Source organism: Bufo gargarizans, chromosome 7 (assembly GCF_014858855.1).
Source record: "Bufo gargarizans isolate SCDJY-AF-19 chromosome 7, ASM1485885v1, whole genome shotgun sequence".
NCBI classification, from domain to species: Eukaryota; Metazoa; Chordata; class Amphibia; order Anura; family Bufonidae; genus Bufo; species Bufo gargarizans.
Genome location: NC_058086.1, coordinates 180,450,641 through 181,604,073, shown reverse-complemented (window position 1 = coordinate 181,604,073; position 1,153,433 = coordinate 180,450,641). Strand labels below are relative to the sequence as shown.

General features: G+C 43.3%; 2 protein-coding genes across 6 annotated transcripts; both read right to left on the bottom strand.

Moving 5' to 3' along the window:
* Positions 1-172,720: 172,720 nt before the first annotated feature.
* On the bottom strand, positions 172,721-199,394 carry WNT5A (Wnt family member 5A). Of its 2 annotated transcripts, none has more exons than XM_044301665.1 (5): positions 194,404-194,453; positions 194,059-194,192; positions 193,306-193,553; positions 187,956-188,248; positions 172,721-175,472 (listed from the first exon to the last, which is right to left on the bottom strand). In XM_044301665.1, the coding sequence occupies exons 1-5, from the start codon at positions 194,407-194,409 to the stop codon at positions 175,014-175,016; spliced, it is 1,140 nt and encodes a 379-aa protein (XP_044157600.1). In that variant the 5' UTR covers positions 194,410-194,453; the 3' UTR covers positions 172,721-175,013. The 2 variants fall into 2 exon arrangements, with proteins under 2 accessions (XP_044157600.1, XP_044157599.1); XM_044301664.1 differs by lacking the exon at positions 194,404-194,453 and adding an exon at positions 198,729-199,394 and having other exon boundaries at positions 172,722-175,472.
* Positions 199,395-233,651: 34,257 nt separating this feature from the next.
* Positions 233,652-1,115,539, bottom strand: ERC2 (ELKS/RAB6-interacting/CAST family member 2). 4 transcript variants are annotated; one of them, XR_006390837.1, is made up of 22 exons: positions 1,115,398-1,115,539; positions 1,072,880-1,073,682; positions 1,007,877-1,008,293; positions 936,392-936,466; positions 926,766-926,807; positions 919,422-919,577; positions 914,460-914,627; positions 872,049-872,216; positions 834,777-834,914; positions 823,106-823,246; positions 821,317-821,457; positions 817,111-817,146; positions 801,493-801,519; positions 800,089-800,282; positions 796,140-796,145; positions 739,218-739,344; positions 661,713-661,873; positions 504,138-504,285; positions 467,482-467,613; positions 436,440-436,505; positions 366,315-366,505; positions 233,652-238,631 (listed from the first exon to the last, which is right to left on the bottom strand). XR_006390837.1 is itself a non-coding variant. In XM_044300746.1 (22 exons), exons 2-21 carry the CDS (start codon positions 1,073,534-1,073,536, stop codon positions 436,479-436,481), a joined length of 2,985 nt encoding a protein of 994 aa, XP_044156681.1. In that variant the 5' UTR covers positions 1,073,537-1,073,682; positions 1,115,398-1,115,539; the 3' UTR covers positions 417,478-417,888; positions 436,440-436,478. The 4 variants fall into 4 exon arrangements, 1 of the variants encoding a protein (XP_044156681.1); XM_044300746.1 differs by lacking the exons at positions 233,652-238,631; positions 366,315-366,505 and adding exons at positions 417,478-417,888; positions 1,011,429-1,011,452; XR_006390839.1 differs by lacking the exon at positions 796,140-796,145.
* Between the last annotated feature and the right edge of the window lie 37,894 nt (positions 1,115,540-1,153,433).

The window sequence follows — 1,153,433 nt, the reverse complement described above, 5'->3', positions numbered from 1 at the left end:
GATCGCATAGCAATTAATCCTCCTGTCGTTATACCTCTCAATTGAAAGGATGACATTAGCCCTTAGGAGATTTAAAGAGCTTCTATCTGTAGGATCAACTCTATTACACCAGGCATACAGCCTAATAGGGTTGATCCTGTCAATGAAATGATAACTGTCCTGTAAAAATTAGATATGATTTTTGAAAATGTTGGGTTCAATGCACAGGAGCCCATGCATTCATCTTCTACGCAAGACAGGTATCATTGCAAAAGGATCAACCCTATCAGGCAGTATCCTGCAGTTGCTCCTGCTGACAGGTGCTCTTTAAGGTGTATCATTGAGATGAAGGGATGGCACGGTGTTTAAGACTGCATCTGCAAGGAGTTTCTATGTGCTCTCCATGCTGTCTGGGTTTCCTTAGGACACTTTGGCTTCAGTCCACAGCACATAAACATAGCAGTAGGCTAAATGTCTTCCTATCAAATGAGTTTTAATATATCTCAGAGTACCATAGGGAAAATTCCACAGCAAGCCTAACAGGACAGTGTACGTTATATATACATGACCTGTATAGCTCTGTGCAATATCTCAGCAATATCATGCATCAGCTTTCTGCAACCTGTGGTTCTCCAGCTGATACAAAACTACAACTCCCAGCATGCCCTAGCATCACTGATATTTATACAGTATTAGTAGCCCTATAAGACATACTCCCCCCTCCCCCCCCCCCCCCAAAAAAAGTGGGGGGAAAATGTCAGAGCATCTTATAGGGTGAATACTAATGAGCGCTTTCATTATGGAAGGGCTCATAAGTACTGCAGGAATGGGGAGCAGTGAATATAGCGCTCCTTGTGCCGGCTCTGTACTCGCCACTCCCCGGTCTTCTTCTACCATGCCACACGTTGCACCCTGCACACAAAGTGAGGAAGTCAGCGAGCTCTGTGCCCTTGCGCTGTGTGACGTTGGGTCACAGCACGACAAGGAAGAGTGCTGGATCTCAGGAGCGGCAGCAGTGGCGTTTGGAGCAGGAGAGGTAAGTTGATTATATATTTTTTTTTGTCTGATCTGAGGTCTGATTAGTATTGGCAGTCTGATCTGAGGTCTGATTGAGGGTCTGAGCTGAGGTCTAATTAACATTGGGGTCTGATCGGAGGTCTGATTGAGGGTCTGAACTGAGGTCTAACTAACTTTGGGGGTCTGAGATAAGGTCTCATTAACATTGGGGGTCTGATCTGATGTCTGATTGAGGGTCTGAGCTTAGAGCTAAATAACATTGGGAGTTTGATCTGAGGTATGACTGAGGGTCTGAGCTGAGGTCTCATTATCATTGGGGGTTTGATCTGAGGTCTGATTGAGGGTCTGAGCTGAGGTCTAATTAACAATAGAGATCTGATCTGAGGTCCAATTGAGGGTCTGAGCTGAGGTCTAACAATGGGAGTCTGATCTGAGGTCTGATTGAGGGTCTGAGCTGAGGTCTAATTAACAATGGAGGTCTGATCTCAGGTCCAATTGAGGGTCTGAGCTGAGGTCTAATTAACAATGGGAGTCTGATCTGAGGTCTGATTAACATTGGAGGTCTGAGCTGAGGTCTGATAAAAAAACATGTTTTTCTTATTTTCTATTCCAAAAACCTAGGTGTGTCTTATAGGCAGGTGCATCTTATACGGCGAGAAATATGATACATGGCCACAACAGGACTTCACCCAATGAAAGTTGTCTCTCACCGTGCATCCGGTATGAACAATACTATCTAACAAAACGACTCGCCATCAGACACAAAGGAGCAGGATATTAGCTGAACATATGTTTATTGTCCACTACAAAAAAAAAATTGTAGATGTGATCCACATGGAAGCAATGTGATTTCATTCATTTCATGTTCACATGCTGGAGAATAAACACTTTGTTCTCAGTGTCTTCCATTACCCGACCATAAAATGACAGATAAAACAGAACAGAGCAATGAAGCTGGAAGGTGAAACCGATCATTGGCCTGGATGTGCGTCCGTCACAACTCATTTCATATGCACCATTACGGTATATTTATGTACTATAAACACCAGCGTCCTGTTTGTAGCAGTCATACATCTACAGTGCTCCTCAGAACCACCGGATAGTTTACACCAAGCCTATTGTCTTTCTTTTCTTTTTCTGTTCTAATTAATGTTAGCATTTATGTTGCAACCTGAAATTCTCATCAAATGTACATAAAAAAAAAAAAACATAATAAATGACAAAGGATTTACAACCGGTAAATGACAAATGAATTCCAACTGTATTACAGGATGGTGCCTCTCTCGGGGTATCTGCAGATATCTGGATAATGTTTGTCCAATAGATATGGTGTTTTACTTCCAGAACATGTTCCAAGGATTTTTGTGGGAACAGCTCTCGGAAAGGTTTTCCAGTCAAATATATAGTTGTTTGCATACATCTGCGGTCACGTAAATCATGTTATCCTGCAAATAGGGCTGGCAACTGGTGGCTGAAATATAAGTACTGCTGTGCTACAAAAACGCTGACGAATAGTGTTTGGTGGATAATATAGTTTTGTAGATTGTACACTCTACGCTGAAGGGCTATAGATACAGCGTTATGTGCATCTTTTATTCAACTACCCTATCTTAAGTCCATTACCCTTTACAAGGTATATATGTCACAGTGGTAAGTTACAAGCTGGTTAGAGTATGTGCAATCTGATAAACAGTCCGAGGTCAGGGAGGGCAGCTCCGGGTCAGAACAGAGATCAGGCAGAGGTCAGGGATGGCAGTAAAGGGTCAAGTTCGGAAAACAGGCAGAAGTTGGTACCTGAGCAGAGAACCATAAAACAGCACACCTTTTCTGTAAACTTGCAAATTAGAAGCTATTACTCAATCATATTTCTACAGGGGAAGGTGCCTTAAGTACCCCAAGGTGGCCAGCCATTGGCTGGTGAAGATCAGGGTGTGTGCTGGCCCTGTAAAAATTCTAGGGGACATACATGTGGGCAGAATGAGAGAGGCCTACCCCGCAAGTATAAGGCCACAGCCAGACTCATTCAGAAGGAGAAGAGTGCAGAAGGCATGTCACCGGGGACTGGAGCACTGGAGCGGGGCAGGCAGAGTAGCGGTGGCCACAAGCCCCTGATGTAACAGTTAGAAGTTTGGAATCCCAAGTATAAAATGTCATTTAAGTATAGTTGTTGTGAACTTATTGCATCCAAGTCCTTCTTAGGGTTGGTTCACAGGGGGGTCTAAGTCACAGATTCTGTCAAGAAAAGACCCAACAAAAAAGTTTTGCATGCAGAATAGTGAGCTTTGGATGCTACATACAAAGTTGCTTCGCTCAAAAATTCGGATTAATACTGTACGGAGATCCCTCTCCGTACAGTATTAAAATGTATGGGCTCCGATGAGCCAAAGTTAGTTATTCGCAAAGTCACGAGGTACCAGTCGGAACCGAAGCTGAGTTTGGTTTCAAGTTTTAAAATGGTTTTCCACTTTAAAGAAATAAATAACCAAAGTTATTCAACGAAGTCACGACTTCGCGAATATCTAACTTCTGCTAATCAGAGCCCATACATTTTAATACTGTACGTAGACGGATCTCCGTACAGTATCAATCCGACGTTATGAACGAGGCAACTTTGAATGTAACATCTGAAGCTCGCTTAGCTCATCGCTAATGCAGAACTATTTTGTCAGGTAAAAAAAAATTGATCCCAAATGGAAACTGAACGGACTCCATTATAGTCAATGGGATCTGTACAGCTCCATTCATCTTAGTTATTAATCCGCACTTCCATTAGTTTCATTGTTCTGCTCCTCTAACACAGCAGAACATCAAAAATTTATAGCTGGATTGGGAACTCACCCTTATGGACACATTTTTAGCTCTGTATACTGCACCAGGGTCAGAGGATCGTCCAGAGGGGCCCATGTAATGAGCCCCATCAGAAGACAACCAAATTTGAAGTTAATTTGGAGCCCATTCCTTACTGAAGAGGAGACAAAGGGTACTGACAATTGGTGGTCCCCCAGGTAGGGTCCAATTTGTGGATTTAAAGTGAATGTGTCATCAGAATATGACCTATTGTTTAAATTAGGTTTTTATATTAAACATATTATGTCACTATCTATAGTTTTTAAAACAAATTCTGAAATCCTGCAGTTTTCATTCTGGCTTCCGGGCCTAAAATATGTCAAGACTTCCTGTTGTTTGAGAGCAGCCCCATGGGCCATAGACACAGTGGACATGAGCTGACCTCATTGACTTAAATGGGAGATTTTTCTAGGGCCTAGGCATGCTCTGTGACCTGTGCAAAGGTCAGGAGCGAGCTGATAAGCTGTAATATTACCTATTGTGAATGGTTGATCCTCTGATATCTATATACGTAGGTGATATCTGTAGTTGTAATCGTGCCTGTGATGATAATGAACTAACTACTTAAAAAGTACCTGTACAGAAAAGGAAATCATGATCAATTATTAGGCCTAGTGGCCAGTTCAAAAATTGCACGAGTATGTATATTTTTTTTAAATATAAAAAAGAAACAAGGAAAATTACTAAATAAACTCACCAAAAAATAAGAATGTATTTTAAAAAATAGGCAATTTTCTGGTAATATATTTCCCTTCAGGAAAAAATTTAAAGTTCTTTTACATTTTCTATCAAGTTTCCCAGTATAAATAAAAACACTAGAGATTGATATGGTGTGGAACAGGGGGACAATTAAAGGGATAACTGACTGTGTATCCATTATACTAAAATTCATGGACCAGATCAGAGCCTTCACCTTCTGAATCTACAGCATTTAGCGTCAACAGAGCTTGTTCCCTTCCCCATGCTACCAGTAACATGTGATTCACAGATAATCTAGTACAATGTTTTCATGAAGTGACCTGTGTGCACAGTTTAGGATGCGGATATTGGCAGACAGACTCAGACTGGCCCATAGGGGTACAGGTGAATCCCCCGGTGGGCCCCTAGTCTCCCACCCCCTGCACAAGTGGCACATAACACAGTAGACTTACTGCACTACATACATATATTAATTGTACAGCACCTTAAAAAGCCTATGTTCATATAAAAAACTGGATAGATTATTAAAGAATCTCCCCAGTTTATTATTATAGACACGATCAGAGCTGAGATGACTTCTAGGTATAGAGGAAAGTTACCAGTGTCCTTTTCTCCCCAGGACCTACCTTCTCAAAGTTGCTGCAGGGACCCCCATATTCAAACATCTGGTAGCATCTTGCTGCTGTGTGAGCAGGTAATATTTAAATGTATCAGTACGGTGGGCCCCCAAAATAAATTTTACTGGTGGGCCCTAGGTACCCCAGTCCAACACTGTCTGCAGAGGCTCTCTACAGATCGATTATTCACCAAGGAACTGTGGGTATGCGTCTTTAGAGACTAGTGTTGATCATGAATATTCGAATTGCAATTTTTTATCGCGAATATCGGCACTTTGAGAATTCGCGAATATTTAGAATATAGTGATATATATTCGCAATTACGAATATTCAAGATTTTTTTTTTAATCAGTACACATGATCCCTCCCTGCTTCTATCTTGTGGGCCAATGAAAAGGCTGCAATATCTTTGACTTTCATAATGCGAATTTTTATTGCGAATTTTTCAATTGCCGATTTCCACAATCAAGAAAATAATGACTGGAGATAAAGAATTCGCAAATATATGGCGAATATTCGCCCAAATATTCGCAAAATATCACGAATTCGAATATTGCCCCTGCCACTCATCACTATTAGAGACATCTCCTGCAAGTGGGTGACACACAAACTCTTAAATCAAAGCACAGCTCTCCAAATGTGCATGTTTCAATGTTGCTTTGTTCCAGGTGTTAGCAAAACATAAAATTTGTGATATTTCAAATAATTACATTAATTCTCCTTGACCTGTCCTCTGCCTTTGACACTGTTGACCACTCCCTTCTGTTACGAACTCTCTCATCTCTTGGCATCACTGACCTGGCCCTCTCCTGGATCACATCATACCTCACTGACCGGACATTTAGCGTCTCCCACTCTCACACGACCTCCTCGTCTCATTCCCTCTCTGTTGTTGTCCCGCAAGGACCCCTGCTCTTCTCTATCTACACTTTTGGCCTAGGACAGCTCATAGAGTCCCATGGCTTTCAGTATCACTTTTATGTGGACAACACACAAATCTACCTCTCTGGTCCAGACATCACCACCTTACTATCCAGAATCCCACAATGCCTATCTTCCATATCCTCCTTCTTCTCCTCTAGCTTTCTAAAACTTAACATGGATAAAACAGAATTTATCATTTTTCCCCCATCTTGCTCAACCCGCCCAATAGACCTATCTATCACGATCAATGGCGCACACTCTCCCCGGTCAACCAAGTTCACTGCCTTGGAGTGACCTTGGATTCTGCCCTCTCCTTCCGACCGCATATCCAAGCCCTTTCCACCACCTGCCGCCTCCATCTCAAAAACAGCTCCCGCATCCGTGTTTTCATTAACTTTGAGTCTGCAAAAATGCTTGTACATGCCCTCATCATCTCCCACCTAGACTACTGCAACATTCTCCTCTGTAGCCTTCCATCTAGCACTCTCTCACCCCTCCAATCTATCCTCAACTCTGCTGCCAGACTAATCCACCTCTCACCCTGTTACTCCTCTGCCTCTCCCCTCTGCCAATCCCTTCCCTGGTTCCCTATTGCCCAGCAAATTTAGTTCAAAATACTAACAAATACATACAGGGAGTGCAGAATTATTAGGCAAATGAGTATTTTGACCACATCATCCTCTTTATGCATGTTGTCTTACTCCAAGCTGTATAGGCTCGAAAGCCTACTACCAATTAAGCATATTAGGTGATGTGCATCTCTGTAATGAGAAGGGGTGTGGTCTAATGACATCAACACCCTATATCAGAATTATTAGGCAACTTCCTTTCCTTTGGCAAAATGGGTCAAAAGAAGGACTTGACAGGCTCAGAGAAGTCAAAAATAGTGAGATATCTTGAGGGGTGCAGCACTCTTAAAATTGCAAAGCTTCTGAAGCGTGATCATCGAATAATCAAGCGTTTCATTCAAAATAGTCAACAGGGTCGCAAGAAGCGTGTGGAAAAACCAAGGCGCAAAATAACTGCCCATGAACTGAGAAAAGTCAAGCGTGCAGCTGCCAAGATGCCACTTGCCACCAGTTTGGCCATATTTCAGAGCTGCAACATCACTGGAGTGCCCAAAAGCACAAGGTGTGCAATACTCAGAGACATGGCCAAGGTAAGAAAGGCTGAAAGACGACCACCACTGAACAAGACACACAAGCTGAAACGTCAAGACTGGGCCAAGAAATATCTCAAGACTGATTTTTCTAAGGTTTTATGGACTGATGAAATGAGAGTGAGTCTTGATGGGCCAGATGGATGGGCCCGTGGCTGGATTGGTAAAGGGCAGAGAGCTCCAGTCCGACTCAGACGCCAGCAAGGTGGAGGTGGAGTACTGGTTTGGGCTGGTATCATCAAAGATGAGCTTGTGGGGCCTTTTCGGGTTGAGGATGGAGTCAAGCTCAACTCCCAGTCCTACTGCCAGTTTCTGGAAGACACCTTCTTCAAGCAGTGGTACAGGAAGAAGTCTGCATCCTTCAAGAAAAACATGATTTTCATGCAGGACAATGCTCCATCACACGCGTCCAAGTACTCCACAGCGTGGCTGGCAAGAAAGGGTATAAAAGAAGAAAATCTAATGACATGGCCTCCTTGTTCACCTGATCTGAACCCCATTGAGAACCTGTGGTCCATCATCAAATGTGAGATTTACAAGGAGGGAAAACAGTACACCTCTCTGAACAGTGTCTGGGAGGCTGTGGTTGCTGCTGCACGCAATGTTGATGGTGAACAGATCAAAACACTGACAGAATCCATGGATGGCAGGCTTTTGAGTGTCCTTGCAAAGAAAGGTGGCTATATTGGTCACTGATTTGTTTTTGTTTTGTTTTTGAATGTCAGAAATGTATATTTGTGAATGTTGAGATGTTATATTGGTTTCACTAGTAAAAATAAATAATTGAAATGGGTATATATTTGTTTTTTGTTAAGTTGCCTAATAATTATGCACAGTAATAGTCACCTGCACACACAGATATCCCCCTAAAATAGCTAAAACTAAAAACAAACTAAAAACTACTTCCAAAAATATTCAGCTTTGATATTAATGAGTTTTTTGGGTTCATTGAGAACATGGTTGTTGTTCAATAATAAAATTAATCCTCAAAAATACAACTTGCCTAATAATTCTGCACTCCCTGTACAAGGCCATCCACAACCTGTCCTTTCCCTACATCTCTGAGTTACTTTCCAGATACATCCCCACACGCAATGTCCGATCCTCACAAGACCTCCTTCTCTCCTCTTATCACCTCCCACAATCGCCTCCAAGATTTCTCCCGTGCATCCCCCTTACTCTGGAACTCTGTACCCCAACATATCAGACTCTCACCTACAGTGGAATCCTTCAAACAAAACCTGAAAACTCACCTCTTCAGACAAGCCTACAACCAGTGACCCTACTGCCTCTATACCACCACAAGCAACTTCACCCGCACCTACTGTGTCCTTCTACCATACCTTGTAGATTGTAAGCCCTCACGGGCAGGGCCATCTCTCCTTCTGTACAAGTTTGTAACTCATCTTGTTCATATAGATTTTAACATTTTGGGGTCAATACAAGTCTACAAGTATTACACTGATCTGGAGCACCTCACCACCTCTGATACAGTGACTCTACAGTACGCTGTACATATGATAAGCGATGCACATACATAATACAGACAATTGTGCTACTATGGAGGGGTGAAGTCACTGTATCAGAGGTGGTGAGGTGCTTCAGATCAGTGTCATACCAGACTTGTATTGACCAAAAATTGTCAAAATCTATATGGTGCGCTAAAGCTGGCATAAAGTAACACATTAAAGGTGTTGGCATGTCTGGGGAATTGATGGCAAAGTCTGATAGATGCGGGTCCCACCTCTGGGACCTGCTTCTATCTAGAGAAGGGGGGCCTGAAGTGAAGGAGAGCACATTGCGCATGTGTAGCCGGTGTTCTACTTATCGCTATGGGAATTCCAAAAATAGTCGAGCGAGCGCTTAAAGGGAGTCTGTCACCTGATTTTCACTTATTAAGCTTCTGGCAGTGTTCTGCTGTACTCCAAAATAACATTCTAATCATACCTTTATTAGCTTTTGTGTCTGTTGCATGCAGCAAAAAACGATCTTTATTTGATATGCAGATTAGGGCCGGGGGGGGGGGGGGGGCTGGGTTGTTCTCCATCCAGCATTTGCCCAAGCCCTCCTGTTTTAAATGTACATAGCTCCTCCTCTCTCCTCTCAAATGCTATTCTTCTCTCCCTATAATGTTCTTCATCCCTCTCCGTAAAAAACACTGTCCGGTGCCTGCACATTACAAAAAATGCTGGTGTTTCACAGCTATTTATGGTCCCGCAGACCAACCAGAAGAATAGAAGTAACTTTGGAGATCAGCTTCTCAGCTTGAAATGCGCATGCACTGTCAAGTTGAGCATCACAGACCGACCGTAAGAAGAAAAGTAACTGTGGAGATCGGCTTCTAAGCTCCTCTTCATCTTCCAGTAGGCCTATGGTGTGCTGCTTGACAGCAGGAGCAGACTGGGAACTTAAAGTGGCCCTGGAAAAAAAAACTAAAAGTGGCCCCATGTGGTAGGCAGGTCCAAATTGACAGAAGGTGGGGCGATACAAGTAGGCAGGGCCAACAGAAGTAGGCGGTGCCTGCAGTACTGTAGTACAACACAAAATACCACCCCGAATGAAATACCACGAAGCAGCAATAAATACTGCTGCCTTCACAACTGTATTCAACCCAGGAGGGTGATACAGTTGAGTTTAGGAGGTGTGGGGGATTAGCTCTTTTTCGAGGGTCATTTTCACAATTATCTCCACAACAGCCGGATTGCAGGTCCAAATGTGAGGTTTATTCTCATAGCAACAAAACATAAAATAACACCTTGCCCGTCTGGGCTCTAACTAAACAGGAAATATCTCTACCTCACTTGAAGCTCCATTCACACATTGCACACATGCGGCTTTTCCAACCATTGTTACGATTAAGAACAGTTGTTCGAAACGCGTAAACAATGGTCGTATGGTGGATGGATTGTCCTTGTCTGATGTATTGAAGCAACAATAAAAAACGACGCATCTTAAAAGCGAGTGCTGGAACCTCTCTTTTTTTTCTGAAATTATGCAATGAGGTCTTACCTGTTTGTTCTGTGCACACGAGGTGCTGGGATATAAGTGAGCTGGAAACAACACACCACGGATAGGATTGCTCCACTCTGTGCTCACAATATTTATCAACCCTTCTGCCTTTTTTTTATTTTTCCTCCAGGGGGCGCTATTTCGCCGACCACATCCTGCAACGGAAAAGGCATGTCATCATCATCACCTATTTCCCAAGACATCACGTTTTCATTTAGCATTTTATCAGCACCATTGTTTCTAACGGTTACTTCATTTAAAGGGCTAGAAACCGCTGCTGCAGTTTCACCACTAGCTGCAGAAGTGTTTCCCCGCTTCACCTCATGTACGAGCTCCTTAACATCAAGTTCACATCTTTTACAAAAATCCACATTATCATCTTGACACTTTCACTTTGAATCTAATCTGCACCCTGGTTATGTGCCGCTCCTTCACATTATCATTTGAGGGGACAGGTACAGGTTCTGCAGGGGTTTTGTCACTTTCTGCAGAAGTGTCTCCATTACTCAAAACCTCCTAGCACAGGCATGTCCAAACTGCGGCCCTCCAGCTGTTGCAAAACTACAACTCCCAGCATGCCCTAATAGCTGTAAGCTACCCAGGCATGCTGGGAGTTGTAGTTTTGCAACAGCTGGAGGGCCGCAGTTTGGACATGACTGTCCTAGCATAAGGGAAACTTACGGCCCACCATTCCCTCATGTATGAGCGTATTTGTAACATCAGGTTCACATGTCCCAGTTCTCACCGGAGATTCTCCCTCAGTGAGAACCACCTGATAGTTTGTATTATCCACATAACTGTCCTGAACATTTAACATTCTATCAGTCTCTGCTGCGGCTATCATGCTACCTCTTACCCGGGCTAGCATAGTATCTCTGACTTTCACCACCCCAAATCTATGTCCTGTTCAGACACTGCGTTTTTCCCAATGTCATTCATTCGCCTCAGCGATTTTTTTAGTCACTGACCAAGCCGGTTTCCACTGCGGCCGGTTCACGGTCACTGGATCTGCCACAAAACTATTAACAGGAACAGTTTTACCGCCTGACATCATGGATTCAGGAGACAACGATATTCCCAGGACATCTCTACCAAGATCACCAGCCTTCTCTTGGTTCCTGGTATCCCGAACACCGGCAGACTCCTTACTGCAACCGTTGCCACCGGAAACAACATGCCTGGAGTCCCGACTTTTCTTGGACAGTCACTCCAGCCGCACCCTTTTGGACTCTGTTCACAGTTGCAGGTAATATAGGAACTCCGGAAAACCGCACTGTTCTCCATCTTGTCTTCCCGATGACATACATCGGCAGCCGAACTCTTGTGCATAAGCGCTGTTAGTCACAGCGAAGGGGCAGGGAAGAAAGGCATCATCAGAAACACGCTGCTCGCTACACGCAGGCACTGCTGGCGGCTTGGGATGGTTTTGGGAGGTGACAGGTTCCCTTTAAAGCGCTGTTCACACACGGCAACAACATGTGGCTTTTCCAGGCTCTCAGGTAGTAGCAAGTCCAGTACCTTTGGGGTTATGGGTCTAGTAGTCCTGCCAACTCTGACCTTGCGACTGTCCTTTCCCAGACCTCACGGAGTCCCTTTTGGGTCGGAAAAAAAACAAAGTTCAGGCTAACACCCAGCCCCTTGACCCCTCAGCCAGCCCGGCTGAAACCACCCTTCCAGAGCCTCCAGAAGGCCTCTGTTGCACCAAGACTCTCTCTCCTTGACTGACGGTCTGGGCTGGGCTCTTATCCCAGACTGATTGTGTCACCTGGTGCTGCCTCAGAACTGATGACTGATGGGGAAGACACAGAAACTTCTGTCATGAATCTCCCCTAGCAGCTATGAGGCCTGTCACTGCCTCTCATAGGGTACCTGTCGATTTTGGCCATATGCATAAGTACCTGATGCTCCCAGGATTAATTGATGCTGAGAGCATTAGATCACTGTGAGGAGCGATTAGGCTGCATCGGTCCAACAGAAAATTTTTCTATAGGGTCTATGGCCAGCTGGGGCAGATTGGCCATAGACCCCACAGGGAAATTTGCCGGTGGGCCGATGCCCCAGGGGGCCACCCAAGTCCTCCTTTCTGCCGCTGACTGGTTTCATAATGAGCTCTCAACAGTAATCAATGCTCAGGTTATCATGTTCCCGGCTAGCATCCGCACATGCGCTCCTAACTGTTGTGGTCCGCACCTCCTAAGCCCCCTGCTCCATAGACAACTGGAGGAGGAGGACAGAATATGTAAGCTATTGATGGCCACCACAGAGGGCCAGCTTTTGGGGCAGAATATTGTCATATACTGTGTTATTTGGTTATGCTGGGATGGCATTTTGCACTATGGTACACTACTTGTGTTGCCTCGCCTTCTGTTTATTTGGACCTGCCTACAAAATGGAGCCACTTTTATTAATTTTTTTCAAGGGCCACTTTAAGTTCCCAGTCCGCCCCTGCTTGATGCTGCAATTTCTCGCGCATAAAAATAAGCCTTATAACAGCCATGTCAGTGAAAAAAAAAAAGGTTATGGCTGCTTATAACATGGAAAAACTAGAAAAAAATAGCTGGTCATTAAGGTGTAATATGAAAAATGTCACAAATAAAACCAAAAAGTGGTAAATCTCTACTGCAAGACTTTTAGAAGCCAGAATTCTAGAGCACAGGGCTTGATAAATTCCCTCCATTGTTCCAAATAACTTTTTATTCCGTTGATTTATTCTGATATAATTGTTGACTTGAAAATGGGACAGCAATCCAACCATTTGATTGCAATAAAAACGTTCTCCTCATCATCATTCTGCAGAACTCAGGACTGATTGTAGACGCATGCAAATGTTAAATTAGCGATCATAAGTTGGTCTCATACCAAGATTCATTCAAGTGTATCACTCTGTACTTCGGTGATTTACCAGCAATTCCTATCCAAGGGAATGAATCAAGAGTCCACTGACAAAACTATGAGGTGTCTGTGATAGGGAGAACAGATAAGGACTGGCTTAGAAGCGGATTATTTACAGTATACATCCCATAGGTTTTGAAAGAGCGCTGTAAATTTAAGTGTTATTCCTTTACCTTGTCTCCTAAGGTTATGTACCCATATAAGAACACTTCACGTACTTCCGACTTTACTTACTTTTTTCATTTGCTGTCATCTCTTTCTGCTTTTTTCCACCACAGATTTTACCCTTTGCAATGCCTATGGGGAAATCTATATCAATTCCACGACAAAATGAAAAAATAATTTTATAGAGAATTTAAGGAATAATATTTTTCCAATTTTCAACACATATGAGGCTGGATAAAAGAATAACCCCATGTAAAACACTAGCATCCACATATCTATAAGCTTTAATGGAATTCAGCAGATGCACTGCAATGTATAACAAGTTTTAGTGAATTAGCTTCTATTGTAGCCAAAGTAGAGCTGTATAATGGGCCCAGTTATACCAGAGGGCCAAATGACCATATGGAATTTATTTATGAAGGAATTCATTTGCAAGACATGCATAAATCATATATTTACTTAACCTGGGGGTAAAATGCCCATGCCTCAGGGTTATGGAACTGTTCCTATAATTTGTTAGAAAATTTACATTTCAGCCGAGGTGGACAATGTAAATGTGTCTGGTCCGTCATTTACCCAGAACCTTTCGGGCTGCTTTAGGCCGGCCTTATTTCCTTAGTATGTATGCGTCTGGTCTGCTCCGCTAAGAGGTCACTGCATTCTGAGAAGGATTATTAGAAATAGTTTAGCAGTCTACAATCCAGAAGCCATATTTATACTACAGGCAAAAATATATTTAAGGATCTGAAAGATTTTGGAATGATTATAGTTACATAGTTATATAGTTAATACGGTTGAAAAAAGAAAGTCCATTAAGTTCAACCAGGGTGGGGACGCGAATCCCAAAAGGAAGTGAGACTCAGATTTCTACACATTTTCATAAGCATTAATGTCATTTACTTTTAAGAATTCATCTAAACCCTTTTTAAAACTGTCCACTGTTCCTGCTATGACCATGTCTTGAGGAAGTCTATTCCACAAATTCACCGTTCTTACAGTAAAGAAGCTTTTACGCTTATGGAGACTGAACTTGTACTTCTCCAGTCGGAGGCAGTGCGCCCTTGTCTTTTGAGGGCATTTTACATGGAACAGTTTTTCACCATATTTTTTGTATGTTCCATTTATATATTTGTATAGGTCAATCATGTCCACCCTTAGACGTCTCTTCTCAAGACTAAATAAATTCAATTATTTTAATCTTTCTTCATAACTAAGTCTCTCCATGCCCCTTATCAGTTTAGTCGCTCTCCTCTGTACTTTTTCCAGCTGCAGTGCGTCCTTTCTATGGACTGGTGCCCAGAACTGAACTGCATATTCCAGATGAGGCCGCACCAATGCTTTGTAAAGTGGTAATATTACATCCCTGCCCCGCGAGTCCATGCCTCGTTTAATGCATGATAATATCCTGGTGGCCTTAGAAGCAGCTGATGGACATTGTATGCTGTAATTTAATCTACCATCTACAAGGACAGCCAAATCCTTCTCTGTAAGTGACGTGATTGATTATACATCTTATAGCATCTTAAGGGAATACTTAAAGGGGTATTTCTGTTTAGATTTTTATAATGTATTTGTTTATATAATAGAAAATCATTTAATTTTCTAATATATATGTATTTAAAATTCTGTATACATACCTTTCTTATATCAGGCAGCTGACCCTTATATGCAGTAGAATGGTATAGCCCATGTATCAGTCCTTTTTAAGGTATTCATGGCCTTACTGAAACATGGCATCAGTCATGTGACACTCTTCACATCAAATAATGTCACGGATGATGGGGTGTGGGTGGAAAACTCCACACCGAGCACAGGAGGAAAGGGGACAGGAACTAGGCCTGGAAACTAGGGTAAAGGAGAAGGTCACCTCCTAGAACAACCGTAACACAAGTCCTGACTAACTATCAGTATGAACTGACCTCGATGGGAGGACAGTTCATACATAGGAACCTAGAACCCTAACACTCCCTGTAGGGCCCTGGTATAGTGACAGGACTTGAAACAACATATTCCTCCACCAGAAGGATGAACAGGAGTCTCCCTCAGGCCTAGATACAAAAGACAGGGAAATTCAATAAACAAAATACAAATAGGAAAGATGACACTTGATTTCATATGGAGCAAAGGCAGCGCCAGGAGCTCAACCAAGATCCAACAACCAGCTAGCCCAGAGTCCAGAAGTAATAAATAGGGGAGGTTAAATGGCCATACCAACAACACCTGAGGCAAGGGGTGTGGTCATTACCAAAACAACACAGACACAAATGATCCACAAGGAACCAGATTAACCCACATGTTACCAGTCTCTCTGTTCTTCTGGCTCCTGTCATAGGAGCGTTCATGACATATAATCCCTGACATATAATCCCAAATAGAAGTGTTACATGACATACATGTGCTAGGTCAGCACACAGGACACACCCATATGATAAATGAATAGGGCTAGTGGTAGAATCTTGACTTTTATAGTGGTTATTACAGTAACTACATTACTGTGTGTATTTATAGCTTACTGTCAGCATGGGGATTTGTAAAATGGCTGCCTGTGTCCAGGTGGTTTTGTAAGATAACTGCCTGTCTCTAGGTGATGTTATCATGTTGTTAATAAAGTTTAGTGTGAAAAAAATAAATAATACAACACACACATATCTGTTTGTACACATACATTGACAGGTAATAAAGGTGTGTATTCTGGTTCTCATCACTATACTATTCACATGTTAGATACTTGGGCAGTTAACTAAAAGCCAGGGCACATGATACTCATGAAAGTCACGTGGGAGCTCACATGACGGACACCATGCTTAGTGACAACATGGCAACAGAGAGGACTTGACACTAAGCGTCATATTGCCATAGGCATGGTCCTTCTAGGGTCTTTTTCTTGGAGGGGTTATCCAGAATGTAGGGGTGTGCAGACCTATACTCTTGTCCCTGTGCATGGGATCAGGGACAAACATAGGCCCAGATTTACTGATCCTAAAGCACCTGATTTATCACAGTGGATCTTGCTGGATGATAAATCTGGTGCAGGTAAAGACACCTTTCTTTGAGTCTGTATCAACTATTGGTTGGTGTACTTTGAGACAGATTTTGATATCAGAATTTTACCAAAAGTTTGGTGCAAAATGGTGCATCTTAGGCCCCATCTCCTTTCCCGTGAAGCTCTCCCACTTTACAAAAAGTTCTAGCCCCTTGTGGGGCATGTGGGAAAAAGTTTAGAAACCCCAGATGCCCCAAATGGTGCCCACTTTTTTGGCAGACATATTAGTAAATCTGGGCCATAGAGTTTCAGAAAAAAAGGTAAAAACTGTGGCTAGAGAGAAAACCATTACAGTCAGTTTGGGTGAGAGCTCTGTGGCATAGTCTTGTGCAGAGAAACGTCAGAACTAGACATTGGGCTGGGCTTAGTGTAAACACTTTCTAGACAATCTCAGCACTCCAGTTAAAACGGAAGGGGCTGATAGTAGGTTCCAAACCCAGACCAGATTTTTGCATAAACATCCACACACTCCAGGTAGACACAAACAACAAACGTGAGCCAGTTTAAGTGGCTCAGTGGTTCTTGTCTCAAAGGAGACCTTAGGGAAACGCCAAGCCTTCTTCAGCCCCCATCAGTGCTTCCATGGGCAGGATTTGGTGCATATGTGCCCACTAGTTAGGCTGAGAATTGATATCACATTCCGAAGTTACTCCAGAAGATGTTACCACACCGTCTGACGTGATGACGCGCCGCGCAAGATTTCATGCTGGATAATTAATCAAGATGACGGCAAAGTTTTTGCGATCAAATGGATGAGCTAAGTATTATTATTTTTTTTATTATAGACCTTAATATTAATGTCAGATGCCACAACCAGCGAAGCAAACGGCATCTGAGGGTTACAATGACGGGAAGCAGTGCAACCACCGTTCCGTGTCATTGCACCTACTGCTTACAAAGAAAAATGCTTTGTGACGTATTACTTTTTTCAAATTTTGCTCATTTAAAAAAAAATTATTGTAAAATTCTGCGAAGCAGCAGAATAGAATTTTCAAGTACTTCACTCATCTGCAACATAACGCAATATTTTACAGCAGTCTATTATCCATTTCTTATATGATGAACATTTCGCCCCATTAAAATAAAGTAACATTTTCAAATTATCCATCTGTCTCTTTTGTTTCGTTTGCAACATAAAATTATTCTGCCAACCAGAACAATAGTTCACATGGGAAAACCAGTGGAGAATTCTCCCGGGAGCAGGCCGGCTTTAATATTTCTGTTCTTATGGGTCATTCACTAGAAATAATTGAGAAATGTATTTTCTTTGTAAGGATTCAAAAACAAAAAGTGCAGAATCTGATAAATGTTTGCTGTCAGAGGCTCAATGCCAGAATAAATCCAAATTCTGTGACCAACTGGAGGGAGCACCCTCTCCAAGAACAGTTCATTACATAATAACATGGTACTATTGTATGTGCGGTGTAACTAAAGGATGTGTTATATAATGTGGTTTAGAGAACCCATTTTTGAAAAAATCTTATTAGGAATTTTGAGTTTGTAGAGGGAGATCCTTCATAAGAGACCACCAGCAATTAACTGAAGAGGAGGTCAAAGAGCATCTCTTTCTCTGAGAGGGCCCATCACGTCAGGCAATGCATGAGGAATGTCACTGATTTCAATGGGCACTGTATAATGCTTCCTTTTCACTATGGTTGAGCACTTGGTACCAGGTTTCCCTATAGATTAAAAATTAAAGGATTACTGGGGTTACAAGCAACAGAAAAATGGGCAAGAGCTAGGCTAACTTCACACTTGCAGCAAAGCTATCTGGCAGTCTATCTGGATCCGGCATAGCTGGATAGTCCCGCCATACCCCATTGACTATAATGAGATCCGGAGTCTCCCCAGCATTAATGCCGCAATTCGGCAGGTCAAAAAATGCTGCGTGCATTTATGCCGGAGAGCGGCTGGATCCCATTATAGTCAAAGGGGTCTGGCTGGCAGATGGCACTATCCAGCTATGCCAAATCCAGAGAGCAGCCTGCCAGATAGCTTTGCCGCAAGTGTGAAGTTAGCATTTGGATCTGAGCAACTTTGGTAATGGCCAAATTGTGAAGGTTAGACTATCTAAAAAAAAGCAGGCCTTGTGGGATGTTTACATTACACAATTGTTAGTACCTATCAAAAGTGATCGAAGGAAGGACAAGATCATTTGTGGTCAAGGTCCCAGGTTTTAATGTTAGGGCCAATCTGTATAACACCTCTCCTATAAACTATGGATTAAAGGGGTTTTACAAGATTCTGATATTGATGACCTATCCTTGAGACAGGCCATCAAGATCAACCAGGGTCCGACACCTGGGACCTACACGATCAACTGTTTGAGAAGGCTGTGGAGCTCCAGTGAGCACCGTGGCCTCCTTGCAGCTTACTAAGCACAGCACCATCCATTATATAGCACCTATGCTTGTTATGGCAGCCCAGGCTCATTTATTTGAATTGGACTGGGCTGCACCTAGGCCACCTGATTGATGAAGGAATAAGCCATGGCATTCATCAGAGCACTGCAGCCTCTTCAAACAGTTGATCGGCTGGGATGCCGTGTTTTGGAACCCATTGAATGTGATATTGATGACTTGTCCTGAGGATAGGCCATTAATATCAGAATTTTGGACAACCCCTTCAACAAAAAACAACAGGACACAGCCTATTATTTGGTGGGCTAAGTTATAACATTTGCACTGGAGCCCATGAGTTTCAAACTGCATCTCAGATCTACCTCTGACCTACAGGATTTTAGGCAATGCATCCATAATCGACTCTCTTATAGTGTGTGAAAATCTATGCAAAAGTGAAATCAATGAATTGCTGTCTATTCACTTGATGGATTCAAGTACTGTAGCAAGATCACAGAAGGATCTGTAATGAATTTAGGGAGGTTATGGCTCGTGTTCACATCTGTGTATTATCAAATGCCGAAAGGTTCCACCTGATGTATTTCCAGATATAGAAATTTCTTTGTAGAAAATTGAACGACCATCACACAAATAGGAGGTAAACAGACACAATTAAAGTAATGTCACTTGATGCTTTCAAGAGACAGTAAACAAATATTTTCAAATTATTACATAGAATTTTATAAAATAAGATTTCAAAGGAGAAGGACCATGGGCAACATACTGTATTTATCGATGGATTATACTATAATGAATAATGAAAACAGTAAATTTCAAGGAAAACTGCCCATGGCCATTAAGGAAATTATTTTGTCCAGTCTTGACATTAGGAGAATGACATGATTGGGTTTCGAGAGCAACAATTGAGGAAAATCTCCACCAGATGATCTCAACTAAGTACTACAAAGGGAAAATATACTCTGTTTATAGCTATAGTAGTTTACTCTCTGCAGATGGCAGCAAACCTATGGACATAAGCAGGGGTGGACATACTATTGAAGCAGTTGTACAGCTGCAAAATGGCTCTTTAGGCAGGAATGGGGGAGGGGACACCACAATTCAAAAAGGAAGCCTAGGTTTCCTTGGCTCAGAATTACTGATATATATATATCATAGGGCCCCACAGCAAAACTAAGGGTCCCTTTACATGGGACAACAGAACAATGAATTCTCTGAAAGGAGGCATATACAGGCAGCGATCTCCTCCACTGTATGCAGAGGAGCAATTGCTAATGCCATTGCTCTTCCCCATAATGAATCGTTGTTTGCAGGCAGCAGATCGTGTTTGCACAGCATGATATGCTGGCAGTAAACGATAATTTTTGTGTGTGCAGACACGATCAAATTCTTTGTGTAATAGGCGGTACATTTACAGCGCCAGATAATCGCTAACAAGTGTTCCTATGATTATCTTTAGGATTGTTGGTTCATGTAAAGGGTCCTTTAGTATGGGCCCCTCGTCCCACCCAGTTAGTGAGTATATGTGCACCAATTGCAATATCCCAGATACTCCAGAGTATCTGAAATTGTTTATTATATATTGTAATGTCTTGTTATGTATCTTCCATATGCTTCAGGATTCAGAATTCTATTAATTGTTTTCAGCAACACTGTCCCTAGGGCATGAGCACTTTTCACATCTCTCCTTATGCTCAGCTCACAGGACAATGGCGGAGACCGCACTTAATGAGGGTTTTACAGGGCTGTGACATCACAGAGGATGGATATCTGCGGACTGGCTGGCTGTACGGCATTATGGGTGATCTTGCATTCCCGGGTTTGTCTCCTCTACACTTAGTTTTGCTTTGTAACACATGCAGGCTCTATTTTAGGAAATCCTGAATCGTTACCACGAATCACAAGAAAATTCGGATTCATTGGGAATCAAAGTTTTCCTAAAGTTCAGACCAAATTCCACTTCAAATGCTTTACTTCGCTCAACACTACGGTAGGGTTCCAGGCAACCAGAAGTACTTCAAGCTACAGCATGCAAAATCAGCAGAGTGGTCAGCACTACAGCTATACGAACTTTGCTGCAAGGTGAGGGGGTAGCAAGTTAAGACACCCAGCACCACAGGACAGGCACGATCAAAAACCTGCATTACACAAGTGCCAGCTTATTGCTGTTAGTGAAGGTAAATCAGGAGAGAGAACGAAGAGCTACTCTAGAGTACTACCGTCTGCCATCTTGCTTGCAACCATACCTAATCACCTGGGGATAGATACATTGGATCCTGTAGAGACTACAGCTGGATGTTCTGTAACTCATCCTTTGAACCCAGTAAAGAATAATGTTTGTTGTTCTTCTACGTCTGCCTGATCCTTTCACATCACCTTTTCACTGAATCGATCCCCAAAGAGTGACGGCCTGAGGTAGTACACCATGACACATCTTATCAGGGCCAGTACTACTCATCCTCTGCAATGGCTCATCGGGGTTCTCTGTACAATCATTTCCAGGCAATGCAGAATACAAAGCACAACAACCCAGATTTAATAAAAAAAAAAATATTATGCAAAATACATTTTAATTCAAAATAAGTTGTAATAAAAAAAAGTCGCACCTGGCCTCACTCACTTTACCCGACTTCTGTGTCAGTAAAATGGAACAGAAGCATCATAAATATGCCGCTCATTTTGATCACCATATTTCTCAATGTATTCAATGGCGTGAATACATTTATAAATCTCCTGGTTCCCTTTGAATACAAAGCTGGCTGCCTGCAGCCATCACTAGGGGGAGCTCAGTGCATAAGAATTTATACAGTTATTATAAGCATCTGTTTCCACTAAGCTCCCCCTAGTGGTGGTTGCATGAAAATGCAATGTTTTTACCTCCAATTTTCAACCTGATGAAGGGGATCTTAATTCCCCCGAAACACATTGTTTTTATGTAAATAATTTTAAATTGGAATAACAAAATAAGTCTGAAATTGAATATTGCTGTGTCTGGGTTTTTTGGAGAGCTAAAAGCAGACTCTTTTCTCTTCTTCGTGTTTTTACCTCAAGAAGAGAAAGATGGAGTTCAGCGTTGGGCTTCCTTCCTCCTATGGACCCCATAGCAGTTAAGTAGTCTGGCTCCATTAAATATACGCTGCTGTAGATTATGATCTATAAGATAAAGGATTAACTAGACCGGGGATGGCCAACCTGAGGCTCTCCAGATGTTGCAAAACTACAACTCCCAGCATTCCCAGACTGCCTACAGGTATCAGCCTACAACAGGGCATGGTGGGAGTTGTAGTTTTACAACAGGTGGAGAGCCGCAGGTTGGCCATGCCTGGACTAGACAGTCATAGAAAGGAGTAATAAGCTCCATGACGAGCTGTTAAACAGCATGCAGCCCATACAATATTATTTCTTACACTAGGTGGTGGAGGATCCATCATATTTTGCTATGGGGCCCCTATGAATAATAGTTACACCCAGGGGAGGGATTCAAATTTTTAACAGGTTCCCTACTCAACAGCAAACATGCGGCATCATGACACATGTTTACATACACATACAATATATATATGCAGCACAAGTACACATAAATACACCATATATACACCACACACATAACTCCCAACTATTAAAAAGCCTAAGGAGCTAAACTATGGAATGGAAGCGCTAATCTCTAGCTGCCGCTGTAATTTTAATAACCGGATCTAGAGACCCTGAGGGAACTGGCTGAATATCATGGCTGGTTATGCCCCTGTGCTGCAAGTTATTTTTGTTTGGTTGCAATACTACAACTGCGTCCACCTGAAACCATTTAGAGTTTTCCTAGTTGGGAATTCGTGATGGGTAGTGTCGTGAGGACCCACAGAGGGCCAGGGCAATCCTTATACTAAATGACCAGTGCAACCATACGAGCAAGGTTGGCTGTGCCACAGAGTAGCTTCTCAGAGACCTATGAAGGCACAGGGCGACCTGCTGATAGCTTGCAGTGACTATTGCTCAGCTCATCATGGTAGAACCTCTAGGCTCAGACGAAGTCCCTGACCCTGGTCTCTGACAGCTTAGCAAAAAAAAGGGTCAATAAAATAAACGTATTCTCTTCATCTGTGACTGCATTGTCCGTGTCATCTAAAACAAGTGACCCTCAAGCAAGTATACAGTCGTGGCCAAAAGTTTTGAGAATTACATAAATATTGGAAATTGGGAAAGTTGCTGCTTAAGTTTTTATAATAGCAATTTGCATATACTCCAGAATGTTATGAAGAGTGATCAGATGAATTGCATAGTCCTTCTTTGCCATGAAAATTAACTTAATCCCCCAAAAAACTTTTCACTGCATTTCATTGCTGTCATTAAAGGACCTGCTGAGATCATTTCAGTAATCTTCTTGTTAACTCAGGTGAGAATGTTGACGAGCACAAGGCTGGAGATCATTATGTCAGGCTGATTGGGTTAAAATGGCAGACTTGACCTGTTAAAAGGAGGGTAATGCTTGAAATCATTGTTCTTCCATTGTTAACCATGGTTACCTGCAAAGAAACGCATGTAGCCATCACTGCATTGCATAAAAATGGCTTCACAGGCAAGGATATCGAGGCTACTATGATTGCACCTCAATCAACAATTTATAGGATCATCAAGAACTTCAAGGAAAGAGGTTCAATTCTTGTTAAGAATGCTTCATGGCTTCCAAGAAAGTCCAGCAAGCGCCAGGATCGTCTCCTAAAGAGGATTCAGCTGTGGGATCGGAGTGCCACCAGTGCAGAGCTTGCTCAGGAATGGCAGCAGGCAGGTGTGAGCGCATCTGCACGCACAGTGAGGCGAAGACTTTTGGAAGATGGCCTGGTGTCAAGAAGGGCAGCAAAGAAGCCACTTCTCTCCAAAAAAACATCAGGGACAGATTGATCTTCTGCAGAAAATATGGTGAATGGACTGCTGAGGACTGGGGCAAAGTCATATTCTCCGATGAAGCCTCTTTCCGATTGTTTGGGGCATCGGGAAAAAGGCTTGTCCGGAGGAGAAAAGGTGAGCGCTACCATCAGTCCTGTGTCATGCCAACAGTAAAGCATCCTGAGACCATTCATGTGTGGGGTTGCTTCTCATCCAAGGGAGTGGGCTCACTCACAATTTTTCCCCAAAACACAGCCATGAATAAAGAATGGGACCAAAACACCCTCCAACAGCAACTTCTTCCAACAATCCAACAACAGTTTTGTGAAGAATAATGCATTTTCCAGCACGATGGAGCACCGTGCCATAAGGCAAAAGTGATAACTAAGTGGCTCGGGGACCAAAACGTTGATATTTTGGGTCCATGGCCTGGAAACTCCCCAGATCTTAATCCCATTGAGAACTTGTGGTCAATCCTCAAGAGGCGGGTGGACAAACAAAAACCCACTAATTCTGACAAACTCCAAGAATGGGTTGCTATCAGTCAGGAATTGGCCCAGAAGTTGATTGAGAGCATGCCCAGTCTAATTGCAGAGGTCCTGAAAAAGAAAGGCCAACACTGCAAATACTGCATAAATGTCATGTAATTGTCGATAAAAGCCTTTGAAACATATAAAGGTCGTGTAATTATATTTCACTACATCCCAGAAACAACTGAAACAAAGATCTAAAAGCAGTTTAGCAGCAAACTTTGTGAAAAATAATATTTTTGTCATTCTCAAAACTTTTGGCCACGACTGTAGAGATACAAGGTACACATAATAGCCCACATGTACCCTGGGAGCCAGAAACACAAACTCTTCCTTCTAGGATTTCCAGTTTTTCACAGTGATACCACTAAGTCCAGTTCTTGCATGTTTCTTCTTGCTTGCTTAGCTTTTTTTCCATACGTCTTTGACACCTTCAAAACACCACATTTTGACAAATATCGGTTATTTTTTTCCTAAAGTAAAATATTTAAGGTTAATTCACAAAATGTGTCTAAGAAAAAGAAAAACAAAGAAAAACTTCTCAAAGGCCAAACCAAATAGTTTGTCTTTATTTTTCTGTCTCACAATCCAAATTGAAAGTGATTCCTGCATGTGAAATTTATGTTAATCCCCCATTAATTGCACGGTTGTCAATGGATGAATGTTCTCAAAACCGCATAGGATGTAAGTTTACATAAAATTTCTTGAAGTCATTATGTCAGGAGACGAGAGCAAATATGGAAATAAATGGAAAGATGTATAAAATCAGGCTGGGGATACACAGCCCTCACCTTGTCACTTCGAATCTACTGCTAAATAAGTGACAAAAGCTATGTTCTTTATGTATCAAACCCCTAGAGTCCAATACTGATAATTCCTCAGCAGCCAGACAGATGCTGATGGTCAGTAAAGAAAGGAATGTCAAAAGGAATACAAGCCTTATTGATATGCTGGTGTGTATATATATGAAAAAACAAGAAAATTTTAAGTAAATCATTCTCATTTGATCCTATCCTGTTTCGTATTGAATTGAAACTGTGAGAAATGTTTAAATAATTCTTTACACAAACCTTGAGAAAGACCTATATCTAGCTGTAAGACTACTGTTTGCAGCAGGAGCCCTACCCCTCTGCTCTGGCTGCTGTAGACCAGGCATGTTAAGACTCAACTTTTAATAAGACTTTTCACCCTGGGTCACTTCCCAGCTAAAAATGGAAGGGATCAAGGAGAAATGAAATCGTTAATGCAGTTTCTCAAATATAAAATAAAAAGAACAGCAAATGTTATAAAAATAAAAAAAACACAACTCAAGTGTTCTATCTGATCCAGCATTAGTCCTCCAGCTACCCGCAGGTCTTTGTTTACAAGCTGCTGCCACTCAGTGTCCTCCACAATCATAGAATGTACAAATGGCATTACCACTCAGCGATAGGAGCTGTGATGGTAGCAGTATGCCATGTGACCAACAAGGCCACTGATTGGCTGCAGTGGTCACATAACGTGACTTAGCAGTAGAGGGGATGTGGCTTCAGATGTGACAAAATTCAAGAGCAATCAGTGGTATATACAAACCGGATTCCAAAAAAGTTAGGATACTATACAAATCGTGAATAAAAACTGAATGCAATGATGTGGAGGTGCCAACTTTATATATATTATATATATTTTATATATATTTTATTCAGAATAGAACATAAATCACGGAACAAAAGTTTAAACTGAGAAAATGTACCATTTTAAGGGAAAAATATGTTGAATCAAAATTTCATGGTGTCAACAAATCCCCAAAAAGTTGGGACAAGGCCATTTTCACCACTGTGTGGCATCTCCCCTTCTTCTTACAACTACTCAACAGACGTCTGGGGACCGAGGAGACCAGTTTCTCAAGTTTAGAAATAGGAATGCTCTCCCATTCTTGTCTAATACAGGCCTCAAACTGCTCAATCGTCTTGGGCCTTCTTTGTTGCGCCTTCCTCGTTATGATGCGCCAAATATTCTCTATAGGTGAAAGATCTGGACTGCAGACTGGCCATTTCAGTACCCGGATCCTTCTCCTACGCAGCCATGATGTTGTGATTGATGCAGAATGTGGTCTGGCATTATCTTGTTGAAAAATGCAGGGTCTTCCCTGAAAGAGATGACGTCTGGATGGGAGCATATGTTGTTCTAGAACCTGAATATATTTTTCTGCATTGATGGTGCCTTTCCAGACATGCAAGCTGCCCATGCCACACGCACTCATGCAACCCCATACCATCAGAGATGCAGGCTTCTGAACTGAGCGTTGATAACAACTTGGGTTGTCCCTGTCCTCTTTGGTCCGGATGACATGGCGTCCCAGATTTCCAAAAAGAACTTCGAATTGTGACTCGTCTGACCACAGAACAGTCTTCCATTTTGCCACACTCCATTTTAAATGATCCCTGGCCCAGTGAAAACGCCTGAGCTTGTGGATCTTGCTTAGAAATGGCTTCTTCTTTGCACTGTAGAGTTTCAGCTGGCAACGGCGGATGGCACGGTGGATTGTGTGCACTGACAATGGTTTCTGGAAGTATTCCTAAGCCCATTCTGTGATTTCCTTTACAGTAGCATTCCTGTTTGTGGTGCAGTGTCGTTTAAGGGCCCGGAGATCACGGGCATCCAGTATGGTTTTACGGCCTTGACCCTTACGCACAGAGATTGTTCCAGATTCTCTGAATCTTCGGATGATGTTATGCACAGTTGATGATGATAGATGCAAAGTATTTGCAATTTTTCGCTGGGTAACACCTTTCTGATATTGCTCCACTATCTTTCTGCGCAACATTGTGGGAATTGGTGATCCTCTACCCATCTTGGCTTCTGAGAGACACTGCGACTCTGAGAAGCTCTTTTTATACCCAATCATGTTGCCAATTGACCTAATTAGTGTTAATTGGTCTTCCAGCTCTTCGTTATGCTCAAATTTACTTTTTCCTCTTATTGCTACTTGTCCCAACTTTTTGGGGATTTGTTGACACCGTGAAAATTGAATCAACGTATTTTTCCTTTACAATGATACATTTACTCGGATTAAACGTTTGATCTGTCATCTACGTTCTATTACAAATAAAATATGGACATTTGCCATCTCCACATCATTGCATTCAGTTTTTATTCACAATTTGTTTAGTGTCCCAACTTTTTTGGAATCCGGTTTGTACTTAATCTCGATAGTCTAAAGGTGCACCAGATTTATCATCCAGCATCAGCCACTATGATACCTCACAGTATGAGTAAATCTACCCCACCATTTCTTAAAATTACATTACTGGTGATATTACTCCATTAAAGGGGTCTAAATATTGAGGACCCAACCTCACAAAAAGTCAGCAATATCTAATCAGTGGGGGTCAGACTGTTTGAAGCATCTGAATGCTTTTGCCTCTCTACACCATATCAAGCATTTGTATAGTGGTTATGCTTGATATTGCAGCTCAGTCCCAAACTTGAAGGGGGCTGAGCAGTACACCTGCCAAGTGACCTAGGGATGTGATTTAACCTATCTCAGAAGAGGCCTCTTTAAACAGATGATTATAGGGGGTATGATATATGATCTGGCAGACAGTTCAGACCTTCCTCCTCAAGCTCAAAAAGAGATTAATCAACTGTATATTAGAGGCCCTACTTTTTAGGATGACCAACGGGCAGACAATGCCCTCTAAGAAACCAATGTAAAAGGAATTCTGTATTGCCTTGTTTAACCCCTCCCCACCAGAACGTGATTTAAGCCCCAGCACTGTACAGGTATGGCGCGCTGATTGGCTGGGTGCCGGAGCTGCCCCTGCCCGATCAGCAGCAGGGACCTGGAAGTCAGTAATAGCAGAGCCCCTGCTGTATACGCCGGCATTGGTGACAAAACTGATGCCGGCGCTTTAACTCTTTGTATGCCATTGTCAGCGCTGACCGCAGAATGTACAGGGTTAGTGGAGGGAGTGGGCTCCCTGCCCATCTCCATCGGGTCCCAGTGCTGCAGTGACAGGGACCCGATGGCATTAAGTCCGCCTTCCACGTAAGCCTGTGAGACTTAAAGGGTTAACAAGGTTTGCAAAAACAGTTTATAATAACTTGAGGGGAGTAGGTTCTAAGATGGGATCATTTATGGGTGATTTCTACTATGTACTGTATGCCCCACAAAGTGACTTCAGAACTGAATAGTCCTTAAAAAAGTGGTTTTGGAAATTTTCTTTCAACATTTCTTCTAAGTTATCACACGTCCTAACAAATAAAATGACATTTACAAAATTATGCCAACATAAAGTAGACATATGGCGAATGTTAAGTAATAACTCTTTTATTAGCTACTACTATCCTTAAAAGCAGAGAAATTCTAATTTAAAAAATGTAGAATTTTTAAAAAATTTCCAGGAATTTGGGATTTTTTTTATAAATAAAGGTAAATTATATTGACTCATATTTACCACTAACATGAAGTACAACATGTCACGAGAAAACAGTCTCAGAATCGCTTGGATCAGTAGAAGCATTCAAGAGTTATTACCACATAAAGTGAACCAATGTCAGATTTACTCTGTCCCGGAATACTAGGTCAATCCACAACTTCTCCACTTTCAACTGAACTGACTATTCCCCGACTAAACCTCCCCCCACCTCTGGCCTGAACTCGATCCTCTAGTAGTCCCAAACCCGAAGCAGATTGGCCGACACCACTCCTGTCTGTTCAATAATGGCTCAAATCCTACTTATCACAATCAAACTACCTTATGTGCACCCCCAATTCCTCATAGATTGTAAGCTCTTGCGAGCAGGGCCCGACTCCTAGTGTCTCAGTTGCATATAATCCAGTTATTTTTGTTTTGTATATGAACCCTATGAACTTGTAAAGCGCTGCGGAATATTGTGGCGCTATATAAATACATTTTATTATTATTTACAAAATGTGGCTTTGTCCTTATGGTGAAAAATGGCTTGGTTTTAAGGGGTTAATGCATCTCCAATAGGCGCCTATTTGTAAAGTATTCAAGTATCATAGTCACTATATGTTTGAGCTGAGACAGAATATAAGAGCAGTCCTGAAAAAATCTTAAAATATGACAGTAATCTGGAGCCATAGCACAAAACTGCTTAACCCATTGTTTGTTTAGGGTGGGGATCATGGAAGTGATCATAGCCTAATTTCATCAATTATCTCTGTCAATTGTGTCCATAATGGCAGAATGACTATAAAACAATTACCATGAATTATTTCCATATCCCTAGTGGAATTGAGGCAATTACATAGATCTGAAAATTCTGTTCTGTTCTGACATGCTAAACCCCAGCTCTCCACGTGATTGTTATATAAGGTCAATCATATTATACGTATTGCACAGTAAGACGGGCACACACCTACTATAATGAAGCGTCGAAAATTCAACGTGATCCGAAAATGCACAATTCCAGAACATCTCCTTTTTCCCTTCAGCGGGTTGTTTTAACGTTGAATGTCAAAGTATTCATTTCTCCACACGTAACTTCCAAATGCAACAAGTGGATTAAACAGATGTGAGAATGGTTGACATAGTTGGTCCGTTCTTTCGTCTTCTCACCTCCAATAGCAAAGCCTTGAGAAGAACGGGAGCCAGGCCAACTGGCAGGGAGGGAAATACAGAAGTAGGTCGGGAGAAGGGAGTGGGATCTTAGCGAGGCACATACATGGAGCACGTTCAGCATTGCTGGATAATGCAGTAAGCATTGGCCATAAAATACTTGTCTGACATTTTTATTCTCCTGGGTTTGGGACACTTCTTAATATCTCAGCGCGAAGGAGAACATATCTATAAACATCTGTAGATCAGAACATTACTATAAAAACTTCCCAGGAAATGGAGATAACTTATGAATGATTGAGGAAATGTATTTCTAAAAGTTCTTAAGTTATCATAAATTCTATGAAGCAGTCTCTGGAGAAGGTGAAAGGCACAACTCTATGGTAGGCTTGTAGAAGCTGCAATCCTGAGAACCAGGTGTGCTGCAGCAGAAGGAATACCTTTACTGGAGGAGCCCAATCTCTCAAAGGAACAGTGAGGTTTCAGAGGATTATTCTGCTTGGCGCAAAACAAGCTGGCTTCCGGCGGCTGTTGTGAAAATCTTCTTTATTATGGGTTCAATCAGTAAAATAACAATGCGTTTCGGGGATACCTAGGTCCCCCTCATCAGGTTACATTTGGTGGAGGTTATCACTCAAGGACGTTATAAAACCCCTTAATGCCTCAATCACTTTGATGTTCTTGAAGGTCAAAGTGAAGCTTCTGGTGTTAAGTGGTGGACTGGCTGGGGATGTTGCAGTAACCAGACTGTCAAAATAACAATACTTTACTTATGGCTTTGCAACTCTTCAAGGGATCACAGTTGAACAGTCCTGTAACATATTGACCAGCAGTGAAACAACCAATTTGGACAAGTTTCTTCCAACTTACTTCGCTTCACAAATCTTTTCCCTCAGGAAGCAGTACCCTCTAGTACAGGCTACATGAGAATTGTCATTGTGCCCCTAAATCACCTGCTGCTTTACAATAATATGGCCTGTTTCAGTCATCCATGTTTTGGTCAGCGTTTGGTCAATGATTTCCATCAGTGACTGTAAGCAAAAACCAGGAGTGGAACCTACAGAGATAAAAAGTTTAATGGAAAGATTTACATTTGTTCTGTTTTTGACCCCCACCTGGTTTTGGCTCACAATCACTGATGGAATCACTGACCAAACACTGACTATGTGAAAACAGCCTAAAGTTATGCTACTGAACAATCTTATTATTGCTGTTGGATATGTGTAGGTGCATATAACCATTGAATCATGTGAGGTCTTTAAGGCCTAGTGAAATCACATGGCAGAGTTAATAAATAGCAGAGTTCTGCAGACCCCGTGGTCAATAAAACGCAGAGTACGGATTGTGCCTAGAAGCTGCTGTTGGAAACCAAGCCAGCAATACATGTAGCTAACTAGCAAGTGGAGGTGATTGGTACTAAGCAAATGGTATAATACCTCAGGGTATAGAAATGGCAGCAAAGTAGCTAAGTATTGCAGAGGAGCTGAGGCCAGAGCTTAGGAGTATAAATAAGCCACCTAGTCCATGCATCCTGGATGGACCAATGCCTGTATAATAGTCAGACCCGTAAACAAGACCAGCCAGCCTACAGCTTGTAAGTTACTGAGGAAAAGCAAACTGTGCAGCTTGTGCAGTACTGTGCCGATTGTGCAGTACTGCGCCATGTGCAAAGGAATCAATAGTATTAACTGAAGATACAACTATTTTCATTGCTGCCACTCTGAGCAGACCAGAGCCAGCGTAATTAACCCCTTCTACCCCGTCCTAGTTTTCGACCTTCTGCCTAGGCCATTTTTTGCAAATCTGACATGTGTCACTATGTGGTAATAGCTTTGGAACACATTTATTTATCCAAGCCATTCTGAGATTGTTTTCTCGTGACACATTGTACTTCATGATCAATTTGAGTCAATATATTTCACCTTTATTTATGAAAAATCCCAAATTTACCCCCAAATTTTTTTTTAGTGATACCTCATAAAATATTTTTTAATTAACATTCCCCATATGTCTACTTTATGTTGGCATCATTTTGTAAATGTCATTTTATTTTTTGGGGATGTTAGAAGGCTTAGCATTTTAGAAGCAATTCTTACGATTTTTAAGAAAATTTCCAAAACCCACTTTTTAAGGACCAGATTAGGTCTGAAGTCACTTTGTGGGGCATACATAGTGGAAATCCCCCACAAATGACCCCATTGTAGAAACTACACCACTCGGTCTACTCAAAACTGATTTTACAAACTTTGTTAACCCTTTAGGTGTTCCAGAAGAATTAAAGGAAAATGGAGATGCAATTTCTAAATTTCACTTTTTTGGCAGATTTTTCATTTTAATCTAGAGTATTTTTTTAAACACATCAAGGGTCAACAGCCAAACAAAACTCAATATTTATTACCATGATTCTGCGGTTTACAGAAACACCCCACATGTGGTCTTAAACTGATGTAAGGGCACACGGCAGGGTGCAGAAGAAAAGGAACCCCATATAGTTTTTGGAAGGCAGATTTTACTGGAATGGTTTTTAGATGCCATGTCCCATTTGAAGCCCCCCGATGCACCCTTACAGTAGAAACTCCCAAAAAGTGACCGCATTTTGAAGACTAGGGGATAAGGTGGCAATTTTATTGGTACTATTTTGTGGTACGTATGATTTTTAATTGCTCTATGATATGTTTTTTGTAAGGCAAGGTAACCAAAAAAGGCTGTTTTGGCACCGTTTTAATTTTTTATTTTTTACAACATACATCTGATAGGGTATATCATGTGCTATTTTTATAGAGCAGGCTGTTACAGATGCAATTATATCAAATATGTCTACTTTCTTTGTTTGTTTGCTTCAGTTTTACATTATAAAGCACTTTTGAAAAAAATTATTATGTTTTTGTGTCTCCATGCAGCGTCCCACTATGTGTGTGTGGGCACTGCTTAAAGTACTTTTTCATCTTAACAAGTGCATTGTACAGTAATGTATAACTTGGCATTTGTGTATATGCAATATCCCTGTTAACAGGCCTATTAGGTGCAATTTATACATCCCACCACTAGATGTGGATAAAGTTCAGGTCCTATATATACTCAGGTCAGGCCTAGTGAGACAGATCAGATCAGACAGGTCAGTTCAGAGTAGTCACAGGTTCAGTTAAGACCACAGGATCAGTGTGGAGATCAGTGTGGATATTGACACTGAGAGAGTGAAAAGGTGCAGATCCAGCACGTAAGCTCTAAAGAAGAAGTTCTAGTCCAGAAAGGGACAAGAGAAAAGGACAGATTCAAATTCATCCAAAGGATAAAAGCCATAAACCAGGCATAAAGGACCTTTGGGATATTTTTGGTGAAGGATACCCTAGCCTCCGGCAACCTCACCAGAAGTTCCACTGACATTGAAGTAACCCACTGCTCCAAAACCCCAAAAAACCTAAACAGCCTAAAACAGGAACAGGATATTAACCCTTGCGCCATACTTGAGAGACTGTTGCCTGTGAATAAGCCCCTTTATTTGCTTGAGAGACTTTTGCTTATTGTGCGCTGTTTTGGGGTCCTGAACTGTTCAAACTGATTGCAAAGTATATGGAGGTGCTATACTAGTCCCCAACATCAAAACCGCAGTGTCAAAAGTGAGAAAATTCAACATTTGTGTGTCACTATAACTGCTTGCTCTCAGTGAATAGACGGTTACTGTTCAACTAATATGGCCGCCGGAGCTCTGATTTGAAAAATAACACTGCTCCATCACTGTGTGCAAATTGGCAACACCCCCTGCAGAGCGGGAAAACCAGTGTGCCGCCCCTTTATGCAAAGTTGTCCAGGTTAAAGCCCATCCTACCTGTACTGTGTGAGTTCTGGGAGGCCGGCCCTGTATGCAGTGCAGCGCCACCTCCTCTGCTTGTGGCCACATCAAAGGGAGACGCCGCACACGGGAGGACGGTGTGACGTGCGTGCATCCCCAAAGGAATTGCGAGATTTACACCAGCAAGCTGCCTGGATCACATTCACATTGCCTGTCTGCCCCCAAGTAACCACTGCAGACTGTAACTTACTCTCGGCACTTCAGAGTGCAGCACCGCTAGCCAGGATCGCAATCAAAAACTCAAATAAGCGCTGCCTGAGTGTTGTATTTAGCCGGCATCGAACATTTAAAGGGCCATACACCGTAAGGTAGCGGTCGCCCATAGCAACGTTAAATAAAAAGTATTGGAAACCACAATTAACCTATCTAACTGTAATATAGCTATTGTCAGCATGTCTGTACAAGAGGATAACGTGCAGGCTGACCTCCGCAGAACCCCTGCGGCAGCCGCAGCCGTTCCTAGCACAATGCCAACTGCTGCAGCACCAAGTTTAATGCCTTTGACTATGCCTTATTATTTTGGGGACCCCTGGTTCCCACGTTATTCCAGTAAAATTCACACTTTAAGGGACTTTAAAGAAAAAATGCTTGCTGTGTTCAGATTGTACCCTGTATCCCCAGAACAGCAGATGGAGATTCTCCTTGCGCAATTAGAAGGAGCTGCTCTCAGAGAAGTGAAATCCTGGCCAAGCTCAGAGAGGAGGACACTGGAGCAGATATTTGAACGTCTTTACACCACCTTCGAACCCAGGACCGTGTCAGAAGTCAAGATGAGGTTCTTCAGTAAAAAATAGCAAACGGGTGAGTCACTCAGAGACTTTGCATTATCTTTATAAGAATCCCTTAGAGCTGTTGTACAAGTAGACCCCCGTGAGGCAGAGAATCAGGACAAAACCCTGAAAGAACAGTTTATTGAAGGTGTTAATACAGACAATTTAAAGATCCAACTAAGAATGTTAGCCGCCCAGCATCCAAGTGCTGCTTTCCTAGATTTTAAAGAACTAGCTATCAGTATACTGGGAAAAAGTTCACCAACAGAACCAGTTGGATCCGCTGTAGTGCCCGCAACACAGCCAGTCACCCCTGTCAAACCTTCACCTGTCGTCAGTCAGGCAACTCGAGCCCCAATTCCTGACGCAGTTGCTGCCCTCACTGAGCAAGTCCTAACTAAAAGTCTGGAGAAAGTTCACAAAAAATTGGAACAATGGGAAAAGCCACTCTTACTGGAGGACAAGAAACCTGTATCCAGAAGGTTCTTCTCCCCTGATTACAGAGGGACTTATTCCAGAAATTCAGGCGGACGCCCACCTGACCACACTAGTACCCCCAAGTGGCCTATCTGTACATACTGTCACAAGCCAGGCCATACTGAAGCCACCTGCTGGCAGTTAAACGGGCGACCCCCGAGCTCAGGGACCACCCCTCGGGAGGTAGATCAATAGGTCCAGAAGATCCTTATTGGATGCCAAGATATGTAGGATCCCATCCAGAAGTGACACTTCAAATAAATGGAGTTCCTTTTGTTGCCCTAGTTGACACAAGATCCCAAGTCACCACCATACAACAAACAGCATTTGAGAAATACTGGGACCAAAATCAGCTTACCCAGCCACCAGAATCCTGGCTGAGTCTCATAGCCAGCAACGACAAACCTGTACCAATACTGGGTTACTGGGAACCTACTATTCAAATAGGAAGAACCATCCTATCCCAACAAGGCATCATTGTAGTGCAAGTAAAAGAAAACAACAACAACCCTCCTATAGTCCTAGGCATGAATGTCCTTAGGAATTGCTATGTTGAAATGTTGGAAGCTTTACACCAGTCAGTGCCTACTGATTCTTTTGCTTCTGAGAAGGTAATCCAGCAAACCATCCGTGTACTGAGTGCGCAACAGAGATTCGCTAACGAAAAAGGAAAAATTTGCTGTGTCCGCATCCGCAACAATCAACCCGTGATTCTCAAGCCCAACACTGAAACTCTCTTATGGTGCCGAGCTGTAGTCGAAATTCAAGGTCAAGACTACCAAGCCTTGGTGAAACCAGTTGTTTTGGAAGACTATCCTTTAGTCAGAGCTGCAAGAAGCCTAGTAACCGTCACTGAAGGTAAAGTGCCTATTCGTCTCCTCAACTTGAGTGATCACAATGTAACATTAGCGAAGTACCGTCCTATTGCACAGCTGATCCAAATCACCTTCCAAGACGTCATCAGTGTGACTACAGATCTACAGAAACAACCCCCACAGGGCCAAAACTTAAACACCCCCTGGTGGAAAGAACTTCATGTGGGAGAAGCTTCCACACCAGAACACAAAGTAGAAGGAGTATTGCAAGTCGTGAAAGAACATCACCGTGCCTTCAGCAAACATTCTACAGACTATGGAGAAGTAGACATCATAAATCACTCCATTCCTACAGGTTCACACCCACCGATCAAGGAAAGGTACCGGCCTATACCCCCTACTATGTACCAATCCGTCAAGCAAATGATTAAAGAGATGAAAGACTCAAACATCACCAAAGACAGCCATAGCCCATGGGCTGCACCACTAGTCCTAGTCTGGAAAAAAGACGGCAACATTAGATTCTGTGTGGACTACAGAAAAATCAACCAAATTACCCACAAATATGTTTATCCTTTGCCCCGCATAAAGGAATCCTTGACAGCTTTAGGATCTTCAGCCTACTTCTCTACTCTTGATTTAACCAGTGGATACTGGCAAGTAACAATGGCACCGGAAGATCGTGAGAAGACTGCATTCACCACCACTATGGGCCTGTTTGAGTTCAACTGCATGCCCTTTGGACTTTGCAATGCGCCTGGAACTTTTCAGAGACGCATGGAACATTGTCTGGGCCACAAAAATTTTGAAACCGTCCTGCTGTACTTAGATGACGTCATCATCTACTCCAAGTCTTATGAAGACCATTTGAAACATCTGGCCAAAGTTTTTCAAGTTCTTATTAAGCATGGACTCAAAGTTAAACCATCCAAGTGTCATCTACTGAAGTCAGAAGTTAAATACTTAGGGCATATCGTCAGCTCTGAAAGTGTTATACCAGATCCAGAGAAGATAGCCGCAGTCCGTAATTGGCCTACTCCCACTACGGTGAAGAAGGTAAGAAGTTTCCTCAGCTTCGCAGGATATTTTGGGCAGACGTTTCATTCCTCACTTTGCCCAAATTGCAGAGCCAATATTGGAACTTTTGAGAGGGTATCCTGAAAGATGCCAGAAGACTCCCATACCAGTGGAATGGAATACTGAAAGAGAAATTGCCTTCCAATCTTAGGTTATCCGGATTATCAACAGCCATTTCATCTTTACACAGATGCAAGTAAGAAAGGACTGGGAGCTGTTTTGTCACAAGTGCAAGAAGGTAAAGAAAGAGTCATTTCCTACGCTAGTAGATCTCTAAGAAGTAGTGAAAAGAACGACCAAAACTACAGTTCCTTCAAGTTGGAATTCCTCGCACTCGTGTGGGCTGTCACAGAAAAATTTAAAGACTACCTTGCCGCAACACCCTTCGTGGCCTTCACTGATAACAATCTACTAGCACATCTTAACACTGCCAAGTTAGGAGCGTTGGAACAAAGATGGGCCTCACCCCTTGCTAATTATAATTTTACTGTAAAATACAGAACAGGAAAAGCAAACAAAAATGCAGATGCTTTATCCCGTCTACCAACCAAAGAAGACCCCACTTCACAAGAAGATATTTGGGAAGAGGTGGAAATGCCATCCTTCTACCACAACTTTTTCCATCAAGACATCATCTCTGTTAAAGGGAAAAAGGTCTTCAACTCTCAACTGCAAGTGGATCCAAAATCTCATGTAGACCAAGAAAGATGGATCAAGTTACAAAATGAAAGCATAGTGTTAGGAGAATTACAAAATTTCTTCGCCAGTGGAAGAACCCCAGAAAGATTTCGCAGAAAGAACGCAGATTTAGATTTGTCCAAATTATGGAGACATAGAAAACACCTCTTTCTACAAAAAGGCCTACTACTAAGAAGAACTTTAGACCCAATTAAATGGGATCATTTATACCAAATTCTAATACCACGCCGTGATGCAAGAATCATTCTGGAAATGTATTATGACCAATCAGGACACTTTGGCGTGCAGGAAACAGAAGCCACCATCCGTAGAAGATTTTACTGGATCGGAATGAGAGGAGATATTGAAAAATGGTGTCGAGAATGTTCCACCTGTGCTGTTGGAAAAGGTGAGAAGTATGACCAAAGAGCTCACTTACATTCCATTGTGAGCAGAACATCATTAGAAATAGTCGCAATAGAGCATGTGAAATTGGAACCAAGTAGCTCAGGTTATACCTACGCTATGACCATCATTGACCACTACACAAAATTTGTTGTAGCTGTGCCTGTAAAAGACTTGACCGCAAGGACAACTGCATATGCTTTCTGGAAACAATTCTTGTTGCCATATGGATGTCCAGAGAGAATCCTCACAGATCAAGGATCTGCCTTTGAATCCCAACTCTTTAAAGAACTATGTACTTTTCACAATTGTCAAAAAATCAGGACCACAGCGTATCATCCTTAAGGGAATGGACTTTGTGAGAAGAGGAACCAAACTCTTATTGAAATGTTAATAGCAGTCCAACCTGCTACAAGAAATGATTAGCCTACTTTGTTGCCTCAGTTGATGTATACCTACAACAACACTATCCATTGTTCTACTGGGTATACACCCTACTACCTTATGTTTGGCCGACAAGGTACATTACCTGCTGACCACACTTTGGGCGTACAAGTGCCTGATGCAATCAACCCCCTACTAAAGACTGATTGGGTGGCTGAACACCAAAGGCGTTTGATTGATGAGCAGGAGATTGTTCAACAATGTATGTGACATGCCCAAGAAAAACAACAGAAGGACTACAACCAATCTGCCAAGGCAGAACCACTCAAAATTGGTGATTGTGTCTGGTTAAAAATAACCATAGAACCAGCAAACTTGATAGCAAATGGGAGAGAGAACTTTATACCATTTCTGCTATTTTAAATCCAGAAACTGACACATATGAGATTACCCAAGAGGATAAATCCTGTGTAGTACACAGAAACCGCTTAAAATTGTGCCTTAAAAAGGACACCACAGAAGCAACTTCTCAAAAAGAAGCTGTTCCAGAGGAAATTTAACCCATTGAACCAGAACTGGAAAAAACAACTGAGCCAGAGGGAACAATACAGTATTAGGGAAAAACATTGCTAGCTTCTGACCCTTTGCAATGGTTATTAACCCCATGGCTTAATATTCTAGTGCCTGCTAAAACTAATACCCCAACACTTCAACCAGGAACTGAAGTTATTACAACTCAGGAAACCCCAAGTTCCCCGGAACCAATGTCTGAGGAGTCACAGACACTTCGGAGATCTGAAAGGAGTACCAGAGGACAACCACCAGTCCGTTATGGAGATTTCCTGCTCCAGCAGCCGAGAAGTTAATATCCAGCCATGTTAATTCAACATTAAGGACTAATACTTTGTTATCGTGTTCCATTTGCCTTAAATGACTTTTTTTTAAGGGACTATTCACCTGTTTTGCAACATTCAAGTCCGCACCCGGAGATAGACTTTCACGTACCTGAGCCTCCGTGCTATTCCACTTTGATATTTATTGTGCCCATGGAATGGACTCATAGCCTGTGAGCCTCCTGGGATAATTAATTGTGTTTTCCTCATCGTTATGGACTATTTTGGTTGCTGGTATAGTATTCAGAGAAAATAATGTGTTACCCCATTTGATACATTTCATTGTTGCCTGAGATATGCTTGCCTAACCCGTTTTATTCATAAGTACAAGAAGTGCAAGAATGTGAGTTATGGCATTATTTCCCTATGCATGCATGCTTCTCCTTTTTTTTATATCTTTCAGGATGATACAACATCGAGTCAAGAATGTGTCGAGGTCGACTAACATTTTACCATGGGGGTATGCAGCGTCCCACTACGTGTGTGTGGGCACTGCTTAAAGTACTTTTTCATCTTAACAATTGCATTGTACAGTAATGTATAACATGGCATTTGTGTATCTGAAAAATCCCTGTTAACAGGCCTATTAGGTGCAATTTATACATCCCACCACTAGATGGGGATACATTTCAAGTCCTTTATATACTCAGGTCAGGCCTAGTGAGACAGATCAGATCAGACAGGTCAGTTCAGAGTAGTCACAGGTTCAGTTAAGACCACAGGTCAGTGTGGAGATCAGTGTGGATATTGACACTGAGAGAGTGAAAAGGTGCAGATCCAGCACGTCAGCTCTAAAGAAGAAGTTCTAGTCCAGAAAGGGACAAGAGAAAAGGACAGATTCAAATTCATCCAAAGGATAAAAGCCATAAACCAGGCATAAAGGACCTTTGGGATATTTTAGGTGAAGGATACCCTAGCCTCTGGCAACCTCACCAGAAGTTCCACTGACATTGAAGTAACCCACTGCTCCAAAACCCAAGAAACAGCCTAAAACAGTGGATTTGCAGAATTAACTCTTTACCATCTAGAGACTGCATAATTGTACTGCTGCAACCAAGAGACATCCAAAGTAGAAGTTGTGAGTTGCATCTTACCACTGTCTACCTCATTATTACTACCTATGGTTGTACCACCATTAACGGTACTGGCATCACAACTAAAACCATCAAGGGACTCAGCCGCAACAAGCACCCTAAGCACCCCTAACATCAAGGGCACCTCAACCACCATCTTGGCTGATGCTTCCCTACCGCAGAGTGTGCCCCGGAGGATTTTGTGCTGTCCACCTCCACACTGTGCTGCCAGCCCAGGGAGGCTATCTGCTAACCGTGAGTAAACTGATAAACTGTGTGTTATATTATTTGGCTCCTCATCGGTCCACCGTGCACCTCACGTGTTGCCCCTGCGACTGGCTGGCTGCATCCATTTTCTGAAAGCCTTATTTTTTTATTTTTCTTCTTGTGCAGGGGCTCGTATTTTGCAGGAAGAGTTGACGTTTTTATTGGTACAATTTTGGGGTACACATGATTTTTTAATCATTCATTATTTTACTTGAAACCTTATTTTTGTCCCACTCTGGGACTTCAACTTTTGAGGGTCTGATCCCCTCTGCAATGCATTACCATACATCTGTATGGTAATGCATTGCCTGTTAGTGTATTACACTGAGTAATACACTAACAGGTTGCCTAGGAGGCGATCCTAGGGCTGTATCTCCTGGACCCCCGTAGAAGGCAGGTCCCGATGCCATGCAAGGCATTGGGCAGCCTGTGCATGGCATTGGCTGCCTTGTCATCCATTGGGTCCCCGCCACAGCGCTTTCACAGCGATGCCGGTTGATACAGTAGGGGCCCGGATATCATGGTGCACGCCCGATCATGGTGCACGCCCAATTGACATAACTCAATAGTATGTCAAGATACTTGCCGCCATGATGCACTATTACGTCATATGTCGGGAAGGGGTTAATGCCTAGGATGCAGAGGAGGAGAAGTGAGTTGTTGATACTTAGAGACAATGAACCTAATTAACCTGTGTCTCTGAACCAGTGTCTTATTTTAGCCTCTAAGCCTGTTGTCTATCACCATTAAGGTTGGTATCCCACGAGAGACCAGCAAAACGCATTTTTTCCATTGCCATATTGCTGCCTGATTCCTTTTGATATCCAGAAGGACAGCAGATACCAAAAAGGGCGGAAAAATCTGATGGTCACTAATTTCTTCTTGGGTGAACTTCACCCGTGCCACCTCCCGTTCAAGCCCTTCTGTTCTGGGATGAGGGTGTCATTATGGCATGAACAATCTCCTGGAGGGGGCACATTTTAACTACTTCTCAACATTTATTCCTGGATGGTCTAAGGCCCAATGTACTGCGTGGTTTCAATACCTTAGAGGAGGTCATACATGTTGGGTTATTAGATTCATCATTCCTGTCCCTTGGAGACCACTTGATTTAGGCTACTTTCAGACTAGCGTTTTTACTGGATCCGGCAGGGTTTGGCAAAAACGATTCAGTTACTAATAATAAAACATCTGCATCTGTTATGAACGGGTATTATCTGTAACGTAGCCAAGATGGATCCGTCATGAACTCCAATAAAAGTCATGTTATGCATGCAAAAAAATTAAGACTGAATCAGTTAGGGGAGTATACTGAAATGCAATTTCTCATATGTCGTCATTAGGGTTAGCTGAAGTGCTTCAAGAGGAAAAGAAGAAAATTCATAAAGTACAGCAACCATGCAAAGCACATTTTTTAAAACAGAAGTTGCTAAAAAAAAAAAAAGTGAGCATTTCCCCATGTACAGTATGAAGACTTTGGAATGATCTTGTACATTTTCTACTTGTCTGGCACAATGGGTAGGATGCCATTTCATATTTGCCATGCAGCAGAAAGGACAACATTGTCTCTGTCCGTTGCTGTGATACAAAACATCATCTTTTCATTCATTGAATTGTAGTCTGTTCCAGAAGACAGAAAAAGATACCGTACATTACATCCTTTGTATCGCATTGTTGGCTGTGCTGGTTGTGTTTACAGTCTTTTTTCCGCAGTTGTGCAAGAAAATGTCTGATCCAAAAATACAATCCAATTCCACCAGGAAACGCCCATTTATTTATCCATTAATATCCCCCTTAATGCTGCTTCCTCCTAATCCTATTCAGTACCTATTGCTCACCCATCTTATGCACAATAGGATTATGAAAAACTGTCAGAAGACATTGTTATACCTACGGATAAATCGGTCCGGGAATGCTTGTGCTTTTAAAGTGTATTTATCAACATAGTCATGAAATGATGAGAGCTCAATGACCGCAGGGCTTTATTTTGAAGAGTGAATTGTTCTCCAAATTCCACAATAATCCTCAAAGATTAAACTTCTGAAACCTGAAAGTATCAACATTCATTTTCTGAAATATTGAGATCATTGCGAGAGAGGCAAGATGCATTGTAAATCTAGGTATGACAGGTGAGATGAGATAGATAAATAGATAGATGACAGTTGGATAGACAGATGATAGACAGATAATAGATAGATAGATAGATTTATAGATTTAATAATCAATAAATAGATATAAAAAATAGAAAGTTGACAGATGGATAGCTAGACAGACAATACATAGGTAGCTAACCAAAGATTTTTGATATATACAATAGATGAAAGAGACATAGAAAGATGATAGATAGATAGATAGATAGATAGATAGATAGATAGATAGATATACAATTGCAGATAAAGCAGCAGCACAGTCAGATGGTGTGAACTGGGTACAATTCCTCTATGAAGGCAGGCTTCTCCTCCACTGTAAATACGTCCAAAGAACGAGGCAGCACTCCAGAATAGCGTGAAAGGGTGAAGACCCCAAACTTTAATCCCCAAGCATTGTTTCGGCCTACTTAAAGGGAGTCTGTCACCAGATTGTGACCTTATAGACCGCTTACATAGCGCTCTAGCATAGCAGTCTATGATTCTAATGGTACCTTTGATGTTTGCTTGTGAAGTTCCCCAAGGCAAGAACGGACTTTTATTCATATGTAAATTAGGGCTCGCAAGTGCCCAGGGAGGGGTTCACCTCGTTGGGGCCCAGGCTGTTCTGCCTCTTTTCGTCATATCCCCGCCCCAGCCTCTGCCCGCCCCGCTCTTCCTTTGCGTCCTCCTTCTCTGCAGCGAGATCCTGCGCCTGCGCTATCCATTGCTTGGCTGGGGCATGCGCACTGCGATGCCCATTGTGGGTGTCTCTGGTCCGCCTCCTCGCCGCTGTTTCTCGCCGTTGGCCGGCACATGCGTAGTAGCTACTGCGATGCCGTGCCCACAATGGGCATCGCAGTGCGCATGCCCCGGCCAAGCAATGGATAGTGCAGGCGCGGGATCTCGCTGCAGAGAAGGAGGACGCAAAGGAAGAGTGGGGCGGGCAGAGGAAGAGGTTGGGGTGGGGATATGACGAAAAGAGGCAAAACAGCCTGGGCTCCAACGAGGTGAACCCCTCCCTGGGCACTTGCAAGCCCTAATTTACATATGAATAAAAGTCAGTTTTTGCCTTGGGGGAACTTCACAAGCAAACATCAAAGGTACCATTAGAATCATAGACTGCTATGCTAGAGCGCTATGTAAGCGGTCTATAAAGGTCACAATCTGGTGACAGACTCCCTTTAATGAGGCCTTTGTCAAGCTTGACAAAGGCCTCATTGAGTAGGTCAAAACGTTGCTTGGGGATTAAAGTTTGGGGTCTTCACACGCTTTCACACTATTCTGGAGTGCAGTGTTCATTTTAGGACATGGTAGATTGATAGATAGAAAGATAGATTAATAGATAAAACTTGAAAAATGGGGATGCAGCACACTATCTTGTTCGGGTGCAAATCAGGCCGGTGTGGACCAGCACCAAGGTCCAATTCGGTAGAAATTAAAAAAAACTGCAGCACACCAAGGATTTCAATAGGAAAACATGCTCTTTATTCACCCAATGTCAGTAGCAGCGATGTTTCAACCGCTTGTTGTGGTCTTTCTCAAGCTATGTGCACATGTGTTACAATCACACAATATATAGGTGTGTCAATCAATAATGTAATCAAAACAATAAATACATAAAAGTAACAAAACTCATAGTATCAACAGTTGGGGCATGTGAACAAATCTCCTAAGCAGTGTCAAAAAAGTTTGTGGATACAGTACATTTGTAAAGTGCCATAAATAATCACATCATCATACATAATGTACTGGAATTACTTACAATTCAGTGCAGGTGTAACCTATTACATAATATGAATTTAAAAACTCACAATTAGCTGATAAGCTGCACATAAGGAGCATCGCGGTCTCGGCGGCGTCCCCATTCAGTCTCTGCGCATGCGCGGGAACACTAAATCACGCGATCCCTCAGACGCAGAGAGACTGATTAGAACTAGAGTTGAGCGAACACCTGGATGTTCGGGTTCGAGAAGTTCGGCCGAACATCCCGGAAATGTTCGGGTTCGGGATCCGAACCCGATCCGAACTTCGTCCCGAACCCGAACCCCATTGAAGTCAATGGGGACCCGAACTTTTCGGCACTAAAAAGGCTGTAAAACAGCCCAGGAAAGAGCTAGAGGGCTGCAAAAGGCAGCAACATGTAGGTAAATCCCCTGCAAACAAATGTGGATAGGGAAATGAATTAAAATAAAAATTAAATAAATAAAAATTAACCAAAATCAATTGGAGAGAGGTTCCATAGCAGAGAATCTGGCTTCCCGTCACCCACCACTGGAACAGTCCATTCTCAGATATTTAGGCCCCGGCACCCAGGCAGAGGAGAGAGGTCCCGTAACAGAGAATCTGTCTTCATGTCAGCAGAGAATTAGTCTGCATGTCATAGCAGAGAATGAGGCTTCACGTCAGCCACCACTGCAACAGTCCATTGGCATATATTTAGGCCCAGCACACACACAGGCAGAGGAGAGAGGTCCCGTAACAGAGAATCTGGCTTCATGTCAGCAGAGAATCAGTCTGCATGTCATAGCAGAGAATCAGGCTTCACGTCAGCCACCACTGCAACAGTCCATTGTCATAAATTTAGGCCCAGCACCCAGGCAGAGGAGAGAGGTCCCGTAACAGAGAATCTGGCTTCATGTCAGCAGAGAATCAGTCTTCATATCATAGCAGAGAATCAGGCTTCACGTCACCCACCACTGTAAGAGTCAATTTTCATAAATTTAGGCCCAGAACCCAGGCAGAGGAGAAAGGTCCCGTAACAGACAATCTGGCTTCATGTCAGCAGAGAATCAGTCTTCATATCATAGCAGAGAATCAGGCTTCACGTCACCCACCACTGTAAGAGTCAATTTTCATAAATTTAGGCCCAGAACCCAGGCAGAGGAGAAAGGTCCCGTAACAGACAATCTGGCTTCATGTCAGCAGAGAATCAGTCTTCATATCATAGCAGAGAATCAGGCTTCACGTCACCCACCACTGTAAGAGTCAATTTTCATAAATTTAGGCCCAGAACCCAGGCAGAGGAGAAAGGTCCCGTAACAGACAATCTGGCTTCATGTCAGCAGAGAATCAGTCTTCATATCATAGCAGAGAATCAGGCTTCACGTCACCCACCACTGTAAGAGTCAATTTTCATAAATTTAGGCCCAGAACCCAGGTAGAGGAGAAAGGTCCCGTAACAGACAATCTGGCTTCATGACAGCAGAGAATCAGTCTGCATGTCATAGCAGAGAATCAGGCTTCACGTCAGCCACCACTGCAACAGTCCATTGTCATAAATTTAGGCCCAGCACCCAGGCAGAGGAGAGAGGTCCCGTAACAGACAATCTGGCTTCATGTCAGCAGAGAATTAGTCTGCATGTCATAGCAGAGAATCAGGCTTCATGTCAGCCACCACTGCAACAGTCCATTGGCATATATTTAGGCCTAGCACACAGGCAGAGGAGAGGTTCATTCAACTTTGGGTAGCATCGCAATATAATGGTAAAATGAAAATAAAAATAGGATTGAATGAGGAAGTGCCCTGGAGTCCAATAATATATGGTTATGGGGAGGTAGTTAATGTCTAATCTGGACAAGGGACGGACAGGTCCTGTGGGATCCATGCCTGGTTCATTTTTATGAACGTCAGCTTGTCCACATTGGCTGTAGACAGGCGGCTGCGTTTGTCTGTAATGACGCCCCCTGCCGTGCTGAATACACGTTCAGACAAAACGCTGGCTGCCGGGCAGGCCAGCACCTCCAAGGCATAAAAGGCTAGCTCTGGCCACGTGGACAATTTAGAGACCCAGAAGTTGAATGGGGCCGAACCATCAGTCAGTACGTGGAGGGGTGTGCACACGTACTGTTCCACCATGTTAGTGAAATGTTGCCTCCTGCTAACACGTTGCGTATCAGGTGGTGGTGCAGTTAGCTGTGGCGTGTTGACAAAAGTTTTCCACATCTCTGCCATGCTAACCCTGCCCTCAGAGGAGCTGGCCGTGACACAGCTGCCTTGGCGACCTCTTGCTCCTCCTCTGCCTTGGCCTTGGGCTTCCACTTGTTCCCCTGTGACATTTGGGAATGCTCTCAGTAGCGCGTCTACCAACGTGCGCTTGTACTCGCGCATCTTCCTATCACGCTCCAGTGCAGGAAGTAAGGTGGGCACATTGTCTTTGTAGCGTGGATCCAGCAGGGTGGCAACCCAGTAGTCCGCACAGGTTAAAATGTGGGCAACTCTGCTGTCGTTGCGCAGGCACTGCAGCATGTAGTCGCTCATGTGTGCCAGGCTGCCCAGGGGTAAGGACAAGCTGTCCTCTGTGGGAGGCGTATCGTCATCGTCCTGCCTTTCCCCCCAGCCACGCACCAGTGATGGACCCGAGCTGCGTTGGGTGCCACCCCGCTGTGACCATGCTTCATCCTCATCCTCCTCCACCTCCTCCTCATCCTCGTCCTCCTCGTCCTCCAGTAGTGGGCCCTGGCTGGCCACATTTGTACCTGGCCTCTGCTGTTGCAAAAAACCTCCCTCTGAGTCACTTCGAAGAGACTGGCCTGAAAGTGCTAAAAATGACCCCTCTTCCTCATCCTCCTCCTCCTCCTCCTGGGCCACCTCCTGTTCCATCATCGCCCTAAGTGTTTTCTCAAGGAGACATAGAAGTGGTATTGTAACGCTGATAACGGTGTCATCGCCACTGGCCATGTTGGTGGAGTACTCGAAACAGCGCAACAGGGCACACAGGTCTCGCATGGAGGCCCAGTCATTGGTGGTGAAGTGGTGCTGTTCTGTAGTGCGACTGACCCGTGCGTGCTGCAGCTGAAACTCCACTATGGCCTGCTGCTGCTCGCACAGTCTGTCCAGCATGTGCAAGGTGGAGTTCCACCTGGTGGGCACGTCGCATATGAGGCGGTGAGCGGGAAGGCCGAAGTTACGCTGTAGCGCAGACAGGCGAGCAGCGGCAGGATGTGAACGCCGGAAGCGCGAACAGACGGCCCGCACTTTATGCAGCAGCTCTGACATGTCGGGGTAGTTGTGAATGAACTTCTGCACCACCAAATTCAGCACATGCGCCAAGCAAGGGATGTGCGTCAAATTGGCTAGTCCCAGAGCTGCAACGAGATTTCGCCCATTATCACACACCACCAGGCCGGGCTTGAGGCTCACCGGCAGCAACCACTCGTCGGTCTGTTGTTCAATACCCCGCCACAACTCCTGTGCGGTGTGGGGCCTGTCCCCCAAACATATGAGTTTCAGAATGGCCTGCTGACGTTTACCCCGGGCTGTGCTGAAGTTGGTGGTGAAGGTGTGTGGCTGACTGGATGAGCAGGTGGAAGAAGAGGAGGAGGAAGCCGAGAAGGAGGAGGTGGCAACAGGAGGCAAAGAATGTTGCCCTGCGATCCTTGGCGGCGGCAGGACGTGCGCCAAACAGCTCTCCGCCTGGGGCCCAGCTGCCACTACATTTACCCAGTGTGCAGTTAGGGAGATATAGCGTCCCTGGCCGTGCTTACTGGTCCACGTATCTGTGGTTAGGTGGACCTTGCTACAGATGGCGTTGCGCAGTGCACACTTGATTTTATCGGATACTTGGTTGTGCAGGGAAGGCACGGCTCTCTTGGAGAAGTAGTGCCGGCTGGGAACAACATACTGTGGGACAGCAAGCGACATGAGCTGTTTGAAGCTGTCTGTGTCCACCAGCCTAAATGACAGCATTTCATAGGCCAGTAGTTTAGAAATGCTGGCATTCAGGGCCAGGGATCGAGGGTGGCTAGGTGGGAATTTACGCTTTCTATCAAATGTTTGTGAGATGGAGAGCTGAACGCTGGCGTGTGACATGGTTGAGACGCTTGGTGACGGAGGTGGTGGTGGTGGTGTTGGTGGTACATCCCCTGTTTGCTGGGCGGCAGGTGCCAACGTTCCTCCAGAGGCGGAGGAAGAGGCCGAGGCGGCAGCAGCAGAATAGGCCGAGGCGGCAGCAGCAGAAGAGGTAGCAGGGGGAGCCTGAGTGACTTCCTTGGTTTTAAGGTGTTTACTCCACTGCAGTTCATGCTTTGCATGCAGGTGCCTGGTCATGCAGGTTGTGCTCAGGTTCAGAACGTTAATGCCTCGCTTCAGGCTCTGATGGCACAGCGTGCAAACCACTCGGGTCTTGTCGTCAGCACATTGTTTGAAGAAGTGCCATGCCAGGGAACTCCTTGAAGCTGCCTTTGGGGTGCTCGGTCCCAGATGGCGGCGGTCAGTAGCAGGCGGAGTCTCTTGGCGGCGGGTGTTCTGCTTTTGCCCACTGCTCCCTCTTTTGCTACGCTGTTGGCTCGGTCTCACCACTGCCTCTTCCTCCGAACTGTGAAAGTCAGTGGCACGACCTTCATTCCATGTGGGGTCTAGGACCTCATCGTCCCCTGCATCGTCTTCCACCCAGTCTTGATCCCTGACCTCCTGTTCAGTCTGCACACTGCAGAAAGACGCAGCAGTTGGCACCTGTGTTTCGTCATCATCAGAGACATGCTGAGGTGGTATTCCCATGTCCTCATCATCAGGAAACATAAGTGGTTGTGCGTCAGTGCATTCTATGTCTTTCACCGCTGGGGAAGGGCTAGGTGGATGCCCTTGGGAAACCCTGCCAGCGGAGTCTTCAAACAGCATAAGAGACTGCTGCATAACTTGAGGCTGAGACAGTTTCCCTGGTATGCATGGGGGTGATGTGACAGACTGATGGGGTTGGTTTTCAGGCGCCATCTGTGCGCTTTCTGCAGAAGACTGGGTGGGAGATAATGTGAACGTGCTGGATCCACTGTCGGCCACCCAATTGACTAATGCCTGTACCTGCTCAGGCCTTACCATCCTTAGAACGGCATTGGGCCCCACCATATATCGCTGTAAATTCTGGCGGCTACTGGGACCTGAGGTAGTTGGTACACTAGGACGTGTGGATGTGGCAGAACGGCCACGTCCTCTCCCAGCACCAGAGGGTCCACTAACACCACCACGACCATGTCCACGTCCGCGTCCCTTACTAGATGTTTTTCTCATTGTTATGGTTCACCACAACAACAAATATATTATTTGGCCCAATGTATTGTATTCAAATTCAGCGGGATATAAATTTGAGGCCTAGTATTTAGGCGCTGGGTGACCGGTATGGATTTAGTGACAGAATTAGACTTGGAAATGCACAGAAGCGTGTGTGTGAAGTTATTCTGAATGACCCAATGTGCACCTTGAATATTATATACCCTTTTTGGGATAGATTTCAAATAGCTCTGATATAGCAGGAACCACTAAATTATGAAATTGCTAAATTGGGAATTGTACTTCAACCCAGAACAAAAAATGTGCTTTGACGGGCACTAAATAACTTTCCCAGCTACAACAGGACAGCGGTAACGAGAGATTTAGAGGGATTTAAATTTGAGGCCTAGTATTTAGGCGCTGGGTGACAGGTATGGGTTTAGTGACAGAATTAGACTTGGAAATACACAGTAGCGGGTGTGTGTGAAGTTATTCTGAATGACCCAATGTGCACCTTCAATATTATATACCCTTTTTGGGATAGATTTCAAATAGCTCTGATATAGCAGGAACCACTAAATTATGAAATTGCTAAATTGGGAATTGTACTTCAACCCAGAACAAAAAATGTGCTTTGACGGACACTAAATAACTTTCCCAGCTACAACAGGACAGCGGTAACGAGAGATTTAGAGGGATTTAAATTTGAGGCCTAGTATTTAGGCGCTGGGTGACAGGTATGGGTTTAGTGACAGAATTAGACTTGGAAATGCACAGAAGCGTGTGTGTGAAGTTATTCTGAATGACCCTATGTGCACCTTCAATATTATATACCCTTTTAGGGATAGATTTCAAATAGCTCTGATATAGCAGAAACCACTAAATTATGAAATTGCTAAATTGGGAATTGTACTTCAACCCAGAACAAAAAATGTGCTTTGACGGACACTAAATATCTTGCCCAGCAACAACAGTACAGCGGTGGGTAACGAGAGATTTAGAGGGATTTAAATTTGAGGCCTAGTATTTAGGCGCTGGGTCACCGGTATGGATTTAGTGACAGAATTAGACTTGGAAATGCACAGAAGCGTGTGTGTGAAGTTATTCTGAATGACCCTATGTGCACCTTCAATATTATATACCCTTTTAGGGATAGATTTCAAATAGCTCTGATATAGCAGAAACCACTAAATTATGAAATTGCTAAATTGGGAATTGTACTTCAACCCAGAACAAAAAATGTGCTTTGACGGACACTAAATATCTTGCCCAGCAACAACAGTACAGCGGTGGGTAACGAGAGATTTAGAGGGATTTAAATTTGAGGCCTAGTATTTAGGCGCTGGGTCACCGGTATGGATTTAGTGACAGAATTAGACTTGGAAATGCACAGAAGCGTGTGTGTGAAGTTATTCTGAATGACCCTATGTGCACCTTCAATATTATATACCCTTTTAGGGATAGATTTCAAATAGCTCTGATATAGCAGAAACCACTAAATTATGAAATTGCTAAATTGGGAATTGTACTTCAACCCAGAACAAAAAATGTGCTTTGACGGACACTAAATATCTTGCCCAGCAACAACAGTACAGCGGTAACGAGAGATTTAGAGGGATTTAAATTTGAGGCCTAGTATTTAGGCGCTGGGTGACAGGTATGGGTTTAGTGACAGAATTAGACTTGGAAATACACAGTAGCGGGTGTGTGTGAAGTTATTCTGAATGACCCAATGTGCACCTTCAATATTATATACCCTTTTAGGGATAGATTCCAAATAGCTCTGATATAGCAGGAACCACTAAATTATGAAATTGCTAAATTGGGAATTGTACTTCAACCCAGAACAAAAAATGTGCTTTGACGGACACTAAATATCTTGCCCAGCAACAACAGTACAGCGGTAACGAGAGATTTAGAGGGATTTAAATTTGAGGCCTAGTATTTAGGCGCTGGGTGACAGGTATGGGTTTAGTGACAGAATTAGACTTGGAAATACACAGTAGCGGGTGTGTGTGAAGTTATTCTGAATGACCCAATGTGCACCTTCAATATTATATACCCTTTTAGGGATAGATTCCAAATAGCTCTGATATAGCAGGAACCACTAAATTATGAAATTGCTAAATTGGGAATTGTACTTCAACCCAGAACAAAAAATGTGCTTTGACGGACACTAAATATCTTGCCCAGCAACAACAGTACAGCGGTAACGAGAGATTTAGAGGGATTTAAATTTGAGGCCTAGTATTTAGGCGCTGGGTGACAGGTATGGGTTTAGTGACAGAATTAGACTTGGAAATACACAGTAGCGGGTGTGTGTGAAGTTATTCTGAATGACCCAATGTGCACCTTCAATATTATATACCCTTTTTGGGATAGATTTCAAATAGCTCTGATATAGCAGGAACCACTAAATTATGAAATTGCTAAATTGGGAATTGTATTTCAACCCAGAACAAGAAATGTGCTTGAACGGACACTAAATAACTCGCCCAGCTACAGCACTAGGGACAGATTTAGCTGGATATAAATTTGAGGCCTAGTATTTAGGCGCTGGGTGACCGGTATGGATTTAGTGACAGAATTAGACTGGGATATGGCCAAAAAATAAACAGACTATTGCTGGTTAAATGCACTTGGTGTGACAGCTTCACCCTGATGTAGGCTTTAGCCAAAAAACAACCACACCATTGAGGGTTAAATGCACTTGGTGACAGGCGCAGCTTGCCCCTGATTTTGTATATGGCCAAAAAATGAACAGACTATTGCTGGTTAAATGCACTTGGTGTGACAGCTTCACCCTGATGTAGGCTTTAGCCAAAAAACAACCACACCATTGAGGGTTAAATGCACTTGGTGACAGGCGCAGCTTGCCCCTGATTTTGTATATGGCCAAAAAATGAACAGACTATTGCTGGTTAAATGCACTTGGTGTCACAGCTTCACCCTGATGTAGGCTTTAGCCAAAAAACAACCACACCATTGAGGGTTAAATGCACTTGGTGACAGGCGCAGCTTGCCCCTGATTTTGTATATGGCCAAAAAATGAACAGACTATTGCTGGTTAAATGCACTTGGTGTCACAGCTTCACCCTGATGTAGGCTTTAGCCAAAAAACAACCACACCATTGAGGGTTAAATGCACTTGGTGACAGGCGCAGCTTGCCCCTGATTTTGTATATGGCCAAAAAATGAACAGACTATTGCTGGTTAAATGCACTTGGTGTGACAGCTTCACCCTGATGTAGGCTTTAGCCAAAAAACAACCACACCATTGAGGGTTAAATGCACTTGGTCGCAGCTTGTGCTGGCGCACCACAAGACACAAAATGGCCGCCGATCACCCCAGAAAAATGAGACTGACAAACGGTCTGTGCAGCCTAAAAACAGTGAGCAATTGAGGATCAGCAGCTCAATGATCCACAGCTGCAGATCGATCAGTTAATCAAGTCCTTTGGAGGAGTTAATCTGCCTAATCTCGCCCTACTGTCGCAGCCGCAACCTCTCCCTACGCTAATCAGAGCAGAGTGACGGGCGGCGCTATGTGACTCCAGCTTAAATAGAGGCTGGGTCACATGGTGCTCTGGCCAATCACAGCCATGCCAATAGTAGGCATGGCTGTGATGGCCTCTTGGGGCAAGTAGTATGACGCTTGTTGATTGGCTGCTTTGCAGCCTTTCAAAAAGCGCCAAGAAAGCGTCACAAAAGCGCCAAGAAAGCGACGAACACCGAACCCGAACCCGGACTTTTACGAAAATGTCCGGGTTCGGGTCCGTGTCACGGACACCCCAAAATTCGGTACGAACCCGAACTATACAGTTCGAGTTTGCTCATCCCTAATTAGAACCCATAACAAAGATGGCTCGGTTTGTTCATTCACAAGTGTGTGCATGTCAACGCAGAAGTGTCGGATGCAGTCATTGTCACATGATCAAGCAACGGCAGATAAACAAGCAACTTTAGGTAATTCAATAAAAGATTATGGGTCAGGATCGCATAGATACTAGAAATCCCAAAAGCATGCGGGTCACGTACACATAGGGATCTAAGCTCCAGCATCCTGTCAACCCTGTAGTCTGGTCCTACATCCACTCTCAACGTGCACATGACAGGGAAGGCTGGTGTCCCACAGCGGGGACTAACTGTATCAGCGGTCAAGTCACCGCCGCAATAAGGAGACAGCGGCATAGCCGCGGATCATCGCTGCAAACGGTCCCCGTCCCAATTGGGTCACCTCACCATCCACCCAGTACACTGAATGGCTAGTGTCAGACTTGGATATAACCCTGACTACATCAACAACTACTTATTAAAATATTACAGATATACACTGTGCGGGTAGGCTCCCAACCGTCGTAGATCACACACCACATCTGGAGCAGAACTCCAACCGGGCCATCTTAATTGCATACAATACAACAAAAAACACTGTGGGTTGCTGGCAAGACCCAAGATGCTCTTCTCTTTGTGCAGGATGTCAGTCATGACCGTGATAATATAAACAAATCTGAAAAAACTGAAAAAATTTAAATCAGTTCAATTTGAATATTTTGTACACATGTTCACCAAACCCGAAGTAGGGATTAAGGACAACACGGTATCAGGAGAGAGACACCACTATTCCACTCTAAAGTCAACATTTAGGCCATTAGGCCTCAAAGTTTTCAAGGTGAAAATCCAGAATAACTCTCGCTTTTTGAGGAGAGCTTGTCCCCCCCCCCCGCCCCCCCCGCCTTCCCAATTGTATCTGTTCTAGTATGCGGAAGCTCAGATCTTTTTGTGCCCTGCCTCTCTGAAGTGCTTGGACACTGGCAAATCCATTTTCTCTTTTCTAATGGAGTATCGGTGTTGATTTAACCGTGTCTTGACGTCCCACGTGGTCTCACCAACATACCACCTCCCACAGGGACATGACAATTGGTAGACCACGTAGGACGAATCACACGTCAAATACTGGGTGATTTTGATCATTTTATTGGTGGCCGGAATGAGAAATGTATCCCCCTTCAACATAAGGTTACAATTTAAACAATGGTAGCAAGGGTAGCAGCCAGTCCGCGTGGAGCCACATAGTGCTCTCACGCTGGTCCTGCCGCTACCCACCTCAGACCTCACCAGCCTGTCTCCCAAATTACGTCCTCTTCGATAAGAGAATAGAGGAGGTGTATGGAACTCCTCAACCTGAGGGAAACTACTCCCTATAATCTTCCAATGTTTCCTGATGACAGCCACAATTTGCGGACTGTCAGCAGAAAATTGGGAGACGAAGGGAATACGGGGGGCTTTTACAGCGCCATCTTTGGGGCTTACTGTGGTAAAATGGCTATCTACTCGCGAGATACTTCCCCCAATCAATTTCTTGGGGTATCCTCGGGCTGCAAACTTCTGACCGATTTCATTAAACCGTATCTCTCTAGTCTGTTTGTCCCTCACAACCCTCTGTACACGGAGGAACTGACTGAAGGGTAATGATCGAATCATGGAGCGGGGATGATGGCTATCGTAACGCAGCAACGTATTTTTGTCAGTACTCTTCACAAACAGATCAGTCATCAATCCCCGTCCCATGATCCGGACCTCCGTGTCCAGAAACTGCAATTTTTCAGTTGATTAATAGATAGATAGATAGATAGATAGATAGATAGATACATCTTTATCTACAAGTTTGCTAGGTAAATCATTCTAAATACTGCACAATTTGCCAAACCTTGTTCATTGGGACCTTTATAGAAAATCTGTCAGCTTGGGCTGTCGGGCCTCCTGCCAGGTTGTCAGGTTTTGGGCACAGTGCCAGTGTGTCATGGTCTGAGGCTGGTAGCCAAGCAGTAACTTTGATGTGTAAGGGGTTAGCCAACTGTTATGTGAGGGTGGCCTATCAGCTACGAAATAATATACCACACTCAAAGGTCATGAATTTTGTAACTAATCTGCTAGCTATAGTATCTGTAATAAAAACCGAACTAGAAACTTTACATTGTGAAAAACCGAAAATAATTTCTTGTGTATTTAGATTACACTTTTTATTCCATATGTCTTTCATTAAGTTACATTAGATTCATTACATTCATTAGAATTCCTACAGTTTTGGCTCAGAAAGTTTAAAGAGGCAGAAATGTAGGAAAGAATAAGGGATTGAGTCATTGTCTTCTGTTTAACTGCTTAAAGGAAAACTTCAGCAGATAGGGATAACATTGTGGTATGCCTAGGGCAGAGCCTGAAGGGGGTAAAGCATGACACTGGCAGAAAGAGTGATGCATTGCTCTCTTAGACCCTACATAACACAATTTATCAATGCACAGTTTCATTAGATGGGTTATGTGCAACAATCTCTGCTCCAGAAGCCAGGCAAAGAAGTAGGAGAAGACATCACCTGTTCTTGCTTTTGATATGGAGCATGAAGCAGATGGGGCCATAGCTTGAGAGTCAATTAGTGATATCTGTGCTGCTTTACTTAAATCGCTTGTGAGCATTCTTGTTTTTGACCCGGCTTGTTTACCTTATAACTCTTTGCTTCCTCCTTGCTTGCTGCTGCGTTTCACCTTGGACTGATTAGGGACCATTCCCCTCCTCTGCGTCTCTGTTAGTGTTGAGTGAACCCGAACTGTAAAGTTCGGGTACATACCGAACTTTATGATTTTTGGTACCCAGACCCGAACTTTGCCGGAAAAGTTTGGGTTCGAGTTCGGTGTTCGGGCATTTAACTAAGCTTGTTGAAAGGCTGCAGGGCAGCCAATCAACAAGATTTTAAGCTGTGTGCCCTTAGAAGCCATTACAGCCATGACTACTAATGGCATGGCTGTGATTGGCCGGTGCATCATGTGACCCAGCCTCTATATAAGCTGGATCACATGTAGCACCACCCATCAGCCCTCAGTAGTTAAGGGACAGAAAGCAGGAGGCTGAAGTGAAGGACAGTGTTAGTGTGATTTTTTTGTGGGTGCAATACACCAATACACCATTGTTTTTGTGGGTGCAACGCAACATTGTACTTTGTACCACTGACACACAAATATAATAGTTAATCTGTCTGTTAGGTGCACGTCATATACCCATTTATTGCGTGAAGTACACCTGCACTGCATACGTGACAGGGAAAATTATATAGTTAATCTGTCTGTTAGTTCCGTGGGTGACCTCAATGAATGAGGAGAGCATCAAATAAGGGACGTGGCCCTGCCTGGTCGTGGTTCTGCTGGGGTTGGTGGAGCTCCTGTTGCAGGGAGAGGACATGTGCAGTTACACGCCAAAATGAAACACCTTCCTCAGGTGCACGTAGGCGACAGAACGTTCAGAGTTATTTTGTAGGCCTGAATACGGGTGTACGAATGGTGAGGCCAGAATAAGTAGAGGTGGTAGTAGATTGGGTGGCTGACAGTTCCTCCAGTTCCTTCACATTATCTCACACCCGGTCCCCTGTTGAAAACTCAGAGTTGGCACCTGCAGCCCATGGGCATCTGTCTTTCACCTCACTCCCTTGCAAATCAGCCAAGCAGTCTGAGCCCCAAGTCATGCAGCAGTCTCTTAGGTTTTTGATGACTCCGCGGGCCGTCCACATAGCCCTGCTCCAGAAGTGGAAGAGATTGAGTGCACTGATGCCCAACCACTTATGTTTCAGGATGTGGACATGGGAGGACCACCGCAGCACATCTCTGATGATGACGAAACACAGTTGCCAACTGCTGCAGCTTTCTGCAGTGTGCAGACCGGCAAGGAGGGCAGGGGTGAAGAGTGGGTGGAAGATGATGTGAAGGATGATGAGGTCCTAGATCCCACATGGAATCAAGGTCATGCGAGTGACGTGTGCAGTTCAGAGGAAGAGGTGGTGGTCACACAGCACCAGATGCACAGCAAAAGAGGGAGGGAGCAGTGTGCAAAAGCAGAGTAGCCGTCCCCTAGCCAGTACGCCTGCTACTTCTCACCGCACCCAGCGACTGAGCAGACCAAAGCCAGCTTCAAGGAGTTCCGTGGCAGTTCTTCAGACAAAATCACAAAACGCGAGTGGTTTGCACACTGTGTAATCAGAGCCTGAAGCGAGGCATAAATGTTCTAAATCTGAGCACCACCTGCATGACCAGGCATCTAAGTGCAAAGTACGAGCTGCAGTAGAGTAGACACCTCAAAAACCAAGAAAGATCTCTGGCTCCTCCTGGTCCCTCTTCTGCTGTAGTCTCGGCCTCTTCCTCCCCCTCTGGAGTGATAGTGGCACCTGCCACCCCGCAAACAGAGGATGTGGCATCAACGCCACCACGTCCGTCACAGTCACCAAGCGTCTCCACAATGTCCCATTGAAGCGTTCAGCTGTCCATCTCTCAAACACTGGAGAGAAAGAGGAAGTACCCCCCTACCCACCCGCGATCCCTGTCCCTAAATGCCAGCATTTCAAAATTCCTGGCCTTTGAAATGCTGTCATTCTGTCTGGTGGAGACTGAGACTTTTAAAAAACGTATGGCGGTGGCTATCCCACAGTACATGGTTCTCATCAGGCGAGCCATCCCCGCCCTGCACAACCAAGTGGCGGATAAAATTAGGTGTGCACTGTGCAATTCTATCTGTGGCAAGGTGTTATGGCCTTTGGTGTGCGCCGTGACATGGTTGTTACGCATGCTGTTGCCTGCGGAAATATGTTGCTTTTTATGCTTGTGTGTGCACTTCCCCTTTCACCCTCCCTCCGGGAGATGAAACATGAAGACCAGGAGCATAACTCCAGCACACACCATGGCCTCTAGCCACAGGTAAGTTGAAGCACCTAGTGACCACACCCAACAATGTGGTTAACCCCCTCAGCACCGGACAGAGGAGGAAACAACATGCAAGGCAACCATGTCACGGCACCCACCACAAAGGCCGTGACACTGCACCCGCATGCTGAAACAGCAACACGTTGTCACAGGCAACGGCAAGCGTGGCAAATGTGTCACAGTACACACCAAAGGCCATGATACAAGGTCCACATAACCACCGATACGTGGACCAGTAAGGACGGGCAGGGACGTTATATCTCCCTAACTGCACACTGGGTAAATATGCAGTGGCGGCTGGGCCTGAGGCGGATAGCAGCTTGGCACATGTCCTTCCGCCACCGAGGATTGCAGGACGTTTCTCTTTTCCTCCTGTTTCCTCCTTCTCCTACTCTGTTTCCTCCTCTACCGCCTCCTCATCCAGTCAGTGTAACACCTTCACCACCAACTTCAGCACAGCCAGGGGGAAACGACAGCAAGCTGTTTTTAAACTCATCTGTTTGGGGGAAAAACACCACACCGTGCAGGAGCTGTGGACGGGCATGGAACAACAGACCGATGAGTGGTTGGTGCCACTGAGCCTCAAGCCCGGCCTGGTGGTGTGCGATAATGGGCAAAATCTCGTAGCAGCTCTGGGCCTAGCCGATTTGACGCACATTCCTTGCCTGGCGCATGTGCTGAATTTGGTGGTGCAGAGGTTCCTGAAAAATTACCCCGATATGTCAGAGCTGCTGAAGAAAGTGCGGTCCATCTGTGCACACTTTCGGTGTTCTCACCCTGCTGCTGCTCGCCTGTCTGCACTGCAGCGTAACTTCAGCCTTCCCGCTCACCGCCTCATATGCAACATGCCCACAAGGTGGAACTCCACCTTGCACATGCTGGAGGGACTTTGCAAGCACCAGCAGGCGATAGTGGAGTCTCAGCTTTAGCACGCACGGGTGAGTCGCTCTGCGGAACAGCACCACTTCACCACCAACGAGTGGGCCTCCATGGGGGACATGTGTGTGCCGTGTTGCGCTGTTTCTAGTACTCCACCGACATGGCCAGTGCCGATGACGCAGTCCTCAGCATTACTATCCCTCTTCTATGTCTCCTTGAAAAAACGCTTCGGGCGATGATGGAAGAGGATGTGGCACAGGAGGAAGAGGGATCATTTCCACAGTTATCAGGCCAGAGGGTGGGTTCCTACACCAACAGAGGCCAGGTACACAATTGTCCAGCTAGGGCACAGTTCTGGAGGATGATGAGGAAGAGGAACTGTGTTTATAGCAGCAAGGCACCCAAAGCAGCTTTTGGGCATCAATGGAGCGTGGCTGGGGGGATACAGAGGATACAGACGATACGCCTCCCACAGAGGACAGCTTGTCGTTGCCTCTGGGCAACCTGGCACACATGAGCGATAACATGCTGTACATTCTAACTTGTGCTGATTACTGGGTGGCCACGCTGCTGGATCCCTGCTACAAGGACAACATGCCGTCCTTAATTTCGTCACTGGAGCGTGATTGTAAGATGCGCGAGTACAAGCGCATGCTGGTAGACGCGCTGCTGGTGGCATTCCCACCTGACACAGGGGGCTCAGTGGCAGCACAAGGCGAAGGCAGAGGAGGAGGAAGAAGTCGCCAACACAGCTGGGGCACCGCCAGCACCTCAGAAGGAGTGTTAGCATGGCCGAAATGTGGAAAAGCTTTGTCAGCACACCACAACAACCAGCACCACCAGCTGATATGGAACGTCTTAGCAGGAGGCAGCATTTCAGCAACATGGTGAAGCAGAATGTGTGCACACGCCTACACATACTGAATGACAGGTCTGCCCCCTTCAACTTCTGGGTCTCCAAATTGGGCATTTGCCCTTTACGCCTTGGAGGTGCTGGCCTGCCCTGCAGCCAGTGTATTGTCTGAACGTGTGTTTAGCACGGCAGGGGGCGTTATCACAGACAAGCGCAGCCGTCTGTCCACAGCCAATGTGGACAAGCTCACGCTCATTAAAATTAACCAGGCAGGGATCCCACAGGACTTGTGCAAAATAGACAAGTATACCGGCCGCACCCAGTCATTGTTATACTCCAGCACACTTTCTCATTATTATTTTTTTTTCTAATATTTCCCAATATTTCCCAAATTTCAAAAAAAAAAAAAATATATACAAAAATAGTGTTGGCTACCTCCTCCACCGCATCCACCTACACCGCCACGTCCACCACCTTCTCAACCTCCTACTCCACTTTTACCTCCGCCTACTAGTTCAAGATCATTATTTTTTACTTTTTTTTATTCTATGTTATTTTAATTAATTTCCCTATCCACATTTGTTTGCACTGCAATTGTCCTGCTCTTACCCCTATTTTGCTTCCTTTCGCAGCCCTTTCTATGACTTTTTTAGAGCCATTTTAGTGCCCCAAATTTCAGGTCCCAATTGACTTCAATGGGGTTTGGGCTCAAGTTCGAACCCGAACTCTGCTGCGAAGTTTGGACGAACCCGGCGAACCCGAACTTCCAGGTGTTTGCTCAACCCTAGTCTCTGTACCTTTGTCTCTCTTGGTCCTGACTTGGCTTGTTTTTGTCTTTGCTATTGTTTCTGACCCCATAGCCAGTAAGACTACTAGACCTGTCCGCTCCACCTGCCAGCAGCTACCCTGTAAAGGCCAAGTAGGAATTCATACCATTTGCTGAGACTTCCCAGGGTTAACTAGTTAGATTCCTGAGTGGGATTACCCCTATCAGGCAGCAGTGTCGGACTGGGGTACCTAGGGCCCACCAGTAAAATGTATTTTGTGGGCTCACTGTATGGATACATTCAAATATTACCTGCTCACACAGCAGCAAGATGCTACCAGATGATTGAATATGGGGGTCCCTGCAGCAACTTTGAGAAGGTAGGTCCTGGAGAGAAGAGGACACTGGTAACTTTCCTCTATACCTAGAAGTCATCTCAGCTCTGATCGTATCTATAATAATAAACTGGAGAGTCTCTTTAATGAGCTATCAAGTTTTTATATGAACACAGGCTGGTGAAGGTGCTGTACATTTAATATATAGAAAGACAAAAAACATGCAATGCGACAATTGACTGCAATATAAAGTACAAAATAATAACAAGTGCTACACTATAAGTGCGAGATACTTGGCAAATCGTTTTGTACAAAACTATCCGAGCCCGTCTTCCAAGCGTCAAGGCGATCTCTGTTAGACGGGTTCCTACGCTAAATTCTACCTGTTAGGTGCCATAACAGCTACCGTACACTTCAGGGAGTGTAGGTTCCACATTCCTACATTGAATCCTGCCTGTTAGGTGCCAAGATGGCTACCATACACCAGGGAGTGCAGGTTACACAGCAGGCCCACTCCACAACATCACCGGCGCCAAACAGCTACCAAGGACTGCAGTGGGAGTCCACAAACTATCCCACTCCTGGTGCCATGGCTTCAGTGAATGAAGGGGAGCAGGCCAGACTATGTACTAACACTAATTAAAATCAGCCTGTGAGGCAGACAGGGTGGTCAGGAGTGCAAGACTGAGGAGGCAGCCACACCTCCAAGACAAACCGCAAAGAAGAACCTAAAAAAGGGGGTCAGTCAGCACATACCAAACCGCAGGAGCGCATTGCTATAGCAGGGAACAACATAGAAAGACAAAAAACATGCAATGCGACAATTGACTGCAATATAAAGTACAAAATTGCATAATAATAACAAGTGCTACACTATAAGTGCGAGATACTTGGCAAATCGTTTTGTACAAAACTATCCGAGCCCGTCTGCCAAGCGTCAAGGCGATCTCTGTTAGACGGTTGGTCTGTTTGGCGCCGGTGATGTTGTGGAGTGGGCCTGCTGTGTAACCTGCACTCCCTGGTGTATGGTAGCCATCTTGGCACCTAACAGGTAGGATTCAATGTAGGAATGTGGAACCTACACTCCCTGAAGTGTACGGTAGCTGTTATGGCACCTAACAGGTAGAATTTAGCGTAGGAACCCGTCTAACAGAGATCGCCTTGACGCTTGGCAGACGGGCTCGGATAGTTTTGTACAAAACGATTTGCCAAGTATCTCGCACTTATAGTGTAGCACTTGTTATTATTATGCAATTTTGTACTTTATATTGCAGTCAATTGTCGCATTGCATGTTTTTTGTCTTTCTATGTTGTTCCCTGCTATAGCAATGCGCTCCTGCGGTTTGGTATGTGCTGACTGACCCCCTTTTTTAGGTTCTTCATTTAATATATGTATGTAGTGCAGTAAGGACTGTGTTATGTGCCACTTGTGAAGTGTGGGAGACTCGGGGCCCACCTTGCTCAGGGGCCCACCGGGGTATTCACCTGTACCCCTGTGGGCCAGTCCAAGCCTGCAGTGCAGCTATTTTGCTCTCGGCAGGGCCCCTGTAGTTATGGGGTTCTTTAGGGGGAAAGTTCACCATCTTTTGCAGAATCAAGAAGCTAGCAGGAATTCTGGCAGTTTATGCACAGTTTGCTGGACAGGTTACCTGTATCCCGTCAACTCCATCACAATATGTTTCTGAGAAAGATAGGTGACAGTCATTTCAGCTCCTTCAAAGGTTGTCATCCAGGTGGTCCTAGTTATCTATCAATGTCAGCTCATGATTTTTGGGCAACTGGCCACAAACTTCCCCACAAACAGACTTGAAAATAACAAACAGAATGAAAAAACTACTGCATACACCTTATAACAAACAGACTAAAAGCCTAATTTCTTGACGTTGGAGGGTTTCCAGTTTTAGGTAAAGCTTAACAGGATCTGGTAAGCAGGTACTTTATGGCTATTCAACCAATAATATCACCAGGTAGGATCACCATACCTTTATAACCTCTCCTCACCCTCGTTTTGCAGAGAAAAAGAACTTTGATTCATTATGCAAATGAGCAGGGAAGTGCCCCGAGGGCGGTCTTAAATCCAGCAAGTGCTCCAGCTCTCCTGAAAGACTGGGAAACTGGCTGTGTACTGGTTTGCAGCTTCTGAATGTATACAGCTCTTCTCATTCACTGACTGCAAACCTGCTATCTACCTTTCCTCTTGATTATCTACCCTGACAGTCCCTCAAAGTAAAACTACCACTTTTCTTGTAGTTTCTCAAGTGCTGCACATTGCCTGTTCGGATCCGTCTTGGCATCCTAGCACTCTCCATTTGGATCTTCCTTCAGGACATAGGTGTGGCTACAAATGTTATTTAAAGGGAATGTGTAACCAGAAAATAAACTATTGTTTAAAAAAATTTTTAATGTTAAACATACTTAAGACAGGACCTACCATTCACAATAGGTGATATCAGAGCTTATCTCTTCCTTCCTTGTACAATGACCTGTGCACAGGTCACAGAGCCTAGAAAGCTCTCCCATAGAAGTCAATGAGATCCCCTACTGACCATTGTGTGTATGGCCAATGGGGCTGCCGTACAGAAATTTTCATTAAGCTTTCAAAATGCTGTCTGTGAAGGTTCTCATTTATCCAGGTCACGGTACATTCTTCCAACGAGCTTTCTCAATTCTGAGTAACTCTACAAGAATTCTCAGGGAATAAATATGTAACTGAATCAACATCTGGTAATTATACCCAGCATGGGGTCAGAGGTCATTATACCCAGCATGGGGTCAAAGGTGTTGATTCCATTATCCTAATTGGAGTCAGTAGGTGATAATGATCTCCCAGAAAAAGGTGTCAAGACAGCATTGTATGTGGCAGACAATATTTCACCACCAAAATCCAGAACTTGGTATTGGGCACAGAAGAAACAATGGTCTCCTATGATGTTACATCCCTCTTCACCTGCATACCCACTACAGAGGCAATTGAAACAGGAAACAGTTGCTACTAGACAACACCTTAGGCTGAAGAACAGAACTTAGCCCAGATCAAGTGTGTGCCTTACTGGACCATTGTCTGAGTACCACCTACTTCAAGTATAAGGACAAGTTCTACAAGCAAAAACATGGCTGTGCTATGGGATCGCCAGTCTCACCTATTGTAGCGAACCTGTATATGGAGGATGTAGAAAGAAAAGCCCTGACCACTTTCATGAGAATTTCACCTAGTCATTGGTTCAGATATGTGGATGACACTTGGGTTAAAATTCATAAACAAGAGTTACAGGCTTTCACCGACCACATCAACTCAGTGGATCATAACATCAGTTTCACGTGGAAAGATATGCAGAACAAGAAACTGGCGTTTCTGGTCTTATAACAGTGGAAGAGGGAAGGAAGCTGGGAATAGAGGTCTATCAAAAACCAACACACACAGACCAGTACCTGCTATTTGATTCCCACCATCCTCTAGGCCACAAACTGGGAGTCATCCAGACTCTACACCACCGGGCAGAGAAAATCCCCACCAGCACAGAGGCCAAGGCAAAGGAACTCAAACACCTCTGAGGGGCACTTAAAACTTGTGGGTATCCAGATTGGGCCTTTGTCAAAACAGAAGGAAGGAGAAGAAAGAGCACCAAAACTACAAGTCAGGGCGAGAAGCATGACAGACGCAAGAATATGGTTATCCCATATGTAGCTGGGGTGTCTGAGAAACTCAAAAGGATTTTTAATAAACATCACATCACTGTCTGCTTTAAACCCAGCAACACACTGAGGCAACAACTGGTTCACCCCAAAGACCCAACGCCTAAACACAAGATGGACAACATTGTGTACGCAGTCCAGAGCAATGAAGAATGCTCAGAACTGTATATCGAGAACAACTACATCAGCGTATGGCTCAGCATAGAAGAGCCAAAACCTCTGGTCAAGATTCAGCCGTGTACTTACATCTAAAAGGAACAGGTCACACCTTTGAAGACAGACAAGTACGTGTTTTGGATAAGGAGGCCGATTGGTACAAACGAGGTGTGAAAGAGGCCATCTACGTATAAATGGAGAAGCCAAGCTTGAATAGAGGCCGGGGTGTTAGACATCTATTGTCTGCCACATACAATGCTGTCTTGACACCTTTTTCTGGGAGATCATTATCACCTACTGACTCCAATTAGGATAATGGTATCAACACCTTTGCCCCATGCTGGGTATAATGACCTCTGACCCCATGCTGGGTATAATTACCAGATGTTGATTCAGTTATGTATTTATTCCCTGAGAATTCTTGTACAATCACTCAGAATTTAGAAAGCTCGTTGGAAGAACGAGTGAAACGTTTTCAAGAAATCTACAGTCCAGCTGCCTTGATTTTTTCAAAATGCTGTAAGAAAAGCTCAGGCAAGATGGCCCCGTAATAAAAGTCTGCAATCAGAAAATAAAAAGAGATCTGGAAGATAACATTTTTAGTGGCAGAGGAAGCAGGAGCATCAAGGGAGCACAGAGTGCTTTGGCCGTCCCTCAGTGCACTTATCTGTTCCTATGGACGGTTGTATATGGGTAACAAGTACTTTTCTCCAGAAAGAAGCAACAGATCGCTAATGGAAATCTATCATTACACTCAGCTGAGATAGACCTACAAGGCTTTGTGCCTGGTTTACCAGTATTCTTAGTGACTTGATGTTAATCCGAAATCCCCGTCTGACACAATTTTCAGCTGTCCTTGGGCTAACCCATTATTCTGGTCTTGTTTCCTATTCTCCCTTACACAATGTAAGCTCATAGGGTCACAACTCTTACCTAATGGACATCTTAACCCTAGATACATTAACCCAGTAATATGCTTGGCAAACCACTACAGAAACATAGGGCGAGGTATGAATAGATGGTTATAATGGTTCAGAATTACCAGATCTAATGACTCACTCAAAGAATTAAAGGGGTTCTCCGGCCTCTTCTTGTCCATCTTCATAACCTGTGGAGGGAAGGTTATTACACCAATACTCTCCACAGTGCAGCCCTTCCTATGATACTAGTCACGCTCCTGAAGCGTTTTGTAGTCTTCCTGTCCAGCGCCGTCTTCTTCTTTTCCTGCCTGAGGCAGGAGACAGAACGTCATCACTGATGTCACCGCCTCCTGACAGCCTTCTTCAGTCCCGTCGCTTGCACACTACTGCGCATGCGCCGGAACCGCCGGCTATATTCTAAACATACAGGCTTCTATGAGTGACAGCATAGTGATCAGCTACAGAGGCTGACCGCTGTGCTGTGGAGGTCATTGGGGAAGCTGGGCATGGCACACGGGGGACACTTTGGATGGCACATGGGTGCCCTAGTGGGCATTGTGGACTGCACATGGGTGCCCTTGTGGGCTCCATGGACGGCACATTCGTGCCCTTGTGGGCACTGTGGCTGGAACTAGGGGGCACTGTGGCTGGAACTGTGGATAGCACATGGGGGCACTGTAGATAACATCTACAGTGACCCCATAACAGTTATATCAACAGTGCTCCTATTACAGTGACACTGTTATGAGAGCACTGTGGATGTCACTGTTATGGGGGTGCTCTAGATGTCACTGTTATGGGGCACTGTGGATATTACTTTTATGGGGCACTGTGGATATTATTGTTATGGGGCACTGTGGATGTCACTTATGGGGGCACTGTGGATGTCTCTGTTATGGGGGCACTGTGGATGTCACTGTTATGGGGGCGCTGTGGATGTCTCTGTTATGGGGACGCTATAGATGTCACTGTTATGGGGGTGCTGTGGATGTAACTGTTATGGGGCACTGTGGATGTCACTATTATGGGGACGCTGTGGATGTCACTTATGGGGCACTGTGGATATTACTGTTATCAGGGCACTGTGGATGTAACTGTTATGGGGGCACTGTGGATGTCACTGTTATGGGGGCACTGTGAATGTCACTTATGGGTGCACTGTGGATGTCTCTGTTATGGGGGCACTGTGGATGTCACTGTTATGGGGGCGCTGTGGATGTAACTGTTATGGGGGCACTGTGGATGTCACTGTTATGGGGGTGCTGTGGATGTAACGGTATGGGGGCACTGTGGATGTAACTGTTATGGGGGTGCTCCAGATGTCACTGTTATGGGGACACTGTGGATGTCACTGTTATGGTGGCTCAGTATGAGTTATAGGGATCATGCAAATTACTGTGATCAGCCCAGGAATCCATGGCTCAGTCTATGTATCAGCCACAATTTCCAGGCCAACCTCAGCTCCCCTGACCAGATAAGAGACTGGCTGTATCAGACATTACTGTCATATCGTCAGTTCGGTCAGGAGAGTGCGGTCGGCCTGGGAGATGTGGCGACACGTGGACCGTGTTTCCCAGGCTGATCATGGTCTTATCTCACGTGTATCACACATATTGGCCCAAGATAAGGCTCCATTCACACATCCGCAGATCTGCAAAACACAGACAGCGGCAATGTGCGTTCCGCATTTTACGGACCGCACATTGCCGGCACAAATAGAATATGCCTATTATTTTCCGCTATTGCGGACAAGAATAGGACATGTTCCATTTTTTTCAGGATCGGAATTGCGGACCCGGAAGTGCGGATTAGAAATGAATGGGTCCGCAATTCCGTTCCGCAAAATGCGGAGCGAAATTGCAGATGTGTGAATGGAGCCCTAACCCTTCAGCAGTCAGGTCCAAAAAAGATAGGATTAGGCCTCATGCACAGGACGTATCCGTTCTGCTTCCTCCAAGTAGAAGATCTGCTAAATAAGGATACTGCCTGTGTGAAATGTGCATTTTTTTCCAGAGCCATTGAGTTCTATGGGTTTCAGAACTGCATTATTAGGACCTGAATAAGACATGTTCTATCTTTTGCTGTACTTATATGGGGATGTGGAAAGCGCAGTGTCAGTTCTGCAAAAAAAGAACATGTCCTATTTTGGTCCTTCACTTGCCTATAATTTACGTCACCCGGATCAGCACTTTGAGGGGTCAATTTAAAGGGATCTACTGGATTTGCCCTTTAAGAGAACCATACCTCAGTACTGGACTTTTACTTTTGAGCTATTTTATTAACATCTCGTCTGAGTTCTTTCAGAGAGAACAATGACTTTGAGAATGCCCTATTTAACAAAAAATGTAGCGGCACCATCATTGGTATTTGGCCATTGGTTAAATCGCCGCCGTCGGGCGGTGTAAACAGAGAGGTGGTATTTCAGTTCCAGGAAAGCTGGCCACCTGCCCTTGTATATGTTACGTGGGATAAACAGTTCCCCTTCATACAGAACAGACTATAACAGTTTCTAGTCATTTAGAAACATTTATAAAGATGAGTGAAATCAGCTGTAACATTTCTGAGGTTGAGTAATTCAGTGACTGATCGCTGGATGCATATTTCCCTCTCCAAATGCAGTCATTCCACCTGTAGGATTCATTATTTTATTTTATTTTTTTAAAGGGAAAAAATAAGAATTTGATGACATAAGATCCAGTTTTATTTATTTGTATAGCACCAACATATACCATAACACTTCACACAGATGTCTTCAACCTCTATTCCCCATGGGGCTCCCAATCTAAATGGGGTCCATTTTATAGGAACCTGTGGCTGAATATACAATCTTCTTATTATTCCATAAGACTTAGGCCATATCCGTATTTTTTGAGGACTGCACACAGATCCACTCATTTCTATGGGTCCACAAAAAAATAAAAAAATAAATAAAAACAGCACTCAGATGTCATCCGTGCAGCCGGGCCACAAATGATAGAACCTGTCCTATTCTTGTCCATTTTGCGGACAAGAATAGGCTTTTTTTTTTTTTTACAGTGGGTCTCACAGAAATTGCAGAATGCACATGGACAGCATCCATATTTTGCGGATCCGCGATTTGCAGACCCCAAAATGGATATGGTCCTAGGCAGGAGGCCTTAACCTTTATTGTTTCAACAACAACAAAAACTAAGTATCCCTAATGTGCCCAATTTTTTATAAAATTAGACACAATTGGGATATTTATTTTTGTTGTTGAAATAATAAAGGTTAAGCCATATATAATAAATTGGTTTAGAAGAGGGTGTATTAAGCAGCCCTACTCAATCGGCATCTGTAAGTCCTGTCCCAGTGAGAGGCAAAAATTAGGATGGTCTTTTTTCATCCACAATTGCCCAAATTTTGAAAATTCAAGAAAGTGTAAGAGGCAGGAACCAGCTGAGAAAGGTCACTGCATGGTAGCAAGGGGGGGAAAATAAATAAAGAGCACATGGATGAGAGTTGGCCTGACTCTAAAGGGGTTTTCCAAGTGCTTTATACTGATGACCTATCCTAGCCTCCTTACAGTGCCGTACATTGTATAGTGGCTGTACTTGGTATTGCATCTTGGCCCCATTCATTTAGAATGGGACTGAGCTGAGCCCAGGCCATGTGACCGAAAAATGTCACTGGTCTAGGAAGCAAAGTGCCGTAGCCTCTTCAAGCAGGTGGGTGATGGGAGTCAGAGCTCCACCAATCACATACTGATGGGTACACATCCTGAGGATAGGTCATCAGTGTAAAAGACTTGGAAAACCCCTTTAAAGATAGGATGGGGATCACTTCAGCAAATGGCATTGATCATATAGAGAAAGTTAATACAAGGCACTTCCTAATGTATTGTGATTGTCCATATTGCCTCCCTTGCTGGCCGGATTTATTTTTCCATCACATTATACACGGCTCGTATCCAGGGGTTTTGACCACCCAGCAATCCATCAGCAGTGGCCGCGCTGTAACACTATACAGCGTTGTCCACCCTAGTGGCCAGGTTTGTGGGAGCGGACATAGGCACACATAGGTATCTCTCATCCCGGCCGCTTCGGATCTGCGTTGCAGCGGTGGCTGTAACCCTTTGATATGAGCAGTGTATAATGTGATGGAAAATTGAATCCAGCCAACATAGGAAGCAATATGGACAATCACAAGACATTAGTAAGTGCCTTGTATTAACTTTCTCTATATGATCAATGGCATTTGATGAAGTGAAACAACCCTTTTAGGTTCTCTGCAGATTTGCATTCTCCACCCAATGCGTTCCATCTAAATACATAATGATATGTTACATTTAAAGGAGGAACACTGTAAATGTAAAGACTCACCAAGGAAGTACATCATTGATAAATTACAGCTGAAAGGGTTAGTAGGAGCACGTGGCATGGAGCGGACTGCTTGCTCAGGTCTTGTTACTGTCCTGGTACTGCCTTTCTGGTATATTGAGAACACATCTGATCTTACTGCAGATAGTAATGGTAGATGAGGAATAGAGAGGCATAAAATTCTGCTTGCAGCTGATATGTTGAATCTTTAGTATGTAGTATAAATGTCAATTCACGATGAGACTCTATAGCATTGCTTGTGATTTGAGCTAAAATTGCAAAATTACATCAACCTTAAAATGGGTTCTCTGGGCTACAGATATTGATGACCTATACTAAGGATAGGTCATCAATATCAGCTCAGTGGGCTTCCAAATTCAAGCACCCGACCGATCATCTGTTTTGTGCTGCCAAGTTGACAGAATCATGTAAAGTGGAGAAGCAGAAGGCTCTGTACACTGTGTAGTTTCCGCCTCCAGCTTACTGAAACTCAGGTGTCATACACTGAAATGGTAGCTGAGCTGCAGTACCCCGAACGGCCACTACACGGTGTATGGAGCCTTCTACTTCCAGCTCCGTACACTGCATAGATTCTAGCTCCACGGCAGCCCAAAACAGCTGGAGGTGGAGGTGCAGGCTGTTGGATCCCCATGATCTTATATCGAAGACCTATCCTGAGGATAGATCATCAATGTCTGTAGCCCAGGGACCCCTTTAATGTTTTCCTACAAAAATATTTGCTAGCAACCTTGTATCCATCGTAAAAATCTGACCAGAAATTGCTTGCAACTTTTTTCCCATAAGGAAGATACATTTTGGTAATTTTGCAATTTTACAGTGACCCGTGAATGACACAATTGAGCCCTAAGTGTAGTGATAGAGGTTGTCTGATTTAGAAAACCCCATACAGAGCGGTCTTCTGTTCAGGATCCGGTCATGTCTTCACCAGAGTGCAGAGTGGTAACAGAGAGCATCTCTTTCTCAGGAGGACATACACTGTCCCGCGTTATACTGACAACCGGTTTATGTGAATGGACACTGTGTAGTGCTTCATTCCTCCTGTGGTGGCGCTGCAGGAAAATTGCCTAGAGAGATTGCAGCTGACTGCAGGGGGTCCCAACAAGGGGAACCTTTGAGATCAGCCTACTATCAAGGGTGGTTCAGTAGTGCGGAGCCCCCCTTTAAAGCTTCCCATTTTCTAACCATCTAGACATGAACATCTCATGTAAGTTTTGATTGTAACAAAGTCCTAAATGATCAGATGTCTGCACATTGAATGAGGTTGGCAGGCGCTCTCCCAAGATCAGCTTCATGGAAATGTAACCTTAATCATTTTGGATGGATTCGTTGAGACTACAGTATAAACCGTGACTGTGCGTGATGAGAGCTGCTATCAACTTCCCCAAGCGCTGAATGACTCCTCCAGTAGGATCCTGCTGTGTCACTGCTGAAAGTGCGAAGTATGATACCAGGGAAGGTGTAGCGGTCAGGGGAGGAAGAGACCGCAGGGCAGGGTTCAAATACAGTACAGCAGATGAGAAGGCTGACGCAGATACCGGCTTTATCAAATAACAAAATATAATGGCCGAAAAATCGGTTTAACAGTTTTGTGCCGATGCACCAGGGGCGCAATCGACAAATGACAGGAACAATGTTAACAAGTTTACACAAATTTACAGGAAGGGTAACTGATCCGTGATATACTAAATGCGCTCCAACCAGCAAACACATAAAAATACAGGCTACTCTCCTCTGATATTTTCCTGTCTAACCCCTGCTACTCAGGGAACGTTGCTACAACACTCTGACTAAAGATTCCTGCTGTATGCCCTATCGCAGGTTAGCACCGGTGCACACTAACAGTTCTGTAGGTAGCTGGGCAGAGATCAGTCATGTCACATTCCCCCACGAGGTAGCTGCTTGTCTTGGTCTAGTACGTGGAGGCAGGTGTCGTCTGGCTCCTGATACAGTCGCTTGCTTGTCCCAGCACATTGTCTTTTCCTCTCTCTCTCTCTAGATTGCAGGTACAGGAATCCACATCAGTTCAGTTCTGCCAGGAGTCCCCGTCCTCTGACACGGTCCTGCTATCCTATAGCACGTTAGCTGGGCCCCATGTCCTGTCACAAGTCTCTCAATTGGACGATCTCACTCTCCTCAGAATCACTTTTTAGTCTCTGTGGCTCTGTCCAACTGCAGCCAGACTCTCAGCTCACCACCAGCCAGGAAGACACACACTATACCAAGATACCAAGCCCGGGAACTTGAAACTCCTCCTACATCCTCTGGAACAAACAATTTCATTTCTTTCTTACTCAAAGACACAGCGGCCTCTTGTGGCTTAAAGAAGTCATCACAGTCTGTATAAAACATTATCACTAGCAATTCAATGTAACTTGGTCATTCTAGGGGCTGACCCTTATAAAGGCACCATGAAGACACACCGTTCTCTGAAGTTCTCTCAGAGTTCTCTTAGGGGTGCCATCTTGTTTTAATTTTCATTAAAAGGGTATGTTCACACATAGTTTTTTTGTTGTGGATTCCGCTCCACAAAAAATGCCAAAAACACACTCAATACCTATCCTATGTTTAATGGGGTTTTCCAAATCTTCCTCAGTATAGGTCATCGGTATGTGATTGGTGGGACTCTCACTCCTGGCACTCCTGACGATTAGCTGTTTGAAGAGACCATGGCGCTCCTCTTTCTTGGCCGAGTGACGTCACGTTTTTCGGTCACATGGACTAGGTGCAGCTCAGTCCCATTCTCGTAAAAGGAGCTGAGCTGCGATACCCAGCACAGCCAGTATCTAATGGACAGTGCGGCGCTTGTTAAGCTTTTCAGACAGCTGATCGGCAGAGGTCCCGGGTATCAGGATAGCTCATCAAAAGTATAAAGCACTTGGAAAATCCATTTAAATCCTAATCCAGGTCAATTCTCAACCATGTCCTAATTTTTAGCCCTCACTGGGACAGGACTTACAGATGCAGGTTCAGTAACATTGTTGCCTTGTAGCTCCGGGCCCTAAGTTCAATTTCCGACCAAGGACAACATCTGCCCTACTTTACAAGTAGTGATTGTTGATAGCAAGTCTTCCTATAAAATGTACCCCATTTAGATTGGGAGCCCTATGGGGGACAAATGTTCCCTAATCATTTCTATCTGGAATCCGCATGTTGAATCCTATTGTGCTTTTTTCTGCTAGCGCACACAGAAAAAAAGTGACCTGTCCATTATTTACACGGAATCTGCACCCTCAGTTTCCATTGAAATGGACAAAAATGAAAATCCAAGTCAAAGCCACCTCCAAAAATGCGTTTAAAAACACATAGGAAAAAAAAATCACATGCTAAAAAACCTGATGCGGACTCCACATTAGGTGTTTTTCAGCACCAAAAAAACTCGGTGTGAACATACCCTAAAATATTGTTTTGTCACGATCAGTGTGGGGGGGGGGGGGGGAAACTCCACACTGAACACAGGAGGAAAGGGGAACAGTAACTGGGCTGTGAAACAAGAGAAGAAAGAGGTCACCTCCTAACCAACCCTAATCCAGGCCCTAACTATCTATCAATATGAATAGACCCTGAAGGTAGGAATAGTCAGGATGCAGGATACCTAGGTGTTTAAATCCCTATAAGGCCCTGGAAAAAGGTTAGGATCAGAGACAACCCATTCCTCCCCAGATGGACGAATGGAAGTCTCTGTCTCAGGCCCAGATACAAACAACAGGGAATATAACAAACACAAACAAACGCGACACTTAGCTTCTGTAGAGACAGACGAGCAGGAACACCAGAGACAAACTCACACCAGCTCAGCCAAAGCCAAATGAATCTATCTACCACATAGTCGAAAGGGTGGGGTCAGACTATAAAGGGTAGAAGTGATGACCACTGAGCAAGAGCTGATAAAAGGGAAGTGGTCAAAAACCCTATCAACACTGAATCAAGAGAAATCAAGGAGGCTGTTTCCTACAAGCTGGGCCAATCTCCTTGATTTCCTGACATCAGTCACCTGAGGGACCCTGACAGTACACCGCCTTCTACGGGTGATCTCCAGGCACCCAGGACCGACCTTATCAGCATGAGCTCTGTGAAAGGCCTTCACCAGACGATTCGCATTAACATCGGGAGTCCACAATCCTGCTGATTTGAAATTCTAAATTACCGTCTATCATGACTCGAGCGGGAGGCAACAGAGAATCAAGAGAAAACAAGAAGGCTGTTAGATTCCTCCACACTCAGCCAATCTCCTTGATTTCCTGACATCAGACCATGACAGGTTTATAGAGATCCCCGACTCCCCTGCAGAAATGAAGCACAGCATGGTGCCTAGTAAAATCAATGTGCTTCCTGAGTAATGCTCAGACATCAGAGATCCTCCAGTGCTGGATATGATCTAAGTAGCTGCTATATGCTTTGATTAGTACAGGAGGGTCTTTGCCCCCATCCCCCCACCCCAATTAAAGAGGTAAACCAGTTTCAGAAAAGAATAAAGCTTACCGTAGTTATGGTATAATAAAACGTTACACAGTTTTGTAATATATATTAGGCAGAGTTCCCTCCCCTGGCAGGGCTTTCTAGGGACAGTGAGTCTCACCTGGACCCTGCCCCACAAGTAACACTGGCTTCTGGGACTGCGCTACTACACCCAGATGACCGTCACCCACCGGTAAGACAGTTCCCGTTTATTCTTCTCTGTGGAATTTATACCTGTGTTGGGGTATTGTGTTACTTCGTTCACATGGTTGTAACCATACTCACAGTGTCGGTGTAACCATACTACTGTGGTTTCCCATGGTGACTGTTTATGTTTGGTAATTGTGTTGTTTGTGCCACGTTTTGTATTATGTCCGTACTTTTTATCGGAGTATTTATTAAACGTTAAGAGTCTTATAATACGCTAACTCCTCTTCCTGCACAGAGTTCCCTCACAGTTTTCAAGATCTCATTGAAGGGACTCATTGGTGTATAAAAACTTTTTTAGGTAATGCTCCGGTTTAGTTGGTATGAACAATTTTGTATGATAAAATCAATGTGTAATTTCTCAACTCGAAACTGAAATACCCCTATAAAGGGTTAGTGAAACCCAAGAGATAGGGATAGGTCAGGGAGTTGGATGGGTTGGGCTAGGTAATCTATGGGGGGGTAGGATTGGCCAGTTTGAGGGTAGGGGTGTAGAGTTAAGGGTAAAAAGGGGAAAAGTGGGGAAGAAGGTAGCCATTTTAGGAGAGGCTAGATAGCTAGCTGTTACACGATCAGCCTACCTTAATTATGGACCAGCTAGAAGTGACCATCAGGAAATTGAGGGCGGCAGCAGAGATCCGCGGCACTGACTGGGTCCAGGACCAAGTGCAGCTGCTGTTGAGGGGGGCAGCTGGGGCTCCTGGCCCGCCACAGCCATTGGTAACCCGGCGCGCTTCACGCCACCTTCTTCCCCCCCCCCCCGGGCTCAGCGCCGGATTAAGAGCCCTTCTCAGGACCCTTTACGTCGGGGGGCAGCGAAAGTTTCCTCCCGCATGCCCCGACGTGGGAGGAATCCATTGTGTAGGCGGAGCCCCAGGAGGTGGCCGGGCCCGGACACCTCGTGCTACAGGAAGCGGCGGAATGGGTTCCGGACCAGGCACGGTGGGCACCTCCACAAACCCAGGTGAGGAAGGTGCCCCCCAGCATGACCTTGATATCCAGAGGCACGGGGCTGCTGCAAGTCCGGAGGCAGAGTGCAGCAGGCCTCCTTCACTGAGGCAGCAGCAGGGAATAAGCTCCGCCCCCGTGAGCGATCCAGTGGAGAAACCTGTTTCATCGTCCCTGGCATGGGCACTGCCAGAGGACAGTGTGAAGATGCACCTGCTTCAGGGTCCGGAGGGTCGTCGCTGAGGAGCAGTCATCTGGAGTCAGGATATGCAGCTGATGGGGACACAGCACCCAGGCAACCAGGTGAGATTGCGCTGGGACCTTTGGGGATGGGCATGGTTAATGGTGGGGGCCCCAGATAGATCTAGGGAGGGGTTTTGGTCAGCTTCTGGGGGTACTGGTGGCCTTATTAGCAGGATGGGGTATGGGAGGGGTATCCCCATTGCTGGCGTGGGGTGTGGTGGGGGTTACGGGGGGATCTGGGATTGTGGGGGGAGGTAGGCTGGAGGTTACCAGTAATGTGGCATCCGTACAAACGCAGGCGGGCGGTGAGGCTGAGGAGGAAAGAGTGAGGTTAGACGATAAGGCTATGGGTGAGGGTCTGTTGGGGGCTCATTTGAAGCAAGAGGTGAAAGAGTGAATATGGAAAGGGGAGTATGTGGAGATTTTTTTGCTGCTTCCGCTGAAGATTTCGGTTAATACCGCGAGCGTTTGCTAATTGGTTGCTAGGGAGCATCTGGAAGTGGTGGCGAAAAAACTTTATAAAGAAGTCTTGCTGGGGCGGATGGCTGGCCCGTTTGCGGAACCACCATTGAGTAATTTGTGGGTGTCACCGCTGGGAGTAGTCCCAAAGAAGGAGGTGAATAAGTTTCGCCTGATTCATCATCTGTCTTTTCCAAAAGGATCGTCGGTCAATGACGGTATTGACCCTGCCTTGTGTTCGGTGGTCTATACCTCATTTGACACGGCAGTGACGTGGGTTAAAAAGTTGGGACGCGGAGCGTTACTAGCAAAAACGGATATTGAGGCAGCGTTTCGGTTATTGCCAGTGCACCCGGGTTGTCTGCACTTGTGTTTTTGGGATGGGGGGCTTTTCATGGACTGTTGCCTGCCGATGGGTTGTTCCCTGTTGTGCGCATATTTTGAGATGTTTAGCTTGTTTTTGGAATGGGCGGTGGTGGACGCGTCACGCTGTGAATCTATAATTCCCTACTTGGATGATTTTCTGTGTATTAGCCCTCCTGAGTCGCGGGTTTCAGCTTTGTTGTTGCATACAATTGGTACGTTGTTTGAGGCGTTTGGGGTTCCTTTGGCGATGGAGAAGACGGTGGAACCGGCCACGGAATTGAGCTTCTTGGGGATAGAGATTGATACGATCAGGATGGAATGTAGATTGCCTAGCGACAAGTTGGAGGACATGAAGAGGGTATTAGCAAGGGCACAGAAATACAATTGCGTGAACTTCAATCACTGTTAGGTAAACGTAATTTTGCGTGCCGGATTATGCCATGGGGAGGGTTTTTTAGCAGGGGATTGTCAGGAGCGATGGTGGCCGTAGTTGCACCACACCACTACATTCGTTTGGGTAAAGAACTGTGAGTGGACCTACAAGTTTGGAGCTCCTTTTTGGGGAAGTATAATGTTGCTCGTTATTCATGGGCGATGTGGTGGACTCATTTGATTTCGAGCTGTTTACTGACATGGCAGGGAGTTGCGGTTTTGGCTTTTTTTTGCGAGGGCCAATGGTGTTCTGGCAGTTGGCCTGTTAGTTGGGTTGAAAAGGGCTAGGTAAAGAATTTGGCATTGCTGGAACTCTTTCCTATAGTAGTGGCTGTTATGGGGGGAGGTTTTTCGGGATAGGAAGGTTCGCTTTCACTGTGATAATTTGGGGGTGGTTTGGGCAATAAACGGATTGTCGGCCACGTCGCCATTAGTGGTATGGCTGCTACAGCGGCTGGTTTTGGAGTGCTTGTTGCTCAATACCTGGGTGGTGGCAGTGCATGTGCCGGGGGTCGATAATGGTGTTGCTGATGCTCTCTCTCGCTCACAGTGGGAGCGGTTTCGGCAGCTGGCTCCGGAGGCGGAGGAATTCTGGCTGCCTTGCCCGGCGTGTCTGTGGGATCTCCTGGAGGGACCATAGCGGGGCTTATTCAGGCTTCATTGGCGCCCGGTACGTGGGCTACTTTTTTGACAGCTTGGCAGTGTTGGGAGGATTGGTGTAGTAGGCTGGAGGTGGGGAATGAGGATTCAGATTTTTCTTTGTTAATGTTTATAGGTCATTGTAGGGATGAGGGCTGGGTGTTAAGCAAAATAAATAGATATATAGCGGGGCTGGCGTTTGGGTTTAAGTTGAGAAAAATTACAAACTTTACCAAGTCGTTTCTGGTTATTCGGGTGTTGAAGGGTTTGGCGTAGGTTAAAGGGTGGGGGAGGACACTAGGAAGCCGGTGTTTTTTGCATTACTGTTACAGTTGGGTGAGCAGTTAAAGGGTGTGTGTAGTTCGGCGTGGGAGGTGTGTCTCTTTAGATTAGCTTTTTCCTTGGCATTCTTTGGAGCGTTACGCTTAGGGGAGCTTGTTTGTCCGACAGTGAGACGGCAGGGAGGGTTGTTGAGGGATGACATGAATTTATTCCATGATAGGGTAGAATTTGTGATACGCCGTTCAAAGACGGATGTTGAGGGGAAGGGACGGAGGGTGGTTTTGTTTGCTATTCCGGACTGTGTAATGTGTCCAGTCCATTGTATGCGGGAGTATGAGGTGGAATTGAAAGTTGGGGTGTGGACATTGTTAGTGCACGCCGATGGATCCTTTTTATCCCGTTTTCAGTTTTCAGCAGTTTTCGCGCGATGTTTAGATAGCTTGGGTCAGGCAAGGTATTCAAGCCATTCGTTTAGAATCGGCACAGCGACAGAGGCGGCTCAGTGGGGGTTGGGTGCTGAGGTCATAAAGCGTATTGGCGTTGGGAATTGTCTCGTTTTAAGTCCTATATTCGGTTGAATCGTTAGTAGTTAAGGAGGTTGGGGGATGATGATGGTTTTCCTTGCAGATGTTGTTAGCAGTATTGTTCTTTGCATCTATTTCTCGTTACAGGCGCAGTGTGGCTATTAGGACATTCTTACATCTTTTGGGGGGCAACGGTTCGGCTGGATGGTCAGCAACTGGGTCTTGATCGGTTGGTGGCTGTAGTAAGGTGGCTGGGTCATAGGGGTATGGTGTGGAGCGGGGTGCTGCAGGAGGTGGACAGTTTTGTTAAGCAGGATAGGGCACCAGATGTGTTAGTGGTGCATGCGGGTGGGAATGATTTAGCAGCGCAGGTTTTTCGGGAGCTGGTGAGGAACATTAAATTCGACATGTTGAGGTTGTGGGCGTTGTTCCCCAAGTTAGTGATGGTCTGGTCAGACATAGTCCCGAGGATGGTTTGGAGGGGCGCTAGGTCGGTGGATGCTGTCAATTGTGCCAGAGTTAACGTTAATAGGGCGATAGGTCATTTTATGGCCAGGAATGGGGCGGTGGCAGTTAGACACCTGGAGCTGGAGAAGGGGTTTGGGGGGGGGGGGGTTTTGGCAGTCCGACGGAGTGCATCTCAATGCAGTCAGGCTGGATATGTGGAATTTGGCTTTGCAGGAGGGGATCAAGACTGCCTTGAGAATGTGGGGGGGGGGAATTAAGGGATCAAATCTGCACGTTAGTGGCAGTGGGGGGGGGGGTCCTTGAAGTTGGTGATATTCGCAGGTGAGGATATTGGGAGGGCTCCACTGTTGAGGCTGGACTCCCATGGTAGGCGAGCAGTTAGGGCGGAAGTAAAGGGGGCCATTCAGTGGTGCTTCTGAGCTGGCTGGCAACGGCTGGAGGCAAGATCGCTCACACTGGTGGGGCAACTCAGTTTTGGGGCTTCAAGAACCTCCCCCGGAAGTTATGGTTATGTTTATGTTTTTGATAACTAAGTGGTTATGATTATTTATGGTTATTTATATAATTTATGCTAATAAACGGCTGCTGTGGCCAATTTATTCCAGCTTGGTGTCCGAGTTTTATTAACGGATGGATGGGGGGTAGAACGCTGGGTTGGAAATCTATTGGGGGGGGTAAGGGGTTAATAAAAGGGAAAAAGAGGTATAAGGCGACGAACGGGAATAACCAATACCCTCGTCATGACTGGCTATCAGTATGAACAGACCTCAAAGGTAGGTGAGTTCATACGCAGGAGTACCTAGAGTCCTAACTCACCCTATAAGACCCTGGCGATAGTGATTGAACTGAGACTACCTGTTCCTCCAGAAAGGAAGGATGACCAGGAGTCTCCCTCAGGCCTACAACAAATGGCAGGGGAAAAACAGCACACAGATAAACCCAAACAAAATGCAAAAGGGAAAGGAAACACTTGACTTTCCAGTAGCTATGGCAGCAGCAGGAACTCAGCTGAGAACCAAACAATAGCAGACCACAGATACCACTGAAGCTATAAACCGCTCAGCATTGTGAGAGAAGCAACAATAAATAAGGAAAATTAAATGACCACAATAGCCACACCTGGAGGTTAGAGGTGTGGCCAGTATTAGAAACAACACAGACGTCTATTAAACCACAAGGAAACCTGTCAGATCAAATGAAAGCACGTGTTGCCAGTCTCACAGATCTTCTATCACCCACTGTAGCGGGGATCTGTATGTCTCGGGACGTCCGTGACAGCTGCCTTCTCTTCATTGTTTTACCTGCTCGCAGTAACAACCACAGTGGTGAGCAGGTATAATTACAAAAAGCTGTCCCATACACTTCTATTGGTTGGATCCTTCCTATTGAAGTGAATGGGACGGCTGAGATGTAATTACACCTGTGGTTGCGACGGAAAGCAGGTAAATGATGAAGGGAAAGCAGCGCTCGCAAGAAGCACAGACTTTTCTTGCAACAGCTGATCGGCGGGGGTGCGAGGAGTTGGAGCCTGCCAATCTGATATTGGTGATCTATCCTGGGGACAGTTCATCAATAGAAAGAAAGCAGACAACCTCTTTAAATTTGGATTTTCTAAGAGGGTACTTGAAAAAGGGTGTTTATAATCAGCTCTCCTGACATGTATGTTTTAGCAAGCATACTGTATGTATTCCTTATAAATAACCATTTTGGAGAATTTTCTCCTGTAACTTTGTGTTATGCCGGACCTCTGTTTTTCCCTCTTTAAATGTATTTTTATTGATGACTGGTTGTTAACATTATCCTTGTCAGTCTCCACCCATTCGCACGTTATGCAATACCTGCTGACAACATTAGACTGTTTAAATACACATAACAGGAGTAGTAACACCATGTTGTCAATTTATTGATAGATTTCCAGGAGGAATAAGAGAGAAATTGTATAATATTGGGAGGATTAATAAGTGCTGTTTCCTTTAAGAGTGGCAGCTTGGCAGCTTACATAATCTCTCTGTGGAAAAGGGCCAGGGCAGATTCCATGAGCTCCCAGCTTAATGATTGGGCAGAGCGCTCCTGAAACGCTCTGCCAGATCACAGAGAGAAGAGAGCAGCTGTGCCGCTGTATAGTTACTGCTGATCAGTCCTCTTTGTCCCCCCTGAACTCACCTTTAGGATACTGCAGGGAGGAAACAGAAAGTTATAGCCTAGACCAGAGTCTGGAGAGAAGAGTAACCAGCTGGAACTCAGGTATAGCAAATCCTAAAATGAGTCCCTTCACTGCCCAAGACCACCAGGTTTCTGGTAATTATCCCATCGGTGCACTAGAACACCAGGGACAAAAAAAACATTTTTGTACTGGATGCCTCTGTATGGAATACCTCAGCCTACTACAATATTCCATACTTCAAAAAAGGTACATGGACATATAAAACTGTGACACATACCAAGAGGACACTCTTTTGGTCTTCATGGACTCTATGGGGCTCTCTACGGATACATTCAGCGTTTACAATGAAAGCTTTCCCTGCCCATACAATTAGCGTAGTGTTGGGAACACATCATTAGTGTAAAAAGTTCCCGGTCCCATTTATTGACTACAAAGGCTTAAAGGGAACATGACATAACAGGTCCTCTCCAACTAGGTAGATTGTTTACTGAGATCAGAGGTGGTATTCATATTAATTGCAGACAGTGGTGGATTAAAAGGGTTATGCCATGATTGATGTAAAAAAAATGAAAATCAGCCATCGTATAGTGCATGACAATACCCTTCTAACAAAACTAGAACCAGCCCTGGACCTCACATGGGTCCAGAGATCTCACCATTCATTGCTACAATTGCTCTGCTAGTCTATCTTCAGGCTGGCAGCTCAGGGAATGTGTCCTTTCTGCTGTAGTCCTCTCTCTGTAACTGTCACAGCATCTAACAAAATATACGGCTGGTGGCAGAACATGGAAACGAACAAACAGCAGGTGGCGTTATACAGATACATTTTATTGAATAGCTCAATAAGTTATTTGCGCCGCAATCTGTGCCAGAAACATGCCTAATATAGGCGTATTTCTGGATAGTAAATGACCCCCGATGTCTCTACTTATTGACAACATCAAAACATGTGTGACAGTATCAGACTGTACAGTTAGACCTGGGATACACACAGACTTTGTGAAATACAAGTATTTGCTATAACAGACATGTCAGGAAAAGTAAAAGCACTTCTATAAATTCACTGACTCACAGGTGACATCTTCTCTGAATGTAGATATCCTTTTAACTTTTCTTCTCCTTCCAGCCCAGACCACTTTGACAACCTCTCCTGAGTGTGCTGCTGAAGCTCCTCCCTTCTGTAGCCATTACCAGCCTCCATAGAAAGACAGAGCACAACACAGACACTTACATACAGCTACTCATAATGTTTACTCTTTTCTTTCTTTGCTATCCATCTCACATTTCCTTCTGTCTTTGGGATTGGCGCACATATAGTCATGAGCTCTTATCTGTGCAGGTCTTTGTACAGTAACATGCCCACACATTTACTATTGGTAGCAGATCCTTCTACAAAGCAGACATGTGTGCTTTTAGGTCACATACCAAAAAGGGACCACTGTACCTTTAAGTTTTACCGCTCTTTTATATTGCAGTCTAAGCACTTTGGCCATGGGTCGCTCGAGAGCTTTAGGTGCTAGGTGCTATATTGAAATCTGCTATTAACTATATCTTACGAGAGTGCAACCATTGGCTACCAAAGCTAATAGTTTTGTCACCACCTTTTATGTTTCCATGATATTCTGAAAAGCCATTGGGTAAATCAAAAATCCAAGTCTCTTCCAGTATCACCAGTAGAAATTTCCAACACAAATACCTGTCATCACTGCTACTGGTTTTACTGGAGACTCTCGGAGGCATTAGGTGTTAGGCATAGCATTGATGGAGGAACTGTGGACCAGTCCATTCAGGTGTCTCCTATGGTTTTTGAAACATGTTCTGGAGATAGCAAAATTACCCCCTACGGATAAAACAAGCCCCATTAAAGTATCCATACTTCTATATCAAATAGTAAACCACCCGAGAAATGTGGGTAGCTGAAACTTCATGGTGGAGCAATCTGACACCAGTGATACAGTAACTTATGCTTTCCTTTAATAATTGTGGTTAATCTTCTTGCTGTTAAAAATAGTCAGAAAGCAGCGTATAATAACATGTAGGCTCAGCTTGTGTTTCCTCCAGGAGAACCTTTCACAAGCTGCTAGTGAAGGAGCTCGGCTGTGATAATGAGACCGACCCTGATGTGGCTGCTGGCCTGCGGTTACCGAGAGGCCTTAATACTTTTGGGATGCTGTAATTATGAATCAAAATGAACGTTATATTTATAGAATGTTTTTCATCATCTAAATGAAGGTTCTGGATAAATCTAGCCAAAGGTAATTTGCTTGCTGCCTTTTTTAAGGCCCCAGAATAGGTGAGAATTTCCTTTCTGCCATCAGTTATAGAAGAATGTGAAATATAAGGAGGAGGATCTTTTATAAGAAAATGCCCACACATTCTACTCATTGTGTGATTTACCGATGCCTTAAACTCTGTAGAAAGGGTCACTCCATTAAAGGCAAACACCATCGACTTATCCTATGGATGGTGGACTGGACCTCAGGGTTATACCTCCTTTCTTATCTATGCTGGTTGAAGAAGATAAGGTCAAACAAGGTCCTCTTATTCTAATGCCTCACTTTGATAGTTCCAGTCAACTTAAAGCTACTCCAGACTTCCGTCTGCTTTATACCTAGCACCAAATACATTTTTAGAATGAGTCGTCCATGGCCACATTGACCTTAAACTTGCTGTCTGGAGACTATATAAGCAAAACAGCAGCTCACCTCTCCCAGGTTATGGCCACTAATCTCTGTTGAGCGCTCTGGCTATATGCTCAACACCCAAAGAGCCAAAAATCTACTATACAATTAGATATATGATTAGTCTGCCCTCAAGACACAGATAATGCTATAAAATATTTATTACACCAATGGTAATTTGAAAACAACAAAGACTGTTGCGACAGGCGCCCCCCCAGGGCCCTCCTATGTCGCGTCCCAGGTGTAGGAAATGCTGAGTGGTATGTCACGGCCTAAAATGTCTCTTTATGTGTCACGGTGCCCCAACCTGGATACAGCTTGACCCCAGGATTTAGCTCCAAAGCAATAAATAGGGGAAATAATTGAGAGATTTGAAAGAATAACTTGAGTCCAGACCTTGAGATGAAGTTCAACAGCAGCTTTACTTGAATCTGCTCTTCTTCTTACAGTTTTCAGGCTTTGTCTTGGTTACAGCAGGCTTTAGCATTAAACTGGCAGGCAAACTCAACTCTGTTATGTCTCTGTTTCTCTCTGACTCTGCTGTACTGACAGGCTGGCTGTAAACTCAGCTTCTTCTGTATGCTGCACTTCTTCTCTGTAGTCTGACTCTAGGTTATGCTAGGGAACTTTCCTCCTGGCTCCTGAGGCTTTAAGCTTTAGCCTACGTGTCCAACAGAGCTTAAGGTGCTCTGGCTGGCGTGGGCACGTCCAGCAGAGACGTGCCCCTGCACACCGTTCCCCTGTCTATGGAAGACCTAAACTGGAACTAACTGGTTCCCACCCTTCCTGCAGGAAGTAGGACTAGCCCACTTCTCTCCAGAGTGGGATTAGAATGCAATGGAATCCAATAAAGACAGTAGCAGGGTGCAGGAGTGGTAACACCACTCTGGGGTGTTACACTGTCAATATACAAACATTAAAAATACTGTAAATTAAAAATAAAAGATGCAAAATGAGCTCTACTGATAATTTGTATCCTTATTATACGATCTCCATCAAAGTAGCTAAAGATAAAATTTAACACTTCAATGTCCCTTATGATCATATCTTGCAGAGTGTATTCCTTAAAGGGGTTTTCCCATTTTAGACAATGAAGGCATATCGCTAGGATATGCCCCCATTGTCTGATAGGTGCGGGTCCCACCACTGGGACCTGCACCTACAATGAGAACGGAGCAGGGAAATGAACGGAGGGTACACTGCACATGCGCAGCCGCCCTCCATTCATTTCTTATGGGGCTGCCAAAAATAGCCAAGCGCTACATAGAAATGAATGGGAGCAAGGGCCGCGCATGCATGGTGCGCTCCTATTCACTTCTATGGAAGCAGCGCTTGGTGGTGAAATCCGGGGTCCTCCAGCCACAGCGCTTCCCGCTTCGTTCTCGTTGTAGGTGCGGGTCCCAGCGGTGGGACCCGCACCTATCAGACAATAAAGGCATATCCTAGCGATATGCCCCCATTGTCTGAGATAGGAATACTCCTTTACTGGCACTTCAAAATACTAATGGGTATTAATTGAAGACAAATTGTTCATATAGACGCAGTGCTCTTAGTCTCCGTTATTAAGTTAAGTTATTAACTGCTTAGTCACATGCCATGTACTTCATGCGGAGTCAGGCCACTATAATTCCAGATTTACTGTATGTGATGGATATGAATTCAAGACAAGATGCAGTTTTGTTAGTCTCTTATTGGAGATAACTAGTGATGAGTGAAGAAAAATTCTATTTGGCTGCTTTGCTGAATTTTACAAAAAAAGCTTTGGGTGAAAGGAAAGGGAGCAGTGATTGCGTCACCTACTGTCATTGTAACTCTCAAATGCCGCGTTTATAGCCGATCGCTGCATCTGACAGCAATAATACCGTGTAAAAAAAATAAAAAAATTAATAAAATTATACTTACCTCATCCATTTGATCAGTAAGAGCCAGCCGCCACTATCTTTATTGAAGATCTAGTGTGAAATCTTGCGCGGCCCGTGATGACGCACAAGATTTTGTGCAAGATCTTCAATCAAGATGGCGGTGGCCGGCTCTTTACGCTCAAACGGATGAGGTAAGTATGAATGTTTTTATTTTTTCACCGCTTTTATCGTTTTGCTACCATGAAGAAAGTGGACTAGTGATAACAGTATAGCTTAATCAAATGCTGTCAGGCTGCTAAAAGCTGCAATATTGCGTGATATATATTAATTAAATTGCATGTCTGAGGAAGGCTCAGTATAGAGCCGAAACACAACACATGTAACCATAGTGTGACAATAAATCTACAATATACTTCAATCAAGTGACTGCTGGTCTTTCCTTTACAATTTAATACACAGTGCCTCTCCTAGACGAGAGCACCACGGCTAAGGGTATCTTGCATACATCCTTATAGATGCTTCAGAAGCCCTGGGCAGATGGGTGGGGAGTGCTTAATCTGAGCAGAGTATACATATAGCTGGTTCCTACACCGCCCTGAACATTTTAGGCTTAGGTTAGGCCTAGGAGAGGAAGTTCTGTTAGTGTTAGGTTCCCATCTGCAGAAGCCACCTTGACGTCGGTAGATGGGTCCGACACACATTTGATCAAAAAGGTGTGCAAAGAGCTTCCATTTTTCATGTACAGTAGGTAAAGTACCACTGTAATCCAGAATCATCTCTAACCCCTGAATGAAAGGTAAACTGTAATACCAAGCACAGTCACTAGTACAGCGCAGTGCCTGATAAACAGCTGATCAGCGGAGGTGCAGAGATTTGGACCCCCGACTATCTAATATTCAAGGCGTTCTATTTTAAAGTCACAGATAACCAGTTTAATTCATTCATAGAACAATTGTATATCAAAGAACCCCGCAATGTCATTAAATGGTTAATAAAAGAGGTATTCCTAATATATCCGAAGTAGCTCATGGAAAATATACTGTCAGAAAGGAAGCGCGGCACAAGAACGAGACACCCAGCTTTAAGCTCAGCAACATTTCAGAACATCCTCCGTACAGAAATGGTGAATCTCTTCTACCCTGGGCTTTATGAATTATTGGGGGTGGAGGCGCCACTACCTGTGAACGGACAGCGCCCGGGGTAAATATTATAATGAAATGTGGTATTCAGAATCATACAATATGCAGAGAGGTAATTCCTGGGCCCCAAAGCAAAATCTGCAGCAGGGCCCGAATTTATCATACACCAAATGTCGTAATGGTGTACCCATAGGCGAATGATGGGCTACTGGGCCACCCAACCAGTGCCTGTCACTGGGTTCTACTGGAACTGGGGGAAAGGGAGCCCCAGGTAGCAGGACAACCATAGAGATTTATTCTGCCAGGCACAGTTCGTGTGGCCCAGGAAGCAGAGCTTCACTGTAAAGTACTCTCTGCATTGAGCTGCTTCACAGAACCCCCCCCCCCCCCCCCGCCCCTTTACTTAGATGGACAACTGCAGCATCCAACCAGAAGACCACTACAGCTGTCAATCCGGGCAGAGGGGAAGGACTGTGAAGCAGACTGTGAAGATGATAGATAGATAGATATCACATAGATGGTAGGTAGATAGATAGACAATGGATGGAAAGATAGATTGTGATATTAGATAGATAGATAGATAGATAGATAGATAGATAGATAGATAGATAGATAGTGGATGGATAGATAGATAGATAGATAGATAGATAGATAGATAGATAGATAGATAGATAGATTGTGATATATGATAGATAGATAATGGATGGATAGATAAATAGATAGATAGATAGATAGATAGATAATGGATTGATATATAGATAGATAGATATTGTAGGAAAAATGAGCGGCACTCCAGAAGTAAAAGTGGTGAACCCTTTATTCACACCAGTGGTGCAACGTTTCGGCTCAGATCGCGAGCCTTCCTCAAGCAAAGAAACAACTCAAATGACAGTGATTATATAAGGGATACAAAACATGTGATCACAACTGAGTGGGTGTGTCCAACAATTCATGAGATACATAAAAGATGATTGAATACACATCATATTGATCAATATAACAAAAGTGGGAGGGCTGATCATCATTGGAGACAGTGATAAAAGTGAAATATAGAGCTATGCACGGATCAGGTACATAGACATAATCAAGTGATGTGCCAACATAAGATGTGAACATTGTACATAAATTTCTGGGGGAGGAGCAACGGAGTAATAGTGCAGAACATACCGATACAGTAAGGAGGCTCATGATGTGCCGTGGAGTCGGCGTTGTGTATGTCTTCCTGCGCAGGCGTGGCTATACACCAATAGCAGGCGCTCAGCTGACCAGAGATGCTGTGCGTCAGCACGATGCGCCGGCTGCCCCACGTCATTGCGGACGTCATCCTGAAGGCACACGATGTGTGATCCTGTGCGCATGCTCAGTGGAGAATCGAGCTGAATGCGCCATCTTGGTTGTTGGAGAGCTGCCCATAAAGCCACACTTTGCGTATCACACCCAACCAGAGACAAGAACGGGCATAAGGGGTTGAACAAGGGCACTGGGGATCCCAATTATACAGGATACCCATATACCACCTCCTGGCAGTAAATCCATCGCAACTGCGGAAACCGCAGTATCTGCGAGGATAACGCCAGGTGTCTCTACCCCCCATCCTGCCCGAGAGGGATCTCCTCTGTATGGTTCACAGGTGCTGCAAAGGCGCGTGCAGACCAGCTCCCAATACCAAAAAAGGGGGATAATGATGGGGTGTCAAAAATACGGTGTCTGCCATGCCTGCCAGTAACAAAACCAAACAAAGAATAAACATAAAATATAAATATCATGAAGTGAACCCCTTCCGTGGTATGCTGCATATACTCCGACCATATGTTCCAGACCCCATAGTGCAGAGTGAAAGTGATCTAGAAAAAAGAGAAAAAATATTAGAATGGGAGAATCATGAGTTGTATAACTCTCAACGTGTGTACACAATGATGCATGACAATATCAGGCAATGGCAAGAGGGCAAACCAACCTCACATAACATCCCCAAAGTTGTAATCAGCGTTCAGGCCCTTAGGCTTCAAGCTATCCAGCTTGTGGATCCAACTCAATTCTCTGCGTTTCAGTATCCTGGATCTATCCCCCCCTCGCCGAGGCTGGGGTATATGATCCAGGATCCAACACCTCAAGTCTCCTTCTTTGTGTTTAGCCTCAGTAAAGTGTTTCGCTAAAGGCAAATCCAGCCGTTTTTTGCGTATACTGAGGCGGTGATTGTTGAGGCGGGTCTTCAATTCAGTTGTTGTCTCACCCACATACAGTAACTTACATGGGCAAGACAACACATAGATGACATGATTAGAGTCACAGGTTAGATGAAATGAGATGGCATAGGATACACCGGTATTAGGGTGTATAAAATACCTCCCCTTGCGGATATACCTGCAATTGACGCAGTTTAGGCAGGGAAAACAGCCTAAGCCAGACTGGGTCAATTTGGTTTGCTTCAAAGATCCCCTGGGGCCAAGATCAGCCTTGACCAACTGATCACGTAAATTCCGTGATCGGCGGTATGATGACATTGGTGGACATGAGAACTCAGGGATATCTTTGAAGCATGTACCCAACAGTCCCCAATGTTTATTCAATATCCTATTTATTTTAGGACTGAGTTCAGTATATACTGAAACAAACGGAATCCTGGCCTTTTTCTGGACAGTATCTCGTTTGGTCAGTAATTCAGTCCTATCGAGCGTGCGTACTCTGTCCATGTGTTCGTTCAACAGTGGCTTCGGGTAACCCCTATCTTGAAACCTCACTGCCATGGAATTCAGAGTCGCATCAAGCTTGCTCTCATCAGAGACAACCCGTTTGGCGCGGAGAAATTGTGAGAAGGGTAGCGACCGGATCATTCTCCGAGGGTGTGAGCTGTTGTAACACAAGAACGTGTTGGTATCCGTAGGTTTTGTGTACAACTCGGTATGCAACACACCCTCGTTGAACACTACTCGTGTGTCCAAAAACTGGATCTCAGTGCGAGAATGAATGAGGGTGAACTGTAGATCAGGATCATGACTATTCAAAAAGTCATGAAACCCAACCAGGTCAGTCTCAGATCCTGTCCAAATGAGGAAGATGTCGTCGATATATCGCCACCACCTCAGCACATGGCTGAAGTGGTGGGATAGATAGACGACATCTTCCTCAAAGCACCGCATGAAAATATTTGCGTACGTGGGGGCCACGTGGGACCCCATGGCCACACCACGTTCTTGCAAATAAAACACGTCCCTGAAAAGAAAGTAATTATATTTTAGTACAATCTTCAGTAAGTCAATGATGAATTCAGAAGCTTGAGGAGTGTAAGCTGATGTCCTCAACATTTTCTCCACCGCCCTGAGGCCCCTATCATGTACAATTGACGTATATAATGAAGTGACGTCAAACGAAGCGAGTATCACTGAGGACACATGAGTTAACTCAACACTTTGTAATTTAACCAAAAATTCAGAAGTGTCTTGAATATAGGATGACCCCCCTATGGAGAATTCCCGCAAAGCTTTGTCTAGGAATATAGCTATGCCGCTGAAGATAGAATCAGAGCCCGAGACGATAGGTCGTCCCGGGGGATCGATGAGGGTCTTGTGAATCTTGGGCAGCACATAGATCACCGGAGTGACCGGATGTGCTACCTCAAGAAAATCACTAAGACCCCCATCGATGATACCAGCGGTCAGAGCCTCCCTAAGACAGCGGCGGATGATATCCGCTATCATGAACTTGGGGTCAGAATCTAAAATCCTATACACCTGTGGATCATTCAATTGACGCATGATTTCTTGTACATATTTGATGGTGTCCATCACCACGACCGCACCCCCCTTGTCAGCGGGTTTGAGAGTGAGGGTGGGGTCGGATCTGAGAGACTCCAAGGCTTCTATCTCAGTGGTAGTCAGATTGGGATATCTGAAATCAGGCTTCCCTTGAGAGGACAACCTGAGCTCAAAGATTCCCTGTCTCACAGCACTGATATAGGCATCAACAGACGGCTCATTGATAACCGGTACAAAATTACTTTTGGAGAATAAATTGAGAGAACCCAGGGTAAAATCACTCATCTGGGGTCTCATAATAGTATTCTTCTTGTGGAACCAGATCTTCAGTTTAATTCGCCGAAAAAAAGAGAATAGGTTAGATTCTATATCAAACCAATCAACTGGTGCGCTAGGACAGAAAGAAAATCCTTTGGACAGGACACTCACTTGAGTGGGAGTCAATTCCTTAGAGGATAGATTGACAACAGTCACTTCTTCTTTCCTGGAGCGGACTTCATTGCCATCGACCTGGTCTTGCTGCTGCGTGCTCCAACTGGCCCTCCTGTGTCTACGGCCACCTCTCCTAATGCGTCGCCGCGTCTCTCCGGTTGCTGTGGGCCCTTCTCTAAAAAAGACTGCTCCACACCAGAGAAGGATGCTTGTGTTGTCTTTCTCCGCCTCCTGTTGTCACGTTGTTGTAAGTTTGGTTGTCTATCGGTCTGCCAATTATAGATATGCCCTTTCTTATAGTCGTCTGCATCCCTGCACCATTTAACCCTTTTATTTTCCTCCGCATCAGTTTGAAAGGATTTCATATGTGAGGACGTATCCTCCATGTATTTGGTGAGGTCATCAGGAGATAAAAGGGACTGCAGACTGGCCTCAATGTCACCCTTGTCACACTGCAGAGTAGATAACTCATGTTGCAAATATTCGATGTTAAGCAAAATAAAGTCTAGTGAATAACGATTTGATAAATGTTCAAACTTCTTGCAAAACACAGGATTATCAAAAAACAAATTTGGTCGAATATTTGATCGCATCCCTCTGGGAATCTTTTGTGTCCTATGGTATTCACCAAGCGTCATCATGTGAAGACGCAGAGAAATGATACGTTTGGAAAGGTTTTCATACTTGCGCTTCAACTCTTTAACAGATGGGGTGTTGAGGAAGGTGGTATCTCCCCCTATGCCCTGCAAGATACGTTCAGCATCTTCTGTTGTGTACACACAACCACTGGTGGTAGCAGGTTCGGATATAGACATCATGAGGGAAAAAAATGTAAAATAAACGAGAAAATGTAAAAAGTGGGCCGTGCTCAGCCAATAGGCCAGAATATAAATGAAGAAAAATGGCGGCACTGGCTCCCCAGTGAGAAAACGGGTGCACGTCCCTAAGGGAATGGACTGACTTCCCTGATGAATATTGTAGGAAAAATGAGCGGCACTCCAGAAGTAAAAGTGGTGAACCCTTTATTCACACCAGTGGTGCAACGTTTAGGCTCAGATCGCGAGCCTTCCTCAAGCAAAGAAACAACTCAAATGACAGTGATTATATAAGGGATACAAAACATGTGATCACAACTGAGTGGGTGTGTCCAACAATTCATGAGATACATAAAAGATGATTGAATACACATCATATTGATCAATATAACAAAAGTGGGAGGGCTGATCATCATTGGAGACAGTGATAAAAGTGAAATATAGAGCTATGCACGGATCAGGTACATAGACATAATCAAGTGATGTGCCAACATAAGATGTGAACATTGTACATAAATTTCTGGGGGAGGAGCAACGGAGTAATAGTGCAGAACATACCGATACAGTAAGGAGGCTCATGATGTGCCGTGGAGTCGGCGTTGTGTATGTCTTCCTGCGCAGGCGTGGCTATACACCAATAGCAGGCGCTCAGCTGACCAGGTATTGGGAGCTGGTCTGCACGCGCCTTTGCAGCACCTGTGAACCATACAGAGGAGATCCCTCTCGGGCAGGATGGGGGGTAGAGACACCTGGCGTTATCCTCGCAGATACTGCGGTTTCCGCAGTTGCGATGGATTTACTGCCAGGAGGTGGTATATGGGTATCCTGTATAATTGGGATCCCCAGTGCCCTTGTTCAACCCCTTATGCCCGTTCTTGTCTCTGGTTGGGTGTGATACGCAAAGTGTGGCTTTATGGGCAGCTCTCCAACAACCAAGATGGCGCATTCAGCTCGATTCTCCACTGAGCATGCGCACAGGATCACACATCGTGTGCCTTCAGGATGACGTCCGCAATGACGTGGGGCAGCCGGCGCATCGTGCTGACGCACAGCATCTCTGGTCAGCTGAGCGCCTGCTATTGGTGTATAGCCACGCCTGCGCAGGAAGACATACACAACGCCGACTCCACGGCACATCATGAGCCTCCTTACTGTATCGGTATGTTCTGCACTATTACTCCGTTGCTCCTCCCCCAGAAATTTATGTACAATGTTCACATCTTATGTTGGCACATCACTTGATTATGTCTATGTACCTGATCCGTGCATAGCTCTATATTTCACTTTTATCACTGTCTCCAATGATGATCAGCCCTCCCACTTTTGTTATATTGATCAATATGATGTGTATTCAATCATCTTTTATGTATCTCATGAATTGTTGGACACACCCACTCAGTTGTGATCACATGTTTTGTATCCCTTATATAATCACTGTCATTTGAGTTGTTTCTTTGCTTGAGGAAGGCTCGCGATCTGAGCCGAAACGTTGCACCACTGGTGTGAATAAAGGGTTCACCACTTTTACTTCTGGAGTGCCGCTCATTTTTCCTACAATATTCATCAGGGAAGTCAGTCCATTCCCTTAGGGACGTGCACCCGTTTTCTCACTGGGGAGCCAGTGCCGCCATTTTTCTTCATTTAGATAGATAGATAGATAGATAGACAGACAATGGATGGATAGATAGATAGATAGATACAGTGGGATGCGAAAGTTTGGGCAACCTTGTTAATCGTCATGATTTTCCTGTATAAATCGTTGGTTGTTACGATAAAAAATGCCAGTTAAATATATCATATAGGAAACACACACAGTGATATTTGAGAAGTGAAATTAAGTTTATTGGATTTACAGAAGGTGGGCTATAATTGTTTAAACAAAATTAGGCAGGTGCATACATTTGGGCACTATTGTCATTTTATTGATTCCAAAACCTTTAGAACTAATTATTGGAACTCAAATTGGCTTGATAAGCTCAGTGACCCCTGACCTACATACACAGGTGAATACAATTATGAGAAACAGTATTTAAGGGGGTCAATTGTAAGTTTCCCTCCTCTTTTAATTTTCTCTTAAGAGTAGCAACATGGGGGTCTCAAAACAACTCTCAAATGACCTGAAGACAAAGATTGTTCACCATCATGGTTTAGGGGAAGGATACAGAAAGCGGTCTCAGAGATGTCAGCTGTCTGTTTCCGCAGTTAGGAACATATTGAGGAAATGGAAGACCACAGGCTCAGTTCAAGTTAAGTCTCGAAGTGGCAGACCAAGTAAAATCTCGGATAGACAGAAGCGACGAATGGTGAGAACAGTCAGAGTCAACCCACAGACCAGCACCAAAGACCTACAACATCATCTTGCTGCAGATGGAGTCACTGTGCATCGTTCAACCATTCGGCGCACTTTACACAAGAAGATGCTGTATGCGACAGTGATGCAGAGGAAGCCTTTTCTCCACCCACAGCACAAAAAGTGCCTCTTGAGGTGGGCTAAAGCACATTTGGACAAGCCAGCATCATTTTGGAATAAGGTGCTGTGGACTGATGAAACTAAAATTGAGTTATTTGGCCATAACAAGGGGCGTTATGCATGGAGGAAAAAGAACACAGCATTCCAAGAAAAACACCTGCTACCTACAGTAAAATATGGTGGTGGTTCCATCATGCTGTGGGGCTGTGTGGCCAGTGCAGGGACTGGGAATCTTGTCAAAGTGGAGGGACGCATGGATTCCACTCAGTATCTGCAGATTCTGGAGACCAATGTCCAGGAATCAGTGACAAAGCTGAAGCTGCGCCGGGGCTGGATCTTTCAACAAGACAACGACCCTAAACACTGCTCAAAATCCACTAAAGCATTTATGCAGAGGAACAAGTACAACGTTCTGGAATAGCCATCTCAGTTCTCAGACCTGAATATAATGGAAAATCTGTGGTGTGACTTAAAGAGAGCTGTCCATGCTCGGAAGCCATCAAACCTGAATGAACTAAAGATGTTTTGTAAAGAGGAATGGTCCAAAATACCTTCAACCAGAATCCAGACTCTCATTGGAACCTACAGGAAGCGTTTAGAGGCTGTAATTTCTGCAAAAGGAGGATCTACTAAATATTGATTTAATTTATTTTTTGTGGTGCCCAAATTTATGCACCTGCCTAATTTTGTTTAAACAATTATAGCACACTTTCTGTAAATCCAATAAACTTCATTTCACTTCTCAAATATCACTGTGTGTCTCCTATATGATATATTTAACTGACATTTTTTATCGTAACAACCAACGATTTATACAGGAAAATCATGACGATTAACAAGGTTGCCCAAACTTTCGCATCCCACTGTAGATAGATAGATAGATAGATAGATAGATAGATAGATAGATTGTGATATAAGATAGATAGATAATGGATGGATAGATAGATAGACAGATAGATAGATAGATAGATAGATAGATAGATAGATAGATAGATAATGGATGGATAGATAATAGATAGATAGATAGATAGATAGATAGATAGATAGATAGATAGATAGATTGTGATATAAGATAGATAGATAATGGATGGATAGATAGATAGATAGATAGATAGATAGATAGATAGATAGATAGATAGATAATGGATGATTAGATAATAGATAGATAGATAGATAGATAGATAGATAGATAGATAGATAGTGGATGGATAGATAATAGATAGATAGATAGATAGATAGATAGATAGTGGATGGATGGATAGATAGATTGCTGTTTCATAGCACACCACAGGTTGAAGCTTTTTTGAAGGCTCCTGCTTTTTTAAATTTTATAGAAAGGAACATCTAATATCTGTGATCAGTTAATGAGAATGCCATATGGTAGATCTCAGAGCAAAGGCCAGGAATTTCTGATTGAATTGTCTCAAGAATTTTCTCTCCCAACGCCTTGATGGAATGTATCAACATTTTATTCTAAATGAGTTTTAAAGGAGAGAAGTGTTGTGGGTGCCGCAGCGCTGCAGATCTGCTCCATCTCCATCATAAATAACAGTAACCTGGGTGGTTCACCTCAGAACGTGGTCAAGCTTGTTTTTTATTATGGGCTGTAGATTTTGGCAAGAGAAGCAGATTGTGTTATCAGATGACATTATTCACAGCTATCAGCCATTGATCTTTACAAGCTCAGACGGTTGTTTCATCCTGTCCGAAGGATTCCAGAGTAAACTACTTAGAGGGAAAACAAGGCCTTGTGTTTAGGCACTGCCGCTCTTATCCATCTCTTCATTTATTTGCACATGGGCCCCGCAAGACAACATAATGTGAATACTGATGAAGGAAAAATAATTTATCACATCCACGATGCCAGAAATATCAGTAATTACGTAGTATCATTAACCCCTTCCTAACCTATTACACAAGTATATACATTATGGACAGCTGTAAGTTACTGCACCATGACGTACGGCCGTCCATAAAAAGGCTCTCTTTCCAAAATAGAAAAGAAAGCTGTTCCTCTGGTGCCACCAGCTGGAAGGTAGGCAACCTATAAGTCAATGTTTGACCTTTACAAACAAGCTTTGAGATATAATGTAGGATTATAGCTAAGCCAGTACCTCATCTGCAGACAGCTGTTTCGGGGTAATTGACCCTCATCAGTGCAGAGAAAACTTGCTTGGCTTGGTGAGAGGCCTATGTGGGGATCTGGGGGTGGGTATTATTTCCCCTTGTGAAGAGCACATATTAGGCATAAGGAGTCTTATAGGCCATGCAATGCTCCTCTAAGAAAAGGATATACAAATTTGATAGCTTTCCAAAAAAGAAACAACTGTCTACAGAAGAGGTACTGGCTTGGCAAAAACTTTAAAGGGGTATTCCCATCTAAAACAATGGGGGCATATCGCTAGGATATGTCACCCATTGTCTGATAGGTGTGGGTCCCACCTCTGGGACCCGCACTAACACCGAGAACGGAGCGGGGAAGGTGGTGACTGGAGGACCCTGGGTTATCCAGGGTCCGACCACCGCAAGCGCTCTCCCCATAGAAGTGATTGGGAGCACACCGCGAGTGCGCGGCCACCGCTCCCATTCATTTGTATGGGGCCAGCGGAAATAGCCGAGCCAGCGCTCAGCTATTTTCAGCAGCCCCATAGAAACGAATGGAGGGCACCTGCGCATGCACAGTGCGCCCTCTACAACTTTCAGGGTTCGGTTCACGATGTAGGTGCGGGTCCCAGAGGTGGGACCCGCACCTATCAGACAATGGGTGGCATATCCTAGCGATATGCCCCCATTGTTTTAGATGGGAATACCCCTTTAAAGTTTTTGCCAACCAGTACCTCATCTGTAGACAGTTGTTTCTTTTTTGGAAAGCTATCAAATTTGTATATCCTTTTCCTAGAGGAAACCTATTAGACATTGTCGGAGTTGGGAATACCTCTTTCACTTATGCTTCAAGGCCCGTTTATAAGGGTGAAAGTTGACATGGGATAGCTACCTTCCAACAGGTGGCACTAGAGGTGCAGCTTTCTTTTTGCCAGAGGAGCATTGTATGGACTGTAAAACTCCTTAGGCCTACTGTGCGCTCAGCACAAGGAGAAATAGTTCCCTCCTGTACAGTTATCTGTTGATGGGTTCCTTTTTCTTATGCAAATATTTCTGGTTATGGTTTTTATTCCAGGTCTTTGTTGCAACACCTGTCGAATGGTGAGACATTGACTTCTAGGGTAGCGGTCCGATAGCCGGCACTAATGAGACAGCTTTTGTCCCCCTGGATAAGAGTTAAGTACATTTTCTTTATGATAGCCTCGCAAGTACTACCAGTGCACCCACAAGATCAGTGACGAGAGCATGGCCGTATCAGCAGCTTCATCCTTTGCCACCAAGGAGGTTTACTTAACATTATGAATGCTAATTGTAAATGTGCCGTCGATCACCTGGTGAACGAGCAAATGTTTGTTCATTGAGTGATGCGACAGCCAAAATCATTGGTTTCCGTGCAGCAGATCCTTCTGTGTAAATAAGGATCGGTTGTCCGGAAACAATCATTCTCTATGGGGATGAACCATCGCAGTACCAATTGCTCATTCCCATACAGCATTGGTGATTGATACATGGAAATGCAGCTTTCACCTCCACTAACGATCACGCCCGTTTATTCCTGGTAATTGCCGACTCAACCAGCCAGTAGAAAGGGATCTTTATTTTTCTCCCTGCACTATGGATATTCACTCAATGTGCACAAATACGGTGGTGGCATCATGCTGTGGGGACGCTTTTCTTCAACAGGGACAGGGAAGCTGGACAGAGTTGATGGGAAGATGGATGGAGCTAAATACAGGGCAATCCTGGAGGAAAACCTGTTAGAGGCCGTCAGAAGACTTGAGACTGGGGTGGAGGTTCACCTTCCAGCAGGACAATGACCCTAAACATACAGCCAGATATCAAAGCATATCCATGTGTTAGAATGGCCCAGTCACAGTCCAGACCAAAATCCCACTGAGAATCTGTAGCAAGAGTTGAAAATAGCTGTTCACAGACGCTCTCCATCCAATCTGACTGAGCTTGAGCTATTTTGCAAAGAAGAAAGGGCAAAAATCTCAGTCCATAGATGTGGAAAGCTGGTAGCGACATCCCCTAAAGACTTGCAGTTGTAATTGCAGTGAAAGGTGATCCTCCAAAGTATTGACTCAGGGGGCTGAATACAAATGCACGCCACACTTTCCAGATTTTTATTTATTACAAATTTTGAAATCCATGTATCATTTTTATTCACTTCACACATACTTGCTACTTTGTGTTGATCTATCGCATACAGTCCCAATAAAATACATTTAAGTTTGTGAGTGTAATGTGAAAAAATGTGAAAAAGTTCAAGGGCTATGAATACTTTTTCAAGGCACTATAGTGTCCAAATCCTAGCCATTATAGTCGATAGGGTCCGGCGGGCACGCATCACTATCTGGATATGCCGGATCCAGAGAACTCCGGCGGGCTGTTCACTGCCGGATTTCTTTGACGCATGTGTGAAACTAACCTAATTTCAAAGGGTTAACTTATTTTTTCGTGCAACTTTATAGGCAAGAAATAGGCGCAAAAAAAAATTCTCCTATTAAAAAAATGTACTGTGTTTAGTTTAAAAGGGTTTTCCAGGATTTAATAACTGATGACCTATCCTCTGTATCTGATTGGTGGGGGTCCCACACTCGGGACCCCCACCAATCAGCTGTTTGAGAAGGCACTGATAATCCTGTGAGCATCGCGGCCTTCTCTCTGCTCACCAAGCACAGCTCCATACAATGTACACCGGCTGTGCTTGGTATCGTAGCTCAGCCACATTCACTTTAATGGGGCTGAACTGCTCCTAGGCCATGTGATCGATGAATGTGACATCACATGGCCTAGGTAAAGCTGCAAGAAGGTCACAGCGCTTCTAAAACAGCTGATCGTCGGGGGTCCCAGGAGTCGGACTCCCACCGATCATATATTGATCATCAGAATTTAAATCTTGGAAAATCCTTTTAATGAAGCCATGCAACATAATATAAAGTGGTACCCACATATTATCTTATTTATAAAAATATATTTACTTAGTTTAGTTTAGTGATTTCCAGGGTAAAATGAAAGAAAAATAACTGGTAAAACCATGAATTTTTGGTTTATATCTCCAAAAATGAATAACAAAGAAACACTCAAATGTATATGTATCACGTAATGGTAGGTGTAGAAACTACAACCCGGTCTTATTCACAACGCCGGGTGATCAATAACAGTTTAAAGGGGTTATTCAGTTTCACAATATTGAAGACCTATTCTCAGGAAAGCTAATCAATATCAGATGAGTGAGGGTCCGACTCTAGGCACCCCTGCCGATCAAAACTGTTTGAAGGGGGCCTCATGCAAGAACTGTCTCCTCTTCAATGTTTCCCTGCATGCCATGTATAGTATATTGACAGTGCAGTGTAATTACAGCTCTGCTCTATTCACTTGAACAGGAGCGGAAGCTGTAAATATCCTGCACCAACTCTATCCTGCGCAAGCGCCGCGGTTCCTTCATACAGCTGATCGGCGGGGTTTGGACTCTTACCGATCTGACATTGAGGATGGGTTATCCATAGATCATATACCATTAAAATTATTTGGATTATATCAGAAATGTAGGGATACATATAGTCATGGTCAGGTAGTAGTAATGGTCGGGGCCCCTCACACGTCTCCCAGCTTTATGCTGGCAGACAGGCCCAAATAATTTTGTACAAAATGTATTTGCCAAGAATCTCAAATTTACAAAATAAGCGTAGCATTAGCATTAGAATATCTTGTTTTTTTCCAGCTTTATAAGAAAAATAGCTATAATGTGATTGTTATACAGAAATTTGACTGTGATTCACATGTGTGAAAGTGTAGCACTGCTGCCATAGCATTTAATCCTAAAGGCTTTTGTTTAAATTATAATCTGCCCTCTTCTCCGTATATAATCTATCTCCTATTATCCTTCTATTTATCTAATTCTCCATCTATTAAATATCTAGCTATCTAATATCTAACTCATATTTATTTATCTATCTTATATCTGTCCAATATCTATCTATCAAATTCAAAAAAAGGGCAGCACTCCTTGTCCGTAGCAATCCAGGTGCCTGCGTTCAACCCTTGACCATGGGTGTATTAATAGCAGAAGAAATCCACGGCACTCGTCTGTAAATGCTGAAAAAACAAGTGTATTTATTCACACATGTCACAGCGACGTTTCAGTCCCCTCACAGAACCTTTCTCAAGCCAAGTGAATTACAAAGTGCAAGTGCATGCATATATCTAACATGATTAATTAATTAATGACCAATGTCATAGTAAACCAATCCATAATCTATATAAAAGTGTCAACATGATTGTGGCTTCATATAATCCATGCAGGTGCAGCAATGTGCATATATGAGAAAAATATGTGCCTGTACAGTTGTGCGGCGCCCGGAGATCTCACTGTACTTACTATTATCCCTGGGCGCCGCTCCGTTCTCCTGCTATGCCCTCCGGTATCTCCGCTCACTAAGTTATAGTAGGTGGAGTCTGCCCTTGTTCTTCTGTAGCACTGGCCAATCGCATTGCAGAGCTCACAGCCTGGGAGAAAATAACCTCCCAGGCTGTGAGCTCTGCGCTGCGATTGGCCATCGCTAGAGCTGAACAAAGGCAGACTCCGCCTACCATAACTTAGTGACTGAAATCTCCGCCTACTATAACTTAGTGGCCGGAGATACTAGAGGGCATAGCGAAGAACGGAGCAGCGCCCAGGGATAATAGTAAGTACAGTGAGATCCCTGGGCGCCGCTCTACATGTCTGTATTCTCAGTTCACATTGTCATAATAGTTGAAAGGTCCTCTTTAAGGAAGGAAGGCAGCAAATGTTGTGCATGCTGGTTGCAGTGCATTTTTCTCTGAAATTCTGAGGAAAATGGGTTCCAAACATTGTTCATAAGAACAGAGTACCTTGATTAAAAAGTTGATTGGAGAGGGGAATAACATATAAAGTGCAGCCAATGATAGGCTTCTCAGCTAAAATGATCGCAAGTGCTTTAAAATGGCAACCAAAACCTGAAAGACGTGGAAGAAAGCGAAAAACTACCATTCGAATGGATAGAAGAATAGCCAAAATGGCAAGGACTCAGCCAACAATCGGCTCCAGGAAGATCAAAGAAGGTCTAAAGTTACCTGTGAGTACTGTTACAGCGATGTTGTAATGTTTATAATCCACAATGGTAAATAATACTCCTTATCGCTCTCCCCAGAGCAAGGCTTGACACGCTCAAGCGCCAAGCAAGCGCAATACCATTCCACTGGCTGGCGCGTCCTATAAGAGGGCGCGCAGCCTGCCCCACGTGGCGCACCCCTAACTGTGCAAAGGCACCACTCACCTAGCGCATTCTCCTGGATCACTCTTCCAATAGCGGCATTAGGTAATCTCCAACTTCTCTTTAGTACAGTCCTGACATTTAGTACAGTCCTGCTCTAACTTAGGTGATTGTCATGTAGCCAGAAATTACATATGCAAAGATGTCTACATTAATTGAAGGTGTCCATTCCACTGGACCTGGGCTACTACACCCCAGGCTCTATGCTGTTTTTTTTTTTAAAGGTAGTGACTTATATATAGGATTAACACTATCATCACCGTGTTACCCATGTGGTCTCATTACTATCTCATGGATACGTTGGTGCCTTTTCAGCATGGACAATATTCGAGCGCACGCATTCTCCACTAATTGTGAGACCCTCTTTCAGGGGTCACACTCACAGATATCTTCCCAGACAACCAGTTTTCAGGTCCAAACTCGTGGTTTATTTTTGCACTAGCAAAACATAAACGATACTAAATAAAAGCCTGCCCATCTGGGCACTACCTAATACATTACCGGAATCCCTGACTCACCTACAGGATACAGTTCATACCTGACATCAGGTCCAGCTTTATTATCCAAACAGTCCACAAGCCCCCAGGCTGTGTCAATATGAGGGATTGTGGTCCAGCAGTCCTCCCGACTCTGACCTTGTGACCCTTGTTCCACAGGCACCACTGCGTCCCTAAAACTTCAGGCTGTCACCTAGCCTAGTAGCCCCTCAGCCTGCCCGGCTGAGACCACTCAGAACCTCTGCAGGTCTCTGTTCCAAGATAACACTCTCTCTCTCTCTCTGACTGACATACTGAGGGTGGATTTATGCCAGACTAATTACAGCAGGCTTCACCTGCGATATCCTCAGGTTAGGGGAAAACACACCCTGGAATGTGGTGGACTGGGGAGGTCCCACTACCAAACCTACCTTCCCCAGTCCAATAAAATCCAGCCCATGATTTACTAAAGAAAATTAGCTTCAGCAACTATGTTCGCTGAAGCCAGCACCTGTCACGGTGGGGAGTGGGAAAAAAAAACACCGTACAATGTGGAGCAGGCAGGGTAGCAACTAGACCAGGGACCGGGATAAGGGAGCAGGTCACCTCCTATGCATCCCTAAATACAATCCCTGACCTCCTGGCTGTATGAGCCAACCCTGATGGTGGGAGGGCTCATACCCAGAACCTAGGACCCTAATTCACCCTGATGATCCCTGATGGTATTTTCAGGAGAAAGAGACCACCAGTTCCTCCAAGACACTGAAGAATCTGAGTCTCCCACAGGCCTAGCAACAATGAAGGAGCAAAGAGCAAGCATAAACACATAATGGCAGGTAAGAGCCCAGCGCAAACGACATGCCCTGGAACAACCACCACTTATCTGCCACAACAACTGGGTAGAACAACTACAGCTTGCTAACTTGTGGTTCACCCCTCTGGGAAAGCCCACTTCCACATGCACAGACAAAGAGGGGAAATGTCAAACAACCATGCTGGACTACAAACACCAAATAGACCAGACATGGAACACCAAATGACATACAACAAACACCCTGTACAAAAACCCACACTAAACATAATAAACAGGTGAGGAAAGGTAAGGGGACACGGGGAAGCATCAGGATGACATTGCCAAAGACTTTGATGTTCCACAAGGAGGCCCTCACGGACAGGTGACACATCCAGAGAGGCATCGATGCCCCACTAGGTGGCCCTCAAGGACTTGGCAGATAAAACACCCAGAAAAGGAGCAAAGCTCCAGCACCAACAATGGCTGAAGTACAACTGACTCCAGCCTGGAAGCCACAGGTGATAAAACCCAAGTGGCCACACCCAGCCAGGAAGTTAACCCCTCCAGCACCAGACAGGGGAGGAACCAGAAGGGGAACAAAGCCCATACATGCTGCGACAACAACGAGTTGCCCCTGGCAACCAGCATGTACGGCTAATGTGTCGCGGCGCACAACAAAGACCGTGACAGCACCATCCTGGTTCTTACTTATCTCACCCAGTTGAGGAACCTGGATAAGATAAGCACCCCTTCCGGGACTTTTCTCATACATTTTACAGTTCACCTTACCACAGCATGCACTTGCACTTTGCAATTAACTTGGCTTGAGAAAGGTTCTGTGAGGGGACTGGAACTTTGCTGTAACATGTGTGAATAAATACACTAGTTTTTTTCACCATTTATCAGACCCCCACCGATCATAAATAATGCCACATCCTAACAATATACTGTACCATCATTTTCTAAACTCTGTGAAGTCTCCGAGGTGTACATTCACATCACAAGTATTTACATGGCACCATTATTCTCCACCAAGGGGGAAGAAATACAATTATTTCCATTTCCATAAATACTGTTAATTACGATTACCCAAAGCTAAAGTAAAATCTCCAGTAAGGAGCCGAAGCCGTGGGCCACATGGCAGAACAATATAGACCGGTATCACATTTCCTGGAGAATTCAGGCAGCGCACTATGGTAAGTATAAAGTTATGTGGCCACAAGCATAAAAAGCTCATTGCTGATTGCACTCCTCAACCCCAGGAAAAACAAGCAGAGTTTCCCCAGATAAAGCTCCGTAATCACGGCTTGAAATCAAATCACATATTTAACATTGAACTTAAATGTCTCGCTCCTTCCCTCTTTTCTAGAACTGTATACTAAGCAGCCGAAAGTTTCTGTCACTGCCAAAACGTATTTAAGTGAGCAATACCAGGCTGGGGAACAAGGCCAGTAATAATCTCCCCTATCTGAATGTTTTCGCAATATATTATTCAAAAACTGCAAAACGCAGGTTTGCCAAAAATTCTTTGCCGGGGAAAGATTTGGACGCAAAAAATCTATTGGCCTCACCTCTTTTCACTACTGGGCTCCGGTGTTCGGATTTATGTGCTGATACAGGACCCTTCAGAGATAAAATGCACATTACTAAATACTTGCAGCGTTCTATTGCATTGTTATTTTGTTCTTTGGTATTTTTGGGAAGATGGAGCTTTCAACAGCCTGGGGGGGAGGGATGGTGGGGTTGTAGTTATTTGTAAGAAAAGCGGGATTTATAAGCTATTGTTATATCCTGAGCTTGGACTGAAAAGTAAATATAAAATCCATCAAGTGCAGAAGAGGAAACGTCTGCCCATGAATTTATTTCATTTATTGTAGGAAATGTAAGAGTTGGAAGCAAAAGTACGCATTAGGAAATTCGCCGTGGTTTATTTACATGCTGTGGCTGCAAAATAGCAATGGTCGCAGGTTATGTTCTAGCCACAATTGTAAAGTCACCAAATGGCCAAGAATATAAATCGGGCCTCGAGCACATGACGCAAATCGTGGATCCACAAAATACGGATGTTGTCCGTGTGCCATCCGCGTTTTACTTGCAGACCCGTTGTTTTTAATGGGCCCGCACATATATTAAGACTGGCATTTTAGACAGCGATCTTAATAATGGCCCTATAGCTGGCGGTGGATCCGCCAAAGTTAGGAAGAGGCGCCGCCCTCTCCATAATTTCCGTGCATCCAGCGCCAATTCTAAATCTAAGATCGTTTCCGAGCTGTCTTACATTTTAGCCCAAAACGTGCGTAGAGAATGGTGAATGAGACGGGCCTGCCGACCTGTCCTCTTCCCCGCCCACAATTTTAGACCTGGCGTGAGTGGGGAAAAGTTGCAGATAGCGGCGTAAAACTGTTGCGCTGCAATCTGCGCCTGAAATATGCCTCATTTAGGCGGATTTCAGATTAGTAAATTACCCCATTGTATATCTTTTTAAAGAACAGACATACGGATGCGAAAAGCAAACAACAGAACAATGGGTACGCAAAAAAAATGCAGATGCATCACGGACGCTAAACGGATACATGGGACCTAAGGATGAAAGTCGGTGTGACTTCTGTGGATCCTGTGTTATTTCACCTCTCCTGACATGTCTTTTATGGTAACTGCTGCATTCCCCACGTAACTCTGGAGCATCTATTCTTCTATTTGACATGTTGTGCGACTCATTTATTATTCCTTAGAAGATATGAATGAATTACTAGCAGTTTGCCATAAAGGTCCAGGTAGGTGTTATCAATCAGGGGTGTGTCCCTGCAGAATCTGACATTATACAATGAGTGCTGCCAGTGTCAGACTGTGCAGGGACACACCCCCAACTCGTAACACGCAGCCGGACATTCATTGTAAAATGCTTGCAATTCATTTGTAACTTCTAGCAGGAATAATAAAGTAACGGTTCAACATAGAGTCATAAGAATAAATGCTCCAGAATTGTTAATACACAGGGAATGCAAATAGTTACGAAAACAGACATATCAGGGGAGGTGACAGGTCTTCTTCAAATTGATAGCCCTCATTTGTCCGTACACAGAATACCATATAGAAGGTAATATTTTCCAGAGTTCCGGCTAAAGGTGCCACAATCAGTGAACCAAGGTGCAAACCCTCCTTTGTTGATGATTCCATTTTTATAACGTGGCCCTGAAGTGAATGAGAGCGTGCTGGGCATGATCTCCATTCATTACTATGGGAGTTCAAAAATAGCCAAGCGACGATGCTTGTCTATTTTCGGAAGTCCTATAGAGGAGTCCTATAATAATCAATTTTCCTCACAGTTCCTATCTCTAAATCGCGACTCCTGAAGAGAACACGACTGCCCTCCATTCACTGCTATAAGACTGCTGGAAATGGCCGATCCATGGCAGTGAAAGGAGGGCGGTCGTGTTCTCTTCGGGAGTCGCGATTTAGAGATAGGAACTGTGAGGAAAATGGATCATTATTTACTGTCAGCCATGTTCCCACACCAACCATCTGCTGAAAGGTAGCAGAGGTAGTGAGCTTCACAGGGGGGGCCTGCTATTTAATCTTGTGCTGTCTTGTATCTCGATCACGAATCCCCACGTCCATGTTTCGGCCTAGTAATACGCTACTGCAGGTTGGTTTCTTACCCTATATAATCCCGTTAACGGACCGGGCTTATATCAAACATGAAACTGGTGGCAGGATGCCCAGGCTGAGAAAGCGCTGTTTCACTGGGGCAGTGAAAAGTCTCTCTCAGCTTGTTGCCTCTCTGTGCCCATGTGGACAGGAGGAATCTGTGAAAACTGTACCAAGACAGATCTTACCCGCTCCTCCAGGAGGGCTTAACAACACGCCTTGGTAACCAGTGACCATACAGTATCTCGTGAGCTCGACATAGTTGACGTCTGACGTCAGTCGGGGTACGGTATTTGTCACATATTGGTGGCAGCAAAGTGGGATTGAGATACTAGTGTGTGGGACCCATACTCCCAGACACTAAAGACGACCAGCAGTAGCTTTTGCCGCTGGAGTCTTAAGATAAGCTCAACACTAGACAGTCTGAGTGCAAATACCATAAGGTGTGTGCAGGCCCGTCGCTAACAGACAGGCAAAACAAGCAATTGCTTGGGGCCCCGAGCTGGCCCAGGGCCCCAAGCAGAGCCGGCGCTTGTTGCTCTAAAGAATCCTGCCTGCTGTGTTCGCTCTATGCTGTTGTTAATGTAGCGTGGCCGAGCTCTGTTCGGTCCGCGGTACAGGAGCTTTTGTTTCCTGTACCCGGCCGGACTGACAGGAAGTGCTCACTTAGTGTGCACTTCCTGTCAGTCTGGCCGGGTACAGGAAACAAATGCTCCTGTACCGCGGACCGAACAGAGCTCGGCCACGCTACACTAGAGGTGGGGGTAGAATGAGAGTGACCGGGGGGGTGGAATAATGAGAGTGACAAAGGGGGGGGTGGAATAATGAGAGTGACAAGGGAAGGTGGGGATAATGAGAGTGACAAGGGAGGGAGGGTGATAATGAGAGTGACAAGGGAGGGGGGTAGAATAATGAGAGTGACAAGGGAGGGGGGATAATGAGAGTGACAAGGGAGGGGGGAAATAATGAGAGTGACAAGGGAGGGGGGAATAATGAGAGTGACAAGGGAGGGGGGGAATAATGAGAGTGACAAGGGAGGGGGGGAATAATGAGAGTGACAAGGGAGGGGGGAATAATGAGAGTGACAAGGGAGGGGGGAATAATGAGAGTGACAAGGTAGGGGGGAATAATGAGAGTGACAAGGGAGGGGGGATAATGAGAGTGACAAGGGAGGGGGGGGATAATGAGAGTGACAAGGGAGGGGGGGATAATGAGAGTGACAAGGGAGAGGGGAAATAATGAGAGTGACAAGGGAGGGGGGGATAATGAGAGTGACAAGGGAGGGGGGAAATAATGAGAGTGACAATCTCCTCCTCCGGCCGGCCCTGTCAGCATTTTCAAAAATCGCGCGCCTGTGTTCATTCGACGCAGGCGCTCTGAGATGAGTTCTGAGGAGACGAGCCTCCTCATCTCAGAGCGCCTGCGCCGAATGAACACTGGCACACGATTTTTGAAATGCTGACAGGGCCGGCCGGAGGAGGAGATCGCGGCTGGCCCTGTCAATCAACACGACGAGGGGGCGGTTTTTAGACGCCCTACTTGCTGGTAGAGACCTAATTTACATATTATAAAACTTTGTTTTTATAAGAAACGGCTGAAGGAAAGTAAGTAACACCATTATATTTTCATATATCGCAGTATAAGGAATTTAACTAGCCCCCCTAAAAAAATATGACTTTAGTGGGGTGACAGAAACCCTTTAATGCGATTAAATATACAGTACAGACCAAAAGTTTGGACACACCTTCTCATTCAAAGAGTTTTCTTTATTTTCATGACTATGAAAATTGTAGATTCACACTGAAGGCATCAAAACTATGAATTAACACATGTGGAATTATATACATAACAAAAAAGTGTGAAACAACTGAAAATATGTCATATTCTAGGTTCTTCAAAGTAGCCACCTTTTGATTTGATTACTGCTTTGCACACTCTTGGCATTCTCTTGATGAGCTTCAAGAGGTAGTCACCTGAAATGGTCTTCCAACAGTCTTGAAGGAGTTCCCAGAGATGCGTAGCACTTGTTGGCCCTTTTGCCTTCACTCTGCGGTCCAGCTCACCCCAAACCATCTCAATTGGGTTCAGGTCCGGTGACTGTGGAGGCCAGGTCATCTGGCGCAGCACCCCATCACTCTCCTTCATGGTCAAATAGCCCTTACACAGCTTGGAGGTGTGTTTGGGGTCATTGTCCTGTTGAAAAATAAATGATGGTCCAACTAAACGCAAACCGGATGGAATAGCATGCCGCTGCAAGATGCTGTGGTAGCCATGCTGGTTCAGTACGCCTTCAACACCTCCTCCTCCATGCTTCACGGTGGGAACCAGGCATGTAGAGTCCATCCGTTCACCTTTTCTGCGTCGCACAAAGACACGGTGGTTGGAACCAAAGATCTCAAATTGGACTCATCAGACCAAAGCACAGATTTCTACTGGTCTAATGTCCATTCCTTGTGTTCTTTAGCCCAAACAAGTCTCTTCTGCTTGTTGCCTGTCCTTAGCAGTGGTTTCCTAGCAGATATTCTACCATGAAGGCCTGATTCACACAGTCTCCTCTTAACAGTTGTTCTAGAGATGTGCCTGCTGCTAGAACTCTGTGTGGCATTGACCTGGTCTCTAATCTGAGCTGCTGTTAACCTGCGATTTTTGAGGCTGGTGACTCGAATTAACTTATCCTCCGCAGCAGAGGTGACTCTTGGTCTTCCTTTCCTGGGGCAGTCCGCATGTGAGCCAGTTTCTTTGTAGCGCTTGATGGTTTTTGTGACTACACTTGGGGACACTTTCAAAGTTTTCCCAATTCGGACTGACTGACCTTCATTTCTTAAAGTAATGATGGCCACTCGTTTTTCTTTACTTAGCTGATTTTTTCTTGCCATAATACAAATTCTAACAGTCTATTCAGTAGGACTATCAGCTGTGTATCCACCTGACTTCTCCACAACGCAACTGATGGTCCCAACCCCATTTATAAGGCAAGAAATCCCACTTATTAAACCTGACAGGGCACAACTGTGAAGTGAAAACCATTTCAGGTGACTACCTCTTGAAGCTCATCAAGAGAATGCCAAGAGTGTGCAAAGCAGTAATCAAAGCAAAAGATGGCTACTTTGAAGAACCTAGAATATGACATATTTTCAGTTGTTTCACACTTTTTTGTTATGTATATAATTCCAGATGTGTTAATTCATAGTTTTGATGCCTTCAGTGTGAATCTACAATTTTCATTGTCATGAAAATAAAGAAAACTCTTTGAATGAGAAGGTGGGTCCAAACGTTTGGCCTGTACTGTATAATTGAATCTTGTGCTGTCTTGTATCTCGATCACGGCCTAGTAATATGCTACTGCGGGTTGGTTTCTTACCCTATATAATCCCGTTAACGAACCCGGCTTATATCAAACAAGAAACTGGTGGCAGGATACCCGGGCTGAGAAAGCTCTGTTTCACTGGGGCAGTGAAAAGGCTCTCTCAGCTTGTTGCCTCTCTGTGCCCATGTGGACAGGAGGAATCTGTGAAAACTGTACCAAGACTGACCTTACCCACTCCTCCCAGAAGGGCATAACGTTGCGCCTTGGTAACCAGTGACCATACCGTCTCTCGTGAGCTCGACATAGTTGACGTCCGAAGTCAGTCGCGGTAAGGTATTCATCACAGGAACGGGTCCTAGATGTGATACCCACACCTATCTGACATTACTGGCATACCCTAGAGCTGTGATGGCTAACCTTCGGAACTCCAGCTGCGGCAAAACTCGAACTCCCAAGATGTACACTTGCTTGGCTGTTCTCAGAATTCCATAAAAATTAATGGAGCGTGTGCAAAGGGCTCCTCCCCCTAGGGCCCTTTATGTAACACACGTCTGAAGTGTAGGAAATGCCGAGTGGTGTAATGGTGCGGCCGAAATGTCTCTTTATGTGTGTCACGGTGCTCCTACCTGGATACCACTGGACTCCAGGCGTTGGCTCCGAAGCAATAAATAGGGGGAATAATTGAGGGATAAAAGAATAACTTGAGTTCAATGGCAGCTTTACTTTGCATAAACATTCTCCAAAATGGTCTACAGGCTTTGTCTTGGTTCCAGCAGGCTTTAGCATGAAACTGGCAGGCAAACTCTACTCTGCTATAGCTGTTTCTCTCTGACGCTGCTGTACTGACAGGCTTGCTGTATAACTCAGCTTCTTCTGTATGCTGCACATCACTTTGTAGTCAGACTTATGGTTATGCCAGGGAACTTTACTCCTGACTCCTGAGGCTTCAAGCTTTGGCCTCCATGGCCAGCAGAACTTAGGGTTCTCTGGCTGGTGTGGGCACGTCCAGCAGAGACATGCCCCTGCACACCCTTCCCCTAGCTGGGGGTAAACTAGACTGACTAGAACTTCTGCCCCGCCCTTCCTGCAGGAAGTAGGACTCGCCCACCTCTCTCCAGGGGGGGGGGGGGGGGTTAGAATGGAATTGAAGGTTCCATTGTATCTAAATATGAACATAACAGTTGCATAACAAAATAGGAATGCACATTGTGGAGGATCTAGAATAAATACACAAGATGACATGAGGTTAGCCCATTAGAGATAGTAGCAGGGTATAGGAGTGGCAACACCACTCGGGGGTGTTACACATGCTGGGAGTTAGGTCGGGGGTGTTACACATGCTGGGGGGTTAGCCCTCACTGCCCTAGAGATATGCCATCATTGGCCCAGATGGGAAAGAATGGAACCGCAAAAAAATACGGAGGACTTTCATGTGCATTCTGTATTTTGCGGAACGAAACAGCTGGACCCTAATAGAACAGTACTAACCTTGTCCGTAATGTGGACAATAATAGGACATGTTCTATTTTTTTGCAGAACGAACATACGGAAACGGAAGGACTTCCTTTTTTTTTTGCAGACCCATTGAAATGAATGGTTCCGTATATGCAAAAAAACCAGAACGGACAAGGAAAGAAAATACGTTTGTGCGCATGAGCCCTTGGTGTGAAACTCCAGCATGACTGCTCCGGCAGACAAGCGGAGTATCGGTTGGACACAAAGTGCTTTGTGTCCGGCTGCTTCTCCGCTTGGTCTGCCGGAATGCGTACATATCTCCATCGGACCCCATTATACTTATTGGGCCTGGCGGACATTCCATCTGCATCCGGCAGTGCCAGATCCCATGAATTCTCTGCCGATGCAGCCTGACAGAATTCGCACCGGAGGTGTGAAAGTAGCCAGATCCCTGGTCGTAGCATATGTACACCAATGCAGAATATGAGAACATACAGTTTAGTTACAGACTCAAATTTTTTGTATGAAACAATTTCTTCCATCTGTCCTGTATTGAGTTTCATAAATTACTAATGAAGCCGTGGATATTGTATAGAACGCTGCTCAAATTAAATTAAGAATTATAATCATGTAATCTTAATCCCCCCCAGAACAAATTAAGACAAAATACTACATTTTGGCTTCCTTGGTGATTTTTTTAAATAATCTTTTGCCTCGGTTTGGATCAGATAATGCGAGTGAAACATATGGAAACTAATTTGTGAGCGATTAATTTTATTACTTATAATAAGAATTTAATATGGTGACAGAACATTGAGATCATTTCCAATTAGTTTTACTTGTTTAGCTCTGTGACTAGTTCCAAATGAAACTTTTTTCTGTACTGGATTGGAAAAACCTGGCTACTTTCTTCCAAAACACAGCACCACTCCTGTTCTCAGGTTGCGTGTGGTACTGCAGTTTAGCTTCATTCACGTTAAAGCTGTTTTATTGCATTAATCTCTTTACTGGGCTAAATATGTAGATTGAGTATTACTAATAAATATACAGATCATCCAAAAAATTTTATGGTTCTCACTTCTATTTTTTTATATACTGTGTATATTAACACATAAATGGGAAAGTAGAGCATAAAACATTACTGCCTTTGAAATATTAGATGTTAAAGGGAATCTGTCACCAGCAACCTCCCTATCAAGCTGTTCAGGTGTTCAGTGGTTAGCAGCAATGCTGTCTGGCATCCTTAGGGTTGCCACCATTCCCAACAAAAAATGCCAGCCAAGTTAAGCCACACCCCAAAGGGGGTGAGGTTGAGGGGGCGTGGCTTAACACAGGGTGTTAAGTTGCTATATCATAATACCTTCATTAGTGCTCCCAGTAATATTAATGCCCCCATTAATGCTCCCAGCAAAATTAATGCCCCCATTAGTGCCCCAGTAATATTAATACCTCCATTAGTGCCCCCCAGCAATATTAACCAGCTCCCGACCGCCTAACGCAGGGATGCGTCTTGCGGGCAGTCGGTCTGTTCCTCCTTGACGCACTGGCGCGTCATCTCGCGAGAAGCGAGATTTCCTGTGAAATCTCTCTTGGGTCAGGTTTTGTTTAATGCGCGCTCACAGGAGCGCGCGCTCACAGGATCGCAAGGTAAACGAGTTGATCTACAGCCTGCCAGCGGCGATCATTCGCTGGCAGGCATGTAGATGCGATTTTTTTTAACCCCAAAAAGGTATATTAGATGCTGTTTTGTTAACAGCATCTAATATACCTGCTACCTGGTCCTCTGGTGATCCTTTTGCTTGGATCGACCACCAGAGGACACAGGCAGCTCTGTAAGTAGCACCAATCACCACACTACACTACACCCCCCCAGTCACTTATTAACCCCTGATCACCCCATATAGACTACCTGATCACCCCCCTGTCATTGATCCCCCCCCCTGTAAGGCTCCATTCAGACGTCCGTATGTGTTTTGCGGATCCACGAACACCGCGGATCTACAAAACACGGACACCGGCAATGTGCTTTCCGCATTTTGCGGATCTGCACATTGCCAGAACTATATAGAAAATGCCTTTTCTTGTCCGCAATTGCGGACAAGAATAGGACATGTTCTATAGGCTCTACAAAAAACGCAGTGTTCGCCCGATCAAGCCTGATCTTGTGCGCACACTTGCGTTCAGTCCGCCCCACCGCATTGACAGAAATATCTCTGTAAAATGACAACTTTGTATAAAAAATTGGGAAAAGTTGTCTTTTACAGAGATATTTATCTCACCCAGCATGGGTATATGTAAAAATACAACCCAAAACACATTGCCCTACTTCTTCTGAGTATGGCGATACCACATGTGTGACACTTTTTTGCAGCCTAGGTGCGCAAAGGGGCCCAAATTCCAATGAGTACCTTTTAGGAGGGCATTTTTAGACATTTGGATTCCAGACTTCTTCTCACGCTTTAGGGCCCCTAAAATGCCAGGGCAGTATAAATACCCCACACTGTGACCCCATTTTGGAAAGAAGACACCCCAAGGTATTCCGTGAGGGGTATGGTGAGTTCATGTAAAAAAAAAAAAATTGTCACAAGTTAGTGGAATTTGAGACTTTGTAAGAAAAAAATATATATCATTTTCCGCTAACTTGTGACAAAGAAAAAAAACTTCCATGAACTCAATATGCCCATCAGCGAATACCTTAGGGTGTCTACTTTCCGAAATGGGGTCATTTGTGGGGTGTTTCTACTGTCTGGGCATTGTAGAACCTCAGGAAACATGACAGGTGCTCAGAAAGTCAAAGTGTGTAAATTAATTTTTTTGCACCATAGTTTATACATAGTTTGTAAACACTATAACTTTTACCCAAACCAATAAATATACACTTATTGCATTTTTTTTATCAAAGACATGTAGAACAAAAAATTGGGAGAAAATTTTATATAGAAATGTAGTTTTATTTAAAAAAATTTACAACAGAAAGTGAAAAATGTCATTTTTTTGCAAAAATTTTGGTCAATTTCGATTAATATCAAAAAAAGTAAAAATGTCAGCAGCAATGAAATACCACCAAATGAAAGCTCTATTAGTGAGAAGAAAAGGAGGTAAAATTCATTTGGGTGGTAAGTTGTATGACCAAGCAATAAACCGTAAAAGTAGTGTAGTGCAGAATTGTAAAAAGTGGTCTGGTCATTAAGGGGGTTTAAGCTAGGGGAGCTGAGGTGGTTAATTTCCCCATTAATGCCCCCCAGCAAAGTGAATGCCCCCATTAGAGTCCCCTAGCAATATTAATGCCCCAATCAATGCCTCCAGCAATATTAATGCCCCCATTAGTGCCCCCAGTAATATTAATGCCCCCATTAGTGCCCCCAGTAATAATGCCTCCATTAGTGCCCCCCAGTAATATTAATGCCTCCATTAGTGCCCCCCAGTTTTAGTAATGCCTCCATTAGTGCCCCCAGTAATAGTAATGCCCCCATTAGTGCCCCAGTAATAGTAATGCCCCCATTAGTTTCCCCCAGTAATAGTATTGTCCCCATTAGTACCCCAAGTAATAGTAATGCCCCCATTACCGAAGTTCCCCCTCTGCTTGTGCAAAAAAAAAAAAAAGAACTGCCCTCCTCAAATTGATTGCACTTGTTGCTCACTGAAAGCTCTGGACACGACCTGTGAAACGTCATCACGCTGGAGCGCAGGTCCTGTCCAGCACATCCAGTGAGCAGCGAGTGTTCACTGTGGCGCAAGGTGCGTTTTTTTTATTTATTATCGAAGTGTGGGGGGGCAGGAGTTAAAGGCTGTACTAATGAGCCTCCACAATGGAAGCACTCATTAGTAACAGTCCATATAGGAAAATACCGGCAATTAATCTTGCTGGTAGAAAAAAAATTACCGGCAGGTCCACTAAGTTACGGGCTTGGCTGCTGAGTTAGGCATCCTAGATTCAAATCTGATTAAGGGCATCATCTGCATGGAGTTTGGACGTTCTGTGTGGGTTTCCCCCCACTGATCAGCTGTTTAAAGGGGCCACAGGGCTCAGATGAGAGCTGCTGTGTGACTGATGGGTGTGACATCACAAGGCCCCTTCCTACAGCTGATTGGCAGAGATGACGAGAATCAGAGCACCGCCAATCAGATATGAATACACTATCCTGGAGATAGAAGATTAAACATTTACCAAATATTTTTTTTTTAAATAGACATAGCTGTATCAGGCTTTGTTTTTTATAATTATTGTTAATTACCTATTGTAAATGGTGGATCCTTTGCTATCTGCTTTATAAAGGAAATGTTAAATGTTGCCTTTCATTGTAATCCTGCTTGTAATGATACTAAGATGACTCCTGGGAAGTGTTTTCTATAGCTGTCTCATGGATGTCTCATTGTGAAGGTTTGTGGCCAGGATTTTTGTTTAGTTTTTTTGTAATGTAGCTGTAATACAGTGACATGGGAAAAAAACATCACCAAAAAAAAGTAAAATTAAATGTTTAACATAAAAAGAATAGATATTAATAATATTTTCTGCTGATACATTCTCTCTAAGGGGTTATTTTTAGCTTTAGCTTTTTAATTTTTCTACTGCAATTTGTATGCAAATTCAATGGCAAAGAGTTGTCAGAAAATTATCTATTGTTTAAGTCAAGTTTTTATGTAACATATAGTTTAAGATTTTTTTGGTTGATCTTTCTAATCCTCCTTGTTACTAATAACATTTTAAGAGATCTTGCACTTTTCAGTCTGGCCACTGAGCCTCATAGTAGGGTGACACTTCCTCTTCTTTAGAGATTCCCTTCTCAGCAGTCATCTCCTTATCATCACAGAAAAGATTGCAATGACAGATAGCACCTAGATAGATAACTCAAGGTCCACGATTCACAATAAGTAATGGTCACAGCTTAGCTACCTTGCCTACCCTGCACAATGACCCACTGCACAGCTCACAGAACATTCCTAAACCATTCTCCCATAAAAGTCAATGAACGTCTCCAGTCTACAGGTTCCTATGGTCTATGTGGATGTTGTAAAGAATGTCTCTGAATGCTGTTAATTGTTCAGTGCTATCCTGATGCTTAGCATGAGTGTACACTTGAGTCCACTTGCTTAATAAAGTAGGTGGTCACAAAAATAAAATACAGTATAGTATATATACTGTACTGCAATATCCAGTAGTATCCATTTCATCATTTTAAATTGCTTATAGCTTTACACTATTTTAACATAACAGATTTCTCTCAGATATTCAAAGTCATATATTCACTAGGAAAAGGTATCCTAAATCATTCTTCCCTATTTCAAACCTTCTTAAATCTCACTAATCCCAGACTAATCACTTGAATGTCTCCTTTGCTGCAGAAGCAGGGGTGAAATTGTGACCATTTGAAAAAGTTTTATGGTCTCATCCAAACCACAACCACAAAAATTGTGAACACAATGCGAGCTGTTATTTTGTCATGATGGACTACCTGCACATAATAACGAGCCTGGACATCTAAGACAGATTTTATTAATTTGCAGAAAGGTTCCCTGGTCAGTGTTAGATTTCTTTGCAAGTGTATGTATTCGTAACAGTAAAAAGGTAAAATTTTAGGCACGTACAAAGTACCTTTTGTCCACCCCAATACAAATTAGGTAGTTCGACAAAGGAGTCTACAAAAGGGTTCATCTGATGTCGTCCACAAATGATAGCAGATACTGAAAATTAAAATATATAAATTGCTTATAAATAACAAAGTAGAAATGTTATGATTTTTTTTTTTTCAAATGTCCCCAATGGGTACTTTTCACAAAGACTTCGTTAGGATTACTCTATTTGGTGGAAGATCATCTCTTCTCATTGTAGTAGTCCATACTATGCTGACCTTTAAGAAACAATCTGCCATTATATTAAAGGGGTATTCCCATTGATGGCTTATTGTTAGGATATTCCATCAATGTCAGATAAGTGTGGGTCACACCTCAGGGACCCATTCCTATCTCCAGAACAGGCCACCTGAAGTGAAGGAGAGCACAACTCACAAGCTCGGCCTGCTTCTATTCACCACTATGGGTGCTCAGAAACTAGCCATGTACGCACGAAAATCCCATATTAGTGAATGCATGGTCTGCTCTCCTTCACTTTGGGGGCAATGTTCTAGAGATAGCAGCAGGTCCTACAGGTGGGACCCACCCCTACCTGACATTGATGGTATATCCTAGAGATATGCCATCAATAGTGAGATGGATATAACCATTTAGAGACTCAGTTATTGGTATTTCTTCAAAATTAATTAGCAGGGTCTCATGTAGAAGGCCTGTACTGCACTGTAAAAATGTATTAGAATCACCATATTGATAACCATTATTGAGGTGTCCAAACCTATACATGTAAAGTTGATAAAAAGGTTTCAAAAAATATATAATTAGTTTGGTGAAACTTAATAACCAACCATCATTTAAGGTGACCAATAACTCCCCGTCATCCTCTGTAAAACAGTCAACGACGTTTCGATTTTTTTGTTTGAGCTGAGCTAGGAATACGTGTGTATTGGGAGGTTGGTAAGAATAGCTGTTGGCTGAACAAAAAGCAGAGATACAGTTGCAACAAAAAGTATGTGAACCCTTTGGAATGATATGGATTTCTGCATAAATTGGTCATAAAATGTGATCTGATCTTCATCAAAGTCACAACAATAGACAATCACAGTCTGCTTAAACTAATAACACACAAATAATTCAATGTTACCATGTTTTTATTGAACACACCATGTAAACCCTCACAGTGCAGGTGGAAAAAGTATGTGAACCCCTAGACTAATGACATCTCCAAGAGCTAATTGGAGTGAGGTGTCAGCCAACTGGAGTCCAATCAATGAGATGAGATTGGAGGTGTTGGTTACAGCTGCCCTGCCCTATAAAAAACACATGCATCATGGTTTAGGGCTGCTTTGCTGCGTCAGGGCCTGGACGGATTGCTATCATCAAAGGAAAAATGAATTCCCAAGTTTATCAAGACATTTTGCAGGAGAACTAAAGGCCATCTGTCCGCCAGCTGAAGCTCAAAAGAAGATGGGTGTTGCAACAGAACAACGACCCAAAGCATAGAAGTAAATCAACAACAGAATGGCTTAAACAGAAGAAAATATGCCTTCTGGATTGGCCCAGTCAGAGTCCTGACCTCAACCCGATTGAGAAATCGATTCACACCAGACATCACAAGAATATTGCTAAACTGAAAGAGTTCTGTAAGGAGGAATGGTCAAGAATTACTCCTGACCGTTGTGCACGTCTGATCTGCAACTACAGAAAAAGTTTGGTTGAAGTCATTGCTGCCAAAGGAGGTTCAACCAGTTATTAAATCCAAGGGTTCACATATTTTTTCCACCTGCACTGTAAATGTTTACATGGTGTGTTCAATAAAAACATGGTAACATTTAATTCTTTGTGTGTTATTAGTTTAAGCAGACTGTGATTGTCTATTGTTGTGACTTAGATGAAGATCAGATCACATTTTATGACCAATTTGTGCAGAAATCCATATCATTCCAAAGGGTTCACATACTTTTTCTTGCAACTGTATAACTTCAAATTTCGAAGCCCCAATACACAACCTGAGATGGTCCCCAACAATGGTCCATTTATGATAGTAGTATCTTGGGCCACCTCACGCACCAAGAATGGATGCAACTGCTACCACTGCATTACCATAGCTACATCCGTGATCTAGACAAGATATATTAAAAATGTCTAGTACTTTATAGAGCATTATTAAATGATCACCAGTATAATGAAGAAGAAACATCTTGGTTGTCTTTTTTCAGACAGAGGAAAGTTCTTAGGCCTCTTTTACACGTCCCTGTCTGTGTTGACATCCCTGACAAGATGGTTGTTGGTTAATCCATGAAGATGTCCATGAAGAATCCGTGTTTGGTCTGTTAGTCCTTTTTTTGTCCTCTGCCATCAGAGCATCTTCTACCAATGGCCCGTGAAAATCAAGGACCAAACATGGATGTCATCCGTATTGTGTTCATGGTTTTCAAGGACCCCTAGGCTACAATGTGCATGAGCAATCGGGGGAATCATGGTCCGTGTAAAACCACAGATTTGTGAATACACACAACACCAAGTCAATAGATACTTGAGCAGTCTGTGGAGAGCACACATCTGCCATTCACTGGCGTGTGAAAGATTTATTAGTTATATGAAAGTCGAGGCAAGATTAGCAGTCCCATGTTGTGCTGGAAGCAAAAAAAAAAGCATACAAGGAAAAATGGCAGAGAGTGGAGGGGGCGTGGCCAGCGATGGAAGTGTGAGGACGTGCTCATTCTGAGCTCCGCTGCGCCCCTGCTAAGAACTAGCGTTTACCTGCCTTTATGATGGGGAAAACCACCAAGAAGGGTCAAGCTCATCCATCTGCTCCCCTTGCTGCCTCCCAGAGTGATCTGAGTTCCTACTTCTCAAAACAGGCCAGGCCGGACCAGCTTCGTCCAAGATGGCGGCGGCTTCCCCTGGCCCACAGGGATGCGATCCCTGCCTGCAAGAGATCGCTGCTCCTGCTCGGCACCGCCAGCAGTGCGACCTGACAGTGATGTCTCTTCCGGGTCTAACATGGAGCCCGGCAATGCGGTTTCCCATGCGCAAGAAGCGCAAAATGGCGACCCACGCTCGCTTCGGCAGAATCAGCAGGAGACCACAGCACCTACCAGCAATGATGAGGAGGCAAATCGCCGGAAGGACGAGGACTGCATAACCTCTCAGGCAAGCTCTCCAATTCCATCTTCCTCCCTGCTGCCATCTTCCCTTGCCCCATTGCCCTCCTCTACTGCCTCCCACACCGCAGGCTCCACGTTGTGGCCTGGAGCGCAAGCCTTCGAGCCACAATCCCTTGCTAATTTGCCCCCTCACTCTTATACCCCAGCGTTCTACGCTCCCTCTATAAAACGTCCGGATGCCGGACCCCAAGAGCTAGTACGTGAGACAGCCAATCAACAGCAACAAGACCTGTCCCTTGCCTTAAATGAATATGGGTAGCGTCCTAGGGGTCAGTTCCCAGGTTATGGCACCAAGTCGCTCTCCTGATATACAATTGTCAGGCCTCAAAACCCTAGAGACTCCCCACATTAACCTTCATTCTCAAATCCATACAAACCACTTGCCGGCGCAGCAAAGGTCAGCTTGAAGGCTCCAGAACACCGACTATAGCGGATTTACGTGCTCTTCTTTGCTCCTTACCCTCTAAAGAGGACTTTTCTAACTTTGCGGCAAAAATTTTACAGGAATGCAAACAGAAATTCGCTCAGTTCCGCAAAGATCTATCTACTCTCCGCAAACGAGTGGACTCCATGGCTCAAGACCATACAATAGTGTTTGCTGAAGTGAAAACTCTTCAGGGTGTCACCAAGGCCCAAGGGACGCAAATTCACGCTCTTTAACAACACCTAGATGACATGGAGAACCGTGGAAGACGCAACAATCTTTATTAGAGGTCTCCTAGAATCTGTTTCTACAGCTGACCTTTTTCCCACCCTCTTATCGATATTCAATAACCTACTGGAGCACCCCAGGGCCACTCCCATTGAAATTGACAGGGCACAATGGGCACTCCGACCACCAACACCTTAGGGCTCCAGGCCCAGAGATGTTATCTGTAGGATCTATTTTTATGCCGTTAAAGAACAGATCCTCTTCAAAGCCAGACAACGGCAGTCTCTGTTGTTTTAAGGGTCCCCCATCATGATCCTACAAGACCTCTCCCGCTACACGCTTGCCCAACGAGCAGCACTGAAACCTCTTCTTGCTCTACTGCGGGACCGAGGGCTTTCCTTTTGCTTTGATAGCAGGTCATAAAGGTCAATCAGCTTCTCTCCGCTGCAGCGAAGACCTACCTGGATTCCTCCATAGCCTCCACCTACCATTTGTGGCCATTGACCCGTGGCCCACCTTCATTCCGCCTAACTTTACTCCTCAGCAAAGACTCTCAAATTCACAAGCTTCTGCAAGAAGCACCCTGGGTTCTCTGTCTCGATCCTTTAAAAGACACCGACAACGATCCAATGGTCCACTGTGAAATTCCCAGGCGTCTGCCCTGACCTGAGGACACTTTGGAGATGTTATGCACTTTAAGCTGTTTCTTTCCCCATTATCTGATGCCTAGCAGGTTTTTCCATTCAGTCTTATGTCGCAGGTGACGCTGTTCCATAATGATCTACAGTAGTTAGATTTGTCTTTAGGGGTGACAGGTGGACCTCCTTTTCCTGACTGTCACTTTCCCCACATAGCCTGGGACACTCTCTTGGGAGGTTTTCTCTCCTGAGTGACCGTCCCTTAGGACCAAGTGGTCTCTTCATTCCATTTTTTATTTAGCTTTTTTTCACCTCCTCCCCTCCCCCCTCTTTTCTCTCCCCCTCCTCCCACTTTCCCATCCTCTGTTTTTTCATCTTCTCTCGGGATTAATATAGGTCCGTGTGCGACTCCTGAGACTACATCGCTCAATATTGCGTCATTCAATGCGAAGGTCCTTAACTCACCTTAGAAACGACATCAAGTTCTTCATCACTTTCATCAATGAAAGGTACATATTGTTTGCTTTCAGGAAACGCACTTTAAGGAGGGGTCTGCTCCTGGCGTCCGGCATCGTCACTACACAATCTGGCATGTCGCTAATAATAAACACAACAAGTCTAAGGGAGTTGCCATAGCAATTTACAAATCCTTGACTTACCAATTGCTGGACTGTGTGGTTGATCCACACGCCAGGTATCTGATCCTCTCCATAGGTATTGGAGGCCGAGAGTTCACTTTCTTCAATATCTATGCCCCTAATCAAAATCAGGTTACCTTCTTAGTTGACTTGGTTGACAAGGTCCTCCCTAAGCTGAGAGACACAGTTACCTTATGTGGAGACTTGAATCTTACTCTCAACCCTACTCTAGATAACTCCTCGGGATGTGCTACCATTTCTTACCAGGCAATAATGAAAGTTAAGAAAGCCTTCCTGCAATTACAACTTAGTGATCCCTTGTGTATTCAACACCCTGCAGACAGGGACCACACTTTTTACTCCTCAACGCACTCTTCCTATAGTCGTATCGATTATATCCTGATCCAACAACAAGCTCTCACTTGGTTGGAATCTACTCATATAGGCTCCATTCTGTGGTCAGATCACTCCCAATCTTTTGTTTGCTACAACTTTCCCTTCTGTGTAAAACTGAGTGGTCATGGAAGCTTAATGAGTCTATCCTTCTTGATTCAGTCTGTGTCACAGAGGTTTCTCAGACAATCACTGATTTTCTGTCTGACCACATGACATACCCCACCCCTTTGCCTATGCAATTGGAGGCTCTTAAATGCATGATACGGTGCATTCTGGTCAAACATGGGGCCCGCATCAAGGGGGAGAAGGCTCATAATCTTTATATCGCCCTACATAATGTTGCCTCCTTGGAGCTGGCCTACAGGCGTGCACTTACTCAGGCAGTTTTACAAGATCTTCTCTTTTAAATGTAGATCTTAAAATATATGCTAAACTCTTGGCGAATTACCTGAAGGCGTTTTTGCCATCCTTGGTTCACTCAGACTAGGTGGGGTTTGTGCCGGGAAGGGAGGCCAGGGACAACACCCTCAAGACACTGGACATTATTCATTATGGTCTTATCTCTTGATGCAGAGAAGGCTTTTGATTGCATCTCATGGCCCTCCTTACGCTCTACCCTGGCGCATATTGGTTTAGGCCTCTAGTTCATGTCTAAGATACTCAACTTATACCAAGTTCCTTCGGTGAGGATAAAAATTAATGGGACCCTCTCTTCCCCCTTTTCCATCCATAATGGCACCCTCCAAGGTTGCCCATTGTCTCCCTTATTATGTTCTGGTTATGAAACATCTAATGTCTGCAATACGTAATAACCCCGATATCCAGGGCACTCTTATAGGTAATCATCAGGAGTATAAATGTGCGGCCTTTGCGGATGACCTATTATTATATATTACCAACCCCCGTATTTCCCTTCCGTGTCTACAGTCAGAGTTGTCTCGATTTGGGGCGTGGTCTAATTTTAAGATCAACATGTCCAGATCCCATGCCCTTAATGTCTCTTTAGGACAGGACTTGGTTGCTTCACTTAAGGCCTTCTTTCCTTTCTCCTGGCCCACTAAAGGCATTACTTATCTAGGGATTAATATAGGTCCTACTTTATCGCATCTGTTTCAGGATAATTTTGCCCCATTACTGGTTCGATTCCAAAAAGATCTGGAGTCCTGGCACCGGAAAACTTTTTCCTGGTTCGGACGGATTAGCATTTTAAAAATTAATCTTTTGCCCAGACTACTTTATCTCCTGCAGACCATCCTCATCCGAATCCCCTCACCTTATGGACCCAGATTCGTAAATGTTTCTTAAAGTTTGTATGGTTCCCTGGTAGACCACGAATACGCTGGGAAATTTTGACCCGCGTTAATGATGTGGGTGGGGTTGGTCTCCCGGACTGCAGACTATACTACCACTCTACAGCATACTCCAAGATTTTTGACATGTTTCGGCTTTCTTCTCAGAAAGCATCGGTTAATATAGCAAGGGACTTATTGCCCTTTGCGTTGACTTCTCTCCCTTGGCTACGGAGTGTTTGGAAGACTGTGTGGCCTGCTATTTCACTTCCAATCATACATTTGCCATTCTTGGGGGTATCAGCCCGGAACTTTCTCTCATAGACCCGCAGGGACCCTTCACTCCATTACTGATCACCCCCTATTCCCCCCCAAGAGCAACCCCTAACCCTTTTCTCACAGGCACCAAAAGCTCTCCTCTTCGCTTTTGTCAGGTTTTCTCGGGGACATCTCTAAAACCTTTGGCCTCTATATTGGATACTTTACCCCCCACACCAAAGCACACCTTTGAATATCTCCAACTTCAACACTTTTTCACCTCAATATGTGCTTCGCATAATTTTACAAGGAACTTGACAGCTTTCGAACAAGCCTTCTGGGCCCTTCGGCTGTGTTCCGAGACAAATCCATTATATATAAACTACTTCTACAGCAAAGATCCTCCTCGCCCCCACCGTTCTGTGCAGCATGGGAACAGGATTTAGGCATTCAATTGTCCTCTTCCCAATGGCTCAGATGTTATATTTTCTCACACAAAGCACTACTAGCCACAAGAGCACAAGAGACTTGCTATAAGATCCTGGCCTGGTGGTACAGGGTACCAACACTGCTCCATAACTGCTATCCCTTGGTCACAGACAGATGTTGGAGGTGTAGGACATTGGAGGGCACACTACTTCACATTTGGTGGCACTGTTCGGCCATACGTGCGTTCTGGGATTCAGTTCATAAGGCTATTCTAATCTATAATGCTATAATAACAGGATTCCCAATGCCAAACACGCCAGAAGCCTTTCTCCTATATGTTCTTGACCTCACCATCCCAGCATATAAAAATTCACTGCTCAAATTTCTCATCCAAGCGGTGAAGGCAGTGATTCCACAGCACTGGAAATCGGCGGCTCCCCCGACCCTCGAGGAATGGTTTGAGGAAGTAATGCTTAGTCAAAGAATGGAGGAACTGATAGTCCATTCCCCCCAGCAATATGCACGATTCTTGAGGATATGGGCCCCTGGAAAGACTTCTGCACCTCTGGGACATACAGGATACTCTAATCTGATTCTGTGATCGGATCTTTCTTCCTCTCTATAAATCTTTTTCTATATATCTTTGACTTCTCTCTTTCTCTTTCTTCAGTTTTTTTCTGCTACCCCCAACTGTTCCCTCCCCCATATAGTTTTTCTTTTTTTTCTCGTTCTCATTTGTACTTTCTGTACTTTCTTGTTTAAAAATAGATTAGGCCCATATCCATTAGGAGGGCAAACGTATTTTACAGTGTTGATTTTGAAATGGTGTTTCAAACATTTTTTACGTATACTTATGTAAGCACATCAGTATTGCATGATGCTATTCGACTGGCAAATTTACATATATGCTATAATTTCGTAACATAATCCTTTCTCTTTCCAACTTTAATATCATTTTATAACTGTTTCGAGTTGTACTTTCAGTTACATATGTGATTTCAACATATTTTTTGCCCTTTGTGAAATTTTCTGCTCAAAAATTGTAAAAAACCCAATAAACACTTTAATTGAAAAAAAATATATGGCAGAGAGTGAACTGTCCAGACGTTGTAGTGTTATTTGACAGTTCCGACTCATTTAAGCTGCTGATAAATGAGGACACCTAGTAGCATCTAATAAGTTGCATATGTTTTCTTATCTGTGTTAATATATTTTACATGGCAGCTCAATATATATAAATGTGACAGTTCTGGCAAGAAACCAAAGGGAAGAGACTTTTTCTGTACTCGCTGGACAAGAGATTTCATTCTGTGCTTTGAGGAAATCGAAAGTCTGAAGTGTTAGTTGGGATACTGTGTATAATTCAGTCAGTGCTCATATGCAGCCTTTCCTGTGCACTTCATTAGTTCAGCTCCCATTGACATGTGAGATGATAATTAAGAAGGTGAAAATATATTAATGAAATTATATCGTCAATTCGTCTCGGCCCTTGGCTACCTTGTTACCCTGGAAAGTTCCTGCTTTCGCCTACGACAGGAAAGGGGGAAAAAAGGACTTTCCCAGAATGTTAATAAAAGAGAAGGATTTACCTCATTGGAATTTAATATAAAGCTGATGGGTCAGCTGCATAAAACATTATTCCCCGTGCATGCGAAAACATTAGTCTTCATGGACGGCCAGTGGCCAAGAACACAGGAAGTCTGACTTTTGATGTCTATGTAGTCAGTAAACAATAGAAAGAAACTAAGAGGAGTTCAACTAAAGGGGTTCCTGGGAGTAGAATATTGATGACCGATCCGCAAGATATCAATATCTGATCTGACTCCCAGCACCCCCATCTATCAGCTATTTGAAGACTGTGGTGTTCCAGCGAGTGCTCCAACCTCTTCCTAGGCCAGTGATGTCACATTCATCAGTTACCTGGCCTAGGTGCAGCTCAGTCCCATTCAAGTGGATGACCCTGGCTGCAATACCAAGCACAGCCACTATACAATGTATGGCACTGTGTTTGGTAAGTGGTGAGGAGGCTGCAGTGCCCACCTCTACCTCTTCAAGCATCTACCGTAATCAGAGGGGGTGCCAGAGTTGAAACATTCTCCATCTCCATAATCAGATATTGATGACCTATCCTAATAAAAGGTCATCAATATTCTACTCCCAGAAAATCCCTTTAACAATTCCATCCACCGCAGCTCTCATATTTCAAGAAACTACAAATTTTACTGTCTGTACTGAGCTTCCTGTTTCATGGAAGACAGGAAACAAAGAGATGTCAAATTATCATAACACGTTAGGCCAAGTTCACACGTCAAGGATTTGAAATTTCAGCATAAATTGTACGCCTAAATCCTCACCAAATCTTCAGAAAATCCATATCCCATGCATATGAATGGGTTTTCTACAGTGCCAGTCACGATACAGAAAATGTCAGTGGGGAAACAAATCCACAAGAATATAGTAGCATGCTACTTACTCCCACAGGATCCTGAATTTCTAAAGCCATGCATGCAGGGCCACCTCTCCATTCACTGGAAATAGCCAAGTCAGTGCCCACATGCCTGCTGAGATGGGGAGCGCGCAGGTGTAATGCCCCGGAGTGGCATTACCACTCCGCACCCTGCTGCTGTCTCCTATGGGCTAACACAGTGTCATCTTATGCATTTATTGCAGATCCTATACAATGTGCATTGCTATTCTTATGTAACTGTTAATGTTCATGTAATGTACCTGGTTCACCAGAAGGTGGCAGCAAGCATGGCAGAGCTACATTTGCAGAGGATGGAAGCTTCTTTCTATTCTAATTCTCCCTCTAAGGAGGGGAGGGCCTTTGTTAGTTAGAAGTCAGGGGAGAGTACCCCCTGTTAGGGAAAGGAAGCAGGTCCACGTCCCTGCTGGATGTGTCCTGCCTAAGCCAGCTAGAACACCTTCAGCTCTGCTGGATATTGAGGCTGCAGCTTGGGGCCTCTGAAGCCAGGAGAAAAAGATCCTGGTACTGATCTAGAGTCAGACTACAGAGAGAAGTTGCAGCATAAAGTAAGAAGCAAAGTTCTACAGAAAGCTTGCCAGCACAGCAGAGCCAGAGAGAAACAGATGTAAAAGAGTTGAGTTTGTTTGCCTGCCAAAGTTAATGCTAACGCCTGCTTGGAACCAAGATAAAGTCTGTAAACCATTTGGAGAGACGTTTATGCAGAGTAAAGCTGTTTTACAACTTCATCACAAGGTCTGGACTCAATTTACATCTCCATCCCCTTCATCAACAACCCCCCTTTTCATTGCTTCGGAACCAATGCCTAGGGTCCAGAGTATCCAGGTAGGAGCACTGTGACATGTGCACAAGACATTAAGGGACATTTAGGCCACCCTACACCACTCTGGCATTCCTACATCTGGGTACCCACTACCACAGTATTACTAAAAAGGGGCCCTGTGCCTTTGTTGCTTCACTGCAACTGGCGTCACGAAAAACATTTCCTTTAAGGGACCCCTGGCCATTGCACACAGTTCAGCAGGCTCGATGTGTTACTACATCATGCCTGCTTCTGGAAAGCACAGGTTGCTTCATAGTGACAGCTCCCTGCTTTACTATGGCATTCATCTAGGGGCACCTGGATGCCGGCTGAATCGTTCCGGTGACCAGGTACCTGGAAAAGGGGACCATCTGGCCCCCTCTTAAGATGTGCAGAGAAGTGCACAGGTCGCACACCCCAAGGGCAGTCCCTGGATGCCTCCTCTGTAAAAAAGGCTTGTGTTTCCAACACATCCTACAGAACCTCGATTGGATTGTGATGTTTGGAATTTGGAGGCCTAGTCAACAACTAAACCTATTTGTCAATTTCCTCAGACCATTTCTGAACATTTCTTCACAGTGTGGCTGAGCACATTATCCTGCTGAAAGGCACCACTGCCATTAGGGAATACCGCTGCCATGAAGGGATGTAGTTGGGCTATACAATGTAAAGGTAGAAGTTAATGGTCAAAGTACCAAAGGTTTCCCAGCAGAACTTTGCCCAGAACATTGAACTGCCTCTGATGGCTTTCCTTCTTCAGATGGGGCATCCTTGTACCATCTGTTTCTCAGTTTATTGATGCACACATCAGGCTAGTAGAAGGGAATGTAATTCACCAGACTATTTTGCTCTATCATTAAGTTCTGATGTTCACAAACCCACTACAGGTGCCTTAAGAGGTCCGCATGGGCTATGCTGCCCCAAACCCAATGCAGTGTGTGTTCTGACAACTTTCTATACTAATATATTCCACCCCCTGGTACAAGTTAATGTTATGGCTGATCAGTGTATTATGAAATAAACCTAAACATCCCATGGTTCTGTGCTGTAGGACTTTGCTTTCTGCAGACATTAGACTGGGCAACTGTTCAGCACATAACAATGGAGAGGTATTTATGTCCCTGTGGAAACATGCATCAAAGATTAGATGTCTTTCAATGAAAAGCAGCAGCAGAATTTGTATACTTTCCAATCTGTGATGCTTTCAACACTGGGACAAGTATTGGGCATACCACAAGTAAGAACCACTTGGAAGTTCTTGGCCAAGGTACACAAAGTGTCACGTTGTGACCGGACCAAGCACTTCAAAATGTTGCAATAAAGACGGCATAAATGACACAGCGTTATGTCAGGAATGAATTTCCAGCCTCATGCATCTTAAGAACGTTGGACAATACATGGATTAAATGTGAAGCATCCAAAGAGCAAAATACGTTCCTCTGCCAGGGACATGTTCCTGTGAATGGAGCTGGTACAAGACTTAAGGAGAATGGAAATGTTTGATGATGTAGAAATACCAAGTGTTTCATGCACGGCAACAACGGGTGGACAGCCAACAACAAGACAAGCAAGAAACCTAGGTAAATCACCATATACAAGTTCATAGGGCACAAAACCTACTGGTCATTTATACCTATTTGTGGCATTTAGGATAAAATAAATAAGTAAATAAAAAAGAGCAAATATTACTGCAGAAGGAATAATCGCTTTTTATGACTGTAAGGAGAAGATGTATAAAATAATTGAATGACATAGGATGTAAAATCTGGAGTCCGCTAGGTGTCAATACTTAAAGGGGTTGTCGGACATAACCTCTTCTTCACCCATTCAGCACGTATGAGTGGAGCATCAGAGCATTTAATGCTCCGATGCTCCCATTGCCCTGCGCTGCATAGTGCAGAACAAGGGCTGTTTTGCTTCCGTTTTTACACTGCAAGGAGAAGGCTTCCACCTAGCAGTGATCACGTGACGTCACAGGCACTAATGGGCAGTCTATCGTGCTACCCTGGGCCGTTTTACAGGCTAGAGCAGCGCTAAAGACTGCCATTACTGCCGGTGATATCACCAGGCTCACTGCTAGGCAGAAGTCTCCACCTACTGTTCCCATTCAGAGACCCGGTACATCACCGGATCTAAAGAAAAAGCCTTTGCCCTGCGCTATACAGCGTAGGACAAGGGGAGCATCAGAGCATAAAATGCTTCGATGCTCCACTCATTTATGCTGAATGATGGAAGAAGGGGTTATGCCCGGGTTCCGCTGTGAAACCGGACAACCCCTTTAAAAGGGTTTTCCAGGATTCTATAACATGACCTATCCTCTGCATATGTGGGGTCCAACACCCGGGAACCTGCCGACGCTCCTGTGAGCGTTTCTGCCTTCTCCCTGCTTACCAAGCATAGCACCGCACATTGTATAGCGGCTGTGCTTGGTATCGCAGCTCAGCCCCATTCACTTCTATGGAGCTGAGCTGCCCCTTGGTCACTGACCTAGGAAAAGGTGAAAGAAGACCGCGGTGCTGGTGCCTTCTCAAACAGCTGATCGGCAGGGGTCCTATAACTACCATAAGCCACTTACAATAATGATGGCCTCTTATAAGGCCCTTGGACCCCGTCAGACACCATGTGAGGCCCTGGTGCAACAGCTATCTCTACAAACCTTATAGCTTTAGAAGGCAAGTGGGTGTATTATGCTTCTCATTAAAGGGAACCTGTCACCGGGATTTTGGGTATAGAGCTGAGGACATGGGCTGCTAGATGGCCGCTAGCACATCCGCAATACTTAGTCCCCATAGCTCTGTGTGCTTTTATTGTGTATAAAAACCGATTTGATACATATGCAAATTAACCTGAGATGAGTCAGAGCTTGAAAATATGACTCTTCTCTGGTCACACAAGTAAGATATGACTCTTTTATGTTAATTTGCATATGTATCAAATTGGTGTTTTTTTTACACAATAAAGGCACACAGAGCTATGGGGACTGGGTATTGCGGATGTGCTAGCGGCCATCTAACGACCCATGTCCTCAGCTCTATACACAAAATCCCGGTGACAGGTTCCCTTTAAAGTGTTCTGCTGTGTCTACATGTGCTCCATTGCTGATTTGTATTGGAGGACTGGCTGTTGTAACAAGGAGGACTCAAGGAGTCAGTCAGTCGGGTGGAGCTACATGTGCAGCAAGCCCTGAGGAGCTGGTGCAGAGGATTGGAGTGGTAGTGGCCCAGATGAGATGTTTTGTTGTTTCACGGTGTCCTACTTCAGGTTGTCGCCAGTGTTCCCTCTAAGCCTTGGCAGTGGAGCGGGGTCGGCTCAGAGCTGGGCACAGCACCATCAAAAGTGAACGATGGGAAAACCTAAGATAATTGTCACATCAATGAGCATACAGTTTAACTCCTGCACCATCCTGTACAATACAGTATAATCCCTGCACCATGCTGTGTAATATACAGTATAATCCCTACACCCTTCTGTACAGAATACATTATAATCCCTGCACCATGCTGTACAGAATACATTATAATCCCTGCACCATGCCGTACAATATACATTATAATCCATACACCATGCCGTACAATATATATTATAATCCATACACCATGCCATACAATATACATTATAATCCCTGCACCATGCCGTACAATATACATTATAATCCCTACACCATGCCGTACAATATATATTATAAAAGTCCTAGAAAGTCACACACATATATAATTGATAAATCTTTATTAAATAGAAAGATACAATAACAAATATTACATATACAGCGGTTTCAATCAAATGGTAAAAGGATGCAGAGGAATAAAGTGACAAGTGCACAGGAGCCACCAAACCCTAAACTGATATGTCAGATAGGTAAGATGTTACATAGGGTAAAAAGAGACAAAGTGTTAAGTATAAACTGATGTAATAAATGGTTGTATGCCAAAAAATAAATTACACAGAGAGCACTACGTCCACGTCCCTATTACGCAACCACACATCACACAATAAGAACATAAAATCGCAATAAATGTTGCAGAGAGGTCAGCCCAGTGATCAGAAATCAGTGATCCAACGCTGATCCGCCTGCAACCAGTAATACAAAATTCAATAGACGGTGGAAAACCTATACTAACCAGAGAGGATAAGAGTGATGTCTCCTTGTCCGACGCGCGTTTCGCCTTGCTTCTTCAGGGGTTTTCCACCGTCTATTGAATTTTGTATTACTGGTTGCAGGCGGATCAGCGTTGGATCACTGATTTGTGATCGCTGGGCTGACCTCTCTGCAACATTTATTGCGATTTTATGTTCTTATTGTGTGATGGACTATCAGCTGTGTATCCAGCTGACTTCTCCACAAGGCAACTGATGGTCCCAACCCCATTTATAAGGCAAGAAATCTCACTTATTAAACCTGACAGGGCACACCTGTGAAGTGAAAACCATTTTAGGTGACTACCTCTTGAAGCTCATCAAGAGAATGCCAAGAGTGTGCAAAGCAGTAATCAAAGCAAAAGGTGGCTACTTTGAAGAACCTAGAATATGACATATTTTCAGTTGTTTCACACTTTTTTGTTATGTATATAATTCCACATGTGTTAATTCATAGTTTTGATGCCTTCAGTGTGAATCTGCAATTTTCATAGTCATGAAAATAAAGAAAACTCTTTGAATGAGAAGGTGTGTCCAAACTTTTGGTCTGTACTGTATATATATATATATATATAGGGATGTAGCAGGGTTAACACACATGCTTTATGAAACGTGTTATCTAAACTAAATGCAGCTAAATATATTAAGCAATTGCTTTTTTGTTTCAAGATAACGCGATGAATTAAGAAATTTGAGTTAAAGGGGTTATCCCATCATAATGATCACTGTTAAATCTGTTAATGATTTGACAGTGATCATTTTTGTAAATATACTTTATTAACAAATTCCCACCGATTAGGATAAAATTCACCCCCACTTACCTTATTGTTGTGACTCGGTCTCCCCTGGTTACGACCACCGCTCTTCTCCAAAATCCTGATGGTCGCGCTTGCCCAGAAGACTCCTTCTTTTCTCCCGGCCGGTCCGCTCGCTGTCCTGAACGCGCACGCTGCCGCGCATGCGCGACGGTGACTTCTTCCCGGCCAGAATAGTACAGAGCTGCGTACAAGTCACCATTGCGCATGCGTGGCGGCGTGCGCGTTCAGTCCAGTGCGCGGCACGGCCGGGAGTAGACTTCAATCAAGATGAAGCCCGCCCCCAGCCAGAATCCAGGAAGTGAACGCGCGGTGGCAGCAGGTAAGTTTAAAAACGCAAAGTGGGATAACCCCTTTAAGAGTGTGTGTGTTACCCCTGCTACATCTGTATATATATATATACACACACATTATACACACACTTACTCTTGTTATCTTCTGTCATGAAGCCTGGTTAGGTGAAGGGGCCATTACCTTGCTGCCCCATCCCAGGAGGACAGAGCTTCTTTTTTTTCTTTCATGTTTTTTTATACAGGGAGAACATCTGGGGGGAGCAGAAGACAGGTCTCCTGGATTCTTCCTGATTCGCTCTCCAACACTAGTGGCCGTATTTAGTTACACCCAACAGACGCTTAGCTTTACATTGTCGGGGAATAGTCTGTGACAATGACCCCGACATCAGAACGTGACCTGACGTCCAGAGGTGGTCACCTGACCTTCCTCATTCACCGCTCCCTCTCCCTTCAGTATTTTGTTTGTTCCGTAACGCAGCCTGCTTATGAAGACTGCCAATACACTGCAGGCTTTTAAGAGAGTGGGTGTTTTGGATTGACAGCCCGGGGCCCCTTGGAAACGTGGGGCCCGGGGCTGCTGACCCAAAAGCCCTTCTTATAATAATCCACCATTGGTGAGCCGGCCTGCAGAGGTCCTGAGCGGAGGCATAAATGAAGCTGCAAGGCCTCGCAGCTTACAGGGAACACTGGTCGTTGCTCCCTGGGGTTTGATGCAGTGAAAAAAGTGATGATGAAAGGAAACAGGATGAACAATAAATGTCTTCCTTTACTAAGTGCAAAAACGGCATAGCAGCACATTCATCAGCAATTTGTACAAAGTTCGCTTTCTCTCCTCCCACATGATGCTGGCAATGCAGGAAAGATGACAGAAGTTTGGTAGCTGACGCTGTCTCTCTCTCTGGATTCCTTTCCCTATGGCTTTACTCTGGTGCCTGTAATATCACTGTAGATGTCCACTGAATGATGCAGGCTTCTAGCTATGCCTGTCCTGAACTCTCGTTATGGTGTCTGAACATATTACCCCTCTTTTGCAGCAAAGTCTTGATAACTCAGTGACTTGATCACTCTGCTGAGACTAGTACGCCATAGCTTACAAATCTTTTACAGTCTAGGACCCTGCAGTCTCCCTGGGGAAATGATGTCCTTCTAGGTGAGCCTGAAGGAGCCAGAGATGGATTGCCTGCTTCCTTACTCCTCACTCTCCTCTCCATATCCATAGCCTGACTCTCTCTAGCTCAACCCCACCCTTGGCAGATAGTCGGTCTAGCCCACTCCTACCAAGAGGAGAGGAATGGAGTGGTAAGTTGTGTTCCTGTTGTCAAACATTGCTAATTGTACCCCATCTGCTAGTGAAAAAGATGTACATCATGACATTAAATTACACTGCATTCACATTGCAACCCTATGCAGTTACAATAGCAGTTACCCACAGGTCTGAGATACTAAACATGTACTAATACTAAGAAAAAGTACACAAAGAGGGGTACTACTATGTGACACGTGTCATGGTCACATGGCAGCACTAATGCTACACATAGTTATACTAACGGGACATATGTGGGCGCTGATATCAGACACATGGGGTGCTAAGGTAAGGCATGTGGTTATTAATGTGAGACACAAAGAATACTAGTAAGGCACATGAGGGTAATAATGTGACGTCAATGAAATTGGGTACTGATGTGGGGGTTCTAATGGGAGACACATGGCTCACTAATGTAGGGCACGGGGTTACTAACATAAGATACAACATTATAAATGAGACCTGGGGGAATAATGTGAAATAAACTGGGGTATTGATGTGAGGCACAAGGGGGCGCATGTTGTAGTACTAATGTGAGACATATAAGTGTTGGTGGAGGATTCCATCCATCAGCAGACTCCCATCACTTACACTGGAGATAGTCATGCGCAGTGCACTCCAATTCACTTCTATGGGGAGACCGCTCGGTGGTGGTTGGATCGGAATGGGACCCGCACCTGTCAGACAATAAGGGGATATCCTAGCGATATGTCCCATTGTCTGAGATGAAACCCCCCCCCCCCTTTAGGCCTCTTTCACATGAGTAATATGGAATGTGTCAGGGTCTGTCCAGTGAAAAACGGATGGTTTTGCATGCAAGCTGAATCAGTGTTGTCTGCAATTGTGTTCAGAGAAAAGTGGATGGCATCCGGATGCTATGCGTGTGCTGTCAGGTTTTTCAATGACCCATTGACTTGAATGGACCATAAAAGATAGAACATGCCGTGATTTTTCCTCTATGGACAGATGATCAGTGAAAAGCAATGCTCATGTGCACAATGAAATGAATGGCTCCTTGTTCAGTGTAGGTTCTGTCTATTTGCAAAATAATTCATGTTTACATGTAGGCCCGCTGACCTGCGTACCAGTGTGGTGCTGGAAACATGGCCACTGATGGAGGATTCCGGCCACCAGGGGCCTCCATTCACTTACATTGGAGATGGACTGTGCATGCATTTTGCATTTTGGATTTTTTATTTTTTTGGGTGTAGAAATTGACCTGACCTTCTTCTGCACGTTATGTAGAGGGTAGGGTCCTCCAATCAGGACCTCCTTAAGTAAGACCACCTCAATCAGCAAGGGATCCGTATTTTGAGCTGGGGTTCTTCTTATTGGACAAACCCTGTAAAAAAAAACAAGCTTATGAAGTTGCATTTTAAATAAAAAAAACAGAGAATAAAAATGTCCTGGCAAGAAAAGGTATTTTCTAGGTGTGAATGTTCTGTTGTTTAGTCTGTAAAGCCTGCCAGGTCCAATAAATAACAGATTTTTTTTTATTGACCACATTGCAGGGAATTCAGCCCGAAATTCCAATGGACTGTCGTTCGCGTCTTTGTGTCTAAACAAGTAACTTTGTATCTAACCATCTGAAGTTCCTTTTTCTAAAATTGCTAAATATTTTTCACCTGAATTTATGATTATTATCAAGAAGACTCTGTATCTTGGATACTGTGTCCAATACCTAAACTTATCTCTCCATCTAAAATACACAAACTATCTGTTGATCACAGTTGCTCAATCTGTGATGGTGCTCGTGTTTTTTTCAAAATCTCATTCTGACTTTACAGTCTCTAGCTGTCATGGCATGATGAGAGTTGTGATTTTTATTAGATTTTTTTTGGGAGGGGGGCTATCAATAACTTGGTGTCTCAATACGAAAGTCCAATTTAAAGGGAATTTGTCACCAGAATCGTCACCATTAAACTAAAACTATTGTCTTGCGGCACTTACTACCTCCTTTCCAGATGTGCTTTTCTTTCCTTGCTGCTTGGTTTCAATCTCGATAAAATCCACTTTATTCCTTATGCAAATGAGCCAGTAAGGTGCCCAGAGGGGCGTTATTTTTGTTCACAGGCACCCAGGAACAATGGCACTGCTGGGGGCGTAGAGTATGAGCCAAGGAGAGGCGTGCTTGGGCTCTGCTGGAGGGTGGGCCTGGGCACTCAATGGGAGTGTTCCTGGGCGCCTTTGAACAAAAATAACGCCCCTCTGGGCACCTTACTGGCTCATTTGCATAAGGAATAAAGTGGATTTTATCGAGTTTAATGGTGATGATTCTGGTGACAGATTCCCTTTAATAGTTTAGTGGCCCAGTGTCCTCCATATTGGTAAAATAAACTTTATTAATCCCTAAAGCAGGAAAATTGAAATGTTGTAACAGCAGCAACACATGGCAGAAACAATGTAATAATACAATAAACACACAATGAAAGATAAATATTAAAATAAATAAGTGCAGTTACACAACCCTATCCACCACAACCCTGTGTATTACAGAACCACAATAAGGTGTAATAGAGATCGCCAAGAAAGGCTTCCTATATTGTGCTGCACAATACAGGTCCTTCTCCAAAAATTAGCATATTGTGATAAAGTTCATTATTTTCTGTAATGTACTGATAAACATTAGACTTTCATATATTTTAGATTCATTACACACAACTGAAGTAGTTCAAGCCTTTTATTGTTTTAATATTGATGATTTTGGCATACAGCTCATGAAAACCCAAATTTCCTATCTAAAAAAATTAGCATATTTCATCCGACCAATAAAAGAAAAGTGTTTTTAATACAAAAAAAGTCAACCTTCAAATAATTATGTTCAGTTATGCACTCAGTACTTGGTCGGGAATCCTTTTGCAGAAATGACTGCTTCAATGCGGCGTGGCATGGAGGCAATCAGCCTGTGGCACTGCTGAGGTGTTATGGGGGCCCAGGATGCTTCGATAGCGGCCTTAAGCTCATCCAGAGTGTTGGGTCTTGCGTCTCTCAACTTTCTCTTCCCAATATCCCACAAATTCTCTATGGGGTTCAGGTCAGGAGAGTTGGCAGGCCAATTGAGCACAGTAATACCATGGTCAGTAAACCAAAAATCTCCAAAATCTCCTGATAGCTAGCTGCATTGACCCTGCCCTTGATAAAACACAGTGGACCAACACCAGCAGCTGACATGGCACCCCAGACCATCACTGACTGTGGGTACTTGACACTGGACTTCAGGCATTTTGGCATTTCCCTCTCCCCAGTCTTCCTCCAGACTCTGGCACCTTGATTTTCGAATGACATGCAAAATTAGCTTTCATCCGAAAGTACTTTGGACCACTGAGCAACAGTCCAGTGCTGCTTCTCTGTAGCCCAGGTCAGGCGCTTCTGCCGCTGTTTCTGGTTCAAAAGTGGCTTGACCTGGGGAATGCGGCACCTGTCGCCCATTTCCTGCACACGCCTGTACACGGGGGCTCTGGATGTTTCTACTCCAGACTCAGTCCACTGCTTCCGCAGGTCCCCCAAGGTCTGGAATCGGTCCTTCTCCACAATCTTCCTCAGGGTCCGGTCACCTCTTCTCGTTGTGCAGCGTTTTCTGCCACACTTTTTCCTTCCCACAGACTTCCCACTGAGGTGCCTTGATACAGCACTCTGGGAACAGCCTATTCGTTCAGACATTTCTTTCTGTGTCTTACCCTCTTGCTTGAGGGTGTCAATGGTGGCCTTCTGGACAGCAGTCAGGTCGGCAGTCTTACCCATGATTGCGGTTTGGAGTAATGAACCAGGCTGGGAGTTTTTAAAAGCCTCAGGAATCTTTTGCAGGTGTTTAGAGTTAATTAGTTGATTCAGATGATTAGGTTAATAGCTCGTTTAGAGAACCTTTTCATGATATGCTAATTTTTTTAGATAGGAATTTTGGGTTTTCATGAGCTGTATGCCAAAATGATCAATATTAAAACAATAAAAGGCTTGAACTACTTCAGTTGTGTGTAATGAATCTAAAATATATGAAAGTCTAATGTTTATCAGTACATTACAGAAAAAAATGAACTTTATCACAATATGCTAATTTTTTTTGAAGGACCTGTATATCTATCACTAGAAGTGCTTCTCTGTGCACTACTAATTCTGATTGCACATACTTGTCCTACACTTTCCAAGGATACTTCGCTCTTTAAATTTTGATAATAAACATCCTGCAACACTACTAGCTTTCTTAATTAAATTAATTATTCCCATCCTCTACCTAAAAACCCGCTTTCACAGTCAGTGTTTGATCAGTGATTTCCATCAGTGTATGGCCTCATGCACACGACTGTGGCTTGGTTCCGCATCCGCGGCTCAGACCCATTCTCTTCAATGGGGCCGCAAAAGATGTGGACAGCACTCCATGTGCTGTCCGCATCTGTTACTCCATTCTGTGGCCCTGAAAACAAATGTGAACGTCCTATTCTTCTCCGTTTTGCAGACAAGAATAGGCGTTTCTATAATGGGCCGCCCCTTCCGTTTCGCAAATTACAGAATGCACACGGGTGGCAACCGTGTTTTGCAGATCCGCAATTTAGGGACCGCAAAACACGGCGCGGTCATATGCATGTATCATATGGGAGCCAAAACCAGGATTGAAGCCTACAAAGAGATAAGACCGGAAAGATTTGCTCCAGTTCAGTGTTTTTAACCCACAGCTTGTTTTGGCTCACAATCACTGATGAAAATCACTGATCAAACACTGACCAAACACTATGTGAATATGGCCTAACAATACCCTCACCCACACGCCCTCAACTCGCTATTGCACTGGCCATCACAGTCTGATAAGACATTTCTTACATTCTCCACATACACTAAAAGGCCCGAGGTTCCAAAGGATATATAGCTTGCTTATCTACTTTTTGTAAGTCTTTTCAAAGCACACCCACCTATCAAACTTGTCATCTGACTGTTGTCAAGACCAGTGGAAAATTCACATAGACCTCAAAGGAATATTCAGCAATCTCATTTATTGTAGAAAGATAAAATATGCATTTTACTAATATATCGTATTATTTATTATTAATTATTAACCCCTTAAGGACCAGGCTCATTTTCACCTTAAGGACCAGGCCATTTTTTGCAAATCTGACCAGTGTCACTTTAAGTGCTGATAACTTTAAAACGCTTTTACTTATACAGGCCATTCTGAGATTGTTTTTTCGTCACATATTGTACTTCATGACACTGGTAAAATAAAGTCAAAAAAATTAATTTTTTTGCATAATAAAATACCTAATTTACCAAAAATTTGGAAAAATTAGCAAATATCAAAGTTTCAGTTTCTCTACTTCTGTAATACATAGTAATACCCCCAAAAATTGTGATGACTTTACATTCCCCATATGTCTACTTCATGTTTATAGCATTTTGGGAATGATATTTTATTTTTTGGGGATGTTACAAGGGTTAGAAGTTTAGAAGCAAATTTTGAAATTTTTCAGAAATCTTCAAAATCCCACTTTTTATGGACCAGTTCAGGTTTGAAGTCACTATGAGGCTTAGATAATAGAAACCTCCCAAAAATGACCCCATTCTAGAAACTACACCCCTCAAGGTATTCAAAACTGTTTTTACAAACTTTTTTAACCCTTTAGGTCTTCCACAAGACTTCATGGCAAAAAGACATACATTTTAAGAATTTAGATTTTTGGGAAAATTTTCCAATATAATCAATTTTTTCCTGGAAAAAAACAAGGGTTAACTGCCAAACAAAACTCAAAATGGGTTGCCCTGCTTCTGTAGTTTGCAGAAATACCCCATATGTGGTCGTAAACTACTGTTTGGCCGAACGGGAGGACATAGAAGGAGGGGAACACCATATGGGTTTTGCAAGGCAGATTTTGCAGGACTGGTTTTGTTTATACCATGTCCCATTTCAAGCCCCCCCTTGTACCCCTAGAATAGAAATTGCAAAAAAGTGACTCCATCTAAGAAAGTACACCCCTCAAGGTATTCAAAACTGGGTTTACAAACTTTGTTAACCCTGTAGGTGTTCCACAAGAGTTAATGGCAGATGGAGAAACAATTTAGAAATTTCTATTTTTTGGAAAATTTTCAATTTTAACCCATTTTTTACAGCAATAAAGTAAGGGTTAACAGCCAAACAAAACTCAAAATGGGTTGCCCTGCTTCTGTAGTTTGCAGAAATACCCCATATGTGGTCGTAAACTACTGTTTGGCCAAACGGGAGGACATAGAAGGAGGGGAACACCATATGGGTTTTGCAAGGCAGATTTTGCAGGACTGGTTTTGTTTATACCATGTTCCATTTCAAGCCCCCCCTTGTACCCCTAGAATAGAAATTGCAAAAAAGTGACTCCATCTAAGAAAGTACACCCCTCAAGGTATTCAAAACTGGGTTTACAAACTTTGTTAACCCTGTAGGTGTTCCACAAGAGTTAATGGCAGATGGAGAAACAATTTAGAAATTTCTATTTTTTGGAAAATTTTCAATTTTAACCCATTTTTTACAGCAATAAAGTAAGGGTTAACAGCCAAACAAAACTCAAAATGGGTTGCCCTGCTTCTGTAGTTTGCAGAAATACCCCATATGTGGTCGTAAACTACTGTCTGGCCGAACGGGAGGACATAGAAGGAGGGGAATACCATATGGGTTTTGCAAGGCAGATTTTGCAGGACTGGTTTTGTTTATACCATGTTCCATTTCAAGCCCCCCCTTGTACCCCTAGAATAGAAATTGCAAAAAAGTGACTCCATCTAAGAAAGTACACCCCTCAAGGTATTCAAAACTGGTTTTACAAACTTTGTTAACCCTTTAGGTGTTCCACAAGAGTTATTGGCAAATGGAGATGAAATTCGAGAATTTAGATTTTTTGCCAAATTTATTATTTGCTCCATTTTTTCCAGTAACAAAGCAAGGGTTAACAGCCAAACAAAAGTCTATATTTATTGCCCAGATTCTGTAGTTTGCAGAAAAACCCCCCATATGTGGCCGTAAACTACTGTACGGGCACACGGTAGGGCGTAGAGGGAAAGGTGCGGCGTGTGGCTTTTAGAAGGCAGATTTTGCTGGACTGGTTTATTTACACCATGTCCCATTTGAAGCCCCCGTAGAGTAGAAACTCCATAAAAGTGACCCCATCTAAGAAACTACACCCCTCAAGGTATTCAAAACTGGTTTTCCAAACTTTGTTAACCCTTTAGGTGTTCCACAAGAGTTATTGGCAAATGGAGATGAAATTCGAGAATTTAAATTTTTTGCCAAATTTTTTATTTACTCCATTTTTTCCAGTAACAAAGCAAGGGTTAACAGCCAAACAAAAGTCTATATTTATTGCCCAGATTCTGTCGTTTGCAGAAACACCCCATATGTGGCCGTAAACTACTGTACGGGCACACAGTAGGGCGTAGAGGGAAAGGTGCGGCGTGTGGCTTTTAGAAGGCACATTTTGCTTGACTGGTTTATTTACACTATGTCCCATTTGAAGCCCCCCTGATGCACCCCTAGAGTAGAAACTCCAAAAAAGTGACCCCATTTTAGAAACTACGGGATAGGGTGGCAGTTTTGTTGGTACTATTTTAGGGTACATATGATTTTTGGTTGCTCTATATTACACTTTTTGTGAGGCAAAGTAACAAAAAATTGCTGTGTTGGCACCATTTTTATTTTTTGTTATTTACAACATTCATCTGACAGGTTGGATCATGTGGTACTTTTATAGAGCAGGTTGTCACGGACGCGACAATACCAAATATGACAACTTTTTTTGGTTGTTTGTTTCAGTTTTACATAACAAAGCATTTGAAAAAAAGAAATGATTCTTTAGTGTCTCCACATTCTGAAAGCCATAGTTTTATTTATTTTTTGGGCGACTGTCTTGTGTAGGGGCTCATTTTTTTCGGGATGAGATGACTGTTTGATTGGCACTATTTTGGGGTGCATATGATTTTTGATCGCTTGCTATTACACTTTTTGTGATCTAAGGTGACAAAAAAATGGCTTTTTTTACACCGTTTTTATTTTTTATATTTTACGGTATTCACCTGAGGGGTTAGATCATGTGATATTTTTATAGAGCAGGTTATTACGGACGCAGTGATACCTAATATATATACTTTTTTTTTATTTATGTCAGTTTTACACAATGATTTCATTTTTGAAACAAAAAAAATCATGTTTTAGTGTCTCCATAGACTGAGAGCCATTGTTTTTTCAGTTTTTGGGCGATTATCTTAGGTAGGGTCTCATTTTTTGCGGGATAAGATTACGGTTTGATTGGCACTATTTTGGGGTGCGTATGACTTTTTGATCGCTTGCTATTACACTTTTTGTGATCTAAGGTGACAAAAAATGACTTTTTTTACACAGTTTTTATTTTTTATTTTTTACGGTATTCACCTGAGGGGTTAGATCATGTGATATTGTTATAGAGCAGGTTATTACGGACGCAGTGATACCTAATATATATACTTTTTTTTATTTATGTCAGTTTTACACAATGATTTCATTTTTGAAACAAAAAAAATCATGTTTTAGTGTCTCCATAGACTGAGAGCCATTGTTTTTTCAGTTTTTGGGCGATTATCTTAGGTAGGGTCTCATTTTTTGCGGGATAAGATTACGGTTTGATTGGCACTATTTTGGGGTGCGTATGACTTTTTGATCGCTTGCTATTACACTTTTTGTGATCTAAGGTGACAAAAAATGACTTTTTTTACACAGTTTTTATTTTTTATTTTTTACGGTATTCACCTGAGGGGTTAGATCATGTGATATTGTTATAGAGCAGGTTATTACGGACGCAGTGATACCTAATATATATACTTTTTTTTTATTTGTCAGTTTTACACAATGATTTCATTTTTGAAACAAAAAAAATCATGTTTTAGTGTCTCCATAGTCTGAGAGCCATAGTTTTTTCAGTTTTTGGGCGATTATCTTGGGTAGGGTATGATTTTTGCGGGATGAAATGGCGGTTTGATTGGCACTATTTTGGGGTGCGTATGACTTTTTGATCGCTTGCTACTACACTTTTTGTGATGTAAGATGACAAAAAATGGCTTTTTTTAGACGGTTTTTTTATTATTTTTTTTACGGTATTCACCTGAGGGATTAGGTCATGTGATATTTTTATAGAGAAGGTTAATACGGACGCGTCAATACCCAATATATAAATATTTTTTTTATTTATTTAAGTTTTACACAATGATTTCATTTTTGAAAAAAAAAAAAAATGTTTTAGTGTCTTCATAGTCTGAGAGCCATAGTTTTTTCAGTTTTTGGGCGATTGTACTATGTAGGGGCTCATTTTTTGTGGGATGAGGTGACGGTTAGATTGGTACTATTTTGGGGGGCATACGCCGTTTTGATCGCTTGGTGTTGCACTTTTAGTGATGTAAGTTGACAAAAATGGCTTTTTTATACACAGTTTTTATTTTTTATTTTTTATGGTGCCTATCGGATGGGGTGGATCATGTAATATATTTATAGAGCCGTTCGTTACGGACGCAGCGATACCTAATATGTGTGTTTTTTCTTTTTTTTTTCAATTTTTTATTAGAAAATCAGGGGAATGGGGCTTTTTTTTTTTTTTTTTTTACTTGAAACTTTATTTTTTTATTCCAAACACTTTTTTTTTTAACTTTTTTTAAAACTTTATTTCTATCCCACTCTGATCCCCTCTGCAATGCATTACAATACATCTGTATTGTAATGCATTGCCTGTTAGTGTATGACACTGAGTCATACACTAACTGGTTGCCTAGGAGACCCAGCCTGAGGCTGGATCTCATCGGCTCCCGTAGAAGGCAGTTCCCGATGCCGTGCAGGGCATTGGGCAGCCTCTGCACGGCATCGGGCTGCCTTGTCACGCATCGGGTCCCCGCCACAGCAGCGCGGGGACTCGATGCGATCACTCACCTGCCGCAAACAACTTCTATGTCGCGGTCCGCGCGGACCGCGGCATAGAAAGGGTTAATCCGCCGGCATCGCTGTAAACAGCGATGCCGGCGGATACAGCAGGGGCCCGGCTACCAGGGACTGCCGGACCCCTGCAGTGATCGGGTGCGCACCGCTCCGGTGCCCGCCCGATCATCCTGCCGTACATGTAAGGCGGAATGCATTCTGGCAATGCATCCCCCGCCGTACATGTACGGCGTTCTGCGCTAAGGGGTTAATCAAAATGCACCAGAGTTCTGACTTAATTTATGGGGGAAGGGGGGACTTGTGTGCATGCTTTGCACCACATTTATTAAAGCATACCTCAAGTTTTAAACTAGTTTTCTGAAATGAATAATGCAGGTGAATATAAGAAACTTTGTAATATATCTAATTAAAGAAAGATGCTTTCTCCTGGGCTTTTCAGGGTGCTTTCCTCCTCTTTCCCTCCATATAGTCTCTTATCTCTAGTAGCTCCCATCTTGTCTTGGTTTCCAAACTCACACACAAAAGTCTTTGGAAAGAGGATGAGTGATTTATTACCTCACTCTAAGCAGTGGTAAAGCCTTATCCTACTAGATATAGTTCAGTCAAAACTGCTGTGTGCCTCATCCAGTAGCCATCTCTTCCCCTCTCCTATCTCCATAGACATCAATGTTAAAGAGCAATGATCAGCATAATCAACTCGTTTAAACCTATTAGACATGTTAATCAAAGGGGAGGAGTAGGAAGTGCCCAGATCCGAGGGGTGTTACAGGAGCGGTGCTCCAAGGGCTCAGTCTCTTAACCTAGTGCCTGAACCAGCTAAGTTGCATATTAATAAAAAGGCAGATATCTCCAGAACTGTTCTACCAACAGCCATAGCAAAGGCATCAATTTTATCAGCATGATCAACCCTACCAGGAAGCATGCCTGGTTTATTAGGGTTGATCATGTTGACAGATGACCTTTAAAAGCAGGAAAGAACAAAGTAGCCTGATAAAAGCAGATAGAAGCATTTTTTATTTATCAAGATATATTACAAAGTTTCTTATGGTCACCTGAACAATAAATTTATTGAAAGTTGTTTTGTAATTGAAGGTCGCTTTAAGCATTTTAGACACTTTTGTTGACTCGTCTTGCAAGGAATGTGGCCTGCTGGGAAAGGGGTGTGGCTTAAGTTTTGACTACGTGCAACAAAATATTGGTGCAACATTGTGGTGCAAAGTAAGCCAACTAATGTGCAGTCTAAACTTTAGACTTGACAGTCGGTAGGTGTAGCAGATACATCATCCATCATCAGCCAATGGCACATTTCTTAGACTCTCTAAACTATCTAGTAGGCTTACACTGTATAAATTAGATAGGGTTACACCTATGTGTATAAAGTCTTAAATTTTCAAGATCTCTCTTTACACTTATTGAATGAGAACAACATGGTTTAAGTCCAGAAGATTGAAATATGTCCTAACCATGTGGTGATAACATGCGCGTTACAGGTCCAGCATATCACAACATTCTCTATGCATCTGTATGTCCATAAGGCTTCATTCACACCTCCATTTGGTACATCAGGTAGTCTGTCCCAGCAGAGTTATCATATCTGGCAACTGCCAGATTTCTTTTCACTATAATGGAATTCGGCAGGTTTCCAGCAGAAGGTCAGCATTTATGCCAGAAACCCACCGGATACAATTATAGTGAGTGGGTGTGCAACGGGCACCTCCCCCTAGGGTCCTCTATATATAGAACGCGCGTCCCAGATGTAGGAATGCCGAGTGGTATAGTGCGGCCTAAAATGTCTCTTTATGTGTGTCACAGTGCTCCTACCTGGATACGGCTGGACCCCAGACTTTGGCTCTGAAGCAATAAATAAGGGGAATAATTGAGGGATAATAGAATAACTTGAGTCCAGACCTTGTATGTAGTTGAACAGCAGCTTTACTTGAATAAATGTTCATCAGAAACCGTATTCAAGCTTTGTCTTGGTCCCAGCAGACTTTAGCATTAAAACTGGCAGGCAAACACAACTCTGCTACATCTGTTTCTCTCTGGATCTGCTGTACAGACAGGCTTAAATAGAATCTTTGCTTTCTTCTTGATGCTGCACTTTCTCTCTGTATGGCCTGTCTCTAGATTAGGCCAGGGAACATTTCTCCTGGCTCATGAGGCTCTAAGCTTTGGCCTCCATGGCCACAGAGCTGAGGGTGCTCTGGCTGGCTTGGGCACTTCCAGTGGAGATGTGCCCCTGCCCACCTGTCCCCTAGTAGGGGATAAGCTAGACTGACTAGAACATCTGCCGCACCCTTCCTGTAGTAAAGTAGGACTCGCCCACCTCTCTCCAGAGGAAGGGGGGGGGGGGTTTAGAATGGAAGAATGGAAAGGAAGGCTCCGTTCTATCTAACTGTAGCTCTGACATATTTGCTGCCACCTGCTTGTGAACCAGGCACATTACATGAACAGTTACATAACATTATAAATGCACAGTGTTGAGTGACCTGGAAAAAAATGCATAAGATGACATGAGGTTAGCCCAATAAGGACAGTAGAAGGGTGTAGGAGTGACAATACCACTCGGGGGTGTTACAGGTGCTAGGCAGTGCCCAGCAGTGTCCAAGTATGCCGGATACAGTAACTCCAACAGTCTGCTTCTCTGCTGGAACAGACTACCAGATTTACCCGAGGTATGAACCTAGCCTTACATGATCAGGACAGATTTTCATCCTCTGTGAGTAAACAATGATGGTTCTTGTTCAATGGCTGTAGTATCATAGGCACTGGGTTAATGAAAGAACAAAAAAAAAGGCAAAACATAGGGTAATAACGTTTGGGGGGGAAAAAGGGGGAGGGTAGCGGTTCCAAAATGGAGGCTCACCTTTTTGAGTTGTGCTAGGATAAGCACAATCTGTTGTAGACTTGTCAAAGTGGAAGTCCAGTATGCCAAGGAGTGCTGCCACAGGTCCGATGCCTCTGGTGGAGATGCCCAGTCCCCTCCAAAGGATAGGTATAGAGGAGAAGAAAGGTACTGCTTTGGCGCACAATGATCCAAGACGGCTGGAGGATGTTTTCTGAGCTTCTCTTTATTGGAAGTTGAATAAATTAATAAATTAAATAAATTAAAACTTTAATTTAATAAATTACATTTATTTTATTTTGTATTTATTTATTTTCAACTTCCAACAAAGTGAAGCTCTGAAAACATCTTCTAGCCTTCTTGGATCATTGTGCGCCAAAGCAGTAAGTATCTTTGTTCTCCTCTGTTCAACGAGTGTAGGCAGAGATCTTATAAACCATGGAGAACTAATACACAAAGTAAAACACCCCTTTCCACGTGTACATTACAGAGATATTAAACTAAACTACTAGAAGACAGTGAAGCTCAGATGGCTTACCATTTATGACAAGAAATCTTGAAAAATGGGAGCTGCCGGCTCTTATACTCAGCTTCCAAAAAGTTTCATGTACATTAACATCAAGGTGCAAACTTTATACAACCTAGTCCATTAGTTTATGAATGATCTTATAGATGTAATGAAAAAGACCAGATGATGGGAGTTATGCATTACATGTTCTGTAGACCAATAATTCATACACAGAAGCCGATGATTCAGGCGATTGCCCATTTACAAGATGAATTGTTAGGTAATGCTCCTCGGAAACCTAAGCAGTCTTTGAAGTTCGAGGAGAACAAAAGTCGGAGGAGAGAAGGTCCCCCTTCATTATTCTCTTGTTCCATGTTGGCTAAATTCTGTTTTGGGGTAAAATCAGCTTCTCAGCAGAGGCACTCGACGTGTTCTTTTCTATCCGTTGTGGTATGTTCAGTTGGGTATATTGAATCATTCTGTGACCATAAAGGCTTTAGTAGATCTACTTAGTGCCCACCACTATCATTACCAAAAACACCCAAATATGCCCAGATTTATTCATATCCCATTGCTTATAGAGCACCAGCACATGCTGCACAGAAACCGCCACCACTTGCATCACCCTCTGTCCCCAACTGGCTCACAATATACTTTCCCTGTATCAGACATCGCCACTTTCATAGAAAGCCCATCAACCTATCATGATGCGTTTTTGGAGTGTGTGAGGAAACCATGCAAACACAGGAAGAACAGAAAAAGTACATGCAGATGTTGTGCATGAACCACCTCATTAGACTTGGTGGGAAAGTAAGGAACAGCCACGCGGTCAGCTTTACTGATGCATTTTAGGAAGCCAAAATCAGGAATAGATCATAAAAGGAAGGAAAATATAAAAGACAAATACGACTTCTCTTCTTTTTGAATTCATTACTGGTTTTGGCTTCCAAATCTGCAAGCAGAAACCTGACCGAGTGGTTATACCGTAAGTGTACGACCACATAGCAGCGTCGTGTGGCTTTGAAACGCGGCTGCGCTGCATCTGAGTACCAAGCAGCCATATGGGCTATAGCAGCCTCTGATTAAACTAATGAGATCGCACTGTTAGTCGGTCTGTATTGTTAATGGCCACACAGTACCTTCAATACCGCACGACCATTAACAGTACAGACCCACTGAACAGTGTGGTCCCATTAGTTTAATTTGAGCCTGCTGCTTCCCCTATGGCCACGTGGGACTCAAATGCAGTCGCAAGTGCCATGCGACCGCCCTATCTGGTCGTACCCTTAAAGGGGTTATCCAATCCCTCCTGCGGCTAGCAAAGACTGCCCTCTCTTGCCATACAACCCCCACTCACTGAGTAGTTATGCCCACTTAGCTACCCACACACAGTAGTTATGCCTCTATAGAGCTCAAACACAGTAATCATGCCCCCTTACTGCCCACCACTCAGTATAATGCCATTAGTACCCCCATACAGTATTTATTCCCCCATAGTGTCCCCACACACTAGTTATGCCCCTTAGTGTACTCCCTCAGTAAATATGCCCCCAAAGTGCCACACAAAATAGTTATGCCCCCTAAGCCCCCCTTACATTAGTGAAACCTCTGCGGTGTAAGTAAGATAAAAAGCAGTAATAATCATCTAGTCCCGTCCCCCCGATGAACAGAGCACATCCCATTCTCCCCAGCAGATATGATGAGTATGCTCAGCTGATAGAGTGCATAGGCCGGGGAATGATTCATGGCCCGTCCACTGTTTTACTCAGGACCAGCAGGCGCGATGATGTCATTGCTTCATGCCCGACAGACATCCATTACGGCCTGGGTTTTGCCTGCCAGTGCACACAGTAATCATTATTAGACCTTCTGCCAGTAGCCCGTTCCACCCCTGATGCCAGCCTTATTTCTCTGCCCATCTATAGATAAGAGAAGTATATAAGGACTCCAAGTGATTCTCCAGTACATAGGTTATTATTGTAATTTATTATTAAACTGCCATTCATTCCATGACGCTGTACATATGATAAGCGGTGCACATACATAATACAGACAATTGCACTAAGCATGAACAAGACGAGTTACAAACTGGTACAGAAGGAGAGAGGGCCCTGCCCGTGAGGGCTTACAGTCTACGAGGATGGAGGAAGGACACAGTAGCGGAGGGTAAAGCTGGTGATGGTGGTCTAGCAGCAGCAAGGTCACTGGTTGTAGGCTTGTCTGAAGAGGTGGGCTTTCAGGTTTCTTTTGAAGGCTTCCGTGGTAGGTAGAGTCTGATATGTTGGGGTAGATAGTTCCAGAGTGTGGGGGATGGAGGCGATTGTGGGAAGAGGTGAGGAGAGGAGAGAAGGAGATCTTGTGAGGATCGGAGATTGCGTGTAGGGATGTATCGGGAAAGTAGCTCAGAGATGTAGGGAGGGGACAGGTTATGGACGGCCTTGTATGTATTTGTTAGTATTTTGAACTGAATTCGCTGGGCAATGGGGAGCCAGGGAAGGGATTGGCGGAGGGGAGAGGCAGAGGAGTAACAGGGTGAGAGGTGGACGTCAGGCAGCAGAGTTGAGGATAGATTGGAGGAGAGCAAGCGTGCTAGATGGAAGGCCACAGAGGAGGATGTGGCAGTAGTCTAAGTGGGAGATGATGAGGGCATGTGCAAGTTCTCATTGTAGTTGATGAAAGAGGGAGCAATAAATGATAGTTGAGGTAACAGATACGTAGGATACATACTCCAGTCAATGACCGTTCCTATAAAATGCGGTATGTGATCTATTTTTTCAGGCTATGAAACAAATCTGTTCGGAGCTTAGGGGAACAATATGTCTGAGAAGAAATGTATTTTGTCTGTCACGGGTTTTATTAATTATTTTCTTTCCTGTGGTTATTCTTTACAAGCTTGCAGTCCGAGTCTATGAGTGCGGCTCACGCTGTAGACTCCCTTCATTATGTTCCCGTTATTGATTTATTCACAGTCTTTATTTGCTATTTGCGGCTTTTGCCAGTAGTTGTAATTATTTTCACACTAATACAATCATGGTTCAGACTCTTCTTTCTTCTGAGGCCGTCTAGTTTTAAAGCCAACGGGAAATGAAATGTAATTTTTCTGCTGGTTTGTTCTATCCCGAAGATTCAGACCTTTAAAATGTGTCCCAAAAAGATAAACAGTTGTAAAATATGTGTAACTGTATCACTGGTTATTAACTCCTTCTCGCACCTCATATAAAGTGCAGTGATGAGGCAGGTTCAGGAACTGCGTCTATGGCAGCACCCATGGGAGTCGGCTTCTACATGGGTAGATTTCTGTAGGATCTGGGGCCTCAACACTGCCATGGTTTCCTCAGGCACTTATCACCTATCCACAGGAGTAAGGGACTGTGTGACAAGAGTACCGTGCGTGCTGTATGTAGGCGCCACCAACCGCCTGCTTAGTGTGCCCTCATTATTTTAAGGACTGCAACCATTAAGTGTGTGTGTGTACTCATCATTTGAGTGACTGTAGCCAAAAGGATTGTGCGCGTTGTACATGTCTTTAGTACAATTTCAGAGACTGCATTACACACTACTTCATCGTCCACTCGCCCCTTCCAAATCAGGGCTCCTCTCTATCTTTATGTGACCATTCTTTCAATGCAGGGGTGCAGTTTTGATTTCAAAGGGCATCTGTCAGCAGTTTTGCACCTATGACACTGGCTGGCCTGTTACATGTGCACTCGGCAGCTGAAGGCATCTGTGTTGGTCCCCTGTTCACGTGTCCGCATTGCTTCGAAAAATTATGTTTTAATATATGCAAATGAGCCTCTTTGGGGCCTGAACTCAGAAAGGGCCCACCCAGGAGGAGGACTAAAATATTTTATTGTCAGGGTCCCCTCAACAGTATTATAAAAATATATTATATACAGAGACACTATAGGAAACGGACAGAGTGGCTTCCGAGCCTCATCTAAGGGTCCATTCACACGTCCGCAACATGTTTTGCGGATCTGCGGATCCGAAAAATGCAGATAGCGGCAATGTGCGTTCCGCATTTTGTGGACCGCACATTGCCGACACTAATAGAATTGTGCTGCCCAATAGAAATGAATGGGTCCGCAATTCGGTTCCGTAAAATGTGGAACAAAATTGCGGACGTGTGAATGGACCCTAAGAGAGCGATCTCGACTAGCCATAGGAGTTGGGGTTCGCATGGGAGGAGGAGGGGGTTGCAAAGAAGTTGCTGGGGAAGGGGGGGAGTCCGTTCAAAACTTTGCTGTGGGGCCCAGTCATTTCTAGTTATGCCACTGCTTAGGGCCATACTCTAGGGTTGTGGAATTTATAGACGAGTTGCTCATTGCACTCTTTCAGCCTTGGGTGGTTGGGTTTCACTGAAAGGTAGGAGCATAAAGTAGCTGGCTCAAGGATCCACAGCACTGCAGGGCAATTCCTCTACAAACATACTGGTTCAACCCTGCAAGCTGCCTATAGGTGGGGCAGGGAGTGGGAGCTCATAGTGTCAAGTAGGATGGGCTGATAGACAGCAGTCAATTTGGTGAGGTCCAACTTAGTGAGACCTCCAGTGGAGGTGAGGTCCCCATCCCTGGGCTGAGGACTGTTAAGAAAATATATATTTTTTGTGTTTGGCTGCTCTCCAGCTCTGCTATGTCTGCACAACAAGGATTAATGACTCCAATGAAATGACATTGTCTAACGGGACATCCCCTGTCTAATCAGAGGCCCAGATGACTATGGTTATGTCCTTTACCCATGCTTTACAGTGCAGTTCTTTTAATATTGGTGTCTATGTATGAGCACAAGAATATCAGGATGTTACTGTATATAGGGTATATTTATAATAGTGAGGTGGGGATTTAAAACAAAAAAACTACAATAAACTAGGCTACTAGTAAGAAGAAAGTAGATGCCAAACATATTCTGGGGTAAATCTCATTAAAAGGATTTTCTGGGTCTGCAAAATTGATTGCTTATGCTCAGGATAGGTCATCATTATCTAATCGGTGGGGGTCCGACACCTAGCACTCCCACAATCAGTCATTTGAAGCGCATCCAAGCAGCATCACAGCATACAAACCACAGCGCCATACTTTATTTAGTGGCTGTACTTGGTATTGCAGCTCATTTCAGGTTCACTTGAATAGGACTGAGCTGCAACTAGGAAGAGGCCGTGGCACTCAGCAAAGTGATGCTGCTTTGATCGGCGGGGTTGCCAGGAGTTTACCCCCACAAATCAGATACTGATGACCTATACTGAGGATAGATCATCTGTATAGAAGACCCGGAAAGCCCATTTAAAACAGGGGGTATACCGAAGTTCCCCTTAAAGGGGTTGTCCCACAAACAATATTCTACAGTTTTCAAACCAGCACCTGGATCTGAATTCTTTTGGAATTGCATGTAATAAATTTTTTTGCATAACCTCTAAGGCTACTTTCACACTGGCGTTCGGTGCGGATCCGTCTTGTATCTGCACAGACGGATCCTCACCGATAATGCAAACGCTTGTATCTGTTTAGAACGGATCCATTTGCATTATTCTTTAAAAAAAAAGTCTAAGTCAAAACAAGTCCGTCCTGACTTACATTAAAAGTCAATGGGGGACGGATCCGTGTTCAATTGCACCATATTGTGTCAGTGAAAAGGGATCTGTCCCCATTGACTCACATTGTAAATCAGGACGGATCCGTTTGGCTCCGCATCGTCAGGCAGACACCAAAACGCTGTGTCCGCCTCAAAAGCGGAACAGAGACCAAACGCAGCCAAACTGATGCATTCTGAACTGATCATTATCCATTCAGAATGCATTTCGGCTGAACTGATCCGTTTTGGGCCGCTTGTGAGAGCCCTGAAACGGATCTCACAAGCGGACCCAGAAACGCCATTGTGAAAGTAGCCTAAGATATTCAATAAAATGTATCTGTATAGCGCCACCTGCTGTTTGTCTTTTTTCTTATTTCTTTGTTCTGCTCACTGAGATGGCCGCACATGCTCAGTTTCATCCTTCAACTGCCTCCTGAGCTGTGATAGGGAAAGCATGGACACGCCTCCTGATCTGTGATAGGGAGAGCTGAGACACGCCCCCTGAGCTGCAGCAGAAAGGACACTCCCCTTGAGCTTTCAGCTTGATATAAATCTAGCAGAGCAATGATTGAGGAGATCTCTGGATCCATGCGAGGTACAGGGCTGGTTCTTGCTTTGTTAGAAAGAGGTTGTCATGAGCTATATGATGTTTTTTTTTACATAAGTCATGGGATAACCCTTTTAAGCTCCTGGAAACATGCAGACATAATGAGAGAGAGGTGTCCAAACCCTTGTAAAATGCACTTAAAATACAAATTAGATAATTACCTATTTCATTTTTGCTGGGGATCGAAACCCACTATCTCAGCTGTACTGAAATCAGATCCGCTGTTGATGCTTATACAGCAAAGTGGAAAGAAACTGTAGAATCGTGTAAAACAAAACTTGGAAAAAAGATTGTTTGCGTTAAGTATTGCAGCAACCAATATAAAACATTTTAGTAACTGTGGCAAGATGCTATAGGATGTAGGAGCCAAGAACATTCAAGCCTAAAAATGCCTATTACATTGTGATTTGTACTGTATATTATAGAACAGAATGCAGAAAGCCAATGTGTCCGAGACGGACAAGAATGTTTCACATCATCTAAATATCACTTCACTGTGTGAAATAGCAGCATTTTTCTCCTGAATGATAGTACAGGCAAAGAATATTTACTAGGCTATAAGGAAGAAACATGACGCCCAAGGGGGGCGTCTAACCAAAAAGAATCACTTAACATTATAAATGGAATGCAGAAGAGTCTATTCTCAAAATTGTTCACATTCTCCATAAAGTGGAGATTCACCTTTGAACAGCTTATAGTTTTTATCCAGAGATACCAGTATGTTGTGGAAAGCTCTTCTAGTCTTATTTACCTATAGAGCCCCCTTGTTATAGAACTAGGATGTACCAGTATGCAAAGAACGATTCCTTACAAGCTAATTACTTTCCATAATGATGGAAAGGTGTCCAGTCCTGAGGCGATTGGGGACCGCAATTTTCAGTCCCCAATACAGATGGATGCAGACACATTCAACTCATGCTTCCGTGGGGTTCCGTGCCTTCATTGTACAATCATAACTGTGAAGGAGCACGTCTTTTTTGGGCTTCCCTAATGTCTTATTCAGCCTAATTGTTCTCCTATTCAGCTGCACAGCTAGTTGCATTTCTCTCACAAGCAGGGGGCATCTCCCTTCTGTGGAATCTGCCAGCACTGTACTGCTGTAATGTTCTTTCCATTACTTCCCACTATGTTTGTTTTCAGCTCCGGAGCTCACAAAACAGATAAGGAGGGGGAAACCATACTTACAGAAAGGCAGGACGCTCCTGTGATCTTCAGAAGCTGTGTAGAAGCAGTTTTTTTTATCAGGCTCAGGATCTCAGCTTGCTTTGACATGTCCACACTTCCTCCCTGCCGGTTTCTGCGTCTCTGTTACTACGGACCAATCTTTTTTGACACCAGGCAGTGGACTGCAAATTAGGTGGTGGTGGCCGTGGCCGTGCTTCCACACTGTAGGAAAATACGCTGGCCTCTTTCATGCTGGCCTCTTATTCCTATAGTGTGCAAGCATGGCCACTGCTGCTGGATTTCAGGGTTATTATAACCCCTTGTATAATGTCATGGAAAAATGAATCCAGCCAGCAAAGGAAGCAATATGGACAATCACAATACTTTAAGTGCCTTGTAATAACTTTCTCTACATGATAAATGCCATTTGCTGAAGAGCAACAACCCCTTAATTTCATGCCTCTGTGCCCCATAATCTGTAACACCTACAGTATGTGTCATGTATGATAATGGAGTGTCTTGTTATGTGACAGAGGAGATTTTGGACCCCTAGGGCAGGGATGTCAAACTTGTGACTCTCCAGCTGTTGCAAAGCTGCAACTCCCAGCATACCCTGATAGTAGTAGGCTGTCCAGGGCATGAAGCTGGAGGGCCATGAGTTTGACATCCTTGCCCTAAGGCAGTGTTCCTCAACTCCAGTCCTCAGGGCCCACCTACCGGTCATGATTTGAGAATATCCTACAGAATGAACACCTGTGGTAAGTCCTGATTTATTGACTCTAATTATATCACCTGCTCAATACTAAGAAAATCATGAAAACATGACCGGCAGGTGAGGAATAGTGTTGGGCGCGAATATTTGAATCGCGAATTTGAATTGAGAATATTGCCACTTCGAGAATTTGCAATGATTTAGAATATTCTAGATTTTTTTCATCTGAACCCATGATCCCTCCCTGCTTCTTGCTTGTGGGTCAATGAGAAGGCTGCAGTGTCTTTGTCTGAGCTTAGCAACATCCCTAGCAACCAATAGGAACGTTGCCTCCCCCTTACTATATAAGAACCTCCCCAGCAGTTTTGCAGTTCTGAGAGAGACAGCAGTGACATTGCTGTGCTCTGTGCTCTGCTGTGTGATTACATTAGATAGTTAGCTCATATACATAATACAGATAGTGGGAGATAGTCCGTGTAGGTTATATCCTGATATAGTGGAGCTGATAGGTTCCAGTGCAGGGTGTTAGGTAGTGTGATAGGTTCTGCTGTCCATACATACATACATACATACATACTACAGATATATGTAGTGTCCCACTAGGTAAATGTGGGCACTACACAAGGGTCAATTGGGCCACGTTGTTCCTCATCTTTTGTGGAACAGGGTCATTGTATTTTATATGATGTTTTTATGTGTATTTTCCCTGTTTTCCCCTGTACCAGGCCTGTTAGGTGTAGTTCCTCCTCCTAGACAGTAGAGAGAGCTAGGGAATCCCTAGTATATATAGTCAGGTCCTGATCAGAGAGTCTGTGTAGAGTCAGAAGTCAGTGTGGACTTTAGCTAGGCAGCAGCTGAAGTGGAGCTTCTGACATGCAGCTAGATAGCACAGGCTTCTAGCTTACCACCAGGAGAAGGGTTTGCCTCCTGAGAAACCAAGTTCCCTTAAAGGTGCAGTGCAGAGCCAAGGTTTATTTCCCAGCCAAACAGAGAGCTAAAGGGCAGAAGGATATTTCACAGCAAGGAGACATATACTAGAGGAAGGTTTTCCCTACCCAAGGATAAAGCCAGCAATAGGGCATACGGGCCTTGGAGTAAGCCAGACAGGGTCTGAGGAAAAGTGCAGCCTGATCTGTAAGCGTTTTTGCCCTCTGAGTATCTTGCAAATACTTTGCCTGCCATTATTGTAAAGCCTGCTTGTATCCAACCTTTTTACATGTGGAACTAACCAAAGACTGTAAATTGTTGTAACTGTTTCAGTAAAAGGAAGTTTTGGTTCACTGCAACTTGTGTTCCTCAATTATTCCTACAATAAATCGCTGTGCCACCATTACCGGCACTGGCGTCACAAACTTAAAGGGATCTTGCCACCGACACATTAAAAACCTGCAACACCCAGGGCACCTCACCTACCATCCGGCCTGGTCCCTATACACAGAGAGTGCCCCAGAGGACACCTGTGCCAGCCTCTCCATCACTGCTGTACGCCTGCCCAGGGTATATAAAAACTGTGAGTACCAAAAACACCCTCGGTTAGTAACCGTGACCTCACCATTCGCCTCACCCTGCAGGGCTGCGTACTGCACATAGTGCTGTGATGTCACAACAATCCTTGCACCAATCAGTAATATGTAGTCAGACCTGCTAAAATGTGAAGTTGTACATATTGCGCCAAAATATGCGCATCATTAATTGCCAATTTGCGCAATCACTAATTTATTGGTGCACTCTATCTGCATATAAAGCTATTGTAATGTTCTGCCGTGCCAACCATTTCCTCCAGTCTCAGGAAACTTCTAGCAGCTTGAAAAATGTAGCAAAAGTGACCCACACCTGTACTGCGCGCGCATTACGCTCATATTGTATTGACGATTTTCATAATCAGGAAAATAATGGCGAAGTCTCAAATTCGCTAATTTATGACGAATATTCGCCCAAATATTCACAAAATATCGCGAATTGGAATATTGCCCCTGCCGCTCATCACTAGTGAGGAACACTACCCTAATGCGGTTAGCAAAAAACGGATCCGCAAAAAATACGGATGACAGTTATTTTTGTGGACCCATTCAAATGAATGGTTCCGTATACGGTCCGCCCAAAAAAACCCGGAAAGGACACGGAAAGAAAAGAAAATAAGTTTGTGTGCATGAGCCCTAAGGCAGGGATGGCCAACCTGTGGCTCTCTAGCTGTTGCAAAACTACAACTCCCAGCATGCCCAGACTGCCTACAGCTATCAGCCTACAGCTGGGCATGGTGGGAGACGTTGTAGTTTTACAAAAGCTGGAGAGCCGCAGGTTGGCCATCCCTGCCCTAAGACATCAGTGTCCTGGAGAAACTCCAACCTCTGCCCCCCTGAAGCTACGCCCCTGGCAGGATCAATGCGCAGACTAAAGCCTCATGCACCTGAACGTATTTTCTTTCCGTGTCCGTTACATTTTTTTTGCGGACCGTATATGGAACCATTCTGCAAAAAAAAAACTGAATGTATTCCGTGTGCTTTCCGTTTCCGTATGTCCGTTTCGAAAAAAAAAACAGAACATTATGGACAAGGATAGGACTGTTCTATCAGGGGCCAGCTGTTCCGTTTTGCAAAATACGGAATGCACACAGACGTCATCCGTATTTTTTTGCGGATACGCTTTTTTGCGGACCGCAAAATACCTATGTTCGTGTGCCCTAATAAAAATGCAATATTGCTCGTATACCAAGAGTATCTCTGTCACTAGCATCACTTTTAACCCTTCACTGATTTCTTTTTTCATCAATCAATGTAATTATTAAAAAAAAAATTAAAAAAAGAAACGGTGCGAAGGTTTTTCAGCAATAATCTGATCATTACATCCATTATTTCACCTGAACGTAGCTGTGCTCGGATCTCCCAGGTCATCTCCAGGAATCTAGTCTCTGGTGGACTGATCTGTGCTCCAGATGTACATTTTAGAGAGAGCGAGTTGCACAGGAACTGGACATAGAACAGACAGGGGGAACGTAGGAATATCTGCAGAATGGAAGTGCGTATGTTCTCCCCAGCACTTTACATCAGACCGCTGGGATCTGGGAATGTCATTGGAAACAAGGGAGTGTTTTTTACACAGTCAGAAGCTAAGGCTGACAGCCTGCAGATCACCTTTTTGGCAAAGCTGTGAAGAGCAGGGTTTGATGTATTTCTCTGCTTGACAAATGCTCTCTTCTATATATACATATATATTTCGTCCTGCTTATATAGCGCCAGCATATTCCGCAGCGCTGTACAGAGGTTGTCATCCTACACATTGATTTCATATACTTTTATTCAGATTTATAAAGTGTACCTTATATAGTTGTTTCTCATTTCTGATTTCCCTTCCATCTTGCTGCTGATTAGTCCTTTGTATTTGAAATCATGTCCTGGTTGATTGTATCTGTAAGCTACATTCAGACGACGGATCCGCAAAATACGGATATAGGCCGTGTGTGTTCCGCATTTTGCGTAACGCACAGGGCCATCCCTGTATAGAACTGCCTAGTCTTGTCCGTGGTTGCGGACAAGAATAGGACATGTTCTATATTTTTGGCGGGGCCGTGGAATGGAACTACGGATGCAGACAGCACGCAGCATATTTTGCGGCCCCATTGAACTGAATGGGTCCGCACCCATTCTGCAAAATTGCGGAACGGATGTGGACCCAGAAATACGGTCGTCTGAATGCACCCTTAGGCCCCTTTCACACGAGCGAGTATTCCGCACGGGTGCGATGCGTGAGTTGAACGCATTGCACCCGCACTGAATCCTGACCCATTCATTTCTATGGGGCTGTTCACATGAGCGGTGATTTTCACGCATCACTTATGCGTTGCGTGAAAATCGCAGCATGCTCCTCTTTGTGCGTTGCGGTGCGATAATCCACGCAACGCAGGCCCCATAGAAGTGAATGGGGTTGCGTGAAAATCGCAAGCATCCGCAAGCAAGTGCGGATGCGGTGCGATTTTCACGCATGGGTTCTAGGTGACAGTCTATTCACTGTATTATTTTCCCTTATAACATGGTTATAAGGGAAAATAATAGCATTCTGAATACAATCTTCAGAACATCAATCCCAAGCCCGAACTTCTGTGAAGAAGTTCGGGTTTGGTTACCAAACATGCGCGATTTTTCTCACGCGAGTGCAAAACGCATGACAATGTTTTGCACTCGCGCGGAAAAATTGCGCATTTTCCCGCAACGCACCCGGCTCTTATCCGGGCAAAAAACATGACGCCCGTGTGAAAGAGGCCTTAGGCCCCTTTCACACGAGCGTGACGGATTAGGTCCGGATGCGTTCAGGATGCGTTCAGTTAAACTCGCACCATTTTGCAAGCAAGTTCAGTCAGTTTTGGCTGCAATTGCGTTTAGTTGTTCAGTTTTTTCCACGCGGGTGCAATGCGTTTTGATGCGTTTTTCACGCGCGTGATAAAAAACTGAAGGTTTACAAACAACATCTCCTAGCAACCATCAGTGAAAAACGCATCGCACCCGCACTTGCTTGCAGATGCAATGCGTTATTAACGCAGCCCCATTCACTTCTATGGGGCCAGGGCTGCATGAAAAACAACGCTCATGTACACAGACCCATTGAAATGAATGGGTCAGGATTCAGTGCGGGTGCTGTGCGTTCACGTCACACATTGCACCTGCGTGGAAATCACGCTCGTGTGAAAGGGGCCTTAGAAGTGAATGGGGCTTCAGTGAAAAACGCATTGCATCTGGAAGCAAGTGCGGATGCGATGCGTTTTTCACTGATGGTTGCTGAGAGATGTTGTTTGTAAACCTTCAGTTTTTTATCACGCGCGTGAAAAACGCATCAAAACGCACAGCACCTGCGTGGAAAAAAATTAACAACTGAAAGCAATAGCAGACAAAACTGACTGAATTTGCTTACAAAATGATCCGAGTTTCACTGAACGCATCCGGAGCCCATCCGTCACGCTCGTGTGAAAGGGGCCTAACTGCACATTACTAATTACTGAGCCAACCTACATGTATTATTGTATTTGATATTACTTTTCACAGGACACCTTAGAGGGTTAGGGTTTCTTTTGTTCTATTAGATGACAAATGTAATATTTTTAAAATATATTTAAAGGGATTGTCCGCTTTATTTATATTGATGACCTATAGGTCATCATTATCAGATTGCAGAGGGTCGGGCTCCCCCCGGGCAATCAGCTGGTTGAAGAGAAGACCGTGCTCCAGGCGAGCGCTGCCTTCTCTTCATTGGTTACCTGCTCGCTATCACAACCACAGCAGTGAGCAGGTGTAATTACATCTCAGACGTCCCTTTCACTTCTATGGGACAGCACCTTCTATTCAAGTGAATACTACAGAGCCGTCCCATAGAAGTGAATGGGACGGTTTCTTGTAATTACACCTGCAACAGCGAGCAAGTAAGCGGTGAGGTGAAGGCAGTGCTTCTGTGGAGCGCGGTCGTCTCTTCCAACAGCTGATTGGCGGGGTATCAGTCAGATCCCCCGGCAATCTGATATGGACGACCTATCCTGAGGATAGGTCATCTGCAATATAAATAACTTGGACAAGCCCTTTAAAGAAAAACTATGAAAATGTATAATTTTCCTTTCTTCTCATTTTTTTTCTGTTACAAAAGATTTCAAAATAAAATATTTCTAAATTGAATAAATTTTTTAAGAAAGCAAAAATGAAAAAAATGTGTCTACGTGTATTTATACACACAAAGTCTACTATACTATTGCTAAAACTAATAAATAGATTTTTATTTTATTTTTTATAAACAAAAAGGGGATGTGTGTTTGTGTGTATGTAGTCTGCTACACAATTGCTAAAACTAGTAAATAAACCGTATTTTTCATCCCATAAGACGCACTTTTCCCCCCTAAAATGGGGGGAAACGCTAGTGCGTCTTATGGGGTTAATACAGGGCAAAGAAATATAAAATGTGCGTCGCATTGCTTATGCTCGGTACATCACAGGCAGCTATTCCTATGCAGCGCAGCCTGCGATGTCTGAGCATAAGCAACGCGCCGCACATACTGAGATACCGGAAGAGGGAGAGCACGGCGGCCGCAGCGCATGCTTCCCGATGGGGATCAACCACGGCGTGTCAGGTCTGCTGTAGCTGGTGTAGGGTAAGAGACCAGCAAGCCCTGTCTGGTGCTGGTTGACAGGGACCAGCCAGCAGATTTGCAGTGAGAACGGTGATGAGAGCCTAGGGGGCTGATAAGGGGCAGATAAGAGGTTAGGGGGCTGATTAGAGGCTGGGGGTTGATAAGAGGCTAGGGGGCTGATGAAAGGCTGGGGGCTGATGAAAGGCTGGGGGCTGATGAGAGGCTGGGGGCTGATGAGAGGTTGGGGGCTGATGAAAGGCTGGGGGCTGATGAGAGGCTAGGGGGCTGATGAGAGGCTGGGGTTCTGGTCATAAGAGGCATGAGGGTCTCATTTATTTTGGTGCTCTTATCTGAGGTCTGATTGGGGGTCATTCAGTTTGGGGTCTGAGCTGAGATCTGATCGGGGGTCTGATCTGAGGTCTTATTGGGGTCTTATTAACATTGGGGGGTCTGATTGATGGTCTAATAAAAAAGAAAAATTCGTATTGTCCTCCTCTAAAACTTAGATGCGTCTTATAGGCCGGTGCGTCTTATATGGCGAAAAATACGGGTAGCTATACATTTTTATTTATTTCATTTTTTAAAACTTTTTATAAATTTATTTATTAAAAGGATTTAATCCAGAGACTGCAGACTCACAGTTAGGGCCCTTGCACACGACCGTATGCCCTCCAAGACATACGGTCCGTGAGCGGGCCATATGTCCCGGAGCGGCATTGATCGTGTGCAGGGGAGCGCACAGCATCATAGGTTACTGTGATGCTGTGCACTTTGGGTCGCCCGCTGGACTACTGTCCCGCACTCATATGATCTTATGAGTGCAGGATAATAGCACCGCGGGCGGCCCGCCTTACGTGCACAGCATCATTGTAATCTATGATGCTGTGTGTTCCCGTGCACACGATCAATGCCGCTCCAGGACATATGGCCCGCTCACGGACTGTATGTATCGGAGGGCATACGGTCGTGTGCAAGGGCCCTTAATTTTACAGCCAGCAGGGGGCACTCTCATATCAAGAAGTACGCTCACCACTGGCTTTTTTTTTTTACAGTGCTGTGGATTGCTGTAACACAGCGATACCACCCAGGGAGACCAGTTTGCCTGGTCTCCAGGCTCTTTACTGTAATCGCAGCTGTCTAATGACACCGCGGTCACACTGATCTGCAGCGCTACAGGGCGCTGTCAGGTCACAATGTAAACCAACGTTTTTATACTTCAGGTTACGGTTAAGAGCTTACCGCCACAACATAGATAGTCATGCGGCGGTAGTCAAAAGGTTAATTTATAAACATCCTACACATTAAGGGCTCATGCACACGAACGTATTTCCTTTTCATTCCATTTTTTTACAGGTCCGTATGCGGAACCATTTACTTCAATGGGTCTGCAAAAAAAATAAAAATGAAATGACTCTGTGTGTATTCCGTTTCCGTGTGTCCTCATGTTCGTTCCGCAAAATAATAGAACATATCTAGGGATGAGCAAATCAACTTCAAGGTTTTTTACAGTAATAATTAATTTGCAAAGTTATTACACGAACTCTAGCGGACCCAATACATTCTAATACTGTACAGAGCTCCCGCTCCGTACAGTATTACAACAAAGTTTTATGCAAATCGACTTCGGATGAAGTAGCTGAAGTCGATTCGCTCATCCCTAAACATGTCCTCTTCTTATCCGTTTTGCGGACAAGGACAGGCATTGTTACAATGGATCTGCAAAAAAAAAGGATGCAATACGTATGTCACACGGATGTCATCAGTTTTTTTTTTTTTGTCTTTTGCAGCTTCGTGTTTTGTGGACTGCAAAATAAATACTGTCGTGTGCATGAGCCCTAAACCTTATGCAAGTGAGGTTCAAAACCATACAAACTCTATGCAGATGTTGTCCTTGGTCAGATTTGAACCCAGGACCCAAGCCTTACAAAGTAACAGTGGTGACTACTGAGCCACCATGCGGTATATAAATGATATCCATATCGAGTTAGCCTGTATGAAAACCAGGAAGTCCTTAAAGGGAATCTGTCAGCAGTTTTCTGCTTAACAGCTCCAGCACATGCCAACGAGTCCCAATATTCATAAGCTCATAGCTCTCCCCGCCCACCTGCATCTGATTGACAGGTTTTTTCATACAAATCAGCAGCAGGTGGGCGGGGAGAGCCAGGAGCTCATGAATATGGGGACTCTTGGCACAGTTGCTGTTCAATACAAGATTTTGGCAACATCCAGCAAACATCCGGTTTTACATTGCCAATCACTGGCCTAAGCGGTAACCAGCTCCCCTTACGTAATAAAAAAAAGTCACTTGACAGAAGGGGATCAGATCTCCGACACAACCAGTATTGGCTGTGGAGATGTCAGGCTGGATGCTTAGAGAGGGAACCCAGTGGATCATCACAGGCCTGGAGGCTAGAGGAGAAGGAGCGGCAAGCTAGCGCCGGGAAACAGGTAAGTAAGCTTCCCTTTACAGGTCCAACCAAGGGTTAGGGTTTTCCAACCAAGGGCCCAAAGAATCTTGTGCCGCATAAGAAGACACCGGTATTATAGAAAGTGCATGCTGGTCAAGTTACACCTCTGGCTGGAAGGAAGGGGTTAGAAACGATCAAGAATTTGGCATGGGGAGTGCCTTTTAAATTTTTGCCTCCGGCAGCATAAAGGCTATGTGCTTCCCTACTGCTTGCCACAAAGCATTGAGTGAAGAAGGGCCCAAGGTGAACCCTTGAACCAGGGCCCATGAGCATTTAGCTACACCCCTTCCCCTGCCCTTCATTCTAGCATATCCCCTTTAAAAGATAACTGTCGTATTTTATTTTTTGGAGTATTAGTTTGTGGTGATTAATATCTCCTTGGTGGCCCTATTTAAAGTTTTCACTGTGTATTCAATTACCCCTTAATTCCACAGTTTTGTCCCCTGTACTGCCTACTTTTACCTGTGCTTAAAGGTATTCTGTCACCTCCCCTAACCCAAAATCCGATTTTAAAGCAGCCATGCAGCACAGCTTACCTTGATTAGGCTGTGCTATTTTATCTTGTAATCCGTCCAGTAGTTTCTGTAAAAAACGACTTTTATGGTTATGCAAATGAGTCCTGAATGTGCCCAGAGGGGCGTTTTGTTCCTCTTAGAGAGCCCAGTACCGCCCCTCTTACAGTGCCCAGCCCGCCTTCCTTGCACTGTCTAACCGCCCCCAGCCTGCCACAGCCTCTCCTCCCTCTCCTCCCCCTCCCTCACGCCGAACGAACTTTCGCACAGGCGCAGTACCCACTGAGGGCTGCGCCTGTGCGATCAGCAGGAGACTGAGGGCAGGAGCTTCATCCTCGTCACTGGGCATGCGCCGAGCCCAGTGACGTCCGATGCTCGCTCTTCCCTCAGTCAGCAGATTACTGACAGCCAGGGACTGTAAGTAAATGATTAAAGCCAGGTCCTCCGCAGCGGCTGATAACAGTGCCTGGGCTGTGTGCACTTCTCCCTGTCTCTGTGCTTGGCAGACGCTCCCTTACTCAGCAAAGCTGGAGGATGCAGAGTTGAAGCAGCGCAGACCAGGGAAGGGAGATCTGCCATCTGCTTAGTGTATAAATGACAGCAACATGTGGTAAGAGGACCCCTTTGTGCTTCAGAAGATTAACCCTTTAGGGGGGAGGACTCTTGTTACTGACACTTTTGGGGGGCTATTGTTACTAGCTAGTGAGGGCAGGCAGGATTAGCCTCAGGGGGAGGGCAGTGGCGGCCATCTTAACTGAATAGTGAAATCGCAGTTTTATGCAGACTGGTTGCTAAAGGCTGAATCTTATTAAATATGGGGTAAGTCAGTCTAATAGTAACTGATTCTGGAATATCATGTTATTAGTAACTACATATATGAAAATTGAAATTAGGGTCTAAATGTGACAGTTATCCTTTACTTTAACATTCTAAGCATTTTTAATACAATTTACATGGACAGTCCCTTTAATGACCTATCCTGAAGATCTACTATACACCCTTTAATCTGTACACGGAGACGACTAGGAGCAGATTGACATGACCTGATAGAGTGCGAGTTTATTTGCTGTAACAGTCTCTCTTTGTCTCTTACCAATATTTCTACAACTCGAGATGTCTTTATTCGGATCATGTATCCGTGATGTAAAATAAGTATGACAAGCAATCAGTGGGAGAAAGTTCTTCTCACATTTGGCTGCTCACAGTTGGGAAAATGCCCCCACTCTCGTTGACCCAGAGCGAGGAAAAAAAACTTGGCTTCTCATTTTATTTCCCACCAGAACATGGGTAGGTGTGACCTATACCGGGGTGGTGTCTCTGATAAGTAAGATTTGACAGCTGTCGAGTGAATTCTGAAAATATGGAAGCAGTAAAACAAATTGTTTGACCATAGGCTGGTCTGCTGGTAGACTTGCTAATAACTAATACAAGCATTCCACCTTAAATTACCTCTGCGCAGCTCTGTAGTTTCACATTTCATTGGAACATTCATATGCGTTGCATCGGGTCCTTTTAGCATACAGTACACTGGGATGGTATGTGCAGAACACCTTGTTCTTTCCTAGGTGGGTTAGCATAGTAGACTGTGATATTTGATGCAGAGGCATATAATAAAAACAGATAGCATGCAATATGTTTTTTATTTTTTGTTTTTTTTACCAATGGGGTCTTATGAGAAACGTATGCCTTTGTATGCCTATAGGGGCAATCTTTCAGAGCCTTCCATCTGAGGCATGATGACAGGATGTACCAGGGCCAAGATGACGGAAAATGCTACTACTGCCAGCCTCCTGCCACTCACGCTGAATACTTTTAAAGGCTTTACATTTTAGCCTTCACACACAGGTCCGGAACAAGGGGTAGGAAGGAGAGGCATCCACCTAGGTGGACCGTATCCCCTTCAATTCAGTCAGTAGTAGAGACACCCTACACCATACTTCTCCATTGCAGAGAGCAGAGTGTGTTCTCTGAACTTCAGCACCGATCGTAGAGATCAACGCATGATCGGTTACATGTGTGCGCCCTCTAGTGGTTGCACCCGTGAACAGAAGCAGATTGCAGGTCAATATATTCTAGCATTATTTTCATGGGGGTACTGTGGCTAGTACCATTGGGGGCATGTTCGGCATTTCGAATGGCACTAATGTGTTGCTGTGACGGTTATAGAGGATAAAACAAAAGGCAATCTCCCACACAAACCAATGGGTAAGTAGAGGAGGTGAGGCTTAAATAAAAGGTAGTGACTATGCTTGTATGGTCTTCCGTTTCACACAGATCAATTGCTGCCACATCGAGTTCCTCCCGGCCACAGACTGATCATCTTTGAAGTTTGGGACAAATATCAAGCATTTTCTTCTTTTATTCCGATCCTCTTGTGTCTACAGCTCCTATGTAGACCCATGCATCTCCAGAGTTGAGCAAATCAGGATAAATTAGATTTACCACAAAGCCAAATTTCCTCATGCTTTGTGGTAATGAGTCCGATGTAATGATTTAACCTGAAATAGTGTAAATAAATAAATAAATAAATCATACTTACCTCCGCCATTTGCTCGCAACGGGCCGGGCCGCCGTCATCTTTATTGAAGATCTCAGCCGAAATCCCATGTGTGGTGATGTATGACATCATCACGCCAGCCGTGATTTTGTGCCAGATCTTCAGGCAAGATTGTGGCGGCCGGCCCGTTGCGAGCTAATGAGCAAGATTTCGTGCCAGATCTTCAGGCGAGATGGTGGCGGCCGGCCCGTTGCGAGCAAATGGAGGAGGTAAATATGATTACATATTTTTTTGTGTTAATTTTACTCTGTATTATTACTTTTAGATGCTGCGATCATGTATGAACATGGCATCTGAGGGGTACAATGATGGGGAGCAGCGCTATCGCAGCTCCCTGTCATTGTGCCCACTACTTACAAAAAAATGCGCTTTGTGATTAAGTAATTCGACACAAAGCAAATTTTTTTGTAAAATTCTGTGACGCAGTCGAATCGAATTGTCCAAAACATCGCTCATCTCTAGTTAGTATATTATAGGGAGCAGATAGGAAGGCGTATGATTGCAGGATCAGACTACACAGGTTTTGGAGACACAAAAGACCGCATAGAAGCTGTACTGTATGTATAGAATAGTAGCGCATCTTTAATCAAGACTGTCTGCAAAGTTACCATACTTCAAAATAATGCAAAGGCAGACCTAGTCTAAGGGTGCATTCACACAACCATATGTATTGGTCTGCGTTCGATGCATATTTTTTGTGGATCACACACGGACCCATTCATTTCTATGGGGCTGCAAACAAAGCGGACAGCACACATTACAAAACTTGCTTTGCAGAGAAGAATAGGCAATTCTACAATAGGGCCCACAGAAATGGCCGGTATCCGCGTTTTGCAGACTGCATAACTGATGTGGTTGTGTGAATGCTCCCTTAAACAGGAGGTCTCGTGAAAACCAATCCTAATAGGGGACTGTGATGTCACAAAGTGCCCACCTCTTAGGACCCCCCTCTACGGGCCAGAACAGGTAGACACTCCTCAACCTCTAAGGCTAGTTTCAAATCTGCGACAGAGCTCTGTGGGTTCTCTGCCGAACCAGCCTACAAGAGTTCTCCAGTTACGGCATTGCCGGATACTACCGCCTGCCTGCCGGACTCCGCAGTCTATAATGGGGTGACAAGACGGCTGGACAAAAACCGCTGCACCTGGCGTTTTTTGTCTAGTTAATAGGAAACGTGTCACCAAAATTATTATCTGCTAGTTAAAATCAGATAGCAGCACATATTTTTTTCTAATCAGATTTTATTTTCTGATTACAGATTTTTTATTCTATTTCCAGAACATGATTATGGGGGCGTCCATCTTGTCTGAGCTGTTATTAACAGAATTTAGAAAGCGTTAAGAAAATTGCTTTACAGCATCCCCCATGTGCTATAGACACAATGGTCAGGAGAGGACCTCATTGACTTCTATGGGAGAGTTTTCTAGGCATGGTCTGTGATCTGTGCAGAGGTCATTGTACGAGGGAAGAATACATAAGCTTTGATATGACCTATTGTGAATGGTGGATCCTGTCTTATCTGTACACATTGGTTATATATTCTTATTGTGGTCATGGCTACGGCCAAGAGGTATCCAAAGAACCCTAGGGAGAAAACAACGGGAACAACCTAACCCAGCTAGGCGTGTCTTAGCTGACCTGACTAAATGGCTTGTTGTGTGCCCTAAGCCATGATCGTGGGTAGGCCTATAAGTGGGCATACCCTGTGGAAATGAGAAGATAAGGGAGGGAGGGTGGGGCACCTGAAAACACACACCTGTGAGTGAGGGTGTGGCTCGTATATGAAGAGCCTCCGCCCCTCCCACAAATGCAGGCTGACTAATCAGCCTTACCAACTTATTACAGGCAGGTTAGGAATGGTATATAACTTCAGTAAAGTATGGTGGCTTCCAGCTCTTGGGTCCTAGTTTGACCAAGAACATCTGCAAGGAGTTTGTATGTTCTCCCGTGTTTTCATGGGTTTCCTCCGGGCACTCCGGTTTTCCTCCCACACGCCGAAATACTGATAGGGAACTTAGATTGTGAGCTCCACTGGGGACAGTGTGATGATAATGTCTGTAAAGCGCTGCGGAATATGTCAGTGCTATACAAGTATAAAAAAAATAAAGTGATCTGTACAGACCAAGAAGTGGCATCTATTATTAGGCTTGAGTGGCCATTGTGAAAACTGCCGTATTTTATGGTTTTTGTTTAAATATATCGAATACATGGAAAATTAAAAACAAAATAATCAAAAATTCTTAAAAAAATATGTTAAACATTAAAAAGTGATTTCACCAGCAAGTCATTTTCTGATGGCACATTCCCTTTAAGTGTTGCCGTTGTCTTTTCTGAAGTGAAGGGTTCTTACAAGGTTATTATTCTGGTGAGAAGTCAATCGACAGGACAGGACTGCAGTTACAAATACAGTTCTAAATGGATGCTCCCTCAGAATTGCTTTATACTGAAATAACTGTAGACGCCTAAAAAAATATATATAAGAAATTACTGTATAATTGTTTAGCCCATGGTTTCTTTCAGAAGTTACTGGTTCTCCATGAGGGGACAGGGATTCTTTAAAGGGAACCTGTCATTATTTGTATGCTGCCCATACTAAAGGCAGAATAGAGTAGAGACAGGTGAGGTGATTTCAGGGGTCTGCCATTTAAAAGTTAAAAGTAAGTGGTTGCAGAGAACCAACATCACAATCATTGCAGACTGAGCCTGGAAGAGAGTCCCGGCCGCCTGAGAAGAGTCCTGGTTATTCATAAATTCCTGCTGTCCTGCCACCTGCTGATGACTGACAGTCTTCTACCTAGTCTTCTCCCTTTCTCTCTAGGAGAGAACTGCCAATCATCAGCAGATGGGCGAGAGAGCAGGAGATTAGGAATAACCAGGACTCTTCTCAGGTAGATTTGACTCTTTTCAAGGCCCGGGCTGCAATAATTATGATGCTGGTTCTCGGCAACCACTTACTTTTAGCTCATGACTGGACACACCGCTGACATCAGCATGTATGTCACTAGTTTGTGCTGCCCTCAGTGAGATCAGAATAAAGTTGATGACAGGTTCCCTTTAAGGCAATACAATACTCCCTACAACACTAATGAGCGGCATTTCTTTTTTTCACTTCTGCAGGAGAGTTATTTTGCACTCTTTGTTGGTGCAATCTTCAACGTGCCTCCATCTCTTCACTAGAGGAGTCCTGGTCCTGCAGACTCTGTTCATCATGGTTTCAGGTTATAAGGGAAGCTTTTGACATTTTGTTAGACTAGTGCTGTAATATTTTCACCATCAAAATTGAGGATTTTATTGCCAATGTGAACACAGGCTTAGAGAGGACGAGTGGGCTCTTCTGGCACGTTTAGTTTAGTAACCACTTGCATTCCATGTAATAATTCTGAAGCCTCTATTCTTTTGGCTCTATGTTGTGCCATTAATCTATTATTTCTACTAGAAGATATGAACTAGTTACTAGCAGTATGCAGTGAAGGTCCAGATGGGTGTTACCAGTTGGGGGGGTCCCTGCACAGTCTGACAATGGCAGCACTGATGGGATAGTGTCACACTGGGCAGGGACATGTTGACAACAGGTAACACCCATCTGGACCTTTGTTGCAAACTGATAGTAATTAATTCACAACTTCTAGCAGGAATCATACTACAGATAAGAGTGAATGCTCCAGAATTGTTAATACATGGGGAATGCAAGTAGCTAGTAAAACAGACATGTGCATTCTAGTCTAAACCAATACACGTTATGCTTTTTGCAGGGTGAGGACGGTGGGCATGGCTCCTCACATGACGTATTAGTTTTGACAGAACTTTAGAAACAAAGACATTTATTGTTGTTCCTGTTCACTTAAAAGGATATTCCCATTTCAGAAATTTTGGCATAGCCATGGGATATGCCATAAACGTCTGATAGGTGCAAGTCCCAGATATGGGACCTGCATATGTCAACAATGGGGGTCTACCATCCAGGCAGATAACAAATGGAGGGGAGACCATGGGCATGGCTCTCTCAATTCTGCTCTATGGGAGTAATGGAAATAGCTGAGTTACCTCTCGGTTCATTCTCCGACTATACGAGGCAGCTAACTCCTCAAGCGGGAAGAGAAATTATAAAAACCTACACGCAACATAGGTGCAGATGCCAGAAGTCCCTCATGTATCAGACATCTATGGCATATCGCGTGGATCCAATGCGGATGGGAATACCCCTTTAAGTTTGAAGTCTCCACGTCAAACATAGTTCAATTAGAATGCAGGCAGGGTGCAGTAAAATAGTTTATCTGGTCATTCAGTATCCTAGATGATCTCTTGAAACGCACTTGGAATATGATCTCAGACCAACTGACTAATTCTGGAATCCTCTTTAACTCCGCATTCTGAGCTAAAGATACAAATGTTACTCATGAATGAAACTCGTGAAAACCTGTATTTTCTGTCATCTTTCCATAAGAAAATATACATTTGTTATCCTGGTATATGAAATTTTAATTCTGTTAGTTTGATAGTCAAGTAAAATAAATCTAAGTATGTATTATATGGATATACACATATTAACCAAAAGTAGCTTTCTTATGTTTTCAGGGGTTTATTTTATTTTTTTCCCCCCCAACAAATAGACTCATCTACAAAAAAATAAAAAAACAGAGACAGTGAGTGGTGTGTCCTAAAAGAAGCATAAAAGAATTTAGGTGTGATAGAAGTTAAAATGACATTTACCATTCGGCTACCATGCTGTTCATGAAGAAATGAAGTAAACAAAAAAAAAAACACAAATACAGAAAATGTATCGAGGCAGACATCATTAAAAAGCGTAAGCAGTTTCTGAAAAGATTTGGTTTTATAGATTTTACATTATTCCCTAATAATTTAGCTCATGAGTTACGAATGACCCTTGCAAAAAAATAAAAAATCCACATTATTGGACAAAACTACTAGTAAGCATTTCTGTAGAAATGAAAACCATGAAACAAAAATAGTAAAAAAAAAAAAAAAAAAAATCTAACAGAAGTATATGTTCTATTTAACAAAGACATCATTGACCATAATTACAGTCTTCCTCCAAACGGTACCTTAAGCATATTCATTTGTTAGTACTTTCTGGGCACATTCCCAAAAGCAACGTTTTGTAGTTGCAATTGTATTGCAAATAGAGAAGATAAAAAGGAACAGAAACAGCAGCGTACACAATATTCTCTATACCATAGTCAGAGACTTGAGCCCATATTTACACTGTATTAATGTAGAAAATAAATAAGGCAATATTCCTGGGGGGGGGGGGGGGGAATAATAAAAAATAAAATATATATTATAATTTTTTGTTTTATTATTATTCATTTTGCTTTACCAATGTGATGCATTATTCTCCTTTTCAGAGTTCTTTACATTCTTATGTTTTTATTAAACCAGTGAGTGGCTATAATCCTGTTTCAGAGATGAGTATTCCCCCAACAGCAGCAAAAATGTATGCAAACTTCATACACAAACATTTTAATTATGTACATCTGAAATAATATTGGTTCCTTGACCTTTCAAATCAGAATGTTAGCTTTGCTTCAGATGCAGAAAAAATAAAACTTGTGTAGCCTTTTTTTTTCCAAAGGTAAGGACCCATATTATATTGTTAAATCAAAACCACTTTAAAATAAAAAGTATTACATTCTTTTTTATTTTATTTTAAATTTTTGTCTTTCGTGGAGTTGATTGCCATGTTCCTTTTGTTGATTTTTTTTTTTTAAACCAGAGAAATATACAAATCATATAGGGCTGCAAAAATATGTACATTACATGTACAATATACAGGAAAATAGAACATAGAATTTACATTTCTCAAGGAAAAGTACATATTTTACATTAAATAATTCCAAAAATGAATAGTCTGGACTGGTAACGTTTGTTCTTTAAAAACAAAAATTACTCAAGAAACAAAAACTCTTGCAGTCAAAATATATATATAAAAATATGACTTTGCATATAAATCCAAACCACTTCATTAGTGCTTAGTGAATTTTAATGTTATTGTAGTTTCCTACATATACTATGGTAAGAATGGGTAATAAATTAAGACATTTTGAACCGTTGTAAAAAAGAAAATGGAGACAAAAACATAACTTTTACACTAAAATATGGAAGTCTGAACCACTCAATCAAAACAGGCACATACAAGAAAATATGCTGCTGCTTTTGTAAAAATTTTTACATTTTATCAAAATTGATTTTTTATTGGGCTTTATTAATAAACTTTATTTTGGTATGTAATGCCCTTCCAAAAGGGAATAAAAAAAAAAATGGTTTCAAGTGCATTATATCTCGTGGAACCCACCCTTAGTGCTGTTCACTCTTGCTTCTACCCTACAGCCCATAATCCATTTATCAATAGGTGTGGTAAACTACTTTGAAACAACGCCTATAAAACCTGATACCAAAGTGTTAAGATTTTGTAAAACTTATTCATACAAAATGTCAAAATGGGATTTTTTTTTCCCTTTAAAAAAAAAATAAAAAAAATTCCCCAAACTATTGATTTGAAATAAAAAAAAAAGGAAACATTGCCTAGGTAAATGTGTAATAAATACATACATTTAATTACTGGCAGTATTTTGGGTTATATACACATATAGTCACAAAAGCTTTGAAATAGAAAACAGCAGACCACAATTTCCCATAAATGTAACCATATTGCATGTAAAAAGTTTAGTGTATAGAAGTAATAAAAAAAAAGGCATGATTTGTTCTTAAAAACTGCATATAATGACTCTGCAATAGTAAAATGGCTGCGCTCTCGAAGGACTTTAAAATGGTTAAATACAGCATGAGAAATGAAACTTTTTTTTTTTTCTTCCAGTGACTGGGTCAGCATGATTAAAAAAAAATAATTATAATTGGGGGGGGGGGGGGGAAGCAGATTCTAAAGGTGAAATTGTAAAAAAAAATGGTCAAATGTTTCCTATTAACCAGTATATTCTTAGAAATGATGAAAGCATAATGAGTAGGATGAATAAGTCAATACGATTAAAATGCCGGAATTAAATTGGTATGTTGTCCGTTAATGTGTATGAATATTTTAAACTTAAACATATAGGAATTCAGGCATAATACAAAGTGCAATCCCAACATCTCCAGAGGTATCACACAACAAATAGTAGTTCCGAATATGAAAATAAAAATTGTCAGAGACCAACATAATCTCCGTATCTAACTGACAAACTGTGAAACTTTTTGGAGTGAATTCTCCATAAACCATTAGACGCAACCTTTTTTTTTTTTTCATATAAAAAAAAAAAAAAACCACAAACAGCTTGTCTTCATCCGTCTGCTCCCCTCTCATCCATATAAAACCTACTATACATGCTCTAAATTCTGAGCGCTTCAGTCTTAGGTTATCTAATTATATACTTTTTTTGTTTTTAAAAAAAAGTCTTTAATTTTGTAAATAAATATTTTCAGTTCTTTTTTTTCTTTATTACTTGTTCTTTTCCAAGGAGAGGCTGTGTGATATGAAGAAAAATAGATCCAGTTGCTATCTGCTTGCAACTCCTAAGTGACCTCTATAAATTAAAGCGGATATTCAATATCGTTCATAGTCATTTCCTTTCGCGTCTTACTTGCATACAAACTGATCGACGATCTCGGTACATTTCTTGCATTTGACATAACAGCACCAGTGAAACTTGCAGTGACATCTCTCAGTCTGTACTGTTTTGAACTGGTCGTATCCTCTACCACAGCACATAAGCTCACAGCCGTCCATGCCCTCTGATGTTTTATTGCACAGCCTTCCCTGGGTTCCTAAAGACCCAGTGCTTTCGTTGCGTACACAATAATCCGGGCTTGGATCGATGTAAACCAGATCGTTCATAGTTGGAGAGTTGAATTTGTTGTTGACTTGCACCAATTTGCCTCGACTATTAAGCTTCATGGCTGCCGCGCTGTCATACTTCTCCTTCAATAGGTCTCCAACTTTCCGGAAGTCAGCTAGCTGTAGCCAACAAGTCTTAAGACTGCAAGAACCAGACACTCCATGACATTTGCAGGCCACATCCGCCAATGTACTTACTGCCTGTAAAGAGAGACACAAAAGGTTAGTGTGGTGGCTATAGACAACTTCGGGAAAGGATACAGAGAAGACATTAGACAGACTAATTGGTCCAAAAATTTAGCAGTTGAGTTATTTCCGTCATGGAATTCATACTAGGGATAGCTAATAGGTCTATCTAAAGTATTTTTAACAGAACATCTACCCTATATTTGTTTCTATCTATCTTCATCTGCTGTGGGTCTATTACAAGCTAAATGAAAATTTCCTTCCATGATCCTGTCTCCACAATGTCTAGCTTCAAGTTTTAACCACTCCATACTGTAGATATAGCACCATACAAAAAGAAGATACTGATCTTTCTTCATAAGACCCATCTAGAAGGGAGTCCCCATAAAAAAAAAATAGAAAAAAAAAAAAAAAAAAAAAAAGAAGAAGGATTCAAAGTAGGTCTCCTCCAGAACAAAGAAACCAGCGTCTCCAGTGCCATCTATTGATGGCTGCTCTGCAAGTCAACATTTGACTCCTTAAAGAGCCTTGAGACAGGTTATCAGCCAAACCAGAGACTCCTGTAGACAGAACACTTTTTATTCCTCATCAGTACAGACTTAGGTTTTGATTGGCAGCTTAGCAACATAGTAATATAGTACCTATTTTATTCACAAGTCTATAGTACTTAATGGGGTAGTCCACATTTTTCAAACCAGCAACTGGATCTGAATGCTTGTATAATTGAATGTAATTAAAAATTTAGTATTGCCACCGAGTTATTTAATAAAGTGTATTTGTATAGCTCCATCTGCTGTTTGCTCTTTTCCTTTTTTCTCTGTCCTCCTTAGTATCAATGCTAAAGTGGTCGCACATGCTCAGTTCCATCCTTCAACTGTCACCAGAGTATCTACTGATAGAAGCTGCAACAGTTTTAGGGACAACACTGTACCAGAAAGGACGTGGTGCCTGAGCTGTAATAGGGAGATAGCCGCCGCATAAATAACATGTCAACTTAGCTGTGATAGGGAGAGAGCTGCAGAAGAAAGGCGACACCCCTGAGTTGTGACGGAGAACTGCAAAAAGGACACACCCTGAACTGCCAACTTGAAATAAATCTAGCAGAGCAATTGGAGCAATGATTGGAGAAATCTCTGGATCAAATGTGACATACAGGGCTGGTATTAGCATTGTTAGAAATTGTAATGTACTATATGTCGTCTGATTTTAATTTTTTACATTAATCACAGGATAATTCCTTTTAGTACTAATTCTGTTGCTTAGACCAATTGTTCACCTTCAACATCTTATGTTGCTTAGACCAATTGTTCACCTTCAACATCTTATACAGCAATCAGACAAGACTTTCACACTAGCGTTTTTATTTTCCGGCACCGAGTTCCGTCCTAGGGGCTCTGTACTGGAAAAGAACTGATCAGGCATATCCCCATGCATTCTGAATGGAGAGCAATCCGTTCAGGATGCATCAGGATGTCTTCAGTTCAGTCTTTTTGACTGATCAGGACAGAGATAATACTGCAGCATGCTACGGTTTTATCTCCGGCCCCCCAAAAAAACTTGCCTGAATGCCGGATCCAGCATTTTCTTCCATGGGAATGTATTAGTGCCGGATCAGGCATTCAAAATACTGGAATGCCTGATCCGTCCTGCCGGATGACACCAGAAAGACGGATCCAGCATTTCAATGCATTTGTAAGATGGATCAGGATCCTGATAAGTCTTACAAATGCCATCAGTTGGCATACATTTTGACGGATCTCACAGACAGTTTCGGCGACGGAACTGCTTGCCGGATCACTCTGCCGCAAGTGTGAAAGTACCCTTAGGCCAGTATCAAACTAGACTCAGAGAAGGCAACATAGGACACCTGACAAGTCCTTGTTCAGCTAGTTTTACACTAGCGCTTAACATCTCCGGCAGGCTGTTTCAGCAGGGAGCAGCTTGCTGGAGATGTCTGGATCCGGCATTGCCGGGAGCTGTCACGAGGCCCTCCCCCCAGCCCCATTAACCATACAGTGGTTTCTGGTCCTACCGATTCTCAGCATATTGGCCAGGTTGTGACCAGATTTCAGCCAGTCCCCATTATACGTAATGTGGCAGGTGGGCCTTCAGGCAGCTTCCAGCAGTAACAGATCTAGACATCTCCGGAAGCTGCTCCCTGACGAAACAGCCTGCCGGAAATATCAAGCGCTAGTGTGAAACTAGACTTAAGGGTGTATTAGATTGCCAGATTTTCAGGTGATTGCCAACGAGCGTTCCTATGAATGCTTGTTAGCGACCATCTTGCAGTCTAATACTGCCTCCAAAAGCCAGATGAACAGGCAATTGTAATGATCACTCTTCCCCATGCCATGGTGGACATCGCTGCATGCAATAGCGGCTGTGTCATCCGCTAGTTATCTGATGGTTGCCAGGAGGGAACGTTTCCCTCTCGACAATCATCTGCGGCATTGGGGTGTCTAATACACCCTTTAGTGTTAACCTTACAGTTTATTGCTGGCGATTATACTTTTTAAGATAATGCTATGCAGATGGGTTTGCATTTCCACCCTCTACTGGACTCCATTATATTTAATGAAGTACAAAGGTGTGCTATTCAGGTCTGTGATGCAACAGACACGGTGCCTCCATTATTTTCCTTGTCTTGCTATTTTAACAACGGAAATAAAAGCACAAAAGTAAATGAACCCTAAAAAAAAAATCTGCATGGGAACGATCTTCATTTTGTATCCTTCTTAATTCCAATAATAAAGTCGACATAAGTGGTGTGGATATTCCTATATATTCTTGCATGTCTCTCTGCTGCTTTCCCAACCTATGATGATGCTTTACTGCTCCTATAAAGATGAATTATTAAACTTTATGGAGGCCACTGTTTATCATCAAATAGAGGATTAGCCATGTGTTAGAGAATGGGGACAACCTATAATTTAGACCTTCATAAAAGTCTGAATAATTATGCCTAGACTTTGGTCTCCCGGCAAATAGGTTATAAAGAAAATCCCTACGAGCACAATATTAAATTGAAACTAACATACAAATAATAAAGAACCAACAGTGTTGAAATCCACTCCACTTTGGCACTCCCAACTATATTGTCCGGTCATGAAATTAATTAAAAGGTAGAATTCTATCCAGAAACTAAACTTTGGTGGATATTTTTAGGCATCTTAAAAAGAGTTTTCCAGGAGTAAAATTTTGATGACTTATCTTCAGGATAGGTCATCAATATCTGATCGGTGGGGGTTTGACTTCTGCCATCCCTGCTCATCAGCTATTTAAAGAGGTCGCTGCACCCCAATGAGCTCTTCCTAGGCCAGTGATGTCACATTCATTGATCACATGGCTTAGGCACAGCTTAGTCCCGTTGAAGTGAATGGACCTGTTCTTCAATACGAATCACAACCACTATACCATGTAAAGTACGTTGCTTGGTATTCACTGAGAAAGAGGAAGCTCTCAACAGAGCACCGTGGCCTCTTCAAACATCTGATCGACAGGGGTGCCAGAAGTCGGACCCCCACCAATCAGATATTGATGGCCTATCCTAACGATAGGCCGCCAATACTGGACTCCCAGAAAACCCCTTGAAAACCCAAGTTTTATCTCACCTGGGATCATCAGCAAGGATTTCATCTTTTAACTGTAACCAACATAAAAGTTCTCAAGGTCTACCAGAAGTGGCAGGGAACAAAGTTGTCAAACCTCGACAATATGAAATATCTAAGAATTAGCAATGTCTGCATTTTCCTGGACAGTTCTGTAAAGATTTTTAAAGGTGCCCATAAGAGTTAAGTCAGCAAAATCCAGGAATTTCATCAGGAACGGCCATCTATTTTATGTTTGTAGGAGTGCCAACTTTCATGTAGAATTTTAGTGTCCGATACTTTTGTTCTTAAGGGAGATAAGACACTGCCAGAGGAGACTGCCAACAATTTTTCTCCCCATTGTGAGCATGCATGTACATGGGAGGGGGGGGGGGGGTCTGGAAAATTGAAGATGGATTAACCATTTTTCAGCCAATGTCTATTGATAGTTTAGAAGAGGATGTTAGAGACATCTAACGACTGTCTCATCCCATTTCCTGCTTACTTCAAAGTACAAACTGTCAAATACAAGGGTGCAGCAGTAGCAGTCACACCCAGGCTCTGGTGCTTGTGAGATTTTATAGGGGGCCCCAAAAGGTAAAAATTATGTCTCTGACCAGATAGCATTCCAATAGGAGAGGGAGAGACCCTCATGTCAGCTGAAAGCCTGTATGTTGATGGGTTGAAGATTACAGGAAACTTCTCAGCTTTTTCAGTTGGTCCTTAAACACAGTTTCTTCTAAAAGAACTGGTGGGAGCTTCCATTTAAGAAAATTATCTTAAAATGATTTGCGACTTAAGATCCAATTTCTTAAAGGTAGAATGGATATAAGTTGTTTGACATAGTTTTAAACATCTAACACTGTCAACCTTTCTAATGACCCATTATATGAATACAATATTAATTTTATGTTTCTTCGCTCACTAGGAAATATATAGAAATATAGAACAAAATGTAAGAATGAGTGCAACATAAAACATTGATACTAAATGCTCCAATCTAAATACAGTGGTCTCTCAAGTTACAATATTAATTGGTTCCAAGGCGACCATTGTAAGTTGAGTAATCGGTTCCAAAGCCTCAAAATGTCATCCAACATAAGAGAAAATTAAGATTTAAGAAAAATAAGAAGATAACTGATACAGATAAAACAAGTCCTTACATATAACAGTCAGGAATAGCTGCTAACTAGCTACTAATACAGCTATTTTACCATTGAAGGGGCCTTGATTGGTTGGGTCAGAGTCTGAGTCTGACACATTGTATGTGGAGTCTGGTTTCAACTTACGATGGGTCAGAAAAGACCATTGTATGTTGAAAATATTGTATCCTGAGGCCATTGTATCTTGAGGGATCACTGTACAAAATTCATTTTTGCCAAGTACAGTCTGATTGTGCCGGGATCTAGCATTGGCAGATAAGGTGGGGGGACCTTCAGTGGACACTTAAGAAGATAATGACTGACTTAGGACAACATCTGGACCTTTTGTGTCATCTCCACATTTCCTCCTACCATCTAAAAACCATACAACTGGCTTTCAATGAAAATGGATCTAGTGTGTGTTGTAGGGTTGTAGAGGCCTTTCACTTTTCGAGTAATCATAATTAAAGCCAATACAGTGAAACAAAATCATAATTTATTAGGTTCATAGTTTATGAACACTGAGGAACACAAAGACCTTGCATTTCCCATAGCAGACAGATCATGAAAAGCAGAAAAATCTCCTGTTCTCATCAGCACTAACATTTAATATATTGAGGCTTATTGTAGGAGAAACCACACATTAATAGGGGAAAAAATTAATATAATGGAGTTTTCTGGTATTTTACATAGCTTAGGACAGCAATGTGTGATCAAAGATAGCCTATACTCAGCAGTATCAATGATAAGCTGAAAGTAGGGGGGGGTGAGTCCACAGGGGAGAGACATTCAACATAATACATCGATGGCCTAAAAAATGATCACCTTCTAAATGCTCATGAGAGAATGCTTAGAGTGGTAAAGTCAACACTGAATACTATGGGAATGATAAACAAGATACATACAATATACATATTTATATTCTTCCTGGGGGCCCCCACCACTGGGACTCCCGGCTCCCAATGATGACTAGAATATGTCTCCGCTTCTCCTTGCTGCATAATTGTAGTGAGGAAGAGTCTTATGTAGCAGTGGTCATGCATGTGTCCTGCTGCTCCAGTCATTTCTACAAGACCAAAGAAAACACCCGAGCGCTGTAATCAGATGTCTCCGTCAGCCCCCTAGACAGTAAATGGAGGAGCATGGCAGATGCTTGACCATTTTTCTATTTAAGAACCCTCTGTCAGCATGATAAACCCTTCTAAACCAGGCATATTTCCTGGTAAAGTTAATCATGCTGATTAAAACAATACTTTTCTTTTTAGCTTGCACCACTGCAGAGACATGAGGGCTTTTATATTTATGCAAATTTGACAGTTTGAGCACCAAGGAGATGGCAAAGCTCTTGGAGCACCGCTACGTCTCTCTGTGCTCAGAACACTCCCCCCTCCCTTTTGATTGACAGAGGTAGACAGCCTTGTCCAATGGTGCCTGTGCTGTGGCTCACTTAAAGGGGTATTCCAATCTTATACAATGGGGGCATATCACTAGGATATGCCTCCATTGTCTGATCGGTTCAAGTCCCACCTCTGGGACCCGAACCTACAACGAGAACGGAGCTGGGAGAGCTGTGGCTGGAGGACCCCGGATTTCCCGGGTCCGTCCACCACCAAGCGCTGCTGCCATAGAAGTGAATGGGAGCGCACTGCGCACGTGCGGACCCTGCTCCTATTCATTTCTATGGGGCAGACGGAAATAGCCGAGCTAGAGCTCAGCTATTTTCAGCAGCCCCATAGAAATGAATGGAGGGCAGCTGCGCAGTGCGCCCTCTGTTCATTTCCCCGCTCCGTTCTCATTGTAGGTGCAGGTCCCAGAGGTGGGACCCGCACCTATCAGACAATGGAGGCATATCCTAGCGATACACCCCCATGGTCTGAGATGGCAAAACCCCTTTGAGGTCCCTTTAGATGGGAAAATTCAGCAGGCGATTGTCGGGAAAGAAGTGTTCCTTCCCGGCAGTCTCCTGATAGTCAGTGAAGGAGACTGCTGCATTTACATGCAGAGATCTCCTCCACATTATGGGAAAAAGCAATCGCTAATGCCATCACTCATCCCCATATATGCTTTCTAAACACGCAAACAATGATGTAGGTGCGTTTTGCTCATTCATCAAGTAAAACTGCGGCACCTTTACACAGCCAGATAATCGCTAAAAAGCCTTCCTATGAACGCCTGTAGATGATTATCTGGCTGATTCTCGGCCCATGTAAAGGTCACTTTAGTCATTGGTGGTCCAGCGTTATTTATGCCTGAACTAGATAACAACTGAAACAGTTCTCCACAACTTCTCTATACTCACAGAGCAGATTGCAGTGGAAAGAATTGGCAGAACTGCACTTCCAGCAGCTCCAACATGACATGTACTTCTTCGGTTGGAGAGCCGTGCCTGGAACACCCAGCATATAAACCCTGCACTGCAGAAGAATGGAAAGGACAGCAGAGAACCCCAGAGGCAGACACTCAGTCCCTGGTGCTGGAGGAAGGGTGGGGTGTACTGAGCCCTGAGGGACATGGCAGCAGCCCACTGCGGTCATTCAGGAGGTTATAGTGATCAGTGGACTCCTCAACAATCAGACATTTATCACCTAATCCTGTGGAACAAGGGGTTAAGCCATGGCCTACTTTCAAGATAGAAAGTAAGGTCCGGCACGATCCTTGAATAAAACCCATGTACGTGTAATACAGAAACTAATCGATAAAATGAAGTAGACCACATGACGCTTACGTATTTCTAACAATCATAGGCTTAAAAAGCGTTATGTGGAGTACTTGATTTTATTGGTTTATTTATTAATCGGCTTCTCTTTTACATAGATATCTAATAAAGACATGGATTTTCAAGGATTGTGCTGGACCTTTCTTTCAACATTTGTTATCATTGCTGAAGTCAAGTGTGGAACAGAGTACTTCGAGATTACTATATGGCCTAAAGAAATAAGCTGAGCCTCCTTTCAACGGATACCATGTTCTAGGCAGTAACATTGTGCTGCATATATGGCATGTGCCAAATACTATTGATGGCCTATATTCAGGGTAGATCATCAATACCAAATTAGTGGGGGTCAATCAGCTTTTTCAGAGTAGCTCTGGCACCAGAACTACACAACTCTATCCATTGATTCACCTTAAAGGGGTCATCCAACCCCTATAATGAACCCCCCAATGCCCGGGCCCCTCATATAGGTTATAATTGCCCCGCTCCCAGCACCCGCGTCGCGCCTGATCCCCGCACAGCCACTGCCTGCAATGCTAGGGAGTCAGCAGCAGCCCTGGGGGCAACAGGAGCAAAGCAGATGCCCGGGAGCGGGTTAAGTATATCCTATATGAGGGGCCCGAGCATTGGGGGGGGGGGGGTCATTATAGGGGTTGGTTATCGACATAAATATAAAGATTATCACATCGGCATGGGTCAAATCGCATGGCTCCTCTGAGCTCTGGAAAGTGAAGCCGGCTCCTGGCAGCTTTCCATTGTATAGCAGCTGTGCTTGGTGTTGCAGCTCAGCCCCATCGAGGTGAATATGGCCATGTGACTGATGTACGGCACCACCACATGAGCTAGCAAGAGGCTACAGTGCTCACAAATGCCCAGGACCCCCGCCAATCTAATATTGGATAGGTCAGCAATATAATTTACCGGGATAACCCTTTAATGGGAGAAGCGTTGCAGTTACCAGCTCCATCCACTACACAATGGACAGAGCTGTGCAGTTCCAGCGCCAGCTTACAGTTCCGCTGCTACAAGGCAACAGCTGATTGGTGGGGGCATGGACCTCCTCTGATCTGACATTGATGACCCATCCCGAGGACAACCATCAATAGTACAATCCTGAAATTTCCCTGTAACCTGACAAAACTCTTCTCATTGATAAAATTGGCAGAACTAAATTTAGCTGGGTACATCCAATTTCATGTGTCTGCAATTTACATATAATATTGACAAGTGGACAAATGTTATTTAAAAAGAAGAAGGGGGGGGGGGTAGATACAAGCCATGCAAGCTATAGAAAATGTGGCAGTCTAGAATCAATAAACCACAAGGTTGCTGTGAACTGGATGCCTCGGAGAGATATGTGATGCGTACCCCCTCACCATGTATAATAAGTCCTTGGCATGTCCTGTTTGCGCACATTGGAATATTTCAAGTGCCAATCACAGGGTCCAGTATATAGAAAGAATCGACCAGAAGGTGGCGATCTCACTGCAAAACTGCCGAATCACAGCACAATATATCATCGTCTATGTCTTTCTATGAAATGTTGCTTAGGTGAGGGACTGGATCTCCTTAAAGAGACCAGTCCCGTATGGAGACTTATGGGAAGTGTTCCATGATATGGAGACTTATTGGCAATCCTCCATGGGAAAAGAATATATAAAGAGGTATCTCTTCCAAGGAGAGAGAAACATCTCACTAGCACCACCTTGTGGAAGTGACTCCCTACGAGTCAAAATCTAACTTTTTAATTAAGCCTAGGGACCTGACAAGGAGATATTACCAAATCAAATAAGCATCCTTAGACAGCTGTATTGGGGGGTCCTTGAACTCATCAGTACGGAGTAAGGCTGGTTCAGTGTGATGCCTTGGATGCAACTTATGTGGAGTGCTGGATCTCCTTAAAGAGACCAGCCCTGTATGGAAATTTACTGGAAGTGCTCCATTGGAAAAGAGTACGCAAACAGTTCTCTCCGAAGGAAAGAGAATCATCTTGCTAGCGCGACCTTGTGGATGGGGCTCCCTATGAGCCAAAGCCAGATTTTTTTTTTAAATCTAAGCCTAGGCATCCCTAGGCATAGATAAAAAGTCACATTTTGACTCCTACTGAACCACTTCCACAAGGTTCTGCTAGAGAGATAGTTCTCTTTCTTTGGAAGATACCTCTTTGCATCATCTATGAAATGTGTCATTGTAATAGGTTACAGTGGTCATCTTATGTAGACAACCTCTATAACTTGCCCTATTAGAGCATAAAGACATTATAGAGGGGTTCCACCACTCAGGACCCCTCCCTATAAGCCAAAACGGAAAGCCGCGATAGGGGACTCAAGTCACCCTTATATTACATGACGATCATGGGGGGGTCTGCATTTGGAAAGGGTATGTCTAGAATTATACAACCTTTAACCTGTTGAGAAAGCAAACTCTCCAGACCTAGTGCTGCTCGTACAGGTGACAGTCTGTTACAGTGTATCACCGCAGGCAGTCCACTGTGAACTAAACAATGCAAGTCTCTCGGTTACAATATATAAGAGGAGGGGAGGGCTTTAATTGGAATGGAAACATTGTGGCAAACACTTAGCAGTGAGAAGTATAGAGTTTTAGTTTTTTGGATTGAAACAAGAAGGTTTCTATTTATTGACAGCAAGCAAAGATCTTGAGAATGACTAGAAACTGTCTGTTCAGTGGGTAAGCACTGCCTACAAAGACCTACAGCCTGTGAAGAGGGACCAGAATGATGTTTATGTATCATATGGACCACATCTGAGGACCCTGGCATAGGTTACACCCAAGATGGGATCTGAACTAAACCACATTGCCCAGGGGCTAAGGTTGGGAGGGTGTCAGCACAATACTAGCACTGTATGTAATCCTTTATTTATATTTCTAATGTAAACCTTAAAAGGGGTTGTCCGAGAATGAAGAAAATGAAATTACTTAAAGGGGTTCTGCAGTTTTTTTAAACTGATAAACTATCCTCTGGATAGATCATTAGCATCTGATCAGCGGGGTCCGACCCCCAGGACCACTGCCAATCAGCTGTTTGAGAAGACAGCGTCGCTGGCAGTAGCACCGCGGCCTTCTCGCCGTTTACCGCAAACCCAGTGACGTCACGACTAGTATCACTGGCCTGGGTGGGGCCAAGCTCCATTCAAATGAACAGAGCTTAGCCCCGTCTAAGCCATTGATACTAGTTGTGACGTCACTGAGACTGCAGCAAACAGCTAGAAGGCTGCGCCGCTACTGCCAGCGCCGCTGCCTTCCCAAACAGCTGATCAGCAGGGGTTCCCGGGTGTCGGACCCCCGCCGATCAAATGCTGATGATCAATCCAGAGGATTGATCATCAGTTTAAAAAAACTGCAGAATGCCTTTAAATATTACTTTATTATAAATATATTCGAAAATACCTTTCATTAGTTAGACTGGCTCGTTTTGTCTGGGGAGCAATCATTGGGAGAAATAAAATGGCCACCATCCTATCAGTACACACAAAACCTGTCCCAATCACACAGGAGGACAAGTAAGGGTGCATTCACATCACCATTTAGCTTTCTGTTCTTATGATCCGAACAGAAAAAGAGAGAGAAAAAATGAAAAAAAAACTGTAAAAAAACGGATCCTGTTGCATCAGTTGTCATCCGCTTGAGCCATTTCCATCTGAGATAAGTTTTTTCAGATGGGGAAAGTCCTGCATGTTGTACTTTTGTTTCTGTCTAAAAAACGGATCTCAAACGGAAATGGCTCAAACAGATGACAACTGATGCAACAGGATCCATTTTTTTACAGGACCCCGTTTTTTTTTTCTCTCCCTTCTGCTGACGGAAAGCTAAACAGTGATGTGAATGCACCCTTACTTCACAACACTGAGCTAAAGAGATGCCTCATCCTCCTCTCTGCTTTGCTTGTCAGGGATTATTTTGCTTGTCAGGCAGAATTTTAGGAATGGAGTCCATGAGGAGACATGAAGTACAGAGAGGAGGGTGGGGATGTGGAAATGAGCAGCAGCACTTGTATGCATTCTCCATCACCACAGCCCCTAGTCTCCTCATAAGCTCCATTCCTACAGAGATTCAGTTGAAGATGTTATCATCTGCATTCAGGATCATAATCCCCGACAAGCAGAGCAGAGAGGAGGATGAGGCAGCTCTTTAGCTCAGTGTTGTGAAGTAACTTGTCCTCCTGTGTGATTAGGACAGGTTTTGTGAGTACTAATAGGGGGGCCATTTTATTTCTCCTAATGATAAGCCATTAGAACTAATGAAATATGTTTAGGCATGTATTTATAATAAAGTAATATTTAAGTATTTTTTTTCTTAGTTCCCAGATAACCCCTTTAAAGAGGTTGCAACAAGTTTAAAAGCTATCCCCATCCTCAAGATATGAGGTAACTATATGATCAGTGGGGTGCAACTGCTTGGACCCCCATAGATCCTGAGAATGGAGGCCCTATTTCCAAGTTTCAATGGAGTGGCAGCTCAAGCACATGCAAAGCCAACCGGTAGAGCGAACCCCTATTGAATGTCTATGGGCACCTTCAATGCAATGGTCACTAATGCAATGTTACCTTTTCAAAAGAGTTTTACTGGTTGATCTGAAGAGCCAGATTTGCTCTCCAAAAAAATTTGAAAAAAAAAATATAAGAAGGAGCCCAGGATTTGTCTATATCGGTGGAATGAAAATATCCAGGGCCAGAAGAACAAAAGGGTTAGCCGAGCATAGGTACTGAAAACCTATCATCAGGATAGGTCATCAATATCAAAAATGGTGGAGGTTAGACACCCAGCACCCCCCACCGAGTAGCCGTTTCATGCAGTCACCAGCACCAGAACAGCTCCGTACACTGTGTAATAGCCATGCCAGCATGCTGCAGATCAGTTCCCATTCAAGTAAATGGGAGCTGAATTGCAGTATAGTCTCACTGGAAACTACCCTGATAATAGGTCATCAATATCTGCAGCCCTGACAACCACTTCCATTTGGCGTTATAGGAACTATATAACACAATCATGCCTATACGGTAAATATCACGCGGACTGCATTCGTTTAACGTCTTACCCTCCTTCCGGCTTCATTGTTGTGCAAGTTCATCATGATCCTGGCGTTATCGTAGCTTCCTTTCTGGTAGATTTTCTCTCGTTCCCTTGCATCCACAAATTCCTTAGCAAATCTGTAGCCATAGTCTAGATTATCCCCGCAGCCACCCCACAACCAATCCCGGGGTAGATCCTTTGGACGGGCTGCCCTGCTGCAACCACATGTCGAGAGCTCCCCTTCTCTGCACGCCCTGCTCACAGCGTTCACTACTCCCGCGGCGCTGATTGAATAGGTGAATGCCGTCTCTCTGCTCCCTGCAGGATGCAAGAATTATTGGAAGTTAGTATGATTAGTCCTAAAACATCATAGTCTAGCACACACACAAGACACATACGTGTAGAATAACTATACACCATCATTAAAGGGATTGTCCATTGAAGAGAATGGAGGAGCAAAACCACACACAACCTGTGGACAGGTATGGCAGTGTTTTTACTTCTAATCCTGAAAAACCCCTTCTGATAAAAACTTCTGTAAAGAGCTCCTCTATTTCTCCGTTACCGTAATCTAACCAATTTCCAAGAGGTGGCAACCACTAAACCATTGCAGTGATCATAACCGTACCAGGCAAAGCAACATAAGCTGAAGGCGACGCACAGGGAGGTCTTAATGGGACTCTTTTTGTCAAATGCCCAGATTTACCTTAAAGCGGTCGTTCTCCCCTGAAGACCTTTTCTACAGACCCAGAAGTGCGGCCGGACGTGCAGTGGAAAGCATACTTACCTAATCCCAGGTTCCGGCTCCATCGCTACCCCACTGGCTCTGAAGGTCCTGATGTGTCACCCACATGTCAAGTCACTGGGCCACCTGAGGCATCGGTAATAAGTCAGCCAAAGACTGGTCACAGTGGTCATGTGTCAAACCTGATGTTGATGATGGGAGACCTAGGACCTGCAGAGCACTGATAGACCTGAACTTAGAGGCAGGGATAAGGTAAGCATGATTACCACCACGGGTTCGGCCACTCTTTTGGGTTTGTAGAAAAGTTCAGAAAGGGTCTATGAACAACCCTGTAAAGCTGACCTTGCCCATAATGGAGGTCACCCAGCTTTCCATAAAACGTGAATAACATATCTGCATGATTACATAGAATTAAATTTGCATTACCCATAATCCGGGCCAAAATCAGAACCTTTGCAGACGTTAGGACCCACTGGGCAACTTAAGGTCATTTTACGGTTTAAGGTTCCTTCCCGACAATCTGCTGATCGCTAGCAGAGAAGACTGCTGCTGCATTTACCTGCAGTGATCTCCTCCAATGTATGGGGAGGAGCGATCACTAATGCCATCATTCGTCCCCATAAGGACTCGTCGTTTGCCGGCAAGAGATGGTGTTTACACAGCACAAGCTACTGCTGGTAAACGATCATTTTTGCGTGCGCACAAACAATTGGATTACCCGATGAACAAGCGTTTGGCTTGTTCATCGGGTAATCGGCGGTACATTTACACCACCAGATAATCGCTAACAAGTGTTACTTTGAACGCTCGTTAGCGATAACCTGTGCGATTCTCGGCCCGTGTGAAGCACCCTTTAGACAATACATTCTAGGCCTTTCAAGCCAAGGGAGGGTATATATAAAGTTATATATTTTTACTCCTCTCACTTTTTTAAGAGATGATAGCGTCCTTAAAAATAAGCGATATCATTTTATTTAAAATTTAAACAGCGCTATTGTCACAGACATGCGGGCAGTCTCAGATTACGCCCCCTAATAGGCACCTTTTGTAAGTGTGGGTTGAAATAGTTTAGCCAATTTATCTGTTAAGCAGAAGTGGAGAAGGTACATGGGGCGAAAGAGATTTTGGCCTTTTTCAAAACTTTCTTCCCACACTAGTTCCCATTAAATGAAAACAAGATGATTTCAGACGTTCCCTGCGCAGAGGGTTACAATAACGGCACTTAACCGACCTTCCAAAATAAATGTCAGGCAGAAATAAAAACACAAGATCCTTAAATCTGATAGCTTCTTTTTTTTCCTGTTCCTTCTTATCAAACTTTGTGCCATCTCATTCTTACAGTGCACTAAAATCATCTCAGTGTTTATCGCTAAACGGTCTTTAAAAGCATTGAAATGGAGAATTTAACCCGAAAAGCTCGCAGAAGGTTTGTATTAAATTAAGAAACAAGTTCTGTTCACTTTGTGTAATCCGAGTGCTCTGTCTATATGAATGCCATATTGTCCACGCTCCTATAGAAATGCCATAGGCCATCTGAAATCCAAGGAGAAAGTCATGATTCGGCAAAGAATATAAACCGCTCTAACTGATCCGACCCTATAGAATTTATAGACGTGGCGACCACAGCATAATTGGAATTTTTAATTATGGATTTTAAGGATGTATACTGGTTAAACACAAACCATTAGGAGAATTTTTTTTAATCTAAATTATATCTGCAAAAAATATAAAATTTAAATATGGGGGAAAAAATAAATAAATTATAGTTTAACATTTTTTCAGATGGCAATGAAGGTAATTTTTCTCAGGTTTTTTTGTGGGAGGGAGTATATTACTTCTCTTTTTTATTTATGTATTTCATGTTTCATTATTTTTTTCAGCCGTTTTATTTTATTTAATTTTTTTCCTTTCACTTTTCGTATTTTTTATTTTTTTATTTAAGTATACACCTCAGATTAAAACTCATTGAACAACAGACTACACCAGACTTTCCTTGGTTCTCCAGTCCACTGTAAGGTAAGTTTTTTTTTTATTGTTATTGAATTTATTTGTATTATTATTATTTTTTATTAAATCACATTTGCTGCAATGAATGGAACAGATGGAATGGAATTGAAAATGTCTGTTTTCTCATTTTTCACCCCATTACTATCAGCTATATATATATATATATATATATATATATATATATATATATATATTTTTTTTTTTTATATAATATATCAAATTTACACAGTAGGGAAAGCACGAGATGATTTTTCTCTCTGAGACAGAGGCACACAATGAAAAGTTTCATTATGTAACATAGAAACATATTTCAAATAGGGGAAGAAAAAAATAAAAGTTTGAGTGAAATATTATAGCATGAAATGCGCATAGCCGCGTAGGCCCTAGATGTGGCCTTCTGACAAAGAATACACAATATTATTTATCCGCACATGCACGCACTTTGGATAGGAAAATATACAACGTACAATCTTTGATAATTATATGAGACGTGTGGAGGCATATTGATATATGGAGTTACTAAAAAAAAAATATATATATTGCAGCGAAGTGCCTACAAAAGCACATTAATTCTGCAATGCAGATCATCTTCAAAGCCCAGCAATTTTACATTTCAGCTAATTTCCCAGAAATAAAATCATACAACTGCCACCCCCCCACCCCCGACTTTATGAAACTGAAATATAGTCTGAGAGTCCAGTTCCTTGCAGTGGATGAATAGTCTCTTCTCTGTCCCAGCCTGGGACGCCGCCTCCAAATACCTATTAAGCCCTCTTAGCGCAGCAGTTAGTTTAAGTGGCTAATTGCCCTTATAAATTACTTCTTGTTGAAGAAATAGGTTTATGCTGGGATATTAGGGAGATTTGAAATATAGGGAAATAGTCTGGAGTGCTCAACACCAGAAAATCCCCCGGGGATTGAGAGTGTCACAACCAGCAGGGAGGCTCCTTTAAGATCAACCCGAGTGCACAAAGAAAGGACTTTAAAACCCATGTGCAAACAGAGGGGAGAGAAGACATGAGAGATGGGATCATGTAGCAACGCAGCTCACGCTCCCTGCAGAAAGGATAGGTGTGAAACCAGGATAATAGAATAATTCCCACAATAAGGTCATTAAACTGGGGTAGGAACCGGAGATTGTGTGTCAATTTTACAGTCTAAGGGCTCATGCACACGACCACATGTCAGCAAAACACGGATCAGCAAATAATATGGATGACGTCCATGTGCATTCTGTATTTTGCGGAACGGAACAGTCCTAACCTTGTCCGTAATGCGGACAATAATAGGACATGTTCTATTTTGTTGCGGAACGGAAATACGGAAACGGAATGCACACAGACCCATTGAAATGAATGGGTTTGCAAAAAAAAAACGGAACAGACACTGAAAGAAAATACATTAGTGTGCATGAGCCCTTACATTGTTTCATTATCCTTCACCTATAGGGAACAAGAAAGGAACCAGAATGCGTAGAATGAGACAAAAGCCTTGCGGAGCTTTCACACGTAGGTTTTTGGTGGCTTTTTTCTGCATGTTTATATATTTATTTATTTTTGGTAGCATTTTTTGCAACCTATTGTGCAGTAAAAGCGCCAGCTCCAGATGTTAGCGGGCGGCCTACGGGAAATAGGAAACGCAGGATTCACATGCAATTTTTTTTTTCTACTGGCGTTTTTGATCATTAGGTGGCGTAGTTTCTCATTCTGCTTTTTTTTTTTTTTTTTTTTTTAAACTGAGCATGTTGTAGCTCTGGTCAGGCTCTTTTTACATCTCTTTTACTACTAGGAAAAAAGCTAGAAAAATCTGATTGCATATAGCCACCACTAAGAAAAAGCTACAAAATATATATAAAATATAAATAAGAATTTTCTGGCTTTTTTAATAATTTGCTGCCAAGTAAATGGCCAGAGTATAATTTATGTGTGTAAGGAGCCTACTGCTGCTAAACAAAGGAAACAGACGGGCAGACCGATAAGAATTGTAGGCTTTTGGTGAACTACTACACACAATCGAATGTATACACGCAGTGCATATTATGGCATATTTGCTGGTTTATTCTCTTTTGTCTTGCAGGGCATATTAAATATTTTATAAAGTAGATATATGGATGTACCTTCAAAAAGGGTAAGGTATTATACACCTTACAAGATAGATAGTATACAGATGTGTAATATAGATATTATATGGAGGTACTGTAAAATAGCTATTCTATAGATGCACCATAAGACAGGTATTATACAGATGTTTTGATAGATAATGACAATAAGGGCTTATGCACGCGACCATATGTATTTCGTAGTCCGCAAAAAATACGGATTAAGTCCGTGTGCATTCCGTATTTTATGGAACGGAACAGTCCTATCCTTGTCCGTAATGCAGACAATAATAGGACATCTTCTATTTTTTTGCAGACCCATGCGGCCATACGGAAACGGAATGCAAACGGAGTAACTTCCGTTTTTTTTTGCGGACACATTGAAATACAATGGCCATGGAAAGAAAATACGTTCATGTGCATGAGCCCTAACCCACAGTATGTACATATACAATGTTCCACATAGATCAAATTAGTATAAAATCCCAAAAAAAAAAAAAAAATAATCATGAAACATGTTCTTACCTATCTGCATGACTCTGCCAAACACTGAAGTGTTATCCACCGTGCTGCAGTTCCACCTCCTGTGTCTGAACTGGTACTGGCATTCTTTTATGCCAGTTTTTGCCCCCTCCCCGATGTACTGCATGTGGTCCTGGTAGAGCTGGCACAACTTCTTTTGCCCCTGCGAGAGCCCCGATAACTGGCTGCAGAGAGGCTGTGCCCCGATGATGTACACCTCTGGGAGCTGGACGGGGTTCATGGCTAGTGACCTGTACAAACACAGCACAACGTCACTTACAGATACCATCCGATTGTTCATACAATCTGCTGGAAATGTGTAGGCTATAATAATACAACAATGGCCTGAGTGTGTATACCATGTACAACAGACTGTGTAAAATCACCACACACTCAACAGTGATGAATGCCCGACATTGTACAACCACCACATACACAAGGACAAGTGGATGGTTCCTACAATCTAGTATAAACCGTAAAATAGTGCATAGAAAATGTAAAACGATTAATCTGCTGGGCTGCATCGCCCACCGGTGCCAATACAAGGATGATCTGACTGTATGTGTCATTTACAGAAAGTGCAACAAGTTGCAAAAAAATAAATAAATAAACAACTAAAATACAACGTATCTTACATGAAGCACAAAGCACAAATACAAAATGATAAAAAAAAAAAACTCGTACAATATCCCATGCCAGGCAGAGATCATACCATATATCATGAAACACACAGCAGAGAATTAGAAATGTGCTCACCACCATGAACTGGCGTCCACCACCACCTGAGAGATGCAGGACAATGTCAGGAGGAGGACCAGAAGATAACTGGAGATCATGGCTCCTCCGGGTACCCTAAAACCTCCTGCCTTCAATAACTGTCCCAAAGATGGCTGAAAAAGAAATGGAGCAATTAAACCTTGAGGTAAAGTGCGAAACATACTATAGTCACATAGATGGGAGATTCAATGTAAATCATAAAACAAGTCAAAACGGAATCAATAAGAAGTATACCAATATACATAATATATTAAAAATAAAAATATATTATTATTAATAATATTATTATTATATATATATATATATATATGTTCATGTCTACACCTGCATAGTGACTGGAGGGCTATGCTCTGTATCAGTCCCTGCAGGGTCCCTGTGTGTGAGGATCTCCAGTGTCTGTGCCTGCCTTGTGAACTTGTTGGTATCATTTATATGTGCTAATAGATTTACAAAGGATGTCCAAACCCTGAGACAGGGAAGCACTAACGAATAACATTTGGATTAAGCAATCCCCCAGCTGCTAGCACCAGCCGCACATCTGCCCCAGCCCCGGCTGCTCTCACACATACTGTACATATACAACACATACATCTCCAACCCTATAGCACATGCACTGGAAAGAAAAGTAACAGTTCTCGGACTCAGGAATTAAAGGGTTAGATAAAGATAGATAGATAGATAGATAGATAGATAGATAGATAGATAGATAGATAGATAGATAGATAGATAGATAGATAGATAGATAGATAACCTATGGCTTGATCCTAATATCATTAAACTTCCTCACTCACTTTTTAGAGCGCCTACCCCCTCCCCAATAACCCAAAGCAGCCCCATCCTCTCCTATTATCAGCAGAATCACAAAGGGCAGTCTCTGTCCTACCTCATCTGGTTTTACTTCTCCTGGATACTCCAGCAGGAGACCTATGAAGAGGTGCAGCTACTCCCAGCAGTTCCTATCCTGGGCCCATCTTGTCTGCTGACAGTTATTTATTACCCACCAGCTCTGCTGAACAACTCTATTTACCCGGGGTTATAAATTCCCTGTCCACCCTCATCCTCACTCCTGGGCATTGTGTGGCTTAGGACTACTCACATGGTGTCTATTAACAACCCCCTCTAATGAGGAGTGTTAGTAGGAAGCCACAAAGGATAAAATACATGGTATCATGGTAGTGTGTGCACTGCTATACTGGAGTATTACATATACTATAGATCATTATTGTTTCATCCAGCATACAGCGATATACAATAACAGTAGTTTTATATGGCACTAACAGCATCGTATGGCTGTATATTTTATATCATAGCACTACAGCACCAATTTGTCAGTCATATTGTATTGCAAGCTTTTAGATGGATTTATGCCCCATTTTATACCAGTATTTTGTATATGGTTGCAGTGTATTAAAATCTAACATATAAAACCTCTAGAGCATAGTGTGAATTATGTCACGGTGCGTTATCTTTTATAATAGTATATAGCAGTATATTACATATGATATTATAACATTGTATTATCATAGCATTATATTTGTAAATACTATGATTACACTGAATTCTTTTATCAGTATATTACAGTGGTATGGCATAGCACATAGCACATTCTGAATTATGCCCACAGTATATTGTATTGTAAATTATAGTAGTAACACTATCATTCTATATAGTAGTATATTGTATAGAAAAGCATGTATAGGTATCTTGTATATAGTATACTGTACAGAAAGCATATACAAGTATATTGTCTGGAAAATTGTATATAAAAGCATATATATTTTATTAGTTTTCTATATTAGTATATGGTATAGAACAGCATATAAGTATATTAGTTTATTATATTAGTACATTCTATAGAACAGAATTATAGCATATTCTTTAATATACCATAAAAGGATATTACAGTGTATATTGCATATATAACAAGGTTACATTTTGGGGGATTTGTTACTGTATACTATATATTTTATGTATATGCACATTTTTATATTGCTTTTTCATAACAAGAATGATATTTACTTGTCCTAAATCCTGAGTGATCATATAAATGAGGGGGATTATGTGGAGGGAGTATACACAGCCAGACATGGCCAGCACCTAAAAGCACTACAAATACCAGCACTTCACACACTACATGCACAAGCTTTACATTATTTCTCATCACTGGTTTGTACAAACGAAATAAAAACAGCAAAACATAAAAAATTAAAAATAAAGAACACGAAGGAGCAACTCCAGAATATGAGACATGGGGATGAAATAAAGGACCCTGCACCTCCACTCACATCATGAGGCATCCATTGAATGCAGTCTGATGATTAGTTAGAAATGTCGCATTGTAATTTACCTCGGGGATTATTTTCCCCTTCCAGCCACATTCAACTCACAGCTTTGATTACAAAACTTTTTTTTTTGTAGATTTTTACATGGACTTCGATCTGTAATTCATCACCTCCCTGGTCTACAACTACAATTTTGGAACCAGATCTACCAGTCCTGATAAATCGTTGTAAACTGATTTTCCTGCTATTTTGCACATTCATTCCGCGAAGTTCTTCCTCTCAGCCAGCGGTAATTAAAAAAAAAAGTAGCAAATAACAAATGAAACAAATCTCATAGGTTTCTTGTCCAGATCTTATGATAACTGAGTTTCTATTAAGCCAAGGAATCGACACTTCCATTCACTTACTTTTCCGACATGTCTACGGGTGTAAAAAGAAAAAGAAAAAAAAGACCACCAGGGGGCGCTGTCTCTGCGCCAAGAAAGCTTTACAGGAGAGAAAAGGTGCAATTAATTTCTGTATTTCTTCTTCTTTTTTTTTTTTTTGGGGGGGGGGGGGGGGGGAAGAAGGGGGTTGGGGCACTTGTCAAAGTAGCATACAGGAAATTTACGATTACAAGAAACCGGTCTGGACATCCAGCAGCTTCAGGTGGCTGAGCAAATTGGGATTAAAATGTAAAAGGCATCTACTGGGGCTGCTTGTGGCTTGGACCCTGGTGTTAACCAGTTAATCCCAGGTTGTACCAGTGCATATATTAACGATTTTGGTAGCTGCCACTGTGTTAATATATAGTGTGCACCATCCTCTCAGATTTGGGGAGGGGGAGGGTTGCAAGGACCTCCAGTATTTAGATATGGTAAGTACTCCATTGACAGCATCACTGCCTTGTGTCCCTTGTCCACTTAATGAGATAAGTGTGATGTTGACCAGGGCCACAGATGAAGGAATAATCACATTGTAAGTGACACATCTCCTAATTGTTTGTGCTGGGAGCAGATTAGTTATCAATTAAAAATCATTAACAAGTTCAACTAGACCTGAGGGGATCTACAAGTCAAAGACACCTTCCATCAAGACCTTGACTCCTAAAAGTAATGCCCGATTGTTTCATCTTATCTAGAAGGATCTATAACCCATAGCACATAAAGTCTCCTGCTATTTAAAGGGGTTACCCAGTATCCTAAAATTATCCAGGTTTTTTTTTAAGGGAAAAACACTAGACTATGACCAAAAGTGAACAAAGTGGAACAATTTCCAAGAACTGCAACTACAGCTCGTGCCAATAGGGGGCAGCAAAGGTTGCCAAGCTGCTTTACCTCTTTCTAGTTTTGCCTTCCTACTTTACACAGAGGATGCCTGATGGAAGCTTGCCTGTCATCATGGCTAAAGTCCTAGTCTTGACCACCTGCACTGAGTGGACACTTTTCAAGTTCACTGATCCTAGTTTGTTCCACACTCAGGTGTTGTGGGTTCTTCTCAGAAACAACAAGTTTCTATGTGGAATTCCCAAGGCACAAATGTTCTACGTGGAGCCACAAATGGGCAACATCCACCCCCACCCTCATTCAAACATATTGAGCCATGTTGTGAGTTTTAGGAACACGTGCAATAAACCAGCCTGGTGCTATTGTCTGCTCTTATGTAGCCTGTCTAGGAGGGAGGAGATCCTGGCTTTAGAACCTAGGTGTGAAGTGGGACCATCTTGTCTCCAAACTTCCATGTGTTCTGTAGGAACATTTGCACAGGAGACTAAAAAATAAATAAAAATCAACTTTCTCATGGACTCTGCTTGAACTTGTAGTGAGAAAAGTGAAGCATTGTCTAAGTTCCATAAGTGACCCCATATACCTAGGAGAAAACTTCGGTAAGAGGTATTAAAATTGGAAGGGGGGGGGGGGGGGAATTTTAATTAGAACATTGTCTAAGCAACATACTTTTGCCACCATAAGTGACGACCCCATATACTTAGGAGAAGACATCTGTGAGAGCCTATTTCATTTCTTGAAGGTACCAAAATGAGATGGGGGGGTTATAAATTAGAACATTGTCTAAATTTCATACTTTTGGCCACCATAGGGGATCCCGTATACTTAGAAGACATCTGTTAGAGGCTACTCCATCTCTTGAAGGTATCAAAATGGGAATTGGGGGGGGGGGGGTTATTAATTATTACTGGGTTTAGCTGGTGACATGCTGAATCCCTCACGGCTTTGTCTCATTGAATGTGAAGCTGGTGAATGAAGAACCCTTGAAGGACCTTCTTGACTGAGGCAAGGCACAGTGATATCTATCCAAGAAGTCTTCAGACTTCTGGTTCGCACAACTCTGGAAAGGATTACAAAGTAAAGAAAGTCATCTTCTGCTCACCTTCATCATGGTTCCTTCTAGCAGGACAATGTTATAATCCAAGGCAGATTAATTCCCCCCACCCAAAAAAAACTGAATCTGAATAAATGACCCCCTTAAAGCAGAGGGAGAGGATTGGTGTGTAATCCCCGATGAGTGAAGCCTTTCTTCAGTTTCCTCCTGGTTGCAGTTAGAGAAGCCACCCTCTTAGCTGTATCCCCCAACTAGTAGATCCTCTTTGTTAAGGGGGTTCTGGAGCTCCTTGTCAAGGCTGACCACTTTCCTGGAGCCAGGTGGATGGGGTATTCCGCACTGCAAGTCCCAAAAACTTGACCTAAGGGCTTCCAGCAAATCCCCCCCTCTTTCCAGAATGAAGCCCACCTATGCAGCTCTCCACACCGGTGGTATGCTCAATGGGCACAACCTGGACCCACAGTCCATCACAAAAGGGAATTCTCTTGAGAGACAGCCTTGGATCAGAATCTGGAGGTGGGTGAGGGCACCCCTAATCTCATCAGAGGGTGCACACTTGATGTCATGTCAGGCAGGGGTGAGCAAAATCCTCTCCAGAGTTATAGCACCCGGTGCAGGTCCTTATCAGATGTGGGTGTCCTCCTTGGTGCTGCAGCCCGGACAATCCCTGTGTGGCACCCAGCAGCGCCCTCCGTGCGCCCGGCTCTCTCCTGTCTCCAGCCCTCACTGTGGAAAGTTCAGCAGCCGGAGCTGGGAAAACTTCAAGGCCGCGCATGCGCACTGCGTCCGCCCTATTGCAGGCTGCAGAGGCATAGTCTCCGTGCACATTGTGCTGGCAATTACCTCTCCGGCTGCAGGGAGCGGGTCCGTGCTGCTGCAGCCGCCAGGGGGGAGCGTGGACCGCAGCAGACACAACCCTAACCCTGGCAAATCCTTTTCAGTCCTGACGTCATGAAGCGTGACGTCATGGTTTCCTACAAAACACGTTCACTTTTTTTTCTCATTTGTACGGTATCTTTTTTTTCTTTTTCTTTTTTTTTTTTTTTACTGGAATCACACATGCAGGTTTTGGTGAGTTATTTTTTTTTTTAAGCAGGCGCGAAGTGGATAAAAAAATAAAAAAAAACTACCGTATCCTTTTTGCAGTCTGTGGGGTGCATGACGCACTTTTTACATGCATGCACTTATTTTCTGTTTCTCGGAAGGCCTTTCCACCGGCTTCTAGGTCCGTGCCTCTGCTCCGCAAAAGATAGGACATGTCCTATCTTTTGCCCTAAGGGTCCGCACCGCAATATGGAGTTCACATGACCGGTGCCCGTGTTTCGCAGACTCACTATTTGCGGTCCGCAACAGGAGCAGGGCGGCCATATGGTTGTCTGAATTGGCCCTAACACTGGATGAAAAAAATTCACTTTGCATCCTACGCGTCGCACCACAAAAAAGTAGTGCTTCTATCGGCTTCCGACCCGTGCCTCCGTTCCGCACCGCACCTTCCGGATTGCAGATCCATTCTCGGTGCCGAGGTGCACACACTGTTGGTGCCCGTATATTGCAGACCCCTCTGTTTGCGGACCTGCTCCGATCGTGTGTGTGGGGCCTAATAGGTGTGTACAGTTTTGAAAAGTGTCTAGAAAGGGGATCATGGTTAAAACGATTCATATAAGGCCTCATGCACACGACCGTGGTGTGTTTTGCGGTCCGCAAATCGCGGATCTGCAAAACACAGATGGCATCCGTGCACGTTCCGCAATTTGCGGAACGGCACGGACAGCCTTCAATATAAATGCCTATTCTTGTCCGCTTGGTTTGTTTTTTTTGGGGGGAAAAACACTGGTGTAAAGTATGGCCGCCAAGAGGAAAGTGTATAATGTGTCTATCCAGATGCACCACTTGCGCAGTTTCTGCCTGTCCGCTTGGTTATATTGTATCTACATTTGGAACAGAATTAGTAAATCCCCCCCCCCCCATTGTGCCGAATGACAAACTCAGCTCTGCTGCATCCACACACACCCACATCACTAGCCATAACGTAGAGGTAAGCCTGCGATAATGAACTCGTTGCCACCTCCTCACTCTGCCTGTTTCCACGTTCTGATGCCAAGTGTCCTGGCATGGCAGCCTTGCATACAGACAACAGGAAGCGGGGACATGTCTCAGGCGCTACACCTTCCTTTCTTTGAAAGTGGCATTATCAAAGCACAGTGAGAAAGTCAAACACTGCTGAGGAAATCTGTTCCCCTATCAATATGTGGCATGCAGTCTCCCAGGGCAAACAAAGCGCCTTCCACCGGCCCAAGCCCTGCCGTCCTGGAGCCATTCTAGGATCTGCAGCCAGAAAGGGCACTGATAGCACAGAGCCAGTGTTTGCCTATGACACGGCCTTATATTGTACATAAAGCTTAGTAACTACCTGCTCCCTAGTCTTTTATGGTGTTCCTGACATTGGAAGGGGGTTTATCGTCCAGAAACAATCGCTAAAATTCTGCTCTCTGATCAGAATCTCCCCTCACTACGTCACAGCCAGGGTCGGACTGGCCCACCAGAGGTTCCTACATGACGACATTTGTCGCGCGACATTTTGTTGCACCAATGTCGCGCGTCAATTTTTATAATGGCAGTCTATGGTGTCGCACTGCAACATGCGACATGCTGCGCCTGCGACGCAACAGTCGCAGAAAAATCCATCTCGAATGGATTTTCTGCGACTGTTGTGTCGCAGTCGCAACATGTTGCATGTTGCAGTGCGACACCATAGACTGCCATTATAAAAATTGACGCACGACATTGGTGCAACAAAATGTCGCGCGACAAATGTCGTTGTGTAGACCTAGCCTTATCCTACTGCATTCTGAATGCAGAGTAATCCGCTCAGGATGCATCAGTTCAGTCTTTTTTCCTTTTCAGGATGGAGATAATACCCATGCTGCGGTTTTATCTCCGTCCAAAATTCCGGAACACTTGCCAGATCCGGCATTTTTTCCCATTGAAATGCATTAATGTCGGATCCGGCCCCGAGTGTTCCGGCAAAACAGATCCGGCATTGCGGCCTGTGCATGCCCAGACCGCAAAAAAATATGAAAAATAAATAAATGCCGGATCAGTTTTTCCAGATGACACCGGAGAGACAGATCCGCCATTTTAATGCATTCGTCATACGGATCAGGATCCTGATCCGTCTGACAAATTCCATCAGGTTGCACACGTTTTGACAGATCCGGCAGGCAGTTCCGGCGATGGTACTGCCTGACGGAATCCTCTGCCACAAGTGTGAAAGTACCCTAATAAAATAGGGCCCTTAGGGTCCTATATACACAGAAGCATTTCATCTAGTGGGCCCAAGGGACTTCATTCCCACGCTGCCCACAGGCGCTGCTGCCCATAGACTATTTTGCCATTTGGACAGCATAATTTTGTGCATTTTTTTTATTATTCATTTTCCCTAATCATGGCAAAAATTTATGAATTAGAAAAAATGACACTGAAAAAAACAGTTGTAAAAAAAAAAAAATTGTGGTCTTATTTACAGGCCAAAAATATCAAAACCATCGAAGGACTTTATCAAGATTGCCATTTCATACCCAAGTCTCGATCTAGCTTGGACTGGACTGGAGCTGGCCTCTAAATTTGGACTCGTGCACACCGCCGTAGTTTTGGTCCGCATCCAATCCGCATTTTTTATCGATCACATGCGGACCTATTCATCTCAATGGGGCACAAAAAAAAAACATATGCAGAATCTGCTTCAGGATCTCTCCAGTTTTTTTTTTTTTATGTGATTTTTGTTCAAAGGCTACCTTCACATTCGCGTTTTTTGCGGATCTGTCATGGATCTACAAAAACGCTTCTGTTACAATAATACAACCGCATGGATCCGTCATGAACGGATCCGGTTGTATTATGTCTTCTAGGGCCATGAACGGATCCGTCATGAACAGTATTGAAAGTCAATAGGGAATGGATCCGTTTTCTATCGTGTCAGAGAAAACGGATCCGTCCTGACACACAATGTAAGTCAATGGGGACGGAGACGTTATTCTGTCCGCGATGGGAGCACAACCAAACGGAACACAATGCATTTCAGTGCATTCCGTTTCGTTCAGTTCAGTTTTGTCCCCGTTGACAATGAATGGGGACAAAACGCAAGCGTTTTTCTCCGCTATTGAGATCCTACGACGGATTTCAATAGCGGAATTAAAAACGCAGATGTGAAAGTGGCCTAATGCGGTTTTAGATGTCTTACTCTAATCCTGCCCATTTTAATGTGAAGTTTGGATGTCACTTATTTTTTTCCATTGAGATTGAGCCAGATGATTTCCAAGCGTTTTCTGCACAGTTTTTCAGAGACAGAATCCGCTCCAAAATCCACATAGAAAATAAACGGCTCCCAAAAAGTATCCCTTTTTTTGTTTCCCCCCCCCCCCCCCCCCCCAGAAGCAGCGCCACCCTTGTTCATGGCTATATCTGGTATTGCAGCTTCCTTATTAAAGAGATGAGCTGGCGCAGTATATGGACTCAACATGGACTGAATAAATAGTGGAGCTGCGCAGCGGAGAGCTACTGATCGCTCCTTGATATATGTCAGATTTCCATTACCTTCCATAATAGACTTTAACCATTTACCTCCCCGCTGCAGATCTGACCTTCCATCCCCCCTCCTCCTCATTTCCTTGATGCTTTTCCCAATGACGTCTACATAGAGCAAGTATTTATTGCCGTCACGGCTAGCCTGCAGGTGTGTCACTGAATGGCCGGTATAAAGGCGGCATTAGTAGCCCAGCGCAGGTTTTTATGGCCAACATACCTGAATTGGCCCCTTTAGGAAGCTGCTTGCTATTAGGTGTTAAGGGTCATTGTTGAAATGACTAGCATTAGCAGAACATAGCACAGATCTGTCAATGAGTCAACTACAGCCACAATCACCTGAAATAAAGCCTTCTATTGCCCTCATAGCCTGCAATCCCAGGAGCTGGGGACACAGCTGCTCAAAGCAATAATGTCATATAATGTCCTCCAATGTGTCCCAGGCAGGCTTCAAGCCAACAGGCAGGATATTAAAACGGCATACAAGTCACCCCAAAGTACAGATACAGCGTAGATACAGAGGGCTGCTATAGGGGCCAGGCGGTCAAATCCAAACCTTCCCAAACGCTGTCTGTTGTGGAACTACAAGTCTCAGCATGCTAGTCTTAAAATGCAATTTCATCTGCTACAAATGATGGCATTTGCAGTTACACAACAGGCAGAATATGCACAGGCTACTAAAGGATGAGAAGCCTGTAACTGGTCGGTTGCTGTGGAACTACAAGTCCCTGCAAGCCATTGCTGCAGTCAACTGGGCAAACTACAGCAAGCACAATGTAGAGACTGGGAAAGTATCAACATAGTCTGTAGAACTACACGTCCCCGCATGCCCTGCCAAAGCTACTGAGCCCATTTCACTGGAACTTCAGTTCAAGGATAGTAGTCCGCAGGGTTATACCTTTGGCAGTTGTAGAACTACATGTCCCAGACATGCCCCAAAAACTGCTGCAAGTTCAGGGTGGATGGGCGACTCTATGTTTATCATGTAATATAATGTAATATAATGCGGACAGTCAACCAAAGACTTCTGCTATCTCAAAGTACCTATACAATTCACTATAGGACTTGTAGTTCGGCAGCGGGCACGACGCGCAGAGCCTATGGAAAGCTCAGCTCAACACCGTTTCTTCCTATATCTTAATCTTTTACAACCTTGCAAAATCTGTAACTTTTTATCTGCTGTAGAACTACAAGTCCCCACATGTCCTTCCAGGATAACGTGCTAAAAACTGCAGGACTACCACAATGTACTTAGTCAAGACAAGATGTAACATAAGAAAGCAGCGATAGATAGAAGAGTCCTTCCAAGATAGAAATGTCACAATGAAGAAGAAGAATAGTCCTGTGGTTAGAGGGAGCAGAGATGTACTTACAAGGCAGGCGGCAGGCGGCGAATGTCAGCTCTGATGTGAACGCAGCCAGTTATCTATGGGCTCTGTCCTCAAAACAACTGGGCAGAGGCTCCGGGTAATTACAACATGTGGGAATAAGACCAGTGGGTAAAATCCTCCAAGGCCTCTGAGCTGGAATTTTATTTTCTTGTGAGTATTAGGCTGGAATTAAAGAGCCCTGTCATTCTGATTTAGTCAAAATCCAATCTAGCCCCCCTCCGGCCCTGTGTAAGCATTGTCATATTATCTCAACTTAAGTTAAAGTGATTTTCAGAAGAAAACCCGAAATAATGTCCCACTGTTCCCCAATCAGATATAATCACTACAGAGGGAGATACCCCATTGTATGATCAGACGGTGAGGAGAAGACAATGGTTGTCCCGGTGAAGAGGTCGGTACGTGGGCTTTATAGGTTATCTCTGTGTCATAATGGTGTGCAGGAAATGGGTCGCTCTAAAATACTAAACTCTTCATGGATAAGGATGAGATGATATTATATGGCAGGGATAACACTCAGGGTGGAGTGACTAGTACATGTGAACGGCACCAGCCCGAGCCACCCATACAGACAAGGGGCTGCACCTGGATAACCCTTAAAGGGCATCTGTCAGCAGATTTCTACCTATGACACTGGTTGACCTGTTACATTTGCACTTGGCAGCTGAAGGCATCTGTGTTGGTCCCATGTTCATATGTGCCCGCATTGCTGAGAAAAATGAAGTTTTAATATATGCAAATGAGCCTCTAGGAGCAACGGGGGCGTTACCATTACACCTAGAGGCTCTGCTCTCTCTGGAACCGCCGATTCCTCTGCACGTTGATTAACAGGGACAAGCAGTGTAAACATCTAGATGCCTGGTCCTGTCAATTAAAGTGCTGAGGGCGCAGTAGTTGTAGAACAAGTGGACCCTGTAGGTATAATGGTAACGCCCCCGTTGCTCCTAGAGGCTCATTCGCATAGAATAAAACATAATTTTTCTCATCTATGCGGGCACATATGAACATGGGACCAACACAGATGCCTTCAGCTGCCAAGCGCACATGTAACAGGCCAGACAGTGTCATAGGGACAAAACTGCTGACAGATGCCCTTTAAAGGGGGTACAGCGGTAGGGGTTCCAGGGTTAGACTCCCATGAGTATACATTGATGGCCTATCCTAAGGATTGGTCATAAGTGTACACGCCCAGAAATCCCCTAAAACTAAATAATCTATGATCAGTTAACTAAAAAACAACAATTTAAAGGGTTGTCCGGTTTCAGGAGGAAAGCAGGCAAACCCTGGGATATAAACGAAATAAAGAAGAGGTAAGTACTCCCCTCACAGATCCCGTGCTGCCACTTTGGTTCTACCGGCAGGGGCAGGCTCTATTTACCTGGCTGCAGCAGTGACGTCACATAGACAATACATGACTGCAGCTTCCTTACCCCCTTTTAGCGTGACATGAAGGAGTGTGGAAATTGGGGTTCGCTGCAATCCTTCCAGATTTTGCAGATTTGGAGCCTGGGTCCCGATGCACACGAATTGGCACCTGCATTTTTTGGGGTCTGTAAAAACACCAGAATAACTGCATACATATTTTTAGAGAAAGAGGTTATGGCAAAACAATTTAAAACCTGCCAAGAACTTCATCATTTTTTAAAAGAAGCAAGAAAGACAAAAAATGCCAATGAGCAAAAAAAAAACTGTGGCAAAAAATGCATCTGTGTCCCACATTTTATATTTCCTTCAGCTAAACATCTAGAGCTGGAGAGTTTATCGCAACAAATGCCACTAAAAATGCAAATGCGCAGCAAAATCCTATGTGTAAAAGCAGCTTCAAATTGTAATTTTATTCTATGGCTGCAGAAAGCTGTTCTCCCTTCCAAACTCAAGGACCATTGGGGACCTGCCATAGGTTATAGTTAAAGGGGTTGACCCATCTCAGACATTGATGGCATATCGCTAGAATATTCCTTCAATGTGAGATAGGTGTGGGTCTCACCTCTGGGACCCGTTCCTATGTCCACAAAGGGTAGTCTCTCAGAATCCCATACACTGCAAAGGTATTCTACTGCAGTCTATGGAACAAGTGATCGGAAGACTGCAGGCTCAAATCCCCTAAGGGGACTAAAAAGTGGGAAAAAAAAGTTAAAAGGCATAAAATATTACAAATTCAAATCACCCCCTTTTCCAATTGTACATATAAAATAAGCAATAAATAAACATATTAGGTATTGCCATGTCCCAGAATGCATAAACTATTAAAATATAAAAATGTTTTTCCTGTGTGGTTGCTATAACAGGAAAAAAAAATCCATGATTTGCCATTTTTTGGTGACCTTGTCCCCCTCGAAAAATGAATAAAGTTGTACATACCCCAAAATGAAACCAATAAAAACTACAGTTCGCCCCACAAAAAGCAAGACCAGTAGACAAAAACATTAAAGGGTTAAAAGGGTTGTCCCACCCCTATAATGAGCCCCCAATGTCCAGGCCCATCACACTTATACTTACCCTGCTCCCCGACACCCTCGCCGCTCTTGATCCCCACACTGCCGCTGCTTTTCACGATCGATGCTTCCCCTTGCCTTGTGCTGAATCGTGCATTTTTGAGATCTGTTAATCAGTGAGCCTGGTGATGTCACCGGCACTAATGGGCGGTCTTTAGCGCTGCCCTAGCTTGTTTTTACAGGCTATAACAGCGCTAAAGATCGCCCAACAGAGCTGGTGACGTCACCAGGAACACTGCTAGGCGGAAGCCTCTGCCTAGCACTGTTCAAATGTAAACAAACAGCCCCTTTCCCTGTGCAATCAAACACAGGACAAAGGGGAGCATCGGAGCATAAAAAGCTCCGATGCTCCACTTATTGAGGGTGAATGAGTGCAGAAGAAAAAATTAAATAGTGCCATGAAAAAATACAACTTGCTCCCCCAAACAGAATAAGCCCTCCTCTAGCTATGTGAACGGAAATTTAAAAAAAGTTATGACTGTGGGGAAGAAAAATTTAAAATGCAAAAATTTTAAATGTTATGTCCTGTTTCAGCTTAGTTGGAACAAGATGTGATGATGAAGGACTGATCCTCCTATTGATGGCTGCCCGAGATGATAATGGAATCAGTGTGCTGACATCACCCGCTCCATATAAGGACCCGTCTATCCGTCATTCAGTGAATCATAATGTCAGGACATAACAAGACAATGAGGATACTTATCTTCCCTTTGCGGTTATACAGATCATGAATTTCATGCAAGCAAAACCATGACCTGAACTTATTAACCGGGCCTTCAATGGCATGACGGCACAGGTGCTGCAGACTGGCACACTAAGTGCCCCCTGGCCATTGTCTAGAGCTGACACAGTCAGTGCAATCACATCTGTTACACGTTCTCCATACAGTCACCAAGGGAGTCATACGTCCTTCATATCATATCTCGATTTGCTAAGTCAATCAGAAGGGAGGTTTTCATGGTTACACATAGAGCCTATGAGAGAGGTGGAGTTCGATTAGACAGGTAGAGGAGGCCGCGGGCAGGACATCGGGTAGGCTCAGCAGCCTTGGTATGCTAGATTTAGTGGTTTTATTTCTGTTTTCTTATGGTGGAAACTAAAAAGCAAATGAAGAGATCTATAGCGTTTGACTGTAAGTGAAAAGTCCACAGGTCGTCCATCTTCCTGCTTGGCGTTCAAAGGCTTTGTCCCACAAAAAAAATATTCGACATTTTTCAAACCACCAATAGTTTTGGAATGGCATGAAATTAAAACTTTAGTATAGAGGGTTATGCAGTAAAATCTGTATATATAGTGCCACCATCCATCTGTAGTTTTTTTTAGTGTAGTGTCCAGCAGTATTGATCCCCTTAAAACATAACTTTTACTAGTCAGATTATAAAAAAGGTACCACAGTGGTGGTTCACCAGTGCATAAGTGAAAAAGACATACAACAATAATAATAGATGCAGGAATATGTCTGGGAGCTAGTCGTAAAGACTCCACTACGAGAGGGATGAGTGAACACAGGGCAGCAAAATGGGAGCAGTGGGTATGCCTATACTCTCCCTAAGCTCACCCTGGCTATAACCTCAGCCCAGGGACGTCCCCTTGTGGTGGAGACTCCCTGTCCTCGTTCCTGGGCTGACTGCCCTGCGTTTACCCTCCTCTTTACAATAAACAAAAGTTGCTCCACAGACCATAAGTAGGTGTGGTCATGTGTCCCTGGTGAAAAAATTCTTACAGGGCCACTGGGATGGATAGGACCAATAAAGACCGATACAGTAAGGGTGAATTAGATCAATATCACCTATACCCTATAGAGCCGAGCCCGGGTGCAACAATCAATGCATTCCCAGGTTGGTTCTAAATGAAGCCCCAACGCGTTTCCCCTATCACTAGGTTCATCAGGGGGCATATGTGGTCAGAGATACAACCATCACAGAAAGAAATGTATGGTCAAAGATACAACCATCACACAAGATAGGTTAGAGATTCTTAAGTATCTCTAACCTATCTTGTGTGATGGTTGTATCTTTGACCATACATTTCTTTCTGTGATGGTTGTATCTCTGACCACATATGCCCCCTGATGAACCTAGTGATAGGGGAAACGCGTTGGGGCTTCATTTAGAACCAACCTGGGAATGCATTGATTGTTGCACCCGGGCTCGGCTCTATAGGGTATAGGTGATATTGATCTAATTCACCCTTACTGTATCGGTCTTTATTGGTCCTATCCATCCCAGTGGCCCTGTAAGAATTTTTTCACCAGGGACACATGACCACACCTACTTATGGTCTGTGGAGCAACTTTTGTTTATTGTAAAGAGGAGGGTAAACGCAGGGCAGTCAGCCCAGGAACGAGGACAGGGAGTCTCCACCACAAGGGGACGTCCCTGGGCTGAGGTTATAGCCAGGGTGAGCTTAGGGAGAGTATAGGCATACCCACTGCTCCCATTTTGCTGCCCTGTGTTCACTCATCCCTCTCGTAGTGGAGTCTTTACGACTAGCTCCCAGACATATTCCTGCATCTATTATTATTGTTGTATGTCTTTTTCACTTATGCACTGGTGAACCACCACTGTGGTACCTTTTTTATAATCTGACTAGTAAAAGTTATGTTTTAAGGGGATCAATACTGCTGGACACTACACTGTGAATTTCAGATCCTTTTTCATTGATCTATATTGAATAAGCTGGACATTTGTAGTTTTTTTTATTTCTCTGTCCACGGATCTGCAAAAAAACGGAATACGCTTGTGTGCCTTCCGCATCTTGTGGAACGGAACGGGTGGCCCATTGTAGAAATGCCTATTCTTGTCCACAAAACGGACAAGAATAGGACATGCTATATATTTTTTGCGGGGCCTCGGAACAGAGCAACGGATGCGGACAGCACAGTGCTGTCTGCATCTTTTGCGGCCCCATTGAAGTGAATGGGTCCGCACCCGAACTTCAAAAACTGCGGCTCGGATGCGGACCAGAACTATGATCCTGTGCATGAGGCCTTAGGTGGTCGCACATGCTCTGTTTAAATTTCCAACTGCCATCTACTGCTAGAAGCTGTGACAGTTATAGGGAGAGAGCTACAGCATAGAGGACACATCCCCTGAGCTGTGATAGGGAGATAGTTGTAACAGAAAGGACACACTTCCTTAACTGTGATAGGGAAAGAGCTGCAGCAGAGGGCACACACACCCTGAGCTGTGATAGGAAGAGAGCTGTAGCAGAAAGGACACCCCCCTGAACTGTGGTAGAGAGAGAACGGCAGTAGAAAGGCGATCCCCTCCTGAAATGTGGTAGAGAGAGAGCTGAAAGCAAAATAAAGCTACCATAGCAAAAATGGAGGGAGTACTGATCCATGTAAGGTACAGTGCTGGTTCTTGCTTTGTTAGAATTTTTTTACTTTAAAGTGGTTAACTGAGACTAAAAAATGTCCTCCATATGCCGGGCCCCTCACACTGAATATACTTACCTGGCTCCCCACTCCCTGCACCACTCCTGGTCCCCGCACCGCCGCTGCTGCTTTTCCCTGTGCGCAGATGAAAACCTCTCCTCCAGCGCGATCCTCTTCATCCTGCCGCCTGGCTGTGCAGTGAACCGGCGCGCACAGCGTGAGGTCATAGAGCGCTCTCACGCTGTGCGCAGCTCTGCACAGCCGACAGCCAAGGACCAGGAAGCGGTGAATACAGAGCCTTCACTGCTCCTTGGTCCTCCGGTACTAAATGGAAGCACTTCATTAGTATTCACCCCATAAGACGCAGGGGCATTTTTCCCCCACCTATGCTTCTTACGGGGCGAAAAATACGGTAAATCGAATGATGCTTAGAGCTCAGTGGTTCCCAGACAGAAAGGAGTTAATAAAGTCCTAATAAAGTGGAACAAAACAATGGAAGTTCCTGTAGCCTCCAGTCTTTGTTCCAGACCTGATTCCTATTAATAAGGCTCTGGTGCCCAGTACACACATATTGCTCCTTTTAATATATTTACAGTTGGGGCTATGATGATGTATGCATTTCCAAGGCTACATTTTATCCAGGCATTTCATAACTGAGATAAGGAACTGTTCTTGGCAGACACCGAGCATCTTTGAGATTTCTTTTACATACTCTTTGTAGGGTATCTTAATACAATTAGTAAAAGATTACTAGATCTGGATCTTGTAATCTGGAAGGGAAAGTGTTAATACAATAGGCCATTGTCAGGGGATAATCTTTTTAAAGTGTCCCTATTGATTCATCGGATGTCCAAATGTAGATAGTTCATCTATCAGGCGCTTGTCACCACCAAGTCTGATTCTCGTGTGAAGCCTTTACTGCAGGGAAATGACGTTCTAGCCACATTTCCAAACTTCTCGTCATGGTAGCCTGAAGGCAGCTAAAAGCCTGTGCAGCATAAATCATCATTTTCTGTGAGCTTGGAATTAATCTCAGACTAATCCTTGTGGTAGTCATCACCATGTATGGTCCTGTGGTGTTCTTCATACAGATGACATCCTCAGGAAATTGCCCATAACATCTTTGAGTGACGGTATAGGCCATTGATTGGGGCAATTATCGGGAAGGATAGTTCCTAGGAACGCTCATTCCTGATAATTTCCCTGTGTATGGTTGCTGGCGATCCCACGACGAACTAGCCAACAGGGGTCCAACTCCTGCCACCTCTGCCGATCGGCTGTTTGAAGAGGAGGCGGCACTCGTACGAGCACTACTTCTTCTTCAAGATTACACTGCGCGTTATCTCGTAAGTCTCGTCATCGCAAAGTAATTACAAGTGCTTTATCTTGAAGAGGAAGCAGTGCTCGTATGAGTGACATCCTGGTTTCAAACAGCTGATCAGTGGGGTCATATATTAATGACCTATCCTTGGGATCAGTGGTGTACATAGAGAAGTAAGGGCCCCAGGATCAACCCCCACACTGGACAGAAAGGTTTCTGCCTAAACCCTTTTCAATGACCCTGCCTCATTTGCTAAAAGTTGTTCCTTTAGAGGGTAAAGTCCTGACCAAGTTTTCACCTCAAGTAGAAGATGAGATAATCCCAACTAAGACTTGGCCCCCTCTTGCCCTGGACCCCATAGCAGTCGCATGGTCTGCCGCTATGGTAGTTACGCCCCTGCTTGGGATAGGTCATCAATCTTTTACGGCTGCACAACCCCTTTAAGCTGGCCATACACTTCAGTTAGCTCGTGGCAGAATGATCATCTGTCCAACAGCAATTTCTATCGATCCCCAGTCACTTATCTCCCTTAAGAACATAAGGATCAAGCATGTCAAAATCCAACAGCTCAACCCTTCTTCACCCAACATCTGCTGTCAGTTGAAAGTCAAGACTCTCCCACAGACATTAAATGGTCGGCCGATCCTGCCAAGTCCAGCATATATTAATCTATTGTGTACGGCCACCTTGGATTGGAGTTGTATTTATTATGCTTTCCTATTTTATGACATAAGAATTTGGTGATATTTTCTCCTGGGGGCAGAATAATCCTCCCCTAATTGGCCTATGAACTATAGTTGGCTGAGAATGCTCTTGACCTATAAGTATGGACGTTTGCATAGGCAGACATATGTAACAGCAGTAAAAGGCTGAAATCCAATGTTCCGAAATCCTCCATTTGTTTGCTGGCAGAAGTGAGTGGAGCAGCCAGGTGACTTTGTTTCAGCCAATCTCACCAAAATCCAACGTGTTTGGTCATCCTGTGGGTTTTGTATGCCAGGTATCGAACACCGAGAAACCTCACGAGATAGGCCAGTACATATCCCATAATTTTGTGTTGGCAAAATTAATGACTAAGGCCTCATACACACAACCCTATCTGTATCTTAGACAGCAAACAACGGATCTGCAAAGCACGGATACCTTCCATGTGCAATTGGTATTTTTCTCCCTCCCATCAATAGAAAGGACCATTCTGGTCTGCAATATGGACAAGAATAGGACATGTTCTATAATTTGTGGAACAGCCATAGGGTCCCACAAAAATTACAGATGTGTGCATGGTCCTGTAAAAATGAATGGTTCAGTGTGCTATCCAGAAAATATGGATAGCACATGGATTAAAAATACATTGATGAGCACAAAGGGGGTCATTTACTAATCTGAAATATACCTAAATTAGGCGTATTTCAGGTGCAGATGGCAGCGCAACTATCTGCGACTTTTCCCCACTCACGCCAGTTCTAAAAAAGTGGACGTGATTTAGGCTTACACTTACAACTGGTGCTGGAAGTGCTGAAGTTATGGAGAGGTCTGCGCCTCCTTCGGGGGATCCACCGCCAGCTATGGGCCTTATTAAGACCGGCGTCTAAAACGCCGGCCTTAATGAATGTGCCTTTATTGTTCTGGTTTCTAACCATTTTTGATGAAGTACATTGAAGTACGATTTCTGACACTTGACAAAATTACCCGTTTTCACATGGACCCATAGGAGTGTGTTTTATGCTAAAAGTCATGGATGGGTAATCTGGGGACTTTTCTTTACTATATTAAACTACATAAATGCATAAAAACTACAAATAATAGAAGATAATGTGATTTGAAATGAAATTCCGTTAATTTTTACCATGTAGCTACATTCACCTTACATTATAATGTAACATCTACCTATTATAGTGATATAACACAATGACCAAAAGTCATTGGAAGCAATGAATGTGAGTGTATTCTTACATGTGATGATATGGGAGGAGAAGAAATTTCTCATAAAAGTAGAAACTATGAAGACAGGAATTCTGCTGTCATCACGAGGCGCTCAGACGATTATCTCTGAGTATCAAACATCCATGGCTAGTTATGGTTAGCACTTGGGTGGTTGAGTCATGGAGCACTTCACTTTAATTTTTATGGGAATTACAATACATCAATGAAATGGAAGAGGCTTCATTAAACAGCAGCTCTTTCCCTTGATACTGTCAGAGCTGACTCACTGGAGCTTTGTCTTAACCCCTCCGCATCTTCAAGGAAGTTGTAGTAAAACTACTTTGAGATGTCCACCAAAAATTGTAGCAAAAAAATTATCTGGGCTAATAAGTTCCTAAAGGTGGCCACTCCACAGTAGATTAAAGGGATTGGCCACCTTTTGGTGGATTTTTGGCAAACCCACCCTGGACAGACCTGCAAAGGGAAGCATACTTACCTGCTCCCTGTGTCTGGGTCCTGGCTCCTTCGCTCCCTGGTTTCGACTGCCTTGCTTGGGTCCCCTAGTGTCAACATCTGCCTTGACACCTCTTCAGCCAGTGGCTGGCCTCAGCAGTAATCTGCTCCTTTTGCATCATGTCAATTGGTCACATACTTTTGACAAGCCAGATAACTCAATCAAAAATAAGCCACCACTAGAGGTGTCTGGCAGCAGATTACTCTCCTCTTCCTATTAAGAACACATGTATGCTCAGTTGAGCTGAGCATACATGTGTATGGGGGAGTCAGGATGACTATCTGCTAAAGGCGTATGACCACCTTAATCCAAGCATTCTTTACCCAAAATATCAAATGGCTATGATCACAATCTACTGCCTATTGAAAGTATAACATGAGGACTATTTGACTCCCCCTTTCCATGAGTAATATATGAGTCCCTCCCGTGAGGACTGAAAAAATACTACCACAGACATTGCATGGCCTTCTTAAGGTACAGGCTGTGAGCCTAAGATCTAGGCTAGTATACGTGTACCTAGGAATAATTGACAAGTCTGGTGTAGATCTGAGGTGGTCTTCTCAAAAAGTTTATCTCATAGTAGAACTTGAGGGGATTTATCCTGTGTGAGAATCCAGGGTTGTCCAGGGTTTAGCAACTATGGACATAATGCACACACAATGAAGGCCATAGGATTTTTTTATCTCGTAGTCTAGTATCCTCCAAATGTTGCCTTTCCAGCTATCACTAAACTATAACTCCAATCATGCTGAGACAGCTAGGAACATTTTGAGACCTAATGTCACCGATTAGTTCTCTGAGAATAACAAAAAGAAATAGCCTTTTTCCGGATACAGCGCCACTCTAGTCCACAAGGTATTCATCTCACTTTTTTATGTCTAACCCCAGGCTACCCCTTCAGCTGTATGGTCATAACCACATTAGGGGTCATGTATCAAAACCAGTGCAAGTAACAGGAAAAAAAAGTTGTGTTGCAGGGTTCAATTGAGACCAAGGGTAACATCTGCATGAAGTTTTGTATGTTGTCCTCATGTTTGCGTGCTTTTCCTTTGCTTATTACAGTTTCCTCCCATACTCTAATAAACATACTGATAGCTTAATTGTGTGTGAGATAGGAAAAAAGATTGTGAGCTCACTGGCGACAGGGATTGATTTAAGTGACGACAATCTCTGTACAGCGCCGTGGACTATGGTGGTGTTATATAAACAACAGGAAATAAATAAACCATTTAGATCCTTGCTTTTATTTCCAGATCTTATACATGGAATCTCAATGTTATCATCCCAGCAAAAAATAATATTATTTGTACTAATTTCCATATCCCAGAATAAGAGGAGAATAAGCTGCCCTTGTCCTGGGTGTTACATGTATCTCTGCTCTTGTCCTGGATGTTACATGTATCCCTGTCCCTTTCATAGATATTACATGTATCTCTTTGCCTGTCCTAGATGTTACATGTATCTCTTTGCCTGTCCTAGAAGTTACATGTATCTCTGCCCTCGTCCTAGATATTACATGTATCCCTGCCCCTTCCTAGATGTTACATGTATCTGTGCTCCTTTCATAGATGGTACATTTATCTCTTCCCCTGTCCTAGATGATACATGTATCTCTGCCGTGTCCTAAAAGATACATGTATCTGTGCCCCTGTCCTAGATGTTACATGTATCTCTGCCCTGTCCTAGATGATACGTGTATCCTTGCTCCTGTCCTAGATGTTGCATGTATATCTGCCCCTGTTCTAGATGTTACATGTATATCTGCCCCTGTCCTAGATATTACATGTATCCCTGCCCCTTCCTAGATGTTACATCTATCTGTGCTCCTTTCATAGATGGTACATTTATCTCTTCCCCTGTCCTAGATGTTACATGTATATCTGCCCTGTCCTAGATGATACATGTATCCGTGCTCCTTTCATAGATGGTACATTTATCTCTTCCCCTGTCCTAGATGTTACATGTATATCTGCCCCTGTCCTAGATGATACATGTATTCCTGCTCCTGTCCTAGATGTTACATGTATATCTGCCCCTGTCCTAGATAATATGTGTATATCTGGCCTGTTCTAGATGTTACATGCAATTCTGCCCCTGTCCTAGATGTTACATCTATCCCTGCCCCTGTCATAGATACTACATGTATCCCTGCACATCATCATCTATTACATTACGTGAAGCAGCAGAATATGTGCCATGCCTGAATGCTGCAGCAGGAGTCACTACTGTATTTATGCAGCACAAGCCGAGGGGATGAACACATACAGGAAATCAGGCACATTAGAAAGACAAGAACGAGTCTTGTTCTACACTACAGTGACAACAACTTCAAAGTAATGACATAAAACATCACACAGTCCAGCACAACTTGTCTTCTGGAAAATGTTGCTTTACTTTTCTCTAAACTGATAGTTACAATGTAAACTGGACAATAAAAATTCATACAGCAAAAAAATTCAATAAAGTTACAAAACCATATGTATGTATTTTGCATACGAGATCCATCTAAAGATCTGTCTATTTACACTTCTCAAAACTGAAGTTGTAGCATGAAGAAGGACAAGCAGTAAGGTTATAGAAATTGAGGAGGTAGGAGTCGCTAAGATCTGCAGAGGATCAAATTTTTAAGCATCTAGCTCCAATCTGTGGCATGTGGGAGGGGCATAAAATCCAGATTGAAAGCAAAGCTTTTTAGCCACATGAAACCTCAAAAATCAGATGAAGTCTCGAGGGATACTTGTGCAATGCCTCCTTTTCGTCTTGTCTTGTCGCAAACTGAGTGTCACGGAAGGTGTACAGGAAACTAGAAGACACAAAATGAATATCCGACTGACTGGATCCAAAACTAAGGAACAAAAGGGAGAGCCCTGCATAAGACCTGGCACTCTCCCTGACTGCTCAGCCTATGCGAAAATCCCAATGGTAGATGATCGCATATCCTCGTACCTCGACTGTATAACACCTGAACACCCTATAATAGTGAGGGGACACGACCACCGGCTCCCTACGCTTGATACGGAGGGAGTCAGGGTCACCTTGGATCCAGCAAACAGAAAAACACAAATGAATGAACAAAACTTATCTGTAGAAGACTCAGAAGTAGGATCAGCATGCACACACTCCAGGAAGGAATATAAACCGCAAAGTGAAGCAGTCTGGGAAGGGATTTAAAGGGATGCAATCAGTGCAACTACATGACAGCTGAGAGAGGCTAACGAGATGAGAAAATGAAAGCAAAACAAAAGGAAGCTCAAAGAGGAGGTTCTGAAAGGCATCTGTCAGAGCTTCTCAGATGTCTGGTGGTGACACTGAGAGGGACAGAATCCTTGAACTGATAGACCTTGGTTTATCACTCCAGCAGATCGCTACTTGCCTAGGCTGAGATGTCAGCATTGCTCAGCATTAAATGTCCTGGTGGTTGGAAGAGCAACGACAACCTGCAATGACAGCAACAGGTGCACAGAGGAGAATCTCTGCATGGATGGATGATCAGACAAGAAGAATGCCGAGTGATCCATTCTGTACTGCAAGAGAAACTGGACATCACATCCCAAGTCTAGGGCAGTAAACCGTGCCAGCAAGAACCAACAGAAGGCAATTGCACAACACTGGGCTACAAGCCAGCTACAGGAATCCATTGACCTTATGCTACTACTCTCAAAGGCGATCAAGGTGTATAGCAAGATGCAATGGAGGCCTATCTACTTTAGCAATGAGTCCTGCTTTTGTCTCAGACAGAATGATAGCCAGAGGTTGGTCTGGAGAACATGTGGGCAATGCCATGAAGAGGCCTTCACAAGGGAACATCACACCAGTTCTACTCCCTGGAATAGGTTGTGGAGTGGCATAGTGTACAGTAGCCGGACCCCTCTAGTCTTCATTTCAGGTGCACTAACAGCGCTGTGTAACATTGATTTGGTTGTGGAACACGTGGTATGGCCATTTATCCAAAGTGTCCGGGCAGCTGTTTTTCAACAGGACACCACAAGGCCATATGTTGCTCGTGCTACTGTCAGCGGCCTAAACATGTTACCATGGTCTTCAGCGTCTCCGGACTTGCACATCTGGGACCCCATAGTTTGGCAATTGCAAAGGGAGCTGCCAGCAGCAGATCTTGATGATGTTGGTGCTGAAGTGTATTCTGCATGGTATAAAATTCTTCAGACAAGCATTAATAACCTCACTTATAGCATGTCAAGTGCATGTCAGTGCGTGTGCGTTTCTTTGTCTGTGGCTCATACTTGATCCTTAAAATATCATGTTGTATTAAATATTTTGTTTCTTTTTTTATCATTTGAATATAATTAACATGTATATTGATCGTGTGATTTCCATAATTCCACCACTTTTCCTTCTTGGTGCTGCAATTTTAATATTGAGAAGTGTATTTATCCACTATATATTAAGTATGCCCGTCTACTAATGTGAGAGGAAACTCATCGATGAGTCTTTTTTGCAGCAGTTCTTTGATTTAGTGTAGAGCATTTTTGATGATCTTTCCATTATTGGTGCTACATTTACTATGGGATGACACAAATAGCAAGTCCCTATTACCTCTACCCAACATAATGCTATGTTGACTGGTCTGTTAGATTCTATCGAATGATTACGTGGAAAAGGAGAAAGAACATAAAAGAGGCCCTTTACATGGGCCAACAATTGTTGCAATTATCAGGAAGAGCCTTCCTAGGAAAGCTCATTCCCAATAATTGCCCTGTGTAAAGGGGCCATGGATCACCCATTGAATGATATAATGCTCTTTCATTAGGTGGAAGCATCATCGATGAGGTCTAGGGTTGCCACCCGTACGGGAATGACCCGGACAGTCCGGGTTTGTAATCCTGTGCCCGGGTACAAGCCTTTCTCAGACCCGGGCACAGGATTCAAACTGCAGACTTGCACTGTGCACAGTTGGTGGTGAGCCGCGGCGTCGGGTGTCAGTCAGCGGCGGCGGCTGATGAGGTGTCAGCAGCGGGGACGATCAGCTGTCACTGCAGGCGATAATGTTTTATTTTACTATTGTTCCTCCTTGTGTTTCCTTTTACCCTACTGTCCTCTCTGATATCCTGTCTGCTTGGCCCGTTCCTCCACAGCTGGACCCACTTCTGGTCTGTGGAAGGCAACTACCAGTCCCGATGCGTTCCACCCGTGTTCGGGTTTGGCTTGAAGAAAAGGTGGCAAACCTAATGAGGTCACCTAAATCGTCGTTTCTGGACAGCAGAACGTCCTATGTAAATACCAGACACAGCCTGTGAACAAGACTAGCGCAGTTTTTGGAAAGGAAAAGCCGTCTCTATTTTCTCGTGCATGTCTCTTACACATTCAAGAAGGTCAGCTTCTCACTTCTGGTACCAAAGGTAACAAAAATCCCAAATCTGTTTTCACCAGTGGAGGAGTCTAAACACGTCTTCAGGTCTGGGCCGGAGTTTTTACACCTTTTAGCTGCTGAATCAACATGAAGTTGTTTTTGAAGCACATGTATTTCTCTGGCCCATTAAGAAGTCAGAAAAGTTCATTTACTAAGTGCAGAATACAGACACTCGCTGTTCTGTTCATTAAGCAGATCGGCCCATCTGACACATACATATCCTTCTCTAATTATCCTCTGATTGCTGCTCGGTCAAGCCTCATTTGTACCCTAAATAAATCATGAGAATGAAGACACAGCAGGAATCTCTTCAACTAGGGAGTCAAATATTTCTGTAGGAGTGGTTTGCACTGAATTGACATTTGGATCCATAAAATTCCCATATAACATCTATTGTTCGGTGCTGTAGGGAAATTTTGGATAGGAATAGATGGAACAATTACCAAGCATGTGTGCTTATCCATACAATGCAAAATCTGTGACAGATCTACACTTGCCACGTGCCATTTACGATCCTAGAGTCTTCTTATGCTGCAGAGGGGGTCTTTGGGTCCCCTCGGGCACCAGGGCCATGTTACGCTAAAGGCAGGTTTCCACTGAGCTGACGAGTAGACAATAATCAGGAAGAAGTACTCCGTCCCGATAACTGCCTAATCGTCAATGGAGGTAAAGAGCTGCATTTACATCCAGCAATTCCCTCCACTGTAAGGGGACAAGCAATGGCTGCTGCCATCACTTATCCTCATACAGGTTCTTTATTTGATCATGCTGGGTGAACAGCACTCTGCTGCCCAGAAATGATGACTGAGCTCCCCTTTACAATACTTCATAATTATAAAATACACTGTATCAAGGGTGTAGCTATAGGAGGTGCAGAGCTATAGGTCATGATGCCTGAGAGGACCCAAAGGCCCCTCTGCTCAGAAGAAGACATTATGTAACGGGGTTCTGAAGGTGCACTCGGTCTCCCATTAGCCGCAGACCTGCTGCTTAGCTTCGGGAGCGAGGATCTGTGCTTGACCTCGTTCCCAGGGCGGCTTTGCTAGCTGGGAGGTCCCCTGCTCCTAAGTCTGCCTTGAGCGCCGAGCTGATCACTCGGTGCTCGACTGGTTGGTCTGTCGGTCATGTGACGCTGGCCACGTCACATGACCCTCACTCCCCACTATAAATACAGGCAGCCTGCTGGCCACAGGTTGCCTGTTAATTTAGGTTCCTCCTGTGATGTAGTATTTCCTGGCGTACTTACCTCCTGCTGTTTCCTGACGATCCTCTGCCTGCTCCTTGTGTACTTTGCTGCTCTCCTGGTATTCTGACCCCGGCCTCCTCCTGACGATCCTCTGCTTACTCCTTTGGTACTTCACGACTCTCCTGGTATTTATGACCCCGGCTTCTCCTGACTATTCTCTGCTTGCTCCATTTGTACTTTGTAGCTTTCCTGGTATTGACTCGGTCCGTTCACGTTCTGTTGTTTGTCTGTCTGTCTGTCATCCCTGCACTTAGTTCAAGCTAGGGATTGCCGTCCAGTTGTCCCCTGTCATTAGGACTCGCGAGGCAAGTAGGCAGGGCCAGGGGTAAGGGTGGAGCGCAGTGGTCACTTCCCTCCCCCCTGTGTGTGTGTGTACGCGACCGTTACACATTAGTATTATAAATGGCACAAATGGTATCCCTAATACAGTGGTGCACCACCAATGAGGCCAGGTGAGGCGATCACCTCAGGCAGAACCAGGTAGGGGCAAGAAGGGGGCAGCATTCGACTGCATTGCTGTACCCAGGACAGTAATACAGTTGAATGCTGCAACAGCAGTGGTGTCTCCTTGGAACACTGTTTCCTCTAATAGGCTTTAGTCCTAGTTCCCGTAGCCCTTCAGAGGACGCTGTCATCAATATCGCGCTGCCTGAGCCGGGCCTTTCAGTTTTCGCCTCAGGCAGCAGAAAGGCTAGGTGCACCCCTGCCCTAATACAGAATATGCATTGGAGCCCAGGAACTTCCAGCTATGCATCTGTATTCTTCTACACCGACACAGTTCTAATCATGGACATCAAGACTGGATCTAGGCCGTTAATTAAGCCAATTAGTTATTGTGTCCCATTGCACAATCTTTAACAGATTCCTCTTTTAAAAGGTCCTGCATCCCTCATGTAATAACAATTCTGGAGCATCTTTCCTTGTGACTCTATGTTGTGCCATTTCTGTATTATTCCTACTCGAAGTTTATGACAGAATTGCCAGCAATTTACCATAAAGGTCCATCTGGGTGTTACCCTGCACTGTCTGATACTATTCAATCAGTGCTGCCGGTGACAAACTGTGCATGGACATGTCCCCAATGGTAACACCCATGCATAAACTTATAGTAGGAATAATAGATGAATGGCACAACAGAGTCATAAGAATACATGTTCCAGAAATGTTATTACATGCGGAACGCAAGTAGTTGGTAAAACAGACTTGTCAGGACAGGCTACTCGTCCTCTTAATAGGGGTTGTCTAAGATAATTAAAAATCTCGGACAAGCCATAAAATAGCTTTAAAAATACCCATTTCTCCAGTGCCTCTGTGTTGCGCTAGTCTGAGAGGAGAGGTGACAGGTCCTCTTTACTCTAAACCAGGCATGCTCAACCTGCGGCCCTCCAGCTGTTATAAAACTACAACTCCCACAATGCCCTGCTGTAGGCTGATAGCTGTAGGCTGTTCTGGCATCCTGGGAGTTGTAGTTTTGCAACAGCTGGAGGGCCGCAGGTTGAGCATGCCTGATCTAAACCAGATTAACTTATTTAAAGCTGCCATATGAAGTGCTGTTTTTGTATTGTAAAAAGCATCAAAAGATGTTTGTATATACAGGTCCTTCTAAAAAAATTAGCATATTGTGATAAAGTTCATAATTTTCTGTAATGTACTGATAAACATTAGACTTTCATATATTTTAGATTCATTACACACCAACTGAAGTAGTTCAAGCCTTTTATTGTTTTAATATTGATGATTTTGGCATACAGCTCAAAAAATTAGCATATTTCATCCGACCAATAAAAGAAAAGTGTTTTTAATACAAAAAAAAAGTCAACCTTCAAATAATTATGTTCAGTTATGCACTCAATACTTGGTCGGGAATCCTTTTGCAGAAATGACTGCTTCAATGCGGCGTGGCATGGAGGCAATCAGCCTGTGGCACTGCTGAGGTTTTATGGAGGCCCAGGATGCTTCGATAGCGGCCTTAAGCTCATCCAGAGTGTTGGGTCTTGCGTCTCTCAACTTTCTCTTCCCAATATCCCACAGATTCTCTATGGGGTTCAGGTCAGGAGAGTTGGCAGGCCAATTGAGCACAGTAATACCATGGTCAGTAAACCATTTACCAGTGGTTTTGCACTGTGAGCAGGTGCCAGGTCGTGCTGAAAAATGAAATCCTCATCTCCATAAAGCTTTTCAGCAGATGGAAGCATGAAGTGCTCCAAAATCTCCTGATGGCTAGCTGCATTGACCCTGCCCTTGATAAAACACAGTGGACCAACACCAGCAGCTGACATGGCACCCCAGACCATCACTGACTGTGGGTACTTGACACTGGACTTCAGGCATTTTGGCATTTCCCTCTCCCCAGTCTTCCTCCAGACTCTGGCACCTTGATTTCCGAATGACATGCAACAGTCCAGTGCTGCTTCTCTGTAGCCCAGGTCAGGCGCTTCTGCCGCTGTTTCTGGTTCAAAAGTGGCTTGACCTGGGGAATGCGGCACCTGTAGCCCATTTCCTGCACACTCCTGTACACGGTGGCTCTGGATGTTTCTACTCCAGACTCAGTCCACTGCTTCCGCAGGTCCCCCAAGGTCTGGAATCGGTCCTTCTCCACAATCTTCCTCAGGGTCCGGTCACCTCTTCTCGTTGTGCAGCGTTTTCTGCCACACTTTTTCCTTCCCACAGACTTCCCACTGAGGTGCCTTGATACAGCACTCTGGGAACAGCCTATTCGTTCAGAAATTTCTTTCTGTGTCTTACCCTCTTGCTTGAGGGTGTCAATGATGGCCTTCTGGACAGCAGTCAGGTCGGCAGTCTTACCCATGATTGTGGTTTTGAGTAATGAACCAGGCTGGGAGTTTTTAAAAGCCTCAGGAATCTTTTGCAGGTGTTTAGAGTTAATTAGTTGATTCAGATGATTAGGTTAATAGCTTGTTTAGAGAACCTTTTCATGATATGCTAATTTTTTGAGATAGGAATTTTGGGTTTTCATGAGCTGTATGCCAAAATCATCAATATTAAAACAATAAAAGGCTTGAGCTACATCAGTTGGTGTGTAATGAATCTAAAATATATGAAAGTCTAATGTTTATCAGTACATTACAGAAAATAATGAACTTTATCACAATATGCTAATTTTTTTAGAAGGACCTGTATAACGTTTTTTGTGAGTTTGTTACTTTTGCTTCAGTTACTCCAAAATATATGGAGAGAAAAGTATAAACTAGTGGTCTTCCCGTTGGAGCTCAAATTTAAAGGGTTTCTACCACCAGAAATACTGTTATGTAGCTGACTGACGTTAGCGATGCGCCCATGTCAGCACTACATAACAGTATGTTTTTTACCTTTCTCCCTGCAGCCGTTTGGTAAAATACACACTTTTATAATATGCTAATAAGCCTCCAGGTGCTATGTGGGCGTAAAATCAGCACCTAGAGGCTCTGTCCACTCAGCCTTTATCCCGCCCATGTCCCCTGTTCTGCCCGCCCTGCTCCTTTTGATTGATGCCATCGCTTACGAAATCCCACGCCTGCGCCGTTCACTTCTGTATTCGGCGCCTTCACTCACTGCGCCTGCACCGAATACAGAAGTGAACAGCACAGGTGCGGGATTTCGTAAACAATGCTGCGAACCGTGGCATCAATCAAGAGGAGCGGGGCGGACAGAGCAGGGCTGCAGGGAGAAAGGTAAAAAACATACTGTTATGTAGTGCTGACATTAGTGCATCGTTAATGTCAGTCAGCTACACAACGGTATTTCTGGTGGTAGAAACCCTTTAAAGGAGTTGTCCGGGCTTTTACTATTGATGACCTATCCTCAGGATAGGTGGGGGTCCAACACCCAGCAACCACGCCAATCAGCTTTTTGAGGAGACGGCACGCGCTGTAATCATGCGCCATCTCCCTTATGGCAAAGACCATAGACAGCAGCAGTGGACAGGAAAAGAGAAGGGAGACGGCACGTGCGCACCGTGTTCTCATACAGCTGATCGGCGTAAAAGCCTAATCAACCCATTTAATGTGAAAAAGTAAGGACCCCCCTGTAAAAAAATATATATATCTAAACAGGTGGAGATATTAATATTTGAGCTTTACTTAAACTGTATATATAATATAATTAAACAAAAAACAAATAAATTGATGTTATAGTAAACACAAAATTCACAGATATGTCGTTTTCATCTGTATAAATAACAATGTTGGTTCTGTCTACTCATAAGCTGGCCAAACATGTTGAAGGGTCACTATACATTCTGAAAACTTTTGATAAAGAAAAATATCAAAAGGTTAAATTGTTGAGTGATGAGACCACTAGAGATGGCCTCGTGGTTCGCCCGGCGGTCGTTTTGCGGCGAACTTTGCATGTTCGCGATTCACCGAACATTTGAACATATGGAGATATTCGCGCCCGCCATATTCTTTTACATTGTGAAGAACTTTGACCCATGACACATCCATCAGGTGGTACAGGACAGCCAATTGAGACGTTTCAGCACATGGACATACCCCCTACCTTATAAATAAGCCTGATCTGGCCGCCATTTTACATTCAGTGTTTTGCCAGTGTAGGGAAAGGTTGCCGTGTAGAACATGTCCTATTCTTGTCCGCAATTGCAGACAAGATTAGGCATTTTCTATTATAGTGCCGGCGATGTGCGGTCCACAAATTGCGGAATGCACATTGCCGGTGTCCGTGTTTTGCGGATCCACAAAACACTTACGGACGTGTGAATGGACCCTCATAGTAACATTATTAAAGGTTACGTTTTATCTTCATGTATATTCTAATGGATTGCCTTCCTTGTACAATGTTATAATATACTTTCTATGTTAGACAGTATATTATAGTGCATTTGTATTGTGCGGCAGTTGTGTGCGGTTCTGCTGCGATACTGCAGGTATATAGAGGGACAAGCGTTATTGGAACAAATAATTTCTACTGGTGCGATATACCAGTCCCCCCCCAAAGAAAAACTGATTGAAGCGGGGTGTTATATACTAATATACTTTCTTTATAGTGCATTTGGGTACTGTATAGTGCATTTGCACTAAATTATATTCCCAAAATTTCGCATTGTAATTTTTTTTTAATCGAGATCGCAAATTCGAATAATACATCTGGTATGTCACTGTCCATGTTGTGGGACTATTTGTGCACTTCCAGTAATTATTTCTTGGCTGCAAATCTGAGCTGAAGGTTTTTCAGGTTTGCCTGCCATTAAAATGAATGGGACCCGCCGAGAACATTTGATCGCGATCGCGAACCGTCCCGTCAGATGTTCGTCCATCACTAGAGACCACCACGATCTCTGAAATGAGGGGAGAACACTTGCTTAGTGCATTCTCTTTCCTTCCTGCACAAGATGGGAGAAAGATGGTCCCATAAACGTTCTATTCAGTCTGTCTCGCTTCTTGTTCTGATGCAAAGAGAAGGAACGCGCTAAGCGAACGCTTTTCTCCCTCGTCCTAGAGATTGGTGGGGGTCCCTACAACATAGCAAATCTTTTCTGAAAGCACAATGACCATTTATAGTTGTCTGAACAAAGGAACATTCAAACCAAATGTGCATGTGTATAAAGGGCTGAGGGCGGAAGAGATAACTGTTAGTTGAACAAGCTATATAAAATGTATTAAATATAAGAAAAAGAACTGGATCGCACATCCTCAATACTATGCTGTTATCTAACTGCTTTTCAGCATAATTAACATCGCTTCTCAGCGCAATATTTCGTATACCTACCCCTATGCTACATATTGTACATGAGGCATTAGTATAAAATTTGATCAAAAAGCATAGGCCCACTCACCACGACAAGGTACCTCTTTGAATGGGACCCTAACCTAAGTTTGGCGCAGCACTACACGGCGACTACCAACGCAACAGCACCGCACAAGCAGGCAGCAGGACCCACCTTGGCACTGGGCCCCACCAACCCACCAGGACAGAACCAAATCAAAAAATGGCCGCCGTGCAGTACTGCACCATGTGAACAGGTGTGGAACTCACCTTATCACACTCTCAGGAACTCCAACTGAAAGGTAGGAATTTATACCCTTATGCAGACTCCTGCTAATTAAAAGGATGTGCGATCCAGTTATTTTTCTTATATTTTACATTTTATATAAAATGTATGGCCAGATTTAGAGTTAAAGGGGTGATCACGAAAATATCTTTCTAACAAAGCCAAAAGCAACTCTGTACATCACATAGATCCAGAGCTCCCTTATTTCAAGCTGGCAGCTCAAAGGCATGTCCCTGCTGCTGCTGGCAGAAGTTAAAGGATGTAACTGAGCGTGTGCGTCCACCTCACTGAGCTTGACAGAGAAATTAGAAATAAACAAACAGCAGGTGGCGCTATACAGATAGATTTCAGTGAATAACTCAGTAGCTATAATACATTTTAATCACGTGCAATTACAAAAGAATTCAGGTCCAGGCGCTGTTTTGGAAAATGTAGAATATATTTCATGGGACAACACCTTTAAATGAGATAAGAAAATTTTTACTCCACCGATAGTGTGGAAGATGGCTTGGAAAAATTCCACTTGCTATACAGAAAGTTCTAGAACAATCTCTACCGCAAGCCTGTAGTTGTCAAGCACTTGTCAAAGCAATCTAGAGGTAAAAGGGTCTTAAGAATGTAACAAATAGGTTCCAATTTGTAACAATACAAGAGCAATCTAGACTGGAATGTTAACAATAGAGGAACAGACGACGACTACCCTGTGAAATGGACCCACAGAGATGAGCATATTGTCCTTGAAGGCTGATTACTGTAATTCATGAAAAATATGTCCTCAAACACATTCACTAATTATATGAGCTGTAAATGGCATCATGTTTAACCAGTTACTGACATTATTATTAGGGAATCACTAATGAATGAGTAATGCTGACCATACATATCAGAGATGGGTCACACCAATTGATTTCAGCAAGAACAGCCAACCATTTAAAGAGTTTTTTTTCCAGGTACAAACACAAAAGAATACATGACACCAGCATTCAATTACTGCATTATATAAATCAGATGATGACGTTTTGAGTGCATTTTGATTCTTCAGGGTAATTGCGATCTGTGCTTGTGCTTCTCCTTCCAGTTTGAACGTCACAGGTCCAAGCCTGCTTGAAGCCCAGCAGGAAAAACCCTTCTCTAAGACACAGCATCATTGCTGGTATGATGTCTACAGGGTAGGGTCCAGGAGAATGAGCAGAATATCACCCTTAGAGACAAGGTCATTGATGATGTGTCTACAGGACAGAGCCTTACAGGCCTTGCCGTGCCCGAGATGTAGACGTGATGCCAATGGGGCAGGACACCAACACAGTGGAAAATGTCATGTGTGGAGTGCAGGAAAACTGTGCATTACAGATCAAGAAATGGACTAACTGAATAGAGAGCTCTGCAGGCCCATTAACAGTGAATAGAGCACCACATATACTGTAAATGACCACCACTTCACTCACACAGGAGACTTGGGTCCCCAGTAGAGATGAGCAAATGGATTATTAAGAACCAATTTGTCTCTTTAACAAGAGTTCTTCAGGGGCTGTCCCCGCTGGTAAAGAGACTCGCACCTGGTGCTTGATTAACAGGGCCAGACGTCTCGCCCAGTCGTGATAATCTTGCTGCTGTATCAGTCTTCCGAGGAGTGGCGCAAGCATAGAGGCTCTGCTTCTGCTACTGGAGCAGTGACTGTTCATGCGCCGCTACCCAAAAGAGTAGCAGCACATGCACAGTCCCTGCTCCAGTACCAGAAGCAGAGCCTCTGCGCTCACACTGTTACTCAGAGCAGCGGCCAGACGCGAGATTGTCAGGGCGCCTGGCCACTGGAAGGGGGGAGCCCCTTGTAGGTGAAGAACGTTTTAAAAAAAATCAGTTCAAAATAATCAATTTGCTCATCTCTAGCGCACAGTTCCCAGCGATAGTACACTTATCATGTCTCCTGAGGACAGGTGATAAGTTGTTAGGGTGGGACAACATTGCTGCTTTTCCTATTTACAGAGCCACACTGGTCCATGGGCTTTGTCTGGTATTGCAGTTCCGCCCTTTTCACTTGAATGGGATGAGCTACAATACCACACACAGCCATGGGCTGGCGCTGTTTCTGTAAAGTCAAAGAAGAAAGACCGCGCTGCTCAGAAAATCCAGACGATATCCAAATTATAATGGATTCATAAACAGCATCCAGATATAGACGAACATTGAAGCGGCCAGTAGAAACCCCCTTTGCTTCTAATTCAGTCCTTCTATAGGAACCAAATATTGTGCAAATAGTGAAGAACCACCACCAAGAATAAAATGAACTTTTTTTTATTATACTCACAAAAGTGACAAGGTAATAGACATATTATAAGGCTACATCAGCTCTCGTGTCTTTGCCCGACCTAGGTTTCGCTTTGTCAGGGGCACATACTCCCCCCTCATCTGGGCGTCTAATTTATACAGATCCAGGGCGGAAGAAACTCCTCCCGAATGTATTCAGTCAGACAACACAACACATTCCTATTTCAAAATCAAATACTAACATAATTATTTAAAACCAACATACTACTTCCACTTATCACTTAAAATATTCTGCCTATATCATTATTCCACATTTCGCGCACCCAATCATTATCTAATACCTATTTGTCATTGTTTTCCCGATCCTATGATTGGATCTAGTTCAAACCAAAGAGTGCGCTTCTTTCATTCATAAAATCTTCACATGATTAAATCAGCCAATCATAGTCAAATCTTCTCTCATTCATTCTTTTGGTCACATGGTTCTGTTAGGCCAATCAGCGAGTACTAGTATTTACCATCATAACACATAGGAGAACGAGAGTATATCAATGACAAACCTTGATCTCGTCCAGACTCAGATATAGAACTTTCGAAGAATACTTAATAGGACTTCAGATCAAACTCAGTATTTAATCCTTGCGGTTATAATGTCCCCAAACGATAGATCCACTCCACTTCGCAGTGCTAGTGGGTCTCCTCCCCGTCATTTCTGATTAACCCTTTCTATACCAGTAAACATTAACCCACTAGGATTTTTGCCATGTACTTTTTTTAAAATGCAAAGGAACACTATAAGCTTCCAAACCCTTTTTAATGTTCCGAATGTGTTCTTGAACTCTCGTTTTAAGCTTTCTCATAGTTCGTCCAACATACTGGGAGCCACAAGGGCACTCCAGTAGGTAAATGACCCCTGCATAATCACAAGTGACTTCCCCTTTTATTTTAAAGCTAGAACCTTTTTTAGTAGACTGAATAGTTTGTGTACTCCTTTTTCTATTTTCCCTCTTGTGATTTTTGCATGGAAGGCAGAATCCGTACCAAGTGAACTTGCTCTTATTGTTATCTTTCTTCTTTGATTTTGCTGACTTAAGGTGTGAAACCTACCCACTTCACCTGGAGACCTGCAGCGCCACATACAGGCAACGTAACGGGGAACAGTTTTTATATTTTGGCGGTTTCTGGAAAACCCATGTAAGTAGCAGGGGAAGTGTCCCCATTGGACCCAGGAGAAAAATAACAAGGCCAGAGAAAAGAAATGTCCATAAGAAATCAACATTTATTGAATAAATATTGTATAAACAGGCGGACACAAGGTTATCTTTTACACGCAATTGGATGGAATGGTCCCTATCCATATCTGTAACTACACGCACTAAACAGTAAATTACACAGTCATTTTTCGTGCCCGTTGTAGATTTCTTAAGGTTTTCATATCAATTTCCATATTCACATGTCAATATTACGATCCAGAACATGCCACTTTAAAAGATAAAACGAGAAGCACTATCAAATGTAGGGGGAAGGTTTTGGGGACGGGGATAAAGGAAAGGTACGGAAAGGTACTCACGGTGCATCAGGAAAACATCCAAACATCACCCCACATGGAAAAAAGTCAGATCATTGGGAATATCTAACTTTATACAGGCTTAGAGCATTCATCTTTTTTTTATTTTTTATTGATAAACACTGTTTTTTCTTCATTACATAAAGTCTGTTCAGTTCTGCGCCATGGGATCACATTTACAATTGTAAAAGTTCCAGTGTAATCAAAATGCCCAGAAACCAAACCACGTCCATAGCAGCTGGCAAACTGGAGATAAAAAATTAACATACAATGAAAATTCCTAATTCACAGTGTTTATTATAAGCCCCAACTATATTACAGAAGGTCATTCAGCAGATCATAAAATAAATGCAATGCTCTGTGATGGGGACGGCTGAAATGTCAGTTTGTTACAGTCTTGCACCTTTAATTGTCAGGAAAAAAAATGCCCAAAAATTGTACAATAGTGAAAATTGGCACATACATAGACATTAACTCATTGACTGTACATGTTCATCTCTGTGACTTACCTAGAGTAGGTCCAATCTTTGCAAACATCTCCTCTATTTCAAGTATTTCGATTGTAGTGTTAACGTAAAAACCTGATGGTAAGGGGCAAAATCTGCCCCGACCTCAGGGACAACAAATTGTTGAAAATAACTGTTGTCTGAATGAAAGTGCAACGCTTGTCATACGATATAATAAAGTTATATATTTTGATACCTTTGCCGTTGGACACACAATAACAGAAAGGACAAACACATTGTTAGCTTCTCTTATATATCTTATCATTATATTCTTCGGCTAAGATTGATTCTTTATGTATTACTTTGTATTTATATATATGTTATGTAAAAAGGCCATGTAATGGGAGATTCAGGAATGAAATAATACTTTCTCTTTAAATAGATTTTATATTGAGGTGGCACTGATCTTACATTTTTGTAAAAAAAATATAATATATACATGGGTAAAACATGAGTGTTCCAGGATCTCCTCACCTGACCCTGGTAACATCTACCTAAGGGTCCTTTGGGGCATTTTTTGGCTTTAGAAATGAGGACCAGACGTAAGGAACTGTTAACATTTTAGCGTAAAGGGATTGTCTCAGAACAACAACTCATGTCCATATGCCCTTTTTACAGACATCCATGCTTTACACAGTTGGCTATACATTTGATAGCTGGCATGTTACTAGACGTCCCCGGTTATACAGCTGATTTCCGGATGCAAGTGAAACCATGCCAACAGTAATCAGCAGGTTCCTTTAACATCCTAAATGCAAATGCACTCTTACATATACAGTAGGGTTCAAAAAATAGCAGTCCAAAATCATTAACCTGATAAATCACTGCTTTTGGTAAAAATTATATTTATACGTAGCAAATAATTTACTTGTAAGTGTAGAGGAGTAATAGAAAAGAAAGACTGAACAGTTAGGACATGCATGCCGCTAATTCTGAGTAATTGAATCATTAATTGAAAGGGGTGTGCTCAAAATAATAGCAGTGAGGAGTTAAATTTGTGGTCATTCATTTTTTTGGAATAACTGGTGTTAATCTTGGCCTTATTTTAAGGTAGGAAGGTGGCAAATGTTGCACATGTTGGTTATAGTGCATTTCCTTCTGAAATACTGGGCAAAATAGGTCATTCCAGAGAGTGCTCTGATGAAGAACAATACTTTGATTAAAAAGTTGATTGGCGAGAGAAATAAAATCATCTCATATGCCTCGAAGTGGTGACCAAAACTTGAAAGATGCGGAAAAAAATGGGGAACTACTGTTCGAATAAATGGAAAAATAGCCAAAATGGCAAAGGCTTAGCGAATGATCACCTCCAGAAAGATGAAAGAAGACCTGAAGTTACCAGTGAGAACTGCTACAATAAGAAGACGAATAAGTGAAGCCAAGTTACCAAAAAAAACTCCCCGCAAAGTCTGGTTGTTGAAAAAAAGACATGTCCTAAATAGGGTAAAATATGCCAAGGAACATTGACCGGCCTAAAGAGAAATGCTGCAGCATTTTTTAGACAGATGAAAGCAAAATTGTTCTTTTTGGGTCTAGACATTGGCCGCAGACAGTATGTCAGACGACCCCTGAATTCAAGCCACGGAACACTGTGAAGACAGTAGGGCCACATTCACATATGCACTTTGAACCTACCAGCGGAGGAACAGACTCTTAGCTAAAAGCCAGCACATATGCTGGAAAGTGGCCGGACACAGTGAACTCCGTCAGTCTGCTCCTCCGCCGGAACATATTGCTAGAGTTAACAGCGCAGATGTGAACACAGCCTTAGGTATGGTGGTGCAAAAATCATGATGTGGGGATGTTTTTCATCCCATGGTGTTGGGCCTATTTATCACACAATCATGGATCATGGATGAGTTTGAAGATATCAAAATACTTCATGAAATGATGTTGCCCTATGTGTCACGGAAGGTGTACAGAAACTAGAAGACACAAAATGAAGATCCGACTGACTGGATCCAAAACTAAGGAACCAGAGGGTAAGCCCTGTAACAGACCTGGCTCTCTCCGTTACTGCTCAGCCTATGCAAAAATCTCTATGGTAGATGATTGCATAGCCTCGTTCCTCGACTGTATGACACCTGAACACCCTATAATAGTGAGGGGACACGACCACCGGCTCCCTACACTTAATACGGAGGGAGTCAGGGTCACCTAGGATCCAGCAAACAGGAAAACCCAAATGAATGAACAAACTTATCTGTAGAAGACTCAGTAGTAGCATCCAGCATGCACACACTCCAGGAAGTAGTATAAACCGCAAAGTGATGCAGTATGGGAAGGGATTTAAAGGGATGCAATCAGTGCAGCTACATGACAGCTGAGAGAGGCTAACGAGATGAGAAAACGAAAGCAAAACAAAAGGAACCTCAAGCAGGAGGTTCTAAAGAACGTCTGTCAGAGCTTCTCAGATGTCTGGTGGTGACACTATGCCAAAGAAGAAAAGCCCTTGAAATGGGTGTTTCAACACGAGAATGACCCCAAAACACACCAGTAAGAGAACACCTTCTAGGTTACAGACAAACAGGGTTGAGGTAATGGAGCGGCTAGCCTAATCCTTGACCTCAATCCCATAGAGTACCTGTGGGGTCACAAAAAAATGCGGTTTATGAGGCAAAACCCAAAAATGATGAAGAACTGTGGAATGTAGTCCCATCGTCCTGGACTGTAATACCTGTTTAGAGGAGCCAGAAGTTGGTCGACTTCACGCAACACAGATGTCAAGCAGTTCTCAGAAACAATGGTTAGGCCGCTATATATTAGATTAGTCATTCAAAGTAAAGCACAATCTCAAACATTTTTTTAGTATACACATTGCATTTTTCAGTAAAGTAGAATGCTGGCACTGCAGTTTTTTGAACAGTCTAATATTCTTTACTTTCTGTAAACCTGGAAATTTTTTGTTATTGTCTTGATTTGGAATTGAATGTGTAGTATTTACAGTGCATTTGGATTTATGGAAATAAAAGTTATTATAATGATTTTGGAGTTTATTTGCTTTTTTAAACTCACTACTATTTTTTTGAACAGTACTGTATATTGTAGCTAATTTTATGTAAATATTAGATTTTGCATCATGCTCTCTTCCTGGCACCCTTCCTCCCTCTCTATAATATGGTCTATGAAGGAATAGCAATTTTGTTTATATGTAAAATACATGTTGATCTATCAGACCAAGAAATCAACAAGTAAGTGTGTGCACACCTCGACAGAATTAATTCATTGCTGTGATAACTGATTTCAGATACCTGAGTGCTGTAAACTCTGTAGTTATCGGATTTCCTGAAGTCAGGTGTGCATAGAAAGCATTTAGAAAACCCTGTGGACCAGATGAAATTCGGTATATCTAGAATGGTAGGTTACAACATGTATTTTATCCTTGATCAACCTTCATATTAGATATATTCTACTGTATACATTTAATGGCAATGCTTCATGTCCGCCGCCATCTCACTATCAGGGTTGGCACAGATCCTGCATCACTCACCTAGCTTCCACTCACCTGGTTATTAGGACCCTTTCCTGTGTGTAACTGTATTAGTGTCTATTCACTGAATCTCTCCCTGCAGCACTGCAAGGGTTAATTCCCCTTTTTGCTCTGTGTTCAGATGTTTGAATTTTGAGCTCATCTGCCCTCTTATCTATGGTGGGCTGTTTGTTCCATCCCCTGCCAGAGCAATAGATTATTTTACTTAGTGGCCAGGCCCTGCAAAAGAGCTGTAATCCATCTGCATACCAACTTCTGCCTGTTTCCTGGATCACGACTCTCTGCCGCCTGACCTAACCCATGCCAGGTCACTGTACTGACCATGTCCTGCCTACCTGGACTCTTTTATGGATTTATACATGCTCTGCCTGCCCTGACCTCTGCCTGTTTCTGGACTATGTGAATTGCCTGATCTCTCGGTGCTTTGCGAGGGTGCTTCTGACTTCAGTGGGTCAGCAGCCAACTGGGACTATTCCAAGAGGTAGTAGCCTGGTGGCTCTTCTGCAGTAAAGGCCAGATCCCTGCATAGGGATTAAAGGGTTAAAATCAGGGGACCACCAGGATAATGCCCACAGGGCTAGCCCAAAAGTCAAACCGCTTGGTCGGGCCAGCCCCACTGAAATCGGTGAGTTTGGTCAACTTTGCTCTTATGTGTATGGAATCCTCGACTTATGTGACTCTAAGCAGATGTGTTAATGATGGAATGTTATGAAATGAGCCTAACCTCTTGAACCTTGAGTAATACACCTTTCTACTGTGAGATTTGGTGTTTACAGCGATTAATATTATTTAAAAGTTTTGTCTTTGATGAGACAAACCCTTTAATGGTGTCTTAAAATAACATAATATGTACATTTTATTTTTTTGTAACTTTTTTGTTGACCCCATAGATGTGTGGAAGCATCAGCAAGGGAAATGAGGAAGAACTACGAGGCTATTGCCAGTATAATTGTATGTAGAATTAACTATGAAGGTATTTACCGATCCAGGTCGTATTATCTTGCAATGTTATGTCAAAGCCAATTTGGCATCTCAGATCAAGCGAAATAATAATAAGGGTAGGTTCACACCTCTGTTTAACTGATCCGGCAGGCTGTTCCTAAGTCTCTGCTGCATACATAGCCTTTTCTCCGACCAAAACTCGGCATTCATGCTGGAAAGCATAGTCAATGAGATCCAGCGATGAACGGAAGTATATGACTAGACTGTACCCAGTAAACTCCAGCAGGCTGTTCTCTACCAGAACTTCCTGCTGGATCAGTTAATCGGAGGTGCAAATCTACCCTAAAATGTAGTAATAAAGGCAATAGGGACTAGGGAGATGTCCAGTGCACCACAGAAAATATTGAGAGAAATTACTCTACCTATGGAGAATACATGACGTCAGTCAAACTTTCATCAATGACATAATGGATAATCCGGCTTCTGATTTTGAAGATCCAATGAGCAACCTGTTTCACCAATAAATAAGATCTACAAATGATAGGACAATATAAACTACTTATGTCGATAACAGTCATTGCAAACTCCCATTACTGTGTGTATGCCCTGTACAAACAGAATGGCCGGACATAAGGCAACCCTTGCTTATAATTATATATAATATATTTCTTTCTATACAAGGAGCTTCTTCCTATATGAAACCATGCAAACCACTAAACAAGTGGATATGACCATTTATCTCAAACCTAAATGCAAACAACTTTTTCAATGTTTAAGGTTTTCAATCTCTTTGACTCTATTTATTGGAATTGATATACTTCAAGGGTGAAGATGTACTAATTTCCAAAAGTGTTGTTATTTTGGAAATGGTGGTTGTACTTGAAGTAAAAGTCTTCATATAGGCCACATGAAAAGGCTCTATAAATCTAATCAGGGGTCAGTGGGATCCATTCTAATCAGTAAGAATCTTTTACAAAAATCTTGTAAAAACAAAAAGCCATGACAACTGTGCCATGTTGTTGGAAATTAAATACATTTTTATTGCATTTTGATATAAATGTCTGATCAGTGGGGTTCCAACTGGGGAAGGGTAAGTTGGACACCCTCCAATCAAGTTCATTGGAGACATGGAAAAAGCCAAATACGCCAAGAACAATGCACCATACACCCTTGCTCTCCAGATTGGTGGGTATCCCAGTCATCAGATCCCCATCGATCATATACTTATGGCACATTAAATATTTCCAGTTTTCAATGGCCATAGAAAGGCATACCATTAGGATATGTTTTTGGTAAAAAAAAAAATGATAGCAGAAAATAACCCAAAATGATTTGGGTCAACATGGGAGAGTTTTTATCTTGACTTCAATATCAGAATATATTTCTATTTAAATGACATACATATCTTAAAAACACACACGCCTGACACATATACAATAAGGAAATCTGTTTTGCATGTAAACATTTTTGGGTCCCATTTCACAAGTTAAATTTAACATGCAAAACACAGATGAAAACAGAAAAATACTTTGATTTTCTTTGATCCAAAACCTAAATTCAATGCATATTACTTCTTAAAACATCACCATATTAATGTCCTCATGAGTGACTCTTTCTAATGTCACAGTCTTCAAATTCTACCATCTTTACCCAAAAAAGTTCTTGTCTTCTCAGTTATACCCACTGGTGATCACCATCCTCAGTATACGTTCTTGCCTTCTCAGTTATACTCACTGATGACCACTTTCCTTGGTATATGTTCTTGTCTTCTTAGCTATAGCTATTGGTGACCATCAACCTTGGTATATGCTAATCTTCTCAGCGATACCCACTGATGATTATTATCCTTGTTATGTTTTTATGCCTTTTCAGTGATACCTACGGTGACCACCATCCTTGGTATACGTTCTTGCCTTCTCAGCTATGCTCACTGATGACCACTTTCCTTGGTATATGTTCTTGACTTCTCAGCTACACCCACTGCTGACCATCTTCCTTGGTATATGTTCTTCTCTTCTCAGCTATATTCACTGGTAACCACCTTCCTTGGTATATGTCACTGTCTTGCCAGCTATACCTAGTGGTGACCACGATCCTTGGTATGTGTTTTTGCATTCTCACCTATACCTACTGATGACCACCATCCTTGGTATATGTTCTTGTCTTCTCAGCTATACCCTCTGGTGACCACCATCCTTAGTATATATTTTAAGCATTTTTATAGTTTAGATATCCCATGCATTGTCAGAGAAACATGCCACTTTTTAATACGTATTCCTTTTAACCCTTTTGCTGCCTAAAGACACTGCAAAGACCATTTGCTGAGTTGCAGGAAACTGGCAGCAAGGAGTTAATATTGCCTGTATATTGATTTGATTGTCCAACCTGGCCCAGAGCACATTGGGAACTTTGTAATGAACATTGGCAGGGATCGGCCATCTGTTTTAAGGCTTAGGAAAATCAGATCCAACCAACGACTTCGGCAATTATTTTTTTTTTGACTAGCATAAACACCCGCATTTGATCTTGGAAATCGAAAGCCTGTTGTTATCAACTAATCTGAGAGGATAGGGGAGAGTTTTTTTTTTATCTTTGGAAGAAGGATGCACAGTTAATTTTCTCATGACATCATTAAACAGTCCTTATTTTACACCACGTGGTGTAGATGGCAGTTTAGATTACAGGCAGAACTTGTTCAAGTGACAATATTGTAGAGTGAACATCGCCAATATGAATTACTCTCTAATTGCCTGGAACTTCCTGTGGGTTCAGACCATGTGTTACACACACAATACATGCTGCTTTGATGCTCAGCATATCTGTACTTCTGAACACAATACAACAGCCACATATTAGTCACAGATGTCGTATTCTGCAGCGTTCCATCAACAAGATGAGGATCCACATTGATCAATTTGGAACGGTTTCCACTTCTCTGCTGAATCTTGCTGTTTCTTAACTGGAAGGAGAACAGAAGCAGAAACATGCTTTATTATTCATTTCTATACATTATCTTCTGCTACATTTTGTTAATATACAAAGTTATGTGCATGAGGCTTTAGCATTGAATTCCATGTAGCACCATTACACTGCTCCCTGAAATCAGTAGAGTTATCTGTAATGCAGGACAACACAGGTCCTCAAGAGTCAGAGACACTCTTTATAAATATTCTTTATTTTGGCCAACAGATTAGGATCTCCCTCTATTAATTCAGAATTCCCTAATACAGTATATGGAAATAAAACTAGATATCCCCTGTAACTTATGATAAAACAGGTACTAGAGTATTGTATTTTAATCATATGATAGTCAATAGTCCTTCAGAATTTGATGACATATTTAACTTTACCTCTTTTAATAAGATTAGATACACTGTGCAATATCTAGTTAAGGGTGGTATATGACAGAGAGATTCTCTTTGGTGTTCGTTGAATCTTTGCATCATGCCTTGCAATAATTATAACACAGTGTATAAGAATTGCCTAGAATTAAAGGGGCTGTTTAAGAGTGGGAGACATGCAGAGACCTGCAAATAGAAGATGACTTTCCATCTTCACGGTGCTGGTTCTCCGCTCCTTCTCCTGCAGGCCTGCAATGTTCTTCTGGGCTCTACTGATGCCAACATCCGGTTTGACATGGCCGAATTCAGTCACTGGCTGCGGCAGTGTCCAGCTCCCCCTACATTATATGGCCATTTGTAATGACGCAAAGGGGGCCGGACACCGCCGCAGCCAGTAATTGGCTACAACAATGTCAAACCAGATGTTGACATTGGTGGAGCCCAGCAGAGGAGCCCAGGGCAGGAGAAGGAAGAGCCGATGATGGGAAGCAGGTAAGTCATCTTCCTTTTGCAGGTCTGACAGAATGTGGGGTTTGCTAAACCCTTTAAGTCAGAGATATTTATTACATTAGATACAAAATAAATGGTCCAGATTCATATATCTATCACATAAATGGAAGACTATAGTGGATAAAAGAGAAATTTCGACATTAAACATTTTTCCTTAGTTCTTCATAAAGCCAGAGCTGATGTATCAGCTAGTGTACTTGGTATGTTGTATAACACAATAGCATGAGCATGATCAGGATATCGTTAACTGATAATAGAGATGTTGAAGAACTACAGACAAGGAACGTGTTCAATCATTTTTCCAAATAAAAAAATCACTTCTAGCCAGCAGATTACACAAAAAATGACAGGTTTGTTCTGATAAGTGGGGAGAGCCGGCCCCTTACATCTCTAACTGCAGGTATGTGAATGTCTTTGTGATGTGTATGCCTGTGACGGCTCAGTGCCCGGGGCTCTTCCTGACCAATTACAACATATCTGCAGTTGCAACATTATCCTCTTCCTAACAGAGAACAGGGAGATCAGACAAACCACCTAGTCTGCTTGTTCTATAATGATTTCAGATGCTCCTTAAATTCCTTTCCTTTTATAGGTAAAAGTTAAAAGAATAGACATACACAAACCATTTTTGATAATTGACTACAAAGCCATTATACATCACAACCACAGTTGAAAGAGAAGGAAATATACAGATGTGTAGTTCTCAGTCTGTAACAATATAATGGAAGGACCACCGTGGACTCCATTCTAGTTAACTTGGCCATGGCCGTAACAGTGTTCTCTGAAAATAACAAACAGTCTTGACCATGACATGAAAATCCATGACCAGCAGGTTCAATGGAGTTCATGGTGAATTATAATCCATGATCCATTAGATCAAATATATATTACAGTTATATGACTATCATTACTAATCATTAATTTAAAAAAAGGTCTTCAGAATGTTCTTCAAGACTGAACTACCTCTACAACGTAACCACTAGATTTCAAACAATTTCTGGTCAAGTAGACATCCACTGGTCAAGTAGACATCTTCTTTATGAGTGGTCAAAATAGGAATGATTGCCTTCTTTGCATAGAGGTCAAGAACCAATAATAAGTACTTTAGACACCAGGAAGTTCTTTTTACCACCTTCTACATAGATATTTGGTCATTGTTGAGTCAGGCTGAAGCATCTGGCCATAAATGCTCACTGATACGTGGATCATGTAGAATATTCCAGAAATAAAGCCTACATTCTAAAAATGCAATGGTGACCTGAAACTCCACGTAATTTGTGTGAATATGTCTCAGCTGGTGGTCAGACTCAAAAATCTGTTAGATTCAATCCAGATTAATACTTTCATCTGAAAATCTTTCAATTCATATAAACTTATCTACATTGATCAGATTGTCATATTTTCAGTTGACATATGGCTATTTTTCGCCTTATAAGACGCATCTAGGTTTTAGAGGTTGAAAATGGGGGGAAAAAATTAGTTTATTAGCAGTGGGGTCATTAGGGTTACCTTAGAGAATCTTTCTGTCAGGGCATAGCTCTGCACTTAGCCAGAAGCACGTAGTCAGGAGCAGGCAGTGTGGCGACTGATAGACGGAGCAGGAATGTGTGACAGGGAAGTCTGCTCCACCCCTCGTCTGTCTGCTCCTGAGCCCCTCAACTTTCCTCCCCTTCCCTCCTCCATAACAGCGCTTCGGGCCAGCCTTTACCACCCAGCACTTCCTGAGGCCGTCCGGTCCCTTCCACAGACAGCCCATAGTGGCAACCAGCCGCTGCATCACAGCGGCGCCCAGTACCTGCCACTGAATACCCGCAGCATGTTGGGCTCCTTCAGCAAGCACCAGCAGCGCGGCTGGCCCTTTGATCCTCACAGCACAGCAGCGCGGAAGGTACACTACTGTAATGCCGGACATGTTTTTTTCCTATATTCACCGCATAAGAGGCACTAACTCCGCCCCCCCCCCCCATTTTTGGGGTGGGAAAGTGCATCTTATAGGGCAAAAAATACGGTATGTCAGTTTTCTGGCGTATAACTGTCTGCAACTTTTCCCTGCTCATGCCAGGTCTAAAAAAGGGAGCGTGGTGTGGGTGGGAAAGGGGACTGGCCATCAGGCCCATCTCATTTATCATCTTCTATGCCTAGGCATAGAAAATGGTCTAAATTTAAGCCAGCAAGAAAGCTGGAGTGGATTTAGGCCGGCGGTGGATGTGCCGAAGTTATATAGTTATCTAGAGTAACAAGGGCTCCAGAGGGTTGGGGTAGCAGGATTTCCTTGCCAATTGAGATGATGCATTGTTGATCAAAAGCCAATTTCACATGAAGAGCAAATGAGGTCAGAAGAAACCATGCAGAACATGTGTTAAGGAAGATGAATAAGTGCTTTCCCAACCATTCAGTGACTATAGCAGGTAAGGACACAAGAAGATATCCAGGAAGCCATACTATATCTCTAAGAAAGAAGATCTCCAGATGTACTTTGTTATTAAGTACATATGTACCATAGAGGCAGTTCTTTGATATCTGATAACGGGTCCTTTATTATGACTGTTTATTATTCAGGTTATGCGTACAGGGAAGGACCAGGGAAGTGCAATTTGTGCCTTAAATGTGGTATAGTAAGGCGCCATGAGAGTCAGACAATTGGTGGCCTGCCTTGCCAATCTTGCAAATGAGGAACTTAATAAGTATAAATTCTCAAATTGTAGCTTATGATGTTGTCATAGGAAAGACCTATAAAAAACTCATAATTTGGTGTGAACTGACAAAACTAAAACTGGCTTGGAACAAAGTTATTTGATAGGGACAGTGCTGAAAAAGCCATTTACTCAAGTACCAACTTTGGAACCAGAAATATGCACTTGATAAGGTGGGTGTCTAGATCCTCACAACTCCTGTGTCCCATAGTGGTGGCATGGCATGACTAAGGTGTGTGTACCACTGAAGGAGGAGGTAGGCTAAATGTGTCCATACACATTAAACGAACATTGGACAAACACAACAATTTCACTGTGATTGGCTGATCTGATGCATGTGGGGGTGCCCTAACTATCCTGGATGTCAGATCCCTGGCAAAAGAAAGATTGGGTATTTTGGTTGGTCAATTTCAATATGTCCAACTCCTGTTCTTATAAAAGATACCATCAATAATTTCCCTCTTCAAATTGAAAATACATAATCTGAGTGTGCATGTGTATTGGGGGATGGGGTAGGAAAAGCTGATGGCCAACAGCTACCTACAGTATTTGGCCACCATATCACCAGTTAAAATCAAAATGTGTTATATAGGCTGTTTTATTTATAATACATTTCTTCTTGTTAAGTCATTTTTAGTCAAACATCGTTATTGTAATTTTTGAATACAACCATTTTTCCCACATCAAATTCTTAGATTTTTATTTGACCTACAATTTCTAGGCGTGCATAGTACTTGAATGTGTAACGTCTGAATAGTTTCATTCAGAGCCCTATAAACTCATTCAGCTGCTTCCCTACCTTTCTATTCGGCACCAAAATCTTACAACTCAACACTAGAAATAGCATAAGCTGCTGTATTTTCTTTATCGTAATAGGAATGTGGTTGCTGTTAATATTTCTTCTATAAATAGTATTTTTTAAAGTCTCGTGTGCCCAGAATAAAAATAACTGCCTCTGAAAAAGAATTTATGAAAAATTGCTATTTTCAAAATTATTATTACCCACTTATTTATTTTCAATATTATTTTTAACTTTTTTAAATACAATACCAGGTTTACAAGGATACAAAAAATACTTAAATAATAAAATAAAAAATATTAATAATCTAAACTGAGTTTCTTGCGATATGTAGAAAAATGTTTATGGTTTATCATGCCTTGGGCAGCAAAGTAGCTCAGTGGTTAGCACTGGTGCCTTGCAGCCCTAGGGTTGAATCTGACCAAGGACAACATCTGCATGGAGTTTGTATGTTCTCCCTGTGTTTGTGTGGGTTTCCTCCGGGTACTTCGGTTTCCTCCCACACTCCAAAGACATACTGATAGGGAACTTATATTGTGAGCCCCACTGGGGACAGTGTGATACTAGTGTCTGTAAAGTGCTGCGGCATATAGTAGCGCTATATAATGTGTAAAATAAATAAATAGGATTCATCTGTATTGTACAGAGCTGCAGTACAAGATCTATCGGCCCCAATTGTACCTCCACACATCGCCTATGTTATGGGCGCACAGATCTTTTTCTTCTATAAATATCTTTTAAAAAATTGTGTTACCCTCCATGCCATATAGCATAACACACAATATGGCAGCACCCACACAGTGCTTACAGGTCCATAGCACTGACTCGTAGGAACTCTGCGCACCACCAAACAGGCTCTGTATGAATGAACAGTGGCACTTGGTTAAGGATCCTCCAAATGACATCAGCAAGATTGACCTGTCGTTTTTAAAGTAGGAATGCATCATTTCATCCTGCTCAAAGATGTCTGGACCAAAACATGGAGGCAGTGCAAGATGTATAGAATGCTTTACTCTCTCACACTGAGCTTTTTTGAGATAGGTTCTTCTCAGGTGAGAACAGATTAGGTTCTTCTCAGGTGAGACTACAATGGTAGTTTCTCATGGTAATGAGGATGGGTATCACTGCCTTAAGATTCTTATTGCAATTTGTAACATGTTTTGGCATTACCAATAACTGGTTGGTCTAATTTTTTGATAAAGAACACTGAAATATCTTTAAAACTAGTAAAACATTTAAAGGGATTATCCAGGAATTGACTGGGGCTGAGCTGCAACGAGTCTATATGACAGATTTATGGTTATGTCCAGTGGCCTAGGAAGAGGCTACGGTGCTCACAGAGCATTGGCATTTTCTAAGAGCTGACACCCGGGATCCCCACCGATCTCATATTGATGACCTATCCAGAGGATAGGTCATCAATATAAATTTGTGGATAAACCCTTTAACTATGGAAGCAAAGCCATTTTAGAAGTTGTTTTGCAGTCATCTTACAAGTTCAGACCCTTGTTTCGAAGCACATTCTATGTTGGAGATCATACATGTGTATTCTACACAGCCAAAACAGGTCTCTACCATTCCACTAAATAAATACAAACCAGTCAATGCTGGGGAATAGCCTGCAATAATGAACAGAACAGTACTTACTGTACCTAGCAGATCTAGCACCACCACGCTGGTTCTCCCTGTCAGGTTAGCCAGCTGCAGCAATGACATCATGTTGACATGTGACTGCTGCAGCCAATCATTGACCATAGGGGTCAGTGATTGGCTGAAACAGTCATGTGTTGTCAATGTGATGTCATTGCTGCAGCTAAACAGAGACTAAAGGGAGAATTTAGAAGTTGTAATTTATAATTTTAACTAGATAAGGTATGGTGGGACTGATTTGATAAGTTTGCCTAAGTTTCTAATTAAAGGGGTTGTTTCGGATTTAGATATGGATGGCCTATCCACAAGATAGGTCATCAATATCAGATCAGTGAGGGTCTGACTCCTGGCACCCCTGACAATGAGCTGTATAAAGAGGCCAGAGCGCTTCATGAGTGCCTAGGCTTCTTCCTTGGTCATATAACGTAACATTCATCGGTGACGTGGCCTACACGCAGATCCGTCCCATTCAAGTGAATGTGGCTGAGCTGCAATAACAAGCACAGCCGCTATGTAATAGACGATCCTGTGCTTGGTAAGCTGTGAGGAGGCTATGGTGCTCAACAGAGCTTCGGTGAGTGCCACAGTGTCCTCATACAGCTGATTGACAGGGTTACTGGGTGTCAGACCTCCACCAAACTCATATTGATAGCCTATCCTGAAGATAGGGCATCAATATGAAAAACCTGGAGAACCCCTTTAAGTATTGGTTGATGCTATACATTCTTCACAAACTTTATAATGTAACGGGCAGTTGATATGGACCCACTATGCCAACTAATTGGTATGACTTAGGGCTATCCTTAAAATCTTTATCCTGGAGGTCCCCTGATTTTCACCATTTACAAAGATCTAGTCTTCACTGCAGGGGAGCTACCTCCTAAGACACCGGTGTGAAGCACCATGTGGATAGGTAATAGTCAATAGTCAGGAGACATGGTCAGGTCAGGCAGAGTTCAAGCATATCCGAGAAACCAGTTCAGGGCAGACAGCAATGGATCAATACAGAAAACAGACTAAGGTCAGGATGGACAGCGGGGTATCAGGGTCGGTAACAGGCAGTCAGAACATCACATCTTCGCTGTTAAACAAAAAATCTAGGAACCTAAAGCTCAGGCAACCTCCCACCGGGAAAGGTGCCTTATTTACCCTGAGGCTACCATCCAGAGGCTGTGGAAAAATTGGAATATGCTCACTGAAAATCTTTATCCTGGAGGTCCCCTGATTTTCACCATTTACAAAGATCTAGTCTTCGCTGCAGGGGAGCTACCTCCTAAGACACCGATGTGAAGCGCCATGTGGATAGGTAATAATCAATAGTCAGGAGACATGGTAAGGTCATGGCAGGCAGAGTTCAAGCATATCCGAGAAACCAGTTCACGGCAGACAGCAATGGATTAATACAGAAAACAGACTAAGGTCAGGATGGACAGCGGGGTATCAGGGTCGTAAAAGGCAGTCAGAACATCACATCTTCGCTGTTAAACAAAAAATCTAGGAACCTAAAGCTCAGGCACCCTCCCACCGGGAAAGGTGCCTTATTTACCCTGAGTCCGCCATCCAGAGGCTGTGGAAAAATTTAAACATGCTCACTGGCGCTTTAATAGGCCAAGAGTGAGCGAGCACCCTACAGAACAGCCCTGGAGGCCTTTAATTTGAACATGCAGGCTGCAGCCTGCAGAAGTAACTTTAGATGCAGGCAGCTGTGACCGTCGCTGGCTGGAGGAGGGAGGAAAGCGGGACTGGAGGGGCAGTGGCGGGCATGTGACGCCAGTGCCTCATATACTTGGCCATACTTGAAACAAAGTTGTTGTCAATGAGCAAACAATTCACCTAGTAACCAATTTTCCCAACAAAAGCTTCAAACCCACAGTAGTAATTATAAGAGGCTACAAGAAGAAGAAATGGATGATTCCATCACATTTATAACGATGCACACAAGACAACTTTTTTATCACTACAAACCCGATCGACATGACTTATAAAAAGAATGGCAAGAACTTTGTTGATAGTAAATATTGGGTAATGAATTTCTCAGGAATCTCTCACTTGTCTTGATGTGGAATGCCATTTATTCTCAAGCCGGGGACTAATTAGGCTGCGTTTTTGAAGATCAAGGTTTTGCGATCTCTGCTTAATAACATGGTTTGTATGTCTGCCACCTGGGATGCTCTTTCTCTCTCTCACTCCCTGCCTAAGGCCACTGCAAGTGTGGGCAGGAAAGACAGCAGCCTAGATTTTGAGCAATTTAACTGTTTCACTGCCAGTTGTCTCTGCACGTCCTTACATACAATTTCCATTTCCATTAAACACAACAAATTGTCTGCTTTTCTCCATTTATAAACATAAAGAATTAATATATCATTTTGAGAATGAAGAACAGAATAAAATAGAACATAAAAGTGTTAACACCTCAAATAGAGTCCAGATGGAGATATTTAAGGCTACAGGTGAGGCTACTTTCACACTAGCGTTCGTCGGTCCGCTCGTGAGCTCCGTTTGAAGGGGCTCACGAGCGGACCCGAACGCCTCCGTCCAGCCCTGATGCAGTCTGAATGGAGCGGATCCGCTCAGACTGCATCAGTCTGGCGGTGTTCAGCCTCCGCTCCGCTCGCCTCCGCACGGACAGGCGGACAGCTGAACGCTGCTTGCAGCGTTCGGGTGTCCGCCTGGCCGTGCGGAGGCGTGCGGATCCGGATCCGTCCAGACTTACAATGTAAGTCAATGGGAACGGATCCGCTTGAAGATGTCACCATATGGCTCAATCTTCAAGCGGATCCGTCCCCCATTGACTTTACATTGAAAGTCTGAACGGATCCGCGCAGGCTACTTGCGTACTTAGAAATTTTTTAAAGTTATTAATGCAGACGGATCCGTACTGAACTGAGCCTCCGTCTGCATTAATATGATCGGATCCGTTCAGAACGGATCCGATCAAGCGCAAGTGTGAAAGTAGCCTAAGAGACATGTGTTATACCTAATGCATAAGGCAGAGCTGCGTGCAGGAGGATGTTTAGCAGTGAATGGACTCCCTGCAGATCCGTACTACAAAGCCATAGCCGCTCTGTGTGTCACTATATAGTGCTCTGTTAGTATCTGTATTATTTCTATAGTAAAATAGCTCTTAAAGGGCATCTGTCAGCAGATTTGTAGCTATGACACTGGCTGACCTGTTACATGTGCACTTGGCAGCTGAAGGCATCTGTGTTGGTCCCATGTTCATATGTGCCTGCTTTGCTGAAAAAAATTATGTTTTAATATATGCAAATGAGCCTCTAGGAGCAACAGGGGCGTTACCATTACACATAGAGGATCTACTCTCTCTGCCACTGCCGTCCCCTCTCCACTTTGATTGATATGGTCAAGTAGGCGTGATGACGTTTACACTCAGAATTTTTCTATTTTGGCAGAAGGCCCCAACATAACAAAATCTGAAAAAAGTTAAAGGGTCTGAAGACTTTCTGAATGCACTGTATATTGTATACATATTTGAAATGGGTTTTCTAAACATGATGATCCCTATGACGAGTATTCTTAGTGATAATGTTCTTTGGTAACACTTATCACTGTAGCACACAGCCCATCTCTTTGTAAAATTCACTTTGTTAAGATTCATGGTCTAGTTTGGCCAGACTTCTGTAGTGCATGTTCTGAGTAAAGAACTCCTGCTGGGACCCTGGTGACATTACATGAATTAGAGGAAACTGCAGCAATATATGAGCTTTGGTTTCAAAAAACTAAAACAGCAGGGGAACTAAGCTGCAAAGAATTAAACCTGTAACAACAACGACTTAACTCCAGTGACCGAGGCCCTCTGGTTGGTGACCCTTTTCTGGATACAGTCAGAAACACCAGCATGTAGAAGGTTGAGAACCAAGACAAAAAATATAGGACAGCAGGTCATGCAGTGACTTTAGGGGACATAATAAGGAGACCTAGTTCAGAGTAACCACTAGTAATCCACATTTAGTGCTGTACAAAAAATGAATGCTAATATCAAACTGCTTGCTAGAAGTTGTGGGCCAAAGTTCTGACACAATAATGGACTCCAAAAGTTCAGCGGGAGACAATTTCATTTGAACCTAATTTGGAGCACATCAAAAAGCAGTTTTCCATAATTATGTATTTATGGCCATCAATATGGAATTAGGAATGGTGAGGGGCTGACCCCAGGGCCCACACAATCATTAAGACACATCTATTGGTTGTTCAGGCACAGCTCACCGGAGAGCTGAGATCTTTTGTTCTACCATCTTAAACTACATATATGCAGCTGCATCTTGGGAACCACTTCTAGGACCCACACCTATCTTGAGAACAGAGATTCTCCAAACCATGTCCCACCTGATGAGGTGGCCACAGGACGCCAAATAGGGAATGAATAGACACGTGGTTGTGCAGGCTTGCTTAGCTGTTTACATTAACTCCATAGAACTGAATGGATTGAGCAGCACCACAGTGGCCACCTCATAAAGGGGATTTTCAGGACCATATTCTCAATATAACGAGGTCCTAGAGGTGGTATCAGACATTTATGATTTATACTGTGGATATTCCATCATGTCTTAGATGGGAATGTCTTAGATGTCTTGGCTCCTTAGTATAGGTCATTAATATATGTTCTTTAAACTCATATATTTATTTCCAAATTTCCCAAAAGTAATTTTGAGAGAACCCGGTTAAAAGTGGATGAGTAAATGTTCTGTAGAGGTTGAGGATGGACCCCCAGGATCATTTTCTCTGGTGCATAAGCCAGCACTGTCATGTCTTGGGTGATTAACAGACTTGTCCCCAACATTGTCCATGTGAGGAAATAGGGAACCAACGGGTTGGATTTTGACCTATCTAGTAATATTGCTTTCTTAGATCAGTATGACCAAAGTTGTCTGTGGCCACTTATCCCTGCTTCCGTCATACCAATTACAAGCCTGCTCAGACAACCATTATGGTCATATTTATGGTGAAGTCGGGAAAGATTGTTTGTCTGACAGCCATCACATGTTTATGGTCAGTTTAAATATTTCAGTTTCCACATTTTGCTTCCAGACTTACATCAAAGATGATTATTAAGTGAATAAATTCAAACCATCTCTTCCACCTGCAGTAACCAATTGTAATCTCTTTTAAGACAAACCAGATAAACATTTCCATAGACTGAAATTTACAGTTTGTGCTTGAAGCCTCTTTGAATCTAGTAATGAATGATTTCCTTTCTTTTTTTTTTTTTATCTGCTGAGAAACATCTGCAAAGAGTCAATTCTGCACATCATTTACTGCTCAACCTGCTCAAAATATATATACTGCTTATGTCTACAATTACTGTGAGTGCAGCATGGCAAGTGGCATTATACTGGCAATACATTAGTACAATACAAGTATATGACTTTTTTAACCAGTTTGGCAGGTAATGCCATCTATCTTAGACTTTTAATCCCATATTCTATTGATTTTGTGGAATCTACCAATAATTTTACATCTTTGGGAGCTGGAAGACCCTTGCAAACAGCTTATGTCAAATTGGAATTGCCAAGTTGGAGCATTCCTGTTCAATTCTGCGCCAGTGATGTCTGGCAGCTGTTCAACAACCTTGGCTTATATAAAATTAATATGCGTGTTCAAGTTAATCAAAAAGTCAACCCTAGGCTAGGTCACCAAAAGCATCAGGAAACATTGATGTCCCACAAGCCAAGGTAATGCCAAGATTATAGTAGGAATTGCGGGCAACTCTATATCTCCATGGACCCATAGCTTCATTGTCTACAGTGTGAAAATAGCTATAGGGTTCAGAGGACATGTGCCCCAGGTACTGGAAACCAGCAAACCCCTGTGTCTTGGCCAAGGAACTAACTAGGGCAGGAAACTGAATGTTTCTCCAAGGTGACGGAAAGTCTACCAAAATGATGTTTTGTCCAAAAAACATTTCTAGTCTATCCAAATAAAGAAGCAATAACAAATCAACAAATATTATTCAAGATGAGCAGCAGTGGTAAATGAGCAGCAGTGGTAAATCTACTGTATAAAGGTCATTGTGGGATAGTTAGTGGACATTCTCCTTCAGAAGGACATTTTTTTCACTTTGGTTTTGAATTTCCAGGAAGCAGATAAGGAAGCTGAAAATAGTTTAATTACAGCTGATTGCTCTGATATGTAGAAGGTGGAAGTTACTAATAAATTGGAAAAGGATGTACGTCAGACTGTGCTTGATGATAGACCACTACCACGGACATTGCAGGATGGACAATGGTCTTTATACTGTATAGGCCAGCAAAGTTTTAACTCCGTACAATTATTGTCTAGTGCGTAGCCAAAATTAGTCCACTCCTCAGCCCTTACCAATGGTATAAGAGCATCTAGGCCTTGACAACCAAATGCTCCTCTACTTCATAAGAAGATGCCAGTGCTGTAAATATAATTATGTAATATAGTTGTGGTACTTTAGGACCATGAGCCGCAAGTCATAAGAATTTATTTGAGTAGTTTGGGGACACCAAAAGGAAGAAGTAGGCCTATTATTATAGTCATTTCACAGTTTAGGACGAGATGCTCTACCTACTTCTGGCTCCCAAAACTGGGTACTTGCATGTTCATAATTCCTTCTTAAGCTGGGCATCCATCATAGATAGCTCCTCTGTCCTAACCCTTCATAAATATGCATATATGGTTCAGATGAACATGTATATTTATTTATTTTATTTCTATAGAGGAGGGCAATACAGTGCCAGACACCTATTAGCCCCAGACGTAACAAAAGATTGGGGATGTTGATCCAACTCAGGGACTTTTTGGCTGCCCTATACCCATTAGATTGTCGGCTGATCCTGCCTTCTCAGTTATATAAATCTAGTTGGTGAACCATCCTTTAAACAGTTCATTGGGGCTGCATAAATAGCCACTCTCTAATATAAAGTGATTATAAGCCACACGAACCTATGTGTAATAACCAGCTGGGTGATCTGGGGAAATAAGAAATCCCAGTCTTCAGAGGATGTTTCAGTGACTTCACATTCCAAGATTATTAATCGGTTGCTTTTTATGGAATTTTCTAATGTATTGCTTGTAGTGCCACTGTAGTTCTACCTCAAGGGGAGTTTCCGGTATGTAGATATTGACTGCCTATCCTCAGAAAAGGTCATCAATATCAGATCAGTGGGTGTACAACACCCTGCACTCCCACCAATGTGCTGTTCTGGGCCAGCTGTCAACACTGGGATCTATAGAGTAGATGGAACTGGAAACACGAGTTTCCGTCCACTGTGTAGTGGTCATGCCGGGGTACTGCAGCTCAGCTCCCATTCAGGTGAATTACGCCAAGGCCAGAAATTACACAGTGGACAAAGCCTTCTGTCCACTGTATAGCTTCCGTCACCAGCAGCTGCCTGAAACAGTTTTACAGCGGGTGCACCAGTTTTTGGAATTCCACTAGTTAATAAATATTTTTCAGTTTTACTCATTAAAACGTAAAAAAAAAAATCTATTATCTTAAAGGGAATGTGTCATCAGAAAATCCTTACAACAGTTTGCATATGTGCCTCCCACTTGTTAAGGGACCAAAAGTAATGGGACAATTGGCTTTGCAGCTGTTCCGTGGTCAGGTGTGTGTTATTCCCTCATTATCCCAATTACAATGAGCAGATAAAAGGTCCAGAGTTCATTCCAAGTGTGCTATTTGCATTTTGAATCTGTTGCTGTCAACTCTCAAGATGAGATCCAAAGAGCTGTCACTATCAGTGAAGCAAGCCATCATTAGGCTGAAAAAACAAAACAAACCCATCAGAGAGATAGCAAAAACATTAGGTGTGGACAAAACAACTGTTTGGAACATTCTTAAAAAGAAAGAACGCACCGGTGAGCTCAGCAACACCAAAAGATCCGGAAGACCACGGAAAACAACTGTGGTGGAATTCTTTCCCTGGTGAATAAAACACCCTTCACAATAGTTGGCCAGATCAAGAACACTCTCCAGGAGGTAGGTGTATGTGTGTCAAAGTCAACAATCAAGAGAAGACTTCCCCAGAGTGAATACCACAACATGTAAACTATTGGTGAGCCTCAAAAACACAAAAGGCCAGATTAGAGTTTGCCAAACGACATCTAAAAAAGCCTTCACAGTTCTGGAACAAGATGGACAGATGAGACCAAGATCAACTTGTACCAGAGTGATGGGAAGAGAAGAGTATGGAGAAGGAAAGGAACTGCTCATGATTCTAAGCATACCACCTCATCAGTGAAGCATGGTGGTGGTAGTGTCATGGAGTGGGCATGTATGGCTGCCAATGGAACTAATTCTCTTGTATTTATTGATGATGTGACTGCTGACAAAAGCAGCAGGATGAATTCTGAAGTGTTTCGGGTAATATTATCTGCTCATATTCAGCCAAATGCTTCAGAACTCATTGGGCGGCGCTTCACAGTGCAGATGGACAATGACCCAAAGCATACTGCAAAAGAAATCAAAGAGTTTTTTAAGGGAAAGAAGTGGAATGTTATGCAATGGCCAAGTCAATCACCGGACCTGAATCCGATTGAGCATGCATTTCACTTGCTGAAGACAAAACTGAAGGGAAAATGCCCCAAGAACAAGTAGGAACTGAAGACAGTTGCAGTAGAGGCCTGGCAGAGCATCACCAGGGATGAAACCCAGCGTCTGGTGATGTCTATGCGTTCCAGACTTCAGGCTGTAATTGACTGCAAAGGATTTGCAACCAAGTATTTAAAAAGTGAAAGTTTGATTTATGATTATTATTCTGTTCCATTACTTTTGGTCCCTTAACAAGTGGGAGGCACATATGCAAACTGTTGTAATTCCTGCACCGTTCACCTGATTTGGATGTAAATACCCTCAAATTAAAGCTGACCGTCTGCAGTTAAAGCACATCTTGTTTGTTTCATTTAAAATCCATTGTGCTGGTGTATAGAGCCAAAAATGTTAGAATTGTGTCGATGTCCCAATATTTATGGACCTGACTGTAGATAAGACAGGATCCACCTTTCACAATAAGTGATATCACAGCTTATCTACTCCCTCCTGACCTTTGCACAGGTTACAGAGCACGCCTAGAAAACTCAGCTCAGGCAAGATGGCTGCTCCCGTAATCACGTTCAGAAAATAAAAACAGATTACAAAAAGGATGCATGTCACTATTCATTTTTGTTGGTAGAAAAAAAAAATTATAGGTGACACATTCCCTTTAAAGGGGATGGCCACTTTCTGTAAAATGACTGTATGGCACTTACTAACATAGCTTTTGTTGATATTCTGTGTAGTTTGCTATATTTTATTAGCTTAGCCATGCCCCCTTCTTAGGCAAATCTTCTGAACCATCTGCATAGAGGTCCTGTCCATAAGATGGCCGCTGATGGAGGGTCATGTGACCAAAGACATCACTCAGCCTCCTCCATTCAAAAACACTGCACCTGCACTAAACTCCCAACAGAGCAGATGGCAAGTACAGTCTATTTGCATGGCAGAGACATCACACTGAGGTGATTTGCCTGGTCACATGACCCTCCATCCGCAGCCATTTTATGATCAAGACCGCTATGTAAACAAGGGGGCATGTAGTGCCCTGGTGCAGGGAGTACTTTGACATTTGGACATTTGCCTATTTTCCCTATGCAAAGTTATAACTTCTTACTTTATTTCACCTAAAAGGGTTAACTTGCACTGTTTAACCCTTTCTACCCCAGAGGTTTTTTTGTTTTTGCATTTTCGTTTTACGCTCCCTGCCTTCCCAGAGCCATAACTTTTTTATTTGTCTGTTCATATAGCCATATGAGGACTTGTTTTTTTGCAGGACAAGTTGTACTTTCCAACACCACCATTTAATATTGCATATGATGTAGTGGGAAGCGGGAAAAAAATACCAAATGGGGTGAAATTGCAAAAAAAATAAGCAATTCCACCACAGTTTTTTTTATTAACGATGTTCGATGTGCGATAAAACTGACCAGTTACTTTTATTCTACAGGTCAATATAACAAAATAATAGCTACAGGTCAGTAGCTATTAATTCTACAGGTCAGTATGAATCCGGTAATACCTTATATGTATAGTTTTTCATTCGTTTTGATAGTGATAAAATAATACAAAAGTGGGGAACAAAATCTGTTTTATTTTTTCGTTGCTAGATTCTGACCCCTATAACCTTTTTGTAATTATGTGTACAGATCTGTTTGGGGGTTCATTTTTTGAGGGGCGATCTGAACTTTTTATTGATACCATTCTGGGGCGTGTATGACTTTTTAATCACTTTTAATTTAATTTTTCTGTAGAAAATGAAACGACCAAAAACTGTGAATCGGCCATTTTGATGCTTTTTTCCATTTTGCTGTTTACCGTATGGGGAATATATTTTTATACTTTTTTATATATTTATACTATGGGCATTTTCGCACATCGCGACACCTATGATGTGTATTTTTTTAGTTCTCTTATTTTTGGAAAAGGGGGGGTTATTTATTTATTTTTTTACACTTTTTTATAGTTCCCACAATCATTAGATTGCTATTCTCATAGACCCTAATGCATTAACATTGGAGTCTATGAGAAAATTGCTAGTTTCCTATGGAGCCCTATTACAGGCAAGGGCTCCATAGGAAATACTATGCAGCAGCCTACTGTCATTCACAAAGACAGAGGCTGCTGTACGCAAGCTCCGGCTCCTCCGATCGCCGCTCTGGGGAGTCGGAGCATCACCAGAAGCGCGCGCTCAGATGCCGGGCGCCATCTTTAAAGACCCGGCCAGCGCCATACTAGAACGACGCTGGTCGGGAAAGGGTTAATACTGTGTAACAGCATTTTATATATATGTTGTGAAATATATCCTGTTCATTATCACTGTATTTACATGGCTCTGTGGAAAGGGTTAATGAATACTGAGAGACTGTTAGGGCTTTGATTGAGAAGCTGGTAATTTTCCACAGCTGCCATAGGGTTTAAGGGTTTAAAGAAGACCATGTTTTGGAGGGAAAAACCCAGGCTTGTTTACCACCAAAAAGCAGACAGCCTGACCTTTTAAATGTCTGGTTTTAGCTATGATGTTATGTCTGGAAACTTTTCCGTATTTTGCGGAACAGAACAGCTAGCCCCTAATAAAACAGTCCTATCCTTGTCAATAATGCGGACAATAATAGTACTTGTTCAATATTTTGGTGGAACGGACATACGGAAACAGAATGCACAAGGAATCATTTCCGTTTTTTTGCGGCCCCGTTGAAGTGGAAAAAACGGAACGGACACTGAAAAAAATACATTTGTATGCATGAGCCCTTAACCTAATGTGGAAAGATCCTATATCATTCATCATTGTCTACAACGTGCCTAAAGAAATGACTCCCCATTCATCAAGGCTCTGCCCTTTTGCAGATTTCAGAAGGACTTTTCCTGGTGGTTAATCAGATGTAGTTTATTTTCTGTTATTTTGCATATTTGATTAATTACCCAAATTATTTCTGAATTAGCAAAGTGGGAAAATAATTGTTTAATTTATTGTCTCAGGACAGGAACATACTGTATATCGTACATAGCATATGCATACTCGCCAACAGTCCAGATTTCACAGGACATTTCAGCAAGTTGGACAAAAAAGTTTATAGCAATTACTATAAAAGTGGCGTTTCTGAGAAGTTCTGTAGGTATTCCTAGGTTTAATGGGGTGAGGCTTAAAGGGGTTGTCTGGGAATATATAACTCTTCATTGATGCCCACCGTTTGCCACCGCCTATACTTATCTGCTTCCTGATGCTCCAGTCCCTGCTCGCTGGCTCCCACGTGTGCATCTTCTGGTCCGTCACTTGTTTACTTCCTCCTCAGCATGGTCATGGTCACCTTCTCCTCTGCAGCCACTGACTGCCTTCAGCTGTGATGTGTCCTGAAGATGGACATGCAGAAGCCAGCATGCAAGACCGGTCAATGGGGAGGAGGTAAGTACGATTCTTTCCATAGAGGAGGCAGGCTGCAGGCATCACTGAAAAGTCATGTATTCCCGGACAACCCGTTCAAATGTTCATGTGATTTTGAATTAAAATGTTTGCAATTACCCATTTGGAAACGGGGAGAAAAAAATGAAGCTTTAATATATGAAAATAAGTCCCTAGGAGCAATGAGGGCGTTGCTATTACACCTAGAGGCTCTGCTCTCTCTACAACTGCTGCACCCACTGCGCCTTGATTCACAAGGCCAGGTGTGATCACATTTACACTGCCTGCCCCTGTCAATCAAAGTACAGAGGACGCAGCAATTGCAGAGAGAGCAGAGCCTGTAGGTGTAATGGCAACGCCCCTGTTGCTCCTAGAGGCTCATTTGCATTTAATAAAACAATTTTTCTCAGTAATGCGGACACATATGAACATGGGACCAACACAGATGTCTTCAGCTGCCAAGCGCACATGTAACAGGTCAGCCAGTTTCATAGGTACAAATCTGCTGACAGATGCCCTTTAATACTTTAAATCTACAGAAAACATTGAGTGTCTTTACAGATGCTTATCTTCACAGATTTTGTACCAAATCTGTGACATTTCATTGAGATTTCCTCATTTATTTACAGAGCTGCATTCAAAATTCAGTTGGTTGCCCATGGAAACAGACAGCAGTATCTCCACCTCTGCTGTCAGACATGTGACCTTACATCTGAGCTTCCAACATGCACTGCTCACAGGAAATCAGCAAAATTCTGAAGACTTTAAATTAGACATTGATGGCGTATGTCAGACAGATACGGGTCCAACCTCTGGGACCTGCTCCTATCTTAAGAAGTGAAGGAAAGAGCGCCGTGCAAGTGCAGACAGTCTCCGTTCACCAATATGGGAGCACTGGCTTGGCTGTTTCCGGAAGTCCCATAGTAGTAAATTGAGAGGTGGCAGTGCATGCATAGTGCGCTCTCTATTCACCACTATAGGTCTTCCAAAAATAGCCGGGTGCACTCGCAAACTCCCATGGCAGCGAATGGAGAGCATACCGTGCATGCAAGGCGTGTTCTCCTTCATTTTGGGATCAATGTTCTGGAGATAGGAGCGGGTCTCAGAGGTGGGACCAGCTCCTATCTGACATTGATGGCATATCCTAGCGATATGCCATCAATGTCTGAGATGGGCGAACCCCTTTAAAAGCAAACCTATAACAGACCATATAGAATCATGGAAGTAAATCATGGGAGAGAACATCATGTACACCTAGTGTCTCCCAGCAACCATCACTGAAAAACGGCTCACACATTGGATGCCGTCAGTTTTTTCACTGACCCACTGGCTCTAATTGGAGACTCTAGCAAAAAAAACAAAAAACGGAACAGTAGGGCATGCTGAGATTTTCTGTGAATGGATTGTTGGCCTGTGTAAAAATACTGGGGGAGATTTATCAAAACTGATGTAAAGGAAAACTGGCTTAGTTGCCCATAGCAACCAATCAGCTTTCACTTTTCTTATTCCAAAGGAGCTGTGAAAACGGAAAGGTGGAATCTGATTGGTTGCTATGAGCGACTTAGCCAGTTCTACTTTACACCAGTTTTGCTATATCTCCCCCAATGTATCGGAGTTCAGATTATGTGCTGCCCATATCAATTATCAATCTGTACAGTAGCATCTTGCTAGACCTATATGATCCACTATAGCTGCACATATTTAGAAAGAATAATGTTGGATTTATCAAAACTGGTGGAAAGTTAAAACTGTCGTAGTTGCTCATAGCAACCAATCAGAGTGATCCTTTCATTTTCCAAAGGAGCTCTGAAAAATGAAAAGTGGAATCTGATTGGTTGCTAAGGTTTGAGGGCAGATTTATAGAGGTGTCTAGAAGAAAACATGCCTTGGTTACCCATAGCAACCAATCACAGAGCTGCTTTCATTTTACCACAGCCCTGGACCCTGAGCTCTGACTGGTTTCCTTTAGGGCAGTTTTGATAAATGAGGCCTGTTAAGGAGTGCAGCCATTAATGACAGAGCCCAGAAAACCTCCACAATCCATTATATAAACTCCTACATAAAGCCCACAGAATGTCTTTCTCTGACTGAAGGCTGCCATGATAACACTGACTACATCTGGGAGCTATTAAACATGCACAAACTTGATGCGATACACAGACTACAAAGTAGATATTGTGCGAGTCCTTAACCCGGCACCATGTTAATATGTAATAGCCACCAGCCCGGGGTACACAAAAATAAATCCGCAAAAATAGATACGACATACAACAAAACCACCCGGCAGCCGGTCACTAGGGGAAGGGGTTTGCACAAGATATTAATGTGTCCTCCATCCACAGGATAGGGGATAAGTGTCTCATTGGTGGGGATCCGTCTAATGGGTCTCCCATCAATCACGAGAATGGGGGTCCACCAAATGAATGCAGCGGCGGTCAAACACGTGTACTGCTACACCATTTATTCTCTATGGGCCGCCGAAGCTAGCCAAGCAAAGTACTGTTCTGTGGATAGGGGATAAGGCCCCATTCACACGACCGCAGGGCCGCCATGCCCATGTTGTGGACTGCAAACCGCAGGTTCGCAAAACCGGCCATGTGAACTCGGCATCGCAGTGTGGATCCACTGGCTTGAATGGGTCCAAAATCTGCAAGATACAGCAAAAGATAGGACATGTCCTATCATTTGTGAAGTGGAGGCACGGACCCGGAAGTCTTATCTTTTGTCATATCTTGCAGAACGGGAACATATTCAAGTCAATGGGTCCGCACCGTGATGAGGAGTGCACGCGGCCAATGCCCGTGTTTTCCGGACCTACGGTTTGCAGTTTGCAACACAAGCACAACAGCCCTACGGTCGTGTGAATGGGGTCTAGGCCAACTCTCCCAGAAAATGGGAGACCTCCCAGATTCCCAGCAGAGATGGAGGGCATTCATCATACAACTATACAATATCAGTTATGTATGACCGGCTCTAAACCGCTTCAGAATAATGTTGCTTTTATTCAGGAACAATATTTCACATCTTTTCTTAAAGGGGTTTTCAGTTTTAGCAAATAAAGGTTATTCCGATGATAACAAAGTTTAAATAATTTTCCAACAAACTTTAACAATAACAATCCCTTAAGATCTCTGCTTGCAGTCATTCAATAGAAAATAGCATTGTTTCAGGGGATTACAAATTCAGCCCTGGTGTGATGATCATAGAGATTGTTACAATTGCAGTACTGTTAGGGCTCATGCACACGACCATATGTATATTGTGGTCCGCAAAACACGGATTTTCCAAAAATACGGATGACGTCCGTGTGCATTCAGTATTTTGCGGAACAAAACAGCTGGCCCCTTGATAGAACAGTCCTATCCTTGTCTATAATGCGGAACGGACATACGGAAATGCAATGCACACGGGGTAACTTCGTTTTTTTTTGCGGACCCATTGAAATGAATGGTTCCGCATACAGTCTGCAAAAGAAACGGAACGGACATGGAAAGAAAATACGTTCATGTGCATGAGCTCTTATCAGAGCTACGTCTTGGAAAGTGTGATAATGGAAACTTACTATTGCCTTACAGCAAACAGAGATTCTGAAAACCATAAACAAGAAATGCAGCCGAAATTATACCGGAACATTGTAGACCCTTAAATAATAAATTGGAATTCATAAAGAAAAACTGTGCAAAGTACAGTGTGGTAAAATATTTGCTTAAAGGGAATCTGTCAGCATGATTTTGGACTATCTGCAGCAATAAATGAGTCGTTATGCAGATAAGGAGCCCAAATCACCATTTTTTATTTTCTGAAGGCCCCTTTACACTGCTCAATTAAAGGGAACCTGTCATGTGGATATATGATTATAATCTAACTAATTATATACAATCATTAACTACTAAAAAGTGCCTTAGATGTATTCACTTACTGGTGTGACAGATGGTTACCTCATAATATACACACAAAGATGCCACATGCCGCATGCTAATGAGCTGATTGGAGTCCAGCGTGATGTCATTGAGTCCAGCGTATATTTAATTCAGAGCTATAGCCACTCCCCTGCCCACCTGCTACTGATTCATATGGAAAATAACTGTCAATCAGCAGCAGGTAGGCGGGGATAGTCAGGAGCTCATAAATATTCATGACTCATCATTATCAGCTGGAGCTTTTCATTACAAGATGTTGGCAGATTGACTGGGTCAATTAAAGAAAGTGACCCAGCATTTTGCTAAGAGAATCAGTCACTTATTTATGTTGCCCTTAGTTAGGACACCATAAAACTGGTGACAGGTTCCCTTAAGCAGACAATTGTTGGGAAGGAAGCGTTGCTTGGTCGTCAGTGGAGGAGAAAACTGCATTTACATGGAACGATCCCCTCCAAAGTATAGAGAATCACTGTTTGCCGGCAGCAGAGTGTTATTTAGACACCGCAATCTGCTGCCGGCAAGCGATGATTTAGGTATCTGCACAAACGATTCTATTACCCAATAAACGAGTGAAACGCTCCTTTACAATGGCAGATTATCCCTAACGAGCTTTCATACGTACACTCATTAGCGATATTCTGCTCGAACATCAGGCAGTCTAATGGGGCCTTTACACCCGTTCCCCCGCTGTCAGCATTTAAACTGCGCTGAAATACACTGTCAGGACTGCTGTGCATGCGCTCAAGTTCTCTTCATTACGTTAGCACTGTGTATTTCAGAGCAGCTTTGAGTGCTGACATTGGGGGAATGGGGGTCAGTAGGAAAATAAAAATAGTGATCTGGACTCCTTTCGGCAGTAATACTGCATTATTGCAGATAAAAATTCAAGCTCGTGGTGGCAGATTTCCTTTAACTTATTGGCCTCGACAGATAGTGGACATATCCTGTAAGGGCACCATTACACGGGCCGATGAACATTCCCGATAAATGTCTTATTGTCAGCGGAGGTGAAAGCTACATTTCAATGTGGCAATCATCTCCTCTGGATGGGGATGAATGATCATTCATCCCCATACACATGTATTGTTTCAGTACAGTGGATCCCTCTTCACACAGTATGATCTATTGCCCAAAAATGGTCCACGTCAACAATGCTTTCAGTGTCACCTTTACACAGGGCAATTGCTGTTCATAGAAATATTCATTCTTGATAATTGACCAGTGTAAAAAAGCCTTATTCCCATGTCATTAAAAGGACAACGTATGCCAGGTGTGCATGTAATCTCAACAGGAAGGACAAAGGATCGGGCATGTTGAACTCTAACTGCCCAGTTTTTCTTTTCACCCACAGGGAGAGGGCTTAGACAAGCGTCAAAGTGTAATGCCGCCTTTAGATCATTGGCAATGTGGATACTGCAAACATTTCGTAATAAAGCAAAACGTACTTTTCAAACAAATTCTTAACATACAATGCATTTGGAAAGTCTTCTGACCCTCTAACATATTATGTTACAGCCTTGTGCTAAAATAAAATAAAAATCAAGTTTCCCCACCACCAATCTGCAGTCAATAAAGCAGAAGAAAGTGAAAACTGCATTTTAGAAAAGTTTACTAACTTACGGTTCATGCACACAGCCGTTAGTGTTTTGCGGTCCACAAATTGTGGATCTGCAAAACATTGATCCCAACTGTGAGCATGCTGCTTTTCCTCCGCCCTGAGAAAAGTCCTATTCTTGTCCTCGAAATAGACAAGAATAGGACATGTTCTATTTTTATTTGCAGGGCCGTGGGACGGACTTCCAGACGCGGACAACACACAGGTATACTGTCCGCATCTATTGTGGCACCATTGAGATTGATTGGTCCATATCCGATCTGCAAAAAAAGCAGATCAGATGCCGACCGAAACGACGGCTGTTTGCATGAGTTCTTATTGAAAAGAAAAAAACACTAACATTTTGCATTGACATAAGTATTCAGACCCTTTGCTATGACACGAAATTTAGCTCTGTGGGGGCCTTCTATTTCTCTTGATCATCTTTGTGGTAAATTCAGTTGATTAGACATAATTTGGAAAGACACACCTCTGTTTATATCAGGTCTCACGGGTGAAAATACATATCTGAGTAAAAACCAAACCATGAAGAGAAAGAACTGTACACTTCAGAAACAGGATTGCGTGGAGGCACAGATCTGGGGGGTGGGTACAAAAACATTTCTGCTGCACTAAAAGTTCCCAAGATCTATTACCTGGGCCTCCATAATTCTTAAATGAAAGAAATTTGGAACAATCAGGACTCTTTACTAAGAAACACAAAAAAAAAGTGGTAGAGATTTACGTTTCACAGATTAATGGGGATCACAACTAAGAGAAACGTAAGTGAAATAAAGCTTCAATATTTTATTGGATAGGCATTAAAATTAGGGAGGATATGTGAATCCCTACATAAACACACACAAAGATATATCTGGCCACTGACAATCTATAAATGGCTGCCCAACCACCACTCAGTGTAACGTATCTGGTGGGGATTCAATGGCTACCATATATAGTGACCTGCAGCGTACGTATTATCAACGCTATATAAAAAACGGTACACTATAGCTGGTGTATTTCCTGTGAAAACTGCTGTAGCACAGTATATTAGCAGGATAATACCAAGCTACTCAGAGTTCAGATGTGCCAGATATATGTGTAGCCCGACTGTTCAAAGCTGAGAGGAGGGGACCTAACTGCACTCTGTGGGTAACATTCACTAGCACTCCCACTGGTAGTATGCATGTCCCTTCATTCCCCCTAATATCAAACAGCTAGATGGTCTTGGCTAACATTGCGGATGGCTCTCTGCCCTATATCTATTACAAAAACTTGCTGTATGTATCAAAGACCCTATTCTATGCTCAACGTTTCGCCATTGCAGCTCATCAGGAGCTGGGTATCATTAGGTACCAGACAGACAAGAAGCACGTGTAACGCCGCGTGCCTCTTGTGGTGTTGCAGTTCAAATTAGGGAAAACTCCTCCCCGTTGGGGTGGATCAAGTGGCGTCCGGTGAATGGAAGGGCAGTGGCCGTGTCAGAGACATTGTACGGGCCCGTCCTCCACATCCGCCTAATTCCATGACACAATCCAGCGCTGAGTGTCAAAACACTCATGTTTCTATACAGGGAGCAATCGGCGATTAAACAGATTGTAGCCGGCATCAGAGCAGTGAGGGGTGAGAAAATAACCTCCGATGAAGCAAAGGATACTGCAATATGACATGCATTTTGACCATTACATGTCTAAATTATAAACTGTGTGACCTGATCGCAGCCATACAAATACAGGGAAATGTACTCATCTCTATGCAATAATATATATATAGATCTCTGGTGCCCACCCACAGGTGTATAGAATGGACCATATGAGGCAATATGGGATATACATATACGACTGCATAGATGGTCATGGTGTACAGGCACATATGCCCATCACGTTAGTAAAGTGGTGCGCCAGGACCCTGGTGCACGTATACCATCTTCATGGGTGAAAGGGGGTGGGAAGTAGGTGTGTAATGAAAATGTACACAACTGGGTCCAAACACCTAGCACTGACCCTCCTGTCAGTGCAGAGGGGAGAACTGCTGAATACGGACCAAAGAAGGGGCCTGTAGGAGACCAGAATTCGGAATTATATGAAACACGCATATGAGATGTGTTCATTCAGGCCTTCAGGACATATAGTATGCAGCCTGAACGTCCATTCCGCCTCCTTCTGTAACAATTTTTTGTCATAGTCGCCCCCTCTAGGAGATCTTTTAATCACCTCAATGCCTTGAAATTTTATGGCCTCCACATTCCTAGTGTGATTGGTGGAAATGTGGCGTGCGATGGGGGTATCAGCGCCGTTACGGATGTCGTTGAGGTGTTCACCTATCCTCCGCCGAAACTCCCACATTGTTTCGACTACGTTTTGAAGGCCACAGATACATGTGGCCAGATAAATGACACCTCAGGTTCTGCAACTGATGAATGACAAAATTGCACACGTTTTTTGTGTTACTGTGCTGGTGAAGCTGTTACCCCGCTCAATGGCCCCGCACGCAAGGCAGCCACTGCAACGGAACATGGCCCTAAGTTGTCGGTCGAGTCAAGTCTGTGAGCATTGAGCAATTTATTTTATTTTTTTTAAAAAAGGTTGTACATTTATTATTTAATGTTTTGGTTCCAAAAATAAATAAATTATTTAATGTCTGATAAATCAGCTGGATGGGGTACAGATTTGAGAGTGAAGAATTTATATTGGAATAATGATTGAATTTGCACAACACCATGCATACTGGAGAAAAGGGGGGAGGGGGAAGAGAGGTATGGGGAGAAGGAAAGTGGTGGGCCAGTTGTGATAGGTGGGGAATAAGCGCAGAAGGATAGACTGCAGGGTCTCTCAACCGGTTGCAATGCTGCCACAGGTAGCTGATTCTGAACTGCATGGGGGGGGGGGGGGAGTGGACATGGGAGGATTGAAGTGGTGACGGCCGTGCTGCCGTAAGAGGGGGTGACAATGTGGGTGTGGAGGGGGAAATATGAAAACATGGACACTAGGAACGGGGCTAGTGTGGGAAGATAAATCGTGATTAAAACTGTTTGCTTAAGCTGCCCGAGGCACGCAGTGGCGGCTATGCCACCATGGGAGATCGTTGCACTGCGAGTGTAAACGGAAAGAATGGGAGCACAGGCTGTAGCGCCTGTTATCTTTACCTGGTGTGCCGGCGGCTGATGATGGCTGGTGCGTTGTGCTTGGCGCAGTGCCGGGCATGATAACCGGCAGGGTAATGTGTGCTGGTTTTTAAAATGGAAGGGGGGGAGGGGACTTGGGAGAAGTGAAAGTGGAAGGGGAGGGGACGGATACCATGATTGGTGGATACAAGACAAGGGGAGTGCTAACTAATGGGGGGGGGGGGATGGTAGGTTACAGGTGTTTGAATAAACGAGATGACTAGGCTGAGGGATGATGTTAGAAGCGTTTGGCATAGCGAATGTGAAACTGCTGTGGTTGTAGGCTGGAGTGAGGGGAGGTAAATGGAGGAGGAATAGGGGTGGAAAGTGATGGGTGAAAATATTCAAATGGGCAAACAGTAAGCGAGATGATTAGGCTGAGGGAGCAATATGGCAAAGATAATACAAATAAATAAATGGGAATGAATATTATATTAATTGACAGCACGTTGAAATGGAAGGGGAGCAAAAGGAAGGAGATGGGGGGGGGGGGGGAATGGGTGGGTGGATGGGACACTCAAAAGCAGTTGCTTTCTAGGGACTCATTCAGACCCAGTGGTTCCAGGGTCTGCATTTTGTAAATCCAGTACATTTCCTTTTTTACGGAGACATTGGAAATGGAGTGGAACAGTGTCAGGTATGCGGTCAATGGGTGTTATGGTGAACCGGGTAAAGTCTTTGTTGTGATATTGAAGAAAGTGTCTGGAGACACCATCTTTAGTATAGCCATTTAAGATGTTCCAACGGTGTTTGTTGGTTCTTTCTCTCAGGCTGAGGGTGGTGCGGCCTATGTATTGAAGTCCGCATGTGCACTTGAGTAAGTAAATAACATATGAGGATGAACAGTTAAGGAAAATTTTGATGTCAAAGCGTTCGCCGGTAACGTTACTAATGAAGGTGGACTTCCGTGATGTTATATTCAGGCAGCATTTGCACAAACGGTGGCCACATTTATAGCTGCCACAGAGTTTCGGATAGAGAGATATAGATGGAATTAGTTTCTTCTTTCTGTGCAGTTTGCTAGGCACTAAAATATTCTTAAGTGTTCGGGCCCTTTTGAATGTCAATTGGGGCCTAAACTTTATGTGGTCCTTCAGAAACGGATCGGCCAATGTTTGGTCAGAATGTCACGTAAAGCTTTTTGATTTGTGTTTTAAGTGGTGATAAAAGTTGAAGCCGCCGATTTTTGGTGTGGCCTCGTTTTTTTCTTTTTGGTATTAGGCATTCTTGTTGGGGGAGTTTGTTCGCCCTTTAGAATGCTGCATTGACAATGTTGACAGGATAACCCTTGTTCTTGAACCGGCGAGTTAGGATTTGGCTTTTGGTTATGAAGTCTTCGTGGTTGGTGCAGTTCCTGCGGATACGTTTGAATTGGCTAAAGGGAATGTTGCTTCGCCACTTTTTGTGGTGTGAGCTCTTATAGTCAAGATAACTATTCCCATCGACTTTCTTTAAAAACATTTTAGTTTCTACTGAACCATTTCTGGAGGACAGCTTGAAGTCTAGATATTCGGTGCTCGTGTCAGAGTGGTTTGCTGTTAAGGAAAGACCGAAGGAATTGTAATTAGGATGTCCAGTGAACTCAGTTGCTTCTTTGGCGCTTCCGTTCCATATGATTAGCAGATCGTCTATATACCGTCTGTAAAAAATGATATTCAATGACCAGGGATGTTTACCATATATGTATTGTTCTTCAAACCGCCCCATATACAAATTGGTGAAGCTGGGTGCGAAACGCACGCCCATTGCGGTACCCTTTCTCTGTTGATAGATCTTGTTCTCAAAGGTGAAGACATTGTGGTTTAATATGAAGTTAATTGCTTCAAGTATAAATGTACTTTGTGCCGGAGGCATGGTATTATCTGTTACGAGATAATGGCTTATTGCTTTTATTCCAGCTCCGTGCAGTATGTTGGAATACAGCGCCGCAACGTCTAGAGTGACCCAGCTGTATGAGTCGCGCCATTCGAGTTCCTTCAATGAAGAGATGAGACTTGATGAATCCTTCAGATAGTAACATTAGGACATATTTCTGGAGTAGGAAGTCCACATGAAAAAAAAAAAACACAGACACAAATGCACTTAATGCTACTTTTTCTTTTATCCAATTGATTTTATTTAATTTACGTTTAGCCATAGAATGATAGGTATATGTATATTTATTTTTTTATTTATTAATTTCTCCTCTCACGCATCTATACAATTTTATTCACATTAATATCCGTATGCCCTCAGTCCTTTCTTTTATTATTAGCTACAAGCAATGATCAACTATTATGAATTGTTTTACTGTAACTATGACCAAGCATCATGTCACGATTATATATCGTTAACTGCTTTTATTTATTATTTTTATTTTATATTAACCTTGTCAGTTACTTTTAATGCTCTGTATCTACATTTTTTCCAAATGTTTGTTTACACATATGTGTCCTTTTAGACTTGAAAAAGGAGCACTGTCTGCTCCAAAACACGTTGTCTACCTTGAAATAAAGAAAAATGTGTATCAAATACTGACCTGGTCGTACAGTTGCACCGACAGTGTCTCTACCAAGGGTGTGGACCCTCTTATGGCTCACATAGGATGGGAGAGCAAACACAGAAGGCCGTAGAATACTGTCTACGTAAATGCTGATGCCCTGTGTGAGGCTCCCCCCCCCCCCTTCTCCCCTTCAAGGGGGTTACTCCTTTATGGATTTTTGGGAGGCTATAAAAACAAGGGACCACAGGGTGTTTGGGGAGCAGATAAGAGAACTCAGCCTGATTGATAAGTTTATCCCCCAAGGCCATCACTAGGATATTCCTTAGCTCACTTTGAAAAATGTCAGTTGGTTTGGTGTCCAGAACTCTATAGCAACTAGTGTCCTTTAAGATGTTAAGACACATTGCCCTATATTGTTCCTATCCCATGACCGCAATATTGGCTCACTTGTCAGCTGGCTTAATAACAACAGAGGTGTCGCGCTCAAGGGATAGCAGGGCCTCCATCTCAGTTCTGGACAGGTTGGATTTACCAATCCTCCCCCCTCCAATGTCCTGAACTGATCAGTGGTAACTTTTAGGAATATATCCATTGGTGTATTGTCCCCCAGGGGTGTTTTTTTTTGTAGATGGAAGTTTGAGGTCTGTGAAGGGTCCATCATCAGGATTTCTTTCTCCTTCCTCTAACAGGTCCGCTAAAAGACGTACATCCTACAACTCATCCAGGTCAATGCCTAAATCCATACACTGTTGTTTGTCGTGTGTGGCAAAGAATTTTCTCCATTTCAACTTTCTTACAAAGAGGTTCAAATCTTTGAAGAGGTTGAAAGTACTAGTGGGGACAAATGACAGGCCTTTTTTAAGGACGCTTATTTCCAGTGGATTTAGGGCTCTGTCCGATAGATTGACAATCTGTAGGTCAATGGGGGGGTTCGTTTTGCCAGACGTCTCTACCCCACCCCTTACAAGACCCCTCTGTACCCTACCCTCCACTGGCATTACTGGTTCTTTCTGTCCCTGAGTGCATATCTCATTGCGGTGTACCTAAAAAAACAACAACACGTTGACGTGGTCTTCTGCCTCTCCCTCCCCTAAGCCTCGATCTTCCCCCAGATGTAGAAAATATGGGGAATGTTGTAGTACTATGGGAGGGACCTTCTGGTTCTGTCTCCCCTTCTGAAGATGGGGGTTCAGTTTCCCCTTCTATTATCCTAGTGGTTTTTCCTGCAAAGTCCAAAATCCGACCTTCCTTGAAATCGGAAGTGTCGCGCAAATACTGAGAGTGCTTGCGTGCCTTGAGTTGAGATGCAAATCGCTCAATAGTTTGTTGTAGAATCAATTCTTTGTGGGCAAACTCTGGGTTGTCAGAGAATTTTTTGATTACTTCAATTTGCTCCTGTAATGCGCAAGCATTTTTCTCCTGAAACACCTTCTTCTCTTCTGAGAGTAGTGTCATGAGACATAGTGAGCTGTCTATGGATTCTCTTAAAAAAGGCCTGTCATTTGTCCCCACCAGTACTTTCAACCTCTTCAAGTGGGTCAAAGAGTTGAACCTCTTTGTAAGTAAGGGGAGTGGCAATGGGGAGCCCCTGTGGACCTACCTTTGCCAATCTCTACCTGGGCTGGTGGGAACAGGAAGTAGTCTTTGCTGAGGAGACAAACAGATGGAACAGATACATAGGTCTATGGCTACAATATATCGACGACGTGTTGATCCTATGGTCTGGGAGTATGCGTGACTTTGTCAATGATCTCAATGAGAACAACCTGGGGTTGTATTTCACGTCAGAAATCCATAGAAACCAAATCACTTTCTTAGATCCCACTATCTTCAGGGATCTAGAAGGCAATCTATGTACAGGATTGTTCCGCAAGGACAGGGCTACGGAAAGTCTCCTCCAATGGGACAGCTGCCACCCTGTGGCTTAAAAAAAGGTATTCCCAAAGGGCAATACCTGACATTGCGCAGAAATTGCTCAAGGCTCACAGACTATCGGGTGGCAGCCAGAGACCTTCGAAGTCGATTCAAGAACAGGGGATATCCACGCAGATCCTTAACAGCGCATACCAGCATTCGAGAGCAGTAAACCGTGACACACTTTTGGAACCACGGATTAGAGAGAGTGATTAAAATTAAGTCTGCATTGTTGCTATGTTTGATGGGACACATAAAAGCGTACGGGATGTTCTCACCCGCTACTGGGGCATCCTTAAATCAAACCCAAATGTAGGACATTTCGTTGGCGCTACCCTGACTATGACTTTTCGCCGTGACTGCAATTTAAGATATAGGCTGGTTCACAGCTTTTCACAAACTCCACAGCAAGCGACTTGGCTCGACCGACAACCTAGGGCCACGTTCCGTTGCAGTAGCTGCTTTGCGTGCGGGGCAATTGACCTGGGTAACCGCTTCACCAGCTCAGTGACACAAAAAATATTAGCTATTTTGTCATTCATCAATTGCAGAACCAGAGGTGTCATTTATCTAGCCACGTGTATCTGTGGCCTTCAATACGTAGGCAAAACAATGCGGGTGTCACGCTGGACGGGATAACAGACATACAGATAAACCCGCAAACCAGGCTCTAGGCGAGAAGCAGGGGAAAGGGTCACCTCCTAGCAAATCCCTGACTTCTCTCCCTGCTCTGCTCAGCCCACATTCAGACCTAGATGGTAGGAATGAAGTGTCCTCGTGCCTGGGCTAAAACACCCTAGATTCTCTGAAATTGTGAAAAGGGGAATAGGAGCAGCCTGCTCGCACAGAACCTGGATGGGAGAGATGACACCAACACAACAAAGAAAGCAAACAACAAAAAACTGAAACCACACTTATCTCTGCAGAGCTGGAAAAGACAATCTTCCTTCCTTGCTTCCAAGGCCAGAATAATTACTATCACCCGCTCAGAGCACTGGGATGGAGTGCTTTTTAAACTAATGACCCCACCCAGTGCACCTGATGGGAGGCGGATCTAGCACGGCTCCAAAACAAAATACTAAACACACCTCCGCACATAGTCAGAGCAGGGCATGACAGCGGGAATTTCGGCGGAGGATAGGGAAACACCTCAATGACATCCGTAACGGCGCTGATACCTCCATTGCACGCCACATTTCCACTCATCACACTGGGAATGTGGAGGCCATAAAATTTCAAGGCATTGAGGCGATCAAAAGTCCTCCTAGAGGGGGCGACTATGACAAAAAATTGTTACAGAAGGAGGGGGAATGGACGTTCAGGCTGCATACTATACATTGCGACACAGTGAGAGGTTTGGTCTGGGAAAACAGGTATTTTGCTCCCAGCATGTGCTGCTGGGCTGATTTATAGCCAGGTGAGATCAAATACCGGATTTGAAATGCCATTCCAGGTTTTGGCAGCACCTGGCTGTCCTTAAATAGGCAGCTGTGCTCAGAAACCATGTCTCTGTGTTAGGATCTGGGAGCCTTGTGTCTGGATGAAGGCTTGCTACCTGTTTCGCGTGAAAACAGGTTGGTGCTGCTATCAGCAAGGACTCTTTGAGGCAGAATTGCTGCATGATGTGAATTACCACCAACACTGCAAGGTGACTTTTTTGTTTGAATATGACTGCTTGTTTTGTCACTTGCCTAAAGTGTGAATAAAACACTGAACTGTTTGATCCAAAGAACTTGTTGTTGCCTCTATACTGCGTCCGCTAATCCTGTCTACCAGAGCGAGTCCCCACAACATCCTAAAGGCCTGAATGAACACATCTCATATGCGTGTTTCATATAATTCTGAATTCTGGTGTCCTACAGGCCCCTTCTTTGGTCTGTATTCAGCGGTTCTCCCCTCTGCACTGACAGGAGGGTCAGTGCTAGGTTTTTGGACCTAGTTGTGTACATTTTTATTACACACCTACCCCCCACCCCCTTTCACCCATGAAGATGGTATTACGGGGTTTACGTGCACCGGGGTCCTGGCGCACCACTTTACTAACGTGATGGGCATATGTGCCCTGATATGTACACCATGACCATCCATGCAGTCGTATATGTGCCTCATATGGTCCATTCTATACACCTACGGGTGGGCACCAGAGATCTATATATATACATATACACTCACCTAAAGAATTATTAGGAACACCTGTTCTATTTCTCATTAATGCGATTATCTAGTCAACCAATCACATGGCAGTTGCTTCAATGCATGTAGGGTTGTGGTCCTGGTCAAGACATCTCCTGAACTCCAAACTGAATGTCAGAATGGGAAAGAAAGGTGATTTAAGCAATTTTGAGCATGGCATGGCTGTTAGTGCCAGATGGGCCGGTCTGAGTATTACACAATCTGCTCAGTTACTGGGATTTTCACGCACAACCATTTCTAGGGTTTACAAAGAATGGTGTGAAAAGGGAAAAACATCCAGTATGCGGCAGTCCTGTGGGCGAAAATGCCTTGTTGATGCTAGAGGTCAGAGGAGAATGGGCCGACTGATTCAAGCTGATAGAAGAGCAACGTTGACTGAAATAACCACTCGTTACAACCGAGGTATGCAGCAAAGCATTTGTGAAGCCACAACATGCACAACCTTGAGGCGGATGGGCTACAACAGCAGAAGACCCCACCGGGTACCACTCATCTCCACTACAAATCGGAAAAAGAGGCTAAAATTTGCACAAGCTCACCAAAATTGGACTGTTGAAGACTGGAAAAATGTTGCCTGGCCTGATGAGTAGAGTCCGAATTTAGCGTAAACAGAATGAGAACATGTATCCATCATGCCTTGTTACCACTGTGCAGGCTGGTGGTGGTGGTGTAATGGTGTGGGGGATGTTTTCTGGGAACACTTTAGGCCCCTTAGTGCCAATTGGCCATCGTTTAAATGCCACGGGCTACCTGAGCATTGTTTCTGACCATGTCCATCCCTTCATGACCACCATGTACCCATCCTTTGATGGCTACTTCCAGCAGGATAATGCACCATGTCACAAAGCTCGAATCATTTCAAATTGGTTTCTTGAACATGACAATGAGTTCACTGTACTAAAATGGCCCCCACAGTCACCAGATCTCAACCCAATAGAGCATCTTTGGGATGTGGTGGAATGGGAGCTTCACTCCCTGGATGTGCATCCCTCAAATCTCCATCAACTGCAAGATGCTATCCTATCAATATGGGCCAACATTTCTAAAGAATGCTATCAGCACCTTGTTGAATCAATGCCACGTAGAATTAAGGCAGTTCTGAAGGCAAAATGGGGGTCCAACACCGTATTAGTATGGTGTTCCTAATAACTCTTTAGGCGAGTGTATATTATTGCATAGAGATGAGTACATTTCCCTGTATTTGTATGGCTGCGGTCAGGTCACACATTTTATAATTTAGAGATGTAATGGGACTCAAGATGCATGTCATATTGCAGTATCCTTTGCTTCATCTGAGCTTACCGCCCTTACATTTGCCAGATGCCGCTTGATCCACCCCAACGGGGAGTGATTTTCCCTAATTTAAATGCAGAGAGCGTCTTACGGCCACCCTAGCGCCAATGCCGTCGCCTCACCACAAAAAGCGTGCAGCGTTACACATGCTTCTTGTCTGTCTGGTACCTAGTGATACCCAGCTCCTGATGAGCTGCAACGGCAAAACGTTGAGCATAGAATAGGGTCTTTGGTATAGATATAGAGCAAGTTTTTGTAATAGATATAAGGCCGACAGCCATCCACAATGTTAGCCAAGACCATCTAGCTGTTTGATATTAGGGGGAGTGAAAGGACATGCATACTACCAGTGGGAGTGCTAGTGAATGTTACCCACAGAGTGCAGTTAGGTCCCCTCCTCTCAGCTTTAAACAGTCGGGCTACACATATATCTGGCACATCTGAACTCTGAGTAGCTTGGTATTATCCTGCTAATACACTGTGCTACAGCAGTTTTCACAGGAAATACACCAGCTATAGTGTACCGTTTTTTATACAGCGTTGATAATACATAAGCTGCAGGTCACTATAAATGGTAGCTATTGAATTCCCACCAGATACGTTACACTGAGTGGTGGTTGGGCAGCCATTTATAGATTGTCAGTGGCCAGATATATGTCACGACCATGTTTATGGCTGTGACTCCTTGGGAGTCGCATACAGTTGCCAGCGGTTTGGGTTGTAGTGTCAACCGCAGCTGGAGGCATAATGTTGTTGGCCTCAGGTGCGGTTGCCGCGGACAACAGCTATGTGTGCGGTTCCCTTGGAGTTGTGTGCGTGTTTGTATGCACTTTCGTATGTCTGTGTGCACTCTGTGTTGTGTGGTGTGCACTTACATATTCCCCTCACTGTGGTTGCCCGTGGCAACGTTTGGTCGTTGTGTGTACATGTGGTGGCAGTGTCCCGGCCTTCGGGCTGACTCCCAGGGCACGGTTGCCACCCATGTCGTTGCCTGCGGCAACAGCCACAGTGTGTTCGTTGTTTGGACACTTCCCCTTTAAGTTGTGTTTTCCCTTCCCTGGTGTTGGAAGGGTTAACTCCCTTCCCAGTGTGTGTGTGTGTCACTGGGTGTGTCCGACTGTGGGGTGTGGCTTCTTGGCCTATAAAGCCTCACTGTTAGCACAGGTCTGAGGGTTGCTTCAGCCATGCTTAGCTGGAGCAGCCTCCTGTGTTTTCTACCTGCCAGTGAGAGCCACCCCTGTGGTCATAAAGATATTGTCACATTATGTTTATGTCATGTTGTGTGAGATGTCCATGTGATGTTCTGTTGGGACCTTCCTTGTTATTTTGTGCAGCTTATGGTTCTGGATTCCTGTGTGCACAGGGATCCAGTCAGCAAGGCTGTGGCAGGTTGGTGGAACTACTTAGTTCGCCTGCCATATCCGTAAGTCTGTTTGTGTTCCCCTTTTCCCAGCAGCTTGGCCATTGAGACTCCTGCTCCTCCGTGCCTTGGAGGAACAGGTCGTCTTACCCTGACTCCTAGTCCAGGGACCGGACGGAGGTTGAGTTAGGGATCCGAGGTTCCGGAGCATGGGTCCTCCTACCTTAAAGGTCGGCCCATGCAGCTAGGAGTTAGGGTCAGGTTAGGGACGCGTTTAGGAGGTGACCTGCTCCCTAATCCTGTCTTCCTGGCCGAGCAGCCTAACACCATCTGGCATCACACGGCTGAGGGTTTTCCCCATCCTCAGCCGTGACAATATATCTTTGTGTGTGTTTATGTAGGGATTCACATATCCTCCCTAATTTGAATGCCTATCCAATAAAATATTGAAGTTTTATTTCACTTACAACGTTTCTCTTAGCTGTAATCCACAACCAGGACTCTTCTTAAAACTGGCCACAAAACCAAACTATTGTAAGTAATTAGGGTAGAAAATCCTTGGTAAGAGAGGTGACCAAGAGCCCAACGATCATTATGGCTGAGCTCCAAAGAGCCTGTGTGCAGATAGGAGAAATTTCCAGGTCAACCATCAATGCAGCACTCCTCATCATAAGACACAAGAAAATCCATCTGAAGTTTACAACGAAAGCGCCTAAAGGACTCTCAGACCGTGTAAAACAAGACTCTCTGGTCAGATGAAACCAAGATTGAACTTTTTGGCCTCAATTATAAGCACCTTTGTTTGGAGGAAACCAGGCACTGTTCATCACTTGCCCAATAACACCCCTACATTGAAACATGGTGGTGGCAGCATAACGCTGAGGGGTGTCAGTGGCTGGCACAGAGTAAATGGTCAGTGAAAGAGGAAAGTACAGAAACATTCTTAATGAAATCCTGATCCAGAGTGCTTTAGATCTCAGATTGAGCTGATGATTTACTTTCCAACAAGACAGTGGCCCTAAGGACACAGCTAAGGCAAAATAGGAGTGGTTTAGGGACAACTCTGTGATTGTCCTTGAGTGACTTTGCCAGAGCCCTCACATGGACCCAATCGAACATCTCTAGTTAGACCTGAAAATGGCTGTCCACCGACAATCCCCGTCCAACCTAACAGAGTTTGAGATGATTTGCAGAGAGGAATGGCTAGGTGTGCATACCTTGTGGCATCATACCTGAGCAGACTGCAGTCTGCTTAACCTAACTCTTGAGTAAAGAGACTGAATACCTTTGTCAATTCAAGATTTTAGTTTTGTGTTTAGCAAAGATTTTGAACATTCTGTTTTCATTTTGTTATTATGGGATGCAAAACAATGGGCAAAATGTAATTTTTTTTGTATTTTAGCGCGTGGCCACAACATAAAACGTAACAAAGTGAAAGGGTCTGAAGAATTTCTAAAGGCACTGTATTTCTGGACCAAGTCAAACCAAAGTTCTTGTAATTGTGTGAAGTTTCAGGAGTTGAGTATCACACAATAAACACGTTGTAGTCTGTGTATTCACTGGGCTGGGGATATTTAATTGTTGCCAGATGGGGTCTGTATTATCATCGCTCTGCCCATCCATGGTAGATGTGAAGGAGAATTGTTTGGTTCCTCCAGTTGAATGTCTCGAATAAAGTACTTAGAGTCAAAAAATCACAGATTACCTGATGTAGCTCCGGAACCATATTCACTACGGACAAGCCGGCCCAGGATAAAATTTTTATCATTCTATGTACTGTTTAAGAAAATTGTCACTTCTCTAAAAGTATTTTTTTTTGTATTACTACTATTATTATTGTATTATTATATTATGATTACTACTATGATTATTGTAGTATTTAATTATCATGTGAATACTACTACTGTTTTATTATTTTAAGATGTATTATTACTTTAATTTGATTACTGTTATTGTTACTATGATGCTATTATTGTTATGCTATAATTATTTCTTCTTATTAGGATTAATATTAGAATTATATTGTAAGATTTCTTTTATTTATTTTAAATTTATATATGCTCTAAGTGGACTTGTCCTTGAAACCCAAGAAACTCTCCAGCATCAATGCATCATTAAATAGCCCCATTACAAATTATTTCAGGTTTGTTACTAATTGTACGCAATAACTCAACTGCTTTATCTAATTATACCATACAGTCCTAGATGCTCGAATGTGAAACGACAGACAATGGCTACTTTCAAAATCCGTTGAGTACACATTGATGACTTTTGGCAAGCAACATAGACTGACAAATAGTTTCTTTCCTGTCCATTAATAATATCCTTGAAGATTGTCTTCCAAATGCAATTAACTTATTCAGGGATCAGCCACCTATTCTTGTTTCTATGGGTTGTGAGGAATTGAATTGGCTACCAGGGATACTTACTTATCACTGTATGATTTACTGTATATTAATTTTGTTATACTTACCAGACAGAATAACACAGAAGACTTAGGGATCAAAGAAAACCTCCTTAATAACCCAAACCCTGTATGAACAGGCGTTTAAAGGTCCTCATGCACATTAGGATGAACCTGCCATTTTCAGTGGACCGGCAGAACATCTAATGTGTATGGGGATCGTGCACTTTGACATTTCCTAATCCTTTTATTTTTCGCCACCAATGACTTTCTCTCCCCATTAAAAAAACACAGGGTTGGCCAAACTGAGCGTGTGTGTGTTTGTATGAACCCTCCTTAACGTTAAAAAGAAGGAAAAGCCATAAGGTTATACAAGTTGAGAACATAGCAGGTATCACTAAGATCTGCAGATAATCACATTTTCAAGCACCTAGCTACAATCTGTGTCATGTGGGAGGGGCATAAAAGCCAGATTGAAAGCAAAGTTTTTAAATACATAAAAACCTAAAAATCAGATAAAGTCATGTGGGATGATTGTGTGATGCCACCTATTCCTCAACATGCCAGTTATTGTCACTTGTAGCTAACTGGGAGGAACAGAATCCTTAGGAGACCTGAGTCACTGCAGCAGATCATCGCACACCTAGGCCAAGATGTTCAATGGTGCATGTCCTAGTGATTGGGAGAACATTGATGAACTGGAATGACAGCAAGAGATGCACAGAGGCAAACCTCTGCACTGACAGATCGTATGATTAGAGGAATGGCCCATAGTGATCCATTCTTTACTGCAAGTGAAGGTAGATGACACATCCCAAGCCTAGGGTGCAAACAGTGTCTACACAAATCATTAGAGGGTTTTTTCACTACATTGGGCTACAAGTCAAACATCTAGCTACAGCTATGTCACTGACCTCATGCCACCGCTCTCAAAGGCTATCTTGGGGCACAGCAAGACACAGCAATGGAGACTTGAATGGACATCTATCCTCTTCAGCGATTAGTCCTGCTTTTGTCTTAGACGCAGTGATGGCCAGAGATTGGTCTGGACCACACAGGAAATGCCATGTAAAGGCCTTCACAAGGGAACATAACACCGGTCCTACTTCCGAGATTATGGTGTGAGATGGCATAATGTATGGAAGGTGGACCCTTCTAGCCTTCATTTCAGGTACACTAACAGCTTGGAGATACATTCATTTGGTTGTGGAACCAGTGGTATGGTCATTAATTGTCCCAAGAGTAGTTTTTTAACAGAACAATTCCAGGCTGCACATTAATCGTATTACTCTGAGCAGCCTGCATGGTCTAAACTTGCTATAATAGCCTGCAGAATCTCTGGATATGTCTACCATCAAACACATCTGGGAGCTCATTAGTTGGCAATTGGTGCTGCCAGCAGCAGATCTTTATGATTTGCATGTCCAACTGCATTCAGTGTGGCAGAACATTCCTCAGACATTCCTAACCTCATTGATAGCATGTGGTGCTCATACTCAATACTGAAAATATCAAGATGTCATCATTTGCATATCATTAACCTGTCTCTGGATCCTGTGAATTCCCTAATTCCACAACATTTCCTTCTTGTCGTTGCAATTTTAATGTTGAAAAGTGTATAAAAATTTTTGTAGCAGAGGTGAATTTGTCTTTCTTATTCTTTTGGCCATGACACAATACTATGTAAAAAACCACAGACAAATAATGATATTATAGCCTATTGGGCCAAATGGCAAACTCAGCCTTGCAACAACTACATGTATGCTTGTCTGTTCACAAAAGCAGCTCACAGCTTACATACATTTACATACATAACGCTCTAAAGAAATTTCACAGTTTAGTAACCGACAGTCTCAGACTGACACCACGCCATGTGTTGGGTATAAAATATGCGCAGCCGGTAGGAGTGGAAATCCTGCTAGCTTTACCTTAAACAATATGAATGATTGATGGGGAGTTATGACTCAGTGTGGACATCCCTGTCAGTTTACAGAAGTATCTATGGCAATCAGTTTGAAGCCTTAATTACGTGCAGACTGAATGAAGTCTTGAAGTGTGAACAGCTCCAGAATTGCTCTTTCTTCATAAGATTTAAGAATACTTTAATCTTTTTCACCACTCAACATTTCCTTACTGTATAATTTCAACTTGAAAAGTATCTAGTCCTATTAACTTGCTCTAACATTTCTTGTACTCAACATGGGTGGGGGGTCTATTTCTTTACTCTTCTGTGATCAAAGTCCCATCGGTGAAACCCACCGAGAAGAGGATGCCAGAGGATTGTTTGGCTGTCCCATATATAGAGATTGCCAGTGGATCTTGTCAAAAGTAACAGCATCCACTGACAAAAATCTCATGTCTATGGTTAGTCCATGACACACTTCCAAATTTCTGAACATCTGTCCAACATCCCTAGTCATGTAAACAAACGGCCTGTAACCTTCTCTATTTGTTTACTTATCATTAGGCTAAAAACAATAGATAATGATAGAAGAGTGTGATTGTTGGTTTACATGGCCCAATTGTCGGGCAGCTTATCGGGGAGCAACATTACTACTAAGGCTGGGTTCACATCTGCTCTTTTAACTCTGGCAGTCTGTACCGGAATGAGACTGGATCCCTTTACAGTGAATGGTGGTATACAGTGCATGGTGGTACGATGAACTCCAGCAGTCTGTTTCTCTGCTGGAACAGACTACCGGAGTAAAAAGCACAGATGTGAACCCAGCCCAATGCTCATTCCAGATAATCTGTCCCTCTAAAAGTTATACTGATCACCCAATAAACAAGCGGAACGCTTTCTCTCCCATCTCCCCCCAGTCTCCACATACACATATATGTTCAGTTTGGCAAAGCATATATGTGTTTGCTTACTATACCTTTATACTTGTCATATATCCATTTTCCTGATACAGAGCTCCAGATTCCCTGCATAGACAATAGTTAAAGGGGTTTCCCGACTGTTTTATACTGATGATCTATCCTCGGGATGGGTCCTTAGCATCTGATTAATGGGGGTCTGAAACCTGGGACTCCCACGATCAAATGTTTGAGGAGGTCATTAGGACTCCAGTATGTGCCACAGCCATTCTCTCAGCTTACCCTATGCCAGTGACATCATGTTCATCAGTCATGTGGCCTAGGCACAGCTCACTCCCATTCAAGTAAATGGAGCTCAACTGCGATACCAAGCACAGCCGCTGCAGTGCCACAGCCTCCTCAAACAGCTGATAGGCAGGGGTCACTGTGGTGGGACCCCCCACTGATCACATACTGATGACCTTTCCTGAAGATAGCTCATCAGTTTAAACAGTCAGAGAACCCTCCTAAATAATAACATCATTACTGCCTGCAGCCACCACTAGAGGGGGCTTAGGAGCTTCCTACATACTGTTTTATTAGTGTACAATAGGCTCCTAAACTTCCATTAGTGGAGACAACAGGCTGATAGAATTTTATCATTATACTTGTATGCAAATGCAGGGGATCATAGAAACACACATTCTTTTTTAAAAACAATATATTAAGAAATTAATCAGCACATAATTCTGGGCCTAAAAGTGACATGCTGTTAAAATGTGGGCAGAACATTTTAAAGGGTTTTCCAAGACTTTAGAACTGATGACTTTATCTGATCGGTGGGGGTCCGCCAATAAGCTGTTTGAGAAGGCACTGGCGCTCCTGTGAGTGTTGCTGCCTTCTCGCAGCTTACCAAGCAGAGCGCCGTACACTGTACAGCGCCTGTGCTTGGTACCACGCTCACCCCCATTCATGGGGCTGAGCTGCGCCTAGGCCACGGTTCTGATGAACATGTCGTTAATGGCCTAGGAAAGGATGAGAGAAGGGTGCAGTGCTACTGCGAGCACCACTGCCTTCTCAAACAGCTGATTGGCGGCGTCCCGGGTGTTGGACCGCCACCGATTAGATACTGATAACTTATCCTAAGGATAGATAATCAGAAAACCCCTTTAAGTTAATCCCTAATGCCTTATGGGCACTTTTATTTTTGTACTCAAAATAAATATGAGTACCTCTACAGTGTCTCTGTCTGTCACTCTAGCGGTGCCCAGTTTGTGTGTCTCCATTTACAACATACTACACATAGTTGCATCCATATGATCAGGATCATGCTGAAACCCTGGCTCTCCAACCAGACAAACAGAAGCCAACAGCACGGTTTACATATTTCCTTCCAGATTTAATACATTCAAATGAACGGTGATTAGCTCTCATCCAGAAAGGAGGCATGCCATGGGCAGGGACCAGTTGGTGCAGCAGGCCTGCCAATTCATCTTTCTTCACGCCAGTTTTCTGGTGTGAGTAAAGGCTTATATCTACAGCCGCTAGGAGACTGCCGTACATTTATGTGTGTCGTGCTGCACAGCGGGAAGAAAATGCCAAATTTATTAGAGCCGTCAGGGGTGGACTGGGAACTTAAAGTGGCCCTGGAAAAAATAAAATAAAAGTGGCCCAATGTTGTAGTAGGCAGATCTAAATGGACAGAAGATGGGGCAACAGAAGTAGGCAGGGACAATAATGCCTTGGTTCAGCACAAAATGCACCTCTATAGCAGAACTAGATACCACAGTGTAGCACAAAATACTGCTCCAGCAAAATACTACCACACCTGCGCAGTATTTAACTATCCTGGGGATAGTGCTACAATTGAATTCAGGATGGTACCTGTGGCCACTGGCCAAATGCATACGTTCCTTGTTGCTCCTAGCATAAATTGATGCTAAGAGCATCAGATCGTTATATACCAGGCCGGCAGCCATGAGGAGGGCTCGGTTGGCCCCCTGATCATCGGCCCACTGGGAAATTTCCCTGCAGAGTCTATGGCCAGTCCACCCATTTAAGGCGTGTGCCAGTACAGGGGGAATCAAGACCGGCGTACAATACTTTGGTCTTGATAAATATCCCCCATTATCTTTACAGAATTAGGACAATAAAGAAACTCTACTTACATCTTTTTAAAGACATTTTGCATTTCTTTTTCAATTAGTAAAACTTTTTTTTATCAATCTGTTTATCTTCCACATCACCAACAGTACTCCGGTCTACAAAGAGAACAAATGACTGTTTTTGCTTCTAGGCACCTATTAATATTTTCTCCCTTCAGCTGTCTTCCAGCCCCATGTTCTTTGAAGCAGTTTCCTCAGCAAATTAATGTTTAACAATTAAATCAAGCTGAGGGAGATTTCGAGAGCGCGGTACAATTACTGTTTGGATAATAGAAAAGACCTTTAATTTGAATGGGAAACGTCTCTTAAAGGGAAGTACGAGACCCAAAAACTAATTACATAATGTTCTGCAACTGAGAAAACACAAGTCAGGAGTATGAAAACATGCCACCATGATATACCTCACAAGGGAATAATGCAACTTGTAGCAAAGCTCAATTCTGGTCACAAGCTATAGTAAAAAGGAATCTTTTACAAATAACAATTCTTCTCTAATCCCCGTATCTCAATTTTGTAGATACCTTTTTCTGTTCAACATGGAGATATTTTTGTATGTTGGCTTCCCGTGATAACATGAAAAATGTATTTCTAAAGATCACACAGTGGATGAGGATTCTGTCATAGATTTTGTATTGAGGTTTAGGATTTTAAAACGTTGCCTCTACTGTATTTTTGTTCCTTAAAGGGGTTGTCCAGGTTCAGAGCTGAACCTGGACATCCCTCCATTTTCATCAAGGCAGCCCCCCTGACATGAGCATCGGAGCAGTTCATGCTCCGATGCTCTCCTTTGCCCTGCGCTAAATCGCGCAGGGCAAAGGCATTTTTCTGAGTTCCGGTGACGTACCGGGGCTCTCTATGGGGCTGACAGGAACCCCAGTGACGTCACCGGCACTGATGGGCGGGATTTGGCTCTGCCCTAGCCAGTAAAACGGCTAGGGCAGAGCTAAAGCCCGCCCCTCAGAGCCGGTGACGTCACCGAACACACTGCTGGGCGGAAGTTACCGCCCGGCAGTGTGTTATTGTAAACACAAGAGCCTGTGCCCTGCGCGATCTAGCGCAGGGCACGGGAGCGCATCGGAGCATGAGATGCTCCGATGCCAGGCTCAGGAGGGCTGCCGGGGTGAAAATAAGGGTATGTCCGGGTTCAGCTCTGAACCCGGACAACCCCTTTAAGGACCCTTGACACAGGCTGAGAATCACACAGATTATCACTAATGAGCGTTCATAGTAACGTTAGCAATGATTGGGTGGTATAAATGTACCTCCGATAACCTGATGAACAAGCAAAATGCACTACTTTTTTTTAAGTGAATGGGTCCGCACCCGTTATAAGCTACGCACACGGCCGGTGCCCGTATATTGCAGACCCACTGTTTGCATGAGCCCTAAGTTACATTTCTGAAATCTCATGTCTATGACCAGCATGACATGACTTGTCCACATCTCAGCTTTTTCTACACGGGCTCATTGGTTATCACTGGTGTCTTGCAGCACTGGGGTCCTAGGTTTAAATCCAACCAAGGACCACATCTGCATGGAGTTTGTATGTTCTCACCATGTTTGCGTAGGCTTCCTCTGGGTACTCTGGTTTCCTCCCACACCCCAAAGACATGGAGGGGAACTTAGAATGTGAGCTCCACTGAGGACAGTGACTAATGGTATTATCTGTAAATAATAAAAATCCAAGTATAGACTGGTATGGGTAGATTTCCCCTATAAGCATCCCACAGCTTCCTATCAACACTCGCTTCAACTACAAGAAGAAACTATAGTTTCATATAAATGCTGAAGATGAAAACCTAAATGCACATGTTTTGTTGCTATTTCTCACCTGATCTTTCACCTTTAAAACAATGATAGAGGTTAACAGAGTACTTACAGGGTTAATGGCAGCTTTAAGCTATTTCAGGAGTGGTCTATGCCAGCTTGACCCAAAGGTTGCATTAATGTATACACCTATTAGCTCAAAACAATGCCCGTTCTGTCCCTTATATACGACCATTTAAAGGGTCCCATTTGTAGGATTTCATAAGTAGCATTGTTTCCCTACCATTCCACATAATACAACAGACTCCAATAACAATTTGCAGACACAGGATGTAATGAGTCACGGGATGTGTAATTTACGTGGAAAATTTCACTGGCTCTTTCAGTTAAGTTTCTCCTGTACCCAAAATTATGTAATTGCTTAAAAAAAACTAGACTTAATGAACATGGTTCTCATCAATTCCACGGCCCGATCCCGAAACCTCTTGAAACTAACAAAGAAATTATGTAGACAATATGGAGTTCACTAACTCTTTTCAATCAAGAACATTTTCCACCTTATTAAAACTCAGAATCTCGACCTTTAAAGCCTGAGTCAAGAACTACTGTAAAAATTTTAAGAGAAGAATAGCGGTCTCATTTAATGTAAACCAGGCCAAAAAGCCAATCCATTGTCCAAAGTGGTGTAAAAAGTTTATCAAGCCCAGCTGGAACATATTATATCTTTTTATTACAGAATCCTGTATAATTAGTAACAGTGCCTTCCTGAAAAAAAAAATGGAAATATGAAGTGGAACTGGGACAAATTAATTGTTGCAGTGGTCTCTCATCTAAATGTAAAAAAGGGTCCCCTGAAGGAAATAATTAAACCCTTCCAAACTTGCAGTGCAAAGTTAATACAACTCACCAAAAATGAGAATCTGGGGCTCTTTTTAAAATAAAACCTAAAAAAAATAACACAACTGCATTTTAACATCTATATCATGCCCGAAAGACATGAAGTTCTATCAAAACCAAAGGTTAGATACAGTGGCATACTGCCAATATAGGCAGACCACGCCGTTGCTATGGGGCCCGCAGCACAGGGGGGCCCGGAGTACATTGAAGGCTCCGCCCCTCACGTCTTCTCCACACAAGACACAGACCGTTTACATAGATGGGGCATTGAGGCGGCCCGTGGCCCACCCACTTCTGTTCTCCTCCGGCTCCAACCCCGGGCCCTGCCCCTTGGTTTACGCGAGTCCAACCCCTCCCTCTCTGACCTCTCTCCCTCTGCGTCTGCTATGAGTCCTGACTGCTGCATTTCACACTGGCCAAACAGCTTTTAGCAGCGCAAAGATCCTGCTGCTGATCGGCCAGTGTATCGCTGGCAGGCAGCAGGACAGAAGGCTGGAGCAGGCTCAAGCACAGAGGCGTGCACCCACCTGCTGCCCGCCATCTGCCGCCCTCAAGACAGTCTACCAGTGAGTGCAGCCACCGTAGTGTTCCACAGTAGGCTGTCAGAAAACGTAATAAAAAGTTCATATAGAGTTGTTGGATATGGGTAATCTTGATGGGGGGGAGGGCAGCAGCAAGCAGTGGGGTTTCCCCCCCCCCCCCTGTAGTGTGCCACAGTAAGCTGTCAGCAACTTAATAAAAAGTTCATATAGGGTTGTTGGGGGGGGGGGGGGCTGTAGGCTCATAGAGGACTCCTACTCTGGGGGGGATGGGGGTGAAGCACACTGTACTCCTGAGTCCTCTATGAGCCTAAAGAGCCCCTCCAGTACATCAGTCACCTTGCAGGGGTGGTATGATTGCTGGCTATATGCACAATCAGCATCAGTAGCAAGGAGTTAAAGCGGTTATCCAACCCCTATAATGCCCCCCAAAATGGCCAGGCACTTTCGTTACCTCATTACCTGGTATCCGCATTGCTACCAATTAGAGATGAGCGAATTTCTCAAAAATTTGATTTGACAGGTTCACGGAATTTTCGGAAAAGATTTGCTTCGATCCGAATTTATTCGTGGCGAATCGTGTTAAAAAATGACTATTTCCAGGCTGCAGAGAGCCTTTATAGGGTAGAACACTGTGTCTTGCAGTAACACGCATAGGGAGTCTGCTGTGGTAGTGAAATAATACTGTGAGTCAGTATGACATGCAGATGACAGGCGTCTCTCTTAGAATCCCTGCATACTTCAATTATTTGGGCAGTCACAGGGCCAAAACCGACAAAATAACTCAAGTATGAACTCAGCCTTAGAGGTCGATGTTAGCGCCAAGAAGAAGCGCACTCCTTTTACACCGTCACCAGCTGACTCCACATTGATATCTACAGAACCTGTTCTATTAAACACTTATACAAGTAGAGCCCCCCGACAGAGTGGTTAGCTGAGTGATCTTTGTCAGGTTCTCGGGGGAACTCGTTTTCATTATGGAGACCATCTAGTATGTGTGAGGAGTATTATAGTCCAACCAATGCTGCTCTGTGTTTCTGGGAAAAATATATGGAAATTAGCATCTTGCTCTACTGGCATCAGAAAGGCTTAGGGTGGCTACACACGGGGCGGATTTATATGCAGAAAAATCTGCATGAAATCCGCAAGAAAACTGCACAAAAAAGCACGTAAATCTGCACTATTTTAGCTTTTTAGGTGAGTTTTTGTGGGGTTTTTATGAGGCTTTTGGTGTGGAGTAGATGCATTTTATGTCTATATTTTAGACCCACGACATAGACACATTGGTAGCATTTACAAAATGATGAGAATTACAATCACAATAACCTGCAAAAGCTCTCCAAGTTTTCAAAAATAAAAAGTGCATCAACACATTTCTTTTGGGTACATTGGAAAAATGGCTCCCATATGTTTGGACTGTCCAGGAGACTGGTACCACATGTACCGCCATATTATGCACAATAGCTCTGTAATTTTGCACCTGTTGTAGCCTGCCATGGTTAAAGTCATAAACAATTATAGTAATTTGAGAATCAGGTGGAGGTAGTGCGAGAACTAAAGCATTAAAGGGACCCATCACCTCTCCTGACATGCTTTTAAATTTTTTGTAAAAATGTTTGTAAAAATGACCAATTTTTATTTTTTTTATTATTATTATTTTTTATATGGCATGAATTTCTAATGATACAAGCCATGGTCTAAAATAACTGTAATGGATAAAATATCAAGATAAAATAAAACATTAAAAATGGATCTTTTGATTTTCTCTTTCCATTACATGACAATTTATTTCCATTGATTCTTTTCTCTTTGTATTATATGTTTTCCCTGTTTCATCACACATGCGTGTAATATGACAGCTCATCATGTAGCCTGGTGTATGTAAGGGAAACAAGACCTGCAATATTAGTACGGAGGCAGCTCTGCAGTAGGAATGCTGTCAGCAGTCAACAGTTCTGTTCAGTTCCTGGATATTAAAAGCGTAGGGCCTAAGGATTAATTAGGCATAACACTGGTGCCTTTTCAGAGTACACTGGGAAAGGAAACAGTTCATCACTCTGATGAAAGATCAGTGAACCGATGAAGGCAAAAGGAGCTGAATAAATATAGACTGCTTGGTAGTCCTCCAAATTTTAAAAAAACCTGATTGAGATCACAAGGTAAACCAAACGTCTGCATCTTGTAATGCTAATTTGGTACCTTGCAGTGTGAATGTTCATTTGCAAAAAAAAAAAAGTTTTGGCTAGCGCTGTAAACTGTTAGATAAGAAATTGTGGTAGAAATAAAAGACAGATAAGTCCTCACAGCCAGCAGAAAGCTGTGAAACCATTGTGGAGTAAAGCACATTAGCATCTTACATACAGTCACATAGTGCTTGTGTATGAGGAGAGAAGTGGATGTCAATTGATACAGTGCAATAGCTTCAATTTTTCCATTTATAGTATGTATAATACCACCATGATCCCCATTTCTCAGCTCTATTGTTTGTATGTGTAAAGTTGTGCAGCCATTTTTTTTAACAACCATGTTTACTTGATGGATATGCACCTGTGACTATGAATATGAATGTGCTAGTCTCAATTTTCTTGTAGTATATATTGAGGGTAGCGGCCTCTTTTAGACTGAGCAACGCCTATCTGCCTGGGAATTCTGAGCAGAATACAAATGTAGCTTGTTCCTACACTGCCCTGAAAATGTAGGCTTAGGTAAGTCCAAGAGAGGAGGTATATTAGTGTTAGGTACCCATCTGCGGAAGCCACCTTGACGCCGGTAGATGGGCCTGACACACGTTTGATCGAAAATGTGCATAAAGAGCTTCCATTTTTCCATTTACAGTAGGTATAATACCACTTTAATTTAGAATGATCCCCATTTCTCAACTCTATTGTTTGTATGTGTAAAGTTGTGCAGGCATTTTTTTTTATCAACCAATTGATACGGTGCAGACTGGTACAAAGACTGTGCCAGCAACTGTATGATCTAGCTATGAGAGATTAGAAAGTCAGAATATTCTTTATTTATAAATCACCAACATATTTTGCAATGCTGAAAATGATGGAAAATGACAAAAATAATAAATACTGCAAAATGATACAACTAAATGATACACTAGACCAGTAGTGGCGAACCTATGGCACGGGTGCCAGAGGTGATACTCAGAGCCCTCTCTGTGGGCACCCACACCCTGATAAAATTCAATGGTTTACCAATAAGCCTCAGACTTTTTCTGCCATTTATCAGCGCAGGGCGCACTATGAACGGCACAGGCAGCGCACTGAATGTAGGCAGGCTATTATAGCTAAATGATAAAGTACATGGAAGATAGACTACATTGGTATTAAAGAGTGTCCAGCAATATTGACCCCTTTAAAACATTACTTTTACTTATACATATTATTTAAAATAATACCACAGTGGTGGTTCACCAGTGAGACATTGTGAAACAGACAAACAATGAAAAAAAGATGAAAAAAAGATAAACTATGTTCCTGCAAGGAAGCCGACCGCTGATATAGTATTAAGGTAGTGAGTAAACATAGGGCAGCTATGGGGAGCAATGAGGTGTGTCTGACTTAACCCTATGCTCTACCTAGTTAGTCCCTCAGCCCAGGGACGTCCCCTAGTGGTGGAGACTCCCTGTCCTCGTGCCTGGGCTGACTGCCCTACGTTTACCCTCCTCTCACAAAATAATCACGGCTCCCCAGGTACCGACGGGTGTTACTCTGTGTCCCAGGTAATAAATTACCAACAGGGACACCAACCCACAGGATTAGACAAAAATAGGTGAACAAAGGTATGTATCACCCATAGACATGAAGGAACCAAAAGCACTGGGGCATCAGGAATGGTGCGTTCCCAGGCTGGTTCTCATAAACCCCAAGAACCAAAAGCACTGGGGCATCAAGAATGGTGCGTACCCAGGCTGGTTCTCATTACCCCTACGCGTTTCCCCTATTGCTAGGATCATCAGGGGGTACTCACAGTCATGGGTAAAACCGTCATATTTATACAGATAAATCAGATATACTTAAGTGATAGTGGAGGACCTAGGTATAGAGACGCAAATGATACCAAGCATAGGACCAAGGGACCAATTGATAGATCCCGCTTAGTGTCCAAGGCAGTCTGAGGGCTACAAAGCCCAATAAGGTAAGGGCTAACGTCTTACCCAAGAGGGTTTAGGTTGCGTCCCAGTACGTCCTGTTCCTCCCTCCATTGGTATTAAGCTTAAATTTTCATGCTGCCGTTTTGCGATAAATAAGTGGATTTTGGGTTGTAATTTGGGCACTCGGTCTCAAAGGATAGCTCATCAATATCTTATAGGAGGGTGTCCCGCTCCGGGCACCCCTGCCGATCAGCTGCTTGAAGAGGACTAGGCGCTCATGCGAGTGCTACTTCCGCCAAGATTACACTGCACATAGTCTCGGCGGCACAGTGTCATTACAACTGCTTGTTCCATTTACTTGAATGGAAGAAGCACTTGACTTAAACTGTGCCACTGCTGCCAGCAAGAAGACGCTAGGCCATCCATGTGTCCTGGCTGCACTACCACTTTAGGCTAACAAACAAGCAAATGCTTGTTTGCAACGTTGCACCTTTTATGTGCACATACAAATCAGAGGTTTAGGCAATACATGGTCTTAATGTAAACAGGGATGTTCTTCTGACAAGAATGTTACTGGCTGTGTCCGAATGATCACAGTTATCACACGAATGATCACATAGAGTACCGATAATAGCTCATGGAAATGCCGATTGACTCGGTACATCATCATTCGGGCTGATTCCTGCCAGAAAATTTCCCAGCTTAAAGAAACATTTACAATATATCTGGAAAGTGTACAAAAACGAGATGTGAACAGCACCATAGTTAAGTTATGATAGAACATACATAGCCTCATGATATGACTGTGTAAGATGAGAAAGCAAGTGCCACGCCAAGTGGAAAAGTTGGAAACAGGTTCCAAAAACCCTTTTGAAGCTGCTCAGTTGGTGTTTCCAAACCTCACATGAATACTTTGCCCCATGACACACCTTAGGCCCAGCTCCAATTTACGAGCACCTTAGGCCCAGCTTACACAGTTGCACAGCCTGGTACGAAAGAAGACTCTGATGAAAACTGAAACAAGACCAAGATAGATACTCATCATTAATAATGAAGGTGTTTAATGATTTCAAGCAGAGGTCTTAAAAAACACGAGGAATGGATAGACGCAGTATATTAGTCTGGCACCGGTTTATTCCCCTCTCCCTAGTGAACATACATGCTCATCAAATTATGATAACCGTTCATGTCTCTGCAAAACTGCTCTTTGAAATATGCTTATGAGCATACATTATATATGCAAAGTAGCGCAAAATACACACCCTATATTTATACAAAAATTCTAATGTAACTGCCAACTATGAAGAACTAATTAGGACTATCCAGGATTAAATAGAACGGACTGCTATTTTATTGCTGAGAGCTTTTTTCTCTTATTCCGTAGAACCCCTTTAAAAGAAATGTGTCATCAGAAAAGGACGTATTGTTGAAATCACGTTTTTATGTTTAAAATATCTTTAACCCCTTAAGTACCGGTTTTGCCGTTTATTTTTTTTTCCGCCCCACGTTTAAATAGCCATAACTTTTTACATTTTCTGTTCATATAGTAATATGAGGGCTTATATTTTTTTTGCAGGACAAGATGCTTTTTTGTAATGGCACCATTTAAGAAAAAAATAAAAATACTAATTCTGCCAAGGTTTTTGGGTTTTTAACATCACGGTGTTCACTGTGTACTAAAATTGACATGACGTCCTTATTCTGTGGCAGATTGGTGAATACTTCATTTAGGCAATCATAAGCATAAATGTACGTGCAGTCAGAAAGTAAGCTCAGCGCTGAGACAGACCGGGTGAAAAAGGCGACAGGGAGTACTTATGTCCAAAGAGGGGTATTTGGAAGGTATGCACTCCTCGTGTATATGAATAATAGTCCCCTATGCGGTTACAATCCGAAAGAGGTTCTAAGCACAACACAAGTGTCAGTCAAATAGTCGCAGTGAAAACAACACATTTTGTGTGAAGGAACAAAACAGAACTAAGTGCTTGTTAAACAACCTTGTGGAAGAATTAATGGCGAGCAATCTGCTCAATATCCTCATGGGTCACAGTCTTAAGGCTGCAGAAGAACCTGATTAGATGACGTTGATAAGACTAAGGAAGAAGGCACAAATAAGGAGGAATTCCAGCGTTCCTGCTATGATGACGGAGCTCCACTCTCTGAGCGCACAATTAATCCGGGCTGATGAGGGACATGATGAGGGGTGATGAAAAGAGTGGGGGGCAGCATGGGAAAACAGCAGCCCAGAAAAGCAAAAACATTTCATTGTTTACAAGTAAGATCTTGAATGGGACATTGATGCCAACCTAGAAGAGCAAAGTAATCTTACATCTACATGAAATCCTACATCTGACTACCTATTCCTTTATACTGGTGGTCTCATTTCAGGCTGATTGATATAATAATATTGAGAATGATCAATTATCAATTTTTATATTTTTTTAATTTGCAACTTTTTAACTTTAGACGATATTTGAAGCATCCATAGACATCTCTATATGGCAAATGCAGAGTAGCGCAGCAACGTCGGCACAAGGATGGACTGATCCCCGTATAGGAAATATATAAAGTGATTAAAGCGGTTGTGTCATAAACTACTTTTTACTTTAAAGCGTATTTTCATCGATTGCTCTAGCTCCTATTTCTTCTTGGGTATTTATTTTTTTCAAATTTACCTCATTTGCAGTTTTCTCTTATCCCTTATACTTGAATCCTACTTCCGGGTTTGTTATTCGTCTGCTGTCCCATCATGCCTTAGGGCAGTGAGATGCGTCCGGACATCAGCAGGACACGTGACTCTAACCACGTCCCTTGTTCTTACCCATGATGCTTGCTATGTCCTACATTACAAGGCTCCAATGCAGGATGTAACATACAGCAACTGAATATCAAAATATATTTGCCACAGGGTGCGATGGTAGACTAATAACTTTAGAATAAGGCCTCTTTCACACGGGCGTTGCGGGAAAAGGTGCGGGTGCGTTGCGGGAACATGCACAATTTTTCAGCGCGAGTGCAAAACATTGCGTTTTGCACTCGCGTGAGAAAAATCGGCATGTTTGGTACCCAAACCCGAACTTCTTCACAGAAGTTCGGGTTTGGGTTAGGTGCTGGGTAGATTGTATTATTTTCCCTGATAACATGGTTATCAGGGAAAATAATAGCATTCTTAATACAGAATGCATAGTACAATAGCGCTGGAGGGGTTAAAAAATATATAAAAAATAATTAAACTTACCTTAATCCACTTGCTCGCGCAGCCCGGCTTCTCTTCTGTCTTCTTTTTTGCTGTGTGCAGGAAAAGGACCTGTGGTGATGTCACTCCGGTCATCACATGGTCTATCACATGATCCATCACCATGGTAAAAGATCATGTGACGGACTATGTGATGACCAGAGTGACGTCACCACAGGTCCTTTTACTGCACACAGCTAAGATGAAGACAGAAGAGATGCCGGGCTGCGCGAGCAAGTGGATTAAGGTGAGTTTATTTATTTTTTAAAAATTTTAACCCCTCCAGCGCTATTGTACTATGCATTCTGTATTTAGAATGCTACTATTTTCCCTTATAACCATGTTATAAGAGAAAATAATAATAATCGGGTCTCCATCCCGATCGTCTCCTAGCAACCGTGCGTGAAAATCGCACCGCATCTGCACTTGCTTGTGGATGCTTGCGATTTCCACGCAGCCCCATTCACTTCTATGGGGCCTGCGTTGCGTGATAAACGCACAGTATAGAGCTTGCTGCGATTTTCACGCAACGCATAAGTGATGCGTGAAAATTACCGCTCATGTGCAAAGCCCCATAGAAATGAATGGGTCAGGATTCAGTGCGGATGCAATGCGTTCACCTCACGCATTGCACCTGCGCGGAATACTCGCCCGTGTGAAAGGGGCCTAAGGCTTTTGCTAAATGGTGGTATATGGGGAAAGTGATATAAAATCGATATCTGTTTGACGAGGCACATTTATATTAGTGGCACAACCCTTTTAATGTCCAGTAGGTAGCGGTATAAAGATTGCTTGGAATGTGTTATGGCTCTGTTATCCTCTGGTCTGCGGGATTCTGCTGGTAATATAGCCCAAGGGTGAAAGCCTGTGTCTGTCTTTTCACAGACAATGATCCTCTGGAATCCGAAATACATACACTGACCACAAAAGTGCAAAAACGGCCAGCAACATTATCCATTTTTTATTATATCCCTTTACTTCTGCACAATCCTCAACATTCAGAAATGGTCTGAATATTTTTTACAACATTTTTTTATTGGTCCAGTGCATTAAAATAAAACAAGAAGCAACTCTGGAAATAGTGTAATAAAAAATGTGTGTATGTTTTGATGGAAAGTTACTTCTAAGGTTTTGTGAAAACAGCTCCTATGAAGACTTATGTGTCTCCATGGTTACAAGCTTCTTTTTGGTTAGTTCACTTAGACTCCTCTTCTTGCTACCTTACTAACTCAGACAGTAGAAGAACGGTAAGATGAAAGGGAGTAATGCATGACTGTAGGGTCAGAAACGGCACATCTGTAAAGACACATAGGGCGGCATAGAAGCTGAATTTTAGGGTGCAAAATACAAGCACAAAACACAAAACCCTGTAATCCCCAGAAGCCTCTGCCCCTTCCCTCCACACCCCACCATCGGTGGAATTCCACTCAAAAAACTTACAGGGGGATTTATCAAGACAGGCGCTTTCTGCGCTGGTCTTAATATCCCTTAACAGGGGTTGTCCGGGTGTTTAATTTTGATGACCTATCCTCAAGAAGAGGTTGTACTATAAGCCTTTTTACATTAAGGCCTCATGCACATGACCGTATGTATTTTGCGGTCTGCAAAAAACGGATCCGCAAAAAATACGGATGACATCTGTGTGCATTCCGTATTTTGCGGAACAGCTGGCCCCTAATAGAACAATACTATCCTTGTCCGTAATGCGGACAATAATTGGACATGTTCTATTTTTTTGCGGAACGGAAATACAGACATACGGAAACAGAATGCACATGGAGTAACTTCCGTTTTTTCCCATTGAAGTGAATGGTTCCGCATACGGTCCGCAAAAAACGGATCGGACACGGGAAGAAAATAAGTTTGTGTAAATGAGCCCTAACACTACGAGAAACAGGTGTAATCGTAACTAGATACTGTGCAGGCTACTGTCTGGTCAGTCTATAGGTGATGGAAAACTTTAAAGGGATGATCCAGGATTATTTTTTTTAAATCCCTATCATCAGCCCCGAGTGGGACAGGTGATAGATTTATATTTACCTGCTCCCTACTGATCGGTTCCAGTGCTGTGGTTACTGGGCTGTCTTCACTGGACTTCCGGTCCCCATCTGTCAACTTCCGGCACGTCACTGCTTTGTTGCATGCCACTTGGCAACACATCGCCACTTAGGCAAGTAATTGACTCCAGCAGCAAATGTGACCCTGTCAATGCATAAGCTGACAGGCATGGACCAGAAGTCCAGTAAAGACAGTCACAAAGCAGCCGATGAGCAGGCAAGTATAGATCTCTTCACAGGTCCAGGTTGGACCTTTAAAGGCTCCTTGGTTCGTTAGTCAACAGAGATGAATAAATTAAGGTTTACGTTAAATTATCTTTTGCTGAGACATGACCCTAAATGTTTGCTGTTGCAATCCTGGCCTAAGTTGGGCCATGCACGAGAACGTTAGAACTAGGGATGAGCGAATCGACTTCAGATGACTTCAGATGAAACATCTGAAGTCGATTCGCATAAAACTTCATTCTAATACTGTACGGAGCAGGAGCTCAGTACAGTATTAGAATGCATTGGCCCCGATGAGCCGAAGTTATTGCTTCGCAAAGTCTCGCGAGACCTCGGGTAATAACTTCATAAATTAATTTGTACTGTAAAAAAACATTTCCCGAAGTCGGGTTCAGTTCCAAGGTCGCACTGGGAACCAAATCCAAGTTCGGGAAATGGTTTTTTACAGTACAAATTAATTAATGAAGTTATTACCCGAGGTCTCGCGAGACTTCGCGAAGCAATAACTTTGGCTCATCGGGGCCTATACATTCGAATACTGTACGGAGCTCCTGCTCCGTACAGTATTAGAATAATGTTTTAATGCGAATCGACTTTGGCTGTTTCATCCGAAGTTGATTCGCTCATCCCTAGTTAGAACATTCATTCAGCTATTCCTCTCACCCCATGTAACGTAACGTGAGTTCAAAAGATTTGAGAATGAATTTGAGAAGTGCATAAATATATTTACTAAGTGTGATTAAATATACGATAACACAAACAAATCGCTCCACACACACATGCAGGCGGCAGACAACTGCATATGTGTTCTGAGTGGAATGGGGAGTGGAATATGTCACTGCTAGACACCTCTAGGGGGCATCAGCTTATCTCCGTTGAGAACAAAAAGGGATAACCACAATAAAATCCAACTACCCAATCCTTCTTTCCCACAACATCTCCTGTCGAGGGAAAGTGGGAACACCACCATACACATCAGATGGCCGGCCGGCCCCATCAAAATGGCACCATACTGTACCTCCATATGCCACCAATTTCAAGCAAGCACATGCATAGGTTTAAAACTGTGAGGCCAAGGACCAATCTGATAGCTGCTTCTGTTTACCCCGTAAGCTCCAAATTACTTTCCTGACCTATTATGTGGCTGGGGACAATAATAATTCATGACTAGGTGGGGATACAAACGCTAGAACACCACAATCCTGAAAATGGGCTGCTTTTAGTCCCAATTGGGGAAAATCAGGTCTCTTCTCATAGAAATACACAGAAATTACAGAAACCATTGAGTGAAAGCAACCATGAAAATCTAAAACTTCCCACTGGTTTTAATAGGTACTGACCTCACAATTACGATCTGTCTTCCCCCGGCGAATATGACTAAATCTTGCAGGTTCTATAGTGTTTGGACCTCCACTGGTCAATTAAAAAAAAAATGTCCTATGGTGAAAATCCTTTTCATAAATGATTTTTTCCATCTGTGACACATATTCCTAAAGTCAAGATATATTTTATCTATAAAAGATTTACACATATTTTATATACATGTAGCAACAGTACAGGGCTTTGTTCTGTTCCCTCAGGTGGCACAAAGTATTTACAGGGGAGCCCCCATTAGATGGAGGAGAATAAGCCAGAGAGAACTGCAATCTCTGGAAAGCCCCGAGGTGCTTCCTCTTCCTGCTATCTTTTATTGTCCTGAACACTAATTACAAACGGACATTTTATGTTTCTACTTAGCTGCCAGGAGCTAAATTGATAGCATGTGACCGAAATCCCTGCCATTCTCCCCGTATACATCTCACAAGTACAAATGTTTATGGCCAAAACCCCTTTTGGTTATTTTCTCCTGAGAGAATGCACATGTTCTGTATGTTTCATGGAGGCCACATGAGATGCAGTCATGGGATTATCAACATATCTTGCTATAGAAATGATGGCCTTCCTGTCAATAAACTACAACTGCCATCATTCACCATGCTTCCAGATACCTTGTACACTGTGAATTTGCTATACCAGGTCATGTTCTGCAAAATAAGGTGCCACGATAGGAATCCTCCATTCATGAACACGGCCCAGGCAGTACTAAATTAACAAATTAAACTAAAATTCCTTTAAAAAAAAGTCTGTGATAGGCAGAGTGCCTTGTACAGCTGAATGTAATGATACCTTTCGCTTAGGCTTCATTCCCATCTCCGTTCTGAGATCCGGCAGGCTGTTTTGACACACAGAGGCCTGCCGGATCCTCTACTTCACCACCGGATCCCTACTGACTGCAATCAGGTTTTTTTCTCTGGCCGACAGCCAGCATTTGTGCCGGAGCAGAGATGTGAATGCAGCCTTAGGGCTCATTCAGACGGCCGTATGCTGTCCACAAAAATGCGGATCCGTTTTTTGGGTGGATTAGATGCTGTCCTATTCACTTCTATGGGGCCTTTTCTTCCATTGCACGGCTCAGCAAAACAAATGAAACATGTCGTATTGACATAGCCTCATTGAAGTCTATGGGTCAGCAAAAAAACAGAATACAATCCGTTTTTTTACGGACATGCTGAACTGTCCGCAAAAAAAAAGAGATCCACATTTTTGCGGACAGCACACGGCCGTCTGAATGAGCCCTTAGTGATCTGTTGCTTCATACTGCTCAGTTTTCTGGTGTGAATTAGTGGGCATCATATGTGCCTGCGTTGCTCTGAAAAATGAAGTTTTATTATATACAAATGAGCCTCTAGGAACAACAGGGGCGTTGCAGTAACTCCTAGAGGCTCAGCTCTCTCTGCAACTACCGCACCCTCTGCATTTTGATTGACAGGACCAACTGATCACCTGGTCCTGTCAACTAAAGTGTAGAGGGTGCGGCAACCGCAGAGAGAGCTGAGCCTCTCAGTGTAAGGACAACGCCCCCGTTGCTCCTAGAGGCTCATTTGCATATATTAAAATATCACTTTTCTCAGCAATGCGGGCACATAGGAACATGGGACCAACACAGATGCCTTCATCTGCCGAGCGCACATGTAGTAGGTCAGACTGTTAGGTATTTAGGAGGTTAATAATAAAATAAGCAGTGTGTATATAGAGCTACTAGTGATATCCCTGTAAACAAAAAAACAAGGGTATGGATTGGCCCCCTGAGCACCCTTGGATTAAATCCAATGAACACACAAACTGATAGACTGAGGCTTTATACCCGGGCAGCACGGAGTAGTTTTCCTAGTATCACAAATATACATGAATATGTGTGGGATAAATATATATATTTATGATGGGCGTCAGTTGGATATGTAGAGCGTATTGTATAATATAAATTGCGTTCATGGACGTGAGGCCTTATTTATGGTCACTTGCCCAGGTTACTGACCCAATCACTAACACCATACAGTGGTTGGACTGACCAGCGTTGTGGGCACCGCAGGGGATTCTGCTGTCGGCACATATAGCTTTGCCATCTGCACACAACTGTGAATACGCACAGAATACACTCAGTGATATTAGAGTCTATATACAATCCTCAGACCGCATTTAGATGGTCGATTTGTTTCCACACGTCTTAAATGAAGAATCTGAAAAGTTTCCGATCCATCTTCTTCCCACAGGGATGGAAACACAAATATAAAAACCCATGGTTCTGGATGGACTTTATACAAGCACCTGCGGGCCTATGCACTGCTCATGTATGATGGGCTACTCATCACATCACATACTAAGCATTGACCCACATTCAAGCTGAGCGTGGGCTCCATGGTACGACTTGAGGTTTTTTTTAAGACGGGGTAGTGGTTTGATGCTTTGTTGAACAAGAAAATAAATATATGGGGGGTTCATCAGGGGCATAACTAGAAATGACTGGGCCCCTTGGCAAATTTTTAACACAACCCCTCTTCCCCTGCGGCTAGTCAAGATCACCCATGCTACATACAACCTTCCAATTCACTTGGTCATATAACAAATTTAAAACTCTGGGGTCGGCGACCCCATTCATCTGTATTGCTCCACTGAGATCCCTGGTCGTGGACAAGATGGCCGTGTAGCCCCAGCCTAACTCACATGAATAGGGCCCCAGACATCTGTATTGTGCACTGCCATGCATTAGCATTGTAGGCTAGGGATCAGCAACCTTCATCACTCCGCCTGCTGTAAAACTACAACCCCCAGCATGCATACTACTTGGCTATTCTTAAAAATCCCATAAAAGTGAAAGGAAGACTTTGGGAGCTGTAGTTTCAGAACAGCTGGAGTACCGGAGGCAGGGCCGGGACGAGGTATGTCCGCTGCCATTGGCAGAGCAGGCAAATTGCGACGCCAAATCCCCCCTTCCCCCAAAATCAATTTAAAGTGACTATACTTTCTAATGGTATGGCCACATGTCAGAAGTGGATCATAAAAGGACAGAAAGTGTAACAGACGAATATAACTTCTTTTTTTTTATTTTGCTACCAAAACTGCATCAGAAAACTTGATGTGTAGTTGTACCCCAATAAAGAGATTAAAAAACATTTGAAAAGAAGCTGTCACGGGCAGAGCCAGTCTCCACGGACTTGAGTTCTTCACTTTCCTTTCCTTCTCCATTTGGTCCAGACCATCACAGGCAGACGGTTTTGGTCAGGGGTGTGCATCCCCCTCTGTCACATAAGAAGACACCAGTACTACACAGTATGGCACATGGTACATGGGAGACTGTTACAGATTTGACAGCTCAGATCCCAAATTTATACAGGTCACTTTCATCCTACTGGTACTCCCAATACTGTGCCCGCTGTGCTTCCTCATATCCACAAACACCATAGAGATAACAGTGCCATGAGGATTTTCCCTTATAGTAATAGTGCTCCTAGACTGCCCACAATAGTGCCTCATCATTAGCAATAACCACATATTTTACCCAGTAATTAAAATGACCGTACAGTATCCCCAGTAATAATAACATAACCATAGTGCCCCTAGTATTTATAAAGCCCCTGTGCCAGACAGGTATATATAATGCTCCCACATGCCCCCTTTCCTAGTGCCCCCAGTGGTGCCAGCCAGGTATATGTTCCTCCAGACATTCCTCTTCGAATGGTGTGTCCCCTCTAGTGTCTGCCGCTGTCAACACTGATTGAACAGTATCAAAGTTTGCAGAAAAACTGGTAACAACCAGTTATTCAATTCTAGGAGGAATAACAGAGGAACAGCACAATACAGAGGTCTAAGGAAAGGGGTTCCAGGATTATTACTTGTGGAATAAAAATATTTACTAATATAGACATATCAGGAGTGGTGACAGGGTCTCTTCAAATACGTATTTCCATCTTATAATGTCATGGTATATCATTAGAATATGCTATAAAATGATTGACAGGGGTGATACCTCTGGGACCCCTGCAAGTCCCATGGAATGAAGGTGATGGTGGTGGGGTTTAAATGCTTTTGAGAAAAAGGTATCAAGAAGGAGCAGGTCTGATTGGCATTAAAGAGGACCTGTCAACTCTGAATGATCCCATTCCTCTAATATCCCTCCTGGAAATGTATAAATGTATAGGAATTTACTAAAGCAGACATGTCAGGAATGCTGACAGATCCTCATAAACATAGCTAATCAAAAAGTAGTGACACACTAATAATTATATCGGCCCAGTACATGGGAAAGAAAGGGGGAAGTTGCCCAGGAAAGGGAGTGTATATTGCAGTTAATGTAACAATGGGTTATATCATTTTGCTTCCTAAATGCAAAATTAAGCAAATTTTTAAATAGTCTTCATTAAAGGGGTTATCCAGGAAAAAATATTTATGACTTATCCTCAGGATAGGTCATCAGTATGAGATCTGAGGGGGTGCGACTCCTGGGACCTATGCTGATCAGCTGGTAGAAGATGCCTTGAGCGCTGCAGCCTCTTCCTGGGCCAGTGACATCACTATACATCGAACACATGGCCTCGGCACAGCTCAGTCCTATTCAAGTCAATGGGGCTTAGCTGCAATACCAAACACTGCCACTATACAATGTACAGTTCTGTCCTTGGAAATCTGCTGGGAGCCTGCATCCCTCACCAGAGCTTCAGTGTGCGCAGTAGCTCCCTGAAACAGCTGATCAGCGGGGTTGTCAGGACTTGGACCCCCACAGATGTGATAATGATGACCAGGGCCGGCATCAGAACCTGGCATACCCGGGCAAGTGCCGGGGCCCACTGTAAGTTAGGGGGCCCACTCGTTTCCCCGGCGCGGCTCCTTTAAAATTTTGACATACTGACTTGTGCAGCACTGCTGCTTGCTGCCCCCTCGCGGTCTCTCCAGGCTGAGCTTCTGTGCGCGTACGCGCTGTGCGGCGCGTGAGTACAGTTGGGCACGCCGCACTACAGGCAGCGCACAGACTCTCAGCCAGAACTGAGCACAGGGGGCGGAGCTGATCAGCAGGCGCAGCTGCAGCCTGCAGAAGAAGATTCAGGACATCATAGCCGATAGCCGAGCGGAGCCCAAGAGGAAACCTGGAGGCTGAAGCAGCAGCTGGAGTTGTTCTTTTAGAATTCAGGTCAGGTGAACTAGAGTCTACAAAATAATGTGGGGCTATATGTGTAAAACCCAAAAATAAAGGAGCAAGCCAAGCCAATAATTGAATAGATGACCATTACCATGTATTGCAACTTGCTCAGCTCAGCAGCACACATGCCTGTAAAACAATAAACTCCTATAAGAAAATACCAGAACGCATGAAATCAATTATACAGTTTATTGGCAAAAATGTATAAGAGGAAATTTTCCTCTTATGAATTTTTGCGAATAAAGTGTTGTATTATTGAATATTATTTTCTTATAGGAGTTTATGTTTTAGGCCTCATGCATACGGCCGTTGAATGGGTCCGCAATCACAGATATGCGTAACGAAAGCATGGATCGGAACCCCACAGAAGCACTATGGAGTGCTTCCTTGGTGTTTGTGGCCGTGCCTTTGCACCGAAAAAAAAAATTGAATATGTTCTATTTTTTGCAGGTGGGACGGATCATGTACCCATTGAAGTTGAATGGGTCCCAATCCGTCCCGGCCGCCGCACGGATATTGCCCGTGCATTGGGGACCACAAATTGTGGTCTCCAATGCACAGAACGGATGCATAACGGCAGTGTGCATGAGGCCTAAGGCATTGCTTAAACTCCATCCCACAGTCTAACCAGTGCCTAATGGGTTATAGTTTAGACCACCTTCTGGTACATGTTGCTAATTCCCTTTTAAACCCCAGTCCATGTCCCCTCAGTACTGGGAATCAGTGGGAGTCATATTAGACGGTAAAAAAAGGTTGGAGCATAACTAAAGGTGGAATTCCCTTTTAATGTCCCCTAAAGGTGGCCACACATTAGATAGAAGTTGGTTGACGATTGCACAGGTGTCTGTCCATATGCATGTCTGTGTGTGTGTGTCTGTCCTTGTGTGTGTGTCCGTCCCTGTGTGTGTGCGTGTGTCTGTCCCTGTGTGTGTGTGTCCGTCCCTGTGTGTGTGTGTCCGTCCCTGTGTGTGTGTGTGTGTATGTGTATCTGTTCCTGTGTGTATTTGACTGTCCCAGTGTGTGTCCTTGTGTATATGTGTCTTTCCCTCTGTGTAAGTCTCTCTCCCTCTGTGTGTGTGTGTGTGTGTGTGTGTGCGTGTCTCTCCCTGTGTGCGTGTCTCTCCCTGTGTGTCTGTGTCTCTCCCTCTGTGTGCGTGTCTCTCCCTCTGTGTGCGTGTCACCATCACCATGCCCACAGTGTTCCTTTCTCTTGACGCAGCTGCATCAGGACGTTCTGTACGGGGCAAGAAGAAAAGGAGGAGGCAGCGCCGCCAGCATGGAGTCTGTGGCAGAGACATAGGGAGGCACACTAAGGACACAGGTAACACTACCACATAATCTACACTAGTGTTATCTGTGGTTTTACATAGGACTGCAGGTAACACTACCACATTATTAGCACCAGTGTTATCTGTGGTTTTAAATAGGACTGCAGATAACACTACTACCTTTTCTGTACTCAGATAGCCATGACTGTGTTATCTGTGCTGTTACATAGGACTGCAGGTGATATCTACAATATTATCGGTACTCAGAGAGTTATCACTGTGTAAGTGGGCCCACTGAGACTTTATCGCCCAAGGGCCCACATGAACCTGGAGCCGGCCCTGATGATGACCTATCCTGAGGATAAGTTTTTATTACCTTTTCCATTTTTCTTCTGCACAGTATGTGTATTTCAGTTTGCTGCTGTGTCACAGTGCGGCGATGGGGGGGAGGAATACCCCACACCAAACACTGAGGGAAAACGGGAATAGCAACTAGGTCTGGATGCGGGGATAAGGGAGCAGGTCACCTCCTATTGCAACCCTGATCCTAGCCCTGACTCCTAGCCGTATGAGCAGACCCAGATGGTAGGAGGGCTCATACATGGGAACCTCGGACCCTGAGTCACCCTGATGATACCTGAAATTAAGGTCAGGATCTAGGGATGACCTGTTCCTCCACAACACGGATGAACAGGAGTCTCCACAGGCCTAGCAGCAAAGATAGGGGAAGACAGTGAACCGCAACTGGATTGGCAGGTAAGAACCCAGTTATACAATTAACCGGAACAACAAGCACTTACCTGCCGCAGCAACAGGGTGGAACACCAACACCAAAAACTACCTGGACCCCCATGCGGACAGGATGCATGGCAGCACCAGGCAGAGCTGCACACTGACTTGTGGTTCCCCCCTGGGGAACCCAGGAGCCCTCTCACCGAAGGCACAGACGGACAGGGGAAATGTCTAGCAAACATGCTGGACTACAAACACCAACAGACCAGACATGTAACAACAACTAGACATTCAACGAAACCCTAAATAAAACCCACATCATACAAAGAGACATGTAAGGAAGGGTAGAGGACATAAAAACAAGGGGAAGAAATAGGCGAGACATTGATGTCTAACTAGGTGGCCCTCACACTGGACAGATGGAATATCCAGACAGGAGCAAAGCTCCATCACCAACCAGGGCAGGAATACCACAGACCTAGTTCACAGCACCAGAATAAGTAGAGCCATGAGGCCACACCTAGATTCACACCTTAACCCCACCCACACCAGACTGGGAAGGAACAAAGATAAAGGGAGCAGAACATGCAGAAAAACACGTTGCCACAGGCAACTGCATGCACGGCAGACGTGTCATGGCGAACTACAAAAACCAAGATACAGCCGTGACACATGCAGAACAACATGTTGCCCCAGGCAACTGCATGGACGGCAGACGTGTCACGGCGAACTACACCGGAACCGAGACACAGCCGTGACATGCTGCTGCTCCTGTCACTGACTGTTCTCTCTGTTCTTTCCCTTCCTTCTCTTTGTGTTAGATATAGCAGCAGGAGGTTGCACATAACACGTCTGTGAAGAGAGGTGGGGGAAGAATCCAAGGAGGGCAGCTCACACAGGCCATCGACAAGGAGCAAAAGTAGTTTGCTGGGGAAAGACAGCAGCATCCTAGACACACAGATCCACTGGGACAGACTTGACCACATTAGAAACATCTTAAAGGGCATCTGTCAGCAGATTTGTACCTAGTAAACTAGCTGACATGTTGCATGTGCACTTTGGCAGCTGAAGACATCTGTGTTGATACCATGCTCATATGTGCTCACATTGCTGAGTAAAATGAAATTTTAATATATGCAAATGAGCCTCTAGGAGAAACTGAGGCGTTGCCATTACACCTGCTCTCTCTGCAACTGCAGCGCCCTCTGCACTTTGATTTACAGGACCAGACGTGTTGGTGTCTTCACTCCTGGCCTTTTCAAAGTGCAGAGGACGTGGCAGTTGCAGAGAGAACAGAGCCTCTAGGAGTAAGGACAACGCCCCCTTTGCTCCTAGAGGCTCATTTGCATAGATTAAAAGATCATTTTTCTCAGCAATGCGGACACATATGAACATGAGACCATCACAGATGCCTTCAGCTGCCAAGTGCACATGTAGTAGGTCAGCCAGTGTCATAGGTACAAATCTGCTGACAGATGCCCTTTAAACTAGGAGCAGGTTATAAACTGAATATTAGGGGCCTGAAAAAAGAATAAAGCAGCAAGACTATATGTAAATGATCTTACTGTTAAAATCTTACGTTATGATCTTACTGGATTGAAAACATTATGAGACACTGATATCAAATAATACTCCGCCAGCCGAAAACAATACGCGACCAAGCAGTTTAATGGCTTTCGTCAAGAGTTTAAGGCCTCCTTCCATTTACAACATACTCAAGGGGTAGTGCAAAGAAATATGACGTGATACTGGAAAAGACTAGAGCTGCAATCACTCAACAACAAGATCAGCAATACTATGAGCATCAGGTTTCCTGTGAACGCTGCCTTAAAGCAGTCCATGGGTCGGGCTTTGTCTTCCAGCAGGGATTTGGGATGCAGACAGAGCAGAACGCAATCTAGGTCGGATCCGGCTGCTGAGATGTAGGTGACGCAATGGCACAATCAAGTAGTTAGTAATTCCGTCCTCTAACCGTGGTGACGTTAGTGTTACTGACGTGATGACCATAAGATAATGTAATAAAAGACAAGGCTAAGATAATTACCAGAGAAATCTTACATGCATTATAATAGGTTGGTCCGCTGTGGATTTAAGAAGCATTTAACAGTAGATACATTTACCAGCAGAAAGACCTAAAACTACCAGTATCACTCAATGGAAAAAGCCCCAAAACACCATAAATAACACTAATTACAACTCTATATTTCTATATAAACAATAGATACAAACTCTGTCATTCAGACTCTTCATAAGCAGCTCTGTCAGGTTTGACAGCAAGTGCTATTCTTGCTTACTGTAGATTGTAAGCTCTTGCGGGCAGGGTCCTCTCCCCCTCTGTACCAGTCTGTTAATAGTTTCTTGTTTATTGTATTTTTATATTATGTATGTGTAACCCCCATGGAATTAATGGCACTTTCAAATAAATAATAATATGAATTATAGACACTGTGACAGAAGCATGATGGGACATCTGATGATAATTTTGATCAAAATGTATTTGCTAAGTACCTCATATTCTTTTCCGTAGTGAATACAGCATTAGTGCACATATTCTATGTGTGCAGAGCGCTGTTGCATTATATTCACTTTTGCTTTTGTAGTTTCAGCCATGGCGACGCGCCCCGGCGCATTCACTTCAGTTGAGGTGTGGCTGCCTCCATCTTGGTCACATACTCCTAACTTAAAGGGAACCTGTCACCGGGATTTTGTGTATAGAGCTGAGGGCATGGGTTGCTAGATACCCAGTCCCCATAGCTCTGTGTGCTTTTATTGTGTAAAGAAAACGATTTGATACATATGCAAATTAACCTGAGATGAGTCCTGTCCCTGACTCATCTCACGTACAGGACTCATCTCAGGTTAATTTGCATATGTATCATATGTATGGTTTTTTTACACAATAAAAGCACACAGAGCTATGGGGACTGGATATTGCGGATGTGCTAGCTGCCATCTAGCAACCCATGTACTCAGCTCTATACCCAAAATCCCAGTGACAGGTTCCCTTTAAGGCCCCTCTACACTGATAGATTTAGCAAACAATTGTCGAGAAGGAAGCGATTCTTCCCAACAGTCACCTGCTCGTCAGTGAATTTACATGCAGCGATCACCTTCAAAATATGGGGAGGAGCGATCGTTAATGCCATCTCTCATCCCCATATAGTATCATTGCTTGCCGGCAGCAGAGGATGTTTAGATGGCATGATCTGCTGCCGGCCAACGATTAATCTTATTACTGGTCTTAACTCATCCTAATTAGTGCAGTCATGGGTGTAGAGGGAACTTAATGTGGACCTGAGAAAAAAAAAAGTGGCCCCTTGTTGTAGGTGGGTCCAAACTGACAGAAGGTGGGGAAACACAAGTAAGCAGGGACAACAGGAGAAGGCAGGACCTGCGATACTGTAGTGCAGCGCAAAATAACACCTCAGCAGAATCGAACAGCACAGTGCAGCACAAAATACTGCCACCTTCACCAGAGTCTTAAGGACGGTGATGCAGTTGAGTTCAGGAGTGCTCCTGTGGCCGTTCACCAGGTGCATATGTAACACCCCAGAGTTGTGTTATGACACTCTTCTACCCTGCTACAATCTGTTAAGAGCCGTAACCTTGTCATCTGATATGATTTTACATTATGTCATTCACAAATGTGCATAAACTATGTTAAATGTAAATTTCTTTGTCATTTTCCATGTTCACCAGCAGGTGGCAGCAATGGCTTGGTAAGGACTTAAATTCAGTTTAGTATTTCTAAGCTGGAATAGTATATTTCAGCTTAGCTCCCCCTCTGTGAGCAGAGTGGGCTGTGCCAACATCCTGCAGCATGGGTGGAGAAGGAAGTTAGAGGGAGTGTACCAGTCACCCCTGTTGGGGAAGGCTGTGTGTGTTAGGAGCTTCCAATTTAGGGAAGAAAGCCAGGATCTTGTCTCGGCTGAGACATTTATCAAATCCGCAGCCTGAGCCCTGCAGCCTCAGCTGGATGAAACAGCAGACAACCTCCAGTTCCAGGAAGAAAGCATACCCTGAGAAGATAACTGTGAGTAAAGTCCAGAGATCCAGGAGAAGTCATATTTCTCCTCAGCTAGTCAGTACCCATACAGCAGAAGATAGAAAGTGCAGAAGCCAAATTCCTGTCCCATGTTTAGAGCTACAAAGCAGACGTCCTTTCCTGCAAGTCCCAGGTTGATAGAGCAGAAGATAAATTCCTGCCAACCATTGCTGAAAACCTGCTGGGGCCTAAGACTAAAGCTGTACCTTGCTTGGATGAAAGTTACCCTCAGTAAAGACGAGTTTGAACTTTACCAAAGGTCTGGACCTCAATTTCTGCTGCAAAATCCCTCTATTACTCCTACTATCACTACAGGAGTCCAGCCGTACCCAGGTACCCAGGTAGGAGACACCGTTGACACAATTACCACTACCATAAAGAGATATTACACCACTCTGGCATTCCTAAATTGGGGCGTGAGTCATAACACCTTAGAGGGCCCTGTGATAGCACCCTGCGCACGCTGCAATTGGCGCCACGAACAACTACAAAACTATAGACTATTAACCACCAGTATCCTGACCCACTGCATAAGTGGCGTCAGCGTACCCATTCCTGGTCATTGCACATATGTACCAGATTCTCCAAGCACAGCAGGTGTGAAGAGGGCTCTGGCGGCCCACCTGGTCAACGGCCCACTGGGAAAGTTCCCTGTGGGGTCTATGGCCAGTCCACCCATGAGTGTAGTATATAGCTGTTAAATGCTCTCCCTGAATTCACTGGAGGCCTGATAGAACAGAGAGAGGTAACAAATGGAGCAGACACAGCATACATGTGGAGCCTGCTGTCCCTAAATCAGAGGCTGGTTGGCACAGAGAGAGGTATCACATAGAGTAGGTTCCCATCCAGAAATTATTATTTTTTATTTTTTTTTAAACAATTTTTATTTCGGGAAATAGGCAGTACAAAAATGAATAAGTCACAATACAATACATTGTCATGCTCGCAGGCATGGAAACACGTACCATATTACAGTAAAATGTACATAATACTCAATTACCCGACCTTTGAATAGTACGTGCCACTCCCAAATTTTTTCTTTTTCTCCCCTCCTCAGAAAGACCCCCCTCCCATCCCTCCCAACTATTTCCCAACTTATAATGCCATTCCAATGTCTCACAATTCAGCCGCCGGGTACGTCACCTCTCAGTCCCATGTAAGAAAGATGTCTCAATGAAATATCCTCTCACCCTAGCCTACCTCCAATCCTCCCAATGTGCCCTTCAGTTTCCCCTCAAGGTACCACTTAGTATGCATGAAAGGCTTGACAACCTCTAATACTTCTGCTGGTGTCAATGACTGCTCAATAAACTCCTTCCAAGTATGAAAAAATTGCTTTGCAGACTTCTCTTTGCTGCGCTCCACATCCAATCTATCCAGATACATAATATACTTCATAGCCCCTAACGCTTCTTGAAAAGTAGGGACTGTGGGGTGAATCCAGTGTCTGAGTATAGTCTTTACCACTGCCAGAAGGAACAAATGTACCCCTTTGATTCGAGTGGAGTGGGTTATTTCCCCTTTTTCATCTAGTGGTATATAATGAAAGATGCAATGCAAAGGTGACATCTGAGGTTTTATTCCCCATACTTGTTGGATATATTCGACCGATTCCATCCATAAAGACTTCAAGTGAGAACATTGCCACAACCCATGCAATAAGTTAGCCTTCTGCTGTGAGCATTTAGGACACCACCTCAGATAATGCGCGGGCGCGTTCCGAAAAGACAAATCAAAAGCATATGTAGCCTTATGTAGGATCCTAAAATGCATCTCCCTCCATGTCTCACTGGTTGTCGCCTGTCTCACTCTTTCCATCCCTTCCCTCAATTTAGGTGTGACTGCATCCTCTCCTAGTTCTTCCTCCCACCTCCTGTATACACCATCTCCCAAAGGGGCAGAAAGAATACTCTGCATCCTTCTATAGAGATCAGACAAAGAATAATCCTGGGTTCCTGCCAGGGCCCCAAACCAGGCCAGTCTCTCAGGTTCTCCCAGACTCACTGATTGAGCCGCACAGTACGAGTGTATCTGTTTATACGACAGAAAGTGGGAAGCTGGGATCTGGTATTTGCATTGGACCTCGGGCCATGTCAAGAGCCCAGTGCCTCTCTCGCACAGTAGTTGATTCAGTGTAAGAATCCCTTTACCCTTCCATAATCTGAAAAGACCGGATTGCCTGCCTTCCGGGAATGCTGGGAGATTCCACAAAGGCATGTGGGGGGTGATATACATTGGCAATTTATACAATTTACGTATGGATCGCCACGCAGCTAGGGTATCCCTCAACACTACATATTCTTTACACGGTTTAGGGAGGTCCCTTACTCTAGTGTGCAACAAGGCAACTAAATCCCAAGGTGCAACCAATTCACTTTCCAGGGGGGTGTTCGAAAAATACGAGGTGCATTTCAGCCAATCTCTAGCATGTCGAAACAAGGAGGCCAAGTTATACCTTCTAATGGATGGCAACTGAAGTCCTCCTTCCCACTTCGTGAGACAAAGTTTATCGTATGCTATTCTAGGGCGTTTTCCCTGCCAAAGGAATCTAACAAATGCCCTTTGAATCCTATTAACATCAATATGCGTCAACAGAAGAGGTATGGTTTGAAGTGGATAGAGCAGTCTCGCAAAGCTCACCATCTTTAAGAGATAGGCCCTCCCAAAAAGCGAAAGCGGCAATTTAGCCCACCTGTCAAGCTCTATTTCAATTTTCCTAATTAGGGGGTCATAATTTAACTTATACAGCGAGGATGGATAACGCCCTATTTTAATTCCTAAATATGTCAGAAATTGTGGCACCACTTCAACATTGCAAAAGTCACTTCCCTGGGGCTGAGAACTTCCTTTATCCAAAAATAATAATTGGCTCTTGGTAACATTTATTTTATACCCAGTGGTTCCCCCAAAGTACTCAAAGGTTTCTAGAATCTTTTGAAGGTGAAGATGTGGGGAGTCCATGAATATCAAGATATCATCTGCGAAGCAGATTAACTTAATCTCTTTCCTGCCTATCTGAATACCTTTAAATAAATCTGATTGAATCAGATGTTGTACAAGTGGCTCCAGTGCCAAATTGAACAGGAGGGGAGATAAGGGACAGCCCTGCCTCGTGCCCCTGCCGAGCCGGAAAGGAGCCGACAGAAAGCCAGGTATACTGACCTGAGCTTGTGGGCTCTGGTAAATCTTCTCTACTAGTGTTTTAAATGCCCCCTCTACTCCAAAAGCAGTCATGGATCTCCACAACCAGTTCCAATTTACTGTGTCGAATGCTTTCTCCGCGTCGACAGACAACAAGGCAGGGCTCCCTCCCGCACAACCCGGGCCATGATGGATATAATCCTGCGCCACCAAAACCGACCTGATGTTAGTTACCGCCGCTCTATTTTTGATGAATCCTACCTGGTGCGGCCCTATAAGATGTGGCATATGCTGCGCCAGTCTGTTGGTCAGCAGTTTGGTCAGTATTTTAAGGTCTTGATTAATTAGAGAGATCGGGCGGTATGAGGCGGGCTGCGTCACATCCTTGCCTGGCTTGGGAATGAGTTTGATATGCGCCGTATTCCCAGATGGCATAATACCCTGACCTTCCAGGCAACTATTAAACAACAACGTTAGAAAAGGGGTAAGCTCCTCTTTCAGTCCCTTATAAAAATCAGCTCCAAATCCATCCGGTCCCGGGGCCTTTCCGCTGACTAGGGACTGAATGGTGTTTTTTACCTCGCCGTCCGTTATCGGGGCATTAAGATGGGTGCTCATTTCTATTGTAAGTCGCGGTAGCGAGACCTTAGATATAAGGTCTTCTGCTAACTCAGCGTCATAATTTGCTTGGCCATATAATGCTGCATAAAATTGCCCGAAGCTGTCCACTATCCCTTTTGGGTCAGTGATCCTGTGTCCCTGCGCATTCACTATATTTTTGATGCTAGTGTTGGGAGTATAGGGTTTGGCCAGATTAGACAGCATCCTCCCTGCCTTGTTTCCATACTTAAATAACTGTGACACCTTATGATCCCCTGACAGTTTAGCGGCCTGTTCGACATAAAAATCATAGCTGTGTTTGGCTGTGACCCAACGGGTTTTGTTAATCTCTAATGGGTTATTCAAAAAGGTCGTATACGCCAGCCTGACCTCGTCCGTTGCCGCGCTTAATTTCTGGGCTAGCCTCTTCTTTTTAGCCGCGGCGTACGAAATTATTCTCCCCCTAATGACCGCCTTCGCCGTGTCCCAGAAAAGGGTATGATTATTCCGGTGTTCCTTATTAGTGACCTCAAAATCCCACCACCACCCTTTCAATTGTAGAAGAAATTCCTCATCTGTAGCCAGATGGCTAGGCATACGCCATATGAAATCTGTACCTCTGGGTGTAGTTTCCAACAGAGAGAGAGATATTGGGGCATGATCTGATATTAGTATATCTAATAGCTCTGCCTCTTTCACCCTCCCCATAAGTCCCGGCGATACCAACGCATAGTCTATTCTAGACCAGGACCCATGGGCAGGCGAGAAGTGGGTAAATGCACGTTCTGTCGGATTTAGGTGTCGCCAAACATCCGTCAGGGCAGTAGATTTTAAAAAGGAGTCAAGTGTCATTCTCTGTACAGTCGTTCCTCGTATATCAACAGCCTCAGCTCTCCTACAGTCCTCCTGGACATTATGAACTACATTAAGGTCGCCCATCACTATCATACTATCCCGACTCTCCTGTACAACCTTCAGCTCTAACTCTGAGAAAAAGCTTGACTGCATAGCGTTAGGCCCATACACGTTAAACAATGTTATCCTGCCTGCATCAGTATCTAGGTCAAGCTTCAGCAATCTACCCTTGTCATCACTATCGGTGGACAATACTTCACATCTGAGCCTTTTATGAATCAAAACCATCACACCTGCTCTTCGCCCATCCGAGGAAGAACCGTAAATTTGCCCCACCCACAAGCGCCTCATCCGCCAAAAGTCGGCCTCCTCCAGATGCGTCTCCTGAATTAAAGCTATATCAGCTTGCAGTCTTTTCAGGTGGCGTAGAACCATTAGTCGTTTATGCGGGGACCGTAACCCTCTAACATTCCATGAGACTAACTTAATCATTCAAGCTGGGCATATGGTATTGATGGAATAGAGGCAACCCTGGGAGGCCGACTCCCGGCGAACAACCTGTCACATACCCCATTGGACACATTGCAAACATGACATCACATGGCATAACCCGTAAACACCTCCCTCCCAACTTATCCCCGATGAACTGATAGATCCCCTCAACCTTGAGAAACTGGAGGGTATGCAAACAAAACAGCAAATCATCTATAGACTTCTCTTTTTTCGCACCGACCTGGGCTAGATCGCTGCACATACTAAGCCCAGAGTCCATTCCCTAAAACCACTGCTTCCTACATCGATCTCCCCTCCCCGGACAAAATGTAAACATGGTATTAAACTGGTATACTAACTTCCTCCCCCGCTAAACATATTCAGGGCATGATAAACGGATGCTTATCCATTCCTTACTGAGTTCTTTGTGAATAAGAGTCTTCTTCCGCAGCCAATGGCCACGGTCCCCCGCCATTCATCAGATAGACAACGAGGTTAGCCCCACTCTGGGCTGGATGCAGGATCCCTCCCTCGCCGTGGAGAAACTCCCGGTGAGACAGAGGACCGTACTTGTCTAGTATGTCCATGACGACCTCCTCTCGATGAAGTTGCACCTCTAGCAGGTGATCTGGTGTCCTGGTCTCTTGGCAGGTTACCGTCCTCCAAAGCATCCACAGCATCCGACGGCGTAAGGTAAGTGTCCACTCCACCATCCTTCCTGAACACTCTCAATATAGCCGGATATATGAGGGCAAATTTTATTTTCTTGCGAACTAGCTCGGTACATATTCGAGAGAAGGCCCTCCTTTTCTTGGATACTTCCATTGAGTAATCCCCAAAAATCAGGATCTGATGACCGCGCAGCTTAAGTGGCTGTGTAAGTCTTCTATATTTGAACATAATGGCCTCCTTGTCAGTGTACTTTAGGAACTTCACTATGGTCGTTCTAGGCCTCCTTTGTGGGTCGGCCTCCAAGTGATCCTGTGGCGGGCCAATTCTATGTGCTCGCTCGACCGTTGCTGGGGTCTGTATTCCCAGTGCCTGCGGCAACTCATCCGAGCAAATCCTGGAGAGCTGATGCGCTGGAATACTTTCCGGCAGACCGAGAATGCGCAGATTACTCCGGCGAGACCTGTTTTCCAAGTCCTCAACCTTGTCACGGAGCGCCTGGTTGGACTGTATAACGTCCCTGAGCTGGGTATGAATTCTCTCCAGCTCGTCCTCCACCATGCCCGTTCTCTGCTCGAGCTCCTGCACTTGCTCCGTGTGTTGGTTAACCGTGGCTTGGAGCTGCTGTAAGGAAGTCGAAATCGTCACTTCCAGAGTGGCTTTGATATCAGGCGCCAGTAATTTAGCTACCTCTATGGCCATTTCTTTGCAGGAGGACTCCAGATCGCCAGCTTGTTGAGCTCCTTCCAGCTGTGTGAGTATTAACTCCTCCGTCTCTTGCAGCTGAGAGTTCTGTGAGGACGAGCGAGTCAGTCTCTTGCCAGCATCCGCCATCTTGCCCCTCTGAGGTTCAGCCAAGTCGCGTGTCGGGAGAGGCGAGCCGGCCAGCGGGGTGCCACTGCGCACTACAAACTTCTCCATCTACCTCCTTGCTCGCTGGAGAGATATTAAGTCGGGGTAAGGAAGCCCCGGGTCTCGGCTACGCCCGCTGTTAGTGTCCGGGGAGACGGAGCTCTCTCTGCACACCTCCTTACATGTGCGCGCCGGAACCGGAAGTCCCCCAGAAATTATTTTGATCAAAAATATATTTGCTAAGTCCCTCATATTCATGTGTTTAGTAAATAAAGATGAGCGAATTTCATATTTTGAAATTTGTTCACGCTTTGTTTACTGGTAAAAGGTGAATTGCGTTATGGATTCTGTTACCACGGACCATAACGCAATTCTATGATGGAATGCATAACGGAATGCCTTTAGAGTCCTCTCCTGCATAACGTAAACCGGACGAATCCGTTATGCAGTCTTTTTATTATGAAGGAATGAATAACGGAATGCCTCTAAAGGCATTCCAGTTATGCATTCCGTCATAGAATTGCATTACGGTCCATAGTAACGGAATCCATAACGCAATTCACCTTTTACCAGTAAACGAAGCGTGAACAAATTTCATAACCTGAAATTCGCTCATCTCTCATAGTAAATATAGAATTAGTTCATATATTTCTGTTTGCAGAGTGCTGTTGCATTGTGTTGGCTTTTACTTTTGGACACCTGTTGAGGTCTGCTGTTTTCCATTAGATAAAAATATATAGAAAAAGTATGGGAGCCTGCCATGGTGACCAATTTATTTTCAGAAAATTAAATCTGCCCATACACTTCAGATAGCTGTCAGCCGAGTGCCCATTTGGCTGACAGCTATTCCTCCTCACCGCCCCGTAAATATAAATGCTTGGCTCAGCCAATAATTCACATGTTTTGTATGGTAATAGGGGAGCAAGCCAGTGTCATCTCTCTAGCGGTGGCTTATCTCCTGTGAAAACACGGGATCAGGCATGTTGAAATTGGGGAAGAGTTGAGACTCCCACATACACATAAAATAGCTGCTCGATCCTGTGGGTTTCAGCAGGTTCATCCCAACTTTACTCTTTTGTCTATGGGCAGCTTAAAGCATACCTCCCGACCATCCCGGATCCGGCGGGACAGTACCGGATTTCCTGGATGTCCTGTAATGATGAAGCAAAAGCCGTCCGTCGGCTCTCTGCTTCAGCATTCCTCACCCCTGCCAGCGCTCCACACTGCAGGTCTGTGTAGGGGGCGTGGCTGGGGGCGTGCCAGGGGCGGGGAGCTCCGTGTGTCCTGCTGTTGGTGTTGCTGCTGCTGAGGAACGAGGTAAGTATGTGGAGTTTGTTTGTTTTTTTACAGCCTGTGAAGGGGGCACAGCTGAGCATATTAAGTGAAGGGGGTACTTTACTAGGCATATTTCTGCCTGTGAAGGGGTACTTTACTGGGCACGTTACTGTCAGGGGATACATAACTGGGTATCGCTACTGTGAGGGGGCACATATCTGGGTATCACTACTGTGAGGAGGCACATATCTGGACATAACTACTGTGAGGGGGGCACATATCTGGCCATAACTACTGTAAAGGGGGCACATATCGGAGCATAATTACTGTGAAGGGGGAACATATGTGGATATAACTAATGTCAGGGGGCACATATCTGGTCATAACTACTGTGAAGGGGGCACATATCTGGCATAACTACTGTTTGGTGGCATAAAGGAGGAATAGCATAAAGGAGGAATAATTACTATGTAGGAGCATTTAGGGGACTGGGTGGGATTAGGTGTTTAGTTATGTTTTGGGAAGAGCTAGAGGCGTGGCCTAGTGCAAAAGAAAATTGCCACGCTGCACATAATGTCTCTCTTTATTCTTTTCAAAAGCTGGGAGGTATGGCTTAAAGGGGTCGTCTCACTTCAGAAAATAGCATTTATTATGTAAAGGAACTTAATACAAGACTAATGTATTGTTATTATCCATTTTGATTCGTTTGCTGGCTGGATTCAAATTTCCATCATATTATACACTGTTCGTTTCCATGGTTATGACCACCCTACAATCCATTAGTGGTCGTCATGCTTGCATACTACAGGAAAAAGCGCTGGCCTATTTGGTGGCCGGGACTGTGGAAGGACACAACTCAACTCTTGGAAGTGAATAAAAGAGGATCTGCAGTATGCCTGCATCTGAGATGAGATGCACTACATGCATAAACCCACCACCCAGTACAAGCATCTGGAAACAACTGGAACGCTAAGTGCAGCAGTAGCTGTTCAACTATGTAAATCCATTTAATTTCAAATTGTCCAAAATTAGCTTTTAATGTAATTATTCAAGCATCTTTTTAAAACTTTGAATGATGGTATGCATTTTTTAAACCCCATTAAAGTTCATCTGAGATGTAGCCGCACCAGAGCAATTAGGCCCAAACTCGTGCCAACACTTTATCTTCATTGTGTTGCAATACTTTTGAAGCCAAAGATTTACGTCCATCTCTACTGTCGAGCTAATAACTCATCATCAGGATGGCACGGCTCAGACGTTAATCACGGTGGGAGAACTACAATTTGAAGATTATATATTGCACAGTGGGATCTGATAGGTACAGGAATTTCAGATGTTCTCAGCAAGTGGAAGTTATGGATGTTAAGGAAATTATATGGTGTACCAAATGTTATGATAAGTAGACACATGTGTTCCACATATCTTACAGACGGCAGCGGCTATGAAACAAAGTGTTATGCTATGCCATACATTGCCCATCACCTACATTTATATACATTTTCAAGAGCAAACAAAGCACTAAAGATTAATGTCCCTTGAAAATATCTTTGACTCTGCTCAGACTTGCGTTTTGCTTCCATTGAGAACATTCCTTGGCCTATACCTCCAAAAAAACATCTGATGTATAGACCCTGGTAAATTTCAACCACAGATTCCGAGACAGCTTTTGGGTGTCGGATATTGATAACCTATCCTGAGGAATAGGACATCAATATTAAAAGCCTGGAGAGCCCCATTAATATGTTTATTCACATATCTATCATATCCATTCACATATCACTCAACATTGTGTTATAAAAGGTTGTCACTTTTTAAGGATGCAAAAAAACTGATCAGCCACAGAAAAAAAACCAGTAAGACACATCCAAGTATCTGGTTCTGCAAAACGGACTTGGACGTACAAATTCGCCCAAAGGCTTTGTTCACACCGTATACAGAGGGCAGTATACTTTTTTCTCATATATTTGTATTGGGAAGTGTAGCTGGCTATGTTTTCAATACGGTCGATCCAATGTAAAAAAAAGACTTATACTGGCCAAACAGATGGCAAAAAGACACTATTTTGGCATACATTTGGCCAAGAAAACTTAAGCACTTACCGACAATAGGTACTGAATGTAGAGCTCAAAATTACCTTGAATTCAGCTGAATTCTAAACAGCTCCCACCACAAGAATTTTATACACTTTTAGGGACATTCATGAAGACCAGACATAGTCCCTGTCGGCTGGCGCTTGATGCGCCTAAGTTAAGTAGAGGCGCCGGCCTCTGCATCTACATAACTTAGGTGATGGCCATGTGACTTGCTTAAATCTACGCTAGCTCCCTTGCTGGCGTAGATTAAAGTAATTTTCTATGCCAAAAACAGTCGTAGACAATTATAAATGAGACTGGTCGGCCCACCTATGCCCCCTCGGAAAAGTTGCGTGAGAGTAAAAAAGTTGCAGATTCGTCCGCAAATCCCCTTTGCGACCAAAGTCTGCCAAAAAGTGGCGTACATCGCGTCATAAGTGACCCCCTTGTTCCTGAAGTGCTTTGGGCTGACACAGTTAGGTGTCAAGGCAAAAAAGAGGCCAAAAGTCTGTACATTTTAAAGAGCTGGCTGTTCATGTAATGCATGAATGCAATAGGTCTGCCAAAGCGGAGACCCCTCTTACAGAGCGGTTTTCTGTCTTGGCACATAAAGGAGGTCCTAGCTCTATGATGTGGATGGACCCTAAAGCTGGCCATACACATTAGTCTTTAGTCAGCCGAACCTGCTGACAACGGCGGGTTTTGGCTGACACTTTATGTGTGTGGCGAGCTCCCTACTCTCCTCTGACAGATGATGTCTGGGGAGATAAGGGTCAGGCAAAATAAATATTTTTGTCTGATCCTTTTCTTCTCCAGTGAGCTATCTCCGCTCTCCCCATAGAATACCCATACACGTTCTGTTGAGCTGAATGTGTCTGTGTATTGGGAAGCCGGACGACAGTTGGGAGAGATAGCTGACGGCCGAATGATCGTTCGGTAGACAGCTAGTGAATATGTATGGGCAGCTTAACTTGCTCTCATTAATGCATACAGACAACAGGGCACACTTTAAGCCCGTCCTGAGCTGCAACAACTATATTTAGGTCAAAAATCACCAATAAGGATTCCAAACGAGTATCATTGAAAAGAAACATTTTTTGCACCATTTATGGGGTTGCTTCAAGGTGTAAATATTTGTGCGGTCCCCAATTATAGGCAGAAGGCTGGAGATAATATCTTAAGTTTTCATCACAGAGAAAAAAAGAAGAAACTCAGGATATGTTAATGATCCCTTTGAAGTCAAGTTTTAGGTTGTCTTCAAAGGCCAGACATCAAGTTCTTTAGCCACGTGATAATAATTTAATTAGCCACATGGATAACACCAAATGTACATCACTTACGTGAGAGGTATCTAGCTGCTGACAGTAAGAACGGGTCAAAGAAACCACTTCATGATACGAAATCATCCACATGACTGAGTGATGTTATCACCAAGTTACTGAACCTGAAATTCTATAATCTGCCTCTCTGTGTTCTACCTGTAGCCCGAGAGTCATCTAAAGAGACACAGGAAATTTTCTTTATTTCAGTATCTATGAAAACTGGTAATTGGGTGAATTTCAAATATTCTGTACAATTAGATTATTTTATAGAAATGTACTTGCAATTTCCAAAAGAACTCCTAAAATACAAATAAAGCAACAAAAAGAACAGGGAAAATTAAAACTAAAATAAATATATTTTTATAAATAAAGATACATAGGTAGGTAGACAGACAGATAATAGAACGAGAGTAGAGAAGAGCGAAGTTCTCAAAAATTCAATTCAGCCGCTTTGGCAAATTTTACAAAAAAAATTGCTTTGCAACGAATTGCTTTGTGACGAAGCGCATTTCTTTGTAATTAATGGGTGCAATGACAGGGATCAGCGATTGCGCCGCTCCCCATCAGATGCTGTGTTCATCGCTGATCACGGCATCTGAGATCCATATTAAAGCATTTTAGTGTTTGCAATTAAAAAAAAAATAATTATATTGTACTTACCTCATCCATTTGATCGCAAATTCACCACCTTGCTTGAAGATCCAGAGCAAAATCTCGCTCGGAGCATGATGGCGTTATCATGTCAGCCGGCGTGATGACGTCATAAGTCACCTTGCAGGAGAATTCGAGATCTTCAAGCAAGATGGACGCGGTGGCCTCTTTGCGCTCCAATGGATGAGGTAAGTATGAATTGTTTTTATTTTTTACCGCTATTTAAGAGAAAACCGATTTGTTACCATGAAGCACAAGGAAATTCAGCTTTGTAGCGAATCAAATTTTTTCTGAAATTCAGATCAAAGTCCACTTTGAGCTTCGATTTGCTCAAAACTAATAGAGAGATATATGATTAGATAGATAGATAAGGATAGATAGATAGATAGATAGACATACAGATTATATTATTAATATATAGTATGATATAGTGTTAAGTGAAAAAATATATATCAAATATTACACTATTCATAAAATTAACTTCAATCAGGTAATTACATATAGCAGTAGCATCCTACATCCCTGATTTCGAGAATAATACCTTTCCCTAATGTTCACAAGAGATAAAACAATTCCAGTGTTCATCCTTGTCTTTAAAGAGACCCACAAAATGAAACAGAACAATTCAAACTATTCTAAGGTCTAATCTTGATGCACAGAGAAAAGAAGACATCCTAATGCTCAAACAACACAGATTCAGGCCAGACAAAACAACGTCTGTGTGATAAGATGGACTTGGAAGAATTTTTAGGGACTGTGTGTCAGTGAGATGCTGGTAGCAGGTGAGCAACATGAAAGGGCCGCTCTGACGTACCACAGACAATTTTTTTCTAAATGCAGAATTTCCCCAGCATTTATCCTGGCAGTATTTCAGCAAAAATGTGAATTACGCCGGAGGTTTTACATGTCATCCACAAATGTGATATCTTTTATATAAACATGAAAGAGCTAATACGTGAAGGAGATGAGTGCTGGATATTTTCGAAGATGCATTAAAAATATTTAAAAAAAAATACATCTAAAAGCCATGGACAAATTTGTAACAAAACAAATCCCAAGGCTTGCTGGAAAGTGAGATCTTGATTCATAGGGTGCCACTGGCGAGACGGTTCATGGCTAAAAGTAAATAAGAAATATGGTTGCTCTCACTGTCAGTCTGCAGCATTTTCTGCAGGATCTAGAGACACAATGTTGTAGAAACTCAGCAGAGAACAAAGGTATCAACCTCCTGCTGATCTGCTCCATCTTCGGCTGGAGATTGGCTGAAGGGTTCGACCATTATATGGGGCTCCTGCTCCAGCCACTTTGTCTTACCACCAAACATAGTACAGTGAGGAGAAGGAGAAAGAACATTGCTGACCCCCTAGGACGCATATAGACGATTTCTTTATATAGTTAAATAAATTAGGCAAAATAGGACCAATGGAAATATTTTTTGTTTGTTTGTGCATGCTGTGTGTTTAAAGGGGTTCTCCGGGCTCTCCTATAATTGATTCCCTATCCTCAGAATAGGTTATCAATATCAGATCAGTGGGGGATCTAAACCCTCGCCGATCAGCTCTATGAGGGGACGCATACATGGAAGGTGCGAACTGTATAATACAGCAGGCAGTGACCGGGATCTGTGATAATGCCAATTCCCGTAATTTAACCCGTTAGATGTTACTGTCAATAGTGACCACAGCATCTGTGGGATTTGACAGAGGGAAGAGGCTCCCTTTGTTCTACGATAGGAGCCTCAGCGGCAAGATAGCTGAGCTGGTTGCCATGACAGCCTGGGGTCTTGTGAAGACTGCAAGGCCTGTTATGGCAAGTTGCCTGAAAAGCTGAGCCTGAGGCACATGCAGCCTGTTAAAATCTCATAGACTGTAACAATATTCTACTGCAGTCTATAGGACAAGCGATCAGAAGATCGCATGTTCAAGTCCTCTAAGGGGACTACAAATTACAGTGTAAAAAGTAAAAAAAATAAACACAAATAATATAAAAAAAATTATTTACCTTCTTTCCCAATCTATCACTATCAAAATATTTTTCTTGCTCAGTGAATGCTCTAATGGAAAAAATAAATAAATGAACAATTGGCCATTTTTCGGTCACCTTGTCCAATAAAAAAAACTGAATAAAAGTGATCTAAAAGCTGTGCTTATCAACAAATACAGTTCACCCCATAAAAAAACAAACCCTCATACAGCTCTGTAGAGCTGTCGGGAACGAGTGTTTGCAGTCATGCCGGGCAGTGCAAACCCACCTTAATTTATGACAAGGTGTGCGCCTCATCATAAATTGGGCACATGCTCCAGGCTCTTAGACTGGTGTTAATTCTAAAAAGTGTCTACTGTCCACAGGTAGGCTGAAAGATACTTTTTAGGTACAGGCCCAGAGAACCCCTTTAACGTTTTCTTTCAAGTTTCTTAACAAACTTGATTACTGGATATCAATTAGATTAATCAGTGTTATATTATCTGATACTTGAAACATTTTTATATTTTCTTTTATTACGTTTGAGGGAAAAAAAAAACAATCTAATATTTCAAAAGCAAACCTGCTGTAATATTATATGTCATTATCTCGATTTTCCCTGGCACAATTATCGCACAGTAGAAAGGGTGTATCTTGAGTTATCTATATGTCTAGTGAAAGCAATTAGCCAACACCTTGGGCGTGCATCTCAATCCGATAATGTGTATCCGGTCGGGTATTGTAGATCTGAGAGCACATTAAATCATTTTACTTCATTATTAAAGGCAAAACACCTGGAACAGACTCGTGGAGCATTCCCCCACACAATGTAACTCTCCATAGTTGGCTTCATCTCGTTCTCTTATTAGAGCGCTTTGGCCTGGCTCCCTGCGTGGTGCGGGAAGGCGGCCAGGCCTGGGCAGCAATGCATCAGACACACCTGGCACGCTGACACGGTTCATCTTTCTACCTGTTAAATGATCTGCTTGTTTTTTTGTAAGCAGCCAAGGAATGGTGTGCGAAGCAGACAACGAGGCGGGAAACATGAGTGGATGCTGGGTTTGTGCTGCAAGGTGTTTTAGCTTGCTCGGTATAATTATAATACATTCCAGTCGGCCGGCAGAACAAAAGGGCTCGCTGCACAGTAGTCGCGCTTTTATGGAAAGAAAGATGACTGGTCAGAGAACAGAAATTAACAGAAAGATGATCATCCAGAATCCCTGGCATCTACCTGGATTTAGAGATTTCTTTAAAAAAATATATAATTTGGTATTCAGTTTTTTTTAAAATTTACAGTTCATATGGGTTGACTGGTTCAGAAAACCCATTTTCAAATATTCTATTGGAAAATTCTGACTTAGGGCTCATGCACACGACCGTTATTGTTTTGCGGTCTGTTTTTCACGGATCAGTTGTTCCGTATCAGAGTTTTTTTTTTTCTGATTTAAGTCCTCTTCCGTTCCATTATTGCACAAAACATATCAGTTTTTTGCGGGTCAGAAACGGAAACAGTAACTTATTAATCACCAAACACATGAGCAATATGGGCTGGGCATAGCATTTCTAACGTACGTATCTGCAAAATACAGATGAAATACGGATGACATACGGATGTGTTCCGTGTGCGTTCTGTATTTTTTGAGGACCAATTGACTTGAATTGGGACTCGGACAGTGATTTGCAGACAATAATAGGACATGCACTACTTTTTTGCAGAACGGAAATACGGAGACGGATTGCACCTTCTGTTGTTCTTGTGGGCCCATTGACGTGAATGGTTCCGCATACGGGCCGCAAAAAAACCGGAACGGAAGCGGAAAGAACATACGTTCCTGTGCATGAGACCTTAGGCTGAGTTCACATCACCGTTAAGGTTTCCGTTCTCCTCATCCGTCAAAAGAAGAGAGAGAGAAACAAAACAGAAACAAAACAGGAGCCATTTCCGGCTGAGATTCGTTTTATTTAGACGGGGGGAAATTTCCTGCATGCAGTACTTTTTTTTCTATCTAAAAAAAACCTGATCTCAGACGGAAATGGCTCAAACGGATGACAACTGATGGAACAGGATCCGTTTTTTACAGGATTCAGTTTTTTTCCTCTCTCTTCGGGCTCATGCACATGACCGCGGGGGGGAACAGGCCCGCCCATAATTGAAATGTCTATTCTTGTCCGCAAAATGGACAAGAATAGGACATGTTCTATTTTTTTGTAGCCCCAAGGAACCGAGAAATGGATGCGGACAGAACACGGAGTGAATGGGTCCGCATCCGAGCCGCAAAAAATGCGGTTCAGATGTGGAACCAAACCACGCTCGTGTGCATGAGCCCTTCTTCTGACGGATCAGAAGAACGGAAAGCTAAACGGTGATGTGAACTCAGCCTTAGGCCTCATGCACACGACCGTTGTGTGCATCCGTGGCCGTTGTGCTGTTTTCCGTTTTTTTTCGCGGACCGTGAAAAATGGGTCAGTGAAAAAATCGGAAAATGCACCGTTTGGCAGCCGCATCCGTGATCCGTGTTTCCTGGCCGTGAAAAAAATAGGACCTGTCCTATTTTTTTCACTGCCAACGGTTCACGGACCCATTCAAGTCAATGGGTCCGTGAAAAAACACGGATGCACACAAGATTGTCATCCATGTCTGTGATCCGTGTCCGTTTTTTCCTATCATTTCAATGGCAAACTTGACTTTGATTTTTTTTTCATTTTTCATGTCTGTGGATCCTCCAAAAATCAAGGAAGACCCACGGACGAAAAAATGGTCACGGATCACGGACCTACGGACCCCGTTTTTGCAGACTTTAAAAAAAAAACGGTCGTGTGCATGAGGCCTTAAAGGGAATGTGTCATCAGAAAATGACCTATTGTTTAAATTATGTTTTTATGTTTAACATATTTTTTAAGAATTTATGGTGATGTTATTTTTTATTTTTCATATCTGCATAAAAAAAAAATCTTGCCGTTTTTACACTGGCCACAAAGCTTATTAGTAGGCACCACTTCTTGGTCTGTAAAGATCACTTTACTGTAGTCATCCCATCATCACAGGTAAGATTACATTGACAGATATCACCTAAAGCATCGTGAATACTAGATCCTTTAGGTCAGGCATCCTCAAACTGCGGCCCTCCAGCTGTTGTAAAACTACAACTCCCACAATGCCCTGCTGTATGCTGATACCTGTAGGCTGTTTGGGCATGCTGGGAGTTGTAGTTTTGCAACAGCTGGAGGGCCGCAGTTTGAGGATGCCTGACCTAAAGGATCTAGTATTCACGATAGAAGATATCACAGCTTTATCTGCTCCCTCCTGACCTCTGCACAGTTTCACATTAAAAACATCTTCCTATTCAAGTCAATGAGGTCCCCTCCTGGCCATTGTGTCCGTGCTGGCTGCTGTAAAGCATATCGCTAAATGTTGTTAAGAACAGCTCAGGTAAGGGTACTTTCACACTAGCGTTATTCTTTTCCAGCACTGAGTTCCGTCACAGGGGCTCTATACCGGAAAAGAACTGATCAGTTTTATCCCCATGCATTCTGAATGGAGAGTAATCCGTTCAGGATGCATCAGGATGTCTTCAGTTCAGTCTTTTTGACTGATCAGGCAAAAGAGAAAACCACAGCATGCTACGGTTTTATCTCTGGCGAAAAAAACTGAAGACTTGCCTGAATCCGGCATTTTTTCCCATAGGAATGTATTAGTGCCGGATCCATCCTTCCGGTCTGCACATTTCAATGCATTTTTTTGACTGATCAGGCATTTTTAAAACTGATCATGATCCTGATCAGTCTTACTAATGCCATCAGTTGGCATACGTTTTGCCGGATCCGGCAGGCAGTTCCGGCGACGGAACTGCTTGCAGGATCACTCTGCCGCAAGTGTGAAAGTAGCCTAAGATGGCCATCCCCATAATCATGATCAGGAAGTAGAATTTAAAAAGTCTGCAGAAAATAAAACAAATTGTTAAAAAGCATATTATGTGTCTCTTTCTGATTTCTCTGTGATTACAGATCCTTCACCCACAGTCTATGGTTCAGTGAAAACCACGGACACAACACAAATGCCATCCTAGTTTGGTCTGCGTTTTTTCTGGATCTTTGAAAGGAGATGCTCGGAAAACCAATTTTCAGCCCAATAGTGTCGATGGAATACAGATGACACACAGAGAGCAAAAAACAGACACAAAGACCAAACACGCATCCTTCACATGGATGAACCACTGACCATCTTGTCACGGATGTCATTATGGATTCGGACAGGTGAATGAAGCTTTAGATAGAAGGGGGGTGTCCCTGCAAAGCCTGTCACTGTCCAGTAAGTGCTGTCAGTGTTAGGCCTCTGTGTTTTGCAGGCCGTTTTTCCCATGTCCGTTCCGTTTTTTGTTTCCGTTCCGTTTTTCCGTATGGCATATACAGTAATTACATAGAAAACATTGGGCTGGGCATAAAATTTTCAATGAATTGTTCCGCAAAAACGGAACGGATACGGAAGACATACGGAGTACATTCCGTATGTGTTCTGTTTTTTTTGCGGACCCCTTGACTTGAATGGAGCCACGGAACGTGATTTGCGGGCAATAATAGGACATGTTCTATTTTTGAACGGAACGGAAATACGGAAACAGAATGCATACGGAGTACATTCAGTTTTTTTTGCGGAACCATTGAAATGAATGGTTCCGTATACGGACAGTATACAGAACGCATAAAACGGCCCGCAAACGGGGAAAAAAACAGTCGTGTGAAAGAGGCCTTAGACTGTACAGGGACACACCCCAACTGGTAACACCAAGTTAAAGATTCATTAATAAACTTCTAGTAGGAATAACAGAGGAATGGAGCAACATAAGGTTTTATAAAAAGGTGCTCCGGAATTGTTCTCCTGCAGTGCGTGCGACAAATCTGAAATCTTCTTTTATTCAAGAAAACTGTCGTAAAAAGGGATAAATTCGGCTGGGCCCTGGCCTATTCCCTTGCCACGCCCCCTTTTTGGCAAAGTGGTAAGGGTGGTGTGAAAAAGGTTCCCCTCAGCTCTTTGACACTGGTCAGAATGAAGGGTAGAAGGGTTTACCTTGTGTAAAGCCACAATAAACTGGGAGGGATGACAGACTAAGCACTGCTTCACCTGACAATCCAGTCTGTGTTTCCAGCTAATGTACACATCTCCCTTCCCTCCCTGCCACTATACAGGCAGAAAGTCATAGCTTTAATACAGAAATATGTGTAGAAAAGAGAAGACTTGAGTTGTCATTAAAGGCTCCGGCCAAGACATATTTCTAGCTGTTAAAAAATCTAAAAGGTTGGAAAAATATTGATCCAACAATAATAAAACGAAGTGCATTGTTCCGTCAGCGTGTATCATGTTAGGACGTCAGGAGCCAGGGTTATAATTGCCGCAGCGAGCTGGGATATGTGCAGTATCCATCCCTAACTGTCCTGGCCGGAGATGTTATAATGTGCAGAGGTGTCAGGCAGCACACATGGCTCCCCGAGGACTTCTGAGCTGACAATACGTTTTTCAACAGTAAGTAATAAAACACGGCGTCTCTTATTACTGTTTTAAACGCTTTTCGGTCTAGAAGATACAAAGTGCGAGAAGCAATAGAACAGGGATGGCCAACCTGAGGCTCTCCAGCTGTTGCAAAACTACAACTCCCAGCATGCCCAGACTGCCTACAGCTATCACTCTACAGCAGGGCATGGTGGGAGTTGTAGTTTTACAACAGCTGGAGAGCCACAGGTTGGTCATCCCTGCAATAGAACAAATATCTAGAATCGGCACATATAGGAAGTGTATATTAGACTGGACTGTTACTATAAAGAAATACTTATAGCAACTGGACACCTACACATTTTGGCAATAGTCCTGCTTTTTTGGGGGACTGTTTGGCAAACCAGATTGTAAAAGGGGGAAAGGCTTATCTTGATTTCCATTAAAAGGTGTGCCCCCGACAATTTTAAAAGGGTTCCCAGAGAATAATTAGTTTTTAGCAAGTAACTGCAGCCTGCCTCTCTAAACACAAGATCCATACTTACCTGCTCCCCGTTGCTCCGTCCTACACACTGGTTCCGGTGCATCCAGTGTTGACATCCAGCACAGCATGGGCACGGCCAATGACTGGCTTCAGCGGTGACATGCTGCTTGTGTCCACATCACCACTGAAGCTAGTCATTGGCTGCAACAGAGCATGTAACTATGCCGGTATCAACACTCTGGGGACCAGAAAATGGACACACTGAAGACACCATGGAGGACCGGAGCAGTGGGGAGCAAGTAAATATAAATCTAGTGTTTAGAGAGGCAGGCTGCAGGCACATGCTAAAAACGGAATATTCATGGATAACCCCTTTAAGGGAGTTTCCAGGCAAAAGAAGGGGTTTGAGAAGAAGAGGTGAGGTTAAAAGGGGCTTTTTCAGGTTCTAGATATTGATGATTTATTCTCAGGATAGGTCATCAATTTCAGATCGGTGGAGGTCCAACTCCCAGCACCCCTACCGATCAGGTGTTTTCAATAGACGCACATAGGAGCCAGGAGCACCATGCAAATGAATGGGACGGAGCTTGATGGCCTTGCCCTACATCTGAAGACCCTAGCCTAGCCCTGAACTTGGGGCACTTACCCCTCTATCCCCTCTAGCTATGCCCTTGCCAAATTCAGCATGGCTTACTATCTCACGGAGTCTATTTTCTCATATGCAGCAAGTCTCACATTTAGCTCAAGAACGGGAATATGGTCTAAATTTCCTGAGTGGTAACGAAAGCCAAGGCAGAAGATGAAATGAATAATACATTTCTGTAGGAACAGTGAGGTTTCCTGATATTATTTGTCCTACAAAAGTTTTAAAGATGAGAACAATTCATTTGTTTGATTTTCCAATTTGCTCAATGTGCTGTGATTTGAAAGCAATATATTTATGTAAAGGAACATGTGAGAGGTATCACTGCCAGTGTACACAGCCCTGGACCGGCTCACAGGATATCCAGTTGCAGAAATGTATTATACCAGGAGGAAGCACTGGTTCCCCAGGAAAGGAGCTTGGTGTGGGGCCCTGTAAGATGACGGTTTCACAGCTGTTCTAAACTAGCCACCACCATAATGTCATTCCAACACAAGGAGGGAGCGCTGATCAGTTCAACATTTCTTATAAAAATCCCTTTATCCTCGTTATTGGGGAGTAATCAAATTTCCTGCAATGTGACATAAACGCCTATTAACTCAAGGCTAAACCTTAAGGAGTAGATAATTCATAGAAATAAGAAATATGCAGAGGTACAACTCTAGGGGCTTCTGATGTTGCAGTTACACCTGGAGACTGAGGGGACTAAAAAAAAGTCCCTGTGCCCCATATCAGAAGTACTCTACATGATGAGTGATAATTGGGGGGGCTGTATAAGGCTAAGGTTGGTGATACACTTTAGAAAGCTATGAGCCGGACACTGATTCAAACAGTTATCTCATCCGAACCCCCCCCCCCCCCCTCACTCACACTTCTCCTCATCATGTACATGCTGAGCTGAGTATGCATGTGTTCTCAACAGGGAGAGAGGAAGAAGCTGAAACCACATCTCCCTTAAGGAAAAAGGAGGGGGCATTTTGAAATCCAACTGCTTTCGGGGAAAAGTCAGGACACCCTCACAGATGGCAGATGCTAGGCTGGTCCCACCAAAATAGAGCTGGACCAACATTAATGGCTAACTTAAAGGGGTTGTGCTCTAAGCAGCACTGCAAGGTATTAAAGGGGTAATATAGGTGGCTTTATCACCAATAGGTCCATGGTTTCATCCCAAACTCATGACGTAAAAGGGCTGTGTCATCTGAGACATTGGTGACATATTGCTAGGATATGCCACCAATGTCAGATAGGTGCAGGACCCTCCTCTGGGATCCACACGTATCTCTAGAAGGGGTCCTGAAAGTGAACGAGAGCGCACCATGCATGCATGGCATGCTCTCTATTCACATCTAAGGGAGTTTCAAAAATAGCCAAGAGAGTGCGCTTAGCTATTTTCAGAAACCCTATAAAAGTGAATGGAGAGTGCACCGCACACGCACAGCCCTCTATCCATTCAGCTCTAAAGAACTGCTGGAAGTAGCCGAGCCAGTGCTCAGCTATTTTTGGAATTCCCATAGCAGTGAATGAAGGGTGGCTGTGCTTGCGCTTCTCGCTCTTGTTGACTTAGGGAGCCGCGTTCTGGAGATAGGTGTGGACCTCAAAAGTGGGACTCGTACACATCTGACATTGGTGGCATATCCTAGCAACATACCACCAATGTTTCAGATGACACAATCTTTTTAAGTCATGAATTTGGGCTGAAACGTTGGACCTGTTAGTGATAAACCCACCTATATTTTCCATTTAATACCTTAAAGTGCTTGCTGCCTGGTTCTGAACAAGGGTTGGAAGTGGGGAGGGTAAGTATACAGAAGGGCTTTCTATTGAATTAATCCAGTTTGTAATTATTTTTTATAAATGCGGTACCTTTTCCAGGGGCAATTGGGTGAAGCCTGTACATCGCTGGGCGAGGGGAGCTAAAAATATGTTGACTCCCGGTAAAATGGGTAAGTTGACAGATCTGTATGATAAAGTTTCCCTTCATAGGTAAATGATGTAATAGCTATGTAGAGGCTTACACACCCAAAAGCAAAACCATGTATATCAGCATAGATTTCTAATGATTCCATAGTTAGGCAAATTTAGATGGCAGCAATGATCATCGTCATAGTCACACAATGAGAGATACATTATGTAAAAATAAACAAACATATAATACACAAAGTAACTGACCACACAGACACGAAATTAAGTAAGGCTTGGTTCACATCCCCATTCAGCCTTTACGTTCTCTTGCCTCGTTTAGGGGCTGGAAAATGGAAAGGACGGATTTGGCACAAAACTGAGCCGAACGGAGCCCGCGGGCCCCATAGACTATAATGGGGTCCGTTAGGTTTCCGATCAGAAGAATATTTTTGAATGGGAGACAAAAGTCCTGCATGCACAACTTTTCTCTCTGCTCCAAAATCTTCTTCTAAGCGGAAACCTAACGGACCCTATTAGAGTCTATGGGGGCCTGTGGGCTCCGTTCGGCTCAGTTATGTGCGGAATCCGAACTCTCCGTTTTCCTGCCCCCCAACGAAAAGTCTGAACGGTGATGTGAACGAAGCCTAATTGAAGAGCAACAGAGTCATAGTAAAGAAAACCTCCATATTATGTTGTGATAAAAAACAGAGCATAACAGCTACGTTACTGTCCACATTGCCGACAAGACCTTCCAGCAGAATCCCTTCAATCTTTCCCTCTCCTGACGCTTTGTTTATTATCTTGGTGTTTTAAAAGGATATTTTAAAAACTCCTTGGTGGATAGGAGCAGATCCTATATTGAAAAAGGTTAAGGCCTGCCATGGTTTATGCACTGTATATACACATACGCTTGTAACATTTTCCAGTTGCAAGAGAAGTCTCCCATCTCCGCACATTCCTCGCTAAGCTGAAATGGCTAATTTAATATCTGCATGGCACTAGGCTGACTTTTACACAATCGTCTGCTTCTCCAAGGGACAAAATAAAACCGTACAATTCAGGAGGTGATCGACGGACTTGGAAACGAAAATTAAAGGAGAGAGAAAAGCCAAAGAAATGGCAGCAATTGGCAGGAATAATGCGTTTACTATGTAAATGCTGCCTGGGGCTCTTTTCAGAAGGAAGAGGCCGAGCTGCCGCAGAGGTTTCACGGCCCATACGCAGCAAATTATTCCAAGTAAAGCAGAGGACTCGAGGCTTGTGGATACACAAGGTCAACAGCTGTGCTCCACGTCAACTACGGTCCAATAACTCCCCGTTAATGATATAAATGACAATACATCTTAGGCAATGAGAGTGAGAGGGGCTGGAAAAGAAATTGAGCTTTATTTAATTTCCTTTCTAAATCACGGCTTAAAACCCAAAGTGAAATATCTCGGTGAATTCCCCTGCTCGTGGCTGTTGATTCTCTTTGCTGGAACCAAAGACTTTAATTACCTGCAGAAGTAGTGTTTACCAGCGAGGAGCTCAGTGGAACAGTCAATCTGTCGTTTTCGTTTTTCAGAATATAAACCAGCCCCGGCCCCTAGAAGCGGCATTTATTGTGGATTTCAAAGCAGACAGTCCCATCTGATCTGTTCCATGCTGACTGCTGCTTTGCCATTCAACATTCCTCGGTATAAAAGTTTTGCTGTAAAATGAGGAATTCACCTCATTGACAAGCAAGACTGAGGAACTCATTGGAACTAATGGTTAACCTCTTAGAATTTTATTGCTCCTACAAATACATGTATTGCCTCCAAATCACAAACAGCTGTACTTTACCTAATTACAGGAGAAACTGCTGGCTGGGCTAGAGGTTGGAGATTTCTGTTTACCAAGTGTTGGAGACGGGTTCAACCTATTAACGCCATTGTTCTTGGTTTATTTGATACTTGCACTTTTTTATGTTTTTTTGTCCTTTTAATTTTTTTTTATTCTATGTGACCTAAAAGACTCATGAATGTAATATCTTAGGGTACTTTCACACTAGCATTAAAGTTTTCCGGTATAGAGTTCCGTCGTCGGGGCTCAATACCGGAAAAAAACTGATCAGTTTTATCCTAATGCATTCTGAATGGAGAGCAATCTGTTTAGTATGCATCAGGATGTCTTCAGTTCAGTCCCTCTTAGGCCCCTTTCACACGGGCGAGATTTCCGCGTGGGTGCGATGCGTGAGTTGAACGCATTGCACCCGCACTGAATCCTGACCCATTCATTTCTATGGGGCTGTTCACATGAGCGGTGATTTTCACGCATCACTTATGCGTTGCGTGAAAATCGCAGCATGTTCTATATTCAGCGTTTTTCACGTAACGCAGGCCCCATAGAAATGAATGGGGTTGCGTGAAAATCGCAAGCATCCGCAAGCAAGTGCAGATGCGGTGCGATTTCCACGCATGGTTGCTAGGTGACAGTCTATTCACTGTATTATTTTCCCTTATAACATGGTTATAAGGGAAAATAATAGCATTCTGACTACAGAATGCTTAGTATAATAGTGCTGGGAGGGTTAAAAAAAATAAAAAAAGTTAACTCACCTTATCCCCATGATCGCCTAGTTCCCGGTCGGTCTGTTCTTTAGCTGTGGCTAAAGGACCTGTGGTGATGTCAGATCACATGCTCCATCACCATGGTGATGGACCATGTGATTGGAGCATGTGATCTGACATCACCAAAGGTCATTCAGCCCACAGCTAAAGAACAGACCGGGATCTACACGATCATGGGGATAAGGTGAGTTAACTTTTTTATTTTTTTTAACCCTTCCAGCGCTATTATACTAAGCATTCTGTATTCAGAATGCTATTATTTTCCCTTATAACCAAGTTATAAGGGAAAATAATACAATCTTCAGAACATCAATCCCAAGCCCGAACTTCTGTGAAGAAGTTCGGGTTTGGGTACCAAACATGCGCGATTTTTCTCACGCGAGTGCAAAACGCATTACAATGTTTTGCACTCGCGCGGAAAAATCGCGGGTGTTTCCGCAACGCACCCGCACATTTTTCCGCAACGCCCGTGTGAAACCAGCCTTACGATATTTGACCGGAGAAAATACTGCAGCATGCTGCAGTATTTTCTCCATCCAAAATTCCGGAACACTTGCCAGAAGTGTTTTCCACTGAAATGCATTAATGCCGGATACAGCTAAACTGATACGTTTTTCTTGTCTGTGCATGCGCAGACCTTTAAAAATGCAAAAAAAAAAACTGGATCCGTTTTTCTGGATGACACCGGAGAGTTGGATCCAGTGTTTCAATGCATTTGTTAGACCGATCCGCCTACAAATGCTATCCGTTTGCACACGGATTTCGGGATCCGGCAGGCAGTTCCGGCGACGGAACTACCTGCCGGATCTTCACAACGCGCAAGAGTGAAAGTACCCTTAGGGATGAGATAAACATGATGTGACTACGGGGGGGGGGGGGGGGGGGGGGTCAAGAAGTAATATTAAGGGGGTTTGCCCATCTCAGACATTGATGGCATATTGCTAGGATATGCCATCAATGTCAGATAGGTGGGACCCGCTTCTATATCCAGAATAGGCCTCACGAAGTGAAGGAGAACACACCACTCAAGAGTGGCCACCCTCCATTCACTGCTATGGAAGTTTCAAAAATAGCTGATTGCTGATTGGCTATTTCTGGCAGTCCTATAGCAGTGAATTGGAGAGGCGGCCGTGCATGCGTGGTGTGCTCTCCATTCACCGCTATAGGATTTCCAAAAATAGCTGAGCGGTCACACTTGGCTATTTTTGGAACTTCCATAGCAGTAAATAGAGAGCACACAGCGCATGCACAGGGTGCTCTCCTTCACTTTGGGAGCCCCAATCTGGAGATAGCAGCGAGTCCTAGAGGTGGTAACCGGACTTAGCTGACACTGATAACATTATCCTAGAGATATGCCATCAATGTTTGAGATGGGTATAACCCTTTAAATAGAACCTGTCAGGGTGAAAATGCAGTCCGATCTGCCAGAAGCATGTTATAGAGCAGGAGGAGCTGAGCATATTGATATATAGCTTTGTGAAAAAAGATTCATAATAACTTGCAAATTATTGGTTGAAATCCCTGCTCTTTCTATGCTTAGGAGTCTAATGGGTGGCCCTTCTCAGCCATTGATAGACACCTCTGCATGCATGCTTATTCAGGGAAGGCTGCCAATCCTTGAGTGACACCTCCCACCAGATTATACTACAAAATATGGCCACAGGAGGAAAAATGTGCTCATAAGGTGAGTAAGTTCAAAACAAGACTCCAAATACAGGAAGAGTGGTTCTGCTCATCTATTGTTGTTGCACCTATTGTTGTTGCAACTGCAATAAAAGCGAATAGGAGTGATAAAGTTTAACTGGTTGGTGCTGCCGATTTCATCTGCGTTCACCTTGGGCGGGGGCCAGGCCGCCGTCTGAGTCAGTGAATGTGGTATGTTTTCGATCGGTCTCGATAACAATAAAAAACCTATTGGTTTGCAAAACTCTGGTTGCGTCTTTGCGCCTATGGTCCACCCCTCCACTCGACCTCCGAGTCCAGTGGAAACATACCACAACCAGATTATACTAAGCATAGAATGAGCGGGGAATTAACAAGTTACAAGTTCTATGGATTTTTCACTACAAAAGTATATATCTATTTTCTCTGCTCCTCCTTCTTTATAAAATGAAGCCAGTAGATTGGATGGCATTTTATGATGATAGGCTTCCTTTAAAGGGAATTCTGCTTAAGACTATTCCTACTTGTTAGAAGGGTTCCTCGACAATAAGATGATCAGATAGTGTCCGCCTGCTGGGCAATCAGCTTGAACTTTTTAAGAACCTAGTAGTAGTAAGTGTTCAAACTCCCATATTCTCACCACAGAGGAGACTAAGCATTACACAGTGCCTATACAAATAGTTGTCTGCGTAAAGCAGGACAGGATGGGTCCTCCAGAAAGAGAGAGAGAGACACGCACTCATTGTAGTCAGTCTTCACTGTGGCCAAGAGATGAAGATCCAGAACAGAGGACCTCTCCTCTTGTAACTTGAAATTCTCTAATAGGGTATAAAAAATTCATATGTTATAGGGAACATGTTAGGAGACTTTTGCAGGGTTGTCTGTTCTAAAGCATGACAGGTCAAGTTCTCCGTAGAGAGCCACATTCTTTGTAGCCACTCTCCACTGTGGCCAAGAGATGAGGATCCAGAACAGAGGACCTCTCCTCTAGTAACTAAAACTTTTTTAATAGGGTATATGCAATTCATATTTTTAGGTTTCAAAGGAAACCTGTTGGGATATTTTTTTCAGGGTAGTCTGTTTAAAGCATGACAGGACAGATTCTCCAGAGAAAGAGAGCTATTCTTTGTAGCCACTCTCCACTGTGGCCAAGATAGGAGGATCCAGAATAGAGAACCTCTCCTCTATTAACTTTCTGAATTCTCTAATAGGGCATATGAAGGATCATATTTTCAGGTGGCACGTTTTGGAGATAGGAACAGGTCCCAGAGGTGGCACCCACAACTATCTGACATTGATGACATCTCCTAGCAATATGCCATCAATGTCTGAGATGGGAATACCCCTTTAAACACTCTGTGTCACTTTACTGGGTGTGTTCACATGGCTTTGCTTTGTATTTACCAAAAGGAAACTTGCCAAGAGGTAACATTGAATGCCTGGACAGCAAACATCAGGAACCACCCATGACTAAGACTAAAAAAGTATCCAAGTCTTATAAAGCCGCTTGACTGCCAGATCCAATTTCAAAGTTCTTCCTAGGTGTACCTACATTTAACCAGACCACTCTGAAAGCCTGGACCCTTCCAATCACAGGAGGAATTAATTGCAATCACCCACATATATCACCAATCACATGGAGCCAAATACCATTTTAATGTGGATGAAAGTTCCAATAATAAGAGACTTTTGGAGGCTGGTAAATCTTGGGAGAGTTCCCCATGCTGCACCTTATCTAAGTGCCAAAGGAAGGCTAATTTATTAAGCCAACGTCCCTTGGAAAGCATGACTAGCAGAATGAATGCAGCCTTTTCTTTGGTAATAAGTAAGTGAACACCCTCAACCCACCCCTTACAATAATAAGACTGGCATAGACACAGGAGGAATCCCTGAAGATTTGCAACTTGTCTAATTGCTTTATTTGAGCCAAATGAAATGTTGTCTTTTCTGCTCTATTAACCCTTGAAATAAACATCACACAAATTGCACTCTATATCCATATGGCAGAAATCTAGGTCGGGACTGCCAGTAGCTTTAAATTGAAAACTGGATTGTGATAAAGGTAAAAGACTGGGAAAAAAAAATCTGCCCAGGTGTTTTCCAACGTCTGGGAGAAGCCGAGCGCATATTTCTGGAACATGATACCCTGAGCACAAACATGACTGAAACAGAAGGCAGCCATTGTGCTATTGAAATGACTGTGACGTCACAAAAGACAATCTGTGGTTTCCATATATTATTTCCAAATATAGAACAGATTTACGCGACTCTCCGGTGATGGGGTGATGACTGTGCCTAAATACAAAAACATTACCTACTTCCAAACTGGTCTGTGTTCCAACATGCCTTAGGCCTATGCCTCTTATTTCTCACTTATTAAATGAATTCTCTGTATCGTTCCACTGTCTAATGTGAATGCAAACGGAAAATGCAACTTCACCCGAAATAAATGATTCCTCTTTTGTTTTTTACTTTTCTCTTTTTGATCCAGCGCACTCAGAATATACTTCGTTCAAAAGTTCATAAGCATCCTTGCCAACGGTCTCAATTTTGACAAGACAATTTTGCAAATCAGGCTAAGGCTACTTTCACAATAGCGTTTCTATTTTCCGGTATTGAGATCCGTCATAGGGTCTCAATACCGGAGAAAAACACTTCTGTTTTGGCCCTATTCATTGTCAATGGTGACAAAGCGTAACTGAACAGAACGGAATGCTCAAAAATGTATTACGTTCCGTTCCCATACTAGAGAGCAAACCGCAGCATGCTGCAGTTTTCTTTCCATCATGGGACGGGAGCAAGATGGATCCGTCACAACCCACAATGCAAGTCAATGGGGACGGATCCGTTTTCTCTGACACAATAGAAAACAGATCCATCCCCTATTGACTTTCAATGGAGTTCATGATGGATCCGTCTTGGTTATGTTAAAGATAATACAACCGGATCCGTTCATAATGGATACAGATGGTTGTATTATCAGTAACGGAAGCGTTTTTGCTGAACCCTGCCAGATCCAGCAAAAACGCTAGTGTGAAAATAGTATTAGAGAGGGGCATGGCCTACTTAGTCCATACTCCAAAGTGGGCATTTAGTGGGTATTTCTTGACATTTTGGAGGCATTTAAAACAGTGGGGCTTAAATGTCCCACTTTTAATTTTTTTTATGTTGGTATGTGTCAGATCCATACTGATTGAACAAGTCATCAATGCAACCTTTCTCAATATTATATAAAAAGATAAGGAAGACAAACATGGGCAGACTAAGAAAGTCCTTACATTAAGGGTCCATTCACACGTCCGTAAGTGTTTTGCGGATTCGCAAAACACGGACACAGGCAATGTGTGATCCGCAATTTGCGGACCGCACATCGCCGACACTATAATAGAAAATGCCTTTTCTGGTCCGGACATGTTGTATTTTTTTTCGGGAATGGAATTGCGGATCCCGAAAATACGGATCCTGGAAATGCGTATCCACATCCGTTCCAGCCCCATTGAAAGTGAATGGGTCCGCACCCGTTCCGCAAATTGCGGAACAGATGCAGACCTAAAATATGGACGTATGAATGGACCCTTAGTCTTGCATTTTAGGAGACATTGATGAGCTGCACTCTTATGTGTATGGCTGGTTTAAATTGTTGGGAGCACTGTTCTAATGCCCAAATGATATGCTGTATTTTAGGTTCTGACATGTCAGAACATAGAAAGAAAGATTTCCACAAAATGATTTGTATAATGATGATTGGCATTCCTTTAGATACTTTTATAAAATAAATGGGTCTCGAGCTGCTGGGCAGAGAAGTCTATTGTGCTTGGATACAATCATATCTTTGCGTTGTGTCACCTTCTCCCCAGTGATCTCTGTCCTTTTCAATATAAAAACACCAAATGAAAGGAGGCTGTAGTCCTATTCTACAGACTTTAAAGGAAACTAACACATGGGAGGTTCAAGTCAACTAGAGTAAGTGCTTTGTGAGTAGTTTTCTGCACTGATTCATAGAGAAGACATTGTTGATAGATAAAATTTGTCTTAAGTATCCCTGGGTAACCAGCCATTGGCTGGAGAAGATTATGGCATGCACTGGCCTTTTAAGTGTCAGTGGAAGCAGGTGCCCTACGGGCTGCGAATGGCAATTCCGTCAGAATGCAGGCAACACCCTGCACAAGGGGGAAGGAAGTTCCTCCAGCGGCCGTGCCCACTGAGAAAAGGTAGATCAGTGGGGAATGGGTAAGTAATGCAATGGTCATGCCTGCCGAAAAGGCCGGGATGGCAATGGCCACTATAACAATAGATAGATGGTTGAATGGACAGATCGATAGAAAGACAGACCGATAGAAAGCAAGACAGATGTAATAAATGGAAGGCTCAAATCAACCAGAATAAGTGCTTTGTGAGTAGCTGTTACAGTCATATTGGTGTTTGACCGTGACGTGGTTGCCATGCAGACTGGTTGCCTGTGGCAATGTGTTGTTGGCAGTTTGCATGTGCACTTTGCCTTTAAGGTTTGCCTCCCTGCTGTTTAGTGAGCAAGGGGTTAATCTTATTGCTAGTGGGGATTAAGGTGTTTCCTGGGTGTGGCCGCGGGCTTGATATATACCTGTGGCTTGCTGGCTGGGACCAGTTGTACTACAGCCTTGCTTGGTGTTGGAGCTTTTCTCCTTGCCTGGGTGTTTCTGCCCAGTCCTTGAGGGCCACCTTATGGAACATAAATTGTCCTCCCTTATGTACCCTCCATGTACCTTTACCCTCACTTGTTGTATGTGTGGTGTGGGTTTATGTTCTGGGTGTGTGTGTAGCGTTTTGTTGGTTGTTACATGTCTGGGCGGTTGTTGGTGTTGGTCCCTGCATGTATGCTATTCGTCACCCCATATGTTGATACCTCCGGAAGGGGGCTGGTTTCCCGGAGGGGTGAACCATAAGTCTGGATGCGGTGCTGCCTGGAGCTGCCGTGCACCTTTCTGTATGGGGCCCAGGCAGTATCAGGTGTGCTGAATCCCAGTGTGTGGTGTTGTTTGTACAGTGTCCTATTTTGTGTGTGGGCACCTGTACTTATGCACGGGTTCCAGTCGTGGTGGCTGCGGCAGGTAAGTGTGTTTCTGGTGTTCTTACCTGCCGATTCTGTTGCTGCATTCAGTCGTCCACTTTTCCCTGCAGCTAGGCCTGGGGAGACTCTGGATCATCCGTGTCTTGGATGAACCTGGTTGTCTCTTGTCCCTGTCTCCTAACCTCAGGGATATTCAGGGATTTCAGGGTTCTGAGGTTTCCAGTGTATGTGCCCTCCTACCTTAAGGGTCGGCTCATACAGTAAGGAGAACAGGGCTAGATTTAGGGATGCTATAGGAGGTGACCATCTCCCTTTTCTTGGCAGCCTGGTCTAGCTGCTACCCTATCCCTTTTACATTGTATGGTGGGGGGTTTCCCCCACTCCCCACTGTGACAGTAGCTCTCTGCAATGATTCATACAGAAGACATAGACAATAGACAGACCAATAGATATAGATAGACAGACAGATATAGATAGCTAGCTATCTATATCTCGGACTGGCCCATAGGGGTACAGGTGAATCCCCCAGTGGGTACCTGAGCAAGGTGGGCCCCTAGTCTTCCACCCCCTGCACAAGTGGCACATAACACACTAGACTTACTACATTACATACATATGTTCAATGTACAGCACCTCAACCAGCCTATGTTCACATAAAAATCTAGAAAGATTACTAAAGAAACTCCCCAGTTTATAATAATAGACACGATCAGAGCTGAGATGACTTCTAGGTATAGAGGAAAGCTGCCAGTGTCCTCTTTTCCCCAGGTTCTACCTTCTCAAAGTAGCTGCAGGGACCCCCATATTCATTCATCTGGTAGCATCTTTCTGCTGTGTGAGCAGGTAATATTTGAATGTATCCGTATGGTGGGCCCCCAAAATAAATTTTACTGGTGGACCTAGGCACCCCAGTCTGACACTGACTACACCCCACACATCTGAGTTGTCTTTGGTAGTTGATACCTTATCTGTGCAGATGTAAGAACGTATTAAACTATCAACAACAGTTTCCATGAATTTCGAATAAATTTTTCATTCTTCACGAAATGTGAGACTTTTTCATAAACATGTCACATCACAACTCCATTCCCATTCTAGTGTAACCAAATGTAACATTCCCATTTACAGAGTCCTTATGAAGTAAAATTGCCTTAACCGCCAGCAAGAATATAATACTAGTCCCAGATTGTCCATCTTTACGCTAATAGGGCACAGCAAGTGCAGTTTCATGATAAGGACTCAGAAACGGATCAGAAATGTTTTTCTTGAGATTGAGACAAATGGGAAAGGATTTAGGTGGCTTTGTGACTGGCAGTGCATCACAGTTCCAGTGATTCACTGCTTACTTAGTTCACAGCTTAATCTTCTAGATGAAATTTTGATATTCTGCATCATAACGTGAAGCCCAAGTCTCATTCTTATTTCTAGGTCATGATTTGGAGAGATTGTAAAATTAGCCAAGTGAAACTTTAGTATATTTTAACAACCTCATCCAACTGTGAAGTGAAAACATATTTAGTCACATCTGTGTCGACATATTTGCTGTGGATGCCAAAATCTTACAATAAACATAGCATGGATAAAATTATATAGACCTTTTTTTTTATTTATCAAATTAGAAATTTACAGATTGTGAGGTGGTGTCAGAATCATGGAATTTTTTTGTGCAATCTCTTTTCTTGCCTTTACCCTGTAGCTCTCATCTAAACACCTACAATACCTTGCAAACATATATATGCCCCTTGGTGTTTTTCCTTTTTGTTGCATTACAACCTGGAATTAAAATGGTTTTCGATTTTATGCAATGGGGCTGAAAAATCAGTCCAAATTGTTACAGAAAAAAACACCTTGCTTAAGAAATAAATACAGTACATATGTATTCGATTATTACAAAGAGGATATATCATAGGGCATATAAAAAAGCATATACACAGAGAAAAAATGGCCTGATATCGCAGAAGAAAAAGAAAATTGGAGGACAGTTCCCAAAAGACGTTAGCGCGGTGTTCACATTTGAATTTTCCCCTATGGCCCAAAAAATTTTAAAAGCTATTTTCAACAATTGGCATATGTTACAAAGGGATGATCTTTTGAGAGATAAAACATGTCATATGCGCATTGTTAGTTTTAGGCTGGGTACACACGGGCATTGCGGGAAAAGATGCGGGTGCGTTGTGGATACATGCGCGATTTTTCCACGCGAGTGCAAAGCGTTTTAATGCGTTTTGCACACTCGTGAGAAAAATCGTCATGTTTGGTACCCAGACCCGAACCCGGACTTCTTCACAGAAGTTCGGGTTTGGGTTCAGTATTCTGTAAATTTTATTATTTTCCCTTATAACCAAAATAATAGCATTCTTAGTAGAAGGTCAATTGAAGGTAAAAAATAAAAATAAAAATTAACTCACCTCCTCCAATTGATTGTGTAGCTGCCGGTCTCCTGTTCTTTCCTCAGGACCTGTCAAAGGACCTGTGGTGAGTCACTGAGCTCATCACATGGTCCATCACCATGGTGATGGATCATGTGATGTATCATGTGATGAGCACAGTGATGTCACCACAGGTCCTTTGACAGGTCCTGAAGAAATAACAGGAGACAGGCAGCTACGCGATCAATTGGAGGAGGTGAGTTAATTATTTTTATTTTTTAACCCTCAATTGACCTTCTACTAAGCATTCTGTATTAAATAATGCTATTATTTTCCCTTATAACCATGTTTTAAGGGAAAATAAATACAGTGAATAGACTTTCATCTTAGCAACCATGCAAATAAAATCACACCGCATCCGCACTTGCTTGCGGATGCTTGCGATTTTCACGCAGCCCCATTCACTTCTATGGGGCTGCGTTGCGTGAAAAAAATATAGAGCATGCTGCGATTTTCACGCAACGCACAAGTGATGAGTGAAAATCACCACTCATGTGCACAGCTCCATAGAAATGAATGTGTCCGGATTCAGTGCGGGTGCAATGCGTTAACCTCACGCATTGCACCCGCGCGGAAATCAGACGCAGCAAAACCATAAGAGATGCAGTCACCAGCATCAATTTTGTGAGCTCTAACACAAACTGGTTGGAGAGAAGGAGAGATGGGGACCAAGGGGAAATTTCAGATGTGGACACTGCTCTATGTGTGACCTTGTGCATAGAGGTACATTGATCTGCACGGGCGGCATAGAGCATACAGTAAGACAATTTATTAATTGCAAAACTACATATGTACATATGCGCATGTTGTTTTCTGCCCATGCGGCCGAATTTTATATTGGCAAACCTTATAGACCCTTATATGTATATTTTAGGGAGCACAGGAGATCAATTGAAACTGGCACTGGAGCCACACGCCTCATTGAGCATATACACACCATGCATCAGGGAGATCAAAAGGTTCTCAGATGTGCAGGCATAGAAGTAGTTAAATTACCAATGCGAGGAGGAGATAGAAAGCGCAAATTATTACAAAAAGAAGCTGAGTGGATTATTAAAACCAATGCCATGGGACCACTAGGTCTGAATGATAAGAACGACCTGGCTGTCTTTATATGATTATGTTGTTTTTAGTATTGAATTTAGTTGGAATAGATACCCAGAGATGTGATTGCCTCACCTGTCTGGTTGTCACGTGGGGGAGTGAGTGAGGTATTTACTACGCCTCTCAACCACTTCACGGGAGGCTTGACAAAGCACTGTTTAGTGCGAAACGGCTGTTGCCTTATACTTTTGTGCAGTCACCCGCATCTACTATGTTTTTACCTGGAATAAAGCTATTGAAATAGTAATTGGTGAGTGCCGCTTTTCTTCTACTGTCTTGTTTTTAATGATTACATATGTATGAAACCCCGAATTAAAGCCTTGTCCAACCAACTGACTTTTGAAGTCACATAATTCCTTTTAAAAGTTCCTGTGTACAATCAAAATGTCACATGACCTGTCACATGATGTACGTATACATACACTTTCTGAAAGGACCCCCGAGTCTACAACACAACTAAGCAAGCAACACCAAGAGGCAAAGTAGTGAATCAGGGTCGGGTTTTACACAATATCCTCCTAAACTCTGAACATCGGATGGAGAACCATTAAATTCAATATAACAAAATGGAAAGAACATGGCAGAACTACAAACCTGACAAGAGAAGGCCGCCCACCAAACCAAAACTCACAGACTGGGCAGGGATTTAACAAAGACACCAACATTAAAACAAAGATACACTGTGAAGACGGAAGTATCTGTCCACCGGACCACTATAAGCTCTACAGAGTGGCTTTATGCAAAAGTGGACAGAAAAAGCCATTGCTTAAATAAAAACATACAAAAACAGACTGGGGTTCACCAAGCAGCATATGGCAGAATCCCCAAACACATGGAAAAAGGTTCTCAGGTCAGATGAGACAATCATAAGAAATGCCTGTTTTCTGGCATACGTGTTGTGTGTTCAAAAAACGGTGCCTTTTTTCACTTTTACACCACCCTCACCATTTCATAAAAAGCAGGATGGGAGGAGGTGGGAAGGATCCTCTTGACCCCACACACACTGTTTTGGGCAGCCACCAATGCCCGGAAAAACCCTTTAAGGCAAAACATTTCAATGTCTTGAAATAGACTAGTCAAAGCCTAGACCTTAATTCAATTGAGAAGACTATTGCAGACAATGCCTCCCATCTAATGGGAAGGAATTAGAGCAGTTTTGTCTGGATGAATGGTCTAAAATCCTAGATAGATAGATAGGGTCACCTACCTACTGATTTTACTACTAGGATTTTACTATAGTCATTATTATTACTTTATTATTAGTACTTCACACATAATACTTTTTGTTCAAAGTGGGTTTACTTGCTCCTTAAAATCTTGCACCACCTCTACGCTATGCATGGGGCGAGTGCCAATTCACAGCCAGTGATGTTATTGAGTGTCAAAAGGATGATAAATTATAACTTTAGCTCAAGTTGAGAAAGTTCCATTAACAACAACTTCCTGTTCTACATCCCTCAACCATCTTTGTATCCAAATATACATTTCAACCTCTGCCTAGGCCTTCTGTTTCTTTAACCGGCTTTCATCATCTGTTGCAAAAAAAAAAAAAAAAATTTCAAAAAAGTGAATAAGTATTTCCCCCTAATTTTGCAAGTTTCATGAAAAGTCCTTCATTGATAGAGTTCATAAGGTTTGGCGGAATGTCGGAAGTTTAGGACGTATTTACAATAAATAAGGTCTGAAGAACATTTCTGAGAACTTTATAGGGAAGGGAGATTATTTTGCATGAAATTCAATTTGTCTTTAAAGTTCTTTTGTAAAAAGAGATGGAAGGAGGTGGGGGTACAAAATACAAATTCCATTCCAAAAGATTTTTGGCTGCACAAATAATTCCTAATTTAAGAGCAGGTGACAGTTAGATATTTCCCTGGGGTAGAGTATTTAGCATCTGTGTTCAGGCGGACAGCCCGATGTTGATGAAAGCTGGACATTCCTCAGATCTAATGAAAGTGTTGACAACATACTGTATTGTGTGCGGAAAAATGACAATGTCACTGTTTGTGAGACCAATTTAACATTTATCATCACTTTTTGAATATATGATGTGAAGTCAGCAGTGTGGAAACACAGGACCCACGAGAATGAGCATTGTATGTACAGTATGTAAAAGCCAACTAGCTGCCGGCTGATACATATGGTCAAAGCAAACACAATCATATTCTACACAAATTACTGGTGATATTAAGCTACTGTCACGGCCATGGCTATGACCGTGACTCCTTTACCGCATGCGGTTGCCTGCGGTTTAGTTTGGGTGTTCAACCACAGGTGAGGGTCGCTGTGTGTGGCCTCACTTGTGGTTGCCGCGGGCAACTAGTTGTGTTCTGTATGTGTCAGCAGAGCAGCCTGAGCGGTGCTAGGCAGCTTGCTGCATTAGCATGCGGTCTCACCTGACTACCTTTATGTTAGGTGTGTGTGTATGGTGTACACTGTGTTTTATGTATTGTGTGCACTTCCCCTTTAAGTTGGTGTTTCCCTTCCCTGGTGCTGGAAGGGTTAACTCCCTTCCCAGTGTGTGTGTGAGTCACTGGGTGTGTCTGACCGTTGGGTGTGGCCACTTAGGCCTATAAAGCCTCTGTCTTTGGCATGGCTCAGTAGGTTGCTTCAGCCAGGCATAGCTGGAGCAGCCTCCTGTGAATTACCATCTTCCAGTAAGGGCCACCCTTCCGGTCATACTGTCACGGCTGAGGATGGGGAATATTCTCAGCCGTGCAATGTCGGAAGATGTTCTGTTGGATGTCCTATGTTTTCCTTGTTCTTCTGTGCAGCTATGGATCTGGGTCTCTGTGTATGGATGCGTTGTGATCTTCGGCTTGCCAGCACAGGGATCCAGTCAGCAAGGCTGTGGCAGGTAGGTGGAACTGGTTCTGTTCACCTGCCATATCCATAGATCTGTTGGTGTTCCCCTTTTCCCTGCAGCTTGGCCCGTGAGACCCCTGTTCCTCCGCGTCCAGTAGGAACAGGCTGTCTTACCCTGACTCCTAGCTCAGGGACCGGACGGAGGGTGAGTTAGGGATCTGAGGTTCCTGAGTATGGGCCCTCCTACCTTCAAGGTCGGCCCATGCAGCTAGGAGTTAGGGTCAGGTTAGGGACGCTTCAGGAGGTGACCTGCTCCCTAATTCTGTTGCCCTGGCCGAGTAGCGACCGGACATCTTCCAACATCGCACGGCTGAGGATATTCCCCATCCTCAGCCGTGACAGCTACTTTCACACTTGCGGCAGCGTGATCCGGCGGGCAGTCCCGTCGTCGGAACTGGCCGCCGGATCCGCCGATCTGCCGCTGACTGAAAGCATTTGTGAGATGGATCCGGATGCGGATCCAGTCTCACAAATGCATTGCAAGGACGGATCCGTCTCTCTGCTTGTCATGCGGACAGACGGATCCGTCTTGTACATTTTTTCTAATTCTTACCGGTCTGCGCATGCGCAGGCTGGATCCGGCATTCCGGCATTCTGAATGCCGGATCCGGCGCTAATACATTCCTATGGGAAAAAATGCCTGATCCGGCATTCAGGCAATTCTTCATTTTTTTTTCGCCGGAGAGAAACCTGTAGCATGCTGCGGTTTTCTCCTTTGCCTGATCAGTCAAAACAACTGAACTGAAGACATCCTGATGCAAACTGAATGGATTACTCTCCATTCAGAATGCATGGGGATATGCCTGATCAGTTCTTTTCCGGTATAGAGTCCCTAGGACGGAACTCAGTGTCGGAAAAGAAAGACGCTAGTGTGAAAGTACCCTTAGTAGCTCTGTGTGATCCCTCCCAAATCTAGTTTACCTTAAAGGGATAGTAGATAGTCCACAGTAAATATATATATATATTGTTAGCAGACCTAACAAACAACAAAGGGCTCTGGGCAGTAGGAGCTCTTCTAGGATTTCTCAACGCCTATTAATTTAGAGATGGCCAACCATGTCCAATAAGCTCTCAATTAACACCCTTTTCCCTTTTCTATTGGTTACAAATGGGGAGTGCTGTGAGGGTGAAAGGAGTGGTATTGGTGGCACAAATAGGAGCAGTAGAGGTTCCCGGTAGCTGTCCTCACTCAGGCACACCCTGGGGCCATGCAGTCGATGGAGGGTGCACCTTTGGTGGTAGTAAGGGTGCCTTTGATGGTGAATGGTTGGCTGGGTGCAAGGAAGGAGGGCAGGTTCAGGGTCAGATAATGGCAGCAGTGCAAGGGTGGTGCTATAATCTGGCCAGTTTAGGGGTAACAAATACAGTACTGAGGTAGTTTAGTTAGTCCATAAATAAAGACACTGGTAGCATTCAGCTCAGTCTCTCCACAGAACATTCACAATCTTTCTAAGGCTAAATATGGAATAGCAACCTGCAATATGGTAGACTCTGAGACTCTCTATTAACTCCAAACAACTTTCTAAGTTAACATAAAGGTTGAACAATCATTCATGATATGTACAATTGTGCAGTTCACACAGTGGGGTGCAGACCCTCCAACGGGTATCTAATCCATTGTAAAAGCATGGTGGGCACCGAAGCAATATACCCTTTCCACTAGCAGTGCAGAAAGGCCTGTTGCCATGAACGAGCGATTGCACTTACCGTCTGTCCTTTGCACCCTCAACAATCTGTATATTATGTTCTTCTTTCTCTCTCAGAGGATGGTAACTTTTCCTCAGCATGCAAGGATAGAGGCTCGTTGGAGTAGGCCTCACACTGCACAGGCAACATGCAGCTCCTCACTTTCTGGCTGCTTGGTTTACACTTCCTCAGAGGAGACAGGTCCAACCTTCCTGGTTCTGAGTAGGGCACAATAAACTAGGTAATGCTACAATGGTAAGCTCTTGGAATAACTATAAAGCACAGAAAACTTATTAATCCAAATAGCAAATATTAATCCTTTGCAGTTGTCCTCTGGGGCACTGCTCAAATATAAAATGGTCATGAAATAGTGGCTGAAGCATAGCTATATATCCAAATATTAGAGGCATAGGTATATTTATGGGTAACTTTATAAAATAAACTCCTTAATTTTATACTTAGGCTACTTTCACACTGGCGTTTTGGTTTCCGTTTGTGCGATCCGTTTCAGGGCTCTCGCAAGTGGTCCAGAACGGATCAGTTTTGCCCTAATGCATTCTGAATGCATCAGTTTGCCTCCATTCCGTCTTCATTCCGCTCTGGAGGCGGACACCAAAACGCAGCTTGCAGTGTTTTGGTGTCCGCCTGACGATACGGAGGCAAACGGTTCCATTCTGACACACAATGTAAGTCAATGAGAAGGATCTGTTTTCACTGACACAATATGGCACAATAGAAAACGGATCCGCCATCCATTGACTTTCAATGGTGTTCAAGACGGATCCGTTTTGGCAATGTTAAAGATAATACAAACGGATCCGTTCTGAATGGAGGCATGTGGTTGTATTATCGGTGCGGATCTGTCTGTGCAGATCCATAAAGGATCCGAACCAAATGCGAGTGTGAAAGTAGCCTTAGACAAATACTACATATGGATTGTATCTATGTGGGTGGAAATACCCTTTACATTTGTTTTACAGTCCTTTATAACAGATGGATCCATGCCCCTTACCAGGTTTATGTTCATGCATGCCGATATAAAAAATTATATGTTCTCAAGTCACATAGTAGAACAAAAATACTAAAAGTACGGCTATAGCCCCTGTTGTGAGTACACAGAATACTAACCATCCCTACCACTAAGGGTACTTTCACACTTGCGGCAGAGGATTCCGGCAGGCAGATCCGGCAATCTGGACGCAAATGGATGCATCTGTGAGACGGATCCGGATGCGGATCCGTATCACAGATGCATTGCAATACCGGATCCGTCTTTTCGGTTGCGATCCGGAAAAACTGATCAAGTATTTATTTTTTTCACAGATTTAATGGTGTGCGCATGCGTGGACGGAAAGAACGGACCCGTTTTGCCGGAACACTTGGGCCAGATCCTGCATTAATGCATTTCAATGGAAATTAATGCCGGATCCGGCATTCCGGCAAGAGTTCAGGGTTTTTGGATGGAGGGAAAACTGCAGCATGCTGCGGTACTTTCTCCGTCCAAAAAACTTAAGAGGGACTGAACAGATGCATCTTGAACGGATTGCTCTCCATTCAGAATGCATTAGGATAAAACTGATCAGTTCTTTTCCGGTATTGAGCCCCTAGGACGGAACTCAATACCAGAAAAGAATAACTGCGAGTGTGAAAGTTTCCTAAACCACTCAGTGGGGCTGAGAATAAGGCATTGAGGGCATTACACAAATGAGCCTGACACATACTTTACTCAATTATACCCGGACTATACTGTTACATCAACCGCTGCCTCCCTGCAATTCCCACAATCAAGCTGTTTGCTGAAACATGTAGCTATGTGGATTTCTTGGGGCTGTTTAGGCATTGGCAGTTCAATCTAGATGCCTATCCATTCATGAGGAATTAATGTTTAGGATTATGTACAAGACCAACCAATCAACCAGATAAAATCAGTGAAAACATCACCCCGGCTGCGTCTCTGTAGAATAAAGCCCCAGTGTTTCCATAGTGTCTCCACCAAGTTATCATAACAAAAGAAACCATTTATTTTCATGACAAGTGAAAGTACAAATTTATATTGATTTTCTTTTTTTTTTTATGAACGTAGACGAACATCCAGATGATCGCGCGGTTCACTGGTTATGTAGTAGCTATGGATCAGACACAGTTCAGTTACTGCAGTTACTGATGATCATATGGCTCTAAAACTGACCTTATAGCTGGCATATGTGGCCCTATGGACCCACCAGAGGACATAAGGGGCCCACCTCCATCTATGCAGAACATGTACATTCTCTTTTATTTGCATTCATTATTGGTTATCATTGTGCACACAAGACCTTTGGGCCCATTTTTGTTTCTGAACCTGCACCCACTGGAGAATCCACAGGTATTCCGGTCTGTCTGCCATATGACTCTTTATGATCTGAAGACAACATCTGATAATTGTGGTGGCGTCAGTCCTCCTTCGACCTCACTCAGTGATGACACTATTCCTTATATACATGCTCATAAAGTGATGGCTATTAAAGGATGACTTGAAGGGGCAGAAGGGCAGAATTAAAAATATGGCAAATTTCTACTGGAAATAGCACCACATCTTTCTATAGCTTGGCATTGCAGCTCTGTACTAGTGCAATACTACCACATGCAACCGGTTGTCAGGAGTGGTCATGTTTCTGGAAGAAAGTGGCCATGTCTCTCTAATCCTGTACTACCCCTTTATTATCTGCCAAGAACTTGAACTGACGACCAACACTGAGGAGGGCAGTAAATACACCTAGTACCATACAGACATTTGATGTAAGAAACACTAATGGTCCCTTTACACGGGACGGCGGTCTAGCAGATCGTCGGGAAGGAAGCGATCCTTCTCGACAATCTGCTGATCGCTAGCGGAGGGGACCACTGCATTTACATGCACCAAGCTCCTCCAGAGTATGCTAATGCCATCGCTCTTCCTCATACCGTTTTGTTGTTTCCCGGCAGCAGACCGTGTTTAGACAGCACCATCTGCCACCAGGAAACGATGATTTGTTTGTTCTGCACAAAAGATACAATTACCCGATGAATGTGCGTTTTGCTCGTTTATTGGGTAATCGACAGTGCTTTTACACTGCCAGATCATCACTAACAGGCATTACTAGTAACGCTGGTTAGCATTAGCAATGATCCGTTCACTTGTCGGCTTATGTAAAGGGCAACTGAACCATTACAGGAGCTCAGCTTTATACTATTAAAGGGGTTTCATGAGATTTTGATACTGATGACCTGTCCTCAAAATCGGTCATCAGTATCTGAGCGCCGCAGTCTTCTCAACGCTCACCATGCACAGCACCGTACATTGCGCATTGTATAGCGGCTGTGCTTGGTGTCACGCTCAGCCACATTAAAGTAAATGGGGCTGAGCGCGATACCAAGCACAGCCACTATGCAATGTGCAGTGCGGTGCTTGGAAAGCTGCGAGAAGACCATGGCACTCACAATAGCACCGGTGCCTCCTCAAACAGCTGATCGGCAGGGGTCCCGGGTGTCGGAAACCCCGCAGATCAGATACTAATGACCTATCCAGAGGACAGGTCATCAGTATCACAATCTCGGAAAACCCCTTTAAGGATATACTATATCTGTCGACAATGTTGTTGAATGTTTCCAACGCTCCTGAGCCAAAAAATGAAATGATGGCTAAATATATCTTTATTGAGGTCACGCCTTTGCTTTCTGATATAGAGCTCTAAATCCCTTGCATAGCCATAGAGTTCATAGAAAATTTTGTCTGGCTGTAATCAACATTAACTAAGGATCAATGATGTTTATCTAACTCATTAAAGGGGCTGTCCATGATCAGAAAAACATGGATGTTTTCTTCCTAACAGAGTACCACACCTGTCCTGTGTGTGATATTGCAGTTCTGCCCAATTTATTTCAGTGAAACTGGGATGCAACACCAGACACAACCAATGGACATGTTAGCTGCTGATATTAAAGAAAGCAGCCATCTTTCTCAGATCCCAGACAACCCCTTGAATAAAACAGTACATACTAATCTGCTAAGATCTCCCTAATGGTAGCTGCATGTATCCACAATTTAATAATTTCATTCCACAAAGGGGATTTAGGGCTCTGTATCAGGTCAACAAAGCTCTGGCCCATTATGAAGATCTATATTAAGAAATTAATTTACACATCGATAAAAATAAAAAATCTCAGAAAACCCCTTTAAGGGAAGGAAAATAAAAGACATTATCCTCATCTGCAACACATTAGGATATTTGCTCTTCAGCTTTTGTTCCATTGTCAGGGTATTACTAGTTCATTTCAACGTTAAGACTCCGTGCATAATTTTAAAATTGTTTCACAAGATGTGCTCAAGTGAAATCTCCTTGTCACCGTGAAAGGTCTTTGTGGGATAATAAAGACATCGAGTACATCTGTAGAGAGGAGAAAGTATCTACAACTGCATTCTGCAGCTCAGTGGAAAATATTTAAAACTGTCATTTCTCTTCCTTCCGGGAGGATCGTCAAGTGACATATTAAGCAGAAAAACATACTTTAATTTGCATGGTGTAAAAAGCAAACCTCTCGTCTCAATAGTCTTTTGTACTTTAGTGACTGCACATAAGTTATGCACCATCCAGCAGTGCATTAGTTATCCTCTCTCCTGACAGGTCTGTCTTAGTAACTACTTGCATTCCCCATGTAATAACCATTCTGGAGTATCTATTATTTTGATTCTATGTTGTGCCATTCCATTATTATTCCTGCTAGAAGATATGAATGAATTGCTACCGTAGCAGTTTGCAAAAAAGGGTTTTACCAGTTGGGGGTATGTCCCTGCACAGTCTGACACTGGCAGCACTGACTGGATAGTATAAGAATTGTGCAGGGACTTTTGTTACTTACTTTTCACTAATTTGGAGCCATTTCTCATTTTCTTCTTCATTTGTGTCCAAAGTAAAAAACAAAAACAGAAAAAACTACACTCTAGACTCTCCAAACAGACATGTGACCTGACAGCTTACCAGTAGCTCTAAAGTGGGCATAAAGATTAGATGAATTTTGGCTGACGCCATCGATTTTGGCTTGACTGCCCCACCATGTCATGTATATTGGGGTTTCCTGACTCTCCCCATGGCAGATCTCAGGGGAAATAAGGATTAGGCTGTTGGACTTTGACGCTCCGATCCTTTTGTTCTCAGAGAGATAGGTCATCAGCAGAGGATCATGTGAACGCCCACAATGCACTACTCTCTAGTAAAAGGATTCTAGCTGCATTTTGACATTTGTGTTCTGTCTAAAAAGAGAATAAAATTATAAAAAGCAATAGAAGATAGTTAAAGCAAAGTATTTCCCAAAGAGATATGTTAAAAGTAAAGGGGTACTCCCTACTTTATCGCAGATTCCCTACATTTATGGCTTATGCATGGAAAATTGGGCAGAAAGGTGAAGATACTGGAGTTGGGAACTTCAGCAATCCTGCGTTCATAGCATATCCTGTGGATACTCGAATAAACGTGTAAGAAAGGAATGGTTCTTGAAAGGAACACTCCGGGTAAAACTAATGCATGAGTTATGCTTAAAGGGAGTCTTTCACCTAATCTGAGCGTTTTAGACCGCTCAGATCAGGTTATAGACTCTTTAACCCTCATTACGATCATACCCGTCTCTTATGTGTCCCTCGCCCAGATAATGAAAATAATACTTTTTAAACTTATGCAAATTACATTCTGAAGGTGCCCAGGGGCAGCGTTACTGGGCGATGTGCCCAGAAAAACACACCTCCAGCTGGCGGACTTCACGAGCGGCACCAGAGAACGGCGGGCTGGGAACTGGCCCGCACCTGCGCACTGCTCTGCCCATTATGGGCAGAGGAACATCTTTTCATATTGCGCATGCGCCGGCCGGCTGTCTTTAGTTGGCCGGCGCATGCGCAATATGAAAAGCTGTTCATCTGCCCATAATGGGCAGAGCAGTGCGCAGGTGCGGGCCAGTTCCCAGCCCGCCGTCCTCTGGTGCCGCTCGTGACGTCCGCCGGCTGGAGGTGTGTTTTTCTGGGCACATCGCCCAGTAACGCCGCCCCTGGGCACCTTCAGAAGGTAATTTGCATAAGTTTAAAAAGTATTATTTTCATTATCTGGGCGAGGGACACATAAGAGACGGGTATGATCGTAATGAGGGTTAAAGAGTCTATAACCTGATCTGAGCGGTCTAAAACGCTCAGATTAGGTGAAAGACTCCCTTTAAGGGGCGGGATATAACCGACTAGCTATACCAGAAAAATCTAAAAGATTGGGAACCAGGGACGGACTGGCCATAGACCCTACAGGGAAATTTCGTGGTGGGCCAATGACCAGAGGGCCAACTAAACCCTCCTCTTGGATAAAAAGCCAGGTACATAAAGATCTAATACTCTCAGCATTAATTCATTTAGGCAGTATTTTGTGCTGCACTCTGGTATCTGGGGCCACTTTTAGTTTTGTTTTCAAGGGCCACTTTAATTTCCCAGACCGCCCAGTCTGCATTCAGATTGGAGAGGCAGTCGGGCTTGCTTCATTTTCTGTAACTCTCATTGACTTGAAGGAAGAGAACTGCACATGTTTGCCACACAAAGGTTGAGCAGTGAGGGTCGGAGAGGACACACATCAAGAAAAACCATATAAAAAAGTAACAATGTTATTTCAGTACCACACGAAGCTCAATAATTATTTTCCATTTTAGCAAATATGAAAAGAAGCATTGTGGGTAAGGCTGGTGGTATTTTATTTATTTATTTCTAAATACACCCAGTGTATGGTCTAGAAATACAGTATTTAAAGGCACAATCCAATTCTCAAGTAACCTATACAGTATCTCCAGTCCATAAATCAAGAAGATGTTAATTGATAACACATGCTCCATTAACCCCATTTACAAAGGGACTAGAAAAATATCAGTCACAATGTTTTTCTTCAAAGAGACTCATTTTAATAAATAGCTCACTTGTATGAAGTGCCCAATTGCGGCAATTTCCTGTGATGTTTTTGAATCATTTTATTTTACGCTATACTATGAATCTTGCAGAACCCTTAGGTCGTGGGACTCAAAAATTAATGATTCGATTATTGTTATTTCCTCAGGGCTTGTAGGGGAAAAAATATGCAAAGTAAAAAATTGCCCAGTGATTCATTTCCAATCCCAATTTCCAAATAACATCTGCAAAATTCAGCGGTGGTCTAGTGCCAGGGCTATTCCCTAATCAGGTTTCATTACCTTCATGATGGCTAAAGAGATTGGGTCATTTAGATTGGGCTGGTAAGAAGCTGGAACAATCTTCTTCAGAACTTTTCTGGACATAGAGAGTACCGTAAAGCAGGCAGAAGCTGATGATTTCTGTTGTGCTGGTTGTAGATAGAGATGGCCTTGCGGGTTCGCAATTCGCTGAACATGCAAACATATGGCGATGTCCGGTGGCGTCATATTCTTTTGCATTGCGCCGAACTTTGACCTATGACAAATCCATCAGGTGGGACAGGACAGGTATAGGTGTGTTATCAATAGGTGTGATATACTGAGGGGTGTGATATACCTATAATATAGTTTCTAACATAGAAAGTATATTATAGTGCATTTGTATTATGCAGTAGGTGTGTGCGGTTCTGTTGCGATACCGCAGCTATACAGAGGGACAAACGCTATTGGAACAACTAATTGCAATGGGTGTGATATACCTGTTGCTTAAAAAAGACTGATTGAGGGTGTGATATACCTATAATATACTTTCTAACATAGAAAGTATATAGTGCATTTGTATTGTGCAGCAGTTGTGTGCGGTTTGCACATGCAGCTATTTGCAATGGGTGTGATTTACCTGTTGCCCCCCAAAAAAACAGATTGAGGGGTGCGATATACCCGCTTCCAAAAAATACTAATTAAGGGGATTGATATACCTGCTTCCACCAAGTACTGATTAAGGGGTTTGATATACCTGCTTCCACCAAATACTGATTGAGGCCTGCGATATACCTGCTTCCACAAAATACTGATTAAGGGGTTTGATATACCTGCTTCCACAAAATATTGATTGAGGCCTGCGATATGCCTGCTTCCCACAAAATGCTGATTAAGGGGTTTGATATCCCTGTTTTCACCAAATATTGAATGAGGCCTGCGATATATCTGCTTCCACAAACTACTGATTAAGGCCGAATGCACACGGCCGTGGTATCCTGGCCTGGCATCCTGCTGACAGCAGGAGCGCACTGCGTCATTGGTTGCTATGACGCTGTGCTCTTCATGCCGCCGCTGCACTACAGTAATACACTCGTATAGATCCTACCAGTGTATTACTGTAGTGCAGCGGCGGCATCAAGCTCACGGCGTCATAGCAACGAATGACACAGTGCGCTCCTGCTGTCAGCAGGATGCCAGTCCGGGATACCACGGACCGCTCACATCTGTGTTCCACGGCCGTGTGCATTCTGCCTAAGGGGATTGATATACCTGATTCTAACAGATATTGATTAAGGCCTGAGATATACCTGCTTCCACAAAAAAGTGATTAAGGGGTTTAATATACCTGCTTCCAACAAAAATTGATTGAGGCCTGCGAGATACCTGCTTCCACAAAATACTGATAAAGGGGTTTGATATACCTGCTTCCACAAAATATTGATTGAGGCCTGCGATATACCTGCTTCCACAAAATACTGATTGAGGGCTGCCATATACCTGCTTCCACAAAATACTGATTAAGGGGATTGATATACCCGTTTCCACCAAATATTGATTGAGGCCTGCGAGATACCTGCTTCCACAAAATACTGATTAAGGGGTTTGATATACCTGCTTCCACAAAACATTGATTGAGGCCTGTGATGTACCTGTTTCCACAAAATACTGATTAAAGGGATTGATATACCTGCTTCCACAAAATACTGATTGAGTGCTGCGATACCCCTGCTTCCACAAAATACTGATTAAGGGGATTGATATCCCTGCTTCCACAAAATACTGATTGAGGGTTGCGATATACCTGCTTCCACAAAATACTGATTAAGGGGTTTGATATACCTGTTTCCACCAAATATTGATTGAGGCCTGCAATATACCTGCTTCCACAAATACGGCTCTTTTCTAGGGACTTAGGCACAGGGTCATTTGAAAATGACAGGCAGAGGAAGAGGCAGCCTTATTGGGAAGTTGGAGAAGGCGGGTGCGATTATGTCAAAGGACGCACCAGAGTTGGTTGAGAGGCTCTTTCAGCCTTCCGCTTCTGCACCCTCCTCACTCTCTGCTGTTTGCACCCACAAAGACACCACCACCATAGCCCCTCCACTCGAGTCAGAGGAATTATTTTCCTATCCATTCCCAGACCTTAACGATGTGCAGCCATTCTTGACATTGGATGAGGAAGAGGAGGTAGCAACGGCTGCCACCCAGCGGTCTGACGACAGTACCTAGATCAGCTCAAGGAGGGAGGTCCCCACTGTTGCGGCCTACTTTGAGATCTCAAATGTCAGTGGTGGTGAAGGTGATGATGATGACGTGTCAATGGATGTCACCTGGGTGACCACAAGAGAGGAAGAGGAGGAGAGTTCAGAGGGATAGACGGAGCAGCAGAGAGGGAGGAGAAGGTGGAGAAGCAGGCAGAGCTCGCAGAGCACAGGAGGAGAAAAGCAGACTGCAAATGTATCTGGAGTGAGCCATCCACCATGCACAGTCACTTCTGGCACTCCCAGGACACCGGCACATGGCTCCGCAGTGTGGGCTTTTTTTTAACGTGTCAGCTGCTGACAATAGTGTTGCCATCTGCAGCCTGTGCTGTCAACGAATAAGTCACGGTAAGCCCAACACTCACCTAGGGACGACCGCCTTAAGAAGGCATCTGGCCTCCCATCACGAGCCCAGTGGGAGCAACACCGTCAAAACCAACAAAGCCACACTCCCAGCGCTCCACGTACTGCCTCTTCTCCTTCTCCTCTCTCCTCCTATTTGTCCTCCACGTTCCAACGTGCCGTCGTCGCGTTCATCTGGCAGAAGGCAGGCTTCCAAATGTTCGAGCGTAAAAAGTTGATGACGCCACATAACCCTCTTGCCCAACGGCTGACCGCTGGCTTGTCGGAACTGCTAGCCCGCCATTTACTGCAATGGAAGGTCCCCGGAAGGAAATATTTCTCCCAGAAGGGCATCCCAGAGCTATATGGCTACGTTCAGTGGCAAGTGAATATATCTCTGGCACACAGTGTCAGTACCAAGATACATCTGACCACAGACACGTGGTCTAGCAAACACAGGCAGGGAAGGTACATAACTTTTACCGCCCACTGGGTGAACCTTCTGACAGCTGTCAAGCATGTAACTCGTGGCTCCCGTGTGGATTTGGTGGATTTGGATTGCATGCAGGCCTGCACGCTGAAACAGGGCAAAATGACACACGTGCCATGCATGGCACACGTCCTGAACTTAGCGATTCGTTGCCAAATACCCCAGGGTCCAGGACGTCTTTCGGCAGGCCAGGAATATCTCTGGCCATTTTAGAAGATCTTACACGGCCATGGCTTGCCTTGCTGACTTTCAGCGGCGACACCACCTGCCCGTCAGATATCTGATTTGTGAAAGCACGACACGCTGGAACTCCACCATGTATATGCTTGATAGGCTGCTCCAGCATCAACGTGCTGTTAAAGACTACCTGTACAAACTCTGTAGCAGGACAGGTTCTGGGGAGCTTGGTTTCTTTTCACCGCGCCAGTGACTGCTCATGCGCGATGCATGCAGACTTCTGCAACCATTTGATGAGAACATCAAACTGGTCAGTTGCAGCCAGGGCGCCATAAGTGACATCATACCTCACGCCTTCTTTCTGGAGCATGCACTGCGTCATGTCATTGATCAAGCCGTCGAGGAGCAGGAAGATGAGGAAGTCGCAATGCTGAATGAATTCCTAGGGGTGCTACTCCATTTGAGTCAGCAGGATTCTGAAGAGGAGTCAGAGGAGGATGGTGGCTAGGAGAGGAGGAGGAGGAGCAAAAAGAGCAGGTTTGAGGGGGACTTTACACTTTTCGGCGATCCCTGGTGTTGTCGGTGGCTGGGGGGAGGAGACTGAGGACGACATTCTCCTGGGCGATGAGCAGGAGTCAGGGTGCTCCACCGCTTCCAATTTCGTGCAAACGGGGGCCTTTATGCTCCAGTGTTTGAAGAGGGACCCCCGTATAAAAAGCATAAAGGGCAAGGACCAGTACTGGGTGGCAGAGCCCCGGTACAAACACAAAACTGTGGACATGTTACCAGCATCGCAGAGGGCTGGCAGAATGCAGCATTTCCAGGCCTTGCTGCGAGAATTGCTTCACTCTTCTGTTGCGGCCGCTGGCAGAGGAATTTCCACCCACAGCGAAACAGGTGTGGGTACTAATCCTACCAGCGCCTGCAAGAAGAGGGCAGTTTGAAGAAGATATGTTGGTCACTTCGGATATGAGATCATTCTTTCAGCCAACCCATCGACAGCCGCCCTCCAGATCCACCCTAACCCTGTACTGGCCGACAGTAAAATTTGTGTCCAGTGACCGCCTAATGTAACTCTAGCCACATCATCACAAGTTCTTTTCTGTCAGGTGAATGCCTAATTTTTGGGGCCGGTACTCCCGTGGCCTAAAATAATTTTTTTCGAGGTTCCAGGAGGGCACATTTTTGAGAGTTTCCCTTTAAGACTCATAAAAATGGCCCCTGATTAAAATACATATTTTTTGTGGAAATTTTTGCCAATGATCCCCCTCTGGTATGTCACTCACTGTCCATGTTGTGGGACTATTTGTGCACTTCTAGTAAGTATTGGGTGGCTGCAAATATGACCTGAAGGTTTTTCAGGTTCGGCTGCTATTAAAGTCAATGGGGCCCGCCGCGAACGCGTGGTTTACGAACATTTGATCATGAAAGCGCGTTTGCGAAACGTCCCAGGCGATGTTCGTCCATCACTAGTTGTAGGTCTAACATGTATGGGTTCAGTCAATTATGACCCTAACGGGCTTGTGACTTGTGTGGTTGCATAGGGTTGTGGTTGTTTCACTGGTCACTGCTAAAATGGATGCCACCACTCCTGATGGACTGGATACTTGGAGCTTTGAACTCCAAACCCACATAGTGCCCACCCTAATGGCATGACAGCTGTATTAGATCCCCTTCCCGTAGTACAGATTGGACAGCGGCATTTAGGCCTTATTATTGTTCACTGTATCATTGCATTACTTGGGCACTATGTGGCACATCATAAAGGAGGATATCAATACCAATATTCAGGGCACCATCCAACCTTAGGTAAACCAGGGTGAGATCTTGAAAGTCCAACATTCACCCTTCTTCTGCTTTTGAAGGAAACAAGGATCAGGTATGTTGGTGTTAACATACCCAGACGTGGTGTCTGACAGTGTCCATTTCCTCCTCCCTCTTGAAATAAACATGCACACTTATGGTTGGGGATTGGAATACACAGCTACTGGTCAAACTCTCATAGACAGCTATCTAATGTCAATGGTTAGCTTTAGGAACCTAACCAAGGACTAACTTGAGTTGTTTAACCGTTATCCATAATTTACATTTTGTACAAAAACTTTACATTGGGACAAACATACATTATACAGTACAATATTAATTTGTCCAACTATCATGATAAGCTATCAGATCTCTATGCTTTACATTGGTAATAATGCAAGTTCCTTGGATGAGGAACCTTTTAGGCATCTTCAGGTGCAAGGGCCTGGAAGTCAATTATACTTTCTGTAACCCACTATGCAACTTCATATTGTTAGACATATGCCCAATGCTCAAATTAGGAGCAACAAGCACACTAAACGAAATACGCTGTAGTCATCCTGTTCATTCTCTTCACTATGAGGTGACAAGAAACTTAAAAAGAACTGTATTGGTTATCAAATTTCAAATGCAGTATAATATCCAGGTCTCCAATGCAGCTTTGTACTCGGTCTAATCTTAAGAAGCTATGATTGTGGTAAATGGTTTCCTTTCCGCCTGTGACAGTCAGGACAATATGACCGGACCATTTTTTCTCATGATTAATTCTAATGTTCCCCCACTGTTTATTTGTCAGACCTCACATATGAAGCATCTGGTTGAAGGGAAATGGGAGGTATATGGTGTAATGTATTACTTTACACTGTGGCATCCACTCAAACATGTTAGCACATTTCTCCAGTCTGTAATTGTTTTCCCTTCTAGATTCAATGGACCGTGAAATCGAGAGACCTAATCCCAATGTGCACTGACAGACAGCAGCGATTTGTACCAGGACATTTGTGGACCTCTGTTGTCCTAGGACTTCCCCATCTCTCTTCATCTACATTTTGCGGGTAAAAGAACACATTGAAACTATGTCTAAAAATTGCTGTCTCACCCTCGAGAGCAAAAACTTGCAATGGACTCTCTTAGTGCAACACATTCCAATCTACGGTAATCTATCCCGAACTGTAATGAGGGCAAATCTGCTAGACTAATTTGTCATCGTTTTATTAACTAGACAACATGGCCACAGTTTTTGTAAGACTTGTGCCAAATGTTTGTACAACTGAAATTTCAGATGATGACAGCAACAGATACGAGATTGACATTATTAAGACATGCAACCTGCCACGCAGGTGTCTCCCCGAAAATCTAAGGTTACTTGTTAGCAAAGTTCTGGCTAGTGAACAAGTGGAGAGATTGAATCTATGAAAACAGAACCATCTTATCGGAAGAGAATGATGAAATCCCAGATGTCTGCTGGACAGAAACAAATCTTTATAACTAATCTGCTATTTGACGGATGTATGGCAGCTGCTCTAAACATTAGTTTTCCTGTTTATGGACTTCTTCTGGTAGATGCTAAAGTTGTCTACTTGCATAGTGTCATCTGTTTTTGTCTGTAGCATCATGAGAATCCCACCTAAAGATTAAATCAGTGGTGGACACAGAAAGTGATGGGCCCCAGTGCAGAGACAGTATGCGGATCATTGCCTTCCAACTGCTATTTGATGAGACCAAGGTGCTAGTCATGGGTCACCTCCATTATAGTTTTTCCAGAAAGACCCAATCCACTGGTAAATGAGAGCCATGGACGGATGAGCATTCAATGTAACAGACAGAAAGGAAGGTCACTATTTTTTTTTGTCCACATGGTCCGTATGCAGCTACAAGGAGCAGCCATAAGGCATGTGTGCTGCTGCACCATTCACTTACTGACTAAGGCAGATGAGAGCTATACTTGGCTGTCTCCATCAGTCAAACAGACATTGAATAGAGTGGCAGTGAAAATGCATGACTGCCACTCCAATCAAACTCTTTCTCACTAGGGTCGTACAGTGGGGAGAAATAAGGGGCCCATGACCCTTCTTCAAGTGATCAGACATTTACCTGTGGGAAACCCCTATAACATCATTAGAATTTCATATAATCCAGTTGATTGCTAAATATGTATTCTTCAGGTAAAGAGGTTGTGTCGCGAATCATATTCTACAATTTTCAAACCTGTACCTGGATCTGAAAACTTTTGTAATTGCATATAATTAAAAATTTAGTAAAACCAGTGAGCCATTCAATAAAATGCATCTTTATAGCGCCACCTGCTGTTTCTTCTTTTCTTTATTTTTTTTGTCCGTCTCACTGAGCTGGTCAAACGCGCTCAGTTTAAACCTTCAACTGCCACTGCCATATGTTCTGTTAGAAGCTGTGGTAGCTATATTGAGAGAGCTGCAGCAGAAAGGACACTCCCCCTGAACTGCCAGGCTGAAGATAATCTAGCAGAGCATTGAAGCAGTGAATGTGGAGATCTCTGAATCCATGTGAGGTACAGGGCTGGTTCTAGTTTATTTTTTTTAGAAAGGTATTGTCATGTACTATATGATGTCTGGTTTTCATTTTTTACATCAATCATGGCATAAGCCCTTTAACAACTAAGGACTGTTTCACATTTGCGGTAAGCAGATCCAGCAGGCTGTTCCGGATGGGAACAGCCTGCCGGATCCATGAACACCAGGTGCTACCATGTGCTGCCAAGATACCGCCTGGTCCCATTCACTATAATAGGGACCGGCGTAAATTCCGCCACTACCCAGCAAATACTATGAAAAGCGGCCAGATGGAAACTGTTACGTAGCAGCGGTATTTGTCCAGCCGCTCCTCGGCATATTGGCCGGCTTGCGGCTGGATCTCCGCTGGTCCCTATTATAGTGAATAGGGCCGCATGGTACCTCAGCAGTGCGCGGTAGCGTCTGGTATTCACGGGTCTGGCAGGCTGTTCCCAGCCTGAACAACCTGCCGGAACTGCTTACCGCAAATGTGAAACAGGCAGCTACTTTTAGGACCTTGATCCTAATTCTATGGTCTTCAGACTGGAAATCTCCAGACAGTCATAGCAGACTCAATTTGAATTATAGCAAATGTACAGTAATATAATATAGGAAAAAGCCGGCGTTCCACCGCCTTACAGGAGGTCAGCTACGCTGCTATAAATGTGTCTATCAACAAGGTTGTCAACTGTTTCCAAAAGCAACCAGGTAAATTGCGACAACAGCCCTGGTTTGTAATGCAGGCTAATACGGCTCTGGGATATACTGTAATATGGAAAATAAAGGAAACCATTCAAAAAGTAACTCAACTTTTTATGTAGATTATATCTATACATAAACCATGATGTGTTGCTATAATGTGTACATATGCTCACTTTGTCAAAGATGTAAGAAGCATTGTGAAGTAGCATGTGGCTTATACAGAACAGCAGAATAGCAATGGTTATATAAAATCAACTGCTTAAAAAATAATAAGCCCAATCCTCACCCCCACCTGCATGATCTATGACTATGTACGCATCATTATCTATGATACTGATATTTGAAAGAACACATTATATAATAGAATATGTCTAATTAAGTGAGTACTGAGTGTTTACCAAAAGTAAGCATGACTAGCTAATTATACTGTATGCATGGCACAGATTTGAGAAATAACATACATTTTTATGTACATTAGGGGAAAATCAATGTTTCTCGAAAGCCAGGTGTACACATAAAAGCACACCCACTTTTTTCCTATGGACTAATATTTATTAAATATGTTTGATATAGCACCTGGCTCCATGAAGGCTGTCGGCATGCCGTCAGATGTTCATAGAATTGTTTTTGGATGGATGAAGACAGCACATTAGGTCCCTATGGCTCACTCTGCCCTGAGCAGTCCATGTTCCTTCAAATGTTGCTTCCATATGACAAAGTATTATCTGTACCTCAGTAGTAGTGGTAGAATATGGTGCCATAGCTTTTACAGTGCAGTTTGTTGGATCTGTACAATATTAGTCTGTAATACAATTGTGCGCCTGAACCCTTAAAGGGGTTGTCCAATTAAATATAAGTATTTAAATACCGCTGCCCCCAAACCAGCAGGACCTATCGAGGGAAGTATATTTCCCAGCTTTCCAAGGCTCATTTCCAGTTCCATGGGTCTATAACAGTCTTCACTGCACTTCAGTCCCCGCATGTAAACTTCCAACAAGGATGGGGTCAAGGGGGCCACTGCAGCCACTAACTGGCGACAGCTATGACAAGTCCCCAAGTGGCACACGGTCCAGTAGTGACATTCTGCAGGGAAATACTGTTACTGCTGTGGCCAGTCATTGGATGCAGAGGCACACATGACTCTATCCATGCCAGAAGTTTTCATGTGGAAACTGAAATGCAATGAATACAGTGGTGGATCCATGGAGCGGAAACCGAGCATCAGGGAGCAGGTAAGTATGTTTCCTCCAATGTGAGCTGTGGGCTGGGGTATTTAAAAACCTATATGACGTTGGGCAAGCCCTTTAATCTACTGGAAAACTCAGTCATATAATAAATCCTGCACAAAGACTATTTTGTGCCTTCCCTGTAGGGGAGCTGCAAAAAAGAAATAAGAATAAACATCTTGACTGAGGAACAAGGCTTTATTCAAGAGTAAATATACAAAAAGGGAAGCAACTTCAAATACCATAAAGCAAATACAAAAGCAGGACCAAAGCTCACCTTGGCACTATCCCATTTCTCTGTAAATTTTTGTGAACCCCAAAACCTTTACAATAGGTAGAGAATTGCAAAGTTTACAAGTAAAGGAGGAGAGAATGGGTCAGAAGGGTCACAATGACTTTTCTCACAAGAGATGAGCAAGGGTGGACAACAACCCTTGCACTCTTCTTTCTAGGAATGACAGTGTACTTCTAGGAAGAGGGCCAATGGTATTATTTTTTTCACATTAGTAGGCCCCTTAAAAGACTGAAACCAATTTATTGACACTATCTATTTGGCTCTAAACACCAAAAAGACAAGAACTGGCCAAAAATTTGCTTTTCATTGCCTTTCATTGCAGGAAATACACTGGAAGCAATCATGACGCAGCTCAACGAGAATTTACGTAGCTCCTAGGTGTGAAACCACAATGTTCAATAATGTTTAATACAACCATGCCAATAGCATTGGGAGCTTCCTCTAGTGCAATGTGTAGATGATGTTTTTGGCGTTGAGTAGTCCGCATATACATGTGTGGGTGTGTTGTGTCTAAGGGTAGCATTGTTCACTGCTGAGTAATATGTCTCTATGTCATAATACTGTAAATGAACACAGGTTTAAAGGGCTCAACCAAAAGGCAACCAGCTCCCTGGGAATTCCTTCAAACCCACTTTGCAAGGAAACACCACTTGAGAATTTGGAAAGTAGTAACAGCCGCTGGAGTATTTGTTTGCAACTATAGTCCTCCATGTTCCCAGTCCATAATGCATCTTGAATGCCTCTTTTGCTGAAAGCCATTTCTCCCACCCAACCCCATACAAATCTTGGTTCGGCCAAGTAAGCATTTGCTCTGAATGTACAGAGGCAAGTAAGCCACTGCCAGACATCTCTGGTGGACTGGACATGTAAAATTCAACATACTCAATCATTTTCCTCCCGACATCATGTCGTTGTACACGTGGTAGGACATCACATACATTAAGTAGTCGCTTCCAGCAAAATCAGTGTGTTATGATTTTGCACTAATGTGTACAAGGGTCTTGGGGTGATGCTACATTTCTTTCACATTTGATGGTGTTCTTTCCCTTTCCACCAAAAGTTACCATTACTAGCATTTAAAAAGCTGTTCCTTTCAGTTACAAGATCTTTTGGTGTGATTACTGTTAAAGTTCCTCAAATAAGCATCTATATTTAGAGGAAACCTTGCACCTTCTAGTTTATTTAGCCTCAACCATCAAATGTGAATTTGATGGACAAAAGGTCACATGTGCAGATAATATATACTGAACAGGTGAAAGATAAAAAAACCTGTCCTTAAGGCTGCATTACACATTCGATAGCTGTTGGACAAATGATCAGCTATCTCTTCCGACTCCTTCAAATACATAAACATTTTGTTCAGTCAAACATGTATGTGTATTCAATAGGGAGGAGAAAACCACTGCCAGATACCTCTGGTGGCAGATTTATCTCCCAAGAGAACAAGTGTTCACTTTGCCCGATCCTTCTCTCCCTCCACATCTTCTCTCAGGGGACAGTGGGGAACTCTCCACACACACTATACTCTCGGCTGAACCTGCTTTTATCAGTGGGTTTATTTGACAATACCCTAATATGTGCAAGTGCCTTTAGGATGGATTATCAATGAATGATTGTTCTGGACCCCCACTGATAAGCAGAATGCAGTATTTACAACAAGTTAATGAGTCTGAGCTACAATACCTGGCTCAGCCACATTTATGATTGCACAACGATGTCTATAAAAAGAGTTAATGGGCTACAACACTTGCTGGGCGCTTCATTCTGCAGATCCTCTGGGCTTCCAAAGGTCAGGAACCTACGATTGCTCATTGGGTTGCCTATCCTAATATTTTCCTGGAAAACCCCTTAAATATTGACAGATTGTGGAAGCTAAAGTTCTATTATATAATGTAGTAAAAAATAAATAAAACTGGCAGCGTTAAGAGACTTATTTGTACTATAAACAAGTCAACGATTCAAACATCTTTCAAAATCAATCATGAACGATTTCAAAAAGACAAGAAGACTCTACTCAGATCTTTGGATACTGTACATTTTAAATATGCATTACAAGTTGTCCTAAGACTGTTTGTGAACTCGAAGCTTTCTCCAAGAAAAGGTGAGAGGAAAAAGAAGACAACCAAAGCGATAACATACTTAACTTTATGTGAACTATGCATTGTAGACCAGTAGGTGACATACCGTACAGTATATTTACTGCAATTATGTAGAACTGGTAAGCTATGTAATATGTCATTCTTAGCTGTGAACTTATCACCCATTTACCTGCTTTGGTGTTAAATGTTGTTCCTTGTTTTCATCAGATGTCTTCCATCTCCTTCCCCTGTTCCTCTTTCCCTAACTGGCTTATAGATCAAAGTTCTGGGGTTCTCACTCTAGGCAAAGGTTGGATAGATGATCAATGTACAGCATGAGATCTTGTCGTGACGATGTGACTCCGGCAGAGACGGGATCATCTGCATAAACAAAAGTAGACATGTCTTTTACTTACAAGCATTGGTTAAAATATACTTAAATTGAAGATAGAGAGTAACCTGTTCTGAGTCCTTCTATTCAAATTGTGGAAAGTCTCCTGGTGAACTTGCTTTCCATATGGCAGAAGCTTTCTTTAATTTGGGTTAAAGATTCTGTTCTGACCACTCCAGGCTCTGCTGTGCCTGGATAAACAGTGAAAGAACTAGGGCACCCTTTCATTTTATTGATCTATAGGGTCCTAGGGTTCAACCTCCATTAATGATTTATCCCAAGGTAGGACCTCTCCCATTTTTAAACCTACTAAGTAATATTTTAATCATAGGAAAACTCTTTCCATTTGTTTTAAAAGGGTATAGAGACATTATAAAGGGCTGAAGTAGATTCCCTGCAATCTCCTAATTCCTGAGGTCAAGGACAGTGCAGGTTTGAAATGTACATGCCTATAACAAAAACTTGAGGAAACCCTAGGTGAGCCTATTGCTCAATGTCACGTAACCTCCCATGGCTTCAAAATGTAATAGTAACCTTTACCCCTACACATTCAAAGACTATAATTATGTAATTAAAAGCAATTATGTAGTTCACAGTCCAACATTTGACTCTATAGGAGGCATGTTAGTGGATTGGATCAGTGACCTTTGAAAGTTTTGCACACTGAGCTAGAACAATGAGCCTTTAAAATGATTTTGAAGCATAATCTGATTTCAACATCTGCACAGATTATACAATTAAAAGTGGAACTAGTGGATTGTTGAAATCATTAGCAAGGAATGTCTGCTGTACACAGTGGCTGCCGTTTCTTCGTATCACTCACAGTTATAACCCCCTCCTTCAAACATCTCATGGGACCAGTGTAGTATAAAAATACATCAAGGACCCTTTAAGAGCCCATTATCATTAAAGTCAACTTTTTGCCAACACCACAGGATTTCTTAAACAAATCTCGTTATTCTTAACAGAAAAAACAACTTTCCTTAAATTAAAATATATGACTCTTTGGCCTAAAGCTGATGTCTACTTATACATTTCATTCACCAACAGCTATGCTTGTTGTCAAAAATGCACAAAAAAGAAATCATTGTAAAAAAAAACTAAAGCGACAGAAAGCTTTATAAGTACAATAATGTACCAGGAGTCTTACATCTAAGTATTTTGTATCCTCAGATAGAAATTGATGTTAATGGTAGGAGAAACAATCAGGTTCTGAAGATGGAAATATGTCTCATTGGTAGAAACAATTAGCACTGTTTTACATAAGCATAAAATGGCTTTTATGATGCTGTTACAATAATGCAGGTCATTAGATCTACAGCCTGGTTGGGATGTGCAGCAGTAATACTGACTGATGTTCCCATTTCAAGATTTGTATTTATTTATTTTATTCACTTATATAATATAGTATATTCCGCAGCGCTTTACAGACATTAGCCTCAAGCTGTCCCCAAGGGGGCTTACAATCTAAGTCACCTATCAGTATGTCTGGGGTGTGGGAGGAGACCACAGTACCTGGAGGAAACCCACGCAAACAAGAAGAATATACAAACTCCATGCAGATGTTGTCCTTGGCCAGATTTTATTATGTTAAGTTCATACAGAGGTTTCCCCAGAGACATATACAGTAATTAACCCCTTCCCCCTGAATGCATTTTAGGCCTTAGTGACCAACAATTTTTTTTTTCCTTTTTTGACCTGTGCATTCCAAGAGCTATAACTTCGTCAAAGTAGCCTTATGAGGGCTTGTTTTTTGAAAGACAAGTTGTGGTTTTTAATGGTACCTTTTTGGTGTCCATATAATCACTGATTCAATTTTATTAACTGTTTCTGGGGAGGAATGGAAAAAATGGAATGGAAAAAAATAGAAATACCGCCATTGCCCTTTTACGTTGTAAATTGTGCGACGTTCACTTTACAGCATGAATAACACTTAATTAAATTCTTGATTTTACACTTATTAGTCCCACAAGGGGACTTTGAAATGTGATCCTTTGCTTGCTCACACAGTACAGTGTACTACTTATGCACTGCAGTATATTATGCTGTCAGTAGAAACTGACAGGCAACCTATTAGGCGGTGCCTCTAACACAACTTAATAGGCATACACAGAGGGCAGACCTTGGGGCCGTCATTGGAACCTTGGCTGCCCTGTGAAGACATGGGCACCCATCAATCTAGTTTGCGGTGGTGCCCATGGGTGACAAAGGGAGTCCCCTCCCTCTGAAACCACTTAAATGCCACAGAAACTTGACGAATACCACGCCTCGTGCACGCTTGGCGTCACCTACGTCGAGCTCACGAGACGCAGTATGGTCACTTGGTACCAAAGCGTGACATTACGCCCTCCAGAGGAGAAGGTAAGGTCAGCTTGGTACGGTTTACACATACACCTCCTGTCCATGCGGGCACAGAGAGGCAACAAGCTGAGAGATCATTTTCACTGCCGCAGTGAAAACAGCGCTGTCTCAGCCTGGGTATCTGCCACCAGCTTCTCGTTTGATATAAGCACAGGTCCGCTAACGGGATTATATAGGGTGAGAAACCAACCCACGGTAGCTTATAACTAGGCCGAAACATGGATGTGGGGATTCAGTGATAGAGATACAAGATAGCACAAGAATAAATGATATATTTAATCGCCTTAAGGGCACACTAGATATAACACAATATACACAGAGACTATATACAGTGGTCTGAGGTTACAGATACAGGTGATATAGGTACAACAGGGTTAAGCAGAACAATAAGTCAGTTTACCAGATATATGAGTCCTTTGGGTAGTGATGAGTTCTTAGCAGTATTCACGTCGGAGGCAGTGACGACAGCCAGTTGCAGGTCCCTCCAAACACATTGCACGATGTGACCCCCTTTCAGAGAAAGACGCCGCCTGCTGGCTTGCATGGGCTTATGACCTGTAGCCGGCCGCTCTCCTCACCGCCTATGGGTAGGGTCCACCCCTTCTTCTCTGGTGCTGGGAACAAATGACCCATAAAACCCCTTAGGACTCATAGCCCTAGACCAGAATGTCGCAGGAAGATGATTTCAGGCCCAATTGATCCGCCTGGGTTCTGGCTACAACTAGAGTTTAAACATGGTGCCGCTATGTGGTTTCTGTGGGGAGATATGTATATCTCCCCTCCTGGGCATCCTAGCCTCAAGCCAGGACGACGTGGACGTTTGGCTTTGCCCCAGGGTCGCAAAAAGATCACTGAATTATGTCGGAGATGGACGGACGATTCATAATTCCTTATGAAATGTAGGTGCCAACATGTTTGGGAGGTATCATTGATCCTGGCAAGGGCTGATACCTCCTGCTGGGGGGTTTCCTGCAGGATCCATGCTGTCTGACTGGAGATGTGAAATGTAACCAAATGTGGCCTGCTAGGAGTTTTCTGCTACCTGGCTGCGGCTTTGAAGCAGGGCCCCCCTGTAGAGCTTGATTTCCTCTGCCATCTTTCAGCAAATGGTGGGTGTGAGGACATGGCTGACAGTAAATATTAATCAATTTTCCTTACAGACACTATTTACAATGGCATCTAACTGGTTAATAGGCGGGGAACGATGCTTCTGCTGATCTGGGCCTTTAAGGTGGGAGCCCAGCTGTCTTCGCTGCATGAGACATGGATTGCACAGACTAGGTAAACATAAGAAGGTGGTGATCTAGAATAAGGCCCCTTAATGACCTCTGTAAAATCGGTGATCATTAAAGGGTTAAGAAATAGACTAGAATAGAATAGAAAACAGCCTAAATAGGTTTTCTGGTTGTCTGGCCTTTCACGAAGTAGCAGCATGAGTTTGAAAGTAATATCTGTGTGAACTTGCAAATTTCTGTAGCCATTGGCAGTCGAGAGTGGGTGTTTTGTGGCAATCTCATCACCTTATCAAAACGCAGCTTCCAGTTAAGTCCACAGATCCCCTGAAGTCCCCTGAGTATCTCATCTATAAACCAGCAGCTTTGGAGGACCAAAAAAAATGTCATGTATTACATGTACAATGCATTAATTTCAACTGGTACCGTGCAATGTTTCATTTCCCCTGTGTTGGTGCTGCAGGGAAATTAAACACCTTCTGGTGAGCTCCTGCTTAGATGATTACTAAAGGCCATTATTCAAGAGAAATTTCTCTTTAAGCACTTCTATAAATTAAGTCAATAAACATAAGTTTTCTAAAATTGAAAATTACATGACATTACACTCAATTTCCCTTGTTTCACCAGTCATCCTATAAAATCCAGGATATGATGTTCTGTTGCAGCTAAATTATTTTATAGACAACATAATAGACTGATATATACTTAACACCATTTGATATTAATAGTTATTATCCATTTGGAGGTTTGTATTATGTGATATTGGTCCAGTGTGTGCCTAGAGACGGCTAATTGGTTACCCATTTGCCTAATTCTACTTCCTACTTGCATTAGTTTTTATATACATCCTGGTCATCAATATCAGGTATCTAACTGCAGGATAGAAATTCATTCATGTTTTCCCCCTGTTTCCTTAGCATGTGATTCTCCTGGGCCTCTTAGGATGCACTTAATAAGTAACATATTATTTTGCCAAAAGGAGATCCTTGAGCTGGCCTGGGGAATGTATCACAAATTAGTAACAGAGCCACAAAACTGCGATACAGTTGTTACTTCAAGTCAGTTTTGCAAAAAAAATATAAAAAAATTAGAACATAAGGAACAAAGCATTCAAAATAAAGTCTAGGCATAAACTATTTGTTTCTAAATATTACTTTGTATATTAACTTATTATTTTCATTAAAGCGCCATTCATGCCATGGTGCTGTACATATTAAACGGGGTATACATACATAATACAGACAATTACATACTAAAGTTCTTGACTCTACTTAGTTAATCCCTACACCTCCTGCGAAAAAATTGGAGGAACAATATTAAGGAGGATGCCCAGGCTTATATAAAAGGGTCTATTTTATATCTTGTCCATGGGCTGTGTCTGGTATGGAAACTTAGCTAGATTAATTTTGTTAAGGAGGTGGATGTAGATCTGCTGTGCCACTGAACAGATTTGACTTAGAGCTACTCCTAAGGGCTATACAGGGATCTGGACTTCGATGCAGGGGAACCATAAGGCTGCTACCTTTGGAGTAGTCTCTTTTCAATGGCTGCTGACTCGCAGGGGTCAAGAGACAACAGTGTGGTGCACCCAGGGATTAGGCAAAATTGTGGTCAGGAAACAAGACAAGTTCATGGCAGAGTATGAGAGTATGTGCAATCCAGTAAATAGTCTAAAGATCAGGGTGGGCAGAACAGGGTCAAAATGAGGAACAGGCAGCAAAGGCTCTAATCCAGTAATTGGCAGAGATCAATACATGCAAAGCAAACAGGACAATGGTGCACCTTTGCAGGACACCAGCAAACTAGACTCCGTTGCTCAGGCAACCTCTCCAGTTGAAGAGTTCCCTATATAACCAATGGCATGCTGCCATTTATGAGGCTGAGAGGTATGCACTCATGCTCTCTACAAAGAAGGGAGGATGGAGGTGTGGAACACAGACCCATCAGACCCCAGGCTGAAGTGATCTGGGGGCAGCCCTGAAAGCACAGGTGTATGCCAAGGGGAATGGACCACCAGAGGAAACACATGAACATGGTGAGTAATCCAGTGGTTGGATGTTGGAATAACACACTTTAATGGGGGCAGGATGAAACACCAGACCTTGGGCGAAAATTTTGCTTTTTCTGGGGAAAAGAAAAATCAAAGCCATTTTTGTAATCTTTGACAACCTCATTAATAATAATACATCACAGAAATTTCAACAATGTTGTCAGATAATTAACCCTACATTTACAGATTGAAATAATTTTAATTGAAGAAAGTAAGATGGTTGCAATGTGATTTACTGTTAGTTTATGAAAATCGAACATAATAAAAAATATATCAGTGAATGATCCAGGTAATGTTCTTATAGTAGCAGAATGGAGCTAAGATTTCAAAGACTGGCCACATATAGGCATGGACTGTTATAGATTATACATTGAAGGTTTCAGTATGTATATCAGATACGGCTAAAATATTAACCCAAAATGTTTCTAATTGCTACAAAAGACTCTGAAATATGAATGTGGTGAGGCTGTCCAGCATTAGGATCTGTCAAAGTGGAAATCAATTAACCTAAATTATATTGTCACACCTTGGCAACTGCATGAACCTAGTAGTTTGAAAGGGGTTATCTCACTTTCCATGTGTCTTATTAGGTCTGCACGGGCCCCAAGTCTAGGAGCCAGAATCGAGAGCCACTCTAAGCTGATATAGTCAGTCCACGCAGTAGTTTATGTAGTGCCCTGGAGCAGGGAGTACTTTGACATTTGCCTATAGTGCCTTGGACCAGGGTACCAGCCTTCTGAAGAGAATGAGGCACAGTTAGCTCAGGCCTTTCCTCAGCATCAAACCCTTTTTTCTGCCAGGGAGGAGACTGGAGAAGCCAGCCCAATGCCTCAGCCTGTATTGTTTTGTACCTGAATTCCTCCAGTAAAGAAGCACCCTGGTTTACAGCAGACCCTGACTCTCTGGACTTATTTCCCATTGGGGTGCACCTTGCCTTACCATCTCTTCCGGAGAGCAGCAACATGTGGTGACACCTCGACGGTGTCCGGCGGACCCAGGGTAGCGTTGAGGCACCCCAAACCCAGCCACTGCATTTACCTTTCATTTGAATCACTGCCTTTTGACACTACAATTTCTGGCCAGGTACAACTGTCTTATCTTTTCTTAGCATGTTATAGCGTTTGAAGAGCTGAGTAGACCGATATATAGTTTTATGAAAAAATATCTTTTAAACAATTTAATATTTAGTTGTTTAAAATCCCTTCTGCCTCTGGTTTTTTATGAGTCCAAGTGGAATTCTATTCACACAGGGAAGGCTCATTCATTGACTGAGACCACCCATTGGACTCATAAGCCCAGTGTTTCGTAGGGAAACTATCAAAATGGTCCCAATGACAATGAAATCCAAGAAAACGTTATCTACCTTGAGATTGGCTTTTAACGTCCAATACTGTAAATGGGCATTTTCACCCAGGAACGCATTAGGACCTCAAAATCATTTTATGACATGTTTTGCCTGGAAAAATGTTCATTCCGCCTAGTAAATAAAGTTTTCTATTAACCATTCCTTGGAAACACAAAAGTAGCAAAGCTGCTTAAATTCTCCAAGACGTTTTTCATGTATGATGATGACAAACAAATTTTGGTATGCATTAACATGGAACATATCAACATATAACCCCAGGCAAGATCACTTGGAATTCTTAATATGGCTCTCCACGTTTAGCCACTGTGCATAAAATTGTCATAAACTTCCCAGAAGGGGCTAGAAGGGCTAATTACTTTTCAAATTCCATAGGATGGTAAAATCAAGTAGAGGGAGAAGGATACCTCCCACTGGTTTAACAAGATAATCTGTCTCCTAAGTTCACAGCTCTAGGTCTGTATGTGGTTTAGTATGCACTGCCATAAAAAGGATAAAAGCAAATAAAATGTTTTAATAAAATGAATGTCCTCTTAACAATTGTTCTTAGACTGTGTGTATAATGAACCCTGATTTTCCAGTGCTGTCAATAATAACTGTATGTTTTTTAATATATTTTTTTACAAAAATAAAACTTAACACTTAGTAGGATGGTAAAGAAAAAAAAAAAAGAATTACCGGTATAATAATAATAATTATGGCAGAACCAACAAACAACAAGGATCAGGAGTCATAAAAATAAGCTAAATATTTCTCTTGTTTTCCCCTCTAGGGATTGGGTTTGGAAATAAAAATGTCAACACTCTATTTCATCAGTTTGCCCAGTTATTTGAGGTATCAATGGCCAAAAAAGATATTTTGTACCCACGCACTGAGATGAACTCGGCATTACCCAATGCTAACAGCATTAACCACAGTGATTAGGAGGGCAACAACTGGAAAATCCCAATTGTTTTCCTGTAAAAGAAAGAAAATAAGGAAATTCTTGTTTGTCTCTTGGGGACATCGGCTGGCCTCAGAAAACCAATGAATTTATGCAAAGAATAACATAACATAAGGGTAAGTCTGCTGAACAAGAAGAAATTCCCATCAGCTCGATGATATGATGTGTACTTTATACTTCACACCACCGATTTCCACAAATGTCTGTTTTTCCTTTTGTGAAATGTTATACATTCCAGGCTCTGGTACCTTTAACTCACACTGTTCTCCTCTCTAGGTGTTGAAATGTTGAGATCGACTAACTGGGATGGTGAAACATACAAGAAAAATAAAAACAGCCAAAATGGGACATTGATCTCCCGGGAGCGCTAAAGAGTTCAGCACATGCAAAAATCCAAAAACTTTGAGGGAAGTCATTCCAGAAATGCAGAGGCACAAGGGCGCCACCGTCCAGAGGAACCTATCTAAATGACTTACGTATGTAACAATATATCAATTTTAAATCAAGCTTGTCAATGCTGTACTCAAAGCTTAAATCTTTCTGGTTAGATTACAAGGTGGAGTAAAATGAAAGATCTAACTAATCTAGGATCAACTTCTTCTCAGTTCAAAGGCTACGGCCCTCTCTCCTCAGGATCAATTGCAACGTCCTTTGAAGAATTGCCCTCAAGTTCATTGAAGAAATTTCACTGACTATGACAGATTTCAGCTTAAAAAAAGATAACAGAAGTTCAAAAATGACAGCCAGTGTGTAAGGTATTCTTTATGTTATATATATGAATTGGGTGTACCCTTAACTCTTAATTGCCACATGGCTGAGAAATGTATCGAAGAAAAAACTACATTCAAAATGATAAGGTTACAAAAACATAAAATGAATGTATTTATATAGAGATACAGGGAGACATTTATCATTTGTGGTTGTTTTTGTGACCTAAAATGATGACTGTTACCAATGTTTATTACTTCTGTGATGCTATAAAATATCAGGCATAATCAATCAAAATGCATTAAAACCTATGTCCAACTTTTTTTGCTCTAATGTGTGTAAAATGAAAATGGAGCAACTTTTCAAGCAGCCTTAATAAAATATCCTATTGTTTTGTATCTATAGCCTCAGTGTAGACCTTTGTGTTCACCATATGAGTAAAATTACTAAAATTATTTCGCACAGGCTTTAACACATGAATCATCTGGTAGCACTTTTTTTTTAAATAGGATAGTAAAACAACTTGCTCCTTAAGTGTCTTTTATAATGAAAATAGCAAAAACTCAAACAACTCAATTACAAATAAAAAACAATCAGCGAGCCAGGTATTCATACTCAGAATGGGTGACACATGTTCCATCCTTGGATCCCAGGTTGCAGATTCTGTACTTTGTAGCATACTTCCTTGCAGAAGTGAAAGAGTTGCTCTCAGCTTAGGCATTAATTGAATATACACAGTATATGCTATATAGGCCTGATAGGTGCGAGTCTCTCCTCTAAGACTGTTGGCAGAATTGAGACCAATTGGGAGAACTAGGATTTGGTGACCGCTGTTCACCGATTCCCAGCTTTCACATTCTGCATGCACTTCAGTGGAGAGGTGGCTGTGCTTGTGCATGGACCCCACTACTGAAGTCTATGCACAGTAGGCTGGGTTCACATCTCTGTTTTGTTTTCCGTTCTTCTGATCCGTCAGAAGAACAGAAAACAACAACAAAAAAATGGATCCTGTATTTTAAGCATCCTTTATTCTCAGTTGTGCACATTTTGCATCTGTTTTAGCCATTTTCATCAGAGATGCGTTATTTTACACAGAAAAAATACATTTTTTTCCATCTGAAGTATCAGTTCTCAGATGGAAATGGCTAAAACGGATGCAAAACGTGTATAACTCTGTATAACAGATGCTTAAAATATAGGATTTGTTTTTCTGTGTTTTCAGTTCTTCTGACGGATCAGAAGAACGAAAAACAAACAGGGGTGTGAACATAGCATTACAAGTGCTTGCCAAGCTTTTCATGTAACACCTATAACCTTCAATGGGGAGGACCAATATCAAGTGGAGGATCACCATGGACTTCTAAGACCCTATGGCTCAGGGCAACCAGTGCCTACCTGAGCCTTTGCCTATTCGAATGCTAAAATGAACAGATTATTCTGTGAGCCATATACTAAGAATCCGAACAACAATCTACTTTGGACAGGACAGCTGACAAACACCTAATGCCAATGGATTAGTGGGCCAACTGTTTAAATCTATCAACTGCTGTACTGATATTTGTGGGACAATACATGTATAATAAGTAAAAAACCTTCAAGATGTTATCAGAAGATCAATAAAATATTTTTAAAGATAAAAATCAATGGTAGTTATTTTCTATAATTTATTTTTAAATCTGGAATTCATTGCAGTCATCGTTTATTCTCTTTAAGATGATACTTTATGCTATTATAACATCACTTATCTGTTTCCCAATAAGTGTAGTTCTGTTTCCTTAATTGCTCTAAAAATGTTTCCCTTTTTTGGGGGGAATATTTTTTTTCTATTAAACATTATTAGAAATTGCAGGTCACATTTTTGACCTTGTGGCTAAAAAGAGGCATCGGTCAAAACGGAAACAGAGATCCCCATGCCATCTCCAGCTGACTCCAATTTAGCTAACCACTTGCAGCTGAATATTAGTCTATATATTATACAACAATTAGAACCTTTCAAGCAATTCTCAGCCATGACTATTTTGTGGCAGGATTTACGTGCAAATGCCCAGAAAATGATAATTTAAGGAGCATTTAAAAAATATTGTACATCACATCACTCACTGTATATTATTGGCTATCAATAAAAAATGACAGAGCATCATAGTATAGTATATATAAAATGGAAACCAATAACACCTCAAAATGGACATCCTAAACCTCTCATTGCTAAATGAAATGGCAGCATTTCCTAGATAAGCCCATTACAATCTAGCATATTCTAGGAACTGGACGGTTAAAGAGTAGATAACTTAGACCCACAAGTTGGATAACCCCTGGGCAGGGAAGAAGAGAATTGATATTGTCCGAGCCATTGCTCACTATTGAGAATGCTTTTCTAGATTAAAGAGGTTATCCGGTAATTTATATTGATGACCTATCCACTGGATAGGTCATCAATATTAGATCGGAAGGAGTCCAACACCCAGGACTCCCGCTGATCAGCTGTTTAAAGAGGCTGGCGCTCCGTGAGTGCCGCAGCCTCTTCCTAAGCCATGTAACATCACCGTACATCGGTGACATGGCCTAGTTGTGCCGCTCAATCCCATTGAAGTGAATAGGGCTGAGCTGCAATACTAAGCACAGTTGCTATACTATGAAAGGCACTGTGCTTGGAAAGCTGTCAGGAGCCGGCTGCATTCACCACAGCTCCAGTTAGCACAGCGGCACCCTGTAATTAGACCCCCACCAATGTGAGGATGGGTCATCATTATCTTTACCTGGATAACCCCTTTAATAACATCGTGGAGAAATGTAAACAGTTGATAATATATCAGTACAAAGGCACCTTTACGCAGGTCAAAAATGTGCCCGTTAGCAATTATCTGGTGGCGTAAACGTGCCGCCGATTACCCGATAAACGAGCGAAGCACTCGTTCTTTGGGTAATATGCTCGTTTGTGTAGGCACCTAAATTGTTGTTTGCCGGCAGCAGATCATGCTATCTAAACAGCGCTCTTCTGCGGGCAAACAATAATTATGTACGGGGAGGAGCAATGGCATTAGCAATCATTCCTTCCCCTACTATGGAGGAGATCGTTGCATGTAAATGAAGTAGTCTCCATCACTAATGACAGGAGCTTACCGAGAAGGAACGCTTCCTTCCCAACAATCGCCTGCTAAATTGTCTCATGTAAACGAACCTTAAGGGTCAAAGCTCCATTTTCTTTTGTTCCCCAGCTCTGACACAGAGTCTTAAAATGCCCCTCAAGACAAAAAAACACATTAGCTGGGCAACAGACAGAATTCTAACATGGTATAATGTTTTCTATCTTTTTAGCTGGGATCTGCTGACTCCCGGGCCCCTATTTTGCCACCCATGACTACTTCACTTTTCAGACTTGTGCATTGGTAGTCTAAAGCCTTTCCTACTGCCATCACATTATCCCGTTCTGTTCATGTGAGTTCACATGAGTATCTTGGACAACCCATGAAGCTGGTAGTCTGAGAAGCAGCTCAGCCCTCTTGGGTTACAGACAAGAGATTTCCATTTCAAAAGAGGAACAGGAGGGCACCATTGCCCAGTTAATGTGATTTTTTTGTCTGGAACCAGAGGGTAGCATTAATAAAAATATATATAATCTACATGCCCATAGTTACCATTAGGGAAAGATTAATTAGGATAAATGTATACAGCTCCCTTTGAATTCAATAATAAATCCACCTTAAGTAAAGTGCTAAGCTCCCTCTAGTGGCAGCTCCATGCAGCCAGAATTTTGTCATTTGACCGGGTATACAGGGAATTTGGAGCTTCAAACACTATAAAGATATAATATGAGATGAATAAGCATAAAAGTTTAAAAAAATCTAAACTATACATAGAGTTTTTATTAATGCAGCAAGCTTGGCTGCAGTCTGAGGTAAGACAATTAATGACACGTAGGATATCACATGCTCCGTGCTCTTTTACCTTTGTAAAATATAAACTTTCTATTGAAATGATATCTAGTTGCACACATAGGTCAATTTTTCTCTACTGTCATATTAGATATGGGAGATGTCTATACAATATGTCTATATTTTCGGGATTGTACTTCCTTCATGGCCTGGGGTGCAGTTTTTGAAAATCACAGCACACTAAAGTGCAAGGTTGACAGCCCAAACAAAGCAGAGGAAGAATAAAGCAGTATTCTTAGTATTTCCTGCATGACGAGAGCTGACATTTGACTGCTGTTATGTGTAACAAATATGAGACACACAGAGGATACATTCAAGCTGTAGACAAGTTTATCCATTTTGATTTTATGTTGGATTCTTGAGAGACATTAATTCCCCTTCTCTTCCTTTTCCCTACATTCTTGTAGCTCTAAAATTGACCTTGATGTTTCACAGGCGGTAATCAAACGTCTGAGCTATCAGGTGCGCAGAATGAATGGGCTAAAAGTATGTAAATCTGTGGATGAAAAATGTAATAAATAAATGCATACACATAGATATAACCCCAAAGAAAAAAATTACAAATAACTGACAACAGTATGAGTTAAGCCATATGGTTGCATAGCCTTACTCCATTAAAAAATCGAAGAGTGACGGTAGCTTACCCTAATATCTTATGTGTTAAATGTCACACACAAGGATATAAGAAGCTGAGATACGGGGAGATGTTTATTAGGATGCTTACAATGAACAGTTAGTGGTCAACAGTCATTTTCTTCCCCTAACAAAACATTGAGCGGTTTGGGCTTCAATCACATATGCAGCTTTGAAAGGGCATCTGTCAGCAAATTTGTACTTATGGGCAGCACGGTGGCTCAGAGGTTAGCACTGGTGCCTTGCAGCGCTGGGGTCTTAGGTTTAAATCCAACCAAGGACAACATGGAGTTTGTATTTTCTCCCCGTGTTTGTGTGGGTTTCCTCCCATACTCCAAAGACATACTGTTAGGGAACTTAGATTGTGAGCCCCATTGGGGACAGAGTGATGCTAAGTAATATATAGTAGCGCTATATAAGTGCATAAAATAAAGAAATAAAAAAATATGAAACAGGCTGATCTGTTGAAGGCATCTGTGTTGGTCCTATGTTCGTTCATATGTTCCCCGCATTTCTGAGAAAAAGTTTAAATATATGCAAATAAGCCTACAGAAGCAACAGGAGTGTTGCTATTTAACCTAGAGGCTCTCCCCTTTCTGCAACTGCCTCACCCTCTCCATTTTGATTGACAGGGCTCCAGGCAAGTGTGATCACTTTTACAATGCCTGGCCCTGTCAAAGTGCAGATGGCGCAGCAGTTGCAGAGAGAGAAGAGCCTCCCTGTTGCTCCTAGAGGCTCATTTGCATATACTTAAACTTCATTTTTCTCAGCAATGCGGGCACATATGAACATGGGACCAACACAGATGCTTTCAGCTGCCAAACGCACATTTAAAAGGTCAGCCAGTGTCATACCCGTGACAGGTGGTAGAAGATCTGAAAGACTGGCTGCACGTCAGTGATCTGACAGCTTCTTTTGGTTTCACTTTGTCCATCTGTTGCTGGGATGTCCACATCTCCATTTCAGGTGTAGATCATGTGACCATTACTACTCTCTTCTTAGTCTGGCTTTACCCATCACTCCTTGCGGTTGATGGCTCATTCTGGTTGTGGATCGTTTGGTGTCTGGATCTCGGCTGAGTTCCTACTTTCCATTTACAGGGAGTTAAGTGTCTTTCCTTTTTGTATTGTGTTTATTTCCCTGTCTCTTGGTACCAGACCTGAGGCAGACTCTTGTTCCTTCAGCTGGGAAGGACCAGGTCATCTGTGGCCCAATCACTATATTCAGGGCCTTCTAAGGTGAGCCAGGCTTAGGTTACTGCGGATGAACAGTCCTACCATCGGGGTCTGTTCATTCTGTTAGCAGTCAGGGCTCGGGTTGGGATTTATTAGGTGGTGACCTTTCCCCTTTCCCTAGTTTTCAGGCCTGGTACCATCTCCCTCCCTTTTGTGTTTGGTGTGGAGTTCCCCTCCCACACCATGCAGTGACAGCCAGTTTCATAGGTACCAATCTGCTGACAGATTCCCTTTACCACCTTTTCTTTTTCAACCCAAGTCAGTAGTGGATTGAAAATGAAGGAAACAAATAAAGAAAATACTGATACTGACTGATTTCTATCTTCTACTGTGTCTGGCATAAAAAACTACCAGAAAAAATAAGAGTGATTTCTGCTTTAGGGAGTCAAAATAGAACATTGCTGATCCCGTAGAGTCACTAGGTTAAACACAAGAGTAATTTATGTGGGTAATTTACGAGGGCTTTCACTTTACCTATATTCCTGTTGTACTAAAATTGACCTTGGGGTTCAGATACGGATTTAAAATGAATAGCTAAGGGTTGTTTTTCAAGAAGACAACCTCTACTCTACTGCCTGGTGATCAGCTGATCGAACAAGGAAACTCTTTCACCATAATTTTCCCCTGCAGTGGCCACTGCTAGGTAAAAGTAGTATTGCATGTCTGCTGCTCAAACGAGTAGTTAAACATATACATAATACATGGATGGATCGGGTTTGCCAGAGTAAAAGCCCCTCTTGCTTCCTCTTACTTAGTGTCCTCTTTGGGAGACCCTCCTCTCTGTTTTCAAATAGGTTTTTAATGTCATGCAATACTTTTTAAGATAAAAACATTATCTAAATATGAAAAAAAAATCAATAACATAAAATTTATTGCACTTAATGACAATATCCATTCTATCACACATCAGACAAACAAGGGTGCAGAAAGCTGAAATATGTAGAATTGTATAAAAGAGTTCTTACAATTCAGGGTTTGTGGTCAACTGTACGTTTCTTTCCTTCAGTAACTAAATAGCGACCTTGCAGGTTATAAGGAGTTCTCTAAGTTTTTAAAACATGTTCAAATTAGCTGGATATGTGCTCGATTTACTCACCCTTGTTCTCCATTCTCCACCAGTTTTTTTTCATACCATGCACAGATAATATGTCATCCTAACACATGACCATGGCAGCCAATCACAGCATGGGAATAAGGGACAGCCCCAGAGAAGCGGTAGAAGATTATAAATGTGAATAAGTCATTTGAAATATTTTTAAAAGCCTAGAAAACTCTTTTGAAACTGGCAATTTTCACCCAATAGAATCACTATGTGAAGCTAAGTCTACATTTTAAAATGAAAGCAAGATTGATGGCTATCTTTGGTAATTTATGTGACTTATCCATCCATGAATAAGCCACAGTTTATACCATAACTAATAGACAAGTCATCCAACAGCCCCAACCACATAACTTAGCTAAGGACCTGTGTGTAAACATGTCTCTCAAGGTGATCATATGTGGGTTATCTAGGAATACAAGTGTATCCAAACCATAAATCAGTTGTTTGCACATGAATGTTTGGTTTTTGGGAAGCGCAGGAATGTCGGTGTCACTGCTCTGCTATAAACACGCAGCACTGTTCTTGCATTTATGATGTACTATATCACAGATAGAGACAAAGCTGAAGATAGAAAGAGACAATGCAGAACGTTCAATCCTGTTCCTAGTGCAAGTTGGAAATTCTAAAATGTACCTAAACAATTTTTGGGGAGGAGAAAAGCCACAACATTCTTCATTTTCTGAAAAATGTTTTTGCAAAGACTGGTAATTTTAAATAGGTTTTTCCAAATTTGGGGTCTATCAGTAACATTGGGGAGTGAGAACTGAAGAAGTTACGTTAAAGCATTGAACACAAGAGCATAACAAGTAATCACGGAGCACCATAGGAAAATTTACAATGGGGGTTCTAGTACATAATGCTAAAATGTTTACGATTATTTTTGTCTCAATAAGCGCCATGCTTCTTATAATGCACAGGGATAATACACATAGTGATGTCACATCATAGAAATAATGCACATAGCAATGCCAAAGTAAAGTAATCATAAACAAAGTGATGTCATAGAGATATACACAGTAATGCCACAATATAGTAGGTTACAGCCATGTCATAGTAATGGAATAATGCACATGGTAATATCAGAGCCAAGGATAATGTAACTAATAATGTCACAGTGAAAAGACATTACACGCAATGTTGTGACATCACATGAATAATGCACATAATGATGTCACCATTCACAGTCATTGCTAACTGTACCTATAGGTCCCTGTTAGATATGGCTTCATTCTACACTATGGTTTATATGTCTGGTAATGCAGTGAATGGAACTAAGCTGCAATATGAGACACAGAACACAGACAAAAGTGGCCTCTGGAAAAAGGAAAACCTTCTTTGAAATTTCAGACAACCAGTAGAGTTTGTTCAGGTTGTCCTCACACCTTATATATATCAATGCATTTATATGAAAGGTCATCAAAATACTGTTTCTATTATCCGCCTCAGAAAATAGTATAATCTTGTTTTATGCCTTGATCTATAACAATACCTGTGTCATCAAAGGCTAATAACACCCATGGAGTTGCCCAGTATGACTCTTGACAAGAAAGCCATCAGAATGGACAACTGCGGTGCAGGAAGTGACAAATATTGTTTTCCTTTATACAGTCTATTACACTTATGGAACTGCTCCCAATTAAAATAGCTTTTGAGCTTCTGTGTGATTTTATGGGATTAAAAGAAAGCAAAGGAAAACCTAGGAATATTAATTGTTTAATGGCAGGTCCCGATGAAGGATGAAAGCCCAGATTCAAGCTTACAGCTGAATTTAGGCACCTCAATTGATAATAATAATAATAAAGGAACACTAAACACACAAACTGCACAAAGAATGTCCAAGCACTTCCTTACTTCCAGCCTCATATTATGACTAAAACTGAGAGATATACAGAAAAACCTTCTCTCTGTGTCCCAGGAGATCAGCCATATCCCACCCTTCTCTTGCTCATCCCTTTGTGTCTGGCTGTAAGACCACTGGCTGGAGCAAGAGCCTCCCTGCTGCGCCCTGTCTGCAGTAAAACCAAAATGATTGCTAAACCCAGCCCCCTTACTAAGCCACAGACACCTCCCATCAGCACATAGCTGAAGATGGAAGAAATCACCAGGAGATTAATCCCTGGAGGACTGTGGCCCCTTCAGTTTTTTTAAGACACAGAGAAAATCTACAAATACAGCTGTGGCTGTTACAACATCTTAGACCCAATCAAGTGAATGTTACAATTACATAACATCTATTCAACCCAGGAAAAAAATAACTGTTCCCACCACCTAAACTTACAAGGCCTTTCCCACCAAAGTAAGTAAGGGTAGATCACTAAAATGAGTGTAGGTCCAACTAATGGACACCACCATAGATCACATATCATTCCATCATGCCAGGAATTCTTTGTTTTTTTTGGGCTGCACAATGGCATTTGTGAAAGCACCTCGATGATAGGTCAGAAGTAATGCTGTGCCCACAATGGACTCTTATAATTTACCAGTGCCGTGATCCCTTTATTCCGGTGAACGGTAGGGGTGATTGGACATTGATGGCATAGCCTAGTGTTTAGTTCTTGTAATGGATCATTGATACCCTCACCCTCAGCGAAATTATAGATTTTCAGTTACAAGGTATTTAAAAATTTATTTTCTGAATAGACACGTTAATTATGAAAAAATAAAAAAACGTATTCATATGTTCAGGTTTTGGAAGGGCACACTATTTTTCCCATTAGAATGTTTAGTTTTTTCTTACTTCTGTCAACAAATGTCCATGAACTGTATTAGGAGGGTCAGTGGGGCCTTGGTGGACTTGTTATGGTCTCATAACCATCTGAAAAATGGCTGCCTCCTTCATGATTATTGAATTAAAAATAGGTGTACCATGAATATTTAATGTTTCCCTTTTCACAATTTATAAAAACCTCATGCCAACAAAAAAGCAAAAAAAAATAAAAAATGAAATTATCACTTGAAAGACAATTTTACTGTCTCAGATATTAAAAGACCGGTCATCACTGTGCTATTAGACAACCAAAGACTTAAAGTCTGCCCCTCTCTTATATACACTACTGTGCATAAAAGTAAGATCACACATGACCTACTGAAAACAAACACCAGAATCCGCAGACGTGATGTAAATGAGCCGTGCTCTTTTCATTTGCATATATTGCGTAACGATAACATTCCCCAGCCGTTGTGCAATGACTTGGTTCACACAATGCAAAGTTTCACTTCACTTCTGGTAAGCTTGACAGAACCCTTCTCAAGGCTGTCACCAAACCTACACGTCTTACAATTACAATTTCATTAGATGAAGATGAGACACAATGGAGGAATCTACAATAGTTTGCAGCAAACAGTCACTTTAAATGTGGCGTGACCGGTTCTAACAACAAGCCTATAGCATTGCATCTACTGTGTGCTTTGTTCGGTGGGTGAACAAGTGGGTTGATTATAGCTAGTCATAATATAAAATATGTTGCAACACTTTGTAATGGCACTTGAACCAAACGCTTTGATCACTGTTGCAAGAACATGGAGTCAACGATGGTCGAAAACCAGGATTAACCATTAAATTAGCTCGGAAAAATGAAACACTAACCGCCCCCATCCTTATATGTGAAATAAACATAGTCCAGCAGTGGTATCCATAAGGGGCCCCATAGTTCACATCGGTCTAAATAAAGCAATTAAACAAATCCTTCGACTAATTCCTGCAATAACATTGTTGTAACTTGTGAACAATCTCTGTAATAAAATGTCCATGGAATAGATCTTGTAGCTGGAACTTTTCCCAGTGATGTCATTGCAGAAATCCTCATCTTGCGGTCTTCGATGACTTCACTAGGCCTGTGCAATTCCTTGTGGAAAGGGCTGTGTGTGCTGAGGGACCTTGGAAGAAGTGTTTTTATTTATAACAATACTGTGGTAACCATACATTAAATGTATCTTACCCATAAATCAATCCTCGACATAGCTGCAGTCATGGACTCTACATGTATAAAAGATCATTTGTTTCTAATCTCTGAAGACTTACTCAAGTAACCAGATGCCAGATCACATGATAAAATCTGTGAGGACATCAACACTGAGATCTTGCCCCAGCTACTGTAGTGATCTTAAACATAAGAACAGGAGAGCAGGTCACGAACTGGAGAGCTCCATGCTCGGCAGCAATTTTTTCCTTTTCCTCGAGGTCAAGCCAAACTACGATAACCTGCACTCGCACACTTGTAAGTCCATAACCAACCCTATGGGGTTGTACAATTTAACCACACATTTTTATGCAATCTATCTGTCAATGGTTTTCCAAACCAATCAACATGAACCATTAATTTCAAACCCCAAAAGTATATGATTCCTGTTACTCTTGACAATTATGTTATGAGAGAGTCCTAAAGCTACAGCTACATCTTGTGTCATGGGTTGCTGAAAGAGCTCGGCTTATGTTTAAGGTCACTGTCCCTTGCTCCTGTCAAGAGGAGAGCATGAACAAGGATTATAGTGAAGCTATAGGGGAAATTACCCTAAGAGGCTCCCAATTCCCTCAAGGCTTTCAAGACAGCCCTAGTAGCAAGACATAGAGATTAGAAAAGTTTTAGTAAAAGATAGAACATTTTTAATATGCTACAGAGGGGGTGATTGCATAGCCCTAAAGGACATTTCCCAAAAATACAACATGCCCAATACTTCTAATCTCGAACAACAAATATTAGGGTGCAATTGGCCTGCCCCCCATATGCAAGATTTTCAGTGAATCCTATTAGCAGCTGCAGCATCTGACAACAATTGTCTCATGAGGAGGAACCCACCAAGTTTTAGACCAAAGGTCTCCACCAACTTTCATCAGGTGTTGCGTATAAGAGTTGGTGAACATGTGTTGGGTTCCTTAGGCAAGCAAGAAATTTCGAATATTATTTCACATTATTAGACATATAAAACTGAGGTTTATAATTCCCAACCCTACACTAGTAGTGAAATACTGTAGCTGTACTGTACTAAACAGGATTGAAACTCATTGTACTGATGCATCTGCCCTTGATCATTGGAGAAAAGCTCAGTGCGGAGATCTTGTGTTATCTTCAGATGTTTGAATTTTTGTTGCAGTGTAGTGATGAATATTGGATTAAACAGTCCTGCATCCTCAGCAGTATTTATTTTTTTGGACTGTGCCTCATCAAGTGTTGGCACATTTAACTCCCTGGGCACGTTACTTAGACTCTGCCCAAACACACAGCAGCAAGCTGAGACTTGAAGTACAGCTTATTTTACAAATTGACGTGATAGAATGCTATACAGACAGACTCACTCAGTCATTACAAAAGGTCAGTAATGTACAAGAGACCTCGAGGCTATGTACAACCTTCAAGTTCTTCTCTTATGACCTCCCAAGTCTGGGATCACTTTCCCATAATCCTGTTCTTCCATGGTAGGCAATTGTTTGTTTCGATCTTGCCTTAAAATGGACAATCAGGACACAATATAATTTAAGTAGAGATGAGAGAATTTCATATTTTGAAATTCGTTTAAGCTTAGATTATTGGTAAAAGGTGAATTGCATTATGGATTTCGTTACCACGGACCATAACGCAATTCTATGACAGAATGCATAACGAAATGCCTTTAGAGGCATTCAGTTATTCATTCCCTCATAATAGAAGTCTATGGCCTGCATAACGGATCCGTCCGGTTTATGTTATGCAGGAGAGGACTCCCCTGCATACCGGTAACTGGACAGATCCGTTTTGCAGCCCATAGACTTCTATTATAAAGGAATGAATAACGGAATGTCTTTAAAGGCTTTAAGTTATGCATTTTGTCACAGAATTGCGTTCTGGTCCGTGGTAACGAAATCCATAACGCAATTCATCTTTTACCAGTAACAAAAGCGTGAACAAATTTCATAACCTGAAATTCGCTCATCTCTAGATATAAGTTCAAGGCACTGTTATGTACTAGTACAGTAGGACAGAATTTATGGTGTATGACCTGCTCCAATAAAGCCTGATTAAACACCTAAAAATAACCATCCTGAGCTTACTTTCTTACCTGTATTTATGGAACACTAAATCTACGTTCACATTTGTATTGTGAAACCCGTGTTCTTCTGCCTGAACAGCCTGCTGAAGCTCACCGCATCCAACATAACCGGATAATGCCACAAACCTCTGATTCACATTGACTACAATGCTGGCTTTCATCCAGACAAAAAGTCTTGCAGGCACAACTTTTTGTCCAGCCAAAAGCCAGCACTATGCTGGTAAGCAGCCATATCCCCATCAGATCCCATTGTAGTCAATGGGGATTCGCTGGTTAGCAGCATTATCTGGATATACAGATACGGTGAACTCTGGCAGACATTTCCTCAGCTGAAGCAGCCTGCCAGAGTTCCAATGCAGATGTGAACGTAGGGTGAGAAATTATAGTAGCAAGGAGATGCCATGGGGAACTTGTGCACGGATCTTGTCTGTTTCTGGACTTCTTGAACACCAAAGGAAAGGATCCAGAACCAGAACCAATGTAAAATCCAACTGTATCTATATTGAATACGCGCAGCAATACACAAACATGGGGAGACAACACCCCAACAGTCTGTTGACGAGTTTCAGACAAATGACATGTCCTTAGTCATCGTTATGACTAAGGACGTGTAATCTGTCCGAAACACATCACGAGAGTGTCAGGGTGCTGTCTACCCATGTTTGTGTATTGCTGTGATTATTCAATAAAGATACAGTTGAATTTTAAATCGGTGCTGGATCCATTCCTTTGGTGTTCAAGAAATTATAGTAACCTAGACTGAAATGTAGGCTTTTGCTTGGCTAGCTAATGAACTTTCTGAGGCCTCCAATGTTTTACAATGCTTCTCTAAAGTTGGGATGATCTTCCAAAATGCAGTTCACATTGCATTTAAGCCCTATGTTTGCTGTACATGTTCCTGACATATACAACAAACATATCCATGAGGCTCACTTCACCCAAACAGAGTGTCCTTTTGGCCTTTGTTGGGCTGGACTTTGCAAAATAATTGTTTAATGCCATTGTTAAGCTGGCCATACACTCTAGATAGCTGTTGGGCAAACAAGCTTTTTTGACCAGCTATTCCTTCCATCCACCCCATACAAATGAATGCTTAAAAGGGTTGTCCGGGATCAAAAAGATTTTTAAAAACATGATATTTTACCATGTCTAGCTGATTTAAGGTCCTCCTGTTGTGTTCCTGTATTTTTAGCACTCCTCCAGTGCTTCCACGGTCCCCCAATGAATATTGACATGTTTGTGTACATCTGTGGTAACTTCCTGACGCACTGCCTTGTGGGTCCCACAAGGCAGCACAGCATAGCGGCGTCCGGGCTGTCAGTCAGATCAGTCTCCACTCCTCCGTGCATCCTCCCCCCTCATTTGTATTCCGCCTCCTGCCCGCATATACCTCCTCTCTATCTTCATAGCTAAGGCTGCACAATGCCCTGTGATGTCACCGGACCAGAGGGGTGTTACATATCCCTGAAGTTACCTCCTACAAACCTCCCTCCCTGCGCTCTGCATAATATTCTTGTGTGCCAGTGACGTCACCGGACCAGAGGGCCGTTACTTAGCGCAGCCTGTTTCCACCTACTACCCGCCCTCTCTGCGCTCTGAATAATGTTTGTGGGTGCCCGGTGACGTCACCGGACCGTTACTTAGCGCAGCCTGTTGCCACCTACTACCCGCCCTCTCTGCGCTCTGAATAATGTTCGCGGCGTGGGTGCCGGTGTCGTCACCGGGCTCCTTGCAAAGCGGAAGAAGAGGCTTTGCTCTCCACTGAGGGGCCCGGTACGTCACTAACTTGTAGAGAAACCGCACTTCCGGCTCCAAATTTGGATTAGAATACGGGGCATCAGAAAAGGAAAATAAAGATAATGCAGGCATGTATGTACAATTAAGGTGACTACAGTGCGCTTAAGCAAATATCACCAATCCCGGACAACCCCTTTAAAGAAAACCAGAGAATCCCCATGTCTTACGTTGCCCTCTCGAACCCTGCACTTGCTCAATGCTGAAGAGCAGCATTCAGACATGCCAAAGGGATCTGAATGTGATTGAGAAATCAGCATGATAAATTTGCATACAGAAGACCAGGAAACAGGTGTTCTAAAGAATAATATATTTCACAAGTTCAACTTTCAGATTTTGCAGACAAATATTTTAGATTAATGATCAGTACCTTTTACTAAATAAACCAAAGAGAACTGTTTGTGTACCAGACAGAAGTAAAAGCTGCAGTACAGAATGGATGAATTATTCTGATTCATCGGTCATAACGACGCACAATAACAATTTCAGGCGGATAAACAACCTAAGCATCTGGCAAGATGAAAACTCAAGTTTGGGTGGTTTCACTTCAAGGAGGTCATCTGTACATAAGAAGGGAAGTAAATTAAGAAAAGTGCTTCATTTTCTAGAAAACTAAAATGTTATGGAGGGGGGCCCTCTGCTCGGGATCCCCTGATTTAGCCAGATTATACAGCCCTTAAAAGAAACCTGTCAACTGCATTTATGCTATCATCTCCGAGGGCAACTGAGTGTCATGAGCGACACACTGATTTTGGCTGTCTGTCATTGCTGTGTTAACGTGAAGTACTTTTAAAGGGGTTCTGCAAAAAATGGGAGGGGGTTGTCAAACTCCCCACTGGGCCAGACCTGTAAATATAGAAGCTTACCTGCTTCCCGGCACTGGCTCCCCGCTCCTTCTCCTCCTGGCCTGCAATTCTCTACCAGGCTACCTTGCTGAAAACTTCCAGTTTGACTGGCTGCGGTGGTGACTGTCTCCCCTTACATCATGACAAATGGCCACATGATTCAAGGGGATCCAATCATTGCTGCAGCCAGAGATTGCCTGTAGATGGCATCAAACTGTATTTTTCTTTAGCAAGGGAGCCCAGAAGAACATCGTAGGCTGGGAGGAGAAGTAGCAGGGTGCCAGTAGACATCCCTTTACAGTTCCAGCCAATTGTGCATTGGGAAAAAAACTGTTAATTGGCAGCTGGTGGGGGGGGGGGGGGGGGGTCAGTGTGCATATTGTGTATGCCATTGTTCTCTTTTCACCAGTTTCAGATATAAGTTGCCTGAAACTACTTCACACTACATGAGTGACCACTGAAATCGGCATGCCTGTCAGTATGCTGCCCTGACAGGTTTCCTTTATTAAAGATGACTTAACGTGGCATTGTAGTCCATGATCACCCATATATTTGATTGGGTCCCATGTATTACAACATAATGAAGTATTCACACAGCAAAGTCAGGTGACCGTGCAGGTTGTCAGAAGTTAGGCCATGGCAAACAGTCTAAACTGGTTTCTTGTTTCTTTTTTCCATGTCTATATTAAGAAATAATCCTGAAAACCTGCAGTTTTTTCACTGAGCTTCACAATAGGCTCATACTTCCTTTTCTGTCTAGATCACTTCTCAGCAGTCATCTCATTATCATTAGGACCAAAATCACAATTAAAGTTAACAACTCTATTATAGGATCCCACCACTGGCAACAGGTAGTGGGAGTAACTCTACCCCTCCCTGAACAGTGACCTATACAGATGTGATGGAGCATGCCCACAACTCTCTCCCATAGAAGTCAACCCCAGACACCAAGGCCCATGTGGCTGTTGTTAACTGAGCAGAGGAGCAGTCAATAATCATGTACAGCAAAAAAAAAAAAAAAGAATAAAAAATCTACACTCAGAATGTGTTTATTTGGTAATAATTAGTAAAAAAATAAATAAAAAACATTCCCTTTGAAACAACCCATTTTAATGATGCCCTACTTTGTGCACAAACAAAAACCCACAAAATTGGCTCATCATCGCTCTTAAGATGCTTTATTTAAAGGTTTGTGTGGATTAGAAAAACCCATTTTCAAATTCTGGGATAATGAGACCAGCAAAAGATGGCAGGATATGGCAAAAATGTCTGATAGACAGGGGTTACCTGCCCCAAAAGAAGTGGGCAGTGAGGCCATCCAAATACGGGCTAAACCAAGAGAGGTGGTCGGCGTTGTGCGTGTGCATGACCCTCTATCAGATATACAGAAACAGGCTTGCCAGGTTCTACCAACAGGAAAAGAGGTCTTCCAGGATTGTTATATTGAGTAGCTTCAACTCTGAAACAGCTACTTGAACTACACCGTTCTGTCCATTGTGTGGTGGACGGAGCTACACACTTACTGCAGGTACTCTCGAGCTGCTGATCAGCGGGTTTGGGGGATGTCAGAACCCCGCTGATCTATCCTTCAAATATACCATCCATATAAAAATCTTAGAAAATCCCTTTACGTTCTCTACTTGTACCATATGCTGGGCCGTAAATGTTGAAACATAGATTACCTATATACTCGAGTATAAGCTGACCCGAATATAAGCCGAGGCCCCTAATTTTACCCCCAAAAAATGGGAAAAATTATTGACTCGAGTATAAGACTAGGGTGGGAAATGCAGCATATGTGGGGGATCTGTGGAGGACGCTGTTATGTGGGGGATCTGTGGAGGACAGTGTTATGGGGGATCTGTGGAGGACACTTATGGGGACCTGTGGATGGCACTGTTATGGGGTGGATCTGTGGAGGACAGTGTTATGGGGGATCTGTGGAGGATGCTGTTATGGGGTGGATCTGTGAAGGACGCTGTTATAGGGGATATGTGCTATGACACATAGGGCCATGGGGGGGGGGGCAGCATAAGACATATAGCATCTTATGCTGGTCCCCCTCATGGCCCTATGTGTCCCCTTGTGTCCTAAACTGCGCACATAACTGCCTTTGCATGTAAAGTGTTACTCCTGTGTAAAACAAACAATCTCTCTCCTATTGATAACAGGTCCGGCTGTACTCACTGTCACGATGAATGCACTACAGCGAGCGGGAGCTGGCCGGCCGGCGCGTGACTGACATCACTTAGTAACGCTCCTCCCACGGTATCCCTTTAAAAGATTTTCAGTGTACACGCTAACTGGATAAACTAGCCCACACATAATTTTAAAAGAAAATCTACAAAAATATGCAAGTATACTATGATGTTGGATTTAGCAATTTATAGTAATGTTGAAAACGTGTACAGCAGAAAAGGGTTAAAAATAAAATGCTTTTTATTTGTAAAAAAATTGCAAACCTGATGCACAATGGTCATCAGCAGCAATCACTGCCTATTGTACAAAAGAAACCGTTTTTTTCCCCGCCTTAATTTCATGGTTTTTTTTTGCTTGGTATAAAGGGTACAAATGATTCCTTTATGTTCAGCGCCTCAGGATATCACATAATGGTCAGCGAGTTAATATATACACATCTATGCTTTGATATACAGTATCCAGGCTCACATTAATTTTCCCAATTTATTAAGACCAGCTTGCGCGTTTTTTCTCTTTCGCATTACTTACTACATGTTACCAATTAAACATTGTCAGTCTCGGCTGTAACAGAATCTGAGCTGAAATTCACAGGCGAGATGTAATCTGGACAGGCCATTTGGAATCATTTTTTAAAATATGTAAAAGCGAACATTCTTCTGCACGAAAGAATCAGTACGATAAAAATGTCTAGAATGGCAGGATAATCCATTCATATGAGGGCCTGTCAGGAGGGTTTTCACTTATACTGTAAAACTAAACCGGCCCCACAATTTGCTGTAAAACCTGAAGACTGGCTCATTCAGGTTCGTTAATTCTCTTGGATTTCCCTCTGAATCAGTTAAAACAAACGACTCCGTACATGTAAAAAAAATAGGCCTACTCTACACTCAGAATGGCCATAAATTACAAAAATGACCATTAGATCCTTACAGAGAACATCCACTCTCTGTCTTCTGTGAATTCAGTTTTTTATAGAGGGTAAAAAAATATTGCAAACTGGAATTATCCTATAAATTTATATTCCAAAAATGGAACCAGTATTACTTTACCATATGAGAACCCCATGACTTTTCCCCCCAATCTTGAGAACTATATCATGCCTACTGTAAAACTGACAGCTCTTGCTGGTGCTGTCTTGGGGAACAATTGAACGGGTTCTAAGTAAAGCCTCATTCATACGTTCATGTTTAGATCGGTGGAAAGGTGGTCAGTGATGCCTTCGTGAAGATGTCTGTGATGGATCCATGTTGGGTCCGTGTGTCCGTCTTTTTGCTGTCGGTGTGTCATCCGTGTTTCACGGACACTGCACAGCTGAAAAATAATTTTCAAAGCATCTCTTCCTAATGATCCGTGAAACACATATGGCATCTGTGGTTTTCACGGACCCATAGACTATAATGGGCATGATGGATCCGTGAACACGGACAAAATAGAGCATGCATCTGTGTTAACAGGACCGTGCTAAAACACTGATGTGTGACTAGACACATTACGATGAATGGGGACGTGTGCTGTCCGTGGAGAACACGTACAGCATAAGTCCGTGAAACACTGACGTGTGAATGAGGCTTAACTGTGTGGTTGGACGACCATATTTTAGACTATGTTCAGACTGTCATTTTGGGGTTCCTTTGGGACAGTTTCAGGCTCTTTACATTTTTTATAGAGGCTCCATTAGGGTAGTGATCAAGATTCCATCACAGAACTCAGGTGCAATCAACGCTATCGTTTCCAGTAAAATGATGAACACTTTGGAAGGACCCAACGACATACTCTACTTCAATACCATACACCACAGCTCCTATATGTTCTGCATGCAGGTAGATGGCCCAAGGTCAACACTGAAGAGGCTGCAGCTCTCGTACAAGCCCTGCGGCCCCTTAAAAGGCTGATCGGCAGGGGTGCTGAGAGTCAACTCCCATCGATCTGATATTGATGGCCTATTTTGAGGATAGGCCTTGCTCATTTCAAAAGATTTACTGACAATCCAGAGTCTTTGGGGCCTAGTAGCCAAACTTCCAATGTCTACTGCTGGTGGACATAATGATCCAACAAGTTTTAGCTTGTCCAGTCCTATGTTTCCCCAGAAGATAAGCTACGCCAGAAGTATTTGACAGCCACAGGCCCCCAACTCTAGTAAAATAACATACATAATGGATCCAGCCAAAATTGTACATGGAAATTGGGAATACTGGGGCCGACAGCTGATGGCAGATTGATTGGCTGGCAGCTACAGTATCAAATGTCTATAGCCAGCTTTCCAGGCAATGCAAAGTGAGCTAAGACGTGAACCCTTCTTCTCCTTATTAGTCCTGTTGATATCGATTTAGTGAAGGAAAGTGCCTGATTGCTAGCAATTACAGGTGTAGACCCTTGATCAGCACTTTGGGGGGTGCTCCATAGTTAGTGTCCTCTAGTGCAACATTGCCAGTAGTGTTGAACAAAGTATTACAAAATTATATTCAGCTGCTTCGCCGAATTTTACAAAAAAATTTGCTTGATGGCGAATTACTTTGTAAGCGTATTTCTTGCACCGCTCCCTGTCATTGTACCCCTCAGATGCTGCGTTCATAGCTGATCTTTAATATTACAGTGTAAAATATATATTTTTTTTAAATGACATCATGCCTACCTCATCCAGTTGCTCACGACGGGCCGACTGTTGCCATATTGAATGAAGATCTAGCGCGAAATCTGGCACGGCCTGTGGTGACACCAAACGTCACTGCACACGTTTTTTTTGGGGGTTATTATGTTTTTTTTTTTATAGCTATGCTCATGTAGTTGCTTACCTCATGTACATTTTCCCCGTGGTCTTTCTTTTTCAATTTGGCCTGTTTTCACCATGTAAACCATTCCCTCTGGTTTGTTTCCATCCTGTCCGTAGCACTTCCTGTTCCTGTTTCCAACCAAACCCACAATGCACTACTCCTTTCTCCTTCACAGCTCCAGCACCGCCCCTACCAACACACAGCTAGTTTATAGCTCCTCCCACCCAACTAGTTACATAGAAACTCCCCTATCACTGCCCCGCCCATGGCCATAGCATCACAGGAAATAAGAAAGAGCGGCATGGACATAGTCATGTGATCACAGCCCAGAATGGAAGACAGGATCAATAAAGGTGAAAGAAATACACTACAAAATTACAGCTAATTTATAAATGATTATTTTTAAAAATGCTGATGCAAACTGGAAAATCCCTTTAAGGTGTACACAAATATAAAGGCATTTTCATGGTCCTTTTTCTTTACCATTCATTATGGTTTTCCAATTTGTCTGTAAAAAAAAAAAAAGGTTGGATGTCTGTGATTTTGGGCTAAGTTGTCCAGAAAAATGAAATATTCTGGTTGGCAACCCTGGAAAAAAGGCTGTTTTCTCTTCTTTCTCAGGCTGGACGCACCCTTACTTTTCAAGTGAGGACAAGCCGTACGTTCCCACAATTCAAAAAGTTATTTCCTCCAGTAACCCCGGCAGAACGAATTTTGAAGAAATAGCAGCAAAAACAGTTAGCGCACGCAGGTCATATTTCATCCACTATGCGACATGTCACAGCATTTTACATGCATTATTCACAATGGCTAATCATGTCCTTAAACAATAAACAGCCAGTCAGGGTAAATAATCTGATGTATCCACCATCTTAAACAGTCACAGCTGTTCCAGGCCCCTGCCCTTAAAAAGCTAATTGCAAATGTCATTTTAATGTTACAAAGCAAAATTTTTCTTGATGGGAAAGTGCAAAAAAAAGACTTTTATATTACCAAGATAATAAAACAATTGAGTTTTGACCTTCACTGTAAAGATTTTCATTTTTTTTTTTTTTTATGCATTAAGATCTCTGGTTCCTGCGCTAAACTGAGAGGTATGGATAGAAGGAATGCATGACTTCAGATGAAAATCTACTCGAGAAAGTCGCTTTCTTTTAACCAATAGTCATAGACACCGGCTATGGAGTTCAGCCAAGAATCTGGATTTTGATCTCCAGAGAAATTATTCAACAAACGGTATTTATACTTTGAAGTAAAGTGTATGCCACCCTAATTAAACCAGAGGGGGGGGGGGGAAACTGAGCGAAGGTACGAATTCTTATACTTCAATCAGATTTCTGTACATGACTTATCTTGCAAGTAAAATGCAAAAGGAACAAAAAAAAAAATCTGATTAGTAAACAAATCCCGGAGCACAAAATGTTATTATGTGTCGTAACTTAGTTACATCTTGCTGTAATTTTGAGCTCAATCTTTTCACATCTTAAAGGGGTTGTGCACTAATTTAAAGACCTCTCAGACTGGACCCACGTTGGTGATCGTACGTAGGCCGAGTTCATATCACTGTTTAGCTTTCCGTTCAGAATAAGAGGGGGAAAAAAACAGGATCCTGTATATAAAAAATAAATAAAAAAAACATCCTGTTTGAGCCATTTCCGTTTGAGATCCGTTTTTTTAGACGAAAAAAAAAGTACTGCATGCAGGATTTTTTTTTTCCATCCCAAAAAACAGATCTTAGATGGAAATGGCTCAAACAGATGACAACTGATGCAACAGGATCCATTTTATTTTACAGGATCAGAAGAACGGAAAGCTAAATGGTGATGTGAACTCAGCCTTAGGGCTCATGCACACGACCGTGCCGTTTTTTGCGGTTTGCAAATTGCAGATCCGCAAAAATCAGATGCTGCTCGTGTGCCTTTCGCAATTTGCGGAACAGAACAGGAGGCCCATTATAGAAATGCCTATTCTTGTCAGCAAAACGGACAAGAATAGGACATGCCTCATAATTTTTGCGGGGCCACGGAACGGAGAAACTCTGTGTGCTGTCCGCATCTTTTGCGGACCCATTAAAATAAATGGCTCCGTATACGGACCGTATACGAAATCAAAATACGGCCCCGAAATACGGAACGCAAAAAACGTTTGTGTGCATGAGCCCAAACCCTGATCCCCGATGCTGGGTCCTGGCTGGTTTGTTTCCCGGCCTCCGCTGCTCGTCTCGGGTCATTCCATGAAAACTTCGCTGCAGCCAATCACTGGCCTCTGCTCTCCTTCCATCATGTCAAATGGTCATGTGACGCAAGGGAAGCAGATCACCGCTGGAAATCTACAAGGAGGTACCTGAGACAAGCAGCGGAGGCCGGGGAGCTGGGACCCAGCGCCGGGGATCAGGCAAGCATTATCACCAACGCAAGTGTTGCCAGTCCGGGAGGTCTGGAAATTAGTGCGCCACCCCTTTAAGAAGCAAGGAGAATACAAAATAATAGTCACATTGCCCAGAAAAGCCTAAATAGACACCACACGCAAGTGCCATACTTGTTGGGACATGAGGCACACAGTTCTGTAGGGGCTAATTAGAAGGGGGGTTAATGGAAATGTAAAGGAGAGGCACCCAGACAAATACCGTGGTCTCCCATTAAAAAATGTGAGGCAGATTCCGGCCTACTGTAATTCTGGCTGCACAAAAAGCTGTGTGAATGGCAACTAAGAGCACAGGCACACGGGTGCAGGTTTACTAAGGGAAAATCTGCACTGATTTCCATGCAGTTTTCTGTGCATTTTATTTGTGGTTTAATTTGATGCAGCTTTACTGCAGATCTCACCCTTCCACTGAAAAGGGCGAAATCTGCACAAAATAACCGCATGTAACAATTGACATGCTGGGGATTTCGGTTAATTTACGCACAGAAGAAAAAAAGCTAAGTGTACGTGAGATTTATCTTATCTCCTACAATTTTCTGGTACTCTTTTATGCTGTGTTTTTTTCTGCAGAAAAACCACACGTAATCTGCAATGTGTGCAGGTAGCCTAAATGTGTTGATATATATGCCACTTAGTCACACTAAGGGCTCATTCAGATGACCGTATGAATGGGTCCACATGGGTTCCGCAATTCACCGTTTGCTGTCCGCATCCTTAGTTCTGTCCAGCGGCCCCGCTCGAAAGATAGAGCAAGTCCTATTCTTGTCCAAAGAATAGTCATTTCTATCATAGGGCCAGCCATGTGAGGTCCGCAAAACACTACGGCCGTCTAAATGAGCCCTAAGTGAAATATCAACCCGCTGTCTCGGCTATATTATCAGCCGGATGGGAAAGATATGTTCCTTTAAAAAAAACTAAAACAAAGGATCATATCAAAGACATCTGTACCATGGAGGCAGCCTCTGCGACTGCTTGGGGGCCCCTCATCCAATGAATGAGATGCTCACTTGTCGGATTCTAACATTTCCAGTCTAGGTTCAGTTTCGTCAATAGTTTACCCGTGAGTCAAACCATACGAGTCAAGCTTGAGTAACAGTTTACGATGAGTTATCACACTGTAATAAAACCACGTGTTTCCCTGCTGTAAGATGCATACAGCAAACCACTTTACAGCCATGACTGGTATTTTAAAAATTCGACAAATTGAGCAACAAATGACTCACAGTGGTGTAGTGACTAATTTGGGGCCGACCTCGTAACTGATGACTTAGTATCTGTGTCGTTTGATACCTGTGATCACTATGGTGGATGCTGTAAGGCTTGGACACTATTATGCAATCTATGTAGACTAAATACTCTGTCCAGTCCATGCACCTGCAATGCTACTCAGGCTATGAGCCCTGACCTCCACAGACCTGAGGCTACGACACAAGCCGAAGTCAAGGCTTCTCAACAAGCACTGCCACCTGTCAGAAGGAAACAACCCCCTCTTATATGGGAACCAGGAGGAGAGATGCAATCTAAAATCAAATACAATTTAGATTTTGGAAGGAGATCTTATTACACAGGGACAAACCAGGTTGCCCTTGTAGAGTGGTGGCCCAGTCTTCGTTTCGCCAAGATCTTTGATGGGTCTTAGGAAAGTGTGCAGGAGTCCCTTCTCCAGAGGAACTGCTTTGCTAGCAAGCAAGGCGTTGAGGAAGTGATGCAAAGGTAATTACAAGTGTGTGGAGAGGGAAAACAAAGACAATTGGAAGAACTTATGAAGATTGGTGTTTCATATGTCAGTCTTAAAGAGGAGCTGTCACCACTCCTGACATGCCTATTTTAATAGCTACAGGCATTCCCCATGTAATAACGATTCTGGAGCATCTATTTTTATAGCTCTATGTTGTGCCAATTCTTTACTATTTCAACTAGAAATTATGAATGAATTGCTAGCTATCTACAGTAAGGGTACAGAGGGGCATTAAAGGGAACCCGTCATCAACTTTATGCTGATCTCACTGAGGGCAGCATAAAGTAGTGACAGAAATGCTGATGTCAGCGGTGTGTCAGTCATGAGCTAAAAGTAAGTGGTTGCTGAGAATCAGCATCATAATCATGACAGCCCAGGCCTTGAAAAGAGTCAAATCTACCTGAGAAGAGTCCTGGTTATTCCTAATCTCCTGCTCTCTCGCCCATCTGCTGATGATTGGCAGCTCTCTCCTAGAGAGAAAGGGAGAAAACTAGGTAGAAGACTGTCAGTCATCAGCAGGTGGCAGGAGAGCAGGAATTCATGAATAACCAGGACTCTTCTCAGGTGGCCGGGACTCTCTTCCAGGCTCAGTCTGCAATGATTGTGATATTGGTTCTCAGCAACCACTTACTTTTAACTTTTAAATGACAGACCCCTGAAATCAACTCACCTGTCTCTACTTTATTCTGCCGTTAGTATGGGCAGCATAAAAATAATGACAGGTTCCCTTTAAGGTGCGTCTGTCCGCAAATTTGTACCTATGACTCTGGCTGACCTGTTACATGTACGTTTGGCAGATGAAGGCATCTGTGTTGGTCCCATGTACATATGTGCACGCGTTGCTTAGGAAAATGATGTTTTAATATATGCAAATGAGCTTCTAGGAACAACAGGGGTGTTTCTGTTACTACAAGAGGCTCAGCTCTCTCTGCAACTGCCGCGCCCTATGAAGCACAGATACTGAAGTGCATAGTGCAGCATAAGACTTTAGGAGAAGCCAGGGCCAGGCTGACCATGTTTACACTGCCTAGCCCTGTCAAATAAAGTGCAGATGGAGCAGCAGTTGCAGAGAGAGCTGAGCCTCTAGGTGTAACGGCGACACCCCCATTGCTCCTAGAGGCTCATTTGCATATACTAAAACATCATTTTTCTCAGCAATGCGGACACATATGAACATGGGACCAACACAGATGCCTTCAGCTGCCAAGTGCACATGTAACAGGCCAGCCAGTGTCATAGGTACAAATCTGCTGACAGATGTCCTTTAATAAGAAGGACAAAGGAGTAAGATGCTCCAAATTTGTTAAGAGGCACCATACTGTAGACTGCTATGAGGCCCTTGGAGAGAGGTGGCCCTAGTCTTGGTTTCTTCGAAATCCTTAGCGGGTAGAACATAAGCACAACTCCCTTCTCCAGGGGAACAGATGCAAAGGAGATTAAAACTGTGTAGAGAAGAAAAAAAAGAGAATGGGGGGGAACTTATGAAGACGGATGTCTCATGCTTCAGTCTTAATAAGAAGCGCACAGGAGTAAAATGGTCCAAATTTGTTCAGGAGTCACACTGCTTTGCGACCATTGGAGAGAGGTGGCCCAGTGTTGGTTTCTTCCAAAACCTTAGTGGGTAGCAAGAACCTCAGCAGGACTCCCTTTCTTAGAGGAACTGCATTGTCAAAAACCAAGGAGTTGAGGATCTGACACAAAGGTGATTACAATTTTGTGGAGAAGGAAACAAAGAAAAAGGGGGGGAATTTATAAAGACCGGATTTTCAAAAATCAGTGCACTGCATTTAAATTTAGCGCATCATCTGGCAGTATATGCGCCAGAAAATTTAATCAAATCGACACTAGCAATGAGTTTCTGTCATAAACTTTGGTTATCTTTCAGGCTGCCAGAGGTCCTCTGTTAACAATTATCAATTTAAGAAAAACTGTGAATAAGAGGAAATTGAAAAAGTTGCAAACTTCTGTGCAAAAATGTATAGATTTGTACTCCACAATTCTGGTGCACAGCCCTTAATAAATTCGCTCATCTCTTCTTGTCTAACTGACAAGACTAGGCGTCATAAAGAGGGGCCCACTTTGTTTGTGTGACGCCGTTTCTGGAAGAAAGCAGCCATGTTTTTCTAACCCTGTACAACCCCTTTAAATAGGTGAGGGAATACTAAAACAAGAAGCAATACATATTATACTGTGTCCACAACAACCTCATTTCAGAGCACTCAATTGGCAATCCCGAAGCCTCCAGCAAACAAGGTCAGCAGATTCTAGGAGCTTTATAGACTTTTTACATGGTTGCAACACAGCACAGTGACTATCTGCACACAGATCACAAGGGTATGATAAGCCCATAACCATTTCACTCGCAGAACATAAAACGAGTTGTCCGAGAGAATATAAACCAATAAACTTACTTTTGAGAAGTAAAGTTCACTTCTTTAAAAAGCTGTAATTACGCTGACCCCATGTCATGACAGGTCATCCTGAAAATTACATAGGAGGTGACTATCTCAAAGAGGCAATTGATGGGATCTTCTCAAGGAAGGACATTAAAATTCCTATTTACTAATCTGCAAACTCATAAAATAGAATTGCCCAGGCAGTGTACTGAAAAGCAGCAGCCGAGTGGAAAGATAAAAAAAATGCTCAAAAATAGAAATATTTCTAAAACAAATAAAATAAAATAAATACTGCTTTGGAGGTTTTCTGCCATCCAGCAAAGACTACTACACAAGCCCTTTAAATTATTACATGTATTTATAACCTCAACCAGTAATCCAGGTACAGGTCACATATGACAGTATCTCACAGTATCCTGTTATTACAGGGGGTCCCTATGGGTGACGGATGACACTGACTCTGTCAGGTGTATACAAGCCCAAAAGCACATTTAATCCCTGAGTATGCAGAGCCTGACACATCTATCTATCTATCCATCCATCAATCTGTCTATCTTTATCTACATATATCCATTTTATCTCTCTCATGTCTATCTATCTCATATTTCTCTTTATCTTCTACCGTATTTATCGCCCCTATAAGACGCACCGGCCCATAAGACGCACCTAGGTTTTTGAGGAGGAAAATAAAAATATATATATTTTTAACCAAAAGGTGTGCTTTTGGTGGGTTTTGAACTAATGGTGGTCTGTGCATGACACTACTATGGGGGATCTGTGGATGGCATTGTTATGGGGGGATCTGTGGATAGCACTGTTATGGGGGGAGATCTGTGGATGGAACTGTTATGGGGGGATCTGTGGATGGCACTGTTATGGGGGGATCTGTGGATAGCACTGTTATGGGGGGATCTGTGGATAGCACTGTTATGGGGGGATATGAGGGGGGCACTGTTATGGGGGGGGGGGTGATCTGTGGATGGAACGGTTATGGAGGGTGCTCTGTGGATGGCACTGTTATGGGGGTGATCTGTGGATGGCACTGTTATGGGGGGGTGATCTGTGGATGGCACTGTTATGGAGAGGGGGAGATCTGTGGATGGCAGTATTATGGAGAGGGGGGAGATCTGTGGATGGCACTGTTATGGGGGGGGGGGTGATCTATGGATGGCACTCTTATGGAGGGGGATCTGTGGATGGCACTGTTATGGTGGGTGGATCCATGGATGGCACTGTTATATATGTGTCACCCACAGATCCCTCACCCCATAACAGTGCCATCCACATATCCCCCATCCCATAACAGTGCCATCCACATATCCCCCATCCCATAACAGTGCCATCCACAGATCTCCCCCCCCCCATAACAGTGCCATCCACATATCGCCCACCCCATAATAGTGGCATTCACAGATGCCCCAATATACTGAGGGGCCGGTGGCATGCAAATGCAGCGTGGCCGTTGCGGTCACTGTACTCCGGCCCCGCCGCTCACTCACTTCCTTATTGCCTAAACCTTTTATTATAATAACTTTAATTGAAGTTCCGATCCCCAGCCCCATCTGTACTACTTACTAAATGTCCTGTAGCAGGCTGGAGGCGATGCTTACAGAATGCCAGGTGGAATATTTCTGTTGGGCTGGAATCCAAAGATTTTAAACCAGACGCAGGTGCTTTGAGGTAGTACAGTCGTCTGTTGTAGAAGGTCTTGCATGCTTTTTCTTTCAGCTCCTCAATGGCTGATTTGAAGCTCCCAGTTTGATCAATTATCAGGCCCAGGTAGATGTACCTGTTGGTGGCTGTAAGAGGGCGGTTGTATAGAGTGAAGGTAGGGGGCCTGGCTGACTTTGTTTTCATTCTCTGGAACACCACAGTGTTGGTCTTTTTTAAATTGATGGGAAGGGCACATGTACTGCTGAATTTCTCCAGAATGACTAGCTGGTCTTGAAGACTATTCTCAGTTGGAGATAGTAGGAGAAGGTAATCCGCATGCAGGAGAAATTTCACTTCAGTGTCATGGAGGATGAGACCTGGTGTTGAGGAGGACTCCAGAGCCGCTGCCAGCTCGTTGATGTAAATGTTAAAGAGAGTTGGACTGAGGCTGAAGCCCTGTCTGACTCCTCGGCTCTGCTGGAAGTAAGCCGTTCTTTTCCCATTTACCTTCACGCTGCATTGGTTCTCGGTGTAGGAGGTTGTGATGACGTTGTATGTCTTTCCTCCTATTCCGCTCTACAATAGCTTCAGGAGCAATCCTGGGTGCCACACCGAGTCAAAGGCCTTTTGAAGTTCACAAAACAAGCCTATACCTTTCCCTGCTTTGTGTTGTGGACATGACTCTGGATGAGGCGGTGCAGGGTGTAGACATGGTCTGTGGTGCGGTGGTTTGGCATGAACCCTGCTTAGCTTTTACTGAGTACATTGTGCTGGGTGAGAAAGCCAAAGAGTTCTCTGGTTCAGGACACTGTTAAATAGTTTCCCCAGATTGCTGCTGACACATATCCCTTGGTAGTTAGCCGGGTCATAGCTGTCCCCGCTCTTGTGTATTGGGGTTATGACACCTTGGTTCCAGGCTTGGGGGAAGTAGCCAGCACTTGTTGTAGAGTTTTGCTATGGCTGCCTATATTGCTGGTGGGCTGTACTTAATCATTTCGGGTGGGATGCTATCTGTGCCGCTGGCTTTCTTACCCCTTATGGTTGATATTCTCTCTGATATCTCCTGCAGTGTTATTTTTGAGTCTAGCGGGTTTTTGGAAATCTTTAAGTATCTCTTCCATGCTATTCAGTTTTGATCTCATTTGTTCTTGGTCTGGGTTACGTTCTTCTTTTGGGATGTCTCTGTAGAGGTCTCTGAATTACTGGAGCCCAGATGTTGCCGTTCTGAATATGGAGGTTGTTTTTCTTCTCATTTGTGCCCAGGTGGTTTCCTAGTTGCCAGAAGGAGTTATCTTGGAGGGCATCTTGAAGCTGTGTAAGTTTGGTTGATGTACAGTATATTCTTGCTTTTTCCTTCTGAAGAGGGTTTTGTATTGCCTCTGCGTTGTATCTTAGACTTCCTGCAGGTTGGTGTTGTTGGGATCTCTATGCTTTTTATTTGAGGCCGATCTTAAAGTACAGCTCTGCACTCATCAAACCAAGTGTTGGGGTTATCTTCTTTTTGCTTCAGGTGGCTATACTTTTTCAGGTCAGCCATTTCTGCCATGGTGTAAAATATATTATTAAGATCTACTACAGCTTGATTGACTCCTTCTGGGTTTATATCAAACACCTTGTTGTTGAAGTAGTAGAGCATCCCTTGGATTTCTGGTTTATTGTGCACCTCTTTATATTTCTGAGCCGATGTCTTGAACCACTTATAAGATGGAGGTAGTGTGAAGAGCCCGGCCTTCTGAGGTATTTGTCCTGGTGGTTTGTTTGTGGACTTAAAGGTATTCTGTCACCAAGATTAACGATATGTAGATAATTATATGTGCCCATTAGTCTTCATGCAGTGTTTACAATGATCCCTCTGTTTATGCTCTGTGTGCCTTATATTCTTATAAAAAGCGATCTTATTCATATGTAAATCACCTCTGTCAAGAGCCCAAGGGGTTGTCCCACGATCTCCTAGAGCCCAGCACCGCCCATCGATCCGGAGCCCAGCACCGCCTACTAAATTTATTCACTGCACTATGTACTATGTTACACTATCCTGACGTCATGTAATCTCTGCTCCGTAGTCTCGCACAGGCGCAGTGGACACTGTAGTGTGCGGCCATGAGGACTAATGGCACCGGCTTCAACTTGTCCACTGCGCATGCGCTGGCTTCTTGCGCACCCTGATCGGACCGAAAAAGACTCTCTCTGCGCAAGTCGGTCCTAGGCGGAGGAATCTTCTGGCAGCAATCGCTCCTTTGACAATTTTGACCGACTTATTTTGACCGACTTGTGCAGAGAAAGAAAGTATTTTCCGGTCCGATCGGGGTGCACAGGGAGCCGGCGCATGCGCAGTGGACAAGTTGAAGCCGGTGCCAGTAGTCCGCACAGGCGCAGACTACAGTGTCCACTGCGCGAGACTACGGAGCAAGTATTACATGGCGTCAGGATAGTGCAGTGAATAAATTTTGTAGTAGGCGGTGCTGGGCTCCGGATCGATGGGCGGTGCTGGGCTCTAGATCGTGGGACAACCCCTTGGGCTCCTGACACAGGTGATTTACATATGAATAAGATCGCTTTTTATAAGAATATAAGGCACACAGAGCATAAACAGAGGGATCATTGTAAACACTGCATGAAGACTAATGGGCACATATAATTATCTACATATCGTTAATCCTGGTAACAGAATCCCTTTAAAATATAGGGATGTTTGGTTGTGATCAGACAAGTGCGATTGTGGGCGGACTATGAAGGCCCCAATGTTTGCGGGATCCATGTCTGTGATGGCGTTGTCCTCTACGCTGCTACCCACATGGGAGTTTAATATAGTCCTTCCTAGAGAGTCTCCCTTAGTGCGAACTTTGAGGATGTGGAGTCCTAGGCTTCCGCAAAGATTCAACAATTTTTTGCCACTTTTATTTACCGTGCTGTCGTAACTGTTCCTTTCTGTATGTACTGAGCTGTCGCTGTCGGTCTGTGCTCCATATATATAGATGTTTCCATCTGTGGTTAGGTAGTCTCTTTCCCTGCCTGTTCTGGCATTGACGTCTCCCATGATAAGGACTTTCCCTAGGGTTTGATAGTGGGTGGCTTCCCTTTGCAGGATCTCAAAGCATTCTGGGTTTTAGTAGGGGGACTCAGGTGGTGGTATGTAAGCCGCACAGAGGTAGATGTCGGACTGGGAGGTGAGGATGGAGCGGTCTACTCTGATCCAGATTTGGCTATTTCCCCGTTTCACTGGTCTTATCTGCTCATGGGGCTCCACTTTATACGACACTAGTATTCCTCCTGAACAGCGGATGTTCCTCCCGAACCTCTATCTATCTAAAAAGAAAAAAAGAGACAGCGGCACTTCCATAAAGTGAAAAATGTGTAGTCCTTTTATTCACCCATGCAACGTTTCAGTCCGCTTACTGGGACCGTTTTCAAGCTGCGGTCTCTTTTTTCTTTAATCGCTGATGTTTGGATACATCTGAACTGCTGGCACCCATTTTTTTCGCTATTGATAGTGCTGCCCTGATGTTTCATCATTTAAGCTTAGTGTTTTTCAGGGGGAAAAAAAAAAAACTATAAAAACTGCACCTTCATTTCTGTACAGACACTGATAGTTCTAGAAGCTCTGCAGGACTCACTCCCAAGGCCACATGAAGCCCCCCTAGGACAATGGTAATTTCTCTTCACTGCTTATGGCGTGCATAAAAAACAAGATCTGACAAAAAGAAAAAAAAACTCGACATCGCTGTGAATTAATCTGTCATTGTGTCAAATAAATCAAGCTAAATAAAGGGGGAAGAAAAAGCTTATCACATTGAGGAGAGCTCTATGGGAAGTATCAGAAAATTACTCACACGTGGGTAGACTCTAATGGGCTATGGCTGACAAATACAAATTATTCTTTTATTCAAAATCACTAGTTGTATAACTATACAATTGCTGCGTTCCACTGGCCTAAATGCATTCTGGTGCAGGTGGAGCAGCAAATGTATTAAGTGCCACATTATAACATACATTTCAGTTTAAAATTCACAGCTGAAACAAAAAGTATTTTTCCTGAAACAAAACTATCTCATCTGTCTGTCTATCTATCTATTATATAGTACTGTACAAAAGTTTTAGGCGGGTGCGGAAAAATAGCTGCAAAGTAAGAATGCTTACAAAAATGGAAGCGTTAATAGTTTATTTCTTATCATATAACAAAATGCAAGGTGAATGAACAAAAAAAGAAATCTAAATCACATTAGCATTTGTTGTGACCACTCTTTGCTTTCAAAACATCACCAGTTATTGTAGGTACACTTGCACACAGTCAGGGGCGGACTGGCCATAGGCCCTACAGGGAAAATCCTGGTGGGCTGATGTCCAGTGGGCGGGGGTGGGGCATCTAAAGCCTCCTCGGGTACATAACTGAGACCATCAGGTACTTTTAGGTATTTTGTGCCAGGGTGGGGCAGTATTTTGTCCTGTATTGTGGTATGTGGTTCTCCTGGGGTGGTCTTGTGTGCTGCACTATTGTATTTCTGACCTCATCTACTTTAGAAGCGCTTATGACATGGGGCCACTTTTAGTTGTCCGCTATAGACAGTTTTTAAAGTAAAAAGTTGGCAGGGAAGTTGTTTCAAACATCTTGGAGAACTAACCACAGATATTCTGTGGAGGTAGGCTTGCTCAAATCCTTCTGTCGCTTCATGCAATCCCAGACAGATTTAATGATGTTGAGATAAGGGCTCTGTGGGGGCCATATCATCACTCCAATGCTCCATGTTCTTCTTTACGCTGAAGATACAGGGTAGACCACGAAAAAGTAGCCCGGCTCCAGCGATCAGTATGATAGGATGAATGAGCAAGTGGATTGTTTTCTTTTTAAATTAGTCACAACAGACGCTGAAAGTGGGACCCGTTCGTGTCTATGCATCTTTGGTCACGTCGGATTATGTTGGCTGATACTGTTTGCAGCTCTTCAACAGTAATGCTGTAGAAGAAAAATTGTCCTGCTTTTTCAAACAAGATGGGGCAACATGTCACACCTCACGGATATTACTGGCACGGGTTCATGATCTGTTTATAAACGAGCAAACTGTGAGCAAGAGGTTATGGCCACCACGCACACCAGACTTGTCCATAATGTCCGCTATTTTTATCTGTGGGGAAATCGAAAACAGAAATTGTCCGCTAACAATCCACATCCCCTGGATGAACTCAAGGAAAACATCACAAACACTATCCACAGCATCACTGCTGAAGAGCTACAAGCAGTATCAACCAACATAATCCGATCTGATCTTCGCTGCAGGGGAGCCACCAGGCCGCTGCCTCTTGGAATAGTTCCGATGTGGTTAGCAGCTGACTCATGGGGGTCAGAGACGCTGTGAAAGGCACTTAGGGGTTAAACAGGTAGGGGTCAGGTCAGGCAGCATTTGTGCAATACATGAAACAGGTCCAAGGTCAGGACAGGTAGCAGAGGTTCAGAGTAAATAAACAGGCAGAGATGAGTACACAGACAGACAAACTTAACAGCACACCTTCACTCAGTTAATTGCAAACTGGGGAACCTAAGCTCAGGCACCCTTTCCCTTGACAAAGTTGGTAGAAATACCCTCAAGTTGCCAGACATTGGCTGGTGAAGATTGGGGTGTGCACCTGCTGGCTCTTTAAAAGTCAGGAGGGGTGTGGGAGCATGGCAGGTATCAGACTGCAAGAAGGGGAGTGTTTGGAACATCGATGGTCAGGCTCACTACCAGCAACCAAACAAGAACAAGCAGGCTGGGCTACCAGACAGCAGAAGGGCCAGTCTGGTGAGTGATGCAGCACCCGTGCCACACACACAGAGGAGTAGCGGTAAGCAAGAGCTGCCAACATAACAATTCTGTACATTCTACATGTACATGCCTATGTGTACACAATTAAGGGGCCAGGGCATGCCTCCATTCTGCTGAACAGGGTTTTTTGGACATACCCCCGCCTATAACATGTTGATGGCCTAACCAAAGGATACATAGGACATTTTTTTTTAGCCCTGGCAAACCTCTTTAAGCTTTGGTCTGCTCTAGAATGCTGTCATCCCAAAGCCCTCATGACACTTCCCTAGAAATGACCTAAAAAAAGTCATTGTTTAGCGCTTATGTTCTTAAAACTTAAGGATAACTCCAGGGTTTTCCCTGTAGAACCAGAGGGCAAACGGAGAATGTGATGTAACGTAAGCTTAGGCGCTGCAACATACTCGCCTGTCAGTCAACATACGGACAAAAGACACGAACATCCAAAACTTCCATACACGTTGATAAATGCTCTTTACTCACAAGCTCAACATCTGAAGGGAACATCTGGAGTAAATATATCTTAAAGCAGTCCAGCTGACCTATTTATTTATTGCTTGTGACACTTTGCTTGGCAGCTGAAACCAGTACAGAGCATCATTTTACCAGGCCCATGGTGCATAAAACTAGAATGTGCTTCAGTTACTGGGATGAATGGCATGCAGGGGAAAATATTACCTTCCCTCATCTTGTTTTTACTGAAACAGGCCAATACAAATTGTATTGTATCCAAACTGTGAGCGAATCAACCAAAATTTACAAAAATGATTTACTGAGAATTTATATCATGAAGTTTATGATATTACTACTATACTACAAAAATGAATTAGTCTGTATTGGACTAGGTACAAATAGGAACGCAGGGGTGAATAGGGAACTTACAATGACCCTGGAATTTTTTTTTTAAGTGACCTCAGATTGTAGGCATGTCCAAATTGACAGAAGGTAGGGCAACACAAGCTGCAAGTAAGCAGCACAAAATACCGCCCCATCAGAACCAAATACCACAGTGCAGCAAAGACCTGCCCTATCACCTTACCGAGGATGGCGATAAAGTCGAATTCAGGAGGACACCTGCAGCTCCTGGCCAGGTGCATAAGTACTTGATGCTCCTCCTAGAATTAATTCATGCTAAAAGCATCAGATCGTTATGTATCTGGCCAGCGGCCATGACGAGTTCTCAGGTGAGCATCGGCTCACCGAAATAGTTTCCCTGTAGGGTATAAGGCCAGTCCACCCCTGTGTGGATGTCACTCATTCAGCCACCTTTCAGTCTCATGCGCATTGCAGTAGTAGCAATAGACTTCTAAGATTCCTTACTGCACGAATCAGACTGAACATTTTTGGCATGCTCCATGAGATGCAATAGTATGGATCTATTTTCCCCTGGATGAAGAACTGTAAAACAGTGCTTCATACAGCACTATAGCGCGGCACATGGAATTAACTACTACTCTACTGTAGAGACCAACAGTTTCTCCATGAGCCTCTAAGTGGTCACTTAAACATGGCTCAGGAAGATAATTCAACATGGGAAGCTCAATTGGAAGGTCTCAATAAAATACCTCAATGCTAGTCAAGCCAAGGCAATCACTAAAGTCCCTTGTGCACAACTAGTAGACGGGGTGCTACATAATACAGGGGCTTCTATTTCTCTAGTGAGTCAACCCAAAGCTCGTCAAGGGGAATGTCTCCTACATAGAAATAACCAACCTCTTACCTTAGCATTAGTTACTTGCTTTACTGAACTTGCAGTGTACAGCGAAGGAAATTGGCCATTTGCAGGCTGGTAAAGGTTTATGGCACTGAATTTCTGGGCCCTTGAGTATACCAACAAGGAATTAAAAGGCTCTTGGTTCAAATTGAACAACCCTTCATTATTAGAGGGTTTAACCAAACTTCTACCAAGATGATGTACCCTCCAAATAGGCCATAATATGCGATTAGTGGGTGCCTGACCTGGGAACCTCTACAATCAGCAGAACAAAGGACTTGTACAGCACTAGTGTTGATAGTGGTGCTCCACTGTGGGAGTCCCGAAGACAGCCACAAATCACACATACATATATAGCCTATCCCATGGACTGGCCATCAATGTAAACTCTTGGAAACCCTCTTTAAATGGAGTCTATGTTACACCAGTAGAGTATTCCCAGTGCTTCTTTTAGTTTAGACCTATTTTCACAAAGTATTCAACCCTTTCACCGATAAAAAGAAAACCTGCCTATAAATAGCTCCCAATTATCTACTGATTTAGGCAATTTTTATGCTAACTGCTGGGCCTCTCTCTTTTAATTGCCAGGGGTATACAAAGATGGTCAGATAGGTGAGAGGTCGAAGCTCTGAACACTGGCAGGTGTAATAACAAGGAGATGTTCTTTGTAAAGGAAATGCAAACAAGGGCTTTGCCTGAGGACAAGGAGGCCCGGACCTCTTACGTGCACATTCCTGTGATTGACAGTTGTGACACTGTGTCAAGGGTACGGTAGTTGGGGCACTTTTCAGTACTTTACAAAGCTGTAAGCTGAGAAAGACTTTAACAGTGGATGTGATCTTCTGGCTGACACGGCAATGCATCCTGTAAACAATGGCGTCAAAAGAAAAGGTGCTTGTCTAGGGACAAAAAAATAAGACTAACAAAACGGGTGATATTCAGTTCATTTCAACACCTGCTCTGTGTACAATTATTTTTTGTTTTAACCATTTACGCATCTGTCATCACACACAAATACCCATCCCTCTACTAACCTTATAATTGTTCGTCAGATAACTGAGGAGGCAGACGGACAACAGCGGAAACTTTATCTTAGACGTCAGGAAAATATGTTCAAAATGCAGAAAATTTGTGTCGACCAAATTGAGACGCGCAGGAATCTGAGCTATTAACTTAAAGGGATTCTGTCACCTCCCCTAAGCCAAAAAACGATTTTAAAGCAGCCATGAAGTACAGCTTACCTTGATTAGGCTGTGCTCTTTTATCTTGCAATCCGTCCAGCAGTTACTGCAAAAAACAACTTTTATTCATATGCAAATGTGTCCTGAAGGTGCCCAGAGGGGCGTTTTGTTCTTCTTAGAGAGCCCAGTACCGCCCCTCTTACAGTGCCCAGCCCGCCTTCCTTGCACTGTCTAACCGCCCCCAGCCTGCCACAGCCTCTCCTCCCTCTCCCTCACGCCGAACGAACTTTCGCACAGGCGCAGTACCCACTGAGGGCTGCGCCAGTGCGATCAGCAGGAGACTGAGGGCAGGAGCTTCATCCTCGTCACTGGGCATGCGCCGAGCCCAGTGACGTCCGATGCTCGCTCTTCCCTGCTGACTGAGGGAAGAGCGAGCATCGGACGTCACTGGGCTCGGCGCATGCCCAGTGACGAGGATGAAGCTCCTGCCCTCAGTCTCCTGCTGATCGCACTGGCGCAGCCCTCAGTGGGTACTGCGCCTGTGCGAAAGTTCGTTCGGCGTGAGGGAGGGGGAGGAGAGGCTGTGGCAGGCTGGGGGCGGTTAGACAGTGCAAGGAAGGCGGGCTGGGCACTGTAAGAGGGGCGGTACTGGGCTCTCTAAGAAGAACAAAACGCCCCTCTGGGCACCTTCAGGACTCATTTGCATATCAATAAAAGTCGTTTTTTGCAGTAACTGCTGGACGGATTGCAAGATAAAAGAGCACAGCCTAATCCAGGTAAGCTGTGCTTCATGGCTGCTTTAAAATCGTTTTTTGGCTTAGGGGAGGTGACAGAATCCCTTTAAGTGATGTGGATACAAAGCTTAAAGGGGTTGTTTCACTTCAGCAAATGGCATTTATTGTGTAGAAAAGTTATTACCAGGCACTTACTAATGTATTGTGATTCTCCACATTGCCTCCTTAATTCAGTTTTCCATGACATTATACACTGCTTGTATCCAGATGTTATGCCCACCGTTGCAGCGCAGATACGAGGGTGGCCGAAATGGGAGGTGCGAGGCTAGCGCTTTTTCCTATAGTGGGCAAGCACGACCACTACTGTAGGATTGCAGGATGGTCGTAACCCCTGGATACTAGCAGTGTATAATGTGATGGAAAAGAGAATCAAGCCAGAAAAGGAGGCAATATGGAGAATCACAATACGTTAGTAAGTGCCTTGTATTAACATTGTCTACATGATAAATGCCATTTAAGTTAGACAACTCCTATAAGGACACCATGCACATTAGAGCATTGTGTTCCGAACCCACTGCTTCTGGAGTCCAGGGAGAGAAGAATCAGTGCTCTGCATTTCAATGCCCCTATTTATTTTTTCTCCCTAGAGGTGGCTGGCAGTGGTTTACTCCTCTCTCCCCATTGACATGTACACTCTCGGCCGAACCAAACCTACATATATGGGACAGTCTGGAGATATAGTTGTTTGGTGGGCAGTTATCGAAGACATATGGGCACCCTCGTGTTAACATAGATCAAACTGCGTTTGATGCTATTTTCTAGGTAGTAATGCAATTTTGTAAGCATTGTTCACAAACAATCTGTATAAGGCTCTGTTCATATTTGCATTACTTCAGAACCTCCATCACCAATTCTTTCACTTTTGATGGGCAGAATAGCGCCATATACAACATTTTTTGATGCCACCAAAATCAATGGGGTCCACTACAGGTGTCTATCATAGTATAGATCTGTCATTATATCATGAATTCTGTTAAAAATGAAAACCTACAGAGAGGCAAATGTTTTTTTTAGTTTTGTATATACAAAAGAAGAGAAAGGAGCTGATACTACTGGGCTGTTGATCCAGTATTATACTAAATTAACGAACTGTAGATATGGTCCAAGTTAAGTTAAATAAAGTTAAAGTCTCCAGGTCCAGATGGATTACACACAATAGTTCTTAAAGGGTTTCTACCACTTGCTTCTGACACATTTGGTTTTCAGACACTAGCGATCCGCTAGTGTCTGATGTACCATACAAGCTAATTATTATATTAATCCGTTCGGCCGTTTGGTTAAAAAAAGGACTTTTATATTTATGCAAATGAGCCTCTAGGTGCTATGCGGGTGTTTTTCCAGCACCTAGAGGCTCCGTCTACCTTGCTAAACTGCCGCCCAGCTCCTCGCTCCAGCACGCCCATCTTCAACTCAAATCGATCCTCCCCCTACTTCTGCCTTCCGAAATCTCGCGCCTGCGCGGCGCAGTGGAAATGTCTGAGCACGGAGCGGTCAGACATTGACTGCGCCTGCGCCGAATGCCTCCGAATGCCGCGACGAACGGCGCAGGCGCGAGATTTCGGAAGGCAGAAGCAGGGGGAGGATCGATTTGAGTTGAAGATGGGCGTGCTGGAGCGAGGAGCTGGGCGGCAGTTTAGCAAGGTAGACGGAGCCTCTAGGTGCTGGAAAAACGCCTGCATAGCACCTAGAGGCTCATTTGCATAAATATAAAAGTCCTTTTTTTAACCAAACGGCCAAACGGATTAAAATAATAATTAGCTTGTATGGTACATCAGACACTAGCGGATCGCTAGTGTCTGAAAACCAAATGTGTCAGAAGCAAGTGGTAGAAACCCTTTAAAGAACTCAGTTCTGTTACTGCTTTGTCCCTGTTCATAATTTTTAGAGATTCTCTAGGAACTGGTACAGTGGCAAGTGACTGGAGCAAGGCAAATGTAGTGCCCATATTCAAAAAGGGCTCTAGGTCCTTCACAGATAATTATGGACCCATAAGCTCAACTTCTGTTGTGGGATAAATGTTTGAAGGACTCTTAAGGGACTATATACAGGAGTATGTGACGGTAAATAATATCATAAGTGATAACCAGCATGGGTTTACCAAGGACAGACGTTGTCAGATTAACCTGATTTGTTTTTATGAAGAGGTGAGTAGAAGCCTAGACAGAGGGGCGGCTGTGGATGTAGTGTTCTTGGATTTTGCAAAGGCATTTGATACTGTCCCTCATAGAGGTCTATAAGCTTGGAAAGTATAGTTTGTAATTGGATTGAAAACTGGCAGAAGGACAGTGTCCAGAGAGTTGTGGTCATTGATTCTTATTCTGAAAGGTCCCAGGTTACAAGTGGTGTGCTCCATGGTTCAGCGTTGGGTCCTCTATTATTTAATGTATTAATGATATCGAGGATAAGATTACTAGCACTGTATCTATCTTTGCAGATAATGCCAAGCTATGTAGTACTGTGCAGTCTATGGAATATATCCAAAAAGTATTGACTTGGACACTCTGAGTGATTGGGCATCAACTTGGCAAATAAGTTCAATGTGGATAAATGTAAACTTATGCATCTGGGTAGTAATAATCTACGTGCATCATATGTCCTAGGGCAAGTAACACTGGGAGAGTCACTTGTAGAGAAGGATTTGGGTCTCGTTGTAGATCATAGATTAAATAACAGCATACAATGTATACAATGTCATTCAGCTGCTTCTAAAACTAGCAGGATAGCTAGTCATGTATTAAGTGAATAAAGGTCTCACTCGCCTTTTTCTAAAATTCGCCTCCCCACCTACTGTATCCCTTGATTGAACCATATTTAAAGAGCATCAGGCTAGGTGCACAGTTCAGCATACAAATAACAGGGCTCCCAAAATATACATAGGGCATAATGGACACGATCACTCAGTGTGGCCGGACCTGCAGATGGAATCATACCTGATCCCAGCCGCTGGGTTCCAGCTCCTTCATTCTCTCATGGCTGCAAATCTCGGGTCTTCCTGCATCAACATCTGGTTTGACGTGGGTCACATGCCAATGCATCAAGTGACATGATGTATGGGATATATGACTGGCCACAGCGGCTACATGACCCTCAAATCAAATGTTTTTAATCCCAGCACCCATGGTCTGCAGTGGTGAAGAGCTTCGGGGATCAGGTAATTATGATACATTCCGCAGGTCCAGCCACAATGGGGGGGGGGGGTCTGCCTGAAAGGCCCCAAGGGGCGAATAACCCCTTCAACTCAAATTTAAACTTTTGATCCATCAGACACAAGGAGACAACTTCATGTTATGGTGACGGTGCAAATAAAATAATGATCTTGATGCAAGGTCATCCAGATATTTAAAGCCCAGTACATTTGGTGCAGTTAAACTTCTGTTGAGCCATCCAAAAAGAGCTGCCAAACTTAGAAAGAGAATTTGACAATTATGGTGTTTGTCAGATGACCTAAAGGGACCAATTTAGTTGTGTTGATATAGATTGTAAAGCTTTTAACAAGGCTTCCAACGCAAGCTGTGGAGCTCTTTACTAAAGAAAGATACACATGATACTGCTCACTAACACATATGGTTTTTGGGCCTTTCCCTAATCTCTGTAAACCTCTTGAATCTTTGTATGGAATGATGCTTTGAAAGCATTCTTCAGCTTTGTGTTAATTCATACCATGTCCAATAAATGGAGGTTCTTCACTTCATTGTCACCGTGATTTCTGTTGCTATTGGTTCGAAGTAAAGCACTTTATCCATCAATTTATCACACATGGTTTGCACCATAATCTAGTTGACCTCTATCACTTCACCAAGAGAACTGCAGTATAATTACAACTTACCCCCAACTTGTATTCTATAGAAAAATTCTTAGCAAGCAGGCAACTATTTAAACTCATGTGAAGCTGTGGGAGAGTTTTTTTTTTTTTTTATTGAGGTAGAAAGAATATTCCTTTCACGGTGAATAAAACAAAAACAGTTTAATATCTTTATTTCATTCCTATTTGGCCAGATTATCTCAGTATTAAAAAGAGGACAATTTGGCCACTGCAAAATGACTGGTCCTTAATGGTTAATTATAGATAGTCAATGCATGAAGCATTATCCCTAAATGTCCACTTTACTATTATATCAGGAACTTCTTCAAAGCTGAGATGGTTGACTTGAAGATCCTTCACAGATTCTCATATGTATGCTCAGCTTGGGTTGTGCACTAATATATTACACGACAGCTCTGTTTTGTTGGTCGCTGTCCGCAGCTTTGATTGATTTAGAAGCAAGTTGAAGCTTGGGTTGAAAAATGTCTCTCTCCATCCACATCTTTCTTATTCAGCATTGAATGTCTAAATATAGTGATGAACTTTTGGCATTTAATACACATTCTTTCCAGGAGTCGTCCTCACAGGTCCTCTTGAAATGATTGATTGGAGGGATGCAAACCCCACCCAATACCTTCTATGACATAATGGATATCCCACGACTAGCATAGAGCATTTTGTGTCCTATTATAGGGAGATCATTTAGGTTACAGAGTGCGAGTAGCACCAGGTGACTAATCATATACTGTATCATATTTTATATATATATATATAAGTCATCATTTTTCTCTCATTGACTTTTCAGTAATGTATACAACGCCATTGTGTAGACATCTTTCTCTTGGTCATCAATGAGACTCCAGCCTTATCCAATAATAGGTGTTGAGGAGGTGCCATATTCTTCTTCTTTGGAAAAAGACACATTCACATGGGATTTCATGGTTTATATAAGAGGTCTCTGATCTGTGTCTTTCCAGCAGTTGCAAATCTACAATTCTGGACAGTTTTCTGAGCTGTAGTTTCACAACAGCTGGAGAGCCACAAGTTGGACACCAGCGGTTTACGCACATAATTCCAGTATGCTTATTGCCTTCTCTTTGAAAAGTGATATAAACTGTAAGCTCCACTACAAATTAAGGCTACTTTCACACTGGCGTCTTGGCTTTCCGTTTGTGAGATCCGTTCAGGGCTCTCACAAGCGGTCCAAAACGGATCAGTTTTGCCCTAATGCATTCTGAATGGAAAAGGATCCGCTCAGAATGCATCAGTTTGCCTCCGAACAGTCTCCATTCCGCTATGGAGGCGGACACCAAAACACTGCTTGCAGCGTTTTGCTGTCCGCCTGACAAAGCGGAGCCAAACGTCCGTCCTGGCACACAATGTAAGTCATGGGGGATCCGTTTTCTCTAACGCAATCTGGCACAATAGAAAACGGATCCGTTCCCCATTGACTTTCAATGGTGTTCAAGACGGATCGACCGGATCTGTTCATGACGGATGCATGCGGTTGTATTATCGTAACAGAAGCGTTTTTGCAGATCCATGACAGATCCGCAAAAAACGCTAGTGTGAAAGTAGCCTAAACCGTCGTTCATGGTCTAGAATTCCACAAGTGTAAACAAGTATTATTTATAGCACAGAGGATTCCACAGCTCCTTCAAGTGTTCACCTATTGCTCAAATTATATATTCACTCGCCAAACATCGAACAATACAATCGTCCAGCGAATGAACATATCGAATACAAGTGTCTCCGGTTGTACTATTGCGTTGGTAAGAATTTTTGTTATTTCCCATGTTCTCTGAGGGAAGGCGGTCTTTGGAGTAAAGAAAGTGGAACAAAGGGTCTTTACACACCTTTCTAATAGACCCTTTTACGGTTTTAAGTATAACCTCTGCACTCCCTACAGCTATGCTCCTGGACATGATACAATTTGGAGAACATTAACATGCAATATACATTTTTTATACCTTCTCCTGGTGGATAGAAGGGGTAAATAATGAATTTTGTGAAAGCTGTAATGGCAGGTTTACATGTCCCGAATGTCGAGTAGATCGGGCATCGGAGACGAATGTTTGTATGAACAATCTGCCCGTCTAGAGGTGCAGCCGATCACCCGAGGAACAAGCAAACCGTTTGTTTATTGGGTGAAACAGGGGTTCGTCCAGGACAGTAAATTATTATTCCTGGGCAGCAGATCGTGCTGTCTAAACAACGATCTGCTGCCCAGAAACAATGCAGTTGTATGAGGCTGAGCGATCACAGTGGCAATTGCTCGTTCTCATACTGTGGAGGTGATTGCTGCACGTACATTCCGCTCTTCACCACTGAACGAGCAGGGAGTTGTCAGGAAGAAATGCTTCTTTCCCGATAATTGGCTGCTGCTCTGGCTGTGTAAACCCACCATAAGCCTGTAGCTTAAATGAGTTTGTTAAGTGGCAGCGAACTAGTTAAAATAAGGCTGCAATTAACTCCATCTGATACTTCTGACTGTAACAAGTTTCATCATGTGGTCAGTTTCAAAGCTCTACCACAAGACACTTTAATCTAAACCACATCAGGAACACAGATAGGATGATCACAGTCTAGATGGGAGATGAAAATGTTGTGTCTATCACCCACACAGTGAAATCATTGGAAGATAATGGATGACAAAAGGTCCCAATCAAAACGAATTCTAGACTTGTCTCTCGAGCATTCAGTAAATGCATGCCCATATCAGAGCTGGAAGGAGCCACTGATATCTATATAGTAACGTTTCTGGCGGGGGAGGGTCTGTCTAATCTGTACGATGTAAACAATGTACAAATTTGCAGTTTAATTATCCCTCTGTTCTTCTATTCTTGTGATAATTATTATGTAATCTTCAGACATATGGATGTCTGACACGCTGTTGTCGATGCAGCTGCCGTTTCCTGTCTAGACATCTTCATTGTATGCATCAAATATCAAGGCATGATGACTTTATGTGTGCAACGTACTACACGATTTTCTATCCTTTCTGTATCTAAAGTTGGTATGGAGCAGATAGTGGATAAATAAAAATAATGATTATTTATATGTTTTTATTTCTTGTTGGCCATACACATTAGATTAATCCTGGCCAAACCCCATTGATCTGAGTGGGACTGGCCAACCATCTAATGTGTATGATCATGTTCCAAATCTCCCCTAATGGTAGAGTTTGAGGCAAAGAAGGATCATTCAGGAATTCAACACGGCCAATCCTTTTGTTCTCAGGTGTCCGGTAACTGATTATTTTTCACTGAAAACACATGTATGCTTGGCATGTGTATGGAGGTTTATAAGAATAACTGTCGGCTGAATGCATGTTTGGCAGACAGGAATATAATGTGCATTGCCGCCTTACGCCAGTTTCATTTTTAAGTCAGTTAACCAAAAAAGTGTGATTTTGGAGTACTGAAGGAAACACACATGCAGGAATTGTCCTTTGTCAGAATTGAATCCAGGACCCCAGGGCTTCAAGTTAATATTGCTACCCATTGAGCCACCTTTTATGTGTATGTATATGTTTGTAGCTTTAAGTTATAGCTATCTGTAGAGGTCTAACGATGGCCAGTCTTAAAGGGGTATTCTCATCTTATAAAGTGATAGCATATGACATCACTCCCAATTCCCACCAACCTCCTAAGGATGTTATCCAAGCAGTCTTGTGGTTTTCACCCTTTAACCCCTGTACAAGGATCTAGATTTCACTGCAGGGGAACCACCAGACCAATACCTCCTAGGGTAGTCTCTGTTTGGTTGACAGTTGACCCACGGGTGTCAAGAGATGCTGGTGCAGAGCACCAAGGGATCAGGCAAAGCCACAGTCAGGGACAGGCCGAGGTCAGGGCAAGCACAGTATGAATAACCCAATAAATGATCCGAGGTCAGGGCAGGCAGCACAGGGTGACAGTACAAGGGTCAGGCATCGAAGGGTCAAATCCGGGAAACATGTAAAAGTCAGTACATGGGCAGCACACCTAGGCAAGACACTAGAATATATTGCTCAGGCACCTTCCCATAGCAGAAGGTACCTAAAGTACTCCCAGGTGACCAGTCATTGGGCTAGTGTGGATTAGGGTGCAAGAGCTGGCCTGTGAGAGTGCATGCCCTAAGGGCAGAGGCCTTGCCAGCAAGAAGCAGACTTCAGCCTGTATTAGGAGGAAGAACTGCCCCGGCAGCCAGGTCCTCCACGAGGGAGAGGAGAGCAGGAGGCAGGTCTGTGCCATTAGGACCCAGAACACCGGATCAGGTGAGCCATGTAACATTTTCAATGTCTAGGACAGGGGTCAGCAGTCCTCTACTTTCTGGCTGTTGTGAAACTATAACTCCCAGCGTGCTCCATTCACTTCTATTGGAGTTTCAAGGCCAGCCAAGCAAGTTTACATGCTGGAAGTGACAGTTTCAAACAACTGAAGTGCTGGAGGTTGCTGATCCCTGGTCTAGGATGTACATCTTCAAGTAAACAGAACATTCATCTTTTTAGCACATATATCTTTCCTCTTTCAACATTCATCTTCTTAACACACCGAGCAGCATGGTGGCTCAAGGGCAGCACTATGGTTCAGTGGTTATCACTGGTGCCTTAAAGTGTGGGGGTCTTAGGTTCGAATCCGACCAAATACAACATCTGCATAGAGTTTGTATGTGTGGATTTACTTCAACACTCCAAAGACATACTGATAGGAACCTTAGATTGTGAGCCCCATTGGGGACAGAGTGATGATAATAAATGTAAAGGGCTGGGGAATATGTCAGCATTACATCACTGAGCTAAATACATTTATAAAAAATATCTTACTATGCTAAAATGGATTTTAACACAGCAATCAACCAAGCTTTAGGGGTCTAACTTCTGAAATGCCCCAACGAACAGATGACATTCCCATGGGAAGTTGCGTCTGACCACACATTTCTTCTGTAGTGGTGCATACTGTAGTACATACTGTCCATTCAAAAGAGTGGCCCACCATGTAATACATGACCTGTAGGCCTGATAAGCTAGTTTATGGCCAGTTAACTTATTAACTGTAATATATACTTGTCCGCTCTATGCTCCTCCAGAAAAGAAAGGTCTAGAGACTTGTAAATAAGCAGCTATGGGAACCTATATCAAGTTCTTTGTTTCTCCAAGGCTTAATACAAGCACAACATCTTAGGAAAAAGGGCCAGATATATGATCAGTTAGACAAGAGGTCTTTAAATGCGTCAGAATTGTCTCAGTGGCTCAAGTTGTATGATGAATATGGTCTATCTATAGACTGCGCTAACCTTTAGCCGTCTTACTGTACTTCCGATATTAACCCAGAAACTTTGGAGCGTTTTGTGCTAAAAGTTGCATTTTAAGCCACACCCCTTGTAAAGCATGGCATAAAAATGTGTCTAAAACACTAGATGTGACTTTATGTGACAAAATGCAACACAATTGTAGACAAAGTCGAGGCTCAGAGTCTAATGTTTCATTAAATACGGAAAATAAAGCATGTCTCAGGTCTATTTCCCTTTACATACGTATCTGAGTCTTATAACTTACACATTTCATTCCAAGTCCATATAATCCATATTTACAGAGCATGAAGTGCTCTACCAATGTACAAATTGCCCCACAATGGGGCCAGTTTCTTCATAAAAGTGCTACATTTAATATGTCAAGTGTACCACTAGACATATGGAAAGAATAATATGAGGTTTCAAGCACAGCAATGTTTGAAAATTGTGTGGACGAAATGTACAATAAAACTTGTATGAAGATTTGAATTGTAAACAAAAAAAATGCGCTCAGAGTTAGTGGTATACTGTACAAACAAACAGCTGAAGCTAATATTACCATCCCCTTTCCAATAATACATTTCCAACTTCAAGTCCTCCTTTCCCCTGTTAAAGGGAAGGTATCATCAGAAACATATTAATTAGCATTCTAAAAAATTTATTTTATTTTTTATGGGTCTAGTCACATGCAAAATTTGAAACATTTCGGTTTTCATAACAGCCACAATATGCTAATGCTTGTTGTTTTCTATAGCTTAAAGATCAGCTTCGCTGTACAGACTGGGATAGTATTGCAGAGTCATCACATTACCATTAGACGGTGGCCAAGGTAATGCAGGATAGTAACACTATACAAACATCAATGACTCTGTATCCACCTCACTCCCTGGTCTCTGGGGGATGGGGGGGGGGGGGGGACATGCCATCATATTCTGGAGACAGTAAAATCTTTGATATTTCTCTGTAATTAGCTTCCCATTTATTGCTTCTGCTATAAATGTCAACGGTGGCAACACAGTGTGTCTCCAATAGGGCCACCAAAGAAAATGAAAAATAAATAAAAATAAAGAATTAGAGGAGGGTTCAGAAAAGGGCAACTAAAGTAATTACAGGAAGGAATAATGCAAGTCACCCGTACATACTAAATGGTAAAACACTCGGTAACACTGACATGGAAAAGGACCTAGGAATTTTAATAAACAGCAAACTAAGCTGCAAAAACCAGTGTCAGGCAGCTGCTGCCAAGGCAAATAAGATAATGCTGGGCCTGGATGTATTTCTGGAGTGTAATAAATTTAATAGGCTATAGCTACTAGAGAGGGGTCTTTAATACAGGGAGTTATCTGATTGCCTGAATGGAGTCGGGAAGGAATTTTTTTTCCCCCTTAAGTGGGGAACATTGACTTCTACCTCACAGTTTGTTTTTTTTGCCTTCCTCTGGATCAACTTGCAGGATAACAGGCCGAACTGGATGGACAAATGTCTTCTTCGGCCTTATATACTATGTTACTATGTAACATGTTTAAGAAAACAACATTGCTTACCGGTAATTGTTTTTCTCGATACCCATGACGGCACCCCATGCGACCAGGGACCTCCCATCCGGGACAGGAAACCTGAGAAGATAAAAGGTTCACACCCCCACCAAGCACCAGTGATAGTAATAAACAGTACTCCGGAGGTGAATACACGTAAGAAAGAAAGAGAGAGAGAGATCCAATATGGTACATTATATCTCTACAACACTCAAGAGAGAACCCTCAGAAACCTATAGGCAGTAGCGGGCTACTCCGCATATAACCTAATAAGGGGGAACTAAGCCCATTAGCTCCCTTTTTTTTTTTTTTTTTTTTTTTATATATATATAGGGAAGGGAAAATTTTGGGGGTGCCGTCATGGGTATCGAGAAAAACAATTACCGGTAAGCAATGTTGTTTTCCCCTCACCCATGACGGCACCCCATGCGAGATAGACTATTAATGAGAACTAGGGGGGGACAACCGCCTGAAGCACCTTCCTACCAAAGGCGCAATCCGCATGAAGTTGGAGCCTGTAATGCTTCAAAAAAGTATGTTGAGAGCTCCAAGTTGCTGCTCTACAAATTTGAGCCAGGGAGGCATCCGCCTTCTCGGCCCAGGACGTAGCTACCGCTCGGGTGGAGTGGGCTCCGAACCCCGAAGGGGGCGAGAGACCCTGCGCTAAATAGGCTTCGGAAATGGCCCTTTTCACCCATCTAGCAATAACTGCCGTGGATACTTTCCGCCCCTTATTCCTACCCCAAAACTGAATAAGAAGGTTTTCTTCCAACCTCCAAGCCGAGGTAGACTCTAAATAGGCAAGCAGACATCTTTTGACGTCCAGGCAATGATACTCCCTTTCTAAACTATTAGAGGGATTAGGGCAAAAGGATGGAAGGATAACATCCTGACTTCTATGGAAGTCCGAGACCACCTTTGGCTGGAAGGACGGGAGAGGCCTAATAATAACCTTGTCATCCAAGACCTGGGTATAAGGAGGAAAGGCCGAGAAAGCTTGTATCTCTGAGATTCTCCTAGCTGAAGTAATGGCCAGTAAAAAGGACATCTTAAAGGAGAGCATGTCTATGGGTATGTCAGACAAGGGCTCAAAAGGTTTCTGTGACAGGGCCGTCAAGACCGTGTTTAGGTCCCAAGGAGGGGACAAGGGTCTTATCGAAGGGCGGATCCTGGAGGCTGCTGACAGAAACCTTTTAAGGGGTGCAGGGCCAACTGAGAATCGAAGAAGTAACTCAAGGCTGCCACATGTACTCTTAGGGTGGAAGCCCTAAGCCCCTTATCCAAGCCAGCTTGTAGAAGGTCTAGGACCCTAGAGACATTTGGAGGAGAGAAGGGGTCAGGACTGATCCCTAAAAAGGAGGAAAAGACTTCCCAAATCTTATTATATTTTTTGGCTGTGGTGGCTTTCCTACTTCCCAACATAGTGGATACTACAGATTGGGACAGACCCCGGCCTAACCAAATCTCCCTCTCAGCCTCCATGCTGCCAGATGCAAAATCTCTGGATTGGGATGCAGGATCGGGCCCTGATATAATAGATCCTCCCGAGGGGGCAGTATCCAAGGGGGGGCTATTGCTAGGTCTAGGAGGCTGGAGTACCAGGACCTTTTCGGCCACACTGGGGCCACTAGGGTAACTGTCGTATTCTCCATCTGGATTTTTTTTCAGAACCTGCGGGATTAGGGAAAACGGAGGGAAGGCGTAACCCTCCTCCTGAGACCAGTTTTGTGCCAAACCGTCCAAAGCTGTTGGATCGTCCAGACGATTTATGGAGAAGAACCTTTCCACTTTCCTGTTCTTCCTGGAGGCAAACAGGTCGACCGTGGGGAGGCCGAATTTCTGCGTTACCTGGGAGAAGACCTCTGGGTTTAGGCACCAGTCTCCCTGTTTTAGTTAGGTGCGACTCAGAAAATCGGCTACTATGTTGTCCTTTCCTTTTATGTGGACTGCCGACAGAGATAGATGTTTCTGTTCTGCTAACTGAAAGATCTGGTGACAGAGTGTTGCCAGAGAAGGTACCCTTGTTCCGCCTTGATGGTTGATGTATGCCACTGTAGTTAAGTTGTCCGAATATAAAATTATGTTCCTGAAGGATATGTCCGGAGCTATCGCTCTTAGGGCCATCTCTACTGATTTTAACTCTTTGAAGTTTGAGGTGGCTTTCCTGGTTTTCAAATCCCACCTCCCTTGCCAACCTTTGTTCTCCGAGTGGGCCCCCCAACCCCACGGGCTGGCATCCGTTGTTAATACTATCGGATCCTGAAAGGACCATGGTACTCCAGCTGAGAGATTCTCTGTCACAGTCCACCAAAGGAGAGACACTCTCGCCTCTGCGGATAAGTGGAAAATCCGGTCCAACGACTGCTTGCGGCCGTCCCATTGGCGCAGGATGCATGACTGTAGCTTCCTTGTGTGGGCCTGCGCATATAGGACCGCTGGAAAGGTTGCTGTCAGGTGGCCCAGCACCGCCATTGCCCTCCTGAACGAGCAGAGGTAGGATCTGAAAAGATCCCAAACATGCTCCCTGATGGAGAATATCTTGGCGGACGGGAGGAAGGACTTTTCTACTCGGGAGTCTAACAGGATGCCTAAAAATACACAGTTCTGAGATGGTGTTAGGCAAGACTTTACCCAATTTATTTTCCAGCCCAAGCTCTTTAACAGGGCGCAGGAAACTTCGATGTTTTGAACCAGGCCTTCTTTGGTCTGGGAAATAAACAGGAAGTCGTCTAAGTATGGCAGCACCGGAACCCCTGACAACCTCAGAAAGGAGACAATTTCCGCAATCACTTTGGTGAAGATTCTGGGGGCTTGAGAAACCCCAAACGGCAGGGCTCTGTATTGTAGGTGCAGACATTCCCCCTGAACCCAGACTGCTGTCCTCAAATATTTTTGGGAGGACACATGAATTGGCACGTGGTAGTACGCGTCCTCTAAGTCCAGAGTCGCCATCCAGCAATTCCTTGATAGGAGATCTATGGCCGATCTTATGGTCTCCATACGAAATCTTTTGTAGCTGAGGAATCTGTTTAACTTCTTCAGGTTTAGGATTACCCGGAAGGAGCCGTTGGGTTTTTTCACTAAAAAAAGAGGGGAGTAAAACCCCCTGCCCTTCTCTGCCTGCGGAACCGGGACAACCACCCCTTTTTGCAGAAGCAGCTGGATCTCTGACTCTAAGGCTTGTCTTTTGACTAGATCCTTGGGGTAATCTGTCAGAATGAACGAATCCCGGGGATGGGACAGGAGCTCCAGTCGGAACCCCTCTCCAATCCCTCCCAAGATCCAGACGTTCTTGGTTATGTTTTTCCAGGCTGGGAGAAAGAGAGACAACCTTCCCCCTACCTGGGGTTCGGCGTCATTGCTTATCTTTGGGTCTTGTATCCTGGGATTTAAAAAGGAAACCTCCGGATTTCTTAGGAAATTTATCCTTTTCCCTTCTATCATACTGCCTACCCTTTTGCCTTTTACCTTGGTATCTACGAAAAAAGGGAGGGCGTTGAGGAGCTGGAAAACCCTTCTTTTTGTCTGAGGCCTTTTCAAGTATATCATCGAGGGAAGATCCAAAGAGCCTGTCACCCTCACAGGGGATAGAGCATAACCTAGCTTTAGAACCCTGATCAGCTTTCCAGGACTTCAGCCAAATAGCTCTTCTAGCCGCATTGGACATAGCGGATGATCTGGCTGAGAACCTAATTATATCCGTGGAGGCATCGGCTAAAAAATCGACGGCCTTAAAAAATTTGGGAAGGGAGGCCAAAACCTCTTCTCTTGGCTTCTTCTCACTGAGATGCTGTTCTAGCTGTTCCAGCCAGATATGCAGTGACCTAGAGACCCATGACGCTGCAACCGCTGGTCTCAAGCAGGTAGAGGATGATTCCCAGGCCTTTTTTAAGTAAAAGTCCGCTTTTTTATCCAGAGGATCAGACAGGCTACCTAGATCATCAAACGGTAGCGCAGATTTTTTAGCAATCTTCGCCACCGGAGCGTCAACCGTAGGGGCCTTGTCCCAACAGGCTGCTACTTTCTCATCAAAAGGATATTTCCTTTTGACGGAGCTTGGGATGAAAAACTTCCTATCAGGATTCTTCCACTCTTTTTTAATTAATGCCTGAACGTTCTCGTGAATGGTGAAAACCCTCTGTTTTCTGGGACCTAACCCCTGAAAGGCAATATCTGCTGTCGACTTAGCCTGTTTCGCTTCTTCTAACTGCATAGTTGCTCTGACTGCTTTAAGGAGGTTTTGGGTATCCTCGGGTGAGAAATAGGAACCCCCTGTTTCTTCCTCTGCTGACGAAGCAGCGTCATTAGAGAGTAACTGGCCTGCTTCTCTCTCCTCCACGTCAGAGTGGTCTATATCCGAATCCCTAATATCCGGAGATTTCTCCGGAGACCGCGGGCGATTTTTACTCAAGGATTTAAAGGAGGCTTTCACCTCAGATCTTATTAAAGATCGCATATTCCTAGAAAGGCTCTGGGATTCCTCCATCACCAATTTATCGATGCATGGGGTGCATAACGGTTTAGAATAGGAGGAAGCTAGGGGGGCCTTACATCCTGCACACTCCTTATGCTTCGTCTTAGAGGCCGCTTTTTTGGGGGTCTTTGCCACCTACACAAATCAAGCAGATAACACCCCATTAGTAAGAAAAAGGTACATCTTACCAAAAGATCCTTTTCTTTTTAGCCCCCACTCCTCAGGATTAGTACCGGACTCGCGAGCCTTGAGGGTTCCAGGGGTTCGGCGCGTCCATCTGCAGGCTCTGACATCCTTGCTGGACTAAGAGCTTCTTCAGCACCACACTGTGTGCCACATCAGCCGGCTGGGTTCCCCCCCCTCTGCCCCATTTATAGTTTAAGGACGCGCCGGGGCACACATCGGTGCTGAGCCCGACTTCCGGGTCAAGCCCCGCCCCCCCGCGTCAGGGCGCGCGCATGCGCAGACGCCCCCTCCGACGCCGACAGGAAGACGGGCAACCCCGGAAGTAAGGAGGGAAGCCGCCTGAACACGGCCATAGCGGCTCCCTCAGGCCAGCGCCGGAATGTGGGGGGAAGGAGCCCAGACTTACAGGCAGCAGCCCCGGAGAGCAAAACGCTACCTGGGGGAGGCCACCCACCGGATAAGAACCTGGGCCTCCCCCCGACTGCAGGTTAGAACCAACGTGAAGTCTTCCCAGGGACTTCCTATCCGGAGGACAGGAAACCTGAACTGGTGCTTGGTGGGGGTGTGAACCTTTTATCTTCTCAGGTTTCCTGTCCCGGATGGGAGGTCCCTGGTCGCATGGGGTGCCGTCATGGGTGAGGGGAAAAAACTCTTATTCTTCTCTTCTGCAAGCCGAAGATCTGCTTACGTATATGTTATGGTTTTCATTAATAAAGGACGTCACAACACTGTGCTGGATCCATTGTATAACAGGCCCCAATGGGACCTAACAGACCACAGTTTTCAGACTGACCACTTAAGCAATCAGAATAGGCTGATACGTCCTGCTTTCTGAAGCTTACTTGTCAGCTCTGCCATATAGACTGGGATAGAAGGAGCAAAGTCATTGTGAATTGCTTGTTCATCGGGTAATATAAACGTTCATGTGGACACCTAAATCATCATTTGCCGACAGCAGACCATGGTGTCTAAAGAGCACTGCCGGTAAACCATGATTCTGTATGGGGATGAGAGGTGGCATTAGCGATCGCTTCTCACCATACTGTGGAGGATCACTGCATGTAAATGTGGTGGTCTCCTTCACTGACGAGTAGGCAATTGTTAGGAAGGAATGCTTCCTTCCCGACCATTGTCTGCTCAGTTGAGCAGTGTAAAGGGGACTTTAGTTATATCTGTTTCTGACAGGCGACACATCTATGGTCACCATTATGTCACACAGCTTTTCTAGATTAGTAAATAGAAAATCAGCATTTTTTCTATTCAGGAATCAAGGAAAGTCGAATGACAACCCATAATTGGTGGCAATGGTAGTGATTAGGGATGAGCGAATCAAAGTCCACTAATACAAATTTCAGGATAAATTTGATTCATCACAAAGCCAAATTTCCTTGTCCTTCACGGTAGCAAATCGATTTAATCTGAAATAGTGTAAAAAACATAATACTTACCTGATCCTATTGCCCGCGACGGGCCAGACACTGCCATTCTGCTTGAAATTCTCGGCCAAATGTATGATGTCACCATGCTGGCCGGAGTTATGACGTCATCTCAGGCCGCGCAATATTTCATGATAGACCTTCAAGCAAGATGGCGGTGACCAGCCTTTTGTAAGCAAATGGACCAGATGCTGTGATCATGTATCAACGCGGCATCTGAGGGTTACAATGATTGGGAGCCGTGCAATTGCCAATCCCTGTCATTGCACCCACTACTTAGGGTTGGTTTACATCAGCGTTATGTATTCTGTTATGGCTTTCCGTTATTACATGGAAGCAGCCAAATTAGATTTTTAAATACTTCTCTCATCACTAGTAGTGATAATACAAAATAATGAGGGATATTGTGATCCATTTTCTCCTAGAATGGTTGTGCTTGAACTGGAAACTATAACAAATGATTATTAACTAAGATATTTGACCTCCTGGATGTCGGTGTTCCAGTTAATGGTAGGAACAGTTGGAAGTATACAGAATAAGAAAAAATATAACCTATAATTCAGCCACACAAGGTGAGCTGTCTCAACAATATCTTTGGTTTCCATCCAAAGTGGTGGTCTGGTGGTTGTCCCCAGTTCATATTCCTAGCCTTGTTATGGATTCTCCGGAACAGGGCTGGACCAAAGTTTGGAGGAGTAAGCTTCTCTGATAGTAGCTTGGGTTATTGGCAGATCTCCAGCATTAAAACTATAATTTATTTTCTACTTTAGAAAAACAAATGTGCTTTCAATGTCATATCCACACCTGCAAAGCTTCAAAAAGGAATGTTCCTTGATGATTTTTCATGGTTTGTAAAATGAGTTTAATGCCAATACAGCACAGAGAATCAGAGGCCGTGGCATATGATACACACATGTTCATATGCTAAGACCTAGAGCGATGTCCACATCTTTACTTTGTGTGCCAGAGTAAAAACTGGATTGTTCAGTCTAACATACAGAGATATTACAATCAGTTGTTTCTGCAGGATCCTGGGTAAACCTACTGAATTACACAAGTTGATATAGTACAGGGAAAAAAGTTATAGGGGTTGTCCAAGTTATTTTTTTGTTCTTTGTATGTTTCTAACTAAGCAAATGTAAGGGGTTTTTAATTCACTTACTTCATCTACAGTGGCCCCATTCTCCTAATTAGCTGAGTGTCACATGACCTGTGATGTCACCCTGCTCTGATGACATTCTCTGTACAAGCCTGAGACAGCAGGTCTGCCTCTGTGCACAGAATGTCACTGTGAGCACGGTGGCTCAGTGGTTAGCACTGGTGCCTTGCAGCGCTGGGGTCCTAGGTTGGAATCTGACCAAGGACAACATCAGTATGTTCTCCCTGTGTTTGCGTGGGTTTCCTCCAGGTACTCGTTTTCCTCCCACATTGATAGTGAACTAAGATTGTGAGCCTAATTGGGGACAGTTGGATGCTAATGTCTGTAAAGCGCTGCGGAATATAGCAGCGCTATATAAGTGCATAAAATAAATAAATACAAATAAAAAAGGCTGTGCTGGTAGGAGTGACAGGCCATGCCCCCTGCACTGACGATCTGCTGAGCTGTCTGCCCTGTGTTCCCCTCCCACTGGATTCTTCAGTACAGTTTAACCCCTTCTACCATCAGCAGCACAGACAACTCTGAACAGCTGCAGGGTTTCCTCTTCTCCAAGCAGGGCAGAGACAAATGCTGCGCACAGGATATTCCTTCCCTCCTAACCCTGCAGACACAGAGTGACCTTCCTTGGTACTCTTCTGCTGGCGTGTGTCTGCAGAGCATTACTGTAGTACTTTATAATCATGCGGTCACTGCTGGAAATGAAATCAGTGGCCTCTTATAGATTTCTGTTTATACACAGCAGCCAATCAGAAGAGGCAGGTCTGAACCAATGATTATTCGGGGGGGGGGGGGTGTTCTCAGACTACCTCATACTTCCTATACACACTGTAGCTAAGTTATAGTCACAGGTCACAGCTCTGCCATAAAAAGCAGCCAATGAACAAGATATGAGCAAGTTAAATAGGAGGTAGGTACTGACTTACATATTATGTTTGACCCCATAACTTGACAGTCGATTTAACGTCCAAGGCTCTGATTATAACACAGGCATTTGTTTTCTAACAGATCCAGACATACACTGCTGGCAGACCCCAATGATTATACAATTAGATCCACATACTTTTCTGTAATCTAATTTTATTACAATATTCTGACAAAAACTAGTAATGCCTCATTTGCACATCCATGTCTGTGATGACAAGATCATCAAGGTTCATTTGTGAAGATGTCCATGAAGGAACATTCTGTCTGTTTTTTCCCTCTGGACATGGCTAGGCTGAAAATTAGTTCCCAGAGCATCTCCCACCAATGGTCCATGGAAACCACGGACCACAAACGGATGGCATCTGTGTTATGTCCGTGGTTTTTCACAGACTGTCTATAATGTATGTGAGGGATCCATAATTATGGAGAAAGTCAGGCATGCTTCTGCGGTGCCACCACAGACCTACTGTCAATGGAGAACCACTGATGTTTAAGTACACACATTAAAGTAAATGTGTACGTGAGCTGTCCATGAAGAACATGGATAGCAAACATCCATGATTCTCTGACGTGTGAAAGAGGCCTGAGATGGCGATTCTCTGCTGATGTGTAAACTTGCATAACAATGGTGGATTATAAAAGTAGGTAGACACCATTAGCAAAAACCCATTATCTAAGTAGAGTTACTGTAGGACCTTGTCTTCATCAGTAGCTTGCTTATCTGCTACCTACAGAGCAATACAGCACACTAGAAAAAATGATGTTCATAAATGATCACTCGCATGAATCATAAGAAGTAGCCTCTAGTATATTTTATGGGATATAGCTCATTTATTTTATATTGTATCAAAAGTAAAAAATAAGTCTTAAATAATCCAGATCACTACTTCTTACAATACAGCACACTCCCAAATTTCCACATTACTGGATATTTCCAAAGTAGCCCTATAATCCAGGAACCTTCACTTCCATGGTCATCAGACTCCACAGAACAAACTGTTTACCTCATCGCTTCCTTACATTCCCTTTGACATTTGTGTCATCAAAATAACCTTTGGGTCCATTTATCATGGATGCCAGATCAGTTGAATTTCAGATTTTTACCATGTATTTAAGAAGGAACATGGTGACAACCTTTGAGGAAATAATTCAGGGAAACACAAGCAAACACAGATAAATGGGCAGTACCTTCAGAAAGGAGCTGAAAAATCTAACAGATGACTGTGATGGAGACTAGGTTGTAAAACAGGGCTATTAAACCACAATTTGTATGAGATCATTCTCCTGAGTAAAGTTTACCTATAGCTCACTGCAAACAACATGAAAGGAAGGAAAGGCTTTCAACAGATGTTCAGGATTTGGCTCTTGTCTCCACTTAAGTTTAAAGAACACTGGAAAAACATTGAGTGGCATCTTTTAAAGAGGACCTGTCAACTGGTGCAGAGCTTTTTCTATACTATCTAGAAAATATCAATTAACCAAATGGGAAAAGGTAAACCATTCTATGTATTATTTGTCTTTTTTGATGACACGATGAGGCAGGCACCATGCAAATTACTCCAACTGGTATGCAGAGTCCACCCTGTCTCTACACTGCCTGCATTCAAACCTACATTAGCTCTATAGACAGATAACATGGATGGAGCAGGATCCAAGCAATGAAGAGATGGCTTTGATCTTCCTTGAAGGCAAACAAAAAGTTGGCAACTTTCCAGTTATTTTGATGGCTATGGTGAGAGATCCACTTTGAATTGAAAACAAAGAATTAAAGGGGTTTTCTGAGGCTCAGGTATTTATGGCCTATCCTCAGGATAGGCCATCAATTGCAGATAAGCAGGGGTCTGACTCCTGGGAACTCCAAAAATTAGCTGTTTGAGGAGGCCACGGTACTCCCATGAGCACTGTGGCTTTCTCGCAGCTTACCAAGTCAGCGTTGCCCATTGTGTATGGTATCATGCCTCAGCTCCTTACACTTGATTGGGACTGAGCTGTGCCTAGGCCACGTGATGTCACTGGCCTAGGAAGAGGCCGCGGTGATTACTTGATCGCTGTGGCCTGCTCAAACAGCTGACCCTGCTGATCTGATATTGATGACCTATTCTGTGGATAGGCCATCAACATTAGAATCTCGGAAAAACCCTTTAGCATCACTGCTTAAAAACATCACAGTATAAAATTGTGGGTCTGTAGATAGAGACCCCAACCCTGAAGCAATACTGAGTAATGAAGATGCAGATATTTAGCAAGTGCCGGGACATCCTCAATCAGGACTGGTGAGTTCAAGGACCCTAATGGCATCATCTGCAGTTAAAATTGGAAGAAACTGGGATAGCAAAACAAATTGTTGCATGGGTAATGACCAACACTAATTTTTCTATGACTGCACAGTAGTACTACTGATGCAGGAGATGGAGGGGTTGTCTGGTTTCAGCAAGAAACCTGATAAAAAAAAATCCATCATTGCTCACCTGGTAGATACAGTGCCGCCTCTCTGTTTCTCCCCAGCAGGCTTGATTTACCTGGTTGCAATGCTGACGTCACATTGACAAAATGTGACCTCTGCAGCCAATCACTTGCCTCAACGTTGAGGTCAGTGACTGGCTAAAGTGGTCACAAGTGGTCAATGTGACATCAGCATTGCAGCCGGATACACCAAGAACAAAGGAGAGAAAGGGAGTGGTGGAGCAGGAGAGTAGTGATGCATTTTTAATCTCAGCCCAATTCCCAGTTTTGTTGCTTTTCTTGGTTGGTTGTCGTACACATTAGATTCATTCCAGCTGGACCCCATAGATTTTGGGGAGAACAGCATCTGACATTTAATGTGTATTCGACATATCGATTAGACAGTTGGAATTCAACATACCCAATCGTTTGGTTCTCACGGAAGATAAGCCACCACCTGAGGTATCTGTCAGGAGTCAACTTGCCTCTCTACATTCAGGACACATGCATGCTTGGCAGAACTGAGCCTGCTTGTGTATGGGGAGGTCTGGAGGGACAGCTGTTAGCCATTAGCATGCGGCAGAAATATTTGTTCAGTGTATGCTTTAATGGTTACTAACTTTTCATCCAACTTTACATTAATCAATAGTACACGTGACCACAAGAAACGATGTAATATATTTTGTCAATGATAAAGGTCTAGTTCTCCTGTTATCAGCTGTGTACCAACCCACCGACCCCCCCTTCCCCCACGGCTAATTTTTTTTCACTTTGAAAAATGCTTTTTTCACTGTCCAGTACAGGATCATCTCTGCATGAGGGTCATATTGCCCATGTCAGTGCAAGGCTATGGTGAGGAAAGGGGGGGGGGAGTGAGGAGGAAGCAAGGGGACACACACAGACAAGCAGGACTGCACAGCTACAGGATAGCTATAGCTCATGACAAGTGCTTTATTTACACAAATAAAGGTCAGTACTCTGTAATGTCTTTCATTATCCCGGAGCTGGTTCTGAGTGACTGTGAGACGGTTAGGAAGGAGATTTCTTCTACTTTCTGTAGCAGCTAGTCTCCACCCACCATGTTTTGAGAAAAACTGTTAAAAATGCCAGATACAAGTGATATAATGGCCAGAAATCATGGTATTCCTCATGCACACACGGTACTATTGGTTAATGCAAAGTTTGTTAAAAGCTTAGTGCAGTTTTATGTATTACATCCAGTTAGAGCAATATAGCATCATAATAAATGAGACATACAAGTCATTAGACAAATATAACAAGTAACTGAACACACAGACTTTTTGGTCTTGGGCCTCGTGCACACAACCACATTAGGCCGAGTTCACACTTCAGTTATTTGGTCAGTTATTTCCATCAGCGATTGTGAGCCAAACAAGGTGTGGGTTAAAAACACAGAACAGGTACAAATCTTCCCATTATACCTTATCTCTGAGTAGGCTTCACTACTGATTTTGGCTCACAATCACTGATGGAAATAACTGACCACATAACTGAAGTGGGAACTTCAGCTCATCTCTATGGATGTTTGTTATATCTCACAGATGTACGATATACAGAGTCTGGATAATATACAATTGCTCCATTAAATACTGTAATACAGATGCATTCTCACCTTAAAAGGATTTTTTTTACTTCTGTACTACAGTGCCATATGGAAGCACCATATGGCGGCACATGGAATATCTACAACTCTATAAAGTGGAACCATAGGACCTCACGTGTGCATGAGACCTCATATGTAACTGCAACACAGGTACAACATGTAAGCTAAAAGTGTTCCTTACCCAACAAAATAAAACTGGAACTTTGGTTTGCTGGAGCTGTTATGCCCATATCCCCTCCTCGTCGTCCTAGATGATCCATGAGAAGATCCACCAAGGTGTCAGCATAGGAATGCAGAGAAGAAAGACACATTACTATAACAAACACAAACCCATTGTGCTACAGAGGTTAGTCCCTAAACAAGCCATTCCCGTCCCGTGCCCAACACAAACAGCACACTTTTTAGTTACCCTCTTTCCCCAAGATTGATCATGTTTTGTAACTTCAGACCCGGCTTCAAAGATGTTTATTTGACATCAACAGGAGAACTTGGATACAACATTTAAAAAAACACCCGCCCAAAAAACGAAGGACAGTCCTCAGGTGCTCATTACATGCAATGGCTGCAGGGCAATGGGGCGATTGTTGTGTGAAGAAAAGGGCAGCCATGTAATAAAGATCTCGTTGACAAACACTTAACCTTAATTCTCCATTCCAGCTCATGTTTAATGAGCAGTGCCCTGCCCTGATCCCCGTGGAGTGTTTAAGCTGGGGCCCATCTGATGGAGAATACAGATGGTGCCGCTTCTCTCCCCCGACTATGTTGAAGGGTAAAGATATATGGCGGTGTCAATATTGTTTGGCTATAAATGCACACAGAAAATCCTATAAGACTAGAATCACACATGCTGTTTTTGATACAGTTTTTATTGCAGTTTTTTTCCCTTTGGCAATGCCAGGAGAGGAGAGAAAAGGAATGAGAAATGCAAAGGTCAGACTTTGACAAAAAACAAAAACAAAAACTTAAAGGGGTTGTCCAGTTTCAGTGAGAAACCAGTAAAAAATAAGGCTGGGGAATTCCTTGGAAGACAGAATAGAGCAAGGATGGCCAACCTGAGGTTCTCCAGCTGTTGCAAAACTACAACTCCCAGCATGCCCTAACTGCCTATAGCTATCAGCCTACAGCAGGGCATGGTGGGAGTTGTAGTTTTACAACAGCTGGGGAGCCGCAGGTTGGCCATGCCTGGAACAGAGCAGTACTTACCTAGCAGCTTCAGTGCCGCCGTTCCTCCGGTTCTCCTGGGCAGGCTCTGTTTTCCCACTGCAGCGATGACATCATGTCGACAACACGTGACCGCTGCAGCCAATCACTGGGCTTAGTGGTACACTGAAGGGGGCAAGTGATTGGCTGTAACAATCATGTGTTGTCGATGTGACGTCATCGCTGCAGCTAGGTAAACAGAGACTGGCCGTGAGAATCGGAGTGGCGGTGCTGGATCTGCTAGGTACGTACTGTTCTGTTCTACATACCCCAACGTTGTCTTGTTTCCTACTGAATCCGGACAACCCTTTTAAACCTCTTAAAGACAACCTACACTCATGGATGTAGCAGAGCTCAGTGTGTCATTTAGTTACTTTTTATTAATAATAATAGTCTTTCTATAGCACCAACATATTCCCCTTTACAATCAACTTTCTGTGCACTATGATAAATAAGGTAGAAAATTGTTACTCAGCGGTTAGGCGAAGTACATATCTGCGGCCAGGAAAATACTGGCCCCAAAAAATGCCTGCATCAGTCTTTTGACCAGCAGAACCAGCAACCTGCGGGATCCCTTATAGTCAATGTGATCCGACAGGGCCCAGTGGTGCCTGGCATATGCCTGTATCTATACAGTACAGCTAGAAATACAACACAATCGTGAATGGTGCTTAACATAACAAAGTAAGCAAAGCATTCCAGAATACGTTACATCTCAGCTGAACTCCAACGCTGTGTGGCATCCCTTTCCTGTATACGTCACATGTATATGTTAAACGTGATGTGAACACAGCCTAAGCTGTAAGGGGTGTGTCTGACAATAAGGTTGTTGACTGTTTCCAATAACAAGCAGCAGAATTGTGAATGCAGCTCTGGATAATAGCACAGGGTAGAAGGCAGGTATTAGCACACTATAATGTAAGTAATGCAATGAGTTTCCAAACTTTTATGTAGGATACATCTATTAGGCTAGGCTCGTGTCTGCTCCTCTGCAGGAACAGACTGCTGTAATTGCCGTATGCGGCATAGCCGGACACTGGGAGGCCCACCGTTCCCCATTCACTATAATGGGATCGATCGAGTTTCCAAATGGATTCCAATGGGGATCCGGTTGTGTTCCGCTATGGCGGATATGGAAATTTCGGTAGTCCACTCCTCTGCTGGAATAGACTAAGGCAGGCATGCTCAACCTGCGGCCCTCCAGGTGTTGTAAAACTACAACTCCCACAATGCCCTGCTGTAGGCTATTCGGGCATGCTGGGAGTTGTAGTTTTGCAACAGCCGGAGGGCCGCAGGTTGAGCATGCCTGGACTAAGGGAATACCGGAAGGCAGATGTGGACGTAGCCTATTACAGATAATTTTGTGTATACCAATTATTGCATATCAGACTGAGTACATACATGTCCTATGACTGACATGGGACCTACAAGAATGTAACGCTGAGCCCCAGGAGGGTCTGGTTAATGGTTTTACCACCGAGTGGAGATAAAACGCTTGTAAACCTCCAGACTGGAGTCCTATAGCTGCCGCCCGCCCTCCCCCTTCCCTTCAGACTGGAGCCATGCATACAAATCCCTGTTTAATAGATTTCTTATATTTATTGTGCACCCACATATTCCACCGCTATACAGAGGGCACACTGTACTCACCGTAGTGACCCCCAACTCACAGGTTAGAGATGCATTGCTTACTAAAATATATACGTTCATCTCTATGACAAGGCTTTGCCAATTATCCCCTAATGCCAACAAACAATGTCCAGTCACTCAACAAACACGTAAGCACTGTGTGAACAGGGGACGTGCCGGCAATAATAAGCAAACTGCACAGGGAAGAACAATCGCATTAATGATCATTCATCCCCCATTTGCAGTGACTGCTGCATGTAAATACAAGTAATGATCGCCGACTGGCATGCTGTTATCACTGATTGGCACTCGTTACCTTGCAGAATATCTGCACATGTAGGACCCTAAGTCATGTGTTTATCCTGGTAAGCCTGCAGGGGCAGACTGGGAACGTAAAGTGGCCTTGGAAGAGAGTCTAAAAGTGGCCCCCCTGTTGTAGGCAAGGCCAAATTGACAGAAGGAGGGACAACACAAGAAGGCAAGGCCAAGCGATGTAGGTGGTGGCAGCAATACCACAGTGCAGCACTAAATACCACCTCAGCAGAACCAAATACCACACTGCAGCACAAAATACCGCCACCCCCGCAGCAGTATTCAATTGTATCATCATCCCGAGGATGGTGGCACAGTTAAATTCAGGAGGGCACCTGGGGGTTCTGGCCAGATGCATAAGTACCTGATGCTCCTAGCATGAATTAATGCTGAGAGCATCAGATTGTTATACACAGTACCCAGCCGGCAGCCATGAGGAAGACTCGGCAGCCCCCTGGGCATCTGCCCACCGGAATATTTCCCTATGGGGTCTATGGCCAATCTGCCCCTGTAAGCTGGGGTGGGACAGGTTCTCCTTGTGCCAAAGACAGGGGTTTCAGAAGGGGTCCCCTCAGGTCTCCGGTTACAGCAGGCACCTTTCACATGGTAAAAAACAGATGCCATTCCCTCACTCATGCAAATCGGACCCCTGCACCTACAGCACTGCCATCAGCTCTGCCGGCCTTTATGTCCTGGAATGACAGCTCCTTCAAATGTACTGCACCTCTGTAAAACTTAAAGGGGTTGTCTGAAATTAGAAGAATTTTTATATATATTTTTTTGAGAAACAGCTCCCCTCTTGCTTTGTCTGGTATTGCAGCTTAGCCTCATTGCCTGTATTCAGTTAGCTCCCTCTGGTGGTGGCTGCAGGAAACTGATAGGACAGTGTCACAGAAAGCAGGAGAAGCAGTGGTGTAACTTTTTTATATGTTGAATTGCTTAGGCTCTGATCACATGAAGTTTAAGGTCTACATCAGAAGTATCTTACGAGATGATCTTCCAACACATACCTCCGACGGAAGGCTGTGACATAGCCTACTCTATAGGAGGACACTGGCATATGTCACTGATATGCTTCAATTGTAAAATAACAAAAAAAACTATACTGCACAATGAAGTTTTTTTTTACTGCATTCTTTTCTTTTCTGCTATTCCATATTGCACAAAAAAAACAGTACAAAAAGATATACCTGGTGGACCATGGAATGGAGCCCAATGGACACCTTGGCATGTACATGGGCGCCTTTCCCAGCATATTCTGAAAACAAAGGCCCCAAACATGATGTGAACGGAGCCTTATCTTGTACTGACTAACAGCTTGTACTATAATACAGAACTGCATTGACGATGTGAAGGCTTCAGAGCTGAAATCTCTCACTATTCCTTGCTAACTCCATATCTTCACCATATATAAATTTGAATTCTGAGAAATGGCCTGTTTCAAACTCAGTGAGAGCTGTGTAAAAGTCCAAGAGGTTTCCTGATATCAAAATATATTTTTTCCCCCAAAAACAGCTCCACTCCTCTCCATGGGCTGCATCTGGTATTACACCATAAGATCCCCCTAGCGGTGGCTACTGGCAGTCGCTATAACGGTGTCAAGTTACGCGGTGGAAGCAATTCAGTGCCATAACCCATAGAAGTCTTGTGTCCTGCCTCTATGGCAAGTGTGCCAATGATAAGGATGAACTGTGCTATGGTAAGGGAGAGGTGCTGCAGGGCAAAGCATTGTGGGAGGACAGATACGAACGGGATTTAAACACAAAGTTCTAAGAAACTATCCATGTGATATAGAAATATTGTCATCCTGCCCGACCTACCGCTGTATATGATACCACACAACGCCATGTATTCAGAGACTGGCGCTGCATGAAACCCAACCACTAACTACGCCGTGCAGTTATTAATTATGATTGAAAGAGACAGCAACTGGAGCCTCTGTCGACCGGCCGCCAGTACCGCTGGTGTTACTGCCGCTCGCACACAACAGCTCCCTCATGTCAATGATTATTACAAAACAGATGTTAGGGAAGGATGTCAGCGGGCGCTCTACTGAAGTGGAATATTCTGACAGTCCAGCAGCGAGGAGGATAGAATCTCACATGTGCAAATCCCATACAGGTTCTGGGTCTGATCACCGAGCCGAATGGCGAAATGGCTGCGTGACGAGTTCCTGGACTAAAAAATCAGGGGGACTCTGCAACCAAACGATAACTATGATTAAAAAAACCTACATATACTGCGAAACTGAATGCAGTAGAATAAAGATTTTTTAACTGATGACCTATCGCCAGTGAGAAGCACAGGCGAGGGCAGTAGCGCCGCGGCCTTCTCACAGCTTAGCCTAGGTCAAGTCACGACACGTTCATGGGTCACATGGCCTAGGCGCAGCTCAGCCCCATTGAAGTTGAAGGGGAAGCTTTGAGCCCCGAAACGCGTTGTTTTATGTATATACAATATCTATGAAATAAAGAAGATTTGATCTCTAAAGACCTGCTCCACCAGTGATTTTGCGCCTGACCAGAACTTCCCTTCCTACGAGCTGTGATACCAAGCACAGCCGCTATACAATGGATGGTACTGTGCTTGCTGATCTTCGAGCACTACTGTGAGCGTCGCTGCCTTCTCAAACAGATGATCGGCGAGGGTCCTAGGTGTCAGACTGCTACAATCAGATAATGATGACCTCTCCAAAAGACAGGTCATCAGTTAAAAAACCTTGAAAACCCCGTTAAGTTCTGAACGCAGATATTCAGAATTGAAAATGTCCCAAAATAGGGTGTTGTGACTTTTTGCTTTCCCCGACACGTTCCTCTCCCCTCTCCCCAGTTACTGTGACTCTCGGTTCTACAATTACTATAAAGGTAGGGGGCTTCCCATACTCTCCGACACTGTCAGAGTGACTACCAGCAGCCGCCACTAGAGGGAGCTAACAGATTCCAGTGAATGTGTCTAAACCAGGTATGCTTAACCTACGGCCCTTCAGGGGCTGTCCAGGCATGCTGGGAGTTGTAATTTTGCAATAGCTGGAGGGCCACAGGTTGGGCATCTCTGGTCTAAACTGTTACCAGGCACAACAAATCGACCGTGGAGCAGTTTTATTTTTTTTTATTTCTTCTTCTCTCAGATGACCCCTTAAACTCTTATATAAGTCCATAGTTATATGTATTACACTGCAAGTCCATAATCAACATCGTGGACCTATCATCTCTCCTGACATGTCTGTTTTGGTTAATATCTGTATTCCCCATGAAATAATGCAGCACTCTGCACTGTGCTATTCCTCCCAGAAATATATGAATAATTTGACTACTTGGTGTTTCCATTCTTTTGTACTATACAATAAGCACAAATTGGGGAGTGTCGGACTGAGTAGGGACACACACCCAACTGGTAACACCCAGCTATTCATTTATTGAGAAATTTCTAGGAGGAGCAACAGAGTAACTGCATAATGCAGAATAAAAAAAAAAGACATAATCCAGGATTATTATTTCACGGCGAATGCAAATATTTACTAAAACGGACAAGATGTTGAAGAAAGACCGTTAATAACATGAACATAATGAACATATTTTCAAAAAATGTTAAAAGGCTTCTGTCACCCCCCATTTAGCAATTTTCAGTATCGGACATTAGCTATTTGCTAATGTCAGTTGAGTCCATATATCTCTCTTACCTCTCTGCTGTAATTTCTTAAAAAACGTACTTTTATAATATGCTAATTACTTCACTACCAGCAAGTTGGGCGGTTACTTGCTGGTAGCCGCCGCATCCTCTGACTATAAACACGCCACCTCCTCCACTTGATATACAGGGCCAGCGAGCGCTCTCCTCCTCCCGCTGGCCCTGTCTGCCCATGAAATCCCGCGCCTGCGCCGTACCGGTCCTCATTTGGCGCAGGCGCTCTGAGAGAAGGACGCTCGCTTGCCCGCTCCTTCCTCAGTGCACCTGCGCCGATTTCATCACACTACACCCAGAAGAGAAGACTGCCGGCATCAGCGATAATCGTCAGTCTTCACTTCCGGGTGTAGTGTGACGTAATCGGCGCAGGCGCACTGAGGAAGGAGAGGGCAAGCGAGCGTCCTTCTCTCAGAGCGCCTGCGCCAAATGAGGACCGGTACGACGCAGGCGCGGGATTTCATGGGCAGACAGGGCCAGCGGGAGGAGGAGAGCGCTCGCTGGCCCTGTATATCAAGTGGAGGAGGTGGCGTGTTTATAGTCAGAGGATGCGGCGGCTACCAGCAAGTAACCGCCCAACTTGCTGGTAGTGAAGTAATTAGCATATTATAAAAGTACGTTTTTTAAGAAATTACAGCAGAGAGGTAAGAGAGATATATGGACTCAACTGACATTAGCAAATAGCTAATGTCCGATACTGAAAATTGCTAAATGGGGGGTGACAGAAGCCCTTTAAGGTCTGCAGTATTTCCATCCCTTCAATATATGTGCCCTCCTCTACTTATTTGGTAAAATCCCACCCCAACTATCGCAGCCGCTCATAAAGAACATATATCTCTGTTCACAGCGCAGCTTTCACATCAAGTCTAGAAATAGTTCCACAAAGCCGCAGGGAACAAGACTCAAATATTGGACAACGTGAATTTATATAATATCGCTTAGAACAACATCCCAGTCCTAAACCTTTCCAAGCCAATATATATTTATTTCTTTTTCTTTTTTTTTTTTTTACAAAGCTAATCCAGTTTGTGCTTGACTAAGTCCTGTGGCCTGTTCCTCAGTGGGTGTCTTCTGGAGGAAAGAAAGGTTCAAAAGGTTAAAATAAATGTAACACGTTCTCACTGCTCGGCTATCCCACAAGTGAGACCTCTAAAATAACAAGAAGAAAAAAAAAAACATTCCTCCATAATCAGCGGATGATACTTCTCTGCTTCTAGTCCAAATTCTGTTTTGCATTTTATTTTGGAACATTTCTCTGCCCACCCTTATTCATCCAGTATTTCCTAAGCCTGCTATAATGAGACAAGAACTCAAGGCCAAGACACGAGAATATCAGTAAATCAACTCCGACAAAATAAAAAAGTATTTGAAACATATGTATATTTAGAATTTTGCTGAGTTAAATAGTCAAGGGCAGAACAATCGGACTTTCACATTTCAAAGGTGCTGCCCAAAGTATATTATCACAATGAGTTCTCCAGGTGTTGTGATCTGCTGTATGGAGGAGTTGGTATTTGCATTTTTAAAGGGATTAACCCATCAGTAAGTTAACAATATAGTAGATGACAATCTCTTTCTAACAAAGCTAGAACCAGCCCCGTACCTCACATGGATCCAGAGATCTCCACATTCATTACTCTGCTAGATCTATATCAAGCTGACAGGTCAGGGGTGAGTCCTATCTGCCAGTGGCGTAGCATGGGTTGCCAGCACCCGGGGCAAGCCAAGTATTGCACCCCCCCCCCCCAAACCCGTGACCAGGCCCCTTTTTACAGATGGTGTAGTAGATATATCCTGCAGTCCTAAGTAACACCACAGAAAACACAGTGATAATTCTCTAAGTACAGATAATGTAGTAGATGGTTGTGAGGCCCCAGAATTCAGAACATGCACAGTGTGACCTAAAGTCTGGGGCCAGACTGCTACAGTGTGGGCCAAATTCTATATCCACCCTCCCATCACTACAGAACATTCAGGGTAATACAGCACCACATAGCTCTTACATCCAGTGACGTATCCTTTGATGTACATGTCATGGTCTTACCTCCTTGCTGTTCTCCTTCGTTTGACATGTGCTGGCGGCCATCTTGGTTTCTGGGTTTCTTGTAGCCTCCCACCCTGCGGCTCCTCCTTCCCACTGGGAGGAGCTGGATGCCTAGCTCATATATATAGGAGGTCTGTGGCTTCAGTTCCCTGCTTGGTCCTCCTGTGCTCACATGCTTCTAAGACTGCTGCTGCTTCTGGTTCCTGATCCTGGCTTCGTCTGACTACCCTGCTGATTCCTGATCCTGGCTTCGTCTGACTACCCTGTTGGTTCCTGATCCTGGCTTCATCTGACTACCCTTCTGGTTCCTGATCTCTGGTTTCGCAAGACCCTGCTTCGGTTTAGCCATCCGTTTGGACTTTTGCCTTACAGCTTTATTTTCAATAAAGCCTTCTTATTTCCACTCATCTCTTGTTGTACGTCTGGTTCATGGTTCCATGACATTAGGACCAAGCCATGAATTCTGACGGTACAGGGCCATCCTCGCTACCTACGCTGGTTGCCAGACTTGATCAGCAGGATCACCTGTTGGGTCGGTTCGCTGTGGCGTTGCAAACGCTGCTTGAACGCACGGCTCATTTAGCTTCCGTTGCCGATGGGTCGGTTGTCGCTCCTGGGCCCGCTCCTACTGCCGCTCCGGTTGTTGCACCAGAGTCTACCCCGACACCTGTTGCTGCGCCTGCGGTGTTTCGGGGTATGACCGGTTCTGCCCCCCTTCCACAGAGCTTTGGGGGAGAGCCAACTCAGTGCCGAGGTTTCCTTAACCAGGTGGGCATTTACTTCGAGTTGCTGCCACATGCCTTTCCTACTGAGAGATCAAAGGTGGGCTTCTTGATCTCGCTGCTCTCGGACAAGGCCTTGGCCTGGGCCAGCCCTTTATGGGAGAACAACAATCCGGTGGTTGCCGAGTTTTCCGGTTTTGTTGCTTCTCTTCGGAAGGTATTCGATGTGCCGGCTCGTGCTGCCTCTGCTGCGAAGCTCCTTATGTCCATCAGACAGGGTTCACGATCCATAGCTGAATACGCCATTGAGTTTCGTACCCTGGCAGCAGAGGTGGGCTGGAATAATGAGGCTCTGGTCGTGGCTTTCTCTCATGGTCTCTCGGATGCCTTGAAGGATGAGGTTGCAGCTAAGGACCTACCTGTGGAGCTCGAGTCTCTTATTTCTTTCCTGATTTTGATTGACACCAGACTCAGGGAGAGACCTTCCTTTCAGGAGAGCCTGCGGAGGCCTTCTAACAGATTGGCGCCTACGTTTGCTGTCCCACCCGTGCCTCCCTCTCCTCCCACGCCTCCTGGGGATGACTTGTCTGGGGGTGAACCCATGCAGCTGGGGTTTGCTCGCCTGTCCGAGGGGGAGAGGGTACTCCGGAGACGCGAGGGCCGATGCATGTACTGTGGTCTCGGTGGGCATTTTCGGTTGGCATGCCCGAACCGTCCGGGAAACGCTCGCACCTGAGATCCTGTCGGGGGCAGATCTTGGGTGGAGTCTCCTCGTCCCCGGTTTCCCGTGTTGACAAACCACTGATTACTGTTGTCCTCTCCTGGGTCGGGGGCTCGGTGACGACCCAGGCGTTGGTGGACTCTGGTGCTGGTGGTTTGTTCATTGATAGTGTGTTCGCTGCCGCCAATTCCATTCCTCTGCAGCCTCGAGGTTCCCCACTGGCTCTTGAGGCGATAGACGGCAGACCCCTTCTGCCGCCACACGTGACTCATGAGACCCTTCCAGTGGGGATGGCCATTGGTGCCGTTCACAGAGAGTCGGTCTGTCTCCAGGTTATTTCGTCTCCACACTACTCGGTGGTCTTGGGGTACCCCTGGCTCCAGAAGCATAATCCGACTTTCGATTGGAAATCGGCCGAGATCCTCTCGTGGTCACCGCAGTGTGGGGCTAGTTGCATCCATGGGCCTGTCAAGTTGCTGTGTACTTCCTCGGACTCTCTGTTGCCTCCTGAATACGAGGAGTACCGGGATGTATTTGATAAGGTGCGTGCGGTTGCCCTACCTCCGCACCGCCCATACGATTGTGCCATAGAGTTACAATCTGGTGCCGTTCCTCCTCGTGGCAAAGTCTATCCACTGTCGGTAGCGGAGAATGAGGCCATGGAGGAGTACGTGAGGGAGGCGCTTTCACGCGGACACATTCGCAAATCCTCGTCCCCGGCAGGGGCTGGATTTTTCTTTGTGAAAAAGAAGGGCGGTGAGTTGAGGCCTTGCATCGATTACAGGGGTCTCAATCGCATCACGATCAAGAACGCTTACCCGATACCCTTGATTTCCGAGCTGTTCGATCGCCTCAAAGGGGCCACGGTCTTTACCAAACTCGACCTGAGGGCGGCATATAACCTGGTAAGGATCAAGGCGGGCGATGAGTGGAAGACCGCGTTTAACACCAGGACCGGTCATTATGAATCCTTGGTTATGCCCTTTGGGTTGTGCAATGCGCCCGCAGTCTTCCAGGAATTCATCAACGATGTTTTCCGTGACCTGTTGCAGCAGTGTGTGGTGGTCTATTTGGATGACATCTTGGTATATTCTGAATCCATGGAGGCCCACATTCTGGATGTCAGACGAGTGTTGCAACGGTTACGAGAGAACAAGCTGTTCGGTAAGCTTGAGAAATGCGAATTTCACCGATCCCAGGTAACCTTCTTAGGTTACATCATTTCCGCTGAGGGGTTCTCCATGGATCCTGAGAAGGTTTCGGCTGTCTTACAGTGGCCCCAGCCCAGTGGTCTTCGTGCCCTGCAGCGCTTTTTGGGCTTCGCCAATTATTATCGGAAGTTCATCAGGGACTTTTCCATGCTAGCCAAGCCTCTCACGGATCTGACCAGGAAGGGCAGTAATCCCCAGGTCTGGCCGCCCGAGGCCATCCGAGCTTTTGAGGCTCTAAAGTCCGCCTTTGTGTCGGCTCCGATTCTGTCGCATCCCAACCCTGGGTTGCCGTTTGTCCTCGAGGTGGACGCGTCTGAGACGGGAGTAGGCGCCCTGCTGTCTCAGCGTAGAACACCAGAGGGTCCTCTGCTTCCTTGTGGGTTTTACTCCCGGAAACTGTCTTCCGCGGAGTGCAACTATCAGATTGGTGACAGGGAGTTATTGGCCATCGTGCAGGCCCTTAAAGAATGGAGGCACTTGCTCGAGGGCTCGGTGGTTCCGGTTCTCATCCTGACGGACCACAAGAATCTGACCTACCTCTCTGAGGCCAAGAGATTGACACCACGTCAGGCCAGATGGGCTCTGTTCTTGTCACGTTTTAATTACGTGGTCTCCTACCTACCCGGTTCCAAGAACATCAGAGCGGATGCCTTATCACGGCAGTACTCCGAGCTGTCCGGGGAGGAGTCGATTCCGACTTCGGTCATACCTCCGAATCAGATCCTGGCCGCCATTCGCACCAGCCTGACCTCTCCCCTGGGTGAGCAGATTTTGGCAGCTCAATCTGGTGCTCCCTCTGGGAGACCCAACGGCAGGTGTTTTGTGCCTGAGGAGTTGCGCACTCGGTTGTTGCGAACCTACCATAACTCCAAGGCCGCGGGGCATCCTGGAAAGAATCAGCTGTCCTGGGCTGTTTCACGTCTGTTCTGGTGGCCTTCTCTACGTTCCGACATCGCCGCATATGTAGCGGCATGCTCCGTTTGTGCCCAGAGTAAGTCCCCTCGGCACCTTCCGTTGGGCCTTTTGCAACCCATAGCCACCGGGGAGCGTCCATGGTCACACCTGGGGATGGATTTCATTGTGGACCTCCCTGCATCCCGAGGCCATACAGTCATTCTCATGATAGTGGATCGGTTTTCCAAAATGTGACACTGTGTACCTTTCAAGAAGTTACCCTCTGCACAAGAGTTGGCCTCGATTTTTGCCAGGGAGGTCTTCCGGTTGCACGGTTTGCCCAAGGAGATTGTGTCGGATCGGGGGAGTCAGTTTGTGTCCAGGTTCTGGCGCGCCTTTTGCTCCCAGTTGGGGATTCATCTCTCTTTCTCATCGGCCTCCCACCCTCAGTCCAATGGGGCCGCAGAACGATCCAATCAGGCCTTGGAGCAATTCCTTCGTTGCTATGTCTCCGATCACCAAGACAATTGGGTTGACCTCCTGCCTTGGGCTGAGTTTGCCAGGAACACGGCGGTGAACTCTTCCTCTGGGACGTCTCCCTTCATGGCCAATTATGGGTTCCAACCTGCCGTGTTACCGGAGGTATTCTCTCCCCAGGATATTCCGGCTGTGGAGGATCACCTTTCCGTCCTACGTGCTTCTTGGGTACAGATCCAGAGGTCCCTTGAGGTCTCTGCGCAGCGCCAGAGACTCCAGGCTGATCGCAGACGAGCGCCCGCTCCTTCCTACCAGGTCGGAGACCGCGTATGGTTGTCCACCCGCAACCTCAACCTTCGAGTGCCCACTCCCAAGCTGGCGCCTCGCTTTGTTGGTCCCTTCCGAGTGCTTCGCAGGGTAAACCCGGTAGCCTATGCCCTTGCGCTTCCTCCTGGCATGCGGATCTCCAACGTGTTTCATGTCTCCCTCTTGAAGCCACTGGTGTGTAATCGTTTCACTTCCTCGATTCCTCGGCCTCGTCCGGTCCAAGTGGGCAATCGTGAGGAGTATGAGGTGAGCAATATCCTGGACTCACGCCTGGTCCGCGGCCGGGTGCAGTTTTTGGTCCATTGGCGTGGTTATGGTCCAGAGGAGCGTTCCTGGGTTCCCTCCGCAGATGTCCATGCTCCTGCCTTGCTCCGAGCCTTCCACGCACGCTTCCCTCAGAAACCGTTCCTTACCCGCGGAGGAGGGGCCCTTGAGGGGGAGGTACTGTCATGGTCTTACCTCCTTGCTGTTCTCCTTCGTTTGACATGTGCTGGCGGCCATCTTGGTTTCTGGGTTTCTTGTAGCCTCCCACCCTGAGGCTCCTCCTTCCCACTGGGAGGAGCTGGATGCCTAGCTCATATATATAGGAGGTCTGTGGCTTCAGTTCCCTGCTTGGTCCTCCTGTGCTCACATGCTTCTAAGACTGCTGCTGCTTCTGGTTCCTGATCCTGGCTTCGTCTGACTACCCTGCTGATTCCTGATCCTGGCTTCGTCTGACTACCCTGTTGGTTCCTGATCCTGGCTTCATCTGACTACCCTTCTGGTTCCTGATCTCTGGTTTCGCAAGACCCTGCTTCGGTTTAGCCATCCGTTTGGACTTTTGCCTTACAGCTTTATTTTCAATAAAGCCTTCTTATTTCCACTCATCTCTTGTTGTACGTCTGGTTCATGGTTCCATGACAGTACAGTCGTGGCCAAAAGTTTTGAGAATGACACAAATATTCGTTTTCACAAAGTTTGCTGCTAAACTGCTTTTAGATCTTTGTTTCAGTTGTTTCTGTGATGTAGTGAAATATAATTACATGCACTTCATACGTTTCAAAGGCTTTTATCGACAATTACATGACATTTATGCAAAGAGTCAGTATTTGCAGTGTTGGCCCTTCTTTTTCAGGACCTCTGCAATTCGACTGGGCATGCTCTTAATCAACTTCTGGGCCAATTCCTGACTGATAGCAACCAATTCTTTCATATAACTTCTTGGAGTTTGTCAGAATTAGTGGGTTTTTGTTTGTCCACCCGCCTCTTGAGGATTGACCACAAGTTCTCAATGGGATTAAGATCTGGGGAGTTTCCAGGCCATGGACCCAAAATGTCAACGGTTTGGTCCCCGAGCCACTTAGTTATCACTTTTGCCTTATGGCACGGTGCTCCATCGTGCTGGGAAATGCATTGTTCTTCACCAAACTGTTGTTGGATTGTTGGAAGAAGTTGCTGTTGGAGGGTGTTTTGGTACCATTCTTTATTCATGGCTGTGTTTTGGGGCAAAATTGTGAGTGAGCCCACTCCCTTGGATGAGAAGCAACCCCACACATGAATGGTCTCAGGATGCTTTACTGTTGGCATGACACAGGACTGATAGTAGCGCTCACCTTTTCTCCTCCGGACAAGCCTTTTTCCTGATGCCCCAAACAATCCGAAAGAGGCTTCATCTCAAGAATATGACTTTGCCCCAGTCCTCAGCAGTCCATTCACCATATTTTCTGCAGAAGATAATTCTGTCCCTGATGTTTTTTTTTTTAGAGAAGTGGCTTCTTTGCTGCCCTTCTTGACACCAGGCCATCTTCCAAAAGTCTTCGCCTCACTGTGCGTGCAGATGCGCTCACACCTGCCTGCTGCCATTCCTGAGCAAGCTCTACACTGGTGGCACTCCGATCGCGCAGCTGAATCCCGTTTAGGAGACGATTCTGGCCCTTGCTGAACTTTCTTGGACGCCCTGAAGCCTTCTTAACAAGAATTGAACCTCTTTCCTTGAAGTTCTTGATGATCATATAACGTGTTGATTGAGGTGCAATCTTAGTAGCCACAATATCCTTGCCTGTGAAGCCATTTTTATGCAACGCAATGATGGCTGCACACGTTTCTTTGCAGGTCACCATGGTTAACAATGGAAGAACAATGATTTCAAGCATCACCCTCCTTTTAACATGTCAAGTCTGCCATTTTAACCCAATCAGCCTGACATAATGATCTCCAGCCTTGTGCTCGTCAAAATTACGTTAATTTTCATGGCAAAGAAGGACTATGCAATTCATCTGATCACTCTTCATAACATTCTGGAGTATATGCTAATTGCTATTATAAAAACTTAAGCAGCAACTTTTCCAATTTCCAATATTTATGTAATTCTCAAAACTTTTGGCCACGACTGTACTTGGCTTTTTCCACCAGCCCCATAGGCTTTAAATCAGCCAGCAGGATGAATGTGTGACCACCGCTTCATTCAAACACCTTCTCGCAGTGGTCATGCAGTGTGGAGGAACGCTGGGCTCAAAGCCAATGTTTTAATGGTCAGTGGGGGTCCCAGCAATCAATCATTTATCACCTCTCCTTTTTCGGACAATGCCTTTAACAGTGTCCTTGATGCCAAGCTGTCAGGATTTCTAGTATTCAGCTGTAATCTATGGAGGAATTTGGCAGCGTATGCTTAATTTTCCTAGAGTGCCACCACAGGGGAGAAGATGAATTGCACCATGCCTGTTGATATTGATGGGGTGTCCATGTAAAGCATAGACTTGATGGGTCCTCCAAAATAAAAGAAGCTCTTTGTAAGCTATTAGACGATGGTCCTGAGATGTGGACTCTCTTTCTAAACCAGACATCCCCCTTACTTGGCTGCCTCCCAGATTTGTACGCTGATCACCCAAGCATGGAACCATGATACAAAATGAAATTTACTACATGCGTGCCAGTCTTCTTTCCAGCATTGGATTATGCAATTCTCTTGATTTCAACAGTAACTAATCTAAAAAAGAGGAGAGGAGTGTACTGTGCTCTGCTTTATACCCACTGCTTTCCCTTCTGAGCTCTCGTGTTGACAGGCCTGGATTATCTGAATTTACAAATGAAACAGAAAAGACATACAAAGTATTTTTCTCTAAACCATTCTAATTTAATTTTCCTCTGGCTGGCTCAGGATATATCATCAGAAGTAACTGAACAGCCGATCCTTGACCTATCTCAACTACTCAGCAAAACTGGTATACTGCATCATTTAAAGGGCCCTATTATCCGGAAAAACATCCTACACTAACTACAAAAAAAACAGTAAAGGGTGCCTAATGCATCTGAGGGCAATATTCACATAAATTTATTTCATATCTGTAGCCAACCATACATAGCTCAAGCAAAAGTGAGGGGGACAAGTGGCTCCATGCTTCCCTCAACAGCATACTTTGGAGAACTGTTTGGTAACTCCCAAAGATGGGAACAAATGGTCAGCAGACCCTGATTATATTGGTAAGACTCACTGGGGAAGATTTACTAAGCCTGTAGATGGTGCAGACTTAGACCGGCACCACATTTATTACAATGCCTCGGGCGGGATGATAAATGTGGTGCAGGGAGAGACACCTTTGTCTAACTTCATACCAACTATTGGTTGGCTTACCTTGTGACAGAATGTTATGTCAAAATTGTGGTACAATTTTGGTGTAAAATGCTGCATCTTAGGACACCTTTCCAGCTAAGTCATGCCCATTGTGAAACAAAACATTTTTTCTAACACTAGATGTGACAAATTATGCCAAATTGTACCATAATTCGGCGCAATTACGACACTGTCATAGTAAATGTGGGCCACTGTTTAGACAGCTTAAAAGGAAATATATTAGATTTAAAAAAAGGGTTACTTTTTCCCTGATATAGCACCACTATTGTCCATGCACTGAGCCTGGTATTGTGCCTCATCTACACTCAAGTAAATTGGACTGAGCCGCAATATTAGAAACAACCAATAGACAAGAGTAGCACTATATCAGAGTAAAAAATATCTCACACAACCCCTTTCAGGCTAAGACTATGCTGTGTATTTTTCATCCCATTTTGGCCCATAGTCAACATATTGAAAATCGTTTGACCCACTTGATGGACAGATGTAATGCAACATGGACATTACCAAACTGAACAAGCTGTCCCACTTTTTCAAACATCAAAAAGAGCGGTTTCCACAAGGGCAGTGCATTTAGATTTGGGGAGTCCCCACATATGGTAATTGCATAACTGGAAAGAAGTTCACCTTGATCAGTCGTGCTAGTAGGCACAAGGATAATAGAGGCTTCAGGATATATGGCTGCAGGCTGCTCCTGATCCTTAAACACCAAGTAGTGCTGGACACTACTCGAGTCAGCTAAGATTAAAGGATTAAACAACAGGATCTAGCTTGTGCACCACCAGATAAAAGGTGGAGGACCAAGAAAGTAGATGCGGAAATTCTTGAGATACTTTATTCAGAGGACAACTTGTTTCAAGAATGGACAGTTGTCTTGATCAGGTCCCACACTGAAGAGAACTGTCCATTCTCAAACTAAGTTGTACTCTTAATAAAACAATGCAAAAAGTTCTGTGTCTACTTGCTTGGTCATCCGCAAGTCTGATGACATAGCATCCTTGCTCCACACACAGTTATAATTAACGAAGGCCTGTTTTCTAGGAGAAAGCAGCCACAATGCGTCTCATGGAAGGCAGGCCAACTCTACTGGGAGTCATTCAGTTTCCCAGGAAACCCCTAGGCAATCTGCGAGAGCTGGCAAGTATGGTAGTTCTCTGAATACTGAAAAAGAGGATTGACAGAATTGTAGAGACTCAGGTGCCTCTTTACTGGCTCTGTGCGAAGTCTCAAAAGAGTTCTCCACTTTGGATAATCAAGGTCCCTTGAAAATACAGTAAGGTCTTAGTGCTCCGACCTCCAGGGATAAAGTGTAGGGGAATTGATCAGTAAATGTTGTATTACCCTGCAGTGGCCCCACATGAGAAATTCATTTTGGGCTGTCTGTGTAATACAGGACAGGTCACCCAAAGTGTTAGAATGTCTTTCTAGCCATTCTCCACTCCAGCCAGTAGATGAAGATCTAGAACAGAGGACCCCTCTATAAACTCACAATTCCGTAATACAGTATGCCTCTTCAAGGGGCATCTTAATTACATATTTTTAAGCATACTCAATGCAAACCTCAGAGCATTTAAAACCATAAAGATCCCAAGAACAAAGCCCAGAAATAAGGTCACACCTAAACTGTTTCTCTGCTCTTGTAATATATAGCAGAACATTGTGGTGCATATGTCTCAACATCTAGACCAGGGATCAGCAACCTTCTACACTCCAGCTGTTGTGAAACTACAACTCCCAGCATAAATACTTACTCAGCTGTTCTTGTAACTCCCACAGAAGTGAAAGGAGTATTCTGGGAGATGTAGTTTCAGAACTTCTGGAGTGCCGGAGGTTGCTGATCCATCGCTTCTTGTGTATGTTCCTCCAACCCCTTTAACACTTTGAGTACCTAATCAAAATATTCATAGTCCTCACCCTAGTTATATTGTATTCATATGTAAACTTTCCCGTAAGCAGGTGCCCTTCCCCCGGAGCTACCACTTGGCACATGCCTACAGCAGTTTTATGTAAACCAGAAAACACACCGTAGAGACATTAAAAACTCTGCCGCACAAAACAGGAAATAGATTGGAAATAGATGAACATTAAATGCATACATGTAATATTTTAGATACAGTGGCATTAGTTTTCGGCAACCAGTTTTTGAACAAGGAATTTAATTTGACATAAAAAATAAATAAAAATATGCACTCCCCTTGTAAAACCCTCTCCTTCACAGGATTTGGGATGACTGATAATCTAAATAAACCTGGTTGGTGCTGTTTCAAAGGCAAATCTATGCCTTAAGTATTACATATGGTGACCTAGACAATGCCAACCATGGAAAATAGCCTCAAAATGAATCCACAGATGGGCAGATCACCACTGCCAGAAGAAACTCACAAGCCTGGCATGTGCAAGAAGGTTTCAATCACTTCCAGCTCAGAGTAATCATAAACAAAAGAAGAAAATGGGGAAATAAGTGAAGACTTATCCCATTACAATTCATAAAAACATTCTCATAAATTCCCTCTTTCTGCCATAAGGGCTGGATGCACGCTGGATGGCAATAACTTTAAACGACCTGACAGTGAAATTCTTGGCTCTGTGAGAGGATGCCTCCAAATTCTTTTTTGATAGTATAACAGTAGAAATGTGACGAGTTAAGCCGCATGGGGTATTTTGTGTTTTGTGGATAGACAGTACCTGACAGGGCTCAAGCTGAATGTCTTTCATGTACGTGCACGTATGCATTAAATTAGCGTCTTAACTAGGGTTAAGGAGAACTGGGAATAGTAGGATCTTCTGATCTGCCCATATTCTGTGTGGCTAGTGACAGTTCAATAAACATGTATCTGCTAGCCTCGAGAATGTGTGAATGTGGATCTATGTGTGGGATTAAATTATTATACATTCCACACTCTCTGCAAATCCATAAAGTGTCCTGCGACTGTACATCAATGCATCGGGGAAGCCGGGAACTGTGGGAAGAGGAGTTCTGTAAATACTCTTATAAAACAGATAAAAAGAGGCACTTCAAAAGTAATTAAAGGTTTACAAAGCAAACCTTTAAAAACTAACTTTAACCCTTTACCACTTTAATTTATAGGCTGTCTGAGAACAAGACCGTACTCATTGCCATCGTTAGGAGGATCATGGCTACAGGTTTGCTACGGAAGTTAAGGAAACATGCTGTGCGGTGCGTGAAAAAATAATGTATTCAAATGTTAGACTGTATTATACTTCTATGTGAATTTGGACCACCAGAGTACCAAACGATCCCTTGTAGAAGACATCCCCACTCACTTGCTACTGAAGCTTAATTCTTATGGGTTTATTCACAAATAACATATTAGACCTTATTGATGGTACGTCCTGTGGGCACTACCAGCTCTACATACAAGGATGGACTGGCATACCAGAGGATCCTCTGGTGAGCCTAGACACTTATACTATAGTAAGCCCCAAGAGTCTAGGAGAAAGAAAACATTTGGTTGTATTTAGAGCCAATCATTTGCCACTAAGGTCTATTTCTTTGATTCAAAACCTACTGGACTTTATTGCTGATATAGCGGTTGAGCCCCAAGAATAATGTCCCCTGGAGGGCCCAAGAAACACTAGTCAGACACAGCTTACACCATTATGAGTGCCAATGTTGCCAGTATATGTTGCAAAATGAATATACAGCAACACAGTGCCGAGGGCGTCTTTCATATTTGTATATAGGCCCCCGCCAGAATCCGCCATGGCAGGATGTTATTGCAATGCCCCCCGGCCCCATTGACTATAATATGATCTGGCAGAGATCCAGCTGCTAACCAGCAAATATGCCGGGATTCAGGTGGACAAAAAATGTTACGTGCAGTTCTGTCCAAATCCTGCCAGATTCCATAGTCAATGAGGTCGGCAGGTATTGCATCTGGCTATGCTGGATCCAGAGAGGTCTGGCAGGCTGTTCTCTGCTGGAACAGCCTGCCGGAAACCTATAATGCTGCTGTTAAACTAGCCTAAGTAAATTTAAAAAAACTGCGCTCAAATAATACTGACACACAGTGACCAACTAATAGCTCTGTACATAAGTTATCTGACAATGCTATAAAGTCCCTAATACTAAGAAAAGACATACACTTTCAATAGCTGCTGTTTCTTCCACCCCCCTATTATCTATGCATATTTAAACAGCATGTTGGACTTCAACATGCCCGATCCTTTGTTCTGAAGGCCAGAGGGGTCTCATCCTGCCATTTTCTGCTGGTGTCAGCTTATTTTTCATGAGGCATGGTGAAATGTAGCATGCTGATCTTTCTTTCTCCCGATACCTGTCATTAGGGGAGAGTGGGGACACCACAATACACATTAGATGGTCAGTCACACCGATTCAGCATATGTCCAAGTCCCGGGACCCCCACCAATCAGCTCACTGGAGCTCTGGTGAGCACAGGGACCTCCCGGGTGGTTACCAAGCACAGTGTCCTATATCATAGACCGGCTGTGCTTGGCACTGCAGCTCAGCCCCATTGATGAAGAGGGCTAAGCTGCACCAATACATAGGGTAGCGCACAACATTATCTGTGAGTGATAACGTGATATTAGGCCTTTCCGTTTATTTCTATCTCCACATGGTTTAAATTGTTTGTATTTTGGAGTTGTTGAATTTTTTCAAACCAGCATAGTCATGTGGCTAATGTACGGTGACTTCACATGGCCTAGAAAGAGGCTGCGGCGCCTATTGAGCACCCCACCTCGTCTACTGGCCAGGACCCCCACTGATGTGATATTGATGACCTACCTAAGGATAAGTCACCAATATTATTTTCCCGATAACCCCTTTTAATGGATTGTATGAGATTTGAAAAAGGGGGCTACTTTTCCCAGAAACAACGCCACGTCTGTAGCATGTGCCTGTTATTTATACAAGGTTACACTTTTCACATAGGCCTGAGGACATCTAATCCCAAACTATGAATATCTCAATATCAAGAAAAGGTTAGAAGCTATGTTTCTTCTTCCACCACATTACCCAAAGCAGCTTGCACTGTCTTCTGAGATGTCAAAGTTTGACAGACAGATTGGGGTAAATTAGATCAAAGGTTAAAAAAAATGTAGAGTTATCTCCGTTGAAATCTGCAAATATTTCAAGCTTTGGGTTTCTTAATAAAAAACAGATTTAACAAAAGGTTGAATACAGTTGTCCTAAAAATTGACAAGAGAATCTCGCGCATACGGCGCTATAGAAAGGAAAATATTGTGTTTTCTTTGATGCAATAAGAAAAATATGTGAATTGAAAAAGATGTGTAAATGTTGTGACATCTATGAAGCAAGCGCTGCCTGCACATCAAATAACAGAGAGTCTTTAATTGTTGAGGACGCCGCTGCTCGGGGAATACTGCTGTCAATAGTTCATGGTCCCGGGAATTATCTAATCCTTAGGCCAGGAACATCTGACAATGTAAAGAAAAAAATTAAGGTGGTGGCACTAGGCCAAGTGGCTACAAGCCACCTTCTCAGCTTGAAAGAACTCGATGGATTTGAACTATATGCATCTGGGGTTACATATAAGAAGTTTTGCAGAAAAAAAAAAATTGAACCAGTCAGACAATCCATATCCATTTCTTTTGGACTAATGGAGCTCTGTCTACATCTATTCCGTAGAACTTAATAGAGCAATGGACTGACATGACTACGACTCCATTCAGACAGGGGACTCATGGACCCCTAGTTCTCAGAACTGAAGGGTCAAGGACCAAATTGTGATGACTACATGACTCAGAGTCAGAGCATCTCCAAAATTAAAGGTCTTGTGGAGTATTGTTGTTATGCAGTGGTTGGAACCTAGCAAAAGTGGTCCAGGACCAGTGACAGAGACATTAGTGTGACGAGGCTCACCTATAAGCATGAGGAGCAAAGCCTAGTCCATCTGGTCTGATTTCTCAGAAGTTAATGTAGAACAAACTGCTCAAAATGTTAATGCTGGACACCTTCAGAGGTCTTGTGCAGACCATGTGTTACATCGGTCATGCACAAGCTGCCCAGCTTTCTCTGGTAGGCAAGAGTGCCACTCCACTCATCCAGTGTCTGTTGCAATTCCAGAGTTCAGGTGCCTGTGTCCTGTGTGACTATTGGAGGTATTCTTCATTAAACCTCATATTACTCTGCACTATTGCAGGAGTAAACCCTCTATGGTTCTGTGGGCACCTACTTCTGATGTGTTAATCAGTTTCTGCTATATATGATGCGCTATTTGTCTCACTCACTGGCTAAGCAATAGGTTTACTAGCTTGCTAGATCCTGGTTGCTAGATCCTGCAAAGGTGCTATTATCTGCTTGTCTGCCCGTATATCGACTTGTGCATGATTCCTAGATTCGGACCCTCTGCCACCTGACCTGACCCATGCCTGATCACCGTACTGACCATAAGCTGCCTGCCATGACCTTTAGCCTTGTTTCACAGATTTGAACAAACTCTATCTGCCCTACCCTCTGCCTGTTATTGACTACAAGTTTTACTTGATCCCTCGGTGCCCTACACTGGTGTCTCTGACCCCCGTGGATCAGCTGTCAACGACACTGGGAGTACACAGGAGGTAGCAGCCTGGTGGTTCCCCTGCAGCAAAGTCTAGATACCTGTATAGGGACTGTATAGAGAGCCTTAAGTTTAGTTCTAAGTCAGACTGGTTTACACAGTGGTCCCACACCCATTGATCATTACACCCTGCTTTGACACAACACTTACGGCAGCACAATGAGGAAATACACAATATTAGGAAGGTGGTTTAAATGTTAAGGCTAAAGCTATATTTTTATTCATACACCTAGATACTGTATATATATATATATATATATATATATATAAACACACACATTTCAATGTCTCTCCTTTAGCCACAGGAAACCTTATGACACGTCCAGCCTTATATCTTTATGACACATGATTGGGGACAGTGGCCTCTAACAAGAAGACTTTTCAGCTCACCTTAAATGATTTTCTCGGTCTGGTTTCTGCAGCAGCTTCTAACACCTCTTTATAAGCAGAATTGCAGCTTACACATTTTGTGATTATGACTCTTGGTGAGTAGCACCATATTAATAGATTTCAGTGGGTTTTGGCATAGCTCAGACACATTCCGTCTCCTTTATTTGTTGCTGGGGTTTATTTTTACATGGAGCAGTCAGATGCCATTCAGAGGTTCTCAGTGCGTTTTACTGTTTTCCTACATGGTTTTCTGGACCTGGTGATGTGACCACGATCGCATAAACCACTGAGTCAGGAGGTTCAGCTTGTACATTTATATACAATGAAACCACATGACAATAAAACGCAATATTAAAAAGCAGATAATTGCTTCCTAGCACATGGATGAATATATCTGTCATTGCTAATGAGGTCTGTCATGTCTATGACCAACCTGTATCAGTGAAGAGACAGCGAGGAAGGTGCAGTGAGGATATCTAAATATAGTGGACCAAGAATTCTGCAGACCTATGTTTTGGTATGAGGTTCAATCAGTCTTCAGATATGTGTTAGAATTAAATGAATGGTTGTTCGTCTTCTCTACGAACTTTTTTTGGGCTTATAAGGGGTTTCCGGTTGCATCAACATCCTTTAAAATAATCATTTATGAAGGTGGCCATCAATTTGTAATGTATCACTTTTAACTTTATGGCTCCTGTCTTCCGTTTTGGGCTATGGTCACATGTCCATGTCGCTATTAATGATTTATTGTGTTATGTCCATGGGCGAGGCAGTGATAGGGGAGTGTCTATGTAACTAGATGGGTGGGAGGAGTGATAAACTAGTGGGGCAGTGATTGGGCAGTGTCTCTGTAACTAGCTGGGTGGGAGGAGCTATAAACTAGATGGACATCGTTAGGGGCAGTGATAGGGCAGTGTCTATAAACTAGCTGAGTGTTGTTAGGGGCGGTGCTGGAGGTGTGGCAGAGAAAAGAGAAGTGCATCATGGGTTTGGTTGGATAGAACAACAGGAAGTGCTACATATAGGATGGAAACCAACCAGAGTGAATAGTTTGCATAGTGAAAATGGGTCAGGAGAGACCAAATTGATAAAAGATGTATCTGAGATAAGAAACTACATGAGCATAACTATTTAAAAAAAACATATCAATCCCAGAAAACCACTTTAAGGCATATTTTATTTTTCAAAGCTATATAGGTATATTTCACGGCACTCACCCAGTTAGTAGAAAATTCGCTTTATTCAGTCATATCCCGACAGGCCTTGAGAAAGCATCAGATGACGCGAAACGGACTTAAGCCGGCTGCATCTGTGGAGTACTGCTTCCCTGCATCGTGTATATAGCTGAATAAAGCGAATTCTCTACAAACTGGGTGAGTGCCGTGGAATATATCTATATTTCTTTGGACTTTCTTCATGTGTGCTTTCCTCTGCTGAGCTCCCCCACTACTTGTGCCCTCACCAATCTGAACTTCGATAGTGCTCTGGGTAGTGTCGACCATCTGCCTTTTCTTTTGTGGAGTATGTTTTTATTTTTGTCTCTTCCCATTCTATCAGTCATAACCTTTTCTTAGGCTATGCAGTTATTTGTGGGATGGGTCGTACATTTTTACAAGGTTAATCCCATCTTGTATGGGTATAACATATTGCTAGTATATGTCATCACTTTATGATTGTTAGAAGTCTGATCTCAGGGACCCCATAGATTCTGAGAATGAAGGAAGGGGCCCCTGGTATTCCCTGCACACTATGCTCCATAGGAAAGTGTAGCTGTCCCCATTAACTTAAATGGAGCAGTTCCTCTGCCGAGCGGGAGGCCAGTATAGCAACAAACTGATTCAGCGCTGCGGCCCCTTCATTCTCAGGATCAGTGGGGATTCACTGAACCCAATTATATAGTGACACCATATCACAGACATATGTCCTCACTTTATGAGATGGGAATGCCACTTTTAAGGCATTCTTGTCAGGAACATACAGTGGATATAAAAAGTCTACACACCCCTGTTAAAATGTCAGGTTTCTGTGCTATAAAAAAAAAAGGAGACAAAGATAAATCATTTCAGAACTTTTTCCACCTTTAATGTGACCTATAAACTGTACCACTCAATTGAAAAACAAACTGAAATCTTTTAGGTGCAGGGAAGAAAACACAATAATGTGGTTGCATAAGTGTGCACACCCTCTTATAACTGGGGATGTAGCTGTGTTCAGAATTAAGCAATCACATTTAAAATCATGTTAAATAGGAGTCAGCATACACCTGCCATCATTTAAAGTGCCTCTGATTAACCCCAAATAAAGTTCAGCTGCTCTAGTTGGTTTTTCCTGAAATTTTCTTAGTCGCATCCCACAGCAAAAGCCATGGTCCACAGCGAGCTTCCAAAGCATTAGAGGGATCTCATTGTTAAAAGGTATCAGTCAGGAGAAGGGTACAAAAGAATTTCCAAGGCATTAGATATACCATGGAACACAGTGAAGACAGTCATCGTCAAGTGGAGAAAATATGGCACAACAGTGACATTATCAAGAACTGGACGTCCATCCAAAATTGATGAAAAGACGAGAGGAAAACTGGTCTGGGAGGCTACAAAGAGGCCTACAGCAACATTAAAGGAGCTGCAGGAATATCTGGCAAGTACTGGCTGTGTGGTACATGTGGCAACAATCTCCTGTATTCTTCATATGTCTGGGCTATGGGGTAGAGTGGCAAGATGAAAGCCTTTTCTTACGAAGAAAAACATCCAAGCCAGGCTACATTTTGCAAAAACACATCTGAAGTCTCCCAAAAGCATGTGGGAAAAGGTGTTATGGTCTGATGAAAACAAGGTTGAACTTTTTGGCCATAATTCCAAAAGATATGTTTGGCCCAAAAACAACACTGCACATCACCAAAAGAACACCATCCCCACAGTGAAGCATGGTGGTGGCAGCATCATGCTTTGGGGCTGTTTTTCTTCAGCTGGAACTGGGGCCTTAGTTAAGCTAGAGGGAATGAACAGTTCCAAATACCAGTCAATATTGGCACAAAACCCTCAGGCTTCTGCTAGAAAGCTGAACATGAAGAGGAACTTCATCTTTCAGCATGACAACGACCCAAAGCATCAAAATGAAATGGCTTCACCAGAAGAAGATTAAAGTTTTGGAATGGCCCAGCCAGAGCCCAGAGCTGAATCCGATTGAAAATCTGTGGGGTAATCTGAAGAGGGCTGTGCACAGGAGATGCCCTCGCAATCTGACAGATTTTGCACCCAAAAAGAGCGCTGTAATAAAATCAAAAGGTGCTTCAACAAAGTATTAGTTTAAGGGTGTGCACGCTTATGCAACCATATTATTTTATTTTTATATTTTTTCTTTCCTCCACCTAAAAGATTTCAGTTTGTTTTCAATTGAGTAGCACAGTTTATAGGTCACATTAAAAGGTGGAAAAAGTTCTGAAATGATTTATCTTTGTCTAATTTCTTTTACATCACAGAAACCTAACATTTTAACAGGGTGTGTAGACTTTTTATATCCACTGTATATCAGAGCATATTATTTATATATATATTTTTTTATTATGGTAGAATGCACAAAAACTATTTTGTAATTTTTTTGTTTTAAAAATGTTCATTGCTGAAATGTTCAAGGGGTTGTTTCATCACAGACAATGAGGGCGTATCGCTAGTATATGCCACCATTGTCTTATATATCTATATATATTATATCGAGAACGGAGCCCTGAAAGTGGTGGAGAGCACACTGCGCAGGAACAGCCACGCTCCATTCATTTTCTATGGGGCCACCGAAAATAGTCGAACTATCTTCGTTGGGCCCATAGAAATGAATGTGAGCTGTGGCCAGTCATGCGCGGTTCACTCCCATTTACTTCTATGGGGAGTGCGCTTGGTGGTGGCCGGACCGGAGTCCTCCAGCCCCTTCTTGCGGGGCTCCGTTCCCAATATAGGTGCTGGTCTCAGCAGTGGGACCCGCACCTATAAGACAATGGTGGCATATTATAGCCATATGCCCCCATTGTCTGTGATGAGTCATTACAAGTGTGGTAATATCTAATAAGTACTTGTTTTAATTGTTTTTTGCATTTTATTAAATCAAGATAATGTATTTAAAAATGTATTTATTGCATTTTTATAATTGCTCATTACATTTTTGAAAGTCCACAGACTTCTATTAAGTATAACTAAAGTATGCCATAACAGGATTTCACACTGGATAGTCACAGGCCCAGGGCTATCAGTATTTAAAGGGGTTGTCCAGAGTTCGATATTGATAACCTATATGACTCCTGGCACCACTCCTGCCGATCAGCTCTCTGAAGAAGCTGCGGTGCTCCAGTGAGCACTGTGGCCTCCTCCTAGGCCAGTGATGTCACGTTCATCAGTCACATGACTATTCACTATTCAAGTGAAAGGACCTGAGCTGCAATACCAAGCACAGCCACTATACAATGTACAGCACTGTGCTTGGTATGCTGTGAGGAGGCTGCAGCACTCAGTGGAGTGCTGTGACCTCTTCAAACACCTGATTGGTGGGGGTGCCAGGAGTTAGGCCCCCACTGATCAAATACTGATGACCCATCCTGAGGATTGGTCATCAATATCAAACCCCCATAAAATCTCTTTAATTATCAGCCCCTGCAATGCAATTGCAATTGAAGACGCATTGGGATGGAGGGAGTACTGATCTCTCCTTCTCGATTGACAGGGCCAGGCGAAATGACTATGCAGGGACCTGGTCCAGGCAATCATTAAGGAGAGGGAGGGGCTGGCAGAGGATGCAGGAGGGGAATGTTGCACAGAGTGGCTTGGGCCCACCCTCAGTGCACTTAACTGCTTATCTCCAGAATGAAGAAACAGATCATTAAGTGAATGGTATCATTACATTTACCTGAAATAGCGCAACGAGGCACTGTGTGTGGTTTACCAATAAAGACCCCTGTAAGGGGAACTTCAGAGACTCAGTTGAATTCAGCTAAACCCCTTATAAAAATCTTATAAAAATTTGTGTATATAGATAGATAGACAGATAGATAGAGAGATTTGCTTTTGCGATTTTTGTTGTAGAACATGTGTTTGTGTTTCATGCTTGGGTAAATCTCCCAGCATATCTCTAGATTAGTAACAGAGTATGTATGAAAGACCTAGATGATCAATTACTGCTCCATGTTCCAAATGGAAGAACTGAAATTTATCTCCAACATCTGCCATATGGGCACTGGAGAGATATGCATGAAAGGGAGTAGCACCACTAGCCACTTCAGTACGTTTAAGGCAACATCAATGTCATAATGCCCAATCTCAATGGATCTTTATGATCAAAACGGAGGAACATCCCTTCCATTTGACTGCATGTATGTCACAGCTCTACAAAGACTCTGAAGAAAGATCTTCTGCTTTACAAACTCATTGTTGATTTTTAATAAAAAAATGAATTGTCGGCTCTGTTTCTCAAGGTGATAGATAATTGCTTTGCTATAGATAAAGAAGTTGCATCTGTTACCAGGCTTTAGTCAAAAGTTTATTTTAAAGGTGATGTCCAGCAGATAAAAAATTCTGAGACATGGGATGAATGAGAAAGGGGTGAAAGAAAAAATAAAATAAAAAATTCATCATTGATCCCCTGCTGCATCTGTTCTGATGCTTACTGGGTCCGACATTGGCGCCTCTCAAGACAGAAAATGCCCGCTGATCCAATCACTGGCAGAGGCCAAGTTAGAAGTGTCTAAAAAAAATAAGTGTGGTCTTCACGGCAAGAGCTCTAAGGTTTAGATTCAGACAAAAAATGGATAAAATTTTTGGAGCTATTCTCAGTCCCACATATGCTGAATATAATAAGAGGAACGTGCCTTTTAATACATTTGGCACAAATCACTCCACCTATATTTTTTCTTATATTGGACCAAATACCTTAGTACATGTGGGCCTCTGTCTTTAATTTCTTGAGTCTTATTTAGAAGCTAAATACCAACATATGTTTTATTCATGTGAAAGCACCACACTACACTGAAATAAAAAAGATGAACCAAATATCCGTCAACATTTATTTGTTGATAAGGCCAAATGAACCTTATATCCTCGAAACATGTATTTTAATTTCATGACGTAATTAAAATTCTGCTCTGCCGAATCTCTATAAGTCTTTGCAAGTAGCTATGTCAGTAGTAGCTCTTTGAATGTAAGGTAACCCATATTTTAGGTCAGAGGTGTTCATAAATAAATGGGCACATCTTTAGTACATACATATTTCTCCTTAGTAACTACACTCCCTAGAGATATTTTTGAAATACTGCAGAGATTGAAAGAGCATAAGGAATCAAGAACTGCAGAGCGGAATGGGATCTCTCTCAAAGACATTTCTTCTTTTTTTTTTTGTAAGTGGGAATCAAGGCTCCATTTACAGTAAATTATTAAATTGTTTAAATGTCATCATTCCCCTGCCAAAATAACTTTTATTTTAATAAAACACATTTTTGGCAAAAGTCCACTCGCAATACGTTTGACACGAACCGGGTCTGTTACTTTTAAAGCGCTAAACATCTTGGGCTTAATGAGGGCCTAAAGGCAAGCAAAATGAAATCTTTCATTAATAACAACCATCACAGAGTCACACGTTTTCAATTTGAGAAATCCTAATGTTTTGACAATATATTCACATTTCTAATGTCTTTTTTGTCGGGGGGCCTAAAGGCAAAACAATGGAATATATTAGATGTAGATGTACAAAGAGTGCAGCTTTATCAAAAACATCGAAAATGTCCTTTGAGAACCTCAAAACAGAAGACATATTCCACTATGCACAAACATTCCTGCATTACACCTCTGAAGGTGCAAACACGATTCTGGTGTGATGTATCATACGAGCTCCACCTATAATACAACTACCCAAAGGCAGCCTAAGAATGACCACACTTATGTTTTAATCAAGCTGGCTAATGTATGTTGAGTTGATTAGCAAGTTGACGATGCTGGCACCTTCCTCCAGGGCTAGTGTGTCAAAGAGAAAAGCAAAATTGGGCATCCAAAAAGTTATGAAATTGCTGACGATCCTTGCGTGACCACTGCGTGGACTTAAAAAGTTTGAACAATACAGACAACTATTTGGTTGAATAAATCTTTTGTTAGACCTTATAACCATCTGCATGTCATTCCAAACTTTGAAAAATAGCTGAACGGGTTGGAATACCTTCTCATCTTCTTGCTTTTGGAAGCCTGAGCAAATCCGGAGTTAAAAAGAGTTTGATTATCTTTTAATATAAGTCAAGTGCTAACCAACAGCATCAGAGAGAGAGAGAGAGAGAGAGAGAGAGAGAGTATCATAAGCAAAAAGGTGTACTTCATTTATAATAGAAACTTATTTGTGGAGGTTCCCAAAAACTGCGTGAAAAAAATAAACTTTGCACTTTTATTGCTAGTAAATATATTTTAAAAATGTGGGCATCTAACCTGATCTGGAGAAGGTCTATGGCTAGAGAGCGTTCTCCCAGGAGAACGATGATGGTGGTGATGGTGATGGTGGTGATGGTGGTGATGGTCATCTTCATAGTTGTCTGCTATTAGCTTCATCCTGTTCTGAGTCTGAAAAAGAAATTGAAACAAGCAAATCATAATCAAGTAGCTGTTGCGATTCTCATTCTCAAAAAGATATGACCACAGCATGTATGGGATTGTACAACAGGTTTGCAACAACTTGTGTAATACAAAGGAGGCAGAAGGAAGGTGGGGTAGACCGATGTTGAATTAAATTGTGGTATCTGACAAGACCTGCAATGCAAAATATTAGGAGGGGAGAGGTACCAACTTGCAAGAAGACAGTAAGCAACAGGATATAAATCCTCTACTGCATCTGCTTCTTGTAGGTTCCACATCTCAAAAAGGCTTACACTATAATATTACTACTTGCAATGTTTGAAGAAACCAAATATCCACTACTTCCCTGTATAGCACTGTCACTGTGGAGTGGATCACTGTCCTACAACATTCATGTTAATGCATGAGATGAACGCAGGTGGACGGATGACATAAATTAGATTCCATATGCAAAAGGTCAAGTCTTGATTTTCCATGGATTAGAGACGCTTAATTTGACTTGTCAGGACCATTTGACGAATTGGATGTTACGTTTTTCTGACTTTGCTGTTCAGTTGATTAAGATATAAAGGGCCCTTTCTATGAAAGCTCTGGAACAAATTCCAAACATTACTCTCAGACATTAATTTTATGGGAGGATTTTTTTAAGTGCTGAACAATGACAGTGCGTATACAGCATGACCACGAGCCACACAGAGAATGAAGAATAAAGAGACTTCATTCAGTTATACATATATGTTACCTGCTTAACACTGTGTAGGCAGCATGGACTCCACAAGACTTCTGAAGGTGCCCTGTGTCATCTGGCGCCAACACTTTAGCAGCAGATAATTTAAAGTGGTCGTCCCATAGCACATATCCCATATGCACAGGATAGGACAAAGGATGTGTCAGATCGAAGCAGTCTAACTGCTAGGGCCCAGGCTGATCAAGAGAATAGGAGCCCAGTGTTTCCCTATTTGAAAGGATAGGTGGCTGCCTATGTAAATAAGTTTGAATGGAGAGCCGCGGACATAAGAAAGTGCCTGCTCCATTCAAATCTTATGCCCTATTCTGTTGAAAAGGAATACGTGTTTGCTGTGGGACAACCTCTTCAAGTGCTGCAAGTTGTGAGGTGGAGCCTCCATGGATCAAACATATTTGACCCTTAACCAAATGTATAGACATGAACGTTTATCAGAAGAGTTTCTTGGAAGCCTCCTCTTGTCTGGTTTCCTACGCTCTTGTTGGTTAAGGTTGCAAAGATTAAGAGGATCAATCCTGCTCAACTTTCTTACACCGATTGGGGGAAAAACTTTCCAGTGGGCTGATGCCCAGGGGGCCAGCTAAGCTCTCCTCATGGCCACCAGTCAGGTAAGTAATGATCTGACGCTCCCCTCCTGACTTCTGAATTCAACTGCATTACCATCCTGAGGCAACTAGAGTAGGTGGACAGAAGGTGGCAGATGGTACTGGCCACTACAGAAGGGCGGCTTCTAGGGAGGTTTTTTGTGCTGCTGGGGCATTATATTGTGATGCACTGTGGTATTCGGCTCTGGTGGTGTGGTATTTTGTGTTGAACTATGTTATTGCTGGTCAATTTGGACCCATCTACAACATGAGGCCACTATTCGTTTATTTTCCAGGGCCACTTTAAGTTCCCTGTCTGCCCCCATGGGCAGCCTCTATAAAATGTATGCCCTTGTCACTGATGGGATATGCGCTGAAGAACCAAAAGGTAATATATCAACTCAAGATGCCAGCAGGACAGTTTGAGGAGCAAGCACCTACACTGGCATTCTGAACTTGTTTTATCTGCATTTGGATTTAATAGTATTATTTCTTACTTGTCTAACAACTAAAAAAACTATCAATCATATAAAGATAACTGGGATTTTCCCCCCAATATCTACCACATGTCTATACCAGATATCAGAGCCTCTGAGGCTCTTTTTTTGTAACAGCAGAAGGTTTTTTTTTTTTTTTTTTTTTTAAAGATCTTTTTATTGAAATGAGAATCCACAAGTACATCCATGGACAAAGAACATCGTGCACAAAAATAGCATCAAAGCACATTGTACAGGCAATTGTTAAAGTTGGAATCCTCAAATCACATTTTTACAATTTAAGCCCCCCCCCCCACCCCAACCCCCTTATTCGTGACCCCATCCCGAACCCCCCTCCTAACTCCCCACCCGTGAACACCAATCCAGGACCTTAGGACTGGAAGCGGTATCAGCACTGAGCCGCTCCTCCTACCCCCCCAAGATTTACTCCCCAAGTGCCAAGTTACACCTCCAGCTTCCCTAAACTATTTGCAAGCTGGGCCTTGAGATACCAGCCAGTCTGTTTAAATGGAGCTATAAGCTCTTGTATTTCGATATCGGATAACCGTTTCTCTAGCAGAAGGTTCTATGTCAGACACCTGTACAGATATCTACAACCAAAGTCACATCCAGATGTAGAATACAGGAGGCCATCTCAGGCAATCCTCATTTCCATTTACATCAAAGAAGAGGTCATCACACAGGAAACTGTTCTACAGAACTCAGACATGATCTATGAAGTGCTCCTTGTAGCAGAACTATGCATATAAACCAAGATTACAAGACAATTGCCTTCTTATTGAATCTATTAAACTTGTACCTTCTCAAACTTCATACTTATGCCTGTGTCTAAGCTTCCATAACTACAGTATTTCTCCTTTCTAGAGGAGTGGTAGATCCCTCTTGGGTATAAGTTACATCGCAATACTCAGACGCTAATGTTTACAACTTTAAATGGGCAAATTGTGAACGTACATTATGTCACAGAGATACAAAACTCTAAACATATGGGGGAAAATTTAAAATACTAAAAATTTTAGGAAGAAGAAACATCTCATCCCATGCAAGACAAAGTTTTGTCTTAAATATCTAATACATTTGACTTATATGCGGAAGTAAACATAATCCTCAAGTAGAATCATTAGAAGATAAACTTGGAAAGTAGGCATTAAGGAAAGTGTTTACAGTTTTAGAAGAGCCAAGTCAAAATGTCTAAAAGATTATTATTATTTTTATGACCAAAATGTAAGACACATTGCACTTTTTTCTTTGTAGATCTGTAGCTACATTTTATTGTCAAGGCTAAAAGTGCAAAGTTTGCAATCTATGCAAAATTCATTAGCTCAGTGTAATCTAATAGCTAATAGAAAGTATGTAAGATGGCTGTGGGCTACCTTACCTACTGGGACCCTGTTCAACAGACCAGGTTGCACATATGGCATATCCACAGCTGGGTGAAAGTAATCTGGGTAATGTCTTCCCAATTTCACTTCTCAAATGAAAGCCTTAAAGAAGCACTCCCACAAATCTTTTTATTCTCCAGCCCGTTAGAAAAGTGCATAATGTAAATTGTAGTGAAGGTAATTTTTGTATGTTATATATGGACATGAAGTCAGGTTATTTACTCATTGCTATAAGACTCAAATTGAGGCTCTCATAGGAATGAACAGAGAATCTGACTTCCTGTTCACACATAAGACAGTGTGTCAGCTGGACAGTTTTGGTCACATGACACAACCGGGGACAAGAACAAAGTGAAAAACTCACAAATACAACCTCCAGAAAAAAGATTAACTTCTCTACAATTTACATTTTGCACTTTTCATGCATCATTCACAGGCCAGAGAATAAAAAGGTTTTGCAGGTGTGTTTCTTTATGGCAGCCATACACATTAAGGTTGGCCCAACCAACTGTTTTGATTTTTTTACTTGTTTAGCTGATGTTTGTTCATCATGTTGGAGAAAAAAAAAAGGTTGAAATTCAATATGCTGATCTTCAGTTCTCAAGGCAGATAAACCACCACCAGAGATGTTGGGCAGTGGCTAATTTTCCTTACCTATTAAGAAGACATGCACTTTCATTGGAACTGAGCATTCATTTGTAAAGGGAGGTCGGGAGCATTAGCTATCGGCTGAATGAGCACTGGGCGAAGAGCTATAGAGGTTCTATGGTCACCTTAATAGCTCATGTTTTGAATTTATAATAAAACTTTTGATCTAGGTATAAAAATCATATAAAGTGGACATGGTCATTGAGAAAATCTACAAAGAATTCCTTTAGTTCAATGTATCGGTCAATCTGGCCAGAGTATGGAAATCATAACTTCACCGTTCATCAAGAATGTAGATGAGATCAAGTTAAATCAATTACTCATGACGCACATTCATGGAAATTAACACAGCACGGAAGTGAACTCTTGGTGGCAGATGAATACCAGTCTACCACGGCTCCAGGCAGCGTAGAGTTCAGCGCTGTTTGAGAAATAGAAGTGAAACTTTGGTTCTAGCATAAATGAGAAGCGCTTTAAAGTGTTACAGGCCGAATATCTTTCTAATCCAAAGATTTCATCTCCTAAAGCCTTCAAACATGGCCCATCTGGAAGTCCTTCATATGGATATTAAACATCTTTAGACTGCTTTTTTTATTAGTGAATTGGAATTAAAATTCCAGAGAAATAACTGGTGCAAAACAAAATGTGGGTTATCCACATAAACCTTCTCATTACACGGGTCTCTCTGATTTATACTTCCAAATGAGAGCAGAGTTTAGCACCGCAGGCCATGATACATTAATGTGTGGCAAAAAGCAAGCAGAAGGCAGCTGCTCTCATAACCCTTTAGATTTAGAAAAAGAGAAAAAGAACTAAAAATCACAAAAAAATATATTGTATTAGGGCTTGATCACATCTGCGTTGGAGACTTCGTTTGGGGCCTCTGTTGCAAATTCTGTAAAAAAAAAACGAAGAAAATTTCGCTAAAAAAGCAGGATCCCGAATGCAAACCGAACATACCCCATTATAATTAATTGGATCTGTTTGGATTCATATGGGTCAGTTTCAAATCCATCTTTACATATTTTTGTATAAGAATGAATAGTAGTGGTGTGAACTTAGCCTTAAGTGGATGCTCAAGATTCAAGATGTCTTAGGAAGCATCAGAGCTTTCACACTGATGGTGGCCATAAACCTCGGCAGGACCAGCTATTCCTCTGAACTTCTCCAAACACATGCACATTTGGTTCGGCTGCATGTTCTTAAAGGGTAAAGATACTTTCCCCCCCGACATCTGCCAAATTAATGTCTTCCATACATCTAATCCACATTAGATGATTGTCTAGGTGCCACAGTCATGTTTATTTGTACTTTTCCTTCTAGTCCAATATTCAGTTTTTAGGATTTTCAGTGACACACAGGTCTAGCCTACACCCAATCAGCATTTATATTATGTATTACATAAACATAAACATTTTTAGTTTTTGGGGGCTAGTGGATACTGTGGATGTCCATTATCTGCCCTACATGACCACTGCAATTCACCAGTAACCAAACTTAAATTTTCTTTTGATCATATGAAGCATACATACACAGGTACTTGGCTCCTTACAGTACAGTTATTGGAGATATCTGTTATAATGAAATGGGCACCAGGACTCCCCTGAAAGTAAACAACGAAAAATCCCATTGAATGACTGCACGCAGAGTTCTTGTATGAGTAAATAAGCTTTATTTGCTGAAACCATAAAATTACTTTGTTGGACCTTCTAGGTGAAACATTTGGGTAAGTACAGACATAGGGGGTCATTTACAAACAGATATACGCCACTTTTTGGTGTATATCTGTCGCAGATCGCAGGCCAAAGTTTATTTGTGCCGCAACATACAACTTTTCCCAGCTCACACCAGGACTAAAAAAGGAGGCATGGCATGGGTGGGGAAGGGAGCGGACCAGCAGGCCCGTCTCATATATCATTTTCTATACCTGTTTTAGGAGTAGAAAAGGGAGTCTTAAATAGATTTAGATAGGCAGTGGATATGCCGAAGTTATGTAGAGGCCGGCGCATCTACATAAATTTGGCGCATCCAACATCTGCTAAAGGGGTATTAAGACTGGCTTCTAAAACGCCAGTGTTAATAAATGACCCCTTAGCTCCTTACGGTCCCCAAAAGTAGGTAAATGTTCTGTAAAGTACTGCCCACTTTTACAACCTGGAACAGAAATACAAAAATAATCTAGTTCATGTTTTGTACATATACTTTTGTACATATACTTTTTCCATTAAATATCTAAAAGGCTCTGTATGTGAAAAACATTCTCTACCGAGACTGGCACAGACCGTCAGGTATTAATATAACCCTAATATTCAGGAGGTTTAGTGTGGATCAAGTAAAGTGAAATAAAAACCCATGATTGACTGGTAATAGAGTGAGCAGCTTAGCAGCAATCTGTAGCTGTAAAATTCCAATATTTAAACTAAAAATATTTTAGCTACGTGGAATTAAGAGCCCGCGCTTTGATCAGTCATCTGGATGATGTTAAGACTAAAGCATTTATGAACGCAGTTTAAATAAGCAAAAACAATAGGCCAACTTGCCAAGAGATAGAGACAAAACAAGCCTTTCTTGTCCCTCTCCTTTACCACCCTTATAGGCTTTCCAAGGGCAATTTCTGATTAGATGTTCTTGTATTTTCTGTTTTGCAAAAGGAAAAAAGGAATAAAATATACTATAATCACAAAAAATTAACAATAATTTTTGAGAATTCCAGTAATACTATATTCCCAGAAAATAGGAAAACATACTTGACACAAATTCAGCTAAAAAGTACAATAGCTACAGTAGTAACTGTAAGAGACTGAAAATGTATAGCAATAGGATATAAAACAGGATGCATTTTGGACTGTAGGAGAAAACCAGAAACTAAAGGAAACACAGGTTGGACAAAATCACGAAGATGCTGCCCAAGTGGGATCTGGAGACATGACTTCAACATAGTAATAGAAAAAAAAACTATTCAGAATGCTTATTTTTAGAAAAACAGTCTTTGCAAGGCCAATTTCTGTTTTCATGGGGTTTTTTTTGTTAAAGGGAAAAATATATAACACACTGACAAAAAAACTAAGGCTATGTACACCTTTGGGGACATTTTTTTTGGGGCTAAGAATCATGTATTCAATTGGTCTTTATTAAAAATATTGAGCTGTTCTGTCACAAAGGGTTAACTGTTTCTGTAGCTGTGTGCATCCTACTTTCACTTTGAGCAGTCACCTAATAACACTTATCTCTAAATTACTAAGAGATCATTAACATTTATTTAAGCTACATTCTTATCAGTAAGATGAGGATTGAGCTGTGATAAATGTTTATAATCTAAGAGAGAAGAGATAAGGAGCCCGTCAGCTCCCTGAATGACGGAAAAGAGAGAAAATAAAAATCTCTCTGTTAGAGCATCTCAACTCTGTACAGAGAAAATAATTCCATGTTTTTAATAAAGATCTAATGAAAAAATGATTCTTAGCTCATAATGAGTACAATGCACCACAAAGGTGTACATAGCCTTTAACTTGAAACAATGCTTTTTAAGATTTCCCAATAATATCCCATTCACAAAAATAGCTACGATACTAATTGTAATAGATTGAAAATGTATAGCAAAAGGATACAAAACAGGATGCATTTTTGATTTAGGAGAAAAAATAGACAGCAACTAAAGGATATAAATTCTGGGCAAAATCAAACTTCATGAAGATGATGCCCAGGTAGGATTTGGAGACAAGACTCCAATGATACATTGTAGAGAAGCATGCACTGGACCCAATGCTAAACTGTGTGGGTCTCTCTTTTTATCATTGACATATAACTTCTATATCTGTCATCTTAATGCTTGTTCAACCAACTGCTATTCCTTCCAAAATGCCCCCCCCCCCCCCATACAAATGTGCACAGTCTGAAGTTAGCTGCTGCCAAACACTTCTGCAGTGTATTATTTCCTATCAAAACAAACGATTTGCCAAATTGATGTTTAAAATGGCCAACCCTTCTTCCTTCCACAGGACTCGGGACTCCCACACACACACACATATGATAGCAAGCCAGCCCTAGGAAAACTGATGGTTACAGCACATACTAATGCCCATGTACAATATGTTTGTAAAGGTCAGAGCCAAAAATCTAATTGTAGCAAGACAAGCAGAGATGAGTGGATCAATGTGACACAAATTGGATTCAACCAAAATTTTGTAAAAATTTGAGTTGCATCAGAGTGCAAATTTTTGGGTAATTCGATTTGGGTATATTTTGGTGTGAGAGAGAGAAAGAAAAATGAAACAAAATGTTCAAAAGGTGAGAGACTAAAGAGAAAAAACATGAGTCCTAGAAGACCTCAGTGTCGGGTAGAATCTAATTGATTTGGGAAGAATTGATTTAGGCCCAAATAGGATTGGTCTACCAATCCGGACTAAATCGAACCAGAATCAAATTCTGAGCAATTCGCTCATGGGCAAAAAGAATTATAAAGAGATACATAATCACATACAAATGTACTGTCAGACTTAGGTTGTACTTTCAGCAGGAAAATGATCCTGATTGACAAACTTTTGTGCACTCTACAACAGGGGATGGAGCTACCAACAAATATACAGCAGAAAAAGCAAGAAAAAAACTTGTGGACATCTAAAGTAGGAAGCATCAGGATGTACAATGCTTACACCATTAGAAAAGCTATAGCATGGTCACCAGTAAGAATCTGCCATTGAGCAGAACCTGTCATTTGTACTGCTCCTACACACAGGGATCTCCACCCAAATCAAACATTCATGACCTCTAAATCTGAACTTCATCTGTTCCATCTTCATTACCACCTGTCTTTGAAAAAACCTGGAACATGAGGAAGGCCTTATAGGCCTTTCTTTTTTGGTATTATGTCCCTAACCTATATCTGAGGGTACAGGAGCTCGAAATAAGATAGTGACTGGAGACTAATATCGTATGAGTGAGTGTGATGTGTAAGTGTTGTGAAAATAAAAATTGGTCAGATATTCCAAATAAGAAATTTCCTCCGAAAGTTCTGCCTACATACTATAGAAGGAACCATATTAGGACATGTTCTGCATTAGAAACAGAAGTAAAATAATGGAGGAAAGTGGGAGAACCTTTACCTATGGCTCTATGTAATGTACATAGACAAATGGAGACATTAGTGGAGGTAGATGAAATCCCGAGGATAACCAAATATGTAAACTAGCCCAGGAACAGTTCAATAAAATCCATCACACTAGATGACTGATCTGAAAGTAGGGTGTGTATCTCAATGCACTATACACATCTGGTTCTTGGTCCTGAGTAATATTTATTCATGCTGTTAAATAAAACAAAAATTACCGCTTGATGTAAATAAAATCCACACGATTCTGAATGCACATGAAAGATGTCAGCTAAGTCACAACGAAATCCACATGCAAGCAGTCTACAATAAAGCATCTTCATATCTTGCATGAGAGCTTCCAACAATCGAGGCTGGCCTCAATATCATGGCATGCTCTGCATTATCTGCATCTGCACTTGTATTTTATATTTATAATCATCACCCTTTGAATTTTTTAAGGGATCACAAGTGGTATCAGAGCCTTCAGAACAGAAGGACCGCAGCAGTACATTAAAAATAAACCACCTCACTAGTTTGTAAGAAGAGAGAGAAAAAAAGGGACAGATAATTCTAGATATTTATTGCTTATTTATCTACTTATATCTATTTATATAATATCTATCTATTCTATCCATCTGTCCGTCTATCTGCAATTATAATTGTTTCTTATCTTTATACAGTTGCCAGAGAAAGTATGTGAACCCTTTGGAATGATATGGATTTCTGCACAAATTGGTCATAAAATGTGACCTGATCTTCATCTAAGTCACAACAATAGACAATCACAGTCTGCTTACACTAATAACACACAAAGAATTAAATGTTACCATGTTTTTATTGAACACACCATGTAAACATTCACAGTGCAGGTGGAGAAAGTATGTGAACCCTTGGATTTAATAACTGGTTGAACCTCTTTTGGCAGCAATAACTTCAGCCAAATGTTTCCTGTAGTTGCAGATCAGACGTGCACAACGGTCAGGAGTAATTCTTGACCATTCCTCTTTACAGAACTGTTTCGGTTCAGCAATATTCTTGGGATGCCTGGTGTGAATCACTTTCTTGAGGTCATGCCACAGCATCTCAATTGGGTTGAGGTCAGGACTCTGACTGGGCCACTCCAGAAGGCATATTTTCTTCTGTTTAAAGGGAACCTGTCACCGGGATTTTTTAGGACATGGGTTGCTAGATGGCCACTAGCACATCCGCAATATCCAGTCCCCATCGCTCTGTGTGCTTTTATTGTTTAAAAAAAAAAAAGATTTGATAAATATGCTAATTACCTGAGATGAGTCCTGTATGTGAGATGAGTCAGGGACAGGACTCATCTCAGGTTAATTTGCATAAGTATAAAATTGTTTTTTTTACACAATAAAAGCACACAGAGCTATGGGGAATGGGTATTGCAGATGTGCTAGCGGCCATCTAGCAACCCATGTCCTCAGCTCTACACACAAAATCCCGGTGACAGGTTTCCTTTAAGCCATTCTGTTGTTGATTTACTTCTATGCTTTGTGTCGTTGTCCTGTTGCAATACCCATTTTCTGTTGAGCTTCAGCTGGTGGACAAATGGCCTTAAGTTCTTCTGCAAAATGTCTTGATAAACTTGGGAATACATTTTTCCTTTGATGATAGAAATCCGTCCCGGCCCTGATGCAGCAAAGCAGCCCCAAATCATGATGCCCCCACCACCATACTTCACATTTGGGTTGAGGCTTTGATGTTGGTGTGCTGTGCCTCTTTTTCTACACACATAGGGCCAAATTTATCATTTCTCTGACAGCTCACTCCACTTTCACATATGGCTAAAGTCAGTTTTAGCTAAGTCAGATTTATGATCGGCCCTTTAAGACTGTAATAAATGTGGTTTGACGGTAGCAGTTTATCCGTAAGTAAGCAGCTTTACAAAAGTCGCACGTCTTTACGAAAAAGTCGCATGTTCTATTAAAAAGTCTCATAAGATAAGCTTGGTCCTCACTGGAGTGAAATTTCACTTTTTTGGGGACTTTTTAAATAGTCCCAATAGTAAATCTGTCTAGAGATTCATTTACATAGTAAAACACACCCACTTTCAGAAAACTGGCGAGCATAGTGCAGAGCAGAAAAAAGTCACTAATTTGTGAGCAGTTTTAGCGATTGCGCAAAAATTTTCGACTTTTTCACTCCATTATTCTGACTTGAGCTAATGATAAATCTGGCCCATAGTGTTGTGTGTTTCTTCCAAACAACTCAACTTTGGTTTCATCTGTCCACAGAATATTTTGCCAGTACTGCTGTGGAACATCCAGGTGCTCTTGTGCAAACTGTAAACGTGCAGCAATGTTTTTTTGGACAGCAGTGGCTTCCTCTGTGGTATCCTCCCATGAAATCCATTCTTGTTTAGTGTTTTACGTATCGTAGATTCGCTAACAGGGATGTTAGCATATTCCAGAGACTTTTGAAAGTCTTTAGCTGACACTCTAGGATTCTTCTCCACCTCATTGAGCAGTCTGCGCTGTGCTCTTGCAGTTATCTTTACAGGACGGCCACTCCTAGGGAGAGTAGCAGCAGTGCTGAACTTTCTCCATTTATAGACAATTTGTCTTACCGTGGACTGATGAACGGCTTTTGGAGATACTTTTATAACCCTTTCCAGCTTTATGCAAGTCAACAATTCTTAATCGTAGGTCTTCTAAGAGCTCTTTTGTGCGAGGCATCATTCACATGAGGCAATGCTTCTTGTGAAAAGCAAACCCAGAACTGGTGTGTGTTTTCTATAGGGCAGGGCAGCTGTAACCAACACCTTCAATCTTATCTCATTGATTGGACTCCAGTTGACACCTCGCTCCAATTAGCTCTTGGAGATGTCATTAGTCTAGGGGTTCACATACTTTTTCCACCTGCACTGTGAATGTTTACATGGTGTGTCCAATAAAAACATGGTAACATTTAATTATTTGTGTGTTATTAGTTTAAGCAGACTGTGATTGTCTATTGTTGTGACTTAGATGAAGATCAGATCACATTTTATGACCAATTTGTGCAGAAATCCATATCATTCCAAAGGGTTCACATAATTTTTCTTGCAACAGTACATAACCTCTTTGGGTCACATAGTGCACTAATCATATCTGGTATCACCAAGGACACTTTGTCCACTTTAGTAATAAACCATAACATTATTATTTTCTATTCTATGTACTTACTCAGTTTGCCTGTATGGTAACTGCAGTGCTATACAGTATGCATGGCTGTATTTACAACTAGGCACTTTAGGGCATGTGCCTAGGGCAGCACCACAGTAAGGGGTTCATGTTGCTTGACAGGGACAGGCAGGATCAGGTAAACACTCAATCACCATGATGAAGGTGTGGCCAGAGGAGGGAGAACAAAGCCTCTAGGACAGTGATGGCGAACCTATGGCACGGGTGCCAGAGGCGGCACTCAGAGCCCTCTCTGTGGGCACCCGCACCCTGGAGAAAGTCTATGGTGTACCAGTATGCCTTAGACTTTTCCTGCAATTCATTCAGGGCAGGACGCACTATGAACAGCACAGGCAGCGCACTGAATGCAAGCTATTATAGCTAAATAATAAAGTACATGGAAGATAGACTATACTGGACTGTAGCATTCAGGGTAAATTGCTGTGTTGGCACTTTGTGATAAATAATTAGGTTTTGGGTTGCAGTTTCGGCACTCGGTCTCTAAAAGGTTCGCCATCACTGCTCTAGGAGTAGAAGCAACACCCCCCATGCTCTTATTAGGCTCATTGGCATAAGATAAAACTTAATTTCTCACGAAAACAGAGGGACATAGAAAGAAGGGACAAAGACTGTTAGCTTCAGCTGACATTAGCACATGTCTGAAGTTAGCCAATTTAATAACAATGTTCCTGATGACAGAAGCCCTTTAAAGGAGGTCTTTCTGTCTTTGCTATAACACAGTTACTGAAATATATTTAAAAAAAACATGTTGGATGACCCCTTTAAAGGTCCATCAGTTATAGCTGTATATCAATATATTAGGTTATAATATTAATTAGTTTGGGGACAACCATTGTAAGAGTCCATAACTCTTAAGAAAAATAGTAATTGGTTCCAAAGCCAAATATCATTCCAAGAAAAGAAAAAATGAAGATATAAGAAAAATTTGCAGATAACTAAGACAAGTCCTTACATAATATAGTCAGGAGTAGATGCTCGAAGCTGTAAATCACTTTCTATGATGAGCACAGGAGCTTCTTCAGGGTCCTGTATAGCACACAGTGTACCAGAAAAATAAAATGGAGTTGTCCTCACCTGACGTCCAAAGGAACAGATCATCATGGCACAGACTGAAGGCAGTACAGGACATTTAGTAACACACTGTACTGCAAAAAGGAGCTACTAGACAACCAGTATGGATGTTTTACCAGAGAAATGGCCATGTTGGTTGGATCTAAGTCTGAAGCACTGTATGTTGAGTCTAGTTTTAACGTACGATGCCCCAGGAAAGACCATGTTGAAAATATTGTATCCAGAGGCCACTGTATTTTGAGGGACTACTGTATTAGAGTCTCACACTGTATATGTCACGGTGGGGAGTGGGGGAAACCCCCCACCGTACATTGAGGGGAAAGTAAGGGTAGTAGCTAAGCCTGGAAACAGGGAAAAGGGAGCAGGTAAACAAACTAAGCATCCCTAAATCCTATCCCTGACCTCCTGACTGTATGAGCCACCCTTGATGGTAGGGGAGCTCATACTCTCGAACCTGGGCCCTACTGACCCTAACGGTCCCTGCAATATGGCGTCAGAAGGTGGAGACAACCAATTCCTCCACGACATGGAACAACTGGAGTCTCCAACAGGCCTAGCAACAAAGGGGAAGAAAGCTGCCAGCAGTGGACGACAAGACAGGTATGTGTCCAGAGGCAGAAAACACCACTGCCAACAGGACCAACATGGACACCTACATACCTGATACAGCTACAACAGGAACTCGAGCCATCCACGCTGCCTACCACTGGATCCTGGAAACGCGCTGTAACGGATCTCCTGGCACCCCGACCGGGTACCTCCGTTGATGGATGCTCCTAGTGCTTCCCGAGGACTCCAAGCACTCCACTCAACACCATAACTGCCACAGACCCCACGAACCACCGAAGCTTGGTTGAGGTCTCGCCGTCTCCTACCCACCTGGACCTACGACAAGGCTCCAGTGGGTGAACCTCTCCTAAATCCAGAGAGTAGTAACAGCTCTTACAAGAACTAGTAGTTATAGCCAGGCGAGTATAGCAAATCTTCAGCATATAGCAATCCCCAGTGTCGATCAGTTACCCAAACACCAGCCTCAACATGATGAAGGGTAAAACAGGAACTCTTTATTGAAGATCAACTGTATATATACAGTTCAAGAAGTCTAACATAACATAACGCAATCAACCATGAACAACATGCAAACAGACATCTTCACCCCTCCATAATGAATGAATAGGGAGGGAGGAGACACATGTGATGGGATTATCTCCTGAGTGTATCATAGGGTGATCTACTCATCTAGGAGGCGGCTGCTCTTATAATCAGCTATGTTAATCCCATCGCTAACACAATCAGTGGGAGTCTCAGTGTAGAGTTAACCCTTTTTATGTTGCTGAATCCACACCATGCCTTTTTAATGAGCAATAGGAAATATGTGGCATATAAATTCCACACATAAATCAGGGTTCATAGTTCCTTGTAACCCCAAAAGGTCTGAGGGGTTCTCCATAGTTCTTGGTCCATAGACTGTAGGAAGGAGGCTGGCCCTCAGGCTTCTCCAGCAGCCCGAGTGACGGTTTAGTCCATCACACGCGCATAGGCCCAAACACACACACCAGGCAGAACCCAGCACAAACACCAAACACAGAATCCAGTAGAAACAACCTGGACCACCATGAGGCATGAACCATGGCGGAACCAGGCTGAGCTGCTTGTAGTTTCCCCTCTGGGGAACTTCCGGAGGTAATGACATACAAAGGATATGTCTGGCATCCATGCTGACTTGAAACACCAAACAGGCCAGACATAACAACAACACCAAACATAAACCCACACCAAACATACAAGTGAGGTAGGGTAACAGAAACAGACACAAAGGGGTGACATCAGGTGACATCGATGTCCCATAAGGTGGCCCTCAAGGACTGGGAAGATGGAATAGCACCAGCTCCTCAAGACACTGAAGACAATCTGACCTCAGGCTCACAACTCAGAACAATAAGAATCAAGAAGCCACACCCAGCTCCACCTTTCACACACCTCAAGCCCATACACACCAGAAATGGGAAGGGAAACAGCCTTACAGGTGAAGTGCACACGCATGCATAACAAACAACACGTTGCCACCGGCAACCATCATGCGCGGCGAAATTGTCGCAGCAAACTACCACCAAGCCATGACAATATTCAGACACTCTGTATAGTCCTTACCTGCAGGGAAGAAGACAGTTTTATATAGTTCCCCTGGTCCCCCCACCCCCGTTCCATGCACTGGATGCGTTCTCTTTATTCAATTGATAAAGAGTTAAAGGTTAAAGCCCGCAGCACATAAGGTCCAATCACTGGTAACAATCTCTATCAGATATTTCATTTCCAAACGTTCCCATTTTGGGCTCCACCAGGATAGACAAGAAAGCTTATTTTTTTTGTTTTGTTTTGTTTTTTATGGTCACCGCGTGTAAAGCTTTCAAGTCGTGTGAGATAATGGTCTGTCTCCAAGACACAGGAAACAACTTGCAATAATAACACAATACTACAGACAGTAACATATAGGCAAGTCATGCAAAAACCATTCGTCCCTATGTTCAGCACGCCAAACGGCATAATTATACAGTGCTACGTGGGATCATTCACACAAAGAAATGGGCTGAAAAATGTAATTAAAGCTTAGAACAACATCTCCCTTGGGCATTCCAGCACAAGCCTTTTCAAGATTTTTTTTTTTAATCACTGTGGCAATGGTTTTGTTTTTCCTCTATTTTTCTCTACAACTTCAGGAAATAACTTATTATATGGAACAGTTAAAAAAAAAAATTATCGTGAAAACCGACAGGGTCGGAAGTTATAGGATCCTTAATCTTTAAAGGTAGACGAGTAGCCTGCATTGTGTAAAATTTTCTAGCCAGGACGTTGCCTCCTTATTAATGTTTTCATTTACCTCCACAAGATTTTTTATTTGCTTTCATCCTAATGGAGCCAATGAGCAAATATCTGAGTTTCTGTCCACTGGCGTCAAGGATTCCTTGAGGAGAAGCTCTCTTCAGCTCCACATGTGTCTGCAGACGTGTCATTTCGTAATTGTCATCATTAATGTAATAGCAAATTACAGGGTTAAGGGGCACAAGAAAGGTGTGTATTTTGAGGTCAATCAGTCTCAAAGTAGACACTCAGCACACCAAATGGAAACAGGTGACAGGACATCAGGGAGAATTGACAGGGATTAGAAGGTTAACGTGTTGTCTTTGGTCATGGCTGACCACAATTAGAAAGGTTAGCTATTAATTATAGCAGTGCAGTTAATGGAATTAGACCTCTAGTCCCAATAATTACATGGCAGAAAGTAGTGGGCACAAACCTAAAACAAAAATGGTAATTGATTAACTAGTAAAAGCATTTCAGAACATAAGGACACACAGGTCTTCAAGTCTCAATATCCTAGTGTGGTCTTCACCAACAACATTAGTTCACGTATTGCCTTCTCTAACCCAAGCTAAGAAAAAAAAATCTGAATATGGAGAAGCATAAAGGCTTCTGGAATACTTCTCTTCCCTGTAGGTTCCACTCCTGGTTTGGCCACAAAAAGGTATACAAGGGTTTTCCAGGAATAATTACTTTTTATCCATGCCCGCAGCCTGCCTCTGTAAACAGAAAATTCAAACTTACCTGCTCCCCGTCTCCCCTTCGTTAGACAATCCCTTTCCCATATGACTTTTTGGCTCCCATTCTTATACAACCCCCCCTTGCCCAGAGTATTTATATTGCCCCCAACATATACAGAATTTTCATTTAGTGACCTTTTAAAAGTAGAGCATTTGGTTCAGTAACATCCAGTCCACAGCACATATCCGGGTTTTCCTGAATTTATGTAATGGAATATGATCATGACAATAGGCTCAGTAGATGAACTGGGTCAGAAGACAGCAGCCTAGTATACACAGATAGCACGCACACATGGCTCTGCTCTGTAATAGGACATATGGTGTAATGCTAATATAGAAGGCCATGTATCCAAATGAATATAGTCAGCGCTAATGAGCGTTCTTATTCCCATTGAGGAAACTAAGCTGTTCGTTCATATCTCAAGTCTTTGGAGATTTATTTTTTACAAAGCAGCGAGTCAATTGAAAACACATGAACTAATTGCTTGGTATAATGTATGTAGAGAACAATTATGACGTGAAATACAAGAGCCAGGAATAAATTATCGTCTGACCGCGGGAACTGCATTACACACAACCAACAAAAACATCACACTCTCTCCATTAGTCAGAGGGGTATGTTACATGACCAGAAGCAAAGTGTTAATGTAAATGGGTAACAGCGCAGATTTATCACAGTGTAACACATGTGTACCCTACACTTTACCATTCCATTGAGTCATGACCATCTGTACAGTATATCCAGTTATTACTGGTCCCAGAGGCCTGCTTATTTATGAATATGCCAAAAATTAAAGGCAGATGACTACAGGCCTGTAGGTCTGACGTCATCTGGCGTTGGATTTATATAACAGACCCCAGGCTTCATCATTGTGTAGTTATTAATTATGTATCATTATGATGTGCATTACTTCTTCCACATTTCTTATTTCAGCACACAAAAATTCCACATATAAGCTTGGATAATGTTTTTTTGCTACATGTGTCCATGAGACAGTGTGGTTTACATTTTCTTTGATACTGCAAACAAATTTAATGGATCGATTTAAGCATTACTCATCTCACCGATCCTCCATTGCTGGTCCCTGCTTCCTGGTCCTGACTCAACACACAAAAAAGGCAGGAGATCCCTGCACAGCCATTGACCAGACATAGGAGTGATTGCCTCAGCCAGTGACTAGCTGAACAGGCATCTCCAGGCCTTTCTTGTGTGAAAGAAATTAAGTGGTTAATGAACATGAATGGTGCTAATTGTACTGTCACGCTTAACACCACACCGAGCACAAGAGGGAAGGGGGGAACAGGGAATCAGGTCTGAGAACTAGGGAAGGAAGATGGACACCTCCTAGTAAAACCCTAACCAAAATCCTGACTGACTACCAGTATGAACAGACCCCAGATGTAGGTGTGTTCATACGCAGGAATAACTAGAGTCCTTTCTAGCCCTATAGGACCCTGGTACTAATGGCAGGGACAAGATTATCTGTTCCACCAAAAGGAAGGACGAACAGGAGTCTTCTTCAGGCCTAATACAAAAATAGGGAAATGCAACACACAGAACCCAAACAAAATACCAAAGGGAAAGGAAAGACTTAACTTCAAAGGGGCTATGGAAGCACCAGGAACTCTGCCGAGATCCACACACCAGCAATCTACAACTGAAACTGTAGCTATAAACTGCACAGCATTGTGGGAGAAGCAACAATAAATATGGAAGGTTAAATGACCACATTAGCAACACCTGAGGCCATTACCAGAAACAACACAGACGCCTATTGATCCACAAGGAAAAGCTATCAGATCAAACCACGTGTTGCCAGTCTCACCCATTTCCTGCCACCTGTCGCGGGAACGTCTGTGACATGTACCTAATTGTCAAATATTCTGCATTTTTGGGTTTTATGCTATAACATCTATGATTGAGAAATAAGGACACTTGATTATTTAAAGGAAGTTAGACAGACACTGCAAATAGGGAACTTCTTGCATAAATACCGTATATACAGGGAATTTTTGCAGCTTTCTGAGTCATGTCTGTGTGCGTCTACATGCATTTTTACTATACCATTATGCATCTGATTGGTTGCTTTAATAAATACTTGTGACTGGACATGTCAGGACCAGGAGGTGGAGGTCAGTGGAGACCTAGAAAGCCTTGGAATGATATAAGTGGTAAATCGATGAGTAATGCTTCTTTTTTAAACCCATTCTACTCATGTATATAAAAAATCTTGAAAATACACTATTATACAGAAAAATTTAAATAGTCTGGAATCTGCATGAAACAAACTGCCATGCCAATTCTATTCTGGAGCCACATGAAAGGTCATTGAAAAACACATTTTGAGGTTGCAGAGGTTCTCGCTTACAAATTGGCACAACCTAAAATTTATGGCCCAACTTATATATCGCTCGAGAGGCCACAGTGTGGCAGGAGGCACAAGCTGCTTAAGAGCCTCTTTCTTTTGACTTCTGATTCTACTAAACCAGGGATACTCAACCTGCGGCCCTGCAGCTGTTGTAAAACAACTCCCACCATGCCCTGCTGTAGGCTGATAGCTGTAGGCTGTTCAGGCATGCTGGGAGTTGTAGTTTTGCAACAGCTAGAAGGCGGCAGGTTGAGCAGGCCTGTACTACACTATGATGTACAACTATCAAGACATCGAGAGTCTGAAAAGAGTGGTGGCGCTTCTGGAACAACAACAACAACAACAAAAAAAACTGACTGTTTTTCTAGGGCCTGTTTACATCACATTTTTTCTTGGCATTGAGCAAAGATGTCTGAATATGAAAACAAGGTATCCATAGGCTTTAATGGGGCAAATGTAGTCTGCAAGAGTATACGGTACTTTAGATTTTTTTTTAATCTGTTTTATATCAGCATTCAGCATATATTTTTTTCAAAGGATATAATAGAGTTGACTGCTTTAAAATGATTCACATTTGCATACCCTAAATGTAAACATGGGAATACAATATTGATTAACTATCCTCAGGATAGCTCATCAATGTCTGGTGGAAATCTGGCACTCGGCAGCTCCGGCGATCAGCTGTTTGAAAAGGCTCTGGTGAGTGGCTCGATCTCCTCCTAGGCCAGTGATGTCACATTCATCATTCACATAGCCTATTGGCAGCTAAGTGAATGGGCCTGGGCTGCAATACCAAGAACAACCACTATACAATGTACAGCACTGTGCTTGGCAAGTTGTGAGGGGTATGAAGTGCTCACCAAAGTGCTGTGGCCTCTTCAAACAACTGATTGTAAAGAATGCTGGGAGTTGGAACCCTACAATCAGATAGCCTCATGATAGGTCATCAAGATTGTTCTCTTAGAAAACTCTGCTAATCTTTGTTTAAACAGCTATGGCTTCTTTTTTTCCAAAAACAGCACCACATAGAACCATGGATTGTGTTTGGTATTGCAGCTCAGTTCTTCTGAAGTGAATGGAACTGAGCTGCAATACCAAATATAACCAATGGACTGAGGTGGTGACATTAGGAAAGTCTTTCTTATCTTGGACAACCACATTAGTTTTCAGTGATTTACAATCTGGCAAAAATACTTCTTGTTAAAGGGACATTGAGTTTTCAGAAAACTTTTGATATGTCACAGAAGCATACCAAAAGTTTCATTTGGTGGGGGTCCAAGTATTGAGACTCCCACGATTGTAAGAATGAGGAGAGAGAAGCCCTTGTTTATGACGTGATAACTCCTTGATACAGGAGAGGAAGCGAGATGGATTCAATAGAAAACCTAAGGGCCCATCTTGATTCCATCCCCTGAAGTAAGGAGATAGAGCGTGATATGTGAGCGCTTCTCTCTCTTCGTTCTAGCAATTGGTGGGGGTCTCAGTACATAGACCCTCAATAAACAAAATTTCAAAATGTCTCTATGATATATCAAAAGTTTGCAGAAAATTCAGTGATCCTTTGAGTAATTTTTTCATTAGAATTAAAAGAAAATGGGCTTGACCACTGTTGTGCAATATTTTTTGCTCTGTATGGTTTTGCTATTGCTTTATATGCGTAGGTCTACTGGAAATTTCCTCTTCAACAGATTAAATCTACAAGGATAGTGAGTAAGGACGGTGAGTAAGGATTGTGAGTGTAGGTGGCTGGAGAGAGCCAGAAGGCACAAACCATAATGTACAGACACAGTGCAGCAAGACGTCACAGGGTCAAGTTTTTTAGTTAGAAATTATCAAATGAAAGAAAATGAGAGAGACTAAACTTTATTCTTGAAGGATTGACTTCAGGCCGTTTGGTTAATGACTACCCTTGTCAAAACCACATTTTATGAAAGTATTCTGATTTCACTAAAAATAATATGTTTCCCTGGGATGAAGGCTAGCTTTACACACAGATATGGGCCACCAGTGAAAATCAATGTCTTTATGGCGCTAACAATATGCGCACACATTTTGTGGCCGTACATATTAAATAACTGACGGCCAAATGCCCGTTTGGCATTCAGTTATTTTTGCCCGACTTCCCACCACATGTACACACTTGGCTCAGCCAAGTACCCAGCTTTAAATCAATGGAGAGAGAGGAGTCCGTTCCAGACTAATCTGATGGTAGCCTGTCAGGGGAACAAAAGGCTCAGGCATGTTTCAATCCATCTGTGGAACCTGTGACTTAAAGGGGTTGACCACTGTCTGGCTACTTGTCACCAGTGTGTATATAAGGTGGCTATACAACACTAACTAATATAGCCTTTGTTAATATTCTGTGCTGTTTTCTATATTACATAAGCCGTGCCCCCTTGTTAGGCAAATCGTCTGTGCTGTCTGCACAGAGGTCCTGTCCATAAGATGGTCGCTGATGGAGAGTCATGTGACCAGACAACTCACCATCATGTGATGTCAAATTCGCGGCTGCTTGAGATGCTTGTGTTGCATCATCCCCAAATAGGAGGGTACTACAAAGGAGGAGGTAAGGCAAACCATCAAACTGACCAATTACCTGGGAAAGTAAAGATATACTGTACTCTATAATGAGAGCAATATATTTGGCATATTGAGACTTTGCTGCAATAGAAACCACTTCTGTATGCTAAGGAGATCTTACGGCAGAGTCAGATATTTGGACACGCTGGTTACTTATGAGCTACGCATGATGTGAAATCTAGAGCCTATATTATATATGTCAATGAACATTTTATGCAATTATTTTAGTATACAGCAAGGGCCCCCCATATTTTTTATATATGTTTATTTTTGTATTATTTTATAAGGTAAACCTTTTAAAATAAATGACATACAGTACTGACAAAAAATATATGTTGATTACAGTCCGAGAAGGGACAGGTGGGAGTGGGTGCCAACTGTATGCTCATTTGTACAAACATGCTCCTTATCTATCCGACAGTGGGTTAGTAACTTAGTTTGAGCACCCCCTATATCCATACCCCAGAAGGCGGTGATCCACTTACCATTTCTTTTCAGTAACCATAAAATGGCCAACCCTTTTAATGGTCCAGGCCACATCTAAGGTAACCTGCTGCACCAGGGTAGAAGGAAGCACTGGTAGTCACTCGCAACCCCTGCAGGAAAGGATAGACTGCTACAGGATAAATCTTGGTCACATTCCCTAGGGTAGTCCACGATTAATGAAGCTAAGAGTAGACTGTGTAACTGTAGACAGAGGGTAAACAGTAATTTGGCTTTGGGTCATGCCACTTGCCATGGTAACATGACCTGGAAGCAATGCTCAAGAGGACTTGAGGACCTAGAGGTGTCTAATTTTTTAAGGACACAGCAATTGACCACTATGGTTATGAGAATATGCACTTTAGGACACAAAATTAATAACAATCTAATTGGAGGGCATCCCTTACAGGGGTTATTCACCCCTGCGTACCTATCTACAGACCCACCAGCATGGACGGTGCACAGGGGTAATCAAGTGACCCAGTGACATGACACATGGGTGACACGTCACTGCTGAGGCAAGGGGAGACTTGGGACTTACAGAGCCAGTGGTGCAGTGATGGAGCTGGAGGCCAGTGGTGGGGATCAGGTAAGTTTGATTAACATCGTGAGTCGGGGTTTACTGGGGTGGGAAGGGGGGTTCTGTAAAGAAGGTCCCCAGGGGTCAGCAACCCCTTTAAAAAGGGTTTTAAGAGTTTACTATTGATGACCTACTGTAAAGATAGATTATCATAATCAGGTGAGTGGGAGGTCCAACTGCATTTTTGAGGGTAATACCTGCAATGAGATCCCCTTTTGATCAACAAGTGATGGGGATTGACAAAACTCCTTTAAGCAGCCAGTTCAGGCTGAATAAAGTCTCCATCAATAGGATTAGTGATGGCTTTGGGAATAAAAATGTCTGCCCCATGATCACAAAACGATGTCACATATCTGCAGTTCCAAGAACCTCCAGAGTCCTTGACATATATAAGTGTGATTGTTATTAGCATCTTCTTATTTAAGCATTACCTTTATAAATTTATAGTTTGGGTTTGGTTCCCCTTTAAGGCCATTAAATAAAATGAAATAATATAAAAATAATAAAAATACCCCCCAGGTCTCTTAAATCAAAAGCTATTGTAAATGGAAAATTAGGAATCTGTGACCCACAGTGTGACCCCCTTGGGATTATCAATACATCAGACACAATGCATATAACAATGCTTTCTTTGTAAATACTGAATTATTAATCTGCATAGAGGCCTCCTTACACAAGACCATTTCTACATGTCCCAACACGAAGGCTGCCGTACAAATCCCTTCAAGTGCTTCATTTTCTGAAGGCGATGCATTAATCATGGACTGCAGCAATTTATTCTGTATATTTTTTCAGGTGCGGCAGACATACTATTCTGCGCTATTAGCACATGAGATGTGATCATATCCTCACATAGTCTGTGGAAGGCTCCGCATTGGCGACATGGCTCTCACGTGTGTTACGCGATCATATTGGGGGGGGGGGGGAGGTTAAGTGATGTCTCATTAATTGTGTTATTCTATGGAAAAGTGCAAAGAACTACAGGAAAGATTTATATGAATTAGAGAAAAACATTACTGACCACCCGATACTCACCAAGACTACGAAAAAGGAAGACAACGTTCAAGCCAAATCAAATATTCCACTTAAACTATTGCAGGTGATTTCTTCCATCCAACGTACAATTCTGTGGATTTCTTTTAAAGGGCATCTGTCAGCAGATTTGCACCTATGTCACTGGCTGACCTGTTGCTTGGCACCTAAAGGCATCTGTGTTGGTCCCATGTTCATATGTGCCCGCATTGCTGAGAAAAATGATGCTTTATTATATGCAAATGAGCCTCTAGGAGCAACGGGGGCGTTGCCATTACACCTCGAAGCTCTGCTCTCTCTGCAACTGCTGGGCCCTCTGTACTTTTATTGACAGGGACAGGTATGATGACATTTTCACTAACTGGTCCTTTTCATCAAAGTGGAGAGAGCGCGGCAGTTGCAGAGAGCAGAACTTCTAGGAGTAATGGCAACGCCCCCGTTGCTCCTAGAGGCTCATTTGCATATATCAAAACTTCATGTTTCTCAGCCATGTGGGCACATAGGAACATGGGACCAACACAGATGCCTTCAGCTGCCAAGTGCACATGTAACAGGTCAGCCAGTGTCATAGGTACAAATCTGCTGACAGATGCCCTTTAAGCGTCTTGTACTGGTGATGGATGGGTCTTTAAGAGGTCCTAGCTGTACAGAACGGACAAATATGAATATGAAACCACCTTACTTGTAAATTACATAACGTGTGTTGCCTTACATAGTACTGAGGGAGTCTTGAGGGGACTACTAGGGCATGTGCCAGACAGGCTCCGCAAAGCCACTCTGCCAGGGTATTTAATACATGACTAGGGCAGCGAGCTGAACCTTTGCCCCAGATGAAGAAAATCCAAGATAAAGCCCCATTACTACTGTTGTAGTACTAAAACTATTATACTCAGTAGGTTCTTTGAAGCACAATTGTTTTCAAAGAGAATCTATACTGACAGCCATACAACCGCATTGTCCACACTTGGATTAACCTTTTGCATCGAATCCGCGGTATGATAAACTACAAATCTGCTGCAGATTTGGATTTCTGACCTGGGTTTCACCGAAAATGCATGTCGGATTTTATCAATGCGTATTTTGGCTGTGTGAACATGGCTTGAAACTATTCCCCAGAACACAGACCCACAGAACCCTACAAGTATGCTGTCCAGAGGAATAGAAATTGTGAAGATTAGCATTGACTATTTTAGCCTTTTATGGTTATGTTATTTGGGTTCTATAGGCTGGCACTGCTTGGCCATAAGGCTAGTTTCTTCCGGCAAGGTGTTCCGGCATGGAATGCCAGGAATCGGCCGGACAAAAACGAGCACTGGTATTTGTCTGGCTGATTCTCGGCATATCTGCCGGATTGCAGCCGGATATCTGCCAGACACCATTATAGTTAATGAAGCCGGACGGCATTCCAGCAGCGTCCAGCAATGCCGGATCCCGCCTGCCGGATTTGTAAAAGCTAGTGTAGCACAAGCCTGAATGGTGGTAGCCTATGGACATTGTATTGTGGTATTATTTGGGCACACGATAACACTGTATGGAATTATTATGCAGGCGCTCTACAGAGGTATTTTCTTTGGTCGCCTTGTTATTTGGTTACGTGCTTACTACATGTCACAAACGTGCTGACACGCGTTACATGGTGGTGATATGTGGCTGCCGTTTGCCAATGGCACTATTCAGGAGCATCTGCTGAAGGATAAATGCGGTAATTAGAGATGAGCGAATCGACTTCGGATGAAGCATGGTGGTACCTTGGAACCGAACCCGAGTTCGGGAAATGATTTTTCACAGTAAAAATTAATTTATAAAGTTATTGCGTGAAGCAATAACTTCGGCTCATTGGAGCCAATACATTCTAATACTGTATTAGAATGAAGTTTTATGTAAATCGCCTTCGGATGTTCCACCCGAAGTCGATTTGCTCATCCCTAGTGGTAATAGCTAATTGTCAGGGCGGCTTTTTCGAATCTGTGAAAAAGTTTTCTATCACTTAAAACAATATTATATATTTTACTAAATGATCTCTTAGGCTGGAGCTACATGGCGATCTTGGTCGCAACAGCTGTTGCATGACCAGAGATTGCTGACTAGCAGTGCAACTACACAACTGAAAGTTGCCACGACGGCGACCCCAGAATCCCCCAAAAATACAACACTGATGGATGTTTTGTGACTCTGCGGTCATGCACTGGTACCGAGCAATATTTGGTGTTGTGGCCAAGACGGCGGGGGAGCCCTAGCCCTAGAAACATGGAAGTTTCTTGATGACTACATGTAGGGAATCCATGGACATGCATTCCTCACCCTGCCGAAGAACCCGCTGAGTTATCTTAAGGCCCCATGCACAAGACCATATGTTTGGTCTGCATCTGATCCGCATATTTTTCCGGATCGGATGCGGATCCCTTCATTTCAATGGGGCTGCAAAAAAATGCGGACAGCACACCATGTCTGTTTTGCCGCCCCACCCCAAATAATTAGAACATGTCCCATTCTTGACCGTTTTGCAGAAAAGAATAAGCATTTTTAACATAGGGCGGGACTTGCATGGCTGGTATCCGTGTTATGCAGATCCGCGATTTGTGGACCACAAAACCGATACAGCTGTGTGCATGAAGGCTAACGCAGTGAGTTAATAGAGTAAAGAAAAAGATTGATGACAAATTCAGCTCTGCTACATCTATAGATTTTCTGATATCACGATATGAACGATTTGTCATCCCTACACCTATAGCAATCATACCACACAATATAAGCTGGAATAAACTTTACTGAATTAGTCCGGGTTCTACCAAGTATCGCCAATGCCAGTCTCCCTGGATGAACAGTACCACAAATATCAAACAATTACAGTAAAAGGCTTGTATTACCAATCAGTGCTACATTGGATCATATTCTAAAAAAAGACTCATAACAAGCATATGAACGACAGTAGCAAATTATGCAAAAGCAGCTGCCATAGTAAATGCCATCTCGGATCTCCATTAACTATAGTGATAAGGTCGTAATATATTCGGCAAATTCAGCAAATTGCAATTGGACCGATGTTAATAGTAGACTTGTGGAATTCCACTGGAAAGCCGTCGAAGCAGAGCCATCTGCTGGCAGATTAAAGTAAATGCAAGAAGGTACAGGAGACACATGGCAACTGTTCAACAGAGTGCCAGGCGATCTTACGAGTGCATGGCAGCTGTAGGGATCTTGCATTAATCAGCCATGGAAAACACATTGTTTGCACTAGCACTAGAGGATGGGGAGGCACTACAAAGTCGGGGTACGCAGGGTGAGGATGCATGTGGCTCTGCCACAGATCTTGAACTATAAGTTCTAGCCAGCCAGCCATCCAACCTGTAGGTGCTGGGAAATGCTGAGACTTATAGTGTGCAGCAAATGGAAAACCTAAGGTGGTCTGCTTAGAAGCTGGAAGCTAAGGAGGCTCTAGATGCATTCTACAGCTGACTGACCTGAGGCAATTGGCCTGGGTTAGCATCATGGCTGTAAACGAGGTACTTGGCGGTTATGTCTGTGATGAAGTCAGCATCACATATGTTGGGAAGGTTCAAGCTTTGTTGTTCTTTCCTATTTCTATAGACCTGTAAAGAAAGCTGCAACAGTTAGGTGTGAATTCCCAGTCTTTTAACCCTGGTGGGAACATCTGCTTTCTACACCAAGTGCTGGGAAATCAGTAAACATTTCCCCTCCCCATGATGAGGACATTTGTGCTCCTCTGACATCATCCAATTCTGTGCACAGAGCTATGGAACCCCTAATTCAGCTCTTTCGATCTTGTCTAGCAGAGCCTATAAAAGTTACCTCCACCTTCATGAAGTCCAACTTTTTTGGGGTTGTCTAGCCGATAGTTTTTGCTTTTAAAAAATTGTGTATAAGAATTTTCTTAATGTTACAATTACCTCTCCGACCTCCCACCACTCCCTTTCTGATGCTTCCTGGCTGCCTCATGAGTCTCTGCTTCCATCCCCACAATCACTGGCTGTGGCACTGACCCACCTCAGACTGGGACCAGGAAGCAGAGACCAGTGGGGAACCCAGGAATGCTGGGGTGAGAGTCCTGCTCAAGTATCACTCAGCTGATAATTTTTTTAACACCATTTTGAACCCGTTTAAAAACAAAAAATACTGCCCGTTACATGTGCATCTATGACATAGACACACGTCTACAGAGAACTTCCCCCTATACTGTGAAATGTGCGATCAACACACATGGGATAATCATTCCCCCTGCTATACCAGTGTCCATCCCTTCTCATACATGAGATAGATAGACAGATAGATATAAAAATAGACAGCTTGATAGATAGATAGATAGATAGATAGATAGATAGGTAGACAAGTAGATAGATGGATAGATGATAGATACACAAATGGACAGATAAATAGACAAATGATAGATAGATAGATAGATAGATAGATAGATAGATAAACAGATGGACGGATGGACAGACAGGAGATAGATGGACAGACTAGTAGATTGATAGAAACTCAACTATATGTTGAGACACCATGGACTATTATACCCCTATACTGCCCCTTTAACCCACAATCTACTACCTTTGATTCCCACATCAAATCCCCCTCCACAATACCAATTATTTCTTTTGCCTTGGCAATGCTAAATGTTTTACTTGGACGTGCCAATAAAGCTTTTTGGAATTTGATTTGAAGATGATAGATACACAGATGGACAGACAGACAAATGAATAGATAGATAGATAGATAGATAGATATGAGACAGATGGACAGACAAGTAGATAGATGGATAAGTAGTAAAAGGCTGACATGTCAGCCTGCATTTGTGGGAGGGGTGTAGGCTCGCTTAAAAGGGAGCACGCCCCCTCCTTCACTTGCGTGCGTTTTCGGTGCCATCTCCCACCACGAGCGTCACGCCCTCCCTCACAGCGCGCCATCTCAGGTAAGTAGGGCTCCTCTGGTCCACCGTCGCACTCGTCGGACTAACTGGGTAAGTGCTCCCCTCCTCCGCTTCTTCGCTCCTTACCCCGCGCCCTCATCGGTTCCCACGATTCCCCACTCAGCTCCCAGCCGGGCTGCGCCGCACTTCCTGCTTGACCAGGGTCACGTGGGACGCTAGGTCTGGGGTTGGCGGCTGGGCCCCTGGTTGCCCCGGCAACGAGCTCGCGTCCCCGGCTTCCACCCACGTGACCTCGGCGCTGGCGGGTGCCGCGCGGCGTGCGCTTCTCCCGTCATGGTGCCGGTTCAATCCATGGCCCCGGCACCCTTGGCATGGGGGGCGGAGCCGGCGAGGTGATGGGGCACTCATGTGGCCGCGCCATCCGGTCCCCGGCTGTTCTCAGGCCGGGGGCGGCATTCCGGCCAGGAAGGCCTTGGGTGTGCAGGCAGTTTCTCCATGCGGCGTCTCCGTTGCCTCTTCTACTACCTGTTACGTTTCAGGCTCACGTACCAAAACCCCGCGATTGTTATCTCTCACGGGTCAGGCTCTCGTCGCTAACGTACCATGACTGTTGTCTGTCATTTTTGCCCGTTCTGCACCAGGCTTACGTTCATGGTTTATTTTTGCAAACTGTTGCGTATCAGCGTTGCATTGTTATTTACCAATTCTACCGCTTATTACGTTTTCAGACTCGTCCATTTGTTTCGTCGGTACTAATCCAGGTTTGATGTTCTTCAAAAAAAATAAAAATAAAAAAATTCACGGCCTGGTAGCTTGTACGTCACTGCACACCTTAGTCTGGCATGGTCCTCCACGGTAACGCCCGTTTTGTAGAACTAGGCACTCGCCAACTTAAACTCTTCATTCACCAGTCACGCCTCAGGTGTCGCCTCTCAGTACGGGGCCTCCAGCTCAGCTCTTTTTTTGGTTTGTCACCTCACAGCTGCAGCATGTCGCATATCTCCAACATCGAGGAGGCCTCATCCGTTCCCGAGACACCCGCATCCGAGCAGCCCAGCTCCTCATCACTAAGGAGTTGGACTATTGCAAAGTTGATTGCGGAACTAAACAGAAGGGGGATTCAACACCCGGCTTCCGCCCGGAAAGCTGAATTATATAGGCTGCTCATGGCAGAACCGGCTGCCCCGGACTTGGAGCAAGTCTCTATGTCCACATTGCAGGTGTCACTGACGCAGCTGCACGCCATGATGAACACTATTGCCTCCTCAGTCTCGGACGTGCAGTCCAGACTCCTGGCTGTCGAGTCTCATCAGGGGCTGGCATCCGTCCATCCAGGGTCTCCTTTGCCTGTAGCCTCCACTTCCGTGCTCGTTCCCCCAGGTAGGGTCCCGTGCGCACCTGAGGTAGCTCCTGCATACTTCATCCCTAGCAGCATTAAAAAGGACATTCTAGAGGGCAAGGACGTCAATCTGGCGTCCATCCTAATAGCTACCCATGACACGATAGAGAGCAAGACCATAGTTTGCGGCGACATGTCAATCGTCCTCAAAGCTAGGGATCCCCGCCTCAACAGAAAGTTATCCATTACGGAGTTTGTCCTGGCGTTTAGCTTGTTCAGGGACGTCATCTGTTCTGTCCATCCTGAGAGGCGGGAGGAGTTAGATACATATCTTTACAGGGTCACGGACTTGGGCCACAAGTACGGTGGGCACGCTTTCTACGATTACCATCGCTCCTTTTCAGCCAAAGCGGCCGCCACGCTGGTTCAATTCCAGCATATCACGAACTGGGCCGCTATGGACATGGAGCTCTTTTGCCGGCATTTTGCAGGGCTCAGGGCCCCAGCATGCGCCTCTTGCCAATCAATTGCCCACTCCGCAGAGTGGTGCCCCAACTCAGGTCCCTCCACGTCCCAGGGCAGGTCCCTTCCCGGTAGCTCTGGGGCCCTTCAGCGGTCTGGCCCATCCACAGACAAGCTAGGGCGGCCGATAGTGTTCCTGGGCAACAGCCAGGTGTGTAATAACTTTAATCAAAATGCGTGTTATTACAACAAATGCAGGGCCCTTCACGTTTGCGCGGGCTGTTTCAGGGCTCACCCCCAGTTGGCTTGTCCTCAAAGGTCCAGGCCATCCTGACTAAGCGGGGTCAACGTGGTTCTGCTAGCATCCCTGCTACAGAATCATCACAACCCTCAGTTCGTGCAGTTCCTGGTTTCCGGGTTCACAGCAGGTTTCCACACAGGCCTGATAGCTCTCCCACAAGCTTCTTGGGAAGGGCCCAACCTGCTGTCGGCAACCAGTGATCCTGAGCCGGTGGGTGCACTGATCAGGTCTGAAGTAGAAAAGGGGTTCCTCATCGGCCCCTTTTCCTTCATACCCTTTGACCTTTGGAGGATAAACCCCGTGGGCATCGTGTCCAAGCAGTTCACTAATAAAAAACGCTTAATTTATGATTTGTCTGCTCCACATGGCTCCAGCACACCCAGTCTGAATTCTTTGGTGCCCTCCGAGGAGTTTTCAATGAGCTACGCCACCATAGATGAAGCCATTCAGTTGATCCTCAAAGTAGGTCGGGGGGCATGGTTGGCAAAGGCGGACATCGCCGATGCTTTTAAATTATTGCCCATTCATCCACAGCTCTGGAGGTTCTACGGCATCCGGTGGGAAGATCAGTATTTCTTTGCCAATCGCCTAACGTTCGGGTCCAAGAGCAGCCCTTGGCTGTTCGACCAGTTCGCCCAGGCATTGCATTGGATCCTGGTCAACCACTGCGGTTGCCCTCTGGTCATCCATTACTTGGATGACTTTCTGTTAATCGAAAGCCCAGACTGCCGGCCAAGCAAGCTCCAGGCGCTGCTTCAGCTGTTTGCCCAACTCAACGTCCCGGTGGCATCCTCCAAAACAGAAGGCCCGGCGACGGTAATCACCTTCTTGGGCATAATCCTGGACACAGGGAGGATGGAAGCCAGGTTGCCAGCTGAAAAGTTGGTAAAAATCAGGGAGGCCATTGCCAGGTCAGCAGGTAGCAGGACTTGCACCAAGCTAGAGTTGCAGTCCCTGCTAGGCATGCTCAATTTCGCCACCAGAGTCATGCCCCAGGGCAGGGCCTTCATGTCCAGACTCCTGCAGCTACTCCCTTCTGCCCCCGAGCAAGACAGTCTCGTCACCTTGGACACCCAAGCCTTGGCCGATCTGGCCATGTGGCAGGACTTCATGGCCTCATGGAATGGAGTCTCCTTGTTCATACCTCAGCCGGGTCCAGCTTCCACATTGGTTTTTTCGGACGCCGCCGCCTCCAGAGGTTTCTCGGCGATCTGTGGAAACCAATGGTTTGCGGGTGCCTGGCCAGCAGAGGTGTCATCCGCTAGAGCCGCGTTGAAATCATCCCCCTTGTTGGAAGTTTACCCGATTGTAGCAGCAGCCCAGGTCTGGGGCAGTACGTGGGCCAACTCGTCAGTGGTGTTTGTAACCGACAATCAGACAGTGGTGGACATAGTCACCAGGGGCAGATCACAGTCTCCCCAGATCATGTCCTTTGTCCGCAGGTTAGTCTGGCTTTCATTGGAACATAACTTCCATGTGGCATGCAGACACATTCAAGGAGTACATAATGTGGCCGCAGACGCCTTGTCCCGCTTTAATTTCAAAACTTTCTTTCAGGTCATGCCAGAGGCAGACCGTGTGGGGCTATCTCCTCCGATGTACCAAAATCTGGTGATGGATTAAACTTTCTCATTGATTCAGCTAAATCTTTGATGCAGGAGTCTTTATCTCGTAACACTGCCAGAAACTAAAGGACCGCATGGAACACCTTCAACAGGTTCACGGGTCTGCATCCGAGACGAGACACCGATAAGACCACGTACATCACAGCTTTCATTGCCTACTGTCACAAGGATCTCAAGCTATCCTTCAACACCATCAAATTGTACTTGTCCGGGGTCCAACATTTCTCCATGTTAGAAGACCCCGAAAGCAGGTCGGTTTTCCTTTCCCAAGCAGTCAGGGCAACCCTCAGGGGCGTTCAGAAAAGCAACCACGTGGCCATCCCGTCCAGGCAGCTGGTGTCAGGGGTTTTGTTTAGAAAGCTTTCCTCCTCCCTAGACGCCTTTCCTTTTGGGCTCCTTTCCAGCACAGTCATCAAAGCAGCAATGTACCTCGGTTTCTACGGGTTCTTAAGACCCGGCGAATTCACCCGCAGTTCAGCCAGGGCCAAGGGTTTAACCAGGGGTCAGCTGGCATGGCACGACGACCATTTCTCCTTATACCTCCTCACGTCCAAAACCATGCAGGTAGGTCCACCGGTGGAGGTACGGTTCTACCAATCTGCCAACGCTTGGTGCCCGGTCCAGGTGCTCGGGAGTTTGCTAGCAGCCCTGGGAGACGCAAGCCCAGACAGCCCGTTGCTCCCGTTCCAGGCCTTGGCCCTCACGACCTCCCAGTTCATCTCGCACGTGCGCACCCTGGCTTCGGGCTTGGGTTTCGACCCAAAGGCCATTTCAGGGCACTCCTTCCGTATTGGGGCAGCATCCGCGGCTTCAAAGCATAACGTTCCCAGCCACGTCATCCGGAGAATGGGCCGCTGGCGCTCCTCTTGCTTCACTCGCTACATACCGAACCCCCAAGCCGAAATTTCACAGGCTTTTCACAGTTTGGTACTGTAATTGATCATTGCAATAAAGGTTCTCTCTTCCTACTCAGGTGTGGTTTTTGCCCCCTTTAGGTCTACCCTCGGCATGGCTAAGGGCACACCTCCAGCCATTTTAGTCAAGTAAACAGGTTCCTCTCTGACAGGTTCCCGGTTCGTCATAGCGCTTGCTCTCGGCTGTAGCCTCGACCACAAGTAGTAAAAGGCTGACATGTCAGCCTGCATTTGTGGGAGGGGCGTAGGCTCGCTTAAAAGGGAGCACGCCCCCTCCTTCACTTGCGTGCGTTTTCGGTGCCCCACCCTCCCTCTCCTTTTTCTCTCCTTACTCATCAGGGTATGCCCCCTTTAGGTCTACCCTCGGCATGGCTAAGGGCACACCTCCAGCCATTTTAGTCAAGTAAACAGGTTCCTCTCTGACAGGTTCCCGGTTCGTCATAGCGCTTGCTCTCGGCTGTAGCCTCGACCACAAATGATAGATAGATACACAGATGGACAGACAGATAAATAGATAGATAGATATGAGATGATAGATAGACAGATAAATAGATAGATAGATAGATAGATAGATATGAGATGATAGATAGACAGATAAATAGATAGATATGAGATGATAGATAGACAGATAAATAGATAGATAGATAGATATGAGATGATAGATAGACAGATAAATAGATAGATAGATAGATATGAGATAATAGATAGATAGATATGAGATGATAGATAGACAGATAAATAGATAGATAGATAGATATGAGATGATAGATAGATAGATAAATAGATAGATAGATAGATAGATAGATAGATAGATAGATAGATATGAGATGATAGATAGACAGATAAATAGATAGATAGATAGATAGATAGATATGAGATGATAGATAGACAGATAAATAGATAGATAGATAGATAGATAGATAGATAGATAGATAGATATGAGATAATAGATAGATATATATGAGATGATAGATAGACAGATAAATAGATAGATATGAGATGATAGATAGATAGATAGATAGATAGATAGATAGATAGATAGATAGATACCTGTATTCATATCACCCTGATAGAAAAAAAAAATCTCAGGCCAATTTCTAGTTATAGACTACCAGGTATAGAAAAAAAAAGATACATTTAGACCATGTCTTATATATTCTTTCAACCTTTGCACTGGGTTTCTATTGATTGTAAACAATTGTTTCACTGCACAGTGTACATTTTTCTGCAAAAAAACATAGATTTATTTTACCCACTCACTTAGATTACGCTGACATATTCCGCAGCGCTTTACAGACATTAGCATCACACTGTCCCCGGTGGAGCTCACAATCTATGTCTTTGGACATGGGAGGAAACCGGAGAACCCGGAGGAAACCCACGCAAACATTGGGAGACCATACAAACTCCATGCAGATATTGTCTGTCTTCAGATCCAAATCTAGGACCCCAGCGCTGCAAGGAACCAGTGCTAACCACTGAGCCACTGTGCTTATGAACAGATGAATTATCCATGACGTATTATGGACCAGTAGGCACTCAGTGTACTAGTATATGACAAAGCTTCCAGGAGAGAAAATGTGGAGGTACATGACAAGATAGGTAGAATAGAGGTCCACAGTAAATCCATACTACACAGATCTATAATACGGCCATGTGCATGAGCCCTTTAAAACACCTCAAAGAGAAATATTTTGCCCAGGCACAAATTCAATAAATGTTGGGAGCCCTAATAATGTGTGTGAATTCCTGATATGGGAGCATCCTCAGAACCTGCTTTAATAGACATTTTCCTAATATACAATAAAACAAGAAGTTGCTGAAAGTCGAAGTTAAGTGATAAAAACTTCTATTAGGTTCAAATTGTCCTTCAAAATACGACAGTGTGAAGGGTTAACCCCAGTGAGGTTGAATTACTTGTAATGAAGTAATGGAAAGTTCTTAATTGGCTCTTACAGCAATATAATTACATGGCTGAAGCAAACGGCAAGAAGAATATTTTTACTGTATATGAATATATTCTGTCACAGGCAGAACATGCAGTCCTCATGTAATGTAGATTCACACGCAATGACCCCTGTAATTGGAAATGTCCTATGGTCTATGGATCTGCCATGCATGGTGCCTGAAAGATGGACCATAACACGCACAATCACAAATACATTCCAAATATGACACATCTTACACCACAATCTCTATTATTTACAGGTCTGATAAGTTCTTTATTTTGGTATCAGGAAGACTGAAGTATCAGCCAGTTTGATCGTTTGGTCAACCATGCCTATACATGCTATCCATGAGCATAAGAAAGCCACCTCCATTGCATGTCCACCTGCCCAAGGCCTGATTCATATAGGCAACCAAGACACACCAGCCAATGCTTATATTCCGGTACAGTGATGGCTCTCAACATCGTCTAATCCTTGCTTCTCCCATCAGCAGACATCAGGGACAGTGGCTGACACCATACACATTAGTATGGCAGTGGATCCCATAAAAGTAGGTGGCTTCAACCACCATTCATACTTTTATATTTACTACTAGCTTGGTGAAAGATGGCCACACAGCTCTATGATGGTGCTTGTTACAGCACATTTGTAGGCTCTGGTGGTCTTATTGATGGGCACCATGATTGTGTCAATGTCCTAGCTATCTTTAAATATTCCTAAGTTTCTGAGATCTTACCTGATCTCCATCTCACCTTCAAATGCATAGAAATTTGTGCACAAACTAGAAGTCCAAGTAGTTCTGAGGACACTTACTATGTAGACATGTGAACTAATGCTCACACCCTGCTTCTCCTTGCTCAGTGACCTGGCTGATTGGATAAAGGAGTCTCCTTGCTAGCTCTCTACTCTTGGCCAGCAGGACATCAACGTCTAAGGTGGGCCTCTTGGAATTTCTAAAAACATTGGGAGAGGTATTTATTCCCGAGACTGCACTGCCTATCCAACCAGTTCGAGGAGCAAGGCGAATTAGTACAAAGTAGTACAAACTGTACTTGAGCTGTGCATGGGCCATACCGAAATCTCTCAGTGCTTACAACCTGAATTGCTTTTGATGACTGGTCACTATATACCAGTGCTAAGAGACAGTTCTCCTCCAAACTTGTTCTAAAACATACCTGCTGTTTCAGCTGGTGGACTAGTCTGTCTTTCTCTCTCTTTAGAGCAATCACTTCATCCTGTGTTTTCTTCTTTTTTGAGGCAGATAGTTCCAGCAAGGCGATGTTGGCATCTTTTTCACTGATTGCCGCCAGCAGAGCTTGCTGCCTGTAAACAGAAAACCTAAGCATTAGGTTACGTCAAAGTTTAATTCTTAACAAAGCTGAATAGATATCACTTATGTTCTGTAGTAGCAGTGTTAAAGGATCAATCTTTGTCCTATGGATACTTCATTACCTCCTGTTCATGAGTTTCATGGTCACCGTACAGGTAAGATAACTGTTGGCCAATCAGCCATTTGTCCGACACTTATTACTCTAGACTTTTACGAGGCCAAGTATGCATATGTTTTTAATAGGGCGATAGGTCACTCTTGGCAGTAAGTCTTCTCCTGCAGAAGCAAAGTACTGAGCATGTTCAAACCCAAATAATCTTTCCTCTGATATCTGTTATCTGCCAGTCCCTTGTGTTGACAATAGGAATATAAATAAAGCTGCATGACCATGTCCCCAAGCCAGTATCTGAACCAACATGAATAGAAAGTGTAGAATATTAGGACCACTGTAGCTAGTTGAAGACATGGCAGAGTAAAGATATAGATGATCAGGCCATGGGTGTCTATGGGTCATGGACTATTGGTGACATACTGTAGGCCTCTTTGAAAAAATGAGTTTGGGGGTAGAGAGCTCCACAAAATGGGTGCAGCACAAGAGAAGTCCTATAGATGAAAATAATGTAATAAGGGTAGATGATATTCAAGGGTCATTGGCTGAGTGAAGAACAGACGTGGGATGGCAGAGAGACGGAATGTATTGCAAGGACTGTCATTAATCTGGAATATTACATTCCTCCTGTATCATTCTGAATGGCCATGGCTTACCCAGGCAGGATCAGCTGTTTGCCAAAGCAAGTCCAGAGACGATCAGCTGATTGAGCCAAGGAACACATTCTCATGGGGGTTGCCACAGATGAGACAACCCCTTTAAATATGTAATGAAAATTTTTAAAACTTTGTGACATACATTGCATTTAGATTTCTCCCCATTGTCCACATCTATACTTGTTGTCAAGAATGGAGACATTTGCTGCTTACTTTCAGAGGCTGAAAATACGTGTCCTGTGCCGGTGTAAGCAGTCCATGACCAGGACAGAATAGGCCTCTGGATGAAACAAGACGTTCATTTATTGACAGCAAGCAGATACACTGAAAACCGTGTTGAATGTTAACGGAAAGAATATTAAAAGCTGCATAACTTTTCATCATACAATGATGCCGAACCACATCCGTTCTATACTCATGGTATATACCGGTAGCTGCCACTGAGAAGTATTCTCGGGCCAACAGAGAGGTAGGGCTAGTTGTTAATGGTTATTAGGTGCGTGAGTGTTTTAGCTTGCTGTCTAATCACCACCTGTGCTAGCAAAATCTTGTCTGGAAAAAATGCAACACATAATTATGCTTTTTGTTAGGATCAAAGGAACCATATTGTGTAATAAAATTCTTATTTATAATTACACCTTGTTGTAACTTTATAGCTAGATTTACAAAGGGAACCTTATCCATAAAGTTGGTCCAATTTCAATTCCCCTTTAAGTAGTTTTACCTAAGACGAAGGGTCACAATTTACATTATTATCAAGGTATTTACATTATTTTCCTACTTATAAAGCAACCGTGCCAATTTTCAGTGGGAAGGGCTTCACAGTCACGAGCAACACAAGACATTTACTAAGGAACCTTTCTAACAAATGCCTTATGAATCTGGTGCACATCCCAGCAAGGGGGAGCGACTGGTGCTCCATTTAAAATAATATGTGTATGACACAGGGCTGGGACGATGGGTAGGCAATGGTAGGCGCCCTGTTCAGCCCCATAGGCCTCAGGCTGCTAGGCCTAAAGCCTATGAGGCAGTAGAATGGCGCAAGAGGTCTGGATGACATCATTCTTGTGCAGGGTCTCGCGTGATCACATTATTGTGTGAGACCCGGTGCAGGAGTGGTGATGTCTATTGGACCACCTGTGCTGGGTGCAGCAACTCAGGCCACCAGATCAGTCTGGGGCCTGCATCGCGGATGGCAGTGAGGAATAGGAGTGAGGTAAGTTTTTTTTTTTAAAACACATTGCAAATCTGGCGCTACTGTGGGCACCAAGGAAGGGGTGGTGAAGCATTATATATACCTGGCACTACATGGGGAGCATTATCTACTGGCACTACTGGGGGGCATTATATATTGGCATTATGGGAGGGTTGGTGGAGCATTATACATATATACTGGCACTATAGGGGGCATTATATATACTGGCATATTGGGGCAGAGGAGCATTATACACTGAAACAATGGGGGAGAGCATTATATATATTGTCACTACATTGGGCATTATAATTACAGGGAAGTTATAACTGCAGGGGGTATTACAGCTACAGGGGCACTGCAGGAAGGGCATTATAAATACACTAGGGGCACTATGGTGGCAGTATTACTACCAGGGGTACTTTCGGGTCATTATTTTTATTGGACACAAATTGGGGGGCATTGCTACTAATGGGGACAATCTTGGGGAGTATTATAACTATTGGGGGCACTATTACTAATGAAGACCGTCTTGGAGCACTATTACTATGCAGTGACTATCAGCATGGCACTGATACTTCTGACAGTATAGTGTTTGTGGGCATGGGGGAACACCGGAGGCACAGTATTGGCAGTAGCAGCAGGGTGACAATGTCCTGTATAAATTTGGGGGGTGATCTGGGGTCTGTATAAATTTGGGATCTGATTTGCAAAATCTGCAACAGTCCTCCCTCCACCAAGTGCCATATAGTAATACTGGTGTCTTCTTATGTTGCAGAGGGGGCTGCACACCCCTGACCAAAGACGTCTGCACATGATGGTCTGGACCAAACAGAGAAGAAAAGGAAAGTGAACAACTCAAATCCATGGAGACATCACCTGTAAGTCACTGGATCTGCCTTTGCTTCTTTTAAAATGTGTTTTAATCTCTTTATTAGACAGTAGGATCACTTTAAATGTAATTGCCTGCCCCGTCCTGGCCCAGGTATGACATAAAAAGATATTACCATTTACAATTTAATAGCTTCTTATGTTTATTATATTTAGGACACATTAACATCTCCGCTAGTTACTTCCATTTTCTGTTCTGTTAGAGGATTCATCACACAACTGAAACCAACAGAACTAAACAGACCTCGATGACGATAACGGTTTTTGCATTTTTAGTGGAAAAATAGTCCTTCATGCAGGACTTTTTTGTCCACTTTTTTTTACCAGAATCTGGTAAAATATGTACCTACCCAACATGTAGAGATGAACATACAGAAGTCTTTAAGTGTAAAGTAAATCTGTCATCAGACGATGCTGCTCTGTGTAAATGCTGCATCGTGTGTAGACAGGTCTGGTCTCTTTTTAGCCAAAACGGCAAAAAGACAACACACCGGACATATAGTTTGCGAGTCCAGTTATATCTTGAGGGAAGCACTCCATCAACCTCTCAAGTGCCTTTCTGTGGTGATGGATGGATTGCTGCTATGCATCTGCAAACTTAGCAACAAGTAAATTCACTATAAAGAGGGCAATTTCTGAATCCTTGGAAAACCCCTTGAATATCATACCCTATCTAGGGCTCCAGCAGTACAATCAACCTGCCATCAGTAGTAATTTCCACCATCTACTAATGAAAATGAGATGACTCTGCTTATCATGTCCAAGTCTGTACAGTAAGGCTTCTTTCACATTAGATGGAACAGCCTACCAGAGACTGGTAATGCTAGTGTGAAAATAGCATAAACCTGACAAGAAAGCTGCCAAAAGAAAGCAATGTATTCTATAGCGGGCAGGGCGAAGACTGGAATATTTAAAGATTGTATTTTTTGTGGATAGTCAATAATGAAACACCAATTAAAATTAAATGTATGTTTATATTATATAAATTATGAAAAAATATGTTTATAGTATACAAACCTTAAGATTTTTCATAAAACATGTAACATACGCATATCAGTAAACAGTGTCATACATTTTTTCTTTCATAACGCAGCATGCATATACGCTGTAAATCCATACACACCGACAGCAATTTCCGAACAAGGGCCTAAAGGCCTAATAAAAGATATCATGACATAGAAAAATATACATCTTGTACAAAATGCTTTTATTATAGCTTTTCAAACACTCCCCTATTTAATTGTAAACATTCAGAAAAGAGAGCATGACAATGATAAAAAGTTTCTATCGGATGAAATGTAAATATTTGAGGTTAGTACTTCGGAGAACCCAAAGAAAACAGGCCGTCTGGGCTACTCGAAAATTAAAGGACGAGGATTAATTTAAAATAAACACTTGAATTTCTCTCTGAATGCACATGAGCCATCATTTATTACAGTTGTTATTTTAATGTAAAGACTCGATCTGTAATTCTGTAAGTCTATATAATGGATATGACATAAACACAGAGCATACCCTCGATGCAATGTTCTAGACAACAAGTTTATTTCAGTAATTGCAGCACTGTTTCCTGGGAAATAAATCTACGACCTCATTCATATGGACATATTTCACGCCGTCATTATTTCCATATTCGGAGATTAAATGCATTTAAACGTATATGCCTGCATTCAAATATGAATGCAGACTTATACCCTTACTTTGCAGTACATGTATGTGAATAAAGCATTACTACTCAGGTGGCTTGCGCAGTAACTTTTATTGCTGGTTCTCTCTTTTCTCATGGTACAACAAAGAATTCCTGAATAATACAAAAATAGTGCATAAATAAACCTACCATGCAGCGCCAAAATAATATTGCTCAATCCATAACTTAGGGAATGTAGACGGATCAAGAGCAGTTTGGGGCTTAAAGGATATACAAGTTATCCTCTATCCACAGGATCAGATCAGTGGGGGTCCTACCGCTGAGACTCCCATCTATCACGGTGCTCCCCTAAAATGACCGGAGAGGATGGTCGCACATGTTCGCGGCCGCTCCATTCATTTCTAAGGGAGTTTCAGAGATAGCCCAGTACAGAGCTTGGAAACAGCCCTAAATGGTACATGGTAAGAGGTTTATCGAGCCCGACTGTCGACCATGAAATGTTTTTCTCAGGAGATGGAGACAATTTATTTGTGATTACCCATGGAACAAGTTTTTTACATATTCCTCGGAGTGTTTAAGTAAAGCCGTATATACGTAGCAAGGATTCATTTGATATTCTAACATGGCTATATAGAGCAAGATGTCATCACTTGTGGGAGTGCAGAAGTTTACACTGGAGCAGGGCCAAGCATAAATTAGGTATGTCAATCTAAACCTTCCTCCATGTCCAGAAGAACATGACTGGATGTCCATCATATACCTAACTCTTCATATTCATAACATACAGGAAAACTGTCTGTACCCCGCTGATTGTGTAAACAGATAATCAACTCCCCATCCATTTAATTATATGGAGAAGGTTCAGTTTTCCTGTGAAAATTAAAGTTTTTAATTGTTAGTTTAGGCAAGTTCTCAACAACAACCTGACCTGACTCAACGGTGCGCGGCTCTTTTCAGAACAGTATAACTACATCTGTTCTATGAAGAACGGAGGGTGTTCGGATGCTCTCCGTTCACTTTGGTAGCCCCATTCTAAAAATAGCAGTGGGTCCCAGAGGTGGCACCCACATCTGACACTGATGAATGAATGCTGTATATCAAGTAATCCACACCCTAAAAGAGTAACAGGGTTTTCCTATCCACAGGATATGCCCTAAATGTTTGATACAGTAGATAGAGGTCCCACATCTGGGACTTACAATATCTCCAGATTCAAGATCCTCCAATATTTGCTCCACATGTTGTGTGGCCACTGCCATGCTGGTGAAAAATGAATGGAGAGGTAGCCATGCTGTTCTCTATTTACTTCTATGGCAGTTTGCCAACCACGCAAGCTTGTCTGTTTCTGTGACTACCATAGAATCCCATCTCTCCATTCATTCTTTGCTTCATCGGGCAAAGTCGAGGAAGGCCAGTTCTGGAGTAAGTTGCGCGAGATGGGATCTGCATCAGTAAAACATTTATGCCATGTTCTGTGGATATGGCATGTAAGTTCTAAGATAAGAATATCCCTTTAAGTTATATATGGCTTATAAATATTTGGGTGGTCTTACAAAATATAGCAGAAGCTTATGATGTGCTACTTGTGATACGTGTCCTCCTCTCAATCCTACAATATGAATGCATAATTAACATGCATAACCATATGAATACACACTGTTCAGTGCATTTATATGTACAGTTTCCCTTTAGCAGGCGCACATCCCTCTGGGCCACCTAAAGGTTCAGGCCTACTGAGCCTTTAGGTTAATCCAGCCCAGTGGCGTAGCGTGGGTTGCCCGCACCCGGGGCAACCCAAAAATTGTGCGCCCCCCCCCCCAGCCTCTGGGCATGCCCCTTTTAACAGATAATGTAGTAGATCACTTGCAGTCATATGTAACACCACAGATAACCTAGTGATAACTATCTGAGTACAGATAATGTAGTAGATGTTACCTGCAGTTCTATGTAACACCACAGATAACAGTGATAACTCTCCGTGTACAGATAATGTAGTAGATTTACCAGCAGTCCTATGTAACACCTCAGATAACACAGTAATAACTCTCTGAGTATAGATAATGAAGTAGATGTCACCTGCAGTCCTATGTAACACCTCAGATTACACAGTGATAACTCTCTGAGTACAGATAATGTAGTAGATGGGTGTGAGCCCCCAGAATTCAGAACACGCACAGTCTGGGGCCAGGATGCGGCAGGGTGGGCCAAAATCTCAATTTCCTCCCCCAACCCTACCATGAAACAGATATGTGGATGGACATTATTATATACAGTAGAATACAGCACTATAGCTGTTACATCCAGTGATGTCTCCTGTGATGTAGACTTTCCTCAATGTCTTCATTCGGAGATAAGACCTTCTTTCTGCCGCTTCGCGTCTCTTTTTCACAGAAGAAAAGTAGTTGCCTCACTTTACTATCATCTTCTCCTTCCTGGTGTCTCAACAACTCATCCTGCTGCCCCCCAATACTGTGCTAGAGCCAGACAAATAGTCCTCCGTTCCCCATAATATTATTGTCATGCCCCACTCTGACGGTGTGCGGAGGTCAGCCAGGATAGCAGCACGAGTTTAGTGATTGCTTTGGAGCCGTGCTGGATCCGCCTCTCTCAGGTGCACTGGGTGGGGTCTTTAGTTTAAAAAGCACACTGCCCAGTGCCCTGAGCGGATTATACTGTTCATTCTGGTCTGGGAAGCTTGGAGAGAAGGTTGGCTGTCAGTTCCTGCTGAGATAAGTGTCATTGCTAGTTCGGTTGTTTGTGTCTTCTTGTCCATCCAGGTTCTGTGCGAGCAGACTGCTCCTATCTCCCCACTTCACCATCTTAGGGAGTTCAAGGGTTTTGTCAGCCCAGGCTGGAGGACACTAGCACACTTACCTTCAAGGTCTGCTGTGGGCTGAGCAGTGCAGGGAAAGAGGTCAGGGATAAGCTAGGAGGTGACCCTTCCCCTGACTCTCGTCCAGAGCCTGGTTGGTGTGTTATCTTTGGTACAAAGTGTACGTCCGCCGTGACAATTATTCCCCCTGTATATTATAATTGACCCCTTTTTATTATTAATATAATGGCCCCCTCTGTATTAGTATTATTATTAATATTAATGCCCCCCTCTGTATTTATATTAATAGAATGGCCCCCTCTTTGTTATTAATATAATGGCCCCCTCTTTGTTATTAATATAATGGCCCCCTCTTTGTTATTAATATAGTGGCCACTCCACTCTTATTAGTATGATGTCCTTGGTCCTCCTCTCTCTGCTCCTCCCCCACCCCCATAGTGCCCCCAGTACCTCTGCAATTAGGGTAGGATACATAAAAAAAATAATAATAATAATACTCTCCACTCTCTCCATCACAGCTTGTGGCGTCCCGGTGCAGGCGGTCACGAACACCTCACTGTGCCTCGCAAGATCCGACGCAGGAGGTCACAGTGAGGTTATCGTGACCGAGTCCTGCGTTGCTCTACTGCCTTATAGGCTTCAGGCCACTAGGCATAACGGAGGGGACCAGAGCCATAGGCTCCCGTGGCCCTCATTGAAATTCCTGCTGCCTGGCGCCCCCTGCAATTTGGCACCCAGGGCAACGTCCCCCACAGCCCCCCCTACACGCTACGCCACTGATCCAGCCTTTTATATGACTATATACAATAGCAAGGAGCAATCCGGGCATACCATACACTCTCAACTTGTCACCAGACATTACATCTTTCTTTCATTCTGCGCCATATGCAGAGGCTCAGCAGAAGGTTCATTAACACATCTTCATCCTCGTCAAGGAGAGGCTAATCTCTTACTGTTGTTTAATAAATGTGGTCAATGAAAATAAATTTTTCCGCCATTTATTACAGCAATACATTTCTGAAAATATCTCTGCATTAATATTTAGAAATACTAATCCGTTGCTCTGTTAGAAGATTGCCTTTCATTTTGGCCGGCTAATCTGCTATATAAACAGTCGGATACAATTTCTCCCAAACTTTGAGCAAACTCGAATGTATCCATTGAATAAATGGTAAGCTGCAGAATTGAGTCTAAATTGAAAACATCTACTGCACTGTACAGGAATGTCCTGCTTTACTTTCCATTTTTAACTTATAAACATTCCCCCCAGTTTGCAGATAGTAAAATATCTCTATTATGTACGCTGGACAGGTTCACGTCTTTTTTTTTTTAATACAAAATATATCTTTATAAGGTTTAATCTTTCAAACTATTTATTGCAGTTTATGAAGAATGAGCCGGATAAGAGCTGTGTAATTTAAGGTAAGGTGCAAGACTGAATATGTTTCCTGTGTATGCAATAATTACACACTGTAATATACATAAAACAGCCTCTTGCATTCCACTTAACATCTGCTTGACAATATAAAAAGAGCATTACATTCTAAATTCTAAAACAGAATACAACGTTTTGAAAAAATCGCATCAGTATCAGATTCTTATAGGGAACCAGTCGCATTGAATATCTTGACTGAGATGAAAGCATTATGCTATAGAGCAGAAGGAGCTAAGCAGACATATATGCAGTGCCTTGAAGAAGTATTCATAGTCATACCCCTTGAACCCACAAACTTAAATGTATGTTATTGGGATTTTATGTGATAGCCCAACATAGTAGCAAGTACAGTATACATGCTTTTCAAAAAAAAATTATAAATAAAAATGCAAAAAGTGTGGCATGCATTTGTATTCAGTCCCCTGTACTCTGATACCCCTATATAAAATCCAGTGTGACCTACTGCATTCCGAAGTCACCTAATTAGTAAATGGAGTCCACTTGCGTGTAATGTATTCTCAGTATAACTACATCTGTTCTGTGAAGGCCTCTGAGGTTTGTTCGATAACTTTAGTGATCAAACAGCATCATGAAAACCAAGGAACACACCAGACAGGTCAGGGATAAAGTTGTGAAGTGTAAAGCAGGGTTAGGTTATAACCTAACAGAGCACTGTTCACTTCATTATCCAAAAATGGAAGGAGTATGTCACAACAGCAAACCTACCAAGACATGGCTTAAACTGATAGCCCAGGGCATGAGAGCACTAATTAGAGAAGGCCCATGGTCACTCTGGAAAGGCTGCAGAGATCCACAGCTCAGGTGGGAGAATCTGTCCACAGGACAACTATTAGTCATGTACTCGACAAATCTGGCCTTTATGGAAGAGTAGCAAGAAGAAAGCCATTTTTGAAGCGAGCCATACAAAGTCTCATTTGCAGTTTGCCACAAGCCATTTAGGGGACACAGCAAAGGTGCTTTGAGACCAGAACTTTTTGGCCTAAATGCAAAACGCTATGTGTGGTGGAAACTAACACTGCACATCACCCTTAACACACCATCCCCCTTTTCTTCAGCAGGGACAGGGAAGAAGGTCAGAGTTGATAGGAAGATGGATGGAGCTAAATACAGGGCAATCCTGGAGGCAAACCTGGTAGAGGCTGCAAAAGACTTGAGACTAGGGCAGAGGTTCACCTTTAAGCAGGAGAACGACCCTAAACATACAGCTAGAGCTACAATGGAATGGTTTAGATCAAAGCATATCTATGTGTTAGAATGGCCCAGTCAAAGTCCAGACCTAAATCCCATTAAAGAGGTTGTCCAAGTTATATTTATTGATGACCTATCCTCAGGATATGTCATCAATATCAGATCGGCGGGGTCCGACACCCAGCACCCCCTCCGATCAGCTGTTTGAAGAGAAGGCGTGTGCGGTGTCAGCGCTGCCTCCTCTTCACTGTTTACCTTCTAGCCGTTGCATCTGCAGTGGTGAGCAGGTGTAATTACACCCAAGCCTTCCTATTGAAATGAATGGGACGGCTTGGGTGTAATTACACCTGCTCACCACTGCAGATGCAACGGCTAGAAGGTAAACAGTAAAGAGGAGGCAGCGCTGACACCGCGCGCGCCTTCTCTTCACTTGGACAACCCCATTAAGAATCTGTGGCAAGACTTGAAAATTGCTGTTCACAGACGCTATCCATCCAATCTGATTGAACTTGAGCTATTTTGCAAAGATTCTTCTTTGCAAAATAGCTTCTTTGCAAAAGTTTCAGCCTCTAGATGTGCATAGCTGGTAGAGACATCCCCTAAAAGACTTGCAGCTGTAATTGCAGCGAAAAGTGGTCCTACAAAGTATTGACTCAGGGGGCTGAATACAAATGCACGCCACACTTTCCAGATTTGTATTTATTAAACATTTTGTTAACCATGTATCATTTTCTTTTCACGTCACAAATACTTGCTACTTTGTGTTGGTCTATCACATACAATCCCAATCAAATACATTTAAAGTTGTGGGCGTAACGTGAAAAAAATGTGAATACTTTTTCAAGGTACTGTAGTTTTAAATTAACTCTTCTATGACTGTGAGCTGTCAATCACTGATAGGACCGCCTCCTGGACTTCAACCCCCAAAATGTGCAGGAATTCTAATGAATGAAGTACAAGATTTACTGAATGTTTTCCCATAAATTATACACCAATCTGCTCAGCTCCTCCTGCTCTATAAAATGCCGCCAGCAGATTATTTCGCATTTTCATGGGTATAGGTTCCCTTTAAAGGGCTTGGACAACTGAGACATTGATGGCGTATCGCTAGGATATGCCATCAATGTCAGATAGGTGTGGAACCTGCTCTTACCTAGAGAACAGGAACCTTGAAGTGAAGCAGAGTATGCCGTGCATGTGCATCCTGCTCAATTCATCGATACAGGGGCTCCAAAAATAGCTGAGCAAGTGTGCTCAGCTATTTTCAGAAGTCCCATGGCGATAAATGGAAAGCACAACATGCAAGTGTGTGCACTACACCATTCACCACTATGGGACTGGTCAGCTATTTACAGAACTCCTATAGCAGTGAAATGAGGGTGGCCACATATGCGCGGCTGCTCTCTGTTCACTTGGGGGCTCCCGTTCTGGAGATATAAGTGGGTCCTAGACATGGTACGTGCACCTATTTAACACTGATGTCATATGCTAGGGATAAGTCTTCAATGTCTCAGATGGAAATATCCCTTTACGGGTACATGAACACATCAGTGTCGTTTATGCAGATTTTCTGTGTGAATTTTCACTGCGTTTCCACACCAAATCCGCATGTGTTAATTAACCGATTTTGACGTATATCTGCGCCAGATCTCGGTGAAATCTGCACTGAAAATCCACATAACCAATTGACAAGCTGCGGATTTCAAAATCTGCACGAAAATCTGCGTGTAATACGGATTGCAATAATAGTCATAGTGGTCGCACAGCAGCATGTGACCTAACATGGCTCAACAGTCAACAAAAATCTAAACCTCCTGGATTGGTCACAAATTGCACACAACTTTGCCAATAATCAGGAAAAAAGCATGCTTGACAGTGGAGGTGAAGCATTTCTTTTACATGCAGAAATCACCACCACGGTATGAGGATGAGCAATGGCTACTGGTATCACTTGTCCTCATAGGTCCGATACATACACAACTGTGGGGCATGTGGACTGCAAACAGCGGGTCCGCAAAACATGGGCACTTAGTGTTCACTCCACATTGCGGTGCAAACCCACTGACTTCAATGGGTCCGTGATCCTCGAGATGCGGCTAAAGATAGGACATGTCCTACATTTTTCGGCACGGAGGCATGGACCCCAAAGCCCATGGAGACACAGAAAAGCCCTTTCTTTGGCTTTTAGGTCCATGTCTTCGTTCCACAAAAGATAGAACATATCTTTTGCCACATCTTGCGGATCGTGGACCCAGTCAAGTCAATGGGTTCGCACCGCGATGCAGAGTGCACACAGCCAGCTAACGTGTTTTGTGGACTCGCTGTCTGTCATGTGAATTGGGCCTTACAGCTATATTGTTTCTGGGAAGCAAAGTTCTGTTTAGACAGCACAATCTGCTGCCCAGAAATGATAATTTGGTTTTGCTAATTGCAGCACCTTTGGACAGGACGATTATCAGGAATGTGTGTTCGTAAGAAAGTTTGTTTCCGACACTCGCCCCAAACATCGGGCTAAGTAAACCCAGCATTAGGTTAGTTTCAGCAGTAGGACAGGATTTGTTCATGTTATCGTTGGAAGACCCTTCCACCCAAAAACAAATTGTCCAAAGCAGATGACCACTTTAAGAGTCATCACTGATTTGTGGCGTTGATGATGCTCAATGGCTTTAGTAAGAAAGTATGTAAGATCAACTATACAGAAATGTTGTACCTGTGGAGTATGTACAGTTTATGTAGAGGGGTGCAGTGAGGTTCTGCCTAGCCCTTTGGAGGCGGTCACTCTCTTGTTAGGTAACCAGAGTGGCCAGATTCAGTTCAATAACCTTTTAATTTAGTGAAACTGCAGTACCAATTTCTACAGTCTCTTGTTTTATGCTTTTTTTCTATTAATTTTATTTTACATTTGTTATTTTTACACCGTATTTGCAGCTGACATTTCATCTCAAGGGGAGCTGTCAGCACTTGGACGTAGTGCCAAGCATGTGGCGCGCTATCTTATAGTCTGCATGGTAACATTATGTTTATAATTTTTTTCCCGTCTTTCCATTCTACAAATTGTACAAATGCGTTTTGAAAGGAGAGATTTTTGAAGCACACGTAACCACGAAAGCATCTAAATTATAATATCACTATGGACATATTCCACTGCAGTGTAGACATTTCAGGCATATTATGCAGGCAATTTAAAAGTCCTTCTTCTTAATTATATGACTGCAGAATGGATTTCCGTTAAGTCCCTACAATTTGCTGTGTCGAACATAAAGCTCTGGCTGGCGAGCAGATAAAAAAATAATTATATTGTTAGTACAGCTGCCATTGTGGACAGCTTAATGGAATATCTGCTTGTAGGTAACGTTTTCCTGCAGAGAACGTGAAGCCTGTAAGGAGTAGTGCTCATCCATACAGTAAATTCTGCTTCCAGCTCAGGTTCATATTCTGTCAGGGCTGGTAGTGGTGGTTGGTGGTGGCATCTAGAATACATTCTTGATGAGGGTCCTCTCCATAAGAGTAGTATTACATAACCCCTGGTCATGACCTGAAAACAATCTAATGTGTAGGACGGCAGCTTCACTGTCCTTCAGTGGTGGCTGGTATTGGGGAAAACATGGTTGGGAATTTTGGACGTAATGTACCACTTGTTCAACCAGGAGATAAACATAACCAAAGGCATGTAGCAAACGCTTATCCTCATTTCCCAATGGCAATAAGTATCCATGCTCAAACAATGGCTTTATTATAAGTAACAATACAGACAGGAGAATAGAACTGTACCTTATATTGTTAGAGGATTACTTAAATTTTTACATTCCCTATGTATTACGGCTGGTAGTGTCTGGGAAGGGTAAAAAGGAACTAGGTGCCTCTTTTGCCCTCCTTACGATATGGCACTGTATTTTTGTAGAGCACAACAAAAGGTAGTGCTAGTATCACAGATACAGTAATCTCTACCTGCCTATCTAACACAATGCAGTAGAAAAAAGGCCTCATCACACAACTCAATGATTGCGGCAATTATCAGGAAGGAGCATTCCTAGGATTGCTCATTACCGATAACTGCCCTGGGCAAAGTGCACTGTTTCTGTGGAGCAGATTGTTCTGTGCAAATAAGGATCTGCTGTCTAAATGATTCTCAATTAGCGATCCCTTTCCTCTGTACGGTGGAGGTGTCTGCCCTCTGGTGAGCAGGCAATTACCGGGAACAACTGGTTCATTCCTGATAATTGCCTGCCCGTGTAGAACCTCTTAAAAGGATGGGTTCAAAATACTTCCAGGGACTTGACCTCAAAGTCACCAAACTTGTAAAGATACCAGAGAAAGGCAAGCATACAAAAAGTTAAAAAAACGAAATATATATATATATATATATATATATATATATATATAAAAGCTTAGATTGGGTACGAAGGGTTGTAGAAACCCAGTTGAAATTTCTCCTCAACCATGAGAAGGCAAAAGGCAGCAATTGTTATCATTAAACAGAATATATTATATATAGTAAATTAATCAACCCAATATCCATGTACACAGAGTCCTAAGTATGGCTGTAGCCAAAACACATAACGGAGAATTTGCTTAATGCTAAATATGCATTAAGATTGTTGTATATAATAAATCAAGAGCACATTACAGTGGCATAAGCTGCTTGTAGGAAATTATTCCGTGTCATTTCCTCATATGTTAATAAAGAACAGGCAGAAACGTCATATCAAAAGCAGAGGAAGGAGAGGGATGCTATGCGAGATAAATGCTTTTCTGGAGAGCCTGTGCAGTTAACCTCTCCCATAAACTTCCAATGCATAATTGAACTGTCACTTAAAGCAGTCATTTTTAAAGGGGGTTCTATAAACATTGCGATTTTATTCACAGAGTCTGTCTTTCCTAACTACACGGAGGAAAAAGTGGTGATTTTTCATCATCTATATCTGGTACGCCAGCTGCGGAACATCTACACCCAAACACAAACCTTGAAGAAAAATGCCGGAGGAGAAAACTTGGGTCTTGATAGAACATACAACCGAGGACAACGTGCAGAGGAAGTGTGAAGCCAAGCCAAATACAGCCCGCTATGCCTCTCGTTATTACAGCACAGGGCCGCTCAACCCACAGCTTTTTGCTCATCAGAGGGCACTAAAAACCAGCAACATCAACTTTTTGTGTTAATTAGTGTTTTCTTTCCCCCCCAATGACCTTGAAAACGCAACTTTAAGTTTAGTGGGAGGTGACGGCACAGAATTCGAGGAGAGCTCTTGTTAATAAAAGTATGTTAGCAATGCTGTTTATCTGCTTAGATAGGAAGACTTGAGCGAGGGCAGAGGGAGAGTGTGTTGTGTTAATTCAGAATCCTCGACAGCAGATAAAAACCAAACCATCCATTGAAACTACACATTTTTGCTTTATCGCTTTCAAGGGAGTTTGTCATCGAGAAATGCTGTGCTAAACCAGGCACAATGCCTTTTACAACTCTCTCAGCTGAATAAAAAATATCGTTCCCATAGTGATCCATTGCATCATTCTGGAGATCATGTTCTTTTAATCCATATGTAAATGAGCATTTAAGTGCACCGAGGGCAGGTTCAAGCCATCTGTGCACGCTTGCTTCTCCTGCATCCTCTGCCAGTCTCTCTGTTTCTTGATTGACGGCCAAGATGACTATGCAGGAACCTGGCCCTGCCAATCAAGAAGGTGAGGAAGTAGCTGGCAAAGGAAGTAGTAGGAGGAGAAGGGTGCACAGAGTGGCTTGGGCAAGCCTTTGGTGCACTTAAAAGCTAATTTGCACATGAATTAAAAGAACTTATTTTCTAGAATGAAACTACAGATCGCTAAGTGAAATGTATTATTATATTCAACAGAGCTAGCCCTACAAGATGCTGTGCCTAGTCTACCAGTGCATTTCCTGGTTCTCGTGACCCTAACAAGCAAATCTTTCACCCCCAAACTTGTAAATAATTAGACTTGATGGAAATTCATTCAGAAACTTCTAGAAGGAATAACAGAAGATCGGCACAGCACAGTCATAGGAAAGATGCTCCAGAATTGTTACTACATGGGTGATGGAGGTTACTAAAACAGACATGACAGGAGAAGCAATAGGTCCTCCTTAAAGGTCTACTACTACAATTCTACTATATTTTAGAACTATATTTTAGAATATATTAAAAATAATATTTGCCCAAAATAGGCCACTCCAGTTAGTCATATGTCACCCTGCATGACATAGATGATCCGCAAGGAACTGGTGACATTTTAGACATTGTGTGACCTCCCGGTCGGCACCTTTCTCATCTTTCTTTTACAAACAGGAGTACACATTTACACAAGGTGGTTTACTGGATTTTGACATTGTATCAGATGGATTTTTCCTTTCTTTGGATTTTCTGGCAATGATGGATCAACTACGGAGAAAATGCTGAGGACAACAGACGCTAAGGAGACATTGGCCACCTATGTTCTCTTGTCTAAATAAATCTGTCTGGACAACTAAGCAGAGAGAATTGCTCCTGAACACTTATGTCATCTCGTGCTGTTTACTTAACCTGGTAATACCAAGCACGGGAAGAAAATCTGTTGTTTTTGAAAATGTTGAGCTAGTTTGTGTCATGGACAGGACCTGGAAAGTCATACCCTGACCATTGCAGAGACTGGTGCTCATATACACAGTCATATGTATATTTGTGTTGCAAAAAGTGGATCTAGTAGGTCTATATTACTATTCAAGAGCGTAGATGGGGGAGGGATGGCAGTGCAAGTGCCCAGGTGCTGAGGACCAAGGGGACTTTCTAAGAATCCATACATCGCTTACTCAGCTCTCTGAACATGGCCGAGCAGAACCAAAGGGACACAGTGATCAGCGTCTGCCCCTTTATTTTAGCAGGGTCTCAGCAACCTGTCAGCCATCAGTCAAAATTTCACATCAACCTGAAAAGTCAAATGTTTTTGAAATTGACAGATAGTTATAACATTCGATCAGTGACATTAGTCATACAATAATTATGCTACTAAATGCATGCAAAAATGCACATCCACCAAATTCCTCTCATCCTTTCAAATACTGTATTTTGTAGTTTGTGCCACTTTAATTACAAGTGCCCAGATGAAAAACATGAGAACATTGATCAAGATTGGCTCAAACTGTCCAATGTATGGCCAACTTTACACTTTAGTTCCTCCAGCCATTTTCCTGGTCATTGACAATGAATGCTCTTCTAGGTCCTGAAAGTGTAGGTCATGGCAGTCATGGATACATTAGGTAACTGAACCTCTTTGTTTATAATGAGTCTATCAGGTTTTTTTGAGATTCATTGTGAAAGGGATTGTCTGGGTTCAGAGCTGAACGCAGACATATCCCCTTTTTCACCCAGGCAGCCCCACTGAGTTGAGCAGCAGAGCATTTCATGCTCCGGTGGTCTCCCTTGCCCTGCATTAAATTGTGCAGGGCAAGGGCTTTTTCAGCAGATCCGGTGATTTACCGGGTCTCACCATGGGAATGCTAGGCGGAGGCTTCCACCTAGCAGTGAGCCCGGTGACTTCACCGGCACTAATTGGCAGGCTTTAGACTGTAAAACAGCGTAGGGCAGCACTAAACACCATCCATTAGAGCCAGTGACATCACCAGGAACACTGCTAGGTGAAAGCCTCCGCCTAAAAGAGTGTAAAAATATAAATAAAACAGTCCTTGCCCTGCACAATGCAGCGCAGGGTAAGGGAGAGCATCAGAGCATGAAATGGGGAAGCGCTGGTTAGCCATGTGCACTCTCCATTTATCGATATAGGACTTCCATAATGATGAATGGAGAACACGCCGCTTATGCGCGGTATGCTCTCCTTCACTTTGGGGGCACTGCTCCTATCTGCAATCAATGTCCCAGATGTCCCGACCCCTTTAATGGACCTTCAAGTGAGCAACTCATCTATATTTTTGAACTTTGCTAAAGGATTTCTCCAATTTGGACAATCCCAATTTGTTAGAATGACACCTTGACTATAATCTAATCAAAGGGTCTAGCTGGGATCCCCAGGGATCAGCTGAGATCTGTGGGGAAATCTGGGAATACGATTAAAATTTCTTCCAGCGCCCCCAAAGGGGAAATAAAGTATCACATCTGAATCTGCAACTAAAGCATCTAGTGGAGCTTCCAATGCAAATGAAGCCTAGGAAATTATGTCTTTGGGAGCCAAAAAGATATGCCTTATTAGAACTGCCAAATGCTCTCTGTGCATACATTACTTTTTTGAGTATTTTTACTTTTTTTTGTATACGGAATAAAGCAGCAGCTGTGATACAGTGTTAGCCTTTGCAAAGACTCAAGAAGGTCCAATGTTAAATGTTTGCATCGTACAACCCTTAATAAACTTAGATATTGAATTATACAACACAGATGGACACAGAACACTAGTGAGAGCTGTGTACGCTGGATAAATGATACTTGCTTTCAGTCTGAGTCTCAATAACAAATTACCAAACACTGAGTGTCTCGGGAGAACAAATGGCCTTCACATAGAAGGTTTTCCCTTTCCATAAGAAGTCCTCCATCATCCTTTTGTTAAGCTTTTAAAAACCTCATTCAGTCAGTAAATTCTTCTCCTAAAGGACTCTAAAAGTCACGGATCTCTGATCGAGGGGGAAAAAAAAGGAAATAACGCAGCACTCTCTGTGAAAATGTAAACACTAACACAAAAGACGGAGCGCCTAGAGTAGACAGAGATGTCTCATCTGTACTCTGCTTCAACCATGCAGCCCACATCTTCAGGTTGTGAGTTTGATCAAGCGAGATGAGCAGTCACTATGAAAACTGGTGACATGACTATACATACTATCTGCAACAACGTTCAACTTGCTTTTTTCCTCAGTTCAGGTGGGGCTTGAATAATTATTTTTGAATGAAATCTGAAATCTTTTCACAATTAAGGGAGTTTTTTCCCCTTAAAACAGTTTTATAGCATATCCTGATCTCAAAGAGGAGGCAGCTTCTACATACAGGCAGGTACAGTACTTCATTAAACTTTAATGGGTACGCTCACACGTATCTGATTTGATGACGATTTTGAATAAGGTCCGAAGCATGTGCAAGAGGAGCAAGCATGTTCATTCTTCTCATGGAGTCTTCCATTGAAAAGCTGTGGGTAATTGCTATGCATATTAACCCCATTGAATGGGCCACTCCTCTTCATCACAGTCTGACGTCTGCTCCAGATCCAACTGTATATATACAATAAATGTGCCACTGGTAAATATATGAACTTGAGGGGGTTATCCAAGACTAATAACACCTCCCAGAGTGGCCGACCCTCAGTGACTTGCTCCCCTTGCGTCACATGACCAGTTGTCATTATGCAAGGGGAGCAGGTCCCCACTGCGTCCTGTGATTGGCTGCAGTGGTCATGTATCCTGCCGTTGACAGATGTTGTTTTCAGCGCCGCATGGGGAGGAAAAGCTGGCCCGGGAGTGATAGAGACTAAACCCAGCAGTGGGACCAGATAACTATGATCTCCACAGCGGGTCGGCCATTCTGGGAGGTCTGTATTAATCTTGGATAAACCCTTTAGGTTTGCAAAACTGGGATAATTAGGAGGTATGCATAAAGATGTAGAGATCCTTATTTGGTCATTAATGCCTTAATGGTTTACCCATCTCAGCCCACCTCTAAGACCCACTACTATCTCTAGAAAGGGGCCCCCGGAATGAAGAAGAGCACACCACACATGCGTAGTGAGAGCACTTGACTATTTTCCGAGCTCCCATAGCTGTGAATGGAGGATAGCCATGCTTGTGCAGTGTACTCTCTTTCACTGGAGACAGGGGTGGTCCCCAGAGTTGGGACCTGCACCTATCCTACAGATGTGCCATCAATGTCTGAAATGAGAATACTCCTTTAAGTAAGCAATGGCAAGACATTTTTAACTGACTTTTTCAATGTCTTTTATGGCGTGATATCATTGTGAAATATCAAACTCTAGCCCCAAAGTGCTGTATTTTTTGTGGAGGGAAGAACTCTCAAGGAGACTTTCTATCTTACTACCAGTGTAACAATAACGATAATGACAGAAATAAGCCTTAGGCTGGGTTCACATCACAATTTTGCCATCTGTTTAACATATAAGTTGGGGGGGAAAAAAGTGTAGCACAACACACTTTTCTATCCTGCAGGGTCCGGTAAAAAAATGTATATGTTAACATGTACATTTTTATTTTTTTTAGTTTTGGAACTCTATGGTAAGACGATGCCCCTGTATCCGTTAAGGTATACATTTTTTTTCATATGCTAAACGGATGGCAAAAACGTGATGTAAACCTTCTCTTAACTATTTTTTTTTTTTTTTAAGAAGGGTGTTCAGACAAATAGCTGATTACTGGTCCATCTGATGCTGGGACCCTCAGGATCACCTGCAAGCTGCAGAGGAACCACAGTGTTCAATTCTCCTGCAGTGCCACCACAGGTCAGATGAAGTACTGCACATTGCCCTTTGAAATACATAGACTGTGTTTGTGCTATATGGACACACCAGGTCCTCCAAAGCAAGAAGCAATCTTTTTTAAAGTGTTATTTGTATTATAGATGAGGAGCCCTAAAAATATGTTTTCTAAGCAAGTCAACTCCATTGAGGTGGTTGTCAAATCACAGGGGTGGGCCTGTTAAAATTAATGACTGGGCTACTTTCACACTGGTGTTTTGGTTTCCGTTTGTGAGATCCGTTTAGGGCTCTCACAAGCGGTCCAAAACGAATCAGTTTTGCCCAAATGCATTCTGAATGGATAAGGATCCGCTCAGAATGCATCAGTTTGCCTCCGTTCTGTTTCCATTTTGCTCTGGAGGTGGACACCAAAATGCTGCTTGCAACGTTTTGGTGTCCGGCTGACGATGCGGAGGCAAGCGGATCTGTCCTGGCACACAATGTAAGTCAATGGGGACGGATCCGTTTTCACTGACACAATCTGACTTTCAATGGTGTTCAAGACGGATCCGTTTTGGCAATGTTAAATATAATACAAACGGATCCGTTCTGAACGGATGCAGCATGTGGTTGTATTATCAGTCCATGACGGATCCGTCATGAAAGTAGCCTAAATATATACAGCATATACTGTGTGTGTGTGTGTATATATATATATATATATATATATATATATATTTATATACAGTACAGACCAAAAGTTTGGACACACCTTCTCATTCAAAGAGATTTCTTTATTTTCATGACTATGAAAATTGTAGATTCACACTGAAGGCATCAAAACTATGAATTAACACATGTGGAATTATATACATAACAAAAAAGTGTGAAACAACTGAAAATATGTCATATTCTAGGTTCTTCAAAGTAGCCACCTTTTGCTTTGATTACTGCTTTGCACACTCTTGGCATTCTCTTGATGAGCTTCAAGAGGTAGTCCCCTGAAATGGTTTTCACTTCACAGGTGTGCCCTGTCAAGTTTAATAAGTGGGATTTCTTGCCTTATAAATGGGGTTGGGACCATCAGTTGCGTTGAGGAGAAGTAATGTGGATACACAGCTGATAGTCCTACTGAATAGACTGTCAGAATTTGTATTATGGCAAGAAAAAAGCAGCTAAGTAAAGAAAAACGAGTGACCATCATTACTTTAAGAAATGAAGGTCAGTCAGTCCGAAAAATTGGGAAAACTTTGAAAGTGTCCCCAAGTGCAGTCACAAAAACCATCAAGCGCTAAAAAGAAACTGTCTCACATGCGGACCGCCCCAGGAAAGGAAGACCAAGAGTCACCTCTGCTGCGGAGGATAAGTTCATCTGAGTCACCAGCCTCAGAAATCGCAGGTTAACAGCAGCTCAGATTAGAGACCAGGTCAATGCCACACAGAGTTCTAGCAGCAGACGCATCTCTAGAACAACTGTTAAGAAGAGACTGCGTGAATCAGGCCTTCATGGTAGAATATCTGCTAGGAAACCACTGCTAAGGACAGGCAACAAGCAGAAGAGACTTGTTTGGGCTAAAGAACACAAGGAATGGACATTACACCAGTGGAAATCTGTGCTTTGGTCTGATGAGTCCAAATTTGAGATCTTTGGTTCCAACCACCGTGTCTTTGTGCGATGCAGAAAAGGTGAACGGATGGACTCTACATGCCTGGTTCCCACCGTGAAACATGGAGGAGGAGGTGTGATGGTGTGGGGGTGCTTTGCTGGTGACACTGTTGGGGATTTTTCAAAATTGAAGGCATACTGAACCAGCATGGCTACCGCAGCATCTTGCAGCGGCATGCTATTCCATCCGGTTTACGTTTAGTTGGACCATCATTTATTTTTCAACAGGACAACGACCCCAAACACACCTCCAGGCTGTGTAAGGGCTATTTGACCATGAAGGAGAGTGATGGGGTGCTGCGCCAGATGACCTGGCCTCCACAGTCACCGGACCTGAACCCAATTGAGATGGTTTGGGGTGAGCTGGACCGCAGAGTGAAGGCAAAAGGGCCAATAAGTGCTAAGCATCTCTGGGAACTCCTTCAAGACTGTTGGAAGACCATTTCAGGTGACTACTTCTTGAAGCTCATCAAGAGAATGCCAAGAGTGTGCAAAGCAGTAATCAAAGCAAAAGGTGGCTATTTTGAAGAACCTAGAATATGACATATTTTCTGTTGTTTCACACTTTTTTGTTATGTACAGTACAGACCAAAAGTTTGGACACACCTCCTCATTCAAAGAGTTTTCTTTATTTTCATGACTATGCAAATTGTAGATTCACACTGAAGGCATCAAAACTATGAATTAACACATGATCTTCATCTAAGTCACAACAATAGACAATCACAGTCTGCTTGTTAAACTAATAACACACAGAGTTAAATGTTACTATGTTTTTATTGAACATACCATGTAAACATTCACAGTGCAGGTGGAAAAAGTATGTGAACCCTTTGATTTAATAACTGGTTGAACCTCCTTTGGCAGCAATAACTTCAACCAAACGTTTCCTGTAGTTGCAGATCAGACGTGCACAACGGTCAGGAGTAATTCTTCACCATTCACACCAGACATCCCAAGAATATTGCTGAACTGAAACTGTTCTGTAAAGAGGAATGGTCAAGAATTACTCCTGACCGTTGTGCTCGTCTGATCTGCAACTACAGGAAACGTTTGGTTGAAGTTATTGCTGCCAAAGGAGGTTGAACCAGTTATTAAATCCAAGGGTTCACATACTTTTCCCACCTGCACTGTGAATGTTTTACATGGTGTGTTCAATAAAAACATGGTAACATTTAATTCTTTGTGTGTTATTAGTTTAAGGCACTCCTGAGGAAGCCAGCAAGTCTGGCGATACGCGTTGGGCTTTTTTCCTGACCACCACGCATGCCCCCCATCATGCCACTTTTATGATAAGTATTTGAGCTCCATTCATTGTTGATGGATTACATGCACTTTATAATGTTATATGCTTATGGATGTGGGGGTCTGTTTATGAATTTGTGGTGAGTCAGGTTGGCATGTGCTGATACATGGTTCACATGGCCTTGATTTGTTGTATACAACGATTTTAACCTTTTTGTGTCGTGTTTGTCTTCTTGAATAAATTTGTTAGACTTTAGATGTGCGGCTCATGTTTCGGTATTCTTTTTCTTTTTTGCCCCATTTAATTCTTTGTGTGTTATTAGTTTAAGCAGACTGTGATTGTCTATTGTTGTGACTTAGATGAAGATCAGATCATATTTTATGACCAATTTGTGCAGAAATCCATATAATTCCAAAGGGTTCACATACTTTTTCTTGCAACTGTATATATATACATACCCATACACTGTTATAGTAATAGTATATTCAATATATACTAATATATATATATATATATATATATATAAACTAAGGGCTCATACACAGGCACCATTGGTGTGGTTGCTGCAGATGGATGCAGACCCACTGAATGGGTCTGTGATCCGTCCGCAACGCAAAAAAATAGAACATGCAGTGCTTCCGTGGAGTTCCATGTGCTTTTGTGGGGTTTTGTGCTGCACCGCTCCTTCTGGATTGCTGACCCCTTGAAGTGACTAGGTCTGCATCCGTGATACCGCGTGCAAGCGGCCGATGCCCGTATATTGCGGACCTGCTGTTTGCAGGCCGCAAGACAGGGCAAAACATGTGCATGAGCCCTAAACGTGATTGGCGATATCACCAGACAAACCTCTATCACGCCGGTCTGACTTCTTAAAGCACTGTCTCTGACTTTCACTTAAGTCCTAAGTATGTGCAGCTCACAATGTGGAGTCTTTACAATACAGGACCTTTGGAGGCATTGTTAGCCATGGACCACAGCCTGCCAAACAAATACTCCCTAATGGTGACGTGACCCTCTAGTGACCTCTTAAAATGTTTTAACAATGTAAAAAATATCTCTCTCTTTCGTAGCGAGCACCTTTTTTTTTTTTTTTTTTTTTTACTGAATGTGCGCTTACACACAGATAAATGGTATTCACAAGTCACTTTCTCTGTTTCCAATTTCAATCTATTGAAACCCGGCCCAACCTAAATAAATAAATGGGGATGCTAAAGAGGAAACTGCAAGTTCAAGAGCGGCGTGATTCTGCAAACAGCTTTTTTTCATTTTGCACAATGTAAACTTGATCCGACCGGGAGCGCAGGTATCGAACCCTCACATTTTGGCAGAGGGCGCACAATTCATAGCTGACAATGCGCTAGGGCAAGGCACACTATTTGCCAGCTATCAAGACATTAATAAAGTTTGCAGCTGCCAACTCAGTTTCTAAACATCAAGAAATTGAACAAATTGTCGCACAGAGAAGGCGCTGAAAAGTGATGTATGATGTTTCTCTACCAGTTTTATTTTCTGTTCTTTATTGACACCGATGAGGAAATCCAGTATTCAAAACATTAAAAATTCTATATTAGGTTTTATACCTTGTATTTTCTCTACAATCAGTACTCAGAGGTTGAAATACTCCCAGTGTATACATTGAAAGTATGGCCCCAATGTATCCAATGCTCTACTATCCAGTTTTATTTGTGGCCAAATGATTTGCACTGCAAAAGTAATAATAATAAAAAATGTGGGATCTTTTTGTATTGAAAAGCATAGTACAAGTGAACTTTTCAATACATTTCATCTCTTGCCTATTATACAAGAAGTGAGTTGTCACCACCAGACATCTGAGAAGCTCTGACAGACGTTCTACAGAACCTCCTCCTTGAGGTTCCTTTTGTTTTGCTTTCGTTTTCTCATCTTGTTAGCTTCTCTCAGCTGTCATGTAATTGCACTGATTGCATCCCTTTAAATCCCTTCCCATACTGCATCACTTTGCGGTTTATACAACTTCCTGGAGTGTGTGCATGCTGGATGCTACTACTGAGTCTTCTACAGATACGTTTTGTTCATTCATTTGTGTTTTCCTGTTTGCTGGATCCCAGGTGACCCTGACTCCCTCCGTATCAAGTGTAGGGAGCCGGTGGTCGTGTCCCCTCACTATTATAGGGTGTTCAGGTGTTATACAGTCGAGGTACGAGGATATGCGATCATCTACCATTTAGTCAGTCGGATCTTCATTTTGTGTCTTCTAGTTTTCTGTACACCTTCCGTGACATGAGTACTGCCATACACTGCTGTTCTGCCACTTGTCCATCCAGTAGGCTGCTTGGGGGAAAGGGTACAGGCTATCCTTTAAGGGGTATTCCAGTTGCTAAAGGTTATCCACAGGGGATAGGTGAGGGTCCTAACACTGGGTCTCTCACTGATCACAAAAACATGTACCTTATACCCCCCAAAATGAATGGAGCGGCTGGCTGAGCATGCACAATGCCGCTTCATTCATCTCTACGGGAGTTCAGGAGCTAAGTAGAGCGCTCATCTATTTCCGGAACTCCCACAGAGATAAATGGAACAGCAGTTATATACCCGACCTGCCTCTCCATTCATTTAGGGTGGGCTCTGAAGGGTATGGGATACCCGTTCTCATGATCGGTGGGGGTCCTACCACTGGGATCTAATAGTTATCCCCTATCCTGTGAATAGGGATAAGTTTTAACAACTGGAAAACCCCATCAAGGAGACCGACTATGTATAGAGACTTAGTGGCAATGCTCCATGGGAAAATAATATGCAAAAAGTTATCTGCCCAGAGACAGAGAACCATCTTGCTAGTGCCACGTTTTGATAGTGGCTTCCTAGAAGGCATTGTCTGACTTGTTAACAAACCTTGGAAAATAACAAGGGAAAATAGCCAAGCCACATATCCATCTGCTGACAGCTATTTCAGGGTAGCAAGATGGTTCTCTTCCTCTGCGAGATACTTGTGGCATCCAGCAGGCTGATCTACACAGAAGATAATAGTTTCTGATCAGTCACAGACACGGCATATGGACTGACAGCTATAACGATGTACTGTAGATTTTAACACATGGTTTATACTGTAGAACTGTATAAAACACAGAGATGAGTTGTTAAAGTCTCGTTCGCAGATAATACAAGATATGGATTGATGGTCATACATGCTACACATAGCAAAATTGTATATATATTTTATAAGTTGTGCTGTAATTAAAAGCTGTCAAAATGTCAATGATGTGCTGTCAAAATCTCATTCACGTTTTGCATGCCTTTTTTTCAACCTGCAGGTTGCCCAGTCTTGCTTGATTTTCCCTACTGGGTTTTCCAAAGAAGCAATTCCAGAAATGCTCCAATTCCAAAAAAATAACAGGCTAGATTGACGCACAGAATTTAGGTCAGGCTTTTAAGGACTTTTTTGTTTATTTTTTCATTCCTTTTTGCTGGCCATATATTGCTGGACATGAATAGAAGTATATGAGGTCCTCTAGACACAGTAGGGTGGATTTCAAAATGCACCAGAAATCTGGTTAAAATTGCAGCATAATCTTGTAAAAAGTTAGGTGCATCCTCTTGCAGTCCATGCGCCCAAAAACAGCTCAGCACTGCCCTCAATTTCTTGCTTCATTTGCACCAGAACACCGACGTTGATAAATTTGTCACGGCGGCATGCCACTTTTCAGCCGCGTAAAAGATGCCACTTGCTGTCTATTATTTTGCATTTTAAAAAGTTCCAAACGCCTCTTTTCTAGTGCAAACGACATGATAAATCTCTCCCTGTGTGGCTTATTTATTACCTTCTTTTAAACACTCTTTGAGCCCCTCTTGACAACAGTCCATATCTTAATGGGAAACGAGTTTGGGAAACGATGTGACAATGCAACAAAAGTTTGGCACAAAGTAAGGACTCTTTCAGACGAGCGAGTTTTCCGTTTGGGTGCAATGCGTGATGTGAACGCATAGTACCCGCACTGACCCATTCATTTCAATGTGTCTGTGTACATCAGTTCTGCGTTGTGTGAAAAACACAGCATGTTCTATATTCTGCATTTTCACGCAGACCTGACCCCATAGAAGTGAGTGGATGCAATGCGTTTTTCACTGATGGTTGCTAAGAGATGTTGTTTGTAAACCTTCAGTTTTTTATCACGCGTTTGAAAAACACATCTAAACGCATTGCACCCGCGCGGAAAAAACTGAACAACTGATCGCAATGGCAGACAAAACTGACTGAATTTGCTTGCAAAATGGTGCAAGTTTCACTGAACGCACCCTGAACGCATCCGGAGCTAATCCGCCACGCTCGTGTGAAAGGGGCCTAAGCCAACCAATGTTTGTCCAAGGGTGGTTTCAGACATTGCATTTTTGAGGGGAAAAATACAGTTTTTGTAGAAATATAAAGGAAGAACGTATACGGTACTTCTCCTTCCTGCTGGATCCACTTTTGGCTTTGGATTAAAAAAACTGTATCAAAAGCTGCAGCGGCTTTAAATTTTAAAAAAAATAAAAACTAGCAGTAAAACCACCCTAAATATGCACCAAATTTATTATACAATGTGTGCAGGGGTGGACAGGTCATAGACCTTACAGGAATATTTCCCAGAGGGCTGCCTGTGCACTCCTCTTGGCCAATGGCCAGGTACATAACAATCTGATGCTCTCAGCATTAATTAATGCTAGGAGCATCAGGTACGTATGCCTCTGGCCAGCAGTCACAGGTGCCCTCCTGAATTCATCTGTATCACCGTCCTCTGCACTGTAGTATTTGGTTCTGCTGCGGTGGTATTTTGTGCTACACTATGGTATTGCTGGCTCTGCCTACTTGTGTTGCCCAACCTTCTGTCAATTTGAACTCAACTAAAACATGGGGCCACTTTTAGTTTTTTTCCAGGGCCACTTTAAGTTTCCAGTCCGCCCCTGAATGTGTGTGCTACTGTGATAAAATTGGCACATTTTCAGACTCTCTAATCCAGGTTTATTTTATCTATGGTAAATATCAGACTGGAATGGTAAAGCTGCCGATTTTAACAAGAATTGCCTTTGTCTTCACATTTGCATTTGGGGTTCTGTACAGCCATTTCAGTATTTTTGACACAATTTGCACCTCTGGTTTTGCCACCATAATTACTGGAACCCAGGGATGGACTGGCCCACCAGAAGACCCTTGTGATGCAATAGTTGGCCCTAGAGGTTCAGGGAATATAAAAAAAACTTTTGGAGATGCCTTTGAAGATGATCACTTGCATCTAGGGTCTACTTTTTTTATACAAAATCAATTAGATATTATTGATGACATAGAGGTTGAGCCCGAGAATAATTTCCTCTGGTGGGCCAAACAACTCCATTCCGGCACTGCTGAAGCTCTGATTAAGGGCTTGTTCACATGAATGTATTTTGTGTTCCGTATACGGGCCGCTTTCTGCGTTCCGCATACGGTCCGTATACGGAACCATTTATTTCAATGGGTCCGCAAAAGATTCGGACAGCACTCTGTGTGCTGTCCGCATCTGTTGCTCCGTTCCGTGGCCCAGCAAAATGTAGTCCTGTGCTATCCTTGTCCGTTTTTCGGACAAGAATAGGCATTTCTATAATGGGCCTCCTGTTCCGTTACGCAAATTGCGGACGGCACACAGGCGGCATCTGTTTTTTGCAGATCCGCAACTTGCGGACAGCAAAAAACGGCAGGGTCGTGTGAACGAGCCGTAACCCAATTAAAATCAACTTTCAGGGATTTGTCCGAATACATTTGAAAACAGAACTGAAATAGTTGCTTTGGTTCTGTAATAAATGTCATGGCACAGATGCCTATTTACAGAATAAGTTCACATCAAGATCATGGTTGACAACTGCCATTCTATTTCTCATCAGTAAGGGTAGGTTCACACCTACGTTAAACAGATCCAGCAGGTTGTTCCCGCAGAGAACACCCTGGCAGAGTTCACCAAATCCAGCCTAGCCAGATACTGCCATTCACTGCCAGACCTCATTGACTATAATGGAATCCATCTGCTTCCCAGCAAAAAGTCAGCTTTTGGACAGACGAAACCTTTGCATGCAACGTTTTTTGTCCAGCCGAAACCCGGCACTTATGCCGGAAACCATCTGGATCCGCACCGGATTAGTGTCAATGGGTTCTAGCGATGTATGGCAGTATCCAACTAGGCCGGATCCAGTGACCACTGAACCAGCAGGGGACAGCCTTGCTGAATCTATTTAACATAGGTTTGAACCTACCCTTAGCAAATAATACATTTATTTTGCTGTTAAAGCTGAAAATATGTAGGTTTTTCAAAAAATTCAAGTCTTTCATAAATAGCACAATCACAAAAAAAATATCTGTATGACCATGTTAATGTCTATTACTAGATGTCAACAGTCAAGTCCTCAGGACAATTGAGGTTCTTCAAGAATGTTTCTATTTCCGGAGGGAAATGTCTGCATTATTTGATATTCAGCAGCTGTAGGTCAGCTGTCAATTACAAGACAGTTTACAGGTCATCCACATAATGATGTAGGGTATTCAGTGGAACCATTTAAAAGTCCGTCTGATGGCATCACAATAAACTACTCGGATGGTGATGATGGAGCTGTGGTTACTGCCTGATGAGAAAAGTAGTGTAGAAGACGAAAGTCATTAAGTACTTGTACTAGAGGTCAGAGGTATCGAGGAGAAGCATCAACATCTGGAGTCTACACCTCAGGTCAAAATTGTAGCTTAATAGGTGCAGATATTAACTGAACACACCAGCAACATGGTGTCCTTAAATAGTACCACTCCAAAAGTGCCACTCGTTTAGAGCTGCTCCCTAATAAGCCATAACTTTATACATTTCTAAATTCTGATGAAACCATCCTGTAGGACACAGTAGAATAGGTGTCAGAGCAGATATCTCAAATAAAGAGGAGCTCTGCAAATCATATCTTTAGCCAAAAATCTCACTGCACCAGTCTTTTTTCTTAAAGGACATCTGTCAGCAGATTTGCATCTATGAAACTGGATGACCTGTTACATGTGGGCTTGGTATCTGAAGACATCTGCGTTGGTCCTATGTTCATATGTGACTGCATCGCTGAGAAAAATGAAGTTTTGATATATGCAAATGAGCCTCTTGGTGTAACCGGAGTGTTTCCATTACACCTAGAGGCTCTGCTGTCTCTGCAACTGCCGCGTCCCCTGCAATTTGATCACGTTTACACTGCCTGGTTCTGTAAATCAAAGTGCAGAGGGTGCGGCAGTTGCAGAGAGAGCAGAGCCTCTAGGTCAACAGCAACATCCCTGTTGCTCCTAGAGGCTCATTTGCATATATTAAAACTTCACTTTTCTCAGTAATGCGGGCACATATGAACATGGGGCCAACACAGATGCCTTCAGCTGCCAAGCGCACATGTAACAGGTCAGCCAGCGTCATAGGTACAAAACTGCTGATAGATGCCCTTTTTTCCCCCAAAATTCTAAGTCAATATCTGTTCATTCAAGGCCAGAAAGTGTGTATCAAACTGTGTGGTCACCCGGTCTCCTTTCTTAAATATAAGCCAGTTTGATAAGGCTAGCTTCACATTAGAGCTAAACTGTTCTGGCAGGCTGTTTCTGCAGGAGTTCATTGCATCTGACATAGCTGGACACTACTGGAGCACCGCCAGGTCCGCTTGACTATAATGGGACCCGGCATGGATCTGTCCCGTTTCTGGCGTTAGTGCCAAGATTTGGCTGAAGAAATACCGCTACAAACATCCTGACTGGGCAGTACCATGATATTTCCTACACTTTTACCACTAGGGGGCACTTAAGAGCCAGCTTCATATAAACTTGTGAACATAACTCAATAATCTTATAAGTGGTGGTTAAATGTACCAAGAATTTTATCATTTGCCTCACCTGCTGTGTGAAGGGTAGCAAGATTTTAGGAACTGCAGTTCTGACCCTTTAAAAAAATATGCTATGAAATGTTAAAAGGCGGGTTCACTTTAAGCCAACACAGAGCATCTGAAATAGAAAGTATAAACCCCTTGAGAACATGTCAATTTTCCATTTTTGCATTTTATTTTATTAACTCCTAACCTTCCTGGAGCCATAACTTTTTTATTTTTCCGGTCACATAGCTGTATGAGGGCTTGTTTTTAGTGCAAAAACATGTACTTTCTAATAGCAATGTTTAATACAAAACAAAATGTAGTGGGAAGCTGAAAAAAATGAAGTGGAATTGGAAAGAAAACACAATTGTGGCATAGTTTTATGGGTTTTGACATTATTTCCTAATCTGTAAAACTGACCTGTTACTACCTTCATTCTCCTGGTCAGTATGATTACAGCGATACCACATTTATACAGCTTTTTTAGTGTTTTAATACTTTGGAAAAAACTTTGGAAAATAATTACAGAGCTCTGTAAGGACTCACTTTTTGCTGGGTGATCTGTAATATTTATTGATGACTTTTTGGAATGCCTATGACTTTTGGATCACTTTGTATTTAATTTTTTAGGGGGCGGGGAACCAACGAAAAAAATTGCGGTAAACGCTCTGTAATTACCACTTCCTGGTCCTCGGCTATCGGCTGTGCAGGGCTGCGCACAGCGTGAGGGCGCTCTGTGACCTCACGCTGTGCGTGCCAGTTCAGAGCACAGTCGACTGAGGAGAGAGAAAATTGCAGGCGGCGTCCGTCCAGGAGCAGGAGAGGTAAGTGTTTTTTTATTTTATAAAAAATGTGGCTACTGGGGGCATAATGGGGGCTAATTGGAGGCATATGGGGGCTAAATGTAGGCATATGGGGGCTAATTGGAGGCATATGGGGGCTAATTGGAGGCATATGGGGCTAATGAGGCATAATGGGGGCTAATGAGAGGCATCATGGGGGCTAATTAGAGACACAATGGGGGCTAATTAGACTATTAGAAGCATATGAGGGCTAATGAGGCATATGGGGGCTAATTGGGCATATGGGGGCTAATAAGAGGCATATTGTGGGCTAACGAGGCATAATGGCTTATAATGGGGGCTAATGAGGCATAATGGCTTATAATGGGGCTAATGAGGCATAAGGGCTGATATGGGGGATAATGAGAGGCATGGGAGCTGATATGGGGGTGATAAGAGGCATAATGGGGGCTAATAAGAGGAATAATGGGGGCTAATGAGGCATAAGGGCTTATAATAGGGCTAATGAGGCATAAGGGCTGATATGGGGGCTAATGAGACGCATGGGGGCTGATATGGGAGTGATGAGAGGCATAATGAGGGTTAATGAGAGGCATAATGTGTCTTCCACAGATCCACCATAACACTGCGCACTGACGAGAGACAGAAAGAAGGGGAATCCGCGGAAGCAAGCAGAGGACGGCACAGCAGACGACTGAATAGCTTCTTTTGTAAATAAATCTTTTTATTATAAATGTATCCCTGCATACCGCAATTCTCTCGTATTTTGTAATCTTATTTATACTTATTTTGTTTTTGCCCCCCCATTTTTGACTGTGGTATCTTTGTGCCCCCCTATATATTGTTCCTAGAGTCGCCACTGGCCACAGAGTGCGTGGTCGTAATTGACCACAGCATCTGTGGTGTTAAATGTCTTTGATTGGCAAAATCTCCAATCACAGACATTAGCTCCAGGTATCTGCTATGTGAAGGTATCTGCTCTGGAGTGGGGACCATCTTTAAAGAGATGACATGCACCGTAATTGTACGCTGCATGTCATCAAGGGGTTTTCTGGGAGTACAATATTGATGATCAATCCTCAGGATAGGTCATTAATATCAGATCGTTGGGGGGGGGGGGGTCTGATTCACAGCACCCTCGCTGTTTAAAGGGGCCACAGTAGCCTACTCACAGTACACCAAGCACAGCGCCGTACATTAGAAAGTGTCTGTGCTTGGAATTGCAGCTCAGAAACATTCACTTGAATAAGACTCCGCTGCACATATACAGTACCCTGTGTCCACCGGCCTAGGAAGAGGGAGGAGCGTTCACAAGAGCATGCCACCGTTTCTTCAAGCAGCTGATCGGTGGGGGTGCTGGCAATAGGAGGATAGATCATTAGTATTGTACTCCCAGACGACTCCTATAAGTTCCAGGCAACAAGCAACTAAATGGAAATTTGCTCATTTCCTTATTACTCAAACTCCAGCATGTATTTTGGTGAGCTGAGCCTGGCGGAAGGGCACATATGTGTTACACTCCTTCTTCCATGTGTTAGACTATCATTTGCCAGAGGCTCATACCAGCGCTAGTCGTATGTCTTCCTGCATACTTTTACTACTGTAGACCAGAATGAAAACTCAGATCAAGTGTTACAATAACAAGTCGATAAAATGATGTCATCCTGTACTGCCAGATCCCAAGGAACGTGTGCTCGAGATTCTCATATTTAGCTATGTAACAGGAATACAGGACAGGAAAGGGTGATCAAGATATATATTTTTTTCACTGTTGGAGGAGATCGGCCAGCTGAGACATTGAAAATCATACTCGCTGCAAAACACAAAGGTTAAACTTCAGACTAAGTATGGCCTTCCTGTCTCCCATTGGGTGAAGATAAAAGACAAAATAGAAAAGAATACAAAGATCACCCAGAATGAGGCAGAGGTGGGGTGGGGTGGGGAATGGTTCGCAAACAGGTTGATATTTGTGCTGTAAAGTATTTTTTTTTCTTTTTATGGCTTTCTAGGCGTAATTTTGCAGCTGCGAGATCTGGTTTTAATTATGTGAACGATAGACACTTATAAGTTTATATGTGGCTATAATGAATACTATGAAATATAGAATATCTAGTGAATCATGTCCCATATATTTAGCTATTCCCTTTGCAGTGCAGGTTTGGCAATTTTAATACCATTTCATTATCATTTCCACCCACTAAATATAACAAAACAACTATAGTAAGATTTATTAGAACCGATAAATCCCCAAATGAACTATGTAGATATCCAGGAAAATATAAGCACTCGGTGATTATGTCCAATATCCAAAAGGATGAGCACACGAAGTACATCCCAAAAAAAAGGGTCCCAACGTACGAGAGCAGATGAGCAAGCACATCCTTATAGAGGATTTAACTTGGAAATCCTACTACTTTATGATACTATGTCATTCTGTAGTAGGATCACCAGGACCACCTAGACTTTAATAATGCCCCACGGCCGATCTGAGATCAGCACTAACTAAACAAATGCCATGCTGTCATTCCATTGGGAAATCTAAGTCATTCTATTGGATTGCAGGTTTATGAGATATGATTAGGGGCGAGCAAATCGACTTTGGATGCCTTATCCGAAGTCGAAGAGCATAAAACTTGAGCTCCGTACAGTAATAGAATGTATTGGCTCCACTTGGAACCGAACCCGACTTCAGTACAAAGGTTTTTTTACAGTAAAATAAATTTACAAAGTTATTACACAAAGTCCTGCGATACTTCGCCAAGTAATAACTTCAGTGTGAATATATGTTAGTGCGATGCACAGGGTGGTTGATATACCAAAAAGGGTGCTCTCAGTTTCGCAGCGTCACCCCACTGCTGTAACCAGTAATAATTTCTAATTGAAAAACCTGAGCACACCTAGGGTATTTGGTAAATAAGTCTTTATTGCTTAGATCATACTAGTAGTATTAAAACATGGAAGAAATAGTAATAGTAAAACCTTAAAGGGATAATACAGCCACAATAAGTTACAGTATATTATAAAAGTGTTATAAAAGCCTGTAAAAGCCCTATAAAATCATGCAGCCATAATACAGAATAATCAGTCCTAAAAACATTACAATCGATTGCAGGAGATCGTATTGTAGAGCATTGTAACTAATGTGTAGTGGAGAGTGGTTGGTTTGGACGCTGGGACAGCGCACAATAGAAGCCTCTCAACGCCTACACCTTAGGTCCAATGCGTTAGAATTGGTATAAAAACAGTGCGCTTTTGATTTTGCTACTTTGTACTCGCACAGTGTAGACACATTGAATAGTGATGAGAAGCAGAGGACCCGGTTTGTGACTGTAGCAACGTTGAGTTATTGGGATAGATACACTTCCCTGATGTGGATGATTCAGATGGTATAGTGGCTCGATGTATACAAGCAGTATACTACTTAAAACCGGTTATTAAATGATTTCCATAATAGTGGAGCGGATGAGGTAAACTCTGGTGAGTACCTGTTTTGGAGCTGACCTAGCGGCGTCCCGCTTTGGGTCAAGAAACGATCTTGCGTTATCTCACTTTAAAGATATAGGACGCTCTTACCGGTGTCTGCCGTCTTTCGAAGTTTATTCCTGGTGTATTCGTTGCGGTCGTATGGATCCTTTATGGTCGGCCGTGATTAGTCACCTGTTTGCAGTTTAGTTACTGCTTACGACCTCGCCTCTTTCGGATCCCAATAGTAGTTACCAACCTTCCGGGCAAAGACTTCAGATCGGCTGACAATGATGATCGGTTCCAGAGTCGTCCTTTAGTGTCCTCAATGTGGTGCACTCACATAAGCTTGGGGGTCAGACCAGACGCGTTTCGGGGCTAGAGTATCCCCTTCCTCAGTGGTTATCCGACCCCCCCAAGCGACCCTCCTTTTATATTCCACATGAAAAAGTTCTTACAAAGTCCGGACCGGACTTACAACCGGAAGTCCATGAAAAAGCCGTTGTCTGGCCGATAAATGTCATTATCTTTAATTCTTGCATGTCGGTGTTTTTTTATTGTTAGTAAGCACTAGCGATATTCCATATTGTGAATGTGTGATTGCAGTCATGTTTTCGCGATGATTTGTACCACTGTTGCACTATAATAAAAACGCAGGATACAACCATGCGGTATCGATCCGATTTTTTGTATTCCTTGCCACATTTTAATTACAATTTGCAAAGCGGCAAGGTAACAATTTCTGACTTGAGAATATGTATAATTAAGGATATGAATTATATGGCCCAAGCTAGAGTCAAGATAACAGTTGTTGTTTGTACTATAGTTATTAGGTATATTAGTTGTCTCATAGTGCTTGTATCTGAACGGAGAGTGTGATCATCTATATTTTAGTTGTCCATTATTATAGATTTAAAATGAGAGAATTATAACAAGTATATTTATATTAACATACAGAGAATAAAATTTAAAAACCACAGGAAAGAAACCCTGACTGGAACATAAAACTAACATGTCATATCGACGAGAAATTCCACTATATGCAACAGTATATAAGTATAAATTGATATATTCTAAAAAATAAGATATATAAATATAAAAGTATAAAGATATAAAATATAAATCATGTCATACTAAATGCCAGCACGGAAATACAATAAAATAGAAAATAAGATTAGGATTAGACTTGGGTATATCGCCCATATGTCTGTGCGACATAGGCCCCATCATTTTTGTTAGTACAAGTTTTTATATGAATTGACCCAAGGTCTAAAACAATTAAATACAATGGTGTTCAATGTTTCATGTAGTCGGTTGATGTAGGATAGTAGAAGGACTGTGTCGGTTGATGTAGGATAGTAGAAGGACTGGTCGGTTGATGTAGGATAGTAGAAGGACTGCCGGTTGATGTAGGATAGTAGAAGGACTGTCGGTTGATGTAGGATAGTAGAAGGATGTATTGGCTCCACTTGGAACCGAACCCGACTTCAGTACAAAGGTTTTTTTACAGTAAAAATTCATTTACAAAGTTATTACACAAAGTCCTGCGATACTTCGCCAAGTAATAACTTCGGCTCATCATAGCCAATACATTCTAATACTGTACGGAGCTCCCGCTCCATACAGTATTACAACAAAGTTTTATGCGCATCAGTTTTTTTACAGGATCCATTATTTTCTTTTCTTCTGACAGATCAGAAGAACTGAAACATAACGGCGATGTGATCTCCCCCTTATCATGTAATTTGATGTCAGTTGCATTATTGTGCAAGTTATGTTTACATCATATCTAGGGATGAGTGAATCGAATTTGGACGAAGCGTCCCAAGTCGATTCGCTCATTCCTAGATATGATGTTAACTAGTAATGTGAAAACTAGACTAAAAGTAGATGTTTTCTCTTAATTTTTGACCATGTGAACAGTATCAAAAACATAACTTGCACCATCTTGCAACTTCATCAAATTACACGATAAGGGGGAGATCACATCACAGTTATGTTTTCGTTCTTCTGATCTGTCAGAAGAAAAGAAAATAATGGATCATGTAGAAAAACGGATCCTGTGCATCCGTTATGCACAATTGGCATCCGTTTTAGCCCTTTCCGTCACAGATTCATTTTTTTAAGATGGAAAAACGGATGCCAAATCAATTTCTTTTACAGATCAGAAGAACGGAAACATAACGGTGATGTGAGCTCCCTCTAAAGCCGGTATTACACCTGCCGATTTTTCTTTAGCGATCATCTTGCAGTGTAGTACTGCCGCGGATTGCACGATGAACAAACAAATGCTCATTCATCGGGCAATCCAAATCTTTTGACATAATAAAAAATAATCGTTTGCAGGCAGCAGATCGTGGTGTCTAATAACAATCTGCTGCCGGTAAACCACTATACAGCAATGGCAAGAGTCTTTCACAACTCAAAATCCAAACTTTTTCTAGTCCACTCCAAAACCTTAATTATTTATATTTTTTCAGCCATTCAGAGGTGGTGTGCTTCAGAAACCAAGTACGCTTGAGCTTAAAGGGGTTATCCAAACCCTATAATGCCCCCTCTAATGCCCCTTACACAGGTTGCCGGGGAGCAGGATAAGTACAAACTGTGTGAGGGTCCCGGTTTGATAACCCCTTTAAGGTCACAGGATTTTCTGGTAAAGAGCATAATTATTGGTTCTATCAATTACAGCATGCTGTCCAGGTCCTAAAGCAGGAAAGCAGCCCCAGAACATCACTCTACCACCACCACCACGTTTGATTGTGGTTATGATGTTCTTTTTATGAAATGCTGTGTAAGTTTTACACCAGATGTAACGGGATGCACACCTTCCAAAAAGTTCCACTTGTGTCTCGTCAGTCCACAGAATATTTTCCCAAAAGGCTTGGGGATTAGCAAGATGTTTTTTGGGCAAATGTAAAATGGGCCTTTGTGTTCTCCTTCTGGTCTTTGAGCCAGTCACTGTGTTTTGGGTTACAGATAAGATTATCTGACTTTACAAAAACCAGAAACGGTTAACGTGGTTTTCCTTTCTTTTTTGGCAATAATCAAACCTAAGACAATGATACCCATATATTTGTTTTTATGTGGACAGCACAGCCCTTTTTCCTTACTGCATTATGGTATAGATGCGTCCTGTTCTCCATCATACATACGTTTTCTCCAGTAACTCGTAAGGCCCATTCAGATCAGCAAATTCAGTATTAACCTTTAAGCACCCTCAGCTTCCAAAAATCTCAAAAAGTTTTAACCCCCTAAAACTGTGTAGTTTTAGAAGTTTTCTCTACAGCATTCATATGGCTTAGTGGTCCTAGACGTCCAAGCTACATGTGTTCCTTTGCCTGGTAAGCACCTGTTGCCCCACAGTTTTAAAACACCCCTCACTATTTAGAGGTTAGGTAAAGCAAAGGTGGGATTTTTAACCCAAACCTCTTCATTACTGCTTGCTTGGTTCTTTCTCTTAAGCCCCCTAGATTTTAACGGAGAACGCCATGTGCAATCTCAGCCACATCTTATTTGAATGTTATAGTGACTGAGGCCTGTTCTCCCTTCACCTATCATGTGCCATAAAATCTTTTAAAGGTCCCCCTTGAAGATGGGCCGTGAGTGAGTAACCAGTGGGGATTGAGGGGGACAGCAAAAAAAAGGGCCTGAGCTGCATTACAAGGCTAATGTGGCTAAATAAAGTGGCCATAGTGTCCAAGGGAGACATCATAAAACATAAAGATGTAGAAAGCAGGACATTTACTTTAAAAGTGCCCATATACATAGACAGAAGTAGGTTTATGATTAAAAGAACGTATCGCAGATGCCGCAATACATATCTTAGTCCATATAAGCCATTACAGTCAATAAAACTGGCCGTCAAGTTCAGCGACGCTGGGGGAAGAACGAACGATCTTTCTGTGAACTTTCATTAAAAAAGTTTTTTCTCATGATAGATCTTTTACCCAACTATAGAATGACTTTTTTTTTTTCAAAGGCTACTTTCACATCTACGCTTTCCCTTTCCACTATTGAGATCTGTCATGGGATCTCAATACCGGAGGGAAATGCTTCAGTTTTGTCCCCATTCATTGTCAATAGGGACAAAACTGAACTGAAGGGAACGGAGTCACCAGAATGTATTCCGTTCCGTTTCATTGCGTTCCCATGACGCACACAAAAGCTCTGCAAGCAGCGTTTTTGAGTGCGTCCTGGGATGCTGAGCAAGACGGATCTGGCATGACTCACAATGTAAGTTAATGGTTACGGATGCGTTTTTTCTGACACAATAGAAAACAGATCCATCTCCTATTGACTTCTAGGCTATTTTAGAGAAAATACAACTGGATCCATTCATAACGGATGCAGCCGATTGTGTTATCATGACGCAAGTGTTTTTGCTGATCCATGACGGATCCAGCAAAAACGCAGATGTGAAAGTAGCCAAAGACATCTTTTATTGTTAAATTTCACCTGATGAACAATCCTTTTGGTTGAAATTGTCCACTTTGGTCAACTTGAGACTATGGTGCATGGGCACCTTTAGAAAATGCATTCAGGAGAGCTCCCCTTAAAAACCCATGGGGCGTCTAGCTGTTTGGTCCCTTAGATCATATACTACTGCTGCACAATACAGACATAACATAACGTGGTAAACCCACTTTAAACACAAGGATTTGCTCCATGTTTGAGAAAGATTATCGACTCACTATCAATGAATACAAAGAAAATGCAAAGTCACAACAAAAACAGACATTTGTCAGGACAGGGCACACACAGCACAGCTACAATTGTTTCAACTGCCACAGCAAACAAAGGTGACGAATGTGACGTTACACCAGGCAGCCTTTGTGCCTGGCAGTAAGTGAAAACCACTGCTTTGTACGGCACACTTGTTAAAGGGATTTATTTATTTTATTTAAGGGATATTATGTTTCAGCAAATAAAGGTTAATCACGATATACAAATTTCCGGTATGCTTTCTGTATCAACTCCTCACAGTTCTAAACTTTCTGCTCGCGCTCATTGAATATGAACCGTCATAAAACTATTTCTCTGTTTGGTGATGAAAACCCAGATGCTGAGCAAGGAGATAAAAACCACAAGCTGCTACAATGTAGAAATCATACTGTTATAGCACATGCAAGGAGCACAAATCTTTTACAGAGTTAGAAAATAAGCATTAGAAAACATTTTTATTTGTTTTACTATTTCTGGAGTTTACTTTTAAATGCTTCATAAAAATGGAATATAATGTAAAAATGTATGTAAATATTTAATGTTATAAATCCTTGATAATATTTTATAATCTAGTATAAAGCTGGCATACAGGGAGTGCAGAATTATTAGGCAAGTTGTATTTTTGAGGATTAATTTTATTATTGAACAACAACCATGTTCTCAATGAACCCAAAAAACTCATTAATATCAAAGCTGAATATTTTTGGAAGTAGTTTTTAGTTTGTTTTTAGTTTTAGCTATTTTAGGGGGATATCTGTGTGTGCAGGTGACTATTACTGTGCATAATTATTAGGCAACTTAACAAAAAACAAATATATACCCATTTCAATTATTTATTTTTACCAGTGAAACCAATATAACATCTCAACATTCACAAATATACATTTCTGACATTCAAAAACAAAACAAAAACAAATCAGTGACCAATATAGCCACCTTTCTTTGCAAGGACACTCAAAAGCCTGCCATCCATGGATTCTGTCAGTGTTTTGATCTGTTCACCATCAACATTGCGTGCAGCAGCAACCACAGCCTCCCAGACACTGTTCAGAGAGGTGTACTGTTTTCCCTCCTTGTAAATCTCACATTTGATGATGGACCACAGGTTCTCAATGGGGTTCAGATCAGGTGAACAAGGAGGCCATGTCATTAGATTTTCTTCTTTTATACCCTTTCTTGCCAGCCACGCTGTGGAGTACTTGGACGCGTGTGATGGAGCATTGTCCTGCATGAAAATCATGTTTTTCTTGAAGGATGCAGACTTCTTCCTGTACCACTGCTTGAAGAAGGTGTCTTCCAGAAACTGGCAGTAGGACTGGGAGTTGAGCTTGACTCCATCCTCAACCCGAAAAGGCCCCACAAGCTCATCTTTGATGATACCAGCCCAAACCAGTACTCCACCTCCACCTTGCTGGCGTCTGAGTCGGACTGGAGCTCTCTGCCCTTTACCAATCCAGCCACGGGCCCATCCATCTGGCCCATCAAGACTCACTCTCATTTCATCAGTCCATAAAACCTTAGAAAAATCAGTTATGAGATATTTCTTGGCCCAGTCTTGACGTTTCAGCTTGTGTGTCTTGTTCAGTGGTGAAATTTCGGAGATAGCCAAGTGCTGCACTCGGAGTGGCCACACGCATACCCGAACATCCGCTCCGTTCATTTCAGGGGGGTTGCGGAGGGTACAGGTGGTAGGACACCAACCAGTCTAATAGTTATCCCCTATCCTGTAGGTGATACTTCAAACAACCGGAATACCCCTTTAAGGCTACTTTCACACTAGCGTTCGGCTGTCCGCTTGTGAGCTCCGTTTGAAGGGGCTCACAAGCGGACCCGAACGCTTCCATCCAGCCCTAATGCATTCTGAGTGGATGCGGATGCTGATATAATGTAAATCTAGTATAAAACTGTTATACAGTATACATCATATATAAAACTGAAAAATTTGAAAACTAGTATAAAACTGTATAAAGCTAATAAAAAACTGAAAAATAATAATTCTAGTATAAAGTGTTATAGAATAAGTCAAACATAAAGCTGATGTATAGTATAACTCTTGTATAAAACTGATACAATATAAGACTAGTATATCGTCGATCTATAGCAGGCATGCTCAACCTGCGGCTCTCCAGCTGTTGCAAAACTACTACTCCCATCATTCCCGGACAGCCTACAGCTATCAGCCTACAGAAGGGCATGGTGGGAGTTGTAGTTCTACAACAGCTAGAGGGCCGCAGGTTGAGCATCCCTGATCTATAGTATAAGTCTACTATAAAGATGATATGTAGTGTAAAGCTAGTAAGTGCTGCTATAGTATAAAGCTAGTACAAAGCTAACACACATTATAAATCTAGCTATAAAATATTACAGTATACATTGTGTATACAGCTGTTTATGTAATCTAATCATAGTTTATGTAAATATTATGTAAATACATTTCTATTACAATTTCAACAAAAATTGTTGGTATTTTTAGGTCAAACTGTATTTGTGCTATAACGAATCGGTCCATCAGCTCTGCGGCAATTGTTATAAATACAGGAAGGCGTGCCAGCTGGCATGGTTAATTCTTGGTCATTTTTCATTAGTAAGTCCATCTGAACTTTAACAGAGCTGCCAAAATTGTTCGTTTTTTCTTTATAGCCCCAAATTCTTTAGAATTAATCTCTGCTCCAAAAATATGTAACTTTTTTTTTTCTTGTATTAATTTGTAATGTTTTGGAATAGTATAATCTAATTTAGACTCTGCTACAAGAGGGCAAAGTTAATGTCAAGTTCATGAGTATTGAGTAATGGGAAGGAGTGTGTCGGATGGCATGCCATGAACTTATTATTTTGAGTGATCATCACACAAATAAATATAAAATTTACATTAAACTTTACTAAACAAGTTGGTGTTCCACATATGTGCTTTGTAGAGACCATGAGAGATGATGGACAGCTATAACAGAACATCTGACTCCTGGAAGAGAAAATAGGCCAGAAACTAGCAGGTATGTATCAGACAAAATATGTATTAGTGAGTAATGAGGGTTTATCTATTTTCCAAATATGCACACATCTAAAAGGATGGATCAGAAGATGAGAGTGGAGGTCAGAGGATGACCTAGGCCACTAGACCAATGTAAGCATTTAAGCTTCTCTGAAGTCTGCGTAGGCTTGAAACACATTGGACTGGGAGTAATATAAGTGTTGTCTTCTATTTCAGTTGTCCTTTGTTCGAATGATAGCAGAAAACATTACGTAGGTCAGTGGTGAGAAGGTAAGCAAAATAATGGTGGACTTCTATGACAATGGTGTGACATGAAATACCAAAAAAGGCTACTTTTGTCAGGTGCATTTCACAAGGTTGGTGGGACCAAGTGCCAGGGTGGCTTTGTCTAGCAGCAGGGGTGCTGTTTGACTGCTGGGTTCAGCCGCCTGCTGGTGCAGTGCTGCAGCGTCGGTGGTCGCTAGGTGGCTGCTAAGTAGGTCCCATTTGAGGAGCTAACCCTGGCATGGTGAGTGGGCTTATGCATTTTGGTCAAACGTATACCAATGCCTCGTATACAGAATGTATATTAGGGGGCTGTATACTATTTATTATGTTGAGAAGCTATTTTAATTGTGCTGAGAAGCAGTTATAGATCAATGCATAGCATGTGGATGTGAAATCCAATTTTTATCTTTTTTGGGATATTGTATTTCATTTGCCTACACGTGTATCTTTGAGACAACTTAATTGATCTTCTCCATACTCCAAGCATGCTCTATGCTCATTTTAGTGAAGTTAATAAAAATAATAAAAAATCATATAATGAATTTTCAAGAATATTTTAATATTCATTAAGAGGGTTCAAAAAGTTGCAGCAGTAAAGCAGTAGGCAATATAAGAGACATGTTTCTTCTAAAGAAGTTCTCAGTGAAGAGAGCCAGCTCCATTACATTTCATCCATTCACGAGTACCCTGCTCTCTACTGATAAAAGGGCAAGAACCCAAAACAGCTGTCTAGAGATGGGTTGAGTTTCTGGTTTTGGCTGAGATGGTTTTCTTCCTTCTCAAGAGCTAATTTGTGTCCATCTGTAGAACACAGGTGAACAGAAAACCATCTCACCAACTACTGCTGATTATCATGATTCGCGCTAAATCACAGCTCTGCATATTCTTAGTCTATTGACTATCATCTATTGAGTTTTTGCATACATCACAAAATATATGATTGTTTTTGAAAATTATTAACAAATAACTCACATTTATATATTTCTATATTTCAACCAAGTTCCACATTCACCACTAGGATAACCACCACATTGTCCCGGTTAACACAACACTCTCTTCTCAGCAGGTCCCATTTATTGGTTTGCCTCTGGGTTTGAAGATTTGTATGTTGCAAATGATGAAAACTAGAAAGATGGAAAAAAAAAGCGCCCACTTCTCAAGTGCTAAGGAAATTTGCAAAACTCTCACCTTACACTGAATGAAGTCTGGAAACCCACTTTTGATTCCAGAGACTGCTCGTTTGCACTGGCCACACATTCAAGTCTGTCAGCAAATCCACAGCACAGGGTCACACACCCAATTTGGATGTTTTACCCACAATAATGTTGAGATCACTCAGGCAGCAAGTGCACTTTAACCGATTTACCAGCTCACATATTAATTGCATCTCCCTAATTTTCTAGAATTCTCCATACAATGATCCCTAATCTTAAGTATTTTGTTACACGTCTTAAATGCATCCATCCTTCCAGACGAATGGAAGCTCTGCACATATTAGATTTTATATAGGAAATGGTGGTGACAGCTATCGAAAATACTAGTGGACTGAATGGAGAATATAATACTGGGTGTATTATCAGCATAATATGCCCAAAAGGTGAATTTTTCTGAAAATAACTAAAAAAAAATCACGTTGAAATCCATGCTATAGAATATTGTTTTAGTAGTATTTTGATGAGACAGTCAGCAGTATATAGGTCGACAAATGATTTAGTCTTTTTGGATCAATTTTTCTTTGTGTGTATAGCAAGTGAAAATCGGAATCTTTAGAGGTGACTAATTGTCAGCAGCTTGTCTGTACCAGGTCCAGTAACACAAGTAAGCAGTATACTGGCGGCTATTCAACTGGTGAAGGTACGCACTCTCTTTGATCTCATGTGAATGTGAGGTGTATATTAATGAATAAGATTATGATTTCTTCTACAACAAACAAAAACTTATCTTTTTCTTCATCTACAGTTTCATACAGCCAACAAGCTAAAAATAATTCTCCCTGAGTGTTCACACTGTGTATATATATATATATATATATTTATATACAGCCAGGTAAAATTTTCGACACAATTCTAAAATAAAACAAACAAGATGTGCTTTAACTGCCGACTGACAGCTTTAATTTAAGGGTATTTACACCCAAATCAAGTGAACGGTGCAGGAATTACAACAGTTTGCATATGTGCCTCCACTTGTTAAGGGGCCAAAAGTAATGGAACATTTGGCTTCTCGGCTGTTCCATGGGCAGGTGTGTGTTATTCCCTCATTATCCCAATTACAATGAGCAGATAAAAGGTCCAGAGTTCATTTCAAGTGTGCTATTTGCCTTTGGATTCTGTTGCTTTCAACTCTCAAGATGAGATGCAAAGAGCTGTCACTATCAGTGAAGCAAGCCATCATTAGGCTGAAAAAAACAAAACAAACCCATCAGAGAGATAGGAAAAACATCAGGCATGGCCAAAACAACTGTTTAAGTTCTTAAAAAGAAGGAACGCACTGGTGAGCTCAGCAACACTAAAAGACCTGGAAGACCACGGAAAACAACTGTGGTAGATGACCAAAGAATTCTTTCCCTGGTGAAGAAAACACCCTTCACAACAGTTGGCCAGATCAAGAACACTCTCCAGGAGGTAGGTGTATGTGTGTCAAAGTCAACAATCAAGAGAAGACTTCACCAGAGTGATTACAGAGGGTTCACCACATGATGTAAACCATTGGTGAGCCTCAAAAACAGGAAGGCCAGATTAGAGTTTGCCAAACGACATCTAAAAAAGCCTTCACAGTTCTAGAACAACATCCTATGGACAGGTGAGACCAAGATCAACTTGTACCAGAGTGATGGGAAGAGAAGAATATGGAGAAGGAAAGGAACTGCTCATGATCCTAAGCATACTACCTCATCAGTGAAGCATGGTGGTGGTAGTGTCATGGCGTGGGCATGTATGGCTGCCAATGGAACTAGTTCTCTTGTATTTATTGATGATGTGACTGCTAACAAAAGCAGCAGGATGAATTCTGAAGTGTTTCGGGCAATATTATCTGCTCATATTCAGCCAAATGCTTCAGAACTCATTGGACGGCGCTTCACAGTGCAGATGGACAATGACCCAAAGCATACTGCAAAAGCAACCAAAGAGTTTTTTAAGGGAAAGAAGTGGAATGTTATGCAATGGCCAAGTCAATCACCTGACCAGAATCCGATTGAGCATGCATTTCACTTGCTGAAGACAAAACTGAAGGGAAAATGCCCCAAGAACAAGCAGGAACAGAAGACAGTTGCAGTAGAGGCCTGGCAGAGCATCACCAGGGATGAAACCCAGCATCTGGTCTATGCTTTCAAGACTTCAGGCTATAATTGACTGCAAAGGATTTGCAACCAAGTATTAAAAAGTGAAAGAGTGATTTATGATTATTATTCTGTCCCATTACTTTTGGTCCCTTAAAAAGTGGGAGGCACGTATGCAAACTGTTGTAATTCCTACACCGTTCACCTGATTTTGATGTAAATACCCCCAAATTAAAGCTGACAGTCTGCAGTTAAAGCACATCTTGTTCGTTTCATTTCAAATCCATTGAAGTGGTGTATAGAGCCAAAAATGTTAGAATTGTGTTGATGTCCCAACATTTATGGACCTGACTGTATATATACAAATATAGGCTGTCCTAGGCCAAAAATGAGCTGGGCTTGTGATAAGTGGAACATCCCTAATGGGTTTGGGGCATTCCCAGGGTGGGGCTTGTATGCCCGGAATTTACTAACTACAGTGTTGGTAAGCAGGTTGTAAAGAGGTTGTCATACATTCATTGGCTCCTTAGCCAAAACAAAAATGTTCCTCTTAGGTGATGACTGCCACCACCACTACCATAACTACCTGTAACAGGGGATCCTCCAGCCCAATCTAATTTCATCACCAGTTCTTTGCTTGCCTTAGAGTACGTGTGGAGACCACGTCCATGTGAAAGATCTCAATGGCCATTAAATGTGGACAAGACTAACCTGAGATAGGCCCCTTTTGTCAAGAGGCCCCATAGCTGCCGCATCTATCTATCAACATAGTGGTGCTGCCTTGGCAAGACACATGGCTTTTGGCTCCAAGTTCGGATCCAAGTTTTAAAATGTTTTTTCAGTTTAAAAATCAAATACTGAAGTTATTCACCAAATGGGAATAACTGACTTCGCCCCTGTACAGCATTAAACCGAAGTTTTAATCAAAGCGACTTTGGATCTAGGATCCGAAGCTCACTTCGCTCATTCCTTATAGTTGACTGGTGGGGGTCAGACCGCTGGGACCCAACCGATCCAGAGAACAGAGGTCCCATTTCCCTGATACGAAGGAATGGTATGTTAGGCATGTGCCACTGCTTTCATTTTCTACAGGCCCACCAGAAATAGCAGTGTACAGCACTCAGCTATTCCGGTGGTTCAATAGGGAATGAATAGAGTAGCAGGGCATATGAACAACCTGCTGTTCCATCAGTTCGGGGGGGAACGGGATGCCCATCCTCAAGATTGGTGGGGAACCCAGCAGTCGGACCCCCACCGATCAGCTAGTTATCCCCTAACCGTCGGATAGGGGATAACTTGTAAACTTGGCACAACCCCTTTTAAGCCCATACTGCTGAATCATACATGAGTTGGTGAATCAGGAACGTACACAACGGTCAGAAAACGGTAAGTACTTATCTGTCCACAGCATAAGGACCAATAACTGCCGGTGGCTATAATAGAACGTAAGCCATTATGTCTTAAAATCCAAACAAAAACGTATTAATTGCAGATTTCAAAAAGAGTTTACAACTCGAAGACATAAAATAATAATACAGGACTTGAGCTGAACGCTTTACAACGCAGGACGGCTTGGTGAGAAGCCACATTACGAGGATAATACAAATAAATTAGGAGAACGAGTTTACACAACGAAAGCACATTAATGGCCTCAGCTCCATGCTGTGGCTTCAAGTCATAAAATGTGCTGCATTAATAAATTACGTCTTGGACCCTTCACTATGTGACATAAATTCTAAGACAATTTTGTCTCGTTAAAATGGAAAGCAGAGGATAACCATATTTCATACAGAATATTCCTTCTATGAAGTACTGAATAAATCTAAGGTCACTGAACAAATCACAACTCCCGCACATCACAGCTGATATGTTGTGAGGTCTACTGACCACCTAGACCTGAGGCTAGAACATCAGAGCTACTGCCCCTAAGGACCTAAGCCCTTTCCTTCTTCTATCCCACCCTATGCTAAGACGTGTTTACAGCCTATCATTAAGATGGAGAAGTTACTGCATGCAAGGTACAATGGTCTATTCTGAGAAAATACGTAAATCAGTATCTGTCAGCATGGACACTATACAGTAGCTGGAGCAGAGAATCATACACCATAGCTTAACCACTTCAGCCCCGCTAGGTGAAACCCCCTTCATGACCAGAGCACTTTTTACACTTCGGCACTACACTCCTTTCACCGTTTATCGCTCGGTCATGCAACTTACCACCCAAATGAATTTTACCTCCTTTTCTTCTCACTAATAGAGCTTTCATTTGGTGGTATTTCATTGCTGCTGACATTTTTACTTTTTTTGTTATTAATCAAAATGTAACGATTTTTTTGCAAAAAAATGACATTTTTCACTTTCAGCTGTAAAATTTTGCAAAAAAAACGACATCCATATATACATTTTTCGCCAAATTTATTGTTCTACATGTCTTTGATAAAAAAAAATGTTTGGGCAAAAAAAAATGGTTTGGGTAAAAGTTATAGCATTTACAAACTATGGTACAAAAATGTGAATTTCCGCTTTTTGAAACAGCTCTGACTTTCTGAGCACCTGTCATGATTCCTGAGGTTCTACAATGCCCAAACAGTAGAAAACCCCCACAAATGACCCCATTTCGGAAAGTAGACACCCTAAGGTATTCGCTGATGGGCATAGTGAGTTCATAGAACTTTTTATTTTTTGTCACAAGTTAGCGGAAAATGATGATGATTTTTTTTTTTTTTTTTTTTTCTTACAAAGTCTCATATTCCACTAACTTGCGACAAAAAATAAAAAATTCTAGGAACTTGCCATGCCCCTCACGGAATACCTTGGGGTGTCTTCTTTCCAAAATGGGGTCACTTGTGGCGTAGTTATACTGCCCTGGCAATTTAGGGGCCCAAATGTGTGAGAAGTACTTTGCAATCAAAATCTGTAAAAAATGACCGGTGAAATCCGAAAGGTGCACTTTGGAATATGTGCCCCTTTTCCCACCTTGGCATCAAAAAAGTGTGACACATCTGGTATCGCCGTACTCAGGAGAAGTTGGGGAATGTGTTTTGGGGTGTCATTTTACATATACCCATGCTGGGTGAGAGAAATATCTTGGCAAAAGACAACTTTTCCCATTTTTTTATACAAAGTTGGCATTTGACGAAGATATTTTTCTCACCCAGCATGGGTATATGTAAAATGACACCCCAAAACACATTGCCCAACTTCTCCTGAGTACGGCGATACCAGATGTGTCACACTTTTTTGCTGCCAAGGTGGGCAAAGGGGCACATATTCCAAAGTGCACCTTTCGGATTTTGCAGGGCATTTTTTACACATTTTGATTGCAAAGTTCTTCTCACACATTTGGGCCCCTAAATTGCCAGGGCAGTATAACTACGCCACAAGTGACCCCATTTTGGAAAGAAGACACCCCAAAGTATTCCGTGAGGGGCATGGCGAGTTCCTAGAATTTTTTATTTTTGGTCGCAAGTTAGTGGAATATGAGACTTTGTAAGGAAAAAAGAAAAAAAAAGAAAAATCATCATTTTCCGCTAACTTGTGACAAAAAATAAAAAATTCTAGGAACTCGCCGTGCCCCTCACAAAATACCTTGGGGTGTCTTCTTTCCAAAATGGGGTCACTTGTGGCGTAGTTATACTGCCCTGGCAATTTAGGGGCCCAAATGTGTAAGAAGTACCTTGCAATCAAAATGTGTAAAAAATGGCCTGCGAAATCCGAAAGGTGCACTTTGGAATATGTGCCCCTTTGCCCACCTTGGCTGCAAAAAAGTGTCACACATGTGGTATCGCCGTACTCAGGAGAAGTTGGGGAATGTGTTTTGGGGTGTCATTTTACATATACCCATGCTGGGTGTGAAAAATATCTTGGTCAAATGCCAACTTTGTATAAAAAAATGGGAAAAGTTGTCTTTTGCCAAGATATTTCTCTCACCCAGCATGGGCATATGTAAAATGACCCCCCAAAACACATTGCCCAACTTCTCCTGAGTACGGCGATACCACATGTGTGACACTTTTTTGCAGCCTAGATGCGCAAAGGTGCCCAAATTCCTTTTAGGAGGGCATTTTTAGACATTTGGATCCCAGACTTCTTCTCACACTTTCGGGCCCCTAAAAAGCCAGGGCAGTATAAATACCCCACATGTGACCCCAATTTGGAAAGAAGACACCCCAAGGTATTCAATGAGGGGCATGGCGAGTTCCTAGAATTTTTTATTTTTTTGCATAAGTTAGCGAATATTGATTTTTTTTTGTTTTTTTCTCACAAAGTCTCACTTTCCGCTAACTTAGGACAAAAATTTCAATCTTTCATGGACTCAATATGCCCCTTACAGAATACCTTGGGGTGTCTTCTTTCCGAAATGGGGTCACATGTGGGGTATTTATACTGCCCTGGCTTTTTAGGGGCCCTAAAGCGTGAGAAGAAGTCTGGAATATAAATGTCTAAAAATGTTTACGCATTTGGATTCCGTGAGGGGTATGGTGCGTCCATGTGAGATTTTATTTTTTGACACAAGTTAGTAGAATATGAGACTTTGTAAGAAAAAACAAAAACAAAAACAAACAAAAAATTTCCGCTAACTTGTGCCAAAAAAAATGTCTGAATGGAGCCTTACAGGGGGGGGGGGGGGGGTGGGGGTGATCAATGACAGGGGGGGTGATCAATGACAGGGGGGTGATCAATGACAGGGGGGTGATCACCCATATAGACTCCCTGATCACCCCCCTGCCATTGATCACCCCCCTGTAAGGCTCCATTCAGACGTCCGTATAATTTTTACGGATCCATGGATCGGATCCGCAAAACACATGCAGACGTCTGAATGGAGCCTTACAGGGGGGTTATCAATGACAGGGGGTGATCAGGGTAATCAGGGTGATCACCCCCCTGTCACTGATCACCCCCCCTGTAAGGCTCCATTCAGACATCCGCATGATTTTTTACGGATCCATGGATACATGGATCGGATCCACAAAACACATGCGGACGTCTGAATGGAGCCTTACAGGGGGGTTATCAATGACAGGGGGTGATCAGGGTAATCAGGGTGATCACCCCCCTGTCACTGATCACCCCCCCTGTAAGGCTCCATTCAGACATCCGTATGATTTTTTACGGATCCATGGATACATGGATCGGATCCGCAAAACACATGCGGACGTCTGAATGGAGCCTTACAGGGGGGTTATCAATGACAGGGGGTGATCAGGGTAATCAGGGTGATCACCCCCCTGTCACTGATCACCCCCCCTGTAAGGCTCCATTCAGACATCCGCATGATTTTTTACGGATCCATGGATACATGGATCGGATCCACAAAACACATGCGGACGTCTGAATGGAGCCTTACAGGGGGGTTATCAATGACAGGGGGTGATCAGGGTAATCAGGGTGATCACCCCCCTGTCACTGATCACCCCCCCTGTAAGGCTCCATTCAGACATCCGCATGATTTTTTACGGATCCATGGATACATGGATCGGATCCACAAAACACATGCGGACGTCTGAATGGAGCCTTACAGGGGGGTTATCAATGACAGGGGGTGATCAGGGTAATCAGGGTGATCACCCCCCTGTCACTGATCACCCCCCCTGTAAGGCTCCATTCAGACATCCGCATGATTTTTTACGGATCCATGGATACATGGATCGGATCCACAAAACACATGCGGACGTCTGAATGGAGCCTTACAGGGGGGTTATCAATGACAGGGGGTGATCAGGGTAATCAGGGTGATCACCCCCCTGTCACTGATCACCCCCCCTGTAAGGCTCCATTCAGACATCCGCATGATTTTTTACGGATCCATGGATACATGGATCGGATCCACAAAACGCATGCGGACGTCTGAATGGAGCCTTACAGGGGGGTTATCAATGACAGGGGGGTGATCAGGGAGTGTATATGGGTGATCACCCGCCTGTCATTGATCACCCCCTGTAAGGCTCCATTCAGACGTCCGCATGTGTTTTGCGGATCCGATCCATGTATCCATGGATCCGTAAAAATCATGCGGACGTCTGAATGGTGCCTTACAGGGGGGTGATCAATGACGAGGGTGATCAATGACAGGGGGTGATCAGGGAGTGTATATGGGTGATCACCCGCCTGTCATTGATCACCCCCCTGTAAGGCTCCATTCAGACGTCCGTATGCTTTTTGCGGATCCGATCCATGTATCCGTGGATCCGTAAAAATCATACGGACGTCTGAACGGAGCCTGACAGGGCGGTGATCAATGACAGGGGGGTGATCAGGGAGTTTATATGGGGTGATCATGGGTGATCAGGGGTTTATAAGGGGTTAATAAGTGACAGGGGGGGGTGTAGTGTAGTGTAGTGTGGTGTTTGGTGCGACTGTACTGACCTACCTGAGTCCTCTGGTGGTCGATCCTAACAAAAGGGACCACCAGAGGACCAGGTAGGAGGTATATTAGACGCTGTTATGAAAACAGCGTCTAATATACCTGTTAGGGGTTAAAAAATTTGGATCTCCAGCCTGCCAGCGAGCGATCGCCGCTGGCAGGCTGGAGATCCACTCGCTTACCTTCCGTTCCTGTGAGCGCGCGCGCCTGTGTGCGCGCGTTCACAGGAAATCCCGGCCCTCGTGAGATGACGCGTATATGCGTCGTTGAGCGCAGGGCTGCCACCTCCGGACCGCACATCTGCGTTAGGCGGTCCGGAGGTGGTTAAAGGGGTTGTTCCATCTTGAACATTGGGATCATATTGCTAGGATATGCCTCCAAAGTCTGCTAGGTGTGGATCCCACCTCTGATACCCGCACCTATCCTTAGAACGGAGTCCGCAACGTGACGGAAGGAGCACAGCGCATGCGCGGCCACCGTTCCATTCACTTCTATGGGGCTTCCGGCTATTTTTGTCTCTCCCATAGAAATTAATAGAGGACAGCCGCGCATGCGCTGTGCACCCTCCATCACTTTGCAGGCCTCGTTCTAAGGATAGGTAAGGATCTAGCAGATCTTGCCAGCATGAAAATGCACTGCAATGTGCCGTCATCATGTTACAGAGTAGAAGGAGCGGAGCAGACTGATCTATGGTTTTGTGGGTAAAGATTCTGTAAAACGTGCAATTTAAATGTTTATGTCTCTGCTCTTTCTGAGCTAAGGAGTCATGAGGACGTTCTTATCAGTGATTGACAACCATCTATGCATATGCCAAAAATCAGAACCAAAAACATGGCATGCACGCTATGCACTGCATTTATCAAGGGGTTTAGACACTTGTCTAACCCAGTTACTCCTCTTCCAACAATGGCGTGGTTTCAACGGAAAAGGTTATGGCTTATATGCACCACTATGCACCAAAATGTTTGGAGTAAAACTAATTGTCAGTGTAAACTTAGACTAGACAGTGTATAGGTGCGCCAGGTTTATCCACTGTGATACGGAAATTGGGCACAGTATAAGGGGGCATTCACATGACGTATTTTCAGTCAACGTCTTTTTTTGCGGATCAAATGCGGACCCATTCATTTCAATAGAACCACAAGAGATGCAGACAGCACACCGTGTGCTCTCTATATCCTGTCTGTTGTACAGATCTGCAAAAAATATAGAACATGTTCTTTTCTTGCCCATTTTGCAGGCAAGAATAGACATTTGTAAAATTGTGCGGGACCTGCGGAAGGGAAAATGTGGGATGCACAAGACCGGTATCTGTGTTTTGCGGATCTTCGATTTGTGGACACGGTCATGTGAATGCCACTTTAGACTTTCTAGACTTAGTTGACGCTGTCTTACTTCTAGAAAATCTTTCCCACAGCACTGTACCATACATGCAGTTGACCGTGGCATCTAATCACATGATGTAAGGAAGGAGACCCCTGAGGCCAGTGATTGGCTCCATCAGTCACGTGGTTGTACAAGATGTCATCACTGTGGGATACGTACACAAAGACAGCTATGGAGCGGTGGCGCTGGAGGGGATTTACCAGGAGAGTACTGGTTATATCTTTATTTGGTGCATTTTTTTGTGAACGCACAAACAGTCCCTTAAAGCAGGGCAGTTACAAGGACCCATAGTGGTCCCACAGGAAAAATGTGGAATAGGGCCCCACTCCCTTATGGCCAATTTCATCAGCAAGTTCAGAACATGAGAAGCTTATGATTATGCCGGCTTCCCCAATGCACAGGGATAATGCACACAGTGATGTCACAATAGTGAGATTGTGAGCACAGTGATGTCACAGTACAGTAATAAGGCTCACAGTGGTATCACAATAGTATGATAACCTGCATGTCAATGTACAGTAATAAATGAGAGATGTCACAGCACAGATATAATGCAAAAAAATGCGCTCTTCCAGTCTCCATATACATCACTAACTGCACATACTGTTTGTCTGAGTGGAGATGGGCCCTCTTAGTTAAAGGGCCCCATAGCAGTTGCTATGCCAGCTAAGCCATAACCTGCATGCTGACAACATACAAACTGTACACCTCATTATTATACATACTGCCCAGCTGAGAGCATTTTTATATTTATGGACCACATTCTATATTTTTAGACCTTTTATTAAAAGTGTGTGCCAGAAGCGCATTTGTACATTGCATGGGAACATGTCTGTCTCAATCAACTGTGGAGAGCCTTGGCCATTACTCAGCCGGTTATTAGGCCGGGCGGAGGTTCGCTAAAGAGCACCAGAGCTCTGCTGGGAAATCCCTAATTTCCACAATCTGCCAATAGGTAGACGACCAGAATTAGAGAACATAAAAGAATAAGAGACGTAGTCTTTGCTTAACCTGCCTGTAAACCTTGGTAATGATACTTTTCACTTTCAATGGAGAGCTAATGGTAAATCCATTAGTGAAAAATGCCAGGAGAGACTAACGTTGGAAATTCATGTGCCGTAAAACTGAATAGGATTGTTAATGGTGTTATAAGAGGCAAATGTGACATGAAATGTTGTATTGCATTTCTTTCCGCTCCCATACTGCACACACAATGTGATATAACTTAACAGGGTTGTCCAATGCTTAAAGGGGTTACTCCGGGAATTATTTTAAATGGACTGGTCGCTACCACTTAGCTCTACTGCTCTATAATAGAAGGTATTGATGAGATCCTGCCTACGATATGTCACCATGGCTGAGCAGCCTGACAGGAAAAGTGACCAATATGTAGTATATGTAAGTGCCAGAGCGTAGAACGTAGTGATGCCCCATCCCCTCACCCCCTAGGCAGCTCTAGACGTGGTGACAACCCATAGTACTAACATTCTAGTACAGATTGCTGGCAGCCATTTTAAATAATTCCCAAAGAACCTCTTTAAAAATAGAGGAGGTGGCCAGGCTTAGGCTCAAAATAAAAATAAAATAAAAACATCACAGCTTAGAGCCTCACGTTTTTAACGCTGCAGCTCCTGTGTCTTCTGCTTCCTGTCCCCACCGCAGCGACTGCTGAGGTCATTGATTGGCCAGCCGCAGTGACGTCCATGTAGACGGCATATCACACGTCTGACTAGACTGGGGACTAGAAATCCAGCAAGGTGTTTTTGTTTAGTTTTTTTTTTCAATTTTGAGCACATGTCCAGCCACCTCTTAATTTTTCTTAGGTATCAAACTGTGTGTGTCCACCTCGTATATCCACCATTTGTGTAGTTATTAGAATCTATGTGTGTCCACCTTATGTATGCACCATGTGCGTATCCAGCTTGTGTAGTTATAGAAAGCTATGTGTGTGTCCACCATGTGTGTGTCCAGTTCGTGGAGTTATAGGAATCTATGTGTGTCCACCTCGTGTATCCACCATGTGTGTGTCCAGTTTGTGGAGTTATAGGAATCTATGTGTGTGTCCACCTCATGTATCCACCATGTGTGTCCAGCTTGTGTAGTTATAGGAATGTATGTGTATGTCCACCTTATGTATCCACAATGTGTGTATACAGCTCGTGCAGTTAAAGGAATCTATTGTCAAGGCCTTTGCTGTGTGCGCCGTGACACTTGTGACATGCTTGCGGTTGCCGGTGGCAACAGTGTTGCTGTTATGGCATGTGGTGGCAGTGTCTCGGCTTTGGTTGCCACGCATGCTGTTGCGTGCACTTCCCCTTTAAGTTGTAGCCTTCCCCTGTCTGGTGCTGTAAGGGTTAACTCCCTGATTGGGTGTGGTTGCTTTTGGCTATTTAGCTTCTACTGGAAGCCTGTAGCTCAGTGTTCCTCCAGGCATGGTAGTGTGCTGGTGGTTCACTGCTCCTGGCGTTACCATCTGTCCAGTGAGGGCCACTTTTGTGGTCATCAAGGTCTTCCCAGTTCCTGTGTGTTTCCTCCTTGTCTTCCTTCCCCTCCTGGTGTGTTGTTTATGGTGAGGGTTTAACTTCGAGGTTTGCTGTACGTCTTGTTTGTCGTTGCATGTCTGGGATGTTGTTGGTGTTTGTCCATTCATGTGTGCAAGACGTTTCCCTTTGTGTGTGTTACCTCCGCAAGGGGGCTGGTTTCCTGGAGGGGTAACCATAAGCCTGTATGCAGCGCTGCTTGGGGCTGCCATGCACTGTGTGAGCATGGGGGGGGGGGGGTAAGCTGGATTCCTGTGTGGTAGTTTGTACTGTGACCTGCTGTGTGTTCGGGCTCCTGTACTTATGCATGGGTTCCAGTTGTGGAGGCTTCAGCAAGTAAGTGAGTAGTCTTGTTGTTCTTACCTGACGATCCTCTAGCTGTGTATGGGCTTCCCTTTTCCCTGCTGCTAGGCCATTTGCGACTCCTGTACATCCATGTCTGGAAAGAACAGGTAGTCTCTCCCCTGCTCCTATGTGAGGGATTATCAGGGCGACTCAGGGCCATAGGTATCCTGGTATGAGCCGTCCTACCATCCAGGTCCACTCATACGGTGAGGAGTTAGGGTGAGGATTAGGGACACTATAGGAGGTGACCTGCTCCTTGATTCCGGTGTCCTGGCCTATCTGCTTCCCCTTATTCCTTTACATTGTACAGTGGGGGGTTTTCACCACTACCCACCGTGACATCTATGTGTTTTCACCTAATGTATCCACCATGTGTCTCCAGCTTGTGTAGTTAAAGGAATGTATGTGTTTGTCCACCTCATGTATCCACCATGTATGTGTCCAGTTTGTGGAGTTATAGGAATCTATGTGTGTCCACCTCGTGTATTCACCATGTGTGTATCCAGCTCGTGTAGTTAAAGGAGTCTGTGTGTCCACCTCATGTATCCACTATGTGTGTATCCAGCTCGTGTAGTATAGGAATCTATGTGTGTGTCCACCTCATGTATCCACCATGTGTGTGTCCAGTTTGTGGAGTTATAGAAATCTATGTGTGTGTCCACCTCGTGTATCCATGTGTGTATCCAGCTCGTATAGTTATAGGAATCTATGTGGGTCCATCTCATGTATCCACCATGTGTCCAGCTTGTGTAGTTATAGGAATGTATGTGCGTGTCCACCTCACGTATTCAGCATGTAAGTGTCCAGCTTGGAACCACATTCAAGGAGTTTTCTGGGACTCAATCATCCAAAGTGATGTCAGGTCCTGTGATCATGTGATCCGTATCCCCCAACAACCCTAGCGTTATGAACATATTTATAACTTCAAAATCACCACAGAATTTCAGGATTATACTTAGCAGATGATTTTCATGGTCCGGTCAATCACGTCAATGTGAGTGATGATTTGGAATGTAAACAACCAGTTTTACAATTTCATCAAACTGTGGTGTCTGGTTTATTTAAATCCCTAGAGTAATAAAACTGCGTTTACACATGACGCCAAAGGGTTCATAAACCAGAAGAAACAGATGTCACCTTGATGAACGGACATCTTATTTAAAAATGTGTTCCTATCTACATGCTTTTACCAGAGGGTAAACATGATATAAATTTATGAATCCTCTCCCTTCATTTTATGGTCATCGTGTCAATTGTGGGAAAGAACTTCTAATTCTGCACTTCTAATCACTGTACACATGGTGGCATTGAAAATTTCATTTTGTACTATTTTTCCATACATAGACATGCAAGTTCCTTGAAAGTGGTTGCATGTTTGGAAAACCCATCTTCTATACCTTATTAGATAATATCGACTTTAAATGGGTTGGCTTATTGCACACATTGATGGCATATCACTAGGATATGCCATCAACGTCTTATAGGTACAGGTCCAACCTCTGGAACCCGAACAGGACCCCCAAAGTGAAGGAGATCACACTGTGCATGTACGGCTGTGTGTGTGACATCCCAAAATTGCCGAGCCCACTCATTTGTGTATACTCAGAACTCTCATAGTGATAATGGTCATCACTATGAGAGTTCTGAAACTACACAAATGAGTAGGCTCGGCAATTTTTGGATGTCACACAGAGGTGAATGGAGAGCGCACTGCGCAAATATGGCCATCGCTCTAGTCACTGCTATGGAACTGCTGGAAATAGCTAAACTGGTGCTCAGCTATTTTCGGAACACCCATAGTGGTGGAGGGAGGGTGGCCACACATATGAGGCTGCTCACTGATCACATCGGGGGGGCCCTGGAGATAGGAGCGGGACTCAGATGCGGGACCCACACTTATCTGACATCGATGCGTAACTTAGCAATATGCCATCAATGTGGGAGATGAACCAACCCCTTAAAGGAGGGGGCTCCAATCAAGACTCTTCTCTATGGCCCTAGGAAAAAGCTGCTGCAGAGAGTGTTCTCTCTCTGGAGGATCCGTCCCTTACATGCATTATGCGGACATCCATTGATTTCAATGTCATCATTTTATATTTAAAGAGGTTTTCCAGGACTGAAATATTGATGACCTATTGTGTGATAGGTGGGGGTCCGATCTGTAGGATAGGTCATCAATATAAACAGGCTGCACAACTCCTTTAACTTTAAGGCAGATATTGACGGTCTATCGTTAGACCATTAATGTTTTATTGGTGGGGGGTCTCAACTTGAGAGCCTCATAGACCAGCAGATTGAAGGTATCCCTCACCAGGATGGAGGTTTTTCTGGTATTCTAGATTAGTCCAATTTGCTTGAATAGAAAACGCAATAAGAATGCAACATGTGAACACACTACTAGTGCAGGGTTGCCTACCCGAATTGTTGTTCTTTTTTGTACAACTTATTTAAATATTACGGACAGTCAACATTTACATACAGACTGGAAAACCACTCTGAATGATAAAGATTTGGGGGGGAATTTATCATGAGGGAAAATTTGAAGTCAGTTTTGTCTGTGTTGTCGTACTTTATGCCACAATTATCAAATGTCTTGTGTGACTTAATAATGTGTCTTATCCTTAGACCTCACACTTTTGTCTAGAGAAGCTACTCCAGTTTTTCTATTCCACCCTTCTCCTGGAGTAAGATTGCGACTTAAAAAATAAATAAAAGTCCCACTGATAAATCTGGAGTAAACTCATTAACATAGCTAACCACACACACTTTCCCACCCACAAAACTGGAGTGAGTAGTGTGAAAATGCAAAAAGTCCCAAAATTTTGCACAAGCGAGAGCAAAAAAGTCAGAAAATTTTGCACAGCGAGTACAAAAAAATCACAAAAGCCCTATTTTTGCCACTTTTTGTTGCCAGAATTGTGGAGTGAAGGTATGATAAATCAGGAATACAGGTCTACAGCTCAATATACTGATATGAATGCATTAGTAGTCTTTAGTGTGAGCGAGAAAATGATGATAATTGCATTCACAATGACCTGATCAAGTACTCCCAGCGTCAAAAAAATCACGGATGCTGGAAAAAAAGTGCCTTATTTTTTACAGTCCAGGAATTTCTGGATGGTTGGCAAACCTGTCCTAGTGTCTTTGGCAGCATTATCGGTGGACAGAATATTGGGCTAATGAAAGAGGTTTCAGCAGGAGGTGCCCACTGTGCCCATCGCCCTTGGGTTTCATAAATCTGAAGCCGGTCCGTTTCAGACGCTTGCCACAGTGGGATCCCACGATTTGTAAGTTATGTTATATAGCTTAAAATAGTTCATATGAATGCAGAGTGATAGATCTGAGGTTTTTGAGGATCATACATGATGAATAATCGGTAAAGGAACGTTGAGGAAGTTTACAATAAAGTCGGAGGATTTACAAGCTGAGGCAAGCTGATGTCTGGGAGCAATGACAGGCGCATTCATTCAAAAATCATTTGGTGTGTTTTTGTGTAAATAAGGTGAGCTGGGCTTTGATCTGCTAATATGAAAGGATGTTAATAACTGAGGTGATGTCATGGCGGTCACTGACAGACAATTTATACCATCGTATGAGCTGACATTGTCTGAGGGTTCAGCACGTTGAAAGAAGAGATTTATTCCCTGCCAAATACAGGGAGCTGCCCTTTCACAGATAAATGTATGTCATTTCATTCTATGTAATGATTATTCTCAGCTCAAAGTTCTGTTATTAGAGTAATGATACTGAGAGTCATCACATACGCCGAGCGCTAGAGCCGAGGACCTGTCACCGCTCCTGACATGTCTATTTTCATAAGTATTCCCCCATGTAGTAACACTTCTGGAGCATCTTTTCTCAGACCTCTTCCCTGTGCTGTTCCTCTGTTAATCCTACTGCCGTATATATTGAAGATTGGGTGTTACCATTCACGGTGTCAAATTGGAGTGTACACGAAGCCTGGCACTGTTAGGAAAGGGCTACACGGCGACACTGGTCGCGGCCAGGTTCGCTGAGTAGCGTTGATGCCATTAAATGAATGGGATTGCTGCGGCAGTATCCAACTGCCAAGGCAATCCCATTCATTTCTATAGGATCACCGCTACTCAGCGATCCTGGCCGCGACAGGTGTCGGGAGCCCATTATCGGCGTGTAGCCCTTGCCTTAGGCTAGATTCACAAATAGTTTTTGGGACGACGATCTACCTGCAGGAGTTTCAACCAAAGCCAGAAGTGGATTCCAAAGGAGTTGGAAATTTAAAGGAAGGATTTATACTTCTCCTTCCTGGTGGATCTACTTCTGGGTTTGGCTGAAAATCCTGCAGGCAGATCTGCGTCAAACTCTCCTCCAAAAACTCTGTTTGGCCATAACATTAGCACTAGGTACATGCTTCCAACACCCAGTTGTCCATTTATTCATACATTTCCAGGGTGAATAAAAAGGGAACACCACAATGCAGACCTCTAAGAAAAGATGCTAGTGCTATTGATGTTTCTCAGCATTCAACCCATGATACTGCTCAGTTTTCAATGTGGTACTTACTGTTTAGCTGGACTTTTTTGTTTTAAAAAATATATATATCTGAATTTAAGCAAAAGAGGATTTTTTTTTTATTTGGATGCAAGGTTTTAGTTCAAACCACCAAAATTATGGTCCATCTAGAGACCCTAAATAGAGTCCTGGAAATCAAGGCTCCCCAAATGTAAGCAGTAGATGCAATAGATCCATGTTAATTTCTAGTGTCTTTTGGATCATCTGTTGTTGTTTTTTTATTCATAGGGTATAGATGGGCTCAGCCCAGACTAGCCCAAACTCTGTTATGATATTTGTGAGACCTGAACAAGTCCACTCTCTCCACAATCCGATAGAGAGCGAGAAGGAAACACCAGAGGATGATAGCCACCAAAGGATGGGAAGGGGGTGAGAAGCCCAGAAGAACTGGGTTGTCCTACTCTGAGACGAAGGTAGATAAGAGCACCAACACTAGCAGATGACTCAACAATTTTCTTTACATTACACAGTGCCCAAACACCTTACTAAATTCTAGATAAACAGATGCTGTCAGTCTGTACGGCCTCTTCCTCTCCAGGACTGGTATCATTCATACTTAAGTATCACTAATCTATTAGGGTTTTCTGCTATTATATATAAAAGGGAAACTGTCCTGTCCTGACATGTACTTGTAGTTCCCATGAAATAATATTTCTTAGAACTTTGTCTTGCACCCCTCCTCCTCTCAAAAATGATTAAATTGACAACTTCCTGTGTCAAAAGGGTATGTCCTCTGACAATGTAAGCGCTGATTGGACAGTATCAGACTGTGCAGGGACACCCCCTTAATTTAGTCTTATCTTGAAGGAATAACAGGGGAACAGCAGAATGAGGAGATCTGAAAAAACAGAGATCCAGTATTGTTATTTCATGAAGAATACACATGTTTACTAAAATAATAGCACACCAGAAGAGCAAGTCCTCAGTAATGATAAATATTCAAATGTTCAAATAATAATCTAATATAAATTTCATATGTATTTGCTTTACCACGCTCTATTTCCTATTTTACACTCTATTCTGTGCTAAATTTTTACAAATAAAAATGCAGCCATTTGCTTAAATAGTGGATGCAGAAAAGTTATTTTTGAATGTAGCCATTAGACGAAGGAGAAAGACAAAGTCATTGTGAATCATAGAGGTTCTCTCAAAAATCTACAAGCATCACAACTACTAGAAATCAGATCAAAATCAGAACTTCAGTTGGTTTTACGTTTAAAAAACATACGTGTACACCTATCAGCCACAGATAAATCATGTACATATCAGGGGTCAGGATATAAAAGACAGAAAGAGAATAGTGTGTTTTTGAAGTTGATGTGCAGGAAAAATGGGAAAGAGTAGGGATCCTACTATTGTGAAGGCTAGGCGACTGGGACGGCATCTCCAAAATGCCTGGTCTGGTGGCATAGTCCCAAAATGCAGTGGTTAGTAACCAACCAAAAGTGGTACAAGGAAGGACAGGCGGCGAGCTAGTGAAATGGCCATGGGTGCTGAAGACTCACTGATGAGCGTGGGGAATGCAGGCTAGTCCATCTGTTCTGATCCTATGGTATTATTCCTTGACTGGACACGGGACCATGTACGTAAGGGCTCTTTCAGTCGTGTGTGTCCGTGATAAGATGGACAGTGGTTCATTCATGAAGACGTCTGTGAAGAATCCATATTCATAGTTATCCGTACTCCACTTACAATGCTAGGCTGAAAATACATTTCCAGAGCATCTCCTACCACAGACCAAGCACAAAGGATATCCATACTCTGTCCATGATTTTCATGGACCCATAGACTGTAATGTGCCAAAGGGATCTATAATCACTGTCAAAAATACAAAAATAGGGCATGCTTCCGTGGTGTCCCCACAAACCCTCGGTCCATGGGAAACCACTGATGTGTATATAAACACATAAAGGGGTTTTCCCATCTTGAACATTGGGGCATATCGCTAAAACGGAGCCCTCAAAGTGGCAGTGGGTGCACCGCACATGCACAGCCACCCTCCATTTATTTCAAAGGGAGTGCTGAAAACAGCTAAAAGTCCCATTGCAATGACTGGGAAGCGCACCACGCAAGCGTGGCCACTGCTCCATTACCTTCTATAGAGCTTATGGAAATAGCCAAGCCAGTGCTCAGTTATTTTCAGCAGTCCCATAAAAATGAATGGAGGGCGGTCGCAGAAAAACGGTGCACCTCTGTCACTTTGCGGGATCCATTCTAAGGATAGGTGCGGGTCCCAACAGTGAGACCTAGCAATATGCCCCCAATGTCCAAGATGGGTCAATACCTTTCAAGTCAATGGATACATGATCTGTCCATGGAGACCACAGATACAGTAGCACGTGTCCCCGAATCCCTGACATGTGATAGAAGCCTAAAGAGTCTTTATACAGCACCCTACAAAGACTGACAACACTCATATCAGTTCCTAAGCCAATGGGGCTCCCAATGTGACATCTCTATCTCAGACACCCTTAAGCTTCAGGTCCTTTTACAAGTGAAGATACATCTTTACAAACGAGTGCTGACTGACACATTATAGTTTTAACCTTCAAATGACATGCATTCATACGTGACATATGTTTTTTGTCGTTTTAATAACTTTTAGAGACCACTTGTCTTTCCTCCCGTTTCCTCTTCTAACAACTAGCAGATGTCTGCTTACACGAGTAGATATAACGCCGACAAATGATCACTTTTTGCCATCATAAAAGATATGATCAACGACAAACAAGTGATTTCTCGCTAATCTTGCAGTCGCTGAACATGTATACAAAGCACAATGACTGGAAACATCTGCTCAGTATAATACTTTTTTACACAATAATCATCCCCTTTAAGAAAGATAAAAAAATATTAGGATGTTGTTTGGAGATTGCAGGCAACGGCGGAAACTGGAGAAAATAGAAACTCTATACAGACATTGCATTGCACAGACATTGGATCCAAACCCAGTACCAAGAAAGCCGACAATCTAATGTGTAGTTTCCCACTGTCTTTATAATAGAAACAGGGATCGGGCCTGTTGGACTCCAACAAGACCAGTCTTTTGTTCCAGCAGAAGAAAAGCCAATGACAGGGGTGTCCAGCAGAAGAACTCTGTCCTTATTAAAATAAATATGGATGTTCCGCTAAGAGTTAACAGATCACCCAATAGCTATCCAATGTGTATGGCTGGGTTAAAAGGTATTTTCTCAAGTGTAATGTTACAAAATAAAATATGATATAGAACAAGGCAATCTCTCTCTAAGAAAGCTAGAACCAGTCCTGTATCTCACATGGATCCAGAGATTTCTCCATTCAGTGCTACAAATTGGAATCGGGAAGGAATTTTTTAATTCCCCTAAAGTGGGGAAAATTGGCTTCTACCTCACAGTTGGTTTTTTTTGCCTTCCTCTGGAACAACTTGCAGGATGACAGGCCGAACTGGATGGACAAATGTCTTTTTTCGACCTTATGTACTATGTTACTATGTAAATGCTTTTCTAGATTTACAGTATTTCAAGCTACCAGCTAAGGGGGAATGTATTTTCTGCTGCAGCTGGTGGCAGTTATAAGATAGAACTGAGCATGTTTGTCCACCTCAAAGATGTGGACAGTGAAAAACAGAGGGTGGCACTATGCAGATAGATTTTATTGAAAATAAATTGTGGCTATAAAAAAAATTGAATTACATTGCAAATACAAAATTATTCAGATCCAGGTGCTGGTTTGAAAACTGTAGAATATTTTTTGTAAAAGGGGTTTCCCAACACTTAGATATTATTAACTATCATCAGGATAGGTCCTCAATATCAGATTATGAGGTACAAAAATCCACCACTTTCACCAATCATCTGTTTCGGGCATCCAATAGCACCAGAAACTATACAGTGGACAGAATTAAAGCAGAAGACTTTTGGGCTGGTGTAATTCAGCTAGTATAGTGTATTACTGTACAGGAGCGGCTGCATGAAGCGCACGGCGTCATAGCAACCCATAACGCCGTGCGCTCCAGCAGTCAGCAGGAATCCCAGCAGGGTTTTCACGGCCCGCTCTCGGCCGAAAACACGGCCGTTTGCATTCGGCCTTACAGGTCGATGTTAGCGCCAAGAAGAAGCGCACTCCTTTTACACCGTCGTCAGCTGATTCCGCATAGATGTCTACAAAACCTGTTCTATTAAACGCTTATACAAGTAGAGCCCCCTGAATGGTGTCAGCTGTAGGTTTATGTTGACGTCACTGATTAATTTGCCCTTCCTCTTATCCGTCAGAACAATAACCCCCAAAAACTGATCCTGTCTGTCAGCGGCATACATAGTGAAGTAAGGTCCCCACAGCAAGGATCAACCCAGGCCCCCACACAGGACAGAAGGGTTTCTGCTTTAATACTTTTCAGTGGGCCATTTTTCCACTGCCTCATTTGCTAAAAGTTTATCCTTTATAGGGTAGAGTCCTGACCAAGTTTTCACCTCCAGTAGAAGAGGAGATAATCCCAACTAAGACTGGGCCCCATCTTTCCCTGGGCCCCATAGCAGTCACATGGTCTGCAGCTATGGTAGTTACGCCCCTGCTGTCTATGGAGCATACGCCCACACTCGGTCAGCATTTGCTTAATAATCCATCAGTATTGCAGTATTGCTAAGGCCAAATAAAACAGTGGCTCTAAAACAGAGAGGACATGTGAATGGAATATTTGCATGTCTTCTGTGTTTTATACCCACTCATGTTTTTTGCTACCAAATCATAAGCCAATTCTGATGGGACAAGACAGGATCCGTTGTGTGTCTCATTTTTCCTTCCTTCTGACAGATCAGAAGAAAGGTCAAATAAATGATGATGTCAGCCAGGCAGAAAGACAAAATAGTGGACCATTCATGAAGTGAGGAGGGCAGTATGAGGGGGCCACCGAGTGTCCCAATCACAGAGTCTGGAGGTGGCAGCAGTATGAGGCCACCGAGTGGCACAATGACACAGTCTGGAGGTGGCAGCAGTATGAGGAGGCCACTGAGTGGTACAATGACCGAGTCTGGAGGTGGCAGCATCAGGAGAAGGGCACCGAGTAGCACAACGACAGAGTCTGGAGGTGGCGGCAGTAAGAGGAGGCCAACCGGGTGGCACAGTGATCGAGACTGGAGGTGGCGGCATCAGGAGGCCACCAAGTGGCACAATGACAGAGTCTGGAGTTGGCAGCAGCATGAGGAGGCCACCGAGTAGCACAATAACAGAGTCTGGAGGTGGAGGCAGTATGAGGAGGCGAACCGAGTGGCACAATGATCTAGACTGGGGGTGGCGGCATCAGGAGAAGGCCACCAAGTGGCACGATGACAGAGTCTGTAGATGGCAGCAACAGCAGACGTAGCATCAGGAGAAGGCCACCGAGTGGCACAATGACAGAGTCTGTAGTTGGCAGCAGTATAAGAAGGCCACCGAGTGGTACAATGACCGAGTCTGGAGGTGGCAGCATCAGGAGAAGGGCACCAAGTGGCACAATGTCAGAGTCTGGAGTTGGCAGCAGTATGAGGAGACCACCGAGTGGCACAATGACCGAGTCTGGAGGTGGCGGCATCAGGAGAAGGCCACCAAGTGGCACAATGATCAAGACTGGAGGTGGCGGCATCAGGAGAAGGCCACCAAGTGGCAAAATGACAGAGTCTGGAGTTTGCAGCAATATAAGGAGTCCACCAAGTGGCACAATGACCGAGTCTGGAGGTGGCGGCATCAGGAGAAGGCCACCAAGTGGCACAATGATTGAGACTGGAGGTGGCGGCATCAGAAGAAGGCCACCGAGTGGCACAATGACAGAGTCTGGAGGTAGCAGCAGTATGAGGAGACCACAGAGTGGCATAATGACAGAGTCTGGAGGTGGCAGCAGTATGAGGGGACCACAGAGTGGCATACTGACAGAGTCTGGTGGTGGCGACAGCAGCAGCATCAGGAGGATACCACAGAGTGGCAAGGTGACATAGTGTGGAGATGGCAGCAGCATCAGGATACCACAGAGTGGCAAGGTGACAGTGTGAATATGGCAGCAGCATCAGTATACTACAGAGTGGAAAGGTGACATAGTGTTGAGATGGCAGCAGCAGCATCAGGAGACCATAAAGTGACCCAGTGACAGAGTGGGTGGTGAGTGGCAATACCAGTACCAGGCTGACGAAGGTGGGTGAAAGAAGGAGCACTTGTCATCAGATGTGTGGCATCAGGCAGGTGGCAGCATCAGAGTATTAGCTGAAGCAGGTAGCTAGGATAAAAAACGGTCTCTATTTTCAAGGTTTGGGTGAGGCGGCATGGATGATCTAATCAGTTGCATCATGCATTGGTGGGTGGAAATCCTGGCTGATCCACGCCTGATTTATCTTGACAAAGGACAGTCTCCACATTTTGGGTGGACAGGCGAGTTCTCCTTGGGGTAACTATGGCCCCCGCCGCACTAAACACCCGCTCTTATGCCACACTACTGGCCGTGCAGGACAGCTTTTCCAGGGCAAAGTCTGCTAATTGCAGCCACAAGTATGCCACCACCTGCTGGTTCAGGTTCTGCTCCAGGTCTACCTGCTGCTGCTGCTTCTGGTGAGTAGTTTCTTCACTAAGTGGGTGAAGAAAGCTACTCATCAGCGACTGTAGACTCAGGCTGCTGCTGATGGAGCTGGTACTGCTTCTGCCACCCCACCCCTCCCAGCAGCCTTGGCAGTGGAACGTGAGTGCAGAGGGCCCCCCGTCAGACCTGCGAGAGGATGGACGATGGTGCAGATAGGCAGCGGCCAACTGACTACAGAGGATGTCTAGTTTTTCCTCCCTTTCAGTGGGTGTAAAAAAGGCCCCCATTCTGGACCGGTAGCGAGGGTCCAACAAGGTGGAGAGCCAGAAGTCATCCCTCTGCCAATTGGTGACAATTCGGCTGTCACTACGCAAGCGAGCATGCATTGGGCCATTTGTGCAAGTAACTTGGAGAGACTCCCTGCCTCCATTTCCACTGCATACTGCCACAGTGTGTCTGGGTCCTCTGTCTCATCTTCCTCATCACTTTGTAGCTCCTCTGGCTGCTCCTGTTCCTCCTCTCCTGTCACCTGAGTAGAAAAACCACCCATTTCGCTACATTACCTGTGCTCCAATGCCCTCCTCCCCCTCCTCTTACAGTTCATCCCCCACAGGGCTCATGTGGCCGTGAGATCTAGCCGCCACGTCTCCAGTCCCCTGACCAGCTATTGTTACCACCATCTGTTCCAGGACATGAAGCAGTGGAATAACGTTGTTCATACCGAAGTCCTGGTGACTGACAAATAACGTGGCGTCCTCAAAGGGCCTGAGCAAACAGCAGGTGTCATGCATGAGCTGCCACTGGCTGACATCGAAGTTACACAGGGGAGTACTCCTGTCCGCTTGCATCATCAGTAAATCATTGATGGCCTTTCTCTGTTCGTATAGTCAGTCCAACATATGGAGGGTGGAATTCCAACGGATGGAAAAGTCGCATATCAGCCTATGTTGGGGGATGCCGTTCTGCCACTGCAGCTCAAGGAGGGTGTGCTTTGCGGTGTACGAATGGCTGAAGTGCATGCAAAGTTTCCTGGCTATTTGTAGGATGTCTTGCAGATGGGAGGAAGACTTGCAGATGGCAGGAACTGTTTGACAACCAGATTGAAGACGTGTGCCATGCAGGGCACATGGCTCAGCCATCCTTGACGCAGCGCCGACACAATGTTATTTCCGTTGGCGGTCACCATAGTTCCGATTCTGAGTTGTCAGGGAAAAAGCCAGGATTCAATTTCTTGACGAAGGACACGGAGCAGTTTCTCCCTTATGCCCAGGGAAATGAGGTGCAGAACAGCATGACACCACCGTGCCCTGCACATGTGGTATGCTGAAGGGGCACTGTGACTTGTCCCTGCAGTGAAGGCTGAGGACATGGTGGAGGATGAGGAGGCAGAGGCGGACATTTTTGCAGGACCAACGGCGTGACAACGTGGAGGCGGAAGCGACATGACCTAGCCAAGTTGCTGTAGTGGCTGTGCAGGAACCAAATTCACCCAGTGGGCCATAAAGGACATGTACTGTCCTTGATCGCAGTTAAAGCTCCGCACTTCAGTGCTGCCGTGCACTTTGGCAGACACCAACAGGCTCAATGACTGGCCCACCTTCTGTTTTACATATTTGTGAAGGGCTGGTACTGTCTTTTTCGCAAAGAAATGACAGCTAGGGACTGTCCATCCTCGGCTCGATACAAGCCATCAGTTCTTTGAAAGGTGCAGAGTCCACCACTTGGAAAGGTAGGGACTGCAGCACCAGCAACCTGAACAGGAGCACATTCAGCTTCTGTGCCAGTTGGATGCGTGCACGCATACTGCTGTCTCTTCACAATCTCTTCGGTGATCGATTAGCTGACGGAATGAATAATGAGGAGTAGGAGGAAGAGGAGCAGGAGCATCTGGACTAGCAGAAGATGGTAATAACAGACAGCTCCCTTCGGCTCAGGTGGTGGAGCCTTGACTGCCTGAAACCGGGGGCGTGCCAATGGGTGATGCAGCGGTTGCTGCGGCAGGCTGGACAACCACATCGGAGCCACGGTTCTCCCAGTTCCATTTTATGGTAACGCTGCATATGTTGACGCAGGGCCGTGGTGCCAACATTGTCACCCTGACGACGCTTCACCTTCTGCCCACAGAATCTACATATGGCCATGTTTACCTCCTCCGGTGGCTTAACCAAAAACTGACACACCGCCGAGTAGGTGATTTTCCCCCCCAACAGTCCGCACTGACTGACTGTTACCACCGCTGCCTCAGTGAACCCCTGCACCACTACTTCCCGGGCAGGTAGGCTGCTGCGAAGCAGGTGGTCTACCCCGGGCATGTTTAGCTACCGACCTCCCACTGCTGCCACCCTGCTTACTCCCAGCCATGCTACCACCTTGCTTGCGCAGCCGCTGCCTCATGGACAAGCTGCCACCCTCCTCTCCTGATGATGACGCCCCTTCTGCTTCAACACATATAACTGCAGTAGTGAACTGAGAATATATTTTAATTTTTATACTGAAATAGGCCACTAAAAGCTTTCACCACATATAACTGCAGAGGTGAAATGCGTATATATTTTTCTTTCTGTACTGAAATCGGCCACTAAACGCTTTCAACACATATAACTGCAGAAGTGAACTGATAATATATTTTTCTTTCTCTACTGAAATAGGCCACTAAACGCTTTAACCACAAATAACTGCAACAGTGAAGTGTGGATATATATATTTTTGCACTGAATTAGGCCACCAAAGGCTTTTCAACATAGCACTTGCACCCCAATAACAAGAACAAATTGCTGGAATGACAGAGCTGTATAATGGCTATTCGGATCACCAAATAATCTTTCCCTGCACTTGTAAATCGCTTTTCTAGCACTGTTCCTAGCGCCTTCTGACTTCTCTCCCTGCACTAAGATGCTGTGAAATGATTCCTCTCTATTCTTTCAGTGCACTTATGAATCGTTTTTTCAGGCTTTTTTTTTTCACAATGAGTTTTTTTCTATTGCTGTCCCTAGCGCCTTCTCACGTCTGTCCCTGCACTCAGAATGCTGGAAAAGTCTTAATCTAAAATGGCCACCGTATTTATAGGGCTGTAGCATCACAGCGCTGGCTGGCTGCTGATTGGCTGCATCATGCATGTCAGTCTGGGTGATCCCACCTTCCCATAATTCCATTTCGTCAGCTTTGATTCACTCATCTCTATTGGGAACATTGGAGGCTACAATCGTGCACCACAGTACAGATGATGTGGTCCTGGGTTTCAAACATGTAAATCCTTCTCTACTAATTGCAAAAGAGAAGTCTGGTCAGATCCCTCATACTACAGCTGTTTCTTACATCGTTTAGCTGGGCCATGCATTAAACCTAAAGCAATTTTATGGGTCCATGTTATGAGAGGGGATCATACAACATTCCTTCCATCTCCTTTCCCCAAAGCACAGGCTGATAAATAGGTTCACAGTTTTATGTTTAAAATAGATCCTCCAACCCAAACACATTACATTTAATTATGAAGAAATGAAATGCTGGCAAAAATACATCCAGCTGACGAAACGTTCCAGTTATTTGCACTGTGTGCAAAAAGGCTGCATTAGCAGATAATTACGCTTCTTTGTTATTTACAACTTGGAATATTGTACAAAACCTGCTCAAATTGTAAGCCAAGTTCAAACATGGAACATGGAAGAGAAGTTTTACCAACCTGGAACCAGTTCAAGTTACAATGTGTAATGACAACTGAGACAGTACATTCTCATGCTAACTCGCCATTGGCTGCTAATTCCTACTCCATGACCATGGCTGAAGTTCCACCACATTCCTCTCAGAACATCCTAACATTACGTAGGATGACTGCTGACCCACAGAGCATTTACCTTTCTCTAAACGTTTTCCTGCAGCCCATGCTTGTTCCCTAAAGTATTCGACACTCTATGTTCATACCAAAGCTGTACTTGCCAACTCTCATGACACATCTGGGAGGCTCCCGGAAAAAGGAGACACCCCAGACTCCTGGAAGAGTTGGCACATCTTCTGGGCGTCACATGGAAGACTGCTTTTATCCCAGAAAGCTGCCCTTCATGAACGTTAACTGTATCTGGTGTGTCATCAGACTCAGCATCAGGAGGTGGGGCTGCAGCAAGGAAAGGGAGGCAAAAAAGTTTGGACCTACTAGAGGTCAACTTTTAAAAGTTGGCAAGTATGACTAAAGCATCTACACAGACATCTGTATGTTAACCCAGTGGTTAGCACTGGTGCTTTACAACATCTGCAAGAAGTTTGCTATTGATAGACCATCAATATTAAAATCCTGGAATAACCATTTAAACTGTATTAGGGAGTTCTGAGTCAATATAGGGGGAATCCCTATTCTGGATCATCATCACTCTGCAAGAGTGGAGAGTGGTCCCAAAGAGTGCCACCTATTCTGGAGAACCGGTCCTGTCTTACATTATACAGGCAACCCATTAATTTGATTGGACACTCTGCAATGCCTAAATTCCCATGTGATGGCGCTGTAGGGAAATAAAACACTTACCAGACCTCCCAAGTGTCCCTCTTTCCCTCTTTGCTCCTTAAATGTGCCTATTTTTGATCTGAGGTATTGATTTTCATTATTGCATTAATAATATTGACTCAGAAAGAGTTTTTCTGGTTCCTCTCTGTATATTTGAGCCTGTCTTTTATATTATTTCATTATTTGATGCAGTTGGGATTTTAGAAGTTTCTATATTCAGATTAATTTTGGAACGTTTTGTAAGAGAAAACTATTGAAGTGCATAAATATACAGGAACAATGAACCATAAGTGTCCCTCTTTAACCGTCCAAAAAGCTGGGAGGTATGACCTACTGCTAGGCTTCCCCACAGACTACAGCTGATCCCTGGAAGATACTTTATGATCAGATTTTTGTCAAGAAGCAGGGATTGTCTAACACAATTTTAATAACTTAGAAATAATCGTTTTGAGATTCCACAGAGGCTCCTTCATTTAGGAAGAATTTATTTTACATGAAATACAACCATCAGATTAATAACACTCGTGCATGGGCTAACCTTTTAAATCTGTAAAGTAAATAGCCTAAAATACAGAAATTTTGACAGAAATGTGAATAGCAATACCAAATGGGTCTTCACATTTGTGCCAGGAAAGAATGAACCTAACAGCTCTTCACCAGCAGACAATGTTGGCAAGATCTAGAGAGGCCAGAAACCTAAAACTACTCCCTACTCTGACATCATTAAAACAATTGAAGTCAATTTCACTACCGTATATATATATATATATATATGAATTTCTGTCTGTTCTTTAACAATGGACAAATGGATGGACCGATCTGCACCAATTGTTTGGCACGCAGATCCATCCGATGTCCGGAAAGGTTTTCCCAAAGGTCTCAGCTCTCTAGGACACACGGTTTCTGATATATTCCCCCCAAAAAAATATTACCCAATAAGAGCTAACAGCTTCACTCATATCCTAATGTCATACAGTCACATGACCCTTATTAACCAATAGAAAGTCCCAGGTCCTTCAGTTTTGACATACACACAGTTTTAAACCAGGTTTCTATAACAACCTAGCCATTTCTCTTCACTATTATAGGTTACTGTTAAGGGAGCGTGGTGCTCTGGAGGTCATTATTATGGGGTAGACCACTGTGGAGGGTCACTGTTAAGGGAGCTGGGCAGAGTGCTGTGGAGGTCACTGCTAAGGGAGCAGGGTGCTGTGGAAGTCGATATTAAGTCAGAAGAGTGATGTGGAGTCACTGTTGAGGGGGAGGGTGCTGTGAGGGGTCACTGTTGAGGGGGCAGAGTGATGTGGAGGTTACTGTTAAGGGGCAGGCTGCTCAGGTCAGTGTTAAGGGGTTGGGACACTATGGAGGCCACTGCTAAGTGGGCGGGGTGCTTTTGAGTTCACTGTTAAGGGGGTGGACTGCTGTGGAGTTCAACGTCAAAGGAGCTGGGTGCTGTGGAGGTCAATGTTAAGGAAGCAGGGTTATGTGGAGGTTACAGTTAAGGGGGCGGGGTGCTGTGGGGTGTCATTGTTAAGGGGGCAGGCAGCTCTGGACGTCATTGGTGAGGGGGTGGGGTGCTATGAAGGTCACATTCTATGAAGTGCCACTGTGGAGGTCACTGGTAATGGGATAGGGTACTGTAGAGGTTACTGTTTAGCACAATGTGGGGGGTACATTTGCTGGCAATATATGGGGATATTGTGGCTGACACTGTTATGGTGCACTTGTACACACTATTGGCAGGGTCACTGTTTTAGATACTGTTGAGGGTGCTTATATTTAGGAGGGAACTGCGGCATGCTGCACAGAAGCTGGGGCAGATTATTGTAGACTTATGAACCCAAGAGAAAAGGAGAGCTTCGGATCAATCATTGATTGGCGTGCTTTTCTCTTCGTTAACTGGTGGTTTCTCTAGTTCAGCTGCTGCATTATTGAAGAGCACAATTTATATTATTTAATCACTAATTGATATAAGCATCCTTTTTCACTTCCCTTCAAAAACTGTTTCTGCGAAGATAAATATGTACCCTCTGCTATAAAAAAATTGAACCTCAGCATTCTATAATTTGTGCAAAAGCTCTGAAGATGGGATAAATATGACTGTGGAACTTTTTACATATATTGTTCTTTGCCTATAATTTAAAGCAGGGGTCTCAAACTCAATTTACCTGGGGGCCGCAGGAGGCAGAGTCTGGGTGAGGCTGGGCCGCATAAGGGATTTCACACAAAAAAAGTCCTTAAATGTCATTATTAACAGTTTTAATTATTTCTTCTGAACATGAAGTGTCCTGAACATGAATAGAACATTGAGTGAAGATCATGAACAGTTCTTCTGAACATGGCATCTTTTGCCTACTCCTTGCTGCCAGAGACTTGACAGCGCTTCTTCTCACAAATCTGAACCACATTTGGCCTTAGAGAGGAAGCAGTTGAGACCCTCAGTATGGCTTGAAGATGATCATCATTAAGTCTAGACCTGTACTTTGACTTATTGAAGTTCAAGGTGGAGAATAACTTTTCACACAAATATGTGCTCCCAAAAAGGCACATGGTCCGCTTGAACATTCAGGGAAAGCTCAGGGAAGCTGGGGGCAATTCTCTCAAAAATTGCCCATGCATGTCTGATTTTCCACTCATCTCCCTGAACTTGGCTTTGAGATCAGAGTTGCATTGCAGGTCAATGAGCTCCATTTGAAGCACAGGAGGGGCATCTTGCACATCAAAGGAAAAGGGGTCCACAAAAATGTGGAAAGTGGCTCTGTGCGTTTTGAAGTCTGCAAATCTGTGATCAAATTCCTTCTCTAGCTTAAAAATAGCATCAACATATTTCTCACCACTGAATGGTATGCCTGCATCCACAAGTGCCTTGCATGCTGGGAAATGGCAAAGGTTTGTCTGAGAGAGCTGGGATTTCCATAACACAAGTTTTGTGGAGAATGCTCTCACGTTGTCATAGGTAGCGCTGACGAGCTGCCCCTGGCCTTGCAACATTGTCACATTTCTCCCCCTCTGACTCCCTCCATGTTGTCACATTTCTCCCCCTCTGGCTCCCTCCATCCTCCATCTTGTCACAATTTCTCCCCCCTATCCATGTTATCATATTTCTCCCCCTCCATGCCATCCATGTTGTGTTGTCACTCACATCACACTCGCTACCCTAACATAACACTACCTGACCTATCCTGACTCTCCTGCTGGCTGCCTGCGACTCTTTAATTCAATCTTTTTCTGACCGCTGTGGCTGTGTCAGACTGCTCGCCTCTGACAGTCCCTCTGCTCTGGCTGCTTCCCGCCGCCGTGGCGCTGCTAACTCACCCTGTCACACCCCCGTGGCCTGCCCTGAGCCCATGTGACCGTGTGTTGCCATGACGGCACTCGTAGGCTGGGCAGGCGGTGCGCCGCTGCAGCAGTACTACAGTAAGTCAGATGATTTTTTTTCATTCATTTATTTTTGCGCAGGCCGGCCGTTGGTGTGCACCACTAAATATTTTACTGAGGGCCGCAAATGGCCCGTGGGCCGCGAGTTTGAGACCCCTGATTTAAAGGGTATATAACAGATATACAATACAATAGAAAAAGAACACAGCCCTGACATGTTGCCAGAACCTACCCCAAAAATATACCAGACCCTACCCCATGACTGCATTAAAGTGTACTGTGTTCATACATAATTTTATGGTGCCTAAGTTCAGTTTAAAGAGGTTTTCCGTAGTTTTTTTTTTTTTTACTGATGATCTATCCTCTGAATAGGTCATCAGTATCTGATCGGTAGGTGTCCGACACTCGGGACCTCCGCCAATCCACCTTTCCTACGCCAGTGATGACACGGTCATGTGCCACATGGCCTAGGAGAAGCTCAGCCCCATAGAAGTGAATGGGGCCGAGCTAAGATACCAAGTACAGCCGCTGTACAATGCGCTGTGCTTGGTTTACTGCGAGAAGGCAGCAGCGCTCACAGGAGCGCTGGTGCCTTCTTAAACATTTCATTGACCGGGGTCCCAGGTGTCAGACCCCCACCGAACAGTATAAAAATCTGGGAAAATCCTTTTAATAGGGCCACTAGAGGTCTGGGTATTGCTATAATGCTGAAATGTGGCCATATTACAGTCTTCTGAAACCCGATGAAATCAAATCTGAAGGCTACACGGAACAATGTGCATTCATTTATATCAGTAAACTTCTCAATCCCTGGTTCTGCCATATTAATTGGTGTTGTCCATGGTCAGAGAAACATGGCCGTTTTCTACCAGAAATAGTATCACAGTGGTAACCAAGTTACGTGTGCTGGAAATGCAATACCAGACACAAGCCACAAACACAAGTGGTGCTGTTTCTAGAAGAAAGCAGCCATGTTCTTTTCTAATCCTGTACAGCCCCTTTAAATCTTGCCTAATATACTCAAAATTATGAAAGAAACAGAGGGTCTTTGGACTTACTGAAATAAAATCACTTGAGAAAGAAGTCTAGGACAAAGGGGTAAGCCATTTTTTTAATCAGTAATGTAAACGTCCCTTAAATCTACCTCTGGCCGTTGAACTTTGTAACACGTAAATAGGAGACCACAGACATTTACAATTGTTCATACAGCCATAAATTTGATTGTTTGCAAGGACGGAGATGATTCAAAGAATTTAGCGAAGCGAGCAGATTTACTGGAATTTAGGAAATATTTTGGTATCTGTTTATATTTCAGGCATTTATTGAATAGGAAAATAGTTAACAAAGCCCAAACTTTATGGTGTAATAAGTCAGTTATCATAGATTCCAAGACTACAATGGTTATAAACAAGGAGAAAATGCCTAGTCTGCTGGCTCCTTCTAGATAAAGGTTTGTTATGTTAACGGCAGAGGCCTGTCATTCATTGCATTCATCACTTTTTCTACGTGACCGTAGATTGGTGGAACCCAACCTGAAGTCTGCCTCTTCTAATGGATTCATTTTATTTTATAGACTTGTTTCCACCAGCTTTGGATCTAAGAGATGCTATAATCGGTGGCCTGGAAAAGTTAGGCGACATTCACATCTCTGGTAACTTGATCCTGCAGGTTGAAAAGCCTGCCGGAGTTCACCACGTCTGGTATTGCCAGATACTGGTGTCCACCACCTTTTTTGTCTGGGTGAAACCCGGCACTAATGCTGTAAAGTGGACAGATCTCCACTGAATCCCATTAGTCTATGGGGTCTGGTGATGTATGGAAGTATCTGGCAATACTGCATCCAGTGATTCCATGTGATAGTTACAGTTGGCAGGATAAACCTTCTTGGAGAGTCGTTTCTATCTATGAGATGTCGTCCAGATATGACAGGACTAAAACTATCTATAGGTTGGTTAGTAGTAATATCGCCAATTTTCTATACTTTTCTCTTCAACTGAATCAATTATTTAATACTTTGCACTTATACTGTATTTTGGGGACCAGCAACATCTGCTTCAGCAGACCACACAAGCAGAAGGTTTGGTGGTGCCAATCTATGACCCTTGCATGTTCAGCCTGTTTACCTTTTACTGGTTTCAAAGAGGGTGCGCAAAAGTATACAAAACTTGTAAAAATTGTAATCCTTAAGATAAAGTAATTAAATCTTTTCAGTAGTTTCCTATATAGTCACTCACTAATTTCTGGTACAAAATGTGATCTTTAAATCCACTGCCTATATTTACGACCTAGATAGCTTTCAGCTTGTTGGTCGAGCATGCTCAGTTCCAGCACTAGCAGTTATAGGAGATTGTAATTGGGAACTAATGCGAGAGGCTCAGTGAGTGAGGGAGCACAAAATCAAATGCACAAGTGGATGAACACTTGCTCTTCAGCAGCCAGGTGAATAGCCTGGAATAGACAAGTGCAATGCAAGACAGGAACTGTGGTCTGCTACCCAAAAGGGCTGCTGAAGGCAAGTCCATACTTACCAACACTGTAGTTGGTAAATTTGGGGCATGTAATTCCACGCCAGGGACGTCCCCAAACCCAACCAGTATGACCCTCCTTTGAGTAAGGTTACATAAGCTTACCAGGGGCTACCCACATGATAGTGGGGCTTGAATAAGCCCTACCCATTTTTGGCCTGGGACATGGACTGTCTATGAAAACTGTCTCTGCAAAACTTGGGGCTGTTGGCAACGACAGTATGATTATACATGTGTAGGTTGTAGTATTAGTGGTGCTCAATATCTGAACCTACCAAGACTGTACTAAAGTGTACTGTGGTCATTAAGAATCTTATGGTGCCCACATTTAGTTTAGTGATTCTGCAGATTTTTTTCAAGTTTCTTCTCAGAATGCAGGAATACGCCTTTAATAACTGCTATAGCTCTGCACTTGCAACATATGTTAATTATGAAGCCCGTGTTTATATATGCGTTTTTTGATGCTGGTGGGACTGCACCCAGTGATCACCAAGCACAGGACCTCAGAGCATAGCCAACAATCACTTAGATGCAGACCAACAATGGTCATTATAAAAAAATAAAAAATTAGCGCAACGTTATGTGATTATAGTATGTCTCAATACGTCCATTATACTCCAGGACAACCTACATTCAGATATCTGGTTTCCAGTGTTTCGATGCTGTATAACCAATTATTTTTCTATACGACTATTAACAGCATTGTAGTATAGCACTGGCCCAAGACCCTCAGTATTAAAAGAGTTTTCAAGATTAACCCTTCGGTTGACAACAGCCATATCAGCGCCACACGGGTCAAAAGAGAGGTCCTGTACTAAATGTGCCTCAAAGGGTCAAGCCCCTATTTGATTCTAAAAGCTACTGTAACTCTCCATGTAAGAAAATACCGAAACATAAATGGTTTTAAGAGAGTAGATACTGAGGCGTTCTTGTCTGAAGTCAGATTCCACAGAGAAACAATTAATCTTGTGCTGATCCTGATGATCTTGCTGCCATGAGAGTCTAACTACAACGGAAAATGAAGCCTTTAGATCATCCATCTTCCCTGCAAAGATACCTGGAGCAGAAACTTGACCCCTTAATGGAGATCATCAGCCCAATTTGAACAAAATCTAGAATGTCAACCATTGTGCCAAATAATAGGAACTATTCATCTGTCAGGCTCTGGAAGCCAGGGTATAAGTACACTTCGGGCACAGATAAGTCGGAGCACATTCTGAGCTGGCGGACCAAAAAAAGAAAAAATAATAACAATCTAACATGCCGAATAAAAATTCTGAGTATTTGATTTGGCCACAAAAGTCTCATTCATCATTTTTACGGCTTTAATATGGAATAAATAATAAGAAATACCATAAGATGCTTAGAAATATCTTATCTTTTCTTTCACCACCTTATGTAGTCATATTGAGCTATCAATAAAATAGCAGAAGATTATAATACTAAAAATAATCACTTGTAGAAGCAGCGGCTGTAGGAAATGCATACCCATCACTGATAGATGTCTTGGTTAAAGGGGTTATCCCATGATTAATGTATAAAAATGAAACCCAGACACTACATGGTACATGAAAATCTATTTGCCTACAAAGCTAGAACCAGCCCTGTACCTCACATGGATCCAGAGATCTCCCCATTAATTGCAGACAAGAATAGTCATTTCTATCATATTGCCGGCCATGTGCAGTCCGCAAAATGCGGAACGCACAAAGCCGGTTTCTGTGTTTGGCAGATCCGCAATTTGCGGACCGCAAAACACTATGGCCGTCTGAATGAGCCCTTAGTATAACATGTACACATATACATAGGATTGTCCACATGACCAGTGAATTATATATATATATATATATATATACACACACAGGGTGAGTCAAAAGGCTCAGGCTAACCTTTTATTTCAGAAAGGAAAGGGAAAATGAAAAACCTGGATACCTCAGCAAGTAATGGGTAAGGGGGCCTATCTTCGAGGCTATGTCCGGAACATGGCCGCCATCTTGATCAGATTTGAAATATCTCTTGTGGTTCAAAGGCTATCAACACAGAAAGTTCAAAACTTCAAAGTTTAAAGTTCTGTGCTCAGCACCAGGGACAACACATTGAACACATCAAATAGCTGTGCATCACAGGGAACGTTCCCGATTGTCAATGAAACTTTCTGTGTTGATAACTTTATAACCACCAGAGATATTGCAAATCTGATTGTGGCAATCGATTTCTGAGAACATTCTGGTCTTCTTTGATCTGCTACATGACCCCCCTCTCATTGGAAAAATGTCCCCCTTTGCACCAATATGGCAGCTTTCAAGATGGCGACCATGTTCTGGACATAGCCTAAAAGATAGGCCCCCTCACCATTACCTTCCTCACTCGTTTCTAAGATAAAAGGGTGTCCTGAGACTTTTGACTTGACCCTGTACATGACCAACTGAATGAAGCATGCCCTCTTAGGGCAGCACAGTGGCTCAGTGGTTAGCACTGATGCCTTGCAGAATTGGGGTCCTAGGTTTGAATCTGCATGGAGTTTGTATGTTCTCCCCGTGTTTGCGTGGGTTTCCTCTGTGTTCTCCGGTTTCCTCCCACACTCCAAAGACTTACTGATAGGAAACTTAGATTGTGAGCTCCATGGGTGACAGCAAGTGATGATAATATCGGTAAAGCGCTGTGGAATATAGCAGCGATATATAAGTGCGTTAAATAAATAAATAATAACATGAAATAAAAAATATAAAAGTAATATATAATATTGAAGGGCCAAAAATAGTTACAAAAGCATTATGATGGACCATGGATTATGCTTTATCTTTCCACTAAATACCTACCAGGACCATGAAGATGATGCACGTGTCACCACACATTTGACCAGTGCAGTCCTTATGGCACATGTAATAGTAGCGCTTGCATATCGTGCGTGTGCCAGCTTTTAGTATTAAGAAATTCTCTGAAAATTGAGGTCTAATGAATTTATAACCTACTAACTGGATTATAACAAGGCCTACTGTGACTATGTACAGTAACTTGATGACTTCACAATGAACTTGCCAGGATATCTCAAAGAAAAGAAAAAAAAACTAGAGACTTGGGCAATTCTGCTGCCATTGTGTCCTTGGCTCGTATAAACAGAGGCAAGCAGAATTAGTGCCCTTATCTTCACCAGGCATCACTGAATGGGAGCCATAAATACCTGTCTTATCTAAGAGATGTGCAACTGATAAGCATAATTCCCTTCTGGACCAAATTTCTAACTGCAGCAATAAGGCACAGTGCTTGAAAGACTTCACTGGCAGGACTGTTTTCCAAGAAGAAGACACAGGATTACCGCAGTCTGGATCTATTAATCTCCTAAGTACATACTCTACATTTTCTGGGCAAACATTGTGTACAGAGTGTGGAGAGGTTCACCTCGATGATTAACCATGTACTAAGAAAAATGACCAAAAATGAGGAAAACATCAAAGGCAGGATAAATGGTATAAACTGACGTGGAAATCCACAAAAATGATGAGCTCTCTGCAAAACAAAGACAATTTACCTGAGGTGAAAATATATCAGCTGTATGGAACTCCAAACAAGATCTGCTCCTATATCCCCTGCAAATATCATATATCACTCTGCAGATGTGAGAAGAGCCGCTGTCCACACCTGCTGCAAACACCTGAGGATGGATGCAGCTGGCTCGGATTAAATGTTTGCCCCTCTCTCTCTTGCTATATTCCCCAGATTACAAGTGATCATGTTTTATGGCCTTGATGTGTCAGGGACTTGTACTGGGAAGCAAGAGAGATTTTAATTCCCTATTGTAGTTGAATATGTGTTCTACTGATCCAGGGGCAGGTCAGGAGCTCAGAAGATCACTGGAGGAACCTAGTTTTGCACTTTATTGTAAGTTCAAAAAGCTCAGGCAGGAGACATGCATATGAAAGGGTGAATGCATGTCAAAACCATTTATGAAAAGAACAGATTTGATGATATATGTATTGCATGTTCAATCTATTCTACTGTACGCTTCCAAAGCCAGGTGGTAGAGCTTGATGATGGTAGCTGCTGTGTCCAGTCCACTAGTCTATATCTCCATTCAGTGCAAGGCTAACTCATGAGCAAAGCTATGGAGGCATCTATGGTCCAGTATGGCCAGGACAAGTGGTAGATGGTGACCTTAGGTAATACTGTGGGGAACAGCACCTCCTTTCCCCAGACATCTGCAGTCAAAGTACAGTCAGTTCACTCAAAAATGTCCAGGTTTTATATACTTCTACCACAGACAATGGTCCTGACAGGACTGCAAAGTTCTGCATCATTTACAAGTGCCAACAAATAATGCTTATGTGCTCCGGTCTTGACATGCTGTCATATCAATAAAATGTAAAATAAATTGCAAAGACTACTTTGGGGTGCTGTGGACCCAACACAGAACACTGAGTGCAGGTCTCCTATCCTTTAGAAGAAAACTCCCAAATAGACATTTGAAGATTGTCCATCTCACTAAAATCCATCACCTTTGAAAATTGACCTGCTGATTGCTATTTTTATTTTCTTTAGGGACGGGTGGTGGCATCCTGAAAGATTTGATTTCCGTGGAACCGGCTGTCTTTGGATTGTAAATCCTGGATCTCTGGACTGCTTCTTAACAGCAGATGTTGGAAGAAAGAAGTGTCATGCAAGCTGGATTTCAACATGCTCAATCCTTTGTTCTCAAGGGAGATAAGCTGCTGTCAGAGGTGTTGGCAGTGGCATACTTCCCACTGAAACTACATGCATACTTGGCTGGCTGACAGGAATAGCTGTTGGCTAAATAAACATCTGTCCAACAGCTATTAAAGTGTATGGCTCCATTTAGAAGTCTTCATCTGTACCATTGTCAGCAATGTCCATGTATGACCTTCCCCCAATATCGGAAGTTTTCATTCCGGAACACTAGCTGTCCCACTAGATGCAACCATGGCTCAGCTTTGTAAGCATAAGGTCTCTTTCCTACACATCAGTGGATTATGGTTTTGATCTCCACAGACTGCTCATGTCCCCATTTACTGGGTGACACCACAGAAGCATATTTTGTCCATGATTACGGATCCTTCACGTACAATATACTCTATGGGTCCGGGAAAGCCACGGACACAACACAGATGCCCTCTATGTTTGGTGTGTGGTTTTCACGGACTGTTGCTAGAAGATGCTGTGGAATCTAACTTTAAGCCTAGCAGTGTCTCTGAAACACAGATGACACACAGACTGCAAAATCATGGAACCACGGATCAATCATGGCTCACAGACCGTGTCACGGATCAAACACTGACTGTGCTGTTACACTGAAAAGAAGACTACTGGAGACCAAACCAGGAAACATGATTAATGAATGGTAATTGATGAATGATTTAGGATTGAGGATTGTGAAAAAAGGTTTTAAAAACATGAAGGAACGCAGAGATTTGAACCGTGGCAAACAATGACTATTTCATCATTTTTAGGGACAAGGTAAAAATTCTCAGTGATATGATTTATTTCTCCTTTACATTCCAAAGATCATCTCCGTATAGAGCTTCTTCCTAGTTAATGCGGCTGTCTCTTTGGGGAAATAAAGCCGTGGTGTGAGCAGATTTTAACATATGAGAGTAACGGAGAAAAGCTAATATTGTTTAGGAGACATCCATACACTCCCATTCCTGGAGAAGGTGAGCCATAGGAAAGTTCAAGATCGTGTTTCCCAATTATTTACAAAGCAATGTAAGAAGACGTGATTGGTATAATAAAACTGTTACATGCAGATGCGGCTTTAATTGCACCATAACTCATATGACAGGGGAGGATTAAGGATATGGAAAGCATTTTATTATCATAGGACATGTCTGGTTTGTAACATCTGAATCAGAACAAATAAGTAGTTATCATGCAGATAAGATGGACAATGCCGGCAGACGATGCGTCTGCAATTTGCGATTGGAGTTTAACAAGCAGGTACCATCTGGCAGGATTTGGCTGCAGTGTGAAGTAATGCAGATAACAGGACGTCATTTAGTGCCGGGGATGTGCAACCATCCCTGGTCAAAGCCCAGAATACAGGAATTCATTTATAATCCAGTTTACTGTAAAACGATATTCTCATTTTTAAAGAGGACTTCTAGGAGGATAGTCCGTTCACCGAAAAATGTCCGAGGTTTTTATATACTTCCACCGTTGCACAATGGTCCTGACAGGACCGCAAAGTCCATTATTATTTACAAGTGTCCACAAATAATGCTTATGTGCTCCAATCTGGACATGCTTTCATATCAATAAAATGTAAAATAAATTGCAAAGACTACTTTGGGGTGCTGTGGACCCAACACAGAACACTGAGTGCAGGTCTCATATCCTTTGGAAGAAAACAGTCAAATAGACATTTGACTGATTGGTCACTCATCTCACAAAAATCTGTCACCTTTGGAAATTGAACCTCTGATTGTTATTTTGATTTTCTTCAGGGACAGGGGTGGTGGCATCCTGAAACATTTGATTTCTGTAGAACCGGCTGTCTTTGGATTGCAAATGGGGATCTCTGGACTGCTCCTCAACAGCAGATGTTGGCGGAAAGAAGTGTCATGCAAGCTGGATAACTGGACATCATTTGGTGTCGGGGATGTGCAACCATGCCTGGCCAAAGCTCAGAATAGAGGAATTAATTCATAATCCCATTTACTGTAAAACTATATTCTCATTATCAGGACTTCTAGGAGGGCTTTGTGATTACCTGTTGCACCCTCTCCTGAGACCCCTACGGACCACAGTCATATTACTAGGCACAATGCACCAGAATTCAGGCTCAACTTCCACTGATAAAATTGGTGGACATACCTTCCACCATATTTATTATGTCTTTAGACACTTTGGGGTGGATTACTAAAACATGGGTGTAAATAAGCCCCTGAGTTGGATCGCCGAAGTTATGTAGAGGCGCCGGCCTCTACTTAACTTTGGCGGATCCACTGCCAATTTTAAATGTAAGACAGCTTCCTTGCTGTCTTACATTTTGACCATTTAATATGCCTAAACCAGGCTTAGAAAATTATGCCGGCCCATCCCCTTCCCCACCACTCCATTTTTTGGACCTGGCGTGAGTGGAGAAGAAGTCAAATTTGCGCCAGATATACGCCAACAAAAGTGGCATATATCTGTTGGTAAATGACCTCCTCTATGGTCCTCACTACAGTTCTGAAAAGTGTCTAGAAAAGCAGACACGGCTAAGAGGAATCCTAAAATAAGCTAGATTTATTACGCTAAAAATCTGGCCCTGAATATTGGTCTGAAAAATCAACCAAAAGGTGGTGTAAGGAAGAGAAAGGCATCTACAATGTCTAGCAGGCTGCACCAAACCTATCACACACTTGATAAACTTGATGCATCTTCTACCTGTCTAGTTTAGTTTCAAATTGTCTAATCTAATAAAAGTGTTGATTGAGATTAGAAAAAACTGGGGAACAGACAGGAAACGATGTAAAATAAGAAATGAAAGGGGTTTTCAATACTGATGGCCTATCCTCAGGTCATCTGTTTCAGATTGGTGGGCCTACAGTTCCTGGTCCGATTGGCTGTTTGAAGAGGCTGCACTACTCCAGTGAGCGCCGCAACTTGTTCCAAGGACTGTGATGTCACATTCATTGGTTACATGGCCTAATTGCAGCTCAGTGCCATTCAAGTGAACAGACCCGGGCTGAAATATCAAGAACATTCACTATATAATGAACGATGCTCTGCTTGGTATGTTTGTGAGGAGGCCTCAGCACTCTCCAGAGCACTCTCACCTCTTCAAACAGCTGAAGCTATAGGTCAATACTTTACTCCCAGAAAACCCCTTTAAGCATTACTTACCTGTTCCCTAGCCTGCTGCTTCAGCGTTCTCCCTGCCCTCCCCACCAGTCTTTGTCCACAGGGTTGGAGCACCAACAACACATAACTACTGCAGCCAAGCACTGTCCCCAAGGCTCACTGTGGAGGCCAGTGATTGGCTGCAGTGGTCAACATGGCATCAGCACTGCTGCCCTGTAAATAAAGACCTATCTGGAGAACCAGAATGGCAGCACTGAGGTGGCAGGCAAGTCAACAGGTAATGAAATGCTTATTTTATTTTACACTATGCCCTGCCGTTGCCCCAAACTTTTTTCTAATCTCGGACAACCCCTTCAAGACTGCAAGTTTATTACTCTCCTCCTATGTGTTATGCAGTTAATGGTGGTATTTCATTTGACTATATGGGGATATTACTATAAACTATGTACAAAAGTAAGGCAGTAATTATAAACTATACAGCAGTATTATCATTTACTACATGAGTGCATTATTTCTCTAAAGGTTATGTATGGCGGTATTATTTAAATGGTGGCATTATTTGGAGCACCTTTTAGTTGACAGGAGTTGTGCTGCTGGGACCTCTATTGAAGTCTTTTCGCAATTCTCACTTTTACTGCAGTGAGTTTACCGACTGGAAGCGCATCTTCTTACACAATGAAGCCATAATAGGAAATGTGCAAAGGGATTGTCTATACCAGACATAAAGAAACAGACCGCAGAAATGTGTGCTCCGAAGAAAGAGTAATGATATTACTGTTTATCAGTCTGGGAGGGTCTGCACCATTTGTCCATGTTGCAGGTGAGCTCCAGCGGATGGGTTTCTCTTCTGCCGCCCTACAGCATTCATAAATTTCCCCTGCTGCAGTGCTCCCATATATCTGTGACTATGTCCATTGTTATGTCTCACGCAATGTCTCTCCCATTATTTACAAGTTCATTGCAGGTGGTTGGCTCCCGGCCAACCCTTAATGCTTGCCTTCAAAATCCAGTTTACTTTTATATTTTACAGCATTAAAACAATATTTAGGATAACAAATGCCTTTTCAGGAATCATGAGTTCCCGCATTTGTCAAAACAGTTCAGGAATGTCTGAAGCCCACGGGCTACATGTGAACCTGTAATACAATAAATATGATTAGCATTACCAAGTCCGTGCTCAGCGACGTGCTAATGTGCTGCTGGATACTACATCGACAAGGAGAACAGCCTCAGAGGCATCTGTGATCCGCTCAGCTTTCAGAGGAACATAAATTGATCACTGAGTTGACTTGAGCTCTATTCACCCCAAGGACAATTACATAAAGGGTAAACCTCGTTCCTGAGAGTCAGAAAAAGATGCTAATGTTCTAAAATAACTGAAATAAGTAACTCCATTCCCACGCATACTATACTTCAGGGTATTCACTAAAGGTCCTTTTACACAGACCGATAATCAGGACAATGATTGCATTAAACAACAGTACAGTGTGTGTACACTATTTCTGGCCATTATATCACTAATATCTGGCATTTTTTTTGCATTTTATTTGTGCATAGTGAATGTCTCGTTTGCAGTTTTCTCAGATATGGAGGGTGATGACTAAATGCCACCATTGCATGCTGAAATTAGAGGAGAATGTGCTTCCTAACTTTTTATTACTCACTCAGAACTAGCCCCAGGATCATAGAGGATATAACAGAGAGGTACTGACCTGTATGGATGTGAATAAAGCACAGAAAGGAAGTTTATATGTTAGCCCATGTAGCTGCAGCCGTCTGTCTGTGTTCCTGCTCACACTTCCCCCTCCCCTCTCCTTAGACTAGCATTGACATGTGCAATACAATCCTCCTGTGGAGCTGGCCCGTCTTGGACTGGATTAAGGCATTTATTGCACTAGTATGCATGATTTTGCTATTTTGCCAATGCTCCATGGCTTATATTTGGTTGCCTCCACTCATTGGTGGTAGCGGAGCTTCTGCAGAATGGGGGGGGGGGGGGATCTGAAAGGTCAAGAGATTACTTACTTTGCTAAGCTCTCAGCAGCTGCACTCCTCTGCTGCCTGTAAAGCCGCCAGCACCTTCTCTTTCGGGTGGAATTGACATTTCCGGCAGCTTCACAGATATTGGAGGATCGCAAGGTAAGCATTCTCTTGTCCCCATACAGTACACTCTCCCTCCTGCAGAGGGTCCGCTCCCACTAATGAGTGCAGGCAACCAAATATAAGCCACAGCACATTAGGAAATCCATGGATTCCCAGGGGTGGTGCTCCAAGCACTACTGCCAGCTCACTAACCCTGGTTTAATTGGGTTGATCATGTTGACAAAGGCTCTTTAATAGGTCCTCTCTCTGTCTTCTCATCACTTGTGCCATCATCTCATCTTCTCTATAGATGCCTACATATGTCAAGGCAGTGGTCTTCAACCTGTAGCTATTGCAAGCAGGGCTGTGGAGTTGGGAGTTGTAGTCGTAGTTCTGAGTGGAGTCAGAAAAGGTAGAAATGTACCGACTTCAACTCCCGCCTCAAAATAAAAATATTATATATTCTTAATATAGTACAATTAATGTATTAAATATAAAGCCTGCTGCATATTTACTTACACAGCAACTTAGGAATGCTTAAAAATTGTATATTAAGTTCTACCAATCTGAGGCCCCTATTTATCAAAAAATAGCGAGAAACTGTAGCTATAGTTGTAGATTCTGAGTCAGTTTTGGGTGGTTGGGTTTGGAGTGTCAAGCTTGGCATACACTGGTTGCAAGACAAAACTCCCATTGTGCCCCAGGAAGCATGCTGAGAGTTACAGTTTTGCAACAATTCGAGAGTCATAGTGAACACCCCTGATGTACATGTTCAAAAACCATTGAAGATTTATAAAGTAATAGCAATAGCCTTCATGTAAAAGCCTCGAGTGTTGGGGCAGTAATGACATACGTTGTGTTTATGGAGCTCTACTGCACTGATTTAACATGTTTATATGTTGACTCCTGCAGAGATTTAAAGGTTACTTCTACTTTATAACTAGCTTTGTTTTGTTTGACACATCTATTATATCTTCCATATGCATGTTTACACGAGATGTACACATGTGAGCGGCGGTCTGGGGAGTAACTGCATTCGCACAACCATTAATCATCATAAAACTGTGACATCCTCACCTAGTTCACTTATGATTTCTGCTCTCACATTAATAACCATGACAAGAGATAAAAGAAGGAAAAAGTCAGCCATGTTTACACGTATGGGCTTCAGCCAAAGCTCCATACAGCCAGAAGTGTTAATGAAAAATACATTTATATTATTTAAAAAAAGGATGATATTCAGCTCAAAACTCTTCTTGGCTTTCGGCAGGATTTGGCCGGTTTATCTCCTTGCCGATTTTTGCTTTATTCCATGAGGATAAAACTTGAATGACTTGATTTCTATTAAACTGGTTGGGATTAGGTATATTAGGCAGTGGGAATAATCACGTGGAGTATAACTTAGATGTCTTCATTCATGAGAAATAGTTAAGGTGGGAACTCTAATCACTCTACAAGACAGGACCTACCAAGAGGTTTCTCTGAGGGGGTCTCAGCATGCTCAGCTGTTACAATGGTGGTCCAGTGATTTTAATGTATGCTCATGAAAAGCTTTAGGCTCTCTTCATCCTTTCAGTTCATTAGGGTTTCAATGGTTCTGACAATTCCTGGTGTCAAAAATCCAGGAGCGCCAAAGAAAATCTGATGGTCAATGGGACTAGTTAGAATGTGTCGTACAGTGAAAGCCATTACAGAAGTGTGAACGCTACTGCAGTGCAATATCAGAATCAGAATTAGCTTTATTCGCCAAACACGACAGGTACACGACCGGTGTCCTCCAAGCCTATAGTCACCCTGCTTCCACGCTGAGTTACCTTTGCAGGCACGATGTTGGATAATCTCGTGCTGGGATCTTGATTGATCAGTGTTTGTAGTGAGTCAGCTCGCCGGGATCTCTTTGCTTACAGGATACTCCGGTTTCTTGCAGCGTCAACCTGGGATAATTGTGCAGTATATTCAACACAGATTCATGTAAGTGGACTGGGGGTCTTGAACCAAACGCGTTTCAGGGCTTAACGTTGCCCCTTCCTCAGTGGACTGAGGAAGGGGCAACGTTAAGCCCCGAAACGCGTTTGGTTCAAGACCCCCAGTCCACTTACATGAATCTGTGTTGAATATACTGCACAATTATCCCAGGTTGACGCTGCAAGAAACCGGAGTATCCTGTAAGCAAAGAGATCCTGGCGAGCTGACTCACTACAAACACTGATCAATCAAGATCCCAGCACGAGATTATCCAACATCGTGCCTGCAAAGGTAACTCAGCGCGGAAGCAGGGTGACTATAGGCTTGGAGGACACCGGCTCTTCACTAAAACGGAGCGGTGCCCAGAGCCATAGAGACCGGCAGCAGACGAACCTGGGAGCAAGTTTTTGACGACACAGTGAACCGGAACTTCAGCAGTGGAATACTGCAAAAGGAATCACCGAACAGTGAGTAAGAGCGGGACGCCGCTTTAAACACTCATTGTAAAGTGGACTCTTAGAGACGCAGAGACTTTGTCCCAACCAGCGGACCCCAATCCTGCATGTAGATAACACCGGCAGCAATTTAATGACTCTTGTCACTACATTCTATCATCCTAAGTGATCAAGGTTTTTAGCTGCAAGGCAACTATTGTGGTCACACTGATGTACAACTAATCTAATACGTAGGCATCATCTTACCTACTCTCGAAGTGTCCTTTTAGTTGCAAGATAAGCTATTGTGGTTATACCGATGTTTAATTAATCCACCATTTTAGTTACTATTAATTTTTAGGTTGTTCTTATTATATTATTAATTGTGGGGACATTATATTTCTATATATGTCAATGTATGGTTATGTCAATAAACTTATTAATTGAAGCTCATAGTATCTATCACTTGGTTCCACATACAGTGTGAGTGCCCAGTATACTTTATATTTTACTGTCAATTTATTAAAGGAGGGGCGATTCCTTTTTACTGTGAGCACCTCCTTCTGTGGGGTCATCCACTCCTGTGCGTCTCATTACCGTATCAGATATTAATTTATGTCCATATAAGAATTCATATAGTCCATGTAAAAAAATCCATATAATCAAGAATTCATATAGTCAAAAAAGGGTCCATAAAAAGTTCATAAAAGATTCATATAACCCTTGCACCGGACGGGGTTAAAAGAAAAGTGTGCTTGGCGTGCATGCTGTACCTACACTCCCTGGACTTTGTGTGGCTGTCATGGCCCATAACAGGTAGAAACTAGTGTTAGGGACCACTCATAGAGGCGACCTTGACCTGGTGAGTGGCTTATTACGCTTTGGACAAAATGTACACCAATGCCTCATTCAACATCCAGCAGAGAGGCAGGGCAGAGTGCTGGTTTGCAGAGTGCGATTGCATTTGTGTTTTTGCGTTTAGATATTAATTTATATCCATATTTATGTCCATATAAGAATTCATATAGTCCATGTAAAAAAAATCCATATAATCAAGAATTCATATAGTCAAAAAAGGGTCCATAAAAAGTTCATAAAAGATTCATATAACCCTGGCACCGGACGGGGTTAAAAGAAAAGTGTGCTTGGCGTGCATGCTGTACCTACACTCCCTGGACTTTGTGTGGCTGTCATGGCCCATAACAGGTAGAAACTAGTGTTAGGGACCACTCATAGAGGCGACCTTGACCTGGTGAGTGGCTTATTACGCTTTGGACAAAATGTACACCAATGCCTCATTCAACATCCAGCAGAGAGGCAGGGCAGAGTGCTGGTTTGCAGAGTGCGATTGCATTTGTGTTTTTGCGTTTAGATATTAATTTATATCCATATTTATGTCCATATAAGAATTCATATAGTCCATGTAAAAAAAATCCATATAATCAAGAATTCATATAGTCAAAAAAGGTCCATAAAAATTTCATAAAAGATTCATATAGTCCCAAAAATATATAAAAATATATAAAGGGATGCAAAACTAGATTAAATATATAAGAAAATCACGAAAGGCAGTTCATATAGATAGTTGGATGATCTCAACTATTCTTTCTTGTATCTTATAAGCTCGCCCTGTTATATAATGTTGGGTGCTCTGTTTATACAGCCGCACTATTGTAGTGTATACGCACTTGGCTACTGACACCCATGGTTGTTTTTGTTTTTTTCTGGTCACACAAGTAAGATATGACTCTTTTATGTTAATTTGCATATGTATCAAGTCGTTTTTTTTACACAATAAAAGCACACAGAGCTATGGGAACTGGATATTGTGGATGTGCTAGCAGCCATCTAGCAACCCATGTCCTCAGTTCTTTACCCAAAATCCCGGTGACAGGTTCCCTTTAACAATCTGCAGGATCCTTGAAAATATATAGCAAATGTTATATGTTCTAAAGCCCTTTTTGGCATATATTAAGTGGCACAAAAAAGCATTTGCCGATGTGTGGTGAAGTGAGAAAATGACGGCCCTTTTTGGTGTGTATTAGTGGTAAGAAAAAAGATAAAGGCTTATTAGCCGTTGTGCGGTGAAGTGCTAATATTACTGCCCTTTTTGTTGAGTAATTAGTGGCAAAAGTAAAATATATTTGCCGTTCAGCGGTGCATTCATATGTTCTAAAGCCCTTTTTGTTGTGTATTAGTTGAAAAAGAAAAAACAGATTTGCCGATCAGTGGTGCAGTTATCTGTTCTAAAGCCTTTTGCGGCATGTATTAGTGGAAAAAAAATGCATTTGCAGTTCAGCGGTGCAGTTTTAAAGCCCTTTGTGGCGTGTATTAGTGAAAATCGAAAAAATATTTTTGCCGTTCAGTGGTGCAGTTATATGTTATAAAGCCTTTTGTGGCGTGTAGAAGTGGAAAAAGAAAAAATATATTTGCCAGCCAGTGGTGCAGTTATATGTTATAAAGTCTTTTGTGTCGTGTAGAAGTGGAAAAAAATAAGGGCCTATTTGCTGTTCAGCGGTGCAGTTATATGTTCTAAAGCCCTTTTTGGCGTGTATTAAGTGGCACAAAAAAGCTTTTGGCGTTGTGTAGTGAAGTGAGAAAATTACAGCCCTTCTTGGTGTGTATTAGTGAGAAAAAAAAATGGTCTTTTTAGCCTTTGTGTGCTGAAGTGAGAAAATTACAGATTTTTTTGGGGAGAGTTTTAATTTCCTTTTTATTTATTTATTTGATCTAACAGTATGTCAGACAGAGAAGTGCCAGGCCCTGCACAGGGGAGTGGCAGAGACCTAAATGTTTCTTGCACAGGGACAGGTCGCAGCAGAGTAAGGGGCCTTGGCAGCAGGGGTCACTTCGAGAGGCCTGAGCTCTCAGTGTCAGCAAGCGGTGGTGTCTTGACTAGCAACCCAGCAGTTCTTGAATGGTTGACTTGGTCATCTCTGTTTTGGATCTACTCCTCCATAATCCGTTTTGGGGGTTATTGTTCTGACGGATCAGAGGAAGGGCAAAATAATCAGTAATGTCAACACAAGCTTACTACTGACACCCTCACTACTCTGTTGGGGGGGGGGGGGGCTCTACTTGTATAAGCGTTTAAAAGAACAGGTTCCATAGACATCTATGTGGAATCAGCTGACTGTGTAAAAGGAGTGCGCTTCTTCTTGGCGATAACATCGACTTGCAAGGCTGAGTTTATACTTGAGTTATTTGGTCAGTTTTGGCACTGTGAGTGCCCAAATAAGTGAGTTGTGCAGTGATTCTAAGAGTGACGCCTGCCATTTGCATGTCATACGGACTCACAGTATTATTTCACTACCAAAGCAGACTCCCTATGCGTGTTACTGCAAGGCACAGTGTTCGACACCGCTATAAATGTTCTTAGCAGCCAGGAAATAGCAGTTTTTTAACGAAATTCACCGCAAATATATTCGGATCAAACCGATTTTTTTCCCAAAATTTTGGCGAATCGGCGAAATCCAATTTTTGAAAAATGGGCTTATCTCTAGTGGAGACCTTTGTTTCATAGTACGAACCTTTTAAGGACCACTGAAGTAGCTGAAGACTGCTTGGTAATGCCCATGACTTCTACAGCTGAATACTGTGAGGAAACATTGAATTATAATGAAAATAATAAAACCCAGATTCCCCATAATTGTAACGGAATGTGCTTTTTATGTTCGGGCAATGGAGAAATTGTAGAATTTCAAAAATTACATATCTGTGCAGAACGTCTGAGGGAAGGAAAGATGAAAAACAAAGGAACTGTCCTAAGGTTAGGGAATTGTACACCATAATATATTATGGCACTACTTACTGATTGGTTAGATGTCAACGATCAAACCTCCAACCAGTCGCTAAAAAGAAGGGGACACAATGATAATAAAGCAAGGTGGTTCCATTTGCATTGTTTGTCCCTTGTCAAGAGTGCTGCTGTGCGTGTACTGGAACTGAGCTCCATGGTTGAAACTTGTGCTGTGCTGAGAAAAATGCCAAAAGTGCCGTATCTTTCTCCCACAATAAATAAGTTACAGGACATTTTCAGGTCTTCAAAAAATTGTGGGGAAGGCCAGGAATGTTATTAAATAAAAAACAAAGCTTGCTCACCTGCTCAATCCCCAGGTGCTCAAGTACAACCAACGGTCCATGCTGTCTATACCTAAGGTAGTCTAGTTGGGCATCATCAGTCTCTGCATTGATTACATTCTCGAATACCTCACAAGACCACTGAGGACAGTGGCTGGATGAAGCAGTTACATGGAAAATTTGGTCCCTTCTTCACTGCAGTACCAAAAACATAGACCAACAGGAGCGCCAGAGTGGAGCTTGAATGGTGGAGGATGAAGTAGGTTTATTTATTTTTTGGGGGAGTCCCAAAAATCCGAGCAACATGCTATCACTAATTGTAGCAGGAAAGAAATATATTACTAGGACAGGCCAACAATGTATAATTGGTAGGAGTCCTCCATCAGTGACAGACCTGGAATCAACTTCAACTTAATGGAGAAAATTAGGTAACAGAAAAATGTTGGGGAACTGCTATCAAAAATAGAAGTTCACCAAAGCAGCCACACAATGAATTCCATATTATGCCTTCTTTATCATGTTAGCTGATAACAGACTTGATTATGTGCTTTAGATACAGTTGTGCAAATTCATGGGAATATCACTGACCACTTAGATGAAAAGAGATGCCATCATTTAGGAGTAATAAAACCTTCAAATGACCAAAACCAGGGAAGAAGGCATAAATTTTCTATGGCGGGTGTGGGATGTCTACTGTTTGGAATGCCTGTAAAGATTAAATGCATTTAACTTAATGCACTATATGGACAGATATTTTGCTGTCTAGTCATAAAATGTATAGTAAAACAAAAAACGTAAATGGCAGGGTATGGTAAATGAGCCTCTGTTAATTTTTACATCTCTGGATATAGAAAAGATCAAAGGAAATGATGGTACTTGCAATTTTTATGATTCACTTTAGTACCATTCCTGCCGATACTTCTACATTTTCAGTTTTACACTATAGAATAACAGTGACGACTGCTTACTTTTAGTGTTGAGTGAACTTGTGTTTTAAGTTCGGCGTCTAAATTTCGGGTTTGGGTTATCGAAGAATCGAGTTATGGATTCTAAATTCTGTTATGGTCCGTGGTAGCGGAATCCATAACGCAATTCTTCGATAATCCGAACTCTAACTTTAGAAGCCGAACTTAAAACACAAGTTCGCTCAACACTACTCACTTTACATGCACAGCTATGGACCTTCTATCATTCAGTTCTTCTGTCTGGTGTAATAATGGCAATTTCTAAACATTTTAACACAGCGGTCATCCATGCTTGGGTTAAAGGGGTTTTCTAGGACTTTTGGAAGATGGCCTATACTGAAGGGGACCGTACACTTTAGTCTAGGGTTGATCAAAATAGATACTTTCAACCAAAACGATTGTCCATTGGGTGAAATGTGACAATGAGCTATCATTTTGCCCAACTGTTGACAGACCATCATTATCTGAAAAAAAAAAGGTTGTGTGACATTTTTATATGATAGTCCGAAAGATCTTTTGTCCATCGCTCGATTTTGTTCAACATATATGACCAGTGTGAATGACTGTAATGGTCAATATGGACTAAAATATGTATGGTCATGTCTGCGAAATGATAATTTGTTTGACTGTGGTTCAACCATCAACCATCTAATGTGTATGGCCTCCTTTAGGCCCCTTGTAGACGAGCGTGTCTGGATTAGGTCTGGATGCATTGCATCTGCGATCAGGGAAAATCGTGCGAGTAGGTACGCAATTGCAGTCAGTTTTTACTGCGATTGCGTTCCAATGTTCAGTTTTTATCGCTCGGGTGCAATGCGTCTTGCATGTGCGTGATAAAAAACTGACTGTGGTACCCAGACCCAAACGTCTTCACTGAAGTTTGGGTTTGGGATCGGTGTTCTGTATATTTTATTTTTTTCCATTGTAACATGGTTCTTTAATTCAGAATGCATAGTAAAAGGTCTATTGTGGGGTTAAAAAAATTAATAAATGTAATCTAAGGTTCTTCTGTCTTCATTCAGCAGGACCTGCGCTGACGTCACTGTGCTCACCACGTGGTGAGCGCGATGACATCACCAAAGGTCCTTTTCCAGCCAGGTCCTGCATGAAGAAGAAGAAAGAAGATAAGCCCAGCTGCGCGATCAAGTGGATGAGGTGAGTTACATATTTTTTTTATTTTTAACCCCACAATGGACCTTTTACTTAGCATTCTGAATAAGGGATGAGTTCCCAGGGGCCCCATTTACTTTATTATTTTCCATTATAACCATGTTATAATGGAAAATAATAAAGTAAATGGGGCCCCTGGGAACTCATCCCTTGTCTCCTTAGCAACCATGCATGAAAATCGCATTGCATCCGCACTTGCTTGCGATTTTCACACATCCCCATTCATTTCTATGGGGCCTGCATTGCGTGAAAAACGCAGGATATAGAACATGCTGTGATTTTCACGCGACGCACAAGTGATGCATGAAATTCACTGCTCATCTGAACAGCCCCATTGAAGTGAATGGGTCTGGATTCAGTGCGGGTGCAATGTGTTCACCCCACGCATTGCACCCACGCGGAATTCTCGCCCCCGTGTAAAAGGGGCCTTAAAGACATGATTGGTGGGGATTCCTCTTAACCTATATGGATGACCTATCCTACAGACCCTTTCAAATGTTTTCCACCTTAAGTAGCCCAGTGTGATTTTGGTAAAAAAATTATGGAGCTAAGCTGTAATACCAGACACACCCTAGGAACAAGAACTACAGTACTTTGTTTCTCACTAAATAATTTTGTGTGCACCAAGGGTCCATTTTAACCACAATAGTTAGGTGCTCAGTGCGCCCGCGCCGATGACGTCTTCTCTTTCGGTGACGTCATCGGCGCAGGCGCACTGAGGGAGTGCTGAGGAGGCGAGCCTCCTTATCTCAGAGCGCCTGCGCCGAATCAACACAGGCGCGCAATTTTTGAAATGCTGACAGGGCCGGCCGGATGAGGAGATCGCGGCTGGCCCTGTCAATCAACAGAAGGAGGGGGCGGTTTTCTGCGGCTGCTACCAGCAAGTAGACACCCTACTTGCTGGTAGACAGGTAATTAGCATATCTTAAAAGTACGTTTTTTGCTAAATCTACTGAACGAAAATTATTAATAACATAATGTATGGCAATATCGAAGGATAGGGATTATAAGTACACAAAAAAAAAAAAAAAAGAGTTTAGTGGGGTGACAGAAGCCCTTTAAAAAGAACCACCTTTACCAAGTATACTGTAGATAAATGCCCACTGTACCTAATGATAAATTCTGCCATGAATAATAAGGTCATTGAGCAGTTAAACGGGTTGTCTGGTTTGAAAACCCATTTTCAAATACTATAATAGAGCACTCTGAGTTAAAGGGGTTGTCCATAGGCCATCACTATATGATCATTGGGGGTCCAACAGCCGTGCCCTCCACCGATCAGCATAGTCCATTATGTACTGGTCTGATCTGGTTACTGCAGCACTGCTACAATTGAAGTGAATCTATGCATTCAAATATTAAACCCCATTATTGAAAAGGAATACTTTCTTCCTTTAGTGCACCTAACTTACTTGTCAATGCCTTTATAAGACAGCCCATAAATGTCAATAGGAACCGTGTAACGCTTCATTTCTCCTGTGGAGGCACTGTAGGACAAACACTTGCTACCAACTTCTACCATAGATTACAGCTGATTGGTCATACATGACGTAACATGACATCTCTCTGGAAACAGCTGCAAATATGACCGGCCACATGTTCCCTTTGCAAAATCAGTATGACCAAAATTGATCAGCTGATCACCACATTGATTTTCATATTAAAGATGTTGTCTTTGATTCCTTTAAAGGGGTAGTCAGAGTTCAAATTTTCAGGGCTAATCTGCTGGGAGACACAGTGTCTGACTAGGGTTCCTTCACCCACCAGAAGAAGTTATTCTCATGTCCAACCAACATATCATCAATAAAGTCAGTAGGTTTTGATTCAAACAAATAGACCAAATTATGGCAAATGATTGGCCCCAAAGTCAGCTTCAAATGTTTTTTTTTTCCCTTTTCGGTGGGCAGTTACATAGTTAATACAGTTGAAAAAAGACATAAGTCCATCAATTTCAACTAAGGGATGGATGGGGACACAAATCCCAGAAAGGAAGTGAGACTCAGATTTGTACACATTTCCATAGGTTTAAATAATGAAAAAAATATGTATATTTACCTTCTGAAGCCGCTTCCATACAGTGGTGCCACTTCACCCTCTCTGCTGGGCTGCACCTGCGACATAATATTTTGGCTACAGTGGTGATGTCTCATATACTGTACATAACCGCTACAGCCAATCACTGGTCTCAGCAGTTTTGTGACGTACACTGGACGCCACTGCTGAAGCCAAAACACGAAGTCACTACTGCAGACCGGCAGAGAGGATGGAGCAGTGGCGTTGGATTGAAGGGGGGCTCCAGAAAAGTTCCATGAGTTTAAGTTGTTGTTTTTTTTTTTCTATCATTTGAACTGCCTGCCTGTAGTTTTCCCCTCAAAAAATTGGAACTCGGACAACCTCTTTGAGACAAAATCTGTTATACATCCTCTTTCTTACTTAACTCCATCCCTCTCTTTCAGAAAAGATCTATAATCTCCTGATCACCAGAGCCGACAAATCCTCTTGCATCTGACTTTGAATAAAAACGGAGGTAGCGCAATTGAATAAATTGATAAAAAAATTCACCTCAGAACTTGGAAACACATACAACACATAGTCATAGGGACCTGAAATATTTCCTTTTATACTATTCTACAACTTGAAGCTATCTCTTTATTGTCAACGGGCCGGAGGGGGGGGGGGAGTTGAAAAGAAGAACAATTTACTGTGCTTTACAAAGTCTCTCTTTTTGAACTAAGCCGACTACCCCAGAAGGCCACCTTATTGAGACCTTTTGTGAGTGATATTCCGTACATCACCATTTAATCGTCAGTGGCTAAACAAGAGTCCATTCATCTATGAACTGAAGCCCAGGATAAAGACTTTGCCTGATCATTCATACAAGTCGCTTGGCATCAGGATTGTAGAAAAGCTTCTTTTGACAGCTTAGCAGCTGCAGGGACTGCTGGCCAAGTTCTTGATCCTACAAAAATTACAGCTAAAAATGTATAGTTCACCAGGTTTCAGCACATCTTTAGATGCAATAAGCGACCCATTGTAACCACTCAGCTGCTGGACAATAGGTTTATAACGTTCTCTGACAGAACCCGAAAAAAAATATATAAAATTGCAATTACTGGTATTTATTGTTCAGGGAAAGGTCTGACCGTCCGCTTCAATTAATGCAACACAGAAAGCATTAATCACCATGTTTTATAAGGATATTCATAAGTACTTAAAGTAACACCAGTCAGAAAGGGGTATTTTTTTAACTCAGTAATACTGAGTCAATATTCATCAAAAATTATATTTTTTTGAATGTTTGGCTATTTTTCTATTTCATTCCGGAAAATCTATACCATTGAAATTAAAGGGTTTCTGCCATCAGAATTTCTGTTATGTAGCTGACACTAGCGATGTGCTGATGTCAGTGTTCTTTTTACATTTGTCCCTGCGGCCGTTCTCCCCCCAAAAAAACACTTTTACAATATGCTAATGAGCCTCTAGGTGCTATGTGGGCGTAGATTCAGCACCTAGAGGCTCCGTCTACTAACCATTTATCCTGCCCCGCTCCTCCGTCTGCCCACCCCGCTCCTCCGTCTAGCCCGCCCGGCCGCCCCGCTCCTCTTGATTGAGTTTGCAGCATTGATGACAAAATCCCGCACCTGCGCCATCCACTTCTGAATTTTTTAGCGCAGGCGCAGTAAGTGAATGACGCGCTCCTGGTGCCCGCTTCCTCACTGTGACATAGTCGGCGCAGGAGCAGTAAGGAATCCGGCACCAGGAGCACATCATTCACTCACTGCGCCTGCGCCGAATACAGAAGTGGACGGTGCAGGTGGGGGATTTCGGCAGCGATGCTGCAAACCGTGACATCAATCAAGAGGAGCGGGGCGGGCAGACGGAGGAGCGGGGCGGGATAAATGGTTAGTAGATGGAGCCTCTAGGTGCTGAATTAATGCCCACCTAGCACCTAGAGGCTCATTAGCCTATTGAAAAAGTGTTTTTTTAGGAGAACGGCCGCAGGGACAAATGTAAAAAGAACACTGTTATGTAGTGCTGACATCAGCACATCGCTAGTGTCAGTCAGCTACATAACAGTAATTCTGATGGCAGAAACCCTTTAAATACAAAATATAGTCCTTCTGTAGCAGTTACCACAGAGAGAAAACACCTTATACAGGGAATCTATTGTCAGTTTACTGCTGCTGTGATGTTATCTGTAAGGTAAACTTCATGATAATATTAGGTGTCGAATTAGGGATAACAGTAAGTAAGCTGTATTGTTCTCATGATAGGCCTAGATATAGATGTCCCCAGATGAGCATTGCACTTAGTGTAATGTGTGATGCTCTAATTGAGTTACTCACTCCTTAAAGGGGTTGTCCAAGCTTTTACTATTGATGACCTATCCCCAGGATAGGTCATCAATGTCAGATTGGCGGGGGTTCGACATCTGGCACCCCCGCCGATCAGCTGTAAGAGGAGACGGTGCGCGCAGTGCGCACATGCCGTCTCCCTTTACTCTTCCTGTTAACCGCTGCATTGCCATAGACAACAGCAGTGAACAGGAATGAAGACGGGAGACAGCACATACACGCGCCTTTCCATGATACAGCTGGTTGGCTGAGTGTCGGGCCGCACGCGGATCAGATATCGATGACATATCCTAAGGATAAGTCATCAATATTAAAAGCCCGGACAACCCCTTTAAGGGCTTATGCATCCGACTGTTGGCTGTCCGCATGGTTTGCAACCCCATTGTAGTGAATGGGTCCGCATCTGACCTGCAGAAAATGAAGATCGGATGCAGATGCAAACCACGGTCGTGTGCATGAGCCCAAAAGGAGGATGTTAAAGGAAGTAGAATATGCCATCTACCCTTTTTTATGAGGAAAATTATGATGGCACTGTCCCTCTAAGAAGCAAATATATATATATATATATATATGATTTGGTACAACTTTTTGACTTTAAAACCTTGAAGACGTCTACATTAAATGCATAGACGGTGGTAGCTGTAAAATGATCACCATGCTGTGCTCGATGAGATGAAAAAATGGAAGCTTTCCTTTTGTGTACACTTCTTAGATTCCATGAACAGCACAGATGGCAGCATTTAAGGGGTTAAACAGCCAAGATAAGAGGTTTCTCTGAGCCCTGTCCAACTGGAGTGCGGATGTCAGCTACCAATCACAGCTGCAATCCCATTGTTGGTCAACCTGACGTAACCATGATTTACATTTAAAGGTTTCTATATCTACTGTAGACAGACAGACGGACAAGCAGACTAGATAGATAGATATTTAAAAGGCTCCCTGTGGTTTAAAATATTAAAATGAATTAATACTCACCTCACAGCTGACCTGCAACCCCTATTCTAACGCCTGCCGTGGGACCGTAAAGTGTCAGAATGGGAGTGGCAGCTGAGCGGGTCACCGCCGCAGCCAGTGATAGAATGGGCAGACATTTCCTACTTGTCGAGGGGGAACAGACCTGTGGAGGAACATGAAGCGGTGGAACGGGAAGAGTGGTGGATCGGTGAGGGGAGCTTTGACTTGATTTATTATTTTATACCATGGGGGACATTTAAACAAGACAGACATGCATGAGACCCTGCATTACATTACCAATGCTATACGGACAGCATACCTAAAATTGTGCAGTTTATAATGTGACATTCCTGCACCTGTATACACCAGATATGTGACATACCCTGAAACTCGTTGAGTTGCCCCCAAACTTAAAAATCTAGAATTATTGTATGAACAAGAATTTCTTCATAAAGTATCATTAGGAACCTGTAATCGCAGTTGTTTTGCGACCTATATTGTGTTTTGTACCCTGTATTGTTATGTACAGGAAATACCATACTACAGAGGGATCTGGATAGATGGGAGGCTTGGGCAGAGAAGTGGCAGATGAGGTTTAACACTGACAAATGTAAGGTTATGCACATGGGAAGGAAAAATGCAAGTCACCCGTACATACTAAATGGTAAAACACTTGGTAACACTGACATGGAAAAGGACCTAGGAATTTTAATAAACAGCAAACTAAGCTGCAAAAACCAGTGACAGGCAGCTGCTGCCAAGGCCAATAAGATAATGGGTTGCATCAGAAGGGGCATAGATGCCCGTGATGAGAACATAGTCCTACCACTTTACAAATCACTAGTCAGACCACACATGGAGTACCGTGTACAGTTCTGGGCTCCTGTAAACAAGGCAGACATAGCAGAGCTGGAGAGGGTCCAGAGGAGGGCAACTAAAGTAATAACTGGAATGGGACAACTACAGTACCCTGAAAGATTATCAAAATTAGGGTTATTCACATTAGAAAAAAGACGACTGACGGGAGATCTAATTAATATGTATAAATATATCAGGGGTCAGTACAGAGATCTTTCCCATCATCTATTTATCCCCAGGATTGTGACTGTGACGAGGGGACATCCTCTGCGTCTGGAGGAAAGAAGGTTTGTACACAAACATAGAAGAGGATTCTTTACGGTAAGAGCAGTGAGACTATGGAGCTCTCTGCCTGAGGAGGTGGTGATGGTGAGTACAATAAAGGAATTCAAGAGGGGCCTGGATGTATTTCTGGAGTGTAATAATATTACAGGCTATAGCTACTAGAGAGGGGTCCTTGATCACGGGAGTTATTCTGATTGCCTGATTGGAGTCGGGAAGGAATTTTTTATTCCCCTAAAGTGGGGAAAATTGGCTTCTACCTCACAGGGTTTTTTTTTTTTGCCTTCCTCTGGATCAACTTGCAGGATGACAGGCCGAACGGGATGGACAAATGTCTTTTTTCGGCCTTATGTACTATGTTACTAGGGTAGGAGCATAATAATCTCAAAATGATAAACCCTTCCAGCAAGCAACTTTACATTTTTTTTTTTTTAAAGGGTTTTTGATGCAAACTGGGAAACCTACTTTAAGGAGAAGTCAGTCATTCATAAAGCTACTTGCAATTTCTCAGAACACGTACAGGTTGCAGTCCCTTGTGTGGGCGGATACAGTTTGTGGTGCTGCGTTTATGACGTTGACCTACACAGATCGTTGTCTGCGGATTTCCTTGTCACTCACGTTGGTAATGGAGCTGGTAGTAAACTTATGCAAGGGGCTGCTGACAGACATAAAACAGTCACCGTCCGCCAGTGCCCGGGTGTTCTCATTACTATTTCATAGTCCTGAGCTCCACTAATTCCAACCCAGGCGCTTGTAATGCACAATTCTTCTTACTAGAAGACTACAGATAACTGAAAAGCCCACCTTGAATACATATTTTCCTTACCTCTTCCTAAGAGTTCATGCACATGGCAGAGCGCTCTGCGTATGGCAGTGCACAAAGGCTGTATGGCTCCTCAGTACGGAGTCACCTGGCTACCATACATTGCCCTACAGGAATCGTCAGACTTACCATTCACAGAGATAATCTCTTATAGAAGCAATGTTCTGTACATGCCTTTTCTGAAGGATCTGTAAGGAATGCAATAGAAAACCCCTCTGATGGCTGTGCATGAAAGTGGAGGCAGACCGAGGTACAGTAGAAGCCACATGGACATCTACGGCAGCTCTATTATCGCTATGCACAAACCATAGCCATAATATAGTCATGTGCAGGAACCTTTATATTTATTATCAGGGTCCCTCATGACATGGACTCCAGGCATCTCTACATTATATGGGCCATTGTTCATCTAATTGGTCGCCATGTAATACTACATCTCACCTGCAGAGGCCACTGTGGAAGAAACTATCAGCCAGCAGCACAATTCCTCACCTTCTCTTATATGAAAGAGATTGTCTTGGATGAGGTAAACCCTTTAGGGATTCAATGATAATGAATCTTCTGGCCTGTTTTCATTACATTAAAAGACAAATGCAGAATGACGTCTGCTTTCTTGACGACTAACCCAACTCTATGGTTATACTTGCATAGCTTGGTAATTGTCAGTAGTTTGGATTGGAACACGGTCACTTAAATCCACATCCAACAATAATAACATTCAAACACGTGACAATTAGAACATCATTTTCTACAGAGGGGAAAAATATTCTTCATAACAGCTTTAAAGATCTCATTTAGAGGGACAGTTATTACCGCTATATGACCGTATTATTATTAGAATATAAAGAAGCCTGTGGCGGCGGTCTCATTTTTCATCCTCACGTTTGCTATGTCCCGCCACAGTTAGAGCTGTGAATGCTGCGGAGTGTTTCTTTTTTCATGCAGACTTGATTTGTATATTGGCAACCATTTTCATTTAAGATCAATTGAATAACATTGTTGGATCTAAGGGTCTTACATTTGTCAAACACATTTTGCAGCCAATTTTTGCCTCTTAAAGCGAGTTTAAAATAACTTTTTACTAGTAATCAAGAAGAGTAATATAAAGCAAACACTTCCCACATGTGTTTTACACTGTAAATACTACTTTAAACAGCCTAGCGTCTTTACATCTTTACTAAAAATGTCTTCATAAGTCTGGTAATAATTTCATCAAGTAGATTTGGCTTCTCGTGTTCTATGGAGGATGAAATGTCATTTGCTCTCTCCTATAAATGAGGAACAAGGGTCTATATTTATTTTTTTACGCGAGGAGTAAACAGACATAAAACAAAAACTGAAAGCGATGAAACATCTGTGGCACTTATGTAGTGTGCAGCCTCGAAACAAAACCCTTTATGTGTAGCTCAGGACATGGAGATGCTGGTCTACCAAGAATGAAGTCTTATCTAAAGACTAGAAAATACACAATTCTACAGTTCCCCTGTCGATGTATAAAGGTTAGAGATCTGTTTGCAACGTCATGGCTTCTGGTCTTAAAGGAACCTGATACGCTAAGGCTAATGGTGGACCTACTAAAGGTGGGTTGATGGTTGAACAGCAGCTGAACAAACAAACATCTGGTGGACATTAATTTTGCAGTCATGGCCGTACACACTGTAGTCCATATTAGTCGGTACAGTTAATCAAAATGTCCACACATTCAATGAAACCAGGCGATGGACCAAAGATCCTTCTGGGAACATTCTTTCAAAGAAAGAACTTTCGTTCATTAACAATATTTCTTCGAATTAAAGATCTTTCGTCCAATTATCATAAAATTATCATTAACACAGCCAACTTCTTTTCAAACGATATTGGTCTGTCAGCTTGCAACTTCTGGACTAGTCTCAGACTAACCTAGGCATAAACAAGAACCAGGCAGAAATCAGCATCAAGAGGTCAGCAGAAGTAATAGAGAATGAACTTAGAGCAAGTCAAGGTCAATAAGAAGTGCCAGAAAGAATTCTAAGAGTGGGAATAAGATAAGAAACACAAATAGAAATACAGTGGAGTGATACCTATAATTAGGTGAGGTCCAGGAGTCAGATAGGCCACTTTGTGATGTCATCTTCAGGCCCGACGACAATTGCTGTGGAAATCTGATGTCAGTGGGGAGAGCCATGACACCTACTGTAGAATACATACAGACAGGTCTGCTGTGAGTGCCAATGCCCGAGTCTGGACAGAGGAGTAACAGAACTCTTGACCATATTATTAAGGTACATGGGCATCATGGGGCTCTCTCCATGAGCTAGAGCAGAGAGCCCCTAATAAACAAGATCTCCTGACAGTGACAAACAGGCACTTCCTTCCTTGTACCCGATGTCAGGATGTTGAGTGTGGTGGCATTCAGAAGTGATGAGGACTGCATGCTATGGGAGCATGGAGGCATACGTAACTGGACAGTCTGGGCTAATATCTGAAAATCTGCAGCTCTGGCTTGGCGTCTGGATTCCGTACTCTGGTTTGGGGTCTAAATGTATTTTGTCGTTTGGTTTAAGATCTTAATTTATTTTCAAGTTCAATCTAAGGTCTGAATTTTTTGGGGGAGTTTAGTCTAAGGTCTGAATTTATTTTGGAGTTTAGTTTAGGGTATGAATTTACTTTGGAGTTTGGTGGGAGTCTAAAATAATTTTGGAGTCTTGTTTGGAGCCCGAATTTACATTAGAGTCTGAAGTAAGCATGGTAATATGGCAGCTTGGACCCAGCACTAGATTATGAATTCCCTTGTATTAATGGGCCCAGAGGACTCTGTGTTCTCTTGCCTGTTTAAGTGTGATTTACTTTTATGCCACACTATCTCTCTGTTATTCATGCTTCCATGCCAAGATCAAAATGCTAAGACCTTTAAGACATACTGTATACAGACTCAATGACTTAAGAAAGTCTATTTGAGTTAACTTTGGCTGTGGGGCCAAATAAGCAACAAGCACATACTTTTCTTTCACTAGGGCTGGGAAGTGCTTTATTAAACTATAGCTCTCGATTAAAAACGTATGTGTTTGTTCAGTGCAATATGGGTCACTGGTTTGACTGAAAGACTCTCTTGACATGGCAGAGACCCCAGTTACATCTAGCGTGTGCCAAGTATGTCTTAACCACAAGCAGATCTATGCCTTTGCAACTGCAGAATTCACTAAATAACAGAGATCACCACTGTCTTTTTGGATCCTTTGCATTGTACTACATCACAGCTGCCTCATTCTTAGATACCAACAGCCGTACATCTCTGTATGCAAAGTGACATAATACTAAAATACTGATAACTGAAGAATACATTATAAAATGCAACATATCAAAGACAGAATTACTTGGTGACCACACCACTTCCATCTACTAACTAGATGTGACAGACAGAAGTTAGAATGTGTTAGGATCTGAGATTTATTGGAAACGCTGGGTCAGGGATCAGTGCTATTGCTCTGCAAGTCATTGGTTCAAATCCATTGAAGAAACTATAAACCCTGGTCAGAGGATCAGATGGTCCCCTGCTTAGTGGACCAGATTGGAGCTGGCATAAACATGCACAACGATGGAGAAAGAGACCAATATCTTTCTGGCACTGCCCCAAAAATATCCATAGAGTTTTCTACATTGAGGCCCAAAAACTTTATTTGTTTTAGGCTTATAATGCAATTTGGCATTTTGGATCAATTCTTTACTCAGATAAAAACCCAAAGAAGAACTCAGGTCAAAACACTCGATGGCACTACATGCCTAAAAACACCTCTCTGGATATTTTTGGGGAGTTACACTAGAAATAGATCCATCTTGTCCAGTATCATTCTGTGCATGCTTGTTCTAGCTCCAATCTGGTCCACCGAGCAAGATCAGCAGCAAAGGACCGCACTGAGACATTCTGAAGTGCAGAAAACTGCCAAGTGTATATTTATCCAGTCACTTGCGTCTACACAATCCTGCCCATGAGGCGCTATTGTTTTGTTCTGTGTTTTATGTTGGTGTTCTTTGGGATCTCCATCCCAAAAACATACCGATAGGTTCATTACCTTCCTATGAAATTGGCCATAGTATATGTGACATAGGAAATTTAGATTGTGGGCCCCACTGGAAGCAGAGAAGGAACATGAAATTTTACCTCTTTTTTTCAGCACAGGTCAAAATGCAAGGTATATTTTGCATACATTGCCCCAGAAAGGGATATCTACATTGTGGGGCTTCGTTGGGGTCCTACATCACAGATTGCAACAAAAATGCAGGACATCATGACAGAAAACCGATGAACCACAATATATTCCATGAGATTTGTCATCTGATGTTTCTGGCACTTTGCCCCTATAACTGAGCGCAACGATGGAATCAGTAGCATTGAGGAGAACCGATGTGAACAAGCCCTTATAGTGTTGTATGCAGCTTGGACACATTTACAGAGGTATAACAATGGATAAAGACCTATTATAAAAGGTAAAAAAATGATATTACCCTATACAAAAAAAGTCGCTTGTACATATAAAGCATTTCAAAGAAAACAAAAAAATGTTGAAGAACCAGAAACCGACGGTAAGTTAGCAGTGACAAGTAAGTTACAAGGCTACGTCGACATTAATACTTTTCTGCCAATTATACTCAACATTCAAGTACACAAGTAAAGTCAGATAAATGGCAGCCCCCAAAAGTTTAAGAAGCATAACTTTCTTCCACGTAAAGAGTTTATCTGGAATGTGCAGTTTTAAAAAAAAATACATATTTTTTACGTTATTACTGAGTTTGCAAGGCTGACTTGTCACAGGGTATTACAGTATGAGGTTTTATTTGAAGATAATTTATTCTGAATTGAGATCAATTTACTAGACTGAAATTTCAAGTCACTGGAGTGTGGGTGAGGCTACAGTCTGTGCGTGATCGGAGACTAGGATTCTACAATTACACCTTTACCATAAAATTTGCATAGTCCAAGACCTACAAAAATGAAATCAGGCAGGGAGAATAAGAGAATCCTTGCAAATATGCTAAAAATTTTAATCTACCTTTTGAAAGCAAATGAAGATAAGTTGTGTTAAAGGGGCTATACAGTTTTACATAACTATAGCTCACATCACAGAGCACATAGGGGGCCATTTATTAAACAGAAATATGTCTAAATTAGGCGTATTTCTGGCGCAGATTGCGGCGCAAAGGTCTTTTGTGCCGCAATCTGCGACTTTTCCCAGCTCACGCCAGGTCTAAAAAAGTGGGCATGGCGTGGGCGGGGAAGAGGACATCTAGGAAGTACTCTCACAGTGATCACACCTTGAGGTACGTTAAATCAATTTACTTAAGTAGGGGTCTGGTTTAGAAACATTGAAAAATCCTGTCCTTCAGAACTGGGCAGCCATCTCTGTTCTTCATGGTATCGTGTACGCTATCCATGCAGATTTTTCAACCACCCTCAGTACGAGAAAGAAGACAGCTATGCCACTTTCTTCCTTTGCTTTGGTATTCAAACATGTAGGGTTTCAATAGTATTTGATCAGAATAAAGTGGAGTGTTGCAGGATAGCCATAAACCACATATCAAGAGAAAGCAAGAGAAGGCAAGAGAAAGAGGCACCTGTAAAAAGGACCAAATGAGCCTTTTAAAATGGAAGAGGCTGTCCACTTCTGAAAATTCTTTTAGTTTGCAAGTAGAGTTGAGCGAACACCTGGATGTTCGGGTTCGAGAAGTTCGGCCGAACTTCCCGGAAATGTTCGGGTTCGGGATCCGAACCCGATCCGAACTTCGTCCCGAACATGAAACCCCATTGAAGTCAATGGGGACCCGAACTTTTCGGCACTAAAACGGCTGTAAAACAGCCCAGGAAAGGGCTAGAGGGCTGCAAAAGGCAGCAACATGTAGGTAAATCCCCTGCAAACAAATGTGGATAGGGAAATGAATTAAAATAAAAATTAAATAAATAAAAATTAACCAAAATCAATTGGAGAGAGGTCCCATAGCAGAGAATCTGGCTTCCCGTCACCCACCACTGGAACAGTCCATTCTCAGATATTTAGGCCCCGGCACCCAGGTAGAGGAGAGAGGTCCCGTAACAGAGAATCTGGCTTCATGTCAGCAGAGAATCAGTCTTCATATCATAGCAGAGAATCAGGCTTCATGTCACCCACCACTGCAACAGTCCATTTTCATAAATTTAGGCCCAGCACCCAGGCAGAGGAGAGAGGTCCCGTAACAGAGGATCTGGCTTCATGTCAGCAGAGAATCAGTCTGCATGTCATAGCAGAGAATCAGGCTTCACGTCAGCCACCACTGCAACAGTCCATTGGCATATATTTAGGCCCAGCACCCAGGCAGAGGAGAGAGGTCCCGTAACAGACAATCTGGCTTCATGTCAGCAGAGAATCAGTCTGCATGTCATAGCAGAGAATGAGGCTTCACGTCACCCACCACTGCAACAGTCCATTTTCATAAATTTAGGCCCAGCACCCAGGCAGAGGAGAGAGGTCCCGTAACAGACAATCTGGCTTCATGTCAGCAGAGAATTAGTCTGCATGTCATAGCAGAGAATGAGGCTTCACGTCAGCCACCACTGCAACAGTCCATTGGCATATATTTAGGCCCTGGCACCCAGACAGAGGAGAGGTTCATTCAACTTTGGGTAGCCTCGCAATATAATGGTAAAATGAAAATAAAAATAGGATTGAATGAGGAAGTGCCCTGGAGTCCAATAATATATGGTTAAGGGGAGGTAGTTAATGTCTAATCTGGACAAGGGACGGACAGGTCCTGTGGGATCCATGCCTGGTTCATTTTTATGAACGTCAGCTTGTCCACATTGGCTGTAGACAGACGGCTGCGTTTGTCTGTAATGACGCCCCCTGCCGTGCTGAATACACGTTCAGACAAAACGCTGGCTGCCGGGCAGGCCAGCACCTCCAAGGCATAAAAGGCTAGCTCTGGCCACGTGGACAATTTAGAGACCCAGAAGTTGAATGGGGCCGAACCATCAGTCAGTACGTGGAGGGGTGTGCACACGTACTGTTCCACCATGTTAGTGAAATGTTGCCTCCTGCTAACACGTTGCGTATCAGGTGGTGGTGCAGTTAGCTGTGGCGTGTTGACAAAAGTTTTCCACATCTCTGCCATGCTAACCCTGCCCTCAGAGGAGTTGGCCGTGACACAGCTGCCTTGGCGACCTCTTGCTCCTCCTCTGCCTTGGCCTTGGGCTTCCACTTGTTCCCCTGTGACATTTGGGAATGCTCTCAGTAGCGCGTCTACCAACGTGCGCTTGTACTCGCGCATCTTCCTATCACGCTCCAGTGCAGGAAGTAAGGTGGGCACATTGTCTTTGTAGCGTGGATCCAGCAGGGTGGCAACCCAGTAGTCCGCACAGGTTAAAATGTGGGCAACTCTGCTGTCGTTGCGCAGGCACTGCAGCATGTAGTCGCTCATGTGTGCCAGGCTGCCCAGGGGTAAGGACAAGCTGTCCTCTGTGGGAGGCGTATCGTCATCGTCCTGCCTTTCCCCCCAGCCACGCACCAGTGATGGACCCGAGCTGCGTTGGGTGCCACCCCGCTGTGACCATGCTTCATCCTCATCCTCCTCCACCTCCTCCTCATCCTCGTCCTCCTCGTCCTCCAGTAGTGGGCCCTGGCTGGCCACATTTGTACCTGGCCTCTGCTGTTGCCAAAAACCACCCTCTGAGTCACTTCGAAGAGACTGGCCTGAAAGTGCTAAAAATGACCCCTCTTCCTCCTCCTCCTCCTCCTCCTGGGCCACCTCCTCTTCCATCATCGCCCTAAGTGTTTTCTCAAGGAGACATAGAAGTGGTATTGTAACGCTGATAACGGTGTCATCGCCACTGGCCATGTTGGTGGAGTACTCGAAACAGCGCAACAGGGCACACAGGTCTCGCATGGAGGCCCAGTCATTGGTGGTGAAGTGGTGCTGTTCTGTAGTGCGACTGACCCGTGCGTGCTGCAGCTGAAACTCCACTATGGCCTGCTGCTGCTCGCACAGTCTGTCCAGCATGTGCAAGGTGGAGTTCCACCTGGTGGGCACGTCGCATATGAGGCGGTGAGCGGGAAGGCTGAAGTTACGCTGTAGCGCAGACAGGCGAGCAGCAGCAGGATGTGAACGCCGGAAGCGCGAACAGACGGCCCGCACTTTATGCAGCAGCTCTGACATGTCGGGGTAGTTGTGAATGAACTTCTGCACCACCAAATTCAGCACATGCGCCAAGCAAGGGATGTGCGTCAAATTGGCTAGTCCCAGAGCTGCAACGAGATTTCGCCCATTATCACACACCACCAGGCCGGGCTTGAGGCTCACCGGCAGCAACCACTCGTCGGTCTGTTGTTCAATACCCCGCCACAACTCCTGTGCGGTGTGGGGCCTGTCCCCCAAACATATGAGTTTCAGAATGGCCTGCTGACGTTTACCCCGGGCTGTGCTGAAGTTGGTGGTGAAGGTGTGTCGCTGACTGGATGAGCAGGTGGAAGAAGAGGAGGAGGAAGCCGAGAAGGAGGAGGTGGCAACAGGAGGCAAAGAATGTTGCCCTGCGATCCTTGGCGGCGGAAGGACGTGCGCCAAACAGCTCTCCGCCTGGGGCCCAGCTGCCACTACATTTACCCAGTGTGCAGTTAGGGAGATATAGCGTCCCTGGCCGTGCTTACTGGTCCACGTATCTGTGGTTAGGTGGACCTTGCCACAGATGGCGTTGCGCAGTGCACACTTGATTTTATCGGATACTTGGTTGTGCAGGGAAGGCACGGCTCTCTTGGAGAAGTAGTGGCGGCTGGGAACAACATACTGTGGGACAGCAAGCGACATGAGCTGTTTGAAGCTGTCTGTGTCCACCAGCCTAAATGACAGCATTTCATAGGCCAGTAGTTTAGAAATGCTGGCATTCAGGGCCAGGGATCGAGGGTGGCTAGGTGGGAATTTACGCTTTCTCTCAAATGTTTGTGAGATGGAGAGCTGAACGCTGCCGTGTGACATGGTTGAGACGCTTGGTGACGGAGGTGGTGGTGGTGGTGTTGGTGGTACATCCCCTGTTTGCTGGGCGGCAGGTGCCAACGTTCCTCCAGAGGCGGAGGAAGAGGCCGAGGCGGCAGCAGCAGAAGAGGCCGAGGCGGCAGCAGCAGAAGAGGTAGCAGGGGGAGCCTGAGTGACTTCCTTGGTTTTAAGGTGTTTACTCCACTGCAGTTCATGCTTTGCATGCAGGTGCCTGGTCATGCAGGTTGTGCTCAGGTTCAGAACGTTAATGCCTCGCTTAAGGCTCTGATGGCACAGCGTGCAAACCACTCGGGTCTTGTCGTCAGCACATTGTTTGAAGAAGTGCCATGCCAGGGAACTCCTTGAAGCTGCCTTTGGGGTGCTCGGTCCCAGATGGCGGCGGGCAGTAGCAGGCGGAGTCTCTTGGCGGCGGGTGTTCTGCTTTTGCCCACTGCTCCCTCTTTTGCTACGCTCGGTCTCACCACTGCCTCTTCCTCCGAACTGTGAAAGTCAGTGGCACGACCTTCATTCCATGTGGGGTCTAGGACCTCATTATCCCCTGCATCGTCTTCCACCCAGTCTTGATCCCTGACCTCCTGTTCAGTCTGCACACTGCAGAAAGACGCAGCAGTTGGCACCTGTGTTTCGTCATCATCAGAGACATGCTGAGGTGGTATTCCCATGTCCTCATCATCAGGAAACATAAGTGGTTGTGCGTCAGTGCATTCTATATCTTTCACCGCTGGGGAAGGGCTAGGTGGATGCCCTTGGGAAACCCTGCCAGCGGAGTCTTCAAACAGGCATAAGAGACTGCTGCATAACTTGAGGCTGAGACAGTTTCCCTGGTATGCATGGGGGTGATGTGACAGACTGATGGGGTTGGTTTTCAGGCGCCCATCTGTGCGCTTTCTGCAGAAGACTGGGTGGGAGATAATGTGAACGTGCTGGATCCACTGTCGGCCACCCAATTGACTAATGCCTGTACCTGCTCAGGCCTTACCATCCTTAGAACGGCATTGGGCCCCACCATATATCGCTGTAAATTCTGGCGGCTACTGGGACCTGAGGTAGTTGGTACACTAGGACGTGTGGATGTGGCAGAACGGCCACGTCCTCTCCCAGCACCAGAGGGTCCACTAACACCACCACGACCATGTCCACGTCCGCGTCCTTACTAGATGTTTTTCTCATTGTTATGGTTCACCACAACAACAAATATATTATTTGGCCCAATGTATTGTATTCAAATTCAGCGGGATATAAATTTGAGGCCTAGTATTTAGGCGCTGGGTGACCGGTATGGATTTAGTGACAGAATTAGACTTGGAAATGCACAGTAGCGTGTGTGTGAAGTTATTCTGAATGACCCTATGTGCACCTTGAATATTATATACCCTTTTAGGGATAGATTTCAAATAGCTCTGATATAGCAGGAACCACTAAATTATGAAATTGCTAAATTGGGAATTGTACTTCAACCCAGAACAAAAAATGTGCTTTGACGGACACTAAATAACTTTCCCAGCCACAACAGTACAGCGGTAACGAGAGATTTAGCGGGATATAAATTTGAGGCCTAGTATTTAGGCGCTGGGTGACCGGTATGGATTTAGCGACAGAATTAGACTTGGAAATGCACAGTAGCGTGTGTGTGAAGTTATTCTGAATGACCCTATGTGCACCTTGAATATTATATACCCTTTTAGGGATAGATTTCAAATAGCTCTGATATAGCAGGAACCACTAAATTATGAAATTGCTAAATTGGGAATTGTACTTCAACCCAGAACAAAAAATGTGCTTTGACGGACACTAAATAACTTTCCCAGCCACAACAGTACAGCGGTAACGAGAGATTTAGCGGGATATAAATTTGAGGCCTAGTATTTAGGCGCTGGGTGACCGGTATGGATTTAGCGACAGAATTAGACTTGGAAATGCACAGTAGCGTGTGTGTGAAGTTATTCTGAATGACCCTATGTGCACCTTGAATATTATATACCCTTTTAGGGATAGATTTCAAATAGCTCTGATATAGCAGGAACCACTAAATTATGAAATTGCTAAATTGGGAATTGTACTTCAACCCAGAACAAAAAATGTGCTTTGACGGACACTAAATAACTTGCCCATCCACAACAGGACAGCGGTAACGACAGATTTGGCGGGATATAAATTTGAGGCCTAGTATTTGGGCGCTGGGTGACCGGTATGGATTTAGCGACAGAATTAGACTTGGAAATGCACAGTAGCGTGTGTGTGAAGTTATTCTGAATGACCCTATGTGCACCTTGAATATTATATTCCCTTTTAGGCATAGATTTCTAATAGCTCTGATATAGCAGGAACCACTAAATTATGAAATTGCTAAATTGGGAATTGTACTTCAACCCAGAACAAAAAATGTGCTTTGACGGACACTAAATAACTTTCCCAGCCACAACATTACAGCGGTAACGAGAGATTTAGCGGGATATAAATTTGAGGCCTAGTATTTAGGCGCTGGGTGACCGGTATGGATTTAGCGACAGAATTAGACTTGGAAATGCACAGTAGCGTGTGTGTGAAGTTATTCTGAATGACCCTATGTGCACCTTGAATATTATATACCCTTTTAGGGATAGATTTCAAATAGCTCTGATATAGCAGGAACCACTAAATTATGAAATTGCTAAATTGGGAATTGTACTTCAACCCAGAACAAAAAATGTGCTTTGACGGACACTAAATAACTTTCCCAGCCACAACAGTACAGCGGTAACGAGAGATTTAGCGGGATATAAATTTGAGGCCTAGTATTTAGGCGCTGGGTGACCGGTATGGATTTAGCGACAGAATTAGACTTGGAAATGCACAGTAGCGTGTGTGTGAAGTTATTCTGAATGACCCTATGTGCACCTTGAATATTATATACCCTTTTAGGGATAGATTTCAAATAGCTCTGATATAGCAGGAACCACTAAATTATGAAATTGCTAAATTGGGAATTGTACTTCAACCCAGAACAAAAAATGTGCTTTGACGGACACTAAATAACTTTCCCAGCCACAACAGGACAGCGGTAACGAGAGATTTAGCGGGATATAAATTTGAGGCCTAGTATTTAGGCGCTGGGTGACCGGTATGGATTTAGTGACAGAATTAGACTTGGAAATGCACAGTAGCGTGTGTGTGAAGTTATTCTGAATGACCCTATGTGCACCTTGAATATTATATACCCTTTTAGGGATAGATTTCAAATAGCTCTGATATAGCAGGAACCACTAAATTATGAAATTGCTAAATTGGGAATTGTACTTCAACCCAGAACAAAAAATGTGCTTTGACGGACACTAAATAACTTTCCCAGCCACAACAGTACAGCGGTAACGAGAGATTTAGCGGGATATAAATTTGAGGCCTAGTATTTAGGCGCTGGGTGACCGGTATGGATTTAGCGACAGAATTAGACTTGGAAATGCACAGTAGCGTGTGTGTGAAGTTATTCTGAATGACCCTATGTGCACCTTGAATATTATATACCCTTTTAGGGATAGATTTCAAATAGCTCTGATATAGCAGGAACCACTAAATTATGAAATTGCTAAATTGGGAATTGTACTTCAACCCAGAACAAAAAATGTGCTTTGACGGACACTAAATAACTTTCCCAGCCACAACATTACAGCGGTAACGAGAGATTTAGCGGGATATAAATTTGAGGCCTAGTATTTAGGCGCTGGGTGACCGGTATGGATTTAGCGACAGAATTAGACTTGGAAATGCACAGTAGCGTGTGTGTGAAGTTATTCTGAATGACCCTATGTGCACCTTGAATATTATATACCCTTTTAGGGATAGATTTCAAATAGCTCTGATATAGCAGGAACCACTAAATTATGAAATTGCTAAATTGGGAATTGTACTTCAACCCAGAACAAAAAATGTGCTTTGACGGACACTAAATAACTTTCCCAGCCACAACAGTACAGCGGTAACGAGAGATTTAGCGGGATATAAATTTGAGGCCTAGTATTTAGGCGCTGGGTGACCGGTATGGATTTAGCGACAGAATTAGACTTGGAAATGCACAGTAGCGTGTGTGTGAAGTTATTCTGAATGACCCTATGTGCACCTTGAATATTATATACCCTTTTAGGGATAGATTTCAAATAGCTCTGATATAGCAGGAACCACTAAATTATGAAATTGCTAAATTGGGAATTGTACTTCAACCCAGAACAAAAAATGTGCTTTGACGGACACTAAATAACTTTCCCAGCCACAACAGGACAGCGGTAACGAGAGATTTAGCGGGATATAAATTTGAGGCCTAGTATTTAGGCGCTGGGTGACCGGTATGGATTTAGTGACAGAATTAGACTTGGAAATGCACAGTAGCGTGTGTGTGAAGTTATTCTGAATGACCCTATGTGCACCTTGAATATTATATACCCTTTTAGGGATAGATTTCAAATAGCTCTGATATAGCAGGAACCACTAAATTATGAAATTGCTAAATTGGGAATTGTACTTCAACCCAGAACAAAAAATGTGCTTTGACGGACACTAAATAACTTTCCCAGCCACAACAGGACAGCGGTAACGAGAGATTTAGCGGGATATAAATTTGAGGCCTAGTATTTAGGCGCTGGGTGACCGGTATGGATTTAGTGACAGAATTAGACTTGGAAATGCACAGTAGCGTGTGTGTGAAGTTATTCTGAATGACCCTATGTGCACCTTGAATATTATATACCCTTTTAGGGATAGATTTCAAATAGCTCTGATATAGCAGGAACCACTAAATTATGAAATTGCTAAATTGGGAATTGTACTTCAACCCAGAACAAAAAATGTGCTTTGACGGACACTAAATAACTTTCCCAGCCACAACAGTACAGCGGTAACGAGAGATTTAGCGGGATATAAATTTGAGGCCTAGTATTTAGGCGCTGGGTGACCGGTATGGATTTAGCGACAGAATTAGACTTGGAAATGCACAGTAGCGTGTGTGTGAAGTTATTCTGAATGACCCTATGTGCACCTTGAATATTATATACCCTTTTAGGGATAGATTTCAAATAGCTCTGATATAGCAGGAACCACTAAATTATGAAATTGCTAAATTGGGAATTGTACTTCAACCCAGAACAAAAAATGTGCTTTGACGGACACTAAATAACTTTCCCAGCCACAACAGTACAGCGGTAACGAGAGATTTAGCGGGATATAAATTTGAGGCCTAGTATTTAGGCGCTGGGTGACCGGTATGGATTTAGCGACAGAATTAGACTTGGAAATGCACAGTAGCGTGTGTGTGTGAAGTTATTCTGAATGACCCTATGTGCACCTTGAATATTATATACCCTTTTAGGGATAGATTTCAAATAGCTCTGATATAGCAGGAACCACTAAATTATGAAATTGCTAAATTGGGAATTGTACTTCAACCCAGAACAAAAAATGTGCTTTGACGGACACTAAATAACTTTCCCAGCCACAACAGTACAGCGGTAACGAGAGATTTAGCGGGATATAAATTTGAGGCCTAGTATTTAGGCGCTGGGTGACCGGTATGGATTTAGCGACAGAATTAGACTTGGAAATGCACAGTAGCGTGTGTGTGAAGTTATTCTGAATGACCCTATGTGCACCTTGAATATTATATACCCTTTTAGGGATAGATTTCAAATAGCTCTGATATAGCAGGAACCACTAAATTATGAAATTGCTAAATTGGGAATTGTACTTCAACCCAGAACAAAAAATGTGCTTTGACGGACACTAAATAACTTTCCCAGCCACAACAGGACAGCGGTAACGACAGATTTAGGCGGGATATAAATTTGAGGCCTAGTATTTAGGCGCTGGGTGACCGGTATGGATTTAGCGACAGAATTAGACTTGGAAATGCACAGTAGCGTGTGTGTGAAGTTATTCTGAATGACCCTATGTGCACCTTGAATATTATATACCCTTTTAGGGATAGATTTCTAATAGCTCTGATATAGCAGGAACCACTAAATTATGAAATTGCTAAATTGGGAATTGTACTTCAACCCAGAACAAAAAATGTGCTTTGACGGACACTAAATAACTTTCCCAGCCACAACAGGACAGCGGTAACGAGAGATTTAGCGGGATATAAATTTGAGGCCTAGTATTTAGGCGCTGGGTGACCGGTATGGATTTAGTGACAGAATTAGACTTGGAAATGCACAGAAGCGTGTGTGTGAAGTTATTCTGAATGACCCTATGTGCACCTTGAATATTATATACCCTTTTAGGGATAGATTTCAAATAGCTCTGATATAGCAGAAACCACTAAATTATGAAATTGCTAAATTGGGAATTGTATTTCAACCCAGAACAAAAAATGTGCTTTGACGGACACTAAATAACTTTCCCAGCCACAACAGGACAGCGGTAACGAGAGATTTAGCGGGATATAAATTTGAGGCCTAGTATTTAGGCGCTGGGTGACCGGTATGGATTTAGTGACAGAATTAGACTTGGAAATGCACAGTAGCGTGTGTGTGAAGTTATTCTGAATGACCCTATGTGCACCTTGAATATTATATACCCTTTTAGGGATAGATTTCAAATAGCTCTGATATAGCAGGAACCACAAAATTATGAAATTGCTAAATTGGGAATTGTACTTCAACCCAGAACAAAAAATGTGCTTTGACGGACACTAAATAACTTTCCCAGCCACAACAGGACAGCGGTAACGAGAGATTTAGCGGGATATAAATTTGAGGCCTAGTATTTAGGCGCTGGGTGACCGGTATGGATTTAGTGACAGAATTAGACTGGGATATGGCCAAAAAATAACCACACTATTGCTGGTTAAATGCACTTGGTGACGGGCGCAGCTTGCCCCTGATGTAGTATATGGCCAAAAAATGAACAGACTATTGCTGGTTAAATGCACTTGGTGTCACAGCTTGACGAACCACACTACTGAGGGTTAAATGCACTTGGTGACGGGCGCAGCTTGCCCCTGATGTAGTATATGGCCAAAAAATGAACAGACTATTGCTGGTTAAATGCACTTGGTGACGGGCGCAGCTTGCCCCTGATTTAGTATATGGCCAAAAAATGAACAGACTATTGCTGGTTAAATGCACTTGGTGTGATAGCTTGACCAACCACACTACTGAGGGTTAAATGCACTTGGTGACGGGCGCAGCTTGCCCCTGATGTAGTATATGGCCAAAAAATGAACAGACTATTGCTGGTTAAATGCACTTGGTGACGGGCGCAGCTTGCCCCTGATTTAGTATATGGCCAAAAAATGAACAGACTATTGCTGGTTAAATGCACTTGGTGTGATAGCTTGACCAACCACACTACTGAGGGTTAAATGCACTTGGTGACGGGCGCAGCTTGCCCCTGATGTAGTATATGGCCAAAAAATGAACAGACTATTGCTGGTTAAATGCACTTGGTGACGGGCGCAGCTTGCCCCTGATTTAGTATATGGCCAAAAAATGAACAGACTATTGCTGGTTAAATGCACTTGGTGTGATAGCTTGACCAACCACACTACTGAGGGTTAAATGCACTTGGTGACGGGCGCAGCTTGCCCCTGATGTAGTATATGGCCAAAAAATGAACAGACTATTGCTGGTTAAATGCACTTGGTGTCACAGCTTGATCAACCACACTACTGAGGGTTAAATGCACTTGGTGACGGGCGCAGCTTGCCCCTGATGTAGTATATGGCCAAAAAATAAACAGACTATTGCTGGTTAAATGCACTTGGTGTGACAGCCTCACCCTGATGTAGGCTTTAGCCAAAAAACAACCACACCATTGAGGGTTAAATGCACTTGGTGACAGGCGCAGCTTGCCCCTGATTTAGTATATGGCCAAAAAATGAACAGACTATTGCTGGTTAAATGCACTTGGTGTGACAGCTTCACCCTGATGTAGGCTTTAGCCAAAAAACAACCACACCATTGAGGGTTAAATGCACTTGGTCGCAGCTTGGATGCACTTGGTCGCAGCACCGCACAAGACACAAAATGGCCGCCGATCACCCCAGAAAAAAGTGACTGACAAACGGTCTGGGCAGCCTAAAAACAGTGAGTGAGCATTTGAATTTCAGCAGCTCAATGATGCACAGCTGCAGATCGATCGATTAATCAAGTGAAGTCCTTTGGAGGAGTTAATCTGCCTAATCTCGCCCTACTGTCGCATCCGCAACCTCTCCCTACGCTAATCAGAGCAGAGTGACGGGCGGCGCTATGTGACTCCAGCTTAAATAGAGGCTGGGTCACATGGTGCTCTGGCCAATCACAGCCATGCCAATAGTAGGCATGGCTGTGACGGCCTCTTGGGGCAAGTAGTATGACGCTTGTTGATTGGCTGCTTTGCAGCCTTTCAAAAAGCGCCAAGAAAGCGTCACAAAAGCGCCAAGAAAGCGACGAACACCGAACACCGAACCCGAACCCGGACTTTTACGAAAATGTCCGAGTTCGGGTCCGTGTCACGGACACCCCAAAATTCGGTACGAACCCGAACTATACAGTTCGAGTTCGCTCATCCCTATTTGCAAGTTCTAAGTAATCATGGCTAGTTCACAAAGGTCCGCTTTGGAAGAACCACTTACCAATTAGATGCCCATGTAATTCATAAAAGTGAGAAGTCCTCCAAAGGTCAGTTTGTACCACAGGATACCCAAAGAACATTTGACAACTTCTCCCAAACCATTGTCACATGTTTCTATTTTAGCTGGAGGACTACTACCATTGTCACATGTTTCTATTTTAGCTGGAGGAGTACCACCATTGTAGCATGTTCCTATTTTTGATGGGGGACTACAACCATTGTAGCATGTTTCTATTTTAACTGGAGGACTACAACCATTGTCGCTTCTTTCTATTTTAACAGGAAGACTACAAACCTGCATACTACTAAAACTCTAAAGAACGCAGACAAGAGGATCATCAATGGAAAATGCCAATTTCACTGATAGTTCATACTCCGTGTTCTTGGCATAGTTTCCAATGACAAGACTTGACAAAATTGCACAATAGCTGGTGCCTGGCACACCCAATCCCAAGATGACCATCGAATGGATCTCCAATTTAATGTTGAGTTAATACATTGTATAAATCTCCAACTCTTACCATTGTGCAAGCACTCAGTCCTAATTACATTTAGGGATGTAGACATGAACCAGTACCTCTTCTACCTGAGTATTGTCAGTAAATATTCAGGATGACGACCTAGCTCTGCCTCTCTGCCTATTAATGATCAGCGAGCACACTCTCAGCAAAGACTTAAGGAGCCCTCCTTTGGGCATTACTCAACATACTTATATGAACAACCATCTTGGGTATTCACTGTCCTCCAAGTGCTTGAACTATGAAGAAAGCATAGCAAGTACAAGAACAATAATACTCATAAGCCTTCAACACTCTAAACTTGAAGGGATTCTCTCATGAAGACAAAACCTGTCCATGTACCCTACTGAGGCTATGGACATCATGGGGGTGAGCCCCACTTGGGAATCCCTTCTATAGGCCATAATGGAAAGACACTGTATACAAGCAGCTTCTGTTCAGGAGGGCTTGAATGGCTGTCATGCCTATGAGTCTCACAGGCATGCAAAGAAGAAGTGACTTCAGATCCAAATAACAGACGCTGTAGGATTTGGGTGGTCAAAGCATCATCCACGTGAAGTAACAGCAGCTCTGAATGGAGCTAAAAATTCTGCAATAAAGCCCCCAGTTAGGGAACTACAGTATCTGCACTACCTTAACCTGATGTACTTTACATACTGTACCAAAGCAAAGATATAAAATGTGTCCAGAGTTCTTCCTGAAGAACGTAGACAATATGTGCTACTTCTGTATTTTACAGCAGATAATTCAGGCTGGGATGTATGATAGTATTAAGCGGTAGATGGCTCAGAACTGAAGAGGATTTTTATTTTAATGAGATGTTTGCTTGATTTAATTGTAGGCCAGAATGTGGCATGACTACGAATAGTTGATGAAACCATTTTTCCATTTATACAAGACCACAAGAAGTTGTCAAACAAGTCGTTGCCTGTTAATGTGTTGCAATGTACAGTCTCCTAACCATTACAAGGTCACAAGGTATAAGCCATCCTTACTGCCTCTTCCTTCATGTCTCATGACCATCTAGAGTTACGAATGCTCTTTACAGTACCTTGCTACAGGTCTCCTCTCCATTATGAGGAACCAACAACCCCTAAGTCTCTTCCTAAATGTCTCACCATTACAAGGTATAAACTATCCTTATTGTCTCTTACTACATATTATTTTACCATTGTAAGGTACAAAGCGTTAAGCCGGCCATACTATCTATCTATCTATCTATCTATCTATCTATCTATCTACAGTGCATGCGGAAAGTATTCAGAGCAAAAACCAAGCCATGAGGAGGAAAGAACTGCCTGTAGAGCTCAGAGACAGGTTTGTGTGGTGTTACAGATCTGGAGAAGAGTACACAATTTCTGCTGCACTGAAAGTTCCCAAGAGCAAAGTGGTCTCCATAATTCTTTTATTTTTTTTTTTTTTCATTTTATCTTTCTTTGTTTGGAACAACCTGGGCTCTTCCTAGAGCTGGCCGCTGCACCAAACTAAGTAATCTGGAGAGAAGGTCAGCCAGGGTGACAAAGAACCCAACAGTCACTCTGGCTGAGCTCCAAAGATCCTGTGTGCAGATGGGAGAAAACTGTAGAGTCTGACGAGTTTCTGAATGCACTATCTATCTATCTATCAGTATCTACAGTATCTCTCTATTCTATCTATCTATTTCATATGTATCTATCTATCTATCTATCTATCTATCTATCCTTCTTTCCATCCATACAGCTAGCTATCTGCCTATGGACATGATGTATTACAATTTCTATGTATATATACACATATATTAGAAATGTCAATAATTTTCAAACTGTAGAAATCAGTGCGGTATAATTATGTTACAGAATTGTATCACATCATTTTCGTACATGAACCACAACACAGAGATGGACAAAGAACCGCACCTACCCCAAACAAGTAACACACAGCCGCCAACACACTGTTCCACTTGTTAAAAGACCCTTAATCCATGAATGACATAGGAAACCAACTTAATTTGTCAAGATGGCAAAGGCTAGTCGTGAATGGTTATTCAAATATGAGAGGCATGACACAGTGCAGGCTCCCACCACAGTGCTAAATGTAAATAATCTGCAGGAACAAGTGACAGCTAACATGTTTGCAGTAGAATGGAGACAGGCGAGGAAACACCTTCACTTGGTCTATGTGCCTGGTCTAACATTACAGGGAAAAAACACATCTTTCAGCTTTCCGTCATCTACTGACAAAACTCTGGTTGTAACGCTAGTAGTGACACTAAGCACCTATCAGTAACTTCATGTAAAAAAAATAGTGGCTACAACAAAATGTCTGCAGTAGTCCATCACAAAACTTAAGAGATCTCAAAGGAAACATATGAATTAATATTTACAGGGAAGGTCAAGGTCCAGATTAAAAAAAAAAATGAAAAATTATGGAACTTTGCTTTTAAACCTATGGGTTTCCACTGGTAACAGACTACAAATAAACCGTATGTAGTCATGTTTTCTTCCACCTGTCCACTTCATCTCCGGCGAACGGTTCAGGCTGTTCTGGCAGAGAACATCCTGCCGGAGTTCACCGGATCTGGCACTGACGGATCCCTACCAACTATAATGGGATCTGGCAGCTTTCCAGCATAAATGTTGGGTTTCAGCAAAACCATTGCATGCAGTGAATGCAGCCTTACTGACGTTTTGTAGGTTAGTAAGAAGTATGAGACAGATGGTGGCAGGATGGTGACTGTAGGATCAGACTACACAGGGTTTGTCTGTAGTCTGTTACCATGGAGACAGGTAGGTCTGCATGAGATCTGTAGGCACAGAACAAATGTTTATTTGTTTTATTAATACTATTTATTATTTATAATAAATTAATTTATTAAGACCGGCGTTTTAGATGCTAGTCATAATAAACCCCTAAGCTGGCGGTGGATTTGCCAGAGTTATGAAGAGTCGCCAGCCTCTTCATAACTTTGGAAGATCCACCGCCGCTTATAAATGTAAGACATCCCTCACCCCTCTCTGGCCACAAGGGGCGGGGTGTTGCCACCGGAGGGCGGAGCTAGTAAAGGTTTGCGCTTTATGCGCGCATGTCACTCTGTGAGATCCACTCTGGATCTTAGTACTGCTGGGAGATGAGACGCCGTCATTGCCAGCGCTGATGGTGGTCAGGGGTCCCGTCACGCCAGAACCCCTAGCGTCAGCTGTTGCCATGGAACTTCTGTTGTCATGTCCCCTGACTTAGATATGTGGTGGGAGGTTCCCTCCTCTGCACTCTCTCAGCCCTCACCTGTGATTCCCTGGTCTGAGGGTGGAGATTGGGTGTGACCTCAGCAGTGTCAGGTGATCAGTGGAGACATATTTAAACCTGGTCTTTTCCCCCAATAAATGCTGATTATTCAGTTGCTTCCCTGGTTCTGGATCTGAAACTGTCTGGTGAGTGGTTTCTCTGGTTATTGACTCTGGCTTTGGTTGTCTTCTTATGCCGTGGCTTACGTTTACTGACCATTCTCGTGTTTCCCTATTGACCATTGCATAGTCTCACGGTATTTACTTAGGGTTTTTTGCCCAACTGCAGCCGGTGTGCCCAGCCACCAGCCACCCTGCTACTGACACCTAGGAAGGGCTCTGCCAAAGCCCCCCTCAAGGGTGTTCAGAGTGTGACGACTGGCGCAAAGTGTGTCTGGTACACCACGTTTGCTGGCCGTCAGTTTGGCTTTATCATTACATTAGCATTACAGAGAAGAGCCTGCCGGCCCGTCCCCTTCCTCGCCATGTCCCCTTTTTTAGACCTGGCGTGATCGGTGAAAAGTCGCAGATTGCAGCACAACGAAATACAGCTAATTACCCCCTATATGCTCATTTTTTACCAGAGATGAGACAGCAAAAGATGCACTATGTTTAATACTTTGGTGCAAACTCCCCAGTCATGTTAGCAACACTCCTCTCCTCCTACCACACCATGGCTGCTGTATGGGCACTGCATCATTTTCTTTAAAGAGATAAGGCAGTTGTGTACTCCATTTTCTTTATGCATTTTACGGTGTAAAATCTTTTTCTACTAACTGGTAAATACAATATGGTTACCCAGTAAGGGGAAATGTTTTTTTTTACATTTATTTATCTGAACCACTGTTTCAGTCTGGATCAGTACTCTCCAGCCTGTGTGTCTCGTCGGCTGCTGCAGCACTACATTTCCCAGCATGCCCTGACCCACACAAGATGTGGCAATTTCATTACTGCTGGAAACGTAAATTTTTAGACCTAATAGTGGAGTAACCACAGGATGTGGGGCTTTTGGCAGATGACGTTCTGCATAGGCTGTGCCCCAGGATTACAGCCTGCATTCCGCCGCTCAGCTCTTTTATCCCATTTAACGGGAGCAAATCGGAAAATATAAGTACATTGAGGAATTGCTATCTATACAGTTCCCTAACATTCAGTCCTGTTCTTTCAATTCAGCAAGCGACATCCAAGACGCATGGGAATTGCTATCTATGCAATTCCCTAACCTCCAGTCCCGTGCGTTCAATTCAGCAAGCGATACCTAAGGAACATAGGCTCTGCCCGACATGGAACATTTGCTCGTAGGGTAGGTGTAACTTCAGCAGAGTCCAATCACACCGTTACGTTACACAGAATGCAACAGAAATAGAACAAAAACACTGAAATGTCGCATGGCGTAATCAGAAGATCTTTGCTGTGGAACTGGCCGAGAAGCAAAACAGAACCGGCAATCAGCCTCGAACATACTTTGTGCTGACTCTCTTCATCAAGTCTGAGAAATGCACATTATCCAAACACAGCTGGGATGAATAGAACAAACCACATGGGAAGAGGAGATAATTTTCCGAATTCTGTGTACGGGTGAAGCACGCTTAAAATTCAGATGTGCAAAACGTCCCTGAGTGGGCTGAGACGTGGAAATGCTCACCTCATCAGGGCTAAGCCTTGAGTGGGCTAAGAGTTTTCATAGGGAATTAAGGGCCGGTCTGTGAGGAGAGGTTTTCTGTTTAGACACAATTTACAAGAACGCTCAAATCTTAATGGTGTGGTGTACCACCGGCCTACCACTAATACAAAACACAAATAACCCTGGATTCTTTCATCTTTCATGTGCAGGGAGATTACTGACAGTCTGCTGGTACATCTGTAACCCATGCCAAATACAACTTTTCCGTAATCACTATGAAGCACTCCTTGTCTTTCTCACTTTGAGTGTATAAAGTTCTGTGAAAATCCATGCTCTTACCAGCAGTGAGCCCGTAATTACCCGCTCCCACAGGCGGCTGGCAAATCTCACAATCTTGCTGACCTCTGTATATAGGAGATCATTATATTCTTCTATATTTCTGTACCTCTTGCACAAATCTATGTTCTCTACCACAATTATTTTTTTATTACAAAGGCAATGCAGCATTTAACTTCTACATGTTCTGTATCTTACCTTGTCTATGACAGAGGACCACCGGGGCAAAGATCTGGTTCGGTAAACCCCTCTCCTCCACCCAATCCTACTCCAATTAAAGGGTCAATTTTATCCAAGCAGTGCGCCTAAATGCCAGAGAGTTTTAATACCCATCATTTTATCGTTCATGTTTGAGGGAATGGCACTTCTATCATTATATAGGAAAGGATTCTTTACAGTAACAGAAGCCAAATTCTGGACAGCCTGACCTCAGAAGGGAGCAGTGGCAAGCAAATTTAAGACCTGAAACGGGCCTGGAAGTTTATCACATACTAATGATGTTGAGAGTTACATTTAATAAGGTGATGGTGTATAATGGCTTCCCTGATCCAATTGGCCAACCTCTCCTGAAGACCAGTGTCGAAGTTCTTTGGGCCCACCAGAGGCAAATTATTCTCGGGGCTCAAGGCCAATAGATTTTAAATAAAAAATATAGACACTAATGGCAAGCGATTAGCTTCAAATAGGATTTTTTTCTCCTGGACCATGGCTTCGTAGACTGGGCCCACCAGAGTATTCTCTTCACTCTAGTGCACCAGCCTGACCCTGCTCAAGACAAAACGGAAATGGATGTGACTACTAAAAGTTCTAGGCTGTTATCACTGGAATTAGTAAGGTATGGTCAAAGGTCATTGTGGGGAACTGTACTATTACATGGCGCCTTTTCAAATGGATGGACAACCATCTTTTCCACTGCTTTCTACTCTAGATTGGTTGTCCAGTTGGGACCCATTGTCTCCCTTACTGTCTAATTAACCATACTTTTCTGAAAATAAATAAATAAATTTAGGAGAACCTCTTTAAAAAAGGAATAGAATCTATATTTTATGATCTAGAGAACTGGATTGTGTTATTTTTTGTGTGCATTGTGTGAACAGCATCACCGCTAAAGGGCTTTCCTCACTAAGACAACAGCTTTCCTTAGGCCCTAGGAGGGCATATTGATGTCCTAGATTTTAGTTTCTCCAATGGCTTTAGCAGACCCACACTGTTGAATTACGTGGATGGTTATTCATTAGAATAGCCCCATGTAATACTACACTTCCTCTGCAGGTAAAAATTACTTTATGGCTGGCCAAATCTTTTCCATGGAAATAGTAGCTGATTGCTGGGGTTTCAGCTACTAAATCCCTACCAATCTGCTGCTCATCCAGGTGGGTGACCGTGAAAACTGGATACTCGAAAAGTAAAAATGTATAAAGCAATGAAAACGGCAAATAAAATGAGAATAATAAACGTGGGGAAAGTTGGACGAAGGAGAATAATAAGATAGGAGCGTATTTCACACCGTGCCTGGCATTGACTATCCACATCCTGCCTGGTTTTCACCTCTGTAAGAGGTGGCATCTCTGGTTCTTGTAACTCAGTTGGCAAATATAGAGCTCTTGCCCAGGCTTTAGATTTTATGTGTAATCTTTAAATACTTTGTACACTGTGATCAAATATGAATTACAGGGAAGAGAATTTGCTTGCAGCTCACATCTGTTTTCAGACGTGTCAATAGTGCCTCAGCTGCTCGCCTTCCTTGCCCTTGCAATATTTTTTTTTTTAGTCTGTTTCCAGTCAAATTGCTTACTTTGGGTGCAGATTTTTGCTGTTTTATCTGCTCAAACAGAACGTGTGACCAAAGAAAACACGAAGGACGTGCTCAAGCAACAATTGTTTCAGCAAAAGTAACCTCAGGGGCAGACGCCATCTTTGAGTTCTGCTTCTTCTAAGCTACCGGAGGTCGGGAAGCAATTGGCAGTAAAGTAGTGTCAAGATCAAATGATGCTTTGGGATCTTTTCAAGGGGTCATGGATTCAATCACAAACTATTTTTTATTATTTTTTTGCACATTTTACAAACCAGAAATTTGTTCTGAGGATTTCTGGGAAGTGTAAAACACACAAGGTTAAGGTATAATACGCCAGGTCAAATATGATGGACATATGCAGTCATGTCTTATCAGAAGCATATCCCCAAGCCTATGCATGAAATGGAGAGGCTACTCTGAAAGGGATTATGTTTATCAATACAGTGGTCCATTAAAGCACTTTTCCAAAGCTTTCCAAAGTCCCTAAAATATGTTAAAACAGTTTAAAAAAAATGTATACTCACCACTTAATCCACTGCTGTTTCCGGCACGGCATGACTGCAGTGGGGCCCTATTCATATAGGATATGTGACTACTGCAGCCAACCACTGACCTCAGTGGTCTCATGCCATATACTTCGGTATAGGGACCCACATCTATCTGAGATTGATGACATATCAGCAATATCTGACATGGGCAGACCCCTTTAAGGAATCTATGTGATTGTGTCCTATGTCACATGTATCCCAATGTCTACCTTGCTGCAGTTCAAAGGACCAGTGCTGGCAATTTATTTTAATTTTTTTAAATGTGCCCAGCCGTGCTCGCGGTGACATCATATAATTCAACTGATGACACAATAACAGACAACTGTTGACCCAGACACTGTCTATGAGAACCAGCTGTCTGTAGAGGAACAGTGATCCAATCTTCTATTCTTAAAAGAGCTTCAGGAATTTCAGGTGAATGATGAACGTTATATTTTACCTTCATGGTTATTACCAGAAGAAAAAAAATGAACTCTGGGGGCAGCAATCCACAGATATGGTCTACAGATATTGGAAAGAATATAGGACTATTAATAACGGATGACGCACATCCACACAGATGTTTCCAGTTTGACCAAGTCTTTATAATAATGACATTGTTAAGTGATTTGGAGATGGAAGCATTCAATTGATACATCTGTGTTCATCATTACAATCATCCCGGTTTTAGATACCAAAGGAACTGAGCGTTTTCATTTTAAGTGGTTTAGAAACAAGGACATCAAAGGCAACAAGGGCTAAAAATGCAACAATATGTTCTTCGACTGTATACAGCTTAATCACAAACTTATCAGACGCATCAAATATTTACGAAATAACAAATTTACGTCACTCAGGCTAGTTTCACATCTGCGGTAAAGGTATCCAGCAGAGGAACAGACTGCCTGAGTTCACCATGTCCAGCCTAGCTGGATACTGCCGTTCACCTCTGAGGCCCACTGAATATAATGGGATCTGGTGGAGATATGCCCATTTTCCACCATGTGCGCTGGGCTTCAGCTGGACAAAACCCAGCGTTTATGCCTGAAAACCATCAAATTCCTAATGGATCTCTTTATAGGCAGCACAGTGACTCAGTGGTTAGCACTGGTGCCTCACAGCGCTGGGGTCCTAGGTTTAGAATCCGACCAAGGACAACATCTGCATGTGTTTTTGTGGGTTTCCTTCATGTACTCCGATTTCTTTCTACACTCCAAAGACATACTGATAGGGAACTTAGATTGTGATCCCCATTGGGAACAGCGTGATGGTAATGTCTGTAAAGTGCTGCGGAATATAGTAGTGCTATCTAAGTGCGTAAAGCAATAAATAGTCAATGGGCTCCCTACTCAACTAGGCCGCATATGGTGAACTCTGGTGGGCTGTTCGTCTGCTATAATACCTTTACAGCAGATGTGAATGTAACCTTAATATTTGTGTCCATATAAGTTGTGTATCATGCAAAGATACAATCCTTTATTAGGCACAGAGGCACCAGTTTAATGGTGCCCCTAGTGGCCAATTTATTACACCCTTAGGCCTCATGCACAGGAACGTATTTTCATTCCGTGTCCGTTCCATTTTTTTATTTTTTTTGCGGACCATATACGGGACCATTCATTTCAATGGGTCCACAAAAAAAACTGAAGGTACTCCGTATGCATTCAGTTTTTGTATTTCCGTTCCGCAAAAAAAAATAGTCCTTTACGGACAAGGATAGTACTGTTCTATTAGGGGCCAGCTGTTCCGTTCCGCAAAATACAGCATGCACACGGACGTCATCCATATTTTTTGCGGATCTGTTTTTGCAGACCGCAAAATACATACGGTCGTGTGCATGAAGCCTTAAAGGGATTATCCGGTATTTTCATATTGATGATCTATCCTCGGGGTAGGTCATTAATATCAAACTGACAGGGGTCCACCTTCTGCAAAAAATAAATAAAAAAATACAGCCTGTCTGTAACGTAAGGCATCCATTTCCCAAGCATTTCCCAGAAATGCAAAACATAAAGCAGAACAAAAAAGCAAATAGGAGTAAATAACGATTTAGTGTAAATCGAAGGATGGTGGCCAACTCCCAGCATTTCATCCAATCTGGCTTTCTGAGAACAGCAGTTGGATCGCTCCATGCTAGAGAATTTTAGCAGAAGAGGACAGCGGTACTTGCAGTCGGATCTAATTTAGTGTCTCACCCTTTATGCAAGCAAGATGCAGGACAAGTCAGATCTTGGCAGCGGCTGCGTATTACTCGAGAACCATAAATAAGGGGAATGGTCTGTATTATTATGTCTTCTGGGGAAACAGGCAGAATTTTATTAAACACACCCATATACCGTGAAGAAGTGAATTCACACATTGGAGACATTGCTGCAGATATCCAGCACAGATGGGGTGCACTTAGCGTGATTATCAAATATTTTCCCCAAAATTTCACAGGAAATTACACTGAATAAAAAATGATCCGATCAAAGTCATAAAAGTGAAATTATGGGAATTCAGATTTCAGGTACAAAATCATGTCGCGTCAAATCCCATCCCAGATCTACACAGAGCGTAAAATGATGTCTACAAGGACACCAATGCCACTTCTGTTTATATGGGATGCATCTGGTATCGAAGCTGAAGTCTACTGAAGCGAATACGGATTAGGCCTCATGCACACGACCGTTGTTTGGGTCCGGATCCGAGCCGCCGTTTTGGCGGCTCGGATGCGGACCCGTTTACTTCAATGGGGCCGCAAAAGATGCGGACAGCACTCTGTGTGCTGTTCGCATCCGTTGCTCTGCAAAAAAAATATAACATGTCCTATTCTTGTCCGCGCTTTGCGGACAAGAATAGGCATTTAAATTGCCGGCGCCCGTTCCGTACATTGCATTAGGCAACATGGGCGGCTTCCGTTTTTTGCGGATCCGCGGTTTGCGGACCGCATAAAGTGACACGGTCGTGTGCATGAGGCTTTATCTGCAGTACCACACACAATTTATGGATAAGTGTGGCACTGTTTTTGCAACGAAGCAAACATTTTTTTTTCTTGTTCTGAACAATCCCTTTAAGAGCTTTAAAAACTGTCCAAGGAGGTGTCATATGGTTGTGAGGATAGCGTTGAGGGGATTCTGTGAGATTTACATATTGATGACCTATCCTCCAATTCCCAGGAACGCCGCCGACCAGCTGTAGGAAGAGGCCGCGGCGCTCTGTGAGCGCTTAGGTATCTTTCTAGGCCATGTGACTTCACGTAAATTGGTCACAGACTAGATGCAGCTCAGTCCCATTCAAGTGAATGGGCCTGAGCTTTAATACCAAGCACGGCCACTATTCAATGTATGGTGCTTTGCTCTTTAAGGGTGGGTTCACATCACGTTTTATAGCTCCATTTGACGGATACTGCACAAAAAAAAGGATACAAAAACACAGCACACCACGTTTTTGTATCCTGCACATTGCGGTAAAAAAAAGTATACTTTTTTTACAGTGGTAAAAAAAAATTACATTTTTTTAATTTTATTTTTACAAAAGAACGTTATGGTGAACGGATGACTCTGTGTGGCATCAGTCTGAGGCATCCGTTTAACGTATACGTTTTTTGTATACGTTAACCGGATGGAAAAAACATAATGTGAACCCACCCTAAGCTGTGAGAAGGCTGCAGGGCTCATGGGAGCGCTGGGGCCTTCTCAAACAGCTTGTTGTGGGGATATCGGTAGGACCCCTGTCGGTCTCATATTGCTGACCTATCCTCAGGACAGGTCGTCAATATGTAAATCCAGAAGATTCATTTAAAGCTTAATTCTATGTGAGTTTTGAAATATTGGGAAGTAAAATATCGCTTACTCAAAATATCTTATTATAGTCTCACTGTTATAGTGGATGCATGTGTATGTGTATAATTTAGGGACTATTTTACCATAAGGGAATGTGTCATCAGAAAATGACTTCTATCTATATTTCAAAAAATGTCTAAAATCCTGCAGTTTCCACACTGGTCACTAGACTTAAATATGTTTGTTAAGACTTGCCATCTTTTGACAGCAGCCAAATGGACCGTAGACGCAATTGACAGGAGCTGACTCCACTGACTTCTATGGGAAAGTTTTCTAGGCATCCTCTGTGACCTGTGCTGAGGTCAAGAGTATATAAGCTGCAATATTACACTGCAAGACGATCGCTAATGAGCGTTCATGCTAGCGCTCGTTAGCGACTATCGGCCAAAGTATTGTCCAGTGTAATACAGCCTTAACCCCTAAATTATTGTTTATGGCTGCAACCATAATAGAAAATGCCTAATCTTGGCCGCAATTTTGGACAAGAATAAGACATGTTCTATGTTTTCTAACGAGCTGCGGAATGGAACTATTGTGATCCGTCGTCCCCATGCAGATTCATTGTTTCTGAAAGTTGACCAGAAACTATGATTTTGGTGTCCACATCAACAATGCTTTCACCTAAATTGAGATTGTTATTTCATTCTTCAGTTGGAACCTTTAGATGGGCCAACTGTCTGGAACGAGCGTTCATAAAAACTAAGAAATCGCCCCGATTGTTGGAAAGTGTAAAAGGAGCCTTTACTGTAAAAACAATAAAAACTCTCATTGTTGCCCCATCCACTCTCGTCTTGATTACTGGAACTCATTTCTAATTGGTCTTTCCATCATTAAACTTTCACCTATCAATCCTAAATACAGTTGCCAGCCTCTACTATTTGTCCAACCACTACACTGACCCTGTGCTAGTCTTTGTCCTGGTCACCCATTTACTACAGAATACAATTGACACTTCTCACTCTTACCCACAAATCTCTCCACCGTCCTACGCCTCCTACACCTCTTTCTACCATGCTCTCCGTTCGGTCAACGATCTACAATTAACATCCACCGAAACCCAAACCTTCCAAGAATGTTCTTGGGTTGCACCACCTATGTATTCTACTAGATATTTCACTCATACATTCAGGTCATTTGTGCTTTACCTAAAACACATAGACTGGAATGGAATGCAAGATAGACAGCTTATCTCAGCTGAAACCCAGCGCACTACATGCATCCGCCATAGTGCAAACATAGGGGCTAATACTTTGAAGTACAATTTACAATAAAGACCTTCATATGAAAAAATACAGCTCATACAGGCAAGTCACTACTCCATAAAAGGTGTTTGCTAATCATTAAAAAAAATTCTAAGAACAAATACAACACCTTGTACAATAATAGAATTGTTATCTATCAGGAAATAGGAAAGTCAATAATCAAACAAAAGCCAGAAGCACCAAGCTCATTAAATCACTACATGCGACTATTCAGCTCCAAATCAATATTGCTTTATCTATATTTTCTATAGTGCAAAGAAGGACACGAGATAACCATGTATAGAAAGAGCAATCTAGGCCCCAACTGTAAGTGCACGTGACCATGACCATTTCAAGGACTTTAAGGGAAAACTGATTATAAAGTTCTATATGGACAAGTCTATTAGACAGTTACATGTAGGCTGTTACTAAAATGTTATATTATACAGAGTAGAAGAGACAGGGGCAGACTGGCTATAGACCATGCAGGGAAATTTCCCGGTGGGCCGATGCTAAGGAGGAAGGTGTGTGTATGTGTTTCCTCTCCCGAATCCCCTCCTCCTGATCTGATGCTCTCAGTTAAATACTATATTTTGTGCTGCAATGGGGTATTTGGTTCTGCTGGGGTGGTATTTTGTGTTGAACTATAGTACTGCAGGCATCTCCTTCTTGTGTTGGCCCTGCCTACTTGTGTTGCCCCTTCTTCTGTCAATTTTGACCCAGGTAAAACATAGGGCAAGTGGGCCCTGGCTCTAATTCTATAGTGGGCCCCAAAAGTCCAGATAAAAAAAGAAAACATTTGGAGACAATACAATGCCCCAAGAAAATATTTTGTTGAATCAAAACCTATTCGACATTATTGATGATAGGGGGTTGGGCCCCAATAATAATTTCCACTAGTGGGCACAAGAAACCCCAGTCTAGCCCTTAATTCTGTCCTTAAATGATGAGATGGTTGCTGAGCTTACCGCCCTCAAACGTTAAACATAAAAACTTGATTTAAACCATTGTCCATCTTCTAAATACAAATTTCCATGAAGAAAAACTGGTGAAAACTAGAACCTACCTTGTGAAACCCCTTAGCTCACTCTGACATACATGCATGTCAGATGCAAGAGGGTAGTGTATGCGGCGGGCTCAGGAGCACATGCATGGAGGTTATCCAGCTCATATCCACCAGACATTTTTCAAATCCCAGACATTTAACCCCTTAAGGGCTGTGATCGATAGCCACTCGCAACCTTCCTCCGGGAACAATATTGTGGGGTGATTAGCTATTGTCATGTCAGCCAGGGGCATATAGAAGGCCCTTAGGCCTGTCATCTTAGTACTCCCATAGGATGATACGAAGGTACAATACATTGCAACGCGGAAGGATTGCCTTTCCCATTTATCATTAAAAAAAATCTAAACAATCCAAATGCAAAACTATCTAAAATATTACAATCTCTGATTATTTATTCCACATGGTGAACGTGTAAAATAAAAATAAATAAATGCACAATGCCATAATCACCCCCTACCAAAAAAATAAATACAAAATTGAATAAAAAATGATAAAGATGAAAAAGAAATACTAAAACTCGAACCACAAAAAACAAGCTACAAACACTACATAAATATGGTATAGTTGTACTTATACTGAACCGTAGAATAAATTTAAAGTGTTGCCAAAATTGTCCTGGTGTTAATATATCTATGATCTAACTTCTCTGTAATAAGACATTTCCCACATTTTGTCTGGATGGATATTCTGAATGGACTGGGTGACAACAGTCAGGGACGGATTGACCATAGACCCTACAAGGAAATTTCCTGGTTTTTCAATGCCCCAGGGGGCCACCCAAGTCCTCCTATCTGACCGGATACATAATGAGCTCTCAACAGTAATTAACGCTGTGAGGATCAGGTACTCATGTACCCAGCCAGCAACCGCACATGTCCTCCTGAATTCAACTGCTGTGGCCTCAGCTCACTTCCTACGCCCCCTGCTCCATAGACAACTGGAGGAGGAGGACAGAAGATGGTAGCTTTTGGGGCAGTATATTGTGCTACACTGTGTTATTTGGTTCTGCTGGGATGGTATTTTACACTATGGTACTGTTGACCCCACCTATTTCTGTTACCCACACCTTCTGTTAATTTGAACCCACCTACAAAATGGGGCCACTTTTAGTTTTTTTTTTCCAGGGCCACTTTAAGTTCCCAGTCCGCCCCTAACTACAGTAGACCTCCGTCATCCTGTGCGATCTGCCACTGATGCAGAGGTCTTCTCATCTGCTACCTGTACCACATAGACTACAAATGCTATTGTCCCACATCTCCATCTCCACTCCCAAACCCTAAAAGTCCCTAGTATAATCAGTGGTTTTCTAATTTTAGAATTACCCCCTAATTCTTAGCTTATTCATCTTCTTGCACATATTGAGATAAAACATTGTTGTCATCTCATATTTTCCAGCAAGATTAACAGATGTTTCCACCCACGATTTACAGCCCACGAAAAATGTTCTTTACTGGAATTGGTGCTTTTGGAATTGTGTAGGGTTCATCCACCTCATGTTGCTTAGATGGATTTCACATTTAGAAAGAAAAATGCATACAACTTGCTTTAGTTCGGTATGGGTTATTGATCACGTCTCCTCGCACACCCTCCACGTGGTCTACACATATTTACTGGATCATCCTGTCCTGTCATATTTCTGTTGTGTCACATGTGGGTGTATTTCCGCACAGCAAGGCATGGCAACGGATAATGCAGAGTGCTTCAGACCACCACTTTCCTTTAATGTCAATGTGGAGGTTAAGCGATACTCTGTGATTTGTGCCGTGAACAGGTTCTGGGTTGTTGGGGGGGGGGGGGGGGGGAAATCATCTCAGTAAGTGAAAGATGTTGTACCACAAATAAATATCATAAGTGAAGACTTATGGCATTTATTTGCATAATGTGACACCACCTGGTGTTAAAAGTGGAAAGCAATATGCACATCTACCTACTGAGCTGAGCACTGGCGGACACCCATAGTCAGTCATTCTTCTAATTTTTCCACAGCCAGGTCTCTGCATGGTGTTCCTCTGTTCATTGCATGGTACTCAACAACTTTCTGCCCTGCTTGTCATGAAGGAGCAGAACCACTGCAGTACTATTGCTGTATAGCTCAGAAGACTCCTTCTGTGGGAATTATATTGCCAGCTGCCATAGGGGAAAGGAGAACAATTCTGTCAAGAGCCCGCCCTGAGCAGAACATATTATCAGCAGAACCAAGGGGGACACAGGGAAGCAAGCAACTTTTATTCTAGAAGCACAGCAGATTACTTTTACACAGCCTTCTATGAACAGCCCATTATGACTTTTGGTAGGATTGATTCATCGGATAATCCTTTTAAATGAGTTTGTGCTAGAAATAAATTGCCTTTAAGAGGAGTTTAATTTGGACCAGACTATCTTTTTGGTTTGTGTGCATCCGCTTTGAAGAAAAAAATTTGGGGATAATGGGGGGAAAAAAAATCACCGGCACAATGATATTGATGATCGTGTATAAAGCATTGACCATACATGTGAATACATTCGTGAAGACAGATAATGGTCTACCTTGAAGTGAATAAGACATGTGACATGTATAATACCAGTGTCTTCTTACGAGGCAAAGGACCCTTTGGCCACACTTGGGCACCAATGAGAGTTTAGACTACCTTCTCTACACCTCCTATAGCTGTGGCTTTGAAGCGTCAGAAACCGCGTTAATTGAGGAGCATGATGAAAGCAAGGGAGTGACAATGTGCATTGTGCACTATTGAAAAAGTAAGACTTTCCATCATGACAAGGGAATATTGAGAACAAATCAAAATGTTGTAGGTAAATTGTAATTATTTAGGTAGCAAACACAAATATCCAAATTGTGTTGAAATGCCCATACGTTCTAAGCACACAAGAAAGGGCTTCATGATGTTAATAAAAGTCACGTTGAAAAGTCTTTGATCATATCACCACTGTTGGCACACGTGTGGATCAAACTCGAAAAAATGATGTTATTGATTATAGAGCCTTCGCAATAACTCAGAGCCACGATAAATTATTTGGTGATACACATCTGGCCCACAGGCAGCAATTTGCATCTAATTTGCATCTACCATAAATAACAGATTTCCCTACATTCACAAAAATGAAACAAGACACCCCATATTCTTATATTTATCACTGTCTGGAGACAACCATACCTCCTGCTGCTGTCTGAAAAATATAAACTCGACATCTATCTCCTCGACCCAAAGTGTGACACTACTGGTTCAGAAACATTCATCGCGCAATCAATACCCTTCTGTGACATCGCCTGCTAGGCACTAATGTACAGGAACAGCTTGTGATGTCAACAGGAGTTCCGTTTAAGGCACAGAGCAGCTCCCACACCGTTTATAATGAGCCAGCATGTTTTCAAGGAGAATTTTGTTATGACAAATCTGCCAATGATTCTGCTTGAGTTCTCTAGCCATAAGACATGAAGAGCAGGACGAGTACGTCTAACCCAAATAAGAAACAGATGGAACGTATGCAATAATAAAGTGGGTTCTAAAATACCTTTTTAATTTTAGAATCTGTGCCTCAACATAACTCATTTCGGTTGGACTTGTAACGTACCTCTATGTTATTGGAGCCCCACCCAACCTGTATGTACACATAGTGCTTCTAAGTTAGGCCTCATATTTGGAGGCTGACCTAATCTTGTTGAACAGAAAAGCTTCCTGTTTTGCTTTCCAGTGTTTGACAAATAACCACAAGTTCTGAGTACACTATACCTTTTCTCACAAACATTGTTCAAAAATGGAGAAAAAAAGGGAACCATCACCTACATGCATTGGAGAATAATTATAGGTAGGGGGTAAACGGGGAGTAAACTGGGCAACTAAAAAGTGTCTCCAGGTCTTGGATAGAGCTGAAACCAATGGAATAGTGGGGGCACATAGGCTCACAAATTTAGTCAGAAAATTACCCTAATTTTTCGTATATCAGTTAAGTGGAGGCAAGTAAAAACATGTCCCCATTCTTCTCAATGATGTCACCAGTTGCTGGACACTGGTTGAGCTCACAAAGGGCACATGGACTGTAAATAAAAAATAAAAATAAAAGACATTTTTATTTTCCACCTTTTCCATTTTCTTCCATAAGGTCCTCAGTAACTGTAATCCTGGGTAAACAGAAGAGTTTTACATTTTAACAGCCTAGTTCTCTCCCTAACACCAAAGTTTTTAATTATCGTCCATTGCCCAAATAACTAGGCCTTAGACTAGCCAGCTGGGAATGTGCCCCAGTGATGATATAACCTTGTTAATGTAACAAAAGAAGGGTTTACTTAAAACTGCGCTGCTAGTGGATTTGGGCCAAATTTACTTGAAAGAGGAAAGAGACTGTCAAAAATCCTACGGTAAACACAAAAACTCAGCTCTTTCACAACCTTCACCTTAATTCGTATAGACAAGCAATTTACATGTAAGTGGATTCATATGGCTGGCTCTGAGGCCTCTTGTCTTAAGACTTTTCCAGGAGCTGCCCTCCCCTCTTTCTGTCCTCTATCTCTCTCTCTCTTATGCAGCGGAAAGCAATATACGATGGCTGAGAATTACAAAATCATATTTATCGTGACAAGCTTTCAATATGTTTTTACAAACCTAAAAAAATGAGACTTGCAGCAAAAAGTCGATGCCTCTCCAAGTATTTATGAGTTATGAGCACGGTGCTGTACCTACAGCAAAATGAGCCTTGTGCACAGGCTAGCGTTGCACTTCTAATGAGGTAATAGTTACATTAGGCTTAAGTAGATGTTTCTTGTTAGATAGTGATATCCCCAAATGTTCTGCTGCCAAATTACAGTTGGGATTTCCTTGCATGGTCTGCTATTTAGATTACTTGTGGTTATTGCATTAGTAAAACTCTAGCGGAGACTAAACAAAACTATGTAAGATCATGTTCTGGGAGTACAGCAGAAGGATCTTCACCAGGATAGAAGCTCAATTTGTCTTCTCATGCAGTGTTCAGCTGACAATATGATGGACCAAGAGAGGCTTGAAGGCAAAATGAATGATCACCCTCAGGCACTGCTCTTCAGAAGTATCAGTCTCAGGGCGGTCATGTGAAGAAATGTGTTATAAGATAGTGTTTTGAAACAAAGCATTTCAAAGCCATGTTGTCATGGGGGGTTTAAAGGGCTGGCAAACTGTGCAACTGCCCAGGACTCCTCTTTCTTAAAGGTTTCTAAGGACACGATCATCAGGATCGACCTGAATTTATCACTCCTTCATGAGGGGATAGGTATCACACCTGTGACAGGTGTTAGGTCTGAAAGACTGACTGCACATGAGTGATCTGACAGCCTCTTTTGGTTTCACTTTGTCTGTGTGTTGCTGGTATGTCCACACATCCCGTTCAGGTGTGGATCATGTGACCTTTACCTCTCCCTATTTAGTCTGACTTTACCCACCACTCCTTGCTCTGGATAGCTTCATTTGGTTTTGGAAGAGCTGGAGTGTGGTTCTTGTTGAAGTCCTGTTCATCCATCATCCTCAGAAGTTAAGTGTTCCGCTTGTTGTGTTTTGTATCCTCCCCCCCCCCCCCCCATGGTTGTTTACTAGGCCTCAGCGAGATGTTGGTTCCTTCAACAGGGAAGGAAAGGGTTGTCTCTGCCCTGTTATTACCTTTAGGACATCCAAGGGTCACCAGGGTTTTCTAGGTTCCTGTGTATGGGCATCTCTACCTTAGAGAGGTGCCTATACGGATAGGAGTTAGGGCCAGGAGCAGGGTTTTATAGGTGGTGACCCTTTTCCTTCCCTAGCGGTGAGGCCTAGTGTCTTTCCCCTTCCTTCTTGTTGTCTTTTGGTGTTCTCCCCTACTACATCCGTGACAATGGGTTTGGTCAAAGTCTAATTTGTATGGGGAGTTGCCAACTTGCCCTCGACAGATGATGTTGGGGAGAGAAGGATTGGGCCAAATTAATATTTTCACCCAATCCTTTTGTTCTCCCAGGAGGTACACCACCACCAGTAGTGTCTGACAGTTGCTTTCTCACCTCTCCCCTCAGCTGAAATGAACGTTAATATGCATGTGAGATTCAGGAGAGATACAATAGCTGTCGACTGGACGATCATTTAACCAGCAACTCTTGAATGTGCATAGCGGACTTTAGAACACCAAGGAATTTAAAATTCATTCACAACTATAGAACATTATCGTCCTAACATTAAAATTAGGGAAAGAAATGTCTAAAAATAGTGAGAAGGAACCACTACTTTGCCTGTTGCCTAGGGCCACACTGTCTACTAAGCCAGCCCTATGAGTTGTTCTAAACAAAAGAGCTAGTTTGGCTTCACAACATCTTATCTAGTGGTAAATCAATCTGTAGGGCCCAGTTGACCCCATGTATGCTATAAGATGTCCTTTTCAGATATGTTGGAAAGGTGTGCATTTGCATACTTTTTACTATATGGAATAGTGCGGTTGACTACGCTGTTCAATATCGAGGCTTCTCATAAAAATAATTAATAGTTTTTATAATACGATCCTACAGGAGATGTGTCTCGTGGTGTGTCTATTACAGTAGCAAATGTTGGAAGACTCCAGTCATGAGCTATCAGTCAGGAGTATTTACTAATGTATATCTCAGACATAGGGCTCATGCACGCGACCGTATGCCCTCCGAGACATGCGGTCCGTGAGCGGGCCATACATCGTGCGCACGGGAGCGCACAGCATTATAGGTTACTATGATGCTGTGCATATCGGGCCACCCGCGAGACTATTGACCTGATATTATGAGTGCGGGACAATAGCTCCGCGGGCAGCCGGATGCGCACAGCATCATAGTAACCTATGATGCTGTGCGCTCCCGTGCGCACGATGTATGCCGCTCCGGGACATATGGCCCGCTCACAGACCGTATGTCTCGGAGGGCATACGGTCGTGTGCATGAGCCCATACAGCAAAAACAACATGAAAAAGCATGATAATAAAAAGGTCAACTCATTTACATGACCACCCTGAATGTGATCCCACTGAAGAGTTCTCCTTCTACGTGTTCCACAGCTCCTACATTTACCGCCAGTTGTTCTGTGCTCAAGCTTAAAAGTGAACATTCCAGTATACCCAACTAGATTCTCCCCTATGAAACAAGCAATGCCTTCTGTCCTTTTAAGTGTAACAGTCATATTTTTTTTAATTTGCTAGTTTATTAGCGCTAGGCATGTATACCTGCATTAGTCTGTCAATGATTGTCAATGATCTGTCATTAATATCCCCTATCCTTTTCAATTGGTCCATTAAAACACAGTTGCTAGGGCTTTTCTGTCTTCCCTTGAGTGTAAACAGAAGACAGAGGGGCACTGCATGCCTGCATTAGGCTTCAGAGTGAGAAGGCGTGTCAGTAATCCAATCTGATTGGCTGGCAGGAAGCTGCTGGATAAAGCATGTGTGTATGTGAAGTGAGGGAAGGCAGCTGTGGCCTCAGAGAAGATCTTCATTCTGTAGGGTTCAAAAGAGCCAAAAAACTCAAGGAAAACTGTGGAATGTACTAAAGATTACTTTATTCAAGTAACATTTGCTAAAATATTTTTTTTTATGAAAACATGACAGTTAAGTTTTAAGTATATTTCAGTATATAATGTAATGTTTCAGGGAGCTGTATGTATATATTGGATCTTAGAGAAAAAAACAAACCCCCAAAAAACCTAGTTCCTAAGCTTACATGTACTGTATGTCTAGATAGGAGTGTATATGGATGGACTGCATAATAAAGGTTCAAAGTGCATGGCAAATAAAGGTTGTGTAATCAAACACAGAGCAGTTCTGCAGATACGGTCCCTTTAACATCTTGGTGATGAAAGGATTTAAAAATGTATATATAATATGCATTAAATTTCTAGCACCATATACAAACTACTATACATAGAGGATCATTTTACATGCACAGCTTTCAATTTATGTAGCACAACCTTAGATTAGTCTATATGTATGTAGATATGGAAAGCAATGTTCCACTTTCCAGCCTATGCGCCCCTAATTATAGGAGTCTATGGAAGCATGGGCATGTAATATATAATGTTCCTAACCTCTTGGACACTTAGGGGAGATTTATGAAACTGGTGTAGAGGAGAACTGGCTTAGTTGCCCATAGCAACCAATCAGATTCCACCTTTCTTTCTCCAAAGGAGCTGAAAATGAAAGGTGGAATCTGATTGGTTGCTATGGGCAACTCAGCCAGTTCTACTTTACACCAGTTTGATAAATCTCCCCCTTCATTTTGTCCAGGTCTTCAAAGCAAAGTCTATGCGATATTTTTATTATATTGTCAATTTGACTACAGTATATATCCTTAGGATAGGCCATCAATGTTTGATCAGTGTGCATATCTATGCTTCGAAAGCCCAGATCATCCGCATTTCTAGAATGTGACAATCTGCAGTACCAGGTTCACCCGCTCAGATGGATGCGCCAAAGTGCCTTTAGGAGACCATCAATGACCTGATTGTGAAAGTCCCAGAGTTGGGACGACTAACGATGAAACATTGATGGCTTATGCTAAGGATATAATGTTGTAGATGTACCCGTAGATGTGTCCCATTTATGATTGCTTATGTACTCCTTAGATGTAGTACTTAGACATTTAAATTGCGTGCGTGAATTTGGCCTCACAAAGGAACATGAAACATCATCGGTCTGTGATTCAGGCATTGTTCAAACCCTTCAGATCATAGAATCTGTAACATCCACCTCTCCCTCCTCCTCGTATGGCCGCTCATACACCTATAAATACTACACCGCTGCCTGCTTCAGAGAGCTGCTTCTGGCCCGGCAAAGAATAATGTTGTGTTTCTCAAATGTTAATGGTGTCTTGCTGATTTATACACAGTCAAATGCTATATACGACCAAAGATGTCTGCTTGCTCCCAGTTTAACTTAGATTACCTCAGAGGTCACTGGCATAAAAATGACGTGAACTTTTTGTAACCCCATTATGTCCCTAATGATATCTACGATGCATTTTTCACATTTCTAATAAAGAACGAAGAGACCTTTTTCCTAATTAAGGTGGCAGATGGTCAGAGGACGTTCTGGCTGTCTGGAAGTAGCTGTCTGCTTTACAGTCGCTGAATCACATTGAATTTACAACAACCAACGGGTTCTACAAACCCAAAGGCTTTTAAACAGCTATTTCCCATTTTAACAGAGACCACACACAGGGCAAAAGAGTCAGTCGATAAAGATTTCAGTTTGGGGGTGTATGTCGCAGAAAGCTGCTATAAATAACTGGTACGGTGCCCCCTTTAGGTAATTTGGTATTATATTATTCGCATTATAGGACTGTACAGTAGCTTCTACCTTGGGGTATAATGTGCCCTGAGGGACATTGGCACCAGAACTTCCTAAAATGTGACTGTTTTCAACGAAACCGTGTTTTGCACAAACCGATTACATAGTCATATGACTATACAGTTCAGAAGCATAACTTGAAGGTCTTTGATACCAATCATTAGCAGGGTACTCTACGTGCCATCTGTCTGATTATGTGTGCAGCGGCTCACAGGGGAGGCATGAGGTGGAGAGGATAGGAATGGTGGCAGTGGTGAGGATGGAGGTGGTAGCACTCACAATGGTGATCTTGCTCTAGCTCTCTCTGGGCCGTGCATAGTGTGAAGGGAAGGGTACACCCCATCTTCCCCTCAGGGCAAACCCTAATTTAGGGGTCTCCAGTCTGGTGAAGGTTGAGGAACCTTGGTGTTAGCTATTGTGGAGTGCAAGGCAGAAAAAGAGGAACGAAGCTCTGGCGGCCAGCTGTGATGTGGTGGAATGGTGCAGCCGCAAAATGAAAAGTTCTGAGGTAAAAAAGAGCTATAACTTTATTGGCAGTGTACATACATTCGACATAGGGTGCAGGCACATCACTTAAACGCTGATTAGAAGTTCCTAAGGTTGCATATAAGGGGGGTACGGTCCAGATGCTCCATGAGGCTATCTTTCCAATTCAGCCAAGGGGTGCAATTCTCTCTCTATCTCAGATATGTCTACAATGCCCAGCTGTGAGTTGAAGACCTTTAAAGCGCAGGTTTGTACCTATGAAACTCTCTGACCTGTTACATGTGCGCTTGGTAGCTGACGGCATCTGTGTTGGTCCTATGTTCATATGTGCCCAAATTGTTAGGAAAAATGAAGTTTTAATATATGCAAATGAACCTCTAGGAGCAATGGGGGCATTGCCATTACTCCTAGAGGCTCTGCTCTCTCTGCAACTGCCATGCCCTCTCCACTTTGATTGACATAACCAGGCAGTGTAAACGTGATCACACCTGACTCTGACTTCTCCTAAAGTCTTGCGCTGCGTTATTTGCTTCACTATGGCTGGAGGTGTGGCAGAGAAAAAAGAAGAGCATCATGGGATTGGTTGGATACAACAACAGGAAGTGCTACATACAGGATGGAAAATAAACTGGGTCAGGAGAGTCCAAATTGAAAAATAAGGAGCTTGGGAAAGATGTAAATGAGGTAAGCCACCACATGAGTATATCTGGTAAATACCATAGCGAACCCAGTAAACCCCTTAATCTGTGTGACTGTGATAGTAATGTTACATTTACACTGGATTCTGCGGGAGTGTGACCTAAGGGCCTTTTTCAAGGGCTGATGATCAGCAAAACGAATATCCGAGGGAGCGTTCACTCAAGATATATGCCTTCCAATGAGCTAATATACTGCCGACAGTGGATGTGCTGCCAACATAATATAAATTGTATGAGAGGGAATACGAGTGATCACATTAACAATTCACCCCTCGCAATCATTAGATAATGAAAGTTATATCTAGAGATGAGGCAAAGTATTGTAAAATTAGATTTGTCTGCTTCACCGAATTTTACAAATAAAATTGCTTTGTGATCAATTACTTTCTCACGAAGCGCATTTTGTGGGAGTAGTGAGTAAAATGACAGGGAGCGGCAATACACCCCCCCCACCCCGGTCATGCATGATCGTCGCATCTGACAGCAATAACCCGGTGTAAAAATTTTAAAAGAATCATACTTATCTGCTCCATTTGCTTACAACAGGCCGTCCGCCGCCATCTTGCTTGGAGATCTAGCGCGTAATCTCGCATGGCTCGTGGTGACGTCATACGTCACAGTGCATGGAATATCCACAGAGATCTTCAAGCAAGATGGTGGCGCCGGACCCGTCGCGAGCTAATGGAGCAGGCAAGTGTGATTGATTTTTTTGTTATTTGCACAATTTCAGGTTAAATCGATTAGCTTCCACGAAGCAAAGGAAATTTGGCTTTGTGGCAAATCAAATTTATCCTGAAGTTATCAGATATAACGACTGCAGACTGACTATCATATCATTGGTCAGGCAGAGAATCTGCCCGTATTTAAGGACCCTTGCTTGTATCTGTGGTGTGTCATTTTATTTTTACCTTGTCCCCCTCAGCATCCAGTATGATACTTCCATGATGTGATGTATTCACCCTAGGGCTCCTAGTGGAGAACACCAAGGTAACATGGCATACGTTGGAATTAGAGACACATGTGGGTTTGTTAGTGGCCCAGGGCAGTCTATGGGCTCCGAATTATGTATTCATACAACACAGATCCATAATAAGGCTATGGGACCTAATACTACACATGCCTATAATCCTATCTGTCGCCTTTTATATTATCTAGTAATTTTTTTTTAAAGACACAAAAAAGTGACTTCACTAAATAAATATCAACCTATTAAAGCAGCACATGCAGCGCTAATGTTATAATGCCACAATAACGCCTCCAGAGCCTAGACATTTTGTAACGTGTATGAACAAAAAGAAGAAAAAACATGGATGTCGGTAATTGCAATTTTACAGTCAGTCAGCCTCTTCCTTCCTTCCTTTCATCCCTCTAAATTATGATTCTCTGGCCCTTCACTTTCCGGCAGAGGTCCTGGAAAAAACTCACATTTTCCCATTTTGTCAGGGTCTGCAACATCTGGCAGAATCATATTAGGTTTGTTGGCTCAATCTACCAACATGGATGTCTGCAGTAGATCAGATATGCCCTTGGTGTCACCATTACTCTGGAGAACCAGCTGTAACCGACAAGGGAATTATTCAGCCGATAAACACAGAGAGCAGGATCGAACAGAGAACGCGTACACTAGCACAGGTACAGCAAGGACGGTTAACACCCCAGAGAAACCCAGATGGGACCCGGTCTCTCTATAACGATACAAACTAGTAGGTATTATTTCATGGCACTTCAAAAACTTCTAATGGCAGTGTCCACCTTTAGACTACATTGTCTTTTTTCATACCTTCCTACAACTTTTACCACTTTTCCAAATTCAGTTTTACCTGAGAAGAGATACCTCCCAACCCCGAAAACTTACTAACCTGGTGTCCCATAATATGGAGATCTTATCTAAAATATGACCCGTAGAAGTCAATGCCATTATCCCTCTGGTCATCAAAAATCCACATTCTAGTCCTTAGATATCAGTGCAAGAGAATATCATACAGATGCCCAGGTGTTAAAAAAGCTAAAGAGGATTATGTGTAAAGCTGAATTATAAGAGCACACGTTTCTACAATTGTTTGATACCATTTGGTCCCCATGGAAAATTACCCAAGACCAAAACTTAGCCAAAAAATCAGCCTGAAGATCAGACAACATGATACCACTTTTGCTGACCTTCAATGACATTGTACAGAACATCCTAAAAAGTATTAAAGGTTGTCAAAAGGACTGGTCCAAGAGAGAAACTTATCACCTATCCACAAGCTAGGTGACACATTTCTGAGCAGTGGGGGTCTGACCGCTGGGACTCCTATTGACCACAAGAGCAGGAGTGTCTGAGTGCCCTCTGGGAATGGAGGAGTGGTCAAGTTTGCTTATCACCACTTCATTCAACTCTACGGGGAGTTCAGTGCTTGGCTATGATCTGACAATCAGAGCTGAATGGAGTGATGGTGAAGTGGACACCCTTCTTCTCGAAGATTGTTGGGGTTAGCAGCGGTCAAACTCCAACCGATCAGAAACTTGTCACCTATCCTGTGGACAGGATACAAGTTTCAATCTTGGGCCAACCCTATTAGGTGAGCTACATCAGTGGACACTCAGTTTACAATTCTTAATGAACTGATACACTGCATAATTGTAATTATTGATACATCAAACACCATGACGATCTTCATAAATGTACAAATGCTGACCTTACACTAGAAATTTTGGATGGCCAAAAAAGTTCAACTGGGATGATTTTCAGCCAATCCCTGGTGCCTTTTCATGAGATGAATGGGTGTGATGACATTCTATTAATAAGCCAAGTTGTCAAGAGCTGCAGCTGAAAAGACTGGTCGAATAACAGATCTACATCCCATCAATGGAGGCCTAGACCAGGTCATTGATCATAGCAGAGACTGATTGGCTATTTGTCATATTAACTCACAGCACTGTAATTCAAAGCGACGAGCTTCACAAGCCAATTACTAACAGCAAAATGTCCCATGTGGAATTCCTAACGTATGGCCACCTGTACTGAAAAATATACATTTTCTCCCAGGGTAAAGCAGACAGCATGTTTACTGTAATACATGTGTTTTCTAGTAACCCTCGTCCTCAATAAATGCCACAAAGACTGCTCATGTCTACCAGGAGGTGGTGGTCGTACATTATGCCCCCAGCGTTTTCACACAAATTAACTGTGCACCATTTGTGGAATTTGTCAGTCCGGACATTCCTCGGCTCAGGTGGGATTACAAAATGGCATCTATACAAAAAGAAAAGACAACATAAAACTTTATGGTCTCGTTCCGAGGTGCAAACAACAATTTAGGTGACACTAACACAATATCATTAGGTCTCTCAGACAATTTGCCAGGTAAACAGGCCCTCACGCTGTTCTCTGATATTTCTCAGAGACGTGCTTTTATAGTCGGCAGCCATTTTGCTCCAGTTAAAGAGTTATCTAGTTGTGAGGCTCGGAGCTTCTGTTCCCGAGAACAAAGCCAAAGTTTAATGTCCTTGTAATGTTTATGGTGTTTGCAAGTAAGTGTCAAAATGCCAGCTGGAGCTTGGTGGCTACTAGATGCCTGTGTGGCTGACCCATCTCTCTGAAGAAGATACTAGATCCCTAAACTACTTCCCACGGAAGTCTGTCTTCTATTGACATCCTGCTGTTTTGTTTGTCTTTTAAGCAAGAATAGGACTCCACTATATGTATTTTTTCACTTTTCTATACATTCAGTTCTCTTACTGACTATTGAAGTTTTCCTTCACACATAGCCCTGGACTGAAATACCATTGCCTAAAATGGTATTAAAATAACAATATTAAAGTATAAAGTTATAAAGATGATGAGAAATAAATAAATATAATAATTATCCTGCAGATATTTTTTGCTGCATCCTTAGAACTCACATTCTGTCAGTTATATAAGTAACAGGCAAAACAAGACTCCTGGGGTCAAATAAATGAATATAATTAATAGATAAAAACTGTGAAAGTTGGTGATGGAAAAAAAAAAAAGCAAGAAAATGGGGAAAATCAAACAGTTTTAATCTACACACATTTACAAAGCACGTTGTCCTATTTGGGATGGTTTTTCCAGATGACTACAGTGGGGAAAGTATAGAAGTACTGCAGTGCAGTTTCCCATAGATATCCCCGAACAAACATATCCAAGTACTGTTTCTAGTCCAAACCGTAAGAACAACCACAAGAATCGCGTCCATTTACAACTTTTTTCCCCAACTGCATTACAGGTACGCGTAATAATATTATACATGTGAGCTCGCTACACAGATGCATTGTAGGGAATCTGTAAGCTCACGCCGTGCCTTCAATTTTATACAAAGGTATTTCAGAGGCATTCTCCCATAGAAATATTGCTTGTAGGGGAAAATATGCCTGCATATAGAGACCTGTGTGCCAGCAGTGTGGGGCTGCTTGGGAACATGTCACCACTGATGCCAGTCACTGACTAGGTTCACATGCTGCTTAGGGACACGTCACTGCCGAGGCCAGTAGGGGGGTAGCTACAGGGGGTGCAAAGGTAGCAGTCGCTACTGGGTCCAGGAGCCCAAAGACCCTTGTGCCAGACAAGAAGACACTGGAGTTATAGAAAGTACATGCTGGTCAAGTTACACCTCTGGCTGGAGGGAAGTGGTTAGGTCAAGAATTTGGCATGGGGGTGCCGTTTAAATTTTTGCCTCAGAACTGGTTGACTCCTTTAAAGGGCCTAAGTCTGACCACTAGTACAATTATAATGCATAAGGAATATTCAATTTCAGGATATGTAAGTACCATCCCTAACATGACATTATAAATTTAGTAGAAGGACTTACAAGTCCAAATCCTGCACTATAGAAAGCGGGAAAGCAAGCAGATGGCAATTACAGACATTAAAACAGAGTCTGTGGGAAAATGAAGTGGTAACTAACTGATAAATCCTCCTATTAAATCTTTATTCATCCTTCTGTAAACGTCTTTTAAATGATTCAGATTCTCGATATTCCGCAAGATCCCTGAACACTAACAATTAATGGACACTAGTAAATTCAGCTGGATCAGATGTCAGGCCAGAATGAAGCTAAACCCCCAGCTCTGGCTGGAAATGCAAACCTTATATAAGCATTGGAAATCATCTCCGACGTTCATACATACAGAGACCACTTGCTGGCTATAACTTAGTGACCACATCCCATGAAGTCTTCTACTGCAATGCATCCATGAGTGGACACCATATATCACGGCCTCTAGGTAGATACATGGAAAATCCTTATTACACCTTTTACAATAAAAAATGTCAGAGCAGCCTGCCGGAGATGTCTGAATCCAGCACTGCCGGACGCTACCTGACACATGCTGGCCCCATTCACTATAATGGGGACTGGCGGAGATCCAGCTGCTACCTGGAAAACATGTGCATCGGTTTTTGTTCTTTTGGGTTGCGGATTGATCTCCTCCAGTACCTATTATAGTGAATGGGGCCAGATGGCGATGCAGTAGCTTCTGACAATGCTGGAATGCAGAGAGATCCGGCAGACTGTTTCCTACCAAAACATCCTGCTAGATCTAAAAGTGCTATTCAGGGGCGTAGCTAAATGCTCATGGGCCCTGGTGCAAGAGTTCAGCTTGGGCCCCCCTTCCCTCAGTGCTTTGTGGCCAGGGGCAGGGAAGCACATAGTTTTTATGCTGCCTGAGGTAAAAATTGAAACGCCCCCCCATTACCACATTCCTGACCTAACCCCTTCCCTCCATCCAGAGGTGTAACTTGACCAGCATGCACTTTCTATAATACTGGTGTCTACTTATGTGGCACAAGGGTCTTTGGGCCCCCTCAGGCTCCTGGGCCCGGTAGCGACTGCTACCTCTGCACCCCTTATAGCTACGCCCCTGGTGCTATTGTGAAACTAGCCTTTGGATAAAGTAACAATTATGAGACTGCAGGTATTCTCCATTTGTTTGAACCTGTTCTGTTATGAATCCCAATTCTGAACATACAGTCAGGTCCATAAATATTGGGACATCGACACAATTCTCACATTTTTGGCTCTATACACCACCACAATGGATTTGAAATGAAACTAACAAGATGTGCTTTACCTGCAGACTGTCAGCTTTAATTTGAGGGTATTTACATCTAAATCAGGCGAACGGTGCAGGAATTACAACAGTTTGCATATGTGCCTCCCACTTGTTGAGGGGCCAAAAGTAATGGAACATAATAATAATCATAAATCAAACTTTCACTTTTTAATATTTGGTACCAAATCCTTTGCAGTCAATTACAGCCTGAAGACTGGAACGCATAGACTTCACCAGACGCTGGGTTTCATCCCTGGTGATGCTCTGCCAGGCCTCTACTGCAACTGTCTTCAGTTCCTGCGTGTTCTTGGGGCATTTTCCCTTCAGTTATGTCTTCAGCAAGTGAAATGCATGCTCAATCGGATTCAGGTCAGGTGATTGACTTGGCCATTGCATAACATTTCACTTTTTTCCCTTAAAAAACTCTTTGGTTTCTTTTGCAGTATGCTTTGGGTCATTGTCCATCTGCACTGTGAGGCACCGTCCAATGAGTTCTGAAGCATTTGGCTGAATATGAGCAGATAATATTGCCCGAAACACTTCAGAATTCATCCTGCTGCTTTTGTCAGCAGTCACATCATCAATAAATACAAGAGAACCAGTTCCATTGGCAGCCATACATGCCCACGCCATGACACTGCCACCACCATGCTTCACTGATGAGGTGGTATGCTTAGGATCATGAGCAGCAGTTCCTTTCCTTCTCCATTCTCTTCTCTTCCCATCACTCTGGTACAAGTTGATCTTGGTCTCATTTGTCCATAGGATGTTGTTCCAGAACTGTGAAGGCTTTTTTGAGATGTCGTTTGGCAAACTCAAATCTGGCCTTCCTGTTTTTGAGGCTCACCAATGGTTTACATCTTGTGGTGAACCCTCTGTATTCACTCTGATGAAGTCTTCTCTTGATTGTTGACTGACACACATACACCTACCTCCTGGAGAGTGTTCTTGATCTGGCCAACTGCTGTGAAGGGTGTTTTCCGTGGTCTTTCGGGTCTTTTGGTGTTGCTGTGCTCACCGGTGCGTTCCTTCTTTTTAAGAATGTTCCAAACAGTTGTTTTGGCCACACCTAATGTTTTTTTTAGCCTAATGATGGCTTGCTTCACTGATAGTGACAGCTCTTTGGATCTCATCTTGAGAGTTGACAGCAACAGATTCCAAATGCAAATAGCACAGTTGAAATGAACTCTGGACCTTTTATCTGCATATTGTAATTGGGATAATGAGGGAATAACACACACCTGGCCATGGAACAGATGAGAAGCCAACTGTCCCATTACTTATGGTCACCTAACAAGTGGGAGGCACATATGAAAACTGCTGTAATTCCTGCACCGTTCACCTGATTTGGATGTAAATACCCTCAAATTAAAACTGACAGTCTGCAGTTAAAGCACATCTTGTTCATTTCATTTCAAATCCATTGTGGTGGCGTATAGAGCCAAAAATGTTAGAATTGTGTCAATGTCCCAATATTTATGGACCTGACTGTAGCTATTCTTACCTATTTAGATCCATAAGGTAGATGAGGTTAACTTTAGTCTATACAGTGTATGCTTTTCTGAGCTGCAAGGAAGTGTTTCATGACCTTGGCTCTGCTGACCTGATAACAGAACATACAGAGTCTGCTTCCCACTTTGCTGTTTACTAAGCGTAACCCTGCTAGTCATACCAAAACAAAGATAGGTGATAAACGTGCTAGGGGCCAACTGCTGGGACCCCCATTGACAACGAGAATAGACGTCCCTGAGTAAATGGAGCAGTAGTGACCATGTGTGGACACCATTCTGCTGACTGCTATGGGACAACTATGGCTATCTTTGTCAGTTCATCACTGCATTCACAGAGGAGGTTTAAGGAACCTGCCTTCATGGCCTGCAGCAAGATGAGATATGTCACTTTTTGAGGAAAAATCTGTGCAGCTCCACTCAATGGATCTGTGGCATTAACAACTACTGCAGCAAATACACATTGGAGATCAGCGGGGATCTGATACCCAGGACCCCAGCCACTTAGCTTATAAGCACAGCTCTGTACATTGTATGGTGGCTGTGATCGGTATTGCAGCTCAGCCCTATTACCTTGAATGGGACTGAGCTGTGCATTGGCCATGTAACTGATAAACATGACCTCAGTGGTCTAGGAAGAGGCCATGGAGCTTGGGTGAGCACATCAGCCTCTTCGTAGACCAGTGACGCCATGTTGCCTACTGTCAGACCCACACCTATTGGATACTAATGACCTATCCTAAAGATAGGTCTTTAATATCAGAATCTCTGAAAACCTCTCAAAGTCATGTAAATAAACACAATACAGTTGAGCTCTGTAATGTAATGTCTATTTGGAACATTGGAAAAATAAGACTTGTAAGACATGTCATTATATCTGGCCTGTTGAAGTGGATTTTACGTCTTGTAAGTGTTTCCAGTCCTTTCATATGTTAGTGATAAACATTTAATGACAATATCTATGTGCACAGCAGTACTAGTCAGGAAGGGTGATAATATTAGATATTACATGACAGAGAGGCTCTGACACCAGAGAAAGAGCAGGCTCTGTTATCCCAAGGAGAGGAACCGGCCGAATAACAACAAAGTGACAGACCATTCCAAACAGAAGAACCATTTCCTTACAATCAAACCAGTCAATGTCTCCACATGTCAGCAGCTCTGTCTATGCACATTTACCTACAATTAATATATTAAGAATGGAGCCTAAAGACGTCCTCAGGGGTCTGTTTTTAAAGGGCTACATACTAAACTTTCCAGTAGACATATACATAACATACAGTACTTTCAAGGGCTTGTTTTACAGGTACTGTAAGACTCATACAAGCTAAGGCAATGAATGTTACTGGAAGATCTATATACATTTTACTGCTTAACATGCTTCCTGGCAGGAAAATGACTAACTTTCAAACAATATGTCCCACTGTAGAAGATACTAATATAGACTTTGCTGGATTATTGGGCATTTTACTGTAAAAGGTTATTAAAATGGTTAAAAGCAAACTGTGAAACAACCCTGAAATAACAAGATTCCCCTCAACAATTAATAAGACCTCTAAAGGTGTCCTGAAAGTTGCGAGGTGGGGCCTCCATTGAACAAATTTGTTTTTCCTGCACATCCCACGGCTGATCAATCGGACTGAGACCTGTGGAATTCTGAGGCCAAGTCAACACCTTGAACCCTTCCTGAAGATTTTTGCAGCATTATCCTGCTGAAAGAGGCCACTGGCATTGGGAAGTAACATTGCCGTGAATGGAGGTTCTTAATCTACAACAATGTTTGGGTTGGTGATACCTATCAAAGTAACATCCATATTAATGTCCGGAACCAAGGTTTCCCAGCAGAACATTGCCCACAGAATCACACTGCCTCTGGCAGCTTGCCTTCTTCCCATAGTGCTTCCTGGTGCCATATCATCCCCAGGTAAGTGACACACATGCATCTGGCTGTCCACATGATGCAAAACAAATGTGATTCATCAGACCACTCCACCATTTTCTATCAAACCATGGTCTAAATATGATGTGTCCATTGTAGGCATTTTTTGTGGAGGACAGGGGTCAGCATAGGCGCTATGAATTATCTGCAGGTACGCAGCCCCATACACAGCAAGCTGTGATTCAATATGTGCCCTGTATCACCTTCCTTATCATTTTTTATTTATTTAGACTAAACATTCAAAGCTTCTCATTCCACACACATCAGTCTTGAGCGCCCATGGGCATGTTGTTGGACATGGTTCAGTTGTCCTTAGACCATTTTCAGTAGGTACTAACCATTGCTTACCAGGAACACCCTAGAAGACCTGTTATATTAGAAATGCTCTGACCTAGTCATCTAGCCATCACAATTTGTGCCCATATCAAAGTTGTTCTGATCTTTAGGTTTGTCTATTTTTCCTGCTTCCAATCACCTTCATGAACTGATTGCTCACTTGCTGCCTAGTATGTCCTACTCCTTGTCAGGTGCCATTGTAATAATATAATCAGTGTTAGTCACCTTAACTGTCAATTATTTTAATGTCTTGTATGATCTGTAGTCAACTATGTACAATGTATAGAGAGAAAGAGAAGAAGTTCACGGCACTCACCGAAGTAGTAATTATGTTGCAGCTATAGTCAACTACAGTCTGAAATGGAGACGTTACTATGGTTGGGAGTTTCTCATTGGGGTCTCTTACTAGTTTGGGATTCTTGGCCAGAAAAGCTTTGGAGTAATCAGTAGATAAATGGTTGGGTTTACTGACTTTAATTTGCTGTTCAAATTTGTTCCATTTAATAAAAGTCGATAGATCAAGTAGGATGTAAGAAGGTTAAAATACGGACCCATAGGGCAACTGCATGCACATTTTCCCAAGAAATTATAATATACCTTAGTTCTCTCTGAATGATCAAAGTATTGCCAGCTGTGATCGCTCATCAACAAACAAGACTGCATTAATTATTTTTCTTATACAGAGATACCATATCTATTCATACACTATTAATATATCAGAAAACAATGGGGTAGAAATGGCAGTATACCCATGGTAGATACCTCACTTGTATAAAGTCACTGTTCAGATTAGGTTAAAACTATACAATAAAGCTGAAATAAATGATATCCTTACTTCATCTCCAGGATCTCTTCAAGTTGTTTTCTGCGGTCTATCATCAAATTGTTCAGGTGTGCTTCCTTGTCAGCAAGTGATTGTTGAGTTGAGGAGAGACGAGCTTTGGTGGAATCCAGCTCCTGTCTTGTCTTTTCAAGAGCATTCATGAGATCATCCATCTAAAGAAAGAAAAAGTAATTAGATTTTTCTTTTGGCAATTACCAAAGAGATTTCCAATTAACCTGCTACATCAGAGCATACCTAAGAAAACGGTACAGAATCGCCTAGAATTACCTTCAAAGGACAAGACTCTACTGCAGACCCAAAGAGCTTCTGAACATTCACACGTTTTTATAATAACTTTTTGACCTTCATCAATTTCTGTAATTTGTGTTAACTTAACTTTTTTAATCTGTAAGAAATTATAAAAACTTTTTCATGCGGGTCTCTAAAATATTATTTTCGATTTTCTATTCCCACCTTTTCTAAACGCTCCAAATTTTTTTTTTTAAGTAGCCACCATTGGTGACAATCTGACTTGGAGGATAGTCCTGTTGTTACAACAATATGACTACAGTGACTCGGTCATGATGTTTGCTTCTTCTCACCATGATAGCACCAAGAGTTAAAGCTTCATTCCAAATTCTAAAAACATATAGTATTGATAACTACAATACTGAAAACTGAAGGATGCAATATATGCAAAGGGTTCTTTAAAGAGATTCTCTGGGAATTAAGAAAATGAAAATACTTAAATATTACTTTAGTATAAATATATTCCAAATATATTTAATTAGCTATAATGGTTCATTTTGTCTGGGCTGCAGTCATTAGGAGAAATAAAATGGCTGCCGTCCTATTAGTGCACACAGAACCTGTCATAATCACACACCAGAACAAGTTACTTTACAACACTGAGGTAAAGAGTTGCCTCATCCTCCTCTCTTACTTGTCAGGGATTATGATCCTGAATACAGATGATAAGATCTGCAGCTCAATCTCTGTAGGAATGGAGTTCATGAGGAGACATGAAGTACAGAGAGGACGGACAGGACAGACTGTGGTAATGGAGACTGCATACAAGAGCTGCTGCTCATTATCTACACCTCCACTATCCTCTCTGTACTTCATGTCTCCTAATGAACTCCATTCCTACAGAGATTCATCTAAAGATCATATTAAACTGTATTCAGGTATATAATTAAGGATGAGCGAATTGACTTTGGATGAAACATCCAAGCCGATTTGCATAAAACGTTGTTTTAATAATGTACGGAGCGAGCGCTCCGTACAGTATTAGAATGTATTGGCTCCGATATAAGTCGAAGTTATAAATCTCGCAAGACTTTGCATAATAACTTTAGAAATTGATTTATACTGTAAAAAAACATTTCCGAACTCGGGTTCGGTTCCAAGTGGTACCTTGGAACCAAACTAGAGTTCGGGAAATGCTTTTTTACAGTATAAATCAATTTCTGAAGTTATTATGCAAAGTCTTGCAAGACTTCGCAAAGTGATAACTTCGGCTCATCGGGGCCAATACATTCTAATACTGTACTCGCTCCGTACAGTATTGAAACAAAGTTTTTTGCAAATGTTTCATCCGAAGTCGATTCGCTGATCCCTAATCATAATCCCTGACAAGTAAGAGAGGAAGATGGCGCAGCTCTTTAACTTGTCTTCTTGTGTGATTAGGACAGGTTTTGTGTGGATGGCGGACATTTTATTTCTCCTAATGATTGCTCCCCAGACAAAACAAGTCATTAGAACTAATGAAAGGTATTTGGTAATATATTTATAATGAAGTCATGTTTAAGAATTTTCATTTAATAAATTCCCGGAGAACCCCTTTAAGTTAAACGGGTCTCCATTTAGTCCCGTTAATAATAATGACAAAGGAATTGTGGCTGCAACAAATGGTGTGGAGTAAAGAAGCATATTTTTCCAATGAAATCATTTGCGGTATGGTTTTTCTCATTATCGATAAAATCTGGTATCCAAAAAGGTGGCTTAAAATTAAAATTATAATAAATATTGCAGGAGAATATATTCATTCTCATCAATCCTTCTGGAGCTCACAGTCTAATTTATCTACCACAACTATTAATGTACACACACAGAATAGTCATGAGTTCAGTGACTAAAGGCCCCTATACACCATTAGTGCATTGTCGCCGAATCCGCCAAGAACAGTAGGTTTGGCCAACAGTCTAATGCAGGGATCAGAAATCTTTGGCACTCCAGCTGCTGTGAAACTACAACTCTCAGCATGCACACTTACCCGGCCGTTCTTGTAACTCTCATATAAGTGAAAGGAAGATTCTCTGAGTTGTAGTTTGAGAACAGCTGGAGTGCCGGAGGTTGCTGATCCCTGGTCTAATGTGTATGGGAAGCCTCCGTCTCTCCCCTGACAGATGATGTTTGGGAGAAAGGGATTGAGGAAAATGAAAAGTCGCCACCAGAAGTGCCCAACAGCGTCTTTCTTCGCTCTCTCAATACGCATACTTGTTCGGCTTGTGTATAGGGAGCCTAGAGGTAGTCGGGAGAGATCTGAGGGCCCATTAGCGACTAGTGTATGGGCCTATGTAATTTTGTGAATGTGTTTTTCCATCATTTAAATATCCTGGTGGTCATGAAGTGACTCTTCAAGGGTTGGTTTATCTTTTCCCAGGCTTAAAAATGTTAAGGAGGATATAAAAGAGTGGTTTGGAGTGGGGTCAGCTAGTCAGCGTGGGTTTTCCAGCTCTCACCCTCCCTTCCCTGTTTCTTTTGGGCGGCTTTAGTTCTGCATGTCACAGCTGGCAGGTTGGTAGCCTTTAAAGGGCCATAGAGAACAAGGTTGCCACATGTAGGAGTGACAGCTGGCATAAGGCACATCCAGAGATTTGTCGACTTGTGTGTAATGCTATTCATTTTGAATAAAAGGAAGTTAAAAGGGTTTTCCACCTATTTAAAGCTGATGACCTATCCCCTGCCGATCAGCTGTTTGGGAATGCATGGCGATCCTGTGAGCACTGCGGCCTTCTCCTTGCTCACCAAGCACCTGTGCTGTGCTTGGTATCGCGCTCAGCCTCATTCAGTTCTATGGGGCTGAACTGCGCCTAGACCATGTGACCGATACAATGTTATGTCACTCGGCCTAGGGAAAGCTGAGAGAAGGCCGCGGCGCTACTAGGAGCTCCGATGCCTTCTCAAACAGCTGATTGGCAGGGGGGGAACCTGGGTGTCTGATCCCCACCGATCAGATACTGATGGCCTATAAGGTCATCAGTTGTAAAGTAAATTGAGCAAAGGGATTGGTAAGTGGATTGGGCACTTGTAGATGAGTCGGGAGGGAACATTGTTGGAGAATGTGGTCAGTCACCTGTCCACTGAATGATCGTTTGGCCGACAGCTATTAAATGTGTATGGCCGCCCTTACAACTTGCGAACACACAGACTTCATGCCAGTGCTTCACTATTATAGCCATCACTGCTTGACAGGAAATTCATTTTTATATCATGTACTGTAATAACTGCCCATAATTTGTGGCCATGTGAACAGACTCCAACATAACTACAGACAGACAGTGAACTGCTCTCTTCTGTCTCTGTATCTGACAATGTTAAAGGAGTTGTCTCATCATGGATAATGGGGGCATATCGCTAGGGTTGGGACCCGCACCTATATCGAGAACAGAGCCCCGCAAGTGAAGCCGCGCTCCATTTATTTTCTATGGGGCTGGCTATTTCCGTCAGCCCCATAGAAGTGAATGGGAGTGGGGGTCGCGCATGCGCTGTGTGCTCCCATTCACTTCTATGGGGAGCCGGCTTGGTGGTGGCCGTACCGGAGTCCTCCAGCCATTACCTTGCGCGGCTCTGTTCTCGATATAGGTGCAGGTCCCAGCGGTGGGACCCGCACCTATAAGACAATGGGGGCATATCCTAGAGATATGCCCCTATTGTCTATGATGAGACAACCCCTTTAAATATTTTACTCTCAGAGTCACATGGGGAAGATTTATCAAGACTGGTGTAAAGGAATACTTTCATTTTCCAAAGCTGTAATCTGATTGGTTGCTATGAGCCACTAAGCCAATTTTCCTTAAAAGGGTTTTCTGAGATTTTTATACTAATGAGGTATCCTCTGGATAGGTCATCAGTATCTGATCGGTGGGGGTCCCGCCGATCACCTGTTTGAGAAGGCAGCAGCGCTCACCAAGCACAGCGCCATACAATGTACAGTGGCTGTGCTTGGTATCGCAGCTCCGCCCCATTCACTTGAATGGGGCCGAGCTGCTCCTAGGCCACGTGAACATGATGTCACTGGCCTAGAAAAAGCATAGAGAAGGCTGCGGCGCTCCCAGGAACACCACTGCCTTCTCGAACAGCTGATTGGCGGGAATCCCTGGTGTTGGACACCCACCGATCAGATACTGATGACCAGAGGATAGGTGATCAGTAAAAAAACAAAAAAAAAAACGGAAAACCCCTTTAACACCAGTTTTGACAAATCTCCCCCTTCCTCCCCCACATTCAATTCAACTTTATTGTCATTATACCAATACAAAGATGTACAGTATAATGAAACACTACCAGGCTGCTTCTCCAATGCAGTAGTAGAAGAGAAAGAAAAGACTTATTTTTAATTTAAGTACAGAATTATTTAAATTGGTACTAGTCTATGTTCATGTTCCAGTTTTGGAATATGCACAATATAGTATTGCACACGGGGGCAAAAAAAAACTCATGGAAAAAGTCTTGGGAGAGTAAAGCCTTTTACAAACGCTTTGTTGTAGAACCCACATCCCTGTAAAATGCTCCGTGGAAGTGTTAAGTAAACACACTTAAGAAAATGAGGTTTTTCGATCATTATGTTTTCTTTCAAAACCATGGGACGACTCAATGATTATTTTAAAAACCGAGATAAGAGCCCTTGAAATTATGGATCTTTTTGTGAAGGTTTTCGGTTTAGAACTTTACAGACGCAACTAGAACATTTTATTTGAACAGCTAACAAAGAGATGGGTTTATACGCCAGCTGCAACATGCCGGAGAGCTCAGCTGTGGTTCTTTACGAGAAGAGACCAGAAAGCGTTATCTCGCCTTCCACACTCTTTCAGTTGGAAAGTCTGTACTTGGTTATAAGAGACATTTTTTACTTTAGATTCTGGCCTTCTTCAGTGGAGTAGAAGAACAGCTTCATTTACATTAGTCACATTGCCAGCGCACTGTGATCAGTCATAACTATGGTATCACACGCCGAGAATTTGGCAACTGGTTTCAATTCTAGAAGGCCTGTACAGCTTAGGTCTAATTCAACTGGCGATCCGATTTCTGTCCACATTTTTTCCCGGAATTATTCACTTGAGTCTACGAGCGGTCTACTGGCCAGAGACCTGATAGGAAAATGTCTCAGTGGGCTGAAGACCATGGGGGCCAGCCAAGGCCTCCTCATGGCAGTCAGCCAGGTACATGATGCTCTGGTGCTCTGGGCATCAATTAATGTAGGAGGAACTTAAGCACCTGTTCAATGGCCGCAGGTACTCTCCTGAATTCAACTGTAGCAACGTCCTCAGGATGATGATAGTGTTACACTGTGGTGCGGGCAGCAGTATATTGTGCTGTGCTGTTTATTTGGTTCTGCTGAGGTGGTATTTTGTGTTGCACTGTGTTATTTGGTTCTGCTGAGGCACTATTATGTGCTGCACCGTGTTTTTTTATTCTGCTGAGGCGGTATTATGTGCTGCACCGTTTTTTTTTATTCTGCTGAGGCAGTATTATGTGCTGCACTGCAGGGGCGTATCTATCGCGAGGCAAACAAGGCATTTGCCTGGGGCGGCACTTGCCAATGGGGCGGCAAAATGCCTTGTTTGCCTAGTTAGTTAACGTACACATCGATCCGATCCGATCCTTCACTATGCTGCTGCGAGCGGCAGCATCGCCGGCGCCGCATAGTGAAGGAGTGACTTACTTACTCCCTCCTCCTCCCTCCTCCCGCCCCCAGGTGTTTCCTGAATTTTTACCTACCCGGCCTTGCTACCCACGTCACTTACAGTAGTGACGTGGGAGGTGCGTCTCTCCCCTCCGCTCCTGACTGGCTCTGCTGGGGGTTTGTCGGCACAAGCAAGGAGGATTCCCCCGTAGCAGAATATTCCGGCCCACTGCGCATGCGCCGAGTCGTCTTTTTTGCGCATGCGCAGTGGGTCAGAATATTCACAACACAAGCGGCAGCCACAGCCAGCCGGGAAAAGTCCGGCTCCCTCCTCACACACCGTCCGTCAGACTCATAGAACAGAGTTGGCCACTTTGCCTGACTCCTGGCCTACCCTGCGAGGAATGTCCAGACAGAGGAACAAACAGGAGTGAGTGAGTTAAAAAGCAAATCGTGCACAGTGAGAGTGAGACATAAATAAAGGTGGTATGATGTCAGACTGACTATGGTGGCCCTGGCCTCTCCTTGAGGCTGCCCCATACAGACTGGGGCAGCCTCAAGGAGAGGCCAGGGCCACCATAGTCAGTCTGACATACATACCACCTTTATTTATGGGGGCAGTCACAAGGAGACACTAAACTGTATGGGGGCTGCCACAAGCAAATAGTGCACTCTGCACTGTGTCATAAATAAAAGGTGGTATGTCAGACTGTCTATGGTGGCACTGGCCTCTCCTTGAGGCTGCCCCATACAGACTATATGGGTCAGCCTCAAGGAGAGGCCAGTGCCACCATAGACAGTCTGACATACCACCTTTATTTATGACACAGTGCAGAGTGCACTATTTGCTTGTGGCAGCCCCCATACAGTTTAGTGTCTCCTTGTGGCTGCCCTGGCCCCGCCCCCATAAAGTATAACGTCTCCTTATGTCTGCCCCCCATACAGTATGTATAATGTCTCCTTGTGGCTGCCCCCGCCCCCCATACAGTATATCGTGTCCTTGAGGCTGCCCCCATACAGTATAACGTCTCGTTGAGGCTGCCCCAATACAGTATAACACCTCCTTGAGGCTGCCCCCATACAGTATAACGTCTCGTTGAGGCTGCCCCCATACAGTATAACGTCTCCTTGAGGCTGCCCCCATACAGTATAACGTCTCCTTGAGGCTGCCCCCATACAGTATAACGTCTCCTTGAGGCTGCCCCCATACAGTATAACGTCCCCTTGTGTTTTTTTCTTTTAAACAGGTATTTATTGTGAGAGAGATATATATATATATAGTTATCGCGATACATTTTTGAATATTATTATGCAAAACAGGAAAGGGTGGAGCCTAAAGAGGAAGGGGTGGGGTTTACAGAGGAAGGGGTTTGGCCGTGACAGGAAGGGGTGGATCAAATTTATATTAGGGGGGTGCCCGAGTTTAGTCTCGCCTAGGGCAGCACAAAACCAAGATACACCACTGCTGCACTGTGGTATTTGGTTCTGCTGAGGCAGTATATTGTGGTGCACTGTGTTATTTGGTTCTGCTGAGGCAATATTATGTGCTGCACTGTGTTTTTTTATTCTGCTGAGGCACTATTATGTGCTGCACTGTGTTATTTGGCTCTGCTGAGGCAGTATTATGTGCTGCACTGTGATATTTGGCTCTGCTGAGGCAGTATTATGCGCTGCACTGTGTTTTTTTATTCTGCTGAGGCACTATTATGTGCTGCACTGTGTTATTTGGCTCTGCTGAGGCACTATTATGTGCTGCACTGTGTTATTTGGCTCTGCTGAGGCAGTATTATGTGCTGCACTGTGGTATTTGGCTCTGCTGAGGCAGTATTATGTGCTGCACTGTGATATTTGGCTCTGCTGAGGCAGTATTATGTGCTGCACTGTGATATTTGGCTCTGCTGAGGCAGTATTATGTGCTGCACTGTGATATTTGGCTCTGCTGAGGCAGTATTATGTGCTGCACTGTGATATTTGGCTCTGCTGAGGCAGTATTATGTGTTGCACTGTGATATTTGGCTCTGCTGAGGCAGTATTATGTGCTGCACTGTGATATTTGGCTCTGCTGAGGCAGTATTATGTGCTGCACTGTGATATTTGGCTCTGCTGAGGCAGTATTATGTGCTGCACTGTGATATTTGGCTCTGCTGAGGCAGTATTATGCGCTGTACCGTGGTTTTTTATTCTACTGAGGCCTCCTGCACACGAACGTTTTTTTACACGGTCCGCAAAAACGGGGTCCGTGGGTCCGTGATCCGTGACCGTTTTTTCGTCCGTGGGTCTTCCTTGATTTTTGGAGGATCCACGGACATGAAAAAAAAGTCGTTTTGGTGTCCGCCTGGCCGTGCGGAGCCAAACGGATCCGTCCTGAATTACAATGCAAGTCAATAGGGACGGATCCGTTTGATGTTGACACAATATGGTGCCATTTCAAACGGATCCGTCCCCATTGACTTTCAATGTAAAGTCTGGAGTTCTTTTATACCATCGGATTGGAGTTTTCTCCAATCCGATGGTATATTTTAACTTGAAGCGTCCCCATCACCATGGGAACGCCTCTATGTTAGAATATACTGTCGGATATGAGCTACATCGTGAAAATCAGATCCGACAGTATATTCTAACACAGAGGCGTTCCCATGGTGATGGGGACGCTTCAGGTTAGAATATACTGAAAAACTGTGTACATGACTGCCCCCTGCTGCCTGGCAGGTGCTGCCAGGCAGCAGGGGGCAGACCCCCCCCCCCCCTGTTTTTAACTCATTGGTGGCCAGTGCGGCCGCCCCCCCCCCCTCCCCTGTAGTTAACTCATTGCTGGCCAGTGCGGCCGCCCCCCCCCCCCTCCCTCCCCTGTGCGGCCGCCCCCCCCCTCCCTCCCCTGTAGTAAACTCGTTGGTGTCCAGTGGGCCCCCCCTCCCTCCCCTGTAGTTAACTCGTTGGTGGCCAGTGGGCCCCCCCTCCGTCCGCTATAGATAACTCATTGGTGTCCAGTGGGCCCCGCCTCCGTCCGCTATAGATAACTCATTGGTGTCCAGTGGGCCCCCCCTCCCTCCGCTGTAGATAACTCGTTGGTGGCCAGTGGGCCCTCTCCCCTCCCTCCCCCTCCTAATTAAAATCGCCCCCCTATCATTGGTGGCAGTGGTGAGTACCGATCGGAGTCCCAGTGTAATCGCTGGGGCTCCGATCGGTAACCATGGCAACCGGGACGCTACTGCAGTCCCGGTTGCCATGGTAGCTTAGCAATTTGTAGAAGCTTCATACTTACCTGAAGAGCTGCGATGTCTGTGACCGGCCGGGAGCTCCTCCTACTGGTAAGTGAAAGGTCTGTGCGGCGCATTGCTTATAGCACAGACCTGTCACTTACCAGTAGGAGGAGCTCCCGGCCGGTCACAGACATCGCTGCTCTTCAGGTAAGTATAAAGCTTCTACAAATTGCTAAGCTACCATGGCAACCGGGACTGCAGTAGCGTCCCGGTTGCCATGGTTACCGATCGGAGCCCCAGCGATTACACTGGGACTCCGATCGGTACTCACCACTGCCACCAATGATAGGGGGGCGATTTTAATTAGGAGGGGGTGGGAGGGGAGAGGGCCCACTGGCCACCAATGAGTTATCTATAGCGGACGGAGGGGGGGCCCACTGGACACCAATTAGTTAACTACAGGGGAGGGAGGGGGGGCTGGCTACCAAGAAGTTAACTACAGGGGAGGGAGGGGGGGGGGGGGGCGGCCGCACTGGCCACAAATGAGTTAAAAACAGGGGGGGGGGGGGTCTGCCCCCTGCTGCCTGGCAGCACCTGCCAGGCAGCAGGGGGCAGTCATGTACACAGTTTTTCAGTATATTCTAACCTGAAGCGTCCCCATCACCATGGGAACGCCTCTGTGTTAGAATATACTGTCGGATCTGAGTTTTCACGAAGTGAAAACTCACCTCTGAAAAAGCTTTTATGCAGACGGATCTTCGGATCCGTCTGTATGAAAGCAACCTACGGCCACGGATAACGGACACGGATGCCAATCTTGTGTGCATCCGTGTTCTTTCACGGACCCATTGACTTGAATGGGTCCGTGAACCGTTGTCCGTCAAAAAAATAGGACAGGTCATATTTTTTTGACGGACAGGATACACGGATCACGGCCTCGGCTGCAAAACGGTGCATTTTCCGATTTTTCCACGGACCCATTGAAAGTCAATGGGTCAGCGAAAAAAAACGGGTGCAATGGGTCCGCGAAAACGGCACAACGGCCACGGGTGCACACAACGGTCGTGTGCAGGAGGCCTGAGGCAGTATTATGTGCTGCACTGTGGTTTTTTATTCTGCTGAGGCGGTATTATGTGCTGCACTACAGTATTGCTGTACCTGCCACTTGTGTTTTTTACCCCACCTTCTCCTAGTTTGGACCCACTTACAACATGGCACCACTTTTTTGTTCCCAGTCCACCACAGTTTGAGTCTCAAACGGAAAACAGACAAGAATAATGTGATCTTCTTGGAACAAACAATTTATTTTAATGAGTCCATGTACTATGTGAGAAAAGTCTAGAGAGAAAATGGACAGATATTACTGCCATCTGAATACTGTATTGCAGTTCCATAAGACTCAATGGAGCAATAATATGGAACCCATAGAACTCTATGTCTATCAGATACCATGTTAGGCTACTTTCACACTCGCGTTTGGTGCGGATCTGTCTTGTATCTGCACAGACGGATCCGCACCAATAATTCAAACGCTTGTATCAGTTCAAAACAGATCCGTCCTGACTTACATTGAAAGTCAATAGGGGACGGATCCATTTTCAATTGCACCATATTGTGTCAGTGAAAACGGATCCGTCCCCATTGACTTACATTGTAAGTCAGGACGGATCCGTTTGGCTCCGCATCGGCAGGCGGACATCAAAATGCTGCAAGCTGTGTTTTGGTGTCCGCCTCAAAAGTGGAAAAGAGACCAAACGCAGCCAAAATTACATTTCAAGCCCCACTGGGTAGCTATGGGCTCTAGAATATGCTGGTGCTCTTTCCCGTAAGTCAGGAATTCAACATTTCCTGAACAGCTCTCCGGTGCTTTCATATTTTTTTCAATAAGGGTCCATGCACACAACCGCATTTTCAGTCCGATCCAGACTTTTTGCAGATCAGATGTTGACATATTAATTGGGTGTCAAAAGATGCAGAAACGGATATGGTCACGGGAATGGACCGTAACAATGTATTCTTTATGCAATCCTCTAAAATAGTACTTATAGTGCAAGATTGTAAGCCCTCTTCGGTCCTTTGACTGAAAAGGTGCCTTACGACTCCCTTAAAACAGAAGACAATTTTGTGACGGGTGTTCCCACCAGTCCCCTGTGATACCCTTTAACATAATTCCAGTGGAGGACCTTTCCTTTTACCAGCCATAAACCTGCCTTCCCAGGTCTTCCAGAGCAGTGGTACTAGAGCAGTACCCCCACCAGCATGCAGCCCTCCTTCATTCCTGCAGTTAAAGGAGTTGTCTCAAAAAATAATATTCTACATTTTTCAAACCAGTACCTAGATCTGAATACTTTTATAAATGCATGTAATTAAAAATTTTGCATAGCCACTGAGTTATTCAATAAAATGTATCTGTATAGCGCCACCTGCTGTTTGTTTTATTTTCTTATTTCTTTGTCCTGCTCACTGAGATGGCCGCACATGCTCAGTTTCATCCTTCAACTGCCTCCTGAGCTGTGATAGGGAGAGCTGAGACACGCCTCCTGAGCTGTGATAGGGAGAGCGGAGACACGCCCCCTGAGCTGTAGTAGATAAGACACTCCCCTTGAGCTGTGAGCTTGGTATAAATCTAGCAGAGCAATGAATGGGGAGATCTCTGGACCCATGTGAGGTACAGGGCTGGTTCTAGCTTTGTTAGATAGAGATTGTCATGTACTATATGATGTCTGATTTTCATTTTTTACATTAGTCATGGGATAACCCCTTTAAGGTTTATTGAAGTTCTTACTTACCTCTGTTTCCCAGAAATTACCTACAAATAGGAGACCCGGCGTACATTACAGCAGTGCGGTATAATGGTTTCTCATGCGTAGAATTACAGCTCTCCTTATCTCTCCAATGCTGCTAATCACACGCAGAACCGCGGTCTATAGCCCAGAGGGAAGGGTTCTGTGATGCCACTGTATGCTTATAAAATACAGATGTCAGATAGAAAGCGTTAGAGTCTATGTAAAGGATAAAGACTGGCTCTCCCCCATCAACTGTAATTGGGCACAACCGGACTCTGTGCCTGTGAGATAAAAGCCTTTGAATCTCATTTTCTCTCTCGTGAACTGTGTCTTGCTATTCTTGTACGTGTTCACATTTTTTGGAAGATTCCCTCATTATTCTTGCCTTACAGTGACACCTTTTGGAGCCAGAAGAAATCGTACAGCTCTGGAAGTATAACTGTATAACTGGCAAATAGGACTTTTTTTCTATGTCCTGTAATATTCACATTTTTCTCTTATTTCCGGGAATAATAACTTGCTATCTAATGCCCACAGCCTGCCTATGGAAATAGAAGATTCACACTTACCTGCTCCCTGCTGATCTGGCCCTATGCGCTGGCTCACACATGTCCATGTTCCGGTCCCTGGACTATTTAAAAATCCAGCGCTGCATGGGCACGGTCACATGCTGCACTGCAGCCAATAACTGATATTAGCGGGTATGTGCTGTCTGTGGCCACTTCACTGCTGAAACCAGTTGGCTGCAGCAGAACATGTGACGATGCCCATGCATCACTGGTTGTAAAAAGTCTGGGGACTGGAACATGGACATGTGCAAGCCAGCGCGGAGGACTAGATCGGGGAGCAGGAAAATATCAGTCTTCTATTTTTGGACATGGGCTGCAAGCATTACAGAAAAAGTCATTCTTCTTGGAGAGCCTCTTTAAGGGGAGATCTGGGACACTCTTTTCAACACTTGCTCCTCATACTTCCTCTTTTTCTTGATTGACAGGGCCAGGTTCCTGTATGGTCACCCCGTCAATCAAGAAAGGAGAGGGGCCCAAGAGAAAGCAGGAGGAACAAGGGTGCACTGAACAGCTTGGGCCTGCCCTCAGTGCACTTAAAGGGGTATTCCAATCTCAGACATCAATGGCTTATTTCTAGAATATGTCAACAGTGTCAGATCCTAACTTTGGGACCCACTCTTATCTCCAGAATGGGCCCCCTGCTGTGAAGGAGAACGCACCATGCAAGTACGGCCACCCTCCATTCACCGTTATGGGAGTTCCAGGTGACTTAGACTTGATGGCCCCGTTCTGAAGTTAGGAGAGGGTCCCATAGGTGGGACCAGCATCTACCTGACACTAATGGCATAGCCTAGTCATATGAGATGGGCCAACCCCTTTAATTGCTAATTTGCATATAGATTAAAAGTACTTTTTCCCCCCCAGAATGAAGCAATGAATCGCTACTTGAAAGGTGTCATTACATTCAGCGGAGCTGGAGCTCTGTAAGATATTATGACGGGTTTAACAGAGAATTTTCTGGCGACAGATTCCTTTTAATAAAATGACAGACCAAACATCTATCGCAGGGTCTAAGCTCCGGGGTGGCTGCGGGCATGTGCCCTCGTGCCACTCTACCCTAGGTATTCAGAAACGGGCTACTCTACCAAACGGAATATTTTCACCAATCTAGTTCATCACCTACGTAGAAACTAATTGTAGCAGTAAGATTATTAACTCAGGCTCGGGTCCGCCCTCGGTGCGCCAAACAGCTCAACTTCACATTAGAACACAGAGCTTTTTCTACACAATGTACTGAATTGCCCTAAGAATAAGGCCTCATGCACAGGACCAGATCCGTTTTGTGGTTTGCAAATTGCAGACCTGCAAAATACGGACGTGGTCTGTGTGCCATCCGCATTTTTTGACTTCAATAGGTCTGCAGTCTGCGTTTTGAGGACCAGAATAGGACACGCTCTCTCACTCTTGTGCAGAATGGATGGGTGCACATAGGGCAGAGCGTGTCCTATTCTGGACCGCAGACCCATTGAAGTTAATGGGTCCACAAAAAAAGTGGACGGCACACGAACCACATCCATATTTAGCGAATCTGTGGTTTGGGGACCACAACATGTATACAGTCATGTGCATGGGGCCTTATACTGATTGAATTGCGTCTGCAAGCCCTAGCAGCTGCTATGCTTATCTTAATAGGCCCAAACTCCTTTTAACCCTTTACACACAATAATTATGAGCGTCATAGGATTAACTTATACATGAAAAAACATAGTAGATGGTATAGACCAGGGATCAGCAACCTTCGGCACTCCAGCTGTGTTGAAACTACAACTCCCAGCATGCACACCTCCATGACTGTTCTCAGAACTCCCAGAGAAGTGAATGGAGCATGCTGGGAGTCGTAGTTTCACCACAGCTGGAGTGCCGGAGGTTGCTGATCCCTGGTATAGACAAAACTGAGTATAAGTATAGATGGTACAGATTGAAGAATGAGTCCCAGACATGGCAGATACGCTCGGGATTTTTCTAGCATATTACAGTACTAGCGCAGTAATGGTACAAAACCTCATCCACATGCTGCCGAAAAAAAATGTGGTGTGGATTTTTTGAGGTGGACTTCCACTGCGGACTTCACCCTTTCCAGTATATAGGGTGGCATCTGAGGCAAATCCACAGTAAAATCCATGAAAAATTTGCATTTAACAAGTGGATTTTGCCACTGATTTGCCGCAGCTGTATGTACATGTCGGCCATTTGTACCACCGTTATAGGGGTTTTTATTACACACATTTGCAATGAAATGTGCTGAAACTATACTTTTCATTAGAGGTGAGGTAGAAGCATACCCACCGAGCCTGGTGAAAATACCAGTATACTTAAAGGACACCTTTTTGGAATGCGCCTGGCCAATGATAGTCTAGGGGCAAGTTAGAGGAATATATCGGGGGAACACCCCTATTAAAGCCTTTAGGCGAACAGTCAAGGCTCCAAAGTACGGTATTTCTAATTCCAAAATGGATTTGACACTACAAGAATAGAGCTGCAGCTGGAGAGTGACAGGTTGCATTGGCCTTCTTCCAGCCATCAGACGTAGAATATTTTTTATTGATATGACCTGCAGCCTTGGAACGTGCTGTGAACACCACTCGGGATATTCACCGTCCGCTGGTATCATAAAAGGCTCAATAAATCAATCAAACTATGATATACTGTAAAGCTGGGCGCAGACCAAACGAGTATTCTGCCACTCCTGCAGGCAGAGCTTGAAGCCATAGTCTGTTAGACATGCTAAAAAAAAAACTTTTTCTTGGAGGTTATTGCTGAAATTGTGGTACGGAAATAAAGCTGCCAGCGAGGAGGCATGTACAGGGTGGGCTCAAAAACAAAGGGAAAAAAAAACACCTTACGGTCCATTGCAGATCCGCAAAACACAGACACCAGCCATGTGCGCTTTCCGCATTTTGCGGACCGCACGTGGCTGCGGACAAGAATAGGACATGCTCTATTTCTTTTGCGGTGCCATGGAATGGAACTATGGATGAGGACAGCACACGGTGTGCTGCCCACATCTTTTGCAGCCCCATTGAAATGAACAGGTCCGCACCCTTTCTGCAAAATTGCAGAAGGGATGCGGACCCATTCATGCGGACGTGTGAATGGACCCTAGGTGTACAATCACACAGCGCGGAGGTGTCGAGTACTGGGAGGCCACACGAGCCACAGCGGGCTCTAATTAAACGAATTAATACTGCAAGAGTGCACTGGTAATGGCTGTGCAGCACCTGCAATACCAGTTGGCCATTAAAGGGGTTATCCAACTTCTCAAACTGCCCCACCATATGCCGGGCCCCTCACAGGTAATATACATACGCCGCTCCTGGTCCCCTCACCGCCGCTGCTGCTTCTCCCTGTACATGGAAGAAAACATCCGGTGTCGAGGGGGAGCAGCCAATGGCAGGTGGGCACGAGCCTCTCTAGCGTCACCCGCGATGCTAGGGAGTCTCGTCCCCGCCAACACCGGATGTTTTCATCGGTGTACAGGGAGAAGCAGCAACGGCGGTACCGGAACCAGGAGCGGTGCCGGGAGCGGGGTAAGTATATTACCTGTAAGGGGCCCGCCAAATGGGGAGGGGGTTATTTGAGAATTTGGATAAACCCTTTAACAATGCAGACCAACTAAACCAGGCATCCTCAAACTGTGGCCCTCCAGCTGTTGTGAAACTACAACTCCCACAATGCCCTGCTGTAGTCTGATACCTGTAGGCTGTTAGGGCATGCTGGGAGTTGTAGTTTTGCAACAGCTGGAGGGCCACAGTTTGAGGATGCCTGAACTAAACAGTGCAGTACTAATTAGTTTAATTAGAGCCCACTGCAACTCGTACAACCACGCAGTACTCAATCGCCGAGCAGCAACATGAGCGCACCGTGTGGTTGTACTTATACCATAAGAGTGTGGCCGCAAGCAGCGTAAACGCTGATGACTTTCCCCAGCAGGATTGCATGCAGAAATTTCAGAGCTTTCACAGCAGCTCATTCACATTCTGCGGGTATTTTCCACAACAAAAGCTGCACGTAACTTGCATTGCGGGTCAATTTAGGTTGCAGAAGTCTACCATGGACTTCAACTTGTGCAGCCCAAAGGGTAAAATGTTGCACACCAACATCCACATACAGTGGGTGCATGGGGACCTGTGGAGAAGTCAGAGGGATACATCGGTCAATACGCCCAATGTATACAGTCAAATAGTCCAAAAAAACTAAATGAAGATAGAGTCTAACAGTGTCCAAAGATCTGTTCACTGGCTTAGGCTGTAAAGAATTATGATGACAAATGTATAAGTACTGTAAGATATTTCAGGGCTATTGTCAAATGCAGTTTTAAAGGGGGAAAAAAAACTACAAAAACGAAAAAAAAAATGTTAAAAAAAAACAAGTCTTAATCATCCAGGGGCTTACTCTTTGTCTTTACATATCTACATCCTTTAAGTCTCATTCCTTCCTGTCAAAGCAGACAGATTTGATCCGACAGGACTGACAGACTTTTGTTTGGTGCTCATCCTCTTTCCGTATGTAGCCTCAGGTTTCCAATTTCCACAACTTTCTGAAACTTTTTAAGTCCCTATAGAGAAAGAAGCTACAGGTGATTTGCAACGATCAGAATATGACAGCTCCAACCATGTTGGAATTCCAGATTCTTGAATAATGGGTGAACATTGAGGTTGAGTGACAGTCATGGTGGCACATTACGCATCCCTTAAAGTAGATCTGCATATTCAACCTCAAATTAGGAAACTGTATACAAAGCAATTAAGAATGCTACATTATTGGGATATCTGTCTGTCTTTTGTCTCAGAAGTATACGGATTATAACATGCCAGGGTTGTCCTCTTCAGACAAACTCTTTTTAATAGAGCTCCCGATGATAAGCGGATGACAAGGTGACCCACTGCTGGGAAGCCCAGTGATAATCTCAGATCTGTGAGAGAACCTGGCAACAAGTGTTTAAAGGGGCTCTCTCACTTCAGTAAATGGCATTGATCATGTAGAGGAAGTTAATACAAGACACTTACTAATGTATTGTGATTGTCCATATTGCTTCCTTTGCTGGCTTGATTCATTTTTCCCTCACATTATACGCTGCTCATTTACATGGTGATGACCACCTTGCAGTCCAGCAGCAGGTGGTCCTGCTTGCACAGTATAAAAAAATTCCATGAGTGAGCATGGACCGGTACTTTTTCCTACAGTGTGCAAGCACGACCACCTCTGCTGGATTGCAGGGTGGTCGTAACCAAAGAAACGAGAAATGCGATGGAAAAATGAATCAAGCCAACAAAGGAAGGCTACTTTCACACACTTGCGGCAGAGTGATCCGGCAAGCAGTTCCATCGCCGGGACTGCCTGCCGGATCCGGCACAACATATGCCAACTGATGGCATTAGTAAGACTGATCAGGATCCTGATCAGTCAGAAAAATGCATTGAAATGCCGGATCCGACATTTAATATTTTCATGCATGCGCAGACCAGAAGGACGGATCCGTCATTCCGGTATTTTGAATGCCGGATCCGGCACTAATACATTCCTATGAATTCAGGCAAGTCTTCGGTTTTTTTCGCCGGAGATAAAACCATAGCATGCTGCGGTTTTATCTTTTGCCTGATCAGTCTCCATTCAGAATGCATGGGGATATACCTGATCAGTTCTTTTCTGGTATAGAGCCCTTTTGACGGAACTCAGTGCCGGAAAAGAAAACCGCTAGTGTGAAAGTACCCGAAGCAATATGGACAATACAAATACACTACAAAGTGGCTTGTATTACCTTTCTCTACACATACAGGTCCTTCTCAAAAAATTAGCATATTGTGATAAAGTTCATTATTTTCTGTAATGTACTGATAAACATTAGACTTTCATATATTTTAGATTCATTACACACCAACTGAAGTAGTTCAAGCCTTTTATTGTTTTAATATTGATGATTTTGGCATACAGCTCATGAAAACCCAAATTTCCTATCTCAAAAAATTAGCATATCATGAAAAGGTTCTCTAAACAAGCTATTAACCTAATCATCTGAATCAACTAATTAACTCTAAACACCTGCAAAAGATTCCTGAGGCTTTTAAAAACTCCCAGCCTGGTTCATTACTCAAAACCGCAATCATGGGTAAGACTGCCGACCTGACTGCTGTCCAGAAGGCCATCATTGACACCCTCAAGCAGGAGGGTAAGACACAGAAAGAAATTTCTGAACGAATAGTCTGTTCCCAGAGTGCTGTATCAAGGCACCTCAGTGGGAAGTCTGTGGGAAGGAAAAAGTGTGGCAGAAAACGCTGCACAACGAGAAGAGGTGACCGGACCCTGAGGAAGATTGTGGAGAAGGACCGATTCCAGACCTTGGGGGACCTGCGGAAGCAGTGGACTGAGTCTGGAGTAGAAACATCCAGAGCCACCGTGTACAGGAGTGTGCAGGAAATGGGCTACAGGTGCCGCATTCCCCAGGTCAAGCCACCTTTGAACCAGAACAGCGGCAGAAGCGCCTGACCTGGGCTACAGAGAAGCAGCACTGGACTGTTGCATGTCATTCGGAAATCAAGGTGCCAGAGTCTGGAGGAAGACTGGGGAGAGGGAAATGCCAAAATGCCTGAAGTCCAGTGTCAAGTCCCCACAGTCAGTGATGGTCTGGGGTGCCATGTCAGCTGCTGGTGTTGGTCCACTGTGTTTTATCAAGGGCAGGGTCAATGCAGCTAGCTAGCAGGAGATTTTGGAGCACTTCATGCTTCCATCGGATGAAAAGCTTTATGGAGATGAAGATTTCATTTTTCAGCACGACCTGGCACCTGCTCACAGTGCCAAAACCACTGGTAAATGGTTTACTGACCATGGTATTACTGTGCTCAATTGGCCTGCCAACTCTCCTGACCTGAACCCCATAGAGAATCTGTGGGATATTGGGAAGAGAAAGTTGAGAGACGCAAGACCCAACACTCTGGATGAGCTTAAGGCCGCTATCGAAGCATCCTGGGCCTCCATAACACCTCAGCAGTGCCAGAGGCTGATTGCCTCCATGCCACGCCGCATTGAAGCAGTGATTTCTGCAAAAAGATTCCCGACCAAGTATTGAGTGCATAACTGAACATAATTATTTGAAGGTTTACTTTTTTTGTATTAAAAACACTTTTCTTTTATTGGTCGGATGAAATATGCTAATTTTTTGAGATAGGAAATTTGGGTTTTCATGAGCTGTATGCCAAAATCATCAATATTAAAACAATAAAAGGCTTGAACTACTTCAGTTGGTGTGTAATGAATCTAAAATATATGAAAGTCTAATGTTTATCAGTACATTACAGAAAATAATGAACTTTATCACAATATGCTAATTTTTTGAGAAGGACCTGTACATGCCATTTCCTCAAGTGAGGCACCCCTTTTATTCCTCTACAGCTCACCTACAGGCGAAATAAAGTATTACACAGTTTTCATTCAAATCAATGGGCTGTGCTTGCAATGTATGGACATGCCAGGTCCTCCAGAGCAAGAGACTCCTTGTAACCACTCTCCATTCTGGATAATCAATGATGGTTTTGAATAAGGGATCTGTGAACTCCCTAAAATAATGCTTGTAATGGTCTTTCTAAACTAGTCAACCCCTGATTGTCTCCAAAACCTGAAATAATTCAGGAAGTCTACAAAATCAGCAATACAGGTCCCGTACTGTATTGTGAAAGCACACCTGCTCTGAACCGGTAACAGAACCTCGGACACAAATATTCACTGAAACGTGGAAGTCAAAACTCAGAACTGGACATGGATGAAGTGATCCACGATGGGACATAAACACATCACAGACACTCTGAACACTGCAGCTGAGCAACCTAAACATCTCATAAACTTTTACGTCTCCGTATTGACCCCTAGGCTTGTACAGAAAGTTTGGGTCACTGTAACATGGGGATTGTAGATGAGTGAAAAGACCACCATGATCTTATGAAACGCCACTAAAAATGCACTGAATAATCTAGAAGCAGACACTTGGCTTCTATACAGACTGCTGTGCGTGGAATGATATTAATCAGTTTTGGGGTATTACACGAGTCCTGTGAAAAATGGAGACTTGTTTAAATCCTGTAAGTGGCAATTATTCTCTGTATGACCTGGAAAAAGTCGGCAGTCTTAGTTCTTAACCTCCCCTCATCTGGTGCCTTTCATCTTTATTTCCACTGTCCTCTACTTGGCCTCTTCTAAAAGCCTAAAGGGTGTGACAGTTCTTTTATGGCTGGAAGGGTTGGAGAATGTAACACTGTACTCTGTAGCTTTATCCTAATGTATGAAGACTATGGCATTATCCCCGACACATTACTACATTAGTGGTTGGGAAATCTTCTAATCTTACCAAGAAATGGGCCATGTATGGAGAGCCTCATTGTTCTGTGTGGAAGAAAACAGGAAATTCCTTTTCTTTTATAGTATAATTTTCTTGAGGAAAAAATATGGTAGAAATGTTTAAAGGGGTTGTGCAGCCAGTACATATTGATGACCTATCCTCAGTAATCCATACCTGATCAGTGAGGGTCCGACTGACAGCAGACAGCACCCCGCCGCCAATCAGCTGCTTGAAGAGGAGGTGGCGCTCATGCAAGTGCTAGTTCCTGTTCAAGATTAAACTGGGTGTCTCGGAAGTCTCCGCAAAGCAGTGTAATTACAAGTTCTTGTTCCCAACCACTTGAAGGGGACGAGCACTTGTGATTACACTGTTCCGCTGCTGTAAATAAGACGATGCGCAGTGTAATCTTGAAGAGGAAGTAGCACTCGCAAAAGGACTGCTTCCTCTTCACACAGCTGATCGGCAGGGGGGGTGCCAGGAGTCAGACCCCCACTGATCAGATATTGATGACCTATGTACTGGCTGCAAAACGCCTTTAAGTTTACCTTCTCACTAGGAAAGCCGTAACCCACCATTACGGATAGCGTCACTTCCTTAATGGGGGTCCAACCTTAGATAATTTAATGGGGGTCCAACCTTAGATAATTGGTTCAGCTCCTTTTTCAAACACTAGGAACATTTACTAATCAAAATGTGCCAGCATTCTGGAGGAATATGAGCCAAAAACACTGGTGGACATGCTCTGCAGCACTTTCATTACCTGTTTTATCCACTTTTCTACCCTTTTTACAACAGGTGGTGTAAAGTTAGGCTAGACAGTCTACAGGTGCACCACATTTAAAATTTTACATCAGGAACCATCTTACTTTTGGACAATATTAGCAAAAGTGCACCTTGTGTGAAAGCACCATAAGGAGCTGTTCATACAGCATGTTTTGCTGGCAAAATCTGGTGCCGATTTGCTAAAAAGCCACCGAGCAGTTGTGCGGAATCCGCCATTTATGTGGTCATGGTTTACTGGCTACCACTGCGCCAAGAAGGTATATGTCCTTTGTTGGTGCATTTGGATGCAAACCACGGTCTCCCACTGAAAAAGTGTCCAGGAATCCGTGCTAAATTCTACTAAAAAGAGACACTGTGTTAATGACCTTTTAGAGATACCCAAGATCAGTCCTCTCAAATTCTTCAACTTCTGGGTGCAATAAAAAAGGCTATTATGGCGGTCAATCCAGACATCAATAATATGACTATCAAACTGACATATATTCATATAAAAGGTCCCGCTAAACAGCAGCCGCTAAAGTATCTGGAAGAAAATTTCTCCGGACCGAAAACAATTAGGCTGTGTAATTTTCTGCTGAGTCTCCTTAGATAAACCATGCAGAGAAAGCAGAGCAAGTGGTGTAACGTACTGCGCTGTCAGACTGGCCTCTCTGGTTAATGTCAATAGCACTGCGTATAAAAGGTGACTAAAGTGCGTACGAATGTTGATCTTTGTAGAAGGCGTGCCTAAAGTCAGACACACATCTACTATTTCATCCACTGGGTCAGCCTTGGGGAAGAGAGGGCACATTCTCAGTGTTATTGCCAAAACCCTAGTCTTAATACATCTGTTAGGCTGCGCTACAGTGTGGTCACTTCCTAATATGATCTGCAATAATGAAATATTAATTGAAGATCTAAAAGTGTAAGACCAAGTAATGTTCTCCACCACAGGAAGCTGCAGCCTACACTCACCTGGGCCAAACAGAGTTGTCAGCAATGACATATTTACCAAATGCAAAGGAAAAAGAGATTCTAGATAGGATGGATTCCCAGGAGAGGAACAGCAAGATGATAGATGAGCCCTTCCTTTGGCAAAAGACAGCAACCTAAAATACAAGTGGCTTTGTACTTTATAAACAAGCCAACAAGTTCCTGTATCTCATGGATCAATTGCTTAGTCTACCATTTGAAAGCCACTATTTCACTTACTCCCCATTATTTACAGAGCACCAACATATCCTCCGGACTCCGGTGCTACACACAGGATGCAATCACTCAGATGGGTCCTGTCTCCAGCTATGTCACAATGTAACATCCCTATCTCATGTACACACTAGGTCTCCTTTCATTAGGCACCAATTAAACTAGAGGACCTGTAGGCAATAAATGCACACACAGGAAGAACATTGAAATTCCAGATGTTAATTTCAAGCAAAGGTCCACTGAGTTACAGTCTTAAAAAAAGAAACAAAAAAAACAAAAAATAATGGGTCACAGGTCCCTACATTTCTGGTTGGACTGGCCCATTAGTGTATTATATGCTCACTGGTGAGCCCAGAAGTTTAGCAGAAGGCAACTGAACTGAGAGTTGTCTTGTTTCACTATACAATGTTCTGTACAGATGGCAGGTGTATCCTCAGAATCAATACCCCCCCATAGAACCCCACCCGATGCTATCAACAATATGAGCTGTAGTCATGACTATAGGTGGTGTGGTGATGTGTACAATATAAGTGCTGGGAGGCGTGTATATCCCACCCAGACACCTCAGCTGGGTGAGATAACTGAAATCCAGAAAGCTACAGTGGTTTTAGCAAAGTGTAGTTTGCCGAGACAGTTTTGTCTAGATGTTGTTCTGGGCTGGATTTCATGTGGACTGGTGGATAGGTTTGGTAGTGGGATCTGCCAGTCCACACCCTTCCACTACAAGTATTGTCTTTTGTCGGAGGTGATCGCAGGTGAGGCCTGCTGCTGTAATCAAGGAGGGATAAAACAACCCTGTGTATGACTTGGAAGGAGAAAGGCTGAGGAAGCCCAAGAGGCTCTGTGTGGTCTCAGACAGGAGGGCTGAGGGGCCACAAGGTTTTGTAAAGCCTCAAGTTTGGGGGGGCCCAGTGAAGCCTACGGAAAGAGGGTCACACAGTCAGAGTCGGGAGGACTTCTGGACCATCTCCCCCCAAGGTGTGCGTACTGGTGTGGTTACAGTATGGAGGCTGCTGGACCGTATATGGCTGAGGAAGCCGGGTCTAATCCCGCGCGTGAACGCGACCCCCTGAGAGAGAGCGATCCAACCATAAAGTGGATATTGTACACTTTGCAAAAAGGCCTTATAAAATATGTTCTAACTTATTGAGGCTCTGTGTGGTCTCAGACAGGAGGGCTGAGGGGCCACAAGGTTTTGTAAAGCCTCAAGTTTGGGGGGGCCCAGTGAAGCCTACGGAAAGAGGGTCACACAGTCAGAGTCGGGAGGACTTCTGGACCATCTCCCCCCAAGGTGTGCGTACTGGTGTGGTTACAGTATGGAGGCTGCTGGACCGTATATGGCTGAGGAAGCCGGGTCTAATCCCGCGCGTGATCGCGACCCCCTGAGAGAGAGCGATCCAACCATAAAGTGGATATTGTACACTTTGCAAAAAGGCCTTATAAAATATGTTCTAACTTATTGTGTCTACAGGTCCTGTGCAGATCTGTCTCCATGGTAACAGACTACAAACAAATCTCATGTAGTCTATTCCTGCATTCATACTGCCTTCTATGTTTTCCCTACTTCTTGCTAACGTATATTTGGTCATCACTCACACAGAGTTTCTTGACAACAATTCTGATGTGGAAAAATACACCTCAAATCTGCCTCACGTTGTTTTCAATGGACGACCGTAACCAGAGTAACCAAAGAAAAAATACGCGCGATAAGCACATTTCCTGAAATTAGTTTTGTGTCCGATTTGGCCAATTGTTCCAAAAATTTGATACAGACTCGAAACGATTTTACCCCAAATATGCTCCAACTTCCCTAAAAATTGGTATAAAACAGTCTCTGATCTCCAAGGACTCATCATTTTTCTGAAAAGATTTAGATTATAAATATGAGTCCTAGAAGAGGAGAGAGACATCCACATGTAAAACTCCACTGGAAATAAGATGTGCCATGCAAGTATGCAAGTTTTCCTTCCAAAAGAGAAAGAGTACTGGGTGTCTTAGTATTACGCTTTTCTGAATGAGACATGCAATCCGGTTCTTCCCAATCGAAAAGTGTACTGAGCATGTCAAAAGAAAATTGCCCTGGTTAGCTGAGTAGTGGCCTTGGAGTTGCTATTTCTCATTCTCTTTTTGGGAAACATATATGCACATTTTAGTATCCTACATCTGCTGGCATCAGATAGACTTAGTGTCCTTTCGTTTCTTTGGAAGAAAAGCTATTTTGAATATCTTTCCCAAAAAACCAAAGGTATGCAAATTAGCTTTCCTTAAAGGAGTTGTCTCATCTTAGATAATGGGGGCATATCATTGTCTGATAGGGAACCATTGTTCGTTGGGACCCGCACCTATATCGAGAAGAGAGCCCCGAAAGTGGTGGCGGGCACACTGCACATGCGCAGCCACCCTCCATTTATTTTCTATGGGGCCACCGAAAATAGTTGAGCACTCGTTCGGCTATTTCCGTTGGGCCTCTAGAAGTGAATGGGAGTAGTGGCTGCGCAAAATTCATAGGAGTCCACACAGAAGACGAAAAAAGACAAGTGGAACACCTGGTAGTCAAAATCAATTACTACCACATATTTCCTAGGCCACAGCACAGTAAGTAAAACCAAATGGGTATCAGTAATCCACGAACTTATATACATACAAAATACCCCAACAATAACGGTACCCCACCACTCCAATGGACCCATACCAGGGTCCTGCCACTACCAATGAGTCCACACATAGAAACAGACTACAAAAAAAAAAAAGTGTAGTCTCAGCCTGCACTCACAGCCCCTTCTATCTCTCCCCAAACTCTTACTAATATTTAGCTGTATAAGTAGGCGACAAATGAATGACAATATGACTGCAAGATCAGACTACACAGGGTCTGCTTGTAGTATCTTATGATGGAAATATATAGGTCTTCCTAAGTTACAAACATAAAACAACAGGAGATGTATAAAATGTAAAAAATAAAAATAATTTTAGGTACATTGGTGTGATATAAAAAAAAAAAATTAAAACTTGTAACACTAAGGATTGATCGGCCGTACATAAAACCATAACATCTAAAGAAATAGTCATCAAACTCAAGGATTCTTTAGGCTGGTTTCACATATGAAATTTTATGTCAGCGGCTCACCTATTTCAGACCGTTGGATATAGGTGCTCAATCCTAGGCGTACCCGTCGCCTATGTAATTGGTAAATAATAAAAGTTAAAATAATGGATGGCACACTAATATCTGGTGTCGCATGGACTACATTAGAATGAGGAGTTATAAACAAATTTATTCAGACCTTGTGTTACAAGAAAATTTTAAATAAAGTACAAAGATTAAAAATCGCACATATAAAATCAGGAAAAAATTATATTAACTGATTGTAGAACCCAACAGCTATAGACAATATTGGCGACAATAGATATTCTTAGCAGCAGTAGATGATCTAAGCAGCAGTACATAATAGTGGCAGCAATAAATGATGGCAATTAGTACAGTATGGCAATAGCAGTATAAGTCCAAAAAATATATATTTATATAAAAAAGAATATAAGGTATAAATCTAAAAAGTTCCAAAATATATTCCAAAAAATGCAAAGTCAATCTTTAGTAGTATGTTTCAAAAGTGACCATTATATGTTGATTAAAGTATATATGCAAATGTCCCATTCAATATTTGATTATAAGGATGATGATGAAGACTTATATTAAAGTAATCGCGTGCCCAAAGTTTGTGGAATACAATGTTACTTTCCTTTAGGACGCAATGTTGCAAAATAGTTGATCATAAAATAATGATGTGGACTTGTATATATAGGTAGTCTCCTTCCAAGAAGTTATGGAAATAAGATTCTATTCTAAGGATGTAATGATAAAATAATATTCAGTGCACTCGCATATTTTATCCTATCTGTAGTTCAGATCACTCATTTGTAGGCAAGCTGTTGCTGACTGATCTTTGAAAAACAAATTCTTAGAATATCTGATCACTGTGATATTTCCCTTGATAATGTAGCAGATTGTAGCGTTGGAAATCATACGTTACCATACCACGATACGTTTGTAATCACCATCTTCTATAACGGCTGCTCTCCTATCGGAGTGCGGCTGGATCCTGGGTCCCGCTATCCCTGGTATCCCACGTGGTTGATAACTCAAAATTCTAAATTACGCCCGGCTTGCAGTGGATCTCTGCCTTCTCTAGGAAAGGTTGCAGATAGAGTCATGTATCGTCGGTGTATCGAATCGACAACCGGCTTATAGTCGGTGCAAGCACTATATGCTCAATGTCTCTTAGTCATATATGGTATGCTGGCTATTATAGTCCCCCAAACGCGTTTCGGAGCTACGTGCTCCTTCCTCAGTGGGTGTTAATAGCCATCTTGTTTGATAGGTTTATATAGAGCTCTCAATCCGGGAGGTATTAGTCCATAATGGGTATTGTTAAAAAACCTGGACTGGACTTTAACCAGTCGGTGGGCTAGGTATTTATATCTATCATTTCCCATTTGGGGATAGATCTTTTGCTGCATAACCGTTGTGGGTACATACCACAATCTATGAAAAAAGGAGCATGTAGCAAAATACAAATTAGGGTCCATTCACACTTCCGCAAAATGGGTCCGCATCCATTCCGCAATTTTGCAGAACAGGTGCGGACCCATTAATTTTCAATGGGGCAGGAATCTGCTGTCTGCATCCGCATTTGCGGATCTGCACTTCCGTATCCGCAAAAAAATAGAACATGTCCTATTCTTGTCCGCAATTGCGGACAAGAAAAGGCATTTTCTTTTCAAAGATGATTTTTATTAGGATTTTTTAATGTAAACTTACATTTAAAACATTGAAGCATGTTTATGCAAATACAAGCAATAAAGAATCATTTATGGGAGTGCCGTCGGTGTGCGGTCCACAAAATGCGGAACGCACATTGCCGGTGTCCCTGTTTTGCGGATGCGCAAAACACATACGGACGTGTGAATGGACCCTAAAAAGGAGTAAAAATATAAAAAAATATATATATAAAATATACATCAGCATATGGGAATATAAAAATATATATATATATATATTAAATCAGCATACAGAAATAAAAGAAAGTTGAGATGTCAAGTATAGAACTAAAATTAAAACATAAAAAATAAAATAAAAAATTAAAAATCGCACACGCGTTTTATGTGTGTTTTATGTGCGTTAATTAGGGAAAATTTGTCTAAAACATATTGCTTCTTTAAAAAGATCTAATTAATGGGTAAAATATAATTAAATACAATTAGATGTGCCCATGAAATGATTGCTAAAATAGATAATTAACTCTCTTATTTATTTAAAGGGAACCTGTCACCAGGATTTTGTGTATAGAGCTGAGGACATGAGTTGCTAGATGGCCGCTAGCACATCCGCAATACCCAGTCCCCATAGCTCTGTGTGCTTTTATTGTGTAAAAAATACGATTTGATACATATGCAAATTACCTGAGATGATTCCTGTACGTGAGATGAGTCAGGGACAGGACTCATCTCAGGTTAATTTGCATATGTATGACATTTTTTATTTTATTTTTTACACAATAAAAGCACACAGAGCTATGGGGACTGGGTATTGCGGATGTGCTAGCGGCCATCTAGCAACCCATGTCCTCAGCTCTATACACAAAATCTCGGTGACAGGTTCCCTTTAATGAAACATCTCTCTGTCTTTTGTATACGTGCAGTGTCTTTCAAAGATCGGGGTTTCATATATGTGGTACAGCCTTCCAGCAGGTTGCTACGGTATAGAATGCCGGGAATTGGACAGACATAGCGGTTTCTGTCTGGCCAATTCTCAGCATATTTGCCAGGTTGCGGCTGGACCCCTTTATAGTTAATGGGGTGGCAATGCCGGATCCGGAGAACTCTGGCAGGCTGTACTCTGCCGGAACAACAGCCTGCTGGAATGCTGTGCTGCAAATGTGAAATTAACCTAAACTAGATCAGGACAGAGTGGAGCCTAATATATATATATATATATATGGAATTGATGAAAGAGGAACAAAGGTATTCCATATTGCAAGTGTGTTTATTGTAATACCGTATAAAACACAAATCTGACTCCTGTTAGACAAATCATATTTGTGATGATGGAAGCCATAACAAATATAATCCTAAAAACAAGGCTTATCGGAAGCAGCAGGTCCTATTTAGAGGCCTGTTTCCCTGCCGGGCCAAGTTTCCACTTTGATGTTTGCCCATCTTAGAACTATTGATTTCATTATGTTAATTCAGAAACAATGATGCCTTCTGGACAGAGCGCTCGCTCTACTGGCTACGGCCCTGAATATTCATAGGGAGAATATCGCTAATATGGCTGTATTTTATGCAATCTGGAAGAATAAAACCTTGACATAAACACAAATAAAATATAAAACATCCTTTCTACACGGGAGAATTTATATATATATATGTAATTGATTTACATGCCTGTGATTTACACGTGTCTTCTCTTATATAGTGAACCTTTCTCTAAACTTTGTGCAAAAACGAATCTGGTGCAGATTCGCAATCTGCAACTCTTTGGCGCTCACCACACCAGGTCTAAAAATGCGGGCGTGGCGTGGGTGGGGAAGGGGCTAACCCTAACCCTGCCGGCCCATCCCATTTACCATTTTCTACTTCTGGTTTAGGTGTAGAAAATGGTCTAAATGCCTAGGAAGCTGTCTTACATTTAGAAGGGGAGGTAGACACGCCGAAGTTATGTAGAGGCTGACGCCGGGGAGCAGGGTAAGTATAACCTACATGAGGGGCCCAGGCATTAGGGTGGACATTATAGAGGTTGGATAACCCCTTTATTAAATGACCCCTATAAATAAGGTTCACATGCACTCACAAGTTTGCCTTATTTGCATTTGTGTCAAAGGGGGTTTAAAGCGGTTGGCCAGTTTATATTACTGGCTACACAGAATGGGCATGCTCCTAGTAATAAGCATTATTAGACTATCGCTTTTGGTGTCCGATAGTTTGATATGAATAATTCATATTTACAGGCAGGTCCCCTGACCCACGTGCCAGCACTACTCTGGTAATATGGCTGCTGATGGAGAGTTTCGTCCATCAGCGGCCTCCATACACTTCTAATTGGGGAACTAGCGCTTAAATAGTCCATGAAAAGAGGCCGTCTGTGGCCATGCTTCCTGTGCAGCACAAAGGTCAGGGGATCGGCATCAGTGCCAATAGTTTTATAATGATTATTACTAGATGCATGCATGTGATGTTACCAGCACATGTGAAGCTAGTAATATAACAGGATAAAAGACTAATGGCCTCCATGCCTCCCAGCTGTCCCAGATCCGACAAGACAGTCCCAGATTTCAGCGGCTGTCCAGCAGTCCTGTGGCATGTCCTCAATGCAATTATATAGTCATCCAGAGGACGCAGATATAGCTGAATACAATAGAGAACCAGGGAGCCACCAGCGACCTGTGTTCTCCCCAGCAGGCAAGCAAAATTGTGCCTGCTGAGAGGAGCAGGAGAGAGCATAAGCTGGGGGATGATGTGCTCCATTCATTCATTACTTTTAATTTTTTTTTCAGCTACAGGGACAGAGCTAAGGGGGGCACCACAACTGTAATGGGGGCACTAAGAGGGCAGTGCTATTGTAAGGGGGGCACTAAGTGGGCAGCACAATTGTAAGGGGGTACTAAGAGGGCAGAGCTATTGTAAGGGTAGCACTAAGGGGGCAGCACTACTGTTAGGTTGACACTAAGGAGGCAGCACTATTACAAGGGGGCAACCTTATTGTGAGGGGGCTTCACAATTGTGAGAAGGCACTAAGGGGACAACACTATTGTAAGAGGGGCATTAAGGGGCATCACTTTGTAAGGGAGCACAAGGGAGACAACACTATTATAAAGGGAGCATCACTAATGTAAGGGGGCATTAATGGGGCATCATTATTGTAAGGGCGCAGCACTATTATGAGGGGGCACTAAGAGGGCAACAAACACCATTGCAAAGGTGGCACTAAGGGGTCAACACTATTGTGAGAGGGGACTAAAGGGGTAGCACTACTGTAAGGGGGACACTATGGGGGAAAGCAATATTGTAAGGAGGACACCAAAGGGGAGCAGCATTATCGTAGGCCTCACCCTACACAGGTGTATACTTTAGGACCTGAAAGATAATCAGGTCCACAAGTTGCTTTCATTTGCATGTAAGGCACAAAAATCTTAAATAACTGCACTCTCTCTAACACACACTATAGCCATTTCTGTTGCTCTAAAATACTGACTAAGTTAAACTAGTCTCCATCAAATGCAATTATATGTTCTCTTGTATAATGAGCAATGTCTAAGGTGATCAACCTTACATAGACAAATACACAGAGAAGTCCAAACACCTTACGTCAAAGGATTATAAGCCTTAAACTAAAAATATTTGAAAAGCTTTAGGACCCGGCACACCTGATCACTCAGCCGGGTGCCTGTAAATGGATGTTTATACTCTGGAAATAAACAGCCGTTGTAGGTACACAGCCTATAAACACAGCCTGGAACCACCACGGCTTATGGTCCAACATACTCTATTCGTTCACAAATTCCATACACTTGCACAATTAAGACAGGGTCGCGGCTTGGAGTCCTTTAACTGATTTCATTTTCGCAGGAGCAAAAGACCCCTGTCCTTCTGTGCCCTGAGAGTTAGGAAAGGAATGGGTTACTTATAATAAGTTTACAGTGGAAATAAACGTAGCTTATTTAGTCCTTAGGCAAGCTGATGGCTGGAATGTGGAGATAATTATATCTGAGGCTAGTCCACGACTTGAGGTCCCCATATAATATCACCTTTAAGATCAGGCCAAGACATTCCAGACTGAATCAAGGTTTGTTTGTAAAAGGATTTAGCACTTTCAGATCCCATATTGCCTGGAAGACCACCAATTTCCATGTCTAAATATCAGCTTTTATCCCATTCGTAGAATATGCAGAAAGCGCTGAACGATGTTCGCACAAGCTACTCTCTTTTTCCTCCCGAGCTCATTAGTAAACCTTGAATGGTCCACAACTGGGTTTGCCGAGGAAACAAAACCCTATGATTGTGTCTCCACTAATCAGTGACAGACACCTACACAAACACTGGACTTTGTAATACTGTCTCCAGTAACCTGGAGGCACTTGGACTCTGAAACAGCGTTAGTGTAAAACATTACAAGTTGGCCGGGTGAGACAGCCATGAAAACATTTACAGAGAAAATATGACAAGAAACTAGCTAACGATTTCATTGATTCCATAACCACCCAGTCATTTCCCCCAAAAGGAAACATGATGTCACTGGGAACTTCTGAAGGAAAAGATGTTCCTGGTTAGGACTAAGGTTGAAATGGCAAGTGATCCAATAATCTACCGTTATAGATGTGTAATATTAATTATTCCTTTTATAAGGATACACATCTAAATTGTATATTATATACAGGGCAGCACTGGTCCATCAGAATATCAAAGAATTCTATGGTGGGTCCGTCTTTGACACAATAATGAGCCCTAAAGATCCAGAAGATCTTAGAAGAAAACAGCTTCTTTTGGAGGTGTCTTTGGCGCCTACTGCAGTGACCCCCTGTTTCACTGCTAAAGGGTTAAATAATGCTATGGTTCACTGCTAAACCTATCAAATGGATCACTGTTAAGTTGCTAGGATGTTAAAGGGGTTGTCTGAGTTATCTTTTTGTTCTTTGTATGTTTCTAACTAGTAGGCAAATGTAAGGACTTTACAATTTACTTACTTTATCTCCAGTTGCTATTTTCTCAGATTTCACTGGGGTTCACATGAGCTGTGATGGCAGCTACTCTCCCTGCTCTGATGATGCTTCGTGCACAAGCCTGAGAGAGCAGATCTGTGTCTGTACACGAGACGTCACTGTGCTGGCCACGCCCCCTGCACTGCCGGCTGCTGCTGTCTGCCCTCTCCATGGATTCTTGAGGAAAAACATTAACCCCTTCAGCTGCACAGACTCAGAGCTGAAAGCTTTACTGAGTAGCTGCAGGCAATGAGGAGACAAATGCTGGGTACAGGAGCTGACAGAGGAGTTCTGCAGAGTATTGCACAAGAGCAGGTAGGGGGAAGATCCTGTGTGTATCAGCAGTGTCATTGTACTACTGGGACTTGTAATCCTAGAAATACAACATGCTGCTGAGTATCACAGCAGTCAGACATGTCACTCAGGGCAGCACTTGTATTCACTCCCTTTGCAGAGTAGTGGGAGGGGCAGAGATTGTTGTTATTGCAGGTAAACAAAGGGCCAGAAGAGAACCAGGGAAATATATTTTTTTTTGCCTAAAACTTGCTCAGCTTAGTTATATATTGCTGCCCATCCTCAGGATAGGTCATCAATATCAGATCGGCGGGGGTCCGACACCTGACACCCCCGCCAATCAGCTGTTTGAAGAGGAGGCGCGCGGCGTGCCAGCGCTGCCTCCTCTTCACTGTTTACCTTCTCGCCATTGCATCTGCAGTGGTGAGCAGGTGTAATTACACCCAAGCCGTCCTATTGAAATGAATGGGACGGCTTGGGTGTAATTACACCTGCTCATTACTGCAGATGCAACGGTGAGAAGGTAAACAGTGAAGAGGAGGCAGCGCTGGCACGCCGCGCGCCTCCTCTTCAAACAGCTGATTGGCGGGGGTGCCGGGTGTCGGACCCCCGCCGATCTGATATTAATGACCTATCCTGAGGATAGGTCATCAATAAATATAACTCGGACATCCCCTTTAAGGCCTGGCCGGACTGCCTTGCTACAATTTCTGCTAGCCTTGCGAGGGAATTAAGCTCTGCCTTTGTCTCAAATGGACCTTAAATTGATTTCTCTTAACGATAAAGGGCTGAATAGCCCACAAAAAAGGTCCTATCTATAGTCTGAAGCTCTAAATCTGAATGCGGACCTTTTATGCATACAGGAATCCCACATTATATGTAAATATGCCCATAGGATTAGTCACCATTTATTCCCACATGACATACAGTCATTACAGTCTCCTTTACTCCTAGCACTTCAATCATTGATCCCAATAAAAGGTTTATTATCCAAGTATGTTCAGTGAACAATATTGAATATACAGTGGTGGCACTATACGCTCAAATACATTTCTTGAACAAGGTATTAGCCAAAGTAAACAAGGTTAGAAAAGGTCACCTTATTATCTGTGTGGATTTCAATATCGTACCTGAGGCCGCAGCAGATTCTACAGCCGTTACACGGGGCCTTTACCCCACTCTGCATCCCCTATTGTTACGCGAAAAGCTGTATGACATTTGGAGACTACACCGTGCATCTGAACGTAATTTTACTTTTTATTTGCAGGTACATAATACCTACTCTCGCATTGATCTATTTCTTAGTAGCAGATCACTTCTCCAACTGGCTACCTATTCTACCATTGGAGTGATCAAGTGGTCCGATCACGCCACTATTATTCTCTCAATCAGAGAATCTTTTAACCGTATATCATATCCAACCCATCCTATAGAACAGAATTAGGTAAGGTTATTTTGGAATATTTCTCATTAAATGATCTTTCTGTCTCCAATCCGTATAGTCTATGGAATGCACACAAGGCGGTTCTTCGAGGCACATTTATCAAACTAGGCCAACAAGCTAAAAAACAGAGGGAAAAAAAGACACAGAATATACTTGCAAAACTGGCTCCCTTAGAGTCCCTTAATAAATCATGTTTCTCTTCTGACAGAGCAGCTTAGATTCGTTCCCTTTTTACCTTTTTACCCAGCTCAGGGAAAACCTCCTCTTTTCATATGAAAAAAACTTAAAACTTAAAAAACTTTCCAAAATATAGGACCCGAAAGCTACAGCTGATCAATTTGCGGACTATTATTCAGCCTTAGATAACTTTAAAGACTCTCCTGGCACTCATATTGCCACCCCATCTCATATTGATGCATTTTTTTATAAAATTAACCTCCCGTCCCTGACCCCCAGTCAAAGGGAAGCGTTGTCCTCACCTATCACCTAATTAGAACTCACAAAGACCATAGCCTCCTTTCCTTTGCATAAGTCACCGGGCCCAGATGGACTATCTAACCTTTACTACAAGACCTTTCAAGATCTACTCTTCCCATACCTAAACCGAGTGTTCAATAAAGCTTTCCAGGAGGGCTCATTCACAGAGGAAATGCTTTTGGCCACAATTGTGGCTTGGGCCCCAGGTCTTTGAGACCCTAGCAATGCCCCTGTATATATATATATATATATATATATATATATATATATATATATATATGTCATTAGGTTTGGAATCCATTTACGAAATCATATAATGTGCAACACTCTTTGTGGCACCTGAACAATTGAATGAGACATTGTCCTGTGTATGGTAAAAGCCCAACTGAACCTTCTGTGTTCTGGCGTGATGCATATTTGTAGGACTGAAGATTATGATGTCAGTCTTGGTAGATAAGACAACAGCTGAACCTCTATGGAGCTCTCCAACCAATTAATAAGCGAATAGTAGTCCATACTTGCATTCCTACTAGCAGTACAATCAAACAAATTACTAATGGGCCACTGAGAACCTTGACCACCCAACCATAAGGTAGGACAATCTGGAGAAACACTAAATCATGCAACAGGTCAGGTCTGAGCATGGGGGGGTCAGATATGAGAAGGGGGGAGAGATCTGAGCACTGAGGGTCTGACACTGGGAGTCTGATTTGTGTTGTCTGATCCAAGCATTGGGGGTCTTATTTTGGGGGTCTGATGAGGTTTGGGGATCTTATTTTAGGTCAGATTAAAATTGGGGATCTGATTTAGGAGTCTGATCTGAGGTCTGATGAAAAATATATATTTCTCTCCTAATGAAAAATAAGAAAAAATATTTTTATCAGACCTCAGATCAGATGAAAAAGAGTTTTTTTCTCTCATTTTTCTTTGTTAAAACCTAGGTGCATCTTGTAGGGCGAAAAATACGTTGACTCGTGTGTAAATGTATAGCTTGTGGCTCCTGGTAGTCATAATTTTTTTATTTATTTTTTTGGCTCTTTATGTCTCTAAGGTTGGCCACCCCTGTTGTAGAGGTTCTAGAACTACATTTATTGTTTAATTAAAAAAATACCCGATTTAAAAAAATCACAACAATCTTTATTCTTTGGCCCATTAGAAAGGTACCTGGTAAACTGTAGGCAAATCATCTGGCCAACAATCTGACAAATCAGATCTCCTAATCTCCAAATAACACAGCATCTTATATGTGGACAGGAAGCCAGTTTCTCTACATATTCCTAGTGGAGCCTCAATGTTAGTCTAATAGGAACGAATACAGAAGTAACTGACCTCCTATCCTGTGTCAGTTGGAGAATCAGAGTGTTGGTCACATGACACAGCTGCGGAACAGAAGGGAGGTTATAGCTCACAAATACAGTCACTAGTAAGAAGAGATCTTCTCAGAGAATATTTTTTTTGCAGGAGTGCTTCTTTAATATGGCAGTAAGAGAAAGTGTGATATCAGCACTACCAAACCGCCAAGTCTCCTGAGTCACCAGAATTATTCTACAGATGGCACTGTCCAAATCTAATTATTAACAAAAATCCCATCCTGACTGTTCCCTTTTTTCATTTTCCTTGGTCTGTGAAGATTTCCACTGTGTGCATGAAAGGCAAGATTCTTCTACGAATGCCTGCATTTCCCATATCTTGCCAGGGTCTGTAAAGTCCTTGTGCAAAGCATCATTCATCTATTCAATCTGGCCTCCTTTCTTAAGTGGTGAGCAATGGTTAAAGTATCGACACGCGGAACTACCCAGAACCTGCCTCCTGAAACCAGACAGCAGCTGTTACATTTCATGGGATAGTTTACCGCATGTTTGTCAGTCATGTAACATGGACCACAACAGACAGAATGCCAGTTAGAAATGATGGTGATTTCCCAGTTAGGCTGTGAATAATTAATTATAGATTAAGAGGAAAAACTACATAAAATAATCACATACTCAGTGTTACAGGATTTACCAAAAGATAAAACTACATTAGAATCCAATTCTTAAAGTAAAAAATTGGTCTTCATAGGACATGTCACTATGACATAATATATACTGTATTAGTAAATGAGGAGTAAAGGAGGAAACAGCAGAGAACTTGAGTCTCATACTTCCATTATGACTCCTACATTGATAGAACACAGAAAAAAGGGAGCCAAAGTCAAAATTTTCGAGGGACATGATGAATCCTTAAAAGTAACTTAAAGAGTAACTAAAAATCAGCTCTCCCTATATCGCTGACAGCTCAGCGGCGTACAGAGTACTCATTTTACGAATGGGGCCGCAGCAGAGCAGGGAGTACAGGCAGGAGCGCACATTGCTGCTCCTGCCCGTGCTCCCCAGACATTACTCCGTACGCTGCTGAGCTGTCAGCGGTGTAGGGAGAACTGAGTTTTAAGCGCTTTAGGGATGTAAAAGTACAGTAAAAATACAAAATTAATAAATAAAGTATATTAGAAAAAATGTATTTAGGGTATTAGGGACAACATATTAAAAAATATTATAAATGTTTAGTTACTCTTTAACCATTTAAAGATCGGGCCATTTACTCCTCTTCCTGACCGGGCTCCTTTTTCCACCGTTTTAGTAAATGCGTCTTTGAAAGACATAACTTTTTTTTTTTTGTTCCCTTTCGTGTATGTAAATAATTGTTGTGCCTTTTTTTCGGTGATAGATGGGGCTTTATTTTACTGTCATATTTGAGTATTTTTTCTTTTTATTTTTTTATTAAAAAATAAAATAAATAAATAAAAAAGAAGGGGTATAGTCCATTTTTCACATTTACATTTTTCTTTTCAATAGCACAACATGCAACTAAAATATTTTTTTTGTTACTGTATGTCCCCTTTTTAGAACGATCATTTTGATATATGAGATGTATGGGTAATGGTCGCTGGAGCTGCTCTAGAAGCTGCAGTGTGGCATGGGATAGTGTTTTTTTACGCTTTTTGCCCACATGAGGTCATACAAGTTTACATTTTTTTCCCTTATTGCCGATTTCTCCTGTAACTGGGGCTGACATAGTAGCTCCAGTTATAGGCTGAATACAAACCCAAGAGAGGTTGTACAAGGCTGAAGGGCTGGTTTGGGTCCGATAAGACTCAATAGTTCTCGCAGACTGCTGGCCTCCGGCGATCACATGACCAATGGGGCCGAAACTTTGCGGCTTCATGATTTCTATAAACAGTGCGCACTGAGCACTGTGTATAGAGCGATGGCAAGGATAGTGAAAAACCATCCCTGCCGTCTCTTTGGAGAGCACAGCTGTCGCTGACAGCGAGCTCCCCCCTTCAGCAGCTGCAGGATTACTGTGCAGCCGCAATCCCTGCATGGATGTTTTAAAATGTCTGTGCAGAACTATGTGCCCATCTCTTAGACGTATATAGTCAATGGGCGATTGGGAAAGAGTTAACCATTACCTCAAATAACTGAGCCTAAATAGTACACGGACAACACCTGGACTGAACACTGGCCCATTATAGTCAATGGGTCAATTCATCATCAGTCCATGTAGAGAAAGTCATGGCTTGTAAAATTTAGATCAAATTTTCTATCAAGACTTACTCGATCTAGTGAATTGGTGCCTGAGAAAATTGGACCACATGTGGACAACATCTGCAGTCAATCCGTCTGAATGCACCTTGTGGCCTCTTTCACACATCCATGTCGGTGATGGCATTTGTGACAAGATGGTCAGCGGTTTATCTGTGAAGGTGTCCTAGAAGAATTTGTGTCCGGTCCATGTGTCCGCTTTGTGCCCTCCAAGTGTCATACGTATTCCACAGACATTGCTAGGCTGCAAATTAATTTCCAGAGCATCTCCTGTGAATGGTCTGTGCCATCAGTGTTGTGTTAGTTGTTTTTACGAACCTATAGACTATAATGTGCGTGAGGGTTCTGTAATCACGGACAAAATAGGGCATACTTTCATGGTGTAACCATGTACCCACAGTCCATGGAAAACCACTGATGTGGGAATGCACAAAATAAAGTCAATGGAGACCACGGACAGCTCATGTCTGTGATTCACTGACGTGTGAGAGGACTAAAAGTTATGCTGGAACTCTTACAAGACTCCTCACAGTTTACTGAAGTTCTGCATTTCACACGTTTTCCTTCTCTATAGCTTTAATTTCGATTACAATGAAGAAGAGATTTTACACTGCATCACCTTCACTTCAGTCTGTAGGATGCAGTCATACTGAGAAGAAATGTAATCTCTAAAGTTGTAAGTCACCATTTCCCCCCTGGGATCATTCCTATGTCCTAGGTCAAGTTCTTCTGGTTCAACCTGCTCTTTTGGGGACATCCCTTACCATTTTCCCATTTAACCCAATACTCTTGATGGTATTTATCTAAGATCCTCTGGTTCAACTCAGGAATGTTCAACCACTTAGGGCAATTTCGCACAAGCACATACAGTGAGAGAACTATGCTCTATGTGACAGGACTGAATATGCTCCTGTGAAACTGCCCTTACTAAATTCAGTTTTCTAGGTGGAATAAATAGTAACGCCAGAATTTTTGAACTATGGATGTCTTATTCTCCTCTGAAAATGTCAGGTCCTTCTTCTACATGTCTGCTAACGGATCAAAAGTCCTGAAATGATTAACTCAATGATTCACTAACTGCTCAGTTTGGAAATGGTATAACCGCAACCAATTCTACTCTCAAAGCCAATATCCTAACTATATAGAGTGATCCTGACACGTCTTTGGGCAAAATGAGGACACCACACCATCAGATGGAGAGGATCAAATAGATCTCTAGATTCAGCACTTCATACACATTAGAGATGAATGAATCAATTCTACTGAATCAAATTTCCTTCTGAATTTATCCCAAAATTTGGATTTGTTAGAATCAGTAGAGCAGAGCTACCCATTAGCCAATCACCTCCAAACTTAGAACCCAGGTCTCATTTCCCATGACGAACATGGATTTGACTTACCAAATCAAGAGCAGTTCCCCTTCACAGGTCTTATATCACCTGCAAGGGCTCTGCCTATAGTATGTTCACCATTGCTAAAAGACTACTTCACGACTACGGAAATCAACAGTGAAACCTGAGCAGGAGCATCATCGTCTATGTTGGGGATAGTGGTGGAGGAAAGGAGGTGTGAATAACCTTTTGAAGCTTTTATTTCACCTCCCACAAATATGTAACTTTCTCTTATTGGAACCAAGCAATTTCTCTCCAACCAACCATGATGTTAAGACACAAATCATGATCATTGAAAAGGATAAAGCCTGAGCTTTTCAATCATCTAGGTACATGCACTCTCATGTCTTGAGATGTCATAACAGTTTATGCTCCAATGGAAACCTTCAACTAAACTTCTTGTGTGCTTGTGGTGCTTTACTGACATGTGAAAAAAAATGTATTTTGATACTCTGTGGTGGGGAGACATCTTAAATTATGTTATATTGCATTGCCTGCAGAGAAGAAAGGCAGCCATAATTGAGCGTATAAACATGTAGTCAGACCTAAGGCTGCTCCGTGCCGTAACACACAGGTAGCCTAAAGTGCTAAGCGTATAAAGTGCTATGTTACTTGGGGGACAAAGTATTTAATCCAACACTCAACATTCTCAATCCAAGGAAAAGTATGGAAATTAAATGAGAGGAGCCACTTAAGGTGAAATAAGCAGATTCTGCAGAAGGGATGTGTCTCAAATTTAAGAGAGAGGAACACAAACCCACTGGAGATGAGACAGCCGAGCACTGTGCTTCACTCTCGGCACGTGTAATTGCATTTGACAGCATACCCGTAATTTAATGCATTAACATCAACAGTGTGTGGCCCCGACGTTTAGCCAGGCTGAGGGCACATTTGCATGAATGTGTGAAGTCTGACAAAGGAGGCATTTTCTGAGGCGTAGCAGAGAAGTGCCCATAATGTCTCATTTAGACAGCACTCTAGTCTTCCTGCTATATCATCAGGTACCTTGAAGGACATGTCTGCAGAGTTACAGGAAAATGTGATCGCTTCCTCTAGGACATTTCAGGATCATGTTCTTACTTTAAGTGTTTGACATCCTGCATCTTTAGCCAAGTCTGTGCCCTGTATGTAACATATATACATAAAATGTAATGGTATGAATAGAAAATCAAATAATGTATGTACTTTTTCTCATTGCTTCTTTTGCATGGACACTTTCATCTACGGAACATCTTCTCAAACTGTTGTGGACTCCACTGGTGAGGCATCCTCTACCCTGAGATGGTTGGGAGGCAGTTTTGACAATGTACTACTTTTCTACTTCTTTTATTTTTATACTGCATCATGAAGACAAAGGAGAGACCAACTGAGAATCCTACATTATATTTGTTATGAACTACAACCACTGGTAAGGCCCAGGAACCATCATGTTCATGCTGCTGGGGCCAAGTTTAAGAAGTTTGAGAATCCCTGACCTAGAGAGTGATTCTGTGCCAAATATAAGGGCACAAAAAGGGCTGAAATACTGGAAAACCCCCAAATTATTACATGGTTTACTATGACATATCTTCTTCACACCAAATAGGCTGTAGATAGAAGACCACTCTGGGAGCCCTGCATTTGGTTCAGCTGGTCTAGCAGGATTTCTGTGGTATTACAGTTGGAGACAATGGTGCTTGGCTCTACAAGCACACATATGTCAGCTCTTCACCGTTATGACAATGCAGAGGCGTAGACTCATGTAATGTGGCACTGGCGCCATTACACTGTCTTGCTGTCCGCACCCCTAGTCATTCTCTCTTTCCAGTCTTGATGTCCCTCATGAGGCAGCCCTCCTGGTCTCTCTATGACCCCTTCCTCTGTATTCTCTATCATCTTCCCAGCTGTGATACTTCTCTCAGAGTCTAACAATTTCCTGCAGCTACAGGCTGTATCTGTGCCAAAGACTAGTCTGTAACCTTGTGAGAAGAAGGGGGATAGGGATTTGCAGATGCAAAATGGTAATACATCCAAACCAAGGCGCCAAAAACTGTGATATCTCCTCATATAGGGTAGGCTCTCCCTACACACGAGTGATGCGGCACCAAACTCTGGTTCCGCACACTGGTACCACACAGGTTCGTAAAGTAAGCAGCACAGCATATACCAAAAAATTATATAAATATATATATATATATATATATATACACACACACACACAGTTGAGTCTACATTAATAAGTCCACTTCCTACGTTTGAAGTTGGCAGTACGTAGCTCATGAAGGAAGTAAGGATGTCACATGTGGTGAGCTGGCTTAGGCTACTTTAACATTAGCGTTTTTGCTGAATCCGGCAGGAATTAGCAGAAACGCTTCCGTTACTGATAATACAACCATCTCCATCTGCACCTGTCATGAACAGATCCGGTTGTATTATCTTTAACATTGCCAAGATGGATCCGTCATGAACACCATTGAAAGTCAATGGGGGGCGGATCCTGTTTTCTATTGTGTCAGAGTTAAACAGTTCCGTCTCCATTGACTTGCATTGTGGGTCATCCGTATTGCTCAGCACCTCATGACGCCATGGCTTGCTGCGATTTGCTCTCCGGTATGGGAACGCAACCAGACGGAACGGAATGCTTTTTGGAGCTTTCCGTTCTGTTCAGTTCCGTTTTGTCCCCATTGACAATGAATGGGGACAAAACGGAAGCATTTTTCTCTGGTATTGAGACCCTTTGATGGATCTCAATACCAGAAAATAGAAACGCTAGTGTGAAAGTAGCCTTAGTGGGTATATAAGGTGTGCGATAGGCTGTTTGCACACATGTCCCTGCCATGAGTAAAAGGGGCGATTTAAAAGAGTTGCAAAAAGAGATGATTATTGGCTTTTGGCCACGGGTGGCAGTATTTCTGAAACTGTACCATTTGTGAACTGTTCCCATGTTGCTGTGGTGAAAGTGTATCGTGAGTGGACAAATGGCACCATTGTTAATAAGCGGCGTGGAAATTGCAGAGCACCACGTGCCATGGATCTGAGAGGTGAAGGGCTGCTACAAAGGTGCACGAGGATGGACCGACAGTGTAGCAGCACACTGCCAAAATGAACCAGGGGGCTACCAGACGTGTGTCTAAAGCAATAGTTTAGTGAACTCTACTGCGTATGGGGCTTTGAAGCAGACAGATTGTTTGCCAGTGCTTTGCCTCTCCTGCTAAGTTGCACTGGCAGAAAAGGCTTAAATTTTCACTGCAATTGGACCTCCGCTGATTGGCAAAGGGTTGCCTACTCCGACGAATCAAATTTTCTGCTTCATCGAACGAATAGACGTTGGCGTGTCAGACGACAAACATCAAAAACCATTGCTGGAAGAAAACAAGCTAGTGGTAGCAGCGCTATAGTCTTAGGAATGTTTTAGCTACATTCTCTTGGCTCAATCATCCATGTGAAAGGCACGCTCAACCAAGTAGGGTATGAACCCATCCTTGCAGATCACGGTGATTGCAGATACATGCTGATTATCTCTCATGGAACAAATAGGATCTTACAGCAGGACAATGTCAATTGGCTACAAATGTCTGACATTGGTTGGAAGAGCATGACCAAAATTTCCAGATAACTCTAGTTCCCCACACTTGAACCCAATTGATCATCTGTGGGACCACCTCAATCATCCCTATGGATCCTCCCGCACGCACCCTCCAGCAGCCGTGGGATGAACTGTAGTCACAATGGCTCTAGATACCTGTGACAACCTACCAGGACCTTATTGAGTCATTTCCAGCCAGTCTAGCTGCTTTGTGTGCTGCACACAATGGTTACTCTGGATATTAGCTGTAGAGACTTGACTGTGTAGATTGGCAAAAATATTGCCTGTATGAATACTAAAGTATATACATTAGTGTATTTTAGCTGCAACACATTGTAAAGGTGGGCTTTGGCCACACATTACATGACCCTGTAAACTACTGAGCAAGAAAAGTAAAAAAAAAAAAAAAAAAGCTACGGCTGCATAAAAAGAAAAAGGTGTTAGTGTAGGTATCGGAACACAGTTATTTAGTTTTGCAATGTGACGTATGTATGAGTAATTTACAGGACATCATAAAACCCAAGCCCCATTATCCAATCCTCTGAATATGACCTAAACCGTACAGCCTGAATGACTACACAGTCTAATTTGCATGCCCGGTGCTGAGGTCAAGTGGCACAAAAACCCTGCCAATTCTCACGTAAGGGCTACAGCATACACTTCCTTTTACGCAATATAATTAAGCAATTATGCTTAGACCCCAATTAGGTTGCACCTTATCTGTGCACATTTCTAGAAGGATAGCCCAAAGTAAAGACAGTCAAGACTGACACCTCCTGGTTAGATTTTAAATTGATTGTTAGCTGTGGTATCATTAAGTCTGGTATCTTCTCATTGATCCACCTTATGGTGAGGGTCTTTACAAAACTTAGAGAGTTAAAACAAAGGTGTAATAAGGACTTGCTGCTGTAGCTACAGTACCACACCAGTAAAACATAAATGCATATTTTACAGGTTATACTATCCTACAGTTCAGCTATGCCTCCGATTACTGCCTGATGCTAAAACTTTGCAGACCACAAACTCAAAAGAGGTTACATAAAATCCCTTTATTTTATCCAATCTCCACTGGTCCAGAAAATCCAAAATGGTTTAAAAGTTGAGACATTGTACAGCAAATCATTTAAACTGTAATACGCTATGTAAAATAACAAATACACATTGATAGATCAATGCTAAAAATACCAACAATACTATATGAAACTTCACTTAAAGGGGAGCCCCTTTCCTTATTTTGTTGCAGCGATGATGAGCCATATACCCGCCCAACCACTGGCCTCAGCAGTTTCGCACTGTACATGCAGACGTCACCACTGAGGCCGGTGAAGCATGGCACATCATTGCTGCAGCAAAGTAAACAAAAAGTGGCAGAGACCGCCAAAACAGCAGAGTAGTAAGGTGTGTATCAGGTGGAAAATGGTTATTTTTGATCTTATCTCATTCCCCGCTGTTAGCATTTTTGAGGGGTTTTCTGACAATTGACAGGAAAGGTGAAAAATGTTGACAATGATATACGTCACAGGACAGTAAACAGATGGGCGAGTTGGAGCCGAGCAGCGGTAAACAATGTTTCCTTTTTTTATTTGATCACATCCCCTTTTTCCTTGGGTCTTACCCAACTCGGAAACCCCTTCAAGCACAGGTACAAGATCACCATCTGATTGAATGAAGCCTTAGGATGAAAGGAAACAGCAGTACATTAAGTACACTAGATTCACACTGGATTAGTTTGACGATAGATAGATAGATAGATAGATAGATTGCACGGTTGGCAGATGAGGGGGATGTCAGTTCAGGGACGGCACTGCTGCAGCCGGACCCTTCCTCTATCAGTCAGGGGAATGTCAGCTCCTTTAAGCAGGGGACCAGGAGACCAGGGCAGGCCAGACAGGTGCTGATAGTGGGAGACTCAATTATTAGGGGTGCAGATAGGGCGATCTGTCACAAAGACCAGGATCGTCGAACGGGGTGTTGTCTTCCTGGCACTCGAGTTCGACACATCGCGGATCGGATTGACAGATTACTGGGAGGGGCTGGAGAAGATCCAGCAGTCATGGTCCATATGACTACGGAACCAATGACAACGTTAGAGGTAGGTGGAGCGTTCTTAAAAATTATTTTAGGGATTTAGGTCAATAGCTTAGGGCAAGGACCTCAAAAGGTAGTGCTTTCCGAAATACTACCTGTACCATGAGCCACACAAGAAAGGCAGCAGGAGATTAGGGAGGTTAACAAGTGGCTCAAGAACTGGTGTAGGAAGGAGGGGTTTTTGTTCCTGGAGAACTGGGCCAACTTCTCTATCGGCTACAGGCTCTATCGTAGAGATGGGCTGCACCTCAATGGGGAAGGGGCAGCTGTGTTGGGGGAGAAGATGGCTAGAAGTTTGGAGTGTTTAAACTAGGAACTGGGGGAGGGTAATTACACTATAGGAGGGGAAGATAGTGCAGATAGAGACCGGGGGCAAGGTAATGGGACTGGGGGAGGAATGAAAGGAGGGACTAGAACAGTTCAGAAGGAAAGGTGCAGGGTAAAAAATATACATAAACCTCTTAATTGTATGTATACTAATGCCAGAAGCCTGACTAATAAAACTGGGGAACTGGAATTAGTGATGTGTGAGGAGGACTATGACATAGTGGGAATAACTGAGACATGGCTGGGTGATAGCTATGACTTGGCGGTTAATGTACAAGGTTACAGTCTGCTTAGAAAGGATCGCCAAAACAGGGGAGGGGGAGGGGTCTGCCTTTATGTAAAGTCCGGTCTAAAGCCCACACTCCAGGAAGATATAAGTGAGGGACATGAACATGTGGCGTCACTGTGGGTAGAAATACATGGAGGCAAAAACAATAATAAATTACTAATAGGAGTTTATTATAAACCACCTAATATACCAGAGTCCACAGAAAATCTACTACTAAATGAGATAGACGAGGCGGCAAATCATAATGAGTTCATTATTGTGGGGGACTCCAACTACCCAGATATAGACTGGGAGACTGAAAGCTGTATATCTCATAAAGGAAACAGGTTCTTGGCAATAACCAAAGACAATTACCTTTCCCAACTGGTTCAGGACCCGACTAGAGGGACGGCCATACTGGACTTAGTATTAACCAATAGGTCTGACAGAACAACAGATATGCAGGTTGGGGGACACCTGGGAAATAGTGACCATAAAGTAATAACCTTCCAATTATCATTCAAAAGAGCGTTTCTACAGGGAGGAACAAAAATACCAAACTTCAAAAAAGCAAAATTTAGCCAACTAAGAGAGGCCATAGGCCTAACTAACTGGGACAAAGTCCTCAAAAATAAAAATACAGCCACAAAATTGAATATTTTTAAAAGCATCCTAAAATCTAATAGCTAGAGGTACATACCGTATGGTAATAAAAGGTTAAGGAACAAAAAGAAACCAATGTGGATAAATAGAAGTGTAAAGAAAGCAATAAATGACAAAAAAGCAATTAAATCACTAAAACAGGAGGGTAGCGAGGAAGCACTGAAAAGCCATAAGGAAAAAAAAATTAATATGTAAAAAAAATATAATGAAAGCAGCCAAAGTAGAAACCGAGAGATTAATTACCAAAGAGAGTAAAACTAACCCTAAAATGTTCTTCAATTACAATGCCTGTCAAAAAAAAAAAGTCGCCATCAAACAAAAAAAGGTCACACACTCTAATATTTTGTTGGACCGCCTTTAGCTTTGATTGCGGCACGCATTCGCTGTGGCATTGTTTCGATAAGCTTCTGCAATGTCACAAGATTTATATCCATCCATTGTTGCATACAATTTTTACCAAGATCTTGCAATGATGATGGTAGAGTCTGACTGCTGCGCAAAAAGTCTTCTGCAGCACATCCCAAAGATTCTCAATGTGGTCAAGGTCTGGACTCTGTGGTGGCCAATCCATGTGTGAAAATGATGTCTCATGCTCCCTCAACCACTCTTTCACAATTTGAGCCAGATGAATCCTGGCATTGTCATCTCGGAATATGCCCGTGCCATCAGGGAAGAAAAAATCCATTGATGGAATAACTTGGTCATTCAGTGTGTTCAGGTAGTCGGCTGACCTCATTCTTGGAGCACATACTGTTGCTGAACCTAGACCTGACCAACTGCAGCAACCCCAGATCATAGCACTGTCCCCACAGGCTTGTACAGTAGGCACTAGGCATGATGGGTGCATCACTTCATCTGCCTCTCTTTTTACCCTGATGCACCCACCACTCTGGAACAGGGTAAATGTGGATTTATCAGACCAATCTTTATGCTCCCTAGCAAATCTTTGTAATTTTTTTGGGTTGCCTCACTGATTAGTGGTTTTCTTACGGCTACACAGCTGTTCAGTCCCAATCCCCTGAGTTCCCTTTGCATTGTGCGTTTGGAAATGCTCTTACTTTCACTATTAAACATAGCCCTGAGTTCTACTGTTGTTTTTCTTCGATTTGATTTCACCAAAAGTTTAAGTGATCACCGATCACGATCATTCAGGATTTCTTTTTTTTGCCACATTTCTTCCTCGAATACATCGGGTTGACACTATCCTTCCAGTTTTTAATAATGTATTGGACAGTTCTTAACCCAATTTTAGTAGTTTCTGCAATCTCCTTAGATGTATTCTCTGCTTGATGCATGCCAATGATTTGACCCTTCTCAAACAGACTAACATCTTTTCCACGACCAGAAGAAGGTGTCTTTCGACATGGTTGTTTAAGAAATGAGAAGCAACTCATTGCACCAGTTGGGGTTAAATAACTTGTTGCCAGCTGAAAGATAATCGCCCATGAAGTAATTATCCAATAGGAGGCTCAGAACTATTTGCCTAGTTAAATCCAGGTGGCAGTGTATATAAATGGTAAAAAGTATAAATCTGAAGGTGTCGGCCCTCTACAAAGTGATGAGGGGGGAGTCGCAGAGAGCGAAGAGGTGAAAGTAAAGCTATTAAATATTATTTTTTCTCCACTGTATTCGCTGAGGAAAATAAACTGTCAGATGACATGCAGAATGTAAAAGTAAATTCCCCATTAAAAGTGCCCTGTCTGACCCAGGAAGAAGTACAGCGGCGTCTTAAATAGACAAATTGCCAGGACCGTATGGCATACACCCCCGTATCCTAAGATAATTAACTAATATCATAGCCAGACCCTTATTTCTGATATTTAAGGACTCTATACCGACAGGGAGTGTTCCACAGGATTGGCGCATAGCAAATGTGGTGCCAATATTCCAAAAGGGTCCAAAAACAGAGCCTGGAAACTATAGGCCGGTAAGTTTACCATCTGTTGTGGGTAAACTGTTTGAAGGTTTTCTGAGAGATGCTATCTTGGAGCATCTCAACAGAAATAAGCAGATAACGCCATTTCAGCATGGCTTTATGGGGGATCGGTCATGTCAAACTAATTTAATCAGTTTCTATGAGAAGGTAAGTTCTAGACTTGACAGCGGCGAATCAATGGATGTCGTATATCTGGACTTCTCCAAAGCATTTGACACTGTACCACATAAAAGGTTAGTATATAAAATGAGAATGCTTGGACTGGGAGAAAATGTCTGTATGTGGGTAAGTAACTGGCTCAGTGATAGAAAACAGAAGGGTGGGTATTAGTGGTACACACTCAGATTGGGTCACTGTCACTAGTGGAGTACCTCAGGGGTCTGCATTGGGTCCTATCCTCTTCAATATATTTATTAATGATCTTGTAGAAGGCTTGCACAGTAAAATATAAATCCTTGCAGATGACACTAAACTGTATAAAGTAATTATCACGGAAGAGGACAGTATACTCCTACAGAGGGATCTGGATAGATTGGGGACTTGGGCAGATAAGTGGTAGATGAGGTTTAACACTGACAAATGTAAGGTTATGCACATGGGAAGGAATAATGCAAGTCACCCGTACATACTAAATGGTAAAACACTGGGTAACACTAATATGGAAAAGGACCTAGGAATTTTAAAGAACAGCAAACTAAGCTGTAAAAACCAGTGTCAGGCAGCTGCTGCCAAGGCCAATAAGATAATGGGTTGCATCAAAAGGGGCATAGATGCCCGTGATGAGAACATAGTCCTACCACTTTACAAATCACTAGTCAGACCACACATGGAGTACTGTATACAGTTCTGGGCTCCTGTGAACAAGGCAGACATAGCAGAGCTGGAGAGGGTTCAGAGGAGGGCAACGAAAGTAATAACTGGAATGGGGGGACTACAGTACCCTGAAAGATTATCAACATTAGGGTTATTCACTTTAGAAAAAATACGACTGAGGGGAGATCTAATTACTATGTATAAATATATCAGCAGTCAGTACAGAGGTCTCTCCCATCATCTATTTATCCCCAGGACTGTGACTGTGAGGAGGGGACATCCTCTGCGTCTGGAGGAAAGGAGGCTTGTACACAAGCATAGAAGAGGATTCTTTACGGTAAGAGCAGTGAGACAATGGAACTCTCTGCCTGAAGAGGTGGTGATGGTGAGTACAATAAAGGAATTCAAGAGGGGCCTGGATGTATTTCTGGAGTGTAATAATATTACAGGCTATAGCTACTAGAGAGGGGTCGTTGATCCAGGGAGTTATTCTGATTGCCTGATTGGAGTCGGGAAGGAATTTTTTTCCCCTTAAGTGGGGAAAATTGGCTTCTACCTCACAGTTTTTTTTTTGCCTTCCTCTGGATCAACTTGCAGGATAACAGGCCGAGCTGGATGGACAAATGTCTTTGTTACTATGTTACTATGCTACTAATAAATAGATAGATATTAGATAGATAGACAGATAAAGATATATTTTAGATAGATAAATGATAGACAGACAGATAGATTTATATTAAACCCCTAAAAGAAATATTCCAGTATTGTAGCATGTAATTTGATGTTACACCCTCTGTTGCATCCATAGATTTTGAAGCTTTTCATCATGGGAACCTGGTCACGTGACCTGAAGTCTGGCTGAACCTGCTCTAATGTATAGGTAGCAGGTTAGTCTCCCAACAGTCTTTCTATATCAACTACAGGTTGACATCACCAATCAAATCCCTCCTGTCAGCTCTCGACCCCCTCCCTATCGTCCATGTTCCTCTGTATATCCATGTATTCTGTTGAAGATATAATATCTCCCCTATCTAAAGGGCTAGGAGTGCAGATATATAGCAGCTAAGTGTGCACAGTGATCGGCTGCAGTTATAAACCTCCTGACTCACACTGCCTGTACTATCTGTGTGTGTGCTGACTCTCCAGTGTAGTTTTATGGGATGGAGCTTCACACTGGTCTCCCTGCCTCCTGCATGTCAAAGGGAGGGATGAAAGGGCAGACATGCTCAAGCTGTATCACATAGGAGAACATGGAGACCCTGCAGTGTGAGGGGGCAGCAGTTCTGTGTCAGTTATCTGTTATGGCTGCCCTTACACAGAGCAGTGCAGTGTTGTGAGACTCTACCTCCTCTTTCTCTGCAAAGCCAGACATGGTGGGAAATGTAGAATTCATAAGAAAAACCATATCTGAGGGGAAAAGTAATCAAGATGGCTGCCATCCCACTAATGGCACATAGAATACAACAGGCATACACAAGGCATTCACAACTGCCTCTATCTTATTTTTTAATGGGTTTAAAAAAAAATGAAAATCAGACATCATATAGGACATGACAATCTCTTTCTAACAAAGCAAGAACCAGCCCTGTACCTCACATGGATCCAGAGATCTCCTCAATCATTTCTCCAGTTGCTCAGCTAAATTTATATCAAGCAGGCAGATCGGGAAGGTGGGGGGAGGGGGTGTCCTTTCTGCTACAGCTCAGGAGGCAGTTGAATGATGAAACTGAGCATGTGCGTCCACATCAGTGAGATGGACAGAGATATAGGGAAAAACAGCAGGTGGCACTATACAGATACATTTTACTGAATAACTCACTGGTTATACAAAATTTCTCATTATATTCAATTACAAAATTATTCAGACCCAGGTGCTAGTTTGTAAAGCTGCTGAATATTTTTTTAAGGGACAACCCCAGCACTATATAACGCAAGGGTAAATATCCTGCAGTTCTTTAATCCAATTTCAATCCAGAAATGTTGATTTTTGAATCATTTTCCAACACCTACATTTTCAGCAAATAACTCCCTGCTCTAAATCTAAGAAGGAAATCTCCCCACCTCTGGAGAGGTGCTTTAGGCCTTGACTACAATACTCATTTCTAATTGTATTTCCTTGTCTCTCAGGGAATTTCAGATTGTGTAATTTATACTGAGTACAATCGTGACCTATTATATAGCATCCGAGAAGGTTCTTCACCAACTTATCAAGAATTACAAAAACAAATGTACAATGCGGTTTAAAGAAGAGCATGTGTAGTTTGCATCACATCACAAAATGCTGCATTCAGTACATTAATGACCGGACTGAGATAAAGAAGGACAAAATAATCCGCCCCTGCATAAAAATACACCAACCTGACATCTAATGATACAGGCTTGTCCATAACACACTTTTACAGCCACTGGGAGAAATACATCTAAAAGAGCTTCCAATCAGAATTACCATTAGGAATCATGCACAACCACAGAGCCACAAAACACAGATACCAGCAGTGTGCATCCCACACTTTCCCGTTCCGCACGGCCTTCCCTACTGTAGAAATGCATATTTTTGTCCAAAAACAGGCATGTTCTATTTTTTGGGCCGGGCAGCTGCACAGATCCGGACAGCACACACATGACATCCATGTGCTATCCACATTTTTTGTGCCCCCATAGAAATAAAAGGCATCCGCAGGCATCTGAATAACCTCATTATGGAAGAGGTCATCAGTATGCAGCGGTGAGTGAAGCTCTATACTGGCTGTACTCACCGCTCCCTGGTCTGGACTGCATACAGCACCAGACATGACATAGTGCAAGTAGGTGCACACTATGACCTGACACTGTGCGATGTCAGGTCACAGTGCAGGCGGAGGGCCCGGAAGAAGACCAGTGAGCGGAGAGTGCAGGAAGAGCGTGCTGTGCATGAGAAAGAGAGGTAAGTTCATTTATTTATTTTTGTCTGATGGAGTGTGGGGCTCCGATTTGAGATCTGAGGAGGAAAGGGGGTCTGATACAGAAATCTGATGGGAGTATAAAACAGAGATCTCATGGAGCTTGCAGGTCTGATGGGGGCCGGATCTTAGGAGGTCAGATCTTAGGTCTGAAGGTAAATATGGATCTGATCTGAGGTCTGATGGAGTTTGGGGTCTGATCTGAGGTCTGATGGAACTTGTGAGTCTAATCTGAGGAGGAATGGGGGTCTGATTTGAGGAGGAATGGGGGTCTGATTTGAGGATGAATGGGGGTCTGATCCGAGGTATGATGGAGCTTTGGGGTTTGATCTGATGTGTGATGAAAAAAAAAATATTTTCTTATTTTCCTCCTCTATAACCTAGGTGAGTCTTATGGTCCAGTGGATCTTATAGTCCAAAAAATACTGTACATAACTCCAAAATCCCCTTCTCACTATTGTATGACCATAAACTGCATTGGGCTCTATTTATTATTGTGCGAGTGGATCACATTTTCTATCATGCAGCCATGGAATGCTGTTCTTAGGATCTTATCATTCTATATTTACCATTCGGTATCTTATAGCTAAAAAATAAATAATATATAAATAATAATAAAAAAATGGCTGCACACATACAAACAATAGATCTGAGAAATGGGGATCATTCAAAATTAAAGTGGTATTATACATACTATAAATGGAAAAATGGAAGCTGTTAGCGCACATTTTGATCAAACTTGTGTCTGGCCCATCCACCAGGCGTCAAGGTGGCTTTATGGCTGTGTTTGCTTTATGGCTATGCACCTGTGACTATGAATGTGCTAGTCTAAATTTCTTGTAGTAATATATCAATAATATGGTTAAATCACAACATTTTTTGATTCTTTTTAATTTAAAAAACCAGTAAGAACAGGCTGTTTTCCCTCAAATTACAACTAAGCTTAATGTGCCATGGCATGAACTAACCAAGTCCTCGCATTTTTTTCTTCTTCTTCCTAACCGCCGGAGAGATATATGTACAGTTTACAAGCAGGGATTTATGAAATAGAAGGCACATAAGTCTTGGTATTTGCAGACCTTGGCAACTGTATTAAGGCTGCTTATCCTGTGTGTGTCTGAATGCAATAATACAGTATGGAATCTGGAGAGCAGATATAATGTTACTTACTTCCAATCACAACATCAAGCAGATGATATCAATACATTACACTGCTCCTAGATTTAGCCTATAGTTATATAATGCAAAACATATGGGCAGGCTGAGTATTCCTCCACACACAGTATATGAGGTCAATCATCCCAACTGTATGTTGTGCCATTCCTTTATTATTCCTGATAGAAGTTTATGAATTAATTACTACCACCTTCAAATGAAGGTCCAGATAGGTGACAGTTGCGATTCACTGAGATGGGTGCACTTGTTCCATCCTTCAACTGACTCTTGAGCTGTGATAGGGACAGAGTTGCAGTAGAAAGGACACGCCCCTGAGCTTGATATAAATCTAGCAGAGCAACTGGAGCAATGAAAGTTGAGATCTCTGGATCCATGTGAGGTACAGGGCTGGTTCTATCTTTGTTTGAAAGAGATTGTCATGTACTATATGATGTCTGATTTTCATTTTTTACATTAGTCATGGGATGAACCCTGTAGCACACATCATGGTATACACTTAGCGGTGGTAGAAGGACCCGGCTTCGCACGGATATATTTCATCTATTTCATTTAATGTTTCTGTGTGTCGTTAAAAGATATCGATAGTATCCCCCATAACAGTGACCTTTATAGCACCCGCTCTTTTAACAGTGTACTCCACAGTCCCCCACCCCTTAACACTGACCCCCCCCCCCCACAGTGCCCCGCCACTTTAAAATGGGACCTCCACAGTAGTCCATCCCCCTAACTTTAACCTTCACAGCAGCCCGCCCCTTTAACAGTTTTTAACAGCACCCCACTCCCTTGACAGTGACCTCCTCAGCGGCCCGCCCCTTAACAGTGACCTCACAATGCTCTGCTGCCTTAACAGTGACCTCCACAGTACCCTGCTGCCTTAACAGTGACCTCACAGTAACCTGCTGCCTTAACAGTGACCTCACAGTGCCCTGCTGCCTTAACAGCGACCTCACAGTGCCCTGCTGCCTTAACAGCGACCTCACAGTGCCCTGCTGCCTTAACAGTGACCTCACAGTACCCTGCTGCCTTACCAGTGACCTCACAGTGCCCTGCTGCCTTAACAGTGACCTCCACAGTACCCTGCTGCCTTAACAGTGACCGCACAGTACCCTGCTGCCTTAACAGTGACCTCACAGTACCCTGCTGCCTTAACAGTGACCTCACAGTGCTCTGCTGCCTTAACAGTGACCTCACAGTACTCTGGTGCCTTAACAGTGACCTCACAGTACCCTGCTGCCTTAACAGTGACCTCACAGTGCTCTGCTGCCTTAACAGTGACCTCACAGTGCCCTGCTGCCTTAACAGTGACCTCACAGTACCCTGCTGCCTTAACAGTGACCTCACAGTGCCCTGCTGCCTTAACAGTGACCTCACAGTACCCTGCTGCCTTAACAGTGACTTCACAGTACCCTGCTGCCTTAACAATGACCTCACAGTACCCTGCTGCCTTAACAATGACCTCATAGTGCCCTGCTGCCTTAACAGTGACCTCACAGTACCCTGCTGCCTTAACAGTGACCTCACAGTACCCTGCTGCCTTAACAGTGACCTCACAGTACCCTGCTGCCTTAACAATGACCTCACAGTACCCTGCTGCCTTAACAATGACCTCATAGTGCCCTGCTGCCTTAACAGTGACCTCACAGTACCCTGCTGCCTTAACAGTGACCTCACAGTGCCCTGCTGCCTTAACAGTGACCTCACAGTACCCTGCTGCCTTAACAGTGACCTCACAGTACCCTGCTGCCTTAACAGTGACCTCACAGTACCCTGCTGCCTTAACAGTGACCTCACAGTGCTCTGCTGCCTTAACAGTGACCTCCACAGCAGTTACCCCTTTAATAGTGGCCCCTGGCCCCTTTAACAGTGACCTCCACAGCAGCCTACCCCCTTAACAGTAACATCCACAGCGAATGCCTCTTAAACAGTGACCTCCACAGTGCCCACATCTTTAACAGTGACCTCCACAGCGCCCTGCCCCTTTAATGCTAGGGCTACTTAACGACTTGGGTCGCGCAACTTTTCGTCTCAACAGTTTTTATAATGATAGGCTATGGTGTCGCACTCAGACATGTGACATGGATTTTTCTGCGACTGTCGCGTCGCAGTCGAAGAAGGTCGCATGTCGCAGTGCAACACCAAAGACTAAATTTGTCACGCGACAATAGTGCGACTTCAATGTCGCCAAACACAGTGACCTCACAGTGCTCTGCTGCCTTAACAGTGACCTCCACGGTACCCTGCTGCCTTAACAGTGACTTCACAGTACCCTGCTGCCTTAACAGTGACCTCACAGTACCCTGCTGCCTTAACAGTGACCTCACAGTGCCCTGCTGCCTTAACAGTGACCTCACAGTGCTCTGCTGCCTTAACAGTGACCTCACAGTACCCTGATGCCTTAACAGTGACCTCCACAGTACCCTGCTGCCTTAACAGTGACCTCACAGTACCCTGCTGCCTTAACAGTGACTTCACAGTGCCCTGCTGCCTTAACAGTGACCTCACAGAGCCCTGCTGCCTTAACAGTGACCTCACAGTGCTCTGCTGCCTTAACAGTGACCTCACAGTGCTCTGCTGCGTTAACAGTGACCTCACAGTGCTCTGCTGCCTTAACAGTGACCTCACAGTGCTCTGCTGCCTTAACAGTGACCTCACAGTGCTCTGCTGCCTTAACAGTGACCTCACAGTACCCTGCTGCCTTAACAGTGACCTCACAGTACCCTGCTGCCTTAACAGTGACCTCACCGTACCCTGCTGCCTTAACAGTGACCTCACAGTGCCCTGCTGCCTTAACAGTGACCTCACAGTGCTCTGCTGCCTTAACAGTGACCTCACAGTACCCTGCTGCCTTAACAGTGACCTCCACAGTACCCTGCTGCCTTAACAGTGACTCCACAGTACCCTGCTGCCTTAACAGTGACCTCACAGTACCCTGCTGCCTTAACAGTGACTTCACAGTACCCTGCTGCCTTAACAGTGACCTCACAGTACCCTGCTGCCTTAACAGTGACCTCACAGTGCCCTGCTGCCTTAACAGTGACCTCACAGTACCCTGCTGCCTTAACAGTGACCTCACAGTGCCCTGCTGCCTTAACAGTGACCTCACAGTACCCTGCTGCCTTAACAGTGACCTCACAGTGCCCTGCTGCCTTAACAGTGACCTCACAGTGCTCTGCTGCCTTAACAGTGACCTCACAGTGCTCTGCTGCCTTAACAGTGACCTCACAGTACCCTGCTGCCTTAACAGTGACCTCACAGTACCCTGCTGCCTTAACAGTGACCTCACAGTGCTCTGCTGCCTTAACAGTGACCTCCACAGCAGTTACCCCTTTAATAGTGGCCCCTGGCCCCTTTAACAGTGACCTCCACAGCAGCCTGCCCCCTTAACAGTAACATCCACAGCGAATGCCTCTTAAATAGAGTTGAGCGAACACCTGGATGTTCGGGTTCGAGAAGTTCGGCCGAACATCCCGGAAATGTTCGGGTTCGGGATCCGAACCCGATCCGAACTTCGTCCCGAACCCGAACCCCATTGAAGTCAATGGGGACCCGAACTTTTCGGCACTAAAACGGCTGTAAAACAGCCCAGGAAAGGGCTAGAGGGCTGCAAAAGGCAGCAACATGTAGGTAAATCCCCTGCAAACAAATGTGGATAGGGAAATTAATTAAAATAAAAATTAAATAAATAAAAATTAACCAAAATCAATTGGAGAGAGGTTCCATAGCAGAGAATCTGGCTTCCCGTCACCCACCACTGGAACAGTCCATTCTCAGATATTTAGGCCCCGGCACCCAGGCAGAGGAGAGAGGTCCCGTAACAGACAATCTGGCTTCATGTCAGCAGAGAATCAGTCTTCATGTCATAGCAGAGAATCAGGCTTCACGTCACCCACCACTGTAAGAGTCCATTTTCATAAATTTAGGCCCAGCACCCAGGCAGAGGAGAGAGGTCCCGTAACAGACAATCTGGCTTCATGTCAGCAGAGAATCAGTCTTCATATCATAGCAGAGAATCTGGCTTCCCGTTACCCACCACTGGAACAGTCCATTCTCAGATATTTAGGCCCCGGCACCCAGGCAGAGGAGAGAGGTCCCGTAACAGACAATCTGGCTTCATGTCAGCAGAGAATCAGTCTTCATATCATAGCAGAGAATCAGGCTTCACGTCAGCCACCACTGCAACAGTCCATTGTCATAAATTCAGGCCCAGCACCCAGGCAGAGGAGAGAGGTCCCGTAACAGACAATCTGGCTTCATGTCAGCAGAGAATCAGTCTGCATGTCATAGCAGAGAATGAGGCTTCACGTCACCCACCACTGCAACAGTCCATTTTCATAAATTTAGGCCCAGCACCCAGGCAGAGGAGAGAGGTCCCGTAACAGAGGATCTGGCTTCATGTCACCAGAGAATCAGTCTGCATGTCATAGCAGAGAATCAGGCTTCACGTCACCCACCACTGCAACAGTCCATTTTCATAAATTTAGGCCCAGCACCCAGGCAGAGGAGAGAGGTCCCGTAACAGAGGATCTGGCTTCATGTCACCAGAGAATCAGTCTGCATGTCATAGCAGAGAATCAGGCTTCACGTCAGCCACCACTGCAACAATCCATTGGCATATATTTAGGCCTAGCACACAGGCAGAGGAGAGAGGTCCCGTAACAGACAATCTGGCTTCATGTCAGCAGAGAATCAGTCTTCATATCATAGCAGAGAATCAGGCTTCACGTCAGCCACCAATGCAACAGTCCATTGTCAGATATTTAGGCCCAGCACCCAGGCAGAGGAGAGAGGTCCCGTAACAGAGGATCTGGCTTCATGTCAGCAGAGAATCAGTCTTCATGTCATAGCAGAGAATCAGGCTTCACGTCACCCACCACTGTAAGAGTCCATTTTCATAAATTTAGGCCCAGCACCCAGGCAGAGGAGAGAGGTCCCGTAACAGACGATCTGGCTTCATGTCAGCAGAGAATCAGTCTGCATGTCATAGCAGAGAATGAGGCTTCACGTCACCCACCACTGCAACAGTCCATTTTCATAAATTTAGGCCCAGCACCCAGGCAGAGGAGAGAGGTCCCGTAACAGAGGATCTGGCTTCATGTCACCAGAGAATCAGTCTGCATGTCATAGCAGAGAATCAGGCTTCACGTCACCCACCACTGCAACAGTCCATTTTCATAAATTTAGGCCCAGCACCCAGGCAGAGGAGAGAGGTCCCGTAACAGAGGATCTGGCTTCATGTCACCAGAGAATCAGTCTGCATGTCATAGCAGAGAATCAGGCTTCACGTCAGCCACCACTGCAACAATCCATTGGCATATATTTAGGCCTAGCACACAGGCAGAGGAGAGAGGTCCCGTAACAGACAATCTGGCTTCATGTCAGCAGAGAATCAGTCTTCATATCATAGCAGAGAATCAGGCTTCACGTCAGCCACCAATGCAACAGTCCATTGTCAGATATTTAGGCCCAGCACCCAGGCAGAGGAGAGAGGTCCCGTAACAGAGGATCTGGCTTCATGTCAGCAGAGAATCAGTCTGCATGTCATAGCAGAGAATGAGGCTTCACGTCACCCACCACTGCAACAGTCCATTTTCATAAATTTAGGCCCAGCACCCAGGCAGAGGAGAGAGGTCCCGTAACAGAGGATCTGGCTTCATGTCAGCAGAGAATCAGTCTGCATGTCATAGCAGAGAATCAGGCTTCACGTCAGCCACCACTGCAACAGTCCATTGTCATAAATTCAGGCCCAGCACCCAGGCAGAGGAGAGAGGTCCCGTAACAGACAATCTGGCTTCATGTCAGCAGAGAATCAGTCTGCATGTCATAGCAGAGAATGAGGCTTCACGTCACCCACCACTGCAACAGTCCATTTTCATAAATTTAGGCCCAGCACCCAGGCAGAGGAGAGAGGTCCCGTAACAGAGGATCTGGCTTCATGTCACCAGAGAATCAGTCTGCATGTCATAGCAGAGAATCAGGCTTCACGTCACCCACCACTGCAACAGTCCATTTTCATAAATTTAGGCCCAGCACCCAGGCAGAGGAGAGAGGTCCCGTAACAGAGGATCTGGCTTCATGTCACCAGAGAATCAGTCTGCATGTCATAGCAGAGAATCAGGCTTCACGTCAGCCACCACTGCAACAATCCATTGGCATATATTTAGGCCTAGCACACAGGCAGAGGAGAGAGGTCCCGTAACAGACAATCTGGCTTCATGTCAGCAGAGAATCAGTCTTCATATCATAGCAGAGAATCAGGCTTCACGTCAGCCACCAATGCAACAGTCCATTGTCAGATATTTAGGCCCAGCACCCAGGCAGAGGAGAGAGGTCCCGTAACAGAGGATCTGGCTTCATGTCAGCAGAGAATCAGTCTTCATGTCATAGCAGAGAATCAGGCTTCACGTCACCCACCACTGTAAGAGTCCATTTTCATAAATTTAGGCCCAGCACCCAGGCAGAGGAGAGAGGTCCCGTAACAGACGATCTGGCTTCATGTCAGCAGAGAATCAGTCTGCATGTCATAGCAGAGAATGAGGCTTCACGTCACCCACCACTGCAACAGTCCATTTTCATAAATTTAGGCCCAGCACCCAGGCAGAGGAGAGAGGTCCCGTAACAGAGGATCTGGCTTCATGTCACCAGAGAATCAGTCTGCATGTCATAGCAGAGAATCAGGCTTCACGTCACCCACCACTGCAACAGTCCATTTTCATAAATTTAGGCCCAGCACCCAGGCAGAGGAGAGAGGTCCCGTAACAGAGGATCTGGCTTCATGTCACCAGAGAATCAGTCTGCATGTCATAGCAGAGAATCAGGCTTCACGTCAGCCACCACTGCAACAATCCATTGGCATATATTTAGGCCTAGCACACAGGCAGAGGAGAGAGGTCCCGTAACAGACAATCTGGCTTCATGTCAGCAGAGAATCAGTCTTCATATCATAGCAGAGAATCAGGCTTCACGTCAGCCACCAATGCAACAGTCCATTGTCAGATATTTAGGCCCAGCACCCAGGCAGAGGAGAGAGGTCCCGTAACAGAGGATCTGGCTTCATGTCAGCAGAGAATCAGTCTTCATGTCATAGCAGAGAATCAGGCTTCACGTCACCCACCACTGTAAGAGTCCATTTTCATAAATTTAGGCCCAGCACCCAGGCAGAGGAGAGAGGTCCCGTAACAGACAATCTGGCTTCATGTCAGCAGAGAATTAGTCTGCATGTCATAGCAGAGAATCAGGCTTCACGTCAGCCACCACTGCAACAGTCCATTGTCATAAATTCAGGCCCAGCACCCAGGCAGAGGAGAGAGGTCCCGTAACAGACAATCTGGCTTCATGTCAGCAGAGAATCAGTCTGCATGTCATAGCAGAGAATGAGGCTTCACGTCACCCACCACTGCAACAGTCCATTTTCATAAATTTAGGCCCAGCACCCAGGCAGAGGAGAGAGGTCCCGTAACAGAGGATCTGGCTTCATGTCAGCAGAGAATCAGTCTGCATGTCATAGCAGAGAATCAGGCTTCACGTCAGCCACCACTGCAACAGTCCATTGTCATAAATTTAGGCCCAGCACCCAGGCAGAGGAGAGAGGTCCCGTAACAGACAATCTGGCTTCATGTCAGCAGAGAATTAGTCTGCATGTCATAGCAGAGAATCAGGCTTCACGTCAGCCACCACTGCAACAATCCATTGGCATATATTTAGGCCTAGCACACAGGCAGAGGAGAGAGGTCCCGTAACAGACAATCTGGCTTCATGTCAGCAGAGAATCAGTCTTCATATCATAGCAGAGAATCAGGCTTCACGTCAGCCACCAATGCAACAGTCCATTGTCAGATATTTAGGCCCAGCACCCAGGCAGAGGAGAGAGGTCCCGTAACAGACAATCTGGCTTCATGTCAGCAGAGAATCAGTCTGCATGTCATAGCAGAGAATGAGGCTTCACGTCACCCACCACTGCAACAGTCCATTTTCATAAATTTAGGCCCAGCACCCAGGCAGAGGAGAGAGGTCCCGCAACAGAGGATCTGGCTTCATGTCAGCAGAGAATCAGTCTGCATGTCATAGCAGAGAATCAGGCTTCACGTCAGCCACCACTGCAACAGTCCATTGTCATAAATTCAGGCCCAGCACCCAGGCAGAGGAGAGAGGTCCCGTAACAGACAATCTGGCTTCATGTCACCAGAGAATCAGTCTGCATGTCATAGCAGAGAATGAGGCTTCACGTCAGCCACCACTGCAACAATCCATTGGCATATATTTAGGCCTAGCACACAGGCAGAGGAGAGGTTCATTCAACTTTGGGTAGCCTTGCAATATAATGGTAAAATGAAAATAAAAATAGGATTGAATGAGGAAGTGCCCTGGAGTCCAATAATATATGGTTATGGGGAGGTAGTTAATGTCTAATCTGGACAAGGGACGGACAGGTCCTGTGGGATCCATGCCTGGTTCATTTTTATGAACGTCAGCTTGTCCACATTGGCTGTAGACAGGCGGCTGCGTTTGTCTGTAATGACGCCCCCTGCCGTGCTGAATACACGTTCAGACAAAACGCTGGCTGCCGGGCAGGCCAGCACCTCCAAGGCATAAAAGGCTAGCTCTGGCCACGTGGACAATTTAGAGACCCAGAAGTTGAATGGGGCCGAACCATCAGTCAGTACGTGGAGGGGTGTGCACACGTACTGTTCCACCATGTTAGTGAAATGTTGCCTCCTGCTAACACGTTGCGTATCAGGTGGTGGTGCAGTTAGCTGTGGCGTGTTGACAAAAGTTTTCCACATCTCTGCCATGCTAACCCTGCCCTCAGAGGAGCTGGCCGTGACACAGCTGCCTTGGCGACCTCTTGCTCCTCCTCTGCCTTGGCCTTGGGCTTCCACTTGTTCCCCTGTGACATTTGGGAATGCTCTCAGTAGCGCGTCTACCAACGTGCGCTTGTACTCGCGCATCTTCCTATCACGCTCCAGTGCAGGAAGTAAGGTGGGCACATTGTCTTTGTAGCGTGGATCCAGCAGGGTGGCAACCCAGTAGTCCGCACAGGTTAAAATGTGGGCAACTCTGCTGTCGTTGCGCAGGCACTGCAGCATGTAGTCGCTCATGTGTGCCAGGCTGCCCAGGGGTAAGGACAAGCTGTCCTCTGTGGGAGGCGTATCGTCATCGTCCTGCCTTTCCCCCCAGCCACGCACCAGTGATGGACCCGAGCTGCGTTGGGTGCCACCCCGCTGTGACCATGCTTCATCCTCATCCTCCTCCACCTCCTCCTCATCCTCGTCCTCCTCGTCCTCCAGTAGTGGGCCCTGGCTGGCCACATTTGTACCTGGCCTCTGCTGTTGCCAAAAACCTCCCTCTGAGTCACTTCGAAGAGACTGGCCTGAAAGTGCTAAAAATGACCCCTCTTCCTCCTCCTCCTCCTCCTCCTCCTGGGCCACCTCCTCTTCCATCATCGCCCTAAGTGTTTTCTCAAGGAGACATAGAAGTGGTATTGTAACGCTGATAACGGTGTCATCGCCACTGGCCATGTTGGTGGAGTACTCGAAACAGCGCAACAGGGCACACAGGTCTCGCATGGAGGCCCAGTCATTGGTGGTGAAGTGGTGCTGTTCTGTAGTGCGACTGACCCGTGCGTGCTGCAGCTGAAACTCCACTATGGCCTGCTGCTGCTCGCACAGTCTGTCCAGCATGTGCAAGGTGGAGTTCCACCTGGTGGGCACGTCGCATATGAGGCGGTGAGCGGGAAGGCCGAAGTTACGCTGTAGCGCAGACAGGCGAGCAGCGGCAGGATGTGAACGCCGGAAGCGCGAACAGACGGCCCGCACTTTATGCAGCAGCTCTGACATGTCGGGGTAGTTGTGAATGAACTTCTGCACCACCAAATTCAGCACATGCGCCAAGCAAGGGATGTGCGTCAAATTGGCTAGTCCCAGAGCTGCAACGAGATTTCGCCCATTATCACACACCACCAGGCCGGGCTTGAGGCTCACCGGCAGCAACCACTCGTCGGTCTGTTGTTCAATACCCCGCCACAACTCCTGTGCGGTGTGGGGCCTGTCCCCCAAACATATGAGTTTCAGAATGGCCTGCTGACGTTTACCCCGGGCTGTGCTGAAGTTGGTGGTGAAGGTGTGTGGCTGACTGGATGAGCAGGTGGAAGAAGAGGAGGAGGAAGCCGAGAAGGAGGAGGTGGCAACAGGAGGCAAAGAATGTTGCCCTGCGATCCTTGGCGGCGGAAGGACGTGCGCCAAACAGCTCTCCGCCTGGGGCCCAGCTGCCACTACATTTACCCAGTGTGCAGTTAGGGAGATATAGCGTCCCTGGCCGTGCTTACTGGTCCACGTATCTGTGGTTAGGTGGACCTTGCTACAGATGGCGTTGCGCAGTGCACACTTGATTTTATCGGATACTTGGTTGTGCAGGGAAGGCACGGCTCTCTTGGAGAAGTAGTGCCGGCTGGGAACAACATACTGTGGGACAGCAAGCGACATGAGCTGTTTGAAGCTGTCTGTGTCCACCAGCCTAAATGACAGCATTTCATAGGCCAGTAGTTTAGAAATGCTGGCATTCAGGGCCAGGGATCGAGGGTGGCTAGGTGGGAATTTACGCTTTCTATCAAATGTTTGTGAGATGGAGAGCTGAACGCTGGCGTGTGACATGGTTGAGACGCTTGGTGACGGAGGTGGTGGTGGTGGTGTTGGTGGTACATCCCCTGTTTGCTGGGCGGCAGGTGCCAACGTTCCTCCAGAGGCGGAGGAAGAGGCCGAGGCGGCAGCAGCAGAATAGGCCGAGGCGGCAGCAGCAGAAGAGGTAGCAGGGGGAGCCTGAGTGACTTCCTTGGTTTTAAGGTGTTTACTCCACTGCAGTTCATGCTTTGCATGCAGGTGCCTGGTCATGCAGGTTGTGCTCAGGTTCAGAACGTTAATGCCTCGCTTCAGGCTCTGATGGCACAGCGTGCAAACCACTCGGGTCTTGTCGTCAGCACATTGTTTGAAGAAGTGCCATGCCAGGGAACTCCTTGAAGCTGCCTTTGGGGTGCTCGGTCCCAGATGGCGGCGGTCAGTAGCAGGCGGAGTCTCTTGGCGGCGGGTGTTCTGCTTTTGCCCACTGCTCCCTCTTTTGCTACGCTGTTGGCTCGGTCTCACCACTGCCTCTTCCTCCGAACTGTGAAAGTCAGTGGCACGACCTTCATTCCATGTGGGGTCTAGGACCTCATCGTCCCCTGCATCGTCTTCCACCCAGTCTTGATCCCTGACCTCCTGTTCAGTCTGCACACTGCAGAAAGACGCAGCAGTTGGCACCTGTGTTTCGTCATCATCAGAGACATGCTGAGGTGGTATTCCCATGTCCTCATCATCAGGAAACATAAGTGGTTGTGCGTCAGTGCATTCTATGTCTTTCACCGCTGGGGAAGGGCTAGGTGGATGCCCTTGGGAAACCCTGCCAGCGGAGTCTTCAAACAGCATAAGAGACTGCTGCATAACTTGAGGCTGAGACAGTTTCCCTGGTATGCATGGGGGTGATGTGACAGACTGATGGGGTTGGTTTTCAGGCGCCATCTGTGCGCTTTCTGCAGAAGACTGGGTGGGAGATAATGTGAACGTGCTGGATCCACTGTCGGCCACCCAATTGACTAATGCCTGTACCTGCTCAGGCCTTACCATCCTTAGAACGGCATTGGGCCCCACCATATATCGCTGTAAATTCTGGCGGCTACTGGGACCTGAGGTAGTTGGTACACTAGGACGTGTGGATGTGGCAGAACGGCCACGTCCTCTCCCAGCACCAGAGGGTCCACTAACACCACCACGACCATGTCCACGTCCGCGTCCCTTACTAGATGTTTTTCTCATTGTTATGGTTCACCACAACAACAAATATATTATTTGGCCCAATGTATTGTATTCAAATTCAGCGGGATATAAATTTGAGGCCTAGTATTTAGGCGCTGGGTGACCGGTATGGATTTAGTGACAGAATTAGACTTGGAAATGCACAGAAGCGTGTGTGTGAAGTTATTCTGAATGACCCTATGTGCACCTTGAATATTATATACCCTTTTTGGGATAGATTTCAAATAGCTCTGATATAGCAGGAACCACTAAATTATGAAATTGCTAAATTGGGAATTGTATTTCAACCCAGAACAAAAAATGTGCTTTGACGGACACTAAATATCTTGCCCAGCAACAACAGTACAGCGGTAACGAGAGATTTAGCAGGATATAAATTTGAGGCCTAGTATTTAGGCGCTGGGTGACAGGTATGGGTTTAGTGACAGAATTAGACTTGGAAATACACAGTAGCGGGTGTGTGTGAAGTTATTCTGAATGACCCAATGTGCACCTTGAATATTATATACCCTTTTAGGGATAGATTTCAAATAGCTCTGATATAGCAGAAACCACTAAATTATGAAATTGCTAAATTGGGAATTGTATTTCAACCCAGAACAAAAAATGTGCTTTGACGGACACTAAATATCTTGCCCAGCAACAACAGTACAGCGGTAACGAGAGATTTAGCAGGATATAAATTTGAGGCCTAGTATTTAGGCGCTGGGTGACAGGTATGGGTTTAGTGACAGAATTAGACTTGGAAATACACAGTAGCGGGTGTGTGTGAAGTTATTCTGAATGACCCAATGTGCACCTTGAATATTATATACCCTTTTAGGGATAGATTTCAAATAGCTCTGATATAGCAGAAACCACTAAATTATGAAATTGCTAAATTGGGAATTGTACTTCAACCCAGAACAAAAAATGTGCTTTGACGGACACTAAATAACTTTCCCAGCTACAACAGGACAGCGGTAACGAGAGATTTAGCGGGATATAAATTTGAGGCCTAGTATTTAGGCGCTGGGTGACAGGTATGGGTTTAGTGACAGAATTAGACTTGGAAATACACAGTAGCGGGTGTGTGTGAAGTTATTCTGAATGACCCTATGTGCACCTTCAATATGATCTACCCTTTTAGGGATAGATTTCAAATAGCTCTGATATAGCAGAAACCACTAAATTATGAAATTGCTAAATTGGGAATTGTATTTCAACCCAGAACAAAAAATGTGCTTTGACGGACACTAAATAACTTTCCCAGCTACAACAGGACAGCGGTAACGAGAGATTTAGCAGGATATAAATTTGAGGCCTAGTATTTAGGCGCTGGGTGACAGGTATGGGTTTAGTGACAGAATTAGACTTGAAAATACACAGTAGCGGGTGTGTGTGAAGTTATTCTGAATGACCCAATGTGCACCTTGAATATTATATACCCTTTTAGGGATAGATTTCAAATAGCTCTGATATAGCAGAAACCACTAAATTATGAAATTGCTAAATTGGGAATTGTACTTCAACCCAGAACAAAAAATGTGCTTTGACGGACACTAAATAACTTTCCCAGCTACAACAGGACAGCGGTAACGAGAGATTTAGCGGGATATAAATTTGAGGCCTAGTATTTAGGCGCTGGGTGACCGGTATGGATTTAGTGACAGAATTAGACTGGGATATGGCCAAAAAATAACCACACTATTGCTGGTTAAATGCACTTGGTGACGGGCGCAGCTTGCCCCTGATGTAGTATATGGCCAAAAAATGAACAGACTATTGCTGGTTAAATGCACTTGGTGTCACAGCTTGACCAACCACACTACTGAGGGTTAAATGCACTTGGTGACGGGCGCAGCTTGCCCCTGATGTAGTATATGGCCAAAAAATAAACAGACTATTGCTGGTTAAATGCACTTGGTGTGACAGCTTCACCCTGATGTAGGCTTTAGCCAGAAAACAACCACACCATTGAGGGTTAAATGCACTTGGTGACAGGCGCAGCTTGCCCCTGATTTTGTATATGGCCAAAAAATGAACAGACTATTGCTGGTTAAATGCACTTGGTGTGACAGCTTCACCCTGATGTAGGCTTTAGCCAAAAAACAACCACACCATTGAGGGTTAAATGCACTTGGTGACAGGCGCAGCTTGCCCCTGATTTTGTATATGGCCAAAAAATGAACAGACTATTGCTGGTTAAATGCACTTGGTGTGACAGCTTCACCCTGATGTAGGCTTTAGCCAAAAAACAACCACACCATTGAGGGTTAAATGCACTTGGTGACAGGCGCAGCTTGCCCCTGATTTTGTATATGGCCAAAAAATGAACAGACTATTGCTGGTTAAATGCACTTGGTGTGACAGCTTCACCCTGATGTAGGCTTTAGCCAAAAAACAACCACACCATTGAGGGTTAAATGCACTTGGTCGCAGCTTGTGCTGGCGCACCACAAGACACAAAATGGCCGCCGATCACCCCAGAAAAATGTGACTGACAAACGGTCTGGGCAGCCTAAAAACAGTGAGCAATTGAGGATCAGCAGCTCAATGATCCACAGCTGCAGATCGATCAGTTAATCAAGTCCTTTGGAGGAGTTAATCTGCCTAATCTCGCCCTACTGTCGCAGCCGCAACCTCTCCCTACGCTAATCAGAGCAGAGTGACGGGCGGCGCTATGTGACTCCAGCTTAAATAGAGGCTGGGTCACATGGTGCTCTGGCCAATCACAGCCATGCCAATAGTAGGCATGGCTGTGATGGCCTCTTGGGGCAAGTAGTATGACGCTTGTTGATTGGCTGCTTTGCAGCCTTTCAAAAAGCGCCAAGAAAGCGTCACAAAAGCGCCAAGAAAGCGACGAACACCGAACCCGAACCCGGACTTTTACGAAAATGTCCGGGTTCGGGTCCGTGTCACGGACACCCCAAAATTCGGTACGAACCCGAACTATACAGTTCGAGTTCGCTCATCCCTACTCTTAAACAGTGACCTCCACAGTGCCCACATCTTTAACAGTGACCTCCACAGCGCCCTGCCCCTTTAATGCTAGGGCTACTTAACGACTTGGGTCGCGCAACTTTTCGTCTCAACAGTTTTTATAATGATAGGCTATGGTGTCGCACTCAGACATGTGACATGGATTTTTCTGCGACTGTCGCGTCGCAGTCGAAGAAGGTCGCATGTCGCAGTGCAACACCAAAGACTAAATTTGTCACGCGACAATGGTGCGACTTCAATGTCACCCAACACAGGTAGCAGTGTAGTCGTGCCCAATGTGTCGCGCGACACATGTCGTCGTGTAGCCCTAACCTAAAGCTGACCTACAGCAGTGAAGAAAAATGGCTGAGTTGTTATGCAAACCTGGAGTAAAACTATGTGAATGTGGAGGCTAAGGGCCTGTGAGCTTCTATTGGCTGATAAGAGACATGTGGCCGTGTGTATGGTAGTTTAGATATGAAGAGAAAGACTTGCAGGCTTGTATTGGCTAATACGGGTCATTTTTGGGGAATATCTCAGGAACGGTACGTCCTAGAGAGCTGAGACCCCCACAAGATTTTTTTCCAGGTAGCAGGGGATGTGTATATAAGTTTCGTTGAAATCGATGGTTGCGTTTTTGACATACATATATCCTTCTTTATATATATATACACACACACACACACACACAAGAGTAAGAGATATATATATATATATATATATTTATTATTATTTTTTTTTTTTTTATTTTTTTTTTGCCATGTTCCTGCAGTTAAAGATTTGACTGTTGTGGGTCAGACTGGATCAGCGGCTTAGCTCCAGGCTTGATTGTTCGTGCAACGAATGCATAGACGGCGACTTGGTTGAAGTATTATTGGCGCAACTTCCGACGATCGAAAAATAATGTGATTGTGGCAGAATTCTTGCGACTATCAAGGAACATTTTCATCCAGAGGGATTGCATAACGGTGGCGGTAACATCTTTACCGTGTCTGCTGCGCGATCAAAGGTCGCCATGAAAAGCCTAGCCTCAAAGCGAATGACCATGTATCACATAATGATGAAAAATACAGGCCACACCAACCATCTAAAGCTGAAGAAACGAGTCTACTGAGTCTATGTTCTTTTCCTCAACTCTACAGCTGCCACTTCGGCAGAGAATGGCAAATGCACATCTGTTTCCTAAAATGAAGAAATTGTATAAAGTTTTCTCCTAAACAATTCTGTGTGGCCGGCCATAGTAAATGAAACACAGTATACGTTTTTACAATCTTTGATCTAAGTGGATGAACCATGAACGATTGCACGTTTTCTATTACGACAGCATACGTAGAAGAATGCTGGAAATCCATATTTCATCGTGCCAAAACAAGGCGCCAATATCTTGTCACTAATGTAATAAATTATGCATATAGCAGCTGGTTTCGCTGTGTGTGGTTTACCTTCAACCGCTATCCAGGGTGGTTTCTCTCTCCCACACAATACATATTTTTTTTTCTATGGAAGTAACTATTAGGAGGTGTTATGTAGAAACGATGTCCTAAATCTGCCAGTCATTTGTTCCAAATGCAAAACAATCACTTAACCATACAACTCCGAGGTCCTACACAGTTTATCCTTTAATCGCCCATTCCAATCAAAACCAGGTTATTGCTGGTGTGATGTCCATGTCAGCTGTATCAATCTTGGTTTAGTTAGGCAGTAAGTCTAAACAGGATGGATTACATGCAGGCAGTATTACACGGCCAAGTCTTCTCACCTAGGAGAAGTTTAGCATGTCTGAGGCTGCATTATATTTCCTTGTCATTAAGTCAGGACAAGGCCAGCTTCCAAGATGAAATTGCAGTGTCACCTGAAGAATATGTGTGACTTTAGAAAGCTGCATGCTCTTTGACTATTGTTGGTTTTATTGAAAAACCTGAACATCCCAGTTTACGAGGCTTAGGTAAAATTTCAAGCTGAAAAAGAAAAAAAAAAGACAGATTTCAAGACAAGACAAAGAAAAAGACGTCAAGGCTCTGTTCACACCGGGCTTACTCTTACTGTGTGGAAGTAAAAGGAACCCGAGGCCTAATGAATTACCCCATTATGGAAGCGGTCATCAGTATGCAGCCATAAGTGAAGCGCTGCACTGGCTATACTCACTGCTCCTTGGTCTGGACTGCGTACTGCTGTCTGTATTGTGAGGGAACCATCTACTAGATGGGCCAATGAGTCTTCTGCCACTATACTGAGGTCAGATGATCGGATTTGCAGTCAGGACAACAACAAACCTCTGCAAAAGTTTCTTTAGCCTTTGCCATGTCCAGGTATTTGGCAAGTCTACCACTGGACCATCTTTCCAGCCGATTGAGAAGATGGATCATCAAGACATCAGCGGAGCCAACACGTTGTCAACTATGCCTGAGCTAATTCTATGCAATAGTGAAGGTCCTAATTAATGATGAGCGAAACAAGTTTGGGATGTTACATCTGAAGTCGCTTTGTTCAAAACTTCTGATTAATACTGTACAGAGTCGGAACTGAAGCAGAGTTCAGTTTCAAGTTTTAAAGTGTTTTTTTCACTTTAAAAATCAAGTACCGACATTATTCAACGAAGTCACACACGACTTCATGAATAACTAACCTCAGCTCATCGGAGCCCATACATTTTAATACTGTATGAAGACGGATCTCCGTACAGTATTAATCTGGTGACTTCGGGTGTAACATCTGAAGCTCCCTTCTCTCATGACTGTGGTGGAGGTCCTTAGCAGTCTAATAATGCAAACGAAGTATACCGCCTGGGTATAAGGGCAAAAGCCTTTAAAACTAGGCATAAACAAACCCATGGAAGTTCATGTTCGCTGGGTTCGGCTGAACTTCAGGTCAAAGTTCAGGTTCGGGACCTGAAGTTAACCCGAACTCAATTGAAGTCAATGGGGACACGAACTTTACTTTATTATTTTCCGTTATAACATGGTTATAGTGGCCTCAGTGGTCATGTGCAGTGCTACTGGCAGAGTGAGTTCTTCTTTATAGGTTGGCATCACCATTGAGCCATGGGAGCTATGATGCCAGTAGTACCTCACGTCACTTCTGATTGGCACTGATTCCCTGTAGCGTGCATATAATAGATTGGAGACTGCTTTAATATGGACCATGGAGCTTTTATGTGGACTGAAGCCTTATACAATTTATAGTGGCTGGCAGGGTGGACCAGTGGTTGGCAGTGTTGCCCTGTAGTTTTGGGTTATAATATAATAAAGGGCAAAATCTATGTAGAGTTCTTCCTAGGTTTTCTCCTACACTTTTGCTACAGATGGCTTTCCATTTAATTAGCCCTAGTGTGTCTGATATGGGGAAATTAGATGTGAAAGGTAATAATCTCTGTACAGTGCTGTAGAAAAAGCTGCCTTTATATATGAATGAGAAAAAGTTTGAAAAAATAATAATAACACCCTGAACAATAACTCAAACTTAAAGTACCGCAGATTTTCAACTCTAAGTTATATTAACCTGGGAAGGAGATCCCAGGCACTGAAGAGACAATGAAATTGTCTTCCATTGACCCTGTACAAGGTTTCGTGTTTGTTCTATGTTATTTGATTTTATTTTCTCATTTTTTAAGGAATTACAGTCCATAGCGAAGAAGATTGAACAAATAGCCCCTTCCCTCTCCCCCAAACGAAGCAGCAATAGGATGGAAAGTATCAGCAGACGTGTTTCATTTCGAATTTCCAGAAATTCTTGGACGGAGTGGTTTATTTTTGATACAGATAAAAAAAAAAAAAGGGTTTTCTAATAGCCCAAGTATTCACCTCACTTGGCCATATACTGACACTAAGTAATGCAGATAAGCTGGAAGCAGAAAAGGACAATGATCATATGTGATAGATCACGGAAAAATGGATCCTGACCGATTATCTGCAGGTGCAATGTGCCCCTGAGGAACTAGTGCAGAGGATGGGAGTGGTAGTGGCCCTGATGAGATGCTGTGTCACGGTGTAGTCCATCAGGCTGTCGCTCCCTGGTGGTTTGGTGCATGTTCTGTTTATTTATTTTTTCGGGCCCATTCAAGTGAATGCAGTCCACAAGCGGCTGCTGTTTGTGGGCTGCAATATGGGCCCAGCCAGCACACGTTCGTGTACATGAGCCCTAATACAAAACATAAACAACTGCAGATACCCCATCTGGGGTACTGGACACGTCTCACAGATGATATACAAAACCTGCAGATGCAAATACTGTACATGACAAGCATTCCCTGGTCATACAGTTAAGCATTCAAACCTGTCGGACGTCACAAAACTATTTCTGGCGCTCCCCAAACAAATGCTAACTCACTAATCAAACATGTTCTGCATTTTTCCATTAAACAAATAACGTCTCCACATAATGTATGAAAGATCTCCTAGTGTGTTAAACATGAAGAGGTCATAACTCCGAATCACAATTATTATTAATGAAAGTGTTAGGGATAGAAAACACTGACAGATAAATCATAGAGAGGTCAAAACCCCATTTTTCAAGACGTAAAAAAGTCAAATAGTGTCTTATACCGAGTCCATTAACTGATCAAACAGTTGAGTGTATGAGAGTCAAGCTTTTAAAACGATTTTCCAACTCTAATGGAGATGGGCTAAATGCCTGTCTAGATAAAAGACATGACAAATGGCTGTAAACTGCTTTATAGGGACCAAATATGAGCATTTACATGGCCGTCCTTAGGTTGGATGTGCAGTACCGTCTATCGATGTCCTTCTTACAAAATAACTTCCATTCATACAGTCTGTAAATAAAGCATATAATACAAAGCCTGATTATAAGGTAACCATAAGCCACCATCATAAGGTGCCCAAGTCGTAAAATTTGGTGCATAAATAACACTGCCAGATAGATGTTTAACTTACACTGCCCACTACATAAACTAAGTAGCCGTATCTTGCCCACTAGGTTTGAGCGCCAAATGTGAAATTGGGGGTGCAAGATCTGGGCACCCAGGCCATTTGGGCCAGTGCTGCCCCCTTCATTGACAACTGAACAAATCACACAGAGCATATGCCAAGCGTAAAACAATTGTAGTTCACCTGGGTTGCATCTTTCAATCGTAAATAATATGATTAAAAGGAGCATATTGCAACATGATTTGCCTTAAAAAATTGACATTTTCAAACATTTAGTGTGAATGGGCCCAAATATTTACTATGAAAGTGGGAATAGGAAGTGATGGACCTTTGAAACCCCAAAAACATCACCTGTTGTCAGGGGCGTAGCTATAGGCTCATGGGTTCTGGTGCAAGAGTTCAGCTTGGGCTCCACCTTCCCTCAGGGCTTTGTGGCCAGGGGACAGGGAAGCACATTGCATTTGTGCTACTCAAGGCAAAAATTCAAACAGGACCCCCCCCCCCCCCCCCTTCCCCTATGCCAAATTCTTCACCTAACCCCTTCCTTCCAGCCAGAGGTGCAACTTCGACCAGAATGCACTTTCTATAATACCGGTGTCTTCTTATGTGGTACAGTGGTCTTTGGTCCCTCTCAGGCTCCTGGGCCCAGTGGTGACTGCTACCTCTGCACCCCCTATAGCTAGGCCCCTGCCTGTTGTCTATATGTAAGATACCTAGCAACTAATGTGGCTTTGGGTCTACAGCTTACTTATGTCTAAGTGTTTGGTCTTATGAACAAAACGTCATTGTGGCCTAGTCATAGAATCACATTAGAAAGTATATTTTTGGGGAATGGTATTCTAGAGCTCTTACATCTCATATACAAGAAATCTTAATGTACAAAAACCTCCAACATCTAACACAATGAACTAAAATGTTTTGATCCCAAGATGTCTACACGTTGGCTGTCAGTGTGACATTTGCAAGAAAACCCAAGTCAAGGCACATATGTATAGAAATGAAAATAAAGGTATATCTAGAATAACAACGCTCTGTATCTCCACAGCCGTAATACAATCACATCCAAATATTATGATATTTGGCTACTGCTACCTGTCTGTCGGTCAGTTCCTCTGGTAACAATTACAGGATGACTAGTAATGAGGGGCTCGTGAACACATCATGTCAATGAAATGACTTCTCTCGGCTGGGAATCTTACTCTGGAGGTAGCGAGATAACAACCCGAGAATTTATCACAGCAGAAGAGGGGAATGGTATACTTATCTAGATGAACTCTCCAGGCTCTCAATGTGTCAGTCTTGGGTATAATTACAATTTTCATCGCTTTAAGAAAAATAGATTGTGTTCTATGTGAAAAAATGTGTAGCACTTGATAAACTAGGTTCTTCTGTCCCATAAGAAGAAAAGTCTTCCTGCTGATTACAGTTGCCCAGACATGATAACTCTAATGTAAGTTTCCCCTTGGTTGTGGTGTTCTAAAATTATTTACTGTGCAATCCAATGTTAAAGAGATATTCCCATATCAGTCGTTTATTGCAATGGGCCCGGGAAGGGAAAAGGGCAGAGGACAGGAGTGGTGGTTGGGGCACTGATGGGTGCAAGTAGTACTCATGGTATCAGTCCTCACTATGGTGTTCCCTGGGCTATGCAGTGATGGAAGGGCGCACCCTTGTTCTCTTGGGGCACACCCTGGTTTTGAGGATCCCCTGTCTTGGTATGGTTCGGAGTGCCCTTGCTGTCAGTGTGTTTTAGGGGTGCAAGGCAGATCTTACACAAGCTCCAAAGAAAAGTTTAGCTCACCTCTGTTGCTTTACCCAGACTGCTAGTAGAGCGCAGCAGGTGAACATGCAAAACGATCCAACACTCTAGCTTCTTGATAAAATCCATAGGCTTTATTGTAAAGACAAAATAACACAATGTAGCACAAAAAACACATGCTTTTCCTATGTGTTCCGAACCCTGGGGGTTCTTCATCATGGCCCTTATCTGGCAGATCTTATGGGTCTCACAGTTCTTATATTCCAGAGGCTGGTAAAGTGGTAGGAGTAGAGGTCATTGATCTAATTCAGAATGTGGGATCCTCCATTCCCTGTTCTGCTTGATAAGGCAGCCGCCACACCATGGTGGAAAAGCATTGGAGAGGTGGTCATGTGTTGGTGTTCAGCACGCTTCATCCGAATCATTGGGAGTTGCAAAAATAGTGGAACACACTTAGGTCAGTTTTCCATAGAAGCAAATAGAGAGAGCCGAACATGTGGGACGCAGATCAGGGGCTGAGGCTGAAAGTAACATAGTACATAAGGCCGAAAAAAGACATTTGTCCATCCAGTTCGGCCTGTTATCCCGCAAGTGGAACAGATCTCTTGCTGCTGCCATTTATTTCACACAAAAAAAGATTGATCCTTACCAAATAATATGGCCTGCTTGTGCAATAATTACAGCTTACAGTTTGCAATCATGCACTTGATAAGTATAGATCGAGGGAGGGTTATCTGGGATGGGAGTTCAAGGAAACTTAGTTTGACCCCGACAATTTATTTCACTTACAATCAAAAATAATCAGCTCCCTACAGAACCTTCCAAAGACAATGTAGAAGATAACTATTAACATGCAGACAATTCACATTTTTGGAGCACAATAATATATGATGTATTGGCCGGCTAAATCATGTTTGAGAATCACAGTAAAGACTAGATAAAGGCCAAAAGACTCCATCAAAAAATATGCTAAAATGGAAATTCTTGTCGTTGAACCCAATCTAGTTGGCACAGTGGGTCCACATCCACTGCCAGTAACATATACCAACTATTAGTTGGCTTACTTGGTGTTAGAATTTTGCACCACAATTTTGGCACACATTGTCACATCTTAAGTCAGGCTCACTTTTCAGCCATGACACACCACCTTGCTGTGAATTTTGATTAGTAAATCTTCCTCTGTGTTTTCAGTTGGCGCCAAGACCTAATGGTAAATACTGTATAGTCAACACAAGGCCCTGCCTGGTGATATGTCAAGTAGAGGCGAATACTTTTATCAGGACAGAAGTGTGAGGCCTCAGACAGATCTAGAGACCCAAATCATTCGGATTTGATGGGTATGAGACTGAAAGTCAAAAGCCACCAAAAATGGCGCCTGCAAGGCACAACATGGCTTACACAACGTAGCTGAAACAGAGTAAAAATCCCTTAACATTGCATTGATACAAAAAGATGAACCACAATGATCAACCTATAATCTCAGATGGGATTGGGCAATTTGCAAAAGTCTTATTAGTGACATTAATCTTACCTTCAAAGATAATATAACGTTAAAAGAGTATGAGCAGAAATTAGAACTAAACGTATGATGCTTTGAAGGCAACCTCCCGGATGAACCAGTATATCTTGTGAAACGTGTTGGAGTAGTAGAGTACAGTATTTTTTGTTGTTGAGGGACTTTAGTGAGGTTAGGGTGTAGGTTCCTGTCCTGTCTTAGTGGCACCCTTTTCAAGATGGTAACTCAACTCTGGGCCAGTTGTTAGAGTGAGCTCTGTTGGGTGTACCGTATTTCACTCAGACCACGGTAATTTTACCATATAAGTGAGGGCCATTGTGAGAGAAGCGTGTTCCTCTAGGGCTACTAATAAGCAGGGATCGCCTTTGGCCATTGGGAATCAAAATACAACTCTACCCTTTTGCATACACTCACAGCTTTTCTTTCTCTTCTGCTACTTAAACCTTTTAAACTAGTTAGTACGTTTTAGAATTCTGTGAGTTTAAAGGTTAGGCTTTACACACGTGAGTATCATTTTAGCATGTGTGTTGAGTTTTTGAAATCAGACGGCCATCCTACCTGGATGTTGCCCTACAGAACATTAGAAGGTAAAAACAAGTACCACATCTCCATATAAATAACAGATGGTTAAATCCAATCCAACAAATCTAGCGTCAATGAAAGTGATCACAGATATGAAAAATCAAAATGAGCGCTATAACCACAATCAGAAATCATCGTGCTTTATTCATGTGCCCTAACAGTCAAGTCTGAATGATACAGTGACATATGTCTGTCAATTAAAACAGCATGTGTCCCTGGTAGACCTAGCTTACAATATGCCCATGGACTAATAGTAAAATATTACGTATAGGGACAGATGTTTAAGCTTATGTTTTATGCTGCCCGTGGTTCGGGCAGGTTCCCTTCAAGCCTACGAAGATATGTTAGGATGATCGTACTGATTAAAATAAATGATCCTTACTGTTTTTGTTTCTTCCCATTCCAAGAATCATATATTATTTTTTGTCAATGTAGCAGTAGAACTTGAATTTTCTTTAGGATCTCAACCAGATAGTTTGACTATATCTGAACGCACCTGTAGATGTTGCGAGTTGTCCGGTATATTATCATCCCTCCGGCGAGGGTCATCTGCGTTCTTTTTCTTCTCCATTTGATGATTGTGCTTCAGATTGACAGATTTCTTGTTCTGATCTTTCATGATCCTAAGATTAATGGTAGAAATGTTTTAAAAACATGATATCATATATAACAATTTATTTTTATTTTTTATACATCAACACATTAAATCAGCACTATTCTTTCTCCCGTCTCCCAGGTCCGCTGCCTTGGGATAACATTGGGATAATACTCAGGAAAAAATGTTGTATTCGCTCCTTCCTCACTCCTGAATTAACTAAATGCCAGTGCATGCCCTCATCATTTCCTGCCTGGACTACTGAAACATCCTCCTCCGTGGCCTCCTATCTAGCACCCTCTACTCTATTCTCAACTCTGCTGCCAGGTTAATCCATTTCTCGCCTCATTCCAACTCTGCATCTTCTCTCTGACAATCATTTCACTGGCTCCCCTGCAAATTCAGTTCAAGATACCAACAACGAGTTATAAGGCTGTCCATAATCTTACATCTTGGACCTACTTTCAAGATACGTCCTCATATATAATCTATGATCCTCGCAAAGACCTCTTTTTTTGTTCCCGTCTTGTCTGTTTCTTTCACAATCATCTACTAGATTTCTCTTGTGCTTCCCCCATACTCTGGAAATGTCTACAACATTTAAAAGCAACCTGAAAACCCACCTCTTCAGGAAAGCCTACCACCTGCAATAAGCATGCTGCCACCAGACAGCCAGATCAGCAGCTTTTACTCTCACCTGCTGTGTCTTTCCCCTTTCCCTTATAGATTGGAAGCTCCCATGGGCAGGGTTTCTCAACCTTTGTGCCAGCAGTCTGGTACTAAGCTCATGCTCATTGTTCTTGCATTGTTTATATTATGTATGCATACACCCTCTTAGATGTCTATGCATGAGCATTCTAGTTTTTTTTTTACATATTTTATAGGAAAACCTAGGTTTCCTATCACCGGAGAATCTGGATTCCTAACTCCAAAGTCCAGGAAGTAGATGGAGCTTCAATTTTGTCACTGGGTCACGGCTTCCATTATGGCTCCTTCCAATATGGTTCTCAATTTATGACAACAAAAGAATAGCTAGAACCATTGTGAAACACACTACTTTCTTAAAAACCTATAAAGAATTCATATAGCATGACGAGGGACCATTCTACATGATGTTTTAGAATAATGACCATAGATCTGACTTAAGCCCTCTAAATCAAAGTCACAAAATGTCCTTCTGAAACGCTTTCAGCATAATCATAACTTGTCTTTCAATAAATGTATAACCATAATCACATTTAGGGAAGTAAAGAGAGTTTGTCACCATGTATGAGAGTTTTAAAATAGCTTTTAGCAATCTCGGACCCTCGTCATGTTGACTTTGGAGTGGATGACCATATTATGCAATTAGCATGCTAACCGTTGGCCGGCCTGCTAATCAAAGCAGCCTGCAAGATAATTTGTGCCCTGTTCTCCGTCACTGAGAAGTGTTGATGTGCAGCATGGGACTGGAATGGAAGAGACACATAGAAGCTGGGTAGGCATTCAGCATCTGTCATTTAAAATGTATTATTGCTCATTCTTGACAAACCCAAAGAAGACATTATTGAAAGGTCTAAACTAGTTGTATTTCAAAATAAATGGAACACATTGCCCCCCAAAATTCCATGATTAACTGTAAATCTGAGGATTTTATCAATGTTCACAAAGAAGGATACATTTGCCACAATTTGCTAGTGTGACAGTAGCCTTAGAGGAATCATAAAATTTGGTCAGTTCATTAGTTGCATGCAAAAATTTTTCCGGCATTCTTGCAAAGTATGGCGGAATTTTTTTTGCATGCAACTAATGAACTGACCAAATTTTATGATTCCTCTAAGGCTACTGTCACACTAGCATTTTGGCTTTCTGTTTCTGAGATCCGTTCAGGGCTCTCACAAGCGGTCCAAAACGGATCAGTTTTGCCCTTATGCATTCTGAATGGAAAAGGATCCGCTCAGAATGCATCAGTTTGGCTCCGCTGCTTGCAGCGTTTTGGCGTCCGTCTGACGAAACTGAGCCAAACAGATCCGTTCTGACACACAATGTAAGTCAATGGGGACAGATCCGTTTTCTATGACACAATAGAAAAACGGATCCGTCCTCCATTGACTTTCAATAGCCGTCTTGGCTATGTTAAAGATAATACAAAAAGATCTGTTCTGAACGGATACTAGACTTTTCAGGCACAATTTATGCCAGAATTATGGAGACTTTTTCTTACCCAAGGTGTATAAAGGGGATCGATTTATTTTACTTTGTTAGGAGTTGACTAACTTAGTCTTTCCAGGAGAATGGTTCCATGGCAGACATTAAAAAGTGGAACTTCCCTCCATCATGTAAACCATTCCCCTTTCCAAATTTTTATAAGAAGGAAGAGACAGAACTCTTGAGGTAATTAGTAATTTCTTGATTCTAAGAAGTTACTGTTGCAAGATGAGCCCTGCAAAACGCACCTGAGAAGGCGATAACCTTTTCCATGGCACCAGAAATACATATACTGCCTATATGGTACATATGATCATATTTCCTTGTAAAAATTGAAAAACTGCAAACTTTCATACATTTTGCTTCAATATTTCTATAAATATTTATTCTGTCAAAAGATTTTTTTGAGATTGACAGATGTGTGCTGTCCCAGCATTTATTTATTCGATTTAAGATAAATTGTGTATTTGTGTTATCATATCATTACCATGTTATGTAATGCTGCCACCCTGTGGTCATTCTTGTTATAGGTTTCCTGAATGTATTATGTAAATCCCATTGCCTTTGCTCTCTGTCTACTCCTCCCTTTCAATGACATCATATCCTGTTTGTTCTGTTCCTGTGTGCTTTTTCCCTGCAGCAGACTCAGAGCTGGTGAGAGCAATTCATTTTGACCTCTAATGTCCTCCATAGCATTCGTTTTGACCTCTAATGTCCTGCATGTGTCTTTGCTCAAGGTAAATTCAATAAATTACCAAAGCATTTCCATTGTATCCTCCTCACTGGCTTTTCACATGCAACTGGTACCACGACCTAAGGGATATTAGTGAGTTCAGCTGTCTACCATTGCTTGTACAGAGATTACCACTCACAAATAATCAGAGACTTTTCTAACGTACATCTGTGGCAGAATGAGATGTGTATACGTTATCTGACTAGCTATAGAATATGCAGCATGATCGAACTTCTGGTTAAGAAACTTAAGAACAAACATGACTGAAGAAAGTGTTTCAAACTGAACAGAATTTCAGGCTCAAATGCATGCCATTATATATCCTATCTAATCATGAAGTTCACAAACAAGTTGCAGCAATGACCTTTTTTCCAAAAACTTTAAGAACGAGGAAGTCAACACACATTTATTCTATTGAAATGAAAATCTACATGTGGTTTTAAATAGAAAATCAACTGATAAAGCCATAGTTGTCATCAGTTCCAGGCCAACACTCTAGTAGAAATAACTGGTGGTTTATGTGAGGCAAGAAGAAAACATTGGATCTGGAAATCCTGACTACTGCTCCAAGCCACTGAAATACCTAGAAGAACAATGCGGATGTCTGTGAAGAAATCTAACACAAACTCTGAAAACAAAACTCTAAGGTAAGTTCATGATCCTGGAGGCTTCTTATTTTTTGCTCTGACCTCCTTAGAAGATGGGTCATCATGTTGTGCCAAACACCCCAGGGTATATTGGAGATAAATTTTTGTATGCAATTAAGGTGTGGTAAGTCATATACCCAGATCAGGGTAACCAGGAGAAGAAGGTGAAGTCAGTGGACAGTAGACACACCACTATAGCGTACTGTAGTCAACAATAAGTAAAAGTATTCACATATAGTCACCCTATAAGGGATATATTAGAAAAGCCAAAAATAATAATCAACTCACTTCACGGGGGGAGGCCGGCTGGATAAGCTCAAGACACCAGCATGGACCAATACCCCCCAATCCGGAGTGCCTGTAGAGTCGTCCACACTGACAGTTGCCCAGTAGGAAAAGGAAAGGCTTCACTTCAGTGGTATTGTTTGAAGACTTTGGCTTCTTTATTAATTCATAAAAGGCTCAACGCGTTTCGGGGTATGCAGACCCCTTCTTCAGGAGCAAGTACAAACAAAATACAGATAAAAATAAGCTTATAATAGTAATACCTGGTGGCCCTATATATAGGGCTTATGAAGGAAGGCCAATATGGTGTCTTTTGGCGCCAAAAAGGAGGGGGTGGGGACCACATGGGACGCTGATGGGCGTAGACCGCCTCCTCTCTCATTCAGGGAGTGCTTTAGGAGCGAAAAAAACGAACTTCCGATATACGATGCGTTCCAGCCTGGAACACATCCGGAACTTCCGGTTCGGCAAGCACTCCAACCTGGAACGCATTGAGAGCTGAGATATATCACTTCCGGTATGCGTCTCACGTTGGACTGCAGAAACTAACTTCCGGTCCGGCGGTGAGACTGCTAGTTAGTACAAATTGTGTGTTTAGAGCTTTATGACTTATTAAGTCACTTTCCTATATCCTTTCTTACACACCGAATTCTTTCAGTGTGAACACCCCTTCCAGCTGCCTCCCCTTTTACATTTTTTTTCTCCTGCCTCTGCTTTTTTACATTTTCTTGTTCTCCATCCACTGGCGCCTCTAGTTATATCCTGTCTCTTGGAGTCTTCCACTAGATTGGAATAACCCTTGCCTTTTTCTTTCTCTCTATACCTGCTCATCATGTTGTGGACATCCTAAGAAGACCCTGCCATGTTTTTGTTTTTAGGATAAACTGAAAAGACCAGCAGTTCTGGGTATACTGACAAGATCAGACAGGTCATGATGTTGTTGTAGACATCCTTACAAGACAAGCCATAAGGTTCTTGTGGACATCCTTACAAGGCAAGGAATAAGCTTCTTGTGGACATCCTAACAAGACAAGTTATGATGCTGCTATAAACATTCTAAAAAGCCCAGTCATGATGTTGTTGTCGACATACTAACATGATGTTAATGTAGACATCTTTACAAAACCAAATCATAATCATAAAACAAACCACAATATCCTTATGGACATTTCTAAAAAGACCAGTTAAGATGTTCTGAACATCCTAGTAAGAGCGGACATCCTAATAAAATCAGCCAAGATGTTGTCGTGAACATCCTAGCAAGGCTAGTCATGAAGATGCTATGAACAGTCTAACATTTTGTTCTAATTTATAAACTTTTTATGATGAGCACAACAATATCATTTCTTGTATAAGATTAGTGACCAATGGATTGTGATAAAAATGTACCATAAAAGTTTTTTTTTCCAGAAATCAAATACTGATGGCCTATGTTTCATTGGTGGGGGTCTAACTTTCAGAAGCTTAGATTTTGTCAGAATGAAGAGGCCCCTTAAGGGTTTATTCACACATCCGCAAATAGCAGATCCGCAAAACATGGACACCGGCATTGTTCGTTCCGCATTTTGTGGACAGCACATCGCCGTCACTCTCAAAGAAAATGCCTTTTCTTGTCCACAATTGAGGACAAGAATAGGACAAGTTCTATTTTTTTGCGGAACGGAAGTGCGGATCCGCAAATGCGGATAGCACATTCCGGCCCCTTTGAAAATGAATGGGTCCGCACCTGTTCCGCAAAATTGCGGAACGGATGCGGTTCCATTTTCTGGACGTGTGAAAGGACCCTTAATTGGACTGAGCTACATTTTCTGGCACAGCTGCTCTCCTAGAAAAACCACGGTGACTGATCGGTGGTGGTAAAACGAATCACACCTTGATGAACTAGCCACAAAGGATAGACCATTGATAGACGACTCCCACAAAAAGATATGATTAAGTTTAGCCACAAATTTCACTCGTACTGGATGGGAGAACTAAAAGATTGGCAGTCAATCATCTAATCACATATCTTCAATAAAACACATCCACTAAAGATTTAGATATAACCAAATTTCAAAAGATAATATGAATTAGGGTACTTTCACATTAGCGTTAAAGTTTTCCGTTAATGAGTTCCGTCATAGGGGCCCAATACCGGAATAAAACGCTTTAGTTTTATCCTAATGCATTCTGAATGGAGAGCATTCCATTCAGTATGCATCAGGATGTCTTCAGTTCAGTCCCTCTTACGGTATCTGGCTGGAGAAAATACCGCAGCATGCTGCAGTATCTTCTCTGTCCAAAACTCTGGAACACTTGCCGGAATGCCGGATCCAGCATTAATTTCCATTCATGCTGGATCTGGTACCAAGTGTTACGCAAAAAACTGATCCGGTTTCCCGGTCTGCGCATGTGCAGACCTTTAAAAATGCTATAAAAATAAATACTGGATCCGTTTTTCCAGATGACACCGGAGAGACGGAGCCGGTACTTCAATGCATTTGTCAGACGGATCTGCATCCGGATCCGGAAACAAATGCTATACGTTTGCATACGGATTTCCGGATCCGGCAGGCAGTTCTGACAACGAAAGTGTGAAAGTACCGTTATGGAAAAATTATGAAAAATTCATAATTACATAATTTGTGATAGGTAATACAGTCTGGGAGGGGACTGAAGAAAAAGGATAGAAACAGGTGACGCATGTCACATTACTCACAGAGCTGGTCTTGTGACAAAAGGCCTGTGCTACATCAACATTACATCATCAGTCTACAGTCTATTTAAAAGACTCAGAACTGAGCAATTTCTTGTGATGTGTCAAATGAAAGAATATGCAATCATCATAGCACACTTGAAGAAAGGAGCATTTAAAAGCCCTGTCCATAGAACTCCCATCTGTCTAATTTATCTACTGCATTGGCGGATAATTCCAGCAGAATACGGAATAGGAAAGACTGTTTATTTTACTTGATTAGAGTGTTTGTCTTCTGCTGCTGGGGTCTGTTTTTCCTCCAATCTTCTGCCTTTTATCTGTATTTATTTTTCTCCGAGGACCTCTTGCTGCTGCCGGCCTTTGTCAAGACCATGCTTGGTATGCACATACACAGAGGGATGGAACAAATACATAGCAAGTAAAGTATGCCGCAGGTTTGGGGCATATTCATTCCATTAAAGGCAACCTGATACAATGGTAGGGTATATTTTCTCCTTACATTTTCTATAAACATTTTAGATGTATGAGAAAGAGTCATTCTGAACACAGATCATGTTGCGTCATAGGCAGAAAATGCTATATTAACTGAAATACTGTACAATAAAAAAAAACAAAAAACACTGCCTCTAGTGTTCAAATAAAAACTGTACAGTATTAAAAGACTGGAAATTAACTCAAATACCTATAAAAAAAAAAATCTAATAAACCAGTTTAGTGAACAAAAAGAAGAAAAATATTACCTAATAAAAGTCCCTCATCTTAGGGACTACACCTCCAGGGTCAGTTAAAAAGGGAAATAATCTTGAAAAACTCCTTTAAGGTGCTAATCATTAGTTTTAGGTCTTAGAAGAGTAAATATGCACATTAGTCTAAAGTTGATTAAAACAGATAATTTCAACCAGAACGAACATTCGTCAGTTAAAATTTACCATTACCGTTTGAAAACAAGTTGGCCGTGCTTAATATTTTTTCGTCCGAGCCAGACGAAAGATCATTCGCTTAAAGGGGTTATCCCACTTAGCGTTTTTCTACTTACCTGCTGCCACCGCGCGTTCACTTCCTGGATTCTGGCTGGGGGCGGGCTTCATCTTGATTGAAGTCTTCTCCCGGCAGTGCCGCGCGCTGGACTGAATGCGCACGCCGCCGCGCATGCGCAATGGTGACTTATTTCTACAGAGCCGGCGTGCGCGTTCGCAGCTCTGTACTATTCTGGCCGGGAAGAAGTCACCGTCGCGCATGCGCGGCAGCGTGCGCGTTCAGAACAGCGAGCGGACCGGCCGGGAGAAAAGAAGGAGTCTTCTGGGCAAGCGCGACCTTCCGGCTTTTGGAGAAGAGCGGAGGTCGTAACCAGGGGAGACCGAGTCACAACAATCAGGTAAGTGGGGATGAATTTTATCCTAATTGGTGGGGATTTGTTAATAAAGTATATTTACAAAAATGATCACTGTCAAATCATTAACAGAGATCATTATGATGGGATAACCCCTTTAAAGAAAGATTGTTTGTGAACAAAAGTACTTTCTTTGAAAGAACGTTCCCAGAAATATTTTTTGTCCATCGCCTGAGATCTGGCCATACACATTTTGTCAACAGCAGTATTTAGTGTGTTTGTAAAAGGGGAGGGACATTTAATCGCACCTCTGTCTTCAAGTTACAGAAGACACACTTTCAATTTTGCTAGAACTGTACCAAACCTGTGAATTTGGATTTAGGAAAATCATGAGTTTACATTAGGCCTCATAATAAAATGTCTGCAATATGGAAGGGTTCAAAAAGAAAGAACCAGACCTTGTCCTTCCAGAGCCAGAATGTGGGTAGCAGCAGCAGAAGATATCCGGCCAGAAGTAGTAGTATTAGTAAACCACAGTTCTCAGTCGTTTCGGAAAGGCGCAATATTATCATTGAGGAAAAAGAGTATGAGATTGTGGATTGAATGGCTCTCTTATCCTCTCAGTTACAGCAGGATGATATGGAGGTCATCCACGCCATGCTTTGGAGCCATGGGTTCCAGTATTCTTCCTGCTCCTCCTCCTTGCAGCCACAGAAAAGCCTTTTAGTTGAGTCCTCTCTGTCTTCGCGCCTCCACCTCCCTTAGTGCGGTGCTTTCATTTTTCCTAAGAAGAGGCAACAAAACCCCAAAACGCACTACAGTCAAGAGAATATCCCTGTTGATGTGAGAGCACATGAGGAGGCTCTGGGGCAGGTGGGGGACTCATTGCTTAGCTGTGTTGGTGATAGTGCTGATGGTACTTGTAGCCACAGTGTTGGTAGTAGGGACAGTGGTATCGACAGTGGTACTCTGGGCAAATGCAGAGCAGGGAATCGGAAGGAGTGCCATGGAGCCCACTATGAGAGATCACGGTCTCATAAAATTAGCGAGGAGGGTCAGGACTATAAGAATGATTGTGTGCTGGACAGGACCTGGAAGCCAGATTGGGGTGCTGAGGAGACATAAGAAGAGAAGGGTGGTGGCTGCAGTGGCAATAAAGAGCAGAGGCAATGTATGGGCAAAACCTCCAAAAGAATTGGCAGGGCCAGATCTCCTTCTATTGTGGTCAGCTCGGGAACTGATGATGCCGCTAATACTGTGGGAGCAGGCTCAAAATGTGGTAGACTTAGGCCAAGCTGAGCTGACTATATCTCTGCGCAAGCAACTCCCTTATGGCAATTTTCTCCACAGGGCCAGCACACAAAGCCACAGCCATGTGCAAGATCTGCAAGATTAAAATAAGCCATGGTCGTTCAAACACAAACATGGATACCAGGGCTCTATGGAAGCACATGAGGTGGCATCATCGGATCCTGTGGGAAAATAGAACTGGCCAGGATTCTCAATCAGAAAAGTCTGCCCTCCTTCTCCTGGCATTTAGAGATGAGCGACGTTTAGAAAACTTCGATTCGGCAGCTTCGCTGAAGTTCAACAGGAAATTTGATTTGTTACAAATGAATTTGTCATGAATCGCTATAAATCAGGTAGACCCAGGCCAATCTGCCCAAAAGTAACAGTGGCCTGTAATACTGACACACAGGAACTCTACAGCTATGAATATTGGTGTACTGCACACTTATCTACACAGCGATAAATTAGACCTGCCTGTAAGGCCTCATGCACATGACCGTTTTTCGGGCCCGCATCCGAGCCCCAGTTTTTGCGGCTCCAGTCCGGACCCATTCACTTCAATAGGGCCGCAAAAGATGCGGACAGCACTCTGTGTGCTGTCCGCATCCGTTGCCTCCGTTCCGAGGCCCTGCAGAAAATATATAGCATGTCCTATTCTTGTCCATTTTGCGGACAAGAATAGGCATTTCTACAATGGGCCGCCCGTTCCGCAAATTGCAGAAAGCACACGGGCGGCTTCCGTTTTTTGCGGACCGCAAAAAACAGAATGGTTGTAGTGCATGAGGCCTAATACTGACGGCACAGTAACTATACAGCTAGCAGAATGGATTAGCTATGACTCTAGGTGCACTGCGCAGTTATGTACACTCTCTGTTAACAGTTTCCAGCAACATTGTCCCTAGACATGAACATCTTGTCACGTCTTTCCCTATGCTCAGCTCACACGAAAAACGTGGCGACCACGCAGGATCAGGGTTTTATAGGGCTCTGGCTAGCTGTGACATCACAGAAGGGAGGCTGCTGCATGGCAGTATGGGAGATCACACATTCTCGGGCTTGTCTCTACACTTACTTTCACTTTCTAAAATGTGCAGCCGCCCGCCATTTTAGGAAAACAGGTTCATTACTAGGAAGCGCAAGGAAATTTGGATTTCGCTTCACTCAACACCACTGGTCTTCTTTGAGGCAGCCAGCCTTCATCTCCAAGCACTACAGTGTCTTTGTTACCATCATCAGCTGCTTCTTCTCCAGCTCTGACTCCTTCTCCGCTCTATCGTGAGATATCCATAATGGAATGTGTGGCCATGGAAAAACTATTCTCGACCACAAATCAGCTTGTGTAAGCTGAACTCCCACCTGGCCAAGTTTCTGCCGGTTCAGTTGCTGTTGTACCACTTAGTCGCGCCTGTGTCTTTGCCTAAATAAAATTTTTCTGGGTTCTGGCCCGTGCTGTATGGAGGATCTTTTGGCTAAGCAGTGAAGAATACCACTACTACATGAAAAATGTGACTTGTGGTGCACTTCCACGCCTTTCCCTTAATGTAATTTTTCGGGGTGTGGCCCAGGCATTGTGCTGGGACTCTTGGCCATGGTAAGCAAGAGTACTGCTGCAATATGGAAAATTTGACTTGTCAGTCCGCAAATGTGGTGCACTTGTGCACCTTTGCATTAATTAAATTTATCTGGGGTGTGGCCTGGGCGGTATGCTGAGATTCTTGGCATGTGTGTGTGATATGGGTAGGCATTCTGACCCCATTAAGGTATCATTTTTAGATGCTTGGTCCCCCAACCAGTCACTGTTTCTTTTCCCATAACACTGTGTGTGTTTAGTCACTATTTGCCTCCGATAAAGGACTATTTTTGTAAGCTTTGAAATATGATAAAGCATAAAACATGTGCGTGTTTAAACACACTGTACTGTATGTTGACTCCGTCAAACATACATTTACCCATAGCTATGTATATAAGAGCCACTGAGACATTATTAGCTATTGTTGTCATTGAAAGAGCAAAAATGCAAAAAACTAACAAAAAAAGATAACATCCTTTCCTAAAAATTCTAAGTCCTAGGAAACTAGAGAATGCTATATAGCAATTTCAGGGCAACTTTGGTTTAGGCAGAATTGATTTTGGTCCAAACTGAACTTTCAAAAGACTCTCTCATCTCTATTCAGCATGAAAAACTAGTTACATTTGCAATTTACTTTCTGTTACAATAATGCTCTAATTGTGAGACATTTTCTTTATTTCATCATAATGGCACCCCCTGCTGTTCACACTGAATAGCAATACACACAACCATCTACTTAGGTGGTCGCACACACTCAATTGCACCCAACAACTGCCACCAGCCACATCTACTTTTAGAAGTTATGACAGTGAGAGTGAAAGAGCTTCAGTAGAAAGTATATCCCCCCCCTGCGAAACGACATGTCCCCCTAAGCTGTCAACCTGAAGAGAATCTACCAGAGCAATGGCAGAAATATATGGGGATATTTCTGGATCTATGTAAGGTACAGGCCTGGTTCCAGCTTTGTTAGAAAGAGATTGTCATGTACTATAGGATATGTCTTACTTCAGTCATGGCATGAATCATTTAAAGCAGTGTTCCTCAACTCCAGTCCTTAGGGCCTACCTACCGGTCATGATTGGTGAATATCCCTTAGAATGACTACCTGTGGTAAGACACTAATTATATCACCTGCTCAATACTAAGGGAATCCTGAAAACATAACTAGAAGGTGGGTCCTGAGGACTGGAGTTGTGGAACACTGATTTAAAGGGTTTTCCAAAATGTAAACATATTCCTTATCCACCGATAGGGAATACATGTCAGATGGGGGTCTGACTCCTGAGAACACCAAATCCGCAAAATACTATATATATTAGACTTGACTCTAGACTTATGAGCCTGAGAGCTAAACATTTATAGGGTGAGATTTTTTCACTATAAGAATACAAAGTCCATGTTCTGTATCCTAATGTGCAGAAATGTACTGAAACCATAAGGCACATGGTTCCCTATATAAACAGCCTGTGGATGTGGGCCCAGGGTATGGGAGCGCCTCCCGTGTGTCCGTGTCGCTCAAGAACAGCACGCTTCCTTGCTCTGCATGTGGCGATGAAAGCTTTGGAGAACATTTGTCACGCATGTGTAAATTCACCTCAGAGTAGACAGGGCCTATTAGAGGAACACGCCATTTGCCACTTCTCAGTTTTTTATTCTTAGAATAACAGCTTTCTTTCTCCTAATCCCCAAAACCCAATCTGTTTCTCATTGTTCGATGACATCATGAGACTAAAGGGCACATCTTGAGCTTCATAAATTATTATTATTTTTTTTAATGGTCAACGATATTGTGATGTTAATTAGAAAATGCAGAAGAAGTAGGAGTGAGGCTCCGCAGAACCAAGGCACTGCGGATGCTTTACTTAGCTTAGGTAGCTATTGCATTTAGACAATCCGATGTTAAAATAACTCAGGCAGTTAATACTCCACGAGCAGTGTTCCTCAGGTCCCACCTACGGTCATGATTTGAGAATAATCCACAGATTGAAGACCTGGGGTAAGTCCTGATGTATTGACACTAATTAGGGTCCATTCACACGTCCGCAATTTCGTTCCACATTCTGCAGAACGGAATTGTGGACCCATTCATTTCTATGGGGCAGCACGATGTGCTGCCCGGATACGGAATTGCGGATCCACAATTCGGCGGAACGCACATTGCCGTGTCTGTGTTTTGCAGATCCGTGGATTCGCAAAACATGTTGCGGACGTGTGAATGGAGCCTTATATGACCTGCTCAATAGGGCCTTGAGTACTGGAGTTGAGGAACCCTGCTTTAGACCATATTCGATTTGCAGTCCTCAAATACCGAATCCGCAAAACATGGATCCCAGACGTGTGTATACCAAATTTAAAATAAAATCCTTGTAGAAATGTCCTGTCCTTGTCAGAAAAATTGACAAATATCGGACATGTTCTATCTGTTTTGAGGGGCCATGGAGCGGATATATGGATGCACATAAGGCTACTTTCACACCAGCGGTTTTTGGGAATCCGTCCATCGTGGATATTCTGTCCACGATGGGAGCGCAAACAAACGGAACTGAATGCATTTTGGCACATTCCGTTTCGTTCAGTTCAGTCCCCATTGACAATGAATAGGGACGAAACTGAAGCATTTTCATCCGCTATTGAGATACAATGACGGATCTCAATAGCGGAATTGAAAATGCTAGTGTGAAAGTGGCCTAACACACAGTGTGCTGACCATTTCCCTTTCCCTAGGTTCCAGGCCTAATACCTTTTCCTCCCTTCCCTTCCATGTTTAGTGTGGAGTGTATTTACCACACTGCGCCGTGACATTATCAACCGCCACAAACCGTAATTTTTTGTCTGTCAGTGAGGCTATGGATCCTATCACTGCACTGGCTGGACAATTGCAAGGTCTGTCTTTGGAGGTAGCCGACCTCCGCATGCAGATCCAGGGATCACAGGCTGCTGGTGTCAGTAGTAATTTGCACTAGGTTTTCGGGGGGGAGTGACAACTTCATTCAGTTCAGAGAGTCGTGTAAGTTGTACTTTACAAAAGAATTGGTATTATCATTTCGTTGCTTAAAGGGGACGCTCAGTCTTGGGCTTTTTCTCTGCCTACCGGATCACAGTTCCTCCAGTCGGTAGATTAATTTTTTTATAGCTCTAGCTCTCATCTATGATGACCCGGATCGGATCTCCCTGGCCAAGACCAAGTTACGTGGTTTACGAGAGGGAGAGCGTTCTGCAGAGATCTATTGCTCTGAATTGAAGAGATGGGCTATGGATATAGAGTGGAACGATCCAGCTCTCCATAGTCAATTCTGTCAGGGAATGTCTGAGAGGCTAAAGGACGCCTTGGCTTTTTCACGAAAATCCTGAATCACTGGGTGGCTATGTCCCTTGCCGTACGTATGGATAGATGCTTGAGAGAAAGATCATAGGTCCCTCACTATCAGGACGAACTATCATATAACGTGGCGGCTTTCCTCTGACACCTTGGGAGGAGAGACTCCCGAGTTTATGCCTAGTGACGAACCCATGAAGCTAGGAGGAGCTCCCCCTGGGCCTGCTTGCAAGAGTTCTAGTCATAAGAAGGGAGTATGTTGTTTTAAGGGGACATTTTGTTAATGTTTGTCCTTACGTTCTGTGTCAAGGTGAAAACAAGAAGAAAATGTTTTCCCATCTCACTCTTGGTGGTGTGGGTGGGGAATCAGCGAACTTACTTTTGCCATTTACTGGTAGTACCTGAATTTTCCTGTGTGTTGAGGTGGCGCTAGATTCCAAAACTGTGGAAATTGAGGTGTTTATTAACAGTTGGACAGGGGTTAACCTAGTTGATGGTCAGTTCGTCTGTATGCATAAGTTGACAACAAGTGCATTAGGGGAAAAATATTTCGGTGTTTGCAATAGACTCCGCACCACTTACTAGGAAATGTTTGTCACAGATAGTGCAGGACATCCGTTTAAGAGTGGGTGATTTTCATCAGGAATCCATTTCGTGTTTTGTGCTGGAGGGTCTGCCTGCTCCATTGGTTCTGGGATTACCATGGTTGAGTAAACATAATCATACCATTGACTGGCAAGCGAGACAGATTCTCGATTGGAGTGATTACTGCGTGGACAACTGTCTTAATACATCTCTTTCTGTCTTGACCACTAACACTGTTCCCTCTTTTATTTCGGATTTTTCTTATGTATTTTCTGAGAGTGGTTGCCAGGGGAATATGTGCCCCCACATCGGGAATATGATTGTCCTATCAATCTTATTCCCGAAGCGAAGTTGTCCAAATCTAGGTTATAAAACCTCTCTGAACCTGAAAGAGCGGCCATGCGAGAGTATATTTACGAGAGTTTGGCTAAGGGACACATTAGACCTTCCAAGTCCCCAGTGGCGGCGGGGTTTTTATTTGTAAAGAAGAAAGACGGAACCCTTAGACTTCTGTGAGCTCAATCGTATTACGGTCCGTGATCCGTACCCCCTTTCTTTGATTCCTGACTTGTTTAACCAGATTGTAGGCGCCAAAGTGTTCTCCAAGTTGGACCTTAGGGGGGCATATTATCTGGTCAGGATCAAGGAAGGGGATGAATGGAAGATGGCATTTAATACCCCAGAGGGTCATTTTAAGAGTCTGGTCTTGACGTTTGGATTAACTACTGCTCCTGCGGTTTTTCAGCATTTTGTTAATGATATCTTTCATCATCTGGTGGGGAGGTTTGTTGTTGTATATCTGGTTGACATATTAATTTATTCTCCAGATATGGAGACTCATTAGGATCACGTGAGACAGGTGTTACAGATGCTAAGAGAGAATAAATTGTATGCGAAGATGGAGAATAGATGGATGTGTATCTGCAGACCAGGAAGTGCAATTCCAGGGTTACCTACTCTCATCTTTAGGTTTTCTCATAGATCCTGAGAAGGTCCATGCTGTGTTGGACTGGGATCGACCCTAAAATCTGAAAGCGCTTATGCGGTTTTTGAGATTCACCAACTACTATCATAAATTTATTGTGAACTACTCGACTGTGGTCAAACCTTTGACGGACATGACTAAGTAAGGTTCAGATGTCTCAGTTGGGTCTGATGCGGCATTACAAGCCTTTTCTGCAGTGAAGGAGTGTTTTGCTTCTGCTCCTATACTGGTGCAACCTGATGTGTCACAACTACTCATTGTGGAAGCTGACGCATCCGAGGTGGGGGTAGGAGCAGCTTTGTCGCAGGGTCCTTCACCTAGCAAATGGTGCCCATGTGCTTTCTTCTCTAAGAAACTCTCAGCTGCAGAAAGGAATTATGACATGGGTAATGGAGAGTTCCTAGCCATTAAGTTGGCTTTTGAGGAATGTCATCACTGGTTGGAAGGAGCTATTTATCCTATTACTGTGCTTACTGACCACAAAAATCTGGCTTATCTGGAGTCGGCTAAATGACTGAATTCAAGGCAGGCCAGATGGTGGTTGTTTTTCACCAGATTTTATTTAATCGTCACCTATCGCCCTGGGGTTAAGAATGTCAAGGCTGATGCTTTGTCACGTAGCTTCCCTGGGGGGGGAGTGATTCGGAAGATCCTGGTTCGATATTGTCTGAAGGAGTAGTCCTATTCGCCCTATATCCTGACTAGTGATGAGCGGCAGGGGCAATATTCGAACTCATGATATTTCGCGAATATTTGGGCAATATTCGCCATATATTAGCGAATTCCTTATCTCCAGTCATTATTTTCTTGATTGCTGAAATCGGCAATTGAAAAAATTGCGATAAAAATTAGCATTACGAAAACTCGCAATCAACACTACTCCTAAAGTCAAAGATATTGCAGCCTTCTCATTGGCCCACAAGCTAGAAGCAGGGAGGGATCATGTGTACTGTTAAAAAAAAAATCTCAAATATTCGAAATTACAAATATATAGCACTATATTCTAAATATTTTCAAATTCTCGAAGTGCAGATATTCACAATAAAAATTCGCAATTCGAATATTCGTGATCAACACTAATCCTGATCTTGAGGCAGAAGTGTTGGAGGCTCAGAGAGATGCACCCGATTCTTGTCCTCCGGGAAAGTTGTTTGTTCTTCTGAATTACGTCACACGGTGTTCGAGGAACATCACTGTATGGTTCTCACAGGACACCCTGGGAGCAGATCCACTGTCGATCTGATCTCTCGTAGATTCTGGTGGCCCAAGTTGCATAAGAGTGTTAAGGACTATGTGTCTGCTTGTAGTACTTGTGCACATGCTAAGGTGACACATACTTGCCCTTCCGGATCTTTACTTCCATTGCCCATCCCGACCAGACCTTGGAATCCTTTGTCCATGGATTTTATCACAGATTTGCCTAATTCTTCAGGAAAAACTGTTATTTTGGTGGTTGTTGATCGCTTTACTAAGATGGTGCACTTTATAGCATTGCCAGGTCTACCTAATGCTAAAACTCTTGCACAAGTGTTTGTCGATAACATCGTGAAATTGCATTCCTTCTGATATGGCTTCTGAAATATTCCTTCTGATGTGGTGTCTGATAGGGGCACTTAGTTTGTTTCCAAATTCTGGAAGGCGTTCTGTACTCGTCTCAGGGTACAATTGTCCTTCTCTTCGGCCTTTCATACTCAGTCGAACGGACAGACTGAACGTACTAACCAGAATCTGGATACTTATTTGAGATGTTTTGTCTCGGAGAACCAGGAGGAGTGGTCTTCATTTTTGTCTTTAGCCGAATTTGCCATGAATAACCGTAGACAGGAGTCCACTGATAAGTCGCCATTTTTGGGGCATATGGGTTCCATTGACACATTTTCTGGTACGGAAACTTCCGGTATACAGGAAGAGGAACGATATTCCTCTTCTTTGTCATCTATTTGGCGTAAGTTTCAAAACAATCTAAAAAAAATGGGCAAAAAGTATAAACGTATGGCTGACAAGAGATGCATGAATGGTCCGGACCTGAGAGTGGGTGATTCTGTGTGGCTGTCCACAAGAAACATTTAAGTATAACTGTTGTATTTTTTTTTTTTTGGGAGTATTGGATTGTGGTGATTAATATCACCTTGGTGGCCCTATTTCAACTTTTCACTTTGTATTCAATTACCCCTTAATTCCACATTTTTGTTCCCTGTACTGCCTACGTTTACCTGTGCTTAAAATAGGGTTGCTAGGCATGGTCCGTCTATCTGTTGAAGGACGGAGGACACAGAAGCACGCTGCGTGCAAGGTCACATTACTGACAGCCAGGGACTGTAAGTAAATGATTAAAGCCAGGTCCTCCCCAGCAGCTGATAACAGTGCCTGGACTATGTGCACTTCTCCCTGTCCCTGCACTTGGCAGACGCTCCCTCACTCAGCAGAGCTGGAGGATGCAGAGTTGAACCAGCGCAGAGCAGAGAAGAGAAGGGAGATCTGCCGTCTGCTCAGTGTATAAATGACAGCAACATGTGGTAAGAGGACCCCTTTGTGCTGCAGGAGATTAACCCTTTAGGGGGGAGGGCTCTGGTTACTGACACTTTTGGGGGCTATTGTTACTGGCTAGTGAAGGCAGGCGGGATTAGCCTCAGGGTGAGGGCAGTGGCGGCCATCCTAACTGAATAGTGAGATTGCAGTTTTATGCAGACTGGTTGCTAAGGGCTGAATCTTATTAAATATGGGGTAAGTCAGTCTAATAGTAACTGATTCTGGAATATCATGTTATTAGTAACTACATACACTACGTGCAGAATTATTAGGCAAATTAGTATTTTGACCACATCATCCTCTTTATGCATGTTGTCTTACTCCAAGCTGTATAGGCTCGAAAGCCTACTACCAATTAAGCATATTAGGTGATGTGCATCTCTGTAATGAGAAGGGGTGTGGTCTAATGACATCAACACCCTATATCAGGTGTGCATAATTATTAGGCAACTTCCTTTCCTTTGGCAAAATGGGTCAAAAGAAGGACTTGACAGGCTCAGAAAAGACAAAAATAGTGAGATATCTTGCAAAGGGATGCAGCACTCTTAAAATTGCAAAGCTTCTGAAGCGTGATCATCGAACAATCAAGCGTTTCATTCAAAATAGTCAACAGGGTCGCAAGAAGCGTGTGGAAAAACCAAGGCGCAAAATAACTGCCCATGAACTGAGAAAAGTCAAGCGTGCTGCTGCCAAGATGCCACTTGCCACCAGTTTGGCCATATTTCAGAGCTGCAACATCACTGGAGTGCCCAAAAGCACAAGGTGTGCAATACTCAGAGACATGGCCAAGGTAAGAAAGGCTGAAAGACGACCACCACTGAACAAGACACACAAGCTGAAACGTCAAGACTGGGCCAAGAAATATCTCAAGACTGATTTTTCTAAGGTTTTATGGACTGATGAAATGAGAGTGAGTCTTGATGGGCCAGATGGCTGGATTGGTAAAGGGCAGAGAGCTCCAGTCCGACTCAGACGCCAGCAAGGTGGAGGTGGAGTACTGGTTTGGGCTGGTATCATCAAAGATGAGCTTGTAGGGCCTTTTTGGGTTGAGGATGGAGTCAAGCTCAACTCCCAGTCCTACTGCCAGTTTCTGGAAGACACCTTCTTCAAGCAGTGGTACAGGAAGAAGTCTGCAAGGTAAGAAAAACATGATTTTCATGCAGGACAATGCTCCATCACACGCGTCCAAGTACTCCACAACGTGGCTGGCAAGAAAGGGTATAAAAGAAGAAAATCTAATGACATGGCCTCCTTGTTCACCTGATCTGAACCCCATTGAGAACCTTGTGGTCCATCATCAAATGTGAGATTTACAAGGAGGGAAAACAGTACACCTCTCTGAACAGTGTCTGGGAGGCTGTGGTTGCTGCTGCACGCAATGTTGATGGTGAACAGATCAAAACACTGACAGAATCCATGGATGGCAGGCTTTTGAGTGTCCTTGCAAAGAAAGGTGGCTATATTGGTCACTGATTTGTTTTAGTTTTGTTTTTGAATGTCAGAAATGTATATTTGTGAATGTTGAGATGTTATATTGGTTTCACTGGTAAAAAATAAATAATTGAAATGGGTAAATATTTGTTTTTTGTTAAGTTGCCTAATAATTATGTACAGTAATAGTCACCTGCACACACAGATATCCCCCTAAAATAGCTAAAACTAAAAACAAACTAAAAACTACTTCCAAAAATATTCAGCTTTGATATTAATGAGTTTTTTGGGTTCATTGAGAACATGGTTGTTGTTCAATAATAAAATTAATCCTCAAAAATACAACTTGCCTAATAATTCTGCACTCCCTGTATATGAAAATTGAAATTAGGGTCTAAATGTGACAGTTATCCTTTAAGTTGAAAGTACCCACTTGGAAGTTGGGTCCAAGGTTTATTGGTCCATATAAAATCATTGCCATTGTTAACCAGGTTGCCTTTCGTCTGGAACTCCCCCAGGCTTTGAAGATTCATAATGTGCTCCATAAGTCGTTGTTGAAGAGATATGTCAAACAGTGATGGCCAGTTCGCCACGTTCGCCCGCAAACACATGCGAGCTGCCATCTTAACTCACAAGTCCGGCGATGCACAGGTAAGTCCTTACCTGTGCGCGAGCCGGTCTGAAATGAAATGTGGTCTCCAGGTGCAGGCAGTTCCGAGAACAGCCCGATGAAGGCCCCCGGAGGCTGTTCTCGGAACTGCCTGCTCCCGGTGACCTCATTTCATTTTAGACCGGCTCGCGCACAGGCACAGGTAAGGACTTACCTGTGCATCGCCGGACTTGTGAGTTAAGATGGCAGCTCGCATGTGTTCGTGAGCGAACACGGCGAACTGCCCATCACTGATGTCGAACCTGTTGAACCATCCTCCTTGCCTCCTGTGCCTGTCATGGTGGACTGTAATCTAGATGTAATCTAGAATTTCAAATAGCCAGGAAAGTGGACTCCAGAATTCTCTGTAGATCCCTCCGGTATCTCGTCCACTAGAAGGGTTACGGACCAGAGGAGAGGATGTGGGTTCCAGCAGCCAAAGTTAATGTTAATTGTCTTGTGAAAGCTTTTCACAGGGCTCATCCGGATAAAGACGGTCCTGGGTTTCCGGAGGCCACCCATAGAAGGGGGCTACTGTCACGGTCCCGGCTGTGACAGGGACTAGAAGATTGAGGAGACTGCACTTGATTGACAGCCTCTTTGGTTTCACCTTTCTATGTTGTTGCTGGGGATGACCTAGGGTTGGGCGATATACCGGTATCACGATATACCGCGGTATTAAAAAAACGGCGATATGGCGATATCGCCGTTTCCTAAATACCGCGGTATTTTCTGACATCATCAAAGCGGTCAGCGCACATTGTGCGCTGACCTCTTCTAAACGTGCGTCCGCCCGCCCCTGCACCTTGCATAGCGCTGGGTAATTACTTCCTCTCGCTCCTGGCCTGCCTCCTTCTTGCTCCGCCTCCCTTAGTCAAGTCTCCACCCACCATCTGACGTCGTCATCCACCAGTGCCGGCTCTGTGTGTGGCGAACTGGCGATCCCCTGTGTGAGTACTGGTGTCTCTGGAGAGACTTTTTCTGCGGCTGTCTCACTAGTGTGTGCTCTGTCTGATGACGAAATTATAAACCTACTACTTCCTGCAGCGGCCGCCCTGACTCTCCCTCCTCCTCGCTCCCATAAGACCTTATTATAACGCTCCTTGTGGCCCCCCATACAGTGTAACGCCTCCTTGTGGCCCCCCATACAGTGTAACGCCTCCTTGTGGCCCCCCATACAGTGTAACGCCTCCTTGTGGCCCCCCATACAGTGTAGCGCCTCCTTGTGGCCCCCCATACAGTGTAACGCCTCCTTGTGGCCCCCCATACAGTGTAACGCCTCCTTGTGGCCCCCCATACAGTGTAACGCCTCCTTGTGGCCCCCCATACAGTGTAACGACATCTCCCTGTGGCTGCCCCCATACAGTGTAACGACATCTCCCTGTGGCTGCCCCCATACAGTGTAACGACGTCTCCCTGTGGCTGCCCCCATACAGTGTAACAACGTCTCCCTGTGGCTGCCCCCATACAGTGTAACGTCTCCCTGTGGCTGCCCCCATACAGTGTAACGTCTCCCTGTGGCTGCCCCCATACAGTATAACGTCTCCCTGTGGCTGCCCCATACAGTGTAACGTCTCCCTGTGGCTGCCCCCATACAGTGTAACGTCTCCCTGTGGCTGCCCCCATACAGTGTAACGTCTCCTTGTGGCTGCCCCCATACAGTGTAACGTCTCCTTGTGGCTGCCCCCATACAGTGTAACGTCTCCTTGTGGCTGCCCCCATACAGTGTAACGTCTCCCTGTGGCTGTCCCCATACAGTATAACGCCTTGTGTTTTTTTTTCTTTTAAATGGGCATTTATCGCGATATATATCGTTATCGCGATAACTTTTTTAATATCGTTATCGTCTGAATATTTTTGATATCGTCCAACCCTAGGATGACCACACCTCTTGTCTCAGGTGTAGCTTAAGTGGTCATTCCTTCTCCTTTATTTAGTCCAGCCTCACCCATCATGCTAGGAGGTTGATAGCTCCTTGTTGGTGGAAGTCCTAGTGTTGGTTCTCTCTGAGTTCCTGCTCGTCCGCATACGTCTGGAAGTTAATTTTATCTTCTTTGTTGTTTTCCCCTGCCTGCTGATATTAGGCCTAAGGGTGTCTCCTATTCTATCCTCTGGGAAGAAATAGGCCATCCGTGTCCTGACACTATCTGCAGGGGCCTGTTAGGGTTAGATAGGGCTTAGGTTCCTGCATATGAACATTCCTACCTTCAAGGTCTGTTCATACTGATAGCAGTCAGGGCTCAGCATAGGGACTCACTAGGTATGACCATTTCCCTTTCCCTAGGTTCCAGGCCTAATACCTTTTCCCTTCCCTTCCCTTCTGTGTTCAGTGTGGAGTGTATTTACCACACTGCATCGTGACAATGAGGCCTTAATGTGAACAGAACCTAAGACACCAGTATTAAAAATGGCATATGATAGATGGTGCACCGTTAAAAGATTTTCCATTGGGGCCGAGATAATTTAAAAGGGTTTTCTTAGACTTTACAACTGATGATTTATCCTCTGGATAGGTCATCAATATCTGATCGGTGGTGGTCTGGCACCCCCATAATCAGCTTTTTGAGAAAGAACCAGCGCTCGCAGTAGCACCACAGCCTTCTCCCTGCTTACCAAGCAAAGCGATGTAAGTAGTATAGCGGATGTGCTTGGTATCACGCTCAGTCTCATTCACTTCAATGGGGCTGAGCTGCTCCTAGGCCATGTGGTGTGACCAATGAATGTGTCATCATTAGCCTGTGGAAGTCTCGGAAAACCCCTTTAAGGTACAACTCTGTCCATAAAATAATGACTCATGTTTCCTTAGTGATTATAGAGTCAAGAAAATCTAAGTTGTCAATTTCCAGGAGGACTAACAAAGGAATGGCACTACATAGGTGTCCAAGAAAAGATGTCCCATCATTATTTTTTTGGGGGGAATATAGTTAGTATATAGCGATTAAAAAAAAAAAGACCTGTCAGGACAACATGTTCTCTTTGCTGTTTAAAGAGGCTGTCCAGACCTTTCTTAGTGGTGACTTAAGCTAGGCCATCACTATCTGATCGGTCCTCACACCCCAGCCAAACAACTGTTCTGCAATATATACGGCACTAGAATTCGGCACCAGAACTACACAGCTCCATCCGTTGAATAGGGGACGGAGATGGTCCTGCAGCACTGCTGCCATTCACTTCAAACGGAGCAGCGCAGTGGTAAGGAGATGTACAGCTTCACTGCCAGAGCTACTGCAGAAAAGCGGATCACCAGAAGTGAGGGGTGTCAGACCAATGCCAATCAGAAATGGCCTGTTCTGAGGATAGGCCACCACTTGTAAATGGTTGGACAACCCCTTTAAGGTGGAGGCGATCATGACTTGCCTGGTTTGCTAAAAGTGAGAAGTAAATGCAGTTGGAAACCACAAAACCAGCATTTTGGGGGCTAATCAGTGGACACACCTTTGCATCATGACATCTGTATATTTATACACCCTGCACGCTAATTCCCACGCAAACGTCCGTCATTCACACATTCCTCTGTTTTCATGGTAGCTGTAATAATAATACTAAGCTCCAGTGTCTGCTGCCTGCCTAAGGAGCAGCTACACTGACTTAAGCCAGAAGAGCCTCTTTTATGTACTTCCCACAATTCCTTATAGGATAGCTGATTTTCGGCCATGGTGCCAGTGTAAACTACTTTTCAGCACTTTTATTTACTCACGCACTTACACAAGGCTGAGCGCCATCTCTGGAACATTGAGCACTTATGTTTTTTAGCATGTATTAAACAGCTATGTTATGCTGTATATAATTAACATACTCTTAACTATGTCCTCAAACACAGAATCAGTCCAGCCTATCTATAACATCTCCGGACTCCTACGTCTGGGATAAATTAATTAAGAACACAAATGATAACTACAGTACCACGAAAAAATATTCAGCAGTTTTCAAACCAGCACCTGGATCTGGATACGTTTGTAAATTGCATGTCATTAAAAATTTAGTATAGCCACTGAGTTATTCAATAAATTGCATCTGTATAGCGCCACCTGCTGTTTATTTTTTTCAAATTTTTTTGTCTGGCTGCACATGCTCAGTAGCTGTGATAGAGAGAGAGTTGCAGCAGGAAGTACATGCCCCCTGAGCTGCAGCAGAAACAATCTGTCACTCAGTGGGAGGGGGCGCAGCAAGTAGGGAAAGTGATTGGAGCTTTAAGTACAACAGGGTGAAATGGCAATACCCTTGTTGCACCAAAGGGCTTATTTTCAAAAATAAAATAAAGTGAATATTTTGGCAATGAGACCACCGATCAAGATGGGGTAAAGTACACTGGATTAAGCTGCCAAGTGCACATCTCCAAAGTTGTTCATATTTATGGTATTATATAATTATATTCAGGTATGTGGTGACAGGTTTGCTTTAAAGGGATACTTCCATTAGATAGCATAGGGGTGGTGGAGTGCTCCGAGTCATCACCCCTCACTCCCCCCTGGTCTGACCACCGATGGTCTTGACAGCAGGGGTGCACCTGGCCTTTCTGCTGCCTGAGGCAAAAATTGAAACGGCGCCCCAACCCCCCAATGCCAATTTCTTAACCTAACCCCTTCCCTCCAGCCCAACTGTTAAAGACACACTTGTAAAATATTACATACAGCGCTACAAAACATACAGGGTAATACAGCGCCACATACTGTGCTTCCCAATACTATACTGCAGAAACAGATAATCCCCCTTCTGCTGCCCCCCTCTTTCCCCTACCTGGTGCTGCCTGAGGCAATCGCCTCACCTTGCCTCCTTGATGGTGCACCCCTGCTTGACAGTGTTAAAGAGGACCTTTCACCACTCCTGACATTTCTGTTTTAATAGCTCCATGCATTCCCCATGTAATAACGATTCTGGAACATCTTTTCTTATGTCTGCATGTTGTGACATTCATTTATTATTTCTACTAGAAGTTATGAATCAAATGCTATTAGCCTTCAGTAAGGGTACAGAGGGGAGGTAACCAGTTGGGGGCGTGTACCTGCACAGACTGACTCTATCCAATCAGTGCTGCCATTTTCAGACTGTGCAGGTACACGCCCCCAACTGGTTACCTCCCCTCTGTACCCTTAACTTCTAGTGCAAATAATAAAGGAATGGCACAACATAGAGCCATAAGAACAGATGCTCCAGAATTCTTAGTACATGGGGAATGCATGTACCTATTAAAATAGGCAGGTCAGGAGTGGTGGAAGGTCCTCTTTAAAGCATAACTGTCGTATTATTATTATTATTTTTTTGGGAGTATTGGATTGTGGTGATTAATATCTCCTTGGTGGCCCTATTTCTACTTTTCGCTGTGTATTAAATTACTCCTTAATTCCACAGTTTTGTTCCCTGTACTGCCTACTTTTACCTGTGCTTAAAATAGGGTTGCTAGGCAGGTCCGTCTGTGTGTTGAAGGACGGAGGACGCAGAAGCACGCTGCGTGCAAGGTCACATTACTGACAGCCAGGGACTGTAAGTAAATGATTAAAGCCAGGTCCCCCCCAGCAGCTGATAACAGTGCCTGGGCTGTGTGCACTTCTCCCTGTCCCTGCGCTTGGCAGACGCTCCCTCACTCAGCAGAGCTGGAGGATGCAGAGTTGAAGCAGCGCAGACCAGGGAAGGGGGATCTGCCGTCTGCTCAATGTATAAATGACAGCAACATGTGGTAAGAGGACCCCTTTGTGCTGCAGGAGATTAACCCTTTAGGGGGAGGGCTCTGGTTACTGACACCTTTGGGGGGCTATTGTTACTGGCTAGTGAGGGCAGGCGGGATTAGCCTCAGGGTGAGGGCAGTGGTGGCCATCTTAACTGAATAGTGAAATTGCAGTTTTATGCAGACTGGTTGCTAAGGGGTGAATCTTATTAAATATGGGGTAAGTCAGTCTAATAGTAACTGATTCTGGAATATCATGTTATTAGTAACTACATATATGAAAAATGAAATTAGGGTCTAAGTGTGACAGTTATCCTTTAAGCAAGACTCTCTGCCATGCTAAAAAGTCCACACAAAGAATTTAAAGACTCTGAACAGGAACCATTATACATATATGTATAGAATGTATATATGGATAGAATATCCACATACAGGTTGCTAAAGCAGATGCGGTTGATGAAGTGGTCTATAAGCAGGACTGTCTACATGGAACCCAGTTATGGGTAGGCCTCGCAACAGTGCTAGAACTTAGGACCACGAGAGGTTCCTAATGATCCTTCTATTGGCTATTCCAACCGTCTACACTTATCACATTACATTATAATTACCATGAAATGTTTGCAATACTTTACAATGATCATTTCTTTACAATACTTATATCACATAGAGGCATTTGGGTGTGACTTCATGCTTTATGCTTTATACATGACGAATCAATGTCTAGTAAATAGCAGTATGAGGACTATGAAAGCACATATGACATTTTCAACTTGAATTATGAGTAGGTGAGATATGGAAGAAATATCCCTAACCATTCTGAACACGATGTGTCAGCAGTATCGCCATACATGACACGAAAGTGCTTAAATTCTCTCACAATGGCATCTCCTGAAATAGATAAGTGACTGTCAATCACATCTTTGGTATCTTATCCGTCCTCTTACATTATCAGAGAAGAAGTACAGATAGGAGGAAGCAGTTGTCACATACAGATATAGTAATTAGCAATATTCTCCAGGGATATCTATGAAACTAACCTTTCCAGTAATATTTCAGCAGAACCTGGTGTCTGGCCAAACATGAGGGAATGGTAGTAAAGTTTCAGTAAGGATTACAACATGGAATCTGATAACCGTACATTTTATGTCAGCACAGTAGGCAGGAAACATGCACACAGTGAGCCCTGACTGGAACCCAACCCATTTCCCCAGCCTTCTTGCAGTGCAAGCTGTAAACGGCAAGTCCGCAACTAGTCGGCGTTCCCTGCTCTGCTAAGTGCAAGACAGACAGACACAGAGACGCAACCACACAGAGAAGGGTCGTACGGAAATAGGTCACAACCGGCAGGACAATCCAATACAAAATCAGAGGCTGGAAGGTAGTCAAAAGAGCCAAGCCAAAGTCAAAACCAGATGGGTATCATGGTACAAAATCACAAAACAGAGGTCAGAGGCAAGCCAAGGTCAATATACTAAACAATCCAAAACACTCACAGACAGAACCAGGAGCACAGCAAGGGAGTAAACCTATAACTAGCAAGGGTGAATTGTCAGCAAGGGATTTAAACAGAGCATCGGGTCCCAGGATCAGAACCTGATAGGTCCATGACTCCGATAGTCAGACACAGCACACAGGGACAGAAATCTGAATAATCAAGCACTGCTAGTTTTCCTCCAGCACAGACCTGCTATAGAGAGAAACACAGCACTGTTGCTAGGAATGCTGTCGCATCACCAGGGGGCATAGCTTCGCAGTACGTCTCTCCCGATGCAGTCTCGCTGAAGCTGGAGATCTCGCCACCGGAGCCCAGATAGGTAAGTTAGTGACACCTAATTACAGTGTGAACAAACATGTTCAGCCAAATTTTGTGGAATTTTCAAAAATGTTATGTAAGCGCAAGTACTTGTTCATTTCTGATCACGAAACTACCAAAAAGATAATAGTCCACACGCGGCACATTTGTTGCCACTGCCATATCAATGGTGCTGGGGTCCCCACTGCGCTCTACTACTTGCTCCTGTCTCAACATGACAGGAAATGGATGTGATTGTTGCTCAGTCAATAGCTACAGTGATGACCGCCAATGATTGGCTGAGCAGCATTCATAGCCATTTTCTGCCATGACAAGACAGGATGTTACGGACACAGAGTATGGACCCACTGTGCAAACCAACCGTTTTGACTTTGGGCTAGCACTGGTGGTTCCCTGGTTTTGACCATTTAACCCTTAAATAGGGATCTGGCCTTTGTTGCAAGGGAGGCACCAGGCTGCTACCTCTTGGAATAGTCTCCATGTGGTCAGCTGCTGACCCATGGGGATCAGAGACACGGTTGTATGGCGCCGAGGAACCAGTCACAATTGTATTCAGAAAACAGGCAGAAGTCAGGGATGGCAGAGTTTGTGCAAATCCACAAAACAATTCAAAGGTCAGAGCAGGTTGCACAATATCGGTATTATTATTATTTATTATTATTAAAGCGCCATTCATTCCATAGCTCTGTACATATGAAAAGGGGTATACATACATAATACAGACAATTGCACTAATCAGTTCAGTATAATGAATAGGTACATATTAGGTCAGGCTGCAGAGGGTCAGGATCCAGGAAACAGGCAGAGGTCAGCTCACAGGCAGACAAATGTGTTATAGCTTTTTTACAGACCCTAGAAAGCTAGAGAGACCTATCAAGTTCTATAGCGACAAATTGCTCCGGCAAGGGGTGGAACAAACAGCAGAGCTGATATAGCCCAGGCTGATGAGCAATTGGAAATAGCCTGGTCACACAGCAAGAGAAGGGTAACCTGGCAGTACTGCAGCTAAGGTAAGATACAATGAACAATGGTCCCGCACATTGGACAGTAAAGCCATGAACCACAATTGTAACACAGGACAGGAATTGAAGCACAGCGGGGACCCCGTCCCCATTGGAACGGCAGCTGCGGGGGACTGCGGAATTGTGATATTTTTTTTTTACAGCATGAGCTGCCCCCGGAATAGCATTTTTCTTGCACAGGAAGACCCCTTTAAACATAGAACAACGGGGATTTGTCACGTTTTATCATGACAAACGTTCTGAAAGGAAGTGACAGCAGCAGATAAGCTTTCGAGTTGCCAATGAAAGCGATGCTGCACTTAACACGTTAAACCTTTTTGGCCAGGTTTTAGTATTCCCCCCTCTCCCCCCTACCATCAGCGCTTTGTTTGCTTTCTGTGCTGCTGAAAGCAACGTGAATGCTTCCAGGGGTCATTGTAAAGCGCTCGCCTCTCCCTGGAAAGACGTTTTTTGTCCTGTCTCATTGTACCACTGTAATGAGCACTGAGTAAACATCCTCTTGAATTTTATCAGCATTACCTTTCTAAAGATTTCCAGTGCGAGGTATTTTCTTCCTTCCTACCCACAAACTACTATAGGTTATTATTATTATATATCTGCACCTGCACGGAGGGGAAAAAAGTTTTTTTTAATATTAAAGTCATAAAGGATTTCTTAGTTCAAACAGTTTCTGTCCAATGTTGGACTTGTTGAACTTAGATGAATGGGCCGATTATGCTGAATACACAGAAATGTGGATATTGAACTACACCTACAAAAAGAATAAAATGTCCACTTAGTTCCAACTGGCATAACTTCTTCTGGCTGCCCGCGACCCAGGAGTCAACTGATGCAGTATAGTCATCTTTACAGCTGCCACAGACCTTATGTCCCGAGAGGCAAATCGATATAGTAAGGTCTCATGCACACGACCGTTGCCTGTGCAAATTGTGGATCTGCACAACACGGACACTGCCCATGTGCTTTTTTGAATTTTGCAGAACGGTACGTCCAGGCCATAACAGAACAGTCCTATTCTTGTCCGTAATGCGGACCGCATACGGGCTGCAAAAAGAAAAGAAAAACAGTACGGACACGGGAAAAAAATATGACACTGTGAAATCAGACCAAAAGATGCTTTACTGCAGGACCCGCCTCACTCGTACTTGCCACCATATGAATCACAAATACAGGAATCTTTAATCCCTGCTTCTGGAATTACTGGGTACGACCGCCCCCCCCCCCCCCCCCCCCAAAAAAAAATTATCTGGGTACACCTACTTCTTGGTGGGGATTGCTGGCATGTATGCTCTCAGTTTAATAGGTGTTACTTTAAGGCATAAATAAAAAGCTTTACCATTCAGAAATCTGGGAAAGCTTGATGGCAAACAAGAAGGCCATATTCAAGAGCATAGCTATGGGGAGTGCAGAGGGAGAAGTCGCACCCTGGCCCTGGTGCCTGAGGGCCACCCACATAAGTAGACACTAGCATCATAAATAGCACATGCTAGTAGGAGGCCTTGTTATAGATTTTTCAGGTGCTTCACGTTGTGACGTGGTCTCAAACAGCTATATTTAAAGGGGTTATCCCATGAATGAAAAAATGAAAAACATTTTTCATATAGTACAGAACTGCCTCTTTCTCAAAAGGGTAGAACCAGCCCTATACATAAATCCAGAGATATCGCCATCCATTGCGCCGACAAGCCAGCAGCTCAGGGGTGTGTGCCCTTTCTCAGGAGATATGTTCTGTCTGCTGCAGCTGGTGACAGTTGAAGGATGGAACTGAGCATGTGCGTCCATCTCAGTGAGGTGGACAGAGAAAACAGCAGGTGGCGCTATACAGATAGATTTCACGGAATAGCTCAGTGACTATACTACATTTTTAATTACATGCAATCACTAAAGTATTCATATCTAGATGCTGGTTTGAATGTAGAATATTTTTGGTGGGAAAACCACTTTAAGATCTGGGTCACACAGATCCTGAAACTGACCTCCCTAGAAATCTAGGTCTCATACTGTATCTTCACGTGCATTCAAGAGTAGCTAGCAGGAGTATGCCATATTAAGTATCACAGTACTGCAGGTACACGAAGTGCCTACTGGTCCTGTGTACAGGTCCTAAGATGCGGCTGAAGAGGATTTTTAAAAATTCGGCAGAAAAGGACTAATGGATTTATATTTGCTGGGGATTATTTTATAGAAGAAAGCAGGGGCGTAGCTAAAAGCACATGGGCCCTGGTGCAAGAGTTCAGCTTGGGCCCCCGTCCCTCGGTGCTTGTTGGCAAGGGGCAGGGGAGCACATAGCTTTCCTGCTGCCTGAGGCAAATATTGAAAGGGCACCCCCTCATGCCAAATTCTTAAAATAACCCCTTCCCTCCAGCCAGAGGTGTAAATTGACCAGTATGCACTTTCTATAATGCCAGTGTCTTATGTGGCACAAGGGTCTTTGGGCCACTCAGGCTCCTAAGCCCGGTAGCGACTGCTACCTCTGCACCCCCTATAGCTACGCCCCTGGAAGTAAGGCTTATCAAGCAGAACATGATTTTAGGCAAGAGACTTTACATCAACTAATGTCCTTTTATATTGTTTACACTGCGTCAAGCTAAAAATTGGCTCATTCATAATTAGTCTCTGCCCCATATTCCTTTAAAGGGTCATGAAACAAAATCTTGAAAATGCAATGAAAGTGCCAATAAGGTGCTACGTAACAACACCAGTTTTATACCTGATGTACACAACTGTATTACGGCTCAATTCAACCGTGTTGAACAGAGGTGTAACGTAGCCTCCTTAGATGCCATATTCTTGTTTATGAGGCCAGGAGATCAGAGATAAGAGCTACACATAAGGGTAGATTTAGACTACTCGATTTCCTGGCAGATTACCGGGAACAACCGATCTTGCGAATGCTCGTTCCCGACTATCTGCCCATCTAAATGTGCCGCTTATTCATCGGGTGATCCTGCCGTTTGTGCAGGCACATCAACCATCGTTTCTGCGAAGCAGTTCATCTACTGCTCAAAAACAATGATTCTGTATAGGGACGAGCAATCGCAATAGCAATCCCTCATCCTCAAACTGTGAAGGAGATCACTGCATGTGGTCTCCTTCACTGAACGAGCAGCCGACTGTCGGGAAGGAACGCTTCCTTCTGGATAATCAGCTGTAACATCGTGCCGTATAAACTCACCTTAAGTCATCAGATGGGATTCAAAGACAACTTGATTTTTAACCCTTGTATCTCAGAAACGGCTGAACATTTTTTTAAATAAAGACCGATTGAAAAAGTTTTTTTTAGCCCAAAATGAGTAAGATGCAATAATAATAAAATAAAAATCCTGAAACTGTCTACAGCCTTTAAGTCTGTTGTTTGTATTTGATCTATAGAAATGTGTTATACGTCTATTTATATGACGGATGGAGTATCCGGTTACTAAATACGGTTGCATTTTTATACTATACCACTCTAGGGAGTGGGAGATATTGATGCAAAAAGTAAAAAGTTAACTGTATGGATGTGGACCAATGAGTCTAACCATAAAAAACCCACAACAGAAAAGGTTGAACTAACGGTGTAGCCCATGACCTTGAATCGAGACATTAAATGTCCAAATTACTGTCTGCTCTTAAAACATGTTAGTAAAATGCATTCCTCCCAGCCATTCGCTTTGCAAAAACAGCTCCGCGACAGACATTTTATATCAGCTGCCAATTGCCTTTTATGACCAATCAGGTCTTTAATGAAAATGGCCTTTTGTGCATTCAGTTGAAACGCAAACTGCATATGGCTATAAAGTGAAAAGTACAAGTGAAGTTTTGAAGACAAGCTGAATATTCTTGGAATCCGTTCAAGCTGAGCAATTTCCATATTCTCGCCGGTTATATTACTCGCACCTACAGGACACCAGATAAGGCTTTCAACATTTTCATGCCAAATATGTCATCTCTTCCCAAAATAAATAAAATTAGTAATATTTCTATTCAAACTTACAAAAACAGTTCCTTGTGTTTTATTTCTACGTATTAATGCACTTTTCACGACACAGACGAAAGCTGATGAAATAATACATATAATGATTATATATAAATATACAGATGTGTCCACCCTTACCTTGGCTTGAGTTTCCCGAAGGACTCCAATTTCTCATTAAACAAATTGAATACAACATCACAACATGCTTGCAAAACCCTTGACAGGCTGTAGTTTGCCAAACTACCACTGGGTGGCCACAGAGACATATATAGGATAGACAGCTTGTGACAAAGTACCCAAAAATCATGTTTTTTCAAAGAGCTGTTCAACTCACGTCACAGATCTTACCATACTATGAGCCGAGAGGAAAATAAATGTATGGAAGTATGGAAGGAAACATCTGTGTATCTATCTATCTATATATATATATATATATATATATATATATATAATAAACATTTTCCATTTGGTAAAGTTTCTCATTTTTTATGGCGATTTTTACATTACGTCTACATTAACTCTGCTGCCCACCAGTGTTCCATCTAAGCAATGAGCTATAGAAAGGAGAGGGTTAAACCAACAGGAGCCCAATAACAGCTTTACTTGCTGCACAGTTGGGATTTTTCTTTTTACTCTTTCAATTCCAGAGAACACAGTTTAGAGGGAACAGACTGACCATGAGGCTGTCACGACCATGGTCATGGTCGTGACTTCTGTATCCGCATGCTGTTGCCTGCGGTCTGGTTTGGTTGTTCAACCACAGGTGAGGGCCGCTAGTATGTTGCCTCACTTGTGGTTGCCGCTGGCAACATGTAGTTATTTTACAGTTTAGCAGCCTGAGCTGGTGCTAGGCAGCTTGCTGCAATGTGCATGCCGTTGCACCTGGCAACCTATCTTTGTTAGGTGTGTCTTTTGTATGTCTGGTGTGCACAGGGTTTTAGTTATGTGTGCACTTTCTCCTTTAAGTGGCTGTCTTCCCTTCCCTGGTGTGAGAAGGGTTAATTCCCTTCTATGTGTGTGAACACTGGGTGTGTCTGTGTGGGTGTGGCTACATGGGCTATTTAGCCTCAGTTTAGAGCAGAGCTCGGAGGGGTACTCCAGCCTTGTTTGTAAGCTGGAGGCACCCTCCTGGTCCCTTATACCATCTGCCAGTGAGGGCCACCCTTGTGGTCATAAAATTTTATATGTGATGTTCAGTTGATGTTCTTTTCTCTTTCATATGTTATGCACCTATGGATCTGGGTTCCTGTGTGTTTGTGTGTGTGCTGTGTCCATTTATGTTTGGGTGTGGACACTAGCTTGTATTGCACGGGATCCAGTCTGTGTGTCTGTGGCAGGTAGGTGTGGAAGTACTTTTCATGCTCCTGCCATATCCATAGGCTGTTCATGTTCCTATCCCCTTGCAGCTTGGCCACTTTAGACCCCTGTTTCTCCGTGTCCAGGAGGAACGGGCTGTCTACCCAGCTCCTAGCTCAGGGATCTGCGGAGGGTGAGTAGGGATCCGAGGTTCCTGAGCATGAGCCCTCCTACCTTCAAGGTCGGCTCATGTAGCTAGGAGTTAGGGTCAGATTAGGGAAGCTCTAGGAGGTGACCTGCTCCCTAATTCTGTGGTCCTGGCCAAGTAGCGACCTACCATCTTCTGGCATCGCACGGCTGAGGGTTTTCCCCATCCTCAGCCGTGACAGAGGCCAATATTCCATGCATCATTGTAGGCATCCTCTTACAGTATACTCAGGCGACATTAACCCGGACGATTCCCCAGTGCACTTGCATTTGTTAGGATTAGAAGAAGAAAGGAGTTCCAGTCCCCATGTTTATTCTTTTTTATAATGGATCCTTACAAATCCTGATGGATCCTATTGATTTATGATGGAGTTTGCCGCCATTACGGTACCTTGGGAATTTGCTATTTTTGAATACTGCTGCAGACTATGCTATTCATGCCATAAAAATTGTGGAACCCCTGATGGAAAGTGAAAAAAAGCACCAATGTGAACAGCTTCATGCAGGTGTGAACTACAGTAAATTGCTTACATTCGTAAGATTTATTTTTATCAACTTCCCCATCAAATAACAGGCTGTTGCATCTCACTGGCAAGACTGGCATTGAGATTGATCTACATTATGGCACTGGCTCTTTTCACTATGTGGGTAATATATGGCTGCAGTTTGAACAGTATGATACTGGTATGTGTTCACTATACAGTAGTATTATATGGCCGCTGGATGGCAGCATTATGTGGGCACTGTATAATAATGCTATTTTTCAGTATAAATGGTATTACCGTATTTAGCCTTTTTGCCCCTATTATTTGGGTTGTTTTATGGTAGGAACATTCTCTACTAGTTTCTTTACAAAGAGATTTCAGGGGACCACAGACCCACTCATATGCATTTTCCAGAGCTTCCCCAGTCCTTGGCCTATTAACTGAATGATTTTTGCAGGGAAGTGCCTCATTTTACAGGGGATCCATTAATAATTCCAACCAAGAGCTAAACCCCTATGGGCAAAATCTGCTGGGAAAAAGAAGCAAACTACCAGGTATGAACCAAGATTGTATAAAAGTTAAAAACTTAATGGGGTTGTCTCGCCTCAGACATTGGGGGCATATTGCTAGGATATGCCCCCAATGTCTCATACGTATCTTTAGAACGGATCCCACAAACTGAAGGAGGGCTCACCACGCATGCGCTGCCGCCCTTTTTTTTATTCCTATGGGAGCGCCAAAAATAGCCAAGCGCTGGCTCAGCCATTTCCGTCAGCCTTATAGAAGTGAATGGAGTGGTGGCCGTGCTTGTGTAGTGCTCTTCCCATTTATTTCAAAGGGACAGCCCAAAATAGCCAGCTTTTTTCGGCACTCCCACAGGAATGTATGGAGGGCGGTTGGACATGCGCGGTGTGTGAGATCCACACCTTTCAGATATTGGGGGCATATCCTAGCGAAATGCCCCCAATGTCTGAGGTGAGACAACTCCTTTAAACTTTTAAGAAGCAACGAATTTCACACAGCAGATCATGAACTAGGTAAAAAAAATAAAAAAAAACATTTTTGACAGACAAATCGAAAATTTATGTCCCACTTTAACAGAAGTATTTGCTCTTTGGCCGGTAGAGGTTGAATCTGCTGGCCCGTGTAAAAGGAAACTCAGGCAGGGCCTACAAAGATCATTGCTACAGCCCTCTAGAGCAATCTCATTTTCTGCTTCTTCAAAAATTATCTCCAAATAAGTTACAAGCGGTTCTTGCTTTTGTCAAACTGACAACTAACAAAAGTGCAGATGGCTGTTAGTTGCATGTCAAACTCCTGGAGACCTCACACATCTTCATAGAGCCTAAACTCCCACAGAACCCACTGCATAGACCAACAGCACTGAGCTGTCCTCCCGAATTACAGAGCAGGCAGTTAAATAAGAGGTCATCAGCATTGACATGGGGATCAGGTAATAACCCTCAAGTAAAGTAACAATAACTAATTACAATGAACTAAAACACATGTAAAAGAATTGAGCTTTAACACTTTGCATCATGAGCTGCTCGTGTATATGGCTCATCACCGGTCCATAAGGTGGCATAGTTAGGGTTAATGTTATTCATGGACTCGTGAACACTACAATCAAGGATGAGTAAAACATTATCATTTTATCATCCATGATAAGCTCAAAACATTAAAGACTGCTATCCATGCACAGTAGAAAACAAGAAACCAAGAACAATAAAAAGCAGCATTACTGTGAATGAACAGCAGAAAACATAGACCATAATTCATGATCAGATGACAAAGACCACTATCTATGAACAGAAAAAAACAACGTAGACCACTATATATGAGAACACAACATGGACCACTATCGATGAGAAGAACACAACATAGACCACTATCTATAAACAGCAGAACACATGTGGGGTCATTTATTAAGACCAGCGTTTTAGACGCTAGGCTTAAAGGGGTTGTCCAGGTTCAGTGCTACAAAAGAAGAGAAAGTAGCTGATATCTGTGGCGCCAGGGCTGATAGTACATCCAATAATATACTCACTTGGCTAACTGTAGATATGGTACAAGAGAAGTTAAATAGGGTAAATGTGAACAAGGCTCCGGGTCCAGACAGATTACACCCAAGAGTGCTTAAAGAGCTCAGTTCAGTCATTGCTGTGCCCCTGTTTATAATTTTTAAAGATTCTCTAGGTACTGGTACAGTGCCAAGTGATTGGCGCAAGGCAAATGTGGTGCCCATATTCAAAAAAGGATCAAGGTCCTTCACAGGTAATTATAGACCAATTGGATTAACTTCTGTTGTGGGGAAAATGTTTGAAGGACTCTTAAGGGACTATATACAGGAGTATGTGACTGTAAATAATATCATAAGTGATAAACAACATGGGTTTACTAAAGACAGAAGTTGTCAGACTAACCTGATTTGTTTTTATGAGAAGATGAGTAGCAGCTTGGACAGAGGGGCGGCTGTGGATGTAGTGTTTCTGAATTTTTCCAAAGGCTTTTGATACTGTCCCTCATAGACATTTAATAAGTAAAGTAAGGTCTATTGGCTTGGAAAGTATAGTTTATATTTGGATTGAAAACTGGCTGAAGGACCATGTCCAGAGAGTTGAGGTCAATGATTCCTTTTCAGAATGGTCCCAGGTTATGGGTGACCCCAAGGTTCAGTGCTGGGCCCTCTATTATTTAATTTATTTATTAATGATATTGAGGATGGGATTAATAGCACCATATCTATTTTTGAAGATGACACTAAGCTGTGTAGAACTATACAATCTATGGAAGAGGTCCATTAACTACAAGCTGACTTGAACACTATGAACCTCATTTGCCAAGTTGATGCCCAATCACTCAATGTGGATAAATGTAAAGTTATGCATCTTGGTAGTAATAATCTCCGTGATTCATATGTCCTAGGTGATGTAGAGAAGGATTTGGGTGTCCTTGTCGATGGTAGATTAAATTACAGCATACAATGTCCATCAGCTGCTTCTAAGGCCACCAGGATATTGTCATGCATTAAACGAGGCATGGACTCGCGGGGCAGGAATATAATATTACCACTTTACAAAGCATTGGTGCGGCCTCATCTGGAATATGCAGTTCAGTTCTGGGCACCAGTCCATAGAAAAGATGCAGTGCAGCTGGAAAAAGTACAGAGGAGAGCGACTAAACTGATAAGGGGCATGGAGGGTCTTAGTTATGAAGAAAGATTAAAATAAATAAATTTATTTAGTCTTGATAAGAGACGTCTTACAGGAGGACATGATTAATCTATACAAATATATAAATGGGCCATACGAAAAATACTGTGAAAAACTGTTCCATGTAAAATGCGCTCAAAAGACAAGGGGGCGCTGCCTCCGATTTGAGAAGAAAAAGTTTAGTCTCCGGAAGCGTCAAAGCTTCTTTACTGTAAGAACGGTGAAGCTGTGGAATAGTCACCTTCGGACGCGGTCACAGCAGGAACAGTGGACAGTTTTAAAAAGGGTTTAGATGAATTCTTAAAAGTAAACAACATTAATGCTTATGAAAATGTGTAGAAATCAGATTCTCATTTCCTTCTGGGATTCGCGTCCCCACCTATCCTCTATGTAACTATGTAACCCGTACATTCCCATAATTTCACCCAGGCAGCCCCCTGATGTTAGCTCAGATGCTCTCCTTTGCCCTGCGCTGGATTGCACAGGGCAAGGGCTCTTTTATTTACAATAACACACTGTCGGGCAGAGGTTTCCGCCCAGAAGTGTGTTCGGTGACGTCACCAGCTCTGATGGGCGGGCTTTAGCGCTGCCATAGCTGTTTTACAGGCATATATCTAATCATAGATTACTCCCATAGTCCACTATGTATGAGCAGAAGACAACAAAGACCACCATCTATGAACAGAGAAAAACAGCACAGACCACCATCTATGAACAATTGATCATGACACAGACAGTTATAATGTAGACAACTATTTATGAATAACAGAAGACAGCATTGATTGTTATTCATGACCTGGAGAAAGCAACATAGATGAGAGCATAGACAATTACCCATTAACAGCAGAAAAGACAGACCAATATCCATTAGCAGTAAAAGACAATGAAAAATACTATTCATGAACAGAAGACAACATATATCAATAGCAATGAGAAAGGGAAGACTAGATAGACCTCTATTCACAAACAGTAGAAGAAAACATATACCACCACTTATAGAAAGTAGACGGCACAGAAAATTACTGTACCCATTTTTAACGGTAGCTAACAACAGAGACCAATATCCATGATCAGAAGACAAATAAGACCACTGGAAGACAACAAAGACTGCTTTCTAGGGAAGAGTAGACAATGGCATAGATAATTACTCATTAACAGTAGATGACAATATAGACCACTATGTGTGAACAGGAGAAGATGACATAGAAGCAATGTTGAGGTGGTGACATGACCGCTCCTGCCAATCACTGGCTGAATCGGCCACCTGCCGTGCATACTGACAAGACTGCTGTGGACAATGATTGGCTGGAGCAATCACACGCTGGAAGAACATATCGTTTCTAAAAGGTAAACGGAGGCCGGTGAGGTATCACTGGACAAGAGGCGCTGGAATGGAGAGGGAATTTAACGGTAAGTATGGGCTTTTTTAACTTTATGTCATCATTTCAGATTTTTTAAGCCATAAAAACGTCTCTAAAGGTAACAACCCTCCAAAAAGTGACCACAGCCGGACATTCCCAGACTGTATCATATCTTTGGATCAGCAAAGTCTTTATCTTTGACAGAAGTTTGCTGTAGTGGATTTTTCTGTAACCGACTGTAATAAAACAAGGCCAAGAACAATGTACATGATGTCTGGCCACAGATTTACATGAGAGTTTTGGTAGTTCACATTGATTGTTACAATGCTGGCTATCACTATGCTCTATTACCTTTCAAAAGCTTTGCACATATTCCACAATATAGCATATAACATATTTGGTGTCTGGTCATCATCCAGCATTTGTGTAAGCGGGAGATTTAGTGGGACAGAATATGACAAATATTCGAGAGGGAATACACCAGCTGATTAATGTGGAATCAAGTTTGCCACTTATTATTTAATGCTTGGAGCCAAATATCAAGGGATACAATTAGCATAAACGATAAGCCCATTTACTACACTATAGCCAAGTAATCTTTTTATGGATATACCCCAAGCCCCTTGAACGACAGTCACTTTCAAGTCCGGCCGTGCTGAATGGGAAAATCATTGTGCCAAACATCTGGTAATGTATATATTAGCGTCGAAGATAAAATATTAAAAGCACTAGAATCCACTCCAAAGTAAGCTTCTCAAGTTCTCCTCTGGCTCGGTGGAAAAGTGCAGTGTTTCTGAAGTGAAACAGAAACATCTCATCCCGATCAGGGGGGATTTTAATAGAATTCCGTCCTACTGGAAGCATGTATCAGATTCTTCATTCATGGTAACAAACTTACATCTGAACCATAAACTGGGCAAAGGCTCACATGTGTGTTGCAGGGTTGACAAGAGGGCAAGCACCAGACCAATTTAATGTTATACTGCTTTATCTTCTTATAAGACTACAGTTAAAGTTTGAACAGTTTTAACCCCTTCCTAAGAAAGGACATACTATTACATACTAACTGCGCTCACCTAACTCCAGTACGGTACGTTCTGGAAAACAATGGTGACTGTGCAATACATAGGTGCTAGAACACGTGCAAAGCTAAGAACATGGACACTGGACTCTAAAGTCCTACTGCTCTGTGGCATGGTAAATGACACCCTTTCATCAGGCAGGTTGAAAGAGAAATCCTGTTAGGTGGATGAAAGGGGAACACCTCCTGTCTGAAAGTGCAGGGCAAAGTGTAATGGTTGGTAGAGGAAAAATAAACATATCTTGAACCGGACTTAGTATAGAATTTCCATTTTTAAGGACATCATAATGTTTTATTATAAAGAAATGGATGCTTCCAATTTTGTGACAACTATAGATGGGGGCTATTTTGGCAATATAATGCCCATGCATAAAAGTCAGGATGGTAAGAAAAGGGTCTACCAGGCTTGGTGTGGAAAACGTTGACTAGCCTGTTCAAAGCTCTGATCACAACCTCAACACCATCTAAAGCTGGCCCTACATATAAAAAAATCATTCAAACCCGATAAGTTTGCTGAATTGGCCAATGATGTGTGTATGAGTGCTTTCCGACTCTCACCCAAATGGAAAACATCAAGGATTTGGCATGCTCGATGTTAACATGCCGACCCTTTTATCACACAAGAGATGAGCCGATGCGAACTGTGCATGTTTTTAGCGGAGTTGGAAGAAATAGTTGTTTGTCGAACGAGCATTCAGTAGACAACTATTTCTTGAGCATGTCCAACTTTACACCTTTCAAATTAATTGCAATGTTGACTGCCAGACAGGCCTTATCACCCACTGTTACACCAGAACCAACCTCACCAATGCTCTTGTAGTTAAATGGACAGGAAACCCCTGAAGACAAGTTCTAAAATCTAGTGGAAAGTCTTTTCAGTCTTCTTGCAGAAGCAAGGTGGGTTCTACTTCTATGGTCTTGGAATGAGATGTACACTACATATGGATGTAATTGTTTGTGTCCACATACATGTAGTGTAGCAAATAGAGAATGCTTAGAAATTTGAAAAATTACAGGAAACTCGTTTTCCGCAGGAACAGTCTTTGCAAGCTAATTTGTTATTTGCTAATCCAACACCTGAATGCACTTGGACGTGCAGAGGTGTGTAGTCACACTCCCAAATATAAATCAAATTCCTTTGTTGACCGGGTATAGTTATTCATTAAAATATAACTTTTACTAGATATGCCATAAAATACTTAAAGAGTTCAAAAAAACACCTAACGACAGTGAGAGATGGACTGAACCACTAACACTACTGTGTTCAGATGCTGAGAAGTGTCCCATGCATCCTGCTGCCTCCCTGTTGGTGTAGCCGAGTGGGGAGAGGCTACACTAACGGTGAGGCGGCAGGAGGCATGGGACATTTCTCAGCAGCTGAACACAGCGTGACCACTGATCGGACTGTGCCTCCTATGAGTTAGGAGTTGATGTGATACTTCACTATTTAACTTCACTACTATATTCCCCTGATGAGTCCTATGATGAGGACGAAACGTGGCATGTAGGGATTAAGTGAGGGAAAGCATAGGGAATAGGCCACTAACTAGAGACAGGTTCTGTATGGGGTCGCCCCTGTCGGGGCGGGTGCTCTGTGTCTGCTAGGCAGTTTAATGGACCTAATTCCCCTCCTTAGTATAACTATGAGGGAACCTGTGATTAGGGTCACTAGTTGTTGCTGCTCATGTGCAACCAAGCACCCGTCCTCAATATCCTTGGCCACTGCATTGAAGGATATCTTTCCAGTACACACCGTACATCTATCTGTAATCTACACGTCTGGAGATGGGGTAGGACTGTATATTACCCTTTTTCTATCTTTGGGCAATTAGACGATATGTAACAAAGTTGGATGTGCTGGTAGTGGTTCAGTCCATCTGCTCACTGTGTTTGGTCTTTTTTAACTCTGAGTATTTTATGACATATCTAGAAGAAGTTATATTTTAATAAATAAGTATACCCGGTCAACAAAGGAATTTGATCTAATTTGTTATTTGCCTAGCATGATATGATACGGTTTGGACTGCAAACATTTTACATACTGTGCATAATAAGATGCAAAAATGTTAATGTAAAAAACAAACATCTGCTGAGCACATTACAAGAGCAGTCTCTTATTGATTATTGCCTGTTCTCATGGGTAAAGGGTTGTTGATATTTATTAAGGGCGGAAATCACAAGTAGGCGCTAAGGGTCATTGTAAGAAATTAAAAGGATGACCGCTAGCAACTACTCAATGACGAAATTATCCCATACTGCCTCTTCTGATTTTGTGGCCCGTATGCGGAGCCATTCTCTTCAATGGGTTTGCAAAAAAAAAGAAAAAAAAATGGAAATGTCTCCGTGCATTCCGTTTCCATATACAGGTCCTTCTAAAAAAAATTGGAATATTGTGATAAAGTTCATTATTTTCTGTAATGTACTGATAAACATTAGACTTTCATATATTTTAGATTCATTACACACCAACTGAAGTAGTTCAAGCCTTTTATTGTTTTAATATTGATGATTTTGGCATACAGCTCATGAAAACCCAAAATTCCTATCTAAAAAAATTTGCATATCATGAAAAGGTTCTCTAAACGAGCTATTAACCTAATCATCGGAATCAACTAATTAACTCTAAACACCTGCAAAAGATTCCTGAGGCTTTTAAAAACTCCCAGCCTGGTTCATTACTCAAAACCGCAATCATGGGTAAGACTGCCGACCTGACTGCTGTCCAGAAGGCCATCATTGACACCCTCAAGCAAGAGGGTAAGACACAGAAAGACATTTCTGAACGAATAGGCTGTTCCCAGAGTGATGTATCAAGGCACCTCAGTGGGAAGTCTGTGGGAAGGAAAAAGTGTGGCAGAAAACGCTGCACAACAAGAAGAGGTGACCGGACCCTGAGGAAGATTGTGGAGAAGGACCGATTCCAGACCTTGGGGGACCTGCGGAAGCAGTGGACTGAGTCTGGAGTAGAAACATCCAGAGCCACCGTGTACAGGCGTGTGCAGTAAATGGGCTACAGGTGCCGCATTCCCCAGGTCAAGCCACTTTTGAACCAGAAACAGCGGCAGAAGCGCCTGACCTGGGCTACAGAGAAGCAGCACTGGACTGTTGCTCAGTAGTCCAAAGTACTTTTTTCGGATGAAAGCAAATTTTGCATGTCATTCGGAAATCAAGGTGCCAGAGTCTGGAGGAAGACTGGGGAGAGGGAAATGCCAAAATGCCTGAAGTCCAGGGTCAAGTACCCACAGTCAGTGATGGTCTGGGGTGCCATGTCAGCTGCTGGTGTTGGTCCACTGTGTTTTATCAAGGGCAGGGTCAATGCAGCTAGCTATCAGGAGATTTTGGAGCACTTCATGCTTCCATCTGCTGAAAAGCTTTATGGAGATGAAGATTTCATTTTTCAGCACGACCTGGCACCTGCTCACAGTGCCAAAACCACTAGTAAATGATTTACTGACCATGGTATTACTGGGCTCAATTGGCCTGCCAACTCTCCTGACCTGAACCCCATAGAGAATCTGTGGGATATTGGGAAGAGAAAGTTGAGACGCAAGACCCAACACTCTGGATGAGCTTAAGGCCGCTATCGAAGCATCCTGGGCCTCCATAACACCTCAGCAGTGCCACAGGCTGATTGCCTCCATGCCACGCCGCATTGAAGCAGTCATTTCTGCAAAAGGATTCCCGACCAAGTATTGAGTGCATAACTGAACATAATTATTTGAAGGTTGACTTTTTTTGTATTAAAAACACTTTTCTTTTATTGGTCTGATGAAATATGCTAATTTTTTTAGATAGGAATTTTGGGTTTTCATGAGCTGTATGCCAAAATCATCAATATTAAAACAATAAAAGGCTTGAACTACTTCAGTTGTGTGTAATGAATCTAAAATATATGAAAGTCTAATGTTTATCAGTACATTACAGAAAATAATGAACTTTATCACAATATGCTAATTTTTTTAGAAGGACCTGTATGTCCGAACAGCGATTCTGCAAAAAAGATACAACATGTCCTATTCTTGTCAGTTTTGCAGACAAGGCTAGGCATTGTTAGAACGGATCCGAAAAAAAATTAAAATGGATAACATGCAGATCCGTGTTTTGCGGACAGCAAAATACATACAGTCATGTGCATAAGACCTTAGACTGAGGTTCAATTGGATCCACCAGAGATATTTCTGAGGGCCCACCCTTCTCTATACAGAGCAGTATGAATTTTTATATATGGTTCAGAGGTTGTTAAAAACAAAAAATCCATATCGTCTGTCATCGAATCTCCACCAAAGCCATTTCTATTGGCTATTCTGGTTGCCACAGCTTTCTACTTCCTGATCTCAGTTCAACGCAAATTAAATGGCAGCTTTAGCCTTCTCAGCCAATTACTCTTCCCAGTGCTGAACACCTCAGCTAAGGTTTCGCTAAGCATTTCCAGAGCGCCAAGCCAGGACCAGGAAGGAGAGCAGTAGGGACCAGACCAGTGGTAGAACATCATTGGTGTGTGATTGTTGAGAGTGATTTTATTTTTAACCCACTGTGAGGTGTATATATATTTTTTTTTAAAAAGCATACTGCTGAACAATACCTTAAAGTGATTGGCTCAAAATCAATTCCAAATAGGGTTGTCTTCTAGTGGACCTTTTGGACCTTTATTGTGTCAAAGACTCGCACACTCATACCAAATACGAGAAACTACAATAACCCCATAACCACTGTCCACAGACGAAGGCCTACTTTTCCTTGAGAACATGCATGTAAGGTCAAGTTCACATCTCCATATGTCGCAGTTTGATGATTTTAGAGTAAAATAACTGACAACATAATGGAACTCAATGGACCCCATTATAAGTCAATAGGATGGAAATGGCATTCTGTAATTTTTGGTATTTTGCTTCTTTGACAAGAAAGAAAAATGTAAATGACAACAAGGATGTGTAACTATCCCAAGGAGAGGATCCACAGACCGAACACGGCGATCGATGTGGTCCCACAGATTGTCCACTAGGTTCAAGTCTGGGGAATTAGGGGACCAGGATAGTCTTGGTCATGCTCTTGCAAGCAGTGTCGGACATTTGTAGCTTTGTGACATTTTGCATTGTTTTGCTTTAAGATGCCCTCCGTCCCATGGAAAACAATCAGCATGTATAGGTGTACGTGATCAGCAAGGATGGATTCATACTCAAATCGGTTGAGAGTGTCTTACCACATGGGTGAGTGGGCCCAGAGAATGCCACAAAAATATTCCCCAGACCATAAGACTGCCACCACCAGCTTGTGCTCTTCCAACAATGGTTGCAGAGTGTTTGTTGTCTGATGTTTGACACGTGACACACCGAAGTACATCGGTTCTCAATGAAGCAGAAAATGGAGAAGGCAACCCTTTGTCACTAGGCGGAGGTCCAATTTTGAAACTGCCATAATAACTGAAGCCTTTTCTGTCGATGCAACTTTGATAGCGGAGGTGCAGTGACCATATGTCTGCTTCGGAGCCCCATATGCAGCAGGGTCTGCTGAACCTGTTGCTTGAGACACATGTCTGGTAGCCCCCTGGTTCATTCTGGCGGTAAGATGCTTGACTGTGATGTGGTGCGTCCACCCTCATGCACCTTCAGTAGCTGATGTTCACCTGTCACATCAATGGCACGTGGGGCTCTGCAGTTTCTATGTCACTTATTCTTAATGGTGCCACTTGTGACATTATGATGTGACTCAACTGTGCAGTATGTGTGTGACTTCTTTATTCACAAACCACAAATATTAAATGCACCCAAATCTCCAGTCATAGATATTTTTACCATTAGAAAATTCTATCTAGTACGTTCAAAGTCTATAAAAACTTGACTTTCACGTGTCTCTGCATGATCCTATAAGGAATCAACTGTTACAAACAAAATTTGATTTGTACAGATGCCGTAGATGTGAACGTTTACAAAGAGGAGTTGGCGATCCTGCACAGTGTCAAATGATACTACCATTAATGAAGTTCATACATTCCTGCCGGTAGGGAAAGTAGCCAATGGTTACCACGCCCAAATAATTCTCTCTCATAAAAAAACCATAAAAAGCATTCCTTATCACTAGATAAATACGCAGAATTCATTAAGACCCACTATTTGTCATTCTGCGTGGCCCCTACGAGTAGGAGGCCACGTGAGACCGGAAAATATATTATGTTGACCTGCCTAGTACAATTTATCAACCAGGCCTTGAAGAGCAGAGACACACGTCTCAAAGGTTGCTTGTGCACATGCACTGGCAGTAATTACTCATAGGGAAATTCCCAAATATTCCAGTGATACTGATGTTTAACAATTTAAGAATAACCAGCAAAGCTTCTCTTCGAATTATCTTATCAGTTCACATGGTGATTACCGGTGATTGTATACAGGACAGACCGCCAAATATTACACTGAAGACACCGGAATGTCTGCTCTACATTGGTTGGATATTGTAATAGCTATAAAAATAAATATATAGAAACATAGCAAAACATTGATTTATTGTCTAAGAGTTCTGTTGTATACTTAAAAAAAAAATGGTACTATAGTATGGATAAGCATATAGATAAGTCATGATCTTCCCATGTAGCAAAAGCATTAAATCTTCACCATGTAAATCCAACTTAAAGGGGTAGTCCCTACAGGAGAGGGGATTACTATTACATTGGTGAGGATCCTACTGCTGGGATGACCCAGTACCCCTCAGAGCCACCTGAAATGAATGGAGTGGCAGGTTGAGCGTGTGCACAGCGGCTCCATTCATCTTATAGGAGTTCTGGAAATAGTGGAGCTATGTACTCTGCTGTCTCCAGAACTGCCATAGAGATGAATGGCATGGCAGTTCAAATCCTCGACCTACCGCTTCACTCATTTTGGTGGGCTCAGGGTCAGTGGGGGTCCAAGCATCAAATGTCAAGTCAATGCTGCAGTAGAGTACACCAAGATTGGTGGAGGACCAGGGAACCACCAGTGCAAGAGTGGTTGGGGAGCTGAAAGGATCGACCATCAATGTTTTAAATCTGGAAAACCGATTGCTCTAATTCTACGATTTTATCCTTCTGTGCGGACAGTCATCACTCTTAAGAATGTACTAGAAATATTAAAAAGTAATACACTTGGGGGGTTTGTGAAAGGCAAAAAACGTGACAACCAATGCACTTAAAGAATCCTTCACCATGATTCTACAAACCTGCGGCTCGCACAGCCACTGTTTGCGGCCCCAGTCCTACTAGACAGAAACACAGCTGATTGTGTGATCAGCTGTGTTTCTGCCCGGAGCTGTGTTTCTGTCAGTGACAGCAGGGGGCCCGAGAAGAAGACGGAAGCAGTTTATCAGCGTTTCTGCCTTCTCCACAGGTAGATGCCGCGGAACAAAGGAAGCGGCGGTGGACCTTGTAATCAAGTGATCTCCGGGTGTCTAGGGGGATGCACCAGTTACAATGGAAATAGTGCAAAATACAAAAAAGGAAAAAGTATCAGTGCCTTTCAATGACCTTTTTGGGGACAAATTAATAAATAACAAAATAAGTAAAAAATTATTAAAAATAACAAAATAAAAAATATAATAAAATACAAATAAAAGAAATAAAGGAAAAAAGTCAGTATCCCCCTAGATGTCTTTTAAAGACCTCTCGGGGGACATATTATTTATCAAAAAAAAATATTTAAAAAAAATTATAAAAAGTAAATAAATTAAATACAAAATAAATAAAATACAAATAAAAGAAAAAAAACTGAAAAAGTGCAAAATGTTAAAAAAAAAAATTTGTGTCCCCCAATGGTCTTTTTATAACCTCTTTGGAGACGTACAGTGTGTGGCAGAAATATATATATAAAAAAAGTAAAAAATAAATAAAATTTGGTGTCAGTTTGCATATTCAAAGAATAAGAAGCTATAGTTTGAAAATAATGACTTTTTAAAAATGTTTTGAACTTAATAAAACTAAAAAAGAAAACATTGTCAAAAATATATTAAAAAACCCTATGTGTCACAAAAAAAATGTTGCAAACATTATTTTGGTACTTCAACAAATAAAAAAAGTTACAACAGTCTAAACCACTACATGAACTAAATCACAAAAAAGCGCTTTCCTCGCTAGTAATAGAAATTATTATCGCAGGGCACCTATAAGTGGTAAGAACCAGTGAGTGCCTCTGAAGTGAAGGAAAGCACTGATTTATGAATGGAAGGCAGAATGGAAGGAAATGTCGACACTTCAAGGGCTTTCCGGTTAAAAGTGATTTTTTTAACAAGTTCCTGCAGCATAGCCCCTGAAACAGAAGATTAATACTTACCTGCTACCCTTAGCCTCCCTAGCATCCCCCGCGATGCTAGGGAGTCTCGTCCCCCTCACCTCCTGCCATTGGCTTCCCCCCCGCATACCGAATGTTTTCATCTGCGAGACAGGGAGATGCAGCGGTGGCCGAATGGGCTTCAGAAGCGACATGGGTGCCGGGGAGTGGGGTAAGTAAATTGTGTGTGAGGGGCCCGGGCATATCGGGGGCATTTCAGGGATCGGATAACTCACTTAATATTACAATCAACTACCTTTTGTCTCACCCCCACTTCCTCATAGATTGTAAGCTCTTGCCAGCAGGGCCCTCACTCCCAGTGTTTCAGTTGTATACATGAACCCTTCTGAATTGTAAAGGGCTACAGAATATGGTGGCGCTATATAAATAAAGATTATTATTATTATAATTATTATAGCTTCTCACAAAATTTCATTAAAGGGCTTCTGTCACCACAGTGCGCCTGCGCCGATGACATCACCGAAAGAGAAGACGTCATCGGCGCAGGCGCACTGAGGGAGTTCTGAGGAGACGAGCCTCCTCATCTCAGAGCGCCTGCGCCGAATGAACAGAGGCGCGCGATTTTTGAAATACTGACAGGGCCAGCCGGAAGAGGAGATCACAGCTGGCCCTGTCAATCAACACGACGAGGGGGCGGTTTTCTGCGGTGGCTACCAGCAAGTAGACGCCCTACTTGCTGGTAGAGACCGGATTTGCATATTATAAAACTTCGTTTTCTCAAGAAACGGCCGCATGAAAGTAAGTGACAACATTATATTCTCATATATCGCGCTATAATGAATGTAACTAGCCAAAAAAAAAAAAAATGACTGTTGTGGGGTGACAGAAGCCCTTTAAATATAATTGGGCTTAATAAGTAAACAGGCACAATAATTTTTGCTCCTGCCATCCCAAATTGGTAGAACAAGTAGGGTACAAAAAAGGATGGCCGATATGTTTTACATACAGTTATGTCCCACAGGAATATGGTCCCAGAGTAGCACACGCATAAAGGTGACACACAGTACATAAAGCACACAAAGCACAGTGCGCCTTCATAATAGCACCACACAGTTGTGTCTTTATAGAAGAATGTGCCCATATAACAGTGCCTTCAACTAGTTCACACAGAGCAAAATATGCTTGCCCCATAATGTTATACTGTAGCACTTACATTAAAGAGTGTATTATATATGTAGAAAAAAGTTTATATGCTTAACTATACAGAGTTGTGTACTACACTGCCCATAAAAGAGTACAGTATGTTGATAACATAGTGTAGTAGTGACCAGAAGTAGTAGGAGTAGTGACCAGAAGACAAAATGCACTATACAGCACATATAAAGGTACGGTGTTGCCCTTTAAGAAGAGTGTGGCTTTATTATAGTGCCATACAGAAGCCCCCACATGAAAAAATGGACTTACAAAACGGCACAAATTTTTGGTTACTTACAACATCGTCTAAGTGCACTGACATTAATAGATGTTGGTCATGTGACCAAGCCTTTGTATGATATATGTAATTATTTTGGTTGTTTTTGGCTGTTATTGTTATTGGTTGGTTACTTCTTTTGGTTGTGCCAGTGGTGGCACAATGGCAAATTGTGAACTTCCAGTAGACCTCAAAGTGAGGAGCAGATCTTCACGTTTCCCCACCAAGTTCTTGCTAGCTTTAGCTCCAGTATGAGAAAACTGCCTCTTACTGTAGTGTGTCATTCACCACATTTGTCTGTTTGGCAAATCTTAAAGTCATCAGGAGGTCTTATGAGTAACTGTGGTTGCTATCACAATTATGCTGCACAAAAGCTTCTGTGAAAGGAAGTATGCACAAAATTTTAAGAAGCATCCTCTACCCACCACATGAACATGATCTCTGGTCTTCTGTTAGACCATCTAATTCAAGCTAAAAAGGCCTAGCCACTGCTGGTGTAGTCATGTTAACCCACTGTTTGACAGGAGTTGGTTTAAATCCTTCCTAATCCAATTTCACCTTTCCAACTTTATCAATGTAAATATACCAATGGTGGCAGATTAGAAGATGCAGAAGCTTTTCAACCATCTCTGCTCACAAACAGGCAGCAGAATAGCCCTCCACTATGCGACTAGTGATAGTGTTAAGGGCAAGGAGTGTGTGCAACCACTACTCCAACCGACTGGTTTGATTTTGGGCTAGACCTAAGGGCATTATCCTGGCAGTCCCCTAGTATTCACTTTTTAATTCCTATAGAGGGATCTGGTCTTGACTGCAGATGAGTCACCAGCTACCAGTGTAGTAGACGGCTGACCTATTGGGATTAGAGATACCGATGCAAAGCACCAAAAGTTCAGGCAATACTTGTCAGGAAGCAGGCTAAGGTCAGGGCATAGAGAGTTCATGTGTATCCCTGAAACTAGTCTGACTTCAGGGTAGGTAGCAAAGTGTCAGTACCTTAAGTCAGGACAGGCAGCGGAGGGTCAGAACTGGTAAACAGTTAGAGGTTGGTACACAGCCAGACAAAAAGAACAGCAAACCTTCACTAGGAACTAGCAAACATGAAAACTTAAAGCTCAGGAACCATCCTCCAAGAGAAAGGGCCCACAATACCACGAGTCATTGGCTGGGGAAGACTAAGGTGCACGTGTTCTGGCACTTTGAGAGCCAGAGCGTGTGTGGCAGAGGAGACTTCATGGGGTGCTGGTGGTCAGGCCTGCTGCTGGTGGTCAGAGAAAGTAATCGGGTCCAGATTGCCAGCACAAAATAAGCTGGGTGAGTGGTGCAGCACCTGTGCCCGCTCTGACAGAACAATATCATGGCGTCCGATCCAATGGATGACGATGTCCTGGGCCAAGAGTCGTCAAACCTAGGTCACCCGTCATTCGTGAGTGATATGACCTGAATGAAAGTCAGAAATCTGCACTGTAGTCTAAATCATTAGGAAATGTGACCAGGGAATTCTCTACAGACGTCCATAAATCAAGAACAGTTTAGTTTCTTTGTGACATTCCGAGAAATTAAAACTTCATGGTAACGTATGCAACAAATTAAGATCAATTCTGTTATTTAGTGCAATTAAAATGAGTTTTCCTATACGCCGGCAACCTATACAATCATCCTATTATCCTTAATACTACATCAAAGGTGAATATTTGTACAATGTGAAAGATAGATAAATATGAAGGATCTTGTGAGCTTATGGAAGGCTGGTAATGGAAGTCTTACACCGCATTCCCGTCCGCCAGCCAGGTCTACAGGTTTCCGTGTAAAGACACAGTAAATAACCTTATCCATCTCTCCTCCAGATTGCTGTCAGGAGAGGTGTTTAATCAGACCAAGAATGCAATCCGCACATAAACACAACTTTGATGTGAATTTAAATACAAGAAGACAAAAACAAATGGGAGGATTGTATAGCGCAGACGTGTATCCTGTTTAATAGCCGCAGATCAAAGCCAACGTAACGGCAGATTGCACACGACATGTTAGGGGGCTATTAATTATTCCCAGGTAGAATTCATCTACACACCACATGCTCCATCATGCTTGGCGGAGAACTAAATTTAGTAAACTTACAAGGACTGGAGCCATTCTTCACGAGCGGTGACACCACAAAGCCAATGTTCATAATGAAGAGAAGACGATAGTAAATATTTACAGTCTAATTACATGAGTCTTGTACTTTCACAGTCCTAAGATACATGAGTTTACATATCCCTGCCTTGTATGGAAAGGTATATACTGTAATTAGGGATAATCGATAAGGTCTTTCGTCCAAACCAGAAAATAGAAGATGTACTTTTTTCCACCGGTAAAGCCAAGTTCACACAACATCTGGGGTCAAAATTCTCCTTAAGTATACTTCCACTGTACCCATAGACAGACATATGCCAAAAGAGTGTACTATTGGCATAGGTTTAGTTGGAATATCTCAACACATCTTTGACACAACTGTAGTGAAAAGCATAGTCAAATCTATATGTATCAGCATAGGAATACAGTTCTGGGCTCCTGTGAACAAGGCAGACAAAGCAGAGCTGGAGAGGGTTCAGAGAAGGGTAACTAAGGTAATAACTGGAATGGGTGGACTACAGTACCCTGAAAGATTATCAAAATTAGGGTTATTCATTTTAGAAAAAAGACGACTTAGGCTACTTTCACACTAGCGTTAATATTTTCCGGTATTAAGATCCGTCATAAGGTCTCAATACCGGAAAAAAAGAGCTTCCGTTTTGTACCCGTTAATTGTCAATGGGGACAAAACGTAACTGAACAGAACAGAATGCTCCAAAATGCATTCCGTTCCGTTTAGTTGCGTTCCCTTACCGGAGAGCAAAGTGCAGCAAGCTGTGTCCTGGGATGCGGAGCAAGACGTCATGTCCCACAATGTAAGTCAATGGGGATGGATCCGTTTTCTCTGACACTATCAGACACAATAAAAAAGTATCCGTCCCTCATTGACTTTCAATGGAGTTCATGACGGATCCGTCTTGGCTATGTTACAGATAATACAACCAGAACCGTTCATAACGGATGCAGAGGGTTGTATTTCAGTAATGGAAGTGTTTTTGCTGAACCCTGTCAGATCCAGTAAACACACTAGTGTGAAAGTCGCCTAAAGGGAGATCTAATTACTATGTATAAATATATCAGGGGTCAGTACAGAGATCTATCCCATCATCTATTTATCCCCAGGACTGTGACGAGGGGACATCCTCTGCGTCTGGAGGAAAGAAGGTTTGTACACAAACATAGAAGAGGATTCTTTACAGTAAGAGCAGTGAGACTGTTCTGTCTTCATACACGTTCACACAGTGTGCAGTCTGACATTCAGCATAAACCATTCCCGTCTTCCAAATAAGAGGACTGTTCTTTGTAGTCTAACTTGTTCATTGGTCAACAGATTGTACATATGTGATTGATTATATACAGTTAATTGATTGATTGATTGATAAAACAGGATTGTTTGGTAAAACATATATGCTTTTACAAGGATGGTGGAGTTTGAGAAGGAAATATGCAAAAGGACAGCTCTGAACTGTGTCCTGGAGACTTCTCTTTCCCACAATGCAGTATTATTGTAACAGGAAAAACAAAGTGTAATACAACTTAACACCGCTAGATAGTGCTATAAACACACTAAACACCAGAAATACCAAGACTGAGGCAGACGTGATCCGTAATTATTCCCTAACCCTGCTGGGCAGAACAGAGATGATGGAACTCTCTGACTTAGATGGTGAATTCACTAAAAGAGTTCCAGAGGGGCCTGGATGTATTTCTGGAGTGTAATAATATTACAGACTATAGCTACTAGAGAGGGGTCGTTGATCCAGGGATTTATTCTGATTGCCTGATTGGAGTCGGGAAGGAATTTCTTTCCTCTAAAGTGGGGAAAATTGGCTTCTACCTCACAGTTTTTTTTTTTGCCTTCCTCTGGATCAACTTGCAGGATAACAGGCCGAACTGGATGGACAGAGGGCTTTTTTAGCCTTATAAACTATATTACTAATATAATCGATCTGTCTCATCAGCAGGGCTTCTACGCCTCTGGGCGTCTGAAGGTGAAGAAGCACCCACTTGCCGCTAGATTGACAGGTCCGAACATCCAGCCCGGCCGTGCCAATTTTCTGCCTCCCTGATTGTCAAAGCAAGGGCAGAGGCTCAGCTTTAGATCTGCGACTGTGCAGGTGTCGTTGCCAGTGCCGTCTGCGCAGTCGCTGCTCTGAAGCCAAAGTTGTGCCTCTGCTCTTGCTCTGCTAATCAAAGAAGCGGCGCAGGCAGGAAATTGTCAGGGCCAGACTAAATGTCTTGCCCTGTCAATCTAGAGTCAGTGCTTCTTCACCTGATAAAGAAGGCCAGCTGATGAGACGAATCGATTCATTAGAATCAATTGAATCATCTTTATACTACATATATACTTAAGGTATATGTTCAAATGGCCCAGTCCAACAGAATGCCCAAACATGGACTGACCCTAACCTAATAAATCGTTACTAAAACCAGAATTTCTACTTATAACCTGGGTTTACATATATATACTGTATATATATATATATATATAGATATATATATTATTATTTTCTTTTCCCCCAAAAAATATTGGGAGAGGTTTCAAATTTGATCATACATGACAACTTTGAGGCAGTCTTTGATGACATTGCTTCAGCAAAAACAAATGAAAGGACCCAAGAAGAGTATTTTATATATTTTTCTTTCTCAAGGATCAACTTCGAGCTTTGCTTGAAACCATGCTTCGCCAAAATTGGCCAAGGTTGTTTAAAGAGAGTTTTAGGTCCAACATTCTGTGCTGATTAACTTCTTATGAACATATAATTTTACATGGAGTAGAGGCATAATTCTTATCTGCCGGTAGCTGTCACTAGAGGGTGTTATGGAGCTTACTGCCTACAGAAACAAGAGCACAGAACTTTCCACACTTCCCCTAGTGGTGGCTCCAAACACAGTCAGCATTTTATCATTTAAAGGGGTATCCTCATCCTCATATGCCTGACAGACACGGGGCACAACCAATCCCTACTCTAACTGGTATTGTGGCTGCAGTCAATCAAGAAATGGCCACACGTGCACGGTTCCCTCCATTGACGTCTATAGAATTTCTGAGAACACACCATGTGCCACAAATGTCTGTGATGAGAATACCCTTTTAAAGGGAACCTGTCATCAACTTTATGCTGATCTCACTGAGGGCAGCACAAAATAGAGACAGAAATGCTGATGTCAGCGGTGTGTCAGTCATGAGCTAAAAGTGTTTGCTGAGAACCAGCATCATAATCGTTGCAGCCCAGACCTTGAGAAGAGTCAAATCTACCTGAGAAGAGTCCTGGTTATTCCTAATCTCCTGCTCTCTCGCCCATCCGCTGATGATTGGCAGTTCTCTCCTAGAGAGAAAGGGAGAAGACTAGGTAGAAGACTGTCAGTCATCAGCAGGTGGCAGGAGAGCAGGAATTCATGAATAACCAGGACTCTTCTCAGGTGGCCGGGACTCTTTTCCAGGCCCAGTCTGCAATGATTGTGATGTTGGTTCTCGACAACCACTTACTTTTACATTATAAATGACAGACCGCTATAATCACCTCACCTGTCTCTACTTTATTCTGCCGTTAGTATGGGCAACATAAAGTTGATGACAGGTTCCCTTTAACTCTAATATCCATGCAGAAGATATGGAGCTCAGTATCAGAAAAGCAAAGCTAAAATATACATTAAAGGGGTATTTCTGCCCAGCTTACTTGGGCAGCATATAGAATAAAAATAAAAATAATAATAAAAGTGCTCATATTTATGTCTCCGATCCCCCGACACTGCCAATCTGACGATGCAGAGGTTCCCAGCACTGTGGACCCAGCGGTGAATCCAGCACTGTGGCGGAAGATCAGTGAGGTGAAATAAGTGCTTTTATAATTGCTGTCCAGGGGAACTCTTTTTGATGAGCCTGGAATATCCCTTTAAGAAACTAATCTGCAGAGAATTTTGGACCTACTTAATACTCCAACCGTCCACAGGACATGCACCTTTATGAAAATAATACAAATGAAAGCATTCTGTTTTTCACAAGCCAGAAAATATTAGCTTTTTCAAACCGCTGAAAAAAACAACCCAAAAAACTGCAAAGCACCTGATAATAGAACGGAAGAATAATACAATTCCTTTGTGCTTTTGAGGATAAGTGCTGTGTACTGTATACACTGCAGCAAGTCACGGTTGGGATGAGAGATACTCGGCCAGAGGGATTATTTCTCAAATAAGATTATAAAGAAAAATGGAAATAGAATAACACTTGTGATTGCACCACGTGCTGAAACCTGCAGCACATGAGCCGGATAAGTTGGTATGTATATTAATAAGTGTATTTATATGGCGCCACTGTACATGCAGCGTCTGAAAACAACACAATAAAGGAGTGCACTGTGGGAATGACAAGTATAATGCTACTTAGGATTAGGAAATGCTGGGTGGGAGTGAAAATATATTGTGGAGGTTGGAGGGTCAGAGTCCCAATAAATCAAAGTAAAAAATTAGAAAAGTTAAATTTCAGCAAAATTTGCAAGAATTTTAAAAACGTTTGCTTATAATGCACAAAGTAAATTTCAAAGCTCCCGTCAGATGCAAACCAAAACGGCACCATGCTTCCAGCATTCAATCTTTATATATATAGCCATAACTTACACGTGCACAGAAAGCAAGAGAAAGATCAGGCGCTATACTCACCCATAGCTGAAAAATCCAAATCATAAAGAAAACACATATATAATAAAACAGACATTCAGTATTAGGATCTACTGCAGCATTATATAGGATCAATATTTTAAATTAAATGAATAACGATATTACCAAACATTAGTATAAAGCAGGGATGCTCAACCTGCTGCCTCCAGCTGTTGCAAAACTACAACTCCCAGCAAGCCCTAATAGCTGTAGGCTGTCCAGGAATACTGTGAGTTGTAGTTTTGCAACAGCTGGAGGGCCGCAGGTTGGGCATCCCTGGTATAAAGCATGGAAGAACGGTAATAGGTTCTCAGTAGGATTAAGTGAATTCGTCCCAAGTTTCCCAAAAAGTTCAGATTCTAATAAACACAAATATTTTGTGATTCATTTTAGGCCAATTTAGGAGTGAGACAGAGAGATAGCCTAGTATGCTACTCTGGGTTTCTCTGAGTTTCTGGGTGCTACTCTCTCTCATTACGGAGCGCCTAGTATATGTAGTACGTGTGCAGAGTATTGTAGGCCTGGTAATTTTCCTCTGGGTTTCTAAGAAAGATATTCAAATTAGCTTCCCTAAGCCTGATGCCAGCAGATTTAACATGTGCTAATTTTCATATATTTTCCCCAGAAACCAAGAGGAACATTGACTTGCTTAGGATACGACTCATGCATACTCGGCACCCTCCATAAGAAGAAATAGTACCCCAAGCAAGGCCTCTCAGGCAGCCAAGCAAAGTTTCTTTGCTCAGCTTTCTTAAAGGGTAGTTTATTTTGGAAAAGTGAATAGCTTGCATCTCTCTCTCTCCATAGAAAAATGTTTTGGAGGTTTTGGGATCATCTGCAATATTGACCAAAAATTACTATAAAATCCTAACCTTAAAGGGTAACTATCATTTTAACAAACCCCTGATAAGTTTGATTGGTGGTGTCCAGGAGATAGGACCCCCACTGTTGGTGCTGTATGGTGCATCACAAGCCTCTGAATTCTCTATGAGCCATGCTTTTAGGGAAGAACAACTTAAATGTAGTTTCCAGGACTTAGATATTGATGATCTATCCTCATGATAGGTCATTAGTATCAGATTGGTGGGGGTCCAACACCTGACAACCCCATGAGCAGCTGTTTCGGGCAGCCACCTGAAACGAGACAGTGGACAGAGCGGAAACAGAAGCCTCCATTAGCTGTGCAGTTTGCGACACCAGCGTACTGTAGCTTGGCTCCCATTCACTTGAATGATGTACAGAACCTTCTTCTTCCAGCTCAGTCCACTGTGTCGTTTTGGCAGCTGCCCAAAACAGCAGATCGTGGGAGTGCCATGTGTCGGACCCCCACCAATCTAATACTGATGACCTACCTTGAGGCTAGATCATCAATAGCTGAGTGATAGAAAATCCCTTTTAAGGTGTCTTTTCCCTAGAAGCATAAGTCATAGGAGAATTCAGAGATGGAGTGATTAAAATACAGGACCACAAGACTCCCTGTACAAACATGAAAAGTCTTTCTGTGGACACGAGTCATAAGGCCTGCTCTACTTGGCATATTTGACCATGTGGGCCTTGCATGAGATACAAAGTCCGTGGAAACATAAGGACACTGTCCCTTTTAGTATATGAAGAAGGTATAGTTGGATGTTACTTTATAGCATGGTACACAATTCGTCAGAAACTAAATATACCAAACAGGATATCCTAGAATCAGCTAAAGCTGAGAACCTCATCCAGGTTCTCTTGGGACTCAGGGACCAATGAAAACTATGGACACTTTAATTTTTACAAGTCTCCCTTTCATGCTTTACTTTCCTTGCACTGGAGCTAAGTGGAAAAAAAAAATCAACCACTGATCATAGGGCTCCCGGCAATGAAACCCCAACACCATCAAACCCTCAAAAACCAGACACCTACCTCAACATCCAAATAAATACATACATTTACTTAGAGAGGTCTCATAAGTATAAGAAAAGGAAAACTAAGAACTTCATCCTGAAAAGAATAGGTTTGGAGTCTTTTCTTGCGACAGACATATTTTTTGGGAATCTGAAAATACCTTATTGTGTTAATGGTCTCGTGTGGCCTTTGATATTTTCACTTCCAAAAGCAAAAATGCTATAAAAATGTATCATTGCAATTGTGAAGGGACCAGACAGATTATAATGAACCTGATAGCCAAGTTTACCCCGCTAACACATCATATACTGAGGTGCTAAACTCACACCATTTACACCTATAGGGACAAGTCTTGTAATGTACTTCCCCTTGACCTCAACTTATTATTGCAAAGGGAGTTCCTTGCATGTCAAGCGAAAAAGGGGCAAATGAAAACAGAAATATACAGAGAGGAAAAAACGGGGGAAATTAGGACGGAAAAAGAAAAGTCTTCTGCCGAGTTGGCAGTAGAATAACTGCTGTTAGCTGTAGCTGCATACCTCATGTACACGGCGAAGGTGCCTCCATATAGACTGGAATGTTATAGGACACCCGCCAAACTGACTGTTTTGAAAGTTGCAATGTGTGATTTTCCAGACATGGATTCTACATGGTCTCTGGTGGCATGTCACACCATAATACGGCAATGAATAATGTACTTCTGAGTCACTATTCTAAGATCCATATGTTATTTCTGCATGGGTTCCCATACTGCAGGTTGAACTTTACTTATTTACTTGCCTTCAAAGTGATAAAAAATAATTTCTTAGGGTACGTTCACACTTGCGTTGTTGGATTCTGGCCATCTGTCTGTAACGAATACTATTTGTAGGCGGATCTGTCACACAAATGCATTGCAATACCGGATCCGTCTCTCCGGTTGTCATCGGGAAAAACGGATCCGTTATCTTTTTCACATTTTTAAAGATCCGTGCATGCACAGACCGCAAAACCGGATCCGTTTTTCCGGAACACTTAGGGCCGGATCCGGAATGAATGCATTTCAATGGAAAATAATGTCGGCATTCCGGCAACTGGTCCGGAATTTTGGAAGGAGAAAATATTGCAGCATGCTGCGGTATTTTCTCCGTCCAAAAACCGTACAGTGACTGAACTGAAGACATCCTGATGCATACTGAACGGATTGCTCTGCATGCAGAATGCATTAGGATAAAACTGATCATTTTTTTCCGGTATTGAGCCCCTAGGACGGAACTCTATGCCGGAAAAGAATAACGCTAGTGTAAAAGTAGCCTAAGTCTGACATGGGTGTCATAGCAGCGAGGGCCATTCAACTCTTAATGTGGGGTTTCTCTAGGGCAGCTTGCAGATATAATCCGCACATTTGACTGAATCTCTAATTCACAGAGGATAATTTTATCCAAAACTGAACATCAAGGTGTATGGAGATACATATTATGTGCAAATCGGCTAGAAATGTTGTGTGTAACCTGCGTATTTTAGGTCTTTTTGCTTCCCTCTGCTACTTGTTCTACAGTGGACAGAATTTACCTGATGTTGTGATGTCTGCTCTAAGTTAGTAAGAGGTCTCCTCCTTCTTCCCCTCTCACAACATCTGTCTCAAACATAAGCTTAAAGGGGTTGTCCTCAAGACAGGCCGATCCACAGGGTCTGACACCACTCAACACAATTAATCGGCTATTCTACAGTAGCGCTAGCGCCAAAACGACAAAGCTTGTGGATGGAGAAGGTTACACCAGCATTGCTCCCTCGCCAAAGGCCTATTGAGAACATCATGCTCAACCGTGTCAATTGTAAATGTTTATTGAGGGGTCAGAAGGAATAGCTTTCAAACGAGTGTTAGTTCAAAGCATATGACCATCTCTAAGCGGAGACATGAGTTCCCCTCCACCCTCTCATAGCATGACAACATCCCCTACCCCTATTCGCTGTTTTAGATGTTATGAAGACAAATGAGTTTTCAGATCATTTGCAGATGAGGAACATGAAACTAGAGGCTGCAGAAAGGTGAGGAAGATGCTGAAATAAAAGTAGTAGAAGTAAAATATACCTTTCCAATTCAGCTATCTGCTTGTCTTTGTCATTCTTCTCGCTTTCCACCTCTTTGAGAATCTGTAAGAGCCTGTCCACCTCGGCCTGGGTTTTGCTGCACTCCTCTCTGTAGTAAGAAACTTCTTTATCCAGTTGTTTGAGTCGATCATTGAGCTCCGGGTGCATCCTGGCCTCCTCTTCAGCCTCATGAGCCTTGAAGGACCCAAAAAAGTTTTAGTTTTAGATACAGGTACAAAATAACTACATAGGGACAAATATGCAATGCCTAATACGTAGTGCCTTCAGTGGGGCGTTGTGTGATATGTGGTGTCTGCACATTGTACAGTAGTCTAATGCAGGGATAAAACAATTTCCCATAATGTACGACACATTGCTATGATAAGCTCATGGGGAGGTGTATCTGTAAACATTTTTGTGGTCAGTTTTTAATAGGTAACCAGCAGAAATCTAAATGCTTCTAAACTCTGGATGTGAATAGAAAGTCACATTCACAAAGTTACTAAACATGATATGCAGGAAACTACCGATAGGTAGTGCAGCGGGAAGGCAAGGTTCACATCTGTGGCTCTGGTTCCAGTACGAAACCTGACGATCCTCATCATAGGAGGTGTCTGTATTATGCTGGAACGGAATAACAGCATCTGAATGCCGACACGAATCTAGCCTAAGATTCACACCCAAACCTCGGCCACCGAGGAAACCGGCAAATGCCCTTCTGCCACAGACACCGTTTTTTAAAATGAACCATGGTAAGTGAAGGGCCCTACCAAAGATTTTGCAATGGGATCTAGGAGCTCTAGGTTACACCTCAGATATTGCAATTGTCGTAACCTGAACTGGATGGACATATGTATTTTTGGCCTTACAGACTATGTTACTTTTATGTGCCATCATCGTTACATGGGTCACCACTGTGCTTGCATTGTGTTGCACTGCACCCTTGCCTTGAACCAGACACTTGTCCAACATCACAATGTGACAGAGTTTTAGCAAGTTCATACATATGTGCGTTTTTGAAGCCTAGTGCTGAATTTGATGTATAATTTCCTATATTACATAGGACAGATGATCAAGTTAACATGTCAACACAGAAGTTAACCACAAAAAACACTGCACAAAGAACATGGTAGGCAAAGCATGAAAGAGACAGTTCATGCACCAGAACATACATGACTCAACGGTGATGTAAAATGAACGGCATGAAAACATTGTTTCCCCATTGTGTACTCACATAACCATAAAGAACTGATACCCCCTGCTTCTCGTTACGCCCCACAGGTGTCTTCATAAAGAGCAAGCAAAGAAGAGAGAACAAGGCAAGAGCAAGCAATGACTAATCTAAAATGGCATTAAACCGCATGCAATGCAAAATCAACTAAAGCAAATGAGCAAAAACTAATACCAAAACTGCTGTCAGAAGGTTCGAATTCTTTAAAATAAAAATAAGAAAAAGATATTTTATCAGAAGACATATCAGGGTAAATGGTTTATCAGATAATATCAGCTGATATCCTGGCCGCCAGACTAGCGCAGCACTTCCACTTGCAGACAGAGGTCTGCTTCATGCCTCTTACCGCCTGTAGGGAGCACATGTGTGCTCCCTTTGGCTCATAAAAGGCCTTCGTGTGCACCCTCTTGCTCCCCAGCCTATGCCTGCCTCCTTAGGAAAGGTGCCTGAACAATAGGTTTTAGTTCACTAGTTTCCTGCTAAGGTCTGCTGTGTGTTTGCTTGTTCTGTGCGCAGATTTCTGCCTGACTCCTGGAATTAACCCTTTACTACTCGATCTTCATATAGACCCTAAGCTGCCCAGAGTGACCTTGAACTGATAATTGGATTGCTCCTACTCTTCCTTTCCTGATCTCAGACTGTTCATGACTACAGTTTTGCCTGATCCCTTGGTGCTCTGCACCAGGGTCTACAGCAGTCACTTTAAAAGAGACTACTCCCAAGAGGTGGCAGCCTGGTGGTTCGCTTGCAGTGGAGTCTGAATATTTGTATAGGGGTAAAGGGTGAAGACCCAGGGAGCCACTTACATTATGCCCTTAGGAGTAGCCCAAGCTATATCTGTTCTAGTGGCACAGCAGATCTAAATCCACTTAGTTATATTTCACTTATGGCACGAGGAAGAGCAGGTGCAGGAAATCAGATTTTCACATGATTCCTGTTTATAAGGGTCCATTCACACGTCAGTATTTTTCTATATCCCGAATTTTGGTTCGTTTTTTGCGGATCCGTTGTTCCTGAAAATGTTTCCGTATGTCATCAGTTTTTTTCGGATCCATTGACTTTGTATTGTACCAGGAACCGATTTTTGCGGATAATAATAGGACAAGTTTTATATTTTATCGGACATGCGGAACGGAACAACGGAAACGGACAGCACACATTGTGCTGTCCCGATTTTTTTCAGGACCCATTGAAAATGAATGGGTACGCAACTGGTCCGCATCCGTTCCGCAAAAAACTGGAACGGATCCGGAAAGAAACAACGGACGTGTGAATGGACCCTAATTCAGTAAATTTAGTTCTCCAATATAAAAGCAAAAGCTACTGACAAAGTTATTTAGGTAAAATCCTCTTCATATTGCCTATTAGGGGCCCCTCTATTAATCCAAGCAGAGAGCTTGTTTGCATGACCAGATAGTTGGGACAATTATCAGGAGCGCACGTTCATGCAAACGCTAGTTCTCAGTAACTGGCCTCTATAAATGTGCAACTCAACAATCAGAAAATTTATGTGGCACAAAAAACATAGTTTGTCAGCAACACATCACCCTGCGACAAGCAAGTAAACTGTATGGGGATGAATATTTGTAGAAATGATCATCGCATACAGCAACAATGATTGCTGCATGTACAGTGCATTCAGAAAGTCTTCAGACCCTTTCACTTTTTTTTTACATAGTTATGTTGCGGCCTTCTGCTAAAATGTAAAAAAAAAAAAAAAGCACCTTTACCCCATCATTCCGCATGCACTCAATGCCCTATAATAACAAAGTGAAAATAGAATGTTGAAAATCTTTGCTACTTTATGGAAAAGGAAAAACTAAAATTTAGCACTAACGTATTTAGACCCTTTACTGTATTTAGTTGAAGCCCCTTTGGCATGAATGGGGCTGAGGTGCAAAAGGGAATACATGGCTGATGTACAGTGATGTCACTGACCTAGGAAGAGGCTGCAGCCCTCAGGGCCTCTCCTAACAGCTGATCCGCGATGGTCCCGGATGTCGCACCCTCGCATATCTGATACTGATGACCTATCCTGAGGATAAGTCATATATATATTTTCCTGGATAACCCCTTTAAAATAATCGCTTAAGGGTAGTTTCACACTAATGTTTTTAGAGGGTTCAGGGAACAGTCAGCCAAATCTCTCTGCATTCCGGCATTGTCAGAAGCTACCGCGTTGCCATCCGGCGCTATTAAAGGGGTTCTGCAGTTTATTTAAACTGATGAGCTATCCTCTGGATAGATCATCAGCTTCTGATCGGCGGGGGTTCGACACCCGGGACCCCCGCCGATCAGCTGTTTAAAAGGCAGCGGCGTTCCAGCAGTGCCGTGGCCTTCTTACGGTTCACCGCTGGCCCAGTGACATCACGACTAGTATCAAAAGGTTCACTTGAATGGAGCTTAGCCCGGCCCAGGCCATTGATACCAGTCGCAACGTCACTGGGCCAGCAGTAAACAGCGTGAAGGCCGCGGCACTACTGCCAGCGCCGCTGACTTCTCAAACAGCTGATCGGTGGGGGTCCCGGGTGTCGGACCCCGTCGATCAGATGCTGATGATCTATCCAGAGGATAGATCATCAGTTTAAACAAACTGCAGAACCCCTTTAACTCTAATGGAGACTGGCAGAGATCCAGCCACAACCTGGCAAATATGCGGTTTTAGTCTGGCTGATTCTCAGCATATTTCCCGGGTTGTGGCCTGATCTCCGCAGGTTCCTATTATAGCTAATCGGGCTGGCAGGTATCAGGTAGAGTCCGGCAGTGCTGGATCCAGACAAAGTCTACTTTTACACTTGCGTTTGGTGCAGATCCGTCATGGATCTACACAGACCGATCTATTCAGACAATACAAACGTCTGCATCCGGTCAGAATGGATCCGTTTGTATTATCTTTAACATAGTCAAGGCGGATCCGTCTTAAACACCATTAAAAGTCAATGGAGGACGGATCCGTTTTCTATTGTGCCATAGAAAACAGATCCGTCCCCATTGACTTACCTTGTGTTTCAGAACGGATCCGTTTGGCTCAGTTTCGTCAGACACCAAAACGCTGCAAGCAGCATCCGCTTTGGACCGCTTGTGAGAGCCCTGAACAGATCTCACAAACGGAAAGCCAAAATGCCAGTGTGAAAGTCGCCTAATCCGGCAGGTTGCTCCATGCCGGAACAGTCTGCCGGAGATGTCCAACATTAGTGTGAAACTAGCCTAAGAAGCTCGACTCAACTTTACCTCAACCCTGACCATTCTCCTGGTCCCAGCCACTGAAAACCATTCCCACAGTTCGATGCTGCCATTAGCATGCCTCATTGTAGGGTTTCCTCCAGACATGGTGCTTAGAATTGAAGCCAAAAAGTTCAATATTGGTTAAATCAGATCAGAGAATCTTGTTTCTCTCAGTTAGAAAGTCCTTTAAGGCTCGGCACTATCTCCAGTCTTATTCAACATCTATCTGAGACCATTGGCCGACATTATCAGGAGCCACAATCTTCAGTTTCATGTTTATGCGGATGATGCACAACTGTACTTTAGGCTTGCCAAAGGTACAGTTGATCAAGTCGATCTGGCAGCATGTCTCTTGGCGATCGATCACTGGATGAGTGCCAATCATCTAAAGCTTAATGGCACCAAAACTGAATGTATTACATTCAGTGACCAGAAAATTACACCCTCTGCACCCCAATGTCTTTTGGACCTGTCCCTGAGACAGCCATCCAGGTCAGGGACTTGGGAGTGGTCTTGGACTCCAGATTAACCCTGGCTCCTCAGATAAATCAGATGGTTAGTACCTGCCACTACCAGCTGAAACTTCTGAGGAGGATCTTAAAATACATTGAATCCCCTCTCAGGAAAGCCTTGGTCGGAGCAGCAATCAGCAGTCGGTTGGACTATTGTAATGCCTTGTACATGGGACTCCCTAAGAAGAACTTGCATAGACTTTAACTTGTGCAGAATGCCGCAGCAAGGCTACTAACGGGTGTTGCCCGCTGAGAGCATATAACTCTTACCCTGCTTTCACACCTGAGCGTTTCTCAAACGCGCGTTTTACGCGCGTTTTTTGTAATAGTAAACGCGCGTTTGACGCGCGTTTGTGTGATTGACTGCAGTGTTCTATGGCCACAAACGCGCGTCAAAACGCCCCAAAGAAGCTCAAGTAATTGATTATGCGTCGGGCGTTTTACAGCGCGATCGTACGCGCTGTAAAACGCCCAGGTGAGAACCATTCCCATAGGGAAGCATTGGTTTTCATGTGTTGAGCGTTTTACAGCGCGTTTGAACGCGCTGTAAAACGCGCTGTAAAACGCTCAGGTGTGAACTTAGGGTTAATGACTTGCACTGCCTCCCCGTCCAACAACGGGTGATGTTCAAGATTGGATGCTTCATGCAGAGGGTATTCCATGGTGTGGGGCCCTTGTACCTGCAACGTAAATTCACCAGGTACACCCCGTTGAGGACATTGAGGTCTAGTAATTCTGCGAATTTTAACATCCCACAAGTTAATAAGATCAGACGTGGAGGTAGATCCTTTTCGGCTCGAGGGGCCAGATTTTGGAACCACCTACCTCAGGCCCTGAAAAAGATTCCCAATCTTCTCTCATTCAGACGTGCACTGAAAACCCTACTTTTCAAACAGGCATTTGATCTTCCTATGTAACACTTATTTTTGGTTCATAGAATTTTGGGGGTTTTCCTAAATCTTAGTCTATAAATTCACGGTTGGTAATGTCCCTTCTATTTTTAAGATACCTTTTCCTCACGTTTATTAATTTTGTTCTCTTCACATTCTCTATATCTCGTCCGAACCCTTTGAACCTTGAGATACCCTATCCTCCCTCCCTCTTTCTTGATTCTCCATTTGATAAGTGCTAGGAAATTGGTATCTGGAATAGGTGCCTTATCCTCTAGGCCTTTGCGGCCTATGGTAAAGTGTCATGCCTTCTTCTTAGCCAGCTAAGTGCATCGAGGCCCTAAGCGTAAGACTGCATGTACACAAGACTATACATCATCATCATCATTTAGATGTTTTTTTCTGGAATTTTCTCCCATCTTCACACAGGATCTTTGCAGTTCAGCCAGCGTGATCATTGGGTTCTTGTATACCTCTCTTACCAAGGCCCTTTTTCCCCCAATTACTTGGTTTGGTAGGGTGGACAAGCTCTGGGAAGAGTCCTGGTTGTTCCAAACTACTTCCAATTAGAAATGATAGAGGCCACTGTGCTCTTGGGAACTTTCAGCACAGCAGAAAATACTTTGTACTCTTCTCCAGATCTAAGCCTTTCCATAATCCTGTCTCTGAGCTCTATGGGCAGTTCTTTCCTCCTCATGGTTTGGTTTTTGCTCTGATATGCATTGTCAGCTGTTAGACCTCATATACACTACGTGCAGAATTATTAGGCAAATGAGTATTTTGACCACATCATCCTCTTTATGCATGTTGTCTTACTCCAAGCTGTATAGGCTCGACAGCCTACTACCAATTAAGCATATTAGGTGATGTGCATCTCTGTAATGAGAAGGGGTGTGGTCTAATGACATCAACACCCTATATCAGGTGTGCATAATTATTAGGCAACTTCCTTTTCTTTGGCAAAATGGGTCAAAAGAAGGACTTGACAGGCTCAGAAAAGTCAAAAATAGTGAGATATCTTGCAGAGGGATGCAGCACTCTTAAAATTGCAAAGCTTCTGAAGCGTGATCATCGAACAATCAAGCGTTTCATTCAAAATAGTCAACAGGGTCGCAAGAAGCGTGTGGAAAAACCAAGGCGCAAAATAACTGCCCATGAACTGAGAAAAGTCAAGCGTGCAGCTGCCAAGATGCCACTTGCCACCAGTTTGGCCATATTTCAGAGCTGCAACATCACTGGAGTGCCCAAAAGCACAAGGTGTGCAATACTCAGAGACATGGCCAAGGTAAGAAAGGCTGAAAGACGACCACCACTGAACAAGACACACAAGCTGAAACGTCAAGACTGGGCCAAGAAATATCTCAAGAGTACTGGTTTGGGCTGGTATCATCAAAGATGAGCTTGTGGGGCCTTTTTGGGTTGAGGATGGAGTCAAGCTCAACTCCCAGTCCTACTGCCAGTTTCTGGAAGACACCTTCTTCAAGCAGTGGTACAGGAAGAAGTCTGCAAGGTAAGAAAAACATGATTTTCATGCAGGACAATGCTCCATCACACGTGTCCAAGTACTCCACAACGTGGCTGGCAAGAAAGGGTATAAAAGAAGAAAATCTAATGACATGGCCTCCTTGTTTACCTGATCTGAACCCCATTGAGAACCTGTGGTCCATCATCAAATGTGAGATTTACAAGGAGGGAAAACAGTACACCTCTCTGAACAGTGTCTGGGAGGCTGTGGTTGCTGCTGCACGCAATGTTGATGGTGAACAGATCAAAACACTGACAGAATCCATGGATGGCAGGCTTTTGAGTGTCCTTGCAAAGAAAGGTGGCTATATTGGTCACTGATTTGTTTTTGTTTTATTTTTGAATGTCAGAAATGTATATTTGTGAATGTTGAGATGTTATATTGGTTTCACTGGTAAAAATAAATAATTGAAATGGGTATATATTTGTTTTTTGTTAAGTTGCCTAATAATTATGTACAGTAATAGTCACCTGCACACACAGATATCCCCCTAAAATAGCTAAAACTAAAAACAAACTAAAAACTACTTCCAAAAATATTCAGCTTTGATATTAATGAGTTTTTTGGGTTCATTGAGAACATGGTTGTTGTTCAATAATAAAATTAATCCTCAAAAATACAACTTGCCTAATAATTCTGCACTCCCTGTAGACAGTGGTGTGTTTTTTCCAAAGCATGTCCAATCAACTGAATTTACCACAAGTGAACTTCAGTCAAGGTGTAGAAACATCTTAAAGATGACCATAAATGGGAGGCCCCCATAGCTAAATGTCAGGTGTCACAGCAAAGGGTCTAAATACTTCTCTCCATGCCAAGTGATAGCTTTTCCTTTTTAATAAATTTGCTAAACTTTCTAAAATTTTGTTTTCATTTTCTTATCTTATTTAGTGCAGATTAATGGGGGAAAACCTAAACTTTTTTGATTATAGCACAAAGCCACAAAGTAACAAAACATGAAAAAAAGAGAAAGGGTCTGAAGGCTTTCCAAATGCAGCTAAATGAGCAGGTAATGATCAGGAATGAACAAATTAACATTCCTTTGGATGTTTATTCCCAATCACTGCTCAGTGTATTAACCCAGGTAAATTGTATTTGCACAACTATGGTCACCTATTGACTGTATACACAGTGGGAGCAGCATCAGCTCAGTCTAGGGGTGGTCACAGCTGGCAACTTTACTGTCTTCTAGTTCCAAGCCATAAAAGCTGAATACAATTATGTTAATACACACTTTTTGGTGCAGATTTTTCCCTGTAAAGTGTACCATGCTGTTCCCTAAGCTATAGTGCACCACAGGTTTTTGATCCTGGCATTGTATCAATCAGCTAGATGAAGGTGGAGCTCCTTGCCAAATTCATGAATACCATGGACTCTTTCTACTTCTGGAACACCCAGCGGACTCCTAAATGCAAATTTATGTACAGTATGTGAAAAATTTGATAACAACTACATATGCCAGGCATGTCCAAACTGCGGCCCTCCAGCTGTTGCAAAACTACAACTCCCAGCATGCCTGGATAGATTACAGCTATTAGGGCATGCTGGGAGTTGTAGTTTTGCAACAGCTGGAGGGCCGCAGTTTGGACATGCCTGACATATGCAATACTGATAAGGGGGGACAATGATCTTTCCTCTACAACACGGCTCCATTTGGTTGCTAAAGTTGTTGGAACAAGTTCCTTTTAAATACTGGTGATTATATATTTTGTATTTTAGTTGTAACCTCAACAAATACTTTCTGCTCTATGAAGTTTCTTAAGGACAAACTTTTTTTTTTGTTAGGTTCACTGTTTGTAACAAGTAAAAAGAGAACAGTCATTTGTCCTTTTTTAATATACTTTGCAATTTCTCCAGATTTACCTACTGTAGCTAAAATAAAATATTACAAATCTTCAAGCACCAACATTTTATAATTACTCTGGCAACCTAAATCCTTAAAGGAAATAAGTTGTTCATGGTCCTTACGTTTGGGAAACAGGAGAGATACAACAGGCAGATGTTTGATCTGGATGTTAATTTTACAGGATACTAAACTTCCTGCGCTAAATAAATAAAAACAAGAGATTTCAACAGTTTGAGACCACAAACAAATCCAGAGAGCTCTCATCCATAGGGAGAGCCTTAGGTTTAGACCGGAGGCTCCATGGGGCAACAGCTGAAAAGTTATAACAAGCTGACATTAACATTTATGTCTAAAACACTAAGGGAAAGCGGAAGCTGGAGCCTCGCGCAGTTAGCAATTAGCTAAAGGAAATCTGGGTAGTGGGGACATACATAACTAGAAAAATCTGAGATGATTTTTATTAGAATTGGAGCATGGGATAAAACTGTACAGAAATCTAAAGTTACGTGTGTTGTCAGTTTACATTTGGTTTGAAATCATACAAGCTCGTATTAAACAGGTGCAAATTTATATGCAATTCATCGATATGATGTTGCTGCATTGCTTCTGCTACAAGCTGGAGATCTGCAGGTGGGAGACCAATTTCCATACGTTTCTTCACTCCATAGACAAACTATAGACTGTTCCTCCAGGGGTCTACATGAACTTATCAACATGACCCGAGACCCCTAGCATTTCCCTTTAAAGGGGTTCTCTAGATGTAAAAATTGCTGGCCTATCTACCATAGGTCCTGTTGATCTGGACAAGGAGAGTATCCCCAAAAACATGGCTTTTACCCCTTCCTGACACAGCAAATTTATATTTTTTTCATTTTTCACTCCCTGTCTTTCAGGAGCAATAACTTTTTTTTTTTTTTTCGTTCACATAGCCATATGAGTCATATGAGGGCTTGTTTTTTGCAGGACGAGTTGCCCTTTGTAATGGCATCATTTAATATTACAAATATGATGTAGTGGGAAGCTGGAAAAAAAAATTCTAAATGAAATGCAACTGGGAAAAAATGTAATTCCTCTAAAGTTTTAGGGGTTTCATTTTTATGGTGTTTACTATACAGTAAAAAGGACATAATTCTGTGAGACGGTATGATTACAGAAATACCCTTTTTTATTTGTATTCCCCATAACGTTTTTATTTATTTATTTATTTTTATCTACAAAACCGTGAGTGCTCAATTTTATCATGGTGATCTGTATTTTTCATTTTGGGGTGTGTATGACTTTTAGAACACTTTTTATTCATTTTTGGTAGCAAAGGTGAAGCTATTAGAAAAAATGGAAAATCAGCAATTGGTGCAAATATTTGTATATTTTAATAGTACAGGCATTTTGGGATGTTGTGGTGCTAATGATCTTTATATTGTATTATTTATTTTTCCTTTAACTGACCACTTAGATGCTATTGCAACAACTGACCATGGCTGACGAGGGGCTAAAAGTCCATGATTGGCGTTATTGCTGATTATGGACTCTGCCACTAAGTGTTTGCTGTGTAAAACAGCAGACCCTTAGTAGCTATGATGCCTACTCAGCTCCTGAGCAGGCACCATCCTTAAGACCCGAAATCCACCATACATGTAAGGTGAATGTTAGGAAGAGGTTAAAGGGGTTCTCCAAGACCAAAAACCTCTTTGCAGAAGGGCAGGCTGGTTACAAGGGTTAAAAACAAACAAATAAAACCTTATCCTTCGTCAACACTCCGGATTCAATGTCGAGCTCCTTTCTCCTTCATTTTTGGTTCCTGGGAGAGGGGAGCTTAGTGCTAGAATCGGACCACTGGTGAAAGGAGAGGTTTTTGGGGTTTGGAAACCATACACCAAGCCTGCCTGTGTGAAAAGGGGTTCTTAGTCTTGAAGAAACCAATTGAAACTTTTATAGTAAAGAAACTGTTCTCCACATATATCTGAGCGTGAAGAACACTTCACTTCATCAAGGGACTGACAGAGCCAATATATTCAATTCTTCTGGAGATTATCAGGAGAGGTAATCACTATTTGATTGGTGTGGGTCTGACTTATGGCCCCCCACAGATCTGCACAATAAAAGAAGGACTGCACTTCTATTGGACAAGATGCAGCTTTCATTGTGCTGATCAGTGGGGTTCCTGAAGGTGAAGGCCTGCCAATCAAACACTGATGGCCAAACCCGAGAACAATCCAACAATTTCAAAGCCCTCCAGAATCCCTTAAGACCCTGTTGAGGAACACATAATGATAAGGAGTCATGCTCACATTTTTATGGCTCTGAGTTGCACTGATCTGTAATTCTAATTCCATGGACCTATGCTGTACCTCTATGTGTCTCCAGGTTTTTCCCACAAATAATATGAGGTTCTTCAAGAAAAATGGTGTGATGCTCTATCACATGTCACATTATATGTAGTGCCTACAGGTGTATAAAATGGACATGCCGCAACTCTAGAAGACTGTGTCCTAAATACAAGAATTCAGAGCAAATCTTAATGCACAGCCATTAACTACAGCAGATACTAGTGCAAATATTTTTGGGAGGACTGAAGGGTGCTGGGATCTTTCACATTGATTTTTTGCATAGATAAAAACTACACTATGGGCTCACAAAAACAGGAGGTGTTGTCCATAGCATAGATTCCTAATGTCACCAGCAGTGACCTATGGTGACTAAACATTAATAGATGTATATGGTTATATTCCTTTAGTTTTTGATGTCTCTAGTTTGCCCAAGGCCCTCCATGCAGTCCACTCCTGACGAAGCAACTAGGTTTTAAATATCTGTCAATTGTCATCAACTGTTATAACATTTTGAAGCAAGAATTTCCTTTCTTAATTACTTTCAAAGGCACATTTACAGAATGTGAAACAGTCCAGAACGAAACATATATAAGCATATTTCCACTTCCATACACGTTCTTAAAACAATATATTACGGTAAATTAAGAAAAAAAATACTTGCATGCACATTATACAATGCAGGATCCTTCAGCGTAAGATACACATCAAATCTCTATATTTCCACTCTACTAAAGCTATACTGACTGAAGAGACCTTGTCCATTGTCCATAGCTGAATCCTATAGAAAAATATTCCATCAAATGCTGTATTATGGAGGTATTCTCCCCTAGAATGATTGCTTCTAGATGATGCTACACAGTGGCACCAAATGATGGCACGCAGAGTTAAATGGCTACGTCATATACTTTTTAATTGGCTAAGCACCACCTTAGCAGTGGGTGGTCCAGGTCCACAAAATCCACACCACGGTATATTTATGGCACGGTCGAAGAATGCCAAGAGCCCTGGAGAGAAACATGCGGCTTTCACAGCTTCCGTATTCTCTGCTTTCACATGTACAGAGCTCAATAATTCATGTGACTGGTCACATAATCGCCGGAATGCCGATTCTAGGACGCTGCTGCTGGGTCTAACTAGTCCCGGCCTGATGGAAAATATATTTTTCTTATTTTCCAGCTCCAAATCCTAGTTGTGTTTTACAGTCGGATGTGCCCTATAGTTAAAAAATACGGTACCTTAGCCAAACCCCCAAAAAAGTCTATTTTAGGGTGATGCTATACCGTAATTAGCGCTGAGCAAATCGAAGTATCCAAAGTGGACTTTGATCCGAATTTCAGGGGAAATTTGCTCGTGCTTCATGGTAACGAATCGAATTTTCCCTGAAATTGCATAAAAAAATAATAATAATATATACCTCATCTGTTTGAACACAAAGATGATTGAAGATCCCGCGGGATATCTCATTAAAGATGACCTCAGCAGCCTCTTCGCGCTCTAACTAGATGAGGTGAATATTATAATAATTTTTTTAACATCTGAAAGACCTCATTATTCATTTCAGATGCAGCGATCAGCAATGAACGCGGCATCTGGGTGATTCAATGACAAGGAGTGGCGTAATCCCCGCTCATCTCTAGCTATAATACTACTACACAAAACAGCTATGATATAAAAATCATATTTAACTTTTTTATAAGCCTAAAATACATCTTTAAAAAGCATAAATTGATGTTATAAACATTATATGATAGAAACCTGTATTATTCAGAGAAAAAGCCCCAAAAACATAGCCTAAATTAAAAAAAGATAGACATTAAAATGAGTGAAAAAAAACCTGAAGACCAAAATTACCCTGGTCGTGAACTGGTTAACATAGGGTAGTTTTTTTCCCATATACTTTCTCATATGTGATCCCGTTAGAATCACTTTGAAATTAGTGGGTGGATAAATCCTAACAAGAATTTAGAAAACTACAGGAAACCTAATATCCAAAATAGCTCATTTCCAAGCGATTCTTCACAAAAGATCTCCCACTTGTTTAGGGCCATCAGTGGATGAACATCCAGCAGGTCTGCATTGTGCAAATAAAGCACCGTAAAGAAGACTATTCTCCGCTGGCTCCAGGAGACCAGGACCTAATACAGTGTTGTACTGGCAAGGATGGGAACCAGTTTTCCTTCCTCTGTTTCACAGCGAGCTCTGGCTCAGAACACAACCCCTAAGGCCGCGCTCTGCTGTGCAGAAAACAGACACTGAATAGGGAGACTTGCTGGCCCGTGAAGCAAGACCAAATTAAATTCTGCTTCCCTGGTGAGGACACATCGTGTACATCTGGCCTTCAACATACTTGCGCTCATTGCTAAAATTGTGCATCGCTCTGTGTCTAAAATATTGTCGAGTTCTGTAAAATCAAGTTGGGCTGCAAGTTCCCACAACATAAGGCCCAAATACCGTATGTCTTGTGGCTCATCGGCTACAGGTCATTTGTGATGAAAAGACGGAAAGTAACTGGAATGAATAAATCTATAAAACTAATAAGTGCAGATGAGAACAATGAACGGGTCGAGCTGGAGCCTCGGAGACGAGAGAAAATGTTGCACAATGCAACACAGGGACATTTCTGCATTGCCTGGGCAAAACCGAGGACTGCAATTTGGGAAATTGTAATTGTCAGAACTGTCCTTGGGGCTTTCATTGTAAAAACCACATGTTAGTCAGACAATGATTGAAGCTAAGAAACTGCTTATTTTAATTCTCAGAAACCATGTCAGCACCGAGAAGGCAGTGCCTGAGCAACGTCAACTATTGCAGTGCGCGTCATTAACCTGCATTCGGCCGGGTGGGCCAACGGGTGGCATTTTCTGTCATACAGACACCTGCAGGGATGCTGACGAAAATGCCAGTTGGAAAACAGATGGATTATCAAGAACTTTACTCAAGGGCAGAGTATGCAGGGTGAAAGGCCAGGCCAAGTCACTACTTTCTATGTAATTTTCACCTATACCAGGGATCAGCAACCTTCAGCACTCCAGCTGTTGTGAAACTACAACTCCCAGCATGCTCCTTTCACTGTGGGAGTTCAGAAAACTGCCAAGCAAGTGTGCATGATGGGAGATGTAGTCTCACAACACCTGGAGTGCTGGAGGTTGCTGATCTCTGACCTACACTATGGAGAAGGGAAGATGGCAAATATTCAAATATGCCCAATTTCCGAAGAAAAGATGGCAGCTGAGTCACAGTACTGGACCACTGACTTCGTAGTAAAAGGAAGGATGGGAGCTGGTAATGGACTTTTTTTCTCCTTTACAGTTGGATTCTTAGAGGCTGTCTGGTTCTACATATTGAGGTCTTGATGTACTTAAGATACGACCACACGGCACAGTCATGTCGCGGTGGCTATGTGGCCATGCTGCGGTCAAGTACCTCGTGTCCATAGCTGACTCTTGTTAACTAATGAAGATGGCACTGTTTAGTCTGTCTGCATTGTTAATGGCCATACGATATTGAAGGTGCTATGCGGCCATTAACAATGCAGACCAACTAAGCAGTGCAGTCTTCGTCAGTAAACAAGAGCCAGCTGTGGGCCATACAGCCACGTTGTACTCGATCTCGTTGCAACTGCGACACAACCTCGCCGTGTGGTTGTAATCTTCAGACAGGACATCAATATTCAGATCGTTGCAGGTCCAGCACTTGGCACCCCCCACCAATCAGCTGTGATCAGCAGCCGCTGGTGCTGGAAATAACACAGGAAGTGAACCAGAAGCACAGCTCCGTATACAGTGTAATGGCCGTACAGCGTTACTGCAGATCAATTCGCAGAACTGATCTGATATTGATGACAACCTTCTCTATTCACTGCTACGACAGCGCACTCGGCTTTCTTCAGAAGTCCCATAGCGGTGAATGTAGAGCGCACCATGCACGTATGGCCACCTCTTCATTCACCACAATGGGACTGCCAGAAAGAGCCGATCCAGCAATGAATGGAGGATGGCCATTCTTTCGCAGTGTGATCTCCTTCACTTCGGAGGCCAGTTCTGGAGAGAGGAGCAGGCACCTGCACCTATCCGACATTGATGGCATATCCTAGAGGGTGCAGCTGTATCCACTGCAACCAGTCTGTCTTAAATAACTGACCTGTTCACCTTAGGCTACTTTCACACTTGGGTTTACATTTTCCGGTATTGAGATCCGTCACAGGATCTAAATACCGGAAAAAAAACGCTTCCCTTTTGTCCCAATTCATTGTCAACGGGGACAAAACAGAACTGAACAGAACGGAGCGCTCCAAAATGCATTCCGTTCCGTTTGGTTGCATTCCCTTACCGGAGAGCAAGCTGCGGTTTTCTTTCCGTCATGGGATGCGGAGCAAAACAGATCCAGCATGGCACACAATGCAAGTCAATGGGGACGGATGCGTTTTCTCGGACACAATAGAAAACTGATCCGTCCCCCATTGACTTTCAGTGGAGATCATTGGCTATGTAAAGAGAATACAACCGGATCTGTTCATAACGGATGCTGATGGTTGTATTATCAGTAACGGAAGCGTTTTTGGTGATCCCAGCCGGAAAGTATGTGTGAAAGTAGCCTTATGTAAGCCAATTAAATGGGTATTTCAACCATGAACATTTATCTCTTAAGCCTGGGATAAGTAATAAATATTAGAACTGTTGAGATCTAATGGTGAGAACCCAACGTCCAGGGTGGAGCGGAGTTGTAAGCAGTAGTAGTGGTCGGGAAGGCATGCTGATGGTCCACACAACTGTATTGGGGAGACACGAAATACTGACCTTCATGGCTACAATGGGAGTGGGGACTGGGTTCCACATTTTAGTGATTAGGTTTGGTTTCCAGAAATTGGGTATAACAGGTATCAACTACACACTATAGTGAAAACATGATCATGGCTGAAATACCATCCAAGGTAGGTAGCTGAAGACCTCTTTCCATATCACATGTTACTAGGGATCCTTTCGGCCCCCCTTTATGTCCTTCCCTATGCTGCGGTATAGGGTGAGCAGCAGAGTAATCCATCCCACATTGCAGAGGCTTAATGACAATTACACTTATGGAAAGGGAGTTAGCTCAAAAGTAATTATTTTAATGACAAAAAAAATCTACATATTGATTTCATCTCTAAAACCATCTGGACTTAACAAGTCATTATTGTAATTTCAGAATACATAAATTCTCAGCGTAAACTGAACAACATTAGAAGCCTGAAGGATCCTGCAGGGTATAAAACGAAGTTAACCCATTCACCACCTTTCATGCATGCTAGCCGCACTACCCCCAAAAAAAAGCAGAAGCTACTACGTGAACGTTCCCAGCATTGATACACATATATGATGCAGGCAGAGCCGGAGCATGTGCGCGCGGCCGGAGTGATGCTATGGGAGGAGATGTGCGCAGCTCTATGTCGATGGAGGTTGCATGCTGGGTGGTGTTTCTTAAAGTCACTTACAGGATTGTACATCTGATTGAACAACTGCTCAGCTTGCTACGTTAAGGGAGGCGGGAAGGATTGACGTACGCACAAAGGGAAGGGGGGAAAAAAAAAAAAGAAGGAAAGATTTAGGAAAACAGATTTAACCGGACGATCTGAGGCTGTCTGCAGAAAACAACTTGTCGTAAATACGTAGCGATGCAAGTTCCTCAGCATTCCATGGCGAAAGCGAGAGAGTCACAGGGGACGCGCTCCTGTTTACCTTGGCTGCTACAAGAGAATGGTTAGGAGCTGAAATGTACGGTTTACTGTTACTTTCCCTTTCTCGAGTTAAATAACCCATGAAATCAAGTAGGCCGTCCACTTCTGATGATACATTAAGTGCTGGACCCCAGCAATGAATCACCAGAAGTGCTTTTAGTGAAGACAGCTATTTATCAAGCAACTTTCAAAGATCGTAATAATAAAAGATTAATTAAGCACCATCGTTAAATACATGTCATTCATTTTGCAAAATGCATATCACTGGGGGTCACGGAAGGAACAGTCAAGGGAGAAGGCCTGTGGGGAAAATGAAGTACAAGTAAATCACTGCTAAGTCAGACCATCAGTTTTAAGCTCCATTATAAGAAAATATTAGTACCCCAAACCTTGGTGTGGGTTATTAAAGGGACTATCCGAGATCTATAATGATGACCTATCCCCAAAATAGGTAATCAATATCAGATTGGTGGGGGTCCGACACCCGGGACCTCTGCTGATCAACTGTTAGAAGAGGTCGGGGGCTGTTGCTTATTCAAGTCAATGGGGCTGAGCTGTAATAGTGTAATACCAAGCACCGCCCCTGGATAGGTCATCAATATCAGACTGGTGGGGGTCTGACACCCGGGACCTCTGCTGATCAACTCTTAGAAGAGGTCGGGCGCTCTGAGTGCTGCGGCCACTTCTTAGGCCAAGTGATGTCACCGTACATCAGTCACGTGGCCGAGCTGGAGTTCAGCCTCAATCATGTCAATGGGGCTGAGCTGTAATAGTGTAATACCAAGCACCGCCCTGGATAGGTCATCAATATCAGACTGGTGGGGGTCTGACACCCGGGACCTCTGCTGATCAACTCTTAGAAGAGGTCGGGCGCTCTGAGTGCTGCGGCAACTTCTTAGGCCAAGTGACGTCACCGTACATCAGTCACGTGGCTGAGCTGGAGTTCAGCCTCAATCATGTCAATGGGGCTGAGCTTTAATACCAAGCACTGCCCTGGACAGGTTATGTCAATGGGCCTGAGCGGTAATATAAAACACTGCCGCTACACTATGTACAGCAAAGCGCTGTGCTCTGAAAGCTGCCAGGAGCTGGCTGTACTCACCCGAGCTCCGGCGAACGCGGCGGCTCCCTTAAACAGTTGATCGGCGGGGATGTCGAGACTCATACCCTCGCCGATGTGATAATGATCACCTATCAGTTCCTGGATAACCCCTTTAAGGACCTGCGATCAAGTTCTAAAATGAAGATTATAGGGAATAAAATTGTTGCCCAGTGGAATTTTTTTATATACCGGTATATATATGAAGGAAAATAGGCTAAAAAAAGCATTTTCCCCTTACCAATCCAACACCACGGCCACTATTGGCTCCCTAATCTTTGCTTTCTGAAAGCTGCCCCGTGATTGGGTGCTACTGGCCTCAAAGACATTTTCTTCTTTTAGACAGTTTCACAAATTGACCCTATTGTATTACATTTTATGTGATTTTTTTTATCTATGTGTTAAAAAAAAAAAAAAATCTCCTTTTGAGCTTCTCTCCTATTTCCCCTGTTGTGGTTCTTCAGAGCAATTTATCAATAGGGAGGTTCATGGCAGGTCCTGTGAGGGAAGGAAAGTGTTCCACGTTGAACCTTGTATTGTACTGACCCACAAACATGCAGGAAAATTAATGATGCTGCACATTTATATGGTCTGTTTGCTCCATATGTTAAAGGAGTGAAGAGCTGGTGACTAACTAAGCAAACAACTCTGCGATTAATGAATGTCATTACGGGAACTGAGATGATTTAATAGGAATTTACTTGCCTTCAAGTGGTAACACCAACGAGGTTCCACTTAGAATATTCCCCTGTTAGGATGGAAAGGAGGCACTTTTTCAAAATACCACGTGTGTACGGCCACAGTTAGATTCACTGCCTTGTCTTATGGGTATAAAGGGCATCTGTCAGCAGTTTTGTACCTATGACACTGGCTGACCTGTTAGATGTGCGCTCGGCAGCTGAAGGCATCTGTGCTGGTCCTATGTTCATATGTGTCCGCATTAAAGGGGTAGTATGGGTTCAGAGCTGAACCTGGACATGACCTCATCTTCACTCATTTAGCATGTAGTGGAGTTTCCGCCTAGCAGGGAACCCGTTGACGTCACAGGCACAAATGGGCGGTCTATAACAGCCTAGGCCAGCCCTACAAACTGCCCATTTGTGCCGATGACGTCACCTGGATCACTGCTGGGCGGATGCCTCTGCCTAGAGTAGGGAGGAAGCGAACAAAACAGACCCGTGCGATGCAGCACAGGGCAAGGGGGAGCATCGGAGTAAGGGCTCATGCACACGACCGTCTGCTGTCCGCAAAAATGCAGATCCCTTTTTTTGCGGATTAGATGCTGTCCCATTCAGTTCTATGGGGCCTTTTTCTTCCATTGCATGGCTCAGCAAAAAAAGGAAACATGTCCTATACTTGTCAGTGAAAATCAGGACATGGTCCTATTATAGTCTATGGATCAGCAAAAAAACTAAATGCAATCATTTTTTTGGCGGACATGCTACTGTGCACAAAAAAAAAACGGATCCGCATTTTTGCGGACAGCATACGGCCGTATGAATGAGCCCTAAGAAATGCTTTGATGCTCCACATGCTAAATGGCTGAAGATGAGGTTATGTCCAGGTTCAGCTCAGAACTTGGACAACCCCTTTAATGTATGCAAATGAGCCTGTAGGAGCAACGGGGGCATTTCCATTACACTCCTAGAGGCTCTGCACTCTCTGCAACTGCCGCGCACTCTCCACTTTGATTGATAGGGACAGGTGTGATGACGGTTACACTGCCTGGTCCTGTCAAAGTGCAGAGCACACCAAAGTTGCAGAGAGAGCTGAGCCTCTAGGTGTAATGGTAACGCCCCCGTTGCTCCTAGAGTCTCATTTGCATATATTAAAACATCATTTTTCTCAGCAATGCGGGCACATAGGAACATGGGGCCAACACAGATGCCTTTAGCTGCCGAGCGCACATGTAACAGGTCAGCCAGTGTCATAGGGACAAATCTGCTGACAGATATTTTTTAACTACACTTGTAGCAGCTGCGATGTGGCCCCCCGGCTCTGGGGCCCACTGTGGTGCAAGAACATTGCTCCCTGGATACAGTGGAAACAGACAGGCCATCAACTGAAGATTCTCGATAACTCTTTTTAAGCCTCACACACAGACATACATGTTCTATTACAGATTAGGGCCATGGATCTATAAGGAACCACCGATTTTTTTAAAGATCCATGAGAAAAAATAAATAAAAAACCTGTGAAATGATATACCACATCCCATATCACAAGTATATTCTCACACCGCCCAGCAGCACATGAAGGAGATACAGTTGGTAACATGGGTCCATAGCTGTAGTGAAAGGTCCATGCCTGCAAAAATGCTTCCGACACGCTTGGATGCATTCTTACAGAAAACTTTTTGATGAGTTATTAAATATCCCTGCATCTGCTGAAAGTACAGTTACAGTAATGGCTGCAATCTATCAGGAGAGCCTCCGTCTGCTCTACAGCTTTGTTTGCACTATAGAAACAATCGCAGCAATAAACATCTTTTGCTTAGTTTAAGCGAAGGGTCGGTTTGGAAATGTGATGACAAAATTCCATCTTGAAAAAAACAAAACAAAAAAAAACACAAAAGGCTTTGATTTGTAATGACGATCCGTTTGGGTTCAGATAAGAGTCACTGCCCTTTCTGGCCCAATAACATGCGGTTTATATACACTTTCTGTGATAGACTATTGTTTTATTTTTCCCAAGCTCCAATCGCCGCTACTGACAAGACTGTTGTTTCCGAGTTCAAAGAACGCTTTGATGCAGCTGCATCTCTGTGGAGCGCGGTAAAGGCGACCCTTCCTACATGAGCTATCCAAGGATTATCAGACCGCCTGTAATCAGCCTCTTGCTACATACAAAGATGCCCGACATACCTTCTTCAACTGGGCTTCCAACTTACTACATTCCTCCTTCTTCTGCTCGATGGCCATTTCTAGAGATTTCAGCTTGGAGTCTCGCTTCACTCCTGATGAAGCCAGAGTAGATGCATGTTCCTTCAGATCAATCAAGCTGGTCTATAGAGGGGGAAAAAAGGGATTTTCTAAGACTAGAACGTCAAAGGAACTTTCGGACTCTTTCTAATTGATGACCTATCATCAGTATCTGATTAGTGGGAGTCTGAAACCCGGAACTCCCACCAATCAAGCTGTTTGAGAAGGCATTGGCTCTCCTGTGAGCACCGCAGCTTTCTCACAGCTTCCCAAGCACATCGGCGTACGTAGACTAGCGGCTGTGCTTCATGTTGCAGCTCAGTCCTATTCAATCGAATGGGTCTGAGAAGCTCCTAGGCTACATGACCGTGAATGGCCTAGGGCAGTAATGGCTAACCTCCAGCTGCGGTAAAACTACGACTCCTAGCATGCTCCATTCATTTCTATAGAGTTCTGAGAACAGCCGAGCAAGTGTGCATCTTTGGAGTTGTAGTTTTACCATAGCTGGAGTGCCGGAGGTTAGCCATCCCAGGCCTAGGGTACTGTGCGAGACGTCTGCGGTGCTCAAAGGAGCGCCTGTGCCTTGTCAAACAGCTGATTGTCAGGGGGTGTCATAAAACCTCTTTAATGGTCAGTCCAATTAATATCAGATTGGTGGGTGACTGATTCCTGACACTCTACTGATAAGCTGACTGAAAGGAGCCACATACTTTTTGTAGTGGATGTGCCTGGTATTATACCTCAGACTTATTTACTTAAACCAAAGTTGCAGTGAGCTGCAGTACCAGGCACAGCCACTAGGATCAGTACAGAGCTGTTCCTGTTCAACAGCCAGCTACAAGGCTGGAGATAGATGTATTGCAGGTTTTTTTTCTGGCCTAAGATATTGATGATCTATCCATGGTCATGAATATCAGATTGGTGGGGGCCTGACACCGAGAACCCCCATCAATCAGCTTTTAACCACAGCCACGGTTCACAGAAGTAAACAGTGTATGGAGCCATAACACCAGAGCTCCATACACAGTGTAGTGGGCATTCTTGGGTACTGCAGCTCATTTCCCATCCACTTAAAGGTAGCAGTGCATGAAACAAGAATTCAAGTACACCAGAGAGTCTCCATTGCATGTGCCACCTCTCATGCCCTGCTCTATGCACCACAGTACCAGCTTTGCCCAGAATGTTCCTATATAAATACTGTATATTGTTACAGCTAATATTTCTGAGAACATTAAAGAATAAAAATAAAATGTTCAAAATCTCTTCTTGTCATCGGTGGAAGGAAACATTACAGGCAATGCTCCATGGGAAACAGTGCTGTTTACAGATGGGTTTCTCTGGTTTGGCAGGTTTGAGCTATTTTCCATATTTTGTTTCCCATGGAGCATTGCTGGAAAGATAAATCTCCATACACTGCTGTCTCCTCAATGAGAAACAGTATCCCCCTTGCAGTGCATTTCAGCCCACCAGTACCCCGTTGTGTACTGACGAAGGGCAAGAACCCCAAAACAGTAATGTCTATAAATAGACAGTCTTGACAGGTATGAGCTGTTTTGCTTTACCTGGAGGAGTAACAGAGGAATAGCACAAAACAGAGTTCAAATAAAAGATGCTACAGAACGGTTATTTCATTTGGGGAATGTTTCACTCTAAACAGACATGTCAGAAGCAAACAGTCAACTGGCAATGTTCTAGACCAGATAACGCAATCCAATTACCAAGTGCAACTCACCTCTTTTTCCGTCAACTCTGCCTGCAAACTGTTCACTTTTTCTTTTAGATCTTTGTTCTCCTTTTTGTAGTTTTCAATCTCTTCTAGTCTTTCTCTGTCATCTCGTTCCCTTTGTTCTTTTAAACGTTCGATAATTCTCTCCTAAGGATTTAACAAAAGTAAGCAAAAAGAATATTCATTATCATACTGCAAATTGTCCTCACGTCCACAGATGGATCGTGGCAGAATCCACAGGAATAGTAGATGTACTGTAACCTTCCGATGGAGTCCAGCAGGACCAATTCTGAATTCTACACTAACTTCTTCACCATTAAGTAAAATGTCCTTAATATGTAAGTTTACAGTTGGCCAGCATGGACAATTTTGATGAGATGTTGTGTCACCGTGTGCTCCATCTTGGGCTCGTTGCAGTGGAAAGGTAGTTTGAAGAATCAGGCCAGAAGTAAGTGTATAAAAGTCTCTCTTCACTTGCAGAATACAACGTATAAGACATCCAGCCGTATTAACTACAAAGTGCAGTATGTGGCAGAAGATGAGATATGGTGGCTGGTTGTGTGGTAATTTAATGGTACTTATAGGTATAGGTGTCCACTGTGTGATATAGGGTTTATGTTTGCCTGGCCATGGTGGTTGTTCTAGGTGATGGGTGTCTTGACTTGTTTTCCCGTACTGGCAGCAGGGTCTGTGAAGCTGTGGTTTTGCTGATTATTCTGCTGCTGAAGCTTTCAAAAAACTGTCCTGGCTCTGATCACTCTGGAGTGATGGTCTTGCCGGAGAATTGGATATGGTCCCTTGGAGTAGGAGGTCTAGCATGTGCTTTCTTCCTCCACTCTGTCTGGACTCCAACTCCCCTTTCTGGCAGGAATTGGCAAAGAGGGGAGAAACAGGGTAGTTAGCCCTGTACCTGCCAACCATTACCTTCTCTGCTGGAACTACAGTGCCAGGTAAGACTATTCACCTCTGTCTAGTACAGCAGCTCATTTGCATGAATACTGTAGCTATGAGCTGCAATGATAGACACAACCTAAAGACAGGTGTTGCGCTGATTCTTAAAAAATAAATGCAGATCCTTTCTTCTAGTCCTGGTAAAGCCAATTTAAATGACATCTAGATATGTGGATCTATATAGACTGGCATGGTTAGACACCTCTTGATTGGGTGCCCAAACAACACGACTACTATTGGTCTTTAGAATATCTTCCCTTTAAATGCTATTTAAAACTGGTGGCCCAAACATGTAAATGCAATACGCAATAATATCTAAGTATGCTGTCAATAAAACGTGGACACACGTGGACAAAATTGTTGATACCCTTCTGTTAAAGAAAGAAAAACCCACAACAGTCACTGAAATAACTTGAAACTGACAAAAAGTAATAATAAATAAACTTTACAAAAAATCAGCTAATGAAAATCACACAATGCTTTTGAATTGTGGTTCAACAGCATAATAATAATAAAAAAACAACAACTAATGAAACTGCACCTGGACAAAAATGGTGGTACCCCTACAAAAGATTGAAAATAATTTGACCATAGGGACATGTCAAGCCAAGGTGTGTTCTGCAATTATCATCACAGTGGTTTTTCAAACTTGTACACAGTCAGCCTATTTAACCCCTTCTAGCCCGGGCTAGATATATTTATAGAGCTGGTCGTTAAGGATGCGGTGATGCGGTGGAGGCCTCATGCACACGAACGTATTTTGTTTCCGTGTCCGTTCCGTTTTTTTTGCGGATAGGATGCAGACCCATTCATTTCAATGGGTCCGCAAAAAATGCATGTCCGTTCTGTAGCCTCGCAAGAAAAATAGAACATGTCCTATTCTTCTCCGTTTTAGGAATTGTTACAATGGATCCGCATACGTATGTCATCCGTTTTTTTTGCGGATCCGCAATTTGCTGACCGCAAAACACATCGGTCGTGTGCATGTAGCCTTAGTGTATTACACAGAGTAATACACTAACAAGTTACCTAGGAGACGAGCCTAGGGCTGGATCTCCTGGGCCCCCGTAGAAGGCACGTCCGGATGCCGTGCAAGGCATTGGGCAGCCTCTGCATGGCATCGGGCTACCTTGTCACCCATCAGGGTCACCGCCACAGCAGCACCGCTGACCGCGACATAGAAGGAGTTAATCCACCGGCATCAGCTTTTACAGCAATGCCGGCGGCAGGGACTGCCGGGCCCCTGCAGTGATCGGGCACGCACCGCTCTGGTGCCCGCCCGATCACCACGACGTAATAGTCCGTCAAAATGTGGTAAGTCACTTGCCGCCATGATGTACTATTACGTCATATGTCAGGAAGGGGTTAAAGAGTGAAAAGTAGTCACTGTACGTTTTGGTATCATAGTGGGCAACACAGAACATGAACCAAAGAAAGCTAAGAAGAGAGTTGTCTGAGGAGATTAGAAAGAAAATTATAGACCAAAATGTCAAAGGTAAAGGCTATAAGACCATCTTCAAACAGCTTGATGTCCCTGTTACTAATTTTAAGGACTATGGGTGTCACGAGGGTGTCAAGACCCACGCCTGACTCCGTTATACCCGGGTCAGGAAGTCGCAGCGGTTGGCTGCGCGCTCTATGTAAGATAGGGCTGTTTCCTTATGGTAGCTTTCTGGGTTTGCTTTGCAACCCTTTTCGGCTCACTCAGGGATCCGTAGCTCCTTCTCCTCAGCTGTTCCTTGTCCAGCACTCCCAACCTCCTTATTTTCCCCTCTACCACTTCTCTGGTTGCCAGATATAGAGCTTCCTGCCTGGACTTCTATACTGACCCACTGGAGCTGTGTTGCTGCGTTCTCTGGTTGTTGGTCCAGAACGTTTCCCTCCGGATGCCTGTTGGACCTTTGTGGTCTGCTGTGGTCGCCCACCTGGGTTTATGTGTTTGTCTGTATTGTCTGTCCTCTCCCTGGTGTTTCCCTCTTAGTGTCAGTGGTGCGGACTAGCGATCCCACCACCCCGTTCACTATCTAGGGCTCATTTCAGGGAAAGCCAGGGTTTAGGCACGTGATCGCCGCACGGGTGAGGAACCCGTCTAGGGACGTCAGGGCAGTCTGGTGCCAGCCGCAAGGTGAGTCAGGGGTCACCACCTTTCCCTCTCCCTTGGGCAGGGCTTTCCCTTTTCACTCCCTGTGCGTGACGCCGGTCATTACATTATATCTGGCCATTATTTTGTGTAGGTAAAAAAAATTTTTTTTTTTACCTACTTAGAATCCAGTATGGATCCAATTGCTGCTCTGTCCAAACAATTTCTTTGGAGGTGGCAGGATTGAAGGCGTCGGTCCTCCAGCAACAGCAGCAATTACAACTGACCGCAAGCCCTGCGGTTGCTACTGGTAACCAGGTTGTTGCGGAACCCAAGGTCCCTCTCCCTGACAGAGGCCTGTAAATTATATTTTAAACTGCGCCCTTACTCCTGGTAATGAAGAACAGCGGGTGGGTGTTGTTATTTCCCTGCTTCAGGGGGACCCGCAGTCCTGGGCGTTCTCTTTACCCACTGATTCCCAGGCTCTTCGGTCAGTGGATGAGTTTTTCGGGGCCTTGGGTCTCATATATGACGACCCTGACCGAGTCGCACTGGCTGAATCAAGATTACGGAGACTCCTACAAGTAGAGCGGCCGGTAGAGGAGTATTGCTCTGACTTCCGTAGGTGGGCTACGGATACCCAATGGAACGACCCGGCTCTCAGGAGTCAGTTCTGCTCTGGGTTATCCGAAAGGGTTAAGGATGCGCTTGCATTATATGAGACCCCCTTTTCCCTTGATGCGGTTATGTCCCTTTCTATCCGAATAGATAGACGCCTTAGGGACAGGTGGAAAAAACCAGAGCAATTGGTAACCCCTCCCAAGCAGCAGTTAGTCTGTACGGAATTAGACGAGCCTATGCAGCTAGGAGGAACCACTCGTCAGGTCCGTCCTCCTGAGGTTCGCCGTAGGCGTGGGGTTTGTTTTTTTTGTGGGGAGAGGGGTCATTTCATTAATGTCTGTCCTTCTTTCCTCAGAAACAAAAGACCGTCGGAAAACTACTAAACCCCAGGCTGTGTGGAGGATGTCAGCCGGGGGGTATATGTTTCCTCCATACGTTCATCGCAATTTGTGTTGCCAGCGGTTATTGTTTTTGGTGTTAAGACGGAGACTATTTCTTTCTTTCTAGACAGTGGAACAGGGGTAAATTTGATAGATGCCCATTTTGCCCGCACTATGGGTTTGTCTCTCTGTACGCTACAGAGACCTATTCCCATATTCGCTATTGATTCTGCTCCTCTGTCTCAGAGAAACCTCACCCACATTGTTCATAATTTACACCTTCAGGTAGGGGACCACCATAATGAGATGCTTTCATGTTATGTTCTGGAGGGGCTTCCCACTCCGGTAGTGCTGGGCCTTCCCTGGTTGGTAGCGCACAATCCAGTGGTGGATTGGCAGGCCAGGGAGATATCGGAGTGGAGTGAGCATTGCAGAGAAAATTGCTTAAATAGCAATTGCTTAGTCGCCTCCATAACTACCCTACCTACATTTATTTCGGATTTTGAGGAAGGGTTGTCAGAAGTTACCACCTCACCGTCCTTATGATTGCCCGGTTAACCTTATTCCCGGCGCAAAATTACCCAAGACCAGGTTATATAATCTTTCTGGTCCAGAGAGACAAGCCATGAAAGATTATATCTCCGAGAGCTTGGCTAAGGGACACATCAGACCCTCTTCTTCACCCGTGGCTGCAGGGTTTTTCTTCGTTAAAAAGAAAGATGGGGGTCTGTGTCCTTGCCTAGATTTTCGCTAATTAAATCGGATAACCATCCGAGACCCATACCCTCTTCCTCTCATTCCTGACCTGTTTAACCAGATTGCGGGTGCTAGGTGGTTCTCCAAACTTGATCTTAGGGGGGCCTACAATCTGATTTGTATCAAGGAGGGGCATGAGTGGAAGACAGCTTTTAACACCCCTGAGGGGCATTATGAAAATCTAGTTATGCCTTTCGGTCTGACCAATGCTCCTGCCGTCTTTCAACATTTCGTTAATGACATTTTTAGTCATCTAATCGTCAGGTTTGTGGTAATATACCTAGATGATATTTTAATTTATTCATCTGATCTGAGAACACATGAGGCGCATGTCAGACAAGTACTGCAGGTCCTACGGACTAATAAATTATATGCTAAAATTGAAAAATGTGTCTTCGCCGTTCAGGAGATACAATTCCTAGGTTATTTTTTATCTGCTTCAGGTTTCCGTATGGATCCTAGGAAGGTCCAGGAAATTTTAGATTGGGATCTTCCTGAGAACCTCAAAGCACTGCAACGGTTCTTGGGCTTCGCGAATTTCTATAGGAAATTCATTAAAAATTATTCAGTTATTGTAAAACCCCCTTACTGACATGACTAGGAAGGGGACTGATTTTTCTAAATGGTCTGACGCCGCTAAAGTTGCTTTTTCCTCTCTAAAAGAGAGGTTTACCTCGGCAGCTGTACTAGTCCAACCTGATGTTTCTCAGCCTTTTATTGTTGAAGTCGATGCGTCAGAGGTGGGAGTAGGGGCGGTGCTGTCTCAGGGTCCGTCTCCTGGCAAATGGCGTCCTTTTGCTTTCTTTTCTAAAAAACTATCTGCAGCAGAAAAGAACTACGATATTGGCAATAGGGAACTATTAGCTATTAAACTAGCGTTTGAAGAATGGCCTCACTTTTTAGAGGGGGCAGTCCACCCCGTCACTGTGATTACAGACCACAAAAATCTTCTGTACCTCGAATCAGCTAAGCGTCTCACTCCTAGACAAGCTAGGTGGTCGCTATTTTTTACCAGGTTTAACTTTGTTATTACCTATCGTCCTGGGGCAAAAAATACCAAGGCTGATGCACTCTCTCGTTGTTTCCCTTGAGGGGGTAATGTAAGTGATCCGGTACCCATTCTTCAAAGAGGAGTGGTTGTTTCTGCGGTACACTCTGCTCTGGAGGGGAAGGTGTTAGAGGCCCAGGGGGACGCCCCGGTCTCTTGCCCCTCAGAGAAATTGTTTGTACCGTTGAACCTGCGTTTCGAATTATTAAAGGAACATCATAATTCGCACTTGCTGGGCACCCGGGTAGTAAAGCAACCTTGGAGCTATTGTCTCGTCGTTTTTGGTGGCCAAGGTTGCGTCAGGATGTATTGGATTTTGTGTCTTCTTGTTCTACCTGTGCGCGCGCAAAAGTTTCGCATACACGTCCTGCAGGGTCTCTATTACCACTCGTCATTCCCAATAGGCCATGGACACATCTGTCAATGGATTTTATCACTGACTTACCTTTGTCTGCGGGTAAAACAGTTATTTTGGTAGTAGTGGACAGGTTTAGCAAAATGGTACACTTCATTGCGTTACCCGCACTACCTAATGCTAAGACTCTTGCTCAGGTATTCATCAGTGAAATCGTGAAGCTTCACGGGGTCCCTTCCGATGTTTCGGATCGGGGTACCCAGATTATTTCTAAATTTTGGAAAGCTTTTTGTTCCCGTTTGGGGGAACACTTGTCGTTTTCCTCAGCTTTCCATCCTCAGTCGAATGGACAGACTGAGCGTACCAACCAAAACCTTGAGACATATCTAAGATGTTTTGTGTCTGAAAACCAAGAGTTGTGGTCATCATATTTACCGTTAGCTGAGTTTGCCATAAATAATCGTCGTCAGGAATCCACTGGCAAGTCACCATTTCTTGGTGCATATGGTTTTCATCCCCAATTCTGTACTTTCAAAGAGGGGGGGTCTTCTGGGGTTCCCGAAGAGGAATGGTTTTCGTCATCTCTTTCATCGGTATGGCAGAAGGTAAAAGCTAACTTGAAAAATATGGGAGGTAAATACAAATGCATGGCTGATAAGAGACGGTCGCCAGGTCCGGACCTAGGAGTGAATGACTGTGTGGTTGTCTACTAGGAATATTAAATTAAAGGTTCCCTCTTGGAAACTCGGTCCTAGGTTCATTGGCCCTTACAAAATTGTAGCCATCATCAACCCCGTGGCTTTTCGCCTGGAGCTACCTCAGACTTTTAAAATCCATAACGTCTTTCATAAGTCGTTACTCAAAAAATATGTTCCACCTCTAGAACCGTCACCGCTGCCACCCCCTCCTGTTGTTGTGGATGGTAATCTAGAGTTTCAGATATCCAAAATTGTTAATTCTCATCGGGTCCGCCGCTCTCTTCAATATCTGGTGCATTGGAGAGGTTACGGTCCCGAGGAAAGAATGTGGGTTCCTGCGTCTGAGGTAAACGCCGACAGGCTAGTTCGGGCTTTTCATGCCTCTCATCCTGAGAGACCTGGTCCTGAGTGTCCCGCGTAGAGAGGCCCCTCGTGAGAGGGGGGTACTGTCACGAGGGTGTCAAGACCCACGCCTGACTCAGTTATACCCGGGGTCAGGAAGTCGCAGCGGTTGGCTGCGCGCTCTATGTAAGATAGGGCTGTTTCCTTATGGTAGCTTTCTGGGTTTGCTTTGCAACCCTTTTTGGCTCACTCAGGGATCCGTAGCTCCTTCTCCTCAGCTGTTCCTTGTCCAGCACTCCCAACCTCCTTATATTCCCCTCTCACACTTCTCTGGTTGCCAGATATAGAGCGTCCTGCCTGGACTTCTATACTGACCCACTGGAGCTGTGTTGCTGCGTTCTCTGGTTGTTGGTCCAGAACGTTTCCCTCCGGATGCCTGTTGGACCTTTGTGGTCTGCTGTGGTCGCCCACCTGGGTTTATGTGTTTGTCTGTATTGTCTGTCCTCTCCCTGGTGTTTCCCTCTTAGTGTCAGTGGTGCGGACTAGCGATCCCACCGCCCCGTTCACTATCTAGGGCTCATTTCAGGGAAAGCCAGGGTTTAGGCACGTGATCGCCGCACGGGTGAGGAACCCGTCTAGGGACGTCAGGGCAGTCAGGTGCCAGCCGCAAGGTGAGTCAGGGGTCACCACCTTTCCCTCTCCCTTGGGCAGGGCTTTCCCTTTTCACTCCCTGTGCGTGACGCCGGGTCATTACAATGGGACTGTAGCCATCCTCCCTGGACGTGGCCGCAAGAGGAAAATTGATGAAAAATTGAAGAGACAGATAATATGAACTTTAATTAGGGTTATTTTATCCATAAGTCCCCCCTTTTGTCGCATTAGGCATACATGTTCCCATCTTTCGCATCCATATAAGTACTGCCATGAGCGCATGACTGGTGCTGCGACCATGGTGCTTCCGTTCCGTCTCCAAGGAGAAGGGACGCCGTAAACGTCAATCCGCGTCTGGTTATGACGTCGGATTGCCCTTCCCAGTGTGACGCTCAGGGGACGGGCTGAAGTGACGTTTAGGATGGCCGTCAGGTACTAGTCATGGCTCATCTTATCAGGTCACATGTGCTACTAACGGCCCCCAGATTGGCCAGATCTACCTTTAAGACAATCCCCCTTTACCCAGACTAGCATCTCCTCCTGACTAAGCAGATACGCGAAGAGGGGAAGGCGCCACTTATATCTCTCCCATTCCTAAAAGGTAATTAGTATAGTTTCTTATTGTGTTTTATGTCCTGCATTCCAATGTCATTCAATTTATAGGCTAACGCTCGTTACTTTTAGATAATAAGAGGACGCAGTTAGCACCTTTTGTACGCCATTTTGTTATACTTATACTAGCAGATTAGCCTTTGTGGAGAATGTCCTTAGGAAAGACAAAAATTTGAGCTTTTTGGCAAGTCACATCAGCTATATGTTCACAGACGACAAAATGAAGCGTACATATGGTGATACATGGAGGAGGCAAAATGTGCTAACCAGTGTCAGAAACCTTGGTCTCAGTGGCAGGTTATGGGTCCTCCAACAGGACAATGACCCAAAACACAGCTAAAAACATCCAAGAATGGCTGAGAGCAAAGCATTGGACTATTCTACAGCGGCTTTCTATGAGCTCTGATCTTAATCCTATTAAACATCCGTGGAAGGAGCTGAAACATGCAGTCTGGAGAAGGAAACCTTCAAACCTGAGACAGCTGGAGCAGTTTGCTGACGAGGAGTGGGCCGAAATAACTGTACCAGAAATTAGCTTGATTTAAGTGATTGCTGCAACAAAATATTAAGTTAAAAGTACCAACATTTTTGTCCAGTTTCATTAATTTGTTTAATGAATTATTCTTCTGAACCACAATTCAAAAGCAATGTCTGATTTTCATAAGTTGATTGTCAGTTTCAAGTTATTTCAGTGGTCATTGTGGCTTTTTCTGTCTTTAGCGAAAGGGTACCAACAATTTTGTCCACATGTGCAAGTCTTTACATAATTTATTAGCATTTAAAAAAACATGTGGCTTACATGTGGCCTTCTTGTACAGTGCTTAGAGAAAACGGAACTATACAATGGGCCCATAGTGAACAGTTCTCGGCCCTTGCAGTCAGAAACTGGGAGCTGGGCGTGTCATCAGTATGAGCAGAGATGTCAAACACATCTGGTCCTAGAGTTCTGCTTAATTAACAGCAAAAGGCCCCTTTATATGGCCTGATGTAGCAAGTAATTCCCGGCAATCGCCTGCTCATCGGCGGAGAAGAAAGCTGCATTTACATGCAGCGATCTCCTCCACAGTATGGGGAGGAGCGATCGCTAATGCCATCACCTGTCCCCATACAGAATCATTGTTTGCTGGCAGCAGAGTGAAGTTCAGACTGCATAATCTTGCTGCCGGCAAAGGATGATTTAGGTGTCTGCACCTAACGATCCGATTACCCGATGAACGAGTGCATCGGCACCTTTACACCGGCAAGTTATCGGTAAATGGCCCTTAACACTAAGAAATTGTAAAAATATGTTTCCGTGTCAGATGCATTTGTATTGTATGCTAAACAGATTTTTGTTTTCTTTACATGATTACGTGCATGGTTGCCAACACGCGTGAGTAAAGTAGCAGGACTTGGTGTGGTTGACAATGAATGGGGACAAAACTGAAGATTTATTTTCTGGTATTGAGCCCCTATGATGGATCTCAATACCGGAAAACCTAAACGCTAGTGTGAAAGGAGCCTAAGAACAGTTCACTAGAGTTAAGAGGCAAATTATATCATAAGGTCTCTACCTCCAGAGGAGGTCGAAAGGCGCAACGCGTAGAGGTCTGAGAAGGATGTTACTAAAGCTCAACTTGATAAGTAAAGGTTAACTTTGTGCATCATGCCTTTATACTCTTATACTGTTACTCACCTTGAATGTAAAGTCCAACACAATTAATATATATTCATTTGAGTATAGTAATACATTTTATAAACATATTGGGAGTTTGGTGGATATACTATGATCATCATAGTATGTTATCCCTTCTGGTTTTTAGCAAGGTTTTATGGGATTGGGTCTTTGTGTATTAATTCATTATATTAATAAAGATTAATGGTGGTTTACATATTCCCCAAGAGAATCTCCTTATATTGTCAGGTGTCTTGTGGACCTGGGACGACACACATCCTGGGAGGGTGATCCACAGCACTGAGTGCAAACAAGAAGTGAAGGGGAGCTTGTGGGGTTCATGGTAACACTGAGATGTTTGGAAAGATTCAATATGTAATGAATGGCAAACTGAGAAATAGGACCCTACTGGTTCGCTAACATATTTGGTTTGGGCTAAAATTAGGTAACTTAGCCTAAGGAATTGTGAATTCTTCACCCTTTACCACTGTAACGACCTGCGGACTTTCCCAGAGAAGAATCCTCAGGCTGTTACACTGGAATAGTCTGTATTACAATAGCTGATACGTAGAGGAGCTGAAGTTTCCAGGTTGTGGTACCAGGGCAGAAAGCAGAAATCTTAGTTTGATGGAGCACGGGTGGAGGTTGGCATAGTTCAATCATAAGCAGAGAACAGGCAGAGGTCAGGGCAGGAGCAGAAAAAGTGGATAAGGTCAGGAACATAAGTCAGGAATTTAGTCTCTTTAACTTTATGAAGCAGGAGTAAACATATCACTGCAGACACAACCAAATGGACCTTCTTGCTCAGGTCAAAAGTGAGGTGGGAAAGATCCTTTTGAAGCCTAGGGGAACTTGGAATTGGCAGGGGCATTTAGAATGCACAATCACTTTAAGAGACCGGCAGCCAGAGCACAGGCTTGACGCAGCAGCCAAGAGATGCCGATGCAGGTGGAGAAAGATGGCCAAGGAAATACCGGCAGAGGTCTGTTGTGAAACAACAGTAAGCCAACAAGTCAAACAGTACAAGTCAATATGTTCCTCACTCCATTTCAGCCTTTGAATAATGACAGTCATAGACTTTAGGGCAGTAAATAATTACGTTTTTGTATAAGGTAACTCTTCGAATACATCATTTTATTAGGAAGCTCAGGTGATAACTGGAGTTTCTCATTGTAGTTACTTCTAAATTGTGATTGCAGTAACTGGTCTTGCTACACATTCAGGTGGCTGCCCTCTAACAGGTCTTGATGTCACAGCTAAATACTCTGGATCCCCCCTTCAACATTAGCTTAGCCACCATCTATAACAGAAGTGCTGAGTTGCTTGTTACCCAGCCCTCAGCATTCTACTGGGGGAAGATGACCACTAGTTCCTTAAAGGTGATGTGGGCAGTACAGAACACAACACTGGGCGGGAAGAGTTGGAAAAACCAATCAGAGCATGTTCGTATCGGATCCCCAATTCTTCTAGTGCAGGTCTGTGATCTTGCTTCAACACAAATATATTTCCAAATTCAAGAACCTGATTACCTTCTCAGAGAGGGCCTCCTCCAAGGTTGCAAGTGCAGTGTCCGTATTACTGGAATCCGTCTGCAGGGATTTGACTCGATCTTTCAGGTTCCCAAGTTGCTTGTCTTTGTCTCTAAGCTGCTCTTGAAGATTTTCTATCTATTATTCAATTATAAAAAAAAAAATCATAAACGAACAGGTCAGTGAATCAAATTCAATCACTAATACAGCACATCCAGAAAGCCTTCAGACCTTTTCACTTTTTTCAAATTTTTTTATGTTGTGGCCTTGTGCTAAAATAAAAAAAAATATTAAAGTTTTTCCCAGTCATTCTGCACTCAATCCCCCATAAGGAGAAAGTGAAAACAGAATTTTTGCAAATTTCTTTTAAAAAACACCTAAAATTCTGCAAAGTTCTGTCCTGTGACACTAGACATTTAGCTCTGGGGTCTCCCATTTCTCTTGAGCATCTTTGAGATGTATCTACACCTTTATGAGTCCACCTGTTTCCCTAGGTAGCATAGCTTGCACGCACTGCAATGGGAGCTACATAAAACAGCACAACACCGGCCCGATGCACTGTTTCCCGGCCACCTGGTAGTCAGGTCTTAGTCTCAACTCGACTTAGTAATGGTGAGATGTGAGACAACTCCTTTAAATACTGGTCCTACAGCTTTGGCCTGTAAAACTCATACCACAACAACAATCAAACCACTAAACCATTCAAAGAACATTTTTCCCTTCAAATACACAATAGGTGTATACACTTTCTGTGTACTAGCATATACAAGAGCTCAAACATAGGAACGTATACACTCAGGAAGCATATACACTGGTAACCACAGGGCAAATGATGCATTACACAGATGGGCACTCTCTAATAACAAGGTATTCAAAATATGTTTTTACAACTAGACAACCCATTCAAGGCGACATGCACACGAACGTATGCATTTTGCAGTCTGCAAACCATGGATCCACAAAATAGGGATACCGGCCGTGTGCATGCCACATTTACCTATTAGAACTGCCTATTCTTGTCTGCAAAAAGCATAGGAATAGGACATTTCTCTAATTTGCAGAATGGCCGCAGACAACACACAGATGACATCCGTGCACTGTCTGCATTATTTGCGGCCCCTTAGAAATGAATGGGTCCACATATGGTACGCAAAAAATGTGGATCCGATGTGGACGCAAAATACGATTGTGTGCATGAGGCCTAACAATTGTAACAAATTTCTGCCAAAAAAGGGTGCATTCACACGACCATATAAATGGATCCGCATATTTGCGGAACGGGTGCGGACCCATTCATTTCAATGGGGCCACAAAAGATGCGGACAGCACACCGTGTGCTCTCCGCATCCGTTGTTCCATTCTGTGGCCCCGCAAAAAAAGATAGAGCATGTCCTATTCTTGTCCGCAACCGCAGGACAAGCTTAGGCATTCTCTATATAGCGCTGGCCATGTACGGTCCGCAAATTGCGGAACGCACACAGCCTGTATCCGTGTTTTGCGTGTCTACAGTTCGCGGACCGCAAAACACTTACGGTCGTGTGAATGCACCCTTAAAGGGAGTCTAACGGCAATTTAGAACCTGCTAACAGCACTAGATAGAGGCTTGGGAGAGCAGTACAAGCATACATTTATGGAGTTTTTTTAATCAGGAATAGTGAGAACATGAAGTTTTATTCTGCCAGGTTCTGCTGCTGCAGTCATCCAAAGGCAGAGCTTTACTGTAGAGTGCTCTCTATATTGAGCTGCTTCAGGTTTCCCTCTTCCTGAGTGACAACTGTAGCATCCAACCAGAAGACTACTACAGCTGCCACTGACAGAGGGGAGAGGCTGTGCGGCAGCATAATGCAGCCAGCACTTCACAGTGAAGCTCCACCTTCAGTGCAGCTGCAGAAGCAGAATCTGGCAGAATAAAACTTCATATGCACACTACTCCTGATAATAAAAGCTCTACAAAGGTATGTTTGTCCTGCTCTCCCCAGCCCCTACCTAGCGCTGTCAGCATGATCTAAACTGCTTATCAAATAAAAAAGAAGAAAACCCGGTACTTCTGAACTGTTATGTTATAGTGATGTCTTTAACAAAAGGGAAGGAGAGTCAGTAGATACCGTATGGGAATAAAACAAGGTATTACCATCTAACCAGACATGAATTAGGTTACTGTGCAACAGGAACATACACATGATATCCATAATACCCAAAGGGGGATGTGATTGAGATCAATGCAGGCTGCCAACCCTACTGCTGCATGCACGGCACGATGAAATCAAAGTCATCTTGAGTCTTGTCTTTCAGGGCCCTGGAACAAAAGCCCAGACTGAGAGTTCAGAACCTTACGAGCAATGTGTTTCATTACTGAAATAGAATTATACCTGCTTTATTTAAAAGTATTACAAAGCTTTACAATGTAGGAAGCACGCCAACTCTTCCTCCTTAATATAACTGAATGTTTGTGCTCCAAAGAAATGCTACACTGCAAAGGTCAGGAAAGAAAGGGGGAAAATAGCAAGCGCAGGAAAAGACAATGGGATTCTGCAGCTAAGGCCTCATGCACACAACCGTATGTATTTTGTAACCCACAAACCAAGACTATGCAACATACAGAAATTAATAGGTCTGTGTCCGAACTTCAAAACTTGTGGATCGGACACAGCCCAAAAAGATGTTTGAGTGCATGAAGCCGAAGTACTATAAATTAGTACATACAATGAAAGAAACCTCCCTATTTGGGCTAATATTAGATTAGATTATAAGACACCAAAAATCCTGAGAAAAATGTCTTCCAATTGAAGCAGCCTGGTGGAAATTGGAAATGACCGTTTATCCATGTTGCTTAGCTCTTAGATGACAAAAGGGCTTTAGAATCTCAGTATGGATATTGACCCCATGGTGCATGAGGGGCTCCGATATGTTCCTGACTGGGAGATATTGGCAAAGTTCTCAGCTTTTAACATCGGCCTGAGGAATTAGCTAGTATTGTCAGTTGCAGTATCATTTTGGTGCATTTTTTGCAGTGATTTTAGTACTTTACAGACATTAGCATCAACCTGTCCCGAATGGAGCTCTCAATCTAAGGTCCCTATCAGCATGTTTTTGGAGTGTGGGAGGAAACCGGAGTAACCCGGAGGAAACATGAGGAGAACATACAAACTGCATGCAATATGTTGTTCATTGGTTGGATTTGAACCTAGGATCCCAGCGCTACAAGACACGAGTGATAACCACTGAGCCACAGTGCTGCCCAATCAACAGTTACTTTGTACCTATGACACTGGCTGACTTGTTACATGTGCGCTTGGCAGCTGAAGGCATCTGTGTTGGTCCCATGTTCCTATGTGCCAGCATTGCTGAGAAAAATTATGCTTTAATATATGCAAATGATGATGTAACGCATTTATCGGAGATGATGACATTCTTGATTTTATGTACAATAAAATATTTTACAAACTAATATATGCAAATGAGCCTCTAGGAGCAACAGGGGCGTCACCATTACACCTAGAGACTCAGCTCTCTCTGCAACTGCCGCGTCCTCTGCACTTTAATTAACAAGGCCAGGCATAATGATTTTCACTCCTGGTCCTGTCAATTAAAGTGCACAGGGCGCGGCAGTTGCAGAGAGAGCAGAGCCTGTAGGTGTAACGACAATGCCCCTGTTGCTCCTAGAGTCTCATTTGCATATAAAAAAACATAATTTTTCTCAGTAATGCGGACACATATGAACATGGGACCAACACAGATGCCTTCAGCTGCCAAGTGCACATGTAACAGGCCAGCCAGTGTCATAGGTACAAATCTGCTGACAGAGACAGAATTTCACCATATTTCATATTAAAAGGGTTTTCAAAGACTTTACAACTGATGACCTATCCTCAGGGGCTGAGCTGTGACTAAGCCATGTGACCGTTGAATGTGTGGTCACAGGCCTAGGAAAAGCTGAGAGAGGGCCGTGGCGCAAACAACTGAACGGCAGGGTCCCGGGTTTTGGACCCCCACCAATCTGATACTCACCTAAAGAATTATTAGGAACACCTGTTCTATTTCTCATGAATGCGATTATCTAGTCAACCAATCACATGGCAGTTGCTTCAATGCATGTAGGGTTGTGGTCCTGGTCAAGACATCTCCTGAACTCCAAACTGAATGTCAGAATGGGAAAGAAAGGTCGGCTACAACAGCAGAAGACCCCACCGGGTACCACTCATCTCCACTACAAATAGGAAAAAGAGGCTACAATTTGCAAAAGTTTACCAAAATTGGACTGTTGAAGACTGGAAAAATGTTGCCTGGTCTGATGAGTCTCGATTTCTGTGAGACATTCAAATGGTAGAGTCCGAATTTGGCGTAAACAGAATGAGAACATGTATCCATCATGCCTTGTTACCACTGTGCAGGCTGGTGGTGGTGGTGTAATGGTGTGGGGGATGTTTTCTGGGCACACTTTAGGCCCCTTAGTGCCAATTGGCCATCGTTTAAATGCCACGGGCTACCTGAGCATTGTTTCTGACCATGTCCATCCCTTCATGACCACCATGTACCCATCCTCTGATGGCTACTTCCAGCAGGATAATGCACCATGTCACAAAGCTCGAATCATTTCAAATTGGTTTCTTGAACATGACAATGAGTTCACTGTACTAAAATGGCCCCACAGTCACCAGATCTCAACCCAATAGAGCATCTTTGGGATGTGGTGGAACGGGAGCTTTGTGCCCTGGATGTGCATCCCTCAAATCTCCATCAACTGCGAGATGCTATCCTATCAATATGGGCCAACATTTCTAAAGAATGCTATCGGCACCTTGTTGAATCAATGCCACGTAGAATTAAGGCAGTTCTGAAGGCAAAAGGGGGTCCAACACCGTATTAGTATGGTGTTCCTAATAATTCTTTAGGCGAGTGTATACTGAGGATAGGTCATCAGTATTAAAGTCGCGGAAAACCCCTTTAAACATTTTACTATGTCCAGTATCTCTATATATCTTTATAAATTGTGTAAAAAAAAAAGGGTCAATTTACACAAGTAATCTCAGTAATAATACTGGAATGTGAAGACCATGACTTCCCATGATCAAACCACTTTGGGCAGCGACAGCAATGAACCTAACAAACCCAATTACCTAATAATTAACACATAAAAGAGGGAAAAAATCTGACCCTGTGCCCAGACCATTATTTAACTTAATGGCAAATAAAATATCGAAAGGTTCTCATGGAAAAAAAAACCAATGTTTCCATAGTTACTCATTGTGTTCTATACTCTGTACAAGAATGGAAAAAAAGTGTCTGATTTCTATTGGACTTGGTAATATTTAATATGTTGAAATATGTAAAGTGGCGAGTGACAACTACCATACGGGTTCTGCGGCAATTATTTTATTCATAAAGGGCTCCAGCATTTTGTCAGGGCTTATTCCTTATATTACAATGATACATTTTCAACGCTTGTTTAATACACAGACGCCACTCCCGTCCTCTTGTGTGAAGGGATCAGCCAAGTATCCTGTGCTCGCTTAACTGTAAAGAGCATTCTCTTCTAATCGACACCTCCTTTACAAAGAAGTACTTAGCGGACACAATACATCAGGATTACCATTATCCCATCAGAGTCCACCTTTCACAAATGACACTGGGATAATCCAGGGAGAGGATGACTTGCTTTCCGAACAAGCTACCTGGCTCCTGCTGGTTGTGGCAATGTCTATATTAATATGACTAATGCCAGCCATGCCTACTAAGGGCAAAAACTGCAAATTATCATGCAAATGGCTGAAAGCTATTGAGGAGATATTGAGTCAATTAGATTGTAAATTGTCGCTGGGATAAATGGTGTTTAAATTGCGCACAGTTTGCACAGATGTCATTTTGTATTCTGCACGTTTTATTATGCTGTATCACTGCATATACGCTGTGGTGATGTTCTCAATTCTGACACTAGGTGGCACTGTTACATATAGAATGACTTGTAACAGGGAGCAGGAGTGAATGTGGCTGAGTCCTCGCGCAGTGGGGTGCAATTGGGCACACCCTAAGGACTCATGCACACAAACGTATTTTCTTTCTATGTCCGTTCAGTTATTATTTTTTTGCGGACTGTATGTGGAATCATTCATTTCAATGGGTTTGCAAAAAACAAACCAAAAAAAAAACGCAAGTTACTCCGTGTGCATTCCGTTTCCTTATGTTCATTCCGCAAAGAAATATAACTTGTCCTACTATTGTCCGCATTACGGACAAGGATAGGACTGTTCTATTAGGGGCCAGCTGTTCTGTTCTGCAAAATACGGAATGCACACGGATGTCATCCGTATTTTTGCGGATCCGTATTTTTGCAGGTTGCGTGCATGAGCCCTTACAGGGGGTAGCAGTTCGTATCTCCTGACAGAATGCAGCAATAGTTGCTGACCCAGTGGACAGCGTGTGGTGTGGTGTGGAGGGTGCTTCGGAGAGGCAGCCCAGTTGTCAGTAGTGCCAACTGCATGGGATGGCATGAAAAGAGCAAAGCCTCATGCAACGAAAAAGTGGGCCAAGCCTGGGGAGAAATCACACCAACTTCGACTGTGGGAGAGTCAGCAGCACACAGGTACAGAAAGATCAGGCCCAACCTGGTCTGGGGGGCTCTAGAGAGGGAAAGCCATGGTAGAGAGTTACAGAAAGTATCAAGGTAGTAGAGCGCTATTGCCTTCATGTGGCCTGATATTGCCGCTACTGTTTATATAGCACCAAAATGCTTGTTGAATGGTTCTTAAAAGGGACACATTTATCAGAACATTTTTTATCACATATTAACAACCTACAGTATATGTGATTGTGCTTTGTATTTTTTTAAGTTGATGCTTTTCTGGATATCAATTGTTTAAGTCACTCCATTCCATGACTCTTTTGTAGACATTTAATATCTAAAATAGGGTGGACAATGACATGAACTGGAGTATCTGTTAATGGAATTTTAGCATTTATTATTCTCATTATTTATTACTAAAGCACCATTTATACCAGGGCACTGTAGATATGAAAAGGGCATACCGTGAATATATAATACAAAAACAAGTACAATAACTGAGCTACAAACTGGTAGAGAAGGAGAGAGGACACTGCCTGTGAGGACTTACAGTCTGAAAGGGATGGGCAGAAGATGACAGTAGGTGAGTGTAAAGCTGCTCATATGGCAGTATAGTGGGGGCAGGGTACTGCAGGTTGTAGTCTTGTCTGAAGAGATGGGTTTTCAGGTTTCTTTTGAAGGTTTCCATGGTAGGTGAGAGTCTGATGCGTTGGGGTAGGGAGCTCCAGAGTATGGAGGATGCATGGGAGAAACCTTGGAGGTGGCTGTGTGAAGAGCAGATATGAGGAGAGTAGAGAAGGATGTCTTGCAAGTAGGGTTGAGTAAATTGAAGTCCACAAAGTGGACGTTAGAAATAAAAAAAATCATACCTACCTCCTCCGTTTGCGCCGGCCACCGTTATTTGGATTGAAGATCTCTCGTGGAATCCTGTACGAGGTGACATATGACGTCACCATGCCGGCCGACGTCATCAAGTGCTGTGCAGGATTTTGCGCTAGATCTTCAACCAAGTTGGGGGTGGCCAGCTTTTTGCAATGAAACGGAGGAGGGAGGTAATAATTTTTTTTATTTTACACTGTGTTATTACTGTCAGATGCAGCTATGAACGCGGCATCTGAGGGGTACAATGAAGGGGGCGGCGCAATCGCCGCTCCCCGTCATTGCACCTACTACTTACAAAGAAATGTGCTTTGTGACTAAGTAATTCATCACAAAGCAATTTTTTTTCTAAAATTCAGCGAAGCAGCCGAATTGAATTTTTCAATACTTTGCTCATCTGTGCTTGTGAGGATTGGAGATTCCGTATGGGAAAGTACTGGGAGATCAGGTCACAGATGTGTGGAGGGGACGTGTTGTAGATGGCCTTCATGTTATAGTTAGTGTTTTGTACTGGATTCTCTGGGCAATGGGGAGCCAGTGACGGGATTGGCAGAGGGCAGAACTAAATGATTTAAAAAGACAAAGGTAATAGCAGCTCACTGTACCTTTAACAAAGGAGTGGTGCTACAAAGCCCCGTTGATCCACCCAATCCAACACAATTATATATAGAGAAAGGTAAAGATTGGGCTGAGCACTCAAATACTGGAATACTGCATATATAAAGGTAATAAATTAATCATATTTATTCTCTGCAAGGCATACAAAATAAAAGCGATATAAAACTGACATATATAACAAATACCAACATATACGTCCTAAAATACACTCTGCATTAAATGGAAACACCAGGAAGTCGGTGGGATTCCAGAGGGATATCTTTCAATCTGCAATTCTTCAAAGAAGACAGTGGATAAAGGCAAATATACAGTTGCTCATCCGTAAATATAGCAGGTCCTGACCAAACGCGTAACGGGGGTTTCCACTATACCCCTTCCTTAGACCACCGTCTTCTTTGAAGAATTGCAGATTGAAAGCTATCCCTCTGGCTGTACTACACACCTTAAGATTTCTGCGAACATCTGAACGTATTACTCACCACAAACTTGGTCAATTGAGGACCATATGAACGGGCCCGTTCACAAATAACACTTACAGCAATAGAAGCCGTCCGGAAAGGTAAAAGGCGTTTTAGGCAGCGCGGTACAGTGGGACGCCACAAATACACCGCGAATCCTTCTGCCATATCGCCTTATTTTATGACTGTTTTACAGTTTATTATATGACCGCTTCACATGTTACTAACCTGTCCTGGAACAGTGCGGGTATTTTCCTGCAGGTGGACAAACACACCTGTCGATTCATTAATTAATTAATGACACTGGCAAACTGAACTTGAGGTGTATACACACTCACCATTATAACCGGAGGTGGATACATACCGAACCTTGCTGATTCTACTACTTTACGTATTTTAACCCCTTCATGTGAGAGGATCAACTGATACAATATTGCAATATATCGGCACTTTTTTTTAAATCCATTTAATGCAGAGTTATTTTAGGACGTATATGTCCGTATTTGTTATATGTCAGTTTTATATTGCTTTTATTGTGTATGCCTTGCAGAGAATACATATTATTAATTTATTACCTTACATATTGCAGTATTCCAGTAATTAAGTGCTCAGCCCAATCTTTAACTTTCTTTAAAAATAATTTAAAAAGCAGCATGAAATCATGAATCAATCTTAACTTAGTACATGCGACACTAGTAAAGCTTATATCACACCTGAAGTTTTGGAAGTAATTTTCCGGAGGGAAGCGTCCCTTCCAGGCAATCGCCTGCTCGTCAGCAGAAGAGACCGCGGCTATTACATGCAGTGATCTCCTCCTCAGGATGGGGAGAAGTGATCGCTATGTTATTGCTCGTCCCCATAATCAATCACTGTTTACCGGCAGCAGATTTTGATTACACAGCACAATCTGCCGCCGACAGATAATAATAAACCTGCTAAAAGATTCCAATTTCCCGATGAAGAAGTTTGCTTATTCCTAGGGTAATCGGCAGCAGTATTACACTGCCAGATCATCGCTAACAAGCATTCCTGTGAACACTCGTTAGCGATGATCTTCAGTATTATCTGCAGGTGTAATATAAGCGTTAGTTTCTGTTATTTGAGAACAAGAAAACGACAGCATACAGTGCGATTCTTGCCATTAAAAAATTATGCAAACCGAGACAGAAACCCAACGGAGCCCACTGGGTTTGGAACTGTTGTACGACAGCTCTGTCCCAATGTCTTGGCTTCCATTATTAAGAGCAGTCACGAGGTGAGTGTGAACAGAGCCTCGGTGCAGGTTGAATTTACACACCATGACAAAGGAACAGTGTTAAAGCTTTGGCACGGCAAAAGGCTGGTCAACAAATGTGTCATCTGCTGTACAAGTTGGCATAGCGCAATTAAGCCTTTGCTTGTTCTGCATGAGCTTTTCCTACTTATATCGCTTTTGCCAACTCAGAAAAGTGCTAATCTTGACACTATTCTGGCGTCTGTCTCAGGAATGTTCCTTAAGAATTTGGGGGATTAAAGGAGATCGCACCTGCAGACAGACACTGTAATTCGACAGAAACCTAAGTTCTCAAAAGGAAAATTGCCTCCATTATCTGTCCTTAAGCTAAAAACTCAAGAATCTGGAAATTGCTGCATCAGAACCGGCGCATTACTGAGAGGAAAAAGGAAGAGGAGAAACTCTTTAAAAGACACAGTGAAAACAAATCTGCGGAGATGCCTTCAGAGACAACAGCTAACCCCTGTGAAAGGTTAAATCCATCTAGGTTTATTGCTTGAATAGCTTTGAAGAATTACACTTCTTCGCAGATGTTTATATTAAGTTCTCCCAGGACTAGAAATCCCGACTGCTAGACATCACTTCACATACGCGAGGCTCCCTCTGCTGCCAAGCAATGAGAAGCTCTTGCACAACCACAAACCACCCACAATTTGTCAGAGCCGAATACAATATAATAAGGGAATGAACAACCACATCAGCACTGCCGCTCACAATGAGTGACAAGTCTCTGGTAGAAGGAACATTTCCAGGACAGTGATACGGCCAAGCCTAGTAATAAATACAGCAGTTCTATTACCAACTACTCCTTATTACGTTATCTGCTCTAAAGTTTGGCGCAGATTTTTCAGTTTTAATGTGTCCAAACTGCACATTTTTTTAAAATGATGTCTGAAGTGTTCATGGTCTTTCATTAGCCAAACATATGCCAAAAGAGTGTCCCACTGGCAAGGGTTTGGTGGGCACACATTGGTATTCAAAACAGGATTCAACGAAATGTTTTGATCTTCCAACTTGCTTCATATGGCGCGTTACATCGTTTTTTTTTTTTACAAAGAGAGTCAATGGCACATACTGTATATGCACCTGTAGGCTTAAAGTTACATATTGAGTGAAGAACAGGTTGGGGGGCACTCAAATATCCATTCCTTTATGGACCATTAGAAGACCATTTTGTTCAACATATGAGGAGGATTTATTATTACAAAATATAGTTCAAAATGTGGAGCAAATTTATTATTAAAAAATAAATAAAATAGTAGGCAGGTACAATATAAATAAATGGTGGTTTAAACAACCAGGATCTGATTGTATCACCAATACATACACCATAAAACTAAGACATAAAACATACAACGTACAACATGGAAAATAATAAAAATAAGCTGTATAAAAATGCGCAATTCCAAATGCGGTGGGTACCAATCATAAAATATGATCAGAGAGGGGCCTGTCCGATCTGAAGTATTAGTCCTTTAGGTTTCATCCAGAAAAAAGGTAGCGCCTGTTAGCCAAACCTAACTTACTTCGCATATGCAGATATTATTAGGTAAGACACTTGAATGCGTTGGATAGATTCCTATTTATCACAGACAATTCAATCCGATACGGGAGAAAACCAGAATAAGAGATTGCCAACAAGGTATCTCTTATGCATCATGCGATTGTATGCTGTTTGTGCCTTATGACCAAGTTGTATTATCATAAGAACAAGTATTTGGTACTTTACCACTCCTGAAGGCAATCTCTAGCGTTTGGTAGCTGGATTCCGAATTCGTATGTCCCACGTGTGTCTGACGTCAGACGTGATGTCGGTAGTGAAGGATTATTGGATCCTTACAAGTAGGTTAACTTGAATTATAAGAGTCGGCTTATTGACGCTTATCTGGTCTTTACAGGAGTAATAGGATCAATGGTTTTCAAGAAGGCAGATATAAAGATGGTTTGTCCGGCTTGCAAATGTCACTGTTGGGGTCACCAAACGCGTTTCGGAGCCTCAACGCTCCTTCATCAAGTTACATATGCCTGGGGTGTTACTCACCTCATCCAGTTCCTTGAGCAGCTGTGGCTCGTGGCGATGGCTCCATCTAGTTGGTAGCCAAATGCCCCTAAGGCGTGGAAAATTTCATCATGCCTGGCCCTGTCAATCAAAGTGGAAAGGGCATGGCAGTTACAGTGGAAACAGAGCCTCTAGGTGTAACGGCGACGCCCCCGTTGCTCCTAGAGGCTCATTTGCTTATATCAAAACATTTTTCTCAGCCATGCTGGCACATATAAACATGCAACCAACACAGATGGTTTTAGCTGGCTGCCATTTCATTTACAACTCTTGGCGTTGTTCCTGTGTTACAAGTTCTTCACTATAGCACATCCAACACCAACTATTCTGGGGACTGTGAACTGCAATCCATTCAGAAAAGACCACACCCCATTGAGGGTGTTAAAGGAGCTGTCTCTTCGGGACAATCCTAGCATATAGTAACAGAATAAGCTATAAATGTCCCATAGGTGAGGGCCCCACCTCTGGGACCCACTCTTATGAGTATGAATGGTATGAATAGGCAGCATGTTGCGCATGCGCAGTGTCCTCTCTCTTCACTGTTATGGGACTTCCAATAATAGTCATGCTTGGCTATTTTCAAAGTTCCACAGCAGTGAATGGAGAGGACAATGCATACGCACCGCAAAAATACCTGAGCTGGTGCTTGCTTACTTTTGGAAGTTCGATAGCAGTGCATGGAGAAAGCCGCGCATGCACAGCATGCTTTCCATTCATAGCGGGCCTTGTTCTTAAGATCCATAGATTTTCATTCACAGCCACTTCAAGTTATGGAAATGGTTATAGTAAATTCAAAGAAGTGTGACACACCCTAGTTATTCATGTTTTTCATTAATTTTTGGGCCACCTAACAAGCATATGAGAAATGATGGTAAACAGGGATATCATTACCATCCATGGAGTAGGCAAGACGACAACCACATGAAATGAAGAGACACAAGAACAAAACAAGACGATCTTACGTCAGGATTCCAGGAAGCGGGAAGCGCATTTTTGGGCCAATGATTTTATTTACTGCTAGACTATTACATTTATGATGGATAAAAGCAGCATGCACTAGAGCCAGCCTAATGTGACATATTGTTAGCTGTCCTGTTTTTTTTGTGTGTTTGGCTTTCCTGGATTAACATATGGCCAACGCATGTACAAGTTTTATATCAGAATTAAACTTAAAACCTGATATTCTCCAAATGTTACTTAACGCAAAGCTCAGTTCCTGACAGGACGTAATATAATACTGATAATAAAGAGACAATGCACTTATTCATTTGATACATTAGTTACTTTAGAAACAGACACGAAAGTCCAAACATAGACCAAATAATGCGTCTTGAATTGCGAAGCCCAGTAAAGGTCACCATGAAATCACTGCAGCAGAGGAAGGCGTATGCCCTGCAGCTACATTAAATACAAATGTGGACTTTATGTAGGAAACAGCACAGGAGGAGCTGAGGCTAAGAAGTACAGGGCCGTTCCATGAAAGAAAAATCTGCTTTCTTGAATAAACCAGGGATGCACGGAATCTGTGGTGGGGAAAGTCATCCTTTTTGGGTGCACATGGTAGATTTACTAAGCAAAATGTGCAAGAATGCTGTTGCCATTTGCACCAAAAAAGTGGCGTAAATGGCTTACAAGAATGTATGTGTTTTCAACTATATGTGTTTTAGAAATTGTCTAGAGAGATGGTTTATGAGTGTAACAGGCAGCGAGTGCGGACCCACTGTGCAAACCAACTAGTCTGAATTGGGGTTTGTCCTGAGAGCATTATAAGGTGGTTCCTGGTTTTCACCCTTGAACTCCTATACAGGGACCTGGTCTTTGCTGCAGGGGAGCCACCAGGCCACTACTTCTTAGAATAGTCCTGGTGTGTTTGGCTGCTCACCCACTGGAAAGCACCATGGGGTCAGGCAATACTCAAAGTCAGTAAACAGGCAGAGGTCAGGGCAAGCAGAATACGTACAAATCCAATTGTGGGGTACTTTATTGTTATCTGACCTATGGGCAACGACCATCTTTGTTGCGGCAGTATCATGTTTATATGTTTAAATTTTCACTCTTCACTCTCACTGTTAGGGTGTTATAGGGAAAGTAGGGAAGGCACAAGGACAGGGAACCCCCACCATCAGGGGTGGTCCCTGGGCAAAGGCTAGTAGAGGACTGTTAGGGAAAGACTTCCCGTATATAAGGATATTAGCCGACGACCTTCCATCCCAATTATTTGTGTATTGTATGTACGTCACAAATGTGGTGGATGCTATATGCGTAGTAATAAGTAGCCGGCCTGAGGTCTGCACTTCTGCATGGTATCAGCCACCAATATGGGGCAGATATTTTAAAGATAAATAATAAAAAGTATATTTTAAAAGGGTCCTAGTTTGAATTAGAGAGAATATAATAAATGAGAGGACCTACTACTGTCTCAAAACATTAGAAAAAATGTGTTAATAATGCTTCCTGGTTTTCACCCTTGAACTCCTATACAGTGACCTGGTCTTTGCTGCAGGGGAGCCACCAGGCCACTACTTCTTAGAATAGTCCTGGTGTGTTTGGCTGCTCACTCACTGGAAAGCACCATGGGGTCAGGCAATACTCATAGTCAGTAAACAGGCAGAGGTCAGGGCAGGCAGAATACGTACAAATCCAGAAATCAGTCCAGAGGTCAGAGCAGGCAGCTTGGGGTCAGTACGGTGAAGAGGCTCGGATTATTTCAGGTGGCAGAGTGTAAGAATTCAGGAAACAGGCATAAGTCTGTACACAGACAGACAAACAAATTAAAGCTCTTTTGCAGGACCTAGCAACCAAGTGAAGCCAAACGTAATCTAAAAGACTGGTGGAAGAAACTGCAAGGGGTGGAAGAAACTGCCCATCACATGGAGGTGATGAGCTCATTAGTTAAACAGCTGAGCATAGAGCAAAAAGGTGAATTAACTCTTGCAGTGCTGTGGGGTGGCGTTCAATGAATAGACACTAATACACACACACAGAAAGAGACCAAGCAGCCAGACTGCAGCATGGGACACGGGAGTCTGGTGGCTGACCCTGGGCAGATGCTAGATGAGCGATGTGGAGCTTGTGACTGCCCCGGATAGCAGCATGACGTTCAGCACAAAGTGTTGCTATGAAAGTGAGAAGTCTTGTGTCTTTTTTGGCTCAAAATACTGTTGTACTGTTATCCTACTGTTGTAGAGTATGGTCACACATAGCTGGTCAGCCGTAATACTGGTGTACAACCGTCACTACAAAAACACTCAGAATAGGCATGATTTTTGCAGCGGCATTGCTGCCAGCATGGCAGGGGTTCTTCAATGCTTTCAACCTTTTACATTGCAAAGGTTGAAAGCTGTAGGGTAAAACCCTCTGCATAAATTGACATGCTGCAGATTGAACAACGCAAGTCACAATATTCTGTGAGTTATCTCCATAGGGTGTGAATGACATTTCCCATAAAAATAGATCCTAAAAAATGATACAGAGTCACTACCAAATGGGGTTGTCTTCTGCTGAACATTATGGGTCCATTAGTGTGTGAGGAGGATCACCAGGTGGGCCAGTGAAACCCTGCATACTGTGTCTGTTTTTAAGCAGAGGCTAACCATACTATAGATATAATCCTGATGCAGAGGTTTGGTCTCCTGTGTGTCATAATAATGATGAAGTCTTTTTTTATTGTAAAATTCTGAAAGAATTCCCCCAACACCGATCCCACCTTCATAAACATGTACATGACAGTATTTCACATGCACTGCGGGATGCATGAATAATTCTCATGTTTGCCGATAAGGCTCTGTTCTTTTGCAGGCTCCATTAAAAATGCTGTTATATCGGCGCTATTCTTCCCACACCATGACGTAAACCCAACAGATCCAATGGGTCTAAGGAAACCCTTGGTACCCTGTAAGGATCCAACATTTTGTCATTTTTATTTTTCTGTTCTTATGATGGAGCAGAAATATAGAGCCTTAGTTTTAAAGTTTAAGACATCCATGACCCATTAAAACATATGAGGTCATTGACAAAGAGTGTATCATTTGAGCCACATATGTAGCAAACGACAAACCCATAACGGCCGGTCTCTAGAGAGAGATACAAGGAGTAAACCTCATATCTAGCCACGGGGCCCATATTTTCTCATATGTGGACATAGGGGCACATTTATTAAAACCGGCGTTTCAGACTCCAATCTTAATAAGCCCCTAAACTGGCGGTGAATCCTCCGGAGTTATGAAGAGGCGCCGGCCTCTCCATAACTTCCGCGGATCCCCGCAAGTTCTAAATGTTAGACAGATTCCGAGCTCTCTTACATTTAGACCATTTTCTACCCCTAAAACAGACCTGGCATTAGTGGGGAGAAGTTGCAGATTGCGGCACAACTAACCTTTACGCTGCAGGGACCGGACCAGGACAGCAGTGGGGGATACATTAGTTGAGTAATGATAATTTTTTACCCATATTACCTCTTTTATACATATATAAGAACTTGCCTTGGAAAATCCCTTTAAGGACATTTCACAACTGTGACATATTCTCAGACCATACATAGAAAAATGCCCAGAAGACATTTCAAGAAATAATTTGGAGTCCATTAATTAAAAGTGTTATTAATGGAGGACTTAGGCTACTTTCACACAAGCGTTTTTGCTGGATCCGGCAGGGTTCAGAAAAAACGCTTCCGTTACTGATAATAAAACCATCTGCATTCATTATGAACGGATACGGTTGTATTATCTTTAACATAGCCAAGACGGATCCGTCATGAACTCCACTGAAGGTCAATGGAGGACGGATCCGTTTTCTATTGTGGCCCACTGTGTTCGAGAAAACGTCTTGCTCCGCATCCCAGGACGTAAAGCAAACTACAACATGTTGCGGTTTGCTCTCCGGTCTGGGAACGAAACGGAACAAAATGCATTTTGGAGCACTACGTTCTGTTCAGTTCAGTTTTGTCCCCATTGACAATGAATGGGGACAAAACTGAAGTGTTTTTATCCGGTATTAAGCCCCTATGATGGATCTCAATACCGGAAAACTAAAACACTAGTGTGAAAGTAGCCTTAGCTTTACCACTGCTAACTGCAGTTTCCATTTTAATTTCAAACCAAAGGCAGTAATGTGTAGCAGAAAGCTTTCTAACCACAGTCTCTGCTGCCTCTATTACTGCCTGTATTCTGCCTCCATAGGTTCACTTCTCCTGATATTCTGACTCCACCTCTGTGCTTCTGCTGAGACTCATTCAAGCTCCTACTCTACTCCCTAGGATGCTCCTTCCCGTCAGTCTCTCCTCTCTCTTTCACTATCACTGTAATGGAAATGTTCTTTTACTTAGGTTGGTTGTAAATGGTCTACTCATCATTGATCAGTCTTCTGTTATTACTGCTCCTGTGCAGATGTCAGATTACTCCTGTTTGGTCCTTTCTGCGGTAACTATTATCTAACGGGACTTGGCTTCTTTTGGCATTGAGACTAAAGTGGATGTTCCTGTGGCTATTCTTTGGTCCCAGCATTGGTGGGACCATTTCCCATCTGTTGTTATTCTTATCGCAGCATTATTATGTCTTAATTAGAGCACTGTTCAACTGTTAGGACTATTTCATGCTTGATGAAAATCTTACACTAGCAAATGTATGTATATGGTGCTATTATTTATGATACTATTACTCAATCACTTTACTTTTGTTAGGACTAATGCATATAAATGTTGGGTCTCCTCCAAGTGCTGGACTGGAACCATTTAGAAGTTTTATCCGAATGCATTCCAAAAAAGCACACTGATAGAGCACAGGGACCGATGTGACTGATGACAATCTGTAGAGTGTTAAGCTATTTATTTATTGCCAATGTAGATGTAAGGCTCCACCAATGTAGATGTGTAACACACCAGAGTTGTGTTACTACACGCCTCTACCCCGATACTATCTTCTAAGAGCCTTTATACTGTCATCAGATACAAACCGGATTCCCAAAAAGTTGGGACACTATACAAATCGTGAATAAATACTGAATGCAATGATGTGGAGGTGCCAACTTCTAATATTTTATTCAGAATAGAACATAAATCACGGAACAAAAGTTTAAACTAAGAAAATGCACCATTTTAAGGGAAAAATATGTTGAATCAGAATTTCATGGTGTCAACAAATCCCCAAAAAGTTGGGACAAGGCCATTTTCACCACTGTGTGGCATCTCCCCTTCTTCCTACAACACTCAACAGACATCTGGGGACCGAGGAGACCAGTTTCTCAAGTTTAGAAATAGGAATGCTCTCCCATTCTTGTCTAATACAGGCCTCTAACTGTTCAATCGTCTTGGGCCTTCTTTGTTGCACCTTCCTCTTTATGATGCGCCAAATGTTCTCTATAGGTGAAAGATCTGGACTGCAGACTGGCCATTTCAGTACCCGGATCCTTCTCCTACGCAGCCATGATGTCGTGATTGATGCAGAATGTGGTCTGGCATTATCTTGTTGAAAAATGCAGGGTCTTCCCTGAAAGAGATGACGTCTGGATGGGAGCATATGTTGTTCTAGAACCTGAATATATTTTTCTGCATTGATGGTGCCTTTCCAGACATGCAAGCTGCCCATGCCACACGCACTCATGCAACCCCATACCATCAGAGATGCAGGCTTCTGAACTGAGCGTTGATAACAACTTGGGTTGTCCTTGTCCTCTTTGGTCCGGATGACATTGCATCCCAGATTTCCAAAAAGAACTTCGAATCGTGACTCGTCTGACCACAGAACAGTCTTCCATTTTGCCACACTCCATTTTAAATGATCCCTGGCCCAGTGAAAACGCCTGAGCTTGTGGATCTTGCTTAGAAATGGCTTCTTCTTTGCACTGTAGAGTTTCAGCTGGCAACGGCGGATGGCACGGTGGATTGTGTTCACTGACAATGGTTTCTGGAAGTATTCCTGAGCCCATTCTGTGATTTCCTTTACAGTAGCATTCCTGTTTGTGGTGCAGTGTCGTTTAAGGGCCCGGAGATCACGGGCATCCAGTATGGTTTTACGGCCTTGACCCTTACGCACAGAGATTGTTCCAGATTCTCTGAATCTTCGGATGATGTTATGCACAGTTGATGATGATAGATGCAAAGTCTTTGCAATTTTTCGCTGGGTAACACCTTTCTGATATTGCTCCACTATCTTTCTGCGCAACATTGTGGGAATTGGTGATCCTCTACCCATCTTGGCTTCTGAGAGACACTGCCACTCTGAGAAGCTCTTTTTATACCCAATCATGTTGCCAATTGACCTAATTAGTGTTAATTGGTCTTCCAGCTCTTTGTTATGCTCAAATTTACTTTTTCCAGCCTCTTATTGCTACTTGTCCCAACCTTTTTGGGATTTGTTGACACCGTGAAAATTTGAATCAACGTATTTTTCCTTTAAAATGATACATTTACTCAGATTAAACGTTTGATCTGTCATCTACGTTCTATTACAAATAAAATATTGACATTTGCCATCTCCACATAATTGCATTCAGTTTTTATTCACAATTTGTTTAGTGTCCCAACTTTTTGGGAATCCGGTTTGTATAATTTACATTATGTCTTCCACAAACGTGCATACAAAGCCATGTTAAATGCAATTGCTCATGTAATTTGCCTGGTTACCAGTAGGTGGCAGCAACCCATTGGCAAGTATGGTTTAGTGTTTAGTGTATTTGAGCTGGAAGGGATTATTCCAGCTTAGCTCCCCCTCTGGTCCCACATCCTGCAGCATAGGTGGAGAAGGAAGTTAGAGTTAGTGTACCAGCAACCCCTGTTGGGGAAGGCTGTGTGATAGTGTCTAGGAGAACCCCTTCAAAGGGAAGGCAGCAAGGACATAGTCTCGGAAGAGACTCAGTCTGAGCACCTTCAGCTCAGCTGGATGAGAAAAGCAGAAAACTACAGACAACCTCCAGAGTTCCAGGAAGAAAGCATCCCCTGAGAATCCATCTGTGAATTAAGTCCAGATATCTAGGAGAAACTCATTCCTCCTCAGCTAGTCTGTCCCCATACAGCAGAAGTTACAGATAAGTGCAGAAGCTAATCCTGCCACAGTTACAGAGCTACCAAGCAGATGTTTTAACCTGCAATCTCCACATTTAAAGCAGAAGTACCCATTCCTGCCAATGATTGCCAAAACCTGCTGGGACCAAGAGACCAAAGCTGTATACTCCTTGGATGAAAGTTATTTCAAGTAAAGAAACGTTTGAACTTCATCTAAAAGGTCTGGACATCATTTATTCTGCCAAGTTCCTCTATTACTCCTACTATCACTACACTCAAATTTATTGCAAGTGAGCCAGAAGTCCGGCCGTACCCAGGTAGGAGACACCGTGACACAACTAACATCAAACTATAGAGACATTATTGGCCATTACACCACTCTGGCATTCCTAATCTGGGACGTGCGTTATAACACCTTGGAAGGGCCCTGGGATAGTACCCTGTGCACGCTGCAAATGGAATCACGACAAATAAAGGATATATTATACACCTGAACCGGCTACTGCACTAAAAGTGGTGTCAGCTAACCTGTTCCTGGTCACTGCATTAAAGTGGTGTCACGAACAGGATCGAATGGTGTGTCTAACACTACAACAAGGCCTAAGAACTGTGTCAAAATCCCGAAAATTTACTTTATTGCGGTGCCAAAAAAGTGCTAAACAGTGTGCGCCAGCACTCCAAGGGTTAATTCGCCATATTTCTGTAATTGCGCAGCTTCTTCATGACCCTCAGAAGCGGGAAAACACAGGAATGCCCTCTCAGGAGAGTGAAAATGCTGACTACGGCTCCCTAGAAGCGGGAAACCTAAATCCTGCCCACCAAGAACTTTGCAATGGGAGCCAAGGGAGTGAAGACTCCTCCTCTCAGGCTCCACCTTCACTTCTTGCATCCAGCATGTCCGAGAAGCAAAGGAAGATGGTGCTCCCCAAGCCAAAGTAGGACCAGATGACTATTGTAGGCGAACCGGTGTATGAAAACTATCCACCAGAGTTCCGGTCCTTAACTGGCTGTATCCCCAGATTACAAGTAACTCTCGTTTATTTCCAGAGGATTCCAACTTTGAAGCACTTCAAGAAAATGGATTCAAGTCATGTTTGAGCATATTATGGTGATATTGATGGCACTGATATTTGCATAATGTTTTTGCACTAATTTTACTTCCGTGTTTACAGGTTAAGCAACATTCAAGCACTTATGCCCATTGTGTGTATTCTTGTTCAGGTGCCATAATGTGAATCTTTGCACTTTTTGTGAAATTGCACTTACTTTTGCACTTAGCCAGATCAGTAGCACCTCTCTTTTTCATCACAAAGAACATGAACAAAATTCATGGCGTCATGAACAAAATTCAAGATATATTATCCACCTGACTCGGCCATTGCACTAAAAGTGGTGTCAGCGAACCCGTTCCTGGTCACTGCAGATGTCACGCTCCTCCAATATAAATGTCGCACTCCTCCAATATAGATGTCACGCTCCTCCAGCATAGGACCATCCTCCTATCATGAACTTTCCACCAGCCATGTTTTATATGACACTGTCATAGGTGTTCATGCAGAAGCCCTGTCATCTTGTGAAACATTCTGTCCTGCTGGGACCAACCTGCTTCTGTCCTTCTTAACCTACATAGGCTAGACTTCTTTCACTCTCTCCTATAGTCTATTCTGTTATTAGTTTGTTGCTGGGAAAGTCCATGAACTTTTATCTTAAAGGGTCATAGAGCTTTTCCAAAAAATGTTTGCTATGTCACAGCAACATATGAAAGGTTCTGAGTGCCACTCCACTGATCACTAGAATGAGGAGAGAGAAATTTCCGAAACTGCTCATCATTTTTAATAAAAAAACAATTTTAAAAATGATTTTTAGTTCAAAATGAGTTCAAATGCAATAATAAATAATGCCACACGTTGCGAGAGAAAAAAAAAAGTGGAAAAGGTGCAGCATTAGGGATTTGAAATCTGCAGCATGTCAATTTATTTACAGCAGATTTTTCTTGCAGATTTTACACTTTGCAATGGAGAGGGTGAAATCTGCTGGCATTTCAAGGGCAAAAGTAATACATGTGGTTTTGAGGCTTTTTTTTGTGCTGTTTTTGCTGCGTTTTCGCTGGATTTTTAAGCACTTCTCAACTCAGCCTAAAGAATATATTCTAAACGTGCAAAACAAAACTACAGAGTGTTTGTTAGAAAAGATCCCTTGTGTGTGCCATTTCTGCTCATTTATGTGAGCGCACTTACAGTGAACAGGTGTGCTTCAATGTATGCAGTCAAAGGTACTGAACCATAACCAGATTCAGCAGCTGAAAGCTCTCTGGGTGAGAGAAGATTGACAGTAAAGAATTTCATCTTCCTACCCAAAATATTTTGCATGTTCTGAACCAATTTGGAAATCTGCTGTAAAACGCTGTAAAAATAAAAGTAAAAAAAAAAAATATTTATATATTTGTGTGAGGCGCTTATGGTAGTACAGTGAAGAACCCTAGGAAATCAGGGAGTAAGCGTAGTCGGTTGTGGTGTGCCGAAACCGAGGATGAGGTAGGCCTGAGAAAGAAGAGGGCAAAAATGAAATAACCAGTTTATTGTAGTCAAATATACATGAATAGCTCAACCCGACATGTTTTGGAAAGTATCTCTTAACTCTTGTGTTGGATTGGGAATGTATCACGAGTAAGCGGATGACTTCCAGCGCCCCAATTCCCGATGACATGAGTAGGGGCGTTGGCACTGGAGGCTGTGGACGCGGCTCCAAAGCGAAAGGAGTGCCCTGAGTAGTTGGCTGCGTTGAGGCCCAGTTGTGTGAGGGATGACCTGACATGGGTCATGAAGGTGGTGGTGGTGAGTACCGAACCATGTAGTGAAGTAGCGGTTGAGAGGGTAGAAACTTGTGACGTTGTCTGTAAGCATCCAGAACCCTGACTGGACACCATCTGTTGTGCGTGGGGTAATATGAAATGTTGACGGGTAAGTGCTGACTACTCTTGGAGTGAGGTAAGGTCAGGACGTAATGATCCATGTGTTTTGCCAAGTGGGAGACAAGAAGACAAGGTGTGGCTTGGGTCGTGGAGGTTGTAGTGAATTCCCCGGGCCTCAGGAACCTTAGAAGGCCAAGTAAATTGCTGTTTTGAGGATGGAGTTGGTATCTGCTTCAGAAGGCTTGGCGTCTAGTAATTCGGATAATGCCTTGAAAATATGATTGTTAATGGGTAGCCTCTGGGCTGGACGTGCGGGTTCCGCTTTCTGAATACCTCTGAGTATGGTTTTGATTTGGTGAGAGGCCACGCAACTGGTGTTATTAGGGTGTAAGATTAGCATGTGGTGTAAAATGCCAGTGAGATAGAGTATGATGGCGTTGTATGACATTTGAGTTTAAGGTGGCAGAAAGAAGCAAACCCCAGAAGAGAAGACATGACAAAAGTGGGCGTGATGTTATGCTCCAGGAGGAATCTGACAACCTAGAAATTAAAAGTCAGAGAAAATGATAACGTGAGAGAGACTCTAATGGCGCAAGCCACGCGTGCGAGTCACCACAAGATAATTGTATTGCAAGCCACAGATGACCGAGCCATGCGAGCGGGTCTGAAGGCAGAAAAGACATGGAACCTGCTGGTTGTGGGACCACGCAGCCGGCCTCGACTGGCGGAGTTATGTGTGTGGAATTTAAATAGGGAAGCGATACGTGAGAGACTCTAATGGCGGAGCCATGCGTGCGAGACTCTAATGGCGGAGCCATATGTGTGAAAATTGACACAGGAGAAGCCATGCGTGAGAGACTCTAATGGCGAAGCCATGCGTGAGAGACTCTAATGGCAGAGCCATGTGTGTAAAATAATACGGAGAAGCCATGCGTGAGAGACTCTAATGGCGGAGCCATGCGTGAGAGACTCTAATGGCGGGGTCATGTGTGTGAAATTAATACGGAGAAGCCATGCGTGAGAGACTCTAATGGCGGAGCCATGCGTGAGAGACTCTAATGGCGGGGTCATGTGTGTGAGATATATGCGGAGAAGCCATGCGTGAGACTCTAATGGCGGAGCCATATGTATAAACATTAATACGTAGAAGCCATGCGTGAGAGACTCTAATGGCGGAGCCATGCGTGAGAGACTCTAATGGTGGAGCCATCTTTGTAAAAATAATACGGAGAAGCCATGCGTGAGAGACACTAATGGCGGAGCCATGCGTGAGAGACTCTAATGGCGGGGTCATGTGTGTGAAATTAGTACGGAGAAGCCATGCGTGAGACTTTAATGGCCGAACCATGCGTGAGAGACTCTAATGGCGGAGCCATATGTGTAAAAATACGGAGAAGCCATGTGTGAGAGACTCTAATGGCAGGGCCGTGCGTGAGAGATTCTACTGGCGAAGTCATATGTGTGACACCAAACGGAGAAGCCATGCGTGAGACTAATGGCGGAGTCATATGTGTAACCAAGCGGCAAAGTGATGCGTGAGAGACTCTAATGGCGGAGTTATGTGTGTAACACTGAAACGGAGAAGCCATGCGTGAGAGATTCTACTGGCAAAGTCATGTGCGCGACACTAACCGGAGAAGCCATGCGTGAGACTAATGGCGGAGTCATGTGTGTGACACTAAAACGGAGAGCCATACGTGAGAGACTCTAATGGCGGAGTCATATGTGAGAGACTCTAATGGCGGAGTTATTGTGTGAAACTAAAACGGCGAAGTGATGCGAGAGAGTCTCTAATGGCGGAGTTATGTGTGTGAAAGTAACGGCGAAGTAACGCGTGAGAGACTCTAATGGCGGAGTTATAAGTGTAACCTAAAACGACGAAGTAATGCGTGAGAGTCTGTAATGGCGGAGAAATGTGTGTAAAACTAAAACGGCGAAGTAATGCGTGAGAGTCTATATTGCGGAGAAATGGGTGTAAAACTAAAACGGCGAAGTAATGCGTGAGAGTCTGTAATGGCGGAGAAATGTGTGTAAAACTAACCGGCGAAGTAATGCATGAGGGACTCTAATGGCGGAGTTATATGTGAAACACAAACGGAGAAGCCATGTGTGAGAGACTCTAATGGCGGAGTTGTATGTGAAACACTAAAATGGAGAAAGCCATGCGTGAGAGACTCTAATGGCGGAGCCAGGCGTGAGAGACTCAAATAGCGGAGTCGTATGTATACAACTGAAACGGAGAAACCATGCGTGAGAGACTAATGGTGGAGTCGTGGGTGCGTGCTAAACCGGAGAAGACACGCGTGGGAGACCAATGGCGGAGTGCTGTGAGTGAAACTAAAACGGAGAAGCCATGCGTGGGCGACTAATGGCAGATTAAAATTTTTATTTTATTTTTTTTCACTTATGCGGCACCGATAGGACTCGCATAACCATGACCATCTCAGACAATGAACATGAGACACTAACCCGCCTACAACCGTATAGTACCCCTAATGGACAACACGAGAACGGTCACCGGGCCTCTGAAGCCAAGGGACTGAACGAGATGACCTCACGGTGATGATAAGTAGTTTAAACATGAGCCGGACCTGGTGGAAAAATGCATGGACAGTAGTGATCTGCACCATGTGCACAACCGAAACATTAATCAACCGTGAACCGTGCGCAGCACCCCGGCCGGGTACCGGGCCGCGGGCGGCCGCCATCGGCAGCGCGGCAGGAGGACGGAGGGACGGGCCGGTGCAGCGGTGGGGAGAACGAGAAAAGTCCGCAGTAGCAGCGCTGACTGTGGAGGGGGAGTGTGTGTGGAGTGGCCGGAATGAGCCAGGCATGTGGCGGGTGTGAGAGTGCGGGCATGCCGCTGAGCTGGACCCGTGGTTGCGGGGGGGGGACATGTGTGTGAGAGGTGCCGTGGTGATGGAGGGAAAACTGAAATGGTGGCAGCCATGGGAACTATAACCCGTGCTGGCAGGTGACTTGGAGTGGGGATGCAGTGCAGTCGTGTACTTGCATGAGCCGAAGCATGACAGGCATGAAACCAGTGACTTATGAGCGACAAAATAGCGTGACATGAGTGAATGAATGGTGAAATGAATTGAGCTAGTACAGGGGACAACCATGAGGCCCCGTGCTGTACCGTATGGATGACTCACAGTTTAACGGGCAAACGCGACCCGCAGAGAAACAGGTGAAGCCGAACGGATGGAACCAGAATGCTCCAAATCCTGGACTCGATAGCAACGAACTTCAGAAACTCAGCAACTCGTAAGTAACTCTCCAGTTAACTCCACAAGCAACTCTCTCTCCAAAGCTCAGACCTCGGACGGTGCAGGAGCCAGGTAAAGGGGGTGCCCTAAATAGGCTGGAGGCGGACCTCAGCCCCTCCCACAAATCCAGGCAAAATGCCTTCACACATATATACAGTACAGACCAAAAGTTTGGACACACCTTCTCATTCAAAGAGCTTCCTTGATTTTCATGACTATGAAAATTGTAGATTCACACTGAAGGCATCAAAACTATGAATTAACACATGTGGAATTATATACATAACAAAAAAGTGTGAAACAACTGAAAATATGTCATATTCTAGGTTCTTCAAAGTAGCCACCTTTTGCTTTGATTACTGCTTTGCACACTCTTGGCATTCTCTTGATGAACTTCAAGAGGTAGTCACCTGAAATGGTCTTCCAACAATCTTGAAGGAGTTCCCAGAGATGCTTAGCACTTGTTGGCCCTTTTGCCTTTACTCTGCGATCCAGCTCACCCCAAACCATCTCGATTGGGTTCAGGTCCGGTGACTGTGGAGGCCAGGTCATCTGGCGCAGCACCCCATCACTCTCCTTCATGGTCAAATAGCCCTTACACAGCCTGGAGGTGTGTTTGGGGTCATTGTCCTGTTGAAAAATAAATGATGGTCCAACTAAACGCAAACCGGATGGAATAGCATGCCGCTGCAAGATGCTGTGGTAGCCATACTGGTTCAGTATGCCTTCAATTTTGAATAAATCCCCAACAGTGTCACCAGCAAAGCACCCCCACACCATCACACCTCCTCCTCCATGCTTCACGGTGGGAACCAGGCATGTAGAGTCCATCCGTTCACCTTTTCTGCGTCGCACAAAGACACGGTGGTTGGAACCAAAGATCTCAAATTTGGACTCATCAGACCAAAGCACAGATTTCCACTGGTCTAATGTCCATTTCTTGTGTTCTTTAGGCCAAACAGTCTCTTCTGCTTGTTGCCTGTCCTTAGCAGTGGTTTCCTAGCAGATATTCTACCATGAAGGCCTGATTCACACAGTCTCCTCTTAACAGTTGTTCTAGAGATGTGTCTGCTGCTAGAACTCTGTGTGGCATTGACCTGGTCTCTAATCTGAGCTGCTGTTAACCTGCGATTTCTGAGGCTGGGGACTCGGATGAACTTATCCTCCGCAGAGGTGACTCTTGGTCTTCCTTTCCTGGGGAGGTCCGCATGTGAGCCAGTTTCTGTGTAGCGCTTGATGGTTTTTGTGACTGCACTTGGGGACACTTTCAAAGTTTTCCCAATTTCTCGGACTGACTGACCTTCATTTCTTAAAGTAATGATGGCCACTCGTTTTCTTTACTTAGCTGCTTTTTTCTTGCCATAATACAAATTCTAACAGTCTATTCAGTAGGACTATCAGCTGTGTATCCACCTGACTTCTCCACAACGCAACTTATGGTCCCAACCCCATTTATAAGGCAAGAAATCCAACTTATTAAACCTGACAGGGCACACCTGTGAAGTGAAAACCATTTCAGGTGACTACCTCTTGAAGCTCATCAAGAGAATGCCAAGAGTGTGCAAAGCAGTAATCAAAGCAAAAGGTGGCTACTTTGAAGAACCTAGAATATGACATATTTTCAGTTGTTTCACACTTTTTGTTATGTATATAATTCCACGTGTTAATTCATAGTTTTGATGCCTTCAGTGTGAATCTACAATTTTCATAGTTATGAAAATAAAGAAAACTCTTTGAATGAGAAGGTGTGTCCAAACTTTTGGTCTGTACTGTATATATATATATATAGTCACCATTAGAGAAGCCAAAAGAAACACATGTATTGAGAAAAAGAAAACAACCAAAATGACAAATGATTGTCAATACCTCTTAGGGTACATGATCGATTTTGAAATACACGCTTAAAAAAATCTGTGGCATACAAAGAAGATTTTTCAGCTTGAGGTTTTTAAAGGAGATCGGACTTTCATAGAGCTGTTTTTTTTTCTGCTTCCTATTCATTTCAATAGGAGATTCAGCGCTGATTCTGCCCCAAAATAGAGTATGCCGCTTCTTTTTTTAAACGCTTCTTTTTTATACATGTGCTGCTTCCCATTAAAATGATTGGGAGGCAGTTTTTAAGTCATTTTTGAAGCTGATTTGAAGCTGATTTTGAGGCAGAAACACTCCTGATTTAGCGCCAAAAAACTCAGTGTGAACTGGTCGTTACGGTATGTTCCCTTTTAGCAACGTCGCTGCAAATTTGTTGTTGCAATGATTTTACTAAATGTCATCCACATGCTGCATAAAAATTCTGTAACCTAAATTGACCTGTGTCGCAGATTTTAAGGGTATGTCTACAAATTACCAAAATACTGCATATTCTGCAATGTCTCTGTTGGAAATCACAGTAGAAAAACCCCACCAAGTACACACGTAGACAGAATTGTTGGTACCCTTCCGTTACAGAAAAAAAAACACAATGGACACTTAAATAACTTGAAAATTACAAAAGTAATAATAAATTAAAATTTACTGAAAATCTGTATGCTTTTTGTTGCAGATTTCATTGCAGAAATTTTGGTGCTTTGACACAAATCTCACTCTTTGCATTGCAATGAAAATCTGCAGTATAAATTAACATGCTGCATGACCGTTTCGACTGATAATTTTTTTCCGCAACATGTCGATAATTGCTAAAAACTCATTCACTTTGTTGGTAATGTACAACTCTGGATCTGTCAGATGAAAAAAAAAAAAAAATACGCATAGGCAAATCCACAGTATTTTAAATCATGTGTGGACCTATCCTCCGTCTGCAGCATGTCAATTTATTTTGGTGATTTTCATTGCAGATTTGACCCTTTGCAGAAGAGACTTTGCAAGTATTTCCACAATGAAATCAAGAAATCAATTTGGTGCTGTTTCTTCTGCTACAGATTTCCAAAAGAAACGGAGCAGATTTTCTGCAGCAGAAAATTTGCAGCAAATCAATCACACATGGAGCCAGAGTGGGCAGCTGCAGTAAGACGCCGCCCTCCCCTTTGGAGGACTCATTGAGGTTATTTATCATGTTCCCCATTTCAGAATTCTGGCTTCAAGAAGTAACAAACTAATAGGGTCATTTATTAACAGGAAATACGCCTATATTAGGACCTTTGAGCCACAATCTGCGACTTCTCCCCACTCACCCCAGGTCTAAAAAACGTGGGCGTGGCATGGGTGGGGAAGGGGACAGGCCGGCAGGCGAAGAAAATGGTCTAAATGTAGAACAGCAAGGAAGCCGACGCCTCTACATAACTCCGGCGGATCCACCACCAGCGCAGGGCCTTATTAAGACCGGCGTCTAAAACACCAGTCTTAATAAATGACCCCTCTAAGTCTTTGAGATGTGTTGGGCTTATTTGTGAAAAAAAACTTGGCAAAATTTTACATTTTTACACTACTCCCTCCAGTTTTGAAAAATGGATGGTAAGTTGGCTTGGTTTGTCTGTCGAGATGATTTTAAGGGGCTGGCCGTTTTCCTAAATTGATGTCCTATCATCAATATAGGAAACTAGCCAGCTCCTTTATGCAAGATATTATCAACTGTGACTTTTTTTTAAAGCCTCCAATAAAGGAATAGCGTAAATAGTGGAGTAACATCTCAAGACTTAGACACCCAATTTAGGCAAAATTGTGCAAAATTTGATACAAATTTTGGCAGACTCTTGCAAAAATGACTTAAAAATTCTAATTATGATAAATCTATAGTAATAACGATATGAACTTATACCCAAAGAAGATATAAAAGGGTTATATCCAATAAAGTAATATAGGTGGCAGAATAAATGCTTCTTTCCACTGGAAAATCATACTGAATTGAACTAAACAACCAAGAAGGGTTATTATAATTAGGTAATCCTGTCCAGATTTGTCCGGACAATATCGCTTTCTCTGCAAAACCTCAACTTGTCATGGGAACTTCTTTAGTAAAAATATTTGGTGATATGGAATAGCAAAACCAAGTCAGACAGATCGATATGTACAAAAAATACAATCTGCTCCATTAACCGAGGATGTTACCCAACATTAACTCACATGTGTTTCATATTATAAGGGCCTTTGCCTTTCTGAACAGTTTGTCTGAACACATCAAGGTCTCGATTTGTCAAGAGAGGTTGAAGTTTGCAGCACCCAATATCTCATTCTCAGAAGAGCAGGAATGAAGGAGATTAAGACTCTGGCAATTGCAGATAAATCAAGGCCAAAAAGTCACCTAATGTAATTTAGTTCTCTAATGCTCTCTAATCCAGACGTAAGGTGTCCAAAAACTGATAGCTTTACTGCAAAGTTAAAAAAAAAAAAAGTAACGTTTCAGGATACACTTGTGTAGACCCCAAAAGATGTCTAATTCCGACACAGCTTTTTACAGTCCAAACGAGCTATTATGTAACTCGAATGGGTCCATCAGAAAAGCGTGAGTTCTGGGCCATAACACTGTCAGTTATTCCAGGAATTCTGCATAGATATGACATAATGATATAATGAATTTGTCTTCTTTGTTTATCTCCATCTCCTCGCAGTCTTCTCCCATTACCGGCCCACTACCCCAACCCATATGGAAATCATCAAGTATGGCTGGAGTACTCTTCTTGTCTGGTCCTACACCTTCCTTTCCAGATGTAAAAGTTATTCTAATGCAGTCCCCGTAGAAGGAAGAGCAGGTTGGAATTCTCAGCATGGGGAAAAGGACAGTAAAAAATCAGCATCCTTTGGATGGATTTTAAGTTGTTGCTGTGGCATCTGCTGTAAATCTGAAGGGCTTTATACAACTCATGAGACATTTTAAAACCATTACCTAAACTTAAACCTTCAGTTGAAGACAGTCTTATGTAAGAAGTCATCTCTACCAGTTAACAGATGTTTTATGCATTCCTACAAAAAAACTAAAAAGGAGAATGATGCCTATGGTTCTCATGAGCCCTCATGGTTGGCACCTGAATGCTAAAATAAACAAGTTGTATTCCTCCTGGTTCAGGACATCTGCTGCTCCTCTATCACTAAGATCCCAGTTTTCATTATCATAGAGACCAAAAGAAATATGGAATGTTATTCATGGCATTCAATAAAAAGAAATACTGGAGGCCCATACATTCACAGGTGGACAGACCCTATATGCAGTCTGTACAGCTGAGCAAGGGTCGTATTGGGAAGTGGCCCCCACTACCACAACAAAAGTAATTCCTGCTGTTTCATACGTTGGAGGTTAAAAATTACTGGCGAATTGTGAGCCCCTAGAAGAGATGACATTTTAGAGAAGGATTTGAAGAAGAACCAAGAGGGAGAACGCCATGACTTTTACCTCCGCTATTAAACAGCAAGGGGCCCATATACCCTTCTTGTCCAAGAGCCCTCTTCTGTGTGTGTGGACTGCATACATTCCAGTATACAAGCTAATCATCTATCTGTAAGCTTCAAGACGCCGAATCATTATACAACAAAAGTACAACAAAAGTCAACAGACCATGGCCCAAACTTTTTGAACCATTTTATTATCAACAGGGTGTTATGTGTATTATACATTAATTGTAAATGTTATATACATGTATCTGTAATTTGAATAATTTTTCAAAAAGATTTTGGTAATATTTTTCTAACGGCAAATTCATAATGGCTATTTTAGAACACATGCTGCTCCTCTTTTGTTTTCCAGACACATGGACAAAACCTTTGATATTATTTGAAAATTACTAGCACTTTAGAAATAATGATATCATGGACCAGGAGTGCCAAAGTCTGAAATGCATGAGATTCATTGATTTTTATAGTTATGAAGTAGAATAAAGAAATGTTATGAGAGAGTGCTGGATATTTTTGGAATCATGCTCTGATCAGTAAAAGATGCTCAGTTTAGTCTGTGCAGTTTAGTCTCTTGTCATGTAACTAGGTAAATTCAGAACAAGAGTGAGTTGCTTCCTTACTACTGTATTCAAGTTTACCATTAATATATCAGAAATGACTGAATAATTTAAGATCTGTGTAAAATACCCCAAAAGTGTGGAATCCCTAATGTGCACAAGGCCTCAAAAGAGATCTGTTGAACTGTGATAATGGGGATGATGATGCTCATCCTTTTGAATGTTATTTTGTTTTGCTTATAACACTTATTCCAGCCTACTGAGAATGCTGAAAAGGTAAAAGCAGTAACTGTCATTTTCACATTGTCTCTTATCAGAGAAAAATTGTTCTAGATTTATCAGCTGCTTGTTTTTTTTCCCCCTTTCCCACCTTTCCTATTGAGAGGGGGAGGAGGATGGAGGAAGCTCAGAGAGAAACAAGTAGACAGAAAAGAGACAGACATGATTCAGAAAACTCAGCAGCTAATAGTAAGTGTTATATCACACCCAAAGTGCTTTATTTACATCTATTCTGTCCAGTAATCCCTAAATAATATCCTATATGGAGCTTCTGGTTGATTCTGAATGAGAGAGTTAAGAAGCAGAATCTCCTGTTGTTACGTCTGCAGCCCATGCCAGGCGACACTCCAAGTACCTTTATGATGAATCCAGTGTTCCAGACACTCTGGCTCTGCTCTAGCAGCAGGCCCAGCCACCAGAGATCTGTCTCTATGTTATCTGTTGTAGGCCATTGCCTCCGCTTGCTGGCTATGCATCTCCTATCTGCCTGTAGGGTGTGCGTGTGCTTTCCAGGTCTTAAAGGACCAGTGCATGTACCCTAATTTTCACCAGCCAATGGCTGGCAACCATGGGATACTTAAGGCATGTTCCCCAACAGGAGAAATAATTGTATTTAGCTGGCTAGTTCCTTATGTTTGAGAAATAATTGTATTTAGCTGGATAGTTCCTGAAAAGGTGTGCTGTTCTGTTTGTCTGCTCATGTACCTACCTCTGCCTGATTCCTGACTCTCACTTTGATATATGGTGGCCAAAATTGGCCAGGGTTATGAGAACAGCCGATCTGAAGTCAATAGGAGCTACAGAGACAATTCAGCAGAACATGACAGACTGTTTCCGCATGTTCCGAGTTACCGAAACAATGAAGCTTGCATAGCACTTATTCATTGTGTTTCTTATGTTAACAACAGGGTGGAATGTTGGCTGTAATTGTGACAAACCACAAAATAATCAGAGAGGGACCACGGAAAAAATGTAATGTGTGCAGCCCTGGAAACATGCACTTTTTTTCCAATCTAATAAAGACAACTTTTCATATTTTTTCATTAAAGTGTTACACTCGTCCATTTTACAGCTTTTGGGGGGTACGTGTAGTACTTTATCATTTTATGGCTTTTTGACCTTTAGATTTAGAATGAATATAACATGCTCACATTTACTGACGGGAAAGAGGAGCAATCATAAATCGGTCTAGCGTATGTAGGAAATTGCTTGCTTTAAAAAACAGAAGGAAGGCTACTTCTACGTGATGAAATACATGGATGAATTCCTATAGATAATTCACTCATCCCTGCTTTTAGTTTTATGTATGAGCTTGGGTTCAGCGTACCTCTCACTAATATTCCTGCAGCATGCACTACATGACATGTTTCGTAGCTGGACCAAGGTCATTAAAAAAAAAAGGTCTTCATTCCTTAGATGATCACAATGCCAAAGATGCATATTAAAAAAGAAAAATTCTCTAAAAATATAAAGTCCATTCTTAACAATAAAAAGAGTGACGGGGATGATTTATGGGCAGACCAGCAAAACACGGGGAACATTTTGCTTTGTGATTAATCTGCTAACAATTTCAACGCCAACATAACTAAGATGAACCCTTACGAGGTTAAACTATCAAAACTTTCAAGATTGCCTCCTTGGGAAACTTCGGCAGTAATGAAGCATGTGCTGAAGCAGCAAGGTTTTGGCGGGATCAGTCCTTAATTTCCATTGGCTCCTTCACTCCGGGCCCTATTTTTATTACGTTGCATTATGGATAGATGGAACACTTTGGGAAATAGGCTCAGAAATGGCATTACCACATTCTGCTGTAATGAACCATTAAACGGCTCAGCTGGAGCGCACAACAAAAGCAGCAATTATTTTCCTCTATGTTCTCGAAAGGAAAGATGCCTGGCACTGTAAATCAATACTGCATGACATTCAGCTCCGACAAGCAACGAGATATATAAATTAAATGGGACTATTTCAATTATTGCTCATATTAGAATAGGAAGTCATTATCCACCTATCTTCTGTATCTCATGATTGCGCATCAATCTATCCCCAGGGAGCAGGACGGATATAAAAAGGAGTAAATAATGTTCTTGTCTATTGTCTTCCACATCAGCCGAGGCTAGAAGTATGCACTTGGCTGTGCGGAAGCTAGAGCTTGCCTGCGAGGGATGTAGCCTTGGAACGTAATTTGTACTTTCAAATGCTATTTTTCTATGAACCATCCAGCATAAATGCATAAATAGTCTTCCTTAGAGGGAACCTGTCATGTTGGACAGAACACGGTGTCTGATCTGCAGGAATGTTATAGAGCAGGACGAGCTGAGCAGATTGATGTATAGGTTTGTGGGAAAAGAATTAGTATAACTTACCATTTATACAGTTAAAGGGGTTAGGTGACGATTAATGCAAAAAAATATATATGAAAATCAGACATCATACAATACATAGCAATCTCTTTGTAACAAGCTTAGAACCAGTCCTGTACCTGACATGGATCCAGAGATCTAACCTTTTTATTGTGGCAATTACTCTGCTAGACCTATTTCAGGCTGGCAGCTCAGGGGACGTGTCCTTTCTGAGCATGTATGTCAACCTCGGTGAGCGGGACAGAGATTTTAGAGAAAGGGCAAACAACAACTGGAGCTATAAAGATAGATTTCAGAGAATTAGGGCTCATGCACACGACCACATGTATTTTGCATTCTGCAAAAAAAACGGATCCGCAAAAAAATACGGATGACGTCCGTGTGCATTCCGTATTTTGCAGAACGGAACAGCTGGCCCCTAATAGAACAGTCCTATCCTCGTCTGTAATGCGGACAATAATAGGACATGTTCTATTTTTCTGCGAAACAGAAATACGTAAACGGAATAACTTCCAATTCCACATATAATCCGCAAAAAAAATGGAGCGGACACAGAAAGAAAATATGTTTGTGTGCATGAGCCCTAATTCAGTGGCTATATGAATGTTTCAATTACATGCAATTAACAAGTAACTCATGTACCAACTTGTACCATTTTCGACCTTTATTCTGCAGCGATGACGCCATCAGATTATTTCCTCTGTTATGCCATATTCTACCTTATTTTGAAAACAATAAACAGATAAAAATGTAGAATATTTTACTAAGATACTTTTACATTAGTGGCAGGGGACTCTCGGCGGGTGAACAGCCTGTCGGATCCGTCCTGCCGATAGTTCACGTGTGCCCCCGGACTGCCGCTCCGTCCACATTGACTATAATGGGGACGGGGGCGGAGTTCCGGCGGCGGCATGGCAGCGCTCGGCGAGAAGCAGCCGGACTAAAAGTACTGCATGCAGGACCATTGCCGTATGGGATAAATATTAATATTTTTTTTAAGTACAGGTGTTTGGCATGGGGTGATGCCCATGTTTATTTTTTTTATTGTTTATGTATTTTTATTTTATTTTGGGTAAAGGAAGGCGATCTGAATTTTCAAATTTTTTAAATATTTGTAAACATTTTCTTCTTTTTTTAATTTTTTTTATTTTTTTTACACTTTTTAATAGTACCCTTAGGGAACTATAAAAAAGCTATTATTAGATTATTATTAGCGCTTACTCCCCGTTTTTATCATCACAGATGCCATGGTCATATTTGACCAGGCAATCGGCGATCACATACATTAGCTCCAGGTGCCTGCTGTTTAAAACATCAGGCTCCTGGCGGCCATGAAGCTTGCTGCACTCGTGAATGGGTGCCATATTTAAGGTCCCAAACTCCGATATATATAGTTGTAAGGAGGTTGGGAACAGGTTATACCTACAGCCATATAAAGCAGGTTTAACCCACAATGGATAGGCTGTTGAGGCCATCTTCATTGAAAATCTAGCATGGGGTGACGTGTGGCGTCACTGCGCGGGCCGGGCGTAGTGATGTCATCAGTGACAACGTCTCCATGTCCGGCCAGCGTGATGTCATCACGTCACTGTATGAGATTTTGCATCAAACAAGATGGCCACGATGGTCTCTTTGTGAGCAAATAAATGAGGTGATTATGATTTTTTTTTTAACCTGATTAACCCCTGAAAGGCTTTAATTTCAATCTCAGATGCCGCGATCAGCGATGAACGTGGTACCTGAGTGGTGTAATGACAGGGGGTGGCAGGATCGCCGTTCCCCGTCAAGGCACCCGCTATTTACAAAGGAATGATTTTCCTGACAAAGTAATTTCTTTGCGAAGTTTGGCAAAGCAGGCGAATCGTATTTTTCATAACTTCGCTCATTAATATTCATGACCATGGAGTTTTGCAGGTAGCAATCAATCTGAAAACTAGGCTGATTTGCTGTAAAGTGAGAGGACCAGATGTCTCGCCTGGCCCTGCCAATTTCGATCCTACGCCGTTTCTCTAAATAGCAGCGCAAGCACTGAGGGTCTGCTACTGCTGCTACTATGCATGCGCTGATATACTTCACAGTTGGTATTGGTATTGAGTCTAGATCAATGGAGTGCAGCAAATTAACACTTAAATTTTGCCCCCCAACATGTTTCGCCAGATACTCTGGCTTCATCAGGGGTATCAGACAGTCTGCCTGATACCCCTGATGAAGCTAGAGTAGCTGGTGAAACATGTTGGGGTGCGGAATTTAGGTTTTAATTTGCTGCACTCCATTAAGCTAGACTTAAAATTGTCTGCTTGATGCAAAACACTCATTGTCAACTGGTCTATACCATAATTTACACCCCAATTATGGGGGTATAACAGACATCAGGCACGGTGCAATACAGTGCGGTGTTAGTGCACTCCTGCCTGCTTATACGCGTTACTTATCAATCATTTATAGCATCTCTCATGGGGTACAGTGTTTTTAATCTCTTAGTTAGATCACTTGGTAAATTTTTTCTCACATGTTTTAATAAAACTAGTAAAAGTTACGTTTTATTAGTCTGGGACAAGAGCAGTTAGTAGCCAGTTAGGCATAAGTGGTTGTTAAATGAGATTGTAGCACCTTATTCTTTTTGACCTTCTCACAAGTTTGCAATATTAATACCAATTCCCTTATGTATGAAGCATTAGGATACCAATGATAGTAAACACTAAAAAATAGGGGTTTGCAGTAAACATTACCTTTTTCTGAAGGACATTAATTTTCCTCTCTTTGACTTCCAGCATATCCTTCATATCTCTGATCTCTCCGGCCAAAGTGCCCTTCTCTTCTGTGAGGTCCTGAAGCTGCTTGGTCTTTTTGTTTAAGAAGGATTCCTTCTCTTCCAGTCTCAGCCGTAATGCATCCACCTGGCACAGAAAATCTACAGGTTACAATGTTTCTAATATTTTAGCATATTATAGTATACAATACTGTAAATGACTGCTGAAATGCTATCATTTAAGATTATCTGGTTCTATCAGACCACCAGAAAATGGGATCATGGGGTGGAGAGCCGAGAGGTTAGGAGTGATGGTGGTGGCAATGAGGATGGGCATAGTCCTCACAGTGGCTAATCTCCGCTCCAGTGCTCTCCCAGGCCGCGCTTGCATTGGTTGGAGTAGCACAACCCTTATTTCCTTTGGGAAGGCACACCCTGGTCTCCTGCTGTGGCAGCTGGGGTGCCCTTGTTGGGTGAATGGGTGGCGGGGTGCAAGGCAGGAGAGCAGTTGACTGGATTGGATGATGAGACCAATGACCAGACCGGACTTGATTACAGCAAAAGAAAATCTCACTTTTACTGAATAAAGGATAAGGAAAGCTATAGGCACAGTTCTCAAGCATTTCACACTTTAAACTTTTCCCAAAGGTTGTATATAGGGATGGCTTTCTAGAGGTACATGCAATCTTCCCAAAAGACCAAAGACGTGCAATCACTTTCAATATTTTTCTGCAATACCCAACTGTGGGGTGCAGCCCTAGATCGAATGGCCAGGTCACTGTGGTGGGCACCAGAAGCAATATACCCAGACTATGTGCAGTTAAGTCTAAAGCCATATGCTTGCATTATCTTTACTGTTTCTGCCCAACAATGTCCCTTTATGGTCCTCATCCTTCTGGAATAATTCAATGCTTCTTTCCTTTAGAAGCTTAGCAAATTTTTTACAGATGACCTTTCTTCAGGATAGGTCATCAGTATCTGATCGGTGGGAGTCTGACAACCAAGTGTCACGACCATGTTTATGGCCGCGACTCCTTGGGAGCCGCATACAGTTGCCCGCGGTTTGGGTTGTTGTGTCAACCGCAGCTGGAGGCTGCTCCAGCTATGCCTGGCTGAAGCAACGTCCTGTGTATTATCATCTACCAGTGGGGGCCTCCCTTCTGGTCATACTGTCACTGGCTGAGGATGGGGAAAACCCTCAGCCGTGCGGTGCCAGGAGATGGTAGGGTTGTCACTTGGCCAGAACCACAGAATTAGGGAGCAGGTCACCTCCTAGCGCTTCCCTAATCTGACCCTGACTCCTAGCTGCATGGGCCGCCCTTAATGGTAGGAGGGCCCATACTCAGGAACCTAGTTAACCCTTCCAGCACCACAGAAGGGAAAACACAACTTAAAGAGGAAGTGTCAAAATCCAAGAACACACTGTGGCTGCTGCCGCAGGCAACGACATGGGTGGCAACCATGTCCTGGGAGTCAGCCCGAAGGTCGGGACACTGCCACCACATGTACACATACAACCAAACATTGCCACGGGCAACCACAGTGAAGGGAAGATGTCAGTGCACACCAAACATAAAACAGAGTGCACACAGACATACAAAAGTGCATACATACACGCACACAACTCCAAGGCAACCGCACACATACCTGTTGTCCGCAGCAACCGCACCTGAGGCAAACAGCATAATGCCTCCAGCTGCGTTTGACACAACAACCCAAACCGCGGGCAACTGTATGCGGCTCCCAAGGAGTCGCGGCCATAAACATGGTCGTGACACCAAGACACCCGCCCAACAGCTGTTTGAAGGCAGCGGGGCTCCAGTGAGCATTGCAGCCTTCTCTCTACTTTCACATTCATAAATCACATGGCTTAGTAGCAGCTCAGCCCAATTAAAGTGAATGGGGCTGAGCTGCAATACCAAGCACAGCTGCTATACAATTGGCATTGTTCTTGGTAAGCTGCAAGAAGGCAGCGGTGCTCACAGGATCCCCTCTGCCTTCTCAAACAGCTGATCAGCAGGGTCCCAGGTGTCGGATACCCACTGATCAGATACTGATGACCTATCCTGAGGATCGGTAGAGAAAAAAGACAATGCAACAGCACTCTGCAAACCAAATAAAGTACAATAATGCCATAGTTATAAAAAATATTCAGGTGCTAACATTACGCTTATTTTATAAAGTGAGATGCCTTGGCAAATTCATTTTGTACAAAACCATTTGGGCCTGTCTGCCACAGGTCAATGCGATCTCTGTAAGACAGGAACCTAACACTAAATACTACCTGTTATGTGCCTATAATGGCCACCATAAAGTTCAGGAAGTGTTGGTTCCACATGCATGCTGGGTCCACCCTGCCTTTTACCATTTTTGGTGCCATAATGGCCCCCATTACTTTCAGGGGATGCAGGTACCAACATGCATACCAAGCCCACTCCTGAGGATAGGTCATCAGTAGGGATGAGCAAATCGACTTCAGATGAAACATCAGGAGCTCCGTACAGTATTAGAATGTATTGGCCCCCGGTGAGCCGAAGTTATTGCTTCGCAAAGTCTCGTGAGACTTCGCACAACAACTTCATGAATTAATCTGTACTGTAAAAAAACATTTCCCGAACTCTGATTCGGTTCCAAGTGGTACCTTGGAACCGAACTAGAGTTCGAAGAGTTCGGGAAATGTTTTTCTTATGTTTTATTTACAGTATTAGAACAAAGTTTTATACGAATCAACTTTGGATGTTTCATCCGAAGTCGATTCGCTCATCCCTAGTCATCAGTAAAAGAAAAATCTTGGAAAACCTTTTTAACTATATCCTTCCCATATACATAGCCTTTTGGAATACAAAGTGCACAGTCAAGTCACATTAGCCATCGGCACCAATGAAAAAGTATAGTTAGCATCTCAGTAAACATTTGATCAATATGTGAGTGAAACACAATATAATATTAGCTCTTTAGCAGTGAACCACAGCATTTACTTCTTAGAAGGGAACCAGAGCATTAACCCTTTAGCAGTGAACCACTGGGTCATTGCAAATGTTTTATTTTGTACCAAAATGTCAGCTTATGATGAGATGCAAGAGCCATGGAGAGCTCATTTAAAGCAGGGATGCCATGACTGATGTAAAAAATGAAAATCAGACATCCTACAGTACATGACAATCTCTTTCTAACAATTATGGAACAAGCCCTGTCCCTCAGATGGATCTAGAAATCTCACCATTCATTACTCTTCTAGATTTATTTCAAATTGACAGCTCAGGAGGCGTATCCTTTCTGTTGCAGCAAATCTTTATTTTTTATGTTATTGAGCAATTTAAGGAGCAGGAATACAGAACACCGGCAATGCCATCCCGCACAATAGGCGCCCATTGTTCTCACCATTAATGTTAATTATACATTTACAAGTCTATGTTTCTCATAGTTTTGCAGGAATAGAAAGTCAAAGGCAGAGGATAAAGTTTCATTAACAAAAAAACCAAAAAAAAAAGGAGACTACACCCTCGACAAGCAGTGATATATTAGACTTGCTGGCTTTTATTGAAGTGTTTTGCTTGGATTAAAAATGAAAAGGCAGGTGTTTTATACTGGTTGTGCCTCGAACGGAGGAGGCTTTTGCAGCGTACTGGACGGCGAGCTGATGTCTGCTCCGATTACTTCACGGCATTTGAATACAGAGAAGAATTCACATGCTTGTTGTTTTAGTCCGTCCTTATAAACTTGCCATGGAAGCTAATTCTATGGCATGGAGGAAACCATGAATGCCATATTGACCTTCCCGGAGCAGATTTCTTCCCCCCCCCCTTCTCTTATGCTTGCATGAAAAACGCTGGAGCAAAATTTATACCGGCATTCATAAAACATAGCTGTAGACTCATTTAGGAAGTCTAGGTAGGCTGTTGGATTTGAGGCCGTATAAACATTTTATATTAAAATGGCTCATTAATTTTCTTTAACGGAGAAAAAAAAGGAGGGGGGGGAAGAGTCTGTTCAAAGTATAGCATATGGCACTAGAAAATAGGAAAGCGCAGAGACCTGGCTTACACCGCGTCTTCAGGTACATTCATAAAATATGTGCTTTCTTTGTACACAAGAACACTCTCTCCGACTTTTCACTCAACACCACATAATTTTGGAAGCCTGCGCCTCTTTCTCCAGATCTGGCAGCTCAGCTGGTCATAAAAGTTGGCAATCAACTGCAGAAAACAGTAAAATTAGATCTAAGTACCCTCTCCCCTTTAGTTTCTAAAAAAGGACCCTTGGATGGTTCCTTCGCATTCCTCGGCCTGTTTTCCCCTTGCAAACCATTTACCGCGGTCGGCAGGCAAAGGGTTACTTTGCACACTGTACAGTATCCGTTTCCTTCCCTCTCTGGAAAGAGGTATTCCGGAGTGACAGCTGGTGAAAAGTGACAGAAATGGCCAAATTTACTGTAAATCTTGATTAATCTTAATAATCCCCAAGCCATAACCAGCCGCTTATGCTCAGCTCCAAAAATGACTTGTGTTACTGGGTTTCCTAACTTGATACAGTATGTGATACTTCACACATGACTTACAGCACTGGAAGGAAATGTGTTCTTAATGCAGCTTACTGCTAGTCACAAATAGCACGATGCCGGACACAGAACGTTTTCTGTTTGAGAGATACAGCAGCCGGTTTGACAAAACGTAATGTAACAAGGGGAAAAAAAAAAAAGATCTCATTAAACCTTTACACATAATAGATAGAGTTACAAGACAACTTTCTAAATGTGGTAACGAGATGCACCGAAGGAGCTGAAAGATGTCAAAGACCAATTCATATGATTTTGTTGCAAAACTTTTTTTTCCCACTATGCTTTAAGAGAGGGTTATCTGGTTTATAACCAGGGTCGGACTGAGATTCCTTGGGTCCACCAGAGGAAATTATTTTCGGGGCCCGACTTTCATGTTATCAATAAAGTCTAAAAGGTTTTTATTCAAAGAAATAGACCCTAGTGGCAAGGTAGGTGCTCCAAAGGCACCTCCAAATGTTGGTTTTCTCATGGACCTTTGGGGCCCACTATGGTATCTGAGACAGGGCCCATCAGAAGATCCTCTGGTGCTCTGGTGGGCCAGTTCAAAGTTGTTTGGAACACCAGTTTTCAAACACCCTAGCAGGGTGTCCATTCTTATGGAAATCCATCATAAGTCTGAGCAGAAACCAGATACAAAGAGCATCTTTCTCCTTCTCTCGCGAACACATTCCCGAGATACATAGTCTCAATGCTAACTATAGAATGCTCATTTCTCTATAGGTGAAGAGGCAGTGCTCCATGCGAGAGCCGATTCCTGTCCATTACACTGTCTCTGAAGTTTCGGCGGACAAGTGTCATGGCAAATACTTGCTTCATTCACTTGAATAGAGCGAGTACTTGTCATTATACTACGCTGCCACTCCACAGGAGACAACGCATAGTGTAATGAACATGAAGCAGCACTCGCATGGAGCACTGCCTCCTCTTCAAACAGCTGATCGGCAGGGGTGCCGGGTGTCTGATCCCCAACAATCAGCTATCGAAGATCTATCCAGATGATAGGTCATCAATATATATGGTAGGAGAACTCCTTTAATTGTAATCTTTAGGTGAACCTGGCGGCACATTCTTTGTAGCTCCACCTATAGAGAAATGAGCATTCTATAGTTAGTATTGAGACTATGCATCTCGGGAATGTGTTCAGAGAGAGAAGGAGAAAGATGCTCTTTGTATCTGGTTTCTGCTCAGCTTATAATGTGGGTGTCCTTCTAACAAAAAAAGAACTGAACAAAACAGGACAATCCTTTTAAGTTCTATGCTGGATGCCAAGTCGTTTTGCACTAAATCTTCTGGGAACTACTACTTTGGTACCATCAGTTATTGCAGTAACATCAACGCAGTGAAACAATTCAATAGATTACTGTGGATTCTTATTTCCTGAAATCCTTGGGTCCACCAGAGGCACACTCTTAGAACAAGTGAACATCAACTTTTAATTGCATTGTGAATCTTGTTGCACACTCATGGATATATCATCAGTGAGGTCTAACAGGTTATGAATCAACCCATAAGAAATAGACCCTCGTACTGAAGGGTTTGTTTCAGATTGTCATATGGATAGCCTATCGTCAGCATAGGCCATCTATATCTGATTGATGGGGATCTCACGCCCGATACTCCTGCCGATCAGCTGTTTGAAGAGCCCCCGATGCTCCAGTAAGCACTGCAGCTTCTTTCTAGGCCATGTGACGTCATGTTCATCAGTTATATAGCCTAGGCGCAGCTCAACCCCCTTCAAGCTGCACCAATAAATGATGCTGTGGTTGGTAAGCTGTGCGGAGACCTCAAACAGCTGATCAGCAGATGTGTCGGGAGTAAGACCGCCACTGATCTGATATTGATTAGCTTCTGAGGATAAGTCACTGATATTAAACACTCGGACAACTGCTTTAAGTGATTGGCTCTAAGGCCAGCTCCAACTGGGGTTGTAATTAGCTGGACCTTAGCAGCTTTGTTGTATTAGTACCCTAATATTGTGTTAGAACTTAGGTCTACCAAAGGATCCTCTGGTACGCTGGTGGTGCAGTCTGACGGCCATAAGCTTCAAACTCCCAACAGCCATCATTTTACACTGTTACTTGTATCATTCATACTAAAAAACCTAAAGCAAAAGTTGGGCCACACCACGTATGGAGATCACTTATGAGCGCAATGTCATATGAACATAACTCATGAAAGCGACATGGAAAATTATCATGGTCTCCATATGTATGTCTTTTATACTCCTAAAAGCTCATAATAGCCTTGCAGTATACTCTTTGCACCAATACCTTATCTGCAGAGCCAGGGAAATAACCAGGTGCTGCTAACAAGTCCAGGACCTATTGGCCAGGGAATCTCATGTCTCAATGACCAGGTGGATCCCAATCATTGTCCATATTTGCAACAAAGTTTGTCCTACAAAATCTTTATCCCCAGTACAGACTTTAGAAATTAGACACTTTTGACAGCTGGCCTCCTGACTCCATCAGAAATATAAGGGGGAAGAGGGGAATAAGCAACTGTTAGACCCTACTGGAGGAGCTTCTCTCCAAACTATGCTAAAACTAGAAAAACCAACATGCCCCAATCCTTGATCCCCAGAGATCAGAGTAGAGTCAGAAAAAAAAACACTTGTTTTGCTCGACACATTTTTGTAAATGTGTGCTTCCACTGTATGTACCCTCAGCAAATTTCTAGTTGGCTAAATATTCTGAAATGTAACCACAACTTCAATTTATGATGCAGACCATAAACCAACTGATGTGTGGACATTTAGAGAAAATGGATGATGAAAAGCTCCTTTTGTCTTTCCCAGGTGCCTGTAAGAGTAATGCCACACTCACGTCCCATCTTGTGCCTAAAATACATTGTATACATACACTCAACATAATAGTAACTGTAGAAAAATTATTTTCCTATAAAGTTTTTCCTGATATTCCTCAACATCTGTCATTTCTAGAAGAAAACCGTTTGCAGACTGAGAGTTAGCTGAAGCCTACAAGCCAGGCACTTTGTGACAATTTCTAAATCTGCTGTTAAAACGCTCTGGCCACTTTAAAAAACGTAAAAGCAATTTTATAAAGCCATCTTTTATATTTTAACTTTGGCTACTATAACCGCCAAGTCAGAGGCTTAGGTGGACTACTCTGAAATTCACGATTTACTGTAGTTTGAATCCAGCAAATTTCTAAAAACACATGGGAAATGTAACTCATGTGCTAATACTTAAAAGTTTTTGTTAATAAAACTTCCAACACTGAGATTACCTCACTAAACTTACCTCAGGAACTTTTATGGTCACCATAAAATTATAGCTGTCATAATATTTTTGACTTACTGCTGAAGGAAGTCAGACATTCCAGTGAAAATTCTCCTCAGCGACGGGATAGTGATAAATTATAAAAATGTGAAATAAAGGCTGGGGTGCCAGGTCTGTGGGCTTTTGTATCTCGCTACTTTAGCTGTACTAAAAAGCAAATCCAGTCATTGTAGCCTTGTTCGTTTCTCCCAAAAACCGAGTTACTAATCTTCATTGATGGCCTGTCACCTGGAATCCAATTTTTTTTTTTTACTTACAATAAGTGTACAATACAATCAAAGTTTTTCCAACAGTCGCACACAACAACAAATCCAAAACACTAAGTTGTTCCAACAACTCTGAAAAACGCAGTGGGAGACATCTGGCGCAGAAAAGTCGCAAAAGTTTGGCGCGCACTGCAGTTGTGCAAACTTTAATAATAAAAAAAATAAATTATAACAGACCTCAGAGTATGGCCGGATCCATGGTGGTGATTGTACTTACCTGGTGTCCACTTCTGGGTTCAGGCTACATCGCTCCACGACCGGGTGTTTGGGAATCAACATCCTGTTGACAGAGGTCAAGTGACCACTGCAACCAATCACTGGCCGCAACAGCAACCTGTCAGCCAAGTGGTGCGTCACCGAGTCAGGGGCCACATGGATGACAGGTCACCGCTTTGGCCAATAATTGGCTGCAGCAGTCACGTCATTGTCGTCAAAAGCATGTAAATTCCCAGAGACTCGAGACTAGCGGAGGCGGCTGTGGAGTGATGGAGCTGAAAACCCAGCAGCTGGGACCAGGTAAGTATGATTACCACGTGGGTCTGGCCACTCTGTGAGGTCTATTTAAGTTTAAAACTGCACCACCCCTTTAAGAATGGCATGTAAATCTTCTGGTTTTGATAAATGTCCCCCAGTATGTCCAGTATGACACCTATGAAAATCAGAAATAAAATTATCCTAGGAGCACTGCGGTAAATAGCTTAAGTGGGTCATCAGCTATATCAGGAGGGGAAGGAAATGTGCTTAACCAGGGAATGCCCAACCTGTGGCCCTCCAGTTGTTGCCAAACTACAATTCCCAGCATGCCTGGACAACCTACAACTATTATGGCATGCAGGAGTGTAGTTTTGCAACATCTGGAGGGCCTGCAGGTTGTCCTTAACAATAGATTCTTTGTAGTTAGAGTTTGTCTGCTTTGGATAACCCCTTTTCCCCCGAAAAGTGTCCCCCTAAAAATAAGCCAATTGTTAGGACAATCCTAGACTAGCTATAAATTTGTTGAGTCTGGAGGCCAGTGTTTAAAAGACTGGCCCGACATTAGAAAAAATGGTTGCTTTCTTTTAAAACCAGTGTCACACAGAGTTGGGATTGGCATTGCAGCTCAGCTCCATTGAAATGCAATATCATGCACAACCTGTATGTTTTAGGAAGGAAGCAGCCAGGATTTCCTAATCCTGGAAAACATTATTTTACTTTTCTGCAGCGCCTGTCACGGTGGGGAGTGGGGGAAACTTCCTACCGTACGATAAGGGGTATGCGGGGAAACAGCTAGGCCAGGAATGGCCGGGATCAGGTCACCTCCTAAAGCGTCCCTAATCCTCGCCCTACGTCCTCACCGGATGAGAAGAACCTGGATAGTAGGACGGCTCATACCCAGGATACCTAGGACCCTGAGTCGCCCTGATAATCCCTCTCATAGGAGCAGGGGAGAGATGACCTGTTCTTCCAAGACCTGGATTAACAGGAGTCTCAACCGGCCTAGTTGCAGAGAAAAGCAAAGTGGAACAGCAGGTAAGTATCCAGTGGCAGGGAAAAACCAATGAACCAAGAAACCCAGAATGGACGGCACAACATAAGACACACCAAGGAGAACTGGAACCCATGCAAACATACTGCAATCTGAATACCATACTGGACTCAGGTACGTACTGACACACATAGGAACCAGCACTCCAAAAACAGCTAACTGACTTGACATTTGGTTCCCCCTCCGGGGAACCATGAGACCCCTTTCCGGAGGACACAACAGACAGAGGAAATGCCAAGCAACAAATAGGGTATGACTTGCATACATGCTGGACATATAATCACCAACTGACCAGACATGTAACAACAACAAGACAAGACACCACACCCTGAACATAAACCCTCACCAAACAGCAACACAGGGAAGGTAGGGAAAAAGGAGGAGAAATAAGGAAGACATCGCTGGAGACATCGATGTCCCGACTAGGTGGTCCTCACACTGAAAGATGGAACATCCAGACAAGGAGCATAACTCCAGCACACACCAAGGCTGGAGTACAACTGACTCCTGGCCTTAAGCCGCAGGTATAAGAAGCACCTAGTGACCACACCCAGCAAGGTAGTTAACCCCTCCAGCACCAGACAGAGGAGGAACCAGGAGAAGGGGAGAAAAGCACACACATGCAGACAACCACGCGTTGCCCCTGGCAACTGGCATGTACGGCAAACATGTCACAGCGCACAACACCAAGGCCGTGAAAGCGACACCACAGGACGAATGAAGCATTGAAGATGTGTTGGGTCCTCCAGAGAGAGAAAGAGATAAATGCTCATTGTTGCAACCCTTTGTTTTGGGTAATTGATAAATGTCCTAGAGGCTCACATCGAATAAAGAGGTATTGCTGTTTTATTTATTATTTATGTAATAAAAAAGGATGTTGAACAATTTTCTAATATACATCCATTTTAAATTTACAGTAGCCTAGTCCTAAAGAAAAAATATAGTAAGGCCCATTATGTATCATAAGCTGGCTCTCAGTTACAGGGGTTGTGCCACTAATAGAAATGTATCCCACCCAAACATTTATCAAAATGGTCTTATTCTAAAGTTATTAGCCTGCCATCACACCCTGTGGCAAATCTGTTTTGATATTCAGTTGCTGTAGGTAACGTCCTACACTGGATCCTTTTTAATGTAGGACGTAGGAAGCGTCGTTGGTAAGAACAAAAAGCTTGGTTGGTGTCACATGTCCTGCTAATGTCCAGACACATTCACTGCCCTGAGGCATGATTGGACAGCAGACGCATGACAAAGACCGGAAGTAGGATTCAAGCATAGGGGATAAGAGAAAACTGCAAATTTAGAAAATCCAAGGTGGAATGGGAGCAAGAGTAATTGATGAAATTACACTTCAAGTAAAAAGTAGTTTATGGCACAACCACTTTAACTACCTAGGTATATAATAGCTGAATAGAAGTATACTGAGGAGCAGTGTCTATGTAGAAACAGATCTGTGTGTGCTGTGTTTGGTTTTTATACTAAACATTAGTAACAACATAACAACAAAACCTAGAGACAGGAGGCCATTTTAACATCACCTACAAACAGGCAGCCATGTAAATACACACAGTAATGAAGTTTTTGTAATAACCACAATAAAAATCATGTTTCCACCACTACATCTGTTTACTTATGAAATAAATGTGTCCTGTGTGCTGACCCAGCAATTGTATGTAATGTAAAACTGCTGCTTACTGAATGTCAGGGATTATATGATATGGAGTGTCACATGACTGATGCTATGTTTTCGTTGGGTCATGGATACATTACACAGGACTGATGCATGGGCTACGCCTACTGCATATAGGGGTCAACTATTAACTATCTACCCATCTATCTACCCACCTATCTATCTATTTATCCACCTATCTATCGCTATAAATATGACAGCTAAAAGAATCTGGAAAAAAGAACCTAATGAACTTAAGTCATAATTGCAAGGCTAACATTTCCAAAGAAATTGAGCAAGAGAAGACTTTGGGGGATGGGTGACTTAAGTGTTATGATTTTAGAAGAATGAGTCATGAAATGAGTTTCAAGCATTATGTCCGAGTGGTTTCAGCATGTTCAAGTAGGAAATATATCTGAAATATGCGATAGTATTGGCTTGAAAGATTTCCAGAAATTTCAGAAAGAGCAAATCATCACTTCCAAGAATACCGAAAGAGATGAAGCGCGAGCCGCAGGAAGTGTTCCCCTCCATATGATCATTGTTAATGGCTGGTCTTGGCTGGTGTCTGGTAAACACACTCTCGGCATATGCTGTAATTTGGCTTAAAACAGGCCCTTAATGCTTCCAGGATTTTCTTAACAGCAAGCGTGGATGTGTTTCCTATTGAAGAAGTTAGTGTATTTTACGAGTGTTGATATTTCTGACAGAAAATATACTACATGAGTGATATGAGATCAGCTGTGCCCGTAGCTTAATAGGTATTCAAATAAAATGACTAAAAGCCATTGTCCTGACACTCAGCCCCATAAAAAGCCAGGCACGCACCCACAAATAACAGGCACATTTTACTAACACATCTTAGGAATAGATGTGACCAAAGCAAAAAGGGTTTAAAGTGTTATTAAGGACACTCGAAGTCTGTGCTATACAAAAGTTTGTGCAAAAAGATATATATATATATGTTATAACATACTGTGAGGAGGCTAGAATTTGCTTAAAGCACTCCCACAAAAATTCATTCGCTGACCTGTTAGAAATGTACATTATGTAAACTGTAGTGAAGGTAATCTTCTCACCAGAGAGTTATAACCTCCCTTCTGATCCTCAGCTGTGCCATGTGACCAGCACTCACTTTTCAAATAACAGCATCTTATGTGTGGATTATGTATTTCTATGGGAGCCTCAATGTCATTCTCATGACACAGCTGAGGATCAGAAGGGAGGTCATAACTCAAAATTACAGTCATTGGTGAGAAGATTATCTTCACTACAGAATACATCATGTAACTTTCTAACAGGTCAAGGAATAAAACAATTTTGTAGGAGTGCTACTTTAAAGGACTTTTCCAGGACTTGAATATTGATGACCTTTCCTTAGGATAGATCATCAACATCAGATTAACAGGGGCTCAATTCCCAGCACCTTCTGCCGATCAGCTGACTGCATGCAGCGCACTGGAATCGGGTACAACTCCGTATGCTTTGTATTGTATTGGCAGTGCCGGGTTATCTCAGCTCAAACCAATATAAGTTAATGGAAAGAGCCGGACCCCCGCGATCTGATACTGACCATCTATCTGAGGATAGGTCATAAATACAAAAATTCCAAGAAAACTAGTTAAAGCTTTTATGCTGCACCAGTGTATGCTGGATAGTGAAGGTCACATGACTGGGGGGGGGGGGATTAAAAAATGAGGTAACACATCTAACACTTTATTATTGGTAAGTGAATTGTATTGTGATAACATTATTGTGTCTGAATAGTAAACCTTGAGTTCTTTTGACCTTCATTTTCTAAGAGCCTATACATTGCTTCCTCTGGACTCTGAGAAGAGCCCATCAGAAATTATGGGGCAGAGCGCTCATTTGAGTGCTCAAGCAGCTTAGTTTTAGTGGTCGATAGAGGTTCAAAAATTCTGACATTTCAAAATTGTTTGAAAAAAATGGTAAGTACTCTTTAATATACTTGTTTCACAATCCCCTCTGTTATAAAGCAGTGTATACGAGACCCATCACATTTTTGTACCACCAACTAGTCGGGCTAAATGTAAGCAGTTTCTCGGATTAATCATTCTATGAACATTGGATTAAATGTCTTGTTCACCAAAAGAAGTGGCCATGAAGTAAAAGACAGATGCTATTAATTACAATAAGAATCAATTTGCTAGAAGACCACAAAAAGAGCATCCCTCTTGCAGCTTGTCTCCCACCTACTTTGAAACTACTTGAGAATGCTGTCTAATGCACTGACTAAGGGATCTAGTATGGTGGTTTACCAGTAGATAAGACCATCAGGAAGTGGTGATGAAACTCTGAAGGAGCCCTTCATAAAATAAATCCTCACAATTAAGCAGTCATCATGGTGCCATTGGGTTGACAGCTTCTATTCGGCAGTTCCATGCAGATTCATTTCTTCTTAAAGGATATTGCAAATACCTGCAGCTCGGCTTACTGAATTTGAAAAGTGCTTGATTAAGTATATAATTATACTAAAATTTTATACCAACATACAGGGTCGGACTTGCCCACTACAGTACCAGATGATCCTCCGATGAGCCCAAGTTCTGGCAATATAATGGACCACACAGGGTGTTCCCTCAGAATCCTTTCCTCTGGTGGGCCCAAGGAACTTTAGTCCAACACTGCCAACATAAACAATCAGCATTAAAGGGGTTTTCCAAGATTCTGATATTCATTACCCATCCTGGTGTTGGACCACCTGTTTGAAGAGGCCGGAGCACAGTGGTCTCCTCATAGCTTAACAAGCACCGTACCGCCCACTGATAGTTGTGCTTGGTATTTTAGCTCAGTCCCTTTCACTTGAATGGGGCGGAGAGGCGCCTAGGTCGCATGACCGATGAAGATGACATCACTGGCTTAGGAAGAAGAGCGCCTCAGCATCTTCAAACACCTGATCGGCAGGGGTGCCGGGAGTTGGACCCCCGCTAATCTGATATTGATGTCCTGGTCTGATGATCAATATTAAAATCTCAGACAACCACTTTAATGCATAGATAAGACAATGGATGAAAAGAGTCTACTATTTTTCCATAAACAGCACCACTCTTGTCCATGGGTTGTGTCTGGTATTGCAGCTTAGGCCCACCTGCTTAAGATAGAACATTTTTTTTCTAATCTCATACAATGGCGCAAAGAATCAAGCAAGAACCTCGTAACACTGATATTTCGTAAGCTGGCGTGTAGACGGTTGAAAGATGTTGCTACAGAGTATGTGTTGAATAATGGGTTATGTCAGCTACTTCTTCTATGGTGGATTACACAGAACATGGTTCAAGTTATCAAACCTTATCAGTGTCAGGGAATATTTTGTACCTCATCCAGCCCCCTGTCATGTTGGTCCACAAAACTGACTCCATTTATCTACTGAACATCGGAGAGTAGCGATGAAACGATCAAAACCCACTCAAACTTTTATCTGCTCGGTGAAGCAACCTTATCAAAAACCATACATGTGAAGGCTCTGAATTCATGATGTATTCTGCTCACCCCGACACGAATAGGCATATTAGATTTCCATGACACGTTAGTTCACCACAAAGAGCACCAAGCAGCTCTGCAGGCTGATGAAAGGCCTGAAATATACAATTTATAGAAGCACTAAAAGCTTTTAAAAGGCAGATAAAACAAATATATGAGACGCTCTTATTTAATCGCCTCTCTAAACATGGATCCTGTCTGCAAATGATAGTGAACAGAGCGGGAATCATGAAGAACATATGAGGCAGGGAGACGTATCCAGGGTGTTTAGATGTGTTGGCAAATAAGAGAAATACCTCAGGGGAGCTTGGACAGAAACACAAGACAAGACGAGAGACAGCGGAAATCCATTACACAACTGAGATGCGGATGTCTTTGTGCAAGTAGACTCGAGGAGGCGGATCACGCACTTTTTTATGACCCTTAAATGGAAACCATGTTTACAGGCAGTTTGCCACACTTTAAGTGGAGTTTCATGGAAAACAAAAAAAAGTTGATTTTCTATGGGCACGAGGCTCAGTTTGGGGGTGATGTGTTTAAGATATTTGCTTGCAGGTGTCACCAAGACGGGAAAAACAACATGTGATGACATGGTAATACCAGGAGACACCCAATCGCGTTGTATCACTACAGAGACGGTCTAGCTATTGTAGAGTCACAACAACAGACTAATCAAAAATCATTTGGGAGGCCCCCAAAAAAGGCAGATATCAAAACTTCAGAACACCCAAAAAAAAAACACCGGCACAGTGATAATGGTAATAAATGGGTATTCCGGTCACAAAGTTATCCCCACAGGATAAGGGATATCTTATTAGACTGGCGGGGGTCCTACTGCTTGGACCACCTCTGATCACAATAGGTACCGAGTATCCCTCAGAGCTCCCAAAAATGAACAGATGCATGTCGGGCATGCATACTGCCATTCCATTTATCTCTATAGAAGTGTGGGAAATAGCCAACTATAGAGTGCAGCTATCTCCAGAACTCCCATAGAAATGAATGGAGAGGCTGCATGCATGCCCAACTGTCCATTTTGTTAATTTCAGGGGGAAATCTTCAGGAGTCCCCATTCATGTTATGAGTGGGAGTCCCTTACTAATCTAATAGGTATCCCCTATCCTGTGAATAGGGGATAACGTCATGTGACAGCAATACCCCTTTAATTATATATGGCATAATTACAGGATATCCTATAATAATCGAATCCTATTCTGGGACCCTCATATTATTAGAATAGTTAGGAGAATTGGGGGGAGGGGGGATAATGACGCTTGTTGGACAATTCAAAGCTAGCACTTTGTCCACTAAAGTCAATGGAGATGGTCTAAGTTTGCTCACAATTCCCTCTCTCCCCACACCCATCAAGCACTTATGGCATATCCCTTCGAGGCAGATGTCCAGCTGTGAGCGATGATATGTATGACAGAACCTGTAAGTATCTATAGGTCTTCTGGACGGGGATAAGACAAACGATAACCAAAACAACTCAAATTCAGTTCCCAATGACCCTAGGTTCTGTGTATTGGGCATCTTGGATTCAGCAGGTATTACTGACAAAAAGGCCCTGTGTGTCCAGAGGATGCTTTTCCAGGCAAGAGTACTGATTGCTAAGCATTGGATACAGGCGTGCCCCCCCTCTGTACGAGAATATATAAACAGGATGAATACTGTGGTACAATTTGAAAGGGGAATTTATATGAAAAGGAAATGTCTTACTAAATTTGTTACGATATGGCAAGATTGGCTAGATACCCCTGGCATGGCGTCTGCAGCGCTACTGAGAGATTGTCTGAGGGACCGGTTGACGTCCCTATTTTAGAACTGGGCGAGGAATAGAACTAGTGACCTTACAATAAACTGCCCTAACAGTTCACGCAATATCTGCTCTCATACGTGAAGAGATCTCGGTGGTATAGAGCTGGAGTATATGAAGTGTCACCCCTAAGGGATGCAGTTGGGATAAGGGTGGGGGGGGTTTAGTTGTTATGTTAGGAGGTGTCCGAGGAGCGGATTTCAATTCATTGATAGTTGTCATAAGATGTTGGATATATTTATAATCTGTTTATGATCTGACTTTGCTACTGATGCAATTTATGTCAAATATTATATGATGTATGGGAACTTAAGGGGAAAAAGAAGACACCTCTTTTACAAAATATATTACAATAAAAATTATGTTTGATAAAAAAAAAAAAAAATGTATCTATAGCTGGTGTCTTGCTAATGTGTGGACGTCAGGTGGAGAGATTTGAAATTCAATCCTGCACGAATCCGAAGTTAGTTCAAGCTCCTTAACATGAACAGCAGGATCCAAAAGATGGATCCAGCAGGTAAAATACAAATAATGCTTTATGACTAAGACTACATAGGTCGAAACGCGGCAGCAGGGAATCACATAGAAAACTGTGCTGTATCACAATTGTAAATGAAGAAATAAAGCATTATTTGGATTTTACCTGCTGGATCCATCTTTTTGATCCTGCTACTTATAGGTGGTGCCTACCTGCTATTTATTTTCCCCAGTGCTTTGCTGCTCAGTTAGCTGAGCTCCATTAGGAGAGAGCCGTGGTTTACAATGTATTATTCCTATTATATTACTATTCAAATGTATTGGCTCCCTATGCAGTGGATTGATGTTTTCCGATTGTCTAAGGGGGCACTACTAGCATTAAAAACATAAAAACAGACTGTAGGAAAATGTTCTGAAATAAAAAATATAAATAATCTCTGCCTGCCTTCACTGCCAATGCTCTTGGGGTCTACTGCTGGTCTTTGACCACTTTCCAGAAGCGATAACATGCTGTATCGGTGAAAGACCACTGCAGCCAATTACTAGGTCTAAGCTGTCAGTAAAGGACATCTTTGCTCATGAAAAAAACAAACCAAGATCATCAGAACACCACTGGAGAAAAATGATGAAAACTGAAGCTCTCTCTATAACTATTCCAAGGTGAACTGCCTAGATCTACATCTAAATTGGTGGCCTCAAACGTTTTTGCTTAAAGGCATTGCTGCCAACAATCACGAATTTGCACTGGACTGTTCCTAATTTTCTGGGACAATTCTGACAAATTCAGGCTCTCCTAGGCTAGAAATAGACAGGGCTTATGTAAGCCCAGTAGTAGGAACTCCCAGGTGGAATTTTGGAGATTCCAAGGGGCAGGGCCTAAAGAATGTCAGTAAGTTTTTGAAGGGAGTCAGCCACCAGGAAAACCACTTTTAAATCTGGCACCATGCCTTGTCGACTAGTTAAGCTGAATGTAAAGATACTTTTCACCTAGTAATCTGTTGCTTCATTCTGGAGAAAAATGACTTTAAATCCATATGCATATGAACAATCTGGTGCAATGAGGGTGGTTCCAAGCTACTTTGTAGACCATTGTTCCTCATGCTTCCTCTACAAGCTGCCCCCTCTCCTTCTTGGGCCAGACAAGATGACTATGCAGGAACCTGACCCTGTCAACCAAGAAGGAGATGGAGAGGGACTGGCAGAGGAAGCCGGTAGGAGCAACGGTAGCCAAAGCAGCTTGGACCCGCCCTCGGTGCACTTAACTACTCGTTTGCATATAGATTAAAAGCACTTATTCTCCAAAATGAAGCAGCAGGATCAGTAAGAGAAATGCATAATTACATTCAGCTGAGCTAGCCCGACCAGTAAATTTCCAGGTGGCAGACTCCCTTTAACCAGACCTGATTTCTTTAAAAATCACTTGGATATCCAGGATACATGAATAAAGGGGTATTCTGGTTATAACAAGTTATCTCCTATACACACGGAGCGCCCATAGAAATGAATGGAGCGGATGCTCGCTTTTTCCGACCAGCCACGCTGTCAATATCAGGGAGGCTTCACAGGGAGTGGAGCCCCAGTTCTCGTGATCAGTGGGGGGGGGGTTCCCAGTGGTAGGATCCCCACCAATCTGATAGTTATCCCCTATCCTAGCTTGTTTAACAGGAATACCCCTTTAACTATTTGACACAATGTTGGCAAAATGATAAATACACATCGTGCCTTTCAATCTAAAAATATGGCTACTGGTGGCAGATAAACGGCTTCTGTTCCCAACATAAAAGCTAAAGAACCAGGGATTTTAACCAGTCTACTTTCACTTTCAGGACAGCCGAATGTCCGAACACACTGAAGATTTCTTTACTTGACTTTGAATTAAGGACCTTTGTGGTTATCATGGGCCCGCGGGCATCCTGCATGAAAATTCTTCCTCTATTTTCTTTGGTTTTGCTACAATTTCACATCCTTTGGGGAATATTTACTCTGCACACCAATCTTGGAAGCAGGAACATCTCACCCTAAGGTTTTGAATCCTAATGCCACGACAGGGCATAGAAAGACCTGTTTGATCCCCCAGAGAATTTCCTAATGATGTTTTTCTTACATCGCTCCAACTATTTATATTTTTTTTTTCCAGCTGTTTACTCTGCAGCGGCAGAAGCTGAAATGTACCAACCCAAATTATTTGGTTTCGAAAAAACATCCCCTTAATTAATTTTTGCAAGGTTTACTATATCTTCTTGAGTTCTGAGTAATGGGATATGGGCTCAATCCGTCCGCACGGTGTCTGCGGAGCACGAGAATGGGGTCGCTCTTCAAAGTAACACAAAACATGTTTCTGTTGTGCTGCAAGGCAAATACTTTGAACATGGATGGCTTTTTTGTTTTTTGTTTTTTTTTGTTCCAGGCAGGGCATCTGAAATTAATAAAAGGCAATCAAGCTAATTAAATCAATAGAATCCAGGAATATCCCACATTTCTATACAGGAAAGGAAGAAAAAGAAAAAACCTCTCACACTCATCTTTAATTTTACCCACGAATGGCTCAAAGATCTAACTCAATCACTGTGCACAAAGTCTGTGTAATCAGTGAATCACAAGGGACAGGTCGATTAGTAATGCTTAAAACATTATCGGGCACATCAATGGACTGAATTAGAGACGAAACTGCAGAACTATCTGACGGGCAGTTTCACATGGCTGTAATAAGTAAGGGGTTGTAGCGGCCGTCATACAGTATAAAGGCTAAAATGAAGCCACACTAAAGAGGACCTGTCACCGCTCCCGACATGCCTAATTTAATAGCTTCATGCATTCCCCATGTAATAACAATTTTGGAGCAATCTATTCTTATGGCTCTAAGTTGTGCCGTCCCTTTATTATTTCTGCTAGAAGTTATGAGTTAATTGTCAGCAGTCTGCAGTAAGGGTACAGAGGGGTGGCAACAAGTTGGGGGCAGTGTACCTGCACAGACTCACTCTATCCAATCAGTGCTGCTATTGTCAGACTGGGCAGGCACACCCCCCAACTGGTTACCACCCCTCTGTACTCTTACTGCATGAAGTGACCCGCCTAGAATTTTTATTTTTCTCTGATAACTGCCTGCTGTATTTGCTCGTGTAAAAGGGGAATTTCTGTTTGTCCGTATTTCCGTTCCGCAAAAAAATAGAACATGTCCTATTATTGTCCGCATTACGGACAAGGATAGGACTGTTCTATTAGGGGCCAGCTGTTCTGTTCTGCAAAATACGGAATGCACACGAACGTTATATTTTTTTACGGTTCAGTTTTTTGCGGACCACAAAATACTTATGGTCATGTGCATGAGGCTTTAGGGTCTTAATCCTATACTGTCTACTGTTAAGGGCCCTTTACATGGGTCGAGAATTGTACAGATCATCGATTGCTAATGTTCATAGTAATACTCGTTAGTGATGAACTGGCGGGAGGAACGCAGCACAAAAAATCTTTTTTTTCCCGCTGGCAGATTGTGCTGTGTGTGCTGCTCTGTATGGGGAAAAGGGAAGGCATTAGCGATCGCTCCTCTCCATACCATGGAGGAGCTGGAGGAGATCGCTGCATATGAATGCACCGGTCTCCTCCACTAGCGATCAGTTGATGGCAGTGAGGAACGCTTCCTTCCCGACAATCTGCTTGTACATCGTTCCGTGTAAAGGGACATTTAGACTTTATCCATTTTTTTTATGTTACCTCAAACAGCAAAACAAAAGGACTTACGAACTTTACGAAGGCATTGTATACCCCTTATCTATGGTCTTCTCCTAAACCCTTTAAATAGTAGGCAGAATCTAATATTCTGGGTCCATATGGGTTAGGCTGAGTTCAGATCAGCGTTCAGCTTTTCCATTTTTCTGCTCCGTTATAGGAACAGGAGAACGAAAAGGACGGATTCGGTACATAACTGAGCCTACGGACCCCATGGACTATAATGGGGTCTGTTAGGTTTCAGCTCAGAGGAAGATTTTTGAAGTGGAGACAAAAAGTCCTGCCTGCACAACTTTTGTCTCTGTTTTAAAAATCTTCTTCTGAGCAGAAACCTAACGGACCCCATTATAGTCCATGGGGTCCGTAGGCTCCGTTATGTGCCGAATTCATCCTTTGCGTTCTCCTGCTCCTATAACTGAGCTGGAGAACGGAAAGGCTGCATGCTGATGTAAACTCAGCCTTAGGCCTCAGGCACACGATCGTTGTTTTGGTCCGTATCCGACCTGCAGTATTTGCGGCCTTGGATGCGAACCCATTTACTACAATGGGGCCGCAAAAGATGCGGACAGCACTCCGCGTGCTATCCGCATCTGTTGCTCTGTTCCGTGGTCCGCAAAAAAAAATTAAAAAATTTGTCCAATTCTTGTACATTTTGCAGACAAGAATAGGCAGTTATATCAATGGCTGTCCGTGCCGTTCCGCAAATTGTGGAACGCACACGGACGCCATCCGTGTTTTGCGGACCGCAAAACACACAATGGTCGTGTGCATAAGGCCTTAGCAAGCAAGCTAGAGCTTCTCAAGGAAGCAGCGACATGTCTAATTTACCATCTATTTTCTAAATATCACCATAACAATGTATCGTTTTTCAAAGGAAACCATAAGCACAACATCGCTCCCTCCTTTGTGTAGATGCAAAGGAGAGTTTTAAATGGATTCAGTCCCTTGGATTAAAATAAGGAACACAACATAAAGCCCAAGGATTAACAAAGATTAAATTACACATCTTGTTTGCAATCCAATAGCACCTGTTTCTGGCAACTGGTCAGGAAGGCTAATACTAGATAGACTGCCAGGGTTTATCCACGTGCTTGTTTCTGAAATCACAGCAAAACTGCTATGCTTTTACTGAAATTTCAGAAAATCATTATTTGCCTGTGACATGAAAATACACCGTAGGGGCGCTATGTTCACAGGGGACGGGTGGCCTTTGGTTTTTGGTTGCACAAAATCTGCAACGTATCTTCTAGAATTCCAAATTATGTGAAGTTGTGGAATTCATAGCAAAAAATCTGCGGGTTTGCTGCAGATTTCACCCTTTGCATCGCAAAGTCACGTCTTACTCTTAAATTGACAAACTGAGGATTTAAAATCAACACCGCAGGTCAAGTTATGGATTCTGCTGCAGGACATTTTACATAAGTGTGTCAAGGGCCCTTCCAGAGCACATAATAGTACCTAATTTGCCCCCGCTAATTCAGATAATGCTTATTTGTAAAATCTAAGCTCAATGGTGGATTACAATTAGATTGTTTTGAGTGGCCGCCAGGGACCCGAGGCTCCCGGGAGCCCATGACTGCCCAAAGTGCCCATCAGTGTTCCAGGGTGTTGCTAGGGCAAAACATCTAAAGATTGGGACCCCAAAATTTTGCATAGGGCCCTGCATTTGAATACTGTAACTCTCATCACCCCCCTTCAATCTTATAAGCAACAAGCCACCAGGCAAGCAACACAGGCGGCTGTGAAAAGATGACATCATGGTGACTGCATGCACCAGGTCACAGCTGGCGTGACAACATAGGCATCACAGATGGTGGCATAGAGCAGGAGACAGGTGAGTATTTTAATATTTTTTTCTTTGTCAATAGTACTGGGGCATTATAACTACTTTGGCACTATAAAGGACATTATAACTCTTGCAAGCATCATAGGGGGCATTATAACTACTGGGGGAACTACAGGGGGCATTATAACTACTAAGGGCATTAAATGGGGTATTAGAATTACTAGGGGCAATACAGGGGACATTATAGCTACTGAGAGCACTATAGGGGCATTAGATCTCCTGGGGGCATTACAGGAGGCATTATAAGTGCTAGGAGGTGATAGGGGCTTTATTACTACTCTATCCACTATAAAGAGGCCTTATTACTACTGAGAGCTCTATAGAGAAGCATTTTACATGGGCCTTATTATTTTTGGGGGCACTATGGGGGCTTTATTACTATTTGGAGCACTGTAGGGGAATTATCACTGCTGGGGGCAATATGTGGGTATTATTACTACTGGGGGCATTATTATTGGTGGGCATAATATGGAAGGCACTACTAGAAATGGGGGCAATCTCAGGGAGCATTATCACTTTTGGGGGAACTGTAGGAGACTATTACTAATGAGGGCACTCTGAGGAGACCTATTATTGGTGGGACTTTTGGGAGAACTATTACTATGCAGGGCTATCTGTAAGGCATTATTTTATCCACAGTTTAGTTTTTGGGGGCATTGGGGAGCACAGTGGGCATAGTATTGAGGGTAGCTACAGGATAACACTGTCGGGACACCAGGAGGGGGAGGATGATGGAAAAGTGAGTAACCCAAGATGTCTGTGTGGCAAACTCTGCAAAGACGAGACATGGCTGAAAGAAATCATCATGGTGGTCTGGTCTGAATGGAGAAGACAAGGAAAAAGAATGTGTATTATCAGAGAAGACATCTGTGGGTATACTAGGTATATAGTGCTGCATTCTCTTGTATGTTTGGTCATTGAATGTATGTAATGTCTATCCAAATATGTCTTTAGCACTGGGGCTGGAGGGATATTCTCTGCAGTATATATATTTTTTCTCAAAGAAAACAGGTCTGATTGAGACCAAAAGGACACTTTATTGGCCTCCATCAGGGCAAGGGAGACCTATGGGTACATTTGATGTATGGGACTCAGCTCACTGATCATGCTAGTGTATGTAGCTGACAAAATTCATTCTGTTGCACCGATTTGTCTGCAACCTCTAGAGAAAGCTAGACTGGTACATCTCATCAGCAATCTTTTGCTATAGATTAACTTTGGTTATAGTCAATCAGTTCTTCATGACTTGATAAGTCAAATTATATTGAAGGATTTTAAACAATTTGCTTTAAAGTCTTTGGTTTGGAGTAAAAACAAAATTACTTCTTAAATGCAGGGGTATCCTCCATGTGTTTTAAATTCCCCATAAAATCCCACACTAGATGGGAAACCACTTGTTGGATCACTTAGTGACTAACCCTCCACTTCCAGCTATGTTCATTAACGTCAACTGTTACTAGAACACAAGACCACAGCTATGTCGTTGATGTGTATCATCGTGTGTGTACTTCCGGGCAGACTGCCGATACTGCTCATCACACAGGAATCTGCCAGGAAGAGCAACAAGTTCAAAGCAATGTACACAGAACACATAACAGACAAAATAAGACAAAAGACCAATAAAACATATCTGATATTTATACTGTAGCCCACATTTCCAGCTTAGTTCACTACTATGCCCCTAGTGATAAGCCAGTACTCCTTTAGGGCCGGTCACACAGTGGAATTTGCCATCTGAATTTGGGCATGGACTTGTGCCAAAATTCTGGCCGCCATGTGTTGCCTGTCTCCCTCTGTTTTCAATGGCAGGTGGAGCTTATGTTCGCAGGCAGGTGGTATAAAGCCACAACCGTGCCAGGAAGACACAGCCACCATTAGAAGTCACGTTGGGTGTCCACTAGCGATTTAGCACCATTCAACGGGGCAGAGGCAGAAACTGGTGTCAAGATCCACAGTGTGAGCAGGTCCTTAACGCTTAATGCAGAAGGGTATTGTTTTCTTGCTGCCATAGAATGATAGCTTGGATGATGGTGACACTGTGATGGTAACATCTCCGTCAGAGATGAACTGGCTGCCCTATCCGGCAAAAAAGCGGCTGTCGCTCGGACAAAGCGGCTTTTATGCAGAAAGCAGCTGGATCACCGCCGGACCTTATTGCAGTCAATGGGGATCCGGCCATAACCTAGAAAATCTGGCAATGCCAGATCCGGTGAACTCAGAAACAGCCTGCCGGAAATGTTTGTGAGAAAAATGTGAACATGGCATTAAGCTGTTAAATGACATATCTGTGGGCCTAAACTGATGTATGTTTCCAAGGGCAATCTGAAAATTTCTGGAAGGATCAATGTATATGAATTGAGGACACAAGAAATAACATGGAACACAGTGAATCATTAAGTCAAAATGTTAACCAAAAAGTAAATAGTTTATGTGGGTTTAAATTGGGAAACTTTTCAAAAATGTTGACTTTGGAAAAAGTCCAATTATTCTTCAAGCATTAACAAATATTAATATTATTAAGTGCTTGTATGATACCACACAGTCTCTATAGTTCTGCACTAGTCGTAGCTACATGTTCTGGTCTTCTCCCCTAGAAGAGTTACCTTTATGGAAGAATATCTCCGCATTACGTTACCTGATGGAAGTTGGCATGTCACACATATTAGACATTGTGATGATCATCTATGATCATCTAAATCTCTTCACAAAGAAACATGGTGAACATTGTAAGCCTCTTCACTGCACATTAGTCTGTGTTCGTAATTACAATGTATACCTTTTAAATCTAGTAAAATCTCTATGCAGCTTCAAAAGGGCTCACCAGAAACTCCCAAAAGTGGAATGAAGCACACAAATTACAACTGAAAGCAGTGCTCGCAATTATTAATCCATTCCGACGGTAAAAATTCCATAAAACAGCAAATATCAGAAACACTACTCACTTTTATTTTGCAAGTCAGACGCAGAGAGTTTGTGTGTTTTGGCAGTGTGTGCTAAATCCTTGTACATCGACGGGAACTATATGATTTTTAATCAAATTAACATAGCTTTATTGTTCGGCTAATGATTTATCCCAAAGCCCTGTGCCACATAAAACTGTTGAGTGTTGGAAAGCAGCCGGACTAGGAAAGCCAAAAGAGATCCATCAAACGTCTTTGGGCACAGAACATGTAACGGGAGACGGACCCCCTGTGATTCACCTAACGTAACACTGACTCAAGGATTCCCAGACAGACGGATGCTGGTGGTCTCCAGCATGAAATGTTCTACAAACAAATCTTAGTGTTGCCTAAAAGCAGATAGAAGAACACAAATTCTAATATTTATGATAAAACTTCATATAAGAGACATACAACATAACAGGGTCTTAGATTTTGGAAGTTGAAAGATGGGAAATCTGCATCATCTGTGTTTAAGTAGAGGTATCTAATAGTATGCATTTACTTATGTTACATTTATATGGCTTGTCCGACAATAAAATATTAAATTTCTCTGATAGATCACGCAAAACAGGACAATTTTATCAATTTGAAAGAGTCAATGTACGCTCACACAAGAATGATGTGAGAATGGTGTAACTAGCAAATTTCTAAATTACTTAGTTTAAAAAATATGTCAGCATCCACCTGAGAAAAAGCTGCAAAGGCATGGCCACTAAGGGTTCTCACGTCCACAACTTGCAGTCCACTGCTTGTTGTCAGGCAAGATCCCTGGAAACAGAAGCTCAGAAGACAGCAGAGAGGAACTGGAGGCTTGTCAGAGATAGCTGAGCTCCTGAGCCTGATAAAAAGAACTGCTCCGACACCGCTTCTGAACATCACAGGAGGCTCCTCTGTGTCTGTAAGGCTGGGTTTACATAACCATTTAGCTTTCCGTTCTTCTGATCCGTCAGAAGAACTGAAAAAAACGGATCCTTTATTTTGAGCATTGGTTATGTTCAGTTAGGGCACTTTCACACCTGCGGCAGAGGATTCCGGCAGGCAGTTCCGGCAATCTGGATGCAAACGGATGCATTTGTGAGACGAATGCGTTTGCATTGCAATACCGTATCTGCATTTCCGGTTGTCATCCAGAAAAACGAATCCAGTATATATTTTTTTCCCACAGATGTAATGGTCTGTGCATGCGCGAACGGAAAGAACGGATCCGTTTTGCTGGAACACTTGGGGCCGGTTTCGGTGTTAATGCATTTCAATGGAAATTAATGCCAGATCCGGCATTCTGGCAAGTGTTCAGGATTTTTGCCCGGAGAGAAAACTGCAGCATGCTGCTGTATTTTCTCCGGCCAAAAAACGTAAGAGGGACTGAACTGATGCATCCTGAACGGATTGCTCTCCATTCAGAATGCATTAGGATAAAACTGATCAGTTATTTTCCGGTATTGACCCCCTAGGACGGAACTCAATACCGGAAAACAAAAACGCTTGTGTGAAAGTACCCTTAGCATCAGTTTGCACTTAAAATTGTCTTTTTTTGAGCATGAGTTTGTGTCAGTTCAGTCAGAGATAAGTTATTTCTGATGGGAGAAAAATAACTAATCTCTGATGGAACGGACACAAACTGCAGCTGTTTTCTTCTGGTTGATTCTCATTGCCTGAATGTGAACGGGTCCCCAGCTGTCCCCATTATAGTGAATGGGGCCTGACGGAGCCTCACAAACCTCCAGCAATGCCAGAGTGCGCAGAGGTCAGGCAGGTTGTTCCCTCCCAGAATTGCGTAGCCGAAACGTTGCACTTTTTTGTAAATTTTTCATGGATGTTTGGTGATTAAAGGACCCTTATTTGGATATGCTGCTGTCATCTTCTATTTTTACACTATCCTGAGGATAGGTCATCCATCTGTAGCATGGGCAACCCCTTTAATGGTGTGTGCCATTTTCTTCCTCAAAATACTGGTCTAAAGTAAACCACTCAAGACGTGGTGTAAGGAAGAGAACAGCATCTAGCTTTGGCCAAGGTGCACCAAAATCAAACAGAGTGATATTTTTGGCCCATCTTCAGATTAGGTCTTCTAGGTTTTAGTTATCTTTATTTAAGCCAATATTAATAAATCTGAAATTGTGTGATGGTCCACCATTTATTGTGGTAAACTATGCATTCACCACAAGTAGACAAGACCCAATAAAGGGTTACTGTGGTTGAATCTTTTTCCACTGCAGATATGTGATATATTAGACGTATAGAGATTCCCAGAGTTATACACAGAAACACAGAGCATTTCCAGAGAGTTTCTTGGCAGTTCATGCTAAACATGTCTTTAGTACATGGTCTAGTCTTAACTTTCAAAAGAACTGAATCCCTCCAATCCCTGAACAAGACAATTCATTCTGATATCAGGCACTTTACTGGATAAACTGCTCAATGGCCTAATAACATTATACCAGCATTTCCTAAACACCACCTAGTGTTAAGCCTTCACATCACCAAACCCGTTATAGGATAAATCCACAGTACCAAACCTGATACATTGAAACTCCCTGCTCTTTGGGATGAATGCTAAACATTTATCGCATTTACCTTGAATGAACTAGGAAAGGGCACTCAATCTAACATGTACAATAAAAAATACAAAAAAAAGTTCAGAAATGAGGCAAAAGTAGATGGGATGATCCCTGCATTGGTTGTAAGGGATTGGGAAAAACATACAATGAATTTGGAAACTGTACAGACCCTTTCACTTTTCACATTTTGTTATGTTGCTACCTTGTAATAATTTTTTGAAAAAAAAAAACAAGTTTCCCCCCATCATTCTGCATTCAATACCCCATAATGACAATGACAATGTGAAAACAGAATTTAAAAAAATCTTTGCTAATTTAAGGAAAAGGGAAAACTAAAATCTTGCATTTACATAGGTATTCAAACCCTTTACTCAGGACTTAGTTGAAGCATCTTTGGCAGTGATTACAGCCTCCGGTCTGCTATGTTGTCACAAGGTTTGCACACCTGGATTTGGGGATTTTCTGCCATTCTTCCCTACAGAATCTCTCAAGCTCTGTAATGTTAGATAGAGACCATCAGTGGACAGCCATTTTGAGATCTTTCCAGAGATGTTTATTTGGGTTCAAGTCAGGGCTCTGGGAGGTCTACTCAAGGACATTTACAGAGATGTCCCATAGTCATTCCCGGGTTGTCTTGGCTGTGTCTTCGGCCCAGAGCATTCTGGATCAGGTTTTCATTAAGAATATCTCTGTACTTTGCTTCATTTAGCTTTCCTTTAAGCATGACCAGTCTCTCAGTTCTAGCCACCAAAAAACAACCCCACGCCATGATGCTGCCACAAACATGCTTCACTTTTGGGAAATGTATTGGGCAGGTCATGAGCAGTGCCTAGTTTCCTACAAACATGGCGCTTAGGACTGAAGCCAAAACGTTTATTCTTCGTTTCATCAGATCAAACGAGAGAATCTTGTTTCTCACAGTCTGAGAGTACTTGTGCCTTTTTGCAAACTACAAGTGGGCTTTCATGTGTCTTTTACTGAGGAGATACTTCTTTCTGGCCACTCTGCCATAAAGCCCAGATTGGTGGGAGTGGTGCAATGATGGTTGACCCTCTGGAAGTTTTAGAAGGTCAACTCAGCCACAGTGACCATTGGGTTCCTAGTCACTTCTCTTTCCAAGGCCCTTCTCCCCAATTACTTACTGTAGTTTGCTGGGGCAGCCAGTTCTAGGAAGAGTTCTGGTAGTTCCAAACTTCTTCCATTTAAAAATTATGGAAACTTTCAGTACAGCAGATCTTTTTGCACCCTTCTCCAGATCTGCACCTCCATAACATCATGTGTCTGGTCTCTACAGGCAGTTCTTTCCTCATCATGGCTTGGTTTATGCTCTGATATGTATTGTCAGGTGTGAGACCTCATACAGAGAGGGCTGTGTCTTTCCAAATCATGTCCAATCAACTGAATTTACTACAGGTCGGTGGACTCCAATCAAGGCATAAAAATATCTTAAACATGACCAAGAGAAATTGGAGGCCCTCAGAATTCAATTTAAAGCATCATAGCAAAGGGTCTGAATACTTATGTTCATGAGAAATTTTAGTTTTTCCTTTTAAATAAATTGGCAAAAATTTAAATTCTGCTTTAATTGATGGGGAAAAACTTTAAAATGCAAAAAAAGAGAAAGGGTCTGAAGACTTTCTAAATGCATTGCAGCTATTATATTCCTAAAAGTTGTCCACAGGCTGTGTCTGAAAAAGGAACTTCAGCCCCACTGACTTTTGTGGTGCTAAGCTGCAAATCAGACACAGGCCATGGGCAGGTGTGGTTTTGTTTCTAGAAGAAAACAACCCCTTTAAGTTAGTCTACAAGATGCTTAAATAATAGTTCCCTAATATATTATTATTAAAAGAGTCACTCCCCTTAACAGACAAAAAGTAACTGCAATATACAACCTAAGCTACAGGTTGCTTTATCCTATCTATTGGGTAGAGTGGAAACCCACTAAAAAGAGCAGATCTAACTTAGGTGAAACCACCCATCCATGTATAACTACATCAGCGATTCATCTGAATGGCTGATGTAATATTTTTACCATGTATTGGTCACTGAAGGGCAAATCTATGGCCTGTGTCAAGTTCTCTTGCCAAGATAAGCTGGTTGCAAGGAGGCCAGGAGTTTTTCCGAAGCCAGAACCAATGTTAATTGGTTGATCCCTGCACCGACAAAAGGGTTGTCATGTTGTGACAACTCTAAGCAATTCCATAATGTATCCTAACAGAAGCATCAATAGTTACAATAATAATCTCACAGAGGCTTATCTTAAGAACGTATCACAAGGCGTCTGCAATATAGTGAGTGATTCAATCAGGGTCATCACTCTCATACTGTGGCAGCAGGGTTTGTCTGGCTAATACATTTTTACTGGGGGTCAAAATGCTGTAAAAAAAAAAAGTCATATTCACAGCACCAATCTCTCGCTGCTCCTGTTCTACCATCTAGGCCAACTCAACATGGGAAATCAACTGATCACCGCTGCCGCCAATGATTAGCTGAGTGGTCATTTCATGTTTTACGAAAGGGACCAGGAAACGGAGGCCATTGGGAACCCAAAAAGCACTGGAACAGGTGTGGCAGAGGATTTGTGAGGTGAAAAACTTTTAAATTATTTTTACAGCATTCGCAGTAGCCCAAAATATTCAGCAAAAAAATTGATCAAAAAAATAAAAGAATAAAAGTTGTCTAAAGAACTGCCAGATAAATAATTACAACCAGAGTTGGATTAGGGCCACAAATAAAATAATAGGGACAGGCATATATTCTAATCCATAAGCTTCTGTAGCGTCTACCAATTACATTGATCCATTTAACGAATATCCATAACCGGTATCATGAGTTTTGTTCTATAATAACCATGAATAAGTAATGGGCATCTGCAGATTGAGACCCAAATCTAATATGTAGCAGGGTGCTGCAAAGTAATAAAGCTTGACTCAGCAGGTGATATTTTCTTACAATTATTTCACAAACGGGCATTCGACATAAAAGAGGCCGTGGTAATTTCATCCTATTGGCAGTAAAGAGTGAAAGGAAATGTAAGACACATGATTTGTCCAGTATTCAAACAGCTAGGATTCCGTGTCAAAGCAAAAAGAGCCTTTGGACAAAAGAAAATTAAAGGGGCAGTAAATGGGCAATAAAACACTCAACCCATATGCCAACAGGTTAAAGGGCATTCTGATCAAATTCTTAGGAGTGCAGGTGTCCTGCAAATACCAAGGCAAGACACTGAATAGACATGGAAAGTGTGGGCACAGAGACGTGTGGGTACATAGAGAGGCCATATGGAAATATTAGATGGCTGAGGTTGACTTTGGTACCCAATCAGATGCTTGCGTCCATGACGTAGCTTTGTAGTTACTGTGCCAGTAGTGCGCTACCCTCTCGAATACAGAAGATTCCTAATGAAAACAATCTCTCTTACCATTTCGGCAAATATGTAGGATGGAGGACTTGGTTCTGTTATGTGCAGCCCTTACATAGAATATATTAAGGGGATATAACTGTTTTTAGCAATCATGGAGTCTGCATGGAAGGTATCGTCTTCACTTAGCGGGGTTGTTTCAACAAAAAACCTCTTATTAGAAGAAAGTCCTCCCCTGTAATCATGGTTCCCAGCTCCTAATGTGCTGAAATCACCAGGGAAGGTGCGGCCACAGAAATCTGTGGTAGTAAAATGTAGCTTAAAGGCTATGTATACCTTTGGGAGCAATCTTTTTTATTATTGATTTGTACTAATTTTGAGTTAAAATTACAAACCGGATTCCAAAAAAGTTGGGACACTATACAAATCGTGAATAAAAACTGAATGCAATGATGTGGAGGTGCCAACTTCTAATATTTTATTCAGAATAGAACATAAATCACGGAACAAAAGTTTAAACTGAGAAAATGTACCATTTTAAGGGAAAAATATGTCGAATCAGAATTTCATGGTGTCAACAAATCCCCAAAAAGTTGGGACAAGGCCATTTTCACCACTGTGTGGCATCTCCCCTTCTTCTTACAACACTCAACAGACGTCTGGGGACCGAGGAGACCAGTTTCTCAAGTTTAGAAATAGGAATGCTCTCCCATTCTTGTCTAATACAGGCCTCTAACTGTTCAATCGTCTTGGGCCTTCTTTGTTGCACCTTCCTCTTTATGATGCGCCAAATGTTCTCTATAGGTGAAAGATCTGGACTGCAGACTGGCATTTCAGTACCCAGATCCTTCTCCTACGCAGCCATGATGTTGTGATTGATGCAGAATGTGGTCTGGCATTATCTTGTTGAAAAATGCAGGGTCTTCCCTGAAAGAGATGACGTCTGGATGGGAGCATATGTTGTTCTAGAACCTGAATATATTTTTCTGCATTGATGGTGCCTTTCCAGACATGCAAGCTGCCCATGCCACATGCACTCATGCAACCCCATACCATCAGAGATGCAGGCTTCTGAATTGAGCGTTGATAACAACTTGGGTTGTCCTTGTCCTCTTTGGTCCGGATGACATGGCATCCCAGATTTCCAAAAAGAACTTCGAATCGTGACTCGTCTGACCACAGAACAGTCTTCCATTTTGCCACACTCCATTTTAAATGATCCCTGGCCCAGTGAAAACGCCTGAGCTTGTGGATCTTGCTTAGAAATTGCTTCTTCTTTGCACTGTAGAGTTTCAGCTGGCAACGGCGGATGGCACGGTGGATTGTGTTCACTGACAATGGTTTCTGGAAGTATTCCTGAGCCCATTCTGTGATTTCCTTTACAGTAGCATTCCTGTTTGTGGTGCAGTGTCGTTTAAGGGCCCGGAGATCACGGGCATCCAGTATGGTTTTACGGCCTTGACCCTTACGCACAGAGATTGTTCCAGATTCTCTGAATCTTCGGATGATGTTATGCACAGTTGATGATGATAGATGCAAAGTCTTTGCAATTTTTCGCTGGGTAACACCTTTCTGATATTGCGCCACTATCTTTCTGCGCAACATTGTGGGAATTGGTGATCCTCTACCCATCTTGGCTTCTGAGAGACACTGCCACTCTGAGAAGCTGAGTGTTAATTGGTCTTCCAGCTCTTCGTTATGCTCAAATTTACTTTTTCCAGCCTCTTATTGCTACTTGTCCCAACTTTTTGGGGATTTGTTGACACCGTGAAAATTTGAATCAACATATTTTTCCTTTAAAATGATACATTTACTCGGATTAAACATTTGATCTGTCATCTACGTTCTATTACAAATAAAATATTGACATTTGCCATCTCCACATCATTGCATTCAGTTTTTACTCACGATTTGTTTAGAGTCCCAACTTTTTGGGAATCCGGTTTGTATTATTTTCTTTTCAATTGGTCTTTATTAAAATTTTTGAACCACAGTCTTTGTGCAGCCTTGAATTTATCTAGTAGCAGGATCAGAATTTTTTACTCTGTTCCATCAGGTAGTTAACCTGATGGCTCCTGATCTCTGGCCTCCTAAACACTCATTATAGCTAAAATTTTATTCTCAATAGGAAATTCTCAATTATCTTACTGATAATAATGAGGCTTAAATAAAGTGTTTATGACCTTTCAGTAATTTAGAGATAAGATTTATTAAATAACCCGTGCAAAGTGAAAGCTAGAAAGAGTTAACCCCTTGTGACAGAATGGCTCAATATTTTTAATGAAGACTGAAAAAATGATTTTTAGCCAAAAATGAGTCATATGCAATCATAAAAAAATTCTCCCAAAGGTGTACATAGCCTTTAAGGCTACATTCACATCTCTGGTAACATGAATCAGCAGGTTGTTCCAGCAGATTCTCAAAGGATCCCGTTATAGGCGATGGGGTCCGGCAGTGAACTGCACTGCATCTGGCAATGCTGGATCAGGTGAACTGAGGTTAGCGGAGATGTGACCGTAGCCTTATCTTACATGGTGCCTATTCAAGAGTTGGTGAGGAGCAAACAGACTAGGGTTATCAGCTTAAAAGGGAAATGTATAACCTATATTTTTCTTACTACCGGTAATTAAAACTAGATAGTGACACGTATTTCTTTTTTCTAATATTTTCTTTTCTTATTTCGCAATAAAAAATAAATAAAAATCTGTACATAATTATGGGGACAGCTAATTTGCCTAAGCTGCTAATAGCAGTATTAAGAGATCTGCTTCGCAGCAGCCATTTGGACCATAGCCACAATGGCCAGGAGGGAACCTCATTGACATCTGTTGGAGAGTGTTTTAGACATGCTCTGTGCTATCCAAAGTCCTTTTTTGTCTTGGAGAAGGGATTTTAACCCCAAAATGTATAGTCTTAGATTGTGTTTTTTTTATTTTGCAACATTTGTCTATTAATAAAAGACCAGTTTTGTTTTTAAATACTTGTTTTATTATTATCATTATCATGCAAGTTTTCTTTGGGAAGAAAGAGATGCAAATGAGTTCTTAACAAGCTCTGTCTCTAATGCCACCAGATGTAAGGCAGCTATCCTATAAGTCAATATTCGACCCTTTAAATAGGCCTTGAGACATGACTCGGATATTAAATAAGCCAGCATCTCATCTGCAGACAGCTGTTTTGGGCGATTGCCTTAATCGGTGTGAGAAGACTTATAGGCCATACATGCTCCTATTAAATTCTGGAAACAAAGGGATGCAAATGAGCTCTTAAACTCTGCCTTTAATGCCACCAGATGTAAGGCAGCTGTCCTATGAGTCAATGTTTGATAGCTGCCTTACATCTGGTTGCATTAGAGGTCGAGCTTGTAAAGAGCTCATTTGCATCCCTTTCTTCCCAGAATTCCAAAGGAGCATGTATGGTCTATAAGGTCCTCACACAGATTAAGGCACTCTCCCCAAGAAGAGATAGAATCCCCCAAATAGTGTTCTTTGGGAGCGCACTATTCTGGACTTTATTTTCCTTGGCATATCATTTTTTTTTACATATGACCTTCAGAAGGTTTGCGGTATTCAGAGCAGACTCATAGTATATAACTACTAAAACGTAGGTGCCGGGAGTAGTATTTTTAGGGGTATTTGCTAATAAAGCATAACTTGCTGAGGAAGAAGGGAAGCAATGACACCAGACAAAAGCACAAGTCACAGAAACGCAAGGCGACCACGTGGACTGTGGTGGAAACAAAGAAACGCTGAAGGAACAAGGTCAATCAAAGGACTGTGAAACCGATACAGCAAAATGACCTAAGATGGTTGGTGTGTAATGGGTACAGAAAAAAAGAGACAAATCAATGGGTGAAGGGAAACCAGGATGAATGGATGGTCATAGTATGTCACTCCTTGAATGAAGTCATTAAATAATAAATGTAGAGAAAGGCCGTCTTGGTTCTGTCAATGAGTATGATGAGAAGGCACAGAGAGAGCGAGGAGCGGATCAGACATTCTAAAACAGTACATGAGGGATGTAGGGGACTGTACATCAGAAAATTGTACCCAGATAGTGGTTTGGGTGAAACAAAATGAGAAACTGGGGAAAATTTAGAAAATTCTGGTAATGAAATATTGATGAGCTATCTAGCAGGTTCAACTCTATTATCAACCCAGGAATACTGCTGCCTGGTAGTGGTAATCCTGCTGATGAAATTGATACCTGCATTGTGAAAAATAATTGCAGAGTTCCTGAGAGAAAATGAGTATTACCCTCACCGGTAATCCGGTTTCCTGGAAGTCTCCATGCCACCACATTCTGAGACTCACTTCCTCTGATAGGACACCAAAAACACAGAGAGGGTTAAAAAAAGGAAATAATGAATAAAAAGGGAGGAAGGTTTGTGGTGTCATGGAGACTTCCAGGAAACTAGGTTACTGGTGAGTGTAATACTCATTTGCCCAGTCGTTTCCATGACAACACATCATGAGAATGAACAAAGAATTATATTATGGGGGACAATAGCACACAGGACTTTCCATCCAAAGACCATGTCTTCACCAGAAAAAACATCTAGTTTGTAATGTTTGGTGAAGGTATGAACTCTTTTCGAAGTTGCCACCTTACAGATTTGTTGTAGGGAGGCTGAAGATCTTTCCAACCCATGAAGCAGCAATACCTCTTGTTGAATGGGCTCTAAGAGAAGATGGGGCTTCTTTACATTTAGCTCTATTAGCCTCATAAATGGCCACCCTAATCAAGGGGGAAATAAAGCTTTGCGCTGCTTTTTTTGGGACACAAAATTGAATAAAGAGATTTTTGTCAATTCTCCAAGATCTAGTCACTTCCAAATATTTCATAACTGCCCGGCTAACATCTACAGTATAAAATATAAACTCCTGTTCATTTTTGAGGTTGGCACAAAATGAGGGTATGACAATATCCTGGGATGTGTGAAAGGTAGAGTCTACCTTGGGTAAAAAACTGGGATGTAACTTAATTACTAAGTTGTCTTAGTAAAATTCTAAGGAAAAGTTCATGAATGGACAAAGCTTGAGGTTCAGAGACTCATCTTGCTGAAGATATCGCTATCAAAAAATAGTTTTTATAGTGAGCCATTTTATGGATATGGCATCTATGGGTTCAAAAAGGGTCCAGAAGTCAGCCCTGATAGAACGGTATTGAAATTCCAGGGGGCTACCATGTTTTTAATTGTCGGTCTAAGTCTGTCTGCTGCCTTTATAAACCTAGCTATCCAAGGAATTTCCGCCACGTTGTTGTTTTACAAGGCACCCAACGCCGAAACTTGAACTCTGAGGGTATTGGGAGAGAGTCCCAGATCTAATCTAAGCTCATAGTAACATTAGGATTAAACTGATCAAATCTCTCCCCACACCAGGAAGCGATTTTTTTTCCAGATCTTAAAATATGCTTAATTTGTATTTTATTAGGTGTTTACAACTCTTTCAAATAAACCTAATTTTAAAAAGGATAGATTCCTCAGAATCCAAGCTGACAACTTCATGATTTTGATATCGGGATGAATGATGGGCCCCTGACATAGAAGCTCTGATCTCAGAGGGAGGAGAATGGGATCCTCTGGGCTGAGGGATTTCAATAGAGCGAACAAACTCATTTTGGGCCAGGAGGGAGCCACTAGGATCAATGTATACCTTTTCTCTTTGAAATTTATGGAGGACCCTGGGAATCAATGGAATGGGAGGGAATGCATAAACTAGGTAAACAGGAGAAGACACTGGTGATGGAGGGGACAGCTGGGATATAAACCTCTGTGTTTTTCCGCTCCTATCAGAGGAAGTTGGTCTCAGGATGTGGTGTCATGGAGACCACTGGGGGAAAAGACTTTTATCCTTTACGGCTTCGGTGCACTGAGGAGTGGGGCCTAGCCCTTCGGTGCAACTCAGCTCCTCAGCTTTTCACTGCTGGCCACATCCCTTGGTGCAGCAAAGCCCCCACTCACCTAAAGAATAAAAGTATTTTTTTCTCAGGAACACTGCATGTGATTTTCCCAAGATATATATTATTTTAATCAGCAGGATCAACCTTAACAGGCAGCATGCCTGGATTAACAGGTTTGATCCAGCTGACCAGTGCTCTTTAAGCCATGCATTGATCCGATCAGAGACTAGGGAAGCACAGTTTACTTGGTTGTTTTTGTGCCCACCCCCCCTATTCTAGAGATACAAGTTTACAAACTGTAATACTAAAAGCATAATTTAGAACAACACAGAAGACAAAGTGGAAAAAATAGATACATTAATAAGTAGAAAAGCAGCAGCGCAGTATACATCGCCTAACAAATGGAATGGAAATAGCTTGATTAATGGACGCCTACAGAGCACACAGGCTGAAAGCATTAACACTTTGTGACTCTCCATAGAATAAGCAAGCCCCGTCACCCTCAGACACCCAGCATGTTTCAAACGTAGATGCTCCATTACGCCAGAGCCAAAGAATGAGAAATATCTGCTGTGCTAAAAGCCATGCAACTCGTAGGATTTCACACCAATAAACTACGTTGTTTCGGAAAAGTCACAGCTCTGGAAAGCATTAAAAAAATAAAAATGACATCAACTGGAATTGTTTGGCGCCCCAAGCTTAAAATACATACAGTATGAATGCACGTGTGTGTAGGATATATCGGTTTTAGTATTGATGAGCCTCTCATACATGGTTTGGTGATTTTATTACATAGTGAGGGGCATGTATTAATCGTTTAACATACTAATGTGGCTTTAAAAAGTCCAAAATTAAGAGGGATGCCACATTGGCGTCTTTTCACTTCTGTAAAGTGGGTGGAGTTTACAGGGAGGGGTGTGGCCTCCAGCTGCCTGACCGATTTACTATCATTTACACCAGAGTTTGCTATGGGTAATACATTTTATCATCTATAAAAGTAACATCTGGGCACTCACTGACATGTGTGTCAATTGAAAGCAATTTATTGAACATATTATCTTCACAGTTTTAATTTGTATCTATTATTATTTATTATCTATTTGTATCAATAAATTGCTTTCAATTGACACACATGTCAGTGAGTGCCCAGATGTTACTTTTATATGCAATTTATATGTAGAGTGGGTGAAACTACTCAGCTGTGAGCACCACGCTTTTGGCTATCTGACACATTAGTGCAGCTTCACACAAATTTTTTTTACATTTTATTACCTGTGCACTTGCTGGGGTGGTTTATAATGTTATGATGTTCTGGACATTGGGTACTTCTGCTCAGACACATTCATGAAGGTTATATTGTATGCACTGTGCCTTTTATGGGATCCATACCTCTAGTATCTGCTTGGATTACGTACACATTCTGGAAATGCTATATAATGTCTTTTTTGCTATAATGCGCTATTCATGCCGATACTCACCGCCGCCTTTTCCCGCACACACATTTTTTAAATCTTTAGTAATGGGGCAACTTATAAACATTATTATAAGTGTTAATATGGTGTGAATTGGCGATAGTTATTTGTAAGGGTGTATAGTCAAATCACCAATGCCATTTGCATAGAAAACCCCACAAAGTAGCAATTTGCAAACCCCCGTTATGCCATGTTCTGGACATGACACACGACTGAGAGGTTAAAATTAAAGGGATTATCCAGGTAAACACAGTGATCTATCCTCAGGATATGTCATCATTACCACCGACTGCCAGGACCCCCTCCGATTAGCTGTTACAGGGGGCTGCCGCGCTCACCGGAGCTCTGGTGGGCACATCTAACTCCCTGCAGCTTTTTCAGCACAGCACCTTACATTGTATAGTGGCAGTGCTTGGTACTGCAGCTCAGCCTCATTCACTTTAAAGGGGCTAAGCTGCAACTAGGCCACGTGACCGATGTACAGTGACGTCACCGGCCTAGGAAGAGGCCGCTGTGCTCACGGAGCGCCAGCCTCTTCTAACAGCTGATTGGCGGAGGTCCTAGGTGTCGGCCCTCCGCCCATCTGATATTGATGACCTATCCACTTTAATGAGGCTGAGCTTTGCCTAGACCATCGGACCTATGAACATGACATCAAAAGGCCCAGCCAAAAGTGCAAGAAAGCTGCAGGGCTACTGTAAGATCCAGGGTCCTGAGTGTGGGACCCCCACAGATCATATATACTGATGGCCTATCCAGAGAATAGGTCATCAGTTAAAACAAAATAATGGAAAACCCCTTTAAGTGTCAATTTAAAGTTTGCTGCAACTTCACTAATGTGTAAAGTGTCAAGTTAGAGAATGATACATCTGTACTTCAGATTCTTCTATACCTGGCTGCTGAAAACCATGACACCTTTAAGTAAACTTTCAATTTCATCATCTCCAAAAAGTCCTAAATGAAATATTTGCAGTTTAATTGTTCTTTTCAGGAAATATTATATTTTATGCTCCGGCTGTCCGAACCACGGCTGAGCACACATGAATCCTGGGCTGATAGTATGGGAAAACAATCAATGTTCATTTGCAGTCCTGCGGTGGACGACACAGCGCTGCTGCCTAAATACAATGTAAATGCTGTATCGTTGATAATGGCATTATGCTCCAATGTGTCTGAACTTAAATGTAATCCAGGTAAAGGATGTGGTTTCCATCCAGCTAACTCGCAGAACACATTTTTATGGCAGCGATCTGAGGCTTCCTTGTGAATGTCAATAATTCATTACAAATATAGAAAGGGCTATTTCTTATTTGCTCATTGAGTTGGAACAGCTGGAAACTAATAAATCATAAAGCTGTTAGTGTGTTTGGTTTGGACTTACCAAGGTTTAATAAAAAAAGAGAGCTACAAATGGCAGCCTAGACCTCGCATATCCATAGTAATCCTAACAAACATCCGGAAATAGTCGCCGCACACAGACACCTCATATGTTCATGTCTGTAAAGCCCTGAACTCATACTACATGTGTGTACAGATAAATGGGTGGATAGAGAGAAAGAGAGAGAGGATAATAGATAAATAGGCAGACAATTAGATGGATAGATAGATACAAAATTAATTAGATTACATTCATTAGATTGATAGATGATAGATAGATAGATAGATAGATAGATAGATATCAGAAATAGATGATAGACAAATAGATACATAGATAGATTAGATTCTATTAATTAGATAGATAGACACATAATTCATTAGATTACATTAATTAGATAGATAGATGATAGATAGATAGATAGATAGATAGATAGATAGATAGATAGATATGAGATAGATAGATAGATAGATAGATAGATATGAGATAGACAGATATGAGAAATAGATGATAGACAAATGGATAGATAGATGTATAACAGATAGATAGACATATAGACAATTTCGATTATATTAATTAGATACATAGATAGATAGTCTTTATCGAAAATTAATCCACCCAAGAAATCCCACAAAACCCCAGAGAAATGTCCATTATGAGGCACATTTGCATAAACCATCAAAAAAGCTGTATTCAACTGATGAAAACCAAGAGAGATCCACGTTGGTAATCACCCTTACCCGATTCCCACCTCTGGTTTCTGGCTCCATCACTTCCCCTGTGTAAGTCCCAGGTCTCTTCATATCAACATCCGGTTTGACGCTGGGTCACGTGACTGCTGTAGCCAAATGACTGACTACAGTGATGACATAACGCCCATACATCACGTGATCCGTGACTCAGGGAGACCCAGAACCTGCAGAGCTGGCGGGGCAGCGATGGAGCTGGGACCCAGTGCAGAGGGTCAGGTTGGTATGATTATTACCGTAGGTCTGGCCATGCCGTAGAGTCTGTAGGAAAGGTTCCCATTCAGATCAACCCCTTTAAGCTGAAAGAAGATAATCTGCAATATTCAAATGGATTGTACGAGAAGATGCCGGGAGTGGTCTGGCGTACACCCAGAGCCCAGGGAGGAGTTCTCCGGTACATACTGTACCTATAGGGAAGGGGTCTAGGGTACTAAGGGCCTATAGCACTGGGCTGTAAATGGCTTTGGCAAACCAAAGTGCTGGATAATGGACTGGTTCTGTCCACTGTGAAGAGGCCGTGTCGCCTTAAGTGCAGCTCAGCTCCCAGTCAAGTGAATATAACCTGAGCCGCAGTACAGTATGCCGCTGCCGAAAACGGCACAGTCAACAGAGCCTTATGTTTACTGTTTAGGTCGCTGATAGCCTCCCAAAACAGCTGATCGACGGGGAAGATGGGTGTAATACCCTCACCATTCTGATATTGATGACCTATCCTGAGGAAAACCACTTTGAAGTGGTACACAAGCATAATAGTTACAGTCTGTAGAAGAGGCACTACAAACTTAATGGTTTCTTTTGGTGGTCTGATACATATAAGAAGTAGCTAACGCTCAGACTCAAACTTGCTCAGCCTCTGAACACACGGGTTTGATGCTACATTGGTCAGATGTGTTATAAAAACCCTAACACAGTGATTGGCTGCAGCAGTTGTGTTTTTGGTGATGTCATCACTCCAGCCAGGAGCGGCAGCACTGGATCTAATAGGTAAGTATTACTACTTGTTATTTTATGGCCTTTCCCACCACTGTCTTTTTTTTTTTTTTTGCTGAAACTGAACAACCCTTTCAAATATGCTTTATCATTTGCACATTCTTGCTACTTGTGGTAATTAGGCTAATAAACAGCCGGTCCTGTTAAATAAAAGTGCCCGTAACTCCTTCAAGTTCCACCTTGTAATGTTATCCTTTTCAACATAATAGTCATTTCAGCATTTTTCTCATAGTAGGGGCCAATAAAAAAGAAAAACAAAAAAAAAACAATTACTTAATCTGTCAGAATAGGTTAGAGCAGATTCACAATATAAGCCGTGATTAATGAAGGCGCTGCAGTCAGTGAATGAACGTACCTCCGTCTGAAGGATCGCAGCCCTCTGTTCTTTGGCAGTAAGAGATTCCTTAAGTACTTCAATGTGTTGTTTGCAGTCGGAGTTCTGATTGCCAAGAGTCTCCAGCTTGGTTTGTAAGGCAAGGAGTTCAGATTCCTTCTTTGACAGTTCCAGCTTCAACTGGTCAATCTATAAAATGACAACAATTAGTTATAGTCATTTTATGATCATTAAGAAATCAAAGCATTTGGCGAAAGAGTCTGGAAAAAGATGTGGTGGAGGGGGGGGGGGGGAAAGGGGCGACATAAATGTAACTGAATCCAAGTGCCAAAATTTTTGTTGGGGTCGGGTTTAATCCACACTTTGGAGAAGAACGTTGTGAGCCCTGAATCTACTTATCAGAAAACCAATGATGGAAAACCTCTGCCCCGTTACCAACACTCAAGACACGTACTTCTTATTTCATACAAACCTTATGGACGGGTTCATACAGCTTAGGGCTCATGCACACGACCACTGTTTTGGTCCGTGACCAATCCAAATTTTTTGTGGACCCATTCATTTCTGTGGGTTTGCAAAAAATGCAGACAGAACACTGATGAGTCCCATCTGTGAGGCCATTGGGCAAAATATAGAACACGTTCTATTGTCTGTTTTGCGGACAAGAAATGACGGTTCTATCAGAAGAAAGGGCCATGCACACGACAGGTATTCGAATTTTGTAGATCTGCGGTTTGCGGACTGCAAAATGGATACAAATCACGTACATGAGACCTTAAAGGTGTTTTCTGGTGCTTTTATAATTTATATTGATGGCCTATCCTCGCTATCCTCAGCTGCTTTCGAGTTGCCCCAACACCGGAAATAGGTGCCAGAACAACACCGGTCCATCCATTGTGTAGCGGGAAGAGCTGGTTACCGCAGAGTTGCTCCAAATCACTTCAATGCAGTAACCAACTGCTTCCACCACACAATGGACAATGTGCAGTTCCAGCTCCATCCATTACACAGTGCTGGTGTCGCATCTACTGCAGAACAGCTGACGGCAGAGGGCGGGATGTGGGACCATCACCGATCAGTATAAAAGTATTGGAAAACCCCATTAATATGGTTGGATTTTCAAATCCATAAAATGGCTGGAACATCACCCTCAGAATATTACCACACTGAACTTAGTTCCCGGCATTTTCAGCTAGTGCACAAGCGGCCATTCACTCATATCAGAGCATCGGAACAGATTGAAAAAGGGCACCTACTAAAAAGGGCCCAAAACGTTGCATTGATGTATATTATGTACCACTGGTGTTGAAATGAATCAATAAAAGAAGCAATTTTCTAAACTACTTTATCGGTGTGTTGTCTTCAACCATAAAATACTAAGCTGTATACAAGATCCCCAGGTGGAGGGAGATCAACCCGGAGAGGTGCACCCCCAAAAGCCATCTGGACAAGTGCTGTGGCCACTACTTTGTCTCAACTCATTGAACTAAGATCATCATAGGGTTCTGTAGGGTCATTGGAATTTGGGTGGATGTTACAGCTGCAAGTATATGCCTCAACAGCCCCCTCCCTGCTGTGTCGCTGCCAAGACTGCAGACGGGCATTTCTTACCTATCTATCGCGGCCTATACAGACACAGTCCATAAACTGTCCTCTCTGACATTTGTCTGGAAGATACTGAAATGTACAGTAATTGAGTTACTATACAGATGGTCGGCAACGATAGGGATTGGCTCCTATACTTCTGTGATAGAAATACCACATGCTTATCTCTCATGCTACATCTAATCACAGCAACATAAGAATTACTTGGCCGAAAAATTACTTGCAGCAAATCTATGCTAACAAACAAGGAGCGTGTGTTATGCAAGCGGGTGCAGACCCACTGTGCCACTGACCAGCTATACCCTGGTGGAGCGTGACTAACATCTACCTGGTCGTCACTAGAGTCTCTGATGGTGAAGATAGGCTTGGGCCATTAGGGTAGTTGCCAGGTGCCACTCCAGAGCAGTCCCCGAGTCAGTGGCAGCTGACCAGGGGGTCAGAGATATTGGTGCAAGCACCGAGGGGAAGTACGTGGTCAGGAAGTCCAAAGCCAGCGCAGGCAGCGATAAAGCAAAGTTCGTAAATGAAGTCCAAGGTCAGTGGCAGGCGGCAAACAAGTAAAATCCGATAAATCCAAAAGCAGGGTCCGGTACACAGAAAAGCAGAAACTCCAAAAACACCTTCACACTAGGAACTAGACAAGCTAGTGACCAAGAGTGCTCAGGTGCCTTCCTGGGGCAGGAAGCACCTTTAAACACTTCCTGCAATTCAGCCACAGACTGGGGAGATAGAGGACGTGTACGTGCTGCCTCACCAGGGAGGAGAGACACACTCATGGAAGCCCTAACAAACAGTACAGGACACAAGCAGGAAGTAAGCTCTGGCATGGAGCGTTGGGCAGCAGGAGGTAAAGAGAGAGCCCGGCGCCCGTGCCTGCGGGTAGGGGCAGCAGCGTCGGCATGGACTGCTGGGCTAACAGCGTGACCATTAAATTAAGGTGCCCATGCATATAAAGATTAAAGTCTGTGAACCCGCAATACCTGGTGTGACCAGCTAACTATCATGCATGGATCCCTGTGTGCTGACTCTCTCCAACAGATGATCTCAGGGGAATGAGGGATTGGGTATGTTGGACTTCAACACCCAATCATTTTTTCCTACAGGGAGATACACCAGAACCAGAGATGTCCAACAGCAGCTTACTCCTCTCTCCACACTGAAAATAGATGCGTGGACAGGGAAGTCTAGAAGAACAGATGTCAGCCAAACAACATTCCATCAACAGCCATTAAAGGTGTAGACATACAAGGGCTCTGCAGCTGCTGTAGGACCTAGCAGAAACATAAAAGTCAAGCTGAAGTTGGTTCCATCTAAGTTCTCCATGGATGGTGTGAATCTGAAAAAGGACTCCCTCTTCATAAGTATCCAAATGTTACCAAACAGAGATCGGGGAGAAGAATATAGGATCATGCCAACCAATCTACTACAATGGGTTCTCCAATGCTGGATGATGAGTGTAATCCAGAGAACTAGCACATGTCTCCTCTATATACTTCATTTTGCATTGGGGTTCCTGGGTCTCAATAAAAAATCTGTAACAGGGAACCATATGCTATATATAATACTAGTGCCTGCTAACTCTGCACCCTGTAAAACTACACCTTGCTATATACTCTGTGGGTACAAACAGTAAAAATATTAACAAAGCATCTACACAACGTAGGACCACAGCTGTCACCAGTAACTGAGCTGTAACATACATTGTGAGGGAACACAAATATTAGTACCATGTTAAAAGGAATCTGCCACCAGGAAATTCACTGTTAAAAGCGGCACAACGCCTTGTAGATCTAGCTCAGCTGAAGGTAATGATACCTCTCATATAGTGATCTGTTGCTTCATTCTGGAGAAAAAGTACTTTTAATCCATATGCAAATAGACGTTTAAGTGCACTGAGGGCAGGATCAAGACTCTGTGCAACCCAGCCCCTCCCGCTTATTCTGCCAGCAACTCCCTTTCCTTGATTGATAGGGCCAGGTGAAATGACTATGAAGGAACCTGATCCTGCCAATCAAGTCAAACAATAGCTGATCCTAGGGAGACCATGCAAAAAGAAAGAAACGCCACATACTCACGCTGCACGTCCAATTGTAAAAATCCATCGTTTGCAACACAAAGCTCAAAAAGTTAAAACCATTGTATGCAATTAGAACATTGTGTTTGGATCAATGATGAGTCCAACACACAAACACCAAGTTCAATATAAGAACATAAAGACCGCCAGAAAGATGTACAATTCATAAATATGGCATCAAAGATAATGCAAGATACTTATCAAATAGAAACACGGGCGATAATGGTGTGTCGGGTAACATGCCCCACGCGTATCGCCAGGTCAAACTGGCATCCTCAGGGGTCCAACTGATCTTAGGGAGACCAACTACAAAAAAAAGCTGTGGCGCCTCATTTAAGCAATCCAAAGTGCAAAGCTCCCTGGGAAACAGTAATATGCAAAATATCCGTGGATCCCCAGTTATGGGTCTTCAACACAGTGAAAGCCAGATATCCCTCAAAGGAAGGAAAACCAAGCTAAGGGGTGTCCCCATTGTAGAGATCACCAAATCCACCAGGAAGACCTAGGCCAGTTAACCAAGGAGAGGGAGGGGCTAGTAGAAGAAGCAGGAGGAGCAAGGGAGCACAGAGTGGTTTATGCCCACCCTCGGTGCACTTAGCTGCTCATTTGCATATGGATTATAAGGACTTTTCTGCAGAATGACGCAATGGATCTTTAAGTGGAAGGTATCATAATTTTATGCATGAGCTCCGCATTGTAAAGGGACCAGTTTCTATTCATTTATTGTAAATATATTTTAATTGAGGATTTATGAATTATTGGTATATTGTGTGATAATTTTTTTTTATTTAAGTAAAAATACTTGCAGAATATTGTGAGGCAGCCATTTTGTTGACAATTTTTGAGAACTGGAGGTGGCCAGTGGGCCAGGCTCCAATAAGACGGTGAAGCATCCTCAAGTTATACGTATTTTAAGTCCCTTTAAAGGGAATCTGCCAGCTCCAAAACATCCCCCAAACTAGACTAAGCGGTGTATAGTGTAGGTAACGCCAAGTCCGGTAATGTGATTTTTATCTTCATACTCACTTGCTATGCTCGGACAAAAAAGCAGTAAGAGGCATTGAGAGGACTCCTGTGCTCATGCACATAATGGAGAGGACTCAAAGAGGACTGCTCTCAATGTGTTTTACTGCTGGTTTATAGGAGGACAGCGTCAGAATGCAAGTGAACATGAAAATAAAAATTATATAATCGGACTCAGCACCACTTAAACTATACCCTGCTTACTTGAGTCTGGGGTGTGTCTTTGAGCTGACAGGTTCCCTTTAAGCGCCCACACAATTTGCTATAATCCTGATACTCACTTTGCTTTTCATAAACTTTGAATGACTTTTATACACTTCCATCTGCTTGATTTCTTCCTCGCGGTCTTCTATGTTTAGGACACCATTGGTTTTAATGATTTGGATTTCGTCCTCTAGATCTCTCATATTTCTTTCCAGGGACGCTATTTTGGTATCCTGTGTGGAAAAAACAAACAAAAAAAACGTAAGTATTGGTAGACACAGAATGGAGGAGTGACCAGGAGCCCGGATTGCATAACAAAGGGTTAATAGAGAAGCGACATGAGAAGCAGGGCCAGTGAGTTCTGGTCAGTATATCAGGCCGCAGTATACATCACGCAATCCATGCCATGCAATCCTGAGTTAAGAATGGAGCACAAAAGCCACAAGTAGTTTAATACCAACACCTTCCTGTTATATCTACGACAACTCTATATTGTCTCAAAACCCAGAAAACGGACATGACGTGGACTCTAGTGACAGTAGGTGGGATAGGATGTGCAATGACTGCAAATCACTGTAATATATTACATTAATGGATGTTGAAAGGACATGTACAACATATGCATTTCTGATGTGTCATAGTCCAACTGCTGAGTCCCCGATGATTACTAAAACAAAACAAAATAAAATAAATGGTTTATTCCTCTGGTTTCGTTGCCAAAACCCTAATGAATTCCCCTAACCCCATTCATGTGCACTGGAAAAAAAATCCACAAACCACTTATTCTCACGGATTCTATTTGGAAAAGTCGGAGGATTATCCGCATCTGCAGAGGATCCTCCACTAAATACTAAATACATGTTGGTATTGCCATTGTGAACATACCCTAATCATCCTTGTACCCCAGGTCAACCTTGTGTCTTCCATGAGAAGTCAAGTGCAATCTTCCAGAGCTACCCAGCAGCCCTTACATTTTGGAGATCTGGAGTCAGAGTCAGACCCTGACTGTGTCCGATAGGAAAATATTTGAAGTCAATCTTAGGCAAAACATGTCTCCTCTTCCTCTACAATTAAAGGGCATCTGTCAGCAGTTTTGTACCTATGACACTGGCCTGTTACATGTGCACTTGGCAGCTGAAGGCATCTGTGTTGGTCCCATGTTCATATGTGCCCGCATTGCTGAGCAAAATGATGTTTTAATATATGTAAATGAGCATCTAGGAGCAACGGGGGCGTTGTCATTACACCTAGAGGCTCTGCTCTCTCTGCAACTGCTGCGGCATAATGACTTTTTCACTTCCTGGTCCTGTCAGTGCAGAGGGTGCGGCGGTTGCAGAGAAAGGGGGAGCCTCTAAGTGTAACGACAACGCCCTCATTGCTCTTACAGGCTCATTTGCATACATAAAAACCTATTTTTCTCAGCAATGCGGACACATAAGAACATGGGACCAACACAGATGCCTTCAGCTGCCAAGTGAACATGTAACAGGTCAGCCAGTGTCATAGGTACAAATCTGCTGACAGATGCCCTTTGACTGACAAAAAGCTTACCATGTATTACAACCGACTTCTATGTTCTTAGATTGGGACAGAAGTTTACAGGTCTTGTAGCCATAAAATGGACCTTAAAATGTGTCTCTATTACATTCATGTGAAACTGGCCTGAAAGGGTTTTCCGAGATATTAATACTAATGACCTATCCTTTCGATAGGCCATCAGTATCTAATTTGTAGGGGCCCAACACCCGGAACCCCGCAGATCAGCTGTTTGAGAAGGCACCGGCACTCCTGTGAGCGCTCCGGCCTTCTCTCGTCGTTTCCTAGGCCAGTGAGGACACATTCATTGGTCATGTGGTCTTGGAGCAGCTCAGCCCCATAGAAGTGAATGGGCCTGAGGGCAATACCAAGGACAGACGTTATACAATGTACGGCGCTGTGTTTGGTGAGCGCCGGTGTCTTCTCAGACAAGTGATTGGCGGGGTCCTGGGTGTCAGACCCCCACCAATCAGATACTGGTGGTAACAGTGCTGCAGTGCCCAGCTCCATCTACTACACAACGGACAGAGCTGTGTGGCCAGGGGCGTAACTTCCATAGCGTCAGACCAGGCGACTGCTATGAGGCCCAGGGCAAGACGGGGCCCAGTCTTAGTTGGGATTATCTCCTCTTCTACTGGGGGTGAAAAGTTGGTCAGTACTCTAACCTCTAAAAGAACAACTTTTAGCAAATGAGACAGTGGAAAAATGACGCAAGGGTCATTGAAAAGGGTTTAAGCAGAAACCCTTCTGTCCTGTGTGGGGGGCCTTGCTATGGGGCCCTTACTTCTCTATGTACGCCACTGTGTGCAGCACCAACTTTTGGCACCAGATCCTCATTCTCACGTCCCTGTTTTGGTCAGTGATTTCCATCAGTGATTTTGAGCCAAAACCAGATGCGGCTCTAACCACAGAACAGGAGCAGATCTTTCCACCATACCTGTCAAGGCTCCAATCCTGGTTTTGGCTCACTCACTGATGGAAATCACTGACCAAACACTGACATGTGTATGAGGCTTTACTCTGTGAGGGTGCGGGCCGTCATTCTCCCACCGATCAGATACTGATGGACGATCCTGAGGCCATTAATATTAAAACCCTGGAAACCCCTTTAATTTTAAGCTCCTCTCCCTTTTATTTCATTGTCAGATACGTTCTGCATGCTTTCAATATGCTTCTACCCATGATTGTAGAGCACAAGGTAATATGTCGGTGCTAAATAAATAAATTATAATCTCTGTTCTGACTGTATTTTCCTCCCATAACATTAATTAACAAAATGTCCAGCTCCCCATGTACCCTTTATCCTCCGTGCACGGAACGAACCAGGTAAGTTCTCCAGATATAAACAGCAGAAAAAAGTTCCAGCACTATTGAAGATTTTGTTGCTTTATCTTTATTTTCGGTAGCAAATTACATCATGTGGACACCATCTCACACCCCCGCACATTGACGCGTTTCGAACAATACCGCTCTTAGTCGTAACTGTGTGCACTGCCTGACCCTCGGGTTTAAAAAAAAAAAAAACACATAATGAGTTAAGCGAATTAACAGCCATTGCGATGTTTTATTAAGTGTTATTAGGAATTTATTTATTTCTTTCAAAATGAAAATTCCCAGAATATCGGTATAAATTATCGGCTATCGGCCTGAAAGTTCACAAATTATCGGTATCGGCCCTAAAAAATCTATATCGGTCGATCCCTAGTTCACATGCAATTTTTTTCGAGGCAAAACTGCACATGATCAAGGTTCCGATCTGGAATGTATGAAGTGATCCTATGATGTGACCTTGTCCTAGATAGGGGTTTTTGTATTTTGTACCTCATATTTCGCATTTTTGTGGGATTTATAGGTGTTGTTTTTAATACGATGTCAGATGTAGATAATGGGTGTAGCACAGGACAGAGCAAGTGCTTTGCCTCACCCCGGGGGAATGGATCTATTTAAACCCGAGGGTCAGGCAGTGCACACAGTTACGACTAAGAACGGTACAGTTCGAAACGCGTCAATGTGTTTTGGAGTGTGAGATGGTGTCCACATGATGTAATTTGATACCGAAAATAAAGACAAAGCAACAGAATCTTCAATAGTGCTGAAACTTTCTTCTGCTGTGTATTTTCCTCCCACCAGAAAGTATTCCTGAGTAATATACTGCGGGATGATGACTCCCATACCACCCAAAATCCAGTGTAAAGGGCTTCACTCTTCAATACAGTACAATAAAGGTGTGCTGACACAAAAGGACATAGATTGGGCTTATTATATCCTACACGTTCAGGGTATATCTCGTGAGGATCTCCAGAAACTACATCTGAACACAGTCCTATCCCCATTCCTAATATTTGTATATTCTCAGTCAGTATCCAATATAAGACGTCTTCATCCAAAAATACAATCTAAAAATAAACATAATCGTTTTGCACAAAATATATAAATGATGTATTGTTCTCTAAGCTAGAAGACCGCCACGGATTAGTACAGAGTTAATCAGAGTGAAGCGTTTAGTAGACATGCCACACACTCAAAATGTAAGCTATTAGTATATCAAAGAAATCACAGCAAACCGGACATGGGACTCTGCTCTATACAGAGAAGAAATATCTAGAATCTAATAAATATCTGCAAAAATACAAGGTAGATCGTATAAAAGGGAACGGCAGAGCTGTTTGCTGCATGCAGAAGATATGGCCTTCAACATTCTTCTCCAAGAGATACTAGAAACATCAGCTTACCTATCTCGCACTGCACCATATCACCTACATATAAAGTACTGTCGGTATGTGCACAGGAGATAGATATATAGTATTAAAGGGGATTTTAATATTTATACCTATCCTCAGGTTAGGTTATCAATACCAGATCGGCAGGGGTGTGACACCCAACACTCCCACGATCAGATGTTTGAGGAGACCATGACGCTCCAGTGAGGGCTGCAGCCACCTCACAGTTTACCAAGCACAGCGCCATCCCATCTGATAGTGGCTGTGCCTGGTATTGCATTCACTTGCATGGAACTGAGGTGCGCTTAATTCATGCGTCACGGATCTAGGAAGAGACCGCTCACCGAAGTGCCACAGTCTATTCAAACAGCTGGCGGGGGTGACGGGAATAGGACCCCTGCCAATCTGATCTGATCTTGATGGCCTAGCCTCAGGATAGACCGGCAATATGATATATATATATTTTTTTAACTATATTTAAGAGTTTCTTGATTAACGTTTGTTAACATGAGCTCATTCCATTGTTGAAGGAATAATAATTGATTGCATTGACTAATGAAGTGCGATGGGAAACCAAACTCCTGCCGTAAGGCCACATGCAGCGAACAGGTCTCTGGTTAGACAGCTTTGGGTTAGCTTAAGAACAATACAATGTATATAAGCATATACAATGCACACATAGGTAAAGGGGCTGTCCAGTCCTTTTATATTGATGACCCGTCTGCTGTATAGGAAATCAATATCTCATCGGAGGGATCCGAAACTCTGCACTCTAACCAATCAGCTGTTCTACGGTAGCTCCAATGCCGAAAGTAGGAGAACTATTCATCTCCATTCAACTGTACAGAGGACAGAGCTGGTCGGTGCATCCCTGCTCCCACTGACGTGAAAGGGAGTGCAGGGTGCGGACTCCAGTCGATCAGATACTGATAGCCTATCCTGAGAACAGGCCATCAATATACAAGTACCAGAATACTCCTTCAAAGACAATTCAGTATAGTAGACAAGCACTGTAGGTCCTGTATCTGAAGGTTTAAAGGGATTGTCTCATAAAGGTACAACTCGTTAAATAGAAGCCGGACCAATGATCGCTGCAAGTTTCTACCTCTAGCGATCATCCATGGGAAGCCAAATATGGCTATAAGCTGCAGGAAAATGTAGTATTACATGGTGGCCATTTAGATTCAACTGGCCAACTAAGTACTTCATGGACCAGTTGGATCCACCAGAGTGGGAGCCATTCTTATATGGCAGCTCTCCTTCTCTCTCCAATAGAGGGAACCCATCATCTAGGACAGACATGCTCAACCTGCAGCCCTCCAGCTGTTGCAAAACTACAACTCCCAGCATGCCCTAATAGTTGTAGGCTGTCCATGCATCCCTGCTCTGGGACTTTCAGATGCCCTGAAATGGCATCTAGAAAGGGCTCATCATTGTAAGACAATTCCTTTAATATGCCAGTTCACATGTACTGAGATTAGCCAGACTAATTATCCCAAAACTCATCTAATCTATATATTCGGCCTTGGCTGTCCCTATAGAATGTGACTTTCTATGAATACTTATTAGGGCTCTGCCTTCATGTCCAGCTCATTCTAATTGTCCTAAAAATGACAAGTAAAAAACATGATGTGGCTTTTGTGCTGTTTTTTTTTACAACACTATGAATACCACATGGGAATGTGCATCTAAACCACTACCCGACTCCACAACAGTATCTTGGTCCTCCTCTCCCTGTGTAGTTGATGAGTGACAACTGTATATTAGACACCCGTATATAGAGAACATATCTTGAGCAGCATCTATGGTAACTGGGCAACTAATGACCAATTGGGAGAACAAGGGTCCCATGTTCTCCAATGTCATTAAAGATGTAGACACTTAACAGGTTGCTTTTTGATGGGTTTAAGGGCACTATCAAAATTTCCATAATGGGGTAGGTTGACCATTACCAAGAGAGCATTGACATAATTGGTGACTTGGTTCGCAGAAGCTTTGAATACAGCTCTGAAGGAAAATGTGACTGCACTTGTTTTTTACGAGGAGTATTGATATAGTTAGTGACTGGGTTTGCATCAGACCCAGCAGCCTGTATAAGAACTTATTTTTGTACAGTATCTAAGACTATGGTGGGCAACTAATGACCAAGGAGACCACCACCTAATTAGAGAACAGAGAATTGTTCTCTGTTGTCACTGAGACAAGAAAATTAAATAGGTTGCCTCTGGGGTAGGTTTAAGAACCTACAGGGAAATTTCCTGGTAGGCCAATTGTCAGGGGGTCACCCAAGTCCTCCACTTGGCCGCCAGCCAAGTCCATAAAGATCTGATGCTCTCAGCATATTAATTTAGGACAGGCATCCTCAAACTGCGGCCCTCCAGCTGTTGTAAAACTGCAACTCCCACAATGCCCTGCTGTAGGCTGTTCAGGCATGCTGGGAGTTGTAGTTTTGAAAGAGCTGGAGGGCCGCAGTTTCAGGCTGCCTGATATAGGAGCATCAGGCACATATACACCTGGTCAGCGGCCTCAGGTGTCCTCCTGAATTAAAATGTATTGCCATCTTCAGGATTATGATACAGTATCCTACTATGGCACGGGTGGCAGTATTTTGTGCTGCACTGTGGTATTTGGTTCTGCTGGGGCGGTATTTGGTTCTGAAATACATAATTGCTGGCCCACCTACTATTGTTGGACCTCCCTTCTTGTGTTGCCTTACCTTCTATCAGTTTGGACCCACCTACAACATGGGGGCAATTTTAGTTTTTTTTTTTCAGGGTCACTTTAAGTGCCCAGCCGACCCCAGGGTAGGTTGACCATTACCAAGGGAGTACTGACATAATTGTTGACTAGGTTGACATTAGACTCATCAGCTCTGATGGGAAATGTGATTGCACTTGTTCCCCTACCTGACATTGTCCCTGAATTATATATAGGAGCCATTTATTTTTCACTTATACAAAAACTTGTAATTGGGGGGGAAGATGCTGACTTCTCAATGTCTAAAGAAACAATGATTTTGTCTACAGACAAGCAGAACAGGTTTATCTCTCCTTATAATATGTACCGATGGCAGACTGAATAGGTCCACACAGAGAAATCAATTCATTGCACGCACCCGAGCAGTATAAGAAAAAAACAAACGCACACACAAACCTTTCAACTTACCTGCCAAATAAAATCTGGATCAAAGCACAGGGATGGAGATCTCTACAAGGAGTAAGGCAAAACCACAGATTCATATTCAGTTTGATTCTCCAGTTGCAGCACATTCAAGTCACCGGATCTACCTCATAATCATAACTATATGAAGGTCTCTTGGCACAGAATCAAAAACACCATAAGCTAAATTACAGTAGCGAGGAACAGGGGAAGGCAGCGATTCGTGGTAAAGGACTGGGGAATGATTATGACATGAAATCGAAATGACTCCGTTCATTAGCGCTGCAGTTATGGAATTTCTCTAATGAAATTCATGCAGAAAACAATGTGGTTCAAGTCTGCAGGATCCACGCTCCAGATGGTACCACGTTTTGTGTGTCGTGAATGTAGATTGTTAGTACATGCAGACAGCATCATATTAAATATAATAAAAACTCATTTTAGAAAAAAAAAAAAAAGTTTGCAAGACACATATTACCATACATCAAAACATTTTATAGTGAAACTACATAATACCTATAGGTGGAGGCCACACCTAGTGGTGCTGTATGTACCTCCGTAGGTTAGTTGTAGGAAGACAGCATCTCTGTAAGGGGTAAGTGACTCTTTATTGACATATATTTTGCCATAAGAAAAGTCCACAAGTATTGCTCAGTCCAAGTATACGACGCTGCCACAAATGGGATTGATTCACTGAAAGCAGCTCTGTCACCAGGATCAACCCTATTAAACCAGGCATATAGCCTGGTAGGGTTCATCCAGCTGAGTAAAACAATACCAGCCATTTTTTTTTTTTTTGTAGGAGAAATTTACTGTTTAATATTTATGCAACTAAGGCACTGAAGCACCAGGAGGTAGGCCTATGCGGTTTGAGCACCACTCCAGCGACACCCCTGGTGCTTCCATTGTATAAAACATACCCTCCTCTCCTTAGATGGAGCCCAGCTTCTGCTGCTTGCCAAGCAGTGAAGATGTTCAGTACGCATGCGCCGTTGACGTCATTCCACCCGGAAGTGGAGGTGCATCCAGCTTCATCTGCATTCACCTCTACTTCCGGGTGTAACGACTGGCCAACAATCTAACATTTATGGGGAGTTCCTAAGTAAAAGTAGAAGAGACAAGGATTAGATGCACTAAATTTCAACGCCTGATCCTTTTGTTCTCCTGGGAGATAAGCTGCCGCAGAGGTGGCTGGCTGTGGCTTACTCCTTTCTTCCATCGAGTCAGGAGAGATACCAATCAGCAGACATAAGAATTTGTCTGACAGCTATTGAAGGTGTATGGGCAGCATCTTTGTATATGCCCTTTTAGACAATTATGGAAGCGGTATCAGCATGCGGGAGGCGCAAGGAGCGGTGAGGGAATTGTTGTGCTGGCTGTACTCACTGCTCCTTAATCTTCTTCCAAGCCCTGTTCTGCAATGTGTCCTGAATGCGTACAGCTTTAGGACGTAATGAACGTAGGTGTTGTGCAAAGTCAGGTCACAGTGCAGTACTGGCCAGAAGACCAGGGAGCAGTGAGTAAGTGGCAGTGCAAGCGAAGATTATTATTATTATTTTTTATTTTTTTAACATCTGATCTGTGGTCTGATGGGGGTCTAATCTGAAGCTGATGGGGTAAGCTCTCAGGCTGATGGAGTCTGATCTGAGGCTGATGGGGGCTAATCTGAGGCTGATGGGGGCTAATCTGAGGCTGATGGGGTCTTATCTGAGGCTGATGGGGTCTTATCTGAGGCTGATGGGGTCTTATCTGAGGCTGATGGGGTCTGATCTGAGGCTGATGGGGTCTGATCTGAGGCTGATGGGGTCTGATCTGAGGCTGATGGGGTCTGATCTGAGGCTGATGGGGTCTGATCTGAGGCTGATGGGGTCTGATCTGAGGCTGATGGGGGCTGATCTGTGGTCTGATCTGATCTGAGGCTGATGGGGTAAGATCTGAGGCTTATGGGATCTGATCTGAGGCTGATGGAGTCTGATCTGAGGCTTATGGGGTCTGATCCGAGGCTGATGGGGACTGATCCGAGGCTGATGGGGACTGATCCGAGGCTGATGGGGACTGATCCGAGGCTGATGGGGACTGATCCGAGGCTGATGGGGACTGATCCGAGGCTGATGGGGACTGATCCGAGGCTGATGGAGCTTGGGGGGGGGTCTGATCTGAGGCTGATGTAGCATGGGGGTCTGAGGGTATGATGGAGCTTGGGGGTCTGATTTGGATTTGTTTTCTTATTTTCCTCTTCCAAATCCTGCGTCTTATAGTCCAAAAATATGGTATATATATTGTTTGGATATTTTAAAAATGATGTAACTTTTACGTGCCTCATTATCCATTGAAGCATTATACTGTTGTCTTTCTGTATGCCCCTCGTGTTGTGTCATTTCACTAAAAGCATTTCAGCATAAATTACCTTGACAATCATTTGCACTGAAACACATTTTCTTAATGGCTGCATTTCCATATAATTAAGCAGATTTTTAAGAGGTATAGTTCAATCCAGAAACAACCCTGATTTACTTGAGGCTTCCACCGACTTAATTACAAGGGAACACGGGCTATGAAACCTCTGCTGGCTGCTAAGTAATGACTGTGCTACTTCACAAGACTGCAGTTCCTTAAAGGGGCTGTGCCACAAAAAATATTCTACATTTTTCAAATCAGAACCTGCATCTGAATACTTCTGCAATTAAATGTAATAAAAAATGTATGCAGCCACTAAGTTATTCAATAAACTGTATCTGTATAGCGCACCAGCTGTTTGTTCTTTACCTTATTTCATAGGGATGGGGGCGTGGCCTGATCGCTGATGGCGCCGGTCACATAGCGCATCTGCTCCGGACTAAACATCTTTAAAGCGGCTCATAGCATCTACTCCGGCACCCGAATACTACCAGGCATAATCCTATAAAGAGCTTCAGACATGGGGAAGGTTCGGAGGCGTCCTGCTCCAACGAAGCTAACCGAATTCTTCGGTAAAACGACCCCAGCAGAGTCTGGCCTAAGAGGGACTCCACCTCTAACCTGTGCGCTGACCCCTCCGGCGGGAACGCCATCGCTGCCTACACATAGCCCAGCTGCTCGGAGCGGGCCTGAGCGGGAATCCCTTGAGCACACTCAGCTTACTGCGGATGTCATGCACTCCATGCTGGACACTCTGTGCTCCTCTATGAAGAAGGACATGCTGGGGCTTCTAAAGGACCTCAGAAAGGACATCCAAAACATTGGTGACCGCACCTCGCACCTAGAGGGGAAGATGGCTGAATTTGCTGCCTCCCACAATACCCTCATCGATGCCCAGGAAGCCATGGAAGATGATATTGCTTATTTCATAGGGATCCAATTGCTAAATCTGGTCCAAGATTATTTGCAATTATAATGTATATTTTTAGTATATAAAATGTATATGTCCGCACCATAGACACCAATCTAAGAATGCACTGGCACCAGGAATTCCAGAATAGTTTCTTGGATTGGTGAATATGTATATGGAGGATTGATATTATGGGACACCAGGCCGGGAAACAGCAGACCGCTCCGGCACTTTGCTGTTTCAGTAGCGTCTCATTCCCTAACTCAGAAACAGCATAGCTTGTTGTGCTACACTGTTTCCGTAGCTCTCATGCACAAGAATGAGCAGAGCCACTTATAAGTTTGTTTTGTTGTAGTCCAAAAATGTGCCAAAATTTGGGCACATGTTTGGTGCATGGAGGCTCATTTAAAGTGGTTGTCTCATTTCAGCAAATGGAATGTATCAAGTAGATAAAGCTAATACAAGGCGCTTACTAATGTATTGTGATTGTCCATGTTGCCTCCTTTGCTGTCTAGATTCATTTTTCCATCACATTATACACTGCTCTTTTCCATGGTTACAACCACCCTGGTCGGGGTCGTGCTTGCACAATATAAGAAAAGGCGCCGACCTCTCTGGTGGCTGAGACCGCAGGAGTGTGCATAGGACGCTTTTTCCTAAAGTGTGCAAGCACGACCACCGCTGCTGGATTGCAGGGAGGTCGTTACCATGGAAAAGAGAAAGGTATAAAGAGATGGAAAAATTAATCAAGCCAGCAAAGGAAGCAATATGGACATTTGCTGAAATGAGACAACCCCTTTAAGCCATAATCTCTTTCCCATGACACCATGCCCATTTCCACTATGCCACGCCTATTTAGCGGACAAGGTGCCTAAAGGCTAGAAAAGTGTCTAAAACACTTGATAAATAGAATGCAAAGCTTGTGCTCCAGTCTTTTTGCTGTCCCAGAGTGATTTGGAGAATGCTATTTCCTTTTATATTAGACTCTCTATACAATATATATATAGATAATTAAAGGGAACCAGTGATGGTCAGTTTGCAGTTTTCACCAGCGAATACATGCGGGCTGCCATCTTTAGTAAGGTAGACTCACCCGTCCGGCGATGCACAGGTAAGCCCTTACCTGTGCCTGTGCCGGGAGCCGGTCTGAAATCAAATGCAGTCACCGGGAGCAGGCAGTTCAGAGAACAGCCGCCGGGGGCCTTCATCAGGCTGTTCTCGGAACTGCCTGCTCCCGGTGACTGCATTTGATTTCAGACCGGCTCCCGGCACAGGTAAGATCTTACCTATGCATCGCCGGACGGGTGAGTCTACCTTACTAAAGATGGCAGCACGCATGTGTTCGCTGGCGAACACTGCAAACTGACCTATCACTGCCTGTCACGTGGAACAAGGTGTCTGAACTGCAAGCAGCGTGTTATAGAGCAGGAGGAGCTGAGCAGAGTGATATATAGCTTTATGGGAAAAGATTCAGTAAAACTTCTATTTCATTCATTTATATTCCTGCTTATTCTGGGCTTTGAAGTCCAGGAGGCGGTCCCATCAGTGATTGACAGCCTGCCCTCTATGACTGTGTATACAGAGAGAGCTGTCAATCACTGATTAGGACCGCCTCCTGGACATCAAAGCCCAGAATGAGCAGGAATATAAATGAATGAAATAGAAGTTTTACTGAATCTTTTCCCATAAAGCTATATATCACTCTGCTCAGCTCCTCCTGCTCTATAACACGCTGCTTGCAGTTCAGACACCTTGTCAGTTTGCAGATTATTTCGCATTTTCATGGTGACAGGTTACCTTTAATTTATGGGGAAAAAAAAAAAGATTCTGACTCAGCAAACAAATGTTGGAGACTTGATCCCAACTCACATAGATCCCAAATATGCTGGCCATGGTCTGTACTGCCACATGTCGCCAAGGTATGTTATTTTTTAATTTTGTAAAAAATTATAGGGATTCTCAGTACACAGCTGAAAAACGGACCTGTAATGTGGCCAACATTGCAGCTAACTTCTTCATCTCTCATGTCCACGGGCTGGGTCTGGAATTTCAACTCAGTGCCATTCATTTGAGTTGAGTTGCAAGACCAGACACAACCTATAGACAAGGGTGGCTCTATTTCTGGAAAAATGCAGCCATGCAATTACAATTTGATAAACTGCTTTAAGTATGTGTGATCATCATAATATGCCTATTTTGTATTCTGTGGGCGCACAAAAAGTGGAGTGCAGAAATATACCAGTTTTACGAGCCATGCTAAATTGAGATGTTACGCTCTAACGAGCTAGAATCACACAGACATGTAATCATATATATTTAAAGTGTCTGCTGAGAGCAAATGCATATTGCAAAAGCTGTCCTAGTATGGAAGTGATGCTTGTAAGTATGGAAATGTGGAAGGCATCTCTTATGTTGTAGGAAAAGAGATTTTATGCATTTTATAACATTATATAAAACAATAGACAGATGCTACATTAGGGTACGGCCACATGATCACATTTCCTAAGGCAGTTGTGCAAAGAGGTATCTCCCAAGGAAGAAAACCATCTCGCTAGAGCCACCTATTGGAAGTGGCTCCCTATGAGGTCATCCAACTTTCCAACAAGCCTTGGCATTTGACAAGGTAATAGGATATCTGGTCTGGCTATATCCCCTAGTCCAGTGATGGCTAACCTTGGCACTCCAGCTGTGGTAAAACTACAACTCTCAAGATGCCCCCTTGCTTGGCCTGCACAGAACTCTATAGAAATAAATGCAGCATGCTGGGAGTCGTAGTTTCACCACAGCTGGAGTGCCAAGGTTAGCCATCACTGCCCTAGTCAAATACCAAGGCTTGTTGGATCGTTGTATTTTGACCCATGGGGAGCCACTTCCAATAGGTGGCGTTAGCGAGATGGTTCTCCTTCTTGGGAGATACCTCTTTGCATATTGTTCCCTATAGAGAACTTCCAATAAGTCTCCATACCATAGAGCAATTACAGTAAGTCTCCAGACAGGACTGGTCTCTTTCAAGAGAGACAGCACCCTGCTTAAGCCTGATGCAGTTTTGGAAGCCAAAATTAGGAGTAGACCGTAAAAGGAGAGAAAGTATAAAGAACAGATAAGACAGCTCCTTATTTTTTATTTATTTACTCCTGATTTTGGCTTCCAAAACTGTATCAGGAAACCTGTCCTTGTGGCCGTACCCTTAGGGAGAGTTCACATCACAGGTATCTGAACCTTCAATTAAAACATAACTTTTACTAGATCCTTAAAATCTTCTCATAAATCCCCAACAGAATATACAACCTAGCTAAAACAGATATGAGACCTATTGGTCCCACTAGGGTACCATTAGAGGTTATCAATCTTACACAGCACCTAGATGTGCATGGTCCATCCTACTTACGATACCTCTCAAAGACTAGGAGTCGTCAGCTCGGTGCAGGTGAAGCTCTTGATCATTGGGTTCAGGGTTAATCACGCCTCGTAGTCAGAAATACTTCTGCTGACTCCTATCTGTCCCTGCTCTACCCCTGCCAACAGGCAGAGAACCCTGAAAGGGACGACCCCACCTCTCGGTGGCTAAGCCCTTAGCTGTACCTCCAATATCCCTACAAGTCTTCCTGAGTGTCCCGATGCCTTTCCCCGACCTCCTGTTGGTTCATCAGGGGCCCAGACTATTATGAGAGATAGACCATTGATAAATAAAGTGCACAATGGTACATCTGATAGGGGTGTTGCCCTAGATGCAGGAGTGCTCCTGGTCTATCTTTTACGACAGTCTGGTCCCCTGATGAACCGACAAGAGGTCGGGGAAACGCGTTGGGACACCCAGGAATACTTGTAGGGATATTTTGTTCACCCCCACAAGATATTCAAATTTACGGCGATAATGATCCTTAAAGGGGTTGTCCGGGTTCAGAGCTGGACCCGGACATATCCCCATTTTCACCCAGGCAGCCCCCCTGACTTGAGCATCAGAGCAGTTCATGCTCCGATGCTCTCCTTTGCCCTGCGCTAAATCCGGAGACGTACCGGGCTCTCCATGGGGATGCCAGGCAGAGGCTTTCGCCCAGCAGTGAGCCAGGAATCACCGTCACTGATGGGCAGGCTTTAGTGCTGCCCTAGCCTGTAAAACGGCTAGGGCAGCGCTAAAGCCAGTCCATCAGAGCCGGTGACGACACCGACCACACTGCTGGGCGGAAGACTCCGCCCGGCAGAGTGTCATTGTAAATAAAAGAGCCTTTGCCCTGCGCGATCCAGCGCAGGGCAAAGGAGAGCATCGGAGCATGAAATACTCTGATGTTAACATCAGGGGGCTGACTGGGTGAAATTATGGGTATGTCCGTGTTCAGCTCTGAATCCGGACAACCCCATTAAGAAGATTAGAAAAATAAAAGAAAAAAAAATCCTGCATCTTGTAAAAAAAAACTAAAAATGATCCTGTGCATCAGCTATGTACATTTGGAATCTGAGCCATTTCCATCTGAGATCCGTTTTTCTAGATGGAAATAAAAGTACTGTAACAGATCAGAAGAACGGAAAAATAACGGTGATGTGAACTTTCCCTTAACAATCAGGCAATCAGTGGGAATCAATGGCTTAACTGCTTAAAGGGATATACTGGTTACAAAAAGTTAGTGGATAAAGGGCGCCGTGTCCAGCATGCGCACCACCGCTTCATTCAAAATCTGTGGGACTGTTGGAGGTAGCCAAATACTTTACATCTCTGGCAGTCCCATGGAAATGAAAGCAAAGGCAGTGCGGATGACCAGCCACTCCATTCATATGGAGGCATGGAACTGTTCTCATAATGCGTGGGCATCCCAGCGGTCAGGCCCCCAGGAACCAGTGGATAAAGGATAACTTTTTCTAAGGCTTCCTTTACACATCTTTTGTGGGACATATTTTGGCCTGTAGACAATGCCATGAACTTCATGTTTTTTTTTCACTGTTTTTTTTAGTGGGTTATTTCAGGTATTATATGAAGTGTCTGGAGACCCAAAAAACTCACCCCAAAAAACTAAATGAAGAAAAAAGGCAAAAACAATAAAGTAACACTTGTACTGCCTTTTATATTTCACTATTGGATTTCAGCTATTATTTATTGAACAAAAAAAAAAGCTGGGAAAAACTGAATAAAAATGCTACATAAAAAAAAAAATGCAAGAGTCGCGTCTGCATTTCTGCAATTCACAGAGTCTTTAGAGTGATTGTGCAAGAATAGGGGGAGCCAGACCCTTATACTTGACCGGACCTGTAAGGGGAAGCTTATTTACCTGCCTCCCGGCGCTCCTACTCCTCCACTGCGCTCCCTTGCTGAAAACATCCGGTTTGACATGGCTGCAACCAATCACTGGCCGTGGCCGTGACTGGATCGCCTTGTGTCATGTGATCATTTGGCCGGTCGAAGCCAGGTCCAAGGACAGTGATCGACTGCAGCCATGTCAAAATGGATGTTTTCAGGCAGGAAGCCCAGTGGAGAATCGCACACCTGGAGGGGAAGGAGCAGGGAGCCAGCCCTGAGAAGCAGGTAGTAAGCTGCCCTTTACAGGTAGGGCCAAGTGGGGGGATTTGCCAAAAAAAAAATACATTCTTGCACAACCCCTTTAAGGATATTACCCACAGAACCCTTAAAGAACAAATGAATCTCACAAAATTCCCTTGGATGTATGCAGTTAACATTCATGCTAGGAAAACTGTGAATTTGCCCTACAACTAGGTATCATGGTTGGCAATTTTAGGGGCACGAACAAAGTATACACAGTAATATATATATTGATGCAAATACTGTACAACTGGTGTTTTAGTATGAAATATACAGAGCAGTGCGCAGATGCAGGAAATCAGGCAATTTCAAATGCATACCAATGCAGGATTCTTAAACTTTAGGGTAGATGGGGTTAATAATGACTATAAAGAGCAGTAAAGACATATACATATTCTTCTGCTTTTTTTATAGACTTGGATCCAAAAAGTGAGATAGAAGTTAATAGGATTCTGCAAAACCCTGTTCACACGTGGCAGTAAAAAGAGAGAACATGTGCACTCCTCAGTGGTGGACACAGAACAGGTGATGAATTGAAGATGCATGTTATGTAGGAAAGCAGGGGATGACATGTACACCATGGTATATGATCAGTTACTGAAGAACATATGGCATTTAAAGGACGTGATGATGTACAATAAAGCAACCTATCAATGATGAAACTATTTATGTGTTCAGCAGGGGATGACAGATTAGTGTTCACTCCGAATACTACAGATTATGTGAAATCATGTGATGGATGTGGAGAAGACGTGATCATTGCACCTACAGGACAGAATCTAGGGCAACACTTACCTTCATCTCGATGACCGTCTGCAGAGCTTTGGTCTTGGCCGATTCGGACTGGAGTTGATTCCGTCTGTGCAGCTCCTGCGGAGGAACACGATAGAAATAAGCCTGGCGACTCATACTTTCATTCTTTTAATGGGATCATAAAATAAATGAAAGATTAAAAAAAATATATATATCAGGCTGCTAAAGCGAAGCTAAGAGTCTACAGGTACATGAGTCGGCAGCAGTCACTGTCTTGTGTTACAGCCAATGCATGAATTAATGCTGGAAGCGTCGTCAATTATTAATGTTCACCATTGCCAAGGTAGCGAGCTAAGTCTTAATAATAACAGCGCGGCGCAGCGGTTCTCCTATGTCATTCACTTATTTTTCAATGAATAATCGAGAAAACAGAAAGAAACGCTATTTAAAGCTGTGGCCAAGGTCAATGGCATTAGTATGAAGCAGGAGCGTAGCTATAGGGAGTCACGTGGGGTATACAGTTGCAAGAAAAGGTATGTGAACCCTTTGGAATGATATGGATTTCTGCACAAATTGGCCATAAAATGTGATCTGATCTTCATCTAAGTCACAACAATAGACAATCACAGTCTGCTTAAACTAATAACACACAAAGAATTAAATGTTACCATGTTTTTATTGAACACACCATGTAAACATTCACAGTGCAGGTGGAAAAAGTATGTGAACCCCTAGACTAATGACATCTCCAAGAGCTAATTGGAGTGAGGTGTCAGCCAACTGGGGTCCAATCAATGAGATGAGATTGGAGGTGTTGGTTACAGCTGCCCTGCCCTATAAAATACACACACCAGTTCTGGGTTTGCTTTTCACAAGAAGCATTGCCTGATGTGAATGATGCCTCGCACAAAAGAGCTCTCAGAAGACCTACGATTAAGAATTGTTGACTTGCATAAAGCTGGAAAGGGTTATAAAAGTATCTCCAAAAGCCTTGCTGTTCATCAGTCCATGGTAAGACAAATTGTCTATAAATAGAGAAAGTTCAGCACTGCTGCTACTCTCCCTAGGAGTGGGCGTCCTGTAAAGATAACTACAAGAGCACAGCGCAGACTACTCAATGAGGTGAAGAAGAATCCTAGAGTGTCAGCTAAAGACTAACAAAAGTCTCTGGCATATGCTAACATCCCTGTTATCGAATCTACGATACGTAAAACAATAAACAAGAATGGATTTCATGGGAGAATACCACAGAGGAAGCCACTGCTGTCCAAAAAAAACATTGCTGCACGTTTACAGCACCTGGATGTTCCACAGCAGTACTGGCAAAATATTCTGTGGACAGATGAAACCAAAGTTGAGTTGTTTGGAAGAAACGCACAACACTATGTGTGGAGAAAAAGAGGCACAGCACACCAACATCAAAACCCCATCCCAACTGTGAAGTATGGTGGTGGGGGCATCATGGTTTGGGGCTGCTTTGCTGCGTCAGGGCCTGGACGGATTGCTATCATCAAAGAAAAAATGATATCCCAAGTTTATCAAGACATTTTGCAGGAGAACTTAAGGCCATCTGTCCACCAGCTGAAGCTCAACAGAAGATGGGTGTTGCAACCGGACAAACGACCCAAAGCATAGAAGTAAATCAACAACAAAATGTCTTAAACAGAAGAAAATACGCCTTCTGGAGTGGCCCAGTCAGAGTCCTGACCTCAACCCGATTGAGATGCTGTGGCATGACCTCAAGAAAGCGATTCACACCAGACATCCCAAGAATATTGCTGAAGTGAAACAGTTCTGTAAAGATGAATGGTCAAGAATTACTCCTGACCGTTGTGCACGTCTGATCTGCAACTACAGGAAACGTTTGGTTGAAGTTATTGCTGCCAAAGGAGGTTCAACCAGTTATTAAGTCCAAGGGTTCACATACTTTTTCCACCTGCACTGTGAATGTTTACATGGTGTGTTCAATAAAAACATGGTAACATTTAATTCTTTGTGTGTTATTAGTTTAAGCAGACTGTGATTGTCTATTGTTGTGACTTAGATGAAGAACAGATCACATTTCATGACTAATAGTTGCAGAAATCCATATCATTCCAAAGGGTTTACATACTTTTTCTTGGAACTGTACCTGCTGTCATCACTGAAGCCAGGTACACACCGACCGAAGAGGCAGTGCTGGAACGGAGGGGGATTCCTTTATTATTTTATCTCCCCCATGGGCAACTTTGTTCAGAACTTTAATAAGGTTTTCAGGGTCTTCTATATTGATGGCTTTAGGAAAGGTCATCGATATCTGATCGGTGGGGGCCAACTCACGGCACCGCCACAGATCAGCTGTTTGACGAGGCCTAGGTGCTCCTGTGAGAGCTGCAGCCTCCTCACAGCGCCGTCCATTGTATAGAGGCACTGCGTGGTACTGCAGCTCAGGCCCAATCACTTGAATGCGACGGAGTACTTACGGACTGTTACCTGACACCGCGGGCACCACCACTACATAATCCCACTGTTGTGCTGTTGCACTTTTCTCTTTTTCTCTGGAGATACAACTAGGCCACGTGACCAATGAATGTGAAGTCACTGTCTTAGGAGGAGACCACCATGACCTCTTCAAACAGCTGACTGGTGGGCGTGCCAGAAGATGGACCCCCCCCCCCCCCCCACCAATTAGATATTGATCATCAATATAAAAGACCCCGAAAACCCCTTTAAATTGAAGGTTGGGGGGGTTCACATCAGCGTTTTCAATTCCGTTATAACATGCTTATAACTGAAAATAACGGAATTCCGTTTTGATCCGTCATAATAGAGTTCTAGGGCCAAAAATAACGGTTCCATCTGGTTTCCGTTATCTTGGACTGAACGAAAGTCCTTCTTTTCCGTCCAGGATAACGGAAACCAGAGGGAACCGTTCTTTCTGGCCATAGTACTCTATTATGACGGTTCAAAACAGAATGCCTCTAAAGGTTTCCATCTTCAATTCCATCTCAAAATTCTGTTATTTTCCATTACATCGGAAAGCTATAGCGGAATTGAAAACGCTGATGTGAACTCCCCCTTACTTATATCAGTAAGGTATCTCAAAACGCATTGGGAACACAGACTTAGCAAACGTAAGCTGAAATGCGGTCACTGTTCCAAGCAACCTCCTTTGATTTAGAGTTGACTAATGTACATCACCAGTAAAGTAAATCAGTCTTTCCACCCTATGAGATTAATATGTCGATGAAAAAAATAAAACACCTTGTAGGTTAAACAGAGAAAGCTATGGTAGTTAGCAAAGATTATGGCCTGCTTTAATGGAGTGGTCTCCAGAGCTGTGCCAAAGTACTACCCCTGCTACCCAATACTTTCCTGTGCATCATATTGGTTCCATCTGCGACTGACTGACTCAAAGTCCTCCACCTTGTGTTTCATCTGGTGAAGCGGCGCATACTTTAGGGCTCTCCGGAGATTGGATTTCAGAGCTCTCAGCACATCGATGATGTGTGGAATTTCGGATTGTCCGAGCTAAGACACTGATCTCTTGTTCGAAGGACTGGAAGTCAAACGAACACAAACAGCTTCTGCCAGTCCACTTACAAGTTTCCAAATGTCACTCTAATTAGTGAGATGTGCAACGGTGATGGAGAAATCCCTAAGAAAATAACCATGTGGATGGAACATCAGCATCAGAGCGGCTAGTCACTTTTCTAAATGTTGGGATTTTGCTGCTTAAAGGGGTATTCCCATGTGGGACATTGATGGCAAATCACTAGGATATGCCATCAATGTCAAATAGGTAAGGGTCCTATCTCCATAACGGGGACACCATGAATGCGTGGTTTGCTCTCCATTCACCGATATTTGACTCCTGAAACAGCTCGCTCGATTATTTTTGGAAGTTCCATAGTGGTGAATGGAGAGTAAGCCTTTTAAAACAGTGAAAAATGAGTGGCCAAATATATGTGGCTGTTCTCCCTTCACTTTGTGGGCCCGGTTCTAGGAAACAGAAGGCAGGTCCCAAAGGTGGGACAGGCACCTATTTGACATTGGTGGCATATCCTAACGATATACCATCAATGACCCAGATGGGAATACCCCTTAAGCCTCATTCACACAGCTGTGTCCACGCTCAAATCTGTGAAAAGATGGTCTGTGATACCTCCATGAAGATGTCTGTGAAGGATCCGTCTGTAGTCCGTGTGTCGATTTTTTGCTGTTAGTGAGTCATCCGTGTTTCATGGATGAGAAATTATTTTCAAAGCATCTCTTCGTAATTATTTGTGAAACACGGATGGCATCCATGGTTTTCACGGACCCATAGACTATAATAGACTGTGATGGATCTGTGAGCACTGACAAAATAGAGCATGATTCCGTGCTAAAACCATGGACCATGGAGAACACGTACAGCACACATACATGAAACACTGAAGTGTGAATGAGGCTTTAAAGTGAGGTGATTTCTGACCTATCTGAGAGCGGTACATGACAGAGGAAGATGAGCTGAGCTCAGTGATATATAGGTTTATACAATTTGGAGTACGATTTCAAAGGAATAACCAGAGTAAATCCTGAAAGGACTCCTTGGAGAGTCAGTAAGAGTCCTGATTACCCGCCCACAAGAAATGATTGACAGCTCTCCAGGTATCAGTGTGTGCACACAGAAGATTGTGAATCATGGTAAGGTAATCAGGACTCTCAATGTCAGTCATCCTGTGTCGGTGGGGTAACCAGGACTCTCACTGACTCTCCTAGGAGTCCTGTTAAGATTTACTCTGTTTGAAATAATAAGACCTATATATCACAGAGCTCATCTTCTCTCCCTCTAACATATACTGTCCTCAGACAGGGCAACAGACATCATCTGGTGGGTTCATTTTAAGAGTTGACACATTCCTACAGCCAACTTTCAAGACTTGAGTCTTACAGCAACAGGATAATGTTCAGAAAGAGAACACCGTAACAGCTATTCAGCTACAGTATCTCTCAAAATCTAAAGCTCAGATTTATTAGCTCAAAAACTTCTTGGATCTGAGAAGCTAAATCTGGCCACAGTGATTACAATATACTGAAGGGAACAAGGAGCCGGCATGATCTTTGTATAGCAGACATCTTTGCATTGCATTATGCTCCTGTGAAGATGCAACAAAAATCTTGAGATCATTGAAGTTCAAAATGCTATTCTAATGGTTAAATTCTAAGAGCGTACAATTTGAAGTAAATTTTTCACCGTATAGTTATTAAATAATGTGTATTATTGTAAGTGTATTCAGTTCCCTTTACCATATAATACTGAAATAATGATGATGCCACCGTTTTACCCAAGAACAGAAAAGAAAAGACAATTTTTGCTCGTGTTCTTGATGCATTCAGTGGCTGGGTGCTTCTATCCAGTGATTTGAACTACGGCAACATACTTAAGGGGGTTTTCCCATTTCAGACATTGATGTCATATTGGTAGGATATGCCATCAATGTCAAAAAGGTGAAGGTCCCACCCAAGTCCTAGGTCCAGAAAGGGGCCCCTTGAAGTGAAGGAGAGCACAGGCATGTGCAGTGTACTCTCCATTCACTGCTATGGGAGTTCTGAAAATGACATGCTTTTTAGAAGCCCCATTATGGTAAATGGAGAACGCATTGCACAAGCGTGGCCACCGCTCCATTCACCGTGCTCAGCTCTTTTCAGGACTCCCACAGCAGTGGATGGAGGGTGGCCGCACTTACGCAGTGCTTCTTCTTCACTTCGGGTAGGGCTTTTCTGAAGAGAGGAGTGGATCCCAGAGGTGACACTGACGTGATATCCTAGCAATATGCCATTAATGTCCGAGACGGTAGTACCCCTTTAATCTCTCCTGGCAGGAAGTGGGCATAGATAGAGGGAGCACCTTGTGGCTGCCATCACTTTTCCATACCTTTCAATGGCATGTGCTGCAGTATTCTAAACCGGCTAAAAAGTTTAAAAAATAAACTGCAGGATGGTGCAACACTACACGGCTGTTAGGCACAGAGGACCACTAAGCTGTAGGCTTTCCATAAGATTTGTAGTTATACCATGGTAGAGCAAATCTCCATCTAGTCCTGGCTTAATACTTATTCTACATACCCATCAATCTCCAGTTAAATAATGTCTTATTTTATTCTTAGATTAAACTACCACTTCTTCCGGCTGATGAATGCTGCACTCCCTCCTCTGTTTGAGAACCCCAACACAATACAGGACTTACTGGTGGAAATGATTCCATCAATATTTCAGCATCTCTTGGTTGTAACAAGGCCACATCACATTAGGTGTGGACTGCACATGTTGCATATTTAATGTCATTGATGTATTTGTCCTATAAAATATTACATTACAGCACAAAAAGTGCACAGCGCAAAGGGCACGGAGAGCCAGACTGTGAAATAATGTGACCTGTAGTCACGTAGTCAAGATTTAAAAGGAACCTGTCACCGACTATCATCTACAGTAATACATGGGTAGTACTGAGATGAGGAGTCCAGATCACTATTTTATATTCTCCTACTGCCCCTATTCTGCTGTCAGCACTCAGAGCAGAGTTGAAATACTGTATTTTTTGCCCTATAAGACGCAATTTTTTGGGGGGAGGGGAAATGTCAGTGCGTCTTATCAGTTGAATACTAATGACTGCTTTATTAGTACAGTAGGACTAGGGAGCCGTGAATGCTCCCTGAGCAGGCGCTGTACTCACCGCTCCCTGGTCTTCATCTGTCAGCGCCGCACATTGTGCTGTGACCTGCACACAGCTTGAGGACATAGGCATGCTCGGTGACCTCATACTGTGCCACATCAGGTCACAGCACGACAGGAAGAACGCTGGAACAGGAGAAGTGAGTTTATTTAATTTATTTTTTCTGTCTGATCGGAGGTTTCTTTAACCAAGAGGGTCTGATTAAAATTGGAGGTCCGATTGGGGCTCTGATATGAGGTCTGATTAACATGGAGCGTCTGATCTGAGGTCTGATTAACATAGAGGGTTTGATCTGAGGTATGATTGGGGATATGCGCTGAGGTCTGATTAACACTGGGGGTCTTATCTAAGATCTAATTAACATTGGGGGTCTGGGCTGTAGTTGTCACGGCTGAGGACGGGGAAAATCCTCAGCCGTGCGATGCCAGATGATGTTAACCCCTGCTCGGCCAGGACGACAGAATTAGGGAGCAGGTCACCTCCTAATCGCATCCCTAATCTGACCCTAACTCCTAGCTGCATGGGCCGACCTTTAAGGTAGGAGGACCCATGCTCAGGAACCTCGGATCCCTAACTCACCCTCCGACCGGTCCCTGAACTAGGAGTCAGGGTAAGACGGCCTGTTCCTTCTGGACACGGAGGAACAGGGGTCTCACTGGCCAAGCTGCAGGGAAAAGGGGAAACACAAACAGATCTATGGATATGGCAGGTGGACTGAACCAGTTCCACCTACCTGCCACAGCCTTGCTGACTGGATCCCTGTGCTGGCAAGCTGAAGATCACAACGCATCCACACACAGGGACCCAGATCCATAGCTGCACAGAAAAACAAGGAAAACATCAAATAGACATCACACATAAACTTGACATAAAGTTAAGAGACACAGTTTGTTTTATGACCACAAGGGTGGCCCCCACTGGCAGATTGAATACACAGGAGGCTGCTCCAGCTAAGCATGGCTGAAGCAACCCACTGAGACATGCCAGACACAGAGGCTTTATAGGCCTAAGTGGCCACACCCACACAGACACACCCAGTGTCTCACAAACACAGAAAGGGAGTTAACCCTTCCACCACCAGGGAAGGGAAAACAGCAACTTAAAGGGGAAGTGTCCAAACAAAGAACACACTGTGGCTGTTGCCGCAGGCAACGACATGGGTGGCAACCATGTCCTGGGAGTCAGCCCGAAGGCCGGGACACTGCCACCACATGTATACATCCAACCAAACGTTGCCACGGGCAGCCACAGTGAAGGGAAGATGTCAGTGCACACCAAAGATAAGACCAAGTGCACACCAGACATACAAAAGTGCATACATACACGCACACAACTCCAAGGCAACCGCACACATACCTGTTGTCCTGCGGCAACCGCACTTGAGGCAAACAGCAAACTGCCCCAAGCTGCGGTTGACACAACAACCCCAAACCGCGGGCAACTGTATGCGGCTCCCAAGGAGTCACGGCCATAAACATGGTCGTGACAGTAGTCTTATTAACATTGGGGGTCTGAGTTGAGGTCTGAATAATACTGGGGGTCTTATCTAAGGTCTAATTAACATTGGGGGTATGATTAGGGGTCTGAGTTGAGGTCTGATGAAAAATATTTATTTACTTATTTTTCTCCTCTAAAACCTAGATGCATCTTTTGGGCAGGTGCATCTTATAGGGTGAAAAATATTGCACAGCAGTTCCAACAATGTACACAAGCACAAGAGTCCTTTCCATTTTCATAACAGCTCTGCAGCCCGGACTGTGTATTTCAGTGCAGCTTTGAGCACTGACAGCAGGATAACGGAGTGCAGTAGGAAAGTAAAAAAATTGCAAGCTGGAATCCTTATGTACAGCACTGCTTAACTATTACTGCAGATAATAGTCCAGAATCATGGCGACAGCTTCCCTTTAACCGCCTCCGGACTGCCTAACGCTGTATGTGTTTTGATGGAGCCTTACAGGGGGGCGATCAATGACAGGGGGGTGATCACCCCATATAGACTCCCTTATCATCCCCCTGTCATTGATCACCACCCTGTAAGGCTCCATTCAGAGGTCCGTATGTGTCAAAAAGTTCAATCTTTCATGAACTCAATATGCCCCTCACTGAATACCTTGGGGTGTCTTCTTTCCGAAATGGGGTCACATGTGGGGCATTTATACTGCCCTGGCATTTTAGGGGCCCTAAAGCGTGAGAAGAAGTCTGGAATATAAATGTCAAAAATTTTTTACATATTTGGATTCCGTGACGGGTATGGTGAGTTCATGTGAGATTTTATTTTTTGTCACAAGTTAGTGGAATATGAGACTTTGCAAGAAAAAAACAAAATTTTTTTGTTTTTTTCTTGCAAAGTCTCATATTCCACTAACTTGTGACAAAAAATAAAATCTCACATGAACTCACCATACCCGTCACAGAATCCAAATGTGTAAAATGTTTAGACATTTATATTCCAGACTTCTTCTCACACTTTAGGGCCCCTAAAATGCCAGGGCAGTATAAATACCCCACATGTGACCCCATTTCGGAAAGAAGACACCCCAAGGTATTCGGTGAGGGGCATATTGAGTCCATGAAAGATTGAACATTTTGTCACAAGTTAGCGGAAATGAAGACTTTGAGAGAAAAAAATAAAAATCAATTTCCGCTAACTTGTGCCCCAAAAAAAAACTTCTATGAACTCGCCATGCCTCTCACGGAATACCTTGGGGTGTCTTCTTTCCAAAATGGGGTCACATGTGGGGTATTTATACTGCCCTGGCATTTTAGGGGCCCTAAAGCGTGAGAAGAAGTCTGGAATCCAAATGTCTAAAAATGCCCTCCTAAAAGGAATTTGGGCCCCTTTGCGCATCTAGGCTGCAAAAAAGTGTCACACATGTGGTATCGCCGTACTCAGGAGAAGTTGGGCAATGTGTTTTGGGGTGTCTTTTTACATATACCCATGCTGGGTGAGAGAAGTACGGCGATACCACATGTGTGACACTTTTTTGCAGCCTAGGTGGGCAAAGGGGCCCAAATTCTAAAGAGCACCTTTAGGATTTCACAGGGCATTTTTTACACATTTGGATTTTAAACTACTTCTCACGAATTAGGATCCCTAAAATGCCAGGGCAGTATAACTATCCCACAAGTGACCCCATTTTGGAAAGAAGACACCCCAAGGTATTTCGGGATGGGCATAGTGAGTTCATGGAAGTTTTTATTTTTTGTCACAAGTTAGTGGAATATGAGACTTTGTAAGAAAGAAAAATCATTTTCCGCTAACTTGTGACAAAAAAAATCAAACTTCTATGAACTCACTATGCCCATCAGCGAATACCTTAGGGTGTCTACTTTCCAAAATGGGGTCATTTGTGGGGTGTTTCTACTGTCTGGCCATTGTAGAACCTCAGGAAACATGACAAGTGCTCAGAAAGTCAGAGCTGCTTCAAAATGCGGAAATCCACGTTTTTGTACCATAGTTTGTAAACGCTATAACTTTTGCGCAAACCAATAAATATACACTTATTGCATTTTTTTTATCAAATACATGTTGAACAATAAATTTAGAGAAAAATTTATATAGAAATGTATTTTTTTTTGAAAAATGTTACAACTGAAAGTGAAAAATGTAATTTTTTTGCAAAAATTTCGGTAAAGTTCGATTAATAACAAAAAAAAGTAAAAATATCATCAGCAATGAAATACCACCAAATGAAAGCTCTATTAGTGAGAAGAAAAGGAGGTAAAATTCATTTGGGTGGTAAGTTGTATGACCGAGCAATAAACCGTGAAAGTAGTGTAGTGCAGAATTGTAAAAAGTGGTCTGGTCATTAAGGGGGTTTAAGCTAGGGGAGCTGAGGTGGTTAAGCTATTTGCTCTTGAAATGTTGACCACACAAATTACAGATATGGCAGTATTTAAAGGGGTTGTCTGAGATTTTACAAAAAAAAATCAGCTAACTGCAACAAAGTTGCAAAAAAAAAAAGAAAACTGACTTATTTCCCCACAGCTCCAGCAACAAGAGGTCCCCACCAGTCTCTATTTACTTACCTGCAGTGATGACGTCATATACAATCTCAGGACCACTGGCTTCAGCAGCCTTGTGCCATACATGCTAGTATCATGGATGAGGCCAGGTTTCAGCCGTCTCGTGTATGTATGGTACATCTTTATTGTAGGGAAGTAAGCAAAGACTGAAGGGGGGCGCTGGAGGGGCAGCACTGGAGCTGCAGGGGATTGAACAGGTAAGCAATGCTGTTTTATTATATCACCTTTCCTGTTGATAGCCTCTTGACAACCCCTTTAAGGCTTTATACACAGAGAACAACTGATACTAATGCCTGTTATCAATGGGTAGTGCTGCTGTATTTAAGGCTTGCTTGTACATGAAGAAGGGGTTAAAGGGCTGATCTTATCAGAGATAACCCTTCCAAATCACAGCCATAGAAGCATTCAGCTGCTAATCACCACCGGTCCAGCTGCCGGTCAAGCAAACAGCTGTTTTTGTCAGTGAAAGCTGCAGTCAACCCAACACGTAGTATTAGTATAATGCTGGAGGCCCTCCTAGACACCCTCTTCTATAGGGGCAACACTTGTCTTTACCCCTTTAGTGTCGCGGACACTCCCGTGACAGGTGACAGGAGATCAGAGAGACTGGCATCATGTGGGTTAATCTGACTGGTTCCTTGTGGATCATTTGTGTCTGTGTTGTTTTGGTAATGACCACACCTCTTGCAGGTGTTGTTGGTTTGGTCATTTAACTTCCCCTATTTATTACTGCTTACCCCTTCTAGGGGTGCGGTTTATAGCTTCAGTTTCTGGACTCTGGGTGAGCTGGTTGTTGGATCTCAGTTGAGCTCCTGGCGCTGCCTTTGCTCCACATATCCCACTGACAAAATCAGATCCATAGGTTTACATATTTTGAGGGACATTTATCAAACCTTGTATGACAGAAAACTGCCTTCAAAAAGTTTGGCAGATGACTGCTTGTGTAAACATTTATGTATTTTTTTCTTTTTTTTTGGGGGGGGGGGGGGGGTGGGTTGCACCTCAATTGGCACTTTTCAAAAACATAGGAAATATTTGGGCGTTGTTAGGAGAAGTGCTGGAGGTGTGGCAGAGAAAGGAGGAGCGCATCATGGGTTTGGTTGGATGCAGCAACAGAAAGTGCCAGATACAGGATGGAAACCAAGCAGAGTAATTGGTTTACATATAAGAAAACGGGTCAGGAGAGTCCAAATTGAAAAAAAAATAGCAGCATGTAAAATGTCAGTCTTAAATGTCCTCCTTTGCTTGTTTTTCCAACAAGCCTTGTAGACACAAATCTAACATAGGACAGAGAAATTGAAACGAAACACAAAAGCTGAATCCACAACAAATTCACCACGTCTGAACGTGGATAAGTTCCCACACGATGGACATGTAGAATCGCATAGGTCCTATAGGTACATTTTCCAACATGGATATATATGTATATATTGTTACACAGTGAGAAGTTTGGTCTGGGAAAATAGGTATTTTCCTGCCAGCATGTGCTGCTAGTCTGATTTACAGCCAGGTGAGGTCAAATACCGGACCGGATTTTAAATGCCGGTCTGGGTTTTGGCAGCACCTGGCTGTCCTTAAACAGGCAGCTGGGTGCAGAAGCCATGTCTCTGTGTTGGGATCTGGGAGCCTTGTGTCTGGAAGAAGGCTTGCTACCTGTTTGGCGTGAAAACAGGTTGGTGCTGCTATCAGCAAGGACTCTTTGAGGCAGAATTGCCGCATGGTATGAATTACCACCAACACCGCAAGGTGACTTTTTGTTTGAATATGATTGCTTGCCTAAAGTGTGAATAAAACACTGAACTGTTTGATCCAAAGAATATACTGCGTCCGCTAATCCTGTCTACCAGAGCGAGTCCCCACAATATATATATATATTGTCATGAGTAAGGGCTAAGATTGCATTGTGCCCGAAACATGTAGACTCTGCTTTCTGTACCTGGATTTTATACTGAATTTTCAATAAAGAAGCCTTGGATTACCACAAGTACAAGCTGGACAAAATCTCTTTTCCTCTATACTTCCGTATTTCTCCTGATTCGGGTGAAGGAGCTGTTCCGTGCTATACCAGTGGAATCCCTGGCAGGTGAGAGCTGCTCAATACTTCTGTTTTCTTCATATATATATATATATACACACACACACGCACCATATTTGTCCTGTCCGACACACTTTTTCCCCCCAAAAGTAATACATTAGGACCAGGGTGCAGTGACTACAGCACTCCTTGTGCTGGCTCTCCTCACCACTCCCAGGTCGTCTTCTGCCAGAGCTGCGCTGTGACCTGCACATACATTAGCACGCTCTGTGACCTCAGGCTGTGCGACATCGGGTCAGAGCACAGTAATGCAGGAGGAGGGCTAGATCTCAGGAGTGGCGACGTCAGAGCAGAGGTAAGTTGATTTATTTTTTGGAGTCTGATCTGAGGGCTAATTGGGGGTCTGACCTGGGTTCAAATAACATTGGGGATCTGATCTGAGGTCCAATTGGAAGTCTGATTAACACTGGGGGTCGGAGATGGGGTCTAATTAACATTGGGGGTGTGATCTGAAGTCTGATTAACAGTGGGGGTCTGAGCTGAGGTTTGAATACCATTGGAAGTGATGAAAAATATTTCACCTGCAGGAGAAGGCTGCCGCTAGTGTGAAAGTAGCCTAAAACTTAGTTGTCTTATAGGGTAAAAAAATATGGTGTATATATATATATATATGTATAGGCAGGCAGTACTACGATGCCTAAAACATCTAAAGTAAAACACAACAATAGAGTGTTACCAGCATAATCACAGATAAAGCAACCATCCTCCTCACACAGCGCTGGTCCCTATATATCCAACACACAAACAGAAATAACCTGCTCTAAAAAAAAAACATACAATTCATAAATTAGAACGCAGGGGCAACGTGACTTTACTTTTCTATTTGGAGCCGCTGGATTGTGTATTGCAGGATATGTTGAGTTTACTAAAAGCTGCAGAACATGTGTGTTTATGTCTGGGATATTACCAAGACAATTATTTTCCCACAATATGGTGGTACTGCACATTGGTGGTGGTTACATAACTAGGCCCATCAATATTAAGTGGCAGACACATACGACATTGCTCTTCCACTTAGTAGCACGGAGCCGCCACTGGGAATCAGCTCAGACGTAACGTTATAAAGAACAGATGCAAAACCACAGAATCCTCCTGACAATGTAACTGCAGCATACAAGTATCCTACAAATAGGGAGCGGGAAGCATTTGTATACTACTATTCTAATGGATTGCAAGGCATTTATTTCTCTCTGTACATTTTTGGGCAAAAATGTAAAAAAAAAAAACATTTCGGAAAGATCGTTCTGGCATATACATGTAAACCAATAGAAGAGGGGTCCTAAAGCAATGGTATGCTGATATTTTCTGGAATGCACGTTGCCGCGGATGCTGGACCATCAGGATGAAACAGCATCAGGGTGGATTCACATGTGGCGTGAGAATCAAAGTCTGCAACGTTAATTGTTAAGCAAAGACATAAGGAAAATTGCTGAGGATTGGGTGGCGGATTTTGTCGCGTATGTTCTGCTGAAACGCACATAAATCCGAACGGAAATTTATGTGGATCTTATGTGCGTTCCTCTCTGATTGGTTCCATGCCCTCTGCTACTGGGTGGTGAGAACCTGTGAAGGATCCCCCTCCTATGTTAGCAACAAAACAAAAAAAAAGGGGGTAGGAAATTGGCCCAAGGGGCAAGAAAATGGGTGTAAATGCAGGAACCAGTTTGGAAGCCTGGTCAGATATGCTACCAGCCCCCCAACCTCTATGTGCACCACTGAGTATAGCATTCATGAAGGCCATAGCTAAGACAGTAGCAAAACAGACTGGGTTTAGGTCACGTTCTAAAAAGTCAGATATACACGTGAAAAAATATTACTGTAATTACGGTAATTCTTAAGAAAATGTTATGGTCAGGTCTTTACCTACATACATGAATTCTTTTGTCAGAGGACACAAAACATCAAGGACATCAATTTCCCATATATAGAAATGCAATGTACCGTACTAAAGTGATTTAGAATCATTTTTTTTAATGTTTTGTTTTTGAGGTTTCGGCATCTGCATTCCCACCAAAAGTTGAGTAGATTTTCTTAATGTCTTCCCCATATGTGAAAAATCTGGCCACGATTAATCATGTTAGACTCGGATACGTTGATATATGGATGCAGAAAAACACATTTACGCCGATGGGCTGAAGTCCCCGAGTCCATCTGAATTCAAGAGAGGAGCAGCCAAACATCATGTTATAATCCGGAACAAGTATCTCTTGAATTAAAGGGACTTTATACTGAAATATTACTCCTGAAAACAAAATGCTCTGCGTCTGCTACTACTCAAAAGAAGAGCACACTGTCGCCAGTCGTATGATATATACATTCAGTGAGGTTGTATTTATGACAGTTGCAGGAGAATTCCACCCTAAAAGAAAATTAAAGGAAACCCATCACCAGGAAATGCAGTTACACGGTGCATTGTAGGTCTAGCTCAGCTGAATGCAATGATACCTTTCACTTAGTGATCTGTTGCATCGGTCTGGAGAAAAAGTACTTTGAATCCATATGCAAATTAGCAGTTGGGTGCACTGAGGGTGGATCCAAGGCACTCTGCGCACCCTTGCTCCTCCTGCTTCCTCATCATTATCAGCTGGAGCTTTTCAATACAAGATGTTGGCAGATTGACTGGGTCAATTAAAGAAAGTGACCCAGCATTTTGCTAAGCGAATCAGTCACTTATTTATGTTGCCCTTAGTTAGGACACCATAAAACTGGGGACAGGTTCCCTTTAAGTGTTAATTTGCATATGGATTAAAAGTACTGCTAAGTAGATCCCTACGTAAAAGGTATCATTACATTCAGCCGAGCTAGCCCTACAAGGTACTGTGCCTGGTTATTCAATACATTTCTTGGTGACAGATTACCTTTAAAATTGCCAACACGAAAACATGATTTTCTTGTTCATAGTTGGAGTTATTGATTACATTTTATCCTGCTCATTTCCACCACGACTCAAGGCTACATTGTGCAGATATCAACCTCTTTTATGAACGGACACAGCGGTAACCAAATAGTAGACTGTGTGCGGTCTTACCAGATGTCATCCGTTTACTGTCCAAATACATGCGTCCGTTTCGCAAATTATAGAAGACGTCCTATTCTTGTCCATTTTGAGGTCAAGAACAGTAGAAAAGTGCAGAATGTACATGGCTGGTATCCATACTTTGTGGATCCGTGGACGGCGGACTGCAAAACAGATACGGTTGGCCACCAGAGAAAACCAGGCCACCTGGTCTCTGGGCGAGAAGCAGTACTTACTTACGGGGGATTGTAAATATCTAAGGCACTTCTGAGTCAACTGACCCCCATACATTGCAGGTGCCATAAAGAATACATCCCTGCGGCACTGTCTATATAGAAAAACTAGCAGAAGGACCCGGCTTCTCACGGGTATATTTCATCTATTTCATTTAATGTTTGTGTGTGTCCTTAAAAGATATCGACACTATTCACTATAAGAGTGACATCTACAGTACTCCGCCCCTTTACCAGTGACCTCCACAGTGGCTTGCCCCCTTAACAGTAACATCCACAGCGCCCTCCCCTTTAACAGTGACCTCCACAGTACCCCGTCTCATTAACAGTGATTTACCCAACAACCTGCCCCCTTACCAGTGACCTCCACAGAGCTCAGTTCCCTTAAATTGTGAACTCCACAACACCCCGCCCCCTTAACAGTGACCTCTACAGCGCCCTGCCCCTTAACACTGACCTCCATAGCAGACCGTTCCCTTAACTGTGACCTCCACCATTACCTGCCCCCTTAACAGAGACCTCCACAGCGCTCGCCCCTTTAACAGTAACCTCCACAGCATCCCGTCCCCTTAACAGTGACCTCCAAAGCAGCCCGCCCCTTTAACAATGACCTCCACAGCAGCCCACACCTTTCACAGTGACCTCCACGGCAGCCTGCCTCTTTAACAGTGACCTCCACAGCATCCCGCCCCCTTAACAGTGACCTCCAAAGCAGCCCGCCCCTTTAACAATGACCTCCACAGCAGCCCACCCCTTTAACAGTGACCTCCACAGCAGCCTGCCTCTTTAACAGTGACCTCCACAGCAGCCCGCCCCTTTATTAGTAACCTCCACAGTATCCCATCTCCTTAACATTGATTTCCACAACACCTCGTTCCCTTAACAGTGGCCTCTACAGCAATCTGCCCCTTAACACTGACCTCCACAGCGGACCGTGCCATTAACTGTGACCTCCACAGCAGCCTGCCCCTAGGGTGGCCAGAGGTCCGGTTTTAGGCCAGACAGTCCAGCTTTCAGACTCCCTGTCCTCCGTCCGGCACAGGGCCTGGACGTGGCTTAGCAGGGGCAGGGTTTTTAAGTCTGTCCCCTGAACTGTGACCTCCATAGCACACCGCTCCATTAACAGTGTCATCCACAGCGCCCTGCCCCTTTAAAGCTGACCTACAGCAGTGAAAAAAATGACTGGGCTGTTATGGAAACCTGGTGTAAAACTGTGTGTATGTGGAGACAAAGAGGCTGCAAACTTTTATTGGCTGATACGAGTCATGTGACCAGGCTTCTATTGGCTAAAGCATTTGGGGGAATATCTCAGGAACGGTACGTGCTAGAGAGCTGAGACCCGGTCTAAAACCTCCCCGGACACCTGATGTACCTGTGTGCCAAATTTTGTGATTGTAAATGTGACGGTGTGGATTCCTTTAGCGGACATACATACACTCAGCTTTATATATTAGATGGGAAGGAAAAATAGCCACAACTTAAAAAACAAAAACAACAAATACATTATTTTTCTACAAAATTCTATCTAAATAAACTAAAATTAAATAATGCAGACATTCCCTTAAAGGGGTTATCCAATGCTTATAATAAACCCCCCCCCCCCATGCCTGGGCCCCTCACATAGGCTATACTTACCCAGCTCCCTGGGACACGCGTCACTCCTGATATCCGCACGGCTGCTGCTGCGTCTCTCCGTCGCATGGATCAAAATATCTGGTGATGAGGGGGGCAGCCAATAGCAGGTTGCGACGGAAGATGAGCCTCCCTAGTTCTGATCCCTGCGACAGGGAAATGCAGCGGCAGCCATCAGGAGCCATGCGGGTGCTAGGGAGCGAGGTAAGTATAACCTGAGAGGTCTGGGCATTGGGGGAGAGCGGGGTCATTATAGGGGTTGGATAACCCCTTTAAGGCTACATGCACACAACCCTATATGTTTTGCTGCCTGCAAAGCACGCATCTGCAAAATACCGATACCAGCCATGTGCATGCCGCATTTTCTTAATAGAAATGCTTTATCTTGTCTGCAAAACTGACAAAAATAGGACATGTTCTATCATTTGCAGAACGGCCACATGTCCACATTTTTTGCTGTTCTATAGAAATGAATGGGTCTGTGTGCGTTCCGCAAAAAAATGCAGATCGGACAGAGACCCAAAAAACTGTCGTGTGCATGAGACCTCTAAGTAGTGATTATTATATATGGTGTTTCACCCTCCTACAGGTAGTAGCAGAGGTAAGAGACGACATCTCAGAACACTTTCATTTCTTCCCAGGAAACAAACATATAAATATTTCAGGGATTGAATTTTACTGCGGACGCCAAGTGCAGATGGAGCCAATGTTATTGTAACTGCGGGTGCCTGCCACACACAAAGCTGGGAGGAGGGGGGCACGGACCAGAGGAGGCTTGTACATCTACCTCACCAATGGACTACTACATTCTTACTGCTATGTAATGTACTTTACAAAGCCTCATGTCAATGTATTCCAGTGCATGAAACATCTCCAAACTGCTGCGATTCTTGAAGTATTTACCATATGTTCAGAAAAGGTTGGATGTCCTCCAGATCCTCCTCCATGTCACTTTTTTTTTTCAATTTACCTACGTCTATAACCCAAACAAATGGCAGGGATAGAGTCGAATTTGGGTATATATATTTTTTTTATAAGAGGTGTGAAATTACAGGCAATTTCAAGCTGCGCTAAAAAGCTACAATTGAAGGACAAGTACACCTTTAGAGGCAACTTTTATTTATTATTGCATTGTACTCATTATGAGGTAAAAATTATTTTTCCAATTGGTCTTCATTAAAAATATGGAGTCCTTTTCCCTGTACAGAGCTGAGATGCTCTATTAGCAGAATCTGAATTTTCTCTCTCTTCCGTCAGGCAGGGAGATGACAGGCTCCTTATCTCTGCTCTCTGACCTTATAAACACTCATCATTCCTGCGAACGGTCTGATCATGGCTTCTGAGCAGCAGATCGTGTGGTCTAAACAGCGATCTGCTGCTCAGAAGCAATTATTCTGTATGAGGACATGAGATCCTGTCCTCATACAGTGAAGGAGATCACTACATGTAAATGCTCGATCTCCTTCACTGAAGAGCAGCCGACTGTCAGAAGGAACGCTTCCTTCCCAACAATCAGAAACTCAGTTTGCCTGTTCAAATCCACCTTCTTACTGATAAGAATGTGGCTTAACACCAACAGATTATCTGACAGATATCTGATATCTTTTTATTTATTTATTTTTGTATGTAAGCCACCCCATTGGCGCCCGAATCTGTACATCTCTTTGATGACCTGGATGTGCATCCAGGTTTCAAGAAGGTTATTATAACCCATCTTTTTTTTTTATTACCCTTTCAGATATCTGACCAATCATTGGTCAGATGGCCTATTACACACACAGATCTTTTGTTATACACACCAACTAGATATTGGTCAGATAATATGTTGGTGTAGTACAGTCCTTTAAGAAGTGTTTATGACCATTATGAAGGGTTAATGGATGACTGGCAAAAAATCTAAGTGAAAGTAGGATTCTCACAGCTAGGAAAACTGTTAACTCTTTGTGATAGAATGGCTCAGTATTGTTAATAAACACCAATTGAAAAAATATATATTTTTAGCCCAAAATGAGTAAGATGCAATCCCCCCAAAAATTACCCCTAAAGGTGTACATAGCTTTTAAAGGGGTTGGATGGGTTTTGGCAAACCACTCTTCCCTGCAGGACCTTAGGCCTCATGCACACGACCGTGCCATTTTTTGCAGTCCGCAAACCGCGGATCCGCAAAAAACAGAAGCCGCCCATGTTGCCTTCCGCAATTTGTGGAACGGAACGGGCGCCGGCAATATAAATGCCTATTCTTGTCCTCAAAGCGCAGACAAGAATAGGACATGTTATATTTTTTTGCGGGGCCGCGGAACGGAGCCACGGATGCGGACAGCACACGGAGTGTTGTCCGCATCTTTTGAGGCCCCATTGAAGTGAATGGGTCCGCATCCGAGCCGCCAAAACGGCGGCTCGGATGCGGACCCAAACAATGGCTGTGTGCATGAAGCCTTACCTGCATCCACTACCGTCTCCCCGCTCCCTCTCCTGCAGACCTGTGATTCTCCACTAGGCTCCAGTGATGTCAACATCCGGTTTCACATTGCCGCAGCCAATCACAGGCCGTGGTGGTATCCGGTTCCCCTTGCGGCCACTATTTGTAAAGGATGCCAGACACCGCCATGGCCTGTGATTGGCTGCGGTGAAGTCAAACCAGACGGTGACATCGCTGGAGCCCAGCAAGGCTTTATAGGCATCCAGGAGAAGGAGCGGAGAGCCAGCACTGGGATGGGATGTAGGTAAGTCATCTTCTATTTGCATATCTGACAGAATGGGGGAAGGGTTTGCCAACCCCCCCCCCCCCCCCCCCCCTACCCCAAATTGTTGCACAACCCCATTCAGGTTATTTTTTTTTCTCTGGCTTTCAATTCATCAATGGTTCAGACCATTCATTCTTCTATCCAGTCTAAGCAACATCCATGCAAGTGTGACAGTGACAGCTCAGTGTATTCGAATGAACATTGCTGATCAGGGAGGAAGTTGAAACCAGACTCAACATACAATACTTTAGACTCAGATCCAACCAATCAAGCCCACTTCTCTGGTAAAACAGCTTGCTGGTTAACAGCTATGCCTGGCTGTCATATGTGAGGACTTGTTTTATCTGTCTGTCTTCGTTATCTGCTTATTCGTATTAAATCATCACTTTCTCTTATCTTGGATGAGACTTTGGGTCTTTGGAACCGATTACTCAAGTTACAATGGTGCCAACATACAATAGTTGTCTTGGAACCAATTGTAACTTGAGGGACCACTGTATATACAAGGAGATGTGTTCTATATATGGTACATAATGGTATTATGGAGGTCCATACTAAAAGGAAACAGTATAACAATGAAGTTACACGTTCACAGAGTATAAAAAATATAGTTATAATGATGGCATTACCTAAATTCTGCTATTTACCTCAGAGGTCCAGTTTCACGGGCAAACAGAAAGCACTGGCAAACACACCAAGTATGGTTGCCAACCATTGAAATTCCCTTTTCCATGGCAATTTTACACAAACCTGCTGACAGCCGCCACATGTCAACACTTACCGTTATTGACACATAGTATATAGGTAATGAAATAGGATAAAGACATTTCAAAAACCTAAACCACTGGCATGAATAAATATGGAAAGAACGGATGAAAGAATAAATCTCAACAGTGCACAAGCTGGTAATAAAGACTTCTTGGTATTAGACAAGTTTTTTTTGGAGGGGGCAAACAATGGACACAGTTGCATGGGGAACCTACATGAGAGGAAGAGGCATGAACAACTGTTTCAAACAGTAAATACTCATTAACAGAATTGCTTTCAATATAAGATTCATGGGCTACAAGCTACTAGATTTCAAGTCTTCATATACTGTACCATTTTAGGAAAATGGACAAAAGAAATTGAGTTACAAGACTATGTTTGCAATGATCAGCTGCTATCGGTGGCCACTGCAGGAAAAATGTGGTATTGCACCATGTCCACTCACATGTATAAAGGACAAGACAGTGTGCAGAGGTCACCCTTGCAGCAGATGACCAAGTGGGGTAAAGTCAACATGACCTATTGTTTAAAAATCAGTTTTTTTTATGGTAAGCACATTTTAAGAATATTGCCATGTCAGCATAGCCTTATGGTCCCTTTAGACGGGACGACGATATAGTAGATTGTTGGGAAGGAGCGTTCCTTCCTGACAATCTGCTGAACGCTAGCAGAGGAGACCATTGCATTTACATGCACCGATCTCCTCCAGCTCCTCCAAAGTATGGGGAGGAGCGATCACTAATACCATCGCTCTTTCCCATACTGTCTCGTTGTTTCCCGACATCGTGTTTACCTGTTTTTTTTTTATATATCATGCGCATTGGGGATTCCACCAGGTACTTCATCCTAGGTAGGATGTAAGTATTGATTTGCCCTATCTCTTGTAGTACACCCTGGGGTGTCGGTCATGTGTTATAACGTGGTAGACAGCCATGGGTTATAGCATAATTTACAGGATCCCTACCCCATATTTAGGCTACTGATGTTTATTTACTTTTTATTATTCTGTATGTGATTTCTTTGTGTTATCGTATATTTAATCACACTGACTAAATATTTTATTCACTTAGCCTGCATAGGTTTATTAATTCTCAAATTTTGGGAATTCACGTTACGTTACAACTAGTAACACTGTTTAGTGATGATAGTTTCAATTGTCGGCCCGTGTAAAGGACCCATTATTAATTTTCCGCTGAAAAATATATCAAGATAAATCAATCAAGATCTGACGGATTTTGCTGACATGACATCTATGACAATAGGCTAATAGTGGTTAAAAGGGTTTTCTAGTGATTAAATATTGATGGCTTAGGGCTCATTCACACGACCATATGGCTTTTTCAGTGTTTTGTGGGCCGTTTTTAACGTATCCGTTTTTTGTTTCAGTAGTGGTTCCGTTTTATTTTTCCGTATGGCATATACAGTATACAGTAATTACATTGAAAAAATTGTGCTGGGCATAAAATCTTCAAAAGATGGTTCCGCAAAAACGGAACGGATACGGAAGACATACAGAGTACATTCCGTATGTGTTCTGTTTTTTTTTTTTGCGGACCCATCGACTTGAATGGAGCCACGGAACATGATTTGCAGGCAATAATAGGACATGTACTATATTTCAACGGAACGGAAAAACGGAAATACGGAAACAGAATGCATACGCAGTACATTCTGTTTTTTTTTGCGAAACCATTGAAATGAATGGTTCTGTATACGGAACGCAAAAAAACGGCCCGTATACGGAACACAAAAAACATTAGTGTGAGCGAGCCCTTAGTCTCAAGATGGAACAACAATACCAGATTAGTAGAGATGCGACTCCCCCCAATGATCAGGTGTTTGAAGTATTTGACTGATGGGCCCTCTTCACAGTGTACCAAGAGCAGAGCCACACATTGTATAGTGGTAGTGCTTGGTATTGCAGCTCAATCCCCTTCAAACAGATGATCAGCAGAGGTCCTGGGAGCTGGATCCCCACAAATCTGATATTGATGACCATTTTCTAAAGACAGATCGTCAATATTTAAGCGATGGGCAACTTTAGGCTACCTGCACATTAGGATTGAGGATTATGCACAGTTTTTCCGTGAGGATTTTCGTGCAGTAAAAATGTAGGGTAAGGCTAATTTAACGCTGACGTTTTGGGTTTGCGAGATCCGTTCAGGGCTCTCACAAGCGGTCCAAAACGGATCAGTTTTGCCCTAATGCATTCTGAATGGAAAAGAATCCGCTCAGAATGCATCAGTTTGCCTCCGATCAGTCTCCATTGCTCTCTGGAGGCGGACACCAAAACTCTGCCTGCAGCGTTTTGCTTTCAGCCTGACGAAACTGAGCCAAACGGATCCGTCCTGACACACAATTTAAGTCAATGGGGACGGATCCGTTTTCTCTGACACAATCTGGCACAATAGAAAACGGATCCGTCTCCCATTGACTTTTAATGGAGTTCATGATGGATCTGTCTTGGCTATGTTAGGCTACTTTCACACTTGCGGCAGGACGGATCCGGCAGGCTGGTCTCCCTGTCTGATACGTCCTTCCGCTGTATCGCCGGAATGCCGCTCCGTCCTCATTGACTATAATGGGGACGGGGGCGGCGCTCCGGCGCAGTACGGCAGTTCGTGGTCAGAGACCGCCGGACTAAAAAGTCGGACGTGCAGGACTTTTAGTCCGGCGGCCTTTCGCCGTGCACTGCCGTACTGTGCCAGAGCGCCGCCCCCATCCCCATTATAGTCAATCGGGACGGACCGGCGATATGGCGAAACAGCGGAAGGACGTATCCGACAGGGAGACCAGCCTGCCGGATCCGTCCTGCCGCAAGTGTGAAAGTAGCCTTACAGATAATACAACCAGATCCGTTCATGACGGATGCTTGCGGTTGTATTATTGTAACGGATCCGTTTTGCAGATCCGTGACGGATCCGCCCAAAACGCGAGTGTGAAAGTAGCCTAATACAGTACCAGCACAGTGAATGAGATTAGAGCAATCTCATGTTAAATGACCTGCAGCATGTCAGCTGTTTGTGCGATTTGTTTTCTATTTTTTTGTACAGAGATCACAGCAACAAATAACACAACAAATACGTTTTTTAGTGCAGATTTGGTGTGGAAACGCACAGAAATCCACATGAAAGATCGTAAAGATACACTGTTTCTAAATCCCTACCCGTGTGCAAGTAGCTTTTACCCTGGGTTCACACCTGAGCGCTCTGAAAGGAGCGCTCTGTATGCGCGATTGTACCGGCGTTTACAATCGCGCATACAGAGACAAGCGAACGCCCATTGTCGTGCGTTCCCGAAAGTCTATGTACGGGAATGCGCGACAAAACGCCCCAAAGAAGCTCAAGAACTTTTTTGAGCGTAGGGCGTTTTTGTCACAACCAGACAGCTGAGAAGCTCTGACAGAAGCCTTTCAGAACCTCCTCCTTGAGTTCTCTTTGTTGTGCTGTTCAGTTCCTCATCTCGTTAGCCTCTCTCAGCTGTCATGGAGTTGGACTGATTGCTTCCCTTTAAATTCCTCCCCATGGTGCATTACTGGACGGCTTATACTTCTTCCTGGAGTGTGTGTGCATGCTGATCTTGTTTTCCTGTCTGCTACAAAGTTAAGTGCTGAACATTTATCTGTTATTTTCTGTTTGCTGGATCCCAGGTGACCCTGACTCCCTCCGTGTCTGGTGTAGGGAGCCGGTGGCCGTGTCCCCTCACTATTGTAGGGTGTTCAGGGGTTATATAGTCGAGGTACGTGGATATGCAACCTTCCACCTTTCGGATCTTTGCATAGGCTGAGCAGCCAGGGAAAGTCTCAGGTCTTGTGCAGGGGTCTCCCTTTTGGTTCCTTAGCTTTGGATCCACTCAGTCATATATGCATGTTGCTTTGTCTTGTTTCCTGTACACCGTCCGTGACAGTTTTTCAGCGCGTTCAAACGCGCTGTAAAACGCTCAAGTGTACACCAGGGCCATAGGGAAGCATTGGTTTTCATGTGTTGAGCGTTTTACAGCTCGTTTAAACGCGCTGTAAAACCAGCGTAAAGGGTTGTCTCACTTCAGCAAATGACTTTTATCATGTAGGTAAATTAATACAAGGCCCTTACTAATGTATTGTTATTGTCCATATTGCCTCTTTGCTGGCTGGATTCATTTTTCCATCACACTATACACTGCTCGTATCCAGGGATTACAACCACCCCTTTAAAGGGAACCTGTCACCAGGATTTTGTGTATAGAGCTGAGGACATGGGTTGCTAGATGGCCGCTAGCACATCCGCAATACCCAGTCCCCATAGCTCTGTGTGCTTTTATTGTGTAAAAAAAACCGATTTGATACATATGCAAATTAACCCGAGATGAGTCCTGTCCGTGACTAATCTCAGGTTAATTTGCATATGTATCAAATAGTTTTTTTTACACAATAAACACACAGAGCTATGGGGACTGGGTATTGTGGATGTGCTAGCGGCCATCTAGCAACCCATGTCCGCAGCACAAAATCCTGGTGACAGGTGGACCCTCAGATCTCCACAGGGGTATGATATCTTACCAAAACTCTAGTATTCACCTTTAACCCCCCCCCCCCCCATTAGCTGCTAAGGACTTTGCTGCATGGTATTCTCAGGCTGTTTTAGACCGTCTACTTTTATTAGTATTTACTACTCAACGTGCACCTGTTTTCAAGGCTTTTGGGCTTCGTTCGACTATTTTGAAGTTTTAGGCTAATTCTGCAGTTGTCTAATTTTTGTGAGCTTTTTCCAACCTATTTATGTCGGTGTGCTTTTATTTACAACTAAATAAGGAGCAAAAACAGTCTAATTTTAACTCCACTCCAGGTCTGGCTTACTTTTGTTTGACAGTTTTGAGTGGTAAAGTGTGACTTTTTTTGCAGTAAAAGTCAAATTTTTCAGGGTGACTTTTCTCCGCACAGATGCGACTATTTTTCATGCACAAGTAAATTAGAGCAGTCTAAGTGAAGATGAACCCGTCTAACTGAAAAAGAACCACCAGAGGTCAGACTAAGGGCTCATTCACACGGTCGCTGTTCGGCCGTTCCGTGCATTGGGGGCCGCAATTTGTGGTCCCCAACGCACGGGCACTATCCGTGCAGCTGCCACAATGGATCCAGACCCATTCAACTTGAATGGGTCAGTGATCTGTCCGCACCCCAAAAAATAGAACATGTTGTATGCCTCATAGACAGAAACTCCACGGAAGCACCCCATAGTGCTTCTGTGGGGCTCCGTTCCGACCTTCCGGATTGCGGACCTATTCAAGTGAATGCGTCCACATCCGTGATGAAGGGTCCACACGGCCGGTGCCCACATATTGTGGACCCGCTGTTTCTCTCTTCCACAGAGAATTTAGGTAAAGCCTGGATAACCCCTTTAAGATGTTGAATGCAATTGAGGCAAACCCCTTTAATGCAGTCCCACAGAAGATGCATAAAAGTATGGGACAAAGCTAATCTACAATAGTGTAAGTCACACACGACTGATTAGCTCTGGATTTGCAGTTGCGGATTTTCGTGCAGCGAATCTGCAGTGATGTACAGTAGGGCTCCCGTATTCAATCTAGGTAGTGCAGGTCTGCATCCTCTTTATTTTGACTATTACTAATAACTGAAAAAACAAAAAGCTTTATTAAAGGATTATTAATTAAAATGACTACTAAAGATAAATGGAACCAGTGCTGTTCGCACCAAATTATGAAACTTGTGCAATTTTATACATCTAGGGACCAAGAAATCAAAGCTCAGGGGCTACGTCTGACTGCCCCGATAAAAGCCTATCCCTAGGTTAAAAAAGCCTATCCCTAGGTTAAATAAGTAAGATAAGGTGCAGTGGTCCTGGCATGCGAGGATAAACCACAATGGGGGTTAGTTTTATTCAAAACCCAAAAAGCCCCTCGATACTGCCAGGACACAGATGGAGACTGCTGCTTTTCACTAAAAAAACGCGCCCGCACCTCTCTAATCAATGGTGAGAACCCCGGCTGAAACACCCCTCTCGCTGCTATTCATGCCCGGTCTCTCGTTGAAAGAGAAAAAAAAAGACCGCTTGTTACAAACGTTGCCTTTCCTGCTCCACAAAGCGACGCATATTTCATAAATCACAGGCTTGACGCGTTTCTACAATACATCATGCCTCATCAGGAGCCTTAGGCTACTTTCACACTCGTTTTCACACGCGTTTTGGCCTTCAGTTTGCGAGATCCGTTCAGGGCTCTCACAGGCGGTCCAAAACGGATCAGTTTTGCCCTAATGCATTCTGAATGGAAAATGATCTGCTCAGAATGCATCAGTTTGCCTCCATTCAGTCACCATTCAGCTCTGGAGGCTGCCTGCAGCGTTTTACTGTCCGCCTGACGAAGCATAGCCAAACGGATCCGTCCTGGCACACAATGTAAGTTAATGGGGACGGATCCGTTTTACACTGACACAATCTGGCACAATAGAAAACTGATCCGTCCCCCATTGACTTTCAATGGTGTTCAAGACGGGTCGTGGCTCTAGAAGACATAATACATCTGGATCCGTTCATGACGGACGCATGCGGTTGTATTATTGTCACAAAAGCGTTTTTGCTCTCCGTATCAATTGGGATAAGTCCACTCTCTTACCGTTAGATGATTCTGCTATGACTCTCCTCCCACAGTCCAATCCATTGCAGATTGCGCATCAGGTCAAATATTTGGGGATCTTAGTTACCGCAAACCCTCACAGTTATACTAAACTTAATATAGAACCGCTCTTGATCACTAAGTCGGCTAAGATTAAGGCTTGGTGCAAATTGCCGTTGTCTGAAATTAGGGAGGAGTAACCTTCTCAAAATGATTCTCATGCCCAAACTCATGTATGTTTTACATAATTGCCCGATATGGATACCTCGGAGGATATTTATTAAAATTGATAGACTATTTAGGGACCTGATTTGGCGCCATAAAAGAGCTCGGATTAGACTAGACACTCTGCAGAGGGGGGGGAAGAGGCGGGAGGGCTTTCAGTCCCGAATGCTTGGCTCTACTACAGTTTGTCTCAACTGCAACAGTTGAGGGGACGGGGGAGGACTCCTGGAGATATTGGGGGAGGACTCCTGGAGATATTGGGGGAGGAGATGGGGGAGGACTCCTGGGGATATTGGGGGAGGAGATGGGGGAGGACTCCTGGAGATATTGGGGGAGGAGATGGGGGAGGACTCCTGGGGATATTGGGGGAGGAGATGGTGGAGGACTCCTGGAGATATTGGGGGAGGAGATGGGGGAGGACTCCTGGAGATATTGGGGGAGGAGATGGGGGAGGACTACTGGGGATATTGGGGGAGGAAATGGGGGAGGATTCCTGGAGATATTGGGGGAGGAGATGGGGGAGGACTCCTGGAGATATTGGGGGAGGAGATGGGGGAGGACTCCTGGAGATATTGGGGGAGGACTCCTGGAGATATTGGGGGAGGAGATGGGGGAGGACTCCTGGAGATATTGGGGGAGGAGATGGGGGAGGACTCCTGGAGATATTGGGGGAGGAGATGGGGGAGGACTCCTGGGGATATTGGGGGAGGAGATGGGGGAGGACTCCTGGGGATATTGGGGGAGGAGATGGGGGAGGACTCCTGGAGATATTGGGGGAGGAGATGGGGGAGGACTCCTGGAGATATTGGGGGAGGAGATGGGGGAGGACTCCTGGGGATATTGCCTCAGCTAGACTAGTGGCACACATTATTGGTCATAACTCTCCGGTTGCTTTATTGGAAAATAGTGGACTTGCTGGCAAGCTGACAGGGCATCCCACACTTTTCATGATACATAAGGTCTGGCAGAAATGTTGGGCGCTGCTGTCAATACAAGGGTTTACGCAGTTTTCCCCTATACGGAAAAATCCGCACCTGCCTGAACTGTTCCATCTAGATGGCTTCTCGCCTTGGGAGCGTAAAGGAGTGAGGTATCTATGTCAGCTACAGAGTGCGGATGTCTTTAAGTCCTTTGATCAATTAAGAAATTAATTTGGTCTCCCACACTCGGCCTTTTATCAATTTCTGCAATTACGGCATGCCCTTCAGACACAGGCTAAATCCGTATCGCTGAAATGTACTATGGTCCCGTTGTTTCAGCAGCTTCTCACAAACAGTTCCTCGAGCGGTCTGATATCATCCACTTACAGGAACTTGTATGTGAAATCACTGAAACAAGATGTTTTAGTAGTTAAATCTACATGGGAAGATGAGGTCGGTCTGATTTCAGAAGAGCAATGGAAGTCGCTTTTAGTGTTCACTCCGCAATTGTCGGTTTGTGAGGGGCAACGCATGTCCCAGCTGTTTTTATTACACCGGGTGTATAGGACTCCAGAGTTTTTATGCCGGATAGGTGTTCGAGCAGGTGCGGATTGTCCTAGATGCGGTATAAGTCCTGCATCCTTGTTACACATGTTCTGGGATTGTGCGGAGCTCTGGAGCTTCTGGACCGCGGTTCTGGCCTCTATAAAAGATGCATATAATATTACGGTTCCACCTGGGCCAAGAGCATGTGTGGTCGGGATACTGGACATTAAAAACCCCCATCACCGCCTGGGAGTACAGCGGTTGCTAATTCAAGCTAGGAAACTGATAGCCAGATACTGGCTTAGACCCCAGTCTCCGTCTAGGGGAGAATTTCTAAATAGGATGTCAGATATACTGCGCTCAGAAAAAGGTGTATATATTCAAAGAAATTGTGTAACGAAAATGAATAAAATATGGGAAAATTAGGAGAACTATAGGATACAGTGTCCGGATTAGCCTTCTTTCCTAAATATGCTGTGTGGTGGGAAGTAGCGAGGACCCTGTTTCTCCTGGCTTTCTCTCTCCTTTATTCCAATCAGCTTTGGATTTGTGTTGGTTGAAAATGAACAGAATGACATAAGATGGGTGTGAAGTGGCTTGTTAAAACAGATAAGAGAAGTACACCATAGGCTGTTCTCTGGAAGTGTAGATAATGTCACTGATTTTGGATGTCGGGCCCGTTCCATCGATCGGGTGGGGGGGGGGGGGGGGTTTAGTTGGGTAGGTCTTTTGTTTGGTCTTTTGTTTATAAATCAAAAGAGGTGGGAAACTTGGTTTGTACAATTGATACTGTGTAACAATATTACTCGATTTCATGTACGTCTTTTACTATCCTGGATGTTACATATTGTACTCAAGAAACTAATACCATGTCTGATCATGTGATGCTTTGGTAATTCCTTTATTGGTTGTTACATGTATATTGTACAGACAATTTTCCTTTCTTTTTATTTTAGAAATTTACAGAAAATTGTTAATAAAAATTATCGGATAAAAAAAAAAAAGAGCGCATTTGCAGATCCTTGACAGAAAGTAGCCTTATATGTGACCTTCAGTTTGAGCAGTAATATTAGAGTAAGAAAGTAGCACTGTGGTTTATCCTCGCATGCCAGGACCACTGCACCTTATCTTACTTATTTAACCTAGGGATAGGCTTTTATCGGGGCAGTCAGACGTAGCCCCGAGCTTTGATCTCTTGGTCCCTAGCTTTTTTTGTTTAGCTTTTTAAGCATCCCCCTTTCTTTTCAGTAATTAGCGTTGTACAGCCCCAGCAAAGTGGGTGAGAACTTCAGAATTGCTGTATAGAAAAATAGAGCAGAAAGGCTGCGGTTTTGCTCATTTGAAATCCGCAGCATGTCACTTTATACAGTGGATTTCTCTTGCAGATTTCACCCTTCTTAATGAAGACTGTGAAATCGACTGGGTTTTCCGCAGCGAAAATCCCATGTAATATGTGCGGTTTTGTTGCCGGTTTTTGTGAGGTTTTTGCTGCAGAAGCGCAGCAAGAATTGCAGTGGATTGTTTAGCTGGATTTTCTCTCATGTGACCTTGGCCTTATGCTCTTAAATACATTAGGCAAAATGAAATTATGGACTATAGTACAAATATCACCCTATGGCAATAAAAAGACTGTAAAACCAAAGACAATGGGGGTCATTTATTAAGATTTTTTTTTTTTTTATGGTCGTTTTAGTTTCTTTTACACCAGCGTTGCTGCCAAAAGATGCACATCATTTCTGATTTGGTTCGTGCCTCGTCATAAATTAGGTGCATCTTTTGTAGTTTGTGCACCTGCTGGACACAAGCCACTGGCTGGCATAGTTTTTCGTTAACTTTTCTATCTTTTTTTTCTTGTGTAAAATTACTAACTTTGCTGGAGCCAAGCTTGGCCCCTGCTCTGTCCCGCCACTCCCTTGATACTCCTGTGTGTCAAACGTGGCGTAAACATGCCCGTGCAACACATATTATCCAACGGGCGTTTAAAAAGTCACAAAATAGGAGTAGTGTGAACATTTTAGAGGCATAAAAATGTTAGTAAATGACCCCTAAAAAGCACACAGTAAGGCCTCTTGCACACGAACAAGAGTGTGCGCCCCGTGGCCGTGCTGAACACCAATGCACGAACACCAACCGTGGGGCAGCCGCAGCGGATCGCGGACCCATTCACTTTAATGGGTCTGCGATCCGCCCATTCCACAGACATGTTCTATCTTTTTGCGGAACGGAAGTACGGGACGAGACCCCATGGAAGCCCTCAGTAGCAGTGATGGCCAGTTCGCATTGTTCGCCCGCGAACATATGCGGGCTGCCATCTTTTTTCACAAGTCCGGCGAGGCACAGGTAAACTCTTGCCTGTGCCTGTGCGCGAGCCGGTCTGAAAACAATTGCGGTCATCGGGAGCAGGCAGTTCCGAGAACAGCCCAATGAAGGCCCCCGGCGGCTGTTCTCGGAACTGCCTGCTCCCGCTGACCGCATTTGTTTTCAGACCGGCTCACGCACAGGCACAGGTAAGGGTTTACCTGTGCCTCGCCGGACTTGTGAAAAAAAATGGCAGCCCGCATATGGGCGAACATTGCGAACTGGTCATCACTGCTCCGTAGTGCTTCTGTAGAGTTCCGTTCCGTGCTTCCGTTCTGCACCATTTTGCATCTCCAGATTTCAAGTGAATGGGTCCGCATCCGTAATGCAGTATGCTCATGGAACGGCACCCGTGTGTTGTGGATCCGCAATACGGCCACGGAGCGCACATGTTCATGTGAAAGAAGCCTATGTGAAAGAGGCCTAAACGACAAGGCACAATTAAAAAAATATTACCAACAATAGGATTGCTAACTGCACCGTTATGCTCCATTGTGTTGAAATTATTTTGCACGATGAATAGGTGTAAGGCCTCTTTCACACAGGCGTCATGTTTTTTGCCCGGATAAGATGCGGGTGCGTTCGGGAAAATGCGCGATTTTTCAGCGAGTGTGCAAAACATTGTAATGTGTTTTGCACGCGCTTGAGAAAAATCGGTATGTTTGGTACCCATGTTTGGTTTGGGTTAGGTGTTCTGTAGATTGTATTATTTTCCCTTATAACATGGTTAGAAGGGAATGCATAGTACAATAGCGCTGGAGGGGTTAAAAAATAAAATAAAATTTAACTCGCCTTAATCCACTTGATCGCGCAGCCCGGCTGTCTTCTTTCTTCAGGACCTGGGTAAAGGACCTGTGATGACGTCACTGCGCTCATCACACGGTCCATCACATATTTTTTTTTTACCATGGTGATGGATCATGTGACGGACCATGTGATGAGCGCAGTGACTTCATCACAGGTCCTTTACCCAGGTCCTGAAGAAAGAAGACAGAAGAGAAGCCCGGCTGCGCGATCAAGTGGATTAAGGCAAGTTAAATTTAATGTTATTTTTTAACCCCTCCAGCGCTATTTTACTATGCATTCTGTATTAAGAACGCTATTATTTTCCCTTCTAACCATGTTATAAGGGAAAATAATAATGATCGGGTCTCCATCCCGATCGTCTCCTAGCAACTGTGCGTGAAAATCGCACTGCATCTGTACTTGCTTGTGGATGGCTGCGATTTTCACGCAGTCCCATTCACTTCAATGGGGCCTGAAAAACGCACAAAATAGAGCTTGCTGCGATTTTCACGCAAAGCACAAGTGATGTGTGAAAATCACCGCTCATGTGAACAGCCCCATTGAAATGAATGGGTCCGGATTCAGTGCGGGCGCAATGCGTTCACCTCACACATTGCACCCGCGTGGAAAACTCGCCCTTGTGAAAGGGGCCTAAGACTAAGGCCCCTTTCACACGAGCGAGTTTTCCGCACGGGTGCAATGCGTGACGTGAACGCATAGCACCCGCACTGAATCCTGACCCATTAATTTCAATGGGTCTGTGTACATAAGCGTTGTTTTTCACTCATCACTTTTGCGTTGCGTGAAAATCGCAGCATGTTCTATATTCAGCGTTTTTCACGCAGCCCTGGCCCCATAGAAGTGAATGGTGCTGCGTGAAAAACGCATTGCATCCGCAAGCAAGTGCGGGTGCGATGCGTTTTTCACTGATGGTTGCTAAGAGATGTTGTTTGTAAACTTTCAGTTTTTATCATGCGCGTGAAAAACGCATCAAAACGCATTGTACCCGTGTGGAAAAAAACTGAACAACTGAACGCAATCGCAGACAAAACTGACTGAACTTGCTTGCAAAATAGTGCGAGTTTCACTGAACGCATCCGGACCTAATCCGTCACGCTCGTATGAAAGGAGCCTAAGGGTACTTTCACATCTGCGCTTTCCCTTTACACTATTGAGATCCGGCAGAGGATCTCAATAGCGGTGGAAATTGCTTCCACTTTGTCCCCATTCATTGTCAATGGGGACAAAATTGAACTGAAGAGACCGGAGTGCTCCAAAATGTATCCCATTCTGTTGCAAGCAGCGTTTTTGGGTGCGTCCTGGGATACTGATCCGTCATGACTCACAATGTCAATGGCGACATATCCGTTTTCTCTGGCACAATATAAAACGTCATGGCTACTTTAGAGATAATACAACCGGATCCGTTCATGGATGCAGATGGTTGTATTATCCTAACGGAAGCGTTTTGATGGATCCAGCAAAAACGCGGATGTGAAAGTAGCCCAATAAACATCCTCTGGCCTGACCTGAAAGGTTGCGAATAATAACAGCTCAAAATCATATTTTGTAATAAACACGGTACCACAGATTGGAGGCGCGGTTTATTTCGGGTGGAATTAGACTTCATAATGACGGTGCTTTTACGATGGGCCACCATGAGATCTTCGGCCACATCCAGCACTAATGAGCCAGCGTCATATTTAGCCCCCTTGGCTTGGCAGATGTAAAGTTGGCAGAGCTGCTTCCTACAGACAGAACCAACAGCAGGTGAGCATCTGTTAAACGACCTCTGAAACCGAGATATTTCTCTGCTGACCACACAAGCCACCGGATTCCTCTCAAAGCTTCTAGCCCAATTCCCACAGGACAACATTGCCCCACAAAGTCTCCTTCATTAAGCGGAGATAGAAAATTGCAGGTTGTAAAAGTCCGAGCTGTTAGTGGAGGATCTATTTTCCAATAGTTTACATAAATGTTGTTTTCACCTCTCCGGCTCTATTTACGAGTTCGTTTTGTAGGTAACCCTTTTATTTCCAAAAGGTTGAGAAACAGGTTACAAAAATCAAGAGCAGAATTAGGGGAAATTTTGGGTATTTTCACTAAAACACTGTGCTTAGCTAGTTATAGGACTGCGCGAGATGAAAAAGGCTGCTTTTGTACAGAAATGGTACCGCTGTTAGCCAATTTTTTTTATTGCATTTTACTCATTTTGGGCTAAATTTCATTGATTTATTAGGTCTTTATTAAAAATAATGAGCCGTTCTGTCACAAAGGGTTAACTGTTTTTCTAGCTGTGTGACTGGTACCTTCACTTTGTACCTAATAATCCTCATCTCTAATTTACTAAAAGGTCATAAACACTTAGGCCCCTTTCACACAAGTGAGTTTTCCGCGCGGGTGCAATGCGTGACATGAACGCATAGCACCCGCAGTGAATCCGGACCCATTCATTTCTATGGGGTGAAAAACGCAGCATGTTCTATAAACTGCGTTTCTCACGCAGCCCTGGCCCCATAGAAGTGAATGGGGCTTCAGTGAAAAACGCATTGCATCTGCAAGCAAGTGCGGGTGCGATGCGTATTTCGCTGATGGTTGCTAAGAGATGTTGCTTGTAAACCTTCAGTTTTTTATCACGCGCGTGAAAAACGCATCAAAACGCATTGCACCCGCGTGGAAAAAACTGAATAACTGAACGCAATCGCAGACAAAACTGGCTGAATATGCTTGAAAAATGGTGCAAGTTTCACTGTACGCACCCTGAACGCATCCGGACCTAATCCGTCACGCTCGTGTGAAAGAGGCCTAATGTAAGGATCCCTATTAGGCCTCATGCACACGAACGTTTTTTATTTTCCGTTTACGGGCCTTTTTTTTATTCCGTATACGGAACCATTCATTTCAATGGTTCAGCAAAAAAAAACGGAATGTACTCCGTATGCATTCCGTTTTTCCATTTTTTTAAACCATCTATTGAAAATTTTATGCCCAGCCCAATTTTTTCTATGTAGTTACTGTATATGGCATACGGAAAAACGGAACGGAACAGAAATGGAAACACAAGGGAAACAAAAAACAGAACAACGGATCCGTGAAAAACGGACCACAAGACACTGAAATAGCCATACGGTCGTGTGCAAAAAGCCTTAACCACCTCAGCCCCCCTAGCTTAAACCCCCTTAATGACCAGACCACTTTTTACAATTCTGCACTACACTACTTTCACCGTTTATTGCTCGGTCATGCAACTTACCACCCAAATGAATTTTACCTCCTTTTCTTCTCACTAATAGAGCTTTCATTTGGTGGTATTTCATTGCTGCTGACATTTTTATTATTATTTTCTCGGCAAAAGACAACTTTTCCCATTTTTTTATACAAAGTTGGCATTTGACCAAGATATTTCTCTCACCCAGCATGGGTATATGTAAAATGACACCCCAAAACACATTGCCCAACTTCTCCTGAGTACGGCGATACCACATGTGTGACACTTTTTTGCAGCCTAGGTGGGCAAAGGGGCACACATTCCAAAGAGCACCTTTGGGATTTCACAGGGCATTTTTTACACATTTAGATTTCAAACTACTTCGCACACATTTGGGCCCCTAAAATGCCAGGGCAGTATAACTACCCCACAAGTGACCCCATTTTGGAAAGAAGACACCCCAAGGTATTCAATGAGGGGCATGGCGAGTTCATAGAAGATTTTTTTTTGGCACAAGTTAGCGGAAATTGTTTTTTTTTGTTTTTTCTGACAAAGTCTCCCTTTCCGCTAACTTGGGACAAAAAGTTCAATCTTTCATGGACTCAATATGCCCCTCAGCGAATACCTTGGGGTGCCTTATTTCCGAAATTGGGTTACATGTGGGGTATTTATACTGCCCTGGCATTTTAGGGGCCCTAAAGCGTGAGAAGAAGTCTGGAATATAAATGTCTCACATTTGAGTTCATGTGAGATTTTATTTTTTGACACAAGTTAGTGGAATATGAGACTTTGTAAGAAAAAACAAAACAAAAAAAAAATCTAATTTCCGCTAACTTGTGCCAAAAAAATGTCTGAATGGAGCCTTACAGGGGGGTGATCAATAACAGGGGGGTGATCAGGGAGTCTATATGGGGTGATCACCACCCTGCCATTGATCACCCCCCTGTAAGGCTCCATTCAGACGTCCGTATGTGTTTCAACGAGCATTTGCTCATACATCGGGTAATCGGCGGCAGTATTACACTGCTAGATGATTGCTAATAAGCGTTCATACAAATGCTCAATGATCAACAATAATCTGCCGGTGTAGCAGGGCCTCAAGCCACATTCTTATCAGTTAGATAAGAATTAAGCTATAAGGAGTGTTTAGATTAGAAGGTCAGAAAAAAGCAGCCGTCAGGTGAGCTGCCTGATAGAACAGAGTGAAAATTCAGATCCTGCTACTAGATAAAGACAGTGGTTCAACATTTTTAATAAAGACCAAATGAAAAAAAAATGATCAAAATGAGTACAATGCAATAATAAAAAAAATTGCCCCCAAAAGGTGTACACATCCATATGTACGTTGTGTATGCGATCCGCATTTTTTGTGGATTGGTTGCAGACCCATGCATTTCAAAGCATCTGTATGTCCGTTCTACAGCCCCACAAAAAAGATTGAACAAGTCCTATAGCGTGTCCGTTTTTTTGCCCTCTGTGTGTCATACGTATTCTACGGACACGGCTGGGCTGAAAATTAAGTTCCAGAGCATCTCCTACCAATGATCGATTCAAAAAAACAGACAAAACATAGATGCTATCATGTTGTGTTGGCGGTTTCATGGACTCCAATGGGCGTGTTTGGTCCGCATCATGAACTAAAGTAATGTATGCCTCCGTGGAAAATCACTGATGTGTACATAAATACATTAAAATCAATGGGTATGTGTGCTGTCCGGTGAGAATACAGACTGCACACACCCGTGATTCACAAACGTGTAGATCCAGCTCTGGCTTTGTATTTCTTTACAAATTGTTTCAGTGACTAACAGCAGCTTACAGTCCTCGCGGTTCTGAGGCCATTTCCAGACTATATCAACAGGCTTTTATGTTTTAATATTATGGACCTGACAAAATGTGTTGTCTATATTGCAACACAATTCTAATTTTTCACACATGCAATACAACAACACGTTGCCACTGGCAACCAGCATGGGTGGCAAAAGTGTCACGGCAAACTACCTCCAAGCCGTGACAATTGGTTGTGAGCAATACATTTAGTTAAATAATTTCATTAATTGGAAATTGGATACTGATGGTCTATCCTCAGCATAGGACATCAATATTAGATCTGCAGATAATCATATTAGGCCAGTGATGTCACTGAACATTAGTCACATGGCCTAGGCACAGCTCAGTGCCAAGCAAGGGAATGGGGCTGAGCTGCAATACCAGGCACAGCCACTATCCAATGTACGGCACTGTGCTTGGTAAGTGGTGATGTCTCCATACCTTGGAGTACTTCCAGACTGGTCTCTTTAAGTAGATCCAGAACCCTGCCTAAGCAGGATAAAGTCAGAACCATATAAAAAGTCCATCCAGCCCAATCATATAGCATATGACAATCTCTTTCTAACAAAGCTAGAACCAGCCCTGTCCCTCCCATGGATCCAGAGATCTTCTCATTCCTTGCCCTAATTGCTCTGCTACATTTTTTTCAGGCGGGTAGCTGCCCTCTCTCAGGGGGCGGTCGTGTCCTTTCTTTGCAGCTGGTAGCAATTAAAAGTTTGGAACTGAGGTTGGACATAGAAATTAGAAAAAGAGCAAACAGCAGGTGGCGCTATACAGATTTCATTACATAACTCAGTGTCTATTTAAAATTTTTAATTACATGCAAATACAAAAGTATTAAGATCCAGATGTTGGTTTGAAAAATGTAGAATATCTTTTGAGGGCCAACCCCTTTAAAAATGAAAAAAGTCTCTATCCACTTGATTAAAGACGAAAGGCTCCGGCAGTAATGGATATGGTGGCTGTGAGGATAAAACAGCAAGACTTCTTGTTCGAGAAAAGAGAGACATTTCTGAAGGCTCGGTCAAGATACCGCGCTCGAAATAAAATCCAAGAAAAGAGCCAAGTACATCAAGGCTGCTTGAGAAAAAAGAAGTCTTCAGCATGGGGAGAAGTTTATTTAATGGAACATTAAGTGAAACATGCAGAGTAACTAATCTGTGTCAGGATTTAGGGTATTAGTCAAACGCTTCCAATCTTTAGCCTTGGGGCTTGTCAGATCTTTTTCCTATTAAGAGTTGCTGACCTTAAATTGAGCACAAATAAAACCATTGTTTAGTCAGGAATGTAAAAACGGGATTCATAAGAGCGGTTTTATTAAATGCTGTGACTGAAGAAGCAGCGCCCCTTGACACCTGCAGCAAGAGAGAAGACCGCCGAGACGAGGAGCAACCCTTCAGGAAACCACAGACCTTTACAATGAAAATGTCCTAAATAAAAATGACCTGTGGCAAGAAGCTTTCTAACGCATCAATATCTTGGTTTACTGCTTACTACCAGTGACTAAAGGACTGGTCACCTCTCCTGACATGTCCGTTTTAGTAAATACTTGCATTCCCCATGTCTAATTCTGGAGCATCTTTTTCTTAATATTATTCCATTATTCCTACCTGACGTTTTTGTGTAAAGGCACAAAGCGATGGCACAAACTTGTGATATGTCAAGCTCCAGATACTGGTGACCTATCCTCAGGATAGGTCATCAGTATCAGATAGGTGGGGGGGTCAACACCAGGCACAATCACCAATTCACTGGCCACTACTCTTTGAATGGAGCTGTGCTTCTGGCTCTGTTCTCATTGACAAAGACGGTGACTGCAGAGGACAGCTGATCGGCGGGGGTATTGGGAGTCAGACCCCTGCTAATCTGATATCGATGACCTATCCTGAGGATAGGTCATCAATATCTGGAGCCCCCATTAGCCTTTTATCTGGAACATCACTACAGTAAAGTACCAGAGCTAAGATGATAGATATATATATATATATATATACACACTCACCTAAAGAATTATTAGGAACACCATACTAATACGGTGTTGGACCCCCTTTTGCCTTCAGAACTGCTCAAGTAGCCCGTGGCATTTGAACGATGGCCAATTGGCACTAAGGGGCCTAAAGTGTGCCCAGAAAACATCCCCCACACCATTACACCACCACCACCAGCAGCCTGCACAGTGGTAACAAGGCATGATGGATACATGTTCTCATTCTGTTTACGCCAAATTCGGACTCTACCATTTGAATGTCTCAACAGAAATCGAGACTCATCAGACCAGGCAACATTTTTCCAGTCTTCAACAGTCCAATTTTGGTGAGCTCGTGCAAATTGTAGCCTCTTTTTCCTATTTGTAGTGGAGATGATTGGTACCCGGTGGGGTCTTCTGCTGTTGTAGCCCATCCGCCTCAAGGTTGTGCGTGTTGTGGCTTCACAAATGCTTTGCTGCATACCTCGGTTGTAAGTGGTTATTTCAGTCAACGTTGCTCTTCTATCAGCTTGAATCAGTCGGCCATTCTCCTCTGACCTCTAGCATCAACAAGGCATTTTCGCCCACAGGACTGACACATACTGGATGTTTTTCCCTTTTCACACCATTCTTTGTAAACCCTAGAAATGGTTGTGCGTGAAAATCCCAGTAACTGAGCAGATTGTGAAAAACTCAGACCGGCCCGTCTGGCACCAACAACCATGCCACACTCAAAATTGCTTAAATCACCTTTCTTTCCCATTCTGACATTCAGTTTGGAGTTCAGGAGATTGTCTTGACCAGGACCACAACTCTACATGCATTGAAGCAACTGCCATGTGATTGGTTGACTAGATAATCGCATTAATGAGAAATAGAACAGGTGTTCCTAATAATTCGTTATTTGAGTGTGTATATATATATATATATTGTAAGAAGGGACCTAGAATCATCGTGGATATAAGTAAGAGTCTGTATTTTATGTGTCAGCAGCAGCTATTGCTAATTGACACCTTGAGATTTAGCATGGCTGTTTAGCATGGCTGTCATAGCTGATCCGGGACGGCTCTTACTGGGAGTAGTCAAAGTGCTGGGTGGGTGACTACTCCCCATGTTCCAGGCCGGGTTTTGCCAAGCATATAAATCAGCCAGCACTGCCAGGTGTGGTGGATTTATGTCCTTCTGACAGTGGAGCTCAGGAGTCTGTGTGCTGTGAACTGAGGGCTCTGCTGGGATTTGAGGTTTGAGCCGGGCTTGAGGACTCAGGCCCCTCTAAAGGCGAACAGGCCACCTATGGACTTGATGAGGATGAACTGCTAACAGGGTGTGAATTAACACCGAGGAGAAAAGGTGACTTTTATTGTTTACGGACTTTCCTTGTGTGTGAACAAACACCAAGGCACCCGCGTTTTGTTATACACCAATGTGTGAATAAACACCGCTGTTGCGGTTTGATTTAAGAACTGTGTACTTTGCCTCTATACTGCATCCGCTAGTCCTAACTAACAGAGCGAATCCCCACTTTATATATATATATATATATATATACACACAGTATATATAATATATATATTTTTTTTTGTACATTGCAAGTGTGCTAATATATTTTACTTTTGTATTAAATGTTTTTCCCATATGTTATCTACAAAATGAAATGGTAGTTTTATCCATGATGAAAATGCTGAAATATATTAGCAAATATATTTCAAAATATTTCTAAAAACATATTAGAAAAATATTAGTACAGGTTCTAATATATTTCTGCATTTCCATCATGCACAAAACTATGAAACCATTTCATTGTGTAGATAACATATCAGAAAATCATTAATGCAACCACAATCCTAAAAAAAAAGCTAGCATCACCTGGGGCATCAGGTGTCCTCACTTAGGACGGTCACTGGTCCTGGTCTTTCAACGCCCTTTCCATCTTTCTCTACAGATGTGGGTGCTAGTCCGCCCAAACAAATGTAAGATAAAAGAAGCCACGTCCAGCTGCCTGAACTGTGCCCTCTGCCCAGGGCTGTGGTAAATGACAGGGTATGCATACACATTTCATGTACTGTCTGCTCCATAAATGTGCAGTTCAACTAAGGGGAGGCCTGGGCTACATTTTTTATATAAGGGACAGAGTGATACAAGAATAAATAAATAAATGACGCACTATTCACCTTACTGATCCCTTACCATTAGCATTCTGCTAAATGTAGTAAAAACCGCACTGCTCCAAACCATAAAATCTCAGTCACATATCAGTGATGCCCTCGAAGAAGCGGAGGCGAAAACCAATAGCAAAGATTAGTATGGGGGCTCCCAGCCCCCCTCCCCGCATCACCAATTTCCCAGTATGTGTATGTCAAACAATCTCGAACGCAAAGTGCAACATCTCGGATTTCTGAAGGATTTACAATTTTATTTTATTTTTCTTTAATGTTGGAAAAAGTGGAACAGGCGCTTCTAAAAACAGGGTGCTCATCCTGAACGCCATATTTCTCAATGTATTTACACAGACATGTGTCATAAAAGCACTAATACATCTCCTGTTTTTCTTCTCATATTAGACAGCTGGCAGCCAGTAGCCACCACTAGGGGGAGCTCATCTCTTTTCACTGAGCCCCCTAGTGGTGGCTGCATTGACAACAGGAGTGACCTGGACCCAGCTCTAATTGAGTGAGATCTGCATCTATTGAAGGTATGCCATTGTCTCTACAACACACTAGAAAACAATGGCTGATTCACAACAGGCTGGGCCACACCATACACAGTATATTGCTAGGATACGCCATCAAAGTCAGATAGGTGCAGGTCCCATCTCTGAGACCTGCACCTATATCTGAAACGTGCCCCTGAAAGTAACTGTCAGAATCAGTCAGCAGTTTTGTACCTATGACACTGGCTGACCTGTTACATGTGCACTTGGCAGCTGAAGGCATCTGTGTTAGTCTCATGGTCATATGTGCCCGCATTGCTGAGAAAAATGATGTTTTAATATATGCAAATGAGCCTCTAGGAGCAACGGGGGCGTTGCCATTACACTTAGAGTCTCTGCTTTCTCTGCAACTGCTGCACTCTCTGCACTTTGACAGGGCTAGGCGTTATTATGTTTTCACTGGTCCTGTCAAAGTGCAGAGAACCAGCAGATGCAGAGAGAGCAGAGCTTCTAGGTGTAACGGTGACACCCCTGTTGCTCCTAGAGGCTCATTTGCATACAATAAACATTTTCTCAGCAATGCGGGCACATATGAACATGGGACCAACACAGATGCCTTCAGCTGCCAAGCGCACATGTAACAGATCAGCCGGAGTCATAGGTACAAAAGTGCTGACAGATGCTCTTTAACCACTTAAGGATCCGTACATGTACGGAGCTGGTGGACGTGACTTACGGACCAGCGCTATACATGTACGGCGGACTGATTGGGCGGGTGCAGGAGCTGCGTCCGCCTGATCAGCGGCAGGGGTCCAGCATTCACAGATAGCCAGACCCCTGTTGCATATTAGGTATCACCGCGTCTGTAAGAACCTGTTGTATAAAAATATCACATGACCTAACCCCTCAGGTGAACACCATAAAAAAATGAAAAATAAAAAGTGTGTCAAAAAAGCAATTTTTTTGTCACCTTAGGGTCCATTCACACGTCCGTTGTTTCTTTCCTGATCTGTTCCGTTTTTTGCGTAACAGATCTGGACCAGATCTGGACCCATTCATTTTCAATGGGTCCTGAAAAAAATCGGACAGCACAATGTCTGATTTTTTTTCAGGACCCATTGAAAATGAATGGGTCCAGATCTGGTCCAGATCTGTTCCGCAAAAAACGGAACAGATCAGGAAAGAAACAACGGACGTGTGAATGGACCCTTACATTACAAAAAGTGTAATACCAAGCGATCAAAAAGTCATATGCACCCTAAAATAATACTAATCAAACCGTCATCTCATACCAAAAAAAATGAGCCCTACATAAGACAGTCGCCCCAAAAAAAAAAAAAAAAAAAAAAACATGGCTTTCAGTATATGGAGACACGAAAAAAAAATTTTTCGCAAAAATGCTTTATTATGTAAAACTGAAACAAACAACCAAACAAAAGTCATATTTGGTATTGTAGCGTCCGTAACAACCTAATCTATAAAAATGCCACGTGATCTAACCTGTCAGATGAACATTGTAAATAACAAAAAATAAAACCGGTGCCAAAACAGCAATTTTTTGTTACCTTGCCTCACAAAAAGTGTAATATAGAGCAACCAAAAATCATATGTACCCTAAAATAGTACCAACAAAACTGCCACCTTATCCCGTAGTTTCCAAAATTGGGTCTTTTTTTTTTTAGAGTTTCTACTCTAGGGGTGCATCAGGGGTCTTCAAATGTGACATGGCAACTTAAAATTATCCCAGTGAAATCTGCCCCCCAAAAACCATATGGCGTTCCTTTATTTCTGCCCCCTGCCGTGTGCCCGTACAGCAGTTTATGACCACATATGGGGTGTTTCTGTAAACTACAGAATCAGGGTAATAAATATTGAGTTTTGTTTAGCTGTTAACCTTTGCTTTGTTAGTGGAAAAATTTTTTAAATCTGCCCAAAAAGTTAAATTCTGAAATTTCATCTACATTTTCCTTTAATTCTTGTGGAACACCTAAAGGGTTAACAGCGTTTGTAAAATCAGTTTTCAATACCTTGAGGGATGTAGTTTTTAAAATGGGGCCATTTATGAGTGGATTACGTAAGCCTTCCAAAGTGACTTAAGACCTGAACTGGTCCTTAAAAAGTGGGTTTTGGAAATTTTTAGAAAAATGTCAAGATTTGCTTCTAAACTTCTAAGCCTTCTAATGTCCCAAAAAAAGAAATGTCATTTACAAAATGAGCCAAACATGAAGTAGACATATGGGAAATGTAAAGTAATAACTATTTTAGGAGGTATCACTATCTGTTTTAAAAGCAGAGAAAATTGAAATTTTGAAAATTGAAAAATTTTCAAACTTTTTGGTAAATTTGGTATTTTTCTATAGAAAAAAAAGAAATATTTGGACTCAAATTTACCACTGCCATGAAGTACAATATTTGATGAGAAAACAACCTCAGAACGGCTAGTTAAATGGTTTAATATTTATATAGTACAAATATGATGCAAAAATATTCACCTTGCCTCCATTTAAAATTGATTATATATTACTTTAATACATGGAAAGCGCACAATCAGGGAGCCGCATGCGTGCATCCATACAGGTGGTGCTGAAATACAAAGGTTGCGTTTCCAGATAAATCCTTGGAATAACACAACTCCGCTCAGTTTAGCCTAAACTACTGCCAGAAGAGCGGAGGCCAATTTACTTTGCAGGCCTGTAGACAAGATCTTTTTAGCACATTACAGAAGCCCAGAGGCCCTTCCTGCAGAAAGGACAAAGACTTGCACTGTAAAATGCCCCTGCATCAAAAGCTGCCAAACAAATGTGGATATGGAATGATTTAAACCAAACCATCTCGGCTTGGAAACTGGGTGTAGTCCGCGCAGTTCAGTTTGTAGCTTGGCTCATCCATCCAGCGGTCTCTTTTCAGCTCTTCTAGAACAACCTACGCGACGTCATGCATTCCATGTATATTCATGTAATGTTACCTGCTCATTCCTGTGCCACTAATGTCCGGCTATTAATCATCCGTAGAGCTTCTGACAAGGTTAATAATTCTCAGCTCAAATACAAAACGATATTCATGAGGAGCTTTATCATACAGCGGCCGTCTGTTTGTAGAAAACACAATAGGCTCTTTTCAGAAATTCCATTAATTCAGCCACAAATATTCTTCGATTATGAGCGCCAAATAAAAATGCAGGATTTTTAAGATGTACCTTATTTAAGTGGTAACCTAATCCTGCTCAAAATCCAAAATGAGAAAAATCATCAGTAACTGGAATATGCACCTGGGTCAAGGACCATAAATTATATAATCTGGACAGCCGGCTGACAAAAATTAAGAGGGAAACTATGCTCCAGCAGCGTTGCTGAGGATCAGCCATGGTGTCTGGCAGTTATACACTGTGGGTATAAGTCGCTGTAGTTGTGTAAAAGTGTGTCCAAGGGTGTTAATCTATGCAGGAAAAAATTACTCATGCAGTCTGCACATTTTTGAACAAATGCATCAAAAATTAAGAAAAACAAAGCAGCTTGACATTTTTTGTCTCAGGCTCCTATGCAGACCATGTGTCTCTATGGTTGCACACTGCAAAATCTTTTGCAGCAGCAGCAGGGATTACATTAATCGAATCCATGCCTTAGCCGCTTAGACGGACAGGTGCTGCATTGTCTGTTTCAATCCAGAAACATTTTTGAGAGTGCTGCCTCTTTGCCAAAAAAAGAAACCTTTTCACATAATTCCAAAAACTAATAGATGGTCTGACATTTTTAAATTGAGTAACTACTTCTAGGGCGCTGCCTCATTGGGTTCCTTGATTAAAACATACCCGAGTAAAAAAAAAAAATAATATATTGCATAATACATTGCATGTACAGTCGTGGCCAAAAGTTTTGAGAATGACACAAATATTAGTTTTCACAAAGTTTGCTGCTAAACTGCTTTTAGATCTTTGTTTCAGTTGTTTCTGTGATGTAGTGAAATATAATTACACGCACTTCATACGTTTCAAAGGCTTTTATCGACAATTACATGACATTTATGCAAAGAGTCAGTATTTGCAGTGTTGGCCCTTCTTTTTCAGGACCTCTGCAATCCGACTGCGCATGCTCTCAATCAACTTCTGGGCCAATTCCTGACTGATAGCAACCCATTCTTTCATAATCACTTCTTGGAGTTTGTCAGAATTAGTGGGTTTTTGTTTGTCCACCCGCCTCTTGAGGATTGACCACAAGTTCTCAATGGGATTAAGATCTGGGGAGTTTCCAGGCCATGGACCCAAAATGTAAATGTTTTGGTCCCCGAGCCACTTAGTTATCACTTTTGCCTTATGGCACGGTGCTCCATCGTGCTGGAAAATGCATTGTTCTTCACCAAACTGTTGTTGGATTGTTGGAAGAAGTTGCTGTTGGAGGGTGTTTTGGTACCATTCTTTATTCATGGCTGTGTTTTTGGGCAAAATTGTGAGTGAGTCCACTCCCTTGGATGAGAAGCAACCCCACACATGAATGGTCTCAGGATGCTTTACTGTTGGCATGACACAGGACTGATGGTAGCGCTCACCTTTTCTTCTCCGGAGAAGCCTTTTTCCTGATGCCCCAAACAATCGGAAAGAGGCTTTATCGGAGAATATGACTTTGCCCCAGTCCTCAGCAGTCCATTCACCATAATTTCTGCAGAAGATTAATCTGTCCCTGATGTTTTTTTGGGAGAGAAGTGGTTTCTTTGCTGCCCTTCTTGACACCAGGCCATCTTTCAGAAGTCTTCGCCTCACTGTGCGTGCAGATGCGCTCACACCTGCCTGCTGCCATTCCTGAGCAAGCTCTGCACTGGTGGCACTCCGATCCCGCAGCTGAATCCTCTTTAGGAGACGATCCTGGCGCTTGCTGGACTTTCTTGGACGCCCTGAAGCCTTCTTAACCTCTTTCCTTGAAGTTCTTGATGATCCTATAAATTGTTGATTGAGGTGCAATCTTAGTAGCCACAATATCCTCGCCTGTGAAGCCATTTTTATGCAACGCAATGATGGCGGTGCGCGTTTCTTTGCAGGTCACCATGGTTAACAATGGAAGAACAATGATTTCAAGCTTCACCCTCCTTTTAACAGGTCAAGTCTGCCATTTTAACCCAATCAGCCTGACATAATGATCTCCAGCCTTGTTCTCGTCAACATTCTCACCTGAATTAACAAGACTATTACTGAAATCGTCTTTAATGACAGCAATTAAATGCAGTGGAAAGTTTTTTTGGGGATTAAGTTAATTTTCATGGCAAAGAAGGACTATGCAATTCATCTGATCACTCTTCATAACATTCTGGAGTATATGCAAATTGCTATTATAAAAACTTAAGCAGCAACTTTCCCAATTTCCAATATTTATGTCATTCTCAAAACTTTTGGCCACGACTGTACAATCATAACTGTTAAGAGTACCGTATTTTTCGCCGTATAAGACGCACTTTTTCTTCCCCCAAAATGGGGGAGAAATGCCCCTGCGTCTTATACGGCGAATGCAGTCAGTTTTACATCGCTGGCAGCGATGTAAAGAGAGCGAGGACTCGGGGAGGGACTGGGAGGAGGAGCTGGGGCCGGCAATAGCGGCGGGGCGGTGCAGTCACTGTACTAAAGGCCCGCCCCGCCGCTCCGGTGTACTAATAAAATATGTCATATTCAATGAATGGTTATTAAATATGCCCCTTTATGCCTAATAGTACCTTAAATCCTTAGCGCTTCAGTAGTATGCAGGCTGGGCGGGCGGCAGCGTAACTCCCTGATGTCACGTGCCTGCGCCGCCTACTTTATGAATGAAGCAGGCGGCGCAGGCAAGTGACGTCAGTGAGTGACGCGCCGCGCCGGCTGCCCGGCCTGCCGGCATTGTACTGAAGCGCTTCGGATTTAAGGTACTTTTAGGAATAAAGAGGCATATTTAAAAACTATTAATTGAATAAGACATATGATATTAGTATACAGGAGCGGCGGGGGATCTGTGGATGGCACAGTTATGGGCTGGGAGGGTCTGTGGATGACACATGTATAACAGTGCCATCCACAGATCCCCCCCTGTAACAGTGCCAGCCACAGATCCCCCTGTAACAGTGAAAGCCACAGATCCCCCCATAACAGTGTCTGTCATCCACAGTTCCCCCCTAACAGTGTCCGTCATCCACAGTTCCCCCCTAACAGTGTCCGTCATCCACAGTTCCCCCCATAACAGTGTCCGTCATCCACAGTTCCCCCCATAACAGTGTCCGTCATCCACAGATCCCCCCATAAGTGTCCGTCATCCACAGATCCCCCCATAACAGTGTCAGTCATCCACAGATCCCCCCATAACAGTGTCCGTCATCTACAGATCCCCCCATAACAGTGTCCGTCATCCACAGATCCCCCCATAACAGTGTCCGTCATCCACAGATCCCCAGTAATAGTGCCATCCACAGACCACCTAGTTCCAAACCCACAGCACACCTTTTGGTTAAAAATATTTTTTTTCTTATTTTCCTCCCCAAAAACCTAGGTGCGTCTTATACGCCGGTGCGTCTTATACGGCGAAAAATACGGTAATTTTTGGGCTTCCGTAAAGCCTCTTTCAGCCATATTATTTCCTGTTTCAGCTGCACAGCTAGATGCATTTCTCTCACAATCAGTTGGTGTCTCCTCTCTCTTGAATGTGCCAGTACTGAATGCAGTGGACCTCACCGCCCTTACTTCCTTCTATGTTTGTTCAGCTCAGAAAGTTGATAAGCGGGGATAAATCACACTTACAGAAAAGCAGTTCTTGTAATGTTCAGGAGCAGTATAGAAGCCGTTTTATCAAACTCAGGATCTCAGCGAGCTCTGACAAAACCTCCACTTCTTCTCAGCTGTCTTCTGACAACAGACAGTGGACTGCAACTTAGATGGAAGTGAGACCCCAAGTGGTCATGACTTTACACAATTCTCTATTAAAAGAAATGAAAGTGTAAAAGTACATTAACTCTTTAAGGAACAGCTCAAAAATAAAAATAAAAAATCTCAATAGATTTAGTACAAATGAAGCCATCCCCAGGAGAGGAATAGGTTAATCTGAAGATGCAGAGCACACCAAAATCCTGCTACTGATCATTAACCTGAAGATGCATTGTCTGGAACTGGACATGGCTACAGAAGGTGGAGCAAGAAGAATAGCTCCAAAATGGTTAGAAACCTTCTGAGCTGGCTGCAGCGCAGCTTCTGCCTTGAGGTGAGATGAGTGTCTTGTCTGAGGCAGTGGCCGATGTGGTTCTCAGGTGGGTGGCAGGTTGCTGCGCAGCACAAGAGGGATGAGAGAATTACAGTATATATATGGGGGGGAGCATTATATATACAGGGGCATTATACTACTGGGGAGGAGGGCATTGAACTACGGGATGGAGAGCATGATATAAATTGAAGCATTGTACTACGGGGGGGAGCATTACATAACACAGAGGCATTACACAATGAGGGGGAGCATTATATAAATCGGCAGTATACATACTAGCACTACAGGGGGTATTATACCGCAGTGGGCACTATGGAGGGCATTATAATAAAGGCCAGGCCACTACAGGGGACAATATAATACAGAGGGCATAATACAAATGGGCACTACAGGGGGTCTCTTTACATGCACTGGCACTATAATAGGGTCATTATAATAAAGGGTACACTATAGTAGGTCATTATAACCACAGGTGGCACTGCATTGGGGATTTCTAGCTACTGGGGCTACTACAGGGGGCATTATAACTACTGCAGACATTCTGGGGGTTTTATTACTACTGGGGGAACTAAAGGAGTGACATACTATAAGTGATGCCTTAATGCCCTATGGGGCCATTATTAATATTGGTGGTATCGTGGGGGCATTATTATTGGGCAAAATATTAAGGGCATTACTACTCATGGGGTTGCTATTGGGGGTACTGTAGGGGGCACTATTGAGTGCATTCTGTGAGCTCTTGGGGGATTATCTGTATAGTACTATTATTTCTGCAGTATTGTATTTGGGGGCATTGGGGAGCCCAGTGGGCACAGTACAGGATGACAGTGCTGGCACACCAGGAGTGGTGGATGATGGTCAAGTGAGGAATCAATCATGTTTTTATTTCACATCCGATCCGCATTTTTTGCAATGTTCGAATGTGGACCCATGAATTGTTAAACTCATGTGCTGTCCACATCCGTGCAGCCAGGCTGGGAATTATAGAACATATTCCTGTCCGCTTCGCAGAGAAGAATTTCTACAATGGGGCCAACAAAAAACGGGGACCGCAAACGGATATGGTCATGTGCAGGAGGCCTGACAGTGAGGCTGGAAGGAGGGGTTGATAGGGGCGCCAGGCAGCAGAAAGGCTAGAATCGGACCTGATAAGCGGTCGTTATTTTAGTTGAATATCAGGCCATGCGCTCACGCAGACAACCGCTCCCGAGATCAGTAATGGTAACGCTGTATACGGTGCGATATACGGTTCCATTCTGGGCGCATTATTACTAGAGCCAAATAAGCTCTGATAAAGTACCTAAATGATGTCACACATGAGACGACCCAAAGGTTCCTAGTTGAGAATCCATCATCCACTAAAACAATTCTCATCTTCCTCCATACTTCTGGATGTCCTCCCTGACTTACTACCATTCTTACAAGGCGTCTAATGGAGCAGGTGCCATAAAAGCTCCCTTTTGTAATGTTTTTTTCTTTTTTATGCTGTGACTGCCACTTTTTTAAAGGACACAGTACTACTGTGCATGACAATCTCCATCTGAGAACGTCTAACAGTAGACCTGGCTGGTGGCAGTTGAAAGATGGAACTGAGCATGTGCGACCACCTCAGTGGACAGACAGATGAGGAAAAGAATGAGCAGCTGCTGCACTGTGCTCCCAGGATGTAACCTTCCATTTTGAGACTGCTGCAGCCAATTGCTGGCAGGAGCAGTGACCTGCACCCCTTGCATCACACGGCCATTTGACATAACACAAGGGGAGCAGGTCACCACTGCAGCCAGCTATTGGCTGCAGCAGTGTCAAAACGGAAGTTTACATCCTGGTAAAACAGCAGAGCAGCCAAGGCCAGGTACAGGAGGAACCCCCCATCCCCCCACCCCCAAAAAAAGGTGCACATCCCCTTTAAAATGATCGTTATAACTAATGTTTTCAGCAACTTTTGTGTTTTATCTTGTGTTTAAATCTTGGAACTTCTCGGACATGAAGTCAATTCAAGAAGGCTCATCACCACTTTTCCCTAACGGCGGTCCTCAGTGTCATCTTTGTCTTTGAGGGTGATCGCACCCAGAAATCTTTTCCGCTGCTTTTACAAAGTAGTCCTGCGGGGTCCAGGTTTGCTTCACTTATTTCATGTGTTTCGGCCAAACAACCAAAATAGTCAACCATAACCTGAACTATCCTCTGGCACATGCTTATCCCCTGGAAGTAAAAAATGAGGGGTTCCTATTCAATGGCAGCAAGCAGAGATCTTAAAAAACAAATTGGAAAACTGTATATACAAACTGTATATAAAAGGATTATTTGCTAAAACCCCGTATACCCTGCATAGAAAGACAGACAAGTGCGGCTCTGCTGTTTCGATGACTCCTGTACGAACTGCTAGAGACTGGGTATATTTTAAATTATAAAAGAGCTAACACGTTTCTGATGTAGGTGTTAAGGTTGGGCTACTTTCACACTAGCGTTAATATTTTCCGGTATTCAGATCCGTCATAGGGTCCTAATACTGAAAAAAAACGCTTCCGTTTTGTCCCCATTCATTGTCAATGGGGACAAAACGTAACTGAACAGAACGGAATGCTCCAAAATACATTCCTTTCTCATAGCGGAGAGCAAACCGCAAATCCTGGGATGCAAAGCAAAACGGCTCCGTCATGACCCACAATGCAGGTCAATGGGGACGGATCCGTTTTCTCTGACTTTCAATAGAGTTCATGACGGATCCGTCTTGGCAATGTTACAGATAATACAACCGGATCCGTTCATAACAGATGCAGATGGTTGTATTATCAGTAACAGAAGCGTTTTTGCTGGGTCCGGCTAGTGTAAAAGTAGCCTTAGGCCTCTTTCACACTACTGCTTTTTTTTTTCCGTTTTGCGGGTCGTTTTTTGCGTCCAGTATATAGTCCGTATACGAAACCATTAATTTCAATGGTTCTGCAAAAAAACACGGAATGTACTCCGTAGGCATTCCGTTTCCGTATTTCCGTTCCGTTGAAAGATAGAACATGTCCTATTATTGCCCGCAAATCACGTTCCGTGGCTCCATTTAAGTCAATGAATCCGCAAAAAAAAAAAACTGAACGCATACCGAAATGCATCCGTATGTCTTTTGTATCCGTTCTGTTTTTGCGGAACCATCTATTTAAAATGTTATGCCCAGCTCAATTTTTTCGATGTAATTACTGTATACTGTATATGCCATACGGAAAAACGGAACGGAAAAACGGAACGGAAACAAAACAACCGATCCGTGAAAAACGGACTGCAAAAAACACTGAACTAGCCATACGGTAGTGTGAAAGAGGCCTTAGCCTGAGAGATGGTAGATGCACCAAGACAAGAAACCCCTCTGGTCTACCCATAGGACGACCCCTTGTACATAGGAGTCAACAGGAGAACCTCACTTGTACAGTTATACATGCTTTACAGCAGGGATGCCCAAACTGCGGCCCATCAGCTGTTGCAAAACTACAACTCCCAGCATGCCTGGACAGCCTATAGCTATTATGGCATGCTGGGAGTTGTAGTTTTGCAACAGCTGGAAGGCCGCAGATTGAGCATCCCTGCTTTACAGCGACTCCCTATTGACTACAACTGGAAATGTGTTATGCGTTATTTCCCATTAGGTGGTGCTGCAGGGGAATGAACGCCGGCTGCCAGGTCAACCACAAACAGCAATAGGGCCCCCCTCTATCAGGGGCCCCCTTAGAGATAATTGCTGAGATAGGACTTGCCTTGCTTAGTGGTCTGATCACTTGCTTCACTAGTAGAAAATGCTTCACTACTACTTTCACAGGAACGATGGAGGGAAAGGTGTGTGAGATCCTGCTAAACACTCCCCAGCAGCTCGGCTGAAATGCAGGAATCGGTGAATCTAGGAATGGAATTCTAAAAACTTGCCAGGACTGTAACCTGCATACAAGAGCGCCATCTAGTGCTGCAAAAGGATTATCTCACATAGGATCTCTGTGACTCTTTGTTTTCCCCCCAAAAAATGATATAAAAATTATATTGATGCAAAATAATTGCAGTTAATAATATAAACTGCTGGAAAAGATACCCAAGCAGGAATCAGCAGCATATAGTTAAGAATTACACTACAATGATAGCAAAGCCATATTAGGTTCGGTGGTTTTACTGATTTGTCCCCAGTCGTTCCTCCTGTTTATCTCATCGCCGCTTCAGTGAATAAACCTGTTTAAAGGGAATTCTGCACAATGATTTCCCTGCATTTGCTTCAGGAGGGGCGTCAAATCCAATATTGTGCTGCTTCCACCTCCCTTATTTGTTTCTTCCTCTCAACATGGGTGTAGATAGAAAACGGAGAATGGTAGATTGGAACTGTGAAAAATATTAGAAGAAATGTATATTTATCTAACTAGAGCTGAAATCCTGTAGGGTCAGATTTTTGGTTTTGTTTTGTTTTCAGATCAGCTTCCAATCACATAGCTGTAGAGGTGTATGTTAACATTGTGGCTGCCTACAGTCACCACCAGGGGGAGCACAGCCAGATACAGTTCCTCATCTTCATTCTATTCTTCTTAGGTGTTAGACATACTGATGATTGCTTCACCGTGGTCAAAAGGACAAATTAAAGACTTTTCTATGGATTTATCCAGGGCCATTACTTCACAAAACAAAGGCAGTATAATTTTTTTAGAAGACTAAGCAATCTCCCGAGCTATGGTCCAAACATTGCTGATGGAGGGGCACTGTCACAGATCTGTCCACCCAACCTCCATCCAGTAACCCTGTTGGATACTAGCACAAGCTGGATAGTCAGATCTGGCTATGCGCCGTTCCATTTAGGATTCGATTTCGATACCATAAAAAAGTATTACGATACTCGATACCATTCGATAGCACACGAAAATAAATAAAGCACAAAAAAGCAGCGTGCATTCCGCATTTTATTGAACAGTCCGATCCTTTTTTTGGGGGGACAATGTGACAAAAAAATGGCGAATCGCACGTTTTTTTTTTTTCTGTTACGGCGTTTACCGCATAGGAGATATTTTTTATATTTTAATAGTTCACACTTTTTTGGGCGTGTCGATATGTAATATGTTTATTGTTTATATATTTTATATGTAAAATTGGGAAAGGGGGTGATTTAAACTTCATATTTTGGTGTTTGTTTTAAAAAAAATTTTTTTTACTTTTTATTTAATAACTATTAGCCCTCTTAGGGGTTAGAACCTGGGATCTTTTTATCCCTTGTCCTATTCACCCTAATAGAGCTCTATTAGGTTGAATAGGACTTCACACTCTCCCTGCTGCCCTGTGCACAGTACACACAGCAGCAGGGATATTACCATGGCAGCCAGGGATTCAGTAGCGTCCTGGCTGCCATGGTAACTGATTGGAGCAGAATTGCCACTGCTACCAATGAGGAGGAGGGAGGGGACCCTGCTACCAATGATTTAATATTGGGGATGTTGGGGGGGAGGCACTGCGCCACCAATGTTTTTAGTACTGGGAAAAGGAATGGGGGAGTGCACTGCGCCACCAATAAAGATAAGTAACCTTTTAATACAAATACAGTAGGGGGCCCACACCTGAGGGGTTAACTGCCGCGGATCGCACCTGTCATAGAGGTTGGGTGCCGGCTATGTGACTCTGCCGCCGGCACCCACCGCCTATATTTGTATTAATAGGTGAATTATCATTATTGGTGGCGCAGTAGCCACAGCCCCTCCCCTCCTCCGCCCCTCTCTCCTCTTATTGGAGGCAGCAGCGGCACAGGGGGGAGAGACTCCTTCTCCCCTGTGCTGCTGAGGAGAACATGGCACGCACTGAGAGCAGCGTGCTCCATGTTCTCTGATACTAGGCTGCGCAGCAGCGCAGTCTAGTATCGGTAAATGTCAAATCCCGGTATCGAATCGATACCGGTACAAAAGTATTGACTGGGTATCGATAATTCGATATCCGCTACAACCCTAGTTCCATTAGTGGCTATGTTAGGAGCGGAGGGCAGTACTATGATAAATAAGCAGACAGCACTGAACGTCGGGGGATGGGCCTGCCCCACCTGCACCCCCCCCCCCCCCCCCCCTCACAAGCACTCTTTTAGACCTGGCGTAAGGGGGAACTAAAAAATTATTTTTTTAAATCAAAAATTACGGTGCAACTTACCATTTTGTTGCTATCTGTGCCTGAAAAATGCCTAATATAGGCATATTTCAAGTAAGTTAATAAATGACCCCCTCAGTTTTTCCTTTATATGTGTCCTCTGTTTCCAGACTTAGGCTTTAAAAACTGCATAAAAAAAAAAAAATGTGGAAGACCAGTCTTATAGTACAGACTTCCCCAAAAATTCTGATGGTCTTATTGAAATCATTGTCCAAACTGGATTTTTGAGTCAAGAATCATGAATGACCCAATAACAATAAGCTTCGCCGACATGGAAAAATAGCATCATGTTAGCAGTGGTCATTTACAGCGCAAAGATAAACTAAATTAACCAGAAACGATAAACTGTAACACAAATCAGAACCTCTGACCAGATGCATCTAATCAAAATTTGCTGTACACAGCAGGTGTCAAACCTCAAGACTCCTTTGACTTCCTCAATGAAACTATTGCTCATCGACATGAGAACACACTCTCATAAACACATTAGCGGAGACCTACAAGAATCTGGTGGTTACATGAGTAATAACCACATAAGTATCTGCAGAGATACCAAAAATTGGCTGCATATACTCCTCTGTCTCCACTATAGATTATTCATTCCAGCAAACAAGGACGGGGTGAAATCCCTGTACTTTGGCTTGAGGTAGCTTGTATCAGAAGGTATCAACCCAAAATCTCTGATATGCCAAAGATACTAAAGGCTCATGGACCCATCTACATGTTCAGTAAAAATTCTCCAAAGCGAAGGGATCCTTATTCCCTAGTAATAACTGATTTCACTTACAATACCTAGTATGACAAAGGACAACTGGAACCCTTGCAGGTGGCTATAGGCGATCTGACGACATTTGATCAATGCGGATGTTAGAACTGCAACCACTCTGGGTAGGAAGCTGAGGCTACCCTTAGGTTCTTCACCAGAGCCCGCTACGAGGCCGGATGGACTTTGCTGCAAGGGACCCAGGTTACTTCTGCATCACAAATGGTCACGTGATGCAAGGGGAGAAGGTCAACGATGTTAAACAGGAAAATTACATCAAGAGAGCCCAGTGAAGCAGAAGAGGCCATGGAGCACAGGAGTATGCTTCTCTTCGCAACCCTTCCCATCCAACACCACCAAAGATGGCCCCAGAGAGGCACATCCTGAAATAGACTGGCCTGTACATTTAACCTAAGGTCAGTAGAAGATGGATCCAATATGCAGAATAATTATACAGTATGTAGTAGATATATTCATCTCATAGGTCTATGCAGGTCAGTCAGGCTTCTCCACACCAAACATGGTAACCCTTTTTTCTTTTTTTCTTTTTTACAGGTCTATACTTCAAGGGGCACCCCCTAAACAAAGAAAATGGAACAGGCAATAGGTCATCGGTTGAAAAAATTGATCCATTTGCTCATGACGGGCTGGCCCCCGCCATCTTGCTTGAAGATCTCACGCGGCCCGTAGTGACGTCATCATGCCAACTGGCGTGGTGATGTCATACGCCACCGCACATAGGATTTCGTGCGAGATCTTCAAGCAAGATGGCGGCAGCCGGACCAGTCGTGAGCAAATGGATGAGTCAAGTATGATCCTGAAATTCGGATCGAAGTAGGAGACAGCCAACAACGAGGGCCCATAGTGGCCCCCATCATGACTTGCACATCTCCGCTACTGTCCTACACCGAGAAGTAGTGTATAGCCCTACAATGTATCATATAAATCAGGCATGCTCAACCTGCGGCCCTCCAGCTGTTGCAAAACTACAACTCACATCATTCCCGGACAGCCTAGAGCTATCAGCCTACAGAAGGGCATGGTGGGAGTTGTAGTTTTACAACAGCTAGAGGGCCTGCAGGTTGAGCATCCCTGATATAAATGTAGTAATATTCTTACATACAAAAAGGACATTCGTCAGTTGCTCTGTCCCTAAAAGCCACAACAACGAGCTCTGTAAAAGTGAATGAGAAATGTGAAGTATGTAAATAATCTCCTTATAAGAGGATTAATAGGTTCCACTACAGGATAAAATCGATTAAAGCATTACATGTAATGGAATAATTGCAGCATGAAAAGGCTCTCGAGCATACGGTTTGTGCTCTTTATTCTCCATCTCAGTCATTACCTTACATAGTTTATTTCCTTGAAAACTACAGTAAACATGAAGTGGCCAATTACCTGGGTCACATACAACGAAGTTACACTTAAAAAAGCTTGTTAAGCATTCATTAAGTTAATTATGATGCATGCGGACGTGCGGTTTATCCCGATTTTTTTCCCCCCCAAGAGATCTGAAATCATAATCTTGGTTTTACTCTCAGAGGACCTTGCAATTTTCTGTTTTTACCCTTTCGTTTTTCACTCCCTGCCTTCCCAGAGTCAGTAACTTTGTTTTGTTTTTCCGTTCACATAGCCTTATGAGGGCTTATTTGCTGCGGGACAAGTTGTACTTTCTAATGGCATCATTTACGGTTGCATAAAAAGTAAAGAGGCTCGGTCACCAGGATCAACCCTATTAAACCAGGCATACTGACAGGTGGGGCTCATCGTGCTGATTAAAACCATACCTTTCTTTTGTCTGTACCATAAACAGCTGCAGAGAAATCAGCGTTTTTATCTTCCGCCCAGCAGTGTGTTCGGTGACGTCACCGGCTCTGAGGGGCGGGCTTTAGCTCTGCCCTAGCCGTTTTACTGGCTAGGGCGTCGCTAAATCCCGCCCATCAGTGCCGGTGACGTCACCGGGGTTCCTGTTAGCCCCATAGAGAGCCCGGTACGTCACCGGAACTCTGAAAAATGCCTTTGCCCTGCGCGATTTAGCGCAGGGCAAAGGAGAGCATCGGAGCATGAACTGCTCCGATGCTCATGTCAGGGGGGCTGCCGGGGTGAAAATGGAGGGATGTCCAGGTTCAGCTCTGAACCTGGACAACCCCTTTAAGACTGTAATAAATGTGGTTTGACGGTAGCAGTTTATCCGTCAGTAAGCAGCTTTACAAAAGTCGCACATCTTTACAAAAAAGTCGCATGTTCAATTAAAAAGTCTCATAAGATAAGCATGGTCCACACTGGAGTGAAATTGCGCATTTTTTTGCAACTTTTTAGCGATTTTTTAAATAGTCGCAATAGTAAATCTGTCTAGAGATTCATTTACATAAGAAAACACGCCCACTTTCAGAAAACTGGCGAGCACAGTGCAGAGCAGAAAAAAGTTGCAATTTTTTGCGCAGTTTTAGCGATTGCGCAGAAATCTGTGACTCTTTCACTCCATTATTCTGACTTGAGCGAATGATAAATCTGACCCTATGTCCTTATTATATTGAGAATAATAGTTTTTTTGAAAGCCAATAAATATTACTGGTTTCTTTATAATAATATATTGTGTAATATAATAGGTAAAAGGTTTTAACAAAAAAAAACAACACTGTTCTCAACATAGTAAGGACTTATAATTATTTTTATTATTATTATAGGATTATATATTATTTACTATAGCATAGCCTTTTAATATGGGTTTAAATAAGAGGAAAAAAAATTACAGAAATAAAATGTATCTCTCTTCTGGCACTTGAACCTAGGATCTCTACATAGAGGGTAAACCACTATACCACTAATATATACTGCGTAGAGTCCGGTGGCTCTCCCATACACTAAATGGAAAGGGTGCACTGACCTCTGGGACTCACCCTGTCCCAATAGAACAAAAGTGAATAAATAAAATTTGAAGGGGGTCGGCACTCCAATTTCAGAATCACTCCGAGAATCAATTTATTTAAGCTGAAATGTATTCAGCTTAAACAAATTGATTCTCGGAGTGATTCTGAAATTGGAGTGCGGACCCCCTTCAAATTTTATACCACTAAGCCATAGCATCACAACATGGAGATATAGGTTTTTTCTAGACTTATAAGCTATTACATATAACTGGTATCATACATTGTGCCTGTAAATAAAGCAGTAATATGCAGCTTCGCTTTCTGAGCAGATCTCAGTGTGGTGAAGCTATAGTGTATGGACTATGATATTGCTAGCACAGCTCTATGGGGGAGTGTGCAGAGCACAGGGGGTGTTACATAGCGGTGCTCAAACGATTCAGCCCCGCTTCCTGGTGCTCCAATTGCTCATTTGCATATAAATAAAAATGCAGATTTCGCTGCAGCTATTTATCATACAGACAAAAGAAAGGTATAGTTTTAGGCCTAGTCCACACTTCAGTGATTTCCATCAGTGATTTTTAAACCAAATCCAGGAATGGAGCCTCCATTGATAAGGTAGAATGGAAAGATCTGCACCTGTTCTGTGTTTTGGACCCACACCTTGTTTTGGCTGAAAATCACAGATGGAAATCACTGACCAAACACTGAAGTGTGAACTAGGCCTTAATCAGCCTAGCAGGCAGTGTGTTTGGTTTTATAAGGTTAATCCTGGCGACAGAGCCTTTTTAAGTGGGAATCTACTCAATGGTTTTTTGTTTTGATTCTTTTATGGTGTACCCTACACGCTAAAAATGACATCACATGCTTATTCTGCGGGTCAATACGATTATGGTGATACCAAATTGATATATTTAGCTTTTGTTTTACTAGTTTAAAAAAATATATAATAAAAAATATAATATAAAATACCTGTGAAAAAAAAAATGTCTTTGCATCGTCATATTACCGTATACACATCATTTCTTTATTTCCATCTACAGAGCTTTTACCATTTAAGGGTACATATAACATTTTGATCACTGTTTATAATGGGGGTTTTTTTGGGGGGGGGGGAAGATGACCAAAAAAGGGTGAATCTGGATTTTTTTACTGCATCCACCGTGCAGGAAAAAAGTCTTTATACTTTAAAAGAGCAAACATTTTTGAACTCCGTGATACCTGCTATGTTTATTTTTTACTGTTTAATTGGTTTTACATGTAAAATTGAAAAAAATATATATTTGTGTGTGGCTTTTTTTTTTTTTAACTGTCATTTTTTTCGTCCCCCTAGGCTAGGGAATTTGAATATGCGAACTTCTGATCTCTTGCAGTAGACTGCAATAGAATACTATTGGAATCTATGGGATTCTGAGACGATGCTTGTCAGGCCGTGCCTTGAGCGAGGCTTTGCAGGTGGCTCGCTATGACAGACTTAGGAGCCTTCACGAGGCCCCATATTGTCATAGAAAACAATCAGAGTGTCATTATTTCACCGCAGGGCTACGATCTCAGGGCTGAAGGAGCCCCCTGCACCCTTCTGTCTAACTAATCAGATCACACGGTCGATATAGTCTGTGGCATCAGCGTTATCTCCAATCTGGGCCATTCGAGCCGGCTTTTAATACACAACCGGCAACCAACACATATGTAGTGGGATCAGCTGATAACCCCACTCCATACACCTCTCGAGTAAAACTATAGGGGAAATTTATCAAAACTGGTGTAAAGGAAAACTGGCTTAGTTGCCAATAGCAACCAATCAGCTTCCACCTTTCATTTCCCAAAGTAGCTCTGAAAAATGAAATGTGGTATCTGATTGGTTGTTATGGGCAACTAGGACAGTTCTACTTTACACTACGGTTGCACCAGGTATCGAATTATCAATACCCAATCGATACTGAGATTTGCCTTTTACCGATACTAGGCTGCGATTCATGTTCCCTCCTGCCACCAATGACAAGTCAGAGGGGAGGAGGAATGGGAGGGGCTGTGGCCACTTCGCCACCAATGACAAGTCAGAGGGGAGGAGGAATGGGAGGGGCTGTGGCCACTGCACCACCAATGAAGATAACTTAACCATCAATACAGATACAGGAGGCGGGTGCCGGCGGCAGAATCACACAGCCGGCAACCGACCTCTATGACAGGGATCTGCGATCAGCGGCAGTTAACCCCTCCCTGTCATAGAGGTCGAGAGCTGGCTATGTTAGTCTGCCGCCTGCACCCGCCTCCTGTATTTGTATTAAACGTTAGTTATCTTTATTTGTGGCGCAGTGCAGTAGCAATCATTGGTGGCAAGATCCCCTCCCCCCTCCTCATTGGTGGTGCAGTGTCAGTTCTGATCATAGCCCCAGCTGTGTAATCCTGGGGCTCTGATCAGCTACCATGGCAGACAGGATGCTCCTAAAGCGCTGGCTGCCATGGTAAGCTCCCTGCTGCCGTATGCACAAAGCACAGGGAAGCAGGGAGAATGTGAGGTCCTATTCACCCTGATAGATCTCTATTAGGGTGACTAGGACAAGGGATTAAAAGATCCCAGGTTCTAGCCCCTAAGGCCCCTTTCACACAAGCAAATTTTCCGCTCATGGTGCAATGTGTGACGTGAACGCATTGCACCCGCACTGAATCCGGACCCATTCATTTCAATATGTCTGTGTACATGAGCGGTTTTTTTTTTTACGCATCAGTTCTGCTTTGCGTGAAAATCGCAGCATGTTCTATATTCTGCGTTTTTCACGCAGCCCTGGCCCCATAGAAGTGAATGGGGCTTTAGTGAAAAACACATTGCATCCGGAAGCAAGTGCGTGATGCGATGCGTTTTTCACTGATGGTTGCTAAGAGATGTTGTTTGTAAACCTTCAGTGTTTTATCACACACGTGAAAAACGCATCAAAACGCATTGCACCCGCGCGGAAAAAACTGAACGCAATCGCAAACAAAACTGACTGAACTTGCTTGCAAAATGGTGCGAGTTTCACTGAACGCCTTCTGAACACATCCGGAGCCAAGCCGTCACGCTCGTGTGAAAGAGGCCCAAGGGGGGAAATAGTAAAAAATAAATAAAAAATCACCTTGTCCCCCCAAAAATAGGATAGAACTGTTCAATTATGGGCCGGACGTTTCATAAAATGCGGAATGCACGCAAGGCTCTATAAAGCCTCATCACGGACGCGGACCCAATTTCAATGGGTCTGCAAATCCGGAGATGCAGAACGGTGCGGAACGGAGCACGGAACGAAACACTACGGAGTGCTTTCTGGGGTTCCGTTCCGTGCCTCCGCACTGCAAAAAGATAGAACATACAATATATTTTTGCAGAAAGGGAGGGATCGCGGACCCATTCAAATGAATGGGTCTGCGATCCCCATGTGCCTGCTTCATGGAAGGTGCCCATGCATTGCGGACCTCAATTTGCGGTTCACAGCACGGGCACAGGAGACCAACGGTCGTGTGAACGAGCCCTTAATCTGTGTATTCAAACATCAGTGCTTTACCACGGTCCGTGGGTCAGTGTTTTTAGCACGGATGCATGCTCTATTTTGTCCGTCACGTCCATTATAGTCTATAGGGTCAGTGAAAACCATGAATGCAACACGGATGCCATCCGTGTTGCATCCGTGTTTCACAGATCATTAAGAAGAGATGCTTTGAAAATTATTTTTTCCGCTGTTAAGTGTCAGTGAAACACGGATGCAACACGGACAGCAAAAAACGGACACATGGATCCTTCACGGACAGCTTAACGGATGCATCACTGACCACCTGCTCACGGATTTGAGAACTGACACGGACGTGTAAATGAGGCTTAACATGTTACCTGCAGTTCGGCCAACGTGTCCAACATGACAGGTTCACTTAAATAGAGATTTATACATACATATAAAAAAAACATCTAGTAAGACCCACCAAATTGTATATAAGGTGGTATGTAAGCAGGATATACTCTTACATTCAGTGATTAGATAGATAGATAGATAGATAGATAGATAGAAAGATATATAGAAAGATAGATAGATAGATAGATAGATAGACAAATAATAGATAGATAATAGATAGATAGATAGATAGGGTCAGTGCAAAAAAACATCTAAGTGAAGTCTCTTTTTCACAAACTGCTTAAATTACTTTGCCAAATACTAATTAATTATCCAGGACACTAAAAATAATCATATTAACATTTGGCTCGGCCTAATCTGCTATCACATAATGCAATCAATTAAATGCACCCTGCCAAGTAAAATATAAAAAACGAGAACATAACACAAGAAAAAAGACCACAATCAGATGTCTATGGGGTTCTTAGTAACGCCTTCACAAGGCGCAGTGTTGATAAAGCGTTTCCCTAGATAATTAGTCCTGGCTCCAGGATCAATCCCTCTGCGTGTCACTGTGGGCTCGCTCCATCAGCACCTCCTTGGAAGAATATTCTAGAACAAATTCACCCAGGCTGTTCTTAGCTCTATTATTCAACTTTTTTACATGCCACTGCGTTTCCCCAAATTCTTCATAGCGACAAGGATGACGGTAACGGGAAGTGTTCCTAAAGCTGTCCAAACCTCTCTTACACAGTGTAATCATTTCAATGTCTTAAAAAATGGGTCTGTTGATCAAGAAGAAAAAAAAATTCTCCCGAAATTTCAAAGAGTGTGTAAAAAGTTACATGAATTTTAAATTCTTCCTCAGTGGAAACTCGGCAGTTGTTGCCTAAGGCAGGCTCTTTGATAGAAATAATAAAAGTACTTAATAGTTCTTTGGGTAAGCTATGTGTGGTCAGGGTATTTAAAAAAATATATATATATAATTTGTACGACCAAACATCTGTAATAGATTTCCACATGATAAAAACTCTGCATTCCCTTACGTTTGCCCACAGTTATGTAGAAACATCTAATGTTTTATTTGAAAGGATGGGAAAAAAAAAAAAAGAACATCCACTGAGAAAATATAAATATCGGAGACAAAATGAGACGTTTCGGAAATTCGAATAAAAGGCCGGAGGTTCCAGGAGCTAGAAAAAGTGGTTTAAACAAATACTCAAAAGGTCTACCTCTATGTTTGTGGAGTCGCACGCCCTGGGCAGGACCCAGTGGCACCCACTCGACTCTAAGCTGGAAAAGTCCAACAAAGTCTAGAGACAGAATGAGTATTGCTGAAAAAGACCTCAAGGGAACCTGCCACGCTGAACGTGGTACCAGATCTGCAGGCAGCATGCTATAGAGCAGGAGATGCTGAGCAAACTGAGATGTAGTTTTTGGTGGGAAACGATTCAATAGAACTTGTATTCTTATGTGTTTTTTTTCCATCTAAAGGGGGTGCACCACAATCTACTTTTCACTGAGTGTATTTTCTTCCAGTAAGGTGAATTTACACCAACAGATTATCTGACAGATTTTCTGACCAAATATTGGTCAGGTGGCCGTTTACACACACAGATATTGGTCTGATTGGACAGAAATTGGTCAGATAATCTGTTGGTGTAAATACACCCCGTACTCTAGCTCCTATTCCTTCTTTATTTGTTTTTTAATTTACCTCATTTGCAGTTTTCTCTTTTCCCCCAAGCTTGAATCCTACTTCCGGGTTTGTCATTCGTCTGCTGTCCCATCATGCCTTAGGGCAGTGACTAACCACGTCCCTTGTTCTTACCCATGACGCTTCCTACATCCTACATTACAAAAATCCAGTGCGGGACGTAACCTACAGCAATTGAATACCAAAATCTAAAAAGATAGGCCCACTCACCCATTACTTGCTGGGGTATTCAGATATTTCATTTTTCCCTTTCGTTTCTGAAATAAAAGGGTGTCCAGAGTCACCCTGTACATAGCAACCTATGAAGCTCCTCCTGCTCTCTACCATGTTATGTGCAAACAGGGCTATATGACAACCCTTTCAAAGGGAACCCTTTATGGTCGGAATACATTTTTTCCAAAAAGGCTCACCTGATTAAGCTATCGCCATTCCGGCCCCTGCCAGTCACCGTATACTTCGGAGCAACAGTCACTTGACATCTCAGCATGTGACTGCTGTGGCCAATCAATGGTCTCAGTGGTCATACTGCATAAACCAAGACTAGCCGGATATGGGCGGCGGCGGTAACTTGAACAGGTACAGTGGGATGCGAAAGTTTGGGCAACCTTGTTAATCGTCATGATTTTCCTGTATAAATCGTTGGTTGTTACGATAAAAAATGTCAGTTAAATATATCATATAGGAGACACACACAGTGATATTTGAGAAGTGAAATGAAGTTTATTGGATTTACAGAAAATGTGCTATAATTGTTTAAACAAAATTAGGCAGGTGCATACATTTGGGCAATGTTGTCATTTTATTGATTCCAAAAGCTTTAGAACTAATTATTGGAACTCAAATTGGCTTGGTAAGCTCAGTGACCCCTGACCTACATACACAGGTGAATCCAATTATGAGAAAGAGTATTTAAGGGGGTCAATTGTAAGTTTCCCTCCTCTTTTAATTTTCTCTGAAGAGTAGCAACATGGGGGTCTCAAAACAACTCTCAAATGACCCGAAGACAGACTGTTCACCACCATGGTTTAGGGGAAGGATGCAGAAAGCTGTCTCAGAGATTTCAGCTGTCTGTCTCCACAGTTAGGAACATATTGAGGAAATGGAAGACCACAGGCTCAGTTCAAGTTAAGGCTCGAAGTGGCAGACCAAGAAAAATCTTGGATAGACAGAAGCGACGAATGGTGAGAACAGTCAGAGTCAACCCACAGACCAGCACCAAAGACCTACAACATCATCTTGCTGCAGATGGAGTCACTGTGCATCGATCAACCATTCGGCACACTTTACACAAGGAGATGCTGTATGCGAGAGGGATGCAGAGGAAGCCTTTTCTCCGCCCACAGCGCAAAAAGTGCCGCTTGAGGTGGGCTAAAGCACATTTGGACAAGCCAGCTTCATTTTGGAATAAGGTGCTGTGGACTGATGAAACTAAAATTGAGTTATTTGGCCATAACAAGGGGCGTTATGCATGGAGGAAAAAGAACACAGCATTCCAAGAAAAACACCTGCTACCTACAGTAAAATATGGTGGTGGTTCCATCATGCTGTGGGGCTGTGTGGCCAGTGCAGGGACTGGGAATCCTGTCAAAGTTGAGGGACGCATGGATTCCACTCAGTATCAGCAGATTCTGGAGACCAATGTCCAGGAATCAGTGACAAAGCTGAAGCTGCGCCGGGGCTGGATCTTTCAACAAGACAACGACCTTAAACACTGCTCAAAATCCACTAAGGCATTTATGCAGAGGAACAAGTACAACGTTCTGGAATGGCCATCTCAGTCCCCAGACCTGAATCTAATGGAAAATCTGTGGTGTGACCTAAAGAGAGCTGTCCATGCTCGGAAGCCATCAAACCTGAAAGAACTAAAGATGTTTTGTAAAGAGGAATGGTCCAAAATACCTTCAACCAGAATCCAGACTCTCATTGGAACCTACAGGAAGCGTTTAGAGGCTGTAATTTCTGCAAAAGGAGGATCTACTAAATATTGATTTCATTTATTTTTTGTGGTGCCCAAATTTATGCACCTGCCTAATTTTGTTTAAACAATTATAGCACACTTTCTGTAAATCCAATAAACTTCATTTCACTTCTCAAATATCACTGTGTGTCTCCTATATGATATATTTGACTGACATTTTTTTATCGGAACAACCAACGATTTATACAGGAAAATAATGACGATTAACAAGGTTGCCCAAACTTTCGCATCCCACTGTAACTCAAAAATATTTACGTATTGGTCAACCTCATACTGGATAGTGTCCAAAAATAAGGGTGAATCTGGATCGCACATCCTCATACTATGTTTTGAGCTAATAACTGCTTCTCAGTGTATGGCTACATTCACACGACCGTATGTGTTTTGCGGGCCGCAAAAAAAACCGATAACGTCCGTATGGCATCCCTTTTTCTTGCGGATCCATTGTAACAATGCCTATCCTTGTCCGCAAAACGGACAAGAATAGGACATGTTCTATTTTTTTTGCGGGGCTACGGAACGGACATATGGATGCGGATAGCACAAGGCACATTTTTGGCGGACCCATTGAAATGAATGGAAAAGGAAAAGTCCAGCTTCCAGACAACGTGTTCAAGCTTTAATAAATAAGTGCTTTAAAAACCAAAATTTACATCCAAGTCTATGTGTTTCAGATCATTTTATACAGATCCTTACTCATGACAAAGAAAAAATGTGAGACTCTGGCCTTAAATAAGGGGCAGGTCAAACATGTCAGGTGGAAATAATCAGCAACAACTCCACCTCTGAGACATTAAAACATGTGTTTAAGAACTCCAAAAACAATACATCAGGATCAGTAATGCAGTATAAGATCCTGTCTACGATTTAAACCCATTGGTACAAAGGTGTTCATAGCGAAAATCCAGTAGGATTCTCTATTTAGAAAGATTTTTGCTATGAACACCTTTGTACCAATGGGTTTAAATCGTAGACAGGATCTTATACTGCATTACTGATCCTGATGTATTGTTTTTGGAGTTCTTAAACACATGTTTTAATGTCTCAGAGGTGGAGTTGTTGCTGATTATTTCCACCTGACATGTTTGGCCTGCCCCTTATTTAAGGCCAGAGTCTCACATTTTTTCTTTGTCATGAGTAAGGATCTGTATGAAATGATCTGTAGACTTGGGTGTACATGTTGGTTTTTAAAGCACTTATTTATTAAAGCTTGAACACGTTGTCTGGAAGCTGGACTTTTCCTTTTCAATTTGATACCACTATCGCTTAGTTCCTGGCGTATGTCCGTGTCTTCCTACAAACGTAAGACCAGGTGAGCCTCTACAACCCCCCTTTTTATGGATTTACATTGAAATGAATAGGCCTGCATCCTATCCGCAAAAAAAACGGAACGGACTTGGAAACAAAATACGTTCGTGTGAATGTAGCCTAATAAGTAGTATGCTGGCCCCTATGTTGCATGCTATACATGAGGCATTAGTACACATTTTGATCAAAAAGCACGGTCAAGAAGCAGTGGTGCTGTTTGGCTGCTGGGTCTCACCGCCTGCTGAGGCAGTGAGGTGGCATCGGTGGTCGCCACGCAGTGCCGTGCCAAATCTAGAGTAGGCACTCACTTAAAGAGGCAACCTTGGCATGGTGAGTGGGCTTATGCTTTTTGATCAAAATGCACACTAATGCCTCATGTATAGCATGCAGTATAGAGGGCGGTACACTAAATATTGCGCTGAGAGGCGATGTTAATTTTGCAGAGAAGCAGTTATTAGATCAAAGTATGGCATGTGGATGTACAATCCGGTTCTATTTTCTCTTTTGGATTGTAACAGCTCCTTCATGTTGTTTTGGAAGCCAAAACCAGGAGAAGACGCATATGTCCTTTATACTTTCTCTCCTTATGATCGATCCATTCCTGATTTTGGCTTCCAAAACTGCATGCAGAAACCTGACCGTGTGGTACCCCTACGGCGGGTGTACACGCTGCAATGTACAGTACAGCCGATTGTTGGGAAGCAAGTGTTCCTTCCCAACAGTTGGCTGTTCGTTCGGTGAAGGAGACCGCACATTTACATGTAGTGATCCCTTTCACTGTATGAGCACGAGGGATCGCTATTACCATCGCTCGTCTCCGTCCAGCTGCATTCTTTTGGGGCAGCGGATCGCTGGTTAGACAGAACAATCTGCTGCCCAGAAATGATCATTTATCTGCCGGCACGAACAACAGGATCACTCGATGAATGAGAGTTTTGCTCGTTCGTCAGGTGATTCGCGCCACATTTACAAGGGCTGATTGTTAGGAACAAGCGTTCAAAGGAACGCTTGTTCCCGATAATCTGCCCGATATTTGGGCCGTGTAAATCCACCTTTAGAGTTCCTACTTTTAGGACCTTCATTGCTCCAGCCCTTGGCATTTGTCCTGCTCAGCAGCACTTCCAGCAACCCAATCAAGACTGCCTGTTCCAGTGAATGGGGATGTCTGGTAGTTTAGAGCACAGCAGGGAGCAGGGAGCGCTTTGAAGGAGAAATCACTGAATTAACTTTTCATCTATCAAATTACTATAGGAACTTTCTCCGATGCACCTTGTTGAGGCCACATATACATTTTTGTGCGGAGATGGAGGCACTGGCAAAGGATGCAGGAAGAGTAAGGGTGCACAGAGTGGCTTGCCCCAAAGGGTGCACTTAAAGGGGTTGTCCTACGAATAATATTCTACATTTTTTAAACCAGCACTTGGATCTGAATACTTTTGTAATTGCACGCAGGGGTGCACCGCCAAGGAGGCGAGGTGAGGCGATCGCCTCAGGCAGCACCAGGTAGGAGCAAGAGGGGGGCAGGGAAATGGCCCCGGTCAAGGAGCGCTTTCATTGTGGAAAAGGGGTTACATTAAGAAATTGGGATTTGGGGGGGTGGCGCCATTTCAGTTTTCACCTGAGGCAGCATAAAGGCTAGGTGCACCCCTGATTGCATGTAATCCAAAATTTAGTATAGCTACTGGGTAGTTCAATAAAATCTATCTGCAGAGCGCCAACTTTTTAAAAAAAATTCTGTCTTGCTCACCGAGATGGAAGCACATGCTCAGTTCCATCCTTCCATGCCACCAGCTGCAGCCGACAGAGAACGCCCTCGAAAAAAGGACAATAGGAGCAATGGCACAGGGCTGGTTCCAGCATCGTTATAAAGAGGTTGTGATGTACTACATGATGTCTGATTTTCATATTTTTTTATTAGATTAAGCATGGGACAACCTTTAACTGCTCATTTGCATATGGATTAAAAGTACTGCACATCATTTTATTCAGCAGAGCTCGCCCTACAAGACGCCGTGCTTGGCTTACCAGTGAATTTCCTGGTGACAGACTCCCTTTAAAGGACGCACTTCCCATGCTGGATTTACAGACATATTAATTACTGTGAATATTTAACCACATGTAAAAAAAAAAAGAAAAAAGAAAATATGTAACAAAAAAATTGATGTTTACATGATATTGAGATCCGAGCTCAGGGTCATTGGTATTTCATTTAATATATCACTGGAGAATGCACAAACTGAAGAAAAATGTATCAGTCCATTACAATTTTTGTGAGAGGAAAAAATGTTGGTTTTCTGTTTCATGTTACAGAACGGTAACGCTGCCTTCTTTCCAGACGGTAATTCAAAATGGCTTCAAGAGTTCGGAATCATCACTCATATTGCAAAGCAAAAGGAACAAGTGCCTCTTGACCAGGTGTTCTGTAACACACAGTCCTGAAATATACATTAATGCTAGCAAGCAGAGAAATAAATATTCTATTGGGTTTGACCACAAGTATGTGAGAGGAGAACAAGAAACCAGGACCCCCACAAGAGTTCAGTTAGACTTGGGTCCAAGAGACATTTGCTTATGGGATGATGAAAACCATAGCGGACCGAATCTGCAATTATAAAAACCCTGCGCCAACTTCATAGTGGCAAGATTACAAGTGTTAAAGGGGATTTCCAACAAATGGTTTACATGCAAGATGCATCACATACCTCAGAAAACTTCTTTAAAATTTATGACATAACCACAAGACTATATGGTTTAACCGAGCTGGTCCAAGGTGGAGCCCCTATTTTTGCATGGTGAAGATCCAGTTGTTGCCTTATTTATACCTACAGTTGGTAACATACTGAACTGACTATATAAAATATTTCCCAGGAACTCCAACAGGTGATATATTAAAGGGGTTTTCATATCTCGCCACTTCCACAGTGAGATGGGACTGAGAGCTGGCCCTAGGTAGGCAGGTTTATCGAAAGAACCAAGCGGTCCAGCACTCCGCTTTATCCAGGACTCTCACTGTAGTGAATGGGAGTTACTCAAAGCTCGCCTGTTTCCGTAAACCCGACCACCTTGGGCTGGTGCTTAGTCCCATCTCATGGCGAGATGGGACAACCCCTTTATGGATCTATTGGATAGGTGATTTAATTGTTTACACTAAATTGATAATTAGCACATGTGTTTTCTCTCTTGGAAATTCTCTATACATGATGACCTGCTAGGGTTCCTGGAGACTTAAAGGGTTTGTCTGACAACCAGTACAGGAGCTTCCAACAGAGTAGAAACCTGTTCAAGTTCACAGTAAGGGGATCCCACTCTAGGAAGACCAAAGGCAGGAAAACAACCCCTCTAATTGGGAAACACTGATCAAGAAAATCCATCCTAAATGGTTCCTTACCTCTCTTAGATGAATATTTTCTTTATCCTTTTGATCTAGAATCACTTCTAAATGATTAAGCTGTGATTCCGCCTCCACTATTCTTCGCGTTTTCTCGTTTTCTTCTTCCATTCCTTTTGAAGGCAACCCTTTGCTTTGAAGCATTTCAAGAAGCTTTTTGATGGACTCATCACGGGCACTTAGTGTCTGTTTTTGTGTTTCTATCCTCAGTTCCATTTCTTCTAACGTTTTTCTGAGAAGGAAAAGTTCTTTGGCCTGCCGGTCATGCTCCGCCTGAAGCCTTCTGAAATTCTCCTCCGTGAGCTCAATTGTGAAATGCTCTGCCCCTCGGTTTCCACTTTCCTGTTGAAGAAGATGATTAAGGTCCCTCTGAGTCCGCAGCTCATCTTGCAGGGCTTGGATGGTCAACTGCAAGTGCTGGAACACAAACAGAGCCATTAGTGACTTGGACAAGACGACAATTACAACAAAACATAAAACCATATAGATAAATCGTCTATATAACTATGACTATATCTGATCATCATGAGCAATATTGCCAACTACAACACCCGTGGTCAAAACTGGTGCCACACTAATAACGTGCATGACTACATTTATGGTGCTCAGTGACTGTGATGTGATCTGTCAAGTTTCTTGACTCCACGCTTAATAAAAGACACACACATACAGTACAGACCAAAAGTTTGGACACACCTTCTGATTCAAAGAGTTTTCTTTATTTTCATGACTATGAAAATTGTAGATTCACACTGAAGGCATCAAAACTATGAATTAACACATGTGGAATTATATACATAACAAACAAGTGTGAAACAGCTAAAAATATGTCATATTCTAGGTTCTTCAAAGTAGCCACCTTTTGCTTTGATTACTGCTTTGCACACTCTTGGCATTCTCTTGATGAGAGTCAAGAGGTAGTCACCTGTAATGGTTTTCACTTCACAGGTGTGCCCTGTCAGGTTTAATAAGTGGGATTTCTTGCCTTATAAATGGGGTTGGGACCATCAGTTGCGTTGAGGAGAAGTCAGGTGGATACACAGCTGATAGTCCTACTGAATAGACTGTTAGAATTTGTGTTATGGCAAGAAAAAAGCAGCTAAGTAAAGAAAAACGAGTGGCCATCATTACTTTAAGAAATGAAGGTCAGTCAGTCAGCCGAAAAATTGGGAAAACTTTGAAAGTAAGGGCCATTTGACCATGAAGGAGAGTGATGGGGTGCTGCGCCAGATGACCTGGCCTCCACAGTCACCGGACCTGAACCCAATCGAGATGGTTTGGGGTGAGCTGGACCGCAGAGTGAAGGCAAAAGGGCCAACAAGTGCTAAGCATCTCTGGGAACTCCTTCAGGACTGTTGGAAGACCATTTCAGGTGACTACCTCTTGAAGCTCATCAAGAGAATGCCAAGAGTGTGCAAAGCAGTAATCAAAGCAAAAGGTGGCTACTTTGAAGAACCTAGAATATGACATATTTTCAGTAGTTTCACACTTGTTTGTTATGTATATAATTCCACATGTGTTAATTCATAGTTTTGATGCCTTCATAGTCATGAAAATAAAGAAAACTCTTTGAATGAGACGGTGTGTCCAAACTTTTGGTCTGTACTGTACATGTAGGCATGATTGGAACAAGATATGCGGGGACACATTGAACATGCAGAAAATGAAATACATGAAACATTTTTGGGATAGAACTGCCAATCATCAGCAGGTGAACGGAGTGAGCAGAACATAATGAATAAGGGTGCATTTACTCAACCATATGTACTTTGCGGGTTGCAAAACATGGACCCGCAAAAAATATGGATGACATCCGTGTGACGTCTATGTTGCACCCATTTTTATTTTATTTTTTTGTGGAACCATTGTAACAATGCCTATTCTTGTCTGAAAAAGTCTGCATTCTTGTCCAGACATACGGATGCGGACAGCAAACGGTGTGCCGTCCCCATTTTTTTAGGCCACCTTGAAATGAATGGGTCCGCATCCAATCTGGCGAAAATGAGGATTGGGTGCGAACCAAAAATACTGTCATGTGAATGGGGCCTAACTGTGGCTCTTCTCAAGCAGCCCGTGACTATTCTCCAGCAAACCTGCAATTGAATCTGCAAGTTCTCAGGAACCACTTAAAGGCTATGTAAACCTTTGGGGCAGTTTTTTTTATTATTGCATTGTACTCATTTTAACTAAAAAAAAATTGGTCTTTATTACAAGTATGGAGCTATTTCTTCTGTACAGGGCTGAGATGCTCTATTAGAGGGATCTCAAATTTCTCTCTGCTCCGTCAGCCAGCTAATCTGACGGACTCCTTATCTCTGCTCTCTGACATTATAAACACTCATTATAGCTCAGTTCTCATCTTACTGATAAGAATGTGGCTTAAATAAGGGTTTGTGACCTCTTAGTAAATGTGAGATTAGGGTTATTGGTTGACCGTCACTGTACGATTCACATAGCTAGACAGTTAACCCTTTGTGACAGAGCGGCTCAATATTTTTTTTATAAAAATGACCAATTTGAATACAATCATTCATTTTTTTTTGCCTCTGAAGGTGTATATAGCCTTTAAAGGGGTTCTTTGGGAATGATTTAAAATAACCACCAGCAACCTGTCCTAGAATGCAAGACTGCTTGCAACCACTTGCAGAGACGCCTAGAGGGACTGAGTGGGTGAGACCCCACTACTGATTACACTTGGGTACTTGCATATACTAGATACTGGTGAGCGTTCCTGTCAGGCTATTCAGCCATGATGGCATATCGTAGGCAGGATCTCATCATTACCATCAATTGTAGAGCAGTGTAGGGAGGCCCCGACCGCTTAGCCCCCTAGGCAGCTCTGCAAATGGTGGCAACCAGTCCTGCTCACATTCTAGGACAGGTTGCTAGTGGTCGTTTTATATTATTCCCAGATAATCCCTTTATTATTAGCTCAGGAGGGACAGCAGCGCGACTGTCACTACTACATGTTTTTTTTTTTTTTACTAGTGATCTTGTCTTTTATACATTAGTGCAAGCAACAGATTGTCATTTTCCATTCCTCTGAACTTCCTATTCAGGGAAGGGAACTTGACAACCTTCGAAAGATGCTCTAAAGCTCCTATTGTATCAATGAGAAAAGGCTCTGACAGTCCTCTGCAATGTGTGAACCTAAGGAAGGGCGTGAAGAACAGACAACCTGATGAGCATAAGGTGATGGAAAACGGACATGCAACAAATAGAACAGTCTATACAGAAACACAAGAGGATAGTCTGCTTTAGTACCACCATTCTGCCGGTAGGTGAGGTTTGCTCCATACATAGAAAAATGATCATACTAAAAATACTACATGATTGCCCCTTTAACATTTCTTCCATAAAAAAAATATATTAATTTAATTCCGGATTCAACAACAGAATTGTAGAATCTAGATTTTCTGCTGTCCGTCAGTATGTGCGGAGATATTTGTGGTGACATCTACAGAGACACATAAATCTACATCTAAAAGGCAAGCTACGGCATAAACAGTTTACAGATATAAAAGCAGGATCATTTGGAAAAACAAGACAAACCTTTGTTTTCTTGAAATCCAAAAGCTGAATGGCATGGCAAATAAAAAATAAAAAAATGAAGCAAAATTAACACAAAAGCAGATCAAATGTGAGCAAAAAATGTACAACTAAAGGGACAGTGGTATTGTCATATCCATCCCCACCAACCTCCTGAGCGGAGCTGTACAAAGCAGACACATCTAGTAAATGTTTTTGGACAGCAAACATAAAAACAGCAATGAAATGTGACACAGAGCTCGGAAAAAGGGAAACACAGCACAATAGAAGGGTGGGTCACATCACGTTTTATGCCTCCGTATACATTAGAAAAATAAAAATGGATACAAAAAAGCAGCACTACCACATTCTTGTATCCTGCAGAATCCAGTAAAAAAAAACTTATAGGTTGTTTTAAAAAAAAATATTTTTTACAATGGAACTCTATGGTGAACGGATGTCACTATATGGCATTAGTCTTAAGGCATCCGTTTAAACATAGGTACCTTTTTTGTATACGTTATGTAAAAAACGTGATGTGAACCCAGCCTAAGTGACCGAAGTCATTGAACACACAGCTTCATTAAAGGAGTTGTCTCCCTTCAGCAAATGGCATTTATCATGTCAAGGCGCTTACTAATGTATTGTGATTCTCCATATTGCCTCCTTTGCTGGCTGGATTCATTTTTCCATCACATTATACACTGCTCATATCTAGGGGTTACGACCACCTTGCAATCTAGCAGCAGTGATCGTGCTTGCACACTATAGGAAAAAGCGCGGCGAGAGTGCACCTAGGCATGCTCATATGCTGGCCGGAACGCCTGGAAACGAGCAGTGTATAATGCAATGGAAAAAGGGAATCCAGCCAGCAAAGGAAGCAATATGGACAATGCCTTGTATTAACTGTCAACCTGATAAATGCCATTTGCTGAAGTGAGACAACCCTTTTAATGGCTTCTCTATTGGCATATCACAATTTTAACACATTTCCGAGAAATATAATAGGATATTTGTTACAAAATTGACGCAAGAAAATTTAGACTAGAACCTTCAGAATCACAGGTGCATATCCATGAAGCAAACATAATTACAAAAAACAAAATGGCTGCACACCGTTATATATACAAACAATAGAGCTAGATAAAAGTGGTACAGTACCGACTATAAGTGAATAATGGAAGCTCTTAGCGCACATACGTGTCGGGCCCATCTACCAGGCATCAAGGTGGCTTCCGCAAATGGGTCCCAGTGTAGGAACCAGCTACAAACATACTGTGCTCAGAAGTCCCCTGTAGATGGCCGTGTTCAGTGTTGCAATATATTGAGGGTAGCACCTCTTTTAGACTGGACGCGCCCATCTACCTGGGACTTCTGAGCAGAGTACGTTTGTAGCTGGTTCCTACACTGCCCTGAATATTGTAGGCTTAAGTAAGTCCAAAGTGAGGCAGTATATTTAGTGATAGGGACCCATCTGCGGAAGCCACCTTGACGCTGGTAGATGGGCCCGACACGTATGTGCTCTAAGAGCTTCCATTATTCATTTATAGTCGGTATTGTACCACTTTTATCTAGAATGAGCCCCATTTCTTAGCGCTATTGTTTGTATATATAATGGTGTGCAGCCATTTAGTTTTTTGTTGTTACAAAATTGACTACATTTCCAAGACATCTCCTGCGTTTGAAACCTCTGAGGGCATGTCCAGACTGAGGATTCCAAAATCACTGACGTATCCCACGGCAGAAACTGTTGTGTTGTGCTAGGGGTTCTGCTGTGGCCTTTCATGAGGACCAGCTCTAGGTTTAGTTCCTTTGAATGGAGCTAAAACCATGAGCAGGCTCCTGCTGCAGCTTTGCGAGGGGTCCTACATGGTAACCACGACAAGAATGGACCTCTACTTTCTCGGCTTAGGTCTTGGAAACTGGGCTGCAAAAACCCTCAACCGCATGAACTGCACTTCAGGCCTTCCCTTTAAAACAAAGGGAGGTCGTTTCGGCGCACATTTGGCCTTGTTTTTGGCACTGAATCCAAGCTGAAAGCTACGCCCAAAATCCTCCATCTGAACACACCCTTAGAGTTCATCCCAATGACTGGTTATGCTGTAATAAAGGAACATTAAACCTAGAAATAAATGGTAACGGTTTGTCAGTCTGAAGAATATTCTGTTCATGAAAAAGTCTTGGAGAAAACCTACAGGGAACCTTGGCATTACCTTACTCCTGTATTGGAAGGGACTAACAATCTGTCCTGCTGCAGATGGGACACAGCAGAGAGGCTTCTGCTCCAGCCATTTGTCTTACAGGCAGACACAGGGCAGTGAGGAGGAGGAGATGGGACATGCCTGATCCACTGGGTCACATAGGGAAGATTCATTTTTCTCAGTACTACTTTTAACTCCTTAAGGACGGGTGCCGTATGCCTTATTTTTCACCCCATAAAATGCTCTTTTTTTCCGAAAAAATGTGGGGAAATGCCAGTGCATCTTATAGGATGGACCGGGAAGAGGTGAATGCAGCACTGCCCGGGCTCTGAACTCACCGCTTCCTGGTCCTCTGCCGCCGGCTGTGCTGTGGCTGCGCACCACGTAGAGGGCGCTCTGACCTCAGTCTGTGCGCGACGGGTCACAGCACAGCCGACTGCAGGAAGAAAAAGAAAGAGCGCTGGAGGTGAGGAGTGGTGGCGTCTGGGGCAAGAGAGGTAAGTGGATTTTTTATTTTATGTGATCTGAGGCTGGGGGCTGATATACAGGGGAAACTCGAAAAATTAGAAAATATCGTGCAAAGTTCATTTATTTCAGTAATGCAACTTAAAAGGTGAAACATATGAGACTCATTACATGCAAAGCGAGATATCGCAAGCCTTTATTTGATATAATTTGGATGATTATGGCTTACCGCTTATGACACCCCAAAGTCTCAATTTTGAGGTCCCCTTTGCTCAGGGGGTATGGATTAATTAGCTGACTGAGAGTGTGACACTTTGAGCCGAGAATATTGAACCTTTTCACAAAATTCTAATTTTAAGCTGCATTAATGCAATTCCTTTTAATTTTCATTACTGAAATAAATGGACTTTTGCACGATAGTTCTAATTTTTCGAGTTTCACCTGTATGTATATATATCTATCTATGCATCTATCTATATGCATTATCTAATCTATCTATCTACCTACCTGTATATCTGTCTCGCTATTTGCTTGTCCTTTTTTAGTATTTTTTTTGCTCTGGAAGACAGGAAAGACGTGTGTGGGTGAAACAGACGCTGAATACTGGACCTGCACATGCTCCTTTAGCGGTTATATGACTGTGTGTATAGTCCTAGAGCACTGGACATTACCTTGGCTCAGGTTACACAGAACCGCCAGCCTACTACAGCGGACAGAGGCATACTATTTAAAGAACTGTACAGGTAAGGGTACTTTCACATTAGCATTTTCCTTTTCCGGCCTAGAGTTCCGTCACAGGGGCTCAATACCGGAAAAGAACTGATCAGTTTTATCCCCATGCATTCTGAATGGAGAGCAATCCGTTCAGGATGCATCAGGATGTCTTCAGTTCAGTCATTTTGACTGATCAGGCAAAAGAGAAAACCATGACATCATCAACGGTCTCTATGCTCTAGCATGCTACGGTTTTATCTCTGGCGAAAAAAACTGAAGACTTGCCTGAATGCCGGATCCCCATAGGAATGTATTCAAAATACCAGAATGCCGGATCTGTCCTTCCAGTCTGCGCATACGCAGACCGGTAAAAATGTGAAAAAAGATACAAGACGGATCCGTCTGTGCGCATGACAACAGAGAGACGGATCCGTTTTTGCAATGCATTTGTGAGACGGATCTGCATCCGGATGCGTCTCACAAATGCTTTCAGTCACATCCAGATCGGCGGATCCGGCAGGCAGTTCTGACGACGGAACTGCCCGCCGGATCACACTGCCGCAAGTGTGAAAGTAGCTTAAGGCTAGTTTCAAATTAGCGTTTACAGATCTGGCAGGCTGTTCCAGTCGGGACTCGGGAACAGCCTGCCGGATCCGTCACTGTCAGGCGCTGCCAGAATGCTGATCAGACCCATTAACTATAATGGTGTCTGGCGGAGATCCGGCGGAAACCTGCCAAATATTGAGAGAATTGGCTGGACAAATACCGCCGCGCAGTCCGATCGATTCCTGGCATTCTATGCAGGAACAGCCTGCCAGAAGGCTGTGCCGGCAGTGTGAAACCAGCCTAAGTTCATTATTTCTCTACAAGCAGCAGGTAACTGTCCCTGACTTAACATGGCCATATCCCTGGACAACTCCTGTCCACAGTGTAGTTACAGGTGTTTTATTTGCTGGTTAGTGGCCGGATCTACTCCAGACTCCATTAGAGTCAATTGGGCCAGCGGGCATCCCGGTAATATCTGGCAATGCCAGATCCAGATAGCTCCGGCAAGCAATTCTCTGCCGAAACAGCCTGCAGAAACTACTGCTGGCAGTGTGAAACAGGCCTCAAGCAGATAGTCCCCACTGGTGTGTAATGCACATGAACATTTTTCCATGCGGGAACAATTACGAGGTTGCAGATGACATTAAACACGTATGACCACCTTTACTAAGGTCTTCTAGGTAAACCTGCATCCACAGTCTTGTTATGTTGTAGCTCACAGATGAATGTATAGCATGGACACCCAAACCAGCCGAGAGCAACGGGGAAGGGGCAATTGCTCTGGGCGACACTATCTGTAAATATGGCCCTGGATAGGTCTGTTTCCACCTACGAGAATGCAAGTGAAAGGGAATTTGACGGTGCTGATGGTTCTAGTAGCTCTTAACTCCTGTGTTACACTATGTGCTGTCACTATCAGACAGGTATTAAATATTCATTAGGGAGAATGTGCCCATAACTGCAATGCAATCCTTCATCACGACTACTTGCTTGTATCAAGCTGAGAATTACAATGTTCCTGTAAATCTGAGAATATGCCTGATACCTGAACATTTTACCTGCAGGGTATTTTTTTTCATTCCAGAATTGCATATATTTTTGCAGCTGGGTTTAAAAACTTTGCTCTGTCTTCTGCAGCCTGCATGTATTGTACTCTCATATGCTGCATAGTCCTGACAGTGTGAAATCCATCAGACAAGCTCTCTGGTGGCTCGGTCTTTAGCTACTCTCTCTGTTCTTCCGAACATAAACTTAAAGGGAACCTGTCACCAGGATTTTGGGTATAGAGCTGAGGACATGGGCTGCTAGATGGCCGCTAGCACATCCGCAATATCCAGTCCCCATAGCTCTGTGTGCTTTTATTGTGTATAAAAACCGATTTGATACATATGCAAATTAACCTGAGATGAGTCAGAGCTTGAAAATATGACTCTTCTCTGGTCACACAAGTAAGATATGACTCTTTTATGTTAATTTGCATATGTATCAAATCGGGATTGTTACACAATAAAAGCACACAGAGCTATGGGGACTGGGTATTGCGGATGTGCTAGCGGCCATCTAGCAACCCATGTCCTCAGCTCTATACCCAAAATCCAGGTGACAGGTTCCCTTTAAGGTGAGTTTTCCAAGCTCCAGATATTTAGGAGACCTCCTCGTGACAGGTCACTCGTATTCGATCTGCAGTTCTCTGCATCCTCCGATGCTAGAACTAGCACTAAGAATGGACCAGGAAGAACAGCTCCGTTCAAAGTGTAGTGGCCATGCTCAGTTACTGCAGCTCTCATTGAAGTGAAGGGGAGCTGGCCTGCAGTAACCCGGCATGGCCACTACACTTTGAACGGCGCTATGCTCCTGTTCTATTCAAAATGCTGGTTCCATAATTAGAGGCTGCAGGGAAGAGCTTATCAGTGTGAGGGAAGGGTGTCAGATAGGGATGAGCGAATTGACTTCGGATGGTCGATTCGCTTAAAACCTCGTTGTAATACTGTGCAGAGCAGGAGCTCCGTACAGTATTAGAATGTATTGGCTCCGATGAGCCGAAGTTATTACTTCACGAAGTCTTGCTATTAATTATTTCTGTAAAAAAACTCGATACCAAATTCCTGCTCCGTACAGTATTACAATGAAGTTTTATGCGAATTGACTTCGGATGAAGCAGCTGAAGTCGATTCGCTAATCCCTAGTGTCAGACCCTCACCAATCAGATGTTAATAACCAATCATCAATATCCGGAGCCTGGAAAACCATAGTGCTAGTTGGCGGATTTCCCACTGAAAAGGACTGAGCAGCCTGCAATGTATGAAAATACATGCAGCCTGCAGAATACTAAAAGTTTAACAAAACCCAATATAAAAATTTGTTTAAGCCAAAAGTACATGCATTTTGATTAAAGGAAATTTCCAAAGGTGTCCATTGCATTTCAAGTGTATCCTGATCAGTAGGCATTTACTACGGATGAATTCAATTCCCAATCAACACATACACGCAGTATGTTGGCATGTAGTGCCATAGGAACTGGGGCATATACAGCAGTCCTGATAAGAAGCCGTGTTGCTTACAATGAGCTTTACGTTCCTTCTTCATTGTCCTCATTTGCAGTGACTTTCACCAGATTAAGAATCCTCTATCCTTAGACTGCTGACACGAATACATTTGCATGCTGCAGTCAATGGGCACAGCAAGGAATCAGAGCAAAGCATTACATGTGTTCTCCAATTAAAGGAATACTCCGGGCATTACGGATACGCTATGGTGACTACTGCAGAGCCTGAGGGGGAGGTGCATGACAGAGAGTCTCTCTTTGGTGGTCCTTGAATCTGTGTATCAGGGGTGTAACTATAATTCATTGGGCCCGATAACAAAATAGGATGGGGTCCTCAATACCTACTGTAAGGAAATCAACACAGCAGCATAAGTAGCAAAAATGAAAGGTATGTATAATAGCACCAAATATCAGAAAACCAAGATTATAGCAAAAAGCCGCTATATTGTTCTTCTCCACAAAAAGGTACAATGTTCTTGCACCTGATTCGGCCCCCTCAACCTGTGGGCCCCATGGTAATGGGTATGGCTGCTATGGATATAGTCACGCCCTTGTCTGCGTTATACCCTGCCCCTCTGATCCTACATTGGGCATCATGTACAGCAATATATACATTTTGGCCAGAGTGTTTCATTCAACGGGGAAGAACAATGTTTCAGCTTCTAGGAAGGTGACCCTAGGGTGTCCTAAAGGGGTTATTCGACCCCTGAAATGCCCCCCCCCTATTGCCTGGGCCCCTCATGCACAATGTACTTACGTTGCACCCGCTCTGGTTCTGAAGCCAGCACGGCCGCCTTTGCTTCACCCCATGCGCGGATGAAAACAACCGGTGTCGGGGGGGGAGGGGTCAGCCAATGGCAGGTGGTAACAGGGACGAGCCTCTCTAGCATCACGGAGGGAGGCTTGTTCACGTCACCACCTGCCATTGGCTGAACCCCCCAAACCCACCGCCACCCCCCGACACAGGATGGCGCATGGGGAGCAGCAGCCATGCAGGCTTCAGAAGCAACGCGCGTGCCGGGGAATGAGGTAAGTACATTGTGTTTGAGGGTCCCAAGCATATGGGGGGGATTTCAGTGCTCGGATAACCCCTTTAGTTGTTAGTTATAGTGATATTTAAGGCAACAGCATTCTGGGGCTGATAAGCATATAGGAAGATGTACAGAAGTAGCAAACATTAACTTGACAATAAATTTGTTAACTACACTGTTGTAGAAGACTTTAACCTGACACAACAAAAGTCACAGAAAGTGTCAAGTTTAGGCTACTTTCACACTAGCGTTTAAGTTTTCCGGTATTGATTTCCGTCATAGGGGCTCAATACCGGAAAAAAACGTTTCAGTTTTGTCCCTATTCATTGTCAATGAGGACAAAACTCAACTGAACAGAACGAAATGCTACAAAATGCTTTCCGTTCCGTTTAGTTGCGTTCCCAGACCAGAGAGCAAACCGCAACATGTTGTAGTTTGCTTTCCGTCCTGGGATGCCGATGCAAAACAGATCCGGCATTACCCCAATGCAAGTCAATGGGGATGAATACGTTTTCTCTGCTACAATCTGCCACAACAAAAAACGGATCCGTCCCCCTTTCAAAAAAAAAATAAATTCACTTTTTTGGCGGTCTGAGCATGCGCAGACCGCAATACCGGATCCGTTTTCCCAGAACACTCGGGGTCAGATCCAGCATTAATGCATCTCAATGGGGAACAATGCTGGATCCGGCATTCCGGCAAGTGTTCCGGAATTTTGGACGGAGATAAAACCGCAGCATGCTGCAGTATTATCTCCGTCCTGAAAAGTCAAAAAGACTGAACTGAAGACATCCTGATGCATCCTGAACGGATTGCTCTCCATTCAGAATGCATGGGGATGAAATTGATCAGTTCTTTTCCGGTATTGAGCCCCTAGGACGGAACTCAATGCCGGTAAAGAATAACGCTAGTGTGAAAGTACCCTTAATCCAACCTCCAATATAGTATGTCACAAAATGCTAACAGATACAGCTTCAAAATTTCCTATAAGATACCTAGTTTCACCAAATCGTAGCAAATTAAATAAAAGGTAAAAATGTAACTAGGAACTTTCTACTGGCTGCACCAATACAAAGTATCCACCAGAGGGCACCAAACTCCTATCTTAAATTACCAAAATGTTCTCAAACTGGATTACAGGAGAAGTGTAGCTGTCAGCCAGAATAAGTCTGTGCCACTCCTGCAAATAAATCAAGTGCTCAACATTAAAAGTCATCTAACAGTCTTTTTGATACTGCGTAATACTGAATATTTGTTGGTTCAGGTGACTTCAGGATAAGCCACCATGTGTGTACGTGAGGAGAAGTAGTATTTCTGTCCATCACATTTCTTGCATCTGTATCACAGATTCTACCTGTAAAGCTGGCCGTACACAAGAGATTACTGTCAGTTGAATGCTTGCTTGGCCAATGGCCATCAGTCAGTTTGGTCATATGTTGTGAATGGGAGAGGTGAGAAAGCTGCTTCCAGACCCCGCTATAGAACAACTTATCTTCCTGAGAACAAAAGGATAAGGCATGATGAAATTCAACCCTTATCTTTCCCATATCTGCTGTTAGGGCAGAGTCAGGAGGCCTCCATGCACATCAGATGTTTGTCCAGTATCGCCAATATCATGGGTTTCGCTAATGTGCATCTCATGTGAGTGGACATAACTGTCAGTTTTCACGGATCTCAACTACAGAACAGGTGGAAACTAGCTGCTATGATGTCTCCCATACACTGCACAAACAAGGATGAGGAGCTCTCTTCCCCTGTCTTTCTGTAGCACAACCACTTAAACAACAGCAGCGTGGAGGACATGGCACAGCAGTACTCACATCTTGCCAAACACTGCACTGTACATTGTGTAGCGGCTGTGCTTGGTATCGCAGCTCAGCCCACTTCACTTGAATGGGATTGAGCTGCGCCTAAGCCACATGATGACTGATGAACGTGATGTCACTGCCCTAGAGTAATCTGCGAGAAGGCCGTGACGCTCACAGGAGCGTTGCTGCTAGTGATGGCCTCCGCAGGGGTGGTAGGGGTCGGGCAGGTGCACCAGGCCGGAGCCTAAGTGGGAAGTTGGAGAAGGTGCGTGCTATTATGTCAAAGGACACACCAGAGTTGGTTGAGTGGCTCACTCAGCCTTCCGCTTCTGCACCCTCCTCATCCTCTGTATCTGCACTCTCCTCACTTTCTGCTGTGTGCACCCCCAAAGACACCACCGCAACAGCCGTCACCCAGCGGTCTGATGAAAGTACCTAGATCAGGCCAAGGAGGGTGGTCCCAGCTGTTGCTGTCTACTCCGAGATCTCTGTCAGTGGTGGTGGTGGTGAAGGTGACGATGATGACGTGTCGATGGACGTCACGTGGGTGCCCACAAGAGAGGAAGAGGAGGGGAGTTCAGAGGGAGAGACAGAGCAGCAGATAGGGAGGAGGAGCAGGCAGAACTCGCAGCGCACAGCTGGAGCGAGCCATCCACCATGCACGGTCACATCTTGCGCTCCCAGGACGCCGGCACATGGCTCCGCAGTGTGGGCTTTTTTTAACATGTCAGCGGCTGACAATAGTGTTGCCATCTGCAGCCTGTGCGGTCAATGCATAAGTCGCGGTAAGTCCAACACTCACCTAGGGACGACCGCCTTAAGAAGGCACCTGGCCTCTCATCACCGAGCCCAGTGGAAGCAACGCCGTCAGAACCCACAAAGCCACACTCCCGAACTCCATATCCTGCCTCTTCTCCTTTTCCTCTCTCCTCCTATTTGTCCTCCACTCCACCTTCCACCGTGCTGTCGTCGCGTTCATCCGACAAAAGGCAGGGTTCCATGGCCCAAATGTTCGAGTGTAAAAAAAATGATGATGCCGGATAATTCTCTTGCCCAATCGGCTGACCGCTGGCTTGTCGGAACTGCTAGCCCGCCAACTACTGCCATATAAATTGGTGGACTCGGAGGACTTTAGAAAATTTGTGGCCATTGGCACACCGCAATGGAAGGTCCCCGGAAGGAAATATTTTTCCCACAAGGGCATCCCTGAACTATATGGCCACGTTCAGCAGCAAGGCACACAGTGTTGGTGCCAAGATACATCTGACCACAGACACGTGGTCTAGCAAACACGGGCAAGGAAGGTACATAACTTTTACTGCCCACTGGGTGAACCTTCTGACGGCCATCAAGCATGAAACCCGTGGCTCCCGTGTGGATTTGGTGTTACCGCCACGGATTGCATGCAGGACTGCCTCTTCTTCTCCTCCTCCTACTCCATCCTCCATCTCCTCCTCGGCTGACTACTCCTTTTCCACTGCTACCGCCTCTTCCGCTGCACCCTCGATCAGTGGCTAACCCCGCTCAATTTGACAGTTGGTAAAGTGGTGTGCGACAACGGTGCCAATCTGTTGAGCGCGCTGAAACTGGGCAAAATGACACACGTGCCGTGCATGGCACACATCATGAACTTAGTCGTGCAGCAATTCGTTGCCAAATATCCCCAGGTCCAGGGCATCTTGCAGCAGGCCAGGAAAATCTCTGGCCATCTTTAGAAGATCTTACACGCCCATGGCTGGCCTTGCTGACATTCAGCGGCGACACCACTTGCCCGTTAGACGTCTTATTTGTGACTGCCCGACGCGCTGGAACGCCACCTTGTATATGCTTGATAGGCAGAAAAGTGCCGTTAACGACTACCTGTAATGAACTCTGTAGCAGGACAGGTTCTGGGGAGCTTGGTTTCTTTTCACCGCGCCAGTGGCTGCTCATGTGCGACGCATGAAGACTTCTGCAGCCATTTGATGAGATCACCAAACTGTTCAGTAGCAGCCAGGGCGCCATCAGTGACATCGTAGCTTACACCTTTTTCTGGAGCCTGCATTGCGTCGTGTCATTGATCAAATCGTCAAGGAGCAGGAAGATGAGGAAGTCGCAATGCTGAATGAATTTCCAGGCGGGGGGGCTACTCCATCTGAGACAAGTCAGCAGGAGTCTGAAGAGGAATCAGAGGAGGCTGGGAGGAGGATGAGCAAGAAGAGCAGGCTTTCGGGGGGACTTGAAACTTTTCGGGGATCCCTGGTGTTGTCCGTGGCTGGAGGGAGGAGACCGAGGACGACATTCTCCTGGGCGATGAGCAGGAGCCAGGACTTCCAATTTAGTGCAAATGGGGGCCTTCATGCTCCAGTGTTTGAAGAGGGACCCCCGTATAAAAAGCATAAAGATCAAGGACCAGTACTGGGTGGCAACGTACTTAGACCCCCGGTACAAACACAAAATGGTGGACCTGTTACCAGCATCACAGAGGGCTGTCAGTATGCAGCATTTCCAGGCCTTGCTGCAAGAGATGCTGCATTCTGCTGTTGCGGGCACTGGCAGAGGAATTTCCACCCACAGCGAGACAGGTGCGGGTACCAATCCTACCGCGCCTGCAAAAAGAGGGCGGTTTGAAGATGTGTTGGTCACGTCGGATATGAGATAATTCTTGCAGCCAACCCATCGACAGCTGCCCTCCGGATCCAACCTCAGGGAACGCCTAGACCGAGAGGTGTCCAAATACATTGTGTTAATGGCCGATGTGGACGCTCTGAGAGGCGAGGAACCCCTTGACTACTGGGTGTGCAGGATTGACCTATGGCCAGAGCTGGAACAATTTGCCATGGAACTCTTGGCTTGAACCTCGTTGTGTGTCCTGTGCGAAAGGGCGTTCAGCGCAGCAGGAGGGATCGTGACCGATAAGCGCACTCGCCTAGCTCATGACAGTGTGGACTACCTCACATTTTTCTAAATGAATGAGGCATGGATCTCGGAGGAATTCAACACCTGTGATGACCACGTGTAATTGAATTTCCTCATGCCAGCCCACACATATCCGGCACCACCCAGAACAAAGAATGGTCCTTTCCTTATGTATATACAGCGGCATAAAAGGCCATTTATGTCAGGTGAATGCTTAATTTTTAGGGCCTGTACTGGCCAACAGTTACATATTTATCCTGTGACCGCCTAATGTACCTCCAGTCACAGAATCCAAAGTTCTTTGCTGTCAGGTGAATGCCTTTTGCCTATTTTTGGGGCCTGTACTGGCTGACAGTTACATATTTTATCTCTAGCCACATAATTACACCCTTGTCTCACTCCTCTGCCTCTCATTATGGTGGCGTATGAACCGAAATCACCATAAGGACCTTCTAATGTCACAGGGTCATGTGACTGTGCCCCCACCCTGTACTGTGCCCTTCACTCCGTGCCGTGCCCCTTTATACCCTGCATTGTGCCCTCTTACCACACCCTGTGCAGTGCCCTAGTCATTCCCTGTACTGTGCCCTCTTATACCCTTTTATCTGGTCACGGTATGGCGGTGTTATCCGGTCACTGTACAGAGGTGTTATCCGGTCAATGTATGGCGGTGGTATCCAATAACTGGATGGCCATAACTGTATCCCTTTCCCTGCCCACCCCATCCTTTTTTAGACCTGGCATGAGTGGGAAAGATATGCAGACTGTGGTGCTAAGGACCTTTGCGCCACAATCTGTGTCAGAAATATGCCTAACATAGATGTATTTCTATATAATAAATGACCCCCTAATTGTATTATTATTCGGGGGTAGGGCTAATATCTTTATATTATATAGATTCTAGTGTATTATACTGTGCCCTGTATTCCCCAGTAGAAAATGATCCTTGGGAAACACAGTCCTTATCCCTGACCACCAGGACCAGGTAGCGCTCTGTCAGTACATGGCGGTCTCCCCTCTCCGCCACGCTGCTCTGCTGTGTACTGGTGCTTATTCTGACACTAGGGCTGGGTTCACATCCTATTTTTGCCATCCATTTAATGTATACCAAAAATGTATGCGTTAACAGATGCCTCAGACTGATGCCGTACAGTGGCGTCCGTTCACCATGCAGTTCCATGCTAGAAAAAAAAATTATGTTAACGTATGCACTTTTTTAATGGACTCTGCAGGATACAAAAACGTGGAGTGCTGCACATTTGTATACATGAAACCGATAGGAGATAAAAAATTTCTGGGCTCCAGCAGGGCACATTTTTGAGAGTTTCCCTTTAAGATGCATAAAAATGGCCACTGATTAAAATACATATTTTTTGTGGGAACTTTTGCCAATGATCCCCCTCTGGTATATCACTGACCATGTTGTGGGACTATTTGCGCACTTCTAGTAAGTGTTTGCTGGCTGCAAATATGACCTTAAGGTTTTTCAGGTTCGCCTGCCATTAAAGTGAATGGGGCCCGCTGCGAACGCACGGTTCGCGAACATTTAATCGTCCCGGCTGATTAGTTGCTGTCCTCTCTGACAGCTCACCAACGGAGGTCCTGGGTGTTGGACCCCCACGATCCGATAGTGATGACCTATCTAGAGTTGGAAAGCCCCTTTAATGCTACAGCACAGTAATCTGTGGCCACTACCTGTTGCACAGCTACAACTCTCAGCATGTCCTGATGGCCATCTATACAGCCAAATACAGTAGATTTCCAGCTGAGTACGCCAACGCTTATCTGAAGTGCTTCACGTCAGGCAATGTTAAGGCGCATGGAGCTTTTCATAAGCTTTCCAGGTGAATGAATAACTTCTCAGGCATACATTATTATTTTTTTAATCTTTCTATCACAATGTGATCTTAATTAGTTTGAACAAAAAGCCGTAAAAAAATAAAAATTGTAATAAAGATTTGCTAAGGCAATATACCACGAGCCAGTTAAAAATGCATCGCCGAGGATAAATGCCGCCTATACCGCTGAACTGCAGTAACTGGTCGGTAATTTTTACTATAGAGTATTATGGAGACATCATTATAAGACGTGGTAAATTGCCACGCCGGTCACTGAGAGGATGCCATCTGCTCAGACATGCGGTGATCGTTTAAACTGACATCAGCCATTCCGCCTGGGTCACTACAGGATATTATCATAAACCCAAATGGCTCGGCAGCTCGTTGTTCAAATTAAGCTGTCTCATTACAAAAGAACTGTCGCCTTCGAGGAAATCGACTTCTGTCTCTGTGATGAGGAAAGGCAAAAAGGAAACACTAGTAAAGTAAATCTAAAACCATGGGGGGAGGGTCATTTATCCAGCCCTGCACCACAGGATTCTGGCTTCAAAAAGTGGCAAAATTCGGCTTTGCTACTTTTTGGTCTTATTTGTGCAAAAAAAGTTAGCAAAATGTTCATTTTTACCCCAGTCACTCCAGTGGGTGGGAAAGTGGGCGTGGCTAAGCTTAATTAGGGTAAGACCTCGCGGCGCGGTCGTACTGTATGAGGTGCGCGGTGTTTAGTCGGTCCATATTGTTAATGGCTGCACGGTATTGCCGATGCTGTGTGGCTAATAAAGGGGTTGTCCTGCGTTTATATTGATGACTTATCCCCAGGATAGGTGATCAATATCATATCGGCGGGGGGTCTGACACCCAGCACCCCCATCGATCAGCTTTTTGAAGAGGAGGCGACGCTCCATGTGAGCGTGCTTCATGTTCATTACACTACGTACCGCCTCCCTTGTCATTACACTGAACCGCCGAAACATTCATGACGGTCAGTGTAATGAACAGTGCTCGTATGGAGCGCCGCCTCCTGATCGGCGGGGGAACTGATCTGATACTGATCACCTATCCTGACGAAAGGTCATCAATATATATGGCAGGACAACACTTTTAACTATACAGTGCGGTGCCAATTAGTATAATTAGAGCCTGTTGTGGCTCGTACGGACATGCGGCACGCGACCATGCCATGTGGTCGCACCCTCAAAGGGAGTTTGTCACCAGCAGATATAAACCAAGCAACAAACAAAGCGCATGGACAATTAAGCTTTGCTCATGTGAAGTAAACCGTCTTTTCTTCAAAAATTCCATGCCTCTGTTGTGCCAAATTTCGACTGTGCCCAGTTGCCCTGAAGGATGACTGGCAGGGACAGGTATTAGCTACGTCATCTCGCCTGCCCCTGTTTTCTTACACAAGAGCCATGTGCAGTAGACTTCTTTCGTCCTAGCAGAGACTCCGGGGTCTACTGAGCAAGCGCTGAAGCGTAATAGCCTGGAACTTGAGCAAGAGAGGTCTATGCAAGATGTCATATGGAATGCCTGGCCCTGGTAGTCATCCTTTAGAGGCAGTGGCTGGACGGCTGATGGAGGGGATGTTTTGTGCACCGAGGGTACTGGGAGCCGGCTCGGTGAAGGGAACAGCTAAGGGTGGGCTCACGTCACGTTTTTGCCATCCATTTAAAGTATGAGCTGGGGAAAAAAGGATACAAAAACGTACGGGTAGTATACCTCACTCCTCACTTTTGTATCCTGCAGAGTCAGGTAAAAAATGTATACATTATCGTTAAGTTTTTGTTTTACAATGGAACTCTATGGGGAATGGATGCCACTGTATGGCATCCATGTGAGGCATCCATTAACGTATACGGTTTTTGTACCCATTAAACGGCTGGAAAAAACGTGATGTGAACCCAGCCTAAGGCTTCATTCACACGACCGTATGAATAGTTCCGCATCCGTTCCTGCAATTTTGCTCTCCGCATCTGTAGTTCCGTTCCGCAGCCCTGCAAAAAATATAGAGCATGATCTATTCTTGTCCTCAATCACGGACAAGAATAGGCATTTCAATCATGTGCAGTACGTAAAATACATACGGTCGTCTGAATGTAGCCTAATACTTATTGGGGGTCATTTATTATACCGAAATACTCCTATATTAGGCATATATCAGGATGCAGATGGTGGCGCAACGGTTAATTGCGCCGCTATCTGTGACTTCTCCCCATTCATGCCAGGTCTACAATTGTGGGTGTGGCATTGGGCGGGGAAGGGGGCGGGCCGGCGGACCATTTCATTCATCATTTTCTACGCCTGTTTTAGGCATAGGAAATGTTCTGAATGTAAGACCGGCGTGGCGCCTCTTCATAACTCCGGCGGATCCACCCTCAGCTTAGGGCTTTATTAAGAACGCTGGGGTTAATAAATGTGCCCCATATTTTTTTTAAATGATATTTCGGCACATGTGGAGAAATGGAATTTTAAAGAAAAGACATTGTGGTGATTTATCAGAAATGGCGTAATGGAAAACTGGCTTAGTTGCGCACAGTGACCAATCAGATTGATCCTTTTATTTCCTAAGGAAACATAAAAGGTGGAATCTGATTGGTTGCTATGGACAGTGAGATTTCCTTAGCACCAGTTTTGATGAATCTCCCAGAGTCTATTTGTCCATGCACTTGCTTACAGCTGCTACCGAGGAGACACTCCCTTTAAAAAAAGTCACAAGAATTGTCACAATCTTACGCCAGTGAACAGATGCACCAAATGTATCCAACATGGGGTTCAACACTTGATAAATGTGGCGAAAATTACGGAAAAGCAGAAATGGCAAAACTCAAACTTAGAAAATCCGCCTCATGCGAAGGGTCCCCCATGTTGAGCTAATAACATCCAAGTTTCCATCTACAGGCCACATTTAGGTGCACCTGTGAGGCCTGGGCCATACCAGACAGTCTTGAGTGGGACTTGCAGACTCCTCCCTCCTCCCATTGCAAGCATGGATACATGCTGGAGGTAACTGGTGAGTTGTTTGTGAGTCGGCCTTATGCTCCTGTAATTTGCCCACTGGCTCCTGGTATTTGCCCACTGGCACAGGTAGGAGAGTGTTAGGTCCCGGGCTACTTGAGAAACCTTGTCGCGGTGCCCGGGCTTAGACATGTCCTACTCCGTAGGACATGTTGACTAATCTCTCAATTTTAAAACCAGTTTGAGGATTTAGTAATACCGCAGAGTGCACCTGTCTTTTGCTATTTTGTTATATTGTTATATTGATTATCACATCCACACAATTGTTACCTTGTGTAGGATGTCTATTGTGGTACTTGTGGTTCGCTGCGGGCATCCTCCACCGTATGCATGTTTGCTGGGGATTGCCATTAGCAACGGGCCACAAGTGCAGGATTTGCTCCCCTATATATATGCACGACTGCATGTGGGTTTGAGCACCTCCTGCTATACCACGTCATTCCATTCAGTTTGTATATATAGAGATTCCTGGAGGTATATAAACTCCAATTTAAATGTGCCTGGTTTCCATCTACAGGCCACATTTAGGTGCACCTGTGAGGCCTGGGCCATACCAGACAGTCTTGAGTGGGACTTGCAGACTCCTCCCTCCTCCCATTGCAAGCATGGATACATGCTGGAGGTAACTGGTGAGTTGTTTGTGAGTCGGCCTTATGCTCCTGTAATTTGCCCACTGGCTCCTGGTATTTGCCCACTGGCACAGGTAGGAGAGTGTTAGGTCCCGGGCTACTTGAGAAACCTTGTCGCGGTGCCCGGGCTTAGACATGTCCTACTCCGTAGGACATGTTGACTAATCTCTCAATTTTAAAACCAGTTTGAGGATTTAGTAATACCGCAGAGTGCACCTGTCTTTTGCTATTTTGTCAAGTAGCCAACATGCCAAATAATGCTCTGCTGGCAACTGAATTTTGATAGGAATCAGGACTGGAAGTCACAGAGCTGCACCTAACAGGCCTTAATTGGGACTTGTTGCCCATAGCAACCAATCACAGCGCAGCTTTTATTTTCTCATAGCAGTTTAGGAAGTAAAAGCTGAGCTCTGATTGGTTTCCTTTGGGAAACCAAGCCAGCTGTTCAGTTAGAAAGTTTTGATAAATGAGGCCTAAAATGTGCAAGAATTTCAGCGCAAATTGCATGCAATGTTTCATTTGGTAAAATTGGAGCATCTAAGCCTTGCCCTTGGGAACACCCGCCTATGTGTGGGGTTTGTGCTAGCCACACATTTTCAGCCCAGGACATCACAAGTTAGGAGGAGATTAGGAGTGAGGAGTTAGGAGGAGAGGAGACAGGCTGTGCCTAGCCCAGGGGACCAAGACTAGGACTTATTGATCCTTTACTGTAATAACCCTTCCAGGGACCCTTCCGGGGTTTAAGAGAATAATTGCTGTATCTTGTGCAACCTTTTCAAAGAATGGAGCAGAGAGTTTGCCTGCCATGAGGGAGACCGCCCTTGGGTTGCTGAATTACTATATCACTTTATTGCAGAATAGAACTTACAGAGGATCCAAACTATTATTGAAAGGCTGAGTAACCAGAGCAAGATCAGGAACCATGTACAAGTAAGATCATCACTTCTATACAGTTGAGCTGGAACCTACATACACCACCTCACTGAGCCTGTTATTGGGATTTACAGCTTTACCATCTGTATTTATGACAAAGTGCTGCTATACTTATTGCAAGACTACAATTTACAAGTAAAGTTCCTGTTTGGTTCAACTACTGCCTCTCCCATCTACACTATCTCCTAATTGGACCTTACGGTGCTGGCATCACGAACAACACAGGGGCCCAGCCACCAAAGCACCCTAAGCATACCCATTACATCAAGGGCACCTCAACTTTCATCTGGCTGGTGTTCCCTGCAGCAGAGAGTGCCCCGGGGGATTTAGTGCCGTCTTCCCTTCCACTGCACGCCAACCCAGGGAGCTACAGCAAAAGTGAGTACAACTACTAGCACACCATTACACTCACATATCGACCCCTGCGGTCCAGCTCGTGTGCTTTCTTGGCACATTTCCACACATCGACATCTAGTTTGGGTCATGTGGCGGTTATTGGCTGCAGCGGTGACGTGTCACCCATGTGTCATGTTACTGGGTCACGTGAAGCATGGGTGACACATCACCACTGCCGCCAATCATTGGCTGCCGCGGCCACATGACCAGCTTCAAACCAGATGTTGACGGAGGAAGACCCAAAATTTGCAGCGCCAACGGAGGAGCGATGGGGCTCAGGTAAGTATGATTCCCACCGCTGGTCCGGCAATGCCAGGGGGTTTACAAAAATGGGCACCGGGGGTGAACAATCCCTTTAAGCCTACATTAATACTTGTAGATCAATGCGTCTAACGAGGTTAGATAGTAAACCTAAATATTTTATGCACTGTGTCTTAAGACGCTGCCAACACATCTCTCCCATTGTCTGGATTCCTATAATATCACAGTGATATCTAGACTTGAACGGCTTCCTAAATTCCAAATCACTTTGTCAACGTATGCTAAATGGCATGGTTTACAGATAAAACTCATCCATATTTGATCATTCCTATTCATCATATGCACATTCATCAATAAGCAGTAAGATACTCAGCGACAGGGGAAACTGAAAGGTCTATTCTCTTCTTAAAACACTTAAAATCGCGTTTTAACATATAAGGTGTGCAAACAGAAAGGTTAGACTCACATCATGGATTTCATTTCTAATATTCTGCAGAACAAAAATGACAGCAGTGCTGGATAAGCGCCAGGGAACGGGGCAGGCAGTTGTGCGGGAACGGTGGAAAAGTAGACAGGTACGTTTTTTATTTATTTGGTGCAGGTTCAGAGCATTGGGTTGGTCGGCTCCTAGGTCGGACAACCCTTTTGCAGGAGTATTTCCAGCAAACATTTATGGCATATCAACCGGATATGACATAAATATCTAATAAATGTGGGTCCCAGCTTGTGGCAGTACACCCTCAAACGTAACCTGATCAGTTTGTTCAGCCTCTGGAAATGCTCTTTAATGGGCTAAATAAAATATATAACCACGAGCACGTGTTGTGTGCATTATATAAGTGCCGCTCTGCAATTCCTGGCAGGAAAGTAAGTAGATCAGCAATAACTTATCTGTCTTCAGCAGTTTTTGCTCAAATGAAGCATTTACAGGCCTCACTGTAATACACGATGATGGCAGATTAAGCACGGCCTTTCAGCATCGATGGTGGCACGGAAGAAATTGCTATTGGTATTGCAGCCCTGCTAGGTAAATGCTGCGATTCTAGAAACCAAATGGTCTAAATGTGGTAATTTGACTGTATATACTATCAGAAATCTTTCCTGCTCTCGATATTTGCTTTTATTTTTCTACTGTCGCCATTCCTTAATCTGTTGACAATGCAATAAAATTGCTGCAAATTACAAATTTGAATATGGGGGGGGGGGGGGATCATGTATACAAAAAGTTGTTTAGACGGTAGCTTAGAATATTTTATTAAATCAAGATGTTTGTAAGGTGACAATTCAATTCTTGCATAATTGTCTGATCTTGGGGGGGCTGGGGGGTGCAGGGAGCCGGTGGTCGTGTCCCCTCACTATAATAGGGTTTTCAGGTGTCACATAGTATTAGGTACGTGGGCATGCAATCGTCTACTATAAAGACATTTGCATGGGCATAGCAGTCAGGGAGAGCTCTAGGGGTTTTATAGGGCTCACCCATATGCTCCTTAGTTTGGGATCAAACCAGTCGGATGTTTATTTATAAGTTCCAGCTTTCTGCAACACCATCCGTGACATTATAAACCGCCATAACCGTCTTAAGCATGGATCCGGTTTCAGCCTTCATTGACCGCATGCAAGGTCTTTCGCTGGAGGTAGCAGATCTCCGTAAAACTGTGTCTCAGTTTCAGGTGACCGGTTCTGCTGGCGTTCATGGAGTTTGTTCCGAGCCTAAGATCTCGCTTCTGGATACGTTCTCCGGGGGTAGTGAGAATTTTGTTCCCTTTAGAGAGGCTTGCAAACTCAATTTTCGCCTACTTCCCCATTCCTCTGGTGAATTTAGAGCAGAAGGTGGGGATCATCATCTCGCTGCTCAGGAAAAACGCTCAGTCTTGGGCCTTTTCGCTGCCGGTCGGGGCACGGCCCCTCCGATCGGTGGATGAATTTTTTGTAGCCCATGGGCAGATATATGATGACCCGGATCGTATTGCTCTGGCTGAATCTAAACTGCATTTTTTATGCCAGGGTAAACAGTCCGCAGAGATATATTGTTAAGAATTTCGGAGATGGGCAGCTGATACTGGTTGGAATGATGCTGCACTCCGAAGTCAATTTTGCCATGGTCTTTCGGAAAGATTGAAAGATGCATTTGCTTTTCATGAGAGACCAGCGTCGTTAGAGTCTGCCATGAGAGAGAGAGGAAACTACTCCTTCCTGTCATATTCAGTCCAAGGACAGTGGGGCTGTCTCATTCAGTGCGCAGGGGTCTCAGTCTCTATCAATCCCCTCTGAGGAGGAGGCCATGCAGCTGGGTTTGCTTGCCTCTTATAGTAGAGGATTCAGCTCTCAGAGGAGGGTTTGTTTCTGTTGTGGGGGTATAAATCATTTGGCTAATGTTTGCACCTTTAGGAGATTCATGGAGTTTTCTGAGGGTAATAAAAGAAAAACAAAAAGAAAAAAAAACCTCTAAAAACTTTCCATTTGCTACTATTGGCAAGGTTGATGCGGAAATTGAAGGTTTGCCATTTACTTGTAGTTCCCGTTTTTCTCCTACCTGCCAGGGTGGCGCTGAACAGCAAGAACATTGTGAGATTTTTGTAGATAGCGGAGCAGCTGTCAATCTCATTGATAATCAATTTGCAATAACGCATGGTTTCCAGGTATGCACTTTGGAAAAGGATATACCTGTTTTTGTTATTGATTCCGCTCCACTTTTTCAAAGATCGTTAAAGGGCATAGTTCACAATATCCGTTTGACTGTGGGTGACACTCATGTTTTGTCTTAAGCGGATTACCTACTCCTCTAGTGTTGGGGCTACCCTAGCTCACTAAACATAACCCCACCATTGATTGGCAAGCAAGGCAAATAAATGGTTGGAGTGACTTTTGCAGAGAGAATTGCCTCACGGCGTCTCTTTCAGAGGTTTCTACCAAGACTGTGCCATCTTTTCTCTCTGAATTTTCGGATGTGTTTTCCGAGATGGGTGTCCAGGAGTTGCCCCCCGCCGGGAGTACGACTGCCCTATTAATCTCATCCCAGGCGCCAAACTGCCAAAATCACATTTATACAATCTCTCCCAACCTGAAAGAGTCGCTATGCGTACCTATATCTCTGAGAGCCTGAGAAAGGGACACATCCGACCCTCGAAGTCACCTATTGCTGCCTGTTAGTTTTTTTTGTTAAGAAAAAAGATGGTTCTTTAAGACCTTGTTTGGATTTCAGGGAGCTGAACCGTATCACGATTCGTGACCCATATCTGCTTCCTCTGATCCCGGACCTGTTTAACCAGATTGTTGGGGCTAAGGTTTTTTCAAAGTTGGATTTAAGAGGGTCATACAACCTAGTCAGGGTCAGGGAAGGGGACGAATGGAAGACGGCCTTTAATACCCCTGAGGGTCATTTCGAGAATTTGGTTATGCCCTTTGGTTTGATAAATGCTCTGGCCATCTTCCAACATTTTGTGAACAGCATTTTTCATAATTTAATGGGGAAATTTGTACTGGTGTATCTGGATGACATTTTGATTTTTACTCCTGATTTCAAGACTCATCGAGACCACCTACGTCGGGTCTGGCTGATTCTGCGGGATAATAAATTGTACACTAAACTGGAAAAATGTGTGTTTGTGGTTCCGGAGATTCAATTTCTTGGTTTTCTTCTCTCCACTTCTGGTTTTCGCATGGACCCTCAGAAGGTCAGCGCTGTTCTTGATTGGGAGCTTCCTGAGAATCAGAAGGCGCTGATGCGGTTTTTGGGTTTTGCCAATTATTACAGAAAGTTCATTTTGAATTATTCCTCTGTTGTTAAGCCACTCACTGATATGACTAAAGAGGGGGTAGATTTTTCTTCGTGGTCGGTAGATGCGCTTAAAGCCTTTTCTAGTATCAAAGAGAGTTTTGCTTCCGCTCCCATTTTGATACAACCTGATGTCTCTCTACCTTTTATTGTTGAGGTGGGTGGTTGTTGGTGCAGTCTTATCTATAGGTCCCTCTCCTGCCAAATGGCGACAGTGTGCCTTTTTCTCAAGGAAACTCTCCTCTGCAGAGAGAAATTACGATGTGGGAGATAGGGAGTTGTTGGCCATCAAATTAGCTCTTGAGGAATGGCGCCATTGGTTAGAGGGAGCCAGACACCCTATTACCGTGTTTACAGACCATAAGAATCTGGCCTACTTGGAATCGGCCAAGCGTCTGAACCCGAGACAGGCCAGATGGTCTTTGTTCTTTTCTAGGTTTAATTGTGTTGTTACGTTCCGCCCTGGGGTTAACAATGTGAAGGCGGATGCCCTGTCAAGTTGTTTTCCTGGGAGGGGGGAACTTTGAAGACCCGCAGTTGAATGGTCAGAGCGAAAGCGTCAATCAGAATCTGGAGACATATCTGCGCTGTTTCGTGGCGGAGAATCAGGAGGATTGGTGTTCTTTTTTGTCCCTTGCTGAGTTTGCTTTAAATAACCGTCGCCAGGAGTCCTCTGATAAGTCAACATTTTTTGGTGCATATGGGTTTCATCCGCAGTTTGGGACATTCTCTGGAGAGGGGTCTTCTGGTTTACCTGATGAGGAGAGATTTTCCTCGTCTTTGTCATTTATTTGGCAAAAGATTCAGGGTAATCTGAAGAGGATGAGTGAGAGATATAAGCGTGTGGCGGATAAGAGACGTGTGCCTGGTCCGGACCTGAATGTGGGTGATCTGGTGTGGTTGTCTACAAAGAATATCAAACTGAAGGTTCCCTCCTGGAAGTTGGGTCCTAAGTTTATTGGGCCTTACAAGATCTTGTCCGTCATCAATCCCGTTGCCTTCCGTCTTGATCTTCCTCAGACTTGGAAGATCCATAATGTTTTTCACAGGTCCCTATTAAAACCTTATGTCCAACCCACTGCCTCCTCCTCCGATTGTTGTTGATGGTAATCTTGAAGTTCAAGTCTCTAGGATTGTGGATTCTCGCATTATCCGCGGTTCTCTCCAGTACCTCGTTCATTGGGAGGGTTATGGTCCTGAGGAGAGGATGTGGGTCCCAGTGGCGGACATTAAGGCCACTCATCTCATCAGGGCTTTCCATAGGTCTCATCCTGAGAAGGTGGGCTCTGAGTGTCCGGAGTCCACCCGTAGAGGGAGGGGTACTGTCACCGCCAGGTCTGTGAGAAGGTCTGTTAGACGTTCTTCTCTACCTCTTGCATGACGTTCTTTGTTTTGGTTTCACTTTCTCATCTCCTTTCCTTCTCCCAGCTGTCATCTATTTACACTAATTGTCTCCCTTTATATTCCCTCCCATACTGCCTCACTTTGCGGTTTATACTTCTTCCTGGATGAGTTGTTTACTGCTGGAGCCTGCTTCTGCTGATTCCTCAGATAAGTCTGTTTTCTTTATTTGTGTTTCCTTGCTGGCTTGATTCTAGGTGACCCTGACTCCGTCTGTATTAAGTGCAGGGAGCCGGTGGTCGTGTCCCCTCACTATAATAGGGTTTTCAGGTGTCACATAGTATTAGGTACGTGGACATGCAATCGTCTACCATAAAGACCTTTGCATGGGCATAGCAGTCAGGGAGAGCTCTAGGGATTTTATAGGGCTCACCCATATGCTCCTTAGTTTGGGATCACGCCAGTCGGATGTTTATTTATAAGTTCCAGCTTTCTGCAACACCATCCGTGACATGTGCACTGTATATATTGCAGATTTTGGGTACAGCAATCCTACTCGTCCTCAGTATCCTTATAAGAGGCCCTCCTATAATATATTATCTCACTCTCCGTGCGTACAACCTTATTAACCTGCAATGCCATCCCTATTAAAAAAGAAAAAACTTGAAAGTAATATTTTGGTTTTATCCCCTTCTAACTCATTCCATCTGGTTACATCTTCAAAGACTTAGTCTAAATAAGAGCACTGACTTTACTTGACATCCATTACATCACAAAAAGCCGATAAAAGAAAAGGAAGTGAAATGTGATGTTCCCTTCCACAAGTAATTAAGTTGAGGGAGCAACAAGAAATCAATGTCTGCCTGCGACTGGGACTAAGGAGATTTTTGCAAAAGGAGCAGCATCTCGAAAATATATACAGAGTATAAGAAATTCACCCTGTTGGGCACCGAATACATAAATGTCCCCTGTAAACCATTGCTTCCTTGTCCAAAGAAAAAGGCTTAAAGTGGTTATCCAACCCCTTAAATACCTGTCCTACTGCCCGGGCCCCTCACACACAATGTACTTGCCTCGCTTTCTGGCACCCACGTCGCTACTGGTCCCCCCATGGCCGCCCGCTGCTTCCCTCACATGCGCAGTTGAAAACATCCGGTGTTGGGGGCAGGGGTTTCTAGCAGCCAATAGCAGGCGGTGACTGGGGACACCGGTTGTTTCAATCCGCTCACAGGGAGAAGCAGTGGCGGCCGTGCGGGAACGAGGAGCGACAAGAGTGCTGGGGAGCAAGGTAAGTACATTGTGTGTGAGGAGCCCGGGCAGTAGAGTTTGCATTTCGGGGGTCGGATAACCCCTTTAAGACATGTGCATGCTCCGGGTTTCGGCTCTACCATTTAAGCGCAAGATTCTGTGCAGCCCATGGTTGACACTGAAACCTCATCCACATCAGAGGACCTGGGGAGGGATTGAGCAAAGATTCCATAGGACGCGTCACACACCCAACGGACACTTCCAGCAGTCATCTCCATACAGAGTAGGAGTTTTTCGAAGTTCATTTTAGAAAGTATGTGTAAAAAGGCTTTTCAGGTCAGAGCAAGCTGGTGGCAGTGGTTTATAGGGACAGATCCTGGTCACAGTTTCCCTTCAACACATATGTACACTATTGCATCCAACAATTAAAAAATGAATCCGCTCTGCAAATATCAAAATATGTTATCATTCTGTGTATACAGAATCTATGCAGTTGTATATATCTCCATGGCTACAGACTACAAACCAACCTTGTGTAGTCAGGTCTTGCAGTGACACTTACTACCATCTGCCTCCTTCTACTTGCGCACATTTTGTAGGAATAGCGTATAGGTATAGAATCCCTCTGCCACAAGAGGATGGTCATATTATAAATGAGCAGCAGAAGGGTATGATGACCTGTGCTTGTCCAGTTCACAATAATGCATCAAAATTAGACCAAGAGACCTAAATATGTTGGGATTCTTGCGCCTTAGCCTGCTAACTAAGCTGCCTGATGGATGGCTACTGGGGTGATCTCCTCTCAAAGCAGCTAGGCTCGGCACCTCATCTATGAGCATTAAGAGCAGGCCTCAAAGAAACTTGCCAAATGATGCCCAGTTCACACTTTATTGCCTATAATACAAGTGTAAATGGACATTTTAAGTCTTTCTGTCAATGTTCTATAATTCTACTAAAGTCCCGTCTAGTGTCTATTTGTGCAGTGTAATGAGTGAGAAGTAGCATTCAAGAATCTAGCTGAGTGACAACCCATCAAAGTGTAATAAACGTACCTGTCTGGGCTCCAGTGGCGCAATCCTCAACCTCGGTACGGCGGCGCCAGGTGAAACACGCTGCTGAGCCGCAGCCCCTGGTGACAGAATAGTAATAGGGTGCACTGCTCTGATTCCCCCTACAGCGGTAGTGTGCTAGGGGAGATTAGCAGTGATTTCTCAGCTGCTCTATTACTGTATACTAGCGTTTCTGACTAATGGAGTGCCAAGTCAATTACATATCAGGTTGTAATTCAGGGACTCGGCACTCTATTTAAATCCCTTCCTGTGATAGTCTTTGCCAGTGATAGTCTTGGTTAGCTCTAGCTGGTTCCCTTGTTCCTGTATTGCTATTTGTTCCCAGTGTTCCTGACCTCGGCTTGACTTCAGAGACTCAGTGTCCTCGTCTGGCCATACCTAAAGTCTTTACAGAAAGTTGTAATGATAACCATTTTTTTTATTTATTTAAAGATACTCTTTATTGGAGTTTATGCAATTTTTCAAATCCATTACATCACATGTTTGATCAATTACATATGTCATATTCCATAAAGAAATTGAACATTTCAACATACAATCCCTCTAACAATCCCTCCCTCCCTTTGGTGTTCTCTCCATTTGGTATTTGCCTCTACCTTCTGTTAGTCCACCTGAAGTCTCCCTAGGTTGTTGGCAATCTTTCTTTTTAGGTACCATTCTGAATTTATAAAAGGGTTTCATTAATTCTTTCATTTCTATATCTGTAAATACTGTGTTAAAGGGAACCTGTCACCGGGATTTTGTGTATAGAGCTGAGGGCATGGGTTGCTAGATGGCCTCTAACACATCCGCAATACCCAGTCCCCATAGCTCTGTGTGCTTTTTTTGTGTAAAAAAAAACTATTTGATACATATGCAAATTACCCTGAGATGAGTACTGTACATGAGATTAGTCAGGGACAGGACTCATCTCAGGTTAATTTGCATATGTATCAAATAGTTTTTTTTACACAAAAAAAGCACACCGAGCTATGGGGACTGGGTATTGCGGATGTGCTGGCGGCCATCTAGCAACCCATGCCCTCAGCTCTATACACAAAATCCCGGTGACAGGTTCCCTTTAATAAAATCAGAAAAATGTGCTAATGTGTTTTCCTTTATAATGTTCAGCCTCTATTCTTTCCATATCAAAACATGTCTTAATGTGACAGAAAACATCCGTTGCGGTGGGGATTCGGGGTGGGAGCCAATCCCTGAAAAGACACCTTTTGGCCGCTAGTATTGAAATATGTATTAGTGGGGAAATCGTCTTTCCTTCTGGAGCAACCTGGAACAAAATAAATTCGGGAGTCAGTGGTATTGATACCTTGAGATGATGTTTAATTTGGTGTCTGATTGTTGTCCAAAATGTCCTCGTTTCCGGGCAGGACCATACACCATGACACAAGTCAGAGCACCCAAGGTGACATTTCGGACATTCATTTAGCCTACTCTGGAATTGTGTGTGCGAGACATATTGAAAACCGTATATAGCTTTGTGTATCATCCTAAAGCGAGTTTCCCTCCATATCTCGTTGGGAATTATTTGTCTTAATTTGTCCCAACCTTGCAGAATGACTTTTCTAGTATCCATGGATGGAAATTCTTTCTTCCATTGGGAGAATAGTTTTTCTGTAACGTTTTTATGTTTTTTGTCTCCGATTCCCTGATATAGTTCTGACAATGACTTCTTCCTGTTTCCCTAACCTATCAGAAAATCTATAACCATTTTTTTTATACAAAAACACTAAAAAGGCCAACAAAAATATTACTAATGGACAGCTAAAATAACATATTAAAAAATCTTTTTTGCAAATTTCACAGAAGAGGATGGACGACTCTAGGATGTCTATTTAGCGAGTGATGCTTGATGCATACAATTATATAGACTATCCAAGCTTTCACCATTTAGATACATGATGAACACAGCTGCCATATTTATCTACCTTACCATTACATTACTGTTAGTGATCATCACCCGACATTGCGGAGGCAGCTCGTCTCCTCTGGGATACAATTTCAAATTCAGGTCTCCTGCCGTCTATGATACTGCTTTTAATATATATCTTTCTCGATCATTCTGCCTGATATGTCAAGGAGCCTCGCTTATCACATTCTCACATCATCACCTTGAATTCCCACCTCATTGCAAGAAAGTCTGTGTTCTGGAATATGTACAATCTCTTCTAATTAAGCTGACGCATACCCTTGAAAAAGTTTTAAAAGACCATAAAACGTAAAAGTAAACGGAAGTAAATCTAAATAGCAAACATTTTCCCCCAAAAAAAGATACACAAATGACATCAATGCAGATAAAAAAAGATTAATGTAGGCAGTGTAACAAAGTGACTTTATATCGCCCTTTTAGTCGCAATCGCGTCCCCAGCAGTAGTCATGGTGACAGCTGATGTTCTCACTTTCAGACAACTGCTGTCCTCCAGTGGCAATGACTATTTTGGTGTCTTTAATTGCGCAGTCTAAGTGAATCGAGCAGTTGGTGGTCAGTGTTTTAAACCACCACCATATTATAAACAATGGGCCACATTTTTTAAAATTAAGGCTTCACCAGTCCAAAAAAAATATAAAAAAAATCATAAATTAGGTGCATTCTCGAACACTGTGCACCTAGACTGAAGGGCGTAGATTTCAGTCTTTTTTTATGCCAGAAAACTGGGGTTAAAAGTAGATATACTCGCCAAGTCCACTAGCCCTGCCAACTCCATGCCTCCTTTTCGGGAAAGTGGCAGTAGCGGTGTAGGAATGATGCTTGTGTATACGTTTAGGTACAATGGTGCTTAAAAGGTCACAAACACAAGGTTTGCAACTTTTTTTTACGCCCAAAAAATTGGCATGGGGGGGGGTGATACATTTCCCCCCAATGTGAATTCATTTCCTGCTCTTCAACAGTAACACGTACATAACCTACATAGAAAATGCCAGACCTCTAATACTGATTAATTCTTTATTGCAGAAAATCACAATTAATTACATACATGATTAAAATGATTGGTACAGGAGATAAAAAACGGCATCACTGGAGGAAACATACAGTGGACGCAGGTCCTAATTAATCCGTCATAATTGTTACTAAAGTGCATATATAGAATTCAATTGAAAGCAGGACATAGGACAATTACCCATACTGTGTCTCCTCCAGGATGGCGCCAACCCCAATGCGCGTTTCAGCGTACCTTCGTCTGGGGGTCGCCGAAACGCGCGTTGGAGTTGGCGCCATCCGTTTTTTATCTCCTGTACCAATTCTTTTAACCATGCATGTAATTAATTGTGATTTATCCAATTGTGATTTTTTGTAATAAAGAATTAATCAGTATTAGCGGGCTGGCATTTTCTATGTAGGTTATGTATTAGTAATAGTACTGCCAAAGGCTTTATTGCTTGAAGAAGTAATCATCCCATGGTTGGGGTATTTATTGGATGTTGTTTTAACAGTAACACGTAGCGGAGTAACATATTACTCAAGGATCTGACTACATACAGGGTACGGTTGTAGTCTGTAACCATGGACGCATAAGCTTGCATGTGCGCTACATAAGTCAAATGCTGTATAACTTTATTTGCAAACTGCTTCATATTAGATGGCATTGGAGAGAAAAAAAAGGTTGCAAAAAAATAAAACTGCTTAAAAAGATTATAAAATACTAAAATTATAGTATACTGTTTGGACAGGGGTGGACAAATAACACTTAGATCAGTCCAAAAGCAAATCAAATTTTTTTAGTAGCCAGACAATAAGAACTTACTGTATATAGATATCAATGGGAAAAAAAACCGACATCCCTCCATTTTCACCCCGGCAGCCCCCCTGACAAGAGCATCGGAGCAGTTCATGCTCCGATGCTCTCCTTTGCCCTGCGCTAAATCGTGCAGAGCAAAGGCATTTTTTGGAGATCCAGTGACGTACCGGGGCTCTCCATGCGGCTGCCAGGAAGCCCGGTGACGTCACCGGCACTGATGGGCGGGCTTTAGTGGTGCCCTAGCCAGTAAAATGGCTAGGGCAGTGCTAAAGCACGCCTATCACAGCCGGTGACGTCACTGAACACACTGCTGGGCGGAAGCTTCCGCCCGGCAGTGTGTGATTGTAAACAAAAGAGCCCTTGCCCTGTGCGATCTAGCGCAGGGCAAAGGAGAGCATCGGAGCATGAACTGCTCCGATGCTCAAGTCAGGGGGGCTGCCGGGGTGAGATTATGGGTATGTCCGGATTCAGCTCTGAACCCGGACAACCCCTTTAAAGGGGTTATCCAACCCCTATAATGACCCTCCGAATGCCAGGGCACCTTATATAAATTATACTTATCCCGCTCCCCATCGCTCCTGGTCCCCGCACGGCCGCCACTGCATCTCCCTTGCAGGGGGGACAGTCATTGCAGGGGGGACAGTCAATAGCAGCCTGCGACGGGGACGAGCCTCCCTAGCATTGCATGCAGCAGCTTTTTGTCCGGCCGACAGCCGGCATTTGCGCTGGATTAGGCAGCTGGATTTCCGAACCGGAGATGTGAACACATCCTAATGAAAACAACGTAGGTATCTTCACTTTAAGAGGAAACTAAATGTAAAATTAATTAAAAATCCAGCTGAATAACTGGTTAACAAACGAATAAAAAAAACGCTAAAGCCGCCCCAGCTCTATACGTGCTAACTGCATTTAATTGACACGTCTGTGTATTTTTAAAAAGGAGTGTGAAGATGCACACAGTGCATTACAGAACCGGGAAGACGATCAGCCAAGCCTTCTCTGTCCGCAGATAAGATAATCCTAATAAATCATGGCTCTCCACGTCCGGCCGGTCCCACAGGACATCAGATATATGAAAACTACACATTTGACTTTCAGACAAATTTCAAAGTTTAAAGGGCTTCTCTCACTTCAGCAGATGGCATTTATCATGTGGGTGCAGGTAATGCAAGGCACTTACTAATGTATTGTTATTGTCCATATGGTCTCCCAGCTGGATTTTTCCACCACATTATACACTGCTCGTACCTAGGGATTATGACCACCGTACAATCCAGCAGTGGTGGTCGTGCTTGCAAACACTACAGGAAGCATGACCACAGTTGCTGGACTGCAGGGTGGTCCTAACCCCTGGATATGAGCAGTGTATAATGTGATTGGAAAAATGGATCAAGCCAGCAAAGGGGGCAATATGGCTCACCTCACCAGCATCTGAAACATATTTGAAAATACCTGAAGTCCTATATAGCTCCTATATACCATCACAGGTAATAACACTGAACGGATAGAAATACATTTATCAGAATCTAAGGGCACATTTATTAAGACCGGCGTTTTAGACGCCGTTCTTAATGACCCCTATACCTGGCGGTGGATCCGTCAGAGTTATGAGGAGGTGCCAGCCTCTCCGTAACGTCAGAGGATCCTCCGCCAGTTCTAAATGTATACCAGCTCCATTGCGGTCTTACATTTAGAGTATTTTCTACGCCTAAAACAGGCGTAGAAAATGATGAGTGAGACGGGACTACTAAATCATCCCCTCCCCCCCCCCCCCCCCTTACGTTTTTAGACCTGTCATGAGCGGGGAAGAAGTTGCTGATTCTGCCGCAACATGGGGTGCAACAGAATCTACGCCAGATTTCTGCTACAAAAGTGGCATATATCTGTAAATGACCCCGTTAATGTCTGAACATAGGTTTTAAAATCAGATCTGCGCAAAACTGAGAATTCAGGGGGTGGATTTGGATGCATTATCCTTTTTTGACAGGTTTTATGATGACTCAGAGGTGCAGCGTGCAGAGCTTTGTTCAACTCTGAATATCTGTCAAAATCTATCTATCAAACCAGATATGTCAGGTTTTCGGCGTAAAAATGTCACTTAATGGCATTTGCAGAGTGTTTTTTTGTGACATTTTGCCAAATTGTTTGACATTTAGGGAGCCATGCCATTTTTCAAAGTGATCTATGTTTCAATGAGTTGTGCAAGAATCGGGTTGGCAAACCCTCCATTCTGTCGGACCTGCAAAGGGAAGAGGACTTACCTGCTCCCCAACACTCGGTTCCAACTCCTTCAGTCCCCCACTGCCAATACTTTGCTCCAGGCCCATATGTCAAAATCTAGTTTGACGGGGGGACATGTATGCTGCAGCCAATGACTGGCCGCAGCAGTAATGTCATCCCTATGTGTCACATGGAGAATATATCACTGCTGTGGCCAGTCATTTGCTGCAGCAGCATGCGTGACCACAGTCAAACCAGATGTTGACAAGGAAACTTAAAGCATGGTAATGGCAGCAGGGACCGAAGGAGCGGTGGGTAGTAGGTAAATATGCTTACCTCCGCATGGTCAGTGATATGGGGTGGGTGGGGGGAAAGGTTCAGGCTGAAAGGTCCCTGAACATGGACAACCTCTTGTCCAGATCATCTCTTTTCAGAATCCACTCCTGGTTTTGGCTTCAAAAACTGCATAAAAAAACCTGAACATGTAAACCCAGTTCAAGACCAAGATAAAAATATAAATCTTACAGCGAATGAATGGACAAGAAAAGCATCAACTCATAAAGCAAGCAAAAACATCTGAACTCTCAGAACCACCGTGGGATTGTCCAACTGCTATCATATACCAGCGGACGACACCTCAAAGTTTCTAGAAGAAAACCAATTATCATTATCTCCTAGCGATCTTACGTTTGTCTTGACAAGAACATTTTTTACGCTCTGGCAACTTTACAGACAACTACCCTAAAATTGTTATACTTAAAAGTACATTTATACAAGCCATCCACAATAGAACAATTTTCTAAAAGCCTCAAGCTCAAGTGTATTTTTGCAGCAAGCTCCTTCTGTGTCTCTATGTATTTTCCGCTTTCTAAGACATACTGTGAGGGGAAAACGGCATTGCATGCTAATAATGGCATACTAGTATCGGGAGGGGAGTGGGGACTGTAGTGCTTGCTGTACTCACTGCTCCTGCGATGCACTGTCCCTGACTGCGTACAGTGTCAGGATGTAGTGCGCATACTGTCATCTGACGCTGCATGTAGTCAGGACACAGAGAAGACCAGGAAGTGGTAACCGCAGGAGAGACCGCCGGACCTGCAGAGTGGTGGTGGAACAGGAGAGGCAGGAGCAGTAAGTTCATTTATTTTATCTCTGATGGGAGACTGACCTATGCCGTGATGGAGGTCTGATCTGAGGTCTGATGGGGTCTGACATAGGGGTCTGATCTGAGGTCTGATGGGGGTAAGACATCGGGGTCTGATGGGGATATAACACGTGGGTTTGATCTGAGGTCTGATGGGGATATAACACGTGGGTTTGATCTGAGCTCTGATGGGGGTAAGACATCGGGGTCTGATGGGGATATAACACGTGGGTTTGATCTGAGCTCTGATGGGGGTTTGATCTGAGGTCTGATGGGGTCTAATATAGGGTTCTGCTCTGAGGTATGACATGGGAGTCTGCTCTGAGGTATGACATGGGAGTCTGCTCTGAGGACTGGTAAAGATTGGGGGTCTAATTTGGAATCTGATGAAAACTGGGGGTATGTTGTGAGGTCTGAAGAAATGTTTTTTCTTCCATTTCCCCCTCTAAGGCCTCACGACCGTTGTTTCATTCCGTGTCCGTTGTTCCGTTTTTCTGCGGAGCCATTGACTTTTAATGGGTCCGTTGAAAACTCGGCTAATGAACCATTTGTCATCCGCGTCCGTGATCCATGGTTCCAGTCCGTCAAAAAAAATATAACCTGTCCTATTTTTATTCACGGAAAACGGTTCGCGGACCCATTCAACTCAATGGGACCGTGAAAAAACGCAGAGGCACACAAGATTGTCGTCCGCGTCTGTTTTTTTCCTATCATTTGCATGGCAAACTTGACTTAGATTTTTTTTTTACTTTCCTTCATGTCTGGTGATCCTCCAAAAATAAAGTAGGACACACGGAAACAAAAACGGAAACGGATCACGGAACAATGGGACCCCATTTTGCGGAACGGAACACAACAACGGTCGTGTGCATGAGGCCTAAAGCATAGGTGCGTCACATCATCAGGTGCGTCTTATAAAGTGAACAAAAACAGTATACTGGTACTTTCTGGGGAAAACACTGGAATTTCACTGGTACAGAACTGGACAGAGTTTGTACAGAAGCATTTCAAGGTCACGTGGCTCCATCTAACAGCTCTTAAAGTCCGTCCACACGATCAGAAGCCAAAATTAGGAGTGGATCATAAAGGAGAGAGAATATAAAGGACAGATACCACTTCTCTTTTTAATTCACAACAGGTTTTGGTTGTCAAAACTGCATCAGGAAACCTGACCGTGTGGCTGTACCCATAAAGGGTTTATCCCATGATCGATTTAAAAAAATGAAAAATCGGACATTATATAGTACATGACCATCTCTCTCTAACAAAGCCAGAACCGACCCTGCACTTCACATAGATCCTGAGTTCTTCTCATTAATTGCTCCAAATGTTCTGCTAGATTCACTTTAAGTTGACAGCTCAGGGGTGTGTCCTTTCTGCTGCAGCTCTCTCCATATGACAGCTCAGAGAGTGTGTATTTTCTGCAGCAGCTCAGGGGGCACGTCCTTTCTGCTGCAGCTCTCCCTGTAACTGCATTCGTCGCTGACGGCAGCTGAAGGATAAGCATGCGCACTCACCCCGGCGATGTTACTGATGTGGACAGAGAAATAAGCAAAGGAACAAACAGTAGGTGGCGCTATACAGATATATCTTATTAAATAATTTAGACTCTATACATATTTTTTAATTACATGCAATTACTAAAGTAATCAGATCCACGTGCTCGTTTGAAAGATGTAGAATATTTTTCATGAGACAACCCCTTTACTTATATTGTTCCAAAAATGTTTTAGTTCATTAAATTTTGGCTTATACAATGTCCAAAAAGGTCATAGGTAACGCATCAAATGTTATATATCATTATGACTGTATTATAGGGGTTGGCCCTCAGACGTGCCATAACCTGGTGTGCAACACCATATGAAACGCTGCAACCCAACCTCAGAACCCACAATGATGCCGCCCTCCCACTATCTGTGAATATCCAGCGTAAACACTCGAAGTGGTGGTCGCCACATCCATAGCTTCAGATATGACAACGGTCAAGTGATTTACCTACGTGACTGCCTCCATGGCTGCGTCCTCTCCTGCGCAGGTGTTGACATGGCATTCAGCACATGCACAGATACAGGAGATCTTGCAGCCTGTATCTGAGCACTATGGGGGCTTCAGTCTGGGTGATACAGCATATGGCATCACATATCAGGTTATGGCATTTCTTAAAGTGTAACTGTCATATTTTTTTATTTGCTAGTTTACTAGAGCTCGGCATGTATACCTGAGTTAGTCTGTCAATGATTGTCAAAAGATCTGTAATTACCTTATAATAACAGCTTTCATTAATGTCCTCTGTCCCTTTCCACTGGTCCCTTAAAACACCGTTGCTAGGGATGGTCTGTCTTCCCTTTAGTGTAAAGAGAAGACAGAGGGGCATTTCATGCCTGCATTAGGCTTCAGAGTGAGGAGGCGTGTCTCTCAGTAATCCAATCCGATTGGCTGGCAGGGAGCTGCTGGCTACAGCAAGTGTGTATGTGAAGTGAGGGAAGGCAGTTTTGGCCTCAGAGAATTAGCAGAGGAGCCATGTTTAGAAGATCCTCATATAGAAGAGGTTAAAACAGCCGTAACTAAGGGAAAAGCTCAAGGAAAACAGTAGTAGTGTAAAGAAACTAAATATTGCTTTGTGCAAGTGATTTTTTGATGTAAACATGACAGTTACATTTTAACTTCTCGCAGAAAGTCGACACCCCTCTATATATAAAAAGTCAAAAGTTGCATATCAGTAGTAAAAAATAAAGCATATTTAACTCAATCGTGGGATGTTATGAATTCAGCTATTGAAACCTCCACCGATCCTAGAAACAGGACAGATGTCAAGTATCAATGAAGCAATAGCAGCTTCCAGTGAAGGGTGGTTCAGACTTCCATTATAAATGATAACACAGATTATCCATCAATATTACTGGACATTTGCTATATATCCTCACGTGCCCTGGTCTCTGTGTACGTACCATATACTATTAAATCTCAATGAATAATCAGCAATCGCGAAGAACCCGAGAGCGCAATATTCCCAGCAGAATCAGTGCTCTGCAGTAAATGTTATATTTGTGCTCTAACGATAAAGTCTCGGATCGATCTACATTACACCGGCTGCAGCGTCCTGTTTGAGGGTGGCTAAGCCAGAGATGCTGCGGCGCGACCCGGGAGTCATAACCCCTTCCCATACGCTGTACATTAATGCAAAGAACAGCGCTCAGCAGACGACAGTCGAGCTCAGAAAAGAACATATTACCGTCCTGTATCACTGGAAATATCTGCCGAGCCACGCGGAGCCCTGGAGCCATTAATTAAAGAGCAGCAAATCTACTGCAGCCGGGAGGCAGCCATTGTCAGGCAGTAAAAGTAAATAATTACCCGAACAAATCTCCACAAATAGAAATATGTCACTTTGGATTAATATAATATTGCTCTTAGTCAATGCAAATTGTAGCTTATTTTTTTTGCTATATAGTCAATCATTTCCTGTTCTAAGTAGGCTGTTCTTAAAGAGGAACCGTCCTCGTGTCTGTTTCAGAAACTACTCGCATCCCCCCAAGTAATAACAATTCTATTCTTATGTTGTTCCATTCCTAGAAGTTCTGAATGAATTGCTAGAAGTTTGCAGTGAAGGTCCAGCTGGGTGTTACCAGTTGGGAGTGTGTCCCTGCGCAGTCTGACATAATACAATCAGTGCTGCCAGTGTCCAACTCTGGACGGACACGCCCCACACACACACTGGTAACAGCCATCTGGACCTTCATTACTAACTGCTAGAATTTTTTTTTTTAGCACAAGGCCCAACATAACAAAATGTGATACAAGGTGAAAGGGTCTAAAGACTTTCCAGATGCACTGGGGGAATGCAAGTCATTACAAAAACAGACATGTCAAGAGAGGCTACCGATCCTCTTTAAGGGGGACCTGTTCCTCAATACATGATGATCAATAGAATAGGATCATGAGACAAAGGGATACATTCTCTACTATATGAAATTGCTCAGCCATAGACTAATAACCCTAAGGAAGAGTAAATCAATACAAATTGAATACAACTAAATTACATTTTGTTTTAATCACTAATTGTACCAAATGCTACAAACACACTAAATAGACTCAACATCAGAAACAGATATTGACGGGCTCTAGGAGGCTGACCCTCTTGGGAATCGGAACAGGGCCAATTCTTTTTTTACTCTTATTGACTTTCATTCAGATATTTCTATAATTTCTACAAAGGGAGCACAGAAACGATGTAAATAGAGACATGCCTGCGCCTCACCATTAGGACCCCTAACAATAACTAGAACAGGAGTCTCGGCTATCTCCATCAGTCCTATAGACCTTGAATGGGAGTTTATGGCCATCATTCCGGTCATCCAGGGGGGTCCCAGCGATCGTACATTCATGACTTATCCAGTGCACAAATAGATGAAAAACGTTTATCATGGAATAAACCATTTACTAGAATACTCATATGAAGATATCATTTAATATAATATTGATTGCAACCAGTTTTAGATGTCTAAATGGCATATAAGGGACTTGAATTAGTGATGAACTCATTGGGCGGAATGCTTGGAACTTTTACAGGCAGCATTATGCTTAAAGAGGACCTGTCACCTTTCCTGACATGCCTGTTTTAATAGCTTCATGTATTCCCCATGTAATAATTCTGGAGCATCTATTCTTATGGCTCTATGTTGTGCCGTTCCTTTATTATATGCACTATAAGTTATGAATGTATTGCTAGCAGTCTGCAGTAAGGGTACAGAGGGGAGGTAACCAGTTGGGGGCGTGTACCTGCACCGACTCACTCCATCCAATCAGTGCTGCCATTTTCAGACTGTGTAGGTACACCCCCCAATTGGTTACCTCCCCTCTGTACCCTTACTGCAGACTGCTAGCAATTCATTCATAACTTCTAGTGGAAATAATAAAGGAACGGCACAACATAGAGCCATAAGAATAGAGGCTCCAGAATTGTTATTACATGGGGAATGCATGAAGCTATTAAAACAGGCATGTCAGGAGTGGTGACAGCTCCTCTTTAATGACTACTCATCAACATCTTAGGAAACTTTACTTTTACTGTTTCATACAATAATTAGCACGATTTCCCAGCTGATACAAAGCTGATGAATATTCTGACATCAGGAATCGAGGGCACCAATATTACAACTCTCCGCATAGCGTTTGTCATGAAAGTGCTCTAGATTAATATGATCACCCAGGGACATTGAAACCATTATAAATGAGCTGTACAAGGTCACAGTCTAGGAGTCCTCCTGGCACACTAATATATAATGTGGTACGATTTGTAACACACTTCTGTATTAGCCTTCCTTTAGGGGCCATATTTCAGGTATGAGAAATGTTTGAAAAAGGAAGGGAAGAAAAAATTCATGGTACTGTGCTGATTCAGAGGATGTGCCGTTCAGAAACTTAAAGGGGATGTTTTATTAAAGAGTATCTCAATGACAAACCGTCACTTCCTGATTGGTGGGGGTGCAGCAGCAGGTCAAAGGGATGTATGCCCCTTCGATCAGATGATCACGGGGATATCAGAAGTCGCACCCCCACCAATCATAAAGCAATAAGCCATTACCTCCTACGCTGGGAATACCGCTTAAAGGGCAGCAGTTTTGTACCTATGACACCGGCTGACCTGTTACATGTGCGCTTGGCAGCTAAAGGCATCTGTGTTGGTCCCATGTTCATATGTGTTCCCGCATTTCTAAGAAAAATTATGTTTTAAACACTTCCAGACCAGGCCATTCACCCCCTCCCTGACCAAGCCTAATTTTGCCATTCGGACATATGTCACTTTGTGTGGTAATAAATTTAGAATTATATTACTTATCCAAGCCATACAAAGACTGTTTTTCGTGACACAATGTATATCATGGTAATGGTGAATTTGAGTCAATATGTTTTACCTATATCTATTTAAAAAAATCCCAAATTTACCCAAAATTTTGCAAAAAAATAAATAAAAAATTTAAAACTCTCTGATTTACAGACAGATAGTGTTACCTCATAAAATACTTACCGTACTTTTCCCCCCAAAAGTGGGGGGAAATTGCCATTTTTACTAATGGCTGCACAGCGCTGCGATGTATCAGCAGGGAGGGAGGAGGGGCTGCAGGCCGGCAACTGCTGTTAGAATAGCGGCGGGGCCCGATGCAGTTACTGTATTCTTACACCGGGCCCCGCATCTTCACATCTAAACTGTAATCATCCTCAACCTCTTGGTAACATTAGTTAAACTAGTGCTATCCCATGTACTTTTACTTACTATCAAACTCCCGTAGCATGCAGGGCAGCCGGCAGCGTAACGCCACTCACGCCACATGCCTGCTCCTCCCACTTTTCTAATGAAGCAGGTGGAGAAGGAGCGTGACGCGAGTGACATTACGAGGTTAAGGATGATTACAGTTTAGATATGAAGACTGCTGTGAGCGGGCCCTGTGTATTGGGCGACACTGTTATGGGGGGGATCTGTGGATGACACATATAACAGTGCCATCTCCCCATAACAGTGCCATCTATAGATCCCCCACCCCATAACAGTGCCATCCATAGATCCCCCTCCCCATAACAGTGCCATCCACAGATCCCCCTCCCATAACAGTGCCATCCACAGATCCCCCTCCCATAACAGTGCCTTCCACAGATCCCCCTCCCCATAACAGTGCCTTCCACAGATCCCCCTCCCCATAACAGTGCCTTCCACAGATCCCCCTCCCCATAACAGTGCCTTCCACAGATCCCCCTCCCCATAACAGTGCCTTCCACAGATCCCCTCCCCATAAGAGTGTCATCCACAGATCCCCCATAACAGTGTCATCCACAGATCCCCTCCATAACAGTGTCATCCACAGATCCCCTCCATAACAGTGTCATCCACAGACCACCATTAGTTCAAAATCTACCAAAATATTTTGGTTCAAATATTTTTTTCTTATTTTCCTCCTCAAAAACCTAGGTGCGTCTTATAGGGCGAAAAATACAAATGAACATTTACCATACGAATACTTTATATTGGCATCATTTTAGTAATGTTATTTTATTTTTTAAGGATGTTAGAAGGTTTAGAATTTAAAAAGCAATTTTTGAAATTCAAGAAAATTTCCAAAATCAACTTTAAGGACCAGTTCAGTCCTGAGGTCACTTTGAGGAGCTCACATAATAGAAACCACCCATGAATTACCCCATTTTAGAAACTACACCCACAAACTATTCAAAACTGATTTTAGAAATGTTGTTAACCCTTTAGGGAATTCACAGGAATTAATGCAAAATGGAGGTGAAATTTAAAAATGTCACTTTTTTTTTTTTTTTGGTCGATTTTCCATTTTAATTATTTTTTTCCTGTAACACATCAAGGGTTAACAAAACAAAAAAAACCTCAATGTTTAATACCCTAGTTCTGCAGTTTACAGAAACACCCCATATGTGGTTGTAAACTGTTGTATGGGCACACAGCAGGGCGCAGAAGGAAAGGCCATATTTTTGGAGGGCAGATTTTTCTGGAACGGTCTTTGGGCTCCATGTTGCATTTGAAGAGACCCTGAGGTACGTTCACTGAAAGCTATTGATGATTTTCCGCCTCAAAACTACAGATATCTCACTGTCTGTATAGGATGGTTAAAAGAAATAAAATAAAATAAAATATATGGGCTGAACCCTAGTTTGTACTTCAAAAAAAGACATTGGGGACTAGGTCCTAAATATATAGCAGAATGTGTCTATTTCTTATTTCTGCTATCTCACAGGACTCATAGATCCAATATACCTGTGCTATATGGATGGTTGCACAGTTAACATAGGAACAGACCAGTATAATTATTGTATAAAGCAATAGTCTGGGAATATGATCTAACTGCCCACTAAAAATGTAGTTACAGACGTGGACAAAATTGTTGGTACCCTTTGGTCAATGAAAGAAAAAGTCACAATGGTCACAGAAATAACTTTAATCTGACAAAAGTAATAATAAATTAAAATTCTATAAATGTTAACCAATGAAAGTCAGACATTGTTTTTCAACCATGCTTCAACAGAATTATGTAAAAAAATAAACTCATGAAACAGGCATGGACAAAAATGATGGTACCCCTAACTTAATATTTTGTTGCGCAACCTTTTGAGGCAATCACTGCAATCAAACGCTTCCTGTAACTGTCAATGAGACATCTGCACCTCTCAGCAGGTATTTTGGCCCACTCCTCATGAGCAAACTGCTCCAGTTGTGTCCGGTTTGAAGGGTGCCTTTTCCAGACTGCATGTTTCAGCTCCTTCCAAAGATGCTCAATAGGATTGAGGTCAGGGCTCATAGAAGGCCACTTTAGAATAGTCCAATTTTTTCCTCTTAGCCATTCTTGGGTGTTTTTAGCGGTGTGTTTTGGGTCATTGTCCTGTTGCAAGACCCATGACCTGCGACTGAGACCAAGCTTTCTGACACTGGCTAGTACATTTCTCTCTAGAATTCCTTGATAGTCTTGAGATTTCATTGTACCCTGCACAGATTCAAGACACCCTGTGCCAGACGCAGCAAAGCAGCCCCAGAACATAACAGAGCCTCCTCCATGTTTCACAGTAGGGACAGTGTTCTTTTCTTGATATGCTTCATTTTTTCGTCTGTGAACATACAGCTGATGTGCCTTGGCAAAAACTTCGATTTTTGTCTCATCTGTCCACAGGACATTCTCCCAGAAGCTTTGTGGCTTGTCAACATGTAGTTTGGCATATTCCAGTCTTGCTTTTTTATGATTCGTTTTCAACAATGGTGTCCTCCTTGGTCGTCTCCCATGTAGTCCACTTTGGCTCAAACAACGACGGATGGTGCGATCTGACACTGATGTTCCTTGAGCATGAAGTTCACCTTGAATCTCTTTAGAAGTCTTTCTAGGCTCTTTTGTTACCATTCGGATTATCTGTCTCTTAGATTTGTCATCAATTTTCCTCCTGCGGCCACGTCCAGGGAGGTTGGCTACAGTCCCATGGATCTTAAACTTATGAATAATATGTGCAACTGTACTCACAGGAACATCTAGTTGCTTGGAGATGGTCTTATAGCCTTTACCTTTAACATGCTTGTCTATAATTTTCTTTCTGATCTCTTGAGACAGCTCTTTCCTTTGCTTCCTCTGGTCCATGTCGAGTGTGGTACACACCATATCACCAAACAACACAGTGATTACCTGGAGCCATATATATAGGCCCAATGGCTGATTACAAGGTTGTAGACACCTGTGATGCTAATTAGTGGACACACCTTGAATTAACATGTCCCTTTGGTCACATTATGTTCTGTGTTTTCTAGGGGTACCATCATTTTTGTCCATGCCTGTTTCATGAGTTTATTTTTTTACATAATTCTGTTGAAGCATGGTTGAAAAACAATGTCTGACTTTCATTGGTTAACATTTATAGAATTTTAATTTATTATTACTTTTGTCAGATTAAAGTTATTTCTGTGACCATTGTGACTTTTTCTTTCATTGACCAAAGGGTACCAACAATTTTGTCCACGTCTGTATATAGCCCAGCACTATGGTCACTGATTATGATTGCCACCAAAAACCTGCTGGTACAAAAGTACCCATCTATGCATCATCCTATATTACCAATGCAGGTCCCAGGGACTGATTTAGCAACAACAGTTGCAAGCCCTGGTGTTCAAGAGATACAATGGATACAGAATATGCGCCCCCCCCTTACTAATGCTACAGCATACAATGCGCTGGTGTGCTCTACTGCTAGCGATGCACACCTTGCAAACTATATGCTGAAATGCTGTGTCGCTCCACAAATACACAGCAATAAACATCAATGTTTGACCGCAACTAAGTTTCTCGCTTAATGCGTTAATCATGCTCGACGCGTTTCATGTGTCCATGGAGCGGACACTTCATCGGGAGCCAGCATTAAGGGTCGGGAAATGGCTAACTAGCTAAAGATAGAAACGGGCGGTTAGCTGCAATGATGGCGTGCAGTACCGGCGCTGGTATGGCCGTGCATGCGCGCCCGCCCGTTCCTGCTGGTTAAATATAGGTAAGCCCGGGAGCAGGGGAAAGGTGCTGTCCGGGGCGACCAATCAAAGGTGCAGCCGCCACATGACCCGCTTCATACCGGACGTTGATGCGGGCAGACCTGAGACCTGTGGAGCCTGGGTGATGGAGCTGGAACCCAGAGGGGATCAGGTACTGGAAGTAGGATTCCCATCGCGGGTCTGGCCATGCTCCAGGGTCTGCAGAAAAAGGTCCCTTAGGGGTGAACAACTATGGACATACACAGAGGAGAGGAATGATCACAGAAAAAGTCAGAATGGGTCTCAATCACAACTGGTAACACACCAGTACCAGAAGGTCAAGTGCTTCTGCACCTTGCTACAAAGCACCATAATCCCAATGCATAATGTATGGTCAAACAGCAGCATAAATATCAAAGCCTAATGCCGCATCCATGGAAGGATGTATATTGCATCAAAAATCCTCAATCCTCCTATATCATATATAGCAGTAGATGCGCTGACACAATTCACTGCGTGATTAAGATGCAAATCACATGAATTTCAGAACAGATGGCACAAACGATGGCACCAGAGTCCCCAGCATCACTGAGACCTTTCACCCTCACCCCAAGTAGATTAACTAGCCCCGTTTGAGCCTATATGAATTGGATTATCCCTATGAAAGCAGCAAGGATCCAGTGCTACAATGATCAGCCCTCCTGCCCCGCTCAGCTTTAGAGGCTATATTAGCTTAGCAAATCAGTCATTTTTGGAAAGGGATGATAAAGAGGATGTCTGAGTGATGACGACCCCCCCCGGGTCCTGCACGGAGCATCTGGCACAGTTTTACAGCACAAGGCTAGTGAATGGGGTTTGACGAGACTCCATTCACGTGTAGCCTGGCCATACTGAGGATTCTGGTTATATTGCAGAGTCATTGTGAATATTCCCCCTGGATGTTACACAAGGATTATGCTTGGATTTGTGGCAGAATACATCAGCTGCATCTGAACACGCCTTAAAGGGTCAATGCAAAAGTCCTGTGCCCAGATCCTGTACGGCGGTATATGGAATCCATACGGTTCCCTATGTTTGAGCAATGGCCAATCTGTGTGCTGCTGTACTGCACCTCCAGGGTCCATTCACACATCCGCAAAATGGGTCTGCATCCGTTCCGCAATTTAGTGGAACAGATGTGGACCCATTCATTTTCAATGGGGCCGGAATGTGCTGTCCACATCCGCATTTGCGGATCCGCACTTCCGTATCTGCAAAAAAATAGAACAGGTCCTATTCGTGTCCGCAATTGCGGACAAGAAAAGGCATTTTTTATGAGAGTGCCAGCGATGTGAGGTCCGCAAAATGTGGAACACACATTGCCCATGTCCGTGTTTTGCGGATTCACAAAACACATACGGACGTGTGAATGGACCCTAAATCAATGGAGAGTATCTGTGTAATGTGACATCCGCTGGAACACAGTCTCATCTAGAAAATCCTCTGTGTGTCTCTGCATAAAGTCACAAATGGTCACTAACCTTTCAAAAAAACGTAGTAAGTCCTCTTGCACACGACCGTATGGCTTTTTCAGTATTTTGCCGTCCACAAAAAACGGATCCGTGTGCATTCCATTTTTTGAGGAACGGAACCTGATAAAACAGTCCTATCCTTGTCCGTTATGCAGACAATAATAGGACAATTTCCATCTTTAAACGGAATGGAAAAACGGAAATACGGAAATGGTAAGCATGAGGAGTACCTTCCATTTTTTTTGTGGATCCATTGAAATTAATGGCTCCGTATATGGTCCGTATACGGAACGCAAAAAAGGAACGGAAACGAAAAGAAAAAAAAAACGTCCGTGTGCAAGAGGCCTAAGGCTCCATTCAGACGTCCGTAGTGCATTGCGGATCCGCAATACACCCAGCCAGCACCACTATAGAAATGCCTATGGACAAGAATAGGACATGTTCTATTTTTTCCGGAGCTGTGGACTGGAAGATCGGGGCCAGGCTCCGGAAATGCGGATGCACATATTCCTGCCCCATTGAGAATGAATGGCTTACCTGTGCATCGCTGGACGGGCGAGTCTAACCTTACTAAAGATGGCAGCCCGCATGTGTTCGCTGGCGAACACTGCGAACTGGCCATCACTGGCCAGCAGTTCCGTTCTGCAAAATACGGAACGCACGCGGATGTCATCTGTTGTTTTTAACCGACCGCAAAATACAGACGGTCGTGTGCATGAGCCCTTGCGCTGTGGAATTTATGCAAGAAAATTTGGGCAGAAAAAAAAATATGCTTAATGTGCACCATGTGTGGGTAGCCTAAGGGCATGATTGGCGCCCTGACGTGCCACCTAAGTTACAGCAGCCTTTGCATTGACTGTATTGTACAGCTAAATATTTACAACCATGCAACGTGACAGCTTTTTGTTATTCTCATTTGCCGCCCTCTAAAATTTACAATATGCTTCGGCTTATAAAAATAGATTATTAATTTTAATATTGCCGGCTTTTCGCACTCACTCCTGATAGGTATATGAATAAATCACTCGTAAAAGAGACGCTTTGTGCTGCCTTCGGAAAGAGGATTAGATTTTGCAGTCAGCTTGAAGGCCCCGCGCTGAAGCATCAGCCGGAGATTTACACCGAACCTCTGAGCAGAGAACGCAGGCGAACAAGGGAAATAAGTTTGCTACTTATAAGCTCACGCTAATGCTCCCAGATACATTTCATGTAGCCGGAGCTGGGACTCAAAAAGTGCACGACTTAACAGCCAGGGACGTAAGAGTTATCACTCGGTGCTTTCTCTATAAACAGTAAAAAACAAACCTAGAATGAAAGCCACATTGTAATTATTGATTAGCGAGTCCATCGGGCTCCCCGCTGAATACGCTCCGCTAGGAAGAGCCTGAATAGGCTTGGGAAACTATTAGCATTAGGTCCGGCAACCAGAGATGACCATGGCAAGAAATAAATTACTGGCTAGCGCTCTCCTTGATGAGTATGAATACATTATCTTATTTTCATTTATTTACGCACTTATATAGCGCTGACATATTCCACAGCGCTTAATCACTCGCTGTCCCCCGTGGAGCTCACAATCCATGTCTTTGGAGCGTTGGAGGAAACTCACATAGCACGGGGAGCACATACAAACTCCATGCAGATCTTGTCCTTCTTGGATTCGAACCTAGGATCCAGCGCTGCAAGACACCTGGGCTGCATTTGTGAATTATATCCACAAACTGTATTTTTATGGAGTGTTGTTTTTTTTTTTTTAGTTTTTTTTTAACTCCATGGATTTTTACTGTGTTTTCACAGCATTTTATGCAAACTTTTTTTTATTATACAATTTTATACAGGGGGTTTTACTTATTTTTTATTTTATTTTTTTCAGGCATTTTTCAACTCCTGTAGGGATGTCTAGGGGCACCTGAAAAATACACCATACTTAGAGCATGCTGAGTTTTGGCAAAAATACCCAAAACAGCTAAAAAAAAAAGCACAACCTCATTGCAAAAAAACACCTTGCAATAAAACTCTGCCTGCAGTGAATTTCTTAATTCATTTTAGACCTATCTGAATGCATTAGGAAAGCGTGAAGTAGCAAAAAAGTGAAACATGCCAAAAGGCTAAGAAAAAAAGACAATGGGGGAATGTATTTCTGTAGTGAAAAGTGCTAAATCTGTGATTTTCAGTTGGTTTTAGAGCATGCCCAATTTGATTCTAGTATGCCTACATAAATGTAGACTCCCCCCATCCTCCCAAAACTGCAAAGCTCCAGCAACAATTCCGATCATGTATTCACAAAATGCTGAGACTACACAGGTACTTACCCACCCACATACTGTACATCCGCTAATGCACTTGCGCATTCATGCACACTGCGCAGCTCTCAGCAACAGGTGACAAAACAGCAGCAGTTGTTTTTCACTCCAAGATGCAATCCTCTAAGAAGCAATCAGCCTGGCACAAACTTAGCCAAGCCAAATATGTTGAAAGAGATAGCTGATAGGAGTAGTCTCGGAACCAGAAAACGTTTGGCAAAACCCACACGTGCATAAATGCATACCCTTACCTATTCCAAAATTCATGGGGTTTGAAGCACTCAACAGAGCACCCACCTTGGGGTGCATTCGCAGAGTTTCATGGCTGTGGCACATTACTGTAGCATGCCACGGTACCAGGTGCAAGATATGTGCTAAAGACTAATGGAGTGGTGTCATTGCACAGGTGCATTTATTTTACCACTCTGTGACCCAGAGAGATTAAGGCCCCTTTCACACGGACGAGAATTCCGCGCGGGTGCAATGCGCCAGGTGAACGCATTGCACCCGCACTGAATCCAGACCTATTCACTTCAATGGGGATGTGCAGATGAGCGGTGATTTTCACGCATCACTTGTGCGTTGCGTGAAAATCGCAGCATGTTCTATATTCTGCATTTTTCACGCAACGCAGGCCCCATAGAAATGAACGGAGCTGCGTGAAAATCGCAAGCATCCGCGAGCAAGTGCGGGTGCAATGCGATGTTCACGCAAGGTTGCTAGGAGATGATATTAGTAAATTGATAAATGTCAATTTACTGTATTATTTTCCCTTATAACCTGGTTATAAAGGAAAATATTAGCATTCTTAACACAGAATGCTTATTAAAATGTGGCTTGAGAGGTAAAAAAATAAAATAAAAAAAATAACTTGATAGCGCAGCTGGCATCGTCTTCTTTCTTCTTCTTAGAGGACCTGCAAAAGGACCTTTGATGACGTCATCCTTCTATCTTCATTCAGCAGGACCCGCGCTGACATCACCGATTACGTCATCAAAGGTCCTTTTGCAGGTCCTCAAGGAGGAAGAAAGAAGACGATGCCGGCTCAGCGATCAAGTGGATGAGGCGAGTTAATTATATATATTTTTTTTACCTCTCAAGCAACATTTTACTAAGCATTCTGTGTTAAGAAAGCTATTATTTTCCCTTATAACCATGTGAAGAAGTTCGGGTCTGGGTACCACATTTAGTATTTTATCACGCGCGTGCAAAATGCATTAAAAAAAAAAAACACTGACTGAAATTGTGCACACCCTCGTGCTGGGTTTTCTGCAATGCATCCGGAGCAAATTCAGGACGCCCGTCTGAAAGAGGCCTAAGAGATAAAACAAGGAGGAGGAGTATGAACAAGGAGCGGTAATCAATAATTTCATCTAACTCCCAATACGTAACAGTAGAGCTCACATCTGTGATTCTTGGCAACCTGACAGCCACTCTTAGGCCCCTTTCACACGGGCGAGTTTTCCATGCGGGTGCGATCCATGCGGCGAACGGATGGCACCCGCACTAAATCCTGACCCATTCATTTCTATGGGGCTGTGCACATGAGCGTTGTTTTTAACGCATCACTTGTGCGTTCAGTGGAAATCGCAGCATGCTCTATATTGTCCGATTTTGACGTGACACAGGCCCCATAGAAGTGAATGGGGTGCGTGAAAATCGGATGGCATCCGCAAGCAAGTACGGATGCGGTGCGATTTGCACGCACGGTTGCTAGGAGACGATCGGGATGGAGACCCGATCATTATTATTTTCCCTTATAACATGGTTATAAGGGAAAATAATAGCATTCTGAATACAGAATGCATAGTAAAACAGCGCTAGAGGGGTTAAAAAATATATAAATAAAATTTAACTCACCTTAGCCCACTTGATCGCGAAGCCGGCATCTCCTTGTGTCTCCTCTGCTGCTGAACAGGACCTGGGGTGAGCTGCTGCATTAAATAGAGGTAAAGGACCTTTGATGACGTCACTCCGGTCATCACATGGTCTTTTACCATGGTGAATCACCATGGTAAAAGATCATGTGACGTACCATGTGATGACCGGAGTGACGTCATCACAGGTCCTTAACCTCTATTTAATGCAGCAGCTCACCCCAGGTCCTGTTCAGCAGCAGAGGAGACACAAGGAGATGCTGGGCTTCGCGATCAAGTGGACTAAGGTAAGTTAAAATTTTTTAAATTTATTTTTAACCCCTCTAGCGCTGGTTTACTATGCATTCTGTATTCAGAATGCTATTATTTTCCCTTATAACCATGTTATAAGGGAAAATAATACAATCTTCAGAACATCAATCCCAAGCCCGAACTTCTATGAAGAAGTTCGGGTTTGGGTACCAAACATGCGCGATTTTTCTCACGCGAGTGCAACGCATGATAATGTTTTGTACTCGCGCGGGAAAATCGCGCATTTTCCCGCAACGCACCCGGCTCTTATCCGGGCAAAAAAACTGACGCCCGTGTGAAAGAGGCCTTATGGTCACATTGAAGCTCCCTTCAAATCTATATTGCATGGCATTTGAAGTGAATGATTACACTATAAAGATCCAACCAGCCACTTGAGTGAAATTATCATAGTGCATGAAACATCGAAGAAAACTGAGGTTCCCGTATAAAAATCCTCTGCATCTACTGACCTACCATCTTACAATTACATCTTCACAATTATCACAGTTAAAGGGGTTTTTGAGGAGACTCACGGCTTACCGAGCACAGTGCCGCAAATTGTATAGTGGCTGTGCTTGGTATTGCAGCTTAGCCTAATTCACTTGAATATGATTTTCTTATATACGCTATTTTGGTGCATTTCTGAAGCGGAAGTTTCACTGCATTGCAACGGGTGAAATCGGCAGTTTAGATCAGCAGCACGAACTGATAACCTCTTTGGTGGTACTTCAAAATGCTGTGGATTTGCTGCATGGGAACAGTGATGGTCAGTTCACAGTGTTTGCCAGCGAACACATGCGGGCTGCTATCTTTAGTAAGGTAGACTCACCCGTCCGGCGATGCACAGGTAAGCCCTTACCTGTGCCTGTGGCAGGAGACGGTCTGAAATCAAATGCAGTCACCGGTAGCAGGCAGTTCCGAAAACAGCTGCCGGGGGCCTTCATCAGGCTGTTCTCGGAACTTCCTGCTCCCGGTGACTGCATTTGATTTCAGACAGGCTCCCGGCACAGGTAAGGGCTTACCTGTGCATTGCCGGACAGGTGAGTCTACCTTACTAAAGATAGCAGCCCGCACGTGTTCGCTGGGGAACACTGCAAACTGACCATCACTGCATAAAAATCTTGTGGCAAATCGGCAACACGTGAATATGTACTTAGGAAATTCTGAGTTAATAGAGGGGTCCTCTATTCTGGCTAAAGTTGAGAGTGGTTACAAAGAGCGTCTAAATTTCCCTGTGGAAACGGTGCAGGGAAATCGAACACTTACTGTCAGGTTTCCCCCTGCGATTATTGGGAGTCCAGGGGTAGACAGGACATGGACCCTACAGGGAAATTTCCCAGTGAATCGATGCCCAGTGGGCCGCCTGAACCCCCCATACAGCCGCCGGCCAGGCACATGTGATCTGATGCTCTCATCATCAATTTTGTGCACCACTTTAGTACTTGGTTCTGCTGGGAAAGTATTTTATGCTGCACTGTAGTACTTGGTACTGCTGGGACAGTATTTTGTGCTGCACTATGATATTTGGTTCTGCTGGGACAGTATTTTGTGCTGCACTAATGTATTGCTGGCCCTGCCTAGTTCTGTTGTCCCTGCCTACTTGTGTTGCTCACCCTTCTGTAAATTTTGACCAGTGTACAACATGTTTTTTATTTTTTTTTCAAGGCCAATTCAAGTTCCCAGTCAGCCCTTGCGGATATCCTAGCAGTGGGAACATTTCTGATCGGTTTATTCTCTAAGGAACCTATAAACAAGTAGTGATTGCCCAATCAGTCCTTTAATGACCACATATAAATTGGTTCATTGCACAAATATTATTGCCCAGATGAAGTCCTGTGGATTATAACTGGCCCAAATATTCTGGATGTGTAATGCAATGCACCAATGGTGTCACACACTCACCTTCCTGGGCTCCAGCGGCACGATCTCCATCTTCGGCTCGGCTGCGGGAGAGACGTGCTACTAAGCCCCTGAGGACACGACAGCATCCTTAGTAACAGGATGCAATGCTCTTTCTCCCCACGGTGGGTGTGTGCTGTAGGAGATCAGCAGTCGGCCGATTGCTCAGCTGTTCTATTCCTATGTGCTAGTGTTACTGACTAATGGAGCGCCGAGTCATGACCTATCAGGTTCTGATCCTGGAACTTAGTGCTCTATTTAAACCCCTTCCTCGCCCTATACCAGTGATGTCTCTGACTCACTAGCTGTGTTCCTGGTTCCTGTGCTTACCCCGGCTTGTCTTCTGACCACTCCCTGCCTCTCGTTTGGTACTGCGTTGTCCGTCTGGTTCTGATCTCGGATTGTCTCTTTTCCTCTCGTTTGGTGCTGCACAGCCTGTCTGGTTCTGACCCATTTACGTACCATCCTGTTTTTGTGTTGTTTTGTCTCTTGGTGTTTGTGTATCTCTGCACGTTAGTAGTATAGGGACTGTCAACCAGTTGTGGTCTTGCTACCTAGGCAATGTACTGAAAATAGGTAGGGAAAGTGGCCTGGGTTCTAGGTCAGGGATCACTGTCCGTGTTTGTCACTACCTACAGGCGTTACAAATGGAATGAGAGACCAACACACAATCCACCCAAATGGGGCTTTAAAAAAATAAAAATCTTTGTCTGTTGCTTTTGCCACAATGACCACAAAGGACAATGTTTTTTTTTTTAGGTGTACACCCTCCCACTGCCTGTTGAATTTATTTAGGGAGGTCATCACATTGGTAAATTATAGGTCAAGTCTATGCCAGCCTCTAGCTGGAGAAAATTCAAGTTTCTGGAGCTTGGAGGACCAAAGATTTACTATAAAGTGCCCAGCGCACAGAAGATCAAGACTGGCATAGGCACCCCCGTGTTCTTATTGTAGCTTGATTTATTTCCCTAACTTTCGAGGAAAACCTTCATATACCTACAGTATATATGAACATGACACAGAGTACAGGTATATTGTCCAACAGCCTGTAGTCCACCGATCAATCTTCAGGGCAAGTAAAAGGGAATCTGACGACACTTTGCAGTCCTGCATGAGATCATTCATTCACTTGTGTAGCTAAAGGGGTCAATTCCAATAATTTAACATTATGCAAATCCCTAATATATTTATACAGGTTCTAAGGTTGAACATGCATGATAGCAGGACAGAAGCAGATTGTAGAGAAACCTGCCAAACAACCACACCACGAGTGTCATGTCTCCTGGAATACACTGTGCAAGCAATGAACGATTCTGGGAATGTCAATGAAATATTTATCTAGTCTTCTACTCAAAGGAATAGACCAGTATTTTTTCCAGGAAAAAGGTGCATTCATCCATACGTTATGGTACAAGCAGAATAGATCTTCCCTTATAGCTTTCTACCTTCACGGTGACACGCTCATCTTTCACCCTTGTAAGTTTCATCGCTGAGTTGCCATAAAAAATAGAAGAGGATTTATAAAGGTCTCTGAGCTGGAGACTCCGGAGAGGAGACTGACATTTTGCAGCGATTTACAAAACTAATCTAAGCCATTTAAAATTTCCATTTTGTTGCTATGATTAGATTCTGCACTTGGTTACCATCCACAGTTCATTCTTCACCTCAAAATATTCTTAGTAAAATCTAACACTGTAGGCCTAAAATTAGGAGCGGCGTGGGGAACCTGCTGCCATCGGCTTTCTCCTTCACAGCTGTCAGCCTGGTGCCAAACCAGATCTAAGATGAACAGTTGAGTCATATCTGACAGTCTGGTTGCTTTGGATACAATAGCTAACGACCATAATCTTCTCACTGGGGGTATCATGCAATTTGTCTTATGAACCAGTCTATATCCCATGATTCAGGCATGCTCAAGGCAGAATTGCCAGTGAGGTGAACGTATAGAAGATACAAGGCAGCCTGAAAAGTTATTCAGGAGTTGTCCATGTTCGGGGTCCCTTCAGCCTGACACCCTCTCCACATTGCCGGACCTGCGGAGCGAAGCATACTCACCTGCTCCCTGTCTCTGGTTTCCAGCTTTTTCAGTCCCTGACAATCACTCACTTTGGTTCTCTGTGTCAACATCCTGTTTAACGGGGGTCACCTGTCCCTCTGCAGCCAATGACTGACCAAAGTGGTGATGTTAGGACCCCTGTATCTCTACACCTTAGTAGTATAGTGACTGTCAACCAGTTGTGGTCTTGCTACCTAGGGCTGTAACAAACAAGGATTGTCCAAAGAGGATAGCCCTTTTAATTAGAAAGCAAAATCCCTTTCTGTATTATAATCTATTCATTTTTATTCTTGGATCAATACTCTTCTTCAGAAATGTGAATTGCCACTCTGACTGGCATCAAGATGAACTCCAGCTACAGTTACAAAGAATTTCTGAGTGCGCACATAACCACACATGGATGACATGATGCCGCTTTTCTCTCTCCTCCTAAACAATCCATCTTGAGAGACGATATGGACAGTTCAGTAAAAGATCAAATTACATGCTGCCCATAAAAGTTTAGGGACAGAGGAGTTGAAGGCGATACATACATACATGCTGCTCACAAAAGTCTAGAGAGACATGGAAGAATTAGCTGCTACAGGGAGAAAGAGGCATTTTTCTCTGATAAGATATATTACAAAGTTTATTAAATTCATGTGTACTATTGATTCATGCAAAGATTAGTGACCATTTATCAAAAGAAATAAAAACGACAAAGTGTCGTGGCAGGTGACTTGATTCCCGAACGAAACCTTACTTTGCACATGAAAGGACACATTTAATATAACTTCACTAGAAACTATCTTTCATCCTCGTTCTCTGTCATACTTGCTTAAAACTAATAACCTTGACAGATAACGCCAACGCTCATCACACTCTTGTGTTTTATTTTAATACCACAGAGCCCAAACTTGGCAACTGTCTTCAATTACAATGTCTTCCTGATAAAGGGATTTTCCCACCGTGACACGAGGCACTGGTTCTTATCTCATCTACTTACCACTCTGAAGGGCGTCTCGTGTGTCAGTAAGTAGAGTGTAATTAAAAACATTTAATTATGGCTCCACCAAAGGCAGGTGGATCCGGTCTCACCGTAGACAGAAAAGACTCTGTGACTTTCCAAAAGAAAAACATTATCTAAAAGTATTTCAGTAAGGCCTCACGTGCACAACTGTATCCGTTTTGCGGTCGGCAAAATGCAGATCTGCAGTAATAATTAAAAAAGGGTGACTTTCGTGTTGCGTCAGTTTTTTTTTTGTGGCCAAGAATAGAGCATGTTCTATAATTTTGCGGAACGCACACACTGATGCACACTTTTTTTTGTGGACCTATAGAAATGAATGGGTCCATGTGCAATCTGCAAATGTGGATTGGAACACAAATACAAAATACAGTCTTGTGCATGTCAGGTGAAGCACCAAAATATACACAATTCTAAAAAAAAAGGAGCTGTCCCCTCTCCTAACAGGTCCGTTGTAGTAACTACTTGCATTCCCCATGTAATAACTATTTTGGAGCATCTATTCTTATGACTCTATGTTGTACTATTTCTGTATTATTCCTGCTAGAAGTTACAAATGTATTACTGGGGGGGGGGTCACTGCACAGTTTGACACTGGCAGTACTGATGGAGTAATGTCAGACTGCAGGGACACATCCCCAATTGGTAACACCCATCTGCAAACTAGCAATTCATTCATATCCTCTAGCAGGAATAATAAAGGAATAGCACAACATAGAGTCATAAGAATAGATGCTCCAGAATTTTTTTTTTTTTTTTTTTTACAAGACGGATGCAAGTAGTATTTCATTGTAGTCGCATTGATTAGATGTTACTTCTGCACAGAAGAGTCCACAAGCAGAATGTATCAGATTTGATGGGAAGACTAACATTGTATACAGGCCTATTCTTCCTATCAAAGGATGGACACCACGACAGACCCCATTAAAGGTCAATGTGATCCACAGGGAGGTGGCAGCAATGTCGTAAACGGGATCGCACTGTTTTTAGACTATATTTCTCATCCCGGCCAACCCCTTTACGAGTGTGTATGTTAGAGATAATGTATGAATGCTCCAAGTGCTTCCACAAGTTTACTCTGTTGTATACTAGTATAAAACCCCTTTAAAATGTAAAAAAAAAAAAAAAAAAAAGACACAAAAAAGCCAAACCGTAATATGTTAATTGTAACAAAAGAAAAGGTAAAATAAACCCTGCAGACACCAGAGATAAAGCCGAAATAAAACGTAAGTCCTGTTTTGTAAGCAACTATTCTGGAGGCATGGCTTACAGGGAAATAATTGAGGTGATAAGCCTCTAGTTTAGTATAATGAAGCAGATTCAAAATTATCTTTTTGCCGTAGAACAGCGCTGTCTCCAATGCAATTTTCAAGAAGATAACAGCACAGGCGTCAGGAAGCACATCAGGCAAATACAGGGTAACAAAGAAGATTAAATCATTCCGGGAAAAGTGTTGTACATATTCCTCAAATTTCTGCATAAAATAGGGAGATTTCATTATATAAAATTTAGGTTTCATAGTATATACTGGTATATATAAATGGAAAAGAGGGCAGCACTAGAAAAAAGAAGAAAAAATATCCTTTATTCACCCATGTTATCATATGGGTGAATAAAGGATATTTTTTCTTTTTTTTTTTTTAGAGTGCTGCCCTCTTTTCTATTTTGTATTTTGGGTAATTGCCTATTTTCTTTGGGCTTGCACTTATCCTTGACAAAGGTTTGCCTTTTCTTGCTAGTGCTGTCATTTTTTTTGTTATCCCTTCGGGGATTCGCGTCCCCACCTATTCCTTGGTTGAACATGATGGACTTAGGCTACTTTAACACTAGCGCTTTTGCTGGATCCGGCAGGGTTCATCAAAAATGCTTCCGTTACTGATAATACAACCATCTGCATCCGTTATGAACGGATCTAGTTGTATTATCTTTAACATTGCCAAGACGGATCCGTCATGAACTCCATTGAAAGTCAATGGGGAACAGATCCCTCCCCATTGACTTGCATTGTGGGTCATGACGGATCCGTCTTGCTCCGCATCCCAGGACGGAAAGCGTGCTCTCCAGTATGAGAACAGAATGCATTTTGCAGCATTCCGTTTTGTTCAGTTACGTTTTGTCCACATTGACAATGAATGGGGACAAAACGGAAGCGTTTTTTTCCCGGTATTGAGACCCTATGACGGATCTCAAGACCGGAAAATACTAACGCTAGTGTGAAAGTAGCTTTATGTCTTTTTTTAACCGTATTAACTATGTAACTATATATATATATATCAGTATATATAAACACACATACAGTATACATAGTGTATATACACATACATTATATCTATATACCTAAAGGGCTCATGCACACGACCGTATGTATTTTGTGGTCCGAAAAAAATACAGATGACGTCCGTGTGCATTCCGGATCTTGTGGAACGGAACAACTGGCCACTAATAGAACAGTCCTATCCTTGTCCGTAATGAGGACAATAATAGGACATGTTCTATTCTTTTGCGGAACGGACATACGGAAACGGAATGCACACGGAGTAACTTCCGTTTTTTTTTTTGCTGACCCATTGAAATGAATGGTTCTGCATACGGTCCGGAAAAAGACAGAACAGACACTGAAAGAAAATACGTTTATGTGAATGAGCCATAACGCAAAGGAATTCCACAGCACTCCCAGGAAAAGTTTAATAGTAATGTCCATTATTCACCCACGAGATATTTCTCAAGATATATATATATATACACACTATGATGCACTAACATTTGCACCAATCATTTGGTGCAGATTTGTCCTTAAGATTTTTCAGCAGATTTTCGGTGGAAAAATCTGACTCCTGGCAAGCAAGCTTTTTTGGCAAGCAATGATTTTCTCTTTTTACTAATTTATACAGAATTAACAAAAAAAAAAAAAAAAGTTTTCCGCCATCTAAAATTTTCGATGTAAACTCTACGAAACTGAAACTCTATGCACCATACCAAGGATCTGTCCAACACGAACAGTAAGCTTCCAACGGTAAAACTCCAACAACACAATCCAGTCAGAGACAGATTAGTGTCAGTCAGAAACACCGTTAAACCGTGTTGGCAGTGGCCTGGGATGCACTAGAGATGACCTGTGACAACCTGCGTACCTGCTGTCTAGAAAATCAGACAAATGCTAAGGGCTATCTAATAAGAATATGCCATGTATGGAGCAAAAATAAAGAAAATGAAAATTATATCTAATACATGAAATATATACCGGTAACTGATGCCAATTAGCCAAAAGGCACACATCAAATGCCAGCTATGAAGAAACTGTATCTAAAGACAGCAGCTGACCCATGCATGGTGCCTCCGCTGGTACGCCTATACAAACACAACAGACACTACAAGAACTTCTACTAGGATGGAGGATCAAGACGACTATCAAGTCTTCACCTCAGTCGCCTTACCTTTCTCATTCTCATTCAGTACCAGATATGTTCAAGGCCAGTACTTACTTACCATCCATGGGGCCCCGGCACACATGTTTAGCAGACCAGCGGGTATTATACCAGTGTTGTGTATATTTGTGGACTATGTTTTGTCTCTTAACATTTGGTATTACTGCTCTCGGGTATATTAAGTGGCTTTTAGAAGCTATTAGCAGCTGCAGACAACAGCGCGCTCGGCATACCCAGGGGACACTGCTTGCCATATCACGCTTTGTCATGACAACCCCATCTACACCAAATCCCTCTGCCCTTTGACAACCATGGCTCAACAAGTCACATCATGCTTTTTTCATGAAAAACCTTTTCCTAACGGTTTGCTCCACACACAACACAACATATAACCGTGACCCATAACATCTTCCTATCTGGGGTATTCATATAAATTTGTGAAATCAAGTTGCATCAGATCGTTAACCGTTTTTTTTTTTTTTCTTGTTTTTTTTCACGTTTTCGTTTTTACACTCCCTACGGGGCCATAACCTTGTTAATTTTCAGTTCACGTAGCAATACTAGGGCTTGTTTTTTGCGGGACAAGTTGCACTTTCTAATTCCACCACTTAGTATTGCATACAATGTAGTGGGGAGTTAGAAAAACATTTCAAATGGGGTTAAATTGGAAAAATAAAGCAATTCCGCAACAGTTTTTTTTTATGAGTTTTGTTTTTACGGCGTTCCCTATACGGTAAAACTGACTGATGTTACTTTTATTCTGCAGGTCAGTAAGTTTACAGTGATAACACATAAGTATAGTTTTTCTTGCATTTTATTACTGAAAAAAATAAAAACCTTGAAAAATGTTTCTTTTTTTTTTTCTTTTCGGCACCATATTCTCACCCCCACAATTTTTTTTATAGTTATGTGTACGGTGTGTGAGGGCTCATTTGTTTTCAGGGCAGATACCATTTTGTTGTGTATATGACTTTTTTTGAACACTTCCTATTAAAAAAATTTAATGGAAGGTGAAGCAACCAGAGAACGGCGAATCTGTCATTTTGACTTTTTTTCTGTTTCACAAGTGAAATATGAGTGAGACAGCACGTCCTTTCTGTGTGATTTATTCCAGATGCATCTGGAATTAATCGCATAGAAAAGATGTATTGTCTCCGTACTTTTTTATTTTTATGAATTTGTATGGCAGGCTTAAAGGCTATGTACACCTTTGGAGGCTTTTTTATTATTGCATTGTACTCATTTTGAGCTAAAATAATTTTTTCAATTGGTCTTAGTTAAAAATGTTGAGCCCCTTTCTCTGTACAGCCTTGAGATTCTCTAGTAGCAGGCTCTGTATTTTTACTGTTTCCCATCAGGCAGCTCAGCTGAGGGCTGCTTATCTCTGACCTTCATTATAGCTCAATTTTTATTTGACTAATATGAATGTGGCTTAAATAACTGTATATGACCTTTTAGTAATTTAGAGATAAGGCTTAATAGATGACCTACACAAAGTGAAAGTACGATTCACACAGCTAGAGAGTTAACCCTTTGTGACAGAACGGCTGAATATTTTTAATAAAGACCAATTGAAAAAATGTAATCATAAAAAAAAAATATTAAAAATAACCCCGAAGGTTTACATACTCTTTAAGTTGTCCTCCTGTGAAGACTTTTTATGTTCTATTATCCTGATTTCCTATACAGATACAGCTGTTGCTCTCAACCATTAAAGTGGTTGTCTAATCTCATCCTTGGGCCCTGTACAAATAGAAGCTGTTGCCAAGGGTCCAGTTTTAGAGACTCCTGTTGATCAGCTCTGGGGGAAATAGCAACTGGCAGTACATTTTATTTGAAATAAATGTCCCACCATTTAATACACGAAAGCACCAATTCTGCCAGTGTCAGAGCCACTTTTGCTGATGGCTTTCCACCACTCTGGCTAACTGAAGGTAGTGCCAAACTGAGGAATTGCCACGTCTATGGAAAGGGATTGTCAACATGAGACAATCCCTTTAAGAGTCTTCCTGAAATAGCTCTAAATGTTCTAGATTTCCAGAAATCCTTTGCAATTCGGCGTCCTGAGATCCACATCTTAGTAGATGAGGTAGGCTGGTTGCTGCCTCGTTGTACAAGCTCCAGGTTGTCAGACCTGAATGACTGGCATTACACTGACAGCAAAAGCCGGGCCATCAATCATAGTTTTTCTTAAAGGGGTTTTCCACAAGTACGATGATGATGACCTACCCTAAGGATAGGTCATCAATATCAGATCGGTGGGGGTTCACCTCTCAGCACCACCAGTGATCAGCTGTTCAAAGAGACTGAGGCACTCATTGAGAGCTGCGGACCAGATGACATCACATTTATTGGTCACATGGCCTATGTGCAGCTCCATCTCATTCAAGTGAATGGGCCTGAGCTGCAATACCAAGCACGGCTACTATACAACATATGGTGCTGAGGATAGGTCATCAATAGCGAACTCCTGGAAAACTCCCTAAAATACATTTAGATGGTGACTCTCTCAATCATATACAGCCTGATCTCCATCATCTTGCTTATTAGTCCTCTATGTCCGAGTAAACTGTTCCTAACTATCATAAAATAAATATCTCATTTTTTTGTCTATGCCTCTCCTGCTGACCTATGTGTCTCCATGGTAACAGGCTGCAAACAAATCCTGAGTAGTCTGATACTATAACTACACATCCTTCCATCTGTCCACTACTTCTTACTAACATGCATTTATTATATGAAAACAAGGGACAGGTGAAAGGGGGTGCTGGATCAGACTTCATAGCAACTGCAGGATCAGACTACATAGCAACTGTTACCATGGAGACAGATTTCCACAGGAGCTGTAGGCACAAAACAATGAACTAGAAAAATTTAAAAAATAAGGTTACAAGGTTGGACCTCCTCTTTAAATAATCAGTGGAAAAATGGGTTATTTCGGGCTACTGCAGGAGCTTCTAAACATTATTTCTGCTCTTCAGATTATGGACTGTGGAATTCAGAAAGAAAGCAGAATCCATTCTAATTAAGCATTGAGTTAATTTCACGCAGTTTAACATCAAACGACTTCTTCAAGGTAAAATTTAAAACTGTGACTATTTACACTTTTGTACATAAACTTCATTAAAATGTAACAGAACTTACAGCAAACACCTCTACCTAGTATAGAAAAAAAAACAGAGAAGAAAATCAATGTCTTCACACATGTTACAAAATCATGGAAATCTGAAGGCTAAATCTCAATAACATTTCTACTGCGAATTAACCTCTGCATCCAACAAAATACCTGATTTTCCTCATGAGATACTCTCATTTGCTCCTTCAGAACAGACATCCTTGCAGCCTCCTCCTTTCGAAGGACTCTTTCCTTCTTAAGTTCTGGGCTCCAAAACGTTTTAATACTGTTCATGGAAGATCCAAGTTTGCTGTCTTTTATGTCCAGCTCTTTTCTCAGAAGCTCATTTTCCCTCTGTAGATCCTTCAGTTGAACCTGAAGATCGAGCATAGTGTTGTCTCTCACCTGCCTTAACATAGAAGGTACCTGGTGATGGTGGTGATGATGGTGAGAAGAGCTTGTCAAGCCTATATGGTCAGTGTAGGACAGGACATCCGTGTGTGAAAGACCAGCAGAGGCAATGTTTGGACTGCTTCCCATGGCTGTGACTCTTCCACCATAGACAGCTCTATTGGTAGCCCTTCCAAGAGTCATAGTCCCTTTTGGAAAAGTAGTAGAGGCGACACCCTCATGGTCACTCAAGTACATGGGTCCAGACGTTGCATAGGCTGCGTTAAGGGACTGGATATTCTCCATTGACAGTGTTTTACCTGTACCTGTTCCTCCACTGCTTGTTCTTCTGTGGCCCAAACGAGGTGATCTTGGCAATCGAGGCGATCTGGAAGGACTGCCTTCCAAATTAGTGATTGTACGAGCACTTCCATACATTGTTGTGCTGTATTGTAGTACCAGACAAGAAAACTGATTATGAATACTATTAAATAAGGATTAGTTTGTCTAGTTTAGCATCTAGAGATCTGCTTGAGATTTCATTGTTCTTTTTCCATTACGAAGACCTTCCAAGCAAAGGCAACCTAGAAACAAACAAGATTGAGAAAATGATGTTAACCAGAAGTGAAATAAAAAGTACATTTTATGAAAAAGAACAATTTTATAGCATACCAACATTACTGAATTTCAAGAGATCAGAATTAAAGGGGTTGTCCGGGTTTAGCTCCATACCCATAATTTCATCCCGGCAGCCTCCCTGACTTGAGCATCGGAGCTCCAATGCTCTCCTTTGCCCTGTGCTAGATCGCGCTGGGCAAGGGCTCTGTTGTTTACAATCACACAATGCCGGGCCCATCAGTGCCAGTGATGTCACCGGGCTTCCTGGCTGCCCCATTAAGAGCCCGGTATGTCACCGGATCTCCAAAAAATGCCTTTGCCCTGGGCGATTTAGCACAGGGCAAAGGAGAGCATCGGAGCATGAACTGCTCCGATGCTCAAGTCAGGGGGGCTGCCTGGGTGAAAAGAGGTATGTCCGGGTTCAGCTCTGAACCCGGACAACCCCTTTAAGTACCATTACTGAGAAAATTGTTTATCAGTCAGACTGTTCCCAATTTTTTTTTTTAATAATTGATAACTTAATTTTGCGTCTAAATACTGCTTGAACCAAAATCAAATTTTTACTACAAAAGTCATAACAAGAAACGGAATCATAAAATGACTTGAATGGGGCTGAACTGCAGTACCAGGTAAAGCCACAGTAATGGACCAGCTTCTGTTCCCCGGGGTAAACAATGAAGGGCCATTTTATTTTGTAGATTGGCAGTAGTCCTGGGTGTCAGACCCTCACCAATATTTTTAAAAAAGACCAATTTTTAGCCCAAAATGAGTAAAATGCAATCATAAAAAAATTCCCCCCAAAGGTGTACATGGCATTTAAGTCAATTATAACTAAATGACAAGAATAAGTCACAACTACAAACCTCACAAGAGAAAGCCGCCCACCAAAACTCAAACTGAACTAGGAGAATATTAGAGTGATGGCCACGGGCTGCCGCTGCTCTGTTCACATGCACCGGTCTTTGTCCCATCGGCACGGACCCTCCTCTCATCCCCCCTCCCTATAGTAAGTTGTCTGAGCATTAGGTTCATAGCATGTTAGTATCCTGGAAAGGTGTGCTGTATTTTCTGTCTATGTACTGACTTCTGCCACTATTCCTGGATTGTGACTCCCTGCTACCTGACCTGTTTGTAATCTCTGTATTGACCCCTCACTGTCTGCTGACCTCAGACTGTGTGCCGTATTTCACATACTCTTCCATACTGTAATAAAACTTCTGAAAGGGAAATAACAGCACAGAGAGATACTATTTCTACATTATATATGGAGAAAGACATTTATTGAACAGCAGCACAGGTTTGATTTATTCGTAAGACATAGCAGCTAAGACTGTAGTCTGGTGGGTAAACAGCTCGACTATAAAGCTGCCGATCTAGGAGATAAATACAGTAAATTAGGTTTAAGTAACAGGAAACAGAACATAAAAAGGGCCTTATAATATAGGACAGGTCTCAAAAATTAAGGGCAAAAATTAAAACACATTAGTTCACGTATTCATGTAGAGAGCTAAACTTATAACATATCAATAATGGTTTTGAATACTGTGGGGAACCGTACTCACAAGACCAGTGTTCAAAGGCAGGGACACCAAACTGTTCATCAAAAGTCCTCTTTATTTAGGCTTTTCATGTCAGTACAGCCGGTACATCCGGATCGCAGCCGGGTTCAGTAGTCGTAGCACACTCTGACAGTGTTACCTCACACTGTCTGCCTTTCCTCCAGATTGATACACACCTAAGATCCAGTAGCAGGATTAAATAGGATCCCTGGACATGAGCATGCCTCAAGTCCCAGACTGGAACCTGGGGAACAGGCACCCACCCAACACATTGCCTGTTCCCAGTAAAAGTCCGCCCTGAACTAGCTGAACCAGCTACACTATCTATGTGGTGTCCCCCAACTACTTTAGTGGACACCTGGACTAGGGCTTTTACTCCACCAAGGCGTGACACCTTGGTGACACATTCCTGGTATAAGCAAGCCGCTTTAGAATACTTTCTGCAACATTCTGGGTGACACATATCTCCCCTCATAAATGACTCCTGTCACCGCCTCACATACCCTTCCCCCTTTGTTCAAACCTGTGGGGGTGAACACACGTCATACAGTGGACTATGGACAGGGCGTCTGCATTCCCCTACAGCGTCCCCGACCTGTGTTCCACTGTAAACTTAAAATTTTGCATGGAAAGGAACCATCTGGTGACCCGAGCATTCCTCTCCTTCACCTGACTCATCAACGTGAGAGGTGAATGATCCGTCACCAGGCAGAACGACCTCCCCAGCAGATAATAGCATAGCGATTCAATTGCCCATTTGATAGAGAGACACTCCCTCTCGACTACACTATACCAGGATTCGGCTGGTGTTCGTTTACAGCTCAGGAAACTAACGGGATGCAGTCTCCCGTGAGACAGTACAGCACCTAGACCTACTTCAAAGGCATCTATCTGTACAATAAACTTCTTATTGAAGTTGGGTGTAACTAGGACCGAGATCCCACACAACACCGACTTCAATGACCTGAAGGCCTCCTCTGCCTGAATACTCCAGCGGACCATCACAGACTTCGATTCTTTCAGGAGGTGTATAGAACCAACATTTCCCGATGACCCTACCTTTGAATATGAGTGGAATGACTAGATCAGTGTGCAGCAGGTCTGATTAGGATCATCATCAACAAAATAGAACCAATTACAGAGACGTACACCAAAGACATAAAAACAAACATCCAATCACTGTTACAATACTCTAAACATCCAGATTTCACCACCATAAACCACAACCTCACTAATAGAATATACCAGATGAAATCTGATACGATAGTCACCAATGCAAGCAAACTACAGAGAGATAGAAATGACAAAGATCTAAGTTCCTACCGCACCTGGAAAAAACTGAAAGCAAGCACACTGGAAGACCCATCTCTAGATACACCACACAGAAACAATACAAATATGTTCCCACGAGGACACCCTCTCCAATACACAAACAAACAAATAACAAGACACCAGGGTAAAAAATACCCCACCTGAAATCAGTTAAATCAAAAGAGCTGCTATTTTACTAACCAAAAATACCACAAGCCGCAAATTAAGCCCCCAATGAAGAATCATAAGAAGAAGTCGGAGAAGTCCGAAACTACATATCCCCCAGAGAGTACACACAATACGGCCACACCAAGACTGTCCCCCGAAGCACTTGATATGCCTACCCTAATCTCCAACTCAGATCACCTCAAGGGCTCTTCTCCTCTCCCGACCAGCACATGATACAAGTACCATGAGCCCAGGGCCCCGCTACCAAGAATAGACCCGACACTAATATGACCCCAAACTTGGAACCCTATCCATCCTTCACTGACACGGATCTATTCCTCGAACGATTTAGAGCACTCAGATCCAAATATCTAGAAAACAAAGGTTGTATCAGAGAGGGCATGCCACCCATAATAAAAAATTAAAAATTAAAAACATCTGACATGTCCCACCCAGACAACACACCTTCCCTCATCGATCTTCAATCTACCTCAATACACCAGATAACCAACCTAACGACTGATCAACAACCTGACTCTACATCTCACCCCCTCACCGACCAGTCCCAATCTCCGACCTATCTATCCTCATACAGCCTCACCAACACCCACCAAAAACACCATAGTTGTGGATAACACCAGCTTAGCATCTTGCACTTTGGTGCCTTTTTTATGTTCCGCCAACACACACCACAACCTCACCCCTGCCCACCCAAAAAACCCTCACCCAAAAATCACCCACTACTACAAACCAACACCTGGAAAAAGAAAAATAGACCATGAGGAAAAAGAAGAGGCACACAGAAAACAAAAATTAGAAAAATATACCCTGTTACTACTAAACCAACTCCAGAGGACAATGCTCAATCCACAATTAAAATCTTCAATCTACCCACAAATTTACAGCCTATGAAACAAAACTTCCACAAAAAGGCCTATCTTTTTGTCCCCCAATAGGGTAAATCCTCTTGAATTATATATTGATATACAAAAATTTAGAAGAAACTTAACCATCAAAAGGCACTTTGAGATAGAACAAATAAAAAATAAATAAAACTGCCACCATAGAAAAACAAACCAGACCATCCCACCACCGACATACAGGCATATCGTTGTCAGACCCAAATCAAATTTCTTCCCCATACAAAGTCAGGGCCACGTCATTCCCACTTTCTTCAAATTAATCTCACAAGAACTAAAAATAAAAACCAATGACACTAATGCCTTCAATTACAAAGGGAACCTGAGCAAAATCAAAAGAGCAGCCCTTAATGATCTAAAAAACAATAGTAACATAGTCATTCGCCCAGCCGATAAAGGTGGGGGTATTATAATACAGAATATCCAAGATTATGAAGAAGAAGCTCTGAACATTCTGGGTGACACCTGCTACTATGAAAAGATTAAGGGTGACCACTACCCCGAGCTAACCAAAAGGCTCAACACACAAGTTAAACAAGCCTTTGCAAATCAGTTTATAAATAAGAGAAAAACTTTCTAACACCAAAAAACACCATGTACCCCATACTTCTATCACCTGCCTAGAATACACAAAAATACCACACATCCACCCGGACGACCGATAGTCTCAAACACCAAATGTGCCACAAGCAATCTATCCCAATACCTTCATATGTTTCTACAACCGTACGTGAAACAACTACCAAGCTACCTACACGATTCCAGTCAGCTCATTCGAGAACTACAGACAATAGAATGGTCACCCGACTACGGCCTCCTCACACTGGACATAACTGTCCTATACTCCAACATACGTCACTAATTAGGGATCAGCTGTGTAAAGACTATTCTTCACAAGGACCAATCCCTCAAACCAATGCAGATAGATTTCCTACTGGAAAGCCTTCTATTTATCTTAGAAAACAATTACTTTATATACAATAACAACATTTACCACCAACGAATTGGGACCTCGATGGGGACACGGGTGGCGCCATTATTTGCAAACATATTCATGGGCGTATTCGAGGAAGTACATATTTGGGGACACCATACCTACAAAGATAATATTATCCACTTCAGAAGATATATAGACGACTTGTTTATTATATGGAACGGTGACGAGAAATCTGCCATGGAGTTTTGCAGCAGCCTGAACCTCACAGATTGGGGCATCACTTTTACCCCCAAATATAGCAGAGAGTCAATAGAATTCCTCGACATCGTCATTACTAATTAAGAGAACAGACTTACTACTAAAATCTTTTTTTTAAACTGTCGACACCAACAGCTATATCCATTACACCCGTTTCCACCACAATAAATGGCTTAAAAATATACCTTACAGCCAATACAAACGCATTAGACGCAACTGCACCAGCCATACCGATTCTGTCACACAAGCAAAGATATTAGAAAAAAGATTTAAAGAAAAACAATACCCCCTAACAAATCATACAAGACGCATACAAGAAGAGCCTACAGTTAACGCAAACGGAGTGCTTAAAACCCAGCAGTAAAGAACAAACTGCTCGATGAACCTCCATTTTATCACACAATTTAGCACATCTAACTCCACCATTCTACAAGTATTACAACAACATTGGCATATTCAACTTCAAGATGCACACCTAAAAAAAGTACCTCCCTAGTAAACCCAAAATAACATACAGACGCGCCCTCACCTTCAGAAACGTATTGGCGCCCAGTAAACCAAAACATCACCAGAAGGGACACACCCAAATTAACATTAACAAAACAGGGAGCTACAGATGCAACACCTCCCGTTGCTTATGCTGCACTACCATCACACATAATAAAATAACCTTTTCGTCAAACACCAACGGAACCTCCTTCAACATCAAACACCACCTGACATGTCAATCCCCGTACGTCATCTATATGATAGAATGCCAATGTGGCCTGCAATATGTTGGGTGCACAACCCAAACACTACACTGCCGCCTGAATCAACATCGTCACCACATACAGAAACAGTATACCAAACACAGCCTATCCAGGCATTGCGCCAATACTCCAGAAAAAAAATCCTACACACACCATTTAAAATCACCCCAATAGATTTCATACCACCTAACCCTTACAACAGATTCAATCTCCTCCAAAAACGCGAGATCTATTGGATCTACCAGTGGAACACACTCACCCCCATGGGTTAAATGAAATAAATGAAATGATAATATAATTCCATCAACAAAACAACAAATAAACCGACTAGATCCCTAAATAAAAGATAGGGACATACCCTTCTAGTCTAAATTTTGACAGACAAGCTGGATAGACCGGACTTGTAAGCGTCCCATTTATTTTATTTTACATTACTAGTTATGATTTGATTTTATCCTAAGTCTACTCATTTATGCTGCATTATCCAAATCATCCCATACCTAGATACAACAAGATACTAACCAGTCCATCAGAAATACACAATCTTCAAATATGAATATGTATGTGTATATATATATATATATATATATATATATATACACACACACAAACACACACTGTCTCTTCTCCTACATGTACACACCATTATAGTAGATGGATACACCACATGTATGGACTGTCTTTGCCTTTCTACAACAACCGCACACTGCCATGATATGGGCACTACATTTGCCGACTCTATACACATTCATCACAGAGCTATATATTACGCCGAACTGGCTAATAGATTGAATTAAGTACCCTCTTTTTGGCATATGATGCCAGCACAGGGAAGAACATGATGCCGACACTGCGCATGCGCTAGCTCGCGCATCGCAAGATTTCGGCGCTCCAGCTCTGTGACGTCAGCCAGCAAGGAGGAGATTCGGAGGACGCGGGGCGGTGCTGGGCTCCTTTCCGCTGGACTCATCTCCGGATACAGGACACATATCAGGTTCATTTGCATATCGATCAAAACGTTTTTTTAACACAATAAAAGCACACAGAGCTATGGGGACTGGGTATTGCAGATGTGCTAGCGGCCGTCTAGCAGCCCATGTCCCCAGCTCTATGGCCAAAATCCCGGTGACAGGTTCCCTTTAAGGCTACTTTCACGTCATGGATCTGCACAAACGCATCCGTTCAGATAATATACAACCTGCATCCGTTCAGAACGGATGCAGACGTTTGTATCTATAACATAGCCAAGACGGATCTGTCTTGAACACTATTGAAAGTCAACGAGGGACGGATCCGTTTTCTATTAGTGCCAGATTGATTCAGTGAAAACTGATCCATCCCCATTGACTTACATTGTGTGTCAGGACGGATCCGTTTGGCTCAGTTTCGTCAGACAGACACCAAAATGCTTTTGGTGTCCGCCTCCAAAGCGGAATGGAGGCGGAACGGAGGCCAACTGATGCATTCTGAGCAGATCCTTATCCTATTCAGAATGTATTAGGGCAAAACTGATCCGTTTTGGACCGCGTGTGAGAGCCCTGAACGGATCTCACAAATGGAAACCAAAACGCCAGGGTAAAAGCAGCCTAAGCAGCGCTGACCCCGGAAAGCATCGCTCACTGTCAAAACTATGAAGTAGCGCTGACACTGAGAAGCAGCGCTCACCTCCCAAACTGTGGGGCAGCGCTGACACTAGAAAGCAAAGCTCATCCTCTAAAAACTGTAAATCGGCACGGACCTCCAACACTGTACACATCTTTACCGTGTAACAGCGCTGATCATCTCCTCCGGCTCGCACTCCCTCCCACCTTCATATCTTCACATCCCAGCATGAGCCTGCGCTAAGTGTCACTGTGAGAAAGTAATGCCAATTAACCCAGAACACACCCCGGATCCTCCGCCTGGCCGGCGCGCCAAAAATCTTTGTTTTAAATTGCTACACCAATTGGTTTTATGTATATAGTCCTGACGAAGGGGGCATTCCAGCCCCAGAAACGCGTAGACTACTTGTGAATAAAGATACCCTGCATTAACTTCACCACCTCTGATGCTCCCCTATGCACTGGACACTGGATCTGCTGCCCAGCATGTGAAACAGGATCCATCCTCGGATAGGAAGGGTGTTGGAAGAGCCAGGGAAGCATGTGAAGTATGATAGTGAGGGGGCAGAGAGACAAGCGTTCAGAGTACGTATATAAACACCAAGAACATGAACATATGACTGCACATGGGACTGGCTCACAGTCATCTCAGCTATAGCCAGTGATACAGCTCACTGCATGTAAACAACCTGCCCATTATGGTTAAAGATCGGAAAACCTCACCAATACCAACATTTTAAAATCCCCTATTTCTTAATTTTAAGCTGATCACAGGTTATCCCTTTTCTGGCCCCACAAGTGATCAGAACCCGGTAGCAAGTTCTGTATTCCCCGCAGCGCCACCATTGGGAAAAAGAAGTGATAACATTTTTCCATTTAGATCAATAAGCTTTTGATAGGATGGATGGAGGTGCAGAGGGCTCCAAAGGAAGAGCAGTGGTCTTTGTACCTGGTCTATGCTCTGGTTGATTAAATGAGGGTAATAAATCTGACACCTTCCCTCCATTAACAGTTTTAATCAAGAGGAGCTTTTTAAAAGAATGTGTCGAGTTTTCAATTGTAATCTTAAAGGTCTTGAAGAAAAGAAATCTGAAAAGCAGCAATGTAAAAAAATAAAATAAAGAAAAAGATCTAAAAACATCTATCGTACAAATCGCGAATGAAGACCATAGGACACATCAATGGGAAAGAAGAACTTCCCGCACTAGTCAAGTAACAGGAACAGTTTGACGAAACCCAGAACAGCATGGTAGCACTTCATAAGCTGAGGCATGCAAGATTTTTGATCTTCTAACCATTAAATAACCAGACCTGCAAGACAGAGAGCTGATTTTTACAAAAAGGTTTTAGTTCCAGTATGAATACCGGTGATTCAGTGCCCTCCCATGCTGACGAAGTGGAGCAGTATTGTATATTTGCCATTACATAAGTGCAGTGCCATCTTCACATTCATCCACTGGCTGTGCAGGAACAGGGACATGCTGTGCAGGAACCAGCCGCCTGTATATCGATGCCTTGGAACTTTGGGAGGATTATCGTTGCATGCTAAGAGTCCATACAGGGTTACAGCGTCTTAAAGAGTGCCACTTCACTTAAAGGGGTTGTGACAAGTGGATTGGGGATAACTAACTGATCAGTGGAGGTCCAACCGCTGGAACCTTCACTCCCAACGGAAGTCCTGTGCTCCTGATCTGATGAAGTGGCAGGTCGAGGATGCGTCATAGTCTATGGGAAAGTCAGTGATAGCCGAGTACAAAGCTCCAGTGGTTGGCTCCATAGAGAACAAATGGAGCGGCAGGGTGCACGCCCGACCTGTCGTTCCATTGGATCGGGACCTCCATTCTCAGAATCAGTGGGGGTACCAGCAGTTGGACCTCCTCCGATCAGTTAGTTATCCACCTATCCTGTGGAAAAAAACTTAGCACAACCCCTTTAACTTTGAACAGGACCCAGGACAACCTGAGCAGGAATTCTCTACCCACATCTATTTTACTCTGAATGCTGGGTGCCATATATTCATCCCCGCCTACAGACGCTGTGGTGCAATGCTTCTAGTAGTATAATGTCCACCATCAGGTCATAGTGATCAGCAAAGTTTAGAAAAATTTGATGCGCCCGTTTTGATGAATTTCACAAAGAAATTCGCTTTGTGCTAAATTACTTTATCATGAAGTGCATCTCTTTGTAAGTAGCTGGCACAATGTCAGGGAATGGTGATTGCGCCCCCGCTTCCCCCCGCCCGTTATTGAACCCCTCAGATACCACGTTCTGATCGCCGCATTTGAGAATAATAGTGAGGGCTTTCAGGGGTTAATCCGTTGAAAAAATATATATACACACACCTTATCTATTTGAGCACGAAGAGGCCGCTGCAGACATTTTGACCAAAGATCCTGCACGAAATCTTGCGCGGTGTGTGACACTGGCTGATGTCATATGTCACTACGCACAAGATTTTGCGCGGGATCTTCAATCATGATGGACATGGTGGACTCTTCGTGCTCAAATGGATGAGCACTTTTCATTTCTTTACTGCAGGGAAAATTGATTTGTTACCACGAAGCACGAAGAAATCTAGCTTCGCAGCAAATCAAATGTTCCCTGAAATTCAGATCAAAGTCCACTTCGGATACTTCGATTCGCTCAACCCTAATTACAGGGCACCAGGTAATGGCGCTTTCTGACTGACACCTTCAACCCCTGCAGGATGACATCCAGGGATGTCACTCGGAATGGCGAAACCAATGGTTCACCACCGCCTACGATATGTGCTAAGAGTGCGGGGATTACACAGTGTACCTTGCATCACAGAACACAGCACAGAGTTACATGAAAAGCCGAGACAGACAGGAACCTCATTCTTCAGACAGGTGCGGGTTCCAGAGCTCAAAACCGCATCTAGGAGATATTTTATGGCATATGATATGGATAGGTCATAAATGTCTAAGGTCGGAATGCTTCTTTAACTTGATATAAAAACCATAAAAAGTATAATAGCACATACTATAAATGATTACCGAAAAGAGCGGTTGTAAAAGGCCTGTGCACTATACAGACAGCCACTAGTATTCAATAAAATGTGTAATACTTCATTTCCCCAGTGGCGGTGCTGTAGCTAAACTGTATACTCATTGCCTGGTTCCCCCACCGTTTACAGCTGGGGGGCTTGTGATCAGCTTTTCACCAGGGGACGTCAATTTTAAAGATGACACGTTCGCCATTTGCAGACGGAATTCACTGCATAGTGTGATATTATTGAGTTTAAAAGGGTATTCCAGGATTATAGCCTATTAGAATTTTTACCTAACCCCCAAAGTGTGTGGTACCTAATCAAAAAAATCATACCAGCTCCCCACCACTTTCCATTCTGGCTCTGATCGCCAATCATGGCGATAATCCGGAGAAACCCCTTTAAGGAATAAACAACACCTGCCCCCCAAGTGGTGGACGAAAACAACTAGGGATGAGCGAATCGACTTCGGATGAAACATCCAAAGTCGATTCGCATAAAACTTCGTCCCAATACTGTACTGAGAAAGAGCTCCGTACAGTATTAGAATGTATCGGCTCCAATGAGTTAAAGTTATTGCTTCACGAGACTTCGGGTAATAATGTACTGTAAAAAAAACATTTCCTGAACTCGGGTTCGGTTCCAAGGTAGCACTTGGAATGCTGAGGGTTTAGCAGCCCCAAAAATACTCAAGCTTCAAGGCGTTGTCCAACATTTTGAAAGCCTATCCTTAGGATAGGTGATCAATATCTGATCGGTGGGGGTCTGACTCCCAGCGGCCATGCTGATCTGCTGACAAAGAGCTACTCGCAGCTTACCAAGGAGAGCGCCACACAGTGGATAGCGGTTGTAGCTCAGCCTCAATCACTTGACGGGGACTGAGTTGCGCTTAGGCCACGTGACCGAGGAACCTGAGGTCACTAGCCTAGGAAGAGGCTGAGAGTCCTGCTCCCATCGATCAGATAGTGATGACCTATCCTGAGAAAAGGCCATCAAAATCGCGGAAAAAAACCCTTTAAATCTGGCTACATCACATGCATAAGCAAGAAGAACATCCAAAAAGGGAAAGAAAAAGAACATCCAAAAAGGGAAAGAAAAAGAACATCCAAAAAGGGAATAATCAGAAAAAGCTTTGCAACTGCAATTCCCTGGTTACAAGGCAGCACTTAGCTTATGTAAATTAACTTACAATAAAAAGCAAAAAACTCATAAGGGACTTAGTTGAGGTGACAGCGAATAGAAAATGCATCTATACCAATTATTTGTCATTCACTGAAATGGAAAGAGAGTAATATTGTCTCAAGTGCTTGAGACAATGTAAATAACTGTAAGCGCTCCCTCCGCATTACTGCACGCATTTACGGTCGAGAAACAATGCTGGTGTCAAATCTGTCCTTGTTACAGTGTATCGGTTGTATTGTTAAATGGCAAGTATATCAAATACACTCAACTCTTAGGCCGTGTGAAAATAGCCTCAATCCGCAGTAATCCGTATTCATTACAGCAGGCGAAAACAACAGCAACATTAGAAGAAAACCACAACACTTAGGACATGCTTCAGATATGAAAATCCACAGTGAGCCTCCAAATCCAATATTTTTTTTTTTTAAGGGGCATGTATGGGACTATGTAAAACTTAAAGGGCATCTGTCAGCAGTTTTGTACCTATAAAACTGGCTGACCTGTTGCATGTGTGTTGGCAGCTGAAGGCATCTGTGTTGGTCCCATGTTCGTATGTCTTGCAAAGGAAAGGGAAGGTAAAAAAAAAAAAAAAAAACTGTATCAAAATGTAATCGCACCAATGGAAATGATTATGTCATCAATCAAATCTAGGGATCCAATATTCAAGGCTCAGGGGTAAACCTGACTGTCCGTAGGCTAGATGGTGCGGTAATATTAGCCAGCAAAAAGGGACAAGACTCGGGGTATTGATATCGAACCAAAAACGTCCATAGTCACTGCCCATATAGAAGTTATGTCAGTGGAGACTCTTGTCTACTACAATAAGGTGCCCACATCTCTTATTACTGATGAGAGCACAAGCTGATTTACCACGTGCACTGCAATACAAGCAGCCAGTACAGTCCCACATTGTAATGGAACTTTAGAAAAATAAAATAAAAGTTGCGGATCAGACATTAATTTCCATAGAGATGTATTAATGCCAGATCCGGTTTGTAAATACCGGATCAGTTATTCCGGATGAGACGGATCCGGTATATCACCAGGCTTCATCTAACGGATCCGGAAAAAAGGCTATCTGTTTGTATACGGCTTTGTGGATCAGGCAGGCAGGTCCAGTTGCTGGAACTGCCTGCCTGGATTCTAATAACGCTAGTGTGAAAGTACCCTTAATGTTAATAGTTGGGGTCTCTATTTTACATCAGAGATCCATTCCTCTGCTGCTACATTTCTGGACCTCACTATATTTAAAGACACTAATAGGAATATAGGCACACGCCTTTTAAGAAAAAAGACAACCACCAACAATCTTCTCGAATGGCGGAGTTGTCACCTGGGGGCTCTCATGCAGGGTATCCTGAAGGGACAATATTTGCGCCTTCACCGTAATTGTTCAACTATGCAGGATTTTCAGGCTGCTGCAGGTGACCTGAGACAGAGATTTCAAAACCGGGGGCATCCTGAACATGTTTTAATTAGGCTTACCATCATGACCTGATTAGCAACAGAAAGGTTTTGTTGAACCCAGGTATGCCGTCAGATGGATCTGGTCAGATTCGGATCATTGGGAACTATGATGAAGCCCATGGACCCCATTAGGCAAATTTTGTCTGATATAGGGCATTTAATGGGAAGTACCCCTCCATCACTTATAGGAGGGGTAGAAACATCAGGGATCAATTAGCCCACAGTTTTCATGCTCCTACCTTACAGTCCACCTATTCTTTTAGGGACCAACTTGTGGGGACCTTTAAATGCGGGGGATGTATAGAGCGTGGGTCGATCACAACTGGCCGTGTGTCACATCTGTGACAGGTCTCAGAAGGTCTGAAAGATTATCTACGCATTAGTGATCTAACAGCCTCTTTTGGTTTCACTTTGTCTGTGTGTTGCTGGTATGTCCACACCTCCTGTTCAGGTGAGGATCATAGGACCTTTACCTCGCCCTATTTAGTCTGACTTTTCCCATCACTCCTTGCTCTGGATAGCTTCATTTGGTCTTGGAAGAGCTGGAGTGTGGTTCGTCGTTGAAGTCCTGTTAATCCTTCATCCTCTGCAGTTAAGTGTCCCGCTTGTCGTGTTTTGTATTACCCCCCCCCGGTTGTTTACTAGGCCTCAGTGAGACGCTTGTTCCTTCACCAGGGAAGGAACAGGTGGTCTCTGCCCCTGTCATTATCTTTAGGGCATCTGAGGGTCACCAGGGTTTTCTAGGTTCCCGTGTATGGGTATCTGTACCATTGAGAGGTGCCCATACGGATAGGAGTTAGGGCCAGGAGCAGGGTTTTATAGGTGGTGACCCTTTTCCTTCCCTAGCGGTGAGGTCTAGTGTCTTTCCCCTTCCTTCTTCATTGTCTTTTGGTGTTCTCCCCTACTACTAAGATCTTTTATAAACTGCCGTTCCACAGGCTTGGCACACTTGATCACATGTGATGGATTACAGTACATGGGCAAAACCGTGAGAGTGTTTCGGAGGCGCATTGGGGAACACCTCAATGACATCAAGAATGAGGCTGATACCCCAGTGGCATGACATGTGACTGATTGCCATGGAAACAACCCCAAGGTCATTCGGTTTCAGGGCATTTAAATCATACGACCTTCACCGAGAGGGGGTGATTTTGATAAACGTGTATTACAGAAAGAGGTAGAGGTGGACCTTTCGGCTTCATACTGTACGACCAAAGGTTCTCAATGATCATGATCATATATATGCTTTTTGTAAGCTCATTTCCAGATCTCTGGAGGTATGCTTCTCATCTGGATATATTAGGGGGCGATTTTGTGGGCAGTTTGTTAGGGCATATACCATATGATACCAACTTAATGAGCCCCACCCACCTTGCATGAGATGAGACCATTACGCCTCGGTATCATATTCATTGGTTGGACATTATCTGTCACCGCATAAGTCTGCTTTGAGATATATATTCATCTTTTTTCTGTTGCCTGCAATTGATATACTTCTATTGCTATTCTTTGGTGTACTTTGTTACCTCAATGATGTGCATATCTACAGGTGAAACTCGAAAAATCTGAATATCGTGCAAAGTTCAATTATTTCAGTAATGCAACTTAAAAGGTGAAACTAACATATGAGACTCATTACAGGCAAAGCGAGATATTTCAAGCCTTTATTTGATATAATTTGGATGATTATGGCTTACAGCTTATGAAACCCTAAAGTCTCAATTTTGAGGTCCCCTTTGCTCAGGGGTATGGGTTAATTAGCTGACTGGAGTGCGACACTTTGAGCCTAGAATATTGAACCTTTTCACAAAATTCGAATTTTAAGCTGCATTAATGCAATTCCTTTTAAGTTGCATTACTGAAATAAATGATTTCTCGAGTTTCACCTGTATACTATCCCTTGAAGTACAATCCTTTCCAATCCCTTCTAAAAGATATCCGCCTTTAGTCCCTGCACTACCTTTAGCGCAATGTCTCCTTGCGGACCTCCCCCCCTTCATCTGACAGCACACGGCTCTATGTGGGGCACTTGGGTTCTTAGCACTCCCTCCGTCATGGACCCGAGTGACTGGGAAGGCGGTCCGACAATGCCGTATGGGTAGGTGGAGCTATACCATTTAAATAGCCATTTATGGCCATTCTAGCCCCGGAGCGCTGCCCCTGTGTGAGAGGGGTCGCGCCTTCCTACTGCCTTTTTCATACTTTGTTTCTGGCTCAAAGCATTAGGTTACATTACGGGCTCCTGATGAGGCACCTTTGTTTGCAGAAACGCGTTAGACATTATTTGATGTGTAGCCTGTTAGAGCCATGAGGGCAACTTTTATTTTATTTTTCTAAAGTTCCATTACAATGTCGGACTGTACTGGCTGCTTGTATTGCAGTGCATGTGGTAAATCAGCTTGTGCTCTCATCAGTAATAAGAGATGTGGGCACCTTATTGTAGTAGACAAGAGTCTCCGCTGACATAACTTCTTTATGGGCAGTGATTATGGACATTTTGGTTTGATATCAATACCCTGAGTCTTGTCCATTTTTGCTGGCTAATATTACCTGCACCATCTAGCCTAGGGACAGTCAGGTTTACCACTGAGCCTTGAATATTGGATCCCTAGATTTGATTGAATACATAATCATTTCCATTGGTGCGAATAGCACTGGTTTTATTCACCTTTTCCCGATTGAATTTTGATTTAGGCTACTTTCACACTTGCGGCAGGACGGATCCGACAGGTTGAACAGCCTTCCGCTATTTCACTGTGCTGCCGGACTGCCGCTCCGTTCCCATTGACTATCATGGGGACGGGGCGGAGCTCCCGCGCAGTACGGCAGTTCGCGGTGAGAGGCCGCCAGACTAAAAAGTCGGACATGCAGGACTTTTAGTCCGGCGGCCTTTCGCCGTGCTGCGCCGGAGCTCCGTCCCCGTCCCCATTATAGTCAATGGGGACGGAGCAGCGGTCTGGCAAAATAGCGGAAGGACGGACCCGACAGGGTGAACAGCCTGTCGGATCCGTCCTGCCGCAAGTGTGAAAGCGGCCTTAATAAAGTTTTTTGTGTTGTTTTTTTTAGCTTCCTCCTCCTTTGCAAGTTATTAGTCAATTATTAAGGGGTTGTAAACCTGTAATATTGAGATTATACACGTGAACCATATTCATATGTGCCTGCACTGCTGAGAAAAATGATGTGTTAATATATACAAATGATCCCCTAAGAGCAACGGGGGCGTTGTCGTTACACCTAGAGTCTGAGCTCTCTCTGTAACTGCCGTGCCCCCTCTACACTTTGATTGACAGGGCCAGACAGTGAAAATCCCCTGGTTCCTGGGCGAACATGTGCCCATCTTGTGGGTGTTTCCAGTGGGCAGTACACTTCCCATCTCTATGCCACGTGCCACTTGTGCAGGGGGGGGGGGGACTAGGAGCCCGACTTGCTCAGGGGCCCCCTGTGGGCCAGTCCAATACTGTTTTCATTGCTGCCGTAGCCAAAATAGAGAAAAACAGAACAATCTGAAATCCACTAATCAGTATTTTTTTAAAGCACTGTACATTTACCGCTTTAAGTTGTTTTCCATATTTGTGTTGTACCTATTGGTTGTAGCTGGCGCTGTGCGCCCATCGTCAGTGGTAATGATCGGTAGGTTTAGTGAGGTTTTGCTTTTCTGAACCACAACATCGAGGAACGTTAGCGGCGGATCTCGTTAGGTTAAGTGGCTATTTTGTAGCATAACATGGAAATGTCACTTCCATCAGTCACCAATTCAAAGTCTCCTACTGATTACTCTGATTTAGAAGTGTGTACAGCTGCGAAATGAAACATTTTCTGCCAGGGCAATTAAAAAGTAACAAAACTGAAGACGCACAATAAAAGGAGAAAAAAAAAACTGTTTTATGCAAATGTTTATTCATATTTCAAACCATTATGTCCTTAGATCTGCAGCCCGGGGTTTAGTGGTCTGTATCTGTGAAGCACCTGCAACACTTTCCAGCATGAAATAAACGATCAGATACTTTGATCCCAGCGATCGGCTGGAGACACTTGCAGCAAGGGTCTAATTCCCCTACAGCGCCACCACAGGAGAGATGAAGCATTACATGGTGCCCACTGACAGAGCTGCCTGTGAAATGTATTTTGCACACAATTAGAAAGTGTTTCTCATGTAGGTTCCTAGCAAGGTAGACCAATAACTAATATAGGCAATGTCCAACCTGAGGCCCTCCAGATGTTGTAAACCTACAATTCCCAACATGCCTGCAACTACTAGGGCATGCTGGGAGTTGTAGTTCGGTAACAGCTGGAGGGCCGCAGGTTGAGCATCCCTGTCCTACAGTAGCTGAGGGCTGCATAAACTAGGGACAGGGACCCTGAGCCAAACATTGGGTCACTGGCTCAAACTGACCCAGTCACTTTGCTGAAATCAGAATTGAGTATCTTCAGCACAAACCAAACGTTCATGTCCGCTCGATACACTCGGGGATCCTCATATTCACAATCCCCCCCCCCCCCCACCCAATCCACTGACTGACAGCTCTCTTCCTGCAGCAATCAGCGGCAGGGGGCCGAGGAGAGCCAGGTGCTCATCAATATGAGGACTCCCCGTTGAGCGCGTTGTATTGAACAGCTCCAGCATTTCATATGTTCATGCTCTGACTTTGGGGGAAAAAAAGTGTGGAGCAACCCAGCATTTTGCTTGCGGTCTCTGTCACCAGTCTATGCGGCCATCGGACAAGGCAGGTTACAAATTTAGGGCCACCCTAGGGCTCCGTTTTCATTTGTAGCACTTCAGCATTAGTGTTGAGCGAACTTGTGGTTTCAAGGCTCGGGTTCAGGTTATCTAAGAATTCCGTTATGGATTCCGCTACCACGGACCATAAATGTTATGGTCGGTGGTAGCGGCATCCATAACGGAATTCTTAGATAACCCGAACCGGAACCGTGTACGCCGAACTTGAAAACACAAGTTTGCTCAACACTATTCAGCATCAGCAACTTTCATAGACATCAATGGAAAAATCTCAAATGTGAAAAGTCAGCAGCAAAGTTCCGAAGTTCTGTTCACGTCCGTATGTCGGGAAAGCTCCAGCATGTATACAGCAATGCGTCCATAGGGCTCTATTCACCTGACAGATGGGAAAAGAGGGACGGTCCTGCTGTATGTTGGTATGCTAGTGGCATTTTTCCAGACCTGGCACTACACAAATATTAGAGTACTTTTAGACTGTTCGATTTCAGCGACTGATAATTGGAAAAGTGGACTGATGCTCGTTTAAAAGGACCTTTTATATGTGACGATACAAACTGAAAAGGGGGGAGGGGGGCAAACGTTTTTTAGTACTATCATTAATCCCCATACCTTTGCATATTGTCAGCAGCACATCCACTGTTAACATGAGATAAAAGATCTGATAAACGAGCGTTAATTGTCCCGTTTATGATCGGTAACAAGCGTTCTTATGAATGGTCTTACCATCCGCCTGTGTGAAAGGGTACTTAGATAAAGAAATTAAAAACATTTTCCATGAGTTAAAGGGGTTTTCCGAGATATTTTTACAGATTGGTGGGGGTCCGACACCCGGAACTCCTGCCGATCACCTGGTTGAAAAGGCACTGGCAGCTTTCCATCATCATCGGTCACATGGTCCAGAAGATAGGTCATCAGTAAAAATATCTCAGAAAACCCTTTTAAATAAAAATGATAGGGTAATAGATCCATGCTAAGTAGTTATTAATTTGTGACTATTATTGTTCTATGAATTTAAAATGAGTTATAAATCACGCCTCAAAGGGGTTGTCCGGGTTTAGAGCTGAACCTGGACATATCCCCATCTTCACCCCTCTGATATGAGCATGGGAGCATTTTTGGGAAATCAGGTGACGTACCGGGCTCTCCATGGGGACTGCTAGGCGGAGGCTTCTGCCTAGCAGTGAGCCCAGTGACATCACCGGCACTAATGGGTGGGCTTTAGCGCTGCCCTAAAGTCCGCCCATCAGAGTCGGTGACGCCACTCTGCCTAGCAGTGTAATAATATAAAAAGAAAAGCCCTGAATCTTGCAGGGCAATGGAGAGCATGAAATGTTCGGATGCTCATATCAGGGGGGCCGGAGGGGTGCAGATGAGGATATGTCCATGTTCAGCTCTGAACCCGTCAACCCCTTTAAATGTTGATGACCTATTCTCCAGATAGGTCATCAATATCTGATTGGTGGGGGTCCAACTCCTGGCAACCCCACCAATCCCAAACTGACAATCCTAGTTGTAGCAAGCGAATTCTCTTTCTGCCAAATTCTGACCGTTTCATTCCTGTAATAATTACAAATAGGGATTAAAAATAGCAAAAAGTTACAGAAGTGGCTCCAGCACCCTATTGGTGACAAAAGAGTTCCCATAAATTCACAGAACATGAGCAACGCTAAACCCACCGAGCGTGAACAGCGGTAAACCCACGGATTAGCAACCTAACACGTAATGTGAGAGCGTGCAGCACTTTCATACCTTTCAGCGACCGGTGTTTGGTATCACAACCCTGGTTACTTGTGATAAGGAGCCCAGCGAAAGGAAATGGGAAGAACATGTCTGCCAAGACGATACAGAATCCTTTCATTTAGAGCTGGAAGCTGAACAAAGTCAAATCCCTCTCAATACCGCCATGCCATGATCTTAATCACCAGTCCGCGGTACAGACAGAACTGTCAAGGGGCAGGTACGGCCTGTCAGACAGCAAATCCTGCTCTCTCATACGTCTTGTCAGAGGCTGTCTAATCTATGCACTGCTTTCTCTTCAGCCTCCCTCCGCCTGAGGTACAAAGGGAACAGAAATCTGGATATCCAGGGCTGGTCGTGTCTATTGTGAGTTTATTTATAGGATGGATGTGTTTGGAGAAGCAGATTCACTTCTAGGGCGCCGCTTATTAGAAGAGGGGAAGGTATGTCGCTTCAGGTTCATTAGACGTTTAGAGAAATACAGTATAGCTGTGGCTGAGCCATACATTGTATACACCGCGGGAAGAACACAGCTGAAACCATAGGGGGGACTTCATCTAAGAGGACACAATAGATGAAGCAATATTTCATGTTCTAGAGGTTTTACCACTTGGGACAGACTTGCCAGTGCATGTCATAGTACTGCGGTATGTAACGTGTCTATGGGAGAACATGGCACCTCAAGTAGGCACCGCACAGTGGCAAGTGGTCTGTGCCAACTACAGGGTCCACGGACACGGCTCTGCCTAAGAGGAGAATATAGCAGTGTGGCCCGGGCACATTACTGTAGCTCCCACATTAGTCCCTTTGTTTCCAAGTACTGGAGAAGGGTCCCACAGGTCAGACTCCTACCAATGATAATGTTATACCATACCACTAGTATACCAATAGTACCAATAGAAAATACCAATGGTACCATTAGTATACAAGTAGTCATACCAAATAGCAATACTAATAATACCACTAGTATACCAACAGTACCAATAGTCATACCAATTGTACTAATCGTACAGCTAGTATACCAACAGTATCCATAGACATACCAATAGTACCACTAGTATACCAAAAGTATACATAGACATACCAATAGTACCACTAGTATACCAAAAGTATCCATAGACATACCAATAGTATACCAAAAGTATCCATAGACATACCAATAGTACCACTAGTATACAAATAGTACCAAAAAAAATATCAATAGTACCAACAGTAATAGCAATAGTAAAACTAGTCATACCAATAGTATACCAATTGTACAAATGGTATATCAATAGTAATGGGAATAATACCAATAGAGATTTCAAGAGATTTCAATTTTAATACCAATACTACCACTAGTCACAGGGTGGATAAAAATCTATGATTTTATTTATTTTTTTAACAGATTTTTTTAATTTAAAATGCTTTTTGAGGAAAATATATTACCATCCAAAGGTTATTCCATCATGAAAATCAAGATTAGTTTTTTATTTATGTAGAATAAGGCTGTATATGTTTAATATTTTTGGTAAATAAATTCCATTAATCCATTCACAATGTCCCGCTCTTCCAGAGGTTTTTGTAAGATTATTGGGCAGTTTCTCTGCCTACAAGATATCACAGATGCTTGTTTTACTTTTGCAGTTCTCAAAACTGAATTTGACTCAGCAGAGATCACATGCCTCTTCTTCACAGCAAAAATGTTACAACATGAACAGAGTTGAGAAAAATACCTTAATCCTAACTTCTACAAACCTATGAATGCAGAATCAACCTAATCAAACTAATATGAAAAGTTGTTATTCTAAAAATCTTCATCTACTTGCATATTATAAGTTATACCAGCAAGAATTAGTCTTTATGTAGAAAACTATGATTTAAATCAAATCCACCCTGACTAGTCATATCAATACTACCAGTAGTAATACTAATAGTACCACTAGTCAAACCAATAGAAATATCAAGAATACCACTAATCATACTAATAGTAATTTTAGTAGCACCGACTACTATACCAATAGTACAAATAGTAATACTATAGTAATACTAATAGTACCACTAGTAATAACAATAGTACCAATAGAAATATTAAGAGTACAGTATCAATAGTCATACCAATAGTAAAACTAGTAGTACCAATAGTAATATTAGTAGTACCACTAGACATACCAATAGTACTCATAGTAATATCAATAGTACCACTAGTAATACCACTTTAATGATGAAATAATGTAAAAGGTGGCCATACACATTAGATAAATTTCACCTTAACTGCCGATTAACTGTGTATGTTTGGTCTCAACGTGGCTGATCCTCTCATTCTAACTAGAGAAAAGACACCACCAGAGGTATTTGGCAGCAGCTTACGCCCCGCTCCCTCTCTCTGCTGTTCTGTCTAATAGACATACAGTCATGGCAATCCTGGGGTCCTTTGTGAGGTCACCAGCGGCCATGGTTGATGGTGACAGAAGGAGCCCTGGCCCTCTAAATGCCTAGATGGTGCAGTTGTTATTGACTGTGGAATCTAGGGAGTTAAGCAGCCAGCACTGGAGCTATCCATCTGTCTTTCCAGCTGTTACAGCAAGAGCCCGGCTTCAGTTAGTGCTAGGCTCCGGCTTTGATCTGAATTATCACAGCAGTGCAGCCTGTGAGGCCTGTCCCGTTCCTGCAGCCTGTGAGGCCTGTCCCGTTCCTGCAGCCTGTGAGGCCTGTCCCGTTCCTGCAGCCTGTGAGGCCTGTCCCGTTCCTGCAGCCTGTGAGGCCTGTCCCGTTCCTGCAGCCTGTGAGGCCTGTCCCGTTCCTGCAGCCTGTGAGGCCTGTCCCGTTCCTGCAGCCTGTGAGGCCTGTCCCGTTCCTGCAGCCTGTGAGGCCTGTCCCGTTCCTGCAGCCCACCCCAGGATTAACAGTGGAGGCAGCGGCGGCAGAGACTGACCAGGCTGAACTAGCACACTGCTTCGGACCAATGAAAGTCTTGTGCAGACATAGGCATGACACTTTCTTCAGAGAGTAAAATTGCCTGTACGGGCATCTATGTCCCTTGTGTAGGCGCTATCGCCACCTCTGCCACTGACCATCTAACAGGTCCTGTACTCAATCTTTTCCTACAAAACTACGGTAAATATCAATCTGCTCTGCTCGTCTTGCTCTATAACATGCTGCCCATAGACAGGACTGCATTTTTATGCCGACATGCCTTCCCTTTAAAGGGTTCCGGAATTAGAAAAGGGTCGCTTGGTTCCTAGAAACAGTCTCCTTCTGGTCCATGTGTCTGGTATTGAAATTCACACTCACTCAACAGAAGAGCAATAAACTACAATCCCAGACATAACCCTATAAAGAAAGAAAAGGAAGCCATAGTTTTTGTTTTACTATTATGTAAACTCCTTTACACTACATTTATGTTTGCATAGCAATGGTACACAGTACACCAGGCTAGAAAATGTATGTTTGCATGATGTGATTTTTAGGTCAAAGTAAAGACCATTTCCCTAAAACCTAAAAAGCTTTGCTGCAATACTAATACAGCGCAAAGGATTGCAATTCAGGCTCGCTCGTCTAACATCTGTTCATTAACTAAATAGATACAACTCTCAGGAAGAAAGAAAATCCTAGAAATCACACAAGAGATACAGCACAACACCTACAGTCGGTGATACACACATGTTACATACATGATATTCTCCACTGCAACAGTAACCACGTGGCAGCGGTCCTATCTAAATTCCTTCTGCTAAATCAAACGGACTCGGGTCTTTGCTCTAGGCCATATGCACAGTAACCGATGTGATGAGATATTACACTAATATCATACATATGTATGTCATATTTTATTTTCTATCTTACATACAGTACGTGTCTCATATCTACCGATCACCTATTCTTTCACATCAGAGCTTATTATTTCCATTGTTCTGCTCCGTTCTATCGCTTCTGTCACACTGCTGTTAGTAGTCCTGGCAGGCTGTTCCTGCTGGAGCTCGTAGGATGTTACCTGAACGCCCGCCGGCCCCAGTGACCGGCCACAAGCAGCATTTTCTGGCCGGCAGACTTGCTGGGTAGCAGCCAGATCCCCACCAGACCCCATTATAGTCAACGGGGCCGGCGGGCAGTCCGGTAACATCCAGAGACCTCCGGCAGTGTGAAAAGAAAGAAGACTTATAAATACCTACATACATATCTACCTACCTACCCACCCATCTATCTACAGTATCTCATATCTATTTCCTACATAAGTATGTAATATTTTAAATATTTAATATTTCATATCTATGTTACACATGTTTATCTCATATTTTACCTATCACTACATATGCATCTCATAGTCTATCCCGGTATTTTTGGAGGTCTTACAGTTATATATGGCAATCTGTAGCTGGCAGGCATAGGGGCACCTGTGGCTGTCGCACAAATACCAGGGGAAGCTCAGCTCTCTCTGCAACTGCAGGACCAGGCAGTATAAACATCATCACACCTGGTCCTGTCCATCAAAGTGCAGCAGGCGCAGCGAGAGCAGAGCCTTTAGGAGTAATGACAACGCCCCCGTTGCTCCAAGAGGCTCATTTGCATATAATAAAACATCATTTTTCTCAGCAATGCGGGCACATAGGAACATGGGACCAACACAGATGCCTTCAGCTGCCGAGCGCACATGTAACAGGTCAGCCAGTGTCATAGCTACAAATCTGGATAAATATGAAAGATACCGCGCTCTCCTTTCCCTAAACCAGTAAGAGGCCCCTGCTGAAAGCAGATCGCAGACACTTATAACTAATTGTAACATAAGTTACCTTACTAGTGGTCCTCGTTCCGCAGCGTCTATCTTCCTCTCTTTGCAGTATGGGGATTAAGCTGGGTATGGGCTGGTTTCTAAGATGCAGACCGTGCCCCGGCCGGTGGCGCGATACCGTGCATGTAAGTTGTACCTCGTGCTCTCAAGGAACAAATAGTGACGTCACTTTACAAACTACGGATAGCGAGTACCAAACTTCCTTCCAAAGCGTTTCAGACAGTTGGCTAGATAATATACCATACCCAGAAGAAAAACTGCTACAAGAGGACATAGTGTTAAATTAGAGGGGCAAAGGTTTGAAAGAAATATAAGGAAGTATTCCTTTACTGGGAGAGTAGTGGATGCATGGAATAGCCTTCCTGCAGAAGTGGTAGCTGCAAATACAGTGGAGGAGTTTAAGATGTATGGGATAGGCATAAGGCCATCCTTCATATAAGATAGGGCCAGGGACTATCCATAGTATTTAGTATATTGGGCAGACTAGATGGGCCAAATGGTTCTTATCTGCCGACACATTCTATGTTTCTATGTAAGTCAATTCCTACGTATAAAAAGGAACTGTACTAAACCGAAAGAGTATGAAAGAGGCGGATTATATGCAGAAAGATTTGACGCAAAGGGTTACAGTAGAGAAAAAGTAATAGCCCAAGGATAGAAATAGGACAGGTAAATAGACGGACACTACGTGGAGAAAAAGGGAGGGTAAAAACGGAAATAAAGGAGGAGGAAATAACAATCCCACCCATCATTATATCATATAATGGCCAAGTGACACTTTTCAAGAAAATTACAAGGACGAAGGGCAACAAAAGGGCTTTTACGCATGTAAAAAGTCAAAACATAATAAAATACAAGTACAAATAGAAAATAATGATGGATCCTATAAATAGAACATCAGATAATTTATTACTATAGCATATAGGTACTAACCATGGAAGCTTCAGACACATGAATATATACAGTCACACAACAGAAGCACTTGTCGGAGCCCCTTCTCCGATACATTTTGGAGCTGCTCTTTAGGGTTACCTGGGGGAGGTTTATACAAGCCAGGCTTACTATTCAGCGAAGGTCATCCCCAGGAGAAACTCGCCAATATGCACCGAACAATAGAAGATACAACATAACCTGCATTATTCATGAATAGCATCGCATGATTCTAGCATTGTCCAACAAAAATAAGAACCCACGAACACAAGGATCTTCCAGGGCCCACCTCCGAAACAACAAACGCATCTCAATTAAAACCTCCATTATGTGTGACTACCTGGTACTGGGGAGAATACTGGTACGAGCAGATCCTTATCGGTTCTTTCCGCCCAGAAGACCATAAACTGTGACGGCCGAAATGCGCTGGTTTTGATTGACAGGAGTATCAGATTTGTATGCATTTATAACCAGGATTGTGAGGACGTCTGACTGTGACAATAACAGCAAGCAAAATAATCTGTGTGATATGAATAGGAATGAAATTAAATATTCTATATTCATGGCTTTGCTTTCACCAGTAGCACATGATCACAAAAAGACTGGGAAAAAAATAAATGACGAGCTCATCGGGGTGGGGAGCAACAAGATGCAGGTGCTGTGAGAAAAAAAAGGCCCTTCCCAGACCAGGTAGTTGACTTACACTACTATAAAAAAAAAAAAAAAAAATCACATATTAATAGCCTGTGCTATTAAAAATATTCAAATATTTTTATTCTTTTTTTTTTTTTTTTTTAACTTGATTTTTTTGGAAGTCACTCCATGTATTCTACTTCCTGCACGGCAAACAGCCTCGCCTGACAGACCATTCACTCTGACCAAATAAAGCATCACACATTAGACGGATAAGTGCCCTGCTCCACTGTGGATATCTTTACCCAGGCCTAACAATGGAGCTGCCCTACTGTTGTCCCAATTCTACAAATCTACTATTATATTAGCAGATAACATCCGCGCCTCACAGCAGCAGTAAACTGACAACCGATTACCTCTCTTTAGTTGTTGACTTTTCAGACTGTAATGTCCACCTTGTCTGTACCTGTTCCCTGTGGAATCTGTTGGTGCTACGGTACATAAATAAAGACTATCATTATTATCGGAGGTGTTGTATCTCTCTAGAGAACTTCTACAGTAGTGCAATATTTCATTTTCAAAAGGCAAGTACTGATGAAATTACAGAGAAAAACAGACACAAAAAAAAAAAAAAAAACACCTCACCCTGATCGAAGTGGCCCCTTAAAGAAGATCTTAAATCAATACCACTGATGTTTATCACCCTACATGGCCGACGTTGTCTAAGCCAGCTACAACCAAGAGGAGGAGATGGCTGCATGTAATAGCGGTGGTCTCCTCCTCTAGCGAGCAGACGATTGACAGGAGGAAACGCTTCCCTCCCGGCAATCTTCTGTGTAGTAGGGCTCTTACATTGTGCTCGTTGAAATCAATGAGAACTGCAACAGCATCTTCTACAGCAAAATCCACTGTCTTCAGACGCTCTCCTCCCTGACCTGAAAATGTCCTTTATTAGCCCTTTACGTATTATTATTATTATTATTAGGGTGCATTTATCAATGCTGTCACCCAAATAACACTTCATGGGGCATTTACAACACAAACCATCAGAATCGGCATATAGAAAACGTTGCAGCTAGCCACAGTTTCATTCCACAGGTCACCTCATGGCTGGCCCACATGCATGCCAATATCTTCTGCAAATAGTTTAGAACATCCATAATAAATCTGGTGCAATATTTGGTCATGCCCACTTTTTTTCCTCAAACTGTAGCAGTCAAAGAAAGGTCCTAAAAATCGGGGGGAGATGGGCCTGGTTTAGGTTGTGCCACCTCTCAGGCCGAAGAGGGAAAGTCTGGAGGCAGATGGTCTACAGTAACCCTTCCAGTTGCACTGTGTAATAACACTGAGCAAATGTTCATTCAGTGCATGGTGTATACAACTTTCATTTGGCGGGAGAATTGAGGCAGTGGCGCCATGGAGAGCCAGGACCTGACTGGAAGGTGTGATTGTATTTGGGGAAGTGGTGGAGACTGGTGACATTTGCGCCTGTGTAAAGCAAAGGCTGAGATTTCTGTGAAGTGAACAGGTTCCAGTTAGGAGAATAAAGGACTGTTTTATTGCGGGACCCGACTGCTGGGACCCACATCAATCACTAAAACATGGGTCCTTCAGCCAACTGTATAAATGGCACAGCAGTCAACCTTGTTTCATTCATCTCTAAGGGACTATCGGGGGAGGATGATGCTTGGCTATCTTCAGTACCTCCATAAAGATAGATGGAGTAGCAGTGCACAACCGCAGCTCAATTCATACGGGAGGGGGAAGGGGGGACACGGGTCCCCTCTTCTTGTAATCGGTGATCAGGCACTTACCCTTTACCCTGCGAAAAAATGGTTTTGCAGTGGTGTTCAGTGATGCTGAACTGTCTGCGATTGTCTTGGGATCTTGGGATTGTCTTGTGACACCATTTAAGTCCTCAAGCACATGAACATATGCATTTTGCCGCCTGCAAACCACAGATCAGCAAAACACATCCTGCAACTTTCTCACCCCCATCACAGACAAGAATAGGACATGTTCTATAATTTAGAATATTGTAGGCTTAAATAAGTCCAAAGTTAGGCAGTTTCTTTAGTGATAGGGACCCATCTGCGGAAGCCACCTTGACGCCTGGTAGATAGGCCCGACACGTATGTGCGCTAAGAGCTTCCATTATTCATGTATACTCATTTATAGTCGGTATTGTACCACTTTTATCCAGAATGACCCCCATTTCTTAGCTCTATTGTTTGTATATATAATGGTGTGCAGCCATTTTGTTTTTTGTAATTATCTTCAGGATCAGTCATCAATATCTGATCAGTGGGGGTCTGACTCCCAGCAACCCCTCCGATCAGGGGCCCAAGAACAGCACTGTACATGGTCATATCAATCAAAGTGCAGAGGGTGTGGCAGTTGCAGAGGCTCTAAGGCTGGATTCACACGGGCGTTGCGGGAAAATGTGCGGGTGCGTTGCAGGAACACGTGCGATTTCTCCACGCGAGTGCAAAATATTGTAATGCGTTTTGCGCTGAAAAAAAAAAAAAAGGCGTGAGAAAATCGCGCATGTTTGGTACCCAAACCCAAACCTCTTCAGAGAAGTTCGGGCTTGGGATCGGTGTATCTGTAGATTGTATTATTTTCCCTTATAACATGGTTATAAGGGAAAATAATAGCATTCTGAATACAGAATGCATAGTCAAATAGCGCTGGAGGGGTTAAAATATATACACTACGTGCAGAATTATTAGGCAAATGAGTATTTTGACCACATCATCCTCTTTATGCATGTTGTCTTACTCCAAGCTGTATAGGCTCGAAAGCCTACTACCAATTAAGCATATTAGGTGATGTGCATCTCTGTAATGAGAAGGGGTGTGGTCTAATGACATCAACACCCTATATCAGGTGTGCATAATTATTAGGCAACTTCCTTTCCTTTGGCAAAATGGGTCAAAAGAAGGACTTGACAGGCTCAGAAAAGTCAAAAATAGTGAGATATCTTGCAGAGGGATGCAGCACTCTTAAAATTGCAAAGCTTCTGAAGCGTGATCATCGAACAATCAAGCGTTTCATTCAAAATAGTCAACAGGGTCGCAAGAAGCGTGTGGAAAAACCAAGGAGCAAAATAACTGCCCATGAACTGAGAAAAGTCAAGCGTGCAGCTGCCAAGGTGCCACTTGCCACCAGTTTGGCCATATTTCAGAGCTGCAACATCACTGGAGTGCCCAAAAGCACAAGGTGTGCAATACTCAGAGACATGGCCAAGGTAAGAAAGGCTGAAAGACGACCACCACTGAACAAGACACACAAGCTGAAACGTCAAGACTGGGCCAAGAAATATCTCAAGACTGATTTTTCTAAGGTTTTATGGACTGATGAAATGAGAGTGAGTCTTGATGGGCCAGATGGATGGGCCCGTGGCTGGATTGGTAAAGGGCAGAGAGCTCCAGTCCGACTCAGACGCCAGCAAGGTGGAGGTGGAGTACTGGTTTGGGCTGGTATCATCAAAGATGAGCTTGTGGGGCCTTTTTGGGTTGAGGATGGAGTCAAGCTCAACTCCCAGTCCTACTGCCAGTTTCTGGAAGACACCTTCTTCAAGCAGTGGTACAGGAAGAAGTCTGCAAGGTAAGAAAAACATGATTTTCATGCAGGACAATGCTCCATCACACGCGTCCAAGTACTCCACAACGTGGCTGGCAAGAAAGGGTATAAAAGAAGAAAATCTAATGACATGGCCTCCTTGTTCACCTGATCTGAACCCCATTGAGAACCTGTGGTCCATCATCAAATGTGCGATTTACAAGGAGGGAAAACAGTACACCTCTCTGAACAGTGTCTGGGAGGCTGTGGTTGCTGCTGCACGCAATGTTGATGGTGAACAGATCAAAACACTGACAGAATCCATGGATGGCAGGCTTTTGAGTGTCCTTGCAAAGAAAGGTGGCTATATTGGTCACGGATTTGTTTTTGTTTTGTTTTTGAATGTCAGAAATGTATACTTGTGAATGTTGAGATGTTATATTGGTTTCACTGGTAAAAATAAATAATTGAAATGGGTATATATTTGTTTTTTGTTAAGTTGCCTAATAATTATGCACAGTAATAGTCACCTGCACACACAGATATCCCCCTAAATTAGCTAAAACTAAAAACAAACTAAAAACGACTTCCAAAAATATTCAGCTTTGATATTAATGAGTTTTTTGGGTTCATTGAGAACATGGTTGTTGTTCAATAATAAAATTAATCCTCAAAAATACAACTTGCCTAATAATTCTGCACTCCCTGTATATATATATAAAAATTTAACTCACCTTAATCCACTTGATCGCGCAGCCGACATCTTCTGTCTTCATCTTAGCTGTGTGCAGTAACAGGACCTGTGGTGACGTCACTCCGGTCATCACATGGTCCATCACATGTCACCACAGGTCCTGTTACTGCACACAGCTAAGATGAAGACAGAAGGAGATGCTGGCTGCGCGATCAAGTGGATTAAGGGGAGTAAAAAAAAACATTTTTAACCCCTCCAGCGCTATTTTACTTTGCATTCTGTATTCAGAATGCTATTATTTTCCCTTATAACCATGTTATAAGGGAAAATAATAATGATCGGGTCTCCATCAGGATCGTCTCCTAGCAACCGTGCATGAAAAATCGCACTGCATCCGCACTTGCTTGCGCACTTGCTTGCGGATGCTTGCGATTTTCACCCAACCCCATTCATTTCTATGGGGCCAGTGTTACGTGAAAAACGCACAATATAGAGCATTCTGCGATTTTCACGCAACGCACAAGTGATGCGTAAAAATCACCGCTCGTGTGAACAGCCCCATAGAAATGAATGGGTCGGGATTCAGTGCGCGTGCAATGCGTTCAACTCATCGCACCAGCGCTGAATACTCGCCCGTGTGAAAGGGGCCTAGGTGTAACGACAACGCCCCCGTTGCTCCTAGAGGCTCAGCAATGCGGGCACATATGAACATGGGACCAACACAGATGCCTTCAGCTGCCGAGCGCACATGTAACAGGTCAGCAAGTGTCATAGGGACAAAACTGCTGACAGCTGCCCCTCAGGTCCCATAGAACCACATGAACAATACATTACCATGCAAACCACATACAATATCATCATGTGAGGCCTGTGTTCATCTATCTTCTTTTCATGTACATAGCTACACAGTACCCGACAGGTTACTCTATTCATTCTGGATGTTACAGTTGCACTACTGACATATGGTAATTGGTTACAAAAGATTGAATCCTTCTATTTAATCACAAGAATATTCTGCAATATACCAATTTTACAGCATGATCCCCCCCTTCAGAGAAGGGCACTGAATACAGCCACCCATACGCGAGCGACGCGGAGTCTACGCCTAGTCACATCTCACCCGATGTTATTTAAACCTCCACGTGATTTCTTGCAAAGCTGGGAGATAAGTGTTCCTGATTAGGAAGAAATATTCCCTGCATTATGGGCCTGAAGAATGAGTCAGGAAAGAGCTGACGTGACCCTTATGGATGTAATTTCTCTAATTCTCGACATTGTGAGAGATGACGGAGCCTTCTGCTGCTGTGTGATAAAAATACAATCATGTTGCTGCAGAATCCCTTGGGGGCGCGGTCGTCATCATCATCATCAATGGTCAATAGCAAGTGACTGACATTATTGTCCTACAGGAGGTTCTAGAGCGGCTGAGGTCATCAAACCGCACATTATGTGTCGGAGAACAGCAGATGCCAGTTTCCCCGTGGACTAGAATTAGTCACACTGTGATAACTAAGGTATACTTGACTGCGGTGGTTCTGTATACCATCCAAATAATGCCAACCCCTCTAACATTAATTGCTGCGCGTAAATGGCCTGAATTGATGGTTTCCGAAATGCTAAACATTTGCAGTGATGGCGGCGTGTGGGGCATTGAAAAACGGGAGGTGGTGGACACACACACTTTGCTCTTGCTCGTAGAGGATTCATAGGTGGCATCTTTAAAGGGGAAACTGTCACCACGAAAATGCGAAATAATCTGCGGGCAGCATGTTCTAGAGCAGGAGGAGCTGAGCAGAGTGATATATAACTTTATGGGAACAGATTCAGAAATACTTGTATTTCATTCATTTATATTCCTGCTCGTTCTCGGCTTTGAAGTCCAGGAGGCGGTCCCATCAGTGATTGACAGCTCTCTCTGTATACAGTCATAGAGGGAAGGCTGTCAATCACTGGTAGGACCGCCTCCTGGACTTCAAAGCCCAGAACGAGCAGGAACTTTAATAAATTACGGAATCCTTCCTTACTCTGAACAAAAATATAAACACAACCTTTTCCATTTTGCATGAGCTGAACTCAAAGATCTGAAACATTTTCTAAATACACAAAAGACCCATTACTCTCAAATATTGTTCACAAATCTGTCTAAATCTGTGTTAGTGAGCCCAATCTGTACACAATTCCTGGAAGCTGAAATCATCCCAGTTCTTGCATGGCCAGCATACTCACCGGACATGTCACCCATTGAGCATGTCTGGGATGCTCTGGATGGGCGTATACGACAGCGTGTTCCAGTTCCTGCCAATATTCTGCAACTTCGCACAGCTATTGAAGAGGAGTGAACATTCCACAGGCCACAATCAACAACCTGATCAACTCTATGCGACAGAAATGTTACACTGCGTGAGGCAATTGGTGGCCGCACCAGATACTGACTGGTTTTCTACCCCCCGCCAGTAAGGCAAAACTGTGCACATTTCAGAGTGGCCTTTTATTGTGGGCAGTCTAAGGCACACCTGTGCAATATTCATGCTGTGTAATCAGCACCTTGATATGCCACACCTGTGAGGTGGGATGGATTATCTCGGCAAAGGAGAAGCGCTCACTAACACAGATTTAGACAGATTTGTGAACAATATTTGAGAGTAATGGGTCTTTTGTGTATGTAGAAAATGTTTCAGATCTTTGAGTTCAGCTCATGCAAAATGGGGGCAAAACTGTGTTGAGTTTATGTTTTTGTTCAGTGTATATTATTATATATCAGTCTGCTCAGCTCCTCCTGCTCTATAACATGCTGCCTGCAGCTCAAACACCATGTTAAATGTGACATGTTCCCTTTAACCCCTTAGTGACCACTCATACGCCTTTTTACAGCGGTCACTAAGGGGCCTTGGGCTTGGCCGCCGCTTTTTTACGTCGGCCCAGTCTAAGAGCTGCAAAGGTCCCCCGTGCAGCGGGGACCCGGCTCTCACATGACAGCCGAAGCCCTGCTCTAACAACCCGGATCTGTTTAACACTTTACATCCCACGGGCAATGGCGCCCGCCGCATGTAAAGTGCTGACAGAGGGAGCGGACTCCCTCTGTCTCCCATCAGCACCCCACAAATGCGATTGTGGTGTGCTGATATGTGTGAAGGCTGCCTGGGGTCTGATGTAGGCCCCAGACCAGCCTTGGGTAATTTCAGAATAGCATTACCATTAAAATGCAATGCACTATAGGGATAGGGAAAAAGAAATCCCATTAAAAAATTCAGCTTTTTTTCCATTGAAAATACACTTTTCAATGAAAAAATAAATAAAAAATCTTCCCCATATGTTTGGTATTGCCGCGTCCGTAATGACCCGGACTCCATAAATATCACTTAAATTATCCCCTACGGTGAACGCCGTATGAAAAACATATATATATATATAAAAAAAAAAAAGACTGAATTGCTAATTTATTATTAGTGGCCACCTAAAAAACTTAATAAGCGAGCGCCATTTACTCCAAAATGATACTAGTGAAAAACATAAGTCGTCCCCCAAAAATCAAGCCCTCAGACAACTCCATATAAAGAAAAAAAAAAAAAAGTTATGGGTCTTGGAAAGTGGCAATGCAAAAACATTTTTTTCTTTAAAAAAAAAAGGGGTTTATTGTAAAAAAGTTGGAAAACGTAAAAAAAATTCTATGTATTTGGTATCACTGTAATCGTACTGACCCAGAAAATAAAGATATTATGTTATTTATACCCAAAAATTTACGCCGTAAAATTTAGAACGTAAAAATGCAGTGGTATTGCTGTTTTTTCAATCTCCCTACCAGAAAGAGTAAGGGTCCATTCACACGTCCGTTTTATCTTTCCTGATCTGTTCCGTTTTTTGCGGAACAGATCAGGACCAGTTCTGGACCCATTCATTTCCAATGGGTCCTGAAAAAAAAAATCGGACAACACAATGTGTGCTGTCCGTTTCCGTTGTTCCGTTCCGCATGTCCGAATAAATATAAAACTTGTCCTATTCTTTTCCGCAAAAATCGGATCCTGGTACAATACAAAGTCAATGGTTCCGCAAAAAACGGATGACATTCGTATGTCATCCGTTTTATGCGGAATCCGTTCCTGGAAATTAAATTCTGCCCACAGAAATCACTTATTCACTTTTTTTTATTTTTTTCAAAGAAATCCAAACAACTTTATTTGCTTTGTGAAATTTATACATGTTTTCGTTTTTTGCGGATCCGCAAAAAACGGATGACATACGGAAACATTTTCAGGAACAACGGATCCGCAAAAAACGGACCGAAATTCGGGATATAGAAAAATACTGACGTGTGAATGTAGCCTTAGACCTCTTGCACACAGCTGTTTTGTGCCCGTGGCCGTATTGCGGCCCGCATATGCCGAGTCCACAATACACGGGCACCGGCCCATGTGTACTCCGCTTTCACTTCACTTGAATGGGTCTGTAATCACGGAGATGCGTAATGGAAGCACGGATCGGAAGCACTACGGAGTGTTTCTGTCCGTGCCTCCGCACTGCAAAAAAACTTGTTCTATTTTTTTGCGGTGCGGACGGATCACGGACCCATTTAAATTGAATTAGTCTCGATCCGTTATGGCCGCCACACGGATGTTGCTCGTGCATTGGGGACTGCGAATTGCGGTCCCCAATGCACGGAATTGACCCACAACAGCCGTGTGCAAGAGGCCTTAATAAAAGTTAATCAGAAAGTTATGCGTACCCCAAAATGGTGCCATTAAAAACTACAACTTGTCCCGCAAAAAACAATAACATAGTAACAAAGAGCTTAATCCTAACTTCTACAAACCTATGAATGCAGAATCAAACTAATATGAAAAGTTGTTATTCTAAAAATCTTCATCTACTTGCATATTATAAGTTATACCAGCAAGAATTAGTCTTTATGTAGAAAACTATGATTTAAATCAAATCCACCCTGCTGGTCACTAAGGGGTTAAAGGGGTTCTTCATTAATAATGCCATTTTACCAAGTGCCAGCATTCTGTCCCACTAAACTAAGGTTTCATACTTACTTGCTCCCCACCCCTCTGGTCGTCTGCGCTGCCTCCATTGTCTCCATCTTCCAGTGCTGCATGGACATGGTCACTGCTGAAGCCAGTCATTGGCTGCAGTGGAGCATTTGACCATGCCCATGCAGCGCTGGAAGAAAACAGTGCGGGGACTGGAAGATGGAGACACCGGAGGCAGCACAGAGGACCCAAGCGGTGAAGAACAGGTAGCTTAATGGGGGGAGCTCCTGGCCATAAAATGACATCATTACCAGAGAACCCCTTTAAACAGGACTTGTCACCTCTTCTGACAGGTCTGTTTTAGCAACTCACTGCATCCTCATGTAATAACAATTCTGGAGCATCTATCCTTATGACTCTATGATGTGACATCCCTGTATTATTCCTACTAGACGTTATGAATTAATTACTAGCAGTTTGTAATGGAAATCCAGATTGGTGTTGCCAGTTTAGGAGGGGGGGGGGGGGGGGGGTCCCTGCACATCTGACACCATCCAATCAGTGCTGCCAACTGGTAACACCCATCTGGACCTTCACTGTAAACTGCTAGAAATTCATTCAGAACTTATAGTAGGAATAATAAAAGAATAGCACAACATAGAGTCCTAAGAATATATGCTCCAGAATCGTTATTACATGGGGAATGCAGGTAGGTACTAACACAGACATGTCAGAAGAATATACAGGTCCTCCTGAAAGGAGTAGTGCAGGCATACCGTACAGCGCGGGGCGAGGCGACTGATAAGGCAGCCGTTCTATGCCCAGAGATTATAGTGCATCCTAATCTAATTAATAGGACCCCAGTATGTGGTGGCATCCATAAACAACCAGCAACAGCTCGGGCAGGACTATACGAGACACATCAGGGATGTCATGAGCTGTGCCCCAGGGATCTCTTGAATAAAAAAATCCCATCATTCTCTCCCCATTGCCCCTATGGCTTTCATCTTTGAAAACTTAGCATTTTTAAAGGGGTTCTCTGCTTTGGAGACCATTATACCTATCATAAATTGTCCTCCTGCTAGGACCAGCTGTGATCTGTGATCAGTAAGTGTTCCATTTCCCTGCAGCGCCACCGCAGGAGAAATTAAGCATTACACGGTCCCCATATAAATCCATGTGCTGTCTGTGTAATGCAGGACAGGGCATGTCCTCCAGAGCGTCAGACGCTCTTTGTAACCACTCTCCGGTCTGGTCAAGAGATGAGGATCCTAAATAGAGGAGTTGACTTCACGCAGAATTCCCTAATAGGGATCAGCCGTTTTGGACAGTGGATGTGCGTACCAGCTTAATGTAGATCAGCTCCCATGGAAGTGAATGGAGCTGCCGTGCTCTAGCGCCGGAACCTAAACCCTGGATGGAGCCTTATGTCCTGTGTGGGTACCCGAAACAGATGATCAGTGGGTGGTGCAGGGTGCCAGACCCCAGAATAGGTCATCAATAATAATTTAGATTTTTAACGACTGTGATGAGATGATGGATAAAGGGTCCAAAGAGTAGCAGGTTGAGACCTTCCAGACTCCAAGGGTGCAAGTACAGCAAGGCTCTCGGCATTTCACCGCTTTTGGGGAACCACAGTAAGGCCCCTTTCACACGAGCGTGTCCGGATAAGGTCCGGATGCGTTGCGGCAAACCCGCGTGAGTAGGTACCCAATTGCAGTCAGTTTTGACTGCGATTGCGTTCCGTTGTTCAGTTTTTATCGCACGGGTGCAATGTGTTTTGCACGCGCGTAATAAAAAACTGAATGTGGTACCCAGACCCGAACTTCTTCACAGAAGTTCGGGTTTGGGATCGGTGTTCTGTAGATTGTATTATTTTCCCTTATAACATGGTTATAAGGGAAAATAATAGCATTCTGCATACAGAATGCATAGTACAATAGGGCTGGAGGGGTTAAAAAAATAAAAAATTATAATTTACCGTAACTCACCTTAATCCACTAGTTCGCGCAGCCCGGCTTCTCTTCTGTCTTCTTCTTTGAGGAACAGGACCTTTGATGACGTCACTGCGCTAATCACATGGTCCATCACATGATCTTTTTTTACCATGGTGATGGATCATGTGACGGACCATGTGATGATCGCAGTGACGTCAAAGGTCCCTTTCCTGTGCACAGCAAAGAAGAAGACAATAAGAGATGCCGGCTGCGCGATCAAGTGGATTAAGGTGAGTTATATTATTAATTTTTTTTAACCCCTCCAGCGCTATTTTACTATGCATTCTGTATTCAGAATGCTATTATTTTCTCTTATAACCATGTTATAAGGGAAAATAATAATGATCGGGTCCTCATCCCGATCGTCTCCTAGCAACCGTGTGTGAAAATCGCACCGCATCCGCACTTGCTTGCGGATGCTTGCGATTTTCACGCAGCACCATTCACTTCTATGGGGCCTGCGTTGTGTGAAAAATGCAGAATATAGAGCATGCTGCGATTTTCACGCAACGCACAAGTGATGCATGAAAATCACCGCTCGTGTGCACAGCCCCATAGAAATGAATGGGTCCGGATTCAGTGCGGGTGCAATGCGTTCACTTCATGCATTTTATGCCTGTTCCTGTGAATATGCTGGGGTAATAACCCATCCCCCACCACGCCCCGGTGGTGAGGATAGCATAAAAACACCAGTGCAACAAAACTAGATCATACTAGATGTCTTTTTCGTACCCCGGACAACCTCTGGGACTTATGCACGCAATCGTAGTTTTGGTCTGCGTCCGATCCACATTTTTTTGCGGATCGCAAGAGGTCCCATTCATTTCTATGGGTCCACAAAAAACGCCACCCAAGCGCTGGCCGCTCCTCAAATTACAGAACATGTCCTATTCTTGTAAGTTTTGCGGACCAGAATAGCCGATTCTAGTAGAAAATGCAGCATGCACGCGTTCGGTATCCATATTTTGCAGATTCCTGGTCTACAGACCGCAAAATTGATATGGTGGCGCGGTCGTGTGGCATTCTGGGCGGGGCTAGCTGCGGTCAAGAATCGCATAGCGAATTAGGCAGAACTGTATAGCCGGGATGAAGGTGCCGCATGGGCCATTAAAAGGGTTTTCTGAGATTTGAGGATAGGTCAACAGTATCTTATCGGTGGGGGACCCCGGCCGATCGGCTGTTTGAGAAGGCCCCGCTTCTCCCTGTTCGCCAAGCAGAGCGCCGTACATTGTATAGCATCTGCGCTGGTCCCATGTTCATATGTGCCCGCATTACTGAGAAGAATGAGGTTTTATTATATGCAAATGAGCCTCTAGGAGCAACGGGGGCGTTACCATTACTCCTAGAGGATCTATTCTCTCTGCAACTGCCGCGCCCTCTGCACTTTGATTGACAGGGCCATAGCCATACAGTGCAAACACGATCACGCCTGGTCCTGTCAAACTGCAGAGGACGCAGTAATTTCAGAGAGAGCAGAGCCTCTAGGTGCAACAGCGACGCCCCCGTTGCTCCTAGAGGCTCAATTGTATGTATCAACACATCATTTTTCTCAGCAATGTGGACACATATGAACATGGGACCAACACAGATGCCTTCAGCTGCCAAGCGCACATGTAACAGGTCAGCCAGTGTCATAGGTACAAAACTGCTGACAGATGCCCTTTAAATTCACTACCCCCAGGGCTCCTGCACACGGCCGTTGCCATTTTTGTGGATCCGCAAAACACAGTAATGGTTCCGCATTTTGCGGAATGGAAAGTCCTGCCCTCTGTAGAACTGTCCTATACTTGTCCGCAAATTGGACATGTACTATTTTTTTGCTGGGCTGCGGAAAGGACATACGGATGCGGACAGCACACTGCGTAGCGTCCACATCTTTTGCGGCCCGTTGAAGTGAAAGGGTCCACATCCGACTAAAACCGTTGTCGTGTGCATCAAGATACCAGGATGGTAAATGAAAAGCACTGAAAAAAGCCTTAATGATGATCTGACATAAAGGAAGGAAACGTAATGTAGTAGTAGAAAAAGAGAAAATAAATCTACACAGCCGTCACATAATCCAGCCTCCTAAATCACCCTCTGCCGGCATGTGGCATTGCAGTGAATGAACCCGTCACCCTATGTGCACCCATGGCCGTGCCTGCGAGTGTCAGAAAGCCAACGCCATAAAATATTAAAAAACATCCCTAGAAATCTACTATTACATCTCATCCCTATAAGAATAGTACAAGCCGGCCACAAAAAGGCACCGAGCGGACAGGAGAGGAACATGAATGAGCAGCAGAGCACAAAACGGAGACAGCAACTTTTATCATGACACTGATACAGTATGTATCCATGTGTGTACAGCGCCGGGTACAGGCTGCACACTGCAGGCAGGAGCCATGGAGGGGACACGCAGAGCACACATGGGAGACCAATACTGTACATGATGTGTATAATACAAGAGCCACACACAACACACAGCATGCACTCAGCTACATCAGACCTATAGCACACAGTCAGGTGGGCAGAGCACACAGTCAGGTGGGCAGAGCACACAGTCAGGTGGGCAGAGCACACAGTCAGGTGGGCAGAGCACACAGTCAGGGGTACAGAGCACACAGTCAGGTGGGCAGAGCACACAGTCAGGGGTACAGAGCACACAGTCAGGTGGGCAGAGCACACAGTCAGGTGGGCAGAGCACACAGTCAGGTGGGCAGAGCACACAGTGATGTATGGAGCACACAGTGATGTATGGAGCACACAGTAATGTATGGAGCACACAGTAATGTATGGAGCACACAGTAATGTATAGAGCACACAGTAATGTATGGAGCACACAGTAATGTATATAGCACACAGTAATGTATATAGCACACAGTGATGGGTAGTGCACACAGTAATGTATATAGCACACAGTAATGTATGGAGCACACAGTAATGTATATAGCACACAGTAATGTATATAGCACACAGTAATGTATATAGCACACAGTAATGTATATAGCACACAGTGATGGGTAGTGCACACAGTAATGTATATAGCACACAGTAATGTATGGAGCACACAGTGATGGGTAGTGCACACAGTGATGTATATAGCACACAGTGATGTATATAGCACACAGTGATGTATATAGCACACAGTAATGTATGGAGCACACAGTAATGTATATAGCACACAGTAATGTATATAGCACACAGTAATGTATGGAGCACACAGTAATGTATGGAGCACACAGTAATGTATGGAGCACACAGTAATGTATGGAGCACACAGTAATGTATGGAGCACACAGTGATGTATGGAGCACACAGTAATGTATGGAGCACACAGTAATGTATGGAGCACACAGTGATGTATGGAGCACACAGTGATGTATGGAGCACACAGTGATGTATAGAGCACACAGTAATGTATATAGCACACAGTAATGTATATAGCACACAGTAATGTATATAGCACACAGTGATGGTAGTGCACACAGTAATGTATATAGCACACAGTAATGTATGGAGCACACAGTGATGGGTAGTGCACACAGTAATGTATATAGCACACAGTAATGTATGGAGCACACAGTGATGGGTAGTGCACACAGTAATGTATATAGCACACAGTAATGTATGGAGCACACAGTGATGGGTAATGCACACAGTGATGTATATAGCACACAGTAATGTATAGAGCACACAGTGATGTATGGAGCACACAGTGATGTATGGAGCACACAGTAATGTATATAGCACACAGTAATGTATGGAGCACACAGTGATGGGTAGTGCACACAGTAATGTATATAGCACACAGTAATGTATGGAGCACACAGTGATGGGTAATGCACACAGTGATGTATATAGCACACAGTAATGTATAGAGCACACAGTGATGTATGGAGCACACAGTGATGTATGGAGCACACAGTAATGTATATAGCACACAGTGATGGTAGTGCACACAGTAATGTATATAGCACACAGTAATGTATGGAGCACACAGTAATGTATATAGCACACAGTAATGTATATAGCACACAGTAATGTATATAGCACACAGTAATGTATATAGCACACAGTGATGGGTAGTGCACACAGTAATGTATATAGCACACAGTAATGTATATAGCACACAGTGATGGGTAATGCACACAGTGATGTATATAGCACACAGTAATGTATGGAGCACACAGTAATGTATGGAGCACACAGTAATGTATGGAGCACACAGTGATGGGTAGTGCACACAGTGATGTATATAGCACACAGTAATGTATGGAGCACACAGTAATGTATATACAGCACGCAGCATGCACTCAGCTAGATCAGTGATGCACAATACAGGCAGCACAGACACAAGAGCATCCTGTAAACCAGAGGAGGCATCCAACCGCCTCATGTGAATGAACGCCCATGATTTGTGCAGGCTGCAGCAGGAGGAGGCTGCCCTGTTAGAATAAGAATATTCTAGGGAGGCTGAGGAGGACCCCGCGCCGCCCGGCTCACCTCTCCCGGGACGAGATCCCAGCCTCTGTCCTCCCAGGAGCCTCCCCGGATCATGTCTGAGGGGAGCGATGTGACAGGAGGAGGTCAGCGCCCGCACCCTCGGCTTCTTCACACCGTCTCCCCGAGCCGGGAGCCGACAGCCCCCATGACTCAACACTCCCAGCATGCTCCGGGGCCGAGGACGCAGCCGGGCGCTAGGGGGCAGCAGGGAGCGCGCGGGATCTCCCCTCAGCCCTCGTAGTAATATACATGGAGAGGAGGCGTGAGGGGCTGCGGGGCCCGGAGATCACCGGGGTGAGGGGCTGCGGGGCCCGGAGATCACCCGGAGTGAGGGGCCGCGGAGCCCGGAGATCACCCGGCGTGAGGGGCCGCGGGGCCCGGAGATCACCCGGCGTGAGGGGCCGCGGGGCCCGGAGATCACCCGGAGTGAGGGGCCGCGGGGCCCGGAGATCACCCGGAGTGAGGGGCTGCGGGGCCCGGAGATCACCCGGAGTGAGGGGCTGCGGGGCCCGGAGATCCCCGGCGTGAGGGGCCGAGGGGCCCGGAGGTCACCCGGAGTGAGGGGCTGCGGGGCCCGGAGATCACCCGGTGTGAGGGGCCACGGGGTCCGGAGATCACCCGGCGTGCGGGGCCCGGAGATCACCCGGCGTGAGGGGCTGCGGGGCCCGGAGATCCCCGACCTGTTCTGTAATAATCAGTTATTAGTATCTATATATCTGTATATTATTATTATTATGTTTTATTTATATAGATAAGATAGATGTGCGATAGATAATAAATAGATGATAGACAATAGGTGGTAAATCGATAGATCTGAGCTGAATAGCTAATAGATGGACAGATAGATACACAATAGATCAATGGAAGGAGATGCATATTGGATGGAGAGGAGATAGGTACATAGATATATAATAGATATTGGATAGATGAATAGATAGCAGATAGGTGCTATATGATAGATACATATTAGATAGATGAATAGATAGTTTATAGATAGAAACCATTAAAAACCATGGAATATGGATATAATATTAGGAGCACAGATCCAGAAGATGATGGGCAGATATCAGGGGCTGGATTGTACATGTGCCATAGATTAGGGGAGGGTCTCGCCCCCCTTGTAGATGATGTGCCCCTCTCTTCAGGACCTGCTTCACTTTTGGAGGTCAGATGGATGTCAGTTTTGTGCTGCAGGAAGTGGTACAGATCTATGAGGTGCGGAGCCTGCACTACTGCAGCACCTGTGTCCTGGAAGCCTGCACTACTGCAGCACCTGTGTCCTGGAAGCCTGCACTACTGCAGCACCTGTGTCCTGGAAGCCTGCACTACTGCAGCACCTGTGTCCTGGAAGCCCGCACTACTGCAGCACCTGTGTCCTGGAAGCCTGCACTACTGCAGCACCTGTGTCCTGGAAGCCTGCACTACTGCAGCACCTGTGTCCTGGAAGCCTGCACTACTGCAGCACCTGTGTCCTGGAAGCCCGCACTACTGCAGCACCTGTGTCCTGGAAGCCTGCACTACTGCAGCACCTGTGTCCTGGAAGCCCGCACTACTGCAGCACCTGTGTCCTGGAAGCCTGCACTACTGCAGCACCTGTGTCCTGGAAGCCCGCACTACTGCAGCACCTGTGTCCTGGAAGCCCGCACTACTGCAGCACCTGTGTCCTGGAAGCCTGCACTACTGCAGCACCTGTGTCCTGGAAGCCCGCACTACTGCAGCACCTGTGTCCTGGAAGCCTGCACTACTGCAGCACCTGTGTCCTGGAAGCCCGCACTACTGCAGCACCTGTGTCCTGGAAGCCTGCACTACTGCAGCACCTGTGTCCTGGAAGCCTGCACTACTGCAGCACCTGTGTCCTGGAAGCCTGCACTACTGCAGCACCTGTGTCCTGGAAGCCTGCACTACTGCAGCACCTGTGTCCTGGAAGCCCGCACTACTGCAGCACCTGTGTCCTGGAAGCCCGCACTACTGCAGCACCTGTGTCCTGGAAGCCCGCACTACTGCAGCACCTGTGTCCTGGAAGCCCGCACTACTGCAGCACCTGTGTCCTGGAAGCCCGCACTACTGCAGCACCTGTGTCCTGGAAGCCCGCACTACTGCAGCACCTGTGTCCTGGAAGCCCGCACTACTGCAGCACCTGTGTCCTGGAAGCCTGCACTACTGCAGCACCTGTGTCCTGGAGCCTGAGGGATTTGGAACAGAGCCCGATGGCGCTGTAGGATTATTGCACAGTGTGACTAAATCTACACAAAGTGACATTTTCAACAGCAAATTTGGACAGGCCGTATAGCGGGCACCTTCTTCCCACTGTTGTAACTGCAGAGGGGCATCTATACGATTCCTGCAGTAAGTGGGCCTCTCGCCTCTCCTGACAGCTCTGCTGTAGTCGCTACTTACATTCCCCGTGTAATAACAATTCAAGTCTGTTGTTCCGCAAAAATGCAGATCGCACACAGAATGTGTATCGTATGCCATCTGTATTTTGCTGATTCATGTCCACAAACTTTGGCCTCATGCACCGTTTTTTTTACAGGATCTACTTTTTACTTTATTTTTCTGTTCTTCTAAAAAATCAGAAAAATGGAAAAGTAAAGGGGATCAACAAAAACGCTTCTATTAGGCTACATTCACACGGCCATATGTATTTTTAGGTCTGCAAAATGATATGGATGACGTCCGTGTTGCATCCATTTTTTTGTGTGGTTCCATTGTAACAATGCCTATCCTTGTACACAAAACAGACAAGAATAGAACATGTTATATCTTTTTTGCGGGGCTACGGAACGGACATACGGATGCGGATAGCACACGGTGTGCTGTCCGCATTTTTTGCGGACCCATTGAAATGAATGGGTCTGCATCCTATCCGCATAAAAAAACGAACAGACACTGAACCAGAATACGTTTGTGTGAATGTAGCCTTAGCATCATACAATTGGCTGCATCCGTCATGAACGGATCCGGTTGTATTATCTCTAAAACCATCGTAAGTCAATGGGGGCTGGATCCGTTTTCTTTTGTGTCAATGGTGCCAGATCCGAGAAAACCCATTGACAGTGTTTTTCTCCGGTATTGAGATCCTTTGACAGACGCAGATGTGAAGTAGATGGGGTGAGCAATACCGTAACGCAGCACAAAATACTGCCCCAGCAAAAGCAAATACCACAGTGCGGCACAAAATACTGCTGCCCCCACCACAGTATTCAACTGTATCCCAGTAACGAGGATGGTGATACAGTTGAATTCGGGAGGGCACCTGCAAGCACTGGCCAGATACATAAGTGCCCCTGATGCCCCTTGCATTAATTAGTGCTAGCTCCTAGATGGCACAAACCCAGACACTCAGCATAGACACAGGTATAATACAAAAATGTATTTTTATTGAAATCGATAAAACAAAGAAATAGATGCATAATTTGGCAAAGGACGGACACAACCACATGGAGAGTGCACACAATACGTCGGACATCAAGTTATAGCATTGCAAGTAATGGAAAAACAAGTATAATAAATACAAAATCAAACCATGTGGCCCCCCACCGAGAGAAAAACCATCAATCACAACATATACACAATACAGACCCGGCTAGTGGCTCCTCCTGGAGACCCCGACACGTGCTTTGCGTCAGCTTCCTCAGGGGGAGGATCATCAGATTGTTACGTACCAGGCCAGCAACTATGAGGAGGGCGAGGGCTCCCCCAGGGCATCAGCCCACCAGGAAATTTCCCTGCAGGGTCTATAGCCAGTCCACCGAACTGCACATTACTAAAAGGAACGCAGCCTCTCGTGTCAGTCACTAAAAGAATCTACTTCCACTCTCGATAAGCGCAGACGTTTCGCCGACCCGTCCACGGCAGTGAAGGGCAGCTTGTCTTGGGGCAACCCAACAGCTGAAGGGTTAAACAGCAATCCAATGAGAAAATAAGATTTCTGTTTAGCCTCTTCATCATTTTACCATTACACTCATGGGGACGGGGGCATCATTCTATCTGCTGAACCATGAGATGAAGGGGAAGCATCCGGGGGGACTGTGACCTCTGCAGCCTTCCTCATGGGGGGGGGGGGACAGCTAGCATTGATGGCTCGGTCCCTTCACATCAGGAGCACAGATCTGACCATTATTCAGGAGGAAGTCAGTGATGGAGAGTCATTGGTGCTTCTGCACGCACCTGTCTCCATTGCCCACTGTCGGTGAATGGATGGCTGCCCCGGAGCAGTAATGTTACCGCTGCTCCTCATCACTTGCATGTAGTTGGAGCCAGAGATCTCTGAGGGAAGACAGGAGGCAAAAGGAAGGCACGTATGATCCTTGTAAGGCGGCGCTGGACAGAAAAACGTAGCATGCGGCATCCAGCATTACTTCACATTGCATTAAACTGATGCGCTGGATGTATATGAACAGTTCTATAGAAAACTAAGGGATCAGTTGTAGCTTCACTTTCCCTCCAGCATTTTCTGCACCAGGAAACTGAGCCAGACTTTTGTGAAGGGGTCCTCAGGTGGGTGTCGAACCCCCGCCTTCATCCAGTGCTGCACGGCGGCTGTTGTTGCTGTGATGCTTTGCCTGTGGGTTGGTGGGGCTCAGTGCCCAGGGGGCTTAGCCTGACAGCTGGGTCTAGCTGCCTGCGGGTGCTGTGTTGAGAGAGCGGTGGTTACCATATGGGCGTAGCGTTATTAGAGTAGGGACCCTCTTATAAGGGCCACCTTGACGAGATGAGTGCGTCTTTGTATTTTGATGACGACGTATACTAAGAGCCTCAGTGGAGATGTCTATACATCAAGGCATGGCATTTTTTATCTTTACAGATTGACGTCTTCTTGATGATGGTGACATTTTTTATGTTTGTAATGTGTAGGGGCAGTGATACTAACCATTTTTGCAATATACTTTCATTACTGAAATCATAAGTTTCTATCAGAAAAATAGCTGTAAAGTGGCCCATTTTGAGCCTTAGCAATGCTCCTCTGTCTACATAACACGGTCAGTGTGGAGCAAGTCTCCCCTGTTATGTAAACAGAAGACAGAGGAGCGTTGCGAAGGATCAAAATGGGCCACTTTACAGCTATTTTTCTGATAGAAACGTATGATTTCAGTAATGAAAGTATATTGCAAAAATGTTCAGTATCACTGACCCTACACATTACAAAAATTTAAAAATGCACTCCGTTCCGTTTGGTTGCGCTCCCATCGCGATCAGAATAATGCTGCAAGCAGCGTTTTTCTGTCTGCGATGTGGTGCGGAGCAAAATGGATCCGTCGTGACACACGATGTAAGTCAATGGGGAAGGATCGTCTTTTTCTGACACAATAGAAAACGCCCCCCATTGACTTTCAATGGTGTTCAAGACGGATCCGTCATGGCCATAGAAGACATCCATTCATGACGGATGCGTGCGGTTGTATTATTGTAACGGAAGCGTTTTTGCAGATCCATGACGGATCCGCAAAAAACGCTAATGTGAAAGTAGCCGAACACTTTTAAACATTTAGCATAGCCACTGAGTTATTCAATAAAATCTATCTGTATAGCGCCACCTGCTGCTTATTCTCTTTGTAGTTTCTCTGTCCTGCTCACTCAGATGGGGAGCACATGCTCAGTGCCACCAGCTGCAGTAGAAAGCGCACGCGCCCTAAGTTGCCGGCTTGAAATAAATCTAGCAGAGTAATTGGAGCGATGATCGGGGAGATCTCTGGATCCATGTGAGGTACACGGCTTTGTTAGAAAGAGGATTTTGATGTACTATACGATATCTGATTGCAGCTCTATAGGGAGACTTAGCGGCGAAGATTTATGGGAATATGGAACAAGAACCGTCTCTAGTGCCTCCTGTCGGAAGTAACTTCCTAGACGTTGTTGGACTTTTATAAACAGCCTTGGAACCTGCCAAGCCACGTATCCTTCCGGGGTACATGCCCCTCATCAGTACAGAGTAGGATTACGGACGTCTGAGCGAGGTCACTATTTCTATTCACTAACAGCAAAAGAAACATCCTGAATATGTAATGAAATTAAGATGCTGCAAAACTTGTCACTATGTAATGAATAAGCTGCATTATGCATATTATTTCAGGGCCATCGCACCGCACACATTGTTGCGCCAGCAAGTTACTTTAGCCAATATTTTGCAGTCTAGACTTAACACGACATGTATTGCTTTCAATATTATCACTCCCGTACTCAGAATATTCGCAGGATGCGGCCATTTAAATAGATACTGACAAGCCCTCCATATAAACCCACCAACAAACACAATATAACGCCTCGCAGGGAGCAGCCTTCTGGTTGTCACCTCCGTTAATTATCTACATCCCTTTCCGACGGCGCGCGTCGTTTTAATAACTGAGCAATTCTTTATTAATAAAATTTGGCAGCACATCAAATCCGTGACTTTTCATTATAAGAACTTCCTAATATCCCAAGTTCTGAAACGTCTGCTAGAACTACTTACTGTCATGTTACCTCCGACAGGCTTTTCCTAATGACAACTGATGTGGATGAAAAAGCACTTCCAAAAGTTTTACCACTTAATAAAATCAACCTTGCGTTAAATTTCCGTTGCCGCTTAATGTCTTATTTTATGTCCGGATGGAGAATAATTTTAGCGGTGAGTGTGGCCGCAGTAAAGGTAAGTACTCGGTCCCATGGCTAGACCTTCATAAAAGCAGAAGCCTTCACATTCTGCCAATGAGCTTTAAGTGGCGCGCGATATCACACACCATTTATTTCATCCCTTCTCATGGAAAAATGTGACAGCTGTCCGATTACATTGGAAGGAAAGCAAAAGCAATAAGTGGAGGGCAAAATACAAACAAATATAAGGCCAGGTTTTCCTCCCCAGGGTCCCATGTGTAACTCGTTGCCCTGCAAAAATACCTCGATACACAGCCAGACCTCTCCAAAACACTACCTCTTTGAAAAGACCATTCCTGATTATTTATTAGACAGGTTTTCATTACATTATCATAGCCCTTTATAAAATAAAAAAATGGGGTAATACAGGGGCATTGCTAGGGTCTCAAAAGATCTGGGGCCCAATGAATAGGGCCCAGTTCTCTAAATCAACCCTCCGCCACATTTTGCTATACAGCAGCACATAGCTCTCACATCCAGCGCCTCCCAGGTGACGTCTCCTCGGATGTAGATCTTCTCTGTCATCATCTTCTCCATTTGGTTCGTATAACTTCTCTCAGCCGCCTCGTCTCTGCAGAGTGTGACACATGGACATCTTAGCTTCCCAACATTTCTATCATCATCCCCCAACCTCAAGTCCCCACAGTGTTATCCTGCTGTTCACTGTGCTCCCCAATACCCCCAAATACTATCCTGAAGAAATAATAGTGCCCCCATAGTAATAGTGCTCCTCATAGTCCCACCAATAGGAATTCCCTTTTAAAATGCCCTCAGTAATACTGCCCCCTACAGTGCCCCAACAGTAATAATGCTCCCCAAGAGTGCCCCCATTAGTAGAAGAGCCCTCCAGTATTAATAATGACCTCACAGAGCCCCCAGTAGAAATTAGGGCCCCCTATTGTTCCCCCAGTGGTAATAAAGCTCTCTACAGACCCCTCAGTAATAAGGCCTCCATAGTGCTCTCAGTAGAAATAAGGCAGATCTATAAGTCCCTTATATAGAGCCCCCAGTAGTAATAAGACGCCTATAATGTACCATGGATTTATAATACCCCTACAGTGCCCCCAGTATTTATACTGCACCCTGCAGTGCGCCCTGTAGTTATATTTCTTCCTCCACCATACAGTCCCATGTAAATAACATCACACCATCTCTCCAGCCCCCTCCAACATGCAGTCCCATGTAAAAAAGTCCCTCTCTATCAACAGCCCCCTCTAAAATACCCTCCCCCCAGTCGTCTTCAACATATAGTCCCATGTAAACAATATCACCCCCTTCCCAGCCGTCTCCAACATGCAGTCGCATGTAAATAACATCACTGCCTCCCCCCTGTCCCCTCCAACATACAGTCCCATGTAAATAACATCACTCCCACAGCCGCCTCCAACATACAGTCCTGTGTAATTGACATCATCCCCTCCCACAACCGCCTCCAACATACAATCCCATGTAAATAACATCACCCTGCCCCAGCCCCCTCCAACATACCGTCCCATGTAAATAACTTCCCTCCCTTTATCCCTAACATACAGAACCACTTAAATAACTCCCAGCATTGCTCTCATGTACAGCTTTTTCCCCCAGGACTTCTCTTCTTCACTGCGTCCTCTCCTGCACTAATCACATGATGGTGACATCATCGCAGGTCCTTTTCAACCACTGCCTGTTTTACTGGTCACATGACCTGTGATGTCACCACAGGTCCCTTCAGCTCTTCCAGTGCATTAGATTCAATTGTATTGGCAATACAGTTGTATCTAGCTGGCAGGCAGGACATTCGGGGCCTGGGACAAAACATCAGGGGCCAAGGCTCGAATGTTTTAACCTAGCAATGCCCCTGACAGTATAATAATTACATAAGACGTAAGTGCAGCATAGACAGGTGAAGCTAAGTTTACAAGAAAGAAAATAGGTAGGAGCCCTGCAGGTCTGTACTTAGAATTAGTGTTGAGCGAATCGCAGTCCGCGAAGTGGACTTCGATATGAATTTAAGGATATAATTGATTAACCATGAAGCAGAAGTTCCTCATGCTTCGTGGTAGCAAATACATTTTTATCTGAAATAGAGTATAAAATAAATAAAAAAATCATACTTACCTCAACCATTTGCTAGCGACGGGCCGGCTGCCACCATCTTGCTTGAAGATCTTACACGAAACCACATGCACGGTGACGTATGACATCACCAAGCCAGCTGGCGTGATGATGTCATCACAGGCCGTGCAAGATTTCATGGCAGATCTTCAATCAAGAAGGCGGTGGCCGGCCCCCCGCCAGCAAATGAGGTAAGTATGATTTATTTATATTTTTTTATTTAACATTCTGTTATTACTATCAGATGCCGCGATCAGCTATGAATGCGGCATCTGAGGGGTTCAATGATGACGGGGAGCGGTGCAATCGGCACTCCCTATCATTGCACCCATTAGTTACAAATATTTTTTTTTGTGAAATTCGGCAAAGCAGCCGAATCCAACTTTACAATACTCCGCTCATCTCTAATTAGAATCTCTAAGAGGCATTTTACAAGGGCCGATGATCAGGAATGAACTCACGCCCGAACATTACCCCTCATAAACTTTCCACCAAAGTGATTGCATCCAGGGATGTGCTACTGACAGTTATACAGCTGTATTTGCCTGAAAGATCGTATTAGCAAATGATACAACGCCAATGATTGCTCCACGTCAATGGTGTTTAATGCACTTTTCGGTAAAAAATAAATAAAAAATTGGTTGTGTAAAAGGTTTTTAAGGCCCCATGCACATGACCGTACCCGTTTTAAAGTCTGCAAACTGCAGATCCGCAAAATATGGATGTGGTCTGTATGAGTGGCATTACCACTTCTGCACCCCGCTACTGTCTTTATTGGTTAACCTCATGTCATCATGTGTATTTATGTCAGGTCCACTACACTGTGCATATCTATTTCTTTAAACTGTTATATTTTAATGTAATTCACCTGGTTCACCAGAAGGTGGCAGCAAGCATGGCAGAGAGACACTTCTTTCCATTCTAAATCTCTTTCTAAGGAAGGGTGGAGACTAGTTAGTTAGAAGTCAGTTGCAGTTACCCCCTGCTAGGGGAAGGAAGTAGGGGCATGCCCCTGTTAGACGTGCCTTGTGTAAGCCAGCCAGAGCACCTTCAGCTCTGCTGAATGTGGAGGCTACAGCTTGGAGCCTTTGAAGCCAGGAGCAGAGTTCCCTGGATTAAGCTAGAGTCAGACTACAAAAAGAGAAGTTGCAGCATACAGCTGAAGCAAAGTAATTCTGTCAGCATAGCAGAGCCAGAAAGCAACAGATGTAGCAGTGTTGAGTTTATTTGTCTACCAGAGTTAATGCTAAAGCCTGCTGGGAAGTTTGTGGGAACCAAGACAAAGCCTGAAACCGTTATAAACGTTTATGCAAAGTAAAGCTGTTATTGAACTTCATTACAAGGTCTATACTCAATTTATTTCATCATCCCCTTCATCAACAACCCCTCTTTCATTGCTTCGGGGCCAACACCTGGGGTCCAGTGTATCCAGGTAGGAGCACCGTGATATGTGCACCAACATTAAGGGTCATTTAGGCCACCCTACACCACTCTAGCATTCCTACACCTGGGTACCATCCACAGTATCAGTAAAAGTGGCCCTGTGCCCTTGTTGCTTCATTGCAACTGGCGTCACGAAACAAGTACTAGTACTCTTAAAGGGCCCTGGGGGGAGGTGCCCGCTGCACATGGTCTGAATTTCGTGAACATATTCTATCTTTTTGCAGAAGGGACACATGGATGCAGAAAGCACACGGATGATCTTGTGTGCTTTCCGCATCCGTATATCGGTTCCGCAAAAAGATGTCTTATACTTGTCTGCAAATGCGGACCACAGGCCCATTGAAGTGAAAGGTTCCACAACAAATGCGGATTCAACACGGACAGTATCCATATTTTGCGGATCTGCAACGGGGTATTCTGAGAGTTCAATATTGATGGGGGTCAGCACCCCCACAATCAGCTGTTCGAAGAGGCCACGGCGGTGAGTGTTGCAGTCTCCTCACAGCTTGCCAAGCATAGCGCCATACATTGTATAACGGATGTGCTTGTTATTGTGGCTCAGACCCGTTCACTTGAATGGGAGATAGCAGCAGATAGGCCAGACCAATGAACATGACACGGCTGCTCTATAATGAGGCCACGACCATCACTGGAACATCTGATTGCCGGGGGTATTGGGCGTTAGACCCTCACCAATCAGATATTGATGACCTATCCTGCGGATAAGCCATCAATATAGAACTCCTAGAAAATTAAGGAATAGGGAGTAGCTGCAAGAGGTTAGAGATAGCAGTAGCTCAAGGCAGGCAAAGTATGATGATAACTGGGCAAAAGGGTTTTACTAGAAGAAATCGCTTAAAGAGGTTATACCATAATAATTCATGTAAAAAATGAAAATCAGACATCATATAGTAGATGACAAACAGCCCTGTATCTCATATGGATCCAGAACTCCCCCTATCCATTATTCCAATTGCTTTGCTAAATTTATTCGAAGCTGACAGATCGGTGTGTCCATTTTCAGGGGGTGTGCCGTTTCCTGCTTCAGCTCTCTCATGATCACAACTTACCCTGGGTTCACACCTGAGCGTTTTACAGCGCGTTCAAACGCGCTGTAAAACGCTTAAGACATGAAAACCAATGCTTCCCTATGGGAAGGGTTCACACCTGGGCGTTTTACAGCGCGTACGAACGCGCTGTAAAACGCCCGACGCTCAAACAAGTACTTGAGCTTCTTTGGGGCGTTTTGACGCGCGTTTGTGGCCATAGGACACTGCAGTCAATGACTCAAACGCGCGTTTACTATTACAAAAAACGCGCACAAAAACGTGCGTAAAATGCGCGTTTGAGGAACGCTCAGGTGTGAACCCAGGGTTAAGGAGTGTGTCCTCTCTGCTGCTGCACTCTCCTTGTAATTGTTACAGCTTCTAAAAGAAGATAAAGCTGGTGACAGTTGACGGATGGAACTGAGCATGTGCGACCACGTCAGCTAGGTGGACAGAGAAATGAGGAAGAGAACAAACAGCAGGTGGCGCTATACAGACACATTTTATTGAATAACTAAGTGCCTATACAAAATGATTAATTATATACAATTACAAAAGTATTTAGGTTGGAAAAGTGTAGATTATTTTCCATTGACATTATTTTGAGATGGTTTTTATAAGTAGCTGCTACACTGACTCCCATCTGCGGGGCGACAGTAAGGCAACTGACAATTACTATTACACCCAGATGTCCATGGTAGATAACCTATCCTCAGGATTTGTCATCAATATGAGATCGGCGGGGGTACGACACCCAGCACCTGCGCTGTATGAGGAGACGCACACTTGCCATCTCCATTCTCTCTTCTTGGCCGCTGCTGTGGTCTATGGTCTTTCCCATTGATGGCAATCTATTTCTGATTGCTTATCTTGTGCCAACATCTTCCACAGCGGTGTACAGATTGCTGTCCCTCCAATGTTCTTATCTCCAACACTGGAGCAGTGTGCCACTGTTGCAAATATGCCATCCAAGCCCTGTCTCTATGCATTCAATCCTGGTGCCATCTTGTAAAAGTTTTTCAGCGCAAGTCGCTCACTAGTTAAAAAAAACCATTTCCACAGCAATTGAGCTGCATTCATAGTTCCTCTGAAGAGCTTTCCAGGTGGCTTGGTTGTTAGGCAGGAACAATAATTGTACCTTTTTCACATAAAGACATTTGCTTTTTTTTCCCGACAATAATAAAACTATTAAATATTGTAATGTGCCAAATCCAGAGCAATTTGCATGTCAGAAACCGGGTTATGATAAAATTATGGTAAAGGGGTTTTACGGGACTCAAACATAGATGGACTAATGGACCAACCCCTATTGGCCAGAAGAATAAAGGGCCCCATATGCACAGGTGTGGCCCTTCACATGCCCATATACCAGTGATGGCTAACCTTGGCACTCCAGCTGTGGTAAAACTACAACTCCCAAGATGCCCCCCTTGCTTGGCTGCTCTCAGAACTCTATAGAAATAAATGGAGCATGCTGGGAGTTGTAGTTTCACCACAGCTGGAGTGCCAAGGTTAGCCATCACTGTAGGCCAGTTGCTGTGCCCGTGTACACAATGAAGTGACATGGAGCTCGCTGTCATATGAAGGAGCCCCTCGATTCTACTAACTGCCCACAGATCTAACATTGATGGCCCATCCTAAGACCTGGCATTAAAGGGGTTTTACGAGACTTTTATACAGATGATAGGCCATCAGTATCTGGTCTGATGCGCCGGTGCCTTCTCAAACAGCTGATCGGCGGGGGTCCCACGTGTCCCCCACCTATCTGATACTGATGACCTATCTAGAGAATAGGTCATCTGCAGTAACGTCTTGGGAAATTTATTTTAAATGTCGGCGGTCTAAAGGAGTTGTGCCATGTTATAGTCATCTGATTGGTAAGGGTCTGACCGCAGGGAACCCCATCAAACATTCCCCCCCCCCCCCATATGAATGGAGCAGCAGGTCACACAAATCTATTGCCACTCCATTCATTCTTTTGAGGACTGCCATAGATAGCCCAGCTCTATCTCAGCACTAACAGACTGGGCTCGTCCATGTATTACATGAACGCTATTCATTTGTCAGGATGTAATACTGCTTTCTGCTTACAAGTGCTGATGCAGGGGGAAATGCATGGCCAGCCCTGGCTTCCCCAGGCTATAAGACCTGAAATGTATAGTCAGCCGTCTGGTAACTGATTCTTTTCTTTCTTTCTATAATTGTCAACAGGAAACACCCACCATTACAGCTCCTAAAGGGTTAAATGTATACAGTTTGGCAGCGGTAGATCCTGCCGCTATATGACTGCATATATTAGTTCTATGTCCCCGTGCAAAATGCTCTTTACCCCCTGAGCAGAATTGGTCATTTGTCTTCTATGGTGTCCACATCTAAAGGCTGTATAAGGGCTCATGCACACGGCCGTTGATCGGCCGTTCCGTGCCTTGGGGACCGCGATTTGCGCGGGCACTATCTGTGCTGCCGCCACGGATCCAGACCCATTCAACCTGAATGGGTCCCTGATCCGTCTGTACCACAAAAAAATAGAACATATAAAAAAAATTTTGGCTGAGAGAAACCCCATGGAAGCACAATGTAGTGCTTCTGTAGGGTTCTGTTCCTCCATTCCGCACCTTCCGGATTGCGGACCCATTCAAGTCAATGGGTCCGCATCTGTGATGTAGTAAAATCACACCTGGTTCCTGCATATTGCGGACCCGCTGTTTGCAGGTTGCAATATATGGGCACGTCCGGGCAACGGCCATATGCATGAGGCCTAAGGCTTGTCAACTGTTGGCCAGTTTATTGTTAATGAGCGTTTGCAGGAATGCTCGTTAGCGATGATCTGGCAGTCTAATGCTGCCGCAGATTACCTGATGGACGAGCTCGTTTATCGGGCAATCAGAATCTTTCAGCATGCTTAAAAATCCTCGTTTGCCGGCGGCAGATGGTTCTGTCTAATCACGATCTGCTGCCGGCAAACATCTAGACAAGCAATGGTATAACGATCACTCCTCTCCATGCTGCGGAGGAGATCGCTGCATGTAACAGCAATCCAATATGGTATTTATCCAATAGCACTTGTCTGCTAAGAGGTAGGAACAATAATGAGACATTAGGAATGATAACAATTAAAAGGGATTGAGAAGAATGCAAACTCCAGTTTATGCGATTTGAGGAGTTGTATTTAATAGGAAATGTGGTAAATCATATACGCGTGACGTTTCGGCCTCAATCCGGCCTTCATCAGACTGGTAATGGCGCCATTACCACTATCAGCAGCACGGAATCTGTATCTACCCAACTTGCGCCCGTGATCCACACAGTTCCCTAAGCGGTACCAGTCTGATGAAGGCCGGATTGTGGCCGAAACGTCACGCGTATATTATTTACCACATTTCCTATTCAATACAACTCATCAAATCGCATAAACTGGAGTTTGCATTCTTCTTGATTTCACGAGGTGGGAGCCCGACTTCCAGTAGCGTATCCACAAAAGAGTGCCACGAAGTTTTCTCTTCAATTAAAAGGGATTGTCCAGGATTTTTAAAAGGCAAGGAATTTGCTAAAAATATGAAGAAAGAACCGTTACTGACCTGGTATATCCACCGCCGTGCCAGCACCACTGCTCTGGAGGACCCCACTGGTATTTGTTAAGTTGTTCTGCAGTGAGGACGCCACATACCTCCAGGTGGTCTCATGTCGTATATGCAGGCGTCAGTGCTGAGGTCAATGATTGGCTGCAGCGGCCACGTGCATGTATGGTATGTGATCACTGCAGCAAATTAAATTGTCCAATACCACGTGTGCTAGAGCTGTAGGGAATGTATTAGGTGAGTAATTGCTATTTTTTTTTTCATTACATTCAATGGTTTTAGTTATTTTTTTATATCCTGAACAACCACTTTAAAGGCTAAAGTTTATTCTTACAACCAATATTAATGTATATCGCAACTAAAGCAACTTTGCAAATAAATGGAGCAACTTTACAGATATACAGCATCTAAGCATACCTATGTGTCTATATAGCCGAGTTTTACATAAAGGGATACTTCTGTCACAAAGGGTTCTCTTTTTAGCTTAACATTCATCGAAAACACGTTTAAAAAGATTTTGGCTGTTTATCATTTTTATTTCGGCAGTTCTATACCACTGAAAATGAAATACTAAATATTGATGTCGCAGACAGCACAGAGAGCTACAAGTCCTATATAGATAGAAAACCCATAGTCACTTTACTGCTTCTGAGAGGGAAATATATCTGCTATTAAAATAATAGATTAGTAGAATTGTAATGACTGTATGACAGCTCTGTTGTTTTTTTGCCTACATAAGAGCATTGCATTTAGCAGTGTAATGTGTGACGCTCTAATTGAGTCACTTATCTCCCTTCCCAAGGGTTTGACTGGCAAGGCTGTTGCCGTGTATAAGGACCAGGCTCATTTTCACCTTAAGGACCAGGCCATTTTTTGCAAATCTGACCAGTGTCACTTTAAGTGCTCATAACTTTAAAACGCTTTGACTTACCCAGGCCGTTCTGAGATTGTTTTTTCGTCACATATTGTACTTCATGACACTGCTAAAATTGGGTCAAAAAAGTTAATTTTTTTGCATAAAAAAATACAATTTTTACCCAAAATTTAGAAAAATTAGCAAATTTCAAAGTTTCAGTTTCTCTACTTCTGTAATACATAGTAATACCCCCAAAAATTGTGATGACTTTACATTCCCCATATGTCTACTTCATGTTTGTAGCATTTTGGGAATGATATTTTATTTTTTGGGGATGTTACAAGGCTTAGAAGTTTAGAAGCAAATTTTGAAATTTTTCAGAAATCTTCAAAATCCCACTTTTTATGGACCAGTTCAGGTTTGAAGTCATATTGTGAGGCTTAGATAATAGAAACCTCCCAAAAATGTCCCCATTCTAGAAACTACACCCCTCAAGGTATTCAAAACTGTTTTTTCAAACTTTATTAGCCCTTTAGGTCTTCCACAAGAGTTAATGGCAGATGGAGAAACAATTTAGAAATTTCTATTTTTTTTAAAATTTTCCAATGTAATCAATTTTTTCCAGGAGTAAAACAAGGGTTAACTGCCAAACAACACTTTAAAATGGGTTGCCCTGATTCTGTAGTTTGCAGAAACACCCCATATGTGGTCGTAAACTACTGTTTGGCCGAACGGTAGCACATAGAAGGAGGGGAACACCATATGGGTTTTGGAAGGCAGATTTTGCAGGACTGGTTTTGTTTATACCATGTCCCATTTGAAGCCCCCTGTTGCACCCCTAGAATAGAAATTTCAAAAAAGTGACTCCATCTAAGAAAGTACACCCCTCAAGGTATTCAAAACTGGGTTTACAAACTTTGTTAACCCTTTAGGTGTTCCACAAGAGTTAATGGCAGATGGAGAAACAATTTTGAAATTTCTATTTTTTGGAAAATTTTCCAATATAATAAATTTTTTCCAGGAGTAAAACAAGGGTTAACTGCCAAACAACACTCAAAATGGCTTGCCCTGATTCTGTAGTTTGCAAAAACACCCCATATGTGGTCGTAAACTACTATTTGGCTAAACGGCAGGACATAGAAGAAGGGGAACGTCATATGGTTTTTGGAAGGCAGATTTTGCTGGACTGGTTTATTTACACCATGTACCCTTTCAAGCCCCCTGATGCACCCCTAGAGTAGAAACTCCATAAAAGTGACCCCATCTAGGAAACTACGGGATAAGGTGGTTGTTGTTTTGGGACTATTTTTGGGGTAAATTTGATTTTTGGTTGCTCTATATTACTCTTTTTTGAGGCAATGTAACAAAAAAATTAAATTCTAAAATTGTTTCTACATTCGCTATTTAGTTTTGTGGAACACCTAAAGGGTTAACATAGTTTGTAAAGTAACTTTTGAATACCTTGAGGGGTGTAGTTTCTTAGATGGGGTCACTTTTTTGGAGTTTCTAGTCTAGGCTACATCAGGGGGGGCTTCTAGAGGACATGGTGTCAAAAAAAAAACTGTCCATACAAAATCTGCCTTCCAGAAACCGTATGGAGTTCCCTTCGTTCTATGCCCTGCCGTGCGGCTATATAGCCATTTACGACCACATATGGGGTGTTTCTGCAAACTACAGAATCGGGGCAATAAATATTTAGTTTTGTTTGGCTGTTAACCCTTGCTTTATTACCGGCAAAATGGATTCAAATTGAAATTTTGCCCAAAAATGGGTGTTTTGGCACAGTTTTTATTTTATATTTTTAACACCGTTCATCCCAGGCGTTTGGTCAAAAGTTATTTTTATAGCGACGACTTTTACGCACGCGACGATGCCCAATATGTATGGCTCTCAGACTTTGGAGACACTAAGCAGGCATCCTAAAACTGCGGCCCTCCAGATGTTGTAAAACTACAATTCCCACCATGCCCTGCTGATGGCTGTAGGTTGTCTGGGCATGCTGGGAGTTATAGTTTTACAACATCTGGAGGGCCGCAGTTTGAGGATGCCTGCACTAAAACTTATATTTTTGGGGAAAGAAATTTTTTTTCGTGTCTCCAAACTCTGAGAGCCATAGTGTTTTATGTTCTCTAGTGAACTGTTGGGGATTATAAAAATTTAGTACTCCATGGAAGTGTGATACTCCCTGAAGCAATCGATAATGCAGAGGCCCGGATGATCGGGGCACGAGTCACATTGAGTAGTGGTGTCCTTCCGTATCCCCCTCTTGTGACACACTCTGCACTTTTTTTGGGTTTGTCCCTTCTTTCCAGTATGGGGGACCACACCTGGAAAGCGTTGGCCAGGGACGATCCGGGCGCCTCCAGTTCCTGAGGTACTCCGGCCTGCTCTTTCCCGGTCCGAAAAGATCAGGTCCTTGAGGACTGCCTCATAGAACTGGAGGAATGTCCCTGTGCTGCCAGCGCTTCGGGATAGTACAAAAGAGTTGTACATGGCAACCTGCACCAAGTAGACCGCAACTTTTTTGTACCATGCCCGGGTTTTGCGCATGGCGTTATATGGCGAGAGGACTTGATCAGAGAGATCAACTCCTCCCATATACTGATATACTGATTGTAGTCGACGATACAATCGGGCTTGAGGACCGTTGCCGCGGTACCTCGCACAGGGACTGGGGTGGTGCTGTTACCGTGGATTGTGGACAACATAAGGACATCCCTCTTGTCCTTATACCTGACCAGCAACAGGTTTCCACTGGTAAGTGCACGGGTCTCACCCCTGGGGATAGGTACCTGGAGGGGGTAGGCAGGGAGGCCGCATTGATTTTTCCGCACGGTCCCACAAGCGAACGTGGATCTGGCGGCAAGGGACCTGAACAAGGGAATGCTGGTATAAAAGTTATCCACGTACAAGTGGTAACCCTTATCCAGCAGTGGGTACATAAGGTCCCACACGAGTTTCCCGCTAACACCCAGAGTGGGGGGACATTCTGGGGGTTGAATACGGGAATCTCGCCCCTCGTACACACGAAATTTGTAAGTGTACCGTGAGGTACTCTCACAAATTTTGTATAGCTTCACGCCATACCTCGCCCGCTTTGTGGGAATATATTGGCGGAAACTGAGTCTCCCCTTGAACGCAACGAGAGACTCATCAACCGCGACCTCCCTTCCAGGTACGTAGGCCTGCTGAAATGTGGCCCCAAAGTGATCGATGACCGGCCGAATCTTATACAGCCGGTCATAGGCAGGATCACCTCGGGGTGGACATGCTGCATTATCGGAATAATGCAGACATTTCCGGATGGCCTCATGGGGTGGGGGGCTGGTGGGGGGGGCAAGTGGCAGGGGGGGGGTCTGGGTTAGGGTTAGATGGATAGATGGAAGTTTGGAATAAAAGTACTTTTTTTTTTTTTCCTAACTAACTTTTCCCTCCTTTCCCTGCCTAACGGTGCCTCTTCCTCACTGAGCCTAACCTACCTGGGTGGCGATGGGTGCAGGTGGGTGATGGATGCCGATTAGGGGGACACAGGAGCTGGTGCTGGACGATGCTGCACGGTCAGGATGCTGGACAGGAAGAGGAGGGGAGAGAGGAGGGCAGGAAGTTTGAATCTCGCGCCTCTCTCCCCTGCACCAATCAGCACCCTGGACAGCAGTGTTCAGCACCAGGGCCAGCACCGCCTCTCCAAATCCTCGGACTGCCATTGGTGGTGTATAATTACGCCACCGATCGCAGTCTTTTTCCGGTTCATCGGGTCACAGGACACCCGAATGGACCGGAAACTCAGAAAACCGCAGGCCTGAATTGACCTGCGGTTTTCTGCGATCGCCGATATGGGGGGGTCAAATGACCCCCCCCTGCATTGTTACGGGATGCCGGCTGAATGATTTCAGCCGAAATCTCGTTCCGATTAACCCCCGCGGCGCCGGAATTCCGATTTTAAGTCAGGACGTACCGGTACTTAAGGACTCGGGAAATAGGGCGTACTGGTACGTCCTCGGTCCTTAAGGGGTTAAAGGGGTTATCCAGGAATATATATATTTTTGACACCCCCCCCGGGACCCCTGCTGATCAGCTGTTAGAGGAGGCCTTGAGTGCTGCAGCCTCTTTCTAGGCCGGTGACATCACTGTACATCGGTCACATGACCTAGTTGCAGCTCAGCCCCATTCAAGTCAATAGGGCTGAGCTGCAATACCAAGCACTGCCACTATGCGATGTACGGCGCTGTATCTCGAAAACCATCCACATGTTTTTGGGAAAATAAATAAATGAAAAACACATTACAAATGTATGCTGTCTCTCAGCATGGAGATGTATAGGTCTGCATTGTAGCTGTTTATCCATAACGATTCTATTTGCAAATTTTTATTTCTTTATTTTCATTTTAGATTCGTGGGAGCAATGAAAATGTTTCCAAAAGAGCACTTTTCTGCTATTAGTAGCGTTGACGTAGAGATTGCCGTGAGAACCCCATGGCAGACTGTGATATGGTAAGAGCAGACGTGGCAGCATTCATAAAGCATTGTGTGCCTGATTCTGAATAACTAATCTTTCTATTTAAACAGATGAAGGCATAAATACTTTGCCTAATTTGGCATTCGGTCGCATTGTCTGTGCCAAAGCTGTCATCGCTGAAGCCAGGAAAGCTGCTTCTGTCTCTAAATGCTCTTCATTTTTATACACACATGGATGATGAGAGGAGGTAGACATTCCCGGTATGCCAATATACATGCATGGCGACCACCAGAACGGAATCTGTTCTTCTATAGATTGTGCATAGAGCAGGAGAGCCTAAAGCTACGAACAACCTTGTTCTATACTGTGCAGAGGAGCCGACTACTGACAACTCGCATTTCCCAAGCAATGAGAAAAACCGGAGGAATCTTTTCCTCTGTTATTCCTCCTGAATATTCATGAGTACATTTACCACTGGGCTTTACTTTTCCACCTGTCAAAGGGGTTTGCTTCTCCTTAGGCTACTTTCACACTTGCGGCAGAGAGATCCGGCAAGCAGTTCCGTCGCCGGAACTGCCTGCCGGATCAGGTAAAACGTATGCAAACTGAGGGCATTAGTAAGACTGATCAGGATCCTGATCAGTCTTAAAAATGTCTGATCAGTCTTAAAAATGCATTGAAATGCCGGATCCGTCTTTCCGGTGTCATCTGGCAAAACGGATCCGGCATTTATTTTTTTCACCTATTTTTCAGTCTGCGCATGCGCAGACCGGAAGTACGGATTCGGCACTAGTACATTCCTATCGGAAAAAATGCTAGATCCGGCATTCAGGCAAGTCTTCAGTTTTTTCCGCAGGAGATAAAACCGTAGCATGCTGCGGTTTTCTCTTTTGCCTGATCAGTGAAAACGACTGAACTGAAGACATCCTGATGCAAACTGAACGGATTACTCTCCATTCAGAATGCATGGGGATATAACTGATCAGTTCTTTTCCGGCATAGAGCCCCTGTGACGGAACTCAATGCCGGAAAAGAAAAACGCTAGTGTGAAAGTACCCTTAGTCTGGCACTGTCAGCACTGACTGGATAATGTTGCACTGTGAATTGACGGACCCTTAACTGGTAACATACACTTGTCAAGGTATTTGGATTCGTTTCTAGGAGCAATAATAGAGGAAAGGCTCATCACACAACTCTATCACGCAAAAACTACTTCATGGGCAATACAAGTCTTTACCAAAGCAGGAGTGATGCCCGTTTCTCTTTAAAGGGGTATTCCAGTGGTTACAAGTTCCTGTGGCTAGGAGATAACTAATAGATTGGTCGGGGTCCTACCACTAGGACCCCCACTGACCCTGTCCCCCTTGGAACTCCCTAGAAACCAACAGAGCGGTAAGTCAAGCATGCAAAATACCCCTCCGTTCATCTCTACAGGCGTTCCATAGACAACCAAGTACATCGCTCCACTATTTCCGGAACTACCATAGAGATGAATGGAGTGGCAGCTTGCATGCCTGACCTGTGGCTTTATTCATTTTGTGGGCTCTGAGGGGTACGTGGTCCCCATTCTCATGATCATTAGAGGTCCCAGCAGTGGGACCTCCAGAGATCTAATAGTTATTCCCTATCCTGGGGATAACTTGGAACAACCGGAATACCCCTTTAATATAACATTTCAGCTCTCCAGCGTGGTGATACAGTTTCTCTTTATTGCAGAAATACCAATTTTAAAGGGGTTCTGCACTTTGTTTAAACTGATGATCTATCCTCTGGATAGGTCATTAGTATCTGATCAGCGGGGGTCCGACACCCAGGACCCCCGCCGATCAGCTGTTTGAGAAGGCAGCGGCGCTCCAGCAGTGCCGCAGCCTTCTCACTGTTTACCGCTGGCCCAGTAACATCACGACTAGTATCACTGGCCTGGGCGCGGCTAAGCTCCGTTCCCTTGAATAGAGCTTAGCCCCGCCCAGGCCAGTTGATGCAAGTCGTGACGTCACTCGGCCAGCGGTAAACAGTGAGAAGGCTGCTGGAGCGCCGCTGCCTTCTCAACAGCTGATCCAGAGGATAGATCATCAGTTTAAACAAAGTGCAGAACCCCTTTAATGTATTTCATTAGAAAGTGTATTAGGACTGTTTTGTCTCATATGTTCCAAAAGCCATCAATGTTTAAGGGCTGTCCTATAAAAACAACCTCAGCCTATATGCCTTGTTAAAGTGGTATTCTTTTCTGAGAATTGGCCATTAACATCTGATCGAAGGGAATCCGACACCCGATATCCCTGCCGATCAGCTGTTTTACTGTACAGTAGCTCCAACACCAGAGATACACAGCTCCATTGAATGTGTAGTAGCTCCTATCAAATATTTTATTTGTATTTTATTATTGATTTGTTTTATTATTAATTTATTATTTTATTAGTATTTTTTTTATTATTAATTTATTATTTTATAAGTATTTTATTTTATTATTGATTTATAATTTTATTTTATTAATTTATTATTTTATTAGTATTTTGAACTCCATATTGTACTACTTCTACTGGTACATATAGCGTACACATTCTGTGCCAGGATCGTAGGATATCCCCATAGGGGATACAGTTATTAAGGTTTCTCTGATAAGTTAATCTTTAACACTTGGGATCCCTTATCATTAGAATATTTTAGAAGCTCGGTAGACTATATAACTGTTTCTCAGACAGACTTATGATTTTCTCTGAGTATGACTTCTTATTTATTATCTAATCAGTAAGGTGATTATGTTAAACTGGGTTTGGGAGCATAGATTGCTAAACCACATTGATGACCCAGATATTGGATTTTCAAGGCCAAAGAAGGTTCATTAGTAGGAATGAGCACTGCCTATTAAAGGAGTTTTCTGGGGTTATATTATTGAATCCCTTCTCTAATGATAGGTCGTCAAAATTGAAATCTTCAAAAATCTCCAGGTATGTGAATTTTGTAAATGTTTGTATCCTCCATAAAATACCAAATATTTTGCTTACAGGTGTGGTATAATCCCCTACCATAGACATACAGTACATGTTATAAAAATCAATGTGTTACAACAATTCCTTGCCACATCCACTGTAAAAGGGGGTTTGCTTCACATTTCCTTTGTTTAGGCTGCTAAAGACCAAAACTATGATTTGCTGTGTATTTCTGTATGTGCTGATTTGAGATAACAGGCTGTATCCACCAACTATTAGGTACAGCAGTTTCCCCTACGTTAGAAATGAGGATGGAGAACATTCTAGTGAAATATTAGTAAGTGTAGTGAGTGGAGCTAATGCAGAGAGCTGACATTTTAGCCACTCTTGGATCAAGGTAACAGCCAGGGAAAGGCCTGAAAGAGCAAAAAAAAAAAACACCAAAGCAGACCAGATGTAACAGAGGGGTATAGTGAAAGCCCAGTAGAGATAATCTGTCTAAAAAGACTTATTGAATCTGTGGCATCCATGTTGAGGATTTGGCTTGATGCCTGAGCATACTAAATAACAGTTTAGCCCATAAGAGAAATACTTACATCCCAAGGTGGAGTCTGTGGACATGGACTGTAAGTACAACAACAATACAGATTATATTTTCACCACCTGGCCCTGTCAGTCAAAGTACAGAGGGCATGGCAGTTGCAGAGAGAGCAGAGCCTCTATGTGGAAAGGCAACACCCCCATTGGTCTCAAAGGCTCATTTGCACATAATAAAACATACTGTTTCTAAGCAGTGCGGGCACATATGAACATGGGGCCAACACAGATGCCTTCAGCTGCCAAGTGCACATGTAACAGGTCAAGCAGTTTAATAGGTACAAATCTGCTGACAGTGATGGACAAACATCGGTCGGAACGTTTCGCGAACGCGAAGGCGCTTTCGCGATCAAATGTTCACAAACTGCGCGTTCGTGGGAGGCCCTATTCACTTTAATGGTAGGGGAACCTGAAAAACCTTCAGGTCATATTTGCAGCCACCAAATACTTACTAGAAGTGCGCAAATAGTCCCACAACATGGACAGTGACATACCAGAGGGGGATCAATGGCAAAAATTCCCACAAAAAATATGTATTTTAATCAGAGGCCATTTTTATGCATCTTAAAGGGAAAGTCTCAAAAATGTGCCCTGCTGGAGCCTAGAAAATTTTTATTTTTGGCCACAGGAGTACAGGCCCCAAAAATTAGGCATTCACCTGACAGAAAAGAACAAGTGATTATGTGGCTGGAGGTACATTAGGCGGTCACTGAATAACAATTTAACTGTAGGTCAGTGGAGTACAGGCCCCAAAATTAGGCACTCACCTGACAGAAAAGAACTTGTGATGTTTTGGCTGGAGGTACAATAGGCGGTCACCGGCTAAAAATTTTACGGTAGACCAGTACAGGCCCCAAAAATTAGGCATTCACCTGACAGAAAAGAACACGTTTTTGAACGGATTCTGTATAAGCACAAAGGCGGATTAGATAAATGGAATAAGATATGGGAAGGTTGGGAGTTCTGATAGGCTTTTATGTTGAATTTAACAATGTGGTACCCTTTTTTTTTTTTTTCTCTCTTTTCTCTTCTTTTTCCTCATACTCTTCTCTCTTTCCTTCCCCCTACTCTGCTGGAGGGGGAGGGAGGATAGTGGACGCATCGCAGGCGGGGGTGGGGGGGGGGTGGGGGGTAAAAATGGGATTGGGGGAGAAAATGGAGTTAGCTAACTATACTAAATGCTAATTCTGATTTGTGTATTTTTACTCCTTTATATACTAATAAAGTTGTGAAATAAAAAAAAGTTTTTATGTGTATGGAGGTACATTAGGCGGTCACTGGATAAAAATTTTACTGTAGGCCACTGGAGTAGAGGCCCCAAAAACTAGGCATTCACCTGACAGAAAAGGCATTTTATGCCGCTGTATATACATAAGACAAGGACCATTCTTTGTTCTGGGTGGTGGTAGATATGTGTGGGCTGGCATGAGGTAATTTAATTACACATGGTCTTCACAGGTGTTGAATTCCTCCGAGATCCATGCCTCATTAATTTTTATAATGTGAGGTAGTCCACACTGTCGTGAGCTAGACGAGTGCGCTTATCGGTCACTATCCCCCTGCTGCGCTGAACGTCCTTTCGGACAGGACACTCGACGAGGAGCAAGCCAAGAGTTCCATGGAAAATTGTGACAGCTCTGGCCACAGGTCAAGCCTGCACATCCAGTAGTCAAGGGGTTCCTGGCTTTTCAGAGCGTCCACATCGGCCGTTAACCCATTGTAGTCGGACAACTGCCCGTCTAGACGGTCCCTAAGGCTGGATCTGTAGGGCGGCTGTCGATGGGTTGACTGCAAGAATGATCTCATATCCGAAGTGACCAACACATCTTCAAACCACCCCTTCTTCTTGCAGGCGCGGTAGAATTGGTACCCGCAGCTGTTTTGTTGTGGGTGGAAATTCTTCTGACAGCGCCCGCAACAGCAGAATGCAGCATCTTTCGCAGCAAGGCCTGGAAATGCTGCATTCTGCCAGCCCTCTGTGATGATGGTAACATGTCTGCCATTTTGAGTTTGTACTGGGGGTCTGAGTACGTTGCCACCCAGTACTGGTCCTTGCCCTTTATGCTTTTTATACGGGGGTCCCTCTTCAAACACTGGAGCATGAAGGCCCCCATTTGCACTAAATTGGAAGCGGTGGAGCGCCCTGGCTCCTGCTCATCGCCCAGGAGAATGTCATGCTTCGTCTTCTCCCCCCAGCCACGGACAACACCAGGGATCCCTGAAAAGTTTAAAGTCCACCTCAAAGCCTGCTCTTCTTGCTCCTCCTCCTCCCTCCCCAGCCACCATCCTCCTCTGACTCCTCTTTACTCTCCTGCTGACTTGTCTTAATTGGAGTAGCCCCCCTGGGAATTCATTCAGCATTGCGACTTTCTCATCTTCCAGCTTTTGATCCTCGACAGCTTGATCAATGACATGATGCAATGCACGCTCCAGAAAGAAGGCGTAAGGTACGATGTCACTGATGGCACCCTGGCTGCGACTGACCAATTTGGTAAACTCATCAAATGGCCGCAGAAATCTGCATGCGTCGCGCATGAGCAGCCACTGGCGCGGTGAAAAGAAACCAAGGTTCCCAGAACCTGTCCTGCTGTAGAGCCGTGTAAGATCTTCTAAAATGGCCAGAGATTTTCCTGGCCTGCCACAAGACGTCGTGGACCCCGGGGTATTTAGCAATGAATCGCTGCACGACTAATTTCAGGTCGTGTGCCATGCACGGCACATGTGTCATTTTGTCCTGTTTCAGCAGTGCTCAACAGATTGGCACGATTGTTGCACACCACTTTACCAACTGTCAAATTGAGCGGGGTTAGCCACTGATCGGCCTGTGACCGCAGAGCTGAAAGCAGTGCAGGATCGGTGTAGCTCTTGACTTCCAGGCACAACAGCCGCAGCACAGCATGGCAACGTCTTACCTGGCACATCAAATAGGTTCTGCGGAGCTTGGGGGGTGCAGCGGAAGAGGCGGTAGCAGTGGAACAGTAGGAGTCAGCCGAGGAGGAGACGGAGGATGGAGGAGGAGAAGAAGAGGCATGCCTGTAAGCAATCCGTGGCGGTAACACCAAATCCACACGGGAGCCACGGGTTACATGCTTGACGGCCGTCAGAAGGTTCACCCAGTGGGCAGTAAAAGTTGTGTACCTTCCCTGCCCGTGTTTGCTAGACCACGTGTCGGTGGTCAGATGTATCTTGGCACTGACACTGTGTGCCAGAGATATATTCACTTTCCGCTGATGTGGCCATATAGCTCTGGGATGCCCTTCTGGGAGAAATATTTCCTTCCGAGGACTTTCCATTGCGGTGTGCCAATGGGCACAAATTTTTTAAAGGCCTCTGAGTCCACTAGTTTATGTGGCAGTAGTTTCCGAGCTAGCAGTTCCGACAAGCCAGTGGTCAGCCGTTGGGTAAGAGGGTTATCCGACTTCATCAACTTTTTATGCTCGAACTTTTGGTCCACAGAAGCCCGCCTTCTGCCAGATGAATGCGACGACGGCACGGTGGAAGGTGGAGTGGAGGACAAATGGGAGGAGAGAGGTGAAGGAGAAGAGGCAGGATGTGGAGCGCCGGATGTGTGGCTTTGTGGGTTCTGACGGCATTGCTCCCACTGGGCTCTGTGATAGGAGGCCAGGTGCCTTCTTATGTCGGTCGTCCCTAGGTAAGTGTTTGGCTTACCGCGATTGATGCGTTGACAGCATAGGCTGCAGATGGCAACACTATTATCAGCAGCTGACACTTTAAAAAAAGCCCACACTGCAGAGCCATGTGCTGGCGTCCTGGAGGCGCAAGATGTGACTGTGCATGGCTCGCTCCAGACACATTTGCAGTCTGCTTTTTGCCTCCGGTGCACTGCAAGTTCTGCCGCTTCTCCTCCTTCTCCTCCCTATCTGCTGCTCCATCTCTCCCTCTGAACTCCCTTCTTCTCCCTCTCCCTCTCTTGTGGGCAGCCACGTGACATCCATCGACACGTCATCATTGTCACCACCACTGACATTAGAGATCTTGGAGTAGGTAGCAACAGCGGGGACCACCCTCCTTGGGATGATCTGGGTACTGTCGTCGGACTGCTGGGTGGCGACCGTTGCTACCTCCTCTTCCTTATGCGATGCCAAGAATGGCTGCGCATGGGTAAGGTCTGGGAATGGATGTGAAAATAATTCCTCTGACTCGAGTGGAGGGGCTATAGTTGTGGTGGTGTCTTTGGGGGTGCACACAACAGAGAGTGAGGAGGGTGCAGATACAGAGGATGAGGAGGGTGCAGAAGCGGAAGGCTGAGTGAGCCACTCAACCAACTCTGGTGCGTCCTTTGACGTAATCGCACGCACCTTCTCCAACTTCCTACTTAGGCTCCGGCCTGGTGCACCTGCCCGACCCCTACCACCCCTGCGGAACGAAATGCCTTTTCCTCTGCCTGTCATTTTCAAAATGACCCTGTGCCAAAGTCCTTAGAGAAGAGCAGTATTTGTGGAAGCATTTATATTGCAGGCCTCAATCAGTATTTAGTGGAAGCCGGTATATCAAACCCCTTAATCAGTATTTTTTGGAAGCAGGTGTATCGCAGGCCTCAATCAATATTTGGTGGAAGCAGGTATATCAATCCCTTTAATCTGTATTTTGTGGAAGCAGGTGTATCGCAGGCCTCAATCAATATTTGGTGGAAGCAGGTATATCAATCCTCAATCAGTATTTTGTGGAAGCAGGTATTTCGCACCCCTCAATCAGTATTTTGTGGAAACAGGTATATAGAAACCCTTATTTTTGGTGGAAGCAGGTATATCGCACCCCTCAATCAGTATTTTGTAGAAGCAGGTATATAGAACCCCTTAATCAATATTTGGTGGAAGCAGGTATATCGTACCCCTTAATCTGTATTTTGTGGAAGCAGATATATCAAACCCCTTAATCAGTATTTTGCAGAAGCAGGTATATCGCACCCCTCAATCAGTATTCTGTGGAAGCAGGTGCATCACAAGCCTCAATCAGTATTTGGTGGAGACAGGTATATCTCAACCCTCAATCAGTATTTTGTGAAAACAGGTATATAGAACCCCTTAATCAATATTTGGTGGAAGCAGGTGTATCACACCCTCAATCTGTATTTGTTGGAAGCTGGTATATCAAACCCCTTAATCTGTATTTTGTGGACGCAGGTGTATCGCAGGCTTCAATCAATATTTTGTGGAAGCAGGTATATCGCAACCCTCAATCTGTATTTGGTAGAAGCAGGTATATCAATCCCCTTAATCAGTATTTTGTGGAAGCAGGTGTATCACAGGCCTCAATCAATATTTGGTGGAAGCAGGTATATCAATACCGTTAATCAGTATTTTGTGGAAGCAGGTATATCGTACCCCTTATTCAGTATTTTGCGGAAGCAGGTATATTGCACCCCTCAATCAGTATTCTGTGGAAGCAGGTGTATCATAACCCTTAATTAGTATTTAGTAAAAGCAGGTATATCGCAACCCTCAATCAGTATTTTGTGGAAACAGATATATAGAAACCCTTAATCAATATTTGGTGGACTCAGGTGTATCGCACCCCTCAATCAGTATTTTGTGGAAGCAGGTATATCGCAACCCTGAATCTGTATTTTGTGGAAGCTGGTATATCAAACCCCTTAATCAGTATTTTGTGGACGCAGGCGTATTGCAGGCCTCAATCGCTATATTTTGTGGAAGCAGGTATATCGCAACCCTCAATCTGTATTTGGTGGAAGCAGGTATATCAAACCCCTTAATCAGTATTTTTTGGTAGCAGGTGTATCGCATGCCTCAATCAATATTTGGTGGAAGCAGGTATATCAATCCCCTTAATCCGTATTTTGTGGAAGCAGTTATTTTGCACCCCTCAATCAGTATTTTGTGGAAAGAGGTATATAGAAACCTTCAATCAATATTTGGTGGAAGCAGGTATATCGCACCCCTCAATCAGTTTTTTGTTGAAGCAGGTATATAAAACCCCTTAATCAATATTTGGTGGAAGCAGGTATATTGCACCCCTCAATCAGTATTTTGTAGAAGCAGGTATATAGAACTCCTTAATCAATATTTGATGGAAGCAGGTATATCGCAGGCCTCAATCTGTATTTTGTGGAAGCAGGTATATCAAACCCCTTAATCAGTATTTTACGGCTGCAGGTATATCGCAGGCCTCAATCAATATTTGGTTGAAGCAGGTATATCAATCTCCTTAATCAGTATTTGGTGAAAGCAGGTATATTGCACCCCTTAATCTGTATTTTGTGGAAGCAGTTATATCAAACCCCTTATTCAGTATTTTGCGGAAGCAGATATATCGCACCCCTCAATCAGTATTCTGTGAAGCAGGTGTATTGCAAGCCTCAATCAGTATTTAGTAGAAGCAGGTATATCGAACACCTTAATCAATATTTGATGGAAGCAGGTATATCGCAGGCCTCAATCTGTATTTTGTGGAAGCAGGTATATCAAACCCCTTAATCAGTATTTTACGGATGCGGGTATATCAAACCCCACAATCAGTATTTTGTGGAAGCAGGTATATAAAACCCCTTAATCAATATCTGGTGAAAGCAGGTATATTGCACCCCTTAATCTGTATTTTGTGGAATCAGTTATATCAAACCCCTTATTCAGTATTTTGCGGAAGCAGGCATATCGCACCCCTCAATCAGTATTCTGTGAAGCAGGTGTATTGCAAGCCTCAATCAGTATTTAGCAGAAGCAGGTATATCGCAACCCTCAATCAATATTTTGTGGAAACAGGTATATAGAATCCCTTAATCAATATTTGGTGGAAGCAGGTGTATCGCACCCCTCAATCAGTATTTTGTGGAAGCAGGTATATCGCAACCATCAATCTGTATTTTGTGGAAGCAGATATATAGGACCCCTTAATCAATATTTGGTGGAAGCAGGTATATCGCAACCCTCAATCTGTATTTTGTGGAAGCTGGTATATCAAACCCCTTATTCAGTATTTTGTGGAAGCAGGTATATCGCACCCATCAATCAGTTTTTTGTGGAAGCAGGTATATAGAACTCCTTAATCAATATTTGGTGGAAGCAGGTATATCGCAGGCCTCAATCTGCATTTTGTCGAAGCAGGTATATCAAACCCCTTAATCAGTATTTTGCGGAAGCAGGTATATCGCAGGCCTCATTCAATATTTGGTGGAAGCAGGTATATCAATCCCCTTAATCAGTATTTTGTGGAACAGGTGTATCGCAGTCATCAATCAATATTTGGTGGAAGCAGGTATATCAATCCCCTTAATCAGCATTTTGTGGAAGCAGGTATTTCGCACCCCTCAATCAGTAATTTGTGGAAACAGGTATATAGAATCCCTTAATCAATATTTGGTGGAAGCAGGTATATCGCACCCCTCAATCAGTATTTTATGGAAGCAAGTGTATCGTAGGCCTCAATCAATATTTGGTGGAAGCAGGTATATTGCACCCCTCAATCAGTATTTTGTAGAAGCAGGTATATTGAACCCCTTAATCAATATTTGGTGGAATCAGCTATATCATACCCCTTAATCTGTATTTTGTGGAAGCAGTTATATCAAACCCCTTAATCAGTATTTTGCGGAAGCAGGTATATCGCACCACTGTATCAGTATTTTGTGGAAGAAGGTGTATCGCAGGCCTCAATCAATATTTGGTGGAAGCAGGTATTTCGCAACCCTCAATCAGTATTTTGTGGAAACAGGTATATAGAACCCCTAGTCAATATTTGGTGGAAGCAGATATATCGCAACCCTCAATCTGTATTTTGTGGAAGCAGGTATATCAAACCCCTTATTCAGTAATTTGTGGAAGCGGGTATATCGCACCCATCAATAAATATTTTGTGGAAGCAGGTGTATCGCAGGCCTTCATCAATATTTTGTGGAAGCAGGTATATCGCACCCCTCAATCTGTATTTCGTGGAAGCAGGAATATAGAACCCCTTAATCAATATTTAGTGGAAGCAGATACAGTTGTGTTCAATATTATTCAACCCCCAATGCTGTAAAGGGTTTTAGGGAATTTAGTGTACATTTGTAATTGTGTTCAGAATGAAATCTTACAAGGACTTTTTAAAGAACCAAATGCAACTAAAATGACATCAATTGTTTTTGTAATACAGTATTAAATGTTTTTTTTGTGATTTCTTCATTGACACAATTATTCAACCCCTTAAAGACTACCACTCTTAAGAACAGAGGTTCATTCAAGTGTTTTCGATCAGGTATTGAAAACACCTGTGGATGTCAAGGATCAGCAATCAAGCATAATAAGCACCAATTAGGCAGATTTAAAAGGACTGTGATACTCAGCTCCTTCTAGACATTTACTGGTGTGTTTACAAACATGGTGAAGTCAAGATAATGGTCCAGGAAGACAAGAGAATAGGTGATTTCTCTTCACAGGAAGGGCAATGGCTATAAGAAGATTGCAAAGATGTTAAACATACCAAGAGACACCATAGGAAGCATCATTCGCAAATTCAAGGCAAAGGGCACTGTTGAAACGCTACCTGGTCGTGGCAGAAAGAAGATGCTGACTTTGACTCCTGTGCTCTACCTGAAGCGCAAAGTGGAAAAAAGTCCCCGTGTGACTGCTGAGGAACTGAAAAAAGATTTGTCAGATGTGGGTACTGATGTTTCAGCTCAGACAATAAGGCGCACACTGCGTAATGAAGGCCTCTATGCCAGAACTCCCAGGCGCACCCCCTTGCTGTCTCTCAAGAATAAGAAGAGTCGACTGCAGTATGCCAAAAGTCATGTGGACAAACCACAAAAGTTTTGGGATAGTGTTCTGTGGACTGATGAAACAAAATTAGAACTGTTTGGGCCCATGGATCAACGCTATGTTTGGAGGAGGAAGAACAAGGCCTATGAAGAAAAGAACACCTTGCCTACTGTGAAGCATGACGGGGGGGTCAATCATGCTTTGGGGCTGTTTTGCTTCTACAGGTACAGGGAAGCTTCAGCGTGTGCAAGATACCATGAATTCTCTTCAGTACCAGGAGATATTGGATGAAAATGTGATGCAGTCCGTCACAAACCTGAGGCTTGGGAGACGTTGGACCTTTCAACAGGACAATGATCCCAAGCATACCTCCAAGTCCACTAGAGCATGGTTGCAGATTAAAGGCTGGACCATTTTGAAGTGGCCATCACAGTCACCAGACTTAAATCCAATTGAGAACCTCTGGTGGGACTTAAAGAAAGCAGTTGCAGCGCGCAAGCCTAAGAATGTGACTGAACTGGAGGCTTTTGCCCATAAAGAATGGGCAAAGATACCCGTAGATCGCTGCAAGACACTTGTGTCAAGCTATGCTTCACGTTTAAAAGCTGTTATAACTGGAAAAGGATGTTGTACTAAGTACTAAGATTGAATGTCACTTGGGGGTTGAATAAAACTGATAATGATGTGAGCACAGAAAATACATTTGTGGTTATTTCATTATAAATGTTATGTTATATTTGTCTGACTTACAAGTGCCGCTTTGATTTAATTGTAAACAAGATGACTGAAATGATCAAAATCAATGTTAAACTGGCCAAAACACTCAATTTCAGTGGGGGTTGAATAATTTTGAACACAACTGTATATAGCAACCCTCAATCAGTTTTTTGTGGAAGCAGGGATATCAAACCAATTAATCAGTATTTTGTAAAAGCAGGTATATCAATCCCTTCAATTAATATTTTGTGGAAGCAGGTAGACAGAACCCCTTAATCAATATTTGGTGTAAGCAGGTATATCGCACCCCTCTATCAGTATTTTGTGGAAACAAATACATAGAACCCCTTAATCAATATTTTTTGGAAGCAGGTATATCGCACCCATTAATCTGTATTTTGTGGACGCAGGTATATATAGAACCCCTTAATTAATATTTGATGGAAGCAGGTATATTCATCCCCTTAATCAGTATTTTGTGGAAGCAGGTGTATCGCAGTCCTCAATCAATATTTGGTGGAAGCCGGTATATCAATCCCCTTAATCAATATTTGGTGGAAGCTGGTATATCACAGGCCTCAATCTGTATTTTGTGGAAGCAGGTATATCAAACCTCTTAATCAGTATTTTGCAGAAGCAGGTATATCGCAGGCCTCAATCAATATTTGGTGGAAGGAGGTAATATCAATCCCCTTAATCAGTATTTTGTTGAAGCAGGTGTATCGCAGGCCTCAGTCAGTATTTTGTGGAAGCAGGTATAAAGAATCATCCCTTAATCAATATTTGGTGGAAGCAGGTATATCGCAGGCCTCAATCTGTATTTTGTGGAAGCAGGTATATCAAACCCCTTAATCAGTATTTTACGGATGCAGGTATATCGCAGGCCTCAATCAATATTTGGTTGAAGCAGGTATATCAATCTCCTTAATCAGTATTTTGTGGAAGCAGGTGTATCCCAGGCCTCAATTAATATTTGGTGGAAGCAGGTATATTAATCCCCTTAATCAGTATTTTGTGGAAACAGGTATATAGAACCGTGTGGAAAGCCAGAAGAAGCGCACATATGCGTGAAACAGCTGTCGCTTGATGCTGTGTTTGCACTCTATGCACCCCCCTCCTGCTCTGGATTAAAGAATACCTTTTCTACAAAATGGTGAGTGCCGCTCGCTTTTGTTTCTCTCCTTTGAAGATTATTTTGCACATGCACTGCTGCTACAGGCTGAGCACCACCGCAAGGCATCACTCCTCGGTACTCATTCCATATAGCACATAGGTTGGTGTAGTGCCACTGATACACCTTTCCTACAGTTTTACAGGTATATAGAACCCCCTAATCAATATTTGGTGGAAGCAGGTATATTGCAACCCTCAATCTGTATTTTGTGGAAGCAGGTATATCCAACCCCTTATTCAGCATTTTGTGGAGGCAGGTATATCGCACCCCTCAATCAGTATTTTGTGGAAGCAGGTATATCAAACCCCTTAATCAATATTTTGTGGAAGCAGGTATATAGAACCCTTTAATCAATATTTGGTGGAAGCAGGTATATTGCACCCCTCAATCAGTATTTTGTGGAAGCAGGTATATTAAACCCCTTAATCAGCATTTTGTGAAAGCAGGTATATTGCACCCCTCAATCAGTATTTTGTGGAAACAGGTATATAGAACCCTTTATTCAATATTTTGTGGAAGCAGGTATTTCGCACCCCTCAATCAGTATTTTGTGGAAGCAGGTATATTGCACCCCTCAATCAGTATTTTGTGAAAGCAGGTATATCACAGGCCTCAATCAATATTTGGTGGAAGCAGGTATTTCAAATACCTTAACCAGTATTTTGTGGAAGCAGGTATATATCACCCCTCAATCAGTATTTTGTGGAAACAGGTATATAGAACCCCTTATTCAATATTTTGTGGAAGCAAGTATGTCAAACGCCTTAATTAGTATTTTATAGAAGCAGGTATACCGCACTCCTCAATCAGTATTTTGTGGAAACAGGTATATAGAACGCCTTAATCAATATTTTGTCGACGCAGGTATATCTCACCCCTCACTCAGTATTTTGTGGAAGCAGGTATATAAAAACCCCTTAATCAGTATTCTGTGGAAGCAGGGATATTGCACCCCTCAATCAGTATTTTGTGGAAGCAGGTATATAAAAACCCCTTAATCAGTATTTTGTGGAAACAGGTATATCGCACCCCTCAATCTGTATTTTGTGGAAGCAGGTATATAGAACCCCTTAATCAATATTTGATGGAATCAGGTATATCGCACCCCCTAATCAGTATTTTGTGGAAGCAGGTATATCGCAGGCCTCAATCAATATTTGGTGGAAGCAGGTATATTGCACCCCTCAATCAGTATTTTGTGGAAGCAGGTATATCAAACCCCTTAATAAGTATTTTGTGGAAGTAGGTATATATCACTCCTCAATCAGCATTTTGTGGAAACAGGTATATAGAACCCCTTAATCAATATTTTGTGGAAGCATGTATATCAAACCCCTTAATTAGTATTTTGTGTAAGCAGGTATATCGCACCCCTCAATCAGTCTTTTGTGGAAACAGGTGAATAGAACCCCTTAATCAATATTTTGTGGAAGCAGGTATATTGCACCCCTCAATCAGTATTTTGTGGAAGAAGATATATCGCAGGCCTCAATTAATATTTGGTGGAAGCAGGTTTATCGCACCCCTCAATCAGTATTTTGTGGAAGCAGGTATATCGCAGGCCTCAATCAATATTTGGTGGAAGCAGGTATATCGCACCCCTCAATCAGTATTTTGTGGAAGCAGATATATCGCAGGCCTCAATTAATATTTGGTGGAAGCAGGTATATCGCACGAGTTGCAATTAGTTATTTCAATAGTGTTTGTCCCTCTATATAGCTGCCGTATCACAGCAGAACCGCTCACAACTGCTGCACAATACAAATGCACTATAATATACTTTCTATGTCAGAAAGTATATTATAAGTATATCACACCTATCGATAGCACACCTATGCCAGTCCTTAAAAGGAAAGCAAATCACGAACGAGCCAAGTTCGCCGCAAAACGACCGCCGGGCAAACCGGAAGGCCATCTCTACTGACAGATGCTCTTTAATGCTCTCTCTCCTTTTATGATACACTCCTGCTTTCTGGCTTCCAAAACTGCATCAAGAAACCTGACTGTGTGGCTGTACCCTTACACTGATTAGAGGCGATAATCGCACTGGATTCATAATCTCATGGTGTGATTCTGTTCACCGCAGTGTTATACTGCTCCTCATTGAACGTGATCCTCTTTGTTGGGCAATTCAAAGAGGAACAATAATGTGATGATAAATTAGGTCAAGCTGTAGAGAAGAGATATTAGAACAGAAGTGCAGGCGTAAATCAAACAATGGACAGTACACCCACGATAGCGGAAGGCATTTGGAAACAAGGGTGGACAAATGTTATACAACTTGTGCATGTACTCCCATTCTCTGCAATGAATTTATTAGACTGTGACACAGAAATTTTCTAATGCTTAAAAGTAGCCAATTATGTTCAGTTTGTCCTACCAATTTAATAGTCAGGGCTGGACTGCCCACCTGGCAATTCTGGCAAATGCCAGATGAGGATTTGGGCTGTCCACTCATCGGCGGCGCTAGACCAAAACATCTGAGGCTAGAGCTCTGGATGTTCTGCCCAGTAATGGTTGGTGGAGATAAAACTGTATCGCCATACTCAAAAATGGTTCCTGGCCCCGCCGCTCATAGGCCACTAGGCTTGAAGCCTATGAGGCAGCGCAGGCGCAGTATTGGGGACACAGAGGGCTCATTGTTCAGGATAGAAGCTGGATAACACTGTTAGGTCACTAGGTAGGAGGGGATGATAGAAAATGTCATCATGGCGGTCTGCTCTCAATGAAGAAAATGAGGATACAGAACATATACATTAGAAGAGATGTCATTGGACATATTAGGTATGTAGTGCTGTATGTTCCTGTATGTTTGGTAGTGCTGAATCTAATATCCATTCTGATATGCAAATAGCACTGGGGCAGGAGGGTGGGAGAAGGTTGGATCATGAAGAGGAGCGGGGGAACAAACATATGTCACATTTATCACATAGCAAGTTGGACTGTCTGTTTGAAAATGCCAGGGCTCAATTTCAGTCCCACTCATTTCTGTGGCTAGCCCCTCCGTGGCTGCTTTTATTGACAGAGCCATGCAGTGGTAAAGTGGCGAGGGAGATGCTGGCCACAGAAATGGATGAAGCTTGGTGCAGCAAGAGCTATGGTGACACCCTCATTGCACCACACACTTCATTCACTTCGATAACAGGGCCTCGGAACAACAAAAGAAATATAAGGGCACATTTATTAAGAACGGCGTTTTAAACGCTGGTCCCAATAACACCTATAGCTGGTGGTGGATCAGTTATGAATAGGCTCCAGCATCTAAATAACTTCGGCGTATCCACCGGCAATTCTAAATGATTTTGGAGTAAACGTACATAATCAATGATGATGGAAGCAGCAAACTTTCATCTTCTGTTTCACAGTTGTTTAGATACTTCTATACTTCTATGTTTAATGCCGTCATCTTAGGAATATTATTTACATTGCACTCCAAACAAAATTGTGTATTTATTCATGCAATGCACAAGCAATGTTTAAAGGGGTATTCCCATCTTAGCCAATGGGGGGCATATCACTAGGATATGCCCCCATTGTATGATAGGTGCACCTACAATGATAACGGAGCAGGGAAATGAACGGAGAGCGCACTGTGCATGCGCAGCCGCCATCCAATTATTTCTATGGGGCCACCGAAAATAGCCGAGCGCTGTCCTCCCCAGGGAGCAGGGGACGCACGTGCGCGGTGCACTCCCATTCACTTCTATGGGAGCAGTGGGAGCAGTGCTTGGTGGTGGATGGACCCAGGGAAATCCGGAGTCCTCCAGCCACAGCTCTCCCTGCTTCATTCTCGCTGGT

What these genes read in the sequence shown, in the direction of transcription:
- WNT5A (XM_044301664.1), bottom strand. An exon ending in GTGGACGCCAGTTCATGGTG is followed by an intron (nt 193,554 to 194,058) that starts GTGAGCACATTT and finishes GTGTTTGTACAG; the next exon opens with GTCACTAGCCATGAACCCCG. An exon ending in ACAATGAAGCCGGAAGGAGG is followed by an intron (nt 175,473 to 187,955) that starts GTAAGACGTTAA and finishes CTCTCTTTACAG; the next exon opens with GCAGTAAGTACATTGGCGGA.
- ERC2 (XM_044300746.1), bottom strand. Translation starts at nt 1,073,536, where the DNA reads ATGTATGGAAGTGCTCGTACAATCACTAATTTGGAAGGCAGTCCTTCC. An exon ending in TCAATCAGATGTACAATCCT is followed by an intron (nt 801,520 to 817,110) that starts GTAAGTGACTTT and finishes TTTATTTTAAAG; the next exon opens with AATTCGAACCTTCTGACAGC. An exon ending in GAAGAGATCCTGGAGATGAA is followed by an intron (nt 504,286 to 661,712) that starts GTAAGGATATCA and finishes TTCTGTTTACAG; the next exon opens with GCAGCAAGCTCTGCTGGCGG.